The following is a 1,150,701-nucleotide window of genomic DNA, read 5'->3' on the forward strand; positions in this document are numbered from 1 at the left end:
CTTTCCAGTCAATACCTTTTTCTTTTCTCCCTCATCCTCTGAGTAACTCTTTAGAAGCAGCTCAGGCAGAACCTTTCAGAAGAGGTATTAAAGAAGGAAGATAATTCCCAGTGGCCTCTCTGTCCTCCTTCCTCACCAAAGATCTGTTCTGGGCAAGAAGCTGAAGCTTGATGGATGTTTCCATCTCCCCCCACATCCACAGTCTGCCTTCCTGCTTTGTTCTTGGGAAGAGCCTAGGAAAACACACAGCCTTTGGGAGCCTTATCTCCCCGAGATGAGGGGGCAGTTGAAGGATCAGAGCCAGCTGGGTAAGTCCTGTTGGGTCTGGTGTAAAGCTGGCAGGTGAAGCAGAGTCACCTGGGCCACCAGCAGATGTTGTGCTTTTGGACTCTGTCTCTCGCTGTGGCTTGTGAAGCTCTGAATGCTTCACATGATCTGCAGCACTCACAATTGTAAAAATTATTAGAGGAAGCTTATTTTCAAATTTATATTGCCTGTGGATTAATGAGACTGAGGAATCTGGCAGAGATACCTAAAGACTTTTAATTATTTTATCTTAAACAGCTCTGGAGATTTATTCCTCCAGTCGTACCTTAGTACATGGAATTCTGTCTTTGGTAGGAAATTAATAGGTAGTATTTTATTGCCAAATTATATTGTTTTACACACTTCTGTGTCATAACCTGTTCTGGCAGGATTCTGAGACTGAGGGGCTACTTTCTGTCTTATGAGTAGGATATGAAGGCACAAGATCCTGGAGTCCTGCAGTGTCAGAGAACAACTGGTACAGTGGCAGGGGGAGCTGTGAAGGCATTCAAGTGCCATACATGTTTTATATCCTCTGTCTTGGACACTTTGGGTTAACTGAATATTTGTTATTTTCTTGGACTGTACTGCAACCCTCATTCTTTCAACAAATCCCCTCAGTAGATTTGGATAGTATGGAACCATTGATAATATGTTTGGAAAAGCAGAAGATGAGATTAAATGGAAGTGGGGATGTGCAGACAGTTTATCAGCCCGTTTCAAATTCTCCCTGCACGTTCTCTTGCCAAGGTCCTCTGCAGCTGAGAGGATCCTGTGTGCCAGCCATGGTGCTTGCAGGTTACATGCACTGCTGTAATCTTGTGGCTTTTAAACGGTCAAGAGACAACAGTGGCTCTTGCTTGATATTAGGCTGGTGCAGTAGGACTTGTGGAAGTAAAGACATGAAGGAGCTGGAAAGTCATTTTGGTACAAGTGAAATGAAAAATACATGTACTTCATCTGTAAAGAGGAGGCAAACTGCCCTTTTAAGTAAATTAAAATTAAAAAGCTCGCTGTTGAGTACTACTGATTGCATAGTCGACACACTTTAAAATGACTGCATGCTCTTTAAAATGTCTGTTAAAAAAGAAAAACTTCTGGAAAATACATTTAATAGTGCTTTAAATACTTTTTTTACCAGGGGATAACAATATTCAGTCACAGATAACAATGTTCAGTCACAATGTTAAAAAACGTGTAGTTAAATAAAGACTTATTCTGTTTCTATGGGAGTAAACGGACTTTTTTTCATTGCTATGACCTTAAATTGCCACATTTTTCACAAGTAACTTCAAAATGAGCTGTTGGTACATAGCTTTTTGAAAAATAAGGCTGATTACTTGATTGCATACATTTTGGCACCCATATTGACCACCCCTTCTATATTATTCTAACCACTAAAGACAATCATTCCCAGAGGACGTCATCGAGACAGTACAGAGCAATTGAAAGCTGCGTCTCAGGGGAAAACAATTTCTTGTTATTTTCGTGAAAACTTGATGATGCTAGTGAGTGGTTTGTGAAGAGTGGTTGTGGAAAACACTTCACAGTGTTCTCACCAAAAATTTGAAAATTTCTGATCTATGGCCAGTGTAGCAAGTTTCAACCTCCTTTTGATATGGCAGTTTGAATGCTGAGGTGAGCAAAGAGGAGTTCTTTTATTTGTATCTGCATGTTTGTGTGGACTGATTGTACCTCTTGAGGAAAGGTGGAAATAAAATGGCTATATTGTTTGTTTTGGAAGACATGACTGAAAATCATTTTGTGCCTTTCAGGTGGATAAGGCTCAAACTCCTGTGTTGTGTGGTATTTTTTTAAATCAGTATCTGTCTGTCTTGAGAGATTGGGAAGCCTTTAGGTGTACTCGTTTCATGGTGGTCAGACCACTGCTGTGCTGGTTCCTGTGTTGGTGGAGTGGCCCAGCTGGGGTGCAGCCACTGTACTGTCCCTCTGAATTTGGGTTAAATGGAACAGGGAACCTCCTCAACCATTACAAAGAACTCAGTGTAAAGAACCTGATTTTTAAGGAAGTGCCTCTAGCTGTGGTTTGGCCAACCTGGCGCCCAGAGAGTGTATTTTAGGAGGGAAGCAGAGTCCAATCAAATCTGACAGCAGGTGTTCCATAGATCTGGTGGCACTAAACCCCTTGCAGCAGTTCAGGGAAGTTTGTTGTTTGTGCCGCACAGAAGAGTGTACACCAGGTACAAAACCCCTTGATGCTGCATAACAGCCTCATGAGAATTCCTGTACATAGACAAAGCACAGGGAGAAGAGAATAACTGTAAATATTTGATTTGTGGACTTATATTTTTGACAGACGTGAGATTTGCATGGAAAATACATTTGGCTGTTGGAACATGAGACTTGTCTATTCTATTGCACACAGCTCTTACACTGTACTCTGGTGGCTATGACAGCATTAAAATTGGAAGGTGAAGAAGGATAGGAAGCATCTGTTTTTTCACCCCAATCCAAGCACTGAATAAACCAGAAATTGGTGCATCATTTCACTGCTGTGAAGTTCTGTTGTATTTCTCTTGGTTGCTCTGCTGGTACTGTGGTCCAGCCTGGCCTTCCCTCCTGGCCATGAGCCAGGGCTGAATTGGTGTTTTCTGGCTGACACTTGGGTACCCTCTGCCTTCTCCCTAATCCTAGAACATTGTGGTTACTTTTCCTGGCCTGATGCTCAGTCTGTTTGAGAGACAGGAGGTGTCAGAGAGAAAAGGGAGAGTAGACAAGGAGCAGAGGCAAGAGATGGAGAGGAGAGGAAGCAAAGGGTTTTAGTACAATTACCAGGGAGCTGGAAATCTCTTGTCGAGAAATTCACCATCAAAACCACAGAAGGAGGCAACAGCCTAACTAACAACTTCCTCCAGGAATAGAATTTCCAAGAGCGCATGTGTTACAACCCTAAGCTTCTGAGACTAATTTCAGTTGTAAATGGAAAATAAGTTAATCAAGTAGCTTTAATTGCTCTTTGGTTATTATGTTTTGGGGCCCTTTCCATTTTTAATGAAAATTTTCACGGAATCCCGGTGTGACATGACTACTGTATTAGTTATTAGTTCTACTTAATACGGAAAGTCACACATCACCAAAGTAAAGGGCTGAAGTGGATGTTGAACGTGTTTTTCGCACTATGTTTGTCATACTTTGTAATTCTGGATTATTCATTGTAATACCTAGTACAGAGTTTGTATTTTCATTAAGCTCTTGTTCCTGCCAGGGTGTTGCTGCTGCTGGATCTATTTTACATCTTGCTGCACAGTTCAGAGTGATGGCTGAGGAACACTTGCAGCCTTTTGTGCTTCATCAGATTGTTAATGGATTCTGTTCAGATGGCTGACCACTCCATCACAGGCAAATGATAGCATTCTCCAAAGCCTTTTTAAGTAAACAGGATTAGTTAATGACAGAGCAAAATGTAAATGGCTGTTAGGATTTTTTTAAGTGTAGTACACTTAAAGTTAGTGTCTGACTGGAATAAGAGCAAAAATTATAGGTGTGACTTGAGCCACTATTAACTATTTCTGTTTGTTATTAAATTAATTATTAAGCAGTATTCTATGATTTTATGTAATGGACACCTCAACCATTTGTTTTGGTGCATCTCCTGTATTTTATAAAACCATTTTCCTACATTTACATGTCACTCACCAATAAATGAGGTTTGTTTCTGGGAAACCTAAGAAGGAGGCTGAGAGATCATGGCTCTTATTACACTTTTAGGAGGCAGTTCTGCTGGGGTCAATTAGCCTGGTGTGGGGGGGAAGGTGTGTGAGAAACCCCGGTGGGTGGGGGGTGAAGTGTTTCAGGTCCTTTTTCTTGGTTGCAGGTGCTTCATCGATGGTGTTTGCAGGTGGGAGTCTTTCAGGTAGGAAGAGTTAACTGCTTTTCTGCTGTAGCCGTGGCTTGTTTGCAGACACTGAGTATTGTACTCATTCACCTCCTTAGTACAATTGCTTTATATCCATGTGAATCTGTTTTTATTAAGGTTCTTCTTGTCCTTTATACACCTGAACCTTGTTTAATGTGCTCTGGCGCTTCCTGTCGCTTCAGTTAAGCACTTACTATTTAAGGAGCTTCCCTTGTAGTCCTCAAGCTCTCCTCTCCACGTGGGTACCTGTTGGTTTGGGGATTTCTCTGCATTTACACCACATAAACAAAGGTATCCAGCTGATGATGTTTGGTTTGTTTTACTCTCTCTTTTGTATCACTTTCCCAGGACGCTTCTCAAACCTGTTCTTTTGATCTGCTCTTGCTCTTAAATTCTCGGATACATATGTATGGCTTCAGCTGAGAGCCAGAAAAACCCACCACGTGTATCAGACACTGAGACTGGGGCCTAGGAGGGGTCTTTTTGAAGCTGTTTCACTGACATGATGCAGCATGGTGCCACTGAACAGATACACAGCCAGTGCTGCACAGACTTCCTGGGTCAGTCTTACTGGTGCCAGCATTTTGGGAGCTGAGAACAAAAATGTCTCCTTCATAGGAAGCAGTTAAATGTCATTTTGTTTGCATCTTCTCTAAATGCTTAAAGGACAGTGGAACAAAATTAAATGGTCAGAAGATGTTATTATTCCTGTAGTATCATGCACAGGGACACTGGGAAATGACCTGACTCAGAAATCCTAGGAAAGCTGCTTCTTTTGAGAGTTTTCCAATAGCAAGGATGATTATTAGGTGTTATGCTGTAATCACATTTCCTGCTAGAAGCTGAAGTTCCCCTGCTTTTATTCTTCATCTAATGTAAGGTCTGTTGGGACAACCAGGCTGATCTTTGCTCTTCCCACCCTTTCCCAGGGGGTTGTGATGTGACCACACCTCCAGCCAAAAGGTCCAGCAGTCTGAAGAGAGTGGGTGCATATGAAAAGCCCCTTCCCACAGTGTAAGAGATGCAGAAATCCAGGGAATCACTGAGTTCCTGGCTGCTCTGTCCTTGGGCAGACTGCCATGGAGCTGGATTGCATTTGGCCTCTGTTGGGATGTGCTCTTAAGCTTCTAGAATTAAGTACTGGCTTCATCTACACAGTGACTTCTCATGGCCCATACCTGAATTTGAGTTAACCATTTAAGTTAAATTCCAACTCTACTCTGTAGATAACAGTTTGTGAAAAGAACCCCCCAGCTGTCCCAGGGAGGAAGCTGTCCCAGGAATAAGCTTGAATACTGGTTGGTGTAAATAAAGCATCACCGTCTCTATGTGCAAAGTGTTGCCATACAGTCTATGGCATATAATAAATTTTAAAAGATGCTTTCAACTATTGAACCACACAAAAGTTTTTCTTAGCAGACTCTTCCTCTTGTCATACAGTGGGAAAACTGACCTGAAGAAGAGTTGCACATTTGGAGCAGAGAATGGGAAATGTATATTGTGAGGGGACTCACCGGTGATCCAAGGAACCCTAAACAACTTCAGTGTAATCGTGTCTGGGGACGGGCAAGAGCGCTGTCCCTGGATGTTCTTTGGTGGAGGATGTATGTGGATTTATCCTGCCAATGCTGACTGCAAATAACAGTGAAGAGAAGTCTGGATTCAGGATCAGATTATTCCCTAATACATTTTAAAATGCTTAGGCAGATTGAGCCCATTCTAAGTATCAGGATACAACGATGGATCCCTGGGGCACAAGGAGATTAAGGGTTTCTCTTCCTGCCTAAGAGTCAAAATACAAATGCAACACAATGAAAACTTGTTTAGCTTGCAAAAGGATTACAGGGTGTTCCAGAGATTTTAATCCATAGGGGATTCCTAATTACTATAATAATGATTTTTTCTTGCAATGGTTCATAAATCTTTGCTGAGCAATAAAGGAAAGTGTCTTGTATGCAAAGAAATTAAAAGGATTTCATTTTAGGTTACTTCGTAATTAACCTGTAAGTGATCACACAGTTGATAAAGGGCCTGCTCCATTGTGCAGATAAATCAGTAACTGTAGGGAAGGAAATTTGTGGAACAAATCTTTTGGAAGGTTTTGTTTTAGTGCAAACAGTGACTGAGGATAAATTCTGACTTGTGTAGAATGTGGAGTGGTGCAGGGGCTGCATTCTATAGACCAGCCTTTTCTACGTTCCTGTTAATACAATCTAAAGGTACAGTTTATAAGTGACTGTAAGTGATAATGCTGCCAGGTTCTGCAGCTCCTGTTGGTTCATGCAAAAACCCCAGACAAGAGTTTGAATCAGCTTACAAGGGTGATATGTTTTTGTTGTTTTGTTTGGTTTTTAAAACAAAGCATAACAAAACAAACAAACCAAACCACCTGTACCACTGACTATACAGTGTCTCCAAAACACTGATACAGATGTAGACCCCCACACTGAGTTAATCTAACATCAGAAGAGATGAAGCCCACCATAAGATGCCTATTTTGCCACTTCCCCAGATAGAATCTCCCTTTTATTGCTTACAGCCACTTCAGCCTCTTGTGTATTTTGTATTATACTGCAGATCTTCTCATATGCTTTTTGATATTACTTATTGAATTATGAAATCCTTTTGTTCTGAGAAAAACAACTAAAGGAATATAAATACATAACATTATCAGTTTTTACCCTAAGTAGTTGGATGTAAGATTAGAAGTATTTTTTGTTTCTGAAGATTAGCCAGCCTCTAATTATTTGACTTGGAGAAGAAAGATCTTTAGGAAGTAGGTAATTTTAAAAGTGCATGATTTCCTGTGTCTTTGATACTGCCTGCATTTGGAAAGAAGATATGTGAACTGCATTGAAAATTTCTATGTAACTTGTTTTTAAACATTTGGTAACTTCTGAATTCTGAATATTATTTCAATTCAAGATTTAATCCGTGCAGTTATTTGCATAAAGTATCTGTCCTATAATAGGTAGGTTATTTTAATATTTAAGTTTTTAGATAGAAACATTTTTTACATGGGTTTAACATACATGCCAGTGTTTTTTATTTATATTTTTGTGAGCAACCTTACTGGTAAGAGGTTGTTGTAAGTCTTGGAATCAATGATAAAATTCCATTTTGCACCTATTTCCAGTAGATTTCCAGCTTTTTTGAGTGTTCAGGTATAAATAATAATCACATACCTTAAGAGAGCCTGCAAGAAAGATGGAGAGAGACTGTTTACAGTAAGGGGATGGAGGGCCAGGACACAGGGAATGGCTTCCCACTGCCAGAGGGCAGGGATGGATGGGATATTGGGAAGGAATTGTTCCCTGGGAGGGTGGGCAGGCCCTGGCACAGGGTGCCCAGAGCAGCTGGGGCTGCCCCTGGATCCCTGGCAGTGCCCAAGGCCAGGCTGGACATTGGGGCTTGGAGCAGCCTGGGACAGTGGAAGGTGTCCCTGCCCATGGCAGGGGGTGGGAAGGTTTTGGTCTTTAACATCCCTTCCAGCCCCAACCCTCTGGGATTGTAGGACCATGATTCTACAATTTGATTTCTTAGAAGGATATATTTATATTTTAAATCTGAGCATAGCTCAGATTTTAGGTGCAAATGGAGTAAGGGAATATAATTCCAGAGTCATCAATTTTCTTCCTACCTCCATTTTCTGACCTACCCAGCACTGTCCTGTTGCCTGGTTCTGCCCTTTCCCTCTATCCTGGGGAGTCCCTGGCCATTTGGATTCAGCCAGCAGTGCTGTGGGAGAGCCTCAGGCAGTAGCTGTGACAGATATAAAGTGAATTGTAGCACAATGCTGGAAGTATTTATCAGGTGCTTTGTAAACTTCGTTGTAAATGGCCACAAATAGTGAGTTTGCTCTCCCTCCCCTCTGTCTCAGGGCAGGGATCTGCACAGAGGGAGCTGCTCTGTCCAAAGGGAAGGGGCTGGCTGACTCAGCAGGACTTCAGACCAGGCCACAAACACTGTATAATCGTGCTGCAAGGAAAATTTTCACGGTGAATTCCTGGGCTTTCTCCGCCTTAGTAACAGATGCCATTATTTGTTGGCAAAAGCTGATGTTTTGCATCAGTAATGAGATGTGTAGATTGACAGACTGACTCCTGCCTTGAATTCTTTTGCTTTCCGAAGTGTGTCTGGAGATGATGTTGCTGGTGTTCATTTTTAGTTTGTTTGTTCATACTGGTTATTTCTTGCTAAGCTGGATGCCACTTTTTCTTGCATGTTTTAAGCTGTAACTTGGGAATCACCTCAAAGTGATGTAAGAGTTTCTCATTTAATTTCCTCCTCAGCCCAGCCCTAGAATGGACCAGAGGGCTTCCTGGCCCTTCTTGTGGGTGGCTTCAGCCCAAAATTGCCATTTACACCAAAACTGGGGTCAGATCCAAGGATGGCATATGTGCATGTCATGCTGAACAATGCATGAACCTTTCTCTCCAGGCTCAGCCCTTTCAATCTCATTCCATTTTGGGTGATTTTATTTGAGAAGCGGTGTGTTTCCTCAGTGAGGAGATTTAATGTCACTGTTCTGACTTAAGAAACAAGCCTTGTTTTGCCATGGCTCTTTTTTTTTTTTGCAGCTGTTTTTCTGTTAGTAAATGTGACCAGCCCTTTTGCTGAAATCTCCCCGCTGTCAGGCAGATGCAGGTCTAGAGAATTTTGTTAGTGGTCTTGGATGCTAGAAAAATGAGGTTTGTTGGGTTTATTCTCCTTTTTGGACAGTTTAGTATGGAAGTTACCTTTTTGTGTGCTATATGGGTGCCAGTGTGGTGGCATTTGCTGCTAATTGTGGAAAATGTATTTTCTACCTTTCCTCCTGACTTGAAAGGCATCACATTATTGTTCTATATGAGTGATAAATGCTTGTCTCCTTGTGTTACAGCTCAATTTTCATTTTCAATTTCCTTTTTGTCACCTCCTAGATGTCTCTAATGTATTCCAAGGATTTTGAAGATTATGTTAATTCAGTTCACTCATGGGGTGTCTGTTGTTGGTTTATTCTGGAAAGCCTCTTACTCTGTCTCTCAGTGTGAACAACAGTCTGGTCCTCTGGTGTCCTTGGTAAGGAGGTTTCCATGTCACTTTTGTAACTTGCCTTTTTTGAAAACAAGTTAGAATGACTGTCAATGGTAATTTATTGTCACCTTCCTCTGTCTGAGTGCACACAGTCATTTGGGTATTTTGCATGTACCTTTTCCCCTTTGACTGCTGTTGGTATCTCTTGCTTACACTCCCAAGCCCTCTTCCAGCCCATCAAGGTACAACTCTCACAGAAACAAACTTCTTCAGAAGTTTTTTCCTTCAGAAAGGTGGTTTGTTTTGGTACTGGAATTAGGAGAAGAAGTTGGGCCATGAGTTCAGTATCTCTGGTATTCAGGGCCATCGAACTCCTTCTCAACCCTTGGCAGCGAGTGGCTGTGTCATACCTGAAATGCAAAGATTAATGTATTTTATAAATGCTAATGATGTCAGATGAACCATGGAAATTCTTAGTGCCTGTATGAATGGCTAATCCTCCTTTTAGATCTGGCAAAGCTGTTGACCTCACTCATCCTTTAACAGTGAGCAGCTCGGGCTAATTGCTAGTCGTGTTAAAAACTTGCTTCCCTGAACTTTCAGTTTTCAGCTTTTGTCCTTAATATCATGTATCTCTTCCTGAGTAAGATGCCTAGAAGGAGATAAATTGACCACAACCACATTTGGTTTATAGACTGGAAAGTCCTTATGTTTTTTCCTTGGACTTAAAGGATTTGTAGATTTTTCAGGAAACACTTAACTGGAAGTGAGAATGTGAGGGAGAAGGAAAGATGCCACTGAATTAAGATTACCTCATTTTTGTCCTTTAGAATATCACTGGGGATTTTCCTGATAAAGAAATAGTTACAAAGCATTTTATTTCAGTGTCAACTTTGTATTTCTGGAAAATCTGGGGATTGCCAGCATTGCTACTACATTGGTGGGCATTAAAAGATCTGGGGTTCCATGGAAATTGCTCCAGCACATTCAGCAGCAGCTGAAGATGTGGCAGCCAGTCTGCAGCAACGCAAGGCCAAGACCTGGGCCCCTCTTGGCTGATTGTAGACATTGAGTCTAGCTTTCAGTTTATTTGGTAGTTAAAAAGTCCTTTGTGTAACTGAGATTTGTATCAGTTGTATTCTCAGGATCTCTCTTATCCTTTATTTGTGTTAGTGTCTCATATTCTTTTGTGAAATTTTTTTTCTGCCTGTTAGGAGATTGTCATTGATTTCACATAACAATAATTGGTCGTCTTTGCTGACTCATTTGCAAGCAAGGAAACAGCAGCAGCAGAATACAGAGTTTTTGTCCCTCAGTCACTGGTTTACTTCATTCAGTGACCTTGTGCATCTTGACTAATAGGCACATGAACAGGTCTTTATTGCAATAACATTTCTTTCAGCTAGAGAGAGACAAAGAATTAAGAGTAATTCGTTGGAATTTCATTCCCCCCCCAGGGCACGAAAACCATCTAGATGTTGAGAGACAAACTAATTTCCTTACTGTGGGCATGAGAGAAGGGGAGAAGGAGAGAGAAACAGGAGAGAGATGTACAAACCTGATGGTGATTCAGGAAAGACCATTTTTTTTGTCCTGAAAGAAGGTGTTTGTTCCCTCCACCTCCACTTGCACGTAGCACATAGAAAATACTGGGGCCAGCCCTCCGTCATGGGTCCAAAGTACCTCAGTCAGGTCACAAAATCAAAGTGATCTCTGAAGATCATGAAGTTCCTGCTCTTTCTCAGAGCAGAGCTAATTTCAGGTGTAGACTGGCTTGTTCTGGGCTCTATCCAGCTGAGTTTTGAATATTTCCAGGGTTGGATACTCCTCTATGGCCCTGGAGTTCCTGTGCCCCCAGTGGAGGGGTTTTTCCCCCCTTATGCTCAAACCACAAATTCCTTTCCTACAATTAATCCCCTGCCCTACCCCGAGGGAAGTCTGCCTCCGTCTGCTCCACCGGGGAGCTGAGGACAGCATTTAGAGCTCCCTTGGTTTTCTCCTTGTAGTCCTTGACTTACTCCAGGTAGTTCAAGCCTGTATTAGTCCCTTCCTGTCACCCAGCATTTGCTGCTGTGTTGCTTTGGAAGGGCACCGCGTCATCTGTGTTTGCCTGCTCTCACAGGGCAGTGTGGGTGGCCCTTCGGTGTGCTTGCACAAATGAGCACCAGGAAATGTTTATGAGAGAGAGAGAGACTGAGCAGAGCATCAGGAGCTCAGGAGTGAGCTCCTGTCCAGTCAGAACATGCAGCTTGGAATTTGAAGGTGTATATTTGTGCCTTGTTGTCTGCTGCCATTTTTTTCCTCTCAATTCTTCCTTATCCATATTGCTTTTATCCTTTATTTCTATATCCTTCTCTGCTTTTTTTTTTTTTTTTTTTTTTTTTGAGATATTGCCCCATTTGGAAGGAGTGGGAGCTTACTAAGTGAAAGGGAACAATGCCTGGATTTGATTTGAAAAGAGTCAATCACTTCCATCTTCATGGAGCGTGACTTGATTAGGATGATGCAGAAGTTGTCACAGATATATCTGGGTGGGGTTGAAAGGTAAATTTAGCTGGCATTTGAGGCCTACTGACAGGCAATAAAGATGAACTTTCCCTGCAGAGGCTTTATGCAGTTGGGGTCCATTCCTTCTTGAGCAGCAAAGAGGTGGCAGTGATTCCGTAAGGAAGGTTCACAGTGAAAGTCTGTGTGCTTTTCCTTGCAAGTGTAAATAATTATGGGATCAAGGCTCATCATATTGATGGAAGGGAAAAAATACATGTTCACATACAAAGGGGCTTAGCTGCTCTGCCTGGAACAGTCCTTTGTAGCTTTGGGAAATGTTCCTTCAGGCTCTTAGAGTCTCAGAAGCAGTGCTGCCTGCAGTGGAGGAAATGGGATGTTATAGGGGTATTCTTCATGTAAAGCACCTCTAGGAGCCTGTCTGGAGCGCTCTCTGCTTGGGATAGCCCACAAATCCACATCCCTTCTGTAGCTTTCTGCATGCATTTCTTGTGCTGAGATTTATTAGCCTGAGAAATCAATTTCTGTGACTCTTTAGCAATGGCAAAAGCAGAACATTTTTATAATTGTGAGTTCACGCTTTATGTGGGATCACCACCTGTGCTTCAGCTCGCTTTCAGAGATGGAAAAGCAACCCTGAAGCTTTACTGTATTAAAAGTTGGTGTCTGAAGAAGGCTGTTCAAATGTTCCTTTATAAATATCCACATGTTAAGATAAACATTTCCATCATAATGTTTTTCAAAAATATGTTCTCTTGGTATCTTGAGTAATTACACCAATATGCATGCAGTTTATTTCTGTTTATCTTCTGGTAAATTCAGCAGATTCTTCCATCACAATCCCAGTGTTTTGGGTCTAATGTTCTGTGGCTTCAGAATTATCACCCGCATGCATATTCCAAAATTGCAGTTCTACTATAAAGTCATCCTGCAGGGAGCTCTTGAGGCTTTCATGACCTCATTTACACAGCAATAAATTCCCAAATCTCATTCAGCCAGTGTTTTCTCTGTGACTAAATATTTCAGTCACCCATCATAGGAGATAATTTCCTGAAGTTAAAGTGGTATGGGAATAACTGTTACAATTAAAGGTATAATAAACGATTAAACTTGAACAAATGAACTGGTGCTTTGGTGAAAAAAGAGAAAGTTGTAAAACCTATTGTTCCTAATTACAGTAGTGGGTGTTTCTCCTGCTTGGCCCATGTGACTGCTCTGTACAATCCTCAGTGCTGGGGCTAAGCTTGGAATGGCAGCTTCCTTCTAATTTATGGATTCCATTAAAGGCACCAAACCTTAATTTAAAAGGGGAATTCCATTGAAACTCTTATTTCCAAAATAAGAGTCCTTGTATTCTTTTTTCCTATTTTCCTGAATTATGCTGAAGACATATCACTGCATTTCTTCTAAAATGTGCAGGGGCAAGGTAATTTCCAAGAACTATTGAGGCAGATTTTGGTTCTTTCCTGATCCCAGCTTCCCACAAAGTTCCCTGTTTGAAGAGGAAAGGGAGTTTTCATGGTCATTGCTAACTGGAGCTCCTTGTTGGAATTGCTGCCAGTGCAGACACCTGAATGACAATTGATCAAAATTAAATAAAACACCTGTGAAAAAGTGATGAGGCTTTTTCTCTTGCTAAAACAAATTAAGCCAAGTGTAATGGCTGTAGCTTCTAGAATAAACTCATCCAAACTAATGAAAGCATAGTTCAAAGAGATGTGGTTGCTTTAATTGCAGAACCTGTCTTAATAGTTAGGTAGTCAGCAAATGCTTTTTTATTCAAGGCAGACAATCTATCAGAATCATGTTTGATACCTTCTTTCTTGGGTAACAGTTCAATGTGTCCTTGGACCCAAAGCTCTCTGAAATGTTCAGAAAGGAAGGAAATACTTGGATCAGAAAACAAAAAAAGGGTTTACTTTATTTTTGGGAGTTGAACTTTCCTTTTATCTTCACACAAACCTAGAGGAGCTGTGTGCATTTATGTGACTTTTAAAATTGAAGAGTCTTTTACAAATTGAGGCTTAAATTCTTCCAGAAAATATGCCAAATATCTCAAATCCTTTATCATATCATGTATTGCTTTTTCTGTTGGTTGTTCTTTTAATTATTTACTTGTCCTCCTCAATACAGTTCTCTTGAGTTGGTCAATACCAAGACTGCTGAATATCATAGAATTGTTGAGGTTGGAAAAGATCTTTAAGATCATGGTGTGAACACTGAAAAAGGAGGAAGAGAGGATAATGATTAGTGCAAGATATTGTCTTCATGATGTATACATTAAATTTTCCTTAGATAGTTAAGCTGAAGGTTAAAATTTAGCAAGTGTTCCTATTTCCACAGTTGCTGCACTGTGCCAGCTCAAGCTTTGATACAGAATTCACTTATATTTAGAGCCAAGTCAACAGATCTTGGGCATGCTTTGCTCATCAGAGTATTTTAGGAGTAGCTTTTTATAAAAAAATGATTTAAGCACTTAGTAAGGTGCATTGTGTGAAAATTGTTTAGTCTTTGGTTTTTTTTGGCAATGTAGGATGCTTGCAACCTGCCATGGTTGTACAAGAGGTGAGGCAGCTGAGGAGGGAAAAGACATCATCTAGGTTTAGCATTTGACCTGGGAAATGACATAGTAACCCATCAGCTCTTCAGGCATCAAAAATGATGTGATGGTTTCAGCATCCCAGTTTCTCTGAGGAACTCCAGTTAACTGACAAGTTTTTGTTTCTTTCATGTGAACAACTTAATGTTAACTGAGTATCTTTAGGAAACCCTGGCAAGTCACGTGTTCTCTTCTGCTTGAAAACAATCTTGGAATAACTGTAACATTTATTAATGATGTCTGGTTGTTTTATAATACATTTGTAATCTTGTATTCTTTAGAAAAATAATGTTGTCTTTTGTAGACCTGCAGGGTACTGTTCATGCTTTGTGTTTGGTGCAATCTGGAAAGGTGACATTTTACAAAATAAATCCAGGAGAAGAGCAGAGCTGTTAGTATCTGATAAATGTGGTGTGCTTTGCTAAAGGAGAGAATGATGTCTGTGTTTTGTTCCTGACCAGTTAGGTTTGGTGTCAGGGTTGTGAGGGGCTGGAACGCACGTCACAGGCCTGAAAAAGAGGTTTGCTGGGATTTTTGTTTCAGTGTCTCAAAGTGAACCCTCCCATGGAAGCAGATGTTTTTCGGTAAGAGTGCCAAAGCTCTGCAGTGAACATCCTATTGGCACTGGATCCCTGCACTGGCTGTCATTGCTTCAATTCAAGTTTTTGACAGGTGTTTTCTGTAGAGTTTACAAAAGCTGTATTTATTATCAGCATGCAGCTTTAGATTGTCCCTGGGACTGGTCCCCTGTCTTTTAGGAGAGTATTTAGCCAGATTACTCTCTTCCATCTCCAGCGTCTTCTCAGGCAGGGAAGATGAAAACCCTCACTTCTGGGCTGAGCATAGAGTCAGTACCTGGGAGATGTTTCAGAGCTGCCTTTAACAGGGATGTAAGGCCATGAGTAACCCCTGTGGAGCCCTGTGAAGGACTCTTTCCCCCACACTGACCAGTGAATTGTCACAGGGTCAGGGCACACAATCATGTCTCAGCCCTTCCATTTTCCAAGTGCCGGCCCCATCACGTGAATTCAGGTTTCGAGAATACAAAGCTGATGGGGCCTGGGTTTGCTGCTCTCCATCCAAGGAGAGGACTTCAGAATCTGGATATGTCTATGAGCAGATTTTCCTTTCCCACCCATTGCCAATGCCTGGATCAGAACACTGATCATTTCCTGAGCTTCACAGAACCATCATAGATCAGAATTCCTGTGGTCACCAGTAAATTTTGCTGACCCGAATGTTCTCAAGACCTTCAGCATTCACTACCCCTTCAGATCTCTTCTTCAGTAGTATTTTGTTCAATGATTTTCTCCAGGCTGTGTCAGTTTCTGTGGTGTTTGGGATATTTTTCCTGCCATCTCAAGCTGTGGTTTTATTGTTCACCAACACTCAGCAATGAGCTGAATCTCCTGACTGTCACTGAGATCTTGTCACTTTGGTTTTGACTGGCATTTTACTAAGCCTCTAATAAATTTTCATGCTTGATTCTGTCAAAGCATCATTGCCTGTGCACAGTGAGGCACAGTTTAAAATGTTATTAATATAACAGCACAAAGAAACTAATCTTTCACTACAACACTTCACTTTGTTCCCTATGCCTTAATCAAAACCTTCACACAGCTGTAAAGCTTGTTTTGGTTTAGAAAGATCATGACAGAAAATTACTTGCCTTGCATTCTCTCTGCTTATATTGGCTTTTTTTTTTTGAGAGAGAGAGTTTAGGTTTCCATTTTCCCAAGATATGTTAGTCTTTAAACATGGCCTTAATATTATATTTTACGTTGTTGCATGTCTTGAAATGACTTCTTTCATGTAAAAAGTCTTTGAGGCAGGAGGCTACTTTGATGTCTTTTCTCCCAAAGCTTTACCCTGAGCACTTTAGTCACCCACAGGAGAGCACAGGGTGTTTGCAAACAGGGAAGCACAGTATTCCCTTTATCCTTGTTGCTAACTCCCTGCTCACAGGGCAGTCATTCCTACACTCCAGAGGTTTAAATAGCTTTCTGAGAGTTGGATAGGTTAGTCTCTCTGTCTTTGCTGGGAAACCCAACACCCCAAAAACAAACACCACATTTTTCTTGTTTTCTTTACAAGTTATTTTTAAACACTGTGATTTAAACCCATTCAATCTAGTGATGCACATGCATCAGTGGGAATAACATTAATTGGTTTAAAAATGAAAAACATTCTAGTGGGAAGCAGTAATATCGTTAGCCAGCCATTTATAACAACAGCATCTTGCTCTGCTTTCACTCTCTGGTATTCCTGAAGCTGCCTGGAACTGTCACCGTAATGGAACAACGTAGGAAGAAATCTCTTTGATTATTCGTGGATTATTTGTGGGAAGTTTGGCTTTCCCTGTGCTTAATGATTTTCCAGTCTTCTTTCAGAAGCTTATATAGGGAAATACTTGGGCAGCTCTGTCACAAACCTGTGGCAAAGTTGGGATGCTCTCACACTCCACTGCACAGTTTTGTTTGTAAGGAAACTGCATTTGGGAAAACAAATCTTACTGGCAGAGAACAAACACACTTATCAGTGTGAGGTAATCCTAAATTTGGGGGTTTCAAAGGTCAGGTTATTTGGAACTTCACTCTCCTGAATAGTTCTCTGTGAACTCTCTGGTTGTGTTTGATTTCTGGGGAAGAGAGTTTTGAGGAAAAAGGGAAAAATTTTGTTCAAAGCCACCTCTCCTCTGGAGCAGTTCCTGCTGGCTGCCCTGTGGTTGGTGTGGCCCAGCTCAACACTTCGTGTTGCTTCACAGCAATGAGGGATGGCACCTACCTCTGTGCTTGTGTTCTGTGGTGTCACCTGGCTGGATCTGAAAGATAACCTGAAACAGCCACTGTGCTCAGAGCAGTGGAATCCTCCAGTTGCAGAGTGAACATTAAACAGCAGCTGCTGTGGGTGCTCTCAAAGGCAGAGCAGGAACAGCTCTGCTCTGGGGACGAGATTTCCCAGTGCTGCACATGGCCCAAGAACTGGAGCTGATTAACAGGCCTGCTTTAAGTGGGACTCACCTGGGGTTTTGCTGTGCTTGGGTCATGTTTCGTTCTTCAGTAGAGCAAATTGTTAAATGTTTTATTACCAGTTTCATCCCTTTCAGCTGCATCACAGTGAGAATTTGCTGATGACAGCTATTGTTCAGAAATCTTAGTGTTCTCGCATCCTTCCTCTGATACAGTGACACAGAACTTAAAATAATAAAGAATACAATGTTCTCAGGTTTATAAAGTGGCAGTGGTCTCCTACCTTTAAGTGTCAATGCCTTTCCCCAAGCCAAGGAAACAAGAATTTTCCCCCTTCTGTCATTCTCAAAGTTATCTTAAAATCTTGCATTGATTCATTACATATTTGTGTGGTACTTCTTCTACTATCCCTTCACTGTCTTACTTTCTTCAGTCTCAGAAGAGCTCTTGTACAGATAATGCTGCACACAGTTTCCCTAACAAGCTATACGAGCCACCGTGAAAGGATTTTGCAGAATCATGCAATAAATCCCTTGAATAGGTGCTATTGATTTCTGAAGAGGTCTTGCTGAAAAAGGAATGTGCTGCTCATGTCTCCAGAGGTGTTACTAAAAGGACAATAGCACTGGAGAAGCAAAAGCAGGAGAAAATCGATTCCCTGGCTATTTTTTGTTTGTTTGTTCTCAGCGAGATTATACTGGGGAGAGGAGATGGATTGAGCTATATTATTTCAGCTGGGCTGAAAGTTGCTTTCTTTTTATGTTGAGAGTTATTTGATGTGCCTGAAATCTGTGTGAGCTGAGGTCTATTGCTGGGTGGATGTGGCAAACAGACTCTGCTTGTCAGGCTCTTTACCTGGAGTGTGTGAGCAGTGGTTGTTACACAGTGAGCACACACTGCCTTCACCAAAGGAGCTATGCAGCCATGTGCCAGAGTTACTCCAGGGAGGAAGGAGTTTGTCTTATTTTGCTGCCACCTCTGGTTTAAGACTAGGCTCGTGTATCCTTCTGCTGTCAGACAGTGATTTTTTGTTGTTGTTGTTTAATGAAAGCATAGGAAAGGAACTGTGTTTGTATAAAGTACCTGTACTATTCAGAGTTATCCTTTCATCAGACCTGCCAGTAGCTGTATTCACACTTGTGTGCTGACAACTGACAGGAGGAGAGGAAAAAGAAGAAATTGCTGGAAGAGAAAATGGAGGAAGAACCCAGGAAAACTAAGCTAGAAATCCACCATGCTTCGTTTAAAAACATCTCTGATGTGCTGTTGACTGGAGCTGAAGTTTCCATTCTGTTGTTTTGAGAAGCAGTAAGTCGTCATTCCTCCATGCCAGAATCAGCAGAAGTTTTAAAACTATTTTTAAGTGAAGCTGAAGCTCCATGCTCTTTTCATTTCCCTTTTTCCCAGTTGTTCTCCAGCTCAGTAGTTGTTGCACTTACTTCTTCATCTTTGGAAAGACAGTGTTATCCTCAAGGAATACGTTTTATCAAAGGGATGTGTTTCCTGTGTGTTGTGTTCTTTACATCATGTATTTGGGCTTGTGTCTATAGGAGCAGATTTTTGAGTGTATTTTAATTTGTGGTGTTTGGGACTAGCAAGAAAATAACATCTTTAAAATCCTCCTAAAAGATCTATGGGATTTTGGAGCCTGTTTTCAAAGAATGGGGCATTTAAAGTCTTGAGAAACCCTTCTCTCCACTCAAAGGCACCTGATGGTATTTCTAGGCTGGTCCTTAGGCAGGCTCCACTAGAAGAGCAATGTTCCAATTCACTCTGAGAATCCAGTTTAAAATACTGGCATTTCACAGATGATTTTGTCCATCTCTAAACCCTGGCTGTAGTAATGTAAGAGGAGGAATAATTTTTTTCTTGTATAAAAACTAATCCAGAAAGATCTTCTCTTTTATTAACAGCTCTCCTGTAACAGCTTTCTTGATAATATCAATCTGCTCTCAGATTTCTACCAGATTTTTCCCCCAAGATTTATTCTTTCCTTTTCTGTCCTCTGGATTTAATCAGTCTTACTTCAATGCTAGCAATATACAGACTTTGTTCTGTCCCCTTTCTTCTCCCATCCTCACATGTGTACATTTTATAAAGGTATTTTGAGTGGAAAATAGTTTTTCAAATGAGGCCGTCTCGATTTTTGCCTTCTTCTTTAATATATTCTCTGCATTCTTTACACATATATTTGTAACTTTGTAGTCTATTACTGTAACTTAGCTTCAGGATTTTCCTAAGTAGAAAGACAAAACAAACTCCAGGACCCCTATGCTACCTTAGTTCTCCTTAGAAACCAAGGTTGAGACCAGCTCTTCAAGACATATTTTTTATAAACAGAGCTTAGTCCTCATCTGAGGGGAGAGGATTTAGAAGGTGCTAGAGCTGAGGGGATTACTTCACCAGGCATGCTTCTAACTGGGGACTCTTGTCAGATATGCTGATTTGCTAAATCTATAAAAATTGTACACGTGTTACGCTGTGTGTGCATCTTTGGCGTTTTCCACCTGGCGGATTGTGCCCCTGAGGATCCTTATATAAAGGTAGCCCCTTTTTATCACCCTAACTGTGTCTGGCTCGTGATTCTAGGACCAGAGATAAAGGCATCACAACTTGACTCAAACCTGTTCTGGAGAGAAGCAGTCAATTTCCATTGCCCAGGTCCAGGTGCATCTTGGGAAGAGGGAATGAAGGAATCAATATGTTCTTTCTCAGTAATTTTTTCCCCAACTCTATTTAAAATTGTAGAACTGAAAAATAATTGAGGGGGGAAGAGACATCTGGGGGCTCCTAGTCCAACCCCTTGCTCAGAGCAATACTAATACATCAGGTTGCTCAAGACCTTGTCCAGGGGAGCTCTGACTATACAAGGATGGAGATTGCTCTGGTGCTCTGGAGCCCTGCTCCAGTGTTTGACTCTGAGGTGAACAAAGGTCCCCTTGTTCTACCTCATGCCTCTGGATCCCTGTCTTTTACCTGCACACTGTGAGGTGGCTCTGGCTCTGCCTTCTCTACCCTGTCCCAGAAGGCAGCTATTTTAAACAGACAGGCACAAGTTATGTTAAGGCAAACACCGTCATTTTGATTAGTTTGACTTAATTAGAACTCAGTGCAGTTTTTCTGAAATTCTCCAGCAGTTTATTTTTTACATTTGTTTCCAGTACTGTTATAAGTACCAAACACCTGCTTGATAATGAAAAGGTCAGTGCCTCATAGAGGTGATGAAAATAGAGAGAAGCCCCCGTTTACACAGCGTTCCTCCAGACCAGTGGTTAAAGAGGATTTTTCCTGAGGCACACATTTAATATTGCACTGGCGCTTAGACAAACACTTAATAATAGTTCAAGGAAAGCCTTTTTCCTTTGTATTGACCATAGTGACAGCCCCAGAGTGCTACCTGAGAGAGATGCTGTTGAGTGATAACCAGGTGTGTTGTCAGTGTGTTGTGGCTGTGCAGGTGGCTGCATCATACCCGTCGCGGGTTCGGTTTGTCCCGGGCGGAAACACCAATTTAGTGTAGTGGTTTGGTCCAAAATACTCATTACTGTTTATCTGCTGTGAGATAAGAATTAGGAGAAATGCAAAGCAGGCACCAAACTTGAAAGAATATAAAGAAGTTTATTAACAGACCTAAAAGAAGAAGAAGAAAAAAAAAATTATACCACCTTCAGAACTCTCCTCCTCCCCCCACCTTCCTCCCTTCTCCCACTGACAATGTGAAAAGACAACCCTTAAGATGTTCAGTCTGTTTACCACTTCCATAATAACCTTGTTCAGTCCATTTAGGAAGAGAAGTCTCTTCTTGCTCGTGCTATGAAAACATTATCACAACGAGACAGCCGCCCACTTCCAAATATTGTTCAGTCCATTTAGGAAGAGGAGTCTCTCTGCCTGCGTGTGAGTCCTTTCCCCTGACTTGCAGCTTTTCCTGCAACTGCTTTCGAGGGTCCACTCTTGAAGTTTTTTGGGGTACAATTTTAAGGTTGAGCCGTTCAGAAACAAAAACAGAGGCCCTTCTCCTTCCCTGGGAGCAAAGGGTCTTCATCATCTTCATCGTTAGGACTATCTCTGGGAGCATCTCTAGGAACTGAGGTTTTCTCCTTTCCCATTTGGAGCAAAAGTCCTCATCTGGTTCATCTCTCCCTGTCCAAACTTCTCATGAAATTACAGCTGTGTCAGCATCTGCCTATCTCAGCGCAGGTGCTTTTGCTCACGAGCTGAACACTCCACCCCCCCATATCTTCATGAAATTACAACAGGATACTCTGATATATCATAGCTTCACAACAGACTTTCAGCTTTAAGCATCTCCTCTCTCTCTTCCCTCAGGTTTTCAGCTCTTCACAGCAATAAAAAGGGTTAATCTCACCTCGGCCTTGCAGCTTTGCAGCTGGAATGTTGAATTTTTCTTATCGAAGTGGAGAGGGGGGAGAGCCGAGCCGCTCCGACTGCCCACGGCAAGGCAGTGGGGGGGGGGTTCCATGGCTGGAACAGGCCCATCGGCTCCAGGATGGCCGTGGCCCGACCCGGCCTGGCCCAAGCAGGGCCTGGCCGGGCCCGCTGGCCCCCACTCAGGGCCTGCAGCCACCTGTCCCAGCGCTGGAAATGAGAGAGAGCTTGGAGGGGGAGTTTGCCTATTCTTAAATGGGGATCACAGAGGTGGTCACAACTTTAAGTGGCTTAGAGAATTGTCCATATTCAAACTGGCCAGTTGATAGGTTCTATCAGTTCCCAGAGGAAACTGTAAGCACCCCTTAGCAAGGACGTCCCTTCCGGGACTACGCTTGCTAACCTATGACAATACCTTTGTGAAGGGGACCTGTAGGAAAGAGTTCTGATTAACAAATGACATAACAGAACACCCAACTTTGATGCTCAAAAGGAAATAAGCTTGCCAAGGACTGAGAAGGTTGTCAGTTCATGTTTCAAGTATAGGTAATGCTTCCAAACTCAGCTTGTTTTCCTGGCCTTCCCCTGGCATGTCACAGTCATCGATCCTATGCTCCCTTACAGGCTGTCCCATGGCATTTCCCATGGGGGCTGGCTACTCTGCGCAGGGTCACACAAGATTCAGAGTCTCAATGTGACTGACAAAACCCAGCATTTTGCTGATATCATTATCTCTGTACCATAAGAAGCTGCCTGCAGCCTTGATGCCTTTTCAGCCCTAAAATCACAAGCCAAACAAGATTAAAATGATAAAAAGCTGTTATGGTTTATTGAAGGTCCTCCAGGTACACTTATGGCAGAATGCACATGTGATATAGGGCTTCAGCACTTTTATATGTTTAGCAAATTAGCATAATTGATGAGAATCCCCAATTAGAAGTACAGTTAAGAAGTAATTCCCCTCTTGGTTCAGCCCCCTACAGAAGCCTCCCTCTTGCTTCTAGCCCCACATTGTTTATGTCTACATACATGGGGAAGTGGAATGGCCTTGATTCACTGAAGAAGCAAGATTAGAATAGGATTTCAGCAATGTGTTTGTCTAATGAAGTACCGGGCTTAGCTTAAGAAACTATAACTATACAATACAATAATAGACTATACAATAATAGTCTACAGAGCTATGAGTACATGAAAGTAAAAATCTTTTGGCATCAGCCTTGCCAATACCTTTGCTCTTCTAATAGGTGTTGCTGATGCTGCTTGAAAGGTCAACTTTCTTGGCAATGTAATGACAATCACAGCCAAGCCTGACAAAAATGTGCATTTCAGATGGTTTTCACTTGTGAACTTGTCAGATTTCCACATCACCTTTTGGATAAAAGGAGTGAAAGTGAACCCTGGCTCCCCTGCATAGACCCAGGAGCAGGAGTCACGTGAGCTTCCTGAGTGGATGTTACCCATGGGGAAGGATTTTGCCCTGCAGGTCTGTCTCAGGATTAGATGCCAAACTGCTCTTTAGACTCCAGCTGCAGCATGTAATGCAGCTTTGGCTGAGGGATTATATTGGGTTTGTGAACAAAGTTTCACTACACATGGCCCTCTGTCTGCTGTTGCTTGCTGTTTGTGTGGTTTGGGAAAGTTTCTGGAATTTTCTCCTACTGCTTCCTCTGATTGCAGATGGATGTGTGCTAGGAATGTGTCTGCCCTGGCAAATCCAATCTTGTACCACCCATCAGCAAGTATCATCAATGGAGCTGTGCTGTCATCATGTTTGACAGCATAAAAAGCACTGATTGCATCAGAAATTATTCCAAACTTCCTCAAAGTCAGTGACAAGGAAACATGAGCAATATTTGAAGGGGTTGGAGACTTTTTCAGATTTTGATCTGGACTAAAATTGTCATGAAACACTCACTCTGAAAAGTAGAGTCAGACTCCATCTACTTTTTAGTGAACTTGCATATCTGCAAAGAAATACAAATGGAATTGTGTGGAAAACTTGATTTTTAATGTGTAAACATAAGCATGTGATGGAGATTTGGACTGAAACTGGTTTTAGTTTCATGGGCCATGTCGCTTCAGAGAAAGACTAATGCTGTTGGTGAAAGTCCTCATATTACAACTTTTCTTCAAAGGATGGGCTTTAGTCTAGTCAGAAGTCTGACACAGCAGCTTAATTACAGAGAGTAAAATAATAAATCTAGTTTTAAAAAAAATCTAATTTCCATTTGTGATGGAAGGTTTACATGTAAGTCTTGAGAAGTATTTATTTAAAAACCACCCCAACAACACACACAGAGCCAAACCAAGGCAACGCTGCCTTGGTGGACTGGTTTTATGCTTTACATTAAGTTTTGAAGTTATGCATTCTTTTCTGGTTGTTTCTCTACATGCAGCTTCCAGCATATGCCACAGTCACACACAAGCTGCTCCTGATGGCCTCTGATCTGGCAACACTGCAGCAGGAAATCTCCTCACACTGGATTTATTTGGCAGAACAAGGAGAGGAAGGAGATCTCTTCTTCTGTGTTGGCCCTTGGCGGTTAATTTGTTACCCATGTTATGCCTAAACGATGAACTGGGTGAGGTCTGAAAAGTCAGTATTGATCCTTGATCTGGCAGAGTCAATGTGGAGGAAAGTTATGTGGAATCACTGGAACTGGAAGGAATAGCATCTTGGGGAACAGGATTTGGCAGTGACTCCACGCTACATCTCCTGATTGCACTGAGCATTTTTTTCCAGGCTAGGGATTAATTTAACTCTGCATGGCTTTATGATATCCAACTGCTCAAGTGCTTGTGGCTATGTGCTATAATCATCCTGACTGCATCTCGCTCTGGATGACTGCTGCACTGCTGTCCCATGGGCTAGGAATACGCCTGCTTCCAAAAGCAAAAAACAGTAGCAGAATAAATAGATATAAATAATGTAAATATATAAAAATATATTATTTATACTTATATAGATGTCGCTTATAGCTGCAACCTTTACAGAAATTGTGAAAAAAATTAGGTAAGGGAATTATTAAGTAATTGTTGAGCTGTTTTGGTTTGTACATACCCTTAATTTGATTTGTACATACCCTTGAATTGATTAGTGTGTATTCTTTCACACCTTCTCTCTAAACATTGCTTGCTTCCCTCAGCTGTTTTTTGAAGGTTTAATGAGTCCTTTGAAAACAGTCAGGTGAACTCCAGTGATCTGCAAACAGAAGGCTGGGATCCGCATCTGAGTGTCAGAGCACAGTTGACTTCTTGTATGCCATAAACTCTTCGAGGGCTGCATTTGAACCAGAACTTTTCTTTAGACACTCCAAATCCTCCATCTGGTACCTTGTATTCAAGAGGGACAGAGGAAAGACTGAGTTTCATCTTCTATATTTAACGGGCTTGATTGTGACTATACATCTCTGTTGCTTCACTGACTAGAGTAAGGAGCGCTTCTCTGTATCTCTCTGATTTCAGAATTGGGCCTCAAATTGATAGCGGTATCACAAAAAGGAAAATGCTATTAGGAACTAACACTCAAGAAAAATGACACAGCCTGGGTTTGAAAATGGAGGTAATTTATTCACCCGCTCCCTCAGTGGCAAAGCAGAAATGAGTGGAAAGGATGAGAAGTGATAACGGTGATGAAAGCTTTGGCATCCTCCTGTGGGCAGGCACTAAGGCTGTTTTAAAAATGTGAAGTCAGTTTTCTGATGGAGTCACCACCTTCTGAGAAAAGTCTGGATTTCTAAAGTTAGGCTTAAGGCTCAAAAGAAAAAAAAATTACGTCTCTTCTGCCCACTCCTCACTTGTGTTTTGTATTCTGCTGCTTGGCTTTGGCTGTCAGCAACAGAATCGCATTAGATGGGTGGAGATCCCTATAAAATCCTTCAGTCCAGCTCTCCAGCTGGAACACAGCAAAACCCCAGTGCTGAAGGGTGCTCTAGGAGCACTTCTACAGGTGGGCTTTGTGCTGGTGCTCAGTGTGCAGGGACCAGAACTCAGACTGGGGTAAGTGCTGTGACCGCTTGAGCTCAGCTTGTGCCTAGGAAAATGAACCCCTCTGTCCCTGGCAATGAGTTAATCTGCTGTGCTTGCATGCTCAAATTAACTTAGCAAAAAGATTTACCCTGGAGGGCAGCAGTGGATTGTACCATGGCAGGTCGAGTAGCAGGCACTGCCAATTCCTTGGTACACACAGCACTTTCAGTGCACCTTCATCTGCTTAAGCCACTGCCAGACCAGCTGCTTTCCTCCCTGACTCCAGCCTGGAATTGTTCAGGCTTGCCTGATTTAAGCTGTTTTTGTGAGGTGACCTGTTTTTGTTTCATGACACCTTGTTGCTCCCTGACACCCACTGCTCTACCTGGCTGTTCCAGCCTTGCCAGCAGCTTTTCTAGTTTTGGCTCTTAGCAAGAGGGCATGCAACTCTGAGAGCTCACAGCATCTCCTGGCTGATCAGGGTCCCTGGAACAGCATCTTCCAACTCACACCTGGGGGCAGGCACTTACATAAAACTCCCCAGGTTTCCGGGTTCTTGGCTGTTGACCCTGATGCTGGAAGCTGTTGTCTGTGATTAGGAAGAGTCTGCACTCAGACATGTGTGGGTAATTTGTGGTAAGTTCATACCTTATCAAGTTCTTTTCTACTATATGATATATTTGTGTTATTGTCTGTAAAAAATACATCTAGTTTAGTAAATTCATGAAAACAAGTGTTAGTGTCTGTCAGCTTGTCCTTTGCCTTTACCGTTCCTCCTTTTCACTAGATTCCAGCAGACCACTCCTCTATTTCTTGGCTCCTTTTTCCTCCCAAACTCTTCAAAATCAGTGGTGCTGAATGAATTTTGCCTTATGCACACAATAAATGTATTTAAATAAGCAAAACTTCAGCAGAATGGGGAGGGACAGAGAAGCATAGATTGTCAGATATGGAAACCTGAGCAATCTGCATCAGGAGGTCCTTGTAAGACTCTGGACAGAGTGGCAAACACCCCTGGCCATATCCTGTTTCTCTGTGCTGGGTATGACTGCAGTAGCAGCAGCTCCTGCACACTTCTTGTCCTTGACTGTATGTTCTCCATAGCATGGCAGTCTGGCTAAGAGCAGTGCCCTCTAGACCCAGATCTCCTCTTCAAGAAGGGTATGGGGCTTTTCAGGGCGTTACAGTTCAGGGCTCAGTCAGGATTCTTCTATCACTGGATAAAATCCAAACACTTGAGAAACCAGTGAAGCTACTACTGCAAACTGCAGCCAGGCCATGATGACACATGCAAGTTCTAAAACAAATTTTGAGTTATCCTCAGTCTTTGCAGTCATATCGCCAGAAATCTGTGGTTTAGCTTCTCCCAGGAACATTAAGAACAGAAAGCTTCTTTCCTTAGAAGCAAAGTTGGCAGAATGATGGAGCCTGTAAATGATGGTTTCAGTAAAGGAGATCCACCTTCCCTCAGCTTCACTGCTGGCATTGCTCCAGATTAGTGGTGCAATTCTTTCCCTGCTGTACTAGTTTGAAAACAAACCAGTGGGAGGCACCAAGTCAGAATAACAATTTAATGGAAATTAAAGAAAAGGAAGAAAAAAGTAAAAGAAAACACTGGTTCAAACTGACAGAGTCAAGGTACAACCTGACACCCTGTTAGGCAGGGTGGTGGTAGCAGTCTGGTAGAATGGTGGCTGCAATCCTCTGAAGCAGTGATCCTGTAGTAAAAGAGTTTGCTCTTCCTCAGGAAGTCCAATGGTGGCTGTGTAGCTCCTGTCCTCTGGAAATCCAGTGGGAAGGGTTGTCTCTGGTGTTCAGAGTCCCAGATTATATCCACGATGGGATGCTTGGTTCCTCCCTCTGGGTGGAGCATCTCACAATGGGGTAATGAGTCATGAGGCCAGGTGTTGATTAGGCTGATTAACAGAAGATAGTCCAGAGGGAGTTATCTCTGAGTCATGTGGCAGGACAATGATGGGCCATTTACTGAAAGATAGTCTGGGGGGAGGAGGCAAGGAAACACTGCCCCACCTGGTTTCAACAGCTCCTGAGGATGGTAATAGAATACACTGCAACCCAGGACACCTGCTGTTCCTGTTTCTGGAGAATCTATTTCAATGTCTTGCTGCATCTCTTTCCTGCTCCATTCAGCTTGGGGTTTTTCATCTTGTTCTGTGAATCCAGCAGCTGCTGGGATCCAGAACCATTGAACTCTTTCAATTCGAGTTGCAGCTTCTCCCATCTGTGCTGATGGTTAACTGGGTCTCACTTTGCCATTCCTCTACTTGTATGCACAATGTTTGTGCAGTGACTGTTGTCATTTTCTGTTGTTTGTGCTGCTGTGACATTCAAAACCACCACGAAGGTCGAAGCCTGGTCGAGCCAGCATTTACAAAGCCCAAGTAAATGAGAAAATGTGGTACGTACCCCGAAGAGCTTTAATTCCTTTGTGATGGTTAGACTATTTCAAGGACTTCATATAATGCTACCAGAATGTGAGAAGAAGTTGTCTAGTTTAACTGAAGAGAAGAAAAGAAAACAGTCTCCCTGCCTGTGGTTTGGGTCATGACTGGTGTGAGCAGTCTCCTGCCTCGCTCCCCCTCTCCCAGTCAGCTTCAGCATTCTGGAGCAAGCAATGAGAAAGTTTCCTGCGACCTCAGAGCACCACCTATAAATCCAAACACTGTTACCTAAGAGTAGAGACAACTCCTGCATGTAATTTAGAGGACCAGTGCACTGTAGGGCTCCTCAATAACACAAGCCACAGTGTCTGTCACTGCTATTCTTTTTTTCTGTAATAGCTGTAGCATCTTGTTGAGTGCATAGCACAGGAGAAGGGACCAGCATGGCTCTAAACTGCCTGGTTTTAGCTCAAAGTGGGCTTTTATTAAAATACTCAAACCCCATTTGCTATATTCTGAGATTGTATTTCCCTTTGTAGATGTTTGCAGATTGCTAAATTAGGATACCAAGCAATTATGAAATGGAAGTGCTTTATGAATTTAATTTTCTGATATGAAAAGCACAAGGGTAAAGTACCAATATTAATCCCGTAGAGTCTCCAGGATAATTCTGTAGGAGAAAGTTACTGGTAAATACTCTAAGTAAGCTCTGCAGGAGCAGACTGGTTGTGCAGCAGCCCACTTGCCCCTCCAGGACCCAGATCACTGAAAACTCTGTGGCCCTCTGTGAAAAGTCTCATTTGTAAAAGGACCTCTGAGTTGTTCCTCCCTGTGCTCTTTTCATCATTCCACACCTGCCTTCACAGCAAGGCACCATTTCCTTCTTGGCCTCATCTCTCTCATTCAATACCCACCTGGAAGGAGCCAGACAGGGTTTCTACAGAAAAACAACAGGGTCATTTGGAGTAGACTTCTTTCAAAGCAGGATCTCCTTTGTACCTTTGTAGACAGGGTTCTTAGAAAGATGAATAAATAAATAATAATTTTTAAAAATTAAATGGGTCTAGTGCTCAGATTCCAGGATGTTGCTAATGGCAGTTGAAACTGTAACATTTTTCTCACCGATTCTGTTTCCTTCCCTCAAGGTTTACATTTTCATTTGCTTTCATGCAGCAAATAAATTCCATAAAAGGGAAATGCTTAATAAACAGCCTCTGGTAAAGAGTATGGCATAACTGGCATAACTCCTTTGCTTTTAGAAGCATGAAGATTGCATCACTGAATATTGTGCCTGTCAGTAAATTAAATAAAAAACCCAAACCAAGTTCAGGAAATTAAATTAATTATAAAGATAATGGAAAATTCTGATTTTCCTTGCTGCTGTAGTCATGCACGCTTTAATTGTTTCCTCGAACAGTCAATACCTTGTAAAGAAAATAAACATCCTCTTCTCTTAAGACACTGCTGGGTTTTCTAGGGATATGTGGTGGTCTGTTTTATTGCTAGCCTGGATAGAGTCGCTGAATGCCTGAGCTCGTGGGATCCAGGGAATGTCTTCACTGACAGGTGCCATTGGCACTGGCCTGTCCTGGCTTTGCTGCAGTTGTACATAACCCTCCTGAAGCACATGGGAAAGATGCTGCACTGTAACTCCCCTGAGTTGAAGTATTCCTGCTGTATTCCAGCCTGGCCTGTCCTACAGTGCTGCGTTTTGTTCCTCTTTGCTGAGCAGGGGTAAACACAGCTGGAATGTTTGCGGTGGAGGAGCAGGTGGCTGCGCATGTCAATGCTGGGGGTGCCAGGCTTTGGTGGAACAAAGCAAGGAGCTAAGAACAGATAACTTTGCCCCACTTCATTTATTAATCAGTTTGATTATTTTACTCTCTCCAGTTTTGCAAATCAGACATAATCAGGTTCCCTTAACAGCGTGATAGGTCTGTGTGTTCAATTATGCAGGGCAACGTTATTCATAGATCCTTCTTATTTCCCCATATAGACTAATCTTATTAATATTTATTTTCTAATCTATTTACAAATTCAGACTGGGTAATCTCTGTCTAAATGAAGCTACTGTTCATACGGAGTTCTCTTTCTTTTCTTTAAAAGACTCATGGTAGCATTTAATATTATGAAAAGCTTAAAGCAGAAAAAATGTAATTAAGTGTGAAGCCTCATTAGCAATGATGGTATCCAAAATGTTTGTGTGGCTGATTTTCAAGGTCCCTTCCAGCCCAAACCATTCTATGTTGTCAAAACAAAAGGCAGGAGGGATAACAGCATAGAGCAGGTGAAACCTCAAGTTCAGAAACACCCAACCACATTAGTTCTTGACCTCTGTGTTTGTGTTTGGCTACAGAAACTGCCTTGTTAAATGGTCAGGAAGCAAAGTGCTTAGATCACCTGCCCGGGTCCCAAAGGATCCAGTGTCTGCCTCCTTCCACCCATTTGTTTTAATCAATGGCAGCAGAGGAGTGGGGGAAAAAACCAAGCAGGTATTTTGAAAAATGCAAGTTATGACCTAAGGATGACCGCAGCTTCTTCCAGTTCTGGGCACTGGGTTTGGCTCCTGAAACATTAGGAACTGTGTCTGGAGAGCCAATCTGGAATATATTCTCTGTGTACTAGTTGGAAATGTCTAAGTGGGTGTTTAAGGGACTTTGGCACTCTTCAGTCCCTGCCAATGACAACAAGGGTTGTGTGAAGCACTTAGGCCCACACAAGCCTGTCCCTACTCAGTAACACACTTCAGGGTGCTTTTAAGACCCTTGATTTCTGCTCTTGGTTTTATCAGCAGGAGGTTTTTTAAAGGCAAGAGGCTGCCCTTATCTCACAAACGGTCTAAGGTGCCTTATGGCAAATAGTCCTCAAAAACTCTTTGTTCTTCAAAATGTTAATGTTGTTCTCCTTCCCCTGCTGCAGTGATCAGTGCCTTTAAGATCATTCCTTTCTTACCTGTGCACTTGGGAAATACTGTTTCTGATTATGTCATTCTGCTGTGTATTCCCTCGAATGGGCACTGGAAAGGCTCTGTATTTTCCTCAGACTGATGCATTTGGAGAACAGTGCACCCATGTCAGTCATTACCTCTCTTAAGTGTTCATATGTTCCTGCATCACCTTGTTCAGGGCAGTTCTTCCAGGTGTGCACAAATGCAGCAAAGAAAATCAAACAGGTGTGAAAGCAGGAAGAAATGCCTCATATTGCTTCATAAGATTTTGTCCAGAAAGACACCACACTGAGATTGAAAAAATCACAGGGCATCTTGCAGGCAGGCAGAAACTTTTCTGCTTCTCTGCCCTTTTTCCTCTGGACAGCCAGGCAGATTTTGGGGTGCAGGCAAAGGATGCCATGTGCAGGTTTTCCCATTGATTGCCTTAGACTGAGGATGATGCCACAGATTTTTGACATTCAGGCATCATTAGAGTAATCTTTTCTGATGTTCTTTATAGCCCTAGCTAAAGGGCTTTATCTGGTAGTGCTGAACTAAATTATCTCTAAAAGTACCCATTAGTGAGGGGTAAACCAGAAAGCAAGAACATCCTTCTGTATGGTGGGCAGGTGTCTGCTCTCGGAGCGTAAAATGGGCACTTCCAAGTCATTCCACTTAGTTTTGGAGCTTATCATGGCTTTTTTGGCCAGGTTAAAGCACGGTGAGCAGGGAGGGATAACAAGAAAGATTAGGGATGTGGAAAAACTTTTCTATGAAAGAGCAAAAGGATTGATGCTGTTCACTGTGGAGAAGCAGTGAATAAGAATGGATCTGAAAAGGTCTCTTACCATTTTTTGCTGTGAAGCCAAGAGGGGCCCCTTGCCTTTGCTCCTTCTCCCGTGATAACAGGAGGTAGGGATATTAATTTAAAATGAGGGACTTAACACCTTTTTAAAAGGAAATTGTTTATTCTTTCCATATTTTGGCCATATTTTAGCTGTTTCAAGACTTCACGGAGACTAAGAGATTAGTATGATTTTTTGTTTATAGTGAGAGTTTTTGGAAAGGCTGCTTAATCATAGCTAGAATATCCCATTATATATTAAGTGTGACAACACTACAAATTAATCAAAGCCAAAAATGTTCAAAGCCAAAAATGCTCACAATATTTGAAAGAATCTTATTGTTGCAGTGCCATGGTTTGTAGGCAACATTCCTGTACTACTGGGAGTTTTCTCCACGTAATATAAAACATGATCAGAGGGATCAAACACACTTCATGGAAACACCATCTCTGCAAAATGTTGTTTCATAAATATATAAATAGTTTATGTGAGCCTGAACTGGGTATAATGTATTACACTATATATATCGTATATAAGAGAGTAATGGAAGTTTCATACAAACTTTGGACTACATACCTGAAAACTTATTGTAATTTTAAGAGTTTAAGAAAGGTGGCTTACTTTTGACTGCCTTGAGGAAGCCCTTTGCTGCTCCTCAGAAGCACCTGGTGTTGGCCATTCAGTCCCAGCATCCTATTTCTAGGGCACTAATGAACTTTGGTAAAGCACCAAACGTGTTCTGACATCTTTCAGCCTGTTCTTCGGAAATGGCAGATTTTTAAAGTTGAATAATTTATCTCTTTGTGTTGTATTATGAATGTGAAATGCTTTTCTTTGTGAGCTGAATAGGGGAAGTTACTTAAAACTAGGGATAAATTGTGTCTCCTGGTGTGCATGTAAGTAGGTATTTAGTGGAGACAATTAGGACACTAAGAGTCACAACGTTTAATTTACACCATGCTTGAAGTTTAGTATATTCTTCTCAGAGAACTGGTGTCTGGTGTTTTCATTTTCTGCTGTCTTTCCATCTTAGCAGCAGAGATGATTTAGTACTGAGATTCTTGGCATGCTCTTCTTATTTACAGATGACATGGGCAGCCCAGAAACTTGTCCAACAAAAAAACCCAACCATGCAGTTAACTGGAAATGAGAAGTGGATCTGGTAATGGTTCCAAAAAACCAGCAATCCACTTAAAAAGAAAATAACAGAACAGTTAAAAAAAACCAAAACAAACAAACAAAAAAAAAAAAAAAAAAAAAAAAAAAAACAAAAAACCAAAACCCCAAAAAGCCAAAAAAACCCCACCCAAAACTTACTAGGAATTCCTTGTAGAAAAGGTTTGACAAGTCTGAAAAAATTTGGCAGCAGAAGTGTCAGCAAGTGTTTTCTGTTTCCTTAATTGTCCAGCTGGGCTCTGGGATTTTGGTTACACTGTGAACATGCTGGTTCCAGGAAGAAAGTAGCACTCGTTTGGTGGTATGGAATTTAGGGGATGAGGAGGGAGAGGGAATAGGAGGAGACTGGTGGAGAAGCCTGAAAAGAAGGAATGCACATGATGTGAGCCTACAAGAAAGGTGGAGAGAAACTCTTTACAAGGCCCTGGAGTGCCAGGATACAGGGAATGGCTTCCCAGTGCCAGAAGAAGGGTTAAATAGGATATTGGGAAGGAATTGTTCCCTGGGAGGGTGGGCAGGCCCTGGCACAGGGTGCCCAGAGAAGCTGTGGCTGCCCCTGGATCCCTGGCAGTGTCCAAGGCCAGGCTGGCTGGGGCTTGGAGCAGCCTGGGACAGTGGAAGATGTCCCTGCCCACGGTAGGGGGTTGGATGGGATGAGTTTGACAGTCCCTTCAAAGCCAAACCATCCTGGGATTTCTATGAAGTTTTGCTTTGTCTTGCACCCTTCTCTCAATTTAGTAATGTGTTCACTTGATCCCTGGCCCTGACACATGATCCCAAAGCTGTTCCCTGGGAAGCTGTGTGCCTCTAGCTAGGGATTACATTCCAATAAGGAGAATAAGAAGGAGGAATGAGGCAGAACCACGAGCAGCTCACCTGTTTCAGCAGGGAGCAACACCCGTGCTCACAGGCAATGCTGTTGTGCTGGTCCAGGCCTGCAGCTCCAGGAACATTTATTGGGTTCCTCTCTATGGAGCCGTGGGTTAAAATTTGTCACTTAAGGCTTTTAATTACAAAGTGTAATTGGAATTTTCAAACACAGAACACAAATCTTGGTAACTAATGCACGCATTTGAAACTTCTCATAAAATAAACTGTAAAAGTTTAATCAAAATGAAAGTTGCAAAAGCTGCATTTCCTGGCACAAATGAGCGTAAGCCAGGGTCTGTTAATGTTATGGCTCCTTCTTCAGTGACAGAAAATAAATTTTCTTTAAAAGAGCCCAAACATTTAAATTATTAAACAAATCTTAAGCGTGTTCTAATCTCAGGAATCAATAAGGTTGGAAAAGACCTTTAAGAGCAAATCTTGCACCTGATGAAAGTCAAACAAGGAAGAAGAAGATCACAATAGAATAAATTTACTAGTAATTACTGTTGCCTCAAAGGTGAGGGTTTTTCTCTGCAGCACTGAGTGCGTTAAGCCAATCAGTGCCTTCATTTAAGCTTTGTTAGGTAGGGAGCAGGTACACCGGGGTCCTGCTTGGTTTCTGGTTGTAATATGACTGTAACACTCTGGTGAAGGTGGACACAGGACACACAATGAAATGTTCCAAAGAGCTCCCAGCAGCAGGAAATCCACTCACATGTGACCTGCATCTCCTGAGAGAGGTTTATTTTCCCCAGCTAGGCAGGCCTGTGTCACAGGGCAGAGCACTGGAGCAGCACGGTTGTTTCAGGGTACAACAAGGAAGGCAGAGAGAAGGATTGGTTTTTTGCATTCATGTGTCAGTCTCTTGGGAGGAGGAATGTTCACAAGGCCTCAAGCTGTGCTCACACTCACCCCACCCCTGTTCCACTCTTTAGCTTTCCTCTCCAGGGTTTCAACAGCACATTGTGAACCATTTTCCTGTGAAAGGCATGCGCTGAATCCTTACGAAGTGTGGAGCTCCTCAGGGAGGCAGCTGTGTTGCAATGAAGGAGCCCATGGATCTGGGAGGAAAGAAAGGCAGATTTGTTGTCTGTTCCCTCCAGTTGGGAACTTTGGTGTCACCAGTTCAGCTCCGTGGGAATCCAGGCTGTGGCTTACCTTTGAAAGTGGGGCGTATTTAACAGAGTATGTGTGACATTTCTGCAGCTGCTACAGAGTTATCCAACAACTGCCCTTCAAAGGCAGTGATGTCGCCCTCTCTGCACTGCGTTCCTGCCTTGTCCCTTCCTTTTTCACCACATTTTGGGCAATTCCATAGTCCACGTCTCAAATTGTTTGGTTAATAGCTCCTGACACCCAGCTAGATTCTGCATGCCAGTTCCCTTGGCAGGCAGTCACTGACAGTACATGTGCTAATGTTGCTAAATGTATGATTAACTATGATCAGGAGCAGCCTACCGACTAAACTCGGGTGATACAAGAAAAACTTGTCATTCCACACCTCGCCTCACACAGACAGCAGAGCATTTTCTGTGTTATGCATGTCTGGAAGCCTTGGGCAAGTAAGTGTTTGTATTTGGGTTTTCTTTGTTCTTCTAGTGGTAGTGTTTGAGCAGCTAAAATAAACGTTTATTCCTCCATGCTTGAGTGGCAAAGTCTCACTTGGAGAGAATAGTGAAGGGAGAGAAAATACAGGGAGGTTACAGGAGCTTCTGTGTTTTGGGAAGTGAGTGTGTTTGAACCTGCTTAGCTCCATTTCCAGGAGATGGATGTTTCAGGCCAGATTCTCAGCTGATGAATGGAGAGCTAAGCAGAAAATATTTGAATAGAATATCCTAGGAAATATGACTGACCACTGGGGAAAAAGTGATACCACTGGGAAAGTGATACCAAAGAGCCTTCAGAGTAAGAAAGAGTGAAGCATTAATCTGGAAGTACTTACTCCTAGGCTTTTCTACAGGTATGCCTGAATTCATGGAGTTAATGTTCTTCTCATTTGTCTTCTTTCATCTGTTTGCTTTTTTACAAGTAAACTGAACATACTCTTGTTCTGTTTCAGCTCATCCTCTGGCTGCTCTGAAGTCTTCACACAGCCATTGGACTACCAAATCAGAAGAATGACTGCACCACCATGGGCAAGGGAGTAAACTGACTTTTGTGAGGGTTTTATGCCTTTTTCAGGTTGGAAGGGCCACTCAGGTCATGTACTCAGGTAACTGAGTCACTCTGTAATTTTTCACACCATGAACAGGTTTGCCCAGAGAAGCTGTGGCTGCCCCTGGGTCTCTGGAAGTGTCCAAGGCCAGGCTGGATTAGAGCAGGCTTAGAGCAGCCTGGGATAGTGGAAGGTGTCCCTGCCCATGGCAGAAGGGTAGAACAAGATGATCTTTAAGGTCCCTCCAACTCAAACCATTCTGTGATTCCATGATTCTATTAAAATGCAAAATTTATAACAGAAGGGCTGGAATGAAATTCAGGATAATGGTTGTGGTTATTAGAAATGTGTGATTTGTTTGTTGTCTTATGGTTATTTTATGTGATTATATATAACCATTATTTAGTTACTTGATTACTTTTAAAAGCCTAGGTTTATTTATTAATCAAAAATATATTCCAGCAGAGAAGGTCAATAGCAATAAATATAAAAAGTCATCCAGCAGTCAGGAAAAACTGCCAGTTTTCTTCTGCATTTTCGGTTTAAAAGGATGAGAGTGCAGGCAGAGTGACGGACAATCTGGGACAGAACTGGAGTCATCGCAGCACAGAAAGTCAGTTACGGTGTCACAGCCGCCGAATTTAGCTGCCATAAAAAGCTGAGCCACCTGGTTTGCTTTCTGTTTGTGAGAAAATATTTCCAACCAAGAAAATCTGAGCAGTCTCTTCCATACCTGTGGCAGTGAGACATGGACCCTCTTGCTTGTTCCGAAGAGAATCACTTTACTGGCACAGTGCAAGGCCTTATATACTGTGCTATGATGCTAAGCTTTTATACCGTGCTAAAAATACTCTGGCTAAAGTTATATTTGTTAACATTCTTGTGAACTAAAACATGCATTGGCTGCATGCCACCACCTGTGTTGCTGTCCACACATCCTCCTGACCAGTTGGCATTCTGATCACGAGGCATCCACGCTCAGGTTGCATAACCTGTTTTTTGGTTATAGAACTAGTTTTTTGTCTTCATGTCAGCTGTACCTTTCCCAGAGTGCTTTTTGTGGACAGAAGTGAACAGAAGTGAACAAAGGTGAACAAGGCCCTCAGTCTAGAAGACTTTTCTTGTCTCCCCCATCTCCCCCTACTTTGTTCATATACTCTAATGCTAAAACAGCCTGCACCTGTAAAGCCTTAATAATAACCTTGTTAAGACTATTATTGATCATCTGTTACACACAAGATAAGATAAATGGGATACATATCATAATCAATAAAAACCCATCAAAACCAACCATGCCACTGACAAAGAAGCCTGCAGCATTGGAAAACAAAAAGATGGTGTCCAATGTCCCCAGAGAGAGAGCTGCTGCTTCTGCACTTGGCAGTAAATGCCTACTGTTCCAAAGCTCATATGGCTGGAGCTCAGGGGCTGTGCTGTTTAGGTAGGAGCGAGTCCATTGGCTGGAAATGCTGACTGTGACATTACTGAATGTCTTTCTGGGAGCATGGAGCAGGGAATGGCTGAAGAAGGTCAGCAGGAACACAACACACTCCTAGGCCTGAGCTGGGTAACACATCACATAAACATTTGGTCCCTGGTCAGAGCTGTGCAGTATTGCTTTGCAAAGCTGTGTTTTGTTCCTTGGTGCTCCTAATTGTGCAGGAAGGCTTCTCCGATGGAAACTCCCATGCAAATGTCATAAACAGAAATTGCTACAGGAAGGACCTTCAGTGGAGACTTTGTGGAAGCGATGTCTTAAATTAAAACTATAGTGCTTGCAATCCCACACGTCCGTGCTGCAATGCCACACACCAATCCTGCGATCCCACACATCCCAATCCTGCAATCACACACATCACAGTCCTGCAATCCCACACATCACAGCCCTGCAATCCCACACACCAATCCTGCAATCTCACACATCCCAATCCTGCAATCCCACAAGTCACAGTCCTGCAATCCCACACACCAATCCTGCAATCCCACATATCAATCCTGCAATCCCACACATCATAGCCCTGCAATCCCACAAGTCACAGTCCTGCAATCGCACACATCAATCCTGCAATCCCACACATCCCAGCCCTGCAATCCCACACAGCAGTTTCTGCAATCCCACATGTCAGTTCAGCCTGGAGCAAAGGAGGCTCAGGGGGGACCTTGTGGCTCTGCACAACTCCCTGACAGGAGGAGGCAGCCAGGGGGGAGCAGTCGGGCTCTGCTGCCAGGGAACAGGGACAGGACAAGGGGAAATGGCCTCAGGCTGGGCCAGGGGAGGCTCAGTTGGATATTAGAGAAAATTTCTTTCCTCAAATTTAATCTAAAGCTTCCCTGTGCAAATTAAGGCCATTTTCTCTTGCCCTGTTATTTTGGTAATATACAAGATATAATTGTTTTATTGAGTCTAAGCAATCTATAATATATTTTAGTTTAATAAGTTGCATAAAAATATCTACAAAATGAAAAGTATTTGGACAAATATCTTTCACAAATTATATTTATTAGGCAGAAATGTGCTAGAATTTCAGAGGTTTATTTTCATACATTTTGGCTTCATGAGTCTGCTAAAGTGGAAATATCCTATTTTTTTATTGTATACTTATACTGAGCAAAAATCATGAAGCTGGCGTATATAAAAAATATCCGGTTAACATCCTCATGAAATATCTCTCAGCAGTGTTTTATATATTTTTTAAAACCATTGACAAGCTACTGGTTCATCTCTTGTATTAATTTGTAGCAAAGTTTTATAGACGTTGGCATCTTTCAGTTCCAAAGGCAGCTGATATTTTGAAGGATGTTCCACTGGGAATGAGGCTGGTGTTTTAATCTGCCCAGTTGCAGTTATTTTCACTTTTAATAACCTGCTACCCTTGGAGCCTCAACATCATTTAAACTGAGAGTTCCATACCTTATGTTGATGATTAATTCTTTGTTCAGGCAAGGACAAACTCACTTAAAACATCACTCATGGTTTAAGATACACAAGACATAATAAATTAATTAGGTGAATATTAGTCTCCTTTTCCTGTGGGTTTGATTTTACTTACCAATTTTTTTACCTGTTTGTGGACTGAGTACAAATATGGGACATGCGCAGATGTGTTTGATGTTTGTCATTGCTTCAGTAATTTCCTTCTGGGATAACTGAGAGCAATTTCTCAAACCAAAATCTGTTTCAAATGTGGAATTTCTTTTAAAAATTCCAGAGCAGTGGTCACTCAGAAGAAAAGAGAGAACATGAGATAGAAGTCAGCTAAAATAGAACAGAGTTGTTCAGGTGGAAGGGACCTGCAATGATTTCCCAGTCCAACTGCATGAAAACCAGGTTCTAAACCCCATCCAGGTATTCACAGAAGAATGGGGACTACATTCCTTAGGCAGTGATGTGCTGTTTGCTGACACTTCTTTCATATGCTTACTGAGACAGAATGTTTTATGATCTGCATAATGAAAATTTTACATGTACACAGAATGTTGGCATTATTAGGAAATTTTGAAGGTGCTATAACCAAAATTTGGCTGACAAGGTTTAGAATTTGGTCTATCATTTGACTGCTTGATTTATTTTTTGAATTCTCATTTTGAATAAGCTAAATGATTTTATTTCTGGAAAGAAAATTTCCAGACCTTTTAAATGCTGTAAATGCAGTCCAGAAGTTTTTCCTAATCCTCGTGATGACCCACTGCTGTGGGGTTTCAAATGGGCCATAGAGAGTGACCAGGGTACTTGGGCGCTGCCCCGGGCCCTTTCTCTAACCCTGTCCAGAGTGTCAGAGAGCCCAAGCAGAGTCCAGCACTCAGGTGCTATTTTGTACCTGTTTGATGTTACCACTCCACCAAAATCAAGGAGAAAGTTGGTGATTAATGTAGGATTCAAAAGAAGGATTTAAATGGGTTCCATTTAACCTGTCTAGTCTAAATCAGGTTATTTCTATTTGTAGAAGGGAAACTGGGGAGAGCAATGCTGAAGCTTGTCTACTGTCACGCTTTGGGCAAAGTACATAAACCTTGCCCACTGGATTGAGTTTTAGATCCTTGATCACAGGAGTATGTTTGGGTTTTTTTGTCCTTGAAGGGCTTGGAAGGCTCTGATGGCAGCGTAATGTGCCCTTCAATAATAGGGATCAGTGTTCAAAGGTTTTCTGAGGCTGCTGGTTGAAGAATTTTCTCATGGCCCTGCAAAACTGCAGCTTCTGTCAGGAAAATAGATTTTTCCATGATAGACTCTTTTATCAGATAAATGTAAGAGTGTTTTGGCCTGGGTCTTTAAAAACACAATTCCAATCTTTCACTTCTGAGCCTGGAAAAGTCACAAACATTTCCTGTCATGTCAATTTAGCAGCTTTTCTCTATTAGTGTTTTGTTACCAATGCTTCAGTTTGTGCCCCTGTGTGCTGCCCTAAGATGAGCTCTCTGCAGAACCCCTCTCTCCTGATGCAGTGTGATTCCTCCCTGGAGCTGAGCTCCACAGTGCACCCTGGGAAGCAACGCCAAGGCCAGAGGGGAGAACTGACCCATCCACTTGTGTGGAACCGCTTCCACAGGCAGCACCCAGGGCAGGACAGGAGCTGCAGCTCTGCCTCAGTGGACCTGGGGGAAGGGGGATGGAGAAATAGAGCCATTCTTTGGGGGTAAAATGTCAGAACTGGATATTTTTCATGCTGAGGTGCAAACAACTGCTCATCATAACAAGTTTAAAAACCCTAAATGGGATGAAAGTTCCATGTTTTACTGAGCTTTGCTGGGATGGCACTGAACCCCAAAGCTGGACCACAGCACTGAACTGAAGATGCAGCTTTGTGGGACAGACACTGAAGCCCCATTAATTTGTAGATTGAATCAGGCAGTCCTGGAATGGTTTGGGTTGGAAGGACCTTTAAAGTCCATCTGTCAAAGGGCAGGGACACCTTCCACTGTCCCAGGCTGCTCCAAGCCCCAATGTCCAGCCTGGCCTTGGACACTGCCAGGGATCCAGGAGCAGCCACAGCTTCTCTGGGCACCCTGTGCCAGGGCATCCCCCACCTCCCAGGACACAATTCCTTCCCAATATCCCATCCATCCCTGCCCTCTATCACTGGGAAGCCATTCCCTGTGTCCTGTCCCTCTATCCCTTGTCCCAAGTCCCTCTCCAGCTTTCTCCAGCTCCTTTTGACACTGGAAGGGACTCTAAGGTCTCCCTGGATTCTTCTCTTCTCCAGGCTGAACAAACCCAATCCTCCTAAAACTCTTTTGAGGGTCCTGTTAGGCCCATGTCTGTAACACTAAAAATCTGAACACCCAAGGAACTCCTGTCCCAAATCCTTCCTTTCACAGAACCTTTCTCTTGTGTAAAGGAGAAGAAAAGGACATGGCAGGGAATCCTGCCCTGCTTCCTGTGGCTGGGTCCTGCCTTCAGGAGTTGGGGATGAGTGCCCACTGACCAGCCCTGATGCTGGGAGCACACTGCTGGCTCAATTATAGAGGAGAATTACTGGTCGATATTGTCCCTTCTGTAAAGGACATCATAAATGTGTTAGTAAGTGATATTTTTATGCATTATTTATGTTCCTGAGGCAAGACGAAAAGAACCCACAATGTTTTCCGCACCTACCTAGGTAGCCTTCATGTTCCTGCTGCTAAAACCAGCAACTGTTAGTGCTGAAACATATCCACAAGGAACTTTTCTTTGGTGCTGATTCTTTCTTTGTAACTTTCCCAGTCTTTTCGCTTATTCAAGGCTGAACTTCTTTGGCCCCAAATCTCCTGTTTTTGCTGATGTTAAGATAGATAATTACCTGTTCCACGTTATCATTTACATCAGGCACAGGTAAAGCTTTCAGGGTTTGTCCTTTTAAAATTTTTTCTTCATTCCCCTTTCTTTTCAGCTGTAGCTGAGATTTAGATTGCATTAACAGCAGGTATTTGGGATCATCCTTTATTGTCAGCCAGTTAAATGTAATTGTTGCATCCTCCTGCTCTGCCACCTTTTTGTTCCCATTAAGAATATCCTGCCTTCACAAACGTGTCAGACTTGTCCTTGGCGAGGGAAGGACTGTGCCATCTGGGAGCAGAGCAGTGCTACAAGCTAGGACTGAAGAAAGTAAGATAGCTAATAAAAAAGAAATTCAAGTCCAAATGGTGAAATTACTCTAAAGGTTTCCTTTGAATGTGTGCTGAGTGGCTGATAGAAAAATGGCATTTCTGTAGTGCTCAGCTGAGCCTGGGAGTGAGGGACCACCGAGCCTCTCTGCAATGAGAAATGGTTATTAGGAGGGGAATTAAGGAATGTCTATTATTCACAGACTGGAAGATGTGATGAAGATATCACCCGTGTTTAAATCAATCTTCTCCACCAATTTACCTCAATTTTTCCAGCTTCAGCAGTAGTTGCCTCAAGAGGCTGTTCAGGAGGATAAAGGAGAAGAGCGATGGGTGGATGGAGAAAGTGGCAATTAGGTAGAAATAGCAGAGGCTGTCAAGTTACAAAAAGTTGGGAGCATCTTAAGGTGCTTAGAGCTGATGACCTGGAGAAAGTGATAATCCCTCAGTCATTATTAGCTGGGGACAAGGTGGGGGAAGGTCAGTGGAGAGCAGAGGTGACAGGGAGGCACTGGGCCCTTTACAGTGCAGGAGCAAGCTGAGGGCTAGAAAAGGGGGCAGCTGAGGAGCCCTGGAGATGGAACCCCCCCAACTTCACTGAGTCCTGAAGTAATTGAGATGGGGGATTGAAGGGGCGCAGCAAAACCTTGTAAACGTTTTTTTTTTTATTTCCTGCTGCATTTGATTTCATGTGGAATTTTAGGCTGAGTGCAATGATCCATTACAGCAAAATGGAAAGAAAGGAAATGTAGAAAAATGTTGGGTTTGCTACCTTTTTTTTTCTATATCTTCTCTTCTCTTTAGGTGTTAAACTACTTGAAAGAGAGACAAATAAGCTGGGACTTTCCAGTTTAGCTCTGTTCTCATTATCCTGGCAGAAGTACAGAAAGAATGCAAAATCAGGCAGTGTCTATATTCTTCTAAAGCAGAACTCTTATTAAATTAGAGGTAGAGCATTTTAGCAACAAAGCAATTTATTGGACATGACTAATAATTGGAATTTCTGTCCTAAGAGGTTACTGCTGGAAGGGTGGGATGCAGCAGGGAGCACTGGGGCATTGTCACTCTCTCCTGTGCTGTGACAGGTTCCTGTCAGGATTTCAGGGGTTTTCCTGCCCATCTCATCAGAGCCTGGGCTAATGAGATTCCTTGCAGAAGAAATCACACACCACTTAAGGCCCCCAAGATCAATCACTATACAAAGAGCAGTTAAAAAAACAAAAAAGTGGAAATTCTTTACCAGTCTCTATGTTTTATAAGGTGCCTACCTGTGCAAGTTGCCTGCTCCAATTGATAGTGAGAACATGTCTGTGCAGCAATGTTATGGCTGTCTGCTTGTGAGTTAATACATGCAGAAGGAAAGGTGGTACTTTGGATATTGAGGCACCATGCTGTTTCACATGGGGTCTTGGAGGAGCTTATGCTGTGTTTTTCCAGACTTATTTGTTTGCCTTAATAGTTGCTATAAAAAGAATGTTTTACAATGAACAGAGGAAACCCTACCAAGCAGTCCCAAAATAATTCAGGCAACTGACAGAAGGCTGAGCTTTCTGCTATGAAGATGTTATGAGTGCCTACTTTTTTTTTTCTTATCTCTGGCATCCACTTTACATTAGCTTTTGAGAGTGATTTTATCTTTAAATATGAATCAGACAATGTTGCCAAGACAACCTCTCTTCAAGCTTTTCATTTCGCCCCCATTGTGTGCCGAACCTCCACCCAGTCTCCCAGAGTGACTGGTCACTTATTTTTCAAGTGGGCTTTGATTTCATGGAGCAAAGCATTCCAAGTGCAGGATTTTCTTGGCTCCTTTGCAAGTCACTCCAGCGAGTGTTCCCCACTCTGTCTCCAGGGCTGGAGGAGGCCAATCTGGCAACTGGATTCCAGCACAGGAAACAAAATATTTGAGAAAGGTGCAGCTCTGTGGTTGATTCCTGCTTTCCCAGCCAAGGCATGGATATCCACATGGGAATGCAGAGCCAGTGGCAGCACCCCTCCTCCCCAGGCTGTTGCACAGGATTTCTGCTGGGCTATTGATTGTCAGTGTAGCAGTGCTCTGTTTTAGGCTATCAGAGTTGTGCCCACTTCGGCATTCCCCACAAATATCTTATTGCAAGGTACCTTTTGTTAAACCAGACCGATTTCTGTGGCTTGGCAGGTGCTCAGGTGGTCTGTAGGTATTGGCTGTCCTGCTGCTGGCGGGATGGGGAGGAGGATGTGGTGTTCAGTTATGTGTTGTTGTTCCCTACCACGAGAACTTTTGTGACCACAGAATCACAGAATATCCTGAGCAGGAAGGGACCCACAGTGATCATTGTCCTGCACAGACACCCCAACAACCCCAGCCTGGGCATCCCTGGCAGCGCTGTCCAAACGCTCCTGGAGCTCTGGCAGCCTCGGGGCCGTGCCCATTCCCTGGGGAGCCTGGGCAGTGCCCAGCAGCCTCTGGGGGAAGAACCTGTCCCTGATACCCAACCTAAGTCTTCCAAGGAAAGGCAGTGAGCTACGCAGCTGTAGATTACTGAGCTTTGCCTCAGCAGAACAGAGTGGGAGAAGACACAGGCTCTAAAAAGCTGAAATTAAATATATCTCTGTCTTGGCATAGGGGGAGGGACCGACTCAAATCAGATTTGAATAAATATAGGCTCTGTTTGTCATATGGTACTATTAAATTCCCCTCTCATTTCTTATAACCTCGGTGTATTTTATGCCCCTTTTGCTCCTACTTTTCACTCCTTTGCCAACAGACCCTCTTTTCCCAGGCACTTCTCTGCACTGTCACTCTTTCAGCTTTATTAAATAGGGGTTGTATTGTTCTGTCATAAAGTTGCAAAGGAAGCTCTGGCAAAGTGATGTTTTAATTAAATATAACAGTAGACATGGCTATGCTTCTATTCATAAAAAATGAAAGAATTTTCTTGAAAGGTTTCTTTGCTCCTTTTCTGCCACAATAAATTTATTACCTCAAGGAACGTGTCTGGGTTGGTGACAAGTGAATGGCCAGCGATAGCCAAGGCTGTAACAAAACATCAGGAGATGCCTAGACTTTGGGGGGGACATGCCCTGGGCACAGTCCACAGGGGTGAGGGCTCAGCAGGGATCTAAGAGCCACCCCTGATTCCTCCTGCCCGGGCTTTCAGGAGCTGGAATCTCAGATTGTTTACCAAGAAGCAGCTGAAAGATAAGCAAGACAGGAATTCGTCATCCTGCCTGAGATGAGAGTTTATCCAGTGACAGGCTTATATGATCACTGGTGTTCTGAACAGTTTGTGTTTTTCACAGAGAGAAAAATAATTTCCCCATGAAGGATTTATTTTTTTGTCAAATACTTCCAAAGTTTCGATTACTATTTTTTTAGCTATTGCATCCCTTTTTTCCAGCAGAGAGAAACAGGAATCAAAGTCTCTGCTGCATCTGTCTCCTAAAAGTCCTTCCCATGTTCTGAAAGGTTGGCTACAGCTGAGGGCCTGCTTTTCCAGTCTGCAAGTTTATTGTGGCTTTCCCGTTACATTTACAAATGTGGAATCTGTTGGTATTTAATATGATCTGTACTGAAATCACAGCAGAAGTATAAACATGTATTGCTAATTTTTTTCTTTTCAATTAATGGACATTTTGCACATGGGCTCTGTATCTCAGGGTTTTTTGTGCGTTCGAGGGAGGGCTGTGGAAAACTCATCAAAGTTTACTGAATAAAGAAAATACAGATGATATTGTGAGCTGCAAGGTAGTACAGTGAAGGGATTGTTCTAAATGCGTTAAAAGTTATTTCATCCAGGACATAAATGACATTGCAGATTTTGAGAAGAATTATTATCTGAGCTAGCACATGAAATAGCTCTTCTTTATCTATTGGAGCTTTTTTTGTGTTTTAACCCATTAAAGACAACTATGGGATTTATTTAGAGTGTGAATAAAGTGGAGTGACTGATAACCCTGGTGTGTCACACACAGCCATTAGGGCTTGTTGCAGGGGGGCTCTGCCCGTGCTTCTCCTGACATACTAAGTCCAGGTCTTGCATCTCTGGGTTTTTTTCTTTGTGTCATCTTTGTGAATTCCAAAATAGAGCCTTAAACAGTCCCCCCGAGGCTGCTGCTATTTGAGCCCAGCTTCCCAGCAGGGGAGGCACTGCTATGACTCCCTGTTCCCGTTGTCCCTGCCTTGGCACAGGACAGTGTTTGTGGCTGTAACTGCACGTGGGTTACACAAGGCAGGGCATGCACAGCTGTGGAGCTGGGCTCTGTCCGAGGATGGAAATTGTCCAGTCTGGGTTTGAAATGCAGCCTGAGCATAACTGCTGGGTCGGGTCAAACCTGAGGTGCTGATAGCTCTGGACAGACCCTGGCTGGAGAAACAAGCTGCAAGCTTTGTCTGTCTGTACAAACCGGCTTCCATACCCAGGTAAGTGAATTTCCACCCCTTTCCTTGACAGCTGCAGATCTCAGTGACTGACAAACACAAATTTCAGTTCCCCCTTGGAGAATACGGAGAACAAAACCTGTACTGTGGTGAACTCAATTTTGCAGTGCAGTTGAGCTCTGAAGTCTTTACCTGCTCTCTCACTTTCTCTCCTGTGCTTGTATTTTTTTCTTTTAGTGGAAAAGTGGATTTGGAAACTCTTGGAAATGCAAAGACATGGAAATGAATTGTCTTGATAAGCTATTACAAGAAAGGGTTTAAACAACTCCTTTTTTCGTGTAGAGATACAGCAACAGAACTATTAAGTTCTTACCAAGAACTGCTACTAAGAATATCAACCTTTTAGTGAATTGATTTAAAGGAGAAGAGAAAAACATAACTAACTTGCATTGCTTTTGACAGACAATAACAAACATTTTGTTACACTATTTTAAGAGTAAATAGATATTTTTTAAAAATGTAATGGCTATCTAAATTCTAGAATCTAAAGGTTTGGGGATTGGGGGGGTTACAGAAAGAACTGAAGCTGTCTCTGAAAGAGATGGAAGGTGTAAGAAAAACATACATTTATTGCAGTGGTCTGTGACCACAAAAGATAAGATTTGGGGCTTTATATTTTGTATTCTTTAGTAACCAAACCACAAGGAAAAATTTACCAGCCTCATGCCTTTTCTGATTGCTTTCCAAAACTATGCCAATGGATTGCTTTAATTTTTTCATATTTATAAAATACTTAGAGGATTATTTTAGCAGCACAATGGTAGACAAATTTACTTTAGCCCAGGAATTCTCTCTAACTGGTGACTGTCTGGGCAAGTAGAAGACATAAGGTCATCTGAAATACTACCCTAAATATTCTAAACAGAAATAACAACTAGATTTATAAGAGTTTCTAGGAGGTAATGAAGTTTTTGTAGTTGGCTTATATGCAAAATAATGTTCTTCAACGATAGTAATTATTGCTTTATTCAGAGTTCCACTGCCTGAGTCCTAACGTCCTGAAGGTGTCCCAACTACAAGGATTGCCTCCTCCCAGGAGAAAGCCCTTGTGGAGAGGCCCTTGCTGTTGAGGTGAGCCCTGGGAATTCCACAGCTTTCAAATTCATTCTTATCACATTGTAATCATTCTTTAAATAAGCTTGAGCAGTATGTGAGCTGGTTTTGACCCTTACTGGGCAGCAGAGATTCCTCTGGCCACAGAGCTGACGTGCCAGAATCCTGCCATACTCTTTAGGCACTTTTGAAAGGTTGCTTTGAGTCAGTAGTTCCAGCCAGAGTGGGAAAGTGATGTTAGATATCAAAAGAGCATAAGAGCTCTTATCCTCTGTCTTATCCAGGCACTGGAAATCCATGGCTTGTATTTCTGTGAGCTTTACAACTGTCTGTGATCACAGGAGCAGGATTCACTTGAAAGATGTGGAAGGATTTTCATACTGGGGTTCCCTGGTTTGCAGAGGTGAAGGGGATCTCATGGCTGAAGGCAACCATGTTACACTCGGTGTTCCCACTGGAGGGAGAGCAAATCCAGAAGTTGCTTGTTTTCCAGCTACCTGTGCTGGTTTTGGCTGGGGTAAGGTTCCTTTTCTTCCCAGGGGCTGGTGCAGGGCCATGTTTGGGTCTGTGCTGAGCACAGGGCTGATACCACAGAGATGTTTCTGTTCTTGCTGAGCTTGCACAGAGCCAAGGCCTCTCCTGTCCCTTGCCTGGGCATGCTGGGGAGGGGCTGGGGACGAGCTGGGAGGGGACATGGCCAGGACAGGTGACCCCCAACAGACCCAAGGGATGTTCCAGTCCATGCAACATCGAGCTCAGGATACAAGGTGGGGGGGACAAGGAGAAAGGGGGGATGTTATGCAATACTGTTTGTCTTCTCAAGTCCCCATTGCATGGGATGAGGCCCTGCTCTCCTGGGAGAAGGAGTGAGTGGCTGTGAGAGGTTTGGTGACTGGAGTTAAACTATGACAGTGGCTGAAGTTGTCCTTTTCCTTCACTTCATAACTAACCTAACTTCATAACTATAAATTAAGTAAATATTAGTCATGCTTTTGAAGGAAATAAAGAGAATTCTGTACTCTGGGGCCGCATGTCTGCATCATTTATTGCAGTTGCATTTTGAACCCACACTTAGTTTAACATTGGGTTTGTTTCCCAGCCTTTCAGTTGTCCTTCCTCCTGCTAAGGTGTTGGGCAGGGCAGGGAGTGAGCACTGTGGGTTTTTCCATCTGTCCTGCCTTGTGAGCTGGCAGCCATGAAACTACAGAATACCATTTTCTAAGTCTAGGAAAGAAACCTCATATGCTGTTGAGTCTCAATATTTATTGTCCACAGCAAAAATGCACTCTTAAAAAAAATTTAACTCTCTTGAGATTTTGTTCTATTTCTACAGGGTTGGCGTTACTTCAGACTGAGTGCAAGATAAATTCATGTGTTTTGCACAAGAAAGTGTTTTATCCATTTTCACTTGCTAAAGCACACAAAGTTCATCTATCATTATGAAATCCAAAGGAAAACAGAGGATTTGGATATTATTGCTTGATGTTTTCTGCAAAAAAATCAATAATTTTTCAAGGAGTTTTACAGCATTGATATTTTGTTAAGCAAGCACATCTGTTTCCAGATGTAGGTTGTTCAGTTTGTCCAGGGTGTCTCAGCATTTATTTAAGCCATGAGCTCCCACACCCAGCCCTGTATTTACCCAATTTACTAGACTCTCATCCTTTAGAGATTCTTTTTGTACATGCCACCTACTGCTTCATCCACAAACAAGATCAATTTATTTTCCTGGACCCAACACTACAGGCATAGCAAGTCTCTCTGAACTGTCACAGGTCACATGTGAAATGGCCTTTTAAAGATGTGTTTATAGCTGCTGTAAATCTCTCTATTTCCTCTCCTACTGCAGAACAGAGTGTTTCAGAACAGGGCTCCTTTGAGGAACTCTTAGCAGGACGTTTGCAGCACTCAGGAGGATGCTGGGGTAAGGTCCCTCTAATGAGGGCAAACTTTACAACTTGCAGTTTTCTAGAATTCAATAAAAATTGAATAGGTTTGGAAGCTGATGTGCTGCCTTCTGGCCCAGAGGTTGTGGTGGTGTTGTTTTGACTGGATTGTGTAGAAGACGATGGAGGGAAGTGAGGCACAAGAGAGAAACTAAAGGACAACAGAAAAGCAGAAGAGAGGACAGTAAGGCAGAGGCAAAGAAACTGAGGAGTGGAAATCTCAGTTGCTCTGGGGTTAACCTGCTGGAGCTATTGAAAATTATCCTAATTTAAATAATGATCAGGAACTAAAAATTACATCATTAACCCAGGCAAAATCTTCCTGAAATGCTGCTGCTTTCGTCTCTAAGTGCCTGTCACTGCAGGTGGCACTCACCGACCTTTCCAGTCACTCTTACCTCCAGCACAGTCATTATTTTATCACCTTTCTTCCCTCTTCCACACAGGAGAATGGGGTAGTACCAGTGCGCTGGAATTGTCCTTTTTTCTTTCATCCAAACTCAGCTGGATTCTCAGCATCGACTTCTGCAGGACTTGTCAGTACATTCTCTTTCCTGCTGTATGAACGTCATCATCTTGGCTCCAACCCCTGTACAGAATCACAGAATGGTTTGGGTTGGGAGGGACCTTGAAGAATATTTAAATCCAAGCCCCTGCCATGGGCAGGGACACCTTCACCTTTCACCCTTCCAGGTTGCTCCAGGCCCCATCCAACCTGGCTTTTGTCTTTAGCTCTTGTCTTCTCTCATTCCTGAGAGACATGTGAAACTTTAAGAGTAATCTCCCCGTACACAAAGTTCTCTGTAAAGCCCATTTTCACTTGAGTTCCCCCCTTGTTCACAGGATTTGCTGCTCCTCAGCCACTTCACTCATAAATATATTTTTTACTTTTTCTCACACTGATCCTTGTGTATAAGGTAAATAATTCTAATAGAGCTGCCCACCCACTTCTGTGTCCTGTATGATTCCTTGTGAGTCTCTGCCTGTGAGTCGCTGTTATGTCTGAGTGGGGATATCAGATGCATTGCACTTCCTGGCTTTGCTTCTCCAAATATTCCTTTCCTCTTAACTTTCCCCATTTCCACTATTTCTGATGGAAATTCAAAGAGGTAGCTGAGCAGCCAGCATGTCCAACAGCATTAGGTGTGCTTTTTGCCTTTCATCTCATAAATGGTCAAGAAATTTAGGGCTGGAACCTGTGATTAATGTGTTGCTGGGGTAGTGGAAAATGTCCATAACTCTGTGACTGTGGTCAGTGAAAGGGTATTTTCTCTCAATGTGATGGACTCCTGACCCTCTGGGTGGGATGGTGATCCTGGGACACCAGGTTGCTTAACTGGGAATTGTTGCTTAATTGGGAATTTGTATGGGTTCTTTTAAAGAACAGAAGTGTTGACAGGAGCAGCAGTATTAACTGGTTTAGTCTTTTATGTCTGAGTATCATAGAAACCAAATTCTATTACAATATTTGCATAAGTCATTAAGCACACAGAATTTTGTTTAAAACTTTTAGAGACATTACAATTACCTTTAGCTGCAAAGAGCAGTAAATCAGTAATGTATATTAATCCCAATTCCTAAGCAAATACACACACTTAATTTAACTTTTTCTCTTCAGGAGCATTCACATATTAAAGAGAGCTGTGCAGGCTCTTGCTGTCCAGCTCTGACAGACTGGAACACGATCAGGAGGCTGCCTTGAAATTAATTTTTATTCCAAAGCTTTTGCTGCCAATTCCTTCACCTCTCAGTGTCTGAAACTAAGCCCCCCAGTGAAGCAGGTGCTTGGCTATGCCCATGGCCTGGCCTCTGGCCTCTCCTGGCTGCTGAAGGTTTTTGCTTGGACTTTCAGCAGCTGTTCCTGCCTGTGACCCCCTCTGTCTGGGACATTAATTCTACTTCAGGTCACTGTTTCTTTGGTGGTCATTCTGAATTAGCCACCCACTCCAGCATTCCAGTTGTAGGACCACCTCCATTGAATTTTGATTACGACAGTATCGCAGTCACTACTTGTAAAGATTTTTGGGTCTCCTGATGTACTGCTTTGTCTTCTTGTTTATTATTACACTGTTTCATGCTTCCATTTATCAGATGTGTGATTCTACCGTCACTTCAGAGAACTCACAAAAAGAACCTGTTTAGGTTATTCCTAATTAGGCATCAAAAAGCCTCTGCGCTGTGTTTCACATCTTCTTGACATTTCAGCAATGAAACAGATTTTCCATTATTTTTTAGGTCTGAATGGGAATGAGAGAAAAGTCCCTTACTTACAATTCAAAATTCTGGCATTGGGCACCACGTCATGATATTTGGGACAAGTGGGATCAAGTGCTCTCAAGTCAAGTGAGCTGTTTTCCTGGTGTATAGAAAAGTATAGCTCACAAAAAACCCTCAGTGCATGAAATGTGCTCCACCAACATACTTTTCTTTTTCTAACAGTTGCATGGCCATTCCTCCAGCCACAGAGCAAAGATAAGGAAAGAATTAGAGACTTTACTCTGAATACCTTTGCAAAAAAGCCAGAGGTTTTTTCTAAAGTAATTCATCTCCAAGAACCACCAGCTTTCTGTATTTTCATGAGTTTTGTGACAAAAACAACCTGCTAAAAATGTTTTAAACATTTCAACTGCTTTTGTGTCATTACAATTTTCCCTGTATGATTAAGCATAAGGCATTCCTTGATCTACATTTTGTGAGAGATAAAAGTTTCAACAAAATTGTGGAAGGTTCCTCATTGCAACAGGTTAGAAAACCAGGAGGGAAGACACAAAGCCACACACAGTCTCCCATCTTTCCAGGCAGGATATGTATCCACTTCATCTCATCAGAGAGCTGAATCTCTCCTTTGGTGGGGCATTTGCCTAACGATCTTCCACCCATGGTAAAATACCCAGGGAGGTTCTCCATGGCCTCCAGATTTCTCAAAGGTAGCACCACTGCCTGCCTTTCTGGTTACTTTTGTATTTGCCTTGTTATTTACCCCTTGACTTTAAGCCTCTTCTTTGGGAAATATATTAAATAGAAGTGACTTTCTTTTCTGTGACAGTCAGTCTGATGTGTTATGGACTGAAGTTTTAAAATGTGTTGTAATTGAGGTACTGAAAAGAAAACTTTCTGCATGTTAGGCAGCCTCAGTAGAGACCTTCCTCTTTCTCTGTGTTAAAAAAACATAAATAAATGTCTGTATTATCAGAATGGGACACCTGCAACAGCTTGAGAAGGGCAACTGGAGACACCTAGCACAGCACAGATGTTCCCTCCACTGCTGTCAGGTAAACAAGATGCTGTCTGTCTGGAAAAGGACTGCTGAACACTTGGAAATCCCACAGGACTTTCCCCTGTGGCTCCCTAGGAACTGTGCCTACTCCTGAAAAAAATGGTCCTGAAAGATTTTGAACTGGGAGCCGAGATTCTTCTTGAATGCAGTAGCCCACCCACCAGAGCTACTTACAGCTCCTTTGAGGAACCTGGGAAATTCAATAGCAAACAACTAAACACCCAAGTCTGCATTTTGTCTTTTGAAATCTTAAGGTTGTCCCCTTAATTAGTCTGGAAAGCTCTGGAAGGTGGAGACTGAGAAGTTGTGTTGCAGAAAGGAAATCCAATTCTGAGGAGAAAAAGCTTGTTTGCTGTAGAAATAGACTCCCCAAGGCAAGAGGATTTTAGGCAGGATGCACCACATGAAGCCAGGCTGGATATTAACTGTTCAGATGGGGTGTTGAAGGAATATTATTTGCCCAGTGGAGGAGGTGTTTGCTAACTTGAAAAAAAAAAAAAAAGGAAGGAATTTAATTTCTGTCAGTCTGTGCTCTTCTCCTGGTGCTTAAGAGTTTTCCAGGGTTTTCCAATCATGCACGTGAGATGTGTAGAGAAGTTGTAGCTTCCCCTGAGTCAGCGTAGTGTAATAACATTGCCTGGGAACTGGGGAGAAATCCATAGTTTTCCTTTCTTCCTCAGATATTCCTGGCGGAGAGATGGGTGGGTGACTCGTGCAGACTGAAAGGTGTCTCAGTCTAATTCCTATTGTTCCAAAGTAAATCTGCTTTCCATTCCTGTCTCTGACTCATGTTGATTGCAGAAATCCATTCACATTTAGCAGGGAAATTTGCACTCAATAAACTCCTCTGCAGGAACATTCCACTGTCTTAGGCTGATGTATGAGGAAGTTCCACATCTTTCCTGCTTGAGTTTGACCTTTCAGGATGGAGTCCTGTACTGCCCGAGGGATGTACCTGTCCAGATCGCCATCACCAGGAACCTGGGAGCCTCTCAGGTAACTGTTCACTGCTGGGAACAGTGCACTGGGTGCCCACATCTGGGCTTTGGTCCCTGGAGTTTTCTAGTGTCACAGAGAGAGGGAAGCAGGACATGAACCTGATCTTACCGAGGGACCGTGTACATGGTACTTCATATTGCTGGTATTCTCTTTCTGTAGGACTCTGTAGGCCTGCCTACTTTTCGTGAAAGTCCCTGATAGATTCACTTTGTTCTCAAAGACACAACTCAAACCTGGTTACTTCTCTACATTCTTTTCTTCTGTGTTTAATTCAGTTCATTTAGGATTCCGTACATGGGGGTGTGGTGTGCACAGCCATGCAGAGGTACATGAGTGATTGCACCTCTGGCCTTGTCTGGGGTTTTGGTGACAGTAGTGAAGAAATAAATAAAAAAATTTCTTCCATGTGTAGTTTCTGTGTATCTTTAGGTGACCTGACTAGGACTGATTGCTCTGTCGTTGAGGAAAAGCGCTGCTGTCACCCTATGTCTCTCTTCTCTTTTTGAAACTTTAATTTCTGCACAGTATAACTTGTCTAAATAGGAAAAGCTTTTACATTACCAGCAGGAAATGTGAACCAGCTTGTTTACCACCTGAGGTTATACACGTGTGTGTAAAATATCCCTAAATGGAATGCTTAACATACAAAGCCTTTTTATTTGTCACCTGCCAGGATGTCCATGTGCCTGTGGGGTCAGTCCATTAGCACTGAAAGGGACAATCCTTTCCCTGGGCACCATGCTCTGAAATACCTGACTGGGGTCACCACTTTGTTTAACTTCATTGCTGCCAGTTTAGCTTATAAAAATATGGATGGATTTTCTTTTCTTTTTAACAACACGCTTCAAGCAATGATGTTTTTCTTTAAGCAAAAAATATTTCTGTATAAAATGTCACATCTAGAATATCCCATTTGTTATTAGTCTCTAAGGAAGCCTGAACTTTTGCACTAGAAGTGAACAGGGTCACCAGAACAATTTGTTCTTTGTCTATCCCGTTACACATCAACTCTAAAGATTTCCAAAGATCCTCTGGACAGCTGTAGGCTAGAAACACATTCCCAATACAACCGAGGCACTTTGCCTCTTGCTGGCTGCAGTCAGCCACTACCCAGATTCCATCCCAGTGGTTCTCCCATCAAGGGATTTGATTTTTCTGGGTGACTCATTTTCTGTAGACTCTGGTTTATTATTATTTTTTTTTTAATGGCCTGCTGTTTGATTGGTTTTTCTCCATTAATTTTCACTTCTGTCCATCAAGGTGAGGCTGACTGCCCTGTGGGGTTTTTTTCCTCTGGCTCCTGTGGATGGGTTATTTTTTTCCTTGGTTTTGACAGGAGGAAGGAACAGTGGAAGAACTAAAAATTGATATGGTTTAAAGCAAGCCTGGGATTTCTTTCAAATTGAGCTTGATAGTATATGTTCTCCTCATTAACATCATCTGGATACCAAGTAGAGATTTGATGCTGCAGCATAAGCAGCAGAACACTGTGGATTTTATAACTCCATGATCATTAAAAGTAGGAGTTTGCTGCAGAAGAGCATTTGTCGTCTCTTTAGTTGGTGTCTATTATGTCAGATTTTAGGACACTTTAATTACTTCTAAGGTGCCAAATTGAAAACCTACCCTTCTTTCATGAGTTTGTGCCTCTGACTCAGAAACTTGGGTGCCTTGTTCCATCACTGGAAAATAATATGTAGTGTCCTGTGGTTTGCACATTGTTAGTTTAGGGTGCAGTTTTAATCCATACTTTCTTGTTTCAATTTGGGATCACTGATTTTCATGGACCACTAGGCTCTGTACATCTAACAAACTACAATTTCTGCAATCATACATTGAAATTAGTTTGTAAGACTTTCACTGGAACTCAATCATAAGGTGTGAAGGGCTTTGCTGCGGTAGTGTGATAACAAAATTAAACCGTTTTGAGTAGTTTTTCGTGTATGCAGTGCACAAAACTGTGTTGCTCTCAAATGCAGTGACTCAATTAATATGAAACAAGACAAAAGTTTTCCCCTGCCCAATCTCAAAAGACAGATTGCTGTACTTTTTTCTTCTATGTCAACTTTCTCTATGCAAAGCTTCATACAGCGCAGGAGAAAGTCTGAGAGAACAAGGTCTAAAATACTCCCTGAGACTTCAGGTGTCACAGGGTTGTCCTCTGCAGAATAAAAAAGCCTTTGCCTTGGTTGTCATTGCTGTGAATTCAGTGAAGGCTGTAGTTGTGCTTGATCCCAGCTCAGGATCTCATGGCAAGACAAGTCTATTCTGAAGGCCATCCCCTCTATTTTTGATGAAAATTAATAAAGAATTGTTCTGTAGACATTATGCACTGACTCAAGAGGAAGCACAAGTGATGCCTTATCCCAGCCATGTTTGGTCCTAAGGCAGGAAAACAATTGGATGGATGAGGTTCCCTGGGAAGTTGCAGGGAGAAGTCACAGGGCTGGATGTGAAACCAAAAATAGCTGAAGTGAGATAACGAGAGATACACAGAGAGTGGGAAGCTTGTTTTCTTGTACTTCTTCCTTTCTGCCTTTCTCACAGGTGTTTGTGTTCAGAGCCTTGTGTTGTCTGGTTTCTGTTCTTTCTCCTGAGGAATGCAGCACAGCTCTCCTGGCAATCAGATGAGGAAGAAAGAGACTGAAAACCTCCTCATTGCACCCAGGCCAAGGGAGAAGCGCAGGCAGAGTTCTAATCCAGGGCTTCCAATACTTACGGTACTGATTTGGCTTTTTTAAAATAAATCATTTCACTTCTTATTAAAAAACCAAAAAGCCTGAGTTTGAATTAGGCAGATCTCTTTTGCTGTTAAAGCCAATAAAGAGAAAGATTTTATTTAATTCCGAGGTAAAGTATTTTTTGCCAGGTACTTCTTCTTTGTGTTTTACACATGTTCATATACTACAAGTAAGAGTATTGCTGCTCCCCTGTACTCCTTCATGGCATTAAGGAAGAGAAGATTTTTAGTTGTGTATGATTGATGTATTTCTCTTTGTCCAGTGGTTTTTTTTTTATTTTACGTTAGGTTTGAGAGGCATGTATTTAACAAGATAACTCAAATTGATATGTGTGGCTTGACTAGAGATATATATGTATACACACACTATTTCAGTAATGAAGGAAGCCAATGATAACTTTGATATCAAAACATACGATGATGACATTTGAAGTTAAATTTAAAATAACTACTGCAAAAAATTATTGCTGATACTTTGTAATGATATCTTAAGGTCCAGTCCTTAATGGCTTTCTTTGAACTGATCAGGGTCTTTTTGTCACCTGCCACTGGTATAATTGAATTTGATACAAATTCACAAGGCCTAAGAAGATGATAACAAAAATCTTACTTTCTATAATACCCTGCCATACCTGACAGTGTTTGTATGGACCTGAAGTTGTGCTCTCTTCCTTGGTTAGCAGCCTGATTCTTCAGTTAGATATTTAAGCACGGAAACCAAAGAATCAGTCATCCCTGTAATTAGCTTTCTTTGGTTGTTAAGAGCCAGCAAAGAAAGGTTTGTCATTATTACAGGCAGATCACCAGTTCTGCTGTGTTAAGGTTGTGAACTGTTCTCTCTTTAAAGGTTGACTGTCTCCTGCATGCTTTAAAGTACATGTTTTTACAAAGATTGCCTCACAAATGAATGAGTCTCACATCTGTGTTGAGAGTCATTAGAAACAGGATTTTTCTCACTCTTATTTTATTCCGGTTGAAAAGAATACTAAGGAAGTTGTTTCTGTTACAGAAAGAACATCCTATCATTTTTCTCCCTGAAAGTCACCAGTGCTTCACCTCATTTGGTCTCACTTCTGTCGGCAGAACTGTGCTGTTGGTACAGCTGGCATTGGGTGGATGGGTGTTTTTTCTGGCAGGGAATACACATTAAAAGTCTTTGCTGCAGAGAATGTCCCAGAGGTCTTCTGCTGCTCTGAGCTAGGTTGAAAACTGTGCATATTTCCCTTGGAAAGTGAAACTCTCTTTTCTGCCAGAGCAGAGTTGACCTAAAGAGCTTTTCTGGTGGGGATCCAACATTGCTGCTTTTCCCTTGGAGGGGGAGATTGTCCTGGGCGTCATTCACACACAGGCCTTGTCTGATTGGCAAGAGGAAAAGGTAACATGTTTATCACAAATGGTGGAAAAGGAGCTGTTCAACTCTTGCTGGAAAGACTGGGACAGTTTCTTTCTTTCTAGAACATGTTGTTCAGCAGTCTTCTGCATTTAAGAATTTCATAAATTCTGGAGACATTATTACTAAACTTAATCACATCTTGGTGAATTCGCTGTCAAAAAATACAGTGAGAATTATATCAGCCCTGTGAGAGCTGCCCCCTGAGCACAGACAAGCACTTCTGTTCTACGCAGAACACCTTTCCTTTTGTGTGCCAGATGTTTCTCTGGCTTTTCTCCATAATGCTGTTCCCATCCTCCTGTGGCAGCACAGTCCTGAATTCACTCTCATGGTGTTCTTTATCCACAGATTAGTGTGTGGGAGGTCACTGGATAAATGCTTCACATCCCCTGCTGTCCTCAGGGAATAGAAGTTGCATCCTCAAATCCGATTATTTACTGAACCGGCTGTGCTGGAGCCAACGTTTTCGGAAAAGTATTTTCAGGCCTCTTTGGTTTTTAAAATGGTTTATTGATATATGGGCTATTATCCCTTTTAACAACAAAACATGAAGTGTTCCAAGGTGACCAACTTTTTCCAGCAACCAGGGTTTTTTTCCAGGTATCAGAATTCTGTGGGTACCTTTGGGCAATGCCTTTCTCTTTTTGACAGCTGAGCGTTGGTTACCCTGTGCGCTCTGCACCTGCATCAGCCAGCCCAGACAGCACATCCTGCAGCTCAGGAGGGCATTGGGGTTCCAGGGGCCTTAAAAAGGGCCACATCAGTCTGGTGTGTTTCTAATGATGCTGATGAGACCACAGAGAGAATCACTTTGATTGAAGGGGTAGGTATGTGGTGAAGAAACAGCTCATAAAACACACAGTCTGCAAGTGTAACATTACTTCATGAAAAAAGGTGCAAGGAGCCAAATCCTCTGAAGCAACTCAGTGGTAATAGGAGTACAAACCCATGTGCACCTGTGGCTGTTGGACATGTGTAGGAACACTTGGAACAAAGACCGTCCCACAGGGGCTTCCCTGTGCTGAGGGCTGGGTGGGCCGGCACCGAGCTCTCAGGACTGTGTGCTCTCAAGGTGGAGCCTTTTTTAACAAACTCAAGACCCACATCATCGTATGCTGACAACACTGGAAAGCAGATATTCAGAGCTATTCTGCCAGCAACCAGACTGACTTTATTTGGGGATATTTTAGGAAATATGATGGAAACAGGAAGTTCTGCCTGCCATGTAGAGCACAATGAGTCAGCAGCTGCTTAGTGTGGTGGTGGTGAAGAAAACAAAAGCAAGTAACACACAGATGCAATTTTCCCTCACTTGTACAAGGCCTCCACAGTCAGATGTGATTTCTCCTAGAAGAGACAAAAAAGAATGTCCCTTGTACCCATTCTGCCTTCGTCTGTAATTGAATTATAATCGCCCCCATTGCTCTTGTAGAGAAAGCCGGTGGTAAAATGTTACTTCAGAGTGTTTTGGGCAACACAGAAATTTGCTTAAAGGTTATTAATGCTCATACTGAAGTGCTCTAGAGGTGGCTTTAAGAATATTCTTGGGCTATTCTAATGTTAATACAGAAATAACAGGGAAAGGAAGTTATTATTGCATTTGGATTGCAAACTGGCAGGGGGTTAAGTCCATCCAAGCTATCACTTACACAAATGTTCTTTGGTTCCCCTTTTCAGGGCAAAGTGAAAGTTCATAGCTCAGTTGTTGACAATTGCTTGTCCCAATTAAAAAAATAGATTTATTTGTGGCAGACATGATAAAAAGTTAACAGTGGTTTTGCTGCTTCTTGTAATTGAAAAGAAATATAGTGCTAATTTTTAACTTTTTAAAAAGAAGTTTTTGCAGGTGCACCAGGGGATAAATGTGTGCTGAATAGAAATTTTAACACAACTGTTGGTACTTGTTTGAGGAATATAGTCACAATAAAAACAGAGTTCACCAAAGAGCAACTTGAGAGGCGATTTTCCATTTTTGTGCAGCTAATTAAGCACAGAAATGAAGCAATGGTGCTGGAGTTTTCCACACGGCTGACAAACGCAGTGAGAAATTCAGCTGCTGAAATTGGAAATAAAGAAAAATTCAATAATTAGCAAAGTGTGTTGGGCATATGGAGAGGTTTTCCATATTTTGACTTTGCTGAAGCATTGATAATTTCCTTTGAGCTGGTGGAAAAACCAGAATTTGGTGGACTGAAAAACTGAAGTGATACAAAAAAAATCTTCAGTAGTTGGCAGAGAGCTGCGTAAAAGAACTGCAGGAATGTTTGGGAAGTGTAGGAACAGCCTGGAGAGACAGGAGATCCTCTGATGAGGTCACTTGTTAACAAAGCTCTTGGTCATGACCAAAAAATGGAAGGAGTGAGAAGCAAGACAAAACTCATATTCTCACCCCTCATTCGTAGAGTTTGGATTTAATCTTATTACTGACTGAGATTTCCACAAGCTAAGCATTAAAATGTAGTAAGTCATTAATTTTTTGTTTCTTGCTTTTCTGTCAGAACAGCAAAAACGGTTATTTTTTGCAGTTTTATCCCATGTAAATTGGAGCATTTGAACAGAGATGGAATCTGGCATAAAGTGCTCCTAAGGAACCTTGTTTGTCTGGACTTGATGGTGTGTTCCCAAAGTGGACAGGTAGCACTGTCCAGGTTTCGGAATGTTATTTCACAGAATTCCATGGCTTTTCAAATAACATTTGAAGAATTTTCTCTGTGAGTGGTAGAAGGTGGAGGTGGCTGTGGTTTTTCCTCCCTCATTAAGACAATGAAATAATTCAATAGAAAATACTGATTATGTCTTACATATATATAACCAAGACTAGTGACTATAAAGAACCAAGACTAATTAACTTCTCTATGTAGCCAGATTGTGGTTAACAAATTCAAAGTAATCATATTAATTAGCTCATTGACAGTTTAATTGTGGTCAGTTTTAAAATTATTCGACAATACTAGAAAGAAAAATCTTTTTTAGGAACTAATCATTTCATTCATGAATATTATTTCTTCAGAAGTGAGAATTGGAAGAACATTCATCAAATGTGAGTCACGGCATAATAGAATCATACCAGAGTCTGTGGAATCCTTCAGAAATTATGGAACGAAGTTGCTAAAGTGACTAATTTGCAATTGTGAGTTTGAGAGGTGATTAACACAGTGTCAGCTACTATTGAATCTGTTTCCATAAATTAGATACCACTTCATTTCACTTGTCCTATTAAAATTATTTAAGTAAAACTACGGTTCTCTACCCTATAACATTTACCAAATGCTTGCAAATTTTCTCTGTGTAATTTACACAATAAATGGAATTTCCTTTTTTTTCTCTGTGTTTTGTATAAAATACATAAGAGAAAGAATTTGCTCAGTAAACGCTATACTTGAGCAAGTAAATAAAGTCACATATCCAATGAAAAGAAAGGGAAGATATGTTTTTCTTACATGTCAAAAACCCCCAAATACAAAGGAATAATCAGTGCTGCTTTAATTCAATCTAAATGAAATGGCAGCAAAAAAGATACAGTGGGGAGAAAAGAAAAATTGTCCTGCTCCTGATGGATCGTTGTGTGCAAAACAGAGTTGGAGATGACAGGGGAATATCAGAAATCAAAGAAAGCTCTTAAAGATGCCTCTGTAGTGGCTGGCAAATGGCCACCTGACCCAAGATGGGAAGTTCTGGAGCCAGCTCTTGAGGATCTGTGGGAGGGGGATGTGTTTCCATGGTGTCCTTGAGGTTTCAGAGAACTCGAATAGAAATGGAAATGATATTTGTAATCCAGGTGAAAGAAGCAGGGGGAAATAAAGAATTGTAAAAGAGTTTTCTCTGGGGCAAGATTTGTTTGTAGAAGGAATTGTTTGTAGAGCCAAAGGTCGTACTGGAATGCTTCCCTGCAGGAACTAAGGCATTCAAGGCCTGTTCTGATGCCTGTGGTAGTCAGCAGAAGGATGCTTACTGACTTGAGTGCACTCTGCAGGAGATTTCCACAACTCTTGGCCTCACTTAAGTTGTCTTGCTTGTGTCATGTTGACCTCATTTTGCTTGAAGCAGAGGATGAGGAGTGATGGACATTGAGAACAAGCCAGCCAACACTCAGCAGGGAGCTCAGGCTCTCGAGGTGGCTGTGACAGCTATTGGCAGGAATGGAAAATGGGATTTATTTTTCTAGCACATGTCAAGCATGTGCCAAAATGAGTGATCCACCGGATTGCACTCGAAATGAACAGGATCTGTGCATTTTGGGATGCAGCTTTCCCATCCTGGAGTTTTGTGACTGAGGGTTCAACGGTGTTCTCCAAGCTTTTGTGATCCTGGGGAGTCCTGATGATAACACTGGAGAATGACAGAATTTATACACTAGACCAGGCTGCCTCATCCAGGCAGGAATAAAATCCCAATTTTTAAAACATATTCTTTGCCTAAATGGCTGCATTTTCGACAGTGGATCCCGTCCTTGTTCTGCCTTTAGAAATTTACACTCGGGAATCAGGAAAAAATCCAGCTCCCTCTTTCTATTTTGAGTGGTTGTCACACCAGGAGATGGATCATTAACGAGAACGTGGGAAACTCCTGTCTCGTAGCATCGCAGGCATATTTTATCTGTAAGGTAGGAACGGCCTCATTTCCAGTTTGATTGAAAGAAATTTTGTCCATCCTCCAAGAAAATGGTCAAATACTTTCCTTCCTTAAGCAGATGAACAATTCATCTCTACACCTTGAGTGTTTGCAAAGTCCAACCTAAAAACCCCAAACGTTTTTATTAAATGTACTTTCTCCTCATGTCCATGTACTAGTTTGAAAACAAACCAGTGGGAGGCACCAAGTCAGAATAACAATTTAATAGGGAAGTTAAAGAAAAGGGGAAAAAAAAAAAAAACACTGGTCCATGACAGAGTCAGGATACAACCTGACACCTGTTAGTCAGGGTAGTGGTAGCAGTCCGATAAAATGGTGGCTTCAGTCCTCCTGAAGTGATGGATGTGGCAGTGACCCGGTAGAAAGGGCCTGCTCTTCCTCAGAAGGTCCTGTGGTGGTTGTGTAGCTCCTGTCCTCTGGGAATCCAGCGGAAAGGTGTCTGTGGTGTTCAGAATCTCAGATTGTATCCAGGATGGAATGCTTGGTTCCTCCCTCTGGGTGGAGCATCTCACAATGGGGTAATGAGTCATGAGGCAAAGTGTTGATTAGGCTGATTAACAGAAGATAGTCCAGAGGGAGTTATCTCTGAGTCATGCGGCAGGACAATGATGGGCCATTAACAGAAAGATAGTCTGGGGGGAGGAGGCAAGGAAACACTGCCCCACCTGGTTTCAACAGCTCCTGAGGATGGTAATAGAATACACTGCAACCCAGGACAGTCCACAAGAATGAAGAGTTTTGAACTCTTAATATTCACTTATTTTCATACACTGCTCATGGCTTTTGAAGGGCATCTGTAACAGATCACAGCTTTCCTTGCAAAGAGTATTTGGTCCAATGTCTGGCTTTGAAGAATTAATATACCCACATCATTTCAAGGCATAACTGTTGATTGATGTGAGAGGATTGTTGCTCATTGTTGGACTGTTATATTTTTCTCTGTGTACACAGCAGGGGAGAAGCCAAAAAAAACCATGGCAGGTGAGGCTGGGGCGCTGCTGTGTTTTGGTTTTATATTTGTTCAACTTTCTCAGCAACTTCAAAGACTTTCTGTCTCTTCTGAAGCACTGTTGCACTCTTATCTGTAACCAGTGCTTAATGTTCATCTTTTTATCATTTCAGTCCACAACCAAGCTTTTATACAAACAAAGCAGCGCTGGCTGCAGTGATATAGATGATGTATCGCTGGCTGTGCTGAGATATGTACATACATCATACAACAAGTGACACGGAAGGGATCTTGCGAAACAGTCTGTCAAAAAGTGACGAGGTTTCTAGATGCTCTGTGCTCTGAAAAGGGTTTGTAAAAGGGTTTGTTTTCAAAGAAGGGTACTTTAATCTATCCTAGAACTATCAGTAATGCCAGCTGCTTTTCTCCTCAATTTCTCTGAAAGCCTGCTGAACTCCTTTGAAGGTGTGCATTACCCTTCCTAATTAAAGTGGGGTGATCAGCTTGTTGAGTGTACAACTAAAATGTGCTTTCTGTAAACGTTCAAACAGTGAATTTTTATAGTTGTAAGAAAAAAGTAAGGAATTAAATTATGCACAGAAACAAAATGTTTTCCTGACTTCTTCCTATCATTTGTAATTGACTTTCTTTAATCTTCTGTGGTCATTTTACAAGCTCCATGACTTCTGTTTTTTGGAGTGCTATCAAAGCCCTATAGTCTTAGTTTAGGGCCAAAGGGTCTCTCACCTGCCTGTGATTTGCATGAATCCTTCAGGAATGTAACTGCGTTAAAGGTGCCAGTCTCTCTGGCAAATCTAATGGAAAACCGTCAGTGTGTTAAGAAATTAGTGGGGAAAACAGGCTAAGAGGCTCTTCCTGGCTCTGTGCTTCCCTTACCCACAGATCCCAGAAGCCGTGTGTCCGTAGGGAGCCAGCTGGGAGCTGAGGGGCACCAGGGCAGTTGATGCTTTTCCACTGAGGGGTCTGTGCACTTCAATGACAACAATATTGATTCAGCTGCCACTGAGGAACATCCCAGCCCAAGTGGAACCTGTGTCTGTCACAGATGTGCATCTCTGGGACAGCAGGGATTCTGCCCCTCTGCCCCTGTGCTCAGGTGAGACCCCACCTGCAGAGCTGCCCCAGCCCTGGGGCCCAGCATAGGGAGGACCTGGAGCTGCTGGAGAGAGTCCAGAGGAGGTCATGGAGCTGATCCCAGGGCTGGAGCCCCTCTGCTCTGGAGCCAGGCTGGGAGAGCTGGGGATGCTCACCTGGAGAAGAGAGGGATCCAGGGAGAGCTCAGAGCCCCTTGCAGGGCCTAAAGGGGCTCCAGGAGAGCTGGAGAGGGACTTGGGACAAGGGATGGAGGGACAGGACACAGGGAATGGCTTTCCAGTGCCAGAGGGCAGGGATGGATGGGATATTGGGAAGGGATTGTTCCCTGGGAGGGTGGGTGCCAGGGTGCCCAGAGCAGCTGTGGCTGCCCCTGGATCCCTGGAAGTGTCCAAGGCCAGGCTGGACATTGGGGCTTGGAGCAGCCTGGGCTAGTGGAAGGTATCCCTGCCCATGGCAGGGGTGGCACTGGATGAGCTTTGAGGTCCCTCCAACCCAAACCATTCCATGTTTCTACAATTGCTCTTTCAGTTGCAGATGACAAAGAGCTCATGGCTTTTTTTCTCTCTCTCTATCTTTGTAATATTGTCATGTCAGGAAATTTGGACTGCCTGAGGCTATGGACATCAGTGTGATCTGATTGTACTTGCAGGAGAAGCCACATTCAAATGAGCAGTTACATAAAATCCAAACAAACTTGGAAGAGTTAAAGGGTTTCTCTTTTCAGACATCTTTCCATGGAAGGCAAGGGATAGCTGTGAGCAGCTCTGAGGAATGTTTCCAAACTGCACCTAATTTCTTAGTAAACTCTCTTTCTGAGAGCTCCAGAAAGTGAACTCAAGCCAGAGAGCATTAATTTCCTTACAGGTCTGGGCTCCAATTAAAGGCTTATGAAGAAATAAACCTAAGAGAGCCCATGCTGCTGTATCAGGACTGTCCTTTGAACATAAGGGAAAGGCAATTTCCTGAGTAGCACCATCCCTGCAGTGCTGGGAATCCCCACTGGACATGGCCCCAGCGGGAGGGGCTCAGAGCTCCCCCGGCGGAATGTCCCAGGAGATGGCTTTGAGGCACAAGGTTTGGGTTTTCTTCCTCCCTGATCTGCCTTCTTGGAGAGAATCTAGAGCTCCCAGGTTTTAATCCTGACTATTTTGGCTGTGAACAAGGGTAGGTGTGGCTTTTGGAAGCCCAGTTTCACAATTTCTGCCCTAGCCTGTGGGGTTACCAGAGAAATTACGCTTGAGCAAAACACCAGGGGGTGCCGGGGAAGGAGGAAAAGCAAACCAGGACTCTCTAACCTGCACAGACACACCTTCCTATTCCAGGAAAACAGGAATCACACAAAGCTGGCTGTCTCTGCCTGTGCCATGTTCCATCTGTAAAAACCCAGGTCTGAGCAGTGATTTCAAGCTTGCTCTGGTTGCTTCTGACTCTCAGTCATTTTGACTCTGTTTTCAATAAGACTCCAGCTTCCAGAGTTTTCTTGCTGTGACTCAGCCCTGGGAAGGCTGATATCAGATAGGAACAAAGAATGCAGAGGAAATTAGTGTAAGAAGATTGTATCTGCTACATATTTCAAAATTAAAAATTATCCCTGGACATCTTTAGAGAACTGGAGCTGCTAGAGATCATGTCTTGTACTAAGCCTGAATTGGAGAAAGGCTTGCTAGTTACTGTGAGGAAAATTAGCCAAATTTTAATTGAGAGTCCTTTAATTCAATTAATTTCCATCACTTCTTATGGCTGATTTTGACAAAGCATTGCTAAGAAGACAAATAGTGTAGAAAATGGTTTGGGGTTAGTTTCTTAGTGGCTTCTAAAATCCCAGGTGTTTTAGGAAAGCACCAGACAACCTGAGTGCCTCGGTGTGAACTCTGCAATATTTTGTACTCAGGTCTGGTTTCTACTCAAGTTCAAAAGAGGCAAAACGTTGAATGTATTGTTCTTCCATGTGTAACCAAAATACTTTTTCTCCTGGTGGTGGCAGTGCTGGGTGAAAAATTCTGACTGAAGAGCAAGATCAGGAAAAACTTCCTAATTTATTTTGCAATTGGAACTGACCCCTCCATCAAATGGATATATTTTGACTACATGGGGACCAGTTTTTCATAGCACACACTGGGGAGATGCTATAAAAGAAAAAAATTAAATCAAGAATACTTTTAGGACAAGTGCATTTCTTCCAGGAACTCTTGTTCTTTAGGCCTTTTGCCTGTAATAGAGTTAATGTTCTACTTGGTTTTCACCATACTGTGTAAAGGAAGCTTAGTAACATGTTTTTGTCAATGTCATTTGCACAGTTTTAAGCTTTTTGAAGTGCTGAGAAATAGGCCACTTCCCCTGAATTCAGCAGTCAGTTTTCATGTTTAGTGGCTGAAGGTTAGGAAAAGTTTCAAAGCCTCTTTTGTTTTTCTTTTTTAAGCCATTATTCAACCTTGAAATGAAAACTCGCTCACCAAACTATGCTAAATAGCTCATTTCCCTGGTTTGCTGATGGAGCTAAATGGCCTTTTGGAGATATTTATGAAGACAACTTACCTTTTTCTTATGCACAACAGTCGCACTTCCTCATCCGTGTAATGGAAACAAGAGATACTCAGGCTGAGGACTTTCACTCTCTGAAATGGTTTAGCTATTTTCCCAATAAATTTACAGTTTCAATGCAAGATTGCTACATTTTAGAATGAATCATAAGATAAACTTTTTTCCTAAAATTTTTACTATGAAAATATTGTACTTCCTTGGAGAAATTTGGATTCCTGCAAGCAGCAAGGTGTCAGCTGTGTTGGATCTGTGTCCCCTCTGTCAGGCTGGGGGTGAGGAAAGGGAGGAGTGGCTCAGATTCCGTGTGCCCGCTGACCTGGAGGGCAGCAAGTGGAGAGGGGCCTGCTGAGCCATGCTGAGGGTGCTGTGTGCTCCGGATCTCTGCATTTCTGAAAGTTCTGCTAACAGGAACTCACCGAGATCGGGAGACAGGGGGGTTCTGCACAGAGAGAACTCGGCGGTACTCACCTTGCTCAGCCCCTCTCAACTGCTGAGGGAACAGGGAAGCGGGACGGGAAGGGACGCAAGTGGCATTGTGGCTGAGTTCCTGTCATGCACAGGGACAGGGGGCACCCAGCAGCGCCCGGCAGCGCATCCTGCACACCTCGTGCTCCCCTGGTGCACTCTTTGTGCACACTTTGTGACACCTTGTGACACCCCGTGCTCTCCTGGTGCATTCTTTGTGCGCACTTTGTGACACCTTGTGACATCTGGTGCTCCCCCTGCGCGCACCTGCAGCCGCGGGGCACCAGGGGGCGCTCCCGCACCGCCTCCGCACCCGGCGGGGACGGGAATGGGGATGGGGATGGGGATGGGGATGGGGATGGGGATGGAGATGGGGATGGGGATGGGGATGGAGATGGGGATGGGGATGGGAATGGGGATGGGGATGGGAATGGGGAGAGTGAAAGGGGTGGGGATAGGGAGGGGAAGGGAGAGGGGAATGGGGAGGAGGAAGGAGGTGGGAATTGGAATGGGGAGGGGAATGGGAATAGGGAGGAGAATGAGAGTAGGGAGGGGGAAAGGGATGGGAATGGGAAGGGAGAGGGATACAGGCATAGGGACAGGAATAGGGATGGGAGTGGGGATAGGAATAGGAAGTGGGATGCAGAAGGGAATGGGGAGGGTGATGGGCATGGGAACGGGAAGGGGGACAGGGATGAGGACGGGCATGGGAATAGGGATGGAGCCGGGATCCGCCGGTGGCAGGGCTTCCCTCACGGGGCACAGCCCACCCACAAAGGGACTTTCCAGCCTCTGCCTTAGATCCCATTAAAGCACCTGTAAATGAACCAGGTGTTTGGAAGGAAACCCGTCAAACCCTGCAAAATCAGGGCTGTGTGTTGCCGGTGTTCCCATCTGTGTGATGTTTATCCAAGCACACAGCTTGGGCATCTCCCTCACTCACAGAGATAAGCTAAATGCGTCACTTACCAGAAGTTCAACATCTAAATAAGATTCCTATAGGAAATAAGTGGGGAAAATGGCTTTTTGCATTACCATAATTTTTTTTTTTTCTGCAGAAAATAACTACCTAACTCCTGCCCTGTGCACAAACACAATTTCAGTCATGAAGAAAGCATTTGGAAACCTTCCTTTAGTTTTGAGACAATGCCTTAACCCATTTAACATAATAATTTCTCTAAATCTGGAAACATTTCCAATCTCATGCAAAACTTTGGTGTATTTTATTCAAAGGTGATATTCAGCAATAAGACCTTAATTGGATTTTATTTACTAACTCAAATATGAAGTCAGTAAAGAAAATAAAGTCCTCTTGGAAACTGAAGGGTGTTTTAAGGCATTGCAAGATATGTGTTAATCTTTTAGATACAGATGCAGAAAAAGTGATTTGCTGTTTCCAGAAGTCCTTTGGAAAATGATTTGCAGGAAGTTTACACCTGACATGTATATATGTGTTTAAATGATAATGTTTCTTCAACTGTGGCAGAACAGAAAATTCTTTTACTGAAATCTCTGTGAGTCTTCCCTGCTGGCTTTAGCAGCACTTGTAAACATTAAGGTGGCAAGGGGGAATGTGCATCTTTTCCTTATTCTCCTAAACCTCCCCCTCTCCATCTTCATAGCAGTGTTAACAAGAAAAAACAAAAAAATAGATTTCTTGAAGAAAACCAATAAAAAGTAGCCTTCAGCAAAAATCTGGAGAAGGAAATCTTCCTTGGAGGCTTGGGGTGGATTTGGCAGGAGCGGCTTGGAGTCGCAGATAGGAATTATCCAGCAGAACCTTCCTCGCAGTCCTCAGGAAATCAAACCAGACTGACAAATGTCTGGCTGCACACCCCAGAATGACACTCAGGAATGTTCTACCAACATCTGCTCTTGCTTCTGTGACTGTGAGAGGAGAGAGTGAAACAGAACATGTGTGAGGGAGCCAGCAAATCTGACTTGGAGCTTTCTCATGTACTCAGGACAAGAGGAGAGAAGGAAGCCCAAGATGGAAACCAGTTTCTAAAATCCAACTTTGAAATTCAAATGACGCCTAAAAATGTCTGAAGTGTCCTTCCTCAACTCATGCTGTGGGTGGGCAGGTCACTTTGTCCAGGAACACCCCTTTTTCAGAACCATTGGCCACTCAGGGAGGAACAGAGGCTGAGTTCCTAAGATGACATTGAAGTTGGTGACAAGAGTGAGCTCCAGGTATCAGAGACTTCATAGCCATGTACATGAACCAGAGAGAGACAAATCCTAACATCAAACATAGCCATGAAATCTACTTCTGAGCACGAATAATTAATAATTAAAGGCATGTTTTCATTATTTGAAGGGAAAAAGATGCATAATATAAATTCTTCCTAATGAGTAATTTTGATCAAGGAAGCACAGACTACATCCTTTAAAGGTAAAAAAATGCTTTGGACACAAAATGTTAGTAAAGGAATCTTTTGGGAATCTTTTCTGGCTGTTCAGGCTGCCATCACGTTTACACACCACTTGGCAGATTGTCACATCCTTCTATTTATTTTCAGCTCCATTCTCTCCCATGTGTGGAATAATTGTTGACTCCAATTTGAAGAACATGCCTGTGCTGCACTCTCAGTTCAGCCATCCCTTGCATACCAAGCTCAGCATTGTTTATGCTCTGGCTTTTTTCTGTTGTAATGAGAACAATTACGGGTGAAAGCATTTTGCTAATGATGAAGTGGTAAGAGCAAGCATTTGGAATATTTGATTCCAACTCTGCCAGGAAGTTACTTTTAATTTAGACTTCAAGCCTGTCACAGAGGATCTGAAGGAACAGTCTGGGCGCTGAGCTGTGTTTGCGCATGAGACACGAAGCAGTTTGCATGTGTGTGTAAAGCAAGGTGTTCAGAGCTCCCAGTTCTGACATTCGGGCACAGACCCCAGTGCCCAGGGTGCCCCAGGCAGTCCAGAAAGGGCTTTGCAAACCAGACAAACTCTGTATTCTGTGCTCTAGGTCTGAACCTGCAATGCTCCAAAGGACTAACAAAGGTCAGGTCTCATCTCACTTAGTTTCCCCCGTTCCCTGCAATGACCCCAACATCACTTCTCAGACTTTCAGGGCTTTGGAGGAGAGAAGCAGTTTGTGTGCAGCTCCCAAATCTTCCCATGCAGCTGGTGGAAAGCACAGGGAATTTTGATGTTAAGTTCACAAATCAAATCTCTCTCTCTCTTTTATGCCAGTAATGGCAGTGTTGGAACACAGAGCAGTATTTTGTAGCCCTGCCTGATAATGTTCAGTTCTGCCACATTCTGGTTTGAGTTTGCCAAAGTCGGGGCCAGGATCTGGGTTGGAAAACAAACCTCTTTATTCCCTTTAATTACCAGAATCATGAAATGGTTTGGGTTGAAGGGATCTTAAACCCCTCCCATTCCACAGGGAGAGGGACACTTTCCACTGTCCCAGGCTGCTCCAAGCCCCAGTGTCCAACCCGGCCTTGGACGCTTCCAGGGATCCAGGGGCAGCCACAGCTGCTCTGGGCACCCTGTGCCAGGGCCTGCCCACCCTCCCAGGGAACAATTCCTTCCCAATATCCCTTCTAAATTTCCCCTCTGTCAGTCTGAAGCCATTCCCTGTGTCCTGGCACTCCAGGCCCTTGTCCCAAGTCCCCCTCTGTGTTCCCTTGTCAGCTCCTTCAGGCACTGGAAAGCCACAATTAGGTCACTCCAAAGCTTCTCCTCTCCAGTCTGAACAATTCCAAGCCTCCCAGCCTTTTCTCATGGGAGAGGTGCTCCATCTCTCCAAAGGCTTTCCAGAATTCAAGATAAAAGGCATCTGTGGCCCTTCCCTTGTCCACTGATGGAGTCACTGCCTCAGAGAAGGCCATGGGGTTGGTTGGTCAGGAGGATTCTCCCTTGGTGAGGCCATGCTGGCTGTCCCAAACCACCTCTGTGTGTCCCAGTGTCTGTCCTGGGATCTTCCCAGCACAGAGGGGAGGCTGACAGGGCAGTAGACAGGTAAGTTTTGAATTCAGTATTTTCAGTAAATGATGAGGTGGTACAGGACATTCTTCCTGGCACCTCAGGGTGTGGCTTGAGCTGGCAATTTCCTGAGCGGAATCCTCTTGGTTTGATTTGCTCATTGAACAAGTCAGACTTTCAAGAACTGTCAGCTGTGCAAGGAATGGGACCGTGTTTCTCTGGGATCATGTCCTGCACCAGAGCCATCCTTTAAAAGCCAGCACTTACCTCAGTGCTTCCAGGGAAGCAGATGTAGCTCCATAGCTGGGTTTAGTTGCCTCCTCCATGTGTGGACCTTTCCTGACAGGCTCTCCACCCCAAAACTGGGAAGACTGATCAACAGAGTGTTTGTGTTTTATTCTGGGTTTTCAGGTTTCATTTTCTGGTGGGCGCAAGCCTTGCAAAATTCCTGAGTGGAGGTTCCCAAAGCCAGCACAGCCTTTAGCTTTATGATAGCCAGGAGGAGGCAGGGATCTTGGAAGCATCCTGGTTTCTCATTCATCCTTACAGGAGGAGCAGCAATATGGCATCAGATAAATGCTTGATTAAAATTTCTGGTATTTTCTTCTGCTTTATTTCCAGAATAAGTTTCACATTTGATGATCTTCTTTGTGGTAACATCAGTGTTGGTCCTTGCAGGGGTGAGTGCTGTAGTCTGAGACTGGATTTAAGAAAGTTTTTGATGGTAGAATAGTCCCAGCATAACAGAGGTTTCTGTGAAACACCTGTGAATGTATTTTTTTCTAATAATCCTTCCCTGGGAGGGTGGGCAGGCCCTGGCACAGGGTGCCCAGAGAAGCTGTGGCTGCCCTTGGATCCCTGGAAGTGCCCAAGGCCAGTTTGGATGGGGCTTGGAGCAGCCTGGGACAGTGGAAGGTGTCCCTGCCTATGGCAGGGGCTGGAATGAAATGATCCTCCTTCCCTTCCAACCCAACCCATTCTGTGATGCTATGATGATTCTTTGATAATATTACTGGAAAACCCTTTAATTGCTTCCTTTTGCAAGACTTTTGGAAGGCAGCTTGCCAGTTAGTATTTAGGAACATTTGTCTTATAAGCAGACCATTTCAGTGTAGTTTCTGAAACCCTCTTAGATGTGGGCTGCAATAGGATGGGACAGAGTCTCAGAGGCAACTGCTTCAGTGCTGAGTGGCATCTGGCTCTGCTGCTAAATTTGCCAACAAGTTCATTGTGGGTCCCTTCCAACTTGAGATAGCCTATGATTATATGAAAATATTCTGCTTTGACAGCATGTTTTTTCACTTAAATTAACCAAAAAGAAAAATTAAGAAAAAAGTAAATACTAAGAAATATTAAAGCAAATGAAAAGAGTGGGTAGGTTGGAGCTGACCCCCAGATAAAAGATCAGATGCTGATTGATGGAAGCTTGTGCTTTTGTGAGGGAAAAATCAACTGAGGTGATTTCTGGAGCATATTGGCTGTGGGTTTATGCTGTGCTCTGGATTTAAGCTCTACTTAAGAGTCAGTCAAACACAGAAGACGCTGAAGATCTGAGAGGTTTGTATTGCAGAGCAGTGACATGATTGGCAGTGGAATGATTTTCCTGATTTTACTTTGGTCCTGACCAGAAAGGCTTTTCATTTGATGAGGATGATGACTTCTATTGATTGGTAGGTGGATAAGAACTTGTTATCTTCTTAATTCATATCTATAATGCTGGTTAACATAGCACTGGTCTGTATGAACATGCAGTACTCCCAAACCACACAAGGGTTTTGAACACTGATCTCAAACCCCGCTCTCCTCCACAATACTATTTAAAGAAAGAAATGTGTGGAAAAGTGGGTAAATAAAAGCTTTTCTGGAACATATGAAAAAAAAGGGAACAGAAATCTAGATGACAGGCCTGGTGTGTACTTTTCTCAAGTATTTTTATCTGGGTAAATCCAGGTTTATTTGTATTTATGGCTGCCATTGAGGCTGGCTGCGTTGCTTTTTTATTCCAGCCAGCAGTGCTGTTCCTCAGAATTTGTTGCTGTTGTCTTCCTAGACTCTTTAAGCCTCCTCAGCTTAGAAATGCATTATTTAGTCTGGCGGTCTGCAGACTGCCAGTGTTGTCCGGGGGAGAGAGCATTAAGGGAAAGTAGGTATTCATCTTGATATTGCCAGTTGAGCAAAAATGATTAAGAGAACAAATTGCTGAATCTGAAGGAACATCCTTGGCTGTAATTCATTCTTTTCTTGTGGCTTCTCAATGTCTTGCTTATGGCCTTTTGTTTTTAATCTGAGATTTACTGTTTTTCTGAAAAGTGTGCAAACAGGTTACACAGTTAGCCTGAAATGGCTTGGAACTTAGAAATAGAAGCACCTTGCTCCAGACTGCTTGATAGAGGAAGAAGTCACCAGAAAAATAAGAAATACAGGCAGGAGAAATAAGGACAAGAATTACTTCGTTGAATGGATGGTCTGTGATGGAGTGAAATCAGACTTCTCTGTATTAAATGACAGTAATGCTCTCCAAAGGTACTTCAGAGACAGCTCTGTCTCAAGAATTTCCTCCACTTATACTTTTCACTGTCTTTTTTTTTTTCTTTTGCATTCACTTTTCCCTTGTGAACGATTTCACTCAACAAGCAGGAAAAAAGTTTATCAAACAGGAGAAAAACAGTTTTTGCTTGATGTAGTATCACTAGTACTTGTTTATTTCTAAGAGAAAAGTAGGAAGTACTTTGCTCTCTGGTAAAATTTCAGTCTCGGTTTCTGGAGCTCCTTGAAGTCGCCAAATCCTTATGTTTCTGATGGGGCAGAAGTCGAATTTCTCCACGACAGTCAGCGCCTTTCTCATCTTCCATTTCTTCAGCTCGTATCCTTTCTCATGCCCTAGCAGCAATGTTCCTGGGAGAACTCAGACAAGGTTGTAATGTACACAACCAGACCTGAGTCCCAAGCAGTCCCTGGCCCAATGGTGACATTAATGTATCAAAATAAACTGATGTGGGGAGGGAAAAAGCAGCTCAGTGACAACAGCACCAGTGCCAGATGTAATGGAAAAATATTTCACTGTAATCAAATTGTTCTGGGCACTATGGATGTGAAAGGAAGAACAGCCCTGGATTCAGGGCAGACAGGGGGAGCAGAGAGGAGAAGACACTCAGCTGATTACCAGAACATTTTGTTTTTGGAGAATACACCCAGGTAGTATTCTTCAGAGAAATATTGGTTTTGAGGAGAAAAAATGCAGATTTATGGCATGTCAGCATTTAATAATATTTGTTATTTTGTTGTATTTGCTGAATTGTTCATACCAGAAGAATAAGAAACCTGGAAACCACGATGCTACATTTTAATACTGTGAATTGAACTACCTTTTGAGATCATTTTTCACTTAAAATGTTTCTAGCTTTCACTTTATGAAAGCATGAACAAAAAGATTAAAAGCTCAATATTCAAGTAGTTTTTCAAGTTATCACTGCTGTCAGGAACTTCAAAACTGAGCTCCTCCTGCACAGGATCACAACTGCCTTCTGCCTGGGCAGCTCAGCACCAACCCCTCCACCTGAACACAGGGGCACTGAACCCAAGCACACACCATTTCCTCACCGGGAATTCTTTACACAGCAATCATGGATTGGCAAATCTTGTCCAATTAAGGATCGTAAAAAAAAAGAAAAAGAAAAAGGATCTGTCATTATGTGTATTATGACTTCTGCAAATATTTTCCATTGGCTTTGAGGATTTGTGTGATTTTCCACCCACGCCCCATGCCTCCTGTTGAAAGATTTGGGCATCTGGAGAATCCGGCCTGTCCAGGGTAGAATTTGAGATGCTGAGATTCTTTATGGCTACAGCTACTGTTGTACAAACATCAAAACAAATCATCAAATCCATCAAATCTTACCCTTTCAAAGTGGGTGCTGGAACTTCCACTAAATCCCTAAGAGATCCAGTAAGTAAGGATTTGGGTCAGGGCAGGAGCTAAGCTGGAAGCTGGAGACAACTTTTTCTTGTGTGATAGTAGAGAAAAATCCATAGGATGGGCTACCCTAAAGGTAAAAGCTTGAAGAATTTCCTGAGCTGTTCCAAGCTCTGCAGTTTGCAGAGATTCTGTGGGTGATTTTGTGCTGAGGGGTCTCTTTTAGCTGATAACAGCCTTTGCCAGCCCCCAGCCCTGAGGAAAGAGCCTGGAGCAGGGACACAGGGCATGCAAACCCAGCAACCGAGTGCCACAAGGTCGTATTTCCTCGGCATGCTGGAGTGTGCCAGCTGTCCTGGGGAGTGCCAGGACTCCTGTGTGGGACAACTCAGTCCTGCATTCAGCAGTGTCCAGCAGGATGGAGGGTAAGAACAGAGGAAACATTTAGAGGCATTTCCCTGGAATAATCTCCCTGCAACTGTTTGTGCATCTAGGATTTTCCTGGGACATTACCCTCCACTTGTCCATTGAATTTGTCCAATCTCCCTTTTACTGCCCACTTCTGTGTGAAGAACCCACCTGGATCTGATTTTTCTGAGCTTTGCTGGATGCCACCTGCTTCTAGCACTGGAAGGTGCAGTAAAAAATCCTAAAGCAAAATGAAAAAACCCACCCTATTCCCCCTTTCCATTCCCATTCCTTTCACAACTGTATAGGACTTTGTTGTCTCTCCCTCAAACATCTCTCTCATCTGTCTCATCCCTCTCTCACCTGATTTTTTAGCCATTGTTTGCACAGAACCTGTCGCAGAATGTGATGATCTTTGCAGTCTCAAGGTATTGAAAGTTTTGGTTCCCACTCAGTTTCACCTGTCTCTACTTTTCCATGGAGGACTTCGTGTAGGATTCCAGAGATTCCAGCTAGGACTTCTGCATGTCCTGTCCACTGTTTCTTTGGGAATTTAAGTTCTCATTACTTTTTAAAACACATTATTTTAAGCTTCACTGGATAGCATATCAAGCATATATCAAATATGCCCAACGTCCTCATTTTCTTTTAATGTTGGTGACAGGAATTTACCGAGACTATTCCATGGATTCATGACACTGGAAATAGAGTTAAGGCATGTCTTTCTTGCTGTCTCTTTTACACCACTTTAAAATGAATCATGCTGTGCCACAATAGCATATGACAGCTGTAAAGAATCACAGATCTTGCTCTGAGCCAGATTAAAAAAATAAAAAAAAAACAAACAACAAACCCAAGCCAACACAGTGTTATTTCAAGAGCTTCCTTTGCTGCCCTTTCTCCTCTGTACCCCTAGACACCTAGGGATGCCCATAGTGATTTATGATTTATCTGTAGGTCTGCCCTGGTTCTGCATCTTGTGTCCTGGGCAAGGGTTACTCAAAATGGAGATACCTGGGGCTATAAACCAAACAATTAGGCTTAGATGTGTGATTGTCACCAAATCTCAGTGGAAATTGTTTCTGCACCCAAAGGCACATGTGATAGTTGGTTAGCCCACAGTACAAAGGACAAAGTGAGTTTTCGGGTAAGACAGCCCCTAGTACCAGACACTTCTGCCAGGTTAGGGTGAGAAGAGAAGCCTCTCCCGGAATGCTTTGTGTTGCTATGTTAATGTACCCCAGTTCTGTGTTCCTGGTTGGCTGTTGGCCACCCCACCCCCTTGCTACCTCATATGTTTCATGTCCTAGAAAGTTCTCGACGCCGGGTTCCCCCCATTGGGCTTTGCCCATCACCACTCCCCCAGAGCTTTCCCATTGGCTCCCATTCCCTAGTCCTGCCTTTGTACCGCCCCCATGCCCTCAGATCATTGGTCTCTGGTGCTCGCCCCACTCCCGTACTTAAACCTGGACTGCACTCTTTCTTGTCTTTGCCTCTGGATTCCTTCAGGGGGTGCGCATGTTAGACCTCCGTCCGTGGAACTCTGTGTGGAGATCCTTCCTGCCTCTTTGCCATTGACCATGTTACTGAAGCTACTCGTGCGTGTGTGTGTGCACGCGTGTGTGAGTGTGTGGCTGATCCTTCTGAGCGGCTTTGCTAACGAGACGGTCTTGGAAGATCACAGCACCTTGCGCTCCGGCACAGAAGCCGCGGAGCCCGGGTGAGCGATAGGTACAAACAGACCTCAAGGTAAAACAGCAGACAGCCTCGTTTCTCCTGCACACAGCCCAGCGGAGGGAATGGAGAGCCTGATGTTGCCCAAAAAGGATAAAAACTGGGGTTTGGGAGTGGCAGAAGAGAGGTCTGGAAGCACTGGATGGTCAAGATCACTGGAGAAGACAGTAAGATTTCTGCTGCTTTATAAAGGGTCTCAGATATAAACTGTGAACTATTTTGATGTTACACGTTATCACCTACCCGAAACGACGAGATAAAAGGTACATAAATAGCACAGACTCGTTCTAATTAGGGTTAACTCTCCTGGCTTTTTGCCTTCCATGCCTAAAAGCCTCTCTTGACGTTTGGAAATGGTTGTAAATTCCCCAAATGGGATTCTGGTCCCAAAGGGTCAGTTCTTCAGCCTTTGTTTACTGTGTTTTACAAGTTTCAGAAATGTAACCCGTCTTGAGGGATGTGGTGGAAAGAGGAAACAATTATAGATTCTTAAGGGTTAGAGAGTTGGAGAATCTTAAGATCTTCAAGAATTATTGGCTGGAAACAAATACTGCACAACATTTGCAACTCTGTTAGATCCACTTAGTATAAATTAGTAATTTGGTCAGAGAATATGTCAAAAACATGGAGGAAATTGCTGGGTCCAACAGGGCACATTCATTTAGGGTTGTGGTGGACACTTCTGGTCAGCTCTGCCCCAGTCACCAGCAGTTAAGATTTCATAGACAATTTTTTTGATAAAAATGTTTTTGGAAGAGTTGTGCTTTCAAGTTGTACCTTTGAAAGGCACCAAGGCCCTCAGTAAATAGTCACAATCCCTGGAAGGTATTGTTCAGTCTTTGAAGATAAAATTCCTCTAGAGAATCAACCCAAGACAAAATCCACCTCTGTTCAAACTGGTTGCATTCAGCACCTGAAAATATCCAAAATCACAGTAAAAGTGTGTGCAGCTTCTGGGCATCAGGATGGGAAACTCTTGTTGTTTGTGTCTGTGTTTGTTTGAGTGTTTGCTCTTAATCAGCACTCGAAAGAAGGGATTGATTTACAAAACACAATTTCAGATGTGGTAATTAAACAAACAAAAAGTTGAAATAAGGGTAAACAAAAGCAGTGGCTCCTTTAAGGTACCAGTAGGATGAACAGGAAAATGAAAGAATATGATTATGATGAACTAACGTACTCGTCAGAGAAGTGTTTTTAGGATCAATAAATACCTAAGGAGCGCTCCATTAAAGCTAAGTATGTTGACCTGTTTCTCTGGGATTACTGTACAAAGAATGAACAGCAGTGTTCATTAGTTAAACTTAATTTCATCATCTTGAAGTATTTCTTGCCGTACTGGTAAGATACACACCCCAAACAGAAATTATTACCTTCAGATGGGGTCAGGTCTACATCCTTTCTTGGAAATGAAGTGATTCTGTGTTTTTTTCAGGAGACACTTGAAACATTGTGAAATAGTTTAGGGTGTTTGTTCCTGCAAAGGAAAGAAGATCATCAATGAAATTTATATTTCTTCATGACATCAATCTGTCAGAATTAGAGGTATCTGGGAAATTCAACAGCTCATTAGTATTTTTTTTAAAGACTAATATTTGGAAAGATTACGAGCATGTTTTACAACATTTTATCTGTGATTTGTTAATGAAAATCGAGAAAGTTATTTGAACTAGCAACCGATATTGAGTTGATACTGATAGAGTATTTTTTCTGTTGGAGGTATAATCCTGTTAACTCGCTCCTGAACATTTAAATGAGGTGCCGAACACTCACCTGCACCCACACTCAGTGCCTGCTGTGCTGAGCCTTGCAGCCTGTACAAAGCGGGTACTGGATGGTTTCTTTTTCAATATACATTTCCAGGCCAAGACTAAAAAAATCTTTGCTGTCTTCTGTTTGCATAAATCTGTAATTTTGAAGTATCCCTTGCTGGATCAGATTAAATTGGTGTTTCAGAAACCCCATGAGGGGAAGGTAATGTCAGCTCATTGTCTGTACCTTTCTGCTGGCTCTTGAGCAGGGTGTAAGCTCCTGAAACATCCCTGCAAGGACTGTGCACACTGATGTCCATCTTAAAGACCCATTTCTGTCACACTGCCTACAGCGAGCTGCATTATCTCACACCCTGCTTCTGCTCTCCTTCCCTTCAGCCATCTCTCATTCTCTACTGACGTCAGATTTTTGAGCATCTCGAAATGGGGACTGTCCTTGAGGCTTCTGGAAGGAAACTAGGACAGAGTGTGTGCCCGGGAATCAAAGGAAAGGGTTTGGGTTTGACCGGTTCCCAAACAGGTGTCAAAGATTCAATAATGTGAGGAGCCGACTCAGTGCAGTAAATATGTTTTACCTGAACTCTTGTACTCGGCAGGTTTAGCAGCATTCTGTATTGAAATCAATACTTCATAAAAGAGAGAAGTCTGATCTGAGGCAACTGGTAAATTATTACGCTCTTTTTCTGCTAAATCCACTTGCATACTTTGATTGTGTTTTGTAGGGTCTGGGAGTGCACTGGGTTTTTTTCCATCTGGATGTAAGGAAAAGCTTTATCCCAATTAAATCTTTAATCAGTCGAACAGGTTGTGAGGAAGGTAGTGTGAATGAACCTCACGCAGCTGACCCTGCCATGAGCAGGAGGCTGGAGTTGAAACCTTCTGAAGTCCTTTCTGAGCTGAATAATCCTGTGTTCCTATGACTCTTATGGAGTTTATCCACTGAGAGGGTTTTTCTCCTCCCTCTGACTACACAGAGATAAAATACACAATCCTCACCCCCTCAGGTTTGTCAAAATGTGTTATTGCAGTCGTGTATGCTCTGGTTACCAAACTGACACAGAGTGTCTGCAGTGCAACACACATTTCAGCGTGCTTGACATCCAGAGAGGCATTTAGGATTCAATTATTGCTGTGAAGTGCTTGTGAGCAGAAAGCACAGGGCTGGAGGGGTTCACCTGTCCCTACGAAGCTCATCTCCTGCCAGTTTACCCATCTGTCCTTTGCCAGCACTGTGCTTGGACTTCTTTCACCTTCCCTCTCTGTACATTGAACACAGCTGCATTTGTTTGCAGCTGGCATTTTTGCTGGGCTAAACAAGAAATTCTTTTAGCCTGTTTTTATCTCTTCTTCAGGGAGAGCCTCTAATCACCCTCCTGTCTGCTCTGGTTCTGGTCCTCACTGAGATCTGGGGTGTAGCTTTGCAGCTGTGTCATTTCCAGGTGCCACCTCCCAGCATTTCACACCGGTTCCTGTAATTAGGCAATAAATGCCTGACTTTGCATTTTGCATCATTCTCCTCCTTTCTCCCTCTTTTCTCTTGGCCAATACCTTCTGTACGTTACAGGTTTACCTCCTGTCCATATTACTGGCTGTAGTGGGGTGATGCCAGGCACCCACCAAAGCCTCTCTCTCACTCCCCCTCCACAGCTGGACACGGGAAAGAAAATATAAGGAATGGGTTGAGGTAGGGACTGGGAGATATCGCTCATCAAATATCATCACGGTAAAACCAGGCTGGAATTAGAGATATTAATTGAATTTATTACTAATAAAATCAGAGTGGAATAATGAGAAGTAAAAGAAACCCTTAAAAACAGCTTTCCCCACCCCTCCCTCCCTCCCAGCTCTACTTCCTCCCACACTGTGCAGGGAGATGGTAATGGGGATTCTGGTCAGTTCATCCCCCGTGGCTTCTCCTGCTGCTCAGGGACAGGAACTGTTCCCCTGCTGCATCCTGGGGTCTCTCCCACGGGAGAGTTCTCCAGGAACTTCTCCAACCTGAGTCCCTCCCACGGGCAGCAGCCCCCTCACACTGCTGCAGCCCCGGGGGTCACTCTGCCACGGGGTCAGTCCTGCAAGGACAGGCTGCTCCAGCAGGGGCCCTCTGTCCACGGGTCTCCCACGGGGTCACAGCCTCCCCTCAGACATCCCCCTGCTCCGGCGTGGGCTCCTCCAGGGGCTGCAGGGGGATCTCTGCATCCCTGTGGGTCTCCACAGGCTGCAGGTGGATCTCTGCATCCCCCGGGGATCCCCACAGGCTGCAGGTGGATCTCTGCATCCTCGTAGGTCTCCAGGGGCTGCAGGGGCACAGCTGCCTCACCATGGTCCTCACACAGGCTGCAGAGGAATGCTGGCACCTGGAGCAGCTCCTGCTCCTCCTCCTACAGTGCCCTGGGTGTCTGCAGAGCTCTCCTCTCAATGTTCTCACCCTGCTCTTCTCTGGCTGCAATCACATCTGTGCAATGACTTGTTTTTCCTTTTTTCTATCTGTTATCCTGAGGCAGTACCACCATTCCTAACTGGCCCAGCCTTGGCCAGAGGCACATCCACCTTTGGAGCTCCAGGGACTGGCTCTGCTGGACATAGAAAAAGCTTCTGGCAGCTTCTCACAGAAGCCACCCCTGTGGCCTCCACTGGTACCAAACCAGGCCATGCAAACCCAGCTCACTGGGTTAGGTTTTGCTCCTTGGAAGCCTGTAGTGGCTGGATGTGCCAGGTTTCCTTTGCCATCCCAGCACAGCCCTGTCTCCCTGCTCCGTTACCTCCGGGGTTTCCATTGCGCTTTTCCCACAGAATGTGTTCAAGAGGCTGGAGTGTCATTGAGATAAAACTAATGGAGCTGCTGTTATTTTGGCTCCCCTTTTGCCCTCTCTCTGAAGTCTGAGTATGATTTCAGCTCCTCTTAGGCCAGGCAGTGCCTCACCTCCATTTGAGAGAGGCTTCCCCTATTTCACTTGCACTTCATCCCTCAGTGCTTTCATATATTCCAGGATGGACACTCTCAGGTCCTTGCAGTGTAAGCACATTAAATCCTTTGATCTGTGGGGGTTTTTTGACAGTAGCAGCCTCCTTTTCAGTACTTTGTTCCCATTAGACAGTGTGGTTTTGCCTTAGACTATTCACTTTTCCCATTACTGAAAGCCAAAGAAAAATACTAATTCTAAATTAAATTTTAAAAATGAAATCCATTCATATAACATCCTAATGTCTTGTCTTTTTTTATATTCTATTTATAGGACTGAAGGCACTTGTCACTATGTAGAATACATTTGATTTAAGGCCATTCTCAAATTATTCTTACAGTTTTATCTCTAAAATGTAGCTTTCTCATGCTGCTTATTTTCCTTCTAGTGTGTAGCTAATATCTCTGTAGGGCTGATTATCACCCATTTAGGGCTGGAAGCCTCCTGAAGAAGTTCTTTCCTCTTTTTATAGAGAGGCTTTAGAGGATTTTGAATTTCTGAGTTCATTTATATCCTGAGGTTTTAAGTTCACTTTGGGTATTAGTGTTCCTAATTTTTCAGGGGTTTTGTTGTGTTTTGGGGTTTGTTTGTTTTGGGGGGCGGGGAGTTGTTTATTTGTTTGTTTAAAATTGAAAATCTTTGTTTATAGACTGGTTTGACTTATTTTTTTTACTTGGAAGTGGAACTGCCCCGTGATCTTATTAGTTATTCTCCATGTTGTGTGATAATACTAATAATTGAAAATTTAATTTATTTTTGGCATAAGATATATTTCACTGTGTGTATGTACTGGGTGTAGTGTTTTGGTGGATATATATACTGTGAAAAGCCTATTTGGTTGTGTCAAAACCTGGGTGGTCCTACCACTGACCCAGGAAATAACCAGGACCTGTTTTTCCATCATAAACCAGGAAAGCTCCTGCCTTGTCCAGCAGTGCCAGCGTGGTTCTGTCTATTTACACATTTATGACTTGGCAGGTTAATTACCTAATGAGAGAGAAGGGCCAGGGCAGGGAACGGAGCTGGGAAGGGGCTGGAGCCCCAGGAGGGGCTGAGGGAGCTGGGAAAGGGGCTGAGCCTGGAGCAAAGGAGGCTCAGGGGGGACCTTGTGGCTCTGCACAAGTCCCTGACAGGAGGGGGCAGCCGGGGGGGTCGGGCTCTGCTGCCAGGGAACAGGGACAGGACAAGGGGAAACGGCCTCAGGCTGGGCCAGGGGAGGCTCAGCTTGGACAGCAGCAGGAATTTCTGCATGGAAAGGGTGCTCAGGCCTTGGCAGGGGCTGCCCAGGGAGGTGATGGAGTGCCCATGCCTGGAGGTGTCCAAGGAAGGGCTGGAGGTGGCACTCAGTGCTCTGGGCTGGGGACAAGGTGGGCACCGGGCACAGCTTGGACTCGGTGATCCTAGAGGGCTTTTCCAGCCTCAGGGATTCTGGGATTCTGAAATGTTACAGCTCACCACCACCTGTATGTCTACTCTTTCCCCCCGTCCTTGCATCCCCACCATGATAACCATTATTTTCCTGTTCTCTCTTTTCACAGCCTATCCATTGTTTCTAGCTCTCTGTTCTGTTCTTGCAGTGCACAGTGTTGCTTTACCAAAACTATATATTTCTCCAGCCTTTTCCAATGCATTAAATAAATCAAATCTAGACCCCAGAGTAATCTCATTGTCCATCCCCCTTTTACTGTCTATTAATATTTTCTCTCTCTTTTCCCTTGTCCTTTGGTGTTTGTATTCTGCATATTCTTGCATTATGTGAGTCTTTTCTTCCTTTAAAAAGAATTTTTTTTAAAAATCACCCACATAATTTACAGATTAATGCCCTGCTTTTTCACTCTGCCTGCTTGGATTCCAGAGGGATGAGAGACTGGCTGTTGTGCAGAGCCTGCTAGCCAGTGTCCTCTTCCCTTCCAGGACATCTGGGGAGGATCCTTGCAGGAACTTCTCAGAGCTGTCTGTTGATCTGAGACAGCTTGAAACAAGTTTGTCCCTCTCAAAGGACTGCAACAGTTTCAGTGAAAATAATCTGAATCCTTTTTCAATCCATGACATCATGTTTGCCCTTCAGTTTTTCCTTGGTCAAAAGGTGTTTCTAATTCTTGAAATACCTGCTGTCTTCCATGGTCTTTTATAGCTGGTGTGTTTTGCCTTGAGCTGCACGTGAGCTCCTCTGATCCTTTCTTCTGAGAGCCCTGTCAGGCAGCATCTCACACAGGAATATGTGTGCACCTGCCTTCACTCTCAGAAAAACACAGCTTGATGTGACAGCATTCAAAAAGCTGCTTAATATTAGTCCGTGTATTTATGTGAAGGAGTTTTATCTACCTTTCTTTGTATGGCCCAGTAAAATGTAAGACCATCAGAGAAATGAAAAGGCATCAAACACTCAAAAAAGTAACAACCCCCTCCGGTAACAACTTGTAGCTATTTTTCAGCTGTTTGTTAGTGTTGAGGTTTTTTCCAGCTGAGTCCTAAGGCAGGGTTTCACAAGAGAGGTGTTTCTGTCCACTCTGACTTAGTTTGCTTGTTATTAGCTTATGCCACTTTAGATACAATTCAGCAAAATATTTAATATTCTACCCTTAAATGTTCTGCATGTGCTCAAATTCTTTCTGGGGTTGAGTCCCTGAGGGAGAATTTCTACTCTTAGCCCAGGCCCAAAACTTATTCTTGTGGAGAATATTTTCACTCTGGAAGACGTTGTGGCTTCCCAACGAGGAGCAGGAATGAGGTTGGGAGATTCAGGCCACTGTGCAAAACCCCTTTGGGGTTCCCTTTTACCTCAGGCTCAGCGTCAAGTACCAGAAACCCAACATCTTGGCACACACAGAATTTTCAAGGACCTGAAGCAGAACAGAAATGCCTCTCTGCCACTTTGTAAGAGATTGCTCCCGTAAGGTGAATAAGAAGAGGGCCTGATCCCCCACGGATCAGTGGGGTTGCTGTGTGCACAGAAGGTTTGAGGAGGGAGGTGAAGGGGATCAGAGGTCAGGACAGCTTGCAGACAAGGACCCAGCCAAAGCAGGACTCTGTGGTGTTGGAAGGTGACTCTCCTTGTTCACATCTTCTCCCCTCCTTCCCAGGTTTCCATCTTCAGGTATTCAAAGTGTAGACTTAAATTCGAGTCTGTGGAGCCGTAGCCAACACAGAACACCCAAAACGTTTACATTTATGGGAAAAAATTCAAATGAAGATTGACTTAAAGAATTAATTTGCGTACCAGGAAAGCTTCAGTGACATAATTTCCTCTGATGATGATAGCTAAGGTGCTTTCCTCATTGACCCTTCTGTGCCTGCGGGCACATGGCAGCAGGCAGAAATGCAACTGCAGGTGATGTGCTCGAAGTGCAGGGGATGAATCTGCCAGCACTGGTGCTGTTCTCCCTGTTCTGTCCCATCCTCTGTCTGCACTGTACCCATGCCACACTGACCCTCTCCCTGTGATCATGCTGCCCCCAGTTTGAGAGCACTGAGGAACCCCACAGATCAGCTGGAGAGCTTGTGCAAGGATTTGGCACATAAGGATTGATAACTGTGCTGCATCTTGCTTTCCCCACTGAGACCTTACTGTGTCATTTCATCTTCAGTTCGTTTTAAGGCACCACTGATGCTCTGCAGAGTGGTTTCTTACACTTGCCCCATTACTGCAGGCTCTCATCCCTTCCAGGGGTGTATTAAGCAGCGTGACAAATGTGTCACATGTTGGCTCTTTCATCTCTGCATGAGGAGGAGTGTCTGCAAGGGAGCAGTTTATTTGGGATTTATCTGGAGCTATACACGTGTCTGCCCAGAGAGAGACAGGGGCATGTGTGGCTTGCTAAGCATTTGCTAAAGGACATGGAATCAACTCTAACTCTCCCACTATTTAGGTTGGGAACCGGTGATGCTCAGTGTGATCTGCAGTTTCTGTGTGAGCTTGTTGTGTTAGTGTGGTGTTACTTCGCAAGAAAGTCACGGCAAAAATGATCAAAAGTGGAACAAAAGTCTTTATGCCCTACCTGCTCCATGAGAGACAGTACCAGGCTCACTACTTTAACCTCTTAACAATTCTGTATTTTATTTTGTTGGCTGTTTCATCACTTTTTCATCAGTTTTGAGAATATAAAAGGAAGAATAAGAAGGACCATTCAGTAAAATTATAGAACATTGAAAACGTCAAAGGAATATTGTTTACTGTTATCTTTGAGAGAAAATACAGGGCTATAAAAGTGCAATGCCTCTTTGTTGTGACAAAGACTGTAAGAAGGACAGAAAGGCTGGCATAAATCCAGTGTTTTGACAAGGACTACAAGAGAGGGAAATAGCACAATTGAATCCACAGTTATACCAGTTTTTTGATTGTAGTCAGTTTTTAACCCCCACGAACTTTTAGATGACTTTTAGTTTCCTTCAAGTGACCAAACAGTTGTTTTGTGGCTGTTTTGAGGCAAGCCGCAAGGGAAAAAGTGCAATGTTTTATTTATTTCACTCTAGTCAAGGGTCCAGTGTATTCATTAAGTTGAGACTCCAGGACGCCTGAGCTTGTCCAGGTCAGTTATTTACTCCTAGCTCACAGACGGAGCGGTGCTCACCCCTCATTTCCTACACCAGCTGAAGCAGTGTGATTATTTCAAGAACCATCAAGCTCAGGCTGCGTATTTTTATGGCCTCGCCAACAGCCGTCCCTGGATTCTTCACAGGCCATGCCAGCAGAGCCTTTGGTTATTGTTAGGGATGAGCATTAGCCTGCAGAATTTGAAATGAAAGCACAGCTGGGAGGCTGTTTGTGGAAGTGTTGCTTTCTGTTCCCTGCCCAAGGAAACCGATATTGATGAGTGTGGGGAATATGGGCGCACTGACTCTGACTTAGTGAGGCTGCTCTTAAGTCTGGATAATATCCTCCTTTCTCCATCTGACTGAACCATTTTAAATGTGTTCTCTTCAGGAGCTGTTTGGATTTCTGCTGCTTCTGATGGATACAAACAGGCACCTCGGAAGGGCCATGGCAGGTGTCTGGCAATCAGTCCCTGTGATTACACAGGAATCTTAACAAGGGGGTGCTTATCTTTTCAATTGCTAAATTTAGATGAGATGAACACTGATACAAAGGGGGTGATTCATGTCCTACTTCTTATCTTTGTAAGGACTTGAACAACCCAGTCTAGTGGAAGGTGTCCCTGCCCATGGCAGGGGGTGGAGTGAGATGGGCGTTATTGTCCCTTCCAATGCAAACCAGTCTGGGATTCTATGATGAGTCTTGTTTGGTGTAAATTCCAAATTCTATTAGGACTAAATCTATTTTTACTGCTACTTATAAGAACAAATTCCAGGACTCCCCTTTTTAGTAAATCATAGAATCACAGAAAGGTTTGGGTTGGGAAGGGACATCAAAGCCCATCCAGTGGCCACCCCTGCCATGGGCAGGGACACCTTCCACTGTCCCAGGCTGCTCCAAGCCCCAGTGTCCGACCTGGCCTTGGACACTGCCAGGAATCCAGGGGCAGCCCCAGCTGCTCTGGGCACCCTGTGCCAGGGCCTGCCCACCCTCCCAGGGCACAATTCCTTCCCAATATCCCATCCATCCCTGCCCTCTGGCACTGGGAAGCCATTCCCCCTTGTCCCATCACTGCAGTTCCTGATGAAAAGTCCCTCTCTGGCTTCCCTGGAGATGCCCTCAGATACTGAAATCTCATTGACTGTAACAAGAAAAATACCTTGTTATTGTAACGCTTCATCTGTGAATCCTGAACTCTCTAAAATTTTGGGTTGATATGTAAGAAGTCTGTAGAATTTGTTTTTCAGTAGTGGAAGCGGCACAACAGGAACCAGAACTCTGAATCTTATATGATGTTTTGTTTTACAAATACCAATGTAAGTAATGACTTTTAATTCAGGGATTTTCAGAACCCAGATAAAGTAGATATCAGATACAGACTGCAGGGTTTAGGAATGAGGTAATCACCTCTCTCCTCATCTTTCTGAATTGGTGGATCCAATATATTATCTGGCATATTTAATTTTTCAGAGGCTTTTTGGAAGTAGAATTGTTGAATTAAGAGTAGTTTTTTTCCTGCTGCTTTGTTTTCTTAATCTTCTTCTAATTCTCAGTCAGTCTGAAAAGATATTTACATACTTAAAATTATGTAATTCATAAAGCTAATCAAGCTTTTAATCAAGATCTAAAATAAGGTTGTTTTAGAAGGGGGAGTGAAATAGAATTCTGAATTCTTATTTAAATCTTCTCTTTCAGATTTTTATAAATGGTAAATATTACGCATTTGATAGGTACATACAGATATTAGGAAACTGAAAAATCTTTTAAAATAACCATACATACCTTTAGTATAATTCAGTTATTTGCATTAGAAGTGAAAATCTAATAGCTGACAATATAATAAAAAGGACTATACCATCTGTTAGCTGTATATAATTATATTAAAAACATCAGTCTGTACTTGATTCAACAATTTTCAAGAGCTTGTTAACCTTTCAAATTAGATTTGTACTATCAATTATACTTAACCAGGAACTTTTTATCCATGGCTTTTATATTTCCTTAATTAGTTCCATAACTCATTTTAGGCATCTTTCTAATAATGTCACACAGTTACACAGCCACAGCAGGATTTTCAGGGATGTCTGGTTCCATCTTCCCCTTTTTCTTTCCCCACTACCACACTAACTGGGTGATGACGAATGTTCCCACCTCCAGCTACACTCTCACTTGAAGTATTCCTATGAAATTTGTCAAGGGCCAGACTTTGTGTCTGAGAGCAGTGGTGTGAATGGGCTCTGCAGGCCCCAGCTTCAGGCTGCCATCCTGAGAGAATGGACTGCAGGTATTCTGTAATTATCTCTTGGATTATCCCTGCCGCTTTTCAAAAAGGTGTGAGAGAGTCTTTTTGCCTCTGGAACTTTCAGACGATTCTCTTCAGCCAGTTTGTTCTGGCCCTGACCCTTCCGAGGTCAGAGTTAAGCAGACACTGTGTGTAAGAACAGCCCCAGCACTCCCTGACCATAGGGTGATACTCCAGCCTGCTCAGCAGCACAGCAGGATTCATTTGCACCCCAAAGAAGGCATTGTTCTTAAGGTCACATCTCCATAAAGTTTAGCACTTTAGCAGTGAGATAAAAGCTGTTCTCAAGACACTGTCATGATTTGGAAAAGGAGAAAAGGCATAGCATTAGAAAATGTTTTTGAAATCAAAGTGTCTGTCTTACAGAATAGAGAACATGATGAAGACATAGTTCATCTGGATCCAAATACTTAGGCAATAAATATTTTTTTCGTATTGGGAACATTCCTATCACTTTCCAGCCTCCTGGTTTCTCACATTTTAACTTCTTATCGTGATAGTTTTCATTATTGTTTCCAAAATACGTGTTAGAACATACATTTTCTATGTTAGAGTACTACACTGCAACCAGATAGCATCATTTTTCACAGACACACCCACCAAATTCACATTAACACCACTGAGGTAGTGATATCATTTATCACAGCTTAACCTTTCTCGTAGTTCAGAGCTGTAGGATGGGAAGGACAAAGAAAACTTCTTAAAATAGTCTTGACAGCTGTTTCTCCAGCCTGTCATTAAAGCTTTCCCCACGGACCATATGCTGAACTCCAGCCTGAACCTAATTTCAATCCAGGACCTCTTGTTTTATCAGCTATAGATAGGGAAAGCAGATTACTTCTATCTTCTTTATGGTGACCTCCCATATATTTGGAAATTGTGGTGCTGCGCTGTGTGCTTAGGCTCCTCTTCCTTCCCACCTTTTTGATCTGTCACATTTTCTGTGCTTTGGTTCATCTCTTTCTCTAAGGATGGTGCAGAGGTCTCCAAGGTGATTGGCCCAGAACAGACCGGATGTGTGCAGCAGCCTGTGCTCTTGTTCCAGGTCTCATCTGCATTTTCTGGGATTTTCTTCTCCAGTGTGGCACTGCTGAGTCTGGCTCATTTTGTGCCCCACAGAAATTCCCCAGAGCCTGCACCCTGACTCGTTATTCCTCAGGGGAAGTCAGGAGCTGCTGCTTGCCCACAGAGCTTTAGAATTCTGCTGTCTTGCAGCCTGTTTGCTAAAAGCTGTCCTGCAAGGAATTAACACTCAAGTATGGAATAGTGCTGGCCATGGGCTGGATCCTGCAGAACTCTGCCAGAGTCCTCTCCACTTTGGTACGGATCTGTAGATAATGAACCCCTGTCTTCAGGCTTTCGTGCAGGTTTCCATTTTTAAAGAGCTTTTGGTTCTGTATGTGCTCTTTTCATCCTCCTGGCCTTCAATTCCTCTCCTGAGAGTTCTCTAGGAAGACTGGGTTAGTCCAGCCAGCCTTGCAAGTGTGTAGGAAAAAGCTTATCAAACTAGGGATGCTGTAACCCAATTTTTCTTCACAAGGCTTCCACGCTTATCCTCATGTTCCTGGTTTTTATTGTGTCCGGCTATCTCTAACGCTTGACAATTTTAACAAAGTAATAATAATAATAAATTTTAAAAAAATGTTTTAAACACTCAAAACTATAGAGAGAGGTGATCCTGTGACAGTTCTATGCAGTGGCCAGAGATCCCAGTGTCCTGCAGAAGGAGGAGTTTCCAGAATGTCAGGCTAGCTGGGAGCAAGCCATGGAGAGTCATTCGTGCCGTTCCTGATATTTTCCATTCTCCTCTTGCCTGCCTGTTCATGCAGGGAAATACTGGGAAAGAAGTCCCTGCTGCATCCTTCTGCATCGCTGCCTGAACAGCTCTTACTTGGTGGCTGCATATTGAAATGAAATTTAGGAGAATATGCTCAAAGGAAGAGACACGTGAAATATTCCCAAGGACCCTCGAAAGGTCTACAGTGAAGTGAGGGGAAAAATCCCCAAGAAATTCCCCTTTTCAATGGATGCTGCCCCCGCCCTGTCTAGTCTAGTATTTCTCACTCTCTATTGCTTTCTTTTTTCAAAAACCAATTAAGTGCTTGAAGGTGGAATTTGTGGATGTGAAAAATCAGCAAAATATGCAAATGCTGTTATGCTGAGGCCAGGGGGAGCTCTGCATGAAAGTGAAAGGCTACAGTATGAAAACCATGGATTTTACAAATGCATTGTTTCAGTGCAATTTGGTTATATTTTAAATAAAAAGTAATGCTCTGGCTTTTAGCAGCCCTTGAAATTCCACCATATTTCACAATTGCAGAAATTCGTTGTTTTCTGCTTCATATTTAACGAAGTATTTTAGAGCATTTAGGGAGCAAAAACAGCCCTTGAAATTTGTCTTAACTTTGCTGTTCATTTTTTTCTTGCATGGCTTCTTCCTGTCATTGATATAATTTTACACCAATGCTACTTCCATAGGTATTAAACATAATAGTAAAACATATAAGTAATTTAATATGACTTGTACTGAGCACAAAGATATTTAAGCACAATGGGAAAACATAAATAAAACTAGTAATTTTTATTAACAATATTTGTTGCTCTGTAAGAAAGCTGATGTTTCTGATCTAGATCTCTGTTTCTGAAACAAGGAACTAAGGCAGAGGTTTTGGAAGCTGATACATGCACACATGCCAAGTTCAAAAAGGAACTGAGCATCCCGATTTATTTCCCATACTTAATGTTGTTAGCAAACGAGATGTAGACCTTACAGGAGTTAAATCCAGGGCTGGGTTATTCATAGAGCCATTTAGATGGCATCAAAATACAGATGGATTTTGATTTTTGGCAATTAAATTATTAGTTAACTTTTATTCTGTTAAAAACCCCATCAACCGTATGAAAAACCGACGTGTGTGAATGCTGGTTGTAAATTACATGGAATTTTTCAGACTGGGTGTTTGTAGAGCAGTGTAAGTTCTTCCAGAACACCCTGTAGGAGGAACAACCTGTGATTCCTGCATGCCAGGACACCTTCTGGCCAGTGTTACATCTGAAATACAGAAAAAAATTCAGAAAATTTCAGCTGAAATACAGGAAAAAATTACAAATAGCTACAGAGTGTTCTGGACTCCTCGTAACCTCATGGCTGGGATTGCCCTTTGGATCTGATATCCTGGATAGGTTTCCTTCTGAAAGGGCTTAGTGCCAGATCTTAATTGATTTCACAGAGTGGAAGTTCTGAGCCGTCAGGAGTCACCAGCTGGAGGGTTGGAACAAATGATCCTATTCCAGGACAGAGACCCTTCTCTCAGGGTGTGACCTTCAAGGACACTCCCTGGAGCGCCTAGGTTCCTTCCCAAAGGCTCTGGATGAGCAGGGGAAGGTTGGAAGCTCAACAAGTGCTTCCCTGATGGTCCCTTTGGAGCTCCTCACCTGGAGAGGGGGATCTGAGCTCACGTTTGCTCCATGCCCTTCAGGTGCATTCACCCTGCTGCCTCTGGGCATAAAGAGGGACAAATTAAATGAGTAATTAACTGAGCTAATAATAAATAGAAAAAGTGGGGTGTCAAGGACAGGGTAGAATATTATTTAAAGTGGGTATCTCAACCTGTTTCCCTGAGTAACTGCACAAATAAACTGTTATTCATTTTGAAGGTGAAGCTCTAATAATACCTTTAAAACACTCAAGTAAAGTTCAAATGCAATCTACTATTTATGATAAAGCGTTCCCAGTGTTGGAGGCAACTCTTTCCCAAATTGATTATATTCCCTTTTGAGCAGAAGTAGGTTTCAAGCATCTAATTCAGGAAGAGTCATCCATCTTCCTTTCTGTTAGTCAGACAGCTCGATATTCCAGTTCCTTCACAAAGTCTAACTTGCCAATGGAACGGATATTTATTTTTCTTCAGCAATACAGGCTCTTTCTGAGTAGTTCAAGCCTGCTTAGCATTTGTGTTCTTTGTGACAGGCATTCATTTTTGGAACAAACTCGTGTGTGCATCAGAAATGAGAAAAGAAAAATGCCAAATGCCAAAAAGGGGCATTTTAAAGAGTTTTAATGATTACTAAAGAATTTCTTTTTAAGATTTGCAGATATTTTATAGTCAGTCTACAGCTAAAAAGCAATTATTGTAACCTGGGAACATACAGTGTTAATTCGTATTATTTTAATTTATTGTTTGTGAGTTCTTCTCTTTATCAGTGATAAACAGATACAAATCATGGTAATGAATCTTGTTGAGAACACATCCAGCTATTTTTGTTATAATTGCTAAGAAAATGCTTTTATCTGGAGTTTTAAGAAATGTCATTCTTTTTATGTGACTCTGGGATTATGACGCTTCATGCTCCAGAACAAATCCAAGAGAAAAGTCAACAGGAGTTAACCAAGGAATTTCAAATCACAAAATCATTTGTCTTTATGACTGAATCTATCCCTGATGTCAGTCCTAACCCTTGTAGGACTTGGGGTTTGCCCTGAACTTGGCAAGGCTTCATTGCTTTCTCTCCAAACCCAACGGCCAAAGAAGAAATGCTGTTTTCAGGTTCCAAAGCGATGTAACTTTATTTTTCACAGCTAAAATTGGATATCTCAGGTAGAATTTAAATTCTTTGCTGTCACTGGCTATGAACAGAACTCATCCTGGCTGAAAAACAAAACATGCAGCCTTTCTTTCAATGAACAATCCCCTTTATTGGTACATTTTCGTTGGTAGAATTTGCCAAAAAATAAATGAACTTGTCAACATTAAGTCGCTCCTGTTTGTTCCAGGACACCCGAGTCGTGCTGTGATCAGTCTTTTCCCAGAGAAGCTGAAGAGATGACCTTTTAATTTTTGCTCAAGTACAGAATGCTAAATGGAAGTCATAGCATTCTGTACTCACCCTGAGTCTGCTGCTCCCAAGGCTTGAAACATGGCTTGGTGACACGACCCAGCCAAGTGTGGCATCGAAGTAATGATGTTGTAATTAAGGCAGAGGTGGAACTTCCACTTTGGACATCTGTTTTGGATTGACGATATCATTCTTCCACAAACTCCTTTCCGGTTGCAAATTTTCCATGTTGTTCTGCCATTTCTCAGCGTGAGTAAAGAAACCATTTCTGGCCCATCAGGAATTTGTAATTGTATTTGATTGTGACCTCAATCATCATCCAAGCCCTGCTGGGGAGGAGACTTAAAAACCTGAGATAAACAGAAACTGAGACAGAATTCAGCCTGGAGAAGAGAAGGTTTTGTGGAGACCTCACAGCACCTTCCAGGTTTGAAGGGGCTGCAGGGAAACTGGAGAGGGGCCCTGCAACAGGAACCGGAGTGACAGGACACAGGGCATGGCTTCCCAGTGCCAGACGGGATATTGGGGAGGGATTGTTCCCTGGGAGGGTGGGCAGGCCCTGGCACAGGGTGCCCAGAGCAGCTGTGGCTGCCCCTGGATCCCTGGAAGTGTCCAAGGCCAGGCTGGACACTGGGGCTTGGAGCAGCCTGGGACAGTGGGAGGTGTCTCTGCCCTTGGCAGGGGTGGCACTGGAGGGGTTTTAAGGTCCTTCCAACCCAAACCATTCCATGATTCAATGATCCTAAAATTCAGCACAGGTTTAATTTCTGGCTGACCAACCTTGAGTCATAATGTTTTGATTCACTGTAATGGGCCAGTCAGGGGTTTCCTTGCGTGTATTTCTATGCTTTTCTGAGAAGAAAATGGTTGTAATGGAATGACTGGAATAATTTAAATAGGCTGTAGTTCAGTTGTACACAATTCAAGGGTGTTAAGGAATAAAAACAATTTCAGATGGAATAATGAGTGTTTGAGGAGGAGGAGCAGAATTCAAATGAAGGAGTTGCATTGCACAATGACTGCAAATCACTCAGGATATCCAAACCTAAAAAATGTAAATGAATTCCAGGAGCTCTGTCAAACAGGACCAAAGATGTGAAGATGTGTGGTCAGACGTCATCAGCATAATTGATGATGTGATTGTAGGGTGAGAAAAGAGCCTTTTAAACAGAAAGAGGGTGAAAATACCAAAGTTTTCCAGCTGGTGTTGACTCCATTAAGGCTGGATGTCCCAGTAAACTTTGTGACCATTTCCCTGCCTTGTGGCACTGGGATCCCAGAATGGCCTCCTGAGGGATTTATTAAAGGACTTCAATACTTGAGAGTTCCTATCTTGGAAAAAAAAAAATTGTCCTAACCTTGGTTTTACAAATATTAACTTAAAAGAAATAGACCTAATGAGTGTGGGTGGTCTTCCTTGCTACACTTACTAATATCAGATGTGCCTTTTCAATTGTATCACCTCCATTTGCTTGTGGCTGACAAATATCAGACTCCACAATCACAATTAAAAAAAAAAAAATAGAGAAACATGTAGTCTTTATACCTGGCAGTGAAATAATTATGCTCAGCATGATCAAAAATATTCTTTTTTTTTCCTAGACAAGACTTGTTGCTTGATGATGGAAAGTGCTTCATGGTGCTTGAAGCAGCAAAATTATCCCACCCTGCACCCCTGCAGTCAGAAAGACAAAGCAGACCTAAAATTCAGATGTCACCAACAGAATTGTCTCATTTGCTTTAGCAACCAACCTTTCATTTAATAGAGGAATAATGGTACTGGAAACAAAATGAACTCTAAAGCTGCAGCCTGTTCTAAGTGTTGCAATGAGCACAGGGATCAACTCAGTCACCCCATGGAGGAGTTTTAGATTTGCAGAAGCAAAAAATTAGACTTATTGCTTGATGCAAATGAATGCAGAAGGGCTTTGGGTACCCCAGAAGGTCAAGCTGACCTCGTTTGCTGATTAAAAGGTAGAGACTAAAGACAAGGTAATTTTACTGTATTGGAACATTTGGTGGTAATGATGTGGCAGGATAATTTGTGGTCATAAGATATCCATGGTGATAGAGAATGGAAAGTAGATCATAATAGCCTGTGAGACTAAGAAATGGCTGCAAACTGAATATGCAAAGGATATAGAATAACTGGTGAAAAGCACATTAAGGAAGTTGTTATTTGCAACTTTACTTGTGATGGTTTGGGAGATCGTGGCACCTTAGGGGTTTTGTGGTGGTTTTGTTGTTGTTGTTAGGGACAAAGGACTGTGCTCTTTGATTTCTTTCCCTGTTTATATAACCTAAAAATGTAGTAACTATGGAATGATTGTTTAGAGTAATTTGGATGAAAGAATAGGAAGGGCTATACCTAATTTGACATATACTGGATCATAGGTCATTAAATGAATTTTTTTCTATCTGAGGCCTTTGGAGGAAGTGAACTCTTTTTAAAGGTGATTAAACCCAAACTTATTTTTTTCCTGGTGGGTTTTAATCTCATGGCTTTTTGTATTTATAAAATTCATCTGGAAGAATCTGTTTAGAAAATATACGAGACCTTCCCAGAACTGACCACAAACCGTAATTTTATTTAAGCTGAGTTAACAAAATATTACGCTGAGTATCAGCTGTCAATGTCACTAATACTGTAAGTGGAATTTTCCTAACGAGCCCTGAAATTAGTATGATAATCCTGTTAAATTTGAATTCACTTTTGAAGGGATTTTGTGAAGTTAATAGAAGAGTTGACATTTCACTTCAAACAAAAGCTGCTGTAGGTTCTTGGAGTTATCACTTCTTTCATTTTAGGAACAGAGCAGATACGTTTCCATTGATGTCTGCAAAGCAGCTCTGGTCTATACAAGCTGGTGATGTTGCCCGGTTGAATCAGCCTTTAAAAAAAGAAATCCCAGACTAACATTCCACTACTCTTTTCTGTAAAACCCTTCATGAGGCTACAAGATCCACAGGATAGTATTAATTATGTCATCCTGTTCTTTTAAGATGTTCTTCTCTCTAGATTTAAATTTCACCTCTAAGCAAACACAGAAGACTGTTACATATAATGCATGGTCATTTAAGCAGAAAATTATTTTAGAGTGGTTAATTATTTAATTATTGTATACACTATATCCTTGAGGAAACACTGCTAAGAAGAAAAATCAGTGAAGCAAGCAGAAGCTTTTTTACTTGAACTCCATTCTCAAATAACATTGCCGACTATTTTCCTTGAACTGAGAAATGAAAATGCAGATAAAAATGCTAGATGAAAACACGTTCAAATGAAGATTAGATTCACATTTTAGAAGTTGATATTTGGTTAGCTTGGTAACACATATAAATAAAACTCACATGCATCTAGAATTGTAGAAAGAGGCACCTCAAGAAAAGATCTGCTGCTCTCTGCAGCAAGCCAAAATCAAAGAGAGATGTTTTGCTTTATTGATCTGTTCCTTCTGTGGAAAAGAACTCCAGAACCTCCCTTATAACCTCTTCCAGAACTTCATGAGTCTGATATTATGTGATTGACTTCCCTTCCAGTGTAGCTAATGCCCTGGTCCCAGACAGCAAGCAGAACCAGAGCTGGGGTATGACACCCTGCGCTGGGCACGCCCTGCCATCTCCCTGTCTCCTTCCTTGTGGGTAAAGCTCTCTGCAAGCTCAGCTGGACAACACCAGCACCCCTCAGCACTGCTCAGCACCAGCTGATGGCTCCCCTGTTATGGAATTCCTCTGAGGAGCTGCAGAACTTCAGTGGGGAGGGGAGTGCAGGGAATTTATCTGCTGTGTGCAGACTGAGCCCTGCCAGAGGAGGCTCTGTGCCAAAGAGGGGTTGAGAACAGGAAAGGAACTCAGCTGCCTGATGGCAGAGCACTCTCCTGGCTACTGCCAGTGGAGATGGGCTGGAATAGGAGTGCTCCTTCCCTGGCACCATTTATTTTCCTTCCTTGACAGGTTTGCCAGGCTCCAGGGTGGTAGGTATAAAGGACACCTTGGCATCTGAGCAAGAGGGAAGCCAATGGCACTGCCAATAGTGACTTTGGAGAAAAGCAGGAACAGACATGCAAGCCAGACCTCAGAGAAGGCAGAAAATCTGTTTTGATGGGCCCAGAGTGGCTGAGGGCTGTGTGTTCCAGCACAGAAAGGCTCTTGAGGTTGCTGAAATGGGAGAAGGCTTGGATTAAAGACCCCATGATGCAAGGATACTGTGCATTGAGGGGAGATTCCCCAGCAAACTCCTTTCACTGCCGTTCAGTGTCCCTCGAAGTTGTCTCTGCTTTTGAAGGAACACAGTTGTCTTAGTTTGTAGCCTAATGAAACCTGGCACTGGAGTTGACAAAGCTGTGGTGGTGTTTTGGGGATGTTAATTGAAGGATCATGTTTAATTCATTTCAAAGCTTTTGCCAGTTCAGGGCTGTGTTGTAGCTGGTGTGCATTTAGGCACGTGTGCCTGGATTACCATCACAGTGTCTTCTGGGGCTCTGCTCTGAGGGTGGAAGGCTGGGTAAAAAATGAGTGCTAAACTTGGTCTTCTGTCCAGCTGGTTATAAATTAGGGTGTTCTGTGTATGGTATCACTGGAAGGGAACGAGTACCCAATGCCACCACTTAAAGTGCTTTGGAACATGGACAACAGCTAATCTTAGAAAGGACTGCACACATGTAATATTTAGGTGAGGGGAAAATACCTTCAAAATTTATGACAGTATTTTTCCTTGCTGGTTGCCTGGTGCTCTCTCCTTGCACAGAGAGACGCTGCCCCAGCTGCAAATGTCCCAAAGAGGGTGTAAGTTACCCTGGAACAGAAGTGGCTGTCACCAGCTAAGCCTGGAGCACTGATTTTCCCCCACAACAATGGGCTCTGCTTGCACTTGGGACTTCTGTGCATTATCACAGAATAGTTTGGGTTGGAAGGGACCTTAAAGATCAGCTGGTTCCACCCGCTGAAGTGAGTGGCTTCACTGGCACCACCTCACAGAAGTGGTCCTGTGTGCAGGTCACTGAGAGGGGTCATTCAATTGTCCACCTTCAGACAATCAGCGGCTCTGTGAGTAATCCTGCAAAGCAAATACTGGGGGTAACTACAACTGCTACTCCAGTGAGTAACACTCAAATCACTGGTGGTTGAAAATGACAATGCTTCTTAGGGCAAACACACAGACATCAGCTCATGCTTAGAGGAACCTGTGGGATGAATAATGAGGAAATATACGAAGCGATACAAAAAGCACCAAGTTCTGTTTCGTTTTGCTGACGAAAGAGTTCTAGTTGAAGGTAAAAGGCTCTTAAAAGGTATCTCTGGGGTGTGGTTACTGCAGTTTTTTCACATGGGGCCTGGCCTTTCCCTAAGGGCTCTTGTCATGGCATTTACTGGGACAGAGGCATCAGTGGGACTGTAGCTGTCTCCAGGGGGCACGGACAGCCAAGAAATTGTGGATTGTGCTCTGGTGCTATTAGTGCACTTTCTGAGATACACAGTGGCATGTTTCCATTTCTCATCTTGGTCTAGGGAGGAACAGAGCAGCACTCACACATCTGGCTCCTGTGCAGGGCTCACAGGAGTGGCCGAGTGCTTCAGTTTATCAAACTCCTCCATTTACATCTCCTCTATATCTTGGATTTGAAATCCTCAGAGTTGTAGCATAAATACAGAATTTGTAAAAATGTCTTTTGAAATGAAGGTGTTTGGGCTGCCCATGCCTGGGGGCAGTGGGGGACCGGGGACTTCTGTCAGAGACTCCCCTGTGGTGTGGGGACATCCAAGTGGGGCAGGAGGAAGGTGTGGGGAGGAAAGAGCAGAAGAGCAGAGCGGGGCTGCTGTGGGGTGCCCATCACCTCCATTCCCCACCCCTGCACTCTTGGGGTGGGAGAGGAGTCAAGGAGGGAGGGGTGAAGATGAGCCTGGGACAGGGGTCAGGTAAAGAGGTTTGTTTCTCATCCTTGAACCCTGTACCCATTGGAAATAAACCAGTTTTCCCCCAGTCAAGTCAGTTTTGCCTGTGATAGTGCTTGGTAAGAGATCAGTAAATGTTCTCCATGCTTTTATCTTGACCCACAAGTTAATTTTTTCCCCATCTCCTGCTGATGGCCAAGCTCTACTCACAAGAACAACCAGCTTAGAGAACACATGCTGTTTGTAAAGGGAAAACCAAAACTACCCACAGCACCTGAGGGCAGGATGGATGTCATGAATGCATTTTATCAATGCTTTTAAACCCCAGTGTCTGCTGGTGTTTGTGAAGAGAATGTAAATGACTCGGTATCTAATGCTGTGAAATGACCGTAAATTCCAGTGATAAGAGTTGAGTGAAAATGCATGAATGTGGATTTTCATCTTGGTTGTGCACACTGAAACCTGAGATGGTCAGGGAGAATCCTGTCATGTGGAGAGCACTAATTCAGAGAGAGAAAATTGGTGAAATAAACATCAACAGTGCCATGTTCCTGTGCTGTGGTGCACTACAGGTTGGGAATCAAAAGATTTGACAGATTATGGGCTGGGCTAATTGAGAAGGATCTCAAATGCTCTCAGTCTAAAATGGGAGACTCAGCCAGTGTGGCTCAGGAATTAAATCTGAAAGCAAATATGTATGACAATCAATTAGTGACTAATAAACTTACTTCTTCAATTACAGTGGAAGTGGATGATGCAGCCGAGGCAGATGAGCCACTAGAGGAAGAGGGAAGAAAACAACTCATTTGCCAGATATGGACAAGACACCCCACAAAATGTATAGAAATGAGGGTGATTTTCCTGTGCTTGATCAAACATAAAAAAACATGTTAAAAAAGCTCGATGTAATTTAAAAATCTTTTTGATGTGATTTTGAAGCTGTGTTTTGATAGCTTTTCCTCCACTCACAGGATACAGATTGCTATTCCATAGTAAATGGGGTGCAATTAGTGACTATCCACAGCTGAAGACAGTAGACAGCAGGAGCCCCGAGGCTTTTCTGATCTTCACTGCATCTGGACCAATATTCTCCTGTGTCTTGTGGTGCACAATTCCCCACAAAGGAACCACTTGCTGTTGTGTTTCTCTCACGTCTCTTTGGCAAGGAGCACATGGGGTTTTCCCTTGCCCTGCTGCTTGGGGAATGGTCTGTTTCCTAGGAGCATCTGGAAATTTCATCTGAAAAGCTTTTGTTACGTCAGGGCCTTGGGACCTGATGACGTCTGTGATCTTTTCTGGTCTCCCAAAGGGAATTTGGAGAGCATTTTTTTACCCATTGTTGGGACGTTTGAGGCACATTCTGCAAACCTTTCTGCACTGAATGTCTGTTACATGGTTTTAATGGGTCTTACAACCATTTGCAGTCATAACCGTTCAGATTATCACGAGCCGTGCTAATACTTGCCATGATTTAATCTATATAAATCAAGTAAATATCGATTTATTAAATTTTCGGGGTTGTTCCTTGTATGGAAAAGCCATTTTGCGGTTAATATGTTCTAAGACTGACAATTTGGCTTTATGAATTGCAGATTGTTTTTTGTCTCAGCTTTATGGTAGGCTCAGAGCAATGTGAGACTCTGCTACCCATCCCTGTATTGTTTTCTTTCCACATCTCACCAGGATGATTCATGGTTTGGGGCCCAGAGATGTTCCTGGTTTGTCTGATACCCACAGTTTCTATATTGCATGGCTGATTCACAGTGCTACACAATGCAAGATACAGTGGTTTGTGTTGACTGACTCTCAGATAGCTGCCCTAACATATTTAGTTTAGACTTATCCATCTACCAGCCTGTGCAGGATATGGCATCTGCTCCCTTGAATTTAGTTATTCTTTGTCTGATTTATAACACAGGCCTGTAATAAATTATCTCAGCACAGTTGGAGTGCACTGAACTGCAGATTAAGAGCTGGAATGAGTGGGGAAGGCAGGGACTTCATAAACCAGATTTATGGAATCAAAACTCTCTTTTTTTTTGTTTTGATTCCATAGCAGAAGCTAACAAAAAGTTATCTTAACTGCTAACTTTATAACATATTTCAGCAAACTCTTTCCTAACTCTGCTGATCTCATATAATTAACCTGTGCTTTTTAATAAACATCCTGCAACTCCAGCAAGTGCTGCAGAAAGCAAAGACTGTTTCATCATGTTGAAGTCCAGTGCATTGATGTGTTTATTAAATCTGTTGATATTTTCTTCACTGAGACCTTTGTAAAATGCTGTTTTCATGTGGATACAAGTCCTCAGAGGCAGCGAATGTCCTGCAGCCTCTTCCTGCTGTTCTCTTCACTCAGGAAGAGTCAGTCTTTAGGCACTGGTCAAGTATTACTCCGCTGTGTCTGTTTAGTTCTTAATCTGCATGTGTGTTTAGTTCTTAATTTGTGTTAACAAAGCAGGCACTGAGCTTCATCTTCTCCCTTAATGGGAACAGTAACAGGCTGTGCATGGCCCTCGCGGCACAGCAAGAAGGGGAAAAAAATATTTGTGGAGCTAAATGGAGGTGGGAGGAGGTGTGTACCCGTGGCAGCACTTAGAACCCCAAAGTGCAAGACAAGGCTTCAAAGGTTACAAACCCAGGAGAAGCTGAAGTAACCTGGTCAGTAACCTGGTCAGTAACCTGGAACACAGGGAATGACAAAAAGTACCTTTCTGAGGGGATGATCTCAAAGAGCTTGTGTTGAGTAGAGCGGCTGTGAACTTGGTAAGAAGCATCGCTGCCCAAAGCTGAGTTTAAGGAGGGTGCTCAGCAGGAGGGTGGGATTCCTGCAGGAGACACAGACTGGTGATGGCAAGCACAGCCTGACTACATCCAACGAAGACCAGTTAGAGACAAAACCAGATAATTAATAAAAACTCTTGTAAGCAAGACACCTTTGCAATAAAAAAGGGTAGGCTTCAGAGAAACAAGATTGATGGGACAAGAGATTCTTCACATTCAATTTTGTGTCACAGGTTTCAATGCAGTAATTTGGCAATTTATTATGGTGATGAATCTCTCTTGTTGATTATTAAAATTATTGCCAGGAATAATTTAAATTCTAGGTTTATAAAGAGGCTGTGGTGAGTTCAGGATGCTCAAGCTCTTAGAGTTGAATTAATTTGTTTTTATTTAACTCTCAGAGTTGAATTAATTTGTGTCAGAAGTTGGATTCTAGAAAGCACTCATTAAAAGTGAGTCAGAAATAATTTCTGTTTGTTTTTCTCAAAAATACTTTATGTAAAAGAAATTTAATTTTAGTAAATTTATTAGTGTCTCTTGGTAGAAAAGCAATGGATTGACAGTTGATATAAATTGTTACAATTGCTTAAAAGGTCAAAAACTATAGCACTTAGAGACAAACCATTCTATTAGTCTAGAAAGCTTTCATTAACATGCCCACATATATTGTGTATAACCAGTGAAGCTAAAAGCCTGCATTTCCCAAGGTTTAGGAGCTGCTCCATGATTTTGACTGCATGAGTTTCCTGTCCGTACTTCCAGGAGCTGCTGGTTAAGGGAAGCTGTTACAATGGCCCTTTGCAGGGTGGTTTTCTCTCTGTCATGTTTAACCCAGCCATGTCTAAGAGAGCCAAGAAAATAAAGTCCAGACAGTTCTGTACAACACCTCTGTCCAGGCAGTGATCTTATTTAATGCAGGTCACAGTACCCATCCTCATGGTCACTAAAGGACTAGAAGAAATGCTGTTTCTCTGTCTGAAATTCTCTTTTTCTAGTGACTTGCCATTGTAGCACTTAGAGAAATAAACCTGAAGCTTACAAAACAGAGTAAGAGGATGAGTTTTGATGAAACTGACCTTGGACAGACCCCATGAGGTGATAGAGCATGGCTTTAGATAAATCCCTGTGTTGGTGCTGCCCAGCAGTGATGCTGCAGTGTCTCCCACAGAGGCATACAACAATAACCCAGGAAATGCTGTTGTGGGGTTTGAAACTGGCCAGGTGTTTTTTCTTCCTTAAGGAACTGGTAAATGCTCATTTTCCTGTTATCGAGTCCATTTGTGGTAATGCTGGACAGTGTGAGCTGTTTCATTCGTGTTTGTGGAAACCTGCAGCTCCCAAGAAATGGGTTTGCATCGCCCTTGTTTGTTCTCCTGCAGAGTTCCAAAATGGTTGTGAATTAAGGGGCACCTCCTGTGCCTCCCAGTGTGGGCATGGGAGCTGCCTGCTACATATTTAAATGTTACTGCTTCTTTGACATCTACTTTCACATGAAATGCTATAGATTAATAACTAATTACTTTTTTTTTGAATAGCCCAGGAAGAAAAACAACTTTTATTTAATCCACACACACAAAAAAATTGCTTTGAAATAAAAAATATCTTCTTTACAGAATGAGGAGTCCGTGTTCCAGATGTCTTCATCTGTTGTTCTTCTCAGTGTTTGCCAAAAAGCTTTGTTGGATAAAGAAAAGGCTGTGGGCACTGCAGCCTGTTCCATGGCGGGGTGCACTGAGGGATCGGATGCCTGCAGAGGAATTGCTGCTGTAATGCAAGAGAAAAAGGAGGTGATTTCAACAAATTAAAATATAGAGCAGAGTGGTACAATAAAAACGATGGCAGCACCCAGAGCCTATCGTGGTGTGGACCCAGAGCCTCAAAGGGGACACGAAAGAGCCACCACTGGTTAGCAGTGCACATGGCAAAACTGGTGATTTGGGAAGAGCTACATTTGATTCCAGCTTTCCCTTGTTACTGTATTGAATTTCCAGGCTTGGCTTTAACTTGACACTATAGTCATTACAGTCTTTTTTCTACAAGTGGCAGTATCCAGTTCAAATACTTCAGAGTGTGTATGTGTTGATGCATTGCTCTATGTTTCACCTTATTTTAAAAACAAAACAAAACAAAAGTTTTACTTGACTCAAATGACTAATTTGTCCTGTAACAAGTTGTTTTTTCTAATTAAAAACTTTTCTTGGGGAAAAAAAGCACAACCAAATTTTGGAACCAGCACTATGACTGTAATATTGAAGGACTAAATGGAAGCTATAAACACAAAGATGAATAGTTTCTACCCAGCAGGGTACATGATGTGAGAAATGAAAACATAACTGCCAAGAAGTAATTGGTATTATGAGATGTATGGAATTTCAGTCATATAAAGTTATAGAATCACAGAATCATGGAACGGTTTGGTTGGAAGGGACCTTAAAGGTAATCTTGCTCCACGCCCTGCCAAGGGCAGGGACACCTTCCACTGTCCCAGGCTGCTCCAAGCCCCAATGTCCAGCCTGGCCTTGGACACTGCCAGGGATCCAGGGGCAGCCCCAGCTGCTCTGGGCACCCTGTGCCAGGGCCTGCCCACCCTCCCAATATCCCATCTATCCTTCCCCTCTGGCAGGATGAAAACTGGATAACTTTTTTATGCCCTTTTTTTGAGTCCAGCAGTGTTGCTGTTGGCTGAAGTGCTGCTGGAGATGAACTCCCTCAGCACAAATACCTGGAATAACATAACTGGGCACCGTCAGAGTAACTTTACTGTGTGCAACCTGCCCCCTCCCCTCCCCCCCCCCCCCCCCAATCCTGTTGAGTTGGCTCTGTGCTGCCTTTTACCTGTGTTTTCCTGGGATGAGCTGATGAAGGTCAGTGGGGGCAGAGCACATGCTGGGAATGTGTTGAGGGGATGGCAGTGAATGGTGGGTTTGCAGAAAACACTATGGATGTTTGACTGCATCTGTAGCGTGTGGTTTTGGCAAAGTGCCCTGGTTTTCCTGCAGACCTGGCTCCATAATCTCTCCAGGAAGTGAGTTTCCCTTCATCTCTGGATGTAGCTTTGTAGAGAGCACTAAAGTGCTTTTTTTCATGAAAATACTTCAAGTGCTGCACTGTGGTCTGAGTCGCGGCATAGTGTTGTAGTTAATTCCGTTCTTTCCAGCTGTATAACCGGCTTTTGTGCAACTTTATTGCTTACAATTAATGTTCTGTAATTATAAATGGTGTTTAGGCAATGCTTCCAACAATATCCACTTTCCCTGCTTTGTTTCAAACTTACATAGCCCCCCAGCCGTTGAATTAACTGCAGATTCTGTGAGAATTCTTAGAAATATTTCCCAGGTTCTCATAGAAAGATTGACATGTTTTGCATATTTTAATTTAAACAGTTTTTTAAACCCAGTGTCATTTAATTGTTTTCCCTTTGCAGTTCCAATTAAAAAAGAGAATGGGAAATCCTAAAGTAAAGAAGCTAATTTCTTTTAACCATTTAGCTGTGAGCTATGAAAGAAATACAGATTTGAAGGGTTGTCTGTAAGGAAAAAAAGAACAGTGAAATGCAGCAGCATGACAATGATGCTAATTACAGAGGCAGTAGAGAAAGGAAATGTGACAAATTAGCCTCAATTGTATGAATTTGATTTTGTTCTGTATGTAAAAGAGTGCAAGAGTGGAAGAAGTATCCTGCAACAATATTCCCTTCAATCTGGCACTGGGAAACAAAGCTGGAGCCCTCCAGGAGTCCTGGGTCAGGAATTCCCTCTCTGAGATACCCCTGGATGGGTTTTGTGTATGATTGACAGGGGCAGAGTTACAAAGAGCTGTCTCCCAACACCTCTTTTCCCCTCTGCACTTTGCTGCAGTGGTCTGTCCACACCTGGGCAGGGAGCAGGTACCGCCCTTGGGTCCTGCCAGAGCTCCCACCAAAATTTGGTCACGAAGTATTGTGTGCAAAAGGCTCAGATGGGGCAATTGTGTGGAATAAAAAATTAGTGTGTGCCATGTGTTTCAGTGTAGGACTGAATGATCTTCAGTCCCATAATGCTGGCAGCACAATATGATTACTGAGGTGGTGTTATGGATTGAATTCTATACTTACTAAGGTAGCAGCAACATAGCGTTAGGTGCCCCAAACATCTGTAATTAACTTCCAGGTTGGTTTGGGTTTCTGATGTTCTATCTTTCTATAGTTTGGGTGGGATGTAGGTGTTTCTGTTACTCTGGAGATTCTCTGATCAATGCAGGTAAAGCTGGTGGGGCCTCAGGAGCTCAGGTAGCTCAGCCCCCTCCCCCAGCAGGAGCAATTAGACCTAAGCCATGCCTAGCAGTTAATTAGCTCTCCTGTTCTTCACACCCTCCTGTGACAGAGATTCCACTCTCCCTTGGCAATTGATTTCTGTGCTGAGCCACCTCGACAGATAGAAAGATTTCCCTAATGTCTGAACCAAATTTTCCTTGCTGCAGTTTAACCCTTCTTGTCCTGTCTTGTGATGAATAGTTTTGTCACTTCCCTTGACAGCAACTTTTCCATAATGGAAAATTGTTGCCGTGAAGCCTTCACAGCATTTTAAATTTAAAAAATCCCAGAACAGTTAGTCTTTTCTTTTTTAGCTCACTGAGTCATTCTGCTGCTTTTCTCTTGGCGTTTTACAAGTGGCTGGAGTTACTGGCCTGTTGTGAAGCCTTAGAGAAGCTGCAGCAGTTCCCAGATAATGGAATCACAGAATCATGGAATAGTTTGCTCTGGGAAGGGATCTTAAAGCCCATTCCATTCCAACCCCCTGCCATGGGCAGGGACTCTTTCCACTGTCCCAGGCTGCTCCAAGGCCCAATGTCCAGCCTGGCCTTGGACACTGCCAGGGATCCAGGGGCAGCCACAGCTTCTCTGGGCACCCTGTGCCAGGGCCTGCCCACCCTCCCAGGGAGGAGTTTCTCCCTAATATCTCACCTAAATCTGCTCACCTCCAGGCTTTTCCCTCTTGCCTTGTCACTACCTGCCCTTGTGAAAAGTTCCTCTCCAGCTTTCTCCAGCTTGGTGGGAAGTCCAGAGGCTGGGAGAAGCAGGGACAGGCACCTGACGGGTGGGTGCTGGCTCAGGGAGATGTTTGCTGGCAGGGCAAGGCAGGAGGGGCAGCTCACAGCAGTCCTGTGCCCAGCCATGGACCAGCAGCTTCCCTTTGTGGGAAGGCCCACCTACCCCCTTCCCCAAACCACTCTGCAGCCGAAGGTTGAAATGTACTCTGAGAGGGGTGGTAATTTTCCCTTAGAAAACCATGGGTCTGTAATTTCCATCAGTTAATGTGACAAGTACAAATCAATCCACAGGCTCTATATTTTTAAAATGTTCCTGTTGATTATTTTATAAAGTTAGGGCATATTTTAAAAGCATTAGTTAGGACAAAATATTGGCAGTTAGAAAATGCCAACCAGTTAGAAAATTGAGGAAAAAACCCCATTTTTGTCATGCACATGAAAAACAGTGATGGGTCAGGATTGTTTCAGTAGAACCTTGATACAGAGAGGCCACTTGGTTTTGTAGCACTGGTTAGGTTGCTGCCTGTTCCTCCTGAGCTCTTGTGCTGAGACTCCAGGATCTTTCTTTCCCTATTTCCCGAGCTGAGGTTTTCCAGTGTCCTGCTGGAAGCCCTGTGAGGTCAGTGGTGATGAATTCCAGTGGTGCTTTGTGGCCCATCTATTGCTCCTTCAGCCAGTCAGCTTTGGGCCATTTGTTTCATTTGGAATTGAACAATCCTTGCACACAGCAGGAACAAATGAGTAGCCTTGACAATCCCTGTCTGATGTCTTTAGCAATTTCTTAAGATTAAAAGTAGATTAAAACCAATTCAGTGACCGAAGGGAGGATTATCTTCTTTGCAGGGTTTATTTACAAAATGTATTTTTCCAGCTTTGCTAACAATTATCCTGAAAGGATGAGAAATTCAGACTGGGACCACTAGAGCCCAGGTTACTGATGAGTTGTTCTCAGAAGTTTGCTGAGAACACAGCCACAGGCTGCTTGTCTCAGCAAGTAGGCCAGAGAAGGCAGAATTTTGATGAAAGATGTTGGGTTTTGTATTTTCCAGAGCAATGCAGTTTTTCAAACAGGTCACTCAGCCTCTGAAGAGTCAATGTCCATTAAAGTTCCTCTCAGCTTCCTCAAAACCTGTGCTGGCAGCTGTGTGCTGTGTTGTAGATATACTCTTCTTACGGAAATGAATAAAGGGTGGGCAGGGCAGAGGAAGAAAGGGGAAAATCAGAACCAAAAAGCCTAATCTTCAGTGAAATAGTAGGGCTAAGCATTGTCTCACCATACACATAATTTAAATATGCCCAAAGAAAAGGTTTGTATTTTTCATTTTAAATGGATCCCAGATTATCCTGCTTTATTCATCCATCCGACACACAACAGTAGCAAGTACATGAACGATCCGTCCCTTAACCTCTGTGCTCCTCAATCCATCCTCACCTATCCACATTTCCCAGCACCTTGGCATAACCCAGCACCCCAAATCTGTTTTGCTGGGTAAGTGCAGGAGCCCATGTGGCCCATTTCTGCAGGAACTGAGCTCTCCCCTGCTTTTGTTGTTCTGAGTCACAGCCTTAATGCTTTTTTAATGGAGTTTGCAGAGGGTGAGTGTAGGTACAAAAATGCTGTTAGCAAGGATTTTCTTGTTATTTTTCTAAGTCCGTGAGAGACTTTTCTCTCTCACAGAAGAGGTAGCAGGGAATGTAAACAACCAAGCCACCTGCAACCTTGGAAAGTCTTGTTTATGGTATAGTAGAAAATATTTTGATAATGGATGTTTTAGGATTTTGGCCAATCACCCCCAAGGGGTGGCTGGTCCTTTGTCCAATTAGACTGTGAAGAAAAAGTCTATAAAAGAGTTTGTAAAATAATTAAATAAATCAATCTTGCTGCACAATTCCTGCCTGTTGGACTTTCTCCTCCTCCTCCTCCCTATGGCTGCGGGACATGGTGATATACCCTAGGGCTCAGGCCTGCGGTAATATTTGGTGCTGCCCGACATGATCTGCACTCTCTGACCTGTCCTGCTGCTGTGAGCCAAGCCGAATTCCTCTAGAGGTACGCTGTTCCCTTTCCCCTCCGGGACTGGGAGGTCCAACAGAACTGAGAAATGGCGAACAGTGGCTCACAAACCGACCCTGTGGTACTGGTCTGGAAAGGTGTGTTTAGCATATTGCACACATCCATTCTTGAAAACTCAGTTTGGGAATTATTAGACTGGGCTACTTTAAAAGGGATTTCCATGGACAGAGATACTGCCCTGGACTTTTCCTTATGGCAGGAACTTGGATGCAATGTCCGACATGAGCTCCTGACAGGGGAGCTGGCAGCGTTAGAATTATACAAAAGCTGGCGTTCGTTATTTTTTCTACTGACAGCCCTTGACTGTGATAGCAGGGCTGGATCGCCTATCTCGGTGATAAGTGACGGAGGAATGTCTGAGGGGGGCCCCGCTGAGTGGGCTTCCACGGAAAATGATGGTGGATTCAGAATAACCCCCCTGGCTCCACAGGCAGAGCCTGCGCCAGCTCACCCTGCACAACTGCAGGACTCTGCAGCCCCCAGGAGCCCCGCACCGCCAGAGGCGGGGGAGTCAGAGCAGAGAGAGGGCGCACAGCCTGCCTTGCCGTTCGGCTGGGCGGCAGCCACGGCTTATCCAGGGCCGAAAATCAGCAGCTTAGCAACTTGGACGCCCAGAGAGGCTCCTAGCTCGGTTCCGTATGCACCTGGATCTGGCTTTTAGTGGGCGTAGCGCCGGGCGTGCCTGCCCCGGGACTGCCTGGCTGTGCTCCGCTGCCCTCCCTGGCGCTGGACTGTTCTGCGCAGTCGCAGAACCGAGCCATGGACCTTTTAATGCAGCATCTGCCTTTGCTGACAGAGTTGCCGAATCTATCCTGAAGGATGGAGGACCTGCTCAGCCTGTTAGAGCGGTGAATGCCTGAGCCCGTGCCGGCCGCGCCCCCCCCGCCGCCCGCGCCACCCGCGCCCCCCCCGCCAGACGGAGGAGACGCAGCTCCGAGCCAAGAAATGGCGCGGCCAGCGGCGAAACCGGAAGTGGTGACGGCTGCGGAGCGGTGGGCAGGAGCGGCAGAGCCGGGCGCGTCCGCAGAGTGCCAGCCAGAGACGGCGGCACCGAGTGCGCCTGGGGAGCGCGAAACAGCAGCGGAAGCGGCGACCGCGCCAAACGCGGCTGCTGTGCGAGAGACGAGTGCGGCACTGAGCGCGGTGCCGGCCGCGGTGCCGGCCGCGGCACTGAGCGCAGCCGTAGCCCCAGAGTCGGCTGCAGCTTCAGTACTGGCTCGGTTGGATGTGGCCGAGACGGCCTCCCATAAAGAAACTGCTGTAAAAACTGCCGCACAGCCAGCTGCAGTCTGTCCTGTCTGTTCTGGCTCTGGCGAACTTAGCCAAAGTGCCCCTCCTCCCCGCACATTTCTGTTCACTCCCAGCACCCCAAAGTTGCCTTTGCCTGATGATTCCTCGTCAGGAAGTGAGGCAGATGAGGTTCTGGCCCCAGGTCGTCAGGTGGCTGTGGCCGTGCGGCGAAGAAAAAGGCTGCGCCGGTCTCGCCCCTGGACCTTTCAGGACTGCACGGTAACAGTACGTCCGACTCCTTATAATCGCTTCCTAGATTATTGCTTCTATTAAGATGCGAGCATTGGAGGAGGGTGACTGGAGGTTATTAGAAATCCTTGGAATGCCAAATAGATCTGAGGATTCAGGGGGTAACCGGGGAGCTGTTACACTCCATCCGCAGGCTGTGCCAGAAGTTCAGGATGGTACTGGTTCCCCAAAAGAGATCCAAGCTTTCCCAGTGTATAAGGCTCTCCCAGATTCAGGGGAGCATGACAAGCATGAGGTAATTGCTTGGAAAGTTGCCCAGGACCTCCAATCCAAGGTGGCACAATATGGGCTAGGTTCTGCTGAGGTTATGCAGATAATAAGGGTGATAAATACAGATTTGCTTTCTCCATTTGATATCAGACACTTAGCTCAAATTCTATTTCAACCTGTACAATTTACAGTTTTTGAGAAAACCTGGAGAAAGCTGGCCGGCAAGACTGCATTAGCAAATTTGCAGCTCCCTGCTGCTGATCCTAGACAGACAGCAGGAGTGGATGCTTTGATGGGGACTGGTCCCTTCTCTGATCCCAGTCTACAGGGTAACTTGTCCTCTAGCGTCCTGCAGCAAGCTCAACAGGTCGGCATGGCTGCCCTGTTGAAAACCATAGAGTTGTCAGCACCCAGAAAGCGATATACTGAAATAGTTCAAGGCAAATCAGAGTCATTCCTTTCTTTTGTAGAGAAAGTCGCTGCTTCTCTTGAGAAGCAGGTTGAGGATGACGGGTTAAGACAGTTGTTGTTAAGGCAGTTAGTGAGAGATAATGCAAACGAGGAGTGCAGAAAAATCATAGACGCCATACCAGGGGATCCTGAGGTAACAGACATGGTCGAAGCCTGCACTAAGGTGGGATCTGGGAACCAGAGAAGGTCTGCTTTGGCTGCATTCCTGCACCCTGTTCACGCATCTTCTGATCGTGAACCAAAACAACCAAAACAGGTGAAGAAACGGAAGCGGCCTAAGCCAAGCCAAAAAGAAAACACACCGATCCCCCAGTGCAAGAGGTGTGGCAGGCCAGGGCATTGCACGGGCTACTGTAGATCCTGGACTCATGCTGATGGTCGGCCGTTGCCGGGAAACTTCCGCCGGGGTGCAAGGAGGGGGAATTGCTCTCCGATGCAGTCGCTCCCCCAGAGAGTGGCACAGGTACAGGCACAGGCCTACCCAGCCACCCTAGAGACGGCACCCAGGAATCAGACAGCACCCACGGATCAGACAGCACCCACGGATCAGACGGGTTTGACGTCCACACCGCAGCCGCAGTCGTCTTAGACTCTAGCGGTATTTATAAGGTTCCCTTGGACGCATATGGACCTTTAGCCCAGGGATCCAGTGCGATGCTGGTGGGAAAACCTGATGTTGCCCATCAAGGAATCTTAGTGCACTCAGGAGTTATTGATGCTGACTTTAAAGGTCAGATTTGTGCTATGGTCTCCATGCAAAAACCCCCTGTAACTATTCCTGAAAAGACCTGCCTTGCTAAATTAGTGCCTTTTAAGTCTTGTGTCCCCAGGGCAGAGCAACAAACTCATGAAGATAACGGCAATGGATCTACGGGACTTCCGCAGGCCTTCTGGACTGCAGACATTTCTGACCAAAAGCCACAGATGACATGTACCCTGATCCTGCCGAACGCCCGCCCGCCCTGGACTCAGCTTTGAGGTTTGATTGATACGGGTGCTGATGTAACTATCATCTCCTTCTCTGCATGGCCTCCCTCATGGCCTTTAGCCCCGCTGGGATCGGCCATCGCAGGATTAGGAGGAACCACACAGAGCTATTTAAGTGAACGGCCTGTGGTGGTGAAGGATTCAGAGGGGCACAGAGCTACAATTAGGCCTTATGTTGCTACCACTTCCCTTAACCTTTGGGGACGGGATGTGTTGGCAGCTTGGGGCATACGGATTGGGACAAATTTTTAGCAGGGGTCACTGTGTGTAAGGGCGCACAGCATCCCACACTGCCTTTGTGGTGGTTGACTAACACACCAGTCTTTGAGCCGCAGTGGCCCCCACCAAAAGAGAAGTTAGATGCCCTTCATCAGCTGGTTCAGGAACAGTTACAACAGGGGCACCTTGAACCTTCTACTAGACCCTGGAACACTCCTGTTTTCGTAATTAAGAAGAAATCCGGGAAATGGAGATTATTGCAGGACCTCCAGAAAGTTAATGCAGTAATGGAAGGTATGGGGGCATTGCAGCCTGGTATGCCCTCTCCTACCATGATTCCTATGGGGTGGGACATCCTGATCATTGATTTAAAGGATTGTTTTTTCACAATTCCTTTCTATCCTGATGACAAACCAAAATTTGCCTTTACTGTGCCTGCCATTAACAGTGCTGAACCTGCTAAGAGATACTAATGGAAGGTCCTCCCTCAAGGGATGAGGAACAGCCCAATTATCTGTCAGTGGTATGTCGCCCAAGCTTTAGCTGGAGTTCGCAAGCAGTTTCCTGATGCACGCTGCTACCATTACATGGATGATATCCTGGTGGCAGCGTCCACTCGGGACGAGCTGCTGAGAATACAGCCTCAGCTGCTCGCTGCTCTGCATGCCTATGGATTAGAGGTAGCTCCGGAGAAAGTTCAACAGCATCCTCCTTGGAAATATTTAGGAGTGAAAATTTTGGACCAAACTATCCAACGCCAAGAGGTGCAATTCCCGGATTCGATTAAAACGTTGAATGATGCTCAGAAGCTGTTGGGTGTCATCAATTGGTTACGACCTTGTTTAGGTCTAACTGCAAAGCAGCTTTCCCCTCTTTTTAATACATTAAAGGGGGATCCTGCTCTGAATTCACCTTAGGAGTTGACTCCAGAAGCGCGACAAGCGCTGCAAGAGGTCCAACGGGCTATTTCCGCTCATCAGGTTTATCGAGTGGATCCGTCCATTGCTATCACTGTTTTCATTACTATTCCAGACCGCCATCCTACAAGTATCATTGGCCAGTGGAATGCACAATGGCCTGATCCTTTGCGTATCCTAGAATGGGTCTTTTTGCCTCACCAGCCGAAAAGGACTGTGACCACAGTGTTTGAATTGGTCGCTTCTCTGATAATCAAATGCCGTCAATGGTGTTTGCAACTGATGGCTGCGGATCCTGCAGTAATTGTCATTCCGATCTCAAAGGAATACTTTGAATAGAGCCTCATCCATAGTGCTCCTTTGCAAAGCATGCTGCAAAACTTTTCATGGCAGATCACTTACCATCTGCCCAGTCATAAATTACTGCAGTTGGCAAAATCGACCGTACTTTCCTTGCGGCTGAGAAATAGCCGAGTACCGGTGCAAGGACCCACTGTCTTTATGGATGGTTCAGGGAAAACTGGGAAAGCCATTGTTACCTGGAAGGAGGGATCGGAATGGCAGGTGCTGAAGGAACACGAGTCAGGCTCTGCTCAGTTAGTTGAATTAAGGGCTGTTACCATGGCTTTTCAATGATTCTCACAGGAACCTTTGAATTTGGTTACTGACTCTGCTTATGTAGCAGAGATCACCCAACGCTTAGATTGTTCACTTCTGAAGGAGGTGAACAATGCGGCTCTGTTTTCACTGTTGCAAACCTTGTGGTCTGCAATTCAGGCTCGAGTGCATCCGTATTACATTCTGCACATTCGAAGCCACACCAATTTACCAGGTTTTCTAACAGAAGGCAATGCCAGGGCTGACATGCTGGCCAACCCTGCGTGGGTAGGGCCTCAGCCTGACAAAATTGCACAAGCCAAGGCATCGCACGGTTTCTTCCATCAAAGTGCACATACCCTGCAGAAGCAGTTCCATTTAACGCCAACCGAGGCGCGCAACATTGTCAGCGCTTGTGCTGACTGTCACGGACTCGCTGCGCCTTTGCCAGCAGGGGTAAACCCTAGAGGGCTAAAAGCCTTGCAGATTTGGCAAACGGATGTAACTCACATCCCAGAATTTGGTCGGCTGAAATATGTGCACGTGTCTGTTGACACTTTCTCCTCGGCTATGTGGGCTACTGCTCACACTGGAGAGAAGGGCTGTGATGTCATTGCCCATTGGAAATTGGCTTTCTCAGTCCTGGGCGTGCCAGCTTCTGTGGAAACCAATAATGGTCCTGCCTACGCCTCGGAGAAGACGCGGCAGTTTTTATACCTATGGGGTGTAGACCATACCTTTGGTATCCCACATTCTCCTACTGGCCAAGCCATTGTTGAACGCGCTCATGGTACCTTGAAGTGTGTTTTGGACAAACAGAAAAGGGGAATGCATGGAGAAACCCCACAGAGCCGACTAGCAAAAGCTTTGTGTACAATTAATCACCTTACAGTACCACAAAATTCAAATAATCCTGTTATTCTGAATCATTTGCTCTCATTGCAGTCTGCAGGCGAGACACAACTGCCCCGGGCAAAAGTCTGGGTACGGAATTTACTCACTAACCAGTGGGAAGGCCCTCATGAGCTTACCGTTTGGGGTCGTGGGTATGCTTGCGTTTCCACAGATACTGGGATACGGTGGCTACCTTCAAAATGTGTTCGCCCTGACCTACGGCACCAGAGGCAGAACAGGCAACCTCCAAATGATGACCAGATTGCCAACCATCCAAATAGCGACCAGAATGTAGATCATCAGCCTAATGACTCTTCTGATGATGACCAAGATGTCAACCATCAGGCAGATGGTCCTTCTACAAGCAGAGACTGGGATGGTCCTTCCACAAGCAGAGACTGAACTTTAAATTTCTTGTCATGGAGTCAGATAGTTAAAGCCTTAAGGACATATTTAGAATTAATAACTGATGTAAATTTCTATTTAGGATTAATAGTAGGGTTGTTATCTTATAAAACAAAAAGGGGGAATTGTAGATACAAAAATGCTGTTAGCGAGGATTTTCTTGTTATTTTTCTAAGTCCGTGAGAGACTTTTCTCTCTCACAGAAGAGGTAGCAGGGAATGTAAACAACCAAGCCACCTGCAACCTTGGAAAGTCTTGTTTATGGTATAGTAGAAAATATTTTGATAATGGATGTTTTAGGATTTTGGCCAATCACCCCCAAGGGGTGGCTGGTCCTTTGTCCAATTAGACTGTGAAGAAAAAGTCTATAAAAGAGTTTGTAAAATAATTAAATAAATCAATCTTGCTGCACAATTCCTGCCTGTTGGACTTTCTCCTCCTCCTCCTCCCTATGGCTGCGAGACACGGTGATATACCGTAGGAACCAGGCCTGCGGTAATAGGTGAGCACCATCAGCCCTCATCTGCTGGAATGGGAAGTGTCTGCTCTGTGGAAGCGGGGTAGAAAATTAAAGGGGGATATTAATGTAGGGGTGGAAGTTTGTCGATGACACAGTAATGGTTTCTGTTCTCAGGCATGACTGCTGCCAGTTTAGCAGTGATTTAGGCTGGAATTATTTTTCCTGATGTTCACACCAGTTGGGTGGCCTGCAGGAAGGACTTGGAACAAAGTCATTCCAGAAAAAACACTGTGAAGCAGTTTATAAATAACCAAAATCACTGCATAACTCATGAATCATTTGGATGGTCCCTTTCATCTCACTGCATGTTTTCCCACTTGGTTTTCATTGATAGGAAAATCAATGCTTCTTCTATGGACTCCTGATCTAGAATATTTCACAGGAAGACCTTAGAGAACAAATCTGTTTTTAAATGAAATAATGCATTTCAATGTTTTATTTAGTTCCCTGTCCAGCAAATCATTTAAGGTCTCAACTTCAGTTTGACAACTCAAATATTTAAAGTTCTGTGTGTTGCTGCCATATCTGGTTGAACAGATCTTTAACATATGATCGATCAGTTCCTTTGGTTTGCCTTTTTCCTTGCTTCTCTTTCCTCTCTTCCACAACACCTCTTCATCCCATTTTAGTTGTCTTGCTTTCCTGGGTGCAATACCTGAGCCCTTATGTTTGTAACAGTGTCCAGAAAACCTAAAACCACTTTACACTGGTTATATTTTGGATAGAGACATGTGGAAGACAAATTTTCAGCAGCAGCTAGGGGTTAGGATTTCAGGGCACAGCTGTCTGACAGAAGCAGAAAGTGATTACCTGTGGTACAAAGTGAGCATGAGATGAGAGAGCAAAACAGATTGTTTGGAATGGTTCCATGTGGCATTTCTGGGTTACACTTTAGGAAAAGTCACTGCTCAAGCTGACCATCAAAACTGAAATCGTGGGTTAATTAATCAAGGCCAGCACACAGAGGTACAGATGTATCCATAATTCCAATACAAGCCTTGCCTGGGTTTGGCAAGTCTGACATGTCACTGATGTGCTTGGGCAGTTGTTTGTAGCAAGGGATCACTCCCCTCTGAATCCAAAACTGACCAACTCTCAGGTGTCATCAGCTCCATTGTAAGGAATTGAGAAAGACCTAGGGAGATTCAAAACACAATTATCTGCAATTTGCATTAAATATTGAAACAACCTAAAAAAGCGACACAGGCCTTCATTTATGTTGTTAACACTTATCAATTACATAGACAAAACAAGTTTAATCAATACTATAATAATTTCTACTGATGCTACTTCTTAAATATTAATTAGGCACCCATGATCTGATATTGCTCTTCTATTAATGAGGAGAAAGAAGTTCTCTGATGAGGCACTTCCCTCTCCCCCTAGAGGAATCCTGAGAGAGGGGAGACAATAAGTGAAGCAGCACTGCAGAGGGGAGGGAATAAAATGTTCTGCATGTGGTTTGCAGACAGGACAGAGTGTTTGGATGGATTGCAGCAGGAGGGCCTGGCATTAGGGACTCTAATGAGACTGGGATGTGACCCGCAGGAGGGACCTGATTAGAGAAGGCAGAGAGCAGGGAGAACCCCTTCAGGCAGGGATGTGGACTAGGTCACACTGTAAGATCACCTTTCTGGCTTTTAGTGGCAATTCTGTGACTGAAGTGTTTGGATTGTGACTGCTGTAGGACCTATGCAGAGGATGAGCAGGTGTGTGCGCACATGTGAGTGAATGAAGACACAGGTGGGACAGAGTTGGGGTTTAGAAATGAAATTACACTGGTTTGTTTCATTGTGTTAAGCCCATGGATATGGCAATTTTATATTCCTACTCTTCTCTTGTATTTGTGGTTACTGCAAATAGACAGGTCCATCCTTCTTCCCCAGGAGAGACTGACACGAATGAAAAGTTCCTACTGTAACTTTATTATAGAATCATAGAAACATGGAGTCTCAGACTGGTTTGTGTCATAAAGCCCATTCCATTCCAACCCCCTGCCATAGGCAGGGACTCTTTCCACTGTCCCAGGCTGCTCCAAGGCCCAATGTCCAACCTGGCCTTGGACACTGCCAGGGATCCAGGGGCAGCTCCAGCTTCTCTGGGCACCCTGTGCCAGGGCCTGCCCACCCTCCCAGGGAACAGTTCCTTCCTAACATCTGATCTAAACCTGCAGTTTAAAACCATTGACCCTTGTCCTGTTACTCTCTGCCCATGTAAACAGTCCCCTGCCTCCTTTTTATCAGCCCCTTCAGACACTGAAGGGGCTCTGAGGTCCCCTGGGAACCTTCTCTTCTCCAGGCTCTCTCCCAGCCTGGCTCCAGAGCAGAAGGGCTCCAGGCCTCAGAGCATCTCCTCTGTGACAAGACAGGTCCCTCTCTGTCTTGTGCAGGGACCCCAGAGCTGGAGGCAGCACTCAAGGTGAGATCTCACCAGGGCAGAGAAAAAGGGGAGAATCACCTCCCTCAACCTGCTGGACACTTGAAGCTTTAGAAATGCTGATGCATGAATATTTGGTTCTTAGTTGCATATGTCCATGACAGAAAGGTGTCATGAATTGCTTGTTAATGAATCTTGAACCCAGTATTATTTGTTTTTCCTTATATCCTCACTGAATTAAAAAAACATAAAAATGCTGGTTGTAAGTGCAGATTGTGAAAAAAGGCAGAGCAATGTGGAGGGCCCCAAGCAAAAATGTTTGAAAGACATCCTGGATCCACGTGTTTGTACACACACATATCTGTGTTTTCTCTCCCCTCAGTCTCACTCTCTGTATCTCTTGAAGAACGAAGCAGGCCAGTCTTTCTGATCCTTGCTTCTGCATTTCTGCAAGCAAAAATAAAATATGAAGGTGATTTCAAGAAGAAATGTCCATTTGGGATATTTTTGTCGATACCTCCTACATCTCTGAAGACCCTCTGGGACCAACTCCTTAACTAAACAAGTCTCTGTTTTATTTTCTGTGATTGCTGGTGCAGTCTCCCCTGACCCAAGGTGCCCCAGCTGGCCTTGGCAAGTGCTCTGGCCTCGTTCAATAACTGATAGGAAAGAACAGGAGCCTCCCGAGGATGGCTCACACCATCCTCAGGTAATTGTCTGAAAGTGCTGGGCTAAGTCACCTCTGGCAGTGTTTATCTCTTTGCAACAATTACAGCAAGAGTCTGGCTGACTGGTTTAAACTGGCTGATTAGAGATGAATCCTCATCTCGGATAATGCAACCAGAGGGTTGATTCCTGCAGTGTCTGATCTCCCAGCATTGTGGGAAAGCACCTTTCCTGAGGCTCACCCATGGGTTAGAGTGGCTTCTTGTCCAAGCCTCTTCCAGGTGCTTCCTGCACTCCCAGCCCTCCCAGCTCACTGTCAGCTGCTCCCACTGGTGAGCAGTGCCCTGTGGCACTGCTCTGATCCCCAGCCCTTCAGCAGAGATGCAAAAGGAGGGTGCAGCATCTCAGCTCTGTTCCCCAGACAGAGAGGGAGAGAGAAGATAAAAAAAGCTCCACGGTCACGCCTGCTTCTCCTTTATTAGTTCCAAAGAATCGAGTAGAACTTTATTTTGCAGGGCAAATAAATAAAGTTCTACAAGTTGTGGTGGAACTTCACATCACCTCGCAGCTGCTCCTCTGCTGCTTCTGGGGATTTGCTTAGCTTCTCTCTTCCTCCTCCTGGATTCCCTCTCCCTGATGGTCTCATAGATTGTGTTTGCAAGCTACTCGTGCAGCTGTTGGATCAAACTGACTCTAACTCTTCCCTACCTCTGTAGGTGAATTTATCCCACTTTACTGCAGCCAGTGAACAGTCAGATGCTTGCTCTGAGCCAGCAGTCTTCATTCCCTGAAAATCAGTGGCAGAGGTATCACATTGTCTGATCTCTGCTCTCACCTGGAGAGCAAAGCTGGGGTTGTCTGCAAGCCTGGAGAGGAGAAGCTTTAGGCTGACCTAATAGTGACCTTCCAGCACCTGAAGGGGCTGCAAGGAAGATGGAGAGGGACTCTTTACAAGGGATGGAGTACCAGGACAAGGGGGAATGGCTTCCCAGTGCCAGAGGGTGGGATTAAATGAGGTATCAGGAAGAAATATGGTCTAGTGGAAGGTGTCCCTACACACAGCAGGAATGAGGTGGTCTTTAAGGTCCCTTCCAACCCAAACCAGATTGTGATTCTGTGGCTCTTACATGGGCAGGGAGTTGAGGGTTGTGCCCTTTGGGAAGGGACCACACAGAACCCTTTGCCTCTCCTCTTGTAAGGACAGACCCAGTACAAAGCAGAGGTTGAGGAAAATGTCATTCTCCTCATCTGTCCTAATCACAGAGACACCACAGGCTCCTGTCATGAAGCTGCAGCCAGCTGGAGCAGCCACTGGTGCTCAGGACCTGAGAGCCTCAGGGGGGGCTACAGGAAAGGGGAATGAAAATAGCTTTTGTTTCCTCTCTCTTACTCACATTTTCTGCTCCCCTTTTTGATGCAAGTCCCAAAATATTTGTGAAGGGAGTTGCTTTCAGGATTCCCTGTTGGAAAGGCATTGTGCCCTCAGGAGCTTGTCCAGCAGAGCGTTGTTAATTGTTTCCAGTGACCTAAATGTGCTCTAAATGTAGTGACCCACAGTAACACTGCCAAAGGTGGCACCAGTTGTGTTTCTGCTGGACCCCACTTCAAAGGCCTCTTCAGATAATTTGTTTTCAACTCATATGATGAACAAAATATTCCCAGATGAGTTTCTCCTCACTCTGGGTTTTAAAAACTGGGCATGCACATAAAAGTCAGCCAAAAGAAGTTAAATAGTCCCTGTGGTAGATGTTTATCATCAAATATTGCCAGGTACCACAGCAATCAGCTCCTTCTGGTGCGTCTTGATGTATCAAAATTTACCTGGGCCGAAATCATAAAACCAGATTTCTAAATGCACATTGTTTCTACGTGCATTACCTTATAAATCAGTTTTATTTTGTTCTTCATGTCGTCCTGCTGCAGAACACAAAGAAAACACTCAATAAATGAAATTGCATCTGTCTGATTCTGAAAATCTGAGCAATACTAGAGGTCTTCTTCTTGAATATATCTATTTCTGCTAGAAAGGTTTTTCAAGCCTTCTTTCCCCAATAAATTCTGACTGTTATTTTAGCACAGATAATACTCTCAATATAGGATTGCTAGAAAAATCCAGTAGATTGGTGTGACAAACCCTACGTACTTCAAGAAATCATTTTTTACCCAGCAAAAACAAATATCCAGTGCAGTGTATGTCATCCAAAAAGCAAGAGGAAGGAATTGTGTCTCATGAAGGAAAAATCTACCCTCAGCAAGCCCATATATTCCTTAGTGGCATCACTGGGCTTTGTAAATTTGGGCATGGGGGACCATAAAACCCTGATCTCTGTAGAGAGAATTTTCTAACGAGCAGAACAGCATTCAAATTCTGAATATTTTCACCAGTATGTGTAATAATATATCGGCTCGTAATGTTTAAATGACTTGGTAAGAAATAAGAGGAGGAGGATTAGCTACTAAATTTGTCAGAAATGTATTCCAAGTAAATACCAGGAGAGGGAGGAAAAAAAAAAAGAAGATTGAATTTCGTGTTTTTTCACAGCAAATGCGCAGTGAGTTCTACCAGATTTACAAGTTACTTTTGTGTTCTGGGAGCAGAACTGTTAATCTTATGAAGGCAGGAGATTAGGTAACACAGAAGCATTTTCTGAGCAACCTTGGGCGCACATTTAGGGACATTCTGCAGTGCTGTGTTTCTTTTTTTCAGTAAATTTTTGTTCTGAAGTCAGTTTATATTTATTTCATATTTCTCATCAGGTATGTATATTAAGACCATAGTAAGCTGGGAATTCTTCCGTCATAAAGGTTACAATTCCCTTTATTACATATTCTTCAGTGTCTTAGTTATTTGAAAATGATAGCGTTTTTTCAAGGAAAAAAAAAATCTGTAGCTTCTCAAAATTTGTCCCAAATCCAGATTTAACAACCTTCGTTTTCTTACACATTTTTTTTTCTCAATTTAGGAAGAAAAAAGTCAGTGTCATATAAGTTCTCAGATGTCATCTGGCTAAATCCCCTTGAGAACTGAAGGCTAAATATGAAAGAGACAAGCCAAAGTGCAGAATCCTTGTGTGCATGTTTCCCATTTCAGGAGAAATATCTTTTCTGGTGAGAATACACTCATTTCAGCTGGAACTGAAGGTCTCTGCTGCTTTGTTTTCCACTTATCTACTCTCAGAGCACAATGAGGCTGTGCAAGGATGAGTGTTTTAGCCCCAGTTGGAGACGATAAAGGCAAAAATGTTCTTGTTATTACCCTATTAAATCATCTCTGTAACTGGGCTGTAGAGTTAATGCAGGACAATAATTGATGGTAGGCAAAATTCATTACTTGCTGAGTGTGTTTTCTGAGAACTTCTGTGTGGTCGGAGAGGGTAAACTGGGCCTGGATTCCTCTTGATGAATATAATGCACCTCCTGACAGTCAGTGTTGATCATGGAATATGAGAAGAGTTTAATTTATAAAATTCTAACCAAGCAATTTTTGGTCCAAATGTGAAATTTTGAGGAGCACTGACAGAAGAATTATCTGTAAAAATATATTAAGTAGAAAAAGGAGAGGCAAAAGGAGGAACATGAGATAATGCTCAGGCAATTTTTCTTGAAGTTTGCTGATAAAACGTGATAAGCCTAGAAGTAATTCTCTTCTCAAAAACTCCTATTCCATCTCTGACACAGCTGGACCACAGATATTTGGTCATGGTTATTCTCTCTGGGTAGTGGATTCTCTGTTTAGCTGCAGTGTTGAATACAATATTGAGATTGGTAAGATCTCTCTAAAAAGTAGTATGTTCCAGAGTGGCCATTTTTCCTGCCTGCAGTTCATTTCTGTACTCCTCGGACTGAGAGCCTCCTGTGGAGTTCATGGGGCTTCAATGGTTTTGGTATTAACATCTCCTGCATTTTGAGTGTTCAGGGTTAAGATTTAAATACACAGAGCAAGCAACACACAAACAATATTAATGTGTGCAATAAAACCATAAAGAAAATGCTTCAAATGCATTGGCATTTGTGTAGATACAGAAAGACTCCATCATGACTCTGATTCATTCCAGCAGAATTACCCATTGTGCCAATTTCTGCCAATACAACAATTATTCTCTCTTGAGATTTTTTTTATCGGCTATTTTGCTAGTTTGAGAGACTGGGAAAGCCATTGGGGAAGTTAAATTGTACACGTGCTTCTAAAACCAGTTTTGCTTTAAGGAGAAAAAACCCGAAACTACTGTGTGCTCTCTTTCCCTGATCTCTGGCTGTTTCAAGGCAAGTCATGTGCTCTGAATATATTATTTATTTAATTTTTATTCTTAAGATTGCAGGCAGACCAGCATCTGGCCTGTAAGTTGCACTTGCCAGCTCTTCTTTACAAACCTTGATTTATACAAACTCCTCATTTCTGAGAAAGTTGCTGAAGTGGCTGTTCCAGAAGTGCTACACTGACAGAAAATCACAACTCTCACATGGACAATGGACAGAGAGAATCTTGAAAAAAATAAATACGTTATTGAAATATTTAAAGGAAGTTATTCCTGCACAAGTGAAGCAAGAGAAATGCGGCTTTTAGCTTTTGAAAACATCCCCAGATTTTCCTGCAAGTTCCATTTTTCAATTTAATAGCTATGTGACACGCATTTGACACATCTCTCCTGCAATATAGAATATCTTCCCATCTTTATTTTCTGGGAAATATGTCTCTCCAGTGGAATCACATTTAAGACAGATGAGATGGAATCTGGATTTGTGTAATTTTGCACAAATAAGGATTGAAAAAAAGCTGCCTAAAATTCCTTCTGCTAAGCATCACTTAGTGCACATTATTCTCCTTAAGAATGAAAGAAGTTTCTTTTTCAAAGGTGGAATTTAAAGCAATGTCTCCTGCAGAGAGGGGACTGTGTCCTTTGGAGGAAGCTCAGAAGCACTGTCTAGGCACCATTTGGAGGAGACGCCTTAGCAGCTTTGAATCCACGCACAGTGGATTTGAATTTGGCTGTTTGTTTCCATGTCTGTTTCTAGATGTCAATGTTATATTTGGCTAAGTCACCTGCAGGTCTGAGGGCTTCCACTGCCTGTGAATTGACATGTTCACCCTGAAATTCCCTGCCTTCCACTGCAGTGAATTGGCAAAGCACAGCGATAAATCTGTGGGTGTACCTAAAGAAACAAGAAGTGGCTTTTGGCTGCATTATCATCTTCAGTGCTGTAATCTTAATATCGTCCACACAGTAATGTTTCTTTTCACAGCAGAAAATGAGAGGATCACAGAATGGTTTAGGTTGGGAGGGATCTTAAAGCCCATCCTGTTACGATAAGAAGTGACACGGACTCGCCAGGCAGGTGCAGAGGGAGCTCGTTTATTCTAAAAAACCAGGACTTCTTAAGCAATTAGGCCTTTATCAGTAACATTCCATTAAAGCACAACAACCGTAATTCAACCAACCACCATAAACCACCATGTGAACATGTGGTGGTTACATAACTTGTTTTCTATGGTTATGTAACTTGTTTTCTACCTCTGTTCCAGCTGAGTCATTACCCAGAATCCTTTTCTACTTAGCCAAAGTAACAGGAGTAGGCCATGATTTTACAAAGGCAACAAGGCCTTCCTTTTGTAAGGTTTTACCTGTCCGCAACACCATTCCGTCCTGTCCCATCCCATCCCATCCCATCCCATCCCATCCCATCCCATCCCATCCCATCCCATCCCCTGCCATGGGCAGGGACACCTTCCACTGTCCCAGGCTGCTCCAAGCCCCAATGTCCAGCCTGGCCTTGGACACTGCCAGGGATCCAGGGGCAGCTCCAGCTGCTCTGGGCACCCTGTGCCAGGACCTCACTATTCCAGACTGCTGGATGTACCTATCACTGAATAGTGGGAACAGCAGCTGTACATGTGGGGAATCCAGGCCAGAAGCAGGACCAGTTGTGCGGCAGCTGGGATCACTCATCACTCATCCAGGATGAGACCACCCTTGTCCTTTGAGGAAAATTCTGTATTTGTGTCATAAGCTCAGAAAATTGTTGTCTAATTAAATTTATCTTCTTCTTTAGGCTCTGTAGTCTTTATTTCAGATGTTGCTTTGCAGTATCTGGGTTAGACCAGAATCACAAAAATGTTAAGGCTGGAAAAGACCTTTAGTATCATCCAGTCCAAACATCAACCCAGCCCCACCCTGTTCACCACTAAAACATGTCCTCAGGTGCCTCATCCACTTGTTTTTTGAACAATTCCAGGGATGGTTGAACACACCCACCACTGCCCTGGGCATCCTGTTCCAATGCTTTACAACAGTTTCCATGAAGAGATTTTTCCTAATATCTAATCTAAACCTCTAAACTCCTCGTTTTCTTACAGCCAGAGCAACCAATGTAAAATATCTCCTCACACATTACACTGGGTGGGATCAGACCAGACAGGTTTTGATAGGAGTTCAGATAACACCATCTGTTAGAGAAGCTCCTATATGGGATTGTGCATAGCAAGTGTTCATTGGGTATGTGCAGGATCTACTAAGTGTGTTCACTACTTTTTTTGTGTGTCTGAAGTTCTTGAGATCTTTTATTTTTAGCCAGGGAACGAATGTGATTGCAGGTTTTTTTAATGGTCTTTAAAAAAAGTTGAGTAAACAGCATATGTAATTACTCTGTAGGGAAATATGGCTTAATCAAATCATGAAGTCATTCTATTAGCATATGCACCTGCTGCTTATGTGTCTCATTTCTTCCAGAAATAACCAAATTACTGAATGGAAATTGTTCTATAGTTCAGCTACCTGGAATGTGTGCTTCAGTTGTTTGCCTTGTCCTCCTGCTGGTGATTCATTGCTGGCCTACTCACACTGCAGGACGGAGCTCTGCCGGGGCTTGTGAAAGGACACAGTTTGTCTTGGCTCTTTAAAATCCCCCAAAGCCAATGTAGTTTATATAGCCATTATCTGGGGGGGAAACCTGTTCGTCAGATGGGACACAAAAGAATATGCGGTCCCCTCGTGCACTGTGCCATCATCAAAAAGAGCTTGTGGAAAGAGCTTGCAAGTGCTTGGAAAAGTCATGGCTGCTGTGTAGGGCTAAGCTTTCTTATTATTTAGGGTATGCCATTGTAGTGGTTTGGTCCAAAATACTCATTACTATTTATCTTCTGTGAGATAAGAATTAGGAGAAACGCAAAGCAGGCACCAACCTTGTAAGAATATAAAGAAGTTTATTAACAGACCTAAAAGAAGGAAAAAAAAATCATACCACACCTCCAGAACACTTCTCCTCCCCCCCACACCTTTCTCCCTTCTCCCACTGACAGTGTAGAAAGACAACCCTTGAGATGTTCAGTCTGTTTACCACTTCCATAATCACCTTCAGTCCATTTAGGAAGAGGAGTCTCTCTTGCTCATGCTATGAAAGCATTATCACAACGAGACAGCCGCCCAGATTGGTTCTCTGCTCGCATGCGAGTCCCTTCCCACGACTTGCAGCTTTTCCCACAACTGCTTTCAAGGGTCCAATCTTGAGCAACTGGGGTGCCATTTTAAGGTTGAGCTGTTCAAAATCAAAGGTTCTCTTCACCCATCTCTGGGAGCACCTTCATCTCTAAGAATAGAGGCTCTCCTCCTGTCCCTGGGAGCAAAGGGTCCTCATCATCTTCATCTCTAGGACTATCTCTGGGAGCATCTCTAGGAACTGAGGTCTTCTCCTTTTCCATTTGGAGCAAAAGTCCTCATTGCTTCCATCTCTCCCTGTTCAAACTTCTCATCAAATTACAGCTTCTTCAGCATCTGCCTATCTCAACACAGGTGCTTTTGCTCTCAAGTACAAGTTGAACGCTCCACCCCCCATGCCTTCATGAAATTACACCGGGTACTCTGATATATCATAGCTTTACAACAGAATTTCAGCTTTAAGCATCTCCTCTTTCTTCTCTCTCAGGTTTTCAGCTCTTCACAGCACTAAAAGGGTTAATCTCACCTAGGCCTTGCAGCTGGAATGTCGATTATCGCTGTTGGTCACACGATCTTTTGCCGGACAGCAGGGCAGCTTCAGCTGAATCTTGGCCGCACTGGAGAGGGGGAGCCGGGCCACTCTGGCTGCCCACAGCAGGGCTGTGGGGGGGGGGGGTTCTGCGGGTGGAACAGGGCCCATCTGCTCCAGGATGGCCATGGCCTGGCCCGGCCTGGTCTGAGCAGGGCCTGGGCTGGGCCTGCTTGGGGCCCGCACCCACCTGTCCCAGCGCCGGAAAAGAGACAGAGACTCTGCCTTGGGGTTTCTATTCTTAAGTGTGGATCACAGAAGTGGTCACAACTTTAAGTGGCTTAAAGAATTGTCCATATTCAAACTGGCCAGCTGATAGGTTCTGTCAGGTCACAGAGGAAGCTGTAACCACCCCTTTGCAAGAACATCACTTCCGGGACTATGCTTGCTAACTCATGACAGCCATGTATTCTGACTAGCTTAATTATAATGTCTCAGACAAAATACTCCTGGAAAATTTGAATGTGATGGAATCACAGAATATTCTGACTTGGAAGGACCTGCAAGGATCATGGAGTCCAGCTCTTAAGTGAATGGCCCATAAAGGGATTGAACCCATGACCTTGGTGTAACCATAGCCCTGCTCTAAAATATGTCACAGAATGTGCCCAGATTGACCTGAAAAAGAATTAGAATGGTTAACTTGTAACATGATGGGATTTAATTCATATCACCTACTCTTGGATATTTTTTTCCCTTTGTAATTTTAAGGTGAATGTAAAATACACAGAAGGGAGGAGACAAGAGGCAGTGGAGTTTTCCTTTCTTCCAAGCTGTGTAGGGCTGGGGGTATTTGCTTTAACTGCAGCTCTGTATCCTCAGAAGAGCCTTAAATAAACAGTGTAAGAGGTAGGGTCAGTATGAAGTGGTCCCTCCCCAGTGCTTCTTTCCAATTTCTGGCCAGCAGAACTGTGGAGGTTCTGGAGCTGGTGCTGCATTTAGAGTACTGGATTTAATAGCTGTCAGTATTTCATCCTTCTCCAGTTAGGTGCACAACCTTTTCGCAGAAGGTCACGCTCTTTATTTATTGGTTTATCTTCATTTTTTATACCGAGGTGCTTTGAGTATTGTAGAGAATTTGACTCAGCTGTTTCCTACAGATTTATACAAGAAAACAGAGACAAAACCCAGCGTGCATGAGGTCTTGGTTTTGGTAAATACTATTCATACAGTATTTATTAGCTTTGTGTATTTTCTGGGGATTTTATTTGGTATTTTCTAGGTTTGTGAAGCCACCAGTATTCCAAAGTCACCCTCAAAATTTACATTATCAATTTACATTATTGTATTCCTTCTCTCATCTCTTCCATTTAGGAAATGGATCTCTATCCTGTTGTGATTGCAGCAGTGACAGCCAGCTGTGAAGAATAAAATGTTTACCTTCTGTGTCGGGTGTAATGTAGGTGTGTTGCCGACATCATTGGGGAATCTATCCTAAGTAGCAAATGTAGAAGTGACTCATATCCCACCAGCCACCCCAGAATGAGATTAGTGCTTTAATCCTGCCCCGCAGTAAAGGCCAGGGAACATATTAGTTCCCTAATCATTTCAGGCTGTCTTTAACATGTCCTTGGTTTGTAAAACCTTACACAGCTTTGGTGTGGATTCTTCAAATATTGGCTCATTCCAAGTGTTCTGTTAAAACAACTGAAATTTGCTGATACACTGAAAATTTCCTTTTAATACTGATCATAGAGACTGAGCCATTTCTGTGGATTCATCTCTAGAATTCGGCTTTCAGCACAGCTCAATCCAAAGCACAGGCCTGAAGGCCTGACCTTTTTATAGGAGTGTTCTGAATCCTGATTTTTTTCCCCTCTTAACCTGATGTTCCAAAGTATGTGGAGTGAAAGTTGGAATGATGGCATGGATTGTTTCTTCGTGGAGCATGCGCTTTGCCATTGGGGTTTAAGAAAACTCCAGAGTGTCTGGAGATGTTGTAGCTTGTACAGTGTGGGTGGGAGATATAAAAAGGGCAATCTAAGCGTTTGTGAATTGTGTATTCAAATCAATTGATTCCAAGATACTGCTTAAGCTCTCTGAAAAGCTATTTCAGGATAGATTTTCTTCATGAGCAGCACTCAAATTCCACTCAAATACATCTCAGTTGATAAAAAATTCAACCTGCAAGGGATGAGGGAACACTGAAAATGCCCTTCCATTAAAAATGGAAGACTTAATTTTGAGAAAGTTAAGAAATACGTGTGCTTTAGAAAATGAAGGTATTAATTTTCTTGTGCATATATTTAACACAACCTCATCTATTTACCAATTAATTTATTGTTGACTGTTACAAAAGCCAGATTAAATGAGTCACGCTTACATGGCTTCACACCACAGCAAGGGTGAACACAATCTTCCTTGAGAGTTGTCACTGGACATTGCGTAACCCTTCTCATCTGTTTTTTGGACACCTTTCTTTTATGCTCCTCATTTCTATGAGAGAGGAAGAAATCTGGAACAGCTGCTGGAATTCCGGTTGGTCCATGACTGGAATTAGTTACTGCCTGCAGTGAAACCCTCACGTTCCAGGTAACCCCTAACCACAGGGAAGTAGGACCCCATGTCTGATCCCTCTTCCTCCCTCCCTCTTCAGCACCTGAGTTATGTTGGAGGGATGAAGCCAAAACATCCAGGAGAGGTGCTCTGCAGAGCAGGAGATGGGCCTTCCTTGGGGACTACCATGAAACTGTCACATGTGCTGCCAAATTGGGTAAGAAACTCTGAAAATGCATGTGAAACTTGTGCCAATTCAGGCTGCAGCCTGGGCAAGTGGAAAAGGCAATGGGAAGGTGTGCAAATAGTGAGAGATGATGGGGGGAAAGCATTTTCTTATTCAGAAGTTGCTGCTAGCACGATTCAAATTCCCCACATTACCTTTAGATGGACAAATAAATAGAGGAATACCGTACTCCAAAAATGTTGCCCAACCTATGTTTTTTCTAGTAACATCGTATCATAGTGACTCAGCCTTTAATTTAGAAAAACAGGTCTTCCCAGTGCCAGAGGGGAAGGATAGATGGGATATTGGGAAGGAATTGTTCCCTGGGAGGGTGGGCAGGCCCTGGCACAGGGTGCCCAGAGCAGCTGGGGCTGCCCCTGGATCCCTGGCAGTGTCCAAGGCCAGGGTGGACACTGGGGCTGGGAGCAGCCTGGGACAGTGGAAGGTGTCCCTGGCCATGGCAGGGGTGGCACTGGATGGGCTTTAAAATCTCTTCCAACCAAACCATTCTGGGATTCTGTGGTATTTAACAACTGTGTTTGCCTCACACAGAGGACCCTTTAAGTCCAAGCTTTTAGGTAGGCAAGTGAGTTAAATTTTTCCCTTTTGAAAGGCTGAGACATGTCATTGTTTCATTGTTGTGTGGGCTTAATAAGGGAGGAAAGTTTCTAGAAAAAGGAGTGAAATAAAATTTATTATGCAAATTTGGGGTATTCCAACACTGAAGAAGTATCATGAACAAAAATAATTGAGGGAGAAAAGAGGGACATGGAGGAATCTATTTAGTTGGAAGAAAATAACTACTGAACTTTTTAATACTACACTTTACTCATCAGCAAAGTGCAGCTGAGGATGATGCTTTACTGCTGCAGTGGAATATGTCAGAAAAAGATCTAACTCGTGATTGAATACCTATGCAGGAGCTTTCCTGTGCTTTGTGTTCTTTTGTACTGGCCCTGGTGCCCAGTCTGGTGGGTCTGATGGGACCCGGGTAATCAACAACAGGTTTGTGTCGTGCTCTCTGGTTTTCCATGAGCTCCATCCCTATTAGTGCTTCCCCATTGCTGGGCAGCATGAATTAGCAGATGTATGTGGTGTCGCCTCTCCAGCTGACATCTCATTGCTGGAATTGTCACAGGCAGGGATGTCAGCATTCAGCATCCTGGCCCCCTGCCTGCTGCTGACACCCCAGGGAATGGTCAAGATGACATCTGCACATTTGCTCACTGGCCAAGTCACTCATTTATCCAGAGGAAAAAGGGGAATTCTTTAAAGCTGCAAGTCATGCTGCAGCTTACAATTTTCTTTCCTGTCTACAATTTTCTTTCCTGTCTACAATTTTTCACCAAAAGGGCTTTAATGGAAAGTTTCATGAGCTGGACTGGGATGGGTTCCTCTCTTTGCTGTACCCTCCATACATCTGAACCCTTTCGTGGAGGAAGAAAAATGATTCTGTCCATCAGACTTGGAAATTCTGCACGGATATCCTGAAATAGCGGGGGAATTGCAGTCTAAATATGCAGAAATAAGGTATGAAACCTAAACTTCCATTTGGGTCTCCTGAAATTTCCTAAAAGGAAGAGACTGACTGAGCTTCAGCTGGTGGTGCATCCTGTCTCTGTTAGGAATATTGGGATGTAAGTGACCTCCAGAAATACATTCCTCTCATTAGCTTTTGCAGATTTAATGACTGTCTTGGAGTAGAAGTCTAAACCTTACCTGGTAGCATTCAGTGAATTCAATCCACCTTTAAGCTCCCTGTAACTGAGATCCCTACCTGTACATGAAGACTACACTGCAAAGACTGTTCATTAATTTTTTCTGAGGTTCTCAGGTGTTATGATCATGGTAGGTTACAGAAATATTTTCTTTCAGGTCAGGTAACATGACAAATGGCTGGTGAAAGTGTTGCCTGTGGTTGATACTCCAGCAAGAAAACACAGGGACAAGTATGGATATTGTGTTCTGAAAGAACATGGCAAGAGAATGAGGTAAGAGATCATCACTTGTAATATGTGGTTATCAGAAATTACTAAACAGATCCACGCAGCGCTGCACACGTTAAATTGTGTTAAATGTCTGCATTTTGTGGATTCCTCCTTCTGTTGGTGTTACTGTCACTACACTGGAAACGGCTGTGTGCAAAGGAGGAAATGTGCAAACAGACACTCAAATGGCAAAAAGCAAAGGCAGAGATCATTGCTGTGCCAGAGGGAGGAAGGAGACACTCACTATGCAAACACTGGGCATCCACATAGGGAAAAACCTCCGAGCAGTGACTCTCCCACACCCTTGGCCTTGAGAGCTGGGATGCTCTGAGACAGTGCAAGGTGCCTGTGCCAAGGTGCTGAACCTACTGAGTCAAGAAATACATTCTAGTTTGTGTAACCTTATGTCCTCTAAATGCACCTTTTCCTCCACCCAGAATCATGAGCCTGGAGCTGTACCCAAGAATTCGTGGCCCAAACACAAGGGATTTTGGTTGTACTCAGCATTTACTGGCTACTGTGAGGTCTCTCTGGGTGGTCTTTGCCTTCAGCCTTTGGGTCCTCAGCAGACTTGCCTTTTCTAAGGTGTTTTGCTGCATTTGATTTTATTCTTTGTCATAATGAAATTGCAGGTTCAATCTGAAATATTTCTGGTGGCACATTTATTCTTGTATTAAAGACCAGATTTCTTAATGTATTTTCTGCCTCATTGTATTGGTAGTTCTTACCTGTGACTTTAGAGAGGACCCATTTGGGGGACAGACCAATTCTGCACAGCCCTTTTCATCTACAGCATACCTGAACAATGTGAAAATGTGTTCTTTTTCTCCAGCCCTGGCTCCTTGTTTCATTTTGCTCTCTGTAAAAAACAGGGGGAGACCAACTTTTCCTTCTCCTTGCTTAAGAAAGCCACCCAAGGCAAGGTTTTAGTGCTGAAACTCTCCTGACTCGGATATACAGGTTTAATGCTTTATAGTTTTTGCAAGAATAAATTGCTACCATGCCCCAAATGGTATTAACTTGGAGCTGTGCAGTGCTGAAATGTTTCTGTCTTTTTCCTCTCAGTGCGGTGCTCTGGAAGTTATGGTAGAAGGAAAGTTACCCTTAGAACCCATTTTGTCAGGATGGTGCTTTCTTTCCAAAGCAGAGATTGGATGGTTTGTCCTGGTATTTCCATCTTCTCGTGTGCATAGCTCAGGTTTGGTGGTGCAGGGGATGGGCTGAACTAAAAGCTGGGGGCCAGGCAGTTTCTGTCAGTGCCGTGATAGGATTCATAGCACCGGGGACAAACTTGGCTGTGAATTTTTCTTTTCAAACCACGTCTGTATTAGTCTGCCATGCAGGAAGCAGGGGGTATTTTATAGCCATTTATAGACTGAATTTTCCCATGCTGGAGACTGCATGGGAATGCTTTGTGGAATTTGCTGTTGAACTGCCTTGAATAGAAGGCCACTGCTGCTATTTGGGAAAGCTTTAAACTCCAGCTCATGGTGTTACAAAAGTGCAGGTTTCCCTGTGGCTTTGTCAGCCTCTCATCCAAAGAGGGAGCCCAGTACACCTTGCCCCAGTGCCACTGGAAGTGAACAGTGACATACAAACAGTAGAAGTGGCAGGATGTTATTCCTGGAGCAGAGATCCAAGCTCACCTCTGGTAATTGGTTTAAGTTTCTTCCAGTTATTTCAGCTGAGCAAGAGGCTGCGGGGAAGTGTGTCCTCCACATGCAGAGAACTTCAAAACCTGCAATGAGGCTGAGCATTACATCTTACTCCAGATAATTCACCCAACCTTCTCACCTTTTTTACTCAAACATAAGTACTTCAAGCCTTCTGTCAATATTAAATAACTCTGCACAGAATATGATGTCAAATTTTACCTTACTGTAGATATTCAAGGATCCCAGACATACCTGAAATGATCTGAAGTTAACAGATAACTATGATTCACCCATTAATTCTGCATTTCTCTGAAGTTAATTAATAGAAAGCATATTCTTTCTCTTTGAAAAGGGAAAGCTCTGGTAGTGATTTATGGCACATTGATTTTGCAGGTGTGTAGAGTCAGTGTTATCCTTTATTGAGGTAAATATTGGATTAGGTGTATGTTTCTTCTTGGCAATGGGAATCCCTGATTTTTTTTTATGGGCTGTGATGTAGTTGCATACTAAGTGCTCTCCAAAGGTGATGTGCCCTGTGTGACAATGCTGTGAAGCTGCTTTCCCACACCTGATCTTGGCAGTCCCTGTCCTTGCTGGATGTGTGAGGAAGGCGATTGGTTTCAGGACTGTGTTGTGAGGTACAAGTGACAGGAGATAAACCCCTGCCCAGCCTGTGTGTCACTTCCAGATAATCTGTCAGGCAGAGGTTCCTGGCTGCAGCTGTATCTGCACTGCAGCTCCCAGGTCTGAGGGGTGCACCCTCCAACCTCCCCCGCCAGTTCATGGAAGCCCTTCCAGCAGCACACAGACTCCTGTGGGACATGAAGGCTGGTCTCACAGCAAGTCTACAATCTAGTCAAAGTTTGGGGAGGTTGATCAGCTTGTTTCCTCCCTCTCCTGTTATCCAGCATCACTTCACCGATGGATGCAGTGTCAGGAATGTGTGTTTCTGCAGGAGCCTGCAGCCCTGAGCAGAGGCTCTGCTGCTGCCTCCTTCCTCTTTTTTTTTTTTTTTTTCCTTTTTTCTATTTTAAATATCTGGTGTTTTCTGGCCATAAGAGTTTTCTGAAAACAATCAATTATTTGATTATTTGCATTTCTCAAAGCATCTGCTGGACAGGTTTTCTTACATTCCCAGTTCTGGTATCTCAGCTGAATGTGGTTGTGTAAACATGCCTGTTTTGAAGGCAAATACGGAAACTGATTTGGTTCCAACTGGAAAAAATCCTCAGTAATATCTTGGGTGGAGCATGTGTAGCCTTCTGATTACATTGGAGGGGTGTTTAAAGAGGATGCTGATTTTCCTGCCTTCCGCTGGGCTGGGTTCTTTGGGGGCTGTAGTCTGGAGGGTTCTCTGGAGCCTGTTCAGTGGGGGAAAAGAGAAAGGCAGGACTGCCTGTCCTTCTTCGCATGTAGATCCTTGCTTCAGAGAGAGAAACACCTACGGGCTCTCTTGCAAAAGTGGCTGCTGTCACTAGGGAAGAAAATATGCAGCTGTTGAACAATCTCAAATTAATTGGACCCAAGGCTTTAATCACAGAGGATCTCTTCAACGGGTGAAGCAATTCCAGATCCATTAGGAAGTGCATTTGAAATCTTAACTAGGCTGAGGGGGAGCCAGTAAACATTGCTAGTCTAGTGACTGACAAAAAGGAAGGGAATGGCTGAGCAGGAGAAAAATTACTGGCCTAAATAAACTATTTTTGAGCACCGCCAAGATAATTAACCTCTGATAGGTGATCAACAAGAGGCAGCCGAGTTTTGTCAAATTAAATTCAGTTTAAATCACAGCAATCAGATTTCTTCCAGTGCTAATGCCAAAAGTCTTCTTAGAGGGAAAGCAAAGAGAGCCCTAGGCTTAGATTCCACCAGTGAGGAAGCCTTTGGCAGCCTTGTATTTGGCATTCCCATAAGGAGAATAACAGAGCATAGATAAATTAATGTAAGCTGGATGCAGCAGTCTGTGGTTCTTTTCTAAAACGCGAGGCCTCATCATAAGCCTGATTCCTTCAAAGAGTGGTCTTGGGACATTTTCCTGAATGCTGGAATAGCTAGCAAGTAACACAGTTGCAGATAATACTGGTTTAAAGGGGATACAAGAGTAAAATTCTTGATTTTAGAAGAAAATACAAGATTAAAAGGAAGTTGACAAGTTTGAAAAGCTGTCTGGCCTTAAATGAGAGGGGGATTCAGTGTGAAGCAATCAGGGCAGGAGCAATCATCTGCTCAGGGTCAGGCCAGGGGAAACCCAACGAGCTACAAATGCACAGAAGAGAATATGGAGGGTTTAATGAATCCTAAAGCAGCAATGCCAGCCTTTCCCAGGAGAGACAGACTGCAGGACTGAGGGGTGCTCAGCCAGGACAGTGCAGTCAGCTGTCCCGGTCTGAGACAAATTTGGAGGAACGTCCAAATTTGAATGTTCTCTGATAGAAGGCAGGTTACAACCACCCCTCCCCCACCAGTTTCGGGGGAAAAAATTTTCCTCGGAGGAAAGTAAAGGAAAAAAACCTGTTTATTTAACACACACACGGGAAAAGAATAATAATGCTAAATAATAAAACCTCTCGCTGTGGAGAGAAACCTGGGAAGATTTTAGAGTCTTTTCTTTGGGCGTGGTCTCCCTCTCTCCTCTTTGGAGCTGGGGCAGCATAGGCCCCACTCCAGGCCAATGGTGTAGGGTCTCCCAGTGTGTTCTGAACAGTTCCAGAAGAGAAGAAGTCAAAGTCCCAGGCAAAAAAAAAAATTAACTCTCCATCCCTCTCTGGAGAAAAGGAGCTGAGAGCTGGGAAAAAGCAGGAAGGCGCTTGCCTCCACTCTTGCTGCTGCAGAAGAATGCTGAGGAGATGGAGTGACCTTGGAGTACAAAATGCTGTGAAAAGTTTGTCTGGCTTTTTTTTTTTCCTTTCTCTCACACCCGGTTTTAAAGACACAGAAAGGCACAGGAATCATGTCTGGGCACAGAGCGGCGATAGAGGATACAACATCATAAAGTCCCCCCAAGACATCAACACAGCAAGGGACACAACTCGCAGTGCTGCTCTAGGGGTTGGGAGGACAGGAAAAATGGGACACTGGGGAAAAAGCAGAGGAGAATGAGTAGAAAGTTGAGAAGAGGAGATTGTTTCATCAGGAGTAGGCAGAATGTCACAGGTTAGCATAGCTCCAGAAGTGATTTTCTTGCAAAGAGGTGCTTACGGCTTCCTCTATGACCTGACAGAACCTATCAACTGGCTAGTTTGAATATTGACAATTTTTTAAGCCACCTAAAAAAAGCCTGACACACCTCTGTGGTCTACATTTAAGAATGGACAAACCCCGGGAAAGCTCTCTCTTGCTTCCGGCCTTGGGGCAGGTAACTGGGCTCGGCCCTGTTCCACCCGCAGCCCCCCCAGCTCTGCTATGTGCAGACAGCAGGGGCCAGCACGCCCCTCCCCTCCAGTGCTGCTGAAGATTCAGCTGAAGCTGCCCTGCTGTCTGGCAAAGATCATGTGACCAACAACAATAAGTGAAATTCCAGCTGCAAGGCCTGGGTGAGATTAACCCTTTTAGTGCTGTAAGTTCCCTCCAGAACGGATGGAGTCTGCAGACATTAAGTAAAGAAACAGGAGCTGAAATCCTGAGGGAGGAAAAAGAGGAGATGCTTAAAGCTGAAATTCTGTTGTAAAGCTATGGTGGTGATGGACTATGATATATCAGAGTACCTGTTGTAATTTCATGAAAGCATGGGGGTTGGAGCATTCAAACTGCACTTGTGAGCAAAGCACCTGTGCTGGAATAAGCAAATCCTGAAGCAGCTGTAATTTGATGAGAAGTTTGAACAGGGAGAGATGGAAGTGATGCGGACTCTTGCTCCAATCAGAAGGAGAAGACCTCTGTTCCTAGAGATGCTCCCAGAGATAGTCCTAGAGATGAAGATGATGAGGACCCTTTGCTCCCAGGGACAGGGGGAGAGCCTCTATTCTTAGAGATGAAGATGCTCCCAGAGATGGGTGAAGAGAACCTTTGATTTTGAACAGCTCAACCTTAAAATGGCACCCCAGTAGCTCAAGATTGGACCCTTGAAAGCAGTTATGGGAAAAGCTGCAAGTCGGGGGGGGAGGGGACTCTCACATGCAAGCAGAGAACCAACCCGGGCGGCTGTCTTGTTGTGATGCTGAAGCCATGAGAGAATTTCTTGTGGAGATATCTCCATAGCATGAGCAAGAGAGACTCCTCTTCCTAAGTGAACTGAACAAGGTTATTATGGAAGTGGTAAACAGACTGAACATCTCAAGGGTTGTCTTTTTACATTGTCAGTGGGAGAAGGGGGAAAGGTGGGGGGAGGAGAAGTGTTCTGAAGGTGTGCTATGATTTTTTTTTCTTCCTTTCAGGTCTGTTAATAAACTTCTTTATATTCTTTTAAGTTTTGTGCCTGCTTTGCTTTCTCCTAATTCTTATCTCGCAGAAGGTAAATAAGTAAGTAATGAATATTTTGGACAAAACCACTACACTAAATTGGTGTTTCTGCCTGGTTACAAACTGAACCTGCTACACTGACAAAAGCCATTCTCCATCATCAAGGATGTAAAAGCTCCTTGCAAATGGTGTCCCCTGTTCTCAGTGCCCACAGCATGTCAGATTTTGGTGTTTAAAACACACCAAATGTGATGCAAGTTGGACACAGGGAAGAATCTTTGAGTGGCAAGGAGAGATTAACATTGGAGTAGGCTTGCAAGGCAGTCATTGAGGTCTTCATTACTTCACTGAGAAGAAAAGTTTCCAGCAGAATTTTTAGCAAGAGGAGAGACAACATCCCCCAGGAGTCCTGATTGGGGTCAGTCAGGTTTCAGAGCAGGAGAATAAGTCAAGCGGCTTTTCAAGCCCCTCCAAGGTTCCATCCCTTTCAGATGCAGGGACACTAATTCTCAGCTGCATTATATATACAGGGAAATAGTTTCTTCCAAAGTCCATGGGACTGTGCCCTTTTGCCTCTCTTTTGTAAAAGGATACATGTGGCTGTTAGAGTGAACATTTTTGTTTCATTTTTTATGATACTGCTGGATGCATCGTTCTTTTTTAAGCTCTTTGAGATGTATTTTGCCAGTTTTTGATGATGTATTAAAATTGCTAAGTGTTTCTAAAAGCTGTGGGGGTTTTTAATCATCTTTCCTTGGTTGCTTTATCTGTGCAAGTTTTCTTCTTTTCTTTTTACCTTATTTTTTTTTCCTGTACCAACTCCTCTGTTCTTTTAGTGGCTGTGCATAGTGTTTTCAGCTCCATGGGATTGCAGAAAAGAGAGGGAGCAGAGGAAAGCCAGTGCATGACATAGTTGAGCCATTTCCTCCATCTCTTTGTGACATAATGATTTCTTTTTCTTCACCTCCCTTCCCTCCATGAACTACTTTTTTAGGCTCCTTCTTTGATACGTCTTAAAATGGTTTTTAAAACAGTGCCAATCATCATTAACGAAAGATCTTGGCACTCTTGCCTTGCCCAAAGGCTTTCCTACACTCGAGTTGCAATGGGATGTCTGTCCTAAAGAACAAAACGCTGTGGAAATTCCTGGTGTGCTGAACAGGAAATGTGACAGATCCATCACACCAAGAGTATTATTTTTCATACCAGACCAGAATGGAAGGAACCAGGCCTTCGTGAGCACTGACCATGAAAGCAGATGTTCAGACAAACTTCCGAGTGGGTACAAAATGCTGATCATACACATGCACTCTGAAATACTGTAAATATTATCCTAGAGAAAATTATGACACATTTACATCTGCACAGCCTCACGCTGCTACTGTAATGCTTTAATAACAAAAGACTACAGTGCCCACGGTTTCCTTCCCACTGGAAATGGAGCAGACTGCAGCATATGCTTTCACTGATAGAAATTAAAAGTAGACTGACATTCATTATTAACATTTCATTCGCAGTTTAATTATTAAACACAAGAAAAGTCCTATTGTTTCTCTGGGAAAGCTAACTGCTTTCTGGGGCTAATGGCAGGAAAATCAGCTTTTTGTGCTGCTGCACCCTCCCAGGGCCCCCAGGCCCTCGGTAGCTTCTGGGGTACCCTGTTCTGCGTTTCAGAGCAAGTCAAATATCTTTATTTCTCCAAAAACATGCTAACAGTAGTGAATAGGCAAAGGATACAAAATGTCCTGCTTTTTAGACAAGTTTCAGATACTCCTGGGGGATATGGAAGTGTTTTGTTGCTGGAGTTTACCCGAGTGTGATCTGTGGGTTTGTGTGTGCTGCTCATCACACGAGTGAGGAGGCTGCAGGATAAGGGACACAGACAGGGTTTGGATTACATGTCTTGGAGTCCACAGACCATTGTGTGCTTAGTTTTAATCAGGGCTTTTGGCAGTGAAACAGCAGCACAGCCTGAACCCACACAGTTTCCGTGCAGGTAAATAGAGCTCCATAACTGAGACACGGTGAAGGAAGGCCTCCTGATTCCCTGCATCAAAGTCATCACACCAAAAAGTTGTCATTTTAGTGCACTGAAGTCAGAGATTTTAGACAAGCAGGATTCTGCTTGTAGCCAGTGATAGTGGGATAGCTAGTGCATCACCATCCCAAAAATCAGTATGGGATTCATTAGGATAATGCTCATTCACAATCAGCCAAAAAAGGAAAAGAAAATACAGCTTGGTTTTGCGATTGCCACAAGGCAAAGAATGTATTTAGACATCTCTGAGGGTCTGTAAAAAGTGGTTTCATTTTCCAGCACTGCTCGCCCCCTTTGGAGATCAGGGTGAGCTGTAGCAGGGAAATAAAATGTTTGTGTTGGGATTGCTTTCAGGGCAAGCCTTCAGTGCTCAAATACTTTGTTTAGCACAAGTCATTCACTTACTTGTGCATTCATTCATTCATTCATTCATGCATTTCTGAAAGGGCTTTGCTGTTCTGTACTTACTGTGAGATCCCTTGGCTCACTTTCCACTTTTATGAAGGACTCTCAGGAGAGGTTTCAATGACAGCAAATACCACAGACTGCCCATGGTGCTGCCCCACCTGCAGATGGAGCCCTTTGGGACAGTTAAGGACAGGAGCAGCTGAAGTTTAATTCACAATGAACAAACCCCTAAAAAATGTTTTCCACATCCTCAGCAAATGAAAACTGTGTTGTCTTTTAGATGCCATTTTGTGTTATAATCAAAGAAATGAGGGTATTTCTGGAGTTTTCAGTATCAGCACCTCAACTGACTTGTTTTTTTTTTTTTTCTCTATACTCAGCTAAAAAACTCTTGAGCTTTATTATTCTGAAATAATATTGGGTCTTGCAGCCTGGACTTACATGGGATATTTATATATGTGGCTTGGATGGCTGCCTATAATCCATATACTTCAAAGTGAATTTCCCAGAACTGGAGACAGTCAATGGCCTGCAGCATTATGGAAATATTTCTCCTTTTTTCTTTGCATATGAAGGGAGCTTTTAGAGGCGGCATTACTCCCATGGGGTCTTTGCCTGTGCCTCTTTAAAGAGGATGTTTCCTTGGACAGTTCTGGAGGTCTCTTCTCACCTCTCGTGGACTGTGAAATGTCACCTCTGGTAGTCTGTGTCAGAGCAGCTCAGGAGATTGTCTGGGTTGTAGTTGGGAGAGGTGTTGCTGGCCTGTCAAGCCAAGGGTGCTCACACAGCTGTTTTCCTGCACTTCAAGGCCCTGTTGTCCGAAGGTTGCTGTCCAGAACTAACAGGTACCAATGTTAAGAGACACAGGAGAAGTGCAAAACTGCATTTCCAAGCCTAGGGTAACTATCTAAATGTATATCACATGTCCCAGAGTATGTATGGTGTGTATTACCCTCCCACTGCAAACAGCTGCTGCAGCAAGGGACAAAGAGCCCTAACAAAATCACCATTAATGAGTTCCTGGTGCCTGGTTTTGTGTTTGGTGTGTGGAATAGAGCCCTGAATGAATCAGGGATCGATTCCATTTTCTCTAATTTAGTTGAATGCATCAGGCTGAGCTATAAATACTCCCTGTGAATTCCCCCAGTACCATTATTTCTTTGTTTACCAGTTGCTGTAACTCTCCTGTTAGAGATTAGTCACTGGAATGGGGGCTCTAATCAAGATACCAGGCTCTTAATTGGGTGTGCTGACTGTCATACAGTGCCCTCATTACCACTCCAGTGTATGCCAGCTTCATCTTGGAGCACCTTTAACAAGACAAATCAAGAGTCCTTCTCCAGATAAACTCAAGCCAGAAACATGGAACACTTGTCTGGGGAGCAGAAAACCAATGTTTAAATCCTTGCTCCACAGCCTTAAGAGCCTTTGAAACAGGGTTTTCTTCAAGACCCAGATGTCATTAGTCCTATGGAGTTTCCATGTTCATCAGGCCTTTCCAAATTTTATTGTTTTTATTAAAATGCATGGCACTGAAATAAACCAAGGCTTGGGGAGGATTGGCTAATCTGCTCTTTTTAATGTGGGGGTTTTTTTATGTTAGCCTGGAATTCTTAACTACAGATGAACTTCAAAAATTATTTATTCACAAAGCAGTAATTTGAAGGGATTCAAAGTATCTGCTTTCACAGCACTTAAGGGGTAATATTCTATCAGCCCAAGTTCACTGAAAATTTGCTGGAGGTTCATCTGGCATGAACCTTGGCTGCTTTGCCTTGGTTTTCAACACCAGCACTCTTGAATGCATTTGCAGCAGATAGAAGTTTCACCTCATGCCTTGGTGTATTAACAGTATTAATTAACTTACTCTGTAAACAAAAATGCTTGTAGGTGATCTCTAAATAGTCCAGCAGAGAATATTCATTAGGTGAAAATGTGTGAGTGTTTGGAAGGCTTAAATACTTACAGATATTTGCATGAAGCCCCTATGCAAATCCTACCCTGAAGAGTGTTATTCTCACACTATTCCAATTCCAAATTCAATGTTAGATTTATTTAGGAAATTATCTGCATCATCAGAGGGAATAGAGGTGGCAGCAAATACACAGGTGAGGCAAAGTCTGGCAGTGAGGTGTCATGGGGGGCCAAGGCTGGGGACAGGGCTCAGGGGACAGCTGTGCAGGGGCCTGCCTCACCCAGTGCCATCCCTTCTGTGCCCAACTTCAGAATCCAAACTGGACAGAAAATTGGGCACACGGAGAGTAAAATGCCAGTCAAGCCAGGAACAGCACCCCAGTTTTCTGGTGTGAACTGCAAACAGTATTACCAGAAGCCAGTGAAAGAAACTGAGTTAGAAACGCATAATGTGTGAGAGAAAACCATACCCATGGCGGTCTTTTATTGAGGTTTTATGTCTGCCTGTAAACAACAGATTGCAGGCTTCTTTGTACAGAAAATTACCCTCTTTGCGTGAATAACTTAGGAAAAGATAATTCTCTATCTGCTGCCCTTCATCAGTGCTTATATTTTGTAGTTCTCACTTGCTGGAGGAGCTGGACCAGACTGGGAACATTTTCTCAAGAAGCTGTCAGGATGCTAAAACTAGGCTTAATCAGGGAAAGGGAGCACTGTAAATTACATTCTTTGGTGAAGGTATTGCACAAAATAATAGTCACCCTGATTCTTCATCTAAAGGCTTCTTGATTTTGGTGTTTTAAATCCCTGAAATATTTTTTATTCTTCTTAATCTAGAAATTGTAACAGAGCAATTTAAAAGAGGACTGCAACTTTCCTGTATATAAAAAGATGTACCTTTGTTTAGGAGAATGCTTATATCTCTAACGTGTATCAAGAGATAAATGCTCAACACTTTCAGAACTGTCAAAATACATTCTTTTGAATCACTGTCAAATTCTAGTTTCAGTCTTAAAGGAATTTCTGAAGGAATTATTTGGATTATTTCTTGATCTCAGGAAAATTATTCTTTTTCCTTTTTTATAGAGTTTTATCAAATAGCAGTCTTTTAAAACTTTTTTTAAAAAGGGGGTTCTGTGCAGATGTTGAGTGTAGCAAATTAGAATGGAATGTCTTGGGGTGACTTTATGATGTGTATCCCATATTGCTGCCCTATGCCCAGAAATTAATTATTGTGCCTTTCTATGTTTTTAAACTGAGCCTGAGAGGAGGAAGGAAAAACTGAGCAAAACTTTTTCAAAGCAGTTTGCAGCTTGTTCAAGGTCACACAGAGATAGCAACTTTTTTTTCCCAGCCAGCTTTCAGCCAGTTTTTTTTTTTCTTTTCTTTTCTTCTTTCTCCGGAGAGAGACTGAGAGTTGAACTTTTTTTTCCTTCCCTGGAATTTCGGCTGGAATTTCGGATTTTCTCCCTTTTCTACTGGACTGCTTTAATATCAGAACACATCGGGAGGACCTTCCACCGAGCACAGAGGGCCTGGCCCTGGGCCAAGCCCCAGCTCTGAGGAGACCAAAGGGAGGACTCTAACACTTTCCCAGGTTTTTTTCTTCACAGCAAAGGATTTTATTATTTAGCATTGTTTTCCTTCTCCCGTGTGTTTGTTAAATAAATAGTTTTTATCTCTTTCACTTTCCCTCGAGGAAAATTTATTTTTTCCCGAACCTGGTGGGGGAGGGGTGGTTGTGCCTTCTCTCAGAAGATATATCTCTAAGTTTGACCAAACCGGAACAGTGAGGGACTGATTCCTGAATCAGGGGCTGTCAGTGTGAGCTGGTTTAGCTCTGCGCTGTGTAGGGGAAGAAGCCTCTGGAGCAAACTGTCCATGTCCATGCTGCACTGAATTCCACCCTGGCTCTCCCCTGGTGGTTCCAAGGTAATAATAATTATTCTTTTATGAATTTCAAGATACATGTTGGAGTTTTCAGAGTTTTCTTACAGCACAGTGCCAAGAGCCCTCGCTGCCTGCGCTGCGGTTCTGCAGAACTGGAGAACTGTGCAGGGCAGAAGGAGTTAAACCACGCCCATTCCTGCCCATACCACCCTTTGGGAGTGATCCGTAAGTAAACTAAAACCTCGATTTGCCCAGGAATTGTGGAGCCGTCACAGGATCACAGAATCACTGGGGTTGGGAGGGACCTCTGGAGATCACCCAGGTCAAACCCCCTGCCAAGGCAGGGCATATGGAGCTGGTGGCACAGAAACGCATGCAGGTGGGTTTAGGTTGTCTCCACAGAGGGACACTCCAGGACCTCCCTGAGCAGCTGTTGCAGGGCTCTGCCACCCTCAACATAACGATATTTTTACTCATGTTGAGGTGGAACTTCTTGGTTTTAGTTTATGGATATTGCCCCTTGTCCTGTCTCTGGGCACCACTGAACAGAGTCTGGGATCAACCTCTTGGCACCTGAATGACAGGTTGTTAAAAAAGGCTGTAGTAGGGACAGGGACAATGAGCTGCTCTGAACAGCTGACTCTGGACAGGTGCCCAGGGGGGCACGAGGCCAATGGCCGCTGGGCTGGGCCAGCCATGGGGTGGCCACAGGCCCAGGGCAGGGCCTGTCCCCTGTGCTGGCCCTGCTGAGGGACCTCAGGGCTGTGTCCAGTTCTGGGCCCTCCTGGCCAGAGAGCCCTGGAGAGGCTGGAGCGTGTCCAGGGCAGGGAACGGAGCTGGGAAGGGGCTGGAGCCCCAGGAGCGGCTGAGGGAGCTGGGAAAGGGGCTGAGCCTGGAGCAAAAGAGGCTCAGGGGGGACCTTGTGGCTCTGCACAAGTCCCTGACAGGAGGGGGCAGCCGGGGGGGTCGGGCTCTGCTGCCAGGGAACAGGGACAGGACAAGGGGAAACGGCCTCAGGCTGGGCCAGGGGAGGCTCAGGCTGGATGTTAGGAAATATTTATTCACCAAATAAGTAGCCAGGCAGGAGTCCCCATTCCTGGAAGTATTCAAAAGATGTGTGGATGTGGCATTTGGGGACATTATAATGGTGAACATGACCATGGTATTCGGTTGATGGTTGGACTGTAGGATCTTAGAGGTCTTTATGGAATTCTGCGATTCCATAAATCAGTTGACTGGTGGAAGGCTGTGGTGTTGTGTTCACACCTGAGTGGTAGGGACGTATCCACTAGCACTGAGGAAAGAAAAACTTTCCAGAAAGAGTTCCTTCAAACAGAAGGTGTGAGGCAACCTGCTGATGGCAGCGGACAAGTTGCTTTAATGTCATTGTCCCTTCCTGAACTTTCTGTGGGATTTTGGAGAGTGCTGTCACATTTGAGGGTGGCTCAGCCCCTGCCAGGGTGAAACTCCATGGCTCCTCATGGCTCTTGCACACAAAGGCAAGTGGGCACGCTGACTTTGAAACAAAAGTGTTGGTGCCTGCATGTCCCTTTTTGCATGTGCCAGTGCTGAAAACAAATCCAGAGGCATTTTTCAACAGTTTGGCCCATAAACTTTTCAGTTTTTGCAAACCACAGGGGATGGTGAGAGAGTCTAGATTAATTTTGAAAACTTGGCATATGAGATTCAGCTTGCATAAATTTAAAGGTAATGTGTGCTGGCAACAACAATACAAATCTCTCATGCTGCCGAGCTTTAAACTTTCCCCTTCCTCTGAGAAAAAGAAATTCTCATTGTTACTGCTAAGCCAGCAAAGTGAAAATCCCTCCAGAACATACCAGCAGTAGGAAAAAGCAAAAATTACATCTTCAATTCATTAGGGAATGGAAAGGAATGCAGAGAAAGTTAAGTTTTTATTGTCAATGACAGTCACGAGCCTTTGTTTGGAATGTGAACTTCACACAAAAAAATACAGAGATAATTCTGCAGAGATGCAGAGGACAGCAAGGCTGATGCTATGTTCTTGGAACACTCCTTTGCAAGTTCCATCTTAAATGGGAAAAAACAAAAAAAAATTAGCCTGAATTACAGGAATCTGTCATAATTCAGTGTAATTGACGGCAGGCAAAGAAAGTTAAATTGAAGGATTATTTCATTAGAGCACACAAAGCCAACTCATGAAGCTGGTAGCCAGGCAGGGTGAGAGCTGAACATTATAGCGGAGTGTTGTTGCTGGTTTTTGGCTAAGGCTGGCAGGGTTTTTTTGCCCAGCAATAAAAGGCACAGTCATGTCTGTATAGAGGGGATCAAAATGAACATAGCTGAATGCAGGATGGAGTAGAATAAATTGAAGATAAGATGCTTGCCACAAGTATTGGCAAATATGTTTCCTCTGCAGAAAGATGGAAAAAAAAATTAACACATGTTGTTGTTCCCACTGCATTATTCCCACAGCCCTCCACTTTTATCCTATTGTTACCACTTTTTCTACATCTCTATCCCCTCCAAAAAGGAGTTTGTTTCTCAGAGAAGCTCCACATGAGTCACATGGTTCCAAGTGTTTTGTCCTGTCAAAAATGCAGTTGTTCTTTGAGCTGTGAGCAAACAATGACCGGGACAGTGTCATATTCACGGGGCTGCTTTATTTTGTTTCACATCAAAAATATCTAAAGGCAACAAGCAAAAATCATCTTTCCGAATGTGTTTCTGGAGGATGGGCTTTTGCTCCTGTAGGATTCATGTGCTTGTTGGACTTTACTGTTACTGTTTTCCTAATTGGAGCAGATTGGCTTTTGCACCTTCCTGAGGAACACTTATTTCAGTTCATATGGATAGAGGATTTTTCCCTACTTCAGCTTGCTTCCTATTTCCATAGCAGCTGGGAATAAAGAGCAGTGAGTTCATTAGCAAACTTCACACTGACTCTGTATCACACATCAGCAGTAATCGCAAACACAGAGGTGGACCCCGTCTCTCTCCCCAAAATCCCAGGTGCTAACAGAGTAAAACATTCCACCAAACAGAGGCTGGTGAACCACCAGTGACACTGACTGGGTGATCAAAGGGAAATAGGAGTGTTTGTGCTGGGGACAACTGGACACTGTGCAGCTTGAGTCAGAATTAGAGTTTTTGTTTTGCAGTAATGAATTTTCATGCATACACTGAAAGTCATCTCCTCATGTTGTGATTTCTCCTAAATTCCTCCAGCTAAAGCCACAGCTGAAGGGAACATTTCCACAAAACCTTGGTGTTTGATCCCTAGGTCTCTGCATGCTGCCCTGAGCAACCTTAGTTCACTAAAAGAAATCAAACCTAGCAAAATATATAAGTAAATAATACCGCTGTATTTGCATGATAGCATTGATGTACCATTAAGTGCAATAAGCAGGGAATCACAGAGTCCATGAGGTTGGGAAGGACAAATCCAGCTCCTCCTGCACTGCCAAGGCCCCCACTAAACCAGGTACACAAGTGCCACCTGTACAAGTCTTTAAAATCACCCCAGGGATGGTGACTCCTCCACTGCAGCCTGTTCCAGTGCTGGACAAACCTCTGGGGAAGGAGTTTTCCTTAATAGCCAAGGATAATAATCACAGGATATAACAGAAGGATGTGGGGGAAGAAGCCGGAGAATTCTGAGGACCTTTACCCTAGATAGCATTGTGGATTAAAAACTATACTAAATTGTCCTTAAATTTGGGACCACAAAACTAAATGTACAGAGAATAAACATTTCAAGGAGAGGAATGTGAAACAGAATTCAACTGAGCTTGTGGCTGCACATGGAAACATGGAAAATAACATGAAACAAAATGGAGTGGTTTAGTTTTTAGTACCACCCATTAACATATTCCTGTGTTTCCTTGGAGTTTAAATTGTACTGAGCCATAATTACTGAGTAAATACATATTTAAAATGAATTCAGTTTGGGGCAAGCTTTGGCTAACTTTTTAAGCTAGAGATAAATTGAGCATCTGAGGGCAAAGAAATTCATTATTTTGTTCGACTAAATGTCAATTCTTCTTATAGGATTGTAACGGTTTTAAATTGAAGTCACAAAATTATGAGAGAGTGATTAAAAGATTTGCTGTCATCAGATCAAAATTTAGGGAAATACTTTAAACTGAGGAATGTATTTTCAGGTCAATGAACAGGGTAATGGTTGAACACTTTTCCACTCAAATACAATTAGTGTTTATGAATTATTAATTCAATCAATCAATTTGTTGCGCATTAATTGGAAGAACTGTGTGGAAACACGTGTAATTCCTACTTCCCTCGATGGCCACTGAGAGGTGGGGACTTGTCTAGGAAGATACTTCAGAAAGGAATGAAGCCCATAGAAAATCTTCTAGTTCAACCCCAAAATTAGAAAAATGGAGGAGCCGTAGGAGGAGCCGTAGGAGGAGCCTGGTGAGTACATGTCCCGTCAAATAACACAGTCTTTCTTTACCCCATTTTTCCCCTCCAGCAGAGCAGTTCTGGCCTCAGGCCTCGTAGCTTGTCTGATTTCTCTCTATTCTCACGGCCCAGGTCATTGAGAGATGTACAAGGCAGCACTGAAAATGGGGTGATGGCAGCAACCACTGCACATTCACATGCTCTGGTTGTCATTCAGAGAGTTGAAGCAGTTTTTTCATACAGAAATATTCAGGTAGCTATTTCCATTTTTTAATCTTTTATTTGGAATAGAGCCTCAATGTCTCATTTGCTTTGGTAGAAAATGTTTTGGTGTCTTCTGTGTCACTCCAGGGAGTAGGAAACACTCCATACACTCCTGTGGCCAAAAGGGGAGAGGCAGCCAGGAGTCCAGGTGCTGGAAGGGAGGGAGGGAGGGAGCTCCATGTGTTGGACCAGGCACATCAGCATCTTCTCCAGGCTGAGATCAGGGATTCTTCTCCTGCACTGAGCTGTCAGCCTGTTTCTATGGTGATCTCCAAGACACTGATGGATTTGCTGTGGTTATGTAACACATTCCAAAAAACCTCAACATAACCACTGGGTTCTTTGAATGCTGTCAGTGGTTTTGGGTGTAGCCTGGACATTAGGACAGACAATGGGCTTCATCTGCTTACATGTGAGCAGGTGTTTGAATAGAAGCAGAGAAGGGCCACGTGTCTGAGGTCAGCTTTCCCCTCATCTGGTCACTGCTGCCTCTGGGCTGACCAGCTGTGACACATCCTGCTGAAGGCTTTGCTGCAAATCTGCTGGAGATTTTTGGGAGAGCACTGATTCATGCACATTTGCTCTCATGGATGTGAGCTGCCAAGCGCATAATCCCTGGGCACTCCATTTCACCTGGCTCTCTGATTCTCCTTTTGCTTTCTGGATCTACAGAGTTGCACCCTAATCAAACTGATTACACCTAGTGTTCTCCCTATGCCTTTGTCAGAATATCCTTCCCTTCCCTTCCCTTCCCTTCCCTTCCCTTCCCTTCCCTTCCCTTCCCTTCCCTTCCCTTCCCTTCCCTTCCCTTCCCTTCCCTTCCCTTTCCTTTTCATTGTCATTCACACTGTATTTGGGGCAGGTCCTTTTTTTAAACCACACTCTCCTTTCCCCGCCTCCCTCCCTGCACACGCACACCATCTGCCTGGGTTTATTTGGTTCCATGGAAATGTCATCTCTCTTTTAGAGCAGATGGATTCAGGTGGTTCCTGCTGGAGTTAAATGCCAGGGAGGGGACTCATGCTGTGCAGCCGTGGGGGTGTGGCAGTGTCCTGCCATGTGGCAATCCATGCCACACACACCAGGGGACACTCTGCAAAGTCCCCTTGTCTCCCCTTGGCAATGAGCAGCAACAGAGGAAAAGCTCAAACCATTCAAACCATCAGTAGCTGGGGTTGTGATCTAAATTGCAGGCTAAATGCTTAGCTGTTTGGCTGTCTTGGAGGTCCTTTGCCTCCAAAATGCTTGCTTGCTCTGCAGGTTGCCCTGAGAATCTACATCAGAAATATTTCTAATATCTGTCACATATGTTTTAAAATATATATTATTAAAATATGGATTAATCAGTGTTGTCATGGCACATACTTGCCACACTAAATGAGCAGTGAGGCACACTCCTGGGTTTAGCTGTAGTTAGAACACTCCACCATGGATCTACTGCTATCAGTCTGTTGATGGATGCTCCTAAGTTTCTGAAATCCTTTGAAATGAAAATGAAGCAAGATCTGAGGGGAAATACAGATGGACAGACAGGACATAGATACACCTCTCAAGGTCTCCATGAATGTGCTGCTTGACTAGATTGTTTAGATGGCCAATAGCTGTACTAAATCCAGCTGTTCTCGGGTTCTTGCTTCCTTAGTAGATGCCGCATTCAGAATAGGAATTATCTTTCTTCTCTTTCTCCCTTGTGTGTACTTTAAATGTCCTTTAGTGCCCTTCCACCAAAGCTCAAGGCCACTGCTCCCAGCAGCACTGTGTGGCTGCCGTTATGTGCCATCACAATTTAATGTTTTGTAACTACCCAGTTTTGTACATTTAAAAGAAGAATCTTTTCCCTATTGCCCCATCCAACCTGGCCTTGGACACTTCCAGGGATCCAGGGGCAGCCACAGCCTCTCTGGGCAACCTGTGTCAGGGCCTCCCCACCCTCCCAGGGAACAATTTCTTCCTAATGTCCAATCCAAGCTTTCCCTCTTTCAGTTTAAAGCCAAAATATGCTGTAGCTGTGATCCAAAAAGGGAAATATATACAGGGCTAAAAAAATAATTTCACATTCCACATCACCTGCATTAAACACACAGCCTTAAATTAACCTCCATTCAGGAGAAGGAAGATTTTTCTAAAGGACTGTTCATCCCCCATTAAAATTATTCTCTCTGTGTCAGGTGAGTTGAGTTACCCTTCCCATTCAGCAGTGAGTAACTCTGAGTGGTTTTGGCTGAATGTTTAATCTGTGGATGGCTGAAGTAAGGCTCTGCTCATGGAAAGGAGGGAAATTCCTATGGATGTGAACCCTCAGGTGTCTGTTTCTGGGGAAGGTCTGACCCACAGCAGTGACTGGGGAGCTGTTAGAAACAGGAAAGTCCCACTGGCACCACTGGGGTGTGGAAGGAGATTGGGAACATGTTGTGCAGGGGAGTCATGGGAGCTCCAGGCTGCCAGCAGCTCCTCTGGGGTGAGGAAAGCCAGTGCCAGACAGGGTGGGAATGCAGATGAGCAGGGAGGTGTGGGAGGTTTTCCACCCCTCACATGCCAGGCAGGGATGGCTGCGCCAATCGTGCTTTTCCCAGCCTCACCTGCTGGACTTGCTGCTGCCTTTTTCCCCCATACTCCACAGCCTCTGCTTTCTGTGCACGGAAAAAAGACAGTTATGTAAATATTCTTGTTTTTCCCTGAGCTTGCTTGTCTCACTAAAATGAGAACTGTTAGCAGAGGAAGATGACAATTTTCCATGGAAACCAGTGGAAAAGGAAGCAGGCTTCAAAATAGCCTCCCCACATACACTTGAGGCATCTCAGTGCCTGTTGTGTTCATTTTAGAGATGGAGACCCAGACACAGCATGACAAATGACACACTTAGTGTCATCCAGCATTGAGAGCAGGAAGCCGAGGGCTTGAATCTCTGCTTGTTGTCCTAGTCTCAGCTCCTTCTTAGTGTTTTTTTGTAGGTTTTGATTGAATTTTTGAAACATTTGGCTTTTTTCTTTGCAATATATGCTCCAGCCTGTTTTGTGGCTTTTCTGTATGAGTGATAAGCATTCACTCACATGAAAAATAAAGTTACTCATTGTTTTACAAATAACTAAATCATGTATTGAAATGGGGGGATGGAGCAGGATTTAGGGAAACCAGGAATTGTCCTGTCTTATCATAAAGCAGAAAATGAGCTTTGTTAAAACGGAGGCCCTGTCTAGACTGGAAAATATGTTTGTGGGTGTCCCCAAACTGGATGTTGTTGTCCATGATGGCAACACCTCCAGGCATGAAGGTCCCACCTGGTCAAAGAGAACAGGTTCCAGCTGGACAGGTTCCTTCATGTGAGTGCTACTGTGTTGGCGTCAAAAGGGTTGTGCTCGTGTTCAGGCAGTGAAGAAATCACCGTGGAATCACGGACTGGTTTAGGCTGAAAAGGATTGCCTTGCCATGGGCAGGGACAACTTCCACTAGGCCAGGTTGATCAGAACCCCATCCAACCTGTCCTTGGATGCTTTTAGGGAAGCCATCTCTCTTAACTCTTGTACTGTGTTGGAAAATGAACCCACCCCATGCAGACCAGTCCTTACTTTTACTCAGAGATTGTTTTGGAACAGCTGTCTCCAAATCCTACTCACTGTAGTGCTGCAATCACTCATCTGGATGTTTTCAGCTTTTCTGCTAATGCTAACCAGGAAAGAAATAGCCGTTTCTTCCTACAAACTGATGCTGAACTTTGCATTGTCGTAGGTAATTATTACCAGGATGGATTTTTTTCATACTTTAACAGTGATACAGAGGGAAAAAAAAAAAGAATTTAATTCATGTTGAATCTTTGTTGCTACACTGGAGGATAAAAGCAAGATTGCTGTACAACCAGCACTGTAAACAATGTTCAAAGCTTCTTAAATGCTGAAAAGAAGCCTGAGAGTTTAATCATTTACAGAAACGGTTGTCTTTACAGCAGATAAAATATTTCCTGCTACAGAGCACACTGAAAATGCTCATTCTCACAATAGGATCATTCAGATGCAGCTCTGTCTTTTAATGTTGTTACAACAGTGCTGAAGTGTCACTGCTGACACAACCCTGTGTCCATGACCCAGGTCCTGGACATTGTCCCTGCATTGCCTACCCCTGTCATGGGGATAAGGTCTGAGTGTGCACAAGAACTGCTGGGGGAAGAAGCAGGCTTTGACCAATTTTTTTTTCCCCCAAACAGGAAAAGAAATAGAAATTAAATAAATAAATTATTGGCTTCAGCAAGTGCAGATTACATAAACCCGAAGTGAGTTGTATTTAAACACTTTAAAATAAGTTCCATGATGCTTTTGCTGGGGCCTTTTAACTCTGAGGTCTGAGGTAACAGGTGCAGTCACCGGAGAAGAACTCCATGATAATGTGTGTTGTAAAATCTCAACTGACCAGACCCTGAGGTGGCAGGTGCTTTCATTCCTATTGATAAAAATCCCACTAACGGTCTGCTAAAAAGGGCTGGTTTTTATCTGGTAATCAGGAGGGGGCAAGCTCATCTCACTGAAGCCTTTTGACACTTCTGGGTTTCTAAGTGCTGCTGAGCCTGGAAGAGTCTCTGTGTTTGAGCTATTCCCTCTGATTTTGGCTGCTCAGATTTTGATGGTATTGGGGCCTGGTTACTCTTTTTCCTCCAATTACACTGATTCCTTTCTTATCTTACTGACTTAGGACTGATTACTTTGTCTCCTGCCATCATCACAGAACAGCTTTTCCAGTGTCTTGTTGAATCTTGAATCTTATTATTGATCCAACTCAAAAGAATATTTTTGATAGTTTCATCTAAATTTTTTGTTTAATCTTGTCTTTACTGAAGTCACTGAGTAACAGTTCTGGGAGCAACACAGAGAGGTTTCCTGTGGATTCCTATTTCCAGGGCAAGCTCCTCTATCAGTGATGAGCACTGATGACAGCTTCTTCTTCTACTGGACTCCCTCGTTGCAAAAAAATTGTGCAAACCTGAATGCTCTTGAATCTCAACTTCTCTTTCAGTTTGCTTGCAATCAGATGATAGATTGCAAGATAACCAGGTAGGAAATGCCATACGCCATGATAACACCAGCCTTTTTAGCTGAGCTAAAAATGACTGCTGAGGGGTAATGAGGCATAATTACAAACGTGAGGGAGATCCATGTTGTTTCACTGGGAATTTCCTGCTGATGCATGGCTGTCTGCAATGTGGATACTATTCCCAGGAAGCTTCCTGGAGCTAACTACAGCTCAACTATGCACTCACTGAGAATTGTGACGAGGGGGGCTTTTTATTGTTCAATATAATCCACCATCAATGTAATTTGGCTTTTTTTCTGCAAGTCATTAGCATAATAAATTGCCTAATATGCATCTTTTATTGTGGACTAATTCATCCTTTGAGGGGGAAAAAAAAAGGCAATCACTGGTGTCAAATCCTAAATTAAAGTAAGCTTGGGAATGTGTTTGGCAAGATAATGCTGATGAAAGAGAGAATCTGAACCCCAACTAAACCAAAAATCATTTGCTGAGCTGTAGTATTTACAGTAAATAAGCACAGTGCTTACAAACGGCCTGGTTTCGCTACTCAAGCAATGAACAGGTTTGGTTTTCAGGTTCAATACCACGGTCCCTGTGCACTTTGTTGGGCTGTCTTTTTCATGAGCCTTTGTCGTGTCAGTCTGCATGGATCTGATTTGAAAGGAGGTGAGGCTTTGGACACAGCCTCTGCTTTGCTGGGCACTCCTGTCATCTTTAGCAAATATCCTCACATCTGTTAGAAGTGAGCAGCAGTGGTGAGGCTGAACCAATATTTGATCACCCTTACAACTGGCAGTGCATGTCTTTAATTAATAAGAAGCCCTTCCTCATCTGTTTATCTTCCACCTCCAAAAGCTCAGCTGAGCAGCACAATCTAGTGGAATACAAAATGACTCCATCACAGGGAGAGTCATCTCCTCAGCTGCTTTGCAGCATCTTCTCCTACATTTGCTTCCTATTTGAAAATGTAAGAACACATTAGAAGTGGTTGTCTCATGAAGGAAATCGTTGTGTGTAGAGCTATTAGAACTCGTAAACAGAAGTTTCTTCTAAAGTGCTCTGTGTCCTGCAGACCGTCTCAAAAAAGGGAATGAATGTGTATGGAAAGGCTGTTTTAGCTCTTCAGATGAATTCTTCTTCCGGGGAGATTGTTCAGGAATCCACGTCTACAAACATTCTCTTCCAGAAGAGGGAAAAAAAAAATTGATCATTGGGTTGGAAGGGATCCAGAAGCTCATCCCATTCCACCCCTGCCATGGGCAGGGACACCTTCCACTGTCCCAGGTTGCTCCAAGCCCTGTCCAGCCTGGCCTTGGGCACTTCCAGGGATGTGGAGTCCGCCAGAGGAAACTGAGAATTGCTCTCCATCTTTTTTTATTTTGAAAATATTCTGCTCCAAATTGTGCTTTTTTCCTGAACTCCCAAGCAATAACTCTGGTCAGAACCATGTCATTACTGCACCACCCACCCCAAACTCCCAGGAACCCCATGGGCTTCAGGTTCAATTCACGCCACCATTTCAGGTGGAAAAAGGCACATCATTCCTGCTGTGGCTCCTTTTGGAAAGATATCCAAAGTCCAGTCCTATGCTCAGGAAAATCATTGGTGTCTCACCTGCTGGGCCTTGTACTGGAGAAGGAATCCCTGCACACAGCACCTGCCTCAGGTACTTTTAACATTGTGTACACCCCGTATCCATCCCTGTCCAGATGTCCACGAGCTCTAAAATAATCAACCTTTAATTTCTCTTGTCTTCCTAGAGGAAGAAAAAGGTTTTTGGTTAATAACTTGCTTTTGAGTGAAACATTCTGGAAATATGTTCCCTGCATAGACAACAATCTGTTGTTTGAAATACAAAACAAAAGGCCTACTTTCGTTGTAATACTCCCTTCCAATTTCCCCCCAAAAGCAGCAGAAAGGGTTTCCATGAGAATAGAAACTTTTTTTCAGTGATACATCCAACCTTTGGGGATTTGGGCATGTAGAGAGTGTTGTTAGCTTCTATTCCAACCTGATAGTTGGTAAAAGGTAAGCACTTCTTAGGAACTCTCAGCTGAGGGTTAGTCTGCAACATCACTCCTCACTTCAGTGCCCTTAATGGCTCCTCCAACTTCGCATTTTGGAGGAGAAAAGATCACTCTTCTCATCCATTTCCACTTAGTGAGTCACCCAACTGTTACACTGCTCTACACAGGATGAGGAGATGGGAAAGAAAAGCAAAATCAAAATGCACCTGCAAGAGCTGTTTGCAAATGACGCTGCTCAGTAAAATGACCTTCACACAGAGAGAAGAAAAACAATGTACAAATGGTCATTAAAAAGCTTCATTAACAGAACCCTCCTTGCCTGCAGTGCTTTTACGGAGGTGTTCAGGTGAGTTCCTCTGAATCCCACTGCCCCACTGCTTTTTACCCTCACTTGCCTATTTCCTGAGGGTAATTTTTCTGCTCATCTGCTCATCCAGCATGTCTGGCTCTGGCTCCTCCAGGTCCTCTCACATTCCAGCTGGGTGGGCTTTGATTTTTCTGTGTTTTTGTCAAGGAAGCTGAAGGTTTTCAGGACAGGATTTTGTTTAATGAGACAGTTTAACGCTGATGTCTTGTCATACCTACTTTGGTGGCTTTTTTTTTGTACTTATATATCTTATAGTCACTTGAGGAATGTTATGCAAATAATTTCTTCAGCTGCTTTTCCAAACTCTTTACAATTACGAAATATAATTTTTGTTGTATTTTGTTTTCTTCCCAGACTTTCAGATTTTTCCCTGGGAGATTATTCTTCATCTCTTGTCCCATGCAAGATTTGTCACTAAACATACATATAAATATATAAATATGTGTACACACTGTACTATACCTACACATCTCTTAGTCAGCAACCTGCCAGACTATGAGGACTAGAGATAATGTAAGTACTTACTATAAACCATAGAGATAATATAAGTGCTCTGGTCCCTGAATTTAGAAGAAATACAAGCAAATTCAACTGACCCCAAAATGAAAATACGATTAAAAAAAGGAAAAAAATCCCGTAATACTCTAAATTATTTCCTTTATCCCCTTTCCATTCCCTGCAATGAAATTCATATTGAGAGATTACCCTGTACATAAAAAAATAATGTCAATTAAGCAGTGGTCACTCACCCATGAATTGTATTTGGTTTTCTCTGTGTGAGAATAATTGGTTATATCAGCTTTTGTCCACCTAGAGAAAGGCAGGTATTGCAGCATTGACAAAAGTGCACTCTTATCAAAAAATCTACTCCTTTCTATACAATATATGAAACCTTTTAGTTAGTTACGCTCTCCTTAGACTGAATAACTGTTCCTCAAATTTCAGTGGAGAGCAGTGTCAGTGTGTGCTGGGACTAGCTGTATTACCCAGTTATTCTCTCTCTCTGCTGTGCTAGAACCTGTCAGATCCCCAAAGCAGTGGATTATTGACTACCAAAATGCTCTGTCCCATGATGGGAAGCCTTGGTTCTGCAGCAGTGTCTTGGTTTTGCACGGCCTGGTTTTTGGTACTGGGGTGGCCACAGAGGTGGCTTCTGTGAGAAGCTGGTGGGAGCTTCCACCCTGTCTGGCAGAGCCAATCCCTGATGGCTCTGAAGATGGACACGCTGCTGGCCAAAGCTGGGCCAATTAGAGAGGTTGATAACACCTCTGCGAAAACATATTTAAGAAGAAAATCAAAACAAAGTGGGGCCACAGGTTTTTTTCTAGCCAGAGAAGAGGAGGAGGTGAGAACATGTGAGGGAAACAACGTGGAGACACCAAGGTCAGTGAAGAAGGCGGGGGAGGAGGTGCTCCAGGAGCCAGAGCCTAGATTCCTCTGCAGGCCGTGGTGGTGACCATGGTGAAGCAGCCGTGCCCCTGCAGCCTGTGGGGATCCCCGGGGGATGCAGAGATCCACCCGCAGCCCCTGGGGATCCCCGGGGGATGCAGAGATCCACCCGCAGCCCACGGGGATCCCCGGGGGATGCAGAGATCCACCCGCAGCCCCTGGGGATCCCCGGGGGATGCAGAGATCCACCCACAGCCCCTGGGGATCCCCGGGGGATGCAGAGATCCAGAGTCCTTGGAGGACTGTACCCCATGGAAGAGTGACCCACACCACAGCAGTTTTGGGAGGACTGCTGCTTGTGAGAGTGGACCCACGCTGGAGAAGTTTGTGGAGAACTGTCTCCCATGGGAGGGACCCCACGGTGCAGCAGGGGAAGGACTCCTCTCCCTGAGCAGCGCAAGAAAACCTCAGGTGGTGGACTGACCAAACCCCCATGCCCTGTTGGTGGGAAGGAGTGAGGGGCTGGAGGGAAAAAGGTGTTTGAAGGGCTTATTTTACTTTTCATTATCCTCCTCTGATTGTTAGCAATAAATTAACTTTGTCCCTCTAAGCTGAGCCTGTTTTGCCCTTGGAGTGTTTTCTCCTGGTCCTTATCTCAACTCATGAACCCTTTGTTAAGTTTTCTTTCCTCTGCCCGGCAGTGGCAGGGGAGGGTGAGCGAGAGGCTTTTGTGGGTGCCTGGCATTTGGCCAGTGTCAAACCCTGACAAGCAGTGTCTGAAATCTTCATGGAATCCCAGAAGGCTTTGAGTCAGAAGGGATTTAAAGCTCAGCTCACCCCACCCCCTGCCACTGTCCTAGGCTTCTCAAATCCCCCCATCCAGCCTGGCCTTGGACACTGCCAGGGGTGAGACAGCCACAGCTGCTCTGGGCACCCTGTGCCAGGACCTCGCCACCCTCCCAGGGAACAATTCCTTCCCAGTATCCCATCTATCCCTGCCCTCTGGCAGTGGGAAGCCATTCCCTGTGTCCTGGCCCTCCATCCCTTGTAAAGAGTTTCTCTCCGTCTTTGTTGTCAGCTCCTTCAGCTATTGGAAAGCCACCATTAGGTCACCCTGAAACTTCTTTTCTTCAGGCTGAACAATCCCTTTATTTGTTTGAAACAGAGGCCTTTGTAACAAGTCTGTGATTTCAGAGAACAGTGAGGGGATTTTGTAGTTTGTGTCTCAACAAGGGAATGGGATCTTCCACCCGTGGGGGATGCTGAAGGTGGCTGTGGTACTACTGGCCTTACAACATAGTTGATATCATTATGTCTGCATAATTGCTGAAACAATGTTAAAAATACATTTTAAATAAGAGCTGAAGCAAACTAAGGTATTTATCCCTGTGCTGTGGAAAATTATGGCAGTGAGATCAGATTTAAAAAAAAAAAAATTAATTGTTAGGTTTTCACTGACAGGACATGGGAAGGAAAAGTCTCCATCCAGTATTTTGATTTAATTGAAAGGAAAGGTAATTCAGGGTTAGTTTTGCTAACAGCTGTCTAAGGCAGCAGTTAATCTGTTGTAGCACACAATGTAGGCCAAACTGTCTGGGTGATAATAGACAGTGTCACATTCCAGATTCTGGTACCTGCAGAACCTTGCCTCCTTTGTGGCTGATTTCCAGCACTGATTTCCTGGTGTGGGACCTGCTGAGGGACTGTCTCATTTTCAGGACCACTGGATGCTTCCCTTGGAGTGGGTTTCCAGCCTTTACCAGAGACCTGAGATGAGAAATCAGAGAGAAGGGCACTTGTCATTGTCCCTGATCACCTGATGCCTGCCTTGAACCCCTGAGGCCTGATTGACAATGTCACCAAACCCTCACAGTTGAAAACGTGCTATTTAGACATCACAATTTGAATATTGTAATGTTTATGGAGCAGCAGGTGTTCCTCAAAATCGAGGCCCAGGCTCCCAGTCAGGCACACTACACCAGTGGCTGCTTTCTGACCTTATTTCAGTGTGTGTTCAGTTTCTACATGCTAAAAATGTAGTGACAACGCTCTGTCACAACTTGTCTACCTGCTTGCAAAGCAAGCTGGATGCTTCTCAGCTCACGGCAGGGTTCACGCTGCGCTTTCTTTTGGCTGAGCGTTAACATTTCACAAAACTTGAGCAAGTCTCAAGCAAGACAGCTGTTTTATCACAGCCCTATGCCCTAACCACAGACACTTGTTCCTTCATTCTCCCAGCTGAGGGCTCTGGTCTTATTACCTGTCACACTCTCAGCCCTTTGCAGACACCTGATGGTATCCTGGCTGGAGCTGGTGAGGCTGTTAAAGGGCTGAGTGCTGCACAGCCAAAACAGGCGTCCTCCTGACACATCCTGTCACTTCGCAGGTGTGTTGTGCTAACAGATGTCATTAATCTTTGAGAAGCCCTTGGATGGTGAGTGCTGGAGAAAATCCTTTGAAAAAATGAGTAATTCTGTCCTCAAAGCAGCATGCAGTAAATAAGGCATAGAGCTGCACGCTGGGGCTCTAGGAGAAGGAGAAAATATGGAATGCCTGCTTATTCAGGGAGCATTGACTGTTTGGAGAGAGAAAAGAATCATATAGTCATTGGTTTGGGTTGGAAGGGACCTTAAACTCATCCAGTGCCACCCCCTGCCATGAGTAGGGACACCTTCCACTATCCCAGGCTGCTCCAAGCCCTGTCCAACCTGGCCTTGGACACTTCCAGGGGTGAGGCAGCCACAGCTTCTCTGGGCACCCTGTGCCATGTCCTGCCCACCCTCTGGGTAAAGAATTTCTTCTTAACATGTAATATAAACCAGCCCTCTCTCAGTTTAAAACCATTCCCCTCGTTCAGTAGTCACTATCTGTCCATGTAAATGGTCCCTCTCTCTCCTTTTCATAAGCCCCTCTAGGTATGGGAAGGATCCTGTAGGACAAAGTAAATATTCCTGTCATGAAGACTCTTCTGGACTGTGGACTTGCAGATGGTAGTGGCAAATTCTCATCACACAAACAAGCTGAATCCTGGGATTTCCTAACTTTTTCAGGGTTTGGATTCACTGCCTTAATAATGCTCTTTTATTACGCTTTGCTTGTGAGCTGTGTGCATTTGCTTCCCTTTCGTGCTCTTCTGTTTCCACAGTCGTTTTGGTGGGACTACACGAGAGAGCCTTCCTCTCTCCTGTGAGCCCCGGCGGAGCCACGCTATTATAAATGGATTTACGTAATGTATGAAGTTACTTTGCTTTGGATTTTAAATGTTCTGTTTATTCTCAGCTCATCCCAGGCCGAGGAGCAGTTTCATGGCACAAAGCACTGGTCCTATGCAAAGCTGTAGCTGGGGCTGTCCTGTTAGTCACACACACACACACACACCGTGGGATGGTATTTCAAGCCTTTTTAACTGTGGTAGTTTTATACCTAATGGCTCAGATCCCCGTGGTTCAGGGACAAATGCAGCCCTCGGAGCAATCCAGCTGTGGGAAGAGCCGGAGCAACTGCAGAGCTCTGCTGCCGGCTGCCTCCTCTGGGAATCCTGCTCCTGCTGGAAGCAGCCTAACAGGCTGGTGAGCAAAACGCTGCACTTGCAGTGCCCCTAAAGTCCGGGAGAAGGCTGATATGTATCCTGCAGCTGTAGCTCTGCTCTGTGCCAGGAGCGCTCCGGAGAGGGAGCTGCTCAGCGAAGGTGCTGAGTGGAAAGCGAATGCACTCTGTGCTCCCTCCCCGCATTGCCGACGTGCTGCCACTGCTTCACCCCAAGTTCAGGGAGAGCCTCTCTATATCCTTGCCCTGGCTATGTGTCTTACATTTTGAATCTCATCATTAATTGTGCTTTACTTCCCACTGTGACAAATTCATCCTGATCTTCCCTGTCAAAAGCCATTTGTACCTGCTTTGGAACATTTCAGGCTGAAGAGTTTTTGCCCACTGAGACTGGCCCCGGCTAATCACATTCCACGCAGAGGAATTTGGATTTGCATTAGAAAGCAGCACTGGTCTATCTGTTTCAAACACTAAGCCCCAAAGAAGAGGTTGGGATGTCTCTTCCAAAGAAGCAGATTCTGAAATATCCCCCTTGTAAAGTTTGACTTCACTGAGCAAGTGCACAGGTGAGTGAAATGTCAGGTGCACAGGTTTGTAAGTACTTACTCTTACACTGAGTGTACTCAGTGCTGTTACAGACCTGTGCTGCACCTGATGGTTCACTGACATCACTCACGGAGCTACAGAACCATCCAGTGCTTCAGGCATGTTTTAATAATTTAGAAACCATGTGGGTTTACTACATTAAGGTAAATTTTAAGATTGATTGTCCTTCACAGTAAGCAGCAGCCTAAAGTTTACCTCAGTAACTCTTTGGTTTCCACATTTATTGATGTCCACCAGACTGAGAAATGGGTACATACATTTTAAAAATGCTCTCACTGTGTGAAGTCACAAGCCAGGAGCTGTTCTGCTACAGGATTTTAGTAGTAAAATGGACTTTACCTAGTCTGAGATCCAGAAGAAAGTTACTCTTTGCCTTCTGAGATGCAATCAATATGTTTCCCTTGCTTTATCTGCAGGAGCCATCATGCATTTTTCCTTTTGAGTGACCAGACTAATTACAGCTGTTTCCCTCCCTCATATTGCTAATCTCTTTGGAATTGAAAAGAAGGCTGAATAATACTACTTGATTACTTTTGGCCAGTGGTGTGGCAGGACTTTGCTGCAGAAAGAAACTCCTCTCATTTGCTCACAGTTATATTTATTAACTTGAGAAGGAAAGCCAGAGCAGTAGGGTCACATCTCCTTTAAGCCTGGCACACTCTTCAGCTAAAGAGAGAAGAAGTGTCATTGTCAATGGGTTTGTCTCTGAAATGAACAATATTCCCTGCTGTCTGCAGTCATTTACACTGGCAGTACTACAAGGGTGATGTAATTTTGGGTATCTGTGAGACACTTCTCTGGTGCCTGAGAATGCTGCATAAAAGCTGGGCTTTAACGCTGTCTCTCCTATTAACTACTCCTTAAAATTTTAGTATCCCGTAAGCAAAACTTGAAAAGGGAGATCAGGAGGAAGCCCTTTGGGAAGGCTCCTCAGAAGGTGAGCGCAGAATGTGGGAGCACTTGTTGCTGCTCTTATGATTAAAGAACTAATTTAAAGCTGGCAGGGAAAAGGCAAATAGCTTTCCCAGTTTAAACCCATCAAAAATGAAAAGAATAGAAGAGGATTAGGAAATAAAGCTGGAATGGTGTAATAAACAGATTTTAAAAGCATAAACTTTAATAAGATTATTTTAAGTGCTCTGTGCGAAAACACAGGGGTGGCCAGCAGAGGAGCGTGTGTGTTGGGGAGTGAGTGGAGAGAGAGAGAAATGAGAAATCAGAATCAGCTTCTCTGTGTAACTCCCATTGCCTTTCATCTTTAACATCCAGCTTTTCCATAATGTATGAGTAGCCACTGGATACTTTTAAAATATATAATATGTGTTATGTCCCTATTAGAAAAAGGATAAACTTGAAATATAAATCCACTGAAATAAATGTAAAACCCTAACAACAACAAAAACCATAGAAAAAGAGGCAGCTGCAACTTTCTGTCTCATTGCAGTGACCACCACTGGGCAGCACAAATGCAGCGATTCTGAATTCTCCTGGTTGCGTTGTCCTAACTTGAAAATAAGACAGATAAATGTTAATGTAGGGCATGTTCTGTGCTAGAAAGTTATTATTTGCCTAAATTATAACAAGAGAGAACTAGTAGAAACGTATCTTTGTCTATCTCAGTAAGATTGGGATGGGGCTTCTGCCTGTGGCAGAGCACTCGTAGCTGATAGCTCTAAATGGGTACCATTTAATGATCCCTTTCTCCTCAGAGTAGGCCCAGAGGAAGGGGAGAGCATCTCAAAACCCTGGCAATTGTCATCTCTTAAGGAAGGTCACTAAGCCCTGTGCTCACTTTAATTGAGCTTTAATGTTGTGGTGGCTGAGAAAAGCTCAGCTCATGTGCCAGGGCATGGGGACAAAAATAACAAGGTGCACACTTTGCTCCACAGCTCAAGCTTTGGGGTTTCTACTTGGAGCACTTTGTCCTTGCAGTGAGTTGGGATAGCACAGGCACAGGCTTCATTTCTGCCACAAGTGCCATCTAACAGATTCCTGTGCATCTACAGATTCCTTCTGACTCTTTGTATCTTCTTCGACAGAGTGGGGAAAAATTGGGGAGTAACTAGAGAAAAGGTGCTGGTAGGTTCCTGTGTAGAAAATTAGTGGTTTGTGTGCTCTTTCATCCGTTCTTTAAACATTAATGACTCCAGTGAGTTAAAGCAGGGGAAGTGTGAAAATGTGCAGGTTTTCACAGGCTGCTGTGTGTACCTCTCTTGCCATGAGGTCAGAGTTTGGTGAAATAGGCCTCCTCAGTTTTTTTAGAGCTGGATGGCAGAAAGGAAAATGGTGCAAAACCCAGTTTTTCACCAAAGCTATGTTGCCTGTAAGAGGGCAGGTATCACCAACATACCACTTGTTCTTTTTCCTGTCTTTGCCTTGTTGGTGATGGGCTGCTTCAGAGCAGCGAATTCCTGAACCTTTACTGTCAATGGAATTACTTCTCCTTGTAGGAATTTAACAAGAGACTGTGGCTGCCCCATCCCTGCAAGTGTCCAAGGCCAGACTGGATGGGGTTTGGAGCAACCTGGGCTAGTGGAAAGTGTCCCTGCCCATGGCAGAGGGTGGAATGAGATGATCCTTAATGTCCCTACCCAAACCTGTCTGTGATTCCATGATTCTATGAACTACAGTGCTAACAATAATATCCCAGTTTTCTTCTCCTCATTTTCCTTTCCACCGTTTTTTGCCAAGATATTTCACATCAAAAACCATTTAGCCATGCAAGAGGCTCTTCTGCATTTCTAGCTTGACACCAGCAATGCTTGGGCATCATTTAGCCTGTGTTCAGTGCTGCTGAAGCTACAGATGGAATTAAGTCTTTCACAGGTTTCTTTAGTAACTCTTACTGAATGTTGGGGAAAGTGGCAGAGTGGCAAGTTTAGGAGAGCTCCTTCAGCCCATATTATGTCTTTGTCCTTATGAAATAGCTATTAGAGCTGATGTGTTGACAGCTGTTGAGCTGAACTTGCTGGTAATTAGACATCTCTGCTCTAGTGGGGCCTCAAAACACACAAGGAGCTTCATTCCTTTTAGCAAATTATAGGAAAGGCAGCTTTCGGTGATTGCCAATTACCCCGGCCTCTTCGAGATGTAATTGTGTGACATTTCTGACCCATTGTCACATCTTGTAGTACAGATCACGGATAAAGAAGTGGAAGGAGAAAAAGTGCTTACTACAGAGCGGTGGTAGCACAAGATCACCTGCAATTTTCACCTCTCAGGCTGCTGTCTGAGGCTGTAACACAGCTCTTTTCCCCCTTGAAGTCTGGGGCTGCTTTTCTTGCCTGCAGTGCCTCGCTCATTGATTTGAATGGTGTCCTGATTAACACCTGTGTGACCCTACTGACTTCAGTCCTCCCCCACCAGACCCATCTGCATCCACTTTCTAGAAGGATCAAAATGTGGCTTTTATTGCTTTAAGCACCAGGTAAAGGGGTTTTGTTAGGTGTTACAGCATAGGCAGCCAGCTAGTCCCACTCCTAACTAACCTCCAGCTGTTCTCATGCTCAGGGCTGCTCAGGAAAAAGCCAGCAGGATTTTCTGTCTCACCCATCCACCTTTCCAATGTGAGGGGTGTCCTTTCTTGCGGCTCTCCTTGCATGTTTTATACCTGTGAGGTATGTTGTTTTACTTCTACTCAAATTCATGTCTCAGAATTTGGTGACTGGCAATTAAGTGCAGAGATTTTTACCAGATTAAACACCCAGATTACAGCCAAGATCACTCAGCTAAATAGTGCCCAGACCAGTGTCAAGAAAGTGGCAAACCTGTTTCAGCTCTCTCTGAGTGAACTCTTTGGAATCAGATGTTGATCCAGGACCTGGCAGACTGGTACCCAAATAATAAAGCAGAGCAAAAGATGTTATAGTCTGAGAGAAATAAAACTCAGGCTCCTGGACAGCAGTGGATTACCAGGACAGCTGAGCAGAGTTTCTCTAATGCAGCCCCTTGCGGCCTTAGCCACTAACAGGGATGGTGAAGGCATGAGGGATTTTAGGACCATGGCAGGAAATCTCCTTTTTTCTTTTTCACTGAGATCATGTTGGTAGCAAATTATTTTCTTTCACTTTGACACGACACAGTCTAAAGGAAAATTTTTGGAATTCTCTTACATGGGCAAACAGGCAGAAAATTTCCGAGGAAACAACCCATAGAGAAAGTAATTTCTGTTCAGGCATTGTCTATAAAGTCTTTGCATAATTAGCTGGACTAATCTCCAAGGTTTATTTCCTCGCAGGAAGATAAATTGTCTAGTTATGCCAACGAGGAGCCCCCTCATAACTCACATTAGCTGGGAAAGGCTTCCATTTCCCTCCTGGCTCCCTTAATGTTCTCTGTCCTGCTCCTTTCCCATGTTACATCCCAGTCATCAGTTCCCATAACTCTGCTCAGATTGGTGTCCTCACTCATTTGCTTTGCTCTTGGCTTGTTTTCTGTGGCAGCACCCTCTGCAAAGGCTCAGCAGTCCTCCCCCAGCAGCCAGGCAGCCACGGGAGCTGGTGGATTCCCACCTTTGCAAGTCCCTGGGCTCATCTATCAAAGGCAGGAACCAGAGCAGGGTTAAGTGTGTTGTGCAGATGCCTGAGCTGGGCTCCCCCCAGCTCTACTCTGCTCATTAAATATCAGAGTAAACAGATAGCACTTGTTTCACCAGGAGTGACAAAGGAGAGAGCTGTAATATTCCAATATTTTCAAACCATTTTGCCTTTCATTCATTCTTCTTTTTAGCTTTTGTTAGGATTAATGTTTAAATACGACCAGTTAGGTAGCTCCTCTCTTATATTTCTTTTCCTGGCACTTTCTAAATCCTTGATTCTTTAGAAATTAAATATTTGCTCTCTTGGGGAGGTTACGAACTTCGGAACAGTGTCAAAAATCAATTATAATTTTTCATCCTTAACATTACTTAAAGACTGAAGACCAACCACAGCCTTCAGCAGTCAGGTTTATCTACCCTCTACATTCACAGTGGCACCTGAGACACTGACTTCTACATTCCAATTGGAGGAGCCAGCACTTAAAGTTTACTTCTTTGGATCCTTTTGAGGTTTAGAACTAGATAATCTTTAAAGTTGCTTCCAACCCAAACAATTCTATGAGTCTATATTAGGGTAAATAATTGAGAGAGGACCTGAGTTACTTGGTGTCCAGCCAGCATAAAGCCTTGATTTAGAAAGTGCCAGCTCTAGAATGGGAAGGGTAAATGATATTTACCATTTTCCTAATAGCTGTCTTTTAGTGTTTCCCCACACTCATTCACAGCTCAGCATGCTCCAGTTAGTGCTGAGGGAAGCGTAATGACAAACTGGTTGTTATTAGATTCTTCCTTGATGATGCTTCCTTGGTATCAGTACAGGAGCAACAGGGACAAATATGGCTCAGTGGGAGAGGGAAAGAAAATTGCCTTGCCCAGAACATGTCTGTGGTAATGCAGAATTCGAAGGTCTGGGAAAGTATTTCTCTTCCTCCTTTTGTCAAGGTAATAATTGTTCTCTTTATTTGCGATGCTTCAGCTAAATTATGCATACATTAACATTTATTTATCTTCTGCATTTATTTACTCAAAACAGGCTGCAGCTCACTGTTTGATGCATTCAGGTTTTTGTGTCACAACCTGCGTTCTTGCTGGGCTTTTGTCAGGGAGATGTTTTACAGCACGTGACAAAACCACAGACCCCATGCAGCCAGAGCTTTTGTATCACCTAAATTGCCCAGAATGTTTTGGGTCATTTCTTTGTAGATGCATTTGCCTTTAAGACACAACTCCTTTTCAGTCTTCCCTGCAAAGCCAGAGTCCAGGGGCAATGACGCTCATGAACCTGGGACCAAGCCTTTCTAGAAGGCTTTGTTAAAAACTAGTTCAACACCTCACTGTTGCATAAGGATACCAGGAAAACCTCACTTTTCCAGCATGATGACTGTTTTTTCAATCCGTCGAAGGAAAAGTGTGATTGACATCATGTAAGAGAAAGCCTTGTGTGTGCATCTCCAATGTGTGACAGCTCATCTATCTGACTTTAATGTGAATTGCTGTTCAGATTGCTCCACATTTTGTCTTCATTGAAAACAATCTTGCTGCTTAGGATAAAGCACATTCCTTTAAAACACCAGTTTAACTTTATTTTAACACATGGAATAGCTGAAAGTACTTTCACTTTTTACCACATTCAGAGTTTATTTCATGTCGTTTTTCTCATGTAGGTGATTAAAGGTGGGTTAAATTCTTTTAATGGGTATATAATTATATAATTACGGTTTGAAATGATGCACCGGCAGTCATTTCTGCGACTTCTCATACAGCAAAGAGCAGGATCTGAGCTAAGCTGTAAAAAAAGGGGACATTTTTAGGGAGTTTAGGTTCTTCAGAAAGAGGCAACTGGTAGTGCATTCTACCCAGTACACAGTTGCTGCAGACAGGTTTCCCTCCTCATGAAGGAAGACGCTTGTTATTGGTGTGAAGTCTGGTGAGAGCAGAGCGAAGGAAAAAGGTTGGTAGCTGAAGAGAGGGAAGAAACAGTAAATAGGAAGGAGGGGGGTAAAAAAAGTGAGATAATAAGGGAAGACACAGTCATGAAGAGCATGGGTTGGGCAGGATCAGAGGCTGGGCTGCGGTGCAGCTGGGACAGGCTTTGGGGATTGCCTGCTCAGGGGAGCAGCCCGGTGCCCAAGCTTCCCTTGCCTGAGCTGAGCGAATGATTTCACACAGACACCTCCAAGGAACAGCCACACAGGCTACAGAACCAGACCCAAGGGGAGCAGGGGAGGGAATGAATTGCACCTTTCCAGGAGATAATGCAGTGCAGGCTTGGTTTACCGTGATCCTGAGGGCTTTCCCTCTCAGCCCCAACACTGCCTGCCTGTGAGCTGGGTGTTCCAGGAGCCCTGGGTGGCTCTGCCCCAAGGACTGAGCGGTGGCAGGTCCACACTCCATCCCCACAGTCTGTGCAGGTGGGCACAGAAGGAGTCACAGCTGGCTCAGGTGAGGGGTGTCAGAACCAGCAGTTCTGCAGACCTAAGGCAATGCACCCCAGTGCTTTGAGCAGCTATCAAATGCATAGGATTTATTCCCTTTGTTATTTTCTGTAAGCAGCAGGATATTTTTGCGAAGGGAATGGAGAAGACCACTCTGCAAGCAAACTTTTTTTTAAAATGTTGTGACATCATTTTAAAAAACATTGTGTTCTCATGGTTTGTTTTCTACAAAAACAAAAAATAGCAAGTCACAGCATTTGGCAGCTCCTGGCTGTCAGGATTTGGTGACGCCAGCAGGAGCTGCAGCAGATGGAGAGTTGCAAACATTCTGGAAGCTTGGATGGATGGATTTGCTGGAGCTTGAGAAAGCAGCGCTGTAAAAATGCTTCTACGTCCTCAAGTGTGAGCTTTCTTAATAAATAACACTTTCAGGGGAAAGGAGGTTGGGATGTGACAGTGCTTTTGGGAGCAAGCCAGCTCTCTACCCAGCAAGCTGCTCTGTGGAATGTGGCTCTCTGTGAAGCAGATGCAGAGGCAGCAGAAAAAGTCAGTTTGCTTACGGTGAAGGGAAGGAGGGTGTTTGCTCGTTCTCTTGCTTTGGGAATCATAATCATCCCAGAAACGTGGAGTCTGCGGCTGGATAAGCATCGTGACAAACCTGAGAATGTGCAAGCAGAGTAGCTGGGTGAGAGGCACCAGAATCATCAAGAAATGTGCATTTTTTGCCCCTTTAATATCACTGCCATTTGCTGGTGAATTCAGGGGTATCACAGAGCCCTTGCTGTACCAGCGCTTGTCAAGGTGTAACCACAGACCCCTGGTGCCTCAGATGGATGGCACTGAAGGGTGACATGAATGTGAGAAATGAAGCCCACTCTTCTTTTTTGGGGTTTTATAAATTTAGTAAGGGACAATAGGGGACAAAGGTCATTTAAAGCAAACAGACAGTGCTGGGTGCTTAGCTCACAGCCAGAGGCACCCCCACGTACAGAAATTCCCCAGCTATATGCTTTCACATCATGCATACTAATAAACTACAATGCATATGCATATTTTTTTTCTGATAACTAATTTGCAATTTTTTTTGAAGGGATTAACATAGTCTCTCTCCCAACCCGCCTTTTAGAGCATGTGTATTATGATTGTGGGGGTCTTCAGAGGTCTTGTCTGATGAAGACTTGAGTTCTTCCTTGTTCTAAACTTTTCAACTTTGTCTTTGGAGCATGCGCAGTTATGGTGTTCCTAGGTCTTTCTGGGTCCAACCAGTTTGAATTCCTTTCTCATTAGCACATCCTGCTGCTTCTCTTATCTAGCTATACTTGTCTATTTTTGAGATTATCCACCTGGAGAGTTTCCATTTATTTAAGCATTAAACGATTAGTTAACCATATACTAGCTATTACATTGTATAGAAGGTTATGATTCAGATTTTGCAGGTATAGAAAGTTATGAATCAGGTTATATAGGTATCTTAAGCTATGTAAGCATCTTGTAACTTTGACTCCAGTTATAATGTTAACTAGTTAATATCTGCGTTGGCAAGTTATTTTTGACATGCTTGCACATAATATTTCCTAACATATTCTAATACATAATATTTCTTACATTTCACTACCTGTGAAAGCCAATGCTGTAATAGCTGTTTATCACATGAATGTTGAAGAATTACCATGTAACAGCCTGAGAAGCCTCTAAAAACCTCTCCTGTTTGAGGTGTTCCTGTAGTGCCATCCTGGCTTCCTGGAAAGGTGTCTGTCACACCTGTGAGATCAGAAGCACAATGAGGGTGTCACAGGGAGCAGAATGAGGAGGTTGCTGTTACGTTACCAAAAGCACCCCAAATGTGCAGGATTTACAGACGGTTCTCTCTGGAGACCCTTCTCTGAGCATGCAACATGACTCTGCTCTGTAGACCCACAAAGAGCAAAACCCAAAAAACCTAGATGATTTTAGGACTTGCTGGTCTGGAATGGGACACGATGCAGGACTAAGGGAGCTGGACAGGTCAGACCACTGGATCTGCAGCATTCCATGGAGAGTCTTCTATCCCAAGGAAGCACAGAGGTCCCCTAATCCTGGAGTTTGGCAGTAGAAGCAACAAGCAGGAAGTGCTGAGATCCAACCTAGCTGGAAATCCATGAGATCCTCACTGGACCAATCGTCAGTGGCTGATGGCACCAGTACAAGAGAATTTCTGTAATACATGCATGGGGTACTAGGCTGGTTGTCTCCTGTGTTGTGCAGTCTCCTGGTTCATCTTTTTAGGAACATAAATCAGTGAAAAGACAGGGTAAGGAAAATAGAGGAAGGTAAATCAGAGCTGAGAAATACCTAATTTTTCAGTAATGCCCTGGTGGAAGTGATAGAAGCCCTTAAAACTCCATCATTAGTGAAGCTTTTCTCCTACATTTTGGCTCTTTGTTTCTCTGTGTCTGGAACAGGTGGTTTTCAAATGCAGCAAAATTTGTCTCCCCCTTTCCTCTGTATCCTTATTTCCTCACCCAGCAGGGCTCTAACTCCATGAGGAAAATGAAATTCCTTGTGCTGCTTGCCCAGCCAGCAGCCACAGAGGCTGTGTGAGGATACACAAACTTAGCCAGTCAGTGCTTACTCTTTCAGGGTCCAGTCACAGTAATTTATTTCTTTTTATCTTTAATTTTGGTGTTACTGCCTGAAACTTATTTTGTAGTTGAAATTCAAACTGAATAAAATAAATATTTGCATCATCATTATTAAAGAAAATTATTGCTGCTTATGCAAAGTTGCTGTTTGTTTTCTGCTGCAAAATCTCTCCATGGTGTTGTCATAAAATATGCCATGATCCCGTGTGTGTTTCAGTACCCCCAGGCACCAATGACAACGGGCAAAGCTCTGCTGGTTGGGTGCTCCTGTCCCTGGAGCCACTCCAGAAAAGAGAATTTGCAGAGAACCAAGGAACCAGACCCAGGACCTGGGGAGAGCCAGGAATAATCCTTCTTTTGTAAGGTTAGTTTTATCATGGGGCTGGGGAAGGCCAGCCCTGCGGTGGGAAGGATGTCTGAGTCTGTCGGGGGGCAAAATATGGAGCACAATACTCATTTATTTTAATTCTCTCTAGATGTATTGATGGGAGTCTTGTTACTGCACTGTTTTACATCTGTATTGCAGAGGAGAAGAAATAATTCTGTGCTTTAAAGAAGCCCGCATATAGAACCAATATCTATATATGTATATAATGTTCACATGATGCCTTTTCATTCACTTGGAAAGATTAGTCCCTTCTTACTGAAGGAAATTGAGGGTTAGGCGTGATCTGTCATGAGCTGCTGTAGGTGAATAGGATTGTGGTCCTCCTGTGGAGGAGCTGTGAAAGACTTGACAGCTCATTATTACAGATTTGTGCTGAGTGCTGGCCAGAGTGGGCATGTCTCGACTGGATCTTGAAGCAGAAATGCTGCAGGTGAGCTGGCTTGATGTGTCAGGCAGAGCCACGGTGCTGGGGCACTGACAGTGAATTATGCTGCCAGGATTTTGGCTCCTTGGGGCCTTTCTCTCCTGTTCTGAGCTTGTTAATGGTGCCAGTGAAAGGCAGAGTTCTGGGGGGGCTGTGCTGTGGCTCACCAGGAGTAAGATTTTCATCACTGACCTGGGGGAAGTGAGAAATCGAATGTTGTGAATGACAACAAACTGGAAGGGTGGAGGGGTTTTACATCCTTGAAGGTTCTCAGGAGCTGAGTGGATGAAGCCCTGAGCAGCCTCGTCTGGCCTCAGAGGTGGCCTTGCCTCAAGCAGGAGCTTGGACTGGGTCCTCCCTAGATCCCTCCAAACTTCAATCCTCCTGTGAGCCTGTGTCCCCAGGTGCAGAGCTCCTGCCTTTTTCAAAAGCCACTACAAATTTCAGCTGTTTTCCCAGGGGTTGGTGCTCCTGTAAGAACAGTAACAGAGTGGCCTTTGGTGCTGAAATCAGGAGTGAGTTGTAGAGAAGGAGCACTGAAGGCTTTGTTTGTCTGACATGGAAAGCCAAGGCACAGCACTCAGAAAGGGATGGTCCCCAGGAGACAGGCTGAACCCGAAATATGACTGGGTCCTTGACAGGCAGCTTTCACACTCTCATCTGAAGCTGACATGGCTAAAATGGCATTTTTTATTTTGGCCAGATTTATGTTCCCACAGTCAGAAGCTTTTCTCAGAGAAGTTTCTGCCTCCTGCCCTCTGGGGCCTGTAGCTGCATTTCTGATGCAAAGAGTATCCTCAAACCCCACAGTGGTGCAAGAATGTGAAGAGCTTTAGAGAAAATTATTGCAGCCTTGCTCTCAAGGGTTTCAAAGACAGGGTTTGAGAAGCAGCAGGACCAAGACAGCAGTAGAAATGAGAACTTGTTTCAGCACACCAACATTTGATGGAGAAAAATGCATTTGTGGTTCAGAAAAGGGAGTGGAGCTGGGGAAGGGGCTGGAGCCCCAGGAGCAGCTGAGGGAGCTGGGAAAGGGGCTGAGCCTGAAGCAAAGGAGGCTCAGGGGGGACCTTGTGGCTCTGCACAAGTCCCTGACAGGAGGGGGCAGCCGGGGGGGTCGGGCTCTGCTGCCAGGGAACAGGGACAGGACAAGGGGAAAGGGCCTCAGGCTGGGCCAGGGGAGGCTCAGCTTGGACAGCAGCAGGAATTTCTGCATGGAAAGGGTGCTCAGGCCTTGGCAGGGGCTGCCCAGGGAGGTGATGGAGTCCCCATGCCTGGAGGTGTCCAAGGAAGGCCTGGAGGTGTCCAAGGAAGGGCTGGAGGTGGCACTCAGTGCCCTGGGCTGGGGACAAGGTGGGGATCAGGCACAGCTTGGACTCCATGGGCTGGGAGGGCTTTTCCAGCCTCCGGGATCCTGGGATTTTGTGATTTAACCAAGGACTTGGGAATCCATAAAGTATGAACCTTTCAACTTTCTCGTAATTCTGTTCTTTAGTTTGATAACTTGTCTGGCTTTTTCTATGGAGTTTTTGCAATTAAGATCCAGCCTCTGGCTGCCTTAACTTCTCTTCTGGTCTCTTGTCCTATCAGGCATTCTTGGTTTTATTATTTGTTTTCTACATGTGCAGGTGATGCCTGGTGGTAGCAGTGGGTTAGAACAGCAGCAAGATCTCCATTGTTGTTTAGTTCTAAAATACTCAGTTTACAGACATGCTTCAAGGACAGAGAAGAGCTGCACTGCCTTGGTTTTGAGCAACAAACAAAATCCACTCTGTCCTCAGAACTTCAGCTGATGTGAATCCCTGATATTTATCAGGTGTTTACATTGTTGCTCTCAAATGGGTTCTTTCCAAGACAAAGGAGTTGCAACCTGGACAAGGCCAGAGCTCCCCTAAGCTGTCTCAAATGGCAGCTGGTTGTAGGGTCTGCGGTGGGATACTGGGAAAATCTGACACACGGTTCTGGGAAAACGTCTGCCTGGGGGCTGCTGACTTCTGCTCTGAAAAGGGAGTGAATTATTAGACTGAAACAAAGTGAGCTTGTGAAACATGGAATCACAGAGTCGTTAAAGCTGTAAAAAATCTACAAGATCATTAAGTCCAACCAGCCCCATCACCCTGTTCACCACTAACCCATGTCCCCAGGTGCCACATCCACACATTTTTGAACACTCCCAGGGATGGTGACACCACCACTGCCTTGGGCAGCCTGTGGCAATGATTTAAAACCCTATCCAGGAAGAAATTTGTTCTGATGTCCAACCTCAACCTCCCCTGGAACAGCTTGAGGCCATTTCCTCTTGTTAAACAGGACTGGCCTTAGACTGAGCCCTGGGACCAGCTGGGAAATACAGAGCACAAAAAACCCCTCAAGGCTTGGGTATATGTTCAGGTTTGTCTTGAGTTGCCATAAATGCTTTGAGTCACCTTAAATGAATTTTAAAATATTTTTTTGTATTTGCAGTGAATTTGCACTGAGTGGGCTCTGTTGACAAATGTGTTCTTCCTTAGCTATTGCGTTGCTTCTGGTGGATACAAAATTGTCCCCTATGACTGTGTAGATTTTTATGTCACGTGGAGGATTTGCTCTCCGTGAGCTCCTCTGTGCTGCCTTCTGCTGTGCTGTTAATGTGTCTGCACTGCCCTTGGGGTGAGGGAACAGAGCACACGTTCTGTAGAAACACTGAATCCCAGAGTGGTTAAATGCATCTCGTTCAATCCCCCTGCTCTGGGCAGGGACACTTCCCACTATCCCAGGTAGCTTCAACCTGGCCTTGGCTTAATGGAGTTTTATAGAAATTGAGTTCCTCGTTTATATGGAAATTTCAGCTGCATCTTAAAGAGGTGTGAAGTGCATCAGCGTTGTGTGTTCATGCATGGGTGCAATAGGCCAAGAGAACTTTGGGAAGATGCCCTCTTTATTTCTTTTATATTCAACCGCAATGAGCAATTATCTGATTTTTCTCTTGCTCAGTACTTTATCTGTCTCATGTAGAGCATGGTGGCTGCTTTTAAAATGTTACAAATTCACAAGCAATTAAGGCAAAGACATATCAATGAAAACAGTGTTTTCCTGGGGTAAAAATGAGTTACAGTGCAACCCAAAAACCACCAGAGTGGAAAGTGTTGAGAGCATGATTTTTGAATGCTCTCCTCCAAACTGTTATAAAATCTGATTTATTTGAGCTGCTGAGTCTGGCAGGACTGTATGCAAGTGGCAGAACTGCAAGCAAAATAAGCTTCTAAAAATGCTGATTTTAGTTGCGCACGGTAATCAGGAGAACAGTGAACTCTTGGGGAGGAAACAAAGCCTGGCACATCCATCATTTCACACCTTTTTGGTGAGGTGCTAATGAGATTTGAACACTACACCGGTCTGGATATGGCCTCTGCACCCGGTCAGACACACACTTCAGGAGTGTTTATACAGTGGCTATTTTGATTCTCTGTGATACCACTTACTCCTTTAATAATGCTGCTTTATGTTTATTGTGCTGGAGAGCAGACTTGCTTCTGCATGCAGAATCTTCCCTCTTGCTGCCTTTCCTGCCAGCAGGCTGACTTACCTGGTGCTGCTACACCACCAACCACCTGCTGTAGGCTGTGGAGCTGTTTTCTTAATTGCAACGAAATCATTTATGCCAAATAATGCCACATTGCAACAGCATAATTTAATTTGCAGCTGTTCATTATATTTCCATTACCCTTCAGCTCTGGCGCCCTCCCAGGAAAGGACCCATGAGTAGCAGGTGGCACAGTTTTCTGGAGGGGTAAAATTGCACCCCACACAGCCCAGTGCCAGGTCTTTCCAGTGGCAGAATTCTGGCAAAATTACATTCCTTGGGTTTCACTTGTGTCATGCTGAAAAATAATAACAGTGAGGGTTTTCTTCTTACACTTTCAAATCTAGATTACAGTCTCTTGCTATTCCAGCTTAATCACGTTCTATTCTCAAAAATAAAGGGTTTTAAGATGCATTACACATGTTGTTTACATTTGAGCTTTTACCTTAAAACCTGTACAGAATTTTGCACTGCATTAATAAATGCCAAGGCTAGAGGAAATTCAGGCTGCCTCACAATTATTCCCTAATGAACACAGTAATGAAACTTGTGAGCATTTGGCTTTTTGTGGTACTTTGAATTTAATGTATATGGTTTAAGGCATTTACTCCATTATGACTTAAGGTATTAGCAAGCAGAATATAGTTTATTAACCATTCTACTGTTCGTCTGGAAGTATTTATAGTAAACTTTTTACAATTAATCAAGAGCAGACATTGTAAAAACGAAAATCTGATTTATTGCCAAGCTCATAAATGTCAAGTGTACTGTTATGCAGGCTTTGTATTACTTCAGTTGCAACTTTAAAGAACGTTTTAAGTGATTGGAAAAAGGAAGTTTATTAAAGGCTCAGCAGGTCTTCTCTGCGCTCTGCTGTTATTAATGTAAATTGTTGCATCGTGTGATAGAGGAACAACATGGCAGGAGAAGTTTTTAATCAGGTTTTCTCTGTGACTACCAATACCTCCAGGAAGAACTTAAAACACAGACCACTGTGTTTCCTCTGGCAAACGAATGCAAGGAGATCTCAGGAGAGAGAAAGGAGAGTGCAAACCAGCCAGGGTTTAATTGCTGAAGTTTTCTTTGGGTCGCAGCTTAGCGGACTGTGATGTTTGTAAGAAAATTCAACACTTTCAACTCTTTGCCGGTGTCTATAGTTGGCTTTATCTTCAGTCCAAGATACTGCGCTTGAGGCAAAGCTGATTTGTGTGCCTTTCTCGGACAGCACTCTTACATCCCCTTAGCTGCTAACTGAGGGAAAGTCTGCTGGGAATGTGAAATCATTTTGGTGCATGATTTTGGTTGGTGGGTGTTGGTTACTGCTGGCATGGTGGGGACACACCTGAGGGGGACTCAAGCGCCCACAGCAGGGTAGCCCTTGGCTCTGCCTCAGCTTCTCCCTGGTTCATTTTAACGTTTGAGAAATGTGGGTGAGGGCTGGCATCTGCTTTGCAAACTGCTTGGAAACTGGTAGGTTAAAAATGTCACCAAATAAAAGGACATTGGTTTGTTGTTAATATGAGCTTAATGAAGTGATACAGAAAACAGCAGAAAGAAGGGAACAAGCTTTCCTCCATTTTTGTGGTTGTCGCTTTTAAGCAGGCACGATCAGTGATAGATATAGGATAGGGAGGTACTGCAATAGCTTCTCTCTGGACGTTTTGAAATCTCTGAAGCTCTCTGAACTCCAGCTGTCTGAGAGTTGTATATAGAGGATCCTCTTTTACAGTCAAGTATGGGTTGTAGTCCAGCTGTTGCAGGAAATAGAAAGTAAGGTAAGAAGGTAAGCTAAGACAGATAGGTAAGGAAGAAAGAAGAAATATTTAGAATAAAGACAAAGCTGTAATATCATAGAATGTTTGGTGTTGGAAGGGGCCTTAAAGCCCATCCAGTGCTACCCCCTGCCATGGACAGGGACACCTTCCACTATCCCAGCTTGCTCCAAGCCCAGTCCAACCTGGCCTTGGACACTGCCAGGGATCCAGGGGCAGCCACAGCTTCTCTGGGCAACCTGTGCCAGGGCCTGCCCACCCTCCTAGGGGAGAACTTCTCCCTAATATCCCATCTAATCCTATTCTCTTTCACATGTTTGATGCCTCTATTACTGTGTGTTAACATGATTTTAAGTTGCCTTTCTGCTTTGTAAAGCTCCTGGTGGTTTGCATTGGAGCATTAAAGAGAGTAATTTTTGTTAACTGAGAAGTTTTATCACCGAGAGGTGTTGGCTAACCCTGAGAAGTGTTTTCTCTTGAGCAGTGCAGGGAAATCAAATTAAACCAAGAGTGGGCAGCACACATGTAAAAAATACACAATTCAGAGCACTCTTACCACTGATTAACCCATTAGGAAAAGCTTCTAACAGGTCAGGGAAGTGAAATGGGTATTTTACAGAGATTTTGCCTGTTACAGAAAAAATTCTGGCAAATGATATGTGAAGTAGCTTCTGACACTGCCATGAGGAGTGTGCAAGTGATGTCTGACTTCTGCACACCTGGGAACTCCTCCTGCTCACAGCAGCTCCAGGGCCTCACCAGATGTGTGTCTGACAGAGCAAGTGTTGCTTCAACCAACATGCTCTCACCCCTTCCTCAAGCACACACGAAGCTCTTCTTACAAAGCAGCACAGCCTGAGACTTAAATCAAACCAGTCCTGTGGAACAGATCCATTCCTGGGACACCAGTTGGTTGTTTTTGTAACTGGTGGATGCCCTTTGCAGCATTTGACTTGCCTTGAAGGGATGCTTAATCAGCAGGCAGGGATTTGATTGTGGCTTCCAACAGTGCCAGCCCACACCCAGCTCCCTGACCTGTGCAGTCATGGTTTTAATCTCCGTATGGAAAGATATGAACAAGTTTGGTTTTGGCCTGAAAAAGAATAATGTCTTCAAAATTCTGCCTTTTACAGGTGATATTTGGAAGACTTAATGGCTACTCTGAAATGGAATCATAGAATGGTTGAGGTTGGAAGGGACCTTAAATATTACCTAGTTCCAAACCCCCTGGCCAAGGCCATAGCTCCAGCCTTTCCCTCTCCTATTTCTGCTCCTACAGGGAAATACACCTCAGCTGAATTCTCCTTGGTACTTCTCTTGTGGTGAGAGGGTTTGAAATGGCTGACTGGACCGAAGTTGTGAAAAATGGGCTTTCAGTCCCTCAGAAAGTCTGCAACATTTCAGCATCTGCTTTCATGAAAATTGACCTCAGCTTCTGTGTGGGGTTGGACAGGTGATGTCACACCTAACCCAAGCTGGCTGCCAGTTCTCTCCTGCCTCTTTGCTGTAGGGCTGCTCAGCACAGCCAAATTACCCACAAAACAAGGAGTCAGCTGGGACACAGAACTGGAGAGAATGGCTCTGGTTGTCTGAGGTGCTCTGCAATATTTGTCATCTGTGAATAAGCAGCAATCAGCAAAACTCACAACAAGCAGTAAGTGCTCTAAATGTCATAATGAGCTCAGGCACTGAAATCTGAATGCCATTTGTGTTGCCCTTTGATAATAATTTGTGATTGCCACTCGAGGAGGCAATCATGTATCCAGCACAGCTAAAAATGAGATGCATAACCCTGGCTTTCCATTACAGCCTGAGCTGCTGGGAAGTGCACTAAAAGCATCTTTGACTGCATTCGTGTTCACATGCCTCACACCCATGTCACATACTGGAAGAGAAGGGAACCTTAAATAACGAGTTGTTTGGGGAAAAGGGGTGTTGATTACAGGTATTCCTTGCAGAACATTACACATAATGTTCTAGCTCATTAAATATATGCTAGGATGCTAACGACATCCAGTCCCTTTCCTGCCTCCTCTCACATGTTTGGAAGATCCTGCTAATCCAGCTCTGTTATGTTGAATACCTTTCTGGGAATTGTTTTGTTCTTTTTTTTCCCTTCCTTCTTCCTTTTTAACTTACTTGTTGCTGCTGTCAAAGTGTTTTGACTTCATTTTCAGATTGTAACACCTTTTGTTTATCTTCTGCCTCTAGACAGAAAAGTTTTCTTATATTTTGTTATCTTCAAAATTTCATGAAAGGATGCCAAGCTGTGAGACTCTTTTGTGGCTTTTTCTCCTTGTGCTTAAATGCCAATTTAATCACAAAGGTGTTGTAAAACCATGTTTAATGTATTGTAAAACCCTGTTTGTTAGTGATGGGCAGAGAGGAATGTCTCCAGGCAGTGTTGTATCTCCTGCCTTGCTGCTCCTCTCCTTCTGGCAGCGCTTTTTATCATCAGGTTGAGGAGTTTGACCTCTGTTAAAATTCTTTTGGGTTTTGGACTTCCTGATATTACTTAGCCAAGAAGAACCCTTCCAAGGCCTTGGAGAAGAATTGGCCTGATGATTGTCAGCCTTGCATTGTTTGGGAGTCTTCAGTACCACATTTAGTGGTGCTGCTGTATTTCAGTGCCTGTTTTGATGTAGTTGGTGCTGTGCAAGGCTGTGCTCAATGTTACAGAATGAGGAGCCCGTGAACAAGAAGGGGCTGCCCAAGCAACAGCAGAAAACTGTTGGCAAGGCTGAAGCAGCTCCAGAGGGAGCAAGCTGCAGTGAATGTGGGATTGTGCCACTGATCTGGTGCCTCCCTGAGAGGTCAGCATGGGCATCTGTGCCCCGTGTCAGTCCCTGGCAGGGCAGAGGCTGGACACGGCCCTTGGTGCCCTGGCTCATCTGGAGGATACAAGGAAATATCAGCAGATGGATAAATCTCACCTGATGCTGTAATGCTCCCAGGGAGCGACAAAGGTGATTCGGAATTCCTTAGTTTGATGGGCTTCGTCTCCAGGAAGGAGGGAAGCCAAGCTGAGCATTTCCTCTGTTCATAGCAGGGCAGATCTGTGCCCCACGCCCTGACGTGTCAGAAAAATGTTCCAACAAGATTTGGAGAGCCTGGACACAACATGGGCTGCATACCAGGGCAGTGACACCTCTCCCGTTTGCACTTGAGTGAGAAGGCTTGGTAGCTCATTCCAACAATCTCCGAAAGTCCACTGCTGTCTTTGAAGTAACACCTTTGCTCACCATATCGCTCATTTTTAGCAGGACTGGGTTTAGATATTTTAATCACAGACTTTTGCCCAAACAGCAATGACTGCACCACATATTCAGCGAAAAGAAATTCTGTGTGAAAATAAGACACTAATCTTTGAGACAGGAATTTCTTCCCGGTTCCTGCATGGAGCAAACCTCACTTCACACTTTCTGGATTTTGCAAACGGCCTTAGAAAAACACCTGTGTTCAGCAAGGGTGTAGAAAGCATGCATCAAATCTTGTAATTGTAAGTCACGTACATCTGAACATTTGCCGCGTTTGCTCTTAAATATGTCATATATATTTCCTGAAAATTGAGACATGGCTCAACAAGCCAGGTAAATGTATAAAATACAGCTTGGGTACTAAATATGATCATTTGCTAATGAACTTTGTGGGCTTTTCACCCAGCAAACCTCCAGAGAGACTAATAAAGTGATTCCATCTGGTACTGGAAGAGAATGCTGCAGTCAGGAACTCCTGAAAGTGAGCTTGGAACTGTGTTTGTCCAGAGGCTTGGAAGAGATGAGATTCACAGGAAGATACAAGAAGTATTTTTTTGTTAGACCAGGTGGTGCATTGTATCTGGAAAAAGCAGATGAGGTTTGAGTCATGCTGTGTCCTCGACAGATAAAACACGGGCCAACCTCAAAAGGAAAGAGAAAAAATTGATAGAAAAAGGTTAATTCTTGGAATAGAAGGAAACTGTTACCAGGGGAAGAGGTGATGAGTTGTCTCTCTGGGTAGTGTAGGTGGAATACAGAGGTGTCATTAGGGGCTAAAGAAAGAAGTTTGTACTATTAGAAACCTTAGTCAATGTTAATCAGATTTTCAAATAATGTGTTTCTTTATGGAAAAAATAATTTAAAAAAACCCCAACCTTTGAAAGAGTTTCTAGGAATGAGGAATCAAAGTATGAGAGAAATAGCCCCTGGCTCACTTAGCACATCCCTGGGACTGGAAATACTGGAGGAGTTAGAGCAGAAACTCAAATATTTGTCTTTCATATGCCATACAAATATACCTTTTATGTATTTTAAAGGGGTTATTAACTTAATCTATTCTTTTAAAGAAAACGTGCTGTGAAGACTCAGGATTACAGGGAGCATCCATCCCACAAGAAAATATCACTGAGGGAAGAAAAACTTTTTTGTTATAGTAACAGCAACCATTTGCTTTTTTTCCTCAATACTACCATGGCCCATAAAAACACTGGATCTTTCCCAGCACCGTGCAGCTGGGAAGGACAGGGGAAGCACATCAGGGACACCTTCCACTATCCCAGGTTCTTCAAGCCTCAATGTCCAGCCTGGCCTTGGACACTTCCAGGGATCCAGGGGCAGCCACAGCTTCTCTGGGCACCCTGTGCCAGGGCCTGCCCACCCTGCCAGGGAACAATTCCTTCCCAATATCCCATCCATCCCTGCCCTCTGGCACTGGGAAGCCATTTCCTGTGTCGTGTCCCTCTATCCCTTGTCCCCAGTCCCTCTCCAGCTCTCCTGGAGCCCCTTTAGGCCCTGGAAGGGGCTCTGAGCTCTCCCTGGAGGCTTCTCTTCTCGAGGGGAGCACCCCCAGCTCTCCCAGCCTGGCTGCAGAGCAGAGGGGCTCCAGCCCTTGGAGCAGCTCCGTGGCTCTGTTGTGGTCCAGCCCCAGCAGCGCCTGTTTCCACCTTGCTGCCAGCTTTGACAAATCACTTCAATTTGGGCTTGGGGTTGGGTTGATCTCTGACTGTGGGGCTGCTGCACAGCTGCTCTGATCACTCCCAAGAAATACAACTTGCTAGAGTTCATAGTTTGGAGGGTTTTACCCCAAAAGACTTAATTCTTTCACCACAGTGGGTAATACATGGCTGGTAAATAAAAATTATGATTTACAGTGCACTGTCCAATGCTCTCAATGGTCTCAAGTTGCACCAGGAGAGGTTCAGTTTGGATATTAGGCAAAATGTCTTCACTGAAAGAGTGAAAAAAACCCCAAACTAAAAATAAAAAAAATAAAAAATAAATTAAAAAAAAAAACCAACAAAAAACCCCCAAACCAATAACCTGTCTTAATTTTTATTAATCATCCTGTCATCAGCATTTAATTTTTCACTGTGGAATCCTATCCTCCTTCCCTCTTAGAATTTAAATTGATTTGTCTCTACACAGAGTAGCCCTTTTTTACCTTCTTTTTATTTTCCTGTTAAAATAAATACAGCAGTCATAGGAATTCTTTTTTATTTGGTTTGATGTAATTGTGCTGGAGGCTGGAGTTATGAATTATCAAATACTTAGTCTGAATCAACAGCTGAATAAGACAGATATATTAGGAAGAGTTAAGTGTGTTTTCACTGTTGGTCTCAAATCCAGGCCTCTGTCTGGGACACCCTGGGAATTGGTGCTCTAAAATGTCTGGCTGACACAGAGATCCTTAATGTTTTGCTTTCCTTTCCAGTTTTCTTCTTCTTTCCAGTCTCTGGATTTGAATCTCCAGCGAACACTGCAATGGTGTATTTGAAATAAATTATTAAAATGTCACTGTGTCTTCTGTTTATGGAAACTTCTTCGTTTGTAGCTGTCCTTCTCAAATGGTGAATGATGCTTTGGTACTGAGTTTGAAGATACAGAGCTTATTTCAGTGTGTCCTCATCGTCCTAGAAATCCATGTAAATCATCGCAATCTTGACATTTTTGTGTAAGGTCTGTATCTCATAAACTATTAATGAAGCATCTAAGGACTGGAATATATAAACTGGAGATTTAACTGGACTTTAAGATCTTTTGATTAAAAATACATGTCAGGATGAAATATTAATAGATCTGTGTATGTCCTGATGATCAGATGGGCTGAGTGTCCAGAGAAGCTCTTGGATTATGTTTGTGTGGTAGGTGCTCATTACATCTGAAAATTAGAGCCCAGCATCAGCAAAATACACAAGAACAATAACAGTGAAGTGTTAATGCAAGAGAAGGGGGCAGTTTGCAGTATTATGGGATGTATTTCCATGAAATAATAAACTAATCTTATTCCCTGGCTGTTCTTTCTGGGTTATCCCTCAAATGTTCTCCTTCCTTGATTTTGTTACTTAATTGTTATTCTGGTGGTGAAGGAACACCTGACAGTGCTATTGAGTAGACTGACCTGGGTGGTCCCTCGTGCTGAGAACCTCTGGCTCAGTTTCAGTTTTATTTCTGTTTTCCTGTAGCCCAAATTATGGCAGGAAGATCAAAAATGGTGGAAAGCAAAACCCCTGTGCTGGAAGACTCACAGATGAAGCAGAAAAACCTCTGAGTCTGCTGTAGTTATTGGAGAATAATTAAGCTTGACAGAGGAGGAGAAGGGGATGAGGAGAGAAAGGTGAAGTAATAGGGTGCAGGAGATCCAAATGTTTTGATCCATTTTATAAATATCTGTGTCTATAACAAGCATTTTTTGCCAGTTTTCCTCCTCTGTGTGCCTGTACCTATACCCAGTGTAGAATGAGTTATATTTCAAACTGTGAAGGTGTGAAAATCTCTAGGACCTGAGGGGAGGGCTGGAGATGAGGGAAAGGTGCTTCCCCCAGAGGGTGCTGGGCACTGCCCAGGCTCCCCAGGGAATGGGCACGGCCCCGAGGCTGCCAGAGCTCCAGGAGCGTTTGGACAGCGCTGCCAGGGATGCCTAGGCTGGGGTTGTTGGGGTGTCTGTGCAGGGACAGGAGCTGCACTGGATGATCCTTGTGGGTCCCTCCCAGCTCAGAATATTCCAGGATTCTCTAATTCCATGGCAGCTCATAACACACAGAGTCACCAACTCCCCCATTTTTTCCTCCAAGTCATTTCCTTGGTATTAGACAATCCCATTGCCTGCAGGGACTGTGGATCCTCCTTCACTCATTATTTCAGTCCTTCCCTTCCTGGCTGGAGTTCTCCTGGCTGTGCTGGTTCAGCACAGCCTGTCTCTAGAGCAGGGAATGTGCCAGGTAGTCAAGCCAAGTTCACACCCACTCTTCCAAGCCTTCTGGGCACCCTCCCTGCTCTCTCTCTGCACAACCAGGCTGGGGATGTTTCGTTCATAATTTCTTTTCTTCTCTCTCCCAACATTTCCTGACAGGACGTTTGGGTGTGAAACATAAATGAGAAGTGCCCAGAGCTGGCAAGGTGTGAAAGCTTGCAGGTACCTGTGCACCTGGGATTTTCAAAAGACAGACCACCACCACCTCCCCAGTAAAACAAGTACTGCTCTCGTATCCAAAGCTAGATTACACTGGATATTTAATATATAGGGAAGGTTCTTATGAATCTTTTGGAAGCTCTGCCAACTTCTTGAGTTGAGGGTACAAAAGGATATTTCTTGAAGGAAATTTGGTCTTACAGTAAGAAGAACATGGGAGTCGATGAAAAGAACTTAAAAGGAGTTAAAAGGTGGTAAATCGGAAGTTTAAGAACAGACAACCTTCTTTATACATTAAATATCCAGTGTAATCTCATTTTGGGTATGAGAGCAGTACTTGTTTTATTGGGGAGGTTGTTTTAGTGGTGGTCTGTCTTTAAAAAAAATTTTGGTGGTAATTTAATCTTACTGAAAACCTTCCTTCAGAAGCAGCTGGAGCCATGAAATGTTTGAAGTGTAAATAATTGCATGGTCTGAGGACTGGACAGTATGGCAGTGTGGAACTAACAGCCCAGAAAATGCTGACCAGCTTCTCTCTTTCCCTTTGGTCTGTGCAGAAAACAAAGATTGAATTGCCCTTATTTGCTGGAAGTGGAGGCAAATTCCTTTGCTTTTTCTCCTGAGTATCACATTGGCTGTGCTATATATGCTTACAATACATATTGCAGTTATCCTTTAGAACAAAGACAAAAGAAAACCTATTTCATTTCTGTTTGTTCTTGAGCACAGGAGGTTTATTTATAACAGGAGTGGCTTAGTGATCTCATTCTCCATAGGCATTAAGCAGAAATAAGTCCAGATAACGAGTAGCCATAAAATAATGCGTAAATATATGAAAACTGTGTCTGGTTGTCCTTAATCCAATCGAAATTTTCCTGCAGTGCTTTGCATTTGCAGTCAGGGCTTTGCTGACATAGTCTGGGTAAGCAGCTATCTGTGGCCATCATTTATCTGTTCAGCACAACCAGAACACTCCTGGAGAAGCAATGAGATGAAACTTCAGCTCAAAAGGCAGGCTCAGATTAGGGAACCTATGCAGAAATGCAAAAAAAGCCCTGGTAAGGAAGAGTGAAAGAACTGAACCCAGACAATGGCCTTGTAAGAGGCTTTCTAAGACTTAGATAAGGACTCTGCTGAAGCAGTGGCAGGAGGGGATGTTTTTTACAATCACACCCAGACTGGGGGCATGTTTTTGTCTAGAGCCAGAAGGGGCATCATGAGTTTCACAAGAGCAGCTTCCAGGGCTAAATTATGGAGACATTTTTTTAGGAATGCCATTGTGGCTGCCCCTGGATCCCTGGAAGTGTCCAAGGCCAGGTTGGATGGGGCTTGGAGCAGCCTGGGACAGTGGAAGGTGTCCCTGCCCTTGGCAGGAGTGGTGCTGGATGGGCTTTGATGTCCCTCCCAGCCCAAACCGTCCTGGAATTCTGTGACTTCGTGATAATCTGTGATTCTGAGAAAGCCAGAGCTTAGTCTCTTTTCTCTAGAAAACACAGAATTCCAAATTTGGCTACAGTGGCATCCTGCAGGACCTCTCTCCCACTGAAGCCTCATTTTTCCTCTGTATTTGTGATGGTAAATTTTTTAAATACCCCGAGTTAACTGAATGCAAGTGAATGACAGAAACCTTCATCCACGGAAAGCTGGCTAAATAACTGCATACAGTGAATAGATTTTGTTTTTACTTTGGCTGAAAGCACTGCATTTACTTCTGTTCCGAGAACACTCAACCCTCCTGCTTGATGCTCAGCAAGGGTCAGACTGACAGGATGCTTGTTTTCATCTTTGCAGCTCTTTGCAAAACATTCCAAAAATGCACACAAATACAAACTTGCTTTTACTTCTGGCCATTTATTTGTCAGAACTTGAAAAAGCAAACGTAAATATTTACAGGCACTCTCTGAAGTGCTAGCCTGGATTTCCATCTGAATCCCTGTTTCAGCAGGTCCAGCCCAGCAGCTCACATGGGGTGGAGAGCAGCTTTCCATCCTGTGTTTGCTCTCGGCTCTAGTGCTGAGCCCAGGACTAAGGAAGTTCTTTTAACTGCAGGTATTCTTTCTTTTCTCCACTAATTTAGCTCCCTGCAGTAGCTGGTTTTGTCTGGTGAGCCACACATGTTCTTTGAAAAGCCTGATTTTCCAGCTGTTCTGCCAGTTTTAATGGCTCTGTTGTTAAACGTTGCCCTGTTGTTCCAAATTCAGTCCAGAGACACAAATTTACCAGAGAACTTGGGGCTGCTGCAGGGCAGAGAACTTTTCTTCTTCTGAAAACCAAAAAAAAAAAAAAAAATCATATTCCTCGGTAAAATGGATATTGTGTTCCTCTTCTTTCTTTCTTTCTCAGCTTTTTTTTTTCATTCCCAGCTTTATCCGTGTGCTCAGAACTCCCAGTGCCTGTGTGAGGCTGGTTATTTCTGTGCACAGGCAGGTACAGGTGCATGTTCTTGGTGAGCTGCTATGGCAGCATAGAAATGTATCCTAGAGTCACTCTTTTTTTAGGATACAACATTCCTGGCTTGAATTGTAGGCTAGGGAAAAGTAAGAAAAAGCGCTCCGACATTTTGAATTATTGGGTGGGAAAATGAAGCGTTGCCAGAGTGCTGCCCAAAAAATCAGTGTGAGAATTAAAAATTGTTACCTTTCCCTGGAGCTTGAGCGATGTTTAAATTCTTCTCCAGAGTTATGAGCACTGCTGGTTCCTTTTGCTGGAGAGAGTCAGCAGAAATGGATTTTAGTGAGACATTTCTCTTGGCATGAGTTTGGCATTTCTAGTTCTAGTCCTGGAAGAGGAGTCAATCATGTATGTACAGATACATGTTCAAAAAGCTAATGCAAGCCTAAATCTGTTGGGAAGAGGCTGCTGTGGCACAAGAGATGCATCGGCTAGTAGGATTTAAGTGAAATGGGAACTTCCCAACTCATTGGAACCTAAGGGAGGGCTGGAAATGAGGCTGGGAGGGTGGTGGGAGGAGGAAGAAGGAGGAGATTTATACCTGAGAGTGCAGGGGATCTCTCTGAGAGGAGAGCTGAGGCAGCATGACTTGTGTCCTGCTGCAGCTGGAGAGCAGGTACTGGCAACAGAAACAGAGCCTTGGATGAGAGCTCCAGGACTGGGGGATGTGGTTGTGGTTTGGCCAATAAAATTGTGAAGGGGGTGTTGCCTTAACAAGAACGTGGCCAAGAAAATCTCCGTGTGTCCCTCAAGCCCAGCAGAGGAATGTGAATTCTCAGAGGATGGAGAAGGTCAGCATCACTGGAGGCTGCTGGGGTTTGCTTGGGTGGGGTGGCACCCTGGTGCCTGTCCTGTTTGTCCCTCAGGGGTGACGTGGGGCTGGGCCTGGGTCACTGGCTGAGTACCATGAGCTCAGGAGGGCTGCCCGGTGGAAACCAGTGACACAGGAAACTTGCTCAGCAAGGGGAGGTAGCAGTGAAATCATTTAAATACAAAGGCACTGGTACCCAGCCCAACCAGTGAGGAAAGGAAAACCAGGACTGGAAACTTTAAAGGTCATAGACTGAAAGTTCACACAGAGTTATTTCCAGTTTTTAAACAATATCCGTTCTTGCCACCTGCACATTCAGCAGAGCATTGTCTCTAACAGAGAGAACTTCTCACACACAGAAAAACAGTCTTTGAGAAGGCAAAAAGATAGGGGCTGTTCTGGGTAAGTATAAGGAGAAAAGGATGTCTCAGCATATTGGGAATTACGTAAAAAATACCCCCTGGAGTAGAACTGCTCCTCCTCACATGAGGGAGAGGACGATTTCCTTTGGAGCATTGCCTTGTTGTTGCAGATTCATTGATTCCTGTCTGAGGGATGCTGGGTTGGTCAGGCTTTGTTTGGTTTCCTTAATTTCTCCACAGCATAGTTTTTCAGCTCAGGTTTTCTCTAAACCTAGCAAACATGGCCAGTGTTTCCAAGTGATTCTGCATCTGAGAGTTCACTTTGCAAAACTTTGAGGAGAAAATTTTGTGCTTTGTGTTTTGTGCTTGTCAGAGCAGCTGTGCCCTCTCTGCTCCTCCTGGGGACTGAGAGCAGAGCTTGAAACTCTTGCTAATATAATTCCCTGTAGATTATGGCCATCTATCATTACTCCATCTAGCAAACACTCTTTTCTGATAAAAGGGAATGTAGTAACATTCGTATTTATGGTCTTGTTCAAAGGAGTGATGTGAGGTTAATTGGAAGGTTAATTAGGAGAGGTTTAATCTAAAGGCAACAAGTCTAATCTCCACTCTCAGATTCATGAGAGAGCTCTTTTCACTCAGCTTTTCCAATAAAGGCAGCATTCCTTAGAGATAAACATCTCTGACACAGCAGGCGACTCCATTTATTTCAAGGTGGTTCACAGGAAAACTCACCTGGAAATAGAGCAGGGGGTTCTAGCTGCCCTGGCTGTGCCGTGCCAGCCACACAAATTCTTCTTCCATGTCATCATGGAAAATCAAAAACTTGAAGCATGGCAGTCGAGTGAGGCTTCCCAAAGGACAGCTGTGGGGAGTGGGGCTTATCTCACGTTTTTGGCAACCACAAAAAAATTCCCAAAGTCAGCAACAATGTCGCTGTCAGGGACTCTACATTTTGTTAATCAATAAGCATGAGAAAGATGAATTGCTTTTAAGATGAACAGCCAATCAGTGCTGTAAGTGGAACAGTCAATGCCTCAAAGAATTGCATGCCCTTCTCCTTAGCTGAGCTTCACAGAGCCCATCCCTGCCCTCAGCACCTGTGGCTATTTCTGCAGTCAGGGATTAGGTAATGGAATGGTTCCTTTTAGGCCACAGTCATAAATATCATTTAAATAGACAGTGAAAATAGAGAACCTCCTGTAGCTGAATAGCTGCTCCCTTCTGCAGGGCCGAGTCTTGAAGCAGTGTGATAGGGATGAGTCCAGGGAGCTCTTTCCTAAACTTGCTTCTGGCCCTGTCATTTCACCAAGATACAATTAACCTGCTGCTTTCCTCCCACTCATCAGATTGGCTCCTGTCCCTGCCTTATCTCCCCATCTAAATATTTCCCTTCCCTGTTCTTTGTGAGCATAACAGTGGGGAGGCAAAGATGGGGAGAGGTAAGTAAGCTCCAGAAGTGGCTGAAAGGAGTGATGAGATCATTTATGATCCTAATCCCCGTCTTGGCTGATTTGTTTGTTGGGTAGAATTAAAAAGAAAAAAAAAACCCAAGCCCTCACACTTTAGGTTGTAAATCCCAGCAGTCCTAGGGCTTGCTGTGGGAGGAATCACCTTAGTGCTGAGGAGGAGGAGCAGGGAGATGACATTTTAGTTCAAGCATGTGACTCTGCTGCAGATGCCTAAAGCAGGCAGCAGGGTAAGAAGATGAGAAGGTGCTACTGAGGGCTCTTAAGTCTTCAACAGGATTCTCTAAGAGTCCACTTAAAGACAAATGGAGCATTCCAGGAAGTCAGCTGATGGAGGCAACAAGAAGAAGAGGTTGTTTTTGAAGTGTACCTTCTATCTTCCACAATAGAGTATTAATTATCTTTTAGTCTTTTAGTTTCAGAAAAAAAAATTTCTAAAAGTATCTTGCTGTGAACACATTGTTCTACAGGCAAGAGCTTCCACTGCAATCTGGAAAATTTTCTTTATTTTTATATTAAGATTGTCTGAAAAATCCTTATCCTGTTTTATGCTTCAGGATTCAACAATCGCCCTTTCCACCCTTCTCGGTTTTTAAATATTTCCTTCTCGTCATCCTGATCTTCATTTTTGCCTTAACTTATATCAGCATTAAGGTTTTTCACACTTTCCCTTTTTGTGTTTGTGTTTAGCAGCTGTATTTATAGCTTTAATTTCTATCTCCTCTTACAATTCAACAAGATAGGATGTTTCAGAAGCTTGTTTCTCACAGAGGTCAGGAAGGAGGACACTGTATCTGGTATTGGTGCCTAACAGCTTTGGGAGGTGTTAATCTGTATGGATGCTCGCTCTGCAGAAGCGGAGTGAGCCTGTGGCCTGTCCGGTGAAGTGCTGTGGCCAGTGTCAAGTGTGTGAGGGAAGTGCTCCAAGATGCCTCTCCTCATTACAGCAGCTGGGCTGGCATTTGTCTCCTCTAATTAATCAGCAGCTCACTGGTGAGCGCGTGCCCTTCCTCCTCTTCCTCCAGGTGAGACTGGAAGCCCTCCAAAACGCAAGTCAGGCAGGTCCTGTCTTGTGTTTCAGCCCAGGTGAGCTCCTGGCTGCCAGAGGCTGTAACCCCTCACACCTCCTCCCCTGCTCCCACTCAGCTGCCCACAGCAGGGCTGGCTGAACTTTCTCCCTCTCCTCAACCCTCTGTCCCTCCTGCAGCCCCTGTTGGTGCATGCTTGGGATTATCCCACACCTTTCCATGCTGAGGGCAGAAACACAGTCTGCTTTCTGCCAAGAGGTAAAACCAGTGCCTTCCTCTTTCTTCACACTCTGCCCTAGGGGACATAAGCAGCCTGCACCAGGTGCTGGAAGGTGAATGCCACCCTCCTGCAATGTCAGAAGTGCCATCTGGATGCTGTGGCAGGAGTTAAGGAGCACTTCAGGGCAGAAGCAACACCCCCAGGGGTTCTGGAGTAGCAGCTGCCTTGTTTTGCATCAGCTGAGTACAGTCCCGTGGCCTTTCTCAGACATGTCGGAAACCAGGAGCCCAGACAACTTGGAAAAACAGCCTGAAATCTCATCCTGAATGTTTAGGTAGAAGAGTGTGGTCCTTCCCAGCTCCCAGGAAGACTGTGCTGGTCTCAGCATGCCCATTGTTTCCCCTTCCCCTGGAGATCAGATCCTGGCCAGCCTGGTAGCCTAGCACCAGCACTGCCAGCAGTGTCAAACCCAGGTATGGTCCAGCCCTTTTATCCATGGAAAATCTCCTGCTCTGGCTAGGGCTGGTCACCTACTTACTTACTTGTTGCATCCGTACCCCTGGTTAGAGGAGTTGTCTCCACAGTGTGTTAATGAATGGTATTTTGATGATGGCCTAAGACATCTTTTCTGGATTCAGGAGAAATTTCCCCCCCACACCCTTCTTTTCCAACTGCACAGACATCCAGGCACAAATGACAGCTGCTTGGTCAGACCCTGGTTAACTCTGGGTGGTGATCCACACAGGAATCCCTGGCCCTTTAGCTGGAATAGGTTTTGTCCTGTTCTGGTGCCTCCTTTCCCTTATTTTTGCAGGCCCAGACAGCAGGGCCTTCCCTCTTTTCATCTTGACCTGTCACATCCATACCTAGGGCAGGGAGCTGCACAGCAGGCTCAGAGGGAATATTCAGCCCACTCCACTCCAGATGTTCATGCTGGGCCAAAATGCTTGAGGGGGGAGTTCACTGCTGTGTCAGCTCCAGGCACTGGGGTGACCATGGCCCTGGGGACGTGTGGCAATGGAAATTCCCATGTGCGACTTCTCCTTGGACTGGGGCACAAAACCCCTCCACCTCCAGAACTAAAAAAAAAAGCTCTGAGTATGAGGGGAATTGATTCCAGCAGCAAGGTGGCCGCAGGAAAGAGCATTTGGGAATGTCCAGGCACTGCCACCACCAGTGAAAGGGTGCAGCAAGGCTTGGAATATGCTGGTGTGCAGCTTGGAGCATCAGTGCTCCGGCACAAAATGATGGGGAGCAGAGCACCACCTTGGGGGGAAGGAGAGCTCTGGAGAGCGGCAGAGTGCACTGGGCAGCCAGAGCAGGTGGCAGCCCTGTCCCACAAGTGTGAGGTGTAAACAAGCTGCTTGTTATCACTTTGTGATGAGGCACAGCACTCCATCTTTTTGCTTTTAATTCAGCTCCAATACTCGAAGTCTTAGAGCAGTACTTAGAGATTGTTCTTGTTTTGAAGGCAAGAGTTTTGAGAAGCACTCGATTCTGAGTATCCACGTCTCCCTGTGCCCTCTCAGACATCATGGCTTCCTGAGGTTCCTAACAGCCTTTTTTTCTTGTACATTTAGCTTCAGACACGAGTTTTGCATATGAGTAATAGTGAAAAATGACCCCATACACAGAAATCTTTGTGGAAACTCTGATAACAGTGAAAGAATGAATTTCAAGAATCAACAGCCTCTCCAAATGCTCCTTTTGTAATGGACATAACAGCAAAGTAATCATCATTAGAATAGTAATTTTGTTCCAGCAACCCTTAAACTCCTGCTGTGCCACTGTACTGTCAGTCTCTGTGCTGGGCTGAGGGAAGGAGAGGGGGATTCTAATAACTAAGTTTCAGAATAATTGAAGGTCTTTTAAGATACAAACTTTGCTTTGATATAGGAATTTCAAAGGTGAATGGAATTTCAAAGGAGGCGCTGGGAATGCAAGGATAGCATGATTGAGTTCTTAGTGGTGGGTAGCTCTTGACTTTAGATTGTTTCTTGTGAAGATACTGGTTCCTTCTTTTCACACCAAAAATATGTCAAAACAAGAAATTTAATTTATTCAGTTCTCTTGGATGCCATACGTAGCTGTCGTTTTCATGATTTAATGTATAAACATGAGAAGGCATCTTTGCCATGAAATTATATTAGCAAACACTGCCTTTCTTCTAAGTGCTCCTCTGAAAACTGGCTGTATCTCTGGAAACCAGAACGACAGAGACTGTGTTACAAACACACAGACCCTCATGTGAAATGCCTTTGGTCTTGTATAATTTCTAGACTGAGCTGTGAGACGCTGTCCTGTAAAGGTGAAAAACTGGCGAATGAAAAGGAAACTGTAGAAATTAAAGATTTCTGCATTGCTAGGGATTCTAGAAGCTTAGATCCTTGGCAGGCTTCTTGTCCTGCAAGCACAGTTCCTTCACACCCCTTTTGATGTCAACATTCATGCAGTTGTAGAAAAGCAGTACCCACAAAGAGCTTTTCTAAGTCATCTCCATGCCAGATCTGCTCAGCTGATTTTATTCCTGATAGGAAGATAGTCTCCCCAGCATACCTAGTTTAGGAGTTTCTGTCTTTGTGGTTAAAAATGTAATTCCAGGATCTTTCTTTCTGCCCTTGATGTTCGCCCATTCCTGTTCTGTGCTCCTGTGAAGAATGTCACTGGAGATGTTTTTCTTAACATTGATCCGCTGAATCAAACCCAACCCAAACACACCTACACTCAAGACAAGCTTTTGGAATGACTTGTGTGCACCTGGCTATTTGCATAAACCATGAGATAAATGTTAAAAACAGAGGCTATAACAAGGACTCCGACAAAGATCCTGCTGTCTGCTATAAAGAAGTATTTAACATCTGCATTTTAATGATGTAGATGTAGAAATCTTATACTTTATTAAAAATCAGGTGCCTGGTCACACATGAATATGGGGCACAGCCAACTATTTTGGCTCTAATTTGTGCAGGTTGATCAAAAAATACTGGCATACCTTGATATTTTTAGTATTCTACACAAAGCTGTTCACCATTGGTATTGATTTCAGATATTTTGCTTGTCTAGGGAATGGGAAGATTAATGAATAAACTCTGTTCTTTCATATTACAGCTGAGTCTAATTAGATGATGGGATTAACTAATGTCAAGCAGCCACTGGAATTGCATTGCTGTGTCTTTGACAAGGGTATTAAAAAAAAAAAAAAACAAAAAACCAAAAAAAGCCAGTTTTCCTTTATGTCCAGGGAGAGAAGGGAGAGTGTGTAGCAATGTGTTTTGCTGAGGACAAGAGGAAAATGGTGGTGGGTGGGAAGAATAGGAGGGATGTGGGGAATTAGAGGGCATGTAACTGAAGGAAGAGGCGTTTGGACATGAGCCACTGTAAACCAACTGACTTTTCCTTCAAGAATCCACGGGTGAGAGACTGGAAGATTTTAGAAGCTCAGTAACAATCATAAAAGTTGTTCAGTCAAGAGAATAATTATGCTTTTAGAGATCAGGAGTTCAAGATGCTTCTCCATATACTTAAGTACTTGCAAAACTCTAAAATTCATAAACATAGGAAAATGCATTTCCTAAAAGCCCAAAGCAGACAATGGTATCAGAAATAACACAGGCTAAGTATTTTCCCTGGAGAGACAGACTTTTCTTCACTTTCAGGATGTTTCCTTTTCTGAAATGTCAGCCTTTATGCAATACTCTGCTACTAGCCCACATACGATCTTTTTTCTCTTATGTTCTTCCAGTTTCAATAGATGCCACAATGGATTACTCGTGCATTCAACCCAAATGTTTACTTTTTATTACTCTCTTCTTTTTTCCTCAGAGTTTATTTTGGTGTATTTAACAAGCAACAGGACAAGAGGAAACAGCCTCAGGTTGTGCCAGGGGAAATTTAAATTGGACAGTAGGAAAATTCCTTCATGGAAGCGGTTGTAAAGCACTGGAGCAGACTGCCCGAGGCAGTGGTGCAGTCACACCTGGAAGTGTTCAAAAAATGTCTGGATATGGGGACATGGTTTCATGGTGAACAGGATGGTGGTGCTGAGTTGATGATTGGACTTGATGATCTTAAAGGTCTTTTCCAACCTAAATGATTCTGTGAGTCTCTGGTTTGATGCCTGATCCACATCCCCCTGTGGGCAGCCTCAGGGGCTTTTGTTCTCCAGTGTGAGGGGGCAGTTTGCTGGCCAGTGTGCTGGGGATGTGTGCTGTGGTCCTGGGGCATTGGGCATCCAGTGCTGTGGCTGCTCCTGCAGCTGCTCCTGCATCAGCCCTGACCACAGAGGAGCTGCTGCTCCTGGCCCTGTCCTTCCTCCCCTGCTCTTTCACCCTTTCTCCACCGCCCTGACCTCAGCAAATCCACCCCTGGCTTTGTGTCAAGCTAGAGGAGTTGGAAACAACTGCTCTTCTCTTCTTCCAGTTAAAAATCAATTATATCAATGTTGGAGACCTTGAACCGTTTTTAAAACGCCTTCAGATTGTCTTGACCCAACAACCCTGATGTCATCAGGTCTGCTCCAGGCCAGTGTCAGACAGATGAAAGCCAAACTAGTGCCTCGCAGCAGTCCCAAGTGTCTGCTGCAGCTGTGTCAGAAAGGAAATGGCTTTGTGAGAATTAATGGCAAAATGTTGAGCTGGAGAGATGCTCCAGCAGCAAAGTCTGTCAGAGACCTCTGCTCCGGCCATGGCAACTCACTGCACGGGGGAACAACAACAGCACATTCCTCTGGATTTGCCTGCAGAGGCGTTGGCGTGGCAGGGAATTTAACAGCATCTTTTGTCACACAGGTATTTTTAAAAAGATTTTATGCATTGATTGGGAAACCTGCATGAGTGACTCTACAACCTGTGTTTAGATAAGGTGTCATTATGATGGCTCTGCCCCTACTGTTAAACCTCATGGACATTCCTGGTCCCACACAGGAGCTCTGGTTTGGCATGCAGAGTTTCTCTGCCATGACAGGGCTTCAACTCACTGCTGGGACACTGCCTGGGACAGATACCCAGGGGAAGAAGTACCAGGACTAATGTTGAAATTCTCCTTTGAAACAGCAGGAGAGACAATTAATTCCAATCAAAAGCTTTGTGGAAAAGAACACTGTCTCAGAATTGGGGGTAAGTTTTCAGGTGATTACAAGCATAGATTATAAAAGTACTGGCACTGCCACTGTGTGTTTAGACTGTTCCAACACGTGTGACTGAACCACACATGACATCTCTTTAGGAGATCTGTTCCCAGGGCTGTACTCCGGCTGTATTAATCCTTTTGAATAAAGCATGATGGCATTGCTAATAAATATGCAGATGGAAAAAGCTGGGTGCCTTTCAGAGCAGTTTATGCAGCCAGCTGCAGTTCCTGTAGTTTGATCCAGGTGATATTAAATCTGCATCCCCCAGAGGCTGGATCTCTTTGGGGAGAGCACACCCCCAACACTTGTACCTGCGGCTGCACCTCCTGGGTGAACAGGACAAAAATTGCATGACCGAACTGTGCCATGCAGTAAAAAAAGAAGGAATTATGCTTTGTAGTTACCTGAAAATAACAAGTCACAAGTTTTGGCAAGACACTGGCCATATGAAAGGTACTTCATGGTAGCTGGTTCTCTATTTCAGCTAGAAAAAAACCCACAAAGCAGCAAACCTTTTGGTCTAGAAATGGAAGTCCTGAGACAAGTGCAGTATTTTACTGGTGAGGAAAATGAAATACTTTATTATTTTTAATTTTTGTCCAGAGTTGCTGCTATTCCTTCAGAAAGTTGGTCAGAAAAGATGCAGGATGGCTTATCCTGGGTGGGAAAATTAGTTAGGTGGTGCAGCAAAGTCTCTCCCAACCCCACAGTTCTGTGATGCCACAGATCCTCCAACACTAAAGTGCTACTGATGGCATTTTTTAACAGCAAATTCACCTAGTTTGATAAAGCTGAAACCAGAACAGAACACTTAAAAAGTGGTGTTCAATAAGCCAAACCTTCAAGGCAGCATTTCAAACACATTTATGATGTGCAGAAAATTCCCCAAACTCTTCTTGCAGATTTTTTGTTGACTGGCTCTCGTTGGACATCTTGTGCTATCGACAGGATTTTCAGATGAGAAACCCAAGTGTTTGTCCTGGAGCTGTGTGTCAGCAGTGGGCAAATCACAAAAGTTTGAGGAGCTTTGAGACAAACTACTAAAACAAATGAAAAATGGATACTTTCTGGCTGTGAATTCTTATTACCTGCAGATCTGACTTCTCCATATTTCTTGTAATTAAAAATTTAAAGCATAATATTAAATTCCTTAAAAAAGCATTAATAAAGCCTCTTAAGCTGAACTACCATTTCCCATGTGATGTTGAGGCGGCCTTTAGTTGATTTTTCCAATTTCATCATGTTTTGTGTCCTTTCCAGATTTGCTGCTTTTAAATTTAGGGGTTTGGTTTTGTTTTGTTTGTTTGTGTCTCTCTGTGTAGGGAGGGGGGTTAATACCACAGCTGAACTTCGGATTTCCAAAAATACCCAAGGAGTCAGCATTGAAAACAGCCCAGTGTGAGCAGAGAGTCTCTTGGTATGGATCTTACAGCACCTCATGAACCAGATTTTGTTTCTTCCAACTCTGTGCAAAAACACGGTGGTGAAAAGCAACCACTGAAACCACCCCAGCCTTCCTTGTTTCCAGCCAGGGGACTGTTTCAGCTCCTGCAGTGCTGTGGGTCGGACATTCTCTGGGTGTTTGTACACACCCAGTGCATCCACATTCCAGCTCAATCCAAGTCTCTGGATGCTAAAACAGAGAGGCCAACAGAATCCCCAAGCAGAAATAAGTTTAAATTGTGGGTTTTGATACAGATTATGGTCCTTCTTGCTTGTGACAGCCGTGTTTTGTTTGCCATTGGTGTGACAAAACGTTGCCTCTGAAGTTTTTATCTGCAGCAGAGCTGGAGTGGGTAAGAAAAAGAAAGGGTTTTCCTATCCCACATACTGCTTCCAAGTTGCTATAATTTAGGGTTTTTTTCTCTTATTTTTCTGTAATTAACTGTGGGCAGCAATTTGAGGGAGGGGATTCTGCCCCTCTGCTCTGCTCAGGTGAGACCCCCCCTGCAGAGCTGCCCCAGTCCTGGGCCCCAGCACAGGGAGGACCTGGAGCTGCTGGAGAGAGGCCTGAGGAGGCTCCAGGATGATCAGAGGGATGGAGCAGCTCTGCTGGGAGGAAAGGCTGGGAGAGCTGGGATTGTTCAGCCTGGAGAGGAGAAGCTCCCAGGTGACCTCATTGTGGCCTTCCCGGACCTGAAGGAGACAACAAGAAAGATGGAGAGAGACTCTTTACAAGAGCCTGGAGGGCCAGGACACAGGGAATGGCTTCCCACTGATAAAGCGTGAGTTTGGATTGGGTTTTGGGAAGAAATTCCTCCCTGTTAGGGAGGTGATGCCCTGGCACAGGGTGCCCAGAGAAGCTGTGGCTGCTCCTGGATCCCTGGCAGTGTCCAAGGCCAGGCTGGACATTGGGACTTGGAGCAGCCTGGGACAGTGAGAGGTGTCCCTGCCCATGGCAGGGTGTTGGGATTAGATGATTCTTAAAAGGTTCCTTCTAACTCTGTGATTTTATGAATGTAACTTTATAAAATTATTAGGGCTTCTACTAAGATTTGCTTCAGTCTGACACCTATCCTCTAGCAGGTCCTCCAGAGCAGATTTGCTGCTCAAAATGCCACCTTGCTTTTACTTCATCCTTGGCAACCTCCAGCCTGGGGACAACAATCCTCAAGGAAAGGTCTGAGGGGAGCTGAAGGAAGCTCTTGTGCAAACACATTGTGTCTGCTGATTCAGGAGAAGTGGCTGTGAGGAAGGAAGTGCCTTCCTTGCCTGCACAGAGATGGTGTCCTTTGCTTCTCTTTTGCTGGCAAAGTTGGGACTGATGCTTTGAATACCTCCTCTTTTTGCCTACAGAATGTATCTCTCTTGCCATGAACAAGTGCCAGTTCATAAATGTATGAGAAAGAAACTTATTATTTCTGTTGTATCTCACATGCCAGTAATTGTGTTTCACTCGTGAAAATAAATCATCATTTTCTTCCTCTCTTCTGTTTGTATATGATCCAGAAATGAAGTGCTTGCTTAGAGGAATGAAAGGGCTGTCAGCATCCCTGAAATTTGAATCTCAGCTGTATCAAAACACCCTCTTGACTATGAAGGCATCCAGAATTCAAAAGATTCCTTGGCAGTTTTGCTCTTTCACTCTCTGGAGAGCACAGGTGAAGGTGGAGCCTGGCAGGTGAGCCAGAAGAGAGACAAAAAAGGAACATCCTGGTTCAGTCCGGACACTTTGGTCGATCCCTATGAAGAGCAGGAGCCCTTAAGAAGGAAAGGGGGGGATGAGTGGGGAAGAAGATAAATGAAGTGATTTCAGAAGGGAAGAGAGGAGGAAATGAACTTTGCAAGAAAGGAGGAGCAGCATGGAGCATCCCAAGGAGAGAGCTGCATTGGAGAACAAGGAACTGTTCCATGGGGAACAGGCAGTGCAATAACCCAGTAACAGAGTGGGTTCTGTAGGAAAGCAGCGGGGAATGAGAAGAAAAGAATGGTTCTGTTCACTTAGGAAATGGGACACGGAGAAATCGGGAGAGCACAGCAAAGACCAAACCAAAGGAACAAGCAGAGGGAGATCTCAAGTCACCCTCAGCTCCTGTGTGGTGAATTCAAGTACAAGGGGAGTGATTGCTGTGGGTTCTTCAGCAGATGTGCGCTGGGGAGGGAGGAGAGCCATTCTCGGCAGTTCTATTACATTAATGCTGTTGTCTGCTCTTCAGAGCCGTTTTGTGAGGGGGCATCAGCTGCTCCTCCAGGCTGAAGAGCCAGTTCTGAAGGCTCTTTTCTACATCCTTGGCCTGTATTTTGGTCCCCATATGCTCCCCTTCCCACCAATGAACTAAGGGAATGAATAGCAGACAGTATTCTCTATCTGAGGGCATTATTAATTGAATGGAGAGAGTTTAGGGCACTAAAACTCCACAAATGCAGGATAAATTTAGTGACTAGTACAGATGAAAAAGAGGTGACACGACGAGGCTTAAGGGTGGGGATTTTTTAAAAGGTCATTTGCATTTTGAGATTAACTTAATATTAAAAAAGAGATAAACAGAAAAAATGGAAGAATCCAAAGGTAGATAATTTGTGTTTAAATTAGTATTGTGAGTCCAGCTGAGCAGGGTTGGGTTTTTTTTGGCTACCTATCTGAAAATAAATATACAAATCCTGTGCCCTTGCAGCACTCTTCTCAGGATGTTATCAAAGCTTCTCCAGATAGAATCCTCCATTCTGGATATCAGGCATCCTTTTTTTGATCTTTGTCTGACTTAACATTTGCCTGTGTCATTCTGCTGCTGTTTCCTCATCCTCAGCTCACCAAGCCATCCAGGCCACTCTCTCCCAGCCGCTGATATTTGCTGTTCCATCCCTGTGTGAACTTTGTCACTGTCCATTTGGCTTTTCAGCCCCAGGTCCCTCATGATAGCACAGAGACAACACCCCAGCTCTGCGGAGTCTTGTGGTGATTCCTCCTGATGAAAAGGCCTGATGGTTGTCCAAACCATCTGCTTGATGAGGATGAGGCTAATTTGTTTCCTAATAAGTCCCAGTGACTCAGTCTGAAGGAAGTTGCCTGCATGTCCTTGTCTGTTTGGGGTGGGACCCTGCTTTGTGTTACACTGGAGGCCTTTACACTGCTCTATGAACATTCTTTATATTCTTCAGGGCTCACTTCAGAAAAAAGTGAACGATGTGTGTCTAAAAATTGGAGAGTGCCTGTGTTTCATCTCCTGCCTCCATGCAAATCCCAAAACTTCCCAAATAACTGCTTGTTGAATACCCCTAACCATTTTCTTTTCTCAGCACTTGCATAATAGTGTAAAATATCAAATGTGAAGCTTCTTTCCCCCTTTTCTCTTTGTCTTTTTTTCTCCCCCATTTTGTACACGCTGTGTTCCTACCACGCGCATCATTCATGTGTTGCTGCAGTGAAGAGCATGGAAATAACATGAAAGGTTTTGTTCCCATTTCCTGACAGGTTGTTCTCAATCAGGATAATAATGAATGATTCTGCATTGATGACGTAGGGGGAAGCTTTGCTACTCCTGAAGCCAAGGGAAGTAGTTCCATTGACCCTTCAGTGCCAGGATTCCACTCTAAGGATTGAATTGAAACTGAATCTGGGTGTAGAGACTTGGGAAATGGCTTTTAGGATTATTTCTGAGTGCCTTGAGTCTCTCCTCGGTGCTAATAGGCAAGGGAAAGATGCCCTTGGTGCCAGCAGTGTTTTCCAGTGCACAGTCTCCAGTTTCCAGTGCTTTGTCCTCTAGGATCTGTGTGGGTGTGTGTCCTATCATCCATTAAATAATTATATTTATTTATATCTGCTACAGAAGTGTTCTTCACGTGTATGCACATCCACCTTAGCAAATGCTGAAGGTTTTCAGTTCTCAAAGGTATTTTTCTGCCTGGTGAGTTGAGTTGTTGGAAGTAGGAGTTGCTGATGCGCCACTTAAAATATATTTAAACTCGTACAAAGAAGATTATATAAAAGATACTGCTGGCGATGAGAAGAAATTCTTTCTGAAGTAATTTTGAGCTAGTATTTGATGGAGAGCTGGCTTCAATAGCTCTCTTGTGTTTTAGAGTTCAAAAGGAGATTGTGTCATGTCTTTAGCAGGTGTTGCAAGCAACTAAATACTTTGTTTAAATATTTTGTGTAGTTAAGCAAATAAATTTTGAACAGATAGCTTCCATTAACCAACTGATTAGAATATCAAACATGCACCCTGTTTCCAGGAGTCCCAAAATATCCATAACCTAAATTTTCAAGATGTGAGTGTTCTTTTCTTTATATGACTACGCTGGACCTGGAAGATTTGGTGCTGAGCTGGTGATCTGACCAGGAAAAAGGTGGGACTTTTCTGTGCTAATGCTAAAATTAAAACTAGAAAATTCCCTTCTCTTTTTCCTTTGTTACATTTGGTCATTTCTGCTTTATTGCATCTGTGCATATTGCAGTTGTGGTACTCCAAGACATCCCCAGGAGTATTTTATTCTGGGAAGATAAAAATTAAGCTCTTGGCCATTGCCTGAGACTTTACAGTTGATATGTCTCAGTCCTGGCATTGGCAGGTTGAAGAAATTTGGAAAGAAAAGAGTGGGGAAGGATGATCAATACATGAATATAAAGTATAAGGAAAATGTATTGACAACATCAGCAAATAAATCAAGTACAGATGTAGGAGTTTCTAAATCTGGTCATTAAATATTTACATCTTACACTCTCAAAAATTGAAAATATGTTGACATCTCAATTTTTCTTTTTGAACAAACTGTCATGGTGTAAAATTGATAACAAAGAATAAACTGGTCTGGAAAAGTCAATTATGCTTTGTGAAGGAGTGAAAATGACACTGAAAAAAATGTGGTTTTGGAGCCTGGTTTGGCTGGGCTTTATACCTTGACCATTATGTTTGTACAGGATGATGATGGTTTGTGTTAGAGCACAAAAAGCTTCCTGAACCTGACTTCTAGAAAGTTCTTCATTGGCATTTTCTGCTGTAGCTGCAGTAGGCCAAAGGATAGGTGTGATGAACATCAGCCAGGAAAGCACGGAGGACTGGGTTGTTTTCCTCTGCATATGGAAGTGAACTGTGGGAGGTCTTGGTTTGGAATTAGAAAACTGTATTTCTTTTTTTTTTCCAGCAGAAAAATACAACTGTTCAGATTATTAAATGCACATAAGGTTGCATTAATAAATTGCTCTATATTTGAGAAGGAAAAAAAGAGAATTATTTAGACTGTCTGTTTTTCATCTTTTAAAAATCATTCCTCTTCGATGCTCACAGTAACCAGACCTCTTCTTCAGCCAGGATCTCTGTGTCTGCCAAGGGATTTCTTTTCTAAATGTGTCGGAAAAGAAAAAAAAAAACAGTTAATGTGGAAAAAAACGTAGTCGCTATCACTTGAATTTTTGGTCTTGGGTGAAAGTTGAGGGAATGATGCCTCTGAAGGCAGCTCTTGTGTGTTGTTACTCCTCCCTTACCTGAGGCTGGAAAAGGGCGTTGTTTTTATTGCAGGGATTTTGGCACATGGGAAGTGCGTCTCTTCCAGCAGGATAATGTTTCTAATCAGGTTGGTTCTGCATTAACAGTTTCTAAATTTCATTTCTTTTATTTTGTGGGCTGGAGCCCCAAAGTTCATGTGGGCCGACATGAGACGTGAGGCAGCAGAGCACTTTGCCCTCTGTGATTCTGTGGTGTTACATCCCTTGCAGGCTTTATAAACCCCTGGATTCAGGAAGGAGACCAAGCTGATATTCACTCCATTTCCACATGCCACCTGGCTCTTCCTGCCACAGTGTCACATTCATATTGATTCCAGTATCGACTGACTGAAAACCAGGACAACCAGAGTTGCATCAGGCTCATGCAGGAGATGTGATGATAACAGAGAAACGTATTCCTAAAGAACCAAAATACTCCCAGGGAAAATGTGTGCTGTGCAGTGGAGTCTATTTCTGGACACTTACCTGTGTGTGTGTATTAATGAGCCAGTGATGGTCACAGGCTCTGCAAATCAGTGAGAAAAAGCAGATAATTAAAATTACTGCCTCTGCAGGGAAAAGCCACAGGCCCAGCTGAGAAGAACTTCATCCATAGACAGGGGCTCAGCTGGATATTTTGAAGTGAAAGGGCTGGAAGAGGCATGCAAAGAACAAGGAGAGAGGGGAAAGCAACTGGACCTCTCAGAAAACAGGAAGAGGGATGAGGATCCTGCAGTGAGGGCTGTGTGGTTGCTTTTTTCCCTTTTCCAGTCTGATTTGCTCTGGTTAGGATGGCCTTTCATTAGGATACTCAGCGATTGCTATTACAAATGACTGAGACTGAAGCACCTGAGATTTTTGAAACGGAGAGTCTTGTTTGTTGATCTATGAAAGAAAAGTGAGATGGACAGTACAGGAAGGTTGGAAAAACAATAAAGGCTTCAATGGAGGCTTTTTAAACCTTCTGTAACAGAAAATTGGCTGCAAACAAGATGTAAATAGGCAGGAACATTGTTAACAAAAAGGAAAAATGCCTCTGGATTGAATGGGAGGGTGAGAATTCACTAGAAATGTGTAAATTAAGAGCTTAGAACAGTTCTCAAGTAAAAGGAGTTGTATTTTTGTGACAGCTGGTCAATTTAAGATGGAGATGCTCTAGCTGGGCGTGCTACCCCAGCTATACACCAAAGCCTAGGTTTGAAGTATTAAAAACATTTGCTCATGCAACTGTATAACAGAATATAGCTCCTTTCAGGGCAATGTGGTGGGCGGGACTCACTGGGATGAGCTGAATCATTTGGCCCTTACGCTGAGTTAGACCAGCCTGAAGCACATCAGCAAGGAGAGGGATTTCAGAAGGTGCATGAATGATCTGAATCACTGATTTTCCCCATGCCAGGCCTGGATGCGTAAGGGAAGAAGCACAGTGAGTGTGTCCAGAAGGTGTTAGTGAGGGGTCAGCTCATCTTCTGAGCAGGCTTGAGAGGAAGGAGCCAAGCAGAAATGTCTCTTGATGTCGGATTCTCAGCTTGTCCCCAAGAGAGGAGAAGGATGGAGTGCAATGTGAATTAAGAGAGTGGAGAATGCTCCTCCCAGGTCCTTGATGTCCCTCAATTCCTTACCCTGGAGCGCAGAGCAGTGGGGAGAGCAGGCGGGGGGTGTGGGCAGTGAGCACGGATGTGTTTTGTGGAGATGGGATAATCACTGCCTGTTGCTGAGTGGTTATGGGGAAATTATGGCTTCTCACACAGGGGTTAGCACAGGCAGGAACTGGTGAGTCAGATTCAAAAGTGTGGCTTCAGCAAATGCAAAGTCTAAAGATTCATTATCTGGCCTGCTGATTCTGGCACATATTTGGCTGACTCGTTCAGCCCCACTAATACAGACTTCACCTGTCCTCCCACACACCTGGACAGGAGCTTTTGCTCCCTGAGTGCTTGTCACTTGCTGGCCCAAAGCCCTGCTCTGGGGAGACAGGCTGTGTGTCACCTCTGAGAGGAACATCTTCAGTCAATGACAGCTCTGGGTCACATTGCTCTAAGCACTAATAACCACATAACTTCAACTTGGGCAGGTCTGAAAAGTCTCAGCCTGGGATCTGGCTGCTTTGTATCTGCACAGAAATCACTGCTTGGAAGGAAAATACTAATTTATCAAGCACCGAAGAGCATGCAAAAAGAATTAAATAAGCTCACCTCTCCTTCTTTTCAGGCTTAGACTTGATAATGACACTGATTCCTGACCTTTTAACTGTGAGGAGTTATAATAGGTATAGCAAATGAAAAATTGTAATGTTTAGAGGAGTAAAAATGGGTATTTTCTTCATTAATTTGAGAACTGCTCTCAGGAAATCTGTACTTTGTTGGCACATTACTGCTTGGGCTCATTTTTATTCACGAAAAGGTATTTCCATCATGATTTTAAAAGGGATTTTGCCAGGTTTTTAAAAAGAAAATGGGATCTCAAGGCAGGACTATGTGTTGCATCCTTACAGGAATTGATCACCCCTACAGCACAATCCCTCTTTAACCCCAGGAAAGAGAGAAAGCAGCGTAAAGAAGTGATTTGGAAATGCAAAACTCTTACACCTTCTGGAGAGATTAATTCCCCTTTCAGCTCGGGGGGGACTCTGTGTTGGCTCTGCTAATGATGAGCATGGTTGGAATGGGGACCCCTTGCATCTGAAACTGTGCCAAGGCAAAGAGGAGAACCTAAAATTCACAGTTGAATCATGCCGCAACCAGGCCAGGAGACACTTCAGAGACAGAGTCAGAGAAGTGGGTACTTGCTTTATTCGGCGCGCCGGGTGTGTGGGGATCGCTCCTCCAAACACACACACCCGGTGCTCTCTACAACACAGTATTAAGGGTTAAATTATGAATATTCATCACATTCCTTGGGACAGGTGTGGTTATACAAATTATTCCTCGGAAGTCATTAGCATATGGGCCACGCATGCGCTGTGTGTCCCGGTGGTCGCACTGAGGAAGACCTCTCCTCTTCCTCGGGGGTCTTTCTGATGAAGGCCAGTAGTCATCCTCCCAGTGAACTTTTCACCTTTCTCCCTGGGCATGCGTAGTCCTTTGAGGAGTGATTCAGCAGTCTCTGAGATGATCCTTGTCCCCTCTATCTTGACAACATTAGGGTGAATTCGGCTTCTCAGGCTTTGTAATTAACATCTTCTGTCTGAACTAACATTTGCTGTCTCCCAATAGATAACTTGTGCTTACATGAGTTAGTTATTGACTGCCCTTTCCTCAATCCCCCCTTTTCTTTGGTTATTTGTAATTCTCTACAAATCTTGCATGTCTTTAAAGTAAGAACCTTTCTCTATTTTATTTCTAAGTTTATGCTTGTGTCATTGAGCATAAGCATCGTGATTCCAAGTACATAATATCATACAACAGTAACTACTAATACAAACAGTAGGTAAGAATGCAATAACACAAATAGCTATTACAAATAATTGTTTAAGCCAGGATAAGTTGGGTAACCATGATGTAAGTTTGTCTCATACCTCTTTAAACCCCCAAGAAGTGTCATCTAAGGTGATTTGATGCAATGTTCGCTTTGGATAAATAATTTTAGCAGTTTTCTGGGTATTACAATGAGATCTTTTATTTTAGCCTACTCATCAGATCCTATTTGTTTCTTCCCTTCTTGTACCTAATTTAAATCATCAGTGTCATATGGTGGGGGTTTTTCATCCATAAGGATGTTAGAAGGGATTAGAGCAAGGGCTTGAATTTGATCCCTGCCAGCCACTGCTTTTGCTGTTTTGTCTGCCATAGCATTTCCCAGTTCAGGGATAGTGTTACCCTGGGAGTGTCCCTTACAATGCGTTATAGCTACTGCTTCCAGTAACTGCATGATATCAGTAGCATGCTTGATTTCTTTCTTCTGTGAGGTTAATAAACCTCTTTCTTTCTAGATAGCCCCGTGAGCGTGTACCACCCCAAAGCATACTTTGAATCAGTCCAAATGTTGATAGGTTTTCCTTTGGCCAATGCCAAGGCTCGAGTTAGGGCTATTATTTCAGCCTTTTGAGCTGATGTCCCCACAGGTAATGGTTTCGCCTCAATGACAGCGTCTGTGGTTGTAACTGCATACCCAGCGAGCCGCTTACCATCCTTGACATAACTGCTCCCATTGGTGAACCAGTTTTCTGCATTTTCTAGTGGAGAGTCCTTTAGGTCTGGGTGGCTGGAGTAAACTGCCTCCATGGTTTCGATGCAGTCGTGCTTTACGGGCTCTTCAGTAGCCTTGCCCTGGAGGTAAGCTGCTGGATTTTAGTTACTTGGATACTCACATCCTCCGATTCTGCTAGGACAGCCTGGTATTTAAGAAAGCGAGATGGGGTTAACCAGTGATTTCCTTTCTGTGTGAGCACTGTTGACACTGTGTGAGAGATAAAAACAGTTACCTGCTGTCCCAGTATGAACTTGTGAGCTTCTTCTATGTTCAGGATCACAGCTGCCACTGCACGCAGGCAGGCGGGCTCTCCTTGGCTGACCACGTCCAGCTGCTTGGAGAAATAAGCCACTGGCCTTTTGTACGGTCCCAGCTTCTGTGCCAAAAGTCCCAGTGCCAGTCCTTGTCTCTCATGTGAGAACAACAGAAAAGGTTTAGTGACATCCAGTATGCGCAATGCCGGAGCTTGCATTAACTCACGTTTCAGAGTTACAAATGCATTATTAGTCTCTGGTGTCCAGCATAGGTGAGTTCCCCCAGTCTCTTTTAGGAGGTGGTATAAAGGTTTCACAATGAGTCTATAGTTGTAGATCCGTAATCTACACCATCCTGTCATTTCTAGAAAGGTTTTCAGTTCTTTGATTGTGGTTGGCCTGGGCATTTGACAAATTGCCTCTTTCCTGTTGTCTCCCAAGGCTCTTTCCCCTCCTGCCAGTTCATACCCTAGATACGAAACCTTCTGGAGGACTAGCTGAGCCTTTTCAGGGGAGACTCTATATCTACTTAGTCCCAGAAAATTTAAAAGACTTACAGTCCAGCTCTTGCAGTCTTCATGGGTCCTTGTTGCTATCAGTAGATCATCGACGTACTGCAGGAGTGTACCTTCTCCAAGTGGCAGTGTCCAGGCTTCCAGTTCCTTGGCTAATTGATTTCTAAATATCATGGGTCTTGAATCCTTGTGGCAATACAGTCCATGTAAGTTGGCTTTTTCTCCCTGTTCTGGGGTTTTTCCATTCAAAGGCAAAAATTTCCTGACTGCTTTCAGCTAATGCAGACAAAAGAGAGCATCTTTTAAATCTAAAACTGAAAATCACACCCAGTCACTTTGTAATTTTGTGAGTAAAGTGTCCTCAGGTCCTGAACTAATCAATAACTTCCATTTGGCTTTTGTACTGGTAGAATTGGGGTATTGCAGGAAGATCTACACTCTCTCAACAACCTCTGATTAATAAATTTAGTAATTATTGGTTTTATTCTTACTCATGTTTCATGCCTTAGTGTATATTGTTTAATTGACACTGGTTGTGCCCCTTCCAGTAGTTCAATAATCACTGGGGGAGCCCGTTTTGATCTCTCTGGAATTTCAACATCTTCTACTAATGGGATCACTTAATTTGTTATTTTACTATCTATGGGTATTTCTCTTTCCTTTATCTAATCTTAGTGGTTTAACTTACACTTTTAAAGTCCTAGTCAGGTATCTTCAGGAGGCTTCTTTGGTTGTAGCTTCTTTATACAGTTTTTGTTATAATAATATTCTTACTCTGCTGTGTAATTCTATACATTATGAAGGATTAGTTTTTATGATACAAAACTAACACACAAAACATTTTCATACAAAATGTTCTCATGCAAACATATCTTTACATTAGGGCTATGCTCTGTTTTCTAGGAGACAGATTGTAGCACTCTTGTCATTTAATCTTGACACAAACTACAAACTGTGGCTTTATTTTGGTGGGATTAAAAATGAAATGAATTCTCTTTCAAATTTAGGGAGGTTTTTTTGGGGGGGTTTTTTTGTTTGTTTTTTTTTTTTTGGTGAATAAATTGCCTTCATCCCATTCTGCACCTACAACTGAGATTGCAGAATGTGCTATAAATAGGAGGGGTGAGGAAAAGTTAAAACATCCTCTTAAGACATATGGCATGAGATTGAACAGCACTTTAGTTTGAGAGCTGGTAGAAGGCTTTTCTGTATCCCTCTTGGTTTAGGAAGGGGGATTCAATCATTTCTCATGTAGGATTTGCTTGTGTTTTATCAAGATTTTTTTAATTCACTAATTAGAAAATCTAAAAAATTTAGCCAGATTATAATAATTTTGAAGCCTTCTGAGGCAGAACTGGGAAGGTTAGTCCATATTTGTAGGATTTCAAATATGTATAAATTCTTATACCAACTCTCAGGATAATATTGGTTGAGACAAATGATACATCTATAAGACCTTAACCACACTCTTTTTCAGTAAAAAGACAAAACAAGTTAGACAAAAATGAAACTCAAGAATATGTAGAATGCTTTAACTACTATTTGATCTCTCACCAAGTCACTTGCAATGAAAACACAAACAAATTACAAACATTAACCAACTGACAATGAGAGCAATTATGGTGACACTTTAAATTTCATTGGTTTTTATACAGCTCCATCTCATGTGTTGGTAGATTCTTATAAAAGAAAAGTGAAAATTTGGCCTACTAGACCGATTATTAAAAGAAGTAAAACTTTTTGGGGCTAACACAAAGTGACAGTGAAGCAATGATTATCACACATTTAGGTGTGATTTTGCTGCCAGCAGTTTCCTTGCTCTCAAACCGCTTTCTTTATCTTTGATGTCAGGACATTTGACATTCCTAGAAAAGAGAAAAGAAACAAACTTTCCCCCTCCCAAAAAAATGAAAAATATGTCTGAGTGAAACAAGAGTTTAATTGCATTAACTTATTCAAGTGGAGTTTTAGTTTTTATTCTATGAAGTGCTTGTTGCACCACTTTGATTGTCTCCCACAGGTTTTCAGTGGGGTTTCTTCCAATTGATTCTTCAGTGGAGGGAGTGAGACTGCTTTAAAAAGTTTTGCAAGAGTTGCAGTCTGTGAATCAGGCATTTGGATTGCCTTTTTTTTTTTTCTTCAGGGTTTTAGTAGGCTTCTGCTTTTCAGCCTGGAGCAGTTTGCCTTATCAGTTTGCTCTTTTTGTTCGAGTGATTTTCCTTTTGGACAAGATCGAGTTCGGCAGCAAGCAATGCTACTGCCTAAAACCCCCTTCTCTCTTTTTTTTTTTTTTTTAAATAACTAATCACATTTTTAGCAATCAATTATCTTTTAGTAACCAATTGTTCTTTATCTTTTTTTTTTTTTTTTTTACCAAGTCCACCCCAGGAGTAGAGAGGTGACTAACAAATTAACCAAGGAAGGACAGCAAAACATTTTCTCCATAGGTTTCTCTACAGCCCCCGCAGCTGAGGCTGCATGACAAATACCTGGGCCTGCACAGGGACAACACCATCCCCACAAGGCAGCAGGATTAGAATCTGCCAATTCTAGTTCTCCACAATAAACTACAGAGTGGTGGCGAGGCTCCCCACAAGATAGGAGCTCGCCTCAGAACTGAAACCTGCCAATTTTGGCTTTTCACAACAAAACACAAAAGGCACAGGGGCATGGGTCCCGTCCAAACAGGAGCCTTTCAGCTCTGCACAAGCACCACATAACAGGAGCCTTACAGCTCCGCACAAAATACCAAGCAGAAAAGGGAACTAAACACCCAAACCTATTAATCACAATGTCCACAATTCTTACAACTTCTGCCATCACCTTTGCCATTGCTTTCGCCTTTTCCTCATCTCTTACTTTTCTAACCACTTCCTTTCAAATTTTTTACTATTCTCTGCCACTCTCTCCTTACTCTAACATTATCTGCACTTTCATTTTCTGCCAAGTTTTTTTATTCTTGCTCTTTCTAGTCTGATACCAAGCTCTCTCCTCTGGCAGCTTGGACATCACCCACTCCATCTAGTAGAAGTACAATACCACTTTCTAATACATGTACACAAATACAAGCTTCACAACTGTTTTCATACACTAAACACGGGATTTCAAAAGGGAAATCAGATGGAGCTACATTAGAAAGGTGTTGGGGGTCTGGATGTTTTCAATTCAATAGCTAACATTTTTTTCTCCTCTAAAATCCACCCCACTTCGGACAGGAAGGTTGAATTCCAAAGCAACGCTTGATATGATTTCTCCTCATTCACTCTTTGCCAAACGCTTCACTTTTCTCTGGCCGAGCCCGTCGCCGGGGTACGGAACCGCAGATAGAGCTCCTCACTCGCTCCGCACTTTGACAGCACGTCTCATCCACTCTCACTCCCACAGCAGCAGAATAGCAACAGACAAAACACAAAGAGCCGTACAATAGCACACGACAGCGGGGTCCAACCCCTTAAAGGTATCTTTCACAGTGGGGTCCAACCCCGGGGGGTCCAACCCCTTTAAAAGTCGGGGTCCAACCCCTTAAAAGTACTTTTCCTCTTGCCCAGGACTAATTTTGGGAGACCCAGTCTTCCTCGGGACTTTCAACCCACCCTCAGGGACTCGAACCCTGGACCTGCAGGTATCTTGTGTTTCAAAGGAATAGCAAATCCCTTAATTTGGTGCAGATGGTCCTTGTCTGCCCCCGCCGTGAGCCAAAGGACAGCTGAGCTCCCCCTGAAAATTCAGGGTGGCTACTGGGAGCTCTGCTTACCCCTGGATCCGGCAGCCGGGCAGAGAGGGTCCCATCTCGGGGTGCCAGATGAATCACACCTCAACCGGGCCAGGAGACACTTCAGAGACAGAGTCAGAGAAGTGGGTACTTGCTTTATTCGGCGCGCCGGGTGTGTGGGGATCGCTCCTCCAAACACACACACCCGGTGCTCTCTACAACACAGTATTAAGGGTTAAATTATGAATATTCATCACATTCCTTGGGACAGGTGTGGTTATACAAATTATTCCTCGGAAGTCATTAGCATACGGGCCACGCATGCGCTGTGTGTCCCGGTGGTCGCACTGAGGAAGACCTCTCCTCTTCCTCGGGGGTCTTTCTGATGAAGGCCAGTAGTCATCCTCCCAGTGAACTTTTCACCTTTCTCCCTGGGCATGCGTAGTCCTTTGAGGAGTGATTCAGCAGTCTCTGAGATGATCCTTGTCCCCTCTATCTTGACAACATTAGGGTGAATTCGGCTTCTCAGGCTTTGTAATTAACATCTTCTGTCTGAACTAACATTTGCTGTCTCCCAATAGTTAACTTGTGCTTACATGAGTTAGTTATTGACTGCCCCTTCTTCACAGTTACTTATAAAACAGTGAGAAAATGGTACCTTAGGGAGGGGGGGCCTGCCAGGGAAAGGAGAAGCTGCTGTGATTAGGTCACTATTCCCCAAACTCTTTGTCCTAAGGAATATTTTGTCAGTGAGAAGGGGTGTGATGGAGGGGGAGGTGTGTTTGTTGAGGATTCTTTGTCATGCTTTGTTTTTCTTGAGCAGTAACTTAAAATCCTTGAAATTCATCATAAGCCTGGCCGATTTACAGATAGATTTTTCCAAAGGCTGTAAATTCTGGTGGTTTCATTGGAGCATCCAAGCCAGGTCTATGGGAGTTACAAGCAGAGGAGTCTAACAAGACACATATTTTTCCTTACTGGCTTTCTCAGGAGAATGAATTAGCTTAGTGACATTTTCCAGTCTCCTTTCATCTTTGTCAGAGGAATGGATTGGATATTCCTTCTTCAGTAGATTTTCCTGGAGTGCATTTCCAGTCCTCGCTGTCCATTCCCTTGCCTCACCTATGGCTGGTGAGTTTTAATGGGAGAGCTGAAAGGGTGAATGCAGAATATTGAAAAGGTCAGAACAACCCTACAGAGCCTCGTGGTTCAGGCACGAGGTGGGGATTAACATTCGGATACCTTCCACTGCACCAAAAACTGAAACACGGGATGAAAACAACCCCTCCTCATGACAAGGACTGCAAGTGGGGAAGGGGAATAAACTCTTGGCCTGTTCCTCTTTTCACATTTTAATAACTTTGTGCTTGTCTTATATGACAAGGTCCTATTTACTGGTAGTTAGTAACTCTTATTTTGCTATTTAATATCTGAATTCTACTCTCAGAGTCTGTGATCAAAAATCAAACTGTAAAATTGAGATAATTGAGTTGGGGTTTTTGTTGGCTTTTTTTCAAATTGCTGAATGTACCAGAAAAATAAACTCTGAAGTTTATATTCCTAACAACTACCCAGCCTTCATTTCTCTTCTCTTCCCCTTCACCTCCAGAAAAACAGGAAGAATTATTTTGGTGGGGCCGCTTTTGATATGCTTAGCCTTCAAAAATGAAATAAACTCAATTTCAAAATTTCTAACTGAAATTATTTTTTTGGGGCATGCTTGAAATTGGAAAACTAAAATATTTTGCTTTTTTCAGATTTTTTTAAGGTTTTTTTTTTTTTGTAAAATATAAAATATTCCCAAATACTCTTGGTTCACCCAAAACTGCTTTTTTGGGACCTGCGAAGCTTTTTCTAGGCTATGTCTTTGTTTGAGCCTGGGCACTGTGATGTCCACAAAGCTTAGGCAAGTGCTGTGCTCATGTGCGTCAGGTATTTATCATGTCCAGGTAGCCTTGGGCACATGAAGTCCCAGGATGGGAAAAACCCCTCAGTGACATGTTGAGCCTCATTAGAATAGTGTTCCAGCTCATCCAAGCCATTGTTTCTTTGAGTCTGTAACAACAGTCACTGCTGTGGTTGATCCCGTATTTTACTGTAAAAACCCAAACTGTTTTACTGTGTCTGACTTCATCAGTGCAAGTTTAATTAAAGCCTTCCGCCAGGTGGAATCTTGTTCAGCCACGTGACTCTTTTCCATTCACTGGGGGTTCTCAATTCAATCCCACCGAGTGGGATGGAATTCCCCGGGGTTTTGGTCTGTGGTGAGGCGGTGGATGTGGCAGGGGCACAAGTGGCAGGGTTTTCCACCAAGCTTTCTTAGCAAATGAAGTGTTAATTTTCACTGGAGAGTCTGCAGAGCCTTGGGGGTGCATCATGGCTCATCTGCAGCTCTCTTGGATCCTTATTTTAAACCTCTCCGAGGCTGGGCTTTGTGTTAGTGTTTGCAAATGACAGCTTGCCAAGCTGGGGAGCAGAATGAGCTGTTGTTTAGGATAAATAGGAAACAGTATTTTTATATAGGAAGGAATAAAGTTGACAGCTAAAGCGGCGTGAAGAAACCCAAGAAGGGCACTTTCAATAAACGAGCATTGGATCAACCTGCTCCAACTGAATGAAATAAAGCAGGAAACGCCTTGGCAGGAGGTGCTGCTTTTCTGTGGCAGCAAAGATCCCGCCCCTCCTCCTATACCTGAACTCTTAAAACACAAACAGGTTAGGTCACAAATCCCTGGATTTAGGCATTCTACACTGAGCAAATACAACAACCTGAGGCTTTCTGTACGTGCTAGGTCAGTGCAGCAGGACTCTGCAGAGAGCAGGGGATCCTGGTGTGCACTGCTTGTGCCTTGAGAATCAGCAGAATCCCAGGAGAGTTTGGGTTGGATGGGACCTTAAAGCCCATTCCATTCTAACCCCCTGCCATGGGCAGGGACACCTTCCACTGTCCCAGGCTGCTCCAAGCCCCAATGTCCAACCTGGCCTTGGACACTGCCAGGGATCCAGGGGCAGCCACAGCTGTGCCAGGGCCTCCCCATCTGCCCTCCCAGGGAACAATTCCTTCCCCATATCCCATTTATCTCTACCCTCTGGCAGTGGGAAGCCATTCCCTGTGTCCTGTCCCTCCAGCCCTTGTAAAGAGTCTCTCTCCATCTTTCCTGTAGCTCCTTCAGGTCCGGGAAGGCCACAATGAGGTCACCTGGGAGCTTCTCCTCTCCAGGCTGAACAATCCCAGCTCTCCCAGCCTTTCCTCCCAGCAGAGCTGCTCCATCCCTCTGATCATCCTGGAGCCTCCTCTGGACTCTCTCCAGCAGCTCCAGGTCCTCCCTGTGCTGGGCCCCAGGACTGGGGCAGCTCTGCAGGTGGGGTCTCACCTGAGCACAGGGGCAGAATCCCTCCCTCCCCTGCTGTCCACACTGGGGAATCAGCCCAGGGCACACTGGGGAGATCTGGGGGCCAAGGCCTGGCCAGCTCTCACCCACCAATGCCTTGGTAGCTTGGGAGGATGTGGAAGTTCAGTGTGTGCCTCCAGGGCATTTGATTTTGGGTGAGAATAGCCAAGGAATTACCTGTGTGAGGTTAATAGCTGTATAACACTGCCGGGGTGGCTGTATGTGCATAACCTCTCTGAGCACCTGACGGCATCCATGTTACCCACAGGCATTCTGGGAATCTGAACCAGACTTCCCTCTGATTGTTGCTGTTGGGGTTTTAGGAGTTCTCCTTTAGTTTTTCTCTTTCTCTTAAAGAATTTTCCCATACAGGTTGCCAGGAGACAAATTACTGAGTACTTAAGAGAGATAAAAAGACCTGGCCACAGGGGGAGGGGTCCAGCTGGCTACTCATTCACCTGAGGTTTTCTCGTGTAGGGCAGAGATGCCATGAGATTTGGACTGGGAAAAAGGGGTTGGGTGAAGCCCCTAGCCGTCTTGGTCTCCTGACGTTCAGAGGGGAAAGAAGGCTGCCATCGTTGTGGAGAGAATTCATCGCCGCTGCGGGTTTTCTGCCATCTGCTGCCTTCCTTCTACCGTGAGTGCGGCTTGCTCACTGGAGCAGCTGTTGCACTGGGACCCTATTTAACACCCGACCTCACTAAAAGAGGGACTTTTTCACTATCTGCTGTGGTGCCTCAGGGGAAAACCCTGAGATCCCAAGCCCGCCTTTTCCTGCCCCACTGGGAGCTGGGTTGCGGCTGCCCCGCCCTCGCCGTTCCTTTGCCACTGCTCTGAGTCTTTGCTACACTGTAGCCCTGCACACCCCTGCCTGCCCAGAGGTCCAGGGGTTCCCACTGCAAATGTGGAGCTTGATACATCTCGTCTACCACCCAAGATTTTGTGCTCATCCCTGCTGTTCCAGCCTGCTGTTCCCAAGGGTCCTGCTGGGGCACCGGGATCGGCTACCCAGGGGGTTTGTGAATCCTTTCTTCTATCCTTTCCCAGCTCGGCCAAGCCGCCATTACCGCGTGCTCCCTCCAAGGGTTCTCCCCAGGGCTGCTCCCTCTGCTCATCCTCAGCCTGGACTGATCCTGGGGGTTGCCCCAGCCGAGGTACACCCCCAGCCAAGGTACAGCCCCAGCACTCGGTGTTGTTAAACCTCCTGAGATTCCCATTGCTTCAGCTTGTCCAGGTCCCTCTGGGTGGCCTCATCCCTCAGGGTTGTCACTGCACTCTGAGCTCGGTGTCCCCTGCAAACCTGCTGAGGGTGCCCTCAGTCCCTTCATCTGTTAATGAAGTTACTAAACACACTGGTCCCAGTACAGACCCCCGAGGGACCCCACTGGCCACCGATGTCCATCAGGACTCTTAGCCATTGACCACGACCCTCTGGCTGTGACTGTCCAACCATGTCCTCATCCATCCAACCTTCCATCCATCCAGTCCAGCTGTCTCCAGTCCAGAGAGAAGGATGTTGTGGGGACCCCTGTCAGAGGCTTTCCAGAATTCCGGATAAATCGCATCCGTGGCCCTTCCCTTGCCCACTGATGGAGTGTCCCCACCAGAGAAGGCCACGGGGTTGGTCAGGAGGATTTTCCCTTGGTGAGGCTGTGCTGGCTGTCCCAAACCACCTCCCCGTGCTCTGTGAGCCTCAGCAGAGCTTCCAGGAGGGGCTATCCCGGGATCTTCCCAGCACAGAGGGGAGGCTGACAGGGCAGTGGTTCCCAGGCTCCTCCTTTCCACCCTTTCTGGAGATGGGGACAGCGTTTCCCTTTTCCCAGCTTCTGGAAGAATCCCAAGCAGAGGGGGAGAAGGCTGACTTTCCCCTTGGGTAAATGTAAGAAGAGATTGTTTTCACACAGCTAGGCAGTCAGCAAAAGAGAAATAACTTTAACTGTGGAAATGGGCAATTTGAGTGGGTTTTTGCTTCTGCCCATGTAACAAAATGCTGCCATGTCTCAAAGGGAAAGCAGCATTAGGAATGTCTGCAAAGATAGCTAAAATAAAAGTGTTGATCTGAGGCTCATAACAAAGCCTCTTATGCCTGCAGCATCTTTTCAATTAACAATATTTAGTGTTTTCAGGTCACCAAATTTAAATTACATCCGTTTCAGTTTGCATCTTTTAATTGGCTATCTTGATTTATGATCTAGGTGGAGAACCCTGACTTCCACGTCATAGTATAATAATGAGACCTGTCCTAAAATATTGCCATTAAATTACCTTTTAGGTACTTACTAAAACATGTCCAAGTTGGGCATTACCTTTACAACAAAGCATTGGTTTAAATATTCTAACAGTGAAAATTCTTAAGCAGCCATGACAGCAATTTTTTCTTTCTCTATTGGAAAGTTCTCTGTTCTGTGCTATTATTAACTTATTTCTATGACAAAAATTATGCAAATTGGGTTTTTTAGTTAAGATTCTTCAATGCATTTGTATCAAGGTTAAGATTTTATAAGCATTTAATTGATTTTGATTGATTTGCTAGTATAAAGAGGAGAATAACTAGGAGGAACTGGTGAGTGTGCCTGAGAGTACAGAAACTAAGAGGATGTTATGTGAAACTGTTTAATCTGAGACATCATTCACCTGTTCTTGGAAAACAATCCCAGGAAGGAGCACATGTGAATAATTTTAGAGGATATGTGTTAATTAGAGATAAGACATCTGTTTGAGTTTGTGTCACTAATGAATGGCACACAATATTTATTCTGCTTCTGGAACATTTTGTTCTCTTAGAAAGAAATTACCTCAGAAATGTAAATTGTAGCTAATAGATCATCAATTATATCCCAATGAGACTTATCAGCACCACCTGTCATTGGCTTCACCACCTCACCTGGTTTAAATCTCTCCTCTGACTCCCCTCCCATATAAAAATACAGGGTTGGTTTTTTTGTTTCGTTTTGTTTTGATCTTTCTGAGCCCTTGGCATGAGGAATGCTGTGATGTCCCATCCTGAGATCACTGCTGTGAGTTTTGCTGTGCCCATACATGTTTATCTTAATCATCTGATCCCGCCACACACATTTCACACCATCACTTCTATGTCTTTTTTTATAAGTAGCTGCTTTGGGAGTGTGAATTTCTGTCCTACAACATCCTTGTTCTGTGTCATTCCCTCTCTGGTTCACAGTCCCCCTGTAAAACCTGTCTCTGATGTCTGCAATCCATTGCTATCCAGCCTTGACGTTGGGCTGGATAAGCTAGGGCCAGTTTGAACATGGGGAGCACTAAAAATATTCATACTTATTGTCTCTTTGCTACATACTTCTCTCTCCTCCTTTAATTTGTTTACAAACTTGTCATAACTATGGATTTTGATTTCAAAATCTGTTTCTTTTTCTTTGTTTTTACAGCACCTTCTGTGGCATCCTTTTGTGGTTTTTAATGGGAACTCTGAATTGGATTTTATATATGTTGGGATGTCAAGTCTTGGATTTTGAGCCAGGTAGGTAAACTCTGTTGGGAGGAAGAGTGGGTGGGGAAAACAATGGTGCTGGGTGGATTGTGTGGCTCAGACATGCTGTGGAGTTGGATGTTCCTTGCACCCAAACAGTCCTTTCCAGGATGCTTGAGGGGCTGTACCACTTATTGCTATTTAAGATCTCCACTGATGATCTGGATGAACGGGATGAAGGGACTGGGGGCAGCCTCAGTAACTTTTCAGAAAACACTAAGCCAGGTGGGAGTGTGGGTGTGCTGGAGGGTGGGAAGCTCTGCAGAGGGATCAGCACAGGCTGGATCCATGGGCTGAGGTTCAGCAAGGCCAAGTGCCGCGTCCTGCCCTGGGCTCACCCCAAGCCCTGCAGCTCCAGGCTGCGGCAGAGGGGCTGGAAAGGGCCCGTCGGGAAAGGCCCTGGGGGTGCTGTGCCAGCGGCTGGACCGGAGCCCAGGGGTGCCCGGGGGGCACGAGGCCAATGGCCGCTGGGCTGGGCCAGCCATGGGGTGGCCACAGGCCCAGGGCAGGGCCCGTCCCCTGTGCTGGCCCTGCTGAGGGACCTCAGGGCTGTGACCAGTTCTGGGCCCTCCCGGCCAGAGAGCCCTGGAGGGGCTGGAGCGTGTCCAGGGCAGGGAACGGAGCTGGGAAGGGGCTGGAGCCCCAGGAGCGGCTGAGGGAGCTGGGAAAGGGGCTGAGCCTGGAGCAAAGGAGGCTCAGGGGGGACCTTGTGGCTCTGCACAAGTCCCTGACAGGAGGGGGCAGCCGGGGGGGTCGGGCTCTGCTAACAGGGACAGGACAAGGGGAAACGGCCTCAGGCTGGGCCAGGGGAGGCTCAGCTTGGACAGCAGCAGGAATTTCTGCATGGAAAGGGTGCTCAGGCCTTGGCAGGGGCTGCCCAGGGAGGTGATGGAGTCCCCATGCCTGGAGGTGTCCAAGGAAGGGCTGGAGGTGGCACTCAGTGCTCTGGGCTGGGGACAGGGTGGGGATTGGGCACAGCTTGGACTCCACCATCTGGGAGAGCTTTTCCCACATCAGTGATTCTCGGATTCTGTGATTTCATCTTATTCAGGGGTCAGTTTCCCTTAGATCTTTTTGCTTGGTGCCCTCCCATGTGTTGTAGCCTCACACAGTGTCTGTGCAGACCCTCCAGCAATCCCCGTGATCACTGTGATGCCACACCAAGTTTGGTATCCAAGGAGTGTGAAGTGTTCCCTGGACTGGGGAGACCAGCTGAGCCAGACAGATCTCTGCCTGCCCTTGCTCCACCACACCTTTCATATATGGCACAGGCTGATGTGCTGATGTTGCTTTTGCTGAGTAAATTTAAGGAGTCCACAGTGGTCCCTGAGCACATGTGGAGCCCCTATTGAAAGAGAAAAGAGAAAAGTGATATTTTGGAACAAGCAGAAACAATGCCACACTGTCATTTGTTAGGCAAGCAATGTGAAAATACGCTCTGAGACAGGAAGGCAGGAGGTTGCTAAGCTGAAACAGTTGCAGTGAAGGGAGGAAAACTGGGATGCTGTAGATGGAATGGAGAAAATGCTACAAACTGACAGAAAAAATCCCCAAGCAGACTGGAAAGCAAAGGAACAGATGTCCCATTTTGCATTCAAGAAGTTCACTTCTTCAGCATTTAGTCACTACGTCTCATATTCTCAAACACTAATTTGTTACATTTACCTTCAAAATTCTCAACTCTTCCTTATGTTGTTATTGATAACTCTCATGTCGGCTACACTCTGTAGTATAGTGTGGTGTAAAAAAAAAGCTAAAAAAATGTAGAAGTACCATTTTTTTACACCTTCCAAAAACACCTTTGGACACAGAACTTGTGCTTGCAAAGGCAGAGTTAACCTCTAGCAAAAACATGTAGGTATAGGATCTTTTTGGTTATTCTAATATGACCTCAGATTCTCAGGTTTCAATTCTCTTTTTCAGCTGGAGAACAAAACAAGGTAAGAGTTTCCATTGCTTGAATGCATTTCCTTTATATTGATTGAATAGTTCAAAAACCCCAAAAACCACACTTTTAGAGGTCATCCAGTGGTGGGTTAGGAAATAAAGGAACACCAAGTAGAACAGTAGAGACAAAACACGCACTGGTGTGGTGTGAAGTGCGAGGTTATGGACAATGCCAAGATGAAGGAATGATGTTTCATCCCTGAACAGGTCACACCCAAGGGTCTGTTGGTATTTTCAGGATCTCCACCGGGGGTGGTTTCAGGAGGGAAAGCACTTTTAATGCCCGAACTGCATAACATTACCAGGATCTCTTCCTAAATGGGCAGTGAAGACAAATTCTACCTCGATGAAGTAACATGAGCAGCGGCAAGATTAGGAGAGGTCTTCCTGGACTCACTATATCAGCCTGCTTCAAGACTGTCAGCCCTGCGGAAGGGAGCACAGCAGGAGCTGTTCAGCTACAGGAGGCCCTGTACTTTCACACCTTCCTGGATCCCAAATGCATTCCCGCTTTACAGTTAATTAAGCAGAGGGGATTTGGTTTTGCTTGCACCATTTAGGGATCTGCCCATGCAATACATTCTGTACAGCAGGATTCATACAGATTTGTTTCTGTGTTGTCACACCTTTCTGCCACTGTCTGGTGAGGAACTGGGCTTTCTGTCACATGCCACTGACAGACTAATTTGTCATGTGTGTTGTGAGACAGCCACTGAGGCAGGAGTATCCTCCTGTAAGACTGGAATAATGCAGCAGTTATAAAGCTGCTACAGCTATGAAACTTGATCGGCACACGAATTCAGTATTCACAGAGGCTTCATTAGCTAAGCAGAGACTTGATTATGGGCTACTGTTTATTTTGGGTAATGGTCTTTAAACTCGGGTAGCAGTTTTGCTTATGCAATCAAGAAAAGTTTCTAGGTTTCTTTTGCTGGAAACACATTCCTTGTGGTTAACACTGAAGGAGGGAGTGTGGAACTCGCTAGCAAAACTTGTCCGTATTAAATCCATTGTGAGTGCCAGAGGCTTTTGCTCCGTTGTTTTGCTTCGGGAAGGTTGAGAAGTGTAAATACCTTTGCTAGAGTTCATTGAGGGTTTAGCTGTGCCTTGAACATGTGCTGAATGCCCATCCCTTTTCCTGGCTTTGTGCCATGGCTGGAGCTCTGTGCCTGGGCTCTTCTGAGCTCTCATCCTGAGAGCTTTGGCCTGGTTTCCTCATGAATCACAGCGTTTGGTTGAGATCAAAACTAGATCAAGGCAAACACAAGATGACCAAGTGTAAGTGTTCTGTCATGAGAATAGCTGAGAAGCTGTATTTAAACTGTGAGGCAGGAGGATATTTTAAGGTTTGGAGGTGACCAAGGAGTGCCAACCCACTTGTTTATAAAGAAAAAAACTACAAAGCTCTGTGTTATCCACCCATCTTTTGACAAACATAGGTTTAACACACTTCTCCCTCAGAGAGCCTGAGCAATGGCAAGGGGTTTCTTCCACCTTCCCCTAGGGATTGAGAAGTTCCTGCTTTCATCAGAACTTTTTTCCTGTCCTGTGAGTGCAGGTTAAAGATGTGTGTGTGTGAAATGGAAGTTCCAGTGCTCTCAGCCATAACTCTACCCTGTGGCTGGTTTTACACTCATAACAAAAAGTTTTTTAAATTGACTCTGGCTTATTATTTGCTTACTAATGCAGTTGTCCTTAAATTTTATGTGTGACCCTAATCTCCGGGAGGAGATTCACAGACGATTTTCAAGGCTGCTCACATGTTTCCGCTCAGTTCACTACATCCAGCTCAGAGAAACACCAATAAACTCCAGAGGAGCTCCACACTGATTATTGAAAGTTCTGCAGTACAGGCTTTCTCTTCTCAAAATTGCCCGTGTTCAGATTTTAAGAAAAATATAACATCACTTTGAGCCGTTGCATATAATAAAATTAATATTTGATGTATTTTATCTATCACCTAGTGAATTACAAGGTTTTAATTTTGCCACATGGGGATGCAGCTGATACTTTTCCTAGCTGCCGCACAGGCTGTAGTAAAGTCCTGACATTTACAAGCTCAAGAGGATTTACACATTTAACAAAAGTTTTAGCAGTATAAAAAGTGCTTGGCAACACTGTACAAGTTAACCTGTGCCCTTTAATGTTATTGCCTTCCAGGAGCTGCCAGTGCTGAGTGATTAAACAATAAATCATAACACATGGAGACAACAGCAATCCCTGGAACCATCTGTAAATGACAGACTTCTGGAATGCTCTTTTATTCCCTGGACATGGTTTGTTCCTTAGAATGGTTCTTCAACAAGGGCAGTGGACTTAGAGGCTTTCTGTCATTCCTATTAAAATATCTTACCTCTAGTGAGGGAGGGTTTGTTTTTGGGAGGAAGGTTGTAATTTGGAAGTTCGTATTCCCACATGAATAGAAGAGCTGTAACTTGAGTTTCCTTGAGGTTGATAAGCACAGTTAAGGACAGAGTTCCAAATAAAAGGGAGAAGCTGTCCTGAATTCCAGAACATGCTTCTCACTGACAGAAATGAACTTCCCATCTGAAAATGTCAGTTTTTATAATTTCTATGTAATACAAGCATGTGCTGATTACCTCTGGAAGAAATCTGTGTAAGTTCCTGCTCATGTGGGATTTTGTGGATTTTCAGCCAGAACTATAGAACCCTGTGAAATTAAAATTTGAAAACTCTTCTAGCCATTAGGATGTAAGGGTTATTGCAGGTTTTCATAGGAAGTTATTTATTTGTATTGGGGTTTTTTGAAAAACAAAACCAAAACGCACTAGATCCCCTTAGCCAGGTCTGTTGGATGAAGTGTCCAGTGCACAGAGTGATTGACAGGGTTCCTCTGGAGTTAGTCCTGAAAGGCAAAGGAGTCCAGGAAGGCTGGATGTGCTTTAAAAAGGAATTGTTAAATACTTGGGAGCAGGCTGTTCCCATGTGTAGAAGGACAAGTTATCAGGGAAAAAGGACCAGCCTGGTTAAACAGAGAACTTGGGCTGGAATTTAGGGAAAAAAGAATCTATTGACTCGAATGAGGGTCAGGCAACTTGGGAGGACTATAAGGACGTTGGAAGGTCATGTAGGGAGAAGATTAGAAGGGCCAAAACCCAACTAGAACTTGATTTGGCCTGCAGATAAAAACAACAAAAAAAGTTTCTATAAATGCCTTGACAGCAAAAGCAGGGTCAAGGGGAGTCTTGCTCATTTTTTGAATGCAGAGGTGTCGTGGTTTGACACTGGCCAAATGCCAGGCACCCACAAAAGCCTCTCGCTCACCCTCCCCTGCCACTGCCGGGCAGAGGAAAGAAAACTTAACAAAGGGTTCATGAGTTGAGATAAGGACCAGGAGAAAACACTCCAAGGGCTAAACAGGCTCAGCTTAGAGGGACAAAGTTAATTTATTGCTAACAATCAGAGGAGGATAATGAGAAGTAAAATAAGCCCTTCAAACACCTTTTTCCCTCCAGCCCCTCACTCCTTCCCACCAACAGGGCATGGGGGTTTGGTCAGTCCACCACCTGAGGTTTTCTTGCACTGCTCAGGGAGAGGAGTCCTTCCCCTGCTGCACCGTGGGGTCCCTCCCATGGGAGACAGTTCTCCACAAACTTCTCCAGCGTGGGTCCACTCTCACAAGCAGCAGTCCTCCCAAAACCGCTGCAGCATGGGTAACTCTTCCACGGGGTGCAGTCCTCCAAGGACAGGCTGCTCCAGCCTGGAAGCAGGGGCCTTCTCTCTCCCCTGGGTCTCCCACTGGATCACAGCCTCCTCCAGGCATCGACCCCCTCCGGCATGGGCACCTCCCCCACGGGCTGCGGGTGGATCTCTGCATCCCCCGGGGATCCCCGTGGGCTGCGGGTGGATCTCTGCATCCCCCGGGGATCCCCACAGGCTGTGGGTGGATCTCTGCATCCCCCGGGGATCCCCACGGGCTGCGGGTGGATCTCTGCATCCCCAGGGATCCCCAGGGGCTGCAGGTGGATCTCTGCAACTCCTGTGGATCCCCAGGGGCTGCGGGTGGATCTCTGCATCCCCCCTGGATTCCCACGGGCTGCGGGTGGATCTCTGCATCCCCCGGGGATCCCCAGGGGCTGCGGGTGGATCTCTGCGTCCCCCAGGGATCCCCACAGGCTGCAGGGGCACGGCTGCTTCACCATGGTCACCACCACGGCCTGCAGAGGAATCTCAGCTCTGGCTCCTGGAGCACCTCCTCCCCCACCTTCTTCACTGACCTTGGTGTCTCCACGTTGTTTCCCTCACATGTTCTCACCTCCTCCTCTTCTCTGGCTAGAAAAAAACCTGTGGCCCCACTTTGTTTTGATTTTCTTCTTAAATATGTTTTCACAGAGGCGTTACCAACCTCTCTAATTGGCCCAGCTTTGGCCAGCAGCGTGTCCATCTTCAGAGCCATCAGGGATTGGCTCTGCCAGACAGGGTGGAAGATTCCAGCAGCTTCTCACAGAAGCCACCTCTGTGGCCACCCCAGTACCAAAAACCAGGCTGTGCAAAACCAACACAGGAGAGGAGTGCAGTGGCAGGGGATGAGCAAAAGGCAGAGGTACTTAATGCCTTATTTGCCTCGGTCTTCAATATAAGGACTCAGGATCCCCAGCCCCCAGAGCTAGAAGTTGGTGACCTGCTCTGCCAATCAGACACTCACAAATCTATGGGTCCTGATGGTTGACAGCAGCTGGACATAAGCCAACAGTGTGCCCAGGGGGCTAAGAAGGCCAAGAGCATCTTGACCTGTATCAAGAATAGTGTGGCCAGCAGGACCAGGGCAGTGACTGTCCCCCTGTACTGGGCACTGGTGAGGCCACACCTTGAATGCTGCATCCAGTTCTGGGTCCCTCACTTTAATAAGGACATTGAGGTTCTGGAGCATGTCCAGGGAAGGGCAACAAGGCTCATGAAGGGTATAGAAAACAAGTCTGATGAATGGCTGAGGGAGCTGTTTAGTCTGGAGAAAAGGAGGCTCAGGGGGGACCTCATCACTCTCCAAACTCCCTGACGGGAGGGTGGAGGGAGGTGGGGCCTGTCTCTTTTGCTGTGCCTTCAGTGTGAGGAGCAGAGGAAATGGCCTCAAGCTGAGACAGGGGTGATTCAGATTAGATATTTAAAACCCCAATTTTCACTGTTTGGGTTGCGAGGCATTGGAAGGGGCTGCCCCGGGAAATGGTGGAGTCACCACTCCTGGAGGTGTCCAAGAGGTGTCTTCATCTGTCACTGGGTGATGTGGTTTAGGGGTCCACTGGCAGTGCTGGGTGGATGGTTGGACTGTGTGATCTGGAAGGTTTCTTCCTTAGATGATTCTATGATCCTGTGGCTGTAATGGCATTTAAAAACTTTTCTAGCATTTCTTTCTGGACAACACACTGGGCTCTGGAGGACTGGCTTGTCTCTCTGAGCTTGCACAACATCCCCTCCCAGTGTCCCATATCCACCTCTGCCTCAGGACTGTGCCAGAGTGTCCCCTGTTATCTCTCTGTCCACCAAGGTCTTTCGTGAAAGGTTTTCTGGAAGATTTCCTGTATCCTTTTGCTGGAAATGTGAGTAGAAATTGCATATGGCTATCTCTGCACCACCACCCCTGTGTGCTTCCGCTGTTTATAGTGAGGGATGTGGGTGGGTGGCAGGCAAAAGGAACACACAGGAAAATAATTTACTCTTCTTTGAAACACTGAATGTTTAACCTCATAAAAAAGTACCCAAATTCTGCCCGTGGGAGATGTTGTAGTCCCATCTGCCAAAATATGTTTGTTCTTTATAATTTCTCAAAGGAGGGTTTTGACTGCCAAAAACCCATCTGATCTAAGTTTTCTGATACTGGTTGACATTATGCTAATAAAAATTAACTTTGTCTAATTCTGCTGCTTGGGAAGCAAATTGCCAAATGAGTTTCAAATAAGCAAGTATATATTTAGTTAATTATCCTTAAAATAATTAATTTTTATTGGAAATGCCTTATTATTGATGCTGAAGAAGACTTTATTGAACTGTTTCTATTCTCTCAGAATCAATATTTGCTTGTTCATGATAATGGTGCATGTGTATAGTCCTTTAGAATTGCAGTCATTAGCCCAGTACTCCAGTGCTTCTATTACAGCAAATTGAAAAACTGTGCTTTTTAGAGGAAAAAGTATAACTGTTGTGAAACGTTATGATAATGATTAGACTAAGAGATGTTAATTGGAATTATTTACTGCACAGTACAGGAGTTATAACTATCAGCATTGTGCACTATTGTTGAAGCAATATTGACACAATGACGTTAAAGCCAACAAAAACAATTATTAGGTAGAGATTGATGTCATTCACCCAGACCAAGGACTGCGGGCAAATCTCTTTGGCTCAGCCTGCAGGAGCGACGTTGAAGGATATTCTCACTCCAGGGAGGAATTCCACACACACCTCAAGAAGGGGTTTATTAGAAGATCCTCCCATTAAAAAGTGGATCTGGGTTTTTACAGTCTAAGGAAACCTTCTGTCAGTCAGGTGTCCCAGGCCAGCTGTGTCAGTCAGCAGATTTAGATAAGTTATCAGTGGGATCACTTCTTTGTTCCTTTATCAGCTCTGCCACATCTTCAGCCCACTATCAGGATGTTTAACTTCGGGGTCAATGAGTTAATGCTTTCAGCATTATTCATCCCAAACCCAGGATGATGTCCCCTTCTCCATCCACCACTGACAGCTCTGAAAATGGGGCATTGCTGGAGTTGTTCTGCCCCCACTCCAGCAGAGCATCCTCCTCCAGTTCTGGAGTTTAACAGGAGCGGGGCCCATGCCTGAAAGTTGCCATTGAACACATGTATTGTTTGTAGGCAGATTTCCTGTATTTTATAGCCAAGCCAAGCCTTGCCCATCCCAGGATTTAGCTGTAGGAATGCCTAGGCGGGGCATTGCAGGGGTTCTTGGCTGAGCCACTTCCACCAGCTGAGCTGCGACTATGGCACTGCTGAATAAGGGCAACCATTTTGTAGATGTAGAGGGAACTTCAGTGGCCAAAACTCGGGAAGTTAAATTGCATCATGAGCAGACATGGGCTCCTTTTCCAGGTGTGCATTTGGCTGTCCAGTCTGACTGACCATATCAAACATGTGACAGCCCAGGTCTGACACTAAGGCAGCTGTGCCTCTCAATTTTAATTTTGTTTTCATTTGACCAAAGTTAAAACAGAGTTGTTAGGAAGAAAATGTAGGAGAAGCAGAAGTATAAAATGCAATATATTTCTGACAGACCTTTTACTGTATGGTTTGCTATTATTTCCCTGTTAGTGAAAAAAAGACTTCCTGATAGATGTTTCAATAAGATCTATTGCACTAAGGAGAACAAAGACCATTTTTCAGGCAAGTACCAGGAAAATATCTAGTGAGTATCAGCAAAGCTTGAATTAGGTTAATGGCATATTTGAATTTTGTGTATTTTTTCATTTTTCACATCAAATAGCAAAATGAGCTCAACATATTACAGCAATATCAGCTGGTTTGCATAAGCCAAACCCAATGGGGGAAAAAAAATAAAGTTTGCTTTGTTCATTGTTAAAATGAACCTTCTAAAAGCCACGAAAGAACATACTAACAACTTCTGGAGGTGGAAAAAATCTAAAGTACTGCTTAAATTTTGTACATTTAAATCAAAATAAAGATTCCCAAGAAATTGTGTGGACAGAAGAAATACAGCTTGTGCTACATTTGAGGAAAAAATTATTTTTGTGAGACCAATTTTTAAAAAAAAAAATTAAATTACTACATTATCTGAAAAACCTGTCTTTATTTCAAGTGTTCAGCAAACAAATACACCTGAAAATCTTTGGCATTTTCCTGTCCAGCCATGGTCTTTCTCCTGGAATTGATTAGATTTGGGTGTTTAATAATCAGTCTGGATCTTCACACAGCTGAGGCAGGAAAAGTGGGAAGAGCTGCTGGATGTGCAGTGGGGTGTCCTGGGAAACCCTTCCCCAGTACCGCTCTCTCCATGTGCACACACACAGGAGCGTCACTCGGAGAGAGAGCAAAAAGGCTGGGGAGGAAACTGAACCTGGAGAAGCAATTAAAGCATTTAGATACTTCCAATTTAGAAGTGGAGATGTTTTCCTTAAAGAACACCTCCAGGGCACTGCTGTGCTGTGAAGGGAGCTCTTGCCAACACTCTGGAGGCCTTGGAGGAACTTCCAGTGCTGTTCTCTGTTGGGGTCCCTTCCCCCCTGCCATGTGGTCCTGTGAGAGGGGCCCTGGGGGGGAGACACGGGCTTTCCCTAACCCGTGGCCAACCTCGTTCCCCATTGGTTGTTTTGTGTTCCCCTGCGGGGGCAAGGACCCTCAGGTCCCGTGATTGAGCAGTTCCTCGGCAGAGCTCTGGCCATGCGGCTGGAGAAATAAACATCTCTCTGAAACATCTACCAAGAATCAGTCCATATATATTTATTTTTCACGGGCCTTGTTGTCTGATACACGTGTTGCAGTATCCCCACTGTAACAAATGGTGGATAATGCAAGCAGAGCGATCCCTGATCCCTAAGGACAGTGACTGATTTGTGAGTAAACTCTGGATTTCTCTTCTTGTTTTCATTTTGCTGTTCCATCTCTAATTTATGGAGGAACCGTGGAAAGACTCTTGGCTCTCAGAGCCACATATGGACATTTATCTTAAACTTGAAAAGATTCTTGAACAAGAGTATGAAAATTTTAGCTTAATTAAAGCTCAAAAAGAACTGAAACACTTCCTGTCATGGTTGTTTAAGAACTTTTTCTACGTTTCTTAGGATTTGATTCTTACCAAAGACTTTTGGAAGACCGTTTGGACACAGTTAATTTCTGAGTCGAAATACATGCCGATGGAAGAATATTTTCGTGAATATTATTTAATTACCGAGACTGTTCAGCAATGTCAGCTGTGTCCTTGCGAAGTTAAAACTGCTTCAGGGACCATGCGACCCAGGCCACACGGACCGAGCGCTCTGCAAGCAGCAGCGAGGCAGTTCCCGCGCACGGGCGGAGCGGCGCGAGCTGCAGTGTCGGCAGCAGAGCAAGGCGCGGCGGGAGTGGGGCGACCCAGCGGTGCCCGCCCGGCCCTGCGCAGCGCGTGGTGGAGCGAGCCCTGTGAGAGGGGTGGTGGCTGACAGTGGTGGCGGTGGAGCAGAGCTGTGCCTAGCCGAAATGCACGCTGGAGCAGGGCGTGTGGGGGTCGTCACTCAGGGGCCCGGCCGAGATGTGGGCGCGGCCCCAGGCAGCGGCAGTGAAGCTGCGACCAGAGGAGGCAGCAGTGCGTGGGGAGCTGAGCGGCGCGGGCCGGCCTGGCCCGCACGGCCCCGAATGTGACCCCGGGAAGAGCGTGCAGGCACGAGCAGCCCCAATGGCCCCAGCAGCCCTGGCAGTTCCAATACAGGACCGAGCAAAAGCGAAAGAGAAAGCAAAAATGCAGCGAGACAGAAAACAGCAGCCACTCGGAAAAAGGAAAAAATCACCATAGCTAAGGTTTTAGGAATAGTAAAATGGTATAATGTTAAACAAAATTATGGTTTTATAATGAGATGTGACAACCAGGAAGACATATTCGTTCATAGAACTGCTATTAAAAAGAATAACCCTGAAAAATATATCCCAAGCTTAGGAAATGGAGAAATAGTAGAGTTCAAAATTGTGCAAGGTAGAAAAGGGTTGCAAGCAGCAGAGGTCACTGGGCCTGATGGTGTTTCTGTGAAAGGCAGTATATATGCTAAAAATTGTAGTCATGTTAGACAATATCTCCATTATAAGCCTCCCCTACAGTCTCCCTTTCCTAATCCCACCTTTCCCTTTTACCCTATATCCTATTACCCCCAGTGTATTCCCAATCCGTTTTTTCACCCATGGTTTCCCTCACAAAACCATGCCTTTGCCAATTGTTTCCCCAAAAATCCCTTTCCAATGCCGAGTGGGGGATGAAGAGGGGGAGGGAAGAAATTAACTATTGTTGTTTAGAGTTCCAACAGGTACAAATGGAAGAAACCCTCTCCTGCCTCAGTTTCCCCACTAAGCATGCTTGGAGACTCCTGTCTCCCTTCTGTCAGGCTTAAGATTTTCCAGAGAATCTGTTTGGACATTTAAAGACTCAGGAGGGTGACTTGTTTTGTTTTGAAACTGTTCTTGTTATGTTTATCCAGTTGTTTTCAATGCTAAGTTTTAAATCTCTTTTTGTTAAAAATAAATGGGTGAAATGTTGGGGTCCCTTCCCCCTGCCATGTGGTCCTAGGAGAGGGGCCCGGGGGGGAGACACAGGGTTTCCCTAGCCCCTGGTCAACCTCATTCCCCATTGGTTGTTTTGTGCTCCCCTGCGCGGGCAAGGACCCTCGGGTCCCGTGATCGAGCAGTTCCTCGGCAGAGCCCCGGCCATGCGGCGAGAAATAAACATCTCTCTGAAACATCTACCAAGAATCAGTCCATATATATTTATTTTTCACGGGCCTTGTTGTCTGATACACGTGTTGCAGTATCTCCACTGTAACAGTTCTCCTGTGTGGAGAGAGTGCTCAGTTCAGCCACAACTGCTCAGTCACTCTGGTGATGTAAATTATAGGGGTGTGCAGTAGCCTCCAAAGAGAAATGGAAATCACGAGGCTGTAGCTGTGTCAGAACTCACCAAATGCCTCCTTGGAGGCACCTACCTGGAGGACTGTGTCCAGTGTGGGCCCTCAACACATGGAAGAAGTTTACCTGATGGAGCCAGTCCAGGAGAGGCCATGGAGCTGATCCCAGGTCTGGAGTCCCTCTGCTCTGCAGCCAGGCTGGGAGAGCTGGGGGTGCTTCCCTGGAGAAGAGAAGGCTCCAGGGAGAGCTCAGAGCCCCTTCCAGTGCCTAAATGGGCTCCAGGAGACTGGAGAGGGACTTGGGACAAGGCATGGAGGGACAGGACACAGGGAATGGCTTCCCAGTGCCAGAGGGCAGGGATGGATGGGATATTGGGAAGGAATTGTTCCCTGGCAGGGTGGGCAGGCCCTGGCACAGGGTGCCCAGAGCAGCTGGGGCTGCCCCTGGATCCCTGGCAGTGTCCAAGGCCAGGTCGGACACTGGAGCTTGGAGCAGCCTGGGACAGTGGAAGGTGTCCCTGCCCATGGCAGGGGTGGCACTGGATGAGCTTTAAGATCCCTTCTCACTCAAACCAGTCTGGGATTCTCCTTTTTTTGGAGGGAAATAACTCTGCACTAAACACAAGCAGAATTCCCAGTCACGGGTGTCCCTTAAAGTGTGTCCCACTGGATGGTGTGATCTGCTCGTCCATAAACTGCTGGGAAGGAGGTGTTTTTCCTTGACACAGAGTGTGCAGTTAAAACCAATGTATTGCCAGGAGCGTGCTTGAAAGCTCTCAGGCAGAAATGATCCCCAGGACTGCCAGGCACTAAAGGTTCTGCCTTTGAGGGACACCTTGGGGCTTCAAAGGATCACTGGGTGTTCTTCTTGGGAGGTAAAACATCAGAGGAGAAATGAGTCTGACAGGAGCATTCTACTCCAAGTATTATTTAAACTCAAGGGGATTCGGAAACTGAGGTCTGTTACTTGGTTAAATACCTCTGTCTAATTGCTCGTTATGAATAGAGATTAATTTCTTAAGCACTGGAGAGTTCGTGAGCATATTTTCCCTTCTCTGAAAGCACCTGCCCTGCAGCTGATCTGACACCAAGATGAAGGCACTTCTTAGTGCTCCAGCATCCAAAATGTTGATAATATTTCATATTTTGTAATATGTTAACTCACATGATTCATATCTTACCTTTTTTATTGTTTGGAACACTAAATGCCTGGTTTCTTACCATTTTTTCTGGAAAACAGGATGGAACGAGTAAGAGAGCTCTATTGCCAAACCCAAAGCTCTGCTTTAGTCCAGATTATCTCACCAAATGCTTTCCAATGGAAGCAAAGTCTCCCTGTGCTCACCTGTGATGCCTTATTGCTCTAGAAATCCTTACCAAAAGAAGAAGAGGGGATCCATTAAGCACTTCATGCTAACATCCTCTGAGTGAGGGATGATTTAGAATTCCAACAAAACCTGGGGTAGCGTCTTGAAGGCCATTTCTGTCTTGTTCTCCAGGCACTGCTTCACATGCTCCCTGTTTCTTACTTTTGCATAATCCTATAAAAGATGAGAAAAGGATATATTTGGTTTTTCTGTGTTGCTGTTACCCAAGCTAAGTAATTGAAGAATACTAACTTCCTGATTTTGGTCTGGTTCGACTTTTGATAGTCACTCAGTACACTTCAAACTCCCTTGGCAATTCCAAATGATCCTTCTTTCTCTCACTCCTCACTAACCCCTGCATGTTGCTGCTGTGTGCAGTAAACTTTCGCTGTCTCTCTCCCCTGAGGAGCTGGAAATGATTCCTGTAAGGCAAGTACTTAGCAAATCCATTTGTAAAGTGAGTTTGGAAAGCTCAGGAATGTGTCGGGGGGAGCCACATCAATGGAAGATTATTCATTCAGTGTGAATTTAGTTACACATTTTCAAGGCAGTATAGATTTCCCTCCTGAAAATAACCCATCAAATTTTCTAGGCATGGGGGAGGAAGCCCACCTAAATTGGTGCCATTTTTTTTTCATGTATTCATAGAAATATGGATTACAGAATGAATTATCATAATTTTCTCACAGCATGCCATTTCTTGAGTGATGTTAATACCTTGATGATTGATAGTCAATGTAGAGGGAAGAACACTAATAGTAAATACAAGAGTTTTATTTCCCTGTCTATACATTTTTATTGTATTTTGCCAGAAACACACGCTCCTAATGCCTTGCTGCTTTTAAATGATATCACACTATACTGCATGTCTTGAATAATTCTTTTCTGAAAAAATGAGCTAAGTAATTTATAAACATAAATATACCTATATTTATGGCCTAATAAAATTTGATAAATTTGGTTTAGGTTAGAATTCAACATTTTATGAGTAATCATATAGGTAGGTGCATACATTCTGTTTTGAAATGGCAGTAATTTACTGCAATACCCATTGGCATAGACAGCTTTAAAATGTGCTAAGTTACTGCCTTGGACCTTCAGTCTTAAAAACCCTATCCCATGTGAATAAAAGATGGCTTTTAATAATTCTTGGGTTTCATGTTCACAGGCTTAGCCCTTTTTTTTTTTGTTATTCTCTCCTTTTTTCTTACAGACTTCACTTCTGCAGTCCATTTTCTGCTGCTTATAGGTCTTCCCTATGAGTCTGATGTGTTAAAAATAAACCAACAATGGCAGGTTTCCATTTTAAACTGATATTGCTCCTTTAGCACTAAAGTCCCCAGCACAGGAAGGACATGGATGGAGCAAGTCCAGATGGGCAGAGGGATGGAGCAGCTCTGCTAGGAGGAAATGCTAGGAAATGGGAAAGGTGTTGGGGGTTGGCCTCCTCTCTCAGGGAACAAAGGATGGGACAAGGGGAAACGGCCTCAGGCTGGGCCAGGGGAGGCTCAGCTTGGACAGCAGCAGGAATTTCCCCATGGAAAGGGTGCTCAGGCCTTGGCAGGAGCTGCCCAGGGAGCTTTGGAGTGCCCATGCCTGGAGGTGTCCAAGGAAGGGCTGGAGGTGGCACTCAGTGCTCTGGGCTGAGGACAAGGTGGGCATCGGGCACAGCCTGGACTCCATGGGCTGGGAGGGCTTTTCCAACCTCAGGGGTTCTGTGAAGAGAACCTACAAGAAAGATGGAGGGGGACCTTGGACAGGGCCTGGAGTGAGAGCACAGAGAGGAATGGATTCAAACTGAGAGTAGGTTTAGAATGCACATTAGGAATAATTTATTCCCTGTGAGGGTCAGGAGGCCCTGGCACAGGTTACCCAGAGAAGCTGAGGCTGTCCTGCCCCTGGAAGTGTCCAAGGCCAGGTTGGAGGGGGTTTGGAGCACCCTGAGATAGTGGAAGGTGTCCCTGCCCATGGCAGGGGGTGGAACAGGATGAGCTTTAAGGTCCTTTCCAACCCAAACCATTCTGTGATTCTATGACTGTTCATTAGCCAGTGTGAAATGAGACCTGCAAGAGTTGATCTAAAACTTGCACACCTTGCCTGTAACCCATTTAGTTACTGCCTGAACAATGCAGAGACATTAACTTGATTTTTTTAAGTAGGCATTTGCTCTTTCAGTGCTTTACCAGGAAGAGATGGAAGTTACACCCCAGGACTGGGGATGGGACTTGTGTTATTTAAGAAAACTGTGTTGTTGTCTGTAGTTGTCTCTCCAGGCATCCATCTGCAGAGCAGAGATGTGACTGCACAGCTCAGCATGAACCCCACTTCTCTTCTAAATTAAACTACTGGAGTTTAGTATTTCTAGGCCATCGAGTTTTCCACACTACCTTTCCCTGCCTAGGTAAGTACAGCTGGCAGCCTGTCTGCATGTGCAAAAAGATGTTCTGAATTAACTTCTTTAATGTCATTGCTCAATATTGGGTTGATTATTGTGCTGGCTAATTAGAAAATACAGACTTCATTTAGAACATGTCATAGCTTCATTTATTTAGGGAAAAAGGAAAATTTCCCTGAATTTTCCCCTTGATGGAAGTTTCCATGCTAAATATGTACTGCCAAACCCAAAAATTGCTGGAAGACTTTGAAACTGGAAGAAAAAGATCACAGGATGCACTGGATTAATGAAAACAGAAGAGCTGTTGGAATCCTGCCAAAGCAGTGTAAAATGAAGTCGGAGCTGTTACATGCTGATGTTGTGATGATGACAGCATTCTCCAAAATCAGGATATTTTGCCTCTTAGGGCAGCTATGGGGCTGTCAGAATTCAGGGTTCATTTTTATTTGTTAACAAGGTTTTCTCTTTCTCTCTGCACAGCCCTAAAATCGGGGACTGCTCCTTCATCCTTTCTGCAGTGAGTATAATCTGCAGCTGACGGATCGTAAAGAACCCAGGGCATGAAGACGCATGTGGAAGAATTTGGTCATTGAAATGCTCAGCATGAGCAGGAAAATACCTTCCTCAGGGGTTCCTCGTGTGTCTGGATCTGCCCTGGCCATGCCCTGAGCTGTGCTGATCCCCAGCAGCCGAGCCAAGGACTCCGGTGTCATTTTTGGATGGGCTGCTGTGGAGCTCGGGAGGTGTGCGGGTTAATTCCAGCTTCTCACGGCCTGATGGCAGCCTGGGGAAGGCCAAGGAGTGTTTGGGATTATGAGGGCTAAAATTAACCTCTCCCCCTGAAGAACAAGGGCACAGCTTGCTCCCCTACCAGTCAGAAGAGTGAACACAATTTAGAGAAAAGCTGCAAGGAAGGGAACAAACTGCTCTGGTGGAAGAGATTTCTGTTTGGGCAATGCAGAAAGAGAAATTATTATTAAGTAGCTGAATTTCTTACAGATTGGGTTCAGCAGGTAAATTCTTTTGCTAATTTGCAGCTCTGCTTTACCCACTGGGGTTCAAAGGTAATTGATAAAGATGTTTGGCTCCAGATACTCACTTAGTCCAGGGAGTTGCACTCGATGTATTTGCATCTCATCACTCAGTTGCCATTCTTCATTAGACCAGCAAAATTTTATTTTGCCCTGCACAGAGAGGCTTCAGTAAAAAAATATCCTTGAGGTGTGTTAGCTTTCAGTCTGAGAAGAATGCAAATGGGTTTTAGAAGCTTTACTTGTTCAAATGGGGAGAGTTAAATCAGAGCAGTGGAAGGTGGCCTGGAGTCCTGGGAAGTACTGACTCCTGTCCAGAATTTATTTTAATAAGATATTCCAAAAGGCCTCATACTCAAACAATTTTTGATGGTACCTGTGCCAGGCAGCAGCTCAGGTGTGCCAGAAACTGTTGGATCCATTGATACTTGATCAACATCAACTTCTCTGAGGATGAGAGAGAGAGAGATTGTAGTGTTCACTGGGCCAAACTGGGACGCACAGCTTTAAAATGGGGTAAAAAGGACCTGGCAATTGGAACATACTGCCCAAGTCTGTTTCTTTTCTGTCTCCGTGGACTTCGGAACACTGCTGATTATTTTACTCCTTCTTACATATGATTTTTAATTCAGATTTTTCTATATAGGTTTTTAGTGGATAATAAATGCTCCTATTGATGTACCAAGCTCAATAAACTAGATTTTGATAAATACATATATACTATACTTTGAAAAGCATAATAATACCTTCATTTTCTGTGGGGGATTATTAATAATTATTTAATGCTTACCCATGGTTATGGGAAAATTACATATCATAATCTTCCTTACAGTATTTATGCACCTAATTCCACTGAAATTTAGGAGTATTTTGCTAAAGGTTGACAGGGTTTGCTCCTCCTAATAAAACATCGCATTTCAGAACTTCACTTTACCGCACAGAGTGAAACATAGTGAGTCCTACAAAGTATTTGATGTTCTAGAGACAGAGCTGCCAAGCTGCAAGGAGAACAGGAAATAAACCAATGTTAAATTGCTGTGATGTGGGTTAAATGCTCCAAACAGAGAAGCTGTAGCTGTGGTCTCTGTGGCCCCAGCAGGTACAGGAATGTTGTGCAGATATTTCTAGTATGTAGAGCATGACTACAGTTCTTAGTGATTTAAAAAAATGAAGTAATAAACCCAAACATAGCTGATGACTGAAAGCAATAGACACAATTTCAGGCATCACAGGCTGAAAAGAATCTGTTCTGGGCTGAAACTTCCAACTCTTGAGAAACAAAACAAAATTTTAGCTGCCCAACCAGATTTATTGGCTACAACACCAACCTTTAATGAACCTTAACAAAGCAGTCAATTAACAAAGAGCTTACCAGTGCAGTAGAGCACTTTTGATGATAACATGTTTCTCTAAATTTTGAATCCCTATTGTGTTCTGGGTTTTTTCAATTGACTTTTCAGTTTGATTTTCTGATTTGGAGTGGTTCTTCCCAATTACCCAACTTCTAGGCCTCATCACACACCCTACTTAATTTTGGGCTGGTGCTGCACTCATCATTTAGCATTGCAGTGGGGGCTGTTTCATCGGCCCAGTGTAAATGTTCTGCTTAATTCCAAAAACAAATGGAGTAGCGTGCTTTTCCCAGAGAGTATAATAACCTGGGGAAAAATTTCCTAGTGAATATCCCTGCTTTTATATCACAGTTCAGGTACTTCTCATTTTGGGCTCAAATTATCAAAAGTTTGGGAATTGTGATTACTTCAAACTAACACTTGCCCAGCACCCTGTCTCAGGCAGTTTGCTGGCTCAGATGCCCTTAGGAAAGAAAAGAAAAGAAAGCCCTGCTCTGGATCATTTGCCCATTCTCCAGCTGCTGCTTGGTGGTACCTGGATTATTTCATCCTGGAACCTGCAGAAGTGTGTTCTCATATTTGCAGTTTTATTACGAGCTGATGTGACTCCATTCCCGTGGAAATGCAACCTGAACAAAAGAACTGGCCAACTTCTCTTCAGGAATGTTTTCCACGTGTGAGATCTTCAGGCTAATTTTATTGTATAAAATGTTGTTCTCTTATACCCCTTTCACACGAATTGCTTCCAGCCATCCCTTGCTACGAGAATGGTATCTTGTAATGACTCATTCTGTTTTCATATCATCTGTTAGCTTTTGTATCTTTGTTTTTCCTGTATTTGCCTCTTGTTTTAGCTAAATATTTCCAGCCTGCCATTCTTCCTTCATTGTGTCTGTGATAAATTTCACTGCTGTATCATTGCCTGCTCTTTCTTTAATGGGGAGTGACCAGAAATTATGACAATAATTACACCACCTTGCTGAGTTTAATCAGTCATGTAATGTCTTACTAAGGCTAAAATTGGAGGTGTTCAGTCTGATTTCATTGCAAACATAAAAAAGAGCTCCCCAGCCCCACCAACACTTACATGTATAGATGTTGATGGTGCATATAAGTAGACAAAGAGAGGACAACTTGCACTGCATTTTTAGGCTCCTAAACCCTGTAAGGCACGGACGGCCCCATGGTCTGTGTAAATATTTTTCTCTCTGTGCTAAACGGAGGCTGATTTTCCAGCTAATTTGTCTGTAAAAGAAATCCAGGGGGACAGCTGTTCCCTAACAATATCTGCCAGTCCAAACTTACCTGAGATGGGATGAGCTGATAATTCAAATTGAGCTTGTCCAAACACATAACTGCATTGGCAAGACACTCACACTTGAGTTAATCAGGATTTGCTCAATTCTTTTGGTCAATCCAGCTTTGTAACCCATGAATACCTCATACAAGTCTTCAAAGGTCAATCTTATAGCATTGAAAATCCATCTTCTCCTGCTGCAAATACCCAAGTGACACAAATACACCTGCCAGCCCTGTAGGTCTTAGGGACAATGACAATAAGTTAGTTTAAGAAGATTCTTGAATAAAGGTCCTTCAGGGACATAGCCAGTTGTCAATGGTGGTGATAAAAGATTCTTCAGGCAGTAAAAAGTAGTTTCAAAAATTAATTCATTGCTTAAATTGTTGTATCCACCTAAAATCCCATCTGTGTTTCTCCCGATTAAGAAAAATAAATGGCCTGTTCAGGTTTTTGGTTTGGGCTCTTATCTCTGTGGTGCCCACATAAATCAAGGATAACTTCAGTGAGACTATTACTTGTTTAATACTGATGCAAATGTAGATTAGCACCAAAACGGCCATCAGTCTCTAATAGGAAGATGCCATAGGTTGTGTTTCCAGTGTCTGTGTCAAGGGTGGTCAGCATTTAATAACAGATGTAATTATGGAAGACGCTCAGGGAGTGCTGTCAGAGATTGGTTGGAGTGGACTGGAGTAGCTGGCATGTTTGGGAGGGATGTGATAAGCACCAAAGCTCTGCTCTTCTCCCTCAGGCTATGGGAAGAAGTGCCCAGAGGAGCAACACTCACTGTTTGGACCATTAAATGTTACACTTTTGACACTGAACCGTGCCATAAATCAAATCCCTCCTGATGGGAGAGAATTTTCTAAAAGTCCTTGCAAGGAGTTTCAAAGATAAACTGAGACTTTTCCTGGAGTTTCAGTGCTTCCAGATAGTTGTTTATGAAGTCTTATCAGAGGAACAGAGCCACTAGCGTGACCCAGGTACAGCATAGAGCACAGAAAGCAGGAGAGAAGTCTCTAATTATCAAGATTTGCACAGCCTTTTAAAGATAATTTAACCAATAGTTACTAAAAACGTATGTTATTTTCACTTTCCTACCAATTATTCAGTAACACAGCCAGGAACTGCAGAATTCCTCATCCAGTCATTCCAAACTACTTTTACTGCAGAACATGGAGTAGTAGAAGAAGGAGAAGAAGGTTTAGAGAACAACAACAATCCTCCATTTTGATATTTTTTACTCTTATCTATTTACTACAAAGAGAAGCCCAAAACCTCTAAAATTTTCACCCTGTGAAAATCTTACATAGCAGTCTATCACCTAATTCACACCACTGTGTTTTCTAGTTCTTGTCTGATCGTAGGCAGGTTTTCCAAGGTTGGAGGTTAAAACAGTGTTTTTCAGGGGGGTAAGAACCCTTAAAAACAGGCAGAGAAATATTCTCAGCACTCTGGGTTCCTACAGACTTTGCTCAGAGTAAAGGTTATTAACAGCACAGGGCTGGCAGGAATCCATTTGCAATAAGTGTATTCTGGTTCCTCTGTTGCTCCTGCCAGTGGCTAAGGCAGTGTCCCCTTCCTAGGAGCTGTTGTGTGACATTTACAGCGACTGGCAAAGCGGCTTTGATGAGGTCTTTAGTGGGGTATTTTTGGAAACCATTTCAACTTAATGGGATGCCCATTTGTCCATCTAAAAGACTTGTCCTGTATCAGTTAGACCTTTTATAGCTCTGTATTTCACGTCTGGGAAAGTCACTTCCCTGACTTTCACCCCTCTGTTAGACCAGAAATTCCAGTAGAGTTAAAACTTGACTTGATTCCCAGTTGTGCTCTCTCCCATGGAGGGCGTGAGGGCTCTGTGCTGCACTGTGCCACACAGACCCAGGGGACATTGGGATTCCTTCTCCCAGCTCAGACATTCCACAGCTTCGATCCCTTTTGGCACACAGAGGATCTGTTTCAGGTTTCCCCAGCAGCAGGTGCTGCTCCCTGTGCTGAAGTGTCCCTAGGGAATACAGGAATGCAGATTGCTGCCATCCTGTCACTGTGGCAGGATTTTATGAACTTTTCCTTAACTTGGGACTGAACACAGACGGCTTCATGTGGAACTGGGCAGGAGTGGCCCAACGCTTTTTAGTCCTACTTCAACACAGAAATACAGAGATTGCAAACCAATGTGATTTCCTTTGCAGCTTCATACTGGCACATCAAAATAGCAAGAAATTGAGAACAGGGTGCCCAGAGAAGCTGTGGCTGCCCCTGGATCCCTGGCAGTGCCCAAGGCCAGGCTGGACACTGGGGCTTGGAGCAGCCTGGGACAGTGGGAGGTGTCCCTGCCCATGGCAGGGGTGGCACTGGATGGGCTTTGAGGTCCCTCCCAACCCAAACCATTCTGTGATTCTATGATTTTACTGTATTTTTTGGGAAATCCTGGCCACGAGTTGGTGCTATGGTACCATAGTAATGGTTTATTTTTAGGGAACCTTTTTCTAATTTCCTTCACCAGCACATAAGGGTAGCCTTGTCCGCCTGGAGGATATGCTTTTGAACCATTCATATATTTTAATTTTGGGCAGAGAGAATAGTCTGTCTCCTCAAACCCCTTCCCACGCCTGCCAGGGTGGCCCCGTCTAATGAGCTGAGACTGCCTGTGGTTTTCCCTGGAGCTTTGCAGCAGTGAGGATGCACCTGCTTGAGCCAGGGAAGGTTCTTACCAAAGCTAATTGTCACCTTCCAGTACCTGAAGGAGCTACAAGAAAGATGGAGAGAGACTCTTCACAAGGGCCTGGATTGCCAGGACACAGGGAATGGCTTCCCAGTGCCAGAGGGCAGGGATGGATGGGATATTGGGAAGGAATTGTTCCCTGGGAGGGTGGGCAGGCCCTGGCACAGGGTACCCAGCGAAGCTGTGGCTGCCCCTGGATCCCTGGCAGTGCCCAAGGCCAGGCTGGACATTGGGGCTTGGAGCAGCCTGGGACAGTGGAAGGTGTCCCTGCCCATGGCAGGGGTGTTGGAACGTTTCCAGCCCAAACCTTTCTATGATTCTATGAGTATAATGAGCTAAATTCTCTCTTTCCAGTTTGTGTAGGTTAGGACTCTTCTGATTATGAGAAGCAATGATATTTTGGTTACACTGAAATAAATTCTCATTGGGTGAGTGAAAATACACATTTTAAATTTGCATTAATTATTGTTCACGTATCACAACTCAGAGAACGTGTGCTGCATTTAAAGATGGGGGAGACATGAATGTGGGTTCCCTCCCCAACCTCAACCACCTCCCTTTGGGTTGGCTAACAGAGAAATCAAAAGAAATAAGAAATCACAGAGACACAGAATGGTTTTGGTTAAAAGGGACCTTAAAGATCATCTAATTCCAACCCTCTGCCATGTGCAGGGAAATCGTTACCTCAGTAGGGGAACATGAGAGTTTCTAGGCATTGTTTTAAGACACTGAATACAAATTTCAAAATATTAAATAGGGGTTAATATTTTCCCAAGTTCTTTGGATTTTTTGCAATAAGGTAATTAAAGAAGGTATTCAGAGGTGTTTATAAACCACAGATACAGAAGAGTTCCCAACTGAGTGAAATGATGCAAGGACAAAACTTTTATTGACTTTGGAGAATACAGAGGCGTTTGAATTGTTGTTGTTGTTGTACTCACCCTTCGTTTGTGTTTTAACTTTGTAATTTGGTTACTGGTGAGGTGTAATCACTCTTGATGGATGTATTCACAACTAAGTCATAAGAAAAGCTGCTGAGGGTGTTCTGGGTGCTGCTAACTATCCTTAGCTGTTATTAGTTCTAGTGCCAGTCAGAGATGTTCAGCTCTTCAGGAGTTTCTGTGCATACAAACAGAACCCTTATTAGCGTCAGTTCTCCAAAAAGCCCACCTGATTCTGACAGCTGTCCCCAGGCTCTGCAGAGAAGTAATGGTCAGTGGTGTAAATCAGCCCTTCTTCTGGGAGAGGGATCAGAAGCTCCAAGTGAAGTGTATCCCATGTGAGATGAGCTTTCCAAACCCTCCATCTGTGCAGTATCCCAGTCTGGAAAAGTTGAACTGTGTGCTGTGCTTGTTAAGAGTCGTAGATATGTTCCTCCTGGTGCAAAAGGCTTTATGTTTGCTATTATCCAGTCTCATTTTCTGGTTCAAGCCATGATGCTTTCTGAGGAGAGTGTGTTTATTTCAGATTATTAGGATTTACCCTGGTAAGAGACTCATACTATGTTTCTTAGAGGCTGAAGCACCTACGTTGTTTTCCATGAGTCTTTGGAGCTTGGCAGGGAAAAACATCTCCAGAACCAGAGAAAAGCATTTCTTACTCTGTGAAATTCTGTTCAGTTTTGGCTGAGATGTAAACTTGTTAATTTCCTTTTTTTAGCACTTGATTTCTTAGCGAAATGCTGGCAGTTTGTCAAAACATAAATGGTGTAGCCTGGCACACTGTGCCACTGTGGATCATGGCAGGAGGCGCTGGCAGGGACATGGGCTCCTCAGGGAACCCTGAGAAAGGATTTGGGCTACACCGGACTTGTAATGCAATATTGTCTCACCAATTCCAGCGAGTGATCAAAAAAATAACCTCAGTACTCCACCTCCCAGTCAAGATAAAGATCTCCTCTCTTTGGCAGGAGAAGAGATCTCTCATGGGGTCTGAACACAGCTGGAGGAGGGTGACTGGGAACTGTTGGGATTTCTCTTCCCCCTTGTTCTCACATGAAGAAAAGACTGCAATACAGCAGCCCTCTCCTCTTTACAGTGGTTTTCTTGTGTTATGAGTTGCTTCAGTTGCAGTGTCAGGCACTCAAAAGTTATGAAAAGCCAGCCATGGTGTCACCTTTTAATTCAGTATGTCTGGGCACTGGGGAGGGACCTCAAATCCTGTGTCAGTTCAGGCCCCTCCTGGCCAGAGAACCCTGGAGGGGCTGGAGCGTGTCCAGGGCAGGGAACGGAGCTGGGGAAGGGGCTGGAGCCCCAGGAGCGGCTGAGGGAGCTGGGAAAGGGGCTGAGCCTGGAGCAAGGGAGGCTCAGGGGGGACCTTGTGGCTCTGCACAAGTCCCTGATAGGAGGGGGCAGCCGGGGGGGTCGGGCTCTGCTCCCAGGGAACAGGGACAGGACAAGGGGAAACGGCCTCAGGCTGGGCCAGGGGATTTAGACAGGATATTAGGGAAAATTCCTTCACCAAAAGGGTGGTCAGGCACTGGAACAGGCTGCCCAGGGAAGTGGTGGGGTCACCACACCTGGAGTATTCAAAAAAATACGTAGAAGTGGGCTTGGGTTGGTGAACTCGGTGATCTTGGAGGCCTTTTCCAACCTCACTGGTTCTGAGGTTGGGGTGTCGTGTCACCTTCAACTGCAGCACTGAGCTCTCTGCCAGCTCTCTCACATACCTGGGGTCAGAGCACCTGAGTGTGTGGCAGGAAGATTCCCAGATCATGTGTGGAATTCCCAGGGTGCTTGGAGAAGAGAACAATGCAGAGGATTGCTGAAAGAGAGAGGCTCACCTGTGCTGGGGGCAGGCGACTGAGAAGAATTCTCCTCTATGCCTGTTTTTGCTGCATGCTCTGTGCTTTTTGCTGAGCAAGCCCCTTCAGCCAAAACAGCTTTTGTGGCCATTCTCTGTCTCATCTCCTGCACCCTCAGGCCTAATGTGGAGAAGTGCTGAGCACTCAGGGCTGCAAATGAAATCGATGGGCAGCGTGGTCACTCAGCATTCCCCAAATTAATGAGGAGTGGGATGGATATCTGGACGTGGGGACAGCAGCAGGCTCTTGGTGCCAACCTGTCCTCTGCAAAATTGTTTGGGTTGTTTGTGTCTCTGTTGTGGACACGACTTGCAGTAAATGTAAATTAATTAACGTGTGTGAGACGCTCCTGGCTGTAATTTCCCCCAATAACACGTGGAATTGACATCTTTTCCATGTGCAGCAGGTTGTGGGTGGTATTGAGGTACAGATCTATACTGCACACAGTGTACACATCACACTCACATAGGTACAGATGGCTTGAGAGGGACCAGCACATCAAGGAGCTGCACCTGCTTCCGCTGAAGTCAATAAAACTTCCATCCATTTCAATACTTACTGGAGATGATGGATTAGGAGAACTTAATCGGGGGCTTTGGGAAATGATATTCACAACTTTAATTGTATTCATATAAAATTCACATTGATCCTTGAACAAATTCTCAGTACAGCTGGCCATTGAAAAAATAAAAAGAAAATCAGAACTTTGCAAATGCCTCTGCACATTCTTCCTGTGATTAACTGTTCTTTAAAAGAGAAGAGAAGGCAGGGATGTAATAGAAGTTATCACCGTGTTTGCAATTATTCTGAGTAGTAAAACAGATTAAGTAGAGGCTTAAGGCATGAGCTTAGTGAATGTAGCCATACCTAAACAAACAGTGGCAATTCTGCTCTTTCACTCTGAATTTTTAGATTAAATAAATGGCAGTCATTGAAATTATATGTAAGCACATGCAAATATTTGATTAACAGTCTTCACACTTTCGCATGTAATTCTCACTCTCTTAATAAAATAATCCACCAAATTTTAAAGTCAAAATTAAAATTTTCTCTAATTAAAAGCATTACTTTTCAAATATGATTGTGCACTGCGACAAACGCTACTGAATTCTGCATTAGCACAGAAGCTCCTGAGCTCTCAGACCTGTCGGTCTCCTGTATAAGCAAACAAGATTCTCTGCTAAAATCTCTGTGACTCATGTAATGCTGGTGAGGAGAAATACCTGGCCAGTGCAACACCTCGGATGCTGAGCAGTACTGCCCTCCTGCTTAACCTCCCTCTGCTTCCTTTCCTTCCTGCAGGAGTTAATTTGAAGAATTTGGATGTTTAAGAAGCATGAGGGAAGGGAAGTAAGATAAGAGAGGTTTTCATTCACCCGCGTGCTTACAAATGGTGCTGAGGCATGAGCTGTGAGCTGATTTGCGAAGTGCACATTGCCATTCCAATATTTACAGTGTACCTGCAAAGCACCAGGGTACCACAGGGGTTAAAATTCCTGCTCTCATCACTTTTGTACCGGAGAGGAACACAAGAAGGCTCCATCTAAATCAATATGGCTTTGGCTTTTGCCTTCAGAGAAGGTGAGGGAAAAAAATTTCGGCCTCGGGTTCAGCTGGGGGATTGAATCTGGATTTACACAAGTGAAATTGAGAAGAAGGGGTCACAGGGTGGCTGAGCAAGTGTAACAACAACTGGCAGCTGAAGGGGATGGTCCTGCACCCCCTACAAAGTCTGCTCATCCCAGACCTGCTCAGCAAGGGCTTTGCTGCTTATCTGACTCCTCAGTGATCCCCCTTGGCTTGTTAAGGATGAAGTAGATGCTGCCTTTTGCTGCCAGGTGAGTTTTCCTGCTGATTTAGTGAGTTGAACGGGGTCAAGCAAAGTTGCTGCAAGGCTAAGATGAACTTGGGGAACTTTTCTTTTGGTGGCAGGGCAGCCAACTAGGCAGAACTCATTTCCTGAGCCCTACTCGTGTCTTCATGCGAGCAGCTGGGGGGGGGGAGCAGCAGCAGCAGTGGGGTTGGGATCTCCTGCCAACCTCAGTCTTCTCGGGGTTTTATTGTTAAATAATCATTCTTTACATCCTGTTCTGAGTGGAGGAGTCTGGCCTGGGCTACTGCATTGATCAGGGCTTAAGCTCATGAGCTTTGGGGGCAGAGGTAGGGGAAGTTACAGTGTATGTGCAGTGTTGTTCATAAATATTGTAGTAAAAAATGAATAATGGCTGAGTCCCTGATTCCACAGGCTGCTGATCCTGCTTGAGATTTTAAATCAGGTAGTTCACCAAAAATCTCCCATTTAGCCTGCAAAGCTCACATATTCAGAAAACACTTATATTTAAAGCAAATTAACAAGGAAGCTGATGGGCCTCTGTTGAAGTGCACGAGGATCTTTACAAGTATCTCTTGTTTGTAAAGACAAATGTGCAAGGACAACTGCTGGAAGCCTAAACACCACTTCTGCTAATGAGCTGATTCTACGCCAGTACCAGGACACACGATCTTCAGCCGCTGTAATTAATATTAATTTTTACTTCACAGAAATCAGCCCTGTTCACTTCCCACCCCACGCCAGCATCCCCGAGCTGATCCCGCTCTCGGAGCCCACACGGAGTCCGACGCGCTGCAGTTCCTCTCTGTTTCAGTGGGTTTTTCTCCTCCCTAGCAAGGCGAGCCCCCGCAGGTGCGCGGAGGTGAGGGAGAGGGGGCGATGTCCGCCAAGGAAGGCGCTGGTAGACGGGCCAGGGGTGCCGGGGCGGGCAGGAGCGAGGCGAGGCAGGCAGGAGGGAGGGAAGGAAGGGAAGGCAGGAAGGGGGGTAAGCGGCCGGTGCCTGCGGCTGCAGTTCGCCGTCCCTCCGAGCCGTGGCGGGGGCACACTCCGCCCGCGTTTGGCGAGCGCGGCTCCGCGCCGCTCCCGAGCGGGGCACGGCGGAGGCAGCCGGGGCCCGAGGCGGAGGTGAGGATGCAGGGACGGGGTGGTGAGATGGGATGGGATGGGAGATGGGATGGGGAACCCGCACCGTAACAGCGAGGCCGCCCGAGCTGCGGGAGCCGCGGCCCCGTGCGCTGAGCGGGTGCGGGAGGGAGCGAAGCCACTCGCCCGAAGCCACTCGCCCCAGTGGCTCTTGGCCGCAGTTTGGGGCCACCGGCGCGACCGCGGTGAGGGCCTCTGAGCGGTGGGTGCTGCTACGTGGCGCTGTCCAGGGGAGAAGCACTTGCGTGCAGGCTACTTGTCAGCGTCCCGCTTCCCTCCGATCAAACTGTGCTCCTTGTCTAATATCCGGAGTGTTAGAGCTCCTCGGGACTCTGAAGTACAGCGCGAGTCCTTCTGAAGGTTGGGATTGGTTATTAAGATTCCAAAGGAATTAGCAGACTCCTCTGAAAATATTTGGGGAAGATCAGATTCTACTGAGCTTCTGTGCAGAAAATGTGTGGTTTCTAAGTCTGCGTTGACGTTCGGATCTGAGAGGCTATTGAGACACTCAAGATTTACATGGTCATCTTCACGTGAAAGGTCAGGAGTGACTATTTTCCTTTTTAAAAGGTTTTACAGACAGGTGCTGATGGTTTTGTTGATAGAGTTGCCCGCAGAAGTGTGAGGGAGGAGCACAGGTAAACCCAATAAAGGGGTTTGAAGTCAAGAGGGGAGGGGAGTTTGGTGTAATTAAATGGGCTAATTCGCGTTTTGTATTCGCTTGGCTAAGGGGGAAAAACTCTCTTCAGGAGTGAGAGAGCCTATCCTGCTCTGGGCTGGAGATGAGTGGAGGGGGTGGGGTGAAGAAGCGAACATTTGCGTTTGAAACCAGCAGCGCATTAGGTGCCGTTCCCTTGTATCGGCCATAAACGGCTGAATCAACGCGGAGTTTGTTTATTAAGAGATGAAGGTTTGCGCTGCTTTAGGGTAACACCCGGAGGCTTGCCCCCTCAGGGCCTCTCGTGTCGCCGCAGTGGGTGCGATTGGCCCAGGTTTGTGCGGGATGTTGTTCTCGGGGAGCAGTGGGAGCTGGCGGTGGGGCTGACCCGCCGCGGACACCGGGCAGCCAACAGGTCCCCGCGGTGTTGATTCGCCGCCTGAAACTTCGCACGCCGAATTCAGGCGGGTGGCAGCCCAGACACTGAGCCTCCGAGGAAACAGGCCTACAGGTGGCATTTGGGGATAAGGCATCAGCAGCAAGCACAGCCTCGGCGGTGGGTGCGCGTCGGTCCGGAGTTGGGCTCAGTAAGTGCTGAGAGCGGTTTGCCGGAGGTTCCTTCCCCGGTGCCGCGGCGCATCTCCCGCTCGGGCAGGGCGGGGGGCGCGGGGTTGGAGCGCAGCGCAGCCGCGGCGGGCGGGAGGGGGGCAGGGAGGGAGGGAAGGAGCGCGCCCCGAGCCCCTGGCCCGCTCTGCCGTGCGCTGCCTGCCCTGGCTGTGCCCGTGGCCGGGGGACAAGACGGGCGGTGGGGCTGCCGGGGAGTTGGCTGCACTATCCCGGAGGAGCAGCGGCGGAGGACCGGCTGCCGAGGCAGGGATGCCCGGAGCCCTCGCGAACGCTTGCTGCCTTCTTTCCTTCCCCCCCTCCTCCCTCCCTTCCTTTTTTTTTCCCCCTTTTGCCGGTGCGGGGAGGCGGGCACGAGCAGCGGCTCCGCAGCGCAGCAGCGCTTTCCCCGCGCCGGGAGCCGCGGCCGCGCCGGGGGGGGCAGCGGCGGCCCCGCTCCCGCGCTCCCCCCGCCCTGCGCAGGCACCGCCGCAGCCGCGCTGGCCCCGGCGGGCGGAGCGGCGCCGCCGCTGCCCCCGCGCCCGCACGGACCCCGCGGCCTCGCTGTCAGAGGGCGGCGGCCCCCGGCCCGGCCCGTCCCGCTACCTGCCACGGCCGAAAGTTTCCTGGCGGAAGGGGGTAAGTCGGGGGCGAGGGAGGGATACGCAGGCGGGGGGGATGCTGCACCTGCGCTGCCGCGGCTCCTCGGGCTGCCTCAGCCCGGAGGCTTCCACCCTCCTGGGGCAAGGGCAGGGCTCCGCGGCCGGAGCTGGGAGAGCCTCCTCCAGCGAGGACAAACACCCATCTCCTCCTCCCCTTCCCCATCGGTCCCTGTCGCCAAGCAGAGGAGAGACGGTGACCTAAACTATTGTGGTGTCGCTTTGAGATGCAGGGTTAATTTGCGAGGGCCAGTAGTGGTAGAAATGCAGCGCTCAGACTTTAATATCTGCATATGGTAATGGATAAAATCAAGGAACCCGTTAGTATTCTGCTCCTGTAATACTTGGCGCGGGAGAGGCTGCTGTTCCAGCACATTTCCGAGCTCCTCTGGGGGAAGCGGAGTGATTCTGGGTGCCTTCCCTGCTGCCTTTTCTCGAGTGCCTCAGCCCTTCAGGCATCGGGGGAGTCCTGCGGAGGGGACACGGGAAGCTCATTGCCTTGCAACCGCAAAGCTGCGGGGGGACACCTTCTCGGGCTCGGAAAGCCCCGGGAAAGCTTTGGGAGAGGGATTTTGGGAGTGGCAGGAATGAGCAGGGTAACCCCGGTCCCCGGCTCCTGGTAGGTGCTGTGACTCTGCTGCCTGCCTTTTACACACCCCAGTGATTTTATCTATCCCTGTGGCTGATGCGAGCTCTGTGTTTGAAATGTTGTGCGAACTTGAGGGATGTACGGTGAGGTCAGCCGTGGGGGCTGGAGCGGGAGCACTGAGATTAACTCGGGAAGAGCAAGACAGACGTGTGGGTGGTGTCATCTGGGGGCACATGCCGGTGGAGGTAGGTGCCGGCTTTGCAGCCTCTCTGCCTGTTTCGGCAGTTGCCATTAATGATGACTGGATGTTAATTCAGAGGGAGGGGTGTGGTAGTCGAAGGGGTTTTTGGATGCAAATCAATTCCCGTTGACTCATTTGGGCCCCGCCGAGGTGTGGGGGGAAGCCCCTGTGTATGCAAGGCGGGTTTGCTCCCACTCCCATCATCAAAAGTTAAGGTGGAAACATTTCCGTGTCTGTTCCCACCCACCCCCCGACGGGAGGAGGTTCGTGACATATAAATTCCTCAGACTGCTCTTTGGGCTGTCTGCGTGTTAAGCAAATACGTTTCTCACTTCGACTGAGAACAGTTTTGCTCTCTGATGAGTGGAAGCTGGGGAAAAAGAGACATTTAAAAATAAAATCAGACTGTATAGCTGGAGTGGTAAAGCAAATGTTCTCGAGATCCCACGTAACAAGCCGGGGATGAATGCAAACTGTTCCTGCCGTGTTACTCTTCCAAATTCAGTTCTCCCCGAGAGGCGCGATCTCCTCCTGCCTCCCAGCAGAGCCCGATCTGCATGGATCACGGAACGGGTGTGAGGGTGCTTTTCCCAGCCCCCGAAGGGGCAGCGGCAGCGTGCTGGCACTGCCGCAGGAGTGACAGCCTTGTCACACGCGTAACCCGGCACCCACAGCAGCGGCGTGGGAGCCTACCCTGCTTTCAACGTTCTGGTGTGCCAAAGCTTTGCGGAATTTGAGGCAGGTTACTCCCAAATCGGGGACTACTGCCTCTCCCCTCTTGCTTCAGCTGCTGTGGATGTGGCAGGCCCCCTTATGCCACCCTCTGGAAGGCACAGTGGCTGTAGGTGACACGTGCTTAATTTTCCAGGGAATGACCGTGGACAGGTGAAGGGACACTTAAATCAGGCTTGCTCGTGTTTTTATTCAAAGTTTTGCAGTGCAGCCTTTCACGTCCTGCTTTTTCTGTAACTTCCCAATGACAATGCGTGTGCGTATCTGGAAAAGTTTAAGAGTCTCTAATTCCCTTGGCAAAATGGGAAAGGTTGTTGGACACGTGGGCTAAACACCTTCACGAGTGAGCGCTACTTCAGTGTGCATTTTGCAGATGAAGAGGTTCTGTCAGCTTTGTGAGACCATGGTTATCACTCATTCCTCCATCATATCAGCTGTGCAAGTGAGCTGCTCAGATCTGGGCTCTGATTTTCTGTACAGAAATGGAAGCCTGAAGCACAAAGTCTGTGGAGCTGCTGCTGTGTATCCATGACATAGATGTGTTTATTACCCTTGGGATAGCCTGGGGTTGGTGTCTGTCTGGGACAGCTCCACTGCAGTGCTGGGTGGGCGTCTGCTGTAGACTGAAGCTTTGTGCTTCAGAGGCTGCTACAGGAGTGATTCGGGGATACAGAGCTTTGCCAGGGCTGGCAGAAGAGCATGGACATCAGACAGGAGGTAGAACCTGGCTCGAGTTCTTTTCCCTCAGTTTACAAAATAAACTTATGGAAGCTCCTTACTTACTGCTGCTGGCCCCTGGACGCTTCAGGAACCACATTTTTACTTAGTGGGACACATCCTTAAAAAGTGGGATCCTTCAGGTCTCCCTTGCTTGCTGCTCCTTTTCTCCTTCCCATGCCTTAGTAGCCTGAACTCCGTGGAGATTTACCCCTGAACCCTGGGATTTAAGTACTTTGTTAACAGCTTCAAACGAGGGACATAAGTTGTTAAAACTCTGCTCGTGGTTAGCAAGCAGGTTAAGGAAATAAAACCAGTAGCTTGGCACTTTTCCTTTCATGGCTTCAGCAAACTTCTGGAAGCAATTAGGCCTTTGTCAAAATGCTCTTAAACAGGAAAATAACAAGAACAATAGCTTTCTTTTCTTTTTTTTGTTTTTATATTTGTGACTGCATGTGGGCCTCTGTCCAGCCGAGCAGGAAAATCTGAAAATAAGAGAGTAAATTCTGGTCTTAGTTCTGTTGTAACAGTAAGTCTGATATAAACCCATTGGTTTGGCAAAGAGAACTTTTTTACCCATGAAGGTTGTTTTTGGATCTTCTTCATCCAAGCTTGAAGTAAACTTAACAGACTTCTGGCAAAATGAATCATTAGGGGTTTTTTTTTTTTAATGTGTGAACCAGCTGTTTTTCTCTTAAACTTAGAGTGCACAGATGAAAATTTACCTGTTAGCCAAATATTATTTACTTCTTGGTACTTGAAACATGCAGATGGATAACTGAATAGTGGAAGCTTGAAATCTGGATCAAGCCAAAAGGCTGCTTGAGAATTAAACCCAAGTTTGCTTGTTCTGTCCTATTAATAGTTCAGAAATTCAGTGTCTGAACACAGAAAACAGTAGTTAAAGTCGCAAGGATTATTGCTCAAAATCCTGCAATCAGAGCTTGCTGTTTTAATTAAAAATAACTAATCAACTGATTGATGAAGGAGGAAAAAAAAGTGCCTTGCAGGTATGTATTAATTTTGATGCTACCAGAGGATTCTATTTGATGCATTTGTTGATGTGAAATCTTTTGGGGGAGGAGACATTGAGTGCCTAAAAAGCTTGTGCAAGCACAGCATAGCAGGCTTTGGGGAGAGGAGATGCTCCTGCAGCTTTGTGTGCTTCGGGGATTTATTGCAAGAGACTTGACAATGAGCACTAACTCAGCAGTAGTGGGAAGTGGTTTGGTTTTGGCAGTTCGGGCAGCGGGTGTGATCCCCTGGTAGCGGCTCGGTGTGTTCCTGAGCTGTTAGGGTGACAGGCTGTCCTTGGGCCACTGCACACCTGGCTGGACTTTTATCAAGCTGTAGCTCCTGAGAAGGTAGAATAAGTAATTCTGCTGGCTGGTGGCAAACCTCTGGGGAAGAGCTAAAATCACTTAGGAGTGTCTGTTTTGTATGTATAAATCTACTGATCTGACCTCCTTATGACCCCTCTCTATGCCCAAAGCACAGCTTTGTGTGTGGGAGGGACATGGGTGTTCTCCCTGGATTCACTGGGGAAGGGAAAGCCAGCAGGGAGAAGGGTGACCTACAGCTGGGTTGTGGCTGCATCTGCCCTGCATCCCTGTGGATTCCCCTGTTGGCAGAAATTCCACCTTGTCAGTGTGGTTGCCCTCAACCCTTGGCTAATCCTGGAATCCCAAAATGGTCTGGGTTGAAAGAGACCTTAAAGCCCATCCAGTCCCACCCCATGCTGTGGGCAGGGACACCTTCCACGATCCCAAGGTGTTTCAAGCCCTGTCAAACCTGGCCTTGGACACTGCCAGGGATCCAGGGGCAGCCACAAAATATTAAGGAGCTACCTTGGAGGTTCCAGGGTGCAGCAAACCCCAGCACTGGGGAGCTGGGGATGAGCGAGGGAGCCCCTCTGCTCTCTGCCAGTGTGGGAAAGGCAGGGGAAGGTGTTAATTGCTGTTTGTTTGTTTAGGCTGCATCGGAGGAACTTTATCTCTACTGGGAACCTCTTGCAGGGGCTTTGGAGAGCAATTAAGGCCCAAGCAGACAGTGATGGATCTCACTTAGGGAGCTGCAGCTGCAGTGACAGCAGAGCTGGGATGAGCCAGGTGCCGGTCAGGCTCTCCTACTGGGTGGATAAAACCCTTGCCCGAACTGTGCTGGCTCAGGGTGCAAATAACCACTGGGAAATAATGTTCCAGTAGGAATTTACATTGGTGGCATCAAGACTGCAGTCTTAGCCTAAAGGTGAACAGAGGAATCCTGGGCTTTTTCCCAGTTTTCCTTGGAACTTCAAACAAACCAAGCTTGCCTGTTGTGGATGTTTGCCCGAGGAAGGGCTGTGGACTGCTGTCCTTCTCCAGCCTGTCTTGTCTGCCATCAAGAGAATACCCTGCAACACAGAAAAAGACAGCGCTGGTTCAAATAAATTCCCTGGAATAGTGCAGTCTGAAGGGCAAGGAAAAAAGAGCAACAGAGGGAGGTTCAAAGGGAAGTGCCACAAAGGCTGCAGCTGTTTTCTGTCACTGAAGTACTCCCTTATTTTTTTTTATTTAGTTCATGCGTTTCATTTTCTAACCCAAACAAACCATTTGAGTTGTTGAGAGAAGAAAGTGAGGTAAAAAGGCAAAGCTGAATGATTAAAGCCAGTGGGAAGATTTCTGGGAGCAGTTTGGGAAGGACGCAAGGAGAAAAGTGCTCCTGGTAAAGCATTTTGAGGAGCCATCTTAGTAAAAGACTAGTGAGCCCTTTCTAAGGTAAAGATCACGTTGAAGAACTGAAATGCTGCTCTGGCTGGAGTGATTTAATTAGTGGGAGACAAACACACAGCCACTACTTTTACCAGCGCTTTTATTTATTATTTTTGGTGTTAGGCAGTCAGATTTGGATAAGAATTTGTGCCTAAAATAGCTTCCCCCCCCCCCCCAAATACACGTTAGCACACATTTCTACTTAAAACCAACTCAATTCTGTATTTAATGGCTTAGGGCCCAGGTTGTGAGAGGGAAGGTGTAAATAGCAGTGCCTGAGGATCTGGGAGGGCTGTGTGCTAAGGGTTGGTGCTATGATTTTTATCCATTTTCCAGACCTCTTATTGTGGCTGGGGAGCCTTGCTGCACAGCCAGGTTGTTGGTTGTTGCATGCACTTCATTCGTGTGCTGATTGCTGTATTTACTTCGTTCATGTGGCTCCTTCTTGCATATTTCAAACATATAAAAATACTCCTTTGTTTCCCTTTCACATTCTGGTTCAGTGTCTAGCCTTGGGAGGGTCTTGGTGATTTTTTTTTTTTTTTTTTTTTTTTTTTTTTTTTTTTTTCTTTTCCCCTCTTGGGTGAAATGGACGACTGCAATCTGTTACTTTGTGTTTCATGTGGTGCTTTTGACAAGAGCATGGATGCTAATCCCAGTGTGAAGAGTAATTTGAATGACTGATTGCAACATTTTCAGTTTCCCCCTCCCTATCTGGAGAAGCAGTGTTCCTGCCTCAGTGGGTGTTGTCTTCCGCTGGGCACTTCTGTGGTTGGTTTTGACAAGAGGGAGAGAACTCCTGTGATCTGATGGTCTGGGTGTGCTGGGAGCTATCCCATGGGAATGCTCCACATGGATATTGTGAGCTCTGGGCCATCTCCCGGCACCATGTGAGAGTATAACTCTAGATTTCTCTGATATCCATGTTACGGGACACATCATAATTCAAAGCTAAGAGTTCTACTGAGACATCAGGAGATTCCTTGGACTGGCAGCTCCAAATGTTGCTGAGATGGCATCGGGCAGCTTTGTGCTCCCTCCTTGCAGATCCTGGTGTGGACTTGGCCTGTTTGTAGGGGTGTTTCCCCAGTCAAGCAAACACCCCATTCCCTGTTCCCATCACAGGAGCTGTTCAAACTTCAGGGATGGATTTTACAGCACCGGGCAGGTGGCACTTGGATCCGGGGGTGGAAGTGGGCTTGGAAGGACTGGGTTTGCAGCTGGGTTTTGATCTTGGAGGTCTTTCCCAACCAGGATTCTATGGTGATTACTGTCACAGTTGTAGAGACAAGGAATTTTTTTCTAAAAAGAGAAATCCATTATGGCCTGTTGGGAGTAGGAGAAGAGGCAAACACTGTTGGTGTGGTTTTGATTGAGCTTTCATTTGACTGTTTTTTGAGTGTTTTCTCTAAACAATGAATATTTGAGTGTGGCTGCACTCCAAGGTTACGTTCTTGAGCACTATGGCAGATCCTTATTCCCAGGATTCTTCCCTGTACAAAACTGTGTTTCACCAAGCAAACCGAATTTATGGACTATGAAATTTTTTGGGTTTTTCCTTCCAGTTCTTACACTTGGGTAATATCCAAGCTTGAAATAACTTAGGAACCTTTGTCTTCTGATGGTGTGTTCGACAAGACAAAATAACTCAGGGCTTTATTCTCTGCTCTTGTCTGCAAACAGAGATTGCAAGTTTGAGGAAGCTGTTTGTGAGGCAGTGCAGTGGAAGTAATTGGAATATGGTGTATTTAATTTTACTTGTTGCATCTAGAACAACTGCAAACTAGAAATGAAACCCACACTCTAATGGAATTAGGTTGTGACACTTCAGTGCTGTGTGTATGACAAGGAAAAATGAACAACTTGATGCAGGAATAGATTGCCATTGAATTTTTATTTTTTTCAGTTCCTGTCAAAGAAAGGGGAGGGGTGGTAGATGTGTGAGCACAAGTTCAATTCAAAGAAGCACTGGCTGGTTTCTGAATCCATTTATCTTACAGAGCTTCAAATTATTTAACATTCACAAATAGGATCTCGAAATCTCTCAAGAGCAGTCTGAACTCTGTTATTCAGATGTCCACTAGCATGAATTTGTTCATAACTAAATTGCTGCAGTTCTGATAGTCAGGGAGCTTTCCAGGTCTCTCATTTTACCTAAATTGCTGGACTTTTTCCTCTGTAGGTACCCAAATCAATCATTGAGCAGAAGATAATCTTATCCAGCAGCCTTTTCTTACTACTTTTCCACAATTTTTTTTATTTTCTGAGAGCAGTGCGTTTCACTGGAGTGAAACTTGCAGTTTAAAAAAAAATAAATCTTTTAACATTTAATGTGAAACAAGGTTATTTGCATAAGTCCTTACAGCTGAGGAAGATCTGGATAAATGCACCTGGTGAGTTTCAGACTATGGCAGCCAGGTTGGGGGCTGTGGCTTAGACCCAGGAAGCCGGGACCAACCCAGAGAGAGTGTCCCGCAAGGATCAGTCTTCCAGAAGTCCGTGGCGTTCCCTCGGCTGCCGGAGATGCCTCTGCAGAAAGGGTGCCTGTCTCAGCAGGCTGTGAGCTCTTTAGTGATTTCAGCGAGAGTGACTTCAGCTCTTGTTCTGCGAGGCAAACCCCAGGCTGGACCAGGAGGAGAGAGACGAGAGGCTCTTATAGCAGTTCTGCATGAGGCAGCTTTATTAGTCCACGCCCCTGCGAAGGGGAGGCTAAGGATGAGCTCTCCAAACTCAAAGGGGGAGAGGGCTAGATCTTATAGGGATACAAGGGTGGGTGTGAGAGGGTAGAAGCCAATGGGTTACAAGGAATTTACATAGGGTCTCCCAGAGGATCATGGTTCTTGTTTTCTCTCACCCTCACCGAAAGTGCTGCCTTTTCCAAGGGGATTCTGCTGGGAAGTTGTGCAATCTCCTTATCAGCAGGCCTCCATCCAGGGCAGGGGCTGGGCATACCCCACATCAGATGGCTTTGGTTTTTAAGGATGCACAGCCTTTAATAAATAGGATTCATGACTGGTGAACCATGGGGCTCGTGAAATTCACTTTGTATTTTGAAAAACTCCAGGGAATGAGATACTGTGCAAACACAGCTGGAGCAGGAGAGGAGTGCACAGCCCCCAGGAATTCCCCAGTGGCCTCTGTGGTGTCCTTGTGCCTGGCAGCTCCCTTGGGAAGCAGAGGAGAGGGAGGGGAAAGGCTCCTGGTAGGTGTTGTTTCTCCTTCCTGCAGTTGCTCTGGTTTTATCCAGAGGTTTCTGTGGATGAGGGAAGTTCAGCAATATGGCATCTACAGCAGGACAGGAAAGCTGGCCACCATTGTGGCCTTTTTTCATCTGGGAAGGAAGCTGGGGGACTGAAGCTACTTGAATAATTGAATCGGGCTGTTCATGAAATTCATAATAGATGGAGGCTTTGTCCACTGGCACTGCAACCCGCTTCCCATTCGGCTTTATGTCTTCCTGATTATAACTTCAAACAGCAATGAGGCAGTGGAAGACAGGGCCTGCGTTGCCTCATTGAAGGGAAAGGACAGAGGATTATTGAAATCCCTTAAAAACTCTCTTTTTTGGGGGGTACAATGATCTCCCTTAGAGTTTTTGACAATGTTCCTATTCTAATATCTTTGAAGGCAGATTACAAAAAAAAAAAAAAAAATCTTCCAACTACTAAGGGAGTCTCAAACTAAAGGGATTCATCCATCAGAAATATGGATGTTATGTCCTCTTGCCCTCCCACAATTTTCAGGATAGTGTCAAGTTTATGACTTGGGCTGCCAGCCACGGAGGATGTCATTGAGAGCATGAAATTCCAAGTTCTTTCCAAGGATATCTTTGTATAACTCCTGTGGAAGAAATGAGCAGGTTGGTTTGGTGGCACAACAGGTGATTACGACTGCAAAATGAACTCAGCCTTTTGAGCCACACACAGCTGATACAAGTGGGGGCTTTTTGGATAGAAAGGGATCAGTCAGGGCAATTGTTGGACTGGTTTGAAAATAATTGTGAGCTGAAGTGAGGCTGGCATTGGTTGTGCCAGATAGTCCCTGTGTGCTGAGAGGAGAGGTGGTGGTTTGGTGGGGACATGTAAAGCTGGTGGAGGAAGTGCTGTGTAGCTGGAAGATTTTTCTAATCCTAAATTTGCATTGAGTAACGTGAATGTTGCTGTAGAATTCTTCTGTCTCTGTGTTTTAGAGTGAAGCAAGTCTTTGGCTTGGTTTTAAAATCAACCACTACAGTTCACAGAATCCCAGACTGGTTTGGGTTGGAGGGACCTTGAAGCCCATCCAGTGCCACCTCTGCCATGGGCAGGGACACCTTCTGCTGTCCTGGGCTGCTCCAAGCTCCAATGTCCAGCCTGGTCTGGGACACTTCCAGGGATCCGGGGGCAGCCCCAGCTGCTCTGGGCACCCTGCGCCAGGGCCTGCCCACCCTCCCAGGGAACAATTCTTTCCTAACATCCAATCTAACCTAATGCCCTCCTCCTGTCTCTGTATACAAATACCTCTTTCCCCACGGTAGTAACAGCCGACATTGCTGTTGGAATACTGGGAGATGTCCAGGGTCCTGAAACGACAGAACTTGGCTCACTCAGCAGGGGGAGAGTCCCTGAGACAGGAACAGCTCCTACCTGAGGTTCACTAAGGAATGTGTCCAGTGGGACTGTGCAGTCTTGGAAGAAACAGTTCCTTTCAGGGACAAAAACTTTGGAGATTGGTTCATTGCAATTATCTGTATCCCTGTAGTGTCTGCTGGAATTCTGCATTTTGGGATTTAGTGGGAAACCACCTTCTGTCTCCTGACACAGATGAATGGGTGCACATGCTCTGGGTCTTACTAAGTAGAGGGGCATTTATTTGTAATGCAAAAGAAATGTTTTTTTTTTTTTTTTATTAAGTGCAATTGTAGAAAAGGCACACAAAGGTTTTAATTTTAAGACCCGTGTAGGTCCATCTCGTCAGCCAACATTTGTTAGCAGTTCTTGTAGTGCTATATATGATCTTCTAGCAAAATCACCTGCAGCTTAATATTACATGGGAAATTAAGAATAATGAAATCCATCACTGAGGTCCCATTGTGAGCAGACAGGCTGAAACTCTTGTTAATGTGCTGGTTTACTCACAGAAATGCTCTTTCCCTTTCACTCTGTCTCCTGATCAAATTTTAACAGGAGGTTTGACATTTACATGACATTCACATCTGTAGGAACACTCTTTCCTTTTCCCCACTGCTCCGTTTTCTCAGAGTTAACATTCTGCTGGAAGCAGTGAGAGGGATTGGAGAAGGGAGCCAGCGAGAAACAATCGCTGTAATAAATTGGCTGTGTTCTCTGGGCTGGCTACAACTATTTCAGCCTTCTGGAGTGGTGGGGAAAAGGCTTTAACCCACGATTTGGTGGCAGTTTCTGTGGCATTATCCAACAGATTGCCTGGTTGTGGACCCCTTGTTGCTTTTAGCAGAAGGAATTGTGCAGGGGTAGGAATAATGTGCTGCTTGCTGCTGGTATGGATTTGGATGAGGCTGTGGGGCTCAAGAACTTGAGAAGGAGCTGGAAACCTGGGATTAGGCTGTAAACCCCCTGGGAAAGGATGAGGGTGGATGATGCTCAGCCAGAGGGTCCCTTGCTGAGCTGACCAGAGACCTTGGAAAGGGGACAGGGATGATCCAGGGGCAATGTCTTGCTCACAGTGTTGAGGAACAATGGGAGCTCCAACAGTACTTCCCGTTTTACCTGGTTTTACAGCTCTATCCACTTGTGAGTGCTTAAAGCTATCCAGAACCTCCTAAAAGCCATGGAGCTGCTTTCAGCTTTGGTTCTGCTCAAATCAGAACTGATAGACAGGTATGTGTTCCGTGGGCATGAAAGAGCAGATTGGTTTTCATGGAAAATGGGGGCATTCCTGTGCTGAAGAAGTTTTGTTGCATGAAAAGGAGGAAGGACATGGAAAACATGGAAGTTCGGATGTGAAATCTGAAGCAGTCACTGAAGGAGTGCAGCTGCCCTGAGCATGACCAATACCGGGCTCAGAAGGATTAATCCTCATTGCCATATAAAATAGAGCTTTATTTTCAGATGTTTCTGCTTCCCCAGTCTGATGGCCACAGCCTTTCTGGGGAGCTGTATGCCAGCATTGCCCTGCTGTGTGTTTTTCATAACTGTGAATATGATTCAGTCTTGTTATTAATTCTATCGTAACAATATCATGTCTGTCAGGTGGATTTAGAGGTCAAATTAGCAGTGTCTCTACTTAAAAAAAATTCATCCAAATGGAGCTACTTAAAAATAAAAATCCATACATTTCCCAGATCACAGGATCTAGAGTTGTTGGCAGTGGCTTGTTCTCCTGTGGTCAGCATGGAACCATTTAAACATTTTAGCTGACCCATCCTTACATAATTTCAGGCAGGCCATGGACTTGTGTTTTTGTTAAGAGCAGAAAGGAAGCTTTGCGGGTAGGTCTCAAGACACAATCAATTCTTCCACTCTTCCCCCTCTTTCAATCCCATTGCAACATGCAACAAGTGTGTTGTTCCATTGCTGTTGTATTTCCTTCCACAGAAAGGATAAAACCACCTTTGTATATTTAGGAGAAGTGTCAGAGCTCCAAGGAATTGGCTGCATTTTGCAGTGGTGTCAGCCGGCAGGTGGTGAAGCACAACTAATGAATTTTGGACTCTGAAATCAGCTATAATGAGGAACTCAGAACCTGGAAATTTATTTTTGAGACCTGTTAGGAACAAACCCAGCACTTCTCAGCTGCAAGGCTGGATGTTGACTCCAAGGTAGGCAGGCATGTCTAATGGCAGAAGATTGGTCGTTAGATTTTAATCTGCTGGGATTGATGCGCGTCCTGGCTTCTTTGGAAATGGGTGGAATCAGGGAGTGGGAGGTAAAAACTAGATCTTCTCTCTTCAAATATGTTCTTAGGTAGTGGTCCAAAGTCTCGTTTCCCATGTTCTGTGCCAGCCCTGCTTTTCAGTGTTGTTATATCAGCTTTTTCCAAGGGGTGCATTGCCCTTTCAAATAACGCAGGCTTTAGCTTCTCGTTTTGTTTTTGTATAAAAGCCTGAATTTGCTCTTGGGCTTAAAAAAGAAAAAAAACCCCAACCAACCAACCAAAAAAAAAAAACCCCACAAGAAAGAAAGCAACAACAACAAAAAACCACCAAGAAAACCAAGACCTTCTACTGGTTTCGCAACAAGACCATGAAAAAGCAAATGTGGAACACTGGCTAAAGATAGCCTTTAAACAGAACCCTTGGCAGAGTCTTTCCAAGAGACCCCTTGTTATCAGCCTGCCCCTGTCCTGGCTTCCTCCAAAGGCATTTCTGATGGCTCTGCTCTGATCACCTGTGCCCTGCTCCTCGGTGAGCTCTGTTTGCTTTCTGCCACTCTTGAGTGGTCATTCAGAAAACTGTTTCCTTCAAGTGCTCAAATAAACAAGTGACTTTGTTGTTAACATTCTCATGGGAGCTCAGTGCTTGAGGGGACCATTGAGCCTGCCTGGCTGAACATTCCCTCTCACAAAACAAAGCATGTCATGGGCAATATTCCCTCTTCTCAGCCAAAGGCTGATTGCTCAAATTACTCTGCCTATCTCTTACAATTTATGTTTATTTAAGACCCATATTTTCGTATTTGTTATTGTGCCAGCATTGTCCTTTTGCTGAAGTAGTTTCCTGCCCTCCTTGGTGTTCCCTGCTTCCACAACGTGTTCTGGACAGAGGGATTACATTGCTTTTTTTTGCCTGTGGTTTCCTGGAGTGAAAAAACCACTCTCTTGTGAGACCTGCTTTGCTCCCAGCATCATCAAAAGGTGTGAGCTGAGGTTTCATCTGGGGCTGGAGGATTTTCTGCGTTTAAGGACTTGCTAAATCAAAGAAAAACTCAGTGTTTTGGAGCTGTGTGGGCAGTATGCAAATGTGCTGTTCCCAAGGATTAAACCAAACATTTTCCCCGGTAGTGAGGAAAGTGTGGCTTCAAAGGGCTGGGGGAGCATTGTCAGTGGAGAGTTCAGCAGGAACTGCAGGGATGGATAGGGCAGGGGGGAATGGATTCAAACTGAAAGAGAGTAGGTCTAGATCAGATACAAGTAGGAAGTTCTTCCAGTTCCTCACCACCCTCACAGGGCATAGGGTGCCCAGAGAAGCTGTGGCTGCCCCTGGATCCCTGGCAGTGTCCAAGGCCAGGTTGGACACTGGGGCTTGGAGCAGGCTGGGACAGTGGAAGGTGTTCCTGCCCATGGCAGGAGTGGGACTGGATGGGCTTCAAGGTCCCTTCCAACCCAAACCATTTCATGATTCCAAAGTGTTGCTTAGGGAAATGCTGGTAAGAGCTGATACTCTCCCTTCCCTCTCTCTCCAAACAGCCTACGTGGTACAGGCACTTCATGGAAAATCCGGGCAACTCTTCTGTCCCCAGCCACCCCAATCTCTCTGTGCCCCCTTGGATACAAGAGACAGGATCAGTTATGCTGCAGCCTTGCCTGGTTCGGGGCAGTTTAACTGCTTTTATGTGGAGCAGAGCCTGAGCTGGCAGTGTGACCTGTGCAACCAGTCCAGCCGTGCGAGTGCCTCATCGTAAGTCTGTGGGATTTGCTGATGTGGGCATAGATCCATCTCTGCTGGGCTCATGGGAGAGTTTCCAGGGCATGTCTGGTTCTGAGCAGGCTTGGCTGTGTTGCCACAAGTGCATGGGCCAGCACTGGGGGGTGTCTGGCCTGGCAGAAAACCTTCACCTGATTTGTGGTCATGTGCAAAAATGTTTAGAAATATTCTGCTGAGCCTTTAGCAAGGCAGCCTGGGTTCCTCGTGGTCAGGGCTGGGACTGGAGCTAAAGTCTGCTCACATCTGAATTTGCCTTTGCAGAGGCAGCACTTGGCATTGTGCCTTTTCTCCTGGTGCTCTCCCTGCAGGACCCTCCTGGCTTTGCTTGAGCACATGGAGCCAGCGGGAGTGCTGTGTGTGTAATGAGCTTTTCTAGAGCCTCAGACACCTACAAGCAGCTCCAGAGGAACGAGCTCAGGTATGACTTTTTATTTGGGTGTACAAGCACTTACTGGTCTGCTTTATGCTGCCCAGGGTGTCTCTGTGGGCTGGGGGAGCTGTGCTGGAGCCACCCCCAACCTTATTCCTTTGCATTTCCATTCTCTTTCCCCTCACACCAGCCCTTCAAGTTCTGTTTGCTCTGGAATATGTCCCCCTTAGGATGTTGTACCAAATACATTGCTGCAGTTCCACTGAGGGGAGGAACATCACATCAGCTGTAGTTATTGCTGCCCCAGTAGGAATATTCTGAGAAGCTGCTGTATTTGTTGGATGCCTGTGGGTCTTGGGCAGTGAACTCCTCTCATGTTTGCCGGTTCTTTGCTGACCTTTGCATCTTTTAGCGTGGTCTCCCCTTCCAGAACTCTTGTGTGCTTGGGATACAGACACACAAACTTAGCTGCTCAGAATTTTTTTCTCCTTCTTTTCACCTTTTTTTCCTAATTAAAAACCTGTATCCCCTATGCTGTAACCAATTATATCACTCATAACTTGAAATACTTGTATCTCCTGCAGCAGCAGGATATGCAGTGGGACTGATGGAGCTTTCTGAAGCCACAGCTGGTCTGGCTCTGCTGCTTCCAATGCCTTGAACTTGTTCAGTTTTTCTTCCCGAGTGGTTTGCCCTCATTATCACCTGTGTACCTATTACTGCAGGCCTGGGCCCTAGGGTATATCACCATGTCCTGCAGCCATAGGGAGGAGGAGGAGAGAAGATCCAGCAGGCAGGAATTGTGCAGCAAGATTGATTTATTTAATTATTTTACAAACTCTTTTATAGACTTTTTCTTCACAGTCTAATTGGACAAAGGACCAGCCACCCCTTGGGGGTGATTGGCTAAAATCCTAAACCATCCATTGTCAAAGTATTTTTCTACTATACCATAAACAAGACTTTTCAAGGTTGCAGGTGTTTGGTTGTTTACATTCCCTGCTACCTCTTCTGTGAGAGAGAAAAGTCTCTCACGGACTTAGAAAATAGCAAGAAAATCCTCGCTAGCAGCATTCTTGTATCTACATGTACCCTTCATTTCTGGCTTAAGTGTGCATCCTTCATAAGGTTTCCCCCCAGTTTTGGGGGAGCTCTCTGTTTTTAAGACCCTGCTTTTCCCCCTTCTGCCACATGGCTCCATTCCCCCTCTGGTTGGCATATATAGCCAGTAAGGAAAAGATACCTCAGCTCTGTGCCTGTAGCTCTTCTGGCCTCAGCTTTAACAGCTCCTTTTGCTCCAACCTCAGCCTTTTGCTGCAGGCCGTGCTGACATCCTCCCCTTCATACTGAGGAGGAGGGGATGGAAGCAAATGTCTCAAGGTGGTAACACCACAGAAGAGTGGGAGAGTTTTGGCACACATTTCTCCCCCATGACTATTATATGGCTATCACCACTAATTTTACTTCTGCTCCAGAGGATTGCATCCAATGAAAGAAGAGGGAATTGAAATTTTAAAAGCAGTGTACATGAAAATAACTTTCACTTCTCCCATTGCAGTGGGATACATCTATGGAGAGCAATGCTGGGGGCTCAACAATTTTGGGGAAAATCTGAATTTAAAAAGCTCTTCCGTGAGAGCTGCATCCAAATGCAGGCTTTCCTCTGGCTTCTTACTGCTCCAGGATGGCAATTCCAGCCTGGCAAATAGGAGAGATCGAGGAATACAGGAGCCACAGATCCCTCCTCTTTAAATTACATTACCAGTTAGCAGCAGGGTTACCTGGCCCTTCTCAGCTTTCCCTCAGTTATTGCTTCCAAGAGCCGAGCATTTTTACAGTCCTTTAATTTTCTCCGTATTTTTAAAACCCTCAAGAAGCACCGATCAGAAGGACCATTAACACCTCAGCTCTGGACTAATGAGGAGCACAACTTGTGTGCTGGAGGTATCGATTTGCTCAGCTCCAGTTGTGTTTCTCCCTTGAACTCTTTGTGTTCTCCCTTCAGCTGTGCTGGCTGTTTACTCACAGAACACCCGAGTGAGGAGAAGATGAGCTGCTGGGATTCTGCTGCTCAGGCATTGATGCATTGTCTCTCCCTTTGTGTTCTTTAAATGCCAGAAATCCCCTGCTTTTATTTGGAACAGCTTTTTAATCTCTTCTTTCATCCATGAAGAAAATGAAGAGCTGAGTTCAACAGCTCTCTTTTCTTTTCCCCTGAAGGTGTTTCTTTCCCTTTGGTGGCACCTTTCTGGTGTGTTCCACCTCTGAGAAGAGAAAACAGGCAGAATTTATCCCATATTTGTGTATGGCGATAAATTCCCTCAGTTTTTTTGATCAAGCAGTTTCATGTGGGTACTTCATCAGGATTTCTGGATTTTAAAACAGTCACGGATTTGTCCTGACCTTCATTTTATCTGTGTGACATTAGGAAAACAAAAGGATCTAAATTAACAGTAACAGTGAATAATGCTGTCTAAATTGAAGAATAAAATGGAAGAGGATAAACCATCAGTAAACGCACTGGTAAAATGCCCTGAAATAGGCTGCTTACCTTCTTTTTTGATGAATTGTCTTTTCCAAGCTCAGACAAATACTTATTCCTTAAAAGCAATTTCGGATTCATTTATCCTTGTGGGATATAACTTTACCCTGTAACGTCTCTTGTGACTAAAATACTGGTTTGGAGGAAAATATATATTAAAAAACCCCTTAAGTTTAAACTTTTTGCTGCCACATTGTGAGGTTTTTTTGAGGTAGGAGTTGGAGCTGGATGGTTTTATGATGTCTGTGCTAAAACAGGATCAGCTGTTCCCTCTGTCTCTGCTCCCAGTTCCATCACTGGGTGGTTTCTTAAGTTGTCTGTGAAATCCAGATGATGTTAGAGCCTCTCTTTCCACGTTAACCTGTTCCCAAAGCACGTTCTTGTCTTAGTACTGGGTTTGAGGACAGATTCTGGAGAAACTCTGCAGAGAATAGTGTAAATCCAGCAAGGCACACTTTGGTTTGACTTGTCAGTCATGTTTTCTACATCATTTAAAGGCATGGTTTAAATACAGGCTTAATGTTTTTTTTTTAATAAATGACTTCTTAGGATTGCATTTACTTTTTTCCCAAGTTGTGTTGGTGTAGTTTGTAGAAAACTGTGGCTGCTGGCAGAGTGCAGTGTTTTGCACTTCTTGCTTTGGAACTTTAAAAAAAAAACCAGTCCTGGTCTTTGACTATGAAATAATTACAAATTATCCAAAGTTGCTCAGGTTGGAGCAACCTGGTCTATGGAAGGTGTCCCTGGCTGTGGCAAGGGGTGGGACTGGATGGGCTGTAAGGTCCCTTCCAACCCAAACTATTGGAGGGTTCTATAAAAAATAGGCTTTTTAAAGAAGTGGTTTGTTATTGGTGAGCTCTCCCCTTACTTGTGTCTCTATTTCAGGATGTTTCTTTTCAAAAGGATTGGGAAGAGCCGTGTTTCTCCAGGCAAGATGTGGAACACTTCCACCTTCTTATGTGGTTCAGAGAAAGAGAGAAAAATGCTGCTGCTAAGTGTTAGGAGGGACCACAGCTCAGGCAAAGGCAATGTAGCGACAAAGAAATTAAGTACAGCTTCAGAAAGTCAAATATCTTGTTAAGTCTGGGCAGAAATCAATAAGAGCTTTTGAGAATGGTGGTATTGAGCATTCTATTTTGAGAAATACTTGTGTCTCTGGAAAACCAGAGCAAACGGCTACAGCAGGGATGCAGATGAATTTTGCAGTGATTTTTTCTAGCTGTGCACATTGGGAAGTCAAGGATGTCTGTACAGCTGTGCTTCTCGAGCTGTGCCAGGGTTTCCAGGTGCTGCTTGGCACCTTGGCTGGGCAGTTTTGGGAGTTGTGTTCCTGGTGATCTCTACAACTGCCTGAAAGGAGGTTGTGGTGAGGTGGGGTCAGGCTCTTTGCCCACGTCTCATGAGAGGAAATGGCTTTAGGTTGCACCATGGGGTGTTCAGAATCAGATACTGGGGGGGGAGGGAATCACTAAAAGAGTGTCCAGGCACTGGAATGAGTTGCCCAGGGTGCTGGTGGAGCCACTGTTCAGGAGATGCCTTGATGTGGCCTTTGGGGGTGATGATGGTGATGCTGGGGAGAGAATTCGTGACCTTACAGGTCTCTTCCCCCCATTGGTGACTCTGACAAGAGCCCTGTCTGTGAGCTGTGCTCACCCTGAGCCTTGTGGGGGCTTGTTCCCAGGTCCTCAAGCAGGTCCTTGTAGCTCCCAGAGCCATGGGAAGCTTCACAACACTTCTCAGCCTGCAGGGTCTCCAAGGTCTTGCCGCCCTCCCCCGCCCCATTAGCAGTGCTCTCCTGTTACAGGGAAGTAAATGATCCTGGTTTTTCCATTTTCATTAAGGCTCAGCTGTGACGTCAGTTTTGACGTGGCCCTGGATGAGAAACATGTGGTTTGAACCACTGAAAGTGCTGATTCTGAGCTGCTCCCCAGCTCTCTCCTCTTCCCTCCCTGCTTGCACTGGAACTGCTTGTCTGGGGGTTTGGCCAAATGCTGCTCCTAAGTGGAGAACAGGAGAAAATCCTGGAAAGCAGCTGCATTTTCCCCGTGCCATGGTTACCCACAGCTCCTGGTTTTGCTGTTTGATGCAGTGGCAGCTCCTCTCTGTGTGGAGGCCCCTTCTCCGTGGAAAGAAGTGTTCCAGGCTGCAGGAGGGCAAGTAGGTGATTTGAGTTTTTGGGTCTCAGTGCTGCTCTGTGCCCTTTGTGGGAGGGATATCTACATGTCTGCAGCAATGAAACTTGACTTGTACTGGAAAATAAGAGCAAATTGTGCTGAAGTCAACTGAAATAGGAGTTAGACTTTGTGCCAGATTGCAAACTGTGGGTCTCTCAATCATTCCTCTGCAGAGAGCAGCCTATAACAAAGATTACTTTGCTGCAAGACCCACAGAAAAATACCTGTTCTCTTGCACTTATGTCAGTTAATGATACAAATCTGCTGATGGCTGGGAGTATTTATTTGCTGTGAAAAGAACCTGCTTATGTTGCACCAAGCGTCATGGTTGACTTGCAGGTACCAGGATGGTATATTAGGGATGTAAATGATCCTGGGACATACATTATTGACATGCTTCTGCTCCAGGAGCACAGCAGCATTTCCTGTAGGCTTCCAGGTGAGCTGGAAGGAGTTTGATCCTAAACCTGTGGGTTTGCATTGCCAGACCAGGTAAGGTGCTGGAAGAGCCTGGAGGGCTGTGGCAGGGGAACCAGCTTTACTCCAGGGCAGAAACCTCGGGCTCAGGGGTGTTTCAAGGTGTGATTTCCCACTTGTTTTCCAGCTGTGGTGGCAGGCCCTGTACCTGGCTGCCTTTTTCAGTGTGGAGGGCAGAACTGTTGCATTAGTGTTTCTTTCCTTGTTGTTTCCCCCCGCTGGGGGGAAAGACATGTTTTCAAATGAGCAGGTGTATATTTTCATAAGCCCCAAGCATTCCTTTGTGGATGAAAGAGTTGTAAAACATCTGAAAGCTATTTTCTTTGACATGAGCGTCTCTGTTTAAAGAATGTGGGGAATCATTTCTTATTCAGGCTGAAGCAGATGAAGTTGTTATGATGTTCTGATGTAATGGACTGTATGAAACAGATATTTGGGCCTTTCTAAATAAAATGCTTCTGGAACACGTTTGGAGCTGTGAACTGGCTCAGATTGAACTATAGGGAAACAAATACCCAGAAATACCTACGAGGAAGAAATGACAATTTCCTACAGTACGCTGGCAGACGTGTGCTAGTGTTGAGCAGAGTGTGTTTAAAGGGAATTGGCCCTTTGGCGTTGGGGTGAGGAATATGTTGTTTGGTGGTGGGATGTGAGGAGTGGCATTGTGGAGTCCCCATCCCTGGAAGCGTTCAAAAAATGTGTGGAGGTGGCACTTGAGAAGAGGGTGGGGGTGCTGGTTGATCTTAAAGGTTGGACTTGATCCTCCTAAAGGTCTTTCCAAACTTTAGTGATTCCATGGTTGTGCAGTGTTGCTATTAAGAATTATGTAAATCAGTAAGGCTGGTGGATGGGCGACCTGTTTACTGGGGGAATAGCACTTCCCTTCACAGGGAAATGTTCTTTAAACTGGATTGATTGGAATCTGTGCAGTGCTTTGGTAGAGTGAGGCAGAACGCATAACACGTGATATATTCTGGGCTGCTTTGATTTCGCAGATAAATGCTGGCTGTAAGCATCGTTAAATGGTTGATCCACCAGGTGTGAGGGTTGGCATGCCAGCAGTTGATACCATATTTCATTTTTTTTCTCCTTGCTGTTGCTCCCTGCTGCCCCTGAAGTTTTCATCCCTGAGGGGATGTTGCTGCTAGGGTATGAATGTGAGAGAACTCAGGCGTTCCATGAAAAATTTGGGAAGCCTGGTAGCCTTAATTAGCATAGAGACCATATGCTTCCAGTCTGGGGGTCCTGTCCAGAGAATGGGAAGTGGCTGATCTTGAGCAGAAGAGGGGATCAGTCTGAGGAGCTGACAGGGGCGTTGGATTTCACAGTTGGCAAAGCATCTCGGCCCAGCCCGCTGAGTGCTGTGCAGCTTCCTCTCCTCCCTGCTGCTCTGCGTGGAGCACCAAGCCAGGGCTGCCACCAGCGGGGTGTGGGGACAGCCACCCACATGCCATGGGGCCCTGTGATAATTGTTTGTCTCTTGCCTCCACGGGGCCTCCTGAGAACGTGCATTTGTGAACAGCCAGGGTGTCCCAGGCTCCTCTCCCCTGTAAAGGGGGCATTTTACTGGTGTTTTCTGTCCAAGGTGTTGGTACTCTTTGTCTGCCGTGAAGCAGAGAGAGCAAAGGTGTGCTCAAGCACTTCTGTGTGTTCCCCAAGGTCAAGCCCTTGATTCTGGGGTCAGGCCAAATCACAGCTCTGTTACTTGAGAGACCAGAGGCTACTGCAGTCCAGAAGGATGATTGCTGGGCTGTATCAAGAGAAGTGTGAGCAGAAGCTCGAGGGAGCTGGTTCTGCCCCTCTGCTCTGCTCTTGGAGACCACACAGGGAGTTCTGCATCCAGCTCTGGGGCTCCCAGCACAGGAAGGACATGGAACTACTACAACATGTACAGAGGAGGCCACGGAGATGCTCCAGGGCTGGAGCCCCTCTGCTCTGCAGCCAGGCTGGGAGAGCTGGGAGTGTTCACTGGCAGAAGAGAAGAGTCCAGGGAGAGCTCAGAGCCCCTTGCAGGGCCTAAAAGGGGTTCCAGGAGAGCTGGAGAGAGACTTGGGACAAGGGATGGAGGGACAGGACACAGGGAATGGCTTCAGAGTGACAGAGGGGAAAATTAGATGGGATATTGGGAAGGAATACACCTGTTAAGGTGGGCAGGCCCTGGCACAGGGTGCCCAGAGAAGCTGTGGCTGCCCCTGGATCCCTGGCAGTGTCCAAGGCCAGGTTGGACACTGGGGCTTGGAGCAGCCTGGGACAGTGGAAGATGTCCCTGCCCATGGCAGGGGTGGCACTGGATGGGCTTTGAGGTCCCTTTGAACCCAAAGTAACCTGGGATTCTATTCCTTTCTGCTGGTACAGAGCGTTTCTTGTAGTGCTGGCGCCTTACACTTGTGAGACACAGTACCAAAGCCCCTGGGTGCTTTGGGAGACATGGTGTGTACAGACAGGTGTGTCCAGCTGCACTGGCAGAGGCTGTTATCCGGGGACAAGGAATAGATGGGTGCAGTCCTCTGAGCAGGGCTGGCCCTTCAGTATCTGGAGGGAAGTGCTGCTCGAGGCTTTGCTGTGTCTGTGTTGCCAAGGGTGGTGGTTGCACCCTCTGTCCAGCCCAGCAGAACCTGGGCAGTGCTTCCACTGAGGGCAACTTTCCTTTTTGTAAAGAACGGTAATAAATTGGTTTAATAAATTAGTCTGTATGAAAAGCAGTTCTGGTCATGCTTTGAAACTGCATGCTTTTGTTGTTTCACCTTGTGCCCAAATTTGCATATTCTGCATGAATTAGGGCAGGGAAGCAGCACAGTACAGCTGTAGGTGAAGACACCGTGCAGGACCAGGCTTTCTCCATACCTTGTTACTCCTTGGCATGGGAGGGGAAAGCCCTGTTCAAATGGTTGAGCCTGCTAAGAACCCCAACTGCATCAGTTCAGTTAAATCACTGACTAAAATCAGGCTAGAGGCGATGCCTTAGGATTTTAGCTTTTATATTTTTCATGTAATTGTTGTCCTGCAATTCTTTACTGTATAACTCCAAACTCCATATACAGTGTTAGCTACTGTTCTCCCATTTTGGTCAGACAAAACAATTCCTCTCTAGGCCTGGGAGTCAGGGACTGCCTCTGGCCCTGAGAAATGTAAACAAAAGTGAGTTGGGGGGAGCAAACTTGGGGTAAGTGACTTCATTACCTGAAGACATAATTGGAGAATTAATCCCCAATATACAAATGGACCAAACATTTAAGAGTATGAAAACCTGTGACCCCATGGTCTATTTTGGGCGTAGCCCCTGGGGGGGCTTTGTCTGCCCTAAATGCACATGCAGGCCCTTCAATTAATATCACTGTTTTTTATTCTCTTGATTTTGTCTGGCCTCTGTTTTTAGGTAGTCCCATAAGGCATCAAAGGCAGGGTCGCAGTAGTTAAATTTACCACAGAAGGCCTTTCAAGGCAATTTGTAGGACAGCCCACCTGAGCAGTCATACCTGAGCTCTGGTGCCTTGTTTGAGTACAGGATGGTCCTGGATGTGAAGCTTTGCTGTTGCAGTCCAAGGTGCAGCCCTCCCACATTTTATATCTTTTCCCCTTGCAACACCACCAAAACACAGGATGGGATGACTGAAGAAGTAAATTAAGGTGTGTGTAGCTGAGCTGGGTGATGGGGAGTTCATGAATGTCCTGGGAGTGGCAGAGGGCTGTCCTAAAGGAGGAGAGGTTTGTCCAAAGTGTTCAGTCACTGTTGGAACAGCAAAATGTAACTTAAATTTAAGCAGAGAGCTGTGACAGTACCTCACTCACTCAGGGATGAGGTACAGGAACCAGAGGGGCTGGCTGGGCTCTCACCAGCAGCTTCAAGCTGAGTGCAAACAGTTTATCCAAATTCTTGCCTGACTCTTGGTCCAGATGTGATGTAGTCTTATGTATGGCAAAGATGCCTGCTGTGCAAGCTGGGAGCTGCTGGATTGCACTTCTTTCTGTGAAGACTCAGCACTTTTTTTCTTCACTTGGCCACATGTTTTGTCAGGGGCACTGATTTCATTGAATCATGGACGGATTTAGGTTGGAAGAGACCTTAAAGATCTTCTCATTGCAATCCTTTCACCTGTGGGCAAGGACCAGGTTGCTCAGAGCCTCATCCAGCCTGGAATATGTGATCCAAGAGGTCTGAAAGGGTTGCAGATTCTTCTTAGAACATAGCTGGGTGTTTAAATCCGGGATGGTTTGGTTGCCCTCATGTACCGATGTGCGGAAGACAAGAAGTGGTGCTGTGCCTGCCGGGGCGTGGTGAAGTTTCCTGGGTGTTTTGAGGGAGGCCAGGTGCTTGCAGCAACAGTAACCTGTCACTGGTTTGCATCTACACCATTTTAGTTGGGAATTATGTTCCAAGGCAGCATTACTTAGACTCCTCTCTGGAGGAGGCACAGTGTTCAGCAAACCAACAAAACCCCACCACAAACCAGCCCTCTTCAGTCCGTGTGTGTTGGACACTTGAGTGTCCTGGAAGGAAAACCCTGCACTGCTCAGGAGTTTGCCTGGCCGAGAGCTCTGCTGCTTTATGTGCCTGTGTGAGGGGATGAACTGGCAGAGACAATAAAATAAACTCTGCTAGGCTGGAGGGTCTGGGGACATCCCATTCCATAATTCTGTCCAGCAGTTTGATTGTTCTTCCCCTCATCTGCTTTCCTCCGAGGAGAAACATTTCTTCTCTTCTTGCTTTGGTTTTATTCCCTTTGTCTCAAGTTGGATTCCTCAGAAAGCTCTTTTCAAAAGGTGCTCTCACCCCTGCAATGATTTCATAAATATTTGTATTTTATATCTCTGTATAGATACATGCACTGTCATGCAGCGCTTGGATGATACGTGACCTTGCAACTTGAAAACTTTTTCACTTTCTTGTGGAGATTATTTCAAATACGCAGTAATCTTAATTGCCTTAATTTGAAAGGAGATTTTTCTCCATCAGTATCATATTTCACATACATGTTGATATTCATGAGGCAAACATTTCTTATAATTGTGCAGGTAGTTTTTCTATCTACAAATAGTAGTGAGAACTACACTTTAGACCTCATTTTCTTTGTGTTTCTCATTGTTCTTGCAACCGCTTCTTTCCTTCAGTGTCCTTGTGAATAAAGGTAACGTTAATGTCAAAATCTTGCTGGGGAAACTCTGTTGCATCTTCTGTGGTTCAAGATCTGTGCTGTGCTGCAAGACAATCCCTTCCTTGCTATGGGGAACAGTTTTATGAGATTATGCAGTGTGGGGAAGTTGATGTATCTGCTTCAGAGTGTGCAGATATGAGTAAAACCTGGACCTAGAGCTCTTTGGAGTAAGAAAACTGAGATGTGCGTGCTGAGCTCAGCTCATGGTTTGCTGGTTTGAGCGTCTTGGGGGGTGATCCCTCTCTCCATCTCTGTTCTCTCGATGATAAATGATGGCTGCAGCAGTATCTGTGTGCCACAGCTGCTGGTTTTAAATTATAGCTTGATAGGCACAGAAATTAACAGCATAAAGGTCTTAAGTCTGTTCCTTTTATAGCCTTCTGGTGTTGATTTGGTAATTGCAAACTGCAGTTAAAATAACTGACCAACTTGACATGGAGGAAATTGATTCAGAACTTCAATCTTGTGCCTCTATGCACTGTTAACTTTGCTCTGCAGCTCCTGGGTGAGACAATCTCATCTCCAGGCTCCCAGCCAGACCTGCCGAGGAGGGGAAAAGCACTGCACAGGGGATGCTGAATGCAGCCAGAGCAGGAATGGTCCTGCCAAAAAGCCTCCCACACCCACGGGTGTGCATTGGCATCAAAATTACCCCTTCAGCCACGGGCATCCCTGTCTCTTCCCAAGAGAATTCTCATCTGTGTGACTACTTGCATTTTTGGGAATTACAGCATGACTGGCAAGTGACAAAAATTTTAGACCTCATTGGCTGTCTGGGGCTGGGGATGAACCAGTGATTGTGGTTCACGTTTGTGTTGGTAATTTAGGGCCTGGGCTGTGGAGGAGGGGTCTCAACAGAGTGGGATTTGGGCCTCAGCAGTGGTGCCCTCTGAAACATTCCCTGTGCTGTGCACAGGAGCAGCAAAGAGAAAAGCAGTGGTTGAAAAATGATAGAAGGTGATGGGAAATGTCTGAAACAGAGGGCATCTGTACAGCAGGTTTAGATGATTTTGTCAAAAGAACAGTGGAACTGATGCTGCTTAAAGAAGAGATGAGAGATGAAGGGTAATTGAAGAGGAGAAATGGTAGAAAGTGTCTGGAACTGTGTAACCTGGAGTCACAGAATCAGCAGGTTTGGAAAAACCCTTTAAAGATCATCAGCCCTAAACCACGTTCCCAAAAAGCCACATCCAGACACCTCTCACACGCTCCCAGGTACGGTGGCAAGAATGAGGTGGTTTAAAACTTCATTCAGCAGAAGGAAATCTGGCAGATGTTGTGAAACTCAGAGGAAACACCGAGATTTGAACAGAGCACTTGTTTGTTTGAAGAGCGTGTGATGGAATGCGCACAGGGACAGGGGGGACTTCAGTCTAAGGAATGAGGGAGGAACCTTAAATGCTCCAGCTGCTGCCAGGAGTAGCTCCCTGGGGAGCCCCCCAGGAGACACAGCTCTGAGAAGGGCAGGGGGTGTGAGTCCTGTAGCTGCTGCCAGAGCCCTGCTTGCATTGACCATCCTACAGCTGTTTGTAGGACTTAGAGCCAAGAATCCATGGCAGCTGGGCCTGGTATCCAAAAAGAGAGCAGGAACATAAGGAAGAGACAACTGAGGAATGAAAAATGGCTCTTGGAGTAGCTCGGTGTTACTGGATGAAAGCACAGTGCCACAGGCCTCATGTCAATAGCAGGCCAGCTGGGTGAAGCTAATAAGGCCTAGAGGTAGCTGGTGCATGGAAACAGCAAAATAGGGAAGAATCAATGTGGCTTTTGCAGTGGGAAGCTGATGCTAATGCAATTACTGGAGCCTTTGAAAGGATCAGCTAAGAGGGTATTAAGGAACACAGGGGAACAGGAACAAAGGTGGTGGCAGTGACAAAAGGTGACTATGAAAGGTAGGAAATGAGAGTCAGCTCTCACAGTGCAGGGAAGTTACGAGCAGACCTGTGTTGTTCTGTGACTCCTTGTGCATTGGAAAAAGGAGTATTGGTATGTTGATGATCACCAGTCAAGAAAGAGAGATGAGAGGAACTACAAAAGGGCCTTGGAGTATTGAGTGGTTGGATAATAAAAAGGCAGATGAGATTCACTCCAGATAAATGTGGAGTGATGTAGTAGGGATCCTAATTTTCATATGAAGCCTGAGCTCTGAGCTGACTGTTATGAATCAGGAGTGAGATCTTTGTGTTAAAATAGGGAATTCTATGAAATGTCAGCTGGGTGCTTGGCAGCTGCCAAAAAGCTGGCTGAAGGGGTAGGAATTACTAGAAAGGGAATGGAAAACAGAAGGGAACATTCTATGACCACATCAATGCATGCATTGCCTGGATCTTTGCACAGCCGTCATCCCTGCAGCCTGGAGAGCAGCAATGGAAGCAGTTGAGGGACTGCTGAAAGGCAGCATCTGGACACAGAAAGGAGTCAGTGCAGCACAGCTCAATGGGAATATGTACTTGCCAGTCTGGAAGGGAATGGGGGGAGAGGAGAGGAAGAGCTCTGTGATGTTCTGAGTGCTGTGGAGAAGGGCATTAGAGAATTGGGCTCTTTTCAGGGAGCGCCCGGGGCAGTGCAGAGGTTCCCAGGAGCAGCAGTTGGTTGTGCACACCCCATGAGGGCTGGGAGAGAGCAAAGGAGTGAAACCTTTTCTTGTGCATGTGGAAAGTGGTCAAGTGCAGACATTCCCTGTCGTGAAAGCACTTGAGCTGCAGGGTTGGAAGCCTTAGGAGCCCTGGGAAAATGGGTACACAGGCTTAGTCTGACTGAGGGGCTCGGCCAGCTGCTCTTGGGCACTGCTGCAGGCTGGAAGGAAAGGCTACAGAGATCTCTGGTATGACCTGATGTCATTGCAAATATCCAGATTTAAATCAGTTTTAGTCAAGTGTCCAACCCAACAGATTACTTGGGGTTTAGTGTTAGACATAACTTGAGAGAGTAAGAGTAACTCACATGTGGGTTATTTGCATTTAACTCTTAACTCTGGTGCAACTCTGTCCAACCTGGCTTATTCTTAGGCTGGAGCTTAAATCATCTAGAAATAGTGACAAAGGGCATCCATTCTTGCTGAGAACAGGGAATCCCAGATTGGAAGTTTTCTGGAGTCTTCAAAAGAAGAAAATACACTTCAAAACACTGCAATCCCCACCCCTCCCTCCTCCCAGCTGCACAGCATAGGTTCATTTTGAAATGAATAAAGAAAAAATAATGGTAAAAACTCGCTCTACTTTTCCCCACTTGCTTTTCACAGCTTTCCTGACTTGCTTTTTCCTTCTGTTACTTGCTCTTAAACATATTCCTTTTCTTACTTTAAGATATATCTGTTGGTAAGAAGAACCTACAGCAGAAGGAAAGGACCTGTGAGTCCTTACTCTGGCGTTGTGCTGGAGACAAAGAATTCCTGATGTCTGAACAGAACAGGAATTTATTCACGGTTAGTGAAAAATAATAAAAAAATAAAAGTACTTTTTGAGCATGGGGGAACATTGTGCTAAAGCTGTGTAAGTTAATAAAATAATCATGGGGATGAATTATGTATTTCCACTTGGAAGATGTCTTACAGGTTTTAGCACGACAGGACACAGCAGAGGTGAATGAGAACCTCTCCTGGAGGGTGGGAAGCTGCTCAGATTCCTTCAGGCCAGGCAGGGGAAGATGACTTTTCACTGGAATCTGCTCCAGCACCAGAAGCAGGGAGCTTCCACAGTGAGTCTGCTGTGTTGGGTCTCAGCAGGACACTGCAGGGAGCCTCTTCTTCCACCACAATTTACAGAACGACCTCACTTGGTTAGGAAAACAAACCATTTAAAAACACCGCCAAAAGACACAAAAAAGTAGAAGTGTATATCAATGGTGAGAAGGGTCGACCATGAAACACCATCTCTTAAGTTTTTCTTGTGTGTTGTAGCTGTTATGTGAGGACAGTAGATTTGTGTTATTTAAATTTCTCAACTTAGTTGCAGATTGTTTAAGAGTGGCTTTGCACTGATGGAAATAAAAGCTTGTCAACCCCCAAGGTTTCTACTGGAGATTCTAGCTTCAGATTCTAATGTTGCTTAAAGATTTTTGTGGGTTTAACTATTTTAAAATATATTTAATATTTCACATTCATATTATTTTATGGGCTTCATTTTTATGGGTCACACTGACCATGACTTTTGTTTGATTCAGAAATGCCCTGATATGGAGATGTGACTTGGCAGGTCTAAAATGTTGGTGATTTATTAAAAATAAGTTTTGTCTGCTTAATGTTTAACTACACACTGCTTGAGTGCAAGTGACAATAAGGTCTGAAAACCTGAGAAGAATTGAGAATGTAACTCAAATAACCAGCAGTGATATTTAGAATATCCTCCTAAGGAATGCCATCCCTCTGGGGAGTTTTCCTGGGGTTCCTGTCTGGCATAGTTCATCTCCATGAACTGATGCAAGGGAAGATGGCTGGAACAGGTAGCAAACAGTGGTTTTGTTTCCCAAAATCCCTTGGAATGTTGCAGTACTACTGGCTTGGCTAGTTAATGAACTGTCTGTGGGACGTCCTCTAGGGATCCTTCACTCCACAGTAACAGTATCAAGTTTTGTAGTTTTTTGTTTCAGACTCTGCTAATAAAAACATCAGGGATCTCATGAAAAACTCTAAAATTTGTTCTTGTAAATAGCCTTCTATATTTGGAATATCATAAAAAAAGGAAAAAATCAAATCAAAAAAAGAACAAGATGCTTAAATGAATATTTTATTCCTGTTGGAAAGGAAGAGCACAATTCTGCCATGGTTTGTGAGCCCAAATCATCACCAGCTCTGCAGTGCTGCTCCCTTCCCCTGCAGCAAGGCACATTGCTGGGGGATTAAAAAATTCAATGTCAAAATCCCCGTGTGCTGCTGGTGGAACATCACCTGCACAGTAACATCTGGCATCAGAGGAGAGCAAAGGCCATCCCCAGCCTTTTTTATTCCAGCCAAATCAGGGCAGGGCTGCCCAGCTGAGGCCCAGCTGCACGGGAAGAGCTCAGATGCTCTCAGCAAGGTGCAGTTTCTACTGTGAATCTTTTACTGATAAAATACATGGGTGAAATAAAAACTTGGATATGGCCTTGAGGGTCAAGATGTGGCAAGGAATCGCAGAGGGTTCTTACAGAAAAAGGTGGAGTAGTTCAGAAGGGGCTTTGTACCAGGGCACTCAGTTGGGCAAAGGAGCTTTGAAGGGCTTGGAAGAATTTATTTGAAAGGGGGGAAATAAAAGATGAGATGGGAGAGAGGGCAGATTACTGCAGAATAAGCTTCTCCACTCTCTTTACTGCTGACAGTGAAATCCCAGTATGAGCTTCAGAATAGACGGAAAGGATTTTCTAAAATTTTTTCCTGCCCCTGTTCCTTTTACTTTGCCCATCCTGGAAAATGAAAAGGAAAGGTGGACTGCAAGCTGCTGAGTGGTGTCTCTGAAAAGTGGAAGGATTTAGTTTTTGAGATGTCAAGTAAAAGCTCCTGCGTTCTTCAACTAAAACTGTTTATCTTCTATGACCTGGCTTTGGAGAAGCATTTCAGCTGCCTATAGCCTGGGTGAATAAAACAAATAAATGGATAAAAACAAACAAAAAAATCCCTCTCCTGTTAAAGCTCTTTTATTCAGTAGTTACAGGCTGAATCAAGAAGCTGTAAGAAAAATCTGCAACCAATGTCCCAGTGTGTGCTGGGCACAGAATATATTTGTACTATCTTTATAGAATCACCGTGCAAACTTCTTTTCTGGAAGAAAGTAACAATTAACTTGCCAGGAAACAAGATAGATGAAGCTGATTAGGAAGGCTGCTTTTATTGTGACACCATATAATTATGGAGTTCCTCCAGCCCCTTTGAACTGAGATATAGATACATATCTGTGTGTTTGGAGTTAGCTTGGTCCTTAAAATTTTGGGTGGTACTGACCAAAATAGGGCTGAGGGCTCCCGTTCTTTCCGGATTCCTAATGTTTTTTTCTGGCTGTTTGGAACTTGCTCCCACTGAGAGTCATCCGCCTTTTTATCCCAAATTGGGGCACTGTCCTAAACATTTCTCTTGTGTAGAATAGTGCTTGAGCCACTAGAGAGATTTTAAGTGGCATTAAGTGACAGATAGTTGAGGGAAACTCCTCTGTGGACTACAGCTGGATGAAGCAAACCTAACAAAATCCCTTCAGAATGGAATAACTGAGGCTTTTGTCCTGTTTTCAGGTTATGAGTTTCACTTCTTTCTTTTGTGAGTGTGGAGCAGAGATCAGTAAAAAGCCATGTTTGGGTAGAAAGTTTTAAGTAATTTAGAGCAACGTGGTAACAATCTTCTTGAGCTCTGGGCTGCTTTCGGGCTCGTTAGGTTGATCCAAGTTTAGCCTCGGCCTTGTAGCAGGTGTGGAAGATCAGCATAGCATCAAATTCATTATACCTGGGGTCAAGGAAGGGGAAATGACTGCTGCTGCCATAGATGCAGATTTTGGCAGACAGTAACAAAACTTTTGGTTCCAGACTCAACACACTGAATTTGAGTTGCCAGTTTGGGCTTGAGGCTTTGGTTTTTACTCCTTAAGTAGGTAGGTTTGGGTAGTCAAGGCAAAACCAATGTTTTGTCCTTGAAAAAATGTTTTTGGTTTTCTTTTTTTCCTTCAGGCGTTAATAACTCTTCACTCAAGGTAGCAGTGCACCTGCAGTCCAGTTCCTTTCTATTTTAGATAGGAACTGTTGCCCATTAAACCTTTGGTGGGAGAGAAGCTTTGGCTGTGCAGTCTGTGATATATATTAATAAGAAATCTCTATCAGTTTATAAATGTATGTATGGAGTGGAGACTTTATTTTATTCCCTCCCTCAGCTGCTTTGCAGGTCTTGGCAGAGCAGCACTTGCACTTATTTAAGCTCCTTCAGGGTCAGTGGAAATTAATTTCTTCTCCAGTCCATGCTCCAGAAAATTCTTGTCTTCACTGAAGTCTTGTGAAGATACTTAAATTTCTGAAAAAGAAACAAAAAATGCTGTTTGCTGGAATTAATTCAGATGTTATGGAGATCTTCCATTCACAGTCACTGTCTGTAGGTGAAAGGAAAGGCCAGTGATCTGGCCTCCTGTGACAACAGAGGTAGTTCTTAAAATAAACTAATTTTTATTGAATTCACAGGTCTATTGAAGAGGCCCAAGTCATTTTCCATAGATTTAAAAACTTGTATTTTTTATCACCTCTCTGTTGCCCTGGATAACTGCTGTGCATGGGAACCAAAGTGGATAAGGCAGATGAAATAATGGAGAAAAGGATAGTTAGGGAACCTTGAGCTTTTCTTCTGCTGTGAAGAGACAGAATGAATTAACCTTCCTCCTTCATGCTCTCTCACATGTGCACCTTTAGGGTGCTTTGGGGAGGGCTGTTTGGGCTGGTTTTTCCCTGTTTTCGTACAATCCTTTATTTCATTTAGAGGAGATTTCTGAACGCCCCTTGCCCAGGCAGTGCCTGTGTTCTGCCCTGCTGGTGTTGGTGCAGGGACAGTGCTGGGGCCATCGTGCCCCTGGAGAATCTGAACACTCTAAAACCACACAATCGCGTTTTTTTGAGATGCTACCTCCTCTAGAAAATGATTGCTGAGGGCTGGCTGGATAAGGTTGCCCCAAATCAGTGAGATCTCTTGGGAAATTGCCCTCGTGGTGTTTATAGCTCGGTATTGTCCCCTTCCTGGTGAAGGCAGGTTCTGCTGAGGTGGAGAAAGAATTTAGACATTTGCTGGCTTAATACAATGGATTTTTTTATGCTCTTTGCATGGAGGAAAGGTACAATGGAATGTGTCTTTTTTTTTTTTCTTGGGAGATAAAATTCTAGTTTGCATTTAAGTGGTCTGCTGTGTCCAACAAATCTGTTGGCCTAATCTGGATTAAAGCAGCTGGCAATTCTGCTACAGAGACCTATAAAGAACTGAGAGTTTGTAGAGGAAGGCCTTTGCTAACTCCCCTGAAATGTTTTCACTGGGACTGGATGTTGTGTGCCTTGTGCAGAAGGTAGCACTCAGGAGAAATTGGTGTGGGGAGGGCAGGCTCCCAGAGAGCAAATCCACGTCCTTTTTGTCTTGATTTTGGATCTGTCTGAGCAGCCTGGGGTGGGGGTTTGGGCGCAGCAAAGCTCTGCTGTGATCCAAAGCTTTCTGAAGTCATCATACACCAGCTGGTAGACCCTGTTTCCTCCTTGGTGCCTCTACAAAATGATACGAGCCTTAAGAAACATCAACCCAGAAGAAGTAAAAATTGATCTGTTGGAGTGATGGAAACTGGTGGCTGGGTACTACAGGACTCGTTTCTGTGGTATCAGTTCTTCCCATTGATCTCATTTCTTCTGTAAATGTATTTCAAGCCATGAGATTATTCATTTTATTCTCTCTAATCCCTTGAGCAGAATTTCTAAAGATGAGTGGGTGTGTGTTTCTGTATCCCCATCCCGCTGCATCCCAGGGAGCCTGGAAAGGGCGGTTTTGCAGGGAGCTTTGGTGTGATCACTCAGCCAAGAGCAGACATTTCAAGGGACACCAGTTCAAGCAGAACCATGGGGGCAGGGGTGGTGTCTGAACAGCTTCACTCGAGGTGCTGCAGCATTGCTATGCCTTTCTAAAACCATACACTAACGAGAAAAGGTATTGCCTTTGATACCTGTCTTGTTGATTCTTTTCTAAATGCCTGTGGGGAAATTTTAATTGCATAAACTGCCAGTGTTCCCTTCTTACCTACAGGGAGGTATCTGGATTTTACTGATGGTGGATAAATCTTTATTTTTTTAAAATACCTGGTCTAAGGACTTCAGTTGTGAAAAACTTAAATTCTCCCTGTGGTGGTTTGATACCTGCTGAAGAATCTGGTTGAAGGCACTGATCTGAACATTGCTTTTGCTCCAAGAATATCTTTGAAGAAGTATCTGTTTTCTTGAGTGAAATGACACACATTGCCTCTATGATGTGATTCATATAAAATGAACAAAAAACTGAATAAAACTCCAATGATTGGAGTGACCGGGACAATGTTATAATTAAACGCTGAAAGAACTCAAAGCAGGAAAATGAAGTGTTGCTATTCTTCAGCTATCTGTGCAGAAGGGATTCACTTTCTGGTGTTAATCTTCCTTAGACTTTGGAGCTACAGTTCACACATACAATAGAAATAGAGATTGGGACATTATATGGATGGTTCGGATGAAAAATGGTAGAAATTGAGGATTAGTGGTTTTTTAAATGACTTTAAAAATACTTGTGCTAATTTTTGGGGTGTATTTGTCAGCACTGAAGGGCTTAGATTTCAAATGCTGAAATTACTTGGAAAAGAATTAAAATCTCCCATGGAAATAAATGTAAGTATTTTCAGTTTGAAGTCCAAGCAAATCTGTAATTTTCACAGCCAAGAGCCAGACCAAAGCTGTGTATATGAAAAGAGAAACATAATTAAGAGACATAAGCTCAATAGTAATCTTCTTGTCCAAAATGCGTTCATAATCATACTGTAGTTGGAACAAGGACGAAATTATGGAAAGTTAAGCAATGAAACCAGAATTGTTCACTTTTGTCCTCAACTCAGAATTGTCTGCCTTAGCAGACAGAGTAATGCTTGGGGTTGTTTTTATGCACATTAAAAAAAAAAAAAAGCCCAAACTGATCAGCATTTGTAAAAGAGAAGCAGCTCCTTGAAAGTGGGGTTTGAGGGGAAGCCTGGCTCTGCCGGCACTGGGGCACAGCCACGAAATGATGCCCAGAGAAAGATGTGATGCAGTGATCAGAACACTGCTCAGAGGGTGGGATGCAGGAGTGCTCAGTGCTTCCTTGCTTTGATGAGGCTCTGAAAGGAAAATCCCTGTGTGAGAAGTGAACAGGGCTGGTAAAACAGATTAGTGTAAGACTTCCTTTGAGCCAAAATGCAGATGAAGGGGAGTAACACTGGAGATTGAACAGAAACGGGGACCTGCTGAAATAATAGCCTTGGTGTGTGTGGATTGTGCTGGAATCAGTGCAGGCTGTGTCACGGAACGAGGTGAGACTTGAGCTGCCTGTGCATCACCTGCCCCGAGGTGACTGTTCTGATGTGTGACCTGGCTTGAGGGCACCAAGCAGTGAGTGTGACTTGACTTTGCTTCTCTAGCTTTAGAAAAGAAAAAGAAGGGGTGTGGGAATCGCAGAATCCCAGGATGGCTCAGGCTGCAGGGAGCACAGTGGGCACCTGGTGGCACCTCCCAGCTCCAGCAGGGCCATCCCGGAGCACAGGCACAGCACTGTGTGCACACAGCTCTGCAACAGCCCCAGGGAGGAGAGCCCAGAGCCTCTGTGGCCAATGTGCTCAGGGCTGGGCACTGCCCAGGGCAGCAGTTCTGCCTCCTGGGCAGGGCAATTGCTGGGCTCAGGCCCTGCCCGGTGCTCTGGTGCCATTGCTGGGCCCCGGAGCAGAGCCCGGGCCCTGCTCGGAGCCCTCCCTGCAGCCAGGGACAGCCAGGGCTGAGGGCCCCTCTCAGCTGGGGCTCCTCTCGAGGCTGAGCAGCCCCGGCTCCCTCAGCCTGTGCTGGGCACGGAGATGCTCCAGGCCCTTGCTCAGCTGCGCAGCCTCCGCCGGCCCCGCTCCAGGAGCTCCCTGGCCCTGCTGTGCTGAGGAGCCAGGGCTGGACACAGCACTCCAGAGGTGCCTCCAGGGCTGCCCAGAGGGGCAGGATCCCTCCCTGCCCTGCTGGGAATGCTCTTCTGTCCTGCTGCCCCCAGGATCCCATTGGCCTCCTTGGCCCCAGGACACTCTGCAGGCTCAGGGACAGCTCGGTGTCCCCCAGGACCCCCAGGACACTCTGCTGGCTCAGGGACACCTCGGAGTCCCCCAGGACCCCCAGGACACTCTGCTGGCTCAGGGACAGCTCGGTGTCCCCCAGGACCCCCAGGACACTCTGCAGGCTCAGGGACAGCTCGGTGTCCCCCAGGACCCCCAGGACACTCTGCTGGCTCAGGGACAGCTCGGTGTCCCCCAGGACCCCCAGGACACTCTGCTGGCTTAGGGACAGCTCGGTGTCCCCCAGGTCCTTCCCCTCAGAGCTGCTCCAGCAGGGACCCCCCAGCCCTTGCTGGTGCCTGGGGTTGTTCCTGCCCAGGTGCAGAACCCTGAAGAAAAAGAAGGTAACGAGGTGATGCAGAATGGCTGATGTTGTTTGTCTACATCCTGACTTGACCATGCTGGCTGGTGGTGTTGGAATTTAGCACAAAATAAGCCCGTTTTTGTTCCAGCTGCTGCTCAGAGATCAGCAGGGGTGGGAGTGGCTGAATTTCTCATCAAAGCTAGTTCAGCACCAGAATTCTGGTGGAGTTCAGGAGATGTTGCCTGAGCACAGATGCACAAATGATGCAGGTACCAATGCACTCCTGTAGGTCTGCTGCCATTCCATAGGGGCTTTGCATGATCCAGACCCAGGTTTATTGCAGCTACAGGAAAGCAGGCTTGGGATTGAACTCACCAACACACAAAAAGTTAATATGTGTCATGACAAAATGTGTAGTAAGAGAGATCTAAGAGCATTGTCTGTATAAATGGATATTCCTGGTGTGCTCCAGGTGCAAAGCTCACCTGGAGGTGTCCCTTCAGGAGAAGACCAGAGGCACCATCCATTGACCAGTGCTGAGCAGGCAGAGATGTTCTCTTTCTCCAGAGATGTCTTCTTCCTCCAGCCCTTTCTGCCCTCATGCCCCTTTATGTTATAAATTTGGGCCTGTCCCAGAGGAGTGGAACAACCACAGAGTTTATAGCACTAAATAGAGCAGCTAAAAGTGAATATTCCTTTTGTTTTCTCTAAGAAAATGTGAGTTGAATTTTGGCCCTTTCTTTGAGCACATAAGCATGATTTAATTTGGCAGCATGGCCGTAACTGTGTTGCCCCAATAGGCCAGCATCTCTGTCTCAGTTCCTTACTTTTATTTTTAATTTTTCCCCCCTTTGTTGCTATTGTGAAAGCTTTAAAGCTGGTTTGGGCTGTTCCTTTGCCAGCTGAATGCAAGGTGTCCCCCTTTGCCAGGGCCTATTCACTGCCCTGCTCTGATAAGGCTCTGGTTTGTGTCTCATCTGGGGCACAGGCAGGACTTGCTGGGAACAGAGATGCCCACAAGTTCCTGGGCACGCCGGGCTAGGAAGCAATGAAGGGATTTCAAAGCCAGCCAATTTTCTCTCTCAGTGCTTTGTGGCTATCAGCACGCAAAAGGGAATTGGCAGTTACTGGAACTTCTTAACAAAGAACAGTTATTTGCATTGAGCTTCTAAATCTAAATTTTAAGAAAGCTTTCCCCCAAATAAGGCCCAAATTAGCCTTTATTACTGAAGGTAAATTTAGTAACTTTACAACATCTGAATGTAGGCTTCCAAATAAGCCCTCATGCTGAAGATATGGCTCCTAGACACTTGGGGGCTCATGAAACCCTGACTGGGTTTAATTTTGCCAAGATTATCAGTGTTTGGTTAAACTCATCATGGGTTTGCTATCATGTTTTCTCAGTAGATCATGGTTCAATTAAAAAATCCCACAAATACCAAAATACCTCAAGGTTTATAATCTCTGAAGCTGACATAGTTTCTCTTTTTTTAACAAATACATGCTGAAATTGGTGCTTCCATGGATGATCCTCTTTTAGCCCATTTAGTTCTGTTCCATCTGGAACACTGGTGGTAAGATAAGCCACTGTGGTGAGGGTGGGGAGGCTTGCACAGGTCACCCAGAGAAGCTGTGGCTGCCCCTGGATCCCTGGCAGTGTCCAAGGCCAGGCTGGACAGGGCTTGGAGTAACCTGGGCTAGTGGAAGGTGTCCCTGCCCATGGTAGGAGACTGGACTAGAAGACCTTTATGATCCTACTGAGCTCAGAGTGGTCTTTCCCCCTCTTGTTCTTCCACATGCTGGCTTTTCTCCATTTTTGCTCTGTATTATACCTAGAATTTTACAAGTTTGAAGTATGAAGGCAGTGTGGATAATCAGCACTTGGTGGCGGGCTCAAGCAGCTCCAAGATTTATAAATTGTGATTACTTGTGATCTGTTGTAGATTTGGGAACGCTGCTGCAAGAAATATAAATAATTTTTTTTATGGTTATGCTTCCTGTTAATGTAAATGAGTCCATTAAAGTAACAGCCAAAACTTGTAATTATATCCAAAGCAGAATTGGGCAATGCAATCCTTACAGTACACTGCTACACTTGGGATAAGTCAGTGAAAAAATCAGCAGCATGAAATGAAATAAGAGACCTTTCTCACAAATGCTGGATTTTAGAAGTGCTGTGAAGCAAGTTTTGCTCAGTGTCCTTTGGTTTCATAGTTGGAATATGTCTCACAGTTCAAACTCTCCCCAAATGCTCAGTTCTAATATGCAATGGCTTGGGTTTTTTTTATTTTGTTGTTATTGTTTTTACTGTAATTGCTTGTTTTTCCATCTGTGTGAGTGGTTATTTGAGACCTGGCTGGTTGGGCATTGGATGTCTGCATGCCACAACGTAACCCATGGTCATGAAAAGCAGGTTTACCTCAATAAAATACAAAAGAAAAAAGAAGTTTATTGAAATTGTGAGTTTCTGGCAGAAGCAGGCTGAGACCCAGGTTCAGGATGGGCTGGTGGTTCCCTCATTGATTTGCACCCTATGCTGGTAGACTCAAGTTTAGTCAAACCAATACAGCTCAGAGTTGTTGTCCACTCCCAGTCTGGTGTCTGGGTTCATGTCAGTGCCACTGATCTTCCTGAGCTGCTTCCAGGACCTTCCCATGTAACTATTTTGCTTATTAACTATGCTTCCAGATGATGTTCTCCACCTGGCTTTTGGGAGCAGATGGCAGGTCAGAGATGAGCTGATTATTCCTGCACTGGGATCTTCACTGGGGGGACTTTGGCACATCCTACCAAGATACTTCTCCTTTGGATAAAGCCCTTCCAACTCAGAATGTCTGCTATTGATAAAAGCTCAGTGGTTTATGAAAGGAGCCCCAAATAGATGAAGTTCAGTTTCTTTTCAGACCACTGAGTGGTCTGAAAACCTTTCCTTTTCTTTAGTGGTTCTAATGGGAGCTGAGAAACCCAGTCCTGGCATCTAGGTGAGAGCCCTCCACTGCTCTGTGCCCTGCTCAAGTTGGACAAATAATAAATTATTCTTTTAAGACCTATTGATGTAGGAGGCTGCATTGGGAGTTTAATGAAACCGCTGCTGTTCCAAAACACCTTTTGGAGGCCACAGGTGAGTCCTGTTCAAGAACAGGGGAGTGGAACTGAGCTCTGTTATAAGCCTGAGTGCAAATTTGCATCACTTTGCACCAAAAGTGAAGGGGAAGAAATCCAATTGACTGTTCTCCTGAAATGGTTGACTAACCTGTTGTATTAGGAAGAATCTGAACATTATTTTGGGTACTGAGGAGAGTGTGTTTAGGGCCAAACCCTTGATATGCTAAACAGTGAAGCACACACTAATTTTTCAGCTTTGTCCCTTAGGTGGAGTGAGTTACTGGTGGTTACTGGAGTCTGCTGGGAAGCTGGGCTCTGAGTGTGGGACTTGTGAAAGTCCTTTCAGCAGGTCAGTGTGTGAGTTAAGCTTCTGATAGATTCATTTGAGGGTAGAGGGTCTTTTAAAGCAAATTAAAATTCCCTAATCACCTGTCATTGCTGTCAGTGTGCTTGGGGATGGCGTGAGGGCTCCCAAGTGAGGGAGACGTGTGCAGGAGTCCTCTGAAGAATTGGGATGTAATTAAGGACCAAGCTGGTGCCCTGCTTTGTCACTGTAATCTGAAGGAAATGCAATAGCAGAGAAGTGAACACCTTCAGGGTGATGGTGCGGAGTTCTCTGTGCCTTTAAACTCCCCTAAACCTGAGGGTGTCTTTCGTACTCGTTCTGATTTTAAGGTCCCTTCCAACCCAAACCATTCCACGATTAAAGGATTTCCTGCTTTTTGCCAGCATTTTCAAAGCTCCAGGTCTGTACTGCATTTTAGGAAATATTTGTCAGCACAGGGCTTGTTGGCATACACAGTGAATTGTCTTGAAATATTGAAGCTTTGAACTTAATTTTGATGGAGAGGTTGTAAATAATATCAACGTGCTAGGGAGCCTTCTGCCTTGCAGATACTGAGATGCTGGTTATTCACATTAATAGTCTGAATTTCCTGAGACTGTAGAGGATGGTTATTTATGAAGAGTTGAGACCATTTGAAGCGTTTGTGACTAAAAATCAACTTTCTATTAATTTTAGTTGCAACCATTGATGTTTTCAAAGCTGAGCATATGAAAGGTGTTGATGGTTGGAGGGGAGAAATTGTCTTCCTCTGAGGGAATGAGCAGTCTGGTGCTCATTTCATTGGGGAGTTCAGACCCCAGAAATTCTAACTAATACCTGAGTGTTCCTACTTCTGTGTCTTCCAAAAGGCTGCTTATGTTGGAATTCCAGGAATAGATGGGAAATAGGGTACAATCGTTCTGTTGAACTGGAGAAAGAACATATGGACCTGCATGGACTCGGGGTGTAATGAAGATCCGAGGAACTCTCCTGTTGTGCTGCTTTGTTCTCTTGTGCTGTAACAAATAATGGGTGTTGTTGCTTGTTTATTCTTATTTTATTTTTATTTTTAATGTCTACCTGCTCAACAAGAACCTGGCCCTTTGTGGAACGTCTGTAGACTTATTATACTCTAAGGACCGGACTTCTAAAACTCATCCACTGTAAATAGCTTGTGTTTGGATGTGACATATTTTAACTGATAAATTATCAATTACATCAGAGCTGTTATGTCTTGAAGAAAATAAACCAAGGCTTGCCATGGTACTGGTAAAGGGAGGCTGCCTCAGTGCTGGGTTTCCTCCCCTGAGAAAGCTCTTTCTGCCCCACAGGCTTTGGAAAACTCTGTCCATAAATATCCACAGGAGGTCTCTTGGTTTAGATTTCTCTTTTGAAACATTCTCCTTTGGTTTGCCACCTGCAGGAAGACTGGGCTATAAATAGCACAGGTAGTAACTCATTTGTTTTTCTTCTCACTTGGCTCATGAAATGCTGATTTGCCTGTACTTGCATTTTTGTGCTATTCTTTACCTTCCAAACGAGTGGCTTTCATCCAAATTTTCAATTAATGCTCTTTGTTCTGCCCATTCCTCTCAATTCTACAAATAGGACTTTTTTCCTTTGGCACTTCACTCGTTGCTGTAGAAATTTAACAGAATTGCAAGGTGTGTTCCATTCCATGGGTGTTAATTTACTGGGAGAAAGTCCATCTTAAACTAGGATTTGAGAGGTACTTTTAGATTTCATGTGGGTCAAATATAAACCTGTTAAACTTGAAAATACAGCTGATGGTAGAACCCATTCTTCTCCTCTGTAGTAGTTTGAAACTAAGTTTAAAGAAAAATTTAGATTTGAAACTTCCCTGATCTGACAGTTAAATATTTTTCTCTTGAATTCAGTGCCATTTCAGTGATCTGCCTACCTGGCCTCCTTAAAACAAAAAAGTTTGTTTTTCCTTTGCTCTCCAAGTAGACAATGTTATTTTGTCAGGTATCACCTGGAGGAAGCTCCCAGGACAGGGATTGGAGACATGTGACAATTGAAACTGGATTCCAAGGCTGGTGATTAAGTACTGGCAGAAATACCAAAAGTAAAATCAATTTTGGACTTCTTGTTCTAAACTTGGCAATGACCATTACAGTTAAAAGCTGTAACATTCTATTATCTTGACAAATTTTCTGAGAAAACTTGGGAATGATACCTTTGGGGTTGACAAGTGAATTATCAAACGGCTGCATTCCTCAGCTGATGGTGGATCTGTGGCCTGTAGCCACAGCTGCATGAAGCAACTCAAGAGATGCTTTATGCTCCTCTGCTAAATGTTTTTTTATTATTTCATAAAAAGTTATTAGTGAATAAAATCTCTTACATCTTGCTGAAAGACTGACAAATGACAGTAGAATGTAAAAGAGCCTGTCCCTTTCTGTTCTTTCAAAATGAAAGCAATTTTTCTTGCACAAGGTTTATGTCTTCTTTTCTTCTTTAATACAAATTATTATTGTGCCAGTAATTCATTGCAGAGGACGATGTGGGGCTCCCTGAGTGCGTGGATATTTAATCTTCGTGAATTCAGTAAGCAAATCAATAAAATTACCATGGGAAAGAGGACAGGGAACTAAAGAAAATGCTCTTTTCACGTGCGTTAGTGTGGTTCTGCTGTGTGCTGCTTGGGTTATTCGTGCTGGTTTGCCAAAATAAAGGCTCTCCCTCCAGCTGAACACCAGGATTGTTAATGGAGCCCGATGCTTTCGGGTTTCAAGTGCCAGGAGATGAAGAAAATGAGAGAAAACAATGAAGTGCTTTACATTCCTCTTTTTCATTTAAGTACCATTTTCTTCAGTGTAATTGCCTTGGCCCAGCCATATGAAAATGACCATCTTGTGTTTATGCCCTCCTTAAAAATGTCATTTCCTTATTTTTTTCCTTTTTGTTTTTAAAGGAGAACATTTGGCTTCTTAAAAACTTGAGTATTTGACATTCATTATTTCTTCCATTTACTCCTGGAACAAATTAGACAAATTGCAGTAGTTCAAGAGAGATGGAAACCACCTGTAATCAGGACAAACCAATAAAAAGTGTGTGGTGAAGGAGCAGTGCCAGCTCTGGCTTCTTATATCTGCTACCTCCTACTCTAGTTTTAATGTATTTATTTTATTTTCTTTCTGGCCTGCATTTCCTCTCTTAATTAACACCATTGGAGTAATGGTGGTTTTTTTGGTGGGAGCTCTGAGCCAAGGACACAGGAGATCCTACAGAATTCTTCCAGCTGCTTTCCCGAATAAAAAAGTTAAGCAACGAAAACAAATTCTCCAAACCTTTGGATTGGTTTTCATTGGCAACTTAATGAACCATGTTTTGGGTGATTTGGGGGTTTTTTGTTCTGAAAAAACCAACTCTCTCAATAGCTACATAATTATCTAATGAGCTTTACTTGTTGAGCTGAACCTCAATAAATGTTTGTGCCAAACCAGATCACAGGTCCTGATTCAGGAGTTTGAGATATTTCTTTCATTTTTCCCCCCTCTTATGGCTTTGATCCTGGACTTTTCCCTCTGTAATGATGGTCTCCACTCCTGGGCTTTCAGCCCTGGTGGGATTCTTCCTCTGACATGACAGAACTGGATCTTTTGTCTGGTCTGTGTCTTCCCTTGCACTTGGCATCCAGGAGCTAGTCAGGCCGTTTAATTTGTGATTTATGTGGTCTCTGTTCTTGGCCACAGGGAATAAAAATAAATATGAGTCATAAACCTCTTTTTGAACCTCAGGATCAGCTACTAGAGCACCAGACTTACTAATACACTGTGAGAAGTTATCAGCTTTATATGGAATAGAGAGATGGATTTGGTTTGATTTTTTTTTTTTTAGTTTTCAGAATTAAGAATTTTGTGTAATCCTTAGAGCAGGCAGGATGATGCATGAACTATCTTTTTTTGGGAGAGGAGTGAGGACCTGCATGGCTTTCTAGCTTTTATGTGTTGCTGGGTTTTGAGGTTTTGATTTTTGGGAGGGTTTTTTGGCTGTTTTTTTGGTTGGTTGGTTTTTGGTTTGTTTTGTTATTGTTCGTTTGGTTTGGGTTTTTTAAGTGGATTTTATTTTTGAAAGTGGGCTGATGTTTTGAATCCCCCTTCTCTGACCAGCAGACATAATGTTAATGTTTGGGGTATTTTTAATCTTCTGATGTGTAAGTGAAGATGAAATCACATATCCCATCTGTTTTCTGTGGTGTTATCCTGCAAAGGTAACAGAAAACACCAGGTAATAATTTCCTGTTTTAAGCTGGTGGATGCCACGTGCAGCCTTTCCAGCAGGTCACCTTTTGGGACAGAGGGAAGCTTCACCCCAAACCCTGTGTGCAGTTCCCAGTGCTGAGGTAACATCCCTTTTTCAGACTGATCCTGTGTCAGGGCTGTCAGCTTCCCTCTGGAATGTAAAATTTGGAAGGACAGGCAGCAGGAAGCCTGAAGGGATGACAGAGCAGGAAGACCCAGTGATGACCTTGTGCTGGAGGGAGATGTGAAGGTCCCTTTGTGAGGGATGAAGGCTGTTAAGAGATTGACAGATGCTCTCAGGCGAGTCCAAGGTGATAAATGAATAATCCCTGACAGGATGCTGGCTGATGTTTGGTGGTCCTTTCTTCCCTTGTCCCTGGAGCAGAAACTTGCAGACTTTCCTTTCCCTGAATGGTTTCCATTGGAGTTCTTGTGGAAAAAAATTCAAAGAGTTGTCTGGGGTTTGGCCTCTTTTTGGGAGGTGCCTTCATTGTGTTTCCTGTGTCTTCAGAAGCCCCAGGTCCTTCCCTGCCTCTCCTTGTCATTGGGAACAGAAAGGTGCAAGATTTTGCTCTCTTGGGGAAGGTGGGCTCGCTTTTGGGGTGATTTTTATGTGTTTGAGACAGGGGGAGAATGTTCTGCTTCTTTCAGTCTCCTCTAGAAGAGTCTCAGCCTTTCAGGGAGAGGAACTGGAAGGGAAGAGTGAAGAATAATCTCAACTTTATTCGTGCCCTTGGGTTTTTCACTTCCTTACCACTATGTGTGAGGTGTAATAATTTCCTTTGGAAGATTGTGGGGTGCACTGCATTGTTTCTTGGAAGAACTGGGAAATGCCACACGCTTGTAGTGGTGTTGTGACAAAAATTTCAAGTTTCACACAGAGCAGCTTGTTTGGATGGATTAGAGTCAAACAGCCCTCACGTCCCAGGTTTTCTCTTTGGTCAGGGGTTTTTACCATCAGGGAAATTAGACTGTGAAAGTTGCAGCAGGGACTTGTAATTGCGGCTTATCCCCAGTGTGGGCACTGAAAAGAAGTGACTTTCTGAAGACTTTGACATCCAAATTACTCGTTCCCTCTTGGAAATCTTGATAAATAAATATTTGTGGCTGTTGTGAGTTTGCTTCCCAGCGACCTCCTGAGTGTTTCCCATTTTCTGAGTGGGATCTGGCCTTCCTGTGCATTTAACCTCCTGCAGCAAAGACAAGATGGTGCTTCTTGAGGTGCAAAAGGCAGAATGGTTGCTTAAAAAATTTCTTTATGATATTGTGGGATTTCTTATAAGTGCTTAGACTGATCAGTGGGGGTGGTGCTGGTGTTTTAAGGATGCTTGAGCAGACAAAGGCTCAAAGTTTGTTCTTAAAGTTTTCTCATGGAAAGATCTACATCATGATGATCCAAAAGATGATTGGCAGGAGTTTTGCTTAGAGCAAAATGCAAGACCAGAGTGTATTACAGCTGAAAGCTCTGATAGTAGTACTTTGTTCTTTAACTGAGATGAAGGTGTAAGGAAATACAGTTTAACCCTGGATTTAGGTGGTTACAGACATTACTGCTCTGTTTGGATGCTCCAGGTTCACTAATGGCAACTTTAAAGGCTCCATTTTCATCTATTTATTGAACAAATTCTCATAGAAAAAAAACCCCAAATCCACACAAAAACCTCAACTACACACAAAAAATACACAAGAGGTAAACAAGAGGTACCAAAGCACTGTTGGATATGCTCTCAGTAGGAAATCTAACTTGCAAAGCAGAGTAAGGGACAGGTAATGGTAAACATCAAGTGAAGGATACTTTGGATGTATGAATTCTAATTTCTAGTGCATGTCTAAATTCTTATACTCCTAAATTCCAAAGGAGTTGCATTTTAGTGAAGTTATCAGCAGCATGTGATGGACAGAGCAAGTTGTCTGAGTAGTTCTGAAGAAGAACTTCAGCCCTGTAGCTTGGAGATGGCAAAACATTTTATTCCATACTGAGTGAAGAGTATTGTTTTTTCCTTGAATGGTTTTAAACTTTGGTTTGGTTTGTTTTTTTAAAAGAAGATGAAAAGAAATGGTGCTGTGCTATCTGTTGTTCTTCTTCCCTATTGTCCCTGTGACCCACTTTTTACACTGCAGCATTATCCTTTGTTTACCCCAGAAAAGAAGGGAAGGAACTCTGGGAAATCAAGGTGGATTCAGTTGGCACAGTGTAGGTCTGTATGGGCACAGAGCTGGGCAAATCAGCTCAGCGAGGGCAGAGGAGCTGCCAAAACCAGGATGTTGTCACAGTGACAGCTCTTGTCCACTGCCCAAGCTAGCCCAGCGGTGTGCGGCAGGAGTGGGGAGCACCTGGAGGCACGGAGCTTTTAAGGCTGCTCCTCTGAAGCCTCTGCTCTACCCAGGGGAGCGAAGGCTCCAGGCACTGTAGCAGTCAGCAGCCCTACACAAAGGGAAAGATAAAAAGTAGCGAGGAGGCTTTGCCACAGGAGGTAATCCAGGTTTATTGGAGGGTATCCACGGAGGATAGAGCAGCTCTGAGCAACAATTTATAAAGGGAGGGGTTACAACGGGGATGGCCCAACAGGGGACCAATAGGGATCTTTAGGGGAGGGATGTGGACAGGGATGGACATTCACATGGGCCAGTAGTCTTGGGGGCTGGAGGGAAAGGGGTCACATGCCCCAATGGGGCGTCGAGTTTTAGGGGATTTCCAGAGGGGAGGTATCAGAAGGGGCAGGATCTTAGGGGATTGACAAGGGCCATATAAGGATAAACAGGGAGGGCTCAGGTGATGGACACCGAACTTTCGGGAACAACAGGAGGGGTTTGGGTGATTGATAGGGAAAGAGCCAGAACAAGGGGAGGGGATAACCATATTGAGAACACCGGGGGAGCGGCTTGGATCTGGGACAGACCAACTGGGAATAGAAGTGGGGAAGGTAGGGATGAACCATTGGGGTACAGAGAACATATGAAAATACAGTAAAAACATTGCATCACCACAGGATGTGATCCTGATGGGGGATGCTTTCCCTGGGATGACACCTCCCTTTTTTAGGGTAAAGCTTGATCCCAGTGCAGTGAAAAAGTCTGAGCCTAGGGGGGGACTGTGAGGACAGGAATTCTCACCTGAAGGGGCTGCCCAGCCTTGGGAATTATGAGCTGCTCTTCCCTGGGGATTTTTCTCACCAGAGGCAAATCCAAGTGTGAACAGGGACAGTAGATTTTTTTCCTCCTGGCTCACAGGAGCAGAAAGGAGAAGCGGGGGAATGAAAACACAATCTTCTTTGGGAGGAATATACAGAATTTCTGCTTGCAAGACATCCCTGCTCTGACAGACGCCACTTACACCATCTCTGTGTACACAAGCCTGTGCTCTCTCAAGAAGCTTTTTGGAAATCTTTTCAAAATTAAGAATCCTGAAGTAATGCCTCTCGAGGCCCTGTGTGCCTATGAATCTTCCAGGCAAAGTGAAATCTTGTTTTGTGCTTAGGTGAAGTTAAGTAGGACTAAAAGAAATACCTGAATTTCAAGACAACATTTCTTCTCAGCATTCCCAAGCACCTTTTTGGTTCAGCTTTTCTGCTGAGTGTCATTTAAGTCCTGAGGATGGTGATTAAATCCCAGCCCATTTAATCCTTCTTTCAGAGATCAAATGGCAATAAATAAGCACAGATATAATGGCCCTGGTGGAGCTGGAGCTGCAGCAGAACAAGTGAAGGCATGTGTGCTTTAATAAAGGCTCCTTGATCCTGTGCTCCCTCCAGCTGATGCTTCCAGGGGTTCCTAGGGGTGGCTGTGGAGGGGCAGGTGCTGCAGCTCAAGGCAAAATCGGGATGATGCTGCACTAATTCATTATCTGTTTCTTAAAGGACACCATTTGCTTTCACAGCAAAGTTCCTCAGAGCTGCAGGCACACCTTGCTGCCCCCAGAATTCGTATCAGATATGGATATCAGCTCAATAGCAGAGGAAGGAAACGGTTCTCTGCACATCAGTGCCATCTCTTCATCATCCTGCTGCAGGGAAGCACCGAATGTAATCAGAGTGATCCCTTTGCTCAGCTGCAGGAACAACACGGGACCTGATTTGTGCTTGTCAAGTCTGCCTGCAGAGCTCAGAGAAATATCTAATTTAGTGGTTTTTGAGGTTCCTATAAATCAGAGATTGCTTCATAACAATTGATCAGTATGTTTGAAAAGACACAACAGAAACCCAAACCCCAAAACTTGCCATCTGCTATGCTGTTACCCTTGTGACTTGAGTTCTCAGATGTTGTGAAGCAACCCTCCATGCACATCAAAATACAATTTTTGAATCCAGAAGCACAGCAGCCGTTGCTGTATAGGCAAAAGGAAAACAGAAGGAACAACTGGAAGCAGCTCTTCCCAGTGCCTGTGGGAAGATTTTACTGTCTGTGAGGCAAAAATCACCTGTGTGTATTTGTACAGATGTCCTGGAATTATGGAATGGTTTGGGTTGGAAGGGACTTTAAAGCCCATCCAGTGCCACCCCTGCCATGGGCAGGGACACCTCCCACTGTCCCAGGCTGCTCCAAGCCCCGATGTCCAGCCTGGCCTTGGACACTGCCAGGGATCCAGGAGCAGCCACAGCTGCTCTGGGCACCCTGTGCCAGGGCCTGCCCATCCTCCCAGGGAGCAATTTCTTTCTAATACATGAAATTTCTACAGTATCAGCTGTAGTTCCCCAGCTCTCAAGCCTTCCTGTTCCCTCACCTGTGAGGAGCAGCTGTATTTTGGCAGCTGACACACTCTGCTCTGTGCTGTGCTTGAGTGTGAAGGTCGGATGTGCCCGAGAACCCCATTCCAGGGATAATGCGTTGGGAGAGCCTGTGCCTGCCACAGTTTGTTACCACTCTGCTGATTTCCCATGTCAACAGCAGCTGTACCAAAGGATGGCCTTTGTCATGCTCTTGCTGTTGCTTTCCTGCCCTGAATTTCCCAAACCTGTGCACGTGGGCACTTAGGACAGTGTCAGCACCAGAGCCACTTGGATGCTGTGCAGGGGAATGGCCACAGTCAGACAGCAAATGTACTTCCAGACTCCTGGAGCAGGAGGTGACTGAGCCAGCAGTGCTTTGCACCAGCTTGTGCCAATCAATTCGCAGCTCAGTGGTTCCCTTCAGCAGCTCAGTTGTTGTCACTGAATTGTAAGGCTGGTTTTTCCTTTATTGTCATTGAAGTGCTTCAGCTTTTGATTTAATTTAATCAGCCCCATCAGTTTCCTTCCCAAGCTAAGCAAGAGTCCCAGTGCAGCACCACGTACAGTCATGTTCAATCCACGTTTCATTTGCCTCTATCATGTATAATTGCAGGTATGAGAAAGTTTGTGGTGTTATCATTGTGTTAGCATCAATTCTGTGGTCCTTCTTAACTTCTTTCTCTGCTGGTTCTATTTCAGGTGAAGTACGTGAAGGAAATAAGTCCAGTTTTCTCTGAAATAATAAAATTTCTGCACTGAAAAGTTGTCTTTTTGCATAAATTTTAGTAGTCTTATTATAATCTAACATTGTTTAAGTTTGATCCTTGATGGGTTGTAGCAGTTTGGTCCAAAATACTCATTACTGTTTATCTTCTGTGAGATAAGAATTAGGAGAAACGCAAAGCAGGCTCCAAACTTGAAAGAATATAAAGAAGTTTATTAACAGACCTAAAAGAAGGGAAAAAAAATTATACCACCTTCAGAACTCTCCTCCTCCCGCCACCTTTCTCCCTTCTCCCACTGACAATGTAAAAAGACAACCCTTAAGATGTTCAGTCTGTTTACCACTTCCATAATAACCTTGTTCAGTCCATTTAGGAAGAGAAGTCTCTTCTTGCTCGTGCTATGAAAACATTATCACAACGAGACAGCCGCCCACTTCCAAATATTGTTCAGTCCATTTAGGAAGAGCAGTCTCTCTGCTCGCATGAGAGGCCCTTCCCCCGACTTGCAGCTTTTCAAGGTCACACACAGATAGCAATTGGTTTTCCCGCAACCGCGTTCGAGGGTCCACTCTTGAAGTTTTTTGGGGTACAATTTTAAGGTTGAGCCGTTCAGAAACAAAAACAGAGGCCCTTCTCCTTCCCTGGGAGCAAAGGGTCTTCATCATCTTCATCGTTAGGACTATCTCTGGGAGCATCTCTAGGAACTGAGGTTTCTCCTTTCCCTTTGGAGCAAAAGTCCTCATCTGGTTCATCTCTAGGGACTGAGGTTTTCTCCTTTCCCGTTTGGAGCAAAAGTCCTCATCTGGTCCATCTCTCCCTGTCCAAACTTCTCATGAAATTACAGCTGTGTCAGCATCTGCCTATCTCAGCGCAGGTGCTTTTGCTTACCAGTTGAACACTCCACCCCATATCTTCATGAAATTACAACAGGATACTCTGATATATCATAGCTTCACAACAGACTTTCAGCTTTAAGCATCTCCTCTCTCTCGTCCCTCAGGTTTTCAGCTCTTCACAGCAATAAAACGGTTAATCTCACCTCGGCCTTGCAGCTGTGTGGCTTATTGGTGTTGGTCACCTGACCTCTGCCGGACAGAGGTGCTGCTTTGCTGAAATCTTGGCCGCAGTGGAGAGGGGGGGCGTTCCGAGCCGCTCTGGCTGCCCACAGCCCTGCTGGGGGGGGGGGGGGGGGTCATCCTGGAGCCATGGCCCACTGGCCCCCACTCGGGCCCCGCAGCCACCTGTCCCAGCACCTGAAACGAGAGAGAGCTTGGGGGGGGAGTTTGTCTATTAAGTGTGGATCACAGAGGCGGTCACAACTTTAAGTGGTTTAAAGAATTGTCCATATTCAAACTGGCCAGCTGATAGGTTCTGTTATGTTGGGGTCCCTCCCCCGCCGTGTAGCCCTGGGAGAGGGGCCCTGAGGGCACAGACACGGGGCTTCCCTGTCCCTGCTCAGCCTCGTTCCCATTGGTTGGTTTGTGTTCCCCTGCGCGGGCAGAAGGACCCTTGGTCCCGTGACTGGAGCAGTTCCTGGGCAGAGCTCCGGCCATGCGGCTGGAGAAATAAACATCTCTGAAACAGCTATCAAGAATCTGTCTGTCCATATATATTTCCTTTCCACGGGACTCCTGGTTTGATATATGCGTGTTGCAGTATCCCCACTGCAACAAATGGTGGAGATTTGAGAGCAGAACGATCCCCGATCCCTAAGCGACTGATTTGTGTGAGTAAACCCTGGAAACTTTGGATTCCTCTTCTTGGTTTTGCTTTGCTATTCCATATCTAAACTATGGAGGAACGGTGGGAAGACTCTTGGCTCTCAGAGCCGCATATGGACATTTATCTTAAACTTAAAATGATTCTTGAACAACGATTTGTGAATTTTAGCTTGATTCAAGCTCAAAAAGAACTGAAACACTTCCTGGCATGGTTGTTTAAGAACTTTTTCTATGTTTCTTGGGATTTAATTCTTACCAAGGGCTTTTGGAAAACCGTTTGGACACAGTTAATACTGGAGTCAAAATATATGCCGATGGAAGAATATTTTCGTGAATATTATTTAGTTACCGAGACTGTTGAGCAATGTCAGCTGTGTCCTGGCGAAGGGAAGCGTGGCGCAGGGACCGTGCGGCCCAGGCCACGTGCACCGAGCGCCCTGCGAGCAGCAGCGAGGCAGTTCCCGCGTGCGGGCAGAGCCACACGAGCCGCAGTGTCGGTGGCGGAGCGAGGCGCGGCGGGACCCGGCGGTGCCTGAATGGCCCCGTGCAGCGCGTGGTGGAGCGAGCCCCGGGAACGCCCGACCGAGAGGGGCGGCGCGCGGGCGGTGGCTGGCGGCGGTGGCGATGGAACGGAGCCGCGCCCAGCCGAGACGCGCGCTGGAGCAGGGCGCGGGGGAGTCATCGCTCGGGGGCCCGGCCGAGACGTGGGTGCAGCGCCTGGCAGCGGCAGCGAAGCTGCGACCAGAGGAGGCGACGCACGGAGAACTGAGCGGCACGGCCCGGCCCGGCCCGCGCAGCCCCGAACGCGACCCCGGGAAGAGCGCGCAGGCACGAGCAGCCCCGACAATTCCAACGTGGGAGCGACCGAAGGAGACAGCAAAGACGCAGCGAGACAGAAAACAGCAGCCACTCGGAAAAAGGGAAAGATCATAGCAACTAAGACCTTAGGGATAGTAAAATGGTATAATGTTAAACAAAATTATGGTTTTATAACAAGGTGTGACAACCAGCAAGACATATTCGTGCATAGAACTGCTATTAAAAAGAATAACCCTGAAAAATGGATCCCAAGCTTGGGAGATGGAGAGGTGGTGGAATTTAATATTGTACTAGGGAGAAAAGGGTTACAAGCATCGCAGGTCACTGGGCCTGATGGTGTTCCTGTAAAAGGCAGTATATATGCAAAAAACCGTAGTCATGTTAGACAATATCTCCATTGTAAGCCCCCCCTACAGTTTCCCTTTCCTAATCCCACCTTTCCCTTTTACCCTATGTCCTATTACCCCCAGTGTATTCCCAATCCGTTTTTTCACCCATGGTTTCCCTCACAAAACCATGCTTTTGCCAATTGTTTCCCCAAAAATCCCTTTCCAATGCCGAGTGGGGGATGAAAAGGGGGAGGGAAGAAGTTAAACCCTCTCCTGCCTCAGTTTCCCCACAAAGCATGCTCAGAGAGTTCTGTCTCCCTTCTGTCAGCCCTAAGATGTTCCACAGAATCTGTTTGGACATTTAAAGACTCAGGAGGGTGGCTTGTTTTGTTTTGAAACTGCTCTTGTTATGTTTATCCAGTTGTTTTCATTCTCCTTTTATTAAAATAAAACGGGTGAGGTGTTGGGGTCCCTCCCCTGCCGTGTAGCCCTGGGAGAGGGGCCCTGAGGGCACAGACACGGGGCTTCCCTGTCCCTGCTCAGCCTCGTTCCCATTGGTTGGTTTGTGTCCCCTGCGTGGGCAGAAGGACCCCTGGTCCCGTGACTGGAACAGTTCCGGGGCAGAGCCCCGGCCATGCGGCTGGAGAAATAAACATCTCTGAAACAGCTAGCAAGAATCTGTCTGTCCATATATATTTCCTTTCCACGGGACTCCTGGTTTGATATATGCGTGTTGCAGTATCCCCACTGCAACACTGTTAGGTCACAGAGGAAACACTAAGCACCCCTTTGCAAGGACATCACCTCCAGGACTATGCTTGCTAACCTATGACATGGGTGTAATGGGCTAGTCCACCTCTCCAAAGCTGTTGCATCCCTTGGCACAGAAAAATGACTTGTAAATATAAAAGTACTTATCCAGGGGTATTCTTATAAAAGATGCTTAAAAACTAAAGTGGAACAAACTCTGCATAAAAAAAAAGTAAATCCAGTTTTGAATGCTCAGATGCTCTTGTACAAGTTTGGAAGTTCAGTCTCGAATTGGTTATTTAAAAAACTGCCATGGCATTGGGGTTCTAGTCCCTGTTTTGCATAGTGGGAATTACCTCTGCAGGAGTAAGAAACTTGGCCCTGCTAACCCCCAGTGGTGCTCCTTGCACCACTTTAGTTGAGAGGAAAGCCAGTAGAAATGGTAGTTTTGGCAACAGATTTCAGCAGTCTTTACTAAAATGTATGATTGCAATACTTGTTCTACTTGCAATTCCTCCATTTCATTTTCATTTTCCTTTGTGCATCATTTGAGGACTTAATTGATCTCCAAGAGTCCACTGGAATATTTCTATAGCAGACAAATTATTCGTCAGATAAGGTTTTACAGGAGCCTTTCTCTTACTACTCTCAAATGACCTTCCTGGAGGCTTTTTCTATTCTTTTTTAGATGGTCTCAGGGAGTGCTCTGGGGTTGGGACTGACTTCCTTACTGCTGCCTTTGCCTGGGGACAAGCTCTCTAGGAGCAGCCTCATCTTCTAAAGCAAAATCCCAACTGACTGGGGATGTGGTTCCCTTCAGTAATTAAAGTTGTAACTTCACACCCAAAGGTGCAGGATGCAGAGTCTTTGAGCTGGGAACCAGGTTTTGTTTGTGATTTAGTCCTTAGATCTTGCACATAACTGCGCTCATCGCAGCAAATCAAAGGATTTACTGAACGTGTGGGCAGGGAGGGGAGCCTTGCAAGCAAAGAAAAAATCCTGCTCCCTGCCTGGGAGAATTGGGAGGGGAGAGCTGGGAGTTCTGTCCCTGCCACCTACAGGGACACAGGGACATGGGGGTGCTGGCTGCATTTAAATGAGTGTGTTTAGATTTATTTGTGACAACTCAGTGATGAGGCAGCTCCCTCGCCAAAAGGTTTCCTGCTCTGTCAAGTACCGGAACAGGGCACTGTGGGCTCTGGGAGGGAGGTGTCATCTGGGTTGGGATTCAAGGAATTACAGCACCAGGCAGGAGTGGGGGTGCTACTCACCTGGAATGCAGCTGCTGTAAGGCCATTCACATCCTCAGCCAAGGGGATGCCTAAAAGTGGAATGGTTTGGGTTAGAAGGGACCTTAAAGACCTCCGATTTCGACCCCTGCCATGGGCAGGGACACCTTCCACTAGCCCAGGCTGCTCCAAGCCCCAGTGTCCAGCCTGGCCTTGGACACTGCCAGGGATCCAGGGGCAGCCACAGCTTCGCTGGGCACCCTGTGCCAGGGCCTGACCCCTCTCAGAGCCAAGAATTCTTTCCCAATATCCATCTAACCCTGTCCTCAGTCAGTTTGGAGCTGTTCCACCTTGTCCTGTCCCTCCATCTCTTGTGCCCAGTCCCTCTCCAGCTCTCCTGGAGCCCTTCAGGCACTGGAAGAGTCTCTGAGCCTTCTCTTCTGCCAGTGAACACCCCCAGCTCTCCCAGTCTGGCTCCAGAGCAGAGGCGCTCCAGCTCTGGAGGATCTCTGTGGCCTCCTCTGGATTCACTGCAGCATCTCCACATTCTTCCTTTGTGGAGGGCTCTGGGTTCCAGTCTTTTTCTTCACCTGAGACATGACCAAACCCTGTTAGACCAGTAAAGAACAGTGAAGTGGAAACTCACAATGTTCATGGTGCACGATAGAAGAGCAGGGCTGTTTTCAGTGGAAATGAGTTTCTCAGAGACCTTGGGGATAGCAAAGGGCTTGTCCTTCACCACTGCCAGACTGCCCAAGCCCAGGGCCGATGGACTCTGAGGACAAGGGAAAAAAATGGTGGTTCAGAGATTAGAAACATGGAGAAGTCCTTTTCCTGCCATACTGTCAGGATTGCTCTGAAATCCTCCTTGGAGGATTTTGCTGTCCTTATTTGAAAACAAATCCTTGTTTTCTTTGCAAGGCAGCAAAATGCAGTTCTGTGTTGCCTGAGAAGCAGACCTGTGCACCACAGTGGAGATCCAGGGGAGAAAGGGTCATGTGTGGAGACATGGATTTGCTGCTGCTTCCCTTTCCTTTTTCTCTCCCTCAGGCCAAGGAAGACCTTGCTCCTAGCAATTCCATGTTGAAACCACTGCTGGCTGCTCCTGCTGCCCCATTTGCACCTCTCCGTCCCTGTTTCTTCCCAATTCTCTTTTGCCCTCTGGTTCATGTATCTGTAGAGGTTTCAGGAGTGAGTTAATCTGGGAGCTGGCTGCCATTCCAGGTGAGGCCAGGGCCCTCTTTTTTGTTGAGCTGTCCATGTGTGAGCATTGCTGTCTATTTTGTTTGCTACCTTTGATCATTTTGAGTTTTCTCTACTGCCTTGGCAGAGTCGTGGGCAGAGGAGGATTTAGAACAAGGTGGGAAACATTCCCTGGAGCAACATGTGCATTTTGTCTTCCTTTCCAGCTGCTTGTTGAGGCCCATCACAGCTTTTAGTCCATTTATTATCTCACGGCAGTGCTTTTGTTTTCTAATCAAGATGGCCTGAGGCACCAAGTGCCCAAGCCTGAGATTCCCACTGAAAAACACCACAATGATTTATTTTGACAAGATCTATTTACCATGAAATCGTGACCAGTGATGCTAATTTTACTGTCATTTTCAATTCATTATTAGATGAGCCCTTATTAGCTTTTCTAGCACATTTTTCTAGGAATGCTCTGACAAGCCTAAAATTGCATGGCTTTCAGATTTTGGCAAATTGTGGGGTTTTTTTTCCCTTTCATCCCCTGGGACCATTCCCACTCAGAACTGTCACATGCAATGACACCAGATCAAATGAGCAGAACACTCTGTTGCTCAACACAGAGGGTTGTTTAGGCACAGATGTACTCAAAGTCATTACATTATAAAAACAATTTTTTGAAATAGTTTAGGATATTTCAAACTCCAGTGATGGTTTCTGGAGAGTATTCCAGCAGTATCCTTGCCTGGCGCATTTGAGCTTTCCCTGCCGTGGGCTGACATTGATACTGACTGACAGGTTTGAGTGGTGAGGCTTGGTCTTTTCTGAAGGTAAGTGCTAATATTTTGTAAACCAAATTATTTGAAAAGGCTTTTTCAGCACCTTCACTCGAGAGAAAGTTCTCCCTACTTGACTTGGAGTGAAGCTTTGATTGCCACTGCTCTTTCTGGTGGTGTAATTCATTTATCCCCACTCCTCCCTGCTCGTGCCTCCCACAGGCATTAGCATAAGAGCAGTGTTACCACTAGATGGGTCTGTTTCTTTAATAAGCCATTGACTACCACTTGGAAAGAGAAATATTTGAGGACTCCTCTGGTTGATACCAAGTGCATGTTATCTAACTGCTCCTTGCCTGCACTCACTTGTCAGGCCATTAAAAAATCAGGCTTTGTTTAATCCATCAGCCTGTCCCATTCTACTGCTTTCCATGTATGGAATTAGGAAGATCTCTGGGACTCTTGAAAAAAAATCTTTTGGTTTGTTTTAATTCATTTTTTATTTGGGGGATCAGCACTAGTAACACCTCACTTAAATTCCTATATGTGCATTTGAAAAATGTACCAGAATGTTTCCATTGTATCACCTGTGACAAATGGAAATGTTCAGCCTCAGTAAATTTATTAGACATGGTCATTGGCTGTTTTTATCTAGGAAATAGTAATTTATTGCCTTATAAGTATTGAAAGCAATAAACATTACTTTGTGTTATTCAAAACCAATCACAGACCCATTCCTAAACAGCTTTCAACAAAGGCAAACCTTAAATATGAGACACCAGGGGTACTTTTGGAAGCAGGTGCTTTGTCAGGTCAAAGATGTGATGGCTGCAATTCATTGAAGATTTCACTCACCACAGCAAGAAAAGCAAATTGCTGTTTGATGCTTTGCTCTCTGTCTTGTACCAGGAGGCACAAACCAGAGGCTGTCCCAGTTCAAGAGTGACTGGTCCAGGCAGAGCCAAGGGAAAGGCACTTGTCCAAAAAGGGGAGAATTGATCCAGTTTGGTGCTGCTGTGGTGGGGGTTGGTTTGGAGGTGTCCCTTCCAACCAGTGCTACTACAGCTGAATAAAGCCACATTAACTGAAGGTGCTCATAAACACCTCTAATTCCACAGGAAGGGAAAAAGCCCAAAAACGAACCCTTAAAGTTTTCTAAAAGATTTTTTTGTACATAACGTGGCACAAGAGAACTCTTAAATCTTCCTTGCTTATGTTGGGTTTTCTTTCTATGGTTATAACTTTATATATTGACTTAGTATTTGATTTAACACCTCTTCAAATTTTCTTTTAAACCCCAGTCTTAACCTGGCAATTTAGATTTCAGCTCAGTCTGTCTGTAATGCCTGTCTATAACCTGTCCCAAAGTTATGATAATAGTAATTCACCATCATAATGTGCAAAATTTGCCATTCTAATCAACCTGCAACTGGAAATCTGACTCACCCGTGTGTTTGAACTCGGCATTCATGTGTACAGAGGTGTTCCTCTAGGGCTGATTTGCCTCAGCAGTTACACACTTGTGTCACTGATGGTGGTGACCTTCCTCCTGCTCCTGCAGATGTGCCAGTGGTGCCCGAGACAGCTGTCTGTCTCCTGAGGTCCTACAAGTGTTCCAAATACACACAAAAATAAAATCAATGCAGGCATTTATTTAATCTTATTGGGCTGCTTTGTTTCTTGTTTGCTTCCACACTGACAGCACTAAGAGCCCAATTCTTCCAATAATCTTAATTAATGTGTATATATGTTAGGGAGCCCATTTCATGCTGTGGTAACAAATAATAACAACTTCTCAGGGCCTGTTCGTAACATCTGCTTGACTGTAGCAGTTGGCAGACACAGAACTTGTGGGTCTGAATTTTCTGAAGACACAGAGAAATGGGGTGACACAAGAGGAGTAGATGTCAGTGTGTTATACAGTGTGACCTGACCTTGAATTATCAACATCTTGGCTGAGTAAATCCTGTTTAACGTAGAAGTTGTACAGGTGTGTTCACCCTGACAGCTCTGTGCTGGGATTAAGTGCAGTTGCAAACCACAGACCCTTCATGTGCATTTACTTGACTTTTAAGCTGTCAAACAGATGAAAAACATCAATTGCATCAAGCTGCTTTCATAATTTTTCAAAAAAGCCCCAAAGTATTGGAGTTGCTGCTTCCTTCTATTGCTAATTTGAAAACAATTATTATACAGTTGTATTCAGATCTTCCTCTTGGTACTTAATCGGTGATTTATGCCTAAGGGAGGGATTTTGGTCAGGGTTTATTAGCTTGAATTATTGAATTATTGTTTTATTGTGCAGCTTTTTGTTAAAATTTACAGGTACTCTAATTATTGATATCTGAAATCAGTTCATTAGTGAAGACAATCATGAAATAGAGCAGGATAATGATACCTAATTGCAACAAGATGGATTACAATCTTTTATTTATAGGTACGCATCAATGAGCTGGGGGAGGAGAACTTGGGTAACACAAATTCTTCTGGGGTTTAAGATGATTCTCTGGATTTTATTTTTTTGTTTTCTAAATAAGTTATTCCTCAGGAAGACATAGGCAGGTGTTTAAATGCAGGGCACTCCCTGCACAGGCATGTTTTTTATTCTTAGTTTTGCTTTTAGATGAGACTCTATAAAGAGGTTGTAGTTCACTGCTGTGGTATTTGCAAGTTGTTTTAGATGTGGGAAAGTGTTTGGTTTTCTCTCCATTAAATTATTTAAACGAGATGAAAGTGTTTACTTTGCATTAGGTGTTAAAGCTGTAATTTTAGCTAGTTTCACAGTGGACAGTCTGAGTTTTCATGGTGACACATGGCAGTGGGTCTGCTCCATTACATGGCACATCAGGAATTTCCCTGGCTTTTGTGGAACAACATTTTAAGGGGGATGCATAGGAGAGCTGTCATTAAAAATGTAAGCACAGTGGTTGAGTAAAATGCAGGTTGCTGCTCAAACTGCAGACTGATTCCAGTCTTGTCTCAATTCTGACATGGATTTTACATAAAGTAAAAGCCAGAGGTTCCTTTTAAACAACCGTGCAGTGGCTGGAGTGGAACGTAACTGCTCATTTTCACCTCACAAGTGCTGAGTAAGAATAATAATTTTCTGTCTGCAAAAACTGCTTTTAGTTCCCCAAAACTTCAGTGCTTTAGCTGAAAATGCTGGTGTCTCTGTAGCTGTGTAGTTTGCTTCCATGGAGTCATTCAGCTATGAGTGAGGATAGGATTCCTAAGGGGCTGTTTCTCAGGATGCCCATCTCTACTGTGTGTATTTTTGTTTGCTGACGATCAAGGAGGCTCTAGCACACCCAATTTCTTACTCCAGTGAGTGACTTCTGCCCTTTTACCCTGGGAGAATCATTTAGGTCAGAAACAACATTTAAGATCATGAAGTCCAGCTGTTAAGCCGACATTGCCAAGCCCACCACTAACCCATGTTCCCAGGTGCCACATTTATATGTCTTCTAAATCCTTCCAGTAATGGTGCCTCCACCATCTCCCCAGGCAGCCCCTGCCAAGGCCTGAGCACCCTTTCCATGGGGAAATTCCTGCTGCTGTCCAAGCTGAGCCTCCCCTGGCCCAGCCTGAGGCCCTTTCCCCTTGTCCTGTCCCTGTTCCCTGGCAGCAGAGCCCGACCCCCCCGGCTGCCCCCTCCTGTCAGGGACTTGTGCAGAGCCACAAGGTCCCCCCTGAGCCTCCTTTGCTCCAGGCTCAGCCCCTTTCCCAGCTCCCTCAGCCGCTCCTGGGGCTCCAGCCCCTTCCCAGCTCCGTTCCCTGCCCTGGACACGCTCCAGCCCCTCCAGGGCCGCTGACTGGGAGGGGCTCAAGCCTGAACTGGTTTTGTGTAAACCCACCTCTGATCAAAGTCCCCAGGATTCTGCAGATGACACCAAGCTCACCGACAGGTGTCAATCCGCTCTTCCTGAAACTGGAATGACAGAGCAGAATGTTGCTTCTGCTCCCTATCCCTTAATCAGTCATTCCAAGGCCCTGAAGCCTCTGGGTTGCCCTCAGACCTCTGGTTGCAACTTCACTGCTGCCTCCCTGACAAGTCAGTCGTGGATAATAACCTGAGGGCTGTACTGGAGTAGGAACCTTTCTCTTCTCATCTTCACCCCGAGCCCCAGGGAGGCAGGAGACTTCCCTGAGGATGGTCTGACCTGCAGGTGGGGCCTTCTGCTCCCTTCAGAAGGGACTCTTGATGGCACTTTATCAAGGCTCTTGTGGGGGCTGGCACAGGCTTGGCCTCAGTGTGTCAGCTGTTAATCCTCTGGGCTCCTGTGGGGAAAACCAGGGCAGCTCTAGGGTTCAGCACGATTTAAAATCCATGTGCCACTTTCAGGGTAGAAGCTCACGTGTCTCTGAAGGAGGCAATGAAGTTGCAAATTGCCTCATCATTCTAATGCGTGCACATTGCCCTTCTGTTTGGCAAATCTGCAATCAAGCCATTGATTTGGCTTTGCTAATGCTGGCTAATCATGCAGAGGTGGAACTGGAGCTGTGACTGATCAGCTCTGGGAGCAGCTCTCTGGGGCTGACAGATGGGGGAAAGCAGGAAGCTGGGAGAACAGCGCTGTGCTCTCTTGCTTTCCACGGTGATGTTATCCTTGAAGTGGATTTAAATGATCCCATCTGGATTCTACCAGAGACAGAGACAGTCTGTGAGAGAATTCTGTGTGACCCAGGCTGGTGTTTGTGTCCCTGGGAAATGACTATCTGCCAGGTGGCGTTCCTTGGGATTCCCTGAGTCCCTCAACCTCAGAGCTGTTTGTTGAGTTGGACTATAAGTAATGTAGGGACCCAAGCCCAATTTCGGTGGGTGAGTGCCTGGAGCTGTTGTGTTGCTTTGAATAGTTCCTGATGGACACTGAGCTGTCCCTGAGCCAGCAGATTGTCCTGGGGGTCCTGGGGGACTCCGAGGTGTCCCTGAGCCAGCAGAGTGTCCTGGGGGTCCTGGGGGACACCGAGCTGTCCCTGAGCCAGCAGAGTGTCCTGGGGCCAAGGAGGCCAATGGGATCCTGGGGGCAGCAGGAAGGGAAGAGCATTCCCAGCAGGGCAGGGAGGGATCCTGCCCCTCTGGGCAGCCCTGGAGGCACCTCTGGAGTGCTGTGTCCAGCCCTGGCTCCTCAGCACAGCAGGGCCAGGGAGCTCCTGGAGCGGGGCCGGCGGAGGCTGCGCAGCTGAGGAAGGGCCTGGAGCATCTCCGTGCCCAGCACAGGCTGAGGGAGCCGGGGCTGCTCAGCCTCGAGAGGAGCCCCAGCTGAGAGGGGCCCTCAGCCCTGGCTGTCCCTGGCTGCAGGGAGGGCTCCGAGCAGGGCCCGGGCTCTGCTCCGGGGCCCAGCAATGGCACCAGAGCACCGGGCAGGGCCTGAGCCCAGCAATTGCCCTGCCCAGGAGGCAGAACTGCTGCCCTGGGCAGTGCCCAGCCCTGAGCACATTGGCCACAGAGGCTCTGGGCTCTCCTCCCTGGGGCTGTTGCAGAGCTGTGTGCACACAGTGCTGTGCCTGTGCTCCGGGATGGCCCTGCTGGAGCAGGGAAGAGAGAGCAGATGCCCACTGTGCTCCCTGCAGCCTGAGCCATCCTGGGATCCTGTCTGTTCCTGTTCTTTTCCTAAGAACACCAAGGATTCATGGCACTGTAAATCTCCCAGAGAGTAAATTTCCTGTGCCCTTTGTTGACATCTCTACACCCTGTATTTCTTCAGCTGTTTGGTTTAGCATTGCTTTAAACTGTTCCTTAATGTGTTCATCAGGATTGTAACTGTGGTTGTGTGCTGTTCTAAATTTCCATGAAAAGCACTGATTTTTATGCTTGAGAGAGAGAATATCAACATCCTGGAATCATCTATTATTTGCAGTATGAAGTTACTAACATTGGATTAGCATCACTTCTGACACATGCACGCAAGTCCAGCTTCCAGTTCTATCACGCTCCTCTTGGCTCCTTTGTGCCAAGGTTTTCCCCCAGAATTTCCACAAAAAGCTGAATTCTCATCCCCTTTCTCGTAGTTTACCTTATCCTGCTTTTGACTGTACACTACCTGCAATCTCCAGTGCCCTGACTGATGCCAGCCCCATCAGGACATCCTAAGAAGAGAACTTTATCCCATTAATAGCTCTAGAGCAGGTTTGGTCAGCAGCTAAAGCTGTTATGGACATTGCTGGAAGTCAGGGAAAGCAGACCCAGCATAGTTTAATTTGCAACGTGGTTTTTAGGAGGAATACTGCACTTCGCAAGTAGGTCAGCAGCTTTTCTGTCAGCCTTCATTTGTGGCCAGCTTTAAGGCTTCGTGGCTATCAGCAGAATTTCTATCCCTCATTGCTAATGAGAAATAATAGATGCTTGAATAAAAATTAACACCCCCCCCCCCCAAAAAAAAATCAACAAAACAAACCCCAACATCATGGATAGTTTAGGCCATGATGTTCAGGTTTCCTTTTAGCTGAGGATATTGGGTGGCAGACGTCTGTGCCATGAAAAGATGACAGATAAAATGTGTGTTGTCCCAACGAGTCAAAGAAATCACTCACCTAATAACAGTAATTACACTGTGCATCTGTGATGTTCTGCATGCTTAAGACAGTAGAAATATTAGCTAATTTATCCTCTCAAGACTGCTGTGCAGTTGCTGTAGCTGGTACTATTATCTTCCTACTGTAAGGGAAGGAAAAAGCCAGAAAAGTCTGACTGATGTGCTTTGCAGCAGTGAACAACCTCAAATTTCAGGAATTTATTCCACCTCAGTGCCTTGAAGGCATGAGGAGGATGAAGGCCCACCTTGGCAGGCAGTTCAGGATGCTGGCTGCTCTTGCCTTTCATTTTATTCTGTTTTAGGACTGCATTACCTACCAAAGCAGTTGTTGGTAGACAGGACAGCTCTTGTGGCACAAGAGCTGCCCAAACAGCTCCTGATGAACACAACTTCATCCCTCAGCAGCGCTGGGGGCCTGTAACGTGGAGGGGAATTATCACCTTTAGTCTGCCAGCTGCTGAGGGGAGAAAAGCAGCTGCTGGTAAGTGCCAGCTGTGAAGCTCATTAGATCTAGAATTAATTTATAGAGTGAAAGAACAATCACTTTCTGTGAAACAGGTGAGCTGTGGTTCTTGTGAGAAGTGGGTTGGACACCAAAGTCGATGGCAGCTCAACTCCAGGTGGTGTTGCTCAGTGTCCTCAGCAAATGAGTTTCTTTCAGCACTTCAGGCAGTAGATATTTCACATTCATCTCCTAGCTGAATCCTGTAAAAAGTATGAATTAATCATAGATTAAACTAAAAGTGTGGATTAGTGTTGTTGCTGCTGTTGCACCTTGATAAATCTGGTGATGAACCTTGCGTGGAGGTTCCAGTCCTTAGAGCTAGATTGTATTTCAGTTCTTAGAATGACAGTGGCTTTGGGAAGTGTCAGCTGTCTGTAAACTCCAAAACACGAGTCAGGATGTGTTGCCTTCACGCCATGACCTGTATTTTTGTGAGCAGTTCTGCCGACCCCGCTCAGGACCATGACGTGCCACAGCAGCTCCTGTGCAGAAGGCTGATTTCCTCTCACCCAGCCTCCTCTGCCCTTCCAGTTCAGAGGTCTTGCAAAGCCACCTGTGTGTTCCTGTGGTGCCACAGTGAGGGGAACGAGGGAAAGCACATCTTTAAGCTTGTGGTTGTTGGAACAACCTCCTCAGTCCCTGAGAAACAAGGCTTTTCTTTGTACCCATCTGTAAGGCCTGCCGAGGGCTCCAAAGTTATGAATGCTCCACTTGATGTTCTGGGATCTCTTTTAGGGTTGCAAATAAAGACATCGCTGGCATCTTTCAGAGTCTAATTTTTGCTCCTTGGCAGGCAGCACAGAACAGGCTGCTGTTGGGCTGTGCTGTTACGCCTCCCTCCCTACACTCAGAGAATGCTCAGTGCATGGTGTGCAAGCGAAGAGCCTCGAAGAACACAGATATTGGAGATTCTCAGGCTTTGAAACCTCAGCTGATCCCTCCCTGCTGTGCTGAATCAAGGACAAAGTTGTTGGTCATGGCACAGACAACATTTTTACTCTCACTGCAGGCTTAAATGCTTTTTTTTCTCATTTCCCTTCTCATCTGTCAGCATCTCTGCAGTGGTTTTTGACCCCATCATGTATTTCTGATCAGCTCTGACACAGGAGTAGAGCTCCCACAGCTTGTTTGCTTATTTTGAAGGAAAGCTGCAGCTGGCTATAGAAAATAAACTCAAATTATCTTCAGTGAGAGAGAGAGACTGTGCTGTGGGTTCCACGGTTCCTGGCTGTATTTCTTCTTTCTGACCACTTGGAATCAGCCACACTTTATGCCTCCTCTAGCAAGGGGCAATTTCTGGATGTCAGAAGGAGCTGAGAATACTGGTTACGCTGAGGGAGTTTGGGAGAGGGGAAGTTAGGAAAGTGTATTGGAGAAATGCATGGGCATTGTGAGGGAAGCTGGTGATATTGCAGAGGACAGCTGGAGCAGGCCCCTAAAGTCTGGTATCCTAATTTTCCGTCTCTTGGAAACCATTCACTTCTTTTTTTAGTTGATGAGTGTGAAGGGAAATTGATTCTTGTCTGAACTGTCTCATGCTTGTGAATGCCAGTGGATGTAGCTTAATAACAGCACAAGGGTGAGCCTTTTAATATTCTTTTCCTTCTGTGTGCACTAAACCAGCTGGCCCTGCTCTGATGCTCTGCTTTTGGGTGCTGATGTGAACAGAGATGCTTTTAAGTACTATTGGATGGCTTTGTATGGCTAATAATACTTTTTTCTCCCCTCCTTGGGATATTTTGTTGAATTCCTGTTCAACTTTTTCTGGCAGTTTGAAGGCTAGGAGTTTATCTGTCAGTGGGCACAGGGGCTGTTAGAGGTGTAGCAGATTCTTCACTTGGAATCCTTCTCCCCTGGGGCAGGACTTGTCCACCAGCTTCAGGAGTGCAGCCCATACTGGTGTGGTGGGGCACCCCAGCTGCCTGTGTTTCTGTGCCTTCCCCGGGATTATATTCCTGTGGACAGGACATTTTTGCTTGGAATTTGAATAGTCATTGCATGTGTGTCTCACCTGTGTGATGCCCTGACTCTTCCATTCTCCCTCAGTAGCACTTGGGAAGCGATTTGATGGATCTGACCAGAGCTTTTCTCACTTTTTCTCTGCCAGACCAGCCTTCTGCTCACCAGCCAAGCTCAGGGCACAGCCTGCACTCCCAAACTGCTGGAACTTTGGCAGTTAACTGAAAATATTAATTAACGTTTGTTCTACTAATGAGGAGCCAGTTTGCTGAAAAGCCCCTTACCAAAGGGAGTGTTCACAGCACTGCACCACTCGTGCATGTAGAATTCTGGGCAGAAAGGAAGAATGGTACATTTTATAGGCAGTGTTGGTGCTTTGGAGGGTGGAAAGGCCACCAAAACCACAACTGGGAAGATTTGGCTCTGACCAGTGGTGGAGGATGTGCCACAGGGGGAACTCAGGGGAAAACTTATTCCAGAGAGAAGGAAAGCTGAGCCTGCCATGCTGCTCTGACCCAGTACTTCCTTGTTTATGTTTCAAAAAGTGCCTGTGATTATAAAAGTTTCTGGATTCTGAAAAGAAATGGTGCTAAGATTTTTTTCCTTAGTATTAACTCTGCTACTTGTACTGTTTGGCAGGTCTGGTGGAAGGCTCATTTTAATGTTTCACCGAAGTACAAGATTCAAGGAGATGTGTTGATTAATAACTATGTTTTTCTGTTGGTCTTTATCTGCATAGACAGCACTTTTTAATGGAATTAGGCAAATTATTTGATTTTACAAGGCAATAATAGCCAATATATCTTTTTCAAATGTGGTGAAAGGTCAAAGGTTGGACTCAATGGTCTTGGACATCTTCTTCAACCTTAATGATTCGATGAAATTTGCCTCCACTCAGAATTGAAAGGGATTTTTCTCATTTTACAGGGTTTTTTCTCCCCTCACCTCCTCCTCCGCTTCCCACCCTTTCAGTTATGTTGCCCATCCAATTTACATTGTGTAGCACAAAAAGAGGCTCTGTGTTAAAACAGCCTGGGTTTTGTTGTTGCTAATTAGTGTGAAACATATAATGGGATATGTTACTGCTGGGTTGAAAGTGGGAGTAAGAGGAGAAAATCAAAAATTATTAATCTGAGCACCTGACATTATCCAGCACAGAGGAAGAATTCCCTGTATACCAGCAGTATTAAATGAGGATACGTTTTGAAGGTGTGTTCAAGTGGAGTGATTATTTTAGGATTGTAGCTTTTATTGCTGCATGAAAACCTTTCTCCCCTCATCCAATATAATTTTATGTTCTAAACTGTCAAACAAAATCCTGCTCTGCTTGCATTATGGTGATGTACCCAGAGTGTGTTTTACCACTCCCATGAAGAGGTTTTTTCTTTAAATAAAGATATTTTGTGTATGAAACCCATGAGGATGGATAATAATGGTTTATATCACCTAAATAATTGTGCTGGAGGAGAGAAATGCAACTTAGAGTTAGTAGTGCTTAACTGAGTGTGGGAGGTGAGGAGTGAGCAGTGTTCATTGATTCCCTGGTGCTGGAATCTCTCTGTGCCCAGGTGTCAGAGCTTCTTCCTAAGCCAGGAAGCCAGAAGCAGTGATTGTCTCATGATTTCAGAAAGCTTTTGGTTCCTTCCTTTAGGCAATGTCTCTATTTCACCTGGCCAGTGTTGTCACAGCCAGAGCACTGCTCTCCTTTGCTTTGCAGCCCCAAATCCATTCTGAACACTTCTGGAGATTGGTGGCTGGGAATCGAAACTTTTATAAACGTGTGCACGCTTCTGAATCCTTCCTGCATTTCCCTGAGGGCACAGAGCGAAGGCTGCTGTGCCTGTAGGTGGGGGGAGGCAGCCTTTCATCCAGCCACAAAGCACAGGATGCTCCATCCTGAAAATCCTCACATCTCCTTGACCCAAGGCAGGTGAAGCGTTTGGTCACAGTGAAGTCATCTGAAATGGAGGCAGGGTTCTTAAAGTCCTTGGCTTCGCTGATGTTTGCCAGACTAACACATGGGCAGAGGCTGCTGGAGCAGTGCTGGGCTTTGGGTGGAGGCACATCCTGCTGCGTGTGCTGGATGCTCTGCAAGGCTCTGGCTCCACGCAGGACCAGCTGCACAGGGAGCCAGGGGCAAGCAGGACTTTTTCCAGGGTCTTGCCTTCCCCAGGAAATCAGGGAAGCAATTCCTTTTCCACAGGGGAGGTATCTGACTACAGTACAACATGTTCAATATTCACATGCAAACACAATGCTCTTGTACCTCTGAGATCCCTCAGTTCCATGAGGAGGTTGTGATGGGCCGCTGGACCAAACCTGTTTCACTTCGCTTCTCTTTCTAAGCCATCCAAATCCAGTTTCTCCTTTAATTTTAATTAGACACAAGACAAGTGTCCTGTAAATAAAACCTGTTTACAATTAACATATTTCTGCGTCACTCTTGCTTGCTTATCAGACATGAAGGAGCTGTTAGGCCTGTGATGGGGGGAGAAATGCAAACCTCGACTGCAGAGCTGTTGTTCTGTCAGCCACTTTTATATCTTCCTGTATCAGAACTCTGTGCTTCGCTCAGAACTCCCAGTTTTATCTCTGGAGCTGTTGCTGTGAGGGGCCTGTGCTTTGGAGAGGTTTTCCTGCCAATTTTGTCTAATAGCACGTTCCATGAGGCCAAATGTTGTCTGCTAAGGGATGAGATGTACTGATGTATTTCATTGATCTGCTGCTAAAAGTTAGAGACGTTTTTTTCTTCATCACTTGTGTTTTTCCCTGCAGGATCTTGTTGACAGGAGCTACAGAGCTTTGGCGGCTTCTTGAGGGCCTTTTTGATGAGCTGCTGCTTTGAATGATTGCCTTGACTAACCCGAGACATGGGTTCTGTGTAATGATATCTGTGCTGTGGTGCCTTTGGACTGCACAGCAATATCTTCCTAAATTCCAGAGGTGCCCATTGGCAACACAACACCATGGTGTGCACACGGAAAGCTCAGAGGAATTCTGTGTGGGTCACAGCGTTTCTCTTGGCACGTCATCTTTTATACCCAGCACCAGCTAAAATACTGATCTAAGTAATGTGTTTGCCAAATAGCAAAAAAAGAGACAGGATTTTTGTTGGTGTGGAGAAGCGGGGAGCAGTAGCAGGCAGAGAGGACGAGATGGAGAGTCCCTCCTTTGGAGAGATACAGCAAATCCTTGCTATGGAAAAGAAGAGGGATTTTGGATGAGCAGAGCACACCTCGTCCTTGCTATCAAGGAAGCCGTGTTGAGCCTCTCTGGGCTCTCTAGTCACACTTTAGTTTCTTGCTGTGCTTCCCCAGGCTGTTGCCCTTCTCAACAAAAGAGCTGAGGAAACCCACGAAGATAATCTAAAGAATATTCTTTTTGAGCAGAATACTCGAATGGTTTTGATTGCTGAAAAGAACTATCATGTATTGTAAACAGAATGTGGTTTGGGTTTTTTTTTTCCTAATTGTGACAATTCCATGGCAAACTGCTGTTAAAACTAAGAGCTAAAATGCAGGTGGGCTGACACCCAGAGTGATGCCGTGAGGTGTTCCCTGGTTACTGACTTGGCCTGATCATCTCACAAACCCAAGGAGTAATTTGCCTGTATAATCCTGTTTTCCTCCGGCTCAGCCCGAGGTGCATTTACCTGCTCTGCCCAGTGTCACAGGGACCTGCCATGGTTGTTTGGGGTTCTTCTCAGTGGATAACAATCCTCAGCACCTCCCAGCCCTTGAGGAGCTGAGCTGCAGCATGAACGGTGTCTCTGGTTTAGTAACAGGATAAAAGGGGGGGGATTGTACCTTTTTTAGCACCACCACGATGCCTTTCCCATGCTCAGACATGGACTAGCATGGGTTTTATGCAAAAAAAGTGAACTGATAGACGCTACCTCCTGTAATCTTTCTGAGTTCTCTGGCTGAGATCTGCCAGCAGAGCTGTTAAGCAAATCCTAGATTTTTCAATACTTGAAATGCATCAAAAAACTCTTCTTTTGTGATAAAGACTTTTTTTTTTCCCTTCAGTTCTTTCTTGAGCTGTCAGTTTTTATCTCCCTAGGAAGACAACTGTCCTTACTTTCTTACTTTCAGCAGAACTGGATTTTCTGGATTACATTGGTTTCCATTATCTCTGTGATGTACTTACTAGAGAATCTCTCCATATTTCTTGCAAGCTCTCGATTTGTGATGTAATTTCAAGTAATTTCAAAGCCTGAGCTTCTGGCAAAGCTGTGTTAGGGAAGGATTTTTTATTTTTATGCATCTTTAGTGGAAGAATTCAGAAATTGCAACCAGCTAAGTTAAGCCATGGAGGCATGAAGTGAATTTAGGATTTTCATGTTTGAATCCCAAATCTGTCTTAGTTAAGTGTTTACAAGGTTTTTAGGAACCTTTGTTTCCTGGAGCAGAGCTCTTTTGGCTGCCTTGAAAAGCAAGTGATGATGAAAGCAGTGTGCCTGTGTCTCTAATGCTGTTTTAGAGTAGCACCAGAAGCTCTTTTAAGACAGATGGCAGAGATGTTTGCTGCCACCAAAATAAAAGAATTAATGCTTAATAAAAACACTTTTTGTGTCCTTATAGCAAAGCACATGAAGTTCTATTAAATACCATATGAAATCAAAATAATGAGAAGACAAAAGAGTGCACGAGATGCTTGAAGTTGTTAAAATCAGCATTTAGGCCCCATTAAAATCTAATTATTCCTGGTTTATGTCTTTTGTTGTTTCAGGTGATTCAAGTACAGTTTTCTGTTTCCTTTCTCCATCTGTAAATGCTAGTTGGCTTTTTTGGAGGAGTTGATTTTGAGTTGATTTTTTCTAGTCGGTAGAGTTGCATTTTTGGCATCTGAAAGTGTAAGGTTTGTATTCTTTGTAAATTTGCTCTGTCTGCTTTGGAGATCTGCATTTTTAACTGGAGATGGGAAACCAGACCCTGCCTACCCCCTCAGGCAGGAGTTTTTGTAATTCCTTTGTTCTAAAAGCACTTCACAGTCCACAAGGACAGTGCTCTTCTGGAATGAAAGCCGCTCCAAGGACAGAGCAGTGGATTCTGTGGGGAGATGTGGGGGCACAAGGTTGCCACTGGAGATGGGACCACCTTAGGGCACTGTTGGCAGGGCTGGTCTCAAGATGTATCTGCAGGCAAGAAGTCTTCCAGAAATTGTTGTGGCTGCCCTGGATCCCTGGAAGTGTCCAAGGCCAGGCTGGACATTGGGGCTTGGAGCAGCCTGGGACAGTGGAAGGTGTCCCTGCCCATGGCAGGGGTGGCACTGGATGGGCTTTGAGGTTCCTTCCAACCCAAACCACTCTGTGAGTCTGATTCCATGAAATTGGTGCCACATTTTTGAACACGAGCTCGCAATATGCAATCATTTAAACAAAAAAAAAAAAAGGGTTGTGAAACATTTCGTTCTTGCTGTGGTGCCCTCGAGCCTTGCAGTTCTAGGTCTTGTGGCTTTTTTCTTTTTTCCACACTCTTCCAGTTAATGGTTTTTCCTCTGCTGCCATGTTAATGTGATGACTTAGCTGAATGAATTTCTGTACTTCCCAACTGCAGATGGCTGTTCCCCCTGTTGCCATCAGTGCTGGAGTGGGCTGTAGCACTTCCTTCCTCTCTGACTGCTCAGCGTAGGATTTAACCAGGACCCAGCTCCTCTTCCTGAGTGTTTTACTGCATCATCTGTCTGACTGCTGGAGTCTCCTCCTATGTGAGGAAGGCTCAGACTGCTGCTCCAAGGCCTTTGAGGGCAGGGAATTGCCTGTGAGGTCCTCCCCTTCTCTTTCAGCAGGGAATGAGATGTTTACTTTCCTCTGGGTGGTCATTGCTACATGCTTGAAACCAGTTTGACACGTGCTGGTGGTCTCATGGGGGAACTCCTGATGTGTCCTATACTCAAATCACGGAATCATGGGATGGGTGGGGTTGGAAAGGACCTGAAGAACCACCTTGTTCCACCACCCTGCAGTGGGCAGGGACACCTTCCCCTAGGCCAGGTTGCTTCAAGCCACAAATCCAGCCAGGTTGTGCATTTATTAACAGACACCCTAAGCATGAGCAGCTGGGTAAGGGATGCTCTAAATAGCCTTCCTTTGTTTAAATGATGATTTTTATTTATCTAGATTTTGGTTATAATTATCCACCTTATTCAACTATGCTTTCAACATGGAAGGTCTTCTCCCTAGGGTTTGCTTTTGGAGAATCCCTTTGGCTGCCAGCTGTAACATCAGGTGTTGAAGGGAATGAGGGTTCCTGTTTCCCACAGAAAACTCCGTAAGTCCATCAGGGAGCCTGACAGCCCAGCACTGGTCATCTGTGGGAAAGGCCAAACCACAGCAATTTGTTGGTGTCTCAGAGCAATAAAGAGGAAACACATGGAAGGAGACAGGAGTTGCACCATTTTGTGGAGTGAAAGGCATCTCAAGTCAAAAGAGAGAGAAAAGCCTGAAGCTGATTCCAGATGGGGGTAATCAAACAGTCTAGACAAGGTACCTACACTGGAAAGGAGAAATACTGTAGGTAATTAAATGTATATGTCAGCCAGGCAAACATGTCCCACCATCACAACTGTGAGGGCATGGATCTCTTCAGGAATTTAGGGAGCACACCACTTGTCTCCCCTCTGTTTATTCTCTTATTGTCTGTATCCATTTTGTGGGGGACATGAAAGTGAAGTCCAGTAAGGTTTTCCATTCACCTTTCAATCCCATACCACGGAAAATGATGCCTTTGGTATTTCTGATTTCATTTTGCTAGCTTGAAAATAGAGTTAGGAACTCGACTGAACTATTGTCCTGATTGTGGGAATGGATTGTGAAATAAATGCAACTTGTGGTTATTATGTTGTTGTTCTGTATATATTCCTTGTTTACCAATTATATCTTACCTCTAGGGTAATCAACTTTAAATATCCACCAATAATTTGAACATCAAATGGCACTTATCCTGCAAGCACACCCCAGTAATCTATGCACATACATTAGGAGGGTGCCAAAGTGTTTACTTAGACTTTAATGTGATGTTCTGTATAATTTTCCCATAGATTAGCTTCAGCAGGAAGCTTGCATGTATTTTTTCCCCCCTAAAAGCTACATTCAGTAATAATGGGTCATATTTATAGCAGTTGTGGTGAATTAGAAAACTGATTGGGTGAACTACTTGATTGCTCCTCATTTAGCAGTTACAGTCCTGCCAAATCTCTCTGTGAGGATTTTGCAGGGAAGTTTGGGTGATGGAATGTGCCTGCCATGGCCAGGAGCGTCTGAGGACAGCGGGAATTGCCCAGGCAGAGCAGAAGTCAAAGCAGTGTTTGCAGCATGGGCAGGAAATGTTGGTTGTTTGTAGAAAAGTCTCATCAGCCTCATGTTTGAAATGGTGGTGTGCTGGTTTTCAGCATGAAAAAAATGACTCCTCTGCCTCTGCACAAGGAGCAGACATCATAGGGACAGAGGTGCAGCCCCATGGGCACCTTCTCAATCACAGAACTCAAATATTTCAGGTGCTGCAGTGTGTACAAATGCTCCTCTCCTGCTCCTCTTGTGGTGCCAGCAGCAGGATGAGTTTTCTCTGTTGTCCCAAGGTGTGGCACAGGTCCTGAGTGATGCAAAGGGAGAGTTTCTCAGTAGGAATTGTTGTCATGCTGTTCAATACCTGCTCACTTTATGTCCCAGATGTATTGGATAGAGGGGCCCTTGAGATCCGGAGGGAAAGAAGCAGCCAAGTCTCTTGATCCTTCTTCCAACATTAGGTACTTTGGTCCATTTCAGAGACTGCTTCACAAGGAAAAAGTAATTTAAATTTTATTCCTGTCCCACGAGGGTTATATGATGTGTTTAGGATATTTTGAGCACCATAAAATCAGCAGTGCAAAAAAATTTCTTGAGAAAAACAAATGTTTTCATGTTCTCCTGGAGGGAGCACAATGCTTACAAGGTGTAATACACAGTAGTACTTCTGTAATGTAAAACTGATTGGAACTGCATTTATTCTGACAGGCCCTGCACAGTGCAGGGGGTTTCCTCTTACACACTGAAAGCCATTATATGTTCCCCTGTGTTACCTGCTGAGGAACATCCCTCCTTGAATATTAAGCGAATGTTTGTTATTTTTAAGGAAGAAATTCCTCCTTTTGAGGGTGGGCAGGCCCTGGCACAGGGTGCCCAGAGAAGCTGGGGCTGCCCCTGGATCCCTGGCAGTGCCCAAGGCCAGGCTGGACACTGGGGCTTGGAGCAGCCTGGGACAGTGGGAGGTGTCCCTGCCCATGGCAGGGGTGGCACTGGATGGGCTTTAAGGTCGCTTCCCACCAACCCCTTCTGTGAGCCTCATTCCACGTGCCAAAAAATACCTATGATTGAGTCCTTTAAATGCCTATGATTGAGTCCTGCTGAAACACAGGGGCACAAAGCACAAGGGACACATTGATTGCTGTATCAACACAGGAGGTAACACGTTTCAGCACAGGTAAAGCAGGTCACAGGGTTTTCCATTGCTGCAGGTGTGGGGCACTGAGCCTGCAGATGGATCTGATGCTATTGGTTGTAAAACCTGGGAAGGAGAAAAAGAGGGAAAAAAAGATACTTTGTGCTGTTTTTGTTGTCCTAAACAGTGGTGTTTCTCACTGGGACATCTCTTTTTCATCTCACTACCTGTTAGGAGCAGTTCACTGATCGCATTTGTGCTTCACTGGTCACTCAGCAAGTTCATGACTGCTGGTCATGGGGTGTCCCTCCTCCTGCCTGTCCCTGTCCCCAGGGGAAGCCTGGTGTAGATAACCTGCTGGGATATGTCGCTGTCCCCTTTACTGGCAGGAGCTGTCACCTTTTCACATGGTGCCACACTGACACCGAGTTGGACGATTTTTGGGTTTGAGAGAGTGTGTTGGGAAAGGAAACAAAATAATGGGGCCCAGAAGTTTGAGACTGAGAGGAAGAAAAGGATGGGGAGTTTAGCCTGGAGCAAAGGAGGCTCAGGGGGAACCTTGTGGCTCTGCACAACTCCCTGACAGGAGGGGGCAGCTGGGGGGGTCGGGCTCTGCTGCCAGGGAACAGGGACAGGACAAGGGGAGACGGCCTCAGGCTGGGCCAGGGGAGGCTCAGCTTGGACATCAGGATGTCCTTGTTTCCCTCATCTGTCTCAGCAGTTGATCCTGTGGGGTTCCTTGGCCCTGATGTTATCAGGAAGGCTGTAGAACATTGAGATTTTTGGTTGCCGCCAGTGATGGTAGCTCAGTGTTGCAAGGAACTGCTGCTTAATGGGTAACTCGTGATTTAGTGGGAAAGGCTGTCCCAGGCTCCTGTGCAATTCTAGGATCTGGTTCTTGATAGATCACTGAGCAATTCGCAGTTCCTACCTATTTTTAGTATTCCAAGGAAAGACGAAAGATTAAAAGTGGAGAGGCCTGTTAAAAATGAGCAGATCCTGTTATTTCTTTGCTTTCTAGTTCAAGGAAGGTGTAAAAGCTTCTTTTGGCAAGTATTTTTAGGATTCTGCCTAATTGATGTGATACTGTTTTAATGGAAAAACAGTTATTAGTGAGGGTGTAGTCTTGGGAAAAAAATGTGTAATGAAAGGAGCGACAATTCACGTCTTGCACGTTTTCAAGATAGCATCAGTATAATTTAAAGTAATAGATAAAGTGGGTACAAGAGGAAAGTTATCCTCTTGTCCAGAAGGCTGCAGAAATAGCAGCTGCCAGCTCCTGTTATTAAGTCCTGGATTAGTGAAAAGGCCATGCAATAAAAGCTGCAGGAAGGAGACCAAATGCTAAGATTTATTGAGGGAAGAGTGTGCTAATGGGTATTACGTGGGAATTGAATGGTTGTGGTTGCAATTGGAGGAGTGAGCGGTGATAGTAGTGACACAAACTGTCAGCTGGGGGAGAAGAATAAACAAAACAAGCATTTAAAAATCCTGTCATAGCCTTCACAATGGGGCCCAGTGGGTAATGGATTTTTGACTATGATGAAGCTGTAATGTGATTTATGTCAGTAGCTGTATCTAGCTAATTGCAGGAACCACAATAAAATTTAAAAACCGGGCCTGCAGCGTAATTACTGCTGTGTATAGTGACGATATTTATCTCACAGCGTTCTCACAAAGTTTGGTTTCTGGGTTTTTAAGTCTCAAAACCTCAATTTTTCTTAGTATTTCATGAATTTGTGCAGGACACCTGAGGGATGTAGCGCTGCCTGTGTTGATCTGACTCGGCGCCTCTGTTACCATCAGTTAATGGGGAGATGATGAGACTAAAATATCCTTTTCCTCTGAAAGTGGAGCCATGAATAAACTCTGTTGCATAATCCTGATGGTCTGACAAGGACATGGTGATGTCAGAATATGATGCAATAATTGCTGAGTGACAGGGGACTTAAAGGAAGAGTCATTGAGGGCAGCTGTGGGAAATTCCCTGGCTTTACTGCATTTGACAGAGATTTCTCCCAAAACTCTGTGCCTCTAAAACACAAGATTTCTGTAATCCAGATTTTCCGAGATAAAGTCTAATGCTGGAATTTCAGAATTATATGGAGGCTTTTTCCCTGTAAAAGGGAGAGGATATAATGAAGGGTAAACTACACAAATAACCCTCCGAGTTTTGTGCCTTCAGCCCACCTTGAGGGACCCGCTACTAAATTTTAGGGCTTTGATGGCATCAAACCCTGACTGATGGCTCAGATAAGTGAGTTTCTTTTCTATTGTGCATATCCGCAAAGCTCTGTGTGTTGGTTGATGTGTGGAACTGGAATTCCAGCAAAATACCTGGAATGGTGTGAGTGGCTTTCTGCTAACACATTCCTCCACAAGGAGCAAATCCTCCTTCTTATTTTGTAAAACAAAACAAAAATGAAACAAACAGACCCCCCCCCCCCCCCCAAAAATCCCCACACATGAGGGCTGGAGTGGGCATAAGCAAAGCCTTTTGGCTGCCAGCATGCATCAGACTGCTTTTTCTGGCATGCCAGATGCCCATGATGGGGACAGTGTGTGAATGTCACTTTGAAGCACATAATCAAAATAAAACTTACTATTCTTTAAGCTTAGAGCTGCCAAATACATTTTTATATTTGTTTTGTGAGAAGTCTGCCAAAAAAAAACCCAACGGCAGCTGTGTCCAGGAGCACACAGCCGTAATTCATGGAAAGAGATCTATTTGCTTAAAATTTGCTTCAGAGTAAATTGAATGTGAGGTTTTACAAAATCATACCCATTTTTATGTAGCCTCCTGCCTCTTTGGGAAGCATCTTTTCAGACAGGGGTAGCTTCCCTTCTTACACTGCCAGCAAACTGTCAGCTTTGGGAAAAGGGAGCAGGAATTGCATGGATTTTCAGGCAGAAATGAACAGTGTTTTTAACCATCCCATGGAGCTCTCCATGCTTTCTGATGGAGGTCAGCGCTGGTGGATGCAGGTACAAGGACTGGAAGAAGAAGGTTAAATGATAAAATGTGGTTTTTTCGTTCTTGTTCTCCAAAAAGGTTTGATTTGCTGCTCTCCACAAAGTCTTAAATATGCCCCTGGTGGTACCTGGCCTCTCCAGACCTCGCTGGCCTCAGCTTTGTTCTGTTTCCAGAGGGGATGAGTTTGGTTTGCACCACCTCGCTGGGGAATTGTCCTAGAAGCTCTGCTGAGGAATCCAGGGGCTGAATTGAGGAGTAGCCATCCTTGTTTCTGCACCTAGAGCCCTGGCTCCCTCCCTCATGGTCTTGTTTCTTGTCTTGGAGTTTGTCATGGTCATCTGGGGCGGAACTGCTGAGGGCCTCTGATGGAGACTAAAATGAATTAAATAATGAGGCCCTGTGGCCTCCTCCTCGTCCATCCGTGGCTGTGGCTCAGTGCCCAGCACAGCGGGCTCTGGCTGTGCTGGGGGAAGGTGACAACCACGGAGACAAGGCAAAACAGTGAGCTGGGGGCTGCTGTGGGGCCCTGGCGGTGCGGGGAAGGGTGACGGGGGTGACAGCAACTGAGCTTCTCTCCCAGCTTGTGGGAAAAATTAAAAATTCCTGAGCAGCAGTTGTTCTCTTGTGCTCTGCTGCATTTTTGGCTGAGTGTGCCCTGCCCCTTCTTTTCCAGCAGGGCCACAGCTGGTGAGTTGCTGATGCTGTCATGTTCTGGCACTGTCCCCACAGCGTGCTGCTGGCTGGGACCTCAGCCAGCATCCACAGGACACAAATCTGTTACAGAGCACGTGGGGAGGAGATGGCCCGCTCGAGGTGTTCTTTGCACTCACGCCTTCCAGAAGCTCCACCTGCAGCAAATTGACTTTGGTTGCTGCTTAAACTGCAAAGGCACTTGTCCATGGGTTGGGTTTCCCTCTCCACAACCAGGAGAGCACAGGATGATTTCTGGAGCTGAAGGGAAATGCTCTGATCCCTCATGTCCAGCTGGCTGCTTTGGGATGGGGTTATTTAAATCATTCAAAACCTCCTGCTGGGCCTGTTCATTTTGCTTTGGTTGCAATACCATGTTCTGCTCAGGTTTGGCCTCCAGACGGGATTTAATGATGGGATTTAAGTCTGTCCAAGGAGCCTGCACTGCAAGGTAACTCTCCTAGCTGAAAATTAGTATGGTTAATACTAACAGGTTAAATACTAATAATGCATTTTAAATTGCATAACAATTAAAGAAACAGAAGAAGGGTTTGTACCTAAAATGAAACATCACCTTAAAGAACATTAATGGGGAATTTACTTTCTGGGACAGAATAGCTGCTGTATTTCAACTTGGACATTCAGTGAAAGCTCCGTAATATTTTCAATTGAGAGTATCTGCACCATGCTGCAAATTCACCATTTTGTTGCAGAATCCTTCTTTACTGCTAGTGTAAAATTATCTGAATGTATACAGCACAACGTAGAACTCAAATCATCTTCATCAGGTAAAAGTTGTGGCTTTTCCTGCCTTGTACTGAAGGTGCTTCTCAAACCTTTTGCCACTGTAAGGCACTGACTCATTTCTGTTGTAGAATCCCAGAGTGGTTTGGATTGGAAGGGACCTTGAAGCTCATCCCATTCCACTCCCTGCCATGGGCAGGGACACCTTCCACTAGCCCAGGCTGCTCCAAGCCCCAGTGTCCAGCCTGGCCTTGGACACTGCCAGGGATCCAGGGACAGCCCCAGCTGCTCTGGGCACCCTGTGCCAGGGCCTCACACCCTGCCAGGGAACAATTCCTTCCCAATATCCCATCTCTCCCTGCCCTCTGGCACTGGGAAGCAATTCCCCCTTGTCCTGGCATTCTAGGCCATTGTCCCAAGTCCCTCTCCAGCTCTCCTGTAGCTCCTTCAGGCCCCGCAAGGCCACAGTGAGGTCACCTGGGAGCTTCTCCTCTCCAGGCTGAACAATCCCAGCTCTCCCAGCCTTTCCTCCCAGCAGAGCTGCTCCATCCCTCTGCTCATCCTGGAGCCTTCTCTGGACTCTTTCCAGCAGCTCCAGGCCCTCCCTGTGCTGGGCCCCAGGGCTGGGGCAGCTCTGCAGGTGGGGTCTCACCTGAGCACAGGGGCACAGGGGCAGAATCCCCCCTCCCCTGCTGCCCACGCTGGGGGCTCAGCCCAGGGCACGGGGGGTTCTGGGTCCCAGCTCTCGCCCACAGCACCCCCAGGTCCTTCTCCAGGGCTGCTCCAGCTGCTCATCCCCAGCCTGGATCCCTCCCGGGAATTGCCCCAAGTACCAGCATTGTTCTGTCACCAGAATGTCCCCTCTGGCGTTTCCCGGTCAGTTGCCTCAGCCCAAAAGCTGTGCTGAAGCTGTGCCTGCCACGTGTCTCATGTTTGCTCACCCGAGGTGATTGGTGTCACTGTCACTCTCTGTCTCTAATGGTCACAGTGCAGTTTGCAGCAGTATCTTTCTGACAGGTAACACACAGCCTCTTAAAAGAGGTGGAAATTAATGATTGAGTTCCAGCAGTTGTATTTTTGTCTGCAAAAGCCACACCGTGCCAGGTTTTGACATCCTTTAGTACTTTATAAGTCAATAGGACAGCTGCGCAATGAAATGATTTTTAATGAGAAATGATGACAGGACCTGGCAAAGAAATAATGCTGAGTTAATCAGGAAAGTTGTGAGTGTTTGTAACAGTCTCTCCCGTGGTGCCCGAGTGACATGATTTGAAATAGTGTTCAGAGCGAGGCCCTGAGAGCTCTGCATGTAGATTCAGCTTTATTTCAAACAAAGAAGCCCCTAAAAATCCCTTTCTGTTGCCTGTTCATGGCTGATCCTGTAGCATTATGTGTTTCCAAAGACATTTGGAAATGAGGGACCCATTCTTCCAGGCGGGGCTGTGGTCTTCCCTTGGAGCAGTGGCTCCACTGGACGTGGCACTTGGGGACATAGTTTAGGGGTGGTTATGGGTTGGGAATGGGACTCAATGATCTTGAAGGTCGCCTCCAACCTTAATGGTTCTGGGATTACCCAGAGTAGGACATGCTCTGGGAAATTAAGTGGAATACATTAATTTTAATTTTTTTTTTTTTAATCTTTAAACTGGTACTTTTGTTCTTTTCCTCTCTAAATCCTATTACATTTTGCTAAGTTTGTGTATGGAATTCTCATTGTGTGGATGGAATATTTTTAAAGTAGCCTAAAATTAATAAAAATGTAAAAATATATTGGTGGGCTAGGCACAGCTGGGGAGTGGGACCCCTTTCTTTTTTCTGCCATGCCAAATACATGCTTTATTTGAGAAATCCCTACATTGGAAGATTTGTGATCAGTGCAGAGACAAACTGTTTCCAGCGGCTTTTGATGTGAATTTAATTTTTTAGTGAAAAGTTCAAGTATTTCTTCTTATGTTGAAAAATGACCCATTTTGTACATGTCAAAATAACTGTATTAATCCTGCTACTGGTGTAGAAACAGATCTCCTATTTTTCACTGGAATGTTAATTTTTCTGGCCCAGTATCATGTTGGGTGACTGAAATATTTTGTTTTAGCTTTCCCAGGCTTATTTCACCAGTTCCTCTTTGCCCAGAGAGGCTGATGTTGAATGGCACAGTTATTTTATTTCTTGACAAAACACAGTAGGCAAAGTGTTTTTGGAATGTGTGAACTGGTCTGGAAGCTGATCCATCTCTCCCATCTGAAACTTTTCCTTCCCACAGGCAATTTTCTTTGTGCTTCCCACATTTCCTTCTTCTCCTGCCTGTTTGCTGGGAGCAGTTCCCTGAGTCCAGCACTGTTCTCACTGAGCTGTGCCCGGAGTTACTGCTGGGTTTTAAGGAAACCCCTTGGTTCCTGGGACCTCTGGGGGTGGGGAAAGCTTTCCCAGGGGTTTGGAGCCAGGGGAATTTGTATGGATGCATTTTGCTAATCATTGTGCTGGAAACTGAACTGGGTCAGTGCTTATCTTGTACAGACAATTTGTTCCTGGAATTAGGAGGAGCTCCTCACCTTTTTGGAAAGGAAGAACAGAAAAGCTGATACCAGGCTATCTGTTGAGACGTTGCACAGTTGAATTAGGGTTGAGAGTAAAATGGAAATTTCCCTTAGTTGGGGTTGTCCAGCCTGGATAAGGAAAGTCTCCAGGGAGACCTTAAAGTCCCTCCAGTGTCTAAAGGGGCTCCAAGAGTGACAGGGAGAGGGACTTGGGACAAGGGCCTGGAGTGAAGGGACAAGGCGGAATGGCCTTAAGCTGAAGGAGGTCAGGGACAAAAATAACTCAAAACCCCAGGACCTTGATTTTTCTACTTTTACTTTGTATTTAATATTTACTCTGACATATTAGATGGCTCTAAAAGAAAATCATGCTGCAGCTACGATTCTTCAGCATTTACAAAAGCAAAGATTAATGTGAAAACCATGAAAGTAGCTCTCAGAAAGAGTGACTCTGTCAGATTGCATTTGCATATAACCCAATTGATACTATGTCCTGCATTTGGAGGGGAAAGGAGTTCCCTGTAAACATCCATGAGTAAAAAGAGTGGCGTTTAAAGCTCCTGCTCTGATCTAAATCAAATTGCAGAAGATGTGTGTTCTCATCTGAAGATAAGAATAGCACTCAGCCAGACTGCATGTGGGTGCTAATAAAGGCTTAAAAATCAACCCAGACTTGTTGGGGCTGAGGAAAAGAGCTGGTTAATGAAGTTTTGAGATTTTTTTTCTTCTTTCTTTTTGGTTTTTCTTTTTGATAAATGAACTCCTCAAGGTGTTGTGAGTTATCAAAATGCAGTGTTTTCAGTCTTTATTTTGAGATATTATTATTAAAAACCACCCGGTGTGCTGTGAGAATGTCATTGATCATTGTCTTCCATCTTTTTCTGAGAAAAAGGGAGGGAAAAAATGCTCTGGTGGAGCAGCAGCAAGGCAAGTGAGTTCTTGCAGCTGGTTAAAATGACCTGAAGCCTTGAACATACTCTAACTGATAACAGGAACATCATGTCGTCTCTAGAACATGTGTTTTTAGCACAGTTACAGAATGAAAACAAAAAAAAGCTTGTAGCTACTTTTGCAGTGTCTTCTATGCATTTATATTGCCCTATATAATATTACATGTATGATAACGTTTCTGTTGTTACAAGTCACAGAGTAAAAGCTTTAATCAGGGCAGGCATTTGCAGTGATGCTGCTGATCCCTTTTCCCTGTGTTTTTCCTCCAGCTATCAGCTCAGGAGCCGCTGTGCTTGCCAAGCTGGGGCTTAGCTGGCTTCTCCTGTAAAAGCGAGCAAGTCCCTGAATATATTCCCCTGGTGTGTTCTCTTTCTTGGAACCAGCTCCTCCTGTACCACGGGAGTCACCTGGCTTGGGGCTGGAAGGCTCTTGGGGAGTTCAGCATGGTTGGCTTCCCTGTCCCGAGGCAGGAACACAGACGTTGACAGATGTTTGCCTAAATTTGCTCTGATGGAAGAGATTTGTAAACTCCCCAGGTGCCTCTTGCTGGGGCTGTGCTGGCCCCTGTGCACTGAAAGTTCTGCCTGAGCTCCACCCTCAATAACCTCTCCTGGCTTGTTTGATCAGAGTTTTGAATTCCTCTTCCAGTTTCCCAAGATAGCTTCAAATTTTGATCTTGTTTTTCAGAGCTATTTTTACCCTTTTCATCATCATCATCTTCTGCATATTTTTGTAAATCTCCTCTAGAATTCATTCTCTGAATCATTAGTGAAGGTATTAAAGAACACAGGGTGTATCTCTTCAGAACTGTACTTGAAACATCCTTCAGGTTGAAAGAGAACATTTTAAAAACTACTCTTGTGCCTTTTTACCTAATTGAAGAACTTAGCTCACTTTTCCTAAAGAAAGCTGGTAGAAGCCTTAGAGAAGTCCTTTCATATTTATACCCTGGTTACTCTGTCAGAGGTGGAAATTAGGTTGGTTTGACATGATTTGCACTTGACAAACTCACGCTGGCTGTTTGCTACCCGTTTATTATCCCCTAGGTTCCTCTAAATTGATTAATAATGTGTTCTGATGTCTTTCTGGGGAACAAAATTAAGCTTACTGATCTCTAATTCCTTGAGTCCTCCTTCCTCTGATTTTTAAGATAATCCTTCCAGAGCCTGTAGGGACATCCTGAGTCCTCTCTCGGTTTGGGGTTTGCTTCTGGTAGTTCTAAGGTAAGAAAAAATAACTGACCTAGCTCTGCTGATCTGAATAATTCCTGTAAGCCTAATATTCTGCAGCTGGGGTTTTCCCCTCACATTTCTGGGTTTTGAGCTTCTAAAGCTGGCCTGAATACTTTGTCATGTCTAATATTTGTGACGAATGATATTAAAAAGGTGTGAGCATTTCAGACTGGCAGATGGGATTATTTATCTTCCCTGCTAAAGCATTGCTTATTTTATTCTTTGGCTTGTTTCCAGTATCCCCACAATTTTCGAATGTTCATAAATTCAGTAGTTTTCAACCACTGAAGCTTTATAATTGACAGAAGAGTTTTTTCTCCTCCCATACTCTTATAATGTAATAAGAGAAAGGGAGGGGCAGAGTGGACCTTGACTGCTGGCAAGGAAGCCTGGAGTGGAAAACCAGTGGAGCACGGAAGCTGCTCTCAGCTCTCCTCCAAACCTGCAGCTTTTGGAAGGTGTTCAGAGCAGTTCCCATGAGTTCACAGCTGATGCACATCCCAGACGGAGGGAAGGGTGTCTTTTTCTGATCCAGTCCTATTCAGCTTATTAATTAATGCCATTCCTAGCGGAATCTGCTTTTGAACACTGACTGTTGAGGAGGGAAGAGATTGGAGTGTTTTGAGGATGTGGCTTCCACATCAGGAGGATTTTCCCCAGTTAAGAGTAGCCTGGAATAAACAGGCTGTAATTAAAGAGGGATCTGGGCAGGGTACTGAAGTCTGGCAAACACAATCCACAGAAATGTGTTTGGGGCATGGCTGCCAGGCCTCAGTTCGAGACAACCACCTTTGGAGATACAGTGAATGAAAACTCATGCAAGTCAATGGTCCAGCAGCTGCCAAGGCCAAATGTCAGCCAAGACTCTGAGAAATCTAGAAAATCTGGAAGAACTGTGCGTACTAACGAGAGGGAAAAGAGGAGAAGTTAGAGATGTAAAGCTGTTCTGGAAGGCCGAGCTCTGTTGTTTTGGCAAAGAAAGAAATAACAGGTGGAAGAGGAGTAAGGGCTCAAGAAAAAGGGTTCTGAGTGTTGGCAGGTCTAAGCAGGGAAATAAAGGATCACGACTGTGGGATCTCTGCTATTGGTGTTTTCAAACAGCATGTTGGACAAATATTTGTGGCTTGGTGTTTCTTTGGATGTAACTTACCCTGCTTTTAAAGAGCAAGAAATAAATATCTGAAGGTCCCTTTTAGCTCTGCAGGTCTCCTGTTTTTATTATGTTCCTGTTTATATTTTGGCAAACCTCCGGTGATTCGTAGATTCCATTCTGTTAGGCTACTTTTTCACTCACCACTAGGCTTTCTCTGAAGGTAGAGGATCCTAAAAAGTAAAATAAATGAAGTCAGACTACTGTTATGCATCTTTATACAGAATTAAAGCAAAATGTCAGAATAAATTTCTTGGGCAGTGGATTATGTGGCAAAATTGCAAGGAAGAAAGGGAAAGAAAAGCACAGAAATAGGAGTGTGGCAATCTGGTGTCTGAGTGATTTGTAATGAGACACATAACTGCTTCTTGAAGTTAATTATTATATGATAATTGCTGAGGAAGGAATGAAATTCGTTGGAATGTTCTTTCAGTGCCTCCTGATTTTGTGAACAAAAGGGTGTTAACACTCCTGATTAGCATGTAATCCAGAATTAACTGAAGAAAGAAAGAGCAGGCCGAGTTTTGCAAGTGAAATGCTGTATAATGAACTTAAACTGTAGCTCTTAATTTCATTTGTACTGGAACATGTTTCAGCTGCAGAGAAATCTTTATTTTCCTCAATCAGCCCAGTGTAGAAAGTAGGAGCAGTAAATTTTGATATGTGCAATGAGGTATTGATTTATTAGAAAGCTTTATTACTTTATGAAGTCCGTACTTCAAGAGAAGGCTCTGATTTATACTTAAACATAAACATACCTGAGGAACGTGAGAGGCTGAGGGCAGACATGACCCAAACCAGCACCAGCATCATTTCTAGAATCACAGAATCCTGGAATACCCTGAGCTGGGAGGGACCCACCAGGATCATGTGGTCCAACCCCTGGCCCTGCCCAGACAGCAGTCCCACCCTGGGCATCCCTGGCATTGGTGTCCTGGAGCTCTGGCAGCCTCGTTCCCTGGGGAGCCTGGGCAGAGCCCAGAACCCTCTGGGGGAAGAGCCTTTCCCTGCTATGTGTGCATTTATGTTCATATCATAAGATTTTCTTGATCTGATGATTGTTTGGGTTTGCTTCCAAATGGCCAAATTATGCCTCTGAGTTGGAAAGACTCAGATAAACTGCAGAGGGTTTGTGTAAAGGCCTGCCTGAGGGAAAGGCTCACATGAAAATGCCAGGAATTATCCAGTGTTTCCCAGATTTGCAAGTGTGCAGCTTTATCCTCCTCCTGCTTCTTTCTCGGTGAAACATTCCAGACATTAAATAATCTTTATAATTTTGGGATGTTGGGTTGAACTGTGTTTCTTGTACTCTTTAAGATGTTTTCTAGTGAGGGTGTCCAGTGTTAAATCTGCCTGCTTAAAGCAGGATCTAACTGGGTTAATACTGGGATTTGCATTATTTATTTTTATACAAGTTGGGGTACTACGCCTGTGTTATCTTTGTGTTAGTTTAGCATAAATAAAAAAAAAAAAAAGTCATGTTCTATTAATATTGATAGAGTTTAGGCATTTGGTACAGGTACAAATAAGGGTCAGCTTTTTTATTTTAGAGCAGTAGTGATGTGTATTTATATATTTTTAAATATGCTGATATAGATTTGAATAACTATAGCATCCTATAGTGATCAGCATTGAGTAGTGGTTTTGTTTCCTATTGCCTTTTAGCCTGGAAAGGCCTGGCATTATAAAGTTTGGGCATGAGGTTTTTTTAGTGATATGGACTGCAGCAGGATTTTTACAGAACTGGCTGTGAGTGTGGCATGGTTAAAATTTTTTAAAAAATAGGTACTACAACATATAAATGCTAATGTAATGCCATGATCTCAAGCTGGAGGAGTGCTTTTCCTGGAATGTGAGAAATACTTGGTTTGTTTTCTTAGAAATCAGAGTCTCCAGGGAAAAGGGCAGGAAGAAGGGATGCCTTCAGGGGGAATAGATCAGCTTGCTTTGTATGTATGAAATCCTTCTTCCTTTCTGAAGAAAAGATGATGTGGAGGCTTCCAAAATTGGACACTAGAAAAAAAAAATTCCCTGAAAGGTTAGTCAGGCACTGGAATGAGTTTCCCAGTTCAGTGGTGGAGTCACCATCTCTGGAAGTGTTCAAGAGGCATCTGGATGTGGTACTTGAGGACGTGGTTTGGAGGTGATGATGTTGGACTTGATCACCTTGAAGGTCTCTCCCAACCTTGATGTGATCCTGTGAAAGCTGCTGGCTAATCCCAAGGACTATATCCATACATTGTACTACATATATATTATAGTAGATGTGTTTGTGCTGAGGAACACAGTGCAGCCTCCATGGATGCAGGTCAGGAATGTTCCTGCTCTCTACACATCTGCTCCTTGAAGGGACAGAGACCTCAGTGTGGCTTGCTAGCAAATTGTCTTTCCTTTTGGGATTGGCATTATTTTAATGAAGGCTGTGGAATGTAAAACTGCAAAATAAAGCCAGGAGTGTACACGGGTTTTATTCTGAATTCAACGTTCTGTGTCCCAGAGATGTGGTGGGGAGCCTTAGCTTGAAGGGAAATCTTTGCTTTGAATTCATTGTAAGAGAAGAGTAAGAAACACTGTGGATGCCCCTGGATCCCTGGCAGTGTCCAGGGCCAGGTTGGATGGGGCTTGGAGCAGCCTGGGACAGTGGAAGGTGTCCCTGCTCATGGAATGAGATGGGCTTTAAGGTCCATTCCAGCCCAAACCTGTCCAGGATTCTATGAATAAAAAAAAGAATCATTTCTTTCAGTCTTTTAAAGGTACTTGGAGCCCTGTCAGCTCCGTGTTAGCTTAGAGCCTAAATCTGAAAGCTGCACGACAAGTGCTGCTGGGTCTCAGGGCCCCGTTCCGTGGGCTGGCTTTCACAGTGGCAAATCAACCCCACTGCAACTTAAAACCAAGGACAGCATCTTGCCCCCCAGCAATGCCAGAGCTCCCAGGAATTTTGATTAACTCCATAGGGTTTTTTCCTCTATCGTCTTATGGAGTCAGTCATTCTCCCTATTGAGAGATGCATTCAGTGAAAGTGCTTTTTGAGTTTTCCTTCAAATAGATTATTAAAGGCAAAAAAGAGAATCTGTTAGGAGGTGGGTCCTGTCATTTGATTTGGAAAGAAGTAATTTTTTCAATCTCACTGGGCTGGAGGTTGTTAATGCTATTCTCCCTGACAAAATGCAAACTCTTTTTCCAAGATCTTAGTCTTGTTCAAGTCATCCACCCAAGTGTTCCTGCAGCTGGTTAGGGAAGGGCTTTAGGGTTTCAGGAATGTCTGTCAGTGGAGAAAGCTGCAAGATTTGCTGAGAGAAATGGGTGAATCTTCTTCCACCCCATGGGTGCTCCCCTCCCCTTCCATCATGCCAGTGCCACTGGCAGCCTGTCACAGCCCTCCAATAATTGTCCCCATTTCTGACATCTTTGAGGGTTTGAGTACAAATTCAGAAGCATTTTTATGGTTCAGCTCCAAGCGTGTGTGAACTCAAATGATGTTTTGACACCATCCCATCTCCTTTCTGGGTTATCTTGGGAATGGGTTGCATGACACAAACCTGAACACACATCCTGGGATGCTTCCTGGGCCATTTGTTCCCACCTTTTATTTTCTGCTCTTGGCAGCCTTTTCAAACCCCACACCAGTTTTCCTATTTTTTTTGGGAAAGCTGTCCAAGGCATTTAAGATTATTAGTAAGATAAGAATAACGTAATGGATCTTTCAGGTGATATTTGACTGGCTAATTGTGAGGGTATAATGCGTTTAAAATACTTTGAATTACCTCATTTATAAACAAAGAATAATCACTCCAAGCATTGTGTGTTTTGAAGGTGTCAAAATTTAGGAACGTGGGTATAATAATTAGGTATCTGAGCCCTTTTCCAACACTGAGAAAAACAGTAGAAAAGCTGTTGGCAAGTTGAGAAATTGAACTTGGGGCAACAGCTTGTGCTGAATATTTGTAGAAGGAGGTCTTCAGCATTGTTGGGTTTAATAGTAGATATTATCTAGATGGGAATTTTGCATCTGGGTTTTCCAGAAGTGTAACCTCTAGCCCTAATAGTTAAGTTAGCCAGGTCTGTGTCGCAGTGGCGCTGGTGCTCGAGCAACACAGCAAGCTGCTACTCCAGTTTGTTCACATTTTCATGGGTCTGACATTGACTTAAAAGAGTACATGGCAAGAGAATGAATTATTGAAACCCATAGATGTCATCTGCAATCCGAGCCTTTTGCTTTTTACACTGTCCCAGCAATGCTGACATGTCTTTCACCATCAAATCTTTTCCTACTACATCTTTTATTTAGGTGTTTGGTGGTTCTTTTCACAGTGCACAAGTGAAGAACCAGAAAATTGATGAGTGTGGTGAAAATAATGCTTTGGTGGTGTGGGTTGTTACTGAGGAAGCTGCTGTGAGGAAATTGTTTTACTTTTTTTTTTTATGTTATCAAGACCACAACTTGCCAACAGCTCTGGAACTGTAGCGTGAAGTTCATGGGCCTTCCTAATCTTTCTCATCTCTTTTGAACAAAAGAAAGCATAAAAGGCGTACTGCTTCACAAGGCTGCTCCTTCTTACTGAGGAAAGGAAAAATAATGCATAAAAATCTTGGCTCAAAAGTAAAACCACTTTCTTTACTCAGTTTAGCTGGGAATTGCAGCCCACAGGCACAACACCATCCATTTTTGATGGGCAAATTCTATCTGCAGCCCTGCAGTGTAAAACAGTGAAAAACTGAGCATTCTTTCTCCCCAGCCTCATTCTTTCCCCGTGTTAGTAATCCTTGCACAGTGTTTTTGGTTATAAATGTGTTGCCAATGATCTTTAAAGAAAATAGGAATTGAAAAGGAATAAAAAGGAGCATCCCTGGGAAACTGGCTAAGGGTGGCTGTTTCCTTAAAGGAAGTAAAATCTCAATTTGCCTGTGCTAGGTTAATGGTTGGCCCTGATGACCTAAGAGGTCTTTTCCACCCTAAATAATTCTGTGATCCTGTGCTGTCATAGCAAAGGCCTTGCCATAAGTTAAAAAGGGGAAGCTCCCAAAAATTAAATCCAGACCTTAAAACAAATGAGTTTGTCAAGTTAGTACCAAGTGCCTCCTTTTTTACTTAAAGTATGAATAAAACCTGAGGAAGTTGGAACCATGAAAGAAAACATTATTGTGGCAGATGTTGGTACCAAAACTGAAACTGGGAGCAAGGTCTGTGCATCCCTGGAGCCCTAAAATGGAACGTGGGACACGAGCAGGATGCAGTGTGTGTCAGGAAAGGAGTTTTGTGAGTTTGTGCCCAAAAGCTTTGACCAAAGCCTGGCTGGAGAGCAGATGAATCTCCTGACTTCTGTTCTGGTCCAAATGCCATCATACAAAGGCTGGAGACCCCTATTAGGGAAGGGCAGGGGATCTGCAGGGCTTCAGATGGATTTTGGTCATGTTGGGCAGAAAGAAGACCAAAAAGACGTCTTTGAAATTATTGCGAGATGGGTAGGGAAAGGATGGAGTCTGCCAACACTTTTGTGGTAGGACTGGGGACTTGGGCGGTTTGAAAGAGGAATTGGGACAGTGAGAGGCCTCAGTTTCACAATGAGTGTCATGGAAATGGTGGCACTGAGGGCGGGGCTGTTTGTGTACTGCCCTCTGGCCATGGCACCGGCCCAAAGGGGGATGTGGGAGTGGGGTTTGGGCAGTTTGGGTGTGTTAGTGGGGGGGTCCTCACCCTTTCTTCATGAGGAGACACAAGGGGTCTCCTGGCAGAAGCCCATGGAGGGAAGGCACTTGAATCTCTGTTAGAACCATGACAGAACTCTCCCACACTCAATTAATTTCTTTTTCTTGTCAACATCACTGCTCATTTGGAAAGTTTCCTCCATACTCCTCCAGTGTAAATAATTTTTCTCTGCTCTGTTGTTTCCAGGCCCTTCTCCTCAGCCATTTTCAGGCCCAGGACCGCGTTGCAGGGCTCTTTGTGCTCCTTCTCCCAGATTCCAGTCTGAAATGGCCTCAGGTCAGCGTGGAGACCCAGGCTCTTCCCCTGTTCTTCACTCAAGCCTTGAACAGGGCATGGAGTGGAGCTGAGGCTCTGATGTTTTTGTTGGAGCCTTCTGATCTGGGCACCCCAGGTTGATCTGTTGACAGTGTAAGAGAAAAAATTGTTTTATAGGAAAAGTGCCTTGCACAAAATCATTCCTGTGCATACTACACATATTTATGTCTTTGTTGTTTCTTTGATAAAAAGCCTGAATGGCCATACAGAGGAGAAAAATGCTAGGCTTTAGAAAATTAAAAAGCCCACGGAGCCAAAGCAGAGCCACGTTCTTTCTGCAGGGAAGGAGCGTGACCACAGACCCAACAGCACAGCTGACCCAAAGAATTGTCTTGGACTGGGTTTTCAAAACTAGAAATCAGCATGGAATTGGGAACCAAGCAGGATGGTTTGGTTCCCTTGCAGAGGACACTGTGGTAAAACAGAGGTGAGTTGTGTAGAGGACCAGGTGGCATCAGAGGTGGCACCCCTGCATTTCTTCATTTAGGCTTAAAGGCTCTTTGGCAGAGCTCTGCCTTGGGTGAATGTTTGCATTTTGGAGAATGGCAATTTAAGCTGCTGAAGCACTTGGGCATCATTTTTTCCAAATAAATCTGAGTTTGCAGTGTACTGAACCTGCCTTTGGTTTGGAAAAATGTGGATGTTGGCCAGATGTTAGCAATGCAGGTCAAAGGGAGAGACAGAAGGGACACTTTTCCAGTGTTTACTTCAGAAAAGGTTGTAGCACCTGATGAAGTGTTTATCATTAGCTCTCTGGGGAAAGCCAACACCAACCATTTCTGCCCTAGTGATGCTTTACGGGTCACTTTGCTGGATTTGACTGCTCCATCACTGGCATTTTCCTCCTGTTTTACTGGGCCTTTAAGTGACTTTAGCTCAGTTTTGGCTGTTTTAGAATGATGGCCATCATTAGCACCCACATAACCTCCTGCACCATTTCCTGTCACTTGTGTCATCCCAAAGATTGCAGCCTTTTTCATGGAGGAAAAAATGGGTGTCCTGCTTTTGGTTTGCTCTTTGTTAAATCTGCTCATAGGACATTTATATAGAGACAGATATTCTCAGTTTTTTATTGTTTGGGTGGAATAATTTTAAAAGGTGTGTTTGCTCAACTGATGCTTTGTCAAAAGGAAGGTGCTGGAAGTGTGTTGGGTGTCTTTTGCAAGATGGTTTGTTTATTCTCCTGAGGAGGCTGGTGGGCTTTCCTCATTATTTGTAGACAGACAGGTTGAAAGATTATTATTATTATTATTATTATTATTACTGTTACTGTTATTTTTTCTACTCTTATTATTGCTGTTATCATAATTATTAGTTATTAACCAAGTAGTATGAGTCATACTGGTAACCCCTAGAGTCCTCTTCTATAAACTGTGCCCCTTTTTATATGAAACATTGTCAAAACCACTGAAACTGTAGTATCAAAAGCTCCTGGAAACTCAGCATGTTTTATTGTTGGTTTTGTGGGTTTTTTTCCCCCTTTTTTAGTAGAAGAAGCTGTGTGTATGTGCTTAGTGAAGCATGAAGAAGGGGGGAAGAAAGTAACAGCAAAAAAGCATTGCTATATTTCATGCTATTTCTTCTGAGATCTATGGATCCATGATTAAAAATGCAGGATTTTTCCTTTGTTTTCTTTTTAGCTTTTCCTTTGATCTGAATATTTTGAGGATTTTTTTGTTGATGGGAGAAGAGAGAGATCTCAATTAAAAGAAAGGGTGCATTTGTTAGTTTTAGGATATAATACTGCTTTTTCGGTTTTGTTTTATGTTTTCCAATATTGTTTCTTCTTTTCACCCTCTGAAGCAGGAAGGTGCTCGTGATAAGAAAAGTGGATAATTCCCTTGAAGGCTTCAGCGTTGAGAAGCTGGAGCAGACTGAGGGTGTCCATTAATTTGTGTGTGTGGCAGCAGCAGTTTTCTTTTTTCTTCAGAAAGGGGAGTTTGGCTTCCATTTGAGAGCTGAAAAAGGAGAGGATTTGATTTGGCTGGAGAGGGAGAGTCTTGCTGCTGTACTGATGTGCTTGGCTAACACCAAGTCATGGAATTATTTTACCTTTTCTTTTGAACCCTCAGTTCTGTGTCATGGGTTATTTGATGTGAAAATCTGGCCAATAAAGCTTCAGAAAAAATTTCAGCTGAGCATTAATTGAGACCTAAAGATCTTATCTAGTTTTGTCAAACTTCTGATGTATTATTTTCTATATAACTTGACACTGAACAACAGAAGTTCATTGGGATCTGAACCCAGAAAAATGTGGTTTCTTTAAACTGGCAAACCACAACATTAAATTTACTCTTCCAGCTGTACAGGCTCAGTTCCAGGTAAGTCCATAGCATATGTCTCAGACTTCAACAGGCCTCGAGCTCGCCTTGTTCATAACAAAACTGATTTAATAAGATGGTTTCTGTCCAGTCTATTCCCCTGTGGTCTTTCTGTTTTTCCACTCTCATGCTCTCCTGGTTTATTTCATCTGTGGAAATACAACTTATGTGATCATGCAGCCTCCTGTGTGTCCTTATTTGTTTTCATTTCTCCCCCTTGCACTGATAGATTTTGAATACGTTGTACAGTTCCAGCCACAGCTGACAGAAAGGTAGAAATTTTAAAAATGGATTTAGTGAGTTTTATGAGGGCAAAGAGGATGCTGTTAGAGTCCCAGCTGATTTTGGCACTCAGTCCTTGACTGTTTTCGCCCCTGCACATGCAGCTGGTTTAGTGCCATGGAATTCAGTGTGAGATTTTATGCTTAATGTTTGCTGAAAAATACATTTCTCAGGGTGAGTGTCAGTCCCCTGCTTTGGCAAGCCCTGAAACCCTGTCCTGGTAGTGCAATGATCAAAGTCTGATGTTATCAGTAATGTCAGAATCATTACTAGGCCAAGAGGGGTCCTTATGGCCAGTGGGACCTCACAGAGTCGCTCCCAAGAGAGAGGGAATGTGTTTGAAATGGTTCTAGTTCTCCTCTCTGAGTGTGACCCCTGTCCAGCCTGGGAATGCAGAGCCAGGAGTACCTGCCTGGGAATCATTTTGACAACCTCATGGTTGACATTCTTTGTTCAGGAAAAGGTTTTGAGGGGCAGAGAGGCCCTGGCCCATCCTGGTGCCTCCATCCCGTTGGCCTCTGCTTGGCAGGCTGCTGGTTGGCTCTGCTTGGAAGTACAGACATTGGAAGAGAATATTTCTGCTCTCTTTTCCCCTCAAACCTGGTTAACTCAGCACAGGATTACAGCTCGCTCTCCATGCCTTGACCTGTTCTTGTGTGGGAAGAGCCAGGCCCGGGATGTGTGTTTGATCTCACGGGTCCCAAAGGCCAAGTTAACAAGTGTAATTTATGCCAACCAGGGAGGTTGGCACAGATGTTTCCATAGGACATCGAGTTAATTCCGACTTCATGGGTCGTAAATGCAGCCCCGGGGATGCCTTTAGTGCCCCTGCAGTGATGCTCCAGGGATAATGCTGTGCTTCTCCCTAACTGCTTGTCTTTGTCCCAGACAGTGGGATTTGGGATTGCAGTGAGGGAGGTGGGTTTGAACCTCCACCATTACCTAAACAGGTATTCCCTGAGTGCATTTGGGAAGGATCCTTCCTTGTGGAAGTGCCTTTTCAAGCATTGATGGTTTCGATGGCAGCAAAGTATGTCTGGTTTTTATGATCTGTTAAACATCTGTTAGTCCACAGAATTTCCATTGCTGCTTGTTTGAAATGAACCATTTTGTTAGGCAAAAGTCTCTTTCATACCTTTGCATGAAGGAATTAACACTCCACCACTTGCATCTTTAGATGTCTGCTTTTATTGGATGATTTTGTTTTTTATGCTGAGTGCATGCTGCTGAAAATTTCCATTTACTGCATCTGGGAATGTTGCAGCAAAGATAGGAAAAATTGTTCTCACCTGTCTGAAAAGTGAAGTTATTTTCTTGTTACAAGTGGCCAAAAGCCCCCATATTGTATCATTTTTATAGGGATTTTCAGGCAGGAAGAATTTCAGAGAGCTGAATGTAACGAGTGACAAGTCTCCTTCTAGAACTTATTTTTTATTTTATTTGAAGGATCACTTAGAGGACTTTGAGTCATACTTTTCTATAATAAATAATACATTTTATTTCCTGATTTAACAGTGGGGGAGTTTTGCAGTAAATTTAGATGATGTTGCTCTGTGTTCTCCTATTCCTCACTCCCAGTCCTGATAAAATCAAAAGCTTATGGTATTTTTTTCTTGCTTTTGTTTCATTTCTTAATGCCCACAGCCTTCCCATAGCCAGCCTCTGGTTGGCTTCTTCCTGGAGGATGTTGTTGGACATCCAGACATCCAGAGCTGCTGGCTCTGTTGGCTTCCTCATTGTCCTTCCACCTGACAGGAGGGGGCAGCCGGGGGGGTCGGGCTCTGCTGCCAGGGAACAGGGACAGGACAAGGGGAAATGGCCTCAGGCTGGGCCAGGGGAGGCTCAGCTTGGACAGCAGCAGGAATTTCCCCATGGAAAGGGTGCTCAGGCCTTGGCAGGGGCTGCCCAGGGAGCTTTGGAGTGCCCATGCTTGGAGGTGTCCAAGGAAGGGCTGGAGGTGGCACTCAGTGCTCTGGGCTGGGGACAAGGTGGGCATTGGGCACAGCTTGGACTCCATGGGCTGGGAGGGCTTTTCCAGCCTCAGGGGTTCTGGGGTTCTGTCTTCTCTATTCTGAGTTTTCTTTTATTTTAATGAAAATTCCCATTGTGGACAAACCCAGTGCTAAAATTGTCAGCACTTTTTCTCACCAGCGGCTTCGGAGTCTGCAAGCAATGAAAGCCAACAGCAGATTTCCTTTTCTTCTGCTGTTACTACCTGGTGTTCTGTGGCATTGTATATCACAAACTGTTGTTTCTCACCAGTGGAGTCCTTGACAATTCCTTTTAGTCTGTTTGCAGAAAGAGAGGCAAGTTCAATATTTTCATGCTGTGTACAATGTTTCAGATTTTTCAGCAATGTCTGGAGTTATTGCCCAAGAGAAATCTTCCCCACAGGCTGCAGTGAGTAACTGCCAGCATCGCTTGCTATTAATAATCACATGCAAAAATTAATCTTGGAGCTGGACTAATTTATTCCTCCTGTTGTGTGCAGCGGGCAAATTGTTTAGACCTGGCGCAGCTTAGGAGGCTTCTCCATCCATGGGCTGTCTGTGAGTACAGCAGCAAGAGCAGCCCCTCTCTGTATTAGGAGGTGTCAAGAAAAGCTCTGCTCCATCCGTGTGGTGGGGAATAACCACTCCACAGATGTCTGGAACCTCCCAGTGTGTGCAGGGAGGGCTGCAGGAGCTTCAGCAGTGAGCTGAAGATGGTCTGACAGGTTCTGAGCTGCTGCCTGGCCAGTGGGTGGGAGCTGGGATCAACCCCAGGTGAACCTTTCCTCACCTCCACGGCAGAATTCCCTGCTGCTGGAATTCCCTGCTGCTTGGGACTTGCTGTGACAACCAGAGGAATGGTGTATTTCAGATCTATAGTCTCAGATTGCTGTTACATTGCTGTTGCTTGATGTAATCTAAAAAATCAGAGCTAAATTTGAATGTGTTGCTTGAAGTAACTTAAAAAGTTGGAGCTCAGTTTAAATGTGTTAATTGCATCAATTCCATTGTTTTTAACACATACAGCCGTGAATCCTCTCTGGAACACCTGGGGCCATTCCAGCCAGTGTGGAGAGGTCCCCAGCTAAAGAAATCTTCTCTCCTAGTAATGAGAATTATAAAAACTTACTGATTAGCAAGATGGGCTAAAGAGCTTTCTCGAGGCCTCCCACAACCCGGAAACCTTCAAGCCCCTTGTGGGAATGGACACTGAGCAGGTTTTTTTTTGTGGCAGTCTTTGCATGTGTGTTTTATTTTCAAATACGTGCCTGCTTTAGCAAAGGAGAATAATCTTCAGGAATGAGAACCATGTGTGTGGTGTGATGAGACCTGGAGCTGGTTTAGCTCGTAGCTCTTCCTCAGAGACAGCTCTTGATGGCACTTGGAATTTCATTCTAAAATAGATGCACTTTCTGTCGTTGCTATCCTAGCTAAATTCAGATCAATTTGCGAGAATTCTTCGTGCCAACGAGTTTCCAGTATTAGAAATTACAGAATCCATCAGATAGGCTCTTTGCTCTCCAAAAGTGTGGATATCCGTGGACCCATCCCAAGCCTAAAAAACCCCAACCAACCAAAATCAAAACCCCAAAACATCAACCAACAGTAACAAACCAACCCTACTGAAAAACTCACCCCGTCAACAAAAATAAGAAGTCACTTGCTGAAAATATTTTGGAATGGCACATGTCATTTGAGAACATTATGCTAAAGCTAATTCCTGCTGTACTCATAATTTATTAATGGCTGATGTTGTAAAGCATTAGGTGGAGATTAAGATTTTCTTAATGATCTTCTGGGGAAGGTTTTCCCAGCAAATATTAAATATTTGTAGACAGTTTTCATTGGTTCATAGTATTCGTGATGGAAGTTTTGGGTTTATTATTACTATCACTATTATTATTATTATTATTATTACTACTACTACTAGTGGTAGTTATTATTGAGCCTTGCCAAGCCTCCAAAGAGAGCTTGAAGTACCTGAAGAGGTCCCAAGAGAGCTGGAGAGGGACTTTTCACAAGAGCCTGGAGTGCCAGGCCAAGGGGGAAGGGCTTCCCAGAGCCAGAGGGCAGGGATGGATGGGATATTGGGAAGGAATTGTTCCCTGGGAGGGTGGGCAGGCCCTGGCACAGGGTGCCCAGAGCAGCTGGGGCTGCCCCTGGATCCCTGGCAGTGTCCAAGACCAGGCTGGACATTGGGGCTTGGAGCAGCCTGGGACAGTGGGAGGTGTCCCTGGCCATGGCAGGGGTGTGATGAGATGGGCTTTAGGTCCCTCCCAACCCAAACCATTCTGGGAAATGAAGGATTGTAGATAATAAATATTTTTTTAAGTAGACAATGCAAGTTCTGTGCATTCCTGTACTTCCATAAGCAGAAAGAAAGGGATGTGTGCTTTGTTCTTTTCTTCCTCTGCAATTAAGTGTTAATTCTGCTGTTCCTTAGTTTCTGCTAAATATTTTTGCTGGAACCCTAGGTTCAGAGAATTTCAGTCTTTCAGTGCTGACAGGCAGTGATCCTCAAAAGCACACTGCATTTGGCCTGAGGCCTTGGGACAGGCTTCCCAAATTATGTGATAGCATTGAGATTGTCGCTGTGTAATTAAAAAGAAGTGTGTTATATCACTGGGTGGAATATGTAGAGATATAGAAAATTTAGGTTTCTGGGATATAGTAATATATATGTAGCAAGATGGAGGATTTTGGGTGTAGGTTAGTTCTTCTTCTTTCTTCTTTCATCTTTCTTCTTTCTTCTTTCTTCTTTCGTCTTTCTTCTTTCTTCTTTCTTCTTTCTTCTTTCTTCTTCTTCACAAATCTGGGTGGTCTGGTATTGGTTCAAAAATCCCACAGTGCGGAACATGGATGATTAGTTACTGGATTATAAGTAAAAATAAATTAGTTGGAATTCCATAATTGGATAGATTGGACTTTAAAAGACCTTGTAAGGTAGCAGTCGGGGGCCGTTTTCACCTTGTTAACTTAGAGGCACATTCTGGGCAGCTGTACTATAGATAAGAATAAACATCTGAGTCCGAAGATAAACTCTGTGTCTCCTGCGTTTCAACCTGAACTCTGGGTAAAAGAACTCACGAAACAGAGGCAGAGAAAGAAAAGAACAACAGAAAATTGAATATATTTTGATCACCTTTTTAGGTTTGTTAGGAGACTTGAACTTACTTTGATTGCTGTGGAACGTAAGCATCCTTCTTCTCAGAGAGAAAATAGCAGGACACAGAGAATATCAAACTCTTGATATGCATCTCTGAGGTGTGGGAGCAAGACCAGTGCTGCAGCTGGGCTCCCTGTTTGAGCTGGCAAACAGAGCCTGCTGTTCAGCTAAGCAGAATTTGCTGCAGTGGAGATGTGTGTGGGTAAAAATACATAAACATAATTATTGCCTGGTGTTTGTATTATATACACCAGTCCACCGTGAAATTCTGTTCTTCAAATTTCTCTCTGATTTCTAAGACTTAGGGAAGATGAGAAATGTGTAACTTGAGAAACTTCCCAAGGCTATATCCAGGCATGAATGGGCAAGGGAGTGAGAACTGCAGAGAGGAGCAGATATGGAGAGCTCCAGTCTGTGTCTGCACCCCTGATGCTCACTCAGAGCCAGGGCCAGGCAGGGCAGGTACCACAGCTCCTGTGCATCCTTTTCCTTTCTAACTCCCTGAGAAGGAAGAGAAGTAACACTTTGTGTCACTGCAAGCAAACTTGACAGAAATTTTGATTTGTTCCTCACCTGAGCTCGCTTGGGGCAGGGAAGGTTTTGATCTCTTCAATGGTTGTTTGGCAGCAGAAGGAAACAGTGAGGAGGGGCTGTCATGGGTGGAGTGGGAGCATCAAAGTTTGAGAGAAGCTCCTGGTGAGTCACAAGGTGCAGAAAGGACCCCCTGGCTTTCTAAACTCCTCCTCCAAGAGGAGCCTGGGGGCAGCTGGATCCAGTCTTAGACCCAGACTTGGTCAATGGTTTAAGTCACTTTGTCCTGCAGGATTAATGATGGCAAATCAGATCTGTTTATATAAAAATGAATTACTTATTATGATAAATGGTTAGACAAAAAGACAATCAGAATTATTTACTACACAGCAAAAAAGCTGAAACTATTATTATGGTATAAGATTGGGTAGTGTGCTATAGCAAAGCAATATTAAAGCAATTATATTAAAACAGCAAAAAGAAACAATTATCAGAGATTGATGTAACTTGCCCGGACCAATGCTCATGGGCAAATCTCTTTCACTCAGCCTCGAGGGGGAGCCTTGGGGGGCGTCCCCAAAACCCAAGGGAGGAATCTCCACACGCTCCAAGGAGAAATATGTTAGGGAACCTATCCTAGGGCAAGTGGACTGGACTTTTATAGGACTGACATCAGTCAGATGTCTCCAGGTCAGCTGGGTCAGCTTAGCAATTTTAGATCATACTTCACCACATCTGCCACATCTTTACCTCTCTACACAATAAGCCAGACTGATTTTAGCACAATTCAACGCCACAAGCAGCACACGATGCCCCTCTCAGCCGACCACTGATAGCCTTGCACAGTGTTGGAGTTGGAGTCATTTGACACACTCCCAGGCAGAGCATCCTGCTCCAGGGCCAGCTGGTATTCCAAGGCCACCTGTGTCACGCAGCCAGGGTGGACAGTGTGATTGAAAGGCTGCTTCTGCCCTGAGTTATCCAAGAATTCATATTATGCCTGGTCAGGTGCAAACATAAACAGGTTCATGCTTCTTTTCTTGCCCCCCAGGATGATGTTTGTCAGGGGTGCTCGGCTGCTGGGTGGATTTGGGATGCATGGACTTGATCTCAGCATATCCTGAACTGGAGCTGGAATGTGCCAGTTTGTTGTACCAATTATTCCTATCTGTTATTCCTTCTCATCCTGCCTGACTTCCCTGTCCCGGCCCTGCTGAATAGCTTGTGCTGGTAATGCTCCTCCATAAATAAATAGAGAAGAACATGAATGGCAAAGAAGAATCTGATTACCACAAAATTCATGGGGAGGCTGTGTTTCAGACCACGGAAATCACCCTTGGCAAAGGGTAACTGTGATTATTCCACATATTCCAGCCACAGCAGGAAACACACTGTTCACTTCTAAAAAGAGCAGTTGCTGAAACAATTTTATCTTGGCCTCAGAGCTGGTCACTGAGAAGTGATGGGATTTTTGGTGCCAGGGAGGCTTGACCCTGAAGTGACAGAGTCTGTCCTTCCCCCCTGGCTGTCTCAGGGCACATTGCTGCTTTGAAAACATCTGCAAGGGTAAGACAGGGCTGAATTCTCAGGGCCTGACACAGCACTGTCCACACACAGCTGCGTGCTGTGCATCTCCTTCGGCTCTCTGGGAATAATATCCTAGCAACAAAGTCAGGCCTGGGCTCAAGCTGCCTGTTTGACGACGTGGATGTTGATGGGTGGCAGAGTGGTGCTTCCAGAGACCGGTGTCCTTCAGTTCCCTGGCGTTAAACGTGTCCCCAGGGTGGAGGATCTGTGCCGTGTGCTCCCCTTGCTCGGGATGGGATTAGCAGGGATTCCTCTCAAAGTTCACGAGCTCAGCCAGATTATTCATCTTTTCCTGAAAGCACTCGGAGGTCTAGAGCAGGAAAAGATGGATAAAGGAAGCACACAGGGAATTTTGACAGAAACGACCCAGTTTGATTGTCCTGCTCCCTGCACTGTTTTCTGGGCTGCCTGAAGGTGATGTCCCCTATTGTGGCTACACTCCAGGCAGTTCATGCAGATGTTGCTTGGCCTGGTGGTTTATGAGCATTTTCTTTCCAACTCTGCAGGGTAACACAGTAAAAACAAGTTTCCATCTCTTTTCTGCTTCAGGAATTGTCATATGAGACCTTTACAACACACCCTGGGTCATTTCATTAGGGGTTTTGTAATTCTCCCTGGTACCTCATAATAAAAAGGGATATTTATTAACAATTTGATGCCTCAACCACTGTATTTTTTTATGCCTTGTGGAGGAATTGCTTGGGGCTCATGTCCATGGCCTTGATGGACACAACACCTACTTGCTCCTGTTTTGTGCTTTGCCAGCTGCATAATTCAGTGTGCTGAAGAATCCCAATGACTGTAAATACTTGCTCTGCTTCTGTGAGGAAATCAGTGTTGTGATCCCAGGAAGTTAATGCCCTGTAGACATCTCTGCAGAAACTAATTTGTTAGTAGAGCACTATACAACTACTTTTTTAAAATTTGTTTTTTAATGTTTTCCATTTCTCTCTGGTCTTTGTACGTTGATTCTTCTCCTTGTACAGGTGGAATGTTCTGTTATTGTTTCAAAAGTGGGTTTTAATTTTCTTTTCTTTTCTGTCAAGTGGATGGGAGAGATTAAGAGTGTGATTTGGGAAATTTGCCATCTTGGTATGAAGTCTTAATTTGAATGGCATGGTGCATTTGTGCCAGTAGGGAAAATGTACCCTGAATAACACAGGTGCTACTGTCATTCTGTGCATTTTACTGCAGATTATGTGTGAAAGGAGCTGCAGAAGCACTGAAATGTGAAGTGTTTGGGCTCTCTTAGCCTTGAACAAATTAAAAAACTTGACATTGAAATTGAGCTGGAAAGTTCACCACAGCTGGGAGGTGGCTTTTTGCATTTTTTCTTGCCATTTTATTTCAAAATTTCTTCCAAATTTGAACACAAATAATGAGTTTTAAAACTCTGTTAAAATAGGATTATGAATATCAGGATTTGGATTGGGAAGGGTAAATGAGCATTTCTGCAGTATAGGAATGTGGAGTTCCTCACAAGGGCCATACCTGGGCTTTGAGGTGCTGGTTCTTACTCTTAACTATAAATGTGATTAAACCATGAAACAAAACTGGGTTTTTACTTCAGCTTTTCTTTCCAGCTTCTCCTTTCTTTGCATCACCTTCCATCTCTTCCCTTTGCTGCTCCCTCAGGTCGGTAAAGGGAATTTTCCTCCGGTTCTCAACTGCTTCAGTATCTTTCTTTATGAAGCGTTCGAAACACCATGACCTGTTAATTGCTTTATTGCCCAAAATGTATCCGTCTAAAAGGCTGCAGCCAGTCAAATTTGTCTGTAATTTCTCTAGTGGTCTTAAGAACAGGCCTATGTGGATTTGTGTAATAATACTGAATAAATACAGGGCAATATCAACCTGGGCACACAAACAGGGGTATTTCCATAGGAAGTAGTGGCAAGATCATTCCTAGGCTGGAAAATCTGATTGGAATTTCAACATTGTGGTGGAAAGAGGCACAAGTGATTTGAGGGTGCTTGATTTGCTGCAAGGCAAAAATGAATTGTCCGTTTTGTTGAAGGAAAAAAGGCATGAAGTGATTTAATTCAACTTCTGTGGGCACGAGTGCTTAGGGATGATGGGATGCTGAAGGACTCTTCACTCTGGGAGACGAAGGCACAAGGAGGCCTCTTAAATGGGAGCCTGAGAGTCTCTGATTGCAAATAAAGCCTGAATTTTTAATAGCTCTGCGAAATAATCGCCACCAGAATTTATCAAACAATGATGTGCTGCTTCCCCCACCAGTGGATGTAGTAAAAAATTAGGGCATTCACCGCCTCCATCTTTCTCGTTCCGAGAAATAATAGGAAGAAAATCTGTCCCCAGTGCTATCAAAAAGTTAATTCAGGTTGGTCATAATGAGGAATTCTGCTTTGACATACAGGTATCTCTGTGAGAAATAGGAAAAAAAAAATTAATAAAAAACCGAGTAGATCCATTCAGCAGCAGTTGGAGCCGTAGAAGTTTCCCAACGTGCTCCATCTTGGTTATGATTCATTTCAAAGTGAGTGTAGAGATGTTGCTCGGGTCCTTACATCCAAGTAGTTAAGGCATTAATTTTTATGTGTTTCGAGCAACAACAGGAGATTATATTAATTATATATAATTATAGTAATTATTTTTTATATATATATATATAAAATAATTATATATAATTATATTAAAGTACTTGTGATAGAGACAAGTGGAAAGGTCCTGTTTGAGTGAGATTGGCCCTGTTTTCTCCCTGGCATCATGAGGGAAGATGGGCAGCAATCTCCTCTTACCACACATGTTCCTTTATCAGAATCACAGAATATCCTGAGCCGGAAGGGAGCCACAGGGATCATTGATGACCAGCTCCTGTAAATGTGAAGTGACCATCGAATCGTTCAGAAGGAAAGTTCTTTTTAATTTCTTGCAACCCAAGTCATGGGATCAGTAAACCATAAAGTGGCTTGAGAGATGAGGATGCGTTTGTAGGACAGGCATAGAAATAGAAAATGGGTATGTGTGAGAGGCAGGCAGTGGGCTTTTATGTTAACTAAAATGCAATGACTTTTAATTGCTATTTGCATCTGAGCCTTCCTTGTCCTGCACTTCAGAGTGGTTCTTCACCTCTGTTATCCGTATCAGGTTATTCAAGATATGGCGTGGGCACCCTCCCTTATTAACACTGCAAGAAGTGACTCCTGTTCTTTTCTCTCCCTCTGTCAGCACAGGGTGAGAAATAGGCCTGGCAATATCACAGAACCCCAGAATGGTCTGGGTAGGAAGGGACCTTAAAGCTCATCTCATTCCAACCCCCCACCACGGGCAGGAACACCTTCCACTATCCCAGGGTGCTCAGGGAATGAACAGGATAAAATCTTTGTAGAACTGGGTTAAAAAGAAGAAAAATTAATCCTGTGCATGCTTGGTGTAGTAACAGGCTGAACAGAGAGATGCTTTCATTTCAGAGAAATGAGTGCACGTTTTGAAGGGAATGCTTGTGCTAATTGTGGATTTATCATAGGTAAATGCATAGATAGGAGTTGTGTGGGGTTTGTAATAATTTCCCCTCCATCAAGGCATTTCAACCAAGAAGTCAGAAGAAAAAGAACAAGGGAAAGAAATGGCACAATTAGCAGTTAATTTAAAGTAACTAAAGTGTATTAGGCCCAGTCAAATGAACCATTTAATTTTTGTTCCTTCTTGTTTGTAATCTCGTAAGGATGAGTCATTGAAAAGCCGATCTGGCTCGGTACAGTGCGTGCTGTTTTATAGTCCTGCTCCTTGCCAGCATAAGCATTTCCTTGTTAATGTTTCACATCTGTTCTTTGTAATTCAGTGATTATGTGCAGGCCTCTGAGTCCTCCTTGTTTGTTTTAAAAGGACAGCGAGAAGCTTCACTTGCATGAGATTAAATCAATGTCTGTGATTTATCGAAGTTTGGGTGTCCTGGGCTGCTTCTCTCCTGCTTTGGGTAAATTAATATTTTTTAGCAGAAGATGAAAATGGGGATGGTTGGAGAAAAGTCAGTAATCTGCAGTTGGAATCAGCTGAATGTTTCAGAATTGAGTTGGCAAGTGGCTGCTGGAGATTTATACAGCTTCCTTATCAGTCATGCTCAGGCTCCTTGCAAGCATTTCTGATGGCTTTTTGTTTTATCCAGTAGTCAGGGAACAAGGTTTCCTTCTGCGGGGATCTATATCCACACAGACATGGGGTATTCATGTCCAAACAAGAATACCAGTGTTCAGTAGAAATCCTCCTTGCAGCTGATGTTATTGGCCATTCAGAAATAGAGAAAGTGGAGGCATCCTGTGCTTTAGGTGACTGATTGCATATAATAATTCACAGTATGGGAGGGCAAATGATGTGAAAATAAATTATTTACCTGGTTTGCAAATGTTTTAATACCTTCTGTGTCTCTGAGGTGCTCAAATACACAAAAGGGCAAACATAGTCAGGTAACTGAATAATTATGAACGGTTTTACTGAAGCACATAATAAGCTCTCAGGTGCTATAGAGGGAGGTTTATTATTTATAGTAGAGTAGAACCAAGAGGAATAAATCTGTGCAGACGATGCTTCACAATTAAAATCTTACATGAGACTGGAGTCTGATTCAGATCTCTGTTAAAGATGTCTGGGTAACCTTGAGAAAATTAAACCTCTAGCCTAGAAGTTAGATGCGGAGCTATGAGAGGCAGGGATCCTGCAAGGGAAGATCCTACATCTGCATCCAAGCTGTCTCTGTTTCACACGGGCTCAGTGTTTGTTCATTCCCATGTGCCTGTGTATTGACCGACCTTTGGTGCTGCCTTGGATGAAGATGCTCTGGCCCAGGGGCTGCTGATGGGATCAGGAAATTGTCTTGATTAACAAAAAGGGTGAGGGGATGTGTCAGTCTTAAAGGAGTGTAGCAGGCGCTTGGGTGAAGACTAGAGTAGGGCTGGGAGCAGAGATCACAGAGGAGGGTCTGGGCACTGCTGGGTCCAGAGGGTGTCTCAGTGGGTCCTGGGGCATTCACCAGTGCAGTTACAAACCAGTTCTCCAGTTCCCTCCAGTGATGGGGCTGGCTAAGGACAACCACAAGGCTGAGTGTGAGCTTTGCTTTTCTATTCCCAGTGTTCCTACCCCCACATCCCCAGAAATGCCCCAGCTGCCTCACAGCCAGTTCGAGCTCAAGATGAAGGGTTCTTCTCTGCTATTTTTCTGCTTTTCTATCATTTTTAGGGTTCTTCCCTTGGAAAGCAGCATGACAATGTGAGTTTAGATCAAGCATGTATTAAAAATGCCTCAGCAAACTCTCTCAGCCTCCACACGCTGCAGCAGCTGGAAAGCCAGAGGTACATCCAGGACGTCCGGCTTCCACATAAATGTTGAGAGTCCTTTTAGGCCCATGGAAGCTCATGATGTCTTGGAGCAATGTTCCTCTGCCTAATTACAGGCCATGCAGCAAAGTCCACGGCCTTTTATTTGTCTGGAACTGCTGTGGATGCTCTGATCCCGAGGCTGGGCTGTCACTCTTTGCTCTGGGTGTGCCAAACCTCTCTCATCCTCCGTGAGTCATCTCCCTTTCCTAACTGGAAGGTCTCAGCTTTCTTTCCTGACTTTGAACCCTTTCTAAGTCCCTGATACCCTTGTTGAGGTGAGGGAATCAGAATTATCTGCAACAAGTTTGCACTGTGGATTTTACAAAGAAACACTTGATTTCTTTATTTTTTTTCCCTGCTTTCTATTCTTTTATTTTGCTTTTTCAGTGACTGTCAAGGAGTCTGAACCAATTTCCTCACAGCATTAATAGCTGCAGCCCCACATTGTTGCTCCTGCATGTCAGCATCCAGCAGGTATCCATCATTTTGTGTGGAAAGCCAGGATGTTCCCCCCGGGTCCGTGACTCCACATCTCTTCCTGTTGCCTGCCATCCATCACGGTGATAGCTCAGACACTGAGACAGGGAAGGTCCATCTGCAGATCTTTGCAGGTGGCTCTCAGCGTTACCGTCTGGACTTCCTTTGTCTCATCCACGGCATGTCACCTTCCCAGTCCTTCTTTTCCCAGACTAATTCTGGCTCTTTGGGCAGGACAGCTCCTGGCTCAGCTCCCCAGGTGAGCCTGCCCCAAGCACTCACCTCTCCATCCTACCTTCAGTCCCTATCTCCATAACCAGTTATTTATCCAGGCGAACACCCCAACTTTCCTCCAATATTTTTTATAAATGGAGGCATTGCTGACTTTTGTGGAGGATCTTGGATGGGGAGCTGACGATGAAAACACATTTCTCCTATTACTGATGCAAGATAAATTTTGATTTAGTGATTATGTCTTCCTTTAAATTATCCTGTATGCCAGGGATATAATAGCTTCTGGTTTATGGTATTTTAAACTCTAATATGGCTTTGATTCCATCATGTTTTTGAAGTTTTATGATTACAATAAAAAAGGTCTTGTAAAATTATTTATAACTGTAATACACATTTCCTTTTGCAGAGGGGCTCTTGACATCCTCCTCTGTAGGGTTCAGTATTCTCACACAAACCAGATTTGATTGTGTTTCTTATCCAAGCCGTCACATTAGATAAACACTGCACATACCTCTTCTTTTCATGATATTTAGGGTTTTTTAGACCTAAACTGACATTTAGATAGAAAGAATAAATTTACTTGGCTATTTCTCGATATTCTATGAGAGGCTACATCAGGAATCACATTTAGAGCACTGACATTTCCAGCAGCAATACCTGTATTGTAAACCCACTGGATATGATGACAAAATCAAATTTTGGTTAGGAAAACATGTATGAAAATTATTTACAATAAAAGCAGGGAGAGGGAGAGGCATTATCAAAGCACTGCCAACGCCACCCCCTCAGCAACTGGGTGAAATCTGGCATTTCCCTGCTGAATTGACTGTGTCAGAGTTAATGCTGGAGAAGTGCCAGAACATTATTTGAAATCTCTCTTTGAATATGGGATGTGGAGGTACCAGGCAGAGGATTCCCTGCAGACAAGGAGCAGAAAATCTGCCTGTGCAGCAGACAGAGAAATCGGCACTCTTTTTCACTGGGATATTTTTAGATTCTCTCAACCTGGTGAATAGACCCAATATAGAAGACATTAATTGCTGGTACAGTCAGAAGTATTGAGAAAGTCTAGGTTTGCACCCATGATGATTGGAGATTTCAATAATCTTAATTTTGATCATCTCTTCCAGTAAAATTCAAGTTAAATATCGCATTAGAGATAAACTCTCTGTGTCTCTGCACCCAGCTGACTTTATAAAGTGTTTATGAGCTGGCTAAACACCCCAGCCATAGGAGGAGACTAATGAATCTTTAATGCTTTGTTTACTTCAGAGCACTGACAGCTAAACTTAAACCCTTCAAACTTAGCTCAGAAGGAGGCGGATGGGGGGGTGTGTCTGCAGGAAATTCCAATATTTAATTTGATTCATTGCAACTTGGATGAAAAGTTCCAATAAGAAAAGATATCATGGACAGTTTTATGTGAGCTTGCAAGAGGTTAAGTATTTTCAGGTTTGTTTTTGTTTTGAAGTGTTATTTATTTATTTATTTATTTACTAAATCCTGGTTCCAGGTTAAACTCTTTTTCTGGATAAAAAATAGAAGTAGAAAACATGCTAACAATGTTAAAATTTCAAATAGAATGCAGTAAAAATTGTGGAGTCCAACTTGGAGATTTCCATAAAAAACTGTATGTGCCATAACTTCGGTGTTTTGTGTTCTGGGTGGAACACACAGCACATTTAACAGAGGAAATGCTGAATATACTTGTGGTGCATTTCATGCTGCTCTTGAAAACTTAATTTTTCCTTGTCTTGCTGCTTTTCAGGTGTTCAGTCACAGAGCAAACCAAGCGTATCTATATTTATGTACACAGGCCATCCCATGGCTCTGTGTATTCTCTTTGGAAACGCTGTCATTTACTGCTGTTTGTGAAGCAGAAAATTGCCAGGGTGTCTGAGGTGCAGCTCTTAATTCTGCTGAGGGGCATGAGGAGAAGGGAGCTGGTCGTGCCACTTCAGGGTATGTGGCTGCGCAGCTCTGGATTTGTCTGTAAAATGGGTTATGACTCAGCCTGCCTCATCCGTATCTCAAAGTTTTTAAATCATTCCAATATTCTTCAAGGAAAAGTCTGAAATTTCTAAGCATAAATCAGACGATGTGCAGTGGATTGAAATTAAAATACCAGAGTATGTTCCGGTGTAGAAGGTTTTGGAAACCAGGTGCACCTCAAAATCCTTTGCCACTGCCTTAAATAACTTCATAGGCTGACTGGAATTGGTTAATTTCTAAATTGCACGGTACCAGTCGAGAGCAAAACCCTTGCCATGAAACATTTAAATACCATGACAACCTTGATTATGAAATTGCATTTCCTTCTCTTCCCTGGGAGGGTGGGCAGGCCCTGGCACAGGGTGCCCAGAGCAGCTGGGGCTGCCCCTGGATCCCTGGCAGTGCCCAAGGCCAGGCTGGACATCGGGGCTTGGAGCAGCCTGGGACAGTGGAAGGTGTCCCTGCCCATGGCAGGGGTGGCACTAGGTGGGCTTTGAGGTCCTGTCCAACCCAAACCTATCTGGGATTCTGTGAAGGACAAGTCTGTGACAGCTCCCTTTAAGAAGACCCAGGGCACTCACATATATTTTGAAAAGCTTAAAGTATAGGCCCGGCTTCCAAATTTTTGCTGGGGCCAGAATTGAAGCATTCCCTCACATACAGAGTTTCATAATGTATGATGTGCTCTGAGGAATTCCAGAAGTTTCCTGATGAAATTTTTGCCAGTGGGATTTCTTTTAAGAAATGTGAAAGTTAGGAAGACAATTCCTATGTGTGTGAACAGGATTCTGCTTCCAGGGGGTAGATCGCAACTTTAGTTAAAAAACTCAGGCCTAGTTTGGAGTGAAAATGGGGGAAATACTGTAATGGATCTGTCTCGTTTCAGCTGCTGCAGCCTCCAGCTCAACATCATCTGCATTTTGACAATTATTGACCAGATTATTTAAAAACACACTAATCCAAGCTAACTATGTTAGCTGTGTCAACTCAACTGAAAATATAACTACTGTTACATTTAGTTGTGAAAATAAAGTATTGCTGTAGTTGCACTGACTGGTGCTGTAAGTCAAGCATTAATCAAAGAGATAAATTCATTTTTCTGGGTTTGGGGGGGAGTTAAATGTCTGTGATGCAGGATTAAGGAAGCAGGGATGATGGTAGGGAGAACCTGGAATGTGGAGTTGTTATAAATAGAATCAATCAGTTAAGTAAGAAATCAAGTATGCAGATTTGGTCACCTCTGAGGACAAATGGATCATTTGGCATTTTTCTGCTAATGAAGATCTTTACATTAAGAGGAAGAAAGCCTTGGCTTGAAGCAGATGTATCAGTGATAAGATGCCATCAGCACTCTGGGAGGGAGATTTCTTGCCAGAACACAGGCTTGGAGAGGAGAACAAAGCGGAGATGGAGGAACTGAGTCAGAAAACTGCTTCTGGAGAGTGTTTCTTCCCATGTAGCTGCCACTCTTTATTTGGATTTGCATCCCATCACCAGGATCTGCTTCTCGTCGTGTTCACATCTCATTTCTGAGCAGGACAACAATGGTTTGTTCTGATCTCAGGAAATCTCTTCACAAGGTTCTGTTTCTGTGATCTGAAAACATCTCTGGGTTCCCCCTAAATGAGGTTCATTCATTGGCATGGGGAAACTTTCATTCCTTCTTACAGTTGATAAGGGCTGAGAAAATAAATCCGTTAAAGGCTACTGACTGGTGCAGTTCTGTTACAACTGAATCCAGGAATGTCACCAGGCTTAATGAGATGATTTGTCTCTACCAGTGAAGGGTTGTTTTTTGTAATTTATATCCATTAACCTTTTACTTCAAAATTACTCGAATTATTGTATGTCTTCTCATAGGAAACACCCTCATTAATACAGTCAGCTTTGTATAGGAAAAATAACTTCTGATATTTGGACTGATTTATTTTGTATACTTTTAGCCAGTTGCTATGAACCCGTGCTCTTTGCACCTCAGCAACTCCCATCCTTAAATCTGAGAGTTTTAATGTGGTTGCAGTCAATTTTAAATGTATGCAGGGCTTTTGTACTGTGAGCACAGTTAAGAATTGCTCTGATTAATATGTTTATAAATGTTAATGAACAGGCATGTAGTGAAACATTCTATGCTGTATTTACTGGGGTCCAAAGCACATGTATTTCCCATTTGGGAACCCCAGTCTGCAAAGCTTTAAGTGCAAAGGATTTTAAGTTAAGGTTGGGCATAATTGAATTTTTTCCCCTTGAGTGCTGCGAAGTGATTTTGTTAATTTTTTATTCTCCCTTTTAAGATGAATGACCCTACCTCTGAGTTTTGTCTGATACTTTACATGATTTCAGCAATCCTTCTTAATTAACTGGAGCCCTTTATGTCCTGGACATGTATTTGATGGAAATAGGAGAGGATGGGACACCCTGTACTTTGATTCTTAGTCATAGAGCAATTTGATGGTTTAATTAAGGTCACACCTCTGGATTTAGTTGAGCACTTGAGACTTTTGAACCTTTGCACTTTGTAGGCTGCTTAACCTTTTATCTCCTGCCCAAATTTCTTGCTCTGGGGTGAGTATTCGAGGACTTTCTTGACCACTTCCTTGCTGAACCCAAAACCTTGAAGGAAAGCCTTGAAGGGGAGGGAAAGATGGATCAAACAGGGAAGAAGAGAAATTTTTGGAAAAAATGCCTTAATATTAGAGCCTCTCTTTCTTCCCACACACATTAGGTACACACTCACTTCTCTGGAAAATGGGAAAAAGTATGTTCACACGTGGATTTTAATAGAGAAAATGTCTGGAAATATAATTAAATTTCTCTATCTTTTTCATATGTTATTTGAATTCCAGGAGATTTTCAGGTGCTTCAGTACTGGGTAGGTCTCTGCTTCTCCTAATTCCACCCCTTTCATTTATTTTTCTCCTTACATGCAATTTAATAAGGCAACTTGGTTGTCCTGCAATGTGAGATTCACGGTTGGCTTGATCTTGTTTTTCATTTTTCTAATGGATTTTCCTCCCTAATGCTGCTTTTCTCCCCCAGTCCTTGACATATTCTGAGGAGCTCTTGCTCACCTCTGAATTCTTTATTAATGTGAGCACACTGGAGCAGGGGAAGATTGCCAGCGACGACGGGAGGAACGCTGGGCTAAATGTCACTTGTCTGAGAGCAGCTTCTGTACAATTGTTGCTGCTTTCTCTCTGTCACCAGGGGAGGAGAGTGGGGAATACTCGTGGTAGAAAGTGAGTCTTGGAGAGCCAGCCTTTGTTTTGGGGAGGAATCTTTCTCTTTGAGCTGCACAGCCTTTGACACCGGGGTAATCCGTGTCTGTGTGTGTACATGTGCATTCTGTACAAAGGCTGTAATCAAAGAATTCTTTTTGAAAGTCAGGAATCCAAGCATTCAGAACTTCTGGCTGTACCATTTGCTTTACTCTTCCCCCTTTGGTGTTGAGCCTAAGGCAGGAGCCTTGTGGAGCAAAGGAGGGATTGCAGATGGTTTCATGATAAATCTCTGCATCAGAGGTGGATTAATCCTGCCTCAGTAGCTCCAACGCCGGTGTTTCCGACACTTTCACTTCTCGTGTGTCCTTTTGGTGGGTAACTTTGGTTCAGAAGCTTTAGAAAAGTTCTGGTTTGCACTGCTGAAAACCAGAAGGAGCATTTTGTACTTTGGAGCAGGATTAGCTTTCTCCTGAAGTGTTGCTGAATTTCATGAGTATGAGAATGTGAAGCATGTGACCCATGGCTGAGGGATGTTGTGTGTCAGTCAATGGCTCCGAGTTCCTGCACATCCAAGGGGATTATTACTCCTCAACACCAGCTCCTTACACAACCATCTCTACTCATCCCTACGACAAAGAATTAAAGAACTCATTTCTGAATAACTGCAGAACGTTCATAGGAGTTTTGGAGTATTTCTGGCTCCAGTTTGGTAGATGGAGATTTGTTTCAGCCATGATTCCCTGCGGGTTAAAGGAACTCCACTGTTCTGCCCTGCTTCCTTGCCAGCCAAACTCATCCTATAGGTGGGGGTTCCCAAGGCTTTCAGCCATGGCATTGCACAGATTTTTTTCTCACCATTTGGACCAAAGCTTTATCTTATTTATCTATGTAAAGTGTTTCTAATTGTTTTTTTTTTTAATTAAGAAAAAGTTATTTGAAGGTGAGACCTGTTGGTTCAGATCATCCTCTGCTTCCACCCTCGTTGGTGCAGCAGCTCCATCTCTGCTGCTCAGCTCGAGGCTCCTGTGCCTGCTGCAGCTCCCCAGGCTGCTGCTGTGGCTCTGTGCAAAATCTGCCCATTAATTGGATATTAAACGTTCATTCCAGTGGGTTTCACTTAGTTTTTCCTGGAACCTATTACTGTTGCAAGCTTTTCTGATGTTTTAAAGAAACTTAAAACTCCCAATTTTCATATCTTACTGGCGTTTTCATTTGAAAAATAAGCCTTGCACTTGATATGTTCTTTAGTATTTTTGCAATCTCTTCACAAAATGGTCTTTAGTTAAAAGTGCCCCCTTGTTCTGATGGGAATAGACAAGAAACATTCCAGTTGTGTTTTCTGCATTCTGGTGAATGCTCTTGAACCTCTGTTTAAGATCACTTGGGGTTTGCTGAAGGCACATAAGGTTTTAAGCTGTAATTAATGAAGAGTAGTAGGAGTTTAGGGGCTTTTTTTCCCATCTGAGGAGCAGTGCACTGAGCAGGACTCCTTTTCTAGGAAATATTCCAGGAGGGGCTTGGAACAAGAGGATCTTTATGGTCCCTTCCAACCCAAACCATTCTGGGGATGGTTTGGGGGGTTGGTTCAACCCAAACCATTCTGGGGATGGTTTGGGGGGTTGGTTCCAACCCAAACCATTCTGGGGATGGTTTGGGGGGTTGGTTCAACCCAAACCATTCTGGGGATGGTTTAGGGGGTTGGCTCAACCCAAACCATTCTGGGGATGGTTTAGGGGGTTGGTTCCAACCCAAACCATTCTGGGGATGGTTGAGGGGGTTGGTTCCAACCCAAACCATTCTGGGGATGGTTTGGGGGGTTGGTTCCAATCCAAACCATTCTGGGGATGGTTTGGGGGGTTGGTTCCAACCCAAACCATTCTGGGGATGGTTGAGGGGGTTGGCTCCAACCCAAACCATTCTGGGGATGGTTTAGGGGGTTGGTTCCAACCCAAACCATTCTGGGGATGGTTTAGGGGGTTGGTTCCAACCCAAACCATTCTGGGGATGGTTGAGGGGGTTGGCTCCAACCCAAACCATTCTGGGGATGGTTTGGGGGGTTGGTTCCAATCCAAACCATTCTGGGGATGGTTTGGGGGGTTGGTTCCAACCCAAACCATTCTGGGGATGGTTGAGGGGGTTGGCTCCAACCCAAACCATTCTGGGGATGGTTTGGGGGGTTGGTTCCAACCCAAACCATTTTGGGATTTTTGTAGCTGTTTACTGCCAGTCTAAAATACCTAGAAAGAGGCTGGGGGAGAATAAGGGCCAAGTCCATCCTTTGATCTTAAGAGCTATGACCGTTTTGGAAGGCACTTCCCTTGGGATCATTCACAGCAGAGCAGCTGCCCTGTCCCAGCCCTCCGAACTGTGTCACGTTCCAAGTCTGGCTGTGCCTTCTGAGTTGTCTCCTCTCTTACCCTGGCTTTCTCTCCCACAGAGCATGGGCTTGTCCCTGCCAGCAGCACCACGAGGAGCCTGCTGAGCGAGTGCAGGGGGAGGACAAGTGAGCTGCTCCGGGGATGCTGCCCAGGGTGCTTCTGCATGGCAGTGGAATAAGGTCCAGCTGACAAGCAAAGCTGGGGGAGCTGTGGAAGAAAAGTGCCCAAAGGAGAACAAGGGATACAGTGCAGTCAACTGGAGGTTTTACTGGAAGCCACGCACACCCAGGATTGAAAGGTGAGGGGCTTTTTTCAATTTCATTTTTGGGTTAGCTGTTAAATGCGGGGAATACACTTTTTTAATGCTAAAGAAAACAGTCCCAAAATCCCAGGATCCCTGAGGCTGGAAAAGCCCTCCCAGACCATGGAGTGCAACCTGTGCCCACTCCCCACCTTGTCCCCAGCCCAGAGCACTGAGTGCCACATCCAGGCCTTCCTTGGACACCTCCAGGCATGGGCACTCCACCAATGCCCCCCTTCCAATTCCTGACTACCCTTTCCACGAAAAAATTCCCCCTGGTGTCCAACCTTGTGATTTGTCCCTAATATGTGTCTTTATTAAAGTTACCTGAGGAACTGCATGTGTTAATTTGCTTGAGTTTAGTAAGTTTACCTAATGTTTAATTTTAGGTTGGTTCTGGTGATCAAATGTCCTGGGAATAAAAATTTCCCAGGAGCTGACTCTTACCTGACAGTTTAGAGGGGTAGAGATGGAATTAAATGCTTCAATACTGGAGGCAGACTAGAGTGACAGACAGGAGCAGGACAAGATCCTTGTAGGAGGCTGAAATCAGGTAAATACAGAATGGAAATGGAGAGTAAGAATGAGGCTCTCAAAAGTAGCTTGAAGATGAGATCAGTTATCACATTACTCGATGCTTTTAAGTCCCAATTCTATAGAATTCAAGAAATTCTTGAAATCTGTGGGGCTGGATAAAACATTCTTAACCAGGGTTTGCAGGGGATATCCAAACACATGAGAGTAATGTTCCCTTCCAGCCTTTTGTTATCTGTTTGCAGCTGATGGAAAGCATCCTTTTCAGGGTTGCAATTGTGGCAGATAAAATTATAGCTGGCAATTAGTGGCAATTAGAAAGAGAGTGTGAATTGTCTTCCGTGCATCAGAAACAGAGCTGCTGTTGTTGGGTTTTAAACGGGAAGCGTCTGACGTGGGAGGCACAGGTTGGGTAATTTGCCAGGTGTGACATTTAAGTATTTGCTGATCACTCAGCTGCCTGAAAGGGTTCCTGCCCTGTGGGAATGGGGGTTATTAAATGTTGCAATAGATTTGCAGTTTGTGTTCTTGATCGCCTCAGTAGTACAACCTGACCTTTATTTGTGGCATCACCTAAAACTTGATGTCATTAATTCCAGTGCATAAGATTACTGTACTCACATCTGTTACCTTTGCCAGCCAGCCTGGTTAATTAACTTCTGTGCTGGTGATTCTCAGTGACATCTCCAAATACATGCAAAAGGCAACATTAAAATAGATTATTTTTGGGAGGTTTTTTTGTTTGGTTGGTTGTTTTTTAATATTACATGTTATCTTTTAGCACATTCTCTCCTAGCTGATACTCCCTCTGCCAAGGTGGGTCCCAGGGGCCTGGTGAGGTTGAGTTAATAGAGAATGAAATTGCTGTGAGGTTTTTAGGGTTGTACCTGTGTTTTCAGTTACAAGGGCTAGTCAGACAATGTGTCAGGAGTAAACGCTCGATTGTGGCAGGAGCGGAGCAGCAAAACCTTCCCAGCATCATCAGCTAACAAAGACTGGCACATAAAATGCCACAGGTTGATCCTGTTGCCTGATAGGTTCGTGTGCTAGGTTAGGTGTTATCCAGGCAGTAAATTCCTTTGTTTTTGTGGAGACAACAGATTTGTAATCAGCCTAGACAGGAAGTTACAGCCTACTTTTTACACTGCTGTGTAAGAGCATGTCCCAAAATCAGACTCATTTACAAAGTCAAATGATGACACAGAAAAATAGAAAATTCAAACTGAACAGGCTGATAACTATTTATAATTTACATTTAATTTAATTTTGTCAGGCCTAGCTAGGATTAAACTACATCTAGGCTGTGTTTATGCAAAAATGGCAAACATCAAGGAATTCTGACAAGTTACTGGTGTTTTTCTATTTAGCATTGCAGTTCTCTTATAAATTTAAATTGAAAGCAAAATGCTCAGAAACAGGAAAGTTTTAAAATATTTATTCGCTTATATTATGAACCGTCCCAACCAATTCAAGAAATTGTTACCTCAGGTGATCCAGAAGGGTCCTTCACACGAGCCTGTTGTCAGTACTGCTCTTATTTATTGCAACCACTACAAGTAAAAATGATACTTCAGAAACTCAGAATTGCAGCAAACTCTTGGAATAATTCTTTTCCCAAGTGTTTTCCAGCGTAGCCTTGTATAATTTATACCACACACACACACACACGAAAAATAGGTGAAAACCAATTTTGTTATAACCAGTTTCCTATCATGTAAATAAAATGGTTTTCTCGTGCTGCGCTCAACCAAACTCTTCCAAATGCTGGCTGGATTGTGGTGTTCCATCAGCATTAGCTGTGGTTTGCACTCCAGTCCTAGCGTGGGGTTGGAGTAGGAGCTGTAGGGAACAAAAAACTCGTGTCATTATTTTTCATCCTTTCACAAATGCTCTTTTTCTCTCGGGTTTACTCAAGCAAATGTGGTAAATGATTTCCAAAACTCACAGTCATGTTTTCTTCCATCCTCAAAGGAAAAGCCTCCACTTGTTCTTGAGGGCAGACGTAGCAACAAAGTTATTCTTTCTATTTATTTAGTGTAGAATGATCTCATGGCTGCTCAGCTTCTACCTTCAACTAGATTCAGCTTCTAATTAAAAAAGAAAAGAAAAAACCCCAGCCTTTGTGTGTGGAAGTGCCTTATTGCTTTTCATCCCTAATGGAATTCACAGAGTGTTGAAAGAGAAAACCCTGTTACGAGTATTGGCCCTTTTGCAGGCTTGAGGGATGAAGTCTCATCCTGAACTGGTTATCAAAGCAGTGTTGGAGAGAGCTCCTCAGGTGCTGGCTGGTAACCTATTAGTCCAGCATTTACTAGCATGTAGATTACACACCTCTTCCTTAGCTCTTTTGCCTTCCCCAAAGCTGGCAGTCACTTTAGATTTACGTAGAGATTTCCTGGAAACTTTTTATTTCTTAGCAGTGGCACCTATGCTGATGTCTGGGAGCTTGATTGGAATCAATAAATGTAATGAGTAGTAAGATTAATTCTCCCAGCGCTCCAAAATCTTTTGGCAGTTGCATTAAACTTTCAAACCCTGTATAAATTTCTCGAGCAAATTTATTTAGTGAACTCCAGTTATGGCTGTCTTGGACAATACAAGAATGTACTAAAAACGTGGTTCAGAAAAGGGAAGGGGTAGGGAGGGAGCAGATGCTCAGTGCTGCCCAAAGTCAGGGGAGCAGCAAATGCTGGCACTTGTAAATCATATGTCGGGGGCTTTATTTAGAAAGAGAACACTCAGTGAACTCTCTGCAGCACATGGGAATATATTTTTTTGTCATTTTTCTTTTCATAGAACCACGGAATGGATTGGAAGGGGCCAATGATTGAAGGACATCTCATTCCTGCCATGGGCAGGGACACCTTCCACCGTCCTAGGTTGCTCCAAGCCTGGCCTTGGACTCTTCCAGGGATCCAGGGGCAGCCCCAGCTGCTCTGGGCATCCTGTGCCAGGGCCTGCCCACCCTCCCAGGGAACAATTCCTTCCCAGTATGCCATCTATCCCTGCCCTCTGGCACTGGGAAGCCATTCCCTGTGTCCTGTCCCTCCACCCCTTGTCCAAGGTCAGGCAGAATAATCTGGTTTAACTTTCCCTTTAGGAAAGCTGCTGTGTCACACAGAACGAGTCAGGTATAACCAGATAAAGTGGTGTTACAAAACCTGAGAGGGATTTCATCCCTCAGACACTTCCAGGATTGTTTTCTCTGTGAGACAGCTGAAAATGATCAACTGTTATCCAGTCTGGAATGATCTGTTTTTGACTGACTCACAATAACTCAGTCCTTCCATTTTTAGTTCAAGTCCACAGGTGGTTCTCAGGTTGTTCAGGAAATGAGGTCCTCCTGAGCTGAAAAAATCCATGTGTGAATGAATTGGTTTGAAAATGTGCGCCTTTGAGTATGTGAAAGAATCAGTAGCAGGAGGTAATGTTCAAACTCCTGCTTTTATTTAAGCAGCTGTGGTGTTTAAATAGTGGACTTCACATGTCAGACTGCACGAAAAGTGATTAGAGGCCGATAGCTCTGGAAGTCTCACAGTTTCCTGTATGGTATCTAAATTGTCAAGAGCAGTTGTTGCTGTTACCTTGCAATAATACTCTTGCTTTAGAAAGGAAGGTTTAAGTTTTTGGTTTTTTTTGAAACGTAAGAGTAGCAATATTTAGCACAAAAACATCTATTCTGGAAAGATACTGGCTGTGTATTCACTGAAGGTTTTGGTGCTCTTTGTGACTGGCTTGCATGAATAAATTTCCTTTGAATGACAGTGTTCATTGTGCAGAACATAAAAGCTATTGTGGTGTGCTGTAATCAGAAAGACAACATATAACAATATCAATACATTTAATAATAATATTAACACATTTATTAATTAATTTAATAAAATAATCCTGATGCTTGTGATTTATTTGTATGATAAGGAGAGGGAAACCTGATGGCCTTTGATTTATTTGGGTATTTTGCCAGAAAAATGTAAACTGGATATGCTTATCTTATGACCATGGACAAGTCTCTCTAAGTGGCCCAAACCAGCTTAGAGATGACGTTTCTTTTAGGTGCCCTATAGCCCTTGAAGGGCTGTAGGTTGTCTTTCATGGCATTTTTTTCTAATTCAGTCTGTTGGTGTTCCCTATTAATAAATAATTTTTCCAAAAAGCAGTCCCTCAGCACCAACCTGCCCTTGGCCTGCACAGGGTCAATTCTGCATTTCTGGGATTCTGGACCTGTCAGCTTCCAGCTGCATGCAGAGTCTCTCAGATGTAATCGAAAGATTCTGTGATACCACTGGCAAACTTCTTGAGAAAACAACAACCACCTCTGATAGAAGTTAAAAGGAGGATTTTTGTACAAAAACTTCACCCTGGGAGGCTGTCAGACTCGAGGGCACTAATTTTGTTGCTGCTGCAGAGCACAGTGATACAGCCTGTCCAGCTCTTCTAATGACACACATCTGGTGTATTTGTACCCACTCGAGCCACTACCTTCAGGTGAATCCTCTTGGTTAAAGTGGCTTTTTGGGCAGCAAACAATGGATGGGGATTTTGGAGAAGGATTCTGTACCGAGAGTTTTTGGCCTCAGCTCCTCACCAGTGTGTTTTAAAGAAGTTAGTGGGAACTTCAACAAAGAAATGCTTCCACGGACAAATAATGGATTAGAAAGTAGGAAATGGGAGTTAAAAGCCTGGGATCAGTCCTCATGAGGGAAGGGGCTCACCACTGGAGTGAGAAGCACATCAGGATCTCTGTTGTTCAGTATATCCTGAAAAACAGGCTTACTGTGGACACATGAGGATATTTAGTGATGGCAGTAAGTTGCTTTGGGGGTTCTGAAGGCAAGAGCTGACAAGGAAGGTCTGCAGAGGACCCTGTGAGAGGGACTGCTGTTAAAATGCCAAGTGAAATTCAGTGTAATTGGCAAAAGATACAGAAGAGAGAAGTCATTTTAGCTCCATCTCTGATCTGGTTGCTGCCATTTGGGAGCAGGAGTTTGAACTTGCAGTAGGTGGTTCTGTGAAAATGTCCAGTCAAGACTAACCAATACATTAAAAATGTGCTGTGTGGAGAGTAAAGAATCAGTTGCTCACTGCTGCTTTAAAGACCTCAGCTGAAGCTTGCAGGAGCCAGGGCTCAATGCAAACAGGAGAGGGGAGTTTTCACCCCATTGGGACAATTCCAGGGGATGCTGGAAGTTCATACACGCTAAAGGGAAGAGCAGAAAGAGCAGATGTGGTTTTAGAGGAGAAACCCACTGCAAGTTACCGAGCGCCTGAACTCAACATGGCTTAATGAACACCTGGCCTAGAAATGGTGGACAGGGAGAAAGGTGCAAAGATGTGGGGGGTTCTTCTTTCCTTGTTCCACTGCCTTGGCTTCTGCTTTTGACATGATTGGAGGTGAAGAACTGGGTTGCCTGGTTCTGGGAGGGCTGAGGTCGTTTTGCTTGTTCAGCTGGAGCAGAGGAGCCTCAGTGCAGAGCTGATCATGGTCTGAGGGGCAGCTCCCATCTCGGCTCCCTGGGACAGGGACAGCACCCAGGGAGCAGCTGGAGCTGGGCCAGGGCAGGCTCAGGCTGGAGATGAGGGAAAGGTGCTTCCCCCAGAGGGTGCTGGGCACTGCCCAGGCTCCCCAGGGAATGGGCACGGCCCCGAGGCTGCCAGAGCTCCAGGAGCGTTTGGACAGCGCTGCCAGGGATGCCCAGGGTGGGGTTGTTGGGGTGTCTGGGCAGGGACAAGAGCTGCACTGGATGATCCTTGTGGGTCCCTCCCAGCTCAGGATATTCCATGAGCCCTCCAGCCTGCTCTGGAATGGCCTTTCTAACTCCTGGCACTGTGCTGAGTGTTTCAGAGGATCTGCCTGAACAGGAGTAGGCCCAAAATCCCCTAATGCCCATTCCCCATCTCAGCAGCAAATGTGTTTTTACTGCTTTTAGCAGGTTCGCTGTCAGAAATGAGAGCACGTTTGGGATGGACAAGCCCCTGCAATTTCTCTGTGGGAGTGCAAGCTTAAATAGGATGAGGTAACCTGAGGATTGAGCTCTGTTGATGAAGATTTCAGATTATTATTTCTGCCTGTTTGGCTGCAGTTCATGAGAAGGGGTTTGACCGATGTGGAATTTGCCTTCAGGAATGTTCACTCCAGCCATGTGTCTGGGCAGGAGTGCTCCCACCTTCCAGGCATTTATCCCAAATGTCGGGCTGGGGTTGGCAGTTTGACACACACCAGAATGGCACCTGGAGCTTACACAGGCAGATGGATTCTCCTGGACAACTGGGAAGTCATTCATTTAGAAAATGTCATTCATTTAATTTAAGTTTTAGATTCAGGATAACGCTCCATTGTTTGACATTGCAAAGAAAACCCAGCACTGCTTATACCTTAAAGGTTAAACCTCTGTACTAGTAGATGAATTAATCTTTCTGATAGATTTATATGATCTTTCAGACATGACATGAAAGCCTTGTGCATTGGTTTGTTTTCTGGGGGCTTCTCTGTTGCTTGTGGGTCTAATATCTGTCCTTGAGAAAATGTGAAATTTAAACTTGTCATTTTATGTAGAAGAAACAAGAGAATTTTCATACTTGTTTTATTTAGTACAGTTCTTTCTCTCCAGGGCTGACTGGTAGAAAGCCTGCTGGTCAAGGTCTTAGGGCAATCCTGATTGAGGTCTCTGTCCCAGGACATATTCTCGGACCAGGTTTGTTTTTTCACACTCAGATCATACCTCTGTTACCAACTCTGTTTACCTTAGAAAATAAACTAAAAAAAAAATTCCCAGAATGGTTTGAATTGGAAGGGACCTTAAACATCATCTAGTCCCAGCCCCCATATATTCAATATATTTAATTTTCTAAATAAGACTGGGCTGTATTTGTGGACCTCAGACCTCTCCTGGTGTATCAGATGGTTTAAATTCCAGCTTAAAGGAAGTCCCTTAAACAGGAAGATTTTTTTCTCTATTTCAATGCAAGCAGAATGTCAACAGAAGAAATAGCTCTTCTGACTCTGTACACTAACAGTGTAAATCCTGTTGTGTCCTTGGGGCTCTGCTGGCATCTTGCCAAGGAGAGTGGAGACGTTTCCTGCCGGAGAAGACTTTAACGAGGGGTGTATCAAATGTCTCACACATGCAGGATCTGAATGTTCAGGTCAGCCAGCGTGGAGCTAGAATACGAAAAATGGGCTTTTATTGAGAAGTACTTGTACTGGCAGACATTGTCTTACTGCTTTCCAGAGAACAATTATCTATTAAACAAAATTCTGGATAAGAACAGCCATGTACAGGGTTCTGTGTCGGTGCAGCGATAATCTCTTGGAAGTGGCTGTTTGTTTGAAAAGCCTTTAAAGCTTTTCCAAGATGCCGTGTCTGACTGGAAAAGGATTGTGCATCTAATGGCTCTTCATTTATCCATGGAAGGTTGGTGTTCCCAGGTCTTAGACAAACCCCTGACTTTGAGAGCATCTTTGGCCCTTCCCTTTGGGGAGAAAAGAGAGGGCAAAAGGACAGAGTGTGCGTCACGTGGGCTTTGTTTTCTGCTGAGCAGCTTGGGCTCAGACAGCCTGAATCCCAGGCTCTCTGCCGACCTGTGTGCCACCACCCCACCCCAAACCCTGCAGAGGGCGCACCCACAGCACTCAAGCACTCACACTTCAAGGATCTTGAGTTGCTTCTTGGTTTTTTTGATTTCTGTCTGGAATTTCCTGTTGCTCAGAATCATAGAACCATTGAGGTTGGAAAAGACCTCCAAGATCATCAAGTCCAACCTTGGACCGAACACCACCTTACTTGTAAAGGTTTAGGACTTCACCAGGCCCAGAACACAGAGGCCAGAGACCCTAACTGGGATGATAAATGTGCTGGATTGCCTGTAGATTATGAGACAGCTCCAGTCTTCCTGAGGGTCTTGAAGTTGGGAGCAGTCTGGGAGTCATAGAAGTGCGCCTGCCTCTAGGACGGGATCTGAAAATACAGAATCCCAGAATGGTTGGGGTTGGGAGGGACCTTAAAGCCCATCCCATCCTACCCCCTGGGCAGGGACACCTCCCACTGTCCCAGGCTGCTCCAAGCCCCAATGTCCAACCTGGCCTTGGGCACTGTCAGGGATCCAGGGGCAGCCACAGAAGCACTGGGCACCCTGTGCCAGGGCTTGCCCACCCTCACAGGGAACAATTCCTTCCTAATACCCAATCTAAACCTTCTCTCTTTGGTTTTGAAGCCATTCTGCCTCATCCTGTTGCTACAGAAAGCAGGCGGAAAAGCCTGTGTGTTTTAAGCATCCAAAGATTAAATGATTGGCTGCTTCCCTGCAGGCCAATGTTATATCCCTTGGTGTCCATGGATAACTTCTTCCCTAGTTGCAGACACGTTGGATGCAGGTGTGGAAGTCTGACAAGTGAGACCAAGTTATCAACCCAGCTTCTCAGCAGATGCACACAAAATATTCTTAAATTATCCTCATGGAGATGATCAGAGCTGCAGCGTTGATGTTGCTACTTCTCAGCCCATGTTTCCTAACCTTAGCATGTGCTTGAACTAAGCGTAGTCAAAATCCACTCGGTCCCCAGCTCACCCACAAATCTAACTGCCAAAGTTTGATTTTTCTGCATTTGTAACCTTCAAATCCTTGGCTGTTTTCATGTCCTGCCCTTAGGTTTGGGTGGGTTTTTTTTCTTTGCTTCATTTACTATTATTATTATTATTATTATTATTGTTATTGTTATTATTATCCTAATTGATTTCTTGAGCAACTTTAAATAGAAAAGCAAATAAGGCATTTTTTCTTTCCATTTAGTAAATGTTACCTGCATGAGCAAGGTTGCAGTGCTCTCCTGGCTGGGATAGTCCAAGTTTCCAAATTGGAAATTTATATCCAACCATTTTTGAGGATGGATGCCTGGGTATACGTGCTTAGAAAATGAGTTTACAGGAACAGGTAAAACAGCTTCTCAGAGCTGTTTTGGGGATTACCACGGAATTTGTTTTACACTGGAATTGTTGCTTTATTACCACAGATACAGTGGTATCTGTGTAGTGGTTTTGGGCATTAAATTGTAAAGGCAGAAAGATTCAGGCAAAGAAAGCACTTTCTGATGCAATGTTTGTGTTGTAGCTCAGAGCTCAAAGAGGTTTTGCAGTAATTTACTGTCTCTTTCCCTATTTCTCTTTCTGTCTAGAACCTGTGGCCCAGAGAGGTACAGGGACTGTCCCAAATACACAGAGCTTTGGGGAGAGAGTTCCTGTCATGGGAATCTTCAGTGCTTTGCTCTCCCAGGCTCTGCTCCATGAGGAAACAGGCCCAGAGTTCACATTTTAGTGGAATAAGTGACCTTTTCTGTGTACAATCAATTTATCTTAAATCCACGAACTGGAAGGATTGCATTGATTTTTAGAGGAAGGCATTGTGGTAAGAATAGGGAAAACAGGGGCAGGAAAACAAAAATTGTAAAAATGCCACTTATTTTTGTTGTGGACACAGGTCGGTCACTGCTGTGGAATCTGCTTATATTTAATGTGTTTTGTGTCTTAAGAGGCAGCTTCAGAAATGTTGAATTTTCATTTTTACGTTGGGACAAGAACCAAACCAAGATTATTTTCCGTGTAAAAGAGCAACAGCTGAGGCCAGAGAGGAGAGAAAGATGTACTCACGCCACACCCTGCAGCACTGAGGCTTTGCAGCAGCCCTGGACCTCCCTGAACAACCTCCAAAAGCAAATGTGTCACCAGCAGATTCCCAAATGTAAGATAGGCCCTGACAAACTCATTTAAAGCCTGGTTCTTAGCAAGTCCGGGCCAAGTTATGTGCTACTGCCGTGGGGTTAGTCTGGGAGTGTAATCCAATCTCCAGTTCTTGATGATATCTTGTTGACTTTTGAGTTGATTTCCTTTTACCAGTGGCCCTGTTAATGCTTCCCTCGATGTGCTGATTGTCAAGGTCATGATTTTTATCAGAAGTCCAGCAGTAATGGGAATTTCATAGCAATTTTAATCACTTTTTTTTTGCCATGGAATGGTGGGTTTTTTTTGATTTCTTTATTGCTGTCATCAAGACAAGGTATATTCTGACATCCACTTTAGACCGAGTAAATGACGTCGTTATAGTCATCAAAGGAAGTAATGGGCACATAAATTTTTCAGTGAGCAGGCAGTGGAGATGAAATGACATCCTGCAACTGTGCCAGATTTCTCCTGGTATCCAAGTGTTTGGAATGGTGTTCACAATCCAACCTTGGCATAGGTGGCATTCCCAAACATTCCCATATGTTCTCTAATATATAATGAAAATCATTGTGTTGCACTGAGAATTGGCTTTGCCTGTTCTCCCAAGAGAAACTTCCTTCCAAAATCCAATTTTTCTAAGGAATGCTGCATTTGTAGCCTTCAAATCCTTGGCTGTTTTCAGGTCTTGCCTTTAGATTTGGGAGGGGATTTTTTTCTTGCTCTGTTAATTTCATTATTATTATTATTACTATTATTATTTACCTGATTGCTTTCTTTAGAAAGCTTCAAGGCAAAAGCAAACAAGGCAACTTTTTCTTTCCATTTAACCAGTGTGACCTGCACGAGCAAGGCTGCAGTGCTCTGGGACAGCCTAAATTTTCAAATTTGAAATTTACATCCAACCATTTTGGAGGGTGGATGCCTGGATAGATGCCCTTACGTAATTAGTTTTGGTCGAACTGAATTATAATTAATGTAAACAAAGACATAAACTTCACAGTCCGGCAAGAACATCGGTTTTTGTAAACAAAAAAAAAGGAAAAGTGTTATGTATGGATGCATTTGAGATCTTTGAGTTGGGGGTGTTGTTCTGGGGAGTAAACTGGCACGACTAAGGAAAAATAAGGAGCAGACTTAGGGGGGCAGGAAGCCATGGATTCTTTAAGCAACAGATGTAAGTCATTAAAACAGCATGGCATGACACCAGGACATTATATGGTACTGGAATCTGCTGGGTTATGGCACTTAAAAGGCTCTATTACGTTGTGATGTGCAGGGTTAACACCATACACGTGTTTTTTTTCCTAAATAACTCTTCAAAATATTCAGTTCACTTCTTGACAGGCCATTTTTCAAGGGAAATGGCTGCTATTGTTTATTCCTAGCAGCTTGTCTTCTGTGACATGGTTATTATTTTCATGACAAGGCATTAACTGAGCAGCTCTATAATAGCTGTGTCATGCTGGGTTTTTGTTTTCTCCAAACTTTGACTTCTCCTACAACAGATGGACCTTTGTACCTGAATTGTCTTGGTGACTCTGCTGTGAGTCACCCCCAATATTTTCCTGCTGAGATTCTTGGAATCAGAATATCCCAAGCTGAAAGGGACACATAGGGGTCATCAAGTGCAGCTCCCTGCTCCTCTCAGGATGACCTAAAACTCAGTGCCGTGTCTGAGAATGCCATCCTGGAGCTCTGGCAGCCTTGGGGCCGTGCCCATTCCCTGGGGAGCCTGTTCAGTGCCCGCCCACCTGTGGGGGAAGAGCCTTGCCCTAAAATCCAGTCTGAATCTTCCCAGGAAGGGAAGGGAGCTGCTAAGTTGAAGATTACTGAGCTTTGCCTCAGCAGAACGGAGTGGGAGAAGCCTTCTCTTCCATGTAGTCCTTCAGTGACCCTGCAATGTAGATTAATATATTTTGGGGTCAGTGTAGGATTCATGGTGACATTACCAAGTTGTCCTTCGGGCAGGGGTGAAAGCTGGAGATCCACACCTCAGAATACAGCGTTCCTGCTCATCCCTATTCCACATTCTGTGGCAAAGCAGTGTGATGACATTCAGATGTGTTAAATGCTGCCTGCTGCCAGGGTGACTTCAGAGCAAAACTGTAGCTGGAAGCATTTTTGGATGTTCCTTCGCTTTCTACGTGAGACATTCTAATAACAGACACCCCAGTGAACAAACGGTTCTGGGATTCTGTTAGGCAGAAGGAGAAGGGAACAGATTTCAAGCCCATGGAAATTGGATTTCCTGATTGTTCAAATGAGATAAAATAGTATTGCAAAGATGCACTGGGCAGGCCAGAAATATATGTTGATAATCAGGTTTATCTTTCAGTTATGAAGAATGAAATTTGAGAGGGGGGGATAATAGAAGGAGTGTGTTCCCAGAAGGAAGAGAGAGTTCTTTAGTAAGCACCTACTGGAGAAGCTGGAAGTCTCCTTATGTTCCATGAGTAATGACCTGGAATGGATAGCTCTAATTCCCTCTTTTAAAAATGCACTGGGAACTTAACCAGTGCTCCTTGTGCCTGGCGAAGCATCTGCAATTCCATGAAATGCCTGTCAAAAGCTCTGCTCTGTAACTCTGTGAGTTGCTCTTGCTTATGGAGCTTCAATTATTGAATGCCCCAAGTTTCTGCCCTTCCCTCAAGACCTGAGCTGCAAAAATTCTTTCACAGGATTTAAATGTTGATTTATTTTTTTTTTCAGCTTCACAGAGTTTTTAGCACTTGAATCGAAATAGCCATGAAATGAGTGGAGTAATGTGTCAGGGAGGATTCTTGGTAGTCAATGGAACATTAGCACCACACATTTCTTTGGAACAAGTAGAGCTGAGAACCTTCCAGAGGACTCAGAATTGCTGCATTTTCCCTCCTTTCCAAGAAGGAATCCTTTGTGAAGCACTGAGGAAGTGTCAGCCATCAGGGCTGGATGTGGAGGTGTGTCTGGGAAGAAGCCAGGATAATTTTTCTGCTCAAAACCCCAGTCCTGGTCCCCTGTTCCATAACCTGCTGTCCAACCCCCTTCCTTCCCGCATTAAGGAATTGCTTCCTGAATTCCAGCCAATAACCTTGCATCCATGGAGCTGCCAGTGTGTGTCCCCAAGACCATAATCAGGTTGGGTGAACCAATTACAGCAATGTGTGATGATTAAAAATCCAGTAGGGCTTTGCTGCCTTTCCCCTAAATAGGGCAGGTTTTACACCTCGGGGATTGTTTTCATTAATATTAATTGGTGGTTCTAATTTAACATTCAGACTGAGCACTTTTGACCAGGTAACTGCTGAACACAGCAAATTTGAGCCTCCCCAGTGCTATTTTTTATGGCTAAGTTTTAAATAAATAAGTGGAGTATAGAAAGCAAATTGGACATAAACTACTATTGGAAACAGAAACATTTTAGAAGCTTAAACCTCAATCTTGGGAACAAGATTTTTTTCCAGCTTTCCCAGAGATCTTTGTGCCAAACATACTGGGAAAAGAATTCATTTGTTTCCCATAGCACAAAAAAATTACAACAGAATTTTAAAATTTTATTGTAAATAATTTAATTTAGTTTTTGTTTTTAAATATGTGAGAAATTTTTAAAGAATCTCAGAATCCCAGGATGGTTTGGGTTGGAAGGACCTTAAAGCCCATCTCATCCCACCCCCTGCCATGGGCAGGGACACCTCCCGCTGTCCCAGGCTGCTCCAAGCCCCAATGTCCAGCCTGGCCTTGGGCACTGCCAGGGATCCAGGGGCAGCCCCAGCTGCTCTGGGCACCCTGTGCCAGGGCTTGCCCACCCTCCCAGGGCAGAGTTTATTCTGTATATGGAACCTGAATTTCCCCTCTGTCACTCTGAACGCATTCCCTGTGTCCTGGCCCTCCAGTTCCTGCTGCAGGGTCCCTCTCCAGTTTCCCTGTATCCCTTCAGACCCTGGAAGGAGCTGTGAGCTCTCCACACAACCTTCTCCTCTCCAGGCTGAGCAGCCCCAGCTCTCCCAACCTGGCTCCAGAAGGTTTCCTCTCACCATCTTCTGGCCCATTTTGATCAGGTTGTGGATCATGCCTTGTTTCCTGTGTGCTGCCCAAATGCCACCTGTGGATTAAATTCATTACTTACAGACTTTCTCTCATCGATTATCTCTGTGTTAGTTCATGTTTCCGAGAGACTGACAGATTTGGGGGGTTGTTTTTTGTTAATCTCTTTATAAATGCATGTTCTCAGTTTATCTGAGCCCAGTCTGAGCCTCTTAAGCTTTGGTCCTTGTGAGCAATCTGTGCCATCTCCCATCTCGGGCCCTTTCTGCCTTTCATCCCCTCCTTCTGGCACCCTGCCCCTCTACTGCCACCTGCATCAGCATTCCAGAATGGGCCTAATATTTGGAGGCTTTAGCTGAGCTTTGTGATGACTTTCCTGAGCACCTCTGCACTTCTGGGGTGCTGGGTTGGTGTTTTTGGGTTTGGGGACTTTTTTTTTGAGATGTGGGGCTTGTCACCATCAAGTTTTCATGAGGTTGGGCAACTTGTCTAAGTTTCCGTTTTTCTTCACAGTCTGTGCTTTGAGAGAGGGAATAGAAGAACCTCTCAATGAAACAATGTCTCTTGAAATTCTGAATGTAAAATACGGGCCCTCACAACCGCTGGGCATTTGAAACAACACCAGGCGAGGAATTTGATCAGTTTGAAGTTTTATTAATCTATTTTTAGTGCCCAGGAACCATGAGTGCTCTTTCTCCAGAGTATAATGGTAGGGGGAGAACAAAAATTACGCTTATACAAAACATTTTGTCTTTTGTCTGCGAAAGGGGTCAATCTCCATTCCCAAAATTGTTCCAGTTGCTTGAACATCTGCTGAAGTGGACGTTCAGGTCATGGTGAGAGCTGCTGGGTGCTGCCTGGTTTTGAAGATTTGATCCCCAGCTGCCTATTGATTAATTCTAATAAATTCTCTTTGGGAAAAGAGGCCATTTCAGCTTAAATGCCCAGTGAACAGCAGGAGCTTGGAGGTGATGGCCAGAGCTTTCCTCTTCCTGCCTGTGGTTTTCTGTTGTCCCCTCTGTTTCACGGTAGCAAGGACACATTGTTCTATAGAAAACATAAAAATCAGCTTTGCAAATTGCTGAAACCTTTTCATTTAAACAATTAAAGCCCCATAGAGCATTCTCTCCAATGTCTCTCTGGATAGTGCTGACCCCCATTAAAATGGTTATTGAGTTCTTCTGAGTTGCATAACCTACATATTCATGGTAAAACTGCTATAATTAACTCAATTTTTATTGGCTCTGCCGCTTCAGAGGGATTTGTGCTGAACGTGGGGACACGGAGCTCCAGGTTGGTGCCTTCCATTCAACTCCTGCAAATCTCAGCGTAGCTCAAAATTGGGCTCTCAGAGCCAAAGTTGAAAGGCGATTGTGAAGGTGGGCTGAGAGATTAAATGAAGGGCAGCACAGAGAAGGACGGCCTTGGGTTTGGAGCAGGTTTTAAAAAGCAACAGGAGATTTTGGGGCCGTCAGAAATATGGAGTTTTGCTTATTTCCATTTCTCCTCAGATCAGGGGGATTTCCATAATTTCTTCAGGAAAATATCTTTCAAAGTCATCCTTAGGGCTTTTTTATCACTTTTTACCTCCTAACCTAACAGATGTTTTCTAGCAGTTAACATATTATGAATATATGACAAGTTTTCTTAAGGTCTAGAGGGGAAAAAAAAGTCTGTGCCTCAGTCTTGTGGTAAAATTTTTATGGTAATTGAGTGAGAAGAGAGGAAACCTTTCTGCAATATGGAGAGTGGCTGTTTCCCTGACGGACATTGCACCAAGGGAACTGAATTTCACAGTGGCCATATTTTCACAATATTTCTCAAATTCAGCTTTTGGTGAGCAACTCTCCCAGGGACCAGTGCTCCCTTTTCCCCTCCTGTGGCCACCAGCAAATAATTCCCCAGAGGAGGGATGATGTTCAGTGACTCCAGTTCCTCCAGGTGTGTGTCTGCAGGGGCTGCCCTTGGGAGAGCCCGGGTGAGTTCTCCATCAGGAAATAAGCATCTGAGCTGGGATAAGCCAAGTTTTGTGCCACCTGAACTGTTGGATTTGTGGGGCTGATGTTCCCAGAGAACACTGTGTGCTGCCAGTGTCTTGGGCAATTGCTGCCTAACTCAGACCTGAGTTCTGAGAGTCAGTTCCAGAGGAGCTCAAAAAGTATTTCTGAACTGGCCCTTTGTCAGGAATTGTGGCTCCATGCTGGTGGAACTCTGCCTGAGAGCTGAGCCCTTCACTCACCAGAGCAAAACTGTCTCAGGGAGTCTATTTGGGAAAAGTAAAACGTGTATGTGATGTTAAACTGAATTTATTCCACATGAGGTAATGTTAATCTGTCTGCAATCACATTGGCTCATGGATCTCCACTAGAAAAAGCCAGATTTCACTTATTTCTCCTCATTCCCAATGTCCTTCCAGTCACTCTGCTTCCTGTTAATTTGATTAGAGCTTGACTGGGGTCCTCGCTGTAGTTTGGCCAAGCAGTTGCTAATGTATAATTACTTTATTTCTGTTGTTATTTTCCGTGGTGAGATACAAAGTCCTGTGAAGGAAATGCCAAGCAAACAGAGCTCTTTATGTGCTTTTACCTCTGAATTTGTCTTTCTCAGGCCAGGCACCCTAATTTCTAAGGTGCTGTTCAGTGTAGAAATTGTCTGGAACAAACTGTATGAAACAAAATGCTGACCTGAGAGCTCAAAAAGTATTTTTCATTCCTCTCGGTACAAGATTGGACTGAAAAGAAAATATCCTCAAGTTTATTATCATTGTCATTGTGAAACTGTCATTTCCATTGTCATGAAGTGGCTCATTTCTGTTACAATGAAGCTGTCACTAAACAGTAGCTGTTCTCCTGAGAGCTCTTCCTGTCAGTGTGGGCAAGGTTTTAGTCCTAGGGGACATTCCTGGGAGAGATTTTTGATTGCGTGGATTTCTCCGTGGAAGGGAGTTTTGTACCTGAAGGAAGTAGGAGGTTGCATTGCTCTTCAGGAATCCTTCAGACATTCCTGAACGTCCTCTGGATCCACAGGAGAGACCTGGCTTAAAGCAAGTCAGCCCTGGAACGATGGGTTGAGTTCTAGGAAAGAGTTTGTTCATCCTCTGCGTGAAACATGCTCACACAGTAGGAGTAAAAAGAGAGACTGGGAGGGGTTCAAGGCAAATGAAAGAAAAAAAAGGAGAAAAAAAAAATTTTAAATGGCTCCCACCCCCTCATGGAGAGTAGTTCCACCTGCTGATGTCAGATATGGAAACTGTGGTGGTTTTTTTTTTTTTTTAATTTCTTCTGTTCTGATTCAGTAATAGGTTTGTGTAAAGTAAAAACGTCTGTCAGCTCCTCCATGGGTCATTAAAATGCACAATTCTGTAATATTCCATGCAGTCCTACAGAAATGGGATTGGAGGAAGTCAGTTCCCATCTCCTGTTTCCTCCATTGAGGTGAGGAAGGCACACAGAGATGTGCATTTACTTCGGTAAATTCAGCATAACCACAGCTCTTTTTTCCTACCTTCCTGATTTGCTCGCATGCCTGGTGAAGCATGTTCTCAGGTACCGTCATTTTTTGGATGAACAAGTCACTTGTAAGACGTTGGTAAGCTTGATATTACCAAAAATGTGGTTTGGAAGAATGCCTCGGGGGCAGTTGTAGATAGCCATGGGCATCAATCCCCTGGCCAGTGCCAGGGGTAATTACCAGGGGTAATTCTGGACTTCTCCACTCGTGGCCATTGGCATTGTTGTTGCCTGTTGGCATTCCAAGGTGAAGCTGCTGGAGCAGCAGCTGCTTGTGCTGCCCTCTGACACTGCTGTCCTGCCAAATGGAGTCTGAGTCCTCAGCCAGCCGAGCACGGTGCCGCAGGTGACATCTCTAGGACTTTCCTGTGCCCATGGAGAAGACAGAGGATAATAATCAATTCCTTGATTGGGTTCCCTAAAACTTTCCAGAAGAGGACTCTCATGGCAGTGACCTTCAGGTTTGTTTCTCTGTAAAGTCCCTTTATCTTCCCATATCATTTACACGTAGAACTATCAAGAAGTGCTTTCAGTATCACAAAGCACCAGCACAGGGTGCCCAGAGAAGCTGTGGCTGCCGGCACCTGGATCCCTGGTAGTGTCCAAGGCCAGGCTGGATGGGGCTTGGAGCAGCCTGGGATAGTGGAAGGTGTCCCTGCCCATGGAATTGAATGGATTTTAAGGTCCCTTCCAACCCAAACCACTCTGGAATTCTATGATTCCTAATAACCTGGGACTTCTTGAACCAGTGTAGCAGTAGAAGTAAGGCAGGGGATGGGGGGAGTGTGGGGAGGGGGAGAAAAAGTAAATCCAAGAGGTTTCAGAGAATATTGGATCTCTAAAGTAAGATTTGATTTAATGAACTACAAACAAAGCTCTTCCCGTCACATTCTGTGTATCAACATCCCCTCCTCAGACCAGCCTTGTTCAGATGATCCTATGAAATACTGAAGCATAAAGGAAGTTTTACCCTTTTTTCATGACAGAGATCAGAGCCAGGGTAAAAACCTGCCAGGATAAATAACACAAGTATTGTTCTATTGATTGTGAGTGCCTTTGCTCCAGCCTGCTGTCCCCTGTCCTTTAGCAATTTTCCAGGACAGAGAACTAATTCTGCCGAGATCCCCTCACTGAAATGACAATTCCACAGCTTCCTCTGGGAACAGCCAGGAGTGTGATCGGATTTGCAATCTGTAAACACTCATTGATTTGCTTTCTAAAAACTTCCTACGAAATCCCACCTGGGCGAAGAATTCCTCTGAACTCCATCAGCCTCTCTTAACAAGTTCTTCAAAAGAATTATTATCTTTTAAATAGGACTGCAGTAGTGTGTTCTTGAAAGAACATGAAATTAAATTACCTGAGCTGGAGTGCAGTTATTACAGGAGGTTTAGGATGAGGCATAAAAATGGATTATCTGTCTATATTTAGGATATATACATGTATTAGATAATTAAAAATCATGTACATTTTCCTGGGTTGTTTGGGGGGCTTTGTTTAATGATTGGAAGGTCAATGGGATTTTAAGGCTTTTATTCCCATATCAGTTAATACAGATACAGGTTGTATTGGAAAGCCATTTAACAACAAAGAAATGGGTATTGCTCCAAAAGTGCCATCATTTTTTAGGTATTGAGTTCATATATTCAAAATTTTATCTACTTCTTGAGAAACATGGTGCTCCTTAATTCTGGCTGCTGGAGTTGGATGTTGCACTCCACAAGCCAAAAGGGGCCTCGCTTCCCTGCAGAGCACAGGAAAGTGGTTTTTACTCCATCACTCTTTTTGTACACCAGGACACCTCAACATGAAATACTGCACATGTGGTTATGTTAATCCTGATTCCGTTCAGCAGGCACGGGAATGAAAATGGGATTTAAGGTTGGAACTGGGCTTTGCTCGTTCTCACTCAGTGTTGGAAGTAGTTTTTCTAAGCCCTGAGCACCATCTTTGCCCAAGCCAGAGCATCAGCCTCTGGCTCAAAGGTTGCACTGGATGATCTTGGAGGTCTTTACCAACCTTGTTGACTTCTGGGGGTGAAATGAAAGCTGTTTTCGGGGAGGTTTGGGTCTGTGGGGATGGGTTTAGTACTTTGCTGTCAGCGTTCGAAGAGGAGTCCCGCCCTGGAGCTGTGTCCATGTACAGGGATTGCCTGCAGTCCCCAGGGGAAAAACCCAGCCCTAAATGGCTTGGTGGGGCTTCACCAGCGCTCTGGGAGAAGGCTTTGGGATGGGAATTGCAAGAGGGAGTGAAGAGGAGCCAGGCTTGGAATATTTTGCCTTGGCTTTGGTGTGTGTTACGTTTGACTCTGAGGAAGAAGGCTAAATTTGTGTGCAAGTCTAAGTAGGAGGGACCTGGCAGCAAACCTGAGCACATCAAGTGTAAAATTCTGCTCTCAGTTCACTGCAAGAGATTTAGATTAGGCTGAAGAACATTGATCAGGATGTGCCATCGCATAACATGGGCCATTTGTGACTGAGAGAGGGGTGGGAGGGTTGTGTAGTCACAGGTTTGCTTCAGTGTCAGCCCTGTCCACCAGCATGTGCCAGACAAGGCTGGTTTGAAACAGAGAGAGGAGGCAAAATGCTCTCATAATTCAAATTTCCATCAGTTATCTTCACTGGCTGAGTCCTCAGCTGGTCCCATCAATATCCTTTGTGTCCTGGGGAATACCAAAAGATGAAGCAGAAGAGCTCTTAACAACTGAGGGGAAGCAAAGTTTGAAAAACACTTGGCTCTGAGTGCTGTGTGACGTGAGGTTTTGTGGGACTCTCTCCAGCACCAAAGAATTTGGTAATTAAAGAAAAATGTCCTTCTTTCAAAAAACCCCAACTTTCTGAGTTTTGAAGTGATGGGAAGATGCAATTCCAGAAATGCTGTGAGGAAAGTACATTTTCCTGCTTTGCTGAGATATGGCCCAGAAGGCTACAAGTGACTGAAATACAAGGGCAGAGGATGCCTTTGTTGGGGCTGTGAGTATCAGACAGAGGGCAGAGAGCAGGGGGTTATTTGTTCTGCACAGAGCAGCGTGTAGCACTCAGAAATGTAACAAACTCTGTCTGAACTGATGTGAGGAAAAAGATCCAGGGTGGAAGTGATACAAATGAAAGGGTTTTTGATCACTGCAACCCTGGGTTTGAGTCTTAGACAATAGCATTATTGGAGTCAGAGCTGAAATTCCTGCCTTGTCACCAGCACGAGGGCAGGGAGTGTGGAGAAGTAGCAGATCCCCAAAGTGAGCTGAAAAGCAGAAATGGGGAAATCAGAGACCTGTCTGAAAGGTGCTTTATTCTGATGTCAAGCAGCAGACACAGGTGGTACCTCTCGTGCAAATGAGTGTGGCATTCATGGTTTCTTACATGAGGAGAGCCCATAAATCCACTCCCTCTCCCTCAGAAATTATTAATAGTCGTGGCAAATGTAATTATTACAGGATCTTTGTCTTATTCTAAGATGGAGAGCTATGGCACAGTAGACCTGTTTGGGATCTATTTACCTTGATTGTCTGGGTCAGGTTATCTTTCCTTGTCCTTCGAAATAGAAATTTTGTCAGCAGAGCTCCTGCTGAGCTGAGAGCACCACTGCAGTTTGTCCTCACTCTTGTGGGAAACTGAGGAAATCTGTTCAAAACAAAACACTTCAAATGGGAGCCTGGAATAGTTAAAATCCATCTAAGTCTTACTCATTCCTGGACGTGTGAGGGTCACACGGGCTGGGGAGGTCCCGTGGATCCTGGGGAAGTCCCAGTTTCTCTTTGCCCGCCAGCAAGTCGAAAGCAGGTGGTGTGGCTGTGCCCCTGAGCTGAGAAACTGCGGCGTGGGGAATTCTCCCCACACAATCGTGGAGCTGTGCTGATCTTTGGTGCCCTTTTGGGCTCACAGGATGATTCGGAGCCAGCTCTTGCCTGCCTGCTGCATATTCCACATTCCCTGTCTGGCTGGAGCCACAGGATGAGCATTAACCACCCCATTTATATTCCCACCTGCAAAGCAGGCAGGTGCTGATAGCATTTAAAATGTGGGAAATCTTCTTGAATTCTCGGCTGAGAAAGAAAGAGGACAATACCCAGACTTGGGGCTTTATAGCTTTCCAGTGACTGGTCTGAGGAATGCATTGAGGCTTCAGAAGAATATTTCTCTGCCTCCTTTCCCTGGGATTGCTCAGCCAAATGGTATTTCCAACCTTAAGATAGAATTTGAGTGCCAAGGTGACTATGTTGCTTTAGTAACAAGTACAGAGTAGTTGAAAGACGATGAAAAGGATGAAGCTTAAAGGCACCAAAAAATGAGAGAGGTTCTGGTGTTATCAGGGGTGTTGCTCATTATTTGAGGTAATGTTGCATTTTTCACCCCTTTTGCCCCCTTCTGCCCTATCTTAGAGCTTCTTTCCTTCCAGGGTAGTGTCCATATGGTAGATGTTCACAATAAAGGAGATTGTGGCTTTAAGTTCTCCCTTTTTTCCTTTTCTGTCTAAATACATTTTGGTTTTAATCTAATTTTTTACGAGAGTTGTAAATTCAGTGCTGTTTAACAAAGGTTAAATGGATATACCAGAGATTCTGATGGTATCACAGTTGAAGGAAAATTTGAGCAGTTTGAGCATTACTTGTATCCACTATTAAATTTAGGACTCTTCTGAACTGAGCAACGTTTTTTCATTCATCTTGTCCTATACTTGAAAGCTTGTGCTGAACAGCAGCCCCCAGCGATGTTATTTCATTTAAAGACTGCTCATAAATAGCGAGTTCCTGTTAGACTTTTGTATTTCTTGACTATGAAACAACAGCTGATCCTCTCTGCATGACCAGGCTGTGAAGCAAATCTGTGCGAGAAGCACTTGGCTAAAATTCCCTTTTAACACTTTAAAAATTCCTGATGCTGCAGCTTTTCATCAGTGGCTGCATCTTCCCTTGCCTCCCTTCAGCCCTGGACTTCCCTGGGGGTGTTCCACACACTGAAATTCCTGCTCTGCATCCTGCGCTGGTGTTTTCCCCCTGGCTTTACAGGGGTAAGAACAGACTTTATTGATCAGTCCTTACACTTGAGGAGCTTTATTTAATGTGCTCTGCTAAGCTACACCTGGGGAGACTCAGTGGGTGTGTCTGGGTTTAACCACAGTTAGTCCTGCTTTAAGGATTTGTTTACCTATAAATACATAATTCAATAGTCCTTCAATATTTTATTACATTAGCTCAGATTCAAACAAAAAGAAACATGTAAATTTCATTAGCTCACACCATGACATAAGATGGGTATTTTTGAAAGAAGCAAATGTGATTTTGATACAATAAATAGGAGTAAATCCCTGTTTTCTAACAAAAGTGTTTTATTACAGTTCATTGTTGCAAATAAAATAAAATTCTACACAGGATATAAAAAAACCTCCTAAAGGTTCTCTAAACCAGAAATGTTGGTATGTAAATAGAGGTTTGATAGATAATGCCCAGGTGTTCTCATCTGTGTCACGTATTCCTTGCTGCAGAGAAATGTGGCCAAAAAATTCACTTACTAGCTTTCTTTGCATATTTTTCACCAAAACGAGCTATAAACAAATGGTGTCTGTGGCCATGTAGCTCTCTTGTGTCTTTAATATATTCATTTTTACAGTTGAAGATGGCTTTTAGAAATGCTGATCTCGGTTCTTCCCAATGCAATAGGCAAGACTGGCAGCTCCATGCTCGTTTTGTTGTTCCTAAATCTAAAAGCAGCAAACGTGATATGAAAAAGGATTTAAAATCTTAAATAACAGCCATGCCAAACCCCCAAGGTTTTGTGCCAATGGCGGGAGATTAGAGAATTGAGAAATAGAATTGTTCATTAGGGTTGAGGTGCTGTGATAAAACGTGTGGTCTGTGCTTGTTGCAAGCGTCTGAGAACAGTTGTTTTGTTTAAGAGATTTATCAAATGGAAGTTCTTAATTATGAAATCTGTACTTTTAATGGTGCTGTAATGTTGTGACAATAAGGACATGGTTGTCACTTTGCCTCAAAGCTGCTGCTGCACTCCGGGATGTTGGGATTTATCTTCGTTTGCTGTGATAATAAAGTGCTATGATGTGCTCACGCTGGTAAACAAGATCCAATTTCATTGCTGCTGACAAAGCCATGTGTCTTCAGCGCAAAGGAAGATTGGCCACAGGCACTGCACAGAGCCACTGCTGCATATTCTCCTCTCCTGGTTTGTAAATATTGTCAGCATTGCTTCAATCTTCATTTGGGGCTTTCATTTGCTCTTCCCCTACAACAAACATTCCTCAGCCCCCGTTGTCAGGGCTGCAAGTTGCAGGGACTCTGCAGAGAGCAGCTTTAAGGAAGACCTTCACAGCACAGGATTTGTCATCTTTGCAGCTCGTAGGATGAGTGCTGGAGTGGTAACAGACTCGGGGTGGGAGGGAGGATGGCTGGGAGGGGACCTCAGGAGGGCTCTGCTCCCTCTCCTGCCTGAGGCAGGGCCAGCTCTGGGGGCAGACCAGGCTCTACCTGGAAAAAGCTGAGTGTGGAGACTGCAGGGACTCCCTGGTAGCCTCCTGCCCCCTCACCTCCCCCTGAGGGGATCCTTTCCCAGCAATGCTGCCTGGATTCCAGCCTGGAGGGAGCTCTCCCTTTCCAGTGACATTAAAAACAAAGTCAGACTCCAGCCACAGGGTTTTCCTGGGGCTCAGAGAGTAAAGAAGTGACATTCGCTTTTTAAAAATACTCTTCAGAAGCCAGCACTGAATCTTTTGTTTCCCGGGATATTTCAGATCAGGAAATGGTTATTTGCACTGATGGTGTATGAATATTTCTGGATGTGTCACATTTACTTCAGCTCAAACCTTTGGAAGTGTTCGGTGTCTGCAAGGTTGGGACAGTACTTCAAGGCAAGGGTTACTCAGTGCAGAACAGGAAGGAGGTGAGAACCCAGTGCAAGTGTCTTTAATGCCATGCACATCATCTCTGTGCTTGCTGCAGGAGGAATGTCTATATTAAGCCTCAGTGCGTGTGTGAGGTTGTTTTAATACTGCTTTTCGAAAAGACTTGTTTGCCATTTGGGATGCACAACGATCTGGGTAACTTGGAAACAGCTCAGAGCTGTAAAACATCCTTAGGAAAGCAGTGGTATAAAGGAAACAGAAAATCCTGCACCTCTTTTCTGCTTGAAACTTTCCAGCCTGCTCTTAATTCAATGGTGTCCTCTGAGGGACTGAGAGCGGCACTTCAGCTACTGAGCTTCAGTTCAGGTCATTCCCTTCCCACCTGGTTTTCTGAGTCCCATGGAAGTGCAAGACAAGAACTGAAGGGATTGAAGGGAAAAGGTTTCAAAATAACAGAGCAACCAGCATTTCAGAGTAATCCATAAAAAGCTGTTGTTGACTATTTGTTATTAACAGGCCCTTGGTCCAATGGGCATTTGAAAGGACTTGAATAATGGAAGAATCCTGCATGAGCTGCTTTTCTTGAATTATTTCAGCTCAGTTTCTTCCTCTACCCCTGACCAGCCCCCAAATCTGTTGTGGATTTTCCTTTGGAATTACCTGTAGTGAGGTGGGGGTCGGTCTCTTCTGCCGTGCCTCAAGCCAAAGGATGAGAGGAAATGGCCTTAAGTTGTGCCAGAGGAGCTTCCGATTAGATACTAGGAAAGAATTCCTCAATGGCATGGTCAGGCTCTGGGACAAGTTTCCCAGTTCAGTGGTGGAGTCACTGATTCTGGAAGGAATCAAGAGGCATCAGGAGGTGGCCCTTGGGGACATGGTTAAGGGGTTGGTGGTGCTGCGGGACTCTGATCCTGGAGGTCTCTTCCAACCTTGGGAATCTGTGACTTGCTGTGACTTGGAGCTGCTTTTGCATTACCATGGAAAGTGATTCATTGCTGCCAGGTTCACCTGCGTGAGTCTGGGAATGCCCCCTTTTCCTTCCCCTTCCCCTTTCCCTTCCTCTTCCCCTTCCCTTCCCTGTCACAGAAGCCCAGGATGGTTTGGGCAGTAAAGGACCTTAAATCCCATCCAGTGCCACCCTTGCCATGGGCAGGGACGCCTTCCACTGTCCCAGGCTGCTCCAAGCCCCAATGTCCAGCCTGGCCTTGGGCACTGCCAGGGATCCAGGGGCAGCCCCAGCTGCTCTGGGCACCCTGTGCCAGGGCCTGCCCACCCTCCCAGGGAACAATTCCTTCCCAATATCCCATCCAAACAGTCCCTGTGGCTGGTATTGATGATGCCACATGCACAGAGAGCATTTGTGCAGTGCTGTTTTCCCCTGCAGATGATGAATTCAATACAAGGATTTTTTGGTTTGTTTTTGGCTTTTTTTTTTATTTTCCCACTTTCTTTTCCCTGTCAATGTCAATGTTGAAGAGATCTCCAAAACTGACTGAAAACAATGTGTGGCACATTGAGAGACATCAGGCTCAAAAATTCCCCTCTCCTGCTCAGAAGGAGAATTTAATTTCCTGAGGGATTTTCATGACTTCAGGCATATAAAGAAATGCATAAAAGGCAGGCAAAATCTGGGTGAGCACGTAGATATTCTCTAAGAGTATGAGTAACCCTGGAGGTGTAGAAATGGGAAATGATGTGGCTAAGGAAGCTTTTAGGGTTTTTTACCAGCTTTTTGCTTGAGTTTGTGTCAGGTGAAGTTCAGGACTGTGCTTCATCCAGCCTTAAAGATGGACAAGGCATAAAGTTGTTCCCCTCAGAGCTACTGCAGTCAGCAGGACAAAAATTGATACTCTTTGCTTGGAGAAATCTAAGATAATGCCCTATTCTGGCAAAGGAGAATATGGGCTGCAGTGGGAGCATGCAACCTTAGGAGAAATTAATTTAAAATGAGAGTATTTAGCAGGCATCCAACTGTCTGTCCTAAAAATAGTACTGATAAAACAGTAACTGCTGTGAGATGCATTGGAAATACAATTACTGGTATAAATATCCTGTCAAGGCTCGATGTTGGAGAAGGAGGAGTATTTTATCTGGGCAATTATAAATAACATATAAAGATCTTCTGCACACCGTGCATGATTATAAGTTTAACAGATCTAGTGACAACATATCCCTGTGGAATCAGAAGCTTAGACAACAGAATCCAACATGAAATAACTGCAGAGTAGTCACTGGGCCTGGAATGACTCTGCTTCTCTTTTTGTTTGCTAATTGCTTCACTTAAGAAATAAATACCATGATTCAGAGCAGGATTTGTGGCATCCAGAACCTCCCAACACCAGTTTGTCCGTTTCCTGTCCCAGTGGATTTCAGAGCCAACCTCTGTGGGTTTGTGCTGGGCATAGAATGGAATCTGCCATCATTTGTGTGCCAAACGAGACGAGTGTCTTTGAGTGCTGCCCGGTTTTGTTCTGCTCCGTGCCGTGCTCAGGAGCAGCCTGACTTTACTCATTTCTGAGCAAGAATGGCAAAACCAAACTCGTAGGAAATGTTTTAACGTCCACTAAAATGTGCTGCTCCCAGGTCTTGATCCCTGCTCATGTGTTTTGGCAGAGGCTCAATGTGATGGCCACTGGGACCATGTAGAGAACTGATTTGTGGGGACATGAGGAAACTCAGCCACTCTTGGGTTGTTTTTCAGGGCGGTTTTGTAGCTCAGCTCTCCAGTCTTCAAAGGTGCCTGTGAATAAAGGCAGCCCAGAGAACCATGGCACCAACAAGGATATACTGGAAGTGAAACCTTGAGATCTGAGCAAGTGAATCAAAAGCATCTGTGATTCCTGATTGCTTGGTCTGAACTGCTGGGTCGGAGTGAAGGAGGAGTCGAGCACTGCTAATTAGCAGTGAAGGAGGGCGTGGTGCAGGTCACTGTCACCACAGCTCGTCCTGAGCACGCTGGATACGAGCTGGCAGCAGGAATCATTTCCAGAGTACCTGCAAATTATATCCTTAATTCACTCTTTTTCAGGTGCTCGTCTCAGGTAGATAATTTCCTTATTTTTGTGAGTCAGTAGCTCAGGTCATCAAATCAGAAAGGGGTTTTTAATAGATCATCTCTGAAGGAATTGAGGCTCTGTTTCGAAGGAGTGCTTCTCTCTGGGTGTGTGCTCCATCAGAGCCCAAGCAGGTTACTGGGAACTGGAGAGCTCTTGCAGAGCAGGAACATTTAGGAATAGGTTTTATCATATGATTTATTTGTAGGTGAAAGAGTTACTGGCATCTGCCACACCTCTGGGGTGGTTCTTTCTTGTTGCTTTGCAGAATTGAGGAATAATAAAAAACCAACAATTTTTTCCCTGCCTTTTTCTTGGTTTTACCTCTTTGTTTACAATACATCCACAGTTTCATTTGCTGATCAGTTCCTTCCTGGCCCTTGTAAACACTGATTTAAACACAACAGAGCCAGAGAAACACAGTGATACAAGGGAATTTCCTGTAGGTCTGGAATAAACGAGGGGAAGAAACTTTCTCTCCAGCAGGGCCTGGGAAAACATAGCTTAAACCCACTTTAAGAGGGACTGAGGGGACCTTGGGGCAATAGGGGAGGATAAAAGAGGGTTGGGGTGGGATTTGAGGGGGATCTGGGGAGGATTTGGGGGGCAGGAGAGGGGTCTGGGGGTTGGTTTGGAGTCAGTTGGGGGGCTTTGGGACACTTCTTGGTCATTTGTGGTTCACTTGGGTTAACTGTGGGGCTGGGGGTTCATTTGGGGGTCACTCAGGGGTCACTTGACTAATTACAACAATCAGACAACCCTCAAGTCGATGGCTGTAGTCGTCTGCACTCAGGAGAATATAATTAATATAATATAATTAATATAACATAATATAACATAATATAATATATGTTATTCCGTGGGGAGCTCTGCATGGCACAAATTGGAATTTGGTGTGCTTGGGTGGTCACTTTATCTTTTCAGCATTAATTTTGTCAATGCTGATTTAAAGGTGTTTGGAAAATTCTGGGGTTCTGCTGCAAAGTGGCCGCTTGAAGTTGGCAGGTAGTTGTGAAACAGAGCCATCCAAGACATTCGTGACTATTTTAAAGCCTGTGGCATCAAGGAAATGTATTTTTACTTTTTTTTCACTTTTTGGAAGCATAAAGTAAAAGAGAGGATAAACTCCAATAGTAAAATCTAATGTTTTCTGTGACTACAATGATTTGTTTTCGCGACTTGATGCCACTTTGATTTTCTGAAGAAAGTCCTGGTCCCTGGGTTAAAATGAATTCTGGGTAAAATTAATTGCAGCTGCACAGCAGCTGTGGCTCAGAATAAAGGTGTTGTGTCCTCCCTTTGCTGTTCTTCTGAAAGTTATAGGGAAGCTGCAAAGTTCTGTATGGGATATAAAACCATGGGCAAGGATTTCTGTACCCCCTGTATCCATTTTCTGTACTCAGATTTGAGGAGGTTTAAAGAATGGATCTCTGCTGTTAAGGAAACCATGGCAGTGTGGTGGCTTGGGGCTCCCAGGAGTGGTTGGGAATATCCTATTGGGCTGTCAGGTTATGTTGGTACAAAGAACAATCTCCTCTTTTTTGCACTTTTAAATTAAAATCCCAGTTTTTCTTTCAAACTGCTAATTTATCTTTGAAAAACACATCATGTCTTTTTGGGCTTCTGTTGTTCTTTTCATCTTCTAAAGAAGTTTTACCTAGTGTTGTTTGCGTCCACAAATAATGTTTTTTGTGAAAAATGGGTTTCCATTATTATGGGGAAAGAAAATTTTTAATTTTAATCCCTTAGCCAATCAGGGGAAAGAAAATTTTTAATTTTAATCCCTTAGCCAATCAGCAGAACTGTTTAAACACAGAAGAAAACAGAAACTTGCCAGACAAAGACTGTCCCCGCTGTTGAATTCCAAGGAGTTGGATGGAATGTCAGTTATTATGGACATGCAGTAAGATCAGTTCATGATTTCATTACCTTGACTTCAGGCTCCTTTGGTGATCCTTTATGGGCCATCCTGTATTTAGCTGAAAATTAAACGTGTTGGAAAATGGAGCATCCCCTGTATTCACATGAGGAATTGTGTGGCTGGCAGGGTAGATCATTCCTGTGGGATTTTTGGATGTGGATCGCCAAGGCCTGAAGGCTCTGTCTGAGCTCTGGTCTGCAGTGACAGTGATGAGGAGAGATTTCAAGCAGAGTTGTCTCATTAAAGGAGGATGCAGTGATAGTTCATTCTCCACGAGCAGCCTCAACCTTCACATTGTCTTTGTCTACTGGTCCTGAAAATTGTTTTTGCATGCTGGATCTGGGAAGTGTTCTTTGCAGGAGTCTTGGATTGCTTTGGACAGGATGGATGAGGACAGGGAATTTATACTTCGATTTGCCAGCTCCTTTCTACCCCACTGATCCATATGGGCACGCCTGCCCCTCTGGCTGCGCTGCCTGGCCTGGTTTGCCGGGGCATAGGAAGGATCAGCACTCGAGCAGCAAAGCCTCAAAGCCATGTCCATGAGCATCCCAGTTCCTTTCATGCTTAATCACTTCAGACTTGACCTTCCAGATAAGCTGGAAAATGTCCCTTGCCTTCCCTTTCGACTGTGGCAGTCATCTACACGAGGTTAAATAGATCAGTGTGAGGCTGGAGCAGCAGGAGATCCCTGACTTTCAGTTATGGTGGTTATTTAGACAAACAGTATTTGTCTGGGAATATTTTTAACTGTGAAATGAGGCAGAGATGAAAGAAAATGGAGCCGAACTCTGGACAAAGGGGCTGTGTTCCAAGGGCCTTTAAGGAAGTGTAATCCTAATTTGGACTCTGTGGTCCCCAGGTGAATAAGGTCCCACCATGCAAACTTGGTGGCATTTCAGTAAATGAATTGTTTACCTGTTGATTGATTTTTATAATCCTTCTTGCATTTTATTTGATGTTTTCCCCTCATTTTGTCAATGTGGAAGACACTTTAAATAAATGATTCTCAGGCCTTTCTTCAGTGCCAAACAGGAACACTGCTCCTCAAAGAAAAAACTGGGAAAATCAGGAAGGAGATGGTGCTGGCATATGAGGGGCACTTAGACAACCTCACTGCTATATTTTAGTGCCATTTCGATTTGGGTTTTGTGGCCATCAGGGAAGTATGATTTACCTCTTCAAGCAAGTTGGAAAAATGGAACAAAAAGTCTTTAACCACCTGGAGGAGGGGTAGAGAGGGGATGTGTGGAGATACAGCTTTTTACCGGCTAGGCTTGTAGTTCAATGCCTTAGAAAGCCTCGGGCAGCCTAGAGAGGTAGCACGGACAATCCAGCATTTCAGTAGCTCTGAAAGCGGCAAATGGTAGCTGCAAAGCTGATACCACCAGCAGAAGCAAAGAGGGAGAAATATAGCCTTTGGTTTGCCTAATTCCTGCCATTAGAAGCTTTCAAACAGAAACAGAAGCACACAGATGTTCGGAGAAGGATTGCAAAGCCAAAGAGGGTGGCCCCCCTCTTGGGCCCTTTCTTTTATTCGGAGAAGGGGAAAAGGGAGGACTGGGGGCGGACCCGGGGTGACCGGCCAATCAGACACTGCTAAAGAGTTTGAGTTACATTTGGTTTTGCCCGCGCTTAGAACAAAGGAGTTCAGAGCACATGGCAGAGGCAAGTGTCTTGGGGAGGGGAAAGGGAAGCTCGGAACAGGCAGCAGCAATTCCCTGGGTTTTTTTTTGTTTAAAGCTGGGTTGTAACTCTTAGTAACTTAAAAGTGCATAGAACAGTAACAAAACAACAGTGCAAAACATAATTGAAATCTATTGTCCCTACAACTCGACAGTACCTAGGATGCCTTTAAACTAGTTCCCCAGTCAAAACTCAGGGGGTTAGTCAGGACATCTATGGTATGGGGTATTAGGATGAAGATTCATAAAATACAGTGCAAAATGTGAGTGCAAAACAGTGCAACTTAATTTAAGGGATTAACATCAAAATCTGGAGTAGGGGGTTTATATGAGGGTGCAAAATCAGGATCCCTTTTACGGCATCTCCTCCAGGAGGCAGTTTTAACCTCCTTAACTTCTGAGGAAGTGACATAAGGTTTTACCCATTTCCCTGGGATCCACCTCAGTCCTTGAGGGGTGGATACACTGGCATACCCACATCCCCAAGTTACAAGTTTGTATGGTCCTTAGATTTTTTGAGTCTTTGTGTCCCGGATCAGGATTTCTGGATTTTCCTTCAGTTTCTGTCTCCTGATGTTCTGGAAATGACGATAGATGGGAGGGTTTGGATCCGCAAAGGTGCCGTTCAGGAAGTTTATGGTAAACAGTGCTTTGCTGAGTCTGAGGACAGGTGAGTTGAGTTTAGTGGTCCCTGACTGTTGTAGCAGCATTCGCTTGAGGGTTTGATGGGCACGTTCAACAATGCCTTGTCCAGCTGGGGAGTGAGGAATACCTGTAACATGTCGAAATTCCCACTGCTGATGAAAGTTTTTAAACTCCTGAGAGATGTAAGCAGGCCCATTATCAGTTTTTATTTCCTCAGGTATACCGAGCACAGCAAAAGCTTGAACAAGATGTTTTTCAACGTCCTTAGCTTTTTCACCTGCATGTGCAGAGGCATACATAGCACCAGAGAAGGTATCGATGGAGACATGAACATATTTTAATCTCCCAAATTCAGGGAAATGTGTAACGTCCATCCACCACACTTCACCGCTATTAATGCCTCTGGGATTGACCCCCATGCCCAGTGATGGAAGCTGTAGCTTCTGGCAGTTGGGACACGTTGCCACTATTGCTTTTGCCTGTGTCCGTGACAGATGGAACATGCGGATAAGAGCAGGAATATTTTGATGGTACATGGCATGGCTCAATTTTGCTTGTTCAAAAACTTGGGGGAGCTTTGGTAAGTCGGCTGATAGAACTATGTCTGCTGGCATAGCCAGAGCATCAGCTCTAACATTACCCTTTGCAATTAATCCTGGCAGGTTTGTATGTGACCTCACATGCATGACAAAATAGGGATGCTCTTGGTGGGAAACCAGATAAATTAATTTTGAGAGCAAATCATAATTTTTTTTGTTGAGATTTCTTTTAGGAGAGCATGCTCAGCTCTAACAGTTACTCCAGCTACATATGCTGAGTCTGTGACCAAATTAAAGGGTTCTTTGAACCTCTCAAATGCTCTAATGACGGCTGCTAGTTCAGCTACTTGTGGTGATCCCTGGATTACCTTGATGTCAGATTCCCACTTTTGCGTCTTTGGGTTTTTCCATGTGATTACTGATTTTTTTACTCTTTCCTGATGCATTGGTAAAAATGGTAATCGCATCGAGGGGTTTTCTACTCTGAATCTCTCAAGGGATGAAAGAGAATGCCAGATTAAACATGTCATGTTTTGGATAATGATTGGAGATTTGGCCTGAGTAACTATCTAATGCAAATTGTAAATTTATATTATTTTGAAGTAGGTGATCTAATGTGTCTGTTGTTACAGGTAAGTAGATGCATGCAAAGTCACATCCTGCCAGGGTGCAGAGCCTTGATCTACCCTTCATGATAATTTTTGCCATTAGTTCTTGTGGCTATGTGATGGTCTTAGGTGGTTGGAGTGGGAGGAACACCCATTCAGTTATGATAAGGGGTTCCTTCTGCTCTTTGTCCCACTGAAATGTGAGGCCGTGAAAGCGTGGTACCTTCCCTAGAATGACAAGCTTAAAGGGTAGGGAGGGCTGATACCTGTGTGCTTGTCTGGTGGAAATGAGCTCTTGTATCTTTTTGAGAGACTGCCTTGCCTCTTCTGTCAGGGATCTAGGGGATGCTGGACCACCTTCCCCTTTTAACAAGTTTGCAATAGGAGCTACATCCTCTGTGGTGAGTCCTAACCAGGACCTTAAATTATTTAGTGTCCCACAGATCTGTTGCACTTCCTCTAGTGTTTTTGGGTTATTATTAATGGTGATGGGTGTTGGGGTGATAGAGGTTTCTGTGATTTTGAGTCCAAGGTATTTCCAAGGGCTTGTTCTCTGCATTTTTTCTGGTTGTAATTCAAAGCCCTTGGCCTCTACGGCCTTAATCACCAGGTTAAGTGTCTGCTCGAGATACTGATTATTGGGAGCACATACCAGAGCATCATCTATGTAATGTAGGATGATGGCTTTCTCTGCTTTGGCACGGATGGGAGACAGAATTTTAGCAATACACTCTTGATAGAGACTTGGTGAATTTTTCCTACCTTGGGGAAGCACAAGCCAATGGTAATGTTCCATGGGAGTTTCATGATTAATAGAGGGCACGGAAAATGCAAATTGAGGGGCGTCTGCAGGGTGGAGTGGAATACGAAAGAAGCAATCTTTAATATCAAGAACAGCTAAATGCTAATGTTGTGGGAGCACTGAAGGTGATGGCATACCTGGTTGAAAGGGTCCCATGTCTTCAATAACCTTATTAATTTTTCTAAGATCTTGGAGAAGCCTATATTTGTTCTTTCCCGATTTTTGTATTACAAACACGGGAGTATTCCAGGGGCTATTAGTTTGTATGATATTGTTCAGCTACTAATGTTTTGAGTGCCTCTAAGTTTTCTTCGATTAGCGACCACTGGTTAACCCACACTGGTTCATCCATTTTCCAAGTTAGCTTTTGTGGTTGACAACTCAGCTCCAGTGGCCCCAAGGGAAAATTTTGATGTCTAGGGGTGATATCAGTTTTTGTTCCCCACTGAGACATGGCATCCCTTCCCCACAGGGTTAATTTGGTGTCTAGGACATACGGATGAAGTGTCGCTATTTGTCCTTCAGGACCTTCAATTTGGATGGTGTGTTTGGACTGCTTTGCAATTTGGGTACCTCCAATCCCTTGTATGATGCCCTGAGATTGCAATTCCCATTGTGCAGGCCACTTATCAAATGGAATGACAGACACATCAGCACCTGTGTCTATCATTCCCATGATACTGCTTTTATGTGATCCATGACAGAGCTTACATTCTACTACAGGTTTATCGTTTCCCAAAACCTCAGTCCAACAGATGGCTGGGAAATGACCATCTGTGGGCAGGTATTTGGGCAGTGGAAAGGCCTGTGCAATGACTTGACCCTTTGGCATAAAGTACAGTGGATATACACATTGTACAATTAGGTTAGAACACCTGTTTTGATCTACTTTCATGAGTGTGGGTGTAACCTCTATCCCAGCAGGTGTTTCCCGAGTGTCCCCAATAACAAAAAGGTAAGTAAAGTCTGGCATGTGGTCCACATTCTGGAATGAGATGGGTATTACAGTCTGCTTGTTGTTGTTGAAATGGTGTGTTTCATCACAGGTTACCTTAAACCTGAGTCCAGAAGTCCAAGTTGCTTTGTCTGCAGCCCTATTTATGTCTGAATGCGGAGCTGTTAGGATGCGTTGAGTCGCTAGTTTCCCTGCTGTTGACCCGGGGAAACAGTCTTTGAAGAGTTTTTATCAGCAGTTATAATCGTTCTGCAATTGTGAGCTACATGTCCCTTTTTCTGACAACGATAGCATATAAAGTTACTACGCGATTGAGTTTCCCCTGTACCCGTAGCATTCTCCACAATCTCCCCCACCATCCCCACTTTTTTCAAAAAGGGAACAGCTGTGTTCATCTGCACCTTCTTTGTACAGACTTCGAGGATGGTTTCGACAGTCAGAGCAGGGTGCAAAGGAAGAGCGAGGATGACTTGTTTGCAAGCATCATTCATATTCACTTGGAGCAGTTCGAGTAGGAGCGCTTGTTGGAGGTCAGGATTAGGGACCTGGGAAAAGATAGCTTCGCGCAAACGGTTATAAAAGTGAATAATATTTTCATTTGGAGATTGTCTGATGTTTGTATAATAAGATGTAGGAGTCTGAGATGGTAGTAATGTTAAGGCCTTTTCAGCAGCACGTATGATTTCAGTAAGAACTGGACGAGGGATAAGCATTGCTTATTTTTGGGGATTTGCCATATTATTGTCACCAGATAAAAGGTCTAATGTGATATAATTGTTGTCAAAGTCCAGGTAAATATCTGGAGTTTGCCACAAAATTTGCAATAAATCAGATAAAATTATTTTCCATTGTAGTTTCCACATCACAAAATCACCAGGTGATTGAGAAGAGTTTGCATCAATGTAATTAAATCATGAGGTACAAGTTAGTGAGTTGCAAAAGTAGCACTTAAAAGGCTCCTAATTACTATGCATCCCAAACTCCTTAATTGCCTTGCACAAATCCTTAATATTAGAATAAGGAAAGAGTGTCCAGCCAGGGCTCGCTCCTGTACGAGAGAGTGTAGTAGAAGCATTTGGAGTTACTTCCTGGTAGGCATGGGTTCCCGGATTCAGAGGGGCAGTCACAGGATTGTGGGAACCTGGGGCGGGACAATGGGAAGCAGGGGCGGGGAGTGGAGGGGCAGGGGCGGGGAGTGGAGGCGGGGACACGGCCGGCGGAGGGGAGGGGTCGGGGGCGGGGTTGTGGGAAGCAGGGGCGGTACTTGAGCCATGGGCGGGAACAGAGGGAGGGGTGAAACACGACGCTGTGGGGGTGGGGTCGGGGGTGGGGACAGGTTCCAACACAGGACTGGGAGGGGATGGGGAGAAGAAGAGATTTGGGGGATGGGGAAGAAAGGGATTGTGGGAGGTGTAGTTTGGGGGCGAAGAAACATTGCGTCTGCCATTATTGGACACAGACAAACTCGGAGAAAAGCGGTTGGGGGGAGGGGTTTTTTCCCAGGCTGCGAGCACATGGCAATGGCTGTCCCTGGGAACAAAGAGGTCAGGGGAGAAGGGGTTTTTACGTGTAGTAGGGCTAGAAACTGGGGACAAAGGAGTGGGGAAAAGGGGTTGAAAAGGTCCTTGGACTGGCTCCGGATTCCTGTCCAAGGCAGGGTGCTGAGGAAACATGGGTGAGCCAGGAGGACGATAGCTCTCCTATGCTAAATAGAAGTCTGCTCTAGCTGTGTTTTCCAGCGTAGGGGAAGAGGGGTCAGGGACACAGGGGCTGGAAGAGGGTGTAAGGCAATTAAAAGAGGGGTTTTTTGGCTTTTCATGTACTGCTTTTTTCTCTGGCAAAGTATAACTTGGTAACAGGAGAGGAAAAAAATTTGAAACTGTTTCATCTCCTGAACCCCTAAGAGAGGAGAGTTTTCTCCCCACCTTATCCCAAAATTCAGAAGATCTCATATCCTTGGAGGTCAGATTAGGAAAGTACTGGAAAAGCCATCATACAAAAGATTGAACTAGATTTTTAGGGTATTTATGCCCAGTACAAGAAAGGTGGCTTTGAACTTGGTAATATATTTCTCTATGGTGTGCAGAAACCTCAGATCCCGTGACGAATGCCGCACCACAAACCTTAGCCCCAAATCGCAAAAAAGGGGAAAAAAAAAAAAGAGAAAGTTTGCACCGGAACCAGCTTAAGACAGGAGCCCCTAAACCAGCAGGGAAATACTCACCAGAATTCTGGATTTATCACAGGAAAGCAGGTCCGGAGAAAAAAAACAAGCAAAAAGGGTCTCCTACTTTCCAGCCGTTCCCTCACCCTGTAGTGTGGGGGAGGGTACAGGCTGAGGCTCTGGGCTCGATGTTACGCAAAAAGTAACAGCTCGCTACACAGAGCTGGCATGGCAGGACGTGCAGAGCTAACTCCAGCAGACACAGCTGCTGGGACACCCTGAAAGTCTCTCAGAACCGGGGTTCAGAGAGAGCACGCTGGGTGCCAGATGTGGAGATACTTACACCTTTTTACTGGCTAGGCTCCTAGTTCAATGCCTCAGAAAGCCTTGGGCAGCCTAGAGAGGTAGCATGGACAATCTAGCATTTTAGTAGCTCTAAAAGCGGCAAATGGTAGCTGCAAAGCCGATACCACCAGCAGAAGCAAAGAGGGAGGAGAAATATAGCCTTTGATTTGCCTAATTCCTGCAGTTAGGAGCTTTCAAACAGAGACAGAAGCACACACACGTTCGCAGAAGGATTGCAAAGCCAAAGAGGGCGGGTCCCCCCTTGGTCGTTTCTTTTATTCGGAGAAGGGGAAAGGGGAGGACTGGGGGCGGACCCGGGGTGACCGGCCAATCAGACACTGCTAAAGAGTTTGAGTTGCATTTGGTTTTGCCCGTGCTTAGAACAAAGGGGTTCAGAGCACATGGCAGAGGCAAGTGTCTTGGGGAGGGGAAAGGGAAGCTTGGAACAGGCAGCAACAGGGATGGCCAAGGCTCTTTCAACCTGAGAGCAGACACAGGTTAGATAAAAATTCAATGCAAGGATTTGTTGGTTTTTTTCCATAAGAAGAGTGATGGAACAGTGGAAAAAGGACAGAGATAAGCTGAAGCAACTCCATCCTTGGAGATCTTCAAGCATAAATGGGCAAGGCTCTGAGCAACCTCTTGAGGTTGAACTGTGCGGAGCAGCATGTTGGGTTATAGGTGATGGTTAAGATGCGAAGAAAAAGATTAACTCAGTTTGAGGTGCCTGAGAAGAACGCTGGCATTCCGTGCACAGATGCCCAGGTGCACGTTGTGTGTCTGCTGAGTGTTTTCTTCTAAATATTGGTGCCAGATTGAAAAAGCTTCTCTCAATGTGGAGGATCACAGGAAATGAGGGATTGCAGACTATTTGTTGTGTGTGTGTTACACTGATAGCAAGGCCAGGAGATAATGCTCCACCTATCACCAGGACCTGAAGGACCACCGAAAAAAACATTTATAACAGTTCAACGTTCTAAGGTCAAGTAACAGTAAAAAATTCTGATTCCCTTCATCAAAATTTTAAACTTCCACTTTGAGGATGGCATGAGAAGCTGCATCCAAGCCCTCATTTGGGCTGGAGTGCCATAACGTGTCTGTCACAGCTAAGGACCTGGCCCTGGATGGCCCCACATGGCCTGACAGGAGCAGCAGGCGTTGGAGCAGGAAATTAAAGCCATGGTGTCATTCTCAGCCAGCGATGGAGAATGAGCACGTGGTCAACACGGATCTTAAATTCCCAAGTTTCTCTTGAGAGTGCATTACTGAGAACCACACAGGATTTTTACACATTCCTTTCTGGAGGGAAAACATTTCTGATAGATAAAAATACAGCTCTTGCTTGCCCTTTAGTGCGAGTGAGATAAGGTTTATGTATAAGAGAAAACTGAAAGAATGCTTTCAACCAGCACAAAAACTTCTGGAACTTCTGAGATTACTGAGGAATAAAATGAGTTTTATGTGCTTCCCTTTTCTGGAGAGCTGAAAAAGCCTCTCCACTTCTGGGTCCAGTAACATAAATAAAGTTATTTGCTGTACAGCCAAGCGTTGAACTTAAATATTGTGTGTGGTGTAGCAATTAAACAGGTGCTGTTGCTGGTGTTTACTCCAGGTTTTTGGTAATTATGGAATCCCTGAGGCTGGAAAAGCCTTCCCAGCCCATGAAGTCCAAGCTGTGCCCGATGGCCACCTTGTCCCCAGCCCAGAGCACTGAGTGCCACCTCCAGCCCTTCCTTGGACACCTCCAGGCATGGGCACTCCAAAGCTCCCTGGGCAGCCCCTGCCAAGGCCTGAGCACCCTTTCCATGGGGAAATTCCTGCTGCTGTCCAAGCTGAGCCTCCCCTGGCCCAGCCTGAGGCCCTTTCCCCTTGTCCTGCCCCTTGTAACCTCGAAGATTTACAGGAGGTGTTTGTGCTAGAGTGGCAGTGAAACAAAAACGGGGGTTTTTACCTATGCAGAGAATTTTCCATTCGAATTCGGAATCCATTTTTGTAGAGTGATCTAATTCCAAGTGTTTCTAATGGAAAGATAATTGGAATGGAAGAACTGTTTCAAGAGAAAATGAATTCCTTTCTCCTGGTATGTGAATAGTGTTGGGTCAACTGCTGGATATCACATTTGGGGGGGTAAATTTTGCTAAAAAGGTGTAAATGCATTTTTAGTGTGCATTTTATAGTTAAGGTAACTTTTGCCACTTGGCATAGATTTATTCCCATAAAACAGAATACAGATAGGCAGGCTGGACAAATGTTGACAAAGTTTAAGTGAAGATCTTTCAATTTATTTTTCTATTTTCTTTTATGTTTATGTTGGCATTTCACTCATCTGTAAATAGAAAATCTTTCATTTTGAAAGTCATCTCCAACTTAGATTAACTGCCCATGAAATTTATAAATTAGAGTTCTGTGAATAACCCTTTTCTTTTTAACCATGTTCCACACACTCCTCATATTTTGCACTTTTTTGCTCATTAAATTGAAGGATGACTGCAGGGACAAATACAAATAAGATGGGAACAGTTACTCATTAGCTTGCATTAGTTCTGCTGCACATTGCTTTCCTTCCCTACTAAAGTCTTCCCTCTACTTCCCTAAAACCTTCCAGGGGGGAAGGAACGTGCCCAGACCAGAGTAGGGCACTTTTTAAGGGATTCTTAAGGCAAAAGGGCCATGTACCAAGTTCACCTTTTGTGTTTCGGAGTCTTTTTCTTGCCTGTATTTCTTTTAGCTTTTTACAAGCACGGTTACTTTGAGACGTCCTCACTAATTGAAAATTCCTGGGTTAAGAAAGCTGGGAAGTCTTCTTTTCTCTATCCTAAGGACAGTACTTCTCACTGATTTACTGGAATACGAAAATATGAAGTGTGCATGGCAAGAGAACTGTCTGAGGACCTCACAGAAGTTGCTGCTTCCGAGGCTCAGAGTTGTTACACCTCGGATAATTTTATTTTCATTTTACTTTGATTCTAAAGTGCTTTGTGGGAGGGATTCAGCCATTGCAGGAAGTACTTTTTATAAAGAGCTGTGGTGATAGTAAAAGGGCTTGTCTATGGATATAAAGCCAGCTCTTTATATGTTTTCTTCTAAAATTAATTCCTAGCAAACTCTCCATTCCTCACTCTGGCAGGGTCCACCTTTGGTTATGATTTAATGAGACATATTTGCATTAATATCGGTATAAATACATACTCTCCACTTGGTCTTTGGAGCGATATTAAAAGGATCTGGTTTTGAAATACTGGAATAAAATGAACCAGATAACTCTCAGTTCAAATGCCTGAAACTCTGTCCTTGAGGTTCTTTGTGATGTTAATGGGGACAGGGAGGGGCAGGGCTGAGGTGGGCTGGGCTTTTCTAACTCAGAAGTGGCTCAGTGCTGGGAAGTGCTGGGTGAGGACCCAAACCTTTGCGTTGTAGATTTCGTTTTCAAGGTCAGAATTCAAGAAATCATCTGTGGCAGAAGAGGGCTGGAATTTCCATAGCTTTTGGATTAGGTGGGGTCTTAAGTAACAGGAGTATCCTGGAGGAAACATGCTCGGAATGTGCAGTTGTGGAATCACAGAATTGCTGAGGCTGGCAAAGGACCAAGTGCAACCATCAACCAGCACCACTCTCTTCCTCACTAACCATGTCCTCAAGTGCCACATCCTCATGTTTTTTGACCACTTCCAGGGGTGGGGACTCCACCCCTGCCCTGGACAGCCCCTCCTAGTGCTTTACAACCCTTTGAATGGACCGATCTTCCCTGCTGCTGTCCAAGCTGAGCCTCCCCTGGCCCAGCCTGAGGCCGTTTCCCCTTGTCCTGTCCCTGTTCCCTGGCAGCAGAGCCCGACCCCCACGGCTGCCCCCTCCTGTCAGGGACTTGTGCAGAGCCACAAGGTCCCCCCTGAGCCTCCTTTGCTCCTGGTACCACTGAGACTGAAATTTATAAGCTGCTGATTTGAAAAAAGAGGGACAATTAATTTTTTTTTGTGAACCTGTTTGCTTTTGCAATTTTTACGTGATATCACTAATTTTACATCAGTGTTTATTTTGCTGGCATCTGTTTGCTCAAATATTGAGGCAGAATAGAGATTGAACAGAGATCCAGTCTATTTCTCTCTTCAAAGATAAATCTTTTAAATGCAAGCGCCACAAAGAAAAGCGACAGGTGCTGACCTGGGGTACCTGGTACACACTCTGCAGCAGGGCCATCCAGTTAGATGGCAGGATCATTTCAGTGTGATTCCACTTCCTAAACCTGATTCTTGGGGCAGCTGCAGGTGCTGTGGAAAGAGAGCTTAATGTATTCCAGAACAGGGAGTTCATGGCAGTCTGCTCTCTGCTTATTTCGTCTTTTTGCTAACTCGTAAAAGCACTGTAGAAGTACATTTCTTTGAAGTGTTTGCAAGGTTATTTTAACTGGAAAGTTAAAATATAGAGTATTACCTTTGAATGTGCAAGAGGTGTAAAACACTGGCTTTAGTGTCATAAATACACAGTGAAAAAATACCTGGGTTTTATGTTCCGTGACAGCACTTCCATAAAACACTCTCCTGTAATGAGTGAGGAACAAGTCTCACAGAGCTGAACTTTAAAACAAACTTTATTGCTGGAGCTGCTGCTGTTTTCCAGAATGAGCCGCATTGTGAGGGCTTCAATCTCTTCCCCGCCTTTTGCTGTTTGTGAATTAATACTGTGGGTCATTTGAATTCTTACACAATTTTTGTACTTGTGTCTGCTTAGAAGCCAAATGGAATGAAAGGGTGGTTCATTAGTGCCCTCAAGTACGAGAATCAGAAGCTGGTCAGAATTAAAATTGGAGCTCTCTAAATATTACACATAATTGATCTTCCGGGAATGCCAGAAGCTGAAGATTTTGATGCGTTAATTGTACATCAAACATCTTTTGCTTCCCTCAGTAAATGTCAGGTGACCCAGATGGAGCTGCACCCTGAGCACAGAATACACCAGGAAACTGGAGAGGAAATTTGCACTTTAGCACTATGAGAAGAGAGAGGATTTTTGCCACTGCTTTTCCTAAAGAGCAGAAGCATTCCATGTTTTCTGGAGTCCCAGAGCCACGTGCAGACTGCTGATGGTAGTTGTCCTCACTGCTGTGATGCCATGAAGATTTCTTTGCCTGTTCTTTTATACCCCCATTATACCTTTTTTTTACAACTTTTGTATTCTTAGTGCTTTTTGCCTACATTCTTGGACTTGTTTGTCAAGCTAAGAGACTAAACATTTTAGAAACCTTGTAGTTAGGGATCAGTGTGCCCCAGACCCCACGGTCCTCTCCAGAACACATTCTGTAAACCAAGATAGAACCATCCAGGGGAAGGCTCCTTGGGGAGGGGGGCTCATTTGAGCACTTGAGCCTCTCATTGGGGAATCTTTGATAGATCTGCTAATTAGTAACACCTATAATGTTATACCCAATCTTTTGGGGTGGGCATTGTGGTGTGCATTAAGGTGCATTCCATCTGGACATAGTGCACCTGAAGATCCTTAAAATAAATTCCAAGGTAAAATCCCTTTTTCCCTTCTAACTGTGTTTGACTCTTGATTTTAAGACCAGGAAAAGGCACCAGCTGCTCCATAAGTTCCATTGGAATGGAGGGACTTTCTGCCTCACTGCCTGAGCCAAATCCTGGAGTCTCTCATTTTTGGGAGCTGCTGTCAGAAGTTGATGTTTCTTCACCTTTTATTTCAGGTGACAAGAGCTCAGGTGAGCTTTTGCAAGCAATTCACTTAATTCCCTTGATTTCCAAGCCGCAGGAAAACAAATTACTTTATTCTAGAGTCATTGCTGCAAATTCAGTGGAAGAAACTCTTCCTTATGAGCGTGGGCAGGCCCTGGCACAGGGTGCCCAGAGCAGCTGGGGCTGCCCCTGGATCCCTGGCAGTGCCCAAGGCCAGGCTGGACACTGGGGCTTGGAGCAGCCTGGGACAGTGGGAGGTGTCCCTGCCCGTGGCAGGGGTGGCACTGGATGAACTTTGAGGTCCCTTCCAACCCAAACCCTTCCATGACTCTGTAAATGAGCTTTCTTCACCTCAGTGTAATTTTCCATCTCCTGTCAAGGACACATCTGGAGGGAGCACTGGGGAACACCAGCCTTTTGTGTTCAAGAATTGGGGATTTACTGCAAAATGGGGGTTGAGGCCTTTCTTTGAGCAGCCTTGAACAGGGCAGTGCTGTGGGACTGAGGAGGCAGGAGAAGGAACAAAGACAAGGAGGGTGTATTTGGCAGGAGAGGGTCTGGGCTAACCCTGTGTGGGAGGTTTCAACCCTGAGCCTCTTTAAGTGGAACCTGGAGGTCCTCTGGCATCTCAGAACAATGCTGCTGTGGGGGGTGTAAGAAGCAGAATAGCTCCTTTCTTTCTATCCTTGAGGCAGTAAAATTCAATGTTGTCCCTGCTGTTGAGCAGGATTGTGCCCAAGCTGGAGAAAACTTCATTTGTTCTAAACTAAAAATGATCCAAATTTACAGAGGTTATTTATTAACTTCTTTAAGACTGTGTATTTTACAACCCTCTGGAGTAAAAGAACATCTGTGAAAGTAAAGGTGCAAGCAATGATCTGCTTGGAGTATATTCCAAATTCCAAGGTGAGAAATCTCAGGGAGTCAATTACAGTACTGAAATTCTAGAACATGCAATTCACACTTCAGAAACAGGGTTTAATTTCAATCTTTTCCTGCTGCAGGAGGCTGTAAATATCATGTGGAGCTGCTAACGAAGGAGACATGGTGATAATGGGAGAATGGATTTAAATCCTCAAATAAACCACCAGAAGTTTGGGCATTTAATTTCCCAAGCTATTTTACACTGATTGTTTAGTAATGCAACATGTGTTTGCCTTAGAAGTTGTATGTATATATAAAGTAGAAACTATTGGAGTTTTAATCTACATTTATATCATTATTATTATTATATGTCTCATTGTGCTGGAGAAAATGTAGAAAAATACCCCAGTGTATTTTTGTTACACAGAAAAGCATTTCATGACAGGAAGCAAGAATTCCAGAGGACAAAACTAATTCTCCATCAGGCTCCCACACTGACCCCCCACACTGCCAAGACAGGGAGCAGTAAAGTTGCCCCACAAGGTCACTGGTGAGACCAGGAAAGTGCCAGAAACAGCTGGCAGGAAAATGAATCCAGATTTCTGCAGGTGCCTACTGCCCTTGCCAAGCTGTGCTGTGGGAAGGCTGGAAATTGGCTTTAGGAGTCGAACTGGTTTCATGTTTTTATTTAAAAAGTTGAACTTTTTTTTTTTTTTTTTTTTACTTTTTTTCCAGAAAAGAAATTGCACCATTGCATAAAGAATCAATGTTGAGCTAATTCTTAAATTATATCAGTTCACAGTACAGTTTATATTGAAATTCTCATGCTGTTTTGGGGAATAGTTTCTCCAGTTCTGGGCATAGTAGGAACTTTTGGAATGATGCGGAGGAAAGAGGAATCAAGTGCCAGAGCTGGATTGACATTGAAGCTGAAGTACTTCTGGATTTAATATCCCTCAGAACCTCCATGGTGGCATTAAATATGATTTTGGGGAGGTTAGAAGGGAACAAGCAAGTTCTGCACGCAGAGGCTGTTTCCTGAAGCACAAATTTTAAGACTTTAATGTTCAATTTCTCACAATCTACAGGAAGGATAATAAAAAAATCACTCTTTTGTTCCCTATCCTGAATTTTTTCTTTAGTCCCCCATTACTACCCATGGCTAATGATACATCCCTTAGCAAGCTGGAGCTTCTCTGTGGTGCTCTACAGCTGCCCCTGCATGCAACAAACCCCTTTTCATCCAGGTGTGTGGAGGTCTGTGCCCTCTGAGCTGTCTGGTCCCACCTGTCACTTTGATTTTAGTTAAAATACATGAGAAAGGATTTATCTCCTATTATGATTATCACAAAATCTCCAGCTCTTCCTCCCACAGTAATTCCTGGTACTGTTTCTTTCCTTAGTGCAGCCACTTCTTCCATCGTTATTTCTCCCAACTTCTTCTTCCTCACATTCAATAGGAATTTTTTCAGTTCAGAGTTAAAAATAAAAGTTGTGGAATTTAAGGACTGCACTTGTTAGCAAGAAAATTAAAACAGCTTCCAGCAACAATATATCACATCAATTGATCTTTGTGGTAATTAGTTTAATACAGTAAAATTCGTAAATTAGATCTTACTAGGTTAAAAAAACCCAACAAAACATCCTTTACTTTTGTTAGTGGATTCTGCTTGCAGAGTATTTGTACTTATTATGGCATTTTTCCCTAAATCGAAGTTAAATTCATTCCTTAGAAGCAAAATGTAAACCAAAAAGCCAAGAAACAAACAAAAAACCCTAAACCCAACAAGACACTCAGAAGGTTTATCCTTTTATTTGACTCTGTTCCATTTTCTCTGCTACAGCATTCCCTGGGGACATCATACTCCCAGCCCTTGGAATGGCATCTGGATTTCAGGGCTGCAGCTGCTTTGAGTGAGCTTTGTTCCCTGCATTTGCTCTGCTGAATATTCACAGGAGGTGTCAAGGTCTGCACCCGAATTTTTCACTCTGCACTGCTGGCATTTTCTGCTGCTGAGGGTCGGTCAGTGCACTTTTGGAAGCTTTGGCACCACGGAAAGAGGTGTTATGTTGATTAACTGCTTCCACAACTTCCTCGGAGGGTTGGGAACAAATGCTGCCTCCTCCCGTGCTGCCCCTGAAAATCGGGTGGAATAACTGTAAGTCAGGAGCTGAGTCAATACTTATTTCCTTTTTTCCTTGAGCTCTACCCTCATGGAGCTCTTCGCTTTGAATAAATCACCCAATAAAGCAGGAAAATTTCCATAACCCTGCTCCCTTACCCTAAACGAAAGAAAAGGTGGGATTGCTCAGCATTTTGTCAATTAAAAGCCAAACAAACACGCTGGCACTGCTGCCTTGATGGAAATTAGGAGGTGTGGAAGGTTTTCTGGCTCTGTTTTACTAATCCTGACTAAGCTTTATCTCCACCAAAGCCTCGTTTAGACATGGCTGGGTTTTGCAGACTAAATGAGTCATTAGTAAATACCCTCAGAAGTTCCTGAAGGGCTACATGAGCTTTACAAGAGCCCAAGCAGCAAGGCAGTGGGAAAGGAATTTAAATCCTCTCCAGTCTAATCAAATAAAAATAATCAGCGTTATGGATAGAAGAAAGGACTGAAAACGGGTGGATGAGAGGGGGACAGAGATGCTTCAAAAGGGAAGTCCTGAAACTGCAGCGATACCTGGACAAATCCTTTTTAAAAGTGCTTGTCCTTGAAGTCTGGGTGGTTTTTGTTCAGTTTTTAAAAAATATTAATAGATCAGACATCTTTCTGTTTCCATCCTTATTTTTTCACTGCAGCTTTTGGTTGGGATTTTCTGCTTTCCTCTCTACCCCCAACCAGTGTCTCCAGGATTCGTCTTTATTCAACCTTTGCAATTCTCTGTTGACTGGGCCAGGTTCTGTGTTGGGTTTAGCTTGGCTGGGTGGTGTGACTCGTGGGTCACTCCATGGCAATTCACACTGTGCAGTCATTTTCTATCACTGACACGGTTTTAAACTCACACTTTGTACAACATGAGCTCTTTGTGATCACTTCCTTTTGACACGGAGGTTTTCTTGGAGCCAATAAATAGCTGAATATTCCATTTAGCAAAAGAGCTCTGCTTTTTCCTTCTCTACGCTTCCCTTCTGGGTTGTGTGAGTGTTTTCTGTGGATTTACAGCACTAACTCTTCTCTGTGTTTGCGCCTTGTTCTCTGACTTGAGCTGTGGCACACAGGAAGCTCTCGAGCCCAACTCTCTTTGTTTTCTCCATCCTGAAATGCTTTGCATTTCCTCACCTGTGGAAGTACAGCTCAGAAATTCCTTTAGCTGCATTCCTTAGTGAAGGAGTGCAGGGAACAAGGCCTCCTTTTTCTGCCACTTGATACCTCTCTCTTGTAGGAATATCCAGGTTTGAGAGTCTGACCATGGCTGTATAACTTGGCTGCTGGGAATAACCCAGCATGCCTGCAGGAAGAGGGGAAATCCAAACAGGTTGCCTTGCTGAGAGTGCAGGTAATCATCAAGTCCAAAGGATTGAGTGGCAATCCAAAGTAAACTCTTCTTTGACTATTAGAAGTCTTTAATATCACAGAATCCCAGTCTGGGCTGGGTTGGAAGGGACCTCAAAGCCCATCCAGTGCCACCCCTGCCACGGGCAGGGACACCTCCCACTGTCCCAGGCTGCTCCAAGCCCCAGTGTCCAGCCTGGCCTTGGACACTGCCAGGGATCCAGGGGCAGCCCCAGCTGCTCTGGGCACCCTGTGCCAGGGCCTGCCCACCCTCCCAGGGAACAATTCCTTCCCAATATCCCCTCTAACCCTGCCCTTCTTCATCCTAAGGCCGTTCAGCTCATTTTCCATCCTGCCGTTTGTGTGTGTTGGTATCGCTGCACATCTGGCCAGCCCAGACATGCTGTGCCAAGCCTTTAATGGTTTTTCACTGTAGATTCTCCTCTAACACGAGGCATTGAGCCTGGAGAGGCCGCCAGGCACCTGCCCTCCCAGCAGTCTGTGCTGGATAATCCTGCTGCACATTAATCAGGATGCTCTGGGATGGAGCAGCTCATTTTCCTCCTGTGTCCCCTGCAGCGAGGCTGCTCTCAACATCCTGCCTCAAACTGCCTGTGGCTCTTTTATACATATTTATCCTATGCCCACAGCCTTCACTTTGCTGAGCTTAGTTTGTGTTTGCCCTGGCACAGTTGGTGTGTGAAGAGAGCAACAATTTTGTCTCTTGGCCTTCGTGTTGTCAGATTTAAGAAGTTAAGCCCATCCTGCCTTGTTTTGTTAAACTCTTGAGGCATTTCTCCCTGCCCCCAATTCCTTCTCTTCACCTCCCGTGCTCTCCAAAAAGATTAATTTCAAGTACACAGCCCAGACAAGAGGTGGTGTTGGAGATAAGACCTCACGTTGCTCCCCGAGATCGCAGCAGGCCTCTGGCTCTACCTGAAACCAGGCAAATAGACTTGGCAAAAAGCAGCAGCAGAACTGAGGATTAAAAAAGCATTTTGAAATGTGAGCAGCTTGGGGAAGTGAAGCATTAAACTGTAAAATCACACACTTGGCATGTCCTGCTCTATGTGTGGAGTCACCTGTAAGTATTTATGACATTGGAGGTTTGATTAAATATTTTTTATTATAAAAAGTAAAGCAGCACATTTAATAGTTGTGCAAGATCCAGAAACAGCTGAAGCTGTTTATCAGCCATATAGTTTGATCACACAAATGGATTATTTTAGGTTTGGGGTTGTGTGATTTTTTTTTTTTAATCAGTGGTAAATTTGGTGACTTTTGGTTAATGTCAGGTGTGAGGCCCATTGTGGTCATTCAGAAGTATTTTCCTGTTCTCCCCTGGACTGATCTTGTGCTTTTCCACTGATAAATAATGGATTTAAGGAATCCAGAATGCAAACAACTGGTCTGTGATGCATTTCATGATTTGATGTTTGAAGTTGCTGCACAGTCTGTGAGATTGAGCCTCTGCTGACATGGCTGGGAAGGTGCAGGGTTTTGTTCTGGAGTTACTGATGTGTTTGTCAGCTGGGAACAGAGTGCTCCAGAGCCCTAAGGAGACTTTCTCAGGCTACTGAGTCATCTGCTTGTGAAACTCAGGATCAGGACAAAGCCCTCCAGGTTCAGGTTTTCACTAGACAATAATCATCTCTCCAGGTTCCATCAGGTATTTGAGATGTGGCAAGATGACATGCTTCCATAATCTCCTCATGTTGTGAAGTTTTCTACTTTCCTCTGGCACAGTGGGCATTCAAACACATTATGGGAATGTTTACACCTGGCATCCTACAGGGATGGTCACCTCTGACACACAATGGGAATGTTCACATCTGACACACAACAGGAATGTTTATACCTGACATCCTACAGGGATGTTCACATCTGACACACAACAGGGATGGTCACATCTGACATCCTACAGGAATGTTTACACCTGGCATCCTACAGGGATATTCACATCTGACACACAACAGGAACATTCACATCTGATGTTTTTGGCTGCTTCTGCAGATGATGATGTTCACTCTGTGGGGACTCGTCCGTCACTGGGAGCAGTTCAGACAGCAGGAGCTCCAAGGTCAGCACAGCAGCTTTTTCTTGGCTGTGCCAGAAGAGCTGCTCCTGCTGCTCCATGGATCTGGCTCCAACCTTGTGGGGAACCTCCATGCTCCATGTGCATGTCCTGGGCTGGAATTACTGCCAGGCTCTCTCAAGGTGTGCTTTGGACTGGGGCACTTCTGTCTTGGTGTAAATTGTCATGGAATCATGGAATGGTTTGGGTTGGAAGGGACTGAAAGATCATCTCTTTTCACCCCCTGCCATGGGCAGGGACACCTCCCACTGTCCCAGGCTGCTCCAAGCCCCAATGTCCAGCCTGGCCTTGGGCACTGCCAGGGATCCAGGGGCAGCCCCAGCTGCTCTGGGCACCCTGTGCCAGGGCCTGCCCACCCTGCCAGGGAACAATTCCTTCCTAGCATCTCATCTAAACCCCGTCTGACTTTAATGCTGAACCATGGTTGCTCAAGCAGGTTTTATTGAGCCCAGCTTTAGAGGTGGTGCTGTTTTGGGCTCTCTCAGCCCTAGGTTGAAACTAAACTGTAGTCACAGGGCTGGGCTGGGTGACTTTTAAAGCATCCTAAAAGAATCTGTCTGAATATAGAACTTCTATAGGATCTGGGCCCTGTTTTGCAGAACTCCTACATGGCCTTATTTCTTATTCTAATCTGGTAGAGATGATTAATTTGCTTCAATACATTTATTTTTAAATGTGTGGCTTAGATTTTAATGTGGGTTAAGCCTTGGATTTTCATCTGGGTTGCAACCTAGTCCACAACAGTGTCTTGACAAAAGTTCAGTATCTTATATGGCTTATTGTTTTAACTTGTTCTGTAAAAACTTTTCACATCTGTTGCTAGTTATCACTAAAATCACTACATTAATGACTTTTGCTGAAATACACTTCAGTAATTTTCATATTGTGCTAATTCCTGTTCCAAACTAAGATTTTTTGAACAGATGTGTTTCCCTCAAGCAAATGTCTTAAATTGTTCTCAGCTGTTGTTTTTTCAGGTGGGGTTTTTCTGGCATGGGTTTTTCTGGGTTTTGTTTTTTACTTTCTTGCTCTTCAGCTCCCGAGTTGCCTTGATCTGAGTAACTGCAGCTGTTCCCAACACCAACCCTTCCCCTCCTGTGAACAAGTACCAAACCTCTCCTGGAGGAAGGGTGTGTATTTTGACTTTTATGTGTTGAGAGAGCAGATTTGGGACAAGTTTTTCAGGATTTCAGACCTACAGTGGACTATAAACAGAAACAAGAAAGCTGCTGTATTTTCCATACTTTCTGATGTCGTTTCAGAATCATGTTTTAATTCACGTGTATGTGATGGCTTATACTGAATTACCCCAAGAGTTTTCTGATGTTAAAGTCTGTTTTGGCCTCCCAGGTTTTACCCACTTGATAAAGAGTTTATTCCACCAAAACTGAAGGTGCCCACACTTGTTTTGAGAACTTACTTTTATTGTTGCTGTCTCCTTGGCTGGAATGAGCTCTGTTATGTGTTTTCTATTTCTCTGTTGAACTGTGCTGCAGATGACAAAGTGCCACCTGCTCCTACCTCTACAATTCCTGCCCAAGTGCCCAATTCCATTTTTTTCCAGCTGGTATTTTAATACCATTCAGTAATTCATTACTTCCAGAAATTCTCTGGGTTTGGTGCTGTGCTGGCACCAGCTGCTGCCAGAGGTGCACAAGTGCCCTGATGAGGGCAACAGGGATGGGTCATGATGAGTCCTCTCCTCCCGACCTCAGCTGGAGAATTATTTTTAGCAGTGCTCTCCTCCAAGCCCTTTATTGTTTGGTGAGACAATGCAGCTGCACTAAAATACCTCCTGTGCACAGGGCATTTTGCATATCTTCAGCTGCACTCCCAAGGTAAAAGGAGAACATGAAATTCTTCACAGCTGAATTGTGGAATTCCAGAGAAAATTCGTATTTCATCTCCTCCAGCCTTGCCTCTATTAAACGCAGCCTCTCTTAGCCCTTATTCGAAAAAACAAAGAAGAAACTAGAAATTTTTAAAGCGGAATCTGCCCTGCATCCATTTGGATTTTTTGGTTTTTTTTCCTGGAGTAGCCACTAATTCCAGAAATCAACATCCAGAAAAAAGCGTAAAGAACTTAGAAGCTGATTAAGAGTCTCTCTTACTCTTTGTGCTGCTATCAGCCAACACTGTGTTTTAAAACATGTCTAATTTAGCATATTAAACTGCAATATACTTATTCTGTTTCTTGTAAGGGATAGAAAGGAAATGAAAGATCTCTTGAAAGATTTTTGGCCCTATTTCTACCAAGAGTTAAAAAACAATAACAATAAAGCTGCCAAAGTGATACAGAGATCTTATCTCAGGCCTGACCGTTCCATTGGTTTTGATCAGCAATATTGGGCACAGAGGGATTTTAGCTCTGTAATTGTTTGGATTATGCCTGGCTTTTGTGAAAGCAAAATTGCTCCGTTTTAATCCGGTTATGCTTAACAAAAGACCGTGAAATCTCAGCCGTGGTGTTTGGTTTTCTTTAATGTTTATGCTGAAAACTTAGGGAAATTGTTATCTAGCACTTATAATTAAAAATCAGATATTAAATTGAGTCTGCATCCTGCTGCAGGATTGATTCCAGAGTCATCCCTAATGATGGGGGAATGCCTCTGCCGTGATTAGACAGCTTCAAGCTCAGAGGAAAACCCCTTAATTAGCTGGGAGAAGAGAAGCTGCTGTGGCTGAGGCTTTGCAAGGTGCTTAATTTGCCTACTTGTCTTTGGCTGCAGGTGCCACTAATGCTGAAAACCCATGTTGTAGAAAATTTTCAGGTTTTGGGGGAGAGACATTAGAGAAAGACTAACTTATTTCCTCAATTCCCTTTTTTTAGTATTTTCCCCTGTGGGAAATATCAATATATAAATACACTGATTTATCTTTGAACATCACAATTGTCTCTCTTAGCAGTGATGGCTAAAGTGACTTCCTTCATTTATCCTTAAAATAATTGTTCTGGTTATTCCCATTATTTGATTGTCAGCAATGGAACACGCTGATTCCAGAGGCACCGTTGGCCATGGAGAGCAGATTGTCTGATAAAGTTTTTATTTCAGGATGCATTTCCCAGGAATTTTGTTGGCTTCCTGAAAAAAATGTTTATCACCACATCAGGGATATTCCTCAGCTCTTGGCATCCTTTAAGACTGGGACTCTGTTTTCAGAACTCAAGCAAATACTGCCCTTTTCAGGGTGATTTTTTCTTTTAAATCAGTGCAAGAGCAAAGCAGGAATTCTCATCAGTTTAGAGCTTCCTGTCATGTTTTATACACACTGCCTAAAGCATAAATCACTTAGAAATTCATCTTTCAGAAATCATTGCCACTTAAAGGAATATTTATCCTTTCTATGGGCTGGACATGAAAAGCCCTGAAGGAAAGCAGATGCTTTTAGAAAGGCTTGATGATACCTGGGCTTGCAGTAGGATGTGCTTTTTAAAATCAGACCAGATACTCGATCTTTAGCATTTTTAAGGTGGTCTGATAAAGCAGACTTGCAGCTGGACCCCCTTCTTACCTGTGCTATTTTTTTTTGTCCACCAGAGTGACACCTGTACTTATTTTTTATGGCCATTCTGTACACCATGGTTTATGTTTTGGTAGTGTCATATCTGAGCACAGGGAGAAGAGCAATGAATGAAGGTGGTGGTGGAAGCTCTATGGCATTGCTGGATCCAGCACTTAAAGGGAGTTACTGGAAATGTGGGAGCTTTGGGACATTCCTTTCATGGAACACACCACCAGCACACCTGGGTTCTGCCTTCCAGAACATTTTGGGTACAGATCCCTCTGTTCACCCCATCCTAAGGTAATTCTTGAGCTTTCCAGGTGGGCATCACTCTCTGTGACCAGGCCTTGTCCTGATGATGAAATTCCCTTATTATATGGACAGGTAACAGTAGGAAAGAGAGCAGAAGATCAATCCCTGGCACCTCACTCTATTCTGGCTGTGTTAGTACTGTAGTGAGGTGCAGAAGTGGTGGAAAGATCAGAGGAGACATGGAATTTCAGGCCAGGGAATCTTGCTTGGTGTGGGATTAGGCCCTGGAGTGGGCAGTGCTGGTGACAGGAGCTGCTGCTGGCACAGAACTGGGGGCACTGGTGGATCCACCTGGCGGCTGAGCTGACCTTCAGTGGGACCTTGAGAGGCTGGAGAGTTGAGTGGAGAGAAAGCTGATGCGGTTCAACAAGGGGAATGCAGGTCCTGCACCAGGGCAGGAACAACCCCCAGTGCCAGCACAGGCTGGGGGGACCTGGAGCAGCTCTGTGGGGAAGAACCTGGGGGTGCTGGTGGGAGACAAGGTGGCCATGAGCTGACAGAGTGTCCTTGTGGCCAGGAGGGCCAGTGGGATCCTGGGGACATCAGGAAGAGTGTGGCCAGCAGTCAGGGAGGGATCCTGCCCCTCTGCCCTGCCCAGGTGAGGCACATCGGGAGTGCCGTGTCCAGCTCTGGGCTCTGCAGTTCATGAAGGGCAAGGAGCTACTGGAGAGCGTCCAGCAGAGGCCACAGAGATGATTTGGGGTCTGGGGCATCTCCATGATAAGGAGAGGCTGCGGGAGCTGGGCCTGGTCAGGCTGGAGAAGGGAAGGCTGAGAGGGGATCCCATCAACCCGCACAAATCTCTCCAGGGGGTGTCAGAGGAAGGTGCCAGGCTCTGCTCAGTGGTGCCCAGTGACGGGAAGAGGAGCAATGGCCATACAACACAACAAGTTCCACCCCAACATGAGGAAGACCTTTCCATGGAGGGTGGCAGAGCCCTGCAACAGCGGCCCAGGGAGAGTCCCCCTCTCTAAGACATCCCAAACCCAACTGGATGTGTTCCTGTGCCACCTGCCCCAGGTGCCCCTGACTGGGCAGGAGGATTGGACTGGATGATCTCCAGAGGCCCCTTCCAGCCCCAGCTATTCTGGGATTCTGGGAATATTTATTGTGCCAGCTTGTGGCCAGCACTGGGCTGTGTATAACGCAGAGCTGGTGGTTTTGTCTGATACTGCCCTGCCTCGTGCAGGGTGGGAATTCCAGGGGATTTTCACCTGCTAGGAGCAGCAGCATTAATCCTTGCCTGAGCAGGGACTGAAACAATTTCCTCAGGTGGTTTCAGTGTGCTCTTGCAAATTGTCTTGGCTCCTAAGCATTTCAGGCTGAGGACACTGGGAATTCTTTATAAAGCCCCCTCAGCAGCAGGGCTGTGCATCACAGCACCTCTGTGTAAGGCAGGGGCTCATTTTTCAGTTTGCAGGGGGGTCAGAGGGAACATCAGCACATCCTGGGGTCATCTCTGCATCCTCAGGGTTGGTAGTTCCTGCTGTCAGCATCCTGTAATTACTGTTTGGGAGCTGAATTATTTAGTGTTCTGTGTTTCACAGCTGCTGAAGGGATGAATTTTATTTACTGCCTCAGGAGCTGGTTATTCCATGTGTGAGTAGGTGGATATCCACGGAGAGAGCCCTTCACTCGCTGCCCTTGCACTCCTCAGATTTGTTTCTCCTATCCAAGGAACAGATTCTCTTTCTCGAGGAAGGGACAGCCATGTAAACTGTGTTTGAAGGATGCAAAAAGGGTTGGATTTTTTTATTACCTAATCTCATGGGGAGAGAAAACGTTTTTATTGTAAGATGCCACACTGCCTTATCCCCTCTCACAATTCCACCTCTCCTGGGCCATTCGGAACAACAGGTTCTTCACAAGTCTGAGAACAATGAAAGAATTCTGTGGGATTTTAGTCTTTCACTGATTTGAAGTCTCTCACAGTCACATTAGTTTAAGTAGACACCCCAGAAAAGTGAAAAGAACCTCTGTGTTTAACTCTGTAAAGTCACACTGCTCTCGATAAAGCGTGGGTTTTAATTCTGAATCTGTTTTATTTCCTACAAGGCCTTAAAGTTATTTTTCTGTAGCTATAAGGACATGGCTGACCTAGAATAGACTACATTTTTAATCTCATTAGGAAAAAAAGTTTCAATATTTATGGTCTTGAATTAATTGGGTGATTAGTTTAGTTTTGAGCATCACTTAGGTGGCTCTACACTGACTTTACAAAGGAAAGATGATCCTGAGGTCCCATCACTACCTGCAGTGTGAGGTCTCAGAAAGGTTTAGCAAAAAATGTTAATTTTATTATACAGTTAAAAGTCACTACAACTGCGAAAATTACACCAAACTTATTTAGATCTTGTTTGCTTTTAGTTTGAAACTTTTTTTTTTAAATGCAGCCTTAGTGTAGCACTGTTTTGGTGAGTCTTGGTTTTGTTTTGGTTGGTTTTTTGTGGTTTGGATTTTGTCCCCATGGACAAAACCCCTTTCTTAAAACAAGATAAGGAGAAGCTATTTGTAGTAAGTTTATTTTTGTTGTTAATCTCATTATGTGTATTCAGTAGGCTGACTTCTACCTTTTAATTTGTTTTAGAAAAGAGCAGGGCAGATCTTATTTTTTTTTAGTTTTTCAAAACACAGCCATGCCTGTTAAAATTAATTGGAGTTGAAGGTCAGTGTGTCAGTGCTGCTGCAGTTGTTATGACACGTTTTTAGGAGCTGAATCTCAGCAGCATTTAGAATCACAATCAGCAATATTCAATTAGAGGAGCTGAGGGAGGATGCTGGTTAAACTTCTGCTTGTCCTGTTGCTCTTGCACTGATTTAAAAGAAAAAGTCACCCTAGAAAGGGCAATATTGCAGGGTCAGGAGTGGGACTGGATCCTCATGGGTCCCTGGCAACCCAGGATTCTGGGTTGGGTCCAGACAGAAATTCTCTAACTTGCCAAAATAAACGACCAAATGACCCTTTCATTCGATTCAGATTCACTTGATGGGTTTTTTTAACTTTAAATCAGAGTACGTAGGGAATAAAATCTGTTGGGCGGGCTGAGAATGCAGCATTTCAGAGCCAGTGAATCGGGGAGGTTTGACCATTCCCTGTGCCTGGTTCCCTTGTCATGCCAGTGCCATCTGGAATTTTGGATGGGAGGACAGAGCTGCTCTGTGCTGTAGCAACCCAAGGCTTTCACTGGATGTGGGCATCAACCTTCCCTTCCTGCTGCTGGCCCACAGGGGGTCCTTGGCCCTCTGATGTTGAAAGGGCAACATCAAAGACGAATCCCTCAGCTGGAGCTTGGGGAATGCTGTTCTGCTGTCTCTACTAGTGCAGGAAATCAGATTTTGAAGAATCTACTTGGGCTCTGGTCCTTTGGCTTGGAACTAAATTCCTACCACTTGTTTATGCACAGAAAGAAGGTCAGCAGATCATGAGGGGGCTGGGAGATTGAATTGGAATTCCTCTGATCTCTGAAACCACCCTGCTTCTTTCCTTGTCCAGAAAATCCTTCCTTTCTCCTCTGGTAAGGACATCAAGGAACAAATTAGAAAATCTGAGTTGAGCTGATAATACATGAAAGGTGTTAAAGAATCTTAGTTAATCGAAATAATGTGTTTAAGTCTGTTATTACTGAAAGTTAGTCTGGTGATCCTTTATAGGTTTCTGAGCTGGAATGGCAACTGAAAATGAATAATTTTATATTACAGAGTGTTTTCATGTGGCAGGGGATGGCACAATGCTGCAAGAGCTGTACCAATTCTAGACTTGCTATTTATTTAACATTTGTTTAAAAATTAGGTTTGTATCAGGAATTAAAAGGATTACATTAAAAGTAGAGATGACTGGGTGAACTGTTGTGCCAGTTATGGGAAATTTAAAAATAGCTTTGGGTATAATAAGCAACTTCATTATATGAATGCAAAATATTTTCCTATCATTAAAAAATTAAAGAATGTTCCAAATGTTATTTTAGCTCCTAGGGAAAAAAAACCCTCAAAATCTTAATTTTTTTAGAGTTATTGCTTTGTTTTTAAATGAACTGTTACCTGCAAACTATTTTCAGAGCATTTCACTGATGTCAGAGAAAATACTCTTAAAAAAGCTCATCCACCTTGAAGGGAAATAGCCATTGAGTTATTTTCTGTCTCTTCCCTCAGCACTTACGTTAATTTATTAATTGTCAGAAACAACTACAAAGCCGTGCTGCACTGCTCCTGCTAATTTTGATTTCCTCAGAAAGTGCATTGTTGATTTCACTTGGAAAAAGCCAAGCTGTGCTTGCTGGAAATAGCAATGAGATGCAGAGATGAGAGGGATTGTCATGGGAACGTTTTATCATCCATGGGAAGTGGCTCATGATCCTGCTGTAGCTTCCTTGGGTGGACTGGGAGAATTTGTTCTTTCCCAGAACCAGGAGAGCAAAGCCGTGTCTGACCAGGGGGTTTCAGGGATAACAAGGCCACACACAAAAATAAGTGGTAACTTTGCTTTGTGCCCAAGCACAGACACGCTGAAATCTGCTTTTTGTTCTTATTTTCTGCATCTGACATTTCACGGGGCTCCTCAGGGGCAGCCTTTTAGCAAAGGGCTACCACCGAGTGGTAGCAGGAGTGATTTTGGTGTCATCCAAACTCATTCCCTACCTTGAGTGTTTCCTCACAGCCAGGTCCCCATCGCTCCAGGGCAGAGCCTGACTTCCAGTTTTAGGAACTTATTAAAGGTTTGTACAAAAGGAAAAGAAACTTTGCTTCTTGTTCCTTCCTCAGCCTGGTTATAAATGCAGCCAGTGCCCTTCGGGGGCAAGAGAGTGCCAGGATGTTCCTGCCTTTAAAACTGCAGCATAGGAAAAGCCAAATGAATAAAGAGAAGTTCTTTGGCCCTGGAATTCCTCCTAATTCCCAGTTTTAGTGAGCTTTAGTCACATATCTGCTTGTTCCGTGTGCTTTGCCTCATCCAAGCTCAGTTACTGCAGCATTAAATATTGTCTGTGTGCTTATGAATGTATAAAATAATGGGAGAAATTGAATTATGACAGTGATCCATGGATGCATTTTGGAAATCATACACAAGCACAAGGAACCATCAATCTAGTCCTGCAACAGTTTTTAAATTTATTGAGCCTGTGTACTGAAAATGTGCAACGAACTCATGTATTTTAAATCACCATGTTTGAGCTGGCACAGCTGGGCTTGTTTTGTTGGTGGCGTGGTCAAATGACCTCAGAAAATACATATTTTGAAGTATATTCCCTCTTGCTGAAATCAAGGCTGTTACTTGAAGGATAGGTGGGAGAATGCACTCAAAGGCATTGGTTATAAATCAAACCAATCCTTTCTCTGCAAAGCCTTGATTTATGCACGTCAAATTAACTTTTCCAAACTTGTTGCAATTTATCTCAAACATGGGACTTCTCAAAAAAAAGGGAAATGAAATGTATTTGTGCTGTGTGCTCAAGGTAAAATTTTTGAGTCAGTATTAATCAGGAGCAATGTGTTCCAGGACGAAGGGAACGTAATTCAGCAGATTCCTTTGGAGCAGCAGTTGTTCTCCTGACTGACAGAGGGACCAGAAAAAATGGTAAGAAAACTTCTTCTTTTAACTGGAAAGTGTGTCTTCAATTCTCTCCCCCTCTCTCTTTTTTTCCTCTTATTTTTAATCCACTACATTAATAATCCAAAAATGCATATTGGGAGTTTTGATGGTGGAGTGTTGAGCAGATAAAATAGGTCAAGATTAAACTGTTTAACTGGAATTGTGTAATAGCAAAGAAAGTGCGATGGTTTATCACCTCCAGAGGTATAACTAATGTGTCATTTCTGCTGTTCTGCATGTACAAAAAATAGTTCTGGGCTCTGGGATAGATTTATTATTCTTCATTGATTGCCTCATTCTGTTGCAGGACATTTCTGGCAGTAAAGCAGCAGAACTGTCACATCCATCATGATGTGTCAGAGATGTGTCAGGGCTGGGGCTCTTTTTTGAACTTTACTGCTCCTGAAAAATGTAGCTGAGCATTACAGGCAGAAGTCTGACATTTCCAAGATGAAAATCAATCTTTTTTTATGTGGTGATTCTCAAAGCAGACTTGAGCTTTGATTGCACAAGGAGTTGGGGGATACAACAGGGACACCAAATAATTTGGGTAACAGATCTGGCAGGTGTTCTGTAATGAATATAAATTGGAGAAATGATCATAGAAGAGACACTCAAGTCAAGATGGCACAGCAAACATTGATCTGCTGCTGTCACAGCTGGGAACATGAAGGTTTTTCTTTTTTGGTTCGTGTATTTTCTTGTATTTCTCTTTAAAGCTGAGGACTAACCAGGTGAATACAGCCTGCTGTGAATTCATATTCCGTATTGTACCATATTCAGAGGTGAAAAAAAAGAAGAACTGTTAAAATTAATTGCTAAAAGCATGAGAAGCAACGAGAGGTTCTAATGTACAGGAAGGGAGGGCAGATTAAACACTTTGAGCTTTAAAATGAATGCTAAAAGAAATGTTCAAGCAATCTATATAATTGTAAATACCTTGAGAAAAGGAAAGTCATTGTGTCACAGGTCCAGGGGCTCAGCACCTGGGCATGAGGGTGTTATTAGAGACAAGAAAGGACAGTTTTAAGCTGGTGGCTGTGTCTAGAAGCAGCAGAAGTCTGAGGAGAAGGGCAGCACGGAGCCACAAACAGCCAGACAAGCAGAAATTTTTAGATGCTGGGAGTGTGATGATAAAATATTTTGATGTTGGGTTGTTTCCCAGGGAAAATGTTTGGAAATAATGAGCAGACTGGTGTTGTTTCCTCATATTATTTTTATTCAGGGAAGTAGCCAAATAAATAAGATGATGATGTGATACTCAGTTGTCCCCTTCCAAGAGGAAGGAGCATGGAAATTCCATATAGTAGCTACTTTGAAAGATCAGCTCAAGATAATCAGTGGCTATTTAAATCAGGAGGTTTTAGCTTGGTTGATTCTCAATTTAGCCACTCAAATGCACACTGATTTTCCCCACAAATAATTCCCTGTCAGAGACAAAACACTGGCTCAGTTTTGTTAAGGAGTTTAGCAAGGCATGAAATGCATAATTAGGGGAGGAACAGTTTCATCCCTCTGAGGTTCTAAGAATCATTTAAATTAGGACAAACAGCAAAAGTCCCTCGAGCACACGAGGAGTCTGAAGTTTAAACAAGATGACAGCTAAGATGGATCGATAATTTCTCATCCCCACAGTTACTAATAATAAGGTGAAGAAAGAAATATTGGCTATTTCCAAGCTAAAGGCACTGAGAGAAGCAAATCCACTCCACTCCAGAGTGGACTTCATTAACACAGATTGCCTTCAGCCCATTAAGCTTCAGCACTGGGCTGTTTTAAGCAAGAGTTGGTTTCTAAAACTCTGGAAGCCAAGGAATTAAACCCCACCTGAGTTTTTAAAAGCATGTTTTCTGAGCCTTAATAAAATGACACTTTGTCTTACTTCTGTATCTCCAGTCATGCAGGAAATTAGAGGACTGGCTTCTTCCTGCAGACTTTGGGTTTCAGGCTTCAGGCTCAATTTGGCAGCTTATATTCCTCAAATTGGCTTGTAAATGAGATATTTGTTTCTAAAGTACGACTGATATCAACCTGCTTACAAATACTTACAACATGGACTCATCTCCCATTTGATTCTGTAATTATATGATGGTTTTTCTTGTCAAGAGAGCTCAGAAACTTAACATTGATTTATGTTCCTGAGTTTCTGAAACTGCAGTGTGTCATTGTTGAGCATAATTTAGAGTGGCCTTTTTTCTCCCCTCTAATCTTGTACGTGCCAAGCTTGAGCTCATTTGGGGCTGGAACGATCTCAAAAATCATTTAACCCTTGTGTGGGTGCAGTGGCATGGATGGAGATGATGTCATTGAGGTGTCTGGTTTCTTTCTGGTTATCTGTTTGATATGAAATGATCTTTTCAGCCAAGGCCCTGAATACCCTCAGCATGAGAATTATTAACATTCCTATCTCTTGGGTGTCCTGGGAGGCTTTATCTGCTCCTGACACAGCAGGAGGTGGACATGGATGCTCTGCTTGTCTGTGTCCCAAATGCACTGGAGGTGCTGCAAAGTGCTGTGCTGACACCCCAAAGACAGCCAGACCCTGAAGGGATATGGCTATGCCTTCTCAGTAAAGTGAGCTCCTCAGTGATGCCCAAAATGTTTAAAATTAAAATAAAACAAGGCTAGGTTTTGATGGAATTAAACCTCAAATGATCAGTCTTTCTTCATGAACAAGACAAAAAAAGGTAAAAAATCAAGGGATTGCCTTCCAACCCAATGCAGTGTGGAACTCTCTAATTCTATGATCAGGAGATTCTGTGTTGTAATAATACATTAAGGGGCAACTACATTTAAGGAACACAGTGGTATTCTTGCTTTCTGTCAGGTTTTTTCACTTGTATTTGCACTCCAGACTATCTATAGAGGCCCAGGCAAACTGCAGTCTGTGCCCTAAAGTCTCTGTGGAAACCACTGCATCACAGTCCCCCAGATCAAAGGAGGCTGCATTGAGCTGATGTATTTACCATGCAGAGAAAGAAATGCACAAACCTGGTCCATATTTTCAATTCATTTTCATAGCAAAACTAAAATAATGATGTCGAGAATTGATTTCAGCTTTTGCATTAATAAATTGATGGGAATGTTCTGAGCATTAAATTCTCCTGGAATTTCTTTTGAAGCATGATGTGTTATTTGAGAGACAGTTTGTGGGATGTGGAAATGAATTTTTGACACATGTTGACGTTGTGATCAGAGCTCTCAGTTTCCCAGGATGACATGAAAACGAGGAACTGATCCAGCAGTGGCTGGATCAGGTGGGCTGTCTGTCATGGATACTTCTGTGTGTGTGCTGATCCTGTGCTTCCAGTCCCTGACCTGGGATCAGACAAGGAAGTGTGGGATGTAGGCAGAAGTTTGGGCTATTTGGTTTCATTTGCATTGGGAGAGTTTTTTGTTAACTCAGTGTTAACCATTCCAATTTACTCAGCTGAATATGAAGTGTCGAGGTTTCAGGACTGCCGTGCTCACCCCACGTTTCTTTAACTAGGAGAGGATAATTCCTGTAAGCTGGAAGGCTTGAGTAGCTCGAACAACAAACTTTCTTCTGAGGGCTGGTTGCCAGTGGTGGATGGAGGGCAGTGGTGGGTTGCAGTTTTAAGAGGATCATCAGAAGCATGGGGTGAGGAGGAGTCCAGCAGAGAGAGGTGGTGAGGTGGGCAAAGCTTGTGGAGTGCTCCCAACTGCCTTGTCAAAGGGACAGCCTTGGGAACTGTTCATTTATTTGCTGTTTGATGAGTGGAGCAGCATTTCTGTGCCTTTGCAGACTGACTAGTGTCAGAGGGGGTTGTTTATTGTTAAGTCTGGTCCTTGTGGAGGGAGCCAGGCACAGGCTCAAACTGGAGCATTGGTCAGAGGGGCACGGGCCTGAGGGGAAGTGTTCTGGCTGAGCTGCTTTGGTGAGATAAAACAGGCCTCCTGCTGGAATGCTATCCATGTGCAATTGTTCTTTCCTAGTTGCTCACAGCTCAGAAGTGCAGGATATATACCAGCAGTGATATCTGTTCAATTTTTCTCTCCAAAACCCCTTCCCAGATGTGCCTTTAATGACTCTTTAATTCCAAACCGTTTCCATCTCTGATAAAATTGCATTAATTACTCATATTCCTGTATTCGCTTTGCTATGAAACAGAATAAATTGTCTTTGTGTTATTGCACAGCATTCTGGGACAAACTGAAATCCAGGATCTGTGGTGTTTGTGTCATCACAAGAGGTCTTTGAAGCACAGGCTGAAGCAGCAGAGGTGTTCTGCACTCACTGTGGGTCATTTGTGCCTTGAGGATTGCGAAGAGAGGATGTTTTCCCAGCCTGTACTGACAGATTTGCTGGCAGATATGTGTAGGGTAGGTCAGGTGTCTATTTAGTGATGCTGTCACCCCTTAAGTTCATTTAGGAAAGAGTGTGGGCCACCAGGGGCCCTTGCTACCTATTGTAAACAAGGTGGAGTGTTAAGTTTCCCTTCACCTGCCCAGAAGAGCCTTTCTGCAACACTACCATCTGAATCCCCTCCTATCTGTGTCCATGGAATGGTTTTGGAGCTGATTACACTTCCAAAGCATACTGTCACATGTGTGGAGGAAGGGAAGGGGTTCTGTTTCCCCCAGCGATGCTTTCGGACAGAAGGGGTGGATGGGGAGAACAACCCAAAGTTTCCACGGTGTCATTTGCCTGCTCTTGGAGACAATTTGAGTTGGACAGTAGATTATGGATCTAGAAGGCCAATGGGCGCTGGGCTGGGCCAGCCATGGGGTGGCCACAGGCCCAGGGCAGGGCCCGTCCCCTGTGCTGGCCCTGCTGAAGGACCTCAGGGCTGTGTCCAGTTCTGGGCCCTCCTGGCCAGAGAGCCCTGGAGGGGCTGGAGCGTGTCCAGGGCAGGGAACGGAGCTGGGAAGGGGCTGGAGCCCCAGGAGCGGCTGAGGGAGCTGGGAAAGGGGCTGAGCCTGGAGCAAAGGAGGCTCAGGGGGGACCTTGTGGCTCTGCACAAGTCCCTGACAGGAGGGGGCAGCCGGGGGGGTCGGGCTCTGCTGCCAGGGAACAGGGACAGGACAAGGGGAAACGGCCTCAGGCTGGGCCAGGGGAGGCTCAGCTTGGACAGCAGCAGGAATTTCCCCATGGAAAGGGTGCTCAGGCCTTGGCAGGGGCTGCCCAGGGAGCTTTGGAGTGCCCATGCCTGGAGGTGTCCAAGGAAGGGCTGGAGGTGGCACTCAGTGCTCTGGGCTGGGGACAAGGTGGGCATCGGGCACAGCTTGGACTCCATGGGCCAGAGGAATTTTCCAGCCTCGGGCATTTTTGATGCTAACAGCAGGACTTCTGTGGTAATGAGGAGTTTGGTTTTCACAACTGAAAACAAATAGTGTGTTTTTAAAAAAGCCAAAAATAGTTCCAGATGGGGGATCAATAGCAAAATCCTGACACGTTTTTCTTGTTCCTTTAACGTAAGGAGGCACCCCCCATTTGGGTTATTGGCACCTTTACATCTAAATAACTTCTGAATTTTACTTGAGTTTTCTTTCAAGAGCCAGTTGGATGAGGCCCTGAGCAACCTGTTCTAGGGAGTGACATCCCTGCCCATGGCAGGGGGGCGGAAGAGGAGATTTTTAAGGTTCCTTCCAAACCATTCCAGGATTCTGTGATTCTAATTTAGTGTTCCATCTTGCCAGAGAGTAAGATGGTGAGTTAGAGGTAAATATTGGCAAGCATTCCATATGCTACAGCGTAATAATTTATGCCTGAAACAAGCTTGTGGATAAAGGTCTCCCTTTTGAAGTTAGAGCTCTTTCTCTCTGTGAAATTGGGGGAGAGTTTTTGTATATCCCCAGTTGGAGGAACAGGTTGTGCAATTTGCTTGGGTTTGGGGGGCATTTCTGCATAGACAGTTCTGCCCACACAGTTACAGACTGGTGCCATGGAGTAGCAGGCACACTTTTCCATCTCTTTTTTTAACACAACAGGTTTGTGTTACCAAACCTATTGAAAAAAAAAAATAAAAGTCTCATCCCTAATGAATGTTTCTGATTCCTTCAAGGTTACAAGGACATGGTTTCAAAGTATGAATCAGTCTGCTGAGAGGTATCTTAAAATTGGGTGCAGACTTTGTGTGTTATGAAATTCAAAAAAACTCTTCAATTTGGCTAAATTTATTTATTAAATATATATGTATATATAACAACATGCATATTATTAAGTATATTTGCCTAATATGTCTTGCATAGAGAGTTTGAATATTGACTGACTGTATACACTCTCAGACTCCCTACCATGGTATCTTAGAGAAGATGAACTTAAAACTCAATTTAGTCCCAATTTTTATAAAGGATAAAAAGAAAATCAACTTTTTCTATGCCTGATGTGAAATTTTCTGCAGTGCCTCAGCTTGGGGTTTACTGATTTCCAAGTTGGTGATGTCAGGACTGGAGAGAGGCACCTCATCCCCAACATTTCTGTAGCATTGTGACACCAGAGAAGGTGCAAATCAGATATTAGCGGAAAAACCTCACTGGAAGGGAGTGGTCAGGCACTGGAATAAATTGCTCAGGCATTGGAATGAGTTGCCCAGGAAGGTGGTGGAGTCACCATCTCTGGAAGTGTTCAAAAGTTGTCTGGATGTGGCCCTCGGGATGTGGTTTAGGGTGATGCTGGTGGTGCTGGGGGACAGCTGATGATCTTGGAGGTCTCTCCCAGCCTGGATGACTCTGTAACTCTGGAAGCTGTGACATGAACTTGTCAGGTTTAATTTGGGTTAATTTCTTCAGCTCCCAGGAGATCTGCTTGTGTGGCTGGGTGACTCTGCTGGTGCTAGACAGATTTCCACATCCTGAGAAGGAAAAGTTATAAATAGCAGTGTAAATCCTGAGCAGCTACTGGATCTGTACAGCTCCCAGATGATCCCAGTGATCAGGCCACTGGAAATATTTGGTGAGAATGCTTTTCCTTCAGTTTGTGGGGCGGCCAACTGATTGTGCCAAGCAAAGCAATGTTTTTAGGAGTGTGATTTCTCAAGGGCTCTAATTGCTGTGTGCTGAGCAAGAGGGATATTGGATGTAATGCTAAAACTGCTTATTTATAAATTAATGTTATCTATTCAGAATTAGTGTTGAAGAGGGCCCATTGCCAATCCAGCCAGTGCTAATATATTCCTTGAGAAGTCGTTACTCATACTTTATTTTTCATTAAGTCGCTAATTTTTGTGGTTTTTTTTTTTTTTTTTTTCCCCCCATGTGTACCGGTTTGGCCAAATTTAGAAATATATCCTCTGAGAGAAGGCAGGAACCACACCTCCCCCACCAGGTTCGGGAAAAATAAATTTTCCTCGAAGGAAAGTGAAAGAGATAAAAACTATTTATTTAACAAACACGCGGGAAAAGGAAAATAATGCTAAATAATAAAATCTTTTGCTGTGGAGGAAAAACCTGGGAAAGTGTTAGAGTCCTCCCTTTGGTCTCCTCGGAGCTGGGGCTTGGCCCAGGGCCAGGCCCTCTGTGCTTGGTGGAAAGTTCTCCCGATGTGCTCTGATGTTAAAGCAGTCCAGTAGAAAAGGGAGAAAATCCGAAATTCCAGGGAAGGAAAAGAAGTTCAACTCTCTCAATCTTTCTCCGGAGAAAAAAGAAACTGAACAACTGGCCAGAAACTGACCTGGGAGCAGCAAGCCGGGTGCCTTCTCCCTTCCCTGCCGCAGCTGAAAACAAAGTCGCTATCTCTGTGTGACCTTGACAAGCTGCAAACTGCTTTGAGAAAGTTTTGCTCAGTTTTTCCTTCCCCCTCTCAGGCTCAGTTCAGAGGCATAGAAAGGCACAAAAATTGATTTCTGGGCATAGGGCAGCGATATGGGATACACATCATAAAGTCACCCCAAGACACCATGTGACAAATTTTCTTCGTATTTCAGGTTCAGCTTCACCCGAGTTTAACCAATGACCCAATGCTTCACGTGTTAAACATTGGAATGGGTTGCCCAGGGCAGTCCTGGAGTCACCACCCTGGAATTGTTCAAAAAATGAGTGGATGTGGCTCCTTGTGGTATGGTTTAGTGGCCGTGGTGGGATTTGGTGGAAGGCTGGACTGGATGATCTTGGAGGTCTTTTCCAGCCTTATTGGTCCAATGATTGCACGACTTTGGTAGCACTTTAGGTGGTTTTACAGCTGCCATGTTCTCTGTTTGAATTTCTTTCCTTCCCTTGCACTGCAGACACAAAGCTGAGGCAAAGCCCAGCCTAAATGGATCACTCTCAGTCTTCTCCCTAACAAAAGAGTGAAGAGAGCACAGCAGAAAAAAGACCTTGCTGCACTCATATCTTTTGAAGCTGCTGCTTCTTTTCAAATGGAAATGTTTTCTATTTAAATACTTATTTTCATTGCTCACAGTAACTGCAGCTGTCCTGATGTGGGGGCATTCACAAGGATGAAGCATGAAAGTTCAAACTACTTTAAAGCACATTATCTACGTGTGCTGTGGAGGAAAAATATCCACCTTTAATCAAACACATTATCTTTTGTTGCAGGCAAGTAACTCTTCAGAAGAGATAGAGATTGGAAAGATTATTAAAAAAAACTTATTTAGCAGTAGTCTGTGGTCATGTTTAAGACTAGGCTGTGGTTAAGAACCCAGTAAATCTTGACTCTCACCCTGTTAAACCTGGCAGTGATTGGATTTACGCTTCCCAAGATCAAGAAAAAATTAATTCAGAGAGAAGTAATGGTGTACATCCATATATTATGTCACATATATTATATTATGTCCTGTATATTCTATTAGAAATGTGATAGCAGGGAGAAGAAGAGCAAGTATGTGGCGTTGGTGTATGAGCACAGACACTGAAGCAAGTAGGAAATAATGGAAATAATGAAAACAGACAAAATCCATCCTAAAAAAAAAAAAAAAAGCTGTGCTGGAAATTAGGTTACAAGCATTGCCTTGATTCATTGAGTTGCCTATGGTCAAACCATTCAACTCCAATATTTAAATACCTAAAATTGGACATAAAGGGAAGAAATACTGGATATCTAACCAGCAATTTTTTTTTTCCTCTAGATGAAACCAATGCAACTTAAGATCTTTTAACCCCAAGTTGTTTTCTGTCGAAACATATGGGTAGGGAACTTCAAATGCTAGCAACTTTTATCAGAGTGTGGGTAGAGAGTTCCTTGCCAATTGCCCTTAAACAGGCAGGGGTTTAATACACTATTAAGGGATGAAATGAAAGTGAGTGAGAACACCTGAAAAAACCACAGATGACTTCCAGAAAGAAGCAAAAATACGCCTGAGTGTCAACAATTTACTGCAGGCTTCCAAGAAGTGAAATGGAAATGTATGAGATAGACACACCTATAGCTCATGTGGGCCATTTTGGGGCAGAATCAGGGCACTAAAGGCAGGGAGCGCCTTCCTCCCACTGCACAGTTATTCTGAAGGAACCCTCTGGGCTGTGAACTCATAGAAAAGAAATAGTCAAGGAATGGAATATGTTCATTTTGTATGAGTTTTCCCAAATTATCTTGGTTAGAAAGTCAAGGATTGTGTGTGTCAGTCTATTTTTAAAGAGATAACTCATTGCTTCCTTGAGGCAGGAGGCTCTGGGGTTTGGTGGAAAATGGAGCTCCTGTCCCTAAGGATGTTTTGTTTCAGTGTAGACATTGAAAAATCAGAGGTCAGCTTAGTAATATAAAATTATCAGGCTAATCAGTTAATTAGACAAGTGTGGTCCCCATCCCTGGAGCTGTCTAAGGAACGTGTGGACAGGGCACTCAGTGCTCTGGGCTGGGGACAAGGTGGGGACAAGGTTGGACTCCATGGGAGTCCTTTTTCAACCTAAATGATTCCATGATTCTCAATCCATTTGCTGTTCATTCTCCTTTCCCCACTTTTTGGGTTTTTTTGGGTGGTTTTTTGTTGGGATTTTTGGTTTTGTTTTGTGTTTGCTTGTTTGTTTGTTTTGGGGGTTTTTTTGTGTTTTTGGGGTTGTTTTTGGGGTTTTTTTTTGGGGGGGGGTGATTTTCGAGAGGGGTGTTTAATGTACTTTATTTCTGGAATACTTATTTTTTAAAATCTGTGTACGCTTTCCTTTATCATCTCCTGGCATTTAACAAATTATGTGTGGTATAGGCACCAGTGTGAATCAACACTTAACTCACAAAACTTTAGCTGTCTTCGGGTATTTTGCTTATTAATGAGCTCTGTTTTGAAGGAGCTACAATGATTAGAGAAGTCTCTGAGGATTCAAGGAAATGAAAGCAGCATACGAGCAGTCTTTTCTGATAAAGCTGGAAAGTGACTCAAAATGGTTTGAGCCAGAAATGTATAAAAATGACAGGATTTTCTGGGGCCTGACTATCTGGTGTTATTTGGTGTTACAGTTGGTGTGTACCTGTGTCATGTTATCAACTTGGAGCATCTGTTTATTAATTTGAAATAGAAGTATTTTTCAGGACTTGTGATGTGTCATATTTTAAATCTAATAATACACTTTATGTACCCCTGGGTTTCTATTTCATCATCCCACTCAATTTCTATCTCTGATTGCCTCATCACTTCAGATGTGTGAAGTTTTTGGTCTTGCAGAGAGAGAACTTTTGTCCCTGAGCTATAATTTACTGATGGGTGAAAGGTCTGGAGAAGAACCCAGGAATTCTAACACTCCTCCCACCTTCAGTTCTGTTATCAAGGCCTGTATTTTATTAAATCACACACTCACATGCTAAGTAAGTACAGACATGCAAAAATAACTGTGTGCTACAGGATGATGAGAGTGTTAAAGGAAAGATTTTAGCTGTAATTGTGTCCAAACCACTTTTTGATAATGAGTTCTTGGTTACCTGCTGAACTTTAAGAGCTGTGGTAAGGTACAATTTATCACAATCAAAAATCCCAAGATATTTTGAAGTACCTGAGGATTTTTCCTTTAAAATTACAATCTTGTTGTGGTCTGTCACAGGAGTTTTGAGCACCTGTCGTTAACAGGATGAGACCAAGGGAATATGAAAGGAAGGGGGAGAGGGGACATAAAATCAGAATATGTGATGAAAACAACTGCAACTAGGCAAAAAAGATAAAAGGCGAAATTGCTCATGATTACAGAAGAAAAATGGACTACAATTTAAATAAACTCTGGCCTGAGAAGTCCCTGACCTTCAAACTTTTGGAAGCCAGGAGCTCGTTTGGGTGAAACAAAAGGAATTTTCTCTTAGGAATTTTTCATTGAAAGGATTCTCACCTGATTTTCTATGATCTCAGTCTGAGTCACACAAACAGTGGGAGAAAAGGAATGGAAAAATAAACTTAGGCCTTGATGTAGGAATTGCTCAGGGGGAGTTCTATATGCAAAACAAACTGGTAAATAAAGCAGGAGCTAAATAACAGAATAGATGGAGTAATAGAAAAAGTAATTTGTGTTATGAAACCAAGAGTAAATTAGGAGTGTTTGTTTAAATGACAAGTGTTGACATTAGATTGAGGGGAAAAACCTGAAACAAAATATTCCTTGAAGGAAACAATCAGTGTTGGGCTTAAGCACCTGTGAATTGTTTTGGCTTGTGCAGTTTCATGCCTTGGGAAATCTTTTCCTTTTCAGATAATCAGGAGCAGCCACGGCTGTAGGTGCCACAGTGCAAGAGCACCTCCTCCATGTAGGAACTCCAGGGAGACCCATTTGTAGTGCATTTCCCTGTAGAAGTTTCCAAAATTCCAATAAAAATCCCGGCCAAACTGCAGAACCAGTGCCATCATATTTTCTTCTTTTCTTCACTCTGCATTTACTGATCTGAGACAAAGCTTCTCCCTCTCTGATTTAAGTTGGAATTTGATCCTTTAGGGAAGACCTTGGCTGCACAGATCAGTGTCTGGGTTCGAGGGCAGCTCCACAGTGGAAAGTACAAGGAAAAGGGAGTTTAAAGAACCAGCAGGTTTCTGACCCCATGGTTGATCGTGAGGAGCAGTGGCACAGCAGCCAACACCTGAGGGCAGGTGAGCAGCTTTATCCAGCTCAGGTGACTTTTAACTGAGATCCTGGGATTTATTTTCACAGTTCCAGAAGGGAGGAATATTCAGGGCCTGATGGCAAATCTCAATCATCTGTTCATTCTTTTCCTTTTGGAAAGCATAACGTTTTCTTCTCTACCTGTCAGGTTCTGTATAATTAATGCTGTCTTCCTGTTCTCTCAGCTCCCACATCTCTTCCTTCTCATCTCTCCATGACATTTCCTTTGCAAGTTTGAAGGAACTGACTATTCCACTTAAAAGGCAAAAAAAGTTCAAATTTTCGTACCACAGCAGAAACATCAGCTGTGGCTTTGCTTGAAAACTGGTGCATCATTTCCTGAGAATGGTTTTAAACTTTCCCATTCCAGATCTCTCTGGGACCAAGGCCTGGTCTAGTGGAAGATGTCCTTGCCCATGGCAGGAGGGTTAGACTGGAGGGTCTTTAAGGTCCTTTCTATCCCAGAGCATTCTAGGATTCACACAGGTCCCCATTCCAGCCAGCCTTGTCCTCTCCTCAGAGGCCACTTGGCTGCCTCGGGAGGCACCACTGAAATCAGAGGTCTCTGTCAAGAAGTCTTTGGAAAGCAGTGGAGCACTTGGAAGTATTTTGAGTTGTCAAATACCAGCTCCAGACCTGTGGTGGGGCCAGTGCTGGATCCATAAAAGTGATGTGCTTCCAGTGCTGCTGAATTTGGCCATTGTGTGGAGGATCGGGGAAACTGCTGGACAGATTCCGGGCTTCCATACCCCAGCTGAGGTGATAGGAGCAGCTATCCCTGGTCGAAGGCTTCAGCAGGTGTGCAACCAACACATGGCAGCAGTGGAGTTTTGCAGGAAACCTCTTAAAGTCGGGGCTTGAATTGGTGTGCTTTTAGAGACAAGTGACAGACATCAAAATGAGATCAGTCCCAGTGATCCCATAGCAGAGCAGTGCTCCTCTGGTGCAGGAGCAGCAGCCAACTCCCTCCTGCTGCGAGGCTTACTGGGAATGTGTGATAAGAAGGGTTTCACGTGTATAAGCACCCTGAGTTTGAATCTCCCTCTTCCGGCAGGGGCTGTCTCCACCTGCTTGCTCACGTCACAAGAATTCTGGTGTGTTACAGGAAGAACTGTAGTTGCAATAATAGAAAGATTTTTGCCTACGGACAGAATAGGAAAGTCATTGTTAAAATGGACTTGATTCTCCAGCCAGATCTCTGTTCTCTTCCTTTGCACACCGTGTTTGAGGCTCCAGGGGTGTTGGGGTCCCTCCCCTGCCGTGTAGCCCTGGGAGAGGGGCCCTGAGGGCACAGGCACGGGGTTTCCTGTCCCTGCTCAGCCTCGTTCCCATTGGTTGGTTTGTGTTCCCTGCGCGGGGAGAAGGACCCTTGGTCCCGTGACTGGAACAGTTCCTGAGCAGAGCTCCGGCCATGCGGCTGGAGAAATAAACATCTCTCTGAAACAGCTATCAAGAATCTGTCTGTCTATATATATTTCCTTTCCACGGGACTCCTGGTTTGATATATGCGTGTTGCAGGATCCCCACCGCAACAAATGGTGGAGATTTGAGAGCAGAACGATCCCCGATCCCTAAGCGACTGATTTGTGTGAGTAAACCCTGGAAACTTTGGATTCCTCTTCTTGGTTTTGCTTTGCTATTCCGTATCTAAACTATGGAGGAACCGTGGGAAGACTCTTGGCTCTCAGAGCCGCATATGGACATTTATCTTAAACTTAAAATGATTCTTGAACAACGATTTGTGAATTTTAGCTTGATTCAAGCTCAAAAAGAACTGAAACACTTCCTGGCATGGTTGTTTAAGAACTTTTTCTATGTTTCTTGGGATTTAATTCTTACCAAGGGCTTTTGGAAAACCGTTTGGACACAGTTAATACTGGAGTCAAAATATATGCCGATGGAAGAATATTTTCGTGAATATTATTTAGTTACCGAGACTGTTGAGCAATGTCAGCTGTGTCCTGGTGAAGGGAAGCGTGGTGCAGGGACCGTGCGGCCCAGGCCACGTGCACCGAGCGCCCTGCGAGCAGCAGCGAGGCAGTTCCCGCGCGCGGGCGGAGCCACGCGAGCCGCAGTGTCGGTGGCGGAGCGGGGAGCGGCGGGACCCGGCGGTGCCTGCCCGGTCCTGTGCAGCGCGTGGTGGAGCGAGCCCCGTGAACGCCCGACCGAGAGGGGCGGCGCGCGGGCGGCGGCTGGCGGCGGTGGCGATGGAACGGAGCCGCGCCCAGCCGAAACGCGCGCTGGAGCAGGGCGCGGGGGAGTCGTCGCTCGGGGGCCCGGCCGAGACGTGGGTGCAGCGCCCGGCAGCGGCAGCGAAGCTGCGACCAGAGGAGGCGACGCACGGAGAACTGAGCGGCGTGGCCCGGCCCGGCCCGCGCAGCCCCGAACGCGACCCCGGGAAGAGCGCGCAGGCACCAGCAGCCCCGAGAATTCCAACACGGGAGCGACCGAAGGAGAGAGCAAAGACGCAGCGAGACAGAAAACAGCAGCCACTCGAAAAAAGGAAAAGATCATAGCAACTAAGACCTTAGGGATAGTAAAATGGTATAATGTTAAGCAAAATTATGGTTTTATAACAAGGTATGACAACCAGCAAGACATATTCGTGCATAGAACTGCTATTAAAAAGAATAACCCTGAAAAATGCATCCCAAGCTTGGGAGATGGAGAAGTGGTGGAATTTAATATTGTACTAGGGAGAAAAGGGTTACAAGCATCGCAGGTCACTGGGCCTGATGGTGTTCCTGTAAAAGGCAGTATATATGCAAAAAATCGTAGTCATGTTAGACAGTATCTCCATTGTAAGCCCCCCCTACAGTTTCCCTTTCCTAATCCCACCTTTCCCTTTTACCCTATGTCCTATTACCCCCAGTGTATTCCCAATCCGTTTTTTCACCCATGGTTTCCCTCACAAAACCATGCTTTTGCCAATTGTTTCCCCAAAAATCCCTTTCCAATGCCGAGTGGGGGATGAAAAGGGGGAGGGAAGAAGTTAAATCCTCTCCTGCCTCAGTTTCCCCACAAAGCATGCTCAGAGAATTCTGTCTCCCTTCTGTCAGCCCTAAGATGTTCCAGAGAATCTGTTTGGACATTTAAAGACTCAGGAGGGTGACTTGTTTTGTTTTGAAACTGTTCTTGTTATGTTTATCCAGTTGTTTTCATTCTCCTTTTATTAAAATAAAACGGGTGAGGTGTTGGGGTCCCTCCCCTGCCGTGTAGTCCTGGGAGAGGGGCCCTGAGGGCACAGACACGGGGCTTCCCTGTCCCTGCTCAGCCTCGTTCCCATTGGTTGGTTTGTGTTCCCTGCGCGGGCTGAAGGACCCCTGGTCCCGTGACTGGAACAGTTCCTCGGCAGAGCTCCGGCCATGCGGCTGGAGAAATAAACATCTCTGAAACAGCTAGCAAGAATCTGTCTGTCCATATATATTTCCTTTCCACGGGACTCCTGGTTTGATATATGCGTGTTGCAGGATCCCCACTGCAACACAGGGGCCACATTTTCAGAGAATATAAATTCACATCATTCCCTTGGGGTTTTGATGACTTACAAAGATCAGCTGTTTTATGAACTTAACTGAGAATTTCTGGTCTTTTGAGGGTCATGTCACAGCCTTATCATTTCTTGCTGTCATGTTTTGTATGGGTTCTGTTTCTCAGGGAAGCTTATGTGGCACTTGGGGACGTGGTTTAGTCGTGGCCTCGGCAGTGCTGGGTTAACAGCTGGACTCAGTGATCTTGGAGTTTACCACCCTAAATAAATAACAATTCTGGGTGGAAGCACACCAGTTTAAACTCTCAGATTCTTACAGGCTGGCTATTTCAATGCGTGCTACAATTTATGCACAGGATTTGTCGATGTCTCAGGATTATTGGTAGATGGCATTCCTGGGTCACACATTGCAAAGATTTATGGCTGGCTGTGTGTAAATAATGGGAGGTTACTGGACATGGCATATATTTTCTTAAATACACACCAGTGTGATTTTTTTCAGCTTAATACACAGTTTCGTTTCTTTGCTCTTCCCAAAATTTGATGAATCTGATAGGTTGGTACCTTTAAACCATCCCAGCAGCTCAGACAGATTGCAGATGCTAAACCTTATGTTCACCTCATAAGAATATTACTGAAAATTATTGGCAACATCTGACTTGAATGTAGATATGTCTTGGTCTGTTTATATTCTGTAAAACTCAGTGGGATCTAGAAAAGCAAAATCTAGGAAATGTATAATCAGTAGTTTCTGAAGTCAAGAGCATTAGCATGGCCATCTACTTTTATGCTTGCTTCCTTCTTTTTTTTTAATCCTTTTTTCATAAGTTACTGCTGAGTGGGAAGGATTTCCAACCCCTTTCAGATATAGCCCAAAAAAATAATTTATTTGTTTCTCAACCCAAATATTTTCTGATTTGCCTTCCCTCGTCATGGTTTTTATCCATGCGCACTCAGAGACTGCTCATCCTTAGGGTATTGGTCTATATCCACTCAGTTCAAGCTGGAATTGCTCCCCACCCATCTGGAAACTTCCTGTGGGCTGATCCCAACCAAACAAACTCCATCCTTCTGTATTTTTACCTCTTGCCATTCCTTCTGTATTTTTACCTCTTGCCATTGTGTAGGAACAGTTGATCCTCAAAGAGGAAAAAGAGATCTTCACTTGGACAGTTCTTCCCACATAAAACACGGGGCTGTTCTGTGGGGGTGCTGTCTGTGTCCCGTGGTCCAGAGAATCGGGTGAACTCAATTCCTGCCAAGAATCGAGTGAATTTCTGTCAGTTTGTCTTCCTGCAGAACTTCGTAGTGTGTCTTCTGCACTGAGTCCCCATCCCCGGAGGTTTCTAAAGGACACGGAGAGGTGGCCCTTGGGTACGGGGGGTAGTGGTGAACATGGCAGTGCTGGGGGAATGGTGGATTCGCTGATCCTGGAGGGCTTTTCCAATCCAAACCACTGCGATGCCGTGATTAATGATCTCTAACAAGACGAATGCTTTGTCTCTGAACACACAACATGGTGCTCGTAAAACTTTATAGAAGTGTCAGTAGTTTTGTCGGGACTCGGGGAAGGTTATTTTTTTGCAACAGTGACCACACTGTTAATATGATCTCTGGGAGAAGGGTCATTTAAAGGTTCATTAAATCTGCTTCCTGGGGCCTTGATAACACAGTGCTGGCAGGGAAGAACAATGTTCCACTATTTCCTACAGTTGTCTTGAAAAACATTATGTTTTTATGCTATTTGTTGGAATGTTGGGTTGCCAAAATAGAGTGAAGTACCCTCAGAGAGCTGGGGTGTGTCTGTAGCTCTTTAGAATAAACCCCTCCACTTTCCTGCCCCTCAGTGACTTTGTCACTACTTCACATCACTGAAGTGATAATGGCTATCACTCATTTCAAAGAAGCTGGTATGAAAAAGCGGATCTGTTGGGTACTTTGAGAATTCTAATTGACAAAATCAATAAACTCCCAGCTAGGATAGCACCTCTCTTTTTTTAATTTTCCATAATTGCAGAGCAGGGAGTGATTTATCACCTGGCTTCCTATTTTTGACAGTTTTTCCAACACTCCTTTCTCATTGCTAACCCCAAAAATGTGCCCAGCTGCTCTGAGACAGGGAATACATGAGAGCTATAAATACTTTTTAAGTCTTTTGTTGCTTTATTATTTCAGGGGTAGCAATTTGAGGCTACAGGTCCAATAGATGCTGCTGTAACCTCTGTCTGCTCACTGCTCCCTGGAGCTGCTGTGACAGGCTGGAACCACCTTCCTTTCACTGAGTTCAGAGGAGTGTGTGGTGCCTGCATTTCAATTGGAATGGACAGGGCAGCGTTTCATACCTCCTGCCTCAGCCTGAGGGACTCTCTTCCTAATCAAGTTCTTCTACAAAGTCAATAAAAACGTGGTTGTAGGAACCACTTGACAAATCACAGGTGAATGTTAATCCTGAGAGGTGAACTTCCACAGAGCTCAGCAATAATTTCTAATTGGGGGATAATGAACATTTAGACAAGTCTGACATTCACACGACATAAAGATGGGCTGGAGACTCACACCAAGAGCTGCTGTGTAGTTATTAAAGTCCAAAGCAGCTGTTTCCACAGCTGTGAGCCCACTGTTTATTCACGACTATGACGTGCAAACAAAGAGAATTCACATGAATCGATCCTTAATCACTGCAAAACCCGAGAAAGCAGAATGAGTGATCTCTGAAAGCATTTTTGTTTAAAAGAGAGTTAAATACGCTGCTAGATTTGTTTGTCTTGTCTTAGGAAGTCTTGATTAGATAGAGAAAATAGATTGTTCATCATAATGTGTTCTCCTGCTTAGCCAGTTACAGGCAGTGCAGGCCATGGAAGAAATCAAAGCAGCACGATGAGCTGTAGCACTGAAGATGAGATTTTTATAAATGCCCACACTTTAAACTATTTTGTTATTTATAGAAAACTGATTTGGAAATTAATTCAATAACCTCCCCCACCAAAAAAAACCCAAATCATACAAAGCCATCTCTGTCTAGAATGTCTGGTCTTATGTCTGGAACTACAGTTTTGTCTGCCATTCTGTCTCCATTGGATATTGTGTTTGGGGCCAAGTCGGTGGCTTTTCTTCTCCTTTTGTGGCTTTCCTTCATCCCAGTCTGCATCATTCCCTAAACTTGGATCTAGAAATTCTCTGGTCCCTGAGGCTCGAGGTGAGCCAGCTCACCCTGCCAGAACTCCAGCTTGCCGAGGGCATGGATGGGGGGTGAGTGCCACCACAGCACTTCTCAGCTGTCAGGAGGCATCTCCCAGCCATGGTTGGGCCCACACAGTTCTAGAATTCCTTCCTCTTCCATCAGCAGACGGGAACAGCACACAGGACTGCTCCCAAGTGGAGAATAAACCTCGTGCACCGGGCTCCTACAGCAGTTAGCCAAGTTGCGGATGTTCTCAGAGGGAATCAGTTGGGTTCTGCTACATTTGCCATATTTTAATGGGATGTCAGGGAATTCCCTGAGGAAGAATTGGTTTATAGCAGGGGTTGAACTGTAATCAAAACAAATGGGGAAAAAAAAACCAAAAGGAAGATGAATCATGACTCTGGTCATCATCTAAGGGGTGGGCAGCTTCCCAGTGCCACAGCTGATGCAATGGGCAGATGTTCAGGACAAATTATGCAAATTGTGGATTATCCAGCACTGGCCTGGCTACCAGAGTTTAAAGCTGTCCTGGTGCCAGTCTCGAGGCTTGGGAAGCTCTTGCAGGATTTTTTTTCCTCACAGTGCTTAAGTTAGAGCTCCTGTGCCTCTTGGTAAGGTTTTGATGGTTTCCTCAGGTGCTGATTCTGTGCTGGAATATGTGTGCGCTCTGGCATGGAATTCCAGCCCTATCCACTTAAAACAGAAAGGATATCACTTATTTCTCACCTGAACTTATTTATCTGAACTCTCCTACTGGATCTGGTACTCTTCCCATGTCATGCTGTTATCTTACACCCAGATTCTTCCTTATTCTTTTTATGATCATTTGCTTAAAGAACTCTTTGATTCTCTTAGAGCAGGCAACCCTTGGTTTTACTATTTTCAAGCAAGTCTCAATAATTTCCTGTGATTCTGCACAGCAATTTCAGTTTTCTGTTTGGAATTCAGTGACTGTGTTCTACTTTGTCTTGGTGTGTCTTAGAATCATTTAGATGACAAAAGACCTCTGAGATCATCCAAGTCCAAGCATTCCCCCAGCATTGCCAAAGCCATCCATGTCCTCAAGTGCCACACCCACGTGGCTTTTAAATCCCTTCAGGGATAGTGACTCCATCACCTCCCTGGGCAGCCCCTGCCAAGGCCTGAGCACCCTTTCCATGGGGAAATTCCTGCTGCTGTCCAAGCTGAGCCTCCCCTGGCCCAGCCTGAGGCCGTTTCCCCTTGTCCTGTCCCTGTTCCCTGGCAGCAGAGCCCGACCCCCCCGGCTGCCCCCTCCTGTCAGGGACTTGTGCAGAGCCACAAGGTCCCCCCTGAGCCTCCTTTGCTCCAGGCTCAGCCCCTTTCCCAGCTCCCTCAGCCGCTCCTGGGGCTCCAGCCCCTTCCCAGCTCCGTTCCCTGCCCTGGACACGCTCCAGCCCCTCCAGGGCTCTCTGGCCAGGAGGGCCCAGAACTGGACACAGCCCTGAGGTCCCTCAGCAGGGCCAGCACAGGGGACGGGCCCTGCCCTGGGCCTGTGGCCACCCCATGGCTGGCCCAGCCCAGCGGCCATTGGCCTCGTGCCCCCCGGGCACCCCTGGGCTCCGGTCCAGCCGCTGGCGCAGCACCCCCAGGGCCTTTCCCGACGGGCCCTTTCCAGCCCCTCTGCCCCAGGCTGGAGCTGCAGGGCTTGGGCTGAGCCCAGGGCAGGACCCGACCGTTTTGTATCACGTTGCTCTGTAATGTATATCTGTACAGAATCCTCTCTTCTATCAGCATCAGGGAATGATTATAGCATTCATTGGAAATAATGATGTCTTGGCATGGTATTTTGGTGTTCCATAAATGTGTAAACTTCGTTAAATCTTCAAAATACAAACCCCAGACAGGCACTGGGTTGAGAACATTATTCTCTTAAAGCTGCTGTGCTCTCAGCAGCCCTTTCCTGGGTGTTGTCTCCTGTCAAGAACCTGAGAACAAGCTCTTCTTCACATGGGCTTAAGCTGTGATGCTCCTACAAGCACGATTTTCATCCTGTGCTGCAGGATTTCTCTGCTGCTTCCCAGTGCCTGTTTTCTGTTTGCTCTGGCTTCTCCTTATCTCCCATTCCTGCTGTGGTTTGTGGTTTCATGAGGTACCTCTCACAACCTGCAGCAGCTCTGGGCTCCTGGCCAGGTTTTTATTATTGTTCTTGCAAACTGTTAACTCTCCTTTTTCAAAGGTGCATGAAGGAGGCAGACGTGGAGGCTTTTACTCATACAGCTCTTCTGCCTTTATTTTCTCCTGGCAACACTTTGTTCTCAACATCTCTTGCTTGTGTGGAAAGAGGTTTTTACTCCCTTGGCATTGGTCACAATTCCGAGCACCCTCCCACCCCCTCACTGTGCTCAAATGCCTGTTTCTGAAATATGAACAACAAATATGTATTAAAATTTACAGAAGACACATTCAAAGAACTCAAGAGTAAATTAGAAGTATAATTCTCTCTCTCTGTTTTTTTCAGTTATTATATTGGATTTCTGTAAGTGTCATCCTAATGTACTTCAAGAACCTTTTTGTTCTAGGTGTTTCCAAGCAATTGAATTAAAAATTTAATGCAAACACAGGATAGTTCCTGTAGTATCCTTAATTTCAGTTAGCAAGATTAAAAAAAAAGGGTTTCCACTTCTATTGACCAGAGAAGCTGTGGCTGCCCCTGGATCCCTGGAAGTGCCCAAGGCCAGGCTGGACACTGGGGCTTGGAGCAGCCTGGCACAGTGGAAGGTGTCCCTGCCCATGGCAGGGGTGGCACTAGATGGGCTTTAAGGCCCCTTCCAACCCAAACCACTCCATGATTCTATGGTAATAGTCCTGCTGAAATATTTAACAGCTGTTTCATCCTAATGCTTTGTCACTCTGATGCGGAACTGGATTTCATCTGTGGATTTTGTGGTCATAATCTGGAGTGTTTCAAATGCTGTTGCCTTATTCCATGTGCAAGTGACTTCTGTGGGTGGGAATAGAACACTTTGTTCTGGTACAAAGTGTAGTTGACTCCCTTTTTTCCTTGGGCATAATGGATAATCACGTCAATACACAATAAGAAATAAGAAATCAAACAGTGTTTGTTAATTCTCCTTTTGATTCCAGCAGAATCCAGAAAAGATAAAGATGAAATTGCATTCCTTCATGGTAAAGTTAACTTCAGTATTTGAGTGGATATCTCTTCCCTCTGCCATCTCCCCATGCCACAAAACTTGTCATTTCCCAACCAGCAAAGACCTAGCTGTCACCTTATCGAGTACACCAGGTGTCCCCCACACCCCTGGAATAGAAATTGTTCAGCACAGCAGGGCCAGGGAGCTCCTGGAGCGGGGCCGGCGGAGGCTGCGCAGCTGAGCAAGGGCCTGGAGCATCTCCGTGCCCAGCACAGGCTGAGGGAGCTGGGGCTGCTCAGCCTCGAGAGGAGCCCCAGCTGAGAGGGGCCCTCAGCCCTGGCTGTCCCTGGCTGCAGGGAGGGCTCCGAGCAGGGCCCGGGCTCTGCTCCGGGGCCCAGCAATGGCACCAGAGCACCGGGCAGGGCCTGAGCCCAGCAATTGCCCTGCCCAGGAGGCAGAACTGCTGCCCTGGGCAGTGCCCAGCCCTGAGCACATTGGCCACAGAGGCTCTGGGCTCTCCTCCCTGGGGCTGTTGCAGAGCTGTGTGCACACAGTGCTGTGCCTGTGCTCCGCGATGGCCCTGCTGGAGCAGGGAGGTGCCACCAGGTGCCCTCTGTGCTCCCTTCCATCCTGACTGATTTGGTGGAAGTGACATGGTTTTCTCCTTCCCAAGGGAATAAGCCAAAGGTGAAGGAGCCCTTTGCCAAAAAGCTGGGAAAGGGAAGGGAACATTAGCAGGCTGTTGTGATGTGTGCTGAGCTCCTGCAGAGGTTTGTAAATCAGAGCTGCTGGGCAAGGAGGGAGCTTAGGACCAACACTCAGGGCCAAACGGTGGAAAATTCACCCAGGCAAGGTGAATGCAGCACGAGGTGGGACCTGGGGAGGTTTTAACTTAGGAGCTGTCCAGCGATGTTTGGTGTCCCAAGCCGGCATTTCAAAGGCCCCGTGCAGTGCTCTGGTTTGCTCTGGAGTTTAGCAGTGGCAGAGAGGATAAGTGACTGGACCCCAAGTGTCTTCAGTCCTGGTGTGCCCAGCTGCTCCAGTTCAGAGGCAATATCACAGCAGTTTCTGATGAAATTCTCCCTGTGCTCGTCTGCATTCTGCCATGTGTAACAGCAGGAGCAAACAATGTCCTCTGGTGAAACCAAACAGTTTGGTGGCACTTCTCCCATGTTCAGAACTCCAGTGAGCTGCAGACATTATTTTCTTGTCTTGAGGAGTATTACGTTTGAGTCCAAGTCCTCCTACTGTAAAGACAGGTGCAAGGTCTCCAAACCATCCCTATTTTCCTCTGTTCACACGTTATCATTTTCCTTTTGCCTCCCAGTTTAACCAGCTGGTTGTTTTTCCCATTCTCTGTGAGTACTTCTCTTCCTGTTGATTTGCACAAGAATTCATTTTCCATGTTCTTTTTCTGTATCTGATTCCTATTCCCTGCTCCAGTCTGCTGTTCTCAGCTGCACTCCTAGGCCATCTCCATGGTTAGTTCTTTCCAGCTTTCCAGCCAGTTTGGGTTGGACTTGGGCACTCTGGGAGCATTTTAGAGAAACACAGTTAAAGGCAGTAGATAAATTTGCAGCGGGTGGTTCTGATGCCTGAAGTGGCCACCTAAAAACAGAGACTAGACAGGAGTAAGGGAAGAAAGGCAGGTATTTATTCGAAGGGCCTTCAAAGGTCCCCCTGGGGAGCCAGAGGCTGCTGCCAAGATGGACCCCAAGATGGATGACAGGTCATGAGTTCTTCCCACTTTTATAGGTTTGGTTCATTTGCATGTTCAGGGTTAATTCTCCAATTAAAGCTTCAGTTAATGATGTAGTTTCCCCAAGCTTGCCCCCTCTTTAGAGGCTTTGGTTTATAATTTGGGCCTAGGACGGTCTGAGTGTCCTTGGAGAACAGGCCTGGAGAGGCTTTGTTATGTCTACCTAGCAGGAGAGAGCAGAAGTTAACAGGCTACAAGAAACTTCAGAGTTACACACTGGGAGGTACAGGATTTGAAAAATATGAAAGTTAAAACCTAAGGTATCAGTTCTGCCAATGATATGATGTGGTGTTGGAATTTTTGCTCTCATGGCAGCAGAATTGGGAGCAGGTGCTCAGAAGAGAAGTAGGAACTCCCATGGAAGTGTTGTAACAACTGTAGTTAAACCAAAATGAAAGAAAATAAAAACTGGGTCTTAAAATTTGTGCTTTCTTTCTGCCACAGCTTTTTGGATTAACTCTTTAGGGTTTTATTAGTACTGAAGGAATAAATGATAACTTGAGTCATTTTTATAACTCTGATTTCCTTTAGGTAATCAGAGTTATAAAATAAATCAGAGTTTCCTCCAGGAAACGAAGTTTCTGATAGCAGCATTCAAATCCCTTACTGATTATTCGTAAGTCCAAAGGTGTTAGCATTTATTTAAATACCAACAGGCTCTTGGCAGGAGTTAAAGGCTGCTGAACATCTTTTCTTATCAATGAAGCCCCTGTGAAAATTGTTCTGTCATTGGAAATTCTCCTGATGGGCACTTCCCCTCCTCAGGTAGTGGCGCTCTGGAGATGGGTAGCACACAGTCCTCGAGTGGTTCTCAGCCTGCAGAACAACAGAGCCATTTTATTTCATGGAATCACGGGATCACTAAGGTTGGAAAAGACCTGCAAGGTCATAGAGTCCAACCTTTGACCTAACACCACCACATCCACTAAACCATTTTATGCAGTGCCATGTCCTCATTCCTCACACTATGCCAGAAAATGTTAAGAGTGGAAAATTGGAAACAAAGGTGTTAAAGGAAATAGAGGAAATACAGGGCCGTGGATAATTTTTTTTTTTTTGTAATTGTACTAATAGGGAATTCTTTCTATGTTTTGTTTTCTCACCTCTCTGTTAATTAAGACACCTGCTTATTCATGTGTTTGATAACAAGTGAAAATGGTGTCCTCCACTTGTCCAGTTCTGCTCTTCCATGCAGGGGAACATTTTTCGCTTGCTTAAAGAACAATTAACACAAAAGTCATCACAGAACACAGGGCCATTGCAAAAAAGAAAATAAGGGCAATTGTGTATTTTCCTGGTGAGCAGAAAAAAGACCTTTGCCTTGATTCCTGATTGCTCCTGACAAAGCAAACAGCCATCTCCAGGATGATTTGCAAAATGTATCCCCATCACATTCTTGACCAGGAGAACTGGAGAGGGACTTTGGACAAGGGATGGAGTGAGAGGACAAGGGGGGGATGGTTTCAAACAGGCACAGGGAAATATAAGTGAGATACACGGACGGAATTGTTCCCTGGGAGGGTGGGCAGGCCCTGGCACAGGGTGCCCAGAGCAGCTGGGGCTGCCCCTGGATCCCTGGCAGTGTCCAAGGCCAGGCTGGACATTGGGGCTTGGAGCAGCCTGGGACAGTGGAAGGTGTCCCTGCCCATGGCAGGGGTGGCACTGGATGGGCTTTGAGGTGCCTTTCAACACAAACCAGTGTGGGATTTTATGAACAGGTGAGAATCCTCTTTTCCTTAAGTCTCCAAAGGTATCTGTTACAGCTCACATCATGGGAAAAATGGATAAAACTTAATTGCTTGTTACTTGTAAAACATCAAAGGGAGCATCCTGCCACCAGCACAGCAGGATTTGAATAACGTCCATGCAACAGTCCTCACAAAACCTTATCTGCAGTTTAGGGGGGAGTGTCTCCCTTAAATAACTAAAAATCTTGATCAAAGAAAGCACAACTAAGCATAAATACATGGAACTACCAAAAAATACTCAAAGTAAACGAGCAAAACAGTCGGCTCTGGAAAGCCTCTCAGCTGCTGGAATCTGACATTCCCTGAGCCAGAGTGGGGTAAAGAATTGCAGCCATTTTTCTTACTCTGCATGACAGAATCTCCAGCATGTAATGGGATGGGGATTCCCTTGGTACCTGTGCTGGTTTTGGCTGTGGTAGAGTTCATCTTCTTCCCAGTGACTGGAATGGGGTTGTGTTTTGGATTTGTGCTGTGCTCTCGTGCTCCACAAAAACTCTAATGACTTTCACAGGTCTTGGTTTAGAGACAAATTTAGGAGAAAATACTCTGGAATTAGTGTTTCCTCTAAAGAAAAGGGCTTCAGCAATCCCTTTTTGCCAGTGAGAAAAATGAATACCAGTGTGTGAAAATGAAAAAAACCCCCAAACCAACTATTTATTGACAAACAAAGTGCCCGCACGGCACAGGAAAAAAATGAATGAATGCTAGAACCATCAGAACATTACCCCCTGCCCCCCCCCCGGCAGAACAAAGAAACCCAAAATAGCAGGGGAAGGAACAAACCGGCTGGCCGCATGGCAGGGGGAACAAAAGGGGACCGGCTTGTTGTCTCAGGAAGGAAAAAATCGTTCACGCAGGAGCTCGGGCAAAACCGATGGGAACCTGCTGAACCTCTGGCGGCGGTCTCCTCCTCACAGCAGATGAAGCTGGTGGGTTTTGGTGTCCTTTCTCTTGTTGGTTCGGCTTTTCCCAAGCTCTGGGGCCGGGCGGAGTGGTTACCGCGGCTCCCCGCAGGTCCCCGTCTCCCAGCGATTGTCTGATCTCGGACCAAAACCAAGCCGAACGGTTCAAGAAAAAGCAAAAGCTGCTGAAGGACAAAAGCCTCTCCAGGCCAGGGAAAGGGGAAAAAAGAAACTTCCTGCATAAGCTAGCAAACAAACAAGCTAGTTAAGCAACAAAGCAGCCGCTGATCTGCACCACACCGAGCACGCCGGGAGTGAGGCTTTGAACAAAGCCCGCGCAGGAGCCCCCAGGGCTCCTGCCCCTGCTCCGGACTCACCCTAAAGCGACAGCAGCCATTTCTGGGCATAAGGCAGGCGAGTAGGGAGTAGAGTGTCATCATAAAATCACCCCAAGACAACACGGTAGTTTTTCACATGTTTGAAGCACATGAGCCTGTTGGAGTCACACAGGAAGCAGACAGGGAAAGGGATTCTCTGCTTCAAGCACAGAAAGCACTGAAAAAGTAACAGCCTAGCCCTCCTTTAGTGCAAATCAGCATCCTACAAACGCCAAGGAATGCTTTTCCAGCCTTGTTGCCCACCCACTGCCCCCTTGGCATATTTTTTTCTGAAGGATACAGCACAGCAGGAAGTAACTGGATACAATTTTTTTTCTGTCTACAGTCCTACAGACTCCTCTTCGTGTGCCCATCGTTAAAGGCAGCAGGAGTTTCACAGTAAGAAACCTCTCGGAGCTACTAATTCAATCCCCTGGGAGGAAGTTCAGCACTTATCAGCATCTTCTTCCTTTTTTATTAGAAATGAAGGCACGACCCTAAAGTAAAAGGAAACACATTGGCAACTGTCTGCTCTTGGGAAGACATCACCAATAATTCTGTCATGAAAATAAGTGTACAGCCCATAGCAGTGCTGTTATTTAAGTCTGTTAGCACCCTTGGAGTGATATCTCACAATTATTTCACCCCAGCACCTAGCAGCTGCTGCTTTCAGGTAATTTGGGATATAAGGAGTTATCAAAATGTTCATGTAGTCAATGCTTTCTGCTTTAGAGAAGGAAATAAATCGGATTTTTAGTTGTTTTCTCGTACTATGCCAATCTCTGGCCCTGAAAGCAAGCAATCCTTTTTACAGACTTTTAGGATTTTTCTTTGTTAAAAGTAACTGCAATGCAAATGCTAACACCTGCAGCCACGTAAGATCTGTGATATTTTAATAACATTTGCTAATCATTTTCGTGTCCTTTGTAACTCCTTTGAAGCTCAGTTTCTTACAACTGCATCCTAATACACATCTTCTTTTAATATCACTGTTTTCAAAATGTCAGATTAATTCTTTAACGATCTTGTTGACACCCGAAAGCTTTTGAGCTTCCATCAGATAAAACAAAGCTCTCTTAGCCCAGCATCAATCTCCAGATGTTATTAACTTTGCTTTGTGTTTTGTGCAGACACCTGAAATATTACATGCAATTAAGAGCCTTTTGATCTTCAAAGGCTGACGTGCAGGGGGTGAAACGATCCCTGGGTGCCAGAGTCACAGGGACATCTGCTCTTGGATTAATTTCCCAAAGCCCAGACAATTTCCACTGATTTCACAACATATCCTGCATGAAATACGTCTGCACTTTTTACCAGATAGATGAAAGGAGACATTAAAGCTTGTTTGTCTCTCCGGATTGGTTTAAAAATCTTCTGTAACGTATTTTTAAACTAATATTCAACCTCATGTTTTAAATAGTCAGAACTATTTAGCAGTCCAAAATCATGAAAATTAGTACAAGGTCCAACAGCCAATAAGTACTGAATGTCCCAAACAAAAGCCCCCTTTCCAGGTGTTCTCGTTGTTCCTTTATACAAGGCTGGGTGGCCACATGTTTCAGATGGCTTCAGAAAATTGGGGCTTTTTTGGCTCCAGAAGTTGGGCCAATCACTTGAACAAATAAATCAGAATTGTGATGCACTGAGACCATCCCAGGCTAATCAGATGTGGGATGGTGGAAAATCCAGAACTTTCTGAATGGGATTGAAAACCAAGTGATCCCATCCACTGTGTCCCCAAATCCATGGGGTTTGGCAGGTCTGGGACAATATTCCTTTGTCATTCACATCTTACCCAATTGCTTTGCTGCCAACCTCTTCTGAATGTGTGGTTTCAATCCCATATTCAAGGATCAAACAGCCCCAGGCACAAAAGTCTTCCTAAATTCAAGTGTTGAATATCTGAAGGCCTTTTGTAGCTGTGAGCTCTACACTGAGTGTGGACAATACAAATGAGGGCAGAGCAACAAGATTTATAATGATAAAAAAATTCTAATTTACAATTTCACCATTTGCTTATCATGGGAAACAGATGGAAAATTATTTCCCTGAATGAAATCTACAGTGAAATTCCAAGTAGAGGTTCTCTCATCAGAGGAATGTGTTTCTGAAAAAATCTGTAAAAAACAACATCTGGCTAAAAACACAACCCACCACTCAGCTGGAGCTTGATTTCCTGCAAGAAAGTGCACGGTGGGATTGCTTGGAGTGAAGGCAGGGGGAAATTCCTGGTCCTCACAGTCTTTTTGAAGGGAAAAATGCCCAAATGGGTAAGAAATATCCAAGTACTTCTGAAAACCTCAAGTATTTCTAGAGCCCTGCCAAGTGAGTAGAGATCTCCATCACAAAATGAAGATTTCATTTCAGTGGGAGAAAAAAATGCATTGGGAAGATCAATCCTGTGAAAGATGAAGAACAGTGCAGTAGTTGAAAGAGAAGGAAAAGGAATATAAAGCCATCCTAATTCCATTTGAAAGCACAATATAGAATTTTGTATAGCCTTAGAAACCCCTGATTGCTCACAAACCAAGAAGAAACACACTCTGTGTGTCAGCTGTAGATAACTCTTACATTCTGCTGCTTCCCTGCTGCTTCCCTGTGTATTGTATTGCTCTTTCAAGCCTCCCAAAGTCCTTGCCTCATGAACCATGGATATAATTCCAATATATTTTCCCCATCATCATCTGCTTACAGACCTTTACGATCCGTGCTCATTCCAAACCAGTTTTCCCACTTGCCTGTACTGACAAGGCACAAATTTTGCCACAGGGCCACAGCCCAGGCTGGCTCAGCCCTTGGTCCCAGTGGGGATCTTTAGGTACAACCTGAATTATTAAAAATGAACACAGGACCCTGAGGAGCTTCCAAACCACTGAAATAAAAAAATTCCATGTATTCCCTCCTGTGGGTGGGAATCCACAAGAACTTGTAGACAAAGCAGACCTTAAAAATGCTCCAAATCTCTTCGTTTTTCTCTTATTTCAGAAAACAAACCACCACCAAATTAATGTCTTCAGTATTTTTCTTCTAAGTCATATTACAGAGGGCTGTGTTCTCTTACTTTTCCTTCCACGTATAACCACCTACTTCCATACCCATGGAAACATTCCAGCTGCAAAGAAATATCTCCTGACATAATTGTGAAAAATTACAGCAAGCAATTTTTTTCTCCTGTTCCTTTTCTGCTTCTATTTTAAAAACTAAAATTAGATTTGATCCAATTTCTTGGTTTCCAGATGAATAAGCTGGTCTTGGTTCACAGAGCTGGGAATTGCTATTAACTGATAATAGAAATGAATAGACCAAAAGTATTTTAAAAATATCATGTCAAATTTTGGTTTTAGTTTTAAAAGCTAGATTTGATTAAGTAATCAAATACTTTTTAATCTTCATATTAACCAAAGGAAATTTGAGAACATTTAGTATCAGCATCTATTAAATGAAAATTACAGATATGAAAAGTCCCAGTTTTCATTTCAGGATTGGCCTGCATGTTTAAAATAGATTGGATAACGCTCCAAAGATGTGAAACATTGGATCTGGGAATAAACCATACCTTGTGAGTTGAAGCAAAAGCTTTCCAAGAACATTTTGGGGAAGTATCTTCTGCGTTTAGCTGAAGATAGGAAGATTTCAGCAGAGTTTTTCCTACTGTTTGTAAAGAAACATTTTGATCCTGTGTCCTTTGGCCTGCCTGAGGAAAATTTTAAAACCCCCCACATTTTCCTTTGGATTGTCTGTTCCTTTTTGCTGTGCGTGGGATCTTGCTGAGGCATCACTCAGGCACACACATCCCCTGGAGGCACAAACCCAGCAGGGGCTGGGGTCTCATCTGCTCCCATAGGGAAGGTGAAAGGACATCTTGGCTGGGAGCTTTCTCCAGCCTTTCTTCCCTTTGGAAAAAGCCCTCTGTAGGCACCCCACAGGTTTGGAACTCTGTGGTGAGAAAGCGAAGTCACACACAACTGGGGAGCAGATCTCAGACACCATTTCCAGAGAATCACAAAATCCCAGAATGGTTTGGGCTGGAGGGAACTTAAATCCCATCCAGTTCCCCCTTCTGCCATGGGCAGGGACACCTTCCACTGTCCCAGGCTGCTCCAAGCCCCAATGTCCAGCCTGGCCTTGGACACTGCCAGGGATCCAGGGGCAGCCCCAGCTGCTCTGGGCACCCTGTGCCAGGGCCTGCCCACCCTCCCAGGGAACAATTCCTTCCCAAGATCCCATCCAGCCCTGCCCTCTGGCACTGGGAAGCCATTCCCTGTGTCCTGGCACTCCACGCTTTGTCCCAAGTCCCTCTCCAGCTGCTTTTCTTCCTCCTGTCATTTTCCTGCTCATGCGAAGCTCCACTTCTTTTTCTATTTTCCACTGTTACTTTCTCCTGCCTGTAGCAGAAAATATTCAGTCTCTTGATTTTCATGAGCAGCTGGTGCAGAGCCAGGACTTCTTGCCAGGCTTAAAAAAAGAGGAATTTTTATCTTAGTGACATTTGTTTTCTTGCTGGTGACTTAGAGGAACAGTCCCTTCTTAGGCCTTTTCCGCTCAATCATCATTTGATGATTCCTCTAAATCAGTGTAAGAGGAACTCAGAGATTCCCTGCCCTTGCTGCACATTGAACTACAATCTTAAGCATCCACGTAAGCAGTGTGAACCTAAATTTTATGAAACACTGACATTAGTGGGAATATTTGTATTTCTGAAAGTAAAAATCTGGTTTTGCACAGTAGAAGTCCTCACTCTCTTTAGCATCAGCTGTTTAAACAGGAACTAAAGCTTTCCAGCCAATAATTCCTAAGGAATGGAAGTCATTTCTGTTGAAAATGTATATTGTTTTAATCTGACAGAATTCTTAGAAATTGTTAATATTCCTCACTCTTTTCCAACCTTACATTGGGAACAGCCCAGGATATTGCAGGAGGATGTACCTCAATTGAAAATACCGATTTCTTCTTTCGTGCTTTTAACAGGCACTTATTTTCTTAATGCTGTAACTAAGTGGAGGGAGAAGGGTTTGAAGGGTAAGGTTTTATGGCTTTCTGCATTCCCTAACATTTCCAGGTATCCCAAGAACATGGAAGCACATTTTCCCTCCACTGGCAGGGGCAGTGGCTCAGTGACTGCCTCAGTTATCGTGGAAGATAAAGCTGATTTAATCAATGCACCCTTATTCCTTCATGAGCTCTGGGCCTGCATGATTTGACTTGACAAGTTCTTCATCATTTGTTTTGTGATTTCACATCCCCTTCAAGATGCAGTTCCCCAATTCCATGTGGGAATTGTCAGGTAGAAGCTGGTGAAATGAAGCTGACAAGTGTATTCTGTCAGGTTTAGTAAATTAGCATGTGAAGAATTCAGGCTTTGGGATGGCTGGAGCATCTACAGGAGAGGTTTCTGCCTTAGAGAGCCAGAAAAGAAGCCCAGCCTGTCTGTGGCACAGCATCTGGCTTGAGGTGACAGATTTTACATTTTCTATAGTTTCTATTTGGATTTGTTGTGCTCAAAAATCGATGAAATCAGAGGGAATGTCTGGGCTGTCCCAGCCATTCTAGAAAAACAGCAAATTTTATTGTTGTGCTACAAAACCACAAATTGTTCTGTGAGAAATTCCTATTTTGGTGCTGATTTATTGGATATCACATATTAAATCCTCACGTCCTGGATATTCTGGGGAACACTTTCAATAGAGTGTCTTTTACAACAAAAAGCCTGCCTGTGTTTACATTTTAAGGATTTTTGTGGCCCTCTCAGGACTATCCACACACTGAAACCAATAAAAATCATGTTGCTGCTGGAGCTTGACCTCCTTTTACATCAGAGTACCTTGTGCTGAGCAGCTTTATGTCCTTCCCTGATAGAGATTTAAAAAAGATGCATAAGAACACCCCCAAAACTCTCTGTGGAACTCCAGGAGTTGGAAATGTTTTCGATTTGTAGTCATGAGACAGAAAAAAAAATTCACTGAGATTTATTTGAGGTTGGCATTTCTGACTGGTTGTTTTTTACTACAAAACACTCTAAATCCAAGCTGTGCTGTGGGGGGAACAGCCTGGGTGTAACATAGTGCTGCTCGTGACCAGGGCACTTTTAGCCTGTTTAGTGCATTAAGTCCATTAAAGGCAAGCTCTGTGAGGGCAGTGTTTGATCTCTCCCTGGGATTCTGTACCCCAGCCTGCTTTTAAATGTGTTCCGTGCTCTACACGGTGTTTTAAGAATGTGAAAAAGGCAGTAACATCTGAAAGCACCAGGGAAATGGAAAATACAAGGGGGAAATTCTGGTTTTTAGTCTTTGCATGTGTGCTTGAGGTGAGTGCTGTCACCTCTTGGTGCTGTGGGGAGCCAGGAGTGAACATTCCCCTCTGTGAATGCACTTTGCAGTCACCTGGAGGGATCAGGGATTGTTTTTCCCTACTTTCTCCTGGCATTAGGCATGCTCACTTGGGACTGGTGCAGTTTGCCGGTTCCACAAGAGTCATTGTAGTCCTGGCCCATGTCACAGGTCTGAGCAATGACATCACAACTGAACCCCCCCTTGGTACACCCACTTGAGGACATTGGGTGTCAGCCCACCCAGGTAAGATATGTTCACTCAGTAAGCAAAGAATCTTTGACGTCACTCTGGATCTGAGCTTCTGCTCCTTGTGTTTTAACAAAACCGCCAATTTCGATGACTTTCAAATAATTTCCTCGTGGAGTCTTTTCAGCTTTACAGATACTGCATGGCTCTGAGATCAGCCTGAGATGCTGGCAGATCTTGTCATGTGCAGCCTTGACTAATTGCAAACTGGGGTGATCAGTCTTTCTATCAGCCCCTCCCAGTGCAATGCGCGGGAAAACGGTGCTGGGAAAAGGCACTTCTGCTGGAGTTTGGCAGAGGTTTGGAACGGTTCAGTGTGCTTCCAGAGACAAGCCCGCAGGCAGCTGATGTGTGGAATGAGCCCTCTGACAGCTGCATAAAGTGTCAGCAGCTGTCAGAATTGGAAATGTCTGTCACCACCAGGGTAGCACAGCAAGAGATCCAATTTGTGTATTTGCTGCCTGCACAAGGAAAGGGTGCAGGGCAGAAATCCATCGATGGTTTTTCCTTGCTGGTCTTAAGAATTTAAAAATATTTAATAGCCAGGGCCTGTGTGATCTCTGCTTGCTCTTCTAGAGCAGGCAGTGACCTTCCAATGCCATAACACTAGGAAAATTCCCTGCAAATCTTATGAGGAATGATTTTCCTGATTGCTTTGTTTCTTTTTCTACCTAAGAACGTATTCTTACCAAATTTATTTCTGGACATGGTGGCAACATCTTCCCAGTTCCCTTTGTATTTTTGGATAACACCTGCTGACTATTCCTCATCTATGAGAGTCCCTGTCTTGAGAGCATTTGGTGAAGAAACCTCCCTTTTCCAGTCTTTCCACATCTTCCCTCTTTGTCCAGATTTTGGAATGAATATACAGAATTTTGGCTTTGGCAGGTGAATGCACAGTCAGGGAAGGGAAGGGAAAGGAGGGGAGGGGAGGGGAGGGGAGGGGAGGGGAGGGGAGGGGGAGGGGAGGGGAGGGGGAGGGGGAGAGAAAGGAAGGCAAGGCAAGGCAAAAGGCAAGGCAAGGCAAGATGACTGATCACTTCTTGTGATGAGAGTCACTACTGAAATGGGCACAGTGCACTGACAGCTGTGAGTTATGCCAGGGAGAGTGGTTTTAGCTTGGGAAAGGTGATTTGGTCTTTATTTCCAGCTCAGATGTTCACGTTGTACAGAACACGCAGAACTGATACTTATTTTTTGTTAAATTTCTCTAATTCAGAATGCTGAGCCACAGCCACGGTTTGTCGCTGACCTAAGAACAATTTCCTATGAACTCAACAATTCAAGTGCTCTCTTAAGCTTAACAAGGGAAATTTGGAATCCTGAGCCACCCAAGATGATGAGTAAAATAGTGCTTGGAATTGATGAGTAAAATAATGCTTGGAATATTCCTTTGATGAGTTCCTATAACCTGGATTCCTTAAGGTGTGCACTCCACTTACTGAGGGAAGTGCCACACACCAGAGCTGCAGAGCAAGAGCAAAGCCCACACTTTCAAAAATGGTGGTATTAAACCAAATTACTTCTTAAAAAAGGATGCCTGCATTTGTCAGAGGGGCTTTCCATCTCACTGTAGCCATGGGTGCTGACCCGTTCCAGCACAGTGCCACTGCACAGCCTTCAAGGCACAGCTGAAGTGTTTAGGGACATCTGTTTGTGTATTTTAGCAGATTCAGAAAGAGCAGAAATTGTTGATTTGTGAAGCAAAACTATTTGGTTGGAGTAGAAAACCTCGTAATTCCATCTCCTGTTTTTCCATGCTTATATCCTTTTATCTCATGTTGGTTTGGCTGGATGTTGTTAATGTGGAACCAAACATAGAATCATGGAATTATTTAGGCTGGAAAAGCCCTCCCAGCCCATGGAGTCCAGGCTGTGCCCGATGCCCACCTTGTCCCCAGCCCAGAGCACTGAGTGCCACCTCCAGCCCTTCCTTGGACATCTCCAGGCATGGGCACTCCAAAGCTCCCTGGGCAGCCCCTGCCAAGGCCTGAGCACCCTTTCCATGGGGAAATTCCTGCTGCTGTCCAAGCTGAGCCTCCCCTGGCCCAGCCTGAGGCCGTTTCCCCTTGTCCTGTCCCTGTTCCCTGGCAGCAGAGCCCGACCCCCCCGGCTGCCCCCTCCTGTCAGGGACTTGTGCAGAGCCACAGAGTCCCCCCTGAGCCTCCTTTGCTCCAGGCTCAGCCCCTTTCCCAGCTCTCTCAGCCGCTCCTCACAGGACTGACTCGCTAAAACTTACCCTACATTCCATAATGTAGAACTCCCTTCCTGCTTTACACAAGGTGCTTTCACATTAGAGCAGCTGTACTCGTGCAGGTCTCATTTTTGTTACATAGGCCATGTATAAATTGATGTAAATGTATATAAAATAAGAGCTAGTAAGTCTGATTCTGCATATTTTACAGACCTGCCAGCATTGACAGATCAAACCAGTTAACCAGATTTCTTACTCGGTTTTTCTGACTGTAAAAGGTTTAAATGCATCTTCATCTTCCAGCATCTGACAGCAGCGGTCCCTGATCATGTGATGACTACTTTGCATTTGTTTCCTGTGGTCTGTTCAAGGTCAGTAATGGATCAGATGTGTGCAGGGCTTTGTGGACACTCAGTGCCCAGGGTCAGTTGGATGTTTCTCCCTGGGATTGAGCTCACCATTGTCGTGTTCTCCAGGAGCTCCACTGGGTTCAGGGAGATGGCTCGAGGCAGGAGGTGCTGCTTGGTTTGGGCAGAGCTGGTTCTTCTGTAACTGCTGTGGGTGAGGCTTTGGAGAGGGCAGTGCTTGGTCAGCAGCACTGGCTTTGTAGGCAGGGTGGGGTTTGCTGTGGTTATCCTCAGGAAGCCCCGTTTGATGTTACTTGGGGTTATTTTGGGGTATGTAGATGTAAGACATCTCAGACAATTCTCAAATGCTCTGTTAATATGGGCACAGGTCTCTCACGTTTTATGGCTGTGCATGCAACTTCGACATGAAGAGATGATCAGAGGGATGGAGCAGCTCTGCTGGGAGGAAAGGCTGGGAGAACTGGGGGTGCTCAGCCTGGAGAGGAGAAACTTTGGAGTGACCTCATTGTGGCCTTGCAGGGCCTGAAGGAGCTGCAAGAAACATGGAGGGAGACTCTTTACAAGGGCTGGAGGGCCAGGACACAGGGAATGGCTTCCCAGTGCCAGAGGGCAGGGCTGGATGGGATATTGGGCAGGAATTGTTCCCTGGCAGGGTGGGCAGGCCCTGGCACAGGGTGCCCAGAGAAGCCCCTGGATCCCTGGCAGTGTCCAAGGCCAGGCTGGACATTGGGGCTTGGAGCAGCCTGGGACAGTGGGAGGTGTCCCTGCCCATGGCAGGGGATGGCACTGGATGGGCTTTGAGGTCCCTTCCCACCTAAACCATTCCATGATTCTGTAAAGAGTGGTTCTATCCATCTAAATTTGACTTTCTGGCACTAAAGCAAAAATGAGTTTCCTCCTATTTGGAAATGACGTGACAGTGTCCTCTGGTGGCCTGACAGCTGGAGTTCTACTGCATCTGCTGCTTGCTCACCTTTTTTTTTTTACTTTTCCATTTTAATTAGAAGGAATTGTGTCATAATTGCAAACAAAAGGGCTGGACTTTAGTCATTAGCAGGAATTTATAGAATAATGTTATAGTGTGTGTATATTTCTTCTGCAGTAGCCTGATGACTGATAGGAAGGGCAGGGACAAGTTTCTTAAGGACATTTCATACATATATACATGTATATTTATATTTATTATACACCTGGGGTACACCTGCACAGGTGAAGCTTCAAGGAAATCCCTGAGATTGAAACTAGGAATTATTGACAAACTTATTGCATAATACAGCATTAAAGGATAAAAGTAAAACCTTCTGGCACTACTAATCTATTAACTGGAGTGGAGATTTATTATTTTTGCCCTATATTTGTCTGTGTAGACAGAACTTCAAGCCAGAGTCTGCTCTCCAAGAGCCCTTGACCCGTAGGGCTCAGTTTTAGGTTCCAAAATTTAATGCATTTTAACCCAAGCATGGCTTCATCTCTCCAGACCAAGGAATATTAACTGATTCCCTGCAACAGGGTATAAATATCTGCTTCCCAAAAGGAATGCTGGTTGGAATATTAATGGCAGAATTCAGTTAATCCAGAAACCAAGGAAGACGGAAAGTCGCCTTTAAAGCTCCTCATGATGCAGATTTTGAGTCTTTCACTTTGTCAAGTGCTTTTCATTCAAACTGAGAGAAGAAGTTTGTAGGGGTTTTGTTTGCCTTGAGACTGCATTTTTGGAAGCTAAAAAACTGAAGAAAAAGTTCAGCAGGTGCTCCAGATGTTTGAGGTTTCTGCAAATAAGAACAGGTTCTGGATAAACACGCAACAAAAAAAATGGTGGGCAAATCCCTGTGGAATCCCAGAATGGTTTGGGTTGGAAAGGACCTTAAAAATCATCCAATTCCACCCCCCTGCCATGGGCAGTGGGACACCTCCCACTGTCACAGGTTGCTCCAAGCCCTGTCCAACCTGGCCTTGGACACTTCACTTTTAACCCTCTGAATGCTGAGCTGGTTTTTCAACTTACAGGGAAAACCTCCAAGATGAAGTGTTGGAATTCAGGAAACTCTTGTAGTTCTTGTCTGGGAAATTTTCTGGTCCTGGAAGTTGCAAATGGCTGCCTAAATCCTGTAAGGGAATTTTCAAAAATGGACAGAGAAATGGCTTTCTCACAGAGAAATTATTTGAGGGCCTGACTCCCATTTCTACCTTAGAAAATGTTGCCTTTATTTAATTTTTGGTTCCAAAGTGAAATTGTTGAGGACTGTTGTATTAGTGATGGCATTTTTGATCTGAGCAGAGTCTGACCCAGACATGGGTGAGTGCAGTTGTAGTTTGGGTATTTCAACAGCTTGATTCTTCTGTCCAAAAATAGAAAATATCTGCTATGAAAATGTTGCTTACAAACACAGTCTGATTTATGAGCCTTCTGAAGATCTATTTACACGGCTAAGGAAATGTGCCAATTAGGTGGGGTGGGACAAAGTAGTTTAAAGCCATAATTAACAAAACAAATCAGACACTCTGATGGTTCTTATCTTTCTTCTAAATAATGAGCACACTTTCCCTGTGGTTAGAAAGGTCAACTCTGGATCCATATTTGATTCCCTATTTGGCCATTTAAAATATAGTGAAAATGCTGGAATGGGATCCCAAGTACCAGGAAACTGAGAGTCTGCATGGAATTTTGTTTGCCTCTCATTCTCACCCTTCAAATGTCATGTTCAGGTAGTGATTCTTCCACCATTCCCTCCTTGATTGCTGTTATTAGCTCATCCTTCCACTTTGGAAGAGACAGGGAGTGAAACTTTTTCAGGAACACTGATTTCTCCCCACTAACTCACCCCTTTTCTCCTCTTGATCACATCACTTGGTTCTCACCAATGCCTCACTATCCTCCGTCATTTCTCTTGGATTTCTATTCAATATCTTGTTTGTATCCAAATGTAGAGAAAAGACCTGTGAGGTTTTGTCCAGGTGTGGTCCCCCCTCCCAGCTCTGGGATATGGGACAGTGTACTAGTTTGAAAACCAACCAGTCGGAAACTCCAAGTCAGAACAATTTAATAGGAAAATTAAAATAAAGGTGGAAAACACTGGCTTAAACTGACAGAGTCAGGATACAACCTGATCAGGGTGGTGGTAGGAGTCCCATTAAATGGTGGCTGCAGTCCTGTTGGAGTGATGGATGTGGTTCTGTTGAAGTGGTGATCCTGTAGTGAAGTCTGGTCCTTCTCTGGAGGTCCAGTGGTGATTATGGAGCTCTTGTCCTCTGGGAACCCAGTAGGTCAGGGCTGAGTGTGCTGTTCCAAACCTCAGGTTATATCCAGGTGGGAATGCTTGGTCCCTCCCCCTGGGTGGAGCATCTCCCAGTGGGATGATGTAATTTTATGAGTCAGGCAGTGAGACTTGCTGGCCCATCAGTAGAAGATATTCCCCAGAGGGAGTTACCAGGGATGAGTCATGGAAGAGATAAAGAACCCTGCCCCACCTGCTTTAACAGCTTATGAAGATGGTGATAGAATACATACCTTTGGTTGCATCTTACACTGTAACCTAAGACAGGCAGGTGACAGAGGACAGGATCCCTGTGCCATGTGTGCCATCTGCTCCTTCCCTTGTCAGCTGGATAAACAACTTCCCACCTGCTGTGTGCCACCAGTGCCGTGCAAAACAAAGGGGTGGGAGACAGAGCCTTGCTCTGTCTGAGGGAGTAGTTAGGATTTATTTCAGGGGAAGACATCCTGATATCATGATTTTGGGGAAAAAGCAGCAGCATTTGGATTGGAATCAAAGGAATGGTTAATCAGAGTAATAAACTTCCCAAATTCCAGAATAAAGGTAACCTATGACATTCGGATAACAGATTATGGATATGTAATGATTGGGGAATAATCAGAATCCCAGAAGGGTTTGGGTTGGAAGGGATCTTAAAGCTCATCCAGGGACACCTTCCACTATCCCAGGCTGCTCCAAGCCCAGTGTCCAGCCTGGCCTTGGACACTGCCAGGTATCCAGGGGCAGCCCCAGCTGCTCTGGGCACCCTGTGCCAGGGCCTGCCCACCCTGCCAGGGAACAATTCCTTCCCAATATCCCATCCATCCCTGCCCTCTGGCACTAGCAAGCCATTCCTTGTGTCCTGGCCCTCCATCCATTGGAAATAGTCTCCATCATATATTGCTTGATTTACTGGAAATTCATCTGGGAAAGTTTTCTGGGTCTCAGCACTAATGATCGGAGGATTTTTGCATTTTCTGTGTAAAACCTCTTAAACAGCACAGTAATATTTGTTTATTACTGTGAAGTGGTTCAAAACACAGCCTGGGGGTACCAAGGTGAAAATTAGTTTGGTGAGTAACACTGCATTATTGCGGACCGTCCAGAGTTAATCATGGTTAACAAAGAACCTAAACATTCATGCTGTCACCTGACTAATTGGCTTTCGACATCGAGATATTTTAGAAGATGAATTGTTCTGTCCAGCCAACATAAAGGTTCCGTGCCAAAAATAGCCTGCACTTCAAATGGAAAATAATTAAACAATCAATGTGCAGTCCAGAAATGTCTCCTGTTTTATTTTAAATCTTGCAAATGATTCATAGGAACGGCAGAAATGCTTCAAGAGACATTCTGTGGTGTGAACTCACGATTCAAGGCAGTGACTGCAAAGGTGGAGGGAGAAATCCCCTGAGAAATCAGCTGCACTTGTTCAGGGGTTGAAAAAGATAAACCTGCAAAATAAACTAATATAAATCAGTATAAAATTAGTATACAATAAATTCATTGGTAGTTTTGAGGTTGCAGCTACATCAAATGGATTTAAATTCTTTCCTGAATACTGGAACTTGGATTGAACACATCTGGACAGGCAATTCAAAGGTTCAATTTTTATTAGTGAAAGTTTTGGTTTTTAATTAATTAGCACTGTTTTTCAAATATTTTTCTTTTTTTTTCTGAGGGTGGTAATAGTTAAGTAAGACACATTTTTGTAGTCTTTTATTTATTTGAAATTTCTGAGGGAAACCCTTGAGTGGACAATTTTCTCCCCATTAGGAAAAACCTTGTAAAGTTTCAGTCCTGCAAGTGTCAGTTTGCGGGTTTTTTTTAGTATTTATCTCCCCTGTTTTGGCCCGTGTTATTCATTGCTGCTGCTTTTCAAAGAAATGTAGCATTGCTTTTTCATGGAAAATGTACCATTAAATTGCAGATGTCATGGATGAGAGCACTGTAACTGCAAGAAAAGAGATTTGACATGCAAATATGTCAGGATCTAATTCCATTCTTGCTGAAGTCAATGGGAATTGTAAAATTGACTTCAAATGGGGACGGAAGCAAACACACGATGCTGAGGTTAGAAATGAAAAGACCTTGCTGTTTTATCAGAGATGCTTCTTGTTGTCCTGGATCTGCAAAGCAGCACTGCTTCAGAGTACCTGGGTTTAATTATTTGTTTAATGATGTCAATGCAGCCTGCAGAGGAGTCTGTTCAAAGGCAGCAGAGCTGTGGTCCTGACAAGCACCGAGCGCTCTCCAGTGTCCTGGTAGTTCCATGGACAACATCAGGCTGGCAGTGGGACTCCAGTCCTGTGTTTGGCCACTGGGGACCTTTGATGAGTTCCTAGAGGAGCAGAACATGGGGGTGGATCAGTGGTTTCCTTGGGAATCTCCAGGTGCTTCCTGACAATCCTTTCGGCTCACGGCTCCGTCAAGCAAAGTGGTGACATCTTCTCTTATGATTGATTTTTTCCCTTGATGCCTTATTTTCCAGCAAGTTCTTGGATCACTGCCTAGGGTGTGGAGACAGAGGGGTTTCTCTGCTGTGTTGTACCTTGGCTGGTTCATTTTAAAATGTGTTCGTTTCACCCAAGCATGTAAAAGTCGGAAGCTGGAGCATTCTGGGGACAGAATGCGCTGGTCAGGACAAGGGTGCTATAAAAGCTGCAAGAAGCAGCAGCAATAAAAAAATTGAGCTTTTCATTGGGAGGTGGAGGGTTTTAGGGAAGCTCTGTGCAAGTTTAGCACAGTGTTGGGATCGTAGCTCTTGGAGATGGTGCAAAACACTTTCCTTCATGGAGGGCCCTGGGGTGGAGTGAGGGGAGGAGGATTTGGGGGTAAATCCTCCTGTACCATGCAAGGCCTTTGCATGTGCAAAGCAATGACATTGCTCTTTTACAGCTGCTGAGGTGTTACTGAAGGGCTTTATTGCTGAAACCCTTACTTGGACAAGCCCCCAGTAACAGCTCTAAACCTGCAGTGTATTTACAGCCAAGAAACTCAAGCACTGCCCTTAAAGCACTGAGAGAAGGTGCAGCCCTCCTTTGGAAGAGCTGAGATTTACGCTCGGAGACCCAAGATTTACACTCTGCCTCTGCTTTCAACCTCCTTTGCTCCTTAACAGTCCTTTCATTAAACTCTCAACAGCCCCATATATCCTCTACTTTCCTGGGAAGAAACAGAGTCTCTTGAAACTCTCTGCTCTTAAGGATGTTTGCATCCTTAAGCCTGGAAGTGTAGCTCCCTTGGAATTACATTTGTAAGACACCAGGTGTGGTTAAGTTTCTCTAACTTTTGTCTGTAATTCCATTAAGTAAGAACCATCTTTTAATTTGCCTTCAGAAATTATTTCTTTAAGTGTAGGGGTTTTTTGCTTCCTCTGAAAATGACTGTGGAGGGAGGAATATTAATGAGGGGTTAGTTAGAAGCTAAAAAATGAGGGTTTGTTGAATGTTGAATCACACCTATACCAGACCCTGCTTAAAAAGATTTTGGTAAATTACAGTTTCCTGAGGTGGGTAGTAAATAAGATTTACTTCATAAAATCTTTGTGGACATTTGAAATTATCCCCAAAGTGTGTTTGGAATTCTTATTTCACACTGGCTTGTTGGCTAAAACAGATACAGTTTTCAGATTCATATAGCTGCCACAAAATATTAAAACATGCTTTTGAAAGAGTAGTGCAAAAAGAAACTTTTGATGGGATCTCAAAGAGCATTTTTGAATGTCACCGATGATCAAGAACATGATAACACTGAGTTTTTCATTTTGACATTATGAGAATTTCACTGGGTTTTTTATATCGAAGTGAAAAGAGATTTGACTGAGCCTTGAAATGTGTCACATGCAATTCAGTGATATTTTTGTACTTGTCCCTTCAAATTGCTTCCCTCCTTTGTTCTTGTCTGAAGGAGGGAGGCACATCTGCAACAGGTTCCCTGTATGAGGGAACAGCCTCCGTGTGCTCTCCCCAGCTCCACAAAGTGTCTGTGGATTCAGGGTTAGCTCTGTGGCTGCTCTCAAGTGAGTTTTTACAATAGAAATTATTCAATTCTTCCCCCAAAAAGTCACTCACAAAAGCTCCTTCTTGTCTAACTCTTGGTTGTCGCTGTCAGTAATAAATGCTTTGGGGGAGAGTGAAGGAAAAGATACAAATTTATAGCAAAACAACAGGAAGGATTGCTTTTAACACTATGAGCAGAAGCATACTCCACAGCATTTGATTTCCTATCAAAACACCTCTGCAACACAAGTAAGCACAGATTCCTCAATTGTAGGTTACAGGCGGGACGGAGACGGATGGTGACGAGAGATCTCTATAGGCAGATCTTGGGACATGCGGTTTATTGCAAAGGGCGTGGGTATTGGGGCACTGCTCAGAGCTGCCAGACTCAGCTCTGAGCAGGCCCAAGAGAGCAAGAGAGTAAGCGGGTGAGAGAGAGAGAGAGAGAGTGTAAGAGCAAGAGTGGAAGTAAGAGCAAGAGTAAGAGTGGAATGGAAGTGTTAAGGAATGTCTGAAGTCCTGGTTACAATACAATAAATCATCTTCTGCACTGAATATTCTAATTGTCACTAACCAATCTAATACAAGATACAAATCCTATAGCATTTACATACAGCCTATAAGAGTTCTTATATTACCATAGAGTGTTACATCTTAACTTCTAAAAACTACTCTTTGGACCCCTTCTGCTGAGCTAGTAGGGTCTGCTCTGACCCTTGGACCTGCTTGCAAGCAGAGGGTATTGTTCCATCAAGAGGGGATTACTTCAGTCGGCCATACCATTGTTTTCCAGTTGTTCAGTAACTAAGACTTGGTATTTCAAAAGTGGCTTTCATTTCGATGTTGCCTGTAGTTTTCATATTCCCAAAATCTTTTGTCAGGCAATCATATTTATAAGGCTTTCCTGTTTCATCTTCCCCAACACTCAATATCTCCCGAGAATGTCCCCTCAGGGCATCACCTCTTGCTGTTCCTAGGAACATCTTGGCTCCAGTGAACAGTGCCAGACCCCTGGCTCAGCTGGCCTTTTGTTCACTCAGAACTCTCAGATCATTCTGTGCAGCTCCATGATTTCTAGAGCTCCCTTCCCTTTCCTGTAGTGGAAGCCAACGAGCAGAAATACAGAAATAGGGATTTTTTTTTCTTCTTTTTTCTTTTTTTGCCCTTATTTTGCCATGGTAACAGCCTGGCATTCCCAGCTGTTTGGGTTTAGGGTTTTTCTCCCTCTTTTTTTTTTCATTTTGCTTGAATATTTGTGAGATTTGGCTTCTTTTTTGTTTTTCCTCCTCCCCATAAAACTTTTCAGTGCCTGTGCACAGAAAATTGGGAATTGTGAGGGGATACCAAAATACAAAGGGAATCCCAGACCGATCTGGGCTGGATGCACCTCAAAGCCCATCCAGTGCCACCCCTGCCATGGGCAGGGACACCTTCCACTGTCCCAGGCTGCTCCAAGCCCCAATGTCCAGCCTGGCATTGGACACTGCCAGGGATCCAGGGGCAGCCCCAGCTGCTCTGGGCACCCTGTGCCAGGGCCTGCCCACCCTCCCAGGGAACAATTCCTTCCCAATATCCCATCCATCCCTGCCCTCTGGCACTGGCAAGCCTTTCCCTTTTTCCTGGCCCTCCATCCCTTGTAAGCTGTCTTCTCCATCTTTCCGGCCCCTTCAAGCACTGGAAGGCCACAGTTTGGGCACCTCAAAGCTTCTCTTCCCCAGGCTGAACAAACAGGGATGTTTACAATCAGGCTGTTTGCTGACGAGCTAGGAAGGCCACACCAATTTTTATTTAAAGCACAGAAAATCATTACCACCAAGTGGGGCGGATCTGGAAGACATTGTGGGCTGCTGGCCGTGCTGGAGCTGCACACTGAGGGATGTGTCCTGCTGTGTTTTTTTAGGCACTGGTATTATAAAAGAAAAAGGTATTATATTAAAACATCCTTTTTAGCACAAAAGCCGCAGGTCCAGAGGAGGACACAAAGCTGCTCTGTGGGCTGGAGCAGCTGTCCTCCAAAGAGAGCTGGGGGTCTTCACATGGAGAAGAGAGAGCCTGGGGAGACCTTAGAGCCCCTTCCAGTGCCTGAAGGGGGCCTGGAGGGACAGGGACTTTTTTATGGGCACTCAGTGACAGGTCAAGGGCCAACAGTTTTAAACTGGCAGAGGACAGGGTTGGATGGGATATTGGGAAGGAATTGTTCCCTGGCAGGGTGGGCGGGCCCTGGCACAGGGTGCCCAGAGCAGCTGGGGCTGCCCCTGGATCCCTGGCAGTGTCCAAGGCCAGGCTGGACATTGGGGCTTGGAGCAACCTGGGACAGTGGAAGGTGTCCCTGCCCATGGCAGAGGTGGAATAAAATGGTCTTCACAGTCCCTTCCAACCCAACCCAGCCTGTCATTCTATATTTTGAATAAAAGTTATGTTTCCATTGATCGAGATGTTGCTGTTGGACTGGCAGAGTAAAGTACTCTGAGGAAAATACAGGTAGGAGTTTTCACACCAATGTCACTTGTAAGTGAATTATTGTGTGTTCACCAAGACATTGTGACAATTAAATTGAATTCAGGTCCCCTTAATAATTCTTGAGTAAAATTAACTTCATTTTATACCTTTTGGAGGAACTCACAGTTCCTTCACACATCTTACATGTGGTCCTTGTGATGTGATTGTTGGACTTGATGGTCTTAGAGAACTTTACCACCCTTAAGGTTTCTATTCTGTGATTTGGAGGTGCTCTGTTTCGGTGTTAACGGGGCCTGTGCTTTGTTTGTGTGTGTGTTTGTTTTGACACAATGGGGCAGCCACAGCTTTTCTGGGCAACCTGTGCCAGGCCCTCACCACCCTCACAGGGAACAGTTTCGTCTTAATACCCAGTCTAACCCTATTCCCTCTTAGTTTGAGACCATTCACCCCTGTCCTGTCACCCCATCCCTTGTAAATATTCTCTCTCCATCCTTGTAGGCTACCATGCCTCCTCCTGTCCCCACAGTGCTGCCTTTGGACCTGCTTAAGGCTCCAGAACTCCCATTTCTTCACACGCACTTGGCTGATGGACACAGATGGACAGGGACAGAGAGCTCTGGTGGGGGAAGGGCTGGTGCCTGGCCCGGTGGTAGCAGGAGCCTGTTCCTTCCACCCCTGCGGCTGAGGGTGGCCTTGTCCGGCCCCAGGGTGACCCAGAGACATCAAACTCAGCTGGTTTCAGCTTTTACCTTTTCCTGCAGGTCTTGGCTGTGTTTCCTCACAGGAAGGGTGGTCAGGCACAGGAAGGGCTGCCCAGGGAGGTGGTGGAGTCACCGTCTGCATGTGGCACTTCATGCCATGGGCTATGCAACAAGGTGGTGTTGGATCTCAGGCTGGACTTGATGACCTCAAAGCTGATGCTGTGGTTCTGTAGTGGCACCTGTGCATGGCCATTCCTGTGGGATCAGAGCCTGATGGATCCCAGGACAGTCTCAGTGCCACTTTCAGGGGCGTTGTCAAAAGCACAACTCACCAAGTGAGGGAAAACATCATCATTTCTGCCAACTTCTTCCCAAATTCTTTGGATTGCAGGAGGTGCAGCATTCCTTTAGGCAGTGATATTGATGTTCAGGGAGCTAAGCTCCCTGTGTGTGCGCCTGACCTTTCAGCAATGGCAAATAGAGCAACGCTTTTTTTGTAAAACATATTTGTCTTCCAGTCCTTGACCTGGGCTCAGTAAATGAAAACATAGCTGAATCCCCACAGGATCAGGAGAGGGGCAGTGCAAGCGAAGGGGAAAATAAAGAAAAATGTACTGGCACTTGTGCTAAAGAACAACAGGGCAGAAGCCACTTTGTGGCTGTAAAAGTCACACTTCTTATCAATTATTCCTTGTCCTGGTGGACAGAGGGTGCTGCTCACCCCACTGTGACTGTGTGAGACACCACACTTCCCTGAGTGCTTCCAAATTCGGATATTCACGTATCCCAGGAAAAATTCCTGCCTCATTTCTTCTGTTATGAACCCTCCTAAGGTTACGTTTTGCCTCTGCAGAGAGGGAGCGATAACCCTGCTTTCCCTTTCCTTCATGAGAAACCTCCTGTGGTAACAGCTTTAACAAGAGCTCATAAAAGGCTCCCTTTCTTTCAGTGATTCCCTTCAGGAATCTTCTATCGATTATTCTGTAAACAAAAGAGGGAACTAAAGAGTTGCCATGCAAGAATATTGTACAGCATGAGGGGACTGAAGGGAGATCCTGACTGCAGTTTTATTGGGGTGGGAGTGGGGCTTGGTTCTTCAGATACTTCAAATCAGGAAGGGTAGTTCATAAATTCAGGGGTACCCACTCCATGCAAAAAATAGAAAATCAGCTGCCAATGTGAAACTCAGCAATGATTTCATTTCTGACCTTCATGTTGCTTACAATTGGTTGAGTGGTTTAATAGCAGAAGGTTCTTTCTGGAGCAGAATTTGTTAAACACTGTCAGTGTTTGATAAAATTGTGCTGGTTTTGCTGGAAAGCATAGTCCAGTGTTTCTGACAGAGAGGGATCTTTCCCGTGCAGGACACCATGTTCAGGTGAAGAATCTGGGAAAAGAACAGGAATATCTGAGATCCTTGGATGAGCCTGCTTGCTTTCCTGCTTCAAAATAGGTACTGGCTGGTTAAAATGCAGTGATGGCAGAAAGGCTGCTGAAAACTTTGGAGTCCTGGTCAGCTATTGACCTTTTGCCATCCTTTTTGCTTGGTTCTCTGTGAAATACATGCATTTTTTAGCACCTTTGCTTTTGGAAAGCTGCAACCTCTGTAACACGAGCAGTTTGCACCATGGAGGTTCTCACACCCATTTTAGGACTGAGGCAGTAGCTCAGGATGCATCCAGCCTCTTTCCCTGCCAGGAAAAGAACAATCAGTCTCATGTCTTTCATCATAAGTCTTATGAGGAAATGAAAACTCTTGGCTGTTGGGGAATTCTGAGTGTCCATCTGAGGGGCAGCTCAACTTTGACTGTTACCCTCTTTGAGTAACTCACTCTTAAAGGTTCTGATGATTTTTTTTTTTTTTTTAGACAGAACACTTATGCATTTTCCACAGTTTTTAGTGCACAGCAAAACAGAGCAGGGGACCGAATACCTGCCCCCATGAAACCCTCCTATGGCCAAACGGAAGGAGGAGGTTTTCTGGATTTCCTTTAAACCCTCTTCCATTCCCTTTTGCCTTCCTGAGCAGATTTTGCTTTGTAGTCACAAGGACAACATGAGATTGGAGATGGTTTCCCTGACAAAGGACTGGGAGTTTTGCCTTTGAAGCCCTTCAAGGAAAACAGGGAACTGAGCTCGTCTTCCACTTTGTGGCTGGGAGCTCTGATACTCTGAGCTCTGATCCTCTGATATCTCAGGAGCAGCGCTGTCTTAGGAGAAAATATCAAGCCCTTGTGCTCTTCCTGGACAGCCTGACTCATGCTCCATGGCAAACCTTCTAAAGGAGCATTGATCATCTCAAGGACACACAGGGGTCTCAGTGTTCTATTTTTCCAGGGCTGTTGTGTGAGTGCTGAGCTGTTTGTGTGCCCAGGCAGGGGAAGTGATGGAGCTGTGGGCAGCGGAAGGAGTCAGGAATCAAATCATGTCCTTATGAAACACAGGTGTGAGCTCTGCCTGGCTCTGAAAGGGGAATTCAGGTTTTCCTCCCTCTTCTTACTGTTGCTGGGCTCCTGTGCCTTAACAGGGTGGTTTACAAGTGTCCGACAAACTGGAGAGTTTTCATTCTTGTTCCTGGCAAGCTGCAGTGTTTTGCAATTGGGGACATCTCTGGACAAGGCCTTCAGGTGACTTTAAATGTCCCTGGCTGGGGAGAATGAGCACTTTATCAGACATAACAAAAGCTTGCTCATTTTTACAGTGGGCGGGCAGGGGGGAGATCAGGGCTGCCTGAAGCCTCTCTGTCAGGGTTAAGCACAGAATGCAGATATCTTGTTTTTTCATTTAGCTCAGCTTTGACTCTTGTGGCCTTTGAGTGTACTTGAGTAGAATATACCTCAGTGAACTCATATTTGTTCTTTTTGTTATAGAAGAAAACATTTGTAAGCACAAGCACTTAAGATATTTTATGCTATTCCTAAATTTAATCACAGGTGTCCTGAGAGTATTTAGTGATCTCCTTGAAAATAGGAATGGTGTAATTTAGGGACTCTCTGTTGAGAACGAAATGAACCATGGAGTACAGACTCTAAAGAAACAGCAATCCCTCCTGTTTTCAGGGTGTGGAGATGCTGTGATAGGTCCCTTCAGTGTAGCAGTGACTGCAGGAGAGTGTTGGCACTTCATTCTCTGAGCAGGCTTCCCTGGAAAACTAATGGAGGAGGAGATGGACTGCTTGCACCATTTGTTCCTTTCCAGGTAATTTTTCTTTGGGTTGGTTTAATTCAGGCTTTAGCAGCTTTGCTAGAGGCTGGGTTTAGTTGTATATTGATAATCTGCTCTAGGAAAACACCTTTTCTGGCCTTAGTCTTCCTCATGGCATCAGGACCCCACATTCCAGTTGCACAATGCCTGCATTTCCCCAAGGTGAGCCTTTGACAACGTTATCCCAACTTCTGATTTGCACAGCTTGATTTGCTTGGCTTCAAAATGGAGAGAGGCTTTTCAGAGAGTCCTGAGCAGTGATTTGTGCCTGGTGTTCCACAGCTGGGTGCATCCATTTGAAGCTCTTTAAGGTGAATTGACACAGGAGAGAGGCAGCTTGAAGTGCATTTGGGACCACAGAATCCCGGAATGGTTTGGGTTCGAAGGGACCTTAAAGCCCATGCCATTCCCTGCAACGGGGTTGAATCCCCTGGATTCATGGATAGCCAGTCAAGCTTTGTTTTAGTTGTTTATGTCTATATTTTTGTTAAGGATAAATCAGCCACAAAATGTTTTCCCCAAACAAGCTCGAGTGGGACTTTGTGCACTGGCAGCTTTCCATCCACGTTGTGTTGATGATTTGAAAGCAGAGCTGAAACCAGGTGTTAAACTGACCCTGCCTGAAAAAAACACCTGCACATTATTTTCTTCATGTGGCCAAACAGTGCTGATGCAACAGATCCCAGAGTCGACCACACGAGCAGCTGGCATTGAGAGCACACTCCCTGCATCCCATATTTGAAAGTTCAGCAGGTCATTGTGGAAATTTGAGAAGGTGAGGCTGAATCACCGTTAAAAAAAGGATCTGTGTGATTCCAGCCGTGCTCCAAACGGAAATGACTGCAGCTTTAGAATTAGGTGATTATTATTTCAACTTAGGCAGCTCAACTTGTTTATGACCATTCTATTATTGAGACAGCATTACTTAAAATTAAGTCTGTGCATATATTTTAAAAATTAGATTTGGGGAGTATTGAAGTAAAAATTCTCACCCTGATGACCTTGGAAGTTTGCTGGATGTTGGTGCCTCTTGGCCTTTCTGCACAGGCAGTGCCATTTGCTCACTCCCTGAGGTGCTTACACTACCACTATGTAGGAACATCCAGCCTACAAACCCTGGTTAATACTAAAGGAAGTTTAACTCATTGAATGTCTTCCTTTTATTTGAAAAATCAGGAGATTCCAGAGACACAACTTGCTCTCAAGGTAGTACTGTATCCACCCAGCTCATGAGGGAAATCCAGGTGTTTTCATACGTTTGTGTGGTTCTCTGACAAAATCAAAATAGGTAAAATGAAGATTTGATTATTTGGATTGTCTGCCTTCAGAAGGAGCTCTCACTGTCAGCAGGGCTGAGAGATCACAGGGAGATTCCATTATTTACAGGGTTACAGGAGTCTGTTTATCAGCAAACCAGTCTGCTCTTGATAAAATATATCTTTCATACTAATATTTCACAAGCCATTGCTTTTACACTCTCTAATTTATAGTAGGAGTTTGTAAGATTGAGATTTGAAATAATAGTAATTTCTTTAAAAACTACCATTCAAAGAAAATGTTGATCCTGGAGGCTCTAAAAGCTGCAGAAGGGATGGGTGCCTCAGTCCTCACTGCCAAGAGCAGAACAGAATTGTTTGCATTTTGTTCAGTAACTGGGAAATCCTGGGAGTGGCTGCTTGGATGGGTGGAGGTGACGCGGCTATGTGGTTTCTCTCACCTGATGATTTTTAGTCCTTGAAGAAGCTGGTGATACTTAGACTGATGTTGCATTCTTGAGGAGGAGAAAACTAGCAGCAAACAGAACTTTTTCATGATTTTGCCTTCTGTTAGGTTATTTCTTGTGGGGTGGTGGCTCAGCCAGAGCTTTACTGATACCACCTCTGCTTCTTTCCTCCTCGAGTCATCAACCTTTACTTCAGCCTCCTCTTTATGTATCTTCTTTTACTAATAGCTCGAGTCACAAAAAGAAAAAGAAGAGAGATTTTTGGCAGCTTTAACCCTGCTGAACGTGTCTTGTTCTCAGTTTTGAAGAAGGATGGCTTTGGTGGGAAGAGAAAAGCAGCAAAGCAAAGAGTCCTGCAGTGTCACTTTGTTTTGTGACACAGTTAGGCAGGCCTTGGTTTTGGCTTGTCCAGACTCTCTGTGTGTTGTGCAGTGGAGAGTTAAATCATATCCCAACTCCAAATTCAGGTGGAGAGTGCAGGCACAGCTCCTCCAGAGGAGAAGCCCTGGAGTGGATGCTTGGAGGTGTGACACACAACTGAGGCTTTGTTCGATGCAAGGAGAAAGATCCACAGCAAGTGCACAGTGTGGAGGAAATAAGGCAGGGTTTAGCATGATAAAAGGCAATTGGAGTCATGTTGGAAGTGATTAGAATTGCATGAACAAGCTGGTGTGCTGCAAAAAGTGGTAAATAAGTGGAGTCTCCAAATGCAAACTGCTGTGCAAACGTGGAGAGGCAGCTGTTGTTCCAGATGCCTCAAAGGGCTTAACAGGGAACGGCTTTTCAGCACCTGATCACTGCTGTTGTTTACAGAGCTCTCACGTAGGACCAAGGAGACTGAATCCAAAGCCAGGACGCTCTGGGAGCAGGTGATTGGCTTTTCAGATGAGCACGACCCGAGGAGCAGGGCGCTAATTAGAGAATCCAATGAGTTTTCCATGGAAACCTTCAGAAACAATTCCGAAACTCTTCAGGGAACAGCCAGGTCCCCTTTTGTGGGACTGATTTAAGGGACCTGTAGGTCTCAAGACTACAGGAATTAGACTCCAAGCCTTGGGAAGCACAACCAGCAAAAGCTTTTGGGGTTTGCTCCTTTCAGTGAGGTCTTTGCACCTCTGGGCACTGCCCGCACCAGGCTTGAACTACTCAGGAGAAAAGATGTGGATTTAAGGCTGAAAGAAAAATTGTATAGAAGGAAAAGCCACAGGAGGTAAAAAGATCTTGTTCACCCTAGTGGGAGAAAGAAGAGATCATTTCTGGATTCTTTTTAAAGGGGATTGCTTGGATCTGCTCCCAAGGCTTTGGTTACTTGAGGTCATCCCAGCAGGGAAGGGTTGGATTACTCCTGGTAGCTTCTATAATCTGGTTCAGAGATGGGTAAAAATATGATTTAACTGTAGTATAATTTTAGATTTCATTGTAAGACTTATTTTCTTTTAAATGCTTTCAGTTCCAGCTCTGCTGTAGGATTGATACCCTGCATTCCTCCACTGCTTGCCAGCCCCATACCCAGGTCTGCCTTGTAGAAATGCTTGCAAAGCAGCTCTTGGGGAAAAATATTTCAGAGCAAATGTTTTACTAGAATATCCTAAACACATCATTATGCCAGAGGAACTGTGGGAAAACTATGATGGAAGAGAAATGATACTGTCATTAATTGAAGAAGAACATAAACCTTAATTTTTCTCATTTAACAGTCTCTGTGTTTTAAAGTTTCTCCCACACATGCTGGTAGAGTGGGAGAATGACAATGAGTGGAACAACAGCACAGTCATTAAGTTTTAAAAGTGTGTTTTATTTCAGTTTAGATGCCTGAAACTAAGGAGAGGGACTCCAGAAGGTTTCTACCAGGAAATAGCTTCAGTGAAGGACAACCTGCATTTGGCACAGTGTGCTTTCCTTCTTTTGTTTTCCTCATAAAAAGGAGATAAAAACCTTTTGAATGATTGTCTTCAAAAATGAACAAAAGTAGACTTCAAATTAATGAAGGAGATTTATGATTACAGATCCTAATCAGCAAACAGCTCACATATAGCTAATCATGTTACACTTGTTTATGGTTAACAATTGCAGTAATGGAGTTTTAATTTGAATGGTGAAATTGAGATTTGACATTTCTGATGGGCAAGTTTGGGAGACTGAGGTTAACACTAATTTTTGTGTGAACGCAGTCAGCAATTGACTGAGAAATTTTATTTCTGTCTTTTGATATTTCATCAAGGATTGGGAAAGTCCATAAACACTCCACTTGCATTTCATTTTTTATGCAATAAAGATGCCAGAGTTTGGATGAGTTTTTGAGTAACCCAGTCTAGTGGAGGTCCTTCGAGGCACCATTGTGGCTAATAAAACAGGAACTGTGGTGGTTCATCCTAAGGCTTAAGTGCCATGTGTCACCTGTGTTAGTTTTTATGGAATTTTGTTTGGATTTCCGCTAATTCGAGTTCATCAAGTCTCTTTCCTCACAGGATTGTGCATCCCTTGCAATCAGCACGTTCAAACCCTGGGCATTCTGTGCTGTGGCTGGGAGCTGGTGCCTTTCTTTTGGGTCAGCAAACTTTACCCAGGTTTAATTCCTCACTTTTCTCTCATTTTCTCAGAGAAATTTGATTCATGGGGTTTTTGAAATGCTGGGGCTCCTCCTTGTTTCCCACCTTTTATAGTGAGATGCCCAAGCCAACGCTGCTCTTTGCTCCCTCAGAGAATCATTAGAGTTGGAAAAGACCTCCCAGGTCATCAAGTCCAATCTTCAGCCAAATCCTGCCACAGAATATCGTGTCTGCTTGGGTTCTGAACACCTCCAGGGATGGCGACTCCACCAGCCCCTTCCAATCTTTAACCACTCTTTCAGTGAAGAAATTTCTCCTAAAATCCCACCTGAGCTGCCCTTGGCAGAATTTGGGGCCATCTCCTCTTGTCCTGGTTGCCTGGGAGCCCAGCTTGACCCTCACCTTGCCAGGAGCTCCTTCCAGGGAGGTGTGGGCAGTGAAAAGGTCTCCCCTGAGCCTTCAGGGCTTTTTAGGTGAGCAGTGCCTGTGACAAGTGGCTTTCTGTGAAGCCATCAAGTCTCCACATCTCAGGTATTGAATGTACTGCCAGTGTTTGCTAAGCTGCATCTGTGGATTACATCACCTGTACTGTTTTTTCATGGAATTTTGTTTGGATTTCCGCTAATTCGAGTTCATCAAGTCTCTTTTCTCGCAGGATTGTGCATCCCTTGCAATCAGCACGTTCAAACCCTGGGCATTCTGTGCTGTGGCTGGGAGCTGGTGCCTTTCTTTTGGGTCAGTAAACTTTACCCAGGTTCAGTTCTCCCCTCTTCTGTTATTTTCACTGAGAAATTTGGTTCTGCTTGCCATGGGGGTTTCTAAAATTTCTGATACCAAGTATTTGCCCTTAAGCCTTATATTTCCTGTATTTATACTTGAATCATTATCGATTTGCTTCCTTCTTCCTATTTTTCTGCATTGAGAGCATTATATGGAGCAAATTTCCTTGACACAGTGTGTCTATACTTAATCACTTTGCTTGAACTAAAAGGATATACTGGAAAGAGCAAATTCTTTTGAACAAAATTCTCTAAAGCTATTTTTCCCAAATCCCAGCCTCCAGTAGCTCATGTCTGGAACTCCTCAGCTTCTGTTAGAGCAGAGAAAGCAAAGCAGAAAGATGGGAAGTCAAAAACAAAGTGCTTGCGGGGTCTCTTTTCATTTTGTTTTGTTTTGCTTTCATCTAAAAATAGAAGTGTCTTCCTTTCCTGTGGGTTGCATTCACAGCAACCAAGGACAGGAGTGAACTCAGATTTGTGCCAAAGGGATCAAATCGAGCTGGATGTGGAAGGGACAAGAGTTTCTTTAGGTCACAGGTGAAAATCTGTTTCTAACTTGCGGTCTAAGGACAGGAAGGGAAGTTTCTAGGCATCTGCAAGGACAGCCACCCCAAAAGCCAGGTCAGTGCAAGGAAAGCCTACAGGAAATTGATGAGGAAATTTATCTGTGGTTTTTTTTGGGGTGTTGGGAAATACTGATCTCCAAAGCAAATGAAGAGAAAGAGATTTCAGCCCTGTGCACACAGAGAGAGGAATGGGAGCAGTGCAGGATTCAGGAGTGGATAGAGGTAAATGTGAGTGGAAATGTCCCAAACACAACACAGTTCATAGACACTTTTGTTGTCCATCCACGCATCTGCTGTATTTCAGAAAGAATGTTCTCACATGAGGAATTATTGATAAAACCCTTGGAGAGGGCTCTTCCTCAGGAACTGGAGTGACAGGACAAAGGGGAATGGAGACAAACTGAAAGGGGAAATTCAGGTGAGATATTGGGAAGGAATTGTTCCCTGGCAGGGTGGGCAGGCCCTGGCACAGGGTGCCCAGAGCAGCTGGGGCTGCCCCTGGATCCCTGGCAGTGTCCAAGACCAGGCTGGACACTGGGGCTTGGAGCAGCCTGGGGCAGTGGGAGGTGTCCCTGCCCATGGCAAGGGTGGCACTGGATGGGCAGCTGCAAAATGTAATGATTAAATCAAATATTGTTCAGCAGGAAAGTGGCTGGAGCAGAGGCAGGAACTGAACTTCCAGAGGTGAAAGAGGTTACTTGGGGCTGATAGAGAGACTGGGGAAAGCACAGGCACAGAAAATTTTCCTGTGCTTTAGTAAATAGCTTGGCAAACTGAGGTGTTTCAGCAGTGATTGGTGAGTGGTGGCCAGGGAAAGCACAGGGAGTCCTGAGAGGTCCATTCCAATCCTTTATTCCTTGCCTGTCTTTGGGATGATGCATCTGCTGTTCTTGTTTACAGGCACTTGGAAGTCTTTTATGCCCTGTCATGTCCAGGGGTTTAACAGACTAAACCTCTGAGAAGAGCAGGAAAAAACAGAGGCAATGTCCCTTATCTTTGCTGATAATCAGATCTGGAAATTGCAGGAGTGAATTCAATACGAAGGCACGGTAGGAGCAAAGATGATGCTCTTGTTCAGCTAGGCTGAAGGTAGATTTAAAAGGTGAAAAGTCTTTTGATTTAATAAAGAAATAAAATAAGAAAAAGGAGTATTACATTTAGAATACCCTTTTCCCAGTATACAAAAAAGGCTTTTATTCATTTCAGAAACAATTTGAGTCAGAGAACACAGAATCTCCAAAACCAAGAAGGCAACTCAATTTCCATGGAAGTTAATGGAAAAATTTCTGGGAATGTTATGACAGGTCCTAGAAGAGTGAGAATGATAAGTAGGGCAATTCAATAATCCCACAGGGAGAAGATCATCATCTCTGTAAAGATGTTCATTTTCACTTGTATTTGTTTTATGAAGTGCACTGAATACATCTCTGACTCGATGGCACAAGTGATAGTCAAATATAAACCTGAGATTGGGCTGCTGGGGAAGAGCAGCAGCTCCTGAGTTCAGGAAATCCATATGTATCCTGCTTTAAAAGGAATTGGAGATTCTTTTTTCCCCTTATAAATGCCACAGAGAACCGGCCATATTTTGTGTTCATACTGAACCAAGTTTTTAGGCTGCAATCAAAGGACATTAGGGTTTTCGCCTCCCTGTGGGTCCTGTGCTGGTGTCTCTCCCTGTCCACAGGTCATTCTTCACCTGCAGAGGTGGGAGATGGAGCTCAGGGCAGAGAAGATTGAGCAGCTTTTGTCATTCCCCAGCCCAGAGGCCTTGGAGCTGCCTCCTGTCCCTTCCCTGGGCACAGCTTCCTGCTCTCCCTGAGGTGCTTTTTGTAGCCATTTCAGTGGAAAATGTGGAATTGCTTGTGGGTTAGAGCATTTCAGAACTCAGCACATGACCTCTTGTTTTGCTTCTGCTGAAGGCTGTGGATGTGGCCCTTCTCCTCCAGGATTTGGGTCATGTCAGTACCATTCCCACTTGATGTCCCATTTTTTTTTGCCCTGCTTGGAGCCAACTCCAAAACCTTTGTTATGTGGCTGAGTCTACAGCCTCTGACTACTTGTGCTTGTCCTCTGCTGCACTAGTAAAGCCTTTGCAATGCTCTTTTTGATCACTGGAGGGTTTAGTAGGCTAAAATACTACATTATTGACACATATTCTCCTGCTGGGAGAAGTCAAATATGCCAGTTCTTTGGGAAAACTAGAGACTCCAATTAGGGATCCACAGCAAGGCACTGTTTTCTCTCCATTTATCTTCGCTACTTGACACTGAAGTCATAATGGAGATTTTATTCCAGCTTCTCCTATTTAACTGCAGTTAAATTGGAGGATTTTCTCTTGTCTTTCATGTGTTAACAGCTCTGAGAGGATTTAAAAGGAAGTTTTCCCTCACACAGTTGTTCCCATTCATGCCTGTTACTATGGGTTTCCATGCTGTACCTTTCCTTTGCTCTTCGGTGTGATCTCCATCCCACTCCCTGCAAGGATCCCTTGTTTTGACTGCTCGGGGGATTTTCACAGGAGCAGGGATGTGTAAGTTGCCTCATTATCTCATCCTCACCTTTATTCACATCTGGGACTCAAGGCTGAAAAGATTCAGTTTGGGTTATATTCTGTTTTTTATTTCTTCATTAAATAAGAAATTAATAATAATAACAATAATAATAATAAATGCTCCAGGTACTTCATAAGCTCTTTGAGTTCTGGTTTAAGAACTGTGAAATGGTTTGGGTTGAAAGGGACCTTAGAAGGCTGTGAAATCCAACTCCCAGAACTGAGCAGGGACACCTTCCACTGTCCCAGGCTGCTCCAAGCCCCAATGTCCAGCCTGGCCTTGGCACTGCCAGGGATCCAGGGGCAGCCCCAGCTGCTCTGGGCACCCTGTGCCAGGGCCTGCCCACCCTGCCAGGGAACAATTCCGTCCCAAGATCCCATCCAGCCCTGCCCTCTGGCACTGGGAAGCCATTCCCTGTGTCCTGGCCCTCCATTCCTTGTCCCGAGTCCCTCTCCAGCTCTCCTGGAGCCCCTTTAGGCCCTGGAAGGGGCTCTGAGGTTTCCCTGGAGCTTTCTCTTCTCCAGGTGAGCACCCCCAGTTCTCTCAGCCTGGCTCCAGAGCAGAGGGGCTCCAGCCCTTGCAGCATCCAGCAGTTCCATGTCCTTCATGTGTGGCAAATCTTTCACTGATGACAGAGATCTGATTATCCCACTCCCTGTGCATCCTTCTCTTCCCTGCTCGAGTCTCCGTTAATCACACACTTTTGGGGGTGGGACTGTCACTGGAAGGCAGCAGCTATAAAAACCTCCTCAGCTTGTTTTTGTCAGCCATGGGAGTTGTCTCCTTCTTGTTGGTTGTCTGCAATTAAATCCTGAACAGGCAGCTGGGAGCTGGGTTTGCAGGGCAGACAAATGAGCTGCCTCTCCTGGGGACGCTGGTTCTAGTTGGATAATAACAGCTATCCCGGTTAGTAAAGAGTAGAGGTTTGGTGTGACTGAATTTTGTTGCTTAATGACAAAACAAGTGCCAGCAGTGGGTTGTGCCTGAGCTGCTGAACTGCAGGCAGTTTGTTTAATTTTGTATGTCTGAAGTTTATGAAGGTTGTTATTTAAAAAAAGCCCCATACACATACTGGAAAAACAGCAAAAGGAAAATAAACTTGACTGCTGGTTAGCTTTTGCCCAGGGCCTTTCTCTTCACCATGTGCTTGGCATTTTAGAGCTGGTTAAATAGAAATGTTTCTCTGTGCTGCCTCTGTGTCCTCACTTCATGTGCCCTCTCTGGCTGTTCCCTTGTTGGAAAATGCCAAGGCCAAAGATGATCTGCCTTTTGCAGAGTGAATGCTTTCATGTAGTATAGAAAACGAGGCTGAGATGTGTTTGGTACTTGATTTTCTAAGAAAAGGTGAGTGAACGGGCAGTTTTCAGTATCACAGTGCACTGCCATGGAGGAGAGAAGCCCAAGTGATAAGAGATTTATTACAGAAAGGACATTGGAACTGGATCATCTGGATAAACCCCAGCTACATGAAAGCCTGTGTTTCACAGCAGTTGGTGCAGAAGCTCCAGAATCCTTTTGGAAGACCCCTGTGAGGAGTATTCATGCGAAGCTCTGTAATAAATCAGAGACAAAAATATTTAGATTGGTTTCACAAAGCCGCTCTTCACAGAAAGCAACTTCTCTGAAGAAATCTGTTCTATTATGCATTCAAGTAACTGTGACATTAATCATTATGTCATTAATAATTTGACATTAGTAATTCCTCCCATCATTTAATCCCTTTTAATCTCTCTGCTACAAGATGCAAGCATTAAAAACAGTCAGACTCAGTGTTCTCTCCTCTGTCTTCAGAGCTGGTTAATTTTTAGATGATGGGGAGAAGTCAGATCTGTCAATTCATTAATACCAGATTTGTGGGCAAGTTTCAGTCGCTTTCTGGTTCTCAGTTTATCACAGTTCATGTTGCAGTTCTCTTTCATTTAGGCCTTTTCCTGCTCTGTCCAGCGCTCTCAGAGGAAGATTAAATTTGTGATTTTCATATTGTTGGCTGGACAGGGTGAACTTTTTATTTCTGGGCCCTCCAGCTGTTTTCATTGTGTTGGTTGGGCTGAATTACCCTGGGATTAGCTGTGGTTTCCTTACGGAGCTGTAGCTGTGGAGGGCTCAAAGAGAAGGGTAAAACACCTGCTGCTCTCCCTGGCTCCCATCAGTGTGGTCAAACAACAAGGCCAGAGAAAGTCTCTGCTGAAAAGTCTGTCCTGAGCTCCTCACGGGGCAAACAGCGCCTGGATCTTCTCCCAGCTGATGGGAATGAAGTGGCAGATGGATTTGCCTGTGGGCTCAAAGATGGTTAAATAAAAGCAGAGTGTTAAAAGGGTGATGTTATCAAGGACAAAGAGTTTATAAAATTTAACAGATGTGGGTTTAATTGTGTGGCAGCAGCTCAGAGCTGCACTGGAGGACATTCCTAGATAATACCAAGGCAGATGAGTGTGTGCATTGCAGGCGTGTGGGGGCAGAGATAAGGCTCCATTTGCATATTGCTTTCATTTGGTTCCCTTGTTCCCAGAAGTTGCAGTGAGGACAAGCACAACGCTGCTCCTGCATCGGCTGAGTTACTGTTGTTTGGTTTTAGAGGATTTTCGTGTCAATATGAAAGCTCTTTGAGGGCTCCAGTGACTGTTTGAGCCACTGCCATTACAGGGATGGTTTCCAGCAGAGATGGGACTGTAGCTGAGGGAAAAATCCCATCCAAGTCTGGCTGCTTCCTTTTGTTGAGCCCCATTCCTTGAGGCAGGGTGCATTGTCTGCAGCCCCAGCTGCATGTTGCATTGTCCATCCAGTTCCATTCATTTATCCCCAGTTGCATTTGGAATTCTCCTCCTCTTTTGGATGCCCACTTGTCTGCAAATTGGCTGCTTCCCATGGTGTCCTTGGCTCCTGGCTGTGTGTCTCACCAAAGCAGTGCATGGAGAGTGAAGTCACTGCCCCAGGCTGTGGAGTGACCAAGAGTCCAACACTTTCTGGGCCCTCAAAGCAGGTTCCTATCAAACCAGAGCATTTCCAGCACAAACCTCCTCCTTTGCCCTTTTTATTCGCTATTGGTCCTCATTTCTTGTCCTTCTACTTCCCTTCGCTTACTTTTATCACGTACCTTTTACTTCCTTCTTACTACTGATCTCTTTCCCATAAGCCCTTTCCCCCAGGAGCATGTGTTTTGCACATATTTTTATCTACTTGCTTCCTGGCCATCCAGGAGGAAAAGGGATTTTTCTCATGGAAATCAGTGCAGGTCATGTCTTGGATAGAGGGAGAAGGTGACAGATCAGCCCTGGCACAACCCCCAGGCCAGGAAAGATGAAGACCATGCACAATAAAGCTGCTGAGGAGTGAAGCTGTCAGGAAGCTCAAGAGATGGACAGAGACAGAGCCTCGGGTTGAAAAGGGGTTTTTTAGCAGCTGCAAACAAAAAATGGAGAAGAAAACGAAACAGGAATGTGCTGGATGGCATGAAAGGCATAATTGTCCTTGGCACTGGTGCCATTGAGAGGAGACAAAAGCAAGATGCCAACAAAGGTGAGTCCTGGGAATGTGAAGGAAGAGTGTGAAATGAAGCTGTAGCTGAGAGCTCCATCTCTCAGAGACTGACACCCCGCTGCAGGGGAAGAAGCATTTAGGAGTGTGTATTAAAAAGGAGAAAACAATTAAAAAGAAAAAGGAATCCATACTGTGAGCTGAAGGATACACTGCTGCGCTGTTATCCTTGCTCTTCTGAGGGGACAGGGATCTAAAAAAGCTCCCAGAGTGCGCCAGGAAAAGAGAAAAATTTATGACCAATTTCCTACGACATACGGCCACCCATCCCTCCTCTGAAAATGTAGGCATTAGTTAATGGATAAAACTGTCATACTTGGCTTTTAACATTAAAAGCAGGGTCTCTGGGAAAGGAGCATGCTCTCCCAAATTGGAGTATGAGAAAAAGATCTCAAGTTTTTATGTGATTTGGCACCTGTAGTAAGTTGAGTTGTCTAATAAACGGCAGCAATTCATCATCTTCTTTGGAAGGCTGAAGTTTAGTAGGCAGTCATATAGTATGTCTTTTGGTGCCTAGACTACCTCAGGAAAAAAAAATCATGGATTTTGGAGGGGCAAGGGGATTATGGCTTGATTTATTTGGCAACAAAATTGACTATAAAACTACTTTTACTATGCTCAGGGGACCAAAGCATAGAGATGTCATATTGAGTAATAACGTCAGGATAATATCAAGGTCTTTGGTCATCTCACTGATTTCACACAGGCAAAGCCAGAGATATAAAACACTTGATACCAGTGGAATAGGACATTTCATGTGGATAATAAACACCTGGGAAAATTAATGACCTGTCTGGCTAAAGAGATAAACCCTGAGTCACAATAAGTGAGAGCTCTGGAGGGAGAGCCAGTGTTTAACTGTTTTAGTGCTGCCTGAAGTAGCACTTAGCAGGGAAAACGTGGTTTGTACATCAAATACTCCTAGAGAAGAACCAGCGCTGCATCAAAGGAATGCCCTGAGGTCTGCTGAGTGCTGCCTAATTGCAGTAGTTGATGAATGAGGTGCATTTGTTGTAAGATCTCTTTTCCCTGGGACGAATTTCAATGGCTAAGTGAGGAATGAGGGTTTAGAGCTGGCAGTACCCAAGTGCCCATACCCTGTGTCAGTGAGACACTGGGAATCTCCCCACAAAGGGGTTGATCTTCCCTGATCTGTGCCTGGCTCCACACTGAAGTGCCCAGGATTACACAGCAATGCCCAGGGATGCTGAGCTTGTCTGCAGCTCTGGGCACGAAGAGCCCAGCGGGTCAGACCCCTGTCTCCCCTCGGGGGCTGCATTGGGAATGTGCAGCACATGGAAGCAGCAGCTCTTAGGACTTTGCAGATCCCAGTGCTCTTCCACCTGTGGACATGACTGGACAGGAGCCCAGGGGTGCCCAGGGGGGCACAAGGCCAATGGCCGCTGGGCTGGGCCAGCCATGGGGTGGCCACAGGCCCAGGGCAGGGCCCGTCCCCTGTGCTGGCCCTGCTGAGGGACCTCAGGGCTGTGACCAGTTCTGGGCCCTCCTGGCCAGAGAGCCCTGGAGGGGCTGGAGCGTGTCCAGGGCAGGGAACGGAGCTGGGAAGGGGCTGGAGCCCCAGGAGCGACTGAGGGAGCTGGGAAAGGGGCTGAGCCTGGAGCAAAGGAGGCTCAGGGGGGACCTTGTGGCTCTGCACAAGTCCCTGACAGGAGGGGGCAGCCGGGGGGGTCGGGCTCTGCTGCCAGGGAACAGGGACAGGACAAGGGGAAACGGCCTCAGGCTGGGCCAGGGGAGGCTCAGCTTGGACAGCAGCAGGAATTTCCCCATGGAAAGGGTGCTCAGGCCTTGGCAGGGGCTGCCCAGGGAGGTGTTGGAGTCACTATCCCTGGAGGTGTTCAAAAAAACCACATGGATGTGGCACTCGAGGACATGGTTTGGTGGTGAACAGGGTGGTGGTTCTGTTTGGCAGCTGGACTTGATGATCTTGGAGGCCTTTTCCAACTTTAATGATTCAGTTATTCCATGGTAGTGCCACTGATGGAAACAGATGAAATCAATCTATCCTAAAGGACCAGGCAATTCAGGTTGGGCTTTCGCTCTGCTGCGCTGGTTTCTGTTTAGTTTTTGGTTTGTTGTTTGGCAATGCCTTGCTTTGACCTCCTCTGGTGGTTTTTTATGGGGACTGTCCCCACGTTCAGTGGGATTGATTTCAGCAGAGGGTTCAGATGTGCCCTTCCCTGCACGCTTTGGATCCTGCTGAAGGCAAAGCTGAATGAACTCCTCAGTGGAGTGAGAAGGGCATGGAGGGCATGCCCTGTGCACTGCTGGGTACCTGCTTAATAATCTGCTCACCTGATGGGATGTTTGACAGGACAAACTGAATTAAGCAGAGGTGAGGAAAGGGCAGTTTGGAACTCTTGCCAGAATATCTCTCCATTTTTCTCCTGCACAAAGATTATATGCACACTGAAAGGGGAAGAAAACAGATGAAACTCCTCTGTGGGTACAAAGCACATGCAACAATTGATCTGTTCCAGCAGTGCCTTTCCCCTTGTTCCTTAAGGTGACCAAAATTGGGACTTTAAATGGCCTTGTAGAAGACACATTTGTGTCTTCCCCAGTAAATAGATTCATTTTAAAAGAGAGAAAAATCTGTGAGCCGTTCAAAAGAACCTCCTGAGCCTTGGGATGAATCAGTGAGAGATGAATCAATCCTAGCAAGGTAGAGCAAAATAGGGACAAAATCTGGCAAAAGCTAGGGAAGGCAGAATGGAGTGCAGGCATGAAATGAGTTCAGATCCTGCCCTCGTTGGAACTAAAAATGCTTGAACCAAACTTTCATCTTATGTGGGTGGAGGAAATGCCATAAGCAGAGATTTTTCAGATCCAAACATGATTTTAGCTGAGTAGTTGGGAAGTTTTGGAAGGGAAAAAACGTGAAAGATGGCAAGAGTTGGTTTAGAAATGCAGAAATGCAACCTGGACTCACTGTCAATTGTGCTCTAATTTATTCCCTATACTTTATAAAAAATACGTGAATTTAGATTTTAAGAGGAGTTTCCATGAGGTTTGACCATTGTGATGCTCCTGGTGCTGAATTCTGTAGCAGGTCAAGTTATAAACTGCTCCAATATTTGCATTTTTAATACCTCATTACATTTTATGAGTTACAGTTGATTCTTTCCCATTTGTTATCATTTTATTTGGTCTGTACATGCAGAGCTGTCATAGCAAAATTGCAATTTACAGCTGTTCTCTCCCAAAGAAACTTTTCAAGAATAGCCAGGAACTGTTATCCCAAACCTCTAATTACAAAATTTATCTCAAATCACTAACAAATATGTGTACCGTATAAATGATAGGTTGTGCTGGGGTCTGAATACAAAAAAGTGGTAAAAACACCAATGCATCTTGTCAATAGACCAGTTAAAAAGGAAATGTTTATAATCAAGCACATATAAACAGGACATTTTTCACAAAATTTAGTGGCACACAAGTGTCCCTTTGTCCAGGGGTCAAAGAAATGGAAATTCCCAGAGGAAGTGCACACTGCTGTATGCGCACAACCCGTGGGTGCATTGCAGTGTTGGATTACAAAAGAGGGAAAAAACCCCAAAATCCATTACCTTAACACGTGGTTTTGAGGAAGTTTTAGTGTATAAAAGCTGGATCCAAATTCTGAAAGGCTGAGACAGAAAAGACAAGGCTGGTGTGAGTCAAGACCTGTAGGAAGCAGGGAGGAAAAGGCAACTATTATCCAGACACCTCACCTGGTAGGAGAAAAAAGAAAAACACAGAGAGGGATCTGGCAAATTTCCACTCTGGGGACAGCAAATGACATGGCTTTGGGACAAGAGAAGAGAAGTAGGATCATCTCCCCTATGAAATCAAGCAATCTATTGCTGTTTTCCCCTGGCTTTAACAAAGCAGCAAGCTCAGAAGCAAAGAGAGCCAACCAAAAGTTCAAGGGCTCCCAGGAGGAGGCTGTGGGATGCTCCTCTTCAGTCCCTGGCTCTGTCAGCCACGCCGGGGGTGTGAGCTCAGGCAACGGGTACATCCAGTTCCTGGGCTGACTCTCGGGGCAAATAGCCTAATTTAGCAATTTTTTTCATTATTTTCTAAGTTCCAGATCATGGCAAATCTCATTTTTCGCCACGGAGGTTTGCTTGCAAAAAAAGGTGTGAATGCTATTTGGCCTTTGAGTTTGCGAAATTACTTGAAGATGGATTATTGGCAGTGATTTACCAGATTTGCTCAAATGATGCAAATTCCAGCCATGCTCTTCAAAAGTTGCCAGAGTGCTGTTGTTTCATTTATGTGTATTCTTGGGGAAAACCACCAGTGATTCGGAGATCATTTAATTCCTTTGTTTGTTAGCTTTTGCCATTAGCATGAGATTAATTTCACAGAGATGTAGAAGGTGAAACAGAAGAGAAGGACATGATTGTGCAGTGCTGTAATTGGCCATTTCTTCTGTAGCTTTCTGTGGAGCATGGGGAAAGGGGTGAATGGTAATATGAAAAAAAAACCCAACCAGAACTACATTTTCTTATCTATTGATTTGATTGTGACTCCTGGAAGAGCATTTTCACAAGTGACCTTGTCTCTGTATAGGCCAGGAGATCCAAGATTAAGTGATGGAATCAAGACTTCATTTTCCTGCAATGATAATTAAATATCCTAAAAGTGCAGCTCCCGTTTTGGTCGTGTCCCGAGGCTCTGATCTTCAGTGCTTTTAATGCCAATGGGATTTTTGTTGTCCCTGTGCTGAGGTGAAATGGCTGAAGGATGAAGCTGGTCAGTGTAATTCTTTCACACTTGGACCTTTCCTAACCCGCACAGAGTTTGTCCCTGCAAACTTCTTGTCCTCTCAGTCACAGTGGGTGGGGAGTAATTGCTTGCAAAAAAGATGGTGTGTTGTTCAGGCTGCTTTAAAAGTGAAATGAGATGCATTCATTATGTCATGCTTCACAAATTTAAGAACTAAACCCATATTCTCTTCAAACTCATCCTTTTTATTGTGCCAGGTCTGTATTACCTGGTGTATCTATGAACTCAATTTGCATCCAGTTTTCTGCTTTTAAAAAATGGTAAAAAATATTAAGTCACTTGAAATTACATGCAGATAAATGAACTGTAAATCTTTGCTATTATAGTCAATTAAGAATATTACCAATTGGTCATCTTAGACATTTTTATGCTGCTCTATTTATGTGGTTGTTGCAGAGACTGGAACTGCCAGGGGAAGAAGGATTTTTAAATGCTCATTTGTTTCTTTAGACTGGAAGTGATGCTTTGCAGAGGATGGTTGAGCTCTCCAAGAAATTCCTGCAGTTAACAAGGTCCTTGAGATCTCTCCAGGGGAGAAAAGCAGGAATCTTCAGTGTGTCTGTGCAGTACATTCTGAGAATCCCAGAATGGTTTGGGTTGCAGGGATCTCAGAGCCCATCCAGTGCCACCCCCTGCCATGGGCAGGGACACCTCCCACTGTCCCAGGCTGCTCCAAGCCCCAATGTCCAGCCTGGCCTTGGGCACTGCCAGGGATCCAGGGGCAGCCCCAGCTGCTCTGGGCACCCTGTGCCAGGGCCTGCCCACCCTCCCAGGGAACAATTCCTTTCCAGTATCTCATCCATCCAGCCCTCCTTCCCCTTAAAGCCATTGCCCCTTGTGCTGTCACTACCTTCCCTTGTGGCAAGTCCCTCTCCAGCCTTTTTGTTGGCACCCTTTAGGTACTGGAAAGGGGGAAATGCAGGAATTTGGGAAAATGCAGACCCCTCTGCTTAAAATCTGCTCTGAGTCCAAAAGGGAGCAGCTACGCCTTCAGCTGGTTTTAATCACTGAGTAGGGCCTCAGAGGATTTTAATTAGCTATCCTTTATAATTCCTTATATTAACGTGCTTAAGTTCTGGAGGAAAAGCAGATTTTAAATAGACAAGGTAGAGAATAATCAATTCCTCACTAGAGTGCCTTGAACTCACTGTTCAAGGGAGTAGGTATAACCTTGTGGGACATGAAATAGTGGAGGTTATCCAATGTTTTCTGCTGTTTATTTTCCGATGGCAGTAACAGGTTGGGGTCAGGAGTGTACAAACACAGAGAGGAGAAACTCAAAAGAGTTCTCAGAGAGAGAGGACTCTGTCTAAGGCTGCTGATGAGAAGGGAATTCAAGAAATTCCAGGCTGAACCTCGCTGTTGTGACAGGAGCAGACTCCCTGACAATGGAGATTTTTAGGAGGGTTTTGATCTCTCAGAGTCAATATTAAATGTCAGTGCAAAGAAGCTGATACTGCCAAATTGGTCATGATATATTTACTTTCAAGTGTCTTCAGTTTTTAGGTCTGGCAGAAGCTTTCATGAAAGTTGAGTTGATTTCCAAGACGTTGTTTCTAATTTGGTACCACGGAGTCAGCGTTAATCCTTCATGTACTCCATGATAAAGGCCATGCTTTGAGTGATGGCAGAGATGCAGTGGGAGAATAACTCCCTGCTTCTCAGAGACTCTATTAATTTTCAGGAGGTGGTATTTTCAATACTGATGTCTCTGCAGAAATAAATCAGAGCTTTGTTCAGCAGAACCTCAGAGTGGAGTCAGTCTCGCCAAGAGCAGCAGCCAAACGAAGGCATCCCCACGGGGACCTGGAGCAGGGGGGGCAGCAGCAGAACCACCCAGATTTGGGTAGAACCACCCAGATTTGGGCAGAACCCAGACCTGAGATGCAGTGGGTTTTTGTCATGTAAATGTTGCCCTTTGTATTTGGTAATCTTAGTCAAATCCTTGGGAATTTTCTTGCCTTCCATTATTTCCTTGGAGGCTCCTGTTCCGATGGAGGGTGTTTTGTTTCACCCAGTGAGCATTCCAGCACAGACAGCAGTGTTTTGTTTGGGTGTGTCAGACTTGCATCCAGGATTAGCTGGCGCTGGTCTAGTAAATACCAAAGTGGATGATTGAAATCTAAAGGCTCTTGTCCCTTGTTGCCCTGGGAAAATCCTCTTGTTTGAAAGAACAGCAAGAAGTTCTGTGTGTGATCCAACACAGTTCCCACGTGTCAGGTTTATTAAACTGGATTTACAACGCTGTCATCTTGAGGAATGGTTTCTGAACTGGATCACACCCTCACCCCTGCAGGGTGTGGGAGCACAGCTTGCACAGGCCAAGGTTTGCTCTGCCCACAGACCAACCTGCAGCTGCAAGGGGCTCAGGCAGGAGGCTGCAGGGTCAGCTCTGACTGCAGGTGCAGCTGGGTCAGCCTGGGGGTCACCAGCAGCACATTCAAACCTGCTTCCAACACCTTCCTGCACCATGGCTTTCAGTGCAGGCAGCCTAAGAGAGCAGTCAGAGGGATCCTGGCTCTGGATCACGAGCAGGCTGGGATCCTGTCCGTGGGGGAGGACCTTAGTGTGCTGCTGGACTGTCTGAGACAAGGGACTGCTGCAGTGCTCAGGCCTGGCCCGGGCCCCTGACGGGATCACAGGATCATTACAGCTGAAAAAGAGCAAGGTCACCGAGTCCGACCATCAACCAGAATCACCACCATGTTCTCCACCAAACCATGTCCTCGAGTGCCACGCCCATGTATTTTTTGAACACTGCCAAGGGTAGTGACTCCATCACCTCCCTGGGCAGCTCCTGCCAAGGCCTGAGCACCCTTTCCATGCAGAAATTCCTGCTGCTGTCCAAGCTGAGCCTCCCCTGGCCCAGCCTGAGGCCGTTTCCCCTTGTCCTGTCCCTGTTCCCTGGCAGCAGAGCCCGACCCCCCCGGCTGCCCCCTCCTGTCAGGGACTTGTGCAGAGCCACAAGGTCCCCCCTGAGCCTCCTTTGCTCCAGGCTCAGCCCCTTTCCCAGCTCCCTCAGCCGCTCCTGGGGCTCCAGCCCCTTCCCAGCTCCGTTCCCTGCCCTGGACACGCTCCAGCCCCTCCAGGGCTCTCTGGCCAGGAGGGCCCAGAACTGGTCACAGCCCTGAGGTCCCTCAGCAGGGCCAGCACAGGGGACGGGCCCTGCCCTGGGCCTGTGGCCACCCCATGGCTGGCCCAGCCCAGCGGCCATTGGCCTCGTGCCCCCCGGGCACCCCTGGGCTCCTGTCCAGCCGCTGGCACAGCACCCCCAGGGCCTTTCCCGACGGGCCCTTTCCAGCCCCTCTGCCCCAGGCTGGAGCTGCAGGGCTTGGGGGTGAGCCCAGGGCAGGACCATCACCTGATACAATCCCTTCCATCCCAAACCATTCTGGGATTCTGTGATGAGATTCCACGTTTTCCTTCCAGCTCATCCTGTTTTCCATAGTTCAGGGTGGGGGGCTGTGATGGTTTTCTGCTGTTCCCCAAGCAAAGACTGAAGCCTCCTGTTCAGACTTGTTAGTCCAGTCAGGATTAAGTTTCCCAACAGTGAAAATTAATTCAAGCAACCTCCGAATTATTTGTTTTATTTAAATACTTTTTTACAAAATAATAGACCCACTATCAGTAAGTTGTCTCCCTGTTTTCGCAGAGTTTCTCTAGCACATTGCCTTTTCTTCTCCTCTGACATGCATTAAAATTAAAAATTGTCTCCATTCTTGTTAACAACCTTTCAAAGCTGTGCTGAAACACGACAATTTCACAAGAAGTAACATACAGCACTTTTAAACGTATACAAAAATGAAATTCTAGTCTTTCAAAACAGATAAAATCCTTGCAAACATGAACCATGAAGGTTTAGAAACATGGTGAGGTCTTAAAATGGTGCAATTAATTAAAGAGCACTTATAAAATCATTTCATACTTGAACAGGGCATCATCACTTTTAGGGACTGGAGAGGCTTATGCTGAGTAAATATTTCACTCTTAGTTGGGAAATTGTGGGACTTGCTCTGCATGAGGTGTCCAAGCACATCCCTGAGTTTCCCTACAGTTCCCATCAGGGCTTGAGCCCCCCAGGCCTTTCCCAATGGAAATGAGATCCTTCAGAGCTTTTCCCAGTGGGAGTCTGGCTTACGTCGAGGTGGCATTGGCCAAAAAGCAGAGGGGCAGGCTGGTTTAGATGGAGGGTTGTGTTTTATTGGGTTCTCCAACATATTTTTATTGCAGGGGTTGGGACTGGAAATTCCTCTTGCGCTGTTGGACATCAAATCTCTGGGATTCCTGAGGTGGAGTTTCCCTCTGTTGTGAAATCGCGTTCATCTCAAAAGGGGTACTTGGGGCTTTTTGTGTGCTGTGATTGGCATCCCAATCTTTCCAATTGCGTGGAGTACAGGAAAAAAGCCAAACCAACAAACTTCTGACAGGGAACTACAATTTAAATTTGCAGCACTCAAGGAATGAAATCTTGAAGTGTGAAACTCGGGTAAGAAATTAAAAGCAGGACTGGAATTACAGAAGGTCAGAGACAAAGCAGCCTTTTCTACACATCAATTACTCCCCTTGATACATCGTCCAAGCTTCCAAATGAGTGTTCCCCGTGCCGGTTTTTAGGGAGAGAAGTTTATTTCCTCACCATGAAATGAAGTTTGAAGCATTATCTCCCTCCTGATGAGGTGAAACTTGTTTTACCTTTCCCTCCTGGTGAGTGCAGGTAGCCAGAGGCCTTGCTAAATGCTCATAAATTTGGGGTTAATTTCAGCAAATTCCAAATTCAACAGTTTCCAAATGGGGATATGCTGAGGTAAGAGACTTTGCTAAAATATGAGGAATTTTATTGTGTTAAGTCCTCACCTCATTAGATATGTTGGAGAATTTGCCAGAAGTAAATGCTGTTGTTGTGGTTTCACAGTTATTTAGTGGTTAGCTTGGTGTAAGTGTTTTAACATTGCAATTAGAACACAGATACATTTTTATTCTTCTGTAGTAAAATGATTCAGTATGTATAATTAATTTAGTATGTATAATTAATCAGGCCTGCTCATAGTTTCTCTCTGCATTCTTAGCTTTATGGCAGGGCTGTGTGAAAAAAAATAAAATATTATGGGCACTGGCATTAATTTTTATCTGCAATGCGTGTTCCTGTTAAAGGAGAGAGCATAAACACCCCAGTGCTACTTCCAAGGGTGGCTTTTCTCTTTCAAAGAACCTTGGTTTTGTCTGGAGAAAGCAGGGAGAAGACCAAGGAGTACCTTGTTCCTTGGACATCTCCAGGATGGGGGCTCCAGCCCCTCCCTGGGCAGCCCCTGGCACACATGAGCTGGAGGAATTAGAGGAGTTGCTCAGTTTCCTTTCTCTGTGACTTAAGAAAGTTGCAGCAGATGAAGCTGGATATTCCTCTGGCATTCCCAGGGCAATGACATCCATCACCCAGCTGGGGAAGGTGTGTCAGACTTCCATAATGCCATTGTTTTTCTTCCCAGGATATTCCATTTCCCGTGGGGGATGTTGCTGTATCTGTGTCTCCATCCCTCTGGGCACACTTTTTACTGCTGTTTAGTTTGGTTTTAGGTGAGGATTAAAGCTCTGCTATAAATATGGGTACATTTTTCAGGATTCTCTCTCCAGCTGTAGATGTGAACACACTCTTATTGCTTCTCCCAGCTCAAGGCTGGCTCCTGCAGTTAGTTAGGCTCAGGGCTTTTAAATTCCTGGAATGTTGGATTGGCCAGTGTCTGGCATGTACAATCTGTCTGCCTGTACAATCCCTGGCTTTCCCCTATCCCGGACAACCAGAGGGAGTTGTCTGTAAATCAGGGTGTGCTTTGACAAAGGGAGCATCTTTCCAAACTGATAACATGAACAAATAACATTGTGAACTCCTGGGTGAGGGTAAGCCAGGCTTTTTCTCAGAGGGTATCTTCTGTACAAGAGCAATTATTACTCAGTCATGTTCCTTTGGGCCACACTGGATATTTATTAAGCCTCTTAATCCTTTTCACAGGTTCTTGAAATAATAACTTTTCCCTGCTTTATGCTGAAGATTTACAGTTTCATAGAATCATGGAAGGGACCCACAAGGATCACCCAGCCCAGCCCCCGGCCCTGCCCAGATACCCCAACAGCCCCAGCCTGGGCATCCCTGGCAGCGCTGTCCAAACGCTCCTGGAGCTCTGGCAGCCTCGGGGCCGTGCCCATTCCCTGGGGAGCCTGGGCAGTGCCCAGCACCCTCTGGGGGAAGCACCTTTCCCTGATCTCAGCCTGAGCCTGCCCTGGCCCAGCTCCAGCCGCTCCCTGGGTGCTGTCCCTGTCCCAGGGAGCAGAGATGGGTGCCCGAGGGGTGTTGCAGACACAATCTTTTAATACATCGACTTTTATGGAAGTAACAAAACCCTGCACTGGATTTTCAGGGATTTTCACAGCAGATTTGTTGGCTGTTTATAGCAGAAAGCAGGAATAGTCCCATGCCAGGCTGCACCTAATAAATATCTATATATTGGTGTCGTTTGCTATGCTCTGCTTTCTTTGAGGAGGACTTGGCAGTCATAATTAATTCTGAAACCAACCCATCCCTGAGTTCCACATTACATGGCTGAGAGTTTTTCTCATTTTTGTTAGAAGAATCCAATTTAGTTGTGATTGACCTTTGTTCCTTCCTTATAGCAGAAGTTATTTGAGGAGCAGGTTTTATCTGAAGTTAATGTATTTGATGTGTTTGGGGAGAAATTTATAAGGAAGCTCTGAAAAGGCTGCATAAAAGTTATGGATCTGAAGATATTTGAGGAATTTGGTGCATTCTGGTGTGGGTATTTTAAGGCTGTGACAGCATTCGATTCAATCTGTTTTCCTTAGCTGAAATGAGCACCCAGATTTAGCACCGAGCCCCACTTGGATTGCTTTAGGTTGTTTATTTTTCCTTGTTTTTCATCTCACCTCTTCCCACATTGAAGGATGAGGTGGTGGTGCAATGCTGGCAATACTGCCCCACGTTACTTTGTTGTTATTAAAAATAACCTTATGCCATGAGTTTATATGGGGCTTTTTCATAGAAGTAAGAGATGTTTGTCTCCCTGAAGAAATCAGGTAATTGACATATTTGCAATGTGTGCAGGTGTGGTATTTAGTAGGCATGGCGCATTCCTGCATGGAATAGAAGTGTGTGAGGCTGCTTCTGGAAAGTTCTTGGAGCTTTAGAAACTCCTTTCATCCAGCTGAATGCTTCAAACTCGGCCAGAAATCCAGAACTCAGAGATGTGGATATTTTCCTGCCCATCCCTTCCTTTTCTATCAGTCCCCTAAGGGTTTTTTTGTTGTAACATAACTAAATTTATGGTGAGGGTCTTGTTGCAACCTGTGGCACGTTTCAGGCAGTGAAGTTAAAGCTGTATTTATACTTGATGGGTGGGAATTTGACACGTGTTCCTTATGTTGTGAAAAAAAGAGATGCTCAGACCATGCCTCATCTAATCTTTGTCTCACTGCAGCAGCAGAGGTGCCAAAAACAGGCACAGCTCCTCTCTGACCCAGGGAATTATTTTCCTGTGTGGAATTAGTGATCTGTAGTTACAGTGACAACAAACATGCTCATAAAGCACCTTTCACCTGGGAGAATTCCTGTTCTTGGGCCTTCCCATTGGACTCAGGAAACTGGCAGAGCTGGGAACCCACCGGAATCCAGGCTGGGGATGAGCAGCTGGAGCAGCCCTGGAGAAGGACCTGGGGGTGCTGTGGGCGAGAGCTGGGACCCAGAACCCCCCCATGCCCTGGGCTGAGCCCCCAGCGTGGGCAGCAGGGGAGGGGGGATTCTGCCCCTGTGCCCCTGTGCTCAGGTGAGACCCCACCTGCAGAGCTGCCCCAGCCCTGGGGCCCAGCACAGGGAGGGCCTGGAGCTGCTGGAGAGAGCCCAGAGGAGGCTCCAGGATGAGCAGAGGGATGGAGCAGCTCTGCTGGGAGGAAAGGCTGGGAGAGCTGGGGGTGCTCACCTGGAGAGGAGAAGGCTCCCAGGTGACCTCACTGTGGCCTTGCAGGGCCTGAAGGAGCTGCAGGAAACATGGAGAGAGACTCTTTACAAGGGATGGAGTGCCAGGACACAGGGAATGGCTTCCCAGTGCCAGAGGGCAGGGCTGGATGGGATATTGGGAAGGAATTGTTCCCTGGCAGGGTGGGCAGGCCCTGGCACAGGGTGCCCAGAGCAGCTGGGGCTGCCCCTGGATCCCTGGCAGTGTCCAAGGCCAGGCTGGACATTGGGGCTTGGAGCAGCCTGGGACAGTGGAAGGTGTCCCTGCCCATGGCAGGGGGTGGGACTACATCGTCTTTAAGGTTCTTTCCAACCCAAACCGTTCCGTGGTTCAGTGACTCTATGACATCACCTCAGCCTCATATTGTGCTGTCATTTCATGTAGAAATACAGAAAGGGTCGATTTTGATCAAAGTTTGAATAAATTTCTGGACAGGGAACACAAATGAGTCATTTCCCTAAACACTTTATCTTTCCTGTGGCTGGAACTTTTATCCAGAGATGCTATTTTTGAAACTAACGGCAAGTACTGAGCTTAGGAGGTTTTAAAACCACTCCGTTTTCTATAAATCAGCCTCTTCTACATTTGCCTTTTTTTTTTATCCCAGCACATCCAGCAGATCAGATGAGAGAATTATTTTGGAGTGGAATGGCATATAGTGTCGGTCTAGCGGCTGCTGAAGATGAATAGTCTCTAAATAAGTAATAAAGCTGAAGTGGCTGTAACTCGCTCTGAGGGGTTTGTTTATTCATACTTTCTGCCACTTGAACTTAGATTTTGCTGCCATCAAGTCGAAATGGGCATTGCCATTGGTTTTTATTTCTTTGATCTTTGTTTCTGGGGGGGGACAATGTGGGGGTTAATTGTGGGGTTTGGGTTTTTTGATTGGTTCTTTAGAAGCTGCATAAGCATTATCCTGACAGGGCAGTTATTTCTTATTACAATGTACTTCCAAGGCAAGGGTTGAAATTACAGTTTAAGGGAGGTTATTATACTTTACTGCATCGTCTAGAAGTTTGCTAAGCAAACTATTTGTTTATAAAGAAATCCAATTGGGTTTCTGCAGTGCTGAACCAATGACAAATCATAATTGGTCTTTTGTGTGCAAAAATATTTTCCACGCCTTCCATTTTCTAGGAAGTTTATCTCAATTTGTCTCCTTCTCCAGATACTAATAATAATTAGTTTTAAAGCTTTATGTGAAACTGAATGCAGCCATGACTTCGATTTTTGATCCATTTCCCAAAAAGTGCCCTCTTTTTTAGTGACTTGAACAAAAACGTGTGAATGTATCTGTGAAAACTGCAGAAAAGCTGTGGCTGCACCTGGATCCCTGGCAGTGCCCAAGGCCAGGCTGGACACTGGGGCTTGGAGCAGCCTGGGACAGTGGAAGGTGTCCCTGCCCATGGCAGGGGTGGCACTGGGTGGGCTTTGAGGTCCCTTCCAACCCAAACCATTCAGGGATTCTGGGATTCTGGGTTTGTGCCATCTCCTTTGTGTGTCTCTGGGAGCTGTGCTGCTGCAGCCAGTCCTGGAGCAGGGGTCAGCCTGAGCCTGGGGCTCCTCTTCCCTCTCACACAGTGGCTTTTCCCATCTCCAGCAGCTGGGAGACTGGTCAGGCTTGTGCTGCTGTGTCAGGTGCACAGTGGGATGGGGGATCTGGATTTGGACAGCCTGTAAGGTATCTGGGTCCTGGGGTTTATTTAGGAACCTAATGAAGTCAGAGCTTTTACCTGACCTGATTCCCTCATCGCTCACCCCTGTGAGCCACCCTCAGCTCAGCATCTTTATTACCTCCTGCCTTTCCTGCCCTCAGGGCAGATCCCTGCTGGCTGGGAAGGCTGTGCAGGAAATCCTGCTTGTTCACGCAGTCTCTCCATTCCCAGGGTTGAGCCCCACCAGCCAAGGTCCCTGGGCACCCCGTGACATTTCTCTGCACAGATTGCCCCCGTTCCCAGGCTCTCCCTGCCTGGCCAGCAGCTTTCCTCCAGCCAGGATGATCGCTCCCTTCTCTGCAGGCCCCGCAGCCTGGGCTCCCCAGCCTGACCAGGCTGTGTGCAGAGCACACAGGGTCAGCTCCCTGACTGGAGTTTCCACCTCACCTCTCTCCATTAACAGGAGGATTCAGCATGTGGCGATTTTGTTTAATCCAGCATTATGAAAATTTAGTGATAGAGATAACGAGTCAAAGGCTTCTGTGGAGAGTTCAAGAGTTCACTTTCACACCTTTGTGCACAATTCCGTGCTGGCTGTCATTATGCACTGTTTAACCATCCTAAGGACCTCAGGCTGCTTCGTCTCCAAATGTCCTGACAGCTGTGGGGATCTCATGGCACTGCTTTTTTCCCTGTGCTCCCTCCTGATGGAGCCCATTCCACAGGTGGCCATAGCTGATTAACGGGGTGATGATTCTTTTCACAACAATGGTTTTCCAGCCCTGCAACAAATCGTCCCTTTTAGAATCATATGATTCCTTTGCATTAGCAGGTCAATTCCAGGCCGATTCCAGCTGGCTTAATGGAGCATGGGAACACTTCTCCAAGTGCTTGGCTGACACAAGGGGAAGATGGATGGTGGTGGCAGGAACCACTGTTGCTGCAAGAGAAGCTCAGTGTGTCCCTGCTCTTTCTCTTCCTGCTCTTCTCAGCGGGGACAGCAGGAAGCTGTTCCTCAGCACTCAGGTGTGCTCTGGGCTGAGTGTCGGCGTTTTCGCATTCCAGGAGCCTTTTATTATTTGTGCTAGTTTGAAAACAAACCAGTGGGAGGCACCAAGTCAGAATAACAATTTAATGGAAATTAAAGAAAAGGGGAAAAAAAAAAAAAAAAAGGTAAAAGAAAACACTGTCAAACTGACAGAGTCAAGGTACAACCTGACACCCTGTTAGGCAGGGTGGTGGTAGCAGTCTGGTAGAATGGTGGCTGCAGTCCTCTGAAGCGGTGATCCTGTAGTAAAACAGTCTGCTCTTCCTCAGGAAGTCCAGTGGTGGCTGTGTAGCTCCTGTCCTCTGGAAATCCAGTGGGAAGCCAGTGTCTCTGGTGTTCAGCCTCAGCTTATATCCACGATGGGATGCTTGGTTCCTCCCTCTGGGTGGAGCATCTCACAATGGGGTAACGAGTCATGAGGCAAAGTGTTGATTAGGCTCATTAACAGAAGATAGTCCGGAGGGAGTTATCTCTGAGTCATGTGGCAGGACAATGATGGGCAATTAACAGAAAGATAGTCTGGGGGGAGGAGGCAAGGAAACACTGCCCCACCTGATTTCAACAGCTGATGGGGATGGTAATAGAATACACTGCAACCCAGGACATTATCCACCCCTTATTCTATTACCATCTACATTATCCCAAATCAATACCTTCTTAAACTCTAAAACACACATACATATATATATATATATATATATATATATATATATATATATATATACACACAGTGAAACCTACACACTGTTCTCACCTAAGATTAGGTCTCCTTGTGGTACACAACGGGTTTCCCCATCTTTCTGCATTACCCACCAAGTGCAACCAGGTCCTTGAGCAAAGACAATCCCACGGATGGGTTTGTCTTTGCCTGAGGTGGGATTAATCCAAACAGTCTTTCCTAAAATACCTCTCAGGTGTACCGCAGGGACTCTATCTCCATCCACTGTGTGCAAGGCTTCAGACTCGGCAGGACCAGCTCGATTGATGGACCCTCGGGTATTGACTATCCAGGTGGCCTTTGCTAAGTTCACTTCCCAATTTTTGAAGGTCCCCCCACCAAGTGCCTTTAGGGTAGTTTTAAGTAGTCCATTGCAGCGTTCAACTTTTCCAGCAGCTGGTGCATGATAAGGAATATGATATATCCATTCGATACCGTGTTCTCTGGCCCAGGTGTTGATGAGGCTGTTCTTAAAATGAGTCCCGTTGTCTGACTCGATCCTATCAGGGGTGCCATGTCTCCACAGGACTTGCTTTTCCAGGCCCAGGATGGTGTTCCGGGCTGTAGCATGAGGCACAGGGTAGGTCTCCAGCCATCCAGTGGTTGCTTCAACCATGGTCAACACGTAGTGCTTGCCTTGGCGGGTTTGGGGAAGGGTGATGTAGTCAACTTGCCAGGCTTCACCATACCTGTACTTTGACCATCGTCCACCATACCACAGAGGCTTCACCCGCTTGGCCTGTTTGATTGCAGCACAGGTCTCACAACTGTGGATGACCTGTGAGATGCTGTCCATGGAAAGGTCCACCCCTCGGTCACGGGCCCATCGGTATGTTGCATCTCTCCCCTGATGACCAGAGGCATCATGGGCCCAACGAGCTAGGAATAATTCTCCCTTGTGCTGCCAGTCCAGATCCACCTGTGATACTTTCACCTTGGCAGCTCGGTCCACCTGCTCGTTGTTGCGATGCTCTTCATTAGCCCGACTCTTGGGTACATGCGCATCCACGTGTCGAACCTTCACGGTCAGCTTCTCTACTCGGGCGGCGATGTCCTGCCAAATCTCAGCGGCCCAGATGGGTTTCCCTCTGCGCTGCCAGTTGGCCTTTCTCCAGCGATCCAGCCATCCCCACAGAGCATTAGCTACCATCCATGAGTCGGTGTAGAGATAGAGCCTCGGCCACTTCTCTCGTTCAGCGATATCCAAAGCCAGCTGGATGGCTTTAAGCTCTGCAACCTGACTCGATCCACCTTGTCCCTCGGTAGCTTGTGCAACTCGTCGTGTGGGGCTCCATACTGCAGCTTTCCACTTTCGATTAGCGCCTACAATTCGGCAGGAACCATCAGTGAAGAGGGCATAACGTCTTTCAGTCTCCGGTAGCTCATTATATGGTGGGGCTTCCTCAGCACGAGTCACTTGCTCTTCCTCTTCTTCAGAAGATAATCCAAAAGTCTCACCTTCAGGCCAGTTTGTTATAATTTCTAGAATCCCAGGGCGATTCGGGTTTCCAATACGGGCACGCTGTGTGATGAGGGCGATCCACTTGCTCCATGTGGTGTCGGTGGCATGATGCGTGGAAGGAACCTTTCCCTTGAACATCCAACCCAGCACCGGTAGTCGGGGTGCCAGAAGCAACTGTGCTTCAGTGCCAATTACCTCTGAGGCAGCTTGGACTCCTTCATAGGCTGCCAAGATTTCCTTCTCTGTGGGAGTGTAGTTAGCTTCAGACCCTCTGTAGCTTCGGCTCCAGAATCCCAGTGGTCGGCCACGAGTCTCACCAGGCACCTTCTGCCAGAGGCTCCAGGACAGACCATTGTTCCCGGCTGCAGAGTAGAGCACATTCTTCACCTCTGGTCCTGTCCTGACTGGGCCAAGGGCTACCGCATGAGCGATTTCCTGCTTGATCTGGGCAAAGGCTTGCTGCTGTTCGGGGCCCCAGTGGAAATCATTCTTCTTGCGGGTAACCAGGTAGAGAGGGCTCACGATCTGGCTGTACTCGGGAATGTGCATCCTCCAGAAACCTATGGCGCCTAGGAAAGCTTGTGTTTCCTTCTTGCTGGTCGGTGGAGACATCGCAGTGATCTTATTGATGACCTCGGTGGGAATCTGACGTCGTCCATCTTGCCACTTTACTCCCAGGAACTGGATCTCTTGGGCAGGTCCCTTGACTTTGCTCCTTTTGATGGCAAAGCCAGCTTCCAGGAGAATCTGGATGATTTTCTCTCCTTTCTCAAACACTTCCTTTGCTGTGTTTCCCCACACGATGATGTCATCGATGTATTGCAGATGTTCTGGAGCCTCACCCTTTTCCAATGCAGTCTGGATCAGTCCGTGGCAAATGGTGGGACTGTGCTTCCACCCCTGGGGCAGTCGGTTCCAGGTGTATTGCACACCCTTCCAGGTAAAAGCAAACTGGCGCCTGCATTCTGCTGCCAAAGGAATGGAGAAGAAGGCATTGGCAATGTCAATAGTGGCGTACCACTTCGCTGCTTTGGACTCCAGCTCGTACTGAAGTTCCAACATGTCCGGCACAGCGGCGCTCAATGGTGGCGTGACCTCATTCAGGCCACGGTAGTCCACCGTCAGCCTCCATTCTCCACTGGACTTACGCACTGGCCATATAGGGCTGTTGAAAGGTGAATGGGCCTTGCTGACCACCCCTTGGCTCTCCAGTTTGCGAATCATCTCATGGATGGGAACCACAGAGTCTCTGTCGGTGCGGTATTGCCGGCGGTGCACTGTTGCTGTGGCGATTGGCACCTGTTGTTCTGCAACTCTTAGCAGTCCCACGGCAGAGGGGTCATCTGAGAGGCCAGGCAATGTACTCAGTTGTCTGATATCTTCTGTCTCCACAGCAGCTATCCCAAAAGCCCAACGATGTCCTTTTGGGTCCTTGAAATATCCATTTCTGAGATAGTCTATGCCGAGAATGCACGGGGCCTCCGGGCCAGTCACGATGGGGTGTTTCTGCCACTCGTTCCCAGTTAAACTCACTTCAGCTTCCAGTACAGTCAGCTGCTGGGATCCTCCTGTCACCCCAGAAATAGAAATTGGTTCTGCTCCCACATACCTTGATGGCATCAGAGTACATTGAGCACCGGTGTCAACCAAGCCGTGTATTTTTGTGGGTCAGATGTGCCAGGCCATCGGACCCACACAGTCCAAAAGACCCGATTCTCCCTTTCCTCTACCTGGCTAGAGGCAGGGCCCCTCTATTCCTGGTCATGTTGCATGTTGCTCCCTTCCGGTGAATACGTTCCTGAGGTCCCTTCAAGAGGATCGGTCATATTATCATTCCGGTACCGTCTGGAGTTCTGTGTGCGAGAGACCGGAGCAATATTGACTCTAGATGCGCTTCTTGTGGTAGTTGTCCCTCTTTTTAGTTCACGTACCCTGGCTGCTAAGGAGGAGGTGGGTTTTCCATCCCACTTACTCATGTCTTCTCCATGTTCCTGAAGGAAAAACCAGAGGTTACCTCGTGGGGTGTATCCTCTCTCCCTGGTTGGGGGTCGCCGGCTCCTAATGGCAGAGACTCTTGTTGGTTCTGGTGAGATCTGGTAAATCTCTTCCTTAAGTTCCTTTTTCAATTTCTGATGGCCTTCTTCAATCAAGCTCCGGACTTGCTCAGCCAAAAGACTTGTTTCCACGGATGAGACATGGGTGCGAAACGGGGCTGTGACGGTGTCCTCGTAAATCCTCAGTTTGTTCACCAAGACGCCCACCCTGTCCTCGCCTTCCCTCCATTGCAGCGTTGCCAGGTAACGGGAGTATATCTCTGGTCCAAGGCGTGCGAACCTCAACCACATCTGTGACGTGCACTGGACACCATCTGGGCTCTTAGGAAATCTCTCATCTTCTGAGAAAATGATCTCCAGCACAGCCAATTCCCTCAGGCACCGGATACCTTGTTCCATTGTGCTCCATTTTCCTTGGTGCACCTGGAGGTCGTCTTTACAAAGGTACCTGTCCCTTACACTTGTAAGCAGTCGCCGCCAGAGGCTGAGGGTTTCTTGGGTTCTCCCGATCCCCTGGTCAATGACCACATCCCGGGACAGAGATCCCAGCTGCCTGGCCTCACTTCCGTCCAGAATGGTGTCATTGGCTGCAGCATCCCAGATACGGAACAGCCAGGTCAGGATAGACTCGTTTGTCTGGCGGGTGAATTCCCTCCGCAGGTCACGCAGCTCACCCAGGGATAGCGACCGAGTGATGATCTCTGGCTCTGCTGGGTGCGAAGGTCCTGCTGCATCCTCGTCAGTCACTATGCGGACTGATTTGCTTTTTGATTTCTTCTTCTGAACGGGGGCAACTGCAATCGGTTTAGGCTGTTCTGGTTCAGTGATGGTTTGCATGGGGACGCTGACAGTGCTTTTGGTTCCCTTCTCCTCTGTGTCAGTCTGCGTGGACATGGACGCTGTTGTCTTGCGTCTGGGTTCTTTCTCCTCTGTGTCAGTCTGCGTGGACATGGACGCTGTTGTTTTGCATTTGGTTTCTTTCTCTTCTGTGTCAGTCTGCGTAGACATGGACGCTGTTGTCTTGCATCTGGGTTCTTTCTCCTCGGTGACAGTCTGCGTAGACATGGACGCTGTTGCTTTGCATTTGGTTCCTTTCTCCTCTGTGTCAGTCTGCATAGGCATGGTGTTTGTTGCTCTGCTCTTTTTTCCTCCCTCATCCTGAGGATGCTGTGCCATAGCTCTGATTCTAAGCATGGTGTACATGGTGCAGGCTGTACAGAGAAGACAAAGCAGAACTGACAGCAAGTTTATGCCGTCTTTGACATCCAGAGGGAATTCAATATTTTCAAAAACTGCTGTGCCTGGCCTGAAAGGCTGGAAGAAACCACTCTCTACTCCTCCCACCAGGGGCTGGGTGCGATTGTTGAGGAGATCCCAGACATAGGAGCCCAGACTAGGACAGCCAAACAAAACTGAGTATATACTCCGAATGGTATTCATCGCCTCACAGGTTATTATGCTGTAGACATAATAAACCATTAAAGCAATTCTCATACCATTCCCTGGTTTTAACAGGAGTAATACTACAGGCAGGTAGTTCCCCATGTGAGGAAAAATATAGAGAGCAAGATACAGTACCCATGTAGACAAGCTGAGCACCATGGTGAATAGGTTTCCGTTAACACAAAATTGTAATTCTGACTTTCTCTCAGAGCTGCCCCACATTGGGCGCCAAATTATGTGCTAGTTTGAAAACAAACCAGTGGGAGGCACCAAGTCAGAATAACAATTTAATGGAAATTAAAGAAAAGGGGAAAAAAAAAAAAAAAAAGGTAAAAGAAAACACTGTCAAACTGACAGAGTCAAGGTACAACCTGACACCCTGTTAGGCAGGGTGGTGGTAGCAGTCTGGTAGAATGGTGGCTGCAGTCCTCTGAAGCGGTGATCCTGTAGTAAAACAGTCTGCTCTTCCTCAGGAAGTCCAGTGGTGGCTGTGTAGCTCCTGTCCTCTGGAAATCCAGTGGGAAGCCAGTGTCTCTGGTGTTCAGCCTCAGCTTATATCCACGATGGGATGCTTGGTTCCTCCCTCTGGGTGGAGCATCTCACAATGGGGTAACGAGTCATGAGGCAAAGTGTTGATTAGGCTCATTAACAGAAGATAGTCCGGAGGGAGTTATCTCTGAGTCATGTGGCAGGACAATGATGGGCAATTAACAGAAAGATAGTCTGGGGGGAGGAGGCAAGGAAACACTGCCCCACCTGATTTCAACAGCTGATGGGGATGGTAATAGAATACACTGCAACCCAGGACATTATTTTATTCCCTTATCAGTCTCACATGCAGAGTTGAGACAGAGATGGAACAAAGCTCACGCCGTCACAGGCATCCAGAGACTTCTTGGTTACAGAGCATTCTTAAAAGCTTCTCAGCCAATTAGCGTGCTTCTAAAAGTTACAGACAACTGTTTTAACCAGTCCTCAACAGCGCATGGACATCTGTTGTACACAACACTTGCTTGTTACACCTTTATATAACAATGCACAATATTCCATTATTAAGCTTAAACTTACCTATCTTACTAAGCATATTTTTTGCAACTTCAAAACCTTTTTCAGCCAAACCTAGAAACTCTAACCATTGTTTTAATGTCCTTGCTTGCTATATAATTGTATCCTTTTCTATCTTCAAGTTTTCGCAGCCAGAGCTGATTCCTAAATTCTTTTTGCTTTATTTCTGAAACCTGCTTTTTTTTCTCACACCTAAGAGCTTTTCCACCTTTTTGTGTTTCCCACAATTCCCCCTCTCGGTACAACCATAAAGAAACCCTCTTAACTTTGTCGTTTATCAACCACCTTGCGTTTCATAGCTCTTCTACGCAAAGGCACTTCTTCTGCTTGCTCTAAACAGTGCTATTTTACACCACAGCGATTTTAATGCTGTGAAAGGTTGGGTCTATTTCAAGAATGCAGGTCAAATCCAGCATTAGGTGTTTTGTATTGTTCGAATAAGTCTTGTCTGTTCCAAGGCCTTAATTCAAAGCCTTCATCCATAGCTGCCTGTGTAGGATTCTGAGAACTTTCTATGATCCCTTTTCCTACATCATTCTCACAGCTGAGCACTAAAATCCAGGTGGCTTTTGGCTTTCATCACTGAACCTGAGAGTTTTGGAGTCACTGCCTTCCCTTTTCAGCTCCAGGTTTGTGTATCTGCTGTGGTTTCCTGCTGTTGATGGTTCCAGGCACTGCATGGGCCAGGACTGACAGCACGAGGAGCAGTGCAGGTCAGGGCATGGGAATATCCCTCCTTCTCCATGGAAAGGGTGCTCAGGCCTTGGCAGGGGCTGCCCAGGGAGCTTTGGAGTGCCCATGCCTGGAGGTGTCCAAGGAAGGGCTGGAGGTGGCACTCAGTGCTCTGGGCTGGGGACAAGGTGGGCATCGGGCACAGCTTGGACTCCATGGGCTGGGAGGGCTTTTCCAGCCTCAGGGATCCTGGGATTCTGTAATTAAACAGTAATGAGACTCTCATTGGTGCTCTGGACTTCCAAAGTGAATTAGATTGGGAAGAGAGTTGAGTGCAGTTGTGTGCTGCATGGGCCTCAGGAGAGCCTTTGCCTCTTCCTCCCCCCAGGTTTAGTTGTTGGTAAAAGGAATATTTTGGAAAGACAGGAGCCTCTGGCACTGAAACAAAGCTCATGTTTCATGTGGCACTTGTGGAAAATCTTGAAATCTGAGACTGCCAAACAAACCTGCTGAAGGTGAGAACTCAGCAGTGGTAAAGTCTCTCTGTGCTTTGTGGAGGTTGCTGTGGACTATAAAAAGTTAAATATGGTTTCTTGGTTCTTGTTCCAGCTATCCAGGAGTTATTTTACTGAAGGGCAGGGTGGATTTTGCTTTTGGTCTCACAGTGAGCACATACCCAGCTAGGAAAGACACACTGGCCATGGTAATCACACATGATGAGACTGTTTGCCATGAATTTTGCTGAAGAGTATAATTTTAGGCACATTTTATAGCAGTCAGGATAGTTGAAATCTAATGGCTATGTGGGAAATGTCAGAATTCAGCAGTCAAACAGTCAAATTCCACAAGCCTTTTGGCACCACTAAATTCTGATCGTGCAGAAGGGAGATCATCACCTGAAATGTTCAGCTCAAAGACACTGCCTCACTTTGCAGGCACTGGTGTTGAAATACCCACAAAAATACAGAAGGGTCACTCTTTGTACCTTCTGTGCTGGTAAAGTGATGTCTGTGCATCATGTCTGGAACAAAATCAGATGGGCAAAGGGTGCAGCGTTGTCTTCTGGTGTTTCCCCACTGTCTCCGAGGTGATGATGAGCTCCAGGTCTCATCAAACTTCAATTCTTTAGTGATTCCCTGATTATTAAACAAGGAGCAACCAACAGAGAGTGGAAGAGACCTTGAGGGTTTTCCACAGAATAGGGAAAAACTGATGAGGCTCAGTGACTACAGGGTCTCCAGTGGGCCCTTCCAAGAACAACTCCCAGCTAAGCAGACCTCAAAAGACAGGATCCAGTAGTCCTTTTATTTAAATGCTTTCACACAGTGTTGTATCACTTTTATTAGACTATTCCGTAAAAAGTTCTCTGCCATATAATGGTGGTAAAATAAAATGTGAGGGCTCAAAAGATTCTGCCAGATTGTGTTGGCTGTGACTCGTCTCTCACCAGATCATTGGTATTCACCTGTGTCTCAACCCCTGGTTTTGTACGTTGTAATAATAAAATCTTGAAATATGGCTTCATTTTGGAGACAATATAACAACTTTGTGAGAATTACTTAGTGAAAAATATGTTCTGCCATTTAAGATGGAAGTTTATAGAATTAATCCTACTTCCAGAGTATTCACTGATACATTTACATAGGTGATATGTTCTCCATGTTCAGAATCCCAGAATGGGCCAGGCTGCAGGGAGCACAGAGGGCACCTGGTGGCACCTCCCTGCTCCAGCAGGGCCATCCCGGAGCACAGGCACAGCACTGTGTGCACACAGCTCTGCAACAGCCCCAGGGAGGAGAGCCCAGAGCCTCTGTGGCCAATCTGCTCAGGGTGGAACTTCCTTCAGTCCTCTGCTGAGGTCACAAAAGAAGGTACAATGCCACAGCAAGGACAGGAATGAAATTTCTACTCTCCTTATCCCAATCCTAAGGTAAACACGTGTGCTGCTGCAGGGCAAGAGATGGCAGAGGAAGCACTTAGGATATAACACTGGGGTCCAGTGGCTCTTTCTTACAGCCAGAAACACAAAAAAATCATGTGACAGCATTACCTTGACGTGCAGTTCCCCTTCCATCTGCTTCCTGTGGGGTTTTCCTCCAGAGTTCCTCAAAGGAGAATCCATAAAGGCTCCCTGCAGTCAGCAGTCTCTGCAGGCCACATGCTGAGGCTTTCACCACAGCCACAAGCCAGCTTTCCTGTGTGACCAAGATCACTTGCAGGAGCCTTCAAGGCCTGGAAGGTGGGGAAAAGATTCCACAGATATGCTTGAACAAACTCAGTCACTTAAATCACCGTGCATTTAACATAATTGTTCCTGAAGGCTGTGAAAACCTGGAATTATTTCACATCAAGTTGCCTCATTATGGAGGTTATCGGTAGTGCCACGTTTAATTTGCTGGAAATGAAGTGCTGTGAGAAGAGATGCAAGTTTCACAGCCGTGGAATCTTGTTTTGCAGCACGGATATATAAACACACTTTTTAAACTGGGGTGCATTTACTGATTAATAAAATAGTCTCAGAAACCTCTGGATCCAGTGGAAACCTCTTGTGGGAACTCACTGGTGGTTTTCAATTGAGAGGTCCCACAAGTGCATGCTTTTAGTTCTAATTACAGGGATTTTCAACATCTTACTTAAAAATACATAAATGAAAATAGAAACTAGAGCCCTGTGGTTGCTTGGCGATCTGAAAGCTTTTGTAAAGCTGCTTGTGACACCCTGGGAGTGCGAGCAGAGAACAAACATGAAGTTGTAAAGACACCTTCAAATGTGAAAGTGTTGAAGGATGGGCCAACGAAAACATTAACTGGTCAGAAACCCCTTCCTTCACACCTTTTAAGTTGTAATAGATAAATATATTCAATGTTTTTGCTGGCTGTAAAACGTCTGCTGTCCGAGAAGGTTTGTCCTTTGCAGAGATCCCACCTGACCTCCGTCCACCTCAAGTTCAGCAGCTCAACGGGAAAATTTAGGTTGGATAGATGGAAAAAATTCTTCCCTGGGAGGGTGGGCAGGCCCTGGCACAGGGTGCCCAGAGCAGCTGGGGCTGCCCCTGGATCCCTGGCAGTGTCCAAGGCCAGGCTGGACACTGGGGCTTGGAGCAGCCTGGGACAGTGGAAGGTGTCCCTGCCCATGGCAGGGGTAGAATAAGATGAGCTTTGAGGTCCCTTGCAACACAAACCATTCCGTGTATGATTTTATAGCTGGGGCAGCCACAGTTGTGTGGCAGGTGATGAAGTGTCAACAGGAAGGTTGCTGAGGGATCACATGCACCATAATTTCACACTATCTTTCCCATGCAGACGTTTGCCCTGCGAAATACTGACAACTTTATGACATTTCTTGCAACCCCTGTGAGTGAGTTACGGGTTCATTTCTTCAGGGGAGAATGAACAACATTAATGGGACTTCAGAGAGCAGTTTGAGTTGCAGAATGATGTATCCTTATCTTTTGAAGTTCTCCTGTACCAATCTTTGGAGCAGATACGAAATCATTCAAATGGTACTTTATGACTTCCCCTCGGGAAAACAAATGTCCGTAAACATCGCTCTCTTTTGATGTCCCAGGAAGTAGCTCCTACCTTTATACACTGATTACAGCCACTGTGCTTACAGATCCTGCTGTCTTCCCCTTTTATCTTCTTATTTTTACCCCAGCTCTTGCACATTATTTTGGTTCAGATTAGTAAAAGCTTTCACATTCACAGGAGGAGCTGGGTGTGGAAAATACGTCCCAAAGGAACCGTAGGGATCTTGGGAGTAGGTAGGGGCTGATATGACTTATTTCCACTCGTAGGCCGTTGATGAGAATTAAATTGAGGTCAGCCCTGGGCACAAAGGTTTCTTTGAGAGTGTTGGTGTTGAGATGAGGTGCAATTAACGTGTGACCTCGGGGTGCTGCAGTCAAGCACATCCCATTGTTCAGCAGTGAAAGCTGCTGCCCTGCTCCAGAGGAGAGAAAAACGGCTTTGAAGGATGCTGTCAATGGTGCCACAGGGTGGGAGGACACTGCTGGGGTCTGGCATCCAGAAAATGACTGTGGGGCATCTTGAACTTGTTTGTTTTCTCCTTTAGCTCCCAGTTTCTGGAATCTTTCCCCTGGGAGCTGCAATTTAGCCCTGGGTGGTTCCCTGTATCATTCCCACCTCCATGGGTTCATTCCTGGTTTATAGCCACTGGGGAAGGGAGGGGAAGGGAAGAGAAGTTCAGGGAAGTTCAGGAAAGGGAAGAGGAAAGAGGAGCAGAGAGGAAAGAGGAGCGGAAAGAGGAGGAGAGAAGAGGAGAGGAGAGGAGGAATAGCCCCTCCCCCTGCAGTTGTGTTTACTCCAGGGATATGTACAGCCGGGATGTGGAAACAAAAATGCTGTTAGGGAGGAATTTTCCTGCTGCTTTCTAAGCCGTGGGATACTTTTCTCGCTCATGAAGATATTAGCAGAGTTCTGTAAACTATGAACACCTGCGACCTTGTAGAACTTTGTTTATAGTACAGTAGGAAAATATTTTGACAATGGATGTTTTAGGATTTTAGCCAATCACTCCAGGGGGGTGGCTGATCCTTTTACCAATTAGACTGTGAAGAAAAAAGTCTATAAAAGAGTTTGTAAAATAATTAAATAAATCAATCTTGCTGCACAATTCCTGCCTGCTGGATCTTCTCTCCTCCCTACGGCTGCGGGATACAGTAATACCAGGAGCCGGATCCCATGCCAGACCCGTGATGCTGTCACAGTGCAGGTGCTCTTTGCCCACCTGCACACCTCTGTCTGTGCAGGTACAGTGGCTCTGGGTGGATGAGGCCAGAGCAATGATGGAATTTCTCTTCACGTCTTTTCCTGGTACCTCCTGGGGCTCTCTCTGCCTTTCCCCACACCTCACAGCAGGTGTCGGTTCACACTCATCTGGGATAGACTCATTTACCCAGACCTTCCTCATATATAAAACATGGCTCATCACCACAATAAACACTGAAATTGGTCCTAAGCTGAATCCTGACACTTCCAGCCTCTCTCACACCCTTTTTTTAGTCCTGGATGCCTTTGTTGTGTGTTATTCTCATGGACTGTGAAAGAGGAGGTGCAAAGCATCACATGGGAGCACCGGGCAGGTTTCTGGATTCCACCATGTATTTGCAAACTGTGGGTCACTGTGATTTCAGGAGAAATTAATTTTTAAGTTTAAAACATGGGGTTTTTTTCATACAGAAATTGTTTAGTGTAAATCACATTATTACTGTTATTAACAGTTCACTGTTAACCCTTGAGGATGAGTGAAGCTTCTTCCCACACAAACTGTGTTAAAATCCATGGAGAAATGACTTGGAATGCCACAGGATATGCACCCAAAGGTTAGATTCTCCAAATCCTGGTATTTAATAATCAGTTGGTGTTCCTTGCCTCCCACATGTTGCTTGGAAAATGTTCTCATTAATTCAGTCTGAAGCAAATCCAGTGTTTTGAGCTCTTGAGGCTTTAAAAACCAGGCTGGCTTTGGGATAGTAGAAGGCTGGTAGGTGTCATCAGGCTCACACTGCTGTAGTATAGTTTGGGGCTCTTGGTGTTTGGGCTTTTTTTTTTTGCCCAAAATTCACAGTATTTCTCTGTTAGACCTTTGTAGAGAACACATCTTGCCAGCTGGGATAATATGCGTGGCAGTTTTCCCCATTTCACTGCTCCTGCTGTTTATGCAGGGATGTAATTTCAGTTGTAATTTGACACAGGCTCGTTTTTCTGTCACTGTGAAGATTCTGGTGAGGGGAGGTTTGCTCTCCATCTCTACTTGATGAACATACAATATTCAGATGCTGCGTGGACCCTGCATTTCAATTTGGCTCATCATGGGATGAAATATGGAAAATGTTCAGTGCTGTGTAATCAAATAATTCAAACCCTGCCAAGGCGAGGAGGTGAGGGGTGGGAGTGCTGAGTTTAAAAAGCAAACCCTGAATTCTGCACAGTCTTTGGTAGGTTCTAAAGTACTTTTAGGAAAAGACTGAGGAAATGCAGGCCTGTCTTGAAGAGGGAACCTGGAGAATTTGGGGAACCAAGATAAATAGAGAAGCCCTTGGTGTGGGGTGCATGGAGGAGTTGGAATGCCACAAGCTGGAAGGGTCTCAGGAGGGAATCACATAGAGAGTTTGTAAGGGTGAGTTGTTGTCCTGGTTCCTTCCTGCTGTGTTTGGATGGCAGAGCGTGGAAAACTGAGAGTCTTTGACTTGGGGTAAGCATGACCCAGCACCAACCACAGCATCAGTGCCCTAGTAGTGGAATTCTCATCCTAAACCCCACCCTACAGCACTGCACCAGCTCCTGGGAGGAAAAATAACTCAGTCCCAGCCAAAGCCAGGGCTTCTGGGACAGCAGGAATTTGCTTCGCTTTCATTGGTCTTCAAAGGGGTGGAACAGGATCAGACGTGGAGGAGGAAAATTTACGGGACCATGTTGGACTGGGATACCTGGATGTGTCCATGATCAAAGCAGTGCAGAAGCTGAGAGGGAACAGATGAATAACATATTTTTTTGGTCTAGGAAAGACACCTGTAACAGTCACATTTTTCCGAGCCTCCCCATTTCTCCTTAGTGATTCCCACCCCACTCCCTGTAGGCAGGTGGGGGTTGTGCCCCCAGCACCTGGCGTTGTGATGACATCAGTGCTTTTATCACTTGTTTAGTTTTTCTCCTTGTTGTTGGGATTCTGAAGTTTCTTCATCATTTCATGTGCTCTAAAGAGCATTATTGTTATGCAGAGGAGAAAATACCTAAGTTTTATTCAAGGGTTTTTCTCTCATTTGAGGTTTGTATTAAAAAAAAAAAAAGAAGTGGGTTTGGATGTTTTGAGTGTGATTTTCTTCGTGCAGCCTCTTCCAATTAAGAATATCTTGATAAGAAACAGATTAATAGAAGAGCTCTCATGATAGGAGAATGAAATGAGTTGTTTGTTTTAGGCTTGTAATTATTGTCGGCAATGGTTTCAGAGTTGTAACTGATTTGTAAGCTTTAATAATCGTAATATGCCATCACACCTTGCAGCATTCCATGGATAAATCCATCTCTGCTTCCCGCTTGGAGTATCAGCACATTTAGCAAGCTTGTGTTTTCCATGGTTTAATTAAAACTTTTAATTACTACGATTTCAAATTGCCCATTCTGGCAGCCTGCGGATAGATGGAATGGGGATCAAATCGTTATCTTGGGAGAAGGCTGGAATTTGCAGTGGACTCTGTGGAACCACGCACAACTCAGGTGGTTTCTGGGCATTTGAAAGCCAGTGTGCACCTTCATTCTCCATCAGTTACAGGCTTTTCATAAAATTGCTTGCTCTGGCACAGGGGCAATGAGAATTCTGTTTTTCCCTGACAAATAAAATGAGTATTTTTCCCTCAGAATTAGTGAGGAGAGGCAGCCAGAATGACTCCCTGTCCATAATGCATTAATTCGGAGCAGAACAAATGGTGTGAGATCCCCGCTGTCTGCTCGGGTTCCAATTTCACTACATGATGGCTTAAAAGGGGGGAAAAGAAATCATGGAATGTTATTTTGCTCTATTTGAGATGTGGGAGGAATTTTAAGTTCTTTTATGTCGAGACCACTTTGGCTTAGTAAATACAGAGCTGAATATTCAGCTTCAAACAGGGACAAGAATAACATCTTTTGGCATATAATATAAAATAATCATATTATAACATAATTCTATGATACAGCAAATAACATAATTCGGCTGGGAGGCTGCAGGGGCTAAGGGTGGAACTGAAATCCTGGAGAGCAGTTCACAACCATCAAGAAAAGATGCCCCTTAGTGAAGGGAACAAATGTGCTGAACTGTGGTCTCGAGAATGGAAACACCAAAATCATCCAGACTTTAAAGTCATTTTGATTTTTTTTAATTAAAATGCTTATGGCACTCAAACATCCACAGAAATGAATGCTATTACAGAACCTCAGTAGCTTTAAAATTAATTATTCCTTGCCAGCAGCAAAGGCTTAGAGTCACCTGTGATTTGGTCAAAGAGACACTTGAGAGGAAAATTGTCCTTTTTTTTGACTTTTCTTCTTATTGTGGCTTCAATCAAAGCCACGTTTTTTACATTATAGTCAAAAGTCCTTAAATCATCACCCCTGAGCCTGCTGAAAGCAGTAGGGTTGTTCATTGGGCAACGCTGTCAGAAGGTTACAACAAAGAAAGTTAAGCCTGGCCATTCAAATTCTGGGGTTTTGAACAATTTCCTGTGGGGTTGAACCAGAGCTTCTGGATATTGGGGTTTTCTGCTTTTTATTTTTGCTTATGGCTGTGGCAGGTGGAGGATGTGGAGCTGACAATGGGGTGAATTTTAATGTTCTCCTGCTTTTTGTCCTGCAAAGCTTGTTCCGAAGCTTCACCAATGGAAATTCCACAGTTGTGTTGCCAAAATCTGGTTCCTTTTTTTCTGGGAAGACTCTATGATTCAGCTGATGAAATTTTTTTTCTCTGCATTTGATTTCACTGCTTGTTTTGTTCAGTATGAGGGAAAATGTCTGCACAAGGGTCATGGAACTCCATCATTTAATTTACGGAGGGATGGGATCAGAGGACCTGCTTTGCAGAGGCTAAATGTGAAAAAATGCTGCATATTATATGCTGGATATAAAATACTGGCTATAAAATAGTGGATATATTACAGGGATAGTATTTAACTTTGAAGTAGTGAGAGGATGATGTTTGCTAGCAATAAAGGATTCACTGGGAGGTAATAGGGTATCAACAGCTGGATCATAAAACAGTTTCCCCCAACGTGGCATAAGAAGAAATTACACTCCTCATGGATGGCAGAGAAATCCTGCTGCACACAAATGGGATCAGTCAAAGGGGTATGCATGAAAGGCATCAAATTAGGATGGAAATACGCTTTGCTGAACATCTCACTGCTACATTAAAAAAAAACCCAAACAAACATTTATTCTGAGAATGTTTTGACTCCCGATACAGCCAGAGCCAAGAAGGGGAAACTGCAACCTTGGAATTCCTTCTCTGAGCGGACTCTGCCTTGGTTTCTCATGGAATCCCAGACTGGTTTGAGTTGGAAGGGACCTTAAAGCCCATTCCATTCCACTCCCTGCCATGGGCAGGGACACCTTCCACTGTCCCAGGCTGCTCCAAGCCCCAATGTCCAGCCTGGCCTTGGGCACTGCCAGGGATCCAGGGGCAGCCCCAGCTGCTCTGGGCACGCTGTGCCAGGGCCTGCCCACCCTGCCAGGGAACAATTCCTTCCCAATATCCCATCCAGCCCTGCCCTCTGGCACTGGGAAGCCATTCCCTGTGTCCTGGCCCTCCAGCCCTTGTAAAGAGTCTCTCCATGTTTCTTGTTGGCCCCTCAGGTCCTGGAAGGTCACAGTTAGGTCACCCTGAAGCTTCTCCTCTCCAGGCTGAAGAATCCCAATTTTCCCAGCCTTTTCTCATAGCACAAGTCCTCCACCTTCTATAGGCTTTAGTCTTGAATTTAAAGAAAAATTTTAGACTTTTTCATCTAGATTTCGTGTTCAAATTGCTTTTTTTCCTCCCTTGATCCACTGGGACTTGCCATTTCCTTTCCTGGATGGCTTCCTGCTTATATTACTTAATTATAAAATAAATTGAATTTTATTTAGAACATTTCAGGAATATTAACAATGAGGGCAATCACGAATCCTGTATTGGAGTCGCCATGCCTGGAGGTGTCCAAGGAAGGGCTGGAGGTGGCACTCAGTGCTCTGGGCTGGGGACAAGGTGGGCATCGGGCACAGCTTGGACTCCATGGGCTGGGAGGGCTTTTCCAGCCTTGCTGATCCTATAATTCTATAATGAATGGGCAGAAAGACTGGGAAAATCTATCTAAAGGCTTGTTGTGGACGTTTTTTGTCATATGCCATAGATTGAGGCAGGTTTCTCTTCCTAGGCATGAAGTGCAAGGACCTCTACAAACACATTTGTACTTTGGGGATGTTGTTGGCAGCAGCAAGAACTTCTGCCTCATGACATGGTGTCCACCAGACTTAATGGGAAAAGTTGTTTCTCCCCCTGATTAACAGGGAAAAAATATTAATATTTAGCGTTCTCCTAAGGGAAGATCTGAGACTTCAACACTCAGATTGGACACCTAGCGAAATTGTGACATTCCTGAGATTCATACAGGTATTGGGCATCATTCTGGGATTCTGAATCCTCAAGAAAAGTATCCCTGAGGTGCTGCAGCAGAGTTGTGATCTGGCTGGGTGCCTCCAGCAGTCCCTCTGGCATGGGGATAGGTGCCCACCAGACCTCTGGTGCCAAGTGCTTGGTGTTGCTTCCCTGCTTGCCAGGCAAACATGGCAAATGGAAAAGGAGCACGAAACTGCCTGGAAACAAACCCATTTCCTTTGCACAATTTGCTCTGTGGAGCACAAGCAAAGAAGCAGAAAAGCACAGTAATTAGAATCCTTGTCTTGTAATGGATATCACAATTAGGAACGGATAATTTCCCCGATTCTTCTCTTCCTCACCAGCCTGGAATTCTGCGTGAGCAGACCCAAGTGCTTTGTGTTTCTGTGAATCCCCTCCTGATTCAGTGTTTCAGGCTGGGTTCTGTCCTCCTGGCCTGCTCAGAGGTGAGGACAGCACACCCTGGGCCACAGGGGACCTCTGGGAGGAGCAGGAGTGGAGACGTGAGTGGAAAAAACTGGATCCTCTGCTTGGTAGGGATGCAGAAGCTCCACATCCTCCAGCACATCCATCTTCCTGCTGCCAGGACCGCCAGACACACTCCAGCAGTGGTTCCTCCTCTCTGTGGTGTCCTCTGGGTGGCACTCCGCTGTCTCTCTGATTTTCAGACTCTCTGCAGACGTGGCAAGATGCTTGTTCAGCTGTCAGCAGCACCGTGAGTGGTTTTCCGTTCATCTGGGTTGGCAAGGGACGGTTCTCTGGTCTCTTGAACCCCTGGAAAAGACAGCAAAAGGAGATTGAGAGGTGAATGTGTCTGGAGAGGATTTTGTGCAGCAGGACAGGGTTTTTATGCAGGCACTTGTTCTTTTCCTGCCTTCTTCCCAGGAGTTTCTGTGGGTGGGAGTTGTGCCTGCTGTGTGTGCAAGAATTGCTGTGTTAGTTCCTTTAGGATGGCTGGATTTGTGCATTTTATGGATAGATGGGACTGCTGGGAGGCTGGCTTTGCTTTTGTTTCAGCAAGTGAACCCTGTATTTTTTGGCCAACTGATATGTAGGATCACAGAGACCTTAAGGTTGGAAAATACCTCTAAGGTCATAAAACCCAAACATAAACCCAGCATCACCCTGTTCACCCCTAAACCATGGCCCCATGTGCCTCATCCACCTGCCTTTTGAACACTTGCAGGGATGGGGACTCCAACACCTCCATGGGGAGTCCCTTCCAAAGAGTGACCACCCTTTCCATGCAGAAATTCCTGCTGCTGTCCAAGCTGAGCCTCCCCTGGCCCAGCCTGAGGCCGTTTCCCCTTGTCCTGTCCCTGTTCCCTGGCAGCAGAGCCCGACCCCCCCAGCTGCCCCCTCCTGTCAGGGACTTGTGCAGAGCCACAAGGTCCCCCCTGAGCCTCCTTTGCTCCAGGCTCAGCCCCTTTCCCAGCTCCCTCAGCCCCTCCTGGGGCTGCTGGACGTGCTCACGTGAAGATAATTGTACATGACATTATACAACACTGGTTTAGCTCTTTCTCTCCAATTCTCTACTTCTCATTTCTGCATTGCACCACATTCTTTAGTCAGGGAACATGGATAGGGAATGTCCTTCCCTCTTGGCATGCAGATGTGAATCCACGAGCAAGTGAACTGATGGGAGAGGAGTCTGGGTTCCTTTTACTTTTAGTGACTTGTTTAGTATCACTCTAATTAATTACACAATGTTACGACCTTTAAGTCCTCAGTTCTCCTTGTCTTTAAATTACATTAAAACCCTTGATGGCAGCATTTGGCTGCAGAAACATCTCCCCCAAATCCACATCCCACTGGCAGGCCCAGGACCTCTCTGTTCCCTTTGGATTTGCTGCCTGTGCAAAGATCAATGCCCCAAAGTTGCCAGCAGCTCTGGATGAGCAATGCCCTGACTTCTGCTTTGTGCCTCTGGGCTTTGAAGGTGTCCCCAGCCTGAAGAGGGGTCACTGAGCCCCACATAAACCCTCCTGTCCTAAAGAGCTCTGCTTTGTGTGATCCCTGTTCAAACAGACTCCTGGCCTTTCACTGGCAGGATATTCACTCTCCTGGGATAAAGTGGTGGAGATTTGTCTGAGCCTGGAGAGAATGGACCAAATGACAGCGAGGGATTAAATGGTTCTGTTGATGCCAAGGGTATTCTTTGTGGGCAACACGGGCGTGCAGAATGATTCTGTTTTTTGTTTCCAGGGCTGTGATTTAATCCCTTCCGACTCTGTTCCTTCCCATAAAAAACAGTAGAAAAAGCATTAATGAGCAGTGTGACACAAAGCAACTGTGGTTGTGAACCCCAACATGCCATCAGATTCCAGTTTATCGGTGAATTAAGAATCAGCTCTGGTGATGTTAAATACCATTCGGGGATCGTTTAGGCCCCGAGGGGCTGAGGGCCATTAGGAGAAAGAAATGTGCTGCACTTCTGTTAGTTACGTGAAATTTAAGAGATTAAGCAGAGAAAAGACTTTGTCACAGCAGGAGGTGTTCCCAAAGGGTGGGATAACAGATAATCCCCTCATATGAAAGCTGTAGATCCCAGCTACAGCAGCAATCAAAGCAAAGCCAGGACAGCCTGCAAAACCCTGCCTGAAAGGCTCTCCGGGTGCTACAGAGGCACTTTCAAAGTTGATAGAACAAGATCAATTCCCTCTTTCTCTAAACACTGCGTGTTGGATGTTGGGGCTCCTCTGATGCTGCCAGGAGCTCTGTCCCGGGCGGAAATCTCTGAGATGTCACCTTCTTCAGTAGCTGTGTTTAAACCCAAACGGAGAAATAAACCCCCTCTTTGAATGGCGTTGGTGTGTTTGAGGAATGTGTTTTTAATTCTTATTGTATTTTTTGCCAGTAGCAGGATTATTTTCTTTTTAGCCAGGTGGCAGCTCCGATGGATATTTTGCAGGCACAAGTATCTACTGACCTGCTGGAAATGGGGAGAAGAGGGAAAATACAAGTGAATTACACTTAAAAGTTGCAGAAGGGGGTGTTAGTCTGAACTGCCTTGTGGCCACTGTCAGGCAATCAGAGCAAAGATGCCTGTGAGGTGTTCCATTTTTAGCCTTTCCCCTGGCTCTCCCTGAGAGAGCCCTCGCCTGGGGCTGCTCCATCAAAGCTGCCACTCACTGGAGCCTGGCATTGTTGGGGCAGGATTTCCCACTGGATCCCTTCCCTTAGCTCGGGGAAGGGAGCTCCAGGAGAGGGGCTGTGGCAGCAGCGATGACTTTGGGGCTGGCAGAGCCATTTCCATGCTTATAGGGGCATTTCCCAGACTCCTCCCCCTTTTTCTGTGGTGTAAGGATGCCTTAGGGCTGTTTGGATCTGGTTGTCTGGGATTTCTCCTTGAACTGAAGCCCCGCTTTCTCTGCCTTGCCAGAGCCTCCTGTCGTGTGCATCGGGGTGTGTGGGTGGCTGTGCTCCTGTGATAGCTCTGAGTACTTCAGCACAACGATGCAATTTCAGAGAGGAAAGATTAGGGAAAGATTTTCTCTTGCCTTTCAGTTGTGAGGGCTCCTCCTGACAGCGAGGAGCTCTTCCAGACATTACCCTGTTATCTTCCTTGAGCTGTGACTTTTATTTTTCCAGTGATATGCAGCCATGACGTGATGAAATGCAGAACCATCATCGGGCTTTTACAGAGACAGATTTTTGAAGCTCAGAACACTTGCAAGCTCATTTTTAAGATTTGCCTTCACCAGTGAATTGTCACGGCAAAAAAATGACTAATTTTGTACTAAATAAGGGACAGGAGAGGTACAATTCTATGGGAGTGCTGCTGTACATCCCAAATTTAAATAGCTGTTGGTGATGATGGCAAGCCCTAAAATGTTCCTAAATGATTGCCACTCATCTCATCATGATGGAGATGAGTGATCCAGCACTGGGTGGCCACATGTGAGGGTAGTGTCAGGTTGTTCTTTGGAAACCACCTACTGTGTGGTGCCTTCCTCCCCAGCCTCTGCTGTGCTCTTCATATGTCATGTAATTCTCCTCTCTCCCTTCTTGGATTTCCTCGCTTCTCTTTTCCTTTCTCAGCCTTTAAAGCCCTGCTGCCTCCCTGGAGTCTTTGTTCGGGACTTTTGAGACCGTGCTGAGAAAGGTGTGGGGTATTATTGCACCCAGTTCACTGAGCTGTGTGATCTGGGCATGGCACGGGATGGAGAGTCCTGGGGGGCTCATCAAATCAAACCTTTACAACTGCTGAATATAAGGGGAGTATTAGAAGAGTAACAAAACCTCTTAATGCACAGATTATTCTCTTTTTAATCTTTAAATGCTACATAAGCACCAGGAGAGCACTGAAACATTTTGTAACTACCAAGTGAGGATGACGATGCAAACAGAATCATAGGATCCCAGACTGGTTTGGGTTGGGAGGGACCTTAAACTTCATCCCATTCCATGAGCAGGGACACCTTCCACTATCCCAGGTTGCTCCAAGCCCCATCCAGCCTGGCCTTGGACACTTCCAGGGATGTGGAGGTGTTCTAACATGGTTCTGTATGATGGACATGGATGAGAGGACAGCAGTGCTGAGCCTTGGCTGAGCATTACCTGCTGTGGTTCCCTGGGAGAGGAAAGATGTGCTTGTACCAGCCTCACTATTTAATCATTAGTTAAAAGAGCACACCAGTTTGTGGGCAGTGAACGTTGGGAATGAGCAATTAAAGGGTTTGCTTTGATGCTGAGGGTTTGTCATGGTGAGTCTGTGCTTGAACACCCTGAAGGTGTCTGTGAGGTCACAGCTGAGCTCCCAAGTCCATGTGCGTGCATCCCCCGAGCACATGCAGCTGCTTGGTGGAGCTTTATTTGAAAAGCTTGTTTTTCTCTCTCAGTTGTGTTTGCCTGAGTCACGTGGGGAGCTTTTTTCCACGCCACTGAGTGTCACCAGGGAGGTCTCCCCTCAGATTCCAGTCTGCTGCCTTTGCTGTTCTGCAGCATTAGGCATTCCCCCTCTTCCTCCTGTGCTTCAAAGGCTGTGGAAGCCAGCCCAGAGCCCAGCTGTGTTCCTTCCTCTCAATCAGCAGCCACAAGGCACCCTTGGTGACACCTTGCTGTTCCCCAGGGGAGGCATTTTACCCCTGGCATGTGGGATATGCTTTCCATGGCAAATCACCAGCTGGGACATTAAAGGTTGTTTCTAAGGCCATGGATGGAAATTTGCCCAAAAAAGGCACACATGAAGCTTAGACTTTCTTTCCTCCAGGAGAACCCCAGTGCAACATGGTGCCAACTGGATATAATTACATGCCTTGGTGTCCTTTATGCCCTCTCACAGAATTATTTAGGCTGGAAAAGCCCTCCCAGCCCATGGAGTCCAAGCTGTGCCCGATGCCCACCTTGCCCCCAGCCCAGAGCACTGAGTGCCACCTCCAGCCCTTCCTTGGACACCTCCAGGCATGGGCACTCCAAAGCTCCCTGGGCAGCCCCTGCCAAGGCCTGAGCACCCTTTCCATGGGGAAATTCCTGCTGCTGTCCAAGCTGAGCCTCCCCTGGCCCAGCCTGAGGCCGTTTCCCCTTGTCCTGTCCCTGTTCCCTGGCAGCAGAGCCCGACCCCCCCCGGCTGCCCCCTCCTGTCAGGGACTTGTGCAGAGCCACAAGGTCCCCCCTGAGCCTCCTTTGCTCCAGGCTCAGCCCCTTTCCCAGCTCCCTCAGCCGCTCCTGGGGCTCCAGCCCCTTCCCAGCTCCATTCCCTGCCCTGGACACGCTCCAGCCCCTCCAGGGCTCTCTGGCCGGGAGGGCCCAGAACTGGACACAGCCCTGAGGTCCCTCAGCAGGGCCAGCCCATTTTTGCTACAAGTCAGAACGCTTATTGCTTTTGAAGCAAAACTTCATTAATTGCTCATTCTACAGAAGAGACAATAAACCCCAAAACCAGTGGGTTTAAGAGGAGGAAGAGTCCTGGGGATTAAAGTCAGCTCAGAAAAGCCTTAATTATAAAACTCGCTGTATTTGGAGATGTGAGGAAGTTGCAGTTTAGAGGCCTCCAGTTAACTCCAGTCTCGACCTTGGCTTTGGTGAATGATCATCAACAAAAAAAGACTCTGAAAAGGCTTTTGCTTCCAAGAATTTGTGTGTGGATTCTCTTAAGGCATTGCTGCAGTTAAGCCCTGGGAACTGCACAAGCACATAGTGAGTAAAGGGACAAATTGCACAGAGGTGTTTCTGTTCAGGCATAAAACTTTATCTCTGCAAACACCTGGCAGACAGGGAAAATCTGGAGTGAGGATCAGCACCAAGGTATCACTGTATCACCTCTTAAATATGGGAGATGCTGCTGAGAAGTCATATCAGCTCAGGCATCTCAAAATCCTTCTATGAACCTTTACAGCTCAACAGTTCCTCGTTCCTCCAAAAAACTGTGGCACTTTTGCACCATCTCTGCTAGTCTGTGGGAGCACATCCATTTATCATAAAACAATCAGTCAGATGAAGCAACCTTTGGGACTTTGGAGCGTGAATGTTTCCCCAGTCTGTTTGGTAAAATATTTATCTTAAGGCATTTTTGAAGTTAAGTTTTGCTCCCAGGTAAGTGTAAAATGCATGGCACTGCTTTTCCAAAGGATGAAGTATTGAATAGTATAGTTCATAAATATTTTATTAAATGCTTCTCCTCAGTGTGAGGAGCATTGGAAATACAACCAGAGTTTCTTCACTAATTTCAGGAGATAATGCAAAGGTCCAAGGAGGAAAAGATAAAGTTAGAAAAATAATTAGTAAGATGATTGTTATTCAAGTCACCAGACTAAGAAATTCACCCTGAAGCATCTGCAGAAGTGGCCAGAACAGTCTGAACTGCTACCTGTGACCTACCCAGGTGCAGGAGAGGTCCCAGAGGACTGACAAGGGAAATTCCATTGCATAAATAATTGGTTTAGTAGATTTGTAATTTGTTTCCAATTCAGTTGTTCTTTTAAAAATTCAGAATTGAATGTCAGAATTATAATGTGGGTTAAGGCTCCAGAAACGTGGTCATGGCTGAGTGTGAGCCTGGTGTCTCCCATGCCTGCTGCCACACAGAGAGGTGTTTCCAAGCCTGTCCCGAGCTTGTGGCAAACATTAAACTATAATTGTTATGGTTAATTTTTATTTTTCTTCATTGAATTGTGAGGTATCATACAGTAGAACCAGAAAGTTGCAGACAGAATGGCTTCAGAAAGGTCTGGAGGCATTTCAACAAGGACAGAGTTACCATTTTAAATGACGTTGACACAGGAAGAAATGATCTGAAATAATTATTTTAGTCACCGTGAGTGCTTGGCAATGCCAAACAGAGAAGAAATGGCTGTGAATAACTAGCATGGCTGGGAAGAGCCTCGGGAGGGGTCACCGGGTGAGTGGCATCGTGAGGAATCATGGGGTGGATTTGGGGTGTTCAGCCTGAGAGGTGCAGCCGAGGCCTGGGACTTGTGGAGGGACAGAAGCTCCAAACGGGGGGAAAAGGAGTTGTGGGTAATCTGTGAATTCTTTCTCCTAACACAGGGAATGGGGTTGGCACATTTGCAGTGAAATTATCCAGGAGCAGATTTCAAGGGAGCCAATGGATGCTGTCCCGTGTTGGGGTCCCTCCCCTGCCGTGTAGCCCTGGGAGAGGGGCCCTGAGGGCACAGACATGGGGCTTCCCTGTCCCTGCTCAGCCTCGTTCCCATTGGTTGGTTTGTGTTCCCTGCGCGGGCAGAAGGACCCTTGGGCCCGTGACTGGAACAGTTCCTGGGCAGAGCTCCGGCCATGCGGCTGGAGAAATAAACATCTCTCTGAAACAGCTAGCAAGAATCTGTCTGTCCGTATATATATTTCCTTTCCACGGGACTCCTGGTTTGATATATGCGTGTTGCAGTATCCCCACTGCAACAAATGGTGGAGATTTGAGAGCAGAACGATCCCCGATCCCTAAGCGACTGATTTGTGTGAGTAAACCCTGGAAACTTTGGATTCCTCTTCTTGGTTTTGCTTTGCTATTCCGTATCTAAACTATGGAGGAACTGTGGGAAGACTCTTGGCTCTCAGAGCCGCATATGGACATTTATCTTAAACTTAAAATGATTCTTGAACAACGATTTGTAAATTTTAGCTTGATTCAAGCTCAAAAAGAACTGAAACACTTCCTGGCATGGTTGTTTAAGAACTTTTTCTATGTTTCTTGGGATTTAATTCTTACCAAGGGCTTTTGGAAAACCGTTTGGACACAGTTAATACTAGAGTCAAAATATATGCCGATGGAAGAATATTTTCGTGAATATTATTTAGTTACCGAGACTGTTGAGCAATGTCAGCTGTGTCCTGGTGAAGGGAAGCCTGGCGCAGGGACCGTGCGGCCCAGGCCACGTGCACCGAGCGCTCTGAGAGCAGCAGCGAGGCAGTTCCCGCGCGCGGGCGGAGCCACGCGAGCTGCAGTGTCGGTGGCGGAGCGAGGCGCGGCGGGACCCGGCGGTGCCTGCCCGGTCCTGTGCAGCGCGTGGTGGAGCGAGCCCCGTGAACGCCCGGCCGAGAGGGGCGGCGCGCGGGCGGCGGCTGGCGGCGATGGCGATGGAACGGAGCCGCGCCCAGCCGAGACGCGCGCTGGAGCAGGGCGCGGGGGGGTCGTCGCTCGGGGGCCCGGCCGAGACGTGGGTGCAGCGCCCGGCATCGGCAGCGAAGCTGCGACCAGAGGAGGCGACGCACGGAGAACTGAGCGGCGTGGCCCGGCCCGGCCCGCGCAGCCCCGAACGCGACCCCGGGAAGAGCGCGCAGGCACCAGCAGCCCCGACAATTCCAACACGGGAGCGACCGAAAGAGACAGCAAAGACGCAGCGAGACAGAAAACAGCAGCCACTCGGAAAAAGGAAAAGATCATAGCAACTAAGACCTTAGGGATAGTAAAATGGTATAATGTTAAGCAAAATTATGGTTTTATAACAAGGTGTGACAACCAGCAAGACATATTCGTGCATAGAACTGCTATTAAAAAGAATAACCCTGAAAAATGCATCCCAAGCTTGGGAGATGGAGAGGTGGTGGAATTTAATATTGTACTAGGGAGAAAAGGGTTACAAGCATCGCAGGTCACTGGGCCTGATGGTGTTCCTGTAAAAGGCAGTATATATGCAAAAAATCGTAGTCATGTTAGACAATATCTCCATTGTAAGCCCCCCCTACAGTCTCCCTTTCCTAATCCCACCTTTCCCTTTTACCCTATATCCTATTACCCCCAGTGTACTCCCAATCCGTTTTTTCATCCATGGTTTCCCTCACAAAACCATGCTTTTGCCAATTGTTTCCCCAAAAATCCCTTTCCAATGCTGAGTGGGGGATGAAAAGGGGGAGGGAAGAAGTTAAACCCTCTCCTGCCTCAGTTTCCCCACAAAGCATGCTCAGAGAATTCTGTCTCCCTTCTGTCAGCCCTAAGATGTTCCAGAGAATCTGTTTGGACATTTAAAGACTCAGGAGGGTGGCTTGTTTTGTTTTGAAACTGTTCTTGTTATGTTTATCCAGTTGTTTTCATTCTCCTTTTATTAAAATAAAACGGGTGAGGTGTTGGGGTCCCTCCCCCGCCGTGTAGCCCTGGGAGAGGGGCCCTGAGGGCACAGACACGGGGCTTCCCTGTCCCTGCTCAGCCTCGTTCCCATTGGTTGGTTTGTGTTCCCTGCGCGGGCAGAAGGACCCTTGGGCCCGTGACTGGGACAGTTCCTGGGCAGAGCTCCGGCCATGCGGCTGGAGAAATAAACATCTCTCTGAAACAGCTAGCAAGAATCTGTCTGTCCATATATATTTTTCCTTTCCACGGGACTCCTGGTTTGATATATGCGTGTTGCAGTATCCCCACTGCAACAGTCCCGTGGTGTGGGCAGTGCTCAGGGCTCATTGCCTCGGAGTGTGGGGAGATGGGGAGAGCTCAGAGCCCCTTCCAGGGCCTAAAGGGGCTCCAGGAGAGCTGGAGAGGGACTCGGGACAAGGGACGGAGGGCCAGGACACAGGGAATGGCTTCCCAGTGCCAGAGGACAGGGATGGATGGGATATTGGGAAGGAATTGTTCCCTGGCAGGGTGGGCAGGCCCTGGCACAGGGTGCCCAGAGCAGCTGGGGCTGCCCCTGGATCCCTGGCAGTGCCCAAGGCCAGGCTGGACATTGGGGCTTGGAGCAGCCTGGGACAGTGGGAGGTGTCCCTGCCCATGGCAGGGGTGGCACTGGATGCAATTTAGGATCCCTTCCAGCCCAAACCATCCTGGGATTCTGTGGCAAAAGCTTAGGTGGGGTCAAGGTGCAGTTTGGCAGCTCCATGCAGGAAAAGCTTTCCCGTGACCTCAGCAGGCCAAGGCAGGACCTCAGGCTCCGGCAGAGGGTTTTGGCTGCTCTCAGGAGCATCTCCTTGGCTGGGGAGCTTCCCCTGGAGCTGAGGGTGCTGATCCTCTGCTCCAGCATCGCTTCCCAAACCAGGCTGCTCCAGCACCAAATTTCTGTGACTGCAGTTTTTGAGACTGTTCTGAGCCTTGTGCTGATCTGTAGAAAACACTGAAATTAGGGACAGTTTTGCTCTGTAGCTAAGGTAAAAGAGAATGTATGTAAAATCATTTTTAGGCTACTTGCCATGAAAATAATTTCACAACTTGCTTTTATCGTGCAATAAATTACCCACAAAAGAGAATAACAGATTAATTTAACCAATTTAACTTAATCCCAAATAGTGTGTTGTTTTATTAAGCAATGCTGTGGTGTAATTAAGAGCTGTAACTGATTAAACACCTTGTAAAGACAGGGCTGTTAATTAATACTAAATTACAATAAAATTAACAAAGTAACATAAACAAGCCATGTAAATGTTTTTAACTGACAGGGATAATTCATCAGCTAAAAGCTGCTTATGTGAACCCTTTCCTAAAGAGTTTGCTCCAATTAATATGTATATAATAATTGCAAAAATGGAAATGGGGCAAGAAGAGCTTTCCTTAGGATTTTTCAATTCAAAAGACTCCTTTGATGAGAAACATGGGGGTTTGTTAAGCTGCATATTCTCTAATAATGTTGAAGCTAACACCTTGAACCCCTACTTCTGGTAAGCAGGGAAAAATCTAAAACTAAACCTCAACGACACCTTCAAGACCACGTCTGGATCTGACATTTGTTTGTCTCACTGGAATATGAATCTGAAAAACTCCTGCCTTGCTAAGCGTTAATGTGAATATTATGTATTAATGCTACAGCTCCAATTCAGATCTCATTCGCAGGAATGTCAGCAAATGGCTGAAACTTCTTTGCATACTTAAAAGGTTTGCTGGATTGGCTGGTTCACAAGCTCTGGCAATCCCATAGGTATTCCTTTGTCGTTGTGAATTAAGTAGAGAAACACAAAATGTAGGATCTCAAAGTGCAGGCCTACAGGGGCCTGTGGCTGCAGGAGATACAGAAATAGTCCTGAACTTTTCCAGACTCAGGATCAAATCTGATTAAGAGCAAATAAGTTGAAGCAGGTTTTAACAGTGTCTGAGAACTTCCAGCAGCAAGATTGCCAAGGTGTAAAATACCAGTCAGGTTTTGGGATTTCGTTCTGTGTGAGGCAATGTACAAACTCCTCAAAATACCTCTCAGTTTTAATGGAATTTTGGAACTTAGTAAAAATTAAAATTGACTTTTTCTATTATCTCACAAACAGAGGCCCTAGAAATAGACTGTGGCTTTTCCTCAGGAAGTTATTCAAATTTAAAGGCTAACATTATTATGCTTGTACCATGGTCTTGAATAATGCTGCAAGGGCTGAAATTGTGGAAAATAGACCTGGTGTGAGTACGAATTGAAGCCCCAATGTCTAAACCAGCAGGCAGCTGACACAGCACTGTGTGCACACAGCTCTGCAACAGCCCCAGGGAGGAGAGCCCAAAGCCTCTGTGGCCAATGTGCTCAGGGCTGGGCACTGCCCAGGGCAGCAGTTCTGCCTCCTGGGCAGGGCAATTGCTGGGCTCAGGCCCTGCCCGGTGCTCTGGTGCCATTGCTGGGCCCCGGAGCAGAGCCCGGGCCCTGCTCGGAGCCCTCCCTGCAGCCAGGGACAGCCAGGGCTGAGGGCCCCTCTCAGCTGGGGCTCCTCTCGAGGCTGAGCAGCCCCGGCTCCCTCAGCCTGTGCTGGGCACGGAGATGCTCCAGGCCCTTGCTCAGCTGCGCAGCCTCCGCCGGCCCCGCTCCAGGAGCTCCCTGGCCCTGCTGTGCTGAGGAGCCAGGGCTGGACACAGCACTCCAGAGGTGCCTCCAGGGCTGCCCAGAGGGGCAGGATCCCTCCCTGCCCTGCTGGGAATGCTCTTCTGTCCTGCTGCCCCCAGGATCCCATTGGCCTCCTTGGCCCCAGGACACTCTGCTGGCTCAGGGACAGCTCGGTGTCCCCCAGGACCCCCAGGACACTCTGCAGGCTCAGGGACAGCTCGGTGTCCCCCAGGACCCCCAGGACACTCTGCTGGCTCAGGGACAGCTCGGTGTCCCCCAGGACCCCCAGGACACTCTGCAGGCTCAGGGACAGCTCGGTGTCCCCCAGGACCCCCAGGACACTCTGCAGGCTCAGGGACAGCTCGGTGTCCCCCAGGACCCCCAGGACACTCTGCTGGCTCAGGGACAGCTCGGTGTCCCCCAGGACCCCCAGGACACTCTGCAGGCTCAGGGACAGCTCGGTGTACCCTCAGGATGCCCAGGTCCTTCCCTGCAGAACTGCTCCAGCAGCTGATGCTGGTGCCTCAGGTTGTTCTTCCCCAGTCGTTGATGAATATATTGAACAATCCCATGCCCAGTATTGAACCCTGGGGACACCACCAGTGACAGGCCTGTAGGTAACTCGAGGTTCAACTCTGGAGAGATTTGTGGGAATTCATATATGTAAGGTCACTGCTCATGTGTGATCCTTAACAGGAATGACCTTGGAGGTACCCCCTTGCTTTCAGGTGCCAGAGTTCTTGCAAATGTGGGTGTTGTCTTGAGCATTAAAGGACATGAATTTCTGATTTCGTCTTTAGTTTTTCTTTAGTTTTGTTTATCAGCGGATAGAGGGCTGATGGAGGAAAAATAGCTGGGAGCGCATGTGTCTGGAGCCATAAATCTCTACATTCCTGAAGGTTTCCTTGAATAGTTCCGTGTAAGTGGGAAAAATATTAACCAAGCCAAACACAGCCTAAAATGGGCTTACATAAATATTACGCAGAAAATATTACACAGACTGGGGGATGAAAGACTGTGGGAGCCTTTACACCTCACTGTGCTGTTCAGACATTCCTGAACCTTATTAAGCTGGAGAGTAGGAGGGAGATTTCAGGAGGACAGGGATGAGTATGAAAAATGTGGAAGAGCATCCCTTTGTTTCAGAAGCACAGTGTAATTACGTTGTGCAAGTTCATGTCAGTCCTATTTAAAAACCTCCTGGGCTGTGGGAATGCCTGGAGTTTGAGTGAGGGATTGTGTCTGGGAACATCCACATGCTGGTTGAGCCCAGCTTGTGGCTGAAAGCACAACGTTGTGTTTATGGCCCAGGAGCAGCTGCAGCTCCATTTGCATCCATCAGTTTGCACAAATTCCTTTCCTGTCCCGTGTGCGTTTTGCATTTGGTGCCTCTCGCTGTCAGTTTGTAACTGCAGCAACGTGGATCTGACTGAACCCTGCATCCCTTAGGTGCAGACCTGAATTCCCCTGAGGATTGAGACTGGAAATGCACATTGGAGTTAGGTGCCCCATCTTTCCAGACTGGAAAGGCTGTTCCCAGTTTCTCCCTGTCTGTGCCAAGAAGGACAGCGCGCTGTTCACCACCACTGTCCCTGCCTTCACACCTCCCCAAACGCCACAGCTGTGGAGCTTCCAGGGGTTTCTCGCCAAATGAACCCGTCCCTTCCACTCATTTGGCTGTGATGGCAACAGACTGCAGAGCACTCCGTGGTCCATGCTCCCAGCAGGGCTGGGGGAGTGGGAGCCTGGCCAGAACAGAGTGAGGAGCAGCTGGCCGTGGGCAGGGACCCCACACGCGTGGGTACTGCCAGCTGGGCACTTGGCGGAGCTGGAGCTGCTGAGGACAGATCCATGAGTTCTGCCTCTCCTTGGGTTTCTCTCCAGCTTCCTGATGCATAAGAGCATTTCAGAGCAGAGGGCTGGCACCGTTTTCTGCGTTTAGAAGGAAGTCAGGATTAAGAGAGCTAAAGCCACTGCAGCCTGAATTAGCCAGAGAAAAGGTACTTTTTACATTTCTCCTCATGTCAAACCACTGGGATGCTCCTTGTTGGAGGACCCATTTCTTTTGTGCTTTAAGACATCTTCCAAAAGGAATATGATGGGGAGGAACACGGCAGTGCCCTTGTGCTACCTGCACACCACATTCCAGGGATGGGAGTGTTCATCTGGAGAAGAGAAGCTCTGGGGACAACTCAGAACCTCTTCCAGTACCTAAAGGGGCTCCAGGAGAGCTGGAGAGGGACTCGGGACAAGGGACGGAGGGCCAGGACACAGGGAATGGCTTCCCAGTGCCAGAGGGCAGGGCTGGATGGGATATTGGGAAGGAATTGTTCCCTGGGAGGGTGGGCAGGCCCTGGCACAGGGTGCCCAGAGCAGCTGGGGCTGCCCCTGGATCCCTGGCAGCGTCCAAGGCCAGGTGGGGGTGGCACTGGATGGTCTTTTAGGTCCCTTCCAACCCAAATCTTTCTGGGGTTCTACAAACCAGTTGAAATCCTCACTTGTTGGAATTCTCAGCTCCTGGCCAGGCTGTCACACTCGACATCTTGCAGCAGAGGATCCCTGTCATCTGTTGGGTGGGTTATGAACCTCCCACACATCGAGTTTTCAAAAATCTGGAAAGTTCAGTGCCTTATTGAATTCCATTTTCTGCTCTGATTTATCAGAATGCTGCACTGGACTCTTAGGTTCTACCTTGAGCAGCTTGAAATCCCTAAAACCAAACATTTTCCAAGGCACTGCGGAATTTTGAGCAACCTGCCCTTAGGAAAAGATCCCTAAATCTTTTTAAAACTACTTTGGAGGTTTAATTTTATCATAAGCAGTAAATTCCTTAAATACACTTTGGGTGCAGTTGTGAGTTTGTGTGGCACAGAGCACAGAAGAAAAATAGAGAACTCGGATTTTCATTTTGGAATTCAATCGCTGCTCCCATGTGCAGCCAAGCAAGTTCCACCAGCTGGGTGAGAGCAGCATTTCCGTGCAGCAGAAACAGAGGCAGACATAAATATATATGGAATGTATTCAGAAAACATGAAATAATGCTAAAACAAATCTTCCTTTGACTCAAGCTTACTTCCCATTGCCAAGAAAAACATGACTGCGTTGATTTTCCACAAAAAAGTTGGCAGTAAATCAGATTTTCATGGCTCCAACTTGACAAGAAAACTTTTCATAAAAATGCCAGGGTAGTAGCCTTTACATATTTGTAGTATTTGATGGAGGCTTTTTGGAAGATGGCTCTTTTCCAAGAGATTCTAGGAACAAAACCTGGACATTTTACCAGTAAATGAGTGCATATTTGTAACTCAAACCTGGAGCAGATGAGTTGTATTAGTCCTAGAGGATATAGTTGCACTTGTATTTTTTCTGCTGAAAACTTTTCACACTTTTCAGGCAAAATCAAACCCTGTTTTTTTGTTGCAGATGAGGAGAAAAAATCTTGAAAGCAAAAGAATTCTGCTGCCCCCACCCCAACCAATTTTGGTGCATGAATGTGCCTTGCAAGCAGCAAAAAAAAGGAGTGATTGGTCTTTGCAGAAAGCAGATTCTGTGACTATTTCAAGATCTGATCAGTATTCTTTAATTTCTTGAGTTAGGGATAAAAGTTTCTAAAATTCTGCATCAAAATGCCAGATCAGCCACTGAGAGAAGTGCAGAGATGGAGTTTGCTGGGGGGTGGTGTAGGAAAATGTACACAGTGTAAGCATCGTTACAGGTAACACTGGCTTAATTAAAATAAAGAGGGTAATTTTCAAAGCTGCAGGAAAGATTTAGGACTCTTGCTTCATTAGAAGTATGAATTTGCTTTCCTTAGCTGAGATAACACTGCTCTTCATGCTGGTTTTTAACATTCCTGAGCGCTTACATGAGTTACTTCTTTTGGTGGAGAGTAAGCCAAGTGAAAACCTCATGCTGGGGAGAAAAGGTAAACTTTGGGCAGAAATAAACAGAACAGGGCCAAGAAATTAATGAAGGTGATCTTCTTCTAAATTCCCAACTAATGGTACCTGGGGAGGTCAGGGGGGTTCAGGTGGGGTCAGACTGGGAAGGGGCTTGCAGGGCCTCTTTTGAGAGGTGTAACCACCAAAAACCTGGAGCCCTGACTTTAAACCTAAACCTCATCCCCACCTCTCACCCCACTCCCATAATCCAATTCCTAACCCCACTATTTTAATCACAGAAACATGGAATGGTTTGTGTTGGAAGGGACATCAAAGCTCTTCCAGTTCCATGGGCAGGGACACCTCCCACTGTCCCAGGCTGCTCCAAGCCCCAATGTCCAGCCTGGCCTTGGGCACTGCCAGGGATCCAGGGGCAGCCCCAGCTGCTCTGGGCACCCTGTGCCAGGGCCTGCCCACCCTGCCAGGGAACAATTCCTTCCCAAGATCCCATCCATCCCTGTCCTCTGGCACTGGGAAGCCATTCCCTGTGTCCTGTCCCTCTGTCCCTTGTCCCCAGTCCCTCTCCATGTCTCCTGGAGCCCCTTTAGGCCTTGCAAGGGGCTCTGAGCTCTCCCTGGAGCCTTCTGCTCTCCAGGCTGAACAATACCAGCTCTCCCAGCCTTTCCATCCCTTTAATCATCTCCAAGGCCTTTAAGAAGGAGAAGGCTGTCCTCAAAAATGAGAATTTTAGCAATGCACCAAAATAATGCTACAGATTTAATGATGGGAGTTGTTTATTCAGGCACTCACCAACTGTAGAAATGAAGTTATTCTTTAATTTCAGCCTGGAATATGCAGGTAGTGAGCACAATATCTTACAATGGTTCTACTGCCATTGGTGCTTATTCTTGTTCATTGAATTTTGGGTCGATTCCGTGTGGTTTTGTGCATGTGGATGAGGAACCTAAAGCAAATTTGGTGTCCAGTGGGTATCAAATGCTCTGCTCCCACTAACAGGGTTTAAGAGTCCAACGGGGTGACTGATCCTTCCCAGGGATAGTGTAAAATCCAAAGTAAACCCCAGAATTGTAGACAGTGTGGATGAAGTGGATCCAGCAGCTCTTGCTTTTGCCTGCTCCTGTCACACCGAAGCCCAGGCTGATGGAACAGCCACAGCCCAAGGTTCTGTCGTCACCTTCCAGTGAAACTCAGAATTGAAGTCTCTGGCTCTATTTACAACATTGAAATCCAAACCAATTCCCATCCAAACAGCCAATTTTTTTTCCTGCAAAACAATCTCCGGAACTCCAAGCCCTTGCTGATTAGAGGAGAAGTGTTCTGCAGTGTGTGAACAACACACAGCATGATGCATCTTCATTTCCAAAATTCACAATGACGATAATTTATCATAAAAGCTGCTGACAATGGGCATTAATCTCTGAGTAAAGCAAGGAGGAAACTCTGTTCTCGTGGCAGTGCAATTCATTTCGACCCTCTCCCTCTCCTCCACGCCTGAGGGATTGGGAATTCTCTGGGCGAAGCAATTGCAGCCTCAGCGGTGTGGATTTTTGGGCGTAGAATATGGAATTCTTTTAGTGGGATGTGGAATCCAGAGGTGACCACACTGCTGGCAGAACATGCCTGTGTTTCACATAGCCCAGAGCAGTTTTCCTCCCATCCTCAATTTTGGAAAGGACCTTAAAGACCTCCCATCCCCACCCCTGCCATGGGCAGGGACACCTTCCACTGTTGCAGGCTGCTCCAAGCCCCAATGTCCAGCCTGGCCTTGGACACTGCCAGGGATCCAGGGGCAGCCCCAGCTGCTCTGGGCACCCTGTGCCAGGGCCTGCCCACCCTCCCAGGGAACAATTCCTGCCCAATATCCCATCCATCTCTGCCCTCTGGCACTGGGAAGCCATTCCCTGTGTCCTGTCCCTCCATCCCTTGTCCCCAGTCCCTCTCCAGCTCTCCTGGAGCCCCTTTAGGTACTGGAAGAGGCTCTGAGTTCTCCCTGGAGCCTTCTCCTCTCCAGGCTGGACAGCACAGCACCCACATTCCATTGGAATTAGCCAGCTTGCCATACTGTCCAAGCAGAAATAGGGAATTTTAGGCACACGGGGATTGCTTTGCAATAACCCAAACTGCTGCCTTGTTCAGGGGTGGAATAAATCCACAGCACATTGGGCAGTCAGATTTAGGAGATAACTCCCAGCTTTGAAGGCTGACGGAAATTTGGGGAAATACATGGATGTTGTGTTGACTTCCAACAAAATATTCCATACGGGGAAACAAGAAGGTATTTTATTGGCCTTCAGAATTTAACTGAGTAAAAATGGGTAAAGCTTCATTAACAAGACACCAGATGTGTGTGGGAGTGCATCGCTTTTCCCAGGTCTGCCTGACCAAATCATTTATCTCTTCTATATATAAATATATCTACAAAAACAAAAAAACCAGTACAACTGGATGAAAATAAGGGATAGACAACACGCAGTTCATTACAGCAGACATTTGTTTGGATTTCTGAAGACATCCAACAGTTCTAATATATTTTAAAAAAGAAAAATAAATGTTTCCAGCATAGAAACATATTGCTGAACCTTCCTCCTGAAAGAATTCCTGTTCTCTGCTTTAAACAGAGTGGGAGAAGAGAAGGCTCCAGAGGCAACTCCAAGTCCATTCCAGAGCCTAAAGGGGCTCCAGGAGAGCTGGAGAGGGACTGGGGACAAGGGATGGAGAGACAGGACACAGGGAATGGCTTCCCAGTGCCAGAGGGCAGGGATGGATGGGATATTGGGAAGGAATTGGATGTGTTTATAAGGACCTGGATTTTCCCAAAAGCAAGAGGTGAAATGAGCCCAGCACCTGAGCAATTTGATTTTTAAGCCCCCCAATAACAAGTTTCAAGGTGCCTCCCTCTATCCTGGGTCTCTCCCTCCCCATTTGGAGCGCTGGGGTCTCCGCCCTGTGTTTCCCTTTGGCGCTGGGAGAAAGGGGAAACCTCCAAGCCAATCCATGCCTGGAGGCCCAAATGCCTCTTGAATTTTCCTGAATTCCCCCATGGCACTGTCTCAGTTGGATAAACACTGGAGAAGCAGCCCCCAAATAGCCCTGCAGCCCCCCGTTGTGTTGTCCATCCCTGGGATAACTCACAGGCACACGGGAAAAAGGACCTGGAAAGAGCCAGTCAGAGAATTTCCTGTTGAATATTTCATCTTGGGGAAGGGCAGAGAATATATTTGAGTCGAAACAAATTACAGATAAGTGCCTGATGTGTTTTAGGGTGGGTATTTTAGAAGGATAAAACTTGTTATGAATTTCTCCTTGGTTTCTGAGTTGACAGCCTTCATGAAAATATGTAAAGTACTTTAATGAAAACCTCAGGCAGTGTTTTCTTGTTATTTTTCTTATTTGAAGCTGCCTTTATCAGGAATAAAATAGCAGATATTGAAAGCTGTGTGTTCTGCTCTTCTCTGTTTGTTTGGGAAGTGAAAACTATTTAAACAAAGGAAAACGTGTGAGATTAGTTGCTCTTCTTAATCAGCAATTAAGATATGAACAACATCGTTAATCTTCTATTTTATGTTTTCCAGGTGATCAACATATAATCTCCACAGCTATGGCTGAGAAGTGCAGTTAAGGTACTGTGGTAATTCCCTTTTAATATGGGCATGTTTTTGCTGGAAATGATTCCCAAAATCCTCTCTCGAATAATTTGTAATAACCTGTATTCCTCGAGGCTGAGTTCACCTCTGGATGGTTTTCATTTGCCAATTTGTCCACTGCACTTCCTGAAAACAACATTATTTTTTTTCCCTTGTTTCCTGGTGTTGAATTCAGGATTGTTTTAGGATGTCTGTACAGACACACAATGAGAACCATGCTTCCATGATGAAGGTCATGTCTTTGAAATATTAACTCCAAAAATGTGGTGGGGAAAGGATGAAAAACGTGTCCCTCTGGAATGCTGGCTGCTTTGTGGCACCGAGAATTTGTTGATTGGAATGACAAGATAGAAATCAGCTCCGCAGCTCTGCTGGACCACAGGGAAAAGAGGTTTTGTTTTGTTGGGAATGCACATCTCATGACCAGGATTATCTCCCTTCAAGTCGTGTTTCCACTTGTGGAATTCTGGCAGGAGGGGAGGAGGAGGAGGAGGAAATGTGGCAGGTTCCTTTTCCTGGCCACTGAACTCAGGTTCCAACGTAAACTGCAACGAAGGAAAAGTCATTTCTTTCCTAGGAAAAATTCAGATAAAGATTCAAACCTTGATGAGCAATATGGAGCAGTTGTTCTCGAATGGCGGGAACTAATTCTTGCCACAGCAATTGTCAGGGCAAGATTTCCATTCCCCTTCTACATCCACATCAGTTTAATGTTGCTGTCAAAGGAGGGAGCTGGAAAATCATCCTGCAAATCCAATTCTCCTTTTTGTTGGGATTTTTTGTTGCTGAGTCTGCATGATTTATTTGGCTAAACATAGCAAAGCTCTTGCTTTTGTTAGTGACTTCCTTTGGAGAAAGTGAATCCATTACTTTTCTGATCGTTATCTCTGGTCCCTAGCAAAAACCTTTCATGTTTATTTCCATCTGGGAATAATGCATTCTGATGTGAGAACACTGGGCAAAAAGAGATCCTGGGAAGTCCATGCAGATCTGCTGATTTCTTGGGTCAGGTTTGGAACAGAGAGTAATCCAGAAGATCCTGAGTGAAAAGTGGGATAAAAGGGAAAATTCTGCTCAGCAGGTGATTTTATCTGAGTACCAGGCTGGTTCTTTTTTGCTGAGCCAGTGAACATCTCACACTACAGAGATGCAGGGGGCTTAAGCTCTCTGGATTTATAGGCAGCATTTATTCAGTGCAATTCCCAGAGGAAATTATTATTGAAAGCGGAGATGGCACAGATTAATACAGGAATTATAAGGAGCTGGCTAAGGCAGATAAGGAGCTGGGAAAAAGGGGGACTGGGACAGAATGAGGTAAGCTCCAGGTGCAGGGGAGGAATCAGAAGCATTCCTGAGGGACAGGTCTCATGAGCAGCCCTCCCTAACACTTCTTTAGTGACTTTGGTCAAGGTCTTTGATCCAGGTTTTGAAGCTCCTGTAGTGCTGTGAAGGACACAAGAATTACACAAAAGAATTTTGTTGACTGTGTGGATTAGTAGAACAAATGCAGCAGAAAATTTAATAATCATAAGCCATTGTGTTAGGGACTAAGAGCAGGGGGGCTGCTGTAAACAAAACAAGAGTTTCAGCATATGGAAGTTCAATTTTTTTTTTAGGGAAAGTGTTTGGTCGTAGCATGTAGCTGAAGATTTCACAACTCCAGAATTTGCCAGGACACCTGTTCCTCCCAGAGCTGTGATTTACTCTAAATAGTTCAGAGCCTAGGTATGTAATAAAGGCAGAATAAATAAAATTTTAGATCTGAAATATCAAGTTCTGAACCTGATTCCATCGAGTTTGAATTGGCTGCAGGTGTGAATCCAACCTTGCCTGAGGAGTAGGAGGAAGGTGCCAGACTAGCAAGAAGTAGGTTATTGTAGCAGCCTTGGAACTGATTTTCATGAAAGTAGCCCATCTGCCTCCTCCCCTCCAAAAATCCCCAAACAAACCAGAAAATGGAACCAAGCCAGGGTGGATCTCGGGCTCTAAGTGAGCAGTCCTGTTCCTTGAGGTAGGAAACCTCTGCTGGGGTGGGGGAGCTGCAGCAGCTCAGCCACAGGGACAGAGCTGGAGGCAGAGCCCTCCCAAGGGGAGCTCCAGGAGGTGGCTGGGGGATCAAGCTGTGCAGTTCTGGCTACAGGAGGGAGGAATTCAGCACGATCTGACTGTGGGGCACCTCAGCCTCGTACAGAGGCAAACTGGCGCCATCAGTGCTCACCCCACCTCGCAGGAGAACCAGCACGCAGTGTGGGGGTCCGGCTTCCTAAAGTGTGCATCAAAATACACTGACACCTGCCTTAGGAGGCACTGGCAGTGCGTGGGGACCAGGACAAGGGCTTGGTGTCCTCAAAGGAAGCTTCCTGGAGGAATTCAGGGTCACTGGAAGGTTTGCTGACACAGGGGCATCACTCAGCAGTCTTCCCTCTAGGTGAAGAATCCTAAAACTACTGAGAAAGAGGAAAAAGAGGGGGCATTTTGTCATAGAATCCCAGAATGGTTTAGGTTGGAAGAGACCTTAAAGCTCTTCTAGTTCCAGCCCCCCTGCCACCTTCCACTCTCCCAGGCTGCTCCAAGCCCTATCCAACCTGGCTTTGGACACTTCCAGGGATGGGAAATCTGCAGAGTAGCACCCCCAGAGTGATACCAAGATGATGGTTAAAAGGAGCAAATGAACCCCGAAATGGGTCCTCATCAGTGAAACAGGAGTATGATCATCACAAGTGTGCTGTGCTCTGTGTCCGACCCTCTGAGGATGTGGGATTAAAGCCAAAAGGATGAGAAAGAAAAGGAATGCTCTACAGATCAGTGAAAAAATTGGTCAAAAGATAGGAAACAGAAGGCTGGAGAAACTGAGCAGTTTCCTGAGTGAGAGGATGACAGCAGCAGAGTCTCCAAGGAATCTGCACAAACCTGTGATACTCAACTGGTAAATGAGCTGCGAAAGACATGGGGTGTGCTGCCGGTGCTTTCTCCAGAGCACTGGAGCCGAGTGCTGACTGTGGAAAACTGCAGAAGGATTGAGGCAGAATTAACTGCTGGGTAAGGCTGTGGCAGGTGAAATCCCCTGGAGGTGGATGCAAAGGGAAGAAGACAAAAATCCCACCCTCGGGTGATGAGTGCTGAGCTGGGCATTGCCACTCACTGGCCAAGAGCTGTAAAATACAAAAGATGCCTCTCCCAGAATCATCATCAAGGAATCATCCCAGAATGGTTTGGGTTGGAAAGGACTTCAAAGCCCATCCCATTCCATCCCCTGCCATGGGCAGGGAGACCTTCCACTACCCCAGGCTGCTCCAAGCCCCATCCAGCCTGGCCTTGGACACTGCCAGGGATCCAGGGGCAGCCCCAGCTTCTCTGGGCACCCTGTTCCATGTTATCTTTAGTTCTGGACATTTCATAGCAGGGCCTGAAAAATAGAAATCCTTTTTGTTAAGGAAGTGTGTGAGCTGCAAGGTTTACGACGAAAGGAAGCTGTAACATTGTGGGGATTTAAAAAACAAACAGAAAACTGTGTGCATGTGATAAGATGGAAAATGGTGTCACTGTTACATCTAACAGGGGCCTAAAGGACAGATGTTCCCAGAGAACAGATATCCATTAGAACATGGTGGAAAGGGGGAGATTTTGAAAGAGAGCCAGAACCTACAGATGGAAACTTTAAATAAATAAAAATCAACTTGTAAGTAGCCAGTATAAATAATGCAGGAGATGTGTAACATGTTCTGGATTGTTCAGAGCAGCAGACAGACAGTCCCTGCATCGCAGAGGGGTTGGGAGGGATGGAGCAGCCTGCAGTGGGATCAGCTGAGAGGGAGTCAGAACCTCCAGGACAAAAGGAATGTCAGGATTCCAGGAAAGAGCAAAGACTTTGCAGAACTGGTTGTTTGAACAGTGATTTTAATCTCCCTGGTGCTGTCCAAGAGTTAGTTCGGGGATGCTCCATCCCACAGGAGTTCCTTGGCCTATTTTGGAGATAAATAAAGGCAAAGGAGAGAATATCAAAGGACACTGCATGTTTGAGTGTATGAAGTGATAAAAGATGTGTGTCCCACCAAGCCCCAGGTGACCTCAGTGGCAGCAGAGGGAAAGTGCTTTTGCTAAGCCACCCATCCAAACTGTTCAGGGATTGCTGATTTTAAGAAACCATCCACAAGACTCAGGAGAATTTAATGTCCAAGCAACAACCAAGACAGTGTTCCCTTGGAAAGACCCCCACACTGACAGGGAGATTGTGCTGGTTGGGAAACAGAGGACAACTGTGAGAAGGAAAGGGTGAAACTTTGTGTGTCCCAATTGCCTGCTGTCCTGCTCTGAGGAGAGAAATAATTTAGCTTTGGACATGGAGGACCAGGAGCCTTGGGTGAGGATGGATGAAATCGTGGTTTTCCCAGCAAATGCAGTGACCCCTCTTTTGAATGGGAATGCAACTTCTCAGTCTTTGTGTAGCTTTTACCCCTCTCCAAAAAAAAAAATCTCTGTGTTGCTTGCAGGGCTGTCCATCTCTTCCTTTCAGTCCAAGGGTGTGCCTGTTGCCACCACGAGCTGGAAATCCAGTTCTGTAACCCCTTCCACACAAAATCCACAGAAAATCAAGAGCACCCTCAGCAGCCGTGCAGGAGACATGGAGCTGAGGGTGCAGTGACACAGCCCAAGGACAGGGTCATCCAGAAGGGCCTGGACGAGCTTGGGAAGTGGCCCATGGGAATCTCATGAGGTTTAACAAGGCCAAGTGATGGTGCTGCCGCTGGGTCTGGACAATCCCAGATAAGAGCAGAGTCTGGGGGAATCCTCCCTGGGAGGGTGGGCAGGCCATGGCACAGGGTGCCCAGAAAAGCTGTGGCTGCCTCTGGATCCCTGGCAGTGTCCAAGGCCAGGCTGGACACTGGGGCTTGGAGCCATCTGGGATGATGGAAAGTGTCCCTGCCCATAGCAGGGGTGGTACTGGATGGGCTTTAAGGCCCTGTCCAACACAAACCGTGAGTGGTTCTGTGATTTCTGCCTTATTTTCCATTCCCTTAATGCCTCGCTTGTTTTTTTGCATGCCAGCTCTGCAGTTACACATTACCAAGAAAATATCTGTATATGTTGTGTTCCAGCTCTCACACACCACGGGTGAAATACTGTCATTAAAGGAACCAATTTAAAGCCCCATGTTATTAAATAAATGCTTCCCGATAAACATCCTGATAGGGGCTTGATGCAAGAGGGAAGTTGCTGGCAAAAGTGTGTCATAAACCAACGACTTCACATTAATTAACAGAGGAGAAGGCTTTGCACTTCCTTATGCTAAAAACCAAAGTGAAGAAATTATTTTAAACAACTTCAGCTTGTTAGTGAAGCCTTGTGTCTGGGGAATTTGCCTGGCTTCTTAAAAAATGGGTTCTATAAAATGTGTGATGCATCGTTGAAGTGATTTGATTAAATAAAAGGCTGTACCTTTTTGGTCTCTGGCTTCTGGCAACTTGGGTGATCTGGGAATCAGACATTCCCACTCTGCACAAGTCCCTGACAGGAGGGGGCAGCCGGGGGGGTCGGGCTCTGCTGCCAGGGAACAGGGACAGGACAAGGGGAAACGGCCTCAGGCTGGGCCAGGGGAGGCTCAGCTTGGACAGCAGCAGGAATTTCCCCATGGAAAGGGTGCTCAGGCCTTGGCAGGGGCTGCCCAGGGAGCTTTGGAGTGCCCATGCCTGGAGGTGTTCCAAAAACATGTGCATGTGGCACTTGGGGACATGGTTAGTGGAGAACATGGTGGTGGTGCTGGTTGGTGGTTGGATCTGATGATCTCGAAGGTCTTTTCCAACCTTAGTGATTCTAAGATGTTCTCAGACTTCCCTTGTGCTGCTGTGTTAGAAGCCAGAGCAGTGTGTTCAAGGAATCTTAAGGGCAAGGCTGATCCTTTGTGACAACAATAATGACTTTATTCTTCAGAAATTAGGATTATTTTGATAAATTTTGCTGCAGGAGCTGCATTGCTGCTATCCCTCCCCTCAAAGCAGTGGTTTTAGCACATTAAAAATGGTGTTTTAATGCAGTGCTGTTTTCTTATTGCATCTGTCTCCCCAAGTAACCCAGGAGCTTGATTTCTCCAGCCACAAATTTTCCTTATTTTCACCAGGATCTCCATTCCCTGCACTAAAACAATGCCATAAGGAACAAAATGTTGGTTGCACTGTTGGTCACGGCAGTGGGAGCCAGCCAGGCAGCAGGATTGCCTTTGCCATAATGTCACTTCATTCTAAAATTAGTGCTTATTGGGGTTTCCAAGAAGAGGAGTGGAACAAAGAAATACAAGTTGGTGTTGTGGTTTATCCCAGCCAAAACCAGGACAGGATGGTTTTCAAGGGTATTTAAAATTGGTGGAAAAGAGGTGCCAGTAAGAGAGATTCCCATGTGGAAGTCAGAGGGGATTTGGCAGCTTTGACTCCCCCAAGAGGAATAGAATCCAAACCTGGGCTTGTGCCTGGGCATTCCTTGGAGGACGATGCTCTTCCATACCTGATTTTATTCTCTGGATATATTTCTGTCCGTATGTTAAAGAAATGAATCCTTCTGAAGATTCATTTTTGATTTAGGCTGGGGCCGGTCTTTTCTTGGTTAAAACCTTCCATTATTATTTCTGTGGACGGTGTAAAAGCCTTCCCTGACCTAAGAGTAGAACCTTTCCCTGGGAAGAATAAATAACATGCACACTGACCTTTCAGTCCCAAGGAGAGTGTCTGCTTAAGAACTTCACAGCTCCTTGCCTCAGTGCAGGTTGACATTTGCAAGGTTGATAAGTTGGTTATTTGGATGTAAATCGACAGGGAAGGAAAACCACTTTCAATAGTTGTGATAAGAGTCCACTTTTTCTCAGTTTAATATAAAATAATGGACAGGACATCACAGAAATGCACCATCACTGCCTAATTTAAATAGTGGCTGCTGTTATGTATCAGTCTGGTGGTCTGAAAAGGAAAAGAGTTAAAATTTATTTGAATAAAGAGAAAGAAAATTCCTATCAGGGAGTTTGCTCACTATGCCTTAGAGCATCTTTGCAAGCAACTATGTGTGGTGGTAGTGTTTTAGGGATTAGAAGGGCTGTGGAATATGAGTCATCCTGAATTCTAATCGAGATGTGCAAGCATCTGATACAGAGAAGTGAGAAAAATGAAGGTTTGGGTTGTTTTTTTTTCCTTTATTTCTTCCTTTGAAGACCCTGGATCTCATCCATGGTTCTGAGTGGTTGGCTCTGGCCACAACAGCAACGGCTGCCCACACTCCTTGTTCTTGGTTTAGCCAAAGCTGCTTCCAAAATCTTTAGGAATTTGGTCTGGGCAGAAGCGGGTTGATGTATTATCATGGGATATCCTGAGTTGGGAGGGACCCACAGGGATCATGGATCCATCCCCTGGCCCTGCACAGACACCCCAACAGCCCCAGCCTGGGCATCCCTGGCAGCGCTGTCCAAACGCTCCTGGAGCTCTGGCAGCCTCGGGGCCGGGACCATTCCCTGGGGAGCCTGGGCAGTGCCCGGCAGCCTCTGGGGGAAGCACCTTTCCCTGATCTCCAGCCTGAGCCTGCCCTGGCCCATCCCCAGCTCCCAGAGCAGAGATGGGAGCTGTCCCTCAGGAGAAGAGGTAGAATGGCAAAATGGCCCTACTGAACAACCTTGTGCTCTATAATTCTCCATCTGCCCATTAACAGATCTTCTTTTTGGAGATATGGGCAGGATGTTGATGCCTTGGGTTTTAACTTTCATATTTTTCAAATCCTGTACTGCCCAGTGTGTAACTGAAGTTTCTTGTAGCCTGCTAACTTCTGCTCTTTCCTGCCAGGTAGACATAACAAAGCCTCTCCAGGCCTGCTCTCCAAGGACACTCAGACCGTCCTAGGCCCAAAATGTGTAAACCAACATCTTAAGAGGGGAGTGAGCTTGGGGAAACTACATCATTAAAATGAAGCTTTAATTGGAGAATTAACCCTGATATGCAAATGAACGAAACTTACAGAAGTGTGAAGAACTCATGACCTGTCATCCATCTTGGGGTCCATCTTGGCGGCAGCCTCTGGCTCCCCAGGGGAACCTTTGAAGGCCTTTCAAATAAATACCTGCCTTTCTTCCCTTATTCTTGTCTAGTCTCTGTTTTTAGGTAGCCTCTCAAGGCACCAATGTTACTCCCACACTGCTGTTCTGGGCAGATGAAACTCTTTGTTTAGAGGCTTCCCAGCTTATTCTATTCTTCTGACCCTCAAGGACCAGTGGCTAATCCAGTGTTTCTTTAAACATGACTGTTTATAAAACGGTGCTGGGTAAGACTCAGCTTCTGAACCCTCCATGGTCACTGCAAACCTTGACTGCTTACTTGGAGAGGGCTCCCAAAAAAACATTCCTTGGACTCCCTTGTTCTTAAGCACACACAGGCTGCTCTGTGCTGGGAGCTGTTCCAAACTGCTCTGGAGCTGAGGCAGAGCGTCCTGTTCTCCTGGCATCCCAGCAGACTTTGAATGGGACATTCTGGAACTGTACACATCGGAAGGCAGAAGTGGGAGCCTTTTACCTCTCTCAGCAGTGCCTGCACAAGGCTCCAGGTTTGCTGCTGTGGCGGATAACCCTTCCCCCTGCTCTGCTCATGGCTCATGGGTGCGAGAGCGCTGCCTTTGCTGCCTGTTCCTCTGCAGGATTTACCTGTCATGCCCTGGCCTGGGACACAGACTTTTCAGGGATGAAGCCTTTGCACTCAGCTCCTTCTTCAGTCTCTTCTGGAGCATTGTCTTGGACTGGTTGTGTGTTATTTGCGGTGTGTTCTGGGCTTTGTCCCTTCCCCAAGTGAGTGATTCCAGGTTCTGCATCATGCCTGTTGTTCTGTAAGACAGGGATTGAGATCATACCCAAAATTAATTCCCAAGGTAACCTGGAACTCTTACCAGGACTGATCCACCACTTCCTAGCCCTTGCCTTGAAACTGCTGTTAAGAGTCAGAAAAGAAGTGGTGTAATGCATAGAACATTTGCTAGATACACATTAGGCCCTTCTGGGACATTCCTACATTTCATTTATCCAAACTTTCCCCTGTTCTCACCTCAACCCCTGAAACTCGCTATTAAATTTGTAGGAAAAGAGCCTTACAGAACACATGTTTATTTTTCTGGTTCAAAATTATTGGCAGGCCTCCTTCCTGAACATCAAGGCAAAGCCAACCCCATCTCCTCCAGCCTCTGAGAGCTGCGAGTCAGCACAGTGAAACAGCCCAGTGCCTTTTATTAGATGTTGTGTACTTGACAGCCAAGTCAAATGCCAAGCTTGGGAGAGCAGTAATTCAATTCCTGCCTGAGTAATACACTGAGTGTGTCATTCCTGTCCTCCAGAGAAACCTGTGACCTCTGCCGTCAAGGCCAGCTGAAAATGAAGAGGTGCCTCCTCGGAGATGAGTTTTCCAGGGTAATATTGGCAGTGTCTGAACCAACCCCCCTCCACAACCGTGTTTCACTTTCCAGAGACTTTGGAACTGGGGAATAAATGAGAGGCCATATCTGGTCTATCTCCAGAAAAACAGGAGACATAGAGTTGTTATGACAACAGAAAGTAAAGGGAAAACTGATTTCAAAGTGGTCATTTTGGAGCAAATCCAGAGGAGGCACCAAGATGATCAGAGGGATGGAGCTGAGAGAGTTGGGATTGAAGCTTTGGGGTGAGCTAACTGGTCAGCAGCAGTGTGGAAAGGGTTGTTAAGCACTGGAAGGGGCTGCCCAGGGGAGTGGTGGAGTGCCCATCCCTGGAAATGTTCAAAGCCCATGTGGATGTGGCACTCAGGGACATGGTGTGGTTTGAACTCAGTGGTGGTGCTGGTGGACGGTTGGATTTGATGATCTCAAAGATCTTTTCCAACCTTGAGGATTCTGTTTTGTTCTATTTGGTGGCACCTCCTTGGTGCAGAAAGCGGTGCTGGAGAGGGAGGGTCTCTTTAAACACGAGCAGAGCTCAATTTTCTTGAGATGACAGGAAGATAACCACAAGACTTTGGTGGGCTGAAAGAAAATACATTTTAATGATGCTTTTGCTAAGGCAACTCCATCAAAGCCCCTGGAGTTGCTGCTTCCTCCTTCTCTGTATACAAGTGGTTTTACTCTTCTGCTACATCCCAGTGTTGTACTTTACTCACAGGAACTGGTCTCTGTGTGGCACCACATGGCAAAAATCCCAGAATCTTTAAGTCTGGAAAAGCCCTCCAAGGTCATCCAGTCCAAGCTCTGCCACCAAACCATACCGCAAAGTGCCACATCCATTCAGGAATTTGCTTGGGATAAATTCCATGTGCAGTTCTGTTTCACTCCAAGGAAAATTTGCAAACAAAATTACTTTTTTCACATCAGCATCTTTTCACCTAAATGTGCTGTTCATGGGTGAGACTGTATTTAATAAAGTAGCTTGTTTCTGGCTAGTTTATAAATTGAATTAGCAATATATAAATTGAATTTCACCATCACATAGGTGAGGAGTTGGGGTCCAGGCATGTGCCAAGAGTTAGGCAATTTATTCCATGAAGATTCCCACTCTGCTTTTTCGGGATCAATGCAAGATTTCTCCAAGGGCACTACAATCTCCTGAGAGTATGAGGAAAAGAGTTTCACTTCTGTCATTGAAGGAGTAAATGAACACAACCAAATGGCCAAAGGTTGTTGCAGTGGGGATCCTGCAACACGCATATATCAAACCAGGAGTCCCGTGGAAAGGAAATATATATGGACAGACAGATTCTTGATAGCTGTTTCAGAGATGTTTATTTCTCCAGCCGCATGGCCGGAGCTCTGCCCAGGAACTGTTCCAGTCACGGGACCAAGGGTCCTTCTGCCCGCGCAGGGAACACAAACCAACCAATGGGAACGAGGCTGAGCAGGGGCAGGAAACCCCGTGCCTGTGCCCTCAGGGCCCCTCTCCCAGGGCTACACGGCAGGGGAGGGACCCCAACATCTCACCCGTTTTATTTTAATAAAAGGAGAATGAAAACAACTGGATAAACATAACAAGAACAGATTCAAGACAAAACAAGCCACCCTCCTGAGTCTTTAAATGTCCAAACAGATTCTCTGGAACATCTTAGGGCTGACAGAAGGGAGACAGAATTCTCTGAGCATGCTTTGTGGGGAAACTGAGGCAGGAGAGGGTTTAACTTCTTCCCTCCCCCTTTTCATCCCCCACTCGGCATTGGAAAGGGATTTTTGGGGAAACAATTGGCAAAAGCATGGTTTTGTGAGGGAAACCATGGGTGAAAAAACGGATTGGGAATACACTGGGGGTAATAGGACATAGGGTAAAAGGGAAAGGTGGGATTAGGAAAGGGAAACTGTAGGGGGGGCTTACAATGGAGATACTGTCTAACATGACTACGATTTTTTGCATATATACTGCCTTTTACAGGAACACCATCAGGCCCAGTGACCTGCGATGCTTGTAACCCTTTTCTCCCTAGTACAATATTAAATTCCACCACCTCTCCATCTCCCAAGCTTGGGATGCATTTTTCAGGGTTATTCTTTTTAATAGCAGTTCTATGCACGAATATGTCTTGCTGGTTGTCACACTTTGTTATAAAACCATAATTTTGCTTAACATTATACCATTTTACTACCCCTAAGGTCTTAGTTGCTATGATCTTTTCCTTTTTCCGAGTGGCTGCTGTTTTCTGTCTCGCTGCGTCTTTGCTGTCTCTTTCGGTCGCTCCCGTGTTGGAATTGTCGGAGCTGCTGGTGCCTGCGGGCTCTTCCCGGGGTCGCGTTCGGGGCTGCGCGGGCCGGGCCGGGCCACGCCGCTCAGTTCTCCGTGCGTCGCCTCCTCTGGTCGCAGCTTCGCTGCCGATGTCGGGCGCTGCACCCACGTCTCGGCCGGGCCCCCGAGCGAGGACTCCCCCGCGCCCCGCTCCAGTGCGCGTCTCGGCTGGGCGCGGCTCCGTTCCACCGCCATCGCCGCCAGCCGCTGCCCGCGCGCCGCCCCTCTCAGTCGGGCGTTCACGGGGCTCGCTCCACCACGCACTGCACAGGACCGGGTGGGCACCGCCGGGTCCCGCCGCTCCCGCCGCGCCTCGCTCCGCCACCGACACTGCGGCTCGCGTGGCTCCGCCCGCGCGCAGGAACTGCCTCGCTGCTGCTCTCAGAGCGCTCGGTGCACGTGGCCTGGGCCGCACGGTCCCTGCGCCACGCTTCCCTTCGCCAGGACACAGCTGACATTGCTCAACAGTCTCAGTAACTAAATAATATTCACGAAAATATTCTTCCATCGGCATATATTTTGACTCCAATATTAACTGTGTCCAAACGGTTTTCCAAAAGCCCTTGGTAAGAATTAAATCCCAAGAAACATAGAAAAAGTTCTTAAACAACCATGCCAGGAAGTGTTTCAGTTCTTTTTGAGCTTGAATCAAGCTAAAATTCACAAATCGTTGTTCAAGAATCATTTTAAGTTTAAGATAAATGTCCATATGCGGCTCTGAGAGCCAAGAGTCTTCCCACGGTTCCTCCATAGTTTAGATACGGAATAGCAAAGCAAAACCAAGAAGAGGAATCCAAAGTTTCCAGGGTTTACTCACACAAATCAGTCGCTTAGGGATCGGGGATCGTTCTGCTCACAAATCTCCACCATTTGTTGCAGTGGGGATCCTGCAACACGCATATATCAAACCAGGAGTCCCGTGGAAAGGAAATATATATATACAGACAGATTCTTGATAGCTGTTTCAGAGATGTTTATTTCTCCAGCCGCATGGCCGGAGCTCTGCCCAGGAACTGTTCCAGTCACGGGACCAAGGGTCCTTCTGCCCGCGCAGGGAACACAAACCAACCAATGGGAACGAGGCTGAGCAGGGGCAGGAAACCCCGTGTCTGTGCCCTCAGGGCCCCTCTCCCAGGGCTACACGGCAGGGGAGGGACCCCAACAAAAGGTGATGGTGAAACTGTTTTAAGGAAAAACTTCTAAGAATACACTAAAGGATTGCCCAAGAGACAAAGAGGTCATGGGATGAAATGGGATTAATTCATAGCAGATTTGTAAGTTTATTATTTACTTCTTTCTTTAGGTAAAATGAAACTCTGATTATTCAACTTCCATCCATATGGAAATTCCTCAAAAGCTGACACTTTGGGTGTTAAAACTGTAGTCGGAACTTGATGTTAGATGGGGTTACAGACCCATCAGATATCAAGTACTGCTCATATAAAATGAATTTTAAATACCCTGGGGTTTCTACGGGTTGTAGAATATCAACCCAAGGGGTAACTCCACTCCTCCAGCTTCTGAGGGGTGAAAAACTGCTCAAGCTATGAATCCAACCAATCCATCCAAGCTCTGTAATCCCAGCTTCAGGAATCTCCTACACCATCTGCACCTGATCATTGGAAGGACATTTCACAGTGGAATGGTGATTGGCAGTGGGAAACATTGATGTGAAAGAATTTAACCCAATCTGTTCAAAATGGGCAACTGCTCGCTGCTGTTAAAACTCCATCACATGTCATCCTCTAGGACCGGGACCAGGATTCATCCAGATGATTCATTTTAAAAAGAAAAAAATTATGCAGGAAGAAAACTCTGCAATCTCTCCTTTTTTTTTCCTGAAGAAACACAGAATAGCCAGAATTCCAACACAAAGGCAAATTGAATATGCATGGCCTTAATTTAACATCTCATTCAATGTGTCCCTCTGTCCTTTTTCCTTTTAGACTTCCCAGGAGTTTTTCAAATGTAAAAGGCAGAGGAGACCAAAACAAAATGTGAGCAGATACCACTTGAAAAAATACAATAGGTAAAGACATCCTTCCTGCTGAAGGTGACAAAGAGCCTTTGGAAAAATATCCTTTCCATGCTTCTGCCAGCCCTGGTGGGAGACTCTGCTGTGATGCCTGGCACTGGTTTTAGGATAAACCTTCATTTTGTCTGAACAGATGTAACTGATCTGCAGCTATTCCAATCCATTCCTTGCACACTTGGGATAAAGGAAGGCAGGATCACTCCTCAGCTGAACAGGATAAAACCTCATTGGGATGAGAGTGGTCTCACCCATCAGATTCTCTGGGATATAGATTGTTCTTTTTTTTTGGAGCCAGTAATGCTTCTGTCATCAACTTAACCCTTCTTGCCTTTTGCCTCCTTCCTGATTGTCCCATTTGTCCCTGTCACCAGCTTCAGCATGACCTCTGAGGAGTCTTAAGCAAGAAAATTTCAAGGGTAAAAAGGAGAGACAATGAAAAGGAAAGCAAATTCTCTCTCTTACAATAGGGTTTCAAATAAATTCATTTACTGTTGGATACTGACATTTTCTCAGTTTCACCTAAATCAACCATTGTTCAAAAACCGAGTGGACATGGTGGTATTCAGTCCAAAGCTGGAATTGATAACCTTGGAGGTCTTTTTCATCCTTAATGATTCTATTGTTCTACTGAATCCTAATTTCAGTGAATGAAATTTATATTGCTTGCTCCCTTTTTTGTTTTTTGGTCAGTGTCATTGTTTTATTCAGAAAAGTGCAAAAGGAGGGTTGGGCTTTCTTGCCCCTCCTAGGTTGCTCCAGGTGAATGTCCTGCTGCTCCTGAAAATGTGGTTGGGCTGTCTCTCTCCCATGCCTGGGAAGGGCAGGAGGAGCTGCTTGTGCTGGAGTCATGGAAAACAACAACTGCGTGCACAGGGTTTCTGGTTCAGGCAAAAATCTACCGTTTTATGGCAAAATAAGAACAGAAATCTGAATGTAACTGAGTGAAACTCTTGCTGTTTGAAATTGTGAAATGCCTTCATTTAGGTACAAGGTTTGTTCTCTTCTTTTTTTTTTTCCCTGTTGATTTATGGCAATGTTTTCTCTTAATTATCCTCTGTTTTCTAGTTAAAGAGAAATAGACTAAGAATGAGCACTCATTCTGAAAAAGAAAATATCTCCTTGAGCAGAATTGATTTAAAGCCACCTCAGCACTGTTAAAGCTCCTAAGAGCCACTTCAGAGCATAGGCAGGTTCTTTGGGCCAGTTCAGAGAGAGAAGGAAAATTCCACTTCTGCCTGAAACCGGGGAAAATTCAGCTGGGGTGAGTCCAGAGTCAGGCACTGATCAAATTCCCTTGCTGTTCTTCTGAGGGAAAAAACATGTCTAATATCCCAAATAGTGAATATACTTAAATATCTCTCCAATGATTTTAAACAAACATGGATCAGGAATGAAAGGTCTGGTGGAGCAGGAAATGAATGTCACAACCCTGTTGAGGTTCTAAGCACTCTGGTGCTTACCCTGTGCCCCTGATTTTGTCTTTTATGAGGAAAAGCTGAGGGAGCTGGGGCTGCTCAGCCTCGAGAGGAGCCCCAGCTGAGAGGGGCCCTCAGCCCTGGCTGTCCCTGGCTGCAGGGAGGGCTCCGAGCAGGGCCCGGGCTCTGCTCCGGGGCCCAGCAATGGCACCAGAGCACCGGGCAGGGCCTGAGCCCAGCAATTGCCCTGCCCAGGAGGCAGAACTGCTGCCCTGGGCAGTGCCCAGCCCTGAGCACATTGGCCACAGAGGCTCTGGGCTCTCCTCCCTGGGGCTGTTGCAGAGCTGTGTGCACACAGTGCTGTGCCTGTGCTCCGGGATGGCCCTGCTGGAGCAGGGAGGTGCCACCAGGTGCCCTCTGTGCTCCCTGCAGCCTGAGCCAGTCTGTGACAAACACACCCACACCAGCATAGAGAGCAAAGCAGGGCTGTGGGACTGAGAATTAAATCAGCTGATGCTGCCCAAAAGCACAGCTGAAGCTGGAGGTGGGTAGATACCAACAGTCCTTGTTTGGATAATTTGAGATACTCCTGATGCTTTATCCCTGCAGAGGACTTCTCCAGGTACCCAGCCAATTTCAAACACAGGGATTTTGCTTTCACTTGTAAATTGTGGTGTAGGGAGACACAAGTTCATTTTGCTCCAATTAAAGCTGGAGAACGGCAGTGCTGATGGTGGGGACTGAAGCTTTCCCCTGTTCCCATTAAGTTCACTTGGATATTCCAGGTTTTTTATTTCGATTTTTAATGAGCTCCTATAATAAGCTAAAACAAATGGCAATGCTTGCCAGAAGCTTCTCAGTGCACTTGCTAATGAGAGAATGAAAATAGATTTGGGATTGTTTGTAGAAGTCTTTGGATTAAATGTGTTTATTTTTGAGTGACTTACCTCCCTGTCTGAATATTAACAGTATATTCACAAAGCTCTGCCTCTTTTGCCAGTGGCCTAAGAAGCCAAATGGTTTCCTGCTGCTGTGCAATTTTATTGCTAGACTATTGATTTTACTAAGTTTTCTGCACAACCATATGGTTAAGAAATTTGAAGGTGAGAGGCCATAAAATGGAGCAAATACCTCTGAGGTTTTGGGTTTTGTTCTTCACAGTTATCATCCCCACCTTACATAATCTAAATAATTATTTTTATGAGCAGGTAGAAATGATAAACCACAGCAAATACTCAGATCTACTAGCAGAGACCTTCCTTCCTTTCCAAATAGTGCTTTCACAAGGTCACATCCAGAGGAGGAGTGTCTGGAAGGGACCAGGCAGGGGAAGCAAAGCCTGAGAGCCCTCAGCTGCAGCACCTCCACTGAGAAAGTTCTGTGCAGCCATCCCTGCACCTGCATTTGTGGCTTTGCACAAACTGGACTTTTTGGGTGAGACCTATCTTTTCATATTGACTCCTTTGGCTAAAATGGAAACCTCTGGTCACAGGAATGCTGGGGAGAACTTCAGCACAGCATTTGGATCACTCCCAGGGGAGCAAACCATAAGCAAACGGTTGCTTTAAAGAATCCAGCTTCTCTTTGTATTCAATTCCATGATCATTTTCCAGTGGGAGAGACAGGAAAATTAGGGTTATCCCAGCTGCTGCGCTGGCCGCTTGTAGAGCAGGCTTTAATTCTGCCTGGGTTTAGCTGAAGCCTCTCTGCCTGGGCCAGGGAGCCAATGGCTCACCCCTGAGCAGGAGATTTGGTCTTTGGGATGATGCACCTGAGGACCCGTTTTTCATCATGGGAAGATCCAACCTCTCACTGTGGTTGGGAGAATTTCCCAAGCAGTTGGACTTGGCTGCAATCTGGTTGGAGAGCACTCAGGGGTGACTGAGAATCTGGAATAAAGGCTGCATGGAAAGAGAGGAACAACCTCCATCCCAATGGGAGCTGAAGGTTCCAGCCAGGCTGGGGGGTGCCGTGTGATCTGGTCTGTGTGGGAGAGTAAAAGTACCACTGGCAGTGCTTTCCTCCTGAAACCAGGAGTGCCCTCCTTTGTGGTGTGGGCTGGCACTCAGCAGGTGGGTGTGGATGTGGCTGTGAGCACCTTCTGTGACTGATGAAGTCAGAACAATATTTCTGATCTCCCCAGGGCCCATCTGGTTTTATTTTGTTGTTGTCAGTTTTTGAATCATGATATCACAGAACCCTTAAGGTTGGAAAAGACCTCCAGCATCATCCAGTCCAACCTTGGACTGATTCCACCATGTCCAAGTCCCAATCTTATTGTTCTTTCTTGCTTGCACCTGCCTTTTATTTTCACTTTTGACTTTTCCTCATTTTTCTTTTTTTACCATTTCCTTCTCCGTTCTGGAGAAGGAAGAGTGCCATCACCAAAAGCAGATTTCTCCCAGGAGAAAGATTCCTCCAGACTCTGCAAACCCCCTCTGAAATGTATCCCCACAGTACTGTGACATACAGAGATCTACGTAACAGGTGATAGCAAAAGGATTTTGTTTCATTCAGCTCTGAGCACGAATAGCATTGTCCCAGTTTTTCATTCCTACAGGCTCTCACTCTGGGACACTGTAGCAACTCTGCTGGAGTAAGAGGAAGGCTCAGAAGTCCATGTGAGTGTCTACCTTCACAGATATGCATTGCAAGAGCAGCCATTAGCTCTCCATCCCTTTTTAAATCCGAGGGAACTGATACAACCGGCAACACTGATGGGAAGGAGATGAAACGGTGGCAGGGGGAGGAAAAAAAAAATAAAAGTATCACAAACAAGGTTCAAACATGCAGCAGGTAAGAGTGAATTGTCAGTGTCTGACTCCTTGGGAGCAGTGGCAATTTATAACGCGGTGACTCAGCTGGGAGTCTGGCAGAAGGAGAAAGAAGCACTGGCTCCCTGCTTTGATGTCTCTGCCTTTCTGGAGGGGCTGGATGCAGCAGAGACCAGTGACTCACTGGGGCAGCTCCCAGTTCCCCACCCCAGCAGCTCCAGACCGCGGGGCCTTTCCGTATTAACACCCTGGCATCACCTTTAACACACACATTTTCAAGCTTTATTTCGCTGCCTTCCCAGCTCCTGGTGGTTTCGGTGCCTTGGCAGATCTAATCTGCATTCCAGAGGTAAACAGGGCATTAATGAAGGTGTGGAGAGCTCGGTGGTAATTGCAGAGCCAATTTCGGAATTGCACAAGGTTTACAGAGCTGGGAGAAGTTACTAGAGCACGGCTGAAATGAGGTGATCATAAGCACGGGTGCTGTATTGATTAATGCTCTCATGTGCAAGATAACGCAAAGGATCCTGTACCTGCTGTAATGCTTTTATCTGCTGTGCCTAATTGGAGTTTTACCCTGGATTTTACATATTCCATCAGTAATGAGTTAATTGTATATGCCAAATGGATAATGAAGTTATTAGCAGTGTGCCTGAAAGCCACAGAGGAATTATCCAGGAGGCTGCTTTCTGCTCCGGGTCCTGGCTGGTTTGATATTAAATTGATATTAATTTGAGCACTGATGTTGCACTGTTGTATATTGTGTAAACACTCAGCTTTGCTCAGCTGTATTTTCCCTTTTCCTTGGCTTAATGTGGCTTTCCATGGAGGAAGGGGAAGCCTTGTTTGCCCATGAGCACCATGGCAGTGGGAGGGCCAGCTGCAAGTTTTAGTTTAGGTGCAAGATTTCTGCTGGGAAAAAAAAAATGTAAATCCCAAGGGAAGAGCTCTGCTGTAAAGCCTGTCAGTGCAATCTGCCAGAGAGCCTGGGATTTGGGCTTGGAAAAATCCCATTGCAGTAATCCATTAATCCATGGAATTACCTGGAAGCTTTTCAATATGGGGAAGTCATTAGATGAGATCCCAATGTTTTTTTTTAATTTGCATTTAATATTTACGGCTCTTTCTGGTGCTTGATTTTCTTTTATCCACTGCCCTCTACAGGTCTCATGGATGGAGTTAGTCTGAGGGAGATGAGGTTGCAGCAGTGGCTGGCTCTGGCTTTAAAAGAACTGCAGAGATGCTCCCAGAGCTGTTTACCACGCTCTCTGGGAAGGGAAAAAAAATATTTACAGTGGGAGAAGTTCAGGTTTTAATACAGTGATGGGAAATTCCAGCTTTTATGGGTACAAAAGCGGGATTCCTTCCTGAAAGCCTCCCTGCTTTATTCCAGGTGATAAGAGCTATGGCACGACGTTATCAGTGCATCAAATGTTTGGCTATTTATCCCTTCTCAGCGTATTCCTGCTAAAAACCGTTTTCAGGGAGAGATCATCCTTGTGGATGAACTGAGAAATGCTGCTGAACCTAAAAGTCTTGCTCTGAGTAAAAGGAGGGGTGAATTCCAGGCTCCTTGTGGTTCCCATCTCACTGGGTTCTGGGGGCCTTTCCCTCTCCTGCACACTGGGAACAACTGGTTTTCCATGGATTTTCCTTACGTTTAATGAACAGGAAGTGAAACTGCAGCACATCCCCTCATAGGGACGTTTGGGAATCGCTCTCCTCTATCTTGGCTGCTGCTTTCCTGAAGTGATTTGCATCTTAATAGCTTTGATGCTGCTATCAAAGAATTTTGGGAGAAGGACAAAAAGGCAGCGGCGTGGAATGATTATGTGAACCTCCCCTCCCGGAGAAACTCGGCTGAAAATAGAAACATTGGCTTCAAAACATGCCAAGGTTTCAGTTCAGGCTTTGCTGTGCCCACTGGTGCTTGCCATCGCTCTGAGAAAGGAATACAAATTCAGATTTAGCTCTTTGGTGGGCACCACTCGGCAGAACTGCTGCAATCACACGGCTTGGCCAGTCAGGGCAAAGGCAACATGTTGGCGTTGAGTTAGGAAAACTATCCCAAACTTCTCCGAGCACCCTCCTGTGAGGTGTTTTTAAGACATTGTGGTTTCCCTTTGAAGTTAAATCAAAGCTGGCTGGAACACGGGGGCTTCCCCTGCGCCAACATCCAAGTGAGGAGCCCGCTATGGGGATTTTTGGATGGACTAAAGTGTGGTGTAGGTTGGAGCAGTTCCTGCTGGGGATCCCACATCTCCCCGGCGTGTACAGTCATGCAGACTGTCTGCAGCCTGGTGCCTGAAGTGGCTGCTGGAACAGCCACACCATTCCTGGATTTCATGGTTTTATCCTCCAGGAGTGCAGTTTCTGTGCTCCCAGAGCTCCCTGCAGTGCAGAGCTGAAGGACAGTCCTTCAGAAGTGACCTGAACTGGAGCACTCTCCCACATCAGCATCTCCATCCTCCCCAGGAGAACAGGATCAATCCCAGATCTCTGGTGCAGTAATTATGTAGCCTCGGTAGATGTATTTATTTTATATGATCCTTATCTCTGTGATTTGTCTCTCCCATACACACCCATTAATTTATTTTCCCTGTTCCAGATACAGTTATAGATAGTTTTAAAGGCTCTGTGGTTGGAGCTTTGGTTGAATTGTATCTCAGCACTGGGACCTTCCTCCCCAAAGTGGATCTGTTCCTAAATCATCCTCCCTAAAGGACTCTCCCTAAAGTTCCTGCAGCTGTGCAGTGACACTAGAAAAGGCACAGACATAACCAGAGCTGGCTCTGCTCACCACAGCACCCAGAATTTGTCAGCTGGGTTTGAAACTTAGCTGGGGACAATGGAGTGGGAAAACGAATTTCCAGTGTTCTGCAGCTTTGCATTCTTCTTAATTTTCCAGTTGATTGGGGATTTGGTGCATCCCAGGAGAATTTGCCTGGTATCAAAATCTTGAAGCACAAATAAGCCACTGCAAGTTGTCACTTACAGCAAAATGTTCTATTATGTTGAGGTCTGTGGGATTTAAACAGAAAGGAGGGTGGAAACACTGGCCATTTTGCAGGAGTTGTGAGCACAGAAATGAGGGTAAGAAAAGGGTAAAATACCCAGGGAGAATGAATCCAAATAACCACAGGTGCCAGCAGGATGGAAAAGGCCAGGTGGGTACATTTAGGATGCAGGCAGGTACAGGACAGAGGTCTGTGCTCATGAGCTATAGAACCTCTGGGAGAGTGGGAAAAGAATTTTCCTTCCTTGGACATCAGGAGGAATTTCCCCATGGAAAAGGGTGCTCAGGCCTTGGCAGGCGCTGCCCAATTTGCATTCCTGGGCTTCCCACTGGCAGCTGGGACTGCCCTGCCTCACGCAGATCGTGACCATTCCAATATTTGGGGAGAAATGTCTGGGGTTTTTATTGCTGAACTAACAGAGCCAAGTTTTCCGAGAGCAGATGTTGAGAGGTTGATCATTTAGGTGTCAGCACCAGCCTGAAAGGCTCTGCCAGGAACACATCAGCTTTAAGCCCAGAGCAGGACAAAATGTGTAGAATCCGTTCCTTGCAGGCTGTTGGATTTTTGGATCGGCACTGACTTTTACAGGGAAGAGAGTCGGGTCTAATTTTGCTGTCATTTTCCCCAGGTAGTTGTGTCAGCCAGGATACGTTTCCCACAAATACATTGCTCTTCCCATTAATTCTACCCACAGGTGGCTTTGCTGTGCAATTCCCTCCCTGCACGCCTTTCTGTGGTGACAGGGTGGTGTAAACCCTGATGTTCTCCTTAAAAGATACAACAGAAGTGGGCTGAAAGCAGATCCTCTTAGCTGAGTGCTCAGCTCATGGAATTCTTCTGCCTTCACATGGGTAGAGAGTACCCAGAAACACAGAAAAGGACATTGCTGCCCACCTGGACCGGCACTAACAGGTCCCTCAGGATGCTGTCGAGTGTCTGCACCTTCATTTATCGCTTCCTTGACATACCCTCGAATAGGATTTACAGCAGAGAGAGCCGTAATTTCACTTAAATGTATTCATGAAATAAAACGCAGCAGGGAAATACGGTTCTCCCTAATTCCGGACCTCTTGGAACTGTGATTCCTTCCTGAGCCTCTGCTTAGGATGAAAACAGCTGCCCGGCTCCAGCAGTGCCTGGCTCGCTTGGCCATTGATGCAGAATTTTGTTTGGGTTTGTAATTGCTGCTTAAGGCGGTAATTAATGCATAAATATGCAACTTGCCACATCTCAGCTGAGGTTATTCGGGCTGAGGAGCAGAGGATCTGGAGGAGAGGAGAGGGCTGGTGGCTCTGGGATGGGCAGGAACAGCAGAGGCCTGGGCTGGGTGGGAAAGGTGGGGACTGGGACATTGGCTTGGGCAGCACAGCCAGAAATAAAAACCTCCCAGCGCTGGAGCTGACCTGTAATGGGATTAGATCTGAATCACCTCTTTAATTACAGTTTGAAAGCTCTGCTTTTCTTTCAGTGCTCTGTGATTGCTGCTTAAAAATGCTCCTGGATTGTTTACCTTGATGGAGACCAAGATAATCCTCAGGCTACTCCAACCACTCAGGTACTCCTAGCAATTTCTCCGAGCCCAGTATTGGCTGAACTGATTTGTCTGGAATCAAAGAGAGGGTTTTTGGGGTTTTTTTTCACCTAAACGGGAGCAGAATTCTGGCCAGGTTGATTTTCTCCCAGATCAGCTTTTCTGCTCCCTGGTTTAGTCCCTCCTTCACGTGGCTCCCATGAAGGCAGCACTCCCTGGTGTCTCTCCCCTCCAGACCAGAGCCTTGGCTGGGATTCCCCAAGGAAATTGTCCCTCTGCACTTGCAGCAGTGGAAACTTTTAAGGTCACTAACAATTCAGAGATTTCCAACCTGGAATGAAGTATTTCCTGGAATTTGGGAATCTTGAAATGTTCTCTCCTCTGGGAGCAATTATGTTAAAGCCAGCAAAAAGGAACAATGATTAAGCAGAGATTGATGTAACTCACCCAGGCCAACGCTCGTGGGCAGATCTCTTCCTCCTAACCTCGAGGTGCCTGGGGGACATCCCCAAAACCCAGGGGAAGAACCTTCACACACTCTGAGGGGAAAAACCTGCCCATTTGAAAGTGGGAAGGGAATTCAGTAGTTTAAAGGGGTTCCCTGCCAGTCCTGTATCTCCAGGTCAGTTTAGCAGCTTCTCTGCCAAGTCTTGGCCTCACTCTCTGCATGTTAAGTCAGGTTTAGTTGCAAGGCTGGATTTAGCATAATTCACACCAAAACCAGCACACGGCCCTCACTGACAGCTTGCAAATAGAACATTGTGCCAGCTCCTTGAGCACATTCCAAGGGCAGAGAAGAGTATCCTGCTCCACTGCCCTTGGCCCGGGTGTCTCCAGAGCCCCCAGGAGCTGTTGGACACCTGCACCCAGCAGAGCCCAGCATCAGAGCTGCTTTCTGCAGAGAGGCCCCATGCTCACCAGCAAGGTGACATTCCAGCTCCTGTGGAGCTCAGAAACAAATCCAGCTGGATTTTGGCCAGTCTGGGGACTGCATGGAGACTTGTGCCTTGCTCCTATTCCTTGTTCCAGCAGCAGCTCAGGAGGGGCTGGGCAGGGAATGAGGGACAGTGGGATGAAGTGGTTGAGGTCGTCTTGGATTATTTCATCTCTCGGATGAAAACGCCACAGATGTTCCCAGATCCGTAATTTACTTGGACAATTTATTCTTAAACCCTTTTTTTCAGGTTCAGGCCAACGTCAGATGGGAAAGTGCTGAAATCCCAGGCTGTGCTGAGCTGCCAGAAATCTGCATTTCAGTTTGGGGCTGGATATTTTTGTAACTCTTCCAAGTCATTCCTCCCAAGGGCTGTGAGGTGGAGCAGGGAGCTTAGGAGGGGTACAGCCACCTGCTGCTGTGCTTCTGTCCCTTGATTTGGAAGTGTCGGGGTGTCCTGCCCCAAGAAAATCACCTGGATACACACTGGTAACTCCAGGTCATCCCCAGGGGGCAACATAACCTTGGAAGTGCAATGTGGCAGAAACTGGTGTTGTCCACTAATAGTTTGGGGTTTTTTTTGAAATGTTCTGGAAACATCCCAGAACATCCAGAAATCCCAACATGCAGTTTCAAGGTATAAAGCAGACACAATGATTTCCTTACACGACCTGAAAAAGATTCTGAGCAACCATTCCTTATTAAATGGTATTAAAATGAAAGGTGGTGGCAGTGGCACGCTCTGGGTGCTGGGATTTTACAAAGTGCTGGAGTAGCAAAGAGAACTGGGATGAAAAGGCCGAACGTTCCTCAAGCACTGTTCTGCTGCTGTTGGAAGGGACCTCAAATCCCATCTCATTCCCACCCCTGCCATGGGCAGGGACACCTCCCACTATCCCAGGCTGCTCCAAGCCCCCTGCAACCTGGCCTGGAACACTTCCAGGGATGGGGAGACCTCACTTGTCTGGGCAAGTTTTGCAATCTTCCTCAGTTTCCCAGTAACACAAGAGAATTCTGCACTCAGCCTTGCAGGCTCTGAAGGAAATTCAAAGACACTGTCGGCTGGGGAGGATATGATCCTTGATATTGCAGAAGTGTAGCAGGGAAGTCAAACAGACTCCCTCAAACAGAGGCTGCTGTGGAAAGATTTTGGGGGTAACAATAGCCCTGGGAAGATTTTGGGGCAAAAGCAGCCCTGATGCCCTGCTGGAAGTGCACCCAGGGCTGGGCAGGGAGGTGAGCTGGAGGATCTCGCTTGCAGAGGAGCCCCAGCAGGAACAGAGAGTGAAGGCTCACCCAGCTGAGGACAGGGCAGACACGAGGACAGCTTGTTGGGATCAGAAAAAGAGTAAAGTGGAATTAAGGCTCTGTCTGAGTAGAAATGAGAGGAGTGCATCCCTGGAATGAGAAGGGGCTGCCTCGTTCTGCAGGAACAGATGGCTGGGGGTGTGTGGAGCCCAGGGTAAGGCACTGACAGGGCACACTGGGGTGTCTCCTCTGTCCCACCACGCACAGAGCAGGGCTCCTCCAGCACTGCCTCACATCCAGATAAATCCCGGAGCGTGACCGAATGGGGATGGACTGACAGGAACAGGGACAGGCAGGTGGAGTAGTTGCAGCCTGAGTTCATCCAAGGTCTGGTCCTGCCTGTGGCTCCTCGGTGGCCAAGCTCCTCCAGCTCACCTCCCTGCCCAGCCCTGGGTGCACTTCCAGCAGGGCATCAGGGCTGCTTTTGCCCCAAAATCTTCCCAGGGCTATTGTTACCCCAAAATCTTTCCACAGCAGCCTCTGTTTGAGGGAGTCTGTTTGATTTTCCTGCTACACTTCTGCAATATCAAGGATCATATCCTCCCCAGCCGACAGTGTCTTTGAATTTCCTTCAGAGCCTGCAAGGCTGAGAGCAGAATTCTCTTTGTGTTGCTGGGAGACTGGGGAAAACTGAGAACCTCGCCCAGAGCAGCTGTGGATTTCCCATCCCTGGAAGTGTTCCAAGCCAGGCTGGACATTGGGGCTTGGAGCAGCCTGGGATAGTGGGAGGTGTCCCTGCCCATGGCAGGGGGTGGCACTGGATGGGCTTTAGGGTCTCTTCCAACCCAAATCACTTTGGGATTCTGTGATTCTGTGAAGAGATGTTCAGGGAATTGGAATTGCAGAAGGCTTTTCCTGCATTTGATTTGGCTTTCCAAGAGGAACAGTGTTCAAATGGACACAGCCCTGTTTGCTGCATACTGTCCCAAATCGAGGGACAGGGATGAGTGGGACAAGGACCAAGGTACAGGACACTTTTTCTCTCTCCCTTGCTGTGTGGTTTGGCAGCTGAGACACAAAACACTCTTTCACTGGCTTCTTTTTCCCCCCCTCTGAGCATTGGAATTTCGAGTTTAAGCAGAGAAATAGCAAAAAGAAGTTTGTAAGGAGAAGCTTGAAAAATGGACGGGCAAAATTTGGAGCACTGTGGAGATTATCACCCTTCCTGTTTTATTTTGTGGGGCTGCTTAGAGTTTATACACTCAATGTGAATAAACAAGAGAGCCCCTGCAGGTGGATGAGCCAGGGAAGATGGGATTAGGGATAAAAAAGCTGAGCCAGCTTGCTGGTCTGTGTCCCTTTTGCCAGCTCTTGTTCTCCAGCTCTCCTGGGGTGTCCTGGCATCATAACTATCCCAACTTCCATTTCTCCAGCAAATTCAAAAGGAATTTAAACCTGAATAGACTTGGGGGTGAATCTTAAGGAGCCTTAAAGCATTCAGAGTTTGCAGGCAGCATGATCTGAAAGAAGCTCAAGTGTCATTGGCTTAGTCTGTCATCAGATCAGAGTCTGGGAAGTTTTCTTTGGATGAAGCTGGAAAAGCCATTGCTGTGAGGGGAGATCAAAGGCAGAAGCATCAGCAGGGGAGTTTGGCTCTTGGCTTCATGTTTATTGCTGGGTTTGGGCTGCTGGATGTCGTTAGCTGCTTTAATTACCAGGATAAACAAAGCCATGGCATAATGAGCCCATCCTTAGATGTTGGTTAAGGAATAATCTTTGTCAGACTTTTCAGTGCAATGAGGCAGTGACATTGTGACATTGTAAATGGTCTGTTCAGCATTTGAAAAAATCTGTCCAGACCAGGGCTGGGAGGTGGCATCAGACACCACCCCGGGGTGGTGCCAGCTGCTTGAGCAGAGAAATGATTTTCAACCATGGAATTCTGGAAAGGTTTGGGTTGGGAGGGACCTGAAAGCCCATCCAGTGGCCACCCCTGCCATGGGCAGGGATGTTGCAGTGGGGATCCTGCAACACGCATATATCAAACCAGGAGTCCCGTGGAAAGGAAATATATATATACGGACAGACAGATTCTTGATAGCTGTTTCAGAGATGTTTATTTCTCCAGCCGCATGGCCGGAGCTCTGCCCAGGAACTGTTCCAGTCACGGGACCAAGGGTCCTTCTGCCCGCGCAGGGAACACAAACCAACCAATGGGAACGAGGCTGAGCAGGGGCAGGAAACCCCGTGCCTGTGCCCTCAGGGCCCCTCTCCCAGGGCTACACGGCGGGGGAGGGACCCCAACACCTCACCCGTTTTATTTTAATAAAAGGAGAATGAAAACAACTGGATAAACATAACAAGAACAGTTTCAAAACAAAACAAGCCACCCTCCTGAGTCTTTAAATGTCCAAACAGATTCTCTGGAACATCTTAGGGCTGACAGAAGGGAGACAGAATTCTCTGAGCATGCTTTGTGGGGAAACTGAGGCAGGAGAGGGTTTAACTTCTTCCCTCCCCCTTTTCATCCCCCACTCGGCATTGGAAAGGGATTTTTGGGGAAACAATTGGCAAAAGCATGGTTTTGTGAGGGAAACCATGGATGAAAAAACGGACTGGGAATACACTGGGGGTAATAGGACATAGGGTAAAAGGGAAAGGTGGGATTAGGAAAGGGAAACTGTAGGGGGGGCTTACAATGGAGATATTGTCTAACATGACTACGATTTTTTGCATATATACTGCCTTTTACAGAAACACCATCAGGCCCAGTGACCTGCGATGCTTGTAACCCTTTTCTCCCTAGTACAATATTAAATTCCACCACCTCTCCATCTCCCAAGCTTGGGATGCATTTTTCAGGGTTATTCTTTTTAATAGCAGTTCTATGCACGAATATGTCTTGCTGGTTGTCACACCTTGTTATAAAACCATAATTTTGCTTAACATTATACCATTTTACTATCCCTAAGGTCTTAGTTGCTATGATCTTTTCCTTTTTCCGAGTGGCTGCTGTTTTCTGTCTCGCTGCGTCTTTGCTGTCTCTTTCGGTCGCTCCCGTGTTGGAATTGTCGGGGCTGCTGGTGCCTGCGCGCTCTTCCCGGGGTCGCGTTCGGGGCCGTGCGGGCCGGGCCGGGCCACGCCGCTCAGTTCTCCGTGCGTCGCCTCCTCTGGTCGCAGCTTCGCTGCCGCTGCCGGGCGCTGCAGCCACGTCTCGGCCGGGCCCCCGAGCGATGACTCCCCCGCGCCCCGCTCCAGCGCGCGTCTCGGCTGGGCGCGGCTCCGTTCCACCGCCATCGCCGCCAGCCGCCGCCCGCGCGCCGCCCCTCTCGGCCGGGCGTTCACGGGGCTCGCTCCACCACGCACTGCACGGGGCCATTCGGGCACCGCCGGGTCCCGCCGCGCCTCGCTCCGCCACCGACACTGCGGCTCGCGTGGCTCCGCCCGCACACGGGAACTGCCTCGCTGCTGCTCGCAGAGCGCTCGGTGCACGTGGCCTGGGCTGCACGGTCCCTGCGCCACGCTTCCCTTCACCAGGACACAGCTGACATTGCTCAACAGTCTCGGTAACTAAATAATATTCACGAAAATATTCTTCCATCGGCATATATTTTGACTCCAGTATTAACTGTGTCCAAACGGTTTTCCAAAAGCCCTTGGTAAGAATTAAATCCCAAGAAACATAGAAAAAGTTCTTAAACAACCATGCCAGGAAGTGTTTCAGTTCTTTTTGAGCTTGAATCAAGCTAAAATTTACAAATCGTTGTTCAAGAATCATTTTAAGTTTAAGATAAATGTCCATATGCGGCTCTGAGAGCCAAGAGTCTTCCCACGGTTCCTCCATAGTTTAGATATGGAATAGCAAAGCAAAACCAAGAAGAGGAATCCAAAGTTTCCAGGGTTTACTCACACAAATCAGTCGCTTAGGGATCGGGGATCGTTCTGCTCACAAATCTCCACCATTTGTTGCAGTGGGGATCCTGCAACACGCATATATCAAACCAGGAGTCCCGTGGAAAGGAAATATATATACGGACAGACAGATTCTTGCTAGCTGTTTCAGAGATGTTTATTTCTCCAGCCGCATGGCCGGGGCTCTGCCGAGGAACTGTTCCAGTCACGGGACCAAGGGTCCTTCTGCCCGCGCAGGGAACACAAACCAACCAATGGGAACGAGGCTGAGCAGGGACAGGGTAGCCCCGTGTCTGTGCCCTCAGGGCCCCTCTCCCAGGGCTACACGGCAGGGGAGGGACCCCAACACAGGGACACCTTCCACTGTCCCAGGCTGCTCCAAGCCCCAGTGTCCAGCCTGGCCTTGGGCACTTCCAGGGATCGAGGGGCAGCCCCAGCTGCTCTGGGCACCCTGTGCCAGGACCTGCCCACCCTCCCAGGGAAGGATTTATTCCCAATATCTCACCTAAATTTCCCCTCTTTCAGTTTGATCCCATTCCTCCTTGTCCTGTCCCTGCAGATCCCCAGGATGATTAAAACAATTTAAAAAGTTAAATAACTTAATTTGTGCAGGAGCACGGAGGACTTGGCCACAGAGAAAGAAAGGAAAAAAAAAGAACTTGTAGTTCTGCAAGCAGATAGATACATTCAGAACAGCCCTTGGAGTGAAGCTTCTGCCTCCCTCAATTTAATAAAGAACTCAAAAAGCTGTGACTGGGGTTCTGTACTGCACAATTCACTGACAGGGGAATTTAATATGGATTCAGTCTATTCATTTTTGCACCTGTGAGCCACAGAAGCATGTGGTTTGTGACGGCTGTGAAAGCACCTCTCCATTTCTCCCCAGGAGAACATTTGTCTCAGTAATTATTACAAGGCAGGCAGGAGTTTTAGAGGGCAACTTTCAATTTATTTCTTTTTTCTTAGTTGCTTTTTTGCATTGTTTGCGTTCCTTTAAAACAAGGGGGGAATAAAAGCTGAACGCAGCACAACAGGTTATGAGAGATGTAGGGAAAGTTTTTGTGCCTGTGGAATAATTTTTCCAGATATTTTCCTCAGGGTTAGATGGGATATGGGCTGAATTTTAACAAATTAAACAACCTCTTCTCCCCCAGCCCTCCCTGCTCTAAAAACCTGGCTATTTTAATCCAACCAGTGGAAGTTAGGTGGGAGAATAAAAATTAAATTAAATTAAATTTAGTGTTTTCTCTTTTAGATCTAAACATGGGGATTCCTTCCTATATTTTGAAGCTCCCTATGAATGAAAGAAGTGCCAGGAGCCAGAGCTACCAAACCCTTCCACCAAAAAAAACCCGAAGTGCTCTCTTTGATACTTAATTTGATAAATAAAACACGAGGCTTACCCACTGTCATGCTCAGTGCAGCTCCAACGTTGCTCATAAACTCTTTTCTTTTGGTAAATAAATCACTGCTGCTGCTATTAGTTAATCTTGCCCCTATAAAGTTGGGTTGGTGGGGTTGTTTTTTTTTTTAGTTATGAAACAAGACATCAGAGGCACGAATCAGAGTTTTCCTTCCTCGGAGAATAAATACCAAATTTCTCTTTGAAGCTGGAATCAAAGCCAGGGAGTCTGCAGCTGATTTGAGAACCAAGACAGGTATCCTGTGAGAAAGGCAGATCCCAGGTTTGGTGGTGACAGAGACATCTTTTTTTAAATACTTGTGTTGCTTATGATTTTCCCCTGATTTAAGGCAGTTTTAGTCACCAAGAGTCTGCAGCTCGTGGATTTCTGTGTTTACATTGCAAAGGAAATGCAAGCAGAGCAAGGAATGATTGGATCTGTTCTACCACCTCATCTTTAACACACAGAGGAAAAAATAATGTAAATAATCAAGGCCAAGGCTTCTGAAAATACCTTGAGAAGTGTTTGAGTGACCCAGAAGCTTCCCCTTGGACTTGACGGGAAAGGAGGCATCAGGAAAATCCTTCTTATTTCACTTCTTGAGGGACTGGCAGCTTTGTGCTGGTTTGGTGAATGGAACTGTGCATTAGCGAGTGGTTAAAAATATTGTGACACATCTGCATGTAAGTCTGAATTCTGAAAAATAGATTCCTATTTCCTTGGTGGCTTCCCAGACCTTTGCCTCAGCAATGTTATTCCATAGACTCACAGAGTCCCAGGATGATTTGGGTTGGGAGGGACCTCAAAGCCCATCCAGTGCCACCCCTGCCATGGGCAGGGACACCTTCCACTGTCCCAGGCTGCTCCAAGCCCCAGTGTCCAGCCTGGCCTTGGGCACTGCCAGGGATCCAGGGGAAGCCCCAGCTGCTCTGGGCACCCTGTGCCAGGGCCTGCCCACCCTCCCAGGGAGGAATTTATTCCCAATATCTCACCTAAGTTTCTGCCCTTTCAGTTTAAAGCTATTCCTCCTTGTCCTGGCCCCCCCAGTTCCTAATAAAAAGTCCCTCTCTGGCTTCCCCCCTTCGAATACAGGCAGGATTTCTTTCAGGTACTGGAAGGAAGTATCTAAAACTCTCCAGATGCAAAAGAGAAATATAAACTGCTCTTTTTTTGCTGTTAGCTGTCATCTTTGAGACTGCACTGGCTTCCTGCTGCTTTATTGTCCTGGTGGGGTTTGTATCTTGTAGGGTTCTGGTGAGTTTTGTGCTGCAATTTTTGCCTCCGATTCCCAAGTCCTCCCTCCTTTTAGCCCTAATTTTGGCTGTCAGTCATTGAATCAAGATAAAATGCAGCTGCAGGTTTTCTTAGAGAATTCCAGTAGATTTTTTGGCTTGTTATGGCCATATTTTGCCTTTCATAGGGTTAAGAGTCATTGTCACCTCTTCTCTATTTCTTTCAAAAACCAGAGATTTGATAAAACCCTTTCAGAAGTGGGATCCAGGCAGGGAGCAGCGTTGTGAGGAATGCAGCTTTCCCTCACCTCTCACTTCCCATCTTCCCAAGTGGCCACGACCTGTGACAACAGGTAGAGAGATGCAGGAATTGGTGTGAGTTGTGGCAAGAGATGGGTGGATTTATGGCAGCAGAGCAAGTCAAGTTAATCAGTAGCACCCCACAACCTCTATTTCCCCCCTAAGTGTGTGTCTGCCTCCCCTCAACTCCACAGTAGGATCAGGAGACCTGGCAAACACAGCTTTAAATCCCACAGCTCTTACCACCCCCCAGGTTTTGCACAGTTTCCACATCCCCCTTTGGGCTTTTGACCCCCAGAAAGCAAATAATGAGAGTGCTGAGGTTTCTCTTTCAGGTGTTTGGGCTGTCAGATGGAAGGGTTCATTTCTGGAATTCTGTTTTAATTTGAGCACATCAGGATTTCATAGCAGTGCCACAATTATGTTCAAACCGGGATGTACTCCTGTGCTCTGATTCCAGGAAGATGCTTAATGGCCAAGTGCTACCCTGCTGATGGATAAAAGAGGGACTGGTTTTTATTTTGTAAGGAGAACCTCTCATTTATTCAGTGCTGAATTTCTGCTATTTGACAACAACAACAAAGAGGACAAGGAGGGTTTTAAAGTCCTTTAATGGGGGATAGGCCCATTTTTGCCATACACACTCCCAGTTCAGCCTGGCTACTGGGAATGGGAGCAAAAAGTCCTTGCACAGCTTGATCCCTCAGAAGGGTGTGGAATAGTGCATATTCCAAAGGACTGTTCTAGACAGCTTGTGACCCTGGAACTGGCTTTACAAATGTATTCCTCTCCTGAAGCTTTCTCCTTGGAAGTAGATGCCTTGACAAGGATGTAGCAAATCACAGAATTGTCAGGGCTGGGAGAGAGCTCCAGGATCGTCGAGTCCAACCATTCCCCCAGCACCACCACAACCACATCCCCAAGGGCCACCTCCTGAACTCTTCCAGAGAGTGTGACTCCACCACCTCCCCAGGAAGCTTATTCCAAAGTCTGATCACTCTTCCAGGGGGAAAAAATATATTCTAATATCCAATCAGAACTTCCTCTAGCTAAATATTGAGCACTGAAATAATAGCAAGGGTTACATTTGTTCCAGGGCTGGTTAGGGTGGGTAACTTCTATTTTAAGAGTCACAATTTTTAAAGCACTTTTTCTATCTTATTTAAGTGGTATTTTATTTATTTGGAGTGGGATTTAAGTTCCTTTCCAACCAATTGATTTCTGATGTATGAATATTAATTTTGGAGAAAGACAAAAATACGAACGAGGCACAGACAGATGTCCCGACAAATGGGGAAAGTGTAGCGAAGAAAACAGGAAACAGTGGAAGGAAAAAATACATTTTGAAGCAGTTAATTAAAATCTGGCTCCAAGGCAGTAGCAGGGTGATGGATCACGAGGATCAGCAGAGCAGATCCAACCTATGAATATTCATTCCAAGAGCTCACTCCTGCTGATCTTTTGGCTCCAGAGAAGGTCAGGCTCTCCCTGCTTTTCTCAAGGGAATTCAGAAAACAGGTGTGGGTAAAGGAGCTGGAGATGGAAAACGTTTTGTGTTGAAAGGTGGTTGAACTCCTTGACCAAGAACAGGCAGATGTTCCAGGGATAATGGGAATGCAGCCCGGCACTGGCACGGGATACACAGGGTGTCCAGCTGCAGCCTTTTAGCTGTGCTTTAATTAACAAAGCAGAAAAAAGTTAGGCATGAGCAGAAGTTGTTTGCACTGACGAGAGCCTTGGGAAGCAATGCTCACAACCACTGGAGAAAGGAGCCCAGGGTGTGGGAATTTCAGAGCAGTGCCCTGCTGCTGTGGGCTGCAGGGGCAGGACACAGGGGACATGGGGCACTTGGGGTCTGCAGGATTCAAAGCAGGCGTCAAAAGGCAAAAACAGAGAGCTGGAATAACAGTTCAGGGATCATTGCCTGTGGATTCCCATGGGACCTCCCCATGGGACCTCATGCTCCTCAGGAGTTTGTTGTCAATGCTAAATCTTTTAGGATAGGCATTGAAGGAGAAGCTTTTGCTCCTGGACGACTCTGTGAGGAAATGCTGAATGCTGTGGTGTTCAGTGCAGGTCAAACAGCAAAGTGCTGCCACCTTAAAATGACCCGAGGATTAAGATGGCTATTTTTAACTAAAAAGTATGGCTAAATGTCCCTTGATTGTCAAAAAAGTAAAATTAAAAATGGGAGCTGCTGGAAACAGCACAGGAAGTGCAATGTTAGTCAGAGGTGCACGTGGCGCAGGTGGGTCGCTCAAAGGGGGTTCCTTGGTGACCTGTTGAAGGTGGAGAGCCAGGGCAGCAAAGATGATCAGAGGGGTGGAAGGGCTTACAAGGAATGAGAGCAGAGGCTGAAGAGGTGAAAAATGAATTCTGTATGACAGGAAAGAACAAAATCCTGGAGAGGAGAGGAGAGGAGAGGAGAGGAGAGGAGAGGAGAGGAGAGGAGAGGAGCCAGGCCATCCTTTCCATGTGTATGATTACTTTGCAGAGCTCCTTGCCTTGAAAGGTTTCCTCCAGACTGGACTTCAGAAAGTGCCTGGCTGGAGTCACGAGGGGAAAATCCATCATGGGCCAGTACCCCGAGAATGTGACCTCAGCTTCTGGAAGCCTTTTTAGCAAGTTGCTGGAGACAATTCCTAGCAGGAGGCACACAGTGCTTCCCTGTTCTTACTCTCTTCCCTGGGCAAAGACACAGCATAGCTCAGCAGAGCCAATTAATGCAGGTAATTGTAGCACTGACATGCTCTGAAGCCTCACCAAGCATCCTCCAGCTATAGCTGAAATTTCTCTTTTGTGTTTGTACTAGTTTGAAAACAAACCAGTGGGAGGCACCAAGTCAGAATAACAATTTAATGGAAATTAAAGAAAAGGAAGAAAAAAGTAAAAGAAAAAACACTGTCAAACTGACAGAGTCAAGGTACAACCTGACACCCTGTTAGGCAGGGTGGTGGTAGCAGTGGTAGAATGGTGGCTGCAGTCCTCTGAAGGGGTGATCCTGTAGTAAAAGAGTCTGCTCTTCCTCAGGAAGTCCAATGGTGGCTGTGTAGCTCCTGTCCTCTGGAAATCCAGTGGGAAGGGTTGTCTCTGGTGGGCAGAGTCCCAGATTATATCCACGATGGGATGCTTGGTTCCTCCCTCTGGGTGGAGCATCTCACAATGGGGTAATGAGTCATGAGGCCAGGTGTTGATTAGGCTCATTAACAGAAGATAGTCCGGAGGGAGTTATCTCTGAGTCATGTGGCAGGACAATGATGGGCCATTAACAGAAAGATAGTCTGGGGGGAGGAGGCAAGGAAACACTGCCCCACCTGGTTTCAACAGCTCCTGAGGATGGTAATAGAATACACTGCAACCCAGGACAGTGTTGTAGGGCAAGGAACGCATTGTCAACAAACAGTAGAATCTGAAAGATGATTGAAATTTGAAAAATGAGGGGATGTGTTCAGTAGAAGATTGGGATTAAAGCAGGGAATTACTCAATGCAGTGACTCAAAGCTTGATGCCTGTACAGGTGGGATGCTGTGGGAAAGCTGTGGTTAGGAATTGTGATTAGGAATTCATATGGGAAAGAATCAAGGACTGAACCATTGCAAAGTAGTGCAAGATAAAAAGTAGAGTAATGAAATGATGAAGGATTTATTTGGATTAAAGTGGGACATATTTAGTGGTGGTAGAACACCACTTCACCAGGGATGCCTTGGCCTGAAAGACTTGATACCACTCCTGGTTTCAAAGTGCATAAATTTCCTGTTGATTTTTAATTGCCAGAGCTACAAATAGAAAATATCAGTGTGAGCACGTTTAAAATCACATGGATGGGCGGAGCCCTCAGGATGAGTTTCCAATGATCTGTGGAGGAAGATTTAATCCTCATAAATCCAGCAGTGTGCAAGAGAATGTCCCAGAATTTAAAGAAAGGCCAGGTAGGACAGTAACTGAATAATTGTGTGTGCAGGGATAAAAGTGACCCCACCCTCGCGCTGCATCCTGCAGGACAAAGCAATAAATGATGGAACATTATCCTGGCAGCACCAGACATTCTGTAAGGCCACATTTTGTCGTGTTTCACAACGTCACCACACTGCAGTGGCACAGCACAGCACGAAAACCCCCAGTCAACTGTGGGGAAGCACTGGCTTGGAAAACACTCAGCCCCAGCTGTCTGAGAGCTTTTTGAGGCCCCTTGTAGTGGGGTTGTTGGAAATGATAAAAGTTTGAGAATTTTTTTTTTAAGTAACTTTAGTCAGGGGTTTGTTTGCCTTTGCCAAAGGGGAAAGGGGAATTGAAGTTTTTCTTCAAAAGACTCTGAGGGTTTGAGTTTTGCTGGGTGAGGCCTGCTAGGCCTCAATCCACAAATAAAAGATTCACAGACTCTGAGAGTTCAACATCTCCAGGTGGGGAGCAGCGAGAAGATACAGAGGAGATAAAAGGACATAAACAGACATCACCCCCTGGTCTGGGAAAAGATTAATGAGAGAACCAAAGAATGAGGACTAAATTAGCATCAAAGGCAAAGGGATCAATAACCACTAGGAAATCAAATGCTAAGGATTGTGCAATGTAGAACCAATGAGCGAGAATTTCTTTGGGTTTTTTATGTATAAATATGGGAAAAGTCTGGTAAAGAATGATGTGTGATGGAATAATTTGTACTGCACACCCTGGCTATGTGTGGATGGAATGATTTCCATGGCACATCCTGGCCAAAATTAAGTAACTCCTGATTCTCTAACACTTAAAAGATGGTGTGGAGAGTTTCTTTTATTCCTGCAGTTTTGGTGACAAAAGGGTCAAACAGGAAAGAAGCTGCTGGGGAGCAAGAAGTGGATTGATGAGAATTAGCTCCCTGCACTTGACATGTGGAGGTGACAAGGACTGGGCTAAGATGAGGAGCAATAGCTCTGCTGATGTGTTTTGGGCATGAAAACCAATTAGCAGTGAGGGTGAGAAGATGAGCTGGAGTCAGGGTGTGAAGGAAATACAGATAATCAGCTTGGGAGAGAAATCTTCACGTGTCACACTTGATTCTGCAGGAGATGGGGATTAATGTGCTGCTCAGGTGGTGATTTGTGCTACTTGACTCCTTAAGGACGTGTCTTTGCGGAATTTTCTGTGCTTGTCATTTCTCACCTGCCTGGGCCACACTTCGGAACTTCGGCTCTTCCAAGAGCTCTCTGATTAAGAAACACCTCTGGTTGCTCTAGGGGCTAGCAAAGAGAATATGATGAGCAGTTTAAACAGGAAGATTCGCTTTTTGTCAGCTCTATCACTGTGCTGGTGCATTCCCCCCCTGCCCTTTTTCCATATAGTCTGGAAGTTCCTTCATAGGGATACTTGGGTAGAGACCAACTGGCAGAGAACGGGACAAATCCGTGCATCAAAATACTCCACCACTTCGGCAGCTCTGCATTTAATTAATCCTACAGACTTGCAAACAGGATAAAGATATCAAAATATAAAAAAAGAAAAGGTTTTTGCTGCTCTGATAAGCTCTGACAGGAAAGTACAGAACAGCAAAATATTATTTTCCCCAAATATCCAATAGCACAGGAGTATTCCTTGGGTTTTTTGAATCATTTCACTTTTATGTCTCCAGCAGAACTATCCAGGTCTTGAAGTGACCTTAATTTCTAAGCACAACGAAAAAAACTTTCTGAATAGTAGTAAAACATATCCTGGAGCTAAAGGTTTTCTAGCTAAATATTAGAGTTCCTTACAAAAAGTGGTGCAATCTAGGTTGAAATTTGAGATACCACGGCTATGAAGGTTTAAATACACACAGATCTGCTCTTCTCACTCCTTTGGCCAGGGCTTCTCACATCTTCCATTGCTTTGGCAACTTTGCCTGGCCAAATTTGAGTTTCAGCTGATAGAACCAGCGGCTGTATCCTTGGCAGAGCTGTTGAACAGGATTTATAGAGAGCAGGGTATTACTTGGCAGAATGAAAAAGGGAAAAATAAAAGGCAGATTGGGGCAGGAGGATGGCTCTGCTTGGGGGCCGTGGCAGTGACATCCATTTCAAACAAGTAAAAGCAGAAGAATTTTCAGGAGAAATGTCTGTATCAACAGCTACAAAACTGTTTCTTATGACTTAGTCCTGGACTTTTTGTGGGCTGAGAGATATTGAAAAGGCAGAATTCTTTGCCTCTGCACATTTCAAGTATTTTAATTAGTTTCTGAAGACTTATTTAATGATGCTGAGATTTGGCTCCTGTGGATGATGCTGATCATTTTGAATAAGGTACAAGATGGTTCTATTTTTCAATATTGTCTTGGACTAATTAATGCCTCATTTAAATTCTCAGGCAATGAAGCCCTGATATTATTTTAGCTATTTCCCTAAATTGCCTTGGTGTTGCAATTTGACTTTAATTTTATAATTGACCAAAAAAAAAAAAAAAATCTGTAAAACCTCTGTATCTAAAAAGTTTGCTAATGTTAATTTTGCTTTATGAGAACAGTTGAACATGGAGTTTCTAAGTTGCTGTTTTCAGTCATGGAGACCTTTTCATCAGTTTAGGGGTGGAAATGAAGTATTATGGCTGCGTGAGACAGCAAAACTCACCTTTGCTCCATGAGTTTGTGTTCATCAACAGCTACAAGGGGCTATAGGTGAGCAGTTTTGGTAGGAATTTTGGAAATACCTTGTAGTTGTATCTCTTACCCAATTTCTGTGGATAAATAGAAATGGGAACGTGCTGGAAATGGGAGATCCTAAGAAGGAGGAGATCTTTTCTATATAAAACCTGCACTTCGGTTGACATTTTAGTCTTGGTTGGTTAAATTTGGTTCTGTGAACTTCAGGTATGGACAGCGGGGTGAAAAGAAGCTTTAAATCCATGTTTATTTCTTATTTGTGCTCATACACTGTCCATCAGAAACCAGGAATTCAGTACAAAGGAAAAACATCCTGTAAATGCACAAAGGTTTCTTACTCTCTGGAATTTCCTGAAATCTTGACCTAAATGCAGTTTTTTTATGGTCTCCATGATATTCTGGAATACAAATGGACAGTGTGGACTTGAAAAGGGTTTCCCACTCAAGTCCCCTAAAAACACTGTCTATAATTGGAATGCAGGTTTCCTTCCTGGCTGTCTGTACTAGTTTGAAAGCAAACCAGCAGGAGATCCAAAGTCAGAATTACAGTTTAACAGGAAAATTAAGATAAAGGCAATAGTAGACAAACACTGGCTTAACCTGACAGAGTCAGGAGACGCCGTGACACCCTGTGGGTCAGGGTGGTGGCAGCAGTCTGATTAAATGGTGGCTGCAGTCCTGTTGGAGTGATGGATGTGGTTCTGTTGAAGTGGTGATCCTGTAGTCTGGTCCTTCTCTGGAGGTCCAGTGGTGATTATGGAGCTCTTGTCCTCTGGGAACCCAGTGGGTAGCACCCCTGTGCTGTTCCAGACCTCAGGTTATATTCAGGTGGGAATGCTTTGTAATTTTATGAGTCAGGCAGTGAGACTTGCTGGCCCATTAGCAGAAGATATTCCCCGGAGGGAGTTATCAGGGATGAGTCATGGAAGAGATAAAGAACCCAGCCCCACCTGCTTTAACAGCTTATGAAGATGGTGATAGAATACATACTCCTGGTCACATCTTACCTTGTAACCCAAGACACTGTCAAGTGTTGGAAGGGGCTGCCCAGGGAAGTGGTGGAGTCCCCATCCCTGGAAATGTTCAAAAAAACCTATGGATGTGTCAGTTGAGGACACGGGTTAGTGGCAACCACGATGGTGCTGGCTGACAGCTGGACTTGTTGATCTTAGAGGGCTTTCCCAACCTTAACCTTTATGGGGTTCCATGAATTTAATAAAAGGAAACAACTTTTGTTTTTAACTGAGTTAGGAACAGCTCTCCATTTGACTACTTGCAGATGGCAAGGATACGATTTGTCCTATGGGATGTTCTGGACATGCTGACTATCAAAAGAGAGATGAGAGAATCCAGAAGGAACCTTTTCCCTGTCTGGAAGCAGGGAATGGGGGGTTGCTAGAAATTCGAGAGGGCTGCAGAAAGCTGAGGCTGTGTCCAAGAGAAGAGAAAGGAAAAGAACAATATGTGGAAGATGAAACAGTAAGGGGCCAGGAGAGGGCTGGGAGAACAATTTGAGCACAACAGGAGAGCCAGGGAGTTCTTTCACAAGCACACCAGGTGCAAAAATCTGGCCATGGAGTTTGGGAGATGAGTAATAGAAACACAAAAGGAACAGTCAGAGGAAATAAGGCCGGAATAGGAAAGCTGGATGAATATTTTGCATCTGTATCACCACAGAGAAGTTGGAGCAGGATGCCAAGCTCCTGTCTGGAAGGTGAGCCCTTCCTTAAAACCACGCTGTGCTTCCTCAGAGCTGTCGCCAGGTCTGAGGACAAAGAAATGCAGCCGCCTTTCCAAAAGCACTGGCTGGAGGTGCTGACCAAAGGCTCCCAGGGAAACTGAACTGCCATGGGATGAATGGTGAGGTCTCCCCATGGGGAGATGGTGGACAAATGAGAGAAATTTGGCAGCTCTTGCCTTTGTCCAACACCTTCTGGGAAATCGACCTAGTAGACGTTGATCGCTCTGCTGAGCGCCACAGTTTGCTGCTCTTCACCTTCCAGCTTCCTCGGAGCTGAATCACTGGGATTCTGCTTTCCATCTAAGGCTGTTTCGGAATTCTCTCTCCTTTGCACCCTTAGCAATGAGTTCCCTGAAAGTCGTTGTAAATCCAGCAGCACTGGGGGTTTTTAGTGCTCATGAAGATGACACAAAGTTAACACTGCACAACCTGCTTGCTAATGGTGCTTCTTATGTTTCTGTCATTGTTGAGTCTTAAATACTTAGTGCAAAATGGGAAACAAATTGTGCAATCTGTTGCATGGAAGGAGAAAAAGCAGATTTTTTTTTTTTTTAATTTACCTGCAGTTTAGTGTTTGCTTTGGAATCCTGGGAAATGTTTTGAAAACTGAGTGACGGGCAGTGTAGCACACGTGATATTTTTAAAACATTGTGAAAATTTGGGGGAATTCTTTTATATTGTCACACTTTATGCTAACTTTTGCATAGTTCTTGCCACAGAATCCCTGAATGGTTTGGGTTGAAAGGGACCTTAAAGCCTATCCTGTCCATGGGCAGGGACACCTTCCACTGTCCCAGGCTGCTCCAAGCCCCAATGTCCAGCCTGGCCTTGGGCACTTCCAGGGATGTAGCAGCCCCAGCTTCTCTGGGCAACCTGCACATTCGGTGCTTTTATATGCACAGATCTGCAAACACAGAGCTCTTTACTTCTCCCTAAACTCTCTGTGTGCCTTGAAACCCTTTGCCAGCTTCAGGAGGAAACAGCTGAGCGCTGGCGCCGAGAGTCGGCCTTTTCCACACCTCCCATAAATCACCACAAACACCTTTTATCATCATAAATGTAATGCACAGCATTTGCCTCCAGATCTCCTGTTTCTGTAGGAACAGGAATATTTTCACCCCGAGGCCTGGCAGGGTGAGGCTGACTGGGTTTTAGCCTTCCCTATTAGCACATGATGGAGGAGCCGGCGTCGCACACCTCCAAGCACGATGCCAATTATTTTCCCTGGCAAGCTGTCACCTGGCAGGCTGGCTCTACTTTCGCTATTTCCCCTGAAGTATCTGAGACTAAATGATGCACAAACGAGGCAGGCCATGATTTATGTGGAATGATTGGTTTAGGTGCTGATTCTCGGGGAAGGGCACCATGGGTGCTACATATTTAAATAGGCAGAAGGCCTGGTTTGGGATGGAGTAAGGGTTCAAGTCAAACTGTTGTGTGTTATCTTGGCTTTCCTGTGCTGCCTAATTTCCCAACTGTTGCTTTCTGTATTTGCTGTCAGTTCCTTGTCACCTCTGCAGTTTTCTAAGTGGCAACAAAATGTGTATCACAAAAACCTGTTTGGATTTAACCCCCTGGCAGCAGACGTTGTCTCCCAGGAATAACTGCTGTGAGTCATGGAAATGTTCTATTTCTAACTCAGTTCATTGCAAAGCCCAGGCTTCTTTTCTGACCACTCTAAAGTGACATGGGAACCTCCTGTTGCATTTGCTTTTATAAATATCTGTAAACACATTTAGGAAAGGCTCCAACATCTGCTGCTTTAAGGTGGGGTTTGGATTAAAGGCTCTGGAGGAACTTGGTTTACAGGGAGTGTACTCAAGCCCCACACCTTCATAGCAGGCAAATGCACAGACATCTCCCAGGTCTCCTGCTGTTTGGAACTTCTCAGTGATTTTCTCCTGCCCTCTTAATTCCAATGAGTTTCATTTCCCCCACTGGAAAACAAGGAATGATCCACGTTTGTGTCTCAGTGAAATGGTATCAACATTGCTCTTGTCTTTGGAGCCCAGGGATGTGGGTGTTGTTTGTAAGATAAAGCCTGGATAATGTGAGGAAGGAAGGAAGGAAGGAAGGAAGGAAGGAAGCAAGGAAGGAAGCAAGGAAGGAAGCAAGGAAGGGAGGGAGGGACTAACAATGCAACTGGTGCTGTGTGAGCAAGCTTGATAAGAAGGGAAAAGCAGGAATTAATCAAATGTTCTTTTGGTATTTTTCTCTTCATAGAATCACATTTTCATCCCAGATTACAGGATTTCAATCTCCTGCCTTTTTGGAATTGTGAAAAAGGAGAAAACTCATGGCATTGAGTGTTGATATGAAAGATGGCAGAGAAGTAGAGTTTGACATTCTATATTTATCTATCAGCTTTCTGGTAAGGAAATTTGGCCAGATTTCCTTAAAATGGGCCAAATGGATTAGAGAAACATAACATAGACTGAGGTTTTTTTCTGGCAATTCATTGATGTAATCAAGTAAATGTTTATTTACCTAAAAGGGGAAGGGTTACTGAAGTGGTGTTTTGCAATATTTCTTAAGTGACGGAAGTGTTTCTTCTGCAGACTGATCCAAATTTATTCATTTTCTTGCCACACCATGAGGTTTATTGGTTTTCCCAGATATCAGCGAGGAAATTTCTCTGCATATCACCGTGGGAAGATGGAGACTTCCTCTGGAGTGACCTCACTGTGGCCCTTCAGTAGCTAAAGGACCTACAAGAAACATGGAAAGGAACAGTTTACAAGGGCCTGGCGTGGCAGGACAAGGGGGAATGGCTTCAAACCACCAGGGGACAGGGATGGATGGGAGATTGGGAAGGAATTGTTCCCTGGGAGGGTGGGCAGGCCCTGGCACAGGGTGCCCAGAGAAGCTGGGGCTGCCCCTGGATCCCTGGCAGTGCCCAAGGCCAGGCTGGACACTGGGGCTTGGAGCAGCCTGGGACAGTGGAAGGTGTCCCTGCCCATGGCAGGGGGTGGCACTGGGTGGGATTTAAGGTCCCTTCCAACCCAAACCGTCCTGGGATTCGAGGATTTAAAGGAGGATTTTATCAGTGTGTGTGACCCAAACCCCTTTTTGCAGTTTGTCTTGTCCTGTTCCAAGATTTTTTTGCATTTTGAATTATTTGCAAAGCAGCCTCAGCTACACAAACCCCCTCAACACCAATCTGTTGTAATGGCTGCAGTAAAAATGAGAACCAAGTTTCTTGTCTTACAAATATATCTCAGTTGGTTTAGATAGCAATAAACCATCAGTATTTAAAGTGTGGAATTGAGAAATGTGGCTGCAGCAGGAAAGGGGTGTGGAGAACAACAGGACACCAAAATCATTGGGCATAGATCAGTGTATGACTGAATTTGGATATGGAAATGAGAAAATTTGGGACAGCCTGGAAAATGTAATGCTTTTATGCTTGTTCTTATATAAATCCTCCTTTTTGGGGGGTACCAGGGGTTCTTTAGAAATTATTTGTGGGAAAACAATGGTGATCCTTCCCCCACAGGAGCTTTCAGCAATCTGAAAGATATTAAAAACTTGGAAGCAGTAAGATCCAGCCAGCCCTAGCCCAGATTCAAGGTTTAATTGTCGATGTTTGTCATTCACAATGTAACCTACAAGCAGTAGGCAGTAACGTATTTAGAAAATCTGGTTTTCTATCAAAAAAATTATTCTAAAGTGAAAAGAATGCCCGACTGAAAGATTGCTTGTGGAAGAGTTCCTTATTTTCTCGTTTACCTTTACTTAATTAGACAAATATCAAAGTAGGGGATTGGTAACTTCCTGGGAGAGAAGTCGACAAAAGTAAACCTAAATTAACTTTGCGTTGTTTTCTTCTCTCTTTGGATCTCAAAAGATCTCTTTAGATCTCAAAAGACCTGTATTCAAGAGATTTCAAAATTCTTTGTCAATTAGTTGGGAAGTGAATCACTCTTTCCCTAAGTTAGTCAGGCTGCATAATGAATATGGGAGGAAAATCCGGCTGAAATCCCAGCATGTGCTGTGCTCCGAGAGCGCATGGAACCAGTTTATCTGAGGGACACAGGCTGAACTTTAAGCACCTAATCCATTTACGTACCTATCAATTACCCTGTAATGGTTAATCATCCATCATCCCGTTAGGGGAGCAATCAAGCAATCGCATATGTTACCCTTTCCTACAGTAATCAAATATTGAAGACCACCTCGTAGGAAATATTTGACCTAAATTTTTAGTAATTACTAAAAACATACTCAGATTCCTTGCAGATGGATGAAAACACGGCAGGAAATCAGCGTTCGTTGTCAGGGATGGAAGTTCTGGAGCTTGGGAGCATTTCCAGAATTTGTTTTAGTGGTGTTTAAAACAGATACCACTTGAAGTCCTCAGGCTTATCTTGGCTTCTTGAGGTGTGTTTGATAAAGTGCAGGAGCCCTCTCCCGTGCCCCAGGGCCATCCCTGAGGTGGGCACAGCACCCGCATGTGCCTCTGCAGGGATGGACAGCCCGGAAATTCCAAATTCTGGAGCACACGGAGCATGGGAGCTGGAGTAAGGTGAGAGCACCCACTGCATTACGTGAAGATGATGGACAACACAAAGGTGCTCATGTTGCAGAACGATTTCTAAACTGGTGCCAAAATCCCTCCCTAACTCAATCCAGGGAACCATCCCGGAGCTTCAGGTAAAATTACAGCAATTGACGTTCAGTTTGTTGAGTGTAAAGATTAAATTACAGCACTACTGGGTTTTTTTTGATGTAGATGGAAGGTTCTTCCTCAAGCAGACGCTAAGGGAAGAAATCCCTGGGCACCACAGCGTTTTTCACACACTGCGAGTTTGTTTTGCATAGGCCGATTCCCTTGGGGAGCCTGGGGAATTAAAGGCTCTGTTTTGTTTTGTTTTCTGCGGACAGGTACTAAGAGCTAATAATAGCAGTTAAAGTATCCTCTTCCTTCTCTTTCATTAACAGAAGATTGAGGCCAGGCTTAGATCACTTAACAGGGGACATTAGCAGATGACTTGGGGCAGAAGGGCCACGTTAAAGGGTTTTGCGGCTGCGATGTCCTGCAGCAATTTCGGGATTGCGTTGGGCAAAGGGAACACAACATTCTAAAAGGCAGATAAAGTTTCTCTGTACAAGGAGCTCCTCAGCAGTCCTGTGTTCACGGGGGTTTGGGTGTATTTAGGAATCGGTGCTGAGGCTTCTGAAGCCTTTTATAGTAAACGTAAGAGCAAAGGAAGAACTCGGCCCTGCTGGAGTCTGTAACCCCTGAGCCTGGGTGGGATATTAACGCTCGCTGCTTTGGGTGTGGAGAGAAGTGAGGAAAATTCAACTGTGCACTTCCTCCCAGCCTGCTGAATCCATCCTGCTGATCCTCATTCACTGGCCTCCAAAACACAGAGTCCTAAATACCCCCACATTCTTCTCATTCTGGTCAGACTTCAGAACAAAGAACATGTGTGCCAAGTTGTCACTGTTGAGACAGACGCGACACTCGCGAATAATACACCCCAACTCCGTCAGAAGGTAAAAGGACAGAAAAGACATTTTATTCTACAAAGTCTCCATTTATATAGTCTCCTGGCACTTGTGCTGTGTCCTCATAGGCTTCTGCATTAACACCTCTTAAAACTTTCAGTAGGTTGCAACCACCACCCATAAGAAAACAAATCTGGGCTAAAAACAACATCCCACGGACAGCTGCGTGTTTTCTTCTCTTGGTTTTGGTTTCTTGCTTCTGTTGATGTTGAAGTTCTCACGGGTGCAAGCTGAATTCTCAAGGGTAAAGAGTAATTGTGCTCAAATCAGTGTCTGCGAAGCTTTCTGACCAGCTGTCAGTTTCCACACTAAGTGACTACAGAAACACACGGGGTGAATCAGGAGCGTCCTTGGATGCTGTCATTAATTGTCAGAGGCCCTGGGGTTGCATTAGGTGTTGGATCTGCTCTGGTCTGGAGGCTATAAAAGCTGTGGAACTGTAGGACAGGGGCAGAGGGTGCTGCCCTAAATGTGAGGGTCAAAAGCCACTGGGGTCGCCTGTTGCTGAGTTGGGTCTGGGCCAGAGATGAAGAAGGCGGCAGCAGATTCAGCAGTTCTGCACATAAAAATATCTGTGTGCTTTTTTTGGCTCTTTGCTCCAAGTACGAGGAACTTCGGCCTTCTGTAAGTAAAGGGGTGGTATAAACAGCTCCTTAGTTCACGAGGCTTTGCAAGGTCGTCAAAGGTACCGCTTTTCAAGAAAGGAGGAGTGATTATAAATCACAAAACTTCCTTGTCTGCTGATATTCCAGGGTAAAAGGTACCTCGGAGTCTGGGCTCTGCATGAACATTTGTGGCATTGACTGTTCAGCTGTTTGTTCAAAGGGGATTTTCCCTATGATCTAGGCCCAGGAAACCCCCATTTAACCCATCCTGACCATAGCTTGGTGCTAAAGGTGCCCCCAAAAGCTCAGGAACACCTGATTCTCTGCTGAAGGGGCTCCCAAAAGCTCAGGCACACCTGATTCTCTGTTGAAGGTGCTCCCAAAAGCTCAGGCACACTTGACTCTCTCATGGCCTCCTGGCAGGTGAAGCTATATGAGCTCTGAAATGGAGACACTTCAGAAAATTTTCAGTGCCATATGGATTTTCCTCAAAAAAGTGAGTGCTCAGTGGCTTCAGGGAAATAAAATTCCCGAGTGAACACACTCTCCTGGCTAACCTCAGCAGCCATGGAGCCACTCCTGGCCTTTTCTCAAATCCTTGAGAGGATTATCAGGGTGCCTTGCTCTTGTGGGGTGCACTGTCTGTTCAAAGCTCTCCTTGTCCGTCCTGTTCTTAAGCATCATTTTTCCTCATGTTGTATTTGATCCCAGAATTGAGGCTCCACTGCTCCTTGCTCTGTGTTTGTCATGGTCCCCTGAGAAGCACCTGCCCCCAAATTCCTTCTGTGCCAGCTCACATCCAACTCCACCCGAGGGCTCATCGAAGGACAAGACAGTGACTCATTCTTCCCTCTCAGAAATAGCATCCAGAAGGCTCAACAGAGGAAGTCAACAATGAACACAAGGATTACAAAAATGCTCCCATTCTCCATGAGTTAATTTTAGAGTAAAATCAACATTTGTTCATGGTTTAGAAAGATCTCCATCTTCATTATTAGTGTTGTTATTGTCACTGTGACTATTTTTACGCGGCGCCTTCGATTTGCAAGGGGGTGTTTTTGACCAAATGGGAAGTTGGGTGTTCATGGTAATCAGAGGATTGGGTGAAAATCCCTACACTGGGAGCATGAATTTCTTTGCAAACACAAAGGATTTCTGAGAGGAGCAGATGGCAGTGAGAGATGGGGAGATGACTTCATCATCCAATTCCTGTTGCCCATAAGGACCTAAAAAAATAGTTCATACTGGGGAAAGAAAAGGAGATTTCATTTCTGCAGCCTCTCCAATGTGAGAGTCTTGGTCAGGTCTCAGGGGATTCCTACCACCCCAATCTCACTGTAACTTACTCTCTTCCAAGTTTTTCTGTCCTGGTTTTGATCTCATTTGACTTTGCTGGACACCATTTCTGCCTGTTTTGATCCGGTGGTATTTTGTGTTGTGAAGACAGAAGTTTTGAATCTTCCCAAAGACAACTTGTTATTTTGTAGGGAGAAAAAACATCAACTTTCATCCTTTATTTTGACTGTCTTTGATTTGTGAAATGGAGTATTCCAGGGAACAGCCCTGTGGAGGAAAATCTTCTGGGTTCCAGGTATTGAACAGCAAAGCTGTGAGCGAGTTAAGTGATGATAGGGAATATAAATCATGCACTGAAAACAGCCAGAGGTTTTGGTGGAGCCAGGAAGGCAACAGATCATCACTGGGCACAGCTGATGGCTCTTGCAAAGGAAAGAAAACACTTCTTTCCTATTTTTTTATGTGGATAAAAGTTGTAATGACAGTAATTGCCCAGAGGTTCATAGCTGTGTGTGGGAGAAGGAAGTTCTGTGTTTAAAGTGCTGCTCTGACCAAGGTAATGCCCTGGGGGCAGGGGACAGGATGGAAAATCAGCCTTTGACATGTTGTATTCTAGAATAGGAACATAAGGAAGAAATGAGGATTGTCATAGTAGAGTTTAAAGGCTCAAAACAACACAAGATGTAATGCGAGTTTGGCTCTAGTAAAAATGAGATGCAGGTCTTTGGTAAAGTGTCTTCAGGGCTTATTGTCCCAGAAGTCCCCTTTTGGACTGAAATTTTTCATTACTCAGCCTAAAAGTGAATTTAGGTGGAGAGGCGTTTTCCCAATTACCAGAATAGTTTCTCTCCCCAGTATAAACAAAAATTCCTAAGCAAAGCCAGGTGCTGCTTGGCAAAGAGAATGCTCATATATAACTCATATCTTACCATGGTAAGAGTTTCTTGCTGTTTTTAAAGAAATGACAATATTTCCTCCTTCTCCTCAAGAATGTGTGGCTATTTAGAAATAGAGGCTTCTATAATGAATGGACGTATGTTCACACTGCCTTTATATTTCTTATTTCTATCGTGTTGTACTCAGCAGGATGTTCACTTCCTAATATTATTCTGGTTTAAAATTAATACAGTTCAGTTGCACTGAGTATAAATGTATAAATCACAAAATGAAGTGCTGTTCTCCCTTGAAAATAATAACTGGGTATAGATCTAATGCTCCCACTTCACAATTCAATTTCCCTCGAGGAGTCAAAAAGGTGACATGACATTTTAGCCCATAGGTTGAGAGGGAAAATTTGGGGTTTAAGATGTCAATTTTGCTTCTGAATGTGGAACAATAGAGGATTTATTATTTATTATTTATTATTTATTATTTATCATTTATTATTTATAGGGCCTTGACAGCTTGGAGAGATGGACAGAGAAGAACACTTTGAAATTCAACAAGGGAAATGCAGGTCCTGCACCTTGACAGGAACAGCCCCAGGCACCAGCACAGGCTGGGGGGGTCCCTGCTGGGGCAGCTCTGAGGGGAAGGACCTGGGGGACACCGAGCTGTCCCTGAGCCAGCAGAGTGTCCTGGGGGTCCTGGGGGACACCGAGCTGTCCCTGAGCCTGCAGAGTGTCCTGGGGGTCCTGGGGGACACCGAGCTGTCCCTGAGCCAGCAGAGTGTCCTGGGGCCAAGGAGGCCAATGGGATCCTGGGGGCAGCAGGACAGAAGAGCATTCCCAGCAGGGCAGGGAGGGATCCTGCCCCTCTGGGCAGCCCTGGAGGCACCTCTGGAGTGCTGTGTCCAGCCCTGGCTCCTCAGCACAGCAGGGCCAGGGAGCTCCTGGAGCGGGGCCGGCGGAGGCTGCGCAGCTGAGCAAGGGCCTGGAGCATCTCCGTGCCCAGCACAGGCCGAGGGAGCCGGGGCTGCTCAGCCTCGAGAGGAGCCCCAGCTGAGAGGGGCCCTCAGCCCTGGCTGTCCCTGGCTGCAGGGAGGGCTCCGAGCAGGGCCCGGGCTCTGCTCCGGGGCCCAGCAATGGCACCAGAGCACCGGGCAGGGCCTGAGCCCAGCAATTGCCCTGCCCAGGAGGCAGAACTGCTGCCCTGGGCAGTGCCCAGCCCTGAGCACATTGGCCACAGAGGCTCTGGGCTCTCCTCCCTGGGGCTGTTGCAGAGCTGTGTGCACACAGTGCTGTGCCTGTGCTCCGCGATGGCCCTGCTGGAGCTGGGAGGTGCCACCAGGTGCCCTCTGTGCTCCCTTCCATCCTGCCCCAACCTGGGATCCTGTGAAAATCCAGTACAACGCAAACAAAATCTCAATATTTGTTTGTTAATGAGCTGCTGTCTCATTACTCAAAGATTGGTACCAACCTGATACTTGAGATCTGTTACAATTATCATTGAGAATGCAAAACAGTTCCAGTGATTTCCATTTGGAGCTTATTGAATACCATTTGTTATTATTGTTAATCTGCTGCCAGACACGACAGAGCAGCCCAGGAATGGGCAGGATCATCAGTCTTCCTGTGCTGTGGGCTGCTTTTGCTGCTCTGTGTTTGATTTTGGCCTGCTCATGTCATGGCTGTTGTAGGTACAACCAAGTCCCTCATTTAGATAAATTCCCTCGGTTTGAGCTGCATTTTGAGGGCATTACAGTGATCACTGTTGAGCCCTGGGCTGACTTTACTCCAAGGGTACTCTTACATTGAGCTGTGGCAAATACTCAGGAGTGGTTTTCCACAGGTACTAGGGACTGTCAGCCTTCTTGCCACTATCCCTTAGGAATCCCTGTATTCCTTTAGGGAATACAGTGCTTGGCTTCTGCTTTTTAGCCTTGGTTCACCTTGTGCTCAGGGCATGGTCTACTTGTGGGTTACTCCTTACTCTCCCTATTAAGTTTTTTTGTTTGGAGAGGAAGGAGGTGGCTACCAGAAAACAGAGGCTAGACAAGAATAAGAGAATAAAAGCAGGTATTTATTTGAAGGGCCTTCAAAGGCACACCCTGGGCACTCCAGAGGCTCCACCCAAGATGGACCCTGGGTCAGGGGTTCTTCACCCTTTTATAAGTTTGGTCCATTTTCATATCAGGGTTAATTCTCCAATTATAACCTCAGTTCATGATGTAATTACCCCAAGTTTGCTCCCCCTTTAGAGGCTTTAGTTTACGTATTTCGGGGTCTGGGACAACAAGGTGTCCTTGAAGAGCAAACCTAGAGGGTTTGCTATGTCTAACCAGAATAAGAGAACAGTAGCTAACAGGCTGTACGAAGTTTCAGAGTTACGTATTAAGCAGTAGAGGATCTGAAAAATATAAAAGTTAAAACCTAAGGCATCAGCGTGAGAGGAGGAATCCAGACTCAGCTGGGCTGTGAGCATTACTTCCTTTATTCCAGGATCCCATCTGACCCTCAGCAGAGGGGAATGAAGTGTGACGTTAACTCTAGGAGTAAATCTGGGTCTCCTACCAGCAGACACAGTTCACTGTGCCAAAACACCTGGACTCAGTGCTGGGAAAAGGGGTGTGGGATCCTTGATCTCCCTCAGTCAAATACAGGGCTGCCTCTAGATGCTGGCACACCTGAGGCAGGAGTTCAGTCTCCATGGATGTGATGGATCCTGCCCAGTGGATGTGAATCCCAAGAGGTAGAAGTGCACCAGCAGTGAAATAGGTGCTCAGCATGCCTTGAAAGATAGTGGATATCTGCCTGTGGAAAAACATGGAAGTAGGAAAGCTAACATCCAGCTGAGGGTTAAGTTTGGAGATCCTGAAAATTTAGGGAAAACTAATTATTGCAGATCATAATATTGGGGAGTACTGGTGAAGGGGTAAGGAGAGAAATGCCACGGGGTAGAAGTGGATTCCATGGAATTCAAGATGGGAGCACTGCGACCTCGGCAGCTGGAAGAATCCTCCAGGAGCCCCTCAAAACAGCCAGTGAGGGGAGGTAGGGACAGCCAAGAGGGTGACAGAGAGAGGAGGTGGATCATCCAAGCACGTGAGGAGGAAGTGGAAGAGCAGAAGAAGTGGATCATCCAAGTACGCGAGGAGGAAACAGCACAGAAGAAAAGGAAGAGGTTCCAGGGAGGTGCTCCAGAGGCCGGAGGAGGAAAAGGGAATGGTAGGAACTGGGGCAGGCACAGAGGGAATAAAGGCAGGAGCTGGGAAGCTGGGGGATGGCAAGGAAGGATGAACACAGATGCATCATTGATTTTTGGAACTAGCTGAAGGTTTGGTGAAGACATACCGAGAATGAAGAGTTAGCAACATGGTTAGTACCAGGAGAGCTGGGAAGAAAGGGGACAATAGGGAAAAGAGGTGAATAAGCTCAAAGTGAGGGAGCTATTTTGATCTAGACAAATTACACAGGCATAATTAGCATTTAGCAGGGAGAGAGAAAAGGCATTTTTAGATCCGGACCATGTTTTGAGTTATACTTTCACTATAAAATATAACTATGAGTAAAAAGAATGTATTCCAAAAGTGTTCTCCGTGTATCCACTTGGATTTGGCAATTACAGCAGGAGAGTTCAGGAGAGGTTTCAAGGAGGCTCCGTAGTGGTTCTGCAAGTAGAAGTGGCTTCATACGTGTGGTGATATGAGAGAGAGCAAAAATAGGGGCACAGGGATGATGGAAAGCACATGGGGAGCACAGGATTCTTCCTTGTTTTTGTTGTCTCACCCGAGAGAGCCTGGCAAGGATAATTCTGAACAGTTACTCTGTTGGCACAACCTGTGTTAAGGATTGCAGGTATGGAGGTTTCAGGTAGAAAATGGCCAAAGTATGATGAGAATCCACCTTCCTCTTATCCCAGCAGATACATGGAGACCTGGAGACAGCCTAACTATTGCTTGGTTCAGCCAAACACCAATGGGGCTTCCTGCTGTGCTTTCCTCTGGAGGTGTTTCATCCAGCTCTGGAATATTCCAGTATGAAAATTAGAAATGTGGGAGAGAGCAGTGGAGATAGAAAAGGAATAAGGGGGTTATCTGCAAAAGATTTAAAACTGGAATGTTAATGACTTCAGTGTTTTCTGTATAATTCTTAAAACCCCCTCAGGTCCGCCTGAAGTATTTTATCGCGTGTCTTGTAAGACCAAAATCAACATAAAGATGAATTTTGGGAATACTTAGAGGTATTTTAAATCCACCTTTGTTCTTTTCAATATGCTTTAAATATGCTTCCATTAACTTTCCCAATACTGCACAGTGTTCCTACTTCTGAGAGCTGCTTGACCCTTGCTCAAAGTCTATCACATAATGGCACATTAACATGGAAATGATTCCAGGAGGTGAAGGTGAAGGCATCGAGTGCTTCCAGTCTTCCTTCCTCAACTGGATAAGAAATGCGAAGGGAAATATATTAAATACACATTGTATGTTTTCCCTGCTGCCCGACGTTTATCCAATCAAGAATTTTCCAACAGTGCATAAGTACAAGCTATGCAGAGCATTTTAAGAAGCAAAACCTGCCAGCTTTAGGAAAGAGGCAGGGAAGATGGAAATTCAGTGCTCTGGGATTTGCTGCGGGCACTGTGGAGAAGCCGGGATCCATCCTGCATCCTTCCTGCTCCTCCTGGCTCCGGGCAGTCTGCTCCAGCCACGTGTCCAATAAGCTCCTTGGCACTGGAAAGGTACTTAGTGGCTCCCTGGTCACCTTTGTACAAGACTCAGCATCGGGAAAAACGGCAGTGCTGCCGTCGTGTTGGATGGATGGCAAAGTCTCCATTGGAATTTAATCCCTAAGTGTCTCAGGAGAAGCTCAGAATGGCATGTCTGGGTTTGAAGGACAGGTGTCTGCTAAGGAAGGCAGGAGCCTCCCTTGGAATGGCAGATGCAACCCCCCTTCCCTCCGAGTTATTATCATTTTGAAATCAAGGGGCTTTTAGGCAAAGATGTGGGAAATAGGAATAACAGTTCTTTACTATTATATATCTGTATGTGTATAACCAGTCAAACAAACAACAATAACTATGGCAGTAACAGCAAACAGAACCACAAACCCAGTCCCAGCCCTCTCGGCTGTCAGGCCCTTTCCTCTTGGGTGCAGTTCCGCTCGCAGCCGGCAGGGGCGCTGGCGGCTCCCGGTGAGCAGGGCAGGTGCGATGGTTCCCCCGCGGCTGCAGGGGGCGCTCCGGAGCGAGCTCGGGGAGCACGCGGCACTGGTGGCCTGGGATCCCGGGAAGGGATGGGACAAAGGCTTCACAAACCCCTGGGCAGCTGATCCCGGTGTCTGGTTGGACCCTCAGGAACAGCAGGCTGGGATGGCAGTCTGGAACGGCAGGGACAAGCACAAATCCCGGATGGCAGACGAGATGTATCCAAACGGGTAATCCCCCGGAGGTCTGGGCAGGCAGAGTGAGCACGGCTACAACACAGCAAAGGCTCAAAGCAATGGCGGGGGCAGGGCGGCCACGGCCCGGCTCCCAGCAGGGCAGGGAAGGCGGGCTTTGGGATCCCGGGGTTTCTCTGGCAGAAGGAAAAGCAGCCAAAGAAAGCAACCTCCATCTCTGTCCAAATGCCCGACTGCCCACACACCCAGGTGAAACAAAAGAGTAGCCAGGTCTTTTGTTTTTCTTAAATACCCAGCCATTTGTCCCCCTAGCAACATGTATGAGGAAAATTCCTTTAACAAAAAACCCCCCCCCAAAAAAAAAACCAAACAAAAAAGCAAAAATACCCCAAAACAACAACAACCAAAAAAAAAAAAAAAAAAAACAAACCAAAAAAACAGGAGCACTCCTAAAACCCCAACATGGCATAACTGTGAAGTCCTTGGTCATATTTTAATACACTCATCCTAAATATTCTCATTCACTCAGAAGTAAAAGGGAAATCATGGAATCATAGGATTGTTAGGGTTGGAAAAGACCTTTAAGGTCTTCAGGTCCAACCATCAACCACCATGTTCACCCCTAACCCATGTCCTCAAGTGCCACATCTGCACGTTCCTTGGACACTTCCAGGGATAGGGAGTCCATCCCTGCCCTGGGCAGTCTGTTCCTGTGATCCAAGGGCACCCACCTTTGGATCCAAAAGAGCTCCAAAAGAGCAGCCTCAGAGCTGTGCCAGTTGGTGCTTTGTTGCAAGGCTGATGAAAGTGCCTTGGAACTCACCTTTATCCAGAACTGAGGGAAAGAGGGTTTGGAGCACAGTGGGGAATTCTGCTCTCCTGCAGGTTCTCCTGTGAGGCTGTGGCTGTTCCATCCCTGGCAGTGTCCAAGGCCAGGCTGGACAGGGCTTGGAGCACCCTGGCATAGTGGAAGGTGTCTCTGCTCATGGCAGGGGTGGCACTGGATGAGCATTAAGGTTCCTCCAACCCACACCGTTCTGGGATTCCATGATTCCCTGGCAGCTGTGCCTGATGGGCTGTTTGCAGGTGCTGTGTGGGACTTGAGTTGGACAACAGAGCACTTCTTTGCCATCTTTTTCTAGGAAGCTCTCAGTGATAATTTAAGACTTCTCTGTCTCCAGAGGGAGAAAGAGACTTGGAGAGGAGGAGGAACTGGACACCACTCTCAGGGATGCACAGGGTGGGATTGCTGGGGTGTCTGTGCAGGGCCAGGGGTTGGACTAAATGATCCCTGTGGGTCCCTTCCAGCTCAGGATATTCTGTGGTTCCATGAACCGGAGAAGGTGTGGAGAAAGTGTAAAGGAGCTCAATTCAAAGAAGAGAAAGGATCTCCCTGCCAAGTGCTACCCGCAGCCCTTGTCTAGAGGCACCAAGGAATCAGGAGGGCAAATACTCCTCTGAATCCAGGGAAAATCTTCATTTTGTGGTGAAAGACAACAGAATGAACTTGATTTTCTGTCTTTGTTTTCTACAGTGATTCCAACCCTCCTACTGTCAATAACAGTGCTCAGCATTCCTCGGAGAGCAGTTGTGTGACCAGGAAAGCAGAGGGGAGATATTTGTGGTTGTGGGGTTGTTACCGATAACAATAACTGCGTGATTGTGATGTTATCCGGGGTGAGCACACCCGGTGTCAGGAGTGGGTGGTCTGGGAACCAACACACAGCCAGGGATTGGTGCTCTTGGTTCATCTCCTCTGATACTTTGGGTGCAGATAGCAACAATTCGTAGGCAACTCCTTTTTTTTTGTCTCCAAAAAGATGACTTGGGAAAAAACAAAATGCTCTTCTCTTAGCAGTAGGGTTTAGGACCTGGGGAACTGTACGGATTTCCTTCTCTAATCTGTGGGAATTAGCCCTGACTGACAGGGAGCCAGCATGCAGTTGACTTACAGTCCTCAGCTAACTTGCAGCTCTGTAGAATTCCGGGAATAAGAGCGCTTCTTGTCCAAAGTGGAATTCCTATGAGGATCCAACCGGAAGGGTCAATGCTGGAATGGAGGCTGCCATTGTGTCCTGGGGGAGAATCCACGCAGGTTGGAGAGCAAAAAGTACTTTTTGGGGGGTAAATCTTCAGTGTGTGGTAACTCCTGATGGGGGCTGTGGGGTGTGAAAAGAATAATAATATAAACCATAATAATAGAAACCATGATAATAGAAACCATGATAAAAAACCCATGATAATATAAACCATACGAGTTCTGCTAAAAGGAAATTCAGAGGATGGTGTACTGTGTAGCACCGGATGTGTCACGCTCTGGTGCTTTAAAGCAGCACCTCCAAAGAGAGCCTTTTACCTTTCCAAAAATTTAATTGTGAGCAATAAGCCATTAAAGAATTGCCATTTGAAGACTAAAATTTCAGGTAGTGAAAAGCAGATAATCAACTGAATGCCGTGAATGTGCTGTTGGAAAGTGAGCAGAGTGTGGGAGAAGGTACCAGAGAGAGAAACAAATATTCTAAAAAGCCCTGGTGCCGTGTTTGGTTTATTGCTGGAGCAGTTAGGGAAATATTCCAGACAGGATTACAGCTCTTCCAAAATTATTGGATGAGGAGATATCAAATCTCTCATAAGAATATTTGGATTTGAAATACCATTTAATTTTGTGTGGTGCCTTTCTCTGCCCTTTTATTGCTGAAGGATGAGCAAATAATTGAAGTGGGGTTTGTGTGTTTCCCCTGCTGCCTCTGCCAGCTCACCTGGGCAGAAGGAGGCAGGATACAACTCCAAACGAGCTGGGTACAAGCAGGACAGGAATAAAATGTTTTTTATCCACAGCTCAGCTGGTGACGTCGTTGTTGCTGTAGTAGGGAGCAAAGCCAGGCCATGGCCTTGGAGCTGCGGGGTTCCTGCCTTGCTGAGCAGTTGTTCACAGAAGAAAACTCTTTTTAAGGCTGATATTCTTTCACCTGCTTGTTGACAGTACCTGCAGGACAGAGGCACCTAAACTCTGTCTCCAGGACCAGGCTGTGGCATTTAGGATGTGGCAGTGGGGTGGCACTGCCCTGTTAGCCAGGACAGCTCTCACAGCCTCTGCATCCAGAGGGAGAAAGGACAGGGCAAACGACAATTCCTACGTTTTATGTGACCATGGCTTCAGTAGTTTCTTGTGCTTGAAGTGTTTGTTTAGGGCTCCAACCTTGGGTGGGCTTAAAATGGTGGAGAGGGGTTGGGAGCTGCCAAGTAAAATGTACCCATTTACCAGGCACTTTTTAATATGAGTGTATGTGTACAGAGATCCCTGCATGTTTTCTATATTTGCATTTATGTGTGTGTGTGTGTGTGTGTATTTGCTTTATGTGCTACATTCCTCGGCCCCTTTCCAAACATGAGGTGAATTTTTACGACCCTGCTGCATCTTTTGGGGTCCCTGGATCCTCACCCAGTCACTGGGATATGCTGGCCCTACAAGAACCAGGCAGCCCCAGTGCTCCTGCCTGGGCACCCTGCTCAGCCCCAGAGCCTCTCTGTGTGCCACGCCCTGCGCTGTAAACATGACACCAGATGCCACCCACGGTGACCCTGGGCAGGAGGAGCACCGGGTGGCATCCTCTCCCTCAGGGCTGGTGAAAGGAGAGCTCTGTGCCCACCCACGCGATTGGGGCTTTAGGGGTGGATTTTTATCCTCTTTCTTCCAAGAGTTAAGCAGAGCCCGCGTTTTCTGCGTCCAGCATGGCAGCAGAAGGGGGATTCTGTCCCAGGACTTTCCCTGCATTTTTTGTGGACCAGCCTAGCGAGGAGTTATCTCTTATTCTGGCTTTGCAGCCCAGTAAAACCTGCTTTGCTGGCAGGGATTCAGCAGCCAGGTGACGAGTGGCTCTCCCAGAATTGTTGCTGTCGTGATGCTTGGAGTGTTTTCCTGCCAAACAGAAGTGCTGCGGGCTTGTGTCCTTCTGGTCCTGAGGGGCTGGAGCTTGGATTCATTTTCCACGTGGAGGATGAGGGGCACCTCCATCCCTGCTCCAGCTGAGTGTGTGTAGAAAGCTGGAGTAGCAATTCTGTGCAGGGCTTGGGATGTGGGAGGTGAGGTGTGAGGAAGCCTATTTATACATCTCAGCCTCTGGATTTCACCTGGTTTAGGGTGCGAAATGTGGTTCTCAGCCTTGGTGGCATCAAGTTCTGCACGTGCACAGAGCCAGAGCTGGCAAATGAGGAGGCAAAACTGCAGCAGCACCCGTGGTCTACCAGCAGCACAGAGCTCCCCTATGAGAGAGGAGCATTTCTAATTTAGGCACTGAAAATTCCACGTATTTCCCTGAAATCTTGTTTCAGCTCAGGGCTGCTGGGCTGGCCATGCTCTGCCCCAAAGCCTGCCAGCTGGGATAGAGACTTGTCCCTGTGAGCACCTTGTCCAAGTCCCTTGTGCAAAGCCCCCCCGTGCTTGGAGTCCTTGCCCTGCTGGTTTTGTGCAAGTATTTTCACAACCTGCCCCAAAAGTGCTCCTAGCATGTCCAGCATCATTTCCAAGGAAGGAAAGGGCAGGATTGGACTCAAAGCATTGTGTTTGCAGTGAGAATTCCAGGTTACACCATCATGAGCTGTGCTGGGCTTTAGATGAGAAGTTACTGTGTGGGTTCCATCCACTTAAACCTCCTGGTTCTTTAAATAGGTGTCCTTGGCCAGCTTTTCTCACTCCGTTAATCCCAGCACAGATGAACTGGCATGAATAGAAGTGTTTATGGCAGCTGCATATGGAATATATCTGATTGTTGCATATAGGCAGAGCTCTGGGCTTGTCATTCGATGCTCTATAAAGAGTCTTGGATAATCTTTCTGAAAGGAGCTGTGTAAATGCAGATATAATTAGCTGTTTTTTCTTTTTTTCTTTTTTTTTTTGGAAATAGATATCTCTTAATAAAGCGCTGGAGCACAGAATAGCCATTTCCTGTGATTTTCATTCACATAATATTTATAGTGCTGCAGAACAAATGAGCCGTTGGAATGGCAGGGAAATGAATGCCGTGGATGAACTTGCCTTGAGAGGAATTTGTGATCAAATTATGAATCTAACAAACTCCAGTAAGCCAATTACTGCTCCTCCCGGATTTGTGAGTGTGCAGGCTCAGTGGGATTTGGTGTAATCCCTCCCTGTGAACAGATGGGCAGATGGCAGGGCTCTGCCCAGACTTCCAGAGGGCTGGGATCATCTTTCCTTACCCCCTTTGCCTCTCAGTGACAAAAACACTCAAAAAACGATGCAGAGGATCAGTGAGGATGTTTCTGACCTACCTCTGTGCAAATTGTCTTTAAATTTTTACCACCTTCCCCTCTCTTAGAAGGTCTTTTTCGCATGCCCAGGGGCACACTCTGATGTAGGGCTGCAGTTAGAGGTGGTCAGCATTTTACTGTGAGCTCCTATTTGCAAGGAATTACACAACACCCCAACCTTCTCCTCCAAGGTCAAACCAGCTGAATGACAGGAAATAAACCAGGAATAATTTTTAGTCCTCCCTGAAATCAGTCTGATCACAGTCACTGAGTTGCCACCTGCAGCTTTGGCCTTCTAGAGCTGCAAACTTTTTGCTTTTCAGGAAGAAATTAAAAATGCTGCATCAGGTGGGAGATGGAATGATTCCGTATTTTGTCTGCTGCAATTCCAAGAGCTTCCCTGTGCTCCTTGTGTTGCTCCTCACACAAAGCAGACACCTATACAGCAGAAACCTGCCAGTACTGTCCTTTGCCTCAACTAAACTATACAAATTCTTAAAATCATTAAGATTTTTAACTTTATTGCAGAGCTGTGGTCTGGCTTTTAACTGGAAATACACGCTGGTAACTTTTAGACTCAATCCAATATTTGCTTCCGAAGCAGTAACTACAACTTCTCAAATCTATTTAGTAAGGAAAGAAATTGCTTGTAAAATGTAATGAAATAAAATCCTTGGTCTCACCAAGGCTGAGCAGGGCCGGTTTTGGCTTCAAGGCTTTGTCCAGAAGAAAATGTGAGGATGGAGACTCCAAAGCCCCTGCTGCATCTCTTACCTGTTCTTGAGAGGAAATGTTACTCCTTATTATCCTTATTGATTGCTTCAGCTTATGAGTCCTGGAATATCCTGAGCTAGGAGGGACCCACCAGGATCATGGATCCAGCCCCTGGCCTTGCCCAGGACACCCCAGCAACCCCAGCCTGGGCATCCCTGGCAGCGCTGTCCAAACGCTCCTGGAGCTCTGGCAGCCTCGGGGCTGTGCCCATTCCCTGGAGAGCCTGGGCAGTGCCCAGCACCCTCTGGGGAAGAACCTTTCCCTAAAGGAAAAGCTCTCCTGTTGTGTCTCCTCCTGCCCCATCTGAGCCATGTCATTCAATCAGTTTTTTACTTCACCCATTTTTCACTTTTCACCCCTTCAGACCACACTGTCCTCACTTGGATACAAAAATATCGTGGAGACAGTGCTAAAAGTCTTGGCAAAGTCAGGGGAAATTATAACTGCTGTGTCCTCATCCATGTTCCATCCCTTTATTATTTCTGTCACTGTAGCCCAGACAGGTTGGTCAGGCATGATTTAGCTTTGGTAAATCCAGACTGACTGATCCCAGTCACCTTCTTCTCCTCTGTGTGCCCAGAGATGTGTTTTGGGAGGACAAGCTCCATAATTACCAAAGATCTCGATGTCATCCGAGGTGTTTAAAAGAGTTGGAGGATGAGAAGGAACTTTATGCAAGTTTTAAAAGACTGGACTGAACACAACAAGAACCTGTTGTATCAGGATATAAGAGAATCAGAGCTCTGCAGTAGGCCAGGTCTGTCTGTCTGGGACGGCTGGGTTGCATTCCTGCAACAGGTTGGAACAGGGATGAGGTCGGTGAAGAACACACAAGGCTCTAACAGGACTTTGGCTCCTGCTTTTTACAAAAGCAGGATTTATTTCCCAGGCATCCTCTCCCCGAGTGCAGAAAAATGCACCTCTGAGTCTGGCAAAAGTGGTTTTAGTGTTCTCCATGCTGCACTCTGTGCAAATGCATCCCAAGGAGAGTCCAGCTCATCTGCTGATTGCGAGGAAAATCCTCTGTGAGATGCTGGCCCTGGCTGTGTTTGGGTCGGACTCGTTGGGGAGACGCAGGATGTTCACGGAAGAGAAAGGAACTAATGAGCAGCTTTCCTGTCAATCATCGTTATTCCTGTCAGATCCTCACGCTTCCAGAGCAACTCCCTTCTGCCAGGAGCTGCCGGATCGGAGCCCACAAGGTGAATTAGTTCCTTTTGATGATGTTCTGAGGGAATGTGAAGCTACCAACAATAACATTCTTCGAGCATATCAAATACTTAATGCACATGTCTGGGAGCAAGAAGCCTTTTCTCTCCCTCAGAGGCAGCTTCTCTTGGATTGTCCTTTCTGCCTGTAGGAATTCTTGATTCCTGGGGCAAAAACCCTGCCTTGAAGGTCTCGTACTGTTGATTTCATGGGAGCTGGCTTTAGCGTTTTGGGAACACGTGAGGGGGGAACACTGTGACAGAAGTACAGGTCTGTGTGACGGACAGGTGGATCTCACAGGACAGGTAAATCTTATTAATAAGTGGTAGAACAAGCTAAATATAGCACACAGCTACACCAGGAAAGATGAATTACCCCAGGACTTCCTATGGGTATTAGATTTTTTATTTTATTTTCATTGTTGTTGGTGTTCAGGTATAAATAATATTCCAGGTCTCATAACACAGAGATAATGCTCATTCTGATTATTTTAATTTTATGAGGCTTTGCAAGGAAATTAAGGTTTGAAGTCATGCTGGTAAGTGGGGCTTGTGGGTGAGAAGAAGTAGAATTAAGTAAGTTTGCAATAACCTTGTGCTCTTATTTTTTGAAGGACTGAGGAGCAATTTAAGTTGCAGTAGAGGTTTTCAAGAACTGGAGTGCTCTGGTGTTATTTCATAGTGGTTACATGACCCTATAAACCTTGTGTTGTGAGCTCCCCTTTGGTATCACCATGTGCCCTAACAAAAAAAGTCTTATTTTGAAAAAAATGACCTTTTTTTTTTGGTTTTGTAATAGGGACAACAATGCCAGCAATACAATAGCAAATTCGAACTGACAGAGGAAATTTAGGGTAGATAGATATTGGGAAGGAATTGTTCCCTGGGAGGGTGGGCAGGCCCTGGCACAGGGTGCCCAGAGCAGCTGGGGCTGCCCCTGGATCCCTGACAGTGCCCAAGGGCAGGTTGGACATTGGGGCTTGGAGCAGCCTGGGATGGTGGCAGGTGGGGAAGGGGGTGGAACTGGATGGGCTTTAAGGTCCTTTCCAGCCCAAACCACGATTCTCTGATTTAAATAAGCTCCATTAGGTGCCTGGGCAGTCTCCTGTGAGTTGCACGGTGAGTCCATGAAGTTTCAGAGAATTGCACACGCGAGTTTCAGGGAATGCTGTTTAAAATCCACGAAGGTGAGTAAAAGCCTGAGTTCTTTCCCAAACCCTGCTTTAGCCGGTGGCACCTGGCACCTGTATCCCGGGGGAAGAGAGAGGGACCGATCCAGCAGCATCGCTGTGCCGAGCCGGGCTCCAGCGGATTCCTGCTGTCCTGGAAAATGATGTCCCGAAGGCAGCGGGAGCTGCCGCCTTCCCCGGCAGCGGGAGCCCGCACCGGGCTGCGGGGAGGCGGACGGGCCCCGGAGCGGGGGAGCGGCTCGGGGGGCGCGGGGGGCTCGGGGAGCTCGGGGAGCCGGGGGGAGCGCTGCCCAGCCCCGCCCGCAGCGCTCCGAGCCGCGCGGGGAGCCGGGAGGGGGAGAGAAAGGGAGAGAGGGAGAGAGCCGGGGGGAGCTGGGAAGCCGGGCTGGCAGCGGGGGAGTGCCCGGCGCCGGCAAGGGGCAGGCGCATCCCTGCCCAGCGCAGCGTCGGGAGCAGCCGGGATGCGGAGCCGCCGGTGGGGAATGGCCGGGCGTCTCCTGCTCTGACATGCCGAGGTATTTTTTCCCCGCCGTTGCTCTCCCTCGGGTTGTTTGATGGCAGGTGCGTGGCGCTGGGCTCGCCGATGCTCTGTTCCGGCTCTGGGGTTATTCGGGAAGCAGAGCGGAGGGTGCCAGGTGTGTTCTCGCTCCCTGTGGAGACGCGGGGGGAACTTGCTGCATCACCCAGCGCAGCAAACTTTGAACTGCCAACTCAGGCTGGGGATTCTTGTGTTTGATTTCCCTTGGAATTCAGGTAAAAATTACGCCCAGAATTAATATTTTATTCATCTCTTTACAAGAACCATCACTCCCTCATCGCGTTTGATTTGGAGAGGGGGGAGTCAGTGAAAACCGCCGGGGTTTGATGTGCTTTGTCAAACTGGGCTCTGTGTCTTTCCCATCAGCGTGGTTTCCCTGCAGTGAGAGAGGAAAGATCTGAACACTCGCTTTTCGGTTGTTTCGACTGGAAATTCATGTCGGTGGCACGGTGGAGGTCCCACAACTCCGCTCTTCTTCCTCAGAAGAATTCCTTTGCAGCACTCCCACGCCCGGCAGCATTCTGGCTGGGTTTTGCAGTTTTTAGAGTTGAGGATTAGGAAACTTAAGGGCTTGTACCTGGCTAATTCCTTGATAAGCCTCTACACTCAGTCTTAAGGGCTCTGTTAGTACTTTCTGTCAGCTTCTCTCCCTTTTTTCTCAAACCGCAGTTAACCCTGATTAAAAACAAACAAACAAAAAAAACCGACCACTTTTTTTGGTCATACCTTGAATTCCTTCATATTTAACTCTTCTTACTGCATACTTTTGCTTTGCTTTGTTTTGTTTTGTTGGGGTTTTTTTGTTTGGTTGGTTGGTTGTTTTTTGAATTTTGGGGTCTTTCTTACTTATTCCTTGTCTGTTCAATTGGTGTTATTTTAGTAATTACTGTTCTTGGAATCCTGCATTTTCCTTGCCTTGTGTTCACTGCTGTGCTGCCACTACTTCATATTTTTTTTAAAAAAGGGGAATTTTAGTGCTTACTGCCATCCCATTTAATCTGGAGAACTGTAAACAAGGAAACTGTAAACAAGTAAACTTGATGTAGCATTTGAAGGCAGAAGGGAGGGGTGTGTGTGTGTTTTGTTTATATTTCTCCACACGAAGGGAGCTGGTGTTTGAGGTGCTGTGCTGTCACACGAGGATAACATTATTCCCTGTGCAAGGGTAACCCCAGGTCCACGTTTCCTTCCTTCCTGGAAAGCCAGCTGATTGGTGGAGCTAGGAAGCTGATATGATAGGAGATATCGTAAATAATTAATAATATTAATGGCCTGGACTTTCACGGGGTGGAGTCTTGCTTTGGGGAGTTGGAGACTTCTCCTGTGAATTCTCAGTTTCTCTTACCAGAATTGCAGTGTTGCTTTGGGGTTTTCTTTGCCAGGGGAGGCAGCAGGATGGTGAGCCAGGGGTTATTTGATGCATTTTATCTGTCCGTGGTAGCACTCAGGTTTCGGACACATGATCCCTGTGCCTTGGCAGGTGCACCCCTAAGAAATAAGAGTGGAATTTAAGGAGAGGACAACTCTGCTCAAGGATGAAGCTTCCTCTCCCAGCTCTTGTCTGGAGCTGCTGAGGCAAGAAAGTTACTCCCAGGTGCTGTGTTTCACACCTTACCCTTGGAGAGGGAATGTGCAGCCTGTGGAGAACTTTGGGGCTCGATATCTTCTTTATGGTGTTCTACCCGTGCTAAATCACTGCTTGGAATAATTGTATTGTCACCTTGTGTCATATTTGCTCAGGTGTAATGGCTCTGCCACAAAGGCAGTCGCCTGGAAAATTGCGCTGCAAAAATTTTAATGTTCCTTGGAAAGGTGGGGAGGCTTTAGAGCTTTTCCTTTTTTTTTTTTTTCCCTCCTATTATAAAAGTGGGGGCTTAGAATTATATATATTTTTTTTTCTCTCCTTTTTCTTTCTATGAACATCCTGGTTTCCGAGATTGTCTGGTAATTTCTTTTAGGAATAAGAGACACGTCTCTATGCTGAAGAAACCTTTCCTCACAACTATTTCCAAATAACAGGAAATGAACAAAATTTAAGCTCTTTAGATGAAAAATAAAACCAAGTGGATGTGCTGGATTCTGGTCTTAGCTTGCTGTACAGCTAGGTTGTTGTAAGGGTTAAAGTGTGAATTAATTCCTTTTGGACTGCAGGCTGTGGTTTGAGATGTCCAGTTTTAACCTGCTGTTTAAATTGTGGATTGGTTTTTTTGGGTTTTTTTGGTGTGTCTATGAAAGTCTCTTCTTCACAATCATCAGCTTTATTAAAACAAAAAAAGAAAAACAAATTTTCACAAGGAGTGGAGCTGTGAAGGGCGTTGGTGCAGTTTAATAGCACCAGTGAACTTTTGGGGCTGAGAGGTGGCAACGCTGGTGTTTGGAGCCAGTTTTAGCACCACTGGTTCTGAGTTCATCAGCTGAAATGTGCATTAGGAGCCTCAGACTGGGAAAGGCCATGTGCACCTCCTGCTGTGGGGCTGGTACCGCTGCCTGAACTCCAGGTCTTCCCTGGTGTCAGCACTGAGCCCTTCCAAAAACGAGGATGGGGTTGGGCTTTTGGTTTTTAGAATCCCAGAGTGGTTTGGGTTGGAAGGGACCTTAAAGCCCACCCAGTGCCACCCCTGCCATGGGCAGGGACACCTTCCACTGTCCCAGGCTGCTCCAAGCCCCAATGTCCAGCCTGGCCTTGGACACTGCCAGGGATCCAGGGGCAGCCCCAGCTGCTCTGGGCACCCTGTGCCAGGGCCTGCCCACCCTCCCAGGGAGCAATTCCTTCCCAATATCCCATCCAGCCCTGCCCTCTGGCACTGGGAAGCCATTCCCCCTTGTCAATCCATGCCCTTGTAAAAGTTGAAGCTTTATCCTCCTGCTGGAATTAGCTCACGCTCCCTTCTCTTCCTCCTCCGCAGTTTCCACCGGGCACTTCCCAGCACTCCAGGAAATCTCTTGCACTCCCTGAGTACCTGACCCTGAGTTGTGCCTCCCTGAATTTATCCTGTTTCTGTTACTTCAGTCCTTCAGAGACTCCAGTTGTTTCTGGGTGCCATCAGCAGCCCCTCCTCCAAGTCCTGTGTCCCTGCTGTGTCACGTAGGATCAACCTGGTGCCACCATCAGTGACACAGTTACTGCTGAAATGTTTAACGGGATCAGTTCCAAGCCTGAATTTTAAGACCCTCTAATAATCATGTTTTCAGGACTTCTGCTGTTGTCTCCCCATGAACCAGATGCTCACCTACCCCTAAATGCCTCTGCTGGTTGCAGCTTAACTCACGGTTTCCCATGTGACACTGCTGAATACTCAGCTAAACCCCAGATTAGTGGGATCCCCAGCATTTGGGGAATGTTATCTGATGAACTAATCTCTTAGTGAGTCTCTCACGAGCTACCTTGTGCTGAATAATAAGAAATTTGGTCACATTTCCCAGTGCTTTCGTGTATTTGGAAAGAAATTTGAAGGGAAGAGCACTTGGGTGTCTGTGCCACTGAAGGAAGTGGTGTAGGCTTGGAGAGAATTCTTCACTTAAGCATGAATAATTTATTCCCTGCTCTTTAATTGTCTGCAGTATCCCAGTTAAAGGAAGCATTGGAGTGGTGTTCAATTTTGTGCGCCGTTTGTTTCCAAACTCTGGCTTTGACTTTAATGGCCCCTACAGCTTTTATTCCCTTTATGATGATTTCTTCTTTTGTACCCTTGTGTTTCTTATTTTTCATTTCATTTCTTTTTTCATTTTCATTTCTTCACCACTCACCCCCTCCTTCTCCTCCCATGGTAAATATTAACACCCTTACTGAAAACAAGGTGAAAAATTTCCTTTGTACTTCCCCCTGCTGGACAGGATGACCTTGGAGATCTTTTCCAACCTTACTGATTTGGTGATTATCCTTCCCAAAATATCCATCTCGCTGCAGAGGAACACGCATTGTTCTTTTCCTGACCCCTGCCTGCATAGAGCACCCAAAAATCTTCATAAAGTTCTCAGAAGCAGGAAAATACTGCATGCTTGGAGATCTTCCTGAGATTCTGTTACACCAATTCTCCCTAGATTATCTTTTCTTAACTTCTTCATTGTGTCTGGTTTTAGGCTTTTTAAAACTCCATAGGTTTCCATGAAAAGCCTTCTAATGTTGGAGGTAGTTCCCTGTTAGCTATGCACCCGTGCAGAGTCCTTCTTCTTGAAAGTCTTTCCCTCCCTCTTTTTTCCTTGGAATATTGAAGATTTTTATATACCTGGGATTTGAAGATTTCTGGGCCTCCTTCATGTTCAGACAGCTGAGCTCCTCATTTCACCTGATTTTTCTAGTTACTTCCCTTAATTTCATTTTTTCTTTTTCCCCCAAACAAATGCTGATAACCCTTAATTACAACCCCTTTTTCTTTTGTTTTTCCATCTTGTTTAATCGGCTGATTATCATTCAAATCCAGTTTATTTTCTGTCAGTGAACCCTCTCCAAATCGAGAACGAATTAACCTTATTTCTCCCAGATACAAAGGTTTCCTGCGGGATCAATCCTCTGTGAGAGCACACAAATTAAGCTGCTATTTGTATTTTTTGTTCTTTGTGTCTGGAAAATGAAATTCCCCAATAGCGGCCCAATTTCTAAAGAGTTCTTAATTCTCTGAAGGACACCACAACCGCCCATGTGTTTCTTCCAAGTTTATGGCATTACAGCCCCCCAATGCAATTTGCCTGGATCAGCCTTCCCAGGGTGATTTTGATCCCAGCCAATATTGAAATTTAACATATGGCTCTTTTCTGGCTCCCTGTCTCTGTCTCCAAGGGACGATCCTTTGGAGAATCTCCTCTGCTCACGTCTGGAGAAGCAATAAGATCAAGTTCCCTGGTTTCCCCCATTGGTTTTGCTTTTCTGGCAGCTCTTTGAGAGAACCAAAATGGAAAAATTCTGCCCCAGATTGGGCCAGACATGGGAACAGCATCAAGGGTTCTGCCCTGCCATTAACTACGGCTCCCACAAAGCTGAATAATCCGAGTTTTCTTCATCTGGGGAGCACGAGGGATGTGGGATTTGTTTGCTCTGTCCTGATGGAGCACAAGCGTTCCTCAGAACACATTCCTTCAAATGCTGCTGCTCCGGTCCCTCTGTAGAGAAGATATTTTAGATTTTATTTCCTCCAGCCTAAGGTGGTCCCGAGTTCATGCACACATAGATCCAAACTGTTGGTTTGATGGAGGGAGAGAGAGCTGCAAGGTTCCAGTGCCAAAGTCTCGGCTGAAATCCAGGCTTTTAAGAAGAAAACCTTTGTATCACAATATCCAGAAATAATTGTGAACTCCATTAAAGCACAAAATGTCTCTTGAAATTTTATAATGGTTTTTAATATCACACCCACCTTTGGTAAAGTGAAATTCTGCGGTGACTTTTCCTCCTGGAACTGTTCAGTCTCTGGGATATCACCAGAGCTTTGGATTTGGAATTCTGTAATGACTTTTCCTCCTGGAACTGTTCAGTCTCTGGGATATCACCAGAGCTTTGGCTTTGAAGCCATGGCAGCTGAATCTGCTTCTCTGTGACACTCAAGATGCTGCAACACCTTTTGCAAAAATTGCTCTTGCTTGCGAGTGCTCTTTTCCCCACCCAAGCACGCGTTAGGTTCTGAGTTAAACAAATGTTATCATTGTTAAGCACTTCCACAATCTTAGCTCAAAAGGAGGGCTGAGTAAAGCAGGGTTGTGACAATCCATGAGCAATTTTGGGTGATTCACTGGGACAAAAATGGTTTGGTACAGACTGAGTGTGCCGAGGCCAGGATGCTTCTGGGATATGGAGGAGCTTAGGTTCCTCCAGTGACAGCTCCTGATCCTGCCATGGTCTGCAGGTCCTGCGCATTCCCTGAATCCCACCCGTGGGATTTCTGTCTGCTGGTAGAAGTGCTTGGCAGGGGGGAAGGTTTAGGGAGGGGAGTTGACTGGTTTTAGTCCCCTCCTGGTGTCACTGTGAGGTTTTGAGCTGTGTGAGTGCTGGGCCTGCTGCACTGCTGGTCTGAGGAAAACAGGCTCTGAATCCATGTCAACAACTGGAGATATCCCTGCATTCCCACCTTGGGCACAGTCACAAGCACAGCTCTCCCAGCCCAGGGAGCAGCCAAACCAAACAGCTGCTGTCTGACACAAAGGTTGGGAGCTGGCCATGGGATACGGAGCCGTTCTTGGTCTGTAAATTTACATCCCTGGTTCATAAACAACTCCTACTTAATTTTAAATGGGTGAGGTACTCTCACACCGTATCCTTCCTTTAACAGCTTTGTAATGAGTTTTCCCCATACTTGGTGCTTTGGGGGCTCTGGTTCAGAGCATTTGCTTTAGAAATGCTGTATACTGCCCATGACTGTGTTCAGCACCACTTGTGGGGCTCAGGTTCTGTTTCTCCTTGCTTTGGTGCATCCTGGGCAGGGATGAAATCACTGTGAAGCAGGTAAGGCCATCACAGCATTCTTTGGAAACCAGTTAATGAACCGGTCAGGGCTGTTCCTGCTGAGTGGACACAGGGTTGGAAACCTTATTTAAGGTATTTAAGAATTATCATTAAAATCCACATTCATCAAACAACCTTCACTTTAAACAACAAAAACAACCAAACTAAACAAACAAATTCCCAACACCAAAACCACCACAACACGGAACAAAAATGAGCAATTTACACAAAATCCACCCCTCGACCCTTCATCACAATTACAACAGAAATTCCCCACAATCATTCTACTCTAGAAGACTTCACAGTATTCAGTACTCGACCCTGCAGCCCCAAAAAGAGGTGGATTACAGCGTACCTGACCTACCTCTGAAGCCAGGAATGTTGTACAAAACAAGCTGCACAAAATCCTCTCTCTGTTTCCCTGCTCCTGGCCTGAACATGCAGTGAAGCTGGTGGTGGTGGTGGGGCTGACTCTTCCCAAAATGAGCCTGGAGAAAAGCTACTGGACATCAACAGTGTTGAGTTGATTCATTCTTGCCAGAGCATCTGAGCGTGGATGTAGAAGGTTTGTCTTCTCCAGAGCTTCTGCTTGCCCAAATGATGGATATTGTGAGGCCCTGGCAGGGGAGATGCTCTGTGTGATGGACTTCCCAGCAACCTGACACGTGAGGGGGTGAGAGAGGCCGGAGGGGTGCCATGGAATGGTATGAGGTTTGCATGAAGGATAGATGGGGTTCAGAGCAACCTGGTCTGGTGCGAAGTGTCCCTGCCCATGGAAGAGGGTTTTGGGACTGGATGATCTTTAACATCCCTCCCAACCCAAACCATTCCATGACTCTGTGATAGACAGCCCTCTCTTTGGCAGATCTAGAGGAGTTTGTGCTGGCCGGCCACCCAGTGCTGTGCCTGGTGGAAGCAGGATGTAGATGGTCCTGTCTGCTTCTGCTGCATCATTAAAACCTGGTTTAATCCGTGCTGTCGTGACCCTTCAGCCCCGTGAAGCGTCCAGTTTGTTTTCTAAAGAGCTAAGATGGGCCTCGGTGTTGCTTTTGCAGTCTTTGTGTTCCATGAACTGCTTGAAATGCAGCCAAAAGTCTCGAGCAGACTGTGCTTGTCCCAGGTGTGCCGGGAAACAAGCGGAGAGGACGTGCTTCTCCCTTGACCTTGACTCCTGTCCTCTGCTCCCGGGTGGATCTGATTTACTTGCATGTTGAACGCACCACAGGCAATGCTCTCCTTTAAAGCAGGGAGCAGGATAAGAAGTTACAGCCCTGTAACTTCCAGTTTAATAGCTTGGAATTGCCCCGATTTCCTGGCCTCAGCTGGAGACTGGAGCCCACATCGCGATTTATGAGGCGTGGGAGAGCGCGGTTATTGCTACAATTGTCTCAGCTGATGAGCTGCACACCAGACAGAGCTCAAGGCTGCTACCACTGCTTGCAGAGCTTTCCAGGGGAAAGATGATGGATTGATGCAAGGCCTAGCACAATCTTGGCCTTGGATCAACGTCAGGGAACTGAGAATGCAGCACAGACCATCGTGTGGGTGGAACCTGTTGCTTCTCTCTTGGGAGAAGGTCTTTCTTTTTCCCTACTCACAAGGACTTAGCTCAGTGCCAAAGAATTCCATGAGGGATAGTTTGGAGATGTCCCTGTGAACATAGATAGGTGAATCCCCCCAGTTCCTGTCCTTATTGCTTTTCTTCCTCTCCTAAAAGTGAGAGAAAGGCCTCACGTTCTTTTCCCTGTGGCCTTTTCTCGGAAAGCTTTTGGAGATGGTCCCTCTCAATGGTTTGAACAACAGACCATGGGTATCAGCAGTGTCTGCTGCTCCTCCTTGTGCTGAGGGACACGTGGCGCTGCTTGTTCTTCCCCCCAAGGCCTCTCCCTGCCTTCCCAAGAGCCATTCTCCCTGGCAGGGATGCTCCCACTCTCTGGAGCGGGATTGCTCCTCATCCCAGCGTGTTGGCAGCTCTTCCCGCACCCTCTTCAGCCCAACACTGTCTCTTTTAGACCCTGCTCTGGATCTTCACAGCTTTGCTGAGGGAAACTGGCTTTTCCATTCTGGGTTGGGTGCAGCAATTCCTTGATACCCGTGTGGGAACACCTGGAGCTGTGAGCCCTGGCTTAGCACTACTGCCTGTAGCAGACCCAGAGAGAACTTCATTGGATTCCAGACTGGTTTGGGTTGGAGGGACCTCAAAGCCCATCCAGTGCCATCCCTGCATGGGCAGGGACACCTCCCACTGTCCCAGGCTGCTCCAAGCTCCAGTGTCCAGCCTGGCCTTGGACACTGCCAGGGATCCAGGGGCAGCCCCAGCTGCTCTGGGCACCCTGTGCCAGGGCCTGCCCACCCTCCCAGGGAACAATTCCTTCCCAAGATCCCATCCAGCCCTGCCCTCTGGCACTGGGAAGCCATTCCCTGTCCCTCCATGCCTTGTCCCCAGTCCCTCTGCAGCTCTCCTGGAGCCCCTTTAGGCCCTGCAAGGGGCTCTGAGCTCTCCCTGGAGCCTTCTCTTCTCCAGGCTGAACAATCCCAACTTTGTCTCCAGAGCAGAGGGGTTCCAGCCCTTTAAGCATCAGCTCCAGGCACCTGAACTGTTCTGTGTGGGTGCAAGGTTTGTAGGATTTTTTTTACAGGTTGCCTTTGGTGTCCCTACTCAGGACTGCCTTCAATGTCCCTTGCTCCTGGCCTTGTTCTTTCTCTCAGACCATATAAATATATATATATATATATATATATATATATATATAAATATTACATATAATCCCTGAAAAGTGTGCTTTTCCTTGTGGGAATGTCAACCCAGTGAGCAGTGGCAGTGCAGATCTATCCGTTAGATCCCAACCCGAGTTCCTGGTGGGGGGTGAAGAGAGGCTTCTGTGCTCCCCATCTCCGCACCCCACCCACATGCCTGGGATGAAATGAACTGATGAGAGGGATGACTTCTCCCCCCATCATTAGGATGCAAGTGCTTGCTGAATGTGCCAGATGTTTGGCTTTCATTATCTGGAGGTTTTTTTTCCTTTCCAGCTCTAGTGAAAGGGAAGCCTGAGCAGGTCCAGTGGAATTCTAAACAGTTTCCTGTGTGAACAGAGAAAGCAGCATCCTTAATGAACTGCACAGGGTGACAGTGAGTCCAGCGAATGAATGCTGTCCCTGTTATTTAGAGAGATGGCCGAGTGACATTTTTTTCTGATTTAGGATCGCTGAATCCGTATGGATTATCCATCTAAAAAAGGCTTTATTTTAATATTTTGTTTTAAATATCCTGTGTCATATTTCTGAGCTATTCAGAACATCCTGCTGTTCTCTATGTGTTAACAGTTGAAGGAAGTGTCTTTACAAACATTTTTTGCAATTACTCTGGAGAAATCCAGTGAACACCTCTTCATAGCACTGGAATCCCAGAATCTTTTAGGTTGGAAAAGCCCTCCCAGCCCATGGAGTCCAAGCTGTGCCCGATGCCCACCTTGTCCCCAGCCCAGAGCACTGAGTGCCACCTCCAGCCCTTCCTTGGACACCTCCAGGCATGGGCACTCCAAAGCTCCCTGGGCAGCCCCTGCCAAGGCCTGAGCACCCTTTCCATGGGGAAATTCCTGCTGCTGTCCAAGCTGAGCCTCCCCTGGCCCAGCCTGAGGCCGTTTCCCCTTGTCCTGTCCCTGTTCCCTGGCAGCAGAGCCCGACCCCCCCGGCTGCCCCCTCCTGTCAGGGACTTGTGCAGAGCCACAAGGTCCCCCCTGAGCCTCCTTTGCTCCAGGCTCAGCCCCTTTCCCAGCTCCCTCAGCCGCTCCTGGGGCTCCAGCCCCTTCCCAGCTCCGTTCCCTGCCCTGGACACACTCCAGCCCCTCCAGGGCTCTCTGGCTGGGAGAACTGGACGCAGGACAAGGATGTGACCTCACCAGTGCCCAATACAGGGGGACAATCACTTCCCTCTGTAATGTTTTAGTAAAAGTATTGCTTTGTGTAGAAGGAGTAGTTACTGAACTCTGGGTTGTAACCAGTCAGGAGTTGCACATTCAGCTGGATTGTGTGAGAAATGAGTTACTGTTTTTCCCATGACTGGAGCTGAGAACCTACTGGAAATAGGAAAGACCAGAGTTGATTGCCTCGATTCAAATGCAAGCAGCATCTTTTAAGATATGAACCTTTAGAGCTGTCCTGTTGTTCTTCAGGATTCTGATTTTCCAGTCTCAAGGTGAGAGCATGGCCAAACCTTCTTCCCTGTGCTGGAAGCAAGGAGATTATCGTGAGTGGGGGCTAGTTATTCATGGAATCAAGGAATGGCTTCATTTGGAAGGAACATCAAAGCCCATCCCATTCCACCCCCTGCCGTGGGCTGGACACCTTCCACTACCCAGGTTACTCCAAGCGCCATCCAGCCTGGCCTTGGACACTTTCAGGGATCCAGGGGCAGCCACAGCTTTTGTGCCAGGGCCTCCCCACCTCACAGGGAGGAATGTTTTCCATCCATCTACTTCACACAAGCTTTGTGAAGAGTGAGATCATCCGAGACACCGCATGTGTTCCCTGAACAGGATCCAGTACCTTTCCAACAGGAGGAGGGGATGGCACTTCAAATCCTCTTTAAAAGCATTTCCCCCCATTTTGCCAGCATGGCTTTGTCTGCTTGGGTCTTTAGAGAGCTGCTTTACCCCCAGGAGCAGGGAAAATTCCGATGTTTTTGTGTTGGATGTACAGCACTGGTGTGTGGGGAGGTGCCCTCACCGCCTGTGATTCCTCCCTGTGCTCTTCCACAGTGACAAAGGGAACTCAAAGGTGGCAGGTTCATCCCTAGGAAAGCAAACTCGAGGGGATCAGTGTTCCCATTCAGTGCATGCTTTAGGGAAGGCTGGCTGGAATCGCTGCAGTGCAGCACCATTTCTCCCCGAATAACGGGAGGAAATTAAGAGCACTTTGAAATATAACGTGTCAGAAAATGATGAGGCCTCCAGCAGCGTGAGTGCAGGAATCTTATCTGTGCCTGTCTCATAAGTCAGAGCTCCTGGAACAGCTCTGTGCAGCGTCCAGCTCAGCTCCTCAGTCTCCCAGCCCAGCTTCATTAGGAACATGACATTTTAATGCACTCCAGTGGGTTTCCATAACTTGGACCAGATTGAGTATGAAACAGCGGATCAGTGAAGGTCACTTTGGTGTGGAGGTGACATTGCCAGGCCTGGACACGGATACTGCCTGTCCCACGGACTCGCTGTGCCTGCTTCTCAGAAGCTCTTTAGTTTGGGTTACTTACGACCTCCAGTCCTTTTTGTTGGGAAGCTGCAACTTCAGGAAAGATTGGACTCGATAATCTCAGAGGTGCTTCCCAATCTCTGATTCCATGGAGACAATCTGGTCCTTCAGATTTTCTCCAAGAGAGGTGTGCAAGGGTTTGGATTGAACAAAAGCAGGAGGACATGAAGGGAAGGGAAAAAGAGAAAGGAATGGGAGGAAAGGTAAATCATGGAGGATGAGGAGGAGGATGAGAAAGAGAAGTTAAACCTGTGAATAAGCATAAAAGCAGGCTGGGCTGGATGGACGATTTTATTCCTCCACAGGAATGTTGTGAGGTGCACAGAACGTGGCTGCTGGAAGCTGCATGAGAATTGCCCGGAACTGGAATGATTTTGTTTCCTAATCTGTTTTGGAAATGACAGGAAAGCCATCGCGTTCACCCCATGTTCACAGCAATCCATTATCCTGTTAATGCCTTGTTTTGGAATGTGTTGAGATAAGAAGTGAAAAGGAAATTCAGTATTTAGTGTCCAATATATGTAATAAATGCTGGAGTATTTCCTCTTGTCTGAGGGGAACTGAAAGAGGGTTTATTTAATGCTCTGAAGTCCATCTCTGCTATTGACCCAAATCAGCTGACTTGGAGTCCTCAAGTGGTTTCTAATTATTAGAATTAAAATATCAGATCCAAAACCTTTCAGAAATAGCAGATGTTTTGTAAAATACGATAATTTTATATATATAATCCTTATTGCCATGTGATTGCTGCTTCTTACTTTGAGCAGCTTCTTCATGGGATGCTCAGACCTCATCCCTCTCTCAAAAATAATTTGAGAACTGGAGGGTTCTTTGTGTTTGGTGGAAGGAGAACTTTATTACCAATAGTGGTTTCATGTCCCAGCTGCAAACCCCAAGAAATCCGGGTTCATACGTTCTCCAGGAGTTCGGGGAAAAAGGAGGATGGAATTCCGCATTTTGGAACTAATTAGTCCTATAAAATTCATGGAAAACTGTATTTCTTGAAAAATGTGTATTATAGGAAGCACCATAATATCTGTTGCTCTCCAGAAGAGGATTTTGGAGCAATTACTGCCATTTCTTTAAAAAATGATTCCCTTTCTGCTCAATTACTAACAGTGAAGTATCATTAAATAGACATCAATTCCTTGAAATACAACCCAATAGTTTTTAGTGATATTGAGGGTTTGAGAATATATAAGAATAAGGATGAGCTTAAGGGAAAGGAGAAGCCAATAAAACTGCAGTTTACTCTTACATGCCACACACTTGTTATAAATTTCTGGCTTGCAGTTAGTTCATCATATTCAGTGATCAATATTTTATAAAATAAATGGAGAAAAGCTGGAGCTTTGGCAAGTTTCGGAGAGGCCAAGTAAATTTAAGAACAGAACCTGAGCATTTATTGCAGGAGTAGTCGCAGTATCTCAGAACTCACTGGGGAGTAGGGACGCAGAGCTTTTTTTCTGAGATGTTTTACATTAATAGGAGTACATTTAATATTATTGATTTAATATTATGTCTTCTGTATCTTGGAATGGAGTTACTTCTGTGATGAGCGTTCTTCGTTCTTGCTGCATGGATTATTCCCAAGGTATTGATGGGTTTTGGGGAGGGAGGGAAGGGTTGGGGACTCCTGTTGTTGTTTAAAGTGCTGGCTCCAGGAGCGTTTCAGAGCTCTTCCCCTGCTGTGAATCATCCCACTTACTGCTCTCCAAGGCTTTGTTTTGCTCCCAAAGGTTTTATTATTGCAGCTGTTGACGTTCTGTGTCATCCAGGCAGGAGAACTGCAGGATAACCCTCCCCCAGGGCAGGTGGGAGTGCACGTGGCTCTGTGTTCTGGGCAATTGTTTTCAATGGCAAGACATTAAAAATTCCCGGAGAAATGAGGCACTCCAGGCTGCTGGGCCTGAGGTTTTGTAGAGCCTCTTCTTTTTTTATAGGAGGAGCAGTCCTTCACCTTGAAAACATTTCTGCTCTCAGCCTTTAAAGGCATTAGGCACTGATGGCTTCTGTGCCCCAGCATTCCTATTGTCTCATCTGGACCCGGAGTAGTGCTGATGGAGCTCCTGGTGTGATTCTTCCTCTTGCATCTCAGCATTTTTTTATCCATTACTTCTATTTCTTTTGGGATTCTTAAAGAGTTTTGAAATGAAAGTAAATACTTCATCCTCCAGAGGAATGGGAATGTTCCCTTGTTTGTCATTTTTCTCCTGGCCAGAGAGCCCTTGGAGGGGCTGGAGTGTGTCCAGGGCAGGGAACGGAGCTGGGAAGGGGCTGGAGCCCCAGGAGCGGCTGAGGGAGCTGGGAAAGGGGCTGAGCCTGGAGCAAAGGAGGCTCAGGGGGGACCTTGTGGCTCTGCACAAGTCCCTGACAGGAGGGGGCAGCCGGGGGGGTCGGGCTCTGCTGCCAGGGAACAGGGACAGGACAAGGGGAAAGGGCCTCAGGCTGGGCCAGGGGAGGCTCAGCTTGGACAGCAGCAGGAATTTCTGCATGGAAAGGGTGCTCAGGCCTTGGCAGGGGCTGCCCAGGGAGGTGATGGAGTGCCCATGCCTGGAGGTGTCCAAGGAAGGGCTGGAGGTGGCACTCAGTGCTCTGGGCTGGGGACAAGGTGGGCACCGGGCACAGCCTGGACTCCATGGGCTGGGAGGGCTTTTCCAACCTAAAAGACTCTGTGATTCTGGAGTTAGAGGGAGGTGTTTGAAGTTTCAACAGGAAAGGTGATGTTCTGGACATCTGAAGAGTCTTTGGTGATCATTAGAGAACTTGCTCTGAGCTCATCCCATCCCACCCCTGCCATGGGCAGGGACACCTCCCACTGTCCCAGGCTGCTCCAAGCCCCGATGTCCAGCCTGGCCTTGGGCACTGCCAGGGATCCAGGGGCAGCCCCAGCTGCTCTGGGCACCCTCTTCCAGGGCCTGCCCACCCTCCCAGGGAACAATTCCTTCCCAATCTCCCATCCATCCCTGTCCTCTGGCACTGGGAAGCCATTCCCCCTTGTCCTGGCACTCCAGGCCCTTGTAAAGAGTCTCTCTATGTCTTTCTTGGGCCTCCTTCAGGTCCTGGGAGGAAAATGCAGCTTCTCCTGATGGCTTTACTAGAATATGCACGCTTCACGCCATCCATGGCTGCACTGATGCACTTTTTCCTTTTTTTCTCCACTTCCTCAGATGGGAATGCAGCTCGGGGGAGGATCTGGCATTTGTACTTCTGAGGAAGCGTCTGGGGAAGAGGAGAATATTTGGGGTGGAGTGAAGGAGGGAGCTGCATGGATGGGCTTCCCCTGTTGTTCCCTGGCTGAATTCAGCAGATGAAGGAGACACAGCACAGCAATTCCTTCTGGAATCCCAACCTGCAGCTCCCAGTCTGTCCATGTGGGCCAGGCAAACACTGCTGGGTGGAAGCGAGGGCTGCAAAAGGATGCAGTTTTTTAAATGTAAGGGCAAGATATCAGTGCTTTAAACAAACACCTTTGCAGGCCAATTTCAAAGCCTTTAACTTACCCTTGAGTTAAAAATGCACCTCCCATTGGCTCCTTAGCTTTGACTGATGGAGCTCTCTCGATGGAAGAACGTTCCAAAGGAGCATTCTGTTACAGACAAGAGGAATGTGGGCTCTTGCTGTAAATGACAAGCTTAATCAATCTGAGTATGCCATTTATCTAATTACAGCTGGAGATTATTAGGTTTTTAGGTAATCCTTTAAATTAGATCAGAAATAATTTTGATGATTCCTTTCAAATGGAGTTTTGTTTCCTTGCCTGGAAAAACGAGGGGTTCTGTAGTCCCACGAGCTGCTCTCAGATATTCCTGTCGCATTTCCATGCCCTGTAGCTCCTGAGAAGATTTGATATATTTATTTTTAAGGCAATATGTGTTGTTCCAAACACTCTGCCCTGTATTTACATGAAATTAGGAAGTGAATCTTCTATCTGAATGTTGCCAGGTGGCTTTGTGCCTCACAGTGCAAGCAGGTGGTTAAATCCTTGTTCTATATCTGTGTACAGCAAGCTGAGAAGCTCATTTGAAAACCTTTCTGTTCCTGAACTCTCTCTTTTGTTATTTTTCCTTACACGGGGTTTCTAATTTGGCAGAATTATTTTGATGAATTTAATAGGGTCTGCTCCAAGGTGGGAGTGCAGAGGGCACAGCAAGGATGGCAGCAGGCATGGTGCCTCCCCCTTCACCTTGTGCTCCCCTCTCTTCCCTCTGCTCTGCACACCCAAATTCTCTCCTTTGAGATGGTTTCAGGCTCCAACAACAGCTTTTGCTTCCTTCCAGGATCTCAGTGCAGTTCATGCAATATACAGCAGACTCCTATTTGTAGCCACGCTGTTTTTCCTGGCTGGATCTGGGTGCAAATTGCCCTCCCATTTCAGCACCTCGGATCCCCTGAACCCCCTGTTCTCCTTCTGCCTCTCTAGGAGCTGATTGTGGTGTTGGTGAATCCTCTTGGGTTGCCACCTGTGAGCTGGCTGCAGTCATGGGAATATAACCTTTAAATCCCACCCCAGCAGCTCCTTCCTTTGCTTACTTTCAGTCAAATTTGCATTTAACCCAATTTATTTGGTTTTTTCTCCCCAAGTGAGTGCTGCAGGTGCTAATCACAACATCCTGCAGGTGTGGATCCTCCCCTCGGGGTACAGACACTCTCCTCCTCCCCCTAATTGGGGTTGGGATTCAAATAGCACTGCAAGAAGCCACCGCTGGGGTTATCACGGGCTCACTTTTTCTTGTGTGTTACTCAGACACTGAGGTTTGCATTTAAAGGGGAGGAAAAATAGAAAGGAAAATTAAATCAAATCCCGTGGATGCTGCTGCTCCAGCATCTTATCTGTGAAATGAGAATGCTTGCACATCTTTTGGCTCTTTTCTAACCTGTTGGTAAGCAATGGAACATTTTTATCTCTCCTGTCACTCGTTTAATTTGGGAATTTTGGCTTCTTTTTTTTTTTTTTTTTTTTTCTCAGGTGTTGATGCCGCATAGGAAGCAGGTGTTTCAGTAAATCCTGCTTTGCTTTTCAGTAAATCCTGGCTTGGCAGGAATTTCTCGTGAAGATCCGACCATGTGGAATCGTGTTTATTTTGGTGTTTAGGAGACCACTGAGTGCTTAAGTACCAACTAATTTTGGGCTGCATGCGCAAAGATCTCTTTGCAGAGAGATGGCTGCACGTTCCCTGGAGGTTTTGCCATAGGTGATTGATAGATTCTTGAATTTCCTGTCGTTCTGTAGCCTGGGATTAGCACAAAACCTGAAAAACGGGGTGAGGAAGATGAGCTGCCTTCCTCCTTCAGCCCTCGCAGCTCCTGAGGGATCACCTCCCTGAGGTCCCTCTGCTGGGGCTATTTTGGTTTGGAATTCTGTAGATGCTATGGGAAAACCAATTTACCACACGTGGGGATGGTTCCTGAAGCTTCCCCAGGGGTGTCAAATGCAGTCTGAGCCTCAGGTGCTGCCCTGTTCTTCCCAGTTTGATGATTGGAGCTGATGCTGGGAGGAGCTTTGGAGTTGGGAGTGAACCAAACCTTTGTAGTGCCGTTCGCCTTAAAATATCAGCGTTTTTGGACTGCGTGCCCCCATCAGGACTAATATAAATTACACTTTGCAATCCATTGGTTTAGGGACTGTCAAAGTCTTCCTCACAAAACGTCACCTGCAACTTTTCCAGCCCGATCCAGCCCTCATCCCCTGTGGATCACTGCCCAGTAGGTGGTGATGCGGTTGCGTGATGCAGTTGCATGCTGGGTTAATCCCGAATTTTTCAAAGGTTACCACTTTGGAGGGGTGTTTTTTAAACTCCAGTTCTTTAGCAGCCTGCTAAATGCTAGTTTTAGTCTGTAGAGCAGCACTATTGCTTAATCAGTTGCTCTATAAATTAATGAAGGCTTAATTTTTTCCCACTCTCGGTATGTTGCTTTTAGTAATCCCATTAATTCCTGAAGGCTGGGAAGAAACAAATTACAGCTTCTCGAGATTTATGGGTTTGACATTTTGCAAATCCTGCTTTGCGTTGTTGTATTTTCGGACAGAAGTTTTAACTTCTGGGAAACTCAACGATTTACTGGCAAATTCCAAATAAACCCTAAGTTGCCCCAGGGTTGTGGTGAGGACTCTCTCTGTGCTTTTCTCTGGTTTCTGAGCTCTTCAGGTGCTCAGCAGCTTCCATTACCTGGTTAGTGAGAATAAAGCAAATAGCAGCATTTTCCACTGAAGTCCGGATTTCCAGAACTCCTTGCTTTTAGGGATTGGGCCTGACTCCCATGCAGGCAGCTGAGAAAATGAGAAGCTGCTGCACGGCTCTGATGAGGGAAAGTCCAGGTTAAATTGCTTTGTGCGTGCTCCCCACTGGAACAAATGCATGAACTTTACTGGGAGAATTCACCTATTGAACTCTAGGAATGTTTTCTAGCATGAATTAGGTCAGGAATACACCACAGAGCCAAGCAGGCGATGCTTGGGGGGTTTTATCGGGTAAATGTGGCAGAGGGAAAGGTGAAAATTGTTCCCTCAGCCTTTTGCGAGAGTTAGGCAGGAGCTGAATACACAGGTTTAACAAGGCTGGGCTTAAATCCCGGCTCTTGGGCCTCAGACTTGGTGTGGGAGTGAACTGGCAGACAGGTGACACGCTCAGGAGTGAACTAATGTCCCAAATGTAAATGTTACCATTTGTCACAGTGATTATCTTGTCTTCTGGCTGTAAAACCAACAAGATGCTTTAAAAGGCTTTGGGGACAAGCCCAGAGGGGGAATCTAAAGGCAGACTTTCCATCTGTAATTTTCAGTGCTGTCAAAGCAACATCCAAGCTTCACAGCCACCCCTCAGTTCTTTTGGGGCACGTGATTTCTCTGGTTTTGTCTGCTGAGAGCCGATTCTTCTGGCTCCTAATTTTCTTGGTCAGTTCCTGCAGGTTTTAAAATTTATTTCAAAGGAAGGGGCAGGGAATGAAATGAGTTAATGGGAAGGGCTGGCGTGTATCCTTGGAGAGAAACCTGCTGGGCCAGCTGAGAATGGAATGACAGAAACCTGTGGCAGCTTCACTCTCCTCCTCTCCCCAAAAACCCCCAGTCAGTTCCAGTGAGCTGGAAGGTTTTTTAGGGCTCTGCCTGTTCAGCTGTGGGAGAAGGGAGGAGAAAATCTGATTTCTTAATATTAAAAGAAAGACAGTTCGAGCTTGAGTTGGAAACCTGAATTCCTGCTACTGGGAGAAATGTTTAAAGAATCTTTTAAAACTCTTGAAGTTTGGGTTCCTGCTGAAGTGTGGGGTTTGCTCTAATGGAATAGAGAGAGAAGTGGTAGCCTTTTGAAAGAGATTTTGGCTCTTGATTTTACCTGCATGAGAAAATCGGGGAACGTGGAGTGTTTAAGTGAAGTTTTGCTATGCTTACCTGGGTTGAAATTTTAAGGGAAGAGTAACATTTCCACTTGGAGTGGTTCCTACTCCTATGAAATGTGATAAGTTACCAGTTTCTCTGTTCAAACCTTCTTGGGGCTTTCCATTTTTGTGTCTGTGATAGTGTGAACTGAATTTAATGTAAGTCTTAGAGATGTGGGTCTGTGTTGTCTGCTCTCTTTCTTGTGCTCCTGAGATCTGCTGTGTTATTTGTTACTTGAGCATGTGGCAATCGGCCCTTGGAATACAAATACAAAATTAAGCCCAGCTTAATTTACATTTAGAATTGATAAATGTCACTCAAGACTCTGGGTAAAAAATAAAAAGCAAACAGCAAACCCTTTTCAGTCTCTCTTCTCAACCGGAAATTGTGGAGCTCAGACTTCAAAGCACTTTGGACTCAACTTCTAATGAGCAAAATGAGATTTGTTTCCAAACTTGTTTTTGACTTCAATTGCAAGCATGTGTTTGTTTGTTTGGTGTTTTTTTTTTTTTTTTTAATTGGAGAATTGCAGAAGCAATTAAACAGTACCTTTTCTCTGGGTTTTGATGTTCCTATCTCATGTAGCTGAAATTTGCGTATCAGAGCAGGTTTGTTGTGGATGTAACTTGACAGAGAGCTTGTACAAACGATCTAGAAAAAATAAGAAATAAATTGAAGTGGGTCTCCTAACTAGTGCTTTTTCTGCTTGCGGTTTAATTAATTAAAAAATTGGTTTAAAGCCAAATCACTGCATTCTGTGAGAAGTATTTTCTCCAGTATTAGTGAATATTTAAAATAGCTTTTTTCCCCCACGTTTGAGGGAGGGAGATGTGGCTTTGATGGGGGATTTTTTTGGCTGTTAATGCTTGAAACTTTTTTGTTTTGGATGGGTGAAACTTCTCTCTTGCGGGGCTGGAGCAGCCCTGGTCCTCAGGCTTCACTTCTGTGGACATGAGGAGAGTGGAGACAGGTCCTGCTGAAAGCATCAGTGTGTAGGTTGAGTTTTAGGGGCATTTCATGTGTATCTGAAATATTGGGGAAGCCCAGCAACAGTTGGGGTCACTTTGATTGATTTCAGATGGAATCAATAGCAGAGACCTTGATGAGTGCAGTGACTTGGAGATTTTTAGGAGCGAAGGCTTTCAGGGGTTGCAGAGGGACCATGGTTACTACAGGTCCTTGAAGAGAAGAACCACTTGAGTTGGCCATGGTGGGAATGTGGGGGCACAGGGGAAGGATAAAGCTCAGCTTCCAGTACCTTCCTGGGAATGTCGCAGTCTTCAGAATTTAAACAGCAGCAGGTAGAGCTCTGTGCGGCCCCCATGTGTATAAATCACCCCGAAACACAGCAGGGCAGTTCAGCAGCGTGGAGTTTGCTCAGAGCACACCACGAGAGACTGTTGGAAATGTGCATTTATGAGAGGAGAGCGCTGCAGGAATTTCTGTAGGTGATTAGGTGAGTCTCGGACAACACACACAGGAACTCGCACCAAAATGTGTTCTGTGAGTGCTTTCAAACCTGCAGCTCTCAGTGCAGCAGCACCAGATGGTGAGGTAATAGGAGAAAATCTGGCCATGTATTCCTTGTGTGCCTGAAAGCCTGGATTGTGTCCTGAAGGAGGAGCAGCAACATATGTGTGTTTATACACATCACCCAGGCTGTGCCTGGGAGCAGGGGCTGACAGCAGAGCTCGTTCCCAGCTCCAGCCCAAGTGCCTCCTCTGAGAAGGGTGCAGGCAGCTGAAGGTTTGCTTCAAAAATGGAAACAAACCCTTGGTTACTCTGGCATTGTGCTGTCTGCTGGCTTATCATCATTTACCAAAGGCTCCATTGGTGTTCTAAGTCTTGAGTAGTTGATGCACCTGGTTTTCTCCTCAGGTGTCATAAATATGAGCCTCAATCTGTTGTGCACATTGAAAGAAACAGCAATGAATTAATTCAGAATTAATATTCTTGTTGTGAACAGAGCTTTATTTTGCTCTTGTGGGCTTCTTAAGTGTGTGTATCCTGATTTCTCCAAACAATAACTGCATTTATATTCCCCATTTTTCATGCACGGGTTATTGCTTTGTTGTAGGCAAACTTTATTAGTCGTATTAATAAGAGAACAGTTTTGAAAAGGACATGAAACTTATTGAACCGATTTGTTTGTTCTGGGATTTTTTGGATTGTATTTTAAGGTATCGACTTGCAGTTATTGTGTATTTTTATTTGTTTGCCCTTTACTTAATAACTTTGACATTAGCATCAGTATTGCCAAAGTCAGCAGCTGGATGGATTTAACCCTTGGCTTCAGGCCTTTGGGGTTTTCACCACGTTGGCTTCCTGCCACGCAGCTCTTTAAAGATAAAACCCCAAACCCTTGGTGGTCCTTTCCTTCCGTGGGTGTTTTCAGCGGCTGATTGAGATGGAGCAGCTGGGCTGTGGTTGTAATTACAACAGATTCTTAGCTGACCTCAAAAGGTTGTTCCTCATCCCTTTCTGGAGATGAGGCACAGGTTTGGGACCTTTTTCCAGAGCTGAGGAGGCTGCTGTCGCTGCAGAGCTTCTGTGCTGATCAACACCTCCAGAGGTGCGTGCTTGGCTCCTGGGTCCCTTTGATTGCCTCAGGTTTCCCCGGTGTCTTCAGTGTGGGGTTTTTCCTCCCCACTTCTTATTCCTCCATTGCTTCCAGGCAGAGGTTTCCTGCAAGTAGATTTGAGCTTCTGTCAAATTTCTCTGAAGCCATAACTCACTTTAAGGCCTTGCAGATGCTGCTCTGGAGCCAAATTTTTGCAGGGCTTTTTTTGCAGTTTTGAGGACTTGGCCAGTCCTTGCTCTTCTCAGGCAAAGTCTGTGAACTGAACAAGTTGGTCTGAAATGTGGAAACTCAGGAACATGGAGATTGCTGGGCAAACTCAGGAATTCTATCACACACATCCATGATTTTGGGGGGGAAAGATCACTGGAGTTTGTCCTGCTCTTTGGGGTTTTCCAAGGTAATTCAGGCCTGGAGCATCTGCAGCAGCACAGGCTCAGCCACCAAGGCTTCAGGCAAGGTGGCTTCTGCCTCTTGCTTTGCTTGCAGTAATTGTCACCCTGGGCTATCCCTGCAACTGAAGGGTTCCCTGTTTTCCCCACAAATTCTCACCACTGGTCTGGAGCTGGACTGTCAAATGTGCCAGCTTTGGTTTATGGCAAAAAGAGATTGAAATATTGTTCTCTAATGAGATAAATTGGGATTTGGCTGAGGTTGGGAATGAACTGTGAAATCCACGTGGATTGGACAGGTTCACCGGTCCCCCTCCAGCATTCCACAGAAACCTAATTAGTGCCTTTAAAAGGGAACGTCGTTTCCTCTCTTACTTTAATCAGGGGGTTGGGTTTTTTGCTTTTACTGGGAATAACAGGTTATGAAAAGGAAATACCCATACGAGCATTGTCTTGGATTTTATTTTGCACAAACCAAATTGCATCTGCTAATTTAAATCTCATGTAAGGAGGCTGAGGTAATAATAGTCCAAACTGTGTGGCAGAGCCAGCTAGGATTTGTGGATTTGTTGTTTGGATCTTTGTCCTTGTGGAAATAAGGTGCTGCTCCAGGAAAGGCAGAACCAAATAAACATTTTTTTTTTTTTTTCCCCAGCTCCCATCTGTTGGTTTTTAACATGGTTTTATTGGCACACTTCTTCAAATAGCACCTTGTGTTTGCAGTATGAAGTTGAGTCACCATCTCTGCAGGGATTTAAAGGCAGTGTGGATGTGGCACTTGGTAGTGTTGGGAGAAAGGCTGGACTTGATCTTTGAGGGCTTCTTCAAATGGAGCCATTTTAGGATCTGATGCTGTAAGAGTGCTGGAAACTGATGGTCCTGCTTCTCTGGTGTGAAGTGGGTTCCATGTTTAGTCAGAGGTTATTTGAAAGAAAAGATAACTTTAGGGGAAACATTTGGAGTGGCTGTTCCTCCCACCTGTAGAAATGGATGCCATGCTTCCTTCTCATCACAGATCTCCTGCTTTCAGTTCTGTTACAGTTGTTCAGGTTGTTGTTACTTTCTTATTATTATTTTGCAGTTTTCAGACCCATCTGCAGTTCCCTTACAGTATTTTTTTTTCCAGCTACCTTAATTTTCCTATCAATATTAATTCTTTTCTTCAAGCCGCATCTCTGCTTGAATTTTGGTCTTGTTTTTCTTGTAGAGAGTGTCTGCCTAATACACATTTGGGTTACTGCATTTCTGGCAAAGCCCTTGTGTCTCTGGGAGCTCTCAGCTTCAGATTTTGGGTTGAAGGGGTTTGAGGTCTGTCTGCCCTGATTGGAAGGTTTGTCTTGCTTTAAGGCTCCTGGCTCTCGTGAGTAACTTTCCCAGTAAGGTAACTTTTAAAAAAAGGGAAAGGAAAGGAGGGGAGGGGAGGGAAATACAAGGATTATTTTTAGGAACATGCCAGCCCTTGGAAAAGCAGCTGCCCACCAATGCACAGGCATGTGCGTCAACCTCAGATTCATCCACGTTTGTTTTTTATGGACTCACCACCCCTAGAAGTGTCCAAGGCCAGGCTGGACGGGGCTTGGAGCAACCTGGGATAGTGGAAGGTGTCCCTGGGGTGGAACTGGATGAGTTTTAAGGTCCCTCCAACCCAAACCAGTCTGTGTTTCTGTGATGTCACGTGTGTGACAAGAGGAGCAACTGTGTTTCTGAGCGGGTCTGATGTTTCCTGCACAAAGAGCAGAGACAGATGGCAAGTCCAAACTCTTCGGTATTTTCCAGAAAGGAAATATAAACCCCACACTCTGAGGGCTCGTTTGCTGTTGCTGTAGATAATGCTCAAATTAAGCAGTGATCACTCTTGACACAAGCAAATGCACACCCCAGCCACTGCAGTGCTGGAGACTTTGGCAGGAGGGGATTTTTTGTGTTCATCAAAAGCACATCTCTTCCAGAAGGACAATAGTTTGGGGATGAAATGGGTTGGTGCTTGTGGAGGGGGATAAGCTGTTCATCTCTAGCTCTGTTCTTGGCTTGTGAGTGTACAGAGCAGATCTGAGTGTGTACTGTGCGTTTAATTAGAAAACCCAACCATCAGCTGCTTTATAGCTCTCATTTCCAGGTAATGTTTTGGGATAGATGTATCACCTGGTAAATTTGCAAATAAAGCAAAGCTGCTCCTTCTGCAGATGGGGAAAGCTCAACTAAACCTAAACACCAAGTTTCAGATTATTGTGTTAAAAGAACCCTTTGGGCAATGATCCACACCCCCCAAAATCCAGATATTTGCTGCCAAGAGAATGCTTTTTCCTTGGAATTTTGCTGGTTTGAAAATGCTGAATCTCCTCTCTCAATGATTCTCATGATTGTAAGATTGACAAATAGAGTAGGTGCATATTAGAGAAGAAATGTTTGAAACTAGAGACTAAATGGAAGGGATTATCCTTTTACAGGGTCTGTGTACATCTGATTCTTGTTCTTATCCATGGATTTTTCTTGGATTGCGGTGGAGAACCTGCAATGGGGAGGATTTCTGAGTTGACACTGAAGTGCAAAATACATTGTTTACAATTAATTTATACATGTAACTCTTTTGGGGAGGGAGAGACAGAATCCCAACAACAAAGACATTGATTAATTTCAGTGGTTGGTTTTTTTGGGTTTTTTTCCATGCAGGCTTTGGAGGTTTGATTTGGTGTGGTGGTGACAGCGTTGGGTTGTTCATATTCATGAGCTGCCCCACTGCAAACATATTCAGACAGCCTGAATTATCTTAGCCCTGAGCATTGTGTGGTGGTGGGGGTTTCTCTAAAGGCCTCACTCCTTAATGCTCACCAGGAGAGTTGTCTTCCCTTCTCACAGGATCCCAGGTTGGGGCAGGAAGCACAGAGGGCACCTGGTGGCACCTCCCAGCTCCAGCAGGGCCATCGCGGAGCACAGGCCCAGCACTGTGTGCACACAGCTCTGCAACAGCCCCAGGGAGGAGAGCCCAGAGCCTCTGTGGCCAATGTGCTCAGGGCTGGGCACTGCCCAGGGCAGCAGTTCTGCCTCCTGGGCAGGGCAATTGCTGGGCTCAGGCCCTGCCCGGTGCTCTGGTGCCATTGCTGGGCCCCGGAGCAGAGCCCGGGCCCTGCTCGGAGCCCTCCCTGCAGCCAGGGACAGCCAGGGCTGAGGGCCCCTCTCAGCTGGGGCTCCTCTCGAGGCTGAGCAGCCCCGGCTCCCTCAGCCTGTGCTGGGCACGGAGATGCTCCAGGCCCTTGCTCAGCTGCGCAGCCTCCGCCGGCCCCGCTCCAGGAGCTCCCTGGCCCTGCTGTGCTGAGGAGCCAGGGCTGGACACAGCACTCCAGAGGTGCCTCCAGGGCTGCCCAGAGGGGCAGGATCCCTCCCTGCCCTGCTGGGAATGCTCTTCTGTCCTGCTGCCCCCAGGATCCCATTGGCCTCCTTGGCCCCAGGACACTCTGCAGGCTCAGGGACAGCTCGGTGTCCCCCAGGACCCCCAGGACACTCTGCAGGCTCAGGGACAGCTCGGTGTCCCCCAGGACCCCCAGGACACTCTGCTGGCTCAGGGACACCTCGGTGTCCCCCAGGTCCTTCCTCTCAGAGCTCCTCCAGCTGGTCCCCCCCAGCCTGTGCTGGTGCCTGGGGCTGTTCCTGCCCAGGTGCAGGGCTTTTCCTTCTGCTCCTTCTCTTCCTCAAGATTCCTGCACCTTGATGGGAACAACCCCTCTGTGGGAATGCAGGTTGCAGGATCCACAATCATGATTGACAGCAAAGCTACAACAAACAAATTAAAAATCACAACCTTATGGTACACCTCTCCTTCATCTCTTTTGTCCTGTACCTATATTTTGGATTTCTTAGTGTCTTATTTTATCTGCGGAAACCCAGAAAATAGCTCACTTGCCCTGGATACTCAGAATATTCCCTTTTTCTGAAGAAGCTCTTTTGGTCCTTCCCTCCTTCAAGCATCCAGCATTGGGATTTATAGTGAATCTGAATGTGCTAAGTTTTCTTTCTGGTTTTTGGGGTGGGGTTTTTTTTTCCCTTTAGTGTTTTGCTTCGAGATGCAGAACTAAAAAACACACAGGATGTTTTCCCTTTCTGAGGCTTCTTTTTATTCTTCCAGTGTGTTTTGCTATTCTGTGTATATTTGGGGAAGAACTGGATCCTAGTAGTAGAGATCTGTAGTTCCTATGACTTTGGCTGGAAGAGTTTCAGTGGAAATGCTCCTGGACACAAATATTTAGTTCTGCAAGAGTTGTAGCTGTAGCCTGATGTGAGTTTATGAAGCAAAGAAGTTGTGTGTACCAGGAGTTAGTAAATAAAGAGTAGCAGTGTATTGGGTAGAATATAAATGTACATAAAGAAAAGCAGGAATTTTGGCCAGTGGGTAGCAGCTGCTGAGAGGATTGTTCCCTTTCTTTTCCCTTTAGCTGTGTCAAAGTTTTGTGTGCTTTTTGGGTTGTTTTTTTTTTTTGTTCCCTTCCTGCTGGTTTGTTGTTTATCGTTCATTTTGATGATTTGATTGGCAGCTTTTATGCCAGAGGAAATAGCAACATCTTTTCAAGGCTTCCCTTGGATCCCTGTATTAATGCATGACAGAGGCAGCAATTTATTGTTAGTTTTTATTACCAACAAAACTGGGCCTTGGTTTTCTGTCTTTTACCACTCCTACAGATGAACCTCCACCTCGTTATTCCTGGAGTATAATTAAGAAAGAGCTGAATTCTGGTGGCTGTTTCAGAATTTCCCCCTGCCTTCCTTTAGAGCTTATCAGGCTTTTATTCCTGGAAGCCTGGTTGGAATCACTGACTGCCTGTAATTTACCTGCCTGGGCCGGCCTCTAGCAGCTCTGGTGGCAATTCTTTGCTGTTTCAGGATTCCCTAAATGTCCTTTGGGTCAGGTGTATCATAAACGTCAAACACCCAGGAAGATGGGGTGGCTTTGCTGCAATCCTTGTTTGCCAGACTCATCAGGCTGTTGAGGTGAGGAGGAGCTGGAAATTGGGCTGCCTGAATTAGAGGGTTGATGGATATGAAAAGGGTGAAGAACCGGGTGGAACAGGCAAATGGGAATGTTGGAATCCCTGTGAATACCTGGGTGTTTCACAGCGTTGTTCCTCTTATTCAGAGCTAAAATGATATTTTAATAATCAAGCTTTAAGAATAAGAGCTGTGGGGCACCAACATTTCACACAGGCAGAAAAAATAATTAGCAGGGTGATCTTTTTGATGCAGGTGGGTTTTTTTTGGTTTTTTTTTTTAGTGCTTGAGGGCCTCATTCTTGCAGTCAAATGTGGAACAAAATAAAACGACGGCAAGTCAAAATTGTTGATGTTGAAATTGTAAACAAGCTGTAAATATTTGACTGGAGGTAATCAACCACTGACATAAATTAACAGGGGATGTCAATTTCCACTTGCTTTGAAACTATTTTTAACTACAAATCTTTGTCAAATGTCTTGTGCTTGGGCCACAGGAGTTACTGAGAGCATTGATTCAGCAACAGGCTTGGGAGTTGTACTTTTAAAATTTTTTAAATTGTTTTGGGTTTTTTTTTCCTTTGGTGTTGAGGGGTGGGGCATATTTTGATGAGCTGAGGAAAACAAAGATTTAGATGAGATATTCAATTATCAGGGTGCTGTGAGGGCTGAGGAGCTGGAGGGTAAATAGGGTTTGTAGGGCTGTGCACGATAAATATGATAATGAATTCTTGATTTAGAAGGGAAAAATAATACACAGTTTGCATGATAATGCAGGTCACAAGCAGTGTTTTTACTTTCAAATGTTGATTAGTTAAGCAGTTTTTAAAAATGATGTTGCATCCGTGTTTGGGAACAGCTTGTCAGCATCTATTTAGGGTCTGTTTCATAATTTCTCCAAAGGGATGTCAAGTGGAGGAATTCTGTTGACTAAATTACTGCAGGCTATTAGTTATGCTCTTGAAATGTATTATTACAAATGTAAATAATAGTCATCAGCTACAAGTGGATTGCTCCTCTTACAGTCTGGCTTATTAAAAAAAAGAAAAGAAAAAGACTGTGGAACTCCTCTGAATCTTCAGAATTGGGCTGGTTTTGTGTTTTCTGTGTGGAAGTGATACCTGCTCAGTGATTCTGGTGGAGGACAGAGGAAGGGCCTGTATTTTTCTCTTCATGGCTCTGATTCTTCATTCCTTTTTCCCCACTGAAGCAGCATTCCCCTCATGAAACCTTCCAACCTTCTCCAGTCTCTGAGTTCAGCCACTTGTCCTGCTGTTTTCTGGCAGGCTGAGGGAGAGGCTGTTATGGTGGCTGAAGTTTGAGGAGTGAACATGGAATAAGATGGGTTTTGTCTTGCCCAGAGCAGATGAAAATGTCCTGACATGGACCAGTCTGGCTTAGGAACTCACCTGAGTCCTGCTGGTCTTCATCCTCCTTCATCTTTGCTCTCAACTGCCCTGTCAAGGGTGAGGTCCCTGTGAGCAGACCCGGGTGGGACTGGATTAACTGGGATTTACAGTGGTGTCCCTGTGGTCCCTGCTGCTGGCAGGCACAGGACAGCTTTCTCCAGCCGAGGAGAGAGCACAGGGAGCAGATGTGCCTCAGATGAAACCATTCAGTTTGTCCCCTCTGGCCACGCTTTGTTTTGGGCTGAGCTTTCCGTGGCCACTTTCCTTCCTGAAGGACCGCCAGCATGACCAGGAGAACAGATGGGTCTGGCTGCCTTGTGACACCCTGTCCTGCCTTTTCCCTCACTGCTGGACACCTTGGAGCATATGGAATGTGCAGAGCGTGGCCGGGAAGGGGGATGAGATCCACTGCTGGGAAAGGAGCTGGTCGTGCTGTTACAGACATGATTGCCACCAATCTCCTTGATGAAAATAAGCAAAGCCACATTTGCTGACTCTCCAGCCTTCCCTGCCAGTTCTTTCTGAATCATCAGCTTTTGAAAAGAGCAATAAAAATTGTGCAAAGTTCTGGCTTTCACAAATAATCATCAAGTGTGACAGTTGTCATCTCTATTCCCCAACAGAATTGCAGAGCAGTTTGCAGTGGAATGGACCTTAAAGCTCATCCTATCCCACTCCTGCCATGGGCGGGGACACCTTCCACCATCCCAGGCTGCTCCAAGAACCTTTATCTTTGAGGGCTGCTAAAGATGTGTCTAAAATGTTGGCTTTACCACTGCTCTTGGAATGATTCCTGGCCAGAATTGGAAGCAGGGTATTTAACTTTGGGAATTGTTTGTTGTGGACATGGCACATTACAATATCTTGGCCTTCAGGTTGTTCCTTGGGAAGATGTCAGAGAAATCCAGGCCATGGAATTGGACCCAGCTGCTGCTTCTTGGGTGTCAGATGTGTGAAGGATCATCTCAGTGTGGTTCTTTCACACACTTTTGTGCCACTGTGAGGAAAACCTCTTGGTTTTTCCCTTCCTACTGCTCCATGGAACCTGTTCTGCAGAGCAAATCTTCCTCATGGTGCTTGTTAGAGAATCTTTCTGCATCAGACAATGTAATATTCCATGTATGCTCACAGGAAATTGGTGTGTCCCATCTCTGCCTCTCTCCATGTTTTCATAGAATGATGGAATGTTCTGACCCACAAGGATCAGCCAAGTCCAGCTCCTGGCCCTTATTGCTTATGACAAGTTTAGAGATGACTTTTTTTTTTTTTGGTAAACATCCAGTGGGAAATAACTGAATGCAGAAGAGGGATTTTTTTTTTGTTTCAGTTTCTTTCAGATCTGTCATTCAGTGCCTGCTCACCTCCAAAACAGATTTAAAAGTAAAGAAATCCACAGGTGTGTTCACCTTCAGGTTGCTCTGGGAGCATCTGGTTGGTAATTCTGGGGTTTTTACTCAAGCCTGAAAATCCCCTTTTGAATTCCTAGCAACTGGAAACTGTAGAAATGTGTTTCCAACTTAGAATGAGTAACATTGAATTGTTTTGTTACAGGGTTCCAAAAAAAAAAACCAAAACCAACCATTGTGGAACTTATCTGAATCTTCAGTAGAAGAATTGGGCTGGTTTTGTATTTCCTGTGTGAGGGCAAGCTGGAGATGGTACCTGCTCAGTGATTCTGTGGAGGACAGAGGAGGGACCTGCATTTTTCTCCTCATGGCTCTCATTCTTCATTCCATTTTCCCCACTGAAGCAGCATTTCCCTCATGAAACCTTCTGGATTTTTTTTCGTAACCATAAATTGCAAAATACAGGAAATTCTCTTTTCTCTCTGCCCTCACTTTGTTGAACAAGGTGATTCCACTCTTTCAAGCTCTCAGTATTTTACCAACACATGGCATTGGAGACATCCTTGGGTTTTGGGAGACAAGGGAAGAGCCACTCATTTTTGGAGCACTGAGCACTTCTCTTGCCCTTCTCAATGTCTGCAGGGACTCAGAGCAAGATCTCTGCATCAGGTGGTGGGTGGTGCTTCAGAACAAAGTCAGGGAGTTCCATTTTCTTAATTGGTTCTGATGATTCAGCCAGGAACATGAATCACCCTGGACAGGGAGCTGGATGTTTCCAGGGTAGTAAGAGCCAAGTCATTTTAGTTTGCCCCAGAGGCTAAATTGATGTACAGATCCAGTTCAATTAATTTTTTTTTTTCTTCACACTCTCAACTGTTCATTGTTCTTGTTCTGACAGTTTTATTTACTGGGACCCTAAAAAGTCTGTCAGCACTGACTGCCTGGGCATCCTGTCAGAGCCCAGAGGCAGCACCTCCTCACCACATGCTCTGTGTAAAAATGTCTGGCCGGGCTGTTGGCTTTTTGATTTACTTAAATTAGAAGAGGTTTCTGGTGTCCTCTGAAGGCTGCTTAGTCCCAAATATGAGTTCTGAGCTTAGTGGCTTTTCAGGGAGAGATTTCTCAGCATGTCAGAGGTTCTGTCTGGGTTGGTTTGTGTCCATTGGGGCAAACCTGGGCAAGGTGCCTCAGAAATAAAACTTTTTTTAATCATCTTGATGGTTAAAATTTTCAGGAGGAATTTCTGCATGGAAAGGGTGCTCAGGCCTTGGCAGGGGCTGCCCAGGGAGCTTTGGAGTGCCCATGCCTGGAGGTGTCCAAGGAAGGGCTGGAGGTGGCACTCAGTGCTCTGGGCTGGGGACAAGGTGGGCATCGGGCACAGGGTGGAACTCAAGTCTTGGAGGTCTTTTCCAACCTTAACAATTCTTTGATGAAAAACTTCATTTTTTTAAATTTTCTGGTGTTCATTTCAGTAGGAAAGCTTTCTTTGTGTTGGACACACTCACTGTTGGAGCTTGTGTTTCTTGTTTGTCCTGTTGGTGGTTGAACTGTGCGGGAAAGTTTGCTGCAGGATTTCTTGTTTTGTTTTGAACATCTAAAATTTCTGCTGGGGTGGAGATGTTCACTTGGTCCTGTGCAGCTCTGAGGGTGGGGGGCCCTGGCACAGATTCCAGGCTGCCCCAGGATCCCTGGAAGAGTCCAAGGCCAGGTTGGACAGGGCTTGGAGCAACCTGGGATAGTGGGAGGTGTCCCCTTTTCCTTCATTAATTATTCGGGTTCTTTGTAATTTCTGATGTTGTTTCATAGGATTTTTTTAAGAAATGAAGTGAGGCAAAGTTTGGGGGTTTTGCCTCAGTTCTCCCTATTCAAAGCTTTGTTTGACCTGTTGTTCTTGGGTTAGTTAAAATTCAGGGCCTGGTTTTTTTTTCAAGTGAGGTGGAGAGTTTAGTTGAGCCTTCCACTGCACCCTTCCGAATGTGAGTGCGTGCTCTGGAGATTAAAATGCTCTATTAGGGGACTGATTAAAACATAACATTAAATTGTGTAGCATAATTTTAGCTCCAAGTTTAGATTAATTAAAAGTTAAATTGCTTATAACACCTTCCACTCTGATACTTCAGTGCCTTCCCATATGATCAGATAGAACTGAAGAGTTCGAACACTCAACACACTTTTACATGAACAATGAGAATTAAATGGTCAGATTTGGGTATTGCTCCACTAGGATTACAGGAGGCACTGGTTATGAGAAATATCTTCATGTTTTACCCTGGAAGTTAATTTAAAGCAGAAAGAAGCATCCAGAATGAAGAATTTTAAGGAATTCTGATGTCTTAACCAGTAAAATCATGGGTAGATGGAGTTTTAGAGACTCACAATTCACAAGTCACTTTAATACTGCATTGTCTGTCTTACCTGCCAGTAAGCTCAAAGTTCAAGTCCAAATTTTAAAATTTCAGATCCTAGAGACTATTAGAGGCATTATTAAATAGTTTAAGGTGCTGAGTGATGTTGAAAATGAACACTGTGAGGGATTGTACAGTGAATTTTGCTGGGGCCAAGGTGTGTTTGTGTCTAAAAGGTGGCGCATATGCAGTCACGGCTACACTGAACATGTTTTCCTGACTTGTGCTTTATTCTCATTTATTTGGGGCCTTATTTCATCTCCTTAAAGACTTTGGGTGAAATCCTGATGGATCTGGAGCTTTGTGTCAGGTGGTTTTTCCAATTCTGGCCTTTATTGCAATAATTCAATCTGCAGGGAGGAGGACCCTGTCCCTTGTGGCTCTTGCTTCAGTATCATTAATTTTACCATAATTAATCTGTTTACTGAAGTTTGTCCCTCTCATGCCCTGATTTTGTTCCTCCTTAGAATATGCAGCTGGCAAGCTGTTCTCCAGATTTATCACATGTGCTTCAAATGGTCTGAGGAACAAAATGAAGACATTTTTCCTTAAATGCCTGACTGTCCTTGATGCCTGGGGCTTTGCAGCAGACAGCCCTGAGTGGAAATGGATGAGGAGCTTTTCCTCTGGTTCTGCTCTGGCTTTCAGCAAATTTCCATTTTCTTACCCTTCAGGTAGGAAATGGGTTGTATCCTACTATGAGGTGGAAAAGAGCAGCAGAACCAGAGAAGATGGTGCTGAAAAGCATTTGAGGATGGTTTTTTTTTTTTTAGCTGCTCAAGTGTTCCAATTACTGTATTTTGGTTTTTGTTTTTTGGAAACAAGCCTGCTCACAGAAATGCTGGAATTCTCAAGTGCTGCTGCTCCTCTTTGTCCCTAGGGAAGAAACTGCTTTTGTATTGCAAACTTAGTGAAGTGGAAATTTATGAGCAGCCTGATTTATGCCCTTCTGTTGGGGAGGAGGGATTCAAATAACTGGGAGCCCCTGGATATAGAAACACTTGTTTTGTTTCTTCTGTGTGTGGTGTGATGGCTGTGAAATGATCCCCCAAACATCCAGGGGGACCTGGACCAGCTCCAGAAGGGACCCTTGGGAATCTCGTGGGGTTTAACCAGGCCAGGTGCTGGTGCTGCACCCGCATCAGGGCAACTCCTGGCATCAATCCAGGGGATGAGCAGCTGGAGCAGCCCTGGAGAAGGACCTGGGGGTGCTGTGGGCGAGAGCTGGGACCCAGAACCCCCCCGTGCCCTGGGCTGAGCCCCCAGCGTGGGCAGCAGGGGAGGGGGGATTCTGCCCCTGTGCCCCTGTGCTCAGGTGAGACCCCACCTGCAGAGCTGCCCCAGCCCTGGGGCCCAGCACAGGGAGGGCCTGGAGCTGCTGGAGAGAGGCCAGAGGAGGCTCCAGGATGAGCAGGGGGATGGAGCAGCTCTGCTGGGAGGAAAGGCTGGGAGAGCTGGGATTGTTCAGCCTGGAGAGGAGAAGCTTTGGGGTGACCTCATTGTGACCTTCCAGGGCCTGAAGGAGCTACAGGAGATCTGGAGAGAGATTCTTACAAGGGATGGAGTGCCAGGACACAGGGAATGGCTTCCCAGTGCCAGAGGGCAGGGCTGGATGGGATTTTGGGAAGGAATTGTTCCCTGGGAGGGTGGGCAGGCCCTGGCACAGGGTGCCCAGAGCAGCTGGGGCTGCCCCTGGATCCCTGGCAGTGCCCAAGGCCGGGCTGGACACTGGGGCTTGGAGCAGCCTGGGACAGTGGAAGGTGTCCCTGCCTATGGCAGGGGGTGGCACTGGGTGGGCTTTGAGGTCCCTTCCAACCCAGACCATTCCATGAATTTATGGTATTTGGGATGTTCATGCTCCTCAAGGCAGATCTCTGCCCCTCTGGCAGCTGTGTCCACGTGCCCAGCAGCAAAGAGGCAATGAAGGCACCGCTAATTCCATGACCCTTGCTCCTTGAGAGCTCTGTAATCCAGGAAAAGCATCTTCCTGCCACTACTTTGCTCATCCTTAAAAATGAAATAATCTTCAATTATTAAACATTATTAGATTGCTCTTGCTGATTAATTTATTAACCAGCAGTATCAATCATGCTGTTTTGCTGGCTGTTATCTATTGAATTAGAAACCAGTTTGTAACAAACAGTAATGCTTCTTACTCCTGACGTAACAGACGTTTCCTTTACTGGTGCCATAAATTCCCTTCTGCTGTTCCTTTAGGAAGTGTGGCCTGACAGTAATTAAGCAGTAATTGGTGTACAAAGGCAGGAGCCATTCCCAGTAGCTAAGTACTGTTAGAAAATAATTTCATTTATCCGATGGTATTTCAGCAGTTCTAACCAATTCTGGGTTTATTATGTGCCATATGTCTGCCCAGCAGGACTTGGGATTTGGTTTAGCAAATACAGTTGTTGTGCTTTATTGAATGCTGATTTTAAGAGCACCTTTTTCTGCTCACCAGGGTATATAAATATTTTTCTTTCCCTCATGTGAATGTTGCTCTCTCACCCAATCTTCTGCTTGGGTTTTGATTCATCAGCTCTTGTTAAAGTGAAGCCATGATGATTTTTTGCCTTTTCTTTTATACCTTTTTTACAACTTCTGTATTCTTAGTGCTTTTTGCCTACATTCTTGGACTTGTTTGTTCAGCTGGGAGACTCAACATTTTAGAAGCTTCGTAGCTCAGTATCAGTGTGCCCCAGACCCCACGGTCCTCTCCAGAACACATGCTGTAAGCTGAGATAGAACCATCCAGGGGAAGGTTCCTTGGGGAGGGGGGGCTCACTTGAGCCTCTCATTGGGGAATCTTTGATAGATCTGCTAATTAGTAACACCTATAATATTATACCCGATCTTTTGGGGTGGGCATTGTGGTGTGCATTAAGGTGCATTCGACCTGGACATGTGCACCTAAGGATCCTTAAAATAAATTCCAAGGTAAAATCCCTTTTTCCTTTCTAACCATGTATGACTGTTGATTTTGAGACCAGGAAAAGGCATCAAAAGCACAGGATTTTTGAGGAAGGGGAGAGCTGTAGTCACTTGATTTTTGTGCCTTAAGGGTGAGTTGTGGTCAGAACTCAGACCTGAGGAGTAACAGCGATGGCAGAGCTCAGCTGAGTGTGGTTTTAGAGGTGTCTTAACTCCCTGGCCCCAGCTTGGCACAAAAGTGAGTTACAACCAGCTGCTTCTGCAGATCCATGGACAAACCTGACACAATATTTTGGGTTTCCTTTATTTTTTTAATGCTTTCTGCCTCTTTTTTTTTCCTTTTTTTTTTTTTTTTTTTTAGTCTTGATGACATTTGCACACAACCCTGACCATGTGCTTCCCCTACATGGAGAACCCAGGGGTTCTGCTCTTCTTTGGGAGCACAGGTGTTGAAAGGACTCCTCTGTGGGAAGACAAAAGATTTGTGTTGCCTGAGGAATATCCTGATAGCCTTTAAATGTTAAAAGCTGATTTTAAAAATCTCTTTCTATCCAAAAAACCTTTGCTCTTGTTGCATCCTAGTGATGAATGAGCCTGATAGAGAGATTTAGCTGTTGGAACTATTAGACACGGACATAATCCATTGTGGCTGGTTTGTCCTCAGTATTCCTGCTGGGATTGATGTCCCCTCCTGGTGGGGAGATGAGGAGAGCAGTGCTTTTCCCATCTCTGAAAGGTGTAGGGCATTGTCTGTGCTGCTGGAAGAGGAGAGAAAATGCAGGAATTTCAGAGAGGTGAAGTCGTGGAAGAGATGAACCTGAAGCAGTGATAGTGGAGTGTTGAGAGTTTCTCTTTTTCTTACACATTCAGACTGCATTAAAAGACTTCTCGATTTCTCCACAGAAACACAGGAGGTGGAAAAACATTTTGTTTGTTTTTCCTGGGAATTAGTCCCGCGCTTTCCCCCATTGTTAAGGTTTCTTGAAATCCAGGGGAAATTCAGCAGAGATTTAATTGCAGACGTGTAAATAATTCCTCTCTGAAGAATAACTAAGTAATTCCAGGACTCTCAGCCTGGAAAAGGAAGGACAGAACAAGGATGTGATGGAGCTGTGTAGTGACTGAAGGGGAAGGGGAGCAAGGATGGATAATTGCCACATCTCCAATGCAAGCACTGGGCTATCAACACATGAAATAAGTTGTTACTGATTGTTTCCTGTTAATTCCTTTTTTTTTTATTTTTTCAACTTGATTTTGTGGTCCTAATAATCTGTTTGGATACCTAAGCAGCCATAGGTTTGTCCTGACTGATGACCTTTTGTGGAAAAAAAGATTTCATGGTCACTTTAATTCTTCAAAGGTGGCTCTCTTCCCCCCTTCTTGCACTCTCTTCCCTCCCTTTTTCTTTTCCATTTTGCTGTTACTGGTTGTACAGCTGGTATGAAAACTTCTCTGACAGACGTTAGAACAAGGACATTGCTGCCTGTCCTATTGTAGGATCAGTAGTAGGGTGTGGAAATGACTCTAAAACCTGAGAGTTTTCTGCCTCTGTCCCTATTCTTATTTCCAACACGAATGACGTCAACAATTTTTTGGAAGTAGAGCCAAAATTTTGCTGTATTTCAATTCTTTTTTCAAATGTAAGAGGCTCTTATCTGTAGAAGAAAAATTTGTAGTAGCCAATCGATTCTAAATCTGTAATTTTTTTGCCTCCTCTGAAGCAAGAATTAAGTTTGAGTTGGTTTTTGGAGATCCCACCTTCTGTTTTGCAATTCAGCCATTTGTTAGGCTTTTTAAAATGGTGAAGAGAATTTAGTTGTAATACTGAATTTATGGTCAGATTGGCTGTTTAATTAACTTTAGACAAAACTTTCATGTGAAATAGGAATGGGCTTGGTGTCCTGCCACAAACCCAAATTACTCTGTGTTTTGGGACACTCCGAATTGAATTTTAGCAATGTTATGCTGAATTATGCCATGGAATGAGGGGATGTGGCAGTGTAAGATGATTTTTGAACAGCAGTGGCACAAGTGATTGGAATGATGAGTGTGGAGGTATTTATGCGAAGTTTTTTTGCATAATGAGAAGGGAGTGAGTTATTGGGGGAGAGGTAGCAATGATCCAGCTCATCAAGGCTGTGCTCAGGAGAATGATTTCATTAAATACTCCAGCAGATCAGTAAATCCTTCATCTGCCTTTTGCAGAGCAGTCAGAGAGTTGATGTTCTTCTGGGAGGAATTTACCTCCTGTTTCTTGTCTCCTCCCTCCACCCTGACATTTTGCTAAATCAATTTATTGCCTGGCAGAGCCTGCAAACAAAGCCTCCCAAGGCAGGAAAGACCCCATCCACTTAGAGACCTTTTCTGTTAATACCCTAAAAACGCCATCACTGATCCTTGGGTTGGAGAGCAGCCTGTACCCTCCAAGCTCCCTGGGCTTCCCTGCCCTGCTATTCCCTTTACTTTAACAAGGATTTTCTGTGCTCTGCTTCCCATTTTTCCCATCAATCCACTGACCTGACTTGGACTTGGTGCCAGGTCTCCCTGACTTTGGGTTCTCTGGGATCAGAGGCCTTTTGTGTTGGTGATCTCAAAGAGGGGAAATCATCCCTTAATGAACACCCACTTCTATGGAATTCAGCTTGGGGAAAGGGAGGATTGGATATTAATTGATTCCAGTTCATACAAGTGGGACGAGGATTTGGTGTTATGGTGAAAAAGGGAGGGAAGATGTGATGAATTCAGCAAATAGTGTTGGGAGACTTTGGTGCTCTTCAAATACTTTGGATTATCCAGCAGAGTTTTAATTCTCAGAATTTTGTACTCCATAAATATTCTTGGAGAGTGATCCTGATCATCCCTTACATGAGCCCAAATCTGAATTTGAAGTGACTGAAAACCTGGTGTCCCTGCCCATGGCAGGGGTTTGGAATGAGATGTCAAAGACCTTTCCCAACCCATTGTGCGATTTTATAATTCCTTAAAGAAAGCAAGATATCAACCCCAAAATCCAGACTCTTGGAGCACTGCTTCCTCCTTTCAGGAATTTAGAAGGAGATTTCATTAATTTAGAAGGATAATTGTTAATGTGAGTTGAAAAGAAATCTGGGGCCGACACTAAGAAATAGAGCAGTTGGGTCATTTGGTGTTCCTAATGAATTTGAAAATTCCGTATCTTGTTAAACTTCCAATTTAGAGCAGAGCTGGCAAAATATCCTGAGCAGAATACTTTTATTCAAGTATTGATTAGCATTTTTGGCTGATATTTCCCATGCTGGACTGCCTGCTCTTCAGCAGACTTTGAGGAATATTTATGGTTGGGAAGGAACTTGGGACAAAAAAGGACAAACATTTAAATATGTCTTTTAAAAAGCAGTTCAAGCTCAAATTGGTTTTTTTAAAGCCATTCCAATGACACTGAAAGGGGAGCACAGTTCCAAAGAGCAGCTGGGTGACATCGATGCGTTTCCTGGTTTTCCAGTATAAAATGGTGGGGTTTGGGATGAGCGTTACTTTACCACCACCTATAGAAGGCTTCAGATGTCTTGTGATTAAAAGTCATAAGTGTGGTGAAAGTTGCAGTGCTCAGTTGGGCAAAGGCCTTTCCCTGGGAGCGTTTGTTCAAAACAAGACTTATATCGAAGGGCACGAAACAGAAAAGCCAGGATTTTATTCCTAAAAGGGGACTTGAGCACAGAAACCCAACATCCACTTCCATAACTTCCCTGAGATTTTCCTGGCAGGACATCTGCTGAGCCAGATTTTGCAGTCTGCCTGCATCAGATGTGTTTGCAGCCACGTGGGGTGTTTATGATTGCAGGCTAAGTGGTACCTAAAGATGTAGATTTGCATTTCTGCCTCTCTTCGTTTGTTCTAGAAAGGTGTAAACGATGATTAAAGCATCAGGAGAATGGTTCATGCATAAAAGATTTGAGGAGGAGCTCAGCAGAACTTGGAAAACGCTTCAGTTCTGAGGGTGGAGAAGCTCTTTGTGAGGATGTCTCCAGAGATTAATTTCAGTACAAGGATTGTGTGGTTTAGAGCCATGATTGAGGTCTCTTGTGCGGAGGTGATTTATGGCCACCTTGTTACCAGGAGGTGGAAGTTGTTCCAGGGTAAATCTGGGGGTAGTTTGAAGAGTTGCTGCCCTCCCATCCCAGTAGGTGTCCAGTCTAAGTGGCCTCTGAGGAGCTTTAGCCAAAGCTGGGTTCTCGTGACCTTTTTTCACTTTTTTTCAAAGCACTTCTCTCATTCTGTCTTTGCTTTCTTCCTTTCTCCCCGTGACCTTTCAAAGTGGGGTGGCAGAAACCAAAATCCTGGCATGTGGTGCTCTAGGTTTTAAAAAAATCTGCTCCTACCAAGTTTAAAACCATCTTATTCCCTCAAGATGCAATTAATGAGAAAGCACTGAAAATTTAAACTTCAGAATCAGGGCAGGGCCGTTCAGCAGCACAGATGTCATTACTGTGATGTTCTCCACTTCATTGTGCCACCTCAGACTGTGTCCTCGGGTGAAGTGGCACTGCTTCTGTCTGGATCCTGTTTTGGATAATTTCCCAAAGGCCTCTCCTACAGATTTTGCCTTGATTTTGATGGCTTCCCTCCAAGGCCAAACATCTTATTGCTGTTGGGATATATGTCTTGGAAGAGATTTTTTTCTCAGTTTTCCCCCTTGGGGAGGAATGCCTCACATCAGCTGTGTGAATCAGGAGCCAGCTCCAGGAAAAAGCTCCTTTCACTGCAGTAACATATCCTAGAATTCCCGAGGCTGGAAAAGCCCTCCCAGCCCACGGAGTCCAACCAGTGCCCGATGCCCACCTTGTCCCCAGCCCAGAGCACTGAGTGCCACCTCCAGCCCTTCCTTGGACACCTCCAGGCATGGGCACTCCAAAGCTCCCTGGGCAGCCCCTGCCAAGGCCTGAGCACCCTTTCCATGCAGAAATTCCTGCTGCTGTCCAAGCTGAGCCTCCCCTGGCCCAGCCTGAGGCCGTTTCCCTTTGTCCTGTCCCTGTTCCCTGGCAGCAGAGCCCGACCCCCCCGGCTGCCCCCTCCTGTCAGGGACTTGTGCAGAGCCACAAGGTCCCTCCTGGGATGTGTTGTCACTTTTGGAACCAGGGCACTGTTGAAAGAGCAGGATTTAAGCCCAAGTTTCCCAAAAGCTGACTGCCTTAAGCTCAGGTGTAGAACATTCCCTCTTCTCTGTTGTGTGCTGAGGACCAAAGTGATGGAAAAATCGTAACATTCAGATTAGATGAAGTAAATTTCTTAGTCCAGGCAGTTTCTTTAGCTTGGAAGAAGTGTGGAGAAGTGTGAGGAAACTCACACTTCGTTTATGGGCTTTTATATGCTTTACTCAATTTTTACCACACACCTGGGGGGACAAATCAAACATATCAATTAGCGACTGAATGAAGCCATTCATCTGTTCTGCTCGGCAGATATTCCTCTGATTCACTGCGTGTTTGGAGACAGGAAATGTGTCCCTGACCCCTGGACCTGAGGTGAGGTGCACAGCACTGCCTGGGGATTCCCCCTTGGCTCCTGCAGGCGGTTTGCAAAAGCCCTGAAGCATGGAATGTCCTTGGTTTAATCTGCATAATTACATCTATTGTTGTTTGGAGAGGTGACAACTGGGAGTAGAGTGTTTTCTCGGTTCTGATGACTTCCTGAACAAGCCCGAGTGTTTAGCTGGTGTGAGAAAGATTTCTTTGTGTGTATTCTTGCTTTTATTCCTGTCTGTATTCCTCTAGGACAGAAATATTACAGTGTCATGGGAAAAAATTGTTGCTACAGCACCTTTGCTGATCAAGATTTCAGTTGATGTCTGTCATGTCTCTTTCTTGCATTAAGTAATCCTTGGGAATCTTCCTTGTCCATGGTTTAAACTGCCAGTGGGCAGGGATAGATGGGATATTGGGAAGGAATTGTTCCCTGGGAAGGTGAGGAGGCCCTGACACAGAGAAGCTGTGGCTGTCCCATCCCTGGAAGTGTCCAAGACGGGGTTGGATGGGACTTGGAGCAACCTGGGATAGTGGAAGGTGGGTTTTAACATTCCTTCCAGTCCAAACCAGTCTGATTTTCTGAGGTAGGCATGGATTTTTTGGGCTTTTTGTTGTGTTTGACAGAGGAGTGCAAGGTGTCGTTCCCCCCCCCCCCCCCCCCCCCGTGTCCTTCCTGAGCCCTTGTCCTTCTCTGGTGTCTCTTTTTTGCAATGATGGCAGCAAACCCATTGTTTAATGCTCCAGGGGTTTCCTATTGTCCTGTATAATGTCATTCCAATTTAGGCCCTCTTCCTCTCCCTCCTAATGCTCCCCAGCATTTTGTTTACTGCAGCTCGATCCCCACAGCCGCTCCCTGTGCCGCCTCCTCTGAGGGGGAAATATCTGAAAAGCTGACAAATTCCCAATCCCTCTCTGCATACATGAATATCTTACTTGTCCCAACGTGCCTTTTTCTCCAAATGAAGATTCCTTTCCCAAGCTGCCCAGGTACTAAATGCATTTAGATCCTCACAGAGCTGCTGACAATGCTCTGTTTGTAGCCAGGGTTGAACTCTGGAGCTGGCAGACTTTCACCTGGCACTTAATTCCACGCTCTGACACCCTCCCCTCCTCACCCAGCTGTAGTAAAGTGCGTGGGCCAGCTCATCTGGCCTCATAGCTCGTCGTTTTCTATTGTTTTTACAACTGAATTGCATTAAAATGGTGTTTCCCACACTTCAGCCTTTTATTTTGGACAGCCAACCTCACACCCCATGGGGCTTTCCTCTCTCTCCCACCTCTCTTTACACATTTTAGGACAAAAGCCACAAAGATTGAGGGAAGAGATTCAGAGTACCCCTGATCCCAGGCCTGCTGCCATCCCATGGAATACAAGCCTGGGTTGAAAGGTATCTCCTCTGATGCTGAACGAAAACTAATTTTATCTTCTCATTTTATCTTTAGAACAAACATTTCTTGTCATTCTATTGTTGTGTTCTTGCTGCCAGGGTCTTTTTTGTCCCTCCCCATCCTGGCAGGCTCAGGACACTGTGGCCAAAGCCCCAGGAGGGGACACATCCCTTCATTGGGCACTGGTTACCCGTAGTTACCTCTCTGCTGCAAACCACAGGAATGCCTCTTCCCCTTTCTTCAAAGGAGCTGTCTCAGGATTGTGTCCAGAACTCCACCCTCCCTCCTGCAGGAGTAATCATGGCTTCCATGTCTGTTCTCCTTTCCCTGACTTGAGCAGTGAGCAGGAATCCGTGCTGGGTGTCACCAATTCCCAGCAGCTGCTGTTTGGTGACATTAACAGTCACGCTGGTATCTCTCAGGTTCACCCCTGTGCTTCTGAGGTGGTAAAATCCCTTCTTGAAGCATTGTGGACAGAGCCGCGTCCAAGATGGATTGGCCTTGCTCGCTCTTCCATGGAAAAGGAAAGCCATGGCCCAGCTGCCCATCATGAACTTGGGCTTCTGTGTTTTCCTCCCACCCAAGTGTCTCAGGCACCCTCTGCTCTGTGCTCTTGTCTGACTTTGAGGGATTTCTGTCCTATGGTCTCTGCTGCTGAACCTTGGGCCAGCTTACATTGCTGCAGGTAAAAAAGGTCTCTTCCCTCATTTCTGAAGCTTGGTTTATTATCACAGAGTGGTAATAAACTTCAGGTAAACCCGAGTGGTTTGGGTTGGAAGGGACCTCAAAGCCCATCCAGTGCCACCCCTGCCATGGGCAGGGACACCTCCCACTGTCCTAGGCTGCTCCAAGCCCCAATGTCCAGCCTGGCCTTGGGCACTGCCAGGGATCCAGGGGCAGCCCCAGCTGCTCTGGGCACCCTGTGCCAGGGCCTGCCCACCCTCCCAGGGAACAATTCCTTCCAAATATCCCATGTAGCCCTGCCCTCCTTCAGTTTAAAGCCATTCTGCCTCATCCTGGCGCTCCAGGCCCTTATCCAAGCTCCTTCTCCAGCCTCAGAGGTTCACCTCTGATGCCTGAACTTGTGATAATGCCCTGGCAGGAATGTGGTGCCTCCTTCATGTGCCGTGGGGAGGTCACTGAGTGTCCACCCTGTGCTGGCTGCTTCTAGCCTATTCAACTTCACCAGCTCAACCTAATGTCTTCTAAACACCAGGGTTTTTAATGGAATTCATGGAAATGTCAGCTCAGTGCCAATGAAAATATCAAGCAAGATGATGAAAAGTGAGTGAAAGAGGGGGAGAATGTTATCAGGAGCCTGTGAATGTGTACGGGCTGTCCATTCCTTGAGCGATCTCTGCATCTCTGAGTGCATTTCCTTGTTTGCTTTTGTCCTTTCTCCCACATCTGGCCTCAGCCAGAGACAAACTTGTGACCTTGTGTGGGTGTAAGGGTGCTGTTCATTTAAAGCCTGTCAGAAAACAATGGTGTTTTTTTCCTTTATGAGATGTTACAGGAAATTGGTGAAACAATCTTAGTTACTTTGACAGCTTTTGAAATTTGAGAATAGCCCTCTTTTCCAACATTCCTCTGAGTGATGTGTTATTGCTGGGTTGTTAAAGCTCTGCTTTTGGTGGTATTCCTGGATTTCCTTCAGGGATCTTATTGTTACCTGGATATCTTAATAGTTTCTTAAATATAAACATTCGTAAACCCATTTTGGCTGATCTTCTTCTAGAAATAACCACCAACACAGGCCCTATGAGCAAAGGATCTAAATAAACAATGAGATGTTTCATGTCCAACAGAGCTGCTTGACCCATTCTAAGGGATGTGCTGCATTCAAACTCAGGAAATGTGCTGGAGTCATTCGAAGTGTAGGATTGAGGTTCTTGTTGTGCATCACTTCCTCGTGGCTGTTCCCTCCACCTCAGATTTGCTGGTGATGATGTGGAACTATCTCTATTGTACAATGCTGGGGTGAGGTGCAGAGCTTTTCCCTAGATTTCCCTGTTTCTTATCCCAATCCTGGGCTGATTCCCCAGCATGGACAGCAGGGGAGGGAGGGATTCTGCCCCTGTGCTCAGGTGAGACCCCACCTGCAGAGCTGCCCCAGCCCTGGGGCCCAGCACAGGGAGGTCCTGGAGTTGCTGGAGAGAGTCCAGAGGAGGCTCCAGGATGAGCAGAGGGATGGAGCAGCTCTGCTGGGAGGAAAGGCTGGGAGAGCTCGAGGTGTTCACCTGGAGAGGAGAAGTTTTGGGGTGACCTCATTGTGGCCTTGCAGTGCCTGAAGGAGCTGACAGGAAACATGGAGAGAGATTTTAGACAAGGGCCTGGAGGTCCAGGACAAGGGGGAATGGCTTCCCACTGCCAGAGGGGAAATTTAGGTGAGATATGAGGAAGAAATTCCTCCTAGGAGGGTGGGCAGGCCCTGGCACAGGGTGCCCAGAGCAGCTGTGGCTGCCCCTGGATCCCTGGCAGTGTCCATGGCCAGGCTGGACATTGGGGCTTGGAGCAGCCTGGGACAGTGGAAGGTGTCCCTGCCCGGGGCAGGGGTGGCACTGGGTGGGCTTTAAGGCCCTGTCCAACCCAAACCAGTCTGGGATTCACACACAGGACTGAGTTGAACAAGAGGTGAATTTTGTGGGCTGAGTTGGCTCAGCTCAGCAGGGCCTGAACAGGAAGGAACAGTTGTCCCTGCCCATGGATGGAGGGATGGATGAGAGGATCTCCAAGGTCCCTGCCAACCCAAACCATTTCTACACCAGTAATCCTTGGCAGCTGTAGCCTACCTCCAGCCTGCAAGCAGTTCCCTGTGGCAGCCAGAAACCATCTGAAAATCCCTGTGCTTGCACTTCTCCCAAAGTCATCTCTGTTGTTTTCCTGTCTCCACAATGAATTGTAAGATCCCACCTTTATCTCTCTTCTGTTCCTCAGAAACCATTTCTTGCTGGATATTTGACCAAGGAGATGCTTGAGCAGATCAAAACCCACGCGTGGGTGTTTAAATCCATCCCCAGCAGCTCTGGTAGGTGCTCAGTGCCAGCTGTCCCTGGATGAGTGCCCGGTGCCCATCCGGGTGCCCCAGCACGTGGGCACAGCCCACATTCCCCCGACTCTGAGCATGTGAATCACCCACACATCCAGCAGAACAAAAAAGGCTGGAAATGCCACATCCATCCCTGCATTCAGCAGTGGGCAGAAGCACTTTGGAGAGTCTGGAAGGGTGGAAGAGGAGGAATTGCTTGGGAGATGTGGAGGCCTAATGTCTTGGAATAGCCAGCCTGGCTGGATGAGAGTGCTGGGTGTTCTGTGTTTTAAGGAAAGCAGGAATATAGAAAATGAAGGGAGTGAAATGCTGAGTTGTTGAGGGTTGATGATGCAGCACTGAGGTGTGAGGATATCTGGAGAAGCAGAGGTTCAGGAGATGGATTTACGCGATTGCCAGAGGGCTGAGAAGCAGCTGGAGGGATGAGGAGATTCAGAAAGTGGAGTGGTTAAATGGAGATGGATAAATCATGGAATCGTAGAACAGTTTGGGTTGGTTAAAGCCCATCTTATCCCACCCCCTGCCATGGGCAGGGACACCTCCCACTACCCCAGGCTGCTCCAAGCCCCAGTGTCCAGCCTGGCCTTGGACACTGCCAGGGATCCAGGGGCAGCCCCAGCTGCTCTGGGGCAGTGAAGAGAGGGAAGTGATTCCAGACTTTTAAAAATGTCAAGACGTGAGTAAAGACTTCACTGCCTCCTTTCCCTCCTGGCCAACAAGCTCAGAAATCAGTCCAAGCATAATCAAAACATGTACTCACCTCAGTCATGCTCAGTGCTTATTAAGAAGCAACAAGAGGGATTTTTAAGGGTAAGATTCCCCTAAAATACTGGGAAGGAAAATCATGGAGTGGAGGAGAGAGAGTGCTTGAGGCTTGAGAGGTATGGTGCCAGACCTGGGAAAACTTGGAGAGCAGAGCGGCACAGGAGGGTTGGGAGAGGCTGTTGAGGAATGAGGGGGACACAAAGGTTTGATGTGCAGAACTGACGGGGAAGGCGAGGCTGCCTTGAGGTCTGGGGTGCTGTTGGATGGGAGCAGGAGGAAAATGAAGGTCAGCCTTAAGGAGCAGAGGCAGAAAGGAGGTGCTGAACAGCAGGGATATGCTTACGATAATGAAAGCTGGCTTGGGGCTCCATTCACAGACTCCAATCCAGCTGTCCAGGCTGAGGAAGCTTCCCAAGAAAACTGGTGAGGTGTGAGAGGGGTCTAAATGTAGCAGGCTGGGTATCTGAGGTTGTTTGTGTTGAAGGCTCCTTGTGCACATGGCTCAGGGGTTAAATAAATAATCCGTGATTTGAGTGCAGAATGTGGTCACTGATAACGTACCCAGGACCTGATAATGATGAAACTTTAATTTCCTGTTCTTTTCTAGAAGAGAAAGCTGAATTCCTGTGAAATGGTTTAATTTTCCATGGGCTCTGCTGAGGAGCCTGGTCCCTGTGGCAAAAGCCACAAGGAGAGTGTCCCTGGATTGCAGGGGGTTAACACCAGGTGCCAAAAGGAATATTTGGGATTTACTGGCAGTGTCCCAAGGCAGGCTGGCTCCTGTACAATAATGGGATGTGCATTTGTTTTTTAGGGGACTTTTGAATCCTGCTGTAGATTGTGGCAGCTCTCTGGTGTAACCAGCCTTACTATTTGGCATCTGGCCTACCTTCCAAAGCCAGCCCTAACTTCTTGCCCAGTGATATCCAGAACCACAATCTTCAGCTGGTTTTGGGGGCGGCTGGATGAAATCTCTCCTCGGGGGGGTGTGCACATGTTAATTCTGACATGTCATGCACGGAGCTACTCAAACACAGCTCCTGTCACTGCTCCAGAGTGTATTTAACACTACTCCTGGTGTAGCGACTACAGGCCGGCAGAAAGGCTCATTTTCTAGAAAAGCGACAAGTTTAATGTCTTTATTTTTACAAGAATTTAAATAAAAATCCTCTCAGAGAAGGGAGGAGGTAGCATAGAAATTCTACTTGAGAAAATGTCCTTTTCTTCAGTAAAAGGAATCCACTTCAATGGGCTTAAACTGAATTAATCTGGGACGTGTTGGTTGCCCCGGTTTAGTTTGGGGAGTTTCCATTTCTGTAACACCAGCCAGGTTTTCAGCCATACGATGTGGAGACAGGTCCTGGTGTCCTGCAAGGAGCACTCAGAGGGGTTCCTGACAAAACATCTCCTGGTGTCAGAGAGATTTTACTCCTTGGATTCTCTCCTCTGAGTTATGTAATCCCAGGGAAGGATCCTCAGAGAGAAGCTGCTCTGGCAAGGGAGAAATGGAGAGCTTTTTGGGATGGAATCCAATACCTGTCGTGCCGTAAAAGCAATGAAACTGATCTTTGGGCTTTTATGCCGCATTATATTTTCATTATTAACACTTTAATGTGTAACTTTAGCTCTGTGTGCATATTTTGGGAAGATAAAGGTTATTGAAGAACTCACTGAGCCACTCCTGCCTGATATGGATTGGGTTTCTTTTAATCTTTTTGTGTTAATGTTAATTTTCAGCTGGAGTCTCCTGGCTCTGATGTCAGGTTTAGGATATCTTTGCTCTCTCCGCTTTCTGGAGGCACCATCTGCACAGCAGGAGTTTCAAATGAACAGTGCCCCAGCCACGCAACTTCTTTTGTGACTCAAAACCTCCTGTGAAAACAGTATTTTATAGGTGAAGTCCACACAGAGGAGTTGGAAACAAGGATAAATAAATTCATAATGCGTGAAAAAATGGGTTTGTTGGCAGGAGTGAATGCTGAAGAGCTGCAATCCTGTTAATCCATCCAGTAGCTGCATTACTTGTTAAAAAGACAGGAAATAAATCATTGCTAGCGATGGAAGCAGGAAACAAAAGTGCTTTTCTCTCCCTCAGTTCTCCCGTAAAGCTCTTATCTAGTTTTGTGAGTTTTCTCCATGCAAACTTTCCATCTACTTATCCACTTTCTTTGTTCAGTGGGAACCAGCAGCACTAAATGGCTTTAATCCTTTAAATCATCATTTATAGGGTGTTCTGCTGGCAGGAGGGTGGAAAGAGTACCCTTGGGGTGTCTGGGACGTGTCCCTGCCCATGGCAGGGGTTGGAATGAGATGAGGTTTAAGGTCCCTTCCAAGTCAAACCTTTCTGGGATTCTCTGGCTACCACTGGTACATAGAGGTGGAAAACAAAGAGCTTTATAATTGATGGAATGCAAGAAAACAGCAGGTTGGGGGGTAGGGGGGGCAAAATATTGAGATAAACTTAGGGATTTCTGCATTGAAGTAAAAACAGCTCATTAATTAAACTTTTACATTGCATCCTTCCCAGCCAGGCCCAGGGGCAGCTGTGGTGTTCTCACTGACGTTTGAAATTACTTTCTTGAGCTCTGTTACTGAGGCTTGACTTTGGCTTTGCAGTGGCATCTCATCGACTCCTAGAGAGTCATTTCTGCAAGGAAGGCACAGAAAATACCAGGCTTAAAGAGAGGGGCAAGGAAGGGAAGAAAGCCAGTAGTCCGTAGAAGAATGTGGGCAAGCAGGAATATTTGAAGATGAATTATTTGAATGTAGATGCAGAGGAAATGCTGAGGAATTTCAAGCTACAGGTGAAATTTTACTTCAGATCCTCATATAAATTGTCATCGTGGTTTTTTCTTGTTCTTGTGTCTTTGCTTTCTAAAAATGCTGCCTCCAAGTAAGGCTAAAAACTCAAGAGCTTGATAACACAAGGACAAGGGACAGGAATGCAGCATCAGTATTCCTCTTTTCTAATGCATTCATTTGTGTAGAAACAGATCCAGCAGCTGGGAAAAGGGAATTGAGGGGGGAGCAGGTTTGATCTTGAAATGCGATCTTAAAAATCTTCACGTTCCTGAAAGGTCTTATCCAAGGAGAGGAGAGTGATAAAATCCAACTCAACTGTGCTAGTCTTGGAGCATGAGAGCACTTTAATAGGATTGAACAAATCCAAGAATCCATAGGCTGAAATACTCATGTGTTAATTGCTCAAGAAGTGTCAGTGAAATAAAACCTGGAGTCGTGTTTGGATTTTTGGAAGGCCCAGAACTGGAGAAAGGGCTGGATTTGCACTCTAAATTATTCACTGTAGCACCAGCACAGCCAAATACTTGCTTATGCTTGAATAATTCTTCAGGAAAGCATTTAAGCAGATATTTGACTTCTGCAAACAGAGTTAGTCACACTTGCAGCTGAATCAGAGCCAGAACTGGCTTTCACTCAAAGGTGAAGTCTTCTTTCCCTGGCTTTTCTTCTTGTTGGAGGGGCTGTGAGATGGGATCAGGGACTTGGGCATGGGAGGAAGGCTGTGGGCTGATCTTCACCCTTCCAGGATGTCCTGAGCTACCAGAGGTGATCCCTGAGCTCCTGAGCTGGAATTAGGGTTTGGTTTTGTGCTTTAGCCCCAGCTGAGGCTGTTCTCCAGCCCAGCAGATGTGCTCTGGATGTGCCCCACCAGTGAGAGGGGCTCAGGGCCTGGGCATGGGAGGGGGGCTGTGAGCTGATCTTCACCCTTCCAGGATGTCCCAAACTGCCAGAGGTGATCCCTGAGCTCCTGAGCCAGAATTGCTGCAATTAAAGTTTCTTTTTCTGGTTAAGCCCCAGGTTGAGAGTGTTTTCCAGCAGATGTGCCCCACCAGTGAGAGGGGCTCAGGGCCCTGGGCATGGGATGGAGCTCGTGGGGTGAGATTCATCTTTCCAGGATGTCCTGGGCTATCAGAGGTGATCCTGAGCTCCTGAGCTGGAATTAGGGTTTGGTTTTACAAAACCAAACCCTAATTAGGGTTTTGTAGGGTTTTTTAAGCCTCAGGTGAGGGTGTCTTCCAGCAGATGAGCTCTGGATATGCACCCTCAGTGAGAGGGGCTCAGGACCTGCTAATCAGAAGTAACCCCCCTGAGATATTCCATGGAATTAATGGGTATGAATTCCATACCAAGTGAGGTGACTGGAGTGTTGAACAGCATTGTGGAGCAGAACAGAGCTTGGGGTTCTCCAGGGTGTGTCTGTTCTGTGGTTAAATAATCTTTTAGGAGCCTTTTTCCTCCTGCTGGCACTTCAACAGAATTGTTTGGGTGACAAAAATCAAACGCTTGGGACACAGAGTTTGTAATGAACTGTAGCTTTAACTAAGCCAGGAACACTGTCAGGCTCTAAAGCAAGTTCACCTCCTTTTTGGCTTCTGTAAGAGGCTTTTCCTGCTGTTTTCCTGGCATTTCTGATTTATTATGGCACCAGCTCTCCAGAATAAGCATTGAATGAGCATTCTATATCCCTATTTTATGTCTACAGTCTTTAAGAGAGTTCAGCTGATCAGTAATAATGATGAACCTTATAAAAAACCAGTCCACTGTAATTTTTTTGCTGTGTTAAAGCACTTCAGTTGCATCAACCTTTAAAAAATAAATACTTTGAAAGATTTATCATGACTGTAGGGTGCAAAGCGCATCCCTGCTTTGTGTCACTTGTGCTGCTTGAAGGAGTTCAAGCCGGTTGTGTAAATAATAGCACAGATGTAAATGGGGATTTAATCCCTTTTTAAATGCTGAGCTACTCACCCAGCCACAGCAACTTCTCAGGAGCCATTGTTTTTGACAAATAAATAGCAAATATTTGTTTATGTGTCTAATGAATTAATAATGCATGCTTAGTGATTTCTGTTTCAGTCTGACAGGGCTTCAAACCCACTGCAGGAGCAGAAGGTGCAAAGTGTGTGCCTCCAGGTTGTTTCCAGGTTTGCTCCTCGTGGAGAACGCTCAGAGTGGTTGTTGCTGGTTTGGGTGGTGTGGGCACTTCCACAGTCCGTGTTTCCTATGGAATTGGGTGTGGATGGGGTAGCTCTGGTGTGAGGGAGCCAATGGCTCTGGCTTGTGGCAAACCTGGCCCAAAATTTAGGCTCCGGGGAGAGCTCAGAGCCCCTTGCAGGGCCTAAAGGGGCTCCAGGAGAGCTGCAGAGGGACTGGGGACAAGGCATGGAGGGACAGGACACAGGGAATGGCTTCCCAGTGCCAGAGGGCAGGGCTGGATGGGAGATTGGGAAGGAATTGTTCCCTGGGAGGGTGGGCAGGCCCTGGCACAGGGTGCCCAGGGAATGGTTATTTATTTTGACCAAGGCAGTGTTTCCCCCCCCTCCAGCTTCGAATGAATGCAAAATTTTACATCCTGTAATAGCACCTGGTCTAAAAGTAAATTAATTATTGGAATTTACTATCATATTATTGTCCCTCTAAATATATTCAAAGTGCTTGGATGTCATAACTTTTTTTTTTTTAATTTACATTTATCCTCTCTTAAAATTTAAAATTAGAATATATTTCAGGAAAATACTGAGTCTTGCAGACATTTTGTATGTTTTTACTTTACAGATCTTCCTTCTCTTAACAATTCACAGTTGTTCCTTGCCCTGTCTGGAGTTCAATCTTATTTCTTACAGACTGTCAACCTTTTGGTACTTCGTGGTGAATTGGGATTTGTTCTGAGCTATTTCCGAGTTAGCAGAATCATTTGAACTTAATATTCTCATTTTCTGGGCTTTAGACTGGCTTTTTGGGGTTTTTATTTGTTTGGTTGTTTTTTGTTGTTTGTTTTTTTCTGTTTGTTTTTTTCTTTTTTTTTTTTGTAGTTTCTTTGGTTTTTGTGTTTTCTTTTGGGTTTTGTTTTGTTCTTTTCGGTGTTTTTTGGTTTTGGGCGGGTTTTGTTTGTTTTTTGTTGTTGCCATGTTTTGGGGTTTTTTTTTTGTTTTGTTTGGGTTTTTTTTTTCCTGGTACACGTGGAAGCAAAAACCAGGATTTTTCTTCTGTTGTATTCCAGTTGCATAGAGAGCTGCTTATTCTGGGAGCCAGCAGCATTGCCATCCTTGTGGTTTAACTTGACATTTCATCAAAATCAAAAATAAATCTGTCAAGATTCCGTCCTAAAAATCTCTCAGGAGCAGACTCCGCTCAAGGGTGTCAGCTGAGCTCTGAATAACTTTCTAAAATAGAACATCGTGATTGGAGAGCTGGATTTATTTTGTTTCTCAAGGTTGTAAAATCAAATATCAGTGGCCTCTGAAAGTGGGCGCGAGCCCTTCTTTTTAGGTCTGATAACACCTAAAATCTGTATTTGGACGGGATTTTCCTTAGACTGACCTGAAGACACCAAGAGTCTCCTGAACTTCTGTTTTCTGGGATGTGAGGTGTAAAAGGTTGGAAGCAATGTCACCTAATGGAATAACACTGCTTCAAGTGCAAAAGCAGCTGAGCCCAGTTCCTTCAGGAACTTTTGTTAACAGGGGAGGAGATAGTGGTGAAATACTGAGAAGTTCCCATCCCCAAAATTCCCAGGAGGTTTGATAATGATGATGAATTGGAATCCACTTGGGTAATGTGGAGACAGCCTTGATTTCCAAGTAGTCAGCAGGAATACATCGTGGCAAAAGTCATTTGGGGGGGTTTTTTTGAAGGTGCTGTTGCAAATTCCAGAGTGACTTTGGAAAGGGCTAAGTGGAAGTTTGGATGACGATAACCAAATGAGCATTTTGGGAAGGAGAAGGGAGGGAAAAGGCCCTTTTGAGCAATTCTGGTCTCCTTGCACACAGGAATAATAGTTCCTTTGGGAGGAGTCTGGAATTCTCCTTTGAGCTGTCTCCAACTTCCTGTTTTGCCACAAATTCTCACTTGAGCTGTCAGGGTTGCCCCCTCCTCTCTGAGGTTGCTCTCTACAATTCCCTGAAAGGAGCTGATAGTGAGGAGAGGGGAGCTGGGTCTCTTCTCCCAGGGTCCAGGTGAGAGGATGAGAGGAAACAGCCTCACCTTGTGCTGGGGGAGGTTTGAGTCGGATACCAGGGAGAAGTTCTTCATGGAAAGGGTTGTAAAGCCCTGGAAGGGGCTGCCTGGGGCAGGGGTGGAGTCTCCAACCTCGGAAGCGTTCAAGACACATGTGGATGTGGCACTTGAGGACACGGGGTTGTGGTGACCATGGTGGTGCTGGTTGGATTTAATGACCTTCACGGTCTCTTCTAACCTTAAGAGTTCTGTGACTCCACAATTCCCTGTTGGAATTTGGACAGAAAGAGCTGTAGAAGGGCGAGGGAAGAGAAGGAGGAGAGAGAAGAAGGAGGGTGCTTTGTATGGCTTGAATTCCTGCATTCTGTGACCTGGAGCTGCTCTGCCAAGACAAACGTTGGTCTCAAATCTGAAGAGATCTGTGCTGGTGCTTCACTTGTTTGATGGACAATATTAAAGTTCTTCCTGGAACTGCTGCCTGGTGCAGCCTGCACTGACCCCCTGCTGCTGCACAGGGTGGGAAGAGTCCGACCTGAGCACAGGAGGAGCTTGGAAAAGCCTCTCCCTGTCCTTAACCCCTGGATGAGAAGTGGAGCAGCAATGGGTGCAGCGTAGAATTTGAAATGGTTTTGCTGCTGCCCTTTATTTTTCCAGAATGTCGGTATTAAAATCCTGATAAAGTCACCGGCACCCCATGGCTTTTACAAAGGGAAAAGGAGCTGTGCTGGCTCAGAGGGAGCCCCAGAAATCACAGGAGAGAATCATTAAATTTGGGAAAAACCTCTGATGGTCTGTAGATCCCACCCGTGTGAGCTGTCGTGGAAGCAAACGAAATCTATTTATATGTGATATATATGGTCGACCACCTAGGAACTTGAAACTTGAGTGAATATGGGCCACTCAGTCTGGTTTATTACATTTCCCTGCTTGCTTTCCTCATCCTGTGGAAAAAACCCCAGGTTTCCCTCCAAAACTCCAACTCCAAACGATTGTTTTGCAAGATGGTTTGACTTTTAATAAATACAGCTAATTATTTTAATATAAGAATTTGATTTATATTGTTGGAAGTCTTTCTTCATTCTGTGCGCCTGGCACTGTATTTATCCCAATCTTTGTAAATTTGAAAGAATATTTTTAAGTAATTCAGCTCTGGGCTGCACAATTGTGCTAATTCTTTTTATTTGGACCATGAACCAGAGCTTTTGGTGACTTTCTAATGTTCCACACTCCAGATATGTTCTGGAGTTCAGCCAGACTTGTCTTGGGGATTTTGGTGGGGTTTGTTTGTTTGTTTGGGTGTTTTTTGTTTGTTTTGGGAGTTTGGGGGAAGGAAGGGAGAAGGTTGTGGATTTTTGGTTTTGGGTTTTTGTTTTTGTTGGTTTGTTGGTTGTGGTTTTGGGGTTTTTTGGGTCTTTATTGGTTTTTTTTTTTTTTTTTTTTTTTTAGTTTTAGTTTTTAATTTTACTTTGTTGGTTGTGGGGGGTTTTTTTTGAGCTGGTAGTGGTGTTTTTCCCATTTTCCTGGCCAGAACCCAACAGCCCATGTCCTTAAAGAATGCCATCCTCAGGGATCACCCCCATTTTTCCTGGGCAATACCTTTGAATCCTGGGTCCCTCCAGCCTTTCGCAGTGAGCCCTCATTTTAATTGGTGCAATTTCTCTGCTACAGTTGCTTCTCCAAAGTGCTTGAAAGCAGGAAGGGTAACATAAATACTTTATTGCAGGGAAATTATGGAAATCAGACCTGATTTAAGCCAGAACCTTGCATTTTCTTGACTTGGAGGGCTGTGCATGCACAGTTCTTGAGATAACGAGTACACACATCTTGACTGATGCTAATGGGAGTTCTCCTTCCTTATTTTATTTATTTTCATGGCTGAACAATGCTGTGATCTTAGAGGCTGCAGATCCCCTATGTAGTTACCTGTGAAATCATTTGTAGTGGCTCACCTTTTTGCAGGTTGAGTAATAAATGTATTAAATCTCTTTTCCAGCTCTGCCTTGAGTGAAGTTTGACAGAAAATGGTCCAGCAGCTTTGTCTCTGGAAATGGTTCACAGTGGGGACAGCACTCGCTGCTGTCCTGGCACGGGCTCTGGCCCAGAATGATGAAGGTAAGGGTTTTCCTGATGGGGTGGAGCTGTGGGAGGGTTGGGATGCCTCTGGAATTTCATCGGAATGCTTTTTTTCCCCCCCAGAATTACTACTTGAAAGAGTAGTTTGGTAGGAAAAGAGGTTACCAGAAAGAAAGGGCTTGGGTGTGTTCTGTGTTTCATGGCTTCAGCATCTACTGGTGACTGCATTTTTGAAGCTGCTGATTTACCAGGCAAGATAAAATCTGCAGTTGGGATTATTCAGTGCTGGGCTCAAGCATCAGAATTGGTTTTGTCTTATTAATTGTGCAAGATTAAACTTCCCTTTGTTTGTCAGTCAGCAGTTGTGGTTGGAAAAGGAGTTTGAGAGAATTGTTAATGACCAAAAAACTTGGGAAAACATCCACAGTGAGGGTGCTCTAGAGAAACAAGACTTCAGGAACCCTGAAACATGGCACCGGTAGCTCGTGCTCCTCCTTGGAGCATCTTGGTTGAATTTAATTAAAAGACACCAGAAATGTGTCCTGCCAGGGATCTCTGGTAATTAAAAATTCCAGCCCTGGGTAAGTGACATGGGTTTACTCTTTTGAACAATTTAACAGCATTGAAGGGCAAAGTCTGTCCGAGTTGTTCCTGAATATTTTTGGCAATAATGAGTGGGGTAAGTGACAACTGAGTGTGGTTTCAGAATGTCTGTAATGAAGTTGCTCATTATCCATGGCACTCCATGTGTGTAGAGCTGTAATTGTACAAATTTACAATTTTGGCAGCTGGATTTTGGTTTAGAAACCTCTGTTTTGTCAGTTAGGAAGTAAAGGAATTGTGCTTTCATGGGAAGTCTTCAATCTTGCTTGAATTATGCTTTGTCCTCTGCTATCGAGTCGAAAGTCTCTTTTTCTTACTCTCCTAATTGCTCTCCAAACGTCCTTTTATTCCCTTCCACCCCCAGCCCAACCCCACATTATATTTGATGCCCATAATGTACAAGAGAGCTAATTTAATTTTCTCCATTTTTACACCCTGTCATAATCACTGTCAGTGCTGACACTGAAGTGGACGAGCTGCTCGTATTTCACGTATTTGCTCTGTGCTGGGGTACAATTAACCGGGTTTTAATCACTTATTGCAGTGGAGGAGTGGGGCCATCAGGCTGGGGAAGGTTGACCTTGGTGGTGGTGGTGGTGGTTTGAGGAGGAAGATGCTGGGTCAGGTGGAGGAGAGGCAGTGGGATGGCCTCTGGCATGTCCAGCAGCACTGGAGGACACAGGAGAGCAGCAGGAATAACAGTGGGACGGAAAGCAGGATCATGGGGCGGGGGGGGGGCAGTGGAAAGTCCTCAGGGGAGGCTGAAAAAATAAAGCAGCACTTCTCAGTGGGATTTTTATTTGTGCTCATGCTGGCAGCATCACATCTCTCCAAAAAGGCATCTTTGAGGAGAAGAAAATCGGGATTTTTGGTTGAGGAGCCATTTCTAGTTAGGCTTGAGCGATGCTGAAGAGTGCAAAGCACAGATGGCCTGGACAGGATGGGGACAGTTTGATCTCCTGAAGGGGAAAAGGGATCCCTCAGGTTTCCATTTCTGTTCCTTTGCACTTGGATGACAAATTCTCGTCTCTGTGTCCTTATCCCAAGATTGTTCAGAACCCTTTTTCTTCCAGGTGGTTTAGAGGAAGGGAAGGGCCACCACGCATTAATGGCAGTGTCACATGGCTGAGTAAATACAGCAACTCCCCTTCTTCAGAGGGTTCAAAACATAATTTTTGGGTGGGTTTTCTTCACCTGGCTCGTGCCAATTTATTTATCACAGTACCCACACTTGATTTTATCCTTGGTAATGTTCCCTTATATGGCCTGAACAGGGGAGCTTTGTTTTAATGAGTATAAATTCGCTGCCTGTAGCCAAAATTCTTGTTGCTTTTCCAGGGGAGACCTCAGAAATTCTGTTTCTTGAGGAACATGCAGCACTCTGATACAAACTGAACTGATTTCCTCCCCCACACTGTGTTCAGGAAAGGGTAAATGGAGCTGAAAGCACTTTGGATAAATTTCACAGGGGTGTAGCGGAGAAAAAATGAGCTGGAAATGGATTTAAGCCAAGGTGGGGGACTGGTGACTCAGCAAATGGCACCCAGCTAATGAGGCAATGCTTAGAGGAATAATAATTGGAAATATGTTTCTTGCAGCTACATAGAAACTGTGTTCAGGGCTGGGCCTGGAGGAGTTCTGATGTGCAGGAACAGAATTTGTAACCTGAAATATAACACAGAAAAGAAGTGTTCTTCTGGCAATTGCCATTTCCAACCAGTGTAGTTCTCTTAACAGCAGAATAATAAATACAAATAACTAAAAAATCATCTCTGGCAGAAATTAGGGGCTGTTTCTTTGCAGCCAGCATGCAAATGCTCCATTTTCCTGGCGGGAGCTGCAGATGTCGACTCAGTTTCTTGCCCCTCTTGCTGCATTTTGCTTTGTTAGCTCATAATTTCTCTATTTCACATGTTTTCCTTGAGCTCCCGAGTCACCAAGTCCTCCCCAGCCACAGCAATTAATGATATTCCAGGAGTGCTTTGGAAATGATCAGGCTGCTTTTTTCCCCATACTTTAGTAGGAAGTTTCCCCAGGATGCCATCTGCTCCAGATGAAATCCAAGTACTTCCCATGTACTGTAGTCCCTTTGTATTAAAACCCATCCCCCTAATGATTAAAAACCCCAATTCTTTTGTTACAGAGCCATCCCATCAGCCCTAATTTACTGTTGATGAGCCCATTCAGTGTTTAATTCCAATTATTTCATCCTGTAATCCTTTTGTTCAATCCTGTGGCGCACCAGAATAAATGTTAGGCTTGAGTGTGGCCAGAGAATATTGTGAGTATTTTTGGTTTGGTTTTCTGAAAGAAAGAGATCTTTTTGCAATTCCTCCTGTTGCCCTTCTTCCAAATAGGAGAAATGCTGCAAAGGTTTGATTTTTTTTTTTTTTTTTTTTTTTTTTACTTATTTTTTTTTTCATAATCTTTTAGCTTAAGTAAAACTAAAATTGTCACTTGTAGCTGTGCAAGATATGAAATTAGGTCAGCTAAAATCTCTTTTATTTTTCCAGTGCTGCTCTATTGAATTCCAAGGCAAACTCTGAGGCTAAAGGAATCAGGGAGGAGGAAGGTGGCAACACAGGATCAAATCTCTCCCTTTTTTTTCTTTCTAATCCAATGTCTAGGACTCGAAGGAAAAATTTAGCAGCAATTTTTGGCCAGCGGAGAAGGCAGCTGAATTCAAAACTCTGTGCACTTTCATGCCAGACTGAACCAATCCAGCAGCAATTATTTGCCAATTAACAGATTTAATTGCCCAGCATTTAGATTGAGTCCATACCTTTCATGGAAATACAAATGGGAGCTGGGGGGGGGGGTGGGGGGGGAGGGGGAACACCAATAATTTATTCTTTACTCTTAAAAGATGAAAAGAAGGCAAAAATCATTCTGATCCCTTTTAAAAACCACAAGCAGTTGGGAAGATCCACCCACAGAAGTTGCAATGGATCTGTTCCTGGGGTTTTCAGAAGTCGTGTCATGGGGCTGTGAGTTGTGGGGATCTGTTTCACACCATGGAATCTTTGAAGGGTGTTTGAAGATTTTTTTTTTTGGGGGGGGGGGGGGGGGCTGCTTTTAACCCCAAGCGGTTTTGCACTTTTTTATATGTGGAAGAAAAGAACAGCTAAAGGCCCTTAGGTTTCTCCAGAGGGTTTTGGGCTGTAAAAGAATAGTGACAAAAATCCTGAATTTGTACACTCGGAGATGAGCCCATCCTGGTCCTTTTGTAATCTTGTAAGTTTGTGTTTGTTTGTGTTTTTATCTTGTGATTAAGGGGTTCTCCTGGGGCAGGAGGGGGAGAGCTGGGCTCGATGTCACCTGTCCCCCACATTCCTCCGACCCAGGGACCTGTTGCCCCACCCTGTCACACACCACAAATGTCAGTGCTTGAGTCCCACGTGTTTGGTGTGGAGCCAGTGGAATCACAGCATCATTCGGGTTGGAAAAGACCTTCAAGAGCAGTGAGTCCAACCCTAATGCTGGGGATAAGGATTTCTAGAAGCCTCCACTCCAGAAATCTCCTGGAGCTGTTCCATGAAATCATCCCTTCTGACTCACTTGAGGAATAAGATTTGTTTATCCCAGAGGAGATGCAAACAGGATGCTGGAAGTATTTCTCTTGGGATGTCTGGCAAAGAAGGAATGTTCTCTTGATTATTTAATGTTGGTTTTTTCAACTCTATTTGGACTTATCACTGTAGTTCTTCCAATCTTCTGGTTTCAGACTCATTTCCTTCCTTTTCCTTCCTTTCTGCTTGACTCTGGAACAAGAGATGAGCCATGGACACCTGCACTGTGGAATATGGATCTGGCTGCTGGCTCAGTGGTTTTGTTTCATTCTGAAATGAAATTTCACAAAATAAAACTGAGGCTAATCAGAAGATTTGCTCATCCAAATGTGGATTTCACTTCCTAAGTGTTAAGCAGATGGGTGTTTTTTATCAGAATGTAATAAAAACATGTAAATGGTCTTTGCCACTCCCTGAGTGCAGATGACTTTTAAAATAAGTTTATTTTTTTCTGTGAAAAACACAACTGCTCACTTGTGCCACCAGGACCGTTCAGCCACAAACCCTTTGCCTGTTTTTCAAGGCCCCCCTCTATTAGTTACTGTCTCTTATTCAGTCTAACAATCTTCTGCTACAAAAATTGAATCACTCAGGGGCCTTACAAATCACCTTGAGAGGCTATTTTAGAAATAAAATAGTTTCAGATCTCAATCTATTACTGTTGGGCAGGAAATTAACTGGGGAAAATGCATATTTGAGTACCTGGAGCTCATTGATCACTCCCTGAGCCCTGCACTGTACAGCTCCAGGGGGAGCAGAGAAATGCCACCAGGCTGTTGCCTGAGGGAAAATCCCTGTTTGTGGGAACAGGAGTCATTTGTGTGTTTTATGGGGACTGGCTGCGTTTGGTTGGGAGCTCTGCACTTGATCCTACAGGGAGAAGAGCTCTCCTTGATGTTGTTGAGTTATAGTGGAGCCATTAAGTTCCTCTGAAGGGTTTAGTTCTTCAAAGCATCTTTGAGTGCCACCAGCAGCACTTTGAGGCAGCAGAAGATGAATTTCCCTGTGGTGAGAGGTGAGTTATTCATGAAATAGGGGCACTGAAACAAGGTTCACCTCAGTTAATGTACAGATTTTAGCCCTGGTGGAAGGGACTGAGTACCCTGGGATCTCCCTGTGGCTGTGTGGGATGGATGAGGCAGGAGGCTGCTCTGGAGAAGGAGCAAATCCCAGATTCCAACAGCCTTGGAACCGCCAGACTGTCGGAGCTGGCTAGGAATGAGTCTCTTCCAGGCACTGGACTCCCAAGTTCTTTCTGCTACCACGATGAGGAAGGGCCTGGAGCATCTCCGTGCCCAGCACAGGCTGAGGGAGCTGGGGCTGCTCAGCCTCGAGAGGAGCCCCAGCTGAGAGGGGCCCTCAGCCCTGGCTGTCCCTGGCTGCAGGGAGGGCTCCGAGCAGGGCCCGGGCTCTGCTCCGGGGCCCAGCAATGGCACCAGAGCACCGGGCAGGGCCTGAGCCCAGCAATTGCCCTGCCCAGGAGGCAGAACTGCTGCCCTGGGCAGTGCCCAGCCCTGAGCACATTGGCCACAGAGGCTCTGGGCTCTCCTCCCTGGGGCTGTTGCAGAGCTGTGCGCGCACAGTGCTGTGCCTGTGCTCCAGGATGGCCCTGCTGGAGCTGGGAGGTGCCACCAGGTGCCCTCTGTGCTCCCTGCAGCCTGAGCCATCCTGGGATCCTGTGATTCTCCAGCCCACGTGTTGGATTGTCTGGATTTTAAGGTGTCAAACATTGATGCTCTTTGATTCCTTTAGGATTTGACTGTCCTGAGCCATCCCGTGGTGGGGGAAAGCTGTGAGAACTGAGGTGGATCTTGTCCTCCAAGGGCTGGGTTCCCAAAGGTGCTACTCACACGTGGGAAGGGAACTCCCGGTTCAGGAAAAGCAGAAATGCCCCTGAAAGTGCCCTGGAACACCTTGAGTCCCCTCCAGAAGAGTTGTTCAGTCTTTGGGACTTGCAGCTCTACTCCAGTGATAATTTTAGGGCTGAACTCCTCAAAATCATCAAGCCCTGTGTCTGTGCATTCATGTGTTGGTTTATAGCCATGCAGTCTGTGTGTGAGCGGAGCCACTGCGAAACTTTCTTACCAAACTTTCATCCTCTCCCACAGAGCAGCCACTGCAGCTCTTCAGTCACAAACTTTCTGGTTTATTCTTCAGTCATGTAGACATTTTGCATCTGTTCGAAGCAGCGTGCAGGCTTTGAAGGCCACAACCATTCCTTTTTGGTTTTCTCTTCAGCAGAAACACGGTTGCAGCTCAGTAGGGCCACTAGATTTTAGTACTAAGGCAGCTCATCCAAATTGACCTTTTTTCCTTACTAGGAAGCCCTAAAATGTAAATATTTTAACTTGGGAGGAAATCAGGCTTTGAAATTCTATTTGAAGGGCAATCATTAAACTAGTTTGACTTTCAAAGAGCTAAGAGAGACACTACAACTAGCAGGATTTAAAATCTGCCTCACTGCTCTGTCTTCCGTCTCATACTCCACCAGTAATTTGCATTGCCTGCTCAATTTTAGTTTTTATTGACAATAATGTATTTGTAGCAACAGTTTGGAAACACAGAATTCCTGTGTCCTGGTGACATGGAAGGTCAGGAATCCTTTCTTTACCTGCTGTCCCCATCATGTTACTTTCCAAACCCCCTTCTCCTTGCTCCTTTTCTCAGTCTGGCATTAAGAATTATTTTCTGAATGCTTATATGAGACTGTCACATCTGGACAAACAAACTGTGGTAGGAACTGCCTCCCCGTTACTGCAGAGTTACCTGGTTTTTTATGAGAAGCAGCTGTTTAAAACGAGGCCACAGGAACTTCAGCTTGATCAAAACTTCATTTTGTAGGACTTGATTTTCATATAACAAGGACTGACTCGTGGCTGTGTCCTTCAGAGCAGTTCTGAATCACTTCAAGTGCCCAGAAACATTCTTGTTGATGGTGATTATGGACTCTTCCTTTAGAAGGCTTTAAATAGGGGTCTGGGTTCTCCAGAGCCTCTGGAAAGTCTGGACTTCTGCAGGGGCTGAGTCCCTGTGCTGGCCAGCAGGATCTGTGTCCAGTTCTGGGCCCTCCTGGCCAGAGAGCCCTGGAGGGGCTGGAGTGTGTCCAGGGCAGGGAACGGAGCTGGGAAGGGGCTGGAGCCCCAGGAGAGGCTGAGGGAGCTGGGAAAGGGGCTGAGCCTGGAGCAAAGGAGGCTCAGGGGGGACCTTGTGGCTCTGCACAAGTCCCTGACAGGAGGGGGCAGCCGGGGGGGTCGGGCTCTGCTGCCAGGGAACAAGGACAGGACAAGGGGAAACGGCCTCAGGCTGGGCCAGGGGAGGCTCAGCTTGGACAGCAGCAGGAATTTCTGCATGGAAAGGGTGCTCAGGCCTTGGCAGGGGCTGCCCAGGGAGCTTTGGAGTGCCCATGCCTGGAGGTGTCCAAGGAAGGGCTGGAGGTGGCACTCAGTGCTCTGGGCTGGGGACAAGGTGGGGATCAAGGTTGGGCTCAGTGACCCCAGGGGGCTTTTCCAGCCTCAGGGATTCCAGGATCTCTGCTGTTGTGTGCCGTGGGATGTAGCAGTGCAGGTGGCTGCAGCTACTCTTTGTCCTGAGGAGAATTCAGACAAGCAGCTGTGGTGGTTAGCAACCCAAGTTTAGCATGTAACTTTACAGTCATGGTAAGAACCCATAACCCCTCCAGTGGGAGGCATCCCCTGTGCCTGGGCAATAATCGTGGGGGTTGAGCTCTCCCAGCTCAGTTTAATGCGTTCCTTTTGCCATGATCATTTTCCCATTAGGGCATCGTTACTGCTCAGCTGTTGTCTGGCATTAAACACAGGCAGGGTTTTTCCTGACTGAAGCTCATGGAAACTCTCTGGGATTTTACATGGAATGCCCATGGTGAGGAAATATCTGGGGATCTGAACCTAAACCCCCAAAAAACCCCAAACCAAACTCTCTCCCCCACACCTTTTCCACAGACATTGCTGTAATTTTTGAATGCCCAGGTGTGATCGCTCCCAGGCAAACACCTTCTCTCTCATCTCTTCTGGGGAATCTCTGTTGAAAGATAATAATTTTCCTTTTCCTTTTCTTTTCCTTTTTTTTTTTTTTCCATGGTGAAAAGAAAACTTTTGGGTAAGGTTGGAAAAAATAGTAAGGGAAAAAAACTCTCAGTGCTTTGCAGTATTTATTAGATAGTACATTGAGGCATGGAGGGTTTTAAATTGGCAGGGAGATGAACAGCTGATACACATAGGCAGAAATCAAATGTTTAAATAATGCTAAATTATCCTGCTGCACCTTGTTAAACAAGACTGCAATGGGAAGGGCTGAGGAGGTGGAGAAGGAAGCAAGGAGAGAAACTGTGTTCTTCAACTGGATTAGAGATGAATGGGATTTCTCTGCAACTGAAGGCTCGGTTCTGGTCTGAATTATGCTGGAAAGCTGATTTGCACAGGAAGGGGTTTGTGGGGTGAGTTTGTGTTTGCCTCCAATACCATTTCAGTTCCCTTTTGTGAATTTAATGGTGCTTCTCATTTCAGGAATATCTTAACGGGGTTTAAGTTTGAGGAATTGCAAACTCTTGGGCATCTTTAAACATTGTGAGCGGGAAACCATAGAATCCCAGAATTATTTAGGCTGGAAAGGACCTCTGAACCCAGGAGTGATCCCCACCTTGTCCGCAGCCCAGAGCACTGAGTGCCACATGCTGTCTTTCCTTGGCCACCCCCAGGGCTGGGGACTCCAAGCCTCCCTGGGCAGCCCCTGCCATGTCAGACATTTTTTGATCCTGTACCAGAATATCTTCATTTCAGTCTCTGATTTATAAGCTGCTGCTGACTTTGCCAGCAATATTGATGCAACATGAAATATTGGATTTATTTGTCCCTTCTACCGGGATAAGTAGAGGGACAGGAGTTAATGATGTGACCTGCTGGGCAGGTCTGATGTGGGGTAATTTCACACCTTATTTCTAAGCAGAGCTGTTTGAAGGGACTCGTTTGGTCCTAAAGGGAAACACAGAGTGTTAAACAAGTCAGGGCTCCATCATTTCAATATTTAATTTGATCCCTCAGCTGGTATTAACTCAAACCAAGGTTTCTGGTGTTGCTTTTCTTTGGGACCAGTAGGCTAATTCAGCCTGATTGTGTTTCTGGAGAAGTGGCTGGTCTTTTGATTTAATTCCAAATAACACAGCACAAAAATTGATTGCTGCCAAATCACAGGAAATTTTGAAAAAACTTCCAGGAAAAAAATAAAATCAAAGAAAAGAGAGTGGAGTGGTTTTTTCTTCCACATAAAGTTCCTGGTGATTAAATCACACTCTCCCGCCTTCCTACATAGAAACAATGGGTTTTGCTCTTGTTTTATTTTATTTTACTACTGTTAAGACATTTTATTCTTTGCAAAAATTTCTTGACTCCTCAGACTTTTTGTTCCATAAAATGCTTGGGATCCTGCCACTTGAACTGTTATAGAGCTCAATGTGCTTCTATTATAGAGCTCAATGTGTTTTGTTTAGAAAGTGAAGTTTCACACCCACAAGTCAAAAACCTCAGCTCTGCCCTTTCTTCAGTGTTTTTTTTTAAATCCTTCCAAATTTTCCTTTACTATTTTTTATTGCAGAATTAATTGCACAAATCTGGGCAGTGCCTGTTGTAACTTTCTGACAACTTGAAGGGTTTTGTGCCTAATATAAATCAAAAGAGGCATTTCCTGGAGAGGAACTTTTCATGAGGCTGTGGAGTGACAGGACACAGGCAATGGCCTTAAGCTGGAGGAGGGCAGGGCTGGATGGGATATTGGGAAGGAATTGTTCCCTGGGAGGGTGGGCAGGCCCTGGCACAGGGTGCCCAGAGCAGCTGGGGCTGCCCCTGGATCCCTGGCAGTGTCCAAGGCCAGGCTGGACATTGGGGCTTGGAGCAGCCTGGGACAGTGGAAGGTGTCCCTGCCCATGCAGGGGTGGGAGTTTAAAAAGTCCCTTTGAACTGAAATTACTCTGTGATTCTGTGCAGGTACTCTGCTCTTACACACAGAAACACAAAGGAAGCAGCTTTTTCAATGCTTTGAGGTGGGGTGTTTTTTTATTTATTTCTTTTGGATTTTTAAAAATGTTGTTGTTGTATTCATAGAAAATATACAGAGAACTCCAAGTTAATGCTCCTAAACCATCTATCAAACAAAAGCCTCTTCTTCCCACTCTGTAGCATTTTGCTCCACAGGATTTGCTGATGCCCCATTTCATTGAACTGGGATAGATTTCCTACCAGGACAAAGGTACTTTGTGAGTGTCTCATAAGGAACAGATCTTACAGAATGTGGCACTTCAGTGAAGAGGAAACTGTAAACAAAATCACTATCAACAAAGCCAGCACAATAACATTTCAGAGTGATTGATGGCTGCTGTGGAAGTAAATTCAAGGCTGTGAAAATTTCCTACAGTTGCATACGTTGGAAAAGAAAAGATGTATGGGACGTTCAGATACAAATGATGTGCAAGTGCATTGTTTATTTTATTATTTCCAAAAGGAAAAAAAACAAGCCCAACCCCAAAAAGCCAGTAAAGGGTGAGAGTGTAACTCACAGAATGGGCCCCATCCAGCCTGGCCTTGGACACTGCCAGGGATCCAGGGGCAGCCCCAGCTGCTCTGGGCACCCTGTGCCAGGGCCTGCCCACCCTCCCAGGGAACAATTCCTGCCCAATATCCCATCCAGCCCTGCCCTCTGGCACTGGGAAGCCATTCCCTGTGTCCTGTCCCTCCAGCCCTTGTAAAGAGTCTCTCTGTTTCCTGGAGCCCCTTTAGGCCCTGCAAGGGGCTCTGAGCTTTCCTGGAACCTTCTCCTCTCCAGGTGAGCACCCCCAGCTCTCCCAGCCTTTCCTCCCAGCAGAGCTGCTCCATCCCTCTGCTCATCCTGGAGCCTCCTCTGGGCTCTCTCCAGCAGCTCCAGGCCCTCCCTGTGCTGGGCCCCAGGGCTGGGGCAGCTCTGCAGGGGGGGTCTCTACTGCAGAAGTCAGCCTGCTTCTCCATGTGCCACATGGCTTGGAAACACAGAGTTTTTCTTCAGAAATGCTCTGGAATAATTTCTGGGTGAACAGTAAAGAAAAAAAAATGGAATGATTTAAAAATGAATATTATATGTTATAGTTGAGAAGTTAATGAGGAACACTCTGGCCCTGGGCTCCCAGTGACATCAAGGGTCCTGTGGCCACTGAAAGCAGATGTGGCCTTTGTCGCCTTTGCTCTTCGCAGTCTCTCAAAGCTTCCACCAGTGGTGTCCATCTCTCAAGCCTCCAGTGCCCACCCTGCAGGAAAGCAAGATTATTTTTCATTTAATGAGCTTGGGTGCACGAGCAATTAAGAAGGTGTAATCAAATGGAGCTAATCAGGATGACACAGCAGCTTCCCTCTGGGATGCTGCTCCAGTCAGCTTCTCCTCAGATCTCCAATTTGGTCTGTTTAGGTAAGAAAATCCATGGGAAGAGTGGCACAGGCAGTGGTTTCCCAGCTCCAGGGGCTGAGCACTTTGGTTTCCAAGCCTAGGTCTTTTCATTCTGCTCAGGAGATGGTGATTAACAGGTGAGGAGAGGCTCTGCTGGGGTAATAACACTCTGAGTGCTCCAAGAAACGTGGTGATACCAGTGTATTTTAAATATCCTTGAATTGTTCAGTATCCAAACTCTTTCCAAAGCTCCACATAGTCACTGACCCCATGGTTGTCTGCTAATTAAAATAGTTATGAACGAACTGCCAGGGAAAGGCAAAACGTGAATGGCTTCAGATAAACAACTGGTTTCTTCTTTATCGAGAATTAAACCTATTGTGGACCAGAATCTTGTGCCCAACCAAAACCAGCACCTAATTTTGGACTTAAAGAACATGAAAAATCACACATAGAAAATAATAAAGAACTCCCGGAGCTGTGCTCAGCTGCCTTCTCACCATGCCTGTGGGTAGAACCTTTGTATAATTAAGTACTGGAGATCTGCAAAGAAAATACCTTATCTGCTTGTTCTTCCCATGTAATCAATGGCTTGGGATTTATTTCCAATTGTGCAGCTGGCTAATACAAAATTAATCAAGCTCTCCATTTCAGCCAGCCTGGAGCTGGAGCAGAGGCTGAGGAGCTCTGTGTCAGGTGTGCTGCCTCTTTATCAGTGTCTGTGGGTGAGATAAAATCAAAAAATAGGGCTTCAAAAACTGAATGGAATTAGGAGGGGAAGAGTTTGAGCATTACTGAACTCCAAGAAGACTTTAAATCCTACAGAAATACCCGTGCAATTGCTGTCTCATCTGCAGGATTATTTCCAGTGCTATCTTGGAGGGGAAAACCTTACAGAAAGGATTTGAAAGCTGCCCTGGATCCTTTTATTTCCAGCTATTAGAAATGAAACTGAGTCCAGCTTTAGGCATCACTTTTGTCCTCCTACTGATGGCCTCTGGCAGCCTGCAGGTCCAAATTATTAATGTATTTTTATAAATTACATTAAGAAAAAACACCTTTATTTTTATGCTGCCCATCCTTGCTGATGGAAGACTTCCCTAGATGTGCACCTGGATTAAGCTAACCTAGCAAGGACACCTCCTAATCCTGTGCTTTCCAGGCAGGTGCTGCTTGGAGAAGGGTTTTATGTGTCCTTAGGTCTTTGGAAGGATCACTGATAGGCAGAGATTACTTTGGCATTTCCCATTTTCCAAAGGAGCCAAAGCACTGAGCAGAGCTGTGTCCTTACAAGGACAGATGATCAGTCTTAATTTCTCCCAGCAAATATCCTCCTTTTAATTACGTTTTTATTATTTTTTTTAATTGTTTTAAAAAATTTTTGATTGTCTTTGCAACCAGGAGCTGAATTACATTTTACGTTGATTTACATGGGTAAAATAAAATTAATGTACAGAGGTAGACAGACACAAAATGCAAGTTCAGCTTCTTGCCAGAACAAGGAGCAGAATTTATGATATTTTTCTGCTATTTCAGAGAGTCATTGAGGCTGGAAAAGCCCTCTCAGATCACAGAGTCCAAGCTGTGCCCGATGCCCACCTTGTCCCCAGCCCAGAGCACTGAGTGCCACCTCCAGCCCTTCCTTGGACCCCTCCAGGGATAGAGACTCCACTGCTGCCTTGTAGGGAATGACATTTTTTCCATGCCTTCAACTCTCCCAAGAGTGGTGCCAGACAGAGATTTTGATGGTAATCAGGATGTCCTGTAAGGTGTTTATTTTTGAAAGTGTTTTCTAAGGAGGTAAAAATGGAGAAGTAAATATTTTCAGGCTTTGGAGTCAATATTGCAAGGGATATGAAATGTCTTTTCCAATGTAGCAGAAATCCAGCGACTCTCTCCTTGCAATTTATCAGCTGGTTGATGATAAAGGTTTCAGACAGCAGATGAACCATGCTTAGACTTAATTTCCATGATGTTATCAAAGAAAAAATAAGCCAGAAAAAAATCATCCTGACTGAAGTTTCTGGAAGGAGTCTTTTAGTGTTTAGAGTCTGGAGAGTCCACACAGCAGCATCCTTGATAGGACAAGGGGGAATGGCTTCTCACTGCCAGAGGGCAGGGTTAGGTGGGATATTGGGAAGGAGTTGTTCCCTGGGAGGGTGCGCAGGACCCTGGATCCCTGGCAGTGTCCAAGGCCAGGCTGGAGCAACCTGGGATAGTGGAAGGTGTCCCTGCCCGTGGGACTGGATGGGCTTTAAGGTCCCTTCCTGCCCAAACCAGTCTGGGATTCCATGATCAGCGCCTCTGATTTTAACATCCCTTTTTTGGGAATCCTCTCTGGATGGATGCTTGGAACCACTGTGAGCTGAAAGGTGCTGAGTCCAACAGTCCTTTGTTCCATCCCATAATTCCTCCCTCACAGCGTTGCTTTCCAGAGGAGATACCTGTAAACCTTCCATCCATTAAAAGAAACCCTAAATTGCTTCAAAGGCAATCAAAGGCTGTCACATTTTGCAATTTCCAGACCATTTTGGATTAACAGGGCCCAAACTTTCCGAAGACAAGGATAAGGAGATTGTGGCAGGAGTAACAGAGGATGCCAGGACGTTCTTCCACCTCAGGCTGTAGTTTGCTTATTAAATAAATACTTAAAAACAAAAGAGGTTTAAGTTCCCCCTTCATGTTTTTCACCAGAAGGTTTTCCTAAAACAAATTTTGAAGAAAATACTGACTTTGCATTTTCCCTTTCTCTTTCTCATCCTGCTTTTTATTAATTTGAGTGGGGTTTGTTTTTTTTTTTTTTTGCAGACTGGGAGATATTTTGTAAATTGACCTGAAAACATGAATGATAAGCTGTGGGACAGGAAGCCAAAGCACATCTCCTGTAACGCATTGTAGACCAGGACCAATTTTAATTATAAAACCAAGACAGCCTTGGTTTCTGCTCAACAAATTAGGTCTCCGAAGTGTGCAGCTCACCACAAATAACTCTCTGTAGCTCTCCAGCACTGAAGCCCTCATTGCTTTCCTAATTAACTGAGGCTGTTTGGACACAGGCTGGCTCCAGGATGGTCAGCAAGCAGCTCAGGCTCCAATTATCGAACCCATTGGACCATAGTTTGTTAACAGGCACTTCCAAGGGTGACACCTCCTGTGGAGTCTCCTTACTCCACGTTTTTCACAGATGGGGGACATGCAAATGGCTGGGCCTCAGGAGCTGCACAATGTCTTAGGTGCCTTCACCTTTCCTGAGGGGGAAAAGGACCTGTGGCTTTGGAGCCTGTTTTCCTCTCACACCTTTATGCCCAAGCTGGGAGGGCAGCACTTCCCAGGTCCTTGCCTGAGTAACTTTGCCATGCCTGAGTTTGTGTCAGCACCCTCTGTGCAAAATGAGGGAACTTTATGAAGCCACAGGAACTCCGTTGGAAGTAGGAAGTTCATTCCATGCCATTTCCTGGGTTCTGCCACTGCATGTCTGCCTGGAAATGGGCTTAAAACCAAAATTTTGGCCCTTTTGGGGCTTTTCTGATTGTTAATGTTGGATACTTAAAATCTAGAAGCCTTTCCAAAGCACAGCACCCTGCCTTACCTCAGGACAGTGCTCAGTGGGAATTAAATCATGGTTTAGTTAAGACCCAGTACCAAGGTCCAGCCTTTCAACATCCAGGTGAGTCCTCAGTGGTGCAGATGGTTGTTCCTGCAGGGATGGATGGAGAATTCTCTGCTTTCGGGTGGATAATTCAGGGCAGTCCCATGATGGTAGGACGTGTTCCTCCAGAACAGGGCTGCATTTTGGGGGAAAGAGGGAGGAAACAGTGTTGTTGTAATTAAGATGCACTTGTGAAAATCCGCTAGTCTGGGTGTTTCTAGCAGAGTCTGAGGGAGCATTTGAGGAGCTGAGGGAACTGAGTGTCTTTTAAGACAAGGGGATGTCTTGGAATGGCAAAGCCACACCCTCACCTTCTGCCACTGCTGCTGGAGGTCCTGATTAAATTACAGGAAGATGTTGATCAACATTGCCTTCGTTAGAGATGTCAGGAGAGAGCTATTTATAGGCACAATATGTAAATCTCCCCACAGTGGTGGTTAATTCCCTGGAACACAAACAGTCCGAGGAGTGGCAGCTTAATTAGTGCCTGTTTTCCTGGGTTACCTGCTGGAAAGGCACCACGGGGAAGGTTCTGGAATTACAGGAATATTTATGGCCTGGGAGAGGTGACTTCAGAGGAGCAAAATTGTTCTACCAGACACTGATACCTTGATTCAATTTTTTGAATGACGTGTGGACGTTGCTGATTTTTAGGTTGGGGGTGGGGTTAGAATCTTAAAACCCCAAAGTTGGAGGTTTCATGTCTGTGTAACACTTTTCTACCCTGATTTACAAAGTGCTGCTTTTTAAAGGAAGTCACTGAAATCACAGCCTCAAAAATACATTCAATGGTATTCATATGGTATTGAAATATTCTAAAATTTGACATCTGGTTTTACAAGGAATCATATTCCTGTGTGCATCTCAAAGTTCCATGAAAGTTTTTTCCCTAAAATTAGTTTAAAAGTTACTTTTAATGCTTCTTTCTCTCACCTCAGCTCATCTCCATCAGTTCTGTGGACACAAACTGAGGTTTTTCTGTGCCTGTTGAGGACATATAAAAGTCTGGACTGAAACAGGAGAAACTCTTCAGGACAAGATGAGAAGCCTGATTATTAAATATGATTTTAAACCTCAGCATTTAACCTGAGATTTAAAACTGACAAATTTGCCCTTCAGGAACAGGACAAGGCTGAATCTTATTGGCTCACCTCAGGTTTCAGTTAATAAATGCCAATTTATTTGATTTTAAAGAAAATCCAGCAATAGGAAAGTCAGGCGTTATCTCCAACTGCTTTTTCCAAGTTGCTTTTACTACTGGTACTACAGCAGTCAAAATTTAGTTTAAAATTTGCTTATAGTACCAGGAATCAGTTGAATTTCCAGTATTAGAAATTTTTCATCCTCCTCTATGGAAGTTCCTTCTTAAATGCATCACAGGCGTAACAGGGAAAATGCAATCCCCACAAATATTGAAAGTAAGATGAAATTTGAATGCTGGGGTGATGCCTTAGGTTTTAACTTTTATATTTTTCAAATCCTGGACTGCCTGCTGTGTCCCTCTGAGGTTCCGTGTGCCCTCTCAGCTGCTGTTCTCTCACGCTGGTCAGACAGAACAAACCTCTCCAGGTTTGCTCTCCAAGGACACCTCGATTGTCCCAGGCCCCAAAATGTGTAAATTAAAGCCTCTAAAGGGGGAGCAAACTTGGGGTAATTACATCATGAACTGAGGTTATAATTGGAGAATTAACCCTGATATGCAAATGGACCAAACTCATAAAAGGGTGAAGAACCCCTGACCCAGGGTCCGTCTTGGGTGGAGCCTCTGGAGTGCCCAGGGTGTGCCTTTGAAGGCCCTTCAGATAAATACCTGCTTTTATTCTCTTATTCTTGTCTAGCCTCTGTTTTTAGGTGGCCACCTCAAGGCATCAGGGCACGTAGGAATGGTTAAAAGGAGGTTTAATCAACTTTTGAAAGCACTTCTGAAGATATTGCGGCTTTTCTTGACTCATCCAGTGCTTTTTAATGGTCTTAAAAATGACTTTTGGTAATGGTAATTTTAGCTGCTGCTTGGCATAGTATCATATTTTTATGTGCTTTACAGTGTTTTCAGGCACAAGTATGATTTTAAAGACTCCTGTCGACTCCAAAACTGCTTGTAAAATGGGGAGTTATTTCAATCTAAAAGCACATTGCCTGAAAGAGGGATGGCTTGGCATTCTTCTCGAGCTGTAAAAATAAAATGGCAATGCACAGCACTTGCAGGGCAATTTGTGCATCGCAAACCCTTTAGAGATACTGTATCTGTATATAAAGTAAAGAAAAAAAGGTGGAAGAATGGCAGAATAAAGCCACAAAATAAATTGGCTGATTGGGCTGCGTGTTCTGAAATGGAACGGGAGCTTTTCATAATGGTCTTTATTTGCTTTTTGTCCTTTTGGTACTGGTTTGTCTCCCAGCCTCGCTTCTTGTCCAGTTCAAACCAACCCACCCCAAACTCACCTGTCTCTCTCGCCTTGGAATTCCTGAGCTCCACATTTTAGAGCAGGGCTTAACTCTGATCAAAGCACACAAAGTCTGGAGGTTTAAGCAGGATCTCAAAGGGGTCTGAATCAAACTCAGGTTCGCTGGGGTGCCTTCCCAGATTCTCCAATTAGGGATTTCTCTCAGGAAGAGCTGAAAATAGCCCGTGAAAGCCCTTCTTATGCCGTTTTCAATGCAGAGCCATGGCAGCACAAGCCAGCTAATGTAAAGGTTATGCCAAGCTCCTCCGAAATTGCCCAGCTGTGGAGCTGAATGCCCACACAGGAAACAAGGCGGGGCATTTTCCCCTGCCATGGGGTTGCTTAGTTACTCAGTTTAAATGTATGGCTCTATGTGGCTCTTTATGAGGACCCTCAGTCTGTAAATCGAGTTTTAGACGCTCTTTCATGGCTGTGTTTTTCCCCCTGAGTGTTCCCTGCTGAATGGAATTGGAGGTAAGGACAAAGGACAGCTTCCTTCAGGAAGCATTTTGGAGAACCAAGTGCAGCTGGAACAGAAATACCTGTTCAGGCAGAGAGAAATGTGAGGTGCTTTAACAGCCTGCAAGGATTTCACTCCTTGCCTCTTCAATTTGGAAAGGCCACTCTCGCTTTCCCAGGGATCGCCAGCTCCCAGGAGCTTTGCTGGGGCTTTCAATCCATAAAAGCTCCCACGCTGGAGGTTTTAGCATTGACATGCTGGGGTTGTGAACAGTGGAGGTCTCTTGAATTGGGCTCTCTCAGCAGCTTGTGCCCTCACCAGCCACCTCAGGGTCACAACTGCCCTCGTGGCATTCGTTGTGCTGGCAGGGTTTTAGTGAATCAGTGCAGGTGTTCTGGCCTTGTGCCATCCTGGATCTTGTGTGTGCCACACACACAAACACTCTCTTTAATTTCCAAATCAAGTGTCCATTTCCTTGTTAATAACTTAATTCCTTATTTAAAATGGCCACAGTATTATCAGTGAGTCCGGCTTGAGGACGGGACTTGGTGATTCTCACTTTGTATCTCCAAGACTTCTGTAAAAGTGTTTGATGGGCTTAACCATGTGGAGGAAATGGGGAGAAAAGGCTTTGAATACTTTAAAATCACTGAATGGTTTGGGTTGGAAGGGACATTAAAGATCCCAAATTCCACCCCTGCCATGGGCAGGGACACCTCCCACTGTCCCAGGCTGCTCCAAGCCTCAATGTCTTGGACACTGCCAGGGATCCAGGGGCAGCCCCAGCTGCTCTGGGCACCCTGTGCCAGGGCCTGCCCACCCTCCCAGGGAACAGTTCCTTCCCAATATCCCATCTAAATTTCCCCTCTGTCAGTCTGAGCCCATTCCCCCTTGTCCTGGCACTCCAGTTCCTGCTGCAGGGTCCCTCTCCAGCTTCCCTGTAGCCCCTGAGATCCTAGAAGGTGCTGTGAGATCTCCACACAACCTTTTCTTCTCCTGGCTCAGCAGCCTCAGCCCCTCGTCATCTCTGACTCTCCAAACCCTCTTTCACAAGCTCTTCTTTTCTTCCCCTCTCCACGATGCAAAGGGTCGTGGTTGAAGAAAAGAGTATCCATGAAATTAAGACTGCTGAATGCTGAGAGTTGGCTTTGTTTAATTCTCTCTCTGGAGCTAAATTAAAATTTTTTTAAAATTTTAAAACTTTTTAAAAATTAAAATGTTTATAAACACAGAGGGGAAGAAACAAAACATAAGAAATCCAGAATTTTTGCTCCCCTCTAGGCCCTAGAAAAGTTCCCTCTGTTTTTTTTCAAACTCTGCTCCCACTCTTTGGAAAATAATTTGGACTTGCTTGCTGGGTCAGGCTTTTTGTGGTAGCAGACAAGTTGTCATTTCCTCGTTCCCACAGAGGTTTTCTCCATGTTGGATGTTGAGCTATCCAAGGTTTTTTCTTTCACAGGCATATCAAAGAAAGTGGCTTTAGTGGCTCCTTGAAGACTTTTCCATTTTACCGTTTGTCTTGTTGACAGCACACAGTCACTGAAGTGGAGCAGAGCCCCGAACTCGCTATAAATTCTTGTTTGCTGCAGTATTTGGGGATGATAAAGTGGTTTATTGGAGACATAGAGGGAATGGAGGGTCGGTAGGGAATGGTTCGGTGCTGCTTCTTCCTGCACGATGATGGGATCGTAGCACATGAGCAAGCTGTGACTTGTTCAATTTAAGCTTGCTCCAAGATGCTGTGGATGCTGCACACTCTCATGGATTCAGGAAGAATTTGGAAAAATCAACAGAAAGACAAATTCAAGAGTTAATACTTTGTTCTTTCCTGTCTTGCGGAGCAGCCCTAGGAAGTAAGGGATTGATGCTGAGGAGCCTTCCGCAACTACTGACAAGGTTTAGAGTTTGATTCTTGTTTCAGTCAAAAGTTAAGAATAAACTTTTATTCTGCCAACAAATAAAATAATTTCCTTCAGCAGTTAGAGGGTATAACTTTATTAAATGGAAAATCTTTTAAATTGGGCTGAGAATCTGCTAGGAACTGAGTCAGGGGTTTGAAATTGCCCATTGCACTCCCTGTGATTGTTTAAATAAAAACAAGCGGAACAATTTATCTGACTAAATAAAAGCAAACTTGAATATAAGATAAATAATGAAATAACTCAGAGTAATGATTGAGTGTTTCTGCAGCAGCTGGAAGAAGAGTTGGTGATTAGCATATGGAAGTGGAATTTTTTTCCAAGTTTTATTTCAGGAGCACTTGGGAGGAGATTGCAGTTATTTCCCAGAATCGTGTCCCAGGAAGGTTCAGGCTGGCTGTTTGTTTCCCCAGGAAGGTTCAGGATACCTTTGTTTCCCCAGAAGGTTCAGGATAACTGTTTGTTTTTCCCAGGAAGGTTCAGGATACCTTTGTTTTCCCAGGAAGGTTCAGGATAACTGTTTGTTTCCCCGTGAAGGTTCAGGATTCCTTTGTTTTTCCCAGGAAGGTTCAGGATACCTTTGTTTTCCCAGGAAGGTTCAGAATAACTGTTTGTTTCCCCGTGAAGGTTCAGGATTCCTTTGTTTTTCCCAGGAAGGTTCAGGATACCTTTGTTTCCCCGTGAAGGTTCAGGATTCCTGTGTTTTTCCCAGGAAGGTTCAGGATACCTTTGTTTCCCCGTGAAGGTTCAGGATTCCTGTGTTTTTCCCAGGAAGGTTCAGGATACCTTTGTTTTCCCAGGAAGGTTCAGAATAACTGTTTGTTTCCCCGTGAAGGTTCAGGATTCCTTTGTTTTTCCCAGGAAGGTTCAGGATACCTTTGTTTCCCCGTGAAGGTTCAGGATTCCTGTGTTTTTCCCAGGAAGGTTCAGGATACCTTTGTTTCCCCAGGAAGGTTCAGGATAACTGTTTGTTTCCCCAGAAGGTTCAGGATAACTGCTTGTTTTTCCCAGGAAGATTCAGGCTGGCTCTTTGTTTCCCAGATGATTGTGCTGTTCTCCCTGCAGGGCTACTCACTTATTTTTTGTGTCAAAGTAGAACTCCTTCTGTCTCTAGAGGGGTAGGACTAAGTTATTGAACTTTTCCCAAAGTTGTGCTCTGTTAATAGGAAAACAAATCCCCTCTCAAGTCTTGGGGGGGACCTTTTTGTGCTTGAAGCCACTTAAATTTTTACAGCTTTGTGGGCCAAGCTGCTTTTCTTATTAAACTTTGAAGCCATGTGACTCAAAGACCAGAACAGCCCTCTCCTGACACTGCTCCCTGGCCATTCAAATGTTTTATTGAGCTGGACTTTAGGGATATAGGAAGTATGAGTGGTTATTTGGGGTTTCCAAGTGATTGTGTTTATTAAGGGGAGTATATAGGCAATTTTGGGTGGCTGTGACTCCTCTGCCTTGATGCCAGCACTGTCAGAATCTCAGTGTGGGTGAGGTGGGACCTCTCAGAAATGTGAGTGTGGGACACCTCAGAAATGTGAGTGTGGGACCTCTCAGAAATGTGAGTGTGGGACACCTCAGAAATGTGAGTGTGGGGCTTCACAAAAGTTCCTGAGGAGAGATTTTCAAAAGCTGCTGCAGCCTCGTAACCTCCACACACAGTGAGTGCTGTAGGAGTTCAGGTGTCTCCAGCTACTCCTTAACCTGTTGTTCATAGTGGAAGGTGTCCCTGCCCATGACAGGGGTTGGAACCAGATGATCCCAAAGGTTCCTTCCAGCCCAAACCATTCTGTGAGTCTGAGAGTCCCTCCAGTGATTGGGAGCAGGAGACCAGTGTGGAAAGTCCTGTGAAAGCCCTTTTTGGAGGAACTGGTCCCCTTGGAGGTGGCAGTCCTGTGGCAGAGGGACTGTGAAGATGCAGATGGCCTTTGGGATGGTGGGGATGAAGAGAAGAGCTCAGGAGGAGAAAGGGAGCTGCTGGAAACTGCAAACCCCCATAGCTGTGGGGCAGTGGTGGTTGGAGGGGACCTTTGGCTGTCAGGCAAACCCCAGCTCATGTGACCATGGAGTCACAGGCTGGTCTGGGTTGGAAGGGACCTCCAAGATCTTCCAGTTCCCCCCTGCCATGGGCAGGGCCACCTCCCACTGGAGACTCTCTCCTCGCAGGTGTCTGCAGAGCTCTTGGCTTCGCCTGTTGGCTCCCCACACTGGGAGTTTATTGTTAGCTGGTTCATTAACCTTTGTTTTAATTTTTATAGATGATTCTCTGTTCTTTTAGCTGTAAAACAGAGAGAAGTCCTTCAAGGAATAGAACTGCTGGATGGGAAGGGGATTTGACGGTGTTTCAAAGGTGAAAGGAAGATGATCCAACAGGTCTCTGTTGGGAAAATACCTGATGATCCAAGTTGTTGTGTTTGTCTCTGCTCAGGCTGTTTGACCTTGCTGAGCAGCTCGTCTAGGACCGTGGCTGAAGGTTTCCTCTGAGCCACCTCATTAAAAATAATTAGAAATTAAAATAATGAAAATTAGCCAGCAGAAACCAAATAGAGCTGAGCCTTGACACTGTTACATGGTGAGTTTGCTAAAGAGCTTCTTACTTTGCTCCCAAGGAGAGAGGCCCTTTATTTATTCCCTCTTCTTGATTATGGGAGAGTAAAGCAGAAGCACTGTTAGGAAAAACAGAGAAGTTAACCACAGGAACAGAAATGCTTTTGCTGCAAGGCCTTAGGAAAGCCTTCAGAGCTTGTTTTATTTAGTAAGTTCTGGTTGCCTTTTCTGTAAGGAGTTTGGGGCAGGGGCGGTGCTGCCTCAAGATTCCATTTACCAGCATTGCTGCTTAAACATAAAATGCGTCATGAAAACTGCAGGGAGGGAAGCTCATTTATGGAATGCTTTTCCTTTTTTAAGGGTGTTTGATTTATCATGATTTGACTTCAAAAACTGCTCCATTATGCCTAGGAATTTCAAGGACAGCTTGTTTTTTGTTGAGAAAGTTGGAACAAAGGCATGTTCTGGTAATGCATTCTGGTAATAAACTGCAGTGTAAAATCGGAAGAGGTGAAATAATGGCTAAAAGAGTTCTACCAAGGCCCACACACTGACATGGGGCACCTTTCTGCTCTCTGGGTTTAAAATCTTGGGGAAATATTTCCTTCCTAAATCACCTTTGGGGCTGCAGTTATTCTGTGCTTGTTTAGGTTGAATAAAGCAGTCTTAGTGCTGGAATCATTTTGGTTGAGGAACATTTAAACAAAATACTGGAGAAAAAAGTTGAGACAACTCGAGCGAGTCCTGAGGAGGCCACAGAGCTGCTCCCAGGGCTGGGGCCCCTCTGCTCTGAAGCCAGGCTGGGAGAGCTGGGGGTGCTCACCTGGAGAGGAGAAGGCTCCAGGGAGAGCTCAGAGCCCCTTGCAGGGCCTAAAGGGCTCCAGGAGAGCTGGAGAGGGACTGGGGACAAGGGGTGGAGGGACAGGACACAGGGAATGGCTTCCCAGTGCCAGAGGGCAGGGATGGATGGGATATTGGGAAGGAATTGTTCCCTGGCAGGGTGGGCAGGCCCTGGCACAGGGTGCCCAGAGCAGCTGGGGCTGCCCCTGGATCCCTGGCAGTGCCCAAGGCCAGGCTGGACATTGGGGCTTGGAGCAGCCTGGGACAGTGGGAGGTGTCCCTGCCCATGGCAGGGGTGGCACTGGATGGGCTTTGAGGTCCCTTCCCACTCAAACATTCTGGGATTCTCCTAAAAACTGAGCCTCTTCCACATAACATCGCTGAGGACAATTCATGGAATCCCTTTCCCAAGGGACACTGCTCACTGGTGTTGCTCTTTAGCTCAAGGAACTTACTTTGCCCTCCTTACTAACTTCCCCAAGTGTATTTCCAGAGAGCTTCCATTTTCCTTGATTAAATAAATTCCAACTTCTGTCATTCTTACGGGATAGATTCTCCATCCTCCTGACAATGGGAATAACCTTTCTCTGCACCTGGCTCAGTCCAAAGATGTTCTTTTTCATGTTCCCAGAAATTCCTACCATCTCTGGCTGGTGCCTGATTGTACAACACAGTGCTTGAGCTTATGGTTTATTGAACTCATACTGCTGCTTATTGATTCTATTTTGTGAGGGGGAAAAAAGGTACCACCCATATATTCACAACTTACCCCTTGTCTTTAAGGTTTTTAATTCAAATTACTGTCTCTGAATTGGAAATCTGTGTCAGGCTGCAGTTTTAGATTTGTCTGTTCAGTGTATGGCAGTGGATGTGGAACTGAGGCTCTGGCTTTGTTAGGTTTGCTCCTGCAGAAGGGAAGGGTGACGTGTCGGAAAAAGCAAAAGCAATCTGCGATTTGACATGGTGAAATTAGGTGAAATAATCTGTAAACTCTTATCTAGGCAAGAAAACTCTGTTTCTTCACAATTCTCTTACTGGTGCCATGTGGATAATCCACAAGTTTCCTACTCCCATCCTGCTTGGGTTTTTTTCTCCCCTAGTTCCGGCTCTTGCTCTAATCTCTTCTTTTCACTGAAATTTATCTCATGATAAATTTTCTTGCTTCACCTGCTCACACTTGCAATAAATCCTCTGCAAATTGCTGAATTTCACTGGCCAGCCCTACCTTTTCTCTGTGACTCCTGAGATCCACATTGGAATGCTGAACATTCCTTTTAAATGCTGAACATTCCTTTTTAATTCACTGTAGAATGCTTTGATTATTATTCTGGAAATTTGGATGTGTTTGATGGAAAACCAACTTTGGGAAAAGTTGTTAACATGTGAACATGTATTTGACTTGTAATTTTGATCGTTTTCTTATTGACTGTAAAATAGAAGTTGGTCTAATTTGGGTGAGCTTTTCACTGGGACACTCAGCAGGGAGAAAATATCATCATGGAAGCAAAGAAGATGGGGGAAAAGCTCATGGAGTTAAAAAAAAATCATTATTATTCTTTTAGTGAGATATATGCAATTTTTGGACTGAAAAATTGTCCCTGGTTTGGATTTCTATTTGTGTATTTAGTTTGGTTGTGTGTGTGGTGGTCACTGTTGAAAACAATGTTGCATGAAAGTTTTATCATTGAGCTTCTTTGCCCTTATTAACAGCTTGTTGAAGGGTCTTTCAGTTCCCCAAATCCTGAACCTCTAGAAAATGATAACACACATCTCTAGAAAAAAAGTTAGAGTTGGTTTTGTTATGGCCCTGGAATTTTTATTGTATTCAGTGGAAAAAATAAGACCAGAGGAAAAAAAAAATCAAAGGCCATATTTCATGTAGATAATTCAAACATTTCTTATCCTCTCACACAGTGTGTTCATAAGAAACTACAGTGGTATGAAAGATGTGGTTTTCCAGGTGATTTATTTGCTCTGTTAATGCCTGCAAAAGAAAAAGCTTTAAAATATAACAATAGTTAATTTAATTCTTAAAAAGGAAACAAACAGAGAATTTTCAATTGTTATGTATCAAAGTAGACCATAGAAGAATGAAAGGAATATGGAGGGAGAGTTCATGCATTCATAATTTTATTTAGACTGTCTAGGGCACTTTGAAATGGTGAAGTGTGCACAGAGGTATTAGGTCACAGGTTGGGCTTGGTGACCTTGGAGGTCTTTTCCAACCCAAATGATTCTGTGACGGCAAAGTCAGTGTGGTGGTGGATCTCTACAGGCAGTGACGTGAGGAGTGCGAGTGAGGGGCACCCACAGCAGCTCCCTCTATTTCTCAATATCTGTATGGGGGGGAGGGATCCTGCCCCTCTGGGCAGCCCTGGAGGCACCTCTGGAGTGCTGTGTCCAGCCCTGGCTCCTCAGCACAGCAGGGCCAGGGAGCTCCTGGAGCGGGGCCGGCGGAGGCTGCGCAGCTGAGCAAGGGCCTGGAGCATCTCCGTGCCCAGCACAGGCTGAGGGAGCCGGGGCTGCTCAGCCTCGAGAGGAGCCCCAGCTGAGAGGGGCCCTCAGCCCTGGCTGTCCCTGGCTGCAGGGAGGGCTCCGAGCAGGGCCCGGGCTCTGCTCCGGGGCCCAGCAATGGCACCAGAGCACCGGGCAGGGCCTGAGCCCAGCAATTGCCCTGCCCAGGAGGCAGAACTGCTGCCCTGGGCAGTGCCCAGCCCTGAGCACATTGGCCACAGAGGCTCTGGGCTCTCCTCCCTGGGGCTGTTGCAGAGCTGTGTGCACACAGTGCTTGGGGAATTCCAGCATTATTCAGACTGTTCATATGGATGAATCTTTGGATGTTCAGATGTTTGGCCTTGCAGTTGAACTGAGCATCAGCGACACAAAGCTGCTGCTGGAGGAAATCCCAGTGATGTAGAGGTGTCCTTTAGGGGCTTCACCTAAATGGAGATCTGAGCAAATGCATCACTGTTCTCACCTCCTTTTGTAGGCCTTGTCTGTGCTGGGGTAATTTGAGGCTGTAACAAGCTGCAGTGTGGGTCCTTTGAAGTTGACGAATGTGTAATTTTTACCATAAGCTGGGAAATAGAATTTACCTCAGCTTGCTCTTGTGTTTAATTTACAGATGATTTTCTCTTGGGAAAATTTCTCTTGTTGTGTGTAAAAAAAACCCCAAAAAACCAAAACAAACCAGTAATAGCTGAGTATTTCTTTCCTATTTTGAATTCAGAACTTGATTAGAAGGTACCATTTAATACAAATGAGGTTTGGTTGGGCTGTGGATCAGAGAAACCTCTTAAAATCTATAAAATCATGGGCTGCAATCTCAGACAGTCCTGTGTGGTGGATTGGGAAGAAGAATGGTTGTCTCTTTTCTTGCTGAGTCAATGAGGCTCTTGGAAAATGAAAAGCTCTTCCTAATGAACTTTTATTTCCATGTGCTTTAAAGGGGGTGCTGGTTTTCTGCTGTTCAATGTAGAAAACCTGGCTGGTACTAAAATACAGTCATCACACGTGGTGATCATGCTTTTATGTATTTTAAGGCTACACTTATACGTTTGCTAGCTCTGCATGTACTGCTTGATATCTTTGAACCTCTCTTTTGAGTAAACCAACAAACTCTTACTTATTTTCTTTCGTTATTCTGCTCTGCTTCCATTGATGACTAAACTTTTGACTCCAGACTGGCAATATGAGGGTAAGATGGCAAAATATGACTTCCTGAACATTGCTCGTCTGTTTTTCATTTGTGTTCTCCTTAGAGTTATTAAAATTCCATTCACTAAGTAGATCCTTTTTCGTTGCAATTAAGTTCAAATTATGTTTGTTTCTGTTGTGAAGCTTTAATTATGATTTATACCCTTTAATCATTCCTTTGTTATTTCTTTGGGTTAAATTACCATCTTATTCCCTGTGTCCTGACAGACACCGAGATTCCTGATGGGATCTCTAGAGCAAGACACAAACTTCATTAGGGTAGCCATCCAACTGGATTGTGGTGGAATGTGACCACAATCCTTCCCTGGGACGGTGGGCAGGCCCTGGCACAGGGTGCCCAGAGCAGCTGGGGCTGCCCCTGGATCCCTGGCAGTGTCCAAGGCCAGGCTGGACACTGGGGCTTGGAGCAGCCTGGGATAGTGGAAGGTGTCCCTGCCCATGGCGGGGAGTGGCACTGGATGATTTTTAAGGCCCTTCCAACCCAAACCCTTCCATGATTCTGTGATTTGAGGGGTGTGTGTCTATGATGTGCAGTCTGAGTAAGGGATAAGCAAACAGCTCCGATTTTGATCCTTTGTGAGTGTAACTTTACTATCAGTTGTAGCTCATACCCACATCACATTGAAGGGAATACTTGCCTTCAGCATGCCAAATATGCTGACTTAAAAAAAAACCCCAACGACAAAACCCCCAAGATCCTACTTTTGCAATGAGAAATAACTCTTCTTTTCATCCTTATAGATTGCAAGTTGGCCAGAACAGGTCCTCCAGCCACAATAGTTCCCATTGACGAGGAGAGTCGCAACGGTGAGTGCCCCACAATTATTTATACAAGAAATTATTTCTAACTAGTCTTTAAGGCTTTTGTTGCAAATAGACCTTCTTAATTTTTCTTAAGTCAGTGGGATGGTAGCAGAGGACAAAGTTCTGGTCAGTCTTTGGCTTTGTTGTGTTTGGGTAAAGCTGAAATTTTACTCTGCAGCGTGACAGGAGTGTTAACAATGTGGTCTTGTGGGTTTCCCACGTGGCTTTTGGCAGATTGCTCGTTGGTTTGCTCTAAGTTTAAGAACATGAGCTTAAGGACACCTCTGAAATGGCAGAAGTTGCATGAAGTCGGAAATTTCAAAAAGAAAATGAATGTCCCTTTTTTTTAGTATTTTAGTTCTCCTGTCAAGTCACAGAGTTCTTAGGTTGTTGATCTGTGGTCTGAGCATTGCATTTGTCAGAGTAATGTGATGGGGTGAAGTGCTTTACCCTGTTACAATCAGCTTACTCCTGAGAGTAAGTTACTACTCTTTCCTGCTTTTTATTCTGTGTGTTTAGGGTTTTCTTTTTTTACCTTGCAAGCTGGGCCTGGTTTTGTGCCGTGTGTGGTTGTGGTTTATCAGATACGGGCGCCTGAGATGGTGAACAAAGCCAGGTCATGCTGGTGGAACCCCTCTGCTGTTATTCCCGGGGGAATTCCTTGTTGGAGTTGCTCAAGGTCGGCTGGATAAATGCATTTATGGGTAAAGCCCCTCAATAAATCGTTAACACACCTGTGTGCTGAAAAGCTCTGGTTCTGGGGTGGCTGTTAAAACCAGGCTCTTTTCCTCCTCCTGGGGTGGTTTTTCCTGCAGTCAGGAGTGTCCAAAAGAGGGCTACGAAGATGGTTGTGCTCTTTGAATCAGATGCATTGGTTCTTGGCAAGCTGCTGTTGTATTCTGATGTGTTCCATTTGTGGGCTGCTCAGTTTCGGTGGAGTAACCCCCTCAGCTGAAATGGTTTCGCTGCCAGAGCTCATCTCTCATAGCCTTTCATCCTCCCTACTCATTAGAAATAAATCTGTACTAACAGCAAGGGTGTCATCAGCATTATTTTGTTGGCGCCTTATGTTGTAGAAACTTGTAGAAGTTTCTGCTTCTCTGTTTCCCACACAAGGGGTTATAAATAAATCCAAACCAATGTTGCCATCAAAAAAACTTTGTGAAAACCTTTAGAAAGAGAGGTTGAAGTTGTGGACTCCCCATCCCTGGAAGTGTTCAAGGCCACGCTCAAGAGGGCTTGGAGCAAACTGGTCTAGTGGGAGGTTGTCCCTGCCCATGGCATAGGAGTTGGGATGAGATGAGCTTTGAGGTCCCTTCCAACCCAACCCAGTCTGTGATATAAAAGTTAATAAGGAATGTATGATGTTCTACATTTCCAGTGACCGAACTTTATGTTGGGATTGCCAAGAGATGCAGAAATAAAAATCCACCTAATTCTGTTCTAATCTATACAAATATGTCTCAAGCTCACACAAAGTGTGAAATCTCCTCCTTGTCTTAGTTCTTGCACTGCACTGTAGCTTCCAAGGGTCTGTTGTTGATGTTGGAATGGCTTTTCTGAGGCTTTGGGATCTCAAGATCTCAAAACGATGGCTGGGACATTTCATTCCATCCAGTGCATGTGGTCATTGAGCTCTGGCAGCACAATAAACAGAAAATCCTGCTCTTAGGAAACAGATACTTAGTTCCATTGTGCCATGGCACATTGAGCTCAATCATTCCTAATTCACAGGAAGTCAGAGACCAGCAAATCTCACAGAATAAAAATATTTTCCCAAATAACTGTTGCTTGTTTTCATAGTCAGGCACACAGGTACCGTGCGTGACCTTTGAAGATCTTCCTGAGATCAGCAGAGATGTTAAGATTTGACAGTTTCCCACTGTGGGATGAATATCACTTTATATCAAGTAATTTAGGTACAATAGTAAATTACGTTATGATTGTGCTCATGTGAGCAATCCTAGAAGGAGTGAACCTGACCTTTCTTAAGGAGTAAATGTATTATTTTATGATCTTCCCTGTGTTGAACTGAATTGGGTGATAGCATTTCAGATCGTATTAACAGCAAACCCGAATTTTCTGGATGATTTTTATAAGCAGAGAGTTATTTTCACCCATGGATTTATTTTTATTTAATTACTGGATTTGAGACTTGGCTTTAACTTGTTGTAAAGACTGAATGAGCCTTATTCCTAGGTCAGACCTTCTCATTGCCACTGTACTCCACATTTTTGGAGGCCTCCATGTGGAGCCACCTGTGCTTTTTCCCTTCAGAGGAGCATCCTGAAATTCTCAAGGGCTTTGAATCCTTGGGCAGGGTTTTTGGTGGAAAGTAGACTCTTGGGAAAGGACTTCTACAAGGCAAGATTTAAAGATTTAGAGATTAAATTAGAATTTGGAAGAGAAAGTAGAGGTTGTGGTAGAGGAAACAAGCAGACCAAAGTGAATCCCCCTAACATGAGGACAAAGAGGAGCTGGCGTCTTGGTACTCCATCCAGAACAAAAACATTCCACAGTTAGGAATGCTTTGTGTTCTTTCCCATCCTAGAAAAATCAGTCGATGTTGGCGTGGTTTGATTTTATTTTGGTGGGTTTTTTTCTCCCCCCTTCCCTTATGATGGTTTGAGTGCTCTAATGAATAATGGGAGCAAATCCCAACACCTCCTGCTCTCTTCCCTCCATGTTCCCTGGGGATGTCTGACCCAGGGAAGTGCAGCTTTCACGGCTCTGGGTGGATCAGGTGTTATTTTTATACCTTTTCACCTTCCTGCTCTCTCAGCAGCAACCTTTCATCAGCCTGACTTCCTGGGGAGGCAGAGGATGTGTGATGGCGCTTCAAATCCCCTTCCACAACGCCCTGTGGGGAGGGACTCATGGGAAAACAATGGGTACAAAAATGCAGGAAACAAAGCTTTGGGGTTTTTTCCCCCTAATTCTGTTGGACCAATTTGTTTTCAGTTTTTTATATGTCATGCTGGAAGAATGGACCTGATTGCTGAGGCACATTGACAATTTCCATGCTGGTCCAAACTGGTTTTACTGGGTTTTCAGAGACAATTGACAGGGATTGAAGAGAATGTCCCCAGAGGCACAAAACCTGTAGCCTCCCTCCTGAAGTGGGCTTAGGTGCGCTGATAAGGACTGGGAGTTATACTCTGAATATTCCTTACTTAATTAAATGCTCAGTGACCACCAGGTTGGGCTGGAATTGAACTAATTTAGCCCTCAAGAAGGAAGGGTCCTGCTATCCCAGGCATTTTGGCTAAGGGGAGAAGTTGCTTAGTAAAATCACCTTGGAAAGTTGCTGTGCCCTGAGCACAGGAAAGGCATTCCTTAAGAGCTGTGGCTCCATGTTCATTTCCTACTTTTCCCTCCTGTTTCAGGAAGATGGGTGAATTAATGACTTGAGAGTGCTTCAGCCTTGGAGGGCTTTTCCAACCTAAATGATTCCATGATATTCTTGTATTGTCTTCACGACCATCTCACTCTTTAATTTTAAACAAAAATACTTTCACCTCTTGGTTCCTTTCATTCCAAAATCAGCTTTATGAGGGAAAGTCATCTTAGTTTTACCACTTCAAGGGATTCTGAGAACAGCATTTCCCAAGTTTGCAGTGTATGTGTAGGTGTGGAAAGACACCGAGCTGTGATTTCGTCTTGATTTTTCTCAGTTTTCCCATAAAGGCACCTTGAGGACTCTTTGCACTTTGCTTTTACTCTATTGCACTATTTTTTGCGGCATTTCTACAATGGAAAAAATTCAAATTATTACTTTATATGTTGTTATCATTCCTATGAAATGTTTCCAGGGAGAAAGTGGTTCAGTTGATTTTTAATTTAGTTCATGCCATTGTCTTTATGCCTCTCTGGCCACACGTAGATTTTTCCCACATCTTTGGACAATCTTACAGCTCCCTAAAGTGTTTATGAATGTTTTTGACCAGCTTTTGACCATCCTTTTCAAACATATCTTCACCAGCCCGGGATTTGGTTTGTCTGGCAATGGAGATGTGGTGTGGTGTGCAGATCTAAGTTAAGGTATTGCAGCCAATAAATAAACCTTGGAATTAAATCTGGCCACTTGTAGTCCGAGGGTCTAGGCCCAGCCTGGCCATTCCAGCTCAGGGAGCAGTCGAGGTGGATGATGTGATTTTAGCGATGAGTGCCAGCAGTGTTTTGGTGAATCTCTGGGTGCTGATGCTATTCTGTGGTCATTAATCCCAGGTCTAAGACATTAGATTAGCCAGCAGTACAAATCTGAGCTGGATCAGGCCCAGGCCTGTAATAACATCTGCTCAAATTAGGCCTCGCTCTGTGGAGTTTATTCTGGCTTTATGTTTTTATATAGGAGGAGAGGTGATCCGTTAGATCCAATAGCTGCCAGATTGAGTAACTTCTGTCAGAAGCTGTTGCCCTTGTGGAATGTTCTGGACAAATTCAAACAGGAGGAGTGGATTTGTATTGATTCGTGTGCCCCACATGGCTGCTGCTGGGGACTGTGCCACATCACAGGGCTGTGCAGTTCTGCTCCATCTGCTCATCCCTGGGCTCCTTTGGGAGCCAGGGGTTTCCTATGGATGCTGCTCTAAGAGAAGAAGGACCTGGGGGTGCTGTGGGTGAGAGCTGGGACCCAGAACCCCCCCGTGCCCTGGGATAAGCAAATGCGGGCAGCAGGGGAGGGGGGATTCTGCCCCTGTGCCCCTGTGCTCAAGTGAGACCCCACCTGCAGAGCTGCCCCAGCCCTGGGGCCCAGCACAGGAGGGACCTGGAGCTGCTGGAGAGAGTCCAGAGGCGGTCATGGAGCTGCTCCCAGGGCTGGAGCACCTCTGCTCTGGAGCCAGGCTGGGAGAGCTGGGGGTGTTCACCTGGAGAAGAGAAGGCTCCAGGGAGAGCTCAGAGCCCCTTGCAGGGCCTAAAGGGGCTCCAGGAGAGCTGGAGAGGGACTCGGGACAAGGGATGGAGTGCCAGGACACAGGGAATGGCTTCCCAGTGCCAGAGAGCAGGGCTGGATGGAATATTGGGAAGGAATTGTTCCCTGGGAGGGTGGGCAGGCCCTGGCACAGGGTGCCCAGAGCAGCTGGGGCTGCCCCTGGATCCCTGGCAGTGCCCAAGGCCAGGCTGGACACTGGGGCTTGGAGCAGCCTGGGACAGTGGGAGGTGTCCCTGCCCATGGCAGGGGTGGCACTGAGTGAGCTTTCAGGTCCCTTGCAACCCAAACTCTGTGGTGCTGTGAGCAGTACTGGCTCTAGTTCTGGATTGTCCAAAGCGTTCCTGTGCTGTTTAGGAGTGCGCTGATTAGATGTAGAGAAAGAGGATAAATTTGGCCATAGAAATCCACTGGGAGCAATGAACATTCCAGGAAAGTTTCTGCAATAGGACTTCCTGCTGCTGCCTCCCTGGCTGGGGGTGGGAAGCCTGTGCCAGGGTGCAAGTGCCAGGGAATCAAGAGAGACCCAACTGTAGCTGACTTGGTTTATTTTTCTAAATGCTCTGATCCAAGAACTGTCCACAAATTCCTTCGTAATTTACTCAGCTGATAAATGCCTTCAGTCAGCTGAAATATGGAATATTTTTATTTTTTATAGCTTCTATTTATGTTTTTTTCCCATTTTTCATGTCAGCAGTTGGCTCATAGGTGTTGCTTCTCTACTCTGACTGCAGGTGCTTCCATCAAAATGTGCTCGAGGAAGTATCACTTCTTCCCTGACAATTTGATTTAGTTTATAAATTCATGAGATGGGAAAAGAGACCGAAATTTATGGAAATTATTTTTCTTTTCATTTGAGCCTGTTTGTTCATTTCTGTTCCGAAGTGATGCGTTCTCCAGATTTGGGTATTAAGGATTTCATTGGGAAGTAATGAATCAATTTGGTGTCTAATGCTGTTTCTATGCCATGGATTTAAATTCTCATGTTTTTCATGTAGGACAAATGTGTAAAGGCTGAGGAAGCTGTAAAGTGGATGAGTTTATTTTTCTACTTCCATTTATCAGCACATCAGCAGTGGTTGGGACTGAAGCAGAGCCGTTGTTAAAGATCTCTTCAATTCTCCTCTTTCAGTAATTTTTTTTTTTAAATTATGTCTTTAAAAAAGAAAAATGAGAGTTTCAAAAAGCAGGAGATAATTTGGGGTAGCAGTCGTAGAGAAAAGTTGTCCTTTTAGAAACTGATTAATTCTTAAGGGTAGAAAATAGGGATAGAGTTGGAAATATTTAATTATTTTTGTGCTGTCAGCTGTCTAGAAAAATATCCTAACCTGGTGCTGATGCCCTCGGGGGAGGTGAAATAGAGGTCCTTGAATTACCTCCAGGGATGAGAGAGAGAAGTGATGTTTGGATGACAAAAATGAGGAATTTAACTCCATTTTGGGGTAAGGATAATTGTTGTGGATCACGATTCTGCTCTGTAATGCCGAGGCCTTTTCAAAATGGGTTTGGGATTTCCTTTTTTACTGGAAATTCTCCTCAGAGTGATTGGAATTTTTCTGAACAGCTCGTCTATGACAGTTTGAGTAGTCAGAATAAATTATTCAAATTGCAGTACGTGATCCATTCATATTCCCAGGGTGTCTATTTACCTTAGCCAATAAAGAACTGCATATTTCCCCTAATTATTTCTTCCATATAATTTTGCAACATCAAATGTTGCAGTAGCAATGCTCTTTGATTGTCTTCTCCTTCGCAGTCCCAGTAAAGCAGTGCAAGACTGGGAGGATTTGATAGCTTTTAAGGCTGTTTAAAATCAGTTTTGCTCCAGGGAGAGGGTGGTGTGGGTTGGTGTCCAGAACTGCAATGTGCTTTCCAAGTGTTTTGGTGTCGCTTTAATTTTGGAGTGTAAAACAGAGCCCAAAGCAGGGTTGATAAGTCTGGGGGAGGCTGCTCCAAGCAGCTCCCAGGAAAGGTCAGCCTGGCTCTGCTGTCCCACAGCAGTGACTCCCATGGAGATGTCCCAGTCCTGAGAGCTCAGGTCTCCTCTCATGTCTCTGGTGTCAGAGTGAATGGAACTTCTGCTTTCTGAGGAATGTTTTTTTATGTGAATTCTTTGTCAAATGAAGGAGTTCCTACCCTGAAGCTCAGAATGCATTCATCCTTCTTCCCTCAGCTCTAGTGAGCTCTCTGGGCAAGTGCTCCCTTTCCAAAATTCCCAGCTCTGCTGGTTCTTGGGTGCTGGAGCTGCTCAGTCTGGAATTGACTCTTTGGACCTGCTGGGGTTCTGCTGAGCTGAGCCACCTGAGCTCTCAAAACTCACCTTTGGTCAGCTGAGTCCTGTGTAGGAATCCCAGACTGGTTTGGGTTGGAGGGACCTCAAAGCCCATCCAGAGCCACCCCTGCCATGGGCAGGGACACCTTCCACTGTCCCAGGCTGCTCCAAGCCCCAGTGTCCAGCCTGGCCTTGGACACTGCCAGGGATCCAGGGGCAGCCCCAGCTGCTCTGGGCACCCTGTGCCAGGGCCTGAAATCCCTCACAGAGAGGAATTTCTTCCCAATATTCCATCTGAATGGTTGGAGGCACGTCAGTTCTTTTCCAAGTCCAGCTAACAGCAGGAGACCCGTTCAGCAGTGTGATGGGCTCCCAAACTGGTCTCCTTTCTGTCTCTTCTGTGTCAAAAGAATTCCCCACCTTACCTTGCTGGGAAATGAAGTGTTTGATTAAAATGGACAAAACTACAGTAAAAACGAGAGCTCACAGTGCCAAAGGGCTGGGGAAGTGCTGGGAGAGGCAGGGTTTGCACTCAAGTCCTGTTGCAGTACAGAGTGAGCAGGGTGCAAAGGTGTCCAGGCACAGGTCCCCTCCCTGCTTCCCTCTGGAGCACAACAGGGATATAAAAAAATCGATAAAAAATCCAGGAAGGGAGAAGCTGAGTCATTGTGGCACCTGCCCAGGGCAGTTCTGCCTACTGTGCAGGGGGAACTTCCTGCGATCAGTCCCTGCCTATTCCTCTGGTGCCATTGCTGGGCCCCCGGAGCAGAGCCTGGTCCATGCTCAGAGAGGCTCTGGGGTCTCCTCCCTGGGGATATTCCAGACCCATCTGCACACAGTGTTGTGCCCTGTGCTCTGGGATGGCCCTGCTGGAGCAGGGAGGTGCCACCAGATGCTCTTTGTGCTCTCTTCCAGCCTGATCCATCCTGGGATTCCTCAGGAGGTGCCTGAGGATCTTGGGAAGTCTGTCCTCCAGGACAAAATTCCCATTACTTTTCCGAGATGCCTTCTGTAAGCCAGGCATGCTCTTGAAAAATTACCTCCTTCCAAGGAAACCTCACCTAAATTTCCATTTCAAGTGGTGATATAACCCCAGTCCCTTTTCACACCTGGGTGAGCAGGTATGGCTTTGCATTTCCCATTCTTCAGCATGTGTCTGGATGTGACACTGGGAGCAGGGATCTGGACCAGATGAGTAATGAGCTGTCCTCAATGTTTTCATAACCCTTCATCCCCCCCCAAAAAAGGGGGAGGGGAAGGGGAAAACATGAGAAAAAATGGCTTTTTAAATAGTCATGTCTCAGCTTCCTTTAATTGCACTAATTTTATTTTGATCTTAAGATGATGGATAACTGCTTAGTAATTCATGGATAATATGTTTCTCCCTCATATTCCCCATGTTTTTAAGCAGATTGCTCCAAAACATCCGAATTTTTCTCTTCATTCCAACTTTGAATCGCTAATAAGAATCACGCCTAAGTTACTGCTTGTTTTGAACAGCAGACTGCTTGGAACAGTAAAATAATTCAATAAATGATGGATTTCAAAGCCCTACTTGGCTCAAACATAAATTACATTTGTTGGTTTATTTTGTTACACAGTCTCATGTGAAAGCTCCTTGTATCCTTTTAGATTTTCAAAGTCATGCTAATCAAGCCAAATGTTCTGCTCCGTGGCTCTGAGAGTTTCCTACCCCTTTATTCAACCATAATTTTTCATCATTACTCTGCTATTCCACATTCTTATCCTATTGACACAATTGTTTAGAAACATAGGGCCTGATTAAAATAAATCATTAAGTCTGGACGTTCTGGCTGTCTCTAAGTTATACCATTAGCACGATCCTAGGGATCATTTTCTCCTTCTGGTAAGTCCAATTTTCTGGAGATGTTTGGGGCAGTTGTGGTCTGGAGGGACAAGAATCTCATGGGGTTTAACCAGGCCAGGTGCTGGTGCTGCCCCTGGGTCAGGGCAACCCCTGGCATCAATCCAGGCTGGGGATGAGCAGCTGGAGCAGCCCTGGAGAAGGACCTGGGGGTGCTGTGGGCGAGAGCTGGGACCCAGAACCCCCCCGTGCCCTGGGCTGAGCCCCCAGCGTGGGCAGCAGGGGAGGGGGGATTCTGCCCCTGTGCCCCTGTGCTCAGGTGAGACCCCACCTGCAGAGCTGCCCCAGCCCTGGGGCCCAGCACAGGGAGGGCCTGGAGCTGCTGGAGAGAGCCCAGAGGAGGCTCCAGGATGAGCAGGGGGATGGAGCAGCTCTGCTGGGAGGAAAGGCTGGGAGAGCTGGGATTGTTCAACCCGGAGAGGACCTCACTGTGACCTTCCAGTGCCTAAAGGAGCTGCAGGAAACATGGAGAGAGACTCTTGACAAGGGATGGAGTGCCAGGACACAGGGAATGGCTTCCCAGTGCCAGAGGGCAGGGATGGATGGGAGATTGGGAAGGAATTGCTCCCTGGCAGGGTGGGCAGGCCCTGGCACAGGGTGCCCAGAGCAGCTGGGGCTGCCCCTGGATCCCTGGCAGTGCCCAAGGCCAGGCTGGACATTGGGGCTTGGAGCAGCCTGGGACAGTGGAAGGTGTCCCTGCCCGGGGCAGGGGAGTCGAACTACATCATGTTTAGGTTCCTTTCCAACCCAAACCATTCCATGATCTATGAATTTTTTACCAGGTTTTTGCCCAAATATATATTAATTCTTTTCAGAAGAATAATTATACGTTGCTGCTACCACACATAAAGTTTTATTTCTCAGGATGGTTTACGAGCCCAATGAAAAACCTGGCACATGTTGCTTCTGAAATGCACTGCTGAGCATTCGTGTTGGTCCTATTATTTTGTCACTTTCACAACAGGGTGAAGTTTAAAAGAGCAGTTCTGTGACAAATTATCTTCCATGCAAGGAATTCACAGTTTTTGGAAAGGGAATCCCTGAGGAAAGCAGCAGCAGGGAGAACCATCTCACTTTTCAAGTGGGTCTGTGTGTTTTAATCACTTTTGTTTGTTCTCTTTTAATTTTTCTTTTATTTTGGTTACCGATCCTGTTTCCCCTCACATGCAGCTCCACACCCTCTGTTTGATGCATCCAAATCTTTCCAATAGTTCCTCCCAGCATACAGAGGGCTGGGGGAGAAGATGCAGTGCTGGCCTGAGATGTGGCCCATGGGCTGTTTCTTCCCCTCTCTGAGGTTTCTGGTGAATAATCCTCAAGTCTGATGAGAAGATGAAAGCTCAGGGGGGACCTTGTGGCTCTGCACAAGTCCCTGACAGGAGGGGGCAGCCGGGGAGGGGTCGGGCTCTGCTCCCAGAGAACAGGGGCAGGACAAGGGGAAACGGCCTCAGGCTGGGCCAGGGGAGGCTCAGGTTGGATGCCGGGAAAATTCCTACCTGAAAGGGTTGTCCAGCCCTGGCAGAGCTGCCCAGGGCAGTGGTAAATCCACCCATCCCTGGAGGAGTATTACAGCCATGTGGATGGGACACTTGGGGACATGGGTTAGTGGTGGCCTTGGCAGTGCTGAGTTAACAGTTGACCTCGATGGTCTCAGAGGTCTCTTCCAGCATTAGTGATCTGTGATTTTCACCTGGTTGCTCCCTCTGTTAACGCCTTTTCTCGTGTCTCGTTCCTTTTACAAGTGTCTCGTTCCTTTTACAAATAAAAATCTTACTGAGTGCCTTTGGGAATTTCTTTGGGAATGGTGGTCCCTCACTGCAATTCACTGTTGAATGTCCTAATTTCTTTCTAAGTTTTGTAGCCTGCAAGCTGCTCTTCTTATCTGTCTGTCTGTGCCAGTTTGGACAAATTTGGAGGAAATTATCCTCTGAGAGAAGGCAGGTTACAACTATCCTTCCCCCCACCAGGTTCAGGAAAAAAGAGATTTTCCTCAGAGGAAAGTGAAAGAGATAAAAAGTATTTATTTAATAAACAGGAAACAAACATTATTTAGCACAGGAAAAGGATAATAATGCTAAATAATAAAACCTCTTTCTGTGGAGAGAAACCTGGGAAAATTTCAGAGTCCTTCCATGGCTGATGGAGTCTCTCTCCTCCTCCTTGGAGCTGGGTCGTGGGCCCACCTCCAGGGCCTCAGTGGAGAACCCTCCTGAGGTGTTCTGATGTTAAAACAGTCCAAAAAAAGAAGAAGGGAAAAAAACCAAAGTGCCAGGAAAAACAAAGTTCAACTCTCCGTCTCCCTCCAGAGCAAAAAGGAGCTGGAAAACTGGTTGGAAAGGAAGCAGGGTGCTTCCTCCTGCTCCTGCCGCTGCAGAAGCAGAGGAGTGCATATCTCTGTGTCCTTGAAACAACTGATTTGAAAGTTTGCTCAGTTTTTTTCCTCTCCCTCCTCTCCGGCTCAGTTTAAAGGCACAGAAAGGCACAAAATTAATTTCTGGGCAAAGGGCATGTCAAAGGTCACTTTTTATCTGTTTTGCTTTCCAGAATTACCTCTGCTTGTCCCACAGACCAGAGACCCCTGGGGAATTCCCTTCTGGCTTTGGCTCGGTCCCCTGGGGGACTCCCCAGCCATGGAAGTGTCCAAGGCCAGGTTGGATGGGGCTTGGAGCAACCTGGGATAGTGGAAGGTGTCCATGGCAGGGGGTGGAAGAAGAAGGGGGTCCTCTCCGACCCAAACCACTCCATGATGTGGTTACTGTATCACAACAAGAGCCATACCTCTACTTCAAGATCCTTTAGCAATTAATTTGAGGCAAAATTTGACTTTTCTGTCCTTTAGGATTAGAACTGAACAAGTTTTTTTGTAGCCTGTATCTCATCAGATAGTAAGAAGCTTCCCAGTGAAGGAAGGAAATAGGGTCACCAAATGGTTGATGTTTATGGTGTGATTTCCTACACGCTCAAGTTCTCCCCCTGGGGTTTTTGTGGGAAACAAAAGGTTTGGGTTTTTGTTTGGCTTTTTAAAACGGGTAAGTGAAAGCCCATTTGTTGTTACTTATTTACTAAAGGAATTTTCTGGTGTTTATTTTTTACCCTTGACCTTTTTAGAACATACATTAAGCCTGTTGTCCCACAGATCCTGTTGCCCTGTGGGACCTCACACCCCCGATGGGCTGTCAGCATCCATCTCTCCAACAGGAATGTCCTTGGATCCATTCCTTGCCTTCCCTTGTCCTTGCCTTCCTTTGGCCATGAAGGATCGCAGTTAATTTCTCCCACTTCTTTTGTAAAAGCAAAGCTCTGATCAAAAGAATCTTATGGTTTTCCCAACATTCAGCTGTGTTCCACCAGATTTTTCCAGCCTGGGAATACCAGGATCTGCATTTCCCTCTAAGCTGTATGTCCAGCAGGACAGGGGAGTTCCTTGCTGGGGATCCACAGGCTGGGCTCATCCTCCTGTGCTTGCTCCAGGCTCGTGAGAGGGATTTCCTTCTTCAGCTCCACCTGCCATGAGATGCTGAGGGACTGCCCTGGGTTATTAAAACCCTCTCAAATCCCCACAAGTATCAGCTCATAATGTTTTACCATGTTAAATCTGTAAAATGACCATACGGGGTTGGTTTCATGCTTTTGTTCGGCATTCATGCTCCTGCTGAAGCCCCTCCAGGCACTTAGTTGATCTCAGCAGTGAGAAACCATTTCTTCTGAAGGTGTGTTGTCACCATGGGTGTTCATCCCTTCCACCTTTCCCACAGGAGGCTCTGGCTTTTAAGGATCTCTGGCTGAGAGGAGCTGAAAGGGAAGGATATGCTGCTTTTCTCTGGTAGTGTAGCTGGAGGGTGGGCCTGAGGGATGATGCTGTGTCTATTAAAAAAAAACATAAAAGAGGACAAAAAAAAAAAGGAAAAATGGACAAAAAGATAAAGAAAAAAGCTCCGTAACAGTGGAATGAAATATGTATTTCCACAAGAAGAGTTCTGACAATCGCAGAATTCCTAGAATCGTTTAGATGGGGGAATACCTCTTTGTTTAATCAGTGTTCTCACAGAGCTGTCAGGTTATTGAGATGTTATTTTTCCCCCTTGGAATGGCATATGAGACCAGTTCTAACAGCTTCCTGCTAATGCATTTATTTTATTAACAACGTCTCGGGCAAACGCCAGGTTTTGATCGGTGGAGCTCTGTAAAAGGCACTTGTAAAGCACCTTTCTTTGCCCAGGCGCTGCCACTGGAGCAGGGGCTTTGTTCAGGTCCCTGGGGAGCAGGGCTGGTTGGATGTGGAGTGTTGAAGATCTGGCAGTACTATTTCTTGCCTGTTGTTAAGCTCTCTCATGCATTATTTATCAAACAGCAGGTGAAGACTTCAACCTTTTTATGATAATTGATAGTGGTTAGAATACAAGATTACAAACAGCTCCTGAGCACCAGTAAATGCCAGCACGGGAGGTGGATTGGCAGGATGTGTTTTTCATCGTTAATTCAAAATATATGAGCTTTGTTGGGCCTCGCTGGGTCAACATGGAGGGGGAGAGGAGAAATAGGTGATAAAATTGTGTATAAATGGCTTTACATGGGGTTCTGCCTGCTTGGGCTGTGCAGTGCTCGAGCAAACTCCAGCGTGGGGTGACAGGATTGAAGACACCTTCTGTGGGCTCACAGCCTGTTCTGGATGATTGGTGGTGTTCGCTGAAACCCAGGATCCTCAGGGAATTGTTCCCTCCATCAGCTGGGGGGTTTAAGTTGTTTTTACCTGGGGTACAATTAGAATTACCCCTACAACTCAAATTATCCCATGTATGCCAGCTGCTCTGGGCACTGCCTTTGCTTGTGCCAGGTTTTTCCCAAGTCCTTGGCATGGTTGATGCCTGCTTGGAGTTCAGGTGTCAAAAAAAGGTGCCGGAAAGTTGTACTCCCAGTTTAGTAAGGTTAAGCCCAACTTAAGTTAGTAAATTTTACCTGTTTATAACCAGACGAGGAATTGGGTGGTTGAGAAGTGTGAAATTTAGGATTTTTGCCTTTTAGTATCAACTGTATTGAAAAAAAGAGACGAGACAGAGGTGAAAAAAACAAAACCCATGAGCTGTTAATTCCTTTTGATAGAGCTGAAGCAGCTCCATATTGATGGCTCATTATTTTTAAATTGACTAAGGGTTTCCTTTCATTAATCCTTTATTCTGCAGACAGATGGGGAATGGTGGTTGCTTTTTTTCAAGGGCAATTTCACCCAACTGACAGCACATTGAAGCTTTGGGTTGGGATTTTTTTTTTTTTACTGTTGAAATATGACATGGCATAGATCAAAAAAAGCCAAACAAAACCCATCAAAAGGGAAGATTCTTTAATTAAAATGTGCTGCCTTGGTTTTGTTTTATTGTTTTTATAATTAGTGGCATGATCTCTGTTAATTTTCAGCTATCTGGAAACATGCCTTGTGGGTGTCAGATGTCTCTGCTGGATTAGTAAACATTAAAATACATTAAAACCACACATTTGCTCTCCCTTCAGTGCTGATTTGCATCGTCCTTCTCATTCAGCAGCCAGGCAGAGCCCTGAACATTTTGATATTATTTTTATTAGCTCTAATTAGCCTTTAAGCATAACGATCATCCGTGGAGTAGCTCTGTGTACTCTGAGTTTTAGATGTTGGGCTAATTTTGGGTTGTGAGTGCTGTCTGTGAGGTTAAACCCAGAAACAGAGAAGAAGGACAAAGCTGTGAGTGGGGCTAAGCCTCTCACCCTTCCCTGCCTCATCCCATCAAAGGCATCAGGCAATTAGGGAAGGAGAACACGCTTCCAGCTCCAGCTAAAATACAAACCTTGCTGTCAGGTGGGTGCAGGGATAAGGCTGAGAAGTGCAAGATGGAAAAGTGCTGAGTAAATGATCAAGCTGCTGTAACCTCACAGTGTTTACTTTCCCAGTCATCACCATCATTATTAATGAACAATCCCATCCCATTGTGGATACAGCATTTGAAAAGGTAAATATCCCACTTCTAAAAGAATGTATTTGACTTGTAAAGGAAGTATCCCACCTTTAAAGGAAAACATCCCTCTTCTGAAAGAGAACTCACCTTCCTCCTTCCCGTGGTGGGAATTCAGGCTTGCTGGGCTGCTGGTCTCCACACAGAAAGCAGTTTTTGCCCTGGGGCCTTAAGGCAGCGCAAGTCTGGGCACCTCATTCCTCACTCTCTGCTTGATGAAACAGAAGAAGGGTGTTTTGGAGCATTTCTGATGAAATCAAAGGTTCTGGGATATGGTCATTGGGCTGGACTCCTCTCCAAGGACTCGGATTAATTTGACCTTGTGAGTTTTGGCCGACAGGACCTCACAGTGGTCCCCCTTGCTCTGCTAATGCCAGGCACACCCTCGTTATCCCGTGGTTACACACCTACACCCTGTGTCAGTGCTCCTGGACAAAGTCCCACCTCCAGCAGGGATGGCAGGGAGGTGCTGGAGGAAAATTTGGCCTGGCAGAAACCTCTGTATTTGCCCTGAGTAGGCTCAAAGCCTGCAGCTCTTTTCATCTCGACAGGAAAGAGGGGCTCTGCAGCATCTTGGTGGTGTCCAGACCCTTCCCAGCCAGGACACTGCGTTTCCAAGACATTCCCAGTCCTGGACCTGTGTGTTTACACGTGGCTGATGCAGGGATTTCCTCCTGGTTGCATTTTGAGACCTCAGCTCACTCGCTCTTAATCCATTTAATGTTCATCTGGTTTATTTTCATAGTTTCATAATCGGCTTATGTGATACGAGGCCATGGATATTTAAACTTGGGAAGTTGCATTCCCTCTGCTCTCCAGGCTTGTAATTTCATTACAAATAACCAATTCTATGTACTTTTTCCCCATTGTCCCGTGTTAATAGGTGTATTATACTCCTGTAGCATGCATTTGGTCTCCTCTGTCTGTTTGCATTGTTTTTCCTGGGATCAGACTCCAAGTGACGTGTGTATTTACTGGGATTAAAGAATGGCACAGTGTTTGCTTTCCCTGTTTCAGGACTGTTGCCAAGGGATCTGAGCACTCTTGGCTCTTCCAAGAGACGTCCACGTGCTGGGACCAGAGGCACAGAACTGTCAACACTGGTTTGGCATGTCTTCTGTCTTAGTGTCAGCAAGCAGGGTTTCAGCAGCATCCTGTGGCTTAAATCACCTTTTCCTGCTGGAAAATGGGTGTTTTTATAATCAGTGCTTCTGACCTTTCTGTCCTTTGGACCAGAGCTCTGATTTCTGGCTTTCTATGAAATGTAACAATGGAGGATTTTAGAGCTGCTTCCAAGGGCTTGACTTGGTCTGTCACAGGTTTCTCCTCACATCTTTTGTTTCTCTGGTATCAACTTTCCCTCTGTCTCACATTTGTGAGACCCCACCTGCAGAGCTGCCCCAGCCCTGGGGCCCAGCACAGGGAGGGCCTGGAGCTGCTGGAGAGAGCCCAGAGGAGGCTCCAGGATGAGCAGAGGGATGGAGCAGCTCTGCTGGGAGGAAAGGCTGGCAGAGATGGGATTGTTCAGCCCGCAGAGGAGAAGCTCTGGGGTGACCTCACTGTGGCCTTCCAGGACATGAAGGAAATTACAGGAAAGATGGAAAGGGACTCTTTACAAGGGCCTGGAGGGACAGAACATGGGGAATGGCTTCCCAGTGCCAGAGGGCAGGGATGGATGGGATCTTGGGAAGGAATTGTTCCCTGGGAGGGCGGGCAGGCCCTGGCACAGGGTGCCCAGAGCAGCTGTGGCTGCCCCTGGATCCCTGGCAGTGTCCAAGGCCAGGCTGGACACTGGGGCTTGGAGCAGCCTGGGACAGTGGGAGGTGTCCCTGCCCATGGCAGGGGTGGCACTGGATGGGCTTTAAGCTCCCTTCCAACCCGAAGTTCAATCTCTATTAGTGTTCAATGGCTTCTCTTTTCTGGAACATTTGCTTTGCTTTGCCTGATCAAATTGTTTTGTTTTGGGGGTTTTTTGGTTGATTTCTCCCTTGAGGGTTACGTGCCTGTGTAACCTTAAAATTAATGGAAAATATGTTTTATTCTTTTGATGAGAGAAAGTTAATCACCCCCCATAACACTTTTTTTTTTTCTGTGAAGATCATGAGTCAACCTTAGCAGGTGTCATCATTCCCCTGTGGTGAGGCCTTGCTTCATCTCATTTACCTCCAGAAACCACTAATTGTAGCCAGTAATTTACAGTGGTGTTACAGCTGACAGGAAGGAGGAACAAAACAGCCGCAGGGTCTGATCCTGCCAGGGTATCCTAGCCAGGAGTGGGCAAATCCAGAGGAAGCAGGCAGGACAGTCAGTGGGTGTCATGGAGGGAGCTGCAAACAGTGGCACAGAATGTATCCAGTGGGAAAATGTTTGAGGTGTGGGATGGGCTTTTTTCTTAATGGTTTCCGCTGGGGTTCTTGTTTGGTTTGGTTTGGGGTTTTTTGTAAAAATATTAATGCTGGGCTGGTGCTTTCATAGAATCTGATTGTAGTTCCAAGGTCCTGTGCCTGAGTGGGAACAGCTTTCTTGGAGCCCGGCATATTTCCATGAAGGTCGAGTTGCCCACCCCAGGACGTGTCTGTATTTTATGTGCTGACCCTGCAGAAGACTCTTCTCCCTTTTCTTCCATTAGCTGGGAAGTGGCATCCCTGCTTGGCACTGCACCAGCCAGAGTGAGAGAGGTTTGGGGCTCTGTCAGCTCTGGGGTTCTTCCAAAGACAGCGGTGAATTTTCCTCTCACTGAGCAGAGGAGTCTCCCAAACACCTTCTAGTGCTTTAATGATTTTGTGATCCCAGTGTTAATCAGCCTCTTTAGAAGTCTTCCACAAGAGTTTGTTTTGAGCAGAGGTGGATTTCCAGCTCTTAGGAGACAGGGAAGTGAAGGACTGCTGGAGCTCGTTCTGCTCAGGAGGCAGCATGGGGCGCTGCTCCTTTCCAAGGATTTGCAGCAAGGATGTTGCCTCATTCCTTCATCCTTTGGGCCATTCTCAAAGCCTCAATCGGTCATTGCTTTGAGGTGCTCTTCCTCACCCTGAGGAGCACTCCAGGCTGTGCTGAAGGTCAGATAAGGTTTGAGGGTGCATCTTCTGTGGGTGCTTAAGGAAGCACTTCCCAGTCATCAGGGAAGGGACAACAATGTACTCGAGTGTGTTGGTTCCTGGCAGGACTTTGCCCCATCTCTGGCCATGTTCATGCAGGTAATTTCCAGCTGGAGACAAGGAAAAACTCCTGGTTTTGGTTAGCAAGCCCTCAGAAGTGGTCATTCAACTAACAACTGAATACCCAAAAGAGAAAAAAGAAGAAAAAGGAAAAAGAAAGGAAAGGGAAAAAAAAAAGTGTGTGGCACATTTTTTGATGTTAACATAATAATCATGGTGGGGGAAACAAACAAAAAAAGAGAACTTGGACTTTGAACTTGAAGCAAGAGCATGAATACAGAAATGGACATTTTGCAGCTGAAATCAAGAGCTGTGTCTGGAACTCGAAGTTGACAGGTCATTAGTATTGCAGCAGGATGTTGTTGGTGTTCCAGCCTTTAAATCCCTGCTGTACTAAGTGGATATTTCTGCCCTCTTTGAAAAACTCCTCTTCCTTTCTGATTCTTAACGTACTTGAAGGCTGAGAGACCTTTGGTGGTGTTTCATGCTTGCAAGGACAAAGTTAATTCCCAGCTGTTTGTAATACAGTTCACTTTCTCACTATTAATCTAAATCAATCAATTATCCTAACTTCCTTTATGAGAAATATTTATGCCTGCTCAGAGCAGAATCAGTTAAAATTGATTGCATCTTAATTGGATCCAGCATGAAATATTTTGTTTCTTCCTGGTAGGAGCATGGGAGAAAATGTTGTCTGTGGCAGTATTTAAATATCATTTTAGGTGTAGAAGAACAATTTTGGAGCTGCTGCCTGTACTTGGCTGACCCCCTCAGTTCTTTGAGAAATGAGCTGGTTTGGCACAGAGGATTTGGGTTCCAGCCTCAAAATGCTGCCCTTGTGCGACTGACCCACCATTACCAGCAGAGCCAAAACTGGGAATTACTGCTTGGAAGCCATTTAGTCCAAGATTTGTCTGGTGGGAATATTCTCCTGGTGAATCGTGAGGGGTGTTGGGTGTGGGACACACCAGAATGAGCATTACCTGTGGGATCTTCAAAACTGCTGTTGATGAGCTCCCAAAAATCAGTGAGGCTGCTGAGGAGAGAGCCACCTTGTTGTCTGAGGAGACACCTTATTGCTCTTTAATGCCTTGAGAGGAGGGTGGAGCCAGATGGGGTTGATCTCTTCCCCTGAGAAACCAGCGATAGGACGAGAGGAAATGGCCTCAAGTTGTGCCACAGGAGGCTCAGATTGGATATTAAGGAAAATTTCTACATGGAGAGTGCGGTCAAGCATTGGAACAGGCTGCCCAGGGAGGTGGTGGGGTCTCCATCCTTGGAAGTGTTCAAAAATCTTGTGGATATGGCACTTGAGGACACATGGGTTAGTGGTGACAGCGGTTGTGCTGGGTTGTTGGTTGGATTTGGGGATGTTAAAGGTCTTTCCCAACCCCAATGATTCTTCCCTTCTCAGCTCTGTAACGTTACCACGAAAATTATTGGCCAGATTGATGTAGCTTAAAGATTGCACGTGGTATGTTCCCATTAAAGTCTGTTTTCCCACATAAAACAGGGTAAGAAGCAGGAGGTGAATAACCTGCTTAGCAGTGCCTCCAAGGGTTTTCATGGAGTTCCATGTCTCCTTTTAATAGCTGCCGTTTCAGATGAATTTCACTTCAGCCAAAATGCCATTTATGGTTAGAAGTCTGGAGGGAACCTGAGCAGTGAACGGTTTCAACAAATGAGCAGTTTGAGGGAATTCATCTTCTGTGGAGGAAATACATGGGTAGGGTAGGATTTGATTAACTTCAGGTAGAAAACAAGGAACAAGTGCCTTAGGATGTAAGATTTTGTTCTGATTAGACCAGCCAAGGAACCAGACCAAGACCAAATATGGAGATCTTTGTACTAATACTTGAAGTCTTGAAAACTATGGCAGTGTGGTGAGATCCGTGTGCTCTGGACATCTGGAGTTCTTGATGGAACAGATGCATCACAGACGTGCTGGAAGGCAGGGAACTGATGGGATGTGTACAGCAGCAGCAAATGAGAGTAACGAGGGTTGTTTCCAGCAAAGCCCTAAAGGAAGCACGGATTTATAAAAGGAAAAGAAGCACAGAATCCTAGAATGGTTTGGGTTGTAAGGAATCTTAAAGCCCATCCAGGGCCACCCCTGCCATGGGCAGGGACACCTTCCACTGTCCCAGGCTGCTCTCAGCGCCATCCGTCCTGGCCTTGGACACTGCCAGGGATGGGGCAAAGGAGACAACCAGGCATCTGGTATCTCCATAGGCTGCAGAGTCATGTCTGAAAAGGAGAAGTTGAATCTTTGAGCCCTCCCTGCCAGTTGGGCAGCCAAGGCTTGGTGTCCAGTTCAGGTGGAAATTGTTGATATGCCACATTTTAATACTGATTCTACTGAACTCTTTGATGGTGTCCTTGCAGAAGGAAATTCTCCATGAGGTCTGTATGGTAAGAAGTGGTAGAAAAAGCTCTGGATTTTAGGGTGACCTAATTGTGGCCTTCCAGCACCTGAAGGAGCTGACAAGAAAGATAGAGAGGGACTATTTCCAAGGGCCTGCAGTGCCAAGCCAAGGGGAATGGCTTCTCAGTGCCAGAGGGCAGGGATAGATGGGATATTGGGAAGGAATTGTTCCCTGGGAGGGTGGGCAGGCCCTGGCACAGGGTGCCCAGAGCAGCTGGGGCTGCCCCTGGATCCCTGGCAGTGTCCAAGGCCAGGCTGGACAGGATCAGAACCTCCCTGTAAAGAGGGGAAGCTTTGAGGTGATTGGAAGCTGATGGCTCCCATAGAGCTGTTGAATGCACCACCAAAAAAAATATCTGCAGCCTCCTTGGAAAGAGTTGGAGAAGGAAGAAAGCAGGAAGGAATAGATGCAAAAACCTACTCAGCTAGGAAAATAAATAAACCAACCCATGTTTAATTTTGACGTTGCTGGGATGGATTTTAAAAGTATTTTGCTAGCAGAACCATATCTGCAAACTCTCAGAGGGTGCAAATGAACTGAAATAAAACCGTAAGGAGGAGCAGTTGTAGTGCATGGAATCATGCATGGGAAATTTCTGCTGGGATTGAGCAGAATGTCACAGAAACTTCGTAGCAATAACAAGATAAAGCCAGATAATAGAGGTGCCATGGCCAGGATTGAGGATTACACCAGGTAAATGTATAAATCCAGGATAATTGTGCCCCAGAACCACCTGCCAGTCGCTTCCTTATGGTAAAATCCATGCTTCTGGCAAGATTCCTTCTCCCTTTCTGCCTGCCATGACAAAGGACTGGTTGTTGGATCAAAACAACCACCCTGCTGTCTTTGGGACAGTGTGGGGACTGCCCCAGCTGTACCTAAGTTTTAGGTCTGAATAAACAATGAGCAATTGGCTGTTAAATATATAAAATATCCAAGTGTCTGCAATGTCTTTTAACTTGACAAAGAGCATGGAGTTGGAGTCATTAGCTGAGCCTCTCTGGTGGAGTAGTGGAATTTGTGTTAGAGTTTGATATTCTTTACTGCCTGGGCGTTGTACAGTGGGTAAAATAACTGCATTTATGGGGCATCGGTGCATTCATTAATAGGAGAGCAAAGGTGCTCTGCACACTTTACAGCTGCTTACTTTCAGGGATTTCCCTGCACTGAGCTCTGGCCACGTTGTTCTGGTTGGATTCAAGCCCCGAGGTGATTCCTGTCAGGACGTATTTTGTGTTTTGCAAGATGAGTACCCCTGTACTTGAGCAAAGATAAGGTTGTGGGAATTCAAGGCCAGGCTGGACGGGGCTTGGAGCAAGCTGGGACAGTGGAAGGTGTGCCTGATCATGGCAGGGGGTGGCACTGGATGGGATTTAAGGTTCCTTCCAACCCAAACCCTTCTGGGATTAAAGTAAAATGTAGTAATAATACTACCAATGAAAAGGAAGAAGTGAGAGAGGAGTAAACCCCAAGTCTTGTTAATATTTCTTCCTTTCCATGTTCTCTTAATGATTGCAAAACCCAAATTGCATTTAGAGATATCATCTCCCAGCAAGCCTGGTGGAATTCCCCTGGATAACAGAGCTGGCCACTCCAGAGTGCCATTGCCACCAAATCTCCCCCTTTGCTGTGTCTTTCTTTTCATTATTTGTAATAAATGGCCTGGACTCGTTGGAGTGGCTCTGCTGCAGCCCTGCCTGCAGTGATGCCACGATGATTTTTTGCTTTTCTTTTATACCCTTTCTATACACCTTTTTATAGCTTTTGTATTCTCAGTGGGTTTTAGCCTATATTCTTAGACTTACTTTGTCGAGCTAGGAGACTAAACATTTTAGAAGCCTCATAGTTAGGGATCAGCGTGCTCCAGACCCCAAGGTCCTCTCCAGAACACATTCTGTAAACTAAGATAGAACCATCCAGGGGAAGGCTCCTTGGGGAGGGGGGCTCATTAAAGCCTCTCATTGGGGAATCTTTGATAGATCTGCTAATTAGTAACACCTGTAATGTTAGACCAGATCTTTTGGGGGTGTGCATTTTGCAGTGTGCATTAAGGTGCATTCAGCCTGTACTTGTGCACCTGAGGATCCTTAAAATAAATACCAAGGTAAAATCCCTTTTTCCCATCTAACCATGTTTGACTCTTGATTTTAAGACCAGGAAAAGGCATCAGCAGGAGCACAGTTGCATTTCAGCAGTTCATTATTTCAATTAACACATTCAGGCATTCCTTCCTTCAGTTTACTCCAGCAGAGCTCTCAGATAATGTGATTACCAGTCACAAACTGTATTATAACTTCCTCACGTGCCATTCAGTCAAACCATGGACCTTTATTTGTGTAGATGTTGATTATTCTCCTCATTCCAGAACGTGTTCTCCAGGTCTCTCTAAATTGAGCAATCCCTTTCAGCTTTGCAGAGCTATTCGAGAGCTTTTCTGTCCAACATCTGCCTGTGGAAGCAACTTTGTGCCCAAATCCCCAAATGTTCATTAGGAAAATAGCTTCTCATGGCACATTACAAGTGCTACTCAACCACCAAGCTGTTTTCATTATTCGATATTTCTTTGAATTTGTGTTTGAAGTGTTACATGCGGTGCACTGAAAAGTCTGCTTGGGAGCTTTTGGCCACTTTTTATCACGTCCCATCAGTCTTTTCTGAAAATCAAGCTGACTGTGTTGTTCTGAATGATGATGTCTTCCCAAGCTGGAGGCATGATTGCCTTCTATGACTAGGAAAATGTTTGGGAGTGAAGACACTGATTTATCTGAGGAGGAATAAAGCTTGTTCCTGGCTCCATTTGGGATATGACAGATATCTGTCACCAGCAGCAGGGCTTGTGAATGCTTCAGCTGAAACCCGTTTTATATTTGCACTTCCCATCATTCAGTTGTTCTCCTGTGCTCTGAGCTGGAATTGCTGTCATTAGGGCTTCGTTAAAGGCTTGCAACTTGTTTGGGGGAGTGCAAAGATCAGTTTGTTGTGGTTCACTTCCATTAAATCAGACTTCAGAAGGAAAAATGCTGAGGTCAGAAGGGAAGTGTGGGTTGGGAATGCTGTAAGAGCAGCGGTGATGGGAGGAGATGAGGCTGGAGAGCAGCAGAGCATCAGCAGGGGTTGTCACCAAGAGGTCCAGGGTTGACAGCCATGATGGGAGCTCATAAAGAGGCCAGGAGCAGTCAGGGATCTGCTGGATACCCTGGGAAGCCCAGGCAGGGACTTCAGAGGTATTCCCAGTGCAGACTCGCTCCTGTTGGCCACTCCCTCAATTCGAGCTGTTTAGTGTCCCAAGTCCCACAGATTCAACCATAAGCAGGAATAGCAGAGATGAAAGCTTACAGTTGGATAAGAGAGATCCATAATGTCTGTGGAAGGGAATGTAAAGAAGGAAGCTTGAACTGCTGGCGTAGGGAGAGCAACAGCAAGGCCAGGAATGACAGAAGCAAATTCTCTTTGTACCCTCAGTGTGGCGACAGAAGAGGCAAAGTCTTGAGCCTAAGAAAATTCTCTGTTCCTAAATCCTTTTGCTAATTATGTGTGTCGAGAGGAAGTGGTTTCCACTGCCAGGTCCCAGCATGGCCCAGCCCTGGTGGATTCTGTGGGAAATAGCCTAGAGAAAAAGAGGTAGTTGGGAATTAGCCTGGAGCAAAGGAGGCTCAGGGGGGACCTTGTGGCTCTGCACAAGTCCCTGACAGGAGGGGGCAGCCGGGGGGGTCGGGCTCTGCTCCCAGGGAACAGGGACAGGACAAGGGGAAAGGGCCTCAGGCTGGGCCAGGGGAGGCTCAGCTTGGACAGCAGCAGGAATTTCTGCATGGAAAGGGTGCTCAGGCCTTGGCAGGGGCTGCCCAGGGAGCTTTGGAGTACCCATGCCTGGAGGTGTCCAAGGAAGGGCTGGAGGTGGCACTCAGTGCTCTGGGCTGGGGCCAAGGTGGGCATGGGCACAGGGTGGACTTGGTGATCCCAGGGGGCTTTTCCAGCCTCAGGGATCCTGGGATTCTGTGTAAACAGCCCCTTCCTCTCTCCGTATGTGCGGCCCACCCCTGCAGTGCCTGGAGCAAAATCTGAAGTGGAACAGGATCAAACCAGATTTTAATGTATCATTTGTCTCACAAGCTAAACAAGAGGGATGGAACAAAGTTAACATTGGTTACTGAGTGTGGCTCATGCCTGGTCCCTGAGGTCAGCTCTTAATTTCCAGTAATGGAGTGGGTTTTTCCACAGTCAGATGCCTCTCAGCAAATCACCAGTTAGTTTTTGAGCCTTTCTATTTTATTGCAAGAATGTACTGGAAATGACAGCACTCTTTAGTATGGAAAGATAAAATGAAAAGGGAAAGGATTTGAATGTCCAAGAGGAATTGCTTCCAACATTGTTTATTGGCCTGTGTAATGGGCCGTGATTGTGCCTCTCAAATGACACCGGATTTCCCTTGGGATGCTCTGACCTTCAAGGAGAGTTTTTATGCAAACTGAGAAAAAAATCAAACACTGTCTTTGGCAGCAACCTGTCAAAATGGAAACCAGCTCTGGATTTTCAGTGCTGACTGCCAGGGGTCGGCAAATTCTTTTAGATGACCTGGCAGTGATGCTGCAGGAAAGAAAAACTGGAGACCAGGGCAGCTTTGGGGCTGCCTTGGAAGATTAAAATTTTTGGTGGAGTTCTTTTCTCCTTCCACAGAATCCTGGAATGGTTTGGGTGGGAAGGCACCTTAAAGACTTCCCATTCCACCCCCTGCCATGGGCAGGGACACCTTCCACTGTCCCAGGCTGCCCCAAGCCCCAATGTCCAACCTGGCCTTGGACACTGCCAGGGATCCAGGGGCAGCCCCAGCTGCTCTGGGCACCCTGTGCCAGGGCCTGCCCACCCTCCCAGGGAACAATTCCTTCCCAATATCCCATCCAGCCCTGCCCTCTGGCGCTGGGAAGCCATTCCCCATGTTCTGTCCCTCCAGCCCTTGTAAAGAGTCTCTCTCCATGTTTCTTGTTGGCTTGTTCAGGCAGTGGAAGGCCACAGTGAGGTCACCCTCAGCTCGGTGTCACCTGCAACCCTGCTGAGGGTGCCCTCCATCCCTTTGTCATTAATGAAGACAGTAATCAACACTGATCCCAGCATGGACCCCTGAGGGACACCACTGTCACCCTGAGCCACTGGCCACTATTTACCCCTCACAAAAAAAGAATAGCCTTCATTTTCTAAATTAGTTCCTTTTCTGTTTATTTTATGTGCTTGGGAGGGAAGCGAGAGCGAAGGAGGGCAGTTTATTAAGAGCCAGTTTAATACACTGTACACCAGTGGAGTTTATGGAGAGAAACATTATAGATTTATGAGACTGTTCCTGCAGTAAAGCCATCACAGAGGTGCTCAATCAGCGCATCTTTCCCAGCAGAGAAACTGCTCTGGGTTGGTGCCAGATCCTTCCCAGGGTTTCCTTTAGATCCCCAGCTTTCCTGCATTTCCCAGGGCTGGTTTTGGGAACTGTCACTATGCCCCCAAAGAAGCCATAAACAAGAAGGTGAATTTATCTGGCTACTTAGGAATTTTAGGTCTTCTTTTGACACTGTAACAACATTTTAAAAGAAAATTATTAGTAGTTTACAAGGCAAACAAACAGCTCCTGTGGTATTAACTCTTCCAAGAAAATATTTCGTATGTGAAGTTATACCTCTACTCATCTACAAATATAAAACATCTGATTTATTCCATGTCCAGCCTATTAAGCCCCACACATTTCAATAACACATTTTTGGTGCTTCCTCACAGGGGATGGAGAACTGGTAATAGATAAAAGAGGTGTTTTTAAACGGTAAATTCTCTGAGCAGCTCCAAACTCATGTCTGGAAGAATCCAAATATTAAGCTCGCAAATATTTCACAGGAAGCAGCCTCAGGGGATTCAAAGGCTCCTTGATGCAAGTGGAAAGTATCTCAAACAATGGGAGATGGAGGCTGGAGTTACAGAAGGAGATGTTCTTTGGAGTGCATCGGTTCTGAAATACATTCACAAGTCACTGTGGACAAGCTCCTCTGCCTGTCCCCTCCCAACAGTAAATCAAAACTCACTATCCTCAGGCGCTTTGCCAGGAGAAAAGACAGGAGGAACAGGGATGTCACACACACACTACTGCTGTGTGCAAAAGGGGGGTGGTTCTCACCTCTGGTGGTGAGAAACTGGGAAATGGGGAACGATCCAGTAAAGGAAAAAGGCAATGTCAGTGTATAACTAATGCTACACAGCACGTAGTGGTGACTGTGACTGCGGTGGGGGATCTGAACCGGGCTGAATGTGGAAAAATCAAACAGGAACTCCCCTGATCCCTCTGGCTGAGCACTGCCAGCAGGGGTGAGTATGGGATATGGAAGGCAGGCTTAGAATCATGGCAGAGAATCCAGAATGTTTGGGTGTGAAAGGACCTTAAAGCCATCCAGTGCCACCCCTGCCATGGGCAGGGACACCTTCAACCATCCCAGGCTGCTCCAAGCCCCAATGTCCAGCCTGGCCTTGGACACTGCCAGGGATCCAGGGGCAGCCCCAGCTTCTCTGGGCACCCTGTCCCAGGGCCTGCCCACCCTCCCAGGGAAGAAAACAATCCAGCCTACACATCATTTAAAACCTGAAATTCTGGTCCCATGGAGAAAATGAGGAAGATTCCAGCAGGTGATGCTGGGTACTGACCTCAGCCACCAGTGACGGAGTGATGAGACCTGGAAGCAAAACTGAAGGCAAAGTTTTAATTGTAGAATCCCAGAAAAGTTTGGGTTGGAAGGGATCAAGATCATCTCGTTCCAACCCCTGTGCCATAGGCAGGAAATTCCTGGTTTCCACTGGATTGTTGTTAGCACTGAGCCCCCATGGACAGGTCTGCACTGGTAAATTAAGCAGCACCAGGGTCTTCTCTGTGTCTCTGAAACCAACTGGCGTGGGCTGAGCATGTCTGTCCAATTAACACACTTGGCCTCTGTTAAGATCTGATTTGTGAGAGATGCCTCTGCCCAAATGAAGGTGCAAAGGAGCCAATGTGCTGAAGTCAATAATACAGATTTTATTTAGCAATGAATGTGAGGTAGAGAGACAGAAAGGAATAGAAAAGAGAGGAGAGAGAGACAGATCCAGCAGAAGATTGTCACCATCCCTGGATCCAGTGGTGTCCTGCTGGTCTTTCTTCATCCAGGGTTTCTCAGTGGTGGAGGTTCCCGAAGTCCTCTGGAACTTTTCCTTATTTATACACTTTAGCAAGCAAGGAATTAATGCTCATGGGCTTGATAGTTCTCTTATGCGACCAGTTAAATGATTCCCTCATTTCTAATGCTAATTAGCGCCAGCTCAGAGTTTGTTTTTGTTTGAGTTGGTGATTTCTGGCATCAGTGGTCATGATCTGTCCCTGCCGGAATTCCCTTTGTCCCAGTTGGAATTCCCTTTGTCCTAGTTGGAATTCCCTTTGTCTCGGTCTGAGCTGCTGCATTGGCTTTCCTTGTATCCCATAAATTCTGCCTTTTTTGTGTCCGTTCTCAGCAATCCCTTCTCCCCCAGCTTTGTTGACCTCTCTCTAGGCCTGGGATAACACCCGGACAATTGTTCCACCTTGATCTTGTCCCAAGTTCCCGCTGTTGGGGTTCTCTGCAGTCCAAGTTCCAGGTATCCACAGAGGAATGTTCTGGGGGGCTTTGGTGGTGGGTGGTGGTGGCAGCTGCCATCTGCCCCTAACTTGGGTGAGCTTTGTGTGACTGGTGGTGTGCACTTGAGCAGTTGCTGCTTTATGCATTTGGCTGCAGTGGGAATTTTTCTGGGGATGAATTTCCCAGGATGTGCTGACCAGATCTCACCTTCACCAGGCCTGGAGTTAACTCCATCCTGTCACTCTCTTCTGTCCTTATCTCACAGATTTAACAGTGCTTGAGACAGGCAACTGCTGTCTTTGATCCTCCAAAACCAATATTGGCACCCAAACCTGGGTGGTGGCACCTCCCAAGCTGTTCCCAGCTGTTATTTGGGCAAGGACCAATTTGCCAGGACCAGAAGTGCCCCAGAGTTTGAAAGACAGACCAGTTCTTCCTGTCTTTCCTCCTTTTGCTATTGTCAGAGTAATTTGCCTTCCAGTAATTCGCTTGGCAAATAAACATCATGCTTCATTGGCATTTGAGATACTTATTTACATCCTTATTAGATACCAGGCACTTAAAAAGCAACTTGACATCTATTTTGGTTTTTCCTGTGCAAACAGGGAACTTGTACAACAAAATAAAGGAGATGTAAATGATCTGTTGCTAAACTTGACTGGGTTTTTCATTTAATATCGTTAGGCTCCATGTTCCTATTTGCAATTAGCTCTGAAATCTGCTTTCACACTCTGCTGTTTAGTATTCCTGTCGAAAGCAAGGAAGGGAGCGCAGGATGTGTTCAGGAAGGACACAACCTGGGAAATGCTGAGAGAAAGAATCAACTGCACAAATAATTTGCTCTTCACAGTGTCTTGCTGGAATTGCTCAGTGTAAAGATAAAAAGCCTTGGGCTTGAGAGGGCACTTGAAAACTTCAGTGAGTTCCTGACAATTTCTTTTGGTCTTCTATTGGAAGGTCTTATTTTGGGTGGTGTTATGTTTGTCTAAGAATTTATCCAGAAATGGAGATGCTTTTGTTTTCGTGGTTCAGAAGGAGGTGATCGTGTCCCTCTGGGCAGCCCTGGAGGCACCTCTGGAGTGCTGTGTCCAGCCCTGGCTCCTCAGCACAGCAGGGCCAGGGAGCTCCTGGAGCGGGGCCGGCGGAGGCTGCGCAGCTGAGCAAGGGCCTGGAGCATCTCCGTGCCCAGCACAGGCTGAGGGAGCCGGGGCTGCTCAGCCTCGAGAGGAGCCCCAGCTGAGAGGGGCCCTCAGCCCTGGCTGTCCCTGGCTGCAGGGAGGGCTCCGAGCAGGGCCCGGGCTCTGCTCCGGGGCCCAGCAATGGCACCAGAGCACCGGGCAGGGCCTGAGCCCAGCAATTGCCCTGCCCAGGAGGCAGAACTGCTGCCCTGGGCAGTGCCCAGCCCTGAGCACATTGGCCACAGAGGCTCTGGGCTCTCCCTGTGAAAGACCATAACTCGACTGGTTGCAAAACAAAACATTTAGGAGACGTAGCAGTTGCCTATTGCTCCCAGTATTCTGTGTGAATTCTTCCACTCTTGGGTTGGTTCTACTTCCAAGAAGTGTTAATTCTCTATTTCTTGTCTCTTCTCTTTAGGTTTTCTTTGAAAAGTCAAATTAAATGTAGTTCTCTCTCTGAGAGCACTGGAGAGGGTCTTGGGACAGGACATAGGGAATGGTTTCCCAATGGCAGAGGGCAGGGCTAGGTGGGATATTGGGAAGGAATTGTTCCCTGGGAGGGTGGGCAGGCCCTGGCACAGGATGCCCAGAGCAGCTGGTTCAAGTGATTAAGACGTTAGCCCACTATGTTTACCAGTAACCCAGGTCCTCAAGTTTTTTGAACACTTCCAGGGATGGTGAATTCACCACTTCCCTGGGCAGCCCATTCCAGTGCTTGAGAACCTGTGTAGGAATTTTCCCTTACATCCAAGCTGAACCTCCCTTGGTGCAACCTGAGGCCATTTCTTTACACCCTGTCCTTGGTCACCTGGGAGAAGCCTGCCACTCACTTCCATGTCCATTTTCATTTCCACAGGGCAATAGAGCAGCACAAATTTAGTTAATCACATCTAATATTCTTTCTGATTCAGGTTTTAGTTTTTAAGAGAGCTTTCAGAGCACAGATGAAGTGAAGCACTGTGAATGCTTAGCAACCTCCTCCAAATGTTTCGTTTCAGTTCCCTTGACTTTTTCTTTATGCTGAGAAGTGTTCAAAGAGCTTTTGGTTAGGGTGACTCCCCCGAGGAAAAGGAGCAGGTCTGGCTGAAGGGGAAAAGAAATCAATCATGATTTACAAGTCAGGTGATGAAAAGGTTAAAAACCTGATCCTCAGGTAACACTTTGAAGCTGGATGTGTCCTTGCTGCTCCACTGACAGGCAGGTCAGGGAAGTGTGAAATAATTGACTGGCTCTGGGAAACAGCGTGGCTTTTACAGGTTTGCTTTTTCCCCTGATAACTGCAAAACTGCTGCTTAAAATTGTTTTTTGATGGTAGCACTTCTGTGACATTAGGGGCTTGGGATTTGAGTTAGGAGGAATCGCATAATCATGGAGTGCTTTGGGTTGGAAGAGACCTTAAGGCTCATTTTGTTCCACCCCCTGAAATGGTCAGGGCCACCTTCCACTAGACCAGGTTGCTCCAACCTGTCCTTGAACACTTCCAGAGATGGGAAAGTGTGGAGAAGAAGGCAGTGCTTGATGGCAAAGGCAACACAACTGCTTAGAACAAGCTTTGCAAAGTGGAAAATAAAATTCTTCCAGGCAGGACATAGTGCCAGGTATTCCCGGTTTTCCTGTGTTTCTGTTGGGATGTCTGCAAACACAACCAGGAGCTGCACTAGTGACAGTAAATCCACCACACCTTGTGTGCTTTATGGGAGTGGGAAAATAATAAGATAGAAGGATGTCAGACTGGGGTTTGTACCAGTGTGGCCACTGTAATCCATCACTCTGCTTGCTCCCAGAACCTCCTAATCCGGGATTCTGCTCCCAAACCCGGTGTGATCCTCACTCAGCCATTCTCTTGTCAATTGTTTGGAAGTCTGACTCCTTGACAGCAGTGTGATCAGAGGCTGATGCACAGTTGTAGGTTACAAAGGGTCCTGTAGAATTCTATGGATAACAAAGGCCTTTTTGATGCTTTTTATTTCTATGATAAAGCAATTCTCAGGAAAAGAAAGGATTTCCTCTCTCCCATGAAGATGCTTCCCTGTCCTCATAGAAGGCAAAATAGACAAGAAATTCTGGACTTTTCCTCAATCTGTCATAAAATCCAGTGTGCACTTCCTCTGTAGTGCTCCACTCCTCACCTCAAGGATTCCTTTGGCCTCTGGCCAAAAATAGAAGGCATCTCACAGCAGGAATATTGTAAGGGTTGAATTATTGCTTACCAAGACTTGCATCCAAATTCGGGTGAAGGTGGAAATTTTGGTCTGTGATAGTTTTTTGTGTTTGATGAATCCAGGGGTGGCTCCAGGATGATCAGAGGGATGGAGCATCTCTGCTGGGAGGAAAGGCTGGCAGAGCTGGGATTGTTCAGCCCGCAGAGGAGAAGCTCTGGGGTGACCTCACTGTGGCCTTCCAGTGCCTAAAGGGGCTACAGGAAACACGGAGAGAGACTCTTTACAAGGGCTGGAGGGACAGGACACAGGGAATGGCTTCCCAGTGCCAGAGGGCAGGGCTGGATGGGATCTTGGGAAGGAATTGTTCCCTGGGAGGGTGGGCAGGCCCTGGCACAGGGTGCCCAGAGCAGCTGGGGCTGCCCCTGGATCCCTGGCAGTGCCCAAGGCCAGGCTGGACATTGGGGCTTGGAGCAGCCTGGGACAGTGGAAGGTGTCTCTGCCCATGGCAGGGGTAAAAGAAGATGAACTTTGAAGATGTTCCCTTCCTTCCCAGGCCACTCTGTGATTCCAGGATTCTGTGTTCAGTGGTGGCCCATCCCTCCATTTCCCCCACACTCCCCTTTCCATTCCCCTTTCCAGAGGCTCAGGTTGCAGTGCCTGTGCCTTTCCAACATCTGGAAACATCTGGGAGACTGGAGCCAACCTTGGACTAAACACATCAGGGCACAATTTTGGAAAACACAGATTTAATGGTTCTGTCTTTGGGGTGCACCAAGAAATTCCAGGTCTGCTGGCAATGCTCATTTTTTTCCCCAAGGACGCTTTCCTGCAGGAAAGCCAGCATGAGTAGATAAAGAGGCTGGAACAGCATCACTAAATTGTCCTTCTTTCGCTTCCTTTATAAGGAGAAAACAGCTGCATGTGGTGCACAGACGATGTCAAGGAAATATTAAAAAAAATTATGCACAACCAGAAGCAATGTTTAAACAGGCTGTGATAATTTGAATAATTCAGGGTTTAGAGCAGAGCAGTGCAGGCTCCCGCTGGTCCTCTCCAAATGGTTTGCAAACAGCCCCCAGGATGGCTCCAAATTAAGGTGAAAACATTCAAGTCATTTAATTCACACTTTCAGCGGCCACTGCTGACCATGGTGTTCCCAAAAAACTGCATGATCTGGTTCATTATTTAGGAGTCCTTGTGTGTTTAAAGTGTAAATGAGACTTTTCTAAATAGAGAGCAAATAAACCTCGTTGTTGATTGGCTTGAGAAGTGGCTAAAGGAATTGGAAAGCAAACAAGGTGTACAAAACCAGTTTTAAGTATTTATTTGGGATCTGACACAACCCAAAGCGTGCCCAGGGCCTCCAAAAGGGGTTACCCAGATATGTGGGGTGTGAGGGAAGTGTGATGGATTTTCATCTCTGTGGGTTTTGTGCAGAAACATTCATTGGGATAAAAGTTTCCATCAGAATTTCCCTAGCCAAGGCCATGCCCCACTCACAGTTCCTGCCTCCTCATTATCAAGCTTGTATTGAGAGCATGAGTCCCCCCCATTCCTCAGTCCCAGAGATGGATTTAAGGTTAATTCTGAAATACGGGTTCCTATTCTGAGAGGCAAATCCAGGAACGCTTGGCATCTCCTCAGTGGCATAAATCTGTATTTCCAAAGATGTCATTTTCCTAGAATCAGGATGAAAATCAGGCATTTTTCCATTTTCTGTTGAAGGGGAATGGAAATATGGTGCCCTCAGAAAAATGTGAACAACCAGAAACAGAACAGCCAGGGGCTCCAGTTCTTGGGTATCTTGTGCATAAATGACCATCAAGGAAGAGGCACCAAAGGCCCTTTGTCTCACATCCATCTTCCAAAATCCTGGGGCTTATCTGTAGGGAAAGAGCCAAGAAAGACTAATTTCTCCAGCTTTCTCTTTCCTCCTACACCAAGTTTTGGGCATTTGCAGGTTTTCCCATTTGGCAGGAGGAACCTACAAGCCTGCAGCCCTTCCCTGGTCACCTTGTCCCAGAGTTCAGCAGCCATGGGCTCACCCTGGGGGATTTTTGGGTCACATTTGGCATTTGAGGTGGTTGGAGGAGACGCCACCACTGGTGTCAGCTCGGGCTGCTCTCTGGTTTTGGGGTGTGTAGGCACCAAGAGCTTGGTCTTGTCTTCCCAACAACCACTAACACACCAAACGAGGCAGATCCCTGATGAAAACCAGTTTGTGTTGCTACACATTTGTCAAACCTGACAGGGAACATTCCCCGTGCCTTAAAAACAGCGCTATCGGAAAATCATCCACCAGGGATCTCGGGAGGGAATGGAAGGACTGCAGACACCAGTGATATCACACCCGCTCTGCAGGTGCCTCCACAATAAATCACTGCAGTGGGCACTGAGTTCATTCCAGTTTTCAGCAGCAACGTTTTTTGGAGCTGTGTTTTTTGACCTGCAGTGGTTTGGTCTAAAATACTCATTACTGTTTATCTTCTGTGAGATAAGAATTAGGAGAAACGCAAAGCAGGCACCAAACTTGAAAGAATATAAAGAAGTTTATTAACAGACCTAAAAGAAGGAAAAAAAAAATCATACCACACCTTCAGAACTCTTCTCCTCCCCCCACCTTCCTCCCTTCTCCCACTGACAATGTAAAAAGAAACCCTTGAGATGTTCAGTCTGTTTACCACTTCCATAACAACCTTGTTCAGTCCATTTAGGAAGAGGAGTCTCTCTTGCCCATGCTATGAACACATTATCACAACGAGACAGCCTCCCAGATTGGTTCTCTGCTCGCATGCGAGTCCCTTCCCACGACTTGCAGCTTTTCCCACAACTGCTTTCGAGGGTCCACTCTTGAAGTTTTTTGGGGTACAATTTTAAGGTTGAGCCGTTCAGAAACAAAAGTTCTCTTCACCCATCTCTGGGAGCATTTCATCTCTAAGAACAGAGGTCCTTCTCCTTCCCTGGGAGCAAAGGGTCCTCCTCATCTTCATCTCTAGGACTATCTCTGGGAGCATCTCTAGGAACTGAGGTCTTCTCCTTTTCCATTTGGAGCAAAAGTCCTCATTGCTTCCATCTCTCCCTGCTCAAATTTCTCATTAAATTACAGCTGCATCAGCATCTGCCTATCTCACCACAGGTGCTTTTGCTTACGAGCTGAACACTCCACCCCCCATGCCTTCATGAAATTACACCGGGTACTCTGATATATCATAGCTTTACAACAGAATTTCAGCTTTAAGCATCTCCTCTTTCTCTTCCCTCAGGTTTTCAGCTCTTCACAGCACTAAAAGGGTTAATCTCACCCCGGCCTTGCAGCTGGAATGTCACTTACTGCTGTTGGTCACATGATCTTTGCTGGACAGTGGGGCAGCTTCAGCTGAATCTTGGCCGCACTGGAGAGGGGGAGCCGGGCTGCTCTGGCTGCCCACAGCAGGGCTGTGGGGGGGGGGGGTTCTGCGGGTGGAACAGGGTCCATCTGCTCCAGGATGGCCATGGCCTGGCCCGGCCTGGTCTGAGCAGGGCCTGGGCCGGGCCTGCTTGGGGCCCGCACCCACCTGTCCCAGCGCCGGAAAAGAGACAGAGACTCTGCCTCGGGGTTTCTATTCTTAAGTGTGGATCACAGAAGTGGTCACAACTTTAAGTGGCTTAAAGAATTGTTCATATTAAACTGGCCAGCTGATAGGTTCTGTCAGGTCACAGAGGAAGCTGTAAGCAACCCTTTGCAAGAACATCACTTCCGGGACTATGCTTGCTAACCCATGACAGACCTCTGGGTGTGAATTTCTGTCCCGTTTAAGGACATTTTGCAGATGCTGGGGGTTGCAGTTTCTGGTTTAAACCTGCCCCATTTGGACTCAGTAGGACAGGTTGGAGCTGTGGTTTCGGTGCATTCAACCCATGAATTTGAGGAAAAGTTTGGGAAAAGGAATCCCAAAGTTAGCAAAGGTGAACATAGATTTAAAGGAAAGTGCTTGGGCTTTTGAGCTGAGCGGATTTCAGTTAGATGGACAAAAAAAACCTGGATAAAATTGGGTTTGCTTTGGCTTGGGACCTATTTAGCAGACAAAGAGTAAATACAACATTTATTAACATAGCCTTAATAAAAGCAACCAGGTCTGAAATAGAACTGAGATGGAGTTTGTGATACTATATTTAAATGGGAAGACTTGGATATCCCTGGGAGCATGGCTCCTTTTAAGTGCAAATCATTCTGGTTGCAGGTACCAAGCTCCATAATCAATGTACATAATCAGAGGATTTGTGTTCCCAGGAGCTCAGCCCTGCCTGGGAATATGCACAAACTTCATTAATATACATATTTTTTCCCCAAAGTACCAAAATAAACTCTGGAGTTGTCATTAGGGGAAGGTGTGAGGAGATTACTCTCAGGAGTGAAAACTGGTTGTAGAATTGGGTGCTGTGGCAAGAACCATCCCTTGCTTTGGGGTGAGCATCATCCCATAAGGTGGAATTGTGTAAAGTTTCATGATCCCGAGCTCCTTTGTGCTCCAAGGTTTCCCTGTACTGGTTCTCCCTCATCTCTGAGTGTTTCCTTCCCTAGTGTTCCATAATATGTTGGTTAAAGGGTGGACTTGATGATCTTTTCCAACCTTAATGATTCCATGTGGATGGAAGTAAAACTTGCTGACGTTTCTGCTCTGTCTTAAAATAACAGGACCATAGAATAAAGACCCATCCGTCCATTCAGCTGGATCCAAGAAGAAGATGTTTTCCTCTTCCAAGGAGGTTTTGTCTGGTGCCTGAAGACATCCAGTGCTGAAGGTCCCCTCTTTTTAGGGTCTCGTGGTTTTTCCCAGATTTTCATGAGGACCTGGATGTTTGGCTCTTATCCCAGTGCCTGAATCCAGGGCTACCATCTCGGAGCCCTTTCCAGTCTCTGACCAGTTTGGGTGGTTATTTGCATTGCTTTTAGATGAGGACACAAACCTGGGTTTGCTCCTGGTTTTGCTGCACAGCAACATTTTCCTTCTTCACTTGGACTTGAGGCATTCTGAAAGCATTTTCCCTCATTGGCTGACCTTGATGAAATGCAGGGATGACTCCTCGGATCATTCCCTAGGATCATTCAGGGATGATGCTGGTTTTCTTTTCTCCACAAAGGAGTTTTGCCAAGTACAGGAAAAATTCACAGGAAGCTTGCTTTTGCTGATGTGCTTGTAGACTCAGTCAAATAGACTGATTTGGAAGATCCCACAAGGATCATCCAGTCCAACACTTGGCCCTGCCCAGGACACGCCAACAATCCCAGCCAGAGCGCTGTCCAAACGCTCCTGCAGCTCTGGCAGCCTCGGGGCCGTGCCCATTCCCTGGGGAGCCTGGGCAGTGCCCAGCACCCTGTGGGTGGTCAAGCTGACTTGACCAACGGCTGTGGCACTGCAGGAAGTTTCCATAATTCCTGAAACTCCCTCCCTGGAAAGCCTGACTCAGAGTGGTTGCATTGGGCCTGTTTATACAGAACCTTGGTGTTGTTGTGTCCTGAAAATCCTAAATCACCTTCAAGAGCTGCTGTTGCCAAGGTCTTCTGGGAAGGGAGACAAGAAACAAAAGGAAGGCTGGAATAGCCTGGGGAGGTTTTATCTCACCACTGACTGTAGGATGTGCATTTTTATTACTTCTTTGCTGTCTGGTACAAAGAGGAATATTTTCTTCTTGAAATACTCCCAGAAATTTTAGCTTGTGTATTTTTTTTTCTTGAGAGCCTTCCCATTGTGTGTGGGGTGCTTTAATAAAGTACCAGTTTTGTTCATGGCCGGTTTTTGTGTCTGGTATGAGAGCACCGACCTGGGAATGTTTTTTATCAAGAGCCAGCAGGTTTTTGTGTAGGTAATGGACAATCTTATGTCAACCCTATCAATCTGTTTCTGGTCCCATTGGCTAAACTAAAAACCAAAAGAGAAACCCTTTTTCAAAATTTTATTTCAGGGGATGTTTTTCTCTTGTGGGGTTGCCAGGGACTCGACCAATCGATACCAATGTTGAGCATCTTCCAACTGATCAATTTTTATCCATTTAGTTTTTGTCATCTACTGCACCTTATTGTACCAAGAGGTCTGTAAGGCTTCATCAGCAGCCTGCTGGGTAGATGAGCAGGGTTAATGTTGCTGCCTTCTCAGTGTGTGAGCTTTCAAAACCTCTTGAAGAAGAGCCTGTGAGGTTTGTAAATGCCTCAAACATACCTTTTTTTCACCTGTAAAACCAGTAAGAGGACGGACAAGGTTATTCTGGAGCCAAGGAGCATGCGGAGGAGGGAGATAGAATTCAATTTGAGGTCTGGATCTGTCCTGAGCACCCAGGACACCAGGTTAGGTGGGTCTTTGGGCTGATCTTGAACAGGAATTTGCATATTTTGTTTTAATTATGAAGAAGGATGCAATTTTTTCATCCTAAAAGCAATCCTTTGTAAATTATGTTTTACAGAGCTTGGATTTTGAGTAGCAATTCAGCGTAAACAGGTTTTGGAGAGAAGGGTTGCATTTATCTTCTGTATCATTCAGAGTTAGAACATGTTCAAAAGTGTTTGGAAATGTTAAGGAAAACAGAAAATATTCCCAGAAGGAGAAGTTTTTGAAGACTGAAATTGAGAAAATGATCCCCTGGAGGGGGAACCTCAGTTCTCCCATCTCCTGCAGATTCATTTTGCTTTTCCACTTGGAATGCAGAGTATTTCTGGATATCTAAAGACTTCACAGGCCACAGCCCAATCCCATAAGTACATTCCTGTGTTGCAAGAATAGATCTAAATGCAGAGAAAAGCCTCGTTTGATGTTTAGAGACTTTTCAGTGACATTGGTCCCTTCCAATCCAAACTACTTCATGATTCAATAAGGTTTATTCCCAGAGCAGTCATAATTCCCTCACACTTTAGAAAAGGGCTCTGACAAAACATCCAACTATAATAATCCCAGGATGTGTCAAAATCATTCAGGAAGTGACTCCTCACTGAGCACTGCCAGGCTCCTGTCTTTAGCAGAGCATGACCAGCAAATCCTACATTTCGTGGCTTTTGCACCTGAGTCTGGTGCCCTCCCCTTAGAATGTTCACCTGAGACTGGGCTGTAAAATCAAAACCTTCCCTTTTATTTCAGCCTAATGAAGATTTTCCAGCTCCTGGATTCCTCTCAGGGAAACAGTCTGGTGTAGGACAATTGTTAAAATGCTTAAAGCACTTTGTAGTTTTTGGCTTTCTTGTCCCCTTTTGCAGCTGTTTTTGAATAATTGCAACAAGCTCAGAAAAATGTTGTTACCTCTGACAATAAAAAGAGCTTTCCTCTCTTGTCCAGCCTATTGGGTTCTGCCTGGTTTTCTTGCTTTTTTAGCCAACAGCTTCCTTGGAGCTTATCCTGTACTAATCCCCTGGAAAACTGTATGGTCATTCCACAAGGTGCCTCAGTCATCAATCAGGCTTCAGGGCCGTGGAAAAGCAGCCAAATTGTGTGGTCTCCATGGAAGATGAAAAGCTGTTCTTAAAATCTGCTTGTGGTGATGGGCAATCTTTTGCCCATCTTTTTTTTTGGTTTTGCTTTTAATTAGCCAGGAAAACTATCCCTAATGATAGTCCTGGGTGTCCTTTCCAATGGCCTGTGCACAGAGGACAGAAGTGCAGGCCCAGGGCAGGGCCCGTCCCCTGTGCTGGCCCTGCTGAGGGACCTCAGGGCTGTGTCCAGTTCTGGGCCCTCCTGGCCAGAGAGCCCTGGAGCAGCTGGAGCGTGTCCAGGGCAGGGAACGGAGCTGGGAAGGGGCTGGAGCCCCAGGAGCGGCTGAGGGAGCTGGGAAAGGGGCTGAGCCTGGAGCAAAGGAGGCTCAGGGGGGACCTTGTGGCTCTGCACAAGTCCCTGACAGGAGGGGGCAGCCGGGGGGGTCGGGCTCTGCTGCCAGGGAACAGGGACAGGACAAGGGGAAAGGGCCTCAGGCTGGGCCAGGGGAGGCTCAGCTTGGACAGCAGCAGGAATTTCTGCATGGAAAGGGTGCTCAGGCCTTGGCAGGAGCTGCCCAGGGAGCTTTGGAGTGCCCATGCCTGGAGGTGTCCAAGGAAGGGCTGGAGGTGGCACTCAGTGCTCTGGGCTGGGGACAAGGTGGGCATCGGGCACAGCTTGGACTCCATGGGCTGGGAGGGCTTTTCCAGCCTCAGGGATCCTGGGATTCTGTGATTGAGTTTTTTCTTGTGCAAGAAAATTGCAAAGCAGATTTTCTGTAAACTCATTTTATCAGTGAGTTACAAATATCATGGGACAGGTTTGCTTTAGTGCTGTCTTTTATGGACAAACTGGTGACACAGACACATCAGATTTATCATTTGGAGGTTCCCTCCCTGGCATTTTAGGCCAAGGAGAGAGGCAGGAAGGAATTACAGATATGTAAGGGGGAAAGGGAAAGGCCTCTGAAATATCAGAGACTTCTTAAACTAGAAAAATAAGACTTTAAGGATGGCTACTAAAAGGCTGATTTGCAAACTGCTGTCCCTCAGAGAGAGAGTACGGGTGCCTCATGAATATCTGAGGAACACCCAGCCCATTTTTAAGAAGAAAAGAATCCCTGGATCAAACCAAAGCAAACAGAAGTGCTTCGTGAAACCAAGCAGAGAGTGAAGCAGAGCAGAGTCCAACAAGATGCAGAATCAAAGCAGTGAGGTCAGTGAAGTGATGGTGGTTGACTACAGACTATGAAATTCATCATCACAGATTTTAAGTTGCTTAGATATTTTTATAAGTGAATTTGGATTACCAGCCCTTCTTTGCATCATCACTGAGGCCCAGTAACGAGGGCTGGTGGATTTCATAGATTTGAGAGGAATTGTTGAGTAGACATGAACACTTGGAAGTGTCGCGGGGTTGGAAATGAACTGAGTTTTCCTGGTGAAATCCTCTTTGTGTTAAAACCGCTCCTGGTCTCCCAAAAGCTGCCAGGCCAAGCTCGTGGGCCAGAGTACAACTCTACAGATGTTATTGACCAGGAAATTGTGACAAGAGCCATAAAACACCAGGATAAAAACAATGTTTCTCACGTGGCAAAAAAGTTGTTCCTCCTTGAACTTGAAACCAGTCTTTGGTGCAAAGTTTGGCAGTTTTATTCCCAGATATTTGGCAATTCTTTTTCCTTTCATCTCTGTTGTGTCAGAAAAAAGTAGTTTCAAAATAAATGATTGAAAAGACCTTACTGTGGTGTTTTCCCCCACAGGACTTCAAACCAGTTTGCTGGGGTTAAGATCAGTGATTATTTTACTGTTTTAGCCAAAGAAGCATTGGCCCATCTTGGGCCCACTCCTCTTGGATGAATATTTTTATACAGAGTCGCTGTTATAAAGTGAAGGTGTAAAGAAACTTCATGCTACACTTTGGAATAAATTATTTGGGCCCTTAATAACAGGAGGTTACATGATAAATATTTTAACCTAATTTAAATGTTCTGCAGCTACTGACGTTCACAGGTTTTCTTCCTAACTGCTGGTGAACTTCCACAAAGATGATTCCTTTTCGTATTTCGGTGCGAAGCAAACTGGGGAGTGTTAATTTTGCAGGGAAATGAAATTTCAGAGGAGTGGTTATAAATGCTGTGCATGCAAATCTGAGGCACTGGAGAGCAACACTCAGGGTGGTTTGTAATGCTTGACATTTGGGAAGTGAGTTGGGAGTGTTTTCCACAGGAAATTTGGCACATTGTGGGGGCAGTGAGCTGACTGCTAAAAGCAAGGCTTGACTGGCAGGATGGGACAAGGTGGTCTCTCATGAGACCCCACCTGGAATTCCGTGCACTGTTCTGCATAAGAAGGACATGGAATTCTTGGAGCAGGTCCAGAGGAGGCCATGGAGTTGCTGAGGGGACTGGAGCACCTCCCCTCTGGAGCCAGGCTGGGAGAGCTGGGGCTGCTCAGCTGAGAGAGGAGAAGGTTGTGTGGAGAGCTCACAGCTCCTTCCAGGGTCTGAAGGGATACAGGGAAACTGGAGAGGGACCCTGCAGCAGGAACTGGAGGGCCAGGACAAGGGGGAATGAATGGGTTCAGACTGAAAGAAGGAAAATTTAGGTTACATACATGGAAGGAATTCTTTGCTGTGGCGGTGGTGACACCCTGGCACAGGGGGCCCAGAGAAGCTGTGGCTGCCCCTGGATCCCTGGCAGTGTCCAAGGCCAGGTTGGACAGGGCTTGGAGCAGCCTGGGACAGTGGAAGGCGTCCCTGCCCATTTCAGGGGGTGGAATTTTGGATCTTGAAGGTCCTTTCCAACCCAAACCATTCTGGGATCCTGTGATTCCATGAAAAGACCCACGTTGAGAGCTGGCTGCTCCTCTCAGTACCCTCTTTGTCTTGTGGCTGTAGTCTTCATATCCTTGTGCTGCAATTCAGTTTCTGTTGCAGAGCAGCTCCAGGTAGAAAGCCTCTTTTTTCCTGGAGAGCTTTATGTAACTCTGCTTTTTTCTCCCCATCATCACCTTGATGTGTCGCTCTCACTGCAGAAAATTTATTCCTGGTTTGGTTGTTATTTCTGTGCTTTCATTTGTTCAAGGTGAGATTGGGAGATGATTGCTCAATGAAGAAAAAGCTCATCTTATTAAGGAGATTGCTGGATGTGATGGTTCTCATTGTCAAATCATTGTGCATTGCAAGTGCTTCTTCTGGCATTGTCTGAAACAGCTGTGGTGTCAGAGGCAGTTTTTCATTACAGATAATAAGGTTCAGGCTCTTTAAACATCACTCAAAACGTAAAACACCACAAAGCTAAGGTAGAAACCAGCATTTTCAGTGTTGCAGTGGTTACAAAAATACATAAAAATGTGGATTCCCTATAAATTCCTCCCCGGGGTGTTTAATGTCGTTGCAGGCACTATCCTGGTTGACAACATGCTGATCAAAGGGACAGCAGGAGGGCCTGACCCCACCATCGAGCTCTCCCTGAAGGACAATGTGGATTACTGGGTGATCCTGGACCCCATCAAGCAGACCTTGTACCTGAACAGCACCGGCCGGGTGCTGGACAGAGATGTAAGTTTGGGCTTGGTTTTCTCCCCAGAGACATTCATTTCTAATTAACCATACACACAAGTCCTGCTGGAATAGAATTCCTGCATCTGTCTTGTCCCCAGATGGATGTGAACAGAGTTAATCTGAGCCTCTTTTAGGATTTTTTGGGAGCACACAGGAACTTGACTGTAGTTTCAAATATTATTGTGGATGAACACAGCAACAAAGACCAAACAAATTGATGTGAGGGTTTTATATGCGACCTAACTTGACTCGTTTGTTGAATGAAATTTTGATTCTGGTTTGCTGACTGGAAGAAGTGCTGCTCCCCCCGTGCCCTGTGACATTTATTAGCAGCCTGCTTTCCCTGTGTACACCGAATGATGAGATGTGAGAGAGGGCAAAGGAGTCGTGACTGCCACAATTCACTCACAAAACTTGACACATTCCATTGAGAATGTGCTGCTTCAGATTCTTTTTTTAAGGCAGCCTAAAATTCCTTTGCTGTGCTCATTCCTGATGGCGTTGAGGAAATATTGTCGGGGTAAGTTCGATTTTTATAAAAAGAAAGATGAAAAGCACAAAATAAATAGGAGTGTTCTCATCTAGGCTAATTTCATTGAAGAGAAAACACTCTATTTCCTCACAGTGTTGCAACCTTGCAACAGAACCTGAAAGTAAAATTGACTTCCAAGTGCTTTAGTCAATATGGCAAGAAGGCTGTAAAACTCAGGGGTTCGCCTTGGAGTGCAGGGGAGTTTGTTTTGTATTAGCTTGATTGATTAATTTGTCTTCTCCATGTGTTTTGAGAGAAATTCATAAGTACCAAAAACAACATGCAAATTTCTCCTCATTTCTCATTTGCTGGTGAAAGGCACTGATTGAATTCGGTTGTTCTTAATTTCATTTTAATTCACAAACTGTTTTCCCATGCAAAGCACAAAGCTTGGCAGAGTGGTCATGGTGGCAGAAGACTTCCTGGGAAAGAGTTGGCACTTCCTCCCATGCCAGTCAGCAGCTGCTGGAGTACCTTTGGCCTCTCAGGTTTGATTTAAGCCAGAGCAAAAAATTAGAGCCTGGAATGGGAGGCAAGGGTGGAGAACCACTCTTAAGACATGCAGTGTCCATCCTTATCACCCCACACACATCCACAGGGAGTTAGGAACCAAAATCCCTGTTGGATCAATGCTAATTCTTCTTTTCAAAGACATTTATTGACAATTTTTTGTCACCTTGATGTGAATCGAAGTCGATGCTTTACCCAAAGAACCTTGTCAGATTGAGTTTCAATATTAGTCACAGTCTAAACCAATTCCCATTATTGTGCATTCCCAGACACTTTACAGGGATGTTCTTTGCCAGAAGTAGACCCAAGTCCCCAGGAAACAAGGGAAGTGTATACATTTCTTAATTAAATACAGGTAATAATGTGTTTACATTGGTATTTAAGGTAGTGCTTCCTCATTTTTCACTATGAACTGGAACTCTTGTTATCCCTAATGCTGTGTCAAATCATCCACCTGTGGCTGTTTAAGTTTGGTGGGCTATGAGAAGAAAATCTGGGCTCTAAAGTGGTTTTGATTTTGGGCATAATGCCCCCTGTGCCTCTCTCGCCTGGCCTCAGGGAATTGCTGTCACTCACAACCCAAAGAAAAGGAGAGCAACCCTCAAAACCCCCAGGGACCGAATAAAAATATGAAATGTGTGTCATGGGCTTCCTTTGTAGGGCTCTTTCGGGGACATGGGTTAGTGCTGGCTCCATGGTCTTGGAAGTCTTTTCCAGCCTTATGGATTCTCCTAAAGGATATTTCCAGCCTTCAGAACCAGGGCTGTGCTAGCCCAGCACCACAGAACCATTCAGTGGGAGGGGGTCTCTTTTGTTAACAAAAAACCCCTACCTATTTTCCTCATCTTTCAACTTCAATCCGTGTGAAACTTTGCAGCACCAATGAAATTGGGAGTTTCATTAAGCTGAACCTTTAGATTCAATTTTTTATTACAGAACAAAAATTGGAGTTTCTGATTCCCAAATGATCACATTCCATATATCTGGATACTCTTCTCATTTTTCTTTCCCTGCTGATTCAGTCAGCCTGATCCTGTCCTGTTTTTATTTATGGCCTTCCTTGACAGCAAATCTTCCTAGATTCCATTGATTGTTACTAGGAATGGCAGTGTGTTTTCCAAATAAAATCAGATAAAAGGAAAATTCCAGACTTTTCTTGCAAAACTTTAAGTACTTAGGAAGAAAGACCAGTGATAAATCAGAACTGAAGGTCCAGGGAGCTGCTGAAAGGTGCTGGGATGGTTTGTTCCTCGTTTCACAAACAATTTGTGCCATTGCTTATTTCCATATTTTCGTAAATCCAGAATATCAAATATTTATCAAATAGCTGTCATTTCAAATAATTATATTACTCTTGGGCTTGGTTAGTAAATCCAGATATACTCAGTAGTAGCTGCAGCTTATTAAAGGCAGCCTAAAACCTCTTGGATTGTACTCAGATGGGCACTAAAAGCCATTCCAGCCTGAATTTCTTTGTCCATTCATCAGTTTGGGAGTTATTTTTCTTTGAGCATTGCTGTGTTCACTGCAGTGAGAACAACAGGATTGTCTGCACTGAAAGTTGTTTCTGAATTATTTACAAGTGTAAGTGGTAGCAAATGTGATTTATTTTGGACTTGACCTTTTAATTCAAGACAAGAAAGAAACAAGAGCTTTGGGATGAGTCCTGAGGAGGCCGCGGAGATGCTCCCAGGGCTGGAGCCCCTCTGCTCTGAATCCAGGCTGGGAGAGCTGCCGGTGCTCACCTGGAGAGGAGAAGGCTCCAGGGAGAGCTCAGAGCCCCTTGCAGGGCCTAAAGGGGCTCCAGGAGAGCTGGAGAGGGACTGGGGACAAGGGGTGGAGGGACAGGACACAGGGAATGGCTTCCCAGTGCCAGAGGGCAGGGATGGATGGAATATTGGGAAGGAATTGTTCCCTGGGAGGGTGGGCAGGCCCTGGCACAGGGTGCCCAGAGCAGCTGGGGCTGCCCCTGGATCCCTGGCAGTGTCCAAGGCCAGGCTGGACATTGGGGCTTGGAGCAGCCTGGGACAGTGGAAGGTGTCCCTGCCCGTGGCAGGGGGTGGAATTAGGTGACCCTTAATGTCCCTTGCAACCCAAACTCTGGGATCCGATGAATTCCAATAACGATGAGCCAAAGGCTCAAACAAGAGGCATTTTCTGGGTCCCTTTGTCACAACCCCTTTGCCCTTGCAGCCGCCAGTGTCCATCCAGTCCATCGTGGTGCAGGTGCAGTGTGTGAACAAGAAGGTCGGCACCGTCATCAACCACGAGGTGCGGATCGTGGTGCGGGACCGCAACGACAACTCCCCGCAGTTCCAGCAGCAGCGCTACCACGTGGCCGTCAACGAGGTCAGAGCTGCCTGATTCTCCTCCTTCTCCTTTGGTGGGGGGGGTCACTGTAAATTCCAGCTTCTAGTGCCTCTCCTTTGAAAACCCCAAAAATCCGGTTGTTTTCAATCCCTGGTATTTGTGCCTCTCCAGAAAAGCTCATCACTTCAGCAGGGTTCAGTTGTCGGAATCGAATCCTGCTTTTCTGTAAGGAATACAAGGACCAGCACATTCTTCACCAGGAATATTGCAGAAAACACCCAAATCTTAAGCAGTGTCTTCATGAAAGGAGCATTGATTTCTGTTAAATTAAAGCACTTTTAACAACAAACCTGGAAGTAAAACAAATGTATGCATGAAGAAAAGAAAGTTAAAAAACCAGTTTAAAAAGTTTATTAGCACTATTGAATCTTGGCAAAGTGCAGATTGCTGTTGCTCTGTATTAAGTGATTCCTGTGAAATGAATTATTTTATTTTATATTATTTATTATGTTCTATTTTTTTGGAATAGAGAGCTGTGGATTGGACTTCACTGTGTTGTTTGAAGGAAAAAAAAATCATTTCTTTCTTGAGCTGGCACAGCTTCACACTTTCCAGTGAAGTTTTTCATTCATCTTTTCATTTTCGCCCAGTTAAGGACAGAATAATCTGCCAATAAGCAATACAAAAAATCTGTGTTTTCAGGGTTAGCATCTCAGGGCATTAGTAATGAGTAGAAACAGGGACTTACATGAACTAATGGAAATATGTAGGCTGAAAATATGTGGAACATGGAAAGGCGGGTCAGTTTTGTGCAGGTGAAGTTGGAAAGAAGTAGAGTTATGTTTAAAAAACAAATTATGTTAAATATGCAGCCTGGTGGGGTTTGGTTTGAGGGGTGGGGGTTTGTGAAAGAGCACGACTGCTTTGATTTTAATAGAATTGATTTGAAGAAATTTCCTATTTTGTTGTGTTTTGGAGATTCAGCTTTTCAATGTGTCCTTGTGTTGTGTATGCTCTCCGTGACCACACATGTGCAGGACAGCTCATTGCCCGGGGAAAAGGGTGGGACATTGATGAGTTTGGGCCTAATTAACCCAAAAGCGTGGAGGAAAAACCCCCCAAGTCCACACGTTATGTTGGACCTGCAACTGAGATAAGGATAAACAGCTTTTTCAAACTTCCTGGTTTTAAATTAAAAACATTTCCCTTCAGACAAAGTTTTGGCAACCCAGGTGCCCATGTGACTTCCCACTGGAATTTGGGAGCACCAGGAAAGTCCTTCATGGGCTTGCACGTGGCTTTCAAACTGGCCTTTATGTGGCAATGGAATTTCTCTGGTTTTACAGAGCCAGTGCAGGAATGTTTCTGGTCTGGAGTAAAGGCAGCATCAACACCAGTCTGAAGTGCTTGTGTGGGTTTTGCTGCAGGGCCCAGATCACTTCCAAAACCTGCATCATTTCTGCAGTAAAACTGAAGGCTGGGAGTGTGGCAGTGCTAAGAAAACAAGGATTTTCCCTGATTAGGGAGAAGTCCCAAAGGCAGAGTGCAAAATGCACCACTCCCAATTATTTGTGTTCAGAAATTGAGCAACGTTCTGAGGACACCGAGCATTTATTGGAATTATTGCTGGGCAAAATGTATTGTTCCTCTTTCCACCAGCTGCATGCTGATTTAATTAATTTCTTCCTTTCATTTTATCTCTTTTCCATGGATAACATCTGACATGGCACCACTGTGCCCTTGAGCAGCACCCAGTGAGTTCATGCTCTCATTAATTAATTAACAAAAAAAATAATTCACAAAACGTCTTAGACTCTCTCAAAGGTTTTAATGAGTGATTAAATGTTTTAATGCTCGTTTATTCTGCTCATAATTGGTGCTGCCTCTGGTGAATTTAGCAATAGGAATGCACTGGGATGAAAGGTTCATGGTTAATTTTCACTTCTGTTCTCAGGTTGCTTGTAAACCAAAAAGTACAGAAATTTCTCTTACCTAAGGAACATGAAACAACTCTAAGGAGAAGTAGATTTTATTACACTTTGGAGCAATGGGATGGTTTTTACGTCCAGTTGTCTTTATATTCAAACTGTCCCCAGCATATTAAGATGAGTTTGTCATCAATAGAAAAGCTGCAGCAGAGAAGCTGAGGGTAGTTGCAAATAGCACCATAAATCCCGGGTTCACACGTGGTTTCCATTTGCACAGAAAAAGACGTGGTTTAAAAGTAAGCCTGGATTTTTCCAGAAGGCTTAGAATGAGATGGATGTGGTAGAGTAGTGTCTGTTTAGCTTTATACCAAAAGGATATTAGTATCTTGATTTTTATGCTTGATTGGGATTGCTCTGTCCTGAGTTAAACTAAAAGCTCCCCTAATTCAGGGTGTTTCCTTTGCCAGTGCCCTGGCAGATGCTCAAGGAAAAGCACAAGGACTGGGAAAAATGCAGCGGTGCTTGCCTGATGGGTTACCTGTAGAATCCTGTATGGAGCAGCTCCAGACCAATTTTGCCTTTCCCAGTTGCTCATGGACATGGATATGCTGGTCCCTCCTTTCCTTCCTTACTCCAGGTGTTTTGTAGCCTTTTTTTCCAGCATCTTGTGCCATAATTTCTCACTCTACTGCTTCGGACATCTTCATCTGGACCCTCAGAACCCTGAGACATCTCAAGACATAAAGAGCATCTGTGGAATATTCTGCCCATTGTCCAACGATTCTTAGGGATTTAAGTGTTTCCTTCCATCATTCCCACACTTGTACCTATAGAAGACCCTTGGGTGAAGGTGATCCCAAATTAAAATGTGCAGAGAAATTCATGTGAGTGGTTTGAAAATGTGGCTTTTGCAGCTAAGAATCAAAATCATCATTACATGTTTATTGAGGAAATACTTTTTTTCAGGATTTTACTTCTTCTGTTAAAAGTATGGACGTGTCTCATGGACCTGGGCTTGTCCTCGTTAGGGTTGATGGAGGCTGGAAGGTTTGCTGGATGAGGTGGCTTAGCTGGGAGTGGCAGTGCTGGAATTCGTATGAAGTTACAAATGAAACTGATTTTTTTCAAGTCTTAGTTGAAAACAGTTTCTGTTTCCCCACCGTTTAGGAGCGAGTTTTTCTTTTCCCTTCCTAAGGCTTTTACAAGTCCAAGTATCTCAGCCAACTCCAACTGTCTCCAAAGCATTAGGAGTCTCCTCATGGAAGTGAAAACAAGTGAAGGTTGATGTCACCATTTTTATGATAACGAGAAATCCTCTGCAGATTTATTCTCTTGGGGTTTTTGTGTGAGGTATTTTTATTTACATGAAAATATCCCATCGTTATTCAGTTAGGAAAAACTCCTGACAGTGACATTAGCCTGGGGCTAAATTTGACTGTATTGGTAGCTTGAAGATTTGAGTAATTGCTGTATTAAACCAAAGTTCTGCAGCTGGGTTAAAATTCTCAAGAATTATGCAGCTCAGTTAATATTCCACAGGCAAATCTGTAGTGTTGCCACAAGGGGTTTGAATTTATGGAGCCTAATACAGGGATTAGGAAGTAAAATCTTGTACTGCTGAGGCCCAGTGGTGGTGTCTGTGTTTTGTGTTAAACACAACTTATCTGCATCATTTTTATCTGAGCTAAATGCAGCTCCAGTTCTGCATTGCCTGGGCTTTATCAAACTGACTTTCTTTGGTCTTAGTTTTTCACTTTCCTGAGTCCTACAGGGAAGGTATGGGGCATTTAATAATAGGTTCTGTTTGGAAGTGGAGTTGGAGTCCCTGGAACACTGTTGAAGTCAGTATTTATTAAATGTACGTAACCTTAGAGCTGCTTGCAACCCAAAATTTTAGGATTGGTTTGTTTATTGGCTTTGGGGCTTTTTTTTTCTCTCCCTTAATTTGGCAGAGATGGGAATCCTTTGCAAAATAAGTGCTCTTCTTGAACTTCAGTCATCTCAAAACTTTGGTTTTGGGCTGTTGAGAATTAGAACTTGTGCTGAATTTTCATTTCTTGTGGTGTAATTATTCCTGTCTTTTTCCTTGTGGTATCAAAATAATTAATCTCTGCAGGTAGACATCATCAAAAGAGCGTTAGCTCAGGATGATTAACTGTAAATCTCGCTTTGCTCTGCTCTTTGGGGCCACTCTGAAAAAAACGTTCATTTTTAACTTTGTAAATAGGCAATAATAGGGAAATTTATTTTCCAAATGTTTTATGGAAGAGCTGAACGTTCCTGTCTGCATTTTGACTTCTAATAGCCATTAATCACACTGAAGGAAGTTTTTAAGCGTTACAGCTGTAGACTGTGGAAGAAGAAGATTTATTGTGTGCATCTCCTCTCTATTTGTTTAATTGCGTTCTCTTTGGAATCTTCCTTGTTTCTTATCATCATGGTTCTTTTCCACTGGATTGAGTTCCCACGGAGATGATTATCCTCAGGCTGTTGCCGACACTCCTGGAATTGTTTCTTTGCAATTCCTAATGTTTTGTTTTGCATGAGGTAAAAAACACTCAGTGTGGTTAAACCCTTTGATGCACAACTTCAGGCCCTTTCCCTAGGAGATGCCAAAGGTTCCTATGGAGAAACAAATTTCCACTCTTTCAGTAAAGGAATTTTTCCCAATATCCAACCTGAGCCTCCCTTGGCCCAGCCTGAGGCCCTTTCCCCTTGTCCTGTCCCTGTTCCCTGGCAGCAGAGCCCGACCCCCCCGGCTGCCCCCTCCTGTCAGGGACTTGTGCAGAGCCACAAGGTCCCCCCTGAGCCTCCTTTGCTCCAGGCTAAAGTTGCATTTTATTAGGGGAACTGAGTTCCTCCTTGTTTTTCCAAGAAGGAAGTGACAGCAGTGTCTCAGAAATCCCTCACAAACTGTGGGAAAATGTATTATGGCTGGCTAATGGGAAATACCAGAGTTAAAATCAGCACCATGCTGAGATCTCTGTGTACAAATTTTGTGTGGCTTGGAATGCTGAGGGCCTCTCCCACGTGATTGGAAATGGATTTGAAGTATCAAGTTAAGAGCTCATGTGAGTTTTTCTAAAGGCTGCAGGAATCTCTAACGTGAGATCAGGAGATCAGGCTGGAAATTACAGAATCACAGAATATCCTGAGCTGGGAGGGACCCACCAGGATCATCCAGTCCAACCCCTGGCCCTGCCAAGACACCTCAACAGTCGCACCCTGGGCATCCCTGAGAGCGGTGTCCAAACACTCCTGGAGCTCTGGCATGAAGGAGTGGAGAGGATTTTTTTCCCCTGTGTTCTTTTCTAGTATCATTTGTGTTGCATGAAAGAAAACAGATAAAATGGAAACGTGTGTGTCCTGAAGCTCTGCACATCTGCAGTCAGTTTTTCTGGGTGTAATCCATCAAATGCAAGACTTTAGCTTTTGACTTTTACTGTTAGAGCATGGAATTGGAGTTCTGGTGTTTACTGATGTGTCATTTTTGCAGCTGTCTCCTTTGTTATCACTTAATAATGTGCTTTGCAGTGCTGGAGCCTTTTTATGTTGGCCACTATTTATTGGCACCCTGTCAGAACGGGCAGGTGGGAGCTGTGCCAGCAGCTCCAGGGTGTCTGTCAGCTCCTGGGTGGGACAGCATTTTTACAGTATTTAATAGTGTTAAATATAAGTTGGTTTGGTTTTTTGTTTTCATATGGGACATCATCTGCAGTAAAGTTTCCATCTCTGGGATTCCCAACGCAAGAAATACATGGATCTGTTGGAGTGAGTCCAGAGGAGGCCATGGAGGGGCTGGAGCCCCTCTGCTCTGAATCCAGGCTGGGGGAGCGGGGGGTACTCACCTGGAGAAGAGAAGGCTCCAGGGAGAGCTCAGAGCCCCTTGCAGGGCCTAAAGGGGCTCCAGGAGAGCTGGAGAGGGACTGGGGACAAGGGATGGAGGGACAGGACACAGGGAATGGGTTCCCAGTGCCAGAGAGCAGGGATGGATGGGATATTGGGAAGGAATTGTTCCCTGGCAGGGCGGGCAGGCCCTGGCACAGGGTGCCCAGAGCAGCTGGGGCTGCCCCTGGATCCCTGGCAGCGTCCAAGGCCAGGCTGGACACTGGGGCTTGGAGCAGCCTGGGACAGTGGAAGGTGTCCCTGCCCGTGGCAGGGGGGTGGAATTAGGTGACCCTTAATGTCCCTTCCAGCTCAAACTTTTCTGGGGTTCTACATGTCTGATGTCTCCAGAGCTGCTCCTCTCGGCTCCATCTGGGAGCACAGGACTTTTTCCTGTTTGGGCAGCAGAAACCTGGGAGATTTCCATCACATGCCACCCCATGACCAGCCAGGACAGTGCCTGGCTATTTCCACTAATGGGACCATTGTCTAAGCAGGGATTAATTGGTTAAAGTCTCTTATTTCAAGTTACAGAGTGTCAGTGCCCAGGCAGGGCCTGAGGGGTCTCTGTCAGGAGAGGTGGAAGCTGCCCTGCACTGAGGGATCCACAGGCTCCAGCACTGGGAACATCCCAGCCCTCAGCCAGCCCCACGGTGCCTCAGGAAAATGGGGTTAAGAGAGGAGAAAACACAGTTAAGAAAGGGGAAAATGGGGTTAAGAGAGGGGAAAACACCATGTGGCAGCAAGGAATGAGGAGAAAATAGTGAGGACAAGAGGAGCTGGGAGTTAAGAAGTGATGCTGAGCCTGGACCAGAGGGCTGAGATGGGGGACAGTGCTGGCTTGGGTCCCTCTGTCCCCATCCCAGTGAATTTGCTGCTGGCAGGATGTTAAGTCAATGCTCCCCATGGCCTCTGTCCTGCCTGTGTGTGCAGTGGGTGCCTGGTCCCCCTGTTTTCCCCCAGGAGCATTGGATTTTCCTCTCCTGAGCTGCTGAGGAGGTCACACGGGGGTGCCTAAGTGGGTGTCAAGGAGCAGCCCATCCGCAGGGAAAAGCCCCTGCCAGCCCTCCTGGAACTTTTCCCAGCTGGTTTTCAGGTTACTTTGGTCTTCTGTCCCCTTCTCCCCTGCACATCCCAACCCATGAGGGTGCAGTCAACTTCCTACACCCACATGTGGCACTTCTGCTGCCTGTTCTGGGAGTAGATAAGTCAAGTTTGTAGCAAAACATGAACATAAAGAGTTGTGGTGTAAGTGTGGATAGTGGTGGGATTGTAAATTAAACCCCACTTGTTTTACCATAAAAAGGCTTCGAATTGGTGGTTTTTATTTCAAAGATTCAGTATTCTCAGCCCTGAAAATGTTTCGCAGAGAACCATGACACCCTTAATTAGCAGCTTTATAAATACAGGAACTCTGAGTGCAGGAGGAAATGGGGACTTAAGTCTTTGCTTTATTGTGAGCACTACAAAATAGGAACGTGAAATAACATCCACATCTGTACGTCATGCTGGGATGACTCTGTCGTTTGCCCCCTGCTCTTTTTGCAGCATTTCAAAATTTTTTAGGCCCTCTACGTTTAAATATGTGCAGCAATTTCATGTAAATTCTGGACGAAAGAAGAGGGTCCACTGGGACTCTGGGAATTTAGGGGCCACAAATTTGGGGGTGATGAGAGCAGCAGGGAGCAAGGGTTGCGCTGAATCCACGAGTGTTTGTTGTTTTTGCACTTTCAGGTTGATTACTCACAAAGTTTCCTGAATATTAAAATTCAGAAACGATGACTCCCAAGAAATCTTCTGTCCTTGCTCTCAATGGGCCTTGATTTCATGCTATTTATCTGCACGAGGATAATTATAAATGGATTCATTTTCAAAACATCATTTAATGGGTATTCAATTGCTGCCAACACAATATTGGAGCAACAGAATCACTCTTGTGTTTGTTCAAAGCCATGAAGCTCTCTGGGTGTTTGTGTTTGCACGTAACAATATTAATCTGGCTCTGTTCACGTTGCCATGAAGACTCTGTCAAATAAGTTCTGTTTACATTTGCAGCTCATCCTTGTTTTCCTTCCTGAGTCTGAAAAAGGAACTTTCATTGGGTTTAATCTATATTTATTTCATGGGTTTTTTAAAGAGTGTTTTTTTAAAGAGTGTTTTTTCTCATCTTTGTCTTTTTTTTTTTTTTTTTAATGAATTTCTCTCTTGATGCGTTATAGACCAGAGCTAGGGGGGAAAATAAAGTTAAAATAAACCTTAAGACCTTAAGGTTTTAATGGGTGTCTCTTGCTGTTCTTGCAGTTAACTCCAGTTGGAACAACCATCTTCACAGGATTTTCTGGAAACAATGGTGCTATTGACATTGATGATGGTCCCAATGGCCAAATAGAATATGTCATCCAGTACAATCCAAATGACAAGGTACAGCCATTCCGGCTTTTTTCCCTCCATGTTTATCTGTATTTATATATTTATGCATTTATATATTTATATGTTTATATAGTTGTAAAATAGTTTCATATAGTTATATATAAATATATAAATATAGTTGTATATAAGTATATTTGTATTTATATGTATATGCATATTTCTGTATTTATATTCATATTTATATTTATATTTATATTACATGAAGTAGCAAATGAACAGGAGGTTGCTGTTGGACATAAAGAAATGTTTTCCTTCATGTCGAGTATCCTCTCTGCCTATGAGCTCTGTAACAACAGATGAATTTCCCTTCCCTCTCATTGCCTCGCTGTCAGCAGCTGGATTATTTCACTTCCATTAATGCCCAGAGAAGTTGTGTCTATCCCATCCCTGGAAGTGTCCAATGCCAGGACAGTGGAAGGTGTCCCTGCCCATGGCAGGGGTGGGACTTGATGGGATTTAAGATCTCTTCCAACGCAAACCATTCTGGGATTCCATAATTTCTGTTTGGCCTCAGTATAAATCTCCTAATTGATTTTTTTCCCCCCTCGGTGGGAACTATGAATATTTTATCCCAAAAGATGAGTGCCAAACTCTGGCTCTGTCCAGTTATTTATTAATCTGGGATGCACTTCCCAATCCTGTTTTCCTGCCCACCATGGATACCTGCATCTAACACTCATTCTCATTTATTTGCTGAAAAACAATAATAACAAAAATATATTAAAAAAATAAAATTTGCAATTTTAGCAATTGCTTAGACTTTTAGAGGAAAACGGCCTTGTTATGTGATGTAAAGAAATAATATTCCTGTGTCCCTCTGCTGTGTTTGGAATCTTGTATTGCTGTTGCCTGTTCAAAATACTTAAATATTAACTATCTCCTACATTGGGAGATTGAAGCATGGAAAGATGGGGGTTTTTTTTAATGAGATTAATTTGATAATGAAATTGCAATTGGATCTCAGGTCAGAAATTTGTGCCCTCCTGCCAGTTGTTGCCCCAGCTATGTCAGCTGAGTCTGTGGGAGCAAATACACGGAACAAATTGAATTTCACCTGATTTAACAGCTGCATTTACCCTGAAATGTGAATTACCTCGTGTAGGAACATATGCATGAACTGGCACCTAAATGTTGATGCTCTCTGCTTGTTTAGCACTTCATTGCCCTCATGAAAAGCAGAATAAAGAGCAGATAAGTACAATGATGTGGATTTCTTACCTCTACCACTTGAGCATTTGTTCTGAACTCAGGATGGCAAGGGGGAGACAAGCAGAGTAGTCAAGACTTTTGTGGTTGGAAGTAGCCATGGATATGTAAAGAATCCAGGAGAATTCTGTTCAGTACACACTAATTTTTGTGGGGTTCTTCAGGAGGAAATTGGGTGGGGAGAAAACATAGAAAGCTTTATAATCTCTGATCTGAAGAGCAGATGCGGCCTTGGAATTCCAGCCACGGGATCATCCCCTTGTGGCCCAGCTACAACACAACTTCGAGGCATGTTCAATTTTATTGTGTTGTTTTCTCGTTTTCAGACCTCCAACAGGACCTTTGATATTCCTCTCACTTTGTCCGGAGCAGTAGTTCTGAGAGAAAGACTAAATTACGAAGAAAAGACTCGTTATTTTGTCATTGTTCAAGCAAATGTGAGTATAAATCTCTTGAAGGCCATTTATGCCCCTGATTTAGGTGTGGGTTTTGTTTCCTTCCCATGGAAAGGCAGAGCCTTGCTGAAATACCAGCTCTGATAAATCCTCTTCTGCTGAAGATCTAATTTAAGATTTATCCAGGCTGTTGAAAGCTCAGGCATATTATTAGTGGTTAAAAAAGCTTGCTCAGAGTGTGACAAGCAAACCTTTTTGGCACAAGGAGCAACTTGCGAATTTGCAGCACAGCCCAGGCAGAAAAGTGCAGCCTTGTGGGAGTAAATGTCCATTTTCCAGCAAAGCTGGCGAGGCTAATTTGCACTCAGATGAGTTTAACAGACACAGTTTCATTGAATCCTTCAGGTCTGAAATGCATTTTGTTATAAAGAGGTGATTTTTCCTTCAAGTCATATCACAAGTGTGCGGAGAGTAGATACGCGCATTTTCCAGAGTGGCTGGCAGCAGAGAGCACGCACTGAGAAGAAAAGTGATGTATAAACTGTATCTCAGATATCTGTCATCAGAGTGGGGCTTTGGTGCCCTTGAGGGCTGTGAAAGCTTTTTTTCTCTTTTTGTCCTTCTGATAACAACTGAAATGAAAACTTGTCCTCCGTTGTTTATGGCTGTTGTGATACATCTTCATTCGTGGGAAATGATATTTGCTCTGAAGCAGCAGGAGATCCTGAATTCACACCTTCACATTCCTGACATCTCTCTGGCACAGAAGTGCAGATACATTTTGCAGTCTCTTTTCTTACATATTTTGTGGCACGTTCAGCATTCTCTCAGCAACAGCCAGGCTCTGGGTGTGGCTCAATGCTCCTTGCCCCTGTGCCCTGCTCAGATGAGACCCCACCTGCAGAGCTGCCCCAGCCCTGGGGCCCCAGCACAGGCAGGACCTGGAGCTGCTGGAGAGAGTCCAGAGAAGGCTCCAGGATGAGCAGAGAGATGGAGCAGCTCTGCTGGGAGGAAAGGCTGGGAGAGCTGGGATTGTTCAGCCTGGAGAGGAGAAGCTTTGGGGTGACCTCACTGGGGCCTTCCAGGGCCTGAAGGAGCCGACAAGAAACACGGAAAGATACTCTGTCCAAGGGATGGAGGGACAGGACACAGGGAATGTGTGCCCCCAGAGGGCAGGGATAGATGGGATATTGGGAAGGAATTGTTCCCTGGGATGGTGGGCAGGCCCTGGCACAGGTTCCCAGAGCAGCTGGGGCTGCCCCTGGATCCCTGGCAGTGCCCAAGGCCAGGCTGGACATTGGGGCTGAGGGCCCCTCTCAGCTGGGGCTCCTCTCGAGGCTGAGCAGCCCCGGCTCCCTCAGCCTATGCTGGGCACGGAGCTGCTCCAGGCCCTTGCTCAGCTGCGCAGCCTCCGCCGGCCCCGCTCCAGGAGCTCCCTGGCCCTGCTGTGCTGAGGAGCCAGGGCTGGACACAGCACTCCAGAGGTGCCTCCAGGGCTGCCCAGAGGGGCAGGATCCCTCCCTGCCCTGCTGGGAATGCTCTTCCTGCTGCCCATTCAGCTCCTAGTGCTGGGAAAAGCCATAAAAGCACAGCCCCTGGATCCCTGGCAGTGTCCAAGGCCAGGCTGGACACTGGGGCTTGGAGCAGCCTGGGACAGTGGGAGGTGTCCCAGCCCATGGCAGGGGTGGCACTGGGTGGGCTTTAAGGTCCCTTCCAACCCAAACCATTCTGGGATTCCATAACCCCACAGGCTGCACTGAATTCTCTCTGTTGTGTGCACTGTGCAATCGCATTCCTCTGATTACATTATCAGTGCTTTGTTGTCCTTGCATCCTGGGATACTTCTGGAAATTAATTACTCTGTATCTGCTTTGATCCAGAATGTCTCAGAGGCACTTACTGGAGGAATGGAGAAATGGTTTAGTTGTTGATGAAGGCTGCTCCTTGTAGCTGGAATTATTTTTCATCATTGACCGTGAAGAAAGCTGAATGCAGAAATTCCCACATTTACTCTAAAAGTGAAGCTGGTGCAAGAACTGAGTGGACTGCAAAATAGGAAAAAAAAATACGTGTCCAATCCAATTTAGAGCAATGGACTCCCCATCTTACATAGATGGATGATGTTAAACAGCATAAATAAGAACAAATTTAAAATTTGATCTTTTTTCTGTCAGTGTTACATTAGGTTAGGAGGGCGAGATTTAATTCATGGCCCATATTCCCCTCCCAAGATTTTAGTTCTGCAGAAGAAAGCTCATGCAGCAGTTCCTCTGTGAAAATGGGAATATTTTTGAACGTTTTAAACAAAATATTGGCTACTCATGGTGTTTCTTCACTAAACAAAGGAAGAAAGAAGAGGTGAACTGTTGCTAATGCGTACTTTCGGTAAAAGCACAACAATTTCTGATAACGAATAAGGCACGGGGCCTTTTTATTGTCTACAAATGTGCTGTATTATTATAGTTTTAGTCCTATAGTTTTCCCAATGTCTCGGTTTTGAAAGACAGGTGTCTGCTAAGGAAGGCAGAGGCCCCCCTTGAAGTGGCAGATATAACCCCTTTTCCCTCCAAGTTATTATATTTTGAAATCAAGGGCCTTTAGGCAAAGATGTGGGAAATAGGAATAACAGTTCTTTACTATATATATATATATATATATATGTATATAACCAGTCAAACAAAACAACAACAACTATGGCAGTAACAGCAATCACAAACCCAGTGCCAGCCTTCTCGGCTGTCAGGCCCTTTCCCCTCGGGTGCAGTTCCGCTCGCAGCCGGCAGGGGCGCTGGCGGCTCCCGGTGAGCAGGGCAGGTGCGATGGTTCCCCCGCGGCTGCAGGGGGCGCTCCGGAGCGAGCTCGGGGAGCACGCGGCACTGGTGCTCCGGGGATCCCGGGAAGGGATGGAACAAGGGCTTCACAAACCCCTGGGCAGCCGATCCCGGGCTCTCAGGAACAGCAGGCTGGAATGGCAGGGACGAACGCAAATCCCGGGTGGCAGACGAGATGTATCCAGATGGGAAAAACCCACGGAGGCCCAGGCAGGCAGGGCGAGCAGGGCTACAGCGTAGCGAAAGCTCGAAGCAGCAGCGGAGCAGGGCAGCCACAGCTCGGTCTCCAACAGGGCAGGGAAAGCGGCTTTTGGGGTCCCGGCGTTGTTTCCAGCAGGAAGAAAGAATGGCCAAAAAGAAAGAAGCAGCAGCTCCTTTCTCTGCAGCTTCTCTCTCGGGACGCTCAGAGCGAACTGACCCCACACCCAGGTGTAGACAAAAGAGTAGCCAGGCCCGCCCCACTCCCCTTTTTGTCTTTCTTAAGTACAGCCATTTGTCCCTTAGCAACATGCATATGGGAGAAAATTCCTTTAACAGGAAAACCTAAGACTAAACTAAAACCCCAACATTATCCACCCCGAATTTTTTCCCATACTAACATGTTACATGAAACTTAACTTTTTTAACCATATAAATCTATGCATTACCCAAATTATATACAAATATACATGCTGATATTGATACAAGTGCAGAGCCATGGGTAGTTCACCCTAAAACAAGGTCCCCTTGAGGTAAGCATCGGGTCTCTCCATCCTTTTGCATCACCCACCAGGTGCAACCTGGTCCCTGAGCAAAAACAACCCCATGGATGGGTTTGTCTTTGCTCAAGGCAGACTTTACCCAAACAGTTTTTCCAAGCATACCTCTCATGTGCACCACTGGAACCTTATCTCCATCTGTTGTTTGTAGGGGTTCGGATTGGGCAGGGCCTGCTCGGCTGGTGGAACCTCGAGTGTTAACTAACCAGGTGGCTCTTGCTAAATGCATCTCCCAGTTTTTGAAAGTCCCCCCACCCAGTGCCTTCAAGGTGGTTTTAAGCAGTCCATTACACCGCTCAACCTTCCCAGCTGCTGGTGCATGGTAAGGGATATGGTACACCCACTCAATGCCATGTTCTCTAGCCCAGGTGTTTATAAGGCTGTTCTTGAAATGAGTCCCATTGTCAGACTCGATTCTCTCAGGGGTGCCATGCCTCCAAAGGACTTGCTTTTCCAGGCCCAGGATGGTGTTCCGGGCAGTAGCATGAGGCACAGGGTAGGTCTCCAGCCACCCAGTGGTGGCTTCTACCATTGTGAGCACATAGCGCTTGCCTTGGCGGGTTTGAGGCAGTGTGATGTAATCAATCTGCCAGGCCTCCCCATACTTGTATTTGGACCATCGCCCGCCATACCACAGGGGCTTCACCCGCTTGGCCTGCTTGATCGCAGCGCATGTCTCACAGTCATGGATAACCTGGGAGATACTGTCCATGGTTAAATCCACCCCTCGGTCTCGTGCCCACTTATAGGTGGCATCTCTGCCCTGATGACCTGAGGCATCATGGGCCCATCGAGCTAGGAACAGTTCTCCTTTATGTTGCCAATCCAAGTCTATCTGGGACACCTCTATTTTCGCAGCCTGATCTACCTGTTTGTTGTTACGATGTTCTTCATTAGCCCGGCTCTTGGGGATGTGAGCATCTACATGACGGACCTTCACGGATAGCTTCTCTACCCGAGTGGCAATGTCTTTCCACTCTTCAGCAGCCCAGATTGGTTTTCCTCTGCGCTGCCAGTTTGCCTTCTTCCACCTTTCCAGCCAACCCCACAGAGCATTGGCTACCATCCATGAATCGGTGTAGAGGTAGAGCTTTGGCCACTTCTCTCTTTCAGCTATGTCCAGAGCTAATTGGACAGCTTTGAGCTCAGCAAATTGGCTCGATCCACCTTCTCCTTCAGTAGCCTGTGCAACTTGTCGTGTGGGGCTCCATACAGCGGCTTTCCATTTCCGGCTAGCGCCTACAATTCGGCAGGAACCATCAGTGAAGAGGGCGTATTGTCTTTCACTCTCTGGTAGCTCGTTATATGGTGGGGCTTCTTCGGCACGTGTAACCTGCTCCTCTTCTTCTTCAGAAGATAACCCAAAAGTCTCACCTTCCGGCCAGTTTGTAATTATTTCCAAGATCCCAGGGCGACTTGGGTTTCCAATTCGAGCGCGCTGCGTGATGAGGGCAATCCATTTGCTCCAAGTAGCGTCGGTGGCGTGATGCGTGGAGGGAACCTTTCCTTTGAACATCCACCCCAGCACCGGTAGTCGGGGTGCCAGGAGGAGTTGTGCCTCTGTGCCGATTACTTCTGAGGCAGCCTGGACTCCTTCATAAGCTGCCAGGATTTCCTTCTCTGTGGGAGTGTAGTTGGCTTCAGACCCTCTGTAGCTTCGGCTCCAGAATCCCAGTGGTCGGCCACGAGTCTCACCAGGCACCTTCTGCCAGAGGCTCCAGGACAGACCATTGTTCCCAGCTGCAGAGTAGAGCACGTTCTTCACCTCTGGTCCTGTCCTGACTGGGCCAAGGGCTACGGCGTGAGCAATTTCCTGTTTGATCTGGGCGAAGGCTTGCTGCTGTTCAGGGCCCCAGTGGAAATCATTCTTCTTGCGGGTAACCAGGTAGAGAGGACTCACGATCTGGCTGTACTCGGGAATGTGCATCCTCCAGAAACCTATAGCACCTAGGAAAGCTTGTGTTTCCTTCTTGTTGGTCGGCGGAGACATTGCTGTGATCTTATTGATGACCTCAGTGGGAATCTGACGTCGTCCATCTTGCCACTTTACTCCCAGGAACTGGATCTCTCGGGCAGGTCCCTTGACCTTGCTCTTCTTGATGGCAAAACCAGCTTGCAGGAGAATTTGAATTATTCTCTCTCCTTTCTCAAACACTTCGGTTGCGGTGTTCCCCCACACAATGATGTCATCAATGTACTGCAGATGTTCTGGAGCCTCACTCTTTTCTAGTGCAGTCTGGATCAGTCCATGACAGATGGTGGGACTGTGCTTCCACCCCTGGGGCAGTCGGTTCCAGGTGTACTGCACGCCCCTCCAGGTGAAGGCAAACTGAGGCCTGCACTCTGCTGCCAGAGGAATGGAGAAGAATGCATTGGCAATGTCAATAGTGGCGTACCACTTTGCTGCTTTGGACTCCAGCTCGTACTGGAGCTCCAACATGTCTGGCACGGCAGCGCTCAACGGTGGAGTCACTTCATTCAGGGCACGATAGTCCACAGTCAATCTCCATTCCCCGTCAGACTTGCGCACAGGCCAGATGGGGCTGTTGAAGGGTGAGTGGGTCTTGCTGGCCACCCCTTGACTCTCCAGCTCGCGGATCATCTTGTGGATGGGGATCACAGCATCTCGATTTGTCCGATACTGCCGGCGGTGCACTGTCGAGGTGGCAATTGGCACTCGTTGCTCTTCCACTTTCAGGAGCCCAACCGCAGAAGGATTCTCAGATAGTCCAGGCAGGGTGTTCAATTGCCTAATGCCCTCTGCCTCCACAGCAGCAATCCCAAATGCCCACCTGAGTCCTTTTGGGTCTTTGTAGTAGCCATTCCGGAGGAAGTCTATGCCCAGAATACACGGGGCCTCTGGGCCGGTCACAATCGGATGCTTTTGCCACTCCTTCCCAGTCAGGCTCACCTCAGCTTCCAAAAGGGTCAACTGCTGTGATCTCCCGGTCACCCCAGCGATGGATACGGGTTCTGCCCCCACATGTCCCGATGGCATTAAAGTACACTGTGCCCCAGTATCAACCAATGCATCATATTTTTGTGGCTCTGATGTGCCAGGCCATCGGATCCACACCGTCCAGAAAACTCGGTTCTCCCGTGCCTCTTCCTGGCTAGAGGCAGGGCCCCTCTAGCCCTGGTTATCATTCTTTCCCTGGGCGTACATGCTCGAGGTACCTTCAAGGGGATCCGACATATCATCCTCCCTTCTGTAATACCTGGCAGCTCGGTCACGGGAGGCTGAGGCTACCTTCACCTTAGCGGAACCCCCTCGGTTAGTGCCTCCCTCCTTGAGTTCACGCACCCGCGCTGCCAGGGCAGAGGTGGGTTTCCCATCCCACCTTCTCATGTCTTCCCCATGCTCACACAGGAAAAACCACAGCTCAGCTCGTGGGGTGTACCCTCTCTCTCTAGCAGGGGGACGACGGGCTCTGACTTGGGGGCCTGTGACTCGCACTGGTGCCACACTGACCCTCCTCATCTCCTCCCTCATCTCCTCCCTCATCTCCTCCCTCATTTCCTTCCTCATCTCCTTCATCTCCTCTTTGAGGTCCTGGACCACAGCAGAGACATGAGCTTTCAGCGGGCCATTGATCATGCTGTCATAATGCCTGAGCTTGTTGGCAACAGAGCCCACTGTTTCTCGGGTATTGTCAGCATCAATCGTTGCAATGAAGGTGGTGTATTGCGATGGCCCTAGCCTTGCCAGGTTCCACATCATCTGTCCTGTGCACCTGACCTTATCGGGGTCATTATCATGCTGTCCATCCTTCCCAAAGAGTACCTCTAATATTGCCACCTCTCTTAGCTGTTGGATCCCTTGCTCGAGTGTCTTCCACTGCATTCTATGATGATACTCCTGCATTCTTTCTTTGTGAATGAACCTTTCTCTCACACTCATTAAGAGCCGCTCTCAGAGAGAGAGAGGCCCTGGCTCCCTCACAAATATCTGGTCCACACCTGGGTCCTGGGTCAACGATCCCAGATACCTTGCCTCACCACTATCGAGTTGCACACTTGTGCCCATAAGGTCCCAAACCCGAAGCAGCCAGGTGGTATAAGGCTCACGCCCCCTTCGCACAATGTCGTTTCGCATAGCACGGAGACTGTCGTGCGACAGGGACTCAGTGATGACTTCTGGCTCTGGCTCTCCTGCTGGTTGTGAGGGCCCTGGTTGCCCATCATCATTAACTGGTCGTACTGATTTGGTCTTATACTTCCTCCTTTGCACAGGGGCGACTGCTGCTGGCTGTGGTTGTCCTTGTGGTTCAGCTGAAGCCTGGATGGTTGTAACATCCGTGGGTTCCACTGCTGCACCATCGGACTCACCCTCTTTGGGGCAGGGAGAGGGTTTTTCACTAGCTGAGGAGGTGTATTCCCTTAGCAATTGGCATATCTCCTGGCGCACCTGGCCCATCTCCTGGCACATCTCCTTGCACACCTGGCCCATCTCCTGGCATATCCCCTGGCGCACCTGACCCATCTCTTGGCACATCTCCTGCATCCCTTTTGCCAGTACCCCCACCCAGTTTGGGTAGTCCATTTCTGAGGTGGACTGTTGGGCAGTATCAGTCTGTGGGGCGGGATCTCTAGTGTCTGGGGCCGTGTCAGGTTCTGGGGTAGGATCTCTAGTGTCTGGGGCCGTGTCAGGTTCTGGGGCAGGATCAGGCTCTGGGGTAGGAACTCTACTCTCTGGGGCCATGTCAGGTTCTGGGGCAGGACCTCTAGTCTCTGGGGCTGGTGTCCGGGTAGATATCCAAGCCAATCTCAACTTATCCTTGAGTACTAAATAGAGTAGGCCTATCAGCAGCAGATGGTTAGTATTCAGAGGGAATTTAAACCCTTCGAAAATTGATGGGGTGGGCCCAAAGAACTGGTTGAGGGGTTGGGAGAAAACTTCCCCTGGTGTCATTTCCTCACAGAAGGTACCATTGTTAACATAACCCCAAAAACATGTGCTCAGTGTGTGATAGCCGTTTATCCATGTGCCCACATTCCGGAGGAAGTTAAAAACCCATGAATTCCTCACCTTCTCGACCCATAACGCAAGCTGGATAACAGCAATGGTAGCCTTAGTCAGAGGACCCATATTCAAGTAAGGAGCTGCAAAGGGGAAGAATATAGCCACGGCCACATGCCACCCGAACCAGGGTAAACTAGACCACATAGTGCTGCCTAACAAGGTTCCAATATCCAACACACAAAATAAAGTTATCCAGGAACTGTTATTCCTTTTTCACCTCTATCTCTTAATGCCCTCAGGCCCCACATTGGGCGCCAAGATCTGTCTCGGTTTTGAAAGACAGGTGTCTGCTAAGGAAGGCAGAGGCCCCCCTTGAAGTGGCAGATATAACCCCTTTTCCCTCCAAGTTATTATATTTTGAAATCAAGGGCCTTTAGGCAAAGATGTGGGAAATAGGAATAACAGTTCTTTACTATATATATATATATATATATGTATATAACCAGTCAAACAAAACAACAACAACTATGGCAGTAACAGCAATCACAAACCCAGTCCCAGCCTTCTCGGCTGTCAGGCCCTTTCCCCTCAGGTGCAGTTTTGCTCACAGCCGGCAGGGGCGCTGGCGGCTCCCGGTGAGCAGGGCAGGTGCGATGGTTCCCCCGCGGCTGCAGGGGGCGCTCCGGAGCGAGCTCGGGGAGCACGCGGCACTGGTGCCCTGGGATCCCGGGGAAGGATGGGACAAAGGCTTCACAAACCGCTGGGCAGCCGATCCCGGGCTCTCAGGAACAGCAGGCTGGAATGGCAGGGACGAACGCAGATCCCGGGTGGCAGACGAGATGTATCCAGATGGGAAAAACCCACAGAGGCCCAGGCAGGCAGGGCGAGCAGGGCTACAGCGTAGCGAAAGCTCGAAGCAGCAGCGGGGCAGGGCAGCCACAGCTCGGTCTCCAGCAGGGCAGGGAAAGCGGCTTTTGGGGTCCCGGCGTTGTTTCCAGCAGGAAGAAAGAACGGCCAAAAAGAAAGCAGCAGCAGCTCCTTTCTCTGCAGCTTCTCTCTCCGGACGCTCAGAGCGAACTGCCCCCACACCCAGGTGTAGACAAAGGAGTAGCCAGGCCCGCCCCACTCCCCTTTTTGTCTTTCTTAAGTACAGCTATTTGTCCCCTAGCAACATGCATATGGGAAAAAATTCCTTTAACAGGAAAACCTAAGACTAAACTAAAACCCCAATACCCAAACTGTATTATTTCTGAGTGATTGATGTCTTGCAGTATTTCTTCACTTTTTCTCTTAATTTTACTTGTGAGCCTTTCAGGCTGTAGCTCTGAGGCTGAAGTTCCTGCAATTACTCCTAGCACATGGATAATTCTGCTGCTTATATGTTTTATCCTTAGCTTTGCTTAAAACCTTTTGGGAGATTCTTTTCAGGAGATTCCTTTCAGGAGATTCTGAGTACAGGAAGTCTCACCAGCTGGACCTGGTTTGCTCCACAGGACCGAGCCCAAAACCTGAACGAGCGGAGGACAAGCACGACCACCCTGACCGTGGACGTGCTCGACGGGGACGATTTGGGACCAATGTTCCTTCCCTGTGTGCTGGTGAACAACACCCGGGACTGCAGACCCCTCACCTACCAAGCCAGCCTGCCAGAGCTGACGGATCCTGTAAGTCCTCTGGGATTTTTCCAGGTTTTATCTGTTTGCCTGTCATCTTGTCCCGTGGGCACAGCTGGGAGCTGGAACTAAAAGGTCACCTCTGTTTAATGCCGTGTTTTGTGTGCCAAGCAAGAGGAAACCAAGGTAAGATGCATGTGGGAATAACGGTGAAATTCCAGCTCGGATGCAGTGCCAGACTGCTCGTTGGCTGCAAAAGCTGAGTCTTGAAATTTGGTAAATTTTGGAATTGCCTTTCCTGATCTGTCCATTTTTCACTCTCAAAATATCCCCAGGAAGGGAGGGGACTCGACGTTATTCCATTGAGGGTTGTTATAAACCTTCAGAGAAAGATTTTTGGGAAGAGGAAGCATTAGTCACTGACCCCTGAAAGGATTTTTTGTTGCTATTATCAGCAACTCTTATTATTATTATTAGTTGCTATTATTATTTTATCCCATGTAGGTCCTTGTGCTAAGTCTGTCAGTTAATACATCCATGGGGTAGGGATAAAGGTGAGTGTAAGGCTCATTTCCCACTCCAGGAATCCCAAAATGAGGTGAGAACTTTATCATTTCTTGTTGCAACTTGGTGCCAGTTGCCATTCCTCGCAGCAGAGCTGCTGCTTGGAGATGTGCACCTCTGGTGGGTGGAACAGAAACAGGGATTGCTGAATTAATATTGATATGTGACCTTTGATTCATATATTTAAGGATATAAAAAGGCAGAACAGATTGAATCACCAGGTATTGCCCCACCTGATTAACTCTGACATTAGGATGACATTAAAATAATGTTAAGCTTTGACATTAAGGTTTTTAACTTTGGTTGCTCATCACAGCACACACTTTGTGTCCTGCTGCCTCCAGCCAGGGGCAGGTTGAGGCTGGAAGTGTGGCGATTCCTGCTCTTCCCTGCCTATTCTCCCTTCTTCTCCTGTGCCTCGCACTCTTTTCCCATCCCACACATTGTGATGTCTTGCTTTGTGTGGCCTCAGGGCTCCTGCTGCAGTTATCCTTGGGATGGGTCAGGAAGGGAGACATGATCCATATTTAACCTTGGAGTATTGATTTCCACGTCTTCCCCACACGCACTTCTGCACCTTGGTGTAGCTGACACCCTTGGTAGCTGTGTTGTGTTTGGGACTTGGTGAAGAACTGCTTTGAATTTAAATTCTGCTTTAATTTGCTGCGGGCTTGGTGGCATGTTAAGGAAAGGAGGCAGCTCCCTGTCCAGCTGAGCGCGGGGCCTCCTCAGGGTGTCCAGAGCACCCAGACCGTGCAGGATGAGGGAGTGTGACCCCATTTCACCTGCACAGATCTGTTACAATTCCGAGTGTGGGAGCAGATGAGGCAGGAATTATAAATAACTGGTGTTTTTATGGGGTTTTATCTGGTTATCTGAAGGTAGAACACAAACCAGACAATTTTTGCGGTGCTGCCTCTCAGACAGGATTCCAGCTCCGGCTCTGCTCCTGCCCTTGGCCAGGCACGTTCCCCACTGGAAGACAGAGCAGTGTCTGCCAGGGAGAGGGGCTGGGCCGGGAAAAATCTGACCTGGGATTTAGGTACTGAGCTGCAAAAGTCATTTATTTGAACATCCTGAGCTGCAGTGTGTTCAGGGGCAGCTGTTCTTGTTTGTTTTTTGGCTTTTCTTGTGTCAAACTGCTCCTGATCTATGAAATGAGACCCTGGTTCTGCTGATGAACCACAAACTCTTTGCTGTTTATCTCTTTGCAGCACTTTTGATAAACCTAAGTGGAAGAAGTTATACCTTCAACCTCAAATATTTACTTGGCTTTTAAGCAATAATTCCTTTGGAAGATATGGATGATACCTGGATTCAGCTAGGAAACATTTATATTACATTTATCCTTTGCCTTTTTATGTATTATATTTATTCTTTATTAACCTACTCCAAAGCTACAATTACCCTACTCCCTAGGCTAAAGGACTATTTTTACTTTAACACCATCCTTTTTTTTTTTCCTTTAATTTGCATTTTAATTTTTCAGTGAAGATGAGAAGGAATATTAATGAATGAGGAACAAAGTTGAAGTATGAGTTATTCAGAGGCAGTAGCTGGAAAGAGAAGTCCTGCTTTACTGGGCAAGATGTCTATTTAGCTGACCCCTAAAATAAAGCATTTCATGTCCCTGGGAAGAGTAATATTTTTTTGTCCAGTATAGTTGGAATCTATCCATGAATTTACTGAGGTAAAAAGTTGGGAATTAATTAATTAATTAATTGCTGTTAGCTAAATTTCAGTTTCCAAGAAAGCCTGTGTTGGTTGTTGATTAGGTTTGGGGATTTCTGTTGTCCTCGTTACATTGCTTTATATTTATATTATATTTTAGTGTTTCTGTGTCTGATCAACTCTGGTAATTCATTTTTTCCCCCTGTTGTATCAGGAAGACTTGAATAAATTAGCATTTATTATCAGGATGTGGAAGTCATCAAGTGGAGTTAAAAAGTACAACCTCATGAATATCTCATAACATGGGCAAGACAATTTCTCCTCCTTTTTTCTCCCCCTTCAGTCCATTCCTGTCACACTCACATTGTGAAGGTTTTCTTCACTTCTATACTCAGTATTTTCCATCATCAGGCACAGAAGAAAAGCCTATTAAGCAGCAAAATACGGATTAGATTTATTTAATTAATTGCTGGACTAGATTTGCAACCATGGGATTTATTATGGGGTTCCATGGGGTAATTATGAACCCACATGGGCACTAAGACACTCCGTGACACCAAGGATTTTGTACTAAATCAAGATTCAGCCTCACTGTTGCACAAGTTCCTTGTTCTTGCACCTCTGATGGATCCTCCTGCATGGGAAGGGTTTGGGTTTGTATTGATTATCCCCCAGAACCCTCAGAAATTGTGTCAGCAGGGACCTCACAGGGTCTGTGGGTCCTCACAGGGCTGGGCCTGAGCAGAGCATGGAGAGATGAAAGGCTAAAAAATAATAAATAAAACATTCTCAAACAACAGTGAAGTTGAGAGGGGTGAAAAAGACACTGGAGAGCAGGAGGTGCCCCTAGAAGGCCTCACGTCTTTATGAGTGAGAAGGGCCTCTTTAGTTCCATTGATGCCTTGGTTTTAACTTCCATATTTTTCAAATCCTGTACTGCCCAGTGTGTAACTGAAGTTTCTTGTAGCCTGCTAACTTCTGCTCTTTCCTGCTAGGTAGACATAACAAAGCCTCTCCAGGCCTGCTCTCCAAGGACACTCAGACCGTCCTAGGCCCAAAATGTGTAAACCAAAAGCCTTTGAGAGGGTGGCAAGCTGAGGGGAAATTACATTATTAAACTGAAGCTTTAATTGGAGAATTAACCCTGACATGCAAATGAACCAAACTTACAGAAATGTGAAGAACTCGTGACCTGTCATCCATCTTGGGGTCCATCTTGGCAGCAGCCTCTGGCTCCCCAGGGGGACCTTTGAAGGCCCTTCAAACAAATACCTACTCTTATTCCCTTACTCCTGTCTAGTCTCTGTTTTTAGGTGGCTGCTTCAGGCACCACCATCAATTTGGATTCAGGGGGAGAAATCTGAATTTCTCAGAGGAGGTGTTGTAATCCCGCTGCATTGAGCTGGGGTTGGGAGCACAGGACACTTCCAGGCTATCCAGGGTTAATCAGCTCTGGACAAATCAGTTTTACGCTGATTTTTGCTAATTAATTAACACTGCACAGGATGTTCTGGTTTTGGACTTGATGATCTCAAAGGTCTTCTCCAGCTTTGTTAATTCAGTGATTAATTCTGGTTTTCGGTACTTCTGGGCTTGAGGATGACAAGAACCTGATGATTCCTCCAGCTGAATTCCCTTGCAGTTCCTTCTTTTGGCCCTGCAAATCCCAATTCCTCCCAAACACAAAACCTCCTGGAATTTCCTCCCAGAGACACGTTAATATAAAACTTGCAGCAGCAGCACAAGTGAAAGTTCTGGAAACACCATCTCCCCATCTTGGTTATACTAATGGAAAAGTTCATCAAAATGTTCTGGATTTCATGAAATTAATTTATTTACTTCTTTTGCTGTGGGAAGCACCAGCACAAAAGATGTTTGATCCAGGGATCTACCATGGAACGAACACCAAAGAACCTCCCCTGAAGTGGGAGAGATTTGCTGGCTCACCTGGAGCACCCACACAGCTGCCAAGGAGGATTTTTGGGGCTCTGAAAGACTCAGCCTTCAGATTTTGGCCTGTTAGTCTGAGTTGAAGTGGATACGTGTGGTTAAATCCACTTTAATAGAAGCTCTCAACAGATCAGGAATGCCTCTCCTACCTGTGTGAGTGGTAAAATCCCACAGAATAATTGGGGTTTTTTCCTGCTGGCTTTTAAACCTGGCTGCTTAAAGACAATTCACAGGGAGGGAATCACCCCTAACAACAGTCAAACTGCATAAAACTAAAAAATCAGCTCCAGTTGCCACTTTTTCTTGCCTTTTTTTTGTTTGTTTGTTTGTTAGATACGGGACATTTAAAACTGCAAATGTTCATGGTTAATTTAGGGAGTTGTTGGTCTCTGGAGCAGTTGAATCTCAATCTGCCTTTATATTCTTTGCCTTATTTGTACTAAGCTTTGGCTTTTTTTTATTCAAACATGGTAAAAGAGCCCTGCCAGCCTTTGGCCCGTCGAGACTTACGAGCTGCATTTGTGATTCAGTGGCATCAAGCCTCAGGAAATTATTTGGGGTTTAATTTGTTTCTAATTATTCCTTTCCCAGTTGAATAGGCTCTGTCCAGTTTTTGGGACTGCTGCTAAACGCTCTTGTAGGGGATGGTATTTACACTTCCTGCTGGAATTAGCCCATGATTGAGCACAGTTGTGTCTGCTGGCAAAACGAAATGTTCAAAGTCTGCCTTCCAGAGAAAACAGAGTTTTCATCATTAGGAGAATTGTTTCTCTTTATACAAATCATTTTGGAGAAGAAAAAAGTGGCTTTGTGTTTTGAATAGGCAGCATCCAGCCCTGCTGTTAATTAGACTAAAATCTTTGGTGCAAGATAATTAGTGCTGGGCTGAGATGAATGGGAGTTCCTGGGTACTTTAATTACAAAAATTATTTGGTGGCCAGGGCGGTGGTGTCACTTCGGGAAATAACCAGAGAAATGTTTTAAAAACCGGCTGTGTCTCTACATCCTTGTTCTTGAGTAAATTAGAACAGAACTTCACAACTGAGGCTCTGAACAGCCCCTTTCCCACTGAAAGACGAGCAAATTGTCCCATTTTTTCCACGGGTTAATTTTTCAGTAGCAATTTAGGTAAATGCTGTGGCTCAGATGAGGGGAGGGGAAATGCAGGTTGACTTCCCTGACACCTCTGCTGTTGTCAGGGTGCTTTTTATGGAAAAAGGCAAAGACTTGTGGCCAAGTTATTTGCAGTTGGAGGCAGGGAGCAATTTTTCTAATTAAATTTCAGCAGAGATGCAAGATGAACAGATAGGCAATCATGAAGTGCTTTGGAAGTGGGAAAGCAAGGCAAAAACAATGATAAAGTCCTCTCATGGGTGCAGCCACCCCTTTTATTCCAGTCAAACTTTTCATTGGCATTTTCCCCCTCTTCTCACTCTAATTGCTGCCCTGCAGAGGTCACCAAATTGGTGTGAAGTTCAAGGTAATGGATAAAGTTCACAATATTGGGTGGATTTTTAACCTGAATTAGTTATTTTGAATGAATAACTTGGCAAAGTCAAAATGGACAGCTTTGATAAGCTATTGATTATCTGCTAGTGCGTGATAAGGAGCCATAAAAGGTGTTTTCAGTCTGCTGATGTGATTTTCCCTCTCTTTCCCCTTTTTAGGATTGATTGTCTGTCTCCCACATGTCATCCCTTAATAGGTAGAGCCTTTTTTTTAAGGGAAATGTCACTGAAAAGTAGCGAAGCATGAAAAGGTTAAAATCACAAAGATGCGATGTTACAGGTAATTAAATTTTATGTATTTGGGAGGACACCAGGATGGCTAATTAAAAAGAATTGTCAGTAAAATTGTCAGCAGCTTTAATATGTGAATATATAAAGCTGAGAATGATCTCCTGTAGCAGCCAGGCAAGCTCTTCCCTTGGCTGAGGTATTGATCAGGCAGGACAGTCCCTGTTAATCTAAGATTAACCTGTGACTTTAAACATAGGTGTATTGCAGATAGTCGAGAGGTTCCCTTGCCTGGTTTGCCCTTCAAAACCCACAAAACTGCGATTTTAGCTTCCAAAATGTAAGCAGTGTCTATAGAACCAGGTGTTTGGAACAACGCTGTGGTTGAGAAAATTATAGCAAGGCTGCAGGATAAGGGAATAAAGTCTGAAAGGCACTTTCCTCCTGGGGACTTGAAGCCAGTGGTGGTGCAGAAGTTGAGTTGCTGTCTGTGGGAGGAAAAAAAAAAAATTAATTAATAAATATCATAATAGTTCTGATCCTTAAAAGTGGAAGTTTTAAGGGAAAAAGGATCAAGCTTGCCCGAAAAGTGAGAAGATATTGGTCAAAAAAATGAAAAAGGAGAAGAAAAATGTCCCTGAAGATCATCTCTGAAGTTTGGGGTGAGAGAAGCACATTTTGGTTATTGCTGGGCTGGGTTGTGGGGTGACCTGTGGGATACGGGGCTCCCTGGGTGGCACAGGAGGAGCAGCAGCTCTGGGAGCTCTCCAGAGACTCACGCTGGGCTGGAAATTTGGCTGCTGCTGGAAACAGGGACATTTTCTAGCTATTAATCAAGCTGTAGAGTTTAATCTCAAATCTGATTCATTATCAAGGCAAGAACAAAGTGGTAGAAATGGCTGATTTTATAATTTTATGGTTTGTTTTGTTTTCAAATCTGGGAATGTTCCATTGATTGACTGATATTTCTCATCGTGGTTAGGAACTTAGGAGTGGGATAATGCTCAGTTCTTCCGGCTTTGTCAGGAGCTGAGAGGAAAAAGAGTTCTGAGTTTGCTTGGAGGAAGTAACAGTGGTGCTGAAATTAGAAGGGATTTCCTTTCAGGAAGGAAGAGGAGCTGGTTGGATTCAAACTTTGGTCACAGCCACAGCAGTCAAACCCATGCAAGGCTGGAGAGGGGGTTTGGTGTGGGTTTGGTATGGGCAGCAGGGCAGGTGCAGGAGCACAAATCACCTTTCTATGCAGCTAAGCTGAGGCTAAAAATCCAGCTAATGAATTAATGAAGTGCTGAAACACCCAAGTGTAGATTGAGGAGCTCCTGCAAGATTCCCTTCTGTTTTGCATTCCATAGATCCATGTTTGTCACAGCACCAAGTGGAGCTGTTGTCACAAAGGAAACACATGCAGCAATTTGTTTGATCCTTAAATCTCATTCCGAAGCATTTGAAGGCACTAAATGTTGACACTTAAACAAAATACTCTTGCAGTGATGCTTTATTAGCCACCTTCAGTCCAGAAAAATTCTCATCTCTGTCATATCCCTTGGGCCTGGTGGAGAGAATTATTTCAGTGCCTGGGTTGTCCCATGTCTCGGTTTTGAAAGACAGGTGTCTGCTAAGGAAGGCAGAGGCCCCCCTTGAAGTGGCAGATATAACCCCTTTTCCCTCCAAGTTATTATATTTTGAAATCAAGGGCCTTTAGGCAAAGATGTGGGAAATAGGAATAACAGTTCTTTACTATATATATATATGTATATAACCAGTCAAACAAAACAACAACAACTATGGCAGTAACAGCAATCACAAACCCAGTGCCAGCCTTCTCGGCTGTCAGGCCCTTTCCCCTCGGGTGCAGTTCCGCTCGCAGCCGGCAGGGGCGCTGGCGGCTCCCGGTGAGCAGGGCAGGTGCGATGGTTCCCCCGCGGCTGCAGGGGGCGCTCCGGAGCGAGCTCGGGAAACACGCGGCTCTGGTGCCCTGGGATCCCGGGAAGGATGGAACAAAGGCTTCACAAACCGCTGGGCAGCCGATCCCGGGCTCTCAGGAACAGCAGGCTGGAATGGCAGGGACGAACGCAAATCCCGGGTGGCAGGCGAGATGTATCCAGATGGGAAAAACCACGGAGGCCCAGGCAGGCAGGGCGAGCAGGGCTACAGCGTAGCGAAAGCTCGAAGCAGCAGCGGGGCAGGGCAGCCACAGCTCGGTCTCCAGCAGGGCAGGGAAAGCGGCTTTTGGGGTCCCGGTGTTGCTTCCAGCAGGAAGAAAGAACGGCCAAAAAGAAAGCAGCAGCAGCTCCTTTCTCTGCAGCTTCTCTCTCGGGACGCTCAGAGCGAACTGTCCCCACACCCAGGTGTAGACAAAAGAGTAGCCAGGCCCGCCCCACTCCCCTTTTTGTCTTTCTTAAGTACAGCTATTTGTCCCCTAGCAACATGCATATGGGAGAAAATTCCTTTAACAGGAAAACCTAAGACTAAACTAAAACCCCAACATTATCCACCCCGAATTTTTTCCCATACTAACATGTTACATGAAACTTAACTTTTTTTAACCATATAAATCTATGCATTACCCAAATTATATACAAATATACATGCTGATATTGATACAAGTACAGAGCCATGGGTAGTTCACCCTAAAACAAGGTCCCCTTGAGGTAAGCATCGGGTCTCTCCATCCTTTTGCATCACCCACCAGGTGCAACCTGGTCCCTGAGCAAAAACAACCCCACGGATGGGTTTGTCTTTGCTCAAGGCAGACTTTACCCAAACAGTTTTTCCAAGCATACCTCTCATGTGCACCACTGGAACCTTATCTCCATCTGTTGTTTGTAGGGGTTCGGATTGGGCAGGGCCTGCTCGGCTGGTGGAACCTCGAGTGTTAACTAACCAGGTGGCTCTTGCTAAATGCATCTCCCAGTTTTTGAAAGTCCCCCCACCCAGTGCCTTCAAGGTGGTTTTAAGCAGTCCATTACACCGCTCAACCTTCCCAGCTGCTGGTGCATGGTAAGGGATGTGGTACACCCACTCAATGCCATGTTCTCTAGCCCAGGTGTTTATAAGGCTGTTCTTGAAATGAGTCCCATTGTCAGACTCGATTCTCTCAGGGGTGCCATGCCTCCAAAGGACTTGCTTTTCCAGGCCCAGGATGGTGTTCCGGGCAGTAGCATGAGGCACAGGGTAGGTCTCCAGCCACCCAGTGGTGGCTTCTACCATTGTGAGCACATAGCGCTTGCCTTGGCGGGTTTGAGGCAGTGTGATGTAATCAATCTGCCAGGCCTCCCCATACTTGTATTTGGACCATCGCCCGCCATACCACAGAGGCTTCACCCGCTTGGCCTGCTTGATCGCAGCGCATGTCTCACAGTCATGGATAACCTGGGAGATACTGTCCATGGTTAGATCCACCCCTCGGTCTCGTGCCCACTTATAGGTGGCATCTCTGCCCTGATGGCCTGAGGCATCATGGGCCCATCGAGCTAGGAACAGTTGTCCTTTATGTTGCCAATCCAAGTCTATCTGGGACACCTCTATTTTCGCAGCCTGATCTACCTGTTTGTTGTTACGATGTTCTTCATTAGCCCGGCTCTTGGGGATGTGAGCATCTACATGACGGACCTTCACGGATAGCTTCTCTACCCGAGTGGCAATGTCTTTCCACTCTTCAGCAGCCCAGATTGGTTTTCCTCTGCGCTGCCAGTTTGCCTTCTTCCACCTTTCCAGCCAACCCCACAGAGCATTGGCTACCGTCCATGAATCGGTGTAGAGGTAGAGCTTTGGCCACTTCTCTCTTTCAGCTATGTTCAGAGCTAATTGGACAGCTTTGAGCTCAGCAAATTGGCTCGATCCACCTTCTCCTTCAGTGGCCTGTGCAACTTGTCGTGTGGGGCTCCATACAGCGGCTTTCCATTTCCGGCTAGCGCCTACAATTCGGCAGGAACCATCAGTGAAGAGGGCGTATTGTCTTTCACTCTCTGGTAGCTCGTTATATGGTGGGGCTTCTTCGGCACGTGTCACCTGCTCCTCTTCTTCTTCAGAAGATAACCCAAAAGTCTCACCTTCCGGCCAGTTTGTAATTATTTCCAAGATCCCAGGGCGACTTGGGTTTCCAATTCAGGCGCGCTGCGTGATGAGGGCAATCCATTTGCTCCAAGTAGCGTCGGTGGCGTGATGCGTGGAGGGAACCTTTCCTTTGAACATCCACCCCAGCACCGGTAGTCGGGGTGCCAGGAGGAGTTGTGCCTCTGTGCCGATTACTTCTGAGGCAGCCTGGACTCCTTCATAAGCTGCCAGGATTTCCTTCTCGGTGGGAGTGTAGTTGGCTTCAGATCCTCTGTAGCTTCGGCTCCAGAATCCCAGTGGTCGGCCCCGAGTCTCACCAGGCACCTTCTGCCAGAGGCTCCAGGACAGACCATTGTTCCCGGCTGCAGAGTAGAGCACATTCTTCACCTCTGGTCCTGTCCTGACTGGGCCAAGGGCTACGGCGTGAGCAATTTCCTGTTTGATCTGGGTGAAGGCTTGCTGCTGTTCAGGGCCCCAGTGGAAATCATTCTTCTTGCGGGTAACCAGGTAGAGAGGACTCACGATCTGGCTGTACTCGGGAATGTGCATCCTCCAGAAACCTATAGCACCTAGGAAAGCTTGTGTTTCCTTCTTGTTGGTCGGCGGAGACATTGCTGTGATCTTATTGATGACCTCAGTGGGAATCTGACGTCGTCCATCTTGCCACTTTACTCCCAGGAACTGGATCTCTCGGGCAGGTCCCTTGACCTTGCTCTTCTTGATGGCAAAACCAGCTTGCAGGAGAATTTGAATTATTCTCTCTCCTTTCTCAAACACTTCGGTTGCGGTGTTCCCCCACACAATGATGTCATCAATGTACTGCAGATGTTCTGGAGCCTCACTCTTTTCTAGTGCAGTCTGGATCAGTCCATGACAGATGGTGGGACTGTGCTTCCACCCCTGGGGCAGTCGGTTCCAGGTGTACTGCACGCCCCTCCAGGTGAAGGCAAACTGAGGCCTGCACTCTGCTGCCAGAAGAATGGAGAAGAATGCATTGGCAATGTCAATAGTGGCGTACCACTTAGCTGCTTTGGACTCCAGCTCGTACTGGAGCTCCAACATGTCTGGCACGGCAGCGCTCAACGGTGGAGTCACTTCATTCAGGGCACGATAGTCCACAGTCAATCTCCATTCCCCGTCAGACTTGCGCACAGGCCAGATGGGGCTGTTGAAGGGTGAGTGGGCCTTGCTCACCACCCCTTGACTCTCCAGCTCGCGGATCATCTTGTGGATGGGGATCACAGCATCTCGATTTGTCCGATACTGCCGGCGGTGCACTGTCGAGGTGGCAATTGGCACTCGTTGCTCTTCCACTTTCAGGAGCCCAACTGCAGAAGGATTCTCAGATAGTCCAGGCAGGGTGTTCAATTGCCTAATGCCCTCTGCCTCCACAGCAGCAATCCCAAATGCCCACCTGAGTCCTTTTGGGTCTTTGTAGTAGCCATTCCGGAGGAAGTCTATGCCCAGAATACACGGGGCCTCTGGGCCGGTCACAATCGGATGCTTTTGCCACTCCTTCCCAGTCAGGCTCACCTCAGCTTCCAAAAGGGTCAACTGCTGTGATCCCCCGGTCACCCCAGCGATGGATACAGGTTCTGCCCCCACATGTCCCGATGGCATTAAAGTACACTGTGCCCCAGTATCAACCAATGCATCATATTTTTGTGGCTCTGATGTGCCAGGCCATCGGATCCACACCGTCCAGAAAACTCGGTTCTCCCGTGCCTCTTCCTGGCTAGAGGCAGGGCCCCTCTAGCCCTGGTTATCATTCTTTCCCTGGGCGTACATGCTCGAGGTACCTTCAAGGGGATCCGACATATCATCCTCCGTTCTGTAATACCTGGCAGCTCGGTCACGGGAGGCTGAGGCTACCTTCACCTTAGCGGAACCCCCTCGGTTAGTGCCTCCCTCCTTGAGTTCACGCACCCGCGCTGCCAGGGCAGAGGTGGGTTTCCCATCCCACCTTCTCATGTCTTCCCCATGCTCACACAGGAAAAACCACAGCTCAGCTCGTGGGGTGTACCCTCTCTCTCTAGCAGGGGGACGACGGGCTCTGACTTGGGGGCCTGTGACTCGCACTGGTGCCACACTGACCCTCCTCATCTCCTCCCTCATCTCCTCCCTCATCTCCTCCCTCATTTCCTTCCTCATCTCCTTCATCTCCTCTTTGAGGTCCTGGACCACAGCAGAGACATGAGCTTTCAGCGGGCCATTGATCATGCTGTCATAATGCCTGAGCCTGTTGGCAACAGAGCCCACTGTTTCTCGGGTATTGTCAGCATCAATCGTTGCAATGAAGGTGGTGTATTGCGATGGCCCTAGCCTTGCCAGGTTCCACATCATCTGTCCTGTGCACCTGACCTTATCGGGGTCATTATCATGCTGTCCATCCTTCCCAAAGAGTACCTCTAATATTGCCACCTCTCTTAGCTGTTGGATCCCTTGCTCGAGTGTCTTCCACTGCATTCTATGATGATACTCCTGCATTCTTTCTTTGTGAATGAACCTTTCTCTCACACTCATTAAGAGCCGCTCTCAGAGAGAGAGAGGCCCTGGCTCCCTCACAAATATCTGGTCCACACCTGGGTCCTGGGTCAACGATCCCAGATACCTTGCCTCACCACTATCGAGTTGCACACTTGTGCCCATAAGGTCCCAAACCCGAAGCAGCCAGGTGGTATAAGGCTCACGCCCCCTTCGCACAATGTCGTTTCGCATAGCACGGAGACTGTCGTGCGACAGGGACTCAGTGATGACTTCTGGCTCTGGCTCTCCTGCTGGTTGTGAGGGCCCTGGTTGCCCATCATCATTAACTGGTCGTACTGATTTGGTCTTATACTTCCTCCTTTGCACAGGGGCGACTGCTGCTGGCTGTGGTTGTCCTTGTGGTTCAGCTGAAGCCTGGACGGTTGTAACATCCGTGGGTTCCACTGCTGCACCATCGGACTCACCCTCTTTGGGGCAGGGAGAGGGTTTTTCACTAGCTGAGGAGGTGTATTCCCTTAGCAATTGGCATATCTCCTGGCGCACCTGGCCCATCTCCTGGCATATCCCCTGGCGCACCTGACCCATCTCTTGGCACATCTCCTGCATCCCTTTTGCCAGTACCCCCACCCAGTTTGGGTAGTCCATTTCTGAGGTGGACTGTTGGGCAGTATCAGTCTGTGGGGCGGGATCTCTAGTGTCTGGGGCTGTGGCAGGCTCTGGCTCTGGGGTAGGATCTCTAGTGTCTGGGGCTGTGTCAGGCTCTGGGGCAGGATCAGGCTCTGGGGTAGGAACTCTACTCTCTGGGGCCATGTCAGGTTCTGGGGCAGGATCTCTAGTCTCTGGGGCTGGTGTCCGGGTAGATATCCAAGCCAATCTCAACTTATCCTTGAATGCTAAATAGACTAGGCCTATCAGCAGCAGATGGTTAGTATTCAGAGGGAATTTAAACCCTTCGAAAATTGATGGGGTGGGCCCAAAGAACTGGTTGAGGGGTTGGGAGAAAACTTCCCCTGGTGTCATTTCCTCACAGAAGGTACCATTGTTAACATAACCCCAAAAACATGTGCTCAGTGTGTGATAGCTGTTTATCCATGTGCCCACATTCCGGAGGAAGTTAAAAACCCATGAATTCCTCACCTTCTCGACCCATAACGCAAGCTGGATAACAGCAATGGTAGCCTTAGTCAGAGGACCCATATTCAAGTAAGGAGCTGCAAAGGGGAAGAATATAGCCACGGCTACATGCCACCCAAACCAGGGTAAACTAGACCACATAGTGCTGCCTAACAAGGTTCCAATATCCAGCACACAAAATAAAGTTATCGAGGAACTGTTATTCCTTTTTCACCTCTATCTCTTAATGCCCTCAGGCCCCACATTGGGCGCCAAGATCTGTCTCGGTTTTGAAAGACAGGTGTCTGCTAAGGAAGGCAGAGGCCCCCCTTGAAGTGGCAGATATAACCCCTTTTCCCTCCAAGTTATTATATTTTGAAATCAAGGGCCTTTAGGCAAAGATGTGGGAAATAGGAATAACAGTTCTTTACTATATATATATATGTATATAACCAGTCAAACAAAACAACAACAACTATGGCAGTAACAGCAATCACAAACCCAGTGCCAGCCCTCTCGGCTGTCAGGCCCTTTCCCCTCGGGTGCAGTTCCGCTCGCAGCCGGCAGGGGCGCTGGCGGCTCCCGGTGAGCAGGGCAGGTGCGATGGTTCCCCCGCGGCTGCAGGGGGCGCTCCGGAGCGAGCTCGGGAAACCCGCGGCACTGGTGCCCTGGGATCCCGGGGAAGGATGGAACAAAGGCTTCACAAACCGCTGGGCAGCCGATCCCGGGCTCTCAGGAACAGCAGGCTGGAATGGCAGGGACGAACGCAAATCCCGGGTGGCAGGCGAGATGTATCCAGATGGGAAAAACCACGGAGGCCCAGGCAGGCAGGGCGAGCAGGGCTACAGCGTAGCGAAAGCTCGAAGCAGCAGCGGGGCAGGGCAGCCACAGCTCGGTCTCCAGCAGGGCAGGGAAAGCGGCTTTTGGGGTCCCGGTGTTGCTTCCAGCAGGAAGAAAGAACGGCCAAAAAGAAAGCAGCAGCAGCTCCTTTCTCTGCAGCTTCTCTCTCGGGACGCTCAGAGCGAACTGTCCCCACACCCAGGTGTAGACAAAAGAGTAGCCAGGCCCGCCCCACTCCCCTTTTTGTCTTTCTTAAGTACAGCTATTTGTCCCCTAGCAACATGCATATGGGAGAAAATTCCTTTAACAGGAAAACCTAAGACTAAACTAAAACCCCAACATCCCATTAAACTGTAGCTGATCGTTAGGGGTCAGGAGGAATTATTTCTCTCTCCAGCTTGTTGTCACAATGCAGAGGGTGCAGATTAATTCCTCAATTAATCAAATGTGATCTGCAAAACCTTAATTGATGAATACGTGCAAGTACACGTTGAAATGAGATCACCCTTGGAAATGAAATGAAAGGAAAATGCCCATTCCCGGGACAGTCATGTTTGCCTCTGCTCCATGCTATTGATAATGGTGCTGTGGAAAACATTCCTTGAATCCTAGAGGTCTTTCCTGTGGAGAACGAGGGAATTCCTGGTGAGTGGAACGCCCTCTCCTGAAAGGAGAAAATGAGATGAATCTGCATTTGGCTCCGGATCAATACCCTGGGCAGCACAGCAGTGCTGGGGAGGCAGGGGTGTGCTTGCTAAAGAATTCCTGCTTTTTGTCCTGCGATTGAGAAAGAACAGCATTTAATGAAACACCAGATTTCCCTATTTCACCCTATAAAGATGTGAGGATGAGCTTAAGGATGAAGGATGTGAGCGTTGCAGGTGAGGTGTGTACACGCACACGTTATATCTGCACAAATTTATTGAAAATGCATCCAAAATTCACTGGGGAAACCCCATTTTTTTCCCCTATAACCTTCCATCTAGAAGTGCCACTGTTAACGTTACCACTGAAGTATGAATGCATTTAGTAATGGTGAGGCAGAATTTGTAGCAAAATGGCTCCCTAAAATTCCTTCCCTGACAGCATGGCAAACTTAAATGAGGAGAGGGCAGTGGAGGATACAGCTGGAATTAAGGAGCGAGGTAGTTCCAGGTGACATTCCCACTCCTGGACTAGAGAAGTGCTCGATGAGTACCCAAAAGAGAGGAAAATCAGTACAGAAAATGAAAATGTTCTTCAAGCTGAGACTGGGGTTTTGCTGACCCCAGATGTCCCCCTCCTGTTTCAGCCTTCTGAAATTCCCACTGCTCTGAGACTCTGGACCTCGCCTGTTCCTGCAGGTGAGGAAATGCCAAAGTCTCTGCAGGAAGATGAAATGTGGGAATAAGAGAAGGAACCACCAACATTATTGCAATAAAATCTCTGTGTAAAGGGAGTCAGCCAAGAGACAAAGGGCCTGGGTGAAATACTGACTTAATCATCTTGATATTTCTCTTGTATTTTTTGTATTTCAAATGAATTACTCTTTCTTGGGTTGGTTTTTTTTTCCTAGTTTCATACAGCTGAAAATAAGATCCCACCAGTGGTACTGGTTATATCTTCCCACCAAATCTTCCTCTTCTCTTATCATTTGCTTGTAACTTCTTGTGCCTTTTCTGGTGTATTATTGTGTGGTTAATTTTTCTAAAGGCATGGAGAAGCCATCAGCCTGTTGTCCTTAGGAAGAGAAATATAAATATAGATACAGATATAGATACGTGATACAGGGAATTATCCCTCTGCGAGAAACAGCATTCGTAAGGAAACAAAATGGGGTTAATATTTCAAGGATATTTTTACTGCCAAGAAATTACTCTTAGAAATGAAAATAAAAATAATCTGGAAGTCGTTATGATGGTGCTACGTGGTCATTAAATATTTTCTGATTTTTGGGGAGATGTAGGTGCTTGTCTTAGGCTTTCCAGCTTGCTCCTCTGCACAGAAATCGGGTAAGAAGAAGCCCGCCATCGAGAATTTGAGGGATAAGCAAGGAAATAGACTTTGTAGCTGTAAGGGGAAAAAGCCAGAAGTCAAAAAAGAAATGTTTATTGTTCTTTAATGCCAGGCATCACCTTGGAAGCAGGAGAAGCTCTGGACTGAACTGTGGTTGTGCTGAGGCAGGAGGCCCATTGCATAATGCATTTCATTTAGTTCCCTGCACAGACGCTGCTGGGGACACTTCTTATCGAGCATGTCAGATACACAAAAAGCAATTTAGTAAGCACTGTGATCAGATCCTGATGAAATTCAATTCTTTTTTGGCCCTGCTGTTCCTGGGAGACGTCATTGATAAAAATAGTCTCTGTTTTCCTCCGAGCTCGGCTTCATTATGCTCTCTTGCTGCTCTTTCAAAATGGGTTTTTTTCCTCCCTCAAAGGTGGCTTGTTTTTACAAATAAATGAAAGGAATTGTGTTCTCTGACAGCTTACTCTGTTAACAACCCAAGCTGCCAGGATATTTGAATTTTACAGTTTTCATTTCAAGAAACTGCATAAACATGGGGCATGACAGAAACCCAAGAACAGAGCAGCTGTGGCTTGTATTGAGCAGCTAAATCAGGTGCTAAAAGCTCTTTGGTAATTTAGTGCTGAGTTTAGGAAGGAGGTGAATTGAGTAATTAATCCTGTGTCTTAATTTTTCCCCACTGGTCACTAAAACACTTTTTTACCCCCAGAGAAGACAGGAGAGGTCAGGTCACGGGTACTGACTGCATAAATTACCCGCTGTGGCTTCTGGAAATGAAGGGGAACTTCTGAAACAAAAAAAAAATAAAGAGAAATGTTGGTTTAGTTTTAAATTTGCAGACCAGTTTTGGGGTCCCAGCACAGGCAGGACCCGGAGCTGCTGGAGAGAGCCCAGAGGAGGCTCCAGGATGAGCAGAGGGATGGAGCAGCTCTGCTGGGAGGAAAGGCTGGGAGAGCTGGGACTGTCCAGCCTGGAGAGGAGAAGCTCTGGGGTGACCTCATTGTGATCTTCCAGTGCCTGGAGGAGCTACAGGAAACATGGAGAGAGACTCTTTACAAGGGCTGGAGGGACAGGACACAGGGAATGGCTTCCCAGTGCCAGAGGGCAGGGATGGATGGGATATTGGGAAGGAACTGTTCCCTGGCAGGGTGGGCAGGCCCTGGCACAGGGTGCCCAGAGCAGCTGGGGCTGCCCCATCTTGTCCCTGGAGGGGTTAAAAAAAGGTGTGGATGTGGCACTTGAGGACATGGATTAGTGGTGCTGGATTGATGGATGGACTGGATGATCTACAGCTCTTTTTCAACCTTACTGATTCTATAATTCTAAGGAGTATAAGTTAGGAGAATTAGCTGTAAATCTCTGGGGTTGAGCAGTGCAGATTTGGTTTCCTCAAGTCGTTGTGCCCTTTTCTGGGAAGTGTTTCCAGGCCCAGAATTTTTGCTATATAAACCTCTTTAACTCCCGTGACAACTTGATCAAACAATTTTCTGCAGAGAATTAATTCTCTTTCACCTGCAGAGCGTATTTTAAACCCGTGCTTGGGGTTTACTTCCGAGGTCTCAGCATTCAGTTGAGGTCTTAGCCCAAAATGTGGGTTCCCGTGTTGTGGCAGTGAGGAGGGTCAGAAGATCCCATTCCCCCTGAATTCCTGGACACCTCTGTGTCATATCAGAGTAGCACAGGAATTCCTGCAGGCTCCTGATGTGAGGCTCTGCCTCCCGTGGGTCTGATCAAAGGCAGGAATGTGTAGCTGCCAGAGGGAAGGCAAGAAAAGAGGGAGATCCTACAACGGGGAGATTGGATGTGACATGGTTTGACTAATGACGAGATTTCAGTGGTATCTCCTACATTTGTAGCATGATTCCTGCAGTTTGGATTGACTTCCTCTGTGGTTGGGTAACTCCACTGAAATATTCCCCATGTTTTGCAGCCATGCAAGTGCTCTGTGATGGATTTCTGCTCATTAGTGTTTTGTCACAGCCCTTGTTGTGCTGGCAGAGCAGCTGAGGCAGCAGCAAGGAGCGATGCTGGGATGGTTCCGCAGCTCTCCCTGCTGTTTTAGTGCCAAGTGTTGGCAAAGTCTCAGGCAGTTCTGCACAGCATGGAGAGAACTCAGCTCATTTCCCATTTACAGCTCGTATTCCAACCTCAGGAAAGCACAAGGAGAAGCCACGTGACCAAAATGATTCACCAATTCATCAACAACTTTGTTGGTTTAATAGTGCAGGGCTCCCTGGGAAGGGCTTCTGGATGGCACCAGGGGCAATGTGTGTTGCTTTAGTGATACTTTCCATCTGGAGAAAAGCTCCTCAGCCTTGTTTTCCAGAGGGATGAGAGTTCAGCAGCAAATTCCTCAGCTGAGCTGTGATGATGATGCAGGTGGAAGGTCCTGAGACTTTATCTGAAGTCCACTGGCCACAGTTATAGCTGCCTGCAAAAACCAGTAATTTTCAGGATGTCAAGTATTGGTGTGAAATGGGAACTGATTGTGCTCCTACAGGATCCCAGGATGGCTCAGGCTGCAGGAAGCACAGAGGGCACCTGGTGGCACCTCCCTGCGCCAGCAGGGCCATCCCGGAGCACAGGCACAGCACTGTGCGCACACAGCTCTGCAACAGCCCCAGGGAGGAGAGCCCAGAGCCTCTGTGGCCAATGTGCTCAGGGCTGGGCACTGCCCAGGGCAGCAGTTCTGCCTCCTGGGCAGGGCAATTGCTGGGCTCAGGCCCTGCCCGGTGCTCTGGTGCCATTGCTGGGCCCCGGAGCAGAGCCCGGGCCCTGCTCGGAGCCCTCCCTGCAGCCAGGGACAGCCAGGGCTGAGGGCCCCTCTCAGCTGGGGCTCCTCTCGAGGCTGAGCAGCCCCAGCTCCCTCAGCCTGTGCTGGGCACGGAGATGCTCCAGGCCCTTGCTCAGCTGCGCAGCCTCCGCCAGCCCCGCTCCAGGAGCTCCAAGTCTCTTTGGTTTAATTTTCCGGCATTCTTAGTGCCTTAACATCTCCGTCTTCAGTGTGGCTCGTGGGTAGAAAATGTCTTGCTGAGTTTGACTCAATAATAAATTGACAGTGTAGGGTTTTGTCCCTTCTCTCAGTGGATTTTTTGAGCTCACGTTGGCTAATCCAAACAGAACTTTGGGAACTCTTTGCTTTCCATGCCGTTTTATCCTTCACAGAATTTTCCAATGTTTACTTCTGCCTGTGTGGTGGCCCCTGTCCCTGAGCCCCAAGGCTGTCTCTGGTGGGAGCTCAAATGGTTGTGAATCATCACAGCAGCGTCACCAGAGTGAACCTGGAGCTGGTTCATGGTCTGGTGGCTTCAGCTGTATAAAAGGCACCTCTTAGGAATTAATTATCTGCTCAGAAAAGAACCTTCCTAGCTGAGGAAGGTTAACCGGCTTTCAGTTTCCTCGAACAAAATTATTTTCATGGTAACAAGCAAAAAAACTCCAAAATACACCACAGCCTCCCCCCAAAAATACACCATAAACCCCACAAATGAAAAAGGCAGCTCTGAGCAGGAAATTGTGTTATTCTAACTCCCAAAATGTTCCATTTCCTCTCTTTTCCTTCTCATCTCCCCCAAAGGAAGTTTTCCTTAAGTATCTAGGGTTGGGAAATTCAGCTTTGCATCTCAGGTAGATGGAAAAGGTAGAAAATCTGATTTTTTAAATCCTTGTTTTCAGCTGTGCAACAATTATTGTTGTTCCCTGACTTGAAAAAGAACTCCACACTGTCCATACCCGTCTATTGGAAGCCTGGCATTCCTGGACATCTTAAAATAATTTCAATAAAACAAAATACATACAAAACTTTGGAAAATACATTACTTGTATTTTAAAGTCATGTTTATTTGGGTTTTTTTAATTCTTGAAAGTCCCAAATGCATATTCTGCATCTCAGCTGTAAATTCCCTCCTAATCCTTCTATTGGATCGTGGGATGGTGAAAGCAATACTTAGGCAGGTGCCTAAAAATCCTGTTTGGATTTTTGAATGCAACTGCACTCCTGAATTATGAAGCACCATTTTAATACATTAATTTAAAATGCCAGCTGTTTCTTTTATTCACAATCCTTAGCAGGAGCCTAAAACCCCCTGGCACAAACAGGACTCTTCATTTGCTTTGTTCCATCCATAACATCTCTAAAGGCCACGAGTTTTTGCAGGACCTGCTGGCCATCCCAGGTGGAGAAGGTGCTGCTGTGCTTCCATGGTGAATACAAAGGAAGGGGGAAAAGTGAGGTTTCTGCTGCTACCTTATTCTCTCTGAGCTTTTTTTGAGTGTTCTTCTGCCTTGATCATCTGGTGGCTCTGCAGACTCCCTGGCAGGCTCCCCATCACGGCTCTGTTTGAAGGAGGATTTGTTAAATTTATTAGTATTTGTGCTCAGAGTTGCGAGGTGGGGTTGGGGTTCTGCTTTTTGGCCTGCCCAGTTCTGCTGTACTGAACACCTGGAAGTAAATTAATCACCACACCAATAACTGAGGGAGCTTTTCCCTAACGAGGAAAATAAATGAGTGCACATTGCACCCTCGGACTGACAAGACTATGTTTGTTTTTTAATCAGCTGCCTCTGCCAGAGCTTGGGCAGCCTTTCATGTTCCCCTGGAAGCGGCTGGGATTTGCAGGCCGGCTGTTTATTCTGAGTCATCTCCTGCCCTGCTGGGGCTCCATGCTGACTTTCCCAGCATTCTTCCAGCCTTTCCCTGCCAAACCCCCACATGCTCTTGCTTTGCTTCCAGCTGAGGGTCCTGCAGCACTCGTGGGCCCCTCAGACACTTCACACCTTCATTAATCTGTTTTCCCTTCCTTTTAATGAGCTCCCATCTCCTCGTGAAGCTCCTGAGAAGGAGCCTGGTAGGGGATTTTTAGGCCTCTTGCAAGGATGTTGGATACCTGTGGAAGACTCACCGTTGCTCCTGCTGTTTCACTATTCATTTTTAAAAGAGTTACTTCTGATTAAAAGCATATACACACCTAAACTTCCTATGTGTGCTTTGATTAATTTATTAACGTGCTTTCACCCATTTATTAACTTTATTAACTTAATGGCCCCTTCACTGTTTTATGTTTCCATAGTTCTAATTTCTAAACTTGAATGAAACAGATGCTGCATTATCTGCGGGTTATTAAAACAATACGAAAGAACCTTGAGTTGTGCTTCAAAGCACATCAGCCAGCTTCATTCAAAACAGCTTTAAATTGTTAAAATTGGAGTTGTTCAGCCTGGAGAAGAGAAAGTTGTGGGGAGACTTCACAGTCCCATCCAGGGCCTGAAGGGGCTGCAGGGAAACTTGAGAGGGACCCTGCAACAGGTCAAGGGGAACGGGTTCAGACTGACAGAGAGGAAATTTAGATGGGCTATTGGGAACAAATTGTTCCCTGGGAGGGTGGGGAGGGGCTGGGATGGAATTCCCAGAGCAGCTGTGGCTGCCCCTGGATCCCTGGCAGTGTCCAAGGCCAGATTGGACACTGGGGACTGGAGCAGCCTGGGACAGTGAAAGGTGTCCCTGCCCATGGCAGGGGGTGGGATGGGCTTTGAGGTCCCTTCCAACCCAAACCATTCCATGATTTTATGATTCTATCCCTAAACATTTCAGCAGATGGTGCATGATATCTCCTAGCTCATGAGCAGCCCATTTCAGGTGTGTACAGTACCTGGAGAAACAACAGAATAAAAATGTAATGGATTTCACTTTTTATTCTCAGCTTCCTTGTAATTCATTTCCTCATTGGACTTGTTTCTATTCAGTTGAGTGCTTTGTTTCCCGGGGGTCAGTGCAAAGGTGGCAGTGTGGGATAAAATATCTTCTGTTCAACCAGAACCTGTTTGATCTCCAATGCAGGGGTTCTAAATGCTGCTCTCCAGCTTTGCCTTGAACTGGAAAATAAAGCATTGTTCTTACTATTCGAGTTATTTGTTGAACAATTCTGATTTTCGTCTTGGATTGGCACAGACTCAGCCTGGCCTGCAGTATTGTGACCATAGAGTCCCAGTATCCCAGACGGGTTTGGGTTGGAAGGGACGTTAAAGATCCCAAATTCCACCCCCTCCCATGGGCAGGGACACCTTCCACTATCCCAGATTGCTTCAAGCCCCATCCAACCTGGACACTTGGCCTTGGACACTTCCAGGGATCCAGCGGCAGCCACAGCTGCTCTGGGCATTAACAGAGAGTTTAAACCCAGCCTTAGCAGTGGGATTGGTTTTGTTGTGGGTGCGTTTTTAACTTGAATGTGGGGTTTTCTGAGAGGGCTCCAACTGATCTGTGAATTTAAAAATAGGATTTTAGTCTTGGTCCGGTTTCTGCACAATCTTCTCTCTCCCCATGCAACTTTTATGCCGTCCTAAAGCCTTTAAAAATTCAAGCAGATGTCAAATATATCTCCTTGTCTCTCTCTTTCTGCCTATTTTGAGCTCATCTCCCTCATTACGCTTTTAAGAGTTTAATTTTTCAAAGAGTCCCAAATGGACTTGGATGGTGACAAAGGACCTGGCCAGCGGGATGAGGACGGGGACAAAAGCCATGAGCAGGAGTGGAGTGAGGAGCTTCCCAGTTCCAATTTGGGAGTCCAAGAGCATCCATCCCCACTTTTTAACGTGCCTATCCCTGACATGTCTCTTCCTTAAATGTCTTTGGCATGGAAAAAGCCGGAAGATCCTCTGGACTTGAGGAACCTGTAGGAAGTGCCTGGGGGGGGACACAGCTTGGGGTGTGGTGGCAGGTGACCATGGGGCTGTGTCGCGGTATCCCACAGTGGTAGGGAGGAGAAGAGAGATCCAGCAGGCAGGAATTGTGCAGCAAGATTAATTTATTTAATTATTTTGCAACTCTTTCATAGACTAAAATCTTCATAGTCTAATTGGTCAAAGGATCCCTTGGGGTGATTGGCTAAAATCCTAAAACATCCACTGTCAAAATATTTTTCTACTGTACCATAAACAAAGCTCTGCAAGGTCTCAGGTATTCATAGCTTATAGAACTCTACAAATATCTTCCATAAGAGAGGAAAGTATCTTAAAGGACTGGAAAGAAGGAAGAGAAATTCTTGCTAGCAGTAATATTTGTATCCACAGGGCTGCCCATCCACACCCACAGGAGGGGTGGATAAACTGCCTTGCCTTCATCCCTGGCTTCCTCTCCTCCTCCTGGCTCATCCCTTTTCCCTCTAATTTTCCCCTCAGCATTGCCAAAGCTCTCCCAGCTCCACTTCCAGCTCTCAGCAGGCGGATTTCTGACAGCTCTGCCAAAACTTGGCTGAGTGTGGACTTGTCTCATTCCTGTTCCCATGCTAAATTTCAAGTCCCCTCTTGCAGAACATGGAGATTTCTAAAGGAAAGGCTGCCAGGACGAGTTGTATGTGGAAAAAAAAGGCGTCTGGTTTTTCACAGAGCTCATTAAGGAAACATTCCAAGGGGAGGGAAAAGCCTGGTGTGCACACATCCGTGTGTGGTACATTTGCACGTTGGTTGAGCAGCCAAGGTCACTGAAACTGTAGGAGTTGGAAATGGCAGCTCTGGAGTTGCCACTGGAAGCTGGATTGAAAGAGATGAAAGCTGGCACCAGTTTTGGGGTAACCTGATTGTGATCTTCCAGAGCCTGAAGGAGCTACAAGAAACACGGAGAGAGACTCTTTACAAGGGATGGAGGAACAGGACACAGGGAATGGCTTCCCAGTGCCAGAGGGCAGGGATGGATGGGAGATTGGGAAGGAATTGTTCCCTGGCAGGGTGGGCAGGCCCTGGCACAGGGCTGTGGCTGCCCCTGGATCCCTGGCAGTGTCCAAGGCCAGGCTGGACATTGGGGCTTGGAGCAGCCTGGGACAGTGGAAGGTGTCCCTGCCCATGGCAGGGGGTGGAATTTGGGATCTTAAAGGTCCCTTCCAACCCAAACCATTCCATGACTCTGCGATTCTATTTCCATGTTAAGCATTTGAATTCACTTCCAAACAATGGTGAATTATTCCAACACCATCCACACTTTTCCAAGGTAGCTATCCCTGAAATGTCGGTGCCTTAAGTTTCTTTTGCAAGGTGTATTTGTGGATCACAGCACTCCAGCTCCTGATGGTGCTCCAGTTCAATTTGCTGTTTTCCTGTTTCCAGACATTTGCTGTGTTTCACTGGGTGATGTCTGAAATCCCTGATTTATAGAAACACAGGCAAGCATTTGTGAGCTGCGTTTATCAACTGTTTACTATCAGCTTCTAAGTTGATAAGGGGGTTGGAGCACTTCCCCTGTGGAGCCAGGCTGGGAGAGCTGGGGCTGGAAAAGAGAAGGAGACCTCACAGTTCCTTCCAGGATCTCAAGGGATACAGGGAAGCCAGAGAGGGACTCTGCAGCAGGAACTGAGTGCCAGGACAAGGGGGAATGGGTTCAGACTGACAGAGGGGAAATTTAGGTGAAATATAAGGAAGGAATTGTTCCCTGGCAGGGTGGGCAGGCCCTGGCACAGGGTGCCCAGAGCAGCTGGGGCTGCCCCTGGATCCCTGGCAGTGCCCAAGGCCAGGCTGGACACTGGGGCTTGGAGCAGCCTGGGACAGTGGGAGGTGTCCCTGCCATGGCAGGGGTGGCACTGGATGGGTTTAAGGTCCTTTCCCACCCAAACCAGTCTGGCATTCTGTGATTCCTTTCCTCCAGGATCTATCCTAAAAATGTATCTGACAGAAAGGAGGTTGCTATAGAAATGTTGGTGTTGCCTGGTTAATTGGGATGTAAGGGCCACGACCCTTTTCATTCTGAACGTTTCTCTTCCTGCAGTTTTATCCAATACCCTTCCCAGTGAGATGATGTTGTGCTGAACCTCCAGATCTCCCTGCTGGCTTTCTAATTTCTCTGTTTCCAATGTGATTTCTCATTTCAGGCCCGTGTGAATCCCATCAGTGTCACTCCACCCATCCAAGCCATAGATCAGGACCGAAACATCCAGCCTCCCTCCGAGCGACCCGGCATCCTCTATTCCATCCTAGTTGGTTGGTGTCTGCTACTCTTCCTATCCCTCCCAATCAGTCCCTCCAGTATGAGCAGCCAGGAAAAGATTGCCTGGGAGAGTGGAGCCCTGATAAAAATCCCTCCTGTGGTCAGTGGGGTGTTTGGAATCATTGTTCTACCTGGTGGTGTTGCATTGCCACGTGGGAGTTCCTTAGAGTTCATAACGTGGGGTTATCTATTAGAGTTTATTTGGATTAAATCCAGAATTGTTGTCAGGTTTAGTGAATGGAACAACACAGCGAGGGAAAGGAGAGCTCTGCTGGCATGTGTTTTCCATTGACAGGCACAAAAAAGAGGCTCAAAAACCACAATTACAGCAGATTTCATCCCAAAAATCTTGTGGCACAGGGCATCTCCAAGGATCTTACCACATCCACCTCCAATTTTGCTGCCTGTGAGCTCTCCTTTGGAATTTGAAGCTTGTTTCGTTGTTTTTGCTGTTTTCTGTACTTTTTCCTGCTGCTTCCCCATGTTTGGCATTTGCTTCCGGGCTTGTAGGATGTGATCATGGAAGGGCCTGAGGGTGGTCAGCAGTTGCAGGGCTCCACCTGCCCTGCTCTTCCCAAAATCCACCCATGGATGTTTCTGTGGGATTTGGAAACAGGGAATCTTGTGGAATCACATCTTTTCCCTGTGTTCCCTGTGTTGAACCCCACGGTTTTCCCAGCCAAGGAGGTGGAAGTGAGGATTTTGAGGAGCACGTTGTGGAGGCTTAGCTCTGCAAATGGATTTATTTATAAATGTAATCAATTGATTTGGTTCCGAAGTTCTGCAGGGACAGCTCCACCCCAGGGCCACGTTTAGGCCAATTTTTGAAGGTTTTTTTGCATAATTCCCCAAGTTCTTCAGGAGTGAAATCATTAAAGATTGTGTGTCACTAACCTGGGATACTGGGAATATTGGAGTGGCTGCTCTGACCTCCAAGGAATACTTTAGGAAGGTGTGGTGCAGCAATTTGGGTTGGTTTGGGGACCTTGTTTTACCTCCTTTGTTTTTCTCTCCTTTCTTTTTTCTCCTTTCTTTTGTCTTTCTTTTTCCTTTCTTACTTTTTTTTTCTCCTTTCCTCCTCTTTCTTCTTTTTTCTTTTTTGCTTTCTTTTGTCTTCTCTTGTCCATCTCTTGCCCTTCTTTATTCTTTCTTCTATTTTTCCTTCTCCTTGCTTTTTCCCCTCTTTATTTTTTCTTCTATTTTCTGTCACTTTTCTTATTCTCCTTCTTTTTCCCTTAGATTTTCCTTCTTTTTTCCTCCCTTTTTCTTTTTTCTTTTTTCCCCCCTTTTCCTCTTCTTCCCTTACCTCTTTGCTCTTTTTTCTTCTTTTTTATTCTCTTTTCTTATTTTCTTCCTTTTCTCTCTTTTCACTGTCTTTTCTTCTTTTCCTTCTTCTTTCTTTTTTCCTCTTATTTTTTCCTTATTTTTTCCTTTCTTTTTTCCTAGTTTCTATTTTCCTTCTTTTTAAATTCATTTGCCCCTAACCTTTTTCTTTTTACTTCTTTCTTTTTTCTTCTCCTTTCCTTCTCTATTCCTTCTTTTTTTCTTCTATCTTAGCTTCTTTTTTCCTTCTCTTTCCTTCTTTTTCCTTTATTTTTTCTCCTTCCTCTTTTCCTTCTTTTTTCTTTTTTCCTTCTTTTCCCCATATACTTTCCTTCTTCTTCTTTTTTCCTTCTTTCCCCTTCCCTTGTTTTCCTTTCTTTTCTCTTTCTCTTTTACTTCCTTTTACTGCCTTTCTTCTTTCTTAATTTTCCCCTCTTTTTTCCTAATTTCTTTTTCTTTCTTTCTTTTCTTTCTAGTTTCTATTTTCCTTCCTTTAAAATTCTTTTTTCCTCTTATTTTTTTCCTTTTTACTTCTTTTTCTTTCCTTTTCCCTTCTTTCCTGCCCTCCCCCCTTCTGTGTCTCTTTTATTTTCTCTTTTCTGGTTTTCCCTTCTTTTTTTCCCCCTTATTTTCCCTCCTCTCCACTCTTCCAAAGGATTTCTTTCTGGATTTTAAGTCTGCCTTCATCTCCACAAGGATTTGCTATTTCTGTTTTAGCCTCAGAAAATATTAAGTAGTTCCACAGGAAATGGGCTTTGGAGATATTTCTCATTATATGGATTTTTTCCCCCCTTTTCTTTAGATCTCAACCTCATTCTCCTGGATATCTTTAGAAACGTCCTTTTTTAAACACTGGGAGGTTTGAACTGTGCCCATGGAATTAGGGAATAAGTTACTTATGAGAATGATTTTTAATTTGTTTTTTATTTGACTCAGTTTTATTTGGTTCTTCTTTTCCCTTTTTTCTTTGCCCACCTGTGTGAGACACTGTGGGTATTTGATATATTTAACATTTGGGAATGCGATATTTGGAATTTTTTTTTTTTTTTTTTTGGTAATACACTCATTTTTCCAACCCTTGGCTTTTGGGAATGTTCATTTCTTTGGGTCTTTGCAATACACCCACATTCCCTGCATTTATCCAGCTGTGAAGCAAGGCCCCTCCCTTTATTTTTGCTAGCAGTGTTGTTGATTCTACCAGTAAATTTTATGATTTTTGACTCAAAAATTTTATTGGTTTTAATAGTAAAATGTATTATTTTAAATAGTAAAATGTATTCTTTTAAATAGTAAATTACTAGTAAATAATTAACCAGTAAATCACTAGTAAAATACTCTTTTTGGGAGTAATTTGAAGTCTTTATTTTCTCTGGGGCCAATCCTTGAGGAAAACCGAATTTTCCTTTCAATCATCAGCTTTTTGCCCTTGGAACTGGCTCTGTGATTTCTGCTGCCAGTTTTGGATGCTTTTGGTTGATATTTTAAAGAAAGAGCCAAAAATGCACAATAGCTTCTGGGAAGGGGGAGCATCCTCTCCAGTCCTGTGTGGGACCAGCCCCAGGTCCCACAAACCCCCTCCTCTGGCTCTGGGAAAAGCAAATTGAGGAGTCCTTTCCTTCTCCCCCTTGCCGGCCCCCCACATTTTGATCCCCCAGCCTCTCCAAACACATGGGAGTTTCTGGAGCCAGGAGACTCGGAGCTCACCCCTGGATCTTCAGAGCAGGCAGAGGTGGACTGAGGGCTGCTCAGCTCTGTCAAAATGCCAATATTTCTGTGCCTGCAGAAGCAGGTATCCCTGTTCCTGGAAAACCTGGCTCCCACAGTTCAGGAATCCAGGAATCTGAGCCCTTCCCGTGCTGGGCAGGAGCTGAGCAGGCATCCCCCATTAGCATTTGGGCATCCATCTCTGCTGTGCTTTAATTTTCGCTTTTCTATCGTCCACCTTGCTGCCTTTTCCTCCTTGATTGGTGAGCTTGGTTTGGCCGTTTGTGGAGTTTTTTGGGTTGTTTTCTTTCCCTTTTTTTTTGCCTGGATTCTTTCCTGACATCCTGACACACCGTTAGCCTCATCTCCCCTTCTCTAGATCCCTTTGTGACTCTCACCCTCCTCCCCTGTGTATTTGTTCTCCTTCAGGGCCCCTCTTGTTTTCTCCTTTCTCAGAGTTTTTGCCTTCGCTCCTTAATTTCTTGATTTTTTTAGCTTCAGCACCAGCCCTGGGTGATGTGCAGCCTCTAAAACCAGCAATCTGTTACCTGCCAAAAGTTTGGAGCTCCTGCTGGCTCCCTTGTGCTCTTCAAAAATTAGATTAATTCATTAGAAGTTGAAATGAAAAGGCGAAGCAAGGGGACACAGGACTTGGAGCTCCAAGCTCTGAATTTTTGCTGGTGGTGTAAGAGAAAAAATAATCCATGGTGGATCTTTTGCTGCTTTTTGGGTTCAGTGTATATCAAGAGAGTCACAGAAAAAATAGATATAAAATACATATAAACATATTTATTTTTATATCCTTTATATAATTTTTATATTTATGTAATTTATATGTTTTAACATATTTATATAATTTTTATAATTTTATATATTTTTAGATAATTTTTAGATAATTTATCTAGCAAATGGTTGTCACTGGGGGATTGCAAATTAAATTACTGCAGTAATTTATCTCCTGGCTTTCTAAAAGTATTTTCTAACATTGCACTTGAAAAGCAAATAACAGCAGCATTTATCAGGAATGTGTTGTATCTCATGCCGCAGTCCTGGCTGGATTCAGGGTTGGGCAGGGCCAGGCTCGTGCTGCTCCCATGGCAGCTTTAGGGTCTCACAACCCCCGGGCTCAGGGATGTTCGGGGGCTCTTACCCCTGAGCCAGGAGCGCCTTCTGCCCTCAGCTGCTGACAGGGCTGCTCCCGGACCCAAACCCCTCGAGATTTTAGGCTTATAATCAGAATTTTGTCTTCTTGGGATGTTCTTGCAATCCTGCTGAGCTGGGAATGCCGGAGTTCACTCCGTGCAGAGCACTTGGGCTTTCTGAGCCTTTTCTTTGAGACTCCCTGGGCTCAGAATCGCTGTAGCTGGAATTTTTCCCTTCTCCTGTGCCAGGCTGTGGTGCTGGAACCTTTCGGCTGAGGCACAGGGACATTTTTGGGCTGCAGCTGCCAGGCACAGCCTTGGTACAGCCCTTCCTCAATCTCCACAGGCTCCCAAATCCCTTCAGACTCTGACGCTTCTGTTTACACCGGCCTGAAGAATATCCTGGAAATCCACGGCCATGAAAACACCATTTACAGCTGACAATTAATGGAAACTGTCGGAGGTTTCATCTGGTGCTTCCTCCCTGAGAAACTTGTTTTTCCTAGAGGGATTTCAAAATAACCTGTTGTTATCATATTATTATTACTCGTGTTATTACTTGTATATATTATTTATATGTTATTAATAATATTCCTCTTGTTAAGTACTTAGGGAGTCCCAGTTGAGAGGAATCTTCATGGTTATGAAGAGTAAGGAAATAATAATATTAAATACATAACTTTATAGTATCCTTAAGCTCCACGTCCAAATAAAGCAGTATTTTATCCTTCCAACAACAGAATTAGGCTTTGTTCCTTTGATGATTAATGAGTAAAACAAACACATTGTTGAACTAAATCTTTCAGAGTTGTTCAAACTTCAATGTCTTTTTTGCAGGTACTCCTGAGGATTATCCCCAGTATTTCCATATGAATCTCACAACGGCTGAACTCACCCTCCTCAAGCCAATAAATAGGGATTTACACCAGAAGTTTGACTTGGTTATTAAGGTAATTCAGGCTGAATTCGTATGTTTATATTCTTTCGATTAAAACAAAAGCTCTGGAGAACAAGTGGGGTGGGCCTCTTGTCTTTCCTGCAGTTTTCACTTCCTTTTTTTAGCCTCTCAGGCGTCATTTAGCACCATCAGGGGGAAGAAGGGTGTGAAGTATTTGTGAAAAGGGAATGAATGTGGCAAAGTTTTAACGTTTCTAGTTACACTGTGTGAACAAACTCAGCACCACTTGTCCCCTCGCTTTTTTATGAGCCCGGTTGTCCTGAGATTGCAGCTGGTTTCTATTTCACGTGTTCAGTTCGCGGCCCATGTTAGCGGATCACGGCGATACAGATCATTGTGTGCGTGGGGAAGGGTCACAGAACCCCAGCACGGGTCAGGCTGGGGCAGTGGGGAATAATTCATGTTTGAGTAGTGAATATTCACAGAATCCCAGGAACCACAGAGGGCACCTCCCTGCGCCAGCAGGGCCATCGCGGAGCACAGGCACAGCACTGTGTGCACACAGCTCTGCAACAGCCCCAGGGAGGAGAGCCCAGAGCCTCTGTGGCCAATGTGCTCAGGGCTGGGCACTGCCCAGGGCAGCAGTTCTGCCTCCTGGGCAGGGCAATTGCTGGGCTCAGGCCCTGCCCGGTGCTCTGGTGCCATTGCTGGGCCCCGGAGCAGAGCCCGGGCCCTGCTCGGAGCCCTCCCTGCAGCCAGGGACAGCCAGGGCTGAGGGCCCCTCTCAGCTGGGGCTCCTCTCGAGGCTGAGCAGCCCCGGCTCCCTCAGCCTGTGCTGGGCACGGAGATGCTCCAGGCCCTTGCTCAGCTGCGCAGCCTCCGCCGGCCCCGCTCCAGGAGCTCCCTGGCCCTGCTGTGCTGAGGAGCCAGGGCTGGACACAGCACTCCAGAGGTGCCTCCAGGGCTGCCCAGAGGGGCAGGATCCCTCCCTGCCCTGCTGGGAATGCTCTTCCTGCTGCCCATTCAGCTCCTAGTGCTGGGAAAAGCCATAAAAGCACAGCCCCTGGATCCCTGGCAGTGTCCAAGGCCAGGCTGGACACTGGGGCTTGGAGCAGCCTGGGACAGTGGGAGGTGTCCCAGCCCATGGCAGGGGTGGCACTGGATGGGCTTTAAGGTCCCTTCCAACCCAAACCATTCCATGACTGTAAATATCCTAAGGAGTTACAGGTTAAAGCCCTGTAGCCCTTTAGTTCCCAAACTTAGGCAGCACAATACCTCGATTAAAAATCAATTAACTGGTATGGGAGGGTATTTTTTGTGCCTAAATAGCAACCTGGGTCGTTAACAGCAATGTTTATAGGATTTAGGAGGTTCCTGTTGCTGCAGTAAATGTGCAGTCAGGGAAGATAGGAAAATAGTAAGGAAGAGGATCAGTCTGTAAGGATGACAATGTGCCACCTACTAGAACAATGAAAGTTTTAGTGTTCTATCCTTCAGGGACCTTTGGAATAATGGCTCAGGCTTGCACCACATCAAACCTTCAGCTTCTTGTGTTGCACATTTCTCATTTCTTGCACTTGTAGGATCTGATTCTGTTTTATCTGGAGGGGTGCAACATGTGATGTTTCCCTTCAAACAGAAAATCTGCTATTTTTGCAGCATGCATTCAATTTAATCTTTAAAATATTCCCTCTGATATGAGAAGATCAATCTTCTTTTTTTCTCCTGTTAAGGTATTATGGAAAACTGTGAAATGGGAAAGGTGGTTAAGTCAATACAGGAATATTTGAATGCAGGAAGGAAGGAGGACAGGAAATGGGGGCCCTCACCTGCACTGCTGATAAATGTTGAATTCTCAAATAGGGAGGCAATGGAACAAACTAAAGATCCTAATAAGAAATGCTGGATTTCAACCTCCCTCTATCTCTGGAATATATTAGCTGACAAGAAAGGAGAAAAACAGTTTTGCCCTTCTATGGGAGCTCTTGGCACTTCCATTCCCTGCCAAGAAACATGGGCATTATTACAACATCCTTACAAAAAAATGTATGGATTTTTGAGAGGGTTCCCATTGGAATTTCCATGTGGCAACAGCAAGGCTGCCACAATATGTGGATTAAGCCATTAAGCTGAAAGGGCTTAATTAAAATTACAGTGCCATGACCACTGCACTGTAGACATGAAATTATGTTCTTGGTACCAGCTCTAAAAAATGTCAGACAGGTTTTATTTATTTTTTTTAAGCATGAAGCAAATGGGAGAATTAATCAAATTGCTACATTCTGCTCCTTTCCTGTTTGAGCAGGGGTTATTTATCAATCAGACAGAATCTAAGCTGGTACTTCCATTCTGATCCATTTGCAAAGAGGATGGGCTACAGGAGGCTGGCTGTGAAATGCTCATGGGTGGAATTCCTGCACTTTGGAGAATTTACCACACCTGGGGGAGAGCAGATTCTGAGAAACTTGCTCATGCTGGGCATGATTCAGTTCACAGGGACTCACTTTTGGAGTAGGCAAAGGATGAGGAGCTGCAGGAGTTTCTCCTCAGTATTTGCAGTCGGGTGATACACAGTAATTACAGAAAAATCAAGAATTTTGTCCAGAGCTGCTATAAAACCTGTGGGAGTTGCAAGAGCAAAAAAAAAAAAAAAAAAAAACTGGAAGTATTTGGAGGCCAATGAAGGGCTGAGAATCCCAGACTGGTTTGGGTTGGAAGGGATCTCAAAACAAATCCCATTCCAGCCCCTGCCATGGGCAGGGACACCTTCCACCGTCCCAGGCTGCTCCAAGCCCCAATGTCCAGCCTGGCCTTGGACACTGCCAAGGATCATGGGGCAGCCACAGCTGCTCTGGGAACCTGTGCCAGGGCCTGCCCACCCTCCCAGACCTTTTTCCTTTCTGGTTGTACCACTCTGGTCTGTGTTATTTACCCAAGAATGCGTCGAATTTCCCATCCTCTAAAGAAAATGCATCCTTGTCAGATTCAAAATCGGGGAAAGCATTTTATTTCTCCTGCAAAAATTGGTTTTCCATTTCTGATCGCCTTGGATTAGTGACTAAAAATGCTTTGATTTTTAGAACATCAGGTGGAAAAAGAGAGGAATGTTTTGATGATCTCACGTGGGCAGCTGTGTACCAGTGAAATGAAATTGATCATTTTAGAGTAGTTTAGATAGTTGATAGATAAATTGATTTAGTTAATTAAATTGATAGTTCTAGAATAGGTTTTCATCCAGTCTGGATGGTCAATTCATGAACCGCTGTCTGTTGTATTTGATTGTATTTGGGAAATTAGGAAGGATTTATGTGACTTGGGCATCTCAATAAAAACCCCAACAGATTAGTTAAAAAATCAGGGGGGAAGAGGGAAAAGATAAGATTCCCAGTTTCAAGTAACATTTGTAGCCTGATTTATTAATAATACTTTTCCTTGGATCTAAGAGTTTTATGGCTTTTAGGGAATAGACTCTCACAACCCAGGCTAGTAGAAGGTGGGGTGGAACTGGATGAGCTTTAAGGCCTTTCCGACCCAAACCAGTCTGGAATTCTGTGCAAAATAATTGGTTTGTGTCCCCTGGGGTGGTTTTGGTGCCTCCCCACAGAGCTGGTGACAGAAATGTGCTCAACACTGTGCAGGGCAACACAGAGGATTTTGAAGAATATCCTTGCCGAGCATTTTCGGTATCCTATGGCTCTATGCCTGTGATCCCAGGGTGGGTTTCAGCCAGGCTGTCGTGGAGCCGATGACAGACAATTCCATGGGAACAGCTCTACAGTGGGATTGCATTTCCCTCTTGTTTAGGGGGTGGCAGAAGGTCAGAGTGGAACAGAGTGTTTGAAATTCCAGTGTTACAGGGAAATTGGTTTGGCATCCCATTGTGCAAGAGGTGATGGAGAATGTTCCTGCTGTAATATCTGCTCTGTTTACTCTGGAATTTGTCCAGGCTGGAATTTTTGAACCGAGTGGAATTTCCAGCCAAATTGGGCAGCAGAGGGGCAGCTCCCATCTCTGCTCCCTGGGACAGGGACAGCACCCAGGGAGTGGCTGGAGCTGGGCCAGGGCAGGCTCAGGCTGGAGATGAGGGAAAGGTGCTTCCCCCAGAGGGTGCTGGGCACTGCCCAGGCTCCCCAGGGAATGGGCACGGCCCCGAGGCTGCCAGAGCTCCAGGAGTGTTTGGACAGCGCTGCCAGGGATGCCCAGGCTGGGGTTGTTGGGGTGTCTGGGCAGCGCCAGGGGCTGGATCCATGATCCCTGTGGGACCCTTCCAGCTCGGGATATTCTGTGGTTCTCCAATTCCTTTCTCGTGGAGCTGCTTTGGATCAGAGATGCTCCCAGCAGTCCCAGTGTAATTAAACCCTTCCCAATATCCATGATTCTCCCTGATATGGATCTCAGCAGAAACAACAGGAAGTGGTGCTCTCCTGCTCCTCACTCTGGAGCTTTGTTGGTTTCTCTGATCCCACTGGGAACATCATGGATCCCTCCTGTCCGTTGCTCGAGTCTGTTGAAAAATTCCTGCATTACAGGAAAAAAAGGCATCCTTTTGGAAACAACCTCAGAATCAAACTGGAAGGCAGGAAATAAGGATGTTTATGTGCCATGGTTGGTGTGATTGCACCAGGGCTGTTTCCTGTTCCGAGGAAGTGCAGGAAGACTGGGAGAGAGTGTTTGCCTGCCACTGGAAGGTGCAGAGGGCAAGAAATGATCAGGTTTAAAACACAGGGAGGTTGTGGGGGACAGCTCTAGGCTGGAGAAACTTGGGAATGATCTCAGTGGTTGAAATACTGAAATAACAGCTAATTCTGATGCGGAGGTATTACAGAATCATAATATATATTTTATATATATTATGGTTGTTTATATAAATACAAAAAATATAACTATAAATATAAAATATAAAAAATATTCTGGTTGTAAAGACAAATACATAGTCACAGAATCATTTAGGTTGAAAAAACCCTCTAAAACCATCAATTCCAACCCTTTTAACTCAGCCAAGCCCACAACTACTCTGTGTCCCCATGTCTTCCCAACACTTCCTGGGATGGAACTTCCAGGGATTGACTGTAGAATTGCAGAAGGACTTTGCAAGACCAAGGGAGTCGGTGATAAAATGGTTGATAAAATTAGGCATGGATTAAAAATAAGGTGAAACATGTCAGAAAGGGTCATCCTAAACTTTTCTATAAAATGATGGGTTCTGGCCTGACTTGGGAATGAGATCTTGGTGTTGGAACTGGGAACGGAGTGTGAAGGTTGGCTCGGTGATCCAAAAAAAAAGGAAATGGAACATTAGAAATCATCAGTGAAAATAGAGAAAAGGACAGGGAGAAAAGTACTGCAGCTCTGAACAGATCCAGGCGTCCTGAGCATAGCATCCCAAAAAGGACAGAGAAGGACAGAGGCTCCTCCAGGTGAGGAAGGAAGAAGCTGGGACAGACCCCTGTGAAATGCAGTTTTATGTCAGAGTTCAGGGAGTGAAGAGGAAGCAGCAGTTCAGCCTCTCCTGCAGTGGCAGGGTGAGGAGTTCCCAACTGGGACAAGGAGGTGGCAGGGTTAAAACAGACAGAATGGGTTCTTCTCCAGAAGAGAAGGTTGTGTGGAGACCTCACAGCTCCTTCCAGGATCTCAAGGGGTACGGGGAATCTGGAGAGGGACTCTGCAACAAGAACTGGAGTGACAGAACAAGGGGGGATGGGTTCAGACTGACAGAGGGGGAATTAAGATGGGATATTGAGAAGGAATTGTTCCTTGTGAAGGTGGGCAGGCCCTGGCACAGGGTGCCCAGAGCAGCTGGGGCTGCCCCTGGATCCCTGGCAGTGCCCAAGGCCAGGCTGGACATTGGGGCTTGGAGCAGCCTGGGACAGTGGAAGGTGTCCCTGCCCATGGCAGGGATGATTTTCAAAGTCCCTTCCAACACAAACTGTGATTCCTTCCAAGACTGATTTGACAGGCAGTGCTGTGGGGCCAAATGCTGACCTGGGTGCAAGGGGAGGCCAGGCTGGCTCATGGAAGACAAATTTATTAATAAAAAGAGAAATCCAGGGAGATCTGAGCTGCTTCTCTTCTTCTCTAGGCTCCTGTCTTTGGCTGCAGCTTCAAGCATGATTTTTGAATTGTTTTTCTTACCATATTCACCAGGAGAGGTTCAGATTAGACATCAGAAAAAATTCCTTTTTCCCTGAAAGAGCGGTCAGGCTTTGGAAGAAGTCGCCCAGGGCAGTGTTGGAGTCACCCTCTCTGGAAGTGTTCAGGAGGCATCAAGAGGTGGCCCTTGGGGGCGTGATTTGGGGGTGATGCTGGTGTTGCTGGGGTAATGGTTGGACTCTATGACCTTGAAAGACTCTCCCAACCTTGGTGATTCTATGGCTGGTTTGTTCTGAATTTCAGACAGCACAATTCCAGCAGGCAATGAGGAGATGTCCATCAGTCGAGGCTCACGGGACTGGAAGTTCTTGCATTAGAGAAATGCTCCATGGGTTTTGAGACTCAAAAAGTCCGGAATGATCTACTGTTTTTTGGTTTCCACCCCTTCAGAACTTCATATCTGCAATGTTTCGTTGATTTTTCCAAGGACTTCAAGCCTTCAGCTCTTCCCATCCTGTTCTGATCTCTTGGCTCCACGCATCTGTTGACCTTTGCTACCTTTGGTTGGGGTAGCTCCAACCTTCCCCTCTTCCCGTGTCTTATTTTTCTTGCATTTGAGAGGATTTGTGCTTATTCTTTGCTCCTCTAAACTTTGGGGTTTGCACTCAGGGTGACAGATCAGGACAAGAATGGAAGAAGTTTCTTTTCATTAAAGAGTTGCTCCATCCTCTTTCTGTCGATGCTGAAATTTTCCAAATCATTCCTTTGGTTGTGCATCTCCTGTAGGTACTAAGGACAAGAAGTGGTTTTTTAAATTAGCTGTTCAAAGGTTCAGCCCTTAGGTGAACTCCGAATTCAATTAACTCTCTTTGAGACAGCCTTTTTTTTCTCTCTTGTGTTTAATACAGTGATGGGATTTGATGTAGAATTAAAAATCTGAGTGCAGGGACAGGGTTTGTCTTTGTGATGCAGGAAAAAAGGGTCCAGGAAACCCAAAATTTCCCTTTAAATCACTAAAATATTTCTTCATGTCAGTAAGATTGACCCTAAATTGTGTGTCAAAACTCCCAGAGCAATGAAATTATTAAAATCAATAATTGGGATGTTCTGTGGTATCTCTTTATTGACAGAAATTTCCTTTCTGCAATAAAAACCTATCTTTCCATGTAAAATTTAACATTCACCACCTAAAACTTGGCCTGATGGCTTTGTGGCTGGTGGGTTTTTTGAGGGAAGAAGAAAGAGTTGCAATATTTGAGAAATAATCCCTAATTGCTGATCACTGCCCTGCAGCACCGTGAGTCTTGCTGGTCCTGAAGTTATGCTTTACCCATGGCCCTCAAATGGATGTTTTGGGGTTTGGGGGTTTTTTTATGCCCAGTGTCCAGACACATTTTGTGCTGATTTAGTTTCCCTGCCTCAGTGATAGCGAAGTCACTGGCAGGAAAGTCACATTTCTTCTGTGTTCTAAAGATATTCTGTGCTCCTTGTCCTCAAGCCAAGTTTTAATCCAGTTCAGCGCTTCTTTCCTTGTGCTGTACCTGCCGACCTCGGGAATTAATCCCCAATCCTAAAGTTTAGCCTAAACCTGGATAAATGCTGTCCCTCTTTTCACCCTGCCTTCCCCGTTCAGTTACACCAAGTGATGTCCCAGTTCCAAGGAGCCACTTTGTCACCCTGCCCCTCCTCCTCCCTCTCCCTGCTGGCTGCTCCTGACTTAACCACATCCATTTAAATAATGGATCACAGAATCCCAGGATGGTTTGGCTTGGAAGGGACATTAAAGCTCATCTGGTTCCACTCCCTGCCCCCTAATTTTGCATTCCTTAAGTCTGAGATCTTCTTGGAGCTCAGTTTGCAGCTCCCCCTGCTACTCTTCCGCACAGCTTTGTGCGTAGCCCCTCACCAGGAATAAATCCTGACATCCCAATTTTTTTGTGTGAAGCTCACTTTTATCCCCATGCACCACTCTCCCCTCAGCTCCCCTTGCTCATGTTCCTGTTGGGATTGGAGGGGAGAGAGAACTTTTTTGGGGTTTTCATTTGTTTGTTTGTTTAGGGTTTTTTTATTATTATTATTATTTTGGTTTGGGGCTTTTTTTTTTTTTCTTTGTTTTCTTTGGGGTTTTTTGTTGGGTTTTTCTTTGCTTCTAGGGATGGACCTTCCCATTTTTATCAAATAAAAGATCTGGCATGAAGACAAACCTCCCATTACATGTTTTATTTAAAATTTGTTCCGAATTAGGCTGTTTTACGCTTCAGATAACTCTGTAGTCCTGTGGAAAAGGAGCAGCATGGAAGTGTCTTGAATAAAACAATTCTGTTTCCTTGCACCTTAGGACAGATTGTTTGGATAGAGGATTGCTGAAGTGGCTCCTGTGATTCCATGGAGAACTAGGAGTATTTATTGCCTAAGTGGAATTGGGAACTCTGAGTTTTATCCAAGGGAACCAGGTTTTGCTCTCTTTTAGATGTTTCTCTAGGACAGGATCTGCTGTTTTGGGCAGTGAGAGGGGACACTGGGAACTGGCTGGAGAATATTCCAGCTCTGGATAGTGCTGGGGGCCTGGAGCTGGACTCAGTGATCCCTGTGGGTCCTTCCAGCTTGGAATTGCACTCAGTGATCCCTGTGAGTCCTTCCAGCTTGGAATTGCACTCAATGATCCCGGTGGGTCTTTCCAGCTTGGAACTGCACTCCATGATCCCTGTGGGTCCTTTCCAGCTTGGAACTGCATTCAGTGATCCCTGTGCGTCCTTTCCAGCTTGGACTCAATGATCCCTGTGCGTCCTTTCCAGCTTGGAGTTAGACTCTGTGATCTCTGTGAGTCCTTCCAGCTTGGAATTACACTCAATGATCCCTGTGGGTCCTTTCCAGCTTGGAGTTGGACTCAATGATCCCTGTGTATTCTTTCCAGCTTGGGATTGCACTCCATGATCCCTGTGCATTCTTTCCAGCTTGAAATTGCACTCGATGATCCCTTTGGGGCCTTTCCACCTTGGAATACTCCATGGTTCCATGAGGGAGCCTTTTGCATTGCTCTAATTTCTCATTTTTGGGGGAACTGTTTCATCTGCTACTTTGGAGGAGGGAACTTCCCATTGGCCCTGTTAATTCCCACAGCCATTTGCTCCTCACTCATTGCATCCCCCCTGGAACTGCTTTCCTGTCACCTCCAGCCATCTTCTATCAGGACAAAATGATGGACACTACCAATGGGAGCAATCTTCAGCAGAGATGATGTAATACATATTCAGTATCTGTGAGAATTAACACATTGCACATTATTTTATCTTTTCTTTTTCTTTAGCTGCCCTTAGCTACTCAGTTATACCAGAGTCTAAGTCTGTGCTGGTTTTTTTGTGTCTTGGTAGCAGTGTGAAGGTCACATCCTTGGGGTTATTTGAGAGATCCTTCATTATTTTGACACTAAACCACATTTTTTGAAGGACTGGAACCCAAATGCTTTGTGGCTTAGATACCAGGGTGAAGCAAATATAAATTGTTTGCTGTTTGTGCTCCAGAATATGTGTTAGGAAGCCAAAAAGCTCAACCAACAAGCAAGTCCAGGTCAATATGAGGAAAAAGGGTTTGCACTGAGCACTCAATGTCTGGAACAACTCCCATGAGATGTAACTTCATCTCTTATAAAAAACCCCACAACAAAACCAAAAATAACAAAAAACCCACCCCCAAACCACTGCAAAACAAAGAAGCAAAAAAAAAAAAAAAACCAAACCACAGAAAGAAAAACCACAAGAAATAGGGCACTGGAGCAAAATCTGACAACATTTCAGCTTTTTTTATATTTTTTGAGCATTATGAAGGTTCTGTGTTGAACTCTGTTCATAGTCAAGTGTTGCTTCTAGGACTGATTTCATGGAACATCTGAAAGCAAATCAATTCCTCACGTTGTAATATGGAATTCCTTGTTTCAAACAAAAGGCAAAAGGAAGTGGCTGTTCGCAAATCTTGCTTTTTTCCCTTAAATAGAGGCATCTTCAGAAACAAAAAAATGAAATGAATCCATCATTGTGACCAGTGAACACGAAGGAAAGCTGAAGGGATTCTGAGTGGACGTTCTGAGGAAGGACGCCTTTGCTTTGTCCTTTTGGGCTCCAGGGTTTCAAATTTGAAGTCCAATTGTGGGAGTAAACAACTCTCTTTGTGTTTGGCAGTGTGTAATTCCCAGCACTTCAGCAAAGCCTGCAGCACCTTCCTGGGTGAATATTCCTGCTTTTATCCCAGAATGAGCTCTGGGCTCACTTGGACTTTAAAGCAAGGACATTTTTGTGGTGTTTCAAGCTGTTCAGAAGATTGAGACCCTCTGTTGTTTGCGTTTTCCTTTTTTTAGGATCTCTTCCTAGCGAAAAATATTAAGGGTTTTTATAAAGTAATTCACAGGTGTTGGATGGAAACTCTGGGCTCTGAAAGGACTGACTTTACTTGGAAAAGCAGAAGAAAAGAGTATTTAATGATGGACAACCATTGTTAGTCCTGTGGGGAGGAGCACTTCAGGAGAGCCCTGGAGGGGCGGGAGCGTGTCCAGGGCAGGGAACGGAGCTGGGAAGGGGCTGGAGCCCCAGGAGCGGCTGAGGGAGCTGGGAAAGGGGCTGAGCCTGGAGCAAAGGAGGCTCAGGGGGGACCTTGTGGCTCTGCACAAGTCCCTGACAGGAGGGGGCAGCCGGGGGGGTCGGGCTCTGCTGCCAGGGAACAGGGACAGGACAAGGGGAAAGGGCCTCAGGCTGGGCCAGGGGAGGCTCAGCTTGGACAGCAGCAGGAATTTCCCCATGGAAAGGGTGCTCAGGCCTTGGCAGGGGCTGCCCAGGGAGCTTTGGAGTGCCCATGCCTGGAGGTGTCCAAGGAAGGGCTGGAGGTGGCACTCAGTGCTCTGGGCTGGGGACAAGGTGGCCATCGGGCACATGATCCTGGAAGTCTTTCCATCCTAAAAGATTCCAGGATTCTCTGATTCCATGATACATCTACATATAAAATAGAATCCCAGTAGTGTGTGGTGCTTGAGGAGCAGACTTTTCCTGGTATTTTTTTTTTATACTTTCAATATTTTAACTTAGGCAAAAATTCCTTCTCAGGACATTTCTGGAGTTTCACCCTCCTGGGTTAGTAGCCAGAGTCCTGCCGGGTAATTTTGGTGAAGTTTATTTTCATTCAGTGGAGCATCAACTGGACTGGTCTGGAGAATCTTTTCCTGTTGTTCAAGAGTAATCCAGGTATATTTTAAAAAGAAAACTCCATTTTTTCCTAAAAACCAAGAATGAGTTTTTTATGGGTTACTTAAGGTGTCATCACCTCCTCTGAAGAAAACAACAATTTTTATATTTCTTTTTACTTGAACTAGAAGCTTTTAATACCTTTTTCTTTTCTTTTTTTTTATAGAGGTTTTTATCATTAACAAGATGCTATTGCTGCTTTATAAACAAAGAAAGTTAACATTTTTCAGACCAAGAAAAGGTGTTTAAATAAGAAATTTTAAAAAACTTCGATGAAACCAAAGGGATGTTTCCAGACCAAGGTTCCTTGGACTCTTGATTTGAAAAATGAGGAATTACCTGTTTGAAATGGGGGAAATACCAGATTAGAAGTAAAACCCTCTGCAAACAGCAAGTCCTGCTACCAACAGGAATTTAGGTCTCATTCTCTCTGTTGTGGTCCAGGGTCTGTGTGCATCCCGATTTTGGGAATACAAATTTTGGCCGTGGAACAGGAAACTCTTTCAGTGGCCTACTGTTGTCTTGCTGCAGTGTCACGTGCAGGACTATAATTAAACCCGGTTTACTTTTTGTCTCCTAATTCCCTTGTGTCTTTGCTTTAATTAGTTGTTGGTTGGGAAGTTACAGGAAAAGAAAGCAGAATTCTAGGTTTTTATAGGTTTAGCACCGTGGAATGGGCAATTAGTGCTTTTATCTTTAGGAAGTTTGAGAATAAGAATAAATCAGGTGAAAAATATGAGGGAGTAACTCCTGGGAGGTTCAGAGCTGCCATGGGGAAGTAAGTGGGGGTTATTTTGTGGAAGTAAAGAATTTTGCTGGACACACATCCACAACTTCCCTGGGAACAGGGTGCCCAGAGAAGCTGTGGCTGCCCCTGGATCCCTGGCAGTGTCCAAGGCCAGGTTGGCTGGACTTGGAGCAGCCTGGGACAGTGGGAGGTGTCCCTGCCCATGGCAGGGGTGGCACTGGATGGGCTTTGAGGTCCTGTCCAACCCAAACCAGTCTGGGATTCAAAAATAGGCAAAATCCAGATTAAAGTCCCACTCATGTAACGCTGAAGAGGCAGATTTGGGGGGAGAGGAAGCAAATGTGTCCATGTGTGCTGTTCCCACCTGTCGTGGTTTGACACAGTTAAGCGTCAAGCACACAAAATCTGTTACTTTTCATAAGGGGAAAATAAGAAAATATTGAGGCAAACTAGAGAGCTGCGAGGCAAAACAGGTTCAAACTTAAAACGGTTGCTGTGCAAATAAATAAGTTTATTACTAACAGAACTAAAAGCAAAAAGGTATAACAAGAAATTCAAGCAAACCCCCCCCTCTTCCAGCACTTCCCTCCTTTTACCCAACTCACACACAGGATAGCAGAACATGGGATTTTAGTCAGTGCTGCAGTTCTTAAATAGTCTCTTTCTTATGCTTAAGGGAAAAAGCGTTTTCTTCTGCTTCACAAAGTGCCACCAACAGCAGACCCGCCCGGAAAGAAACAATCTGCTGTGGTGTAAAACATCTCTCCCCTGAAAAATCTCACAGTTCTTTCACACTGCCAAACATGGGCCATCACATGGGGTTATTAATCTTTTAAAGGATGAGTTACTTTGGCCTGAACACAAAGGCTTTCTTCGCCACCAGTCTCTAAAAGCCTCTCACTGCTTCTATATAACCTGGCATGGGCACTCCTCACAATCTTCACGGGCCACACGTGAATTCTCCATCCCCCCATGTACTTCAAATGGATCAAAGAGACAAACAGTTTGTGATATTACAGTTTCTTACCACAGCATGCAGGAAGTATTTTTAAGCTACGCACGAGAATCGCGGCACCGCCCTCTTTTCTCCTGTCGCCATTTCCAGCTCTGTCCCACATGACTCACTTTCTCTTTCTCTCTGACTCTGAAACCACCACATTGAAGAATGTTCTTGCTCAGGCTTTATGGTGGAGAAAGCCTCGCTCCCTTTGTGCTGCTGGCTGCATGGTGTCCTCTTCAGTTCAGCGTGAAGTGTGCTGGCTGCAGACAGGAGGCTCCGCCGGCTCCCGACGGCTCCGCGTGGAGAGGAGAGGGGCGCGCCGGTCCCAGGAAGCCGCGCTGGATGGGTTTAGCCGTGTGGCAGTCCATGGCTGGGCTTAGCCGTCCGGCAGTCCATGCCTGGTTTTAGCCGTGTGGCAGTCCATGCCTGGGTTTAGCTCTGTGGCAGTCCATGGCTGGTTTAAGCTGTGTGGCAGTCCATGGCTGGGTTTAGCCGTGTGGCAGTCCATGGCTGGTTTAAGCTGTGTGGCAGTCCATGGCTGGGTTTAGCTCTGTGGCAGTCCATGGCTGGGTTTAGCTCTGTGGCAGTCCATGGCTGGGTTTAGCCGTGCGGCAGTCCATGGCTGGGTTTAGCCGTGTGGCAGTCCATGGCTGGTTGGGTTCAGCCGTGAGCAGTCCATGGCTGGGTTTAGCCGTGTGGCAGTCCGTGCCTGGGTTTAGCTCTGTGGCAGTCCGTGCCTGGCTTTAGCCGTGCGGCAGTCTATGGATGGGTTTAGCCGTGTGGCAGTCCATGGCTGGGTTTAGCCGTGTGACAGTCCATGGCTGGGTTCAGCCGTGCGGCAGTCCATGGCTGGGTTTAGCTCTGTGGCAGTCCATGGCTGGGTTTAGCCGTGCGGCAGTCCATGGCTGGCTGGGTTCAGCCGTGCGGCAGTCCATGGCTGGGTTCAGCCGTGCGGCAGTCCATGGCTGGGTTCAGCCGTGCGGCAGTCCATGGCTGGGTTCAGCCGTGCGGCAGTCCCTGGCTGGGTTTAGCCGTGTGGCAGTCCATGGCTGGGTTTAGCTCTGTGGCAGTCCATGGCTGGGTTTAGCCGTGCGGCAGTCCATGGCTGGGTTTAGCCGTGCGGCAGTCCATGGCTGGGTTTAGCTCTGTGGCAGTCCATGGCTGGGTTTAGCCGTGTGGCAGTCCATGGATGGGTTTAGCCGTGTGGCAGTCCATGGCTGGTTGGGTTCAGCCGTGCGGCAGTCCATGGCTGGGTTTAGCCGTGCGGCAGTCCATGGCTGGGTTTAGCTCTGTGGCAGTCCATGGCTGGGTTTAGCTCTGTGGCAGTCCATGGCTGGGTTTAGCCGTGCGGCAGTCCATGGCTGGTTTAAGCTGTGTGGCAGTCCGTGCCTGGGTTTAGCCGTGCGGCAGTCCATGGCTGGGTTTAGCTCTGTGGCAGTCCATGGCTGGGTTTAGCTCTGTGGCAGTCCATGGCTGGGTTTAGCCGTGTGGCAGTCCATGGCTGGGTTTAGCTCTGTGGCAGTCCATGGCTGGGTTCAGCCGTGCGGCAGTCCATGGATGGGTTTAGCCGTGTGGCAGTCCATGGCTGGTTGGGTTCAGCCGTGTGGCAGTCCATGGCTGGGTTTAGCTCTGTGGCAGTCCATGGCTGGGTTTAGCTCTGTGGCAGTCCATGGCTGGGTTTAGCCGTGCGGCAGTCCATGGCTGGGTTTAGCCGTGTGGCAGTCCATGGCTGGTTGGGTTCAGCCGTGCGGCAGTCCATGGCTGGGTTTAGCCGTGCGGCAGTCCATGGCTGGGTTTAGCCGTGTGGCAGTCCATGGCTGGGTTCAGCCGTGCGGCAGTCCATGGCTGGGTTTAGCCGTGTGACAGTCCATGGCTGGGTTTAGCCGTGTGGCAGTCCATGGCTGGGTTTAGCTCTGTGGCAGTCCATGGCTGGGTTTAGCCGTGCGGCAGTCCATGGCTGGGTTTAGCTCTGTGGCAGTCCATGGCTGGGTTTAGCCGTGTGGCAGTCCATGGATGGGTTTAGCCGTGTGGCAGTCCATGGCTGGTTGGGTTCAGCCGTGAGCAGTCCATGGCTGGGTTTAGCCGTGTGGCAGTCCATGCCTGGGTTTAGCCGTGTGGCAGTCCATGGCTGGGTTCAGCCGTGCGGCAGTCCATGGCTGGGTTTAGCCGTGTGACAGTCCATGGCTGGGTTTAGCCGTGTGGCAGTCCATGGCTGGGTTTAGCTCTGTGGCAGTCCATGGCTGGGTTTAGCCGTGCGGCAGTCCATGGCTGGGTTTAGCCGTGCGGCAGTCCATGGCTGGGTTTAGCTCTGTGGCAGTCCATGGCTGGGTTTAGCCGTGTGGCAGTCCATGGATGGGTTTAGCCGTGTGGCAGTCCATGGCTGGTTGGGTTCAGCCGTGAGCAGTCCATGGCTGGGTTTAGCCGTGTGGCAGTCCATGCCTGGGTTTAGCTCTGTGGCAGTCCGTGCCTGGGTTTAGCCGTGCGGCAGTCCATGGCTGGTTTAAGCCGTGTGGCAGTCCATGGCTGGGTTCAGCCGTGCGGCAGTCCATGGCTGGGTTTAGCCGTGCGGCAGTCCATGGCTGGGTTTAGCTCTGTGGCAGTCCATGGCTGGGTTCAGCCGTGCGGCAGTCCATGGCTGGGTTCAGCCGTGCGGCAGTCCATGGCTGGGTTTAGCCGTGTGGCAGTCCATGGCTGGGTTTAGCTCTGTGGCAGTCCATGGCTGGGTTTAGCCGTGCGGCAGTCCATGGCTGGGTTTAGCTCTGTGGCAGTCCATGGCTGGGTTTAGCCGTGCGGCAGTCCATGGCTGGTTTAAGCCGTGTGGCAGTCCATGGCTGGTTGGGTTCAGCCATGCGGCAGTCCATGGCTGGGTTTAGCTCTGTGGCAGTCCATGGCTGGGTTTAGCCGTGCGGCAGTCCATGGCTGGGTTTAGCCGTGCGGCAGTCCATGGCTGGGTTTAGCTCTGTGGCAGTCCATGGCTGGGTTTAGCTCTGTGGCAGTCCATGGCTGGCTTAAGCTGTGTGGCAGTCCATGGCTGGGTTTAGCCGTGTGGCAGTCCATGGCTGGTTGGGTTCAGCCGTGTGGCAGTCCATGCCTGGGTTTAGCCGTGCGGCAGTCCATGGCTGGGTTTAGCCGTGCGGCAGTCCATGGCTGGTTGGGTTCAGCCGTGCGGCAGTCCATGGTTGGGTTTAGCCGTGCGGCAGTCCATGCCTGGGTTTAGCCGTGTGGCAGTCCATGGCTGGCTTAAGCTGTGCGGCAGTCCATGCCTGGGTTTAGCCGTGTGGCAGTCCATGGCTGGCTTAAGCTGTGTGGCAGTCCATGGCTGGGTTTAGCCGTGCGGCAGTCCATGGCTGGGTTTAGCTGCCTGCGGCTCTGGGACAGTTCCCCCCCAGTGACCCAGGGTCCATGCCATGGCGTTGGGAAGAGGGGAGTGGGGCAGGGGCCCCGGCCCAGCCTGGCAGGGCCCGGAGGCTCCGAGGCCCCCCCATCTCCCGGCAGGTGAGCTGGAACGAAGGAAATTCCCACTTTTCTGTGCTGTTTAAATATGTAAATTGTGAGAAGCGTCATTAGTCTAAAAGTCTGTCCATCAGCTCAGGCTCAACCCACTACATCACCTTCTGGGCTTAACTCTCTTGCTGCTGCCGTGGGTTCTGCTGTCCAATCAGCATTCCCAGTTTTCTTTCGTCCTTCGGAGCTTTTTTCAAAACTCTCGATCCTGAGAGTTTAAGGAGCTGTGTTTGCACAAGGTTTGGGGTTCTTGTGGCTGTGTAAATGTGGCTGTGATGGAAAGTGTTGCTGTTCTTCTCTCCAAGCTAGCTTTTAGTTGGTATTTCTCTTTTCCATGATGTTGAGTTCCATAATAGGGGGATCTGGGGGAAAAAAAATCCATTTTTTAACTGGATTATGACTCTTAAGTAGAATTATCCCCAGGGAGTCACTGTTCTTAACTGGGAACCTTTGACAAATGAGGTGATTTTTTTAGGCTGAACAAGACAATGGACATCCTCTCCCCGCCTTTGCCAACCTCCACATCGAGATCCTGGACGAGAACAACCAGAAGCCTTATTTCACAAGGTCTACCTACGAGGGCTTCATCCTGGAATCCTCCCCAGTGGGAACAACTATCTCGGATAACCGGAACCTGACCTCCCCCCTGCAGGTCGTGGTGCTGGACAATGACGTGGAAGAGGTACAGTTTGTTCTTTCAGAGTGGTTGCAATTTTATTATTTTCAGGCTTCTTTATTTTTTTTGGTTTGTTTTTTTTTTTAATTGAGACAAACCTATTTAGATCAATAAATAGAAAAAAATTATCTTAATTTCATGATGATTTTCTGTTTGTTTTCATTCTGAGTGCAGATAGATTTGGAAGTGGATATTTTCTGATCTGGGTTTTGCTCACCTCTCTGGAAGTTTCTGTTCTGTTCAAGCTGGTGAATGCTCAGTGCACAGGGCAATCAAAATGCATTTTGTGACAGGGATGAGCCTGCCCCACACCACGGAAATGAGAGAGGGGAGCTCAAAGAGAAAGGAATTCCTGGTTTGAACCAAAAAGAAGAGGAATAGGAGGAATTGCAGGAGGCTGAAAGTTCATTGCATTCTTTGCTCTGCCAGATTTTGATAGAACATTACTCAGAATGGAAATCAGGCATCTCCAGAGGAGATGGAGTTACCAAGGAGTAACAGTTACTGTTACCAAGGAGTAACAGTACAACACCTCTAACGTTGCTTCTGTTCTCACCAAGGTCTTTATGGGCTTTTTAGCCAATACTTCTTTTCCCTCTAATTGCTGTTGTCCCTCCAATTGTCTCCATTGATATTTTTGGTTCCTTCAGCTACAGAAGGAAAGCTGAACTGCAAGCTTAAGTTTTGTAGGAATACTTATAGGATCTCTTGAGTAAAGTTCTTAACCTGAGAGTCTGAAAACAATCTGCTTTTTAAGGCTTCACTTCGGGCAAATCCATGTTTTTTAAGGAATTCAAGAGCCCATTGTCACTAAAACATCACAGCATGAGAGTGTTGTATTGTTTTAAATCCCAAATTCCTGCTGAGAATCTCTTTCCATTAAAGTTTCCCCCTCAGTTTATGGGCAATGATAGAAATCAGTGGTTGGAAGGCACATGGAAAAGGCTGTTGGATCTGGCTTTTGTAAAGGGTAAAAGGTAAGGAATGAGGACACAGGGTGGGAATCAGCAGGAATTAATGAGGATTGCTTGGGAAACACTCAGGTTCAGTTCTGTTTAAAGCAAAGCAGTTTCTTGGTTGATCATATTAATGGGATCTTGGGATGCCACTTTGGATAGTCAAGGTGGGCAGGGATCAGGTTTATAAATGTAACCCAGAGCTGGTGGCTGCCCCTGGATCCCTGGAAGTGTCCCAGGCCAGGTTGGATGGGACACTTCCAGGGAGGTGGAAGATGTCCCTGTGATACGAAGCCCAGAGTGGTCAGAGATGCCACCCAGCACTGCTGGCCACAGTTCCATTGCAGAGTAATTCAAAGCAATTCCCTTTAACAGAAGAAAATTCCATGTCCCAAATCAGACACTCAAATTTAGTGGCAGTTTTCTCTGCTGATGATTTTTTGGGACTCTTTCCCATTCCTGGGAGATGCTATCATTACACTCAAGGGATGCCAGAGAGACTTGGGAATTCACAAGCTCCAGGGTTTTCAGGCTGAAGTTAATGGTGCTGCATTAACCCTTCCCTGGCACCTGCACAGCTCTGCCCACGAGGCGTCAAAGGCAGATTGGGCAATTCTCCATGGAACTCCATATTAGGTGATATCCAAGACAGAAAATTAGGATCACTTGGAACTGTTAAATCCTGAATTTGGGCTGACTCTGACTGACTCATGTAGAAAGTACCACACGTAATATTTACGCACTCAAAATACAAATATTTAATTTAGGGAATTTCTGCATGGAAGAGCAACCTGTTCTTTTAATTCCCTAGGTTTGTAAGAAAATCCTGGGATTCTCGTTCCCTGCCAAAAGTCCTTTCTGTTCCTCATTTGGTCAGTACAGGTTCAATACCTGGAGCTTTGAGGGGGTGCTCTGAGATTCATCACAGGCAGTTTGACCATTGGGCTCCACATTTTATTGTTGTCCATCAGCACATTCCCATGAATTCCTCCCAATATCTGGATCTGGGATAGGGCAGTTCATTAATAAACTTGTGTTTGCCTGCACTAAAAGTTCCAATAGAGCCATGGCCCAAGTGTTTGTTATTTTAATTGGAACACTGTTAATAAAAAAACCTCATCCAATCTGCAGCAGATTCTTAATTGGGAGCACGACCATGCCTTAAATGATCTGTATCAGAAATTGCTATAAAAACCAAATTTCTCTTTCTTGAGCTGCTTCAGGCAGCTTGTTAGAAGTTGTTACATATTTCTGTGGCTCAGTACAAACAGACCTGAAATTTCATATCCACAGGAAGGATATTCCATGGATATGGCAGCTCAAGGGCCCAAATGCTTCTCCTAGTGAGCTTAAGGTTGTTTCACCTCATGTTTTAATTTTCACAGGATGATGATTAGCAGGAGTTTGGTGAAGTTACTGAAAATCTACTTCAGCCACACGACACAATGAGGCAGAGCCAAAAGTGAATTATTTTTGTTTGTTGTTGCAAAAGGGGAATATTTCAGTGTGGCAGAATGAGTAACTGCCAAAAATCTATTTTGGGGCTTTCTTCTTGTTGTGGAGTTCTGCTGTCACTGAGACAGATTAAGAAATTCAGGTGGAGTAGCATCTAAGTGAATGGAGAGGGGCTTTTTCCAAGGCTGTGTGGTGATACATTGGGGAATGGCTTCCCAGTGCCAGAGGGCAGGGCTGGATGGGATATTGGGAAGGAATTGTTCCCTGGCAGGGTGGGCAGGCCCTGGCACAGGGTGCCCAGAGCAGCTGGGGCTGCCCCTGGATCCCTGGCAGTGCCCAAGGCCAGGCTGGACATTGGGGCTGGGAGCAGCCTGGGACAGTGGAAGGTGTCCCTGCCCATGGCAGAGGTGGCACTGGATGGGCTTTGAGGTGCCTCCAACCCAAACCATTTTGGGATTCTCTGACACACAGAGATCTGCCTGCAGCCAGAGGGGATCAGCTTCATCCTTGGGTGGAAATTTTCCTGTTCCTTTGTCATCACCTGGCTCGTGCACAGTCCTTTCCAAAGCCATGGTGCAGGTGTGACACGGATGTGAGAGAACCAGATTGAAGTGCCTGTGTGTTCAGTCCATGTGCCAGAGATTCACAGAGTGCTTCTAACCTGCTGTGGGCAGGAGAATTCCCAGAATTCCAGGTGGGAGTACAGCAGTTGAACAGCGCTCCCACATAAAATGGCCAAACACTAGAACTGTTCTTCGTGGGGCTGGATGGGAGCTCAGGGTGGGATTGTCAGCACAGGTAACGCTCATTAACGTCTGCAGGTCTCCATCTCCTGGCTTCATTGTACCTCAGGAAATTCATGGATTTAGGAATATATTTAAATTTAAGGATTGCTGATGAGTCACTGAGATAAACCATCTCTGTGCTGGTGCATCCCAGTTCCCACTGGTGCCACTGGTTAATCATAATGAATTCTGCCTGCCAATTGAAAAATGAAAATGACTCCATGTCTTCAGGTAAACGCAGGAAGAGAGTGCTCACTTAACTGTGTGTCTGAAGGAAAGAAAAGAACAAAACCCACTCTAAATCGAAACCCTGTGGGAATTACAGCAGAGTCCTGCTCTAAACCTTGCAGAAATTAATTTATAGATGGGACATTGCAAACAGGCCTTGCACTAGAGCAGCACTGCCGAGCACTGATATCATTAAGTGCTCTGTTTAAATGGCATAAATTAAATTAAGCCACGCAGGTTCCTTAAGACCTGAGCAAACCAAAGCTGAGATGAGGAACTTAAACTGTGTGAGCTGAGAGCTCTTTACATACGGCTCTCCAAGCATTTTTCCTTCCTCTTTGGCTTCCACAGGAGAGAATTAATTTACCCAGTGGTTAGGGTTGGTGATAAAGCTGCACTGAGTGTCAGTCATGGACATGGGTTGGGTGGAAGGGACCTTAAAGCCCACCCAGTGCCGCCCCTGCCATGGGCAGGGACACCTTCCACTGTCCCAGGCTGTTCCAAGCCCCAATGTCCAACCTGGCCTTGGCATTCCTGGGTTCCTGACTCCATGATCCTTGTGGGTCCCTCCCAGCTCAGGGCATTCTGTGATTCTCTCATCTTTTTTTTCAGACAGCTTGTGGGAAATTTGAAAGAATTGTACTTAAGGATGTCTTGGCAGCAACTTAAGCAGACAGAGCAAGTAATGGCTAAAATAAGTTTTAAATGCAGCTACAAGTGCAGGTTATGGATTTTCAATAATACTTCCAGAGAAGGAAAAAGAATAGATTTTCAATTTTTTTTTTTAACCAGGAGAACTGAAGCATTTTAAATACCAAAGTGTTTTTCTCTGATATTTTCCTGATTGCTTTTATCACTCTCAGTTGTTGTTTGAAGTCGTTTTGCAGTCAATGCTCTCTTAAGGAGACAGTTCTGCTGCCCCTGGGCAACAGTTGCTATAACTCAGGAAATATCCTTCCCCAAATGAAACAGATATTATAAATTAATATCATCATTAAAACAAACAGAAGGGCAAGGCAAAGCCAAAAGGCTGCTTCCCTCCCTTTAGGATTTCTAAAGATAGGGGGTTACATTTTTTGGATCTTTACACTTAAGGAAAACCAAAAATATGAACACTGAATTGCTCCTGTAGCACTGTGTGTCTTCCTTGATTATTTTAGGATGAATGTCTCATTCTGCCTTCTGAAGCTCCCAGGGAACAATTCCTTCCCAATATCCCATCCAGCCCTGCCCTCTGGCACTGGGAAGCCATTCCCTGTGTTCTGTCCCTCCATGCCTTGTCCCAAGTCCCTGTCCTGGAGCCCCTTTAGGCCCTGCAAGGGGCTCTGAGCTCTCCCTGGAGCCTTCTCTTCTCCAGGTGAGCACCCCCAGCTCTCCCAGGCTGGCTCCAGAGGGACTCCAGCCTTTGGAGCAGCTCCATGGCCTCCTCCAGACTCATTCCAACAGATCCATGTATTTCTTGTGTGGAGACAGAATCTCCCCTGCTTTACCTCTGTGAGGCTCTGGATCTCAGATTTTCCAGCTGAAACTGGGAAAGATTTTCTTCTTTCCCCTAGAAATGAGGAGGGCAGATGCTGGAAGCATCTCTCCAACAAAAACTCTCCTCCGTGGGCGTTTCAGAGCTGATCATCCTCCGCTTGAAAAATGTTGGAAAACTCAGCTGTGTCATCCAAGTGTCTTTGTTATCACTGCAGCTTTTAGGGGATGGGCTGTGCTGGAAATCAGGAAGTCTGAGCAGTTTGGATACTCTTGGAGCTTGTTCTGGCCACCCTGGAGAACTTCCCAGCCAAATAGAGCCCATCCAAAAAACTTCTGGGATCATTGAAACACACACAGAATTCATGTCCTTGTCTGCTCATTCTTGGCAATATAGTAATTATCACCAGGAATTTTGGTTTCATCTCCATCAGTTTTAGAAAACTGTTTGCTTTGGGCAGAGTTGTAACCCCTGGTGGAATTTGAGGAGCAGCAGGAATGGAACATCCACATCCATGCAGGAACTTTGCCAGAGGTTTTCCAAGCAGAACGCTCTCGAGCCCAGGCTTGGTTCATTGAGCACAGCATTTTGTGGGTCTCCTTTTGTCAGGCTTTTTGTCTGTAACCATGAGTTCCCCAAATGTTCTGCTGTCCCTCAGTCCCAGGATTGTGTTTCCTCACTTGTGTCCGTTTTGTGTTTTCCTTTGCAGGTCCCACCAGGTGCCTTCCCCGTAGGTATTGGGTGTTATGTGTGCAAAACCCCTTGTTTTGGTTCAATTGTGGGATTTCTTCCTTCATTTCCCTCTTTCCTCCCTCGTTTCTCTCTGCCCTGATGGGGTTTGAGGCTGGGACTGTCCCTTGGTTTGTGAAGCCTGCAAAGAGCCCTTGAAACACATCGGGCCCAGTTTAGGTGATAAAGTCAGACCTTGTAATTGCTTAATGTTCATTAAATAGTCACAAGTCTTCAAAGGTATCCTGAGTATCACAAAAATGCTTTTTAAAATTAAGAAGTACCTCAGGTTTGAACTGTGTGCTTGAAATGCTCCTTGCAGGTTGCATGTGAACCCTTTTGTGTGGACTGTGATCATTTTCTACTTAAAATTCCATGCTAAACAATTTGCCAGAGACCCAGTAATGCCACCAGAAATCACAATGCTCAACTCCAGGCCCCAAAATAAAATAATTTTAAAAGTTATTGGAAATAGTGTTGGCAGTGTAGCTGGGGTTGTTTTCTCTCACGTGAAATGTTCAGTTAAGTCAAGCTGACTTTTCAGGCAGCAAAAAAATGGGATAATAATGTCTAGGATCCCTGTTAATAATGTCAAATATCCCTGCTAGTAATGTCCAAGCATAACAGTGCTTTTCCAGACGAAGGGAATAAATTGCTCTGTGTCTCTGACATGCCTGGGAGGTGCTAAAATAGGCATTGATTGCTGTAAAGGCAGTTTCCATTCCACACTAGGAGAACATTTCTAAGACAAGGATAGCAAAGGAATAGGACACATTACTCCAGGAGAGTTTGAAATCTCCATCATTGTTTTTTCTCAGGAATAAATTAGGAAAAAAGTGCTGTTTATTAGTGTTCAAAAGGACATGAAAGCAAGAACTGCAAAATTAACTGGGGCTTTTGTAAATTAAATTCTTAACTGACTTTATAATGTCTACAAAATGAACAATTATGGGCAATTACCTTCCCTAAGTCTTCCTGGAATGAAGAGGTTGCTGTTTGCATTGCTGGCTGTAAAATGAATTTTCATTTTCCTGGGAGCTGCAGTCTGCAGCAGAGCTTTAGGCACTGAGGAACCACTCGTGTGGAACACTTGGAAAATTCTTTCTCATGGCTTCCTGGAATGGTTTCTCATTTAAATAGTGGAATCTTTGCTTTTGGGGCTTTATTTGGGCTCACTAAAAGCACTTTCTGTTTGTCCTGGTGCAGGTCCCCCCTGGCTGGGGGCTGGGGACCTGTCCTGTGCTCCCAAGGGTTTTAATCCTCCAGGAATGGCACTGATGGAGTGAACCTTCCAGAAGAGCTTTGGATTCAGAAAGCGTTCAGAGAAGTAATGCTCCTTTGGGGATTATTTGCTGAATTCAGCCTTTCTCCTTTTGGGTTTGTTTGTGCAATTCAGCTGGTTCTCCCCATGTCCTCCTCTGTAGGGCCGGGATTTGTGGAATGACGTTGGGAAGAAGCTGGTAAAATCTTGGATTTTCTGTCATTCCTGGTACCACTCCTCTGGTTCCTCATCTCCACATTCCTGGGGGCAACTTAAAGCAGTTTTTATAGGACTTGTCTCCCAGCCTTTTGCATTTTCCTGGAATTTGCATTCCCCTCACAACACAAATGAGCTCTCTAACTCACGAGTGAGAGCAGGTTAAATTAACCAGATTATGCACAAGGACACAGAAAATTGTTGGAATACTCTGGGCAACAAAAGGTGATGTGGTTTGTTTGAAGACTTTTGTAAAGTCTGATCAGTTAAAAACACCTCAAAAGAGCTGGAGATCAGGAGTGACCCAAGTCCTCAGGAAGCCATGAGTAAATTTACAATGCCTTTTTCCCCTCTCTTTACCTTAAAATGTTATTTTCAGTTCATTTGGGATGTTTTCCCCCCATCAGCTGAGAGGTTCCTAATTCTGCATCAATACATTTGGATTCTTTCCAAGACCTAAAGAGACCCCCTGAGCTGCCTGTATTTTGTGTGGCATTCACCACCCGTCATTCTCGTTGTTCATTGCACCAACCCAGCTGTTTTATTGCTCTGTTAATCAAGTTCAGCTTTGTTTGGGTTTTAATATGAAGAGAAATGCTTGAATCTGGTTTCTTATATTAAGTTGTGTCTGGCTTAAAATTACCGTGTAACAGGAGGGAAAAAAGGCACTTATTTAAAACCAATACAGGTATTCGTTTACTATTGGGTTTTCTTACTCTAGTGGTTTTTTAATATGTTTTTCATCAAGAAGATTAGATTTTTAGGCCAGCAGTGAGGTTTTTTACCTTTTTTCTTTACAGTTTTGTAGATTTGTAGTCACAGCATTTGTGCTTATTTAGGTTTCAACTAAAAGGAGCACCTGTAGCGAGTAATTGGAGACTTAATGTACCTCTGAGTTTATAATAAAATGCTCTTTTTTTCATTTGATACTGTTGAAAGACCAAGGACCCGCAGCTGCATCTCTTCCTGAACGACTACACCACGTTTTTCACTGTGACTCAGAGTGGCATCACCCGCTACCTCACCCTGCTGCAGCCCGTGGACAGGGAGGTCCAGCAGCTCTACACCTTCTCCGTGAGTTCCATGCCCTTGGAAAACCCTCCAGGCACTGCTCGGAGCAAGTGGTGGGAAAGGATCAATTCCAGCATCCTTGGAAGCCATAAAATGGCCCAGAAGAAGGAGAGCAGTGAAGGACGAGTGGGTTAAGAGCAGCATTTTAGATGCCCCTACCAGTACCATCCTGGCCTCAGGATTGGCCTCTGCTCCTCATCCCATCCAGGATCTGCATCCTCCTTTTTATTCCTGGCCTTGCTTTTCTCGTTGCCTTTTTTCCCCTCATCCCTGAAACATGAGCCTTGTCTTGGGCTTTTTGCTTTATTTCTATCCCAAATAAAAAAAATTAGGCTGACAGCACAGCCAGAAGTGTTAAAGAAAAGAAAAAAGAGGAAAAAAATGCTGAAATGGATTTAATATTCCCTCAGGCTGTGAGTGAACCCCTTAACAGCCCTACAATGATTTGGAAGTGGGCTGTGGGCAAACCCAGCCCATCTGCAGGGGTTCCCAGTCTGTGCCTCCCTATTTTCTGTCCCTTTGCCATTGGAAAGGAGAGCTCAGATCTCCTCTGTGGAATAAGAAGAGCCCCCAGCTCTGTAATTCCCACTTCCAAATGTTGTCCAGGAGGTTTAACAGAGCTCCTGCGTGTGTTGATGCCCAGGTGAGACTCCATGGACTCAACAGCTCCTATCCCAGCCCTGTCCCTGGGAAATTCCAAGTTATTCCCTCTCACTTCTACAATGGAAAGGTTTGGATGAGTTGGCTTTGCTTTTGCCCTGAGTCTTGCACGTGCAGGCTCAAGCTCTGCTGAATCCCGATTTTGGGTTGTCAGGCTGTGTTTTCTCCTATTGGAACTGTATTTCTCTTGGAATTGCGTTGAGAACACACCATTAAAACACATTCCTGTCCTGCTTTTTTTGTCTCTCTCAAGATGACAGCTTCTGATGGAGTCCAGGAGAGTGTCCCAGTGACTGTCAACATCCTGGTGATTGATGCCAATGATAATACCCCAACCTTCTCCAACATTTCCTACAATGTCAAGATCTATACGGATATGAGGCCTGGGGAAGGCGTTATTAAGGTAATTTCAGGGCTTTTATTACCTCTGTTAACTCACTTTTGTTAGCAGTACATGGCTTTGTTCATCTAAATTGGAAATGCACTGAAACCAGCTAGAAATGAAGTTTGTGTATCTGCATCCACTTTGTTAATTAAATATCTATTAAAAAATTGTTGAGACTAAATGTCAGGCCTGTCTTATCTGTAGAGCTGCAGCTCAGCTGCTTCCTCTGAGCTTCCACAAAAACTTCTTATGTTGTCTGTTTGGGCATCAGCAAGGCCTTTGACACTGTCTCCCACAGCATACTCCTGGAAAAGCTGGCAGCCCACGGCTTGGACAAGAGCACTCTTCTCTGGGTCAGGAACTGGCTGCATGGCCAGGCCCAGAGAGGGGTGGTAAACGGTGCTGCACCCAGTTGGGGGCCAGTCACCGGTGGTGTCCCTCAGGGGTCTGTGCTGGGGCCAGTTCTGTTCAATATTTTACTGATGACATGGATGAGGGTATGGAGTCTACCTTCGGTAAATTTGCAGATGACACCAAGCTGGGGGCATGTGTCAATCTGCTGGAAGGTAGGAGGGCTCTGCAGAGAGACCTGGAACGGTTGGATGGATGGGCAGAGTCCAACAGGATGAAGTTTAACAAGTCCAAGCGCCGAGTCCTGCACTTTGGCCACAACAACCCCTGCAGTGCTACAGGCTGGGGACAGAGTGGCTGGACAGTGGCCAGGCAGAAAGGGACCTGGGGGTGCTGGTCGACAGCCGACTGAACATGAGCCAGCAGTGTGCCCAGGTGGCCCAGAAGGCCAACGGCACCTGGCCTGGATCAGGAACAGTGTGGCCAGCAGGACCAGGGAAGTCACTCTTCCCCTGTACTCAGCACTGGTGAGGCCGCACCTCGAGTGCTGTGTCCATTTCTGGGCCCCTCAGCTCAGGAAGGACGTGGAGATGCCTGAACGCATCCAGAGGAGGGCAAGAGGGCTGGTGAAGGGCCTGGAACACAAGCCCTGTGAGGAACAACTGAGGGAGAAGGGGTTGTTTAGCCTGGAGAAAAAGAGGCTCAGGGGAGACCTTGTCACTCTCTACAACTGCCTGAAAGGAGGTTGTAGCCAGGTGGGGGTCAGGCTCTTTCTCCAGGCAGCAACTGACAGAACGAGAGGACACAGCCTAAGCTGTGCCAGGGGAAGTTTAGGTTGGATGTCAGGAAAAAGTTTTTTACTGAAAGAGTGATAAAGTTCTGGAATCATCTGCCTGGGGAGGTGGTGGAGTCACCGTCCCTGGATGTGTCTAAAAAAAGATTGGACGTGGCATTTGGTGCCATGGTTTAGTTGAGGTGGTGTTAGGGCATGGGCATGGGTGTTAGGGCATGCACAGGGTTGGACTCGGTGATCTTGGAGGTCTCTTCCAACCTGGTGATTCTGCGATTCTGTGATTCTCAGCTGAAAAATCTCAAAAAAAAATATTCTCCTTTATTAGCGGGACTTTGAGATAAAACATTTTAGGAGAAGAGGCAGGAAGTGGAATAGGACATAACTAGGGATGTTTTCCCACTCCAGAAAACCTGCTGGTTTGTACAAGTTTGTTTGTAGAGCAAATGAGCAATGGAAAATGGGTTGAACATGGACCCAAGAGAGAAGCAGTTTCAATTAAATTTTGCCAGCACTGATTTATGTTGTAGTGCAGGACTGGAGGTGAATCCTTGTGGCATTGAAATTAATGGAAAAAGGCTTTTTGGGGGCAATTCTTCCAAGATCTCAGCCCTGCTCTGAGTGCTGCCAATCCAGATGGATGAGAAGACAAGATGCCATTGGTGGCATTCCAGAGTGGTTGAAGGCAGTGGGAATATTGGGATAATCAATTTAATCTGCTGACCTAAGGATAAAAATGCCATTTTCTGAACCATAATCAGGAATTAATTTGAGGGTAGCAGTGATGAGGAGAGGGCTCAGTGCCCCTCCTGTCCCCTCCTGAGCTGTGCTTGTGCCTTTGCATCTTCAGCTCTTCCTTGGTGTTATTTTGTCCCCTTGTCAATTTGGGCTACAGGTGCTTAAAAACCATCCCATGGGAGAGCCACAGAGGCATTTCCAGCAAGATTTGGGGGAAAGAGAAAAGCTTGAAGCACAATTAAATTCCTTCAAGGCTGTGTGAAGACAAGACTCCAAATCCTGTTGTCCTGAAGGAGCCAGAGAGCGTGAGGCAGAAAATGTTGCTAAATGAGATTTCTTCTGGGTAAAAAGAATGTTTTCTACTCTGAGTTGGCCTTGAGGATGCTCTGAGCTGCCTGAGATGTGTTAATGATTCCTGGGATGAAGCAGAGCAGCTCCTGGGCTTGTCTGAAGCTGCTGAAGTGTTTCTGTGCTCGGAGGGAATGTGCTGCTCTCCAGCTCTCAAACATGTCCTGGTGTTGCAGCTGCTAACGTGTTCCTAGCCTGGAGGCATTCAAAGAGCAGGAGGACACATTTCTTGGGAAAACTGAGCCAGAGCAGGTTATTTGGGAAAGGAATAATGGGGAAATTGGACTGTAGGTTTCGGGGGTTCTGGGGGTCCAGTCGGGACGGCCGGACGTAGACGGTGACGGATGGAGACAAGAGATCTCTATAGGCAGGTCTTGGGACACAGCCGGTTTATTGTAAAGGGCGTGGGTATTGGGGCACTGCTCAGAGCTGGTAGACTCAGCTCTGAGCAGGCCCAAGAGAGCAAGAGAGTGAACGGGTGAGAGAGAGAGAGAGAGAGAGTAGGAGCAAGAGTAGAAGTGGAAGAGAGGAATGAATAGAAGAGAGAATGAATAGAAGTGAGAATGAGAATGAGAATGAGAATGAGAATTCCTGAAGTCCTGGTTACAATACAATAAATCATCTTCTGCACTGAATATTCTAATTGTCACTAACCAATCTAATACAAGATACAAATCCTATAGCATTTACATACAGCCTATAAGAGTTCTTATATTACCATAGAGTGTTACATCTTAACTTCTAAAAACTACTCTTTGGACCCCTTCTGCTGAGCTAGTAGGGTCTGCTCTGACCCTTGGACCTGTTTGCAACCAGAGGGTATTGTTCCATCAAGAGGGGATTACTTCAGTCGGCCATACCATTGTTTTCCAGTTGTTCAGTAACTAAGACCTGGTATTTCAAAAGTGGCTTTCATTTCGATGTTGCCTGTAGTTTTCATATTCCCAAAATCTTCTGTCAGGCAATCATATTTCCAAGGCTTTCCTGTTTCATCTTCCCCAACATCTCCCCCTTTTCGATGGACAATTAAGATATTAGACATAGTCTTACTCGTCATTTTTTGCACACACTGAAGTATACAAGGTACTGCTACTAAAACTATAATTATTACTACTAGAATAATCAAGCCTATTTTACAGAGTTCCCTTAGCCAGGGTGCAAAGCTCCAACCATCAAACAAACTGTCTAGCCAAGACGAGTTATCTGTTGTAATTTGGTTAGCTAGGTCCCTTAGGTTTTGTAACTGTTTGTGAATGGAAACAGAATGATCGGATAAGTTCATACAGCATAATCCTTCAAAATCTTCACAGCCATGCCCATGTGCTAATAAAAGATAATCAATGGCAGCTCTATTTTGTAAAGTGGCATGTCTGACTGCCTCTTCATCAGTTAACAAATCACTGATCATAGTAGAGGTGGCATTTACCTCCTTGCTGAGCCAACATCCCAACTTGTTTAACTGTTTTAGTGCAATTGAGGAACTTAACTGAGGAAGAAAAATGCTCGCAACAATTGATTTTTCAGAGTTCCAAGGATGAAAGTCACTATCACAGTCGCTCTCATACTGATGTCCCCAGGAAGATCTAATCTTTCTGTTTTTCTTTTTGATTACTTCTTTGACACTGGGAGCAATAATTGTAAGTTGTCCCAGAGCACAAGGGCCACCATCTATTTTTGAAGGTATACCTTGCCAGGCTCTGTCTCCACAGATGAGCCAAATTCCTCTAGGGAATCGAATAGGAAGTTTGTTAAAACGATCTGCATGAGGTTCGTCATATATAAGAAGCTTAGCTTGGTTGCACCAAGAAGTTACATTGCTATAAGCTGGGTGATATGGGGTAACATTTAAATGAGGACCGTTTTCTCCTAGAAAGTGAAAGAAATAGCAGGTATCCATAGTTAACGAGCCTAGGATTTCTAGCTCTTGAAGGTCAGATTTATCAATTTTAGAGTTATCAATATAAGTTTGGTGTTTATGGCTGGTAGTTGGAGAAATGTGATGATTATCACATGGCTAATACTTATCAAGAATAACATTACCAAAACCTTCTGGAAAAGGCATTCCAACTAAACAGGTTGAAAAAGGTTTGTCAGGGCTTGTGTCAGATAGACAGATGGTATCGGAGCCTGCAGATTTGGCTAAAGCAACCCAGACATTTGTCTTTGGTTGATTTACAGGTAAAGCTTCATTATAAAAACAAAAACAAAAGGTTAAAAGCAACATGCATCTACACAAATAATGCTAAAACTCCATTCTTTTCTCGAGCTGTTTCTGGCAGACAATCTTCTCTCAGTGTTTCTGCCTAGTTCACATTTCAGTGCCAGCTTCTCGGCTTCCACTCGCGGGGTCACTGCCTGAAGTGGAACAGACAGTGGGCTTTGATGCGTGGTACAGCTTCATGTTCTTTGCTGGAATCCACTTGGTTCCTTCACCTGTGGAGAGACATGCAAATCCCTTTCCCCACATTATAAGATCATAAGGTCTTTCTATTTTTCCTGATGCTAAATTCTTAATTAAAACTGGAGGGTGCTCTTTCAGTTTTGCTTTTTTGTTGTTTAGGAAATGTCTATAGATGGGGGGTTCAGGCTCTTCTGCAGAGCTGTTCAAGAAATTAAAAACATACAAGGCTTTATTCAACCTTCTTTGAGGTGTAGCCTGGGCTTTTCCCCTTTTCTGTTGATTTAAAATGCGTTTTAAAGTTTGATGTGTTCCTTTTAGGGTACTTTTTGGCAGTTGTTTAAGATACGGTGAGCAAATGCCACTGTATCTTACAGCACTTTTTAGTTCTTTAATTTGGAGAGTGGAGATGGGAGCCCACATTTTAGGACTGTCAGGCTGTTGGCTAGCTATCACAGGCTTAGTTAATAGACTAAGACTTTCATCTTTATAGATTTGGGGTCTTATTTCATGGCAATCTGTTAATTTAGAATAATCTGAGCACTTTGGAGGATTTTTTGATTCAGAAGGTAGCGCTGACAAACTTTCAGAACTCGTTTTCTCTTTCTGGGTTGCAAGATCCCCGCCGCTTGCCGGCGGGACTCTGGGGCTTATTGCAAACAAATCTGGCTGCTTTTCAGAGTTTACTTGTGTTAGATTCAAAGCATCAGCTCCGGCAGAGGGGCTCTCCGTCTCCCCTGCCACTGGAGCTGCATTATTGCTCTCGGTTCCCCCCTTGCTCGCGGCTTCTGAGGCAAGGCTGCGCTGCGCGGAGGGATACAGCTGTACGGTGTCGGGGGACCCCGGCGGAGGCGGCTGCGGCGCAGGGATGGGACCCGGCGGGGGTGATGATGGCATGGCAGAGTTCGGGAGTGGTGCAGCCGATCTCAGTGGCGGCGGGCGAGGAGGCGGGGTGGAGCTGCGCGGCGGAGTCGCGGGAGGATGCGCGGCTGGTCCCGGGAGCGGTGCTGAGGTTGGAGAAGTCTGAGCGGACTGATACCACTGGTCCGGGAGTTGCAGCAATTGCGCATGCGCGTGTTGCGTCATCAGGTCCGCGCGGTAGGCTGTAAGGGCAGCAGTCCGTGTGGCGGGCGGTTCGGGCAGAGCGGGAGATGGCAGGACTGCAGAACCAGGGGCTGGGGCTGCGGTCGCGGGAGGCAGGAGGGCTGGTGGCTGGATCGCGGCGTGCTGCTGCTGGAAGCTTGTAGGCTGGGCTGGGGTGGGTGGTGGTGCCGCGGGAGACGGGGCTGCGGTGCCGGGAGACGTAGCTGGAGCAGGGGCAGGTACAGGGGAGACTGCAGACATCCGTGCAGGCAGCGCGGCACCGGCATCAAGTGGCTCGCGGAGCTGGGGCACTCCCAGCGCAAGCGATGGTGTGCGGGGATCGGGGAACAGCACAGAAATGGCAGGAGGAGCGGGAGTAGACACAGGCGGCTGCTGTGCTGCCACGGGGCCGGGGGACCGCTCGGGGCGTGCTGTGTGCGCTTGAACGGCAGGGTGGGGGGGTAGGGTTCCTGCGGTAACGTGCACAGGGGGTGCCGGAGACAGCAGGACGGCCGTGGCCGGCGCTCTGGGCACCAGTGTTTCGGGAGCGGCAGGGGACTGTGAAGACGCAGCAGCGGCGGACGCAGATGGAACAATGGCTATCATCGATGCCGTGTGGGGGGCGGGACCTGGGGGGCTGGAAGAAGGGTCGCCGCTTGGCTTTGGGGGGGGGGCCGGCTATAATGGCAGCCATGGCCATAACCGGCGCGGCTGGGGGAGGGGTAACACCCGTAGGTAGCAGGGGGGTAGGCGCTGGCCCCGCAGGGGTACCGCCGGGGGGCGGGGCCACCATGATGTCAGCAGCGGGGGGTGGGGTAGCAATGACGGCAGCGGGGGGGGTGGAGCCGCGGTGACGGAACCGGGGGGGGGGCACGGAGGGGCAGGGGCAAGGGGCGGGGCCGCGGAGACGCTGGCACTGAAGGCGGGGGCCGCGGGGGATGGGGCAGCGGGGGCCGCGGGGGATGGGGCAGCGGGGAGGAACGGGATGGCGGGAGGGGCGGGAGGGGCCGTAGGGTCCGGTGGGGTGGCTGGGGCCGGGGTAACGGGTGCCGAGACCGCGAGCGCGGGGGGCGGGGCGGCGCGCGTCAGCCGGACCGCGGGTATCGGAGTCACGGGGTCCGGCGGAGGGGCGGGGGCCATGCTCCGCTGCGGGCTCGCGACGGCAAGGGGCGGACTAGCAGCCGGAGCCGGGCTCGGCGGGGTGACTGCTGCGGGCGGCGCCACCGCGGCAAACAGCTCTACCAGCGCTCTGCAAGCTGGGAGCAGCTGCGCGGCTGCCATATCCCGGTAGGAGATATTATTAAAGAGCTTAACTCCAACTGTGTCCCAAAAGTCTCTTGTAAAGACGGCTGAACGGTCAGCATTTGGGAAATTAAGTCGGGTCCATTCTAAAAGATTTTTTAGCTCGTGTTTAGGCAACTGACTTGGACCAGAGCTTATAAGTAAATGCTTAAGTTGCTTATAGAGATCTCTGTCATGGGCAGAGTGGGTTTGTCCCATTTTTTAGACCAGTATGATACTCACTTAGGTGATGTCGCAGGAGCAGCGTCCTTACTCAGATGTCTGTCGTGCGGGGCTGGCAGGCACTCCACTCAGCACTCAGGACGCCGCTTTTCGGTCCTTTCTCAGAGCTCCGGTTTTAGGCGTCGCTTGGCAACGGCTTTCCGTGCTCAGGACCTCACGGGTGGGTCCGCACTGAGCTGCAGTGCAGGCGGTGCTCAGCACTACTCGCCTGTGCTCGGGGCGTGCGGCAGATTTCCCTCCGCAGAGCTCCAGTCAGCACTGCTTAGCAGCGTGTCCGTGCTCGAGGGGTGATACGGCAGACCTCCTCAAAGAGCTCCAGGGAGCCGCTGCGCAGCAGTGGCCGCCTGTGCTCGAGGGCTGCCAGGCAATTGCCTCCAAGAGCTCCAGGTAAACCCCGTGCTCGAGGGCTGCTTCAGCAGAATTATAGAGCTCCAGCTACTACGATGCGCAGCAACGGTATGCAGTGCTCACGACAAGTTCTAGGTGGCTATAACTGGTCTTTTAGTTACCGTCCATGGAGAAAAGTCCTACAGATGGAGAAAGCTGAACCGGGCGTTCAATCACGTTGTGCGCCAGGCTGCAGGTGCTGGGTGTGGGCTCGGCAATCACGGTGGGCGCCAGACTGTAGGTTTTGGGGGTTCTGGGGTCCTGTCGGGACGGCCGGACGTAGACGGTGACGGATGGAGACGAGAGATCTCTATAGGCAGGTCTTGGGACACAGCCGGTTTATTGTAAAGGGCGTGGGTATTGGGGCACTGCTCAGAGCTGGTAGACTCAGCTCTGAGCAGGCCCAAGAGAGCAAGAGAGTGAACGGGTGAGAGAGAGAGAGAGAGAGAGTAGGAGCAAGAGTAGAAGTGGAAGAGAGGAATGAATAGAAGAGAGAATGAGAATGAGAATGAGAATGAGAATGTGAATGTCTGAAGTCCTGGTTACAATACAATAAATCATCTTCTGCACTGAATATTCTAATTGTCACTAACCAATCTAATACAAGATACAAATCCTATAGCATTTACATACAGCCTATAAGAGTTCTTATATTACCATAGAGTGTTACATCTTAACTTCTAAAAACTACTCTTTGGACCCCTTCTGCTGAGCTAGTAGGGTCTGCTCTGACCCTTGGACCTGTTTGCAAGCAGAGGGTATTGTTCCATCAAGAGGGGATTACTTCAGTCGGCCATACCATTGTTTTCCAGTTGTTCAGTAACTAAGACCTGGTATTTCAAAAGTGGCTTTCATTTCGATGTTGCCTGTAGTTTTCATATTCCCAAAATCTTTTGTCAGGCAATCATATTTCCAAGGCTTTCCTGTTTCATCTTCCCCAACATTGGGCCTTTAGCTCACCTCTGCTGAAAAATTAAAATTCTGAGAGTGAGGTTTTCCCAAATCCGTGCTTCTGTCTGCACAGTCAGCATGTGGCTGCTTCCAGGTTTTCTAAGTTTATAATCTGGCCAGAGGGGGAAGGTAGAAAATCCTGGCTGATTTGGGAGAGAGGTTGTTTTTCAACTCATCCCACATTGCCAGATGATCTGAACTTATCAATGACCTGGCTTAAAAAAAAAACCTAAGGGTCAGGTCATAGGATTTCAGTGGACTGGTGATGACACCAGAAATAAAGAGGGCCCAGCACAGGAGGGACCTGGAGCTGCTGGAAAGAGTCCAGAGGAGGCTCCAGGATGAGCAGAGGGATGGAGCAGCTCTGCTGGGAGGAAAGGCTGGGAGAGCTGGGATTGTTCAGCCTGGAGAGGAGAAGGCTCCAGGGAGAGCTCAGAGCCCCTTGCAGGGCCTGGAGAGGGACTGGGGACAAGGGCTGGAGGGACAGGACACAGGGAATGGCTTCCCAGTGCCAGAGGGCAGGGATCGATGGGATATTGGGAAGGAATTGTTCCCTGGGAGGGTGGGCAGGCCCTGGCACAGCGTGCCCAGAGCAGCTGGGGCTGCCCCTGGATCCCTGGCAGTGCCCAAGGCCAGGCTGGACATTGGGGCTTGGAGCAGCCTGGGACAGTGGAAGGTGTCCCTGCCCATGGCAGAAGATTGGAATTGGATGGGCTTTGAGGTCCTTTCCAACACAAACCATTCCATGATAAGGATTTTGGGCTGCTGCACTGTTCGGGAGGTTGCTCAATCTTTAGACCTAAAATACCCATTTTATTTTTATTTATTTTTACATATATATATATAAAGACTTTATGCATATAAAGGCTTTCTAATGACTTTCTCAAAAGCCAAACTGATATTTCTGTCCCATTTTTTGAGCCCTGGCACGGTGATTTTGGGGCCACTCATCTTGTTCTCTGCATGAGGAGCAAACTCACCTTGTACCCTACCCTCCCTCCTGGGGTGGGATCCTTTGGGATCCTCTGCTGGGAGAGGATGCTCAGCTCTTGACAGTTCCCAGAGCAAAAGCAGTTCATAAAACCACTTTGTGTGATCAGAGAAAGCAGCTTAGAAAAAGAGCACTGACCTCAGAGAGTCTGGACAGTCTAATAACCATTTATAACAGTCAGACTGATTTTCAGCCTCTTGGCTTTTATTATCCTTAGGGTCATATTCTTATATTTCTTAGAATTTTTTTTTCCAGAGTTCAATTGCATGAAAATGTGCCATTAACATGGACAAATAACCCCAGTTTGTGCTTTCTTGCTGCCCCATTTTGTGGGACGTTGTTTTGATTTTACTCCTGAAAAAAGCCCCAAGACATAATAGTTCTTAAGTTACTTGTGTTTTCTGTCTGGTACACTCTTCTAAAATAAAGGAAATTCAAAATTTCTTAGGTTCTGCTGGAAAATAGCCACAAAGAACAGGAAAATATATTAATTACAAGAAGAATTCAATTTTCCCCCCATTTTTTCCTTTCTGCCTGGATGGTTAGACCAAGGAATCTCCTTTCTTTCCCTGTTACCTTTCAGAGAAGTGAGAAAAACAGGTTTTATTTCAGTTGTCTCCTCTCAGTAGTTAATGAAATTGTCTCAGGCCTTGGTTGAGGAGTGTTAAGTTTCAAAGTCTGTATATTTTGTTCCTTTCAGCCGGAGAATTTCTCATCTGAGTTTTCCTTCTCCTTCCATAGGTATTTTATCGTGCTCCCCAGAAGTTTCTCAATTGAGAAATCTGTCCTTCAAAACAGTTACATAATAGCTGTCACTAAAAAGCTTATTAATAGTAAACCTAGTAAAGTACTTAATTCCATCTTTTTTATGTCATTATATTTTTGCTGCCCCGTTTTCCACTGCTGTGACTCAGATCTCGAAACGAGTCACACATCCATCGGTGGAGTTTGCAGCTGGGGTGCAACAAAATTTCATCTCAGTCATTTAAATCCACTTTTCTTCTTCAGACACTTCTCGCTTTTCTGTTCAGGATGCAGGGAGCAGGGAATATTGAGCAGGAACATGAGAGAGCTGGGAAGGGACAAAAGGTGGCAAAAAATATTATTCGCCTAAATCTTGGCCCGTGAGGAGATTTTTTTGTATTTTGTCTTTACAGGAAAACTTGTGGACTGGCCTTAAATGTAATTCATGGAATCATGGAATGGTTTGGGTTGGAAGGGACGTGAAAGCCCATCCAGTGTCAGCCCTGCCATGGGCAGGGACACCTTCCATAGGTTGCTCCATCCTGGCCTTGGACACTGCCAGGGATCCAGGGGCAGCCCCAGCTGCTGTGGGCACCCTGTGCCAGGGCCTGCCCACCCTCCCAGGGAACAATTCCATCCCAATATCCCATCCATCCCTGCCCTCTGGCACTGGGAAGCCATTCCCTGTGTCCTGGCCCTCCAGCCCTTGCGAACAGTCCCTCTCCATCTTTCCTGTCAGCTCCTTCAGGTCCTGGAAGGTCACAGTGAGGTCACCCTGGAGCTTTTCTTCCACAGGCTGAACAATCCCAGTTTTGCTCTTCTTACTCACCAAAATAACCTATCTCAATTTATCCCTGTATCTTAATTTCTCACTGATTTCCTGGTGCAGTGGCACGACCCACATTCAGGGGCTCTCTTCCAAGAGCAATTAAATAACTCCCTGACTGAAATGGAGAATAAAATACGCTGGGGATCAGTGCCCTGTTCCCCACTGGAACAATTCTGTCTGGCAGCACATGTGCAAGTTAATTTTTAGAGGTCCTACCCCAGCTTGGCACAAGTTCTTGATTTAAAGCTCTTAAACCTGCATTGTGCCATAGAACAGCAGGCCAGTTTAGAGGGAATCTTAAAATCACGGAATATCTGCAGCTGGAAGGCACCCCCAAGGATCATGGATCCAACTCCTGGCCCTGCCCAGACACCCCAACAATCCCACCCTGAGCATTCCTGGGAGCGTTGTGCAAATGCTCCTTGAGCAGCCTTGGGGCTGTGACCTGTTCAGTGCCTGAGCACTCCGGAACCTTTTCCTACATAAATCCTCATAAAAGTCATCTCCAAACCCCACTTCATGTTTTATTTACGTGTTTATTTGCTACTCTTTGCCTTCAGCCTGTCAGGTAATTAATTTCCATCTCCAAAGCAAACCTGATTAGCAGAGAGAGAAAACAAAACTGGGCTGTGTTTGGAGTGCTCAATGTCCCTGCAGACTCAAGGAAAAATAATGGATTGAGACTTGATGAAACGTCTGATGAGGTAATGAAAAAGTATTTTAACCTACTCAGAGATCATTATGTGGGGTTGGCTCAAGTTCGGGAATATCTCCATAACAATCCTGGAATTTTTCCATCACGCTGAATCTGTTGGAGGCTGCTGGGAAGGTTGGTCATCACTTTCATCTGTCCAGGGCCAGGTGAGCACAAAGGTTGCTGTGAAAAGGTTCCAAGTCAAACATTGAAGCCCAGTTTGTCCAGTTATGAAGTGAGTCTGAGCAGGGTTTATAGCATGACCAAGATGTGTCTTTGTAAGCTTAAGGCCATCCTTCTCCTTTTCCTCCAGAAAACCCCTCCTAAATCTCCTTTTTCCTCCAACTAAACCACTCCTAAATCTCTTTTTCCTCCCAAGAAAACCACTTCTCAATCTCCTTTTTCCCCCAATTAAACCACTTCTAAATCTCCCTTTTCCTCAGAAAACCACTCCTGAATCTCCTTTTCATTCAGAAAGCCACTCCTAAATCTCCTTCTCCTCCCAAGAAAACTACTTCTAAATCTCCTCTCCCTTTTCCTCCCAAGAAAACCACTCCTAAATCTCCTTTTCCCCCAACTAAACCACTCCTAAATCTCCTTTTCCTCCCAAGAAAACTACATCTAAATCTCCTTTTCCTCCCAAGAAAACCTCTCCTAAATCTCCTTTTTCCCCCAACTAAACCACATCTAAATCTCCCTTTTCCTCCCAGGAAACCACTTTTTGCTGCAGCAGAATCCACACCTCTTTTGCCAGACTTTCAGGACATTAAGTGTTGATGCAATGGAGCTGATCCTGCTGGATGCAAAGTTTTTTAGGAGACTAAAAGAAAACCATGTTTTGTTCTTCTCCCTGTGTATTTTAGCCTGTGTTTCTCAAATCTTGTTAGCTATGGAGCTCTATCAGGCTGGGACAGCTGGAGATGGGATTCTTGGAATCAAATGGCAGCAGTTAAACTTTAATTCTGTTTAATCCCAGGTTCGATTCCTGGTTTTGCCCCCAAAATGTTTTTCAAATCACTTATCTTTCCAAGCATTCCATATTTGTAGGTTTAATTAACCTGCTTAATCTCTGTGTTTGTGTAGTCAATTAATTTTCCTTTTTTCATGTTGTCACAGTAAAAACTGGCCTGGTTCCAAGTCCTGTCATTAAATCCTTAGGGCCCCTTATTTAGCATAAAGTCTTTATTTATCTTTTTTGTGTGTGTGTGTGTGTTACTTTTGAATTTCAGCAGACAAGGTTTTTACAGCTCTGTCACTTGGGTGGATAATTATTCTCTTCAGGGTTAATTAACACACCCAGGTATGTAGAGAAGCTATAGAATGAGTGATTAAATTGCAGTTTTCATAGGTGGGTTTCTTCAGAATTCCAAAAGAAAATACAGAATGAGGTAGGTAAAAAAACCCCAAAAAACCACACAAATATTAATTTGTTTTTTAAATTTCTAAGAGGAGATGACCTCTGTTCCATGATTTTTGGGGCATTTCAAGGATTTATCCCATGTTCATTATACAATGTGTCCCAGAATGCCATAGGAGATGAATTAAGATTTGTTTTTAAAGCTGTGGTGGGCTTAGTTCTTGATTTAGAGAATATTTTTGACTCTCTACATGAAATCTTGTATTTCACTGAGCCTCTGTGCATAAAGGACCACGATTATCTTGGAGAGCAATTAGAACCCTGAGTTTTTCCCTGGAAGTGTCCAAGGCCAGGTTGGATGGGCCTCTGAGCAGCCTGGTCTATGGAAGGTGTCCCTGCCCATGGAACTGGATGAGCTTTAAGGTCCCTTCCAACCCAAACCATTCCAGGATTCTGTAATTCACATCCTCCCCTTGGGCTGCATTCTTTTTTTGGTGACAAGCTTTGGTTTCTGCTCTTCCACTTCTGCAGCCATCCTTGGGCAAAGGTGGTGTGACAGTTCCTGGTGGTGGTTGGCAGTAGTAGGTGGTGCTTTGGCAGCTTTGGGTGATTGTTTTGGCAGCTTTGGGTGGTGGTTTGGCAGTTTTGGGCAGTGGTTTGGCAGCTTCGGGTGGTCATTTGGCAGTTTTGGGTGGTTGTTTGGCAGCTTTGGGCGGTAGTTTGACAGCTTTGGGTGGTTATTTGGCAGTTTTGGGTGGTGGTTTGGCAATTTTGGGTGGTGGTTTGGCAATTTTGGGCGGTGGTTTGGCAGCTTTGGGCAGTGGTTTGGCAGCTTTGGGTGATTGTTTTGGCAGCTTTGGGTGGTGGTCTGGGTGCTGGTTTGGCAGCTTTGGGTGGTAATTTGGCAGCTTTGGCTGGTGGTTTGGCAGCTTTGGGTAGTGCTCCGGGTGCTGATTTGACAGCTTTGGGTGGTTCTCTGGGAGGTTTGGGTGCTGGTTTGGCAGTTTTGGGCGGTGGTTTGGCAATTTTGGGCGGTTTTTTGGCAGCTTTGGGCGGTTATTTGGCAGCTTTGGGTGGTTATTTGGCAGCTTTGGGTGGTTATTTGGCAGTTTTGGGCAGTGGTTTGGCAGTTTCGGGCGGTGGTTTCGCAGTTTTGGGTGGTTTTTTGGCAGTTTTGGGTGGTTGTTTGGCAGCTTTGGGCGGTGATTTGGCAGTTTTGGGCGGTGATTTGGCAGTTTTGGGTGGTTATTTGGCAGTTTTGGGTGGTTATTTGGCAGTTTTGGGCAATGGTTTGGCAGCTTTGGGTGGTTATTTGGCAGTTTTGGGTGGTTATTTGGCAGTTTTGGGGGGTTTTTGGCAGCTTTGGGCAGTGCTCTGAGCTGCTGAAGTTGATGTGACGCTGCTCTGGCCGATCGATGATTTTCTGTCGTAGTGGGGCAGGGCCATCAGTGAGTTCCTGTCCCTGACTCTGGGTGTCACGGGGTGACAAGAGCGGCCCAGGGCCAGAAGCTGAGGCCTCTGTTTGGGTGGCCTTGGCTCAGGGAGTGGTTGTTGATCCTGCCCTGGCCTCGCAGTCGGTGCCGAGGTTTTCCGTCGCCGCTGACATCCCACACTGCCGTCCTCCATCCCTGCTGCCCCGGGGCAGGAGTGTTTGCGTCAGAACAGCCACGGCAGAGACCTTTGACGAAGCTGCATCTCTTCTTTTTCATCCTCACTTGAGGATCCCTGCAGGGAATCCTTCCTGAGGCTGGGATTGCTTTGGACATCCCAGGAAAGCTCTGCTGTCACCCCTGCTGGTGCCCTTTCCCATTCCCCACCTCCCACTGCTGGGAGCAGCAGAGGAGCCCATGGTGCCATCGTTCCCTGTCATTCCCACTTCCAGCTGTTGGCAGCTGGATGCACAGCCGGATGCTGTGGCCTCCTGGATGTTCCAGTGCTGCCCAGCCCACTTTGTGTCATTCCTTGTGCTGTTTGAGGGAATGTTGTCCTGCAGCATGAAAAGCCAGTTCAGGAACCTGTGTATCAGTTATCTAACTCCTAAAGGAGGAAGAGCCAACAAGGCCAGTCTGGACGGGGCTTGGAGCACCCTGGGATAGTGGAAGATGGCCATGGCAGGGGGTGCAATGGGATGAGCTTTAAGATCCTTTCCAACTCAAACCACTCTGGGATTCTGTTCCATGATTCACTAAAAGCAAATATATTCCCTGGGCTCTAATTCCTGGCCGAGTGTGTGTTTGATTGTGGCATAAACCCACTGCCTTTCCCAGGGGGAAGGGAAGAACTCCCTCATTTCATTACGTTCACCATTAATACCAGGATTTAGATTTTTCTCTAAGGGATTTAAAGGCAACGTGGCACTTGGGAACGTGGGTTAGTGGTGGCCTTGGAAGTACTGGGTTAAGAGTTGGACTTAGTGATCTTAGAGGGCTTTTCCAACCTGAATGATTCCATGACTCCAAGTGTTGTATCCATGCTGCTGTTTCCCTTCCACTTGTCTGTCATAGCAGTAGGTGCACATTAACACAAACATTGCTCTTCAGCTCTGCACAAGGAGGGCTTGGAATGCCAGGCCCGGATGTGAGACTTCCTGGCACTACCAAGGCTGTCATCTGCAAAAGTCAAAATAAATAAATACAATCCTCTCATTAGTGTTGCTGCACAAAAAGTGTCTTCTTCTCCCTTCTGCCTTTATAGGGAGTCTTATAAATTCCAACCCACAGAGAACAAGCTCGGTCTTAATTAGGTTTCTTAATTTGTACCTTAAAACAATTGGCTTGCACTCTTTAGCAGGCAGTTTTTCTCTGCTTCATGATGTTTTTACACCCATTGCCCTTCATTTCAGCGGTGTCTTTGCTGTGTGGTGCTCAGAAATCCCCGTGTACGTTCCAGGTGTTCGAGTGCCCCATCCCCCCTCGCAGGGCCTGTGGAAGCTGACGCTGTGGTTTTGCCTTGCAGCTGACGGCTGTGGATGCGGACGAGGGAGCCAACGGCCGGATTGTGTACGAAATCCTGGCTGGGGATCAGGGACACTTCACCATCGGTGACCGCACAGGCCTCATCACCATTGCCCCAGGAGTGGTGCTGGAGGTGGGGCGCTCCTACGCCCTCACGGTCAGAGCATCTGACAGTGCCCCCCCAGCACAGAGAAGGTAATTAATGCACCTGCTAACGAACCTCATCATTCCAGCAGATCAGCAGGAATACCTGGACCACACCCCCGTGGCTGTAAACGGCACTGGGATAAAATTCCATGACTCTGCTCTGGAAAAGTGGCACAGCAGAATTCTTGCCCTTTGTGGTCCTTGATGTTTCCCTTGCAGGACTGGGTTTTCATGATTTCATTTGCTTGCCATGGTCTGTTGTTAAAAGTTCCCAGTTGTGCTGTCTCTGTGCGTGTCCATTCATTCATTGAGGTGAGGGGATGGAAAGAAGAAAGCAAGTGACAAGGGAGATGCTTTTTGTTCAGAAAATGCAAAAAGGAGCCGAAAGAATGGGGTTGCTGAGCTGGAGACCCTCTCCAGGTGCAGGGTGTGCAGTGTCCCCATTAAGACCAAAATTCCTAAGGGCACAATTGTCTCTGTTTTACCCCAGCTGATACAGAAGAGCAGGCTGCAGATTTGGGGTTTAGGCAGGGGGTGGAACAACGTCATCTTTAGGGTCCCTTTTAACCCCAACCATTCAATGATCTCTGTGTTCGAAAAGCAGCTCAGGTATCAAGCCCTGCTGACCTGTTTCTGTGGAGTTTGTGTCCTAAATGTGGCAGTTGTGCCAAAATGTCATTTCATGAAGGTGGGGGGGTTGGCCAAAAAATATCTCTCGTGTTCTGGGCCTGCTATTGATAATGTGACAACCTCCTTGTCCAAAGAGCATGACAAGGAGGAACAGGAGGCTCCAGCATTTAAATCTCCCACAGGCGTAAAGCAAAAACCTCTTCTTCAAATGGGAAATGTGAGAAGGAAAGAGAGCACAAGAGCAGGATTTCAGTAAGTGGGCTTTCCTCAGGACCTGCTGCTTCTATCGTGTCTCCAAGAAAGCAGCTCATGCTGCTGTGCACATGTTTTGTAACTACTGTCCATTCAGCTTGTTAAGTTGTTCATAAAATTGACATCTGGTAGCAGTCTCCTGGTTGAATTTCACTCTCCTTTTCCTCCTGGCAGTTTTCTTCATAAGCCCTCTCAAGCTGGTAGTAGGCTGCTGGTAGTGCTGAGGAGAAGATTGAGGACAATTATGCATTTATTTTGTGTAGTACTTCAGTGTGAAGGGCAAAAATCAGTAATTCCCCTTCAGAGAGTCTGAGATCCCCGTGGTGTGGGCCCCACGCTACAGCTCTGATTGCCATCAGCTCCTTTTGTGCCGGAGAAATCTTTGTGCTGTCTAAAAACACATATTTCTGAGGATGCATGTGGGGAGCCTGTGCTTCCTCCTCTGAAAATGTCTTCATGGCAAAAACAAGGTGGAAAACTCTGCCGGGATAACTAAAGTCACCTGGAAAGTGGCTGGATTTCAGTCATCCCCTTGCTTATGCACGAAGCAAAACCCAGCCACTGAACCTGGCTCAGGAACTGTAGCTCTGCAGCCTTTGCAAACACAAATTTAAATTGGAATTCTGTGGAGTTGTTTTTTGGTTTTTGCATGGAGTGACATTTAAAAATGTGCCCAAACTGAGATCTAGGGTTTAAGTATTATTAATTATAATTATTAATGTAAGTTATTGAGGTATCATGGAATCATTAAGGTTGGAAAGGACCTCCACGATCATCAAGTTCAACCTTGTCAACTAAACCACAGCAAGTTCCACATCCAGTTGTTTCTTGAAACCTTGAAGGGCTGGAGATTTTACCACCTCCTTGCACAGCCCATTCCTATACTGAAGCACAACAATTTCTATTTTTTGAAAAAAAAAAAAGACAACATTTGTAAAATCAAACAATTTCAGGTCAGACCTTAAGCTTTTCACAATCCCTCAGATTCCTGGACATGGGAGCCATGTCACTTGGTGATAAGGGATCTGCTGGATCAAGTCAAGATGGGTTGGTCCACATGGATAGAAATCCGTTCATCATAGATTTTATAATTGCTCAGAAAAGCTTGGGCTGCCTCTGGATCCCTGGCAGTGTACAAGGCCAGGTTGGATGGGACTTGGAGCAGCCTGGGACAGTGGAAGGTGTCCCTGCCCATGGGAGGGGGTGGCACTGGATGAGTTTAAGGTCCTTTCCAACCCTAACCATTCCATGATTCCATGTGGAGATAATTCAAGCAGTGATGGGGATGCAGTTGATTTTCAATCAGCTGGTGTGGCACAGAAGCTGTTTTTCCATCCTGGAGTGATTTTGGGAGCTCTCTGCAGTTCCCAGATGCTGTGCTGTGTATTCACCTGAAAACACCAACTGCAGTGCTTGGCTCATCTCCATCTCCTTCCCCTTCCCATGCCAGAGGAGAATTTGCCAGCTCCTTAATTGGGCTATAACCCACACAAAAGGCACGGGGGAAAAATGCAAAATGTTGATAAAAAATGGATTGGAATTGCAAAAAAAGCCATTTAATATTAGAGTGCTTTTAGTTTTCAGACTATTTGTGCTTTACTTCTGTGATTTTGCCTTATCTATTTGAAGAAAATTTGTTTACTATTCCCAGAATCCCACAATGGTTTGTGTTGGGAAGGGACGCATCCAGTCCCGGGGCAGGGACACCTCCCACTGTCCCAGGCTGCTCCAAGCCCCAATGTCCAGCCTGGCCTTGGACACTGCCAGGGATCCAGGGGCAGCCCCAGCTGCTCTGGGCACCCTGTGCCAGGGCCTGCCCACCCTGCCAGGGAACAATTCCTTCCCAAGATCCCATCCATCCCTGCCCTCTGGCACTGGGAAGCCATTCCCTGTGTCCTGGCACTGAATCCTGTCACAGTGTGTGTGGAGGTGCCCTGAGGGGCAGAGTCCCTGCAGCGCCTCCATGGGGGTGGGATTTGTCCTTCAGTTCCTTATCCTGGAGCATGGCCAGGGGTGTGTGACAGTCCCCAGCACGTTGCTCTCAGCCCTGGTGTTGCTGCAATGCTCTGCTCAGCTCCCATCAGTGACCCAGGCCTGCAAAATCTGCTGGGAAAGGGCAGTGGGAAACATCCACAGCACAGTGGTGACTGTGCTCGGCCACAATTTTGGGCAGCTGATTAAAAATATTGATCAGTGATGTATTGTTTTCATATTAAATGAGCTCTCCCAGTTTTCACAGCAGCTCTTTCAACTACAAATGTCTGGTAATTTCAGGTAGGACCCTCTAAAAAAAGCTCTGGAGTTTTCTAGCCCTGTGAGAAGCAGCTCTTTGCATTCATGATTGTCTCCCTCTTCCTGCCCCACCTCCAAAAAAAACCAGGACAAATCCCTTTGGTTTCTTTCCTGCAGCCGTAAAACCTGAGATTTATCTACTTTGTCCAAGGATTTCTGAGGGGAAAAGCTACACCTGCAGCACAGCACTTGCTCTTCTCAGGGCTTTGTCCTGGGGTGGGGATGCTGTGTTGACATCCAGGAGGGAAGGCAGATGGGATAACAGAGCAAGGAGACAAGAGGAAGATCCCTTTAAGTCAGATTTTAAATCTCCCATCTCCAGGGGGACTCCTGGCTCCCTTTCTCAAGTTGGAGCAGTAGGATATCGAGTGGGTTTACAGGATGGTCTGAGCAGGGTCTGCAGTGCCAGTATTCCAAAAACCTTCAATATTCCCCCTGGAATGCTGTTTGCAGTCTGTTTGGGACAGGGATTCAGTGTAGCTGAAGGGTTTGCCAGGGATTTGTAGGCTCCTGCACTGCCACTGCTCTGAGATGGGGATTATTGACCCACAGCATCGCAGCAGCCTCACAGAGTTGTGTGCATCTCTTCTCCCGGCATTATCCTCTCCGCCAACATTCTCTGCTCCCTCTTTTCCAAGGAAAGGAAGCAAACTGCCTGACAGCAGGGATGCTGCAGGGGTGGCTGCTGTGCGTGGCAGGAGCAGTTCCCAGCTCGGGATTTGTGCTGCTCTCACAGAGGGCATTGGGAGCTGTTTGTTTGTGGAGTGTGCACTGATACCTCACTGCTCTATTTTTGAAAGAACACCACCTTGGGCTGCTTTGGGGGAAATTATTGAGCTTTTCTTCCTGTTCATGTGGCAGCCTGCTTTCCTTTTGATCCAGAAGGAAAAACATGTCCTGAAGCTTTTAGAGGAGCAGAGGGAGGCTGGTAGAGCTTGAGAACACACAGTGTGTAAAGCAGCCATTGTGGGTTGGATTTATTGCTTCTGACTGGGTTTGACTGGTTTTCACTGGGTTTGACTGGTGTTTCCCCCCTCGCACTGCAGGAGCTCCATCACCACTGTTTACATCGAGGTGCTGCCTCCCAACAACCAGAGCCCCCCGCGCTTCCCGCAGCTGATGTACAGCCTGGAGGTCAGCGAGGCCATGAGGATCGGAGCTGTCCTGTTAAACCTCCAGGTACAGAGGCTTCCCTGGCACTCCCTGAGGCTGCTGACAGCTTCTCCACCTTCCTGCCCTCTGTGTCTGTGCCGTGCACAAGGCAGTCCTTGCATCCAGGGGGAAAAGGGGCAGTTCATAGGGATTGAGAATTGTTTCGTTCTAATCAACAGCCCCTTTTATGTGGATTGTAGAGAAAAAGGCCTCACTTGGCTATTTCTATAATTTTTTTTAATATGGCAAAAGGTGCTACCAGCTGCAAATGGCACTGCCCAGAGAAGCTGTGGCTGTCCCTGGATCCCTGGCAGTGTCCAAGGCCAGGCTGGACATTGGGCCTTGGAGCAGCCTGGGACAGTGGGAGGTGTCCCTGCCCATGGCAGCAGGTGGAACGAGTTGATCTTCAAAGTCCCTTCCAACCCAAACCATTGTGGGAGTCTGAGATCCTGTGATAATTATATTAGAAAAAAATTCCCATGAGTGGCTGAAAACTTGACAGGCCTGTGATTTCTTGTGTTAAAATCTCTCTATATATTTGCCAGCAGATCAGAGGAGCTTCAGCACCTCATTCATGGGGAATTTCAGCAAGACTTTTGGCAATTTGCCTTCCCTAGCCTGTCATTTTTGAAAAATGCCTGAAGATGTTTCTTCCTCGTGGTGTGTGTAACAACAGGCTGAGAGAGAGCAGAGATCCCAGCGCTGCCAGGCCCAGCATCAGGGGCACCTTGTGCTCTGGGATCAGGGGTCATGCAACAACCTCTGGCCAGCTCCAGGGGCAGGAACCTCATCCTCATGCACCAGGACCAGACCTCTGCTTGTTGTGTTAATGGTTAAAAAAATCTGTTTTCTCCTCATTTATTTACTGTTCCTTATTTACTGCATTGTATTCTGCCCAAAAAGCAGCTGTGCAAAATAGGGAGAAAAATAGCAACGCTTTATTGAGGCTTTTTTTTTTTTTTTTTTTGAGGGATCAGGAACTTACCTAATGCTGTGTTCAGCAGCAGTGAAATAAAGGAGCTTTAATTAACTCATTGAAGCAGCTGGGTGGGAAGGTTCCTGCTAAAATGGGTTCCTGCTGAAAGACTGGGATTATTCCAGCTGGTTAAGCTGCTACAGTCACCTGTGCTGAGGGAGGATGGCTCATTTAGCTCAGTGCTGCCAATTAACTCCTGGCAGGGCTGTGGGGCCTGCAGGGAGGGAGGAGTGGAAGGGCCAGGCTGTTCAGGAGCCTTCTCCTCCCCAATGGGAGATACTTGGGGTTGGAAGCCCCAAAGAGGAACAGGAGCATGCTGAGAAACAGGAACATTTGTGTTTCCTTGACAGGTGCTGGAATCTGTGGCTGAGGGCCTGAGGGATCTTTGGAGGCAGAAAAGCTCTTGGCAGGTTTTAGTATTGAAGGATTTGACGGGATTTAAATGTGGTTGGAAAATGAAGCTCTAATGGAATAATCTGCTTTAATGTTTCACTAAACCCCAAACAGCCCATTCTGTGCTGGCCCTGCTGAGGGACCTCAGGGCTGTGTCCAGTTCTGGGCCCTCCCGGCCAGAGAGCCCTGGAGGGGCTGGAGCGTGTCCAGGGCAGGGAACGGAGCTGGGAAGGGGCTGGAGCCCCAGGAGCGGCTGAGGGAGCTGGGAAAGGGGCTGAGCCTGGAGCAAAGGAGGCTCAGGGGGGACCTTGTGGCTCTGCACAAGTCCCTGACAGGAGGGGGCAGCCGGGGGGGTCGGGCTCTGCTGCCAGGGAACAGGGACAGGACAAGGGGAAAGGGCCTCAGGCTGGGCCAGGGGAGGCTCAGCTTGGACAGCAGCAGGAATTTCCCCATGGAAAGGGTGCTCAGGCCTTGGCAGGGGCTGCCCAGGGAGCTTTGGAGTGCCCATGCCTGGAGGTGTCCAAGGAGGGGCTGGAGGTGGCACTCAGTGCTCTGGGCTGGGGACAAGGTGGCCATCGGGCACAGCTTGGACTCCATGGGCTGGGAGGGCTTTTCCAGCCTCAGGGATCCTGGGTTTCATGAAAAATACTTGATTGTTAAATCCTAAATATGCTTGGCTTTAGCTTTGGTGGTTAGTCCAGGATTGTATCTCTTGTAGGTCTGGTAGTCCTGAACCTGAAATGTGGAAGATGTAGAGAGACTCTTTACAAGGGATGGAGGGCCAGGACACAGGGAATGGCTTCCCAGTGCCAGAGGGCAGGGATGGATGGGATATTGGGATGGAATTGTTCCCTGGGAGGGTGGGCAGGCCCTGGCACAGGGTGCCCAGAGCAGCTGGGGCTGCCCCTGGATCCCTGGCAGTGTCCAAGGCCAGGCTGGACATTGGGGCAGGCTGGGATGGTGGAAGGTGTCCCTGCCATGGCAGGGATGGGCTTTGAGGATCTCTCCCAGCCAATTCCAAGTCCAGCTCCCTCATCCTGCATTAAACCCCCATCTGTAAAAGGACTTTTTCTGTGTGCAGCATATTTCTGTTTTCATCTTCCTTTATTCCCTGCTGTATAAAATCCACCAGGACATTTTAAACGTTCATAAATTGAGCATGTAAGCTTCTGAAATCCTGTGCTGCTTTTTCCAGGCAACTGAAAGTTCCCAATGAGCCAATTCTTGTGGTATTCTAGCAGTGTCTTAAGGTATTGGCTGTGTTCCATTGATAATATGGGATATTACCAAGCCTCAAATATTGAACAAGTGTTTTCATGTGGAAATTTTCTCCCTGCTGTTTCTTTTTGTAAGTCTTATCAATCCAATTAGTGTTTGGGCTGGTGCAGATTAAGAAATTATGCTTCTATGGCTCTCTCTTAGCAATAATTTGGTAGTTCTGCACACAGCAGGAGGGTTGCAAAATCCCGGAGAGAGCTGGCAGAATTTTTCAGGTATTCCCAAATTATTAAATCCAAAGATCTGCAAAACATTAGGGCCAGTAACAATGCAAATGCATCTGCTTTAAATTTGCCCTTTAGACTTCAGAAAAATAAAATTCACTTTCTTCTTGTCCATTAAAATTTCTTATGTTGATGATGGAGGTTTTTATTGCTTTCTTATCCGCTTATTTATTTTCTAACGCACCTGCTTGGTCTTGACTGGTGTTTTAATTAACAACATTTGAGATTAATGCAATATTAAATGATCTCCACTGCATTAATTTGTAAATAAACCTCAGAGTTTATTGCATGCCTGGGAGGCGTTTATGGCTTCATGTTCTGCCAGCCATTATTAATTAAAATATGCAAATGCTGTTGTTTTTTCTGGGAGTCTGCAGAACAAATAGGGCCGTTAGCAGGGTCCAGTTATGTGCTGAACAAGGAGCTAACATGGAATTATTGTATGCAATTTATGGAGTCACTCCATGCCATTGATTTGGAAAAAATCAGGAATGGGTTGCCCTTCTCCCTTGCCTTCGGTGGTTTTCTTCTGTATGTAAGAACTTCCTGTCCTTTGCTTTTAAAGAAAGCAGGAGTTTTTAAAAACGATGATTCGCTTTTCCCCCTTTGTTTTTTTCTTTTAAGCGTGTTGATTGAAGGTGGGTTTTCTGTGGGTATAAGGGGAAAATGAAATCAACTACAGCCAGCCTTTGATTTTCTGGCTTTCTGAGAGCCCCCTGGCTTGTTATGAGTGAGTGCTCATAATGACCATTATGACCATAATGATACCCCTGAGATGACTTAATGTGAAGGGAGGGCAGGATGCCCTGCAGGGAAGGGAAAAGGAGGACAAAGGGCTAAAGACAGGATTCTGGTGATTTAGGATCAAGGCCAGTCCTCAGAGGTGCCAGCTCCTCATATTTGCTGCCTCCAGCATTTGTAGCATTTTGTGTTCTTGGCTCAGACCCAGACTGTTCATAGCTTCAGGCCAAGGAGATCCAAATTCCACCCACACTTCCCGTCACTCAGTGCCACCCATGGAATTTAGAAACAATTTTTCCAGTTTTCCCAGTCTGGCATTGATGTTGTGGATGGGAATATTGATCGGTGCTGGAGGAGCTGCACACACTTGTGCAGAGCTGAGTCAGTACTAACACTGCCCACTGCTGCCTGGCCTTCGTTGGGTTTAATTCTTGCTTCCATTTGGAGACCGTGTTGTTGGGACTCCTTTGGGAAAACGTCCCATCAAGCAGTGGGAAAAGCCTTCACCATGGCTCAGCTGCTTTATTGATCCACAGCTTCTGTCCCACTCAGGAGAGCTGTTGTCCTGTTGGAAAATCAGATTAAATTGCTTCAGCATCCTTTTGTTCTAGAGAAATTTAGCTCGGTGTGATCCATCTGCACGTTGGCATCGCAGGGAAGTTACAAATCACTTGGATATTTGGGGGTTTCTGAGAATTGCGCTCCACCTGCCTGGTCCGTGATTTCCCAGCTCGTTCCTCCATGAAGGATGCACCTTGTGCTTGCCCTCCAGATTTTTTGTCCTCTCAAAAAAACCCTCTGATGGCTTTGAGATGGCTCCAGCCCTTTTATACACCAGGATGGACTTTGCCAGGCTTGAATTGCAGCAGCTGATTTAAAGATGCTCTGTTCATGAACATCTTCTCTGCCTGACTCTTGCCCAGCTCTCAGCTGGAGTTTCGTCCTGGTTAATTTAGTTTGGAGCTGGAACAGGGACAGTTTTACCTCTTTGACCTTCTCAACGTCATCCCTTCTGCTTTTCGAACCACTCCTCAGGTTCCTTCTGTAGCTTAAACATTTCTTTGTTATCCTTTGTGTTATCTCCTCTTTCTATTCCAGTTTTGCCTTGCCTTTTCCTGACTTTGTCCCCATCGAGTTTTTCTTGCTTTTTCTTTGTGCTGATCTCTTCCATCTGACTTAGCCCCTATTTTATATTTGGCTCAGCCAAGTTTTCTTGCTGCATTCCCTGCTCTGCCTGCACATTTAAATGGTTTGTGCTTCTGCTCTGAATTTTGGGGGGGTGTTTGATTTGGGTTTTTTGTTATTTTTCTTGGGTTTTTACCTTGAAAACTGCTTTGTAGATATCCAGCTCAAAGCCCTCAATTGCTGTCTACAGCAACAACCTGACAGGAGCAGGGTTCACCTCTTTGAGCCTCAAGTGGCCCCGGGAGAGACATCAAAAGTAGTTAATTCAACTTTTGAGGGGTTTTTTTTGCCACCTGATGGGTGAAATATCCTCATTTTGATGCTGTTAATGTCTGTTCTTAAAGGTCTTACCCTGATCTTCACCCCCCCAAAAAGCAAATTATTGTGGAGGGTGAGTGCTGCAGTTGGAGCTCAGTGGAGCATCAGGCAAAGATTGGGATTCTGGTAAACACAAAGAGGGACCTGGATAAGAAGTGGAAATGAAGAATGGCAAGAAAGGAAACCAAAAATTCAGTCTAATCAGTGTGGAGCTGCAGAACAATAGAAATGATTATAAAGCCTGAATTTCATACTCATGCTGCTGGATGTAGCTGTAATTTGATCATTAGATAATTATTAATAATTAGTAGTAATTATTATCCTGTATTCAGGATACTGTCATTTCTGTGCAGCATAAGAGTTCTGGTGTGCTCCAGCTTTATCTTGAGTAGCCCATCAATAACCAGAGTTGCCTTAGAAACGGGTTGGTGTCATCCCTGTGGGAAACTTTCCTAAAACTTAATTCCCCAGTTTCTACGTGGAAGGGAAGAGAAGAAGTCTGTGCCACTGACTGAATTTTATCCTCTTTTTTTCCTTCCCTAAAGGCTTTTGATAGAGAGGGCGACCCCATCAAATACCTCATTCAGAACGGAGATCCTCAGCAAGTTTTTAATCTCTCTCAAAGGTAAGCGGGAAACCCTTGGAAAACAGACTTGGAACTTGTCAGTCCAGGGAATGTGGGAGCTGAGGGAAAAGGGCTGTGGTCAGACACCTTCAGCTCCTCCTGCGAGGGGCTCTCAGCCATTGATGAGAGCTCTGGGAGCCAACTTCCACTCTGGGGTTTGTCACTGGCCACTGTTTGTTTATTTTAAACACTTCAGGTAGGGGAACCTCACTGAGGTGGAAAGATCCTATTTAAAAGAGTGGTCAGGGATTAATTAAAACCCTTTTACCTGTCAGCTCCTGGCTAAGACAGGGACAGTTTTCGCTTTAATTTCCTGACTTGTTACAGTTTAGCCTGTAGTGAAAAGCCTTTTGAACATCGTTTAAAAACTGTCTTTTCCTTAAATTGAATTCCAACATAAATAGAGTGAGAAAGCGAGGGTTTGTTATGGAATTATGAACACCAGATTGGTCTGTACCTGGCCCAGCACCCTTTTCTTTATTTTATCCATTATTAGGTGTTATTTACCTGTTATTAATTATTATTTGTAATCCCAAGTATCCTTTTCCTTGCCAAAGTAAGGGAGAGTGGTGAGCTGACTTCTCACAGTAAATGATGGGACAAAAGTAACCTGGGGCTTATTAATTCCCGGTGCAAAATAAGTCTAATTTGGTGTGAGGGAGAGGTTGGGAACCTAAACACTCAAACCTCCTGAGACAGGTTTGTATGTTCTGAGTGAGCTCTGGGTGATAAATCTGCCATTCATGGAGAATCAAATCCTTCAGGAAACAATGGGCATAAAGCTTTGACAATCCCAGGAGGTGCTGGTGCTCTCATTCACTAGGATTGATAAAGACTTGGCAGGTGAGGGAAGGGACAGCTTGGAGAGAGGACACTTTCCTTCACGGGCGTGGCCTGGGATTGGTGGAACACGGATTGATGTTGGGCTGCTGGTGTGATCCATGCCTTGGGACTGGACTTTTGTACGGATTCCCACCCAAGTGATGCAAGCAGCCCTCTCCTTAACACGGAGAAACTCAGCCTGACCTCCTCTGAGACCTTTAGAACTTGGATAATCTACAAGAGTTACGTGAGACATGCTCCAAAGAGGGGTCACAGTGGTGGTAGAGCACCATTTTTGTACTTCAAACATGAATAATCCCACCTGGCTCTGTGAGAGATGCTCGAAAGGGGAGTTACAGTGGTAGTAAAGCACCATTTGTTTATTTTAACCAAGATAATCCAGCCTAGCTCCATAAGAGATGCTCTGAAGAGGGATTACAGTGGTAGTAAAGCATCGTTTTTTGACTTAAAGCATGAATAATCCCACCTGGCTCCATGAGAGATGCTCTGAAGAGGGGTTATAATGTTAGTAAAGCACCATTTTTTGATTTTAACCTGAATAATCCCACCTGGCTCCATGAGAGATGTTCCAAAAAGGTCACTCAGTGAGTTGCTGTTTCAATAGTCCCTACTTAGCACCCTTCCCACCACACCATAAAATTCCTGGCAGTTCTCCACACCAGAGAGGCTTAAAAATACCTGTGGGAATCCAGGCCAGCTCCTGGCATGGAGATCCTCTGGAATCTGGGTCCAGGTGTTGTCCAGCTTGGGATGCGAGCAGGGTGGCCATAACCAGAAGCCAAGCAGTTAAAGGTGGTGTGTTAATGAATTCCCAGCTGGAATTCCTGCTCCAGCCCTCCATCCCCATCCTCCAGGACCCTTGGGGGGCCTGATCCCCCCTCAGCCTTGCAGCCCTGACAAGCCTGAACTCATTTGGGGTTCAGTGCTCTGCTCCGGCACCTCGTGCTAAAAAGAAAGAGTTCCTTGAAGTGTTTTCCCCTTCCTGTTCCTTTGGAAAAGGCTCTGTGCCAAGTTTCCTTCAGCCTTTTGCCTTTTTTCCCCCCCGATACTGAAATATGTTGATCAATTAAAGAAGGATTAATATTAAATAAACATCTTTAATGTGAGGGGTGTAAGGCTACAGGAATTTCTCTCAATTTTGGATGCTTGGAGGCCAAGGCAGAACCCATGACCAGGATTCTCTCTCCATCTTTGTGGATTCTCGTTTGCCTTCCTGGGGCATCGAGTTAATCCCTGCGTAATTCCTGCCTGGCAGCACGAGGACTGGATAATCCCACTGGTACATCTCCCTACTCCGTCTTTTTCCTCCTCAGTCTGAGGATTGGAGCAGGGTTTTGTTCTCCTTTCTCTGGCTCTGGAACCTGAGCACCACCTCTGGTAATTCCTTACCTCCTCACGTTCCCTGGAAAGCTGGGGTGTTAAAGGAATCGGAATCCTGGAGGAAAACACAGGGTATTGATAATTTAGGATATATAATTTAGGCTATTTATAATTCAGGATATTTCTCATTTAGCCCGTCTTTTGAACGATGTTTATCTATTGAAACAGACAATCAAGTGCAATTTTTCCAGGGGTAAGAAGGAGATAAAAAAGGGGGTATGGTAGAAAATATTGGAGAAGTGCACATGGATTTATGCAGGTCAGTGTTTGATGTCAATGTTTTATTCTCAGCTCCACTTTGATATATTTTTTTAATTAATAATTTACCACTTAAGTCTCTTATGTTTTATTTACTCTTCCTGCCCTCCCCTAAAATTTCTTTTGTTCATATTTTATTGCAGCGTCTTGAACAAATGCTGAAAAATAGATGTTTCTATATAAAAATATATCAAATAGGTTTCATTTAATTTACTAAATAGAATTAAATTATTAAATAAATTTCATTTATTAAATATATTGATTTATAGTCAAATCTTTATATATTATGATGGCTGATTGATTTGCCTTCTTGTGGGCTGTGTCTGTCTGCCAAATTAAGAATTTTTCTTAATCTAATTAAAGTCTTAATAATCAAATTACAATTAGTAACTCAATTATGACACCAAGCAACTATAATATATTTTAATAACTGTAAATTGGCAGATATAAAATATGGATCATGTTCTTTATTTGATCTATATATGGAATTTGTCTTTGGATAATCCATTTGTCTCTGGATAATCATATAAATATCCATACATGTGTATGGATTAATGATACATAACTATTATATTTATAATAACTATAGCTATATACATCATAATATAATATATAACAATTATAGCTATATATTTTAAATAATAATATGTAGCTATATTTTTAAATGTATATAAATACTTATTTATTATTATATATTATTATGGATTATATATTTTATTTTATATATATTATATTATATATTTCTATATTATTTGTTATATAATTATAATATTTATATAGTATATATTATTTATTCTTCTATAGTTATTATTATATGAGATGTATATGAATATTATATTATTATAATATGTGATTATGTAGAAAATGTATATAAATAGACATATTTTTAATAAAAAGTGGTTATCTATATAAAAAAATATATAAATATATGTAGAAACTCTCTCAGGTCTGTCCCTTTTTATGGTGTTGCACTTTGCCCTTTCCCTTTGGAGCATCATTTCCCCTGGAACAGGAATCCTCAGCATCTGGAATCCTGCTCTGGGAGGAGAAGGAGGAGGGTGCTGGAGGTTCCATTCTCCTCTCTCCAGGATCCAAGGCATGTCAGCTCCAAATTCACTGGGTTAAAAACCATACACAAAATTTATTTACCACTGGTTTTTACCAACCTCCAGGGAAGTATTTTAGATCCAATGAAAATTTTCCTTTTTTGAGGAAGCTCAACCAGGACCATGAGCCCAAGTTTTCCATGGATAACCACAAGGCAGATTGAATGGAGCACCTCCTGAAATAACCTTTCAATCCTAGGGGAGAATTGTGCTCCCACTCCCAGTTTCCACCAATTTCTGTGGTATTTATTGGATGGAAGAGCTTCCCAGGAGTTGTTGGGATTTGTTTCTGTTGGAAAAACAGAAACAGTTCTTGGCCTGGAACCAGTTTGCTGAGATCTTCTCTGAGACTAGGAAATTAGAGCAGGAACCCTGCAGAAATTTGTAATTTAGGGGGAAAACCCATGATTAGATCCAGGTGTAACACATCCAAGTGTTCTGGAGAAGTCCAGCCAGGGAGACCTCCTGGTTTGGTGGAATTTGTACTTTGGTTTGGATTTTCTGTTTTAATGAAACCTCTGCACAAGTCCCTGTTCACGCTCTGGGTCCTGAACATCAGATGTGGGTACAGCAAATAAATTCAGAGCTTTGTGTCTGACCCATCTGCTGGCAATGGAATAGCACATGGGAAGTCACAGGATCTCCAGATCCCAGCTGGTGTGGATTTTGGGCTGCAAAATCTTGTGGTGTTCCACTTTTCTTAAGATACTTGGTGGAATTCCATGGGAGAAGCTGCCCAGGATCACTGTAATCCTGGATCCATAGTTCTTAAATACCCTGTGGATTTAGGGGAGATGTCATTTTGTCACAGCCTTGCTCAAGTTCCAGCAGGCAAAATCCTGGGAATGAAATGTGGAATTTTGGGACAGCTCAGGGCTCTGGTGCCAGCTCAGTTAAGCAGAGTTGAGCTTCCTTGTCAGTGAAGATTGTCCACACTGTGCCTTCCTTATCCTTCCTAGCACAAAAGTAATGACTGCGGTGGGGTCTTGTCCCTCTGGGTGACTTTCAGACATCTGCAGGAGGGAATTAGATCGGAGGAAGAAACCCAAATATTTTATTTGTCAGCAGTTACAGGAATTTGCAATGTTTTCAAACCTCGTTTTATGTGGCTTCCAGTTAACCCTTCTTTTGTTGTCCTTTTAAAATGGGCTTCAATAATCACAAGATCCCGACCCCCTGGCAGTGTCCCAGGCCAGGCTGGACATTGGGGCTTGGAGCAGCCTGGGATAGTGGAAGGTGTCCCTGCCCTGGCAGGGGTGACACTGGACGGGATTTAAGGTTCCTCCTAACCCAGACCACTTTGGGATTTGTTTTCCACCACCCTTGTGCCTACAGCAATATTTAATTATTAGGGGATACTTGCAGCACTTACTCTGAAGTTACACAATGTGTAACTTCCCCCCATAGCCTCTCCCTGAGGAGACTCATCCTGAAGTCCGTGTGTTTTGTATTCCCAGAGTTTCCTGCTCAGTCCTGCTGAATATCAGGACTCCTCAGTGATTGTCATTCTTTCTTCTCATTTATTGCAGCACTAACAGTAAAAATACTACATAAATAGGTTTTGATAATTAAATAAATAGCTAAAGTGCAGCAGGAACAAATCGGGGTGCTGTGTTCAGTGCAGCTGTAGCTTTTGTAGTCTCACTAGGCTGATATTTTGATCCAGGATTATTCCTGTATCCAAGTGGAGAGCATTAGGAATCGGCTCATGATTTTTCTTGGCCTTCACCCACAGAAAGCCTAAAAGCCCCTACAAGGGGGAGCCGTGGTGTGAGCGAGGTGGTGGAGCTCAGGTGCTCGTAGACCTCTCCCAGCTGCCCTGGTAACATGTCCTGCTTTTGTTTCGTTCCCAGCTCTGGCCTGCTGGCCTTGGGAAAGCCCCTGGACAGAGAGAGCACTGACCGCTACATCCTCATCGTCACGGCCTCGGACAGCAGACCCGACGGGGTGAGTGTCCTGGAGGTCTGGACAGCACAGGCCACCTCCACGTGGTCTGATTGTTGGGTGTTTTTCATGGATCTTGACCAAAAATATCTGAAATCTGGGACAATTTTGCTTTGGTTGGTGTGGGTGAAGCCTGTATGTCACTGCCTTTGATCATGGACAAAGGGATTTCGCTGCTTTGTGTCGTTCTTTAACTGCCCAGATTTTGTGTATTCACAGATGTACTAGTTTGAAAGCAAACCAGCAGGAGATCCAAAGTCAGAATTACAGTTTAACAGGAAAATTAAGATAAAGGCAATAGTAGACAAACACTGGCTTAACCTGACAGAGTCAGGAGATGCTGTGACACCCTGTGGGTCAGGGTGGTGGCAGCAGTCTGATTAAATGGTGGCTGCAGTCCTGTTGGAGTGATGGATGTGGTTCTGTTGAAGTGGTGATCCTGTAGTGAAGTCTGGTCCTTCTCTGGAGGTCCAGTGGTGATTATGGAGCTCTTGTCCTCTGGGAACCCAGCAGGTCAGGGCTGAGTGTGCTGTTCCAAACCTCAGGTTATATCCAGGTGGGAATGCTTGGTCCCTCCCCCTGGGTGGAGCATCTCCCAGTGGGATGATGTAATTTTATGAGTCAGGCAGTGAGACTTGCTGGCCCATCAGTAGAAGATATTCCCCGGAGGGAGTTACCAGGGATGAGTCATGGAAGAGATAAAGAACCCTGCCCCACCTGCTTTAACAGCTTATGAAGATGGTGATAGAATACATACCTTTGGTTGCATCTTACACTGTAACCTAAGAAAACAGATATTCATCTTCTATTTCTTCTCTGTGCTATGAAGTACCTGCTCCTCTTCTTCCCTTCTCCCAGATGTAGAAGCTGTAGTAGTGATTTGTACTTCAGCCAACCCTTTTCCACAACAGACTGTCCAGCTCTCCAGAAAAATCTGGAAAAGTGCCACTTCTCTTTCAAAACCAATTTTTTTATCAGGAGCTATCTCCAAGTCTTGCATGTTTGCACTGATCCATGACCCCACAACCAACCCCACCAACTGCTGCTCACACTTGTGTTTAATACAACAAAATGGTGGGGTTTTTTCAATTTTCATATTATAAAATGGTGGACTATTTAAGGATATGTGGTTTTTGATCAAGCAGGGGCAATGGAACTATTTTTCCTGAAAGTTTGCAGCTGGACTGTGCAAGGTACCCGGGAATGCAGTAGCTCTGCTGTGGAATAATAGCACGGGATGGGGAGAAATCTCTGCACATCTGACCGTGCATATAAGGGCAGATTGAAAATATCTCTAATAATTAATAAATAACCAGGATGCATTACCTGGGCTATTCTAGAAGGCTTTGAGATTGAAACAGAGACATCTCTGACATGTGGCTACAGAGTGATCATGCAAATTCTGGGATTTGGACCTGTGCTCATCGTGGTAGAAGAAAATCTCGTTTATTTTTTCTATCCCATGCTGTTTTTAGCTTCTTCACCTTACAAGCTTTGCCTTCCTGCTCAGGATTTACTCAGAATTTTTCCCCACACCCCAAAACACTGAGGAAGTTTACAGCCTTTGTACGACTTAATGGCAACATGGAGTAATTATACCATTATAATTATTATAATTAAAATAAGTCTACACCTTTTCCATGAAAAATCTGGTTACAGTTGTTTTGGTAATTCATCTTAATACTTCTGGGTTTGTACCTCATGAACTGCTTTCACAGCTGCGAGTTCAGTGGTTTTGATCTCAAACTTCCAGCTGGGAAATCTGAAGACGTAAATTAAAGACTTGCAGGTTGGTTCAGGCTATGTTATACTCCTGAAATACCCTCTGGGGTGTAAAAAAAAGGGGACTGAAAAGCTCCTTCCTCTTCCTTTTATCTAGAGGGAGATTCATTCGCTTTGCCCTGGGATTAAGCGGCCAGCAGATTAGTTCCAACATTCCAAAGGTGATAGTTGGGGTTTTGAAAGGAAATCCTGTTAATCATGGCATGCTGCTTAGCAGAAAATAGTTGTATGTGAGCTGAGATACGGTGTTTGAAGCTCTGCTCTGGGAAAACACCCCAAATAAACCGTGGAGGGCTCCTTTAGAGTTGTCCCTGGACTGGGCTGTTGAACACCTCTTGAAGGTCTTGTTACTTGCTGCGACAACAAAATCCACTTTAAGAAATCCACCCCCTGCTATCTCATTATCTCCTTTCCTCCCTCAATCCCACTGGCAGGGGCTGCCCAGGGACCTTTGGAGTCCCCATCCCTGCAGGTGTCCAAGGAAGGCCTGGAGGTGGCACTCAGTGCTCTGGGCTGAGAATCAGTCACAGCTTGGGCTTGATAATCTTGGAGATCTTTTCCAACCTCATCGATTCCGTGACTCTTATGATTCCATACCAGGTTGTTTTCCCTGGAATTTTGCAGCCGCAGGTGTGTGTGAATTGCTCTCAGGGTGAAACATGGGCACACTCTGTAGCTTGAGCGTGTTCTCTCTGCCTGGTTTGGGGTTTTTGTCACTGTCCCTTACCTGCCTGTAGCTGCTTTCCGCACTTCCTATTTTCTCTCAGTGGTGGGGCACCATTCTTTTTAAGATTGTCCAGCAACTCAGTTGACCAAAGCTTCTGGTGCCAGCACTGGAAAGGGTTAAGAGTTGGGCTTGCCAGGATTACAAATAAGGCTGGATAAGCTCCTTGGCTTTCATTTTACAAACAAATGGATGAAACAAGGCAGCTCAACCAAGCCATTAAATCTCCAGGCCTTTTCCGTGCCAGGAAACAGTGGGTGTGACTGCTTTGCAAGGCTTCCTTGTGTCTTTGCACAATTCCCTTGATTTGCAGCTCTTCTGGATGTTCTCCCTGCTGGTTGACAGGCCCCTCCTCCTGGAGGAGGGGCAGGACTCGCTCAAAGTTTCCGGCTGGTACCGTGCCAAACCCTTCTGAGGACACGGCTGTTCGATCCACGCAGTCAGTGCCATTTCATGGAGGAGTTTTGCTTTTTAACTAGTTTTTCTCATGAAGCAAGTGTCTTTTTAGGAGAAAAAAAAAGATTTCTACAATTACAAAACCACTGCTCCCCAAGCTCATTCACCTGCTGCTTGTCATCCAGCTCTGCTTTTTGTGAACAATTCCATTAGTGCCTACAGAAGACCAGTGATGTCACCGGATGCCTTGTTGCAGTTTGCCTAAAATCCTCAAATTAATTCCCCAGGCAGGTACAATGTCATTTAAATCCCATTTACATATTTTAGCTGGTAACACATCCAACCTGATCCCTTCCCATCCAATATGAAACCAGCTATTAGAGTCAAACCTACTAAAATCAGCTTTTGGATTTTATTTGCTGTATTTGCTTAGGTTTTTTTTTAATTTGAAAGGCATTCAAAGGAAAAAGACTTTACTGGTGTGGGCGTTTTTTGTTGTTATTGTTATGGGGTTTTTTTCAATTAGATGTGGTGGTTTCACCCTGCTCGGATGCCACCAAAGCTGCTGTGTCACTGCCCTCCTCAGCTGGACAGGGAAGGAAAATATAAGGAAAGACTCAGGAGTTGAGATAAGGACAGAGAGAGATCCCTCACCAAACATTGTCATGGGCTAAATAACATGGGGAAATTGATTGATTTTATTACCCACAAAATCAGAGCAGGATAATGAGAAGTAAAACAAATCTAAAGAACATCTTCCCACCACCCCTCCCTCCCTCCCTCCCTCCTGGGCTCTCCCTCCATCCCTCCAGTGGCACAGGGAAACGGGAATGGGGGTTCATGTTGTTTGTGCTGCTCATGTTGTTTCCTCCTCAGGGGAGGACTTGGAGTCCTTCCCCTGCTCCAGTGTGGGGTCCATCCCACAGGAGACAGTTCTCCATGAGCTGCTCCAGCGTGAGTCCATCCCATGGGCTGCAGCTCTTCATGAACTGCTCCAATGTGGATCCACTTCCATGGGGTCAGTCCTTCGGGAGCAGGCTGTTCCAGTGTGGGTCCCCCAGAGGTCACAAGTCCTACCAGCAAACCTGCTCTAGCATGGGCTTCTCTCTCCATGGATCCACAAGTTCCTGCTCCAGTGTGGGCTTCCCATCTCTCTCAGCATCCCCCTGCTCTGGTGTGGGCTCCTGCAGGAGCTGCAGGTGGATCTCTGCAGCCTCCATGGGCCGGAGGGGCACAGCTGCCTCCTCATGGGCTTCCCCATGGAATCTCAGGGCAATCCCAGTTCCGGCACCTGGAACAGCTCCTGCGCCTCCTCCTGCCCTGCCCTGGATGTCTGCAGAGCTGTTCCTCTTCCATGTTCTCACCCTGCTCTTCTCTGGCCACAATTAAAACTGCACAATCACTTTTTTCCTTCTTAAATCAGTTATCCCAGAGGCATCACCACCACCTCTGCCTTGGCCAGCAGTGGGTCCATCCTGGATTCCCCAGAGTTGGGTCTGTTGGAGCTTCCAGCAGCTCCTCAGAGAATCCACCCCTATAACACCTCACTACCAGAACCTTGCCACACAAACCCAGTCCAGGAGAGCTTTCCTCCTCAGTTACAACATGGAAAATGGCATTTGTACATTTCTGTGGCTTGGTTTTGTAAACCACAGTCATAGGATCACTGGATAAATTCCAGTTGCACAGGATCTCAAGAGCTGATACTCCTCAGACACTGCCAATTTAAATGTGGTTATTTAATCCATACCTTTCAAGTATAAAGATGCCCTAAAAGCCCTCACAGAGTGCAAAGAAGGAAACATTTTTATTGGGCTTTCATACTCACCTAAGTAAGTTCAGTGTTTGTAATTTTAGCCAGTGATACTGGTTCAGAAATTGGAACCAGCACTCCAGAGTTTCATTATCCGCAATATTTCCCAGCCAAACTCTGTGTGAACAAAGATTTTTTAGCCATTATGACATGAAAGCAAAGGGGCAAAACCTCTGCTCATGAATTTTTAAATAGTGTATAAAATACTGGAATCCCTCAGCTGGGAAAGGTTGCTGTGCTTGGAAATTGTTGATGCTTTCAGGAAGAAATTTATCCCAGGTGGCTTGGAAGGCTCTCAAGGTGATGACTCTCTTGTCCTCATAAAACCAGGGATGTTTTTCTCCATGGAGATAAGCAAGGCTCACTGGGCACCTCCAGCCCTGACAGGATCTTCCTTGGCCCAGGGAGACACATTAAAATGCATCTTTCTTCCCATTCTGGTGTGTCCAGGAGTTTGGAGGACAGCAGGACACCTCCCACATGAGCTTGTGCTTCTGCTTGGGGTCCAGCAGCCCCAGCCCCACCCTTTTGGGGAGCAGTGTTTCCTCTGGATGCCTTTCCCGTAGATATGGAGATCACAGAATCCTTAAAGTTGGAAAAGACCTCTGAGATTATCAAATCCAACCATCGGCCAGCTCCACCACTAAACATGTCCTCGAGTGCCACATCCACACGTGTCTTGAACACTTCCAGGCATGGGGACTGCACAACTTCCCTGGGAAGCTGTTCCAGTGTTTTGCAATGCTTTTGGGGAAGAAATTTTTCTTCATATCCAAGCTAATCATCCCCTGGCACAACTCGAGAGTGTTTCCTCTCATACTGGAGAAGACATCTCACTATCGCCTTTCCAGACCCACCAGTTCCTGGATTCTTCATCTTTTAGGGACGGGACTTCTTTCCTCCACAGCTGCAACCAGGGCAGGCCAGTGCTCTGTGCCTGCCCTAAAATCCGTGGGATATTGGAGTAGTACAAGGATACAATGTGGTATTGGTTCTCCTTTTAGAGGACTCTATATCCAACCCACATCATCATCATTATCATCTACGAAGTCTGTTGAGCTCATTTTTGCATTTGGAAAGTCTGTGGTCCCACACACCTGAATTCTTGGGGGGGTTTAAGGTTTTTGGCCTTTTTTCTTGCTCCTTTTTCTGTGTCATTACCAAAGGTTTAACCATAGAGAGGTTTGACAACACTGCTGTGGCACTGAGTAGCTGAGGTTTCTCTTTTCTAAGCCCCAAGGCTGATTTAACTCATTCATGTGGTGTGATGACAGTCATGGTGACAGCATTTGACTTTGGGGGACTGCTAATTCCATCAAAATTAATCCAGAGCCACTTATGCCCTCACCCAGCACCACGGCTTTCCGTGGAGTGGGGTGGCCTGGCTGCCACCTTTCCATCACTTTTCTGTTCCCTGCCTTGGAATGCTTTTGATTGCTTAAAATGCTCGACAGCGGTGCCCAAATTATTGTTTGTCTGAGTTATGACCTGGAGCATTAACAGGCTTGTAGGTTTTCCCAGGAAAACATGCCCTGTCACCATTAACAATCTGATACGACAAACAATTAAGGATGCATTAATTGAGCAGGCAGGAAAATGCTTTTATTTCCCAAGTAATGAGCTTTTAGCTGTAGATGGGCAGAGTGGCGTGCGAAGGAAAAAACACATTCCAAGCTCAAATTGTGTTCACGAATTGAGGGGTGTTCTCAAGGTGAGAGAGGATTCCTGTCTTCACCTTTCAGAGGGAGAAGTTTGAAATAAATACACATGGCTTTTGTCAGAAGAAAGAAAAAGCCTTCTGTGCTCTTGATTTTTGGCTTGTGTGTGTCAGTCGATTTAGAGAGATGAAACAGGAACTCCATTGTGTTTTCTTAGCATGTCTTGTGTGACGTTAGGGCAATTCCAACCTCCAGATACAAATGTCTCATCCTGAAAATACTCAGCTAGCACTGCAGAAATGGGATTTTCTGCCTGGCAAAGCAGAGCAGCTCAGTGCCTAGGTTATAAATCCATTCAGGAATTAGGAATTAGGTGCTCTTAAAAGTTATCAACCATCCAGGGCGTGTTCCCAACCTACAGCTCCAAGCTCCCTTTTTAACGTGGCGGAAGGAGCACAAGGGTGCATTGTGGTCATGATCTCTTTGGGCTACTCAGAAATTACTGGCAGGGTTCAAATTCTTCTTTTTGTCTTAGAAGACTCAACCATCAGGCCACCAAATGCCATTGGAAGTCCAGGAGAAGCTGTTGTCCATCCAGCTGTTCAGGGTATATCCCAAGATTCACTGGATTGGGAAGATCAGAGGGGACCTGGCTCTGGGAGGGTTTCTCTGAAAGCCACAAATCTAAGATCCATCCTCTTAATCTGACTGTGCCCATTCCTTCTGCAGTGAACACTTCAGGGAAAAACAGGGATCATTTTAGCCCTGCAGAGTCTAGGAATGGCTTGGGGCCACATTTCCTGAGGAGACAGAGGTACCATCAGATGATCCTTAGGAGAGAGAACCCAGTGCTCTGGGCCCTGAAGGCAGGGATCAAACTGGATGCAGAACTCTGCTGTTCCTCAAAGGTCATGGGAAGAAGCAACAGTTGAAAAGTACTCAAAAAAAGTACTCAGGGAACTGAGGGAACCTAAAGAAGCCTCATCTCCTCCTGGGAGGGCAGGCAGGCCCTGGCACAGGGTGCCCAGAGCAGCTGGGGCTGCCCCTGGATCCCTGGCAGTGCCCAAGGCCAGGCTGGACATTGGGGCTTGGAGCAGCCTGGGACAGTGGGAGGTGTCCCTGCCCATGGCAGGGGTGGCACTGGATGGGCTTTGAGGTCCTTCCAACCCAAACCATTCCGGAATTCTGTGACTTGAGTGCATTGTGTTTTATCCTGGAAGTCAGACTTGGGGATTTTGGCTATCTTAGAATATCATTAATAATTCTGAGCCTCTGTCTCCATGACACTTGAATTAATTCCCTTCCTTAGAGCAAACAGGTAGCCCTGGATCAAGGTAATTTAAATAAAGATTTACTTCTTGAGTAGCAGACAGAGAATTCATTAATTACAGTAATTTTTCTGTTACTCCTTGGAATATTACCTGTCTCCACAGGAGTTCCATTATCCAGCAAGAAGGAAGCAAGAAGAAATATTCCTACATACATGAAAGGGAACAATATACACAGATCCGTGATTTGATCTTCCTCCTCTAAAGAACTTCTCAAATTATTTTATTTCCAAGCTGTAATTAGAGACACTGCCTATCTTTCTTTTCCTGACAAGCTCTGTATTTTGTATAAGAAATCCTTACAAATTCCAGCTGATCTGTGAACTCCAGTCTGCATGAGAGGAATTCGTCCAGCCAGATTTCCTCCTCTTGGAGAGAAGGATTTTCTTCCTCCAGCAGCTCTTTTATTAGGGCAAGCTTTAGGAGCCTCCCAGACATTCAGTGCTTGTGTGGCTTAGCATGGATAATATTCCCTATGAAGGCCTTGATTCCATGTGCTAAAAGGAAGGGGTGAATTAAGGAATTCTCATAAAGCAATAGATTGACCACAGTTTTCAATCCAAGATTTGGAGCAGATTGTAATTCCTAACTAAGGGATACAAATGAATAAATTCTCATTAAGAGGAAGTTGAGGGGAGACCTTGTGGCTCTGCACAAGTCCCTGACAGGAGGGGGCAGCTGGGGGGGGTCGGGCTCTGCTGCCAGGGAACAGGGACAGGACAAGGGGAAACGGCCTCAGGCTGGGCCAGGGGAGGCTCAGCTTGGACAGCAGCAGGAATTTCCCCATGGAAAGGGTGCTCAGACCTTGGAACAGGCACTCATGGTGGTGGTGGAGTGCCCATGCCTGGAGGTGTTGAAAGCCATACAGATGTGGCAGTTGGGGACATGGGCCAGTGGTGGCCTTGGTGGTGCTGGGGAAGGGTTGGACTTGCTGGTCTTAGAGGGCTTTTCCAACCTAAACAATTCCATGTGTTTGTCAAGGATGTTCCTTCAACGTCCGTGATTTTCTCTTCCTTTCCCCATGAAGTACTCATATTTCCTGTTATCTTTGGGATGTGTGAGCAGTTTTCATTTTGGGAGTTTCCCTTTGGGCTTTATTTTGGTGTTTTGACAGTTTTTCTCTTTGTCTCGTCTCCAGGCTTGTTGGGATTTTTTCTCATTAGTGTAATTATTGACAAGCTCCAGAATTAGTCTTCTGTTCTCCTCAGGGTCTTGCCTCCAAAATTTCTTTGCAGTCCAGCTGGCAATTTCCTCTTTATAGCTTGGAGAGGTGGAGAGGGCTAGGAGATACTTCTTTCAAACTTCTCATGGAAAGAAAGAAGGTCTGCAAACAGAATCATGGAATTGTTAATTCTATCACCACTCAAATATCGTTTTCTTGAGATGAATATCAATAAATCCTGATACATAGATCAGCAGCATTGTTTACCATTTCTTTTTTGATCAAATAAGGGCTTCGCCTCTGATTTTATTATTTGCAAACTCATTATCTCTCAACGTGACAGGTTTGTCTTAGAGTTTGTCCGAATTAATAAACTTGCTCAACATCAGAGCTAAGAATGTTTCCTCTCCAAGGCACAGAATGCTCTCATCAATTCCCAACTTCAATTTAAATGACAAGGCACAAAGAAAATAAGAACAAAGTGGAATTTCCTTCAAATTTATCATCCATAGCATTTTTCAGGGCCTGGCATCCTTAGGATTTGTGAAGGCGATGTAAATTTTATAATTATTGCTTAGGGAAGAATTATCTATGTAAGAACTATTTGAGGGCCCCTAAGAAAGACATAAATTGCTGCTGTGGATCTTTTGTTTGAGTTATGTTTATTATAAAAGAGAAGTAAGCAGGGTTTCTGCAGTCATGAATAGGAAATGCCTGATATGAGGCTGAGATGGTTTTTCCCCTGGTTGAGTTTCCAGGAGTAGCTTTAGGATTCCTTTCCAAACCCTGCTTGGTGATTCTGTTGTAGAAAAGCCTTGTTTTAAACCAGCCAAAGCAGTTTTTAAACCTTCCTGTGTTGGATTTGCATGAGGAGTATCCATGGAAAACCAGTTGTGATTTAGGGGTGTCTCATTATTTTGGGAAACCACTTCTTTAAAGAATTTTAGTGGTATTTAAATAGAAATATTTGTGAAGACCTTTTTTTGCTGTTTCGGTGCCTCTTTGGGCATCTTCTACAAACCTCAGCAACTTTTCATAATTCTTTGAGAAATCTGTGAATTCACTTTCCAGGGAAGATGGAGAGAGACTCTTTACAAGGGGTAGAGGGAGAGGGAATGGCTTCCCAGTGCCAGAGGGCAGGGATGGATGGGATCTTGGGAAGGAATTGTTCCCTGGGAGGGTGGGCAGGCCCTGGCACAGGGTGCCCAGAGCAGCTGGGGCTGCCCCTGGATCCCTGGCAGTGCCCAAGGCCAGGCTGGACATTGGGGCTTGGAGCAGCCTGGGACAGTGGGAGGTGTCCCTGCCCCTGGCAGGGGTGGCACTGGATGGGCTTTGAGGTCACATAAGGATCATGGAATCACAATTTGGGTGGGAAGGGACCTCAAAGCCCATCCAGTGGCCACCCCTGCCAGGGGCAGGGACACCTTCCACTGTCCCAGGCTGCTCCAAGCCCCAATGTCCAGCCTGGCCTTGGGCACTGCCAGGGATCCAGGGGCAGCCCCAGCTGCTCTGGGCACCCTGTGCCAGGGCCTGCCCACCCTTCTGTATTTTCTGATCCAGTGTCAGGCTGAAAAGAGATTCTGGTTTATCCCTGAGCACAGGCAATGATTATTTAGTCAATGGGATTTTGGTGTGTGGTGACTTTTCCCTGATTCCCAGCAGGGATGATGATGTTGTTCCCGATCCTGCTCCGTGCTGCAGTTCAGAAGAAGCCCCTGTAATTCATTCTGGTTGTCAAATAAAGGCTATTTCAGAACAGCACATCAGCCTGAGGCTGGGAGCTTCAACAAATCTTTGGAGCCATCTAATGGGGATATAAAAATTCTGATTTTGGTTAATAATCTTTGATTACGGCACTTTGTGATGGTAATGGCAGAAGTGCAGCTCTCAAAGACACACAGGTGACTCCCACTTCGTGTTGGAGTGGGCATTGCTGAGATAACGGTGAGATAACAAACGTTTCCTGTATTCAGGTGAAATAGGGAGATTTTGGAGCATTCCCATTTCCTCTCTCTGTTTCAGAGTCTGTTACTGATTTGAAGGAAGAAAACCCAGGGGTGTTGCTGCTAACCCAGAGTCTGCTTTGAATGCTCCTTGTGGTTTCACCCACTTTTGATCATTTGCTAAATTGTGATTAATAAAAAGAAAAGATTATTTGAAGTATTGGTCTTACTACAGTGAATTCTGAATCCATTCACATCTGATCATTTTCTAAACTGTGACTAATAGAAAAACGGGGGTTACTTGAAATGTTTCTCTTCTTACAGGATCTTGTTTCAGCACCCTTGTGAGTTTAGCAAGAAAATTTTGTAACATTTTCAAAACTGATTTTCCTATTTGCCATCTCAAGAAGGTGGTTTTTTCCCTTGCAAAATATTATTTCTTTGCGAAAAATCTTGCCTTTTAAATTCAGAAGTGAATATTTGAACACAACAAGTGGAGCACCGGCCTGGGTGTGTTGGCTGGAAGAGAGGGTGCTTAAGATGAGTAAAGAATGTGAAAAATACTGAAAATCCTTAAATAAGAGTTGGGAAACAATTCCAAACATTTCTTTTCCTTCTTCCCTGTCTTTCTCCTTCTAAAGTCCTCTCAAAGAGAAGAAATGCTGCAGATGATCAACCCCAGCCTGTGAAATTACCTGGAGTGAAAAGAAATCTTTTCCAAATGGGAATTCCTGCCTTAAGCCATTGTTATTTAACACCACATTGCCTCAGTTTATTAAATGTGAGGCTGTTTATTTCCCTGAATTTCATGGAACTGAGTTCCCTTTGGAAAAGCTGATTTACATTCAGTGTGCATCACAGCAGAGCAAACGTTCTGGAGTGGCTTTTATGTGGACAGCAGGGTAGAAAGTGCATTTCCCTTATGGAAATGGAATGTGGGAATGGCAGTTTCGGGAACGAGCAAGTAACTTGGGGCTCAGCAAGCAGCAGCTGCCAGCCTGGAAGCACCTTGTGCTGGCTTGGTTCAAAAATCCTCTGGATTTGTGACCTTTTAAGTAGAAAGGAGTTATTTTATGGAGCTTTTGGGATCTCATGCAGGTATACCAGCTGTGTCTGGAGCTGGGAAGAGCCTGATTCCAACAGCAGTAGTGCACCAGGAGATGCAGGTCTCCGTTTGGACTTTTTGGTTGGGGTTTTGGTTTGGTTTTTCCTTTGTTTCTTGATTTTGCTGTTTGGGGGTTTTTATTAAGGGAAGATGGTTTCTTTATGAAGCCTGTGAGGTGCCACTTTCAAACAGGTTTGTTGTGCCTAAAGCAAGGGGTTTCTTCTGGGGTCACATCTCCACTGTGTGATTTCTGTAACTGTCCTGTTGTAAACATTTCATGGAATCATGGAATTGTTACAGTTGGAAATGACTTCCAAGGTCATCAAGTCCAAGCTGTGACCAGGAACTACTGTGCAACTAAACCATGACTGCCAAGTGCCACTTCTCGCACTTTTTAAACACTTCCAGGGATGGGGACTCCACCACTCACCTTTTAAGCCTGTCCCAAAGCTTGAGCACCCTTTCCATGGGGAAATTCCTGCTGCTGTCCAAGCTGAGCCTCCCCTGGCCCAGCCTGAGGCCGTTTCCCCTTGTCCTGTCCCTGTTCCCTGGCAGCAGAGCCCGACCCCCCCGGCTGCCCCCTCCTGTCAGGGACTTGTGCAGAGCCACAAGGTCCCCCCTGAGCCTCCTTTGCTCCAGGCTCAGCCCCTTTCCCAGCTCCCTCAGCCGCTCCTGGGGCTCCAGCCCCTTCCCAGCTCCGTTCCCTGCCCTGGACACGCTCCAGCCCCTCCAGAGCTCTCTGGCCAGGAGGGCCCAAATTTCCCTCAGCGGAGTTTGATGCAAAGTATCAAAGGCACAAGATGGATTTAAGATTTAAGATGTTAAGATTTAAGACACTGAGTTGGATGAATTGATGTGAAAATCAATCTATTGAACACAACCATTTCTGAAATACAACAATGTGGGGTTTTGGTCTGGAGCTGTCAGTCTGTGGGAGCAGAGAAAAGGGATGTGACTCAAGCCAACAAAGTATTTCCCTCTCCACCTGTTCAATTGTGAGAGAAAATCTCCACAGGTAGCACAGACATATTTTGTTGGCATTTTATATTAAATACAGTTGATTCTGCTGTTCCCACCTCCTGGGATGTTAAAATTGGGCTGCAAAGCAGAACATGGGGGGGGGGGTGGGGGAAGGATGACACAGGAGGGTGACACAGGATGGTTGTGCCACCTCATCAGCTCAGTTAATCATCACTGTGGCATATTTTGATTGATAAATCACTGAATTTCCTTTTCACATCTTGGCAAATTTTGGTATTTCCAGATTTTCCCCCCACTCACAACAAAAACTCCTGAATCCTTAAAATACTGTATAAAAAAGAAAAATTTTATCATTCATCTAACATATGAGTCAGTCTTGAGCTTTTTCTAAAAATTCCAAATAAACTCTTGAAATGCTTCCTTTTTCACAAAAATGTGTTAAAAAACATTGATAGCCTGCTTACCTGTGATTCTGTCTAGTAAGTAACAGCAGGGTTTTCACCTGTGAAGCTGTAGAATAAAGAGAATTTCTTTCAAATGTTCTTTTTCTGCCTAGACCTCGACTGCCACTGTCAATATCGTGGTGACAGATGTCAATGACAATGGACCAGTTTTTGACATGTTTCTGCCCAAAAACCTCTCTGTGCAGGAAGAGGAAGCCAATGCTTTTGTTGGTCAAGTAAGGGTAAGTCATTAAAATCGTTTATTTTAGTACCCAAATTGTTCAGACCATGAGGAAAGTGCACAAAATAATTGTGCCTTAGACAAAAACCCATCAAAGCATCTCAGGTTTAAATGCAAACTCTCCATTCGTGACTACAAATTCACATTGTGGGGCTTTAAAATATTGGAATTGTTTTCTTCTCTGTGCTAAATAACTGAAAATGCTTTCTCATTTAGAAATAGACCATCAAAAGCTGGTTTTTAAGGAAATCCCACTGTCGAAACTTGCTGGTAACAGATTTGCAAGGTTAAAAGAGTGTTGCCACGTTTTTAAATTATTGATTTTGAAATAGAATTCAAACCTGCTGAGCAGGTGACACCCAGGTGGAGGAAATTGTCACACCTAGAGGAAATTTTAAGGCCATTAAGAGGAAAATCAGTTAAACCCTTGAGTGAAATAATTGGTGACCTGGCATAAAAATAGGGGATAGTGTTAATTTGAGGGTTTGAAGCTGTAACTTCTTATAATGCTTGGGGGTCTTCTGGATGAGGATTCAGTCTGTTGAAGAAAACATCACTTTTTTTGGTAATGTCTGTTTTTCCTGACTCAAGTGGAGGAAGCAAATAGGAATTAGAGGGTTTTTTAATCTAGAAGTTGAATATAATGCCTCATATCGGCTGCACTAAGGTTGGATCCAGCAGGAGCTGGAGGTAAAAGAGGAATTGGGAAGCATTTTTCAGGAATTTAGGTGGAAAGTCTGCCTTTTTTTGTTGTTTTTCCAGTAGCAACCATATCAAGAGAAAATGGGAGCTCCTTGAGTAGAAGCTTGAGAAAAATAGGACATTTTTGGTACCATGGGAACCCAAATACCCATAATAATCATGTTCCTTCCCATCCTTCTATTATTTAATAAGACATCAGAGCTGGTTTAGAGCCTTGGACGAAGTTGGGATTCCTCAGTGCAATTAAGTCAGTTTTGATAAATCATTAAATGATTGCTCTGCTTTTTGTCATCACCTTCCTGTGTGGTTGTTTTGCATTTTGCATCTTTAAAAGGCACGGGTGGAACATTTCCAGTCAGTCCCAAATACCTTTCAATTCCATTCTGTGCTTAGCTGGGGGCCCTCAAGGCTCCATCATCTTCTCAAACACGAGCTTGGGTCTATTTTTAGCTTTGACAGAACTGTAAAACACAAGTTATTGCCACAAGAAGCTCTCTGGCTTCTAAATTAGTGCAATTTCTAAGCTGTGTGGAAATGAAAATATTTATTGAAGCCTTGGGATAGTTTATTCCTTCTTGGAGTGACAGAAACTGCTTCTGTCATTTCCTGTGCTGTTTATCCCTGGATGGAGAAAGCTTTTTCTTTATAGCTCAAATACTGGGTGTATTTCTACAGTCTCATGTTCCCAACTGCAAATGGATACAGAGATATCCATCGGAAATGCCATTCTACGATATAAAAAAGAGAGATGGGGGCTTTTGGAATTTTTTTCTGGCTCCAGTGAGGTTATTGAAATAATGGTGATGAGAGTTTGGGTGTAGCTGTGTTGTTTGAGGATGTTCTTTAAAAACTGAAATAGCTTTTGGTGTGTTGTGCTTCACTGCAGATAAAACCCCAGCGGGTATGGGAGAGGTGTTAATGGGAATAAATTTTGTGTGGAAGCTTTAATGTGGTTAAAATGTACATAAAGGCCTGTTTTAGGAGGGAATAGCCTGATAAAGGAAGATAATCCTTACTGGGCTGTGTGTTTTCCCTACTGAAATCCACCCACTGATTAACAAAGCTGCTTTTCAGGAAGTTTTTTACTCATTTCCAAAATCCACCAGAGCAAGCCGTGGTACAGTGGATTTTAAATAAAATGACAGGTTTTGTGGAATTTCCCTTTTGAATGCCATCTTCCCATTTTAGCTGGGGGAAATAGTTTAGCAAGAGATTTTTACCTTAAAACCCAAGATCTGACCCTGCTGCTCGTGGGAGCAGAGGAGCTGGAGAGGAAGGACATGGAAAAGGTGCTCAACCACTTTGGTCCCTCAGGATTTTTGACCATGAGGTTTGGTCTCAGGATCGGGTGCCTGGGCCCACCATCAGAATTCCAGAATGGTTTGGGCTGGGAGGGATCTTAAATCTCATCCCATTCCACCCCCGCCACGGGCAGGGACACCTTCCACTATCTCAGCTTGCTCCAAGCCCCGTCCAAGCTGGCCTTGGACACTTCCAGGGATGGGGATTCTAAGCAATTTGGGGGATAAAACAATGAATCTGAACACTCCCAGAAATAACTCCTGGCACAGACAAGAGATTTCCACGCTCTGCTTTGTTTTCATTGGGAAAGCTGGGCTTCCAAAGGGATACCCGTAAAGATTTTGGTAATATCTGGGGGGATGGTCTCCCAAGGGGATGCAGCAGGAGGGCAGTGAGAGCTTTCCTGTGGGAGAGGGAGGGTTTGGAGGGTTGGTTCCATGCAGGCAGTCGATATCCACACTTGGAAGTGCTTTCCCTCTCCAGCAGCTCTGCTGCCAGCTGGAGCTCCTGGAGGCCCTGGCACTGGAGTACTGCCTGAGGGCATTCCAGGAGCCTCCTGAAGATTAAGAGAACAAAAGCCAGGCAGGATAATGCTGCCGGTGGAGTGGATGTGTTTCCAATCCCTTTTATTCCACACTGTATTGTCAGAGGTGGATTGGATTCCCTGCTGCTCCTTCCCGTCCAATCCTGGGGATCCTGCAGCAAGGCAGAAGCACAATTGCTGCGTGGAAGTCTCCACAAAGGGCCCCCAGGAATCCAGAAACTCCAACTGGAAACTTGACAGTGAAATTCAGGCCCTTTCTTGCAGCCTAAACCAGCTGGAGATGGGGCTTGGTGATGTTGTACACTGCATTTTCATCGATCCCAGGGCATGGGAGGTAAAAAAGATGGAACAGCATTTAGGAAAGGGATCAATATATTGATCTGCAGGCATGTTCACATCCTTGGGCAGGGGAAGACAGTGCCAAGCAGTTTGTTGCAGACTCTAAAAAAGCAGCCTGGGGTTAAGTGAGAAGCTGTTGAGCTGATGGGGCCCAGGAGAAGAAAGACATCACTTGACTGAAGTTTTTATCCATGTGGGGCTTTATTTATGTCCAGATTCTTTCACCCAACCCCATAATTTTATTGTTGGGTATTTTTGTGTTGCTGATCAGCACTGTCTGCAGTCTCCAACACGAACGTGTTGCTGTCAAGGGGAGATAAATTAGGGAATAAATTAGATGGAAAATAGGGATAAAGAATTATGTGCTCAAGTATCACTGGCCCGTGGATCTTCCCTAAAATGGAGACAGGATAAATTAATTCCAGTAGTGAGAGCAGTTTGCAGGGTGTATGATACCTCTGTCACCTGCTTGGTTTTAAATTACAGAAGAAATGCTTTAAGAGAGTTGGTTTTTAGGATGGAGTTATTCTACCTACAGGAAAAGATGGGAAAGTTTGGAGGAATCTTTGTGGTTGTACTGAACTGGCCCTCCTGAATGCTGATGAAATGTAATTATTTCCCAACAGAGCCTTCTGTCTGTGGGTATCAGTGAATTCTAACAGGCTCCTGGTTTTGTTTAATAAATTCATAAGGTGATAAACCCTGGATTTAAAGCCCAGTTTAAATTTCACGGCTGTTGGGTAAGGCTTGTTGTGTCGGACTAAATGACCTCTGGAGATCTCTCACAAGCAGCTCATTGTGTGTTTCTACAAGCAGGAAAACTCCTTAAAATGCTGATGAAGAATTACTGCCCATGCCCATGGAATGCTTGGAATGAGATGAGCTTTAAAGTCCCTTGCATCCCAAAGCATCTGTGATTCCGTTATTTTATTACATGACAAGATCTTGTGGAAAAGTCTAGAAAGGAATCTGAGTTTTGCTAAATCCCCACTGCCTTGTTTTCTGTGTGAAGGGTGTGATTTCCCAAAACCTGCACTGCAGATTGCACCTTGCCTGCGCTAAAAAATACAGGCCCCTGAAATTAAATTCCCAAGTTTCCTGGACCCTAAGACAACTTGAAGGAAAATTAGAGGCGGAAGAAAAAGGAGAAGACCGGGAAAAAAGGGAGATTTATCGGCAGGAGAGGACAATCCAGGAGGGAAAGGAATTAAAATTAGAGGTGGAGGAAATAGGACAAGATCAGGAAAAAAGGGGGATTTAATGGCAGGAGAGGACGATCCAGGAGGGAAAGGACTTAAGTCTTTGGGGAAGAGTAAAATCCCAGGCTCTGAAGTAAATCCCAAATACCCAGAGCGAGTCCAGACTCCTGCTCGCTGCATGACCCAGTGCCTAACAATGGAGCTTGCATTCATCTCATGGATGTAAAACCAAAGGGAGCAGCTGGGATTTGAGAGTCAGAATCCATAAAAAAGCTAATCAGACCCCAAAAGCAGAGAATCAGAATGTGGCAGGTGAACTCCAACCAGAGAAAATTCAGACTTCGTTTCTTGTAAGTGGCTGGATGATCACAAAATCTTTGGGAGAGAACCTTGGTGGTATCATTTCCTTTAGTTTATTAAGGAATTCGTCCCCAAGAAGGATAGAAAGGACTTTAATAAGACTGTCAGCACTGTCTCTGTCAAGATCCTTGTGGAGATGCTGGTCACAGAAAGAATTTCATGTGCTGCTAGTTGGATTTTCATGTTTGTTAACAGGCAAATTCCTCTCACCACAAGATTGATGTGTCAAGTCCAAAGCCGTGGCGTGAGGAGAAAAAGATGGGGTCATAGATTTGGGCAATTTATTTCCATTCCAGACCCTCAGTGCTAGACAGAACTCCCTCTTTCTGCTGGCACCAGGGAATTCCTGGAGGATATCTGGCTGCAGTGGCTGCAGCCACACTTCCTCATCTTTTTCCACTGTTCCTGGAATGTAGGTCAGCTTGGGCATGGATTGAAGAGGTTAAAAAAGCTCCTTGCCACCCACAGCATGACCTCTTAAGCTAAAGGGATTCCAAAAGCTGTGCTCATCTTCCCTGTTCCCAAAATTTATTCTATTTGTGCATTCATTTGCATCTTTGCCCTCCAAATAATGTTTGTGCTTTAGTGCAGTGGAAATACTGATATTTGTTATCAGCACGTTCGTGGCATTGATTGTTGAGAGCCCGAGGATTTTCCATGAAAGGGATTCTTGGTTTTGTCTCCTGACGCTTTACATTTTGGGATGCCTTTAGGCCCTATTATCTCTTTCTGCCTGATGCCAAACTAAATCTTCTGAATCAGTGATTTCATGTCTCTAATTCATGCCCTTTTAGGATTTTGATGCCTGATTCCCATCCCTGGCAGTGTCCAAGGCCAGGCTGGACATTGGGGCTTGGAGCAGCCTGGGACAGTGGAAGGTGTCCCTGCCCATGGCAGGGGTGGCGCTGGATGGGCTTTAAGGATCCTCCCAACCCAAAGTCAAGAGAAATTCCAAAAATAACTTCAAATTGGATTGACATTGGAGAAATATTTGGGAACCCAGCTAAATGTGGAGATTCTGAACAGTGTATTCCATCTGTGATTTAGAAAGCTTCGGTTTCGGGAGGGTTTTTTAGTGTTTTATTTTTTTCTAGTGTGCGAATGCATTGGTTTCATCTCTTGATCATATTGCCAAAGAACAGACTCATCAAAACCCCAAATTTTGTATCATCCTTCAAGGACAACCAAGTCTCCAAAGTCAGGATTTGGTTTTGTGCCAGCCTGAAGAAAGCTCGGCTGGTAGAAGCTCTGAAGTGTTAAAATGTGATTAACTCTTGTAGGAGGTTCACCAGCCCATCCAGTGCTGGGTTTGCAGCCATGAGCTTTTGGATTTTCTTTTATTTTCATTTTTATTTGCTCTTAGGGTTTAACTGCTCCTAATGCGCAGTTTTGTTTGGAGTCACCTTTAATTTGGTTTGGAATTAACCCTCCAGGTGCACTGGAATTAGCAGAGACCATGGAAACAATCAACCAAGGTTCTTCTGGCTTGTCTAATGCCTAAAAATGTGGCAGTGTTTGAACATTTAGAGGGTGTTTCCTTTATCCTGCTCTGAGTGTAGTGAAGGATAAGCTGCCATGACCCAGGAATTCAGTAGGATGCTGAAGCTCCTGGAGGATATCCACAAAACCTGCAGGATTTTTCCAAAGGATATGTGTGCATTTGAGTCTCAAGTCAAATTTGCCTTGAAATTTCAAGATAGCCAAAATCAAAGAATCCTAAATGGGTTGGAAGGACCTCAAAGCCCATCCAGTGCCACCCCTGCCATGGCAGGGACACCTCCCACTGTCCCAGGCTGCTCCAAGCCCCAATGTCCAGCCTGGCCTTGGACACTGCCAGGGATCCAGGGGCAGCCCCAGCTGCTCTGGGCACCCTGTGCCAGGGCCTGCCCACCCTGCCAGGGAACAATTCCTTCCCAATATCCCATCCATCCCTGCCCTCTGGCACTGGGAAGCCATTCCCTGTGTCCTGGCACTCCACCCTTTGTCCAAAGCCTCTCTCCATGTTTCCTGTCAGCTGCTTCAGGCAGTGGAAGGACACAATGAGGTCACCCCAGAGCTTCTCCTCTCCAGGCTGAACAATCCCAGCTCTCCCAGCCTTTCCTTCCAGCTCCATCCCTCTGAGCAAATTAAAATGTGAAAGACTGTGTAAAAGCAGGCAAAACAGCAAGAAAGGAGAGGAAAAGCCTTCCTGAACTTTAGGAAAAGAAGAAAATTCCAAACTTTTATGGATGACTGATGTTCCCTCCTTAAAATATTTATAAATATTTGGTTTATGACCAAGAGGTCAGGGACACTTCAGATAATTTGTGGCCTCTGACTGCACCTGGGAGGAGATACTAATTTTGTCCTGTGGGCACAAACTATAGTCTCCCTGCAAAACAAGTACAAAATCCAGTCTAACACTCCCACCCACACTTGATTTGCTGTTTGACACAAATGAGGGGCTTGGGAATACTTCCAACCCAGAATAATAAACTCATTAAGTCCTCAATAATAAACCTATTAAACCCCTAGTAGTAAAATATCGTGTTATCTGCCATGAGAACAATAATTCTCACCAGCAGCATCATTTGGATCCTCCAGCACGATTCCTACCTTGAGCTGTGGGGTTTGCTGGAATACTGGAGGAGTTGTCCAAAAATCAGGATTTTGGTTGGCTTGGGTAGGGAATGTGGGGATCTTTTGCCCCTGAGGAAGGGAAATTTGAACTGGAGGAAGCTGTTTGTGTGGCAGAGTGGTCTCTAAGAAATGTTTCCGCTTGCAGGAAAGGGGGATACCCAGCCACCGTGTTTGTCTGTGATTTGGAGACAAGTAGGAATAACAACCTTGTTTTGCTGTTTTCCAGCTCCAGCATTCCAGGCACAAATCCTCAGTTAACCTGCCTAAATCTTGTCACCATCGTGAGCAGGAGCTGGGAATGTAACAGGAGGTTTCTTTTGAAAAAGATGAGAACGATATCGTGAATATTGACATTCAAGCCCTTGTCATTATGTTTCAGAGTTAATGATCCTTTAGGAGGTGTCTTAGTCATTCCCATCTCTCAGAACTGTGTTTTGCTGCTGTTTGAGAGGGAGGGAGATAATTTGTTGCTCTGGAACACGGTTGCTTTATATTCCTGAGGGTTTCCTGGTAATGTGGAAGCAGAGTTGGTAACACAAATCTGAATTTAGCACGTCAGGTAAGGGCTGTCACCTCGTAGGTGATGGAATCTCTAATAAATGTGGGAGGTATTTGCTGGGATATAGAGTTCTGAGTCATTTATATTCCCAGGTTTCCAGGTTTGTTTTATCACGCAGTACTTTATAAATTAGAGATGGAAATAAGAGTCATCCTGGAGATCTGAGGAGTCACTGGAATAGCAGCAGTGCTTGCTCTGTCTCTTCAGATGGACACACTTTTCCTGATTCTGGGTGAACACCAGGAGATCTATCCTGGGCTCATCCCACAGGGGGGGCAGCAGGTGGGGGGAGGGGATGCTCCCCTCTATTCTGCTCAGGTGAGACCCCACCTGGAATTCCGTGCACAGTTCTGAAGCTCCCAAATAAGAAGGACATGGAACTGTTGGAGCAGGTCCAGAGGAGGCCGCTGAGTTGCTGAGGGGACTGGAGCACCTCCCCTCTGGAGCCAGGCTGGGAGAGCTGGGGCTGCTCAGCTGAGAGAGGAGAAGGTTGTGTGGAGAGCTCACAGCTCCTTCCAGGGTCTCAAGGGATACAGGGAAACTGGAGAGGGACCCTGCAGCAGGAACTGGAGGGCCAGGACACAGGGAATGGGTTCACAGTGCCAGAGCGCAGGGCTGGATGGGAGATTGGGAAGGAATTGTTCCCTGGGAGGGTGGGCAGGCCCTGGCACAGGGTGCCCAGAGCAGCTGGGGCTGCCCCTGGATCCCTGGCAGTGCCCAAGGCCAGGCTGGACATTGGGGCTTGGAGCAGCCTGGGACAGTGGGAGGTGTCCCTGCCCATGGCAGGGGAGGCACTGGATGGGCTTTGAGGTCCTTCCAACCCAAACCATTCCATGAATTCTGTGGTTCTGTGAGATGGCAGAGGTAGGAAGGGGCCAGCATTTGAGATGCAAGGACACTATGGCCCTGTCTTGGAATCTCTTCCATTCCTTTTGAAATGTCCTTCTTTTTGCTAGTTCTCTCCTCTTGTTTGGAGTTTTTGGTTTTCTTTTGGGTGTTTTTTTTTGTTTCCAGTTTCCATGGTGTCTGTGTCCCCAGGGGCCTTTGAGGGCTGTGCCACCTCCAGCAATCACAGCTGCTGTTTCTGCTGCCTCGTGTTGGGTAGGAGCAACCTCTTCAAGGCTGAGACCTCTGCCTGTAAACAGATCTGCAGCTTCTTTTAAGGTCTGCTGTCAGCTGGTGGCCCTTCACCTGCCAAAACTTCATAACTCTCACCATATTTTTTGTGGGGATGAGTTGTGGTGGAAAGCCTTGAGTGGGCATAGGAACGTCCTCTCGCCTCTTCTTAGTCCTGCTGTTGTCTCCTTGGCTTTGGGACTTTGTTTGGGACTCAGGTTACATGGGAATGAACTGTTTCCTTGCTTCTCTCCACCTCTGTACATGCTCACTCAGGGAATTCAGCCCAGTGTTGGCAAGGACCAAACGGGATTAAATTTATTGGGTTGTCACTGGTTCATGTTGTCAGGGTCGGGGTAAGTTCAACCAGGGCTGGTTTTTGAAGCAGAACTTTCTGAAAGCTCCCTGTTTTCCATACCTCCTGTTCCCTCACCTTCCTGGCAAGCCTTGCACCTGTTGGTGACAGATCTGGGGGTGAAATTGGGGTTGAAGTTGTCCATTTTGGTAAAAAGTGATGACTGCAAAGAGGGACAGAGAGTGTCCACACCAACAGCAAGTCCTTCTCCATGGAGCTGCTTCCCACAGGCTCCGAGAGGCTCTGGGACATGATTTCCATGTGGGAACAGTTGTACACCCTTGAGACAGGATTCTTTTAGGAACCAGATTAAACTCTTTTTCTCTCTTATCCATAAAGAGGACATTGTCTCTTTTCAAGTTTAGAGTGATAAAACGTGAATTCTTCACCGGTGTTATGGTGGTATAATGCCAATTAGGTAATTGGATTTAAAATAATGATGCTTTGCTTGCTACTCTGTGTGGAAATATCTGTTTAATATCTTTACCAGCAATCTGGACGAGGGGATCGAGTGCAGCCTCAGTCGGTTCAGGAGAACACCAGGCTGGGTGGGAGTGTGGGTGTGCTGGAGGGCAGGAAGCTCTGCCGAGGGATCAGCACAGGCTGGATCCATGGGCTGAGGTTCAGCAAGGCCAAATGCCGCGTCCTGCCCTGGGCTCACCCCAAGCCCTGCAGCTCCAGGCTGCGGCAGAGGGGCTGGAAAGCGTTAGGAATGACTTTTGAAGGTTGGCTTTCGCCATATGTTGTATTAATTATGAGTTCTATTATAGGTTATATTAGGGACTATAATGTTGGGTATTATGATATTATGCGGCGGAAATATCAAAGGTCTAATATACATGTTAAAGGTTTAATGCTGTCGGGGTGGCTTTGATGGTACAGGTTTGGTTTGGCGGCGGCTGGGTGGGTTTCTGTGGCAGTGCCCGTTCTGTGGGGAGCGAGCTGCTGCCCCATGGCCGGGCTGCGGGAGCAGCGCCATGAGAGGAGCGAGGGCAGCGCTGACCGCCGCAAACGCCGCTCGCCTCAGCGGCAGAAAAGCGCGGGCTCGCAGGAGATTGACAGGGGGGCGTGGCCACGCAAGGCCCGGGGTTGCTGCGCCTCAGGCGCGAGGCGGGAAAAGGCCGATCCGCCGCGTCCGGAGCGAGCCTCTGGCAGCCCGCTGGGCTCGCAGCGCTGGCCTTCGGCTTTGCGAATGGGTTTTTTGCGTTCTCAGTAAATTTTAATAACTCATATCCACTGCGGATCTGGGTCGTTTATAACAAAAGGGCCCGTCGGGAAAGGCCCTGGGGGTGCTGTGCCTGCGGCTGGACCGGAGCCCAGGGGTGCCCAGGGGGGCACGAGGCCAATGGCCGCTGGGCTGGGCCAGCCATGGGGTGGCCACAGGCCCAGGGCAGGGCCCGTCCCCTGTGCTGGCCCTGCTGAGGGACCTCAGGGCTGTGGCCAGTTCTGGGCCCTCCTGGCCAGAGAGCCCTGGAGGGGCTGGAGCGTGTCCAGGGCAGGGAACGGAGCTGGGAAGGGGCTGGAGCCCCAGGAGCGGCTGAGGGAGCTGGGAAAGGGGCTGAGCCTGGAGCAAAGGAGGCTCAGGGGGGACCTTGTGGCTCTGCACAAGTCCCTGACAGGAGGGGGCAGCCGGGGGGGTCGGGCTCTGCTGCCAGGGAACAGGGACAGGACAAGGGGAAAGGGCCTCAGGCTGGGCCAGGGGAGGCTCAGCTTGGACAGCAGCAGGAATTTCTGCATGGAAAAGGGTCTCAGGCCTTGGCAGGGGCTGCCAAGGGAGCTTTGGAGTGCCCATGCCTGGAGGTGCCCAAGGAAGGGCTGGAGGTGGCACTCAGTGCTCTGGGCTGGGGACAAGGTGGGCATCGGGCACAGCCTGGACTCCATGGGCTGGGAGGGCTTTTCCAGCCTCAGTCATTCTGGGATTCTGTGAATCAAATCAGTCCTGCAGAATGTGGCAAAGGTGTTTTCTGCCTAAGAATGTGCACAAATGAATTCACAACATTCACAGTCATGTTTTTAGGAACACGGTTGCAAATCCTGCCATGTATTTGAAAGTAATTTTAATTTTCTTCCTGAAACAAGTTTATATATTCCAAGACATCCTTCCAAACTAACCTGATACAAAAACATTGTCTCATGAGAATCTTTTGTCACGGTTTCCAATTACAGGCATATTTCAGATTACTCTTGGAGATTCCTGTGGGGCTTTTGGGGTTTTTTTTTGTTGTTTGTTTGTTTGGATCAGTTATTTCTACAGAGGAAATTGAATTGATTGGAAATCAGGCAAGTCCAACTGACAGATGTGGATTAGAAGGATGTGATATCCATGGATCTGTCAGAATGAAGTTGTAGCAAACCCTGCTTAGCACATGGGTGTAATGCAGGGAAGAAACACAGTGATTTTTTCCTTATTAGCAATTTTAATTAACTTTTAATTGATTTCTAGCCAGATAAAGAGTTTCATTACCAAGCCTTACAATGAACACCATCACCGGAATTAAGCATTCCCGGCGACTGTTCTGAAAACAAAACATACAAATCTCTTACGGTCTTCACAGATGTCATTCATAAAGGCAAATAAATGAGAATACCTTGCTCACAGAGTGCCCTTTGTTTAATTTACATAACCTTGTTCATCACGCCCTAATTTAATTAAGAGGAGGCAAAATAACAGGTCAGCATTTAAATGTGAGAGCTCTATGAAAACCTATTCATTTTGCCCATCCCTATAATTATGTGATAACAAGAATTATTTGGCTGACACTGAAATCTGAGGCTGGTTCAGTGTGTGAGAACAAAGATCCCAGCTGAAGATTTTCGGTGGCAATCATCAGCCTGTTCTGTGCAGAGAAGAATAACGATGAAGTGGGATAACATTTGGGTTTGAAGAACAGGATGAACAAACCAAAAATTTAAGTAGTTCTTCAGAGAGCAGTGATGAAAGTATCACTGAGTGTGACAAATGTGTTAAGTGGAAAGGAGCTTTCTAACTGATGTGTCCCTTCTGTCTGTCTGCATCCATCCTTCATCTAAATTTGTATTCCGTAAGGATTTGGGCAGCACTGAAACACTAAATCAGTGTTAAATAAAAATTCCTCTCAGACACCGCCCAATGCTGAAGATCCTTCAGCATTAGAATTCTCTGCGGGCTTGGCTTCACAAGCATCAGGCTCATCTTCTGTTGAAGTTCAGAGAATCGTAGGATAGAATCCCAGAATCATTTAGGTTGGAAAAACTTTGAGGATTGAGTCCAACCTGTGCTTGATCCCCACCAGAGCACGGAGTGCCACCTCCAGCCCTTCCTTGGACACCTCCAGGCATGGGCACTCCAAAGCTCCCTGGGCACCCACTCCATGCAGAAATTCCTGCTGCTGTCCAACCTGAGCCTCCCTGGGACAATTTCAGGCTATGACCTCTTGTTTTGTCAAAAGTTGTCCAAGGCTGAGCAGCTAAATGTGCCTTTTCTTGTGGAGAAATCCATCTAGGATGCAGTTAGCCTGGCTCCTGTCACTGGCAATTGAGCCATCTGTTTCTGTGGGATGTTTTATCTTCAGTCAAAGCTCAGAGGGAGGCAGGCTGCCCCAGACAAGCCCTCCTGGGCACCACAGATTTGGCAGAATCCTTCCCTGCCTCACCTGGTTTCTCTCCTGTGGGCGTCTCCCTCAGAGGTTTGGAATTTGCGCATTAATCCATGGTTTTCCTGCTGTCTCTCCAGGCTACAGATGCAGATGCTGGGGTTAATGGGCAAGTCCATTACAGTCTGGCAAACTTCAAGAATCTTTTCCGGATCACCTCCAACGGCAGCATTTACACAGCAGTGAAGCTGAACAGGGAGGTGAGGGATTACTACGAGCTCATCGTGGAGGCGACGGACGGAGCCGTGGACCCCCGGCGCTCCACGCTCACCTTGGCCATCAAGGTGCTGGATATTGACGACAACAGCCCCGTGTTCACCAACGCTTCCTACACCGTCTGCGTGCCAGAAAATCTCCCACCAGGCACTGTCTTCCTGCAGCTGGAGGTAAGGAAGTAGCGGGGAGTGAAGGTGGGGAGTGCTTATTCTGCAATTTCTTATTTAACTTGGCAGTGAGACTGACATAAAAGATTGTGAACTGGAGCATGGGGGGAAGTTTTTTGCCAAGAGCAGCTGTGGCTGCCCCTGGATCCCTGGCAGTGTCCAAGGCCAGGTTGGACATTGGGGCTTGGGGCAGCCTGGGATAGTGGAAGGTGTCCCTGCCCATGGCAGGGGGTGGAATGAGATGGACTTTGATGCTCCTTCCAACCCAAACCAGTCTGTGATTCTGTGATTCTGTGACACTGAGCAGACTGAAAAATGCATGACCTTTAGCCAGGTAATAAAAATAACCTTTGAAGATAAGGTTAGTTAGGAAATAATAGCAATTAATAAAAGCAACCAATGAAACAGCAAAACCTACACTGTCACTGTCTGCACAGGCAGATAGCGATAGGCCAAGGGGAAGAGTTTTAAGCTAAAAGAGGAGAGATTTAAATCAGGTGTCAGGCAGAAGTTGCTCCCTGTGAGGATGGGAGGCCCTGGCACAGGGTGCCCAGAGCAGCTGGGGCTGCCCCTGGATCCCTGGCAGTGCCCAAGGCCAGGCTGGACATTGGGGCTTGGAGCAGCCTGGGACAGTGGGAGGTGTCCCTGCCCATGGGAGGGGGGAAACAAGCTGGCCTTAAACATCCCTTCCAACCCAAACCATTGTGGAATTCCATGATCCTCTCCCTGGCAGTGACCAATAGCAGGTGCCCAGGGAGGAGAATTAAGACCAGACTCAGCTTCCAGTGCCACTTTCCCAGAATACTGTGCTCATTTCCCGTGGCTTGATCCTTCAGCGGGTTTCATTCCTTGGGTGTGTGTACGTTGAATACAATTACAACAACACACATAAACTCACGACGTTTGCAGCAGTTTGCCCTTTAAATCTCAGAGGGATATTTGGTGAGATTGGACTCTGTTTGATGTCTTTCTGTTCCCTGCAGGCCAAGGATGTGGACCTGGGTGCTGACGTGAACTATCGGATCCGCACCGAGGAAGCCCGGCAGTATTTTGCCCTGAACAAGCACACAGGAGAGCTATCGCTCCGGAAATCCTTGGATTATGAATCCTTCTCTGATGCAGAAGCAACCTTCACCTTCCTCGTGGAAGCCTTCGACAGCAAGGGCACGATGCCTCCTGGGCTGGCCACCGTCACCGTCAGAGTCAAGGTAAGAGGGGGCACTCCTGAGCCAGCAGCATCCTTTCCCAGTCATTCCAGGATATTCCATCACCATGCAGGTGTCCCGAGGAAACACCAGGACTCTCTGCTCTCCTGCTTCTCACTTGTGTGAGCCTTATTCTGTGAGCAGCTCTTCCAGTTAAACACACACTTTATAACAGCTGTAATTGTTTTGCCACATGCAATCACGTAGTTAAATCCTGGATTCATGAAATCCAGGAACACCTGACATAAATGCAAACATTTTGTCCTTTAGAATCCCTGAAAGGCTGAAATAAACCCCTCACGGACTTGTTTGCAAAAGTGACACAATCACATTTCAGCCCCCAAATTGTAATTTTAAGATCCACTGGGGGGGTGTATTGAGTGCTGGTGTGGCACAGCACATCCTGGATTCCAGATCCTGCTGCTGGAAAATCAGATCTGCAAAGGAACAGCCTGGTTTAGTGTCTTGCACCATGAACTGCAGTGAGTTCCAGCCTCACCTCAGCGTTTCAGGTGCCTCCCCTGCAGCATGGGGCTGCTGGTGTCTGTTTGGGAACGATTCACAAATGAAAAGTGTTTGTAGCTGGAACAGCAGCGCTTCCCCATCTCCATCTGGCTGTGTCCAAGAGCAGAGGACAGCTCAGATGCCTCAGTCCTACCCCTGGCATTCCCAAAGGTGCAGCTCTGTCAGTCATTCAGTCCTTCTGAGCAGTTGCTTGAGTTTTGTGAGCTGTGGGAAAGAAGAGGCTTTAATTACTCAGATTTTAGCGAAGGAGCAAAAACTGTAGTAGGACCAAAAGCACAGCTCACAAACATTCAGTTTAAATGTGTGGCTGTGAAAAGTATTTGGCAGTCTGGGGTTTGGCCTGTTCTGTATCTGCAGGTGCTGGAATTGTCACATGGTTTTGGGGTAATTCTGTTTGTCAGTCTCTACTGAGCTCAGAATTCTTTCAGGGCAGTAAATGTCTCCCTTTGTTAGCTCTGGTGACAATGCCAGAAGGTTTCTATAGTGCCTCTCTGTCTGCAGAATGTCTCAGTGTGAGGTGCAGGTCACCTGTTCCCCAATAATCTGTGCTTTTCCCCTGCACATTCCACATCATTCACAAAAAAATCTTTTCCATCATTCCCTGAGCCTCTTCTGTTGGACTTTTATGGAGCAAGTCGCTCAAACCTGGGGTTTTGTTCCTAAAAAAAACCTTTTCCCAGCACACTGAATTTTTGGAAGAATGGGTTGGTTTATTTAAGGGTTTAAACCCTTTGGTGGGATTTTTAAAAAGTTTTCAGGTAGGATTGTGTTCAGAGAAAAGCTGTTGTCTGTGTGATTGTGATGCCATGAAGATTTTTTGCCTTTTCTTTTATACGCCTGTTATACCTTTTTACAACGTCTGTATTCTTAGTGCCTTTTGCCTGCATTCTTGGACTTGTTTGTCAAGCTAAGAGACTCAACATTTTAGAAGCTTCATAGCTAGGGATCAGTGTGCCTCAGCCCCCAAGGTCCTCTCCAGAACACATTCTGTAAACTAAGATAGAACCATCCAGGAGAAGGCTCCTTGGGGAGGGGGGCTCACTTGAGCACTTGAGCCTCTCATTGGGGAATCTTTGATAGATCTGCTAATTAGTAACACCTGTAATGTTATACTCGATCTTTTGGGGGGTGCATTTTTTGTGGGGTGCATTTCAGTGCATTTGACCTGGACGCGTGCACCCGAGGAACCTTAAAATAAATACCAAGGGAAAATCCCTTTTCCCCTTCTAACCGTGTATGACTCTTGATTTTAAGACCAGGAAAAGGCATCAATTGTGTGGTTGATTGTATTAATTAATGACAGGGTGCAGGGAAAAATACAAATCAACTCGGTGGCCTTAGTGTACCAGCAGCATGTGCGCTCTCAAGGGAGATGCTGTGGGAATAGGGGATTTAAGGAGGGGATTAATAGGATCAAAAAATCAGTTCTTGCTCTCCTAGAAACAGTTGCCACACATGAGCAACAAAATGGGAGCATGATGATGCTGTGGAGAGGCTGGAACACCAGGCTGGAGCCAGAAGTAACAATTTTGGAGTAAAAGGGGTTTGGCTGGGGACAGAACAGGGCCTGGGAGGGAGGACAAGGGAGGGATATTTTAAGTGAGAAAGAAAATAAATCCAATTTAAGCTGAGTGTTTTCATACTCAGTGACAGGCCGAGTTTTGCAACAGGTCAGGGGATGTAATTAAGTATTGTTTATGTGCTGAGATCAAGATGGTGCTTGGGTTCCAGCCTGGAGTGAGAGGTAGGACAGGGGAGTTTGGAGTGGCAGTTGGGAGAACGGAGGATTGTGGAAAAAACAGGTTTATTATCCCAATTTGCTGGGCAGATGTCATTAGCAGCTTTTATGTCAGGTGGCAGATATTTTGTACGTTGATCACAAGAGGTGTCTGGATGGTTTCATTTGAGCTTAAAGGTGAATGTCCCAGGTACAAAATTCACATGAGTGGGGGGAGAGGGTGGAGAGGTTGAAGGCAGAACCTTGTGCTGTCCCTGTTTGGGAGGGGAAGCACCCACAGGACAGCTCGGAAAGCTGATCCCTGAGTCAGAGCAGCAGGAGAAGGGTGCAGGGACTTGAAACCGAGTGAGAACAAGAACAGGCCACCCTTTCCCTCCCGCTCAGCATCTTCTGCTGCAGGAACTGGATGTGTTTCCTCTGAGTAGTTGCTTGCTTTCACTTTATTCAGAGGCTGGGCTCTGAGTAATTACTTTAATACAGGGTTTGAGAGCCCAGAGAGGAACTAAACCAACTGGAGATACACCACAGTCCCCAATGGAACAGCAGTCTTCAAGAACACAAAATTGAACTGGAGGGAAGCAGAGGCAGCAGCAGGGCCAAGCTCATGTCACCACCACAGGTCCAGCCCCTCCAACCCTCAGAACTTTTATTTGTGTTATTACGAGGTCTCCAGTCCTCCGGGGCTCCCTCTGCTCTGCTCACATTTGTCATTTCTCCCAGCGCAGCTCTTCACCCCAAGCACTGTAATTTTTCCTGGGTATTGGAATTCTGTTAAGCAGCTATGGGTGTCCGATGGTGTCGTCCATCATTGGTGCGATATCCAAGGAGGGAGCACACCCAGAGCCCCCTGCTCCCCGCGGCTGCAGGAGGGGGATGCTCACTGGGCTGTTCTCTGCACTCGCAGCCCTTGGCATGACAAGTTACAAATAGTTTGTATTAACCTGCCCTGAACTGGCTCGAGGCACAGATTGCAGAGCAGGGCACTCACTGCAGGAGGAATAACTTCATCTGTACCCTCATGTCAGTGTGAGACACATTGCTGGCCTCTGCTGCAGCCAAAAGGCTCCTTGCACTGTGAGGATGGCCCAGGACTCCTCTGGCAGAGAAAGCCAAAGGTGAATCAATGAATTCATGGAATCATTTCATTGAAAATGACCTCTGAGATCACTGAGTGAAACCATTAACCCCGCACCACTAAACTGTGTCCCCCCAAGTGCCACATCCACACTTCTTCTGAGCACTTCCAGGGATTGTGACCCCACCTCTGCCCTGGGCAGCCCCTTCTGATGCCTGGCCACCCTTTGGGTGAAGAAATCTTTCCTAATACCTGACCTGAACCTCCCCTGGCACAGCTTGAGGCTGTTTCCTTCTGTCCTGTCATTGTTCCCTGGGAGAAGAACCCGATCCCCACCTGACTCCAGCCCCTCTCAGGGAGTCACGGAACGATAATCGTTGTGTCCATTCAAGTATTTCCAAGGAGGAATTGTCTAAGTGACACTGATTTCTTCCCACCACCTCAGACAGACCAAGATTTTTCTCATTTCCCTGTTCTCAGATTCCTCTGAGTGCTTTCATAACTTTCCCCCTGAAGCTGCAAGAAGCCACAGGGTGTCAGGGAGGGCTGAGTTTGTTTTGCCTCTTGCTGTACCCACACACATCCCCTCGCAATCCAGATGATTCCCAGTACTGGGAAATGCAAATTCCTTGCAGTTCAAATTATTAGGATTTAGCATTTGGAAGCAAGTACTGTGGCAATAGGGTTTGTTAACAGGAGCAGTTGCTCTGGAGTATTGCGTTCCTAAACACAAATACGAGAATCTCTGTATCATGGGGCCTGTAAGGCCTCTGCAGATTTTGTGCTGTGTCCTCCTCTTCTTATTACCAGCATTATTTTTGTATTATTTTGTCTCTTTCTTGTTTGTAGAAGTGCTTTTTCTCCTCTTTCTGTGTTGGATTGCTTTAGTTTGGAATTTTTCAAGGACATTGTGTTGTGGAACGAAGCCTTTTTCTCAGGTGAAGGATTTCAAGTGAGAGAGCAACAAGAATAAATAAAAACAGGGTTTTAGTTCTAACAATGCCAAAAAATGAGGATGAGGGGGCAGTGAGGTGACTGAGAAATGGCTGATCCCAAGGCTTGTGACCGGTGGCACAGGGTGAGGTTGGAGGCGGTCACTGGGGGTGTCCCCAGGGCTCAGTACTGGGCCCAGGATTGTTTAAATGGTTCATCAGTGATTGGGGAGGAACAGCCCCAGGCACCCGCACAGGTGGGGGGACACCGAGCTGTCTCTGAGCCAGCAGAGTGTCCTGGGGGTCCTGGGGGACACCGAGCTGTCCCTGAGCCAGCAGAGTGTCCTGGGGCCAAGGAGGCCAATGGGATCCTGGGGGCAGCAGGAAGAGTCACACAAGGAACATCTTTTCCCATTTAAAGAGCAGAGCAGCATCACAAAACTTACAGGAAGGTTGAAAAAAAAATCAGCTGAATTGCCTCCAAAATATATCTCATTTCTGGTGGCATTAATGGAATAACAAGCCTGGGGTTGGGCTACAGTGCTGGTAAACAGATTTATTTCTTTCCTTCCATCTCAGCTGATCAGTTCAATCATCTGCCAGTCATTTATTGCCTCGTGTATTCCATCATGAATATTACCCCTTAATTTATGGGATGAGCTACTTTAGGGACTGCTGGGCTCTAAAGGGGAAAGAGGTGCAGTAGAGCCGTGTGAGCAAGGCCCTATTCTGTGCAGCTGCAGACAGAGCAGCTCTGCAGCCACTCACAGACAAAATTCAAGGGGCCATTTCGTACTTTTGGCCATATTATCATGACAGAATCATCACAAGGGGTTTGAACTTGGTGTTATTAAGGTGTGTTAATTATGAGAGGTCAAGAGAACGTGTAAGGATGGGAGGGGACTTGAAGTTCTTGATACTCCAGTATCTGGTGAAATCAGGTATTTCATGGGATCCCAGACTGGTTTGGGCTGGAAGAAACCTAAAAACTCATTGAGTGCCTCCCCCTGCCATGGGCAGGGACATCTTCCACTATCCCAGGCTGCTCCAAGCCCCGTCCAACCTGGCCACTCCCAGGAGGGGTCATTTCCATCTTCTCTGGGCAGCCTGTGCCAGGGCCTCATGGCATTTAAGGGAAGGGGCAAAGACAATCTTCCCATAAAGGAATTAGAGTTGAGTAACATTGATTTTCATGCAGAAAACTAAACTCTCCTATGAGCGAAATCTGAAGTCACAGCCCAAATTTTCAGTTGTTTCCACTCTCTTTTACTTCACATCCAGGGATCTGAAGAACTTTAAAATGTATTTTTTAGACTATCATCTATAAAATGCATCCTTTGGCATCCCTGGAGCAGGACTAAAATGGGCTCCTGGGCCCAGAGCAGGTGTTGGGGTCTGGGGGAGGCTGCTCCAGGTTTTTAAGGGCAATGGATGTCCTTAGGGCTGTGATATCTTGTAGCCTTATGGAGTTTCTATTCAGGTTTTTAGTCATAAAATATCTTGGATTTTTGTTTTTGGAATCAGGTGTTGAGTGAGAACTTTCTGTGGTTGAAGAATGCACCAGAGGAATCGGAATTTTCAAGTACAGTGGTACCAAACCACCCCTTTGCTTTCCCTAGAAAGGAGTTGCACAATTATAGGAGTGTTAAATGTGCCCCTGTAAGTCTCCAAACTGCAGGGAATTATTAAACACTTGGAGGCAGCATTCCCAGAGCCACCAGCTCTGGGAATGTGCACACAGACTGAAGTGGCAGAGGTTCAAAACAAAACGACAGCAGAAAATTACAGATCCAGAACTGGAGTTGTGAGAGAAGAGTGGGAAGTTTGGGCAATTTCCATGCTGTGCTCTGAAGGAAACCTCTTCCCTCTCTCCCTTTGTGGGATGGATAGAAGAAATCACTTTAAGAATACTTTTTTTTCTCCTATTTACTGCACTTGTCAAAAAAAGCAGCAGCCTGCAAAGGGGCTGTAAAGGCCTGATATGTGTTTATAGCTCAGACATGGGTTTCATAGCAAGGGAATATTGATTTCCACTTAGACAGAGTTGAGTAGAAACCTTGGTACCAGCACAGTCACAAAAAGAAACTGCTGCTTTTTGGGCACAAAGCAGCAGCCCTCAGGGTGGAATAAAGCCTGGAGCTGGTTTTGTTGGAGCAGAGAGAGAAAGGCCATTGTATGTTCAGGGAATGGCTCAAGAGGTCCTGGGCATGATCTGCTCCGTTCCAGCCCCAAAAACTGTGCCCCCACAGTCACAGGATAAGACAGGGAATGGTTTGGGTTGGGAGGGACCTCAAAGCCCATCCAGTGCCACCCCTGCCATGGGCAGGGACACCTCCCACTGTCCCAGGCTGCTCCCAGCCCCAATGTCCAGCCTGGCCTTGGACACTGCCAGGGATCCAGGGGCAGCCCCAGCTGCTCTGGGCACCCTGTGCCAGGGCCTGCCCACCCTGCCAGGGAACAATTCCTTCCCAATATCCCATCCATCCCTGCCCTCTGGCACTGGGAAGTCATTCCCCTTGTCCTGTCCCTCCAGGCCCTTGCAAACAATCTCTCTCCAAGGTCCTCAATCCAGTCGTTGCTATCAAAGAGAACTTAATGCTGGACAGATGAAGAGATGGAGTTTTCAGGTTTTCAGCACAGAGAGACTTTGGACAACAAATATTTGGAGCAAGTCCTGGGCTTTGTTCTGAGCAGAGACCGAAGCTCCAGGCATGTTTTGCTTGTAAACGGGTAAATAATTGAAGATTACATCTGATGGCTTCTTAAAACACCTCTAACCCTTGCACAGAAGTGGATGCAGCACATGAGGACAATCCCCAAGCACAGGTTTGGGAATGGGGCAGTAAACCTCCCCCAGAGTGGTTGTCAGAAGTCATGAAATCACCTTTTACATCTGACGCATAATCCCACAAGTGGGGCCAAGCTGCAGCCTCTTAAAACCTTCCCCAGTTCATTGCTCCAGCCACATAAATCCAGGCTGCCATTAACTCAAATCCAGGCTCCTGTTAATGATCAGACACGCTCCAAAATCTGGAAATGGGAAAACTGGGTGATGGATTCTCCATATTTCTCACTTTCAAATACCTGGGCTGCCTATTTTGACAGTAAGGTAATAACGGCCATGCATTTAGAGACAAAGCAACCCTTTGTCACTGCTTATCTTGCTGCAGATTTGTTTTATTTTTATACAGATTCATTTACAAAACTGAGCAAAAGGCAAAGCTTAACACCCCCAAAGCTGTCTCCCTACCACAGATACTCTTTATCTACCACTTTTTGTTGGTTTTGTTCCTCCTTGGTCCCATGGGGTAGCACAAAAACACTACAGGATCCCTCCCTTGTGCAAAGATCTAGGATCAAGCACAGAGAAAAGCACAGTTTGGGAGAGATGGTTTCATTTGAGTGGTCTTGAGAATCCTTGTTTGCACCTCCAAAAGCAAATTAAGACATAGGAAGAGATTTCTTGATGCCAGCTCGTTAACTCAGCTGTCACCCTCGGCATGCGCATGATCCCATTTCCCCAGCACATTCCTTATTCTCTGAGCAGGACACAGCTCATTCCCAACAGGACCCAACACAGGGTTGTTATTCAGGGAAAAGATTGGTAGGAAACAAACGCTGCTGTGTCTGTAAGGAGTATGAAAATGCTGAACAAAAATGTTGGGAAGCAAGACTGTCATCTGGGAATGCCAAAGAGGAGAAACAAAGCAGGAGGGGAGGGAAGGCATTAAGGAGGAAATCAATATGTAATTTAGAACTCATTAAGGCAGTCACTCGCTGAAATGCACTGATTCTCACCCAGGTGCTCCCAGCCAGGTGGGGACAGGCCAAACAGAGCTAGAGCAGGAGAAAAATCCGTGCAGTGCAGCATTCCCGGCGTAAAACGGCCTTGGGAATGTCACTGTACATGGGGACCTCCATGGGTTTTTGGTTTGTGGGGACACCAACGGACATTTCACGCTTGTGCCCCGCTAAGAATGTAAATATTTAAAGCCTGAGTGTTAAATCCCATCTTCCTCCTCCTTCACTGCTCTGGGAAAAACACTCCTGGGATTTGAATCTCTGCCTACAGATTTCCACAGAATCGTGGCATTGTTGATGTTAGAAAGGACATTAAAACCCATCCCCTCCCACCTCTGCCGTGGGCAGGGACACCTTCTGCTGGACCAAGTGACATCTCCCAGTTAATAACACACAGCATGAAATGAGTGACGGACTCGTGTGATTTGAATGTTACCACAAACCTAAAGACTTCCTAGCGAAGAATAAACTTGAGTTGGAAAAAGCGACAAAACAGAGTTTGTTTTTAATCTCCACCCAAACAGAAGCAACTCTGGATGACCCTGCAAAATATTTGAGATATATTTAGGTGTATATACATATATATCCATTGATTTATGTATCCTTGCCTACCTCAGGCACAAGAATTTGTGTAAATGCCCTTTTATCCTACAAAGGACATTTTGTTTCCCCTTAATTTGTTGGATATTAGAGGTGACAAACACCATCGAGCCAGAGCAACTCCTTCCTTTTGGAAAATGAGCCGAGCCTGCTGCCACAGGAGCAGGTGGTATGCAATCCTCTGCTCTGTTCTGTGGTGGAGCTGTGTTTTCCTGTAGAATTCAGCTGAGCAGTCCCACATCCATTTTTTTGTGACTCTTTGGCACCTTCCCCCCTTATTTTGTGCAGGGAGAATGGAATCAGAAGAGCCTGGGAATGGCAATCCCCATGCAGGGAGAGAGATTCAACAAAAACATTTGTGAATGCATGTGGAATTTTGTTGGAACTCCAGGACTAAACTCTGGATTCTGTGTTTTGCAGGATATGAACGATTACTCACCGGTGTTCAGCCAGAAGCTCTACAGGGGAATGGTTGCTCCTAATGCAGTCAAGGGCACCCTTATCACCACGGTCTCAGCTGAGGATCAGGATCCCCCGGTAAGGAAAAAGCTTCTGTTCATGTTTCACACCCAGGAGAGAGGAAACTTGAACCCTCCAAAGTGCCCCTGCTCTCTCATCAGCTCAAACTATGAGGAGCTTCACAGAGGAGTGACTCCTACGTTTGTTTCATGTCAGCCTGGCCTTTGCTGTTCAGGGCAGAGGCTGCACTTCACACAGAATCCCAGAATCACCAGGTTGGAAGAGACCTCCAAGATCACCGAGTCCAACCCTGTGCATGCCCTAACACCCATGCCCATGCCCTAACACCACCTCAACTAAACCATGGCACCAAGTGCCACGTCCAGTCTTTTTTTAGACACACCCAGGGACAGTGACTCCACCACCTCCCCAGGCAGATGATTCCAGAACTTTATCACTCTTTCAGTAAAAAACTTTTCCCTGACATCCAACCTAAACTTCCCCTGGCACAGCTTAGGCTGTGTCCTCTCGTTCTGTCAGTTGCTGCCTGGAGAAAGAGCCCGACCCCCACCTGGCTACAACCTCCTTTCAGGCAGTTGTAGAGAGTGACAAGGTCTCCCCTGAGCCTCCTTTTTTCCAGGCTAAACAACCCCTTCTCCCTCAGTTGTTCCTCACAGGACTTGTGTTCCAGGCCCTTCACCAGCCCTCTTGCCCTCCTCTGGATGCGTTCAGGCATCTCCACGTCCTTCCTGAGCTGAGGGGCCCAGAAATGGACACAGCACTCGAGGTGTGGCCTCACCAGTGCTGAGTACAGGGGAAGAGTGACTTCCCTGGTCCTGCTGGCCACGCTGTTCCTGATCCAGGCCAGGTGCCGTTGGCCTTCTGGGCCACCTGGGCACACTGCTGGCTCATGTTCAGTCGGCTGTCGACCAGCACCCCCAGATCCCTTTCTGCCTGGCCACTGTCCAGCCACTCTGTCCCCAGCCTGTAGCACTGCAGGGGTTGTTGTGGCCAAAGTGCAGGACTCGGCGCTTGGACTTGTTAAACTTCATCCTGTTGGACTCTGCCCATCCATCCAACCGTTCCAGGTCTCTCTGCAGAGCCCTCCTACCTTCCAGCAGATCGACACACGCCCCCAGCTTGCAAATTTACCAATGGAAAGCCTTTATCCAGTTTCACACAACGAGAGGAATAGGCAGGAAGGGGAGCCGTGCCTGTCTGTGGGGCAGTTCAAGAGGAAAGAAACCACAATTTTGTGAGGTTGTCACTGTTTGATGTCACAGTCACCGTGCACTGCCCAGCTGAGCTATCCCAGATTCATGTGGCACTGCAGAGCTCACCAGCTGCACATTCCACGGGCAATGTTTGAACCCAGGGCACTCAGTTTGGGGATAAAGTTTATCTTTGCCCCTGTTTTTTGTTGCTGCTCCCTGGTGAAGCCCTCAAGGGACAGAACTGGGCACACACCTCTGACTCCTTCCCTGTTCTGAGATTGGATGTCAATTTTTGTCATCAGAGCTTGATGAACATCAGTGACCAGATGATCCTCTGAGGACAGGAAAAGCCAGAGCTGTTCTGCCAGCCAGGTTTAATTTTTAATTGCCAGTATTTGGCATAAGAAGGAGAATAATCCTCGGGGAGAAGAGTTCAGGGGGAATGTGCCATGCACATTAAAAGCTGATGGAAGTGCTTGGGCACAAATCAGGTGTGGCTTAGTTAATGTGGTGTTATTGGGGTTTGGGCAGCGTTTATTTAACATTAAATAAATGTTGTTGCCTTACAATGAGATATTTTGGGCTCTCTCTGCCCATTCAGATAAAAGCTCCATTTTATTATCTCTGTGTCTAAGTTTTGAAGACTGAGATATCACTGAGGGGAAACAAAATAGTTCTGATGAATTACCTTTAGAATCCTTAGTCCTGTGCAATCAGCATTTCCAATGCAAAGCTGTTTCATTTTTCATTTAACAACCCCAAACCCTACTGAACATTTTGTAACGTTTTTGTCACATGAACACTTGTTGATGTTGATGAAGATTTCAAAATGAAGTTACCCTGAAGCCTCTAATAAATGCAAGGGCCATAAAAGTCAGCCAGCTATGGAGGAAAGCTGTTAAAGGAGGTTTTGAAAGAGGGTTTTTATTTTAAAATAATGCCTGGTAGTTTTGCCCCTCATCTTTTTTTATTTTAAAAGTAAAATCTAGCAGGCATAAATGGCTTTGTTTCTTTTTCTGCCCGAGCCAGCCTGTGCTACTGGAAAATTCCTATTTATTTGAGTTGGCTTTGACATTAAATGGTGTCACAACGTATTTGATACGAATTCGCTGGAAATTGGGTTTAAAAGCACACAACCTTTTCTCTGCTCAGTGAGGGGACTTGCTCTAAACTTGCCTTAAGGGATGGAACATTCTTAGGTACCATCAATATTTTACTTGTTTGGCTTGGGGCTGTTGGAATCTTATTTGCAGGGTACTAATACATTTATTTTATCAGGTCGGGGAAAGAAATATGCATCTATTAAAAAAATAATTGTAGCTTTAAAATATGCCTGTTTCTAAGAGCCCAACTAATTTGAAGTCTCCAAGCTTCATTTTTGCTGTTGTTATTTTGCAAGGAATGTATGTAATTCCCATCTCCAGAACAAAAGCCCAGCCAGGTTTTTCCATCATCTGCAATAAAAGCTTTTCAGACCTAATCAGCTCCTCAGAGACAACCATTGTTTCCAGCAAATCCCAGTGTTGTCAAATGAATATGGATGCTGGGAGGATCCAGATGGAAAGGCCCAGCACCTGTGTGGGATTTCTCTGCAGATAAGGCAAATTTGAATTTTTTCCAGGAGCAGAAGAGCAGGTTTGGGGGAAGGAGGAGGTGGGAATGGTGTCAGTGGAGGTGGGCTCCCCGTTTCAACAAACAAATACTAATTTAGGTGAAACATGAGAGGGTGAAAGACACCTGGGACATCATTTTCTATGTGTATTTCCTAAATTATTTAGGAATTTATAGCATAGAGGTGTGAAAGTGCTATGATGTGCTTTCAGGAACAGTCAGAAGGGACAAGAGCAGGTTTTTACTCTTAGATTGATCCAACAGGACTTCATTTATTAGAGATGGAGATGAAAGCTTCTCTTGGTTTTATTTACAAAAGCTCCTCCCATCCATCCTTCACACACTGAGTTATGTACAACTCAGTGCATCTTCCACGTAGGAATGTGTATCCATATGATCAAATCTGAGGGTGAAAATACGTGATTTTCTTCATTTTACTGGCGCCTAAAACCTTAGGCCATCATTAGAATGGAACTGTTGATAAGAGGATGGGTTTTGCTGCAAAAACCCCACGGATTTCTGAGTGCTATTAAGAGTTGCCCAGTTAAAACAGAAATAATTTGGGCCAGAGTCAAGCACTTCCTGGGAGATACTTTGTTATGTTTTTATTTTGACCTGTGGGTTTCAAAGTGGTCCAAACCTCTTGGCCTGAAGGCATCAGAGACCTCTGGTAGTTATTCTTCAGGTCCTTGGTGAAATGTCAATTAAAACATAAAACCCAGGGCATTTCTCTAAAGGCCACAGCAAGATTTGCAGGGCTGTTTTGAGTAAATGTCACTTTAAATTCTTACCCATTGCTCCTTTCTTGTCTAGTTTTAATTCTCTTTTTATTTGCAGTGACTGGGAATGTAAAATATGTTTTAGTAGCTACTTTTGCATGTGTTTAAAACTTGAAACACCCTTCTGGTCACTGAAATCTGAGAAATTTTTGCCTGAAAATTTTGTTTTCATTAAATCTGGTAAATCAACATTTTGTCCTTTGGTGGTTTGGAACAATCCACAGTCGATTTTTCTGTATTTTTAAAGTAGTAACATTTTCTATAAATACATAAATAGTTTTTCAAATTACTAGGTGCATCCTGAAGTTGCTCGCCCTGCCTTCTCCAGAGGATCTCCTACCTAATTCCAGGTGTAAGCAGGAAATATTAAGCAAAAAGCAACAAAGCCAGGCCAGAGGGAACAATGGGGATAAAGCAGAGCCATGGCTGCCAAGCAAAAGCTTGGGAATGGCTGCAAGTCTTCCTAAATAACTGGTAAACCCTATAAGAATGAAAATCCTGTAAGAATGAAATGCAATTTTAAGCGCGTTGCAACTGGAATTGCTGAGGCAGCTGAGCACTTTGTCCACATGAACAATCCCTTAAATTGGAAGTTCTCCCTCACGCATCAGCTTGAGCTTCCTTTCCAGAGGTGGTGTCCAGCTGGAGCTTGAGGACTTCTCTGTTTATTGGGGTTTTTTAGTCCCTTGGAGTGGGTAGGTTTAGGCCATTGGATATTGTGACCAGGAGCACTGGTGAGCCCCGTGCAGGGAAGCTCTGCCTCCAAAACACCCCTGGAATTACAGGTGAGCAGGGGCACCCAAACAGCCTTGGCTGGATTTGTGCTCCCAGAACGATTCCCAGCTGGCTTTGCCTGGCTGCCCCCAGTGGGAACAGAAATGGGATAAAACTGAAAAAGAGAGAACTGTGGGAGGTGTCCCTGCCCGTGGGAGGGGTTGGAATGAGATGATCTTTAAGGTCACTGTCCCAGACTGCTCCAAGCCCCAATGTCCAGCCTGGCCTTGGGCACTGCCAGGGATCCAGGGGCAGCCCCAGCTGCTCTGGGCACCCTGTGCCAGGGCCTGCCCACCCTCCCAGGGAACAATTCCTTCCCAATATCCCATCTATCCCTGCCCTCTGGCACTGGGAAGCCCTTCCCTGTGTCCTGGCCCTCCACCCCTTGTCTCAAGTCCCTCTCCAGCTCTCTTGGAGCCCCTTTAGGCCCTGGAAGGAGCTCCAAGGTCTCCCTGGAGCCTGCTGTTCTCCAGGCTGGACAATCCCAGTTGTCTCATCCTGTCTTCCTAGCAGAGGTCTCCTGGAGAGTGGAAGTAACAATTCCTGGCTTCCTCCAGAGCTGCTTGCAGAAACACACATGAAAACCCCCAACAATTGTGGTGTTTCCCTTTCCCCTTTTCTTCCTGGCTTTATTCCATCACAATTTTCCTGCTGTGAGTTATCTGGACAGTGCACGTGTGCCTCATCCAAGGCCTCTTTTCCAGGGGCAGCCTCACCGATACTGGGGACATGTTCGTAGCTGTCACCCGTGTCACAAATAGATGGCATTTCCCCAGAGCAGATGGAATCTTATGGGATCACGCAGCCATGGAAGAAATAATTGCAGCTGGATGAACTTTTTTTGAAGTTTCATGTTAGTCCTGAATCTCAGGAAAACTTTGGTTGGAGAAAACGAATGTGGTTCCTGCCAAGCACAATCCTTGCTCTGTGCTTTATTTGGGAATATTATCAGCTAGATTCAAGCTTTGCTGCAGACATAATAATGCATCTAAATTAATTTAGAACAGAGGCGAAAGATGATTAATATTTCAGATAATTAAAACTCACTCCTAAATAGATTTCCCTGGGAAATCTCTCTGGAGCTTTTTCTAATCACATCAGTGCCAACATACCATAAATAAAAAATAAATCCCAGTTTTGTCATTTTTCTGAAGTGACAGGAGCAAAGTGTACTTGATAATCACATCAGGAACAACAATAACCTGATGAGATTTTTGTTTATTTAGTCCCAAATTACCTGGTGTGAGCAGCTCTAATGATGATGAGGGCTCTTAGTCTTCCAAGCAAGTTCAAGGCCATTATTCCGAGCCCAAATAGGCTGGATTTCAGCAGGTAATTTGCTCTTAATTATAACCTTGAAGAAAAATGACTGAAGCAGGGAGTGCCAGGGGGAAAGTTGATAATGAACTCTGCTATGCTGCAATCCCAGAAATTTCTCCCTTTTTCCAGGATTTGCCCTCTTCAGCACGTGTGAAGTGCTTTTAACTCTGAACACATTGATTTATTAATTTGCTAACCATTAGAACACGCCTGGCAGGCCCAGTTGGGATGATTGAAGCTGCTGATGGCCTCATAAACCCTGCCCGGGCTGGAATTCCTTGGAGAGCTGCGAGAGGCAACACTCAAATGACTTCTGTTGGATCAGCAGAATGCTGCTAGGAGTTAGTGAGCTCACACCACTTTTGTAGCCGCTTCCATTGCTGTTTACAAAAGGAAATGTTCTGTTTCCATGTAATCTGTGGCTGGCATGGGACATGGAATATATTCCCAATCCCAACAGAGCACATCACTGAACACAGGTGAAAATCAGCAATTCACCACTAATGATGTTTTGGCTGTTTAAACACAAAGTAAAAGTAAGAGCCTAATCTGAGCTTGAGGCTCAGAGGCTTCCAGAAAATGAAATCATGCTGCTGCTGCTAGGACAGAAGTGTTTCTCTGAATCTACTCCCAAATATATTTAGCAAATAATTCAGTTGGAATTTTGTAAAATGTCCCAAATCTCTGCCTATCCAGAGTTTGGCATGCTGGAAAATCATTATTCAGACATTGGTGTGCAAAGAGGATCAGAGGGAATCTGTCCTAGACCCCCCAGCCTGGATGAAGAGGCAGATGAGACATCCTACAAGTAGCTGGGAGAAGTCTTCCCATTGCAAACCCTGGTCCTCATGAGGGACTTCAACCTACCAAGTGTCTGCTGGAAATGAAACCTCACAGAGAGAAAACCCTCCAGGAGATCCAGGGAGAAAACATCCAGGAGATCCAGGGAGAAAACCCTCCAGGAGTGTGTGGAAGGAAAAGGGCCAAAGCTCAGCTAGAACTTCTCTAGCTACAGCCATAAAAGATGTTAAAAAATGTTTCCATAAATGTATCAGCAACAAGAGGAGGGCTAAGGAGTCTCCATCATTTATTGGATGCCACAGGCCCAGGGCAGGGCCCATCCCCTGGGCTAGCACTGCTGGGGGATCTCACATCCTTGGGCCAGAGAGCCCTGGAGGGGCTGGAGCGTGTCCAGGGCAGGGAACGGAGCTGGGAAGGGGCTGGAGCCCCAGGAGCGGCTGAGGGAGCTGGGAAAGGGGCTGAGCCTGGAGCAAAGGAGGCTCAGGGGGGACCTTGTGGCTCTGCACAAGTCCCTGACAGGAGGGGGCAGCCGGGGGGGTCGGGCTCTGCTGCCAGGGAACAGGGACAGGACAAGGGGAAAGGGCCTCAGGCTGGGCCAGGGGAGGCTCAGCTTGGACAGCAGCAGGAATTTCCCCATGGAAAGGGTGCTCAGGCCTTGGCAGGGGCTGCCCAGGGAGCTTTGGAGTGCCCATGCCTGGAGGTGTCCAAGGAAGATGTGGCTGGTGGCACCTGGGGACAAGGTGGGCAGTGCTGGCCTCAGCAGTGCTGCTCTGATGGTTGGACTCAATGACCCCCGAGGTCTTTTCCAACCTTAATGTTTCTGTAACTCTGAGGTGCCTGCAGGGTGACTGCTGAAATGGGATCGTTGGAAAATAATGGATACCTTAAGAAATTACATCCTTCCAACAAATGCTATTTTAGAGGCAGGTGGTGTTAAAACAGGTAAATGGGTAAGCAGCCTTCAATTAGAAAATGCTGAGATACTGATGGGAAAAATTCCTCTCTTCCTCCCTCTGGCACTGCTGCTTCTGATCCCCCTTTTGCTTTGGGGTTTCAGATGCTTTGTGACACACCCAGGGGCTGCCTGGCCTCAGTCCTAGTCACCAAAGCAGGGTCTGAACAGTGGGGAGGGTTCCTTATGGGGCTGCTTAAAATCCGTCTGCAAAACAGCATTTTCTTTTACCACCGATAAGTTTCTTAAACTTTAAAGGAGTTTTATACCAAGTGAAAATCCTTTTGAAAGGTATTTTAACAGCCTTAAGCCATGCCCATCTTCTGTCTAAAAATTTCAGTATTTAAAAAACATTTCTGGGTTTAAGTAGGTGGGGCTTCAGCCCTTTTCTTTCTTTCCTTGATTTTTCTTTCTGGACCTCTCAGGTGTCCTGGAAGGTATTTTGGGGGGATTGAAGGGCAGTGCTCAGTTATGAGGACGACAAAGAGCAAGTTTTGCTTGTGTTGGCCCTACCAATGTCCCATTTTAATCCTTCAGGAGGAGTGTAAAAACACGGAAATACCCACTTTGCCTCGTTTTTGCATTCCAGGGCACCCCAGCGAGTCTGGTCCGCTACAAGGTGGATGTTGTCCAGTTTCCCTACAGCGCCAGCATCTTTGACGTGGAGGAGAACTCCGGACGCGTCGTCACCCGAGTGAACCTCAATGAAGAGCCCAGCACAGTGTTCAAGGTACAAATCCAGCTGCAGTGCCAGGACATGTCCCCTGCATTAGCTGGGATTCTTTTCCACGGTTCTCCTTTCTTTTTATATTGCACAGAAAGATCCCAGAATCATTAAGGTTGGGAAAGACCTCCAGGATCAAATCCAACCTTTCACTGGACTTCCATGCAAAATTTTGATTTTTTTAATGCCTTTGTTACCTTCTTTATTTCCTGGTGTGTGTTTCGTGCCATTCTGATCTCAGGAATGTCTTGAATGGATGTGGTTGCACCTTTTGGGAAGGTGGGGGAAAACAAGGGAGGCAGCTTGGGGAACCCTCATTTTTTCCAAGTTCACTTCCAACAGGGCTTTTGGGGAGAATTTGGGGAGAATTTTGTAAGAAGAGCAAGATATCTTGTAAATAAAGTTACTGCATAGCTGGGTAGTTCAGGAGTTCCTGTTCACAAGTGTTTTAATGTAAAAATATTGATTTTAAGGAAACCTAAATTCCCGTTTTGTTGTCACTGGTCCTAAAGAGTCTTGAGTGAATTCGTGTGGATTAAGATATGATTTTAACCTATATCAGTAGAACATCTGCCCTTTAAGATCCATGAAGGGAAGGGGGAGTTAAAAATGAAAATAGAAGTGGGGCAGTAAGGAAAAATAAATTAAATCCATAGTATCTTGGGTTTGATGTAATTTCCCTACTCAGAAACTTCCTTACAGTCATTAAGGTGTGGCTTTTTCTTCTTTCAGTTACTTATTTCTGAAATGAGGGTTAAAGAGAAGTTTATTTACACACCTTCCATTCTGAGGAATAAAGCTGTTTCCCACTCCTGAGTGTCCCACCAAGGGCTATTTTAGCTGGAGCAGTCCCTGCTTTAGGACAGTGCTAATTTAAGTCCTTTCCAGTTTCCAATTAATATAATAAAACCCGAGGGGGAAGAGGATTTTCTCTTGGTTAACATCACCAGAGTGGAATCTTTCTGTTGCTGCACTTGTTGTTTTTACTTCTTAGTACTTCTTTCGTGGGGCTGTTTTCCAAACCTGGGATCTATCCCACACTGCTTCATATTAGGGCAGTAAATGGGGCATTCAGCAGGGAATAACTTTCCAGAAAATACACATTCTTAGGAAAAAAGCACAGAAAAGACTCCAGAAATCAGTGATGGGAACACTTGGAGTTGGTATTTTCTTCTAGATCATTGGGTTTGTGTCCGCTGCTGAATCCTCTGGGAGTTTTTCCAGTCACCATTTAACAGCCAGGTAATTTCTGCAATTGCATCTTGCACTGGTGACTTCCCTGATATATTGGCTGGAAAAAAGGGTTATTGTGGAATAACTTGGACTGGCAGAAATGAGTTGAAAATGCTCTGCTAGAATGAGGTGCTTCACGTAGCGACCTCCAGAAATAAGGAAAAATTTAGGGAGAAAATTGGAAATTTGCCCATTGCTCCTTCTTCAGTGGGCTGGAGTTGCATCCTTTTGCAAGCAGATTTCATGTGAAAGCTGTAAATAAATGAACCTGCTTGTGCCAGCACAAAATCATGGATTAAATCAACAAATAGACAAGAGAAAAGATTTTTAAAAATCAAAATATTTATAACAGGCCTCATTTAGGAGCAGGTAGTTTGGTCTTGTCCATGTTTGAGCTGAGAGCATCTCTTTTCTACAGAGGACTTTTTGGAGTAGGGTGGGAAGTAGTTTTAAGTTTTTTGTTTTGACATGAGCCCTCAGTTCTAGATCTGAGCAGCAGATAATTCTTACCCAGGGCTTTTCCTGCTTGTTTCATTGGGAGTTACATAATTCCGGAATCATTAAGGTTGGAAAAGCCTTCCAGGATCATCGAGTCCAACCTGTGACCGATCCCCACCAGAGCCCTGAGTGCCACATCCAGCTGTTCCTTGGACGTCTCCAGGGATGGGGACTCCAAAGCTCCATTCTGATGTTTAACAGCCCTTTCCAGGAAGAAATTCCTCCAGTTTTCCATGTTTCTCTACATTTTCCAGCAGAGGATTCAACCTGTGGATGGCTGCCACCTTTTCCCTTCTGTGTTTTGCCCTCACGCAATGTGTGACTTGCAGCAAAAGAAAACCACATCTGATTGTTTTGACCCTGCAAATACCAGAATTGCTGGAAGTCAGGATGAAAAAGGTTCTTTTGTGTAGTCAGAGGCTGATTTTCTGTGTTGTTTGCAGCTGGTGGTCATTGCCTACGATGATGGGGACCCAGTGAAGTTCAACACCACCACGGTGGAAATTGCAGTGCTGCAGCCCTCAGTCATCCCACGCTTCACACAGGACGAATACAGGTAAGGAGTTCATTCTTTCACCCTGAAACTGGTAGTTTTTAAGTCAAAATCAAGTCCAGTTTGAATGCTAGTCTGAAATAGAGCTACAAAAATACTCTGTTGTGCTGGACTTTTACTGTCTGAGCTGGTGGTCTCCAGCTGGAAAAATCTGGGCTGACAATGATGGTGAGGGAAGGTTTGCTTGAAGTTTTCCCCTCAGAAGTTGTTGCAAATATCAGTCATTAGGATAAACGAATGTCATGCCTTGGAATTGGGACTGGGATCACCAGGGCTCTCGGTTAAGCTTCCTGGAGTGCGTTTTGACCCTCTACACCATTTGTGTGAGGCATTTTTTGACCCTCTACACTATTTGTGTGAGGCATGAGAGAATCAGACTCAACCTTTTCGATGTTAGAAGTGCAGGTGATGGCTATTATCACCACAGAGACATGATATGATAAATTTACCCTCTGACAATTCAATATCATCAACCTCAGTGTCTTAAAATTGATCAAAAGCAAACCAAAAATTGGGGCATGGGCCGCATAGTTTGGTAAATTTTGTAACAGAGAATGTGTTCATGAATTTGACATCTGTACAATAATAGGAAGTGATAAGATCAGGACAGGCAGCTCCAAGATATCAAAAAGTTGCAATGTGTTCTCTCTATGCCCATGTGGGGATATAATCAGCAGCAGAATGTAGTGTGGTTTATACAGATATTTCCAAATCCAAGGAGTGCAGGGAATCAGAAAGCAGAAATTGAACATAAGTTGTCTTCAGGAGGCCCTAAAGGATGGGCTTGCTCAGCTATTTAAAGGAGTTTAGACAGAGATTCGTGAGCTGCACTCTATTCGTCCTCGTGATTGGAGTAGTAGCATGTTTTTCACTTAAAGAAGTGAAAAATAGCAAAATACTGACACTCTTCTCCTAATTTTGTATCTAACTTGAAACAAATGTGAAATCTGAAGGCCCAGTGCAAAATGATAAATTTTGCATTTAATAATAATCCTTTGCTAAAGGATTTTTCCTGAGAGAGAAATTGTTCCTGCTGCTCCCTGCAGTTTCTTAGTATCTCCAGAGGTGTGCAGTGTTTGCTGCATTGTTTTGGGTCACGTAGCAAATAAAAATATGGCCATTTGTGACTGGAATTTCAGATCCGGGCAGGCAGCTGTCTGTTGGAGCAAACTTGCTGTGCAGCAGGTCCAGAGAGGGCCCAGAAGTTGCTGAGGGGACTGGAGCACCTCCCCTCTGGAGCCAGGCTGGGAGAGCTGGGGCTGCTCAGCCGGGAGAGGAGAAGGTTGTGTGGAGAGCTCACAGCTCCTTCCAGGATCTGAAGGGATACAGGGAAACTGGAGAGGGACCCTGCAGCAGGAACTGGAGGGCCAGGACACAGGGAATGGGTTCACAGTGCCAGAGGGCAGGGATAGATGGGAGATTGGGAAGGAATTGTTCCCTGGCAGGGTGGGCAGGCCCTGGCACAGGGTGCCCAGAGCAGCTGGGGCTGCCCCTGGATCCCTGGCAGTGTCCAAGACCAGGCTGGACATTGGGGCTGGGAGCAGCCTGGGACAGTGGGAGGTGTCCCTGCCCATGGCAGGGGTGGCACTGGATGGGCTTTGAGGTCCCATCCAGCCCAAACCATTCTGGGATTCTGGGATTCCTGAGCCTGCCCTGAGCTCCAGTTTTATCCCAGGAGCTGGGAATGTTTTTTTGAAGAACTCTTGCAGTAAAAAGTGACTCGCAGCCCGTAATACCCTTTGATGACACCTGAATAACCCAGGTTATCTTTGTGTCCCTGTGAACTGTTCGGGATTATCTGGTTTCCCTTTCCAAAGCACAGCTCCCTTCCTGGGAAATTGTCTGCACACTGTTTTAAGAAGCTCTTAAAACCTTTTGGGGACAGCACAGGCAGTTATTTATTTTCTTCAATGTCAAAAATGAAATGAAAACAACCCCAGAACTTTCTGATTCAGCTCTGAGACTCAAATAGTCGGGAGCAGGACTGGTGTTGATTCCTGAGTTTTTCAGGGATTGTCACACTCTGCAAACTGTGCTTTGTGTTTGGTTTGTTGGCAGGGATGCAAGCTGGAACTGGCAGGTGTCACAGGACCTCATTTCCCAGTGACACAGGATATCTTTAGGGTACAAGGCAGCACAGAGCAATGGTGCCCCTTGTAAAACAAAAAACTGCTGGATGTGGATGCTGGAATTTCAGAAGGATTGAGAATTAGTGGCTTTAGAGTGGATTAGTATTGATCTTTGCTTGTCTAATTATCATAATCTGGTTGATTCCAGTGCTGTTCCCGAGCTGGTTTACAAACTTCCTTCCTGTGTATTTAGGGAAAGGTCACAGTTGAGCAGTTTTACAGAATAAAGCTGCAGACTCTGCTACAAAATCAAAAATAAATACAAAATACAGAGAAAGAGAGAGAGCAGATGGCATGAGCAGAAAGGGAGATGAAAGTGCCACTGTGCCTTGAGCTGAGCTGCAGAGCCTGGCAGCTCTGCCAGAGGATCACCAGCACTGCTTGGAGCCCTCTTCATACCCAGGGAGGCTTTGATTGATCTTTATCCGTGTCTTAAAGTGACTTCCAGAGCAGACAGCAGTCAAGTGGATGAAGGCAGAGATTGACGTTTATTCACTGGCTCTCCTTTTTGCATTGTTGCATCATTTGGGGCAAATTAATTGGTCTCTTTACCTCCCACCTTCTTTGTTTGGATTGTAAATTATTCTGGAGGCATCTAAACACTGCTGTGCTCTCCATATCGAACAGCAAAGGGCAGCTGAGGGCTCTGAGAGCCAGAAAATACAGCGTGGAGCAGTTGATTTACAATAAGTGAGGGATAAAACACAGTTCCTTCCTAACGACTGTGAGAGATCCCCTCCTAAAGTCCAGCAGAGGGGATCTGCTGCATCCTTGGCTCTTCTGGTGAGGACTGGCAAGAAGAGGCCAGGTGGGATTTGGGATGTTCCTCATCCCAGCATTCACTCCCTCTCAGAAGCAGAGCAACAGCAGGGGCACCTTCTCACTCTCTACAACTGCCTGGGAAAAGGTTGGAGCCAGGCGGGTCGGGCTCTGCTGCCAGGGAACAGGGACAGGCCAAGGGGAAACGGCCTCAGGCTGGGCCAGGGGAGGCTCAGCTTGGACAGCAGCAGGAATTTCCCCATGGAAAGGGTGCTCAGGCCTTGGCAGGGGCTGCCTGGGGCAAGGGTGGAGTGCCCATCCTTGGAAGAGCTCAAAATAGGTGTGGATGTGGCACTTGGGGACGGGCTTAGTGGGGAACAGGGTGGTGCTGGGTTCCCAGTTGGACACAATGGCCTTTGAGGGCTTTTCCAATCTTAATGACTCCGATCAGCCCTGTATGGTCCCAGTGCATGGTCCCAGTGCTCCAGCTGGATCTTCCCTGTGGAGCCCTGGAGCTGAGCTGCATTAGTAGTGTGGGTCCTTGTCTGTCCTTGCCACGGATATTAAGGATGACTCTGGAAGAGCTGACAGGAGCAGTGCCTGACAAACGAAGGGTTTTCCAAGCCAAGAATTGTTCCTCAAAAACACAGAGTGTGGAGAAAAGAGGCAAAAATCCCAAAGAATCCAAGTGCTGGAGCACGTGGGCATTTAATTGGAGATGGCTGGGCCACCTCGGAGCCCAGCTGACCTTTGGTGCCAGGGAAGGCCACGGCTGATGCTGCTCTTGTCACCACATCTTCCGCAGGGTGTTGGCTGTCATTCGGATTCTGCTGGTTCTCCAAAGAACTGATGGAAGACATGGACACTTCCAGTGTCTCCAGCCCCTGTGTGGGAGCAGGGACACAGCGGGGTGGGGACAGGGAGACATTTCCATCCCTGCCCCAAACAGGCTGTGGCAATTCACACAGTTTATTGAAGTTTTGAATGCTGGCTTTGATCTCATGCTGCTCTGTGCCAGCAAAACAATCTTTGGCAAGAGAACCACAGAATTCCAGAGTGGTTTGGGTTGGAAGGGACCTTAAAGCCTTGAAGCTCATCTCATTCCACCCCTGCCATGGACAGGGATACCTTCCACTATCCCAGGCTGCTCCAAGCCCTGTCCAGCATCTCTGGGACACTTCCAGGGATCCAGGGGCAGCCACAGCTTCTCTGGACAACCAATTAAAAAAAAAGTTAACACCCAATAAACCAAATAAATCAATTTTTTTGGAAAATCAAATCTGCTGTAAAGAGCCCCTTTCCCAAGCTCTTCTTTCTTCTGTCCTGACTTCCCTCAGATCACCTCTGCATCAAGGAATTAATCCAGAAGTTTCCATTACCTCCCAACGACTTATGGCAGCACTTTCATTTCTTAATTAATAGATATTAATTAGTAGTGCTACGAAACAGCGGAGAGCAGATGTGACTGGAACCTCAGCTGAATATAAAGATGTATTTTTAGCAAGCCTGTCCTCTTAATGAGCACGTCCTCAATTTAAAACAGTAAAAGTTGAAAGGGATTTGGGGTCTTTTTGGTGTTGTGTTAATTAATAAATTCCACATCCTCTGCAAGGGGAAGGTCAATGCTGGCAGAAAAGTGCTGCTGGAGCAGGGAATGGAATGGGAACCCGGAGCAGCATCATTGCTTCCTAATTGGTGCCTGTGGGCACATTAACCAGGTGTTCAGCCATAGCAGAGCAGGAGAAAAGGGGAATTTTGCAAACTTACAGCTTCTGTTAGTGTTGCGTTACGGCTCCCCAACCTGTCGGAAAAGATGTGTCCAGTTGCCCAGCAATCCGAGGTTTTACTGGGAAATATGGGAAGCTGTGAATTCCAGGCTGTAACTCGATGTAAATGTAGTGTGGAATTTTATTTAATTTTATTCCTCTCCCAGAAGCAGCACTGCTGTGGAAATGTGTTCTGCCTAAAAGGGGAGATCTGGGGACATGTGGATTTCGCTCTCCGTGGAAGAGACCTTGTAATCTTTTCCACCCAATTAAATCCTTCCATATTGGAGGCAAATACCATCCAAGCAAAAGGATTTCACAAAACAAAACTATGGAGCTGTATCAGGAGTCAGTTATTCCAAGAGATTTTCCCCAGTTCTCTGGTTTCCTGCTGCTCACTCGGACAGTTTTCCTCACTGGGAAATAGGGAATGGGGAACCCTGCACAGCGACAGTGAGGGTAGGGGTGGCACTCCTATGGTGTGGAATCTGTGTAATTTGGTGCTTCCTTCAGAAAGGTGGGAAAAGCATCCACAGTGCCCTGGATTGGAGCTCAGGAATTGGAAGGAGTGGTCCTTTCCAACTCGGGCTATTCCATGGTTCTCAATATCTATGAATGGCTGAGGCCTCGGAGAATCAGAGAATTCCAGAATGGTTTGGGTTGGGAGGGACCTTAAAGCCCATCCAGTGCCACCCCTGCCATGGGCAGGGACACCTCCCACTGTCCCAGGCTGCTCCAAGCCCCAATGTCCAGCCTGGCCTTGGGCACTGCCAGGATATCAGTTCTGCCTTAGATGCTTTTCCCTCAGGCTGCTCCTGAGCTGCAGTTCTTTAAACCTCTGTTGACTGAAGTTTCCCTTTTCCCCTCCTAGCAGAGCTCCCTGGGATTTTCCCTTGTTAGGGATCATTTTTTCCCCTCAGAGTCATTTCCCCCTTCTCGTCACAGAGTCCATGGGGGGTTATTTTTGTCCCTCAAAAGTGTTTTGTCCCTCAAAATGTTTTGTTTAATGCTGATAGATTCAGAGCATCCATTTGAGTCATCCTCTTCCCAGCATACCCAGGTCCTACCACTGCTTTTCCCACCTTTCCCAGAATGGAATTTGCATCTTATCAAAGAAAGTGTTGGGGTCCCTCCCCCGCCGTGTAGCCCTGGGAGAGGGGCCCTGAGGGCACAGACACGGGGCTTCCCTGTCCCTGCTCAGCCTCGTTCCCGTTGGTTGGTTTGTGTTCCCTGCGCGGGCAGAAGGACCCTTGGTCCCGTGACTGGGACAGTTCCTCAGCAGAGCCCCGGCCATGCGGCTGGAGAAATAAACATCTCTGAAACAGCTATCAAGAATCTGTCTGTCCGTATATATTTCCTTTCCATGGGACTCCTGGTTTGGTATATGCGTGTTGCAGGATCCCCACTGCAACAGGAAAGACCACGGGCAACCTTTTAGTTGCAGCATTTTTGAGATGTGGGGATAAAAGCAGTCGATGTTTTCCTCACACTTAAGCTGGATACATTTGGAATTTGCAGCTCACATCAGTGGCAGCTTGGATTCGGGAAAATATGTGTGATTTTCGTTTTGGAATCACTGGCTTAGAGTGATTTTCTGCTGGTACTTTATTTGGTTTGTAGTAAGAAATAGCAAATATGGTCATAAAGTTAAATTAAATTATTTCTCCAGCAGGTATGAAGAGGGATTTGCCATGGAAAAATTAGGGAGTGATGATTACCAGATGATTACATGAAAAAGATCCTTTTTCCCCTATTTTTCCTTGTGTTAGTAGTGCTGCATTGCATTTTATTAAAATCCTGTGCTTCTTTATGCCAAATGAAAAGGAAACTGGAATTTTAGGAATTATTTTCCAATGAAATGCTATGGTGAGATGTTTCCTGGGGAAGAGGAAAGCACAGGGAGCCAGATCCAGGCAGGGAATCTGTGCTTGGAGAGGCTGAGGGTCAGAGCTCCCAACACCATGTTAATGAAATGTAGGAATAAATCACTCTGGGGGAGTGGATGTGGAATTGAAATGATCCATAATTTTAGTATTAAACCCTCTTGGCTTCCAGCAATGTGTTGTCCTTCCAGCCGTGTTATCCTTGGAATTTATCCCATCAGTCTGGCCAATCCAGGTGTGTGACTGTGCCCTACGTCATGCTTGGGGGGAATTTTTTCCCCTCTTTTTTTTTGGCTTCTGCAGAATCCTGACAGGAATATTCCTTCACGCCCTCAGGTTGAATTTGGGAAGATTGGAGGGATAAGATGAACACAGAGAGATCAGGAGAGCAAAACCTGACATTTGGGTTAAAAAACAATAGGTTAAGATGGGATCACTGGAGCAGCGTCCAGACTCTCCTGTCATTTGTTTTGGGGATAAATACCATGGGAAGGTCAGAGTGCCTCCAAGCAGTCTGGGAATTGAGACAGAAAGGCAGGATATCAAGGCCAGGAAGGAATATGTGACACCCTGAAGATAAACTGCTTGATAAATACGTCTAATTAAGACAAAAATATTCTTTTCCAGAAGAAAAAAGTTACCATTTTCTGGGACAGGCTGTTCAGGTAGTTACTAGGAAAGCAAAAACTTGATAAAAGGGTGGGTTGTTGCTCTAAAATGTGTCCAGGTCTATCTTTTTTTGAGCAAGGGCAGGAAGCCAGGGTAGTTTTAATGTGCTGGTGGAAGGATTAAAAGAGCTGCCATGGGGATCATGGAATTCCAGAGTGGTTTGGGTGGGAAGGGACCCCAAAGCCCATCCAGTGCCACCCCTGCCATGGGCAGGGACACCTCCCACTGTCCCAGGCTGCTCCAAGCCCCAATGTCCAGCCTGGCCTTGGGCACTGCCAGGGATCCAGGGGCAGCCACAGCTTCTCTAACCCTCTCACCACCCTAAGAATAAAAATACCCTCAATGTTAATCAAGTTGAGGCAAGCAATGTAATTAAGCAGCACCAAAACTTAATTTCTGAGGGGTTTTTATGGACCTCCATCAAGTAAAACATAAATATATGAAAATATTTTGTATTATAATATTCTACAGAAACAGATGTAAAGTATAATGTTCACAAAGTCAAGCTGACTGAAGTGGCTCATATGGAGTCCATACACAGCCCACTATTAAGCTTCAGCACTAAACCAATCTTCCAAATTATTATTGGGTTTGCTGGCTTGAAATGTAATTTTTTATTAAATCTTGTGTTCATGCTTTTGGAGATAGGCAAGTTTCATGGTGAATTTAAAGCATACTGGCTATCAGGCAAATTGAAAACGGGCTGGGAGTGATGTGTTTAGCACGGGGAAAAAGAAAGCAAGAAAAGTAGAGAGAAAAAGTTAAAATTTCACTTGGACAGTTCCCATAGTTGTGCCCTGCAGTGTATTTGAGACATGCTCAGTCTCCCTTTCCCACTCTGCTCGAGACACAGATAACTAAGACATAACAAATTCAAAGATTTTTTTTTAATTTGTATTTAATGTCAGTATTTTTTGTGCGTAAATAATGACTTTATCTTAAGCCTGTTCTTCTTTGTGGTTACTTGGTTTATTTCCTGAGGGACAAACCCATTTTGTGGTTTCATACTCAAAGAAAACAGTGAGGTCTCTCCTGGTCTCCATCCCGTCCTGGATGCTCCCAAGATACCATTTTCCTGTGGAAAAGTTGAAGTGAATTAAGTGGCCAAAATATCACATTGCTGTGATGGTTATGGAAAAAAATTCCATAGAAATGGATGAAACAATGGTCTGGGAATAGATTAAAATTGTCCTGGTCAAAGGGTGGTTGTGTGGAGAAGGAAAGATTAGAACTCTGGATAAGGCTGAGGTGGGATGGGGATTAAAGTGGATGTTAATTGTGGTTTATCCCTAAGATTTATGGGATGCAGGTGGATTATCATTTATTGCAAGGGACCTTCTTACATCCGGGGATGGGATGGATGTGGATCCTGGGTGTGTGAGTCTTGGGGAGGAATCGGAAATCACAGATCGGAGAAGTGGTGAGTTCAGAAGCTCAGAAAGGAACCATTTCATTGGAAATATTTCAAATATTTCAAAGCAATTCCAGGGCAGGGAACGGAGCTGGGAAGGGGCTGGAGCCCCAGGAGCGGCTGAGGGAGCTGGGAAAGGGGCTGAGCCTGGAGCAAAGGAGGCTCAGGGGGGACCTTGTGGCTCTGCACAAGTCCCTGACAGGAGGGGGCAGCCGGGGGGGTCGGGCTCTGCTGCCAGGGAACAGGGACAGGACAAGGGGAAAGGGCCTCAGGCTGGGCCAGGGGAGGCTCAGCTTGGACAGCAGCAGGAATTTCCCCATGGAAAGGGTGCTCAGGCCTTGGCAGGGGCTGCCCAGGGAGCTTTGGAGTGCCCATGCCTGGAGGTGTTCAGAAGATGTGTGGATGTGGCACCTGGGGACACAGTTAGTGGTGAGCGGGGTGCTGCTGGTTGATGGTTGGACTCGATGACCTTGGAGGTTTTTCCAACTTCAACAACTCTGGTTCCATGGAATCAGCACTGGGCTGGAAGGCAGGGACACACCAGCCCCACCTGGGTGACAGTGACACACCAATCCCTTCACCCTCCCTGCCCCCCCCAGTGGTGTTGAGCTCACAGCAATTCCCTTCCCTTCCCTTCCCTTCCCTTCCCTTCCCTTCCCTTCCCTTCCCTTCCCTTCCCTTCCCTTCCCTTCCCTTCCCTTCCCTTCCCTTCCCTTCCCTTCCCTTCCCTTCCCTTCCCTTCCCTTCCCTTCCCTTCCCTTCCCTTCCCTTCCCTTCCCTTCCCCTCCCCTCCCCTCCCCTCCCATGGGGGTTTTCCAATCCTTTTCTGGGTGCTTTGGGCTGGATTCTCATGCTCTCCTCTTCCCACAGAAATTCCAGCTTTTATCATGCAGTAATGCAGAATTATGGCATAAAACCACCTTTGTCTGTGCCCTAAAACACTTCCAAATAATATGTCAGGAAAAAAGCGCCATTTTCCATCTTAGTGATTCAAACATTGGAAAATAAGGAATTTATTCCCTGAGAAAGGGGTCTGCCCCCTTCCTCCAGAGCAAACACAAAACCTCTTGCTAATTGTTACTGATTTGTCAGTCCATTGGATTCAGCACTGGCAGAGGGAGCTACAAGGCCATTCCCACTGCAGGAATATCCTGGAATTGTGCTGGGAATTAAGTGTGGGGTTTTTGTTCCACTCCCACCTCTTCAGAAGATTAAGAAAACAACATCATCTGTAAAGCAGCATGAAAAGGGTATTTTCCTCTCTGACCTCATCAAAAGAACTCCAGCTTTAAATGCCTCCAGCCTTTGCAGCTTTTTTTCTCCTGTCTTTCTCTGCCTTTTGGCAGCTTTTTAATCCCTAAGATTAACATTTGCATTGGTAAAATGTGCATTAAAAAGCTTTTCATAGCAATGGTTTTAGAGCTCAAGGAGCAACAAGGAATTTTATTCCAACCACTGACACGGGACGGTGGGAGCAGAGGGATCTGCTCCGTGTACGTGCGTTTGAGTAAAATGGGATTTTTCCATCTGTGAGAAAAAGAGGAGCTCACTGTTATATTGCATGATCCAAAACTTCATTCCACGTATTCAGTATCTCGAAATTGCTCTAGGATGTTCAAAGCAATATTCATTGTTTGTGAGGCAGAGTTCAAGGGAAGATTGGCCACTTGTTGATGGGAAAAGTTTGGATTCAATAGTTGGGATTGTATCCTGGGGTTCCAACTTTCATATAATCATGGAATATCCTGAGTTGGAAGGGACATGCTAGGATCATCCAGTCCAACACTTGGCCCCGCACAGACACCCCAGCAATCCCACCTTGTCCCTGAGAGCATTGTCCCAATGCTCCTGGAGCTCTGGCAGCCTTGGGGCCATGCCCATTCCCTGCCCTTAGAATGGGAAAATGTGGTGTGGGATGGAGGATTTGAAAACCACCTGGAACATGAAAGGGGAAAGTGATCAAATATTCATGGAATCCTAGAATTATTTAAGCCTGAAAAGATCCCTGAGATCATCAAATGCAGCTGTTCCCCCAACACTGGCAGGGCCACCACTAGACCATGTCCCCAGGTGCCGTTTGGTCCTCCAGTATGTCCATGATATTCCCTGGAATTAAGCATAGGTATTGTCTAGAATTTTGAAGATCAGTGCACAACTGATCTTCAAAATCAGGAGCTTCTCGGAGCAGATCCTCATCTGGTGTTTATCTTGTTATCTATCAATGAGTGTAGTTTTTTAAAATTGAAAATATCTGCGTAATGCATTAATAAAACCCCATCTGCGTTCATGGATGAGTGCCAAAAATTCCTTTTGAATTTATTTTGAAGAGTTTGAAGCATGAATTAAATCTTTGTTTGCCATGAGGAAAATCTGAGGAGGATTGGAGATGAGCTCAAACCTCTCACCTCTCCTTGTTGAAATTGTTTGGATTGCTGGTTTAAAGACATCAGCACAGAGTCATGGAATGGTTTGGGTTCAAAGGGCCTCAAAGCCCATCCAGTGCCACCCCTGCCATGGGCAGGGACGACACCCACTGTCCCAGGCTGCTCCAAGCCCCAATGTCCAGCCTGGCCTTGGACACTGCCAGGGATCCAGGGGCAGCCCCAGCTGCTCTGGGCACCCTGTGCCAGGGCCTGCCCACCCTCACAGTGTTTGGGTAGCCTTGGGTTGCAGTTCATTTCCTGAAAAGCATCTCGGGTTTTAGTACCAAAATGTGTTCCCAGGAAAATTTTTGGATCTTTGTGAAGAGTGGAAATTCCCATGGAGGTGGCCCCAAAGTGATTCCTGCTTAAAGCATGGAATTTTACCCATGAATGAATTTTCCTGTGGTTTTCTGACAGATTACTGAGTTTTCTTAGTAGACCTGAATATATTCAAGATATGTTATAAAAGAGATTTATAGATCTGTATAAAATATATATAAAAGATCTATTTTGTCTTTTACTTCCAATTTTTCAGGCTGGGGTGGTTCTTGTTTCTCCTCATTATTCCCTGCTTTCCCATTTCTCACATCCAAGAAGCATTAGATCTTTACGTTGCCACCTCTTGTCTATTGAACTTCTCAGTGGGTTTTGCATTTTCAAAGGTTGAACATTTTCCTTTTGAATATGATTTTCCCTAATAACAGATCCTTTGGCAGCCTAATAGATGGTGGAAATACTAAGGCGAGGAATAATTGTCAATAATCTGCTGTTCAGGAATGTCACACAAATCCTTCTGTTCCTCTCTGCAGACCCCCCCCCAGTGAGTGAAAGTGCCCCGAAGGGAACCGTGGTCACCGTTGTCACCGCGGCCGCCTTGAACCAGACAGTCGTGTACTCCATTGTGTCAGGGAATGAAGAGGGTAAGTGGAATAATAATAATAATAATAATAATAATAATAATAATAATAATATTTCAGCCTTGTGGTTATGCCAGGCCTGGTGGGTGCACCAGAGGTCTGCAAGAAAGTGTGGAGAAGTGAAGCTGGTGAGGTGAATCACAGAATCGTTAAGGCTGGAAAAGACCTCTAAGATCATCGAGGTGAAATCCCACCTCAACTGCACAAGCAGGAGGGAATTTCAGTGCTGGAGCCTACAAGAAACCTGGAGAGGGACTTCTTATAAGAGCATGTAGTGACAGGGCAAGGGGGAATGGCTTCAAGCTGGAACAGAGAAGTTTAGATGGGAGATTGGGAAGGAATTGTTCCCTGGCAGGGTGGGCAGGCCCTGGCACAGGGTGCCCAGAGCAGCTGGGGCTGCCCCTGGATCCCTGGCAGTGTCCAAGGCCAGGCTGGACACTGGGGCTGGGAGCAGCCTGGGACAGTGGGAGGTGTCCCTGCCCATGGCAGGGGTGGCACTGGATGGGCTTTAAGGTCCTTTCCAACCCAAACCATTCTATCATTCTACAATTGCCGTTATCAAACCTTTGGAGATCAGCTAAAGCTCAGATTAATTAGCAGGATTACAAGAAAAAAGTACTCACTGATGTGAACATTCCCGTGGGTGCCACGTGGTGTAAGCCCATGGCACAGCAAAATAAAAATAGGAATAGCTTTGATGGAGTTATACTTGCTTAAAAATCTGGTTTAAGGGATTGCAGTTTTGGCCATGCTGTAACAAATACTGGATTAGAGCCTGATATCCAAGCAAAACATCCTGCTGGGATACTCTCTGTGATCCACCTGGATATCCTGACAAAATAATACAGAATTCTTGGGAAGGATGTAAAGAATTCCCCATCCCATCCTCCTTTTTGTGAGAGTGGGCTCTTTGTCTTGTCCCGTCTTCCTACTTGTCCCTCAAGTCCTGTGCAGGGAGTTGCACTCCGTGATCCTTGCGGGTCCCTTCCAGCTCAGGATATTCCATGATTCTGTGACTCTGGGTTGGTTATCCCAGAAGCAGGTTGGATCCAGCTGATTTGCTCCTTAAAATATCTTCAAAGAGGAGCTATGTGGGCTTTTCCAGGCCCGAAGGAGGAGGGGAGGCAGGGAGGAAATGACTTGCTTGGATTGTGTCATCCCCAAAATAAAAGCCTTGGGTATTGAAAATCCCCGTTTCTGCATCCCAGAAAATTCCTGTGTTTTTTCTGGCTTCCAGATGTGTTTGCCATTAACAACAGAACGGGAGTGATCTCCGTGAAGAAGCCTCTGGATTATGAACGTGTCCAAAGTTACGAGCTGCGAGTGCAGGCAGACTCCCTGCAGGTGGTGAGATCCAACCTGCGGGTCCCCTCCAAAAGTAAGTGTCAAAAATCCTTCCTTTTCCACCTTTTTTACACAGATATTGCTGGGATCTGCTGAGAATGTTGAAACTGCACTCCAGTGACCTTTCTGGATTTTAGGGCTGTGATGGTGGTGATGGGATCACAGCCCATGGTGCATTTTTGGGTCTCTCTGCCTGACTTGCCCAGAGCAGCTGGGGCTGCCCCTGGATCCCTGGCAGTGTCCAAGGCCAGGTTGGACATTGAGGCTTGGAGCAGCCTGGGACAGTGGGAGGTGTCCCTGCCCATGGCAGGGGTGGCACTGGATGGGATTTAGGGATCCCTTCCAACCCAAACCATCCTGGGATTCTGTGATTCCATGTTAGTTGAAGGGGCTGAAGTATTTGGGAACACTCCATAAAACTTGGGAATGGCCTGAGGCACTGTACAGGGGTGGCAATTCCAATACCTTCACCAGGGTTTCTTTCCAATGCTACCCACAGAACCAGCAGAAGGTTTTGGGATTTTGAGCCTGGATTATCATGGCTATTTCTTTTTCCTTGAGTAAGAATGGAGTGTGTGGGGTGTGACACATCGGGGTTAAGCAGTGGTCAGGAGCTTGGCTTTGTTAGGAGCAGGGTGAGATCCTGTGCTGGTTTAGCCACCATCAAGGATGTACCTGGCAGGGGACAGAAAGACAGAGCTGCCTGCTTTTCCCTGTGCCTGGGAGAAATCCAGGTCAGGTTATATCCATAAAAATCCAGCCAAGGAATGCTCAGGGAGCAGATTAGGTTTCCATGCAGCACAAAGCCCTCTCCAAACCTTTCTCTGAGATCGCTGAAGACATGAGGGAATCAGCAGGTCCTGCCCTTCATTCCCTCTTCTGACTCACACTCTGCACTGGAGCAGCTCTCCCAGCTGAACAGCAGTTCCAAAAAAGTGATGGCTGAGTTATTTTATTCCGGAATGCTGGATAATGACTGGAGTTTGACTTCAGGCCAGCTTACAGGAAGACAAGCTGGGTGTGTTTGGCTCTCTGGGAGTACACAACATATATATTCCTTGGAATGTGCACTGTGCTGCACGGATGGCTAAAGAATTTGATAAATGTATATATTTAAAATACTTTAGAAGTATCTGGCCAGCTGAATCACTTATGATTTTGTAATGGAGATCCCTTGACCTTTGGGTTTGATTCCTGCATTTATACAATTAATTCCTTTCCATTTTCTCAGCACTTTGTTCATTTTTGAGGAGTTTTAATCAGGTTAAACACTGCTTCTGAGTTTCAGGGCATTGAATTGATGAGCTGCAGTGGGAGGAGATGGGGCACAATGAACACATCACTGTGGGCTTTGCTGAGGTTGAGCTGATGAACCATTTTGGAGCTGGGTGACTCGGAATGCAAAGCCCCAGGATGGTGTGACACTGAGTTAATATGGAGCTGGGACACCTGGTGGCAATGACCTGCTGCCAGTTCTGGTCTTGGATACTCCTGAATTGGTGGAATTTGTTCTGCAATTTGTCGGTGACCTACTCTGGAGCTACAGGGATTTCTGGGCCCCTCACTTTGAGATACACATTGAGCGTGTCCAGGGCAGGGAACGGAGCTGGGAAGGGGCTGGAGCCCCAGGAGCGGCTGAGGGAGCTGGGAAAGGGGCTGAGCCTGGAGCAAAGGAGGCTCAGGGGGGACCTTGTGGCTCTGCACAAGTCCCTGACAGGAGGGGGCAGCCGGGGGGGTCGGGCTCTGCTGCCAGGGAACAGGGACAGGACAAGGGGAAAGGGCCTCAGGCTGGGCCAGGGGAGGCTCAGCTTGGACAGCAGCAGGAATTTCCCCATGGAAAGGGTGCTCAGGCCTTGGCAGGGGCTGCCCAGGGAGCTTTGGAGTGCCCATGCCTGGAGGTGTCCAAGGAAGGGCTGGAGGTGGCACTCAGTGCTCTGGGCTGGGGACAAGGTGGGCATTGGGCACAGCTTGGACTCCATGGGCTGGGAGGGCTTTTCCAACCTCAGGGATCCTGGGGTTCTGTAAATTACAGAGCACTGACAAACTGCTCAGCCACCACACAGGGCTGAATTTCACAAAGCTCAGAAGCTTGGTACCAAATTGTTTGCAGTGATGGTATTACAGGAAATAGTTATAGAGAAGTAGGAGCTGGAGTTTGCATCTGTGCTGGGGAAAAGTGAAAGTGCATTGAGTGTAACTAAGCTTGTCTTCAGTGATGGTGCCAGCTGATAGCATGGCAATAACTGCAAAACTGTGTGAGGAGAGAAAGTAAATTGAGATGTCCTTTGGAGTATGAGAGCATCCAACTGGTGACTTAAACTGGGGGTTTAATAGATGATGCTAAATCATGCCAAGTCACATTCTTGCTTTCAGCAGAGTCAAACTCATTAAAGGAGTTACTTTAACTGAAGCTTTATGCTATGAAATTGCTGTGTGGTTTTACTTCATCTGAATGGAAGGAGAGTTGGGTTTGGTGATGAGGATGAGTTAAAAAGCTTGGAGTTCTCCTTGAGGATTCTGGGGATGCTGAGCCCTGAAGGACCTTCCATATTAACAGAGTTTGGACAACGCTCTCAGGCACAGGGTGGGATTCTTGAGGCTGTCCTGTGCAGGGCCAGGACTTGGACTTGATGCTCCTTGAGGCAGAAAGGAAAGGGTAGGAGGAAGCAGAAGGATTTCTGTGGAAGCAGAGGGAGCAACAAAGAGAAAGTGATGCCTTAGCACAGGGACAGAGCAGTGGAGCAGGATGGACAAGGAGGGACAAAGAGAGGCTTTTACCACCAAATTTAACCCGGTCCCAGGTGTAGAACCAAAGCCCTGGGGGGCATTCCCAGAGAAGCTGTGGCTGCCCCTGGATCGCTGGAGGTGTCCAAGGCCAGGCTGGACATTGGGGCTTGGAGCAGCCTGGGACAGTGGAAGGTGTCCAAGCCTATGGCAGGGGATGGGATAAGCTTTAAGGTCCTTCCAACCCAAACCATTCCATGACTCCATGATTTTACATTCCTAGAGATGTAAAGATAATAACAGAGCTTTTCCTGCATTTAAGAGGAATTAATTGCCTGGGTGACAAGGTGGTAATTGGTCACAGGTTGTACTCCCTGATCTTGGAGGTCTTTTCCAACCTGGATGATTCCATGACAGAACCTTGTTAGACATGGTTTTTATCTTGCTGTCAGAGGATTTGAAAACAAAATCACCTTCCATTGATTATTTCCATGTCAGGTAGAACTGTTTGTCCCCTTTGGCACCCCCAGGGCTGGTACAGAGGCACTGCCCTGGCTCTGCGGTACTCCCAGCTGCGAGCAGGGCTGTGCTTTGGTGGTTGGGGGTGAGGCAACAGTTCTGTCTCCTTCAGCTTTTAGTTTCCTAAACCCAAAAAAACCCTTTGGGAATAAAGTGGAAATGGGAGTTTTACAACTAACATTCTGCAACTGCTCCATGGTAAATGGGAATGATGCTTCTACTCCGTTAAACATGAGCATGCATTCTGTGTCCCTGCGGGGTCCATGTAATAGTAAAGCAGCCTTATGTTTTTCGTTGCAAAAGTTGCTGCTGGTGGTGCTGTACAAGTTGGCTGCTCCAGCAGTTCCCAGATCCAGGAGTTGTGACAGATGGACTCAATGCAAGCAGAGCCTGGAGAGCTCATCCCTCTGCCTCACAGCTCTGGGGGAGCTTGGGACAGGCTTCAATTTTGTTGGGCAGCAAAACAGTGCATTTCAGAGAGGCTGCATAAAACCTGAGCTCCCACTCTGGTCATTATTTGTTCGAAAAAGAGGTTTTATACGGATTTAAATCAGACCTTGGATCGGTGCTGGTCCAAACACATTGCTGTTTGCTTTTTTCTGCACTCTTCGAGCAGTGACAGCACATGATGAGCTTCTTCAGGCCTTATGGGCTCGTTTAGATCGAAATGCCACTGAAAAATATTCAGTGCTGATTCCTACTTGGTTCTGCCAAACCCAGGAATGTGAGATGGAGCCCAGCTGCAGCTCAGCTCGGCTCACCTGCCAAAGCACAGAGCCTGCTCTGCTCACTTGTAAGGCAGGAGGAAAGCAAATTACAGTTCTCCCTCCCAGCTGGATTCAAATGAACTTTGGAAAGGTTCTTTGAAATCTGCTGTTGCCTCCTCCAGAATTGCTTTTGGAGATGCAGGGGTTTATGTCAGAATTACCCATGCATGAAGAGCAGCTGGATCCACGGCTGGGTTGGAATGTTGCAGAAGGCCGGAGCAGCGCTGCTGGTGAGAGCACTGAGTAAAACTCACCTGGGAGCACTCAAAACATCGTTGGTGCTGTCCCAGTGTCCAAAATCCATTGCTTCTGTTCAGCTTCCTTTCTGCAGCCTGGCAAGGAACTACAGGCTCACACAGATCTGGCACATTTTTACATGGGGAGACTGGCAAAGAGCTTTCAACGAGGATGTTTGGGAACAACTTCTGGGAATGAAGTGTTAGTTAGTACTCACTAGTGACCCAGGAGTTTCTCTTGCATTTGTTTTCTGTGTTACTTATTTGTGGTCTGCTCGTTTCAGGTGTTTCAGAGGTTCCTCAGCTTTGCTTTAGAGCAGCTTTCAGGGTGTTTTCACTCCCCTTAAGCAAACCACACAAGATGAAAGATCCAAAAGTCTTGGCAGTGATTATTTAGCTGGTTCTTAGAAGCTGAGGATGACTTAGAAGCAGCTGCACTGCTGTATTTTCTGTGCACTGCAGCTCATCTCTGGGGGGCAGGAAGAGAAGAGGAAAAAGGGATCTTGCAGGAGACCGAGGTAGCGCTGAAATCTATTTTATTTGCTGGTCTTGACCACCCTGGCAGCCTGTGCTGCTTTGTCCAGGGAAGGATGCTTTTTGCTCTTTCACCTGGCCAACTCTTTAGGTAGCTCAGTCACAGTAATAAGAATTATATTTGGGTTCTGTGAGGTCTCACAAAAAGTACCACAGGCAAGTAAATCCTGCTTTCCACTCCTGGAATCCATGAAGAAAAGAAGTAACTGGAGCTGGATTCCAGACCTAGAACACCAAAGATGGAAGGTTTTACATCCATGGGGGTATAAATTTCTCCTCTGGGAGTGTGAATACTGACAGCCTGTGATGATCGATGTCCTCACACAGGACACCCAAGGAGTGTTTAGAAAAGTGGTTAAAAATTCGGAATATGAAGGGCAAAGGAGTCTAATGGCAGAGTCTAAACCAGACTCTCTAAGACTGTGCTTTATTGGTGGCCTTTTCCATCAGGCTGGGTGCTGGAGGTGCAGGAGTGGTGGATTTGGGAGTACCAGAGCCCATGTGCAGGGGATATTCCTGAATCAAGCAGAAGCACTGGAAAATCCGCATGGGAGAGGATCCAGCACAACCTTCCCACATGGCACAGCTGCTGCTGAGGGGTTTTAGTGAGAACTCTGGTGTGAGGGTAAGGAAACCTCTGCAGCAGGCAGGGAGCCCTTTCCTGCAGCCAGCTGTAGGAATTGCATCCAAAGGCTGGGACAGGGAGGAGCTCGCAGATGCCACATTCCACTCCATCTGCCAGAACGAAGGACTGTGTCCAAAATCAGGCAGGAAGCTGAAGTGCAGGTAGATGTTCAATGGTGACGGTGCTAATGTTGGCCTGTGGCTATGCAGGATGTTTCATTTGCTTTGTCCTTAATGTAATAACTTCCATTTCTCCATTCTCCAAGCGTTCACCCTTTGCTAAACAAATCAGCCTTTTGGCAGCTCAGAGAACTGCCAGCAAATTAAACAAATGGGGAGCTGAGCAAATTGCAAGGCAAACTTTGCACAAGGCTCAGCCACCTCACCCAAACTGGCCTGACACGACAACAGTGAGCATTATGCAAATGATGTTTAATTTGAATTAGAGAGAACCAGTGCAGGTGAGCCAGCACCTGATCCCACTTGCACAGATAAAATCAGGATCTTCCCTCCAGCATCAAACCAGTGGCAGCCGGTGATAGGACTGCATGTAGGCTCAGCAGGGCAAGGTCACTTCCACACATAATTCTGCTTTTAATGCCACCTTCTTCCCTAAAGGGTGGAGCTGCAGTGGGAAAGTCTGCCTGGGAATCTCATTTTCCTACCGTAGCTTGGTATTGCAGCCAGAAACATCAAGGATCTGGTTTAAGATGACAGAGATTTGACAATTCATGTAATTTCTTTTCTTTCCTTTCTGTTATCCCCCTTCTCTCCATACTAAAGAGCCCCACAGCAGGGCTCAGGCTGCAGGGAGCACAGAGGGCACCTGGTGGCACCTCCCTGCTCCAGCAGGGCCATCGCGGAGCACAGGCACAGCACTGTGTGCACACAGCTCTGCAACAGCCCCAGGGAGGAGAGCCCAGAGCCTCTGTGGCCAATGTGCTCAGGGCTGGGCACTGCCCAGGGCAGCAGTTCTGCCTCCTGGGCAGGGCAATTGCTGGGCTCAGGCCCTGCCCGGTGCTCTGGTGCCATTGCTGGGCCCCGGAGCAGAGCCCGGGCCCTGCTCGGAGCCCTCCCTGCAGCCAGGGACAGCCAGGGCTGAGGGCCCCTCTCAGCTGGGGCTCCTCTCGAGGCTGAGCAGCCCCGGCTCCCTCAGCCTGTGCTGGGCACGGAGATGCTCCAGGCCCTTGCTCAGCTGCGCAGCCTCCGCCGGCCCCGCTCCAGGAGCTCCCTGGCCCTGCTGTGCTGAGGAGCCAGGGCTGGACACAGCACTCCAGAGGTGCCTCCAGGGCTGCCCAGAGGGGCAGGATCCCTCCCTGCCCTGCTGGGAATGCTCTTCCTGCTGCCCCCAGGATCCCATTGGCCTCCTTGGCCCCAGGACACTCTGCAGGCTCAGGGACAGCTCAGTGTCTCCCAGGACCCCCAGGACACTCTGCAGGCTCAGGGACAGCTCGGTGTCCCCCAGGACCCCCAGGACATTCTGCTGGCTCAGGGACAGCATTTTAAATATTTGGGTTTTTTTCAGATTTCAGTTCCATTTATGAAGCCATCATTCATTTCCCATCAGTTGGACCATCAGGCAGAATATGACTTTGGCCATATCAGAAATAGTCTGGGGTTTAATTTTTGCCTCCCCTAAAGATACAGCTCCTGAGCCTTTTATAACAAGCCTACATTGTACAAGTAACTCAGGTCAGTGGCACCTGTGCAACACTGAAATTATCCTGGCACTGAAAGGAGCTGGGAAAACCATCTCAGAAAGGAGGCAATTTATCACTTGCAAATGTGGTTTTAATGAACTGGATATCATCATTTCCAGCAATCTTTCTGGATGATACGATTCTGAAAAAAGGGAAGCAGATGTTGGTGGAGATTACTGCGCAGTAGAATCTGTTTGGCACCAGCTCCATGGTTTTTGCTGGATGTTTTTTCCCTTGCAGAAGGATGGAGATGTTTATTGCTCAATGGGCTGGAGCAGGAACTGTTTAATAAAACCAAGTTAGTAGTGGGGGTTCATGTTGAACCTCTGGTGTTTTGTGTTGAACCTCTCAGGGGAAGCAAATCTTGTGGAGTTCCCCAGGGCCAAGCCAGGTTTGGGAGGAGGACAGGCTTAGGGATGCTTTCAATTAACATAGGAAATTAATTAAGTGTTGAGGCTGCTGAGCCGGGGCTTTGTGTGACCATTTATGAGTTTACAGACACCAGGACTGAATCAGCAGTTAAGAATTTGCATGGCAGTAGGAATAATTAAAATAGATCAAGCAAGGTGCAGAGCTACTGTTAATGAGCTCTTTGTGACACCTCCTCATTACCTCTTGGTGACAGCTGTGGGTATTTAATAGGACCAAAACCTGTGGAATCAAGGTGTTTTATAGGTCCCTATTTCTTGTCTAGGGAAGGGAAGGATCTGGAGCCCCAGGAGAGGCTGAGGGAGCTGGGAAAGGGGCTGAGCCTGGAGCAAAGGAGGCTCAGGGGGGACCTTGTGGCTCTGCACAAGTCCCTGACAGGAGGGGGCAGCCGGGGGGGTCGGGCTCTGCTGCCAGGGAACAGGGACAGGACAAGGGGAAAGGGCCTCAGGCTGGGCCAGGGGAGGCTCAGCTTGGACAGCAGCAGGAATTTCCCCATGGAAAGGGTGCTCAGGCCTTGGCAGGGGCTGCCCAGGGAGCTTTGGAGTGCCCATGCCTGGAGGTGTCCAAGGAAGGGCTGGAGGTGGCACTCAGTGCTCTGGGCTGGGGACAAGGTGGGCATCGGGCACAGCTTGGACTCCATGGGCTGGGAGGGCTTTTCCAGCCTCAGTGACTCTGGGATTATCCAATTTTAGCATTTCATGATGGCTAATGGACTTATTTTTTACATTATTATCCCTACTCTCATTGTACATTATCTCCTTGGGCTGTAAATGCGTGAATGCCAGTAGATGTTACAAATTATTACAAAATATTCTCTTTTCCCTTTTTCCTTCCTTCTTTTTAGGTAATACAGCCAAGGTCTTTATTGAGGTGAAGGATGAAAATGACCACGCACCCGTGTTTACCAAAAAAATGTACATTGGAGGGGTGTCTGAAGATGCCAGAATGTTTTCTTCTGTGCTTAAAGTGAAGGTAAGGCTGAAGTTCTTAAAATAAGCTCCACTTGCAGAGGGAAAATTTGTACTCACTGTTTTTTTTTTCCAGGAGCCTTTGCAATTTGTGTCTTCTAAAGCTGCTTGATGGTTGATGTTGACACAAGGATGATTTTGAGTTAAAACCCAGGTTTTATTTCTACTCAATTTAAGGTGCTTGCTTCTCCTGCCAGTTTGTGGCTCTCATTTGAGATCTGTTAATAGTGAAACATTTCTTGTATGTTCAACGTACAAGATTTTTCTGGTTTTGGCAGCAGCTTGTTTAGGCTTTAAAAGGGAAAAAACAGCAATTTCAGGTCTGCATTGGGAGGAAAGTGGGAATAAAATTAACCATCCATAGGGGATTTTTTTAAAAAAAGAGAGAGAAAATTAATGGAAATATAATATACAGACTACAATTATCATCAGACATTAATAGCCAAGAGTAAAAGCTCTTTGTTTTCAAGAAAACAAATAAATGATGTGTTTAGAGCACCAGGAATGAAAAAGTAGTAGTTCAGAGCTTATTAAAGTTGTCCCTACTTGATTTTTTTTTGGTTGCTTTCATGGCAGTCCTTCCCAAAATAAGCCCAGAAATGGCAGAGCAGTGGGGAATTGGGAAGCTTCTACTTCATCAAAATTAGGAATCCAAAAATGGTGGCGAATCCAAGAATTGTGTCAAATCCATGAACTTCAGAGCTGCTGAAGAATCACAGAATTGTTATGTTTGAAAAAGACCTTTAAGGTCATCAAATCCAAGCATCCACCAGCACCACCATGGTCACCACCAATAATGTCCCCAGGTGCCACTTCCACACATTTTGGGATGCTTCCGGGGCAGTGACTCCACCACTGCCCTGGTCAGTGCTTAACCACCCTTTCCATGAAGAAATTCTTCCCATTATCCAATCCAAACCTGCTCGGGAACAGCTCGAGGCCATTTCCTGTCCTCCTGTCCCTTGAACAATCCCCACCTAGCTCCATCCTCCTTCCAGGGAACTGCAGAGAGCAGGTAGCAGGAAAAAGGAACTGGAGTAGACAGAAAATTCTGAAAGGCCAAGTCGTTTAGGGAAAGGAGGGGTTTGTGTCTGAAAGCAAAAGAAACACGAGGCACAAATGTCAAATGATGTTTGGAGTCGTCACATGAAACGTGAACAGGCCGTGAAAATCCTCCCTGGTTTTCCAAGAGGATTTTTGAGGCACAGGAATTTGTGTGTGTCAGTCAGGGGGATAAGAAATGGGTGGAAAAGAGCTAAGGGAAATTTGGGGGTGAAGAAAGGAATCTGCTTTTGCCCTTTGGAAATGTTTGACTCAAAACAGGTGAGCAGACCACAAAGGAGGACCAAAAGAAATGGCAACTTTATGTCTTTAAGCTACTTCTGTTCCAATCCTCCCTGATTCTGCTGGCACGAAATGGAACAAGGCCTAAGCCAGGAGTTGGTATTAGTGGATGGCGTTAAACATAATTGTGTGTTTAGTGAAAGTAAAATTGGAAATAATTAAGAAGTGCTCTTGTTGCAGAGGATCGGGCTGGAATTTATTGTTGTAGCACCAAGCATTCGCAGCAGTCAGTGCTCGTTACCTTTCTTCCTGGCCTTTAGAAAGCAAAAGTAATTGCTCTGTTAGTTAAACACAATCCCCATTCCAGCCTGGTTTAAGAATAATTAATCAAATGAATGTCTGTTCTTGAGGACTAGAATGAAATGAGCAGCTTTCCAAGTTGAAATTTAGGAGAACATTAATAAAGTACATGCAGAGCTTGCACTGTAGAAATTATTCAGGTTTGGATTCCACGGGGGAATTCGGCTTCTTAGGAGGAGTTTTTAATGCATTTGCTTTCATCTTCTGGATTCATTAACAGTTGCTCACTTTCTTTCACATCATCTGAGTAATTTTGAGAAGAAAGCAATTTTCTCAGCCATCTTCTCATTATTCCTGGCACTGACAACAGCCTTGATGAGGCTCAAACATGGGATATTGGAATCAGAGAATCCCAGGATGGTTTGGGCTGGATGGGACCTCAGAGCCCATCCAGTGCCACCCCTGCCATGGGCAGGGACACCTCCCACTGTCCCAGGCTGCTCCAAGCCCCAATGTCCAGCCTGGCCTTGGGCACTGCCAGGGATCCAGGGGCAGCCCCAGCTGCTCTGGGCACCCTGTGCCAGGGCCTGCCCACCCTCCCAGGGAACAATTCCTTCCCAATCTCCCATCCATCCCTGCCCTCTGGCACTGGGAAGCCATTCCCTGTGTCCTGTCCCTCCATGCCTTGTCCCCAGTCCCTCTGCAGCTCTCCTGGAGCCCCTTTAGGCTATGGAAGAGGCTCTAAAGTCTTCCCAGGGCTTCTCTTCTCAGGCTGCACAACCCCAACTCTCCCAGCCTTTCAAATGACCCAATGCAAAACTACAACTTTCAAAAACACCCCAAAACCTCCACAGTTAGTTCTTCTTTAACAGCACATAGTAACTTCCAGGGATAAATAAGGCCTGTAGTCTTTAATTATTAATAGAGTAGTCGATGCAAATCAGTTTTGGATCAATTCAGCACCAATACACTGCTGAACATTCAGATGCTTGGCTTCAGCTGCTTCTACTCTGGCCTGAATAAAATTTCACAAATAATAAAAATAATCAAACACCCCAAAAAAACCTTAAATTAAAAAAAATAAGGAGAGAAGAAAACTGATCCTGAGTCTGTAATATTCCACACAAATTGATTTAGAGACAAACAGACCAGTAAAATATTGGATAAAAACTTCTCTCATCGTCCGGAGAGTTGATGTGTGCCAAGGCCAATCCTATGGAGCTTCTCCCAACCCTCTAAGGTCATTGGGTTTGCTGCCAGAAGTATCCTCTTAAATACACTAATTTGAGAATAAAAGCCTTTCAGAAGAGGGTCATGAGCTGCCTCGCTCTAGATTTGTAGTAAGATTCCTTTAAGTAGATAAAAAGGAAGCTTAAGCTCAGCAGAATGGACGAGTCATTCTCCAAAAGCCATTTTTAATCCGAATTAATTTGGGGAATGGTAAACCACATGAGTTATTCTCTATGGATCTGACTGGATTAAGAGCAGCAGCCTCTGAAAGCTGTGGAGGTACTGATGTTCCAAGAAAAAACCAAAACTGATATATTTGAATAAAATGGCCATTTTTTAGCCAAGGATTTGCTCCTTGCTGCCTGAAGTCCCCTTCTCTGAAATTCCCTTTTTTTTTCCCCCCCCAGAATTTCCAATGTATTTGAGAGCCCATTTCTTTAATTAAAGACCTTTTTGTGCTTTTGTTTAGGAATTTATTAATTAAAACCAGATGTAACACAGCCTCTAATTTACGAATTCTGTGCCCTGAGCTTTGCTTCGCATCTCCTCGTATCAGAATTATTTTGCTTTTCACTGGTATTTTCATGGTTGTTCCCTCTCAGAATTCCAACCAGGCTTCCTCAAGCCCCAAACACAATATTTTCAATTTGCTTCAGGAAACAAACCCACAAACAACAGAATCTTTGGGGAAATTACCAGCAGGAATTGGCTTCTCCCTATAACGGAGTGTTGTTAGCTCTTGCTTCTTAAATATGAACAGCAGTAACCTCTAGGTTTCTTCCTTTATTTATTAAATTATTGAATTATTATGGATTTAAATGAGGAAATATCAAACGTCCTAATTCTAGTGAAGAAAGAGAATTCTCTGAATTGCTGCTCAGTTTTATTTTCATCCTGAAAATGTTTGCAGGGAAGGAATCTTGCCTAAATAATGCCAGTGAGTCTAAGGCTCTGGAATTGGCTGTATTTGATGGAAATGCCTTGATTCTTACAACATTTTAATTCCAGCCCTTTCCTGTGCTTTTTGTCCCTTTCTGATCAGCTTTTTAATGGAACTTTATCCTTTATTCCCATGGAATATCCTTTATTGAATATCGAATATCCTTTCTTGCCCTTGGAATATCTCAACAGAAGAGGGCAAAATAAACCAAAGCCATTTTAGGCTGCAGGTTCTGACCCTGAGGACACACAGGGGAGCAGGAATTCCTCTTTTCTGCACCTCAAAAGCATCTTAGAGATCCCATAACAAGCTAAAACAATGGATAAAAGAAATAAAATTCCAGGGTATGGATAGGGAGAGAATACCGGGATTGCTTTTTTGCCCAGCTGTGTTACCCATGTTAAATCTCCATTCTTTTTCTATCCATGCCTATAACCTGTGGATTTCTTTTGATATTTCCTTTTCCTTGGGATGACAAGGGAATCTTTAGAGTGGCAGGTTCTGGAATTCCACAGATTCCACCTTGGGCACCCAGGACAGCTTTCAGGGCAACATTTTGCTCATCCCTCCTTCGGCTGTTGCGCAACTTGGGCACGAAACTCAGCTGCTTTCCCAGTCGCGACCTTTTCTTCCTTAAAATGTGATTTATGGATCCCAGAGTAGGGAGAAAAAGATGCTTGGTGGGAGGAAGAATCTGCTCTGAAAAGCTCATTGCAGTGACAACAGCCCAGCCTCCAGCTGCTGGAACATCTGGCCCCCAAAGAAGCTGTGTGTCCTGTTGTGGCAAATATTACAGGAATGCCAAGCACAGAGGTAATCTCCTTCAAAATATTCCCGGGTTTTAAGTTGGCTTCCTGAACTTCTTACTCGAAAATCTCTTGCTTTCCTATTATTTTTGTCTGGCAGCAGACAAAAAACCCTTTGGGATTTTTTCCAGTGTAACTGAAGATTATTTCAATTCCTTTGGTGTTTTTGAGCATTTTCAAGACTGTTGATGCTGCATGTGCCTTCCTGAGTGAAGGGGCTGGGAGTGGGGAGTGCTCCTGGGTCATTCCCATCCCATGGAGGAAATCAATGTGTGTGGCCTTTACCCCCACTCACACACACAAACTTATTCTGTCAAGCACTAACTGCCATTGGCAGAAGAAAAATGGCAATAAATCCGTTTTTCCAATTATCTGTTTCAAAATCCGACTTTGGGAACCCCTCTTATTCAACACCTTTTCCCATGAGACAGCCCATCAAAATGAATCCCTGTTTCCTTCGGCACCTGGGAGGTTTTGGACACCACTGGAGGACAGAAAAAGAGAACAATTCCCATTCCCCTTATTCTACCTGTGTTCCTCAGAAGATTCCTGGCACTGGGGGTACTGGGAGTGTGCTGGGCAGCGATCAGTATCAGGGATGTTGTGATAGGTAAATTCAAAGCAATAGGAATAGAAATATTAATAGAAATGAATATATAAAATAGAAGTGTAATATATAAATATAACTTAATATATTATATATTATTATATATAAAAATATAGATAAAGTAGAAATATGAATGAGTATAAATGAATATACAAATTATTAATATGATATATAAATATAAATAAACATATAAATTAATAATAAATATATAAACAAACATATAAATAAAAATACAATATGAATATAAATAGGCATATAAATGAATATATAAATATAAGCATAAGTATTTATTAATATATTCTATATTATTATATATAAATATAAAATATTAATATGACTATAAATAGGAGTATAAATGACTATAAAAGCATAAGTATATAAATATAAGCATAATGTAAGTATATATCAATATATTCTATATTATTATATTTAAATATAAATAAAATATGAATATGAATATAAATTAATATATAAAAATATAAGTATGATATAAGCATATATTAATATATTATACATTATTATATCTAAATAAAAATAAAATATGAATGAGTATAAATATGAATAGAAATGGATATATAAAATATAAGTATAATACATAAATATAATTTAAGTATACGTTACATATTATATATTACATATTATACATTACATATTATACATTACATATTATATATATTATTAATAAAATATCAATATGTATATGAGTATGAATTCAAGGCTGCAAATTCAAGGCTACAAATTCCTGAGGTAGCCCCTGGCAAACCAAGGTGAGGGGCAGGAGTTCCAAAGGGCCTCAGCCAGCTGAGGGTGTAAAAGAGCATGGAAGTGAAGAAATGCAGGAAATTAAGGAAAATTGCAATGGTTACACCAAATTTCCAGGCTTAGGTGGCTGTAGAACACCCAGTGAAACCTCCCCTAAAACAGCACAGGGGCGGCTGTGCCGGCAGAACTGGAAACCTGTAGCAATCTGGAAATTCCTATGGCAAAACCAGCCAGGTTCTAAAAGCTGCTTGATGTGCCAGCAGTAATTGGGAACGTTGGAGCTGCCATCTGCTAGGAAGAGGGGAAAAAATCCCTCAGCAGCCCAGTCCCAATCCTGCCATTTTCCATGCCCCTTCAGCAGCCTCGGGCTCGTGGTTAAGGGTGACCCTGCAAGGGAGGTGGAAAACATCTCAAATTAACAATTGCTTTTCATGCTCAGCAGCAAATCTGGATTAGGCTCGGGCTGATAATGCTAAAAACTGGGATCATCAATGGTTATGCAACAGCTTTGAGAATTGCAGTCACTGATGATTTTTATGCTCATCCCAAACATGCCGCTGGTGATTTTTGGTGACAGGGTGCTGCTGTCACACAGGCTGGCGTTTGCCAGCCTCCCTGGGTGTCCTGCCACAGAGCTGTGTTTGTGCAGACACATGGAGCCAGAGATGAATGAATTTTTGCTTTGAAGGCATCATTTTTCAGCCTTCTTACAAAGAAAAGGAAAAAAAATTGGTTGGTCATTGAGAGAACAGAATGGTTTGGGCTGGAAGGGACCTTAAAGCCCACCCAGTGCCACCCCTGCCAGGGCAGGGACACCTTCCACTGTCCCAGGCTGCTCCAAGCCCCAATGTCCAACCTGGCCTTGGACACTGCCAGGGATCCAGGGGCAGCCCCAGCTGCTCTGGGCACCCTGTGCCAGGGCCTGCCCACCCTCTGAGTAAAAATATCCTCAATGCTTTTGTGCTGGGATTAGGGAGCACCCCAGGATTTGTGCCTCCTCCTCCTGTGTGGGAGGGTGGTAGCGATGCTGACCCAACTCCCTTTGTGAGGGCACACCTAAACTCAATCACAGGAGGCTGGAATTTGGCCTGGTAATTCCTGAGATCATCCATATTTAACAGCCCTCAATCACAGCAGGATTTAGGAGACATCTGTATTTCTTGCACAGAACAAAAGGCAGCCATGCTGCTGGAATATTAAGATTAAGTGCAGCTCTTTCTCTTCTTTGACAGTCATAATGCAGCTCCTGAGGTGTCATAGATCTCTTCCTAATGAAGTGTCAAAAATATTTACCTTCAGGACAAATTACAGGAATAGCAAACATCCTTCCTCTGTATTGGAGAAGTTTGGGGCGTTCCTGGGAGCAGCTCATAAGCTCTCTCTCCTGGTCCTGCCAAGCCGAGTGTCCTTAGGTTTGATCCAAAGAGCAGAGAAAGGGGGGAATGCAAACAACAAAGTTCAGATATTTGAAGCTGGAATCTGATCATTTTTCTAGGCTGTTTGGCACCTGTTTGCTCATCTCTGGGTGGATGTCTGGGAGCCTGAGCTGTGATGGTGCTGAGGCTGCCGATGGCTCTGGGGTGGCTCTGAGCTCTCAGAACTGGTGACAATTAACTCAGAGCCTGTCCACCAGCTCAGGGCACCTGAACTCTGCAGGACTTTACAAGCTGTGAGCTTCAAATGTCAAAAGGCCTCTTTCACTGGAGTTTAATGCCTTAAACTCAGCTGGAAGACTTAAACATCTCATTAGCGCTGAGCTCCAGTGCCCTGAGTTTTGTGCAAAAGGGCTGGCTTCATTTAATGCTCATGCCTGCAGCATCAATACCTTAATTTGGATCCAAATTTTGTTTGTTTTTAGTCACACACATCTCCAGGCATGAAATGCTGAAGGTGAAATTGATTTCTGGTGTCATTGAAAGCAGCGACCATTAAAAGCCGTAGCTTTTGTTGAGAGAGAATTTGCTACTATTAAAAATATGATGGGCTTCTGACCCAGCTGAACCAACCTCATAAATCCATTTTAAATAAGAAATTGGCTTTTTATTGGAAGGGCGTCATGCTACTTTCCAGGGCACATTCAGGAGCCTTTGGACTTCACTGGGCACTCCCTGAGAAGGTTGGCTCACTCAGGGATGACCCCAAAGGAGCCAGATCAGACACTGCTCCTGTGGCTGCTGCTGGGTCCCTTGTGCTGTGTGGTCTTACAGGAATTCTGCTTTTCTTTCCTCCCCAGCTCCATTACCAACATGCAAAGCTGAGTGTGGATAAACCAGAGGGTTTGGCCAGGTGGGACTTCTCTGGGTTGGTCATGGCTTTATCCTGAGCTGTGTTGTGTGAGCTGAACTTACCCTGGAATCCCAGGATGGTTTGGGTGGGAAGGGACCTCAAAACTCATCCAGTGCCACCCCTGCCATGGGCAGGGACACCTTCCACTGTCCCAGGCTGCTCCAAGCCTCAATGTCCAACCTGGCCTTGGGCACTGCCAGGGATCCAGGGGCAGCCCCAGCTGCTCTGGGCACCCTGTGCCAGGGCCTGCCCACCCTCCCAGGGAACAATTCCTTCCCAATATCCCATCCAGCCCTGCCCTCTGGCACTGGGAAGCCATTCCCTGTGTCCTGTCCCCCCAGGCACAGCTGAGGTGCTGCTTTAATTTTTGTCTTTGTTTCTCACTATCCAAAGATCAACCTGGTGTTTCTCTCCAGCCATTTCCTTGCGTTCAGGCTGGATATTAGGAAAAGTTTCTTCATGAAAGAGTGGCTGAGCACTGGAAGGGGCTGCCCAGGGAATGGTGGAGCCGCCAGCACTGGAAGTGTTCAAGGAATGAGTGGATGTGTGGCACTGCACAGTGTGGTTTAATGGGCAAGGTGATGATCAAAGGTTGGATTGGGTGATCTTGGAGGTGTTTTCCAACCTTAAAAATTCCATGGTTCTATGACATAGCATGTTTTCACATTCATTTCTTCCTTCAGCAATATATTTACGTGGAAAGCCAACAATTCTCCTGACTCTCCACCTGTCAAGCTCCCATCTGCTGGCTCTGGGATGTTGTGGGGCTGTATTTCCCCGTGCCAGTTGGAAAGCTGGAATGCTCTGGAAAAGCCCACTGATATCTTTCTTTTTTTGACTGACAGAATGGAGTAAATTTCAGAAAGCTTTTTAACCGTCCCATCTTTCCTAAAATCGCTGATAAAGGAGTTTGAGCTCACCCAGGAGGCAGCAATCTCGATTTTAAAAGCCTGAAAAAAAACTACGGAGCTGGAGAACAAAAGCAACACATTTTATATTTATGCTTTTGGTAGCCGAACCAGATGAAGGTTTGTGAATTTAGAAGAAAGCAAAATATCGAGAGAGGGTGGGAATCGAACCAGTTGTGTATCGGTGACAAGTGACAGCCGGTGTCATTCCAGCACACCATTCCATCTTTTGGGCATCTCTGAATGAAACCTGTTTGCTCTTTCCAGCTCAACCAGCCTGGATATTATCCTTTAAGTGCTGGATGGTTCCGTCTGGGAATCTGGGCTGATAGGAGTTGGAGTAGCATGGAGCACACACAGCTTTGAGTACCTGGATCGCTCATCTGGTGCTGGTATTCCCTGAAAAATTGTCTGAAAATGAAAAACAAACAGAAGGGACAATTTCCACCATATAGAACTTTTCCAGTGCTGTTGAAGAAACAATTAATGATGATTAATGGCCCCCTATTGAAGGCTTAATGACCTTGCACAGATAATTCTTTTCTAGCAGCTGTGGTGGCTCATAAACAGCTCTGCTCTCTGCTCACTGTGACCAGGGACAGGACCCAGGGAATGACTGGAGCTGGGTCAGGTTGGGAATTAGGGAAAGGTGCTTCCCCCAGAGGGTGCTGGGCACTGCCCAGGCTCCCCAGGGAATGGGCACGGCCCCGAGGCTGCCAGAGCTCCAGGAGCGTTTGGACAGCGCTGCCAGGGATGCCCAGGCTGGGGTTGTTGGGGTGTCTGGGCAGCGCCAGGGGCTGGGCTGGGCTGGGTGATCGCTGTGGGACCCTTCCAGCTCAGGATATTCCATGATTCTGTGAACTCTTCATGCTGACACAAAACCCTTATTGCTTTTCATGCTTAAGTTGTGGCACAGTATGGATTTTTCCATGGATTTTACGTGCACCTTTTCAAAGTAAAGGCTGGTTTTTATTCCAGCATTAGCTTAAACCACAGCCTCAGGAGCCTTGCCAATATTTCTATACAAACCTGCTGATAGATCCTGAAGTGTCCCAGATGCTGAGGCCATGCCCAAGACTAATGAGTGCTCAGTATTAATTAGCTTCCACCTCGCTGATCCCTGGAAGGAGCACAGGAAAGCTCTGTAGGGGGTCCTTGGAAACACTTCCCTGTGGATACACTTCCCTGTGCTGCTGTTGAACAGGAGCATAAGGAATGGCGTTGGAGAGGCCAGGATGGGAGTACCTGGGGTTGTCAGGAGCAAGGAAGGTGGAATAACAATTCCTGTGGCAGCCTGGTTGATGCCAGCTCTGCATCCTGACCCAGTTCAGCAACAGGACAGTGCCAGGGCAGCTCTGTGTCCTGCACATCAGGTCCCTGTGCACCACTGCAGGAATGCCACTCAATCCTTCCTTATTTAATAAAACATTGTTAAATTGCTCTAAAAATACCTCTCCTCCATCAGTGCTGCTGCAGAATATGCTCTGTGTCCTGAACTGGGGTACCCAGCAGGTCCTTGTGCACCACTGCAGGAATGCCACTCAATCCTTCCTTATTTTAATAAAAAATTATTTGTTTGCACCAAAAATATCTGTTCTCCATCAGAATATCTCTAAGATGAAGGATATTCTTGTGTAAGTCTGTGCACGAGTTGCTGAGATGGTTTTATCTTTGATATTTCTTTTTCAACGAGAATTTGGCAGTGGAGGTTTCTCAGAATTAAGCAGTTCTCAGGTATTGTTGCAGACTTGAAAGTCAACCTGTATTTTTGTACTTTCTAAATTTCTTTCTTTCTTTCTTTTGTAGCAGTTTAGTGCCAACAGAGGAGGAAGAAATTGCTGGAAAAGCAAAACTGAGTGCAGCAAAGTTAAATGAAGCATTTACAGTAGCAGCCATATCTGTGCTCTGGAGTCTCATGTTTTAAATGTCAGAGTGGCAGAAATTTGCTGGGCCAAGATGTACCTTTATTTAAAGGACAAGGTTAATGACTCCTTCCAAGCATATTTACCTTGCTTGTTTTGTTTTCCCCATTAGGCCAATGATAAGGACACTGGGAATTACAGTGCCATGCAATACAGGCTCATCATTCCCCCCATCAAGGATGGCAAGGAAGGCTTTGTGATCGAGGCTTACACGGGGCTGATCAAAACTGCCATGCTCTTCAAAAACATGAGGAGATCCTATTTCAAGTTCCAGGTCATTGCCACTGACGATTACGGCAAAGGGCTGAGCAGCAAAGCAGAAGTGCTCGTAAGTATCAGCCAGGGATTATCACTATGGAATAATTCCTGAGGAAATTCAAACACTGCAGAAAGTTGAATTCCAGGCAGGCCTAGAGAAAAGACATAAAGAACTTGTGCTTAATTTTTTGAAGGCACTGGAATAAATCTTTTGGTTTCCTAAACTAAAAGATTTTGTGACGTGTTGGAGCGAGTCCAGAGGAGGCTCCAGGATGAGCAGAGGGATGGAGCAGCTCTGCTGGGAGGAAAGGCTGGGAGAGCTGGGATTGTTCAGCCTGGAGAGGAGAAGCTCTGGGGTGACCTCATCGTGGCCTTCCAGCACTGAAGGTGCTACAGGAAACATGGAAGAGAGACTTTGGGACTCCAGACAAAGGTCTGGAGTGCCAGGACACAGGGAATGACTTCCCAGTGCCAGAGGGCAGGGAGAGATGGAATATTGGGAAGGAATTGTTCCCTGGCAGGGTGGGCAGGCCCTGGCACAGGGTGCCCAGAGCAGCTGGGGCTGCCCCTGGATCCCTGGCAGTGTCCAAGGCCAGGCTGGACATTGGGGCTTGGAGCAGCCTGGGACAGTGGAAGGTGTCCACCACCCATGGCAGGGGTGGCACTGGATGAGTTTTGAGGTCCTTCCAACCCAAAGCATTCAATGATTCTGGGATTCTGTGTCCCTGCTGGTCGTGTCCTTGTTGTCTTAGTTGCTTATGTCAAGGAACAATTTTGGGCTGAGAATGAACTTTTCAGTCCCTGGGAAAGCAACATCTCAGAACTGGCGCCATCTTTAGGCCTCAGGCTCGTGGTTCTGTGCTGTACAGAGGACACTGACTTAGTCCAGCTGCAGGAAGCATCCAAGCTAAATTTCCTTAAAGCCTCTAAACTTGATGGATTGGCTCAATATTAGCATAATGTGGAAGGGATGGAGTGCATTATCCACTTCATGGGAACGCTGTCAAAGGGTACGGATGAGAGCCAGAATCCTTGGTGTGGGAGTGCTGCAGCAGTTCACCAAATAAACATAAAGGATGAGGCTCTCATGCTTGACCTCCCAAAATGATGGGGCATTCTCAGGAAGCTTGGAGGAGCTGGAGATACAATTCCAGACCACCCCCATCCTGCTTAGAACACTGGCACATGGACCTGCTGGAATGAGTCCAGAGGAGGCTCCAGGATGAGCAGAGGGATGGAGCAGCTCTGCTGGGAGGAAAGGCTGGGAGAGCTGGGATTGTTCAGCCTGGAGAAGAGAAGCTCTGGGGTGACCTCATCGTGACCTTCCAGGACCTGAAGGAGCTACAGGAAACACAGAGAGACCATTTCCAAGGGATGGAGTGCCGGGACAAGGGGGAATGGCTTCCCAGTGCCAGAGGGCAGGGCTAGATGTGATGGATATTGGGAAGGAATTCCTGGCTGTAAGGGTGGGCAGGCCCTGGCACAGGGTGCCCAGAGAAGCTGTGGCTGGATCCCCGGCAGTGTCCAAATCCAGGTTGGATGGGGCTTGGAGCAGCCTGGGACACTGGAACGTGTCCCTGCAGGAGGTTGGAGCGGGATGGGCTTTAAGGTCCTTTCCAACCCAACCCACTCTGATTTTATGCACCAAGCGTGTTTCATACACCAAGATCCTTTCCCATGATGTTAACAGGATTTTCCTGCTGTGGGGTCAGGAGCTCAGGCTCTCAGGTGTTTTTTCTTTCAAAACCAGCTCCAAAAGTGCACAGAGAACAGGGAAATTATTTAATTACTCCCATGCAAAAGAGTAAGATGTGGGGGAAGAGGATAGGACTGCCCTGGGGAGGTCTTGGGAGAAGAGGCAGGACACCACCAGAGGGACAAGACTGGGAAGAAGCTGAGCAGAGCAAGGTATCCTCCAGAACTGGGACCAGGATGCTTCCTCAGAGCCTTGCACAGCTCTGGGAGCAGCAGGACCTGCCAAATCCCCTGGTCAAAGGTCTTCATGCTGGTGGAGACAATCCATGGGAAGGACACCAGGATGGCTCGAAGCAGACACCTGTGGGCTGACAGTTTGCTTCCTTGTGATGGAATTTTCCTTCACAGCATCTGTGAGAGGAAAGAGATTTAAAAATTACATTTTAAAATGATTTTGCTGCAAGGAAGCACCTAAAGGTGCCAAGGAAGTGTCGATAGTGGATATTCACTATCCTTATTTGAGATCATGGGTATCACCTTTATGATGTCATGGATATCATCTTTAATCAAATGTTTATTGGGTTTGAGGGGCTTTCAAAACCCCCCCTCATTCAGGTCCCGGCTAGTCCCAGGAATCCATTGGTACCATATCATGATCAAGGCTCTGTAGGCTCTGCCTTGATGGATTTAAAACTTGGGAAGTGCCTAATGAGCAAAGCTTGGGATCAAAGGGCTATCACTTGTGGGCTAGAGGTTACCAACAATTTTCTGCTTTGCCTGCCTTTACAAATGGGGATAACAAGCAAGTTAATGTTACCATGGAAACCTCAAATGTCGCTTGATTTTTGTCCAACACCCTTGGTTTCCTACAGCTTGTCGTGAATGTGTGTTTATCCCTGGTTTTGTACAAGAACAAGTGATGATAATTGTCATTTCTTCAATATTAAAAGAATTACTGCCTTTGGTTTTGGTGTTGCCTTTATGCTGTTCTCAGTTCCTGGGTGCACAGTGGTTGCTTGAATTGGCTAATGTAATTAATTCTATTAAATTAATCATTGCTTTCCAGTTCCGCTGCATGATTTTAGTCTACAATTTATTTGGAGCTCATTATAATTCCGTGTTTCTTACACAGGAGCCTGTACGTGCTGATCAGGGCATCTGATGACATTTCAAGAACATTTAAATATTTAAAAGTTGAATTAAGCTTCAAAGCTGGTGAATCGGTGTTTGATGTGGAAGCACATCCAGGCTTTTCTGCTGCTGTGCTTCCAGGGCTCCTCTTTGGAAAATCAGGGCTTGTTTATTTCTTTTACAATCAACTAACCCTTGATTTTTAAATTTATCAGCTTTAACACTGCCTAGTTTTCCAAATTTTCCTCCGGAATCCTCTACAGGATTGGAGTGACATTGGCTTTGTAGTAAAAAATACCAGTTGCCAGAGATTTGGTCTGAGGTCACTCCACACCTCAGTGGAAAACTGGAATTTAATTTTATTCCAACAAAGCACACAAGCATTGAGTGGATTAGAAGCATTTTTTCCTGTTTGGTTGGGTGTTTTTTAAGGAAAAAGCTCAATGGTAAAATGTGCAGTTTTATGATAGAGGGAGAAGCTAAAACAATTGGAGATTAAAATAGAACCTCTCACTGATCGCTTCAATGTAAATGAACAATTTCCGTCCTGATTTTCTAACAAAGTAGCATTGATTTCATGGAATTAATCCTGTATTTCCACTTCCCTTGGTGCACGTTGCATGGCTCCAAGGGAGGATTTTCCTGGCATCCAAACCACCCAAGTGTTCAGAAGTAATTTTGAATACAGCCCGTGGGAGATCTGGGATTCTCTAAGTCAAGTCTGAACTAAGAACAGCTTTTGCTGTCCCCACCTTAAAAATCCATCATTCCGATGCAGACCTGGAATTACAATTCCAGTTAAATCTTTGCCTGATGTTAATGTGCTTTGGCTGCAAGATTTCCCAGCTCTCCCATTTGGAATTAAAAGGAGAAATCCGGATGTCAGGGCATGGTGTGGAGGCAGGAAAGGAATTTTTCCATTGCTGTTGGATAGCGAGGGGGCTGTGCCTGGCTGTGCCGATTGAATTTCCCTCTTTTCTTTTCAGGTCTCTGTGGTCAATCAGTTGGACATGCAAGTGATCGTCTCCAACGTTCCTCCCACCCTTGTGGAGCAAAACAAGGACCAACTCATTGGGTAATCAATTTATTTCCTCTACAAATATCAGCCAATTCCCTGGCTTTGGGATTAGATGGATTGGGGAGTGAGGGAGATCTTTTATCTGGTCAATAAGAGCCCCCAGACACCACATCAGCAGCAGCTCCCAGGGGTCAGGTTTGCACTTCTGGCTTCTTTTCGTTACACAGAGACAGTTTTCTCTACTTGGTGTCATGGAATTAGACAATGCAGGATAGGAAATGCTGTAGGAAATAGTTTATAACCAATCTTTGTCCCTTTTTTGGTCGCTTCAATCAGTGATGAGTGGCACCTCTGAGATTCCCACAGGTCTGGTCCATCCTGCCTGTTGTTCTCCATGGAACTGGAAATACCTTTGGGGTTGATGGTGCAACCACTCGTTGGAAAAGTCTCTGAGTGCCTCACGTCTTCACTGGGCTAGGAAAAATTCCTGATGGATTTGCTCCTGGAGATTTGGGGCATGTTCCCCTTTTCTCCGTCTGTTTTGGGCCAGGTGGGAGTTGTCTCCGAGAGATTCGAGTGTCAGAACCACCAAGGAAGTTGTTCAGGCAATGGGCTGAACTCACAGGGACTGCACTTCCTGGAACCAGGAATAACTTCCTGAAAGCAGGAATTGCCTGGAACCAGGAATAACTTCATGAAAGGAGGAATTGTGTAGAACCAGGAATAACTTCCTAACAGGAGGTTCTGCTGAGGTGGGGTCGAGCTCTTTTCTCAGGTAACAAGTGCCCAGAGGAGAGGAAACAGCCTCAGGCTGCACCAGGGGAGGTTTAGATTGGATTTCAGGGAGAATTTCTTCATGGAAGGGGTGGTTTCAGCACTGGAGGGGGCTGTCCAAGCAAGTGTTGAGTCCCCATCCCTGGAAGTGTTCAAACCCATGTGGAAGTGGCACATGAGGACATGAGTTAGTGGTGAACAGGGTGGTGGTGGTTGATGGTTGGACTCGGTGACCTTGGAGGTCACTTCCAACCCAAACCATGCTGTGATTCTGTATTTCAGTGAACAAAGCTTTGGAATGAGTTTCAGAAAGTTAAAAAACCCCACAATATTAGCAGGTTTTGAGTTCTCCAGATCAGCTTGGGAAGTCTTTACCTTCACAAACAGATCAGTGCAGCTGGGGAATTTCTCTTCTAAGAATAAGTTTTTAAGGACAACCTTTGCCAGAAGAATTACAAGAACTTATTTTGAAATTGGCCCATTCATTCCTGAAAATATTTGCAGAGAACAAATATCTCAGAAATAATTTTGCGTATGTGTACAAAGGTCTGTTTCACAGAGAAATCTATTTATTACACTGCTCTCTTCAAATTTCTCATGTTTTCTTCCTAAATTTAAAAGATCACCCTCTCCCTGTTTTTATGCAGGTTTAGTAATTTGTGCAGCCCATAAAAATAAAATAAGAATTTGTGATTTTTTTGTGTGCAACCACGGGCAAAGGGAAACCAAATTATTTGGAGTCTCAGGCCGAAGCAGTTTTGTGACTTCAAATAATGCACTAATATATAAAAATTGAGTGTGTAATTAATTAACAGATAAAACAACTGTATCATCAACACTGTCTACTGAGAGATGTCCCTACCCGTGGCAGGGAAGTTGGAACAAGATGATCTTTAAGATCTGTTCCAAATCATTCTGTGAGCTGTGAACTAAATTAGTCACTACGCAGGTTACTCAACTCTTTCTCCTCTCATTTTGGCAAGTATTAATCCCTGAAAATAGAACATTTAGCCAACAGTTGGCGATGGGGAATGTTAGGGAAGGGGGCAGATGGGTCATTTGTGGAATTACAGTGGTTTTTCACAATGAAATAAAGAGTGGTTGAAACAACTCTGGAGGAGAAGTTATACCAGGTTCTGTAATTTTCACAAGGAGTTATGAGGTATTAAGAATTCTATAATTCAGTTTTTCCACACTCAGCACAGCCAGAGATGGGTGGGAGTTAATGGTCCACACAGAGGAAGCAAAGCAGGGAAGAGAAGATTTAAAGCATCACTATTTGGCTTGGGAGTTTTTGGAGGGATACGATGGACTTGTCTTCCCTGACACTTCCAGTAGGATCTTTTGCAGCCATTCAATGTTTTCCTCCAGCTGCTTTAATTTCATTGAGCTTCTCGTATTCTCTGGGCTGCACATCAATGTCACATTTGCCATTTCTCCTGCCCATTTGAATCATGGATGTGCAGAGAGACCCATTTCTGTCTGCTGCAGAGGGGGCAGACAAAATAGGCTGAGGCTTGGTGGAAAATTCAGAGTGTGCTCCTCACCTTCAGAAGACTTGGTGGAGACTAGACACCAGAGGGTTCTTGAAATAAGGAAGTTTTGGGGAGTGCTTGTTTGTTGGGCAAGGAACAGCATTTCATGGAATCATAGCATATCCTCAGTTGGAAGTGACCCAGAGGCATCATCGAGTACCACTCCTGAAATTCAACTGGAATAAAACACCCAGTGTGGTTCTCAGAGCATTTAATTATTTGGTTTTCATGTGATGGCAGCTTAAAGCTCTGCCTAAAGTCAGATAAGCCTCACTGCGAAGAGAGACCTGAGCTTATCCCATCCTGCAGGGAAGAGAAGTGTCTTGGGAAGTGAATTCCTCTGTACACTCCTGTATAGATGAGATGTCACATCAGTTCCTCTGAGCTGGAACAGTGGAGTGGCTTAAAATGAGTGTTTGGATCAAATATAGAGAGTCACAGGATGGCTCAGGCTGCAGGGAGCACAGAGGGCACCTGGTGGCACCTCCCAGCTCCAGCAGGGCCATCGCGGAGCACAGGCACAGCACTGTGTGCACACAGCTCTGCAACAGCCCCAGGGAGGAGAGCCCAGAGCCTCTGTGGCCAATGTGCTCAGGGCTGGGCACTGCCCAGGGCAGCAGTTCTGCCTCCTGGGCAGGGCAATTGCTGGGCTCAGGCCCTGCCCGGTGCTCTGGTGCCATTGCTGGGCCCCGGAGCAGAGCCCGGGCCCTGCTCGGAGCCCTCCCTGCAGCCAGGGACAGCCAGGGCTGAGGGCCCCTCTCAGCTGGGGCTCCTCTCGAGGCTGAGCAGCCCCAGCTCCCTCAGCCTGTGCTGGGCACGGAGATGCTCCAGGCCCTTGCTCAGCTGCGCAGCCTCCGCCGGCCCCGCTCCAGGAGCTCCCTGGCCCTGCTGGGCTGAGGAGCCAGGGCTGGACACAGCACTCCAGAGGTGCCTCCAGGGCTGCCCAGAGGGGCAGGATCCCTCCCTGCCCTGCTGGGAATGCTCTTCTGTCCTGCTGCCCCTGGGATATCAGGACCCCCAGGTTCTCCCTGTGCAGCGTCCTGGGGTCTTTCCCCTCACTTCAGCCATGCTTTTCTCACTCAGTTCTATGCTCTTCAAAGAATGAGGCAGTTCCCCAGGTAAGGAAAATCCATGCTGAACCCTCTAACACAATGCAGAAGTGGCCAGGCAGGCTTTTCCCTGAGAATCCAAATGTTGAATCAAGTGCTGATCCTTGGAGTTATTGCTGAGGGAGTTTTTTGGAATATGAACGTTGAACCTTCCAACTTAATGGTTTGCATATCTAAAGCTGACTGCCATCATTCCTCAGAGGAGCTCTCTTCAATGCACAGAAACTGTGCTGCACTTAAAAGAGATGTTATCAAATTAGTATTTGATACTGCTGTATCAAATACTGCTGTAAATTATAGATCATAATACACCTCACATGTACATTGTGCATCATATAGGATTTTATGTCTAATCAGAGTATATGAGACAATAAATTTTATATCTGGGAGCTGGAACACGCAGTCCTCTCCTCAGGGAAGTGTTTCAGAATGCGGATGATTTCCCTGCAGTTGTTTTTTTTCTTCTCCTCAGTCCCTGAATTGGTAAAAAATTAGCGCATCTCAGCTGCAGGGTGTAAATCACTCAGAATCATTACTTTTCCCACAGGAGAAGTCACATCCTGGTACTTTATGATTTTTGCCAGGTAATTACTGAATTAAGTCTAATTACAGCTGACTGGGCCATTTGTCTATTGGGGTGGTGGCAGTGACCTTGCCCTTGAGCCCTCTCCACAGGTGACACTTTGTTTCCTGCCTTTCTGAAACATCCTGAGTTACAGGTCCAGCTGTAGCTGCCTTGTCCTTCACCCTTTGCCCTTTACCCTTTACCTCCCTGCCAGGAACATTTTGGGGTCAGCTGCCTCATCCTTTACCCTTTACCCTTTACCTCCCTGCCAGGAACATTTTGGGGTCAGCTGCCTTGTCCTTCACCCTTTGCCCTTTACCTCCCTGACAGGAACATTTTGGGGTCAGCTGCCTTGTCCTTTACCCTTTACCTCCCTGACAGGAACATTTTGGGATCACTTTGCTCCTGTCCCTCCACTTTACCTCCCTCCCCTTTTTCTCTGTCACTCCTTCACACTGTAATGTTTCATTCCAAATTAAATTGCAGACTTAGAAAAGGAATAGATTAGATAATAACAGAATTTATTGAATTAGATTAAATAGATGCAATCTGATGAAATAAATAGATTAGAGGGACATGTGCCACCATTGTCCTAGTTCATGTCCAGCCAGTCTGGCTTTGCTGGGAGAGTGTCCCGTGCCTTGGTGCAGTGTTCACAGAGCCTGTTCCGCCCTCAGCCTCCCTCCTGAGCAATCAGGGTGATTAATAACTGCAGGCCACCTTTATTAAGTTGGGTAATAGAGACCCAAGCTTCTACAACTGCAGCTTTTGCACTTGCTACTCCCCCTGGCAGCTGGGAGCCCTGGTTCAGCAAGCTCCTGCTCTCCGTGACTCCCGGAGTTGTTGAGGTGATGGAGCTCTCCAGAGCTCTCTAATGCAGTGCATGGCTTCTGGGATGAAGCTGTAAACTCCCACTTTCCCTGGGAATTGCTGACTATTGCAGGAAAAGCCCTTTTGTGCTGAGATCTGGAGATTGTCCTCGGGGTCGGAGGGGAGATATCTCTGGGTATTATTCTTTGGATGAGCGCAGTGTTCCTCCTGTGACTGGGACAAATGAGGCTGAAATAAAAAGTTGGAGTGTGTGTAGGGGTTTTGGAGGGCAGGATTTTACAGGATGAGCACAAAGAGAAGGAAAGCAACTTCAGCAGTGTGCAAGAAAGCAAATTTCCTCTCTGGTGTGCAATCCAATCTGCTTGTGGTGGTGCTAGGGTGACAGTGGGACTTGAATCTTAAAGGCCTTTTCCAGCCTTAATGGTTCCTGATTCTCTGCTTTTGCAGGATTAGGGGAAGTAGGCATAAAGGCATTGGCTCTGCATTGTTTTCTGAATATTGGGGATGTTATTTTATGCAGAGGGAATTGGCTCAGTGCTGCTCCTTCCTGCTGGACACGTGTGATAAAAAAATAACCTTTGCGAAAGGCTGTTTTATAAAAAAGTGATGGTTTTAGGCTTGGAATAAACCTCAGGCACCACAGGAAGAGCAGACCCTTCCCTGAGCTCTCTCAGGGAATGCAATTTATAATTTATACAATTTATAGCACATGCAATTTATGTTGTAGGAAGGAATCTGGAGCTCTGGTGTATCCCCCCAAATCTCTCACTGACTACACCAGAGGGGCTGGAATTGGTCCTCGTCTCTTTGGGAAAGTCAGTTGAAAATCCAGCAGTTTCATGGTCAATTATGAATCTCACAAAGACTCCACACAGCTAGAAATTGGCTGAAGTAGAGCAGAACCGAGGAGTTCATTAAAGCACTTGACAAGTTGGTATTGATGCTGATGGGGGGACCTGGATGCTCTCAGCTCTGCACAGTTGCCAAATTTGTATTTTTAAATACCTAGAATACAAATTTGTCATGATTATTGTACCAGGTTATTTTTGGAAACTAGAATTTTGGCCAAAAATTATGCAGGATATCGAGTCTTCAACACTGCTCACTCCAAGTCTTTGGTGATTTGAGTCCTGAAGGAAAGAATGTTTGGGGGATTTTTTTTGTTTTCCATTTCTTGAAGTATTTTGTGTGCTCCAAAAACATTAACAGCCTGTTAAATTACTAAAGAGCTTTCTGCTGTGATGCCAGGGTGAACCCCTAAATTTAATCCGGTGCTCTGTAGGGTTTTGTAGCCTTGAGGGGGGTACAGCAACCTCAGGTGTGGATATAAACACATGGACATGGCACTGAGAGCAGGCCAGGAATGTGGTTCCTTATCCCAGATTTTGGGCTTTTGTCTGCTCCTTTCAGGGATGTTCTGGAAAGTCCCAGTTCAGGAATGTTCTGAAAGCCCCTTTCCAGTAGCTAAAGGGGACATGCAAGAAGGCTGGGGATGGCATTTTCACAAGAGTGGGTAGCATCAGGACACAGGGAATGGCTTCCCAGTGCCAGAGGGCAGGGCTGGATGGGAGATTGGGAAGGAATTGTTCCCTGGCAGGGTGGGCAGGCCCTGGCACAGGGTGCCCAGAGCAGCTGGGGCTGCCCCTGGATCCCTGGCAGTGCCCAAGGCCAGGCTGGACATTGGGGCTTGGAGCAGCCTGGGACAGTGGGAGGTGTCCCTGCCCATGGCAGGGGTGGCACTGGATGGGCTTTGAGGTCTCTTCCAACCCAAACCATTCTGGGACTCCCTGGAGCAGAATTCCGCAGCCAAGGACCAGCTCAGCAGGCCAACACCCCTGGATTATTTTGCCTTTCCATTTCTTTCACACCTAAAGATGAAAAAAGTCACCTGAGGATTTTCAGGGAAATTTGGGCTGCAGGATCCCTCAATGACAGAGCAAATCCTCTTGTCCAGTGTCACTGCTGGGAACTGGGAGAGCTGTGCTCATGGGGATGCACTGGGAGGCATTTTCCTCACTGCTGAGCTGCTCCAGTGGAGCTGGAGCAGTTGGGAAGGCTCATCACCTGTTCTGCTCCTGCTTCCACCTCTCGCTGGTGGGAGGATGGAAATGACCCTCGTGGCATTAACAAGTGACAGGCTCATTTTAATTTGAATTCTGCTGATCAGGACAGCAGCGCTGCTGACACTGTTGTTACTTATAAGGAGGAATCTAAAAAAAGTTGGTTCTTGTGAGTACAACTACAAACAAGTGGCCACTTCCAGTGGAATTCTAAAACACTACAGTGTTTTCAGCATCGCAAGTTCAGCTGAAGGATTTTTCAAACAACTCTACAGGGAACTGCCCTATTTTTAAGTGAATTCTTTAATTGCTGCTTTTCAGTCTCCAGTGGGATTTTATTCTCTGTTTTAACCTAAACATGCAATTTGTGTATTTCAAATTGAACACTGCTGCCATTCTGCTGGGCTTTGTGGGGTTTCCTGCAAAAATGGCTGCAATGTACCCATTTCTCAGCAAGTCCTGTTACAGAATTCCTGAAAGGTTTGGGTTGGAAGGGACCTCAAAGCCCACCCAGTGCCACCCCTGCCATGGGCAGGGACACCTCCCACTGTCCCAGGCTGCTCCAAGCCCCAATGTCCAGCCTGGCCTTGGGCACTGCCAGGGATCCAGGGGCAGCCTCAGCTGCTCTGGGCACCCTGTGCCAGGGCCTGCCCACCCTCCCAGGGAACAATTCCTTCCCAATCTCCCATCTATCCCTGCCCTCTGGCACTGGGAAGCCATTCCCTGTGTCTGGGCACTCCAGGCCCTTGTCCAGACTATTCTGCTTGTTCTTCAGTTTTAATAATATTTTAGACAAAGATATTCTCAAAGGCAATGAATTCCCGCAGGATTCCAGGAATTTCTGAGGAAAGGCAGTATTGTTACCTATTCTGCCAGAAGTGACCCTGCATTATCACCTTCCAACCTTATGGAGCATTTCTGTCATGGGTGTAATAAGAGTTCTGTACAAGGAAACAGAAAAGGACAAGGGGAAAGGGCCTCAGGCTGGGCCAGGGGAGGCTCAGCTTGGACAGCAGCAGGAATTTCCCCATGGAAAGGGGTCTCAGGCCTTGGCAGGGGCTGCCCAGGGAGCTTTGGAGTGCCCATGCCTGGAGGTGTCCAAGGAAGGGCTGGAGGTGGCACTCAGTGCTCTGGGCTGGGGACAAGGTGGGCATTGGACACTGGGTGGATTCTGGGATTCTGTGATTCCATGAAAAGCATCTCCTCCTGCAGCAAGAGAAGATGATTAAAGGCTAATTATGGAGGCAAATCCTTCCCATATTTGTTCTGCCTGAGACCTTGTGCCAAACGCCCTCCTAAGAATGGTCGTGGTTTCTTCTTCACCATTTACACTCCCTTTGTGTTTGGTGGGGTTTTATAATAATCTCCATATCCCAGATTGGTCCTGTCTGGTTTTCCCTGGGGGAATTATTGTTGCTGAAGTGTTTGTGACAGGTCCTCACCTTGGCTGCTGGTGCCGAGCGTGCCACGAGCAGAGACAAGCAGAGTTTTCAGTATCTGCAAACAACAGGAGAGCTTGTTCAGAGGACACTGCTCCACGAGCACCGTGCCAGCCAATCTGTATCCCTATTTTCTCTGCAGTAATTCCATATATTCACTCCTCGGGTATGGCCTGCCTCTGACACACCTGGATTTTTCAAGATCTTATAGAAAAGCTTTAAACCTTACAACGAGTTTTAAGGGCACACTAAACTTCCACACGAAGAGGTGTTCCTTGGACAAATGTGAATCAGGAGTCTTGGAAAAATCAGGAGCTGGTGGAAATCTTGTGTCAGGAAAAAACCACAACAGCAAAAATGTCACCTCAGCAACCGCAGAATGTTTTGTGTTAAACAAGCAACTTCTTAAAGTCACTGATGTCCTTTTTTTGTGAGAGATGTGTCTTCCTCCACACCCTCGTGCATCCTGGATGGATCAGGCAGCACATTCCCTCTTATTCCCTTGCTTTTGCCTCCCAGCTCAGCTACTGCTTTTTGATTTTCTGACGATATTCTATATTTTCTTCTAAGTTTAGATAGAGTCTTCAGACTTCCAAATGCTCTGGTTTATTTCTCCCTCCTTTTTTTGCCCAGAGTTGATGATATTTGCTTTTATGCCTTTGTTTATCAAACTTTCTGTGGGCTTTGAGTGAACCTTTCTTGGTTTGGTCCCACGTTGGAAACCTCATCAACCTCTAGCAAGTCTGGATGGCGGTGTTGTTTTTGTTGTTATTGTTGTTATCTCTGAATTCTATCAGCCTTTCTTTCCCCAGCTTGTGGAATCCTGCTGCTTTTATTTGATTTTATTTCCTGTGGTAAACCTGTCAGCCCAATATTCCAATTTCCTCCTGCCTGTAAAACCTGGTGCCTTTTGGAGCAGCAGGTATCGCAGCCCCTGAAATGTGTGAAATCGGAGGGCCGGATGAAATATCCCACCAAAAATCGGTCAAGTGGTTGTTTCTCTGGGTGAGAATTTATGGAATGCACCCCGTGGAAGGCTGGAATGGAAGTGCTGGAATCATATAACTTAATAAAAGGATGTCGGGGGGGGTTGTGTGAAATACAGGTGGTGTTTCCCGTGAGCCATTTAAAACTCAACTGGGGTCATAAATACAAAGAGCTCGACTTAAGGACACATTTTCTGAAGACCTCTCCGAGCACTGCTGAGCTTTTCCCAGGAGTTCAGCATTTCAGAGGTTCTATGGAGCAGGGATTCCTTTTTAAAAGTGCTCTGAAGGTCAAAATCCTTCTCATCCTGGGGGTTTTGCCTATCAGTACCTCATTTGGGCTGTGGGCAGTGCCATGAATCAATCACTGCAGCTTTCTGGCTCCGTCTTCCCTTTAGGATTTTGGAACGCTACGTCCAAGACCAGATTCCGGGGGCGACGGTCGTGGTGGAATCCATCGGAGCACGGAGGTTTGGGGATGGATATTCTGAGGAGGATTACACCAAGTCCGACCTCATGGTCTACGCCATCGACCCGCAAACCAACAGAGCCATCATGAGGAATGAACTTTTTAAGTGAGTATTTCATTTATTACTCCCCCTCTATTTCCATGGATTGTTTGGGAATCTGTTGCTCTTAGAAACTGGTTCAGCGCAATGGGAATGGGAAAATCCATAGAAGCAGCTGCTGCATGGATATCCCCTATGGATGGCTTGGGAATTGGCCATGTCCTAGTTCAGTCTGGTGCCTCGGGATAAATTGTCCCAATGCACATGATTCAGGTTTTGTCCACCCTGTGGAGGAGTTTCCTGCTGGAATTCCTCCAAGGAATTTCCTTCCTGTGTACCAAAAGTCCTGTGTGATCTCCAGGCTTTGGTGCTGCAGTGTTGACCTTCAGGCTTCCCACAGTTTCTGTTTGGAGCATGAGTCCTTTCTTCTTTTCTTTGGGAACTGAGGGAGAGAGGGAAGGGAAGGGAAGGGAAGGGAAGGGAAGGGAAGGGAAGGGAAGGGAAGGGAAGGGAAGGGAAGGGAAGGGAAGGGAAGGGAAGGGAAGGGAAGGGAAGGGAAGGGAAGGGAAGGGAAGGGAAGGGAAGGGAAGGGAAGGGAAGGGAAGGGAAGGGAAGGGAAGGGAAGGGAAGGGAAGGGAAGGGATGTTTTGCGCCTTGTGTAAAACACAGACAACGGGGCATGTTCCAGTGTACACCTCCACATAGGAGATCAGGCTCTTCAAAATGCAAATCAGGCTCTACTTCTAAAGACAAAAACCCTTTTTTGAGGTTTTTTTTTGCATGTTTCACCTTGGTGTTGGTTTTTATCTGGGTGAGAACCCCACCAGGCTCTTCTGTGCTGAGCACATCCTCAGCAGCCTGGCAGGAAAAGGCTGTGAACCACTGCGGGGAAATGGGGTTGGAAAAGGGGGAAAAGGGCTTCTTCTCCTGAGCTCCTGGTGGAGTGCAGATGAACCACAGTGTAGGAAAGCTCTGCAGATATTCAGAGTTTAGAGGCTGGGAAAGGTCACTGGGGTCAGTCTGAGCAAGTTTGGGAGCTCCCCAAAGTAATTCTGCTTATAACATACCTGTCAGCAAAGCAACTGCACCAGAAAATCCAATCAGCTACAGCCTGGTGTTGTTACTGTAGGGTCAAAAATTAGGCCTTTTGTCTCTTATTTTTAATTTGTCCAGGATCAGTTTTATTATAACTTTGGGTGATAAATTAAAGCGTCCATTGGTGCTTTTAATTTCTGGGTCCCACCAAGGTCTAGGCTCATGATCACATCTTCCTCTGTATTCCTGAGAAGTTCTGCTCTGGGCTATGTTTTAATTCTTTTCATCACCTGAAGTTTTCTCCGAACCCTCTCCAGTCTTCCAACATCATTTTTCTGAACTAGGAATATTAAAAAAAAAAGAGTATTTTATATAAAAACGTTATATACAATATAATTAATAGCAATAGCAGCTTTCAGAGGGGTGGCAATAGAGCCTCCTTCCTTCTCCTGGTGTTTGTTTTTAGGTATCCCCATGGTCATTCAGTCCTTTCAGGTCTCAGTGATGCTCTGGGTGTTTCTGGTCACTTGTCCACTATTGGTCATTCCCAGAATGGAGTCACTGTGGTCCTTCTCCAGTTTTATTCAAGATAGTGACACCCTTTTCCTCCTCCCTTTGGAAAGCTCTCAGTAAATCCACTATTACTGGGATATGAAAATCAGCTGTTATCTGAACAGGGAGGCAGTTGGCTCTTTGAATTCCAGGAAAAATAAACTTTTCCCTTTGCAGACTCTCTTCATGGCCAGAAAAACGTGTCCCTCTTCATTTAGGCACCCTTTGAAAATACTGGAATGTCTTTTTAGGGATGTTCAGGTGTCCAATGAAGTACCCAGAGCAGAATAGAGTTAAGATGGGTTGAACGTCAGATTTTCCAAAAGGAAGGGAAGGGGGAATCATCTGAGAAGCAACCTCATTAAAATGCTCCCTGTGCCTGCACACTCAGCTTTTTAGGGGCTTTTTTTCTTCTCTTCAAAAGCTCTTAAATATTTAAATCAGCAAAATCCCAGGGAATGCCTCCCTGGCTTTAGGGTGGAGGTGAGTGGGTGTCAGCTCACTGGAGTAAGGAGACAGAGTTTTGCAGCTGGAGTTCCCAAGTTTTCACTGTAAAGTGGGAGAACCCCAGGAGATTTGGGCCAGGGATGTACCCAAACCTACAAAGATTTTAACCTCCTAAAAAGATGAAGCTCCTTCCTGGGAGTTTGATTTCAGAGGGATGGCTCAGGGTTCTTCCTGCCATGGTCATGGGACACTTCAGAAGTGGTTGTCCCCTCACTGGGAAGCCATGAGCCCCAGCCACCCTTCTGCTAGCCAGGAATCTGCTCTGGATCTGACAGAAAAGGGATCAGTGGGAGAAAGGATCATTTAATGAACTGGATGTGATGGGAGAAAGGTGGATAAGTCTGAAAGAAACAGAACTTCCTGGTTTAAATATTTAATTACCAATAAGGAAGATAAATTCCCACAGGTGATTTTCCAGGTGTTCAACAATTCCATGTTTATCCAGGACCAACAGCACAGAGTTAGTGACTTCTGCCAGCTGGGATTTTCACACAGCTCACCAGATGATTGTACATTGGAAGATACCTGAGGCTTTCCCAGACTGGGCTTTTTTGGGAACACCCTGCTGTGTTCCTGCTTCTGAAACAGAGTGGAGGCTCTGATTTAACACAATTTCTGGTGAACCTGTCACTGTTTGAAAACAATTATTTATGAAGGTCGAATGCAGGGGAAGTTGAAGATGGAGTCGAGCAGCAAGTGGAGAACTGCAGGGATACAGGCAGGAGTCAGGGATCCAAACCCAAAGCAGCTGGAGCTGGGAGAAGAAGGTGGACACAGCAGCTCATCCCAGCGGCAGCTGAGCAGAGTCACATTTGGCACCATGAGAAGCAAACGCCACTGAACCAAAGCGTGAGGCTCCTGTAATCCATACTATTAATCCCACAATAATTCCAGGAAAATGTTTGGCTGGAAAACAAAGGCATGATTTAGAGGTCATGGATGTAGCAGCCACTGCCAGGGGGTAAAAGCCATGTGTCTCTCAAGATATGCAGAATTTCCCTGTCCTCTGCTTTGTAGGACTGACACACAACGAGAGATCCATGTTTTTCCTTAAGACTGTTATGATTGATTACCTGAAGTTTTTATTAATCAGGGATCCCCTAAAACAGAATCATGGAGGTTGGAAAGAACCTCTGAGCTCCTCAGGTCCAACCCTTAACCCAGCACTTCCAAGCCCACTACTAAACCATGTCCTCACATCCACAAATTTATGGAAGACTTCCAGGCATGGGCACTCCAAAGCTCCCTGGGCAGCCCCTGCCAAGGCCTGAGCACCCTTTCCATGGGGAAATTCCTGCTGCTGTCCAAGCTGAGCCTCCCCTGGCCCAGCCTGAGGCCGTTTCCCCTTGTCCTGTCCCTGTTCCCTGGCAGCAGAGCCCGACCCCCCCCGGCTGCCCCCTCCTGTCAGGGACTTGTGCAGAGCCACAAGGTCCCCCCTGAGCCTCCTTTGCTCCAGGCTCAGCCCCTTTCCCAGCTCCCTCAGCTGCTCCTCATCTGATTTTTCCTCCAAATCTGTTTGATTACACCCCAAAAATGGATCTGAATAGTACCTCTACTTCACTATTTCCTCCCTCTCCCACAAACCCCTAAAAGACACGGAGGCCACTCAGATAATTTCCCAGACTGGAACGTTCAGACTCCTTTCCTATCTTTTCTAGGGAAGAGGCTTTGATTTATTGGAGCATAAAAACCAGTTGAATCCAGGAAATTCCTCCTGCATAAATTACATGGAAAATGTCCCCTGTTAAAAAGAAACTGTGTGAAGCTCCTGCACAACGTGTCAGGTTCCATCATGGAGTAAATGCTCACGGCTGAGTTACGAACCTGTAAAAAAAACGGTTTGTCGGGAAAATGCCAGCAGAATTTCAACGGAGAGATGGTTAAAATCACCCAGGGATTTTATGCTGTCCTGCTGAGAAGGCTTCTGCCAGCTCAAAGGACATGGGACATGCACCAGTGACATCTAGTGAGCAGCAAAAGAATGTTTGTATTCACTTTATGCCATCAGTTAGGTTGGAAAAGGGATTTTTTCTCACGTACCGAGGAAAAGGTTTGTGGAAGACATCAGGAATGGGAATTATTCTTCCAGACACCTTTGTGAGGGTGGGGGTGAGCAGCCTCTTTGCCCTCAGTATCATGGAACCAGCCCAAATTCATCATTCAGGACGAGCTCTTCTGCTTGTGATGCGGTCCAGTTCATCCACTGCACACCCAGAGCAGAGTGGATTCTCCCCAGAATTCCAAAAAAAAATAGGGACAAGAAATGCTACGAGAATTTATCAGGAAATCAATCTGAGGGGAAGTCGATTATAAGAAATTAGCACCTTTGAAGAAAGGATCATTGAGGAGTGGAATTTCTGTCTCATGATCAGAGTAAGGAAATCAAATCTATTGCAGGCTCTCTTTAGACATTCAGAGTTTATACACAAAAATATGGAATTTTTTCTTGCTGTTTTTTATTTGAAGTTTTCTGGAGTTTTTTCCCCCTCATCTTTCTCCAGGAGAACCCCTGTATAAGCAAGGATCTGGAATTTTGCTATAGCTCCCAGCTTTTAGGATCCTCCATCCTAACACATCTCCTGCGTTGGTCTTTAGAGGTGGGCAGCTTGTGAGACACTCAATCCTCACTTCTGGAGTCATCCAAGGATTTTATTTTCCTTCGGAAGTTAAAGCCTTGGCCAATGTATTTTTTCTCCAGCCAGCCGAAGAATTTCCCTAAGGAGCTGAGCAAATCCTCTACAAATTGCCTGATTTTAGGGTAACAGCAATCATAGAGTCATTAAGGGTGGAAAAGACATCCGAGGTCATCGAATCCAACATTCCCCCAGCACCATCAGGGCCACCACTGACCCATGTCCCCAAGTGCCCCAACCATAGGTGTTTTGAACTCTTCCAGGGATGGTGACTCCACCACTGCCCTGGGCAAGACCAAGGTGATCTTTAGGGCAGAGTGGTCCTTAGGCATGTGTCCAGGAAGGGTTGGTTGATCCTCGGGATCAGAGCAGAGAAGGAAAGGCACAAAGAGCACAAAGTGATGTCACCAAGGAGTTTCTGCCACTGGAAATCAGGATAAGCTCAGCTGAGAGCTCCTTTTCAGGGTTAAAACTGCGTCCTGGTGTTAAGTACATGGGAATTGTCCCTGGCATCGGGTTACAGGGAATTGCCACTATTCCAAAGCCCACAAAGACGATGTGTGTGCTTTATTGGGCTGTTAACCCACCGTAATTAAAACTCTCTTCATGAACTTGGCCCTAATAGTGGGGTGGTTTTGTGCCATTGAAGGTTCCTGGATGGCAAACTGCTGGATATCAACAAGGAGTTCCAGCCCTACCTGGGCCAGGGCGGGCGAATCCTGGAGATCCGCACGCCGGACGTGGTGGCCAACGTGAAGAAGCAGGCGCAGGCCGTGGGCTACACAGAGGGGGCACTGCTGGCCCTGGCTGTCATCATCATCCTGTGCTGCATGCCAGCCATCCTCATCGTCATGGTCAGCTACAAGCAGTGAGTACCCTCCTCTTTCTCCTCTCCCAGGGGTTGTAACCTTGGAGGAGAGATGCTGCATTTCGTAGCAGAGCCGCTTCAACGATTATCCTTCATCGCGAGGTTAATTTCTATTTATTATTGCCTATTTCTGTAGTATTTTGTATGTATTATCTATATTTCTATTATATAAATCAGTTTCTGGGTTTAATCCCCTTCTCACCACAAGGGTTGCTCAATGCTTGGCGTGATGAACACGAACACAGAAAATCCACGGGAAGTGCCTCCTGGACTTCCCAACCAGGCACAGGATTTTTGTGCCAAAACACCAGCTCAGAACCCAGGTGTTTGACACAAAAGTGAGGATTCAGAGCCGAATTCCATGCCAAAAAGAAAAAAAATATAGGGGAAAAAGGTGCTGTTTCAAGAAATGAATCAAAAATCAAATTAGAGCATCCCAATGTTTTTGCTTAAATCCTAAAATATTTTTTCCTGAGCTTCTTAATTGCAAATGTTTCCTAGAGAGTTGGTTTTCTGCCATTTTAGGGCAACATCAGAGATCTTTCTTGATATTTCCTCTTCCCTCTTACACACTGAAGAGGGTCAAGTAATTGGCTGATAAATTAATTCAAATCAACGTCTCCAACAAGCTTCTCTCCACTAAAATTTTCAGGTCCACTCATATTTAAAATCAGTGCATTTGGACTTAAAAGCTCCATGTTTATTTATTTATTTATGTATTTATTTTAAAATATATTCGTAATTTTTTCTCTAATTAAAGATTATATTCATAAATTTCCATATACATTATATTCATATTCATAGATTTATTATTCATTAGATTTATTATTTATTCATAGATTTATTATTTATTAGAATCCATTTCTTCGCGGATTTCTTCTTTAATTCATGATTATATTCATATCCCCATTTCCCCAGTTTGGGTCAAGGGGAAAATGCCATTTAAAGAAGTTTGGCAGAGCTTGACCAACCTTTGCACCATTGGAAAGGCAGATCATTCCCAAACTGCTCTTCCTCTCCCAGAATTCTATGGAAAATTTGCTTCCATCAGCCTGTTCATCCTGCAATTCCTTGGTGGCTGTTATCCAAATTGCAGATTCCTTACAGAAATGAACAGCCCCATTTTTCCTTGGCATCCAAACATCATCAATCCCTTTTAGGAGCTCTCAGGAATCTGCCTAAATTCATTTCATCCAAAAATCCCATTTTTCCCACCTAGAAATCTGACTTGGAGTGGGATTTATGGCAGCCCATTGTGAATAAATTGTATTTGGAGAGTGCCAAAGAAAATGAAAGGAATTTTGGAGTTAAATTAAAATCCTGAGCCTTATGGTTTGTTTTTGCATTGCAGCCTTTTTCACTCCTTTTCCAAAGGAATCTCAGTGTTTTTCCTAAAATATATTTTAGTAAAAAAATCTAAAAATAATTCCTTTGAAATCCAGTATCCAGCACAACCCTGCAAGGTACTTATAAATTATTTATTATTTACTAGTCACAAAAGAATGGCATCTTCTAAGTAAGAACCAAAAATAATACTCCTCCATTATTTTCTATACATTTTTGAAAGGTGCTAAAATGGGAAAATATAAAGAAAATAGCAATTGTAGTATTTATATCGTTATATATAAAATAATGAAATACCAAGAAACAAGTATAAAAATGCACCTGCGTAAGAAAGAGCAGGAGAATATTCATGTTTTCATGACTTGTTTTCTTTCCCTGCTGTAATTCGTATTTCTGCTGACTACAGAATTGTTTCCAGGGGATCAAAAGTAGCAGCCAAACACTGTTCAGCTCTGGAAGTTCTGATTCTTTAAACAAGTCATTAATTCTGGAATTTGATGTGTGGAATAATTAAGTAGCCTGTAGTTTATTACTCCTGTTAGAGTCACTGTTATGGGCAGTTGTTGGCAGGAGAATTTATTTAACCTTCCTTTTTATCTCCTTTTTTGCAACCAAACAGATTCAAAGAGTAAGTATTCATTTCCAGCTTTGTTTCTTCCAGCTTCCATAGGAGTACTGACAAATTTTATTCTCAAAATATATTAAATATAGGGGGTTTTTTTTAATTTCTAAATTTCTATACTCCAATTTGCTCCTGAACTCTTGGTGTGATGAGTTTAGAAGTGATTTATTTCTGTGGCTACTCAGTGTCATTGGGGTAGATCAGTCACATCACCCTGGTGGTGCTCCCCACACGAGGAGCTTTGTTTTCTGGACAGAGAACAGAAATTTATTAAAAAAAAAAAAAAAACACCCAGACAAACAAACAAAAAAAAAACCCAAAAAAACCCCAAACAAACAAACAAAAAAAAGGACTTTTTTCAGGAAAAACTGTTCATTGAACAGAAATTTCCCAGCCAACTCCATTAAGAAAAAGGAGTTGTGAGTGGGCAAGGGGGAGTGGCATCAAACTGAAAGAGAGTAGGTTTGGATGGGATATTGGGAAGGAATTGTTCCCTGGCAGGGTGGGCAGGCCCTGGCACAGGGTGCCCAGAGCAGCTGGGGCTGCCCCTGGATCCCTGGCAGTGCCCAAGGCCAGGCTGGACATTGGGGCTGGGAGCAGCCTGGGACAGTGGAAGGTGTCCCTGCCCATGGCAGGGGTGGCACTGGATGGGCTTTGAGGTCCTTTCCAACCCAAACCATTCTGGGAACTGGGAAGCTCTGGGATTCCACCAAAACAGAACAGGGAGCTGAAAAATCCAGGAGATGATGATCATGTTACTACTTCGATGAAGACAAAATCCAGGGATAAACTGCAGGGCAAGAACGTAGAAAACTTCACATTTTGGCTTTACTGGGGGCATGTTTTGGGGTGTTCTGATGGGTGTTTCTCCTTCCTCCCGTGGCTCTCCAAAGGCGCCAGGCTGAGTGTGCCAAGACTGCGAGGATCCAGATGGCTCTGCCCGCAGGAAAACCGGCTGGAGCCGCGGCCAACAACCTCTATGAGGAGCTTGGAGACAGCACCATGTGAGTATTCCTTGAGATCCATCCAGAAAAGCACTGCCAGGGCAACCTGGCATAGTGGGAAGTGTCCCTGCTCATGGCAGAGGGTGGAATGAGATGGGCTTTAAGGTCCCTCCCAATCCAAACTGTTCTGGGATTCTGGGATTCTATGAAATCACTTCATGCAGTCTCTGTGCAAAAGGCTTTTCTTCATTCCCCAGCTGCTTGGGCTTCTCCAACATCCAGAAAAAGAAATAGGCTGACCCTGGATGGAGGGAAAAACCCAATTTAATCGTCTTGTAGTGCATGGCGGAACCTTTAAAAGGCTTCAGGTGGGCAAAAAGGTCTCACCAGATGGTTTTCCTAAGAGCAAGATCCTACAGCAGGTCATTGCTGCCAGGCTTGGATTCCTTGGCACATCCAGGCCAGCACTCCATATTTTCCAAAGCTGTTGAGTAAACACATCCAATAAAATTCATTCTTGTCCATTGCACACATACAAAATGATAATTCCCTGAAAACTGCTGCCCCAAATTCCCCATTTCCTGTAGTAAGAAGTGTTCGGTTTGTTGGGGGGTTTTTTGTTCTAGATTTAACCTGTTCAAATATTGAAATTAAAGGAACTATCAAGGCAGAGAAGCCCCTGGCAGCTCACTAAACGCATCTTTTACCTCTTACATGCTCATAAAATAATAATCTCGCAAGGCTGGCTCCCTTTTCATGCCTCTGTAAACCTGAAGTTGATGGACTCCAACAACAATTTAACTCGCAGTAGGAAAATATTCCAGCCAATTATTATTTGTCTGATACTGGGGGGGGATGTTGATAGGCTTTGCCACACTTCAGCTCTGTTTATACTTGAAAACTGAGGAATGCTGACGAGCCCAGCTTTAATAATACTTGGAGCAGGTAGGGAATGAATGGGTGGTGGAAGTGAGGATTGCTCCGTTTTCAATCATCATTCGTTTTGCCACAGAAGTTGAAATTTTCCACCTGCTGTGCTGGAGTTTATAAAATGTCACAGGTCCATGAGAAGGCTTTAACTCTTGGACAACTGGGTGCAGTCTCTGCATGTGGAATAATTCCAGGGCTTGAGCTTTTCTGGGTAAATAGGGGGCTGAAAAATGCTGGGAGCAGGAATAGCTTCTCCCAAGGGCTGAATTTTTGCCTTTTGCCTTTGTCAAGTTATGCTTGGGCAAGAAGGGAGGGAAAATGTGTGGAGTAAAGTTTTTTGGAATGGGAACACTTCTGTTTGTGAGTTACATCTGTACCCTTATGCAGGGGGGTGCCTGCTGGGTAAAATTCACTTTTTTTTTTTTAACACTAAACCAAATTTCTGCTGAAATTAATGATGTGATGCTAAACCCAGAAAAAGCCTCATTGTGCTTTATCTGCAAAGGTTTTTTTGGGGTTTAGTACTGCCCCAAAGAGGTGCCGGTTCCCAGATCTGCAGTGTTGACTTTGAGGCTTAGCTTTATGTAAATTTGGACAAAAAATAGTCTTTGTTGCACCAAAAAAGGTGCTGTAGTTGGAATATTTTCTCTCAGATGTCTTTGCATACAACCAAGGCTTATTCATCATGCTGAGGAACTGATTAAACACAAAGATCCTTCAAAGATAAATCAAAATCCATAGGATTTTAAAGAAAATAACAGCCTTCAATAAATATAATTACAAATTAACTTTTTCTTTAAAAGTTTTCTCTTCTTTCTTGCCCGTTAAATACTTTACTGCAGGGCACAGGTATACCTTAGGAAATTCGTATTTGGGAAAAATCTTTTATTGCCATTTTTCATGAGTTTTAGTACAATATTCCCTGTTTTAGTTTTCCTAAGTCTGCCATCTTTCATTTGCAGTGTCTTGTTTGCTTTCTTTGGTGTTTATGGCAAATGAAATGGAACAAAGCTCTTTAGTTTTAAATCTGCCTTGTCTCACCATTTTCATTTTTCCCTGTCTTTGGATCCATAGGCATCAGTAAGTAAGCTTCTTTCATTGTCTTAATATTTGTAGCTGGTAGAAATTAGTTAATTTTCCTTCCAGCGATTCCCATCCAACCTTGCAAGGTGAAGCTCATATTTTATTTGTCCATTGAGCAGGAAAGACATTTACTGGGAAGTTCAAATACTTCTGTGCTTCTTTATCCCTCTTCTTGGAAGTAGACAGAGGAAGGGTGATTGCTGAACTTGAAGGGCATTATTTCTAAAGCCAAAGGGTCAAAAAAAGCCAAAGCAACACTGAGTGCATGAACAGAAGTTTGCTGGGAGTTCATGGACTTATGGCTGAATTTAAACCTTCCTTGGCTGTTAATTCCAGTGCCATGCAAGACGTGTAGAGTCTTTGAGTTCACAGAAACAGAACTCACTGCTCCTCAGTGATTGAAACAGCTTCACACAAACAGAAAAACATTGTGGGGTCACCTCAGCTCTTGGAGGCCTCATGTGGAGTGAGGAAGGAGCTGAGGAGCTTTTGAAATAATCTGCTCCAGTGGCAGAAAGGTGGTGGCACCTTGCATGAGCCTTCTGCTGGAGGGGCTCCTTCAAGTTCAGAGTCGCTGCTGCTCTCTCCTCTCAGTAGGTGCAGTGCTTGGCTGACCTCAAAGGTGGCTGCTGCGGAATTCAGAGTCACTTTATAGCTCAGAGGCCCAGCACAGGCAGGACCTGGAGCTGCTGGAGAGAGCATCCAGAGCTCCAGGATGATCAGAGGGATGGAGCAGCTCTGCTGGGAGGAAAGGCTGGGAGAGCTGGGATTGTTCAGCCTGGAGAGGAGAAGCTCTGGGGTGACCTCACTGGGGCCTTCCAGTGCCTGAAGGAGCTACAGGAAACACAGAGAGACCATTTCCAAGGGATGGAGTGCCAGGACACAGGGAATGGCTTCCCAGTGCCAGAGGGCAGGGATGGATGGGCTATTGGGAAGGAATTGTTCCCTGGGAGGGTGGGCAGGCCCTGGCACAGGGTGCCCAGAGCAGCTGGGGCTGCCCCTGGATCCCTGGCAGTGCCCAAGGCCAGGCTGGACATTGGGGCTTGGAGCAGCCTGGGACAGTGGGAGGTGTCCCTGCCCATGGCAGGGGGTTGGAGCTAGGTCATCTTTAAGGTCCTTTCCAATCCACACCCTGCTGGGATTCTCTAATTAGTGTAAAGTTAATTATTTGTATTCATTCTGCCCAGAGGAAGCCTTAGGCACACTCAGCTCTGGCAAACTGCAGTGCCTGGGGAGAGTTTATTCACTCCGTGGAGCTCTGCTGGGTGTTTTTTTGCAAATGGGAGAATGATCCCTGGATTCTGTACAGGAATTCCAGTCCTCCTGGCTCCCTGGACCATTAGGAAGCTGGGGGTTCCCTGCCTGGGTGGTCCCCTGATCAAAACAAAAAACAAAAGTCACGAAACAAAAGTGTTTTGTTACGAAATACAGACCCTCAGGGGACTTTTACATCTTAAATAACTTAGAGGGAAATTAAGATCTCTCAATTAACTCCTTCTAGGTATTTAAATTTCTCTTCCAGTTTTGCTAGGGAATATTTAACCACCAGAGGTTAATTTTTCATTAATTTGGATTTAGTTATATTTTCTGAGCTATGAAACACCACCACCAAAACCCACGGAACGATGTGACCAAGAGGTCTAAAACTTCATCTTCCAACATTCACAGAATCATGGGAAACTCCTTTTTTTCCTCCTATTCCTTTGCCAAAATTCAAACTTTGGTAGAGACAAGGCTTAGGATTTTTAAGTCAGAACTTGTATGAAAATCCTGGATGTCTCTAAGTCACTAAAACCAGTCTTAAATGCTATTTTAATTTGTGCAGGTAGATGAGATTGCTACTCATGCTGTACTTTAGCTCTGCCTGACACAGGCCCAAATCTTAAATTTCTCACTGTTTGAGAGAAAAACAAGTTTCATTTCAGCCTGAGGTGAGCATTATTTAAAATAGGCCTCGCAGGGCACTTTTCTAGCAGGCACTGCGGGGCATTTTAAAATACTGTTTTTTTTCAAATCTGCTCAGAAGGTTGTGGTATTAAAAATATTTGAGGGGGGAGGTTAATGAGGGACTGGGAGGTGACAGGTGAAGTCCAGAAAGTGGTGACACCTCCTACTTTTGGTGTAGAAATTCGATGTAACCCAACCACAGGGATTTTTAACTGGGTTCAACGTGGTGAAGAGATGAAATTCAGCAGACACACAAGAGATGAGATTCATTCACATATTGATACTTCGGGGATGTTTTGTGTCTCTGGGTGGATAGGGCACAATATTACCTGATAATTTGGAATTCTAAGAGGTCTTTTGAAGGAGACTTGGGTTTATTTTTGAACTTGCCAAGTAGCTACGCAGCTTCAAATTAAAACAAGCAGCAGCTTGTTTTAATTTTCCTTCCTTCCCCCTTAAAGAAGATGCAAAAGTAAATGTCTTGCCCAGTAGTAGATGCGCTCCTTCTGTTGGGTTGTAGCTTGCTAGAAGTGATTTAATGGCTCTGCTTCATGTCATAAGTTCTTTTTTTCTCTCTCTCATAAGTACCTATGTCCATGCATGTTTCCTCACATGTGATTATCTTCTTTTCTTTCAAGTCTTTTTCTTCTCTACCATTTCCAACAAAGCAGGGGAAAAAAGTCAGTCTTAGAAGAAGGAGACCGACAGAGAGTTATAAGCAGCTTTGCTTCCCGTGCTATAGAGGCTCACAAGCAATCCAATATCAATGGATCCCTGAACAATAACCTCCCCAAATCCTCGAGTAACATCACTTTTTTGTCCGATGAGAACCCGCTAAGGACCCGAAACCCGTTGTACATGGAAGGTCCCCCTCAAAGCCCCGCTGCCGCAGGGTTCCTATGGAAAAGGAACAATGCTTTAGATACTCTTTCTCCTTCGAGACTGGTCTGGAGAGAGGCCTCTTTGGGGGGCAGCTACCGGGCGTGGACAGTGCCCACTCACCTGACCAGGAGACACACGCAGGGGTCCCTGGGTAGGCCGGTTATCATGGACCCCATCCAGTGGCAGCAGCAGAGACTCACGGCCAAGGAGGAAGGAGCTGAAAATCGGGATAGCAGTGACGATGTCAGCAGTCCACTCTTCCAAAGGATCAGTAGCCCCAAGCTGACTGTGAAGGAGAAGGCGAGGCAGTTCGAGGCGCTGCAGGAAATGAAGCAAGTGAGGTCTCCCGAAGTGAAATCCACGCGGTCGCCCACACACAGCGCCAGTGTCCAGGAGGGAGAGAATGCGCCAGAGCAGTCTCCCAAAAGTGTGGTGGCTTCTCCCCGCCTTCGCTCCTCCCCTGTGTCCTCTCCAACGCCTTGTGCTGAAGGAGTTGAAGCGGAGACTGCCGTGGTCCCCGCTGTAATCGTCACTCACCACGACGGCCCTGAAGAACATTCTCCTCCACCAACTCGCAAACCAACTCCTCCATCTTCTAGGATAAAGAAACCACTTTGCCAAAGTTTTCTAGCTCCTCAGACCAAAGAAGTTGTAGAAAGCATTCCAGACCCACCTAAAATTCCCCCACCCCCACCTCCACAGCTGCCGCCTCCACTGCCACCACCACCTCCATCCCCTCCTCTGTTGCCACCACATCCTCCGCCTCCACCTCCAGTTTCTCTTCCTCCTCCTCCTCCTCCTCCTCCTTCTTCTTCTTCTTCTCCTCCTCCTTCTTCTTCTTCTTCTTCTTCTTCTTCTTCTTCTTCTTCTTCTTCTTCTTCTTCTTCTTCTTCTTCTTCTTCTTCCACTCCATCTCCTCTTAGCACGCAGCTGCTGTCCCCTGCCAAGCATTCCAAATCCCCTGCCAAACAGCCAGCTGTCCCCACCCCGGCCGCAGTGCCAGAGCCTCCTCCCCGCAGGGAGCTCAAAGGAATTCTTAAAAACATTCAGAATTTGGCCGCCATTGAGAAGTCGGTGGCCAACATGTACAGCCAAATAGACAAGAACCACCTGCTGCCCAAGCATGTCCCCAAGCTCAAACCAGCCCCGAGCCCGGAGCTCCCGACTCCAGAAGCCGCGGCCGAGCACAACCAACAGAACGGGAACTTGAGCTGTGTTGTGGAGGAGCTGGAGAAACGCTTCCCCTCACAGTCTACAGCTCTGTAATGCTCATGGGTGGATGTTCCCTGCTTTCTTTGAGTGGGAGGACTCTAATGCAGCACACGGTATCTGCCTCAGACTCTCCAGGAATCCCGACTTTTCCCCCTTTTTCTGCTGTGCACCATGACTTCCCCACTCCTGATCCTAAATGGAGAGACGTTGTCTTTGCCGTTCACTCAAAAATTTGTGATATAAAATATAACTCTCCAAGTTGTTTTCTCAGAACTACATCTTGCTGGTTCTTAGTCTGTTTACTGGAAGTTCTTGGGGAAAACTGTCCATTTTCACCCAAAGCTGGGGCATAGATGGCAGTGGGCTCAATACTTCTTTAAGCAGCCTTCAGTGTAGGTAACATCAGTAAGATTTTCCTGTAGCTGTGATTGGAATCTCTTGCTATGCCCATAAAATGCCCCACCTGGAAGGAATCTTCTGCCGCACATTGGGTGTCAAAGCAAGGAAGGCCTGGGAGCAGCAGGCTCAGCTTCGGTGAGCCGGGTTATTGGGTGGGCCTTGAGCAACCTGGGATGGTGGCCCTGGCCATGGGATGAGCTTTAAGGTCCCTTGCAAGCCAGGCATTCCATAATTCCATACTGCATCTCCCTATTCTGGGGGCTCTACTCTGCTGACGTTTTCTGGCAGCTCAGTTCCTATGTCCAGTGAGAAGAAGGGTTTGCTTTTGTTTCTCAGCAAACGTGGCTGTGTCCCCACTCCTGTTCTTCATCTTCTGCCTTCCATTGCATTTTTTTTTATATACTCTAACTGCATGTGAAAAGTTTTTATTTTGTAAATTCCTTTCATGTACAAAGCATTTGTTGTTTGTTTTTTATGATTGTGCATGTGCATGTTGTTGCTGTCTCTCTTTAATTTCCATGCTGGTCTGTCACAAGCTGAAACATCTCAATTAAACTGTAATAAAGTCACTCTGATTAGTATCACCAGGTGAAGGTTTTCCAAGTGCTTGTAAAAATCCACGCAATGTGGATTTACTTACCAACTTTTTTGCTCACAGGCATCTAAATCAGATCTTTACATAAAATATGTCGATTATAAATGTTTATGTAAAGTAAATTAGATTGTCCTTTGAAAAAATGGTAAGTAAAGGCAGTTTGGGTATTTAAATGCTTGGTTCAACTTTCAAGTTTCCTTTCAGTCCTTTACCAAAATCTGAAAAGTTTAAGATGAAAACTTTGAAAACCATGTTGGGAAAGGCAGATATTACCTAATGAAGCAAAACTAAAACGCCAGTTCGGTATCAGCGTTGCAATTCTGAGCACAAAGGTAACAAATTCTTTGTCAGGCTGTTTATCAGACTCAGCATTTCCATGGTGCTTGGCTTTTTCTCTTTTCTCCTGTTTTTATTGAAGTCTGCAGTTAGGACATGCGTGGATGCTTCAGTCAGAAGTTGCTCAAGGTAGTTCCTCACTTTTTGCCCCAGTGCCAAACTCCATGAACTCCATCCCACAATTTCTGCTGATCCATTAGAATTTTCCTTTACTTAAAACCCTTGTTGGGCTAGGCTGTAGGATCAAGGTAGGTGTAGGAGTAGCTAAACGTGTAAGGGCAGGGATTATCCATCCTATTTTTGCTGTAACAGAATCTGTGTCATTTATGGGATGTGCACAGTTTTGGTGCTCAGTTCTCCAAGGGTGGCACGACTGCAGTGTTACAATCAATTTCCCAAAGCTCAGCACCTATTAGGTAGAGAATTGTTAGAATTGAAGAGCCAGAGTGGGAATATGATTTAAATGTTTCCCTCTGTGTCCCGGCCATGCTCCTGGCAAGGGGACAGTGGGAAGAGGGCAGAGATGGGCATGAAAAAGTATCAGGCTGCTCATGTTCAGAGTGGATCAACCCCAAAGTCAGAAATTAAAATTGAAGTGCCCAAGTCCCACATTAGAGCTTGTAAAGAGCTGCTGTTGTGCAGCTCTTTACATCCCCAGTGAAATATGACACAAATAAGATGTGATTTTGTGGTCTGTAAGGTCGCACAGCAGAAGTGGAGCTGTCGAGTCATTCACAGCATAAACTCCAACAGTCCAGTTTGGCTACAATTATTTGGGATGTTCCTTAAGAAGAAAGAGTGGCCATCACACAGAAGCTCCACTTTAAATATTAAATTTCATTGTTTCAGAAGGGTCTGGGAGGGGGTCATGGCATCAGCTCTTTACTGATGAGCAACATTTACTTTCTCCTTCTGGAAATCTTGATGAAGTTGAAAACTTTACAAAACTGGCTTCATTTTGTCTGGATATAACACAATCTTTGTTCTCCTGCTGGCTTTTTTAATAGTCTTTGTTAACAAAATGAATTTTATTAGACTGGGAAAGAGGAAGGAGGCTGTACCAGGGGAGTTCTGTCCCACTGAGATGTCTGGGTGCTGCAGAGGGAATTGTTTTAAACCAAAAGAGGAGGAGTTTAGATGAGATGTTAGGAAGGAATTGTTCCCTGGGAGGGTGGGCAGGCCCTGGCACAGGGTGCCCAGAGCAGCTGGGGCTGCCCCTGGATCCCTGGCAGTGCCCAAGGCCAGGCTGGACATTGGGGCTTGGAGCAGCCTGGGACAGTGGGAGGTGGGTGAAGGTGGAAGAGGATGAGCTTTAAGGTCCTTTCCAACCCAAACCATTCCATGATCCCATGGTACTGCAGTTCTGCAGCGCTACGAAGGATTAGATCCAATATAGGAGTTGGTAGCAAGTTGAGCATCTGTAATAATTTCTATTTAGATATAATTTACCCCTCTCACATTGTCTGATTTGGTTGGGGTCTGATGTGACCCTTGATATAGCTCTCATTCTTTCATCGTCAGCTTGACGGGGCCAAGTCCTGAGCAGGAGCAGAGATGGCATCAGTGGAGAGCTCTTCCATGCAAAGCTGGAATTTCATCACAGTGTTATCATTACTCATCCTCCTTCCCAATTTGTTCTCTGCTCCAGCTCTGATCTGCAGGAAATCTCCATTTTAGGAGCCGGGGCAAACTGATAAGTAGTTGCTCCCTCTGAGTATCTGTAGTATTTGGGATTTGTGACGATTTTGCTTTAAATATGAAAACAGATCTAAGTTGTGGAAGAGCAAACACCTGCTGGGGTGTCAGGAATTGGGGAAATGCTGCTTTAGGCAAATCCCAGTCCCTTTAACCTCTTTCAGCAGTGAAAGGTCAGCACATCTTGTCCATGTGAGTTCATTCTGCCTTTGTCTCTCCCCTTAAGTACCAGCTCTGTGTTCTGGCTGTCCCGTTACCCCACATCCTCACAGGCTCCACGGCTTCGCTTCCCATTCCGCAGGGAAGATTTTCCTCTGACTGACTGCAGCAAAGTCTGGCTGAGAACATTTCCCAGAAGCAATCCCTCCCTCTGTGGAGAGCTTTAATTCCTTCCTGGAAATAAATGATGTTGTTCTGACCTTTGTCTGTGTGCCAGAATAGATCCTGGTGCTGTATTGAGTGAATGGGTATTTTCTGTCTTTCGAGGACCTTTTTTTCCTTCTAATCATGGCCACACAAAACTACTCGAGCAATATCAGCAAAACTCAGCATGGTGCTATTTTTATGAAAGCTGAATTCCAAATTTAATTAGAATTGCTCATATTATGCTTTTAATCTGCAATATAGTGCAATTAAGAGTAATAGGCTTCCTTCTCCTCAGACTTCCTCTATCCAAAGATTGTTGTAGGCGATATGGAAACTAAATCCAGCGTTCCTCGAGTGGGCTTTGAAAAGTCAGATCATCTTTGGATGATAAATCTTCATTTCAGCTGGCCATGAGGTTTCTATTACATAGGCGACAGCATTAATTCAATGCTGATAATCAATTCCATGTGCTGAATATTAATAGGAAGATTTAGAGATGAGGATATTAAAGAATTAAAAGGATTTCTCTGGTCTTTATCATTTATTTAGTGTAATTAAAGACTTCCTCATGACTGCTGGCTGTGTCCTAGGATAAGCCTAACATAATTTTGAGCATTTACCCTTTCCTTCTTAAAAACCATAATACAAATAATCCAGACTTATCCTTAAGAAAAATTCAAAGGCCTAAATTGTTGTTCTCTAGTTTTGCTGAAGTCATTTCAATTTTCAGGCACAAAATGTGAAAATAGAAAACTTGATAGACATAAATGCATTGGTCATGCCCAGGAATGGCTCCAAGAAAATGAATTAAACCAACAATAAATTCCCAATAAGATCAGAAGCGCAAAGCCTGTGGCAAAATAAGCACAGATAGCAAAAAGAAAAAAGGAGATTTAACTCCCCCCTACTGAGCAAATGTTAGGAAAGGTGTAATTGGAATAATCATGTTGGTATAAGAAATTAGTAACACAAGCTCCAGGGCAACTCCTGATGGATACAGAAAGTCCAGGAGTAGAAGAGAAGTTGTTTCACTGCTTGAGCAGAGGTGTGAGGGAAGAGGGTTCCCTCCCAATCCCCCTTTCCATGTGCTGAGTCCCTTTGGATGCACTGGCTCTTGGGGATTGGGGATTTCTCCTCATCATTTCACAATCTAAAGCAAGAAAAGAGCCCTAAGCTTCTCCAGCCTTTCCCATGCAATGATCCCTGTGTCCAGAGCAAACCCAAAGAAAACCATATTTGATGTTAGAGATGTGTATTTCTTTCCATGCTAATTACATTTCTAATTACATTCTCTTTCACCCCTCTCCAGCGAGAATGGCAGTGTGCATCTTTGTGCAGGCTCACAGCATTATCCTAATTTATTTCTTTTCTTTTTCTGGCTTCTAGGCGAGGATATGCTCAGCAAGAGGTAAGGCTGGTGCCCAGTCACCTTTAAAATGTTAATTACACCAACGTGCTTTTGCTGTGCAGCCCAAGAGTGTGGGCAGCAGGGGAGTGGGGGATTCTCCCCTTCTGCTCTGCTCAGGTGAGACCCCACCTGGAATTCTGTGCACAGTTCTGGTGCCTCCAACACAAGAAGGACATGGAACTGTTGGAGCAGGTCCAGAGGAGGCGGCTGAGTTGCTGAGGGGACTGGAGCACCTCCCCTCTGGAGCCAGGCTGGGAGAGCTGGGGCTGCTCAGCCGGGAGAGGAGAAGGTTGTGTGGAGAGCTCACAGCTCCTTCCAGGGTCTGAAGGGATACAGGGAAACTGGAGAGGGACCCTGCAGCAGGAACTGGAGGGCCAGGACACAGGGAATGGGTTCAGAGTGCCAGAGGGCAGGGCTGGATGGGAGATTGGGAAGGAATTGTTCCCTGGCAGGGTGGGCAGGCCCTGGCACAGGGTGCCCAGAGCAGCTGTGGCTGCCCCTGGATCCCTGGCAGTGCCCAAGGCCAGGCTGGACATTGGGGCTTGGAGCAGCCTGGGACAGTGGAAGGTGTCCCTGCCATGGCAGGGGGTGGGATGAGCTGAGTTATAAGGCCCCTTCCATCCCAAACCACTCTGGGATTGTGTGTTGTGGAACTCCCGGGTACTGGGTGCTTTAGAGACCAGAAATTGAAAGTGATCCAAGAAGTTGATGAGGCGTAGATCCCTTGGGGGCTGAGATCCATTGTGGCACGGGTGCGACCTCCAGCTCCGAGATTGCTGCTTGACCATTCCACGCCTGCTGTGTTTTCCAGTGTCACACCCAGTCACCTGGCAGGCAGGGATGGGGCTCCACGGACCTTCCCTGCAGCGCTCTGAGGTCTGCTGCTCCTGCAGCATCACTTTGTCCAGCAATGAAACTCAGGGAGAAGAGTTTCCTTCAGAACAATCTCATTCAATAATTGGAAAGTTCTCCAAAATACGTTTCTATCATAAAGGCTGATATTTGCTGATTTTTTTTCTCCCTTTGCACAGCTGGTTTGTGTCTCTTAATTCAGACAGAGAATTTGGTTCTCTTGGCCTCTGGTAGAAGTTCTCGAGTTAAATATTTCAGACAATCATCACAAAAACTGGGAATTTGATTTTATATTTAGGCAAAAGAAATGGTGGGCTGTAAAGGGATTTTACTGCAGCAGGTGCTCTGTGTTGTCACAGGGTATGGAAGTATCCAGCTGCCTGCCATAAAAAAACTTTAAAGGACCTGTGGTTTCAGCATTTATTACTAATCTTAGACACCAATCACCTGCACTTTAATTGTTGCTGCCTAATTAACCTCCTTCTCATTTTCTCTTGTAGCAACAGCAGTTGCTGAGACCTTCTCTTCTCAGACCAGAGGTACCACTATTTTTCATTCCTTAATTATTCTATAAGTTTTGAAATGGCTTTTACATCATTCTCTAATGAAAACTCGTCTGGCTCAGGTAATTTTTCCCCCTAGCTCTTCCATAAAAAGTAAAGTTCTGGCATTGTAAGCCCAGTTATGTTATTTTAATTAAATACCTTAAATTTACTGCGTCTTGGTACTTCCAAGGCCAGGTTGGACAGGGCTTGGAGCAGCCTGGGATAGAGGAAGGTGGGACTGGATGGGCTTTAAAGTCTCTCCCAAACCACTCAGGGATCTGTGATTTTCCCCATGAGCATCTTACAGTGGCTCACACGGGCTGCATCCCACAGTTCCAGATTTCCAGACAGAATTATTTCATTGCTCTCCAACTGCCATCTGATCTTTTCCGAGTGTCAGTCAGCTGCTGATGGATTATTGCAGCTGGAGCTGAGCTGAGCAGTTGGTGCTGGAAGCTTTAGCATCTTGCTGTGCAGTGCAATTGCAAACCTTTCTATTTCCAATCTTTTAGCCCCAAAATTGTTTCCAGAATAAGCAGTAAAAGCCAGAGTGAGACATTGCTATTTTTGTGCTACAGGATGGGGATCATTTTTGCAGTCAGAAGAAGTAATTACATCATAAGGAATAATAATATCAGTAATTACATTTGGGCCTTTTTCACACTGTTTGCACTCAATCAGTGTTTCTCTTTTCCAGGAGTTAAGTATGGAGTCTGGAATTGATCCAGGGCAGGAATACTATGGCCAGGATTACTACAGTTATGAGCATGGGTATAGTTCCATTTTTCCTCTTTATTTCTGAAAGTGGTGCTTTTCCAGGCTGGTGATGTTTATTATTCCAGCAGTTAATCGTGGGACCTCCCTTCACCTCAGGATGACTTTAATCTTTGTGTCCACAAAGGCGGGAACAGACAACAAAACTCTTTGCAGAGGTTAAGGGGGTATTTGATAACTCCCTGCTCCTTTAGTAATGGCATTTTCCCCTTGCAGAGTGCACAGCCCATCTCTCAGGCTGGCTTTACATCCTTTGTGTGTGTATTTCTGCTGTCTGGGAGATTAATTTCCATCACCTCCTCCCCTCCTGAGTTCAGGTATTAATCCTTTCTTCTCCCAGTTCCCACCCAGCCACTGGCCTTTTAAATTTCCCTCAAAAAACACCATCCTGCCTTGTGGTATTTTGAATTTCCCGCAAAAAACACCATCCTGCCTCATGGCCTGTTAAATTTCCCTCAAAAACTGCCATCCTCTCTTGTAGCCTGTTATTTTCCTTCAAAAAATGCCAACCTGCGTTGTGGCCTTCTGAATTTCCCTCAAAAACCCAATCCTGCCTTGTTCTGATAAAGCCCATCGGACTGCAGGCTCTTCAGGAATTACCTGGCATTCTCCAGAACTGATCCCAGGGAAGCTGCTCTTTCATTCCATGGTTATTAAGAAAGATCCCCCCAAAAACTCAGGTGTATTGAAGGAAGGTTGATGCACTTAGTGGGGTCTTGACTGATCCAACAGACCTCAAAATTCAGGTCGCCCTGAAGGGCTTGTGCCCATTGGAACAGGAGGTTTGGGATTTGGTTGCCGCTAAGGAAAGAAGGGAGAGGGAAACACAAGGAAAGCCGTTCCCATCCCTCTGGATGTGAATGTGTGCACTGATGGCTGCGTGATGAGAGGCGTGAGCCCATTTGGGCCCACCCTGAGGAGCTGTGGTGTCCCTGGCAGGTACGAGCTGCCGCAGTACGGGAGCCGCCGGCGCCTGCTGTCCCCGTCGGGGATGTACGATGAGTACGGCGAGGTCGTGGTGGAGAGTGATGGTGGCTACTACTACAGTCCCCACGGGCCAGCTGCAGAGGAGGTAAGGAAGAGACTCTGGAGGGCTCCTTCTGTCCCTGCAACTGCTTGAAGGGCCACCAAGCCTCATCAGGTGTACACTGGAATTGGTTAGAATTAGGTTTTTTATAGATCAGTGTTAAGCATTGTTGGCCCTTCTGAGGGCCTGTAAAGTTTGCCAGCATAAAATTCCTTTTCGTTTTCTAGGCACAAAAAGGAATTGCTGAGTTTCATCTGGTTTTAGTTCAAAGAACAATCCACTTAGACTTAGGTAATTCATATCATTACCAAATGAGGAAACCTTCCAGTATTTGAAGGGGCCTACAGGGAAGCCGGAGAAGAACTCTTCAGCAGGAACTGGAGTGGCAGGACAAGAGGAATGGCTTCAGACTGGAAAAGGGAAAATTTAGATGGGATACTGGGAAGGAATTGTTCCCTGGCAGGGTGGGCAGGCCCTGGCACAGGGTGCCCAGAGCAGCTGGGGCTGCCCCTGGATCCCTGGCAGTGCCCAAGGCCAGGCTGGACATTGGGGCTTGGAGCAGCCTGGGACAGTGGGAGGTGTCCCTGCCGTGGCAGGGGAGGCACTGGATGGGCTTTGAGGTCCTTCCAACCCAAACCATTCTGGGATTCTGTGAGTCCATTACTGATATTCCTCTGACTTTTCAAGGAAAAAAACGGTACCTAAACTCATTTGTCATAAAGTTCACAATGAAAACCAAAAAAATAGGAAATGTCAGTGGTAATCAGAAGAAAGTCAATACGTTTATTTTGAGAAAAAAGTTGAATTTTTATAAATGCCAGATCTTAATCCACTATTAAATGAGAAGAGAGAACATTTCAGTGTTTTCCCCATTTCAGAGTAAGGTAGTTGTGCACTTCCAGCCCATTCTACAACTCCCTAAAACTCTAAAATTCCAAAACATTCCCCGTAACTTTGTTAAGAAAACTTCTAAACCAGGTAAGTTCATTTTGATGCTGGGAAATAAATGTTGCATCTATTCCTACCCTATTTTAAGGTACAGGTTTTCATAATAACTCTCTTTCAAGTGGTAATCAATTGATTTTCATAATTTGCAGGGCATGAGTCCAGTCAGAGGCCCTCCCAGCAGAGGGATAAGCCAGGCAGCAGGGCCTCAAATGGAAGGGAGACCTGTAGGTGTTGGGATGGACCTCAGCCGTGGTCCTGGAAGAGGATTTAGGAGCAGCCAGGGAAAAAGGAGGCTAAAGGGAGTGATGCATTTAAGTCGTGTGGCAGTCAGTGCCCACAAACCTGTAGGAAGAGCTGAGTCTGCTCGTTCCCGGTGGAAGAGAGCAAAGATATTCCCGATGATCCTGCAGAAAGTGAAAGGTAGGAAAGATTCCAGCTATGCCAAGCTGCTGTCGGCTCGCCAAGCGGACGGGGACAAACCCATGATGATCAGGGGAAGCTACTTCCAGAAATCCACGGATGACAGGCCCTCCATGAGGAAACTAAACCACGTGTTGAAGCGCATCAGCGTCTCCAGGAAATTCCAGGAGGGCCTTGGCAAGGATTTGGCGCGTGGAGAGGAAGGGTCTGAAAGGGAGGAAGCCAAGTCGGGGGTTTCGATCAGTATCACGGCAGACAGCGAGCAGGAGGACAGCGACTACGAGAGGAGGACGAGGAGGAGGAGGCGCACCTCGGATGAGTCCTCTGAGAAGAGCAGCAGCTCCGGCTCCGAGTCGGAAGACAAAGACTACTTGAAAATAACCCTGGATCAGGATGAGGCCACGGAAAGCACCGTGGACTCGGATGAGGAAACGGGGGATTTGGGGGATTCCGATGACGAGTCTGAATCCAGCTCCAGCAGTGAGTCAGAGGAGGACTCGTCAGGAGAGGACGATGATGAGGAAGACTCTGAGAGCGATGAAGATGGCAGCATGTCCAAGAGCTCATCCTCACGGAGCTCCTACAGCAGGACCAGTGAGTCCAGCAGCAGGAGAAGCACGGAAATGTCCAGTGTGAAAAGCTGGGCAGGCAGCTCCCGTGGCAAACGCTCCAGCCAGAAATCCATGAGCTCTACCACCTCAGGTAGCGACAGGGACACGAGCTACAGGAGAACCTCAGGATCCAGCTACAAGAGCAAAACCTCCTCTGCCAGCGTGGAAATAGAGGACACCATAGAAGAGGTGTCAGAAGAAGAGGAAGAGGCAGAGGAAACAGCAGATAACTCAAACAGGGCGGATTCTAAAACTGCCAAGGCAAAAGCTGCTGCTGCTGGAGAGGGCAAGGGAGGACAATCAGCTGTTCCTGGTGAGGAGAGCGAGGAGGAAAGTGCAGAGGAGGTTGATCCAGAGGACAGTGACAGGGAGGACACTGCCAGTAAGAATGAATCTTCTTGCCTAGACAGTGAAATCAGCACGACTTCCAAAGGTACCACAGGGGCAAAAAGCTCAGGCAGTGCCACGTCGGGGAAAACCACCACGTCCCCTGGGACTGAGACTCAGAGCTCTGACACCAACAGGAAAGGAGCGAAATCACAGAAAAAGGTGTCCCAGGAAAGCAGCCAGTCCCAGGGTACTGGAACTGCGGAGTCAGAGGCCACGGGTGACTCCACCTCCTTCTAAAGAGGAGTGACAGTAGGTGATGGTTTGCAGTGAGGAGTGCCTTTGCTTGCTGTGCCTTCAGTGTGGTCTTTCCTAAGCGATGCTCACGGGCTGCAGACAGCCAAAAGGAGAGGGCAAAGCTTATTGATCCAGCATTTCACTGTCCTTGGGAGAGAACTGTGGAAAACCAACCTAATTCCAGCCCTGTGGATATATACATATTAAAAAATTATGTATATACACATACACACACTAGAGGTATACTGTCATAGATGTAGAAAATTCAGTTTTCATGGAGCAATGAAACATGGGATTTAGGGAAGAACAGGATTGAGGAGGAGGATGTAAAGATTTTAAAGTCATCCATGTTTTCATCTTAGACATTAATGCCATATAATAACACGTGCTAATCTTCAGGTGAGTTCTCTGCTGTCATGGTCAGCTCTGTTTGCAGGGAGGACAAGTGGAATTGCAGCAAAACAACATTCCCAAAATTGCAGGGGATAACTGGGAGAGCTGGGATTGGGCTGTTTTCTGGATCACAGGATTCAGGTTACAAACACCAGTGATGCACGAGCCAGGAATGCTGAGGCAGGAGGACCAAGTGAGCTTGGTCAGGAGAGGAAATGGATTACATTTCCCAGCCTCTGCCCTTCCCACCTATCACCGTACAGTGGTTTTGTTTTATTTTATTTTGTTTTGTTTTGTTTTATTTTATTTTATTCTATTCTATTCTATTCTATTCTATTCTATTTTGTTTTTATTTTATTTCATTTCACTTCATTATTTCATTTCATTTCATTTCATTTCATTTCATTTCATTTCATTTCATTTTTTATTTTGTGCAAACATCTCTTTGAACTAGATCCATGATCACTGACCTGCCCCTTTGCATCCCCACACAGCACAGCGTTGTAGCTGCACACAGTGTTTTAAAGTAAATCCCACTTAAACCAAGCAGGAATAGATCCACTGGAATATATCCATGTGAAGAACATTGTCTCTCTTTGCCAGGAACAATAGAATAGGCATCTAAGTAATTTTTACCAAGTGTGACTTCTCAAAACCTTAATATTTATCACCTATTTGTACCTTGCATGATTTTCTTTCTCTCAAAACTGGCTTTTCTCTTGTTCCTGTGTGTGTTTTGTAGTGGGGGTTAACCGTGATGGCATCTTAGTGTTTGAATTACTCATTCAAGAAGGGTAATAGTTCTTTTCAGTGTGCTGCAAGGAGGCATTTCTTTTTAAAAGATCAATTATAAATTATAATACCTAGTGGGGGTTGTGTGCTCACCACAGAGGGATTACTGCTGCTACAAAGTCACAGCAGTGTGGCACTTGTTTGCATTAATTCTTAAAAAAAATACGTAAGTTATATAAACCTAAAATCTGGTTTCTCCACTGTCTTCCCGAGCATCCCACCTGCCTGGAATATTTACAAAGCCTTACACAGAGCTGTTCTGTTTTTTAACCAGCCAGTTTTGCCAGCGCTCTGCCTGAGAATTTCCCTGGTGTATGTCGCGGGATTTTCTCTGCTGGATGTGTGGTGCACACAAAGCAGAGCTGCCCAGTGCATGGAATTCACAATGCAAGGGAAGAAAACTTCCAAGGCCTTCCTAGAGTTTATACCTTGGAGTGGTTTCTTAAAAGGATCTCTCACACAGTGGCTTCCTCCTCGGTGCAAAACTAATAGAAATTGATGAGTTACTAATTAATTAACAGAAAGGGCAGGGAAATGAAGAAACAGTGCTGGGTTGTCCTGACACTTCTCTTTGTTGTCCAACAGTGGGCCAAAAAGAAGAGGATCAAGTTGGTGGTGGACCCGGAGTACGAGACCAGCTCCACGGGCGAGGAGAGCGCTCCCGACCCCAGCCAGAGGAGCCGGATGAGCACCCCCGGCGTCCAACCCAGCGGCAACGGCAACGTCTACATCGCCCAGAACGGCTCCGTGGTGCGCACCCGCCGCGGCTGCCTCGGCAACAACCTCAAAGTCACGTCCCCGGTGAGGCTGGGGAAGCAGTTCAAGAAGCTGGACAAGCTGGCGGTGACGCACGAGGAGAGCGTCCCGCTGAACACGTTGTCCAAGGGACCGTCCCCAGGCGACAAAATGAACTCCAGGCCGTGCAGTGTCTCCTTTTCCTCTACTATAGGGGCTGAAAATGCAGTGACAAAGGCTGGGCCGGCCAAACTGAAAAGCACAGATGAGCAGGAATCGGTTGTTGACCACGAGGATGTCAAGGAGCCCTTGGAGTCGCACAGTGAACACACACAGTCCGATGAGGAGGAGCTCTGGATGGGCCCTTGGAACAACCTCCACATACCAATGACAAAACTGTGATTTTAGTTGATTTTTTTAGTTTCATTTTTACTTCGGTTTATAATAAACTGCGCTTTTTATTGTCACCCAGGGGCAGACGTACGGAGTTTGTATGGTGCACATCCGTTGTCCACGACAAACGGCACGCTTTAAAATTCCCAGACAAAATTTGCACTCACATTTGGACCGATCCATTGTCCTCCCCAGTTCTGACAGGCTCCCATCTCACTAAACACTACTTGGTTTCGATTAATGAGTTCTTTTTGGATCTGGAGTTCTTGTTTAATAAACAGTAAACTACTAATAAATGCACAGCCCCCTTTGGTTTAACCCTCCAGACAGCTCTATACCTGCCTGGCTTTGTTTTTCTGTATGGTACTTGTGGCTCTACTGTCTAGATTTGGGAATTGTCTGTTTATGGTCAAGATTCATATCCAGAGCTCTGCCTTCTGACCTCAGAGTAATAAATTCAAAATAAACCCATCCAAGTCAATGGAGCAAATCCTCGGCTGCTGCTGAAATTTGAGTCCCAATTCCAAAGTCAGAGCAATTTATGCAAACAATGCCCAGCTGGCAGTTATGGAATCAGAATTCCTGACATTACAGTGCTGCCACTTAGAAAAGTGCAAGAGAAGCTGAAATAAGATAAAAATTGCAACGAGGAAGGCAATGTGTAGCAATTAATCTTATTCAGAGCTACCTGGCCATGGTTTGTTCATTTTCTTTTGTAAATTAGCTTGTTCCAATTTTCTTCTCCAGTCAATTTTTCATCTTTTCATCTCTTCCCCCATCAGTTCTGTTTGCTTCTTTCCACAACCTTTAGGTGCAGTTTTTATGCTCCATCAGTAATTGTCATCCTATGGCTGTGTTCCTCTGGAATAAAGCAGGATGATCCACGAGCCTGTGTGATAGCGGGAGGCACTAAAGAGTAATTAATGGGAAGAGGATGGATCCATTCCCAAGCCCAACTGGCTGCTGGGTTAAGTAGTGCCATCACCATTCCACTTTGATCACTTTGAACACAAACCTGCTGCAAAGACAAATGGATCCCACAGGGAAGAGGAGAAAGAGGGAGTATTTTGTGAAGTTAACATGCACAGAGAGATCTGGGAAGGGCAGAGGGTCTCAGGACACACACACATAGAGTTGTTCCAAAATTTTAGTACTCATTACATGTGAAATACACGACAAATTTGGGAACCTGGTTACAGCTCCTGCTTTTACCTCGAAGTTTTGAGTGTGCTGTGTCCCAGCTTGGGCAGGGAGCTGAGAATTGTCACTGTTTGTTGTCACCACCACCCAAAAAAGACAAAGCAAAGCGGTTTTCTCCGCAAAGGCAAAAAGCAGAACCACGTTCACACGAGAAAAGTGTCCTGTTGTGTTGTGCAAACCTTTCCGGGGTAAGACCAAACCAATCGTGAGAACAACCTGGATTCCTCTGGAAAGATTGGAAGAGCCAACAGATGAATGTGTGTAATTAATAAGGAAGGGATTGGCATCACCACTCTCTCCCCGTTCCACAGCTGAGGCCTCACCACGGGGTCTGGCTGAGGACGGATCCGCTCTGGCGGTGAAAGGACTTTGTGCTGCTGGGGCTCTGTTGGTTTTCCCTTTGCCCAGGGAAGTCCCTGGGAGTGTCTGTCTTTGGGAGCTGTCTGCGTGTGGTGTCAATGTGACCTCTCTGTCCAATACCTCCTTCTCAAGCTGAGCCTTCTGACCAAATATTCTGAGCAATGGTGCTTGTTTTTAGGCATGAGAAATGCACTGTAGCCTCTCACACGTGGGAAAAACAGAACACCAGGAGTTTCTTTTCCCTAATTCCTTTTTCTTGGCACATTTGCACTTGGGACCGGAGCTAAAGCAGCTGTTTGGAGTTTAGCTGGAGGCTGGACATACAGATAAGACTGATGGAAGAAAGAAAAAAAAATCTATTCTTTGAAATAACGAGTAAAGTGTTATATTTTAATCCTGTTTAAGACACTGTTATTATTTCACTGCCTCACTTTTTATTGCAGAGTCTCTCAGTTCTGTCCTTAATATTCATTAGGGTTTTTAGAGAAACGCTTTCTCCCAGTTTTCTGAGGGAAAAAGAAGTTGTTTCTTTATTTCTAGAGCAACTACAGCAGCTGTAGCTCTGGGAAGGATGCTGGGGCTGGACACCAGTGGTCAGTAGTGCTGTCCATGCTTATCCAAGGGAAATCTCTTCCCCACCAGCTCCTTTGTGCTGTCCAGGTGCTCAGAGCATCTCCCACAGTGCAGAGATCAGAAATCCCACCTTTTTTTCAGCAATGGGGGGCTGCGTTGTCTAAAATTAACTCAGTTTTTGCTGAACCTTCAAAACTGGGAACACTTTGGGGAAATCTTTCTTGGGTGCACAAGATTTGGGGGGTTGGGGGAGGGGTATTTTTTTTCTCTTTTATTTTGTGGTGGTGTCATTCTGTCAATTAATACAGAATTCCAGCCTTTGCTTTCTGGGGATGCCATTCCATGAATAACTCCAGCTTTAGGCTGTGAGCAGGCGCTGGCAGCCAGAACAAACGGCAGGAACCTCACAGATTGATCCAGTAAAAAAAAAAACCTTTTATTTCCCTTTGGGAAGCGAGGCATTAGCACAGCTTTGGATGCAGGGAGCAGAATTCCGGATTTGTGCCTTGGGATGTAATTTACAGCTATTTAAGCACCGAAATTTGTCAGGCTGAGGCAAGGCACGAGCAGCTTCCCCTGGGTGGCAGAAGCACTCGCTGGCTGGCGGATCAAGGTGATAATCATCCCTCCTGCCACTGGTTTAATTCCTGCACTCCTCCAAGCAGCATTTTGTGGCTTAGCACAGCTCCTGCTACATTTTCACACCAGGGAAGATCCAAATGAGGAATTTTGGGGCTGCAGGAGGGCAGTGCAATTCCCACTGGGGAGGGGAAAAGGAAAGCAAGGTGGAAAATGGAGTATTTCTATTTTCTCCCTTGATTAAGTATTTACTACTATAAAGAAAGGCTCACAGATCTATCAGGGACCTGTTGGGAAATAAAATATGAATATTAAAATATTTCTGTATCAATGGTGGGGAGTCCCTGCAGCCAGGATTTGGAGTGAGGGAAAGGGCAGCGTGGTTGTGATGGGTGACAAATGTCTGTCTGCTGGCAGAAATGTCCCAGCATGGTACCTCAGCATCCTCCCATCACAGCCTGAATCCTGCCAGACCCTGGAAAACACTCAGCAAAATGGAAAAGTGATTGGGGAGAAAAAATAAAAGTGATTTTTTAGCAAATGGTGGAAAAACTCCCAGTGGGAATGGGCTGGTTTGGGCCAGTGACAGCCATGGAAATGCTGCCTGGGAAGTGTCACACATTCCAAGGGAACACAGCTTGATATTTACAGGAGTCTCCAGTGCATGACAGGCACAGTGGTGGTTGTCCCCAGGTTCCTTCTGTGTGATGCTCTTAGGGACTGGGAAGTGACTTCCCATTTTCCAGCATTTTATTCCAGTAAATGCCAGGTGTGACTGGGAAGGTTAAAATTAGGGATAATTTCCAGCTGGTGGATGGGCATAAATGGTTCTTACCTTGTTCTCTCCTTCTCTTGCTCACCCCTCAAATGCTGCTGCAGAAATGGTGACTTTAAAACTCTCCTGAAGGACTGGGCCACCCAGGAGGACCTGGACCAGCTCCAGAAGGGACCCTTGGGAATCTCGTGGGGTTTAACCAGGCCAGGTGCTGGTGCTGCACCCAGATCAGGGCAACTCCTGGCATCAATCCAGGGGATGAGCAGCTGGAGCAGCCCTGGAGAAGGACCTGGGGGTGCTGTGGGCGAGAGCTGGGACCCAGAACCCCCCCGTGCCCTGGGCTGAGCCCCCAGCGTGGGCAGCAGGGGAGGGGGGATTCTGCCCCTGTGCCCCTGTGCTCAGGTGAGACCCCACCTGCAGAGCTGCCCCAGCCCTGGGGCCCAGCACAGGAGGGACCTGGAGCTGCTGGAGAGAGGCCAGAGGAGGCTCCAGGATGAGCAGGGGGATGGAGCAGCTCTGCTGGGAGGAAAGGCTGGGAGAGCTGGGACTGTTCAGCCTGGAGAGGAGAAGCTTTGGGGTGACCTCACTGTGACCTTCCAGGGCCTGAAGGAGCTACAGGAAACATGGAGAGAGACTCTCGACAAGGGATGGAGGGCCAGGACACAGGGAATGGCTTCCCAGTGCCAGAGGGCAGGGATGGATGGGATATTGGGAAGGAATTGTTCCCTGGCAGGGTGGGCAGGCCCTGGCACAGGGTGCCCAGAGCAGCTGGGGCTGCCCCTGGATCCCTGGCAGTGCCCAAGGCCAGGCTGGACATTGGGACTTGGAGCAGCCTGGGACAGTGGAAGGTGTCCCTGCCCATGGCAGGGGTGGGGTGAGCTGAGCTTTGAGGCCCCTTCCAAGGGAAGCCATTCCATGATTCCATGTTGCTAAGTTAGCACTGTTAGTCTGAGGAACTCGTTCATTTATTACAAAGCATTGATAAACCTCAGCTTTGATAAGCCCAAAGAACGGTGCAGGTCAGCAGGTGACTTTTGGAGGCAGCTGGCTCTCAGAAGTCCATTTGATGAGGACTGAGGAGTTTTGCCTTTTTTCCTTATTTCTGGAAGAAGGGAGTGTCAGTGATTTCCCTGTTTGGACTGAGTGGGCCCAGCTGATTCCAGGCTAAAGCTGGAGCTGGAGCTGGATCAAAACTGTAGCAACAACAGGAGCAGACTCAGGTAATTCACTCAGAGCTGAAAAACCAAGGCTTTTGAGGTGGCAGCAGCCAGGACAGCTGGAATGTTGTTTATCTGTCTGGCAGTGATTGTTGCTCATTACAGGATGAAATTGTATTGATCCTCTCAGGAGTCACCCAGCAGGAGCAACAACCCTGCAAAAGGTGGTTCCAGCCTGGCCTTGGGCACTGCCAGGGATCCAGGGGCAGCCACAGCTGCTCTGGGAAATCCATTCCAGGGCCTTCCCACCCTCCCAGGGAGCAATTCCTCCCCAATATCCCATCCATCCCTGCCCTCTGGCAGTGGGATTCCTTGTGGAGTTGCCATGCTTTTCACAGACCCATGGGGTTTAACCAATATTTGGCTTCCAGGAAGTCCTGGAAGCTTTGCTCAGAGGGGAAAACATCTGGGAAGTTGTTTGTGCTGGATTCCCGTGTGGATTTGGGGAAGGGAAGTGTCCCTGCAGTGGCTCTTTCGAAGCTCTTCTAAGAGCAAAGGCAAAATCCTGAGTCAAACTGTTGGAATCTTCATCTTCAGAGCTCTGCTGAAACACCTGAAGAATAGAGAATATCACCCAAGCTAAAATTAACCTTTTTTAGTGCTTACCACTCCAGATTTTGTTCTCTGTTCCCAGAAGATTGTGGGCATGGTACCCAACTAAGCAGAACATGAGAGCAGGCCCAGGGCTGCTCCCAGGGCAGGTGCTCCTGGGAATGCTAAAGTCCAGGCAGAGGTTCTGGGGGAGATTTTTGGGGATCCAGGGATGGGATGCTTCTAGAGAATGGTGCAGAGCTGAATGCTGTGGTGCTGGAGGGAGGTTTAGTTTTGTTTCAAGACTTTAGAGAGAATGATAACACCAAAGTTCACAGAAGCTCTGCTTTGCTGTGGTTATTTTTAGTATCTGAGGAAGAATTTCTTCTCTCACTAAAGGTCACCAAAGGAAAACTGTAATAAGGTCATTATTCAATCTGATGAATTGTGCACAGGTAGAAAGATGATTATTTTTTAATGTGTTACATTTCAGATATCAAACCTAGACAGTGTCACTCTCCCAGCATTCACAAAGAGCTGCTTCATTCCAAGTTGTTCTCTCAGAAATGTGGGTGAGAGGCTCTTTTAACGAAAAAGGAAAGTGCACACGTTAAATATATCAAATATTGAGCAGGCTTTGCTGCGATTTAGCATTACACAGAGCTAGTCCTGGGGAGAGGGGGCAAACAAAATGCTTAATGCTGATCAATCACCATGGCTTCAATGAAGAACATGAAAGATAAGCTCAAAACTTTACCCCATCACCAAACCAAGAATGATAAATATTTGTCTCTCCCAGCAGTTTAATTTACTGCTGCACATTTTTGCCTTGCAGGCTGGAAATGCAGAAATAAATGGGGGCTGGGGATGGGAATTCTGAGGAGACATCAGGGCACGCACCTCGAACGGGGACAGCGGTGTGGGAGGGATTGGGAAGGAGAGTGGTGATCCCTGGCTCTTATTCTTGGCTCCAGCACTGCCTCCTCCTTCCTTTCATCCCAAAAGGTGAGGCAGGGCTGTGTCAGGGATGGAGGGACACACACGGGTGCCCCAGGAGAGGCAGGGCTGTGCCCAAGGATGGAGGGACACACACGGGTGCCCCAGGAGAGGCAGGGCTGTGCCAGGGATGGAGGGACACACACGGGTGCCGCGCTGGGCATTGTGCTGCCCGGGCTAATGAAGCTGCCAGGACGACAAAGGACAGCCCGGGCTCGTGGACCAGCCCTGCCCTGGTGTGCCTGGAGGGGGTTTGCTCCCTTCCTGCCCTTCCACAGACACCCACCACCGTCCTTCTCCCGCTGGGAAAGTGCAGAGAGCGCTGGCTAAAACATCTTCCTGGGAAGTGAAAGGTGGAAATCCTGGTTACGAATGGGATCTGTCTCCAACGGGGCAGGAGGAAGGAGCAGCCCACGGGCACGAGGTGCAGCTCCCACCAAATCCAGAGCCCCATTCCCACTCCGCTGCAAGGGGGAGGCAGCTGAAGAGCTCCCTGTCCCAAATGAGTTTGGGGTAGCAGGGTGCTCCACAAATTAGGAGGTCACAGCGATTTGAGCAGCTGCTCCTGTCCTGACACAGCTTTCCAGCCTTCCCAACAACCTGGGACTCCTCAAATTAACACATAATGGTTAAAGGAGGAGAGTAAAAAGAACAGACAGCAAAGCTGCTGGGTTTAGGCAGTGAAATCCCCCCAGGCCATATCACCTGGATTCCTGTGCTTCCTGCCAGCATGATTTGCCTTTCAGGGATTTAGAGGGAGGGGTGTGGAAGTTATTTACTCCCGGATGGTGACAAACATTCATCCGAGCGCTGCTGGTTCAGCCTCCATAGGAAGTAACGCGGGATCACGGAGCGGCTTGGGTTGGGAGGGAGGAATGTTTGTCCCTAAGGAAAGGAAAAAAGTTATCAGGGAAAGTGGGCGGGATGGTAGGAGAAGCTGGGAAAGATGGGAATCAAGGATTCCCAACGTGCTGGTAAGCTCTACCCCCCTCCCAAAGGAATCACTGCATCCCTAGGGATCTGCAGGGAAACCTGGTGAAGGCTCAGCCCAGAGTTGTGCACTCTGCTGAGCCAGCTGCAGGTGATAGGCTCGGCCTTAGCCACTACAGCACAAATCCAGCCCTTGAGAAACATATCCAGTGCCAGTTTACGGAATTCTGGGAGATGGCTGGATTTTAATTGGCCAATCCCCACCCTTTCCCTCTGTGCCAAAGCAAGAAGCTTCCTCAGGCAGGATTTAAGGGCACATCTATCAGCTGGAGCATTCATGAGTGACTCCCCAGGCATCAAGATACCCCAAATATCAAGGTTCTGCCCTATTTTAGACAAATTTTTACAAACGATCAGCAGAAGAAGGTCTGGAATTTGGAAAATCTGCCCCCACTCAGCCGTGGCAGCTGCACCTTTGCACTTAGCTGTGCTCGTATGATTTATTAGATTTTATTGCCCGAAAAATGTAAAAATAGAGCATATTTAGAAGTGCCCATGGATGGACCTTGGAGCAGTCTGGGATAGTGGGAGGTGTCCCTGTCCACGGCAGGGGGTGGGGTGAGATGGGCTTTAAGGTGTGTTCCAACCTGAACCATCCTGAGATTCGGGGATTCCCAACCTCTCCTGGCACATCTGCCTTCTCCCCCAACAGCAGCAATGTGAATTTAGCTGGTGTTTAATCCCTCTCCATCTCTCTAGAAAACGTTTGGTTTTTATAGAAATGATAAAATAAAAGGTCTGGTCAGGTAGGAGGCCTTGGGGAGATTTTATTTACGGTTGAACACAGCTCTGCGGGGCTGGACTGAGGAGGAAAATACAACCCGCAAACTGAACACGGTTCTCTTTCCTACTCTACGTCACAACAAAGGCTGCAGGATTATCTTTTGGAAAAGGTTGAGGAAAGAAGGGTTTGTTTCACAGTCTTGGTGTAAAACACATTTCCAGACCCTTCCTGGCTACATCCAGGGAAAGGAGTGTTAGCGTGGATCTCACAGGATCACTGAAATCCCCCAAACCAACCAAACAAAATGATTTCTTCATAGGTCCTGAGCTGGAAGGAACCCACAAGGATCATTCAGACAGCCCCAAAAATCTCAGAGCAGCATTTCTCATTAACTTGAAATCCCAAAGGCAGCCTGAAAAGAACCAGAAATTCGGAAATTCAAGTTCTTTTCATGAGTGAGTGCTTTATCTACAGGCTGGAACGGGCTTGTTGCACTTGGCAGAGCCCTGTGATCCACAGCCATGGATCCTGTGGGAAGCGCTCCTGCCCGGCCCTGCAGCACCACAACCCCGCCGTGCTTCCATCACCAGCACTTCCCAGGTGCCTGGTCAGAATTAGCCCATCAGTAATTAGTTCTCCAGCAGGTGTGAGGTACTAATTAGCTCTCCTAAGACTTGAGGACCTTTATTTTTTAATAAGGTTCTCACTACAAGTCCTGCTTTCAGGTTTATTTCCTGGGGAAACAGCACTGAGTTGGGTGCAGTGTCCACCCGCCTGTCAGGAATAATTTCTGAACCGAATGTCCAATTTCATCCAGATTTGAAGGAGGATTTGCAGTCTCCAAATTAATTAATTTTCCACAAGCTGCAGGAAAATTGACAGCTGGACAGAGGGAAGGGTGAAGGAGAGAACTGCTTCAGTGACCTCCGAGGAAGAGAATTCAGCTGCTGCCCCTCCAGCTGGTCACAAGCAGATGGGCAGCCAGGTTATTCCACGATTCCTGAAGTGTCCTGGGAATGCCTGATGTCACTGTGGAGTGGGTGGCAGAGGGATGGATGAGGGAAATCTCATCCAGGGGATCCTGGGGGACACCGAGCTGTCCCTGAGCCTGCAGAGTGTCCTGGGGCCAAGGAGGCCAATGGGATCCTGGGGGCAGCAGGACAGAAGAGCATTCCCAGCAGGGCAGGGAGGGATCCTGCCCCTCTGGGCAGCCCTGGAGGCACCTCTGGAGTGCTGTGTCCAGCCCTGGCTCCTCAGCACAGCAGGGCCAGGGAGCTCCTGGAGCGGGGCCGGCGGAGGCTGCGCAGCTGAGCAAGGGCCTGGAGCATCTCCGTGCCCAGCACAGGCTGAGGGAGCCGGGGCTGCTCAGCCTCGAGAGGAGCCCCAGCTGAGAGGGGCCCTCAGCCCTGGCTGTCCCTGGCTGCAGGGAGGGCTCCGAGCAGGGCCCGGGCTCTGCTCCGGGGCCCAGCAATGGCACCAGAGCACCGGGCAGGGCCTGAGCCCAGCAATTGCCCTGCCCAGGAGGCAGAACTGCTGCCCTGGGCAGTGCCCAGCCCTGAGCACATTGGCCACAGAGGCTCTGGGCTCTCCTCCCTGGGGCTGTTGCAGAGCTGTGTGCACACAGTGCTGTGCCTGTGCTCCGGGATGGCCCTGCTGGAGCTGGGAGGAGAGAGCAGATGCCCTCTGTGCTCCCTGCAGCCTGAGCCATCCTGGGATCCTGTGAAATCCAAATACTTCCTTTGCTCCTGGTGCAAACTCCTTTCTTTTCCTGCTGTCACACACAGCTGGGACCTCAAAAAGGATCACTGAAGGAGGTGAAGATCAGTCTCCGCTGTCTGATGTGTACATCTGCCATGAGATGTGATGTGCCCATCACTGTTGCCCTTTTCCTGGCAGAACAATTAAAGCACTGGCCTCCAGCAGAAAAAAAACCCTTTGACTTTTGGGTTTAGATAATGTTTTGAAGATATAATAGGAATTTAATATGTGGAATAGGAACAATTATTCGCTCACTTATAATGAGAATTATGGCAGCAGTGCAATACCAATTTTCTCCCCACTAAAAGGAAGTCCTAATTAGAATGATAATGTCTCTGCTTTGGAGAAGCTTTTAAAGGAACTTCGAGGTCACCTCCACTTTTGTGGGAATTGGCAGCTCATTCTCAGTTTCATTTTAGTCGTGACTCTCACCACAAACCCACAGCCTCCCACTAAATGAAGTTGCACAATAGCTGAGTTTCAATTAGAGATGCTCAGGGTTTCTTCTGCGCTGTGCAGGGAATTCAGGGTGATACTTTTTGGCTATTATATTAACTCCCTAGAAACTGAGTTACTGTGCCTTTTACAGTCACTTCCTAAGAGTTAAAGGGAACAAGGCTTGTGTTTTAACTCTTGATTCTCAGGGGCACGGCTGAGAACTCCGAATGATTTCAGTGTGTGCCGTGTCTGGGGGTAGAGAGCAACGTTTGTATTGAGATTTCCAGGCAGCCAGGTGTTAGTAGGAAGTACAGAAAACCACAATAAACTACGGCCACGTTACTAAAAACCTCCAATGGTGCTTCTGTTCTTCTTCTGGCCATTTTTAATGCATGATGTGACTCCCTGGGTGGCTGACATTGATCAGCACTGGCCATGCACCTCCTTCCTCCCTCCCTCCCAGCACTTTGCCATGTCGTTTTCTCTTTTTCCTGCCCTTCTGCCCAAATCCCAACCTGTCTTGTGACCATCTGCACCCCCCCACCTCTGCCAACATCTGGCTCCTGCACCGGGTGTGCCTTGGCCAGGTGCTGCCAGCCCTGGAATCGGCTCAGAGTGGGTTACATAACACAGAATCTATGAGAGCTCAGGGCTCGTGGTTGTGATTTTTATCTGAAGTGGATCAACCAAGTCTCTTAAATTCATTAATAAAAATTAACAGGATATTTTCAACGTACAATTTGCAGCATCAAACCAGGAGCTGAAAGGAGCCAGAGCAGCAGCTGGACATGAAGGCAAACCGATACCTGCTAATGAATTTCACAGATTAAAAGGTTAAGAACTTAAAGCCTAAAATGGGCTTTGCACATGCAGCTGTAGAACTGATGTATTCCTCTTCTCCCTCTCCCCTGAAATCCTTTTTCCCCTATAAAGTTGTAGGAGAGTCCCCCTTGTGGCCCTGGCCAGGAAAGCATCGCTGGGATTTTTTACCTGCTTTAATTTTCCCCACCTACTCTGCAAGTTAAATGAGAGAATTTTCCCTGTTTGGGATGGAAGTGACCCCAAAAACCATCTCACCCCACCCTCTGCCATGGGCAGGGACACCTTCCACTATCCCAGAGTTCTCCAAGCCCCGTCCAACCTGGCCTTGGACATTTCCAGGGCTGGAGCAGCTTCTCTGGGAATCTGTGCCAGGGCCTCGTCAGCTGGGGCTGCAACACAGCCTCTGTGAAATGTGGTACTGGAGCAGGGAGAAAAGGGGTTTTGAGGGATTTTCCTCCATTCTGAAAAGCAGAAGTGGGGAAGAGGAAAAAAGTCACTGGGTCATAGAATCATAAAATCCTTGACGTTGGAAAAGCCCTCTGAGCTCACCGAGTTCAACCCTTCCCCCAGCACCGCTGTGCTCACCACTCACCCTTGTCCCCAGGTGCCACATCCACAGGGCTTTTGAACACTTCCAGGAAGGATGAGTCCCCCACTTCCATGGGCAGCCTGTCCCAAGGCCTGACCATCTTTCCAGTGAAGAAATTTCCCCTAAAATCCAAACAGTCCTCAGAGCCCCCATAGCTACATCAACCCTCACAGTGCCCACTGCCCCTAACGCCCTCACAGCCCTGAAAACCCTCATAGCCCTGAAAGACCTCACAGCCCCCAGAGCCATCTCAACCCTCACAACCTCAATTGCCCTCAAACCCCATATCCCTGAGAGCCCTGAGAGACCTCACAGCCCCCACAGTCCCCAGATCCATCTCAGCCCTCAAACCCCATAGCCCTCACAGAGCCCTCAGAGCCCTCACAGCCCCCATAGTCCCCACAGACCTCACAGCCCTCATAGGCCTCAAAGACTCCTTAGCCCTCACTGTCCCTCACAGCCCCCAGAGCCCCAGGCCCATCCCAGCCTTCACAGACCCCACTGCCCTCACAGCCCCCAGAGCCCTCAAAGCCACCACAGCCCTTACAGACCCCATAGGCCATACAGACCCCATAGCCCTCCCAGACCCATCTCAGCCCTCACAGATCCCATAGCTCTCCCACCCCCTATGGCCCTCACAGCTCCCAAAGCTCTCAGAGCACTGAAAAACCTCCCAGACCCTGTAGTCCTCAAAGTCCCTACAGCCCTCACAGCCCCCAGAGCCCTCATAGCCACCAGAGCCCTGAAAGACCCCAGAGCCCACACAGACCCCATAGCTACACAGGTCCTACAGCCCTCACGGCCCCTGTAGGCCATAGAGACCCCACAGCCCTCAGAGTCCCCAGAGTCCCCAGACCCATCTCAGCCCTCACAGATCCCATAGCTCTCCCACTCCCTATATCCCACACAGCTCCCATAGCCCTCAGAGCACTGAGAAACCTCTCAGACGCCATAGTCCTCAAAGGCCCTACAGCCCTCACAGCCCCCACAGCCATCCCCTGGCCCAGCCTGAGGCCGTTTCCCCTTGTCCTGTCCCTGTTCCCTGGCAGCAGAGCCCGACCCCCCCGGCTGCCCCCTCCTGTCAGGGACTTGTGCAGAGCCACAAGGTCCCCCCTGAGCCTCCTTTGCTCCAGGCTCAGCCCCTTTCCCAGCTCCCTCAGCCGCTCCTGGGGCTCCAGACATGGAGCTGTCTGGTGTATTCCGGGCTGTTTTTACTGGAGTTAAGGCTGAATTAGGGTTTAGGCTGATAAAGAGAACTCCCCTCTTCTTTGAGGAAGAATTCCTTCCTTCCTTCCTTCCTTCTTTCCTTCCTTGGAGGTCTTTTCCAACCTAAATGACTCTGTGCCATCCTTTTTGTGTGACACACCTCGTATCCAAGCCAGCAGCACTCAGAACCACTTTTCCCATTATCACGGATTTTCCCTGGGCCACCAAGGCTCCTCCCTGTGTAAAGGGTTTATTGAATTAAAGGAGAAGGTGCTGAAAGTTGTGTGGATTTCCTAATGTTACCTCCCCAGGACTTCCCAGGCTACGTGGGAGGTGCTCTGAGCAAGAGCTCGATGCCCACATCCCACCTGGTTTGATCCAAGAGTTTCCATCCTCATCTGGATGTGCCTGGAAAGCTCTTCAGGCCACAGCTTGGGGCAGGTGTCTCAGATATTCCCATATTTAGTGGGTTTGTTTGGGTATTTTTGGTAAAGATTTGCATTATGGAATAAATATCGATCATTTTTATTGCTCCAAGGTGAAAACACACAGCCATTCCTGGTTTTCTTTATAAAAACTCCAAACAATCCCAAACCAGGCTTTATTTGGGGATACAGCCAGTTTGGGAAGCTGAAACAGCCTCTGGAGAAAGCATCAAGCATCAAGGTGCAGGGAACTGGGAAGCTGAGGAATGACTTATACCCCTCACCCTCCTTTTCCATCACAGTGTGCAAAATAAAACCAGGAAAGCCTGCGAATTCTTGGGAACAGGGCGGGGATTTGCTGGGCCAGGCAAGAAAGCTCTGAGGAGAATAATCCTGCTGGGAAAACCAAAGAGTGGGATTTCTTTAGAAGTCTCTTACTGGCCAGAACTGGGAGTTTCTGGGTTCTCCCAGCCCGGTGTCTCTGGAAGGCGTTTGTGCAGTCTGAGCAGGGCCCAGAAGATGTCAGCACAGGACAGGAAAAAAGCAGGAAAGTGTTCACATCCTCTCAAAACTCTCTGCAATAGCCAGCCCAGGCAATCCTGAGGGATTTATATTTAGAAAACTGTTGCATATATTTTTTTTTTTAATAATTAAACGAACATGAACTCAATTATGGTAAGAAAAAAGCCTAAAATGTGGGGGAAGTTGCAACATTTCTTTTTTTCTGGGGGGGGATTTTTTCAGGAAAGATTTCCATTCTGCCACAGATATTTATAATTGACTCGCAAGGCAAAAGCGAAGCCTATTTTTGAACAGTCCCAAAAGCAGCCATGGGAAAAACCTTGGATTTCTCCATAAAAGGAGTGGTCAGATGGTCAAATGAGTGGGTTCATTAAAAACAAGCAGCGTCCTGCTCTGCTTTTTGCCTTTCCTGTGCCTTTCATTTCCTCTGAAGCACCAGAACTTGAAGGAGTTTCTCCTTTTTTACCACAAAGGTCATTTTTTACAACATAACAGTGATGAGCAAATAAATAAAACGACTTTTCCTTTTGCAAAGTCAGAAAAAAAATGCTGCGAAGGAGAATATCCATGATGTGTCAGAGGAATCCACTTGGGAATAACACTGGCATCCACAGAAGCTTTATGGGATCTGCAGCTGGATGTTCCGGGGTATTTTGGCTGCTCTCCCTTAACTCCTGAGTCTCCAGTTTCCATCTCTCCACAGGGGTTTTCTACTCTACAGGGAATATAAAAGAATGCAGAGATAAAAGAAAATATCAAAGGCCCACTTTTTCCTGTAGAAAATCCCAGTATCTGCAATATTTCCCAAGGAATTCTGTCTCTTATTTGGCAGGAGTAGGAAGATTTTGATTGTAATGATGGAAGAGATCTCTATGCTAAACATTTCTAAATATTTCATTTGTAAAGTTCATTTGAAATTAAACATTTCCTTTTTTTTTTTTTTTAAAGGGTCTCAGGGGGAAAAAAAAAGTAAGAAGGCTTGCCCTTAAATCCTGCTGGTTTTTTTTCAAGATCTTGTCAATATTTGAACGTTCATTCCATGGAAGTTTTGCTCCTGACTTGAAGGAATTACAGCCCAGCCCCAAATCTTCACATCTTGGCTCTGCTGCCACTAAATCCTGTTGTATTTTCTTACTTATGGGGCATTTCCCACACTCGATGTGGGGATTCAGGGTTATATATAGAGCTGGGAGCTATAAAACCAGAATTATGTCTACAATGATGTCAGTTCTTACCACTGACCTGTTCTTGCCCCTTGGCTCTGCTCTGGCTGGGTATTTTTAGTTTTCCCTGTTTTCAGAGCGTCTTCACACACCCTAAACTTACCCATTCCTTTTTTTAGCTGGAGGATTTTATCAATAAATAGATTTTTGGCAGGATGATTTTTGCATTATTTGGAGAAAATGATGTAAAGGAGCCACAGGCTGAAGCTGTATCTCCTTGGGTTTGCAAATTTAAAGGGAAATTAAATCATAGGATCGTTAAGATTGGGAAAAATCTCCAAGATCAGCCAGCACTGCCAGGGCCACCACTAAACCATGTCCCCAAGGGTCACATCCACACATTCTTGAACATCTCCAGGGATGTGAACTCCAATTCCTTGAGCAGCCTTTTCCAGGGCTTGACAGCCCTTCCAGTGAAGAGATTTTCCTTAATATTCCCCCGGCACAACTCGCTCAGACTGATTCCTGTTAAATTTTACCCCACTGAAGGCATTTTGGAGGAATAAATTAAAATTAGTGTTTAAAAAGCTGAACAGGCCGCTCTGGGCTGGAGACTGGAAGGATCTGGGCAGATGCAATCAGTGAGAGATTGAAGACAACATAATTAACACCAGTCAAAGGCATCTTGGGAGAAATAATTCCTGCAAAGCAAATATCAAATTTGTCCTGACAGGGTCAGGAATTTAATCAAGACAATCACCTTTTAGGAGCAGGGCTGCGAAATCATTCGCTGCCCTTAATTAAAGGCAGGAGAAAGGGCATCTCCTGGGGTGCTAAATCCAGAGTAGAGCGAAAAAAGGAGTTCAAAGAGGAGGCAGCTCTGATTTGGGGAGTGAAGATCCCCACATGGGGCTCTGGCCTTCAGCTCTCACACAGGAGCTGGGGTGAGTTCATCCAGAGCTCCTTAAAGCAGCACTGGAGACACAGGCCAATAAAAGCATTGCCCATCCCTGTAAGAGGAAATCATGGAACCAGAGAATCCCACAAGGGTTTGGGGTGGAAGGGACCTTAAAGACCATCTCATTCCAACCCCTGCCATGGGCAGGATGCCACCCACTGGATCACAGCTGGGCTGCAATGCTGGCAGGGAGAGCTGGGAATGTTCTGGAGAGGAGAAAGTTGTGTGGAGACCTCACAGCTCCTTCCAGAGTCTGAAGGGATACAGGGGAGCTGGAGAGGGACCCTGCAGCAGGAACTGGAGAGACAGGACAAAGGGAATGGGTTCAGAGTGACAGAGGGGAAATTTAAATGGGATATTGGGCAGGAATTGTTCCCTGGCAGGGTGGGCAGGCCCTGGCACAGGGTGCCCAGAGCAGCTGGGGCTGCCCCTGGATCCCTGGCAGTGTCCAAGGCCAGGCTGGACATTGGGGCTTGGAGCAGCCCGGGACAGTGGAAGGTGTCCCTGCCCATGGCAGGACATGGGATGAGATCATCTTAAAGGCCCCTTCCAACCCAAACCATTCTGGAATTCCATGATTTTTACCTCAGTGCACACGTTAATCAGCAGACTTGCACTGCACCAATGAATGTGGATATTTGTGTAACGTGTGTTTTGGTAAGAAAGCACACAGGAAATCTACATCGTGGAAACACCAATCCTAAATCGTTTGGTGCCATTTTCAGGACAGCATCTGGATGGAAAATCCAGGATTGGAGAGCAAGCAGAGGATCCTAACTAGGTGATGTGCACGTGAAGAGATCTCTCCTCTTGCAACTTCACTACGGGGGAGAAGGGGAGGAGGAACCCCCAGGGTGCTCAGGAATCCCAGGGCAGGTAAGGAGAGGCTTTTTTGGAGTCATGCTATCCCACAGGACAGATTTCAGTGGGAGCAAACAGCAGGATCTGCTCAGGAGGTCAGAGACATGTCCAGGCTGTGATGGTATGAAAGGTCCAAGCTCCACCTGCGTGGTGCTGCTGGACATTCTCCCACCACAACATCCACTGTTTTTCCTGCTGGGAAAATCGTGTGGGGCTGAGTCCTTGGCCTCATTTTCACAGCTCCTCCACGAAAGAGAGAATCTCCCTTGATCTCAGGGAAAAGGTGGCAACTGCTCACTGATAAGGGCAGCTCCTTATCAGGGGTGTGGGTGTGACCAGCCCTTGATCAGTGGGATGGCTGAAGCCTCGAGAGGGCGGTTCCAGGTTCCCAGAGAGGCACTTTCCCACTCCTGCAGTGGGAATTAAATCCTCAGTTTTACGATCCAGCAATTATTTAAGCCTGGGCTTTCTGCCTTTTCACCTGGCAATTACACACCCTTGATCACAGAGGTGTGGGGCTGAGTCGTTTAAAAAGCCATTTAAAAGAGTTAATTCCACTGCAAGAAAGTAGTGGAACACTTTGGAAATCACTCCAGATCTTCAGGATAAGGGAGAAGATAAAGCTGTTCTCCCTTTCTGTTGTGGCATTGAACTCAGGGGATTCACTTTATTCATCACGTTCTTCCATATCTGCTGCAAAATGGGGCTGGAACCTCTTTCCCAACCGGTTTTTAGGATAATTCTTCCTGGATTTCATCACTTGGATGGGGCTTGGAGCAACCTGGAATAGTGGAAAGTGTCTTCAGTGGAATGACATGAACTTTAAGGTCCCTTCCAACCCAAACTAATCTGGGATTCTGTGACCCTGTTGGCAACACCTTTGACAGGAATGGATGTGGCAGAATTCCCTAGATTCATCTGACTGGAAATCATCCCAGATATTCCATGTCCTAACCGTATTTCACAGTTATTTCTTCTGGCTCTCCTCAGGTTTGGTGCTGAACCTTATAATGAATCATTTGCTCTTTTGGAATCACAGCTCATCCCAAAATAAATTGATGGATTCTGTTAGAATTGACACAATTTTAAAAACGGAACAGGTATGAAAGGCACAAAAGAGGCCGTAAATTAGAACTGAAATTACATTTGGAAGGAACTATCACAATCAAGGCAGAATTGCTTTTTCTTCCCGAAAGAGAATCACTCCATCAGTTCCCCTGTGAAATTACTGGAGTCAGAACTGAGGTAAATTTTCCATCTCTGGGATGGAATTGATCATTTACAAAGTGCAGTGATTGAAGGGACAGGGGATGAGAGGGTTTAGCAAGAGCCAAATAGATTGAGGAGTGCTGTGGAATAGCCAGGCCAGAAAGGCGATTTTGTGCCAGTGAAACCAGGTCTAATTAAGATTGTGCAGGATAGCCTGGAACTGAGTGCCCCAAATGCTGGAGCGAGGGATAATTTGTTTCCCTGTCCTGTGCCAGGGAACTGGAATAAATCCACAATGCAGGCAGACTGAAATGGGGGAAAACTGGAGCAGTTCTGTCACTTCCAACATCAGCACGAGGAAAAACCAGAGAGGAACACCTCACATGGGATAAAACCTAAGGTGGAATGAGGGTGGTAAGAAAATGTCTGGAAAAATTACCAGAGGCTTCTGGGCAGGGATTTAGAGTGGGATGGGATGGGGATGGGGATGGGGATGGGATGGGGATGGGGATGGGGATGGGATGGGGATGGGATGGGGATGGAAGGGACCTGGGAGATCCCCCCAGGCTGCACCTCTCAGTGCAAACAGCTTTTACCTGTTCCGGCACCTAGAACCAACCAAATCAGCTCCAGGCCAGGCTGGACATTGGGGCTTGGAGCAGCCTGGGACAGTGGGAGGTGTCCCTGCCCATGGCAGGGGTGGCACTGGATGGGCTTTGAGGTCCTTCCAACCCAAACCATTCCCTGATATTGGGGTGCTGGAGTTCTCCTGGCCTCCTTTGGTGAAATCGGATGCTCTGTGTGAGCCCTGGGATTTCTTTATTGTGGGGCTCAAGACCTTTGCTTTGAGGCCAGGATTCCAGTCCAGCAGCCCCGAAATTCCCCAGCTGACCCCAAGAATTTAAGCTGGAGTTGGGAAGGCCAGAAAAAGCTGTGCTCCCAGAGAATGTTCCTTGGAAAAGTCACTTAACCCTTAACATCCCAAAGATCATAGCAAGCAGCAGCTGCTGCATTCCAGAGAAATTGCACACTGGGATTTGGGAATTAGGGGGATTTTCCAGTCAGACCTGGCTACCAGGATAACCCAAGCAGTGGGGCAGCTTTTAAAAAGAATTAAATCCCTCATTCCCATTGGGCTGATGGAGATTGGAACTCAACAGTTCATTCCCTCCCTGTGGAGTTGGGAATATCTGTGCAGGCTCCTGGTCTCAGGTGTCACCTCTCGAAAACGCCCCCAGGAATTTTTTTAAGGGGAGGAATGATGACATTTCCTAGACCTTTAGTGGTTTCTCCTTGTGGAAATATTATCCCATGGGAGTCTTCCTTGCATTATGCCTTCTTTCCACTCTGAGGAATTCTGACATCTCAATAAAACCAAGGAAGTCAATCAACCTAAAGCCATCTGGTGAATTTAAAGCCTGAGGAAAAATGAAGCTCAAAAATTAGAATAAAATTCTCCAAACCAGCGTGATATGAGCTCTGATTTGGGGTTTTTGAGGGTTATATCCAAATTCATCCGTGCTGAGGCTATTCCTGGAGTCTGGACATAAATATATTGTATATTATGGGTCAAGTTTTCTGTCCTGAGGAAATCCAGAGCTGGAAGTTTCGCACCTGATTCTCCTGCTCAGAACAAGGTCCTCCTTCCCCCAGGAAAAACAGCTGGAAGGTTACCTGGGAAATGAGGGCAGGAGAAGTGTGTCATGGAGTTATGAAACCCCACAAGGTGACTGCCAAGGCCAAGGGAAAATGTGTCCAAGGGAAAAAGGAGCAGGAATTCAGGACCAAACTGCTGATGTGGAAAACTCGGGGTCAGCTGCTCTTAACGGGGAGGAGTGAACTTTCCACTTCGCGAATCCTTTTCTATCGAAAGTCATTTTAATTTCCTTTGAAAAATATCCTTGGGTTTCGTACACCCCAGTCCTTTAAAAGAACAGGGAATTGCCAGGGTCCGGCTGCGTGTCCTCAGTTTTATCCATAGTGGTATTCCCAAAAAAGTCACTAGAGGGGGATCACGAAATGCACAAACTTTGCTCTGCATTAAAATACCGAATTTTCTCCTTTTTCTGCTGCTGCCTGTGGAAGGAGGAGGGGGCTGAAATTCTTTTTCCACCGCCGTAGATTGGAAGCTGAGGATAATTTTGAGAGGATGAAAAGTGAGATCCAGTCTGGGAAAAAGCCTCAGGGGAAGTTACCTTTGGGTTTTGTGTAGGTTTGGTGTTTAATATGTGGATATGTGGAGCATGGAGTGACCTCAGTTCCTTCACTGTGGTCTCAGGTTCACCAGAACGAGCTTTTCCAAAGGTTTTTTGCAGCAACTTTTTCTGGTTTATCCATGGCAAAAATGTCATTCCACTTTCAAATAATCCCAAACTGCCAGCATCTCTCTATAGAGAGATGGGAGCAAATATTGGATTTCTCAGGATAATGACCCATTCTGAAACGTGACAAGAATGTGGAAGGGGTGGGAAAGGGGAATCAACAACCAGCAAGAGGCAGATGGGCAGAATAACCCAGTTAGGAGTTGATTAATAGGAGAAGGAGGAACGGTTTTAGGCTAAAAAAAGAGATTTAGATGGAATATTGGGAAGGAACTGTTCCCTGGGAGGGTGGGCAGGCCCTGGCACAGGGTGCCCAGAGAAGCTGTGGCTGCCCCTGGATCCCTGGCAGTGTCCAAGGTCGGACTGGAGCAGCCTGGGATAGTGGAAGGTGTCCCTTCCCACTGGATGGGATTTACATCCCTTCCCACCCAAACCATTCCATGACTCCTCAGTTCTCTGATCGTGATGCAACATAAACCAGATGCACAGAGGCAATTTCTTTGACTGAGAAATTATTTCTTATTTTATTAAATCTGGGATGTTTTTCCATGTTTTGGGGCTGTTTCTTCTATTTAATTTTTTTTTTTTTTTTTTTTTTTGTGATTAACGTTTGCTGTTGATAACACAAATTCTCCTGAATATCAGCACCAGGAAAACCCCCACAGTTTGAAATGTTACAGGTGTGGCAGCATTTTGTTCTTTTCCACATTATGTTTTAAGGCCCTAAAAGAGATGCCCTAAAAACCCCACCAGTGCCTGGTGTGCCAGGACACTAAAATATCCCAGGATTGCAAACAACAGGAATATCCTATTCACTCCAACACCATTGGAACAGCAGGACACAACACCACGGGGGTTAAATCTGTGTTTAACTGCTCCCTCGGTGTGTGCTGGACTTTAAACAGAGGGGAGCAGGGCTCTTTTTAAGGCTTTTCCCTCTGGATTTGCTGTTCCACCTCCTGCCGTGACCTCCCTGTGGATGGGAATGACCTTGGATTTGCTGCCAGGGCCATCCTATTGACCCGTGGTCGATATTCCAGGACTGGAAGTGGTGTGGGGGGTGTTAATTCCACATTTCCCTTCCATAAAGCAGCGACACAATAACCAGTGGAATCGGAGCGTACCGGGGCTGTTTCCAGGTAATTGAATCCATCTGGATTTTGGCCTCATGTCCTGTAGGAAACCACAACTACAAGGTGCTGAAAAATCCCCTGGGAGGCTGGGGAAGGACAGTGGACCTTTCCAGAGCGGGAATGTTGTGTCCTGGGAAGTGCATTTGCAAACGTTCACTGTTAGCGGTGTTTGGATGACACCCGAACACAAAGCACTCCCGGGAAATGGCCGGACAGGGGGAATTTTTAACCTGGAAACGCAAACACATTCCATCCTGCAGTGTATGAGTGTGTCTGGTGCAGAGAAACACTCCCTGGGGACTGTGGAAATGCATCAAACCCCACAAGAAGCCTGATAATCCAAGTTCCCCGTCCTGAACATGTATTTTACCTAAAATACTTTGTTGGTAACGTGTCAGGTGAAAGATCCTCCTCTTTAATTCTTCACAGCCCAAGCGCTGTAAAATATAAAAGTTATTCCCAAGTCCTTGACAGCACGTTTGGGCTGGAAGAAGAGGACTTTTTGTTGCAGAATAAATGGGAATAGTGAATGAATAAATAAATTAATGGGAATAAAGGTAAATGGGAAGGGCTCAAGCATGACCAAAAACTGCAGTGCAACAGGCAGTCCTTGTGTGAACCTGAGTGGTATCAGGGATTGTCTGGTTTGGGGCTTATTGATGGAGATTCCCTTTCTCCTTTAATGTCTTGGGAATACTGGCTGTGGCTGGGACTGATGGGTGGTTGGGGCTGGTGGCAGAAGGGTGTAACCAGAGCGGCTGAGGAGAGGCAGGAGCAGATGTCGCCAAGAAAATCAACCTCCAGCACCTGTCCTGCTCTCTGCCTCTCACACTCCAATGCTTTTTATCAGTACAAGGGGTTTTTTTTTCCCATTTTCTTTCCATTTTATCCAGCTTTTTCCCAGTGTAGGTCCTGAACCCCACTAGCCACAGCCTCACCTGTAATTGTTTTCCTTCTGGGACTGCAGATCCCAGGGACAGCAGATCCATCTCCTCTCACCTTTCCTGAACCTGCCAGTGCAGGAATTGAACCTCAGAGCTGTTTTATTCTGACCTGTCTGCTCCCGGGGCTGACCCTGAGCCAAAAACTGAGATGAGGGACCTTTTGATCTTCATTTCACCCTGGCTGGAGATGAGAAGTCCCGAAGTGCAAACACCCACAATTCCAAGTCTACTTTAATCCGTGAAATCTGACCCGAGTTTTGCCACCTCCCAGCTCCAGCTGCCCTGTGTGGATGCACTTCCTTCATCCCTCCAGTTCCTGGTGCAGAAACCAAGGGAAAAGCAGCTCCTCGCTGCTTTTTGCAGCTTTAGAGCAAATTAGGTTTACCTTGAAGCTGTAAAGAAATGGTTCCATTTGTTCCTTATACTTTGATCTTGTGGGGCTGCAGAAGGAAGGAGCTGCGAGAGGAGGAGGTGTTTTACAGGCAGCAAAAATCCTCCGGGAGCTGCCTCAGCAAATTCAGGTCTGGGCCAGAGGTGCCAAATCTGATGTGTCATCCTAAACTGTAGCAAACTTTAAGTCCTTCAGACATCTGAGGTCTTAATTATCAATCAGGGGTAGAATAGAACCCATCAAACCCTTCCCTTTCTCTCTTTTTTATTCATTTATTTTTTAATAAAGTGCAATTATTCAGTCACTTCCTGTTGGAAAAAAGGATTCAACCCAAACTCTGTTGCTTTTATCACTTTTGTCTTCTGGGCCAAGCAGCGGGAGTTACAAATTCTCTTGTTTTGGGGAACAGGGAGGTAAGAAATAAAATAAAAAATATTTGGTGCTATTTCTGAATGTGAAAGGCAAAAGTGTTGTAGTGACAGGACAAGGGGGAATGCGTTCCGGCCACAAGAGAGAAGCATTAGATGGGATATGGGGAAGGAATTCCTGGCTCTGAGGGTGGGCAGGCCCTGGCACAGGGTGCCCAGAGAAGCTGTGGCTGCCCCTGGATCCCTGGCAGTGCCCAAGGCCAGGCTGGACATTGGGGCTTGGAGCAGCCTGGGACAGTGGGAGGTGTCCCTGCCTATGGCAGGGGTGGCACTGGATGGGCTTTAAGGTCCCTTTTCCCCCTGATAAATACAGAACTCTACTCTGAAGCGCATGGCCTCTAAAAGAAATCCAACTGGCCAGCCCAGATTTTTATAACTACGGCAAAATGAAGCTTTGGGGTGCATTGTTTTAGGTTCTGGCAGCAACTGGAGGTGATACAGAAAATGCCTTCCCTAGATATTATGGACTACACAGAATATACAACTCCAGGTTTAGCTGGGCAATAAATATCACCAACTTCAATGTCTCCCTAATTAAATGCCTCAGTTTCTGATTGGAAAATCTCTTCTACCCCAAATCCCTGCGATTTATGGGGAGAGAGAAACAAAATGAGCTGAACTGCACAATCGTAATGAGAAAGAAAAAAATCTCTCCTCTTTTCCTACAAAAATGAAGAAACCCAAAGTGTCAGCCTGAGTCTTGCCAAACTCCCGGTTCCTGGAAGCAGCTGAGTGCTTGGACAAGCTGGAGCTGGATGAATGAGCAGGGTGCAAGGGGGTTTCTGGGTGCAGAGGTCCAGATCCACATGAATCAGCAGGAAAAGCTTCCTGCAGTCCTTGACATCGGCCTTTCACGTCGAGCTGCTTCCAGTTAAGTGGCTCATTAACGGAGCATCTCTTGCATCATCAGATTCCCTCAGGAGATAGCTCAAATTCCCCCTCACCCTTGCTGGCTGAGGCACAGCAACATCCTCCTAAATCCTTGGCATGCAAGGGGCTGGAATGAATCTCCGTGTGTCCAAGCTGCTCCTTTTCCAAGAGGATTTCCGAGGGCTGCTTGCGTTGTTGTTAATAAAGCACCTCTATTTATCCAACAGCTCTTCAAGGATCAGGTGCAGAAACTTCAGTGTGTCAAAAATCCAGTCAAATTCCAGCTGCCTGGGCCCGGAATGCAAATTTTTCCTCTCTTTTTTTATAATGTGAAGACGGCAAATGTTACAGGTTCTCCACAGCGTAAATGCCCTTAGTTAACCTCAATCAAAATTCCTCATCAGCCGCAAGCCACACTTGGGGATGAGCTTCTCCAGGGTAGACCAGAGCCAAACGGGAGCCAGGCTTCTCATGGATGTCTCATGGAATTCTGTTCCACCGGCACCAGTGTGGGTTCAGGCTGTGGCCCAGGATCTCATCCTGGGATAGAAGGTGGGAGAGGTTTGGGCCTAAAGGAACCCACATAAAACATGGAGAGGGATTATTTCCAAGGGCCTGGAATGACGGGATGAGGGGGAACAGCTTCCCAGTGCCAGAGGGCAGGGATAGATGGGAGATTGGGAAGGAATTGTTCCCTGGCAGGGTGGGCAGGCCCTGGCACAGGGTGCCCAGAGCAGCTGGGGCTGCCCCTGGATCCCTGGCAGTGTCCAGGGCCAGGCTGGACATTGGGGCTTGGAGCAGCCTGGGACAGTGGGAGGTGTCCCTGCCACGGCAGGGGTGGCACTGGATGGGCTTTGAGGTCCCTCCCAACCCAAACCATTCTGGAATTCTTTCCACAGATCCCTGAACTTTGAGTGTTTCTTGCAAGACTGTGAAAACACACTTGCAAACTTCCCTTTTTCCATGTTCTTTGGGAATGCCTTCCCACACACCCCACAGTGGGAATGCTGGTTGCAGCCAGAGGCAGGGATGTTTTAAGGTGGAGAAGCTGGAATTGCTGCAGGATGGCAGCACTGGTCCTGCTTTAATGCTCCAGGGTGTTTGTGAGGTCACTGCTGCTGACTTTAGACCTTACAATCATTACCTCGGGTTCACAATCCCAGTGAGCCTGGGGCTGCTGCTGCTGCTGGATCCCCTCGGATAATCCAGTTTGTTTCCATGCTCACAGCTTTCAGTGCTTCTTTTGCAGGCAGTGCACACACAGGGAGCCTGTCCCTACTCCTTGGCAGGGAGCTGCTGACCGCTGCCTTCTGCTTTCTTTGGGTTTTACTAATTCTCCTCCTTCGGTCTTTGCGGCTTTTAGTCCATCCCAAATAAATTCCTGCTTGGATAAGATCCTTCTCAGTATTTGGCCTGTTTCTGCCTGGTTTGCTTTTATCCTTTCAGGCTTATGTATGATTAAGCAAAATTTCATTGAATTTGACTGCAGAATTCTGCTTAGAAAGTTTTCTGTTGATATTTGCCATGTGAAACCCACAGAGAGACCTTGCAGAAACCCAGATTGGTTTGTAAAAGAAACAGGCTGCAGGATCATGCACCTGATGCCAAGTTTGCTCTGTGGTCACCAGGTTAAACCCGGTCTAAGTTCATTTAAAAGCCTCATTTAACCCCTTCAGTGTAATTTGGTATCAGTCATTCATAAAACCACAGGACAGGCAGAAGTTTGACTCTGCATCGGTGTTGGGAGTGCTCCAGGCCAGGCTGGATGGGGTTTGGAGCAACCTGGGATAGTGGAAGGTGTTCCTGCCCACGGCAGGCAGTGAAATGGGATGAAATTTGACATCCCTTCCAAGCCCATTCCACAACTCTTTCCATGATTCTCTGCTGTTCCTGCTCTTTTTGTTATCAGATCAGCAGTTTGGCAGTGTTAGTCCAATATCCTCTGGGCAGAAACTCTGTGTGGAGCAGGTGAGGGTCAGGGCTGGCTCCAGGCTGCCTCGGGATGAGCTGGGCACTCCTGAGCTGCCACTGCCCATCTGGGCATTCCAGAGCTGCCAGCCCGAGCTGCTGCATCCCGAGTGCCGTGGCTTTGCTGTTCCTGCAGCACCTGGGCAGCAGATGTTGAACAGCTGGGCAGAGGGACAGCTGATCCTCTTGGTCATCCAAATGTCCCAAGCCCTGATCATGGGAATGTCCTGTGGTATGGACAGAGCACCCTGTGGAAAAGCTGATGCATCCCAGTGAGTCTGGATGCTGCTGCTGCTGATGCTTAGCAAAGAAGAGGTTCTAAATTGCCGCTGTGGCCACATTTCTGGGGCATCTCAAAGGTGGGGGCTGATGTATCTTTGCTTCAAGCCAGTGCCAAAAATCCCACTTTTTTCTACCTTTGGGATAGCTTTCTGCTTTCCCCCAAAAATCCCACTGCCAGCCAAGAGGAACTGGAGAGCAGGAAAGGGTGAAGTGCAGTGAGCTCAGCACCCAAATCGTGGCAGGGGTGTCAGCAACGTGTCTGCAGTCAAGGCTTTGGCCACGGATTTTTGTTCTTCCAGGGATGAGTTCCCATTATTCTGCTGACAGTGGAGAGGAACAACTCAAATCCTGGAATTCCTTGGGAGTAGGTTTAGCTCATTCCTGTGCTGCAGATCTTCTTTGCCTTGGGTTGTTCCCCTGGTTTTAAAGATCACTCTGGGTGCCTCTAACTCCCAAGGCTCAGGAACATCTCCGAGGTGCTCCCAGCTGCTGGAATGCTTTTGAATGATAGCATCACTTCCATGGAACTCCTCTGTGTTTCCTTTTGAGTTGTTTCCAATTACAGCAGCTTCAACAGGGCTGTCCCCAGGCAGAGCCAATGGAAATTGGGTGCAGAAAGATGCAACGATCCAAGGAAGGGTAAGTACAGCAGTGTCACTTTTTTCTGAGGGAAAAAAGATTTCTCCAGAGCAGCTCTGCATCCTCAGCTGAAGTGGCAGACAGGAAATGATTTTTTTTTTCCTTTCTTTAGGTCCCAAAGGATGTTCCTTTGTTAGAAAGCCAAACCCCCATTTCCTCTGTTTCTTGTTGCAAACCTGGTGAACACAGAGCTAACTTGGCACCGACTGCCTGAGCTTGTAGCCGATTCCTTTTACAAACCCGTTTGGTTTGAGTGCTGGAAGTCTGCCTTTGTTTGCTGCTGGAGAACTTGGTAGGCAGCTAATTGATGTTCTTGTGGCCAGATGCTGCAGCCTGCCCTGATGTTAATGAGCCTCCACTTCCAAAAAGTCTCCCAGAGGATAACAGCAGCCCATGTGTGCTGGAAGTCCCCAAGGCAGCTGTTTGTTGCTGAGGAGTGGCCTGGTCTCAATCCCCACTCTGACCTGTGACGAATTCCGCCTTTCTCACCCCAAATCCTGTCTCTTGAATGAGGCTGGACTCGGAATAGAGGCACCCAAGCTGGATTTGGGAACAGGAACAACAGCTGTGGACAGCCCCAAACCTGCTTTGAGGAGGGCTGGCTGTAATTTGGGGGTGCAGCCAACACGTGGAATGACAGGATGGAAATTCCAGGAGCGTTGCAAAATCAGTCTCGGAGTGATCCAGGTGCTGCAGGCACAGCCCAGGGGTTGGGACAGCTGGGAATATGGGATGCTGCAGGAGTGTGGTGTGAGGGTTTGGAGCAGGTACTGCATGGCTGGGAGGGCTGGAGAAGGACTGAAGGGTTTAGGGAAGCACCAGCTTAAACAGCAGAAAAGTTTGGGGTGGTCCTGTGCAGGGCCAGGAGCTGGAACTCTTGTGGGTCCCTTCCAAGGCAGGGCATTCCATGATGCTGTGAAAACTGAGATGTGGCAAAACCCAACACTGGAATCACAGAATCCCAGAATGGTTTGGGTTGGAAGGACCTCAAAGCCCATCCAGTGCCACCCCCTGCCATGGCAGGGACACCTCCCACTGTCCCAGGCTGCTCCAAGCCCCAATGTCCAGCCTGGCCTTGGGCACTGCCAGGGATCCAGGGGCAGCCCCAGCTGCTCTGGGCACCCTGTGCCAGGGCCTGCCCACCCTCCCAGGGAACAATTCCTTCCCAATATCCCATCCAGCCCTGCCCTCTGGCACTGGGAAGCCATTCCCTGTGTCCTGGCCCTCCATCCCTTGTAAAGAATCTCTCTCCATGTTTCCTGCAGCTCCTTCAGGTGCTGGAAGGTCACAGTGAGGTCATCCCAGAGCTTCTCTTCTCCAGGCTGAGCAATCCCAGCCCTCCCAGCCTTTCCTCATCACCTCCACGGCCTCCCCTGGACTCATTCCAACAGCTCCATGTCCTCCTTCTGCTGGGGACCCCAGGTCACTTCTGGCTCTTCTGGGACATCGTTCTCAGCTGGAAGGCTGCAGGATCAGCACATGGCTCAAGCTGCCCTCACTTCCAAGCATGCAGGACCCTAAAAGCACCAACTGTGCTTTCCCCACATGAAGGGGTCTGTGCTTTGGTGGTGAATTAGCCACATATTCCTTGCTTAAAAATTCCAGAATATTCCTACAAGATGTTTGTCTTTGGTACATGAATCACAAGGAGAATGGCAAATTTAGGAAGGCCCTGAAAACAAGCCTACAGATAAAGATTAGGAACTTGTAAAGGACTTAATTACAGGCCAGAATTGTGATAGTTGGATACCTTAATTAAAAAAAATTAGAATTGTTCTGCCTGCAAACCAACTGCAGAAAGATTTTACAAGATTATCAGTGAACACAATATTTTCAGAGATTAATTCCAGTTCTTACAGGAAACTGTAGTGCTAAAGGAGCACAGGGAGAAAAGGGAAACATGGAAGAAGAGCTCTGTTCTATTGCCTGGCTTGAGCTGTGCACTTTACTTCTCCTGAGATTAAATTTGATCTTGACAGTCACTTCTGGGATAAAGGAATTTGCTACCCTGCCATGCAAAGAAAGCAGTGAAGAGTTCTGACTGCTGCAGTCCAGCTTTTATAAAATGGGAAGCTGAAATTGCAGCTTGATCCAACCCAGCAGTGAATTTCAACCACCTCAGCTAGCAAGAAAAATAATATCCATTTTAGTAAACTCGATAAAGATCATGTTATGGCAGAAGATGAGTGGTCAACCTCAAAAAACATATGTAGGTGACTACAGGTCAGTGAAGTAAAAATTTAAATATGAGAACAACCACTGTTAATAATTTAATTATCAGTCTATGCAGCCATTAGCACCTCACTGTTTTGCCTAAGTTTTGTTTAGGTTGTGTTCCCAACAAGAGTTTATCTTGTCTCCAACTTTTACTTTTCCTTTGTAAAAATCTTCATATCAAGATGTGTTTAGAACACCTAAAAGCTCTTAACAATAAGGTTGTTCCAGGAAGAGATCATGGAATTATAGAACTCTTTAAGCTGGAAAAGACCTTAAGATGATCAAGTCTGACCATTAATTACTGTCACCTATTTGCAGAGTCATTCTCCCTACGTGGCTGGATTTGCCACCGAATTCCTTTTAAATGGGATCTGTTTTAAATGAAATTCTCTTTCTTACTTTCCTCCTAATTCTGTGGGCATTATGCAGGTCAAGGGTCCCCCAAGACAGAGACGATCTGTGCAGGGAATTCTAAACAGGAATCAAGGTTGGCCCACAGGACTCACAAATCCCCCTGGCTCTCCAGGGGGTTGGCTTCATCTCTTTCCAATTCCTTTGGGAAAAAAACACCCAACAAACTTTGTTTCAAATGGAAAAACACCTGGTAAATGCAATCAGCTCAGACAGATGAGTCTGTGAGGATGAAACCAAGACCCAGGAATTGTCTGGGATTCATGTGCCAGTTGTAGGATCTAAAACCTTCCCAATGAAGAAATTGAACAAACTTCAAAAGAACATGGAGCTGGGCCAGGGCAGGCTCAGGCTGGAGATGAGGGAAAGGTTCTTCCCCCAGAGGGTGCCGGGCACTGCCCAGGCTCCCCAGGGAATGGGCACGGCCCCGAGGCTGCCAGAGCTCCAGGAGCGTTTGGACAGCGCTGCCAGGGATGCCCAGGCTGGGGCTGTTGGGGTGTCTGGGCAGGGACAGGAGCTGATGAACTTTACGGATCCCTCCCAGCTCAGGATATTCCACGATTCTCTGATCTGCTTGTGATTGAAGCTCAGAGCTGGCTGCTGCTAGGGCAGGCTGAGCTCTTCATCCTTCCCTCTTGCCAAGTGAATGTGTTGTGACTTCCTGAGGACATTTAGAGAGCTGAGGAGAGACATGGAGAAGGACTTTTTACAAGGGATGGAGTGCCCCAGCAAGGGGAATGGCTTCCCAGTGCCAGAGGGACAGATGGAATATTGGGAAGGAATTGTTCCCTGGCAGGGTGGGCAGGCCCTGGCACAGGGTGCCCAGAGCAGCTGGGGCTGCCCCTGGATCCCTGGCAGTGCCCAAGGCCAGGCTGGACACTGGGGCTTGGAGCAGCCTGGGACAGTGGAAGGTGCCCCTGCCATGGCAGGGGTGGCACAAGCAGCAGTCCCCAAAGGCTACAGGGCTGTTCCTGACGAGGAAACTCCTTGTTCTGAGCGTTCTGATGACCCTCTGGAATATAGACATCTCCAACTTGGTGTTCCTCCCTCCTGCTCATCAGCTGAGCCATAGATTTCAATAGCAACTGCAGAGCTTGTGGTTCCAAGAGTATCCAGAGGTGTGTGTTCACACTTACCCAGCTGCCAGGGCAAAATCTCCTTGGTTTTTTGATCCAGTTTGGTGCAAATCCCCACTTTAATGCTCAGCAATGTGTCATGGTGAGAAATCAGCCTCTGCAAAGGGTCTCTGAGGCCAAAAAGCCTTGCTGCTCTGAAGGAGGGCCATTAGGAAGGTGGGCTGACCTCCTGGAGTGTCCTGGCAACCCCTGCAATCCCTGCCACATCCCCTAACCACCCCTCACCCAAACTCAAGCTACACAAACTTAGCACAAATTCCCTGTGCTGCCTCCTCAGAGCTGCTAATCAGTGCCATGCCTTGCTCCTTGTTTTTTTCCAACAACATGGTGCATCCTGTGCTTGCTTGATCCACTTGGGGACCAGGGTGGTGCTGAAACCCTTAGTTGCTCCTTTTGAAGTGGATTTTATCCTTTCTGCCCCATGTGTGGTTTTTCCTGTGCTGGAAGGGCTGGATTTCCAAACAGACACTGCGGAGCCTGGCTTGTCCAACAACTTTTTTAACGAGGCTTTCCAAATGTTTCAGGCAGGAAGACCTAAATATTAATGCTCCTAGGAAAACAAGGAACTTGCACTGCTGCTGCTGATCAGTTCATGATTTCCAGAGGTGCTGCAGCTCCTCAGATAAGGCTGGTGTGTGTTTTTGTGTTCAGCAGTGATTCAGGTTTAGCTGTGTGCATCACTAAGGCTGTGAGAAGTGTCTCTGTTGCTGTTGTGTCTACAGATAGGCATGAAGATCCCATGGAATAATTTATTCCTGTTGTTCAGGCAAAGTGCGTGAGACAAGGAGAAGAGATGAAGTCCGGGAAGAGAAAATTGAGGTGGTGGTGTAAGGCTGGCAGAGGTGATCGAGCTGGTGGTGAAAAATGGGAACAGCAAAACGAGCGGGTTGGCAGCTGCCAAAAGCAATTTAATTTGCTGACCAATATCCCCTGGGCTGCATTTCCATGCTCATTCCACAGCCCGAACATTCCTGATCTTCCCAATCTCTCTTATTTCTCCTTGTGCCTAAAAATCCAGCGCGGCACAATCACTTGTAACTAAAGGTAATGGCAGCTCCATCCTGGCTCCCAGACCCGTGGGAATGCACAGAGGTTGCCCCTTCTCTGCGGGATAGCTCCGAGATCCCCTGGGATTTTCCCAAACTGCTCTGGTTGGGATGGGTATAAGATAAATATCAAACCTTGAGAGGACACTGTGAGCCTGGAGGTCAGGAGTGAGAGCCCTCAGTCTGACCCAGAGGTCACAGATGAAGCCCGGACGTGGCCACATCTTCCAGGCAGGAGACAAAACCCTATTTTGGGACCCCGACTAGGACACTAAGGGGCTGGAGCGTGTCCAGGGCAGGGAATGGAGCTGGGAAAGGGCTGGAGCCCCAGGAGCTGCTGAGGGAGCTGGGAAAGGGGCTGAGCCTGGAGCAAAGGAGGCTCAGGGGGGACCTTGTGGCTCTGCACAAGTCCCTGACAGGAGGGGGCAGCCGGGGGGGTCAGGCTCTGCTGCCAGCGAACAGGGACAGGACAAGGGGAAACGGCCTCAGGCTGGGCCAGGGGAGGCTCAGCTTGGACAGCAGCAGGAATTTCCCCATGGAAAGGGTGCTCAGGCCTTGGCAGGGGCTGCCCAGGGAGCTTTGGAGTGCCCATGCCTGGAGGTGTCCAAGGAAGGGCTGGAGGTGGCACTCAGTGCTCTGGGCTGGGGACAAGGTGGGCATCGGGCACAGCTTGGACTCCATGGGCTGGGAGGGCTTTTCCCACCTCAGTGATCCTGGGATTCTGTGATTAAGTGGAAAACCAAACAGCAGAAAGTTTTTTTGCATTGCAGACAGAGTATGATGATCACTTAAATACAATCCATGAGGTAGAGGGAGGCAATGGAGGAAAGAAGAAAAAGAGAATAGGGGAGTGTTTCAAGCTACAAAATCCAGCTCCTGCTCTGCACTGCAAAATTTGGAAAGGTTTTATTGATTTAAGGCAATGAGCTCCTCGCTGCAGTTCAGGAAGCAGCTTTTTAATTCTATTTAATACTAGAATTCATTGATTGCTTCCTATTAAGCATTTCTGTGGACTACATGGTTTTGTAGACTTAAAAGATCAGGTTTCTTAAACTCTGAGTACTCCAGAGCTGCAGAAATGCTCCTAAGCTGTGAGCAGGTGTCTTCTGAGGTAATTAGTCTGAAATCCACCTGAGACCCACCAGATGAAATGCAAAAGGGCTGTAAGCATTCAGAAAGATTTAGCTGCACTTTCCCACTCTTAACCTTGGCTTAAAAACTCCCTCAGCAGCTCCTGGGGCTCCAGCCCCTTCCCAGCTCCGTTCCCTGCCCTGGACACGCTCCAGCCCCTCCAGGGCTCTCTGGCCAGGAGGGCCCAGAACTGGACACAGCCCTGAGGTCCCTCAGCAGGGCCAGCACAGGGGACAGGCCCTGCCCTGGGCCTGTGGCCACCCCATGGCTGGCCCAGCCCAGCGGCCATTGGCCTCGTGCCCCCTGGGCACCCCTGGGCTCCTGTCCAGCCGCAGGCACAGCACCCCCAGGGCCTTTCCCGACGGGCCCTTTTGTTATAAACGACCCAGATCCGCAATGGATATGAGTTATTAAAATTTACTGAGAACGCAAAAAACCCATTCGCAAAGCCGAAGGCCAGCGCTGCGAGCCCAGCGGGCTGCCAGAGGCTCGCTCCGGACGCGGCGGATCGGCCTTTTCCCGCCTCGCGCCTGAGGCGCAGCAACCCCGGGCCTTGCGTGGCCACGCCCCCCTGTCAATCTCCTGCGAGCCCGCGCTTTTCTGCCGCTGAGGCGAGCGGCGTTTGCGGCGGTCAGCGCTGCCCTCGCTCCTCTCATGGCGCTGCTCCCGCAGCCCGGCCATGGGGCAGCAGCTCGCTCCCCACAGAACGGGCACTGCCACAGAAACCCACCCAGCCGCCGCCAAACCAAACCTGTACCATCAAAGCCACCCCGACAGCATTAAACCTTTAACATGTATATTAGACCTTTGATATTTCCGCCGGATAATATCATAATACCCAACATTATAGTCCCTAATATAACCTATAATAGAACTCATAATTAATACAACATATGGCGAAAGCCAACCTTCAAAAGTCATTCCTAACACTTTCCAGCCCCTCTGCCGCAGCCTGGAGCTGCAGGGCTTGGGGTGAGCCCAGGGCAGGACGCGGCACTTGGCCTTGCTGAACCTGAGCCCATGGATCCAGCCTGTGCTGATCCCTCTGCAGAGCTTCCTGCCCTCCAGCACACCCACACTCCCACCCAGCCTGGTGTTCTCCTGAACCGACTGAGGCTGCACTCGATCCCCTCATCCAGCTCATCACTGAACAGGACTGAAATTAAACAGGACTGAAAGCTCCACCATTGCCCCACTTCCCTCTGGCTCCTCTTTGAGACCTTTCCCACTTTCTGCTTTTAGAGAAATGCTCAAATTTGTTGCTTTAGAGTTGCAATGAGCTCTTTCAAAAGGACCCACGTTGGACTGTTTCCCCTTGTAAATACTTAAAAATAATTGTCTTACATATATTTTTATTTCCTGAGGCCGGTTTTCTTCCCCCGGCTTTTTTCCTGGCTGGGGAAGCATTTCTAAACCCACCACTTCAAATTCTGTCTTTCCATGCCACAGTGACAAAAGAGAGTGTCTGCCCCAGTGCCACAAAGTGTCCCTGAGGGAACTATCAGCACCCTGGTATCATTCTGTAAATCCCAGTCTAATTCCAGCAGAATTTCTTCCCACAATTGGGATGTGGTAAGATATGAGATCTGTCAGTGATTCAGAGCAAACCTTTCACTGGAGCTGTATGATTGGAAGGATGTGTGTGGGGTGAGCAGCTCAGGAGAACGCCTTTGTAATCATCCCTCGGAGGCACCTTGCTGCGTGTTCTCTGCAGCCTGCTTGGGAAGGAGGAAGTGATGGTTAATCCCATAGGAATGTCACCTCTACACTCCTCTTTACACCTGTGCTTCTCCTCTTCCCAGCACACCTGGCTTGTGCTGCCCCTCAGAGACAAACTTGGGAGCTTTCTTTGACAGAGGAAGTCATCCCTAGGGATGGTAGGCTCAGGTGGCTTTAGCAAGGCAGGGTGGGGAGGAGAACTGCGGGTTATAAAAGGATCTAAATCCATTGGAGATGGTCTAAAGGAGGAACATGGGGATGGGGAAGGGCCATACAAGGAGAGGCTGAGGGAACTGGGATTGTTCACTGGAGGAGACTGAGGTCAGACCTCACCAGGGTCCCATCTCTGCTCCCTGGGACAGGGACAGCACCCAGGGAGCGGCTGGAGCTGGGCCAGGGCAGGCTCAGGCTGAGATCAGGGCAAGGTGCTTCCCCCAGAGGGTGCTGGGCACTGCCCAGGCTCCCCAGGGAATGGGCACGGCCCCGAGGCTGCCAGAGCTCCAGGAGCGTTTGGACAGCGCTGCCAGGGATGCCCAGGCTGGGGTTGTTGGGGTGTCTGTGCAGGGCCAGGGGTTGATGATCTTTATGGATCCCTCCCAGCTTGGAATATTTCACGATTCTCTGATCTGCTTGTGATTGAAGCTCAGAGCTGGCTGCTCCCAGGGCAGGCTGAGCTCTTCATCCTTCCCTCTCGCTTTACAGGCCTATGCTTGAAGGAGAACTGATTCACCAGCAACATCTGCTCCCATTGCCCTGCTTCCCAAGCGGCCGTGCCTTGTGGGGTGTCCCACATCCAGGAATTCTGATTAGGAAGAGGTAAAGAAAGGTTTAAATAGGTGAGTGAGTCATGGTGGGCTGGAGAATCGAAGAATAATCTTCTCCGAGTCGTAGGTGGATGAGATTCTTGCAACATCTGAGTTGCAGACGGCTGGAGACTTCCCTGGACCTCTCCCAGTATTCACCTCTCTGTTAAAAACTCCCTGTCACTCCTTATCCTGCTCCTGCAGAACGTGGGATCTGGTTCCTAGTGGTTTTCATCACTTGGAGGATGGTTATCGTGTGTCTCCTCTGCCCAGCCCTTCTCAGGTAACCTGGAATGGGTGAATGGGGTTATTCCAGGTGGATGCTGCAGGAGCAGCTCTCCGGACGCGCTCCAGCTGGTTCTTACTTCCAGGAAATGTGATGTGCAACACAGGATCCTGCACTCTGGCCGAGACCTCCTGGATACAGAATAAAAACACCTGGTAGAACATCACCTTTTCCAGCTGAAAGTTGAGATGTTCTGCTGCAAAATGATAGAAAAGGGCTGCTTTTCTTACATTTCTTAAAAAGAAATTAGGAAAAAAATGTCTGAGATGGAAAGGAGACGGGTTATTATCATTTTAATTTCAAGCAGCTTCACATAAAATCTCTTTCTCCTTTCTAAGGAGGTTTTATATTGTGCCAATTCTGTTGGTGTCTGAGTAATTCCCTGGGTGTAGAATCACGGGATAGGGAACGGTTTGGGTTGGAAAGGACCTTCAAGCTCCTCCAGTTCCATACCCTGCCACCTTCCACTATCCCAGGATGGCCGGGTGTCCCTGCCCATGGCAGGGGTGGACCAGGATGAGCTTGAAGGTCTTTTCCAACCCAACTCATGTTGGTATTTCATGATCTTCCAGTGCATTTATAAATATCCAAGAGCAAACCTGCTGTCACATTTCTTTCCAATGACCAAACATTATTAATTTATTAATATTATTTAATGAAAAATAAAGCAATTTAGGAGCTTTTATTAAAATACCTGCCAGCAGTACGGTGGAAACTCTTCCTGCCTGGCCCTGGGTGTGTGCATGGGTGATTCAGGCGAATGCTTATAAAAATGGACAAATAATTGCTCAACTTACTTAATATTGAGATTTATGAATGAATCTCTTGTGAGGAAAAAAGCCGAAGCTGTGGTTTTGGTGGCCCTCGGGCCATCGTTTCTCAACTGGAATGTTGAGGCACACGCCAGAAAGCCTTGGGATGAAAAACAAGGAGCAGCCTGAGCAAGGTTAGGAAAGGGAAACTGAGCTGTGAAATTGCTGTGGTTGGGAAAATGAGCCATAAGCTCCGTGGAAAAGGCTGGACTGCTCCAGGGATGAGGATCTCAGCCCTACAAATACCCTGGGGAGAGGAGGAAGATGAAACTGGAGAGTGGGAATGAGGGGTTTGTTGTGTCATGTCTTGGGATTAGTGGGTTATTCCGCCAGGGGCAATCCCATCCCTACTTCCTTTCATCCAACAGCTGCCTCCGAGCAGGTGGGATGTCCCAACTGCAGGGAATAGCTGAGGGAGGAGGAAGTTTGTGAACAGGGAAGGAATCTCTTGGCTCTTCACCAGGGCTGTGGAAGCCCTAGAGAGAATGGGGTCTCTCTCCTTAGCCCTCTCTCCAGTTCCTATCCCGTTATCGCCCTTCCCAAGGCAGGGAAGGTGTTCCTGAGCCCTCCTCCCCAGAGCAGCAAAAATCAGTTTTTATGAAAGCTCAGGACTGGTTCTGCTGAAAGAACCTCAGATTTATCTGTCACTGATCAGCTGTGATGAAATTGTGGGAGATTCTGGATCTCTTCAAGCTCCCTGAGCCTTCAGGAGACCAGTCTGGGAATCTGACTCTAAACTTGACTTCTCTCTTTAGCTCTCAGAAGTAAAAAAGAGAGGTGGTAAAAAGAGAATAGTTTTAGATGGGATATTGGGCAGGAATTGTTCCCTGGCAGGGTGGGCAGGCCCTGGCACAGGGTGCCCAGAGCAGCTGGGGCTGCCCCTGGATCCCTGGCAGTGCCCAAGGCCAGGCTGGACATTGGGGCTTGGAGCAGCCTGGGACAGTGGAAGGTGTCCCTGACATGGCACTGGATGGAATTTTGGAGCTTTGGGGTCCCTCCAACCCAAACCATTCCATGACTTTAGGGAATACGATGGGAATACTTTGGTTTATCAGCAGCCTGAAGAGATAAAACACACGAAATCTTCCACACAGATTTCAGAGAGGATTTGTTAAGGGGTTTGAGGGAGATTTTCTGATTTTTGCAGGGTTTCTTTCACTCAAAATAGGCTACAGCCAGTATCTCAGTCTGGTTTTAGATGAACCCATGGCATGGTAAGGCAGCTGCTCTGTAATTATTTGTAAATGAAGTCAATCAGCAGCCAATCCCTGGCTCCATGCCATGATTGGAAAAAGAGGGAGCTGGTGACGTAGCAATTGCCTCCAGGTATCCAGCTTTTGCCACCAGACAGTTCCCAAAGAACTTGAGTAATCAAAAATATCCTTTGTTGCAACCTCTGGATTTTTACCCATCTCCAAAGTGTTGTAACCGTGCATTAATGTGCAAGCAGGTGTATTCCTACTGCTGTCCCCAGGGAGAAAGGGATGGAGCTCTCCAACCTCTTCTCTCCTTTTCCAAGCCAGCTGCTCCCAGTGAACACATTCATAGCAAGGGAAATGTGAGAGCTCTCCCTGCATTTGAATTTGAATCGTTTCACATGAATTTCCAGTAGCATTTCACCTGAAATAATTAAAACATCACATCTATGTCTTGGTGAAAGATAAGAGGAATCTAATTTAAATCCAATTTCAGGATAATGCCTGCTTTTTGTGCCCTGCTTATCTGCTGCAGAAGTTGGGGGAATTCTGCTGAATTTCTGCTTGCCTTCCCTTCTCTCTATTTCACTTTTTTTCTGGCACTGCCCTAAAAAGGAACAGTGCAGAGAACCACATGAAAATCCTATTGATTCTGGTGAAACCTTGAATTATCCCAGAACTGCTGCTTTTATTGGTAGAAGATAAATCCTAATAGATAAAGCTGGAGTGCTCCAGACAGACAAGGCCCCTAAACACGCAGTGTTGTGCCCTGGAGGGCCGTGTTTCATCTTTGCAGAGCAGATTAGAGCTGCTGCTGAGTTCTGTCCTGAGATCCACACGGGGCTGTCAGGTGAGTTTTTTATGTCTTTACATCGCCCCTGCGGAAAACAATGTCCAGGGAGGGGTAGAGAAGGGAGGAAGTGCCTCCTTCTAAAGTTATCTGCAGCAAAAAAATGCAAACTGGGGGGGGCTTTGGGAAAAAATACCGATGGATATCTGTGTAGGGAACGGTGGGAAAGGTGACAGCAGAACATTGCACCCTGCCCAAAGTGGGAGAACTGGGCGTGCTTGGCACTGGGGAGGGAGATGAAATAACGGAAAACTTGCCAAATCCTTGAACTTTTTTGCTATTTATTAATGATAAAGTCAAGCTGATCAAGGGCTGGTGTAATACCGTTATCGCACTGGGAAGTTCGGCCATGTGCATTTCCCTCTGGTGTCCCTGCTGGAGCTTTCCTGGAACTGCTTCCCAGCTCCCCGAGCTCGCTCCCAGCACTCTGGAGCTGCTAAATTTCAGCTGGAGAGGGTGGGGAGGTAATTTTTTTCCTCAATATTTTTCTCTTCTTTTCTCAAAGCCGGACTTTGTTTGCAGAACCCCAAACCCCGTGAGGAAACAGCCGCTCCCAGAGTGTCAATCTCTGTGCATTCCCAATTAAGCTGCCAACCTCAGCATGGTGGGTTTGGGTGTCAGTCACGGAATATCCTGAGCTGGGATCCATCAGGATCATGGATCCAACCCCTGGCCCTGCCCAGACTCGCCAACAATCCCACCCTGTGTCTGGGAGCGCTGTCCAAACGCTCCTGGAGCTTTGGCAGCCTCGGGGCTGTGCCCATTCCCTGGGGAGCCTGGGCAGTGCCCAGCACCCTCTGGGGGAAGAGCCTATTCCTCATATCCAACCTTTTGCTGCACATACAGAAATATTGGGGGAAAGGGCCAAAATGCGAGTGCTGAGGGGTTTTGAGTGTTTTCAGTCTGTGGATAGAAAGCACAGCTTGCTCTGGGAAAAATCCACCTGCTCGCTTAAAGCCCAGCTTAGAGGGAGTGGTTTTAGTCCAGCAGTGCAGCCTCCTCATGCCAAACAAAATAAAAACTCTGGGACAAGCTGGTGTTTAATAATCCCTGGATATGGAGCTGCTACTCCGAAATGAGCACCTCACACAGTTTTGAGATGTGGAATCAGAGAATGAGAAGTTTTCTAGCAAATTTATGCCTTTTTTGGTTGGTTGTAGCTTTTGTTGTTTGAGGAGGGCATGGACAGGACCTGACACAGCTCCTCACCTCAAAAAAAATTATTTTAGCCCTCTAAATCTGCTGAAGTGAAGGATTTAGGAGGATGGAGTTGTAGGTTTTGATCCTCCTTCTCACCTCTTCCTGGGCTGCTTCTGATCTCAGCCACCAAGGCTGGGTGAGGAGTGTGAAGCAGCTCATCAGAGGGGGATGAAAAGCCTGGCTCTGGAGAGATGGACAGCCAGCAGGAGGGACAGATGAGAGTGAGGAGGAATCAAAGGGTAAAAGGTGTGAGAGACAGGCAACAGGGGTGGGAAGGGCAGATAAAACGGGCAGAATCATCAGGGGCTGCTGATGAGGGAAAAGCTGAGCCAGGCAGAAATCCTTGTAGGAGATGTTTTGTCTTCCAGCTGTTCTCACTGGGAAATACCTGGAGTAGGAAGAGAGGTGAAACAAAGGCTCTCTTGGCTGCAGAGTCTCCTGCAAATCTGAGCTCCTCTGGGGAGAGGGGACTGTCAGATGTGTGTGAGAAATGGGTGAGAGCAACCACAGAATCCCAGGGTGGTTTGGGTTGGAAAGAACCTCAAAGCCCATCCAGTGCCACCCCTGCCATGGGCAGGGACACCTCCCACTGTCCCAGGCTGCTCCAAGCCCCAATGTCCAGCCTGGCCTTGGACACTGCCAGGGATCCAGGGGCAGCCCCAGCTGCTCTGGGCACCCTGTGCCAGGGCCTGCCCACCCTCCCAGGGAACAATTCCTTCCCAACATCCCATCCATCCCTGCCCTCTGGCACTGGGAAGCCATTCCCTGTGTCCTGGCCCTCCAGCCCTTGTCAAGAGTCTCTCTCCATCTTTTCTGCAGCTCCTTCAGGCACTGGAAGGCCCCAGTGAGGTCACCCCAGAGCTTCTCTTCTTCAGGCTGAACAATCCCAGCTCTCCCAGCCTTTCCTCCCAGCAGAGCTGCTCCATCCCCCTGCTCATCCTGGAGCCTCCTCTGGGCTCTCTCCAGCAGCTCCTGTGCTGGGCCCCAGGGCTGGGGCAGCTCTGCAGGTGGGGTCTCACCTGAGCACAGGGGCACAGGGGCAGAATCCCCCCTCCCCTGCTGTCCCAGAGGTGACAGAAAACACATCTCAATTTTCTATTCAGTCCCACTCCTATTTTCCACATTTATTTGTGTGATAGAGCAGTGGGATGCTTATGGAAGCATCAGAGGCTTCCAGAGGGGGCCCTGGCAAACTCTGCAGTCCTGGATATGCAACAGCAAACCTGAGAGAGGTTGTACCCAAAAATCCCATGTTCCTAGACCTGTATTTTTTTTATATCTCCCATCATTTCTGGTTTGGCAAAGCAGTCTCCCCACAGACGGTTCCTTGGGAGGGGCAGATCAGAGGATAAAAGGAGTCAAAATGTGGACTCAGAGCTTGCCAGGCCAGTGAGATTGGTGAGCCAGGAATTTGTTTGCACCCAGGTCCCCTGTGGGCTCTGTCAGAATTGATCCAGCACCTTTGGGGAGCCCTGCATTAACAGAAGCTCACTTTTGAACACAAACACCCACTTAATGGAATAATCCTGAATTTCAGGGCTCCTCTGAGATGGGGATCTCTGTCTCAATACCTTTGACAGCAGAAAATTGAGGGTTTGTTGGTTTTTTGCTTGGGTGTTTTTTGTTGTTGTTGTTGTTTCTCCGCTGTGTTTTTGCCTAGGCCTCCACTAATTAAGCAGTAATTTAGCTGCTTACACTTTGAAGTTTCATTCACTACCTGTCCTGTGTTAAGTCAACAAAAGGCTACATCTAAGGCAGCGAGGCTCAGGCCATCACTTTTTTTTTGCTCTTTGGCTGCCTAATTAAGTGTAATTACTTTATTTTGTGCTGGGCTTCATACTCGTGCCGTTGCCTTGTAATAATTGAAATTGCCTGGATGCTGCGGGGGGACTGTTTGACGCCAGAGAGGAGACGTTCCCGCTGTCCTTCCCTGGAATAGCATGGAAGTGCAAAGCACAGAGCCAGCATTTCCCTACCTACTCATTAGCTGCCCTGGAGGAGAAGCACCAGAGAGGCGCTGCTTTTATAGGGCCAGGATGTGTAACGGGGCTGCTGCCGTGCCTAAAAATAGCCTGTGCTGTTGGGGACAAGCTGGGATTAGCCACAGAGGGAATCCTGCGTGTTTAAAGGAGTGACCTTCCCGTGGCACGGCAGCTTTGCATCCGCTCCCTTTTTATTCCGTAATTATGACAGATCAAAAGCAGCGCGCTGCCACTCGTTATCTCTCTCGAGAGGGGGATTTGAAGAATTACTGTCCTCCTGACAAGCAAAACACCCCTGCTGCTTCTATTTGGGAGATCAAGCAGCCACCCTAACCCCTCCCCAGCCAAAAAAAATCACCTGCATTTCATTTTTCCCCCTCGCGCATGAGGAAAAGTTGCTACAGGAGGAGTAAATGAGTGCCCAGCATGGTTAATGAGCTCGGAGAGAGCTCCCTGACCCACGGAGCAGCCTGGATTTGGAGCCAGGCTTTAATGATTAATCACATGGGAAATGTAGGCTCAGTAGCACTAATAATAGGGGTGGCTTTGGCTCTGTGCTGGCCGGGGACACCGGAGCATCCTCGGAGCCCTCCCTCTCCTCAGTGGTGCCAGCAGGTCTATGCTGAGCAGTTAAAACTAACTGCAGATCTAAAGTCTCCCAAGCTGCACTCGAGTTTAAAGAGGAAGGGGGGAAAGGGAAAAGGGAAAAAAAAAAAAAAAAAAGCCAACACAAAAAGCCAAACAACTTCTGGCTTTCTACAGGCCAGATAATTTGTGGAGTGTTCGGAGGAACATCACAAAGCATACAAATGGAAAAACAATTAATCAACTTAATGGAAAAGAGGGATGAGGCTGGGTCTCTGCAGAAGCAATGTCACAGCAGCATTTGGGTCCTAACAGGAAGCAGGAGTTCAGTCAGAGCTGGTTCGATATCAAATGGCTTTGGGGGGGCAGGGAAGACTGAGTTTTCATGGCAGTTTTGTGGGGGGCAGCAAGACAAAAATCAGGGATTTGCTGGGGGGGGTCAGTTTGGTTGTGGGGCTGTTTGTTGGGGGATTTAAACACTCAAGAAAGCCCGATTCCTGCCACATGTTGTTCTGATTTCAACACCTCAGGCTGGCTAGGCCTGAATTATAAAGAGAATTCTTTGCCTCTGTGCCTGTTCTTGGCATCCAGTCCTCGGAGTTTATCCTGTCGGTGGCAGAGTGCACACGTCACTGGTTAAAAACAGGGAGATATTGGGCAAATGTTTGCTTTTTCCTTATGGAATAGGATTTGAGGCTGTTTAGGGAATACAGGGATGGGGGACTGTATATTCAGCTGACCCACTTTGTGTTTAGGACCCTATCGGGAGAGTGTTTGGATGAGGGCTGAGGATGAGAATGTTCATCTCCACCATGAAAAGCATCTCAGTTTTACCCAGCACATAAGCTAAACCACATAAATTCCTTTTTTGTTCTCTTTTATCCTACATTTCCACTCTCTCAGAGCCCTGTTTGCCGTCTCATGATGGCACAAGCACGGGAAGCAGGGAGCCTGTGGGTCTGTGCTCGATTTCAGGCGCAGGGACATCATTAATGATTAACTTCCCTCGCTGAATGCCAATTTAAATCCGGTCCATTTAGAACATTGCGAGCGCAGAGCCCTCAGAATCAGGCTCACATCACCAGATTCATTTGGGGATGAGCTGAACAAGGTTGTGCTGGCAGAGCTTCAGGGGGATGCTCTGCATCGTCCTTTGGAGAGCCGAAGGAATCCATCCAAATTTATATTTATATAAATAAATTTATATTTATATAAGTATAAATATGCATTTATAATATTTTATATTTTTGAGAGAGAGGGACTTTGGACAGGGGCCTGGTGCCAAGGGGGAATGGCTTCCCATGGATAGAGGGCAGGGTTAGGTCAGATATTAGGAAGAAATTCTTCCCTATGAGGGTGCTGAGGTGGTTGGAATTTTGTTTCCCTTACGCTTTGTTTTCCACGGATCGATGTTGAACTTGATCCGACACTTCACTGCCCAGGTTTTGAGTCTCAGACAGACCTTCAGCAGCTCTCAGGGAGGTGAGAAAGTTGGGAGGCTGAGAGCTGGGGCTGCTCAGGAGAAGAGAAGGTTGTGTGGAGAGCTCACAGCTCCTTCCAGGGTCTGAAGGGATACAGGGAAACTGGAGAGGGACCCTGCAGCAGGAACTGGAGGGACAGGACACAGGGAATGGCTTCCCACCAAGAAGGGGGAAATTTAGTTTGGAGAGTGGGCAGGCCCTGGCACAGGGTGCCCAGAGCAGCTGGGGCTGCCCCTGGATCCCTGGCAGTGTCCAAGGCCAGGTTGGACATTGGGCCTTGGAGCAGCCTGGGACAGTGGAAGGTGTCCCTGCCCATGGCAGGGGGTGGGATGAGATGATCTTCAAGGTCCCTTCCAACCCAAACCCTTCAATGATTGTGTGATTATCAGCCCTTGTTATCTTAACTCGCCAAGGGTCATTAGCAGACATTCCCATCTCCCTGCTCAGGGGTGTCAAATAAGGCTAATTAGTCAAATATAATGGGGATCAGTCCATTTGCACACCAGCTCTTTGGGAGGTGGTTCCTAGCTGGGTGTAGGGACTGTTTGCCCCCCCAAATGTTACTTGGTTTGTTACCCACCGCTACATTTGAAACAGTGATTTGGACCCAGCATGGCACTTGTGAGGCCCCAAGAAATCTCCCCACCAGCTCTTATCCCAGTGGATGTAGGAGAAGCATTCCCACCCTCTCCCTCCCGTGGATTTCTGTGTGTGGACGAGATGTGAAGGCAACACTCAGATCTCCGCGTGCCTGGAGCCGACGGGCCTCAGCTTGAAGATCAAAAATGCAACCCCCAAATGCTTCCAGCCCCTGTGTCCTGTTCCCAGCAGCTGGGATTGATGGGCTGCTCCCCAGGAGAACAACAAAGCCTGAGCTGGGCCTTTAACAAATTGCCTGGGGCAGGAGGGGAGGGAGGATAACAGAAGGAGAAGGATGGTGCCTTTAAATGAGGAAGGAAAAGGAAAAGACAATGCTTGCAGGGTTTTAATTGCACGAGTCCTGGGGCCAGCGACGAAAAGGGCTCCATCCTATTGGAGCCCCACAAATGGCTCATGAAATTTCAAACCATTTCTAGAAGACCTGAGCAGTATCAAAGGGATACCAGCCCCTCAGAGCAAGGATAATTTGGGTTCTTTCAGTCTTCTCGTACTGCAGCAAATGTCCCCAGACCTGTTGTTGCCACCTCAGTTTCCGAAGGGGAACTACATGTTCTGGAAAACAGTGATTTAAAAGTAGATTTTCTTCTTACAGCTCCAAAGCCAGGTCTAGATAAGGTGTCCCAGTCAAGTAAACTCTAGCCCAGGCTTTGATAAACTCCATCTTTCTGGGAGGAGCCAGTGGGGGCAAGTTAAGTCTCACATTTTTTCAGCTCTTTCAGGGAAACCCCATGTGTGTCCCAAATCCCAGTTAATACAGATTTGAAAGGTTTGAAAGATTTGAAAGATTTGAAAGATTTGAAAGATTTGAGTTTGGCAACTAAAAGTGCTGTGGGATGAGAGGGAAGGTATTTACATGGGGAGTAATTAATTAAAGACAGGAAAAACTGAGCAGGAGTGAGCACCCAGCCTTTGGCAAGGAGAGATGTCACCAACAGGTGCTTAAAGGATTTGAGCAAGGATTCAGTGCTCTGAGAAATAAGTGGGAGAACCATGGGGTGGAAAAGTTTGTTGATGACATCAAGTTTTACCCCCTCCAAGTTTTTTAGGGGGATACAGTTGAGGGGCAGCTCCCCTGGGATGCAAATGGGCTTTGAGAGTGAAGCACTCCTGTGGGAAGACACAAAAATCAGCAGAACTGAAGCTACAGGAGAGGCTAGGGGAAGGGCATTCCGGATCTTAGACTGGAAAAACACTCAGGAGGATCCGATAGAACTGTGTGAAAAAAGGAGTGGTCAGCGGGTTTAGGTGGATATTGGGAAGGAATTGTTGGCTGTGAGGGTGGGCAGGCCCTGGCACAGGGTGCCCAGAGCAGCTGGGGCTGCCCCTGGATCCCTGGCAGTGCCCAAGGCCAGGCTGGACATTGGGGCTTGGAGCAGCCTGGGACAGTGGGAGGTGTCCCTGCCCGTGGCATGGGATGAGCTTTGAGGTCCCTTCCCACCCAAACCATTCTGGGATTCTCTGACTTCAAACCAACTCTTTAATACCATTACAAATATACTTTTTTTTCCCTTTTCCCTTTTTGACCAGTTATCCAAGTTCTGATCCAGGCCTCCGAGTCTGCTTGTGTTGTGTCTGCCAACATCTTTGGTGGCACTGCAGAGTGGAAGGGCTCCGAACAGCTGGAAGGTCTGTATGCGTTTTAAGGTTCTGTGCACACTCAAAAAACCCGTTAGCTGACTGGTTTTTCACAGCAGCATATCAATCTTGGAGCAGTTGCAGGAGAAAGGACTTAATATTGAATTTTCTTGCCTTTAAATTTGAATTAGAAGGATGTACTGCTGCAGCTTTGTATTTTCAAATGCAGCTCCAAAAATACCACACAGACACTTTGAGATACTTCCCTTGTAATTGTAATGTCTCTCTCGGCAACTGGGCTGCATTATAAAGATGTATCGTGGCTGCGCTGAGGGTGCTTGTTCCACCAAAACCAATCCTCATTAAAGCCAGATTCGATATTAATAACTGCTTGTTCTTTTGGGAAACTGAAATTGCTCTTATTGAAAAAGCTGAAGTAACTCACCCTTTTTTTCTTTTTTCCTTGTGAATTCCGTCCTCCTTCTCTACAGGGGGAAAAAATTAATCCAAACAGGAGAGGGATTCCAGCTCTAAGGCTGCTTCTGTTTTTTGGAAGCTTTCAAATCATTGAATGTTCCTCTCCCTGGATAGGGTGCTCAGGCCTTGGCAGGGGCTGCCAAGGGAGGTTTGGAGTGCCCATCCCTGGAGGTCTCCAAGGAAGGCCTGGATGGGGCACCCAGTGCTGGTGGCAAGGTAGGGACCGGGCACAGCTTGGACTCGATGGTCTTGGAGGGCTTTTCCAACCTCACTGAGTCTTTGATGTCAAAATCTGAGAGAATCCTTTGAAATCCAGGGAATGGGCCATGGGGGTTGCTGTAAAAGTGGGATGAGAACAGGTCAGGTTTCCTCTTGGGCAAACACTTCATTCCCAGTCTGAATATTCCACATGGGAATAAACCCAGTGTCTTCATGAGCTACCATCAGTGCCTGGCTCTCTCTGTCCCCCCATGGAGCTGATCCAGTCTGGAACACGTGAGTTCTGCCATGTGGTTTTCCTCATTCACACCCATTCCATGGTCCCTGCTCCTCTGGATTCATCCCTCCTTGCTGAACTGTGACCCTCAGACTCCCAATTCCTCTCTCTTGAAGTTTCTTGTGTCATCCTACAGCATTTTTTTGCTCTCATGGTGTCCCCTGGGCTGTCTGACCTCCTCTGTGCCTCAGACACATCCATGTGTAATTTAATTGCCCAAATTCTCCTTCCACTCCTGTTTCCCAGTGCAGTCTTTGAGGGTTTTGATGGCTTTGCACTTTGTCTGTGACACGAGGCCTGATTCATGCAAATCCTGCACTGCCAATCCCTTTTTCCCCGATGTCATGGAACTATACAATCCCAGAACGGTTTGCATTGGAAGGGACCCTAAATCTCAGCCAGTGCCATGGGCAGGGACACCTTCCACTATCTCAGGCTGCTCCAAGCCCCAGTGTCCAACCTGGCCTTGGACACGTCCAAGAATCCAGGGGACAACAAAGCTGTGCTGGTGGCTGGCCTGGCCAGGCCTCGGGGACTTATTGCAGAACATTTATAAAACATGCTCCATTTTATAAATAATGGAGGAGGGACAGAGAAAACCTCCTGTAAACTGAGTCAGAACAGAAGGAAGGTCCTTAAACTGCTCCATGTTTTTGCTGTTGGCTTCTCATTCCCGCTCATCCCTGGAACACCGAGGGGTGTGTGTGTGGATGGCCAGTATTTCTGTTGTTACACGGGCATAGATAACACGGCTGATTAACCATGGCTAATGAACCACGGCTAATTAAGCACGGCCATGCTTTGGGACACTCAGCAGTGCCACTGCTCTGGGCTGGGAGGGAAGCAGGAGCGGGCCTGTCCCTCGGAGCTCCTTGCATCTCGCCAGACACTCAGACTCCTCGGAGCACTTTCACAATCATCTCTTGGCTCCTCAGTTACTGCTTCCTCCTGCTCCTCCCCCCCGCCTCTCCCTTCTGTTCGGCCTTCTGGTCATTCCTCCGGCGCTGGATGCGGAGCAGGAGCTCCACCACCCCTCCAATTAAAGGTAGGAGAGTGTGGCACATCAGAGTTGCCTAACGAGCCTCCGAACCCCCTCCACATCTCCTTGATCTCACTTTGGACCCATTTCGAATCCCAGTTTTCTGCAGGAGGCCGTGAACTCCCTGACACAGCGATTCCAGGGGCTGCTTTGCTTTTTTGGCTGTCAGTGCAGCGTTAGGCACTGACTGAATCCCCAGGTTCGCATCTTGCACTCGGGGGATTATTTTTAATTCCTGAAGCCCACTGGATGGAATGATCAGCAATCAAAGAATAGGCAGTTATCACTCTTGCAAACTTTCCTGGGCCTCAGTAATTAACCCAACAAATTAGTTAAAGGCTCCAATGCGGAAGGAGATCGCTAGACTGTGGTCAAGACACACATTTAAGGATTTTTCCCTTAAGCTGCTTTTCTGGGGGAAGCTTTGATAAAAGCCATATGATCTCAATTATCATTAACTCCGTGTGGTTTCGCTGCGTTTGGAGCTCTCAGACGTCAGCAGACAGGAGCCCTGTGTTCAGGCTTTAATGTAGGACTGGTATTTATGTAATTCCCATTTCGATTTGTCAGCTGACAGCTGAAAGGGAAGATTTCAGGCAATTTATAGGCACAGCCTGTGGCCCGTTGTGCTGAGTGACACTTCCTCCACGGAGCTGATGTGACAGAGAGCTGCTCCAACATATTTTAAGTGCCAGCTTCAAAAACCCAAACATTTTCATTTTACCTCATGTGCAGCCTGAAAAACTCAAGGGTGAGTTTTAAGGTGTCGCTGCTCGACAGCAGACTCCGAGTGATTTAATAAACTGATTTAAATCCTCTTTTCGGAGGATTCCTACCCTCTTTAAGTCCCTAAAACATCAAAGTGTCTCTTGCCTTGAGCTTTGCTCCATCAGCCCAAGCCTTCCTCCCCAGGCAGCGGCAGGAATTCGGCAAACAGGGAGATGTGATTCACTCTTAAGATCTTCCAGTGTGTGGATGAGTCACTGATAAGGACATGGAAGTTGTGCTGACCAGATTGAGAGCACGCTGGGAATCACAGGATGTAGCTGGGAACAGATGAGGGAGCCTGAAAAGTCCTATAATTGAGGAAGCGCAGATGAAAATCCCCAGCCTGGGGAGTTCGTTCCACTGGGAGGAAAAAAGTGCAGCTTAGGTTTGGGTTTAGGTCTGTTCACTGCTCATGAGAGGTTGGGGTTCTCAGCAATCTGGAGAAAAAAAAACAAGGCTAAAACCAAACCACAAAATTAACCCCGGAGCATGTTTATTCTGTAGTATTTTGGCTGCATGTGACTGGAAATGTTGGTTCCTGTGTTAGCTGAGCTTTGTGTCCATGTCTGACCTGGATGCTGGGGATAACCAGGAGGCAGAAACCTCTCAAGGAATTATATTTTCACTAAATTTGGAATTTTTGGTCATTTTTTCCCTAGCCACAGGTAGAGTTAGATCATAAAAGCCAAGGGAAGCTTGAAAATTTTCTCTTGGCTTTTTGTTTACAGGGCAGAACCCGGGGGTGGCTGCTTCCCTTAATTCATCAGAATTTCGGGGACAAGGAGTGGGGAATTCTGTTTGAACACACCACATGCTCGCAGGCATTTTACACCCTTTCAGGAAAAAAAAAATCAACTTTTGGCTCCCAAGATCTCGGATGCCACTTCCATAGGTTCCCTTAACCAGTGGGACTGACAGAACATGATGGGATGTTCACCTTGGTCTCTATAGGACATTTGGGGACAGTTTGATGCCACTCTGCCTCATGCCATGACTTTTTTCCCGGTTTCCTGCTCATTTAAACCCTGCCTGGCTGGTTTTTAGGGCAGCAGTAGCCAGCCTGGAGTAGCACAGGTGGTGTTTCCCAGCGTCCCAACATCAGATCCTGGATGTTTTGCTCCTAAATATGCAGAAAACCAGGCTGGGAAGCAGCCAAATTCCTGCTTGGTGTCACACACAGACTCCTCCGGCACAGCAGGCCTGGACTTGGCCCTGGGATTCCTCACACTGATTCATCCTGAGGTTATTTTTCTGGGATATTGCCAGAATCATGGCACAGCTGGAAAATCTGATGCTGATTCATCACCCTTCGCCAGCTACTCCTCAAAAATCTCCAAGGACAGCATGCCAGGGATAGAGTTTCCCTGCAGCTGTCAGGAAGGTATAAGAGAATTCCACTTTTTCTCAGAAGTTTCAGAGCTTTCGGGCTGTCAGATGCTACAATCAAAAATACCAACTCAACAGCTTCGAGAAACGCCTTAAGATGCCTTAAAACATTTTCAAACTGCTTCAATATTTTCCATTTTTCAACATTTTCAGCATTTCTTTGCTTTACGATGTTCTGAACTCCTCAGTGTTTAGTTCAGAAGTTGAAATTTAAAATTCCCATGGCTAGTAGCTCTTGATTCATTGATTAGAAATTCTCCAGTATTTCTAATTTCTGAGATTTTTCTCACCCAAGGCTCATGGGAGCATAGACAGGCCCACATTTGTCTGTTCTTCCCAGATTTTCCACAGCAGGTGACACGCTGCATTCCATAGAAATGGGAGAACTCCCTGTTTCTCCTGTGGAACTCCCAATATTTGCAGTGTCCCCTGCCCCAGGCAGGGTGTAAACCCAGGACACACAGAGGAAACCCCACAGGTCAGAGGTTTCTCTGGTGACCCCTGGTGCTGCTGAACAGCCCAGACCAGCGTTTTTATTTGCATCGTTGCTGACCTCTACATGAAACTCCACCACCTGCACATAAAGGACTGGTTTGAGAGAAGAGTTCCATCCCTCTGGGAGGGCGACATTCCAGAATGATCCCAGGGTCATGGAACAGAATCTCCTGAGCTGGGAGGGACCCACAGGGATCATCCAGCCCAGCTCCTGGCCCTGCACAGACACCCCAACAATCCCACCCTGTGCATCCCTGGCAGCGCTGTCCAAACGCTCCTGGAGCTCTAAATTCAGGATGGGAGGGAGGCGATGGGCTGATCCCAGGGTCTCCTCTCCCAGAGGAGGTCTCCTCAGAAGAAGCCAGAGGCTGAGTGTGTCACTGTCTGATGGGGTGACCCAGGTTTGGGTGGAACCTCTCCCAGGTAACACCAGCAGATCAAAGAGCAGCAGAAAAAACAGAGAGATTTGGGTAAACCTTCACTGGCCACTGGAAAACTGCTCCAGAAAACCTTGGAATGCTTCAGCTTGGAACAGACCTTAAAGCCCATCTTGTCTCCACCCCCTGCCATGGGCAGGGACACCTTCCACTGTCCCAGGCTGCTCCAAGCCCCAGTGTCCAGCCTGGCCTTGGACACTGCCAGGGATCCAGGGGCAGCCACAGCTCCTCAGGAAGTTCTCCTGCCTGCTCACTTCTCACAGCCTTCCTCCTGCAGCACATCCCTCCCTGTCCGTGCCCAAAAATGTCCCAGGAGACTCTCCTGACTCACCTGTTTTCTTTCCTGGGCAATGATTCCACCACAGGGGTTTCCAAGGCTGGAAGTGCCCTTGGAAACTGCTTGTGGAGGGCTTTGCACAGGGCTGGGAATGAGAAGAGGCTGAAAAATCAGAGGATCCCAGAGTGGTTTGGGCTGGAAGGGACCTTAAAGCCCATCCAGTGCCACGGGCAGGGGCACCTTCCACTGTCCCAGGCTGCTCCAAGCCCCAATGTCCAGCCTGGCCTTGGGCACTGCCAGGGATCCAGGGGCAGCCCCAGCTGCTCTGGGCACCCTGTGCCAGGGCCTGCCCACCCTCCCAGGGAGGGATTTTGTCCGAGTCTCCAACCTCCATCTTAAAAGAACTGTCCCGGGCATCTCAGCAGCAAACCCAGGCAGGGAAGATGGCAATTCCCGCTGGGAATGTGAAAACATGCGGGCTTGGAATGCACAGCCTTGTCAAACAGGGGCTGGGCCCTGCCTTAAACACAGCCCTGGCTTAACCAAACCCAGCTAAGAAAAGCCTGCGGTGCTGGGGACCTGCAATTGCTGAGCTGGGCTGGGATTGGAGGCAGATCCACCAAGGGAACAGGAATTTAAACGCAACCCAACAGCACAAAGCTGGGCTTGCACGGGCTGGCCTTGCTGCTGACAAGGGTTTGGATTGCTGGGAATAAAATACTGCCCATCAAATCTTTCCGTGACATCCCCCAGAAAAATTCCTGCATCCGTCTCACCCTGCTGCTCCAAATATGCTGAGGGAAGTTAATTAATTCTACTGAGCTTTAGATTGCTGTGTTTTATTAATCCTTCTCTGTGTTTTATTAATCCTCCTCAGCCAAGAATGCTGGAATTGCATTTCCTTACCCTTTTCCAAGCTTCTCCCATTTACACAGAGCCACCTCCAAACTAAATATTAGGGAAGTGCTTTTCAAGGCAATGCTTGGATCTGCTGGGTTTAGGTGCTGGCAGTGGGATAGGTTCCTGAAATCCCCAGTGATCCCACCACCTCTGCTCTTTGAGCTCCAGCTGACTGGGATAAATCCTGCAATGCCCTTTTCTCCGCTTCCAGGTGGAGGTGGGAGTTTGCTTTCAAAATGCAGGCAGTAAATGGAATTAACATCCTGACAGCCCCGAAGCAGCCCCTGGGAAGCTAAAAACAAGGTGCTGTTTAAAGGCTGCTGTGAGGAAAAATGGCCCCAAACTCCTGGGAAGTGCCCTGGTCCATCTTTCTCTGCTGCCCTCAGTGTGTATCCCAACGGATTTTCATCACATGGACAGCCCTGCACTCTGGGGGCTACAAAAAAAAATGAGTTAAATGATGTTATTTTTAAAAGAAATCGTTAAAAAGCCCACCGTGTGAAGCCTGATTAATCAGTTGTTAACGAGATCACCATCTGCATAAAGCCGAAGCAAAAAACCTCCAGTAGAGGGAGTGACCAAATTAAAAATCCCACCTAAAGTGCCTCTGGAATTTCGTGCCGCTGGTAAAAGTCTTTATTCCTGAAATGTTTGGGAAGCAGGGAATTCTCTTGCTCACAGCCTCATGTGTGGGGCTGACACATCCCACACTCAAAAAGCTACATTAAATATGGGAGCAGATCCAGAAAATTCCTTCTTTTTGCAGCTGTGGCTGCTGTCACCGTGCCCTCCGTCGGGATATTTGGGATGTCACGGGCATGTGTGACACCAATCACCCTGGCTGGAGGTTCAAAAGGATCCCAAAATCCCAGCTTTGATCCTCCCTGAGCTGAAGGCCAAACAGGCGCTGTATTTCCTTCCCCTGCTGGAGAAAAGTCCTGATTTATCCCAAGGATTAAAAGCTTGGGTGGCTTTTAGGAAGCCCTACAACAACAGCTTGGAGGTACCTGGGATGACGGGGCTCATCTGGCCCTGTCCCTTTTCCAATCTATCTTTATCAGTCTTCCACTGGCACCTAAAAAAGACTTTTTTTTTCCTCAAAGCAGCTTAAAAAAAGCTACTCCTAACCAGGGTGATGCTGAAAGAAAAAGCCCCTTTTTTTCAGTGGACTTTAAATTCCTCTTTTTCCCATCACATCTCAGTTTAATCTTCTTTTTCTGCATTGTTTGTTTTTTTTTTTCCCCAGCCAGCATCAGAACCCTGAACTGGGATTTCACAGGTGCAGTTTTAGAAGCCTGAAGTTTGACATCTCCTCACTCAAAACCTGTCCTAAGGTAAAAACCAGCATTTATTCTATTTCAAAATACGATAAGAGAAGCAGTGTTTGGGGAATGAGGAACAAGAATTGAGGGCAGTAAAAGGAACACAACACACAACCCCACCTAAAAATGAACTTCCAGCACTGATTTTAAACAGGGAGGTTGAAAGACAATTAAATTGTCAATAATCCTTTATTTTTGTCCTTTTTTCCAGCTTCCCAATGTATTTCTTTTTTGCCTTCTGTACCCAGGCTGACCTGGCTGCCCAGTCCCGTGTCAGGTGAATTTTTGAAGCCCTATAAACTTCACAGCTGCAGCACACAAACACTTTATTTTTATTTTCCTTTTTCCCCAAGACAAACAACATAATCTCCCTTGGGGAAAACAAGAGGGCTCCAAGTTTAGCAAGCAGGCTGCAGTGATCATTAGTGCAGCACAATTTCATGGCAGGAAGTCGCCTTGGATCCCGGCTCTGCATCCCAGACATTTTATGGGCTGGATGCAGAAAGCTCGGCTGGGGAATGTTGGGGTTTTTAACAGCCGTATTTTGGGCCCATAAAATAACCAACTACAACGGTTCATTTTCACCCACACACCCAAATTGCTGGTTGGGATCACAATTTCAGGCCCCCGACACCCCTTACACAAACAGACAGCACTCACCAGCAAAAAAAAAAAAAGGCAAGGCAGGAGGGGAGGCTCGGGGGATTGGGATGGGAGTTAAAAAAACACCCAGCAAACGAGCAGCAGCTGCCTGATTATACCCTGCAGCCAGGCTCCCCAGGAAACGCTTCCCAGGATGTGCTGTCTCCCAGTTCTCCCATCTCTCCATCACCTCTGCCTTGCTGGGCTCTCCCACCCTCCAGCCCAGAGCAGCTTCCAACAGCAGCAGCAACTTTCACTTTGCTTTAGCTCTTCCCCAAGCGCCTTCCATGGTTGTTTTGGGTTGGAGGAAAATCCAAAGGTATGATCTCCTCACCCTAACAAGCACTTAGTCCTGCTTGAAATACAAATACACAGCACGGCCAAGCCAAGCTGGGAAATATTTTAGAATTTGTTGGTCATTCAGTGCAGGAAAAACAGGGAAAAAGGGAATAAACACTTGTTAGGATGATGATTTGGTGGAGCAAATGGAGTGGCAGGGGGTGGAACGAGAGGATCCTTCAGGTCCTTCCAAGCCAAACCATTCCATGGCTCTGTGATAAATCAAATAATACCTCTGTCCCTAAAAACTTGACACTCCTCATCACCCTCATCTTCCAAACGAGAGGATTTTAATTCCAGATTCATATTGACACAGGATGTCTCTGCTGGAAATAAACTTCCACCAAAGCTTTTCCAAACCACCTCAGGATTTCTAACAGTTTCTAGCGGGGATTGGGAGCCAAATCGTTCCGAGAGCTTAAGAAAAAAAATCCCAAAATCCCAGAATCCCAGAATGGTTTGGGTTGGGAAGGACCTTAAAGCTCATCCAGACATAGGCATGGACACCTTCCACTATGCCAGGCTGCTCCAAACCCCAGCCAACCTGGCCTTGGACACTGCCAGGGATCCAGGGGCAGCCACAGCTTCTCTGAGTAGTGACTAATTACTCTGAGCAGTAACTCCCAAATACCAGCTACTCAGTAACATAAATGGGATTGGAATCAAAATGAATTTTTTCTGGGATCTTCCTGAGACGGAATACCAGGCTAAGCACCCCGAGCTGCTGCCTTGGCAGGCCCTAAAGCAAGGAAAAGGGGTGCTGGGCTCGAAAGGGGCAGATTGCTGGAGCAATCCTGCATTTCCAGAAGCAATTATGTGGTGGTGATTAAGGAGGAGCTTTCTCTAATCTTTTTAAGCCTCACTTTCAGTGAGAAACTCGCACCAAGCATAGAAAGAGTTTTAAACATCTTAAGGTAAAAACCGGCTGTAAAATAGAGATTTAAAGGTGACTGAGCCCCTCCAGCCAGATCTTTCTGCCTGGCGTGGTCAACCTGGTCTAAAAAAAGCAGCTCCACCCTGGAGGCAGCACACTGCATCTCCTTTTTCTGCGTGTTCCCACTCCTCTGAGCCAGAGGGGAGCTCAGCTTGTAAACACAAATCCTTTGGAGTCTGCCTGGGAGAGGTGATGTTTGTCCCGAAGCCACGTCCCAGGAGCTTCTCTCCTTAAATGGATTCATCTCAGAGTGGCTCACAAAAAAGCAGCAGCTTCCTTCTGGCTTTCCTGGGCAGAGAATGTGGGGAGAAGCTGGAATCCTCTGCCCTGCCAGGAGGGGTTTTATCCTCCGGAGGGCCTCCAGCCCTGCTTCCTGGGTGGAACATGTGCACACTTGGGTGTGCAGAGCTGCTCTCTCCAGGCTCCTGCATCCTTCATCTCTCACCCAAGCTCTCTCCAAGACTGATTTTCAGTTTCCAGCCCCCAGGTTTCTCGGTTTGGATCCATCTGCAACCTTCCAGCCTCAATCTCTGTCTCCAGCAAGGCTCTGGATGAAGCCCTGACACCTTGTTCCTCTCATGGGATGCACTACAGGAATTCTCAACAGCTTTAGAGGCTTTTTAAGGAAAACTTTAAGTTCTGTGGGTGCTGTTGCTGCTGGTGAGCCAGGGATAGGAGAGGATTTACAGATCGCTGGGTGATTTCTTTTTATTTTTAAAATGGAGGTAATTTGAACAGCAAAAGCTGCTGCTGGAAGTTTGAGGAAGGGCATCCCAGATCAACGTGCCTTGCAAGGCACCATCACTGGCACTGGTTTTCAGAGAATCCCAGACTAGTTTTGGTGGGAAGGGACCTCAAAGCCCATCCAGTGCCACCCCCTGCCATGGGCAGGGACACCTCCCACTGTCCCAGGCTGCTCCAAGCCCCAGTGTCCAGCCTGGCCTTGGGCACTGCCAGGGATCCAGAGGCAGCCCCAGCTGCTCTGGGCACCCTGTGCCAGGGCCTGCCCACCCTCCCAGGGAACAATTCCTTCCCAATATCCAACCTAATTTTTCCCCTTTGAGTTTGAACCCCCTCCAGTTCCTGCTGCAGGGTGCCTCTCAAGCTTCCCTGTGTCCCTTCAGACCCTGGAAGGAGCTGTGTGGTCTCCTCACAACCTTCTCTTCCCCAGCTGAACATTCTTAGCTCTCCCAGCCTGGCTCCATAGGGGAGCTGCTCCAGTCAGGACATGCTGGAGCCTCTCCACGTCACAGCTCAGCTTCAGGGGTGCAGCGAATACCTGAATTTACTGCTAGGATGACATTCCAGCTATGAATCCATGATTCCAGCGCGTTGGGGAGGTGGTGGAAAAGCAGCTGCACATCCCACTCACCAAGGTTGTGGCAGACACAATGGAAAATATTATTTCTCTATTTTTGGAGGTCTGAAATCCATGTCTAAGAGAGGGAAGAGGTGAAACGGTGTTGTGTGACATGCAGAGGTTTCTTTGTTTTAAATGTGAAATACATCTATGTATCCATATCTATCTATCTATCTATATAAATATATAGTTGTATCCTAAGTTTTGGCATTCAATAACTACCAATAGCTACACCACCCCTGAACTAACTGTTTGCACCACTGTGCAAAACCAGAGGATTTCTGCTATTTCTCACTCAGCTTCAATCAACGCTTTTACACTTCAGACTCTTGGTTTGGGGCGAATTTTTCTGACTTTCATGTTCCAAGATTTTCCTTTATTTCTGATCAAAGCCACACACCATGAGCTGAGCCAACCCAGAACCACCAGAATTCGTTTCCAGATAGCTCATTTTCTGCAAATCACATTACAATGGCTCCACTTACGGCGTGGTTTCCATGATTGGAAGGGAATTTAAAAGCAAACTTCAGCACTCAGCAAATCCACGGAGGTCCCATGACAAATGTAGGGAGCTAAAAGCAGCGAGGGAATGCTGAGCATGGGATGCTGCAGGCTCTGAGAGCACAGCCTGGGTTTAGTGATTCACCCTAATACTTGCCATGGAAAATGAGAAGATTTAATCTGCCTTCCCAGCACTGGATGGTCTCTCCTAAATCAGGATCGATCAACACAAGGCAGTGAAATCTGAGCCACCGAGTTGGGAAAGGCTCTGGCGTTGCTGATATTGGGTGGAGTTGGGTTGGTTTGGGTTTTTTTTGAAGAATTACTCCTCTGTGGAGCACTAATCCAAACCTGAACCATGAACTCCACCACCATAAACTCTCTGACGCGCTGGGGTGGTGTCAGGAAGGAGGAGAATGGACAAAATCCCACACTGGTTTGGGCTGGAAGGGATTTAAAACCCATCCAAGTTCCACAGGCAGGGGCACCTTCCACCATCCCAGGGTGCTCCAACCTGGTCTAGGACACTTCCAGGGATGGGAAGCCCAAAAACTTTTCCAAACCTAGGAAGATGCTGAGCTGTGGAATCCAAAGGCTGGGAGAGCATCCCAGGGAAAGGCTGGGGCTGGAATTGCTGGTTGGATTTATGAAGATTTTCGGTGCTGATTCCAGAGGGCTCTCTGGGCTCGGCTCTTTCTGACTTTTATCAGGTGTGGCCTTACCATGCTTCCCTGTCTGTGTGAGTTTCCCCAGAGGAAAATCTCCTCCCCCAGTGCCATTTATTCCTGTGTGGTGTTTTAGCTGCCCAGCACCAAAATCCCAGGGTACATTTTCCATACTGATGTGCAGATCCCTGTTTTTTTGTGGTATTAATGGGAAGAGTGGTGATTTCATGAGCTGGACCAGACAGCAGCTTTTCCTTGCAGAGGGCACTGACTCCCTGCTTCTCTCCCGTCCTGTTGTTCCTAAAAGCCACCACCGGGAGCAACCTAACCTGCAGCTGGATCCTTCTGGAGTGCAAAGCTCAATCCTTTCGTTGTAAGAAGGATCTTCCAAGCAGAATCCCTGGATTTGGTAGGTTGTCCTACCTGCTTTTCCCCTCTTCCTCACAGCCTTCCTCCTGCAGCACATCCCTCCCTGTCCGTGCCCAAAAATGTCCCAGGAGACTCTCCTGACTCACCTGTTTTCTTTCCTAGGCAATGATTCCACCACAGGGGTTTCCAAGGCTGGAAGTGCCCTTGGAAACTGCTTGTGGAGGGCTTTGCACAGGGCTGGGAATGAGAAGAGGCTGAAAAATCAGAGAATCCCAGAGTGGTTTGGGTTGGAAGGACCTTAAAGCCCATCCAGTGCCACGGGCAGGGGCACCTTCCACTGTCCCAGGCTGCTCCAAGCCCCAATGTCCAGCCTGGCCTTTGACACTCCAGAGGCAGCCACAGCTTTCCTGTGTCACTACCCTCCCAGGGAACAATTCCTTCCCAATACCTCACCTAAATCTGCCCTTCTCTAACATTTTTTGAATATTTTAGCCCAGTCTAAGCATGAGCCGGTCAACCTCCGAGCACAGGACTGTCTGCCCAGTGTCTGCCTGGGTCTCTCATGTGTGAGAGAAGATCTGTGGAGCAGCAAGGAACACATTTGTTGAACTCTCCCCAGTGTGCAGCCTGTGCCCCTTCAGAACACTCAGAAGTAGAAACGCTAAAGGGAAAAAAAACCCTCCCTTTTTATAGCCTACTGTCTCGTTGAAAGTGATTTATGAAACGGAGCTTCCTGCCCACCCAGTGCACAGAACAAATACAGACAGAGCTTTGAAATAGCTGCAGCACTGTGCTATTTTCAGTAATATTTAGCTCAGACTTAGCCAAGAAAGCCCTCTAAGCTCAGCAGACAGACATAAAAAGAAACGCTCTTTCTGCATTTTTGTGTGTGCGTGCGTCTATTTTGGGTTTTGCTCCTCTTTTCTCCGGTTCCATGTCTGACTATCAGGGCAGCCCCAGCTCATGGGAGCGGCCTAAGCTCAGTGCTCAGCACCAGCAGCAGCTCTGGAGCACATGCCTCGTCTTCAGTGCCTTCATAACCATCAGCCTGTGCTTGAACTGAGACCTTTTATTTATTGTAGTGGAACTGATCTCTGCTCCCTGTGACAGGGGCAGCACTCAGGGAATGGCTGTGTCAGGGGAGGGGCAGGTGGATATTGGGAAAAGGGGGTGGTCAGGCACTGCCCAGGCTCCCCAGGGAATGGGGGGTCCCAGCCCCGAGGCTGCCAGAGCTCCAGGAGTATTTGGACAGCGCTGCCAGGGATGCCCAGGGTGGGACTGTTGGGGTGTCTGGGCAGGCTGGATGATCCCTGTGGGTCTCTCCCAGCTCAGGAGATCCCACGATTCCATGGTAACTTGTTGAACTCAGTCCCTTCAATAGCAGTGGAAAGTGTTGCACGAGTGGATCATATTTTGTGTGTGTGTGTGTTTAGGAAGCCCCATTTTCCTTTTCCGTAGCTGAGATTTTTTCTTGTCACGAGATGTCCCCTGTCACAGGTGGCACCAGGATGGCAGTGGGAGGACACTGTCCAGGCCATCGCCAACTGTCTTTTCTTTCACCCTTACCTGCCAAATCTGAGCTGTGACTTGTTTTCACAGTTATGCTGGGAAGAAAAGATAAAACCAAGCCTAAACCCAAGTCCTTTAGGCTTGCCAAGTCCATCTCTCCTGCCCTCATCACAATATAAACTCAAACACACAGTGAGAGTTCACCAGGATGCTCTTCCCTTTTCCCTGGCAATTTGGAGGTGCAGTGTTATTTTTTGCATGAGCTGGATTTGTATTTGTAACGGCCTGATGATTTCGGATGGCTGCAGAGCTCCAGCATCCTCTTCCAGCCAGGAAATTTTTGGGATGGGATATGGCAAAACATCCCCTTGGCTTGTGCTGACCTTGCTGCTCCTGGTTCTGTGTCTCACGCCTGGCTTTTGTGGCATATACAGCAGATGCAACCCAAGCTGTCCCAGAGCACCCCGTCAGCTCCTGCCCCGCTGGGAATTCATTTTCCTTGTCAGGAATCCTCGTTCCTGCAGGAAACTCTCACTTGAGCAGTTCTGGCATGGGTGGGTGCTGGCAGGATCACAGCATTGCTCCAGACTAAGTGCTCTGCGTGCTGTCTGCTTCTGGATATCTGGATCCTAAATGTAATCCAGAGTTTGTCTTAACTCCATGGAAGTTTGGGGTTCTCCTCAGAAATTTGTGGGATTCATCAGCATTTCAGTTTCCAACTATGTTTGGAGTTCTCCTTGGAAATTTGTGGGATTCATCAGCATTTCAGTCTCCAACTGCTCCATCTCACAACCTATGGAATATCTGCAAAGCTTCCCAGCTCATCCCAGTTCACACACATAGATTTCCCTCTCATTTTCCTGCTTCCAGTTGCTTTTGTTATCCTCCAAAAGCTCTGGGATCTGTCTCCCTGACAAAAGAGACGTCAGTGGGGCAAAACTCTCCCGAAATCTCCTCATGAGCCAGAAAGGTCCCCCTCCCTGGTGTTCCCACGCTGTTAACACGTGGTTTGCTTCTTGTGGTTGGCTTTGGAGATCAAATCCATGTGCTGGGGTAGGAAATGCTGGGGAAGGTCCGTTTCTCAGGATGCTCCATCAGACGGGATCCTTTAGAACATACATTAAAAATACATCAAACAAACCCATTATTATGGTTCCCCTGCTCATTCTGAAAACACCACCGGTGACAAGGACTCAGGATTTGTGTCGGTGTTGCCTTGAAATTAAATAAAACCCCCTACCCAAGTAGGACTCCAAAAACAAACCTTCCAAAATGATCTTTGAAAATGAAAAACACTGTGTTATTTTGGTTTGATGATGTGTTATCCAGCTGCAAAGTCAGATTTAATAAATGAGACTCCACTAGATAGAAAAATGAGTCATGATATTGAATTTCCATCCTCCCCACAACAGGACAGGTCACTTCTGTCACTTCATTCTTCCACCTAAGCAAACTTTTTACTGTGCTTTTCCCTTATTTGGGAATCATTTGGGATGTGTGCAGGTTACTTTTGATCTAAGAAAGAGGATAAGAATTTCAAAGGCAGCAGCTCCAGAGCCTGGGTATAATGGGACGAGCTCAGGAATAAATGGGATGAGCCCAGGTGTAACAGGATGTTTGGTCCTCAACCCCATAATCACAAGAAATCGCTCCTCATCCACGACTAAAATCCTGATTTCCAGCCTTCCTGCCGCATTCCTCAGTGGGACACATGGCTCCTTACACATGGCTGTTTTCCTTTCTCCTCCTAGCCCAGGAAAACCTTCAATCCAGCCTTTCTGTCATGCATTAGGAACTCCACAAACATGTTTATTTAAGTACCAAACCACATGAGCTCAGCATTATTCCACGGCTCCAGCACACATAAATTACAATGGATTGTGCGGGAGCACCTTTGATCCGGGAAAGCCCACACTGAATTCCCTTGGAGGAGGCTCAGAGCACTGAATGCTCCTTGTCTCCCTCTCCTCTCATCCGTGATTTTGGATTGCTTGCTCTGTCTGCACCACAGGCTACAAGGAAAGCAAGCACAAGGAGTAGCCCTAGGAAAATCAGGCTATTCCATGGATCCAACCTCTTTCCCTGACATTCATTTCCATGTGCAGAATCTCAAGTGGCACTCACAGAAAATCCCTTGTCCCCAACGCCATGTATGTCACTGTAAAAGCGCTGGAGTAGAACAGCAGCTTTGGGGAGGAAAAATGCTGTAAGGTCCCAATCCTCCAAAAAAACCCCTTGCAGCCAAGACTTCTTCCCCATCAGAGGGCCTGTCCTGGGATTTTGGCCTCATCAATACTGCAGCAATCTTGTACAGTGACAATTTTTTCAGCGGGGCAGTGAGGGAAGTGCTGTTGTTGGTGGAGGACCTGAGAGACAAACCCAGGGACGTTTCCTCCTTTCCAGCTCCCTACATTTGACCCAGTGGGACATCTGTGGCAGGTCACCAGGCCCAGGATGTCCTGTCCCCCCACAGCTGGCAGCTCTTTCCTCCCTTTTGGAGGACCTTTTGGCTGCTGCTCTCCAGTTGATTCCACTGCCATCAACACCAGCAGCGGGAAACACACAGGAAACACGCCGGCAGTGCTGAGCTGATGGTTGGGCTTGATGATCTTGAAGATCTTTTCCAAACTTAATGGCTCTCTGAAATCATTCCATGAAATAATTCTGTGAAGTGATTCTGCAAAGTGATTCCATGAAGTGATTCCATGAAACGATTCTGTGAAATGATTCCATGAAATCTTTCCATGAAACCATTCAATGAAATGATTCCATGAAATGATTCTGTGAAATGATCCCATGAAATCATTCAAAGAAATTATTCTATGAAATTATTCCGTGAAATCATTCTGTGAAATGATTCTGTGAAATGATTCCATGAAACAACTCTATGAAACAACTCCATGAAACCATTCTGTGAAACGATTCCATGAAATGATTCCATGAAATCATTCTGTGAAATGATTCCATTAAACGATTTCATTAAATCTTTCCAAAAAACTATTCTATGAAATCGTTCTGTGAAATGATTCCGTGAAATCTTTCTGTGAAATGATTCTCTGAACTCTTTCTGCCTGGGTGTGGTTTAAACACTGAGGAACCGTTGTGGCTTCCATGGAAGTGGGGAGAAAGAGAAACGTTGCTCCCGATGCAAATGGCAGCAGGAATCGGTGCATGCTTGCCTTTGAAGAGTTAATTGCTCGTTGTTGATTAAGCAGCACGGAGCGCTGCTCATCACCACTGAGGAAAAGCCCTGTGCCAAGTGTTTGATTTTGCGCTCTTTGTTTGTACGTGTAGAAATCTAAAGCCACGAAGCTGGGGAAACTCTACCCTCAAAGCGAGGCCTTGCTCATGTGTTTGTATAAACACGGGTTTACAGAGCCCTGCAGGACAGTTTGACTCGGATCCCATTATTCCTGCCTTGGTTTTGGCAAGCTGGGACACCCTCCCAGCCCCAGGCTGAACATGGGTGAAGCCATGTGCATTAAGAAACTGATCCTGCTGTTACGGGAAACTTCTCCCTTTTCAAGGGTTTTGGATCCTGATGTGTCCAGAAGTTCACCCTTGTTGCAATAATCCTGAAAAAAACCCTTTTCTTCTATTTAGTCGGGGGGTTATTACTAAAAAGTACCTTACAAAAGGGTGAAAGCAGAGAGGAAGAATTGATAATTATTGTTAATAATTAATTCTTCATTAATAATTATGGTTCCTAAGCTAACTCAGAGCTGTTCTAGCTGCCATTCCTTTTATTACCGTATTTTATATATATATATATAAAATAACCAGTATAATAGGTTATATATGGCTGATAAGGGCCTTAAAATGTTGCTGTGTGTGAAACTGCGCTGCCCCGTGTCTGTGTTCTGTTACTGTGCATGTATCGTGAAGAAGAAATGAAGAATTAGAGGATTTAAGGAGGAAACCTTTCTCCAAAACTCAGGGAATTTGCAGCACATGAGGAAACACCCATGTTTTTTCAGGAGCATTGTCTGGTTATTCTTTTCTCTGATAAGAAAAAGACAAATTAATTGATCTTTGGTTTAAGGACACTAAAAATCATCCCTGATTCCTGAGGCTGAGGGAGCCTTTAGGAGTGATGCAACTGGGACAGGGGAAAATGCTGTGCTCACACCCAGGATGCTGCCACTGGGGATCCTTTTTAGGGCCAGCACAGGCTTCTGGCCATGTTTGAGGTCCATCCTTGGGATCCAGGGACATCACTCGATCCCAAATGCATCTGCCCCTTCTTGGACCTGCTAGTGCTGCTCTCCTTGAATCCATCGCTGATGTTTCTCACACTGAGCCTCTCCTCCTTCCGTTTTACCCTTTCGCTCACCAGTGCAAACCCGCAGCCCAAACTGGAGCAAAGAGCCTCACTTTTAGAGAGATTCCACTCTTTTACTCTCTCCTGAGTCAGAGGAAGTCACACTTTGGGATCCTGGGTTGGAGGAAGTCCCTTAATCCATGCAGGATTAAGGCATCCCATGGCACAGCCTCTACTCAGCTCTTAATGGAATACCCAGCAAATTCACCTGGCTCTGGCAAAGCCCCATCTGCTTCCCTGATCCGGAGTCCCAGCCACCCTCAGGGATCACATGGTGATCCCAACATTCCTCACTTGAAGGAGCCATTCCCACCCCTCAGATCCCAACATTCCTCACTTGAAGGAGCCATTTCCCCCCTCAGATCCCAACATTCCTCACTTGAAGGAGCCATTTCCCCCCTCAGATCCCAACATTCCTCCCCTGAAGGAGCCATTCCCACCCCTCAGATCCCAACATTCCTCACTTGAAGGAGCCATTCCCACCCCTCAGATCCCAACATTCCTCCCCTGAAGGAGCCATTTCCCCCCTCAGATCCCAACATTCCTCCCCTGAAGGAGCCATTACCCCCCCTCAGATCCCAACATTCCTCCCCTGAAGGAGCCATTCCCCTCAGCCACCCTCAGGGATCACACAGTGATCCCAACATTCCTCTCCTGAAGGAGCTATTCCCCTTCTGCTCTGCCTTTTCCCGGGCAGAACTGAGCTCATTTCCTCTCCTTGCTCCATCCCTGCCCACCTTCCCAGTGGATATTTCAGCAGCAGCTGCCTGTGAGTTCCAGGGACCTCTCCAAACCCAAATTTCGGTCAGAGGGAGCCATGAACCACCAGAATCCACCTGATTCCTGCTGGATCCTGAGGGTTGTTCCAGATGGACGCTGCCATATGGCAAGAAAACCCTATTTTTACCATTGTTGAATAAATGTACAGCCCAAGCAGAGCCCCACCCTGGCTTTGTCACTGCAGAAGAGGTGCCCATCAGCTTTAGGGTGCCTGTGCAGACGCTGCACCTCCAGAGCATTTCTAGGAGTAAAGGATACACAGAACTACACCCACCCCAGTATTCCCTGACATGGATCCATTCCCATCCCGTGGCTTTCAGATCCTCTTGAGAGGAGCAGAGAGAGCTACAGGAGTTGCCAGACGCTGGCCTGGCTGATAATACACAATGCCTTAGGCAAATCAACACACAGGTGCTCATCCCCACCTTTTCCCTGAGTTTCCTTGCCTGGGAAACGTCAGGATTTCTGTAGGCTCCATATCCTGTATTAGGATGGAGCTGTAGGGTGTCAGGACTGCTGTGTGGTTGAACAGCACCTGCTTGACACCTGCTTGGGGGGACAGCTCAGAGCCTGAAAGCAAGAAAAACAAAAGATGTTGTGCTTAAATGAAATAAAGATCAAACAATAGGTACAATTAAAATACCCTTTCAGTTAAGATCCACCTGCCTCAGCCCCTTTTTTCCCACAGGGAATTTTTCCTATGGAAATACAGCTGCTGGAGTTGTGTTTAGCCACGGAACAGCTTTGGGAAGCACTGCTGGCAGTTGCACAGGTTGGGTGAACACGGATGGCTTATCCCAAATATTTATGGCCAAGGCACAGGTTTGTGCAACCACACGTGTTGGACAGAGGGATTGGGGTAACAGGAGCAGCTGGAATTTTTTTCCTGGTCTCATTGGTGCCTGGAGCTTCCCTATCCCTACTCCAGTCTCTGACTCAGCCCAGGGACTCACTGCAGTAGAGCCAGCAGGGCCACTGTGGCTGGGGACAGTCCTAGGGACATCGGGCTCCTCTTGGGGACAGAGGTGTGGCACAGGCCATCAGGGGCCAGGCTGGCATTTGGCCCTGGCCAGCGACCAACCCCCGCCCTGCCCTTCACTCACTCCCAGGATATGGGGAGGAGAATGGAAGAAAGAAACATCCATGGATTTGGATAGTGACAATCTGATAAGGCAAGCACCAGCTGTGCGTGCAGGCAGAGCAAGAGGAGGAATTCATTCCCTCTTTCCATCAAAACCAGGAATTCATTCCTTCTTTCCATCCACAGGTGGCTTTTCAGGCACTTGCACATCCTCAACACGGGCAGTGGTTGCTTGGAAAGCCAAATTCCATAACCATGGAAGTGTCCCACCTCCTTTCTCCTTCTTTCCATGAGTTTTTAGTGCCCACCACAATGCCATGACCTCAATGATCAGGACTATCCTTTGATCATGAGTGCACCTGAATTTTTCCTGTCTCACTCCGCCTGCTTTGGCAGCTTGGATTTGATTTCCGCTTTCCGTGGTTTCCTAAAACAGAGGGTCTGTCGATAAAGAGAGCACAGGGCCTTTCTCCTTGTGATATCTCATTGTGGGGTGGAGCCTCCTGGGCACGAGTCAGCTCCTCCGGGGACTCTGAGATCCCTGCCTTGCGGCCAGTCCGTGATCTGCCTCTTCCAGCATTCCTGGGAAGCTGGGGCTCCTGCTGGAACCCATTGTGTGATTAACACTGCTCCTTCACTCCAGGGAGTTGTGGTTTCCTGAGGTGCAGGGAGCCCCATGGACACCCAGTGCAGCCTCTTGGCTTGGCCAGGGAAGTGCCCAACCCCCTGTGCTGGCCCTGCTGAGGGACCTCAGGGCTGTGTCCAGTTCTGGGCCCTCCTGGCCAGAGAGCCCTGGAGGGGCTGGAGCGTGTCCAGGGCAGGGAACGGAGCTGGGAAGGGGCTGGAGCCCCAGGAGCGGCTGAGGGAGCTGGGAAAGGGGCTGAGCCTGGAGCAAAGGAGGCTCAGGGGGGACCTTGTGGCTCTGCACAAGTCCCTGACAGGAGGGGGCAGCCGGGGGGGTCGGGCTCTGCTGCCAGGGAACAGGGACAGGACAAGGGGAAAGGGCCTCAGGCTGGGCCAGGGGAGGCTCAGCTTGGACAGCAGCAGGAATTTCCCCATGGAAAGGGCGCTCAGGCCTTGGCAGGGGCTGCCCAGGGAGCTTTGGAGTGCCCATGCCTGGAGGTGTCCAAGGAAGGGCTGGAGGTGGCACTCAGTGCTCTGGGCTGGGAACAAGGTGGGCATCGGGCACAGCTTGGACTCCATGGGCTGGGAGGGCTTTTCCAGCCTCAGGGATCCTGGGATTCCATGATCACAGTGCCACATTCTGCTTTTCTACCACCACCGTCTCAAGTGTCTCAAGTCCAGCTCACAGAAACACTCACTGAGCTGTTGAATGATTTTCCGCTGAGCCAGTTGCTCGGAATCATGGAGTATCCTGAGCTGAAAGGGACCCCCAAGGTTCTTCAATTTCAACTCCTGGCCCTGCACAGGCACCCCAACAATCCCACCCTGGGCGTCCCTGGGAGTGGTGTCCAAACGCTCCTGGAGCTCTGGCAGCCTTGGAGCTATGACCATTCCCTGGGGAGCCTGTGGCTTGATAAGAAGGGACAGAAGGAGTTGAGAGGAACATCAGGTGCATCAAGTATAAATTTTTTGCCTTTATTTCATCAAGGTTTTGTGTGTCTGGTTAGTGTTTTACAACATGCAAAGATAAGAAATACTTTTAAGGGTGGAACTAAAGCCAGCTGTGGAATCGCCATCCCTGTGGAATCCCTGTCCCTGGAGATGGCAGAAAAATGGGGAAATGTGGTGCTTGTGGACGTGGGTTAGTGGTGGACCTGGCAGTGCTGGGTTAATGGTTGAACTCAATCACCCTGGAGGCCTTTCCCAACCTTGATGATTCCATATTTTTGGAGGTATGGCCAGGAGACCACATTTAACCCAATTTCCCTTCCAGTATCACCAGCAAAAGGAAACAAGCGGATTAAGGCAGCACCAAAACCTCAACCCTGGTCCTGCCTTCCAACCACCCTGTCCTGGCTCCTCCTGCCTCCCACTGCCTGTCACAGTTCACCCCCAGTCCTTCCATGGGGAAGTTCCTCCTGGTGTCCAACCTGAGCCTCCCCTGGTGCAGCTCGAGGCGAAAATAAAGCTCAGTTTTGTGGCTTTGGGGTTTGCATTTTACCACAGCAAACACAGAATAGCCATAATTACTTGATTAATTAACGATTTTTTCAGGGTCAGAGCAGTACCTGGCTGCTTCATAGGTGTGAGACAGCCTCCCAGCTCTATTAAACCTTTACAAGGGACTTCCTGACAATGTCCAGGTGCTCACGTGGAAATTTTCCTGGATTTTTCCATTTTGCTCTGGGTGTTGGGAGCAGAATAAAAGAGCATGTTATGATGCACAGTAACCTGCAGAGATTTGGGAATTTCTGTGTTCCGTAGTCCCCTGCATCTCCGGATGTCATTTATCAAAACCAGCTGCTCTTTATATCACTAAGTCTTGTATCGATGTCTATTTAAAGTTAAACCAAGAGCCAAAGAAGCCTGCTTTGATTTAAATAAATCAAAGCACATCACAGTCACAGCAATTAATAATCTGAGGCTGGAGCAAACATGAAGAGTAGGAGAAATCCACTCAGTCAGGGTTGTTTTTGTTTCTCGCTGCTTTTCTAAAGCGTATTAGAAGCAGGGAGTCTTTGATTCGGCTTCCACAAAAATCCCTCGGCAACAATAGGAATGAAGAGGCTCGATCCTGGCAGTCTGGGTGAGCAGCCTGTGGAAATCCAGGCTGGGGGATGGATTGCAAGGCTCCCTTATTTATGACAGGTCATGGAAAGAGAACTTTCACCTGGATCATTCTCAGCCTGCAATGCGAAAGCTCCTGATGCAGGCCAAGGTCTCAAGCAGTAATTATGCTGCTATCAGGTATTAATGAACCATGATTCAGGTGATTATAGCTGCAGGAGAGCCTTGGGTTATAGGACAAACTTCAAATCCTACTGAAGCACCAAAATCAGTGTCTGAGTTTATTCCTGCTAGGTCAGATTTTGGGTGCCTTCCTCTGCAGAGTTTTGTGCCTCCCTCCCATCTCCCCCAGCACCAGCTCTGTGTCACTGGAAGAGCCAAACCTTCAGGAATACTTTTGGGAAGTGGTTAAACATTGTCCTGGTGAGAGGGCCCCATTCTCCAAGGAAGAGGGAAGAGAATCACTGGAGGAGTCACTGCTGGAATCCAGTGGAGATTCATGTTTGTGCTCAGAGTAGGAAAGTCTCACCCAGCCTTCCTTCTCTTCCTGCTGGGAAATTTGGTGGAATTCCAGACTGGGCCAGGCTGGAAGGGAGCACAGAGGGCACCTGGTGGCACCTCCCTGCTCCAGCAGGGCCATCGCGGAGCACAGGCACAGCACTGTGTGCGCACAGCTCTGCAACAGCCCCAGGGAGGAGAGCCCAGAGCCTCTGTGGCCAATGTGCTCAGGGCTGGGCACTGCCCAGGGCAGCAGTTCTGCCTCCTGGGCAGGGCAATTGCTGGGCTCAGGCCCTGCCCGGTGCTCTTGTCCATAGAACATTTCTAGGGAGAAAAGATAATTTCTTATCACAAGGCTGAAATGAGTGTTTGTTCCAGGAAGCTCTCCAGTGATAATCCCTTTTTCCTGTAGGAATAATACTTTTGCAGCTTGGATTATATTTTTAGATACCTTTAGACTTTCCTCAGAGATTTTAGAGAATGGCTCAGTGACTCCACAGACATTTTATCAGTACACTTTTAGGCTGGCTTAGGAAAGATGTCGTATCCAGAGGCCAAATTCCTGCCTTCAGCTGCAGGCAGGCAAGAAGGGCTTAATGGGATGCTGGAAGAAGCATTATAAACCTTAAAAAAAAAATAATAATACCGTGGTGGAAACCTTTTATCCCATCTGAAATATATTTTTTAGCTTATCCAAATAATTTATGGCCATTGAAAAAGATGGGAAAATGCAGGATTTCCCCCACATTTTCTCTCCCCCTTTTTTTTTTAATGCTTCACTTTTTATTCTGAAATGAGTTTTTTACCAAATGCCAGCTCCGAGGACGAGTTATAACAGACATTAAGGGAGCTACAAGAAAGGTGGAGAAGGACCATTTCCAAGGGATGGAGTGCTAGGACACAGGGAACGGGTTCACACTGCCAGAGGGCAGAGCTGGATGGGATATTGGGAAGGAATTGTTCCCTGGGAGGGTGGGCAGGCCCTGGCACAGGGTGCCCAGAGCAGCTGGGGCTGCCCCTGGATCCCTGGCAGTGCCCAAGGCCAGGCTGGACATTGGGGCTTGGAGCAGCCTGGGACAGTGGAAGGTGTCCCTGCCATGGCAGGGGGGGGATGAGTTGATCTTGAAGGTCTCTCCCAAGCCAAACCATTCCATGATTAAAAAGATAATGTTAAATAGTGACTCCTGCTCTGGAATTCCCATTCCCACCAATTTGTTTCCAACCAACCCAAACCCAGCCTGTCGTTTCTTCCAAGCCATCAAATTCATCTCCTTCAGCCAGCTGCAGGGGAATCAGTCTGGGATGAGCAAGTTTTTCCAGTCCTTTTGGATCTTCCTCCAGAGAAATAAAGGGAGAAATAAAATCTGGGTTGACTTCCACCAAGGAATCCACAGAACATCGAAAGGTGTTTCACTGGGAAAGCAAGAAGGAAACAGTGCTGGGAGGGAGAGGAAGGTGGGATTTACTCTCTCCTGCATCCAGTGTGACTGGACCCTCACCAAATACAAGAGGGAGAGACTCCAGAGTTACAACTACTTGCAGTTACAACTGGTAGTTACAACTGTCACAACTTTACAGCTGTCACGATTTGCAGTGTCTGGAGTTTTCTGTCAGTTTGGTTCAGGGCTTGGTGGGCTCCACAGGTGTCTTGCTGAGCCTGGGGTTTGCTTAAGCCTGAGCTAGATGTTTGTAGGTCTAAACCCAAACTCTGCTCCTAAGGGGCTTCTAGGATTTTCACGCTCCCAGAGCCAGCAAGCTCAGCCAAAACTCTGTCACCAGCCCAGTGCTCTGCTGGGCTCTTTTGGAACTTCACCGTTAATGGAGAACACCAAAAATTTCCACTGATTCTCTCTCTTTCTGATATACTCAATAAAAATTCACCTTTCTAATCCTCTCCCAGGCCTTGGGCTTCGGCTGCACCATCACAGAGCCCCTTCAGTGGTCCTGCAGCTCAGCTCTGAGGCGTTTGAGGTTTTGTGACTTTGGCAAAGCCTGGTTTGGGTTCACGGAGTTTGCCTGCTAATTTAGGGCAGAAGAGTGCATTTCACCACCCTTTCAGATCATATTGTGTTTGTCCAAGGGGTCACACAAAACAAACATGTTTTGCTGCCTTGGGGAGCTCAGGACACCTCTGGCAGAGCCCAAACAGGAGTTTTTTTGTTGACCTCTGTATATATAGTTCCCCCCACACCTCCCCAAGGACATGTTTTTCACTCCATCCTCTCTCCAGGTTGATTCCTTACATTCCCTCCTTCTTGTTTATCAGAATTGAAGTGAAATTCCAAGTGATCTGTGTTTTGATTTCAGTAGCCAAGTAGTCACAGGGTGCATCCACGATCCTGTTTAGTGCCCCAGACATTCCAACTGAATTAAATGGAGCTTGGGTACCTGGAAGTTGCATCCTACAAAGAAAATTGGATAAAAGAAATACGTATAAGCTATTAGGGATATTTTTTTACTTAGTGCTTCTGCTGATAGTGGCTGCCTCTGGATCCCTGGAAGTGTCCAAGGCCAGGCTGGACATTGGGGCTTGGAGCAGCCTGGGACAGTGGAAGGTGTCCCTGCCCATGTCTGGATAGGCTTTGAAGTCCCTTCCAACCCAAACTGTTCTGGGATTCCACTGAAGATTCGAAGCACATCGGATTCCCCCGGTACAATCAGGGCTGGCTCAGTTACCCTTAGGGGTTTTCCTTCAGGGATTTCTCCACCACAAGCCCTGGAGATGACTGGAGTGACTCTAAAACCTGTCCCTGGTCACAGCACTGGCATCAGTCATAGTCAGGATCAACCAATAATCGAGGTAAGGGTGGCAGAATCCCAGAATGGTTGGGTTGGAGGGACCTTAAAGCCCATCCAGTGCCATGGGCAGGGACACCTTCCACTGTCCCAGGCTGCTCCAAGCCCCAATGTCCAGCCTGGCTTTTTTTTCCGGCTTGGAAAAAGATTGGTGATTTCAGGATCTGGGAGGCAGCAGAACTGGACCGAGGATCAAGACATTTTGTCGCTGGAATTTGAGAGTGGAGGTGATCCCCCCGTGCCCCACTGCCAGCAGCAGCCGCCCCGGCGGGGTGAGGACACATCCCCACCTCCAGCCTGTCCCAGGAGCTGCCAGCACTGACACATTTCCTTGCAGCGCCTGCAATCAAAGGAATTGCCGCGTTTTTCCAGAGGGGAAGCCGCTCCAGTGGAAGCGGAGTGAGACGGGGGGATGATTCACAGCTTTTCTGAGGCGCCGCTGTTTTCCCAGCCAGCTCTGCAAGCCATTCATCATCCCTGATCCCTGGGGACGCGGATCCTCTCCAGGGCGCGTCTCCCTTCCCTCGCGTCCTGCCTGCCAAACCCCAGCCCGGGGATGGGAGCAGAAAATAATTACTTCACAGCTCGTTTTCCTCTCCCAGCCGATTTGTGCTGCCGAGCTGACCAGGGACATCAGCCCGAGCTGCTCCGGGAACCTGTGCCCTTCCTTCAGGGGATAATCAGGAGCAGACCTTAGAGCGGCTGCTGGGAAGAGAAGGAAAACTGCTCCTCAGGATCCTGTTGGGGAGCAGCCACGCTGCACTGTGAGGGGCACGCGGGGAGATGTGGCATCACCACGGCTCCCTAATTGATTTAATTTACTTTATTTTAATTTATTAATTAAATTCCTGCTTTAGCAGCCATGCTCGCACCCAAACCTCACCAACACCTCACCTGAGCTCACATTCCCTGGGATTTCAGTGCTGGCTCTGCGGATGAGCCAAGAGCTGCTGGTAATGGGGAATGGCGGGGGGATACTTGGCAGTCAGGATCATCATGGAATCACGGAATGGTTTGGGTTTGGAGGGACCTCAAAGCCCATCTTTTTCCACCCCTGCCATGGGCAGGGACACCTCCCGCTGTCCCAGGCTGCTCCAAGCCCCAATGTCCAGCCTGGCCTTGGACACTGCCAGGGATCCAGGGGCAGCCCCAGCTGCTCTGGGCACCCTGTGCCAGGGCCTGCCCACCCTCCCAGGGAGCAATTCCTTCCCAACATCCCATCCATCCCTGCCCTCTGGCACTGGGAAGCCATTCCCTGTGTCCTGGCCCTCCATCCCTTGTCAAGAGTCTCTCTCCATCTTTCTTTTCAGCCCCTTCAGGCCCTGGAAGGCCACGATGAGGTCACCCCAGAGCTTCTCTTCTCCAGGCTGAACAATCCCAGCTCTCAATCCCAAGGGAGAAGAAGGAGGACAGAAATCCCTTCCCGCAGCACATCTGGTTGTATCCAGACCTCTTTCGAGTACACGAGAGTGGTGTTGCAGGATTCTGTTCTTTCCCATGTGTTGGGGGAGCGGAATAAAAGGCAAACAAGCAAAATAAAATCCAATCGCACAAAATTCCTGCCTTTCTTAATTTCTCACCAGAGCTTGGAGACGGTGTAGGCAGGAGATAATTAAAAGCATGAGGTCATGACGCTGTACAACTTCTTCCCATGGCCTAGGACTAATTTTTTATCATAATTGTTATTTCCAGAGCAAATTGTGCTTATTGTACAAGTGGCACCTTTTCTTGAAAAGCCTGTTGCTTTCAACTCTTCTTTCCAACTTTTTCCTCAAGAAACGAGCCCTTTCAAACTCTTTCATGATTTTGCTGTCTGGTCATTGCTTTGCTTCCTTTCCCCTGGAGGATTTTCAACAAAATACCAGCGAGCGGGGACAGCAGCATCTCCTGCAAACCCTCAGCAGTGTTTCCATCCAGATCTTCCTCTGCCCCCCAGCTCCAGCGTAACAAAGCTGACGTGGTTTAAATTAGTTTGAAACCCCCTATTAGAAAATAGAACCATGTATTCCCAGTTCCATGCAAAATCCAAGCTGGAGCCGTGTTCCCAGCGATGGGGTTGGGTTGGGTTTGATCCACATAACTCATTTCCTGTTTTCCCAGTGGTCTGTCTTGGTGTTCCTGGAAGAACGACGTTGGTCCAGCATTCCAGGAGAAGTGGAATGTTTTCTCACTGTTTCCTCTTGCTTGTCGGTGTGCTTTATAGGATGCCCAGGAGAATTCTTGTCTTGCAAATTGCTGTTGCTTCCTCTCTCATGAACTCTCATAGGAGCCCCAAATTTCCCCAGATTCCATTTCCCAGATTTGCTCTTCCCTCCTCCAAAAGGTGATGAAGGAGAACAGGACTTGGAAGGGAAGCTGTTAGCCTACAACTTACCTAGTGGCTGTGGGGACCCACTCCCACAGGGAAGATCTGTAGATGCTCGTCGTTGGAAAAGCACAGCAAGAGCCAAGAGGGTGCAGAAAGAGAAGTCCCAAAGTTTTGTTGAGTGACTGCACACTCGGCAGTGTAACTGGTGTAAATTTTCCCTGTATTTTCCAATAATAATTAAGATAAAAGAATAAAAGAAAAGAGGGAAGGGCGAAAACCAGATACCAGCTAGGAGAGGAAAGGAGATCACCCATCCTGGATCCAGCATCAATGCAGGTGTTCGAGGTCCTGGTGCTGCCACCCCGGCTTTGGGGGTATCTTCTTACAGGTGTTTTCCCCACCTGGGGATTGGGTTTCCTGCTCTTCCTGTAAATGGGTGAGCACGTGCAGTCCATTCTTCTGGATCTTCCTGGAGATGGGTTCAGGGGCTTTGAGGTGGATGCCCAGAGAAGCTGTGGCTGCCCCTGGATCCCTGGCAGTGTCCAAGGCCAGGTTTGATGGGGCTTGGAGCACCCTAGGACAGTGGGAGGTGTCCCTGCCCATGGCAGGGGGTGGGATGGGATGGACTTTAAGGTCCTGTCCAACCCAGGCCATTCTGAGATTCTGAGATTAAGTCCTTACTGCCCAGACTCCTGCAAATGTCTCCATGGATCCCATCACTCAGCCTTCAGCTTGGAGATCCTTCAGGAGTCTTCATGGCTGCCATGGGAGTGGACATTTACATGGGATGGATCTGGTGGGTTCCAGGCACCAACCAGAGCCACTCCAGGCTTTTTCCAGATCTTTTTGGTGGGCATAAACTCACATCCCTCCTGCATCTGATGCCCTGCATCTCCTCATCCCACAGCAGAGTGGTGAGACGTGGGGGTCCCCAAAGAGATGCCATCCCGGTCGTGACCAAGGGGCCAGAGCCCAGCCCTGCAGCGTGCTGGCCACTCCTGGAGCAGCCCCAGCATTTCACTCCCTGCCACCTCAGCTGTGCCAGCAGCAGAGCCAAAGATGTCTCAGACATCTCTCCCTCTTCACGGAGCAAATCCATCCCGGCCACCGAAGGGAGAGGGATACCAGCGCTGGTGATCCCACAGGCTCCCTCCCTGTCTGAGCAAGGCACTCCTGCCTTTAAATGAGGCTCCCAGCGAGCTCCCTGCCGAATGTTGCAAGGCAGAGCTCCTTAATGAGGCTGACGAGGATTTTTAATGTGGTAATTGCTGGCCCTGGCAGCGGCACAGACACCCAGACTACAAAAGAGTCACTTCAATGTGAGGAGCTGCCACTGAGCCCCACGTCACAAAGCCCCTCTGCCACAGGGACGAGGACGCTGCAAAGAAACACTTCTGGGGAACTCTCTCTCCTTAAATAACACATTTATAGAGCATCCAGATGTTGGGTTAGCACTTAACGAGTGTGGGAGAAAACAAAGCTCGAAGGGCTGTGTTTGGTTTGGGTTGGGGGTTATTTTCTCTCCTTGATCTCGTTTATTGAGTGTGTACAAACAGAGTGACTAAAAAACGCATAGGAAATCCACGGATGTTTCTCTGTGCCAAATAGGACTGGTCTGAGGGGACAGCTGGGCCCCGGGGGGCGAAGGCGGGAGGATGACCCCCATCCCTGACACTTTGGGACAGTCACATCTGACCCAATTTATTCACACGTTGGTTGCAAGAAGCACGAGGGGGAGGTGGAGAAAACAACCCTCCAAACCTTGATAATGAGGTGCCAGAGATCCTAAAAGGACATTCAAAAATTGAGTTTTATGACTTCAACCAGGGATTTTTAACCAGCTCTTTGTGCTCGCCTGGTCCTTCAGGGGCACCTTTGGGACCAAGGTGTCTCAGAAGGTCAAGGACCAGTTGTGATTTGGAAGTCTGCACACCCAGGGCTTCACCAGCAGGTCAAGCCAGGAGAGCTGCTGGACATCCAGGCATGGGAGAGGGCAGGGATGATCCCCTAAACCCCAGAACCTCCATCCAGAAGAGCCTGGAAGCATTTTGGAGAAGCCCATTACGATCCCTGGAAACTGCTCAAAGCTCGAGCAGCATTGGGAAGACAGAGCTTGTGTTTTAATGAGATCTATGGAGAGGAAATCTGGCTCCTTCATCCAAACTTCCTCCTGGAATACCCCAGTTTTTGTTCTCCTCACTTCCTCTGTTCCTGGGGCGGGGAAGCCCTCAGCATCCCACACAGCTCTGCCGTGGGAGAAGCAGGAATAATTCCAGTTGATGCTGCGGGAGCTCAGGTGGCCATCCTGCTCCTCTCCTGGCCACTGCCCGGCTTCCCAAGCCTCCCTTCCTGCTTTTACAGGATCCTCCAATTGCCCCAAAGCATCTGCCAGGGTGAGCAGTGGTTATTTCTGTGTGGGGAGAAGAGAGAAAACAAACAGTGGATGGCATTTGCAAATCCATTTTTGGGCATCCCCAGCCCCAGGAGGCTGCAGGAGTCTGGACATTCCCAGCCAGCGGGAAGTCATTAAACTGCTTTTAAATCCCATTACTGCTGGGATGTTTTGTAGGATTCTTGAAAACACTGGCAACCACAAAGTGAGGTTAGTGCAACCCCACTGATACAGGAGCTGCTGCGCTCTTCCAGATTGACTCACAGCCACAAAACATGGCCCACAGGCCTTGGTGTCCTCCAGGGGTGACAGCACTGGGCACTTCCAGAGGAAAAACTGAGATTTGAGGCTGCACTGCTGCCTCTGCCTCCACATGCCCAAGTTTTGTCTCTGTAGGAAACTGCCCTGCCTAAAACCTACCGTGTAAAACCTACTCTGCAGGTCAGAGTGGAAAGCAAGTCAAGTTCTTGGCTAAATTTGGTGGTTTTGGGATAGTTTTGAGGGACAGGGTCATCCCAGTCCCTGCCCTGGGGGCTCCTGGAATGTTTACCACCCATTTCTGGATGCAATACAGACCCTGAGCCTAAGTCCCGGTGTCTGCGGGGATTTCAGACCCCAGCCAAGGTGCCTGGAGGATTTAGATGCCCTTAGGTAATACAGGAGGGTCAGGATTTTCCAGATCAGCGTTTGGGGTTCAGCTTTAGGCACCAGGACACATTTTTGAGCTGGTTTTAACTTTCTGAATGCTCTTTGCAGCAGGTGCTACAGCCCACGGCTTCCCTGCGGTGGAGGCACCATGGGACACGTCAGCTCATCCACACAAATTTGGATGAAAAAAAGAAACTTGAGCAAGGATTTGAAAACCTTCGTCTGGTTTTGCAAAGCTGCATTTGGGGGGGAAAATCACAGTTCCCATCTCTTCCCAGGAAACCATCCTATCCGACAGCCCAGGAAATGATGGCTGAGCCTGCCCCACGCTGGGCTTGGCTCATTCCAGTCTGGCCTTCAGCATGCTGCCAGGCACCCCCAGTCCTGCAAGGCCGTGCTGGATGGATGGCTTTGGCATTTGGGGTTTTACTCCCTTGCCTCTCTCAACTTTTTTTCCCTCCTTGCCCCAAAACATCCCATTAGAAATCATAGCTTGGTGTCCAGACATTGGGGAATGTGTAGGGATGGAGCGGAGGTTGAATTCTTGCCTTTGCCTTTGCCTTTGCCTTTGCCTTTGCCTTTGCCTTTGCCTTTGCCTTTGCCTTTGCCTTTGGATGGGGGTGGCCATTCTCGGGGCGGAGGTGGATTCACATGAGTCAGAGCTTTGCCTCTCCCTCCACAGGCAGCATCCAGCACCACCCACTGAGCCACAGCTATCCCAAATCCCATCCTCTGGAGCCTCTTTCCTCACCTTCCCAGCTATCGCTGCCACGTCTCCTGGTCTGAAGGCACCATTCCCACCCTACTCTGGTCACTCCCAGCCCCCTCACCCTGTGCCTCTCTTTACCTCATCCTAACGCTGTGCACATTTGCAAAGTTTAACCTGTGCTTTTTTTTTTGTGCATAAGATCCATTTCCTGGCCTGAGTTTCCCTTTTCCCATGACTTATTCCTGAATTTTCCAGCTCTCAATTGTGCTTCCTTAGAATCATAGAACCATGGCATGGTTTGGTTTGGAAGGGACCTTACAGCTCATCCAGGGACACCTTCCAGTATCCCAGGCTGCTCCAAGCCCCATCCAACCTGGCCTTGGACACTTTCAGGGAATGGGGCAGCCACAGCTGCTCTGGACACCCTGTGCCGGGGCCCATAATTTGCCATCTGACTGGCTGGACCTCTTCCAAATCTGGTTGTTTTCTCTCCTTGAATCCTCATCCCCCAAAGAAACCCAAGGCTGGATGGTTATTTCAGAGCCTGCCTTAAATGTGAGAGGGATTTGAGGAAATTCCTCATGCAAAGCCTTTCTGGAAAACACCCCTGCACGTGGGTTTAAAAAGTAATACAGAGCTTATTTCTGGGGACACTCCCTGTGCGACAGCCACGACATCAAATTCAGCAGATAGGCTCCATATCCCTCTTTTTTTCCCCCCCTTATCTTGTAGGAAGCTATTACATCCTCGCTGCAAAAGCTTCCCTGGAGTCTGGCGGAGCGGGACGAGGAGCCGTCGCTTCCAAATCAATTCATGGTGGTCTCGAGCTCTGTTTTTGTTCTAGCACATTAAACAGAATGAAGACATATGTCTGAATTTAAGACATCCTTTGGCTTCCCTGTGCACACGAGCCAGCCGAGAAATTCGAACTATTTCAAAGCGCTACGAAAAAGAATTGTAGACACATCCTTTTGTTTAGGCATCTATTTTTAATTATCCTGCCTTTTAATATTCCTCTCCATTTGAGGATAATCAGGGAAAATAGATCCTGCTGGGCATTGTCATGCTTAATAAAAGTAAGGCTGAACATCTGCAAATTTGGCGACAGCGTGGCGCATCTGATGCACCAGCGGCCGAGCTGCATTCCCGGGTAATTATAACCCCACATGCAGCTGGAAGGGTGGAATTCCCTGTTTACATCCATTCTAGCACTTCTCCCAAACTCCCCTGGCTCAGAGTGCTAAAAGTTTGGGAATGGGGGGTGTTGTTTTCCCCCCAGTCCCTAAAAGATGGAAAGGCAGGAGGATGGAGCGCCGTCTGCCCGTCGGTGAGGGATTGGGATCCAGGGAGGAACTTGTGCGAGGCAGGGCTGGTGTTCCCAAAATTAGTGCCGTTGGAATTAAATCAGTGAAAGTGAGAGCAGGCTGCAGGCTTTCTCTCCTCCTATTTATTATTTCATTTTTCTTGGCAGAGCAAACCCCACATCCTGCAGCGGCTGCCGCGCAGGCTTAGCCGCATGCTGCAAAATTCCCCCGCTGCTCCAAGGGAAAATACGGCTTTTTCCCCAGGGAAAACACAGATTCGTCCCACCTCTCCCTAGGCAGGATGCAGAGCCACAGGCAATGTTTTCTCCCCCACCCCAAAGCTGGGCCATCCTGCCCCTGTGCAGGGCTGGGAGCTGGATGTGAATTCTGGGCAATGACCAACAAGCGTGGGCACGCGTGGGAGGAAAACTGGGAATGTCTGTCCATGGGGCAGCTGTTTGCCTCCTGCTGCACTTCCCACACCAGGTTCTGTCCTTCCAGGGCTGGGGAAGAGGGGAAGCAGGAGGCAGGAAAAAATGACCAAGGAAAAGGAAAATTGCACATGGATGTGTCCCCAGCCCCGCTAAACACGCGAAGCTCAAACCTCAGCAGATCCAAACCTCCCTCGGAAGCACACCTTGCCTTCCCACCAGAATTCCCCACTCCAGAGCTTCTCCCAGAGGCAGAATTTAATTTATGCCTTGGGGGAGGGAGGGGATGGAGGATACGGCACACCTCTGGATGCTGTTTTGGGGGACAGGGGTGGCCTCCTGCCCTAAATCCATAATGATAGGAAGAGATCATTTTTATGCCACATCAGAATTCCATCTCTGGAAAGATCTTAACTTTTCTTTGGGACCAAACTGCTTTTGTGCCCAAAAAATGTCCCAAACTGTAAGGAGAAAATGCAGGGGGTGAAGCAATAAAATTATTGTGCCCACACAGTAAATTCAGGTTCTCTGGTCCAGGTCCCCCAGCTGGCAGCAAAATGTTAGAAGCTGCTAAATTATTTGCTGGGAGGCTGAGAGTGAAATCTTTGCTAGGAAAGTTCAGTCCTGAAGTTTTGGGGATGTTTGAAGCATTTTTGCAGCCTTTCAGTACCTGAAGGAGGCCTAGAAGAGAGATGGAGAGGGACTTTTTACAAGGGAATATAGTGCCTGGACAAGTGGGAATGGCTTCCCAGTGCCAGAGGGCAGGGCTGGATGGGATATTGGGAAGGAATTGTTCCCTGGCAGGGTGGGCAGGCCCTGGCACAGGGTGCCCAGAGCAGCTGGGGCTGCCCCTGGATCCCTGGCAGTGCCCAAGGCCAGGCTGGACATTGGGGCTTGGAGCAGCCTGGGACAGTGGAAGGTGTCCCTGCCCATGGCAGGGGTGGCACTGGATGGGCTTTAATCTCCCTTCCAGCCCAAACCATGCTTTGGCTCTGTGATTCTGTGCTCTGATGCTTGAACTCTTTGGAGCAAAACCCCCAAATCCAAACATCCCCATCTTCCAATGACTTTTAAAGAGAATAAAATTCTCCCGTGAGCTTCACCTTTGGTCCGGGAGCTGCCTCCTCTCTGAGCCCTGAGCTTGCAGCTCCCCGAGGCTCCAGGAAGCCGCCCCAGGCAGGAGGAGCTGCCGAGGGTGAGAGACTCCATTAGGAGCATCCCTGGAAGGAGAGGCAGCGCCGTCCCTCTCACATGTGCTCGGCAGCTGCCTGGCTGTGCGTTTGAAGGACGCCACAAATGCAGCTCCAGATGCTGGGGCTTCCAGAGAGCCCCACGGTGGACGCCACTCCGGCTTGTCCTGGCTGCTGCGCCAGAAAGGAAAAGGGTAATAAAGGAGCAGCTCCCGCGGCTGGGGCCACAGGCTGCAGGTTTAGAGCAGCCCCGAGCAAAGAGGGAAGTGAGGCTGGAGGTGCAACCACAGCTGGCGCATCTTCCAGCAAGATGGGACCTTGGGCTGCTCGGAGCTCCACGATGCTGAGCGAAATCCCTGCGGTCGCGTCAGCAAGGCTGAGGCACGGTGGGGATTTGCAGTTTCCAGGGCCTGTCTGGTGCTCCAGGCTCCCATCCCACGTGCTGATGACAGCAGCAAGCCCTGGCAGGGAGCGTGGACCATTCCTGGCCACAGGAGCTGTGGTTCCTCCATGTGGATGCACTGCGGGTTTGTGGATAAAAGAAACTGAAATAAAAAGAGGGAGGTGAAGATTTTAGGTCTATTTTATGCAAACTGTAGCCATGTCCTGTGGAGGGTAAAAGAACCTCACACCAGTGACCAAGCTTTAGAAACCTGCCCTAAACCTGGTGTGGATTTGTGAGTGAAAAACATTTTCACAGAAGCACCAAGTCATTAGGGTTGGGAAAGGCCCTCGAGATCATCGAGTCCAGCTGCTCACTCAGCACCACCGAACCCTGTCCCCCAGTGCCACACCCACACCCCAGGGGTGCTGACACCAACACTGCCATGAGCAGCTCATCCCAGAGCTTGGCAATCCTTTTGGTGAGGAAATTTTCCCTGATATCCAATCTGAACCTCCCCTGGCACTACTTGAGGTTGTTTCCTCTCAGTTTGTTCTCTGGGAGAAGAGACTGATCCTTACCTTACTACAGCTCCTGTCAGGGACTTGTGCAGAGCCACAAGGTCCCCCCTGAGCCTCCTTTGCTCCAGGCTCAGCCCCTTTCCCAGCTCCCTCAGCTGCTCCTGGGGCTCCAGCCCCTTCCCCAGCTCCGTTCCCTGCCCTGGACATATTCCAGAAAATTTTATTCCAGTTCAAAGTGCTTCTGCACTTCCATTCCCACATACCACGTTTTCCAGTGTATTTTCATGCCTCTCCATCGAAGCTCTTTGCATCAGAGCTGTACCGGGAATGCTTTGGAGGTGACTCCCAATCCAGCCATGCAAACCCTGCCTCCCCACTGATGTGTCCGAGGGGTGTGGGATGTTTCAAGGCCAGAGCGGTGAGGCAGAGAGGGCAGCATGACCAGCAAGGCTCCTGGTGTTCCTCCCGCTGAAATTCCAGGTGTAGGATTCCACCCTGGATGGATTCCCCCGTTGACCAACCACCCATTAGCTGCAGTACAATCTCACAGAAAGCTTCCACTGCCTCCAACAGACCCCATAAACACCCCAGGGCAGAATCCCAGCTCTAACACGTCCTTAAAACCAAGCCATTATCCCCTCTCCATGGTGGTCTGGGGGCAAGGGACTCAGCCAATCTGTGCTCCACACGGGAGGGAGGGAACGGTCCCCTGGGACGGTTTGGAGGTTTGATTATTGCTGATCACACCCCAGATACCTGGAAATAGATCGGGATTGACCCCAGGTGTTCCCATCCTTTGCCTCTTGGTTGCTTGGGCTTTGCCCTGCTCTGTAGCACCAGTGAGAGATGGGCAGGACCCTTCCTGCTCATGCTAATTCAGGATCAAACACCACCAAAAATCCACGGTTTATGGTCCTTTGAGCTAAGAGCCTTGGACTAACCAGCAAGGAGCGGCTGGGATATGGAAGGAAGGTGTTCCCAGGACCAATTTCTTTCCCTGAGGGCTGCTTGTGCCATGTTCTTCCCATCCCCTGCTCCCATCCCAGAGCTTTGTGCAGCATGTCTCCAGGCAGAGCACCTGATCCTGCTCCAGGTGTGACCCCCCTGCAAGCACAGCCACAGCCAGTGCTGTCTTCCAAGAAATCTCCTTCTCTGGCACACCAGGAACAAGCCCAAGGAGCCAGTCCCAAGTTTCCCCAGAGAGATATCCCTTGGGAAGAGCCCAGCAGGGATGTGACCATGCTGCAGCGACATTCCTTATACTCCCCGTGCGCTAGAGGCTCCTGGATCATCTCCTGCACCCAGCCACCCACACCATTCCATATTTATTCATCATTAAACAAATACAATCAGCCCCCACATCCCAGGCTTGCAGCTAATTAAAACCACCGTGGGCTTCGTTATCCCAACTTTTCCTTGGCTCCACTTTCCACAGCCCAAAAGAAATGAAAAGGAGTCGGTTCTGGCATGGCTCTTCCTCCTCTGGCTCCACATTCCTCGGGGTCTAACGGGAATTGCTCGAATTCTCAGATGTTGTTAAACAATCAAAGGGTAAATATTCCATCCCCGTCCTGATTTTCCTGGGATGGTTGTGGTTGCAGGGAACAGCTTCTGTCGAGGGGGCTGAGCCCAGCAGGCCTCGAACAGCGGTTACTGGATGGCCACAAATTAGAGGCAGCCAGAAAAATAAAAGGAGGGAGCCTGGACCACAAGCAAGAGCGAGACGAGGATGAGCCAAAGGGAGGGATGAGCTGAAGGGAAGGATGATCCAAAGGGATGAATGTGCTGGTTTAGAGGGGCTTCCCAATTGCTCCAAATTCCCTTCTTGGAACTCCCCCTGATAAAGGCAACGAGTCCCAAGCCCCGGTGAGGTTCAGTGCCCAGGTCTGGAGCTGCACCATCTCCTTTCCACATCCTTGTATCTCCTCTACTCCTCAAACCATCCCGAGGGGACGTTTAAGTGTCCAGGAGGTGTTGAAACCCTTGTGGAGGCCCCGTCAGGCTGTGCTGCCCCAGGAGAGGGCAGAGGTGCTCCTTCCCACCCAGCGTGGCACTGAGATGGCCTCGGGAGCCACCAGCACCCCCCACCTTTATCTGGCACCTTTGGGAAGTGTCACATTCCCGCTGCCGTTTCTCCCACTCCCAGCCTGTCGCAACCCAGTGGCGTGGGATGGAGATCCAATGATTGGCACGGAAGGAAAACAAAAATAATCGGGGTTTAGCTGGAAAAATCTTTGGGCTGCAAGGAATTTTGTGCCTGGCTGGGTGTTCCCATAAGCAATTAAATGGCGATGTCAGGTCTTTAGCAGTGACTTCTTGAAAACAGTTACTGAGGGATTTCTTCCTCAGTGTTTATTATTTGGATATTGTTTGATTGAAAATGTGCAGCCAGCAGCGATTCTGCTCATTCTTACACTTGCCCCCGACACAGGAATGGTGAAATATGGGTTACGCTTATTTTGAAAGGATTTTCAAGTCATCTTTTTTTCTTTAGTTAGAGGTCTGCGATTTAAAATCACATCAGGGACACAAACCCTGAGGTGTGAAGCTCAGGGATTCCAATATTAATCCAGCCCTCAGGGACCAGCATTTTCCGTTAGTGTGAAAATGACACACCACAACCTCTTAAACGAACAGGGCATTTATTTAAAAGTGACATTTTTGAATGCTACCACGCATCTTTTAGGGTCAGTGCCATTTTCGAGGTTTAGTAGTGGTGGATGCAACCACGGAGGTCTTCGGGGATAGAAGGGGTGAGGTGTGTAGGAGAGGGAACAGCACCTGGTGGAGAGACTGGGATTTGGAAAAACAGATATTGGGAAAATTGCCTCTTCTTCTCCTATTTTTCTTTTCCTTCCCTTGCTCCCTCATCATGCCTTCACTCCTCCCGCCCTTTGGAAACAAACGCCGTATTTTATCCCCCAGCACACACCCCCCAAGGGCCCATCCCTGCTGTTTGCCCGAGCAGCAGGTGACTTCTCCTGGCTCCAAATCCGCTCTTTCCTCCCTTCTCCCCCCCCCCCCCCCCCCCCCCCCCCCCCAACTCCGTTGCTTTCAGGAGCGCCGAGATGAAAGTCCCCATTAAAACCAGTGTCCCCATTAAGCGACGGCCAGCTCGGGTGGCACTTTCATGTCGCAGTGCCCTGTTTGTCCCGGCAGAGGTTGTTTGTCCTCGGCTCAAGGCTTCACCCCCGAACTTTGAAGTGGCCCGGGGGCTCGGTGTCACCGCTGGCGCGGTCCCCGCGCAGATAAAGGAGGTGTCGCCCCTAACGCGCCCCTTGACGCGAGATAACCCTGCCTAGGTAATCCCGGCCCTGATAAAGCCGCGGGATGTGCTGCCCTGGCTTCCTAACAGCTCCCAAATCTCCCAAATTAACACCTGGCCCAGATCAAAGCGCTCGAGTTCCTTTCTTCGTGCCCTCACCTTAGGCACCGAGCCCGCTCCGCCTTGAGCTCGGCTTGATGGTTAAACTATCCCGATGGGAGGCTCCGTGTGCCTGCCCGCGGGCATTTCCCAAAATATCCTCCGGGAGAGGGAATGTTTTCCCTGACAGGATGGAGATGACACCCAGCAAGTTGATTTTTTTTCCACTGCGCGCCTGAGTTTATAAGAAAAGCAGGAAAATATTTATTTGTATTTATATACAAAATGAGATGATCACAGAATCCCAGACTGGTTTGGGTTGGAAGGGACCTTAAATCCCACCCCATTCCACCTCCTGCCATGGGCAGGGACACCTTCCACTATCCCAGGCTGCTCCAAGCCCCAATGTCCAGCCTGGCCTTGGACACTGCCAGGAATGTTTGAGGAGTTGGATCTTCTTCAGCCGGGCAGCCACGTCCAGGACAGGGGATGTGGAGAGGAATAGATGGAGATTCCTGTAAGTCAGTTAGAAAATTTTGCCAAGTGCAGAGAAATCAAGGCGTCTTTTCAGGCGGTTTCATCACCTGGAGGGCTCAGGAGGTCTTGAAACTGCTGCTGGGCTTTGCCCTAAAGAAAGCAAAATAAAAGCTCCTATCTTCCCTCTCCCTGCCTCTCCCTATGCAATATCCCAGTGATTAAAGCATCCTTTTAGGATGTGGGAGATGCACATTGGAGTTCCTCCTTGCCTGGAGGGGTTGGGACCTAATCTCCAAATGCCTGGAGAGCATCCAGGGCAAAAGCAGGAGCAGGAGGAGAGGGAGGAGGAAAGATCTCATCCCACCCACCCAGCCCCACATCACCTCTCGTGGAGGGCTAGCATTAAAATAAAATAAAATAAAATAAAATAAAATAAAATAAAATAAAATATCTCTCTTTAAAATGACAAATGAAAGCAAGTGTCCTTGTAGGTGATACAGAAGAAAGGTTGGCATCTTCATTTTTACCCACAGAGGTAAAACAAAATAATATTCTGGCGAAACCAGGAAATTTCATGAAACTGTAATGAAGTTTAACAAAACTTTCACTTGAATGGAGGTTTTCCCACGGAAGAGCAGCTGGTGACTTTCCCAGGGCAAGTGAAGGGTTCTGGACGAGGAAGGCAAAGTTTTATCGTTTGTGGTTTGAAGAAACGATTTGGAAAGCAAACGTTTGGAGCACGAGGAGCGAAGCCTGCCCAGGAAAAGCAATGCCGGGTTTGCTTTGGCTGTGGTCGCTCCAAGGTGCCTTTAACCACAAGGAATTCTTCACTCCTGGGCTTCTCCCGCTTCCCTCCTCGCAGTAACTCCTGTCCTGGATGCGTGGCAGCAGGGAACAAATGCAATTAGTGAGGAATATGTTGTTTTACCAGGGTTTGCAGTCCTCCCTCCCACAATAATAAGGGGGTTAAGCATTTCCAACACGCCAAATTGTTCCTCCAGCAAGTCCAGTGGGTTTCTAATTCCAATTTGTTCCTCCACCAAGTCCAGTGGACTTTCTAATCCTGATCTGTTCCTCCAGCAAGTCCGGTGGGTTTTCTAATCCTGATCAGTTCCTCCACCAAGTCCAGTGGGTTTTCTAATCCTGATCTGTTCAAAAGGCTGGATAAGGGAGGTAGGAATGACTCCACATTAAGCTGGAGGAGGTGATGCCTTTGTGCTGACGGACCTTCACCTCTGAGGTCCTGCCTTGCTCCTGGCAGGTCTGCAGTGAGCTGGGGCTTCCTCTGCAGCCACAGATTCAGTGGGGGGCTCTGGAGCCACCAAGACCCTGGAATTTGGAGTGAGGTTCATGATCTTTAGCTCAAAAACGAGCTGGATGTGTCCTTGGAAGTACCTGCTAGGGATGGGATTTGGTCACCTAATGGAGTTCCCTGAGGTGCTCTGAGGGGTTGTGTGGAACATCTCCAGGTCGTGCTCCTCAGGGTTCAAGTCCCCTTTGCTTGGAAGTGCAAACGAGGGGCGAAATGGGTTCCTGAAGGGTTTTTGGGGATGCTGGTGGGGTCAGGCAGTGCAGGAGGATCCCAGACCAGGCTTTTATCAGGACCAAGCAGCAAGTGGAAGAGCAGATGTGAGATCTTCCTCCTGCACCTCCCGCCTGCCCTTTTGAAGTGGGAGATTAATGACCAAATCAGTTTGTTGACTTTCCAGGGGCTGGAGCTGAGCTGGTGGCAGAGTGGGACACTCCAGGAGCAGGGGGATGCTCCTGGAGTCTGCCAAAGCAGCTAATCAACAAAGATAAATGGAATGTACTTCCAGGTTATTAATGACTTCCCAGCACGGCAATCCCCAGGAACAATAGGGAAATGTTTACCCAGCGTGTTATAGCTTGACTCCGGTTAACGCTGCTCAATTAACCCGTGTGTGCTCCCAGCAGCGTCCTGCAGGGCCGGATCAAACGGGATGGATCCGCTTGGGAAGGGGGAAGGAGAGCTCAGCGGTGACTTGGGCTTCCTCCGGCGTGTGGAGACGCTGGGAAAAATAATTGGGAGCACTCCGGGCGCGGTGCTGCTCGGAGATGAGGCGCTGTGTTTATCCGGCCCTGTTTGTCCAGGCTTCTCCTTCATCTTCAAAGCCCTTGGAGCGTTATCCCGTTAACATCCGAGTGGGAAAGGCAAGCAGCGGGCACTGGGCTGGGGCCAAGCGCCGCTGGGAGTGGGCTGGGGGGACCCCCACCCCAAATGTGCCCAGCACAAGGAAAACCCACCCCACTTAGGTGCTCCCTCTGGGATAAGGATGCTGAGCAGCCAGGAATTTCCTGGGAAAATTCGGAGGCGCATACCTGGCCTTGAGAAACCATTCCCAAGGGACAAAGTGGGTCCTCCCCTGAGGGTTTTGCTGGAAATGGGAGCTGAGCACCCACATGCACCCACACCCACAGCCCCGCAGCGTTTTCTGCCCACTGCTGGTTTTAAACACAGGATTTTTCCCATTTGGGAAAAACAAAAAAGGGGTTTTTTCACCCGTAGCTGCCCAGTGGAAGCAGAGCCAGAGCTCCAACAGAGCCCCCGAGAACCCGAGGTTTGTTTTTGCACCGCTTTTCCGAACAATCTGAACGCTGTCATTTTAGCCTGTGGTTCGGCTGAAAGCAATCCCAGGACACAGAGCAGCTTTTCCATAGGCAATGGCTTTACAGGGAAAAGTTGCCTAACTTTTTCTCCTTCTCCTGCCTTCCTTCCAGGCCAAAGTTGCCAGGAAAGAGCTCCCAAACCCAGGTGCCAGGGAGGAGGGATGTGGGGCTGCAGCAGGAGTGAGAGCAACGTGGTTTTAAAAGGGAAAGAAGTGAAATCCCAAATATTTCGGGGTGGCCACACAACCCCGGCACTGGTCCCAGCCTTGCCCATCATCGAGTGTTGCTCTCCAGGAATTCTCCATCTGCTGCCAGCTGCAGGACAAGGAAATCAGCAGGAATTCCAGCTGCTAGGAGCAGGGAATGTGCACTTAAAACCTTGAGAATAATAGGATTTAATTAGAATAATAAGGAATTTCCTAATCATACCCACAGAGGTTTCTATAAAAACGGGATCACAGAAAGCTTTGGGATGGAAGTGACCCTAAAACTCATCCCATTCCAACCTCGTGCCATGGGCAGACAAATCCCAATGCTCTCTTATCCCCCTGGCAAGGACACCACCAAGGGCAGGGTCCCATTTATTGTCTGTGACATCCCAAATATCATTTTTTGGGGTCAGGTCCTTAAATCCCAGCTCCACGGGGAGCTGCTGAGCAGGGTTGTTGCTCACAGCCCGCATCTTCCTGTGCGCTGCTTGTGTCAGGAGGTCACAGAGGGAGAGGGGGATTTAGGGCCTGACTTAGGGGCTGATTTAGAGGTTGGTTTGGGGGCTGATTTAGAGGTTGATTTAGGGCCCGATTAAGAGCCTGATTTGGGGCCTGGTTTAGAGGTCAATTTAGGGGCTGATCTAGGGGCTGATTTAGGGCCTGATTTAGAGGTTGATTTAGGGCCTAATTTCGGGGCTGATTTAGAGGCTGGTTTGGAGACTGATTTAGGGCTTGATTTAGAGCCTGATTTGGAGATTGATTTAGGGGTGGATCTAGGGGCTGATTTAGGGCCTGATTTAGGTTGATTTAGGGGTGGATCTAGGGGCTGATTTAGGGCCTGATTTAGAGGTTGATTTAGGGGCTGATTTGGGGGCTGATTTGGGGCCAATTTAGGACTTGATTTAGAGGCTGATTTGGAGACTGATTTAGGGCCTGATTTAGAGGTTGATTTAGGGCCTGATTTAGGGCCTGATTTAGAGGCTGGTTTGGAGACTGATTTAGAGCTTGATTTAGAGCCTGATTTGGAGATTTATTTAGGGGTGGATCTAGGGGCTGATTTAGGTTGATTTAGGGGTGGATCTAGGGGCTGATTTAGGGCCTGATTTAGGTTGATTTAGGGGTGGATCTAGGGCCTGATTTAGGGGCTGATTTAGAGGTTGTTTTAGAGGTTGATTTAGGGCCTGATTTAGGGGCCAATTTAGGGCCTGGTTTAGGGCCTGGCTTAGGGCCTGATTTAGAGGTTTATTTGGGGCCTGATTTGGGGGTTGATTTAGGGGCTGATGTAGAGGCTGATTTGAGGACTCATTTAGAGATTGATTTAGGGCCTGATTTGGGGGTTGATTTAGGGGCCGATTTAGAGCCTGATTTAGGGCCTGATTTAGGGGCAATTTAGAGGTTGATTTAGAGGCTGATTTAGTGCCTGATTTAGAGGCTGATTTAGGGGCTCCATCTCTGGAGCACACAGAGGCTCTCCAAGGAAGTGAGAATTCTCCTGCCAGTGCCTTTCCAGGATGGGAAGTTGGGAAGAAACTGCCACTCCCAGGAGCTAAGGAATGGGCTGCTGGCTCGGGGGGGGGTGGGGTTAAGCAAAGACAAGGATAAACAGTTTATAAATAATTCACAAATCAATATAAAAGAAATGATTTTTAAAAATCAGCATTTCAAAAATGGGGTCCATCACCTCCAGCATCCATTGATTTGTAGTTAAAGAGTTGCTGCTTTCCAGTGATGCCTCTTCCAGGCGCTCATTAATTGTGGGAGCAATGGATCTCAGGGGAAACCCTGGCCATGTTTTTATCCCAGGTTTTCCACTGGCATTTTTCCTACCCATCTTTCTCCTTTGCACTTTTCCTGCCCATTTTCCCTTTGCACTTTTCCTGCCCATCTTCCATTTGGCATTTTTCCTGCCCATCTTTCTCCTTTTCATTTTTCCTGCCCATCTTCCCCCTGGCATTTTTCCTGCCCATCTTCTTTTTTAGCCTCTCTCAGAATATTCACTGCCTGGATTCTCACGGCTTTCTAGAATTTAGCAAAAGGTAAATAAACACAGCGGTCCCCACATGTGGGGTTTTTTTGTGAGCATTTTTTGCCTCGAGAACAGTGCAACATTAACCCAAATAAACCTGTTGCTTTTCCCTTTTTCTTTTATTATTGGGAAAAACAGGTTTCTAAACCGATGGAGTCATTTTTCAAAGATTTTGTCTGATTTCTTGTGCTTGTACTCATCTCTCCCACTGTGTGAGCTCAGCTACACCTCGCATCAGTCTGCTCATGTGATAGTGCTGATTTATGACATTAATCTTTATAAAAAAACAACAATTTAATCAAATTCTTGTTTAGTAGCCTTTTTTTTTTATCAATTCTATCCCTTCTTGGTGGAAAGAGTCCATGCAGTTTATTAAGGAGAACGTGAAATTCCCTCCTTTAGATGAACGCACAGAGGGAAAGCAGTTCCATTTTTGCCTTGATACCATAATAATGGCCATAATAATTGTAAACCTTTTTTAAAATGTCATTTTCTGGAGCAGAAAATGTGTTTATTTTATGGCTGGGTTAGCCTCAGCAATGGGTGTAAAAACAATGCTATATTTAGATTTTATGTTAATAAATATAGAGCACCAGCATGTGTATAAACGTTTTCTTTTTCCCTTGGGAATGAAGGAGAGGGAGGGGAAAAAAACCTCTAACAACTTCTCTGGCCCTAAAATTCAAGGAAAAATTCCACTTCAAAGTGTCTGAGTGGCTCGAGAGGGGAATCACAGAGCAGTAGTTTCTCTTGCACTGGCTCATCACGGCGTTGGATGCAGTTGAAGGAAAACTTTGCATGAGCAAAGCCTCGCCCAGCAAATCAAACTGGCTGAGTGCGAGGGAGCAGCTTTGAAGGGACCACCTACCACAAACATTATTCCAAAAGCCGGAATTCTTACCACGAGCATCCAGGGAGTCGATGATAAACAGATGAGGCAGCCAGCAGAAATTTCACAGAGTTGTAACTTTAACTTTCTGCATGTGTTGAAGAAATCAGGCCTTTAAAAGAGCAGTGGAGCTGTTTATTATTAACATCATTTTGGTTCTATTCACAGCACCCAGCGCTGGCCTGACCCACTGCATGTTCCCCCTTCCAGCTTCCTTTACTCAAGTATCATTTTATTTTTGCTGGTCACTGCCTAAATTACAGCCAGCAGGATGCCTGCATTATTTCGTCATCTTTTATTCTCCACACAGCAAATTTCCAGGTGTTTTTTGCTCTGGGAACAAACAAATGTCAGCAGCTGCGATGGGAATTTGGGCATTAAATAGCCCTGGATTGGCTTTTTCTTCTGCCTTCCTCAAAGCTGTCCATCATTTTCTGCCTCCTCCAGTTTTAGAAATTGGTGACAAATTTATAAATGAGTTCAGCAGCTCAAGTAGCAGTTGAGTGAGGCTTAAGAGCAAAGCTCAGCTCATCCCCACAATCTGTTTGGGGTCAGATTGAAGCAGGAATCTGGAGCGTGACTTTGGAAATGCCAACGAGCTTCACATCCATCACTTCATCACATCAGGAGCCATGCACAGAGGATATTTATGGTAAGAACAACAATAAAGAAAAACAAACCCAAACATATTTTGCTGGCTGTTGGGTCTCAAGAAAAATCCTGGAATGGTCAGAAGAAAAGGCACCACCTGAAATACGAGGGCAGTGAATGTCTCAGGCCACATCACACAACAAAATAATGGTAAATAAAGAAGTGGGCATCTTGTGGACAATGAGGTTTTGGTGGTTGTGGTGGGACATTTAAGCTTCTCTCCATAAATATTGGGAGCTTGGGACTGATTTGAGGGTTTAACATCTCCTTTGGGAATTTAATTTGTGTTTCTGACAGCAGATCCCGAATTTTTCTGTACCTGAGGCAGCATCCCACCTTCACTGTTCAATATCAGGGAACCTGCATTTTGAGCTGGGAATTGGATCACATCCAAGGGGTTCATTGTCCAAGGACACTCGGAGTGCCTATGCCCCACTCTCCTCCTGTACAATCTTCTCGAAAAAGCCTTTCTCCCCTATCCCTAATTTGGAAAGTGCATGAACACCACAGATCCAAGGGCATGGCCGGATACCCCAAACCGCATCGGAATGGCCACCCCTTCTCCCACCTCCGTGTGTCCCAAACCAAAATGAGCTTGGATGGTGTTTCCTAAGGAAAATTACCTGTGCCAGGTAGTGGTGCAGCATGGGAGAAATTTGGGGAGGAAAAAAGGCAGCCTAAATCCAGGGAATTTCATGGCTGAAACCCCGACCATTGTTGCCCTGAGAAGCTGTGGCTGCCCCCGGATCCCTGGAAGTGTCCAAGGCCAGGTTGGACAGGGCTTGGAACATGCTGGGATAGTGGAAACGCCCATGGCAGGGGGTGGAATGGGATGGGCTTTGACGTCCCTTCCCACCTAAACCACTCAGTGATTCTGGGGTTCACTCTGGAAAGCCTGGATCTCCTCCCTACACCTCCAACCTCACCTAGCAAAGAACAGCGAGCCAACACCAGGTGAGTTTTTGGGATGCTCCACCACCCAACGACCCATCCAAGCAGAACTGAAATGGTGATGGCATTTTGGGGTGGCGGCCAAGTCTTTCCCCACTGGGATCCCCAATATCAGGGTTGGGAACCAGACACCTCAAATTCCATGATGGGATTCAGTTTGGGTGTGTGCCCATCCAGACTTTGATGGGAGGATCCTTGGGGGGAATCTGTTCATCGATAACCTCTCATTTCCATTCATCCCTAAATATTCCATGTGCACCCTGCAGAACTGGGAGCCCGCTAGCCAGGAGCTGATCCTGAAAAATGTGGGGCAATTCCCGGGAGCTGCCAGGCACACACAACCCCCAGAAGTGCCTCCACAATTCCCAAATAAACAGAGAATTATTCCAACCCAAAGCAGGGATCAACCCGAGCCAGCTCTGGCCCTGTGTTATTTGCAGTTTGCTGTGTTGAACTCCAGATCCCAGTTTTTGGTAAATTGGGATTGAGAATGATTGGAGCGGGCTGGAGCCTGGCTGGCAAGGCTTGGGTAGGGATTTCCTGTTCCCGTTATCCAGCTGCTTTGGCGTTTGTCAGAGGAGTTCATGCAGCAGGAGTTCAGCAGCAGACACCTTCGGGCTGGGAATTCTGCAGGAGAACGGGAGGAGGATCCATGCTGAGCTCTGCTGCTGCTGCTGGGAGCTCCAGATGCATCCGTGATGGATGGGCTCATGCTGGTGCTCAGGATTGGGATGGGGCCTTTCCAGTCCTTCCCTCAGGCATCCAATCCATATTAGATGCAGCCAAAGCCTTGTTTTCCAAGACTTCCTCCCCAAAATATGAATGTTCATCTACAGTTCTGGACACTAATCTTGGTCCTGTTGTGTGCAACAAAATCATTTTCATTTTTTCCCAACTTGACAAAACAAAATTTTGATCAGGGACTCATGGAGTCAGTAAGGTTGGAAAAGACCTCCAAGATCATCAATGCAAGCTTTGATCAATCACCCCCGTGGCCACTAAACCGTGAAGGGCCACAGCTACTCATTTTTGGAACACTTCCAAGGATAATGAATCCATGCCTTCCCTGGGCAGCCCAGTTCCGTTGTCTGACCTCTCTTTCCACGGAGAAATTTTTCCTGAATGCTGGGAAGTGATGCAGGGATGTATTGGTGGGACAAGAGGACATTTCTTTCCTGAAATTCCAGGAGTTGGAGAAAAACCAACAAGCCCAGATATGCAACACCCAGCAAGAACAGGATTTCCCATGGGAGGCTCCCGAGGTGTCGGCCCCGCCTCTTGATGATGCCACAGCCTCACCTTTAGGGACTCACAGCATTCCTGGGCTGCTCATCAAGGTGGATTTAATGTAATCATCCTTTCACTCCTATGCTTTCATTCAGTTTTCTGCTTGAAGAGCAGGAGAAATCCTATTTCCCCCCAAAAAAATTTTTAAAAATTTAAAAAAAATTGAAACTTAAAAAAAGTTTAAAAACCCCAACAAAACAAAAATAATTTTGGGGCAGGATTTTGTTTTAATTAATTGTGATGGAACACCTGATGCAGTAAATGATGAGAGAGCACGTCTAGGAGTGAAAGATACAAATCCTATATTATAAAAAAGGGTTTTATTTGGAATAAATAAATTACATTAATAAATAAATTTAGGGCTATTCAGCCTGGAGAAGAGAAGGTTGTGTGGAGACCTCACAGCACCTTCCAGGGCCTGAAGGGATACAGGGAAACTGGAGAGGAACAAATTGTCAGGAACTGGAGTGACAGGACAAGGGGGAATGAATGGGTTCAGACTGAAAGAGAGGAAATTCAGGTGGGATCTTGGGAAGGAATTGTTCCCTGGGAGGATGGGTAGGCCCTGGCACAGGGTGCCCAGAGCAGCTGGGGCTGCCCCTGGATCCCTGGCAGTGTCCAAGGCCAGGTTGGACATTGGGGCTTGGAGCAGCCTGGGACAGTGGGAGGTGTCCCTGCCCATGGCAGGGGTGGCACTGGATGGCTTTGAGGTTCCTTCCCACCCAAACCATTCCATGATTCTGTGATTTTATGAATCAAACTCTGCCTTGAATCCTTGACCATCTTCCTCCTCCTCACCCAGAGCTGCCAGAAGTGTGAGCTGTGCCTCACAGGATGATTCTCCATCCTCTTCTTCTCACAGTAACTCCACCACTACTCAATCTGGGAGCAGTCCGTGGCTAAACTCAAGCACAATTCCCAACCCTTCCCTTTTCTCTCTACCAGCCCCAGGGCCAAGTTTCACGTTCAGTGTTAAAACACGGCCAAAACCCCAACGCTGTCACCATGGGAGAGCCTCGGGCAAGTGGACATGGAGTCAGATAATTACAGGGGTCAATTCCACGGAAAAGCTCAGAACTGAAACCATTCGGACCACGGTGGTTTCTGGGACATGGGAAATGAGGAAGGGCTGGCTGCAGGAACACGGCTTTGGGAAGAAGGGCTGGATATCATTCCAGCCTCAGCACACCCAACACGCTGCAGTTTGTGTGGTCTCTTCCCCAGTGCAAGGGTGGAAGAGCTTTCCTAGGCAATTCCTGAGGTGCAGAAATGGGGAAACACACCTGGAATGTCCCTTCCAACAACGCACAGATTATATGGAATGCACTTAACTACTTTTACTTTCAAATATTGGGGTTTTTTTCCCTTAAACTGCCATGCCCTCTTCCAGTTAAGCCACAGTCACATGGACAAGACCAAGCCTTGGTGATTGTGGGACTATAGCAGATGTTTCTTGGGGGTCTTGAGGCAGGAGGGAAAAGGTGGCTTGGAAATAAGGGCAGAATTCCCATATTTCCATATCCTAGTCCCATATCCTGGAAACAAAGGAGTGGATGCAGACAGAGGAAAAGGCTTCTCTCTTCTTGCTAGACAGCTCTATAAATTTTTGCCAGTGAATCCTTGAAATCCACCTTTCTATCCCAGCAAAGCCTTGGAAAAGCTTTGCCTGCTGTGTGCCAGAGCAGAGTTGGATTGGAAGCTTGGAATGGTGTATGGGCAGGGGCTTGGCGTTGCCATTCTCCCAAAAATCGAGCCCTGTTTCCACCCTCCTCCCACCCCACACCTGGCTTCAGGGAATGGGAGATGGTGCCAGAGTCTGATGGATGATCCCCATGATGTTGAGGAGGCCACTGTGTGCTGCTACTCCCAGGCTGAGGCAGCAGGAACAGTTAAAAGCAGGTAAAAATCAGGGAATGACAATAGGAGAGGCTCTTCTGGGAGCTGGAAGGAAAACAGAGTTTGGACTGGAGCAGAGGGTGGCAATCAAGGAGTTCTTGGGATGCCTCTGACCACTGCTCCTGAAGCTGTGCACCATGAGCTGAACCAGGAACCAAATCCAACCCAAAAAACTTTGTGGGGCCACCAAGCTGGAGTTGAGGAGAGGACGTGGAGCTGAACCCACCTGTCAAAGCCCCGAGGTGAGCCCTCACCTCTGAGCTGGGTAAATGGCACACAAACACACGAGATCCTCGATGTGCAACACCCAGTCCTCTTTTTTTGGCCAACCCCCTTTTAAAAATCCTCAGTTTGAGTGCCTGTTTTGCCAGACTGCGAATCCTCTCAGCACACCAGGGCTGGTTCCTCGTTGGGGGATAACCACAAGCCAATTAGAAGTTAAATTGTTGAGCACTCTGCATCTAATTGAAGTCTCTCCTTTCTGCCCACTATTTTTAGTGCTTGGCCCGAGCTGCAGCTCCACGTAGGGTATAATCATGTTTATTTAAGAGCCATGTGTACCTCAGTGAGAAAAATAAAATCCAGCAGGCAGAGCTGTTTTTTTTACCAAATATACATGGGTGGGTGGTAGAGGTCAGGTCTAGACTGCTCTGTGTCTCTTGCTGTCCCCATCTCCCATCAGGACACATCCTTTTCACCCCAAAGCCGTGCCTGAAACGTGTTCGTTCAACGTGGAATGCATTTCCCCTGCTCTTTTATTACCATTTATTGTCACCTATGATGGTTTCTTCATCCTCTTCTACGTACAGAACAGTGGCAAGAGATTCTGGTTGTGCTGGAGCAAATCAAGGGGTAACAGAAGATAATAAAGCTGGAGAAGGTGCTGTGAGCCAGCCCTGAGCAGCCTCTCCTCTTCCCAGGGCAGCTTGCAGGGGTTGGGGGATGATCCCAGGAATTTAAGAAGTGATTCCAAGGGCAACAACAAAGTCATGATGTTGGGAGTTTTTGGGAAGCCTCCAGCAATGGGAGGGAAAGAAAACAGTTATTTGACAGGAGTTTTCAATGTCTGGGCTCTAAAGACTGATGGGATTGGGATGGGACAGGGATGGGACAACCTCAGCTTCTTGAAAGTGAAGAAATTTTTGTCTGGGCTTGATGGGCCAGGAAGGGTGGAAGGAGAAAGCAGCACAAGGAACAAAATCCCATCAAAAAGACAAGAATAGGACTTTTCCAACCACTTTTCAAGTGGTCACTTGGTTTGTTCAGCTTGGAGAAGAGGAGGCAGAGGGGAGACCTCATGGCGGTCTTCAACATCCTCCTGAGGGGCAGCTCCCATCTCTGCTCCCTGGGACAGGGACAGCACGCAGGGAGCGGCTGGAGCTGGGCCAGGGCAGGCTGAGGCTGAGACCAGGGAAAGGTGCTTCCCCCAGAGGGTGCTGGGCACTGCCCAGGCTCCCCAGGGAATGGGCACGGCCCCGAGGCTGCCAGAGCTCCAGGAGCGTTTGGACAGCGCTGCCAGGGATGCCCAGGCTGGGGCTGTTGGGGTGTCTGTGCAGGGCCAGGGGATGGATCCATGATCCCTGTGGATCCCTTCCATGGTTCTGTGGCCATACAAGGGTAAAGAGTGGTAATCAGGGCAGAACAGGGAACATCACGATCCCATGGATGCGTGCTGGGATCCAGAGCAAATTCCAAACATGAAGCTCAGCCTGAGGGATGAGGGAGGGAGAGCTCAAGAGCTCCGAGGTTGCAACAGAAGCTCTGGCTCTGACTAAACCCCATCGAAGTCATCCCAGTAAAGATAAGGAGGGAGATAAGGAGGCCAGCTTGTGCCTTAAAAAGCTCTGTCTGTACCACCACTGCTCCTGGTGACCTCATCAGCTTCTCTTCCTCAAACACCCCAAGGAAGTAAACATAAACAAAGGCCCAGCAGGATCCCGTGCTCTCCTTTTTCTTGGCAAAATCGGATTTTTCTGCTGCAACTCTGTTTTATTTAAACCAGGGGAACAGCTCATGTGCACACCAAGTCACACTGGGAAGAAAATAGTGGGGTTTTTATTTTTCTTCGGGAATTTTGCTTACATTCTGCTTTCTCACCCCAGGACCGATTTGAGTTTGTGTCAGGGAGAAGCCATAAATTTTATTTTTAAAATGATTTATCCTGATTTATCCTCTCTCAGCAGCCCTGCAAAACATAAAGTCAGTACTAAACCAAACCGAACACCCTTCCTAAAATACAGACCTGGAAAGATCCACCTCAGAACTTCCAAACAGAAGAGCACACGGTCCTTATTTTGTTTCACAGGATTAGATGTGAGGTGCACAGTGTTGATTTGAAAGTGACTAGAACTGTACTGACAAGGAGGAAATTAAAACTGAAATATGTGCAAAAGTGATGGTCTGAGGCTCAACAGGACTGAAGGGATAAACTAAAAAATTGAGGTTGAGTTACCCAAACACTCCTGGAAATCCATTTCTCTTTGGAACAAGCAGATGTGGGCTGTGGTCTTCCCATTCTAATGGCAGTGGAGGTTCTGAATTAGGCTGTAAAAGGTGCTCAGGTCTAAGGGTTTGTGGCAACAATGGAAACTCCAGCTGTGAAAGGTTTTTGCTTTACTAATTTTTTATTTAATTACATCCACAACTTAAGAGAGTCAGATCTAAGGAAGGATCGAGATGCCCAGGTAAGAAGGGCTTGGTTTTCTCAGCCATTTCTGACACAAGAAGTTGAAATTAACCACCAGGAGCATGATCCCATCTCCAGGGGTGTCCAAACCCTCCTGGGAGCTGGGGGCTGCTGGGGTTGCCCAGCCAGGCTGGCACCAGCGTGGCAAGCAGGACGTCACCACCCACGGGCCACGTGAGCAGCGCTCTGTGCACCATCAGGAGCTTCACGGGGCAGGACCTGGCCTTTTCCCAAGGCCAGGGAGTTCAGCAGTGCAGAGACGTGATCTGCAGGCAGCAAAAATGGGAAAAAAATCCAGCCAGCACCTGGGGTTGCTCAACTGCACAAAGCCAGACAGCTCAGGGGTTTGGGGTGGTCACCACTCCCTTCCTGCCGCTTGAGTCACAAACATCGACCTCCAGGGGAGCACCCGGCTGCAAGTTCCACATGGAAATCAGTTTTTAAGGAGCAGTGAAAGCTGGGATGGGATCAGCAGAGAGAACTGAGATTGTTCAGTGCAGCTCGGTGCTCTTGGGGCATTTTAAAGGGCCCTGGTACCAGGAGGACTCACAAACCCAACAGGATACAAAGAAATCCATGGAGGTGGCAATAGGAGAATAGGAGCCCTACTAGAATTCCTTCCCTGGGAGGGTGGGCAGGCCCTGGCACAGGGTGCCCAGAGCAGCTGGGGCTGCCCCTGGATCCCTGGCAGTGCCCAAGGCCAGGCTGGACATTGGGGCTTGGAGCAGCCTGGGACAGTGGGAGGTGTCCCTGCCCATGGCATGGCTGGCACTGGATGCCACTCAACCCAATGGTCCCTTCCAACCCAAACCCTTCCATGACAGTTCCTTGCTCCTTGTTGTCAAAAAAACCCCAAAAACTAAACCCCAAAGAACCTTTGATGGATTTTTAAAGGGATCCAGACAAGCCCTATAGGTCAGCTGGAAGCCTCTTTTCCCAACACAATGCTTTGGCCAAAAATTAAATGATATTTTTATAGAACATGATCTCTAAGCCAAAATTATTGAAAGAGAAAATTTTAAATGCATGGGACGTGAACAGAAGAAAGGGACTTCCCCTGCCTGTTGATCACTCTGGCTGATTTGGGTTTCAAAATACAGCCAGGGAAATGCTAAATGGTTTTTTTCCAGGAACGCATCCCACCTCTCTGTGCCAGCATCTCCTCTTAGTGTCGTGGGACCTTTGCAGCCCCTGCCAGCTTTCAGTGACGTGGAACTGGTGCTGTCCCAAGCCTCTGAGCGCATGGGGCAGCAGAAAATCCTACAGCAGGGGTTAAAATACAGCAACAATTTGGGTACAAGGGCTTCCCTTTGGCATTCCTGCTGCTTCCTGGTTGCTCAGCCAGGCCAGCCCCTGCCAGCGGGTACTGCCAGCCTTCCCATGGAATTAAGGTCAGCTTGGGAAAAGGATCCAGCTCTGGAATGGTGTTAGCTGGGAGGAGAGGAAGTCACTGCCACAGGGACATGTTTTGTGGTGTCCCAAGTCCCCATGTGCCTTGCCAAGGAGGAGCTGGAAGATCTCCCCAACATATGAGGGGACAAAACACTTCAATATTGCCCATAATGGTGCCTTGCCTCGACAGGGGGAAGCTGAGACATTGTGCACGAATACACCTTCTCTAAAATCCCCACAAATGCTCCAGGACAAGGCTGGGTTTGAGCAGGATTGAAGGTGTTGGTCCCACCCAGCCTGGGGACAGAGAGGCCAGGCTCAGCCAGGATCATTCAAATCAGGCTGGAAAAGCCCTCCAGGATCACTGAGTCCACCTTGTCCCCAGCCCAGAGCACTGAGTGCCACCTCCAGCCCTTCCTTGGACACCTCCAGGCATGGGCACTCCAAAGCTCCCTGGGCAGCCCCTGCCAAGGCCTGAGCACCCTTTCCAGGAAGGAATTCTTCCTGAACAAATGTGGGGTACACCCCAAAACCCTGACAGGCTTAAAATCGAGAAGTTGTTTTCTGCAGAACAGATCTGTGGTTTGGGCTGGAATCTCAGAGGTCCAGGAGCTCCAGCGGTCCGTGGAATAAAGCCCTGGCAGGACCCAGCTCCAGGCTCTTCCCTCCTCTCTGAGAGCATCCCAGGTTGTGCTGTGCAAGGAGCAGGGCTCCAAATAGGGGCAGGATCAGGTCTGGCCGCTGCCGTGGCCATCGATCATCCCTACCCAGGCTGGGCCGTGGCCAGGAGGGGCCGTGTTCCCGGGATGGTCATTTATGGGCAGCAGCGCTGTTGGCCCGGCCCCAAACCCGCGCACAGGACAGCCAAAGCCACCGAGACAGGGAGGGAGCAGCTCATCCTCAGGGAAGGCGGGCAGCCTGGGGTGCCCCAAACCACCAGGGGCCTGCTCATACAGCCTGGGGACACCCCAAACCACCAGGGACCTGCTCACACAGCTGGGGCCACCCCAAACCACCAGGGACCTGCTCACACAGCTGGGGCCACCCCAAACCACCAGGGACCTGCTCACACAGCCTGGGACACCCCAAACCACCAGGGACCTGCTCACACAGCTGGGGCCACCCCAAACCACCAGGGACCTGCTCACACAGCTGGGGCCACCCCAAACCACCAGGGACCTGCTCACACAGCTGGGGCCACCCCAAACCACCAAGGACCTGCTCACACAGCCTGGGGACACCCCAAACCACCAGGGACCTGCTCACACAGCTGGGGCCACCCCAAACCACCAGGGACCTGCTCACACAGCCGGGGCCACCCCAAACCACCAGGGACCTGCTCACACAGCCGGGGCCACCCCAAACCACCAGGGACCTGCTCACACAGCCTGGGACACCCCAAACCACCAGGGACCTGCTCACACAGCTGGGGCCACCCCAAACCACCAAGGACCTGCTCACACAGCTGGGGCCACCCCAAACCACCAGGGACCTGCTCACACAGCCTGGGACACCCCAAACCACCAGGGACCTGCTCACACAGCCGGGGCCACCCCAAACCACCAGGGACCTGCTCACACAGCCTGGGGACACCCCAAACCACCAGGGACCTGCTCACACAGCCGGGGCCACCCCAAACCACCAGGGACCTGCTCACACAGCTGGGGCCACCCCAAACCACCAGGGACCTGCTCACACAGCCTGGGGCCACCCCAAACCACCAAGGACCTGCTCACAGAGCTGGGGCCACCCTAAACCACCAGGGACCTGCTCACACAGCTGGGGCCACCCCAAACCACCAGGGACCTGCTCACACAGCTGGGGCCACCCCAAACCACCAGGGACCTGCTCACACAGCTGGGGCCACCCCAAACCACCAGGGACCTGCTCACACAGCTGGGGCCACCCCAAACCACCAGGGACCTGCTCACACAGCCGGGGCCACCCCAAACCACCAGGGACCTGCTCACACAGCCTGGGACACCCCAAACCACCAGGGACCTGCTCACACAGCCTGGGGCCACCCCAAACTTCGAAACCATCCCCATTCATCAGAGAGATGTTAAAATGAATTAAATTAAAAGCATTCTGGGTTTGGATTTGTTGTTCTTTGTGTGAATCCAGTTGTTCAGAAAGACAAGGGTGAGGTCCAGGACTTACAGGATTATCCAACTTCTTCCCAAATTGGGGTTTTTCAAGGGCCACCTGGACTGGCTGTAAAGCTCCAAACCCCTCCTATAAATTAATGGAAAATAGAGAATTAAATAAGATCAATCCCAGGTAGAAATACTTTCATTTGTGGCTATCAGGTTTAATTAAACAAACAAACAAACAAAAGAAAACAGGGCAAGGGAACCAATCTTAGGATGTGTCCTTCAACACTTCGGCCTTTTGTTAATGCCATGAAATCCATACCTTGGGATGGAAAAAACCTTAAAAATCATCTAATCCTTTCCTGACTGATGGTGGCCCTGGTGGATTTTAAACCCAGTTCCATAAAGCCCAGAAATATTAAGAAATAAAATCGGGTATTTCATTGGTTTATTTCATTTTTTTATCAAAGCACATCCACCTGAAGACAAGAGTGGCTGGACAACCTTGACCTGCCACAGGAAGATGGACCTGAGATCACCTCATCCCACCCCCTGCACCAAGGATGTGTTTCAGAGGAGGGTTGGGTTTAAAATTATAAATTAATTAATTAATTAGAACCAACACTTCCCTGTGGCTCTGCCAGCAGCCCTGAATCAGCTCCTCAACAAGGCCTTAAGGAGCCAGAATCCAAGAAAAACGAAATTAATAATCAAATAATCTTTTCATTATTATCTCCCCACTCCAGACACTTCCAGAAGGATCCTTGCCAGTGCCCATAATCAGCATTTAGGGGTTCCCTCGGCAGTAATCACCCCCCAATCTCCCCCTTCCATGAATTCCCCATGTCCCCAGGTGACTCCAGCCAGGAGTTTTTATTTGTGGCCCCCATTGCCCGACCTGGAGAGTGCTGAGTATTTTCCGAGCTGGATACTGCAGCTCCTCCTTGCTTTGGGAGCAACAAAAATAACCCTCAGGCACGTCCTGAGCAGTGTTTACAGCCCTCCCGACCTCTCCTCCCTCCCTCTGGCACCTGCCAAATTTTCCTGGGAGCACGCTGCCACTTCCTCACCCTGTGTTTTCCACAGCTCTGTGCTTCGGGAGTTGCGATATTTTCTGGGCTGCCTCCCCGGATTTCGATCGGGTTGGATGTTCTTAGAGGTTTTCCCAGCCTTTACAACTCCGAGATTATTTTTTTCCCAGATTTACCTGTCCTGACTCTGTGTCACCTGTGGGTTTAATATCAAAAAGGAAAATAAAAGGTGATGAAAGCTGCAAAGCCCAAATGCCAGCGCCCATCCTTGTAGGATACATCATTCCCTCCTTCCGCCACGGCAGCCACCCTTTGTTCCCATGTCCTGGTCCCAGTTCTGTCCAAAACAATGAGTAAACTTTTGGAGTTTTGCAGCAGTGTCACCTTTTTGCTGTATCCATCTCCCTGTGGCATCCTTTAACCCCCTCTGGACTGGTACAGCGCCACTTCCTCACGGAAAACCAACCCCATAATACCCATCCATTCCCCCAGAGCTGCTTCCCTTTCCTCACCCCACACCTGGGATTAGGGGAAACTCCTGCCGGATTTTAACTTCCCTTTCCTCACCCCACACCTCGAATTTGGGGGAAAAACCCCTGCCAGACCCTTAACTTCCCTTTCCTCACCCCACACCTCGGATTTGGGGGGGAAACTCCTGCCGGAGCTTAACGCGCCCTCGCAGCCGAGCCAAGCCTTTCATCAGGCCGTGCCCATTTAAATGCTGATGGTCTTAATTGTCCCTAAAATCACCTGCTAATGGGTCCCTCCCTCCGCCAGGGCTGGATTAGAGGCTCTGCCCAGAAGTGCCCTCCTTAAGCATCCCGGTTATCCTCACCCCCTCTTAAGGTGTTAATTAGGGACACAAGTCAGGCGCTGAGGGAGGGGAAACAAAGATGCTTGAGAGAAAAGAGGGGGGGAAAGGGGAATAAACATCCCTTTGGATTAGCAGGGATGCAGGGGATGCATTTGAAGGGCATGGGGAACCCACACCTTCCACCTGGAGCGCCGGGATGCGCCGCTTCCTCTCCCGAGGGAGATCAAGGTTTGCTCGGCCGAGCCCGCAGTTGAAAGGCTCGGGACAAAGAGCAGCTCCCGCTCCCCCTCCCAAAAAAAGGCGGCCCCAAACAAACCCCAAAACCACCCCAAAAGCTTGGCGTGTTGCGTTACAGCCGCAAAGGTTTTCACCTGCTCCCTCTGTCTCATCTTCCCGAGCCGAAAGGGGCAGGAACTCTGCTCTGTGTCAGGAGAGGTGAGGATAAAAAACCAGGGATTTTTCCCTTTTAACGCCTGCGGGTGGATTTTTGTAACCCTTTCTTGCGCTGTGTGAGGTTTTGTTCCTCACGCCAGCGTTTTTAGGGGCGTTTAGTTCTAACGCGATGTGAAGATCAATGGAAGAGGGGAGGGTGTGAGCATCTGCTTTAAACGATTATCGAAAAAGAAAAGGGGCATTTCTGTGCGACAGCTCGGGGTGGAAGTGGTTTCTGAGAGAATTTAGGAAGAAAAATGAGAAGAAAATAGGATTTGCTTCCCTGAAAACTCATTTCTCCGCAAGCGACAGCAAAAACTGCGCCGTGTCCAACCCTCCCTCCTTGGAAGCTGAATTCCTTTTTGCCACTGCTGTCCCCGGGTGCAGCAGAGAGGAGCTTTCCCGTGATCCATCCCCTCGGAATCTGCATCCACAGCGCAGGAAAAATCATCTCGGGAAAACCATGGAGGGATTCCATTTTCCCTTCCAGCCATCCGTGTTTCTCCAGCTCCTGGAATCCCGGGGCTGCCGGGTCTGGGATGCTGCTTTGGTATTTTTAGCTGAGAGGTGCAGAGGAAGAGCCCAGAAAGGGCTGAAAAGACCCCAGAGCCCCTTCCAGGGCCTAAAGGGGCTCCAAGAGAGCTGGAGAGGGACTTGGACAGGTGGGAACGGCTTCAAACTGACAGCTGGCAGGGATGGATGGGATCTTGGGAAGGAATTGTTCCCTGGCAGGGTGGGCAGGCCCTGGCACAGGGTGCCCAGAGCAGCTGGGGCTGCCCCTGGATCCCTGGCAGTGCCCAAGGCCAGGCTGGACATTGGGGCTGGGAGCAGCCTGGGACAGTGGGAGGTGTCCCTGTCCAGCAGAAGCTGTTATGGGATAGGCTTTACGGATTTCTACGATTCTAAATATTTTGAACTTCACAGAGCTTTGTGGAAGCTCTTCCAGCCCTAAAAGCAGGAGCAGTGAGCACACCAGAGGTGCCAAAACTCTTCACCCACCAAAACCTGCCGCTTTTATTGACTCTCCCCTTGCTCAGGGGCTGTTCCTGGCACTTTGGAGGGAATAATTTCCTTAGGGAGGAGGAGACTGGCGGGGGAAGTGCATCCTGAGTGCCTTTCCCAGCAGGGGTCACTGGTTCGTGTGTCAGGAGCTGAAGCTGGGGGTTTCTCCCTGTCTTCCCTCCGGATTCAGAGCAGGAGATCCAGACCGCACTCACCAACCAGGCCAGACACAGAGGCTCCACACATTCCATTTTTTCCCCAAGTTTTATATTTTCTACTTCCCACCAGCCCTTTTTGTTGCTGTTACTGGGTTGTTTGGGGGCCTGCAAAGAATTAATTCCGGCGTTTCTGATAAGGAGAACCGGTCACTGCGGGGAAGGATCCGGGAGGGGCCATGGTGCTGCCGCCTGTTTATTCCTCAGGGAATGCCACCGCCTCCCACCCATCTTCCAGGGGCCTTTTCCCTGTACCAGGGACACGAGCAGCCTTGGCTTCTGCCTCCCCGTCACCACATTTCCAGGGCTCAGGGGCTCTCCATCCCCATTCCTGGGCTGCTCAAGGAGTGTTTTGGCTTCCCAGGATGATGCAGACCTAAGGTGGGTTCAGGTTCTGGGGCAGAACCAAGGGAAGGCTGAAAATCCCTCCCTCCAAGAACTGCTTTTGTTAAACCTCGACAGGCACGGGGTCACGCTCTCTTTTATTTGTTTTGCCTAAAAGATGTTTGTAAATCCAGTTTCTTGGGGCTTTACCTAAAGAACAAACCCTGAAAGCCCAAAGGGGGCAGAAATGGGAAGAGATCCTGACTGCAGGTGTGGTAAAGGGGGAGAGGATGGAGTAACACCCAAAAAAACCACTGGTTTTGGGAATCTATCCCTGAAACGAATTATTCTGGGGATGTCTGTGGTAGCATCCACCCTGCTGGGCACAGAGCACGGGACACAGGTGCAACCAGCGCTTCAGAGGTCCCTCAGTGCTGACCTGAGCTCCTCTCACCTCAGAATGGCTGCTGAAAATGCTCTTCTGTCCCCCTCCAGGCCGGGAGAGTGAAGAACGTCAAGGCACAAGAAGCATTTTTGGTTCATGCAAGGACAGGTGTGGAGATGGCCAAGCTGAGCAAAACCAAAGAGGATGGAGAACAGAGATGTGCCAAATCTGACAAGAAATAGTATTTAATGCACCACAAGGAAGTTTTTCCCTGCCTGCAGAGGCGTCAAAGCCAGGCTGGTCCCTCAAACCCTCTGGAGAAAAAGCCCTGACCCTACAGACAGTGCTTTAAATGTCCTAGGGATAAACTATGACACTGCTCATGACAGATCTGAGCCCGCCTGAACAGCTCCTGATGCTTTTCTTAGCCAGGGGCCTTCATTTTATCATGGCCAGGTCCCTTCATCAGCCCAGTGCCACTGACTCCTACTGGGCATAACATTATTATGAAAATAAAATCATTATATTATTATATGCGTTATGCAATCATAGTTTCCTTTTTTAAGTACAGCTTCTAAAAGGACTTTAAGCTGTTGTTTTTTTAATTTTCACGGGCTTGCACGATGATTCAAGCACTAAACTCCAGCCTCTGGGTCAGGAACTCTTTCAGGGGCTGCTTCAGCCCCCAGCTCGTGCTGTGACTCCAGTAAAAGCTGCTCCAGAGAGACTTAAAGGGTGGATTGAGGTGGTTTAAGGTGTTTTACCCTCCCATTTGGGGGAATTTGGGCTGTTCTCAGCCAGTCCCTGAGCTGGAAGGCAGCTGGGAATGATCCCTTGAACGTTTGCCTCTTCCCGGGTCTCCTCCCTCCTTTCCATTTTCTGTGCCTGTGGCCTTGGTTCAGCACCACCCGGCTCCTGGCAGAGCTGCAGTGGGGCTGGTATTCCAGAATCCCATGTTCTCCAGGGAATTAAATGCCCTAAGGAGGCAGCACCAACCCCAAAGGCTCCAAACACCCACGAGCAGGCAGCGCTGAAGGGATGCTCCCCTACACGCGGCCCTCGCAGCCCCCAGGGATGTGCTGGGTTCAGGCTGGGGTGCAAAGCACTTTAGGGGTGTCCAGGGAAGGCTCCACCGTGGGTTTGCACCCCAAAGCCCTTCCCCAGGCTGCAGGGAGGCTGAGGGCAGCCGGGCAGGGGCCAGCACTGCACCTGCAGCCCCACGCTTCCCTCTCGCTCCACACTCACAACCACCTGAAATAGGGGGGCAGCTGAAGGGGCGGGGAAAAAACGTGTGCTCGCAGCTTTCCCTCCCTCCGCGCCATCCCAAAAGGGTGAAAAGCCGCAGGAACGAGCTGCAAAGTGGAGGAAAAAATAAATCTTTATTGTGCACGGAGCAAGGGTTGAGCGGTCGAGAGCGGCAGCACCCGTGGTTGGTCCAGCACAGCCCCTCCAGCGACCCTTCATTCCCTCCTCCCTCCCAAACCAGGGAGGGGGATTCTGCTGCCAGATGCCCTTCCAGGGCCCCAGCCGCGCTGCCCATCCTCAGTTTGGTGGCCAGAGGGCATCAGTGGCTACCACGGAATTCCTAAAGAGCAGCTGGATAAACAGTGCAGACCCAGCAGCCTCTCCCAGGGGGGCTGGGGATGAACCCCCGCCCCTGTCTCGGTTCCCCCCGGGCACATCCTCCCTCCCTCCCGCAGCACGGGAGGGATCCCGGCAGCCCCACACGGGCAGGGTGAATTTAAAGAGGAGTTTATTCGCTCGCACACAGACGGTGGCGTCCCTTCGAGCCAGAAAGAAAAACCCAGTGTGTACAAAGTCACAGTCACGGCTTGAAGAGCGCCCGGCAGCGCCCTCAGAGAAACACGAAATAACTCACGAAAAGTCATTAAAGTCCCGGCGTTATGTACAGCTAAGTGCCAGCTCGAGTATTCACAACACAGTAACGTACTGCAAGAAGTCGCTTAGGAGAAGTTCCCTTGAGAAACAACCTTCGCTCCGGCGGCGCCGGAGTCTGCCGCGTCCGTCCGTCCGTCCGTCCGTGTGTCGCTCAGTGCCGCTGGCACGTGTGCAGGCGGGACGCGTCGGCGGGGCCGTGCTCTCGCTGCAGGCGGCACGCCAGCCCCTCGGCGCACTGGCAGCGCTGGAAGATCTCCAGGCCGTGGGCGCCTTTCCGCCGGTGCCGGGTGCACACCTGCCCCTCCCGCAGCACCGGCTTGCAGATCTTGGACCAGAAGTGGCGGGCGCAGCACAGCCCGGCCGCGCAGTCCGACGAGCGCAGGCAGAAGTCGCCCTCCTCGCCTGCGTGGGGACAGCGGGGGATGCTCAGCGAGGGGGCGGGGGACACCGGGTGGGCATCGCGGGCGTCGCTCACAGGGGATATGGGACAGGGTGGGCATCCCACATTGATCAATCCCACAGATTGATCACTCCCAAACCACCCCACGGGCAGGCTGGGCATCCCCGGTTTATCTCCTGTGGTCAGTGGGGCTCGGTGGGCACCCCGGACTGATTCCACAGGGGACAAGAGGGAAAGGGGAGCATCCCGGACCGACCCCATGGGGGATGGCGGAGCAGAAAGGGCATCCTGGACTGATCCCCACGGGGGACAGAGATGCAGGATGGGGCTCCCGGCCAGATCGCAGGGGACAGCAGAGCAGGGGCGCAGCCTGGACTGGTGCCCAGGGAACAGCAGGGAAGGATGGGCAGCCTCAGGCGGGACAGCGGGGTCACGGCAGCAGGGACGCCTCACCTTTGGCAGTGGGTAGCCAGGCGGGCGCGGGCGTCCGTCGGGGCAGCGCCTCAGTGCCCGTCTCCTCCGGCTCGGCCGCTCCGTGGGGCGGCTCCGGGGGCGTGCAGAGACCTGCGGGGGCAGTGGGGCGGCTGTCAGCCTCGCGTGGGACCCCGACCCCTCCCGCGGCCCCAGCTGCAGGTGTGCCCTGCCCTCACCGTTGCTGCAGGTCATGCCGGGGCAGCACATGGCATCGCGCAGGCAGCGCTTGCGGCGCCGCCGGCAGCCGAGGCACAGCGGGGCCCCCCCGCCGCGGGCCGCCCCCCCGCAGAACTCCTCGGGGCCGCAGTCCTCGTCCTCGGCGCACGGGAAAGGCTGGGGGGCACAGAGGAGGCGGGGGGTCAGCGGGGCCGACGCTCCCATCCCCGAGTGTGTCCCCCCCTCTCCAATCCCCGGCGCGTCCGCTCCGTCCATCTCCCGTGTGTCCCTCCCCGCCTCCACCCCCGGGACGTCCCCCCCGTCCCCGGTGTCCCCTCCATCCCCGAGGTGTCCCCCACTCCATCCCCCATACGCGTGCGGGTCCCCATCACCCGCTGTGTCCCTCTCCTCCATCCCTGGGGCACCCCCTCCATCCATCTGCGCTGCGTCCTCCCCTTCGATCCCCTCCATCCCCGGTGCGTTCCCCTCCCCGGTGTCCCCTCCATCGTCCGTATCCCCCTACTCCATCTCCCGGTGTGCGTCCTCATCCCCGGAGTCCCACCTCTCATCCCAAATGTGTCTCCCCCCCACATTCCCGGTGTGTGCCGCGCTCCATTCCCAGTGTGTCCGCCCTCTATTCCCGCTGTCCCGCCGCTCCATCCGTGCTCTCTCCTACCTGCCGGGTGGCGGCCGGCGGGGCCTTGTTGCTGCCGTCGAAAGGGGGTGCGGGGGCGGCGCTGGCCTCGGCCGCCCCGCCCGGGGGGGGTCCCTTGATGGCGTTGGAGCTGAGGGCACCCCCGGGAGCCGCCGCCCGCCCCGCCGGGGCCGCGCAGCTCAGCGCCGCCAGCAGCGCCACCAGCCCCCGCATCCTGGTGCCGCCCGTGCCCGCTGAGTCCCCGAGCAGCAGCACCGAGCCGCGAGCAGCGGCTCCTGCGCTCCTCCGCCGCCTTTATACCCCCGGGGCTGCCTCCTGCCCGCCCCCTCGGGGCGGGGGGCCCGCCGCCTGGGATTTCAAAGCGTTCCCGGGGGGGCTGTGCCCACGAGCCCCCAAAACCGCCCCCACCCCGCCCCGAGGGCGCCCACATTGGTCGGGAGGGGGTTTCGCAAGGGCCAGGGCAGCCCCCCATCCCCCCGCCCCCCCCCGGCATCCCCCGCCCCGGTTCCCGGCCAGATGCTCCGCACTCCCCGACGCCGCCGCTGTCTCCAGCCGGGCGCGCCCGACGGAGGGGACCGGGAAGAGGGAAGGGGGGGGACACTCCCCCTTATGCAACCCCCCATAGTGGGTGGGAGCCGCTGTGGGTGCAGAGAGCCCCCCCGCCCTCCCCCGATGGCAGAGTCGGTCCTTTGGTCTCCTCCAAGTCTCCCCCCCGCCGCCTCCCCCGCGTCCTTCCTGGCGCCAGCGCAGCCTTGCAGGAAGGGAGAGGGGCTGCTCCGCATCCCCCCGCGCCGGGACGTGTGCGGGGACACGGGGGGGGACACACGATGGGACTCTCGGTGTCCTCCCCCTACTCCCCTGACCCCAGCCGGGCCGGAGGGGGGGCAGCATCGGTGGGGGGGGAGCTCCGGGCCCTTTGATGCGGCGAGATCAAAGGCTTCGCCCCCCCCCATTCCCCCCCATTCCCCCTCGCCCCCCCCGTCGGGGCAGCGCGGCCCCAGGGCGCCCCCTGGCGGTCCTGCCGCGCCATCGCGCCCCACTCTCCCCTCCCCGGTCCGGTAATTAACCTTCGTTAATTACCCGCCGTTGATTAACCCGGCTTTTCCCGGTGGCGGCCCCGTGCTCCCGTTCATTCCTTTTCTAAGCTCGGTTTAAATGAGAATCGGACGAGCCGGAGCAGCGCCCCCAGAACCCCCGGGGTGGGGGATTCCGCAATTACTGCAATTAATGCCACCCCCCCCTCTCCCGGTATCGCTGTCCCGGTATCCACTATCAGCTGTTCCAGCCCCGAACGGCTCAGGCCGGGCTAATAATTGCCTGGGAAGGTTTCGGGAGCATGGCGGGCCGGTGCTGTCAGCAGCGGCTGAGTCACGGCCGGGCGACATCCCCGGCACAGCCCGGCCACCCCTCCTGCCTTCCCTATTTTTAGCCCGGAGTAACGAGCACCACGCCTCGCCCCGAAATCCCGGTGTTCCCCTGGCAGTTTCAGGTGAGGGCCACGTCACCCTGGGGTTTTTATTGCATTATTGACTTCGACCTGCGATTGCTGCATCCCGTAAAACGATTGGTGACGATTCCCAGCTGCTCCTTGGACCCTTACCAGATTCCTTTCCCTCCTGAGAGGATGTTTCGTCGCTCCTTCTCCCCGCTTTTGCTCACCTCACAGAATCGTCATCAAATCACAGAATGATTTTGGGTTGGAAGGGACCTCAAAGCCCATCCAGTTCCATGGGCAGGGACACCTCCCACTGTCCCAGGCTGCTCCAAGCCCCAGTGTCCAACCTGGCCTTGGGCACTGCCAGGGATCCAGGGGCAGCCCCAGCTGCTCTGGGCAACCAGTTCTGGGAGCAGAACCCCCGTCACCCCACTTTTCACCACTGCCCAGGAGATCTCTCCCAAACTCGGCTTCTGCTCTGGAAGAAACCCACTGACAGCCACTCAAAAGTAATTATTTTTATTTCAACTCTATAAAGTATACAACAGGCACTCGGCAATTACAGCTGCAGGGGGAGTACAGAGCGAAACAAAAGCCATGGAAGTTTATGATAAAAAACCCAAAGTTCCTCAGTCAACATCCACAGAGTGCAAGCGGCCGATGGCCAGGGCGTGACCGACATCTGCCCGACAAACAAAACCTCTGCCATGGAAGGAGAGAAAATCAGAGTATAAAACATGGGGCTGGGGTAAAACCAGCGCAAATCGGGACTCGGGGGGAGAGGCAACTCCAAATGGGAATTTCCCCTTTTTCTGAGAAAGCCCTAAAAGCGCCCAAGTCGGTGTCAGGGTTGAGGAGCCGCGGAGCAGCTTCCAGGGCTCATCCCCGTGGATGCAGGGAACGGGGGAGGGAAAAGCACAGATCCTGTTGGGGGCTGTGTGGGACGGCACGGATGGGTGGGATCTGCAGAGCTTAGCAAAACAGGAATACCTGTCTATGGACTGCTAGGACGTCAGAGAGTAATTTGACCCGCACATCACATTTATACATTTCACAGAAATGACTCTGTATCTCATTAACAGATACACAGCTCTGGTACATTGAACAGAAATCAGAGAACGACGTCATCATTTCTGGAATTCATCGAGATCAGATAATAAAGGCTTAGAAATCGGTAGCAGAAAGAACTGTAAAACGCAGCAAGCTAAGAAAGGACGACAGTTTGAGGTGTGTTTGTCTTTGTCATGCAGCATAACACCAAATTTGTCTTTTTTTTTTTTTTAATAAGATGCCATGGATTTAAGGCACTTGCAACAATGCCAGATAGCCAGTGACGTTCTAGAACTATGGGACAGATGGGTGGACAGGACAGCTGACAGAAAGTTTAATCATACTGACAAATATGACATTAATTCAAGTCTACCTCGACCTAAAAACATTACATTACAAATAAGGAAATGAAGGAATAATGCCATGGAACTGGAAAAGAACAGAAAAGTTCTGTGTGACCCACAAAATACCGACACGAAAATACCTATTTACAGAAATATCTGCTCGTGGTCCTGTTGTTGAAGAAGAGTTTGCTGTGGGCAGTGCAGCTCCAGGAGAAGCTACAACACCAATCAAAGCCCCTCTGGAAACACGGGAGCTGATTCCCCCTTCCCTAAAAAACGCCGTCGTCCCGTAGGTCAGGAAAGGAGACAAAGAAATAAGGACAGGAGGTGGAAACACGGAGGCAATCCCTTGTTGTGGATATATAGAGATATATATAAAGCAACTTAAATATATTTTTATAACTGAAGGCTTATCATATACATATGCGAAGTGTTAATGCTCAGGAGAGGCCATGGAAAGTCGAGTGAGGTGTTTGATATCAAAATAAACTCAGGTTCAGCACAGTGCACGCTGCAGGTATCAATTCCCATGCCTGGCACAAGGGAAAAAAAGGGACAGGAAAAAGAAACCCAACTCCTCAGCCCATTCTAGACCCTCCTTCCTGCCACGTTTTCGGGCTGTCCCCCAAATCCTCGTGGTGCTTTCTCCTCCTCGCCTGCCAACTGCATCTGGTGTCACCATCCTGGGACAAACTCCTACAGAAAGCTGTCCCCACGGAGTGAAAATCCAGGGGGATGTGAGGGAAGAATTTGGCTGTTAGGCCTGTTTAAGATGCCTGGTGAGTGTTTTAGCCCTCATGCTCAGCCTTGGCTCTCAGTGCTGTCCATCCCTCGGAGAAAGGTGGGAAAGCCAGCAGGTGCTGCCTTTTCCCTGTGGTTTTGAAGGCAAATGAAGTTTTAATGGTTAAAGAACACCAGAAGTGACTGTGCCAGAGGTGTGGCCTCACCCTCTGGAAAACAGAGGGGATTCCAGAGCCACAGACTGGTTTCAAAGGTGTCACACGACCCAGCTCATGTTAAACAGCAGACACGGCCCATGCTGTCAAGATACCCTTTTAATTAAATCCTTCCATGAAAAACATGCAAAAGAGTTGGGATTTAGCAGCAGGGAAGGAATTTTTTACTGCTCAAACAGACCTTTTCCATGTAATATGTGGGAAAAGCCCTTGCCAGCAAGACTTGATCTTTCCACGGTCAGCTCTTGGCAGCTGAGCTCAAACGGGGCAGCACCTGCTCACCCACAGCACGGGTTGCAATGAGAGGACCTTTAAGGTCCCTTCCAACCCAAACCATTCCATCATTCCATGATTCTGTGGTTCTTTGGGGCAATGTCTCTCAGAGAGACCAGAAGCTGATGTTTCCAGCTGGATAATGGGATAAACCTTTAGTCCTGTGGATAGGCAACAAACAGGCGCCCAGGACAGGATCCCTCTGCTGCACCCCATAAACCAGAGGGAAGAATTCAAGCAAAGGAAAAGCAGTGGAAGTGAGGGAAAAGTAGATCCTGGTAATATTGTTTTCCCCAGCTCTTTCTTCCATACACATTTGGCCATCCCTGTGTTAAGCACAGACATTTGGACCTGGCATGCTGGAGACTTCACAGGGATAATCCATTTCCCATTGAATTCCACTGACTTTCCTGTGGAGCTCCTTAGCCTGGAGAGGCATTGGGATTACTGGCGATGTTCCATCAGAGCCAGGACTTTTATTTTAATGAGATCCTTTAAACATGGAAGAGATGCAGACACGGAATCATCAGGATGGAGAACAAAGCCTCTGCTACATATTCCTGACAGGATGGATCAGGGACAAGCACTTCCCGAGTGAGGGATGGACAGAGCACCTCGAAAAGACATCACAGCTCTCACGTTTTTCCCTTTGGGCCTAAAAAGGTCAAAGGTATCCTTAATTTTATGCCTAATCAATCAGCCTGGTGGGCTGCTGTTGCTTTGTTCCAGGACTGTGATGAAAGCACTGTGAAGTGCATCAGTAGATGTGAAATGGATCAGTAGATGTGAAATGGATCAATAGATGTACAATGGATCAATAATGTGCAATGGATCAATAATGTGCAATGGATCAACGGATGCACAGTGGATCAATGGATGCACAATGGAGCAATAATGTGCAATGGATCGATGGATGCACAATGGATCAATAATGTGCAATGGATCAATGGATGCACAATGGATCAATAATATGCAATGGATCGAGGGATGCACAATGGATCAATAATATGCAATGGATCGATGGATGCACAATGGATCAATAATATGCAATGGATCGAGGGATGCACAATGGATCAATAATGTGCAATGGATCGAGGGATGCACAATGGATCAATAATGTGCAATGGATCGAGGGATGCACAATGGATCAATAATATGCAATGGATCAATGGATGCACAATGGATCAATAATATGCAATGGATCGAGGGATGCACAATGGATCAATAATGTGCAATGGATCGAGGGATGCACAATGGATCAATAATGTGCAATGGATCAATGGATGCACAATGGATCAATAATATGCAATGGATCAATGGATGCACAATGGATCAATAATGTGCAATGGATCGAGGGATGCACAATGGATCAATAATATGCAATGGATCGATGGATGCACAGTGGATCAATAATATGCAATGGATCGAGGGATGCACAATGGATCAATAATATGCAATGGATCGAGGGATGCACAATGGATCAATAATGTGCAATGGATCGAGGGATGCACAATGGATCAATAATATGCAATGGATCGATGGATGCACAGTGGATCAATAATATGCAATGGATCGAGGGATGCACAATGGATCAATAATATGCAATGGATCGAGGGATGCACAATGGATCAATAATGTGCAATGGATTGATGGATGCACAATGGATCAATAATGTGCAATGGATCAATGGATGCACAATGGATCAATAATATGCAATGGATCAGTGGATGCACAGTGGATTCACTCCACGATCTGCTCTTCCCGTGCCGTGCTGGTGCCCAGGGAAAGGAGAAGCGGCCGCCCGCAGGCGCTGCTGGCCCGCGAGAGGAGCGGCCCCGCTGTGCCTCGGCGGCACCTGCAGCACACACCAGTGGGTGTGCTTGTGCTTGGGCAGGCTGAGCCAAACCGATTCCAACGCAAGGAGGAAAGGGAACATTCAGTCTCGTCGGGAATACTGCTCGGAAAGGAGAAGGGCACACTCCCTCTGCTGCGATGGGAGCGCTGTGCCCGCGCTCCTCCTGGGCCCCGGCGCTGCCCTGCCGGGCTCGGAGGGTGGGAACAGCCCAAATCCTGCACAGGAGGAGTGCAGCACTTCATAAATTAGTAGTGATCCTACGGAAAAAGCAGCTGGAATTAAGTGCCTCTTACTCTACGGATCTCTCACTCTGCTAACCAGGAGTGTGCCCGGATCTCTGAGGCGACAGAAGAGGAGTTCTGTGCCGGAGAAAGGCTCTGTGCCAGGACCAGCATGTCCACCAGGTCACGTTCCAACAGAAAACATGGAGAGCACTATTGTCACTAAGCAGGAAGTCCTAATGCCACTGGAGTTACTGGAGCAGCATCAATCAAGGCATCATGGTGACCCCGAGCACGAATCCTCCCCAATTCCGGTCTTCCCGTTCCGCTGGCAGCCACGTCCCAGGAAAAGCTGTCCTCGGCAAGGCAGAAGCAGGTAAGAGAAAGAACATTAAAAATCTATGTCCCATCCTGAGTTGTCGTCAGGGGGTGGCTCATCACTGTCCTCTGGGAAGCTGTCAAAGTTGCTTGTGTCCGTGGGAGACGCGACCTGTGGGGAGAAGAGCGACAAGAAGGGGACGTTCATCCCAGTGCTGACATTCCCTCTCCATCCCACAGCCACGGGCATCCCAGAGAATCCCCAGGCAGCCAGGGAAGTGCTGCACGCACAGCTTTTTGCTGGGGGATTTCCCTCAGCTCCCCACGTCTCCTGAATTTTCCCACCCCTTGGAACAAGGTTATCACAACAGACTTGGAAAAAGCCTCCCCAGAGCCCAGGATTTCCCATCCATGGCTCCAGGATCCTGAGCTTTAAAGGATCAGGATCCTGATCCTTCAAACTTCCTGGCAAGCCTTGCTCAGCCACAGGATCCTTCCAGAGAAGCCCATCTTCCCAGGATGAAGGCCAAGCACATTTCTTTTTTTGGAAATCATGACATTTGAAATCGACCCTGGCTACAGAATGTCTGATTTTCCTGCTTCGTGACAGTGAGGGAAACTTTCTTCCAGTGAGGATTTGATGAAGTCAATACAGTAAAAAAAATCAACAATATAAGAGGAAACCAGCAGCTCTCCATCCCAAAATAATCAGAGTCTTACAAGAAATTCAATACGTTAAGCTTTACCCAGAGCAGGAAAACACTGCAGTTTTCCGTCATTTCACCTGTGGAAGAGCCTGAGCCAGGGGCCACCTGGCAGTCATTGACTCACAGAATTCCAGCAAGGTTTGGGTTGGAAGGACATTAAAGCCCATCCAGTGCCACCCCTGCCATGGGCAGGGACACCTCCCACTGTCCCAGGCTGCTCCAAGCCCCAATGTCCAACCTGGCCTTGGACACTGCCAGGGATCCAGGGGCAGCCCCAGCTGCTCTGGGTACCCTGTGCCAGGGCCTGCCCACCCTCACAGGAAGATTTTTTTTCCAATATCCAGCCTGGATTGATCCCAGGGATTGCCCCGACCCACCTGGCCTTGTTAACCCTCCTGAAATTCCCACTTCACGCTGGATGCTGCTGCAAGCCTTGGGAAAAGAGGGGAGCTCCAACTCCAGCTCTAAATTTAACGTTTAAATTTAATGTCTGCCCAACTTCATCAGCATTTTCCTGCTGCTGAACACACACCTTGGGGGAAATCAGGATTATGGAATAGCTAGCTTGTTTTGGAAAAATAAACCCGCCCTATGGAATCTTCATTTAAAAAGCTTTAATTTCTTTCTGATTATCTGGATCCGCTGACTTTGCAGGTGCTCCTTCACCCTTTGCTTCCTCAGCTCATCTTTGGAAGAGTCCTGAGCTTTTAAGGAGAGGTAAAATCACCGGTTCCAGCTGTGGTATCAAGGCTCAGCGGTGTCCTAGCAGCAGGTTGTAAATTGGGATCTTTCCAGAAATCCCGTGGAGCAAGAGCTCTTTGATTGCTTCACTGGCAAGTGCCACATAACAAATGAGAGTTAAAGAGCTGGGAAAAACCTTTTTTCTTAAAAAATAGGATCTAATCTATATGCTTGGCCCTACTGGCTCCTTCCCAGCTGACAAGGATAGGTGGATTGAAGGAAAAATGGATGTCTGCTCGCAGAGCTGTGTTTTGGGTCCCTTTTCAGAGTGGCAGTTGAGACTTTGCCAAAAAAACTTGTGGAAAATGAGCTGGAGTGGGACTGACAGCTCTGAGGTTGACAAAATCCACAGTTCATGGGTTTGGAGAGGATCTCAGGAGCAGAGCTGGAGGAGATGCTGCTCTTAAGAGCTCAGGGAAAGGATGAGCTTTGCTGAACCGGGATTAGGGCCAGCCTGGAGCTGTCCTGGAAGAGGATTCCTCGGAAGAGGGCAGGATGCTCCCATCTACTCCGGTCAGCCTTGCTATGTGGGGTAAGAGCAGTGTTGGAAATGCTCCTACTAAACTGAAAATCCACCAAAACCAGTTGGGAAAACATCCTGGAGTTCTTCAGGCTACTCGGACATCCTGCATTTCTAAAGCAGGAATTGCAGCAGGATGTGAAGGAGCAAACTTGACTTCACTGCCTGACTCGAAATGTGGTCCTGCTGATGAATTGATAGGCATTAAAAAGAGGCCAAGGCCAGGTTGGACACTGGGGCTTGGAGCAGTCTGGGGTAGTGGAAGGTGTCCCTGCCCATGGAAGGTGGTGGAACTGGATCATCTTGAAGGTCCCTTCCAAGCCAAACCATCCCAGAATTGTTGATTGAGCTTAACAGACAAAAAGCCCAGCCAAACCCAGCTTTGATCTCTAAAACATTTCTGAGCTGTTTAGGGAGGTATTCGCCAAGTCCTGTTTTCTCCCACTGACTCCAGGGGCTCCTGCATCCCACAGGGTTAAAGGGGGGTGGGAAACCCTCCTGCTCCTTCCCTAAGCACTCTTTGGGATGGCGGATTCAGCCCCGGAGCTGTGCCTGCCCCTGCTGCAGGAACTGCGGACCGGAGCAATGGGGTGCAATTAAAGCCCCATTAATGGCATTCTCCCGGTGATCCCGAGGGATTAAGCTGGAACAAGGAGGAGAGGCTGCAGGACAGAAGGGGGCGAGGTAATTTCTGTCAGCTAATCCTGTTTGGTTTCCCTTTGCAGCCGGGCTTTGAGGGCAGAGAGCTCACAAAGACATCAAAGGAAGGGCTTTGCTCCAAAGGAAAATGAGCGGAGCTGTCCCTCCGCGCCCACTCCCGGTTAAACATCAACAGCGCTTTTCATGTAGGACATGGATGCGGGGAAAAGGGGCACAGGCACAAAAGACAGCACAGAAGGGAAGGGTAACGTGAATTAAAAGGGAGATGGCATCCAAATCCCACTTGCCTTTCCAAGGAAATGAGAATAAAGGAGAAGGGAAGAGGATGCAGCAGAGAGAAGGGGTGGAAGGGGCAGCTCTGCACTGAGATGGGAAAAGGAGATGCAGAAACAAGCAGAGCAGGTGAGAGAGAGGAAAATGTGTTGGAATGAGTGATCCTGCCTCTATCTCCTGCTGCAAAGGGGATTTCTCCATGGCTGTGCCCTCCCCAAACTGCCTTCCAAGCTCAGCTGGGAATGGGCCTGAAGTGCCTTCTTCAAGCATCTCCAGAAGAAACAAAGCACATTATTCCCTTCACCCCATGCACCACTGCCCAAAGCTCATGGCATCCCCGAGGAACTGGCCAGAGAGGAGGAAACAACAATAGGAAAACTTACACTTGGGATTATGGGAGGTGTCAGTGTCCCTTTCCGTAACCCTTCCCAGTTAAAGCCTTCAAACCATCTGAAGAGAGGGAAGAATCCGAAGTTAGACAAGTGTAGCACAAAAAGAAAAGAAAATGGCTTAAACAACAGGCTTCATCTCCCACAGACCTTGCCTAAAAATCCCTTTGGAATTTTTCCTGTCATCCTTTTTTTTGGGACGAGGGAGGAAGAGTGTGCAGCAACCCCGTGGTGATGCCACACAAGTGGAAATGGCCAACACTCAGATGGGAACCATTCCTTGCTGCAGGTTCCGTGGAAGCTGCTCCTTCCCTTCCAAAGGGTGGATCCCTCCCACAGGAAACCCAAAATGCCCTTTTTCCTATGGAATTTGGTTCGTTCCCCACTTCATGCTCAAGGATGTCCCATTTGTGGTTTTCCTCAGGTTTGCCCAAGGTGGGTGGATGAGCCCTGAGCCTCCCCCCAAAAATATCCATCCAATCCATTCCTGCTTGCTGTGGGGATGGAAGAAGAGAAAATCCAGCATGGATGGATAAGATAAATTGTTCCTGGAATGGGTCTCTCACCTGTTCTTATCCCAAAAAACTCCTAAGACATCATTTAAGGCCTCCCATGGAACAAAAGGGAGGATGAATTTACATTATGGACAGAAAGGAGATTTTAGGAGAAAATCGAGGTGTTTGAAATGCCCCTTTCTGGGGGTTGGAGCTGCTGGCTGCTGCAGGAGACACTTACTTGTGCTTTTGGATATCTTTCACTCCATTTTTCAAGTTCCCTAATCTTTCTGATGGATTGTCCCTGTAAAAGGAATAACAAATCCTAAATCCCTCTTACCAGCCCATTTCTTTGCAGACAACACCAAGGCTTTTTTGGTTTTTTTCTTTCATCCACTTACCTGCATAGTTTTTTAATTAAATTAGCAGCATTTTTGGCAATCTTCTTTGGAAATTCGATCATGTCTATCCCCCTTAATATGATGTTATAGGTCTTCATGGGGTCTGGGCCTGAGAAAGGGGGACTTCAGAAGGCACAGGGAAGGAAAAAAAGATTAAAAACTCATCTTTAATCAAAATCTGTCTTAAAAAACAGCACTGAAGTCTGATAGAATAAATCCAGATGAGCAAAGGTAGATGTCAACCAGGAATGCTTTGCTTCCCACAATCCTAACCGTTTGTCAAGGAGCTCTGGAATTCAGGGATGTTGGCCTCAGGGAAGCACCAAGAAGAAGTTTTCCATGCTAAATCTCTTCTTCCCATGGCAGCCACATCCCAAGAGCCCGAGGCAGGAGGCTCTGAGCAGCAGTCCCTGGCTTATCTCTGTGTGATGGCACCTGATTCCAGGGGGATGCATTGGCTTTCCATGGATGGGGGGGTTGTGTCCAGCCCCGAAGGATGGGCAGCTGGAGGAGGGGGATCCTTCCCCAGCTCCTGGGGGTGAGCTATGGGGGATGAGGTGAGGAAGCTCCAGGAAGCCACCACTGCCAAGAGCAGCAGTGATATCCCAAATTAAATACGGGAAGGGATGGATGGAGCCGAATCCACCTCCTCCTTTCCAGCAGTGGGGAACCTCCCCAGCTGAGTCCCTTTTCCCATCATCTCCAGACCATTCAGGGCCAAACCCTTCCCTTTTTCCCATCCTTTCTGGACCATTCAGGGCCAAACCCTTCCCTTTTCCTATCATTTCCACACCATTCAGGGCCAAACCCTTCCCCTTTTCCCATCATCTCCAGACCATTCAGGGCCAAACCTTTCCCCTTTTCCCATCATTTCCAGCCCATTCAGGGCCAAACCTTTCCCCTTTTCCCATCATTTCCAGCCCATTCAGGGCCAAACCCTTCCCCTCTTCCCATTATTTCCAGCCCATTCAGGGCCAAACCCTTCCCCTCTTCCCATCATTTCCAGCCCATTCAGGGCCAAAAAGAGATGATCTGAGTGGAAAAGGCACCGTGGCGTTCCCTGGCCCAGCCCTGGCCCTGCCCTGGCCTGATCGGGGTGACAAGGGCAGAAAGGTTGGGATGAGTTTCGATGGCCATACCTGCCAGTCAGGAGCTCGTACATCAGGATTCCCAGGGACCAGTAGTCTGCCGAAATGTCGTGACCTTTGTTCAGGATGATCTCGGGGGCGACGTACTCCGGGGTGCCACAGAAAGTCCATGTTTTCTTTCCAAATCCTATTTTCTTTGCAAAGCCAAAATCGACCTGGGGGAAAGGGCAGGGGAGCGTCAGGGCAGGGCATCAGAGAGAATGTCAGCCCTGGGCTCTGCTTCTCTTGAAGTGAAGCAAGGCAGAAAGGAGGATTCCTCATGGGAATTTTCTCCTAATTAAGCACCGAGGGTCGTTCCAGGACCAGGGAACTACAGTGACCTTTTTGCTGATTTATCCTCCGGAATATTCCCATGAGGGAGGCAAACACCAGCACCGAGGGTTTCTTGGGGGCTGGAACTTTCTATCACTCACAGCACAGGTTGATTCATTTTGCTTTTTTTCTTTTAAATTTAATTTAACTCGGGCAAAGAATGGTTTTAAGCTGGGAGAGCTCTGGACAGGTAAGCTGGGACAGGTGAGTTGGCACTTGTCCTACACAGTGGGACCTTCTAAATGTCACAGAATTCCAGCTGCAAGGGTTGCAAGGGACCTCAAAGCCCACCCAGTGCCACCCCTGCCATGGGCAGGGACACCTTCCACTGTCCCAGGCTGCTCCAAGCCCCAATGTCCAGCCTGGCCTTGGGCACTGCCAGGGATCCAGGGGCAGCCCCAGCTGCTCTGGGCACCCTGTGCCAGGGCCTGCCCACCCTCCCAGGGAACAATTCCTTCCCATCCTCTGATGGGAATGATGACCTTGCTATCTTCTACCACCCTCCACCTCACAGGAGCCCAGCGCTGGGAAATGCTGCAGAGGGCAAACCCCGATGTCACTCAGAAGGTGACACATGGCAGCTGCCACCAGGCCGTGATGGTGGCTGAGTCACTGTCCCCAGCTGCTCCTGCCCCAAAGAGCCCCCAAACCCAGAAACAGAGCCCTTGGCCCCTCATGACTCCCAGGGGGCATCAGCCCCTCCTGGGCCAGCTCCGTTTAGGGGTCCTGTCCTTCACTGGTGGCTTCCCAAGGGCCCACATCCTGCAGCACCTCCCACCAAGGGGACTCCTCTCGTCTCCTCTCGTCTCCTCTCCTCTCGTCTCCTCTCCTCTCGTCTCCTCTCCTCTCGTCTCCTCTCGTCTCCTCTCGTCTCCTCTCCTCTCGTCTCCTCTCGTCTCGTCTCGTCTCCTCTCCTCTCCTCTCCTCTCCTCTCCTCTCCTCTCCTCTCCTCTCCTCTCCTCTCCTCTCCTCTCCTCTCGTCTCTCCTCTCCTCTCCTCTCCTCTCCTCTCCTCTCCTCTCCTCTCCTCTCCTCTCTCCTCTCCTCTCCTCTCCTCTCCTCTCCTCTCCTCTCCTCTCCTCTCTCCTCTCCTCTCCTCTCCTCTCGTCTCCTCTCTCCTCTCCTCTCCTCTCCTCTCCTCTCGTCTCTCCTCTCCTCTCGTCTCCTCTCGTCTCCTCTCGTCTCCTCTCCTCTCCTCTCCTCTCCTCTCCTCTCCTCTCCTCTCCTCTCCTCTCCTCTCCTCTCCTCTCCTCTCTCCTCTCCTCTCCTCTCCTCTCCTCTCCTCTCGTCTCCTCTCGTCTCCTCTCTCCTCTCCTCTCCTCTCCTCTCCTCTCGTCTCTCCTCTCCTCTCGTCTCTCCTCTCGTCTCCTCTCCTCTCCTCTCCTCTCGTCTCCTCTCCTCTCCTCTCCTCTCCTCTCCTCTCCTCTCCTCTCCTCTCCTCTCCTCTCCTCTCCTCTCGTCTCTCCTCTCCTCTCCTCTCCTCTCCTCTCCTCTCCTCTCCTCTCCTCTCCTCTCCTCTCCTCTCCTCTCCTCTCCTCTCCTCTCCTCTCCTCTCCTCTCCTCTCCTCTCCTCTCCTCTCCTCTCCTCTCCTCTCCTCTCCTCTCCTCTCCTCTCCTCTCTCCTCTCCTCTCCTCTCCTCTCGTCTCCTCTCCTCTCCTCTCGTCTCCTCTCGTCTCCTCTCCTCTCCTCTCCTCTCCTCTCCTCTCCTCTCCTCTCCTCTCCTCTCCTCTCCTCTCCTCTCCTCTCCTCTCCTCTCCTCTCCTCTCCTCTCCTCTCCTCTCCTCTCCTCTCCTCTCTCCTCTCCTCTCCTCTCCTCTCCTCTCCTCTCGTCTCCTCTCCTCTCGTCTCCTCTCCTCTCCTCTCCTCTCCTCTCGTCTCCTCTCTCCTCTCCTCTCCTCTCCTCTCCTCTCGTCTCTCCTCTCCTCTCCTCTCCTCTCCTCTCCTCTCCTCTCCTCTCCTCTCCTCTCCTCTCCTCTCCTCTCGTCTCTCCTCTCCTCTCCTCTCCTCTCCTCTCCTCTCCTCTCCTCTCCTCTCCTCTCCTCTCCTCTCCTCTCCTCTCCTCTCCTCTCCTCTCCTCTCCTCTCCTCTCCTCTCCTCTCCTCTCCTCTCCTCTCCTCTCCTCTCCTCTCCTCTCCTCTCCTCTCCCCCTAACAAGCAGGGCACCTCTACCCTCAGTTCTAAGGCAAACAGGTCTTTTTTGCCCAAGACAGCTGGGTGGCTTTCTCCCGATGCTCTTTTCTCAGCATTCCAGGAGCACAGATCTGAATCCTGAGGCAGAACCAGCATTTCTCAGCTCAGCCATACCCTGAGCCCTGCTGGAAGCCAGGAAAACATCCCGGTGGTGATGACAACGCCTGGCCCTGATCTCCTCTCAGCACCCCCCGATGGGGGGGCTTTGCTCCTGACCCTCTCTGGCCAAACGTGTGTGGGATTTGGGGGGGGATTTTTTTGGCACTCACCAGCTTGGCATAACCTCGGTGATCCAGAATGAGGTTCTCTGGCTTGAGGTCCCGATAAATGATCCCTTTGGAATGCAAGTAGGCAAAGGCTTCCACCACGCACGCCGTGTAAAACCTGGTCGTGGAATCCTCAAACGAACCCCTGCGGAAAGGAGGGAGGGAAAAGGGGGATAAAGCCATTGGATGAATCCCTGGGAAGTGGTTTCCTTCCCCACGGAATTCATTCTGCTGTTAAAACTCTTAGCACTGCAGTAAAATCACTGGAAAGTTCCTGTTGCTAAACTCACCTTTATGTCTCTATCTAATTAAATTCCCATTTTGGAAGCAGCCTCTTTGCCTCCAATACCTGAAACTATTTTTAGGTTTATTCTAGAATTTAGAAATAAAACCCCGAAATCCTTGTCTTGTAAGCAAAAAGTGTTTTTTCCTAATCCCAGCTTTGGTTTTTGAGTGTTAAAACTCCTTTGAGGTGTGGAGATAGGTTCTGTATTGATGTTCCTAACTGAGACAAAAGGCAGGAAAATCACAGCTGCTGGGACTTGAAGCATTAATTCAAACTCCAAACTGCACCTCTGGATCCTTGTTTCAACAGTTTTCCAAGGAAAACCACATCCCCCCGCCTGCTGGGAGCTGGCTGGGATCAGGAGGGTGTCTAAGCTAGGTGGCAGCAGAACCTCAGTTTAAATCCCAGAGAATTAAAGATGGAATTCTCAGGCTCTGACAAAAGATCAGGGAAAATCCCACCCAGCACCTGCTAACTTTGCTCCAGTTCCCGTTTTGGTGAGAAAAAGGCTGCTGGGAACAGGAAGAACTGGAGGAAAATTTGTTCTGGGGAATGAAAAGACAATTTAATCTTGGCTTTCTGATCAACCTTTCCAAATGTAATGGAATTCTGGGCCAGTGATGAGGCTATTCCAGAGTTTCAATTCCCTGCTCCATGGGCACATCCCACGGGCACCCAAACACTCCAAGGCCAACCCTCCCAAGGCAGGGTTTGGGGCATTATATGCTTTCCTAGCTGGTTTTTTTCCATGTCACTGCTGCACCCTGATGGAACAGTGCTCCTGGCAGGGTGTGGATTTTGATTCCCACTTGGATCAGCAGCCTTGGTGTAACATGGGACATCTGGGCCGACACACAGCTCTTGATTTGCTCCTCCTCATTGCTCTCAGTCCTGGCTGGGCCATGAATCTCGGGAAATATTGATGGATATTATTTCTCAGTGTCCCTGCAGCAGAGCTGGAAGTTGCTGTTCACACAGAGGGAGCAAACACAGGGATGGGAAAAGCTCTGTGATGGGAAATTGTGATTTAAAAACTGTGACATCAAAAGGACCTGCAGCTCCTGGAGCAAATCCAGAGGAGGTCACGGAGCTGCTCCCAGGGCTGGAGCCCTTCTGGAGCCAGCCTGGGAGGGCTGGGGGTGCTCACCTGGAGAAGAGAAGGCTCCAGGGAGAGCTCAGAGCCCCTTCCAGGGCCTAAAGGGGCTCCAGGAGAGCTGGAGAGGGACTGGGGACAAGGCCTGGAGGGACAGGACACAGGGAATGGCTTCCCAGTGCCAGAGGGCAGGGATGGATGGGATATTGGGCAGGAATTATTCCCTGGCAGGGTGGGCAGGCCCTGGCACAGGGTGCCCAGAGCAGCTGGGGCTGCCCCTGGATCCCTGGCAGTGCCCAAGGCCAGGCTGGACACTGAAGCTTGGAGCAGCCTGGGACAGTGGAAGGTGTCCCTGCCCATGGCAGAGGGGGGATGGGATGGGATGGGCTTTGAGGCCCTTTCCAACCCTTCCAAGGGGAATTCTGTGACATTTAGAACGTCCCACTGTGCAGGACAAGTGCCAGCTCACCTGTCCCTGAGAATTGTCCAGAGCTCTCCCCCCAGGCAGGCCTCCATCAGCATGTACAGGTACTTGCTGTCCTTGAACGTCCTGTAGAGCCTGGCGTGGCAACCAGAAAATCAGGAATAAATCCGTTATCCAAGCACTGAACTTGCTGGTCCGACAGAGTTTAAAGGGCTCACTTTAAAGAGCTGAAATGTTCTTCCTCTTCCTCCCAAGAAGGAATGGGGAGGAAAAACTGCCCCAAGGATGGGCCAGGCTTTGTGACCCATCCACAGTTCTGAACTGTGCTCCAAAATCCATGCTCTGAGTTCAGCAGGATTTTCTAATGATATTCCATTAATCAGAGTGATACATGTGTTTAATAATGTGAAATAAATATGGGGAAAAAGCCCAGAGAATTCTTTCTTTCTACTTAATTTTAACCTTCAGCTGCTTTGGTATTTCCCATTCCATGTACGACTTTATCCAGCCAGGCTTCCAGCAGGGTGTGCATACTGGGAAGGTTCCTTTGCAGCTGTTTGGATATCAATTTTAATCACTGGATATCAATTTTTATGATTGCTTATATAAAATTAATTTTATTATTGCTTCTATTAAATTTTATAATTGTTGATGAATTTTAATAATTTCTGCAGGAGAAGGGAATGCTGAGGGTGACTCCTGGTGCAATTCCTGCATTCCTGGCAGTTCGCAGGAGTTACAAACTCGGGAAGTAAAAATTCTAGGAGTTCAAAATTCAAGAGCTGCTGCCACACGATGGAAATGAAACCAGGTGGGTTTGCAGATTCCAGCTCTTCCCTGCTAATCCCAGTTATTATTTTGATGGAGCTGTGTGATAGATTAGGGGGAAAACACTGCAGGATTTGGTTCCTTTGGAAGACAACTATTTACATTTATATTTATATTGATATTTATATTATATTTCCCTTTATTTTACATTTACATTTATATTTACATTTAATTTATATTTATATTTATATTTACATTTACATTATATCTATATTATATTTATATTTACCTTTATTTTATATTTACCTTTATTTTAGATTTAGATTTTGATTTAGATCTAGATTTATTGTATATTTATATTTATATTTATATTTATATTTATATTTATATTATATTTACCTTTATTTTATATTTACATTTATATTTACAGTTCATTTATATTAATTATTATATTTATATTTATATTTATTTATAATTATATTTACCTTTATTTTATATTTACATTTATATTTAAATTTACACTTAATTTATCTTTTATTTATATTTATATTTATTTTATATTTACATTTATTTTATATTTATATTTAGATTTATTGTATATTTATATTATATTTACCTTTATTTTATATTTACATTTATATCTACAGTTAATTTACATTTATTATTATATTTATATTTATATTTATATTTACATTTAATTTATCTTAATCTTTATCTCTAATTTATATTTATATTTGTATTTTTTTTTTATTTATTTTATATTTACACTTACATTTATATTTATATTTACATTTATTTTATATTTATAATTATATTTACCTTTATTTTATATTTACATTTATATTTAAATTTATATTTATTTTATCTTTATTTTATATTTATATTTATATTTATATTTACATTTATATTTATATTTATACTTAACCAATGGTCAGTTATAACTGACCATTAAATAATGCTGAAATTCATGGGTTTAACAAAAATGCCCCCACTTCTTTCTTGCCACTTGGACAAAATCTCATTTATCTTAATAAATTTCAGCTCCATTGAGGTTTACAGAAAACTTCAAGAATCCAAAATGTCATTTCTCTTTTTAAATTCCTCGGTAATTGAAATGCTACTGAAATATTTGCCCTAATTAAGGCAGCCCTGCTGAAAATTTTATGGGAGTTAAATCTGGCCTTAAATGTGTAGATTACAAAAAAAAAATAAATATTACTTATCAGCCGTGGTGGAAGGATAAAGCTTAGACACACGAAAGGGCATTAGTTCAGTCTTAGTTTAAATGCCACGACTCCTGAATAACTCCTTTATTTATTTCCTTATTCCTGGCGATATTTGCAGCTGTTTGGCCCCGATCCAACCCAGAGCATTTTGTTCTGTTTGAGTTTTGGGTTATCCAAAAGCCGGTTTCATTCAGTGCCCCTTGGCCTCTCCTGCTCCTTTGGCCTGGTTGGATTCATTTTCATAACCAAACCCAACTATTCTTCACTGACTTTTTAACCAACACAATGAAATAAGAAAAACAACCGAGTTCTTCGGGAATTTTGTCTCTTCCATTCTGATATTCCAGAGGTTGTGTCCTTGCTCCAAGATTATTCTAACGCCCCCCCCTCTTTTATCCGTCAGCTCAAAACTGAATTAATAACTGAAATATTCAAATTTCTGCCCATTGCACCGAGAAAAAAGTGATTCCAGCTGGTTCAAGAAAGGGAATAAACAGGTTGGGATCATTTTAGGATAGAAAGAAGGAATTTTAGGAAGCAGATACCGAGTTGGATCAATCAAATATTTTCTAGCACTACCAAAAGGCTGGACGTTGTGACTTGGAAAGTCCCTTCTCAGAGCAGGGTTTCCATGGGGTATTAAATATAACTCAGGGATGGCTGTGACCCTAAAAGGTGGGAATTACTGCAGGATATGGAAGGAGAAGACCTCCAGCTACCACATCCTTGTTCTGCTTCCCCGCCGAAGGATGAAAAGCAGGAATGAAGCAGGATTTCACTTATCAGCCTTGAGCATCAGTGGCTCCGTGAAGAGATGTTTGGAGGCTCAGGTTTTATTTGGAGTGGGCATTTCTGGGAATGGTGGCTTGGCTGGCCCTGCACTTCCCCTCTCATCCCAAAACACCTCAGCCATCCAAAAATCCAGAGGCTGGAATAGCCCACAGGGAATGTTTGGCTCCGTCCTGGGTAACAAGGAATGTTTATGGATCCAGCAGCACATCCTGAAGGGAATGGCAGCCGGGCAGGGTCGGGCTCTAGCTGTCACCCATGAATCAGAGGAGAAGCCATGGGCTCCAGGGGAATCCCAGGGATCAAGAAAGGAAACACCCCCTGAGTGCCCCGGCCTGGCCACACGCTTCCCTCGGGATTCATCCCAGGGGTTTGGTTTCAGCCCGGGTTTGTTTGTGTCTCCTGAGCAATTTCTGGGAGTGGGGCTCATCTCCTATGGCAAAAAAAGTTTTCCAGGCATCTGCGAGGGTGGGATGAGGCAGCTTTGGCTTGGATGCCCTTCCCAGAGATCCTCAGCACCCACTGCTCCATCCTGAGCTGCAGCATCCTCTGTCCTCACAGCCCCTGAAAAGCCAGGGAATCTTGTTATTAGGGTGAAAACAACCAAAACTGCCTGGCACTCCCTTAAATTCCCTGGAGATGTGTTAGGTTTGGGGCAGGGAGGTGGTTTTAGTGTGTTTGCCTGTGAGGAGTCCAGGGATGCTGAACTGGATTTGTCAAATATTCCCTAAAGAGAAATGCTGGACACAGCTGCTCTTCTTACAGCACTGTGTGATTTCCAAGGATGAAGCTCTGCCTTCCAGCTTCTCGTAGTGGGAAGGAAAACTCAGAAACTGGGAAGGGAAAGGAAGATTAACCTTGAGCAGGGGCAAAGTCAAGTCATGGTAAATATATACCTATTTCCATATATATGTATAAATTCTTGATGGTGACTCCAGTGCCTAAAGGGGCTCCAGGAAAGCTGGAGAGGAACTTGGGACAAGGCATGGAGGGCCAGGACACAGGGAATGGCTTCCCAGTGCCAGAGAGCAGGGATGGATGGGATATTGGGAAGGAATTGTTCCCTGGGAGGGTGGGCAGGCCCTGGCACAGGGTGCCCAGAGCAGCTGGGGCTGCCCCTGGATCCCTGGCAGTGCCCAAGGCCGGGCTGGACATTGGGGCTTGGAGCAGCCTGGGACAGTGGGAGGTGTCCCTGCCCATGGCAGGGGTGGCACTGGATGGGCTTTGAGGTCCCTCCAAACCCAAACCATGCTGTGATTCCACATGGAGCATCTGGCAGCACCAGTGAGCTCTGCCCAGCACGTCCCTCCTGCTCCACATTCCCTTCTTGCAGGAGTGGAGCTGAAGGCTTTTCCGTGCTGGCTGGCTGATCCCTGTGTGGATGCCTGGAATGCTGAGGGCTCAGGGCCCAGGGCAGGGGGCAGTACCTGACGATGAAGTCGGAGTGGGCGCTCTGCATGATCTGCTTCTCGGAGCGGATGTGCTCCTGCTGCCGCGTGTCCACGATGTGCCGCTTCTTCAGGATCTTCATGGCGAACGTCTTGGCCTCCTCGCTCTTCAGCTGCACCTGGGCACGGCACCACAGGCCGGGGTTATCCACAGGGCATGGCCCCCTAGACAGCCCAGCTGGAACGCCAACTCCCTGCTGGGAATCCCACCTCCCTGAGATCCCACCTCCCTGAGATCCCACCTCCCTGCAATCCCACCTCCCTGAGATCCCACCTCCCTGAGATCCCACCTTCCTCCCTGCAATCCCACCTCCCTGCCTGCAGTCCCACCTCCCTGACATCCCACCTTCCTCCCTGCAATTCCACCTCCCTCCCTTCCAGGAATTCCTCCCACCTCTCCACTCACGATCCAGCTTTTTAACTACATGGCTTACTGCTAAAAAAGCCAATTCTAAACACCACAATTTTTAGGGAAAAGTCAGCTGTGGGTGTGGCTCTCAGCTCAGGAGATGTTGCTCCTTGACGTCCAGCTTCCACAACCCCATTTCCTGCAGCTCACCCCAGCTGGCTCTGGCTGGGAATGGCAGCAGCACTGCCTGCTCACGGCTTTGCTTTTCACCGTAAGCCTCTGCCCCCTATTTTTAGCCTGGTGCCCTGAGCTGAGGCTGACAGGAGTTGTTTGCTTGCTCTAGGGGTAACCCTGGCAACTTCTGAACCCTGAGCCACCCCGAGGGACAGGTCCCTGTCCCAAAGCCAGCTTGGAAGGCAGCCAAGCCACCCTTCCCATCCTGGCCAGCCCTCTCAAAGGAACCCCGGTGCTGACCTCCCAGGCTTCCAACTCTGCTGAATTCCCCCGGCAGCTGCTCCCAACAATATTGCACTGAGGTGCTTTCCCTCCTTTAGAGCACGAGGTGCCATCTGGCAACTTCTGTTTTGGTGTCCTTGTAGGAATTTGGCTCCTGCCAGCAGGGAAGCAGCTTGGCTGTCACTGACCCCATCAGAAACTCTTTAGGGTTGGGAAGCAACATTCAGCAGTCAGGCTTTATTGAATGCAAGATCTGCTTTTGTATTGTTTTGGTGCCAGGAATGTGGGTTTGTGTGAGCCGTGGCACCTTGGTAGGACCATGGAATGTGCTGAGTTGGAAGAGCCCCACCAGGATGAGCCAGGCCAGCTCCTGGCCCTGCACAGACACCTCAGTAATCCCACCATGTTCCCGAGAGTGTCATCCAAACTTTGCCCCGGGGCTTTTCCCAGGCCACACCCCATGACCTCGAACAGTTTCTTGTCCACCTGCTTTGTTCTGTCGTGGTTCTGGGGTCAGGGGACACCAAGAGGGATGAGATCCTCAGGAGGGATGGGATCCCCAGGGGTCAGGGAACACCAGGAGAGATGGGATCCCCAGGAGGGATGGGACCAGGGGTCAAGGAACACTAGGAGGGATGGGATCCTCAGGAGGGATGGGATCCCCAGGGGTCAGGGAACACCAGGAGGGATGGGATCCCCAGCATCCCCAGAAATCAATCTGGGAGCCTCAAGTCCACAAGGACACCCAGACCTAAAGCAAATCAATCCCAAAAGTCTGGTCCTCAGCTGGCAAAGAGGTTTCCAACACCACCACCACAATGATTTACAGTCGAACAAATGAGAGGCCGCCCATCTGTGGCCAAACTCTTTCAATATCTGTAACATAGATATCAGTCAGATTTGGGGCTTCTTATTCCCCACAGCCCCGAGCATTTCCAAGCCCACATAAAACTTCAGTGTTTCCAAAGCTCCAGTCCTGATTTGCACACTGAGATTCACCCTCCTCATTATTATCTTTGCTGGAAGTCTGTGTTTGCCGTTTTATTTTTGGACAAATGCACCCAAACAATCCCCGGAAAGTAAAGCAGAATGTTTTTCCCTATCCACGCTGCCCCATTATTTCTTATCCTGGTTTGACCACAGCTCAGAGCACAAGGAAATCCTGCATTTTTGGCCACCTAAATGTGATAAAAAGCACTTTTGGGTTGGGGTTAGGGCTTGGTTTCTTTCATTTTGCAGGTCTCATTTTCAATAAATGGCTTCGGTTTAACTGTTTGCATGAAATTTTGGATATTATCCCATCTGAATCAAGCCAGGGGAGCAGGGAGGTGTCACGCAGAGAGCTGACGAAAATCACAGTGAAATCTGGGCTGAGCAGAATTTACCAAAACTTGAAAAAAAGAAATAATTAAAATTTGGTAGGACTAAGCATAAACCCATGGAGAACTTATCCCTCTTCCTTTTGGTGGGAATCCAGATTTCTTGGCTTCCCACTGGACCTGTCCATGTGGTGATGGACAAGCACCAGCAGCTGCCCCCCGAATTACTTCGCACCAAAGCCTTTGGAAATCCCCATCAGATTTTCCAGATCTGGTCTCTTTCAGCCTGGATTTTTTTAATGTAAGCATGTCCACACAAAAAATAATGCAGGAAGCAGCTCCAAGCAGCAAAATTGATCATTTCTTGGTTGATTTGGGCATCAAACAATAATTAAAAAAAAAATCAATATTTTAAAAATATTTATTTCTATTTATTTATTTCTATTTAGTTTTAATATTTAATTAATATTTAGCACTCTAAATTCACTTGAGATTCCGATTTTCTTCATGTTAATCTGTACCAGGCATGGGTGTGAAAATAAACCCACCAACCTGGTGGAGACTCAGGAGAATAAATCCCAATATTGCAGAACAAAGGGTCCAAGAATAAATCCCAGCTTGTCCCCTGATTTAATACCACAGGTTTTGACCACTTCATTTGACCACCTCATTTTTGTGTCTCTCACGAAAAAGGCTATTTAAAAAAAAATTTTATTCCTCTTTTTGTCAGGGATGGAGAGCCTGGGGAAGTCACCTACTTTCCTACACTTCCAAATAAGTCGAGGGAAGGAAATTTCCAAGAGAAAGTAGAAGGAAGGGGCTTCATTTGGTGGTTGAGGATGTTCTCACTGCTGCAAATATTAACTCTAGATCAATCAGGCAGCCGCAATCAGCTCAGGCAAGGCTTGCACTGGAGAATTTAGATCTGTTTTCCACTCCCAGCGCTTCAGAAGGCAGAGGATTTGTTGGAATTTGAAACCACAGAGGGAATAATTTGCATTAAAAGAGCTGATGCACCAGAGCTGTCCAGGTACAGAATCCAAGGGGTAATTTTTGGATCACCTGGAAAATGAGCCCTGGAGGCTCTTCCTCCTTTTCCAGCCTGCCTGAGTCCTCTCCTTGCTCTGGTTTCTGCCAAATGAGGTGACTTTGAGGACTGTTTTTATGGGGATTCCAGGTCATTTCAATTATTCCTACAAACATTATTTTTACATCTTAAACTTACATTCATTAATACAAAGCCACCCCCATGTCCAATCCCAATCTCATTCCAACAGTTGAAAAAAAATGGTAGGAGTCATCTGGATTTTTAAATTTAAAAGACACCCAACAGGATTAATCCTTAGAAGATGAGAAAGGGCTGCTAAGGACACCCTGTCCTTCAATCCTGGTGGGAAAACCAGCCCAGGGAGCCACAGGGACTTTGGGTTTGGGCTCAGAAGGTGGAAGAAAAATGGAATAATAAATGGTTTTATTTTGCCTAAAGCTATAAAATGGATCCAAAAGATATGTTGCATATATATGTGCACAGCTAATATAAATATGGAATATATACACATATAGATCCAGTGGGAGGGCGTGGAATGGGATGGGCTTTAAGGTCCCTTCCAACCTAAACCAGTCTGGAATTCTATAGACAAAGAAAGGCAGGGGAAAAGGAGAGATCCAACCTCTCTGGCTTTTCCATGTCCTTGTTTTGTAGGATCACAGCTGGCTCGTCCTGTTGGAAGCACTCCAAAATCCTTTCTTTGCTCCATGTTTTTAAACTCCTGCAATTTCCAGGACACACAGAACGCTCCAGGCCTGATTTCTGTCTGGGTTTTAAGCTATACAGAAATAAATACGGTTTTACACCTTGGTGCTTTTTCAAGCTGGCTGGGAAAATGGGGATGGATGAGACAAAATACAGAGCTCAATGGAAAAAAGGGAAAAAAGGGAAAAAAGAGCTGTGTGTTTCTTATCCTTCCTCCCTCCCTGCCTGTATTCCTGTAAATCAGCCCTCTGTGTGTTATACACATTCTGCAACTCCAGCAATTCCCGTGCTGATCCAACCCCAGCCGACCTTGGGAAACTGGAAATATTAATAAATATTTACCAGGATGCAGAATAAGCCCCCAAAGAAGAATTTATTTCCTTGAAGAACAGCGAGGTGACTGAACATTCCGGGATACTTCCAAGGGATGGAGTGCCACGACAAGGGGGAATGGCTTCCCAGTGCCAGAGGGCAGGGCTGGATGGGAGATTGGGCAGGAATTGTTCCCTGGGAGGGTGGGCAGGCCCTGGCACAGGGTGCCCAGAGCAGCTGGGGCTGCCCCTGGATCCCTGGCAGTGCCCAAGGCCAGGCTGGACATTGGGGCTTGGAGCAGCCTGGGACAGTGGGAGGTGTCCCTGCCCATGGCAGGGGTGGCACTGGATGGGCTTTGAGGAGTCCACTCCCCACAAGTTCCCTGTGTGTCCCTCTGAGCCACCCACTGCAGGCACAGGGACACCTCCACAACAACAAAGATGATTTTCCAAGGTGCGTTTTGCTTCCTGGGGAATTCTTCCAAGAGAAAGGAGCCAGAAATCCATGCTCTGGTGAAACAAGGGTATTTCCCAATCACATTAAATAAGAACTGACTCAACAGCAGCGCTTGGGAGCTGAACTCCAAGTGCTCCAGCTTGCTGGGCATTCCCAAGCTGCATTTTCCCTGTTTCCCAGCTCGATCTGGTGGGACCAACAAAAATAGCAGCAGCTGTTGCTGAGAGCAGCGTTTGCAAGCTGAGCTCTGCTGATCCCGACAGCTGAACTGCTGCACTCACAGAGCAGGGACTGCTCCTGCCCCAGTGAGAGGGGACAGCCTGCTTTGCCTTCAGAATGGATTCCCCTTCTCTCAGGATGGAAGAGAATTCCCCATAATCAGCTGGGGAGGGTCGGGCTCTGCTGCCAGGGAACAGGGACAGGACAAGGGGAAAGGGCCTCAGGCTGGGCCAGGGGAGGCTCAGCTTGGACAGCAGCAGGAATTTCCCCATGGAAAGGGTGCTCAGGCCTTGGCAGGGGCTGCCCAGGGAGCTTTGGAGTGCCCATGCCTGGAGGTGTCCAAGGAAGGGCTGGAGGTGGCACTCAGTGCTCTGGGCTGGGGACAAGGTGGGCATCGGGCACAGCTTGGACTCCATGGGCTGGGAGGGCTTTTCCAACCCCAATTACCCATGATTAGGTTTTTAGGAGACTTTCCACATCTCTTTAAGGCCAGAGTCAGCCTCTCTCCTGACCTAAGAGAGAAATGATAATCTGCATATCTAAATTATATTCCCACTCCCCACCTCAAGTCCAACATTACTTTAGGGTTGGCTACAGAACAGGCTGTGCTGGGTTAGGCCAGAAAATAAGTCAAGACTTAAATAAGCCCCATGTAAGACATGGCTCAGGGTGTGGCTGCCCCTGGATCCCTGGCAGTGCCCAATGCCAGGTCAGACACTGGGGCTTGGAGCAGCCTGGGACAGTGGAAGGTGTCCCTGCCCATGGCAGGGGTGGCACTGGATGGGCTTTAGTGTCCCTTCCCACCAGAACCATCCTGGGATTCTGGGATTTTTTGAGAAGATGGAAAGAAAAGTCATGGAGTAAAAATGAAGATCCAGTGTAGGCTGGATTTGGAAGGATGAATCAAGAATTAATTCCAAGTGGGCAGCAGGATGGAAACTGTCCATGACAGACTCCTTATTTTCTTTGGAAAAGTCCAGATTCCACTGGCTGGGAAAGCACTAAATTTCCTCTCCCAACTGGAGCACTGTGGGACTCTACAGGAAAATAATTTGCAAAACTGTACACTAACTATACACTAAAAAAGGCAAACTTAACAATTTTTAATCAAATACTCAACTGTGCTAAACGCCTTTAATTCCACAACCTGATCCCTGCACTGAAAACTGATTTTTGTTGCTTGACAACAAACACAGCCAAGTTTTTGATAAGGAAAGGGCAAATATTGGGCAAATATATTAAAATAGATTAAAATTTCTGTCTTCCTATAAAGCCCAGAGGTAAATAGGATTTTTCAGAAATGTCTGGAAGCAAAAGGCTAAAAAGCAGTGAGGAATGTCAAGGGTTTCATGCACAAAACCATTCCAAGAAAAAGTAAATTGAGGAAGAAGGATTCTCTGGCTAAAATATGTGGAAAATGGAAAAACTCGCTGCTGTGGGGTCTTGGAAGTATCAAATGGAGCTAAACTCCAATGATCCCATACATAACCCTGCTCTGCTTCCCTGTTTGGATTTGCTGGAAATAGTAAATATATTTTTATGTTTAATTCCTGCCTCCAACCAGAGCTGAAGCCCCTGCCCAACTTTGATGGGCTCCAAACAAATCCCATCATTCCCAGCCTTGGTGGGCTCCAAACAAATCCCATCATTCCCAACTTTGATGGGCTCCAAACACATCCCATCATTCCCAGCTTTGATGGGCTCCAAACAAATCCCATCATTCCCAACTTTGATGGGCTCCAAACACATCCCATCATTCCCAGCTTTGATGGGCTCCAAACAAATCCCATCATTCCCAACTTTGATGGGCTCCAAGCACATCCCATCATTCCCAACTTTGATGGGATCCAAGCACATCCCATCATTTCCAGCTTTGATGGGGTCCAAACACATCCCATCATTCTCAGTTTAGATGGGCTCCAAACACATCCCATCATTCCCAGCTTTGGTGGGCTCCAAACACATCCCATCATTCCCAGCCTTGGTGGGCTCCAAACACATCCCATCATTCCAGACTTTGCCAAGACTCTTCCCATGAACAGACAAGGCCCAGGATGGGTTTCCACCTCTGAAGGATGTGTTTAGTTTCAACGGGAATTAAAAATCCAGGGATAATTAAAATGTGGCTCTGCAGTGGCCCAGCCCCTCGTGGCTGTGTGATAATATGAAACATCCTGCACAGGCTGGAGAAGGGAATACGCTGCAAATGTTGGGAAGGGATGGAAAAAAAAGGTCAGCTCATCCCAATCAGAATTTTGCTCAGCTTGGAAGGAGGAATGACATTGTCAGATGAGTTTGGGATTTCCTCAGGTGATCCTGATCTCAAATCCCTCAGTGAAATCCCCAATTCTTCCCCTTGATGGCACCCAAAAGATCCATTCTTTCAAAAGCCAAAGAATTCACAGAATCCCAGGATCCCTGAGGCTGGAAAAGCCCTCCCAGCCCATGGAGTCCAAGCTGTGCCCGATGGCCACCTTGTCCCCAGCCCAGAGCACTGAGTGCCACCTCCAGCCCTTCCTTGGACACCTCCAGGCATGGGCACTCCAAAGCTCCCTGGGCAGCCCCTGCCAAGGCCTGAGCACCCTTTCCATGGGGAAATTCCTGCTGCTGTCCAAGCTGAGCCTCCCCTGGCCCAGCCTGAGGCAATTCCTGACAATTAAACCCAAAAAATCAGGAGATTTCCAAGAGAAAAATGATCTTTTTGCAATAGCTGGGACAAACAGCTCGCTTGGGAATTGGAAATCGGACACAGTTGGAAATTTCCACCAATAAATATCTCGGTTCTGCATCTGTCAGGCTATCAGAAGACAATTGCAGCAGTTTTTGCCTCGTTATCTAATTAATTCACTAATGGCTTTGTTTATAAAACAGCCTGGAGGCTGGAAGAGATTTAATTGCACTTCAGAACAGGGGCCAGATTCTCTTTAAACATAAATAAAGGCAAAAAATTCCGCTGTGTCCACTTTGTCCAGAGCCCATAAAACACGGCTCGAACGTTTTACGTGCATGTTTTCATTTGTGTCTTTATTAAATCTCCACATGGCAAAGGAATTTTGCTTTTTGGGGCCACCCCCAAGCCAGAAGGAGTGCAGAAGGCAAGGAGCTGATTTTTAGTCTCCCTGTGCTCAGCCTTCACCTACAGGAACTGATTTCATGGAAAAATGACTCCAATCCCGGATATTCAGCTACTCCAATGTATTTATTGTGGAGCTGTCAAAAATAATCTTGATTTAAACCCGGAAGAACTGACCTGGGGCGGATGATCAGGAGCACAGGACTTGAGTGAAAAGGAAATTAAAGAACAAAGCCAAGAGCAATTAAGGCCAGCAGAGATGATTTCTGAGGGCTGGGGACAGCTGCCCTCCGTCCCTGTCCCCTGTCACATGAAGTGACATTCCCTATCCTGGTGGCACTTGAAATTCCTATCTTCCTAATGTTAACCCTGGATCCCAGTGCAGAAGATGCTCAGCTGACACCAAGCACGGAGGCTGAGATGTAAAAAGGAGTGGATGCATCCCAAAAAGTCCGCTCCCACCGTTTGCTGTGGTTTCTCCAGCCCTGGATGGTTTATCCCTCAAGAAAAACCTGGATAAAAGTCGATTCTGTAGCCCAGTTTGGGATGAAGAGGAGCATCCATAAGGATGTTGGAAGAGGCACCGGGGAGCCACCGAAAACCCAAAAAACAACACGAATTCCAATGCTTTGGACTTTATTCCTGAGATACAGAAAACAAACTGCCTGGAAAAGCGAGACAAAAAGGGATTTCCACGTGAACCATCCGTGGGATTGAAACTAATTTATATTTTAGGCTGTCTGACCCAAAAACCACATCCCTGTGCATGGATGCATGGAAAGGGCGACCTCTCCATGCCACCAGCATTCCCAGAGGTGTCTGGAAAACCACATCCAATGGCAATGTTATTCCTTCTTGGCCAATCCCAACCCCAGACACTCCAGTTTCCCCCCCAGCCACCACCAGTTGCCCTCTCCAGCAGTGACATCCTGGGACTTCGTGCCCAAAGCTCTAAAATTCCTTTTCCTTGCCATGTCCTTCACTTCCTTGATCCCTTTTACTCCTGGAAAGCACAAAAACTGCGAATGTTTTCCAGGAACATTCCTGCACTTCCATATGCAGGCAATAAAAGAGCTGAGTCCTCCAATATATTTTATAATTTTAGCCCTGAATAATAAACCATATTTTTCATGGAGGAGGTGGAAGCATCAGGCAGCAATTCCAAGCTCCGTGTTGACAAAAGGAATATTTTCTTTGCTTTGTAACAAAATTTAAAGAAAAACAACAAAATCTGGTGTGTTGGGCCACACTTGTAAATGTGTTTTATCTGTGTGAGATTCAGTGTCAGTTAAGAACCACAGAAAATGAGCTTATCCAGCATTTTCCTGCTCAGGAGAGGGGCACCCACCCCCCTGAAGAAAACCTCCAGGAATGTTTTTCCCACCCCAAGTGGCTCCAGGGCTTCTTGGAGGCTTCTGAGATGTGAACATCGGCTCAGAATGGATTATTTCTCCTTGAGCTGACACCTCGAAGGGACAGAGCAGCTCCTGCTCTTCCTCTCGGCTGGCCCAGGGTCACGCAACACCAGGGTGGAGTTTCTGTCACCTTAAAGCTGCCACAGGCAGAGGCCAGGCTGTGGTTTGAGACTCCCACCAGCAAACCCTCACGGAGACAAACCTGTGCACCTGCCCTGGAACACGCTGAGGTGTCAAAACGCTTAAAAATGAAGCCAAAACCTTCCCAAGGCTCAAACCAAGCCCCAAACTGGGGGGTCCCTCACTCCAGGGTAGAGAAGCCAGTGGTGATGTTAATTTAGGAGACAAATCTCTGGTCAGGAGAGGATGGAGGGACTTCAAAAGAGAGGTTGAGCACAAGCTCCTGCTCTAAAGAATCCATAGCAATGACTGCAGCAGGAGCAGGGAAAGGACCTCCTTCCCATCAGCGAGGGAATCCTTCCCAGGCTGTTGGTGAACAACAGCTGAAGAGCAAACAAACTAACAATAAATGAAACCCCCAGCCCCAGGAAGGATCAGCGTTCTCATAGTTGCTCCCTCCTCCACAGGATTTCACATCCGTACAGGAAAAGCCAGAAACAAACCACAGGGAAGAGCAGGTTGAGCTTTGCACACCAAATTTACTCCTTACATCACAAATACTCACCAGAACACCTCGTCTTGCCCATTTTCCAACCCCCAGCTGCCCTTGGCTCCTGCAGGGTCATGGGGTGGAGACTTCCCTGAGGTTTTGTGGTGGCAACAGTAACTGTTCCCACTCTGCCCAGGCTCGCAGGAGTTCCTAACATAGTGCACGAGTGTCCGGTGTCCGGAGCTCCTCCGTGGTGTAACCCAATTCCCCCTTCCTACTCCAAGTTCTTGTGTTCCCATGGTGTTACAAAGGGGTCACCCCCCTCTCAGGCTCTGCTTTAAAGGAGACCACAGAGCTCCAAAGCCAAGCAGAGCCGAAAGCAGGCTCGGATTTTGTCTTTTCTCTACAATTCTGCGCAAAAAAAGAAGTCCCTCTTTGGGATGTATTGTCATGGGTCAGGTGCTGAATGTTCAGCTTTGAGGATGACCAAGTGGAACCACTCTAGGCTTGAATAAAAAATGTGTAGGAAAGGCTTTCTACTGTCACTCTGGATTTGGTTTAGTAAGATTTTAGGTTGCTTTTCCAATCCCAGCACTCACCAGCCATGCAGCTCTCCAGGTTGTCTCTAAAAGGCCATAAATCAATGCCATAAACCACTTAAGAGAGAGGAGATGTGTGCTCCTCTCAGGGCATAAATCCTTCTTGGCTACTGCAAAACATTTACTGGTACCTTTTTTATGTCTCAGGAAGTGTAAATCAGCTTTCTTCACTATCTAATCCCACCAGATCACTTTTCTTGGGGTTACTGAGGTGTAATACCACAGAAAATGAAGCCTTTAACACAGCACTTGTTTTAGGACGTCACACAAAGAAGAAGAGGTCACCTACCAGCTCCACTCTCCCGAACCCTCCGACTCCCAGGGTGTCGATGATGTTGAAATCCGACAGTTTCAGGTTGGCAAAGAAGGCAGCTTCGGCTTCGTATCTGGAGGTTTTGAGGCGAAAAAATGGAAATTTCTTAGAGGTGCAAACCTGAGCAGTGCGCGCCGCCGCCCCCGAGCTGCGGGAGCCTGGCCCAGCCTTTACCTGCTGCACTTCCATCTCAGCTCTCAAAATGTGCTTTTAGCTCAGCATTCTGCTGCTCCCAATCCCAGCACAGCTCCAGTTTTCCAAGGGGGAATAGCAAACATCCCTACTGAGGGTGCAAAGCCAACGCCTGGGGCTGCAGTCCAGCTCCCAAGGCTACAGCTGGGAATTTTCTATCCATCTTCTCCTGCGTGGGGTTTTTTAAAAAATATTTTGGTGTCTTTAAGGATTTTTGGAAGGTAAAAGTCTCTCCTAGAAGTTTCTCTTATCCACAAGCTGGCAGCAGTTTCTATAAATGTTTATTGGAAGTGGCAGGATCCCTAAAGGTCCCTGGAGAGAAATCCCAGGCAGGTTTTATGAAATCAGATCTGATAAACTGCAAAGGCCCGAAATGAATTACTTCAGTCACAGATCAACATTCCCAAAAGGATATCTTCTCTTGTTCTCCTCCTCTAAACTCACTCAGAGCAGACATCCCAAGCCAGGAGGTCCCAAAATCCCGATGCTCTCTGTTTTTCCCATGTCCAACCGTCCCACAACACCAAGCCCCTGAGTAAGGAGCACACAAATCCAGCCCAGGCAAGCCTGCCAAAATCAGCTTCCCATGCCTATCCATGACCATGATCCCTCCAAAATAGCTCCTTGTTAAGGTTTAGGGTATTTTTAGAAAGGCTCAGAGGGGAAATGGATGAGCAGGATCCACCCCCTCCATAAAATGTGACATTCGGCTGCCGGAGAGGCCCTGCGCGTGTCCGACCTTTGGCTGCTGGTGACTTTATGGGAATAAAGAGCTGGCTGGATTATGGAGGGAGGCCTGGAAGGTGCAGGGGAAGGTGCTGGATTATGGAGGGAGGCCTGGAAGGTGCAGGGGCAGCTGGCTTGGTGTGCAGGGCTTCATTTTAGCTGGAATAGTTTGCAGTTAACAGATAGAGCAGGATCACTGGGGGCTTCACTCGTGCAGGGTGACAGTAGTGGGAAGAGGAGCCCCCATCCCACTCCCGTACCCACCTGCCCAGCTTTGGGACATTCTCCTCCTGATTATTTCATCAACAGCATGAACTGATTTATTGGCAGATTCCTTTCAAACCACCTCCTCTGCTCTATTTAAAACCTCAACGACAATGGGGGAGAAAGAGCAAAACTGCGTCATTTTCCAAGTGGAAAGGGAAAACTCCAAATAGGAATCTGGCAGTGTGAGAGGTGTCACATCATGAAGCCCGAAGTCTGAGGCAATAAAGCACAATTTTCTCTCAGGGGGTGCTGTCAACAGATGGCTTCAGCTCTGCTGTATTTTTTACGCTGTCACCAGATCCCATGGGTGACCTTGCTCCTGATGCACCCGACTTTGGAACCCAATCAGCATGGAGCCCGCTGGGAACTTGGGATAACCTTGCGTGCCACAGCTGCTCATTGATCCCTCTGTGCTCATCACGAGGTGAGCGCTGAGCTGGCGCTAAAAAAGGATTTAAATGTCCCCATTCACAGCACGGCAGAGCCATCATTTCGGGGGTGACAGAGCAGGGAGTGCTTCTCAGTTCATGATGAATGTACAGAGCAGTTAAATACCTTGAATGATTTCTAATTGCCAGGAAGATGAAATCCCAGCCTGGAAAATTCCCTGCCAACACACAAACAGATGGAATTTCAGAGCCAGGGTCATACAATGGTTTGGGTTGGAAGGGACCTTCAAGACCATCTGATTTCAACCTCCCTGCCATGGACAGGGACACCTTCCTGGACCAGGAGGCTGAAATCTTCTGGATTTGCGTTGCAACACGATAAAACTGGATTATTTTGCTGAGAAAAATCCTTGCTGCATCCTTGGGATCGCTTTTGGAAATGCCTTGGCTAATTCCCTCTGCCAGACTCCTTGGATGGAGCGAGCATATACAAGTGCAGCAAAGCAGATGGGACACACTGGATGTGTTTCTCTCTAAATACACTGCAACAAGCCTCAAAAACCCAAAAGAAAGGCCAAAAATATGTAGTGAAACCAAACCACGGTAAAATCAGGCAAGCAAGCTCTTCCCGTGCCCACCAACAACAGCCACACTGGAATTCTGTTTTATTCCCAGCTACAAAAGTCCAAGTCCATTTAAACACCAAATTCCTATAAATTAAGTCATTCTGCATTTCAAACCTGCTAAGCTGGAGGATAAATATCTTCAATAAAAAGGTGAAAATACAAATATTCCCAAGCTAAATCAGAAATCGGGGGTATGATCCTCATCATGAAGTTCAGAATTCCTTCCAAATTCCTGAAGCCGAGCATGCTGCTCCCTGAACGGAAGCTCCCAAGGTTTTGCAGCGTGAGCTCCTCACTGGACAGAACAATGGTGAAAAACATGTGTGATGTTTGATTTTATCCCCTCCCAAAGCAAAGAGAGCCTTCCAAGGCACGGGGAGGGCAGTGCCAAGGAACACAGAAGTTGAAATACTAATATTTTTCTGTAGGAAAACATTCAGTTCTGGATCAGAATAAAGAATCTGCGACACTCGGGAACGTTTGGGATATTCACAGGATGGCTCAGGCTGGAAGGGACCACACCTGGTGGCACCTCCCTGCTCCAGCAGGGCCATCGCGGAGCACAGGCCCAGCACTGTGTGCACACAGCTCTGCAACAGCCCCAGGGAGGAGAGCCCAGAGCCTCTGTGGCCAATGTGCTCAAGGAAGCAGTTCCACAGAACAGAGGTGGGATGAGGGTAGGGACAGTTTGACCCCACTTGTTCAGGATGAGGTGGGAATAACTCATCCCTGTGTGGGACAAATCCACCTGTGCCAGGGCAGGGTGCTTTTCTCCACTGTGGAGACGCCACTCATGCCACTCCTCTTTAACCAGAAAGGCAGTTTTATTGTAAATCCCAGCTTTATGGCAGTGCTTGGAGACTTTCCAAATAATCAAATGCTTTTCTGACTTCTGGAAGAGTTCAAATTCCTGAATTAATGGATGAGAGGTGTGCTGGGCAGACACCTTGGAGGCACAGTCAGTGCCACGCTGGAGCTGTGCAGGCACAAGGCCTGGACTTCCTGCACTGGGATTTCTGGGCTTGTTTGTCTCCAGTTGAATTAGCTGTAATTAAGAAAGAGCCTTTCCCTGGATATTTTGGTAATTGGGCTGCTCATCCCAGGTCAAAATCTCTGGAAAATCATAGCTGGAAGTGCACAGTAAGAAAAGATATGGGGAATGTGTGATCCAAAAGCAAGGAAAAGTCTGTTAATAAAGAGCTTTTAAAATGAAGGCTGAGCTTTTCACAGGAGCCTTGTGGGACACCAGGAATCAACTCCCAGTGTGCTCCTAATGGGACTTTTTGCTTATTGAAGCACGGTTTTGTACCTACTGACAGCAGCCCAAGCCTAGCAGAGCTCACAGCCCACTCCTGCAGCTGACAGCAGGGTGGGACCTCAGAGAGCAGCACGGGCGATGTTCAGGTCTGAGTTAGGCAAGAGCATCCTGCAGAGTCTCCAAGCTCTTCTCCAAGGTTTCCTGGGAATCTGAATGGCAGAAACCTCCTGAAACCTCCTCTGGAAGAGCTGGGGCTTGGGAACACCACTCCTTTCCCCGCCTCCAAATAAACCTCCTGTTCCTGAGGAGCTGCCTGGCCTCAGCCTCCCCTTTGGCAGGGACAGGCACCGTGTACAAGACACCAGAGTAATCAGGGGGCTCAGGAGGAAATTCCATCTTCCAATACCCCAATCCTTTGAAATGGCAGTGCAGGAGCCACAGCCCAAGTGTTTGGGCAATGCTTTGCCCGAGGGGAGAGGAAATCCTGTGGCTCCTTGCACTTTTGGAGGTTTCCCCCCATTTAAATGAGCCACTGCCTCCTAGGACAATGATTACTCTGAGAGATATTTCAAGCTTTGCCTCCTAAACCTATGAACAACAACGAAAAAATTGAAATAATCGCGTTACCCGGGCAGCTGATCAACAAGAAGATGTGAGGAGCAAAGGTTTGCAATTACCCAACTGCTCAGCTCAGCTAAAGTAGCTCCTGAATCCCATCCTAAGCGTGTTGGGAAACATCAGACATCTGTTAGCAAACTGTCATCTCCAGAGAAAACTTGGCTCCTCTCCACCTGCAGACTGCCAGCCAGCCAGGAACTGCAACCAAATGGGAATCAACCGCCCTGATCCGAGCAAATGCCAACGGTTTGGGGGGATAAACCCAGAATTTGAGAGCCTTCCCCACTGACAGACACCAGCAGCCTGTTACTTGGTTTTTTGGTCAGCCTAGTCACTACCTCACCCATCACTGAGGAGATGCATTTCTGGAGAAGGAAATATGGAATCTCTGTGAAAACTGGGAAAGGTGGAATGGTGGCACCTGGATGGTGAGATCAGAGCCAGCCTGCAAGGGGACACAGGTGAAATGAGCCTGAGATCCACAGGTGGGGTGGGGAGGGAAATATTTGCCAAAACTAAACCCTATTTCTGTGCCCACTAAAAGTCCTCTCCTCATGGTTCTTAAGATACAGCAAGATTCTAAAGGGATCAGGGAATCATGGAATAGTCTGGCTTGGAAAGGACCTTCATGATCATGTTGTTCCAACCACCTTCCACGTCACCACATTGCTCCCAACCCTTTCTTGAACGCTTCCAAGGATGGGGCAGCCACAATTTGTTTCTTATTAAATGCTGCTTCAGCTGATGGGGCACTTAAAAAAATCTGTGTAGAAGAAAGCAAAAATTCCCCCAAATCCCCAATTCTGTGACTGCTCTTTCTCCCCATCTGACTGTCTGTATTTTGGCTGGGATGAAATGATCCACCTGAGTCTGGTCTATCCATGGGACCTGGCCTGCCTGGTACCCTGAAATCATGGAAAGCTCCCTAGATTGGATTCATGCTGTTGTGTGAAGAAAGGTGCAATTCCAAAGGGACACAGCTGGAATTCCTGTCACCAGCAGGTTTCAGAGTTGAAAGTGATGTGAGGAAGAGCAGATGCAGCAAATGGTGGCAGGGCTGCCAGGCCTTCCCTTCCCTGCTGGCTCCAATGACTCCCAAAAGCTCAGGATCACGTGTTCCCCAAGGATTTGGGGCAAGGGGGAATCTAGGAATAGGTGAAAGTGAAATCAAAAGCACCTCGTGTGGTGTCCATGAGATGCTGAGCTTCAGCTGTGCTCTGTTTGAGAGGGCTCAGGCAGAGGGACAGCCACAGGGCATCAACACAACCAGTGGGATCCAGAGCCTGGGAATGGCTGAAAGCAAATTCCTGGCAGGCACTGAGAGCAAATCCCTATTTCTTCATGGTGCGTGGCCACTCGTCCTCTCAGAGGTCCCATCCCACATGCAAACCCTTATCCAGCATTCCCCACAGGTATCAATCATGGGGTCAGGACTTTTGGGGGGTGATGTTCCTTGACAAACCTTTGCAGCAGGAAAAAATAACCAGGGCATGAACCCAACCTCTGCTGGGAAAGGCCAAACCTGCTCTCCAGACCTCTTCAGGATCTGAGCACTCCCAGGTCTCCACGGATTAGCTGGAAGGGGGGTGTTTGCCCCAAAATTCCCCTCAGGCAGAGCAGGCAGTGAGAGCAGGGAATAACAATGTCCTGGATGTGTGGGAAAGGCCTCTGTGCTCCTTCCTCTGGGCACCACGTGTCCATCTCCCTCCTGATGCACAAATGCACCTGGGAACTTCCCAAAGACCCCCTCAGGAAAAGCTGCCTTGGGAAGGATGATTCTGAGGAAAAGCGCAGCTCTTTGCCTGTTTTCCTGCCCATCACAAATGTGACAGAACAGCTGAATTCATTCCCAGCTCTGTCATATTACTGCCATTTCTGAGCTCGCTCACGAATTCAGATCCCAGAGTTATTCCAGGATATCTCCATCGATAACTCCTGCCTGGGATTAGCCACCCTAATGCCGAGCCAGCCCAGGGAGGGATGGATGTCACCCACAGATCCTGGCTGCTCAGACAGGATTTACCTCCAGAGGAGGATTTGCTGCCCTGCCCCAAGGAAGACCGAGGAGGAGAACATCAAACTCATCTGCTGCTCTCGATGTTTTATAATTGCAAACCCCACTGAAAGAGTGGAAGGATGGATCTGTAGATGGATGTAGGGTGAACATATGGGAATAATAACCCAGGAATTCCTAGGCTAGGATTCCTCAGCCCATCCTTCTGGGGTGGCTTGAACTCCTGATTTAGCTTCTCCTCCCACTGCCTTCCACATCTGACACCTTCAGAAATCCAAACCAGGAGCCTTTTCCTTGGGATTTTTAAAAGCCCTGTGCTGGTGGTGCCGCTGGGTTTGAAGCTGCAGCTGCAGGGACCATTGCATGGAAAAGAAAGGCTGGATTTCTTTTCAAGGCCATATCTTCAGGGCTGGGAATTTCTCTTGGATGCCCCAGCACCTGAGATCACAGCCTTTCGCATCAGGAGAAAATTGCACATCCCCTGCTTTAGATTTTCTTACAGCAGTGGAGCTTGGAGTGGCAGCTAAACCAGATATTGAAGCCACGGTGTGGGAACCCAGAGTGCTGAGAATATTTCTCTGCCTGTTTTTAAGGGTTCTTGCCCCCCTGAAAAACACTGTTTTAACCTCCAACCTTGGAAAACCTGCCTACGATCAGACAAGAACTAGAAAACACAGTGGTGTGAATTAGGTGATAGACTGCTATGTAAGATTGTCACAGGGTGAAAAATTTTAGAGGTTTTGGGCTTCTCTTTGTAGTAAATAGATAAGAGTAAAAAATATCAAAATGAAGGATTGTTGTTGTTCTCTAAACTTTCTCCCTTCTTCCTTTACTACTCCATATTCTGCAGTAAAAGTAGTTTGGAATGACTGGATGAGGAATTCCGCAGTTCCTGGCCGTGTTACTGAATAATTGGTAGGAAAGTGAAAATAACATACGTTTTTAGTAACTATTGGTTAAATTATCTTTAAAAGACTGTGCAAATCTTGATAATTAGAGACTTCTCTCCTGCTTTCTGTGCTCTATGCTGTACCTGGGTCACGCTAGTGGCTCTGTTCCTCTGATAAGACTTCATAAACAACTATCTGGAAGCCCTGAAACTCCAGGAAAAGTCTCGGTTTATCTTTGAAACTCCTTGCAAGGACTTTTAGAAAATTCTCTCCCATCAGGAGGGATTGGATTTATGGCACGGTTCAGTGTCACCATGGCATCTCTAACTTCCTCTGGAAGGGGAGGGAGATCTGAAATTAAAAATACAGGGTTAAAAACCTCACAGGTTCATGTGTCCCCTCCCCTTTTTTAAAAGCAAATCACTTTTCAGTGAGAGCTCAGCATCACAAACATGATACTGTGCTGCTGGAGCAAGCTGAGCTCATCCCGGGTTGGTTCAGTAGTTAAACAAAGAGATTTGTTGGAATTCTGGGGCTTTGAAGACTTGGATGTTGCACAGATCTCACCCAGAATTGTAACTGAACACACTCAAATGCAGCCAAAGCAGCTCAGAAAGTGCTTCTCTTCATCCAGGCTCTTTGAGAAGCCTGGATTTTTTGGAGTGAGTATTGTGGAAGCCCTGAACGTGCCAGGAGATTGGGATACCTCATTAAACACCTTGTGCTGCTGGGTTCAGCACCTCCCACCCCGCAGTGGGACCTCATCTGGGAGAAAACCCCTTCAGATGCAAATCTCACCCTTTTTCTCCAGATATTCCTGTGGGACCCTCTCCTCTGGTAACACAGGCAGGTGCATCGCTCCCTTTAAAGCCCACGAGAGCCCCCAGGGGTCCGAGCTCCCAAAATCCCAACCCAGCGCCCACGTTGTGGAATTGTCCCTTACGCATCCACACGATGCTGATGTGCCAGGAAAAAGCCACAGTTTTGGTGGGACAGTCAAACACACCGGGATAGAAAATGCCAGGTGATGGGAACTCCGTACAGACCTGAGCCCCAGCGCTCTCAGTAGAGCACAAGGAGGGTTTTTAGGGAACACACTCCCTGGTTTTCTCTGGAAGTCACAGGGAGGTCACCACGGAAATGTGTATTTGTTTTCCAGATGCACGTGTTCCTCCTTGAACTCCTAAGGAAACAGCTCCACGCTTCCCACAGGACTCTCCCCACCTCCTTCTCTGGGAAGTGCTGGATTCAGCTCTGGGTAAAAACGACATTTGTAATATTCCTCATGCCAAAATGTCCTGAAATAGTTCAAACAAGACACCCTACAGAACAGTCTGATTACAACCTCCAGATCTGAATCCATTTTAATTAAAAGGGGCGGAGGGAGGATGTGGAGTATTCCTTCCTCTGGTGGAGTTTCCTGTTCTGTGCAGTGTTAAAGGATATTGCTTAAGGATGGGGGTTGTTCCTTCTCTTTCCCCTCCCTTTCTCCTGGTCTCTTGCTTTAACTCTGGATGATTTTAGCTGGACACCAAAGACATGCCTCATATCACATTCTATCCTGGCCCAGCACAGCCTGGAATTCCAGGCTGAACAAAATCCTAAGGAAGAGCAGAAGACCTCTCACGGCACCTCAAACGCTGCACTCGGACCTCGGCAACCTCATTTCATTCCAATGGAAAGAACATCTGCTATAAAATGGAAAAGCATAAGATGTTATTTATCGACAGCCAAGTAATTCATATCAAACCATGGATACCTGGGGCAAACTGGGGTTTAAACCCCCACACCGAGCAGCTGAATCAGCTGCATTTTGCAGATGGTTGGCACAAAGGCAGTGAAAAAGAAACTTCCCATGGTGGTCTTTAATATCCCTGAATAATTTAGAAGGAAAAAAAAAAGAGTATTTTGGTCAGGAAGGAGACAATTCCCTGAATTCCCTCTTTTCTCCTCATTTTTCTCCTCATTTTTCTCCTCATCCTCCTGGATTCAACAGTTTGGATCTGTAGGCAATAAAATCTCTTTGGAAAATAAGGCATCAAGGGTTTTTCCTTTCGCTTTTCTGACTGACTTCTGAGGCAATACCTACAGATCCCTTGGGGATTTCTTCCTTTGGAAAACACCCAGGAGAACACATGTGAATACTGTCCAAAACAACAATTGTTCATTAAAATTCCAAATGAACTCTGTGAGGGCAATAAATCCCAGCTACCAAACCGGGTGCCAAGGATTGAACACCACCAAAGGTATTTTAAGGGAAGTTGTTGGGATTCATTGGGGAAGAGCCGTGTCCCACCCTTGGAAAGCCAGACATGATCTCAAGGAAAGCTCAGCCTAACTACAGCCTGAAATTGCTCAAATCACAGTTCTGCTCTACAAAACCTCCCCAGCTAATTGCAAAGTGCTCATTAGATCCCAGCAGCCCCAAAGGGGCTCAGCTGAGCACATCGACACCAAAGAGCCCCTTTGCCTCCAGCCTCCAGGCAGGACCAGCAGGGAGGAAGGTCCCCATGGCAACGGCGATGCTCACGTTCAAAGGATTCGGTTGCAGCTTTATCCTCTTCAATTTTTTAAGGAATGTGAGGAACAGATCAATATATTGATGATGTCAGACACATTTACTTGTCCAGTTCACTGTGCTCACCACTTACTGTGCATTTGTTCAAGTCCCGGGGGTTTCAGACAACTTTGTCAGCATTTTGCCCTCAGTTCTTCTTTCCAATGGCCCAAATCCTCTGGGAAAAAATCCCTTGTGAGCTTGGGTTTCCAGCTTGGCAGCTGCTAAGAGGCAGAGATCTACCCTGAGAGAACTCGTGTTCCTTCTCCAAGGGCTGCTGAGGGGCATTTCATGGAATCTCAGAATGGTTTGGAATGGAAGGGACCTCAAAGCCCATCCAGTGCCACCCCCTACCATGGGCAGGGACACCTTCCACTGTCCCAGGCTGCTCCAAGCCCCAATGTCCAGCCTGGCCTTGGGCACTGCCAGGGATCCAGGGGCAGTGATAGCCAGGGCAGATCAGAAAAGGTAAGTCAAGCCCAATTCAAAGTCCTACCCTTGGGAGAACCTCCTTGTAAGAGAAAAAACACGATGTGCTGAGATCTACCACTGCCAGAGAGAGCTTTCATAGAAAAGCACCACTTCAAAAGTCCCAAAAGGGAATTCAAAGAGCAGCTGAAAGAGCTGAGGAGGAGAATGAAATCTCAGCAGTGGCACATGGGGATCTGGACACAGCAAACACACCCAGTGTGGATCTAGGAGAGGCCAGCAGGAATTTGGAGCAGCTGAGCAGAAGCACAAGCCAGGACATTAAAAGCAAGAGCACCCTTCAAATACGAAGTCGTTTCAAACAAATCAAGAAAGAGGAAAGAAAAAAGAACCAAATCTGGTCCAGTTGAAAGGAAAAACACCATAAAACAGAAAAAAAAAGCAAATAACAACTTCAAAAGGCTTCAAACCAAATAATAAACCCTTCCTGACCACAGCAGCAGCACGAACCTGACCATGGGCTGTAGAGACCCTACAGAGACCCTCTGGAAAGAGCCCACCGAGGAGAACAAAGCCATGTGAGAGAAGCTCAGTGCCCTTTTTACCCCTGGGCTCAACATGGAAGGCCTTGGGGAGACCCTCCCAGCACATCTTCCTTCCCAGGGAAGCTCCAGGGGAACCCCACTGAAGTGTCATGAGGGGACCCACATCGACGGAGGGACCAGATGGGCCTCCCCCAGCACTTCTGTGTGACCTCGAGGATGGAAGTGGCTTTTTGATGGGATCCAGAGCCCTGTAGTCCCCTAAACCCAACATCTGTCCTAACAGAAGCACTTGACACATGGATAAATCTGAGTTCTTTGGGGAAGAGCCAAGGCGCTTCCCGAGCCTACTGGAGCTCTTTGAAGGAGACCCCAGGCATGTGGGGAGGAGAGAGCTGCTGGATGCAGTTGGCTTGGATTTCCTAAAGCCATCTGACAAGGTTTGAAAGGCTCTTATAGAAGTGATATAAGAAGGAAGGTCTGTGCATTGATTAAAACAAAAAAAGTGCAAAATAGGAAATGCAGCGGTCGTTTTCCTAATGGAGGGAGGTCAGCAGCACTCAGATCCTTCCTGCTCAACATCTTTAGGGATGAACTGGAAAAACAGGGAGAAGAAGTAAAATGACAGCATTGGTCAAGGATATGAAATCACCAAAACCAGCAAACAGAAGCCCAAGGTGAAAAACTGCACAAGGAATTAAAGACACAAAGGGACAAGGTAATGCCTACACTGGAAGTCCTGTAGAAATGCCGTGAGGGGGAAAAAATCCTGCCTAAGCAGGTGGTGGTGGTCATTCATCCATCTGTACTGCTCTCACCTCAAAAGCTAAGGAGTAAGGTTGGGAAAGGGACGGGGAAGTGATGGATCTGGATGGGATTCTGTGCTAGGGGAAGAGACAACTGGCAGGAGCTGATCAAAGTTGAAAAGGTCAGGGTGTGCCACGGGAAGCAGCTGTGCAGATTCAGGAGGAGAAACCACCAAGGAATGCTCAAATCTATTGACAGCAGGAAGTGCCCGAGTCCCAAATCGCTGGAGACTGGAGGCTCCCAATCAATAAATCAATAAATCAATAATCACCTCTTTGCTCTTCTCCCCCTTCCAGCCACCTGCTGGAGGCCACGGGCAGAGACAGGACCCAGCTGGATGCACTGAGGCACTTCCAACAGATCTGCACAGAACTGGGATAGACTGGGAAACTCAAGGCCCCTCCTTGCAGTGTCTGAAAGCATCAGAGCCCAGAGCTGTGCTTCCCAGGCTGCCCTGGAAGCTGTTCGTGTCTGACATGGTGAGACAGGAGCTGTTCGATCTCACAGCTTGTCCTGACCAGATAAAAGGAAGTTCTTATCAGGCATTTATTTATTTAACACATGGCAGCCAGGGAAAAGCAGAGTTCTCGCTGCTGCGCCGAAATCCACCGCCGGAGAAACTCCCCAGTGCTCTGCCAACACTGGAATATTGTCCTGTGATAATCAGGAAGGGATTAGGAAAACAAGGAGCCAAACAAAGCACCTGAACTCCCAGGGTTTTTTACCTCAGTGAACTCCTTGCCTGGGAAAGGGATGCAAGCTGGCTCATTTGGGGAATCCAGGCAGCAAACCCTGCACATCCCAGCAGTTCAATGGCATTCCTGCTTTTCTGATGGAGCACAGTATTTCCTAAAACACCTCCCACGCATGCAGCTTGTTCTGGAGAAGAGCTCTTGCCATCCCAGGAGCTGAACTTGCACAGATGAGTGCTCCCCCAAAACCCCTCCAAGCCACGTTCCCAGCACTGGACTCTCACACACCATCCCCTTGGATCAGTGCCGAGCTCTGGAAAATTCCATGGGACAAAGGCAGGTCTGGGGTGGGGAACAAAGAGGGGCCCAAGGGCTCCAGCAGAGAACGCCAGGAGCAGCTCAGGGGACAGCGGATCAAAAGCAAGGAGCTTCCTGAGGGTTTCTTAGCATGCTTGGAAGGTTCCCATCCCTTATCCAGCACTTTTCCATGCTTCCACTGGAGGGCAGGAATATCCCACGTTTCCAGAGAGGATCCTTCAGCTCACTGCCATGCACCCTCAAGCAGCTCTAGGAAGGCCTGGCCTTTGGGGACATCCGCGTGCTCCTCCACGCTCTCATTTGCTTCCTGTCCTGCTTTTATGGAGCAGCGCCGTTTTTTCAAAGCATCGTCATTATTTTCATCAAACAACTGCAACGTTCCCAGTTTGTCCCAATGCCTCCCCTCCCAGTGCCCCTCAGCCTCCCTGCATGCCCTGCAGCTCTCCAGGGTGCCCTAATTCCCTGACAAAACTTTTCTGTAGGTAGCACAGATACACTGGAATTCTGTACATCTGCACGGAGCAACAGATTTACACCCTCACTGCTTCCTCGGGAGGCAACAAAACTTTTTAGAACGTTTCTGGGTGGGAGTGTGGGTGTGCTGGAGGGCAGGAAGCTCTGCCGAGGGATCAGCACAGGCTGGATCCATGGGCTGAGGTTCAGCAAGGCCAAGTGCCGCGTCCTGCCCTGGGCTCACCCCAAGCCCTGCAGCTCCAGGCTGCGGCAGAGGGGCTGGAAAGCGTTAGGAATGACTTTTGAAGGTTGGCTTTCGCCATATGTTGTATTAATTATGAGTTCTATTATAGGTTATATTAGGGACTATAATGTTGGGTATTATGATATTATCCGGCGGAAATATCAAAGGTCTAATATACATGTTAAAGGTTTAATGCTGTCGGGGTGGCTTTGATGGTACAGGTTTGGTTTGGCGGCGGCTGGGTGGGTTTCTGTGGCAGTGCCCGTTCTGTGGGGAGCGAGCTGCTGCCCCATGGCCGGGCTGCGGGAGCAGCGCCATGAGAGGAGCGAGGGCAGCGCTGACCGCCGCAAACGCCGCTCGCCTCAGCGGCAGAAAAGCGCGGGCTCGCAGGAGATTGACAGGGGGGCGTGGCCACGCAAGGCCCGGGGTTGCTGCGCCTCAGGCGCGAGGCGGGAAAAGGCCGATCCGCCGCGTCCGGAGCGAGCCTCTGGCAGCCCGCTGGGCTCGCAGCGCTGGCCTTCGGCTTTGCGAATGGGTTTTTTGCGTTCTCAGTAAATTTTAATAACTCATATCCACTGCGGATCTGGGTCGTTTATAACAAAAGGGCCCGTCGGGAAAGGCCCTGGGGGTGCTGTGCCTGCGGCTGGACAGGAGCCCAGGGGTGCCCAGGGGGCACGAGGCCAATGGCCGCTGGGCTGGGCCAGCCATGGGGTGGCCACAGGCCCAGGGCAGGGCCCGTCCCCTGTGCTGGCCCTGCTGAGGGACCTCAGGGCTGTGGCCAGTTCTGGGCCCTCCCGGCCAGAGAGCCCTGGAGGGGCTGGAGCGTGTCCAGGGCAGGGAACGGAGCTGGGAAGGGGCTGGAGCCCCAGGAGCGGCTGAGGGAGCTGGGAAAGGGGCTGAGCCTGGAGCAAAGGAGGCTCAGGGGGGACCTTGTGGCTCTGCACAAGTCCCTGACAGGAGGGGGCAGCCGGGGGGGTCGGGCTCTGCTGCCAGGGAACAGGGACAGGACAAGGGGAAACGGCCTCAGGCTGGGCCAGGGGAGGCTCAGCTTGGACAGCAGCAGGAATTTCCCCATGGAAAGGGTGCTCAGGCCTTGGCAGGGGCTGCCCAGGGAGCTTTGGAGTGCCCATGCCTGGAGGTGTCCAAGGAAGGGCTGGAGGTGGCACTCAGTGCTCTGGGCTGGAGACAAGGTGGGCATCGGGCACAGCCTGGACTCCATGGGCTGGGAGGGCTTTTCCAGCCTCAGTAACTCCGTGAGCCTGTGATGGTCTCACAGAGTTGACCTCGGGACCTCCAGCTTGTATCATTTGTATCTGTAAGTGAAAACTCATCAAGAGCAGAATAAAATCGATTTACTGTCTCCCATAAAGAGACATACTGAGGTTCCTGAAGGGGTCACACTAAAGGTTGATCTGCTTGACAGAGTTGGATGTGGTTTCCAAAAGTTCTCTCAGAATGTTCATCAGCAAAGGCTATTAAAGACACGAAGCTGCCAGGAAAAGTCTTCTCATGGAGAAAGAACTGATCTGCAGAGCAGAGGGACACCACCTGTGACCCTGAGGGTACTCTGCTGGAGTTGGTGCTGCTTGATGGAGTCAAAATTCAGACAGGTAAAGGTACCTAGGAGGTTTTCTGTGCACATCCAGACACTCAGAGCAGCAGAAAAGAAATGGAGTGAGCTAGAAAGCTGCAGAAGGACCTTGGGAAGGGCCTGGCAGAAGCACCTCAGCACTTTTCCAATAAAGATGAAATGAAAATGAGATAGAAAAAAAACCCCAAACTTCCAATGCCAAAACCAGGCTCTGGGATGACGATTCCCCCTAAGACAGCCCTAGGGAAGCATCAGCTCCATGCTGATGGGCAAGAAGAAGGATGGAATGTCAGGGATCACCAGGGAAGGAGCAGGAAAACAGCCTGGCTTTATACAAACTACAGCACCACAGGAGTCATGGCTGAGCATACTGGGACTCCCCAGCCTGAAAACTGCCCACAATTCAGCATTTTCAGGATATATTTAGTAAAGGGAGATATTATTTCACTAAAATCCAGGGGTTTTTGGACTATCTGAATGTTTACTATCCGGGATAATGCTGAACACGCCCTGCTCTAGCAACTCTTGTCCACATTTCAGTACCTGACTTTTACAGCCTAATTCTGTGCTGTAATGACCCCATGTTAGCTCCTTACAGGGGAAATCATTCTGCAGGTGAAGCTCTTCCCACTCGGGCTCCTTCTCTGCCAGCTGTTCCCTGAAGATGGGGGAGAGCAGGAGGGTGTCAGACCTGTTTTTTTTATGAATTCTGGTTAATTCACTTCATCTCTTCAGATCCATTTCCTGATGTGGAAAATGAAGATCCACTGGAGATTTACCCTCAGGCGGATCACCTGGGGCATGTCTGGGATCAGGTCAAAGGCCCATTTTTCTCCTCAGGAGAACAGGAAGCACATGGAGAAGCAGAGCAAGCATGTGGTGATATTCCCTGGAATACTCTGGCAGCCTCTGGAGCTCCTGGAAAGATGTTACAGAATGGAGCAGAATGCTGCACACCAAACCCACCCTCCTCATGCTTGTCCAACAGAAACCTTGGCCCTCCTAAGGGGATGATCCCTTTGTGGGAGTGTTCCAGACAAAACCCAGATCACAGCAAGGATTTCAGCTGCTGGAGCGAGCCCAGAGGAGGCTCCAGGATGAGCAGAGGGATGGAGCAGCTCTGCTGGGAGGAAAGGCTGGGAGAGCTGGGATTGTTCAGCCTGGAGAGGAGAAGGCTCTGGGGTGACCTCACTGGGGCCTTCCAGTGCCTGAAGGGGCTCCCCAAGAAAGATGGAGAGATTCTTTCCAAAGGCCTTCCCTTCTCCAGTATCACCTCCTGCTCAGTCTACACAAAACCCTTCCAAAAGCCCTTTTCTATTTTCAGAGGGGATCCTCTCTTCCTTCACGAGCAGCTTTTACTCCTCCCACCTTCAGCACCTTCAATAAACACCCAAACTCCACCTGCTGCTCACTGGGAGGAAGGAGAGACCCACAAACATTTCTTTTTTAATGCAATAAAACAATCCTTGACCAAGGGGTAAATAGTGATTGCTGGGGTTGAACTACACAGCCAAACATGTGGTTTCTGATAAAGATCATCTTCCTGCACTTCCCCTCCACTAATGGCTCTGCTGTCACTTGAAACTCCCAGCAGAGCCTTAATGCCTTCTTCCTTTCCTGGAATTAGCAGTGGAGCTTTCAAATGAGCTTCCCTTTGCCTGAAAACGAATCAGGGGAGGCCTGAGCTCAGCTCTGTGCCGAACAAATGTAATTCTGGGAGATTTTCCTGTCAGGCACCTCAGCCTGATTAACGCCAGGCAAGGCAGGGGGGCAGAGCTCCTTTGTAAGCCATACTTGGGATTAGGACTGCCTGCATCCCTCAGGAATACATCAAAATTGCCTTTTTAAGTAGCTGCCAGTGTTTTAGCTTATTAAGGCACAAAATATGTGGTTCACTGTTTATTTTTTAGCAGGGTGGGTTTTGAGGCTTTCTGTGTGAGGCCTTTTGACAACAGCCATGGTATTTCCAAAGCTGCCAGGGCTCCAAACCCCTCCCCTGGATTCCGGGATGGAAGGATGAGCCAATTTCGGCCCAAGGGCTGTGAAAAAAAAGCCTTTTTTCCTGGAGCCTCCAACATCAGAGGCTCTGCTGGTGTTGAGCAAGTGACTCTGTTGAAATCCCAGAATCATGGAATGGTTTGGAAGAGACTTTAAAGCCCACCCAGTGTCACCCCCTGCCATGGGCAGGGACACCTTCCACTGTCCCAGGCTGCTCCAAGCCCCAGTGTCCAGCCTGGCCTTGGACACTTCCAGGGATCCAGGGGCAGCCACAGCTTCTCTGCACCAACTGTTTCAAAAGCCTTTTTGTTGCTTATATCCTCATCAAGTTCCTCAAATCTGCTGGATTATAAATGCAGACCTGCTGGAAGATGTAAAATTCATCTTCACCTTGCTGACACTCTGTATTCAGAGCACTGAGCCCACATCCCTCCAAGTCAGGTGGAAATGCAAACACAGAATCATTTAGGTTGGAAAAGACTTGTCAGATCATCGAGTCCAAGCCTCAGTCCAGCACCTCGTCCAGAATTCAGATCGTGCTGCGGCAGGGAATGTCCTTAAGGGCATTTGCCCAACTATTCTGCGCTCGTTATTTCAGCTCATCTGCATTAACCACTGAGAGACACAGCAGATCCTGAAGGATGGGTGACCTGGAGTGTGTTTCTCGTGTACAGAATTGTACATGAGCCACGTTTCCACCTCATCAGCTGTAATTAATTGCACCGAAAAGACAGGGCGTTGATAAAATTTCTAGTCTGCGCTAAAATAGCCATAAAGCCAAGCACCACAACCTGTTATCTCCTCCCCAAACCCAACTTTTCAGCATCACACCTGGATTTTCCAAGCAGAAGAGCATAACTGAGATGTTTCAGCAAGCAGGGATTCAATGATTATCAACTCTCCCGCCTTAATTGTTCCCTTCTCAGTTTATTTGGCTCTAAGCTGAGTGTTTGTGCCTGGCAATTCAGGGGAAAAATGGAGCTGTGTTTTCCAAGAGTTCTCATCACCTCTTTATTCTCCACTGCTATAACAGCCCAGGTTCCCATAGAAACTGAGCGTAAAGAGCAGAAGTGTAAAATCCAAATGAACAGGTCCAAGCTGGAAATGTTGTGTTTTATTAGACAAATAAATATCACTAACGGGCGCTGCGCTTTTCTAATGGCAGAGCCAGATAAGGCTGCACCTTATCAAAGAGAGAGATAGCACACAGATGATAACCCGCAGAGTCACTGGGAAGGGGTCGATCCCGCTTCTTGAAACTGAGATGCTTTCTGGATTTTCCCGTTTTGGAGGCAGCAAAACCCCAGCTCCTCATTCACAATCTGATCCTGACTTCCTCAATCACCCCAAGAGGCTGATCCCACTTGCTGAAGTTGAGCTGTTCCCTGGATTATTTCGTTTTGGAGGCAGCAAAACCCCAGCAAAACCCTGACTCCCCCAAATTGCCCCAGGTCCCTCTGGATTCTCAGCCCTCAACACTGGAGCTGTGCGCTAATTTAGGCCCTTCTCAGGTGGACTTCATCATTTTAAATGAATATTGGCACAAGTGTGGAAGTTCTCTGTAAAAAGCACTGTAAAAATGGGTTTCTGGGGAAAGAGCAGGCAGGATGCTTTTGGAAGTATCTGGAAAGTGGTCCTGGATAATTTTATTTTTAACCGTGAAAGGGGGTTTTTAAAGATGAAAAGATGAAGAACTTCAGGAAAATTATCAATTTAATTGAAAATGATCACTTTGGGATTATCAATTCTATTCCAACATGACGATTCTTCCCAACAAGAACACTGGAAATGGGACAGAGATACTACTGGGACTACAAACTATGCCAAGCTCTGGAGAGTTTTTAGAAGGCCATAATAAAATATGATTGAATCTTTTTTTTTCCTAGAAACACTTGCAATGGCCATTTACAAAGATCCCAGGAGTGTTTATCCTTGGGCACCCCTGTTGTGCCTTCTCCAAAGGGGTGACACAGATCAGCCTCTCCTGAGCCTCTGCAGCAGAAGGAATGACACCCTCTACTAGAAATGTTCATTTTCTAAGCAATTCCATCCACTGAAACTTGGGGAAAATTAGGAAAACTTTCAAATAGCTGAGGTGTGTGTGATTATTTTCATTTCCAAGCCAGGCTGCGCCATCCAACACTCAGTGACTTAGAAGGGGAATTCACTGGAGCAGCTCCTGTGGAGTTTCTGAGCAATGAAGCCCTGGCACCTCCCAAGCTCAGTTTTCTCATGCTCAGCTCCTCTGTTTAATGGCCCAGGAGATGCTGCAGGTCAAAAAAAGATTCAAATTTCTTTCCCCCCAGCCATGTTTAAAACAATATTGCAAAATGCTTGAAGCCATGCAAAGAGATTCACTATGAAAGGACACTTCAGTCGAGAGCCTCCCACCTCCTACCATCACCAAGCCAGCAGGAAAGGGAAGGTCAGCACTGCTTGTTTCCAGGTTTTGCACCTCCCCTTTCTCTGTGAGAAGTCTGAGTGGTTCTTGCCTTTCCAAGGAGCTGTCCTGGATAATGAGGCACTGATAAAAACCTGCCTGCTTGAGAAACAACGGAGAGGTTGGAACACAAGCAGAAACAGGAGGAAATATTCTTCGTTTTGCTGCTGCATTTCCCAAGCCCACTAAAAGGAAGTTTAAATGAGCAGAGTTTTAGCTGGCTGGAAGAAAAGCAGTTGATGATATTTAATTTTCAGGGGACTTTGGGACGTGCTGAGTGTGGTCTGTGACTGGTGCAAGGCTCACTCCTGCAGGACTTTACCCTTTGCAGAGGCTGCAGCCATAAAATATGAGAGTAAATCCTTTTTGCTTTAAATGTCAGCTTCAATACTTAGCAAGGGCACGCGTGAGCTGCAGGGAGCAGAAAGCTTGGAGCAGCATTTTCTCCTAGATCTGCTGTTTTTCCAGGCAGGAGGTCACATCCTCACTAAGCACTCGCTCAGCTCTTAAATATTTTCATGTCTGAATCTGACCCAGATGCAAAATGTGACAACTCAGCTCCCGCATCGCTATTAAGCAGCTGATTTGGGATTGTGGGGTTGGTAAAACGGCCTTCAAAGCTGAACTCCAGGCCCTCATTCCCTGAGTGTAGGAAATGGCTGGGAAGCTGGAAGTGGGGGAATTTAAGGGCATGGCTGATGTTTCAAAGCAGCCGAGGGGTGCCTTTTTAATTGGTGCCAAGCCAGCATCCGCAGGGCCTCCCTGGCAATTTCCCTGCATGTTCCAAGAGTCCCTGCCCTGGCCTGGCCTGCTGCCAGCCACTCTCCCATCTTGGGCTCCTCCAAGAGTTCCAAGCCGTAGGAATTCCATGCTGCCCTCCAGGATGGATGAGATCACTCCCACACAGGAGCAGCCTCCAAAGGGACGAGGGAATAAGGATCCCTGTGTGAGGAATGCACCTTGCTGAGGATGGAGATGCACCCAGGTCTGAGATTGAATCTGAGATTAAGATCAGCACCAGGACCTGCAGCTCGGAAGGGGTTGGGGAGTATGGCACAGTGGTTTGACTCAGATCATCAGCAGCTGAGCAAATTCCAATTGCACACTTCGGAGCTCATGGTATCGCTCCGAGCCCGTGCTTTGGGATCAATAAATGATGTTATTTGAGGTTTTCTGCAGAGCAATTGTACAGGAAAATGACAGGAAACCAAGAGATAGCAAAGCCAGGGCTCAAACGCGTCTCCCTGCACTGCTTTGCTGAGCAGACAAAGCCAGAAACACCTCACTGCCATCACTGAAATGAATTTTAAATACAGCCACGAATGAGGGGCTTTTAACTCGCATCAGAAATTTAATAACAATAGCCCCATTAAAAACCTCCAGGTAGTTTTACATTAATGTCCAACATAATGGGACAGATCAGGCTTTGATCTCCTCTTTCAAGGTTTACAGGCACTGAGCTTATCTCACATATTCCCAATGTCATCTTATCTGCACCTCTGATGTTTTATCTTGTTATACCTCCACAGAAGCCGTGGGATCAGCTACATCACAGGAACAGTTTTTCCTTTTTTATTTTTTTTAAATTTTCTATTTTCAGATGATTTAAAGATTTAGAGCTCAGCACTTCTCAAATCATTTCATGGAGCGTTCAGTGAGGCACTGAGAAAATGGAGCAAATGCAAGCGAGGACAAATCAACGTAAGTGGAGCAGAGCACAGCCAGGAAAACCCAAGTGCCCTGCCCAGTGTGGGGTTTGGGATGCCCTAAGGTGGGTGTGCCCCATCCCTGGAAGGCTCCAAGGCCAGGCTGAATGCACTTGGAGAAACCTGGGATTAGTGGAGGGTGCCCCTGCCCATGGATCTGGATGGGCTTTAAGGTCCCTTGCAACCTGAACTATTCTGGGATTCTAAGTGCTGCAAACAAGTAAATGGAAAAAATAATTTAAAAATAATTAAAATATTAATATCCCATGGTGGCAGTTTCTCAGGATCCATAAACAGTGTCGGAAGCACCCAGGTTCTTTTTCTAAACAAACCTCCATTACTGAATTTTATGGTGTAAGTTACTGTGATGGGAGGCTGGCACCTTCCTGGTGATCCCAAAGACGGGAGCATCACATCCTGTGGGTCCCACAGCTGGGAGCAGGGAGAGCAGAGACCCAACCTAGAATCCTTTCCCAGAATGGTTTGGAATGGGAGGGATATGAAGGATCATCCAGTGCCACCCCTGCCATGGGCAGGGACACCTCCCACTGTCCCAGGCTGCTCCAAGCCCCAATGTCCAGCCTGGCCTTGGGCACTGCCAGGGATCCAGGGGCAGCCCCAGCTGCTCTGGGCACCCTGTGCCAGGGCCTGCCCACCCTCCCAGGGAACAATTCCTTCCCAATATCCCATCCAGCCCTGCCCTCTGGCACTGGGAAGCCATTCCCTGTGTCCTGACCCTCCACGCCTTGTCCCAAGTTCCTCTCCAGCTTTCCTGGAGCCCCTTTAGGCATGGAAAGGGCTCCCCAGGTAAGGATGAGACGAGGGTAGAAATCCTGGGTGGAATGGGAACTACATTTAGACTGGAAGCTGTGTATGGAAAGCAATTAGAGGCCTCAGGAAAAGGGATTAAGTGTTTTTTACAGGGAAGAAGACAAAGGATTTGTTTGGGTGGCTCAGCTGCGGGTGGGATGGAGGCGTAGGCAGCAGCTTTGGAGTTAAGGCTGCATTGGGTTTCTCACTTACAGTGGGATTAAATTCTTCCATTTCACAGTTGGGTGATTGAATTTCATTTCCAATCTGACACGGTTTCTGTCCTGGGGTCAGCTGAATTCACTGGGCAGTTTTTGGGTACCACACTCACTAATGTTTGTGGGGAGAAAATGAATATTCACTCTGAAACGGGAACCTCCACCCTCTGCTCCTTCCCCTCTCCCTGCAGTTTAAACAACCAGCATTTCCAAACTTTGGAGCTACTCCCATCAAATCCTGGCCTGGGAAGTTTTTTGGGTGAATGGGAAGAAGCTTCTTTATCTGGCAACACCTTTGCCAGCCCTGCCGAGACGATTTGCCAGCAGGGAAACAATGCTGTCCCACCTCCTGCCCTGGTGCTTCCTGAATCTTTTCCTCCCAAACCTTCCCTGGGTGCCAGCACCACCCGCATACCAGCCTTTCATCTCTCACTGCTCTGCATCTCCTTCTCTCCTTTCCCTTACGAATTCTTGGATATAAAAGCAGGGTCTGAGCTGCTGACGTACAACTGAGGAGAACTGGACTAGCAGGGAACTGCAGAGTTGGGAAAGCCACAAATGATCCCACACCTATTTCCAGCAGTTCCAAGATCAGTGGCTCCCTGTGGCAGCAGAATCACTGAGTTTTATTTATATTACATTTTGTTCAAGTGCCTCCCTGTTATTTAAGTCAGCAGATGACAGCGGGACAGAAATAGCCCAACTTCCAGTGGTGCAATCCTTGCAAAGCTGTTCAGACGAGTCCTCAGGACAGCTCCAAAATGTGCTGGACAACAAATGTACACTGCCAGGGATGCACAGAAATGTTTTAATGCTGCCTTTGCCTCAACGCCTCCCCCCCCCCCAAAGCTGGCCAAGGTTTTTGTTTAAAGCACTGAGCCAGAGCTGCATGGAGCTGCAAGCGCTGGGATTAGCAGAGTATTCCCAGCAGCTCCTGAGAGAAGGATTCACATCCATGCCAAAGGAGTTGGTGAAATTTCCAAGGCCCAGACCATCAAGTGCTCCCACCACGTGCAGCTGGAATGGCCACGTGCATGGATGCATCCACACTGCATTTGTGCTCCCTCTGGAATTTGTTATCCATAGGATGATTTCTGCTGCATTTTTCCTTCCTCAGGACAGCCCTAATTCCCTAAAACAAAGAGGACAGCCCCGATTCCATAACCAAATGCCGCCAGCTGTTGGAACAGCAGCCTGCTTCCAAGGCGCTGACTGTTCTCCACCGAGGCTTCCATGTGACATCTGCCCAAGCCCATTATCCCATCCAAAGGTCAGCTGAGCAAGGGGAGAGCACAGAGATTACTCCCTAACTAAACCAGCCTTGGTTTCAAAGGTAATTTAGTGTGTCCCTGCTGGGTGACAGAGCATTCCCAGTGCTCTTTCTCCAGAGGGAAGCAGCCACTGAGTCTGCCTGGTGTGGTCTCTGTGTGAATAATTCAACTCCCCCCTCAAACAACAAAGTCACATTTTGCCTTCACCTGGGGACATCACCCTGCTGGGCTCTCACATTTTCAAATGACTTCTGAGATGGTTTTCTAATCCCACCCCTGTTTATTACAGCAATCAGGAAAATCTGACAGAGCTGGATGCAAACTACCAGTGGCTTCAGGATGAAATGACAAATTATTTAAGGCTGGACGCCGGGAAAAGCAAAACTCTCCAGCAGAAAAAGAAAAAGCTCTTCCATATTAGAGGCCAAATTATGGCACCTAAAATCTCAGTTTTTCTGAACAGCAAATGTCCCAGCTCACACGAACTGAACAGGTATCAACGATCAGCTATTGCTTCCTCACAGCCCTCACCAGGGAGGAGAAGGGGTTTAATTATTTACAGAGCTTAAAAGAAATGACTGCAACCTCTGCTTTTTATAGCCCTGAGGAGCTTTTTGCCAGCTTTTTGCACGTGCCACGGGATTTCTCCCCAGTCTGGCACCATGGACAGCCAAGGCAAAAGCTGCTTCCCAGATGGTTTCTGGTTTAGGGAACAAGGGACGCAGAGGGGGATGGAGCCCCTCAGCACAGCTCCCTGATGCTGCAAAGCCAGGAAATGCTGTTTCTTGCAGGAAAAATGATGTTCTGTGCCTTGGTGGATTATTTCAGCCAAAGTTTTCCAGCCCAGCACCAAGTCAGACCCTCACTAAATCATCCTCTTTAACTGGTGGCTCCCATTTTGGAACCTTAACTCTGCCCGTTTCCCTTCTGGCAGAGGTTCAAACCGTCCTTGGACTATCTCAGTTGTATTTCTGAACAAAATAAAACCATTCTTCCCTAATGCCCAGGGCTCTTTTAGCCCCACAGCCCCAGGGCTGGCTGGGTGTCCAAGCCAGCAGGTACCAGAGCCCTGCAGAGGCAGCACCTGCAGGCAAAGCTTTCCCATCACACCAGAACAGGAGTTTCCATGAAGATCAGCTGCTTTCTGCTCCTTTTCACAGAGCTGGAGGGCCAATCCAGCCTTAATATGTTTATGGAGATGCTTCCCCATCCTCAATGGATCAAGACTGTGACCATCACTTCAACCCACAGGTATCAAAGTTGCAACAATCAAGTCTCATTTCTGATCCACGGGTGGTGAGATTTTTCCTCTGCTCTCTCTCCTCTTACCCCTTATTTCTTTTCCTTTCTTTTCCTTGGATATATTTTCTTAAGGGATAACTTTATACTTTTGTATTGTTTCATTTCTATTGGTGTATAAAATGGAAAAATATTAATAACCACCCTCTGCAGCAAAATTAAGTCAATGAACTCATTGGGTGCTTTGTCAGGAATAAATGGAGTGGGAGAGGGGGTGTAAAGTGAAAAAGGGACAACTCAGGGGCTAAAGAAGGGGACTAGAAAAGGGGACTAAAAAGGTTCGGATAGAATCTTTCAGGTTGGAAAAGAGCTCTCAGATCTTTGAGTCCAGCTGTTAATGAAGCTCTTCCTTACAACACAGCTCCAGAAAGATGAAGGGCTCTGGGGCAGGAGCTCCAAGGACAGGGATCATACGCCACACAAAAGTTCCTGTCCCCTGGAGTCCCGTGAAAAGCAGCCAGTTTTGGCTCTGAGTATCCAGACATTCCCTCAGGGCTGCAACACAGCTGGAATGGGAAAAAAAATCAAGGGAAAAGTCCAACCAGAACAACTCCTCCTGCAGAGAGCCTGGAACAACAGCCCGAAGGCACCAAAATCCAGGCTTCAGCTGGGGATTGATCCCAAGCCCTGCTGCCACAGGAGATCAGCACTGGGACCCAGCTGGGAATGTGATGGGAGCACTGGGACAGTGGTTCTGGGGGCTGTGCTCGGCCAGGCATGACCAGGCAGCTGCCAGCTGTGCCAGCTGGGTGGCCAGGGACACCGCTGCACCACAGCCATGCCATGGGAAGGTGGCACCACCTAGAGAGGAACCCCCCAGCCGTGGTAAGGGCTCAGTAATTGCACAGGATCAACGCCAGGAGTTCTCAGGTTGGGAAGAGCCCAGCAGGAGGGATTGGCATGCCTGGAGCAAAGGGGGTCACTGACCCTCACCCCACTTGGCACCACCAACTGCTGCAGGAACCACCCAGCCGTGTCCTCCTGGATTTATGGAAGCTGCCAGAATGGCTCCATCTGGAAGCAACCTACACTGAGATAATCCTGATTATTTGGGCATCTCCTTCATGCCAGCCTAAATGCCAACGTGGCTGGGCCTGGCACTGGGACACGGGTGCTGCTCCTCTGGACTCCCAGTTCCTCAGAGCATGAAGCAAATTTGCCTCTCTCCTTCCCCTTTTAGGAGGTAACTCTAACATCCATTAGTTAATTAATTCATTAACTCATTTGCATACATCCAAGGAGTAGAATATTATAACCCGTTTTATGTCTGTGTAATCCTATAATTAAAATGATAGCCTGCAATTAAAATCATGGTCTCACAGATGACATGTCTGTGGTTGGTGATTTAAGAGAGGGAACACAAAGGACGGGCATTAAAGGGAACTGCCAACCCCAAGCTGGCAAAAAGCAGGAAGTGCCTCTAAGATAAGAATAAACTCAATAAATAGTTCAGCTCTTCCAGGCCTGGAAGACAGATGGATATATGGAAAGATATTCCAAGCCTGTAACTTCTGCCTAACATCGTCTCAGCCATGCCCTGAGCTCTGTGACTCCAGGGATGTGCCCCAGCATGGAAATGGGAAAAAAGCCCCAGTGCCATTAATTTTGTAGGCATTTACAGTCCTGGAGTGGTTTGGGTTGGAAGGGACCTCAAAGCCCATCTCGTTCCAAGTCCTTCCACCAGACCAGTCCTGCTCAAGCTGGCCTTGGTCATCCTGATCCATTTGATCCATGGGATCCATCCCGAGGCCTTTTCCCAGCTGGCACGTGAGCTGTGAAAAGGAGATGGGAGCCAAAAAAAGAGGAGCCAAACCTTTCCGTGGGATTTGTGTAAAGCCTCACAAACCTGCCCATGTTTAATGCTCCCAGTTCTTCCCTATCACAAACCTGCTCTCGGAAAAAAGGAGCCCTTGAAGGACAATTAGCTGGGGCTAATTAACTGCTGCCTGGTAGGGATTCCAGGTTACACTTGCTGCCAAGGAGACTTTTCTCCCTGAGGAGTTTCACCTCGCGAGGTAACCCTGGAACACCAAAACTTTCTGGAAGGGCTCACAATTCCTCTGGGGTTGCTCTCCAAGGAACTTTGCCATTTATCCCTCCTCCATCCATCTTTCTGCTAGATTTCAAGGAGCCCAGCAAACAGGAATACAGAATTTGGCTGCTAAATACTCCATTTTTCAATAGAGCATTCCTTTTTTGGATATTTTTCCAGGCAGACAACACTGATCCCTCCTGCTCTGTCTGAGGCAAAATGCAAAGGTGTGACTGTAATGTCACTGTCACCCCTGCTCTGCAGTGACAGGGCTCCAGCACCGGCCTCTGACTTTGAAGATAAAAAAATGGCTATCAAAATTGTTCCTTTTAGGGAACAACTCCTCCATCAGCAGCGCTTCGCCCTTCCATTGGGATGAAACACTTGGCATTAGAAGGAAAGGACTGGAGAAGATAAAAACTCAAAAATGTGAAGGTCAGAACCCAGCGGCTCCCAAAAGGAAGTTCCTTCCAAAGAGGTCCCAAATTGCAGTTTTCCCCCAGGTTGTACAGCAGATCTTAAAACTCCCCAAAGTATCCTCAAGATCTCCTCAGCCTGCATCCCCAACATTCCTGGCAGAAGAAATACTCAAGAATAGAGCTTAAAATTCTAGGTGTGGGAAGGGCACACTCTTCTGGGTGCTGATGGGTTGTGGTGCCACCTTCAAAAACCTGTGACCACAACATCGTTTCTGACCCAACCCAAACTTCCCCAGTTTTATTCCCAATGTTTTTTTCCCTTCTGCTCCGATGGAAATCAATAGAACCCGAATAGGAACACTCAAAATTTTACATAAAATAATAACAGAATGAGCCTGAGATACTTGGGACCATCTGTCTGAAGCATTCCATGCCCAGAATTCCTGGTTTTGGGGTGATAAAGGGACTTGGTAGTCTCCCACCCTCTTCATTAAGTCAACAACAATTTAAGGAATTTAACCTTTTTAATGGAACACCTTTTTAAGAAGGAAGCTTACATTTGATCTGCAGCAGGGAAATATTATTCCAAACTAAAATACAGCCCTTTTAATACCTTAAAATTAATTAAATATAATATCTCAAATATCACTGCAAAATAAGAAAAGAGCAATTTGCGGGTATTTTGCAGGATTAACAAGTTTTGCTCATGAACTGGAGATTTTTGAGATGGATCTTAGTTCCTGAAACAAGCCGAGAGTTATTTTTAATCAATATCTAACTGGGGCTTCTCACTTTCCCCCCACAGAGGTGCCCAGTACCTTTAGCAGACACCATTCCAACCCCTCTGGTTTAATGAGAAGTTTCTATGTATAACTTAATTGGAATCTTCAATTTAGGCAGTCACTCGGAGCATTTGACTTTGAGAAAAGACCTCTCCCCTCCCTTAATGTGCTATTAAAAAAATCCCCATGAAAGTAAAATAATTGAGAGGGAGGAAAAGTAAAGAAGTTTTGTGGAGAGCAAATTTAATTTTCTTTTCAGCAACTTCTGCCTTTGAATCATGTTTGGTTGATACTGAGTGTCTCCCAAAGCACAACAGGATCCTCTTGAAAAGCTTTAATCATTGGGATAGAATCAGAACTCAAAGATTACAGATTAAAATCAAATTGTAGCTCAAGAATGAATGAAAAGTGGGGTTTTTTTAAAAAAATATTTAAAATATTTTAAACTACAGCTTCCTTCTGAAAGGAATGAATGTTTATTGAGGACTTCAGATGAATATATTGCTTCACATCAAGGCAGCTCCAGATTTTATCCCAAAATGACAAATTCCACTGCCCATCTTTTGTGTCATGTTTGACTTTGGAAAGTATCTGAGAAAGGTCAGATTTCTCTAAAGAAATGAAATGTCTTCAACAACAATTCCCTCAACAACAATTCCAGGATCTGGAGTTTCTCACCTCACAATATTTCAAGAGGATTTCTGGAAGATCCACTTCTGTGGGCTCAGATATTGTTATTGAGGAGAACCATGGGACAACCTGGCTTTGGGTACTGACCAGAGGAGACCCATCTCCACACCCACGGGGGAACCAGGGACACACGAGGAGGAAAATGCCTCCGTCCAGAGGAGGACTCTCCTTTTTAAGCTGTTTTGTGTCATTGTGTGGAGAACAAGGAGGGTTTTTTGGGAATTCCAGTGGTGCACCATCAACAAACACAAGTTTGAGGTTCTCTGCTGAGCACAAGGAGCAGCCACTTACTTTGCTTTTGCTTCTGCATCCTCGTAGGCTTTGTTGGAGACGTCATCCAGGCCCCCGATCAGGTGCTTGAAGGAGCTGTAAAGACAAAGGGACACTTTGAGAGGAAAATCCCAGAAACATCAAGGTTGGAAAAGCCCCTGAAGGTCATCCAGTCCAACCAGTAACCCACCACTGCCAGCTCCACCACTGAACTATGGCTGGAAAGATCTAGGAGCCGAGAAAGCCAGTGTGGCTCTTTGGCAGCAATCAGGGCCAGATCACGGTGCCAGTGACCCACCAGGCCCAGGGCTGGGAATCCGCTGGCAAACACGGCCTCAGCAATGCTGGAGATGCCAAAACCGACTCCGAGAAGATCCCGAGGTATTTATCCAGCCCACCGAAATGGCTGCTGAAGGTTTTCACCCTCCAGTGGAAGTTTCAGAGTAAATGTGCCAGTGTGGCTGGTGGTGGCACCTCAACCATCACATCCCTGTCCTCCAGCCAGGAACCCTCTAAATCCCTCTGCTTCCCAAGCGACAGTTCCATTTCTGGATCCCAGCTTCCTCATCTGTAGAGAAACAGCATCCAAAAACACATCAAGGAGGGTGCAAACTGAAAGAGAGGGAACTTAGGTTGGATATTGGGCAGGAATTGTTCCCTGGGAGGGTGGGCAGGCCCTGGCACAGGGTGCCCAGAGAAGCTGTGGCAGAGAAGTGTCCAAGACCAGGTTGGATGAGACTTGGAGCAGCCTGGGAGAGTGGAAGGTGTCCCTGCCCAGGGCAAGGGGTGGAATGAGGTGATCCTTAACATCCCTTCCATCCCAAACCATTCTGGGATTCCATGAAAAGCCAGAAATGAGTAACTGAAATCAGTGAATGCCTTCAAACAGTCATGTTCAGGTGAAAAGCTACTTTCACTGTCCAGTTCCAGCATTCCCAGGGGGTCTGTCACACGCAGGTTGTTTTTTCAAGGAAGAAAAATCTGAAAGGATGAACTGCTGCAAAGCAGAGTTTCTTGAATGATCTCTGCCTTAAGGTCACAGCTTTATAAATGAAAACCCTGCGATTCCTCCAGCTCCTCTGTGCTCCTGACACTCCTGAGGCACGAAACACAGAGCTGAAGAACAGGAATTGCTCTAAGTGGACAAAAAAATGAATGGAAACTTTGAAAAAAAAGAAAGAAAAGAATTGAAATCCCTGTTTAGGGCCACATTTCTGACTTTAGGAATAAGAACAGGGATATTTAATATGGAGGATTTATAGGATCAAAGAGAATTAATGGCACTGAGCAGGTGAGGAAAATCCAGGGGAAATGCAATCTCCTGTCAGGCATGGGGTGAGCCAGGGAGACTCCGTGTTCCTGGGATGGGAACAGTGGGACCCCAGGTGGCTCAGACACGCTGCCAGTCCTGAGCCAGTCCTTCGGGGTCCTGCTGCATCAGGACATGCCTGACCCTATGGAATGTACCCCATGGGCGTGTGGAGAGCGGGGACAGCACTTCCAGCAGAGCCAAGGGAGGCCCAATTATCCTATTGGAAAAGGCTGGATTTTGCCCTTTGCTGTGGGGCAGCTGGGAGAGGGGGTTTGGATCTGGATTTGCTGCAAGGGCTTTCCCAGAGGAATTCTCCTCCCTGGGGCTGTTGCAGAGCTGTGTGCACACAGTGCTGTGCCTGTGCTCCGGGATGGCCCTGCTGGAGCAGGGAGGTGCCACCAGGTGCCCTCTGTGCTCCCTGCAGCCTGAGCCATCCTGGGATTCTCTGCTGGGAATTACTGCTCAGGAAATGCCCTGTGCCCACACCAATTCCCACAGTGTCCCGCTCCACTTAATTCATGGTATTTGAAATCAAACAATCAAGGAAATCATTTCTGCAGCCCGGGGAAAGCAAATTAATGGATTCATTAATGAGGAAGACAAGGCACAGAGCCCTTTGCTCTCACATAAAGTCGTGTTAGAGGTTTTTAACCAGGCTGGTAATTATTAATACTTTTAATATTAGGACGGGTTAATCATGGGGGTATCTTTCCAACCCCAAATTCCTTGCTCAGCAGTGAAAACAGGAACAACTCAGCTCCTTCAACACCTCAAGTTTGATCTTCCCAGTGCTGGGAATGTGCCACGGGATGAAGCCTGACCTTGCAAGGTGACAGTGAGAGCAAAGCAGGATTGGGGTGTTCATGCCTAATTGCACCCCAAACAGGCATTCAGGCAATTAATTAACACAGTAACACCATCCTGGAAGGCCATAAGACATTACCTAGGGCTTAATTTGCAGTTTAGGCTTGGTTTGCTTAGGAAAATGGGGCAGGGTTAAACACCCCAGGTTTTTTTTGGCAAGGCAAATAAATCTTTTCTAGTAAAACATCAAAGAAGAAAAAGTCACTGAAAGGAGTATCAACAGTTTCTCTAAAACCCTTAATTTTATTAAAAATTTTAAGCCAGACTTAACACTGGGTAAGATGTAAAGTTCACTTGAGTCCCTTTTTTATTGCCCATCTCAACGTTGTTGAAGTCTCGGCTCAGTCCCAACCTCCCCAAGAATTCAATCAGAAGCTGCTCGTGTTTTTTTCTCCTCGTGGCCTTTTCTCTTCATTTTTCCTATTCTCTCCTCATAACCAATTTTCTCCATGGATAAACTTCGCTCCAACTGGGAGAAACAGTAAAGCAGCAAACCCTAAAATCTCCACGGAAAGAGCTCGGCTCAGCTTATATGGGGTCAGTCATGCCAGGATAATACTTTTTTATTTCATTTTTCTCCCATTTCCATTGCCAGGAGGGCTGATCCAATAACCTTTGTTGACACCTCACAGCTCTCCCTGATAAAATCCAAAACCAGGCTTTGAAATGTGGACAAAAATGGAAAATGCAAAGTGGAAAAGCAGAAAATAGCTGAAATATTTCAAATGTTGCCTTAAAAAAAGTGCATCCTCTTGCTACGTGCAGCTGAGAAGACGAGAAGCTGGAAAAGCAGCATTTAGTGTAAATTCCAGGTAGTTTTGTAACTCTCTGTCAGCAGCAGCTGTGCCTTGAGTTCTCCTGGCTCTGATCCATCAGCTCCTCTCTCTCCATTTGCATGAGGCAGTTTTGTTCTCTGAGCACCCACAGTGTTGCTAAACCTCTGAGCTCCAGGAAAACGTTGTTGGTGCCATAAATAAATTATGTGGAGGGGAAAAAAATCCCATGTAAATAAAAGATGAACCTGAATCAACCTCAGTGCAAATATTCCAACAGCTCAGGAGCAGCCACGAACACTTCCCAACACTTCTTCAGTTTCAAGAGGTAGGTGTGAAAAAAAAAAGAATTATGAAGTTGCACCAACTTGTCCCTGAGGGTGCCAGTGATGATCCAAATGTCAAGAATGAGTTTGGAGCCTTTCCCTCCTGTTTTCTCTCCATACAAAGGAGCTGAGAGTGAAGTCTGTCTGTGTATCTTTATTCAAACTGAGCCACAGAACAGATGCTCGAGGGGTGTCTGCACAGTATTTATCAGAAGACCTTTTACAGACAGGTTCCCAAAGGACCAATCCATCAAATCCAGCACATATTTGTTAACTTTGCCCCACCTGTACTTCTGGAACAAATCTAACGACCCCTCCAAGGAGCCTGGAAATTCATCAGGATGAGCTCCGACAAGGCCAAGCTTGGACCAGTTTGGAGGCAACACCATGGAGCATCTCCCACAAGAAGTGGTTTTTTTCCCAGAGGATGAATTCCTGCAGTGTCACCACAGGAAAAATTTCATTAATGGTAGCCTTGATCTTGTAGGGTGTCAAGGCAAGTCCTAAAGACAGAAAGTCCATGAAATGTTAAAAAAAAAAAAAGCACTTGGAAATAGAAATGCCTGAAAGCCGTGTGAGAGGGGCTATAAAATATTGATGTGCATCCCTAGAGTGGAGGTTGGATGAGCAGGAAATGCTGCGGTTCCAATGAGCTGTCTGGCTCCCCAGCGATCCAAAGGCTTCTCCAAACTCCTTGGAATGGTCAGAGATCCAGCTGACTTTCTTTTTTTCACAATTCCCATGAACACTGCATGGATTTTGCTGAAGTTTCCAAGCCAATTCCAGAAGCCCACGGTTGGCTCTGTGCTCCATGGCTGGCAGGAAGAGCATCTGGATAAATCAATCCCGACTCACCAGGGAGCTTGAGCATGGAGAAGTCCCCAGCCTGCCCCGTGCTGTGGTCCCTTCCAAAGCTGCCACCCTCATTTCCTCAGCCTTCTCACCCTCTCACTTCATTTTCCCTACTGGATTACAGTTCCTCCTCTTCCATGTTGAAATCTTGATGATAATGTGAAATTCCTTGAAATTTTTTCTTTCTGATTGCCAAGTTCTTTCTTTCAAATACACCTGACCAGGTAGGGCTACACAAGGTTTTTTTGGGTTTTTTCCTGGCAGTCTTCTTCCTTGGGGGACCAAAATGAATGGTGCTCCCACTGGGAATCACAGAATTCCTAGAAAAGTTTGGGTTGGAAGGACCTCAAAGCCCATCCAGTGCCACCCCTGCCATGGGCAGGGACACCTCCCACTGTCCCAGGCTGCTCCAAGCCCCAATGTCCAGCCTGGCCTTGGGCACTGCCAGGGATCCAGGGGCAGCCCCAGCTGCTCTGGGCACCCTGTGCCAGGGCCTGCCCACCCTCCCAGGGAAGGATTAAGAGCATTAAGGACCAAATCCCACTGAAATTCATTATTCTGGCAAAGGAAGCGACTCAAAAACACAACTGCAAGATGGAAAAAATGCCGATGCTTTGCATAACAAATATTTTCAGGACATGGACAAGTGGGAACAAAGTCCATGGGATGCACCAAATGCTTCCTGCAGGTTGTTTTCATCGTTAGATCAGGATTCTGCTCATTCCTGAACCAGAAAAGGATGCTGGGAATGTACTTGGCAAAGCACATCTACCTAGGTTGGCAAAGATAGCTCTACGACTTTTTGGGTGCCTTTGGGGTGTTTCTGCAAGAGCCCTCTTGTTTCACAAAGAAATTAAAAAGCAAGGCAGCACCAACATCATCTGGAAATTAAAGACCCATCACGAGCTCCAGTTTGACTTCCCTCGTGGTATTTCCAACTCCCACTGCTTCAGCCCTGTGGCCATTTTATACATATTTCATAAATTCCAGAAATCCTTTTAGGCAATGCATTCCTGGCTTCATGCTTACGCAGTTCCCTTCTCAAACCCAGCCTAAGCAGGTCCCTTCTCAAACCCAATTTAAGCAGTTACCGGCTCAAACCCAGCTTAACCAGTTCCCGTCTCAAACCCATTTTAACCAATTCCCTTCTCAAACTCAGTTTAAGCAATTCCCATCTCAAATCCAGCTTAAGCAGTTCCCATCTCAAATCCAGCTTAAGCAGTTCCCTTCTCAAACCCAGCTTAAGCAATTCCTTCCTCAAACCCAGCTTAACCAGTTCCCGTCTCAAACCCAGTTTAACCAATTCCCTCCTCAAACCCAGCTTAAGCAGTTCCCTTCTCAAACCCAGTTTAACCAATTCCCTCCTCAAACCCAGCTTAAGCAGTTCCCTTCTCAAACCCAGTTTAAGCAGGTCCTGTCTCAAACCCAGCTTATGCAATTCCCTTCTCAAATCCAGTCTAAGCAGTTCCCGTCTCAAACCCAGCTTAAGCAGTTCCCTCCTCAAACCCAACTTAAGCAGTTCCCTCCTCAAACCCGGCCTAAGCAGTCCTGTCTCAAACCCAGCTTAAGCTGTTCCCTTCTCAAACCCAGCTTAAGCAATTCCCTCCTCAAACCCAGCTTAAGCAGGTCCCATCTCAAACCCAGCTTAAACAATTCCCTTCTCAAACCCAACTTGCCCAGAGCTCCTGGTTCATCCCTGTGAAGAGTTTTCCATATTATTCACCCCCAAACTACAAACTCTGCAGCACCTAAACCAGCCCTAAAATTGCTGGGAATTTTGGCAAATCCAGAGTGCAGGCTCACGTCTCCCTTAGGAATAACTTACTGTGGCACCAAGGTGTGACTGTCTCTGTTAATGAGATGGGAGTGTGGCAGCTGGAACAATTTCTGGATGCCTTGGGAAGCCTTCACCAGGAAGCTGGAAGAGTTACCCTGCTGCTGGCTAATTCCAATGGGTGGTACTGGTCAGTGAGAGTGGAATTCTCCAGGAATTCCATGTGTTAAGGGAAAGGTCTTTTGCCATCACTCGTTTTTTTGAAACTGCAACACCAATTTTGCTGAGCTGCTTCAGAGGGGGATGCCCCCAGAGCATGGAAACTGCTGCTCCAGTGGTTCCATCTGATCAAGCAAAGAGCTTGTCTGGGAAAAGGAAATATTTGGCAGCTGCAGGGACTGGTGTCACCCCTCCTGCCACATGGAACAGATCCCAGCTGCACGGAACAGCCATTCCCTGCTCCCATTGCTGCCTTCTGTGTCACCCAACCTTCACATCCACCTCCACAACCCAAAAGGTGTAAAATTCCCTATATCTGGATATAAGCAAATGGTTCTTTCTCCTCACCAATTTCCCAAATTGCCACAAGTCCCTGGTAGTTTTTCTCCGCACAGAATTTTGCTCCTGCAGTTGTTGTCATTCCTATAAAATACCAGCCTAAGGAAGAGCTGGCACACGAAACTCAGCCCTGGTCAGGACACAGGACAGCCTGCCCTGAGCTATAAATAGGGCTGTCAATAGGGTCACTTTCCTTGCACTATAAATAAGAATTTTATAAATAGTGTTCCTCTGCTAATTGCAGAGTGTTAATAGAACCTCTGGTGTAGATTAACCGCAGCTTCATCAGTTTAAATTTAACTCGTACTTCCTTACTATTTCAAGGGCATTGGATACTGGGGAAAAGGCACAGGAGACAAGGAAAGGCACAGTCTGGAAAATGATCAGGAATGGGTGACTTGAATTATTTGGGGGTTTTTAACTCTTACAGTGCAAACCAGAAATATCTGTTGCAAAAGGGTAAAAATAAAAAGCATAAATGACTTGTTGCTTTTTATTTCCCTGAATGAATGCTTGCTAAATTATCTAATTCTTAAAAGTATAAAGATTATTAAAATATTATTTTGCTAAATAATCGAATTCTTCTTCCTCTCTTTGCCCCAAGGCACGAGAAGGAAGGGTGGGTGTTTCATCTACCAGGCTGGGAAAGGAACTCTCAGGTGTTCCCCACCTGTGTTCAATGGACAGACCGTGGGTTTTGCAATTAATAATCAATAAACAGAAATCAGAACTGGGATTTCTGAAGGGATTCCCCAGCTCAGCCTTTACGGAATACTGGATTTCCAGGAATGGAGGCCTGTGAGAGAGCTCAACACAAACCACTTGTGTCACAGCAGGGTTGAGGGGATGGAGATCAGCCCTACCAGAGCACGGAATCCTCTCTCTCACCAGAACCCAAGGAGGGCTCCAGAACCACTTCCAGGGATCCACAGGGATCATAGATCCAGCTCCTGGACCTGCCCAGACACCCCAACAATATCCACACTGCTCTGGAAGCTCCTGGCCCACAGGTGGGTCCCACATACTTCAAAAATCCAATGGATTAATTTTCCTTTCCAACATTTGCAATTTTTTCTTATTTTTCCCATAGCTTTTGGCTCCCTCCTGCAGGTTCCTTGGAGTTCCTGCACTGGGGGAGGCAGGGAAAAGTCAATCCCTATCCACCCTCTCTGTGGGTTTCACAGATCCGTACCACATTCCCATGGAAGGTATGTCCATGCCTTTTGCTGGTCTGTGCCAGTGCTTCACAACCAGAAAACCCCCCCAGGGGTCGTGTTCCATTTTTATGTCATCTTATGTCATTTTTGAATCTCATTCCCAGTAACTGCAGAGAGCAGCTGGATTTGCAGCACTGGGGCATCCAGGCCTGTTTTTTTCTGGATTAAACCCCCCTAATTCCCTCAAGCTTCCTGTACAAATCATTATTTTACTCTCCTGACCTCCTGTATCTCCTCTGAGCCACAGAGCTCCCAGCAGGGCTGTGTCCTTCTCCCAAGGATTCTCCATCCCCCCATGGACTGGGATAACACCTTGCTCCAACATTTGCCAGGAGCTGATGCCTTTCATGCCGTGAACTCCGTATGTGTCCCACTGTAACACCCAGATCCCTTCCCACAGTAATTCCAGCTCCTCCTTCATTTCCATTTGGTCTCTCTGAGATTCTAATTCTCACCATTGAGTTTTGCCTGGTTGATTTAGGGGCACTTTCCCTCAAGTGGAAATTCATCAAGGACGCATCTGTGACTTTATCACCCCAAATTAAGAGGCCTCTCTGGAGAAGATGATCCAAGGCTCTTGTTAAGCTCTGGAAAAGGTTTACATTGGAGTTCCCCCCAGCCCCAGGCAGAAGGAGGGACTTACTCTCTGTCTATGACCAGACAAGTGACCGCTTCAGCTGCAATGACGTTGGCTGTCCTGACATCCTCCCTGCAAGAAAAAACACATTTCTTCAGTTATTTCCATGCCAACCTTCTGATTTCCAATGTACAGGCTTCTTCAAGCACTCTGAGAATAAATTTCTGGCTTTCACAGCTTTTCCCTGATGTTTTCATCATCCATATAGTTAAAAAAAGACTAGAATTCCAAGAATATAAATTTAATTCATTTTAATCAGGTTGATTTGTTGTTCCAGTGTTTCAGAGTCTGCGCTGCATTTTCTGGGTTCACTTTATCCCAATTCCCTCCAGCCTTTCCATGTTCCAAGGGTAAGTGGATCACAGGCAAAAGAGACCTTCCCTCTTCTAAACACACCTCATTCACTGAGGCTGGAACACCACTCTGCGTTTCCATTGAAGCAGAAAATGAGATTTACAGGTGCTCTTAGGAATAGAAATCCCCTTTTAAAGACTGGAGGTATTAAAGCAGGAATATGGTTAAAGAAGGGGGATGCACGTGCACTCTCCCTCTGAGGTCATCATTCATTTACTTTAATTGCTTTGGAGCTCTCTTCATGTTCATATCTTTGAAACAGAGCAAGCAGAAGTACAAGGGAAGAACATTAATATTCCAGCCTGTGCTGGAATGCTGACTCTATTAGGAGTGGAATTAAGTGTGTATTAGTGCTAATTTACCCCACTGATAAATCACATTGTGCTAATTTAAAGCAAAGGAGAAAGCAGCCGTGGAATAGCAGTGGATAATTATCGCTCTTAACTCCTAAAATGTGGGTAAATACAGAGAGGATAAGGAAAGACAATATTGAATTCCTCATTAAGTGGCTTAGCCATCTTTTGCCAATATACTGATCCATTAAAATGAGAATTCAAACTTGGTGGTGTCCACTAATTCCAGGTAAAACTCAACACACTGGTCCCGTTATGCCAGAAGCCACAAAAAGACATTTATCCCTTTAAATGTATGGATCAGAGACGTGATTATTGTTACTGTTTTATGTTTAGATGATTACAGAGCAGGAAAATACAATACAATCAGCGGCCTCAGTTCAAACATTTTCAATAAAATCTGAAATGAGACATTCAAATGCACAAGGGACCGTGGTGGTTTCTGCTGTCTTGTCCTTCATCCATCCTTTTCTAGAAGGTGACTTTGGCCAGCAGCAGCACAGGGAAGTGCAGGAATCCGTGGCGCTCAAGGCAAATGAAACCTTGGAAGTGCACGGCATGAAAAACTCCACGTGCAAGGCATTAAGTGGAAAAGAAATTACTAGGAGGGGATTGAAGGCAAGAGCAACTACCAGCAAGTGCTCAGCATTAAACGAGAGAGTAACTCCTACAAGTAAGTGGCATTAAACACAATAAATCATTACTACAAGTCCAAGAGTAATTCCTAGCAGTGTGCAGCATGAAATGAAATGTTTACCGCTAGTAAGTGCACAGGACTACTCGCAGAAGGAATTACTACAAGTGCGTGGCATTAATTGCACCAAGTAATTGCTACACGTGAACTGCACCAAACACAAGAGGAATTGCTGTAAGGGCACAGCATTAAGTGTAATAATTACTACAAGTGCAAAGCATTAAACCCAGAAGTTACTACTAGTAAATGCACAGCGTTGAAGGTAAAAGTAACTACTACAAGTGCAAGGCATTAAATGCAGAAGTTACTACAAGTAAATGCACGGCATTAAATGCAACAAGTAACCACGGTATTGAATGAAAAACAACAAGTGCAAAACACTAAAAACAAAGGTAATTACTCCCAGTAATTACTCCCAGTGAGCAGCATTAAATGGAACACTAATTACAAGCAAATACATGAAAGAACTAATTACTAGCAGTGCAAGATATTAAATGCAGAGGTTGCTCTCAGCAAGTGCACAGCTTTAAAGGCGAAAGTAACTATTACCAGTGCAACAAGGAATTGTGACAAGTGCAAAGTAATTACTGCATTAAATGCAAGAGACAATTAATTACTGCAAGTGCATTAAATACAAGTAATTATTTTAACAGCACTGAACGCACAGGCTGCTATTAGAAGAGCAATGTGCAAAAGACAACTTATTAACAAATAATTAATTATTAATTCCCAGCAGTGCCCACCACCCGCCGTGGCCCCAGGGAGGAGGAGAGAGCACTGACTCGGACACTCCCTGGCCTTCATCCCCCTCATCCTCGCAGCTGCTTCCCGAAAAGGCGCACTCCTCATCTGTGGAATCTCCCCCGCTCTCCGAGCGCTCCATGGCCGCAGCCCCTCCAGCATTTCCCCTGGACGCTCCTGATCCCCTCCAGCTCTGTGCTCTGTGTCCCCCCCGGTATTTTGCAGCTCCCCCAGCTCAGAGCTCGGCACCTGCAGAAAGGTCACAGCTGCTGCGGGGGCTCTCGGCCGCGGAAATCCAAGAGGGGAGGATTTGGGAGCCCTCAGGAGATCCTTGGCTGTGCACAAGGGCCAAAAACCCCATCAGGAGACCTCGTGTGCCCTCTGCAGCTCCTTAACCCCACGGTGGAATTAGTTGGTAATGATATCCACATTCCTAAACGTTCCCAGGCGTGTCAGCACACCACTGGAAACACGAGGCCGTTGTTTCAGGGGTGAAATGCATAGATCTGTTTTTCTGCTTGCAATTTACAGCCCACGTCACCACACTGGGAAGTTACAACAATTTTGCTTCTGACAAGCTGTCAACAACTTCATTTAAGAAGAGATAAGTTCATACTTCAGCTTCTGTTCCATGGCTTTACCTCAGGCTTCCATAATTTGCCCTAAATGTAAAAATATCTCAGGTGATTCCTGTTGTTTTGCTTTTTTTACCTTCCTACATCCTCAGACTGCTTGAAGTCCTGCCCCAACACCTGCTCCCATAGTTCCCACTGCTCCTCATCCCTTGGATGGGGACTCCACCCAATGCTTGACAGCCCTTCCTGTAAAGGAATTTTTCCCAATATCCAACCTAAACCTCTTCCGGTGCAATCTAAGGCCGTTTCCCCTTGTCCTGTCCCTGTTCCCTGGCAGCAGAGCCCGACCCCCGTGGCTGCCCCCTCCTGTCAGGGACTTGTGCAGAGCCACAAGGTCCCCCCTGAGCCTCCTTTGCTCCAGGCTGCTGGAATCTCAGCAGCAGCTCCTGGGAGTTTTTTTACTTTTAGAACTTGAGTGCAGCAAAGACAGAGCAGAATTTCCTTGACCAACAGAGCCTTGAAAGGCCCGAGGCCTCGGCTTCATAAATATTCCAGTCAATTATCACAAAGGGCTCCTTTTCTTTTGTAAATCTTGTTGTACAACCCTTGGCAGGGCTTAAACCTTTCGGCTGGAGCCTCTGGGAACAGAAATATATTTTAGGAGCAGTCAGTAAATGCTAACGAGATGCTCACAAGGCATAAGACAGAGTATTAGGGGGAGCTGGTACATTTTCTATTTGGAGAGTTGTACGTTTTGCTTATATTAAGTAAAAAAATCGATAAAATAGTATTTTTAAAGCTGAACGAGCTGAACTGTTGTTCTCTAAGAAACGTTTTGTTTTCCCAATATGCCTAAAGCTTAAATCACACGGGGTTTTTGCTACATGTCCTCAAACTGGGGTACCTTGGAGTCAAATCCCTCCTGCTGTATTTCATTCCCTTTTAGGAGGTGAGATTTTAATGCCTGAGGGGATTTTTAGAAGATTCTTTATGAAATGCCTTTTCCAGCACAGCTTTTTCTCAGTGGCACCTTTTATTAGTTTCACATTAAAACCTATTAGAGTGGAGCGCGCTGTGTTTATTCATGCCAGCGATGGGCTTTTATATCGAAGCCAAAGGCAAACGGGCGCTGGCTTCTCAGGAGGATGAAGTGTTGGGGATCCAAACTTTGGTCTGTGAGGGGTGGCTTCCCCCATGGAAATCAGGCACATCCAGGTGACTGATGCAGACATGGACCACAGAATTCCTTAAGTTTGGAGAAGAACTCCAAGGTCATCAAGTCCAGTCTTTGACTGATCCCCATTTTGTCAACTCCTTCCTTGGGAGGGTGGGCAGGCCCTGGCACAGATTCCCAGCTGTGGCTGCCCCTGGATCCCTGGCAGTGTCCAAGGCCAGGCTGGACATTGGGAGAACCCTGGCACAGTGGAAGGTGTCCCTGCCCATGGCAGGGGTGACACTGGGTGGGCTTGGGGTCCCTTCCAGCCCAAACCATTCTGTGACCCCATGGACACAGCCACATCCAGCTGTTTCCTGATGTTCACCATTTCCTTCCCTAAAAACGAGGATAAAACCCCGTTTCTTGTCTCAAGAAACTGGAGAACCTCAAAGGACCACCCAGAGCAGGTGGGTCAGTGCCTGGTCCTTGGTGGCCTCTCTGCAGAACCTGCTGCTGCCTGGGAGAGGCCCTGGCAGAAATCCCCTGTCCTGTGGGACCTCAGGAGATGAGTGCTGAGATCATTTGGGAATGGTGCTAATGAGGGTTTGCAGAGCAGAGCCAGAAATAAAAAATGAGCTCTTCCCTGGTGGGTTTGAAATGATGCCACAGCACTATCCAGAGGTTTCTAATTTGCTGCTGTTCCCATCCTTTAATGCATTTTCCCCCCTTCCAGGACTGTACACTTGGCCTGGTTACAATATTCGTATTAATAAGGTTGAATTAAGGCATTTAGGACAAGACACATCAGAAAAGAGAAAAAAAGGGGGGAAATCAGTTATTAGCTTGAATTTAGTGATAACAGCTCAAACCCAGCATCTCTATCCCCACTTTAATCTTACTGGGTATTTTCTGATTACACTGTGACTTTCAGGTGGGAGATAAAACTCACCTTTATTGGGTATTCTGAGGAGTGGTACCCAAATTTGGTGACCTTCTATCCTTTACAAAGAGGGATTTGCCTACCTGGAGACTTAAAAATGTTTTTTTAAAGTTTTGGTTACCTTTTATTTGTAACCATTTCTCTAACTTCACTTGCATCTTGGCCTACATTTGCAGCAGGGCGAGATGCAACAACCACCTGCCTGTTCTTGATTTGGAAAAAATGAATCAATAATGAAGGTTTTATGGGCCAAAACCAAACTAAATCTCATGGTTAAAGGGCTTGCCCTGAGAATCCTATCCAAGAAATCCAACTGGAATGGAAAGAAATGAATTCCTGGCCTGGGTGGAGGTGACCTGGAGGAAATTCTGGTGCTGGGACTACAACAGTAGTGTTAGGAGAGCCGTTCAGGGTTGTCACCCAGCAGATTCCCAGGAGGAAAGGGATGGATCCCCATTCCCAGGTTCATCTCCCACTGATGGTGCCATGTTGATGGATGGTGCTACTGCTTTGAACATCCCAAAAAAATGTATTTGTGGCAGTGACCTCGACTCCTCCACCTCTTTTGTGCTGTGGAGCAGCTTCTCTCCTTCTGGTGGACGTGTCCCACCCTGCCATGAAGGATTTCCCTGCTCTGAGGACACCCTTTAGGTGATTTGATAGGGGTTTGATATGGCAGGTGCTGCTGAACACCTGAATGTGAAGGTGGAAGAGTCAGCACTCAGCACTGGGAAGGCACAATAAAAAACCTCAGTAATTATTACACCCATAACTTCAAGCCCTGATGACCCTCCAAGGAACCTTGTCTTCCTTTTATCATTTTTATGAGGCAAGCAGGTATTTAAGAACAAATTGTGATGAATCTGAGGCCGTTCAGCACAGGAAGGACTCACAGCACTAAAAGTGAGGAGCAAAAGTTAGTCCATGCTCCTCCTCCATGGGAGGGTCTGCCCTAAACCACTTCCAGTGTTAAAATAGGTAATAACTTATGGAAATTTGATTAGAGATTAAAAGGGTTTTTGTAAAATAAAATGCCTGTCCAAAGAGGAAATACAATTCAAAGCTTAAATAAAACATATATGGAAAAAAAACCCAGACATGAGGCTGAATTACAGCCCTGGATTTTGAAAACGGCACTGGAATAGTCTGGGAAAGTCACCTGGAAATCAAGAATTGCATTTTCCTAATAAATGTTCTGATATTAATATTCCCATGGGTCTTTCAGGCTTGGCAGAAAGTAGCACTGCGTGTCCTTGGGATGTCAGTGTCTCCATGGGAATCAAATTCCTCTTCAATTAGTTTTCTAAAAAAAGGGGAATTTTGATGCATTCAGGACAGAGTGAAGTTTTAGATAAAAGTTTCTGTCTTCTGGGAGTATTAACATTCCAAATGTGTGTTTCAAGGAAGGATCCCACTGTTCAGGTGCCCAAGGCCAGGTTGGACACAGCCTTGGAGCAGCCTGGGACAGTGGGAGGTGTCCCTGCCCATGGCAGGGGTGGCACTGGATGGGCTTTGAGGTCCTTTCCAGCCCAAGCCAGTCTGGGATCGTTTGATGTTCCCTGTATATAATATATATAAAAACAATAACTATTTATCTCCTGGCAAATAGCACTTTGCAGATCCACAACTCACAGGTAACAAACCACAGGGGAACACAATTCCCTGTGGCTCTGAAGTGCTGCTTGTTGGTGATGAGCCAGGAGCCAAAGTCGGACATTTCCAGGAGCCAGGAGTGCCGAGGGAAGGTGGCCAATGGATTTGGGATGTCTGCCCAAACACCTGTGACAAGCAGCACCCTCAGCTCAGTTTCCACCCAGGTGTTCACGCTGCCAAGTGCTAAACAGCCCCTCCTGAAACACGTGCCCGCAGCCAGGAGGCTCCATTTCCCAAATCCCACGTTTGCAAAACACAAATTCCACCCTCTGCTAATTCCACTTCGTTTTTCTGACTCCTTCAGGCAAACACAGGGATTGGCAGTGCTGGGGTGGGAACGCTTGGAAGTCAGGGAATCCTGGAATGGTTTGTGCTGGGAGGGGCACTAAGGATCAGTCCACTCCACCCCTGCCCTGGGCAGGGACACCTTCCACTGTCCCAGGCTGCTCCAAGCCCCAATGTCCAGCCTGGCCTTGGGCACTGCCAGGGATCCAGGGGCAGCCCCAGCTGCTCTGGGCACCCTGTGCCAGGGCCTGCCCACCCTGCCAGGGAACAATTCCTTCCCAAGATCCCATCCAGCCCTGCCCTCTGGCACTGGGAAGCCATTCCCTGTGTCCTGTCCCTCCATGCCTTGTCCCCAGTCCCTCTCCAGCTCTCCTGGAGCCCCTTTAGGTCCTGGAAGGCATTCTGAGCTCTCCCTGGAGCCTTCTCCTCTCCGGTGCCTCAGGGCTGCCATCTGTCACAGCCCTGGTTCTGCCTTTTCTCTGGGCAAACTCCATTTGTGCCACCCCTTGGGGGATCCACCTGCCTGGGAAGGGAATTCCAATGAAATCCAAGAGCTGCCACAACACACTGAGGATATACACTGCAGGCATTCCCACTGAAATCCTTATTGGTGGTGACTTTTAAGGCTGAAAGAGATGATTATCTCATCCCTGATCCTTTGCTTCCAAGTCCTGCATGGAATCTGGTTTAAAGCCCTGTAACTGCACCCAGCCCACCACAGCTGGATCTGCCAGCATCAGGAGAAGCAAGGAATGACGAAAGTGTTGGAAAAGCCCTCTAGGATCACTGAGCCCAACCAGCCACCCAGCAGTGCCCAGTCCTCCCCTCAACCCGGACCCCACACATGCACAGCTTGAATCCCTGCAGGGAGCCACTGCATCCCACCTGTGTTTCCCACTGCTGACATGGGGACAACGCTCAGAAATCCCTGTCTGCTGATGGAAAAAGCATTCTCAGTGGGCCCAGCATTCCCATTCCTCCCAGGAATCCCTCAATGATGTTGATATCATTTACTACAGTGTTTCCAGCAGCCGAGACAGGCGGGGAAGAGCAAACACAGCCATAGGAATGTTCTATGGGAACTAAAACTGGTATTTGTAGGTGAACTGTGGCTTAAGTTTAGTCTGAAGTGAGAGATGAACCCGAATCCGAGTGACACAACGCTGACACTGGGATGGTAAAACCTCCTTGCCTGCCAAACCCATTAATGATTCAACCTAATTACTCGTGTAATTTATTCAGAATTATTGTAATGAACCAGAGTCTCACTAGTCCATAATTAATGGTATTCCCCAAGTGAAACAACCCAGGGCTATGAAATGACCACTTTTTCATTAAAGTGAAATCAAACCCTGCCACACCCCATCCATTGCTGTTTTAATCAGCCAGTGGGCGACAAGAGCATCTTTAAGATATATTAAATGTTAATTATCCCATTCAAGGACAATTCAATTAAACCTTGAACAAATCAGAAGAGTTCTAGAAACCAGAGCTTTGCAGACCTACCCTCCCTAAGGAACTTATCTGCCAGCCTCGATCAGATAATTCAGAGCCAGGCAAAGCCAAAAACCCAGGAAACTGGCACAGATAAAGAGGAAAATGCTTATCTGCATTATTTTCCTCAAAAAAGAAGAACAGCAACAGAAGAATTCAACAGCCAGAGCCACATTAAATGGTCCTTGGCCCATTTTCTCCATGAAGGGCTCAGCAGCGGTGCTTTAATATTTTTTAATAAATCACCAAAGAGGGAATGAGAAGACCTCCAAGACCATTGATCAACCGACCCCCACCTGGTCAACTCCTTCCCTGGGAGGGTGGGCAGGCCCTGGCACAGGGTGCCCAGAGCAGCTGGGGCTGCCCCTGGATCCCTGGCAGTGTCCAAGGCCAGGCTGGACATTGGGGCTTGGAGCAGCCTGGGACAGTGGGAGGTGTCCCTGCCCATGGCAGGGGTGGCACTGGATGATCCTTAATGGCCCTTCCACCCCAAACTGTTGTGGGATTTGAAGCAATCAAGTCCCTTTTCCCATGGCTGCCTCACCCCTCTCCAAGCCCTGGGCACTGATAGCAACGAGCTGGATGGAAGATGTGGATCCCCCAAACTGTGAAGTGATCCAATGCTTCTCACACAGGGACACAGGGTCATTGTCCCCTTGCGAAATCAAAGCTCCTGGCAATTAAAATCCCTCCCTTCCACCCTCTTACTATCCTTCACTTGGAATCTCCACATAGGAAAAGGATCTGCTGCAGCCAGAAAAGGAGAAATAAGGCTACAACTCCAATCATTTATCACAGGCCTTTCATCAAGAGTTTCCCAATGATAAAACCTTTCCTAAATGAGCCTGCATCCCTTGGAGATGTCCTGCTTAGGGAGCCTTATCCATAAAATATCCAACGTTGCTCAAGGACATGCTGGGGGTGAGTTGAAAATCTGAATTTTTCCTCATTTTTTTGTAGCAGCAGGACAATAAACCAACAGCATGAAAGGCTCTGACTTTCCCAGCATTCCAAAGAGTTTCAGCTCTCCCAAGTTCCCCAGGTGGAGGGATCTCTCCCAAACTGCCAAATTATTGATTATTAATTATTTATTATTTCTCCAAGTCCCTAAGAGTCCGTCCAGAAAGGACACATGATGGAAGATTAAAAAAAAATAGAATGTGATACCTATGGATTAATCCTTTCCTCTTGTGGACACCCCCAAATCCATGGAGATTGGCTATATTCCCATTTTCCTGACAAGAAAGACCAGGCTCAAGAGCTTTTTGAAGCAAGTGGTGGCAATAATCCCTGTTAAATGCCAGATTCCTTAGCTTAAATTACTTCTCTTGGGATTTATTCCCCCCAGAATTTTTTCAAAGCTGCTTCAAGTTGTCATTTAGGAGGTTTAGCTTGGACATGATGAAAACTTCAGGAAAACTTGGAGCAGTGCAATAGGTGATGCCCCATCCTTGGAGAGTTTTAAGATTAGGGAATGATGACTCTGCTCCAGGAGTTGGGACATCCCTGCTTGCAGCAGGAGGTCAGAGCAGGGACCTTTGGAGCTCTTTTTTGGCCAATATTCAGCTGATTTTTCTCTATTTCCTGCTCACAATTCCCCACTACCTCTGGCAAATCCAACTCATTTTTAAATGTCCCAGACTAAAAACCACAGTCCCGATTCCAGGTCACGTGAAGAACAAGAACCAAACACCTCTTGGTGCCACCTGAGCTTTCCTTCAGGCAGATTTATCCCAGAAAGCTTGAGGACAGCACTGGGAGAATTTCAGATGCCAATTCCAGATGCAAGACAGGAGAGAAAACTCCAGCTGGAGCCATCCTGACAAGCCCTGGATTGACCTGTGGGAATGGGAGATGTTGGAAATACCCAGCTTCAGAAAAGAACAATATTGGCTTTCAAATTCCATCTCCCTTTGCGGAGTCTCCTGGAGGACTCAAAGTGTCCAAGGTCAGGATGTTAAAATCCCGGGAAGGCTTCACCAGCAGTGGGGAGCTGGGATCATGTCCGGGTTGTTTGATGTGAGATGTACTCTGCAGCTTCTGCACGAAGGCTTGGATGCCATGGCTGCAAAATCCTCCAGCCTCTTTATGTCCTGACGCATTCCCTCTGCTCCACTGCACTCCCAGGTATTCCCAGCAAGTTTTACCTTGCCTACCTCCTGTCCTTTCAGCACAGAGAAGATGCTCCTGGCCGATTCTGCAGCCAAGGATGTGGAGGAGCCGGTTCCACAAAAGAGCTGAGTCCCTTCAGTCTATAAAAGCATCTCCCTGTCCAGGAATTTCACATCCCTTTCTCTCTCCCTGAATTAATTTCCTTTAAGTTTTCCCCCTGGGAAAAATTTTTTCCCACCCACTCAGCTGTAGAAGGCTAAAGATGGTTTGGAAGGCTTCAATCCAGGACCAGAAGCTCATTAATTAGGAAGGAATTGTTCCCTGGGAGGGTGGGCAGGCCCTGGCACAGGGTGCCCAGAGCAGCTGGGGCTGCCCCTGGATCCCTGGCAGTGCCCAAGGCCAGGCTGGACATTGGGGCTGGGAGCAGCCTGGGACAGTGGAAAGTGTCCCTGCCCAGGGCACAGGATGGAATGAGCTGATCCTTAATGCCCCTTCCAACCCAAACCATTCCGGGATTCTGCTATTCCCTGTCACCATCTTGGCCCCAGAACGGTGCAGAAGTCATATTTTAACACAATTATTCTTTTGTAAATTCCCCTAACCTTTTATATCTAAAATTCTACTACAGAATGAGAAAATAAACCAGCACCTGGGACAAGTGCTGAGTAACCTCCTGTCAGAGTCATTTTCATCTTTATAAGATCGTGGCTTATAGAAAACTCTAAAATGCTCCAGCTTCTACTCAACTCTACAGCGGCCAACATTTCATTCCATTACAGCCCGACTGCGGACACAGCGGAATTCAGCAGGTGCCTTAAGGACGTGTCGTTTGGAGCTTTAGACTTTGGGAATCAAGGACTGGATTTTACAAACCCAGGGGCTGAGGGGAAAAAAAATTAAATATAACAGAATTTTGATGAATTTAAATCTCTGGCAGCCCCTTCAGCAGCCGGAGTGAAATTGCTTCATTAGGGAAGTTCTGCCACATAACCCTAAACCACTTTTTCAGCCTGAGCAAACCCGAGATTAAATTGAGATGAAGCTGGCCCACAGCTTTAGTAGTTTTAAATGAGCTTTTCCCTTTTTTTTATTGAACATAAACACAGCTAAACCTCTGAAAATGTCTGTTCCACCCAAGGCATGCAGCTCAACGATTCCCATCGCTCCTGTTGGATTTGGGACCATCCATGGTGAAACTTCCAGAAGCATCACTGACACTTTGCTTCAAACAGCAAGAGCCTGCAGAGACCTCAGTGACAAACAACAATTTAAAGAAATAAATCCGGGAAATATAATTACTGTCAGCAAATCAGCACTTTCTAGGGGGTCTCAAAGCCTGGGCAGCTCTGTGGGAATTCCTCCTGGGCTCAGGAGCATCAGGAAAAAGCTCCAAGATATTCCAAGAGCAGTAAGTGGGTGTTGGATGCCAGAATCACCAGTGGAAAGGTTCCATGGGGGCAGGTCATGGAGGAAAAGAAGAAGAGTTGGGGTTTGAGGCAGGAGAACTGAGGAGTTCTCCTCAAAACTCCACACACTGTCTCACACAGCTGGCACAGCCGGAGATGTTTCCCCTCTTAAATTCCCTGGGATGGGAAGCTTGAGCCTCCAGTGGAGTTTTGGAGGATCAGTGACATCGTGGTTCAGCCTAACAAAACCTGAGTGGGTTGTGAAGCCCTAAGGGGAGCACTCCTAAATAAACCCCAGCCCTCTGTGTTCAGCAAAGAGGGACCCTGGGTCTCACCCACACAGACCTCACAACAAAAACCAGGCTCTCCTAAGAGCAAAACCATCCCAAAACCCCAGCTCTGGGAGCCAAACCCAAAGGGAAGCCCAGCTCCTCACACCACCCCCAGCACTGTCACGGGAGCGCTGCCCCTGCCAAGAGCCACGCTCAGGCGGTGCTCTCGCCTACATTAACACCCACATTTGGGTGGTGATAACACAGTTCATGGCTTTTAAATGTTACCCTGCTCAGGGTGGGTATTCCCAGGCAGCTTTGCTGCTCTCCAAGATCCCCGTGGTCAGGCTGGCCCCGTGACTTTGGAGTCACAGTGACACCGCACGGGGACAGGGACAGGGACAGGCTGGGACAACAGGAATCTGCTGGAATGCACCAAGGAATGAAAAGCTTTAGTGTATCCTTTCTATTGACAGCCAGGGCAACTCAAAGTGAGCTCAGAGGCTGCCACTGAACGTGGAACTCTTGGAGCCTGATCTGCCATCAGCAGCTTAAACAGCCCCTGTGCCAAGGCTGGACCTGGGTAAAAGATCTCATCTCAGATCGGATCTTCAGTCTCAGACTGAAAACTGATGTTAATAATCATTAAATTCAAAGCAGGGGACTGGTAGAGAGGTGGCTGCCCGGAAATAGGAATTAATACAGGACAGGGATAGTGCTCAGCCTATGGAACTCTGGGTGTTCATGGAGGGAGGATGAGGAGAACAGCAAACATAAAGAAATCAGGATTATTCCTGTGTTGTTCCCAGGCTGGTATCACTGACTGAGTCCCCTCCAGGGCCTAAAGGGGCTCCAGGGAGAGCTGGAGAGGGACTGGGGACAAGGGATGGGGGGACCAGATGAGGGGAATGGGTTCACACTGACAGAGGGGAACTTTAGATGGGCTATTGGGAAGGAATTATTCCCTGGCAGGGTGGGCAGGCCCTGGCACAGGGTGCCCAGAGCAGCTGGGGCTGCCCCTGGATCCCTGGCAGTGCCCAAGGCCAGGCTGGACATTGGGGCTTGGAGCAGCCTGGGACAGTGGGAGGTGTCCCTGCCCATGGCAGGGGTGGCACTGGATGGGCTTTGAGGCCACCACTGCCCCATGTCCCCAAGTGCCACCTCCACACATCCTTTAAATGCCTCCAGGAATGCTGATCCCACCACTGCCCTGGGTGCCTGTCCCAATGCTTGACAGCATTTTGGTGGAGAAATTTTCCTTGATATCCAACCTAAACCTCCCCTGGTGCAAGCTGAGGCCATTTCCTTTGGTCCCTTTGTGTTTAAATTACAGCAGGCAAAATGCAAGCCAGGAACTGATACTACTCTGTATTTCAGAGGTGGAATTACTTTAATATGGCTCTAACAAAGAACATTTGATTATTTGTAAAGCACAGGCCTGAACATTTCATTATGATGGTGCCTCATAATGATCACCAAATGAGTTGGCCCTGCATCCCAATTCCAGTTTACTGTGCAGAAAACTCCCTCAATTTTCTACAATTTATAAATGACAGGAATTTTAAATGGAGCTCCAAGCCTGACACACAGACCCAGATCCATCCTGGGTAGCAAAGGAGATTTGACCACGGTGCTGTAGTAAATTTAGCTATACATTTATGCTGGTATCCCATTTTTTGCTCTCTTTCCCCCTCTTTGATTCCATCTTGTTGTAAACCTGCTCTGAGGGTTTGCTAACATGGATTATCTAGTCTACATCCCAGGAATTAATTCCTACTCCTGCATCCCCCATAGGCATCTTCACTTGTTTGAGGTGGTTTTTTTTTTTCTTTAAAGGAAGTCAAGAGAATTAAAATTCACTGCTGCATTCCTCAGTTCCACTTAATCCTTACAAACATGAACAGAGCTGGCGGGAGTATTTTGATGGAAGCATTTTCCCAGGAAAAATGTGTGATTTCCTCACTGGACCTGTGGTACAAGGATTTTTCTCTCCTCTCATTAAAAATACATTTATAGCCGAGCATGGATTTTTTTCCCCAACTAGAAACATTTGCCATAAACCATCATTTTAACACAAGCATCCTCATTTTGAAATTCTAGGATAAAACCTTTGGATCCAATAGTTGTTGATGGTTATTATTGACAGCAAGGTGTTGCTACAGGAAAAAAATTAGGTTGGAATTCTTTTTCTTCCCCATTGTTTCCTTCTTTTTCTTTCGCACAACACAGGAATTGCCTGCAAAAAAATCATGAGAAGAGGGGAAAAGGGAAGAGTTTGGAGCCTTGAGCCCTGCCAGGTTGTTTTACAGCCTCCAGATGGGAAAAGCAAAGCGCAGTCCCAGGGTTTTGCTCTTTTCAGGAAGCAAGAACCAGATCTGACCCCTGGAATCTCTTCCATCACCACCCACTCCACTCATCCTGCTCCAAACAGGAAAATAAATCCCCCAAATTGTGCTATTTAAAAATTTTATAAATGAAAACCATATTCTTTGATGTGAACAGTGCTCCAGCAGCTTTTGTAGCTAATAAATAGCAATAATATTTATTATTCCCTAAGCATCCCCTATTTCCATAATTTTTTTTTTCAGGCTCTGAATGAACACAGAGGGAAAAAGACGTTGGAAAAATCCTTGGAGATGTTCACTGCAGCAAAAGCAAAGATGATGGTAACCATAAACCTTCTGTAGTGCTGCTTTCCCCCAAACCCCTGGAATTCTGCCTTCCTCCATCTGGCACACTCTGCTTGCCCAACATTAGATCTGTATTTTTATTATTTCCATGTTTTTTAACCCAGCAGGAGGAATACTGTGCCTGCTCTTTAGACAACATCTTCAAAGGGGAAAAAAAATAAACAATTGGAGTTCCCAGGCTATGATTCAGTCGGAGCAAAGCAAGGACAAGTCGTAAGCTGTGATTTTCTAAACCAA

General features: G+C 46.3%; 3 protein-coding genes and 1 long non-coding RNA gene across 19 annotated transcripts in view; 2 read left to right on the forward strand and 2 right to left on the reverse strand.

Moving 5' to 3' along the window:
* Window positions 1–46,257: 46,257 nt before the first annotated feature.
* LOC125329741 lies at window positions 46,258–104,225 on the forward strand. Its single transcript, XR_007205248.1, has 3 exons — window positions 46,258–46,490; window positions 47,481–47,579; window positions 100,652–104,225. It is a non-coding gene; the product is annotated as an uncharacterized LOC125329741 (long non-coding RNA).
* Window positions 104,226–247,749: 143,524 nt separating this feature from the next.
* PCDH15 (protocadherin related 15) lies at window positions 247,750–959,105 on the forward strand. 13 transcript variants are annotated; one of them, XM_048310479.1, is made up of 40 exons: window positions 249,634–249,702; window positions 362,379–362,617; window positions 421,416–421,493; window positions 535,231–535,278; window positions 652,624–652,742; window positions 680,609–680,674; window positions 723,104–723,264; window positions 726,503–726,658; window positions 734,734–734,853; window positions 736,395–736,505; window positions 746,509–746,679; window positions 771,908–772,016; window positions 777,030–777,142; window positions 794,136–794,342; window positions 802,383–802,517; window positions 803,428–803,577; window positions 819,700–819,893; window positions 824,066–824,198; window positions 829,832–829,911; window positions 835,352–835,445; window positions 848,891–849,019; window positions 861,826–862,131; window positions 863,112–863,336; window positions 872,425–872,541; window positions 880,504–880,644; window positions 882,813–882,926; window positions 894,774–894,882; window positions 896,117–896,257; window positions 904,601–904,728; window positions 915,882–916,097; window positions 919,840–919,928; window positions 929,569–929,745; window positions 935,056–935,274; window positions 938,134–938,244; window positions 949,016–949,037; window positions 950,390–950,428; window positions 951,132–951,205; window positions 952,148–952,280; window positions 953,333–954,745; window positions 956,609–959,105. In XM_048310479.1, the coding sequence occupies exons 5-40, from the start codon at window positions 652,652–652,654 to the stop codon at window positions 957,158–957,160; spliced, it is 6,546 nt and encodes a 2,181-aa protein (XP_048166436.1). In that variant the 5' UTR covers window positions 249,634–249,702; window positions 362,379–362,617; window positions 421,416–421,493; window positions 535,231–535,278; window positions 652,624–652,651; the 3' UTR covers window positions 957,161–959,105. The 13 variants fall into 13 exon arrangements, with proteins under 13 accessions (XP_048166424.1, XP_048166425.1, XP_048166426.1 ...); XM_048310470.1 differs by lacking the exons at window positions 896,117–896,257; window positions 904,601–904,728; window positions 915,882–916,097; ... (8 more) ...; window positions 953,333–954,745; window positions 956,609–959,105 and adding exons at window positions 419,329–419,439; window positions 679,833–679,847 and having other exon boundaries at window positions 249,636–249,702; window positions 882,813–882,925; window positions 894,772–894,876; XM_048310467.1 differs by lacking the exons at window positions 249,634–249,702; window positions 896,117–896,257; window positions 904,601–904,728; ... (9 more) ...; window positions 953,333–954,745; window positions 956,609–959,105 and adding exons at window positions 247,750–247,784; window positions 679,833–679,847 and having other exon boundaries at window positions 882,813–882,925; window positions 894,772–894,876.
* A 106,088-nt stretch (window positions 959,106–1,065,193) lies between these two features.
* DKK1 (dickkopf WNT signaling pathway inhibitor 1) lies at window positions 1,065,194–1,067,655 on the reverse strand. Its single transcript, XM_048311526.1, has 4 exons — window positions 1,067,439–1,067,655; window positions 1,066,783–1,066,939; window positions 1,066,586–1,066,696; window positions 1,065,194–1,066,134 (listed from the first exon to the last, which is right to left on the reverse strand). The coding sequence occupies exons 1-4, from the start codon at window positions 1,067,628–1,067,630 to the stop codon at window positions 1,065,884–1,065,886; spliced, it is 711 nt and encodes a 236-aa protein (XP_048167483.1). The 5' UTR covers window positions 1,067,631–1,067,655; the 3' UTR covers window positions 1,065,194–1,065,883.
* A 1,700-nt stretch (window positions 1,067,656–1,069,355) lies between these two features.
* PRKG1 (protein kinase cGMP-dependent 1) overlaps window positions 1,069,356–1,150,701 on the reverse strand; it is a 374,310-nt gene continuing 292,964 nt past the window's right edge. For 3 of the 4 annotated variants that reach the window (XM_048311091.1, XM_048311090.1, XM_048311092.1), the window contains exons 8-18: window positions 1,135,746–1,135,811; window positions 1,127,448–1,127,522; window positions 1,098,855–1,098,951; window positions 1,087,984–1,088,123; window positions 1,083,819–1,083,908; window positions 1,081,974–1,082,115; window positions 1,079,194–1,079,357; window positions 1,078,055–1,078,177; window positions 1,077,895–1,077,957; window positions 1,077,154–1,077,220; window positions 1,069,356–1,074,041 (exon numbers count right to left, since the gene is read on the reverse strand). In XM_048311091.1, the coding sequence (XP_048167048.1) occupies window positions 1,073,943–1,074,041; window positions 1,077,154–1,077,220; window positions 1,077,895–1,077,957; window positions 1,078,055–1,078,177; window positions 1,079,194–1,079,357; window positions 1,081,974–1,082,115; window positions 1,083,819–1,083,908; window positions 1,087,984–1,088,123; window positions 1,098,855–1,098,951; window positions 1,127,448–1,127,522; window positions 1,135,746–1,135,811 (1,126 nt within the window). In that variant the 3' untranslated portion in view covers window positions 1,069,356–1,073,942. Of the gene's footprint in view, window positions 1,074,042–1,077,153; window positions 1,077,221–1,077,894; window positions 1,077,958–1,078,054; window positions 1,078,178–1,079,193; window positions 1,079,358–1,081,973; window positions 1,082,116–1,083,818; window positions 1,083,909–1,087,983; window positions 1,088,124–1,098,854; window positions 1,098,952–1,127,447; window positions 1,127,523–1,135,745; window positions 1,135,812–1,137,922; window positions 1,138,039–1,150,701 lie in introns of those variants that run through there. The other variant, XM_048311093.1, reaches the window with a different exon arrangement.

The sequence above is a fragment of the Corvus hawaiiensis genome, chromosome 8, assembly GCF_020740725.1.
Source record: "Corvus hawaiiensis isolate bCorHaw1 chromosome 8, bCorHaw1.pri.cur, whole genome shotgun sequence".
In the NCBI taxonomy this organism is placed as follows: Eukaryota; Metazoa; Chordata; class Aves; order Passeriformes; family Corvidae; genus Corvus; species Corvus hawaiiensis.

Bases quoted from the DNA above. Each gene is read 5' to 3' on its own strand.
- PCDH15 (XM_048310479.1), top strand. From the start codon at position 652,652: ATGGTCCAGCAGCTTTGTCTCTGGAAATGGTTCACAGTGGGGACAGCA. The intron at 772,017-777,029 runs GTTGGTGTCTGC...TCTTTTTTGCAG, and splicing joins CCTCTATTCCATCCTAGTTG to GTACTCCTGAGGATTATCCC. The intron at 929,746-935,055 runs GTGAGTATTTCA...GTGCCATTGAAG, and splicing joins ATGAGGAATGAACTTTTTAA to GTTCCTGGATGGCAAACTGC.
- DKK1 (XM_048311526.1), bottom strand. From the start codon at position 1,067,630: ATGCGGGGGCTGGTGGCGCTGCTGGCGGCGCTGAGCTGCGCGGCCCCG. The intron at 1,066,940-1,067,438 runs GTAGGAGAGAGC...TGTGCCCCCCAG, and splicing joins CGCCGGCCGCCACCCGGCAG to CCTTTCCCGTGCGCCGAGGA. The intron at 1,066,697-1,066,782 runs GTGAGGGCAGGG...CTGCCCCCGCAG, and splicing joins CGGCATGACCTGCAGCAACG to GTCTCTGCACGCCCCCGGAG.